This window comes from Orcinus orca, chromosome 9 (assembly GCF_937001465.1).
Source record: "Orcinus orca chromosome 9, mOrcOrc1.1, whole genome shotgun sequence".
Classification (NCBI taxonomy): domain Eukaryota; kingdom Metazoa; phylum Chordata; class Mammalia; order Artiodactyla; family Delphinidae; genus Orcinus; species Orcinus orca.
The window spans coordinates 89,066,611-90,156,823 of NC_064567.1; the positions used below are offsets into that span (position 1 = coordinate 89,066,611).

Consider the following 1,090,213-nt stretch of genomic DNA (forward strand, 5'->3'; position numbering starts at 1 on the left):
TGAGGATTATGCCTCTCCCCTCTCCTCCATGGGCAGCCCACAGGCAATGACTGACTGATGTAAGAGCTTCAGAACTCCCTGTGGGGTCAGGCTGAGGTTAGACTTTAGCTGAATTCATACCTTTGCCCAGCTTCTTCTCCTGCCCTATCCTGCTTCGACAGGTCTCTCCGGAGAGCATGCTCTCAATGACTCTCTTGCACAAGAATCCCCGTTTCAGGATCCGCTTCCAGAGAACATGACCTAAGACTCTCATTTTCAAAAATAGACCTGACACCCCTAGAAGCCATGCCATTCTGTCTTGGGACAGCTCTGATCGTTAGAAAGGTATTTTTAAAAAATTATTATTGTATTAAGGTCACATCTGCCTCTGTAATTTCCACCCATGGTTCCCTGAAGAATTAGTCTCAACCCTTATCCACATGACAGCTCCTCAGATATTTGAGGGGAGGAAGGACATTATGTCTTCCTTAAATCTTTTTTTCTAGACCGTGAGGGTAAAAAAGAAATTTTTTTAAACATCACAGACTCAGGATAATGTCTGATAACAAAACTGCATGGAGCAGAACAATGGAACGTCAACCAGAAGATCATTTGAAGAAGGCTACATTCAAATCCCCTGGGGAAGTGTGGGTTGGGGGAGAAGAACCCAGTATAGAAGTGAGGAGGAGATCAAATCTCACAAAAAAAAAAAAAAAAATCAGACAGAAACTACTTAAAACCAGACACAATGAGTGGCTGCAAGAATCCCATGGAAGAGACATCTTATAATTCTCAGGAGAAGATGTCATAGAAGTAGGTCAGGCAGAAACTCTAGAACTCAAATGTATCAATGTACACAGCATGTATACACTTAAGGTTTTTAGATAAGTAATGGTAAATACTGTTGCAGAATCATCAAGACTTACTAATGAACAGGGAAAAGACAGTCTCTTCAGCAAGAGATATTGGGAAAGCTGAACAGCCACATGTAAATCAATGAAGTTAGAACATACCCTCATACCATACACAAAAATAAACTCAAAATGACTTAAAGACTTAAATATAAGACATGACACCATAAAACTCCTAGAAGAGAACACAGGCAAAACATTCTCTGACATGAATCATACCAATATTTTCTTAGGTCAGTCTCCCAAGACAATAGAAATAAAAGCAAAAAATAAACAAATGGGACCTAATCAAACTTATAAGCTTTTGCACAGCAAATGAAACCATAAACAAAACAAAAAGACAACCTATGGACTGGGAGAAAATAGCTGCAAATGATGTGAGCAGCAAGGACTTAATTTCCAAACTATACAAACAGCTCATACAACTCAATAACAAAAAACCAAATGACCCAATCAAAAAATGGGCAGAAGATGTAAATAGACATTTCTCCAAAGAAGACATACAAATGGGCAATAGGCACATGAAAAGATGCTCAACATTGTTAATTTTTAGAGAAATGCAAATCAAAACTACCATGAGGTACCACCTCACACCGGTCAGAGTGGCCATAGTTAAAAAGTCTACAAATAGTAAATGCTGGAGAAGGTGTGGAGAAAAGGGAACCCTCTTACACTGCTGATGGGAATGTAAATTGATGCAGTCACTATGAACAGTTTGGAGGTTCTACTAAACAGAATTACATTATGAAACAGAAACAGAATTACCATATGATCCAGCAATCCCATTCTTGGCCATATACCCAGACAAAACTATACTCGAAAAGATGCATGGACCCCTATGTTCATAGCAGCACTATTCACGTTAGCCAAGAAATGCAAACAACCTAAATGTCCATCGACAGTTCAATGGATAAAGGAGATGTGGGGTGTGTGTGTGTGTGTGTGTGTGTGTGTGTGTGTGTGTGTGTATAATAGTATATTACTCAGCCATAAAAAAGAATGAAATAATGTAATTTGCAGCAACATAGATGGACCTAGGGATTATCATTCTAAGCAAAGTAAGTCAGAAAGAGAAAGACAAATACCATACGATATCACTTATATATGAAATCTAAAATATGACACAAATGAACATACCTATGAAACAGAAATAGACTCACAGACACAGAGAACAGACTTATGGATGCCAAGGGGTGGGGGAGGGAAGGACTGGAAGTCTGGAATTAGCAGATGCAAACTAGTATATATAAGATGGATAAACAACAAGATCCCTACACAGGGAACTATATTCTATATCCTGTGATAAACCATAATAGGAAAGAATATGAAAAAGAATATGTATATGTATAACTGAATCACTTTGGTGTACAACAGAAATTAGCACAACATTATAAATCAACTATACTTCAATAAAATTTTTTTAAAAATGTTTAAAGACTTATTGATGAGTTGCATGCCTGAAACACAATAAAGGAATATGACTTGTTCAAAGGAAAAATGTTTCACTGAAGGGATAAGATAGGAAAATTTTGTGTCAGAATGTCTACATCGGAGTACATTGTTCAATTCCAGGCATACATTTCATTAAAAAAAAAAAGTATACATTCCTATGGAAGTTCAAAATCTGAGGGTAGAAGCACTTAAGAGAGAATAAATTCTGAAATAAAAGCACTATCTTTAAGGGAATACGATATTGATACCCAGCCAGATGAAAGAAATGAGGTTTAAAAATCCTGAACAGCATTTGTGGGGGCCTTATAGTTGCAAATGTGCTTTCTCACATGTTCTTTTACTTCTAACACACTCACAGCAACCGTAGCAGATGTGTAACGTGTTATCACCATTTTATGGAAGTTATGTGTGATGGATTGACCATTTCCAAATCAACCAACTCCTAAGTGGCAGATCCAAGGCTTGAGCACGAGTCTTCTAACTCTAAAGTCTGTGTTCTTGCCACCTCACCGTGATGGCTTCTAACACACACACAGCAAAACTACTGAAGCATTGGCCATCTGGACTCTGTTGGTGGTCCTATGCTGTTAACAGCATCTTTAATTTCCAAAGGTTGCCATGTACATCACCACAAACTGGGTGGCTTAAAGCAACAGAAATGTATTGTCTCACAGTTTGGCAGCTAAAAGTCTAAAATCAAGGTGTTGTAGACTCTGGGGAGGAATCTTTCCTGTCTCTTCCTAGCTTCCGGTGTTTGCTTGCAATCCTTGGCATTCTTTGGCTTGTAGACACATGGCTCCAATCTCTGCCTCCGTCTCCACGTGGCATTCTCCCTGTGTGTTTCTCCCTGGGTCCAAATTTTCCTCTTCTCATAGGGACACAAATCATACTGCATTTAGTCCCCCCACCCTATCCCAGCCCAGTATGACTTAATTTGATTATATCTGCAAAGACCCTATTTTTCAATAAGGTCCTATCCACAGGTTCCAGATACACGTGAATTGGGGGAGACACATTCAAGTCAAGACACAGCAGAACGAGTGCCCTGTTCTTGGCTTGTGTTGCTGACAATTTTCCCTCAGAAGGGAAAGGAAGAAATGTTTTTAAACTTCTGTTCTGGATTCCAATTTGACCAATAAGAAAGAATAAGGCGTCAAATGTAGAAACAAGGAAGCCTTGGGAGAACGTGGCCTTGATATTTCACAACAGTGAAAAAGGTAATGGTCAGCCCTTCAGAAAGGGGGCTTCGAAAAAGATAAATAAAATAACACTGCCCAAGGGAATATATTTACAAGAGGGATGTAGACTTTAAAAAATGGGATCCCTTCAGCATTACAGAAAATGGATACTGTTGAGAAAGAAAGCTATGCTGCCTGGAAAGCAAATGTAATAAGGATCAATAGTCTCTCATAACTGACCGTAAGTGAGGTCCTGAGCTTGAACTGAAAAAATAAACAGCATAAATATAAAGGTGGCCTTTGAACAGACAGCTTTCAGAGACGAATTAGAAGCACTGGATCTGGAGTCACAATACCTGAAGTTCCTATGGCTCAGAGGGTTCTTTGATGAGTTCAGAAAGATGGATAGAGGTGGACAGAGTCATGGGTGCGAGAAGAGAAAGGAAAAAAGAACTGTTTAGAGTACATAATATGAAAACGTAAAAGGTCAAAGTAAGTTAGGACTGGGCTTCCCTGGTGGCGCAGTGGTTGAGAGTCCGCCTGCCGATGCAGGGGACACGGGTTCGTGCCCCGGTCCGGGAAGATCCCACATGCCGCGGAGCCTGCGCGTCCGGAGCCTGTGCTCCACAACGGGAGAGGCCACAGCAGTGAGAGGCCCGCAAGTTAGGACTGAGATAAACACTAAAGACAACAAGAAACCCGTTTTTCTTTGTAATCTCTGTAGCCAGGAAAAGATCAGAGAAGGAATAGCCATGCTCTATCTCAAGCAATATAAACTTAACAAATAATAGCACAACCAAAGACCCAATCAATTTTCTGCTTTATCAATTTTCTGTATAATCTCTCTCATGGAGAATGAACATCCGTTATGGAACAAACATTCTCGAGATAATTAAAATGTACAATAGGAAAAGAGATAGTAAGAGACTCTTCACCCATTTTAAATGAGTTCAAAACTTCAGTTACAAGTTCTATCCCAAACTATGGAAAGAATGTGCAGATGAGATCAGACAACTGCTGTGGAGAATGAACAGTATAAGAGGTACGCAGTGGCTGGAAAATGTTTCAGCTCCCAAACGGGTGAAAGGGTGAGATTTGTATATAAATTAGCGAGCCTCATGTAGATTCCAAGCAAAATTCTAGAATGCATGATCTGTAAGCAGTACATGGTAAGGAAATACTGACCACTGGCAATGAGTGTGAATTCGCTAAGAACCAGTTATGCCAACCTAATCTCGTTTCCTTTCTTTGATTTGGTTTGCCGGTGTGTCAGAGGAAGGCATGAGCACAGAATGTCCTGGTTTTAACACAGCATTTACCAAGTCTTATGGTGTGTTCCTTTCATTATTAAAATGAAGAAATGTAGGTCGAGGGTTAGGAAGATGACTGGGTGGCTTGCTTCATAGTTAGGCAACTAACATCACCCAAAGGGTGCTAGTCAAAGGCTTGGCTTCAACCTTGAAAGGGAACTCCAAGAATTTGAGATTTGCTCATTCCTGTTCAACATAGTAGTCAAAAACACGGAGATCAAAGAATGCATGCATGTGTATGAATACCTGGAAGACAAAATATTTGGTAGAGAAAGCTAATATACCAGGAGATAATTCAAAAATATCTCTTCATGTAGAAACCAGGAACCAAACAAAGAAAATGTAAGATATTTGGAATAAATGTGAGGTCCTCTGCTTAAGCCAAAAAAATAAAGAGAATAATACCAAGAGCTAACATGTATTGAACAGTTGCTATGCATTATAACTTCACATGCAGTATATTTGTTTAACCTCACAATAACCATATTATAATTAGAATAGTTATAATCATTATCATTCACAGAGGTCAAGGCTCAGAAAGGCTAAATAACTTTTGCAAGTTATATAGCAAGCAAGTGGTAGAGCCAGGTCTCAAATCCAGGTCTGTCTAACTTCAGAGTTTGTGACCCACTTTCCTATTCTCATCAAGGCAGGAATGGAGGAAATGTGGTATAGACTTTTTTGAGTTTTAAGTGAAAACACCTAGACAAAAAGTATCTAATATTGCATAGTAGCCACTCAATAATGTTATCTTCTTTCTTTCCATAGTATTGAAAATTTAGGAGAATATTTTAAGAATAATATTTTAAGAATTGGTGAAATCCATGTAGCTCAAAATGAAAAACTAGGACTATCATTAAAAATTACACAGAGACAGATTATTGTTCGATAAGATGAACTTTTTTCTCTGTTGGGTCTGCTCAGCCGTGGAACAAACCACCTTGCCCTGGAGTGAGTCCTTATCAGCCTTTCTCAGGACTGTCTGAGAAGGAGTGCTTGAGGCAGGAGGAGAAATCACTAGGTGACTTCTCAGAGTCTTCTGAAGCCAAGATTCAATAAAGAAACCCCAAGCTAAGGAAGTTGTAGTCTAAAGCCTAATTCTCCTATTCTAACTCTATCAGGGGAGCATGAAACCCTTGGAGCACTTCACTTACTGTCTTTCATTTATCCTTAGAGTGTTTCTTGGAGGTAGAGCAGTCATCAGTATCCCTTCTTAATTTGACTGGAAAATGGGAGCGATTCCATAGCCCATGCGTGGCCAGGCAGGATGGAAAGGCAGTTCCTGCAGGCATCCGGTAATCTTTCTATGACCTCACTGCTTTCCCAGCACCAATTATCTCAACAGGTCTTGCCAAGATTTTTAAAGACCAAATAAACAAAACAAAAGTTAATTTTGGTTCTCTCTTTGAGAGAATCATATATATATATGATATTATTGATTATATATCATATATATATATATGATATTTATAAGAAAACATATTCAAGAAAAAACTTGATAGGGAGTTACAATTTCAAAAAGACCGGAGTCATATTTATTTCAGGATTTCAGTCATTCAGCACCACTTTGTCAAACATGTAATCACGTGATTTGGACCTCCATCCACGTGGTTCTGTGCAAATTCATCTGCAACTAGTAAATAAGAGCCATGTTGAAATGCAGTTTTGCAAAGGCAGTCCTGGGATGCTGGTGTGGGCACGGCATGGCATAGTAAAGAAGCTTCGTACTAGAAATCCAGGGTTGTATTCTAACCTGGCCCTGCCACTGGGCCATGTGACCTTGGGCATGTCAAGTAACCACTCTGCACCTCAATTTCTTGGATTCTATATATATGAGCTTGAACTACATTGATCTCTAATGTTTCCTCCAACTTGTAACATCTCTAAGTCATTGTCTATCAGGAACCCTAGCTTACTTGTGATGGCATTTCCTCTTTCACAGAGGAACTGGTTTAGTTTAAAATCCTGCTGATGTTTTTAAAATTCTATTGGAGTATTGGTGATATTATATTGTGTTAGTTTTAGGTGTACAGCAAAGTGAATCAGCTATACATATACATGTATCCACTCTTTTTTAGATTCTTTTCCCATATAGGTCATTACAGAATATTGAGTAGAGTTCCAGGTACTATATGGTAGGTCCTTATTAGTTATCTATTTTATATATAGTAGTGTATATATGTCAGCCCCAATTTCCCAACTTATCCCTCCCTCCCCGCTCTCCCCCCTGGTAACCATAAGTTCGTTTTCTACATCTGTGACTCTATTTCTGTTCTGTAAATAAATTCATTTGTACCATTTTTTAGATTCCACATACAAGCGATATCATATGATATCTGTCTATTGATTTTTTAAATTAATTTATTTATTTATGGCTGCATTGGGTCTTTGTTGCTGCCCACAGGCTTTCTCTAGTTGTGGAGAGCGGGGGCTACTCTTTGTTGCAGTGCACTGGCTTCTCAATGCGGTGGCTTTTCTTGTTGCAGAGCACAGGCTCAAGGCACGCAGGCTTCAGTAGTTGTGGCACCCGCATGCCACAGCAGTTGTGCTCAGTAGTTGTGGCTTACGGGCTCTAGAGCGCATGCTCAGTAGTTGTGGCGCATGGGCTTAGTTGCTCTGCAGCATGTGGGATCTTCCCGGACCAGGGCTCGAACTTGTGTCCCCCGCATTGGCAGGCAGATTCTTAACCACTGCGCCACCAGGAAAGTTCCTGTCTACTGATTTTTAATAATTCATACCCAGGTCCCATCAGCAGAAACTCCACGTGCATACTGAGCCTGATTTTAGCAATATTTTTCTCTAATAAACTTAACCAAGTAATTTTTTTTGGTTGGAATAAATTTAAAAATAGGAATATAATTTTATAACTTTTAAATTGTATTCATGTATTTTGATTTAACAGTTTGCTTCCCTGCTGCCCAAAGAATTCAACAACGTTAAAATATGCTGTTACACAAAAGACTTATGGGGGCACAACACTCTCTGACATAAATCGCAGCAATATCTTCTTTGACCCACCTCCTAGAGTAATGAAAATAAAAACAAAAATAAACAAATAGGACCTAAGGAAACTTAAAAGCTTCTGCACAGCAAAGGAAGCCATCAACAAAACGAAAAGACAACCCACAGAATGGGAGAAAAGATTTGCAAACAAAGCGGCTGACAAGGGATTAACCTCCAAAATATACAAACAGCTCATGCAGCTCTATATCAAAAAAACAAACGACCCAATCAAAAAATGGGCAGAAGTCCTAAATAGACACTCTTCCAAAGAAGACATACAGATAGCCAAAAAGCACACGAAAAATGCTCAACATCACTAGTTATCAGAGAAATGCATATCATAACAATAATGAGGTTATCACCTCACACTTGTCAGAATGGCCATCATCAAAAAGTCTACAAACAATAAATGCTGAAAAGGGTGTGGAGAAAAGGGAACCCTCTTGCACTGTTGGTGGGAATGTAAATTAGAAACAGCCACTGTGCAGAACAGGACGGAAGTTCCTTAATAAAAACAAAAATAGAACTACCAAATCATCCAGCAATCTCACTCCTGGGTGTATATCTGGAGAAAACAGTAATTTGAAAAGATATGTGCACCCCAGTGTTCACTGCAGCACCATTTACAATAGCCAGGATATGGAAGCAACCTAAATGTCCATTGACAGAGGAATGGATAAAGATAATGTGGTACGTATATACAATGGAATATTAGCCATAAAAGAGAACAAAATAATGCCATTTGCAGCAACATGGATGGACCTAGAGATGATCATACTAAATGAAGTAAGTCCGGCAGAGAAAGACAAATATCATATGGTATCACTCATACATGGAATCTAATTTTTTTAAAAAAATGGTACAAATGAACTTATTTGCAAAATAGAAACAGACTTACAGATATCGAAAACAAACTTCTGGTTACCAAAGGGGAAACATGGGGGAGGGGATAAATCAGGAGCTTGGGATTAACATACACACATTACTGTATAGAACATAGATAACCAGCAAGGACCTACTGTATAGCACAGGGAACTCTGCTCAATATTCTGTGATAACCTATATGAGAAAAGAATCTGAAAAAGAATGAATATATGTATATATGTATAACTGAATCACTTTGCTGTACACCTGAAACTAACACAACATTGTAAATCAACTATATACCAATAAAAAATTTTTAATGAAATAGAAAAGACTCATGGGGGATTTAATAGCAAATTCCATACTTTGCCACCAATACACAGTCACCCACTCTTCCAATCTGAGAACTACCTCCATGGACCTCCAGTCCATATATTGACTGGTAGTTGCTCAAGCATCTCCATTTCACACAGCCCCTTCACACTCATTACCAAGCCCATGAGTGGATTTCTAGTGAGGATAACTCCTGGGAAATGGTATGAAATAATGGGCATAGCTGAAACAAAATAACCTAGATGAAAATAAAACTCCCCTCCGTATCGTGTCCCCCGGGTCCTCCCAACCTCATACCCTGGCTGCTTCACTGCCTGGCTTAGTAGGCCTGAGCTTACGGCCCGCGCTGGCCTCCCGCAGGTGAGCCAGGGGGAGCTGACACCCCACTCCTCGGTCTCCTGAGGGCTCCCAAGGCCCTGCTGGCCCCCCGACCCTGACTCTAAACACCCAGGCCCCAGTGGTGGCCAGAACTGTTCTCACTGCACTGACCTATCTATCCTCAGACACCCATTGTCCAGACACCTCCTCCAGGCGGGTTCTGTTGACAATAAAAGTGTTGGTTTGCAAAAACAAATAAGACATTAAGTATAAGCTAATAACCTTGAACTTTTCATTTCCTTTTCCTTTTTTTTTTGGCTGCACCACACGGCTTATGAAATCTTAGTTCCCCGAACAGGGATCGAACCTGGGCCCCCAAACTATTAATTTTTTAAAGGAAAAACAAACTAAAAAAAAAAAAAATGGTGATTCCATCTCATTCATTATATCTCATTCTCCACTAAGAAGAATGTTCAAGTTTTACTATCAGACTGGGGACTCAAATTAGGACATCTTTCTAAGGAAAATTTCCAGAATGTCATGACTTGGTAGAGTTAAATTTTTTGCACATTTTGATTTCTTGCCATAAATACAGGTAGAAATGAAGTAGTCAGAAATTTTCATCACTTTAGGGGCTTCCCTGGTGGCGCAGTGGTTGAGAGTCCGCCTGCCGATGAAGAGGACGTGCCCCGGTCTGGGAAGATCCCACATGCCGTGGAGCGGCTGGGCCCGTGAGCCATGGCCGCTGAGCCTGCGCGTCCGGAGCCTGTGCTCCGCCACATGAGAGGCCACAACAGTGAGAGGCCCGTGTACCGCAAAAAAAAAAAAAAAAAAAAAAAAAAAGAAATTTTCATCACTTTAAAATAAAGTGACCAATTACTATATAACTTGTTTAATATATTTGTTTATAAAATTTTCTAAATAAACAGGAAAATATTAGTGTTTCTTTGGATGAATTTTAACAACTGTCAATGACAAGGTTTTTTTGGAGAGACCTTGGACCCGTGAGGAGTCCAAGAATGTTTATTTTGCTGTCATTCTGTAGTCACTGAAATATATCAGTTCAGAGAATTGTCATATGACAGCAAGTGGTTGGACTTTTTTGGGTTTAAAAGCAGAAAGTAGTTTTGGTTTCTCCATCACCATCCTATCAGTAGCTACCTAATCTTGCTTTCTGATGTTAGGCAGGAAATGGATGTTTTTAGATAACAAACTCATACATGCTCGCTTTTTTCCTCCTTTGATCCCTCACCTCTCTGCTGCTTTGTGATGTCAAAACACCCCAAAGCTTTGATTCGAATGGTGTCAAAACATAATGACACGCAGGACTGAATCAGCTCATGAATCCTCAAATTCAAAAGTCATTCCATCTTAGCCACACATCCAGCATTTGTGACTCAGCACAGTGAATCACAGGGCAGGGAAGTGAGAGCCACCCAAGAGTTCTTTTTTAGGCTATCGGCTGTTTCTGAAGAATTGTAGAGATCTGGATGCAAAGTGTGCCTACAAAGTACTTAAATGGACTTTTTCTTCCCTACAACACGTTAGAAATTATAAAATCAACCACCTTCAGAGCAGTTTGCTCACTAAAATTTAAAAAGGAGGCGTGTTTTATAAAATCAACCACCTTCAGAGCAGTTTGCTCACTAAAATTTAAAAAGGAGGCGTGTTTTTAAAATTTACTTCCAACAAACAGCTGCAGAAAACACTTTATTAAGTTTATTATTATTTTATTAACTGCATAGTTTTCTTTTCTTTCTTCTTTTTTTTTTTTTTGGCCGTGTGGCTTGCGGAATCTTAGTTCCCTGAACAGGGATCGAACCCAGGCCCCAGCCGTGAAAGCACCAAGTCCTAACCACTGGACCGCCAGGGAATTCCCTTAAATTCAGAGTTTATTAACCATATTGTTAACCCAGCACATGTTACCTGAGTCTGGTGGGTTTTTTTTTTCTGATTTCCTCTTCTCTCATCCCTTTGCTCCACTAACTGGACCCCAGTACTCCCTTATACAGCTCCCTCCCCATTATCACCAACCATCCACATCTTCCCCCTCTACCACTCAGCCCTAGAGAGGGCTGCCCCAGGGCTGTCATAATCCGAGAAAGCTCCTGGGATTGCAAATTTAAGGGGGTCAGGAAAGCCTTACACAGAGAACCGGGGAAGACAGAGTAGTTCATGTGAATCCATCCATGGGCTCCAAGTAGGTAAGAAAGTGGCTAACAAGTGTAAATGGAAAGTGCTAAAATTCACATCTCTCCCAAGCGGCCAATTCTCTAGAAGAACTGCCTTCTTTTCAACAATTTGTTCACTCCTTATTGTCCTGCCAATCTTTCCATTGTTCACGATTTCATCTTTCCGTTGTTATTTCCCTGAGCTTTGGCCAGCCCTCATCACTCAACACATCCAAAAAAATTGGAGTAAATTCCATTGTTCATCTTTGTATGTGCTGGGGATCACCAAGATAAAAGAAGAAATTCACTAACACTAGAAAACAAACTTTTAACAGATCTACTGCTAATCAGAAAACCCAAGCCAACAGAGGGAGATTCCACAACCAGACGGTGTGATACAGCTGCACAGCCTAGGGGCCTCGTTCCTCTTTACTGCTGATGTACGTGCCCACATCTTATTTTACATGTCACCTGGTACCAGTATGGACTTTTCTGGAACTTCAAACAACATGCATAGACCTAAATCATGATTTATAAATGCAAAAAGCAGCAACAGGGACTTCCCTGGTGGCACAGCGGTTAGGAATCCGCCTGCCAATGCGGGGGACACAGGTTCGAGCCCTGGTCCGGGAGGATCCCACAAGCCATGGAGCAACTAAGCCCATGCACCACAACTACTGAGCCTGCGCGCTAGAGCCCACGTGCCGCAACTACTGAAGCCCATGCGCCTACAGCCCGTGCTCCGCAACAAGAGAAGCCACCACAATGAGAAGCCCGTGCACCGCAATGAAGAGCAGCCCCCTCTCGCCGCAACTAGAGAAAGCCCGCGTGCAGCAATGAAGACCCAACACAGCCAAAAGTAAATAAAGTAATTTTAAAAAATAATAAAGCAACAGCTCATTCTTCCCAAGAAGTGCTTCTATAACAGGTAAATGAAACAAGCAGTTTTTGCTTTGCTCTCATCCTAAATGGTGGCTTATGATTCTGTGGAAAAGTGATCAGTTCCCAAGGCAGGAGAGACACTAGAATAACATCACAGGGGAGGCCTGTCACCACAGTCCCTTCACGTTACAGCAGCCCTCTGTTTTCATCAAGGGACGAGGGCACCCATGCTCTTCAAAAGCACATTTTTAACATGGGCAGATCCTGACTCTACCAGATCCCGATCAGGCACCGACGTGGAGGGTGAAATCATCAGGTCTGCCTGCCCTGCAGATGCCGTAGCTCAGCGTACCCTGGTTCCTCTCTGTGACTGGGCTCCGTGCGGAAGAAGGCGGCTTCTGTTGCTCAGTACTTTACAACAGCAACTGAGGATTTTTCACTGACTTGTGCTTAGGACTGAACCATGCTCAGTTGAGAACAATTAAATTCCATGTTGACCTTTGCACCACAGGTTTCAAATGGTGTCCAGATAAAAGTGCAGAGTGATTCTGGCATTAATTAACTATCTTCCTTCACAACACTCCCAGCCAAGCATGTTCTCCTCCTTTTGCAAATCCATTTTCTTTTGTTGCCAAGTGCTAGGTAACCCTCCGTTCATTCACTCCCCAAATATTTACTGAGCATATACTAGGTATCGACACTGTTCTAGGCTCAGGAAAGAATATAAGCACCAATACAAACCATGGAACTTGCATTCCACCAGGGTGACATACAGAATAACCCATGAACGTAATAAATAAGTACATCATAGAGCATGTGAGAATCTAAAACATGCTCTAAAAAAATCTAGTAGGGTGAGAAAGATCCAGGATGCTAGACAAGGTCTGGAATTTTAAACAGGGTGGTCAGGGAGGCCTCACTGAGAAGATGACATTTAAGCAAAGATTTGAAGGCAAGGAGGGAAGAAGACATGGGGTGACTTGAGAAAAGGGCAGGTCAGGCAGAGGGAGCATCAGGTCAGGCTGAGGTTATGAGGGGGATGTGTTCAAGGAAGAGGAGAGGGAAAAGGAGGGGAGAGGAAGACGGAACAGCCAGGAAGGTGGCCAAGGTGGTTCCCGGACTCAGCAGGGCCACATAAGGACTTTGGCTTTTTCTCTGAGTGAAGCAGAGAGCCTCTGTAGGGTTCAAGGAGAAGAAGGACCTGATCTGGCTGACGTGTCACATGGACCACTCAGCTGCTGCCTTAGAAACAGGCTGCAGGGATGGGCGAGTAGGCAGAGACTGAGCCATCATCTGGGCAGTGTGGTGTGGACCAGTGGTCACAGTGGGGGTGGAAAGAAGGGCTCAGACTCCAAATACCTTCTGAAGGGAGAGTCAACACCAATCCCTGAGGACTGTGAGAGAAAGACAGGCTGACACCAGGGTATTGGCCTGAGCAGGTGAGGATGGGGGAGCAGGTGCAGAGGTGACAGCAAGAGTTCAGGTTTGGCTATGTCAAGTAGAGACATCCTAGAGAGCCAAGTGAAGAGACTGAGGAAGCAAGTGGATATCAGCTTATCCTTCAAGGGAAAGATCCAGGCTGGAGACATCAACTTGAGGTCTGGGTCATACTTAAATCCATGAGCCTGGCTGAGATCATGCAGGGAGCGAGTGTAGATGGAGAAGACAAGAGGTCTAAAGTCCAAAGCCCTAGGCATCCCAGAGGCTGGGAGAAGAGGAGGTACCAGCCAAGGAGACTGAGAAAAATGAATCAGTGAGATAAAAGGAAAACAGTGCAGCATCCTGGAAGATGAGTGAAGGAAGTTGTTTCCAGAAGGAGAGTGATCAACTGTGTCAAATATCACTAACAGATCGTATGAAATGGATACCACAACTGACCATCAGCCATCACATCTTAAAGGTTTTGGTAACCTTGACATGAGACCTTTGGGGAGAGGGGTCAAAAACTTGACTGGAAAGGATTTAAGAGCAGACAGAGAGAGGAACTGGAGACAGATGCATAGACAATTCTGGAAGCACTGTGCTGTGGGAAGCAGCAGAGATAGTAGAGCTCCATGGAGAGAGCCACTAGGGGATGTGGTGTCTAGAAAGGTTTTTTATATAATTAATAGAAGAGAAATATGAATCCGTTTGCACGGTGACAACAAATGATCCAATAGGGAAGAGGAAATTGATGACAGAGGAGAGAGTGTTTCCCAGCAGCATTAGGAGTCCACCCAGCGTCTACGTTCACGAATTTTAAATGAGAAGAGTCCACGTGGCTATTTTTCTCCAGCCACATTTGGCTGCCCGGGTTCAAGCACTAAGTAGGTGGAGAGCTTGATTTCCCCAGGGTGTGGCTTAACCAAGAAAGTTCAACAAAGTGAGAGTTGTGACGAGCGGGCAAGGGAGCGATTCTAGTGAGATACCGTGGCATTGGAGCTGGGTCCGGAGGGCATCGGGGAGCACACAGGATAAGATTACAGGTCCTGGTGAAAGTGAAGGATTGCTGGAGATGGGATGTATAGGTTACATTTGTGTCCTCTCAGATTCTATATGGTGAAGTCCTAGTATCTCAGAATGTGACCTTATTTGGAAATAGCGTCACAGCCAATGTCATTAGTTACATTAAGGTGAGGTCGTATTGGAATAAGGTGAGCCCCTAAGTCCAACATGACTGGTGTCTTCACAGAAATGAAGGTTTGGACACAGACACACACAGGGAGAACGCCACGTGAACATGAAGGCAGAGACTAGAGTGATGTGTCTACAAGGCAAGGAAGACCGAGGATTGCCAGCAAAACACCAGAAGCCAAGGGAAGAGGCATGGAACAGATTCTCCCTCACAGCCCGCAGAAGGAATCCACCTGCTGACGCCTTGATCTTGGACTTCCAACCCCTCGAACTGTGTGAGAAGAAATGTCTATGGTTTAAGCCACCCTGTTTGTGGTGACTTGTTACACAGCCCTGGCAAATAGGGTGCTAGAGGGTGTGCCCTGGGAAGAGAGGAGGTGGGGTCAGAGAGCGGGGTGCATGTATGGCAATTATGGAGGGCATACGGGGATGGGCAAGGACAGGGTCTGGAGGGACCATGGGAGTGACGAAAGGTGAAGGGCCAGGGGAATGGCGAGATGATCTATGTGCATATTGAAACTGCCAAGAATCAAGACAGGAATACGACTGTGGCCACCAGGCAGGAGCACAGAGGAAGGACCTTGAGGTGGTGGATGTCAGCAAAACGAGAGGAACGGGTGACATTACCTGACGACCTGACATTCAAGGCAAGACGTTTTTAGGGAGGAAAGAGAATGATCCAGAATTGGCAATGAGGAGTGAAAAGGAAATGCATCCCACCTCTAAGTCTCATGGCACAAAACTGTGGTGGAGAAAACCAGGGTCACCACGTGACAGGAGTGCAGGAGAACAGGAAGACAATGCTTTCAGCAAAGAGCCAGGTCTCCATCAGAGCAAGACGGTGGCGGGAACCTCCAGGGATGAGGTTGAGGCTATCGGGTTTTGCTAAGAATGGACCGTGAGCTTCAGCAGGCCCAGAAGACGGCAGGGTTGAGGGAGGGTAGGAGATGTCCTCCTCTATGTTCATGTCTAATGCTGATCCAGTTGGACTAATTACTTCCTTTGTCTGAAACCTGTATACTAGCCAGCATGTTAAATGTAATAAAAAGCCAATATAATAAATATCCAGTTTCCAGCTGTAATTACTCAAACACTTTTTCTCAGAGAACCCTCATCATCTCCATGTTCTGGCTGTAGCTAATTCTGTTCCAGTACCTACTTCCCTTTTTTTTAAATTTTTGGCTGCGTTGGGTCTTTGTTGCTGCATGTGAGCTGTCTCTAGTTGGGACGAGCGGGGGCTACTTCGTTGCAGTGTGCAGACTTCTCACTTCGGTGGCTTCTCTTGTTGCAGAGCATGGGCTCTAGGTGCACAGGCTTCAGTAGTTGTGGCGCACGGGCTTAGTTGCTCCGTGGTGTGTGGGTTCTTCCTGGACCAGGGCTCGAACCCGTGTCTCCTGCATTGGCAGGCGGATTCTTAACCACTGCGTCACCAGGGAAGCCCAGTACCTGTTTCTTACACAGCTAAAAGCAGTAGTGAAGCTTGGCTTTTTTTCTGGGACTCATAGAAATCACGGCTGCTGCGGCTGCCTGTTCCTTCCCTGAAAAGCATTCTTTCTCTTTGCTGCAATGGAGATGGGGTTCAGAGGAAGAAGAAACCAAATTCCCAGGTGAGTGTCTCCTAAGAGACTCCTACCATCCTCACATAGGCATCATTCTGGCATCCTCTACTCTGTAGTTACTTTGGGGATCTCTGCACTGACATGCCCTTTCCCACAATAGCTCAGAATTGATTGATTTCATGCCCACTTAGGATGGACCACGAAAGGGCAGTCTTTATACCTAATTTACAAAACCTCACAGAAACTTTAAAAAAGCTGAGGGTTGCGTCTTTATGGGTCATTCACTCATTCATTCAACAAATATTTACTAGACAGTGGCAGGAAATCATTAAGCATGGTGTCAATAAACAAACTGATATGTAATATAAGATCCAGTAGTGACAAGTAAGATGAAGAAAGATAAAGCAGAATAAGAGGGTAGAAAATGCATGCAGGGAGTAATATGTGGGTACCAGTCAGTGTTCCTTTCTTCACGTCTACAAGGTAAACCCCTATCGCACTGCAGCCGATTTCAAATGATTTCAGAGGATTTCATGCAGCTGGCTTGTTGCTCTGTCTGGGACATCAGAGGCTGTAAAAAGTCACCACCACAAGTGTAGCCTCTTCAGCTTTGCTGATCTAGAAATCCAACTTTGCCCATTCACCCAAGGCAGATCAGACTCTGGGGAGCTGTTTCCAGCTAATCATACAAAAGGAGACACTTCTTTAAATCAGAACGTTAATTTCTTGATCTATAATAGGCACCATATCTGACCAGACGGCAGGCTCTGCTCTTTGCTCAGGTATGTCTTTCTAGCAGGGAAATCCCTTAGAAAAACACATTATGCTCTATTCAAATGTTTGATTACCATGACAACCCATAGGGACCCTCCTGCATGGACCTGGGCCTGGAGGCGTGTGATTAGAAGAGCAGACTGTGATTTTGTGTGATTAGGAAAAGGCACCCTTCCTTCTGGTGGATGCAGGCCCATGTTAGGTTGACAAGGAGAAGGTGGGCTAGATTTCAGCCCCGACTCATTTTTTAGGGTAGGTGTTGTGCAGTGTACAACCTGGACAACTGTATATAGCAGACCAAATGGAAGCAGTAAATTAAAACAAAAGTAGTTGGGTATCTTAAGGAATATTTCCATTAAAGTATGCGGTATGGGGTATCAAGAAGAGTGAATGTCATGAAATGATGCCTTTTACACCTGCCAGCCTGTGTGAAACATGTAAAAAAATCAATGTTTCTTTCCCTAATCTACTTATAAAATAATTGATCCAACTGTGAACAGGCCTTTTTTTTTTTTTAAATGGTTGAAAATATTTTAAAGTCATTCTGGAAAGTGTTCACATTTCCACACTCTATCTCACTGCAAGAAAAAGTTCAGGCAACTTCACTTCTGTGGGAGAGGCTAGAATCCCAGAGAGAAAGAGATTAGATAGCCTGGGTTTGCCCCTCCCCACCAATAGAATTAGGCCTCACCGATCCCCCACCCAGTCAGAGGACCCGCAGCGGGCAGGCTCGGAAGGGCTGCATCATCCGAGCTGCATCAAGTTTCGTCCTGTCTCACAGGTCTGACCCGCTCCCTCACTGGGCCCGCAGGGTGGCCAAGCCCAAGGTCACATTTCCTTTCCTTTCTCCTCCATTTGTCCTCCTTCCCCGGTCCTTGGCTTGAAGGACAGTTTCTTGATCAGAAGAAATCGATTCTAAGGCGATAATCATTTGAAAACATTGATCAGGTCTGCCCTTAACGTTCATGGGACGTGAGGCAAGAATCCGATGAAGACCTACAAACGTAAAACTTCTACATATTTAGAAGTTATAATCCATGCTAACAAGCTGTTGAATGAAACATGTTCTATTATTCTTCCTGATAAATGCACCTTCAAAGGGAAGCTGAATGCCAGGCATAGGAATGCAGCAGTACAGGGAGGTCCAGCTCCCAGCCCACAGCCCACACCGTCCCACAGCTAGCCCTCCATGCGGGCTTCCTCCAGCCACTAGTGGGTGTGGCAGCTCACACAGCCAAGCTCCATCCACAGCCCCACCAAGAGCTGCCCCCCAGCCACCAGTAAGGCCGAAGGCTGCCTACAGCAGGGTGCGCCCTCTGGAGCTCAGACCAGGGAGGAAGCTTGTGTAGAGCCTGGGAGCCGGCTCAGTGCCATTTGGGCAGAAAATTCCAGGGGCCCAGTTCCCAGATCATGTCCTAGAAAGTTTGTCCTAGGCTCCAGCTGGCATATCCCCTTAAGCTCACTGATTCCCCATCACATGGCCAGAACAGGGTCCTCTAGACCAAGGACCCGAAAGCAGGAGCCCTTTGGCCTGGATCTCAAGGTGGTACTGTCACTGACTAATTTTCATCCTAGCCACTTCAATTGTGCATCTAATCTTCTCAAAGTGTGGTCCAGAAGAAGCCTGTTAAAACGTAAATTCCTGAGCCTTAACCCAGACCTATGAATCAGATTATCTGGACGTTGTTTCCAGGAATCAACATTTTAAAACACTCTTCCTAAATGACTCTTAAAAGTTGAGAACCGCTATCAAACAGCTAGGGCCCTGCCTTTCACACGGAAGCCATCAACTCTATCCCCCAAAAGCTGGGCCCCTGAAGGAGCTGATGAACTGCTCTCCATTCTAGAGACGTTACCATATAGGTAACCCTGTTGGTCTTCAGAAGCTAAGGCCAGACTCTTCATTACAGTGTTACATAAACACTGCCCACACTGTACTCTCCAGTTCCAAGAACACCATGACCTAATTCCTGGCAAGTTGCAGTGTGATTGAGTAGGCTGCAATTTCCTTCTAGCCAGCTTCCTGGGAACCATGATCTCTTGATGAGGATCCTGGAAACATGCATGGTTTCCCAGTGGTAGTGGGGCAATTTTTAAATTATCATTAAACTCTGTGCGTTTTAATTCCTGTCACCCTTTCCTTTCGCCCATCATTCAGCAGTCATTGGGCACTTTCTGTGTACATCACCCTCAGGGTAGAATCATCCAGGCAGAACAAAAGCCATGGGTTATGAGCTACCAGGAAGACTTTGGTTCATCTATAGCAGAGACTGCTGTCTGCAGGGCATGGCTTTCTATAGTAAGTGGCATGTGTCTGAGAGAGGAAAAGAGGCTTTCTCCTTTTTAAAATATTTTAAATACTAGAGGCTTAACTTTAAATATCAAGATCCAAAGCCCATGGATTCAGAGAACCTTATACATAAACCACTGATGGGAGAAGAATGTAAATGCTGACTAAAAGTAAGTAGAAATGTAATGAATGGGGGGGAAAATCATAGCGGATATGACTGGGATTCAGACACTGGTAAGTCCCTGAGAAAGTCCCCAGCTCTCCATCCCCAACACCAAGTTCTGAAGAAGACATGGGGAACAACAGGTTAGATATCCAGATAGAAACCCAGATGGGTCCATGGAGGGCTCTGAAGGAGAAGGACCAGAGCTGGCTTCCTAGTGAGATGCATGCTTCCTGAGAGTCTGCAAGCTTCATAGAAAAACCCTATGTCCAACATGGCGCCTGAGTGAGAGATGAGCAATGGTCAAGGCAAACAGCCAAGCAGATGGGCCTCAGAGAGCCCCGCACATCCCAGCAGGGCACAAGAGGTGGAACTAAGAGGTGCTACATGCCTGTAAAGGGCACTCGGCACGGAAGCGGTCCCTGATTGGTAGGGAACTCAGGATATATGAATGTGACAACTGAAGGCCATGATGGGGCCAGAGACAACACCGTTCATGCAGCAGGAAGAGAGGAGATGCCCAAGACTGGGTGGGACAAGCCACACCTCAGCAGAGGCCAGCAGGGACAGAAACGACCTCATCCCACCCCACCCCCTTGGTATAGCTGGGAGAAAAGAAGAATGAGGATTGAGGGAATCTGATTGAAGCAACTGAATCATAGTATTAAGCTTCTATTACTGCCATTAGAACTAGAAGGCAAAGTTAAATTTCATTACAGAGAAACAGACTATATATCTGCACACCTGGCTTACACAGTCTGACACTGTAACATAGATAAAATATCCAACTTTCCACATAAGCAACAAATCCCTTGGACCTAGTCTGTTCTGTGTTTGGCTATTTCCAGACCAGTGTGTGTCCATTTTTACCAGCTTCCTTTTGAGAAGAACTATTTCTGGACCCTCAGATTCCTGAATCCAGATTCTGGGGCTATACCCCATTTGAAGCCCTATTTGAGGCTTGTCATACCTTCCACATCCTTACACATAGCCCTCAAACATCTTGCAAGTATGTGTCCTTGCCGTGTCAGGGCTGAGATTTGATTTTACCCTGCCTACAAGCTAATAAGTTGACCTGTTACTATTTCATGGCTGCTGGCAGAAAACAAGAGGCTCCTGGGTCAAAGACAAAGGGCTTTGATACTCACAGCACAGTAAGAAGCATGAGTATCAGTATATTTGCCTCGGTTCCCATTGCACTCAAGACCCACAGAGGCAATATGATGGTCCTTGATAGATAATACGCAGTAGGTTTGTGTCACAACTGAGTTTGAAGAATCCATATTTTTATAGCAAACAGTAAGCAAGACTTACTGCTTGGGGGCTTTTTACCTGGTCTCTCAAAGTTACCAGCTGCATACACAACCCTGAGAAATGGTCCAGGTAAAAGAGTGGTCAGGGCCTTGCAGACTTGATATAGCCAGCATGATGTGTAGGAATAGAAGAGGCCCAAAGAGAACGGTCTTTCCCAACATACAGGAGAGGAAACCTAGTGACTCAGGACACAACATGGTAGTATGGGCAAAGTTCCAAACTAGGAGCCTGAAGGACCTGGGCTGTATCCGTTCTGCCATTTAGTGGCCATATGATGTGGTCAAAACCTAATCCTTCTAGGCCATAGCGTTCTCATCTCTAAGTCAACAGTAATCACACATGTCTTGCCCACCACAAATGGTTGTTATTAAGACCAAATGAGCTACTTTGTGTGAAATCACCTTAGAAACTCTAAAATACTATATACACTAAGGAATTGTTACAATTATCACAAATCCATCACCACCTTCTTTAAAAATAATTCAAATGACATCTACTTCTAATTTTTGTGCAGAGAAACATGGGATATAGATGAAAAATACTCAGAGGAGATGATCACTGACTTTCGATTTAAGATTATATTAAGCTCTAGCTTTATTCTGTGCTGTAAACTCCTTGAGGGAATCTTGTTTGCATGTTCATCTTTGCATCTCAGCACAGTTCCAGGAACATAGTAATCATAGGAATGATAATGGAGTCTTGGTCTCCAACATAATTAAACCCATCCGAAGAGAGAACCAACTTCAACATAAATCTGCTTTGTAAAGTTCATAAATAACAGATGAGGCCATGTCTCAAGGCGCTGGCCAAAAATTGAGAATTTTGAGAACTGTGTACAATTTTGTTCTTTTTTGTTACTATTTCTCCTGCTCTGCTTTTCGGTCACAAGAGCTCATATCAACAGCACACCCACGTCTGCCCTTCTCTATGCTCTAAATTTTCCTGTCCACTTTTTTCCCCATTAAGTCCATCATCAACAACTGTTAAAGCAGAAACTAACACACCATTGTAAAGCAATTATACCCCAATAAAGATGTTTAAAAAAAATAAAATGCAAAAAAAAACTGTAAAGATTTGACACATTAAATTTTTCGTCTTCAAACTTTTTTCTCTCATACTCCCTAAAAGAATTTTGAAAAGCTATGTATCCCCTATATTTTCAAGTAGACACCTAAAATATTTCACCATAAATTTGAACAGCTTCATAATGGAAAAGAATATTAAAAAGAATATGTATATATGTGTGAATAACTGAGTTGCTTTGCTGTACAGAAGAAATTAACACAACATTGTAAATCAACTATACTTCAAAAAAAATCTAAAACAATTTGAACAGCTTCAAAAAATGTACTTTCTAGCATATTGTAAATATTGAATTTTAAGTAAAACTTGTGTCATACCTTGTATCCAATAGACCCTAAAGGCCAAAGCAATTTGATAACCATCCTCACTCACTTAAAAGTTCACAGACAAAAAAAAAAAAAAAAATTCACAGAGAAGCTGTTTTTTGACAACTGGAAATTTTGTATCATACCTTTTTCTCCTTGATCTCATATTTTCCCAAAAGAATCTTACTAATGTAATATATTTTTATATTTGAAAGATTTTATATGATCACTCCATTAACTTCTCTACAATAACAGAAATAATTGTCCATAGGTGGAAGTTTAAACATTGTAATTTTGTATTTGTAAAGTCTTCTGGGTTGAGCTATCTTTACAATGATTTTTAGTATAAAATTGACCAAAGAAGTATGAATGTATAACATATTTTGAGAATTATAAAGAATAGCAAGTAAGGCTTTATTGGACAATTGTTCTAAATGAATAGATGGCTCTTTTTAACAAGTTCCCGTATCTTTGGCTGTTACTGATAGAGTGACACAGGATTCAGCATCCATTCTACTCCTATTTTTCATTTTTATAGACATATGTCCTGAAAAACTTGTTAAATTAAATAAGTAATGAGACTTTTAGGCATTTTCTTTCCTTTTTTTTAATTGATATATATATTTTTTTAATGTATCCTTATATATAATCCCACTCTACCCTGGATTCATCACCACAGAGCAATCCCTTCCCTGCAGTTTCTTTGATAAACCTGTACTATACAAGACTCTAATTTAACTTTAATTTTACAGAAATCTCCTTTGAGTAACAATTACTTGTACAATTCCATATTTCTATAGTTTGTTAAAACTTTAGTCTCAACGAATCCAACCAAACACTGTTTGTTGGCAAAAGATCTGACTTGAATCTCATGCCCAGTAAATCCTCGTATAACCCCCTGAAACCCCATTCATTTCGCCCTACATCACACCTCCCAGTGACTCCTAAGTGCATGCAGGTCCCCTCATTCCCTTGCATCTCTCCTCCCACAAACACGGCCCATGACCTCCTTCCTATGGGGCTGAGAGTTTACTGGGGTGAGTGATGTGGTCAAACCTCCTGGCTGTACATTTCCCGGGACACACAGAGACCAACCCCACAGAGGAGATGCCTCCCTGACACCATCAATCATGACCCAGAACGCAAAAGGACACACCTGTCCCCACACAATCCAGGACCCCCAGCCTCACACAGCCACACACGAGGCACCACCACAGCCAGTCACAAACGAAGCCACAGAAGGTGCCCTTGTGCTGTGACAGGAACACACATCCCAGTGCCTGCCGCCTCCTGAGCCTCTCTTCACCCACAGATGTGGGAGGATCAGTGTGGGCAGGTCTGTTTCCAGGTGATAAGACAAGCAGATGCAAAGCATTCGAAAAAGACAAAAGGAGTGACTCAGAAGCCCTATTTTCCAACAACATTTCTGATGACACAGCACTGTTTTCACTGAAACAAAATTTAAGGAGTTGTTTCTCTCTCTGGTGCCTGAGCACTTCTTGCCCCACTAGCTTCCTCATACTTTCTGGGTTTTATATCTGCTGTGACTAAAAATGCACACAATACAGTGGAAGGAGTAGGAATTCATGTGATACTGAGTCAGCAGAGGAGTGTGTAACTCATCTCATCCCAGGTCAGCACAGAAATCAGAGCTGGTTTATGGAGACCTCCTAAGAGAATGAGAACATCCTTCTAAGAGAGCTCATTGTGTGCCCAGGACAATGGAAAAAGGAGTCAGGCACACGGCCCTGGATGGAAGGACACAGGGAGAGTTGGGGAGGGTGGGGACACGTTGCTTCCAGGAAAGAATCTCTAAACATTTTCTCAGACATTGCCTCTCTGTCTTAGCCGTGACGACCACCTGGAGTCCTTTTCAATACTGGCCTTAGTCTGTCTGAGCTGCTAGAACAAAATATCACCCACTGGGTGGGTTATAAACAACAGAAATTTATTGCTCACAGTTCTGGAGGCTGGCAGTCCAAATCAAGGCACCAGCATTGTCCCCTTCTGGAGAGAGTTCCCTTCCTGATTTGTGGCTGGCGCCTTCTCACTGTGTCTTTACATGATGGAAAGGGCTATGGAGCTCTCTGAGGACTCTTTTATAAGGGCACTTATACAGTTCATGAGGTCTCCACCCTCATGACCTAATCACCTCCCAAAAGTCCACATCCTAATACTGTCATCTTTGGGGGTTACATATCAATATACTAATCTGGGGGGAAAGAAACGTTCAGACAATACCATGGCCCAAGGTACATTCCACTGTACTTCAAAATATAAAATGCAGTGTTGAATTACCACAGACAGCATTATTCTAATCCTATTTCCAGTTTTTAAAATAGGTCATACACTGGTTATTTTCCAACATTCACACCATTTTGGCAGACTAGACAATTAACTGGATTTCATCTCACTACAAATTCTTTTCTCTTCCTCCTCTTGCTCCAGGTTAAAGTAGGACAATGAGGCATTTCCCCATTCAATTAGATAAAAATATGAGCAACACCTACACACACCACTTAAGAACACCCAGAATGGTGACAGAATATCTTGGCAGAAATTGTACACCCAACCCTAATATGTTAGGTCCTAAAAAATCAGTAGACCCTTTTTTACATGATTGAGAAGCTCAGTGACTCTGGCCATAAAAGGGTCATCACAGATTCCACAGTGACCCCATCCCTCTTTCCATCTTTGTCAGAGACTCCAGGGCACAGGGATTTGCAGTGAACCTCATGGGTCTGGTCCCACTCAGATACACAGCCCAGAACATTCCCACCTTCTACCTGTCCAGCCAGGGCATGAATGGGGCAGCTCAGGACAAGGCAGGGTGAGTACCTGTCCTGCCTAATGGTGCTAACACAGCTCTGAGTTCCTCTCCTGCTGGGGAGCCCTTCTCTCCTGTTTTCTGCCCTGAGGTTGAACAAAAGGAAGCATTCACCTGCCTGGACTTGGCTCCAGAGCTTTGTACAGGGAAGTGTCAATCAGGATGGGCCACAGTTATAGGGACAGGGTCCCTGGACCTCATCTCCCCACAGAGGTGCCATTATCACATCATCTGTAGTATAGGTGACACTGTCTGCATGGAGAGTCTGGGGCATCTCCAATGAGGAGCAAATCTTATCCCCAGTGCAAATCACCCTCATCCATGTCTGGATTAGCGACAACTCCTGGCAATTATTGAGAAGATCTACATGAGCAGCTGAGCAGAGGGCACAGAAAGTATTTTATGCTCCCAGTTGGAGAATCCAGGTTTAGAACGAAAGTCATAACTGGGGGGAGGGGACACTCAAAGTGCACCAGGGGCTCCCTTCACTGTGTTTCCCGTTGGGCGTTTTCCTTCATGGTCTCACTTTTCCAAACTGTTCCAAAGTCTCTTCACCCTGATCATTAGCACACCATCCGAAGGCTGGACTTTCCCCTGAGATTAAGTTCCACAACCCTTGATATTTATGGTCTCAGGTCTGTTTAATCTGGAAAATACCTCCTTTGAAGCCAGTGTTTCCTTCCTCAAAATCCTCAGGTCTCTGTTGTGTCCACATGACTCTGTAAGGAGATCATAATTTGTTCTAAGACACACACGGATCTCTCTCCTTGAGTCTCTCATTGGACCATCAGCCTGTCCTTGTGTTCTGGGCAGTTATTGCCAGAAAGAACCATTCTTTGAGGATAGCAGAAGGCACAGTGTGGGCAGAGAAGACATCTCCATTTCTCAAGCTCACAGTCCAGAAGCCAAGATCTGGAGTCAGTTGAGTCTTCCCTTGTCGATGCACAGATTCTTTCCAAATGCCCACATCCCATTCTTGCTGGACCCCACGTCCACCTCCCAGTAATGGCAGCCAGAGGTGAACAGAGGGAATCCCAGGACACAAGTTGTATGGTTGAATCTCTCAGGTCAGGACCTTTTCTTCTGCTTGAAAAACCCACAACAGACAGTTTTCAGGTCCTCAGAACGGATGAGGTACCTGTTGGCTATGTCAACATCCAAGGTCACATCCACTTGGAACTTCCGCATCCTTGGGTTCATCTGGAGGACAGCTCTCAGCTGGGGCCCTGACTCCTTAACCTTTGAAACCAGAGCTCAGAGCTTGAGAGCACACCTGAGGTCATTCTTTTTGAGACCACAGAGCAGTTGGGGCACAATAAACCCTCCCCATCAGGCTCCTTCTGCAGTGAATCGAAGCACTGAAAGCAGCAGACATATTCACATTTCAGGTACATGCGGTTTTCAAGATAAGTCAGGCAAACCATACATTTACTTTCTACTTTAAAGTGTTCAGCCACGGGTCCTCTCTGCTCAACTAGGTCCAGCTGCTTCCCCTGACAGCTCAGTTCTAGGCATTTTCCTATGGAAATGCCACTGTGCTATTTGAATGCCTTCTTAATTATAAGTCAAAAAGAGCAGTGATCTATTATCAAAAAATATATATATATTTTTTAAAGAAGATGTTGGGGGTAGGAGTTTATTAATTAATTTATTTATTTTTGCTGTGTTGGGTCTTCGTTTCTGTGTGAGGGCTTTCTCTAGTTGTGGCAAGCCGGGGCCACTCTTCATCGCGGTGCGCAGGCCTCTCACTGTCGCGGCCTCTCTTGTTGCGGAGCACAGGCTCCAGACGCGCAGGCTCAGTAGTTGTGGCTCACGGGCCTAGTTGCTCCACGGCATGTGGGCTCCTCCCAGACCAGAGCTCGAACCCGTGTCCCCTGCATTAGCAGGCAGATTCTCAACCACTGTGCCACCAGGGAAGCTCCCCAAAATATTTCTAATTATCTACCTATTGACAACTTGGTTAGGTCCTTCTTTTATTTTGTTGAAAGCAAAGAATTGAAAATGACCTAATTTACCAAAAAAAATTTTTTTTTACCCAGTCATTAGAGTTCTTCACTTTCTAGGAAATATGACCCAAAAAGCTTATCACATGCTACTGATTATACTGTTCAACTTTTTCTCAGAGGCCTTTTGCTTATGGAGCTAAAATAGATGAAACTGGGGTTAAAAGCAAAATTGAAATTGTGTATTTTAGAACTTTTCTTTTTTTTTTAAAATTTATTTAATTTATTCATTTTTGGCTGGGTTGGGTCTTCGTTGCGGTGCGCGGGCTTCTCATTGCTGCGGCTTCTCTTGTTGTGTAGCACAGGCCCTAGGCACGCAGGCTTCAGTAGTTGCAGCACGTGGTCTCAGTAGTTGTGGCTCACGGGCTCTAGAGCACAGGCTCAGTAGTTGTGGCGCATGGGCTTAGCTGCTCTGTGGCATGTGGGATCTTCCCAGACCAGGGCTCAAGCCCGGGTCCCCTGCATTGGCAGGCGGATTCTTAACCACTACGCCACCAGGGAAGCCCAGAACTTTTCTTTCTGACTGTAAGCAAAGGCATATATTAATGTCATATTTCATTTTGTAAGGACATCTCAAAATGCGTACTAAAGATATGACAGAAATACAGACAGACGATGGAGGATATTTATTTGTATATAAGTGATTTCTTCCCAAAATAGGTTGAAGTCAATTATGTTTAGGTAATTACACATTTCACAGAATTGGAATCAGTATATTAACATTTGAGAGGGAAATATTAATACTAATTAAATCAAGCTGGTTTTCTAAATGTGTAACATATTTTGCTTAGGTCATTTTATACTAGATTTGCACTTGGGGAAATTTTTTATTTGCTTTTGAAACTAAATAGATGTTCTACTTTTAGGAGTATAGTTTAAATATTTTACGCAAATTGCAAGAGAAAAGAACTCGGTTGCAAATAAGTACATGCTTACAAAATGTACATTAAGTATTGTTGAGAATATTATTTAAAGTATATTCTGCAACATATTCCTGTTAAATTGCTTAAACCTAATGCTTTGGACCGAATTGTGTCCCCCCAACATTCCTAGGTTGAAGACCTAACCACTCCCCACCCCCTGCCCACAGTGTGTCTGTACTTGGAGAAAGGGCCTGTGAAGAAGTTAGAAAGGTTAAATAAGGTCATTAGAGTAGGTCCCTAATCCAACAGGGCTGATGCCCATATAACAATAGGAAGAAACACCAGATCTCTCTCCCCTATGTGAGGACACAGGGACAAGGTGGCCACCTGCGAGCCAGGAAGAGGGTCCTCATTAGAACTGGACCATACTGCCACCCTGATCTCAGACTTCCGTCTCGAGAACTATGAGAAAGTCTATTTCTGTCATTGAAGCCCCTCAGTCTATGGTATTTTGTTATGGCAGCCCAAGCTAAGATACCTAATATGTACATGGTAGGATTTAATAAATGAGCAGAAAAGTGGTTGATGAGTGACAGTGAGCAGGACATTTTAACTTTCATAAAACATGAGTATGGATTTCATATTTTGCTAACTTTTACCAAAAGTTAATGAAAATGTTTCTCCTATGAATTTGAATAAATATTCAAGAGAACACAAAACACTAACTTACCTCTAATACATGTTTCTTATTAGAAAATAAAACGTTGACGTGTTGGAAGAACATGTGGGTCTTTTCACCTTGATATCATGCAAATTATACCAGTGAGACTAGACTAAAATGCAGATAAATGAGCATATTCACTGACCTCATCCTCTTTACTGAGATGGTGAAACTGCAGAGAAAGGGTGCTTCATAGCAGACTGGTATCTCCCAGCATGCTGCTTCAAACCTTGAATATTTCAAAACAGCTAGCTAGCTAAGTACAGAAACCCATCATGAGTTTGTCACCTGAGCGAATAACGCGCTGCCATCTTCCATATTTCCAAGAAATGTTCTTTTTACTCTGTTCTCAACGATTTCTTTCCTCAGGAACAATACCTTCTTTGCCAGTAATGAAGACCAAAAACAAACAAACAAAAAACCATCACCTCTCCCCTCCACTACATAATTCCATTACAGACTTGAAATCAAAAACATCCAAACATACATCAGCTTATCTGTTTAAGGTATTGTCTCAATCTGTCCAGGCTGCTATAACAAATTACCATAGACTGTGTGGCTTAAACAAGAAACTCTTATTTCTCACAGTTCTGGAGCCCAGGAAGTCCAAGATCAAGAGGCCAGAAGATCTGGTGTCTGATGAGGCTCCTCTTCCCAGTTTGTAGATGGCTGTCTTCTCATTGTAACCCCATATGACTGAGAGAGAGAGTGGGCTCCAGTGTTTCTTCTTATAAAGGCATCAATTGTATTCATCAGGGCACTGCCCTCAGGACCTAATTACCTTACAAAAGCCCAACCTCCAAATACCATCACATTGGCAGTGAAGATTTCAACATACGAATTGTGTGGGGACACATTCATTCCATAAGAGTTATGCTTTGCCTTAACAGAGATAAGCATAAGACACAGAAAGACATGATACCCTATTACCTTTAGTTCATGGTGCCATTTTGCTTAAAGAGGGCTCTCAAATACCTGTAGTTTGAGTTGCCTCTGCTCAGTGCCCCAGAGGTTTCTATAGCCAAGCCAAAGTACCATAGCATGGTTTGGGTTGGATGAGACCTCTTCTGTAAGGCAGAAGAAGGGAAATTGTGGAAGGCAAGACAGAAAAGGAGAAGCAGCTTGATGCAGGTGCATTTGTAAGCAGATGAATACAGAAAAAAAAAAAAAAATATATATATATATATATATATATATATAGAGAGAGAGAGAGAGAGAGAGAGAGAGAATTTGGAAATTGATTCCCTTGAAATTATCTGAATCTGTATACCTCTTGGAATTGCTTCATGCACCCCCAAAGCTATGCAAACCCCAATTCAAATGAAATATTCCTACTACTGCTAATAATTTTCATTGCAATGTACTAAGAGCCTACTTTAAAGTAAGTATTATATTAGGTTATTCAAATAGATCAACTCATTTAAATTGTGTCCATCAGGTGAGAGCCATTATTAACCCCATTTTACAGATGAAGAAATTGGGACTCAGAGAAGATAAGTAATTTGCCCAGAATCTCACAGCTAGTAAGTGCCAAAGCCAAATTCAATCCTAGGTCCATCTGACTCCAGAGCCTGTACTTTGTGATAATCTTATGTGGCCTTGTATATGTGTTCTTGATTGACAGCAGCTTAATAAGTATCCCTCCTAGATAACTGGTACTCCCCAAAGAATGATTCTCTAACGGTGGATTTTCAGAACTATGTAGCAGAGCTGTTTTTTTTTTTAACATCTCTATTGTAGTATAATTGCTTTACAATGGTGTGTTAGTTTCTGCTTTATAACAAAGTGAATCAGCTATACATATACATATATCCGCATATCCCCTCCCTCTTGCGTCTCCCTCCCTATCCCACCCCTCTAGGTGGTCACAAAGCACCGAGCTGATCTCCCTGTGCTATGCGGCTGCTTCCCACTAGCTATCTATTTTACATCTGGTAGTGTATATGTGTCCATGCCACTCTCTCACTTCGTCCCAGCTTACCCTTCCCCCTCCCCATGTCCTCAAGTCCATTCTCTACATTCGCGTCTTTATTCCTGTCCTGCCCCTAGGTTCTTCAGAACCATTTTTTTTAGATTCCATATATATGTGTTAGCATACGGTATTTGTTTTTCTCTTTCTGACTTACTTCACTCTGTATGACAGACTCTAGGTCCAACCACCTCACTACAAATAACTCAATTTCATTTCTTTTTATGGCTGAGTAATATTCCATTGTATATATGTGCCACATCTTCTTTATCCATTTGTCTGTCGATGGACACTTAGGTTGCTTCCATGTCCTGGCTATTGTACATAGTGCTGCAATGAACACTGTAGTACATGAGTCTTTTTGAATTATGGTTTTCTCAGGGTATATGCCCAGTAGTGGGATTGCTGGGTCATATGGTAGTTCTATTTTTAGTTTTTTGAGGAACCTCCATACTGTTCTCCATGTGGCAGAACTTTGAGAAATATTTTCAACAAAACAGTCTTCCCAGTACTTCCTCAAATCATTAAATAAATAAACATATTTCTCTTCTCTTTATACACATATTACTCTATTTTAATGAGGTTGCAATGGGGAAATCAACTATGAATAACAAATAAGCATTCAAATTAAGAAAACTTTATATTATTCCAAGGTCTTTATTTTGCCCACTGTTAGCAATCCTCTCCTCATGTTTTCATAATTAAGGGACTTTGTGGTCACTGGATTTTTTCCCCCCAAAATACTCTCCCAAAGGATTAATTCTTTAATTCTCAGTTTGTGGTCTAAACCTGTGAGTGAATCTAAAAATCCCTTTATTGATTAAACACATAGTTAAAAATTGAAGGTAATGATGACCATAATAGTAAACCCTAAAGAACACTGCTTTCTGCAAAGAAATAGACAAATTTATGGTAACTTAAAAAAAAAATAGTCTCTTCTTCAACCTATTTCACACGTGTACACACACAATTTTCAGTGTAACTTTGAGTATTTCATAATGGAGCCTGAACTAACATTTAGCTACTTACTCTTTTTTTATTGAAGTATAGTTGATTTACAATGTTGTATTAATTTCTGCTGTATAGCAAAGAGATTCAGTTATACATATATATACATTCTTTGTTTAATATTCTTTTCCATTATCATTTATCATAGGATATTGAATATAGTTCTCTGTGCTATATAGTAGGACCTTGTTTATCCATTCTATATATAAAAGCTTACATCTGCTAACCTCAGCTACTTATTGTTTAAGACAAATTAAAGCTTGTTTTCTTGGGTAGAGTTGGGATCCATGTTTTTTCAGGCATATAAACATGTGAGAAGTGGCAAGGCATAGAGTGAAAAAGGCAGGTCAGTTCCCTACATTAGAGATTTAGGAGAGGAGAGTCAGCTTAATGATCTAGACTACAACATCATACAGCAGTCACTGAGACAAAACAGCATCTCAGGTAAAGCCAGTTACACTACACTGTTGAGACACTGCTAAATGAGGTAGAGTGGGGAACCCCCAAATCTAAGGCATTTAGTAAGCAAAGAGAAGGAGAGAGAGATTGGGGTAGCTCTTAAGAGTATATTCCATGTAAAAAAAAAAAAAAGGTGCAAATGAACTTATCTAGAAAACAGAAATAGAGTCACAGATGTAGAAAGCAAACTTATGGTTACCAGGGGGTGAGGGGAGGAAGGGATAAATTGGGAGATTGGGATTGACATATACACACTACTGTATATAAAATAGATAACTAATAAGGACCTACTATATAGTACAGGGAACTCTACTCAATACTCTATAATGACCTATATGGAGAAATAAGCTAAAAAAAGAGTTGATATATGTATACGTATAACTGATTCACTTTGCTGTACAGCAGAAACTAACATTGTAAATCAATTATACTCCAATAAAATTTTTTTAAAAAGAGTATATTCCATAAAAATAATGAACAAAGATCTACTATGAAACAATAACAATGTCATATTTTCATGTTTTGCTTAAAGAAATTTTCATGCAAATGTATTCTTCATAACAGCCCGTGGAGTTTGTGGAGCAGATACCATTTTTATTATGTGGCAGAAAAGGAAACCCAGGCACTGAAGAGACTGGGTGAATTGCCCAGTGGCCCTCAGCTGCTTCCTGGCACAGTAATGACCAGACAGACCCCAGTCCAAGGGGGTCCCACTTCTTTCTAGTAATCTGAGACACTCTCTGCTTCCTCTGCCCCACCCTTCTAATGTCTAATATTTGTAATGGCTTCTTCCTGTCACTTCCCGTAACCCCTTCTCCATCTAGTCAATCCCCCTAGGTCTACATCTCCCTCATTCCTCATTTTCATCAAAGGTAGAGACCATAATTAAAATCCGTGCCCCAGCATTCTGTTAGTGGTACCAAGGGCTGGGGACCCAGAAGTCCCCACTGCAAGAAGCTGAGAATTTACATGATCCCACATCAAACTACGACAATGAACTCTGTCAGTGCCCTTTTGTTCCTACTGATGGTTTATTACACTTGCACAGAAATAATGACTGGCCATTTTCTAGTATCTGCTAATCTAAAACAATGACTTTGCTTTGTACAGTCTCACCAAGAATATGAAAAAATGCATTTGAGTATCTATACAGTCCTAAGTGGACTCTGGTTTCCACTGAATGGATTTAAATGCCTTGTCATTTTGATCCTGCATAAATCTTGCCATTTCTGGATGAAGATACATATTTATAAACATCTACTACTGGACAAAAATTGGGCAGACAGTTAAGTTAAAATTTTCAACTATGTTAAGTTCACCTCTCTACTTCTTTGCATATAATGGATTTTTTCATACAAACTCCCTATTTGGTCATGTCTCCCCTGTAACTGCCCAATGTTTAAACCAATGTCAAGTTGCAGTGATAATAATAGGTGGCATTTCTTGGAATACTGATCTAAGTGCTCTGTATTTTCTCATTAAGCTCGCATAACAACCATATAAGGTAAGTACTCTACATTAATCCCATTTTGCAGATGCAGAAACTAAGACACAAGAGAGGTTATGGGACTTCCCCAAGGCCTTCCGGGCAGCTCAGGCATTTGAACCTAAGCAGTCTGGCTTCAGAGCCCACTTTCTCAATCCGCACACTAAACTGTCTCTGATATTGCATGCTTATAAATTCTATCTTACTTGTTTCATCATTGTATTCCAGCTGCTTGCGTCACCTACATGCCTACCATATCTTTGACTTTAAAAGTTAAATTAACTTATAATGAATTATGAACTTAAACATAAAATATAAAATGATAAAACTTTCAGAAAATAAAACCAGTAGGACATCTTTAGGATTAGATGAAGAGTTTTTAGACGACACCAAAAATCATGATCCCTTAAGGAAAACTTTGATAAATTGGACCTCATCAAAGTGTAAAACTTTTGCTCTGCAAAGGACCCTGTTAAGGGAATATAAAGATAAATTACAGACCAGGAGAAAGTATTTGCAAATCTTACATTCAATAAAGGACTTGTATCTGGAATATACAATATAAAGAGCTCTCAAACCTCAACAGGAAGAAACAAATAATCCAATTCACTCCAATTAGAAAATGCACAAAAGATACGAACAGACATTTCATTGAAGAGGATATACAGAGGGCAAATACAGACATGAAAAGATGTTCAACATCTTAGCCATTAGGGAAATGCAAATTAAAACCTCAATGAGGTATTACTATATACATATCAGAATGACTAAAATTAAAAATAGTGAAAACATCAAATGCTGGCATGTATGCAGAGAAACTGAATCACTCATATTTCTGATGGGAACGTAAAACAGTAGAGCTACTTTGGGTAATAATTTGCCGAAGTGTTATGAAATTAAACATATAATTACCATGTAACCCAGCAAATGCACTCTTGGGTGTTTATCCTAAAGAAATGAAAACTTGTGCTCAAAAATCTGTATAAAAATGCTCATAACAGCTTTATTCATAATAGCCAAAAACAAAACAACCTAACTATCCTCCAGCAGGTAAATGGTTAAACAAACTGTGGTATTTCCATACAATGGAAATTTCCATAAAATTTCCATACTACTCAGAAATAAAAAAGCAACACAAGTTATATATACAGTAACCTGGATGGATCTCAAGAGAATTAGTAAGAGTGAAAAAAGCCAATCTCAAGAGATTACATGCTGTATGATTTTGTTTATACGACATTTTTGAAATAACAAAATTCCAGAGATGGAGAACAGATTAGTGGTTGTCAAGTGTTACCTTGATTATGGTGATGTTACATGAATTTACACATGTAATAAAGTTACACAGAGATAGACAGAGATACCCACAAAGATACACACACACACACACACACACACACACAATTGTCCCAATACCAATTTTCTGGTTTTGATATCATACTATAGTTATGCAAGGTGTTGTCTTTGGGGGAAATGGACTAAAGCATACATACAAGCTCCCTACACATTCTTTGTTACAATTTCCTGTGAACATATAATCACTTCAAAGTAATTAATTTTTTTAAAGTTGGACAGTTAAGACCAAGACCTTAACCCTGAGGCACTCCACTAGATATCCATTCCAGTTACAAAAATGCTGTAACCAACACCATTTGAATAAAGATATTTCTATCAGCTGTAACTCTAACAGTATGATCAGCAAGTCTTCATTTCACCATCTTAACCAAAAAAGATCAGGGGGAACTTTAATTGCTTTCCTGAAATTAAGATAGACTATGTTCACAGGCTTCCCCCAACCTACAAGTCTAGAAACTCTACCAGTGAGATTACTAGCAAAACCAGTCCTTGATGAGGCCACGATGGGTCTGGGTGATGATTCCTTTTGTATGTGCTCATAAACCACATTTAGTAATTCTTGAATTTGATCTGGGATTAATGAAAATCTGAAGTCACCTGCTCTGATTTCCCCAGTTCCCCTACCTATTGGTTGGTCTTACTTCCTGACAGTCTTCCATTTATTTATTCATTCATCACACACTTATTAAGTATTCATCTTATATGCACTGCTGCTGCAGGGGGCCATCTGCCTTTGTCTATCCCATGGCTCCAGCTTGCTCTTTGCCTTTCTGTGGAAACAGAGGAGGGAGCAACTAATTCAGCCTAGAGGGACCAGGCATCTTCATAATGGGGGCATTTAAGTTGATTTACCAGGATTTTTTTCTCCCTCGTCCAGAAGACTGAGTGGAAAAGCCCTCTTGAACGAATCAGCAATTCTCCTGCCAAACAAATTCTTCCCACTCTTTGAAAGATCCACTCTGGTATGTTAGGCTATTATCCAGGAAATCTAATCTGCTTCTCTAAACCAACAACAAAAGCCAATTCTGCCTTCCCTACATCCGTTACTTCCAAAATCAACAGGAACGAAAAAATAAATGAAATGAAATGAAACGAAACGAAATGAAATGAAATGGAAACTCTATCTATGCTCTAAAGTCCTCTATTTCCTTTTCAAAACTCTGACAGATAAAATTCTAACTTCTTAAAGTCATGGAATTTTGTATCAGAAATAGATGTTAGAGGCCAGCCTCCTCGTCAAAGAGAAGAAGAAGAAACAGACTTGGAGGGGTAAGTGCAGCAAGCCAAGAGTCAGTCAAAAGGGGAAAGCAGACTTTCCACTCCCAGCCGATGCCCCCCCACCATTCTGCCACATTTGCTAAATATTGTCTTAGCGATGTTTCTTGGTATCATATCTTATGATAGCCACTCAAGAAAGAGGGCTCATTCCCTGATGGGCTAGCTCAGGTCCTCCGTGCCTCTCTCGCATTCCAGAGCACTGGGATGGGCTCCTTGAAGAAAACAACATCTGAGCTTCCTCTTTTTTTTTTTTGTTTTAATGCCTGTCAGGGTCAGAGTCTCAAGAAGTCAACATTTACGAAGTTCCCCTGCCTGAATGAAGGAGGGAATCAAAGGGAATCCCACTGATTCCTCTTGCTCCAAATAAGAGCAGGGAAGCCCTCCCCATGTTCCCTCCACATCCCCTTTGGCAGAAATGAAGAGGGGACCGTTCATGCTTCTACACTCCACACCACTATCTTCCTTGAGACCATCAGGACCAACCTCAGCATACTTTAACCCTGTTTATGTCACCACAAGAAGCCTAGGGCTCCCAGGGCAGCCCTTGTCCCCCAAACAGCTCTAAAAGCAGCGAGGCGACCATCACCCCAAATACATGCACACTCATACACACACAATCCCTATCACCCGTCTTGCCTTATTTTTTAACTTAGCATTTATGATCGTCTAACAAACCATATGCTTTACTAGCTTTTCTGTCCTCCTCTTCTGGAATAAAAGCTCTGTGAGGATAGGGATTTTTGTATGTTTCATTCACCATTCTACCAATGCTGCTGCTACTTTACAGGAGCTCAGAAAAAGTTTGTTAAATAAGTAAATCGCTGGGGCCATTTTTTAAAGTCTGAAAACAGACAATTCAAGGGCCGAAGGATGTCTGAGAAGTTTGAGAGGGAAGCAGAGATGATTTGCGGCAACTGGAAAACTTGAAGAGAAGAAGGCTTCAGCCCTAAGGATCTCCAGAAGTGGCATCTATCACATGAAAGAACTGGTAACAGGGGGGATATTCAGACGGCATACAGGGCCAGACATAAGTAAACCGCATGGCTTTGAAACAGGGGATAGAAATAACTTGGTACCTACTATGTGTCAAGCCCTGTGTCATTAATTTATCATAATCACCATACGGAATGATCTTACTGTCCCCATGTACAGATGAAGAAACTGAGGCAAAGAGGAGCCTGAGATCCACAACAGATAAGTGATGGAGTCAGACTTCAAATTTCAAGCATGTGATACAGCATCATTAACTACAGTCTCCATGCTGTACGTTAGATCCTCAGAACTTACTCATCTTATAACTGAACGTTTGTACTCTTTAATCAATATCTCTCCATTTCCCCCACCCTAAGCTCCTGCCAACCACCATTCTACCTTCTGTTTCTACGAGTTTGACTTTCTTTTGTAGATCCCATGGATAAGTGATTCCATGCAACATTGGTCTCTCTGTCTGGCTTATTTCACTTAGCACCTTGCCCTCCAAGTTAATCCATGTTGTCATGGTAAATAGTAGGATTTCCTTCTTTTTAATGGCTGAATAATATTTGATTGTATATATCTACCACAAGAAAAAAAAGTATGGAACCCAGTAGAAAGTACTTTAAAAGATTAAATTATTTTTTAAAATTTATTTATTTTTGGCTGCGTTGGGTCTTCGTTGCTGCACGCGGGCTTTGTCTAGTTGCAGTGAGCGAGAGCTACTCTTCGTTGCGGTGCTTGGGCTTCTCATTGCAGTGGCTTCTTTTGCTGCGGAGCTCAGGCTCTAGGCGCAAGGGCTTCAGTAGTTGTGGCACACAGGCTTCAGCAGGCGTGGCTTGCGGGATCTAGAGCGCAGGCTCAGTAGCTGTGGCGCACAGGCTTAGTTGCTCCGCGGCATGTGGGATCTTCCCGGACCAGGGCTCGAACCCGTGTCCCCTACGTTGGCAGGCGGATTCTTAACCACTGCGCCACCAGGGAAGCCCTGTAAGGTTTTTATGAGTACGATTTGCTTAATCATTGCCAGACCTTAGGAGAACAAAGAAACTTTATATAAAAGCAGGAGAGAGGTGGTTTTATAACCAAGTCACATGAGGATAGTGAAGCACTTGACTGCATTTTCACTAGGGTTGTGAGCTCTGGAGAAACCTTCAAGGAAAGAATTTACGTCCTTCATCCTGGATGGTTCTTACTACTATCAGTGAGAGGTTTTGATCCAGATCAGATGGCCTCTTGCCGTTCCCACCAACAGGTGGATCTAGGATTAATAATGGCCCCATAATTTTCACAGGACCCACTTGACATGCCAGCTGTTCAGAGCCGCAGTGCTTGCAGAATTAAGGTCACAGTTAATGACTGTGATTCTTGTTCATCATTAAACATTAAGTATATCTACAGAACGACATTGCTTAAAGGTACTATGGGCTTTTAGCATCTTAATTGGATAGAATCATCACACCTAAGAAATCTAAAATCTAATATGGACCATCAGATTTAGCAGGAGAAGATGGAAATGAAAGCTTAAAACAAGAATAGTTGTAAGAAAGATGCTTATTAAAAATGAATGTAATGGGGAAGACATAATTCCTCTGCTTCTAGTCCTAACAAACGCCAGTGTTCTAGGTATCAGTTATTTTCCCACCTGCCCAGTAGGTGTCAGTATAAGACAGTGTTCCTAGAACTGACCAAGCTTTAAATCAGAAAAAAAAAAAAATGTTACTGTCAAGTTATAAAATAGAGAAGACATAATAAAGATGGGGCTACAGAAATTCCACAGGAGCCTTTAAATGACATTATTTGAAAACAGAGCTGACCTAAACAAAGTTTCCTCGTGGGTGAGATGACAGAGTTGGACGAGGGGAAGACCCTATCTGGCTCTCATATTCCTTGTCAAGTCAGCAGGAATTCCTGGAGCATCCCCCAGTGCATCCAGCAAGACTCAGCACTTCCGTAAGAGGTGGTCACTGTTAACTAGTATAGGAACCAATAAACATTCCCAGGGAACATAGACAGCAATGTTCAGGTAGATGGACCCTCTTTAAAAAATAGATACCTTCCCTGCCTCTTTAAAAGATAGTTACCTTCCCTGCTTTTACAACGTAAAAATAGAAATATTGTAATCCACAGAAATATATCATTATAAGGATTACAAAAATGAACCAAGGAAGGGAATTCCCTGACGGTCCAGTAGTTAAGACTTCGCCTTCCAATGCAGGGGGCTCGGGTTCGATCCTTGTCAGGGAGCTAAGATCCCACATGCCTCGTGGCCAAAAACCCAAAACATAAAAATGGAAGCACTATTGTAACAAATTCAATAAAGTCTTAAAAAACATGAACCAAAGAAAAAGAGAGGGGAATCAAAGGTCGTATAAGTGGTTTGCAGAATGTGTTGAGTCAGTCAGGGTGAGCTTCCTGGAGGAGGTGGCCTTTGACCTGTGATGGAAGAGAAGAGAGCCACAAAACCAGGGCTCTGCCTTAGCCCCACCTTTCTGCTCTACATTGTTTTTCTCCTCCAAATACAAATGTACTACACTCTGATAATGGGTAAGCAATAAAGAGAAAGAAAATAAAGAGGAATTATTTTTCAAATTCACAATATAAAGGTACTACTGATACTTCAAAGAAAAAAACAGGGGGAAAGGGCATATCTCTTGAGTACCTAACACACACAGGATGTCACACAATCCTTACCAAAATCCTGAGATACACTGAATCACTATGCTGTACACCCGAACCTAACACAATATTGTAAATCAACTATACTTCAATTTAAAAAGAAATCCTGAGGTGTATTGTCCTATATTTAGATAAAGGATCCAAGCCTCACTGAAGTTATATAACTTGCCCAAGATTATGATATGTAATTTTATGAGTGATTACTCTGCACCAGGTATGTGAATGCACTCACAATAACTGTATGAAGAAGTTACTATGATTCCCATTTTGCAGATAAGGAAATGATGTCTTACCGATAACAAGTTCTTGCCTCCCCCAGGTCACAGACCTCCTAATTAGTCCAGCTGAAATTCAAACTCATGTGTTGCAAGTGGGGTTCTCTAGGAAGCAGACTCTGAAACAGAATTAAGGCTGTGGGTGTTTATTGGGGAAGGCCTTTAGGATTAGCACCTCTGAAAAGAAGAGAACAAAGAGACCAAAAGACTGGGAGGCCCATCTGAGTTGTCGGGCCCTGGGCCAGATAGCCAGGCCTTTATACACCTGCCTCAGTCAGTCACTGGATGTGGACATGGCCTTGGCGGCGGGGGGCGGGGCAGCTCTCTGCAGCTGAGGCAGACCTGGAAGGGCTAACAGCTGACAACAGTCTGCTGTCCACACTCCTCCCCGGAGGGGCCGTCTGGGCAGCACATCTCCACGTCCCGCGCACTGTGTCTGTATCTTACTGCAGCGAATCATGTATCTTCTGCTCCACCACGGTGGTGGGGTCCCGAAGGGAGGCAGTCGACTTTGATGGAGTTGTCATCGTCGGGGTGCAGAGTGGTGAGCTCAGGCCCCAGGCCCCCCAGGGAAATGGGCACCAGGCTCTCACCCCTTATATATGCCTCAAATAGCATCAGCTAGAAAACGAGAAAGGGGTAGAGGCTGACAGTGCTGACTCCACAGTAGGGTCGGTCATCAAATGCTTGTTGTTGATTGACAACGTCCAGGTGGCCTAGGAAGGGATGTATCAACACACGTGCAGACCCAGCAGCTGATCCAGGCGCTTCTGCTACGTGGCGACATCTGAGCTCCTGCTGCTTCGCACTCACTCTCCGCAGACGCCACCTGAGATGGCAAACCCCCCTGGTGTCCCCAGTGCCTGTCTGCCCTGCCCTGGCGGGGCAGGCGTTGAGAGGGCTGCTTTCCGTTTGGAAATACAGTCTGCTTGTGGTATCTCAAGCGGTGATAACAGCAAACTTCCAGCCCGAGGTGGCAAGAAATTCTCATACTTCTACTTGAATTCAGAGAAGAGCTGACTTGACAGAAGGCAAAAAGCAGATGAGCTTAGCTCACTCAGGGGCAGATGAGCACCAAGCCAAGCCAGCTTTCCGCAGTGAATCCTTCTGCTCCGTCATCCTAGTTGTGCGTGGAAGAGAGGCAGTGAGATTGCAGAACAGGAAACACGTTGCCTGGTGGGCCTGTGACTGCCAGAAACCTCAGCACCGTCATCTCCTCCCTGTGCTACAGTCACGTCATTGCCTTGGACGAGCCATTCCTCACCCTGGAACAGCACCTCCCTTTGGCCTCAGTCAGCAAAACCCAGCCAATGCCTCAGTTCAAATTCTCCTCCATCAGGACTTCCCTGGTGGCACAGTGGTTAAGAATCCACCTGCCAATGCAGGGGACACAGGTTTGAGCCCTGGTCTGGGAAGATCCCACATGCCGCGGAGCAAAAAAGCCCATGCGCCACAACTACTGGGCCTGCGCTCTAGAGCCCAAGAGCCACATCCACTGAGCCCACGTGCCACAACTACTGAAGCCCACGTGCCTAGAGCCTGTGCTCCACAAGAGAAGCCACCACAATGAGAAGCCCACGCACCGCAACAAAGAGTAGCCCCTGCTCTTTGCAACTACAGAAAGCCTGCGCGCAGCAACAAAGACCCAATGCAATCAAAAATAAATAAATAAATAAGTAAATTTAAAAAAAAAAATCTCCTCCATCAAACCATCCATTCCCATCCTCCTTCAAAAGTTATTTCTCTTTTAATTCATTTGGTAGCTACCACAAAGCAGCGGGAGTTCTAACATTTTAAACTGTGCATAAGAATCACCCCAAGTGCCTGATTAAGAGCCAGATCCCTTGGCTCAGGCTCCAGACATGCTGATTCATCAGGGATGGAGAGGCCTGAGAGTCTGCATTTTCATAATCAGCCCTGATATCCCTGATGAGCTTGGTCTGCAAAGGGTACTTTGAGAAGAACTGGCATCATTATTTTAAAAGATTTCTTCCCTCCAAAAGAGGATGATGCACGTGCTGTGCATCCTCTTCTCCTCCTCTAAAGTGCATGTTTAGATGCAACAGGAGATAGAAACCCTGCCGTATCCATTGGAATCTCTCCTACAGTATCTAGGGTAGCAGTTTGCATACGGTGGGTGCTCAAACATTGTTGGTTGGCCATCTAAGAGTCTTTTTGGTGTCCTGGTTCTCTTTTTTTTTACTCTTCCAAATGATTTGAGGTTTGTAGGAAAGCCTACCTCTCACTCATGCTGCGCCCCTATTTCCCACCTGGGCTCCCTCACATTCCAAGACCTACCTAAGCCACTGAGCTCCGCCCTTCATCCCATGTGATCCGCTCCTCTTTTAGTAGATCTTTCAGCTGTTTAATGAGAGATTTTGGCAGGATTTTAAAAAAATCTTTATTTTATAAAAGATGATATTTTATTCTAACTTTTAAAATATACATGTTCATTGGGCATATTTTAGAAAATAAAAGCATTAAGAAGCAAACTTCTCTGTAATCCCCATTTCCTCGTCAATGCATTTTTCACATGCCTGAAAAGATCCCGTTTTCTGGGGACTATGTCAACAGCCTTCCTTTTCCTTTGGACCTCCCCCTCTTTCCTGAGAAGGCTGGCGTATTATCACAGATTGAGAAGGGGGACTTGAGGGGAGCAGGGAATCTAAAGACTGTTTTAAATGAACAAAACTTGTTCTGCAATTTAGCCCCACCTATCAAAAATTAAACAAATATAAAACTAATGGGACAACTTTGACCAAGCACACTGAGGAGAGGACAGATGTTTGGGCAACAGCATTTTAGGGGTCTCAGTGTCTTCTTGCTGGCTTTCAGAATCCACTTAGCACAACAGGTGGATGAGTAAGAGAAGGTAGGATAACATACATAATACTGACAATAAAATAGCAAACATGTATTACTTCCTGTGTGCTGGGGACTGGCATAAACATGCATTCACTTTAACTTCACAACAGCCCTATGAGATAGGAATTATTACTGCCACCACTTCACAAATGAGGAAAATGAGTCACAGAGAGGTTAAGTAACTTGCCCAAGATCACACAGCTACTAAGTGGCAGAATTGGAATTTGAACCTAATCAGGCTCCACAGTCCATGTTCTTAACCACTAACTGCAAGTTAACTTGTGTGCCAACAATTATAACATTTTAGTCATTTAAAGACCTTAAGTAACACTGCACTTGAACTTCTGTCCAAGGTCCCAAACATTCTAGACTGTTTTCTTGGGAGATGAGCCTGCAGTCAAGCCTCAGTCAGACAGTGGTTCCACTCCCAATCATCATGGCCCAGTCCTGTCTGACAGAGCTAGCATGCAGCCTGCTTGAAGAAAATGCTTCATTTATCCCTGGACTTGGCTGTTCTCCTGAATTCCTTTAGTCAACAAATTTATTGAGCAACTACTACGTACCAGGCATTATTCTAGGTTCTTGGCCCAAAAGATGGGTGAGCTGTGTTGTTTACCCATCATGGGAGGACTCAGCCTCTATGGATCCGTGGCCATGGATGGAAAGGAAAAGTGGGGATGGGTTGTGTGTTCATACATGAGAAGCTGCTATATAACAAGCAAGTCTGGCTCTAAAACCAGCATCCTATGTGACCAAAAATGGGATATCTGAAGTATAAGAAACCCAAGACCTATGTGGGTGGTAAAGCAAGCATTCTTTGTTTTGCTCCCAACAAGAAGAGCCATAAATAAAACCACTGGCACAGCCGATCACCCATCCAGCACCCCATCTCCTGGCACTCTGAGCTGTGCGAGAATGGGCCCTGGTCCCACGGTGCTGATTTGCATAGCCATCTCCTCCTTCTAGCTTCACTGCCTTCTACAGTGAATATTTTCTCTAATTTGCCTAAGTATTCAATGCTTTCATGTGCTATCACTGAAATAGTCAACTAGTACAATCAGTGAATGCCACAGACAAAGATCTGCCCTCGTGAAATTTACATTCAAATGGGGAAGGCCAGCAAGAAACTAGAATACAGTGTAAAAAGTAAATAATATAGTATGTTAAAAGGTGGTAAGTGCTATGGAGAAACAGAGCAGGGAGTCAAAGATGCCAAGGTGGCAGAGGAAAGGGGTACAACTGTTGATAGGGGGGTCAGGGCAGGCCACACTGAGAGGGTGGTATTTGAGCAAAAACGTGAAGGAGGCAAGGAAGTTAGGTGTGAAGATATCTGGGGAAGAGCATTCTTGACAGAGGGAAGAGCTCGTAGAGAAACCCTAAGGTGGGAAGTTGCCTGCGGAGCTGAGGAACAGAGAGGAGGCCAGTGGGATTGGAACCAAGGGAGCATGTGGGGATAAGGAGGGAGGTAAGGCCTGCCAATCCTGCTGGGTGGCTTAGACCTCATGGACTGTCTCTTACTCTAAGTGGAACGAAGAGCCACTGCAGTGTTTTGAACAGAGAAGTGAATCAGGTTTTAACAGGATCTCCCTGGCTGCTTTATTGAGAATTGTCCACAGGAGGCTGAGGAAAGAAGCAGGGAGACCAGTTAAGAGGCCATTGTAGTAACCCAGGCATGAGATGACGATGGCTTGAACCAGCCTAGTAGTAGAAGTGATCAGTCAGGATGCTTGTGGAAATGAAACAGGAGGGAATGGAGCAGGGCACAACCTTTAAAAGAATGACATAGCCATAGGACATGACGAAAACCAGTTAGAACCAGCTAGGTCCAAGATGGCGGAAGAGTTGACTTCCAGTGGACCCTGAGCCTCATTATACACTCACGGTAATACATTAGCATGCTAAATGACACGCCCACCAGTGCCACGACAGTTCTGAGGCTAAGCAGAAAAGGTCAAAAAGTGGGCAGTGGCCCAATTCCTGAAAATCCCCGCCCCTTGCCCAAAATAATTGGAATAATCCTCCCACTCATTAGCCTATGAAATTACACAGCCCATAAAAACTAACCAGACCATATTTGGGGGCCTCTCACCTTCTGAGCTGGCCCATGCTCTGTCTGTGGAGCGTGTTTCTCCCAAGGCCTCTCGCCTACTGAGATGGCCCGCCATCTGTGGAACGTGTTGTTCTCCAAATAAATCCACATCTTACCTATCGCTTTGTCTCTCACTGAATTCCTTCTGCGACAAGACATCAAGAACCTCAGATTCACCAGGAACAGAAGGGAGAGCATATTGCTCAGAAGAAGTAGCTATGCTGCATTAACAAGACACCCCCAAATCAGCAGCTTACAACACCCGATTGCCAGTGTGAGTCGGCTGTGGCTCTCCTCCCTGTGACTTGGCTCTGGGGCCAGTCTGGCAGAGCTGCCTCTGTCTGGACCATTGTGGGCCATCACCTGCTGGGTCTTAGAGCACCCTCTGGAAATGATTTCCGTCGATTCTACCCACACTTATTGGGTTAAAGCAAGTCATACGGCCACTCCTAAACTCATCAAAGTGGGGATATTTAATCCTGCAAGGAGGGGCACAGCCAAAAGGGAAACTGGATTATTGGGTGAAAAGTAATACTATTGGCCATAGAGAGCCAACAGAATTTCCTGCTGGATTGGATGTGGGGTGCGAGTGAAAGAAAAGTGTCAAGAATGACTTGAAGATATTGGTCTGAGCAACCACAATGATGGACAGCCATCAACCCAAATGGCAAAGCTACAAGGAAAGTGGTTTATAGTAGAAGGTCAGGAGTTCAGTTTGGGGCGAGCTCTCCATCAGACACCCAAGTAGAGGCGTCAAGTGGGAGGTTGGATAACACAGGTGTGGATTTCAGGTCAGACATCTGGACCAGAGGCAAAAATTTGGAAAACGTCATCATATGGTGGTACTTAAAGCCACAAGTCCAACGCAATCACTAAGAGTACATCAACAGGGCTGAGCCAGAGGCATGCCAACACCAAGAGTTAAGGAAGAAGACAAGGAACCAGCAGATCAAACTGAGCCTGAGAACAACTGAGCAGTGAGGAAACCCAAAGAAGTGTTGCAAGACCAGATGAAGACATTTTATCAAAGGAGAAAAGATGGGCCAATCTTGTCAACGCCTATCAAAGACTGAGAATTTTACTATTGGATTTTACAGTGTGGAGGGCCTTTGGTGACCTTGAGAAGAGCAGTTTCCATGGGGTGGCAGGAGTGAAGTCTGAATAGAAAGTATTTGTGAGAGAATAGGGAAGAATTAAAGCCAGAGTATAAACTACACTTTGATTTTTGCTAATATGAGCAAAGAAACAGGGGATAGTAGGGGGGATGGGGTCAAAGGGGGTTCTTTTATTTCCCTTTTAGGATGGGACATATGATAGCACAGAAATAAATGCTGGTGGGAATGGATCCAGGAGTATATCAGAAGTTAGATAAGAGAAAGAGGAAAGAATTGCTGCAGTGCTATTCTTGACTACCTGAGACAGGATGGGAGGGCTTCGCTTTTGACAGGAGCAGAGATGGTCCATCCAGGCAGAGAGAGGAAGGATGCAGATGCAATGCTGGTGGATGGGAAGAAGTGGAGGCAGGCATATTAAAATTCTCTTTTTGTTGCTTTCATTTTCTCTATGAAGTAGGAAACAAGATCATCAGCTGAGAGTAAAAATGGGGAAGAAGAGTTGGATATTTGAGGAGAAAGGAAAAGTGTGAAATAGTTACTCAAAAAGGAAAAGTGTGAAATAGTTACTCAGAACTGTGGTTGCCGCTGGGGGTGGTGGTACAGGAATGGACTGGGAAGGGACTTAAGGGAAACTTCTGGGGGTGATGGTAGTATTCTATATCTTGATGGGTATGTGGGTTACACACTGCATGCGTTTGTCAAAATCATCAAACTTGTAATCTGTGCATTTCACTGAGCCTAAATTATCCCTCAATTTAACAAGAAGGAGAAGAAAGAAGAGGAAGACAAGGATGGGAGGGGTGGTGGGACAGGGAGAGGAGAAAACTCACCCAGGAGAGGGGAAGAATAGATGGAGAAGTGTGGCATTAAAGGCCCACTTGAAGTTAATGGTCATTAATTCAATTAACATCCAGGTGATGGTGCGTTATTCAGCTCCCACATTTAGCTGCACGGGTGCAGGGCAGAGTTGGATGGATTCAGGACTGTGGTTTTGCCAAGCAGGTAGCGTGAAGTGGAAGACGTATGCAAGGGAGTGTTTGTAATGATTGACTGCAGCGACTGTGGTTTTCAAAATAAGGCTGTATAGTGTGTGGACTGAATATCAAATCCATTAGCAGACTGAAATAGACACCGTGGCTGTCAAGGTAGAAACATCCACGTATTTTAGAGAAAATACTTTCTTTTTGTTGATCTGTCTAGTAATCTGCATCACCGATGCTTCTAATCATCTCTGATTGCATCTTATCCTGTTAAATGTATTCATGTGCTCTTTGGAGATCTACTCCAAGGCAAAGGCCCTCCTTGGGGGGCACAGACAGAAATACACTATTCACCACGTGCACATTCTCTGGCTATCCACCACGTGGGCCAATGATGCAGCCATCTTTGTCTTTCTGGGTTTCAGGTAGTAAATTCTGCCACTGCCCTCCGCCAACACTGGCCTCATTATAGATGCAGTGAATAATGGCCCAGGGGATATGACTCCAATAGTGCAATCAAGTTTCTTACCCCTGTATACAACCTTTTTTGCCTAACATCTTGGCTAATGTCTGAATGTCACCAGAATTATAGTCTTCCAGCTTAAGGTATTAATCATAAATTAAAATTCAAGTAATCTTGGGACTTCCCTGGTGATTCAGTAGTTAAGACTCCAGGCTGCCAATGCAGGGGGTGGGGGTTCAATCCCTGGTCAGGAAACTAAGACTCCACATGCCACACGGTACAGCCAAAAAAAAAAAAAATCAAGTAATCTTGTTATCAATAAATTATACTTTACACTTGAAATTTTCCCATCCTACCTTCCGAGCTCCCGCAATGTTTTAACAGAAGGGCAAAGAGTTGGGAAGCTCCTGAGACAAAGAGTTTCCTCTTTGGGATGATGACCTTCGTGCCCCTCTCTCCGCTGAAGACCCCACTCATGGTCCCACAGACCCTCCCTTTTCTGCCTTGACCGTGAAATCCAGCTGCCCCAGTGCACCTACAGCAGCCTGTTTGGGACAACTTCTTTACTGAAGGGTCAAGGTAATTTTAAAGGGAGTGTAGGCGGGGAAAGTTTAAGCTCAGGGCTAGATTTGATTTTCTTCAGAGTCCAAAGGCAATGGGAACCTAAGATGTTAACTCTTCACAACAGGGTTCTGCTTGGGCTCAGGCCCAATCTGATCACGTCTTGAATCCAATGCCCTCATGTCTAAGCATCTCCCTCAAAGAGACTCTTGCCTCTAGTTTTCAGAAGGAAAATCACCCCTTCTGGAAAATTATGCCCCTCACTTAGAGGGATTCATTTTCACCCCAGAATCCAACCCCCTCCCCCTACTAGAGCACATCCGACATCCGGGCCTTTCAGCAGGGTCTTCAGTAAGACCATCTACAATTAGACACTGACGTCTCCACATTCCTCTAGACGACCAGGGATTGGAAGGGGAGGGGTGTCCGGGGTGAGCACAGTCTTCCCACTCACTCTCCTTTTGAGGGCTCCCCACAAGGGTGAGCCGAGGGCACTCGCCTGTTTACTGACACCTACTAGTTCAAAGATGGACCCATTACACCACGTCCATCCATACATCCTCCAGGGACAAGCATGATTTCTCATGAACAGCCTAAACCCACAATGAGGAAGAAAATATTTACTAATCATTTTTCCTTCCACAGAGTCAGGAAGTCACATTACTACACAGAAGATAAACTAGTTTCTTTCTCACTCCACATTCTTGATGGACACTTCCCTAGTTAAAAAGAAAAGCTTTGAGATACACGCAATGTTCATAGCAGCACTATTTACAACAGCCAAGACGCGAAAGCAACCTAAATGTCCATCAACAGATGAATGGATAAAGAAGATGTGGTACATATATACAATAGAACTCCAATCAGTCATAAAAAAGAATGAAATAATACCATTTGCAGCAACATGGATGGACCTAGAGATTATTACACTAAGTGAAGTAAGTCAGACTTGAAAGACAAATACCATATGATATCACTTATATGTGGAATCTAAAATAAGACCCAAATGAGCCTATCTACAAAACAGAAGAAATAGGGCTTCCCTGGTGGCGCAGTGGTTGAGAGTCCACCTGCCGATGCAGGGGATACGGGTTCGTGCCCCGGTCCGGGAAGATCCCACATGCCGCGGAGCGGCTGGGCCCGTGAGCCATGGTCGCTGGGCCTGCGCGTCCGGAGCCTGTGCTCCGCGACGGGAGAGGCCACAGCAGTGAGAGGCCCGCGTACCGCAAAAAAGAAAATAAAACAAAACAAAAAAACAGAAGAAACAGACTCACAGATATAGACAATAGATTTGCAGTTGTCAAGGGGCAAGGGGAGGGAAGGATTGGAAGTTTGGGATGAACAAATGCAAACTATTATATATGGAATGGATAAACAACAAAGTCCTACTGTATAGCACAGGGAACTATATTCAATAGCCTGTAATAAGCCATAATGGAAAAGAATATGAAAAAGAATATACATGTGTATAACTGAATCACTTTGCTCTACAGCAGAAATTAACACAACATTGTAAGTCAACTATACTTCAATAAAATTTAAAAAAAAGAGAAGCTTTGAGACAAGCCTTTGTTGTGGGATTGCTCTCATTCTGCTCAGCTCTTACCTCGTGCAAAGCGAGGCAGTGGTCTCTTCGGCTACTTCCTACATTGATGATGCTAAGTGCTGGACAATATTCTTCCCCAGGTACCCTTTTCCCTCCTCCCACTGGTCTCCCCACACGCTTAAAGGATCGGGGTGGGGCAGAGAAGGGTTCACAGCATGGCGACACCGGAGGAGTGTGGCGACACACACCTGGGGTAAAATATGGGGAGACAAACTGTAACGACAGAGCAGGTCGTGAACGGACTTACAGGCCACGGTGCTCCCAAGTCCTTGGGCAGCATGGGGAAGGAATTCTGAGGCCCAGTTTTGTGAGGTTGCTGGCTCATCAGCTGGCCAGGAGGCTTTCACAGAAATAAAACTTTGGGGAGGGGGAAGGGTAAGCTGGGACGAAGTGAGAGAGTGGCATGGACATATACACACTGCCAAACGTAAAATAGATAGCTAGTGGGAAGCAGCCGCATAGCACAGGGAGATCAGCTCAGTGCTTTGTGACCACCTAGAGGGGTGGGGTAGGGAGGGTGGGAGGGAGGGAGACGCAAGAGGGAGGAGATATGGGGATATATGTATACGTATAGCTGATTCACTTTGTTATAAAGCAGAAACTAACACACCATTGTAAAGCAATTATACTCCAATAAAGATGTTAAAGAAAGAGAAAAAGAAATAAAACTTTGAGGGAATTCCCTGGCAGTCCAGCGGTTAAGACTCCGCGCTCTCACTGCCAAGGGCAAGGATTCAATCCCTGGTCAGGCAACTAAGATCCCGTAAGCCACGAAGCCAAAAATAAAATAAAATAAAAACTCTGAGGTCTGTGAGTCTCACAATATTGTTCTGCTTCTGAGTTACAAACAAAAAGTAAGTCAACAACTAGTTGTTAAACATATATAAAGTTTATTCACACCTATTTTTCTAAATCCCAGTTATTAACAATATTACCTAATGTTTGCCCAGAAAATGCTTTCACGCACACACACTACTTCACAAGAAGCCTACAAGCAGAGTATTATTATCTTCATTTCTATTCATGAGAAAAGGGCTGGAGGAATTCAGTGGCTTGTCCAAAATCACACAGCAAAAATGAGACAGACACCCACATCAGGGGACCACGCCTGTTCCTGCCACGGACTTTCGACCTAGCTATTCCCTCTGCTTGGGATGCCCTTCCCCCAAGCTTCACCTGGCTGGGTCCTCATCACCCTACTGTCATCGCAAATGCTTCTCCTCAGAGGAGTCTTCCCGAACCTCCCTGGTCTAAAGTCACCGTCCCCCACTCCCAGGGCCGCTCTGCCCCAGGAGTCATTAAACTACATCCCTCAGGCCAAATCTGGCCCACCACCTGTTCACCTGTTGCTGTTTTTGTAAATAAAGTTTTATTGGAACACAGCCATGCCCATTCATTCCCATATTATATGTGGTTGCTTTCCTACCACAACTGCAGAGTTGAGTAGTTGAGACAGAGATCGTATAACCTACAAGCCTAAAATATTTATTATCTGGCCTTTTACAGAAGTTTGCCAACCCTTACTCTATCCCATTGCTCCATTTATTTTCTCGACAACACTTGTCATAATGTGTGTATACGTGTGTGTGTGTGTGTGTGTGTGTATCCTGCCTTTGGAATGTAAGCTTCACGAGGGCAGGATTCATCTGTGGTCTTCACCGTTGTATCTCCAGCACCTAGATCAGTAGGTGATCAATAAATACTGTCGAGCGATAAATGGCTCTTGATATATTCCAATGTCACAGTCCCCAGGCGATTTGCTTTATAATTAGGATAACCAAAGGAGGGAAGTATCTGATCCTCTTTGATGTAATATACATTATTTTCCATTAATAGTACTTTTTTTGCTTTTAAAATAGGTGCCTGAAGGGCGTTGTCATATAACTCGTTTCAATATTGTTACATTAAATTATTTAAATTAATTGCTATTTAATTTTTAAATTATAATAAAGTTTGGCATTTTAATAATAATATTAATACTCATTGATGAAGCTCTAAAATCCACGTTTGTTTAATTTCTTAACATCGTATATGATTTTCCTAAAAAAACAAAGCTGGGAAGCTTTACCTACTAAAAATTATACCGTATGGCCATTATAATTTATGTCCTATCTTTTCTATTTCCTACTAGAAGAACCCTGAAATATTTATCATGGAGAATAAGTAAGAAAGAAAACTATTCTGTTTCTTCTAGCAAATTCCTATTTGGCCCCTTCCACCATCACCTCTTGCCTATCCCTTTGGCCCAAAAGACCAAAGAAAAATTAGGGGGGTGGTGAGACAGTAAAATGAGGTTACCAGAAGTTGCCTCAGATGAAACCATCAGGGGAAAGAATTTCTAAAATGGCACTCCCCAGTGAGATCTCCCACAAACATAACCCCAGACATTAACAGCTTGGCAGTCACTTGTGAGTTTTAATTTGAGTCAGTGACCAAGAGTCCAGTCACCTCTGAAACAGAAGATCCAGTATTTGACTTTGATTGTCAACTCGGCAACACTGTGACCTCATCACATATCTTTCTTTCAAAAGTCTACTGTGTCATTTAGATTGTCCAGGGTCTCCCATTTTAAACATCAGGTCGTTTTATGTTCTAAGCCAAATGACTGTGTTTTCCTCCTTTTTCCCTCATTCTCCCCCAAACAACTTAGATTTTTTTTTAAGCTCTTAATCAGAATTGAGATGTACATTATCAGAATTCTTAACATGCAAAGGAAAAAGTAAACTGGCTTTGTTTTCCCAAATATTTGACTTCAGAATTTAGAAATAAATGTAAAGGAGAAAAAATTTAAAGTTCTTTTTTGTTTACTGTTCCATGTCAAGAATACCTATTGTGATAGTTTTATTCAAATAGGAGGCTCACTTCCCTTCTCTCAGCTCCGTGTGAAAGAAGTTCCCAGGGCTAGCTAGAAACAATACACAATGCCAGTACTTCCCGAAGCGTAGCCCCATGGAAACTCAAGTACATTTTGTATATAATGTGTTTATTTAATTTACCCTGACTACCATATCTAATCTAGCACCCCTAATCATTGTCTAGTCCCTTGCCCTGCTTTATATTTTTCATAACATGAATCATGTGGTTACTATTATATTATCCACATTATTACCTACTTATATTATCTGTCTCCCCAGCTGGCGCAGAAGCCCCATGGTCTTATACTCCACTGAATCCTCAGAGCTTTGAACAGTATTAGCACAAAGCAGGTGCTCAATAAATATGAGTTGAGTGCAGTGGACACTGCTGCTGCTCCTTGCTGATCATATCCTTTTTACTCCTGTATTGTTTCTGGGCATCCCTTTCTGTGCTTTTGATTCCAGTAGCCCCACGCCTCTAACTAATACTCAGAGCACTGCTCTGGGGCTACCAGAGCTGCCACCTCATGCAGAGGACCTGAGTGCCTGGGCATTTACATCTCCCCTGGGCAGCCCACAGCCAATGACTGACTGATACGGGAGGATGGGAGCCCAGCTCACTTGCCCACGAGTCCTCAGCTCAGTATCTATTTCTAAGGAGCCAAACCCAAGACTCTGAGTGGTTGAACACACGCGCTATAAGATCTAATACAAACTAAATCATTCCTTAAAATGCTCGAAGTAACAAAAAAGTCGACCACATTTCACTTGGTTCTACTCAAAACAGTAATGGATGGATATTTGCCACCTGAATCTATGGTACAATGAATTACATGGGGCATTTTAGCAAGGGCTCAGCTTCAAAAGTAATTTCACAAACAATAACTATAAGCACTGGAAATGAGAAATGGCTGAGTCAGTCCCCATTAACCAGGCAGAATTACACTTCTTTGGATTAATTATTATGATTTGAAAAGCACTGCTCTTTTAAAAACAACAGAACTATAACAAAGAAAAATCAAAAATTCATTTGCTTTCAATGCTGCCTGCTTCTCGAAACTTCCTGCTAATGCCTTCACTTCTCAGTCGAGATATGGGTAAAATAAGTTTACTCTGCATTCTTCAGAATATCATTAGCAAAAGTGATAGCATATATGCATGACTAATTTTGATTAAATTGTGTTTCATCTAAATATCTAAATGCCAGGTTTGCTTCTTTAAAAGTCCTGTACTTAGACTGCATGTCTCCCACAATCCATTTTCCTGGACTCTCGTGGTAAAAAAGGACACCACGTCAAGGTCAAACCCCAACCATAACTGGCAGATTTAGAAATAGATAATGGCCACATTTTGGAGTAGAGGTTAATACAATTTTCTGAAATCAATTCTAATAAAAAGGACAACCACTTATGTTTCTATTTTCCTGCCCTACGGATCCTGCAGCTATGCAGGCAGTGGGCATTTTCCAGTAACGCTTTTAGGATAATGACTAACACTTAAGGAAATAAAAGATGACAGTTTTTGTAAGCAGTAGTTGGCATTAGGAAGAAAATCAGAATGCCTCCATTTTTACACTTTCTGTTTTCCTATGTGTAGTCTCCACAGCTCCAGTCATCTCCCTGTTACTTTAGCAAAATCTTTGTGTCACTCCTGACACCAAAAGTATATTAATCAAGATCATCAAAAAATCCACAGTGTCTCATTTTACTGGGTATGCACTTCTCAAATCCTGCATAGTCCTGGCTGTAACGATACTACTGCATCTTCACGGGATTGCTCTCTCTGGTGTGAGTTCTGATTAACTGATCTTAGGGTTTACAACTCAAGAGTTGTAAACTCTTCATGATCTTTCCTTCTGTGGGCTTAGCGTGGACCCATGCTCACCATGGCCACTTTTGGCACCCAAGACAATAGGGGTGATTCTTACTCTTCTACAGAAGCCCTGGGCCCACCCATTGGCTTCACCCCAGCTCTTCCTCCACATTTAAGGGGCCCCAGTTGGACTTCCAGGGCATTACGTGTTTGGTCCACAGCTGAGCATCCATTCTCAACCATCTCATCAAAATTTCTGTGGCAAAATACTTACGAAGATAAATAAATGCTAGGAGGGCTTCCCTGGTGATGCATTGGTTGGGAATCCACCAGCCAATGCAGGGGACACAGGTTTGAGCCTTGGTCCAGCAAGATCCCACATGCCGTGGAGCAGCTAAGCCCGTGTGCCACAACTACTGAGCCTGTGCTCTAGAGCCTGCGAGCCACAGCTACTGAGCCCACATGCACAACTACTGAAGCCTGCGTGCCTAGAGCCCGTGCTCCACAACAAGAGAAGCCACCGCAGTGAGAAGCCCGCGCACCGCAACAAAGAGTAGCCCCTGCTCACCACAAGTAAAGAAAGCCCGCGTGGAACAACGAAGACCCAATGCAGCCAAAAATAATAAATTAATTAATTTTTTAAAAAATTAAAAAAATAATAAGAAATGGTAGGAACTTAACATAGTCACAGAGAGTGCAACCTGTAATTTATTTTATGCAGACAACCATGTGACCCATGCAAAAAACTTTGGTAACTGTGTACACGTGTGACCTGAGTTTAGTGTTATCAAAACTGTGCAGAAAAGCTAACCCGGCACCTTGCTGAATGTGTCTATTTAATATTTGGCTGCATAGTAATTATGCACAAATGGTAAGCAGTTTTTATAAGTTGCTGATTAGTTTGACCAAACCAAGCTTTACAGTTTTTTCTTTGTTTTACTGTGTATGTATGTGCAATTAAACACTGTTCGTAAATGTCAATATCGATAAATTTCCCTAACATCATATAAATCCAAACAATGAAGATATCAGTCCAAAGACTGATCACCGATTGCTGGGGCTTCCTGGGAGCAGTCCTCACCCACGCCCTCTGATGTCCTAATTCAGCTATAACATGCCTACCAAAAACTCTAGTCCTCCATCCAGGCCCCATCCTCCAACAAGGATAGGTTGATCATAATAAATTCCTAGGAGGGGTGGGGGAATGATATGCTAGGAAGAGCAAGCAGGGCTGGATGAGAAGAGGGCAGGCAACCCCAGATCGGAGAGCTGGGAGGAGGAGGGTAGATTTCTGCCAACAAACCTGTAAATTTCTACAATCACTGACAGAGTCCTGGAAGTGCTAGCTGGGCACAGGACACAGAATGCTCCCCATAGATGTGTAAGCTATCATGAACCACTACCACCAAGATGGTCCTGGCAGACCCCGGAACTCCTGGCCAGCTAGCTCCCTGGACTCACCGCAGGTTTTTCACTACTCATGAAAAACCTTAACTCCACAGTTGAAGTTACTGAATTTTTAAATTTTTATTTCTTTTAACATTTTTCTCGGAGTATAATTGCTTTACAATGTTGTGCTACTTTCTGCTGTATAACAAAGTCAATCAGCTATATGTATACATATATCCCCATATCCCCTCCCTCTTGCACTTCCCTCCCACACTCACTATCCCACACCTCTAGGTGGTCACAAACCACCGAGCTGATTCCCCATGCGATGCAGCTGTTTCCCACTAGCTATCTATTTTACATTTGGTAGTGTATATATGTCCATGCCACTCTCTCACTTCATCCCAGCTTACCCTTCCCCCCGGCCCCCGTGTCCTCAAGTCCATTCTCTACATCTGTGCCTTTATTCCTGTTCTACCCCTAGGTTCATCAGAACCATTTTTATTCTTTTAGATTCAATATATATGTGTTAGCATATGGTATTTGTTTTTCTCTTTCTGACTTACTTCACTCTGTATGACAGACTCTAGGTCCATCCACCTCACTACAAGTAAGTCAATTTCGTTTCTTTTTATGGCTGAGTAATATTCCATTGTATGTATATGCCACATCCTCTTTATCCATTCATCTGCTGATGGACACCTGGGTTGCTTCCATGTCCTGGCTACTTTAAATAGTGCTGCAATGAACATTGTAGTACATGACTCTTTTTGAATTATGGTTTTCTCAGGATATATGCCCAGTAGTGGGATTGCTGGGTCGTATTTTTAGTCTTTTAAGGAACCTCCATACTGTTCTCCATAGTGGCTGTATCAATTTACATTCCCACCAACAGTGCAAGAGGGTTCCCTTTTCTCCACACCCTCTCCAGCATTTATTGTTTCTAGATTTTTTAATGATGGCCATTCTGATTGGTGTGAGGTGATACCTCTTTGTAGTTTTGATTTGCATTTCTCTAATGATTAGTGATGTTGAGCATTCTTTCATGTGTTTGTTGGCTATCTGTATATCTTCTTAGAGAAATGTCTATTTAGATCTTCTGCCCATTTTTGGATTGGGTTGTTTGTTTGTTTAACATTGAGCTGCATGACCTGCTTGTATACTTTGGAGATTAATCCTTTGTCAGTTGCTTCGTCTGCAACTATTTTCTCCCATTCTAAGGGTTGTCTTTCCATCTTGTTTATGGTTTCCCTTGCTGTGCAAGAGCTTTGAAGTTTCATTAGGTCCCATTTGTTTGTTTTTATTTCCATTTCTCTAGGAGGTGGGTCAAAAAGGATCTTGCTGTGATTTATGTCATAGAGTGTTCTGCCTATGTTTTCCTCTAAGAGTTTTATAGTGTCTGGCCTTACATTTAGGTCTTTAATCCATTTTGAGTTTATTTTTGTGTATAGTGTTAGGGAGTGTTCTAATTTCACTGTTTTACATGTACCTGTCCAGTTTTCCAAGCACCACCTACTGAAGAGGCTCTCATTTCTCCATTGTATATTCCTGCCTCCTTTATGAAAGATAAGGTGACCGTATGTGCATGGGATTCTCTCTGGGCTTTCTATACTGTTCCATTGATCTATATTTCTATTTTTGTGCCAGTACCATACTGTCTTGATTATTGTAGTTTTGTAGTATAGTCTGAAGTCAGGGAGCCCTGATTCCTCCAGCTCCATTTTTCTTTCTTAGGATTGCTTTGGCTATTCGGTGTCTTTTGTGTTTCCATACAAATTGTGAAATTTTTTGATCTAGTTCTATGAAAAATGCCATTGGTAGCTTGATAAGGATTGCACTGAATCTGTAGATTGCTTTGGGTGGTATAGTCATTTTCACAATGTTGATTCTTCCAATCCAAGAAGACGGTGTATCTCTCCAACTGTTTGTATCATCTTTAATTTCTTTCATCAGTGTCTTATAGTTTTCTGCATACAGAGCGTTTGTCTCCTTACATAGGTTTATTCCTAGGTATTTTATTCTTTTTGTTGCAATGGTAAATGGGAGTGTTTACTTAAATTCCCTTTCAGATTTTCCATCGTTAGTGTATAGGAATGCAAGAGATTTCTGTGAATTAGTTTTGTATCCTGCTACTTTACCAAATTCATTGATTAGCTCCAGTAGTTTTCTGGTAGCATCTTTAGGATTCTCTATGTATAGTATCATGTCATCTGCAAACAGTGACAGTTTTACTTCTTTTCCAATATGGATTCCTTTTATTTCTCTTTCTTCTCTGATTGTCGTGGCTAAAACTTCAAAAACTATGTTGAGTAATAGCAGTGAGAGTGGGCAACCTTGTCTTGTTCCTGATCTTAGAGGAAATGCTTTCAGTTTTTCACCACTGAGCTGTGGGTTTGTCATATATGGCCTTTATTATGTTAAGGTAGGTTCCCTCCAAGCCCACTTGCTGGAGAGTTTTTATCATTAATGGGTGTTGAAATTTGTCAAAAGCTTTTTCTGCATCTATTGAGATTATCATATGGTTTTTATCCATCAGTTTGTTAATATGGTTTATCACATTGATTGATTTGCATATATTGAAGAATCCTTGCATTCCTGCGATAAAGCCCACATAATCATGGTGTATGATCCTTTTAATGTGCTGTTAGATTCTATTTGCTACTATTTTGCTGAGGATTTTTGCATCTATGTTCATCAGTGATATTGGCCTGTAGTTTTCTTTCTTTGTGACATCTTTGTCTGATTTTGGTATCAGGGTGATGGTGGCCTCTTAGAATGAGTTTGGGAGTGTTCATCCCTCTGCTAAATTTTGGACGAGTTTAAGAAGGATAGGTGTTAGCTCTTCTGTAAATGTTTGATAGAATTTGACTGTGAAGCCATCTGGTCCTGGGCTTTTGTTTGTTCTCCGCCAGTGAAGGTGCTTCCTAGTGTATGGAAACTTTTCCCCCTTCACAGCTGCCTCCCAGAGGTGCAGGTCCCATCCCCATTCTTTTGTCTCTGTTTTTTCTTTTTTCTTTTGCCCTACCCGGGTACATGGGGAGTTTCTTGCCTTTTGGGAATTCTGAGGTCTTCTGCCAGCATTCAGTAGGTGTTCTGTAGGAGTTGTTCCACATGTAGATGTATTTTTCTTTTTTTTTTTTGGCTGTGCTGAGTCTTCATTGCTGCACACGGGCTTTCTCTAGTTGTGGCGAGCGGGGGCTACTCTTCGTTGCGGTGCGTGGGCTTCTCAATGCAGTGGCTTTTCTTGATGTGGAGCATGGCCTCTAGCCATGCAGGCTTCAGTAGTTGTGGCTTGTGGGCTCTAGAGCACAGGCTCAGTAGCTGTGGCGCATGGGCTTAGTTGCTCTGTGGCATGTGGGATCTTCCCAGACCAGGGATTGAACTCAAGTCCCCTGCACCTTCAGGCAGATTCTTGACCACTGTGCCACTAGGGAAGTCCATAGATGTATTTTTGATGTATTTGTGGGGAGGAAGGTGATCTCCACGTCTTACTCCTCTGCCATCTTGATGGTCCCCCTCTATTGAATTTTTTAGATCCTGGTTTTCCCAATTCTTTTTTTTAAAAAATATCTTTATTGAAGTATAATTGCTTTACAATGCTGTGTTATTTTCTGCTTTATAATAAAGTGAATCAGCTATACATGTACATATATCCCCATATCTCCTCCTTCTTGTGTCTCCCTCCCACCTACTTTTCCCAATTCTTTATGGTAGATACTTAGTGTATATATTACTGTACATACTTAAATTGGGAAAAGGGAAAAGGAAAAATACAGGAATAAAATAAATATATGTTTTTAACCCAAATGATATCCTACTGCAAGAGGATGCAGGAAATTAGGTAGTATTAGGTCATCCAGACATGACATGGTGGCACCCTGGACTGGGGTGTGGCTGTGTGGCAGAATGAAGTAGATGTATTCTGAAAGTTATTTTGGCATTCGAATCAACAGAACCTGAGGTTGGTTGGGTGCAGCTTGTGAGAAGCAGGAAGGGTCAAAGAGCAGCCCCAGGTTTCTGGCTTATGCATCTGCGAAGATGGAAGGGTCGTTTACTGACATAGGGAACACAGGAAGAAGAGGAGGTTTGCACATGAGGAATGACGTGTTTAGCTCTGGACCATTGGTTTTGAGATGCCCGTGGGACATCTCAGCAGACTTCGAGGACACAGCTGCACATCAGAGGAAGAAGCGGCCAGCTGTACCAGGAGTGACAAACTATGCAGCCCTCTGTTCTCTGCAGCCAGGGAGGCCTCTTAAAGACATACTGACTATCCCACTCCTGGGCACATATCCGGAGAAAACCATGGTTCGAAAGGATACATACATCCCAATGTTCATCACAGCACTATTTACAATAGCCAAGACATGGAAGCAGCTTAAGTGTCCACTGACAGATGAATGGATAAAGAAGATGAAGAAGATAAAGATACATATATACAATGGAATATTACTCAGCCATTAAAAAAATGAAATAATGCCATTTGCAGTGACATGGATAGACCTGGAGATTATCATACTAAATGAAGTAAGTCATACAGAGAAAGACAAATGATATATGATATTGCCTATATGCGGAATCTAAAAAAATGATACAAATGAACTTATTTACAAAACAGAAACAGATTCACAGGCTTAGAAAACAAACTTACAGCTACCAAAGGGGAAAGGTGGGGAGGAGGGATAAATTGGGAATTTGGGATGGACATATACACACTACTATATTTAAAATACATAGCCAACAAGAACCTACTGTATAGCACAGGGAACTCTGCTCAATATTGTGTAATAACCTAATGGGAGAAGAATTTGAAAAACAATAGATATATGTATATGTATAACTGAATCACTTTGCTGCACACCTGAAACTAGCACAACATTGTTAATCAACTATACTCTAACATAAAATATAAAATAAAATAAAGATACATGCTTCCCTATGTTCATAGCAGCACTATTCACAATAGCCAAGGTATGGAAACAACCTAAATGTCGATCAGCAGATGAATGGATAAAGAAGATGTGATACACACACACACACACACACACACACACACACACACACACACACAATGGAATACTACTCAGCCATAAAAAAAGAATGAAATAATGCCATCTGCAGCAACATGTATGGACCTAGAGATTATCATACTAAGTAAAGTAAGTCAGACAGAGAAAGGCAAATATCATATGATATCACTTATATGTGGAATCTAAAATATGACACAAATGAACTTATCTAAGAAACGGAAACAGACTCACAGACATAGAGAACAGACTTGTGGTTGCCAAGGGGCAGGGGGAGGGAAGGATTGGGAGTTTGGGATTAGCAGATGCAAACTATTATACAGAGAATGGATAAACAAGGTCCTACCATTATAGCACAGGGGACTATATTCAATACCCTGTGAGAAACCATAATGGAAAAGAATACGAAAAAGAATGCATATATATGTATAACTGAATCACTTTGCCGTACAGCAGAAATTAACACATTGCAAATCAACTATACTTCAATAAATTTTTAAAAACATACGGGTCGACTGATTGGTAATTATGTACACTAGAGTGGAGGCATGCATCTCCTTGAATGGCTGTTGCCCGTTAACACACTCTGCAGCCCTCTTTATTTACACTGCTCTCAAACAAATAGCACATCTGGAGAGATCAATGCCAATTTCCTATCCATCTGAAAATCAAAACTTTGGTAACATGTAGAGTGAAACAAAATGGCACTCAAAGGTGCATAAGTGATTCTTCCATGCTAAGTGACGCTATTCATGCATCTCCATCATTGCTCATTAACCACAATTCTCAACCCTGGGCTAGGCAGCGCTGTGTCACCTTCCAGGGGAAATCACAGACACAATCAGAAATGGTGCTGATTAATAAACTCATTGCAGTATATCGTCTATCACATCATCAACAGCATTTGTCCCCATTTGATACACTGCCTGACAAAAAGAACCTCCTTTTCTCCTGAAATTTGAAACGAATATAAGCCGGAAAATATTTTGATCACCTTTCTAGGGCAGGGATATCAATATGTCAGTGTTGCAAACCAACCTAAGTTAATTTGATCAATCAACAACTGTCAGATTAGAAGGAAATAAGGTTCTCACCTCTGCAAACTCACTACCAGCTGGACGTTATAATAGAAAGCTCAGACCAAATAATGCCCAGTGGAGCAAAACCTGATAACTCTAAGAGAAGTCCCTGTTCTCTGTCCTGAATAATGTACTCCAACAAGCACCCTGCAAGAAGGGTGCCCTCTGAGGTGGAGGCAATGATAACCCAAGAAAAAACTCAGCAAACCTTCTAGGGCTATCAGGTGGCATCCATTAAGCAGAGACCAGGACAAATGGTGTTCTAGATCTTGTGCTCTAACTCCAAACATGTTTTCCTGCTGGTCCTGATGATTCTTGTGGTTTACTTATTCAAGGGAGATAGGGTCCATTAAATCTTTCTTACTAACCACATATTTTTTAAACTGTTGATGGCACCAATGAAATATTATTCCTAACATCCCCTATGCTAATTAACAAGTTCCATGGTGCGGCTTAGATGCCTATATATATAACACTAGTGGGAACCTCCTTGAAATATGGACTCCTAGTTAGTGGGCTTTAAGGACTAATTAACCAACCTTGCCTGGAAGGTGTATTTTTAGTTAAAGCATCTCCAAATGTTAGTTCAAGGCCCCTAAGATTTAGGTTAATGTGAACTTAAACCTATATATAATCACAAACTGAAACATTTTAAAGTAAAAATCACACAAAGACAATATGACATTCTGGTTCTTAATTTTGTTATTGCTTTGATGTTAAAAATAAACCCAAAACATCAGAGCATGGGCTATGTTCCAGTTATCTTTTGCTATATAACAGACCATCTCAAAACTTAATGGACTCTCATGTACAGCATGGTGATTATAATTAATAATACCATATTGTATACTTGAAAGGTGCTAAGAGAGCAGATCTTAAATGTTCTCACCACAAAAAGAAATGGTAATTATGTGACCTGATTTATGTGCTAGCTAAGCTATGGTCATCATCACTTTGCAATAGGTAAGTGTATCCATTCAACGCTGTACACCTTAAACTTACACAATATTATGTGTCGATTATATCTGTTTAAAACAACTTGAAGCGTAAAATAACAATCAATTCTTTTGTTCACAAATCTACAGTTTGGTCATGGCTAGTTGGGAGCTTCAATTCCCCTCTGCAATAGGACATCTGGGGCCTCAGCTGAGGAACCGGAAATAATGAAAGGGGGAAGGGTGCTGAAATCCCAGGAAGGCTCCTGGACTCACCTGTTTGGCACCTGGACTTGGATGACTTAAATATGGACTCAGCTGGAACTGCCGAGATGAGCAACCATACGTGGCCTCACCATGTGTTCTGGGTTTCTGATGGAATGGCAGCTAGACTCCCAGAGGGAGCTTCCGCAAAGTGAGTGCTACAAGAGGCTCAGACACTGCACAGCCTCGCTTCCACAATGTTCTACAATGACAAGCGAGTCACAAGCTGTCCCAGATCCAAGGGAGGGAAATTAGACCCCACCTCTAGAAGGCTGGTGGCAGGTCACACTGCAGAAGAGAAGATGGGATGGGAGACGTCACCGTGGCCCATCTTTGGAAAACACAATGTACCACAGGCTAGGACACAAAAATGGATAACACAGAGTTGCTGGGTCCTTATCCTCAAATTACTCATGATTTAGTTGTGCAAGCAGAAAAATCAATTAATACTTGTAATATGACACAAGATGACAATAGATTGAGGCCAGCAAACTGCAACTCACTGCCTGTTTTTGTAAATAAACTTTTATTGGCACACAGCCTTTCTTATTCATTTACGGATTGTCTACAGCTGCTCTCATGCTACAGTGGCAAAGCTGAGTCATTATGACAGATACCATATGGCCCACAAAGCCTAAAATATTTATTTTCTGGTCCTTTAGAGAAAAAAATGTGGTAACCCTTGCAGCAGATTCTAGTACAAAATGCTTTGGCAGTATTGAGGAGAGGAAAATTAAACTTTTGTGGGAATTTCAAAGATGTCACACCAAAAAGACAAAATTTAAACTGATTTTTATTCAATGATTTATTCTTATTTGCCTTGCTTGAGGAAGGATTTAAGGCTGTTTCTAAGGATGTGGAGAGGACAGCAGAGATGTTGGGAAGGGGGCATTCCAGGCTAAAGGAAGAACACACATAAAACATGTCTAAGGAAGTGAAAAGCATGGTATGTTCAGAGCATTAGAAAGAGTTCCGTGTACTGGACCATGTGGTGGACGTCCCAGGGCCAGGAAGGAATGAGAGGTCACATGAGACCCAGAAATATGAAATTTGAAGCATGGAACCCAAAAATTTTCAGGAGAGCAGTGATGAAGCCTGGACCCAGGCAGGGCCGCTAAGAATGCAGAAGCAGGGCTATGTCCAGACACTCACAGGGATCACTTCCTTACCTGCTCAGACGTCTGTTCATTTGTGACCTCATCAGAGAAGCCTTCGCTAATCACTGTATCTAAACTGGCAGCTCCCTTCTATGAGTTTTTGTCCCCTTACCCTGCTTCCCTTTTCTTCCTAGCGCTTAATACCAGCTATAGTTATTTGTCCACCGCCTATTTCCCCCTATTATACAGAAGTTCTAAGAACTTGGGCTTTATCTGTTTTGTTCATTGCTGTGACCCCAGTACCTGGCACACAACAGACTCATGTGTTGACTGAACAAATGAACGAATGAATAGAAAAATGTCAAAGGGCACAGTAGCCACAATTCAGAGACAAATTAGATGTGGGAGGTGGGCAGAGGAAAGCACCAGGGATCACTCCAAGTTTTCTAGCTCAGGTGGCTGGGTAGATGCTGCAGCCATTAAGCAAGGGGAGAAGACCAGGTTTGGAGGGGAATGAGGCATTGGGTGAAGAGATGCAAGTTTGATTTTGGACATATTGTGTTCAAGCTTCCTCGGAAGCCCCTCCGAGGAGCTGTTCAATAGGCAGCTGGGAATATATTGAATGAAAATGAAGTTTAGGGGAAAGGAACAGGGCAGGTAGATTTGAGATCACCTGAGCACAGGAGACAGGGGATGCCATGAGAGGATACAAGGTCTTGCACAAAAAGGCGTCGAGAAAGAAGAGAGCTGGTGACTGTAGCCAGGAGGAGGAAGCGCCCTTTAAAGGGCTGCCAGAGAAAAAGGAATCAAGGAGACTTAGGGGACAGTCAGAGAAGAAGGGAACCAGAGAAGAGCTTGTGTCAGATGAACCAAGGGGGGATATTTTCAAGAGAGAGAATGGCCAACACATGCAGATACAGCAGAAGGCTTGTGACAGGAGGACTAGTGAGGGGATGCCCCAAGGAGTTTCTAAAATGTTCCCATTGTGACATGTTTAGCAGTGTTTACAATTCAGAGAATTTGCTGTAATTTCTATGACTTGAGTCCTTGTTTTCTGCCAGCCTTAGAGTAATTAGATCCACAGATCTAGAGACCAAAATTCTATTTCTATAGTTGACAGCCTCTGTGGTCTCTATGAACAGATAAATCCATGGTAAAGGGATTTTAATAATCCAAGCCATTTTAATAATCCAAGCCATTTTAATAATACCACAACTACAGACTACCTCAGCTGATTATTAGGCTGTACGCTCACTGGCTAATAAAATCCTGTCTTGGGTAATTAACCAAAAAAATGGAGTCTTTGTTTTGAGTATGAATTACAGATGCTAATAGATTGACTTCAATCTATTAGTGTCTGTAATTGACACTAACAGATGAGTTGATTGAAGTAAATGAGGCATTTCAAGGGAGCCAGCAGTGAACTCTTGGTTAAAGATGCTCAAAATTTTCTCGGAATTTCAGCCAATGTTTTTATTCCCTCTCCTTCATCCTCTCCTAACCACTGTCACCTCGATGTGACATCTATCACCCCCTGAAACTGTTCTCTCCACATCAGGACCAAACACTTCTGACCGAATTCAAAGATCCCTTCGAAGTTTTCATTGTCTGCTTCTCACCTGCTTGGCCACCATCTACCTTTACCCTCTCCTAGAATGCTCTCCTCCTTTGGTTTCTCTGATACCAGGTTCTCCTGTTTCTCTATATATTTCTTCTTTATTTCTGTGAATGGCTGGATTTTCCTTCTTCTTCTGTCCCTAACTGTAGTTGTTTCCTAAAATCCCGTCTTCGATCTTCAATTCTTTTCCTAAACTCATCCTTGTCTCCTCTGCTTCTCTCTTCTACAGTTTTCTCCCTGGTCTTATAGTTTATATATTCTTTGAAAGATGTAGTTATACAGAACATCAGCACATATAGTTATTCAATATATTATACACAATGTATTGGTAAGGACGCTGCCTGTTGAAGTCAATGGTCAGTTTAGAGAATCCCTTTATATTGGAATTAAAGAGGATATTCTGACCTAGGATATAGATAGACAAAGCATCTTGAGAGAGGCTATCTGAGGATTATCTAAAGGTGAGATTGGGCAGAGTTTAACTCAGACTGAGGACTAGACTAGTTCAATTAAGAAAACACTTATATTCTATTATAATTATATTATACTAAAATTAAATTTTATTAGGACTAAATCGCTAATTTGGGGGCACTATGGTAGGTGCTAATGGACATATATAAAAAACAGTCACATTGAAGCTAATTAAAGCATTTCTACAATAGAATTCATCACAGAGGTTAAAGGTACATTATTTATTACACACATTTTCTTTAATAAGAATTTAATTTGTTTAATACTGCATAGGCTTATTTTGCTATGTATTTAAAGTTTATCGTTTGCCGCAAGCATTCAGATTCTTAAGTCTTTCAATAGATCTTTTAGAATCTAAAGTATAAGTATACATTATACATTGATAATATTACCAAATTTTCCATCCTTCCTATCAAATACTAAGTTGATCCCGGCACAGGCTGTCAACCAATCCCTAGAGACAAAGTGAAACATTTATTTGTTTCAAGGAATGGATGAAGCCAGTTGAGCCGAGTTAAAAATAAACTTGAAGCCCAAATACAGTAAGTGATGTGAAAGAAGTTGCCCCTTCAATTGAATCCTTTTCCAACTTTCCAATTTCTGCGAAAAGTATCATGATCTGACTGGTTCTCAGGCTTGACACCCTGGAGATTCCTTTGCCTCTGCTCACGCCTTTGTTGCTTATCTCCGGCTTGTCTCCAATTACCACTCCTGCTCTTTCTTTATTTTCTGAGCCACTACCTGATCTAGACTGTGTACTTCAACGTGGAGAGTGAAACGGCTTCTTCATAGCGCTCCTGCTCCCAGTCTCCCACTGCTCCAGTTATTTCTTGCCTGGTGAATCTCTCATAGGATCGCATAACTCCCCATGTTTAAGAGTCATCAAAGGCTTTCCTACAGTATGACCCAGCAATCCCACTCCTGGGCATATATCCGGAGAAAACTCTAATTCAATAGGATACATGCACCCCAATGTTCATAGCAGCACTATTTACAATAGCCAGGACATGGAAGCAACCCAAGCGCCCATCAACAGACTAATTCATAAAGAAGATGGGTATACATACACAATGGAATACTACTTAGCCGTAAAACATACACAATGGAATACTACTTAGCCAAGTATATTAGGAATATACGTAGGAATGAAATAATGCCAGTAGCAGCAACATGGATGGACTTAGAGATTATCATTCTACATGAAAGAAGTCGGAAGGAGAAAGACAAATACCATATGATATCACTTATATGTGGAATCTAAAATATGACACAAGTGAACTTATTTACAAAACAGAAACAGATTCACAGACATAGATAACAAATTTATGGTTACGAAAGGGGATGTGGGGATAAATTAGGAGTTTGAGATTAAGAGATACAAACTGCTATATATAAAATAGATAAGCAACAAGATCCTGCTGTATAGCATAGGGAACTACATTCAATATCTTGTAACTTATAATAGAAAAGAAACTGAAAAATTATATATATATAAATAACTGAATCACTTTGCTGTACACCTGAAACTAACACAACATTGTAAATCAACTATACTTCAATTTTTTTAAAAAAGAGCGATCAGAGGCTTTCTATTGCCTGTCATATGAAACCCACACTGAGAATCCAGGCTATGGTTTCTTCAATTGTAAAATGGCCACGTTGTTCTTGAGGAGTGGTTTTCAAACTTTTGAGCAGCCCAAAACATAAACCAGATTAAAAGTGGGATGAATTTAGGAGATTAGGATTGACATATATACACCACCATGTGTAAAACAGATAGCTAGTGGGAACCTGTGGTCTAACACAGGGAGCTCAGCTCAGTGCTCTGTGATGACCTAGACGGCTGGGGGGTTGGGGAGGCAGGTGCAAGAGGGAGGGGATATAGGTATACATATAGCTGATTCATTTCATTGTACAGCAGAAACTAACACAACATTGTAAAGCAACTATACCCCAATTTAAAAAAAAGAAAGAAAGAAAGGAGAGCTGCTTAGACTAAAGCACACAAAGGAACAAAATCCTACCACTGCCACCACTGCTTTTTCCCCCTGCCCAGCAGCCTCCACAGAAAAATCACTGATCGGGAAGATCTCTAAGTTCCTTTCTTGCTGTTGTAATGCTCTAGGATTCTCTCCTGAACTTAGATTCAATGTCCTCTGTCACAAGGTCTTGTCTTCCCTTACCAAACTCAGGTTCCTCCATCCCCCTCAGCGTTCAGGACACAAGCCCAAACTGCCCGTGGACAGGGTGGAGATTCAGACAACTCAGAAGTCCAACCTCATCCAAAGAACTTCTTTCCATTTTTCCAAAGAAGCTAGAAATCTGGCTCTTCCTTTTAAAATCTAGAGGGGTTTTTTGATGTTGGTAGCTGTGATGGTTAATTTGTGTGTCAGCTTGGCTAGGCTATTGGTACCACATTGTTTAGTCAAACACTAGTCTAGGTGTTGTTATGATGGTATTTTGTGGATGTGATTAACATTTACAGTCTGTTGACTTTAAGCAAAGAGATTACTCTCAATAATGTGAGAGGGCTTCATGCAATCAGTGGAAGGCATTGAGAGCAAAAATCTTCAGTTTCCTGGAGAAGAAAGAATGAGAAATTCTGCCTCAAAAACGTAACATGGAAATCCCATCTGAATTTCCAGTCAGCTGGCCTGCCCTACGGATTTCAGATACCATCCCCACAATCACATGAGCCAATTCTTAAAAATCAGTCCGTCTCTTTATATACACACACATGTATACACACACACAAACACACACACATATTGTTAAATAAACAAAATAAGAAATGAAAAAGGAGAAATGTCAACCGATACTGCAGAAATAGAAAAAAAATAAGAGAATACTATGAACGATTATATGCCAACAAATTTGACAATCTGGAAGACATGGGCAACTTTCTAGAAACATACAGGCTACCAAAACTGAATTAAGAAGAAACCGATAATTTGAGCAGACCAATCACTAGAAGTGAAATAGAATCTGTAGTATATACATATTCTTGGTTCAGTTTCTCTGAAGAACCTTGTCAGATAAAGTAACTGACTCAAATTTTTGTCAAACTCTATAGGCCAAAGAAAACATACGCATGAACCCTACTGGCAAGCCACCGCCATGTAACTCAGTTTCCTACGACACAGCCCATCTCCTCGGGAGCCACTGCTTCACACACACCCGGTCGTTGTTACTATTGTGCCCTTTTCCCACCAGGCCTTTCTTCCCATTTTATCTTCCCAACCAAATGCAATGCTTTTTAAAGGCACTAGGCTCAAGGCTCTTCTCTTTCAGGAAGCTTCTATGGTAATTTGATGCCATGGTGATCTCCACGCGTTACTTTTAATTCCGTCTACATTTAACGTTCATAAATAGGACATACTATGTTATGTTAGATTTATGATTTTTTAAATTGCTCTCAAAATGTTACCCACCTTGTCTTTCAAATAATAATAAAGATCTCACCTTTAGAGGCTGTCTGCCACCATTCTGCAGCTTGAACTTAAAACAAGTCACTGTGGAAATTAGGAGACATGAGTTCCAGTCTCATCTCTTTGGGAAGGTCACCGAGCATCTCTAGGCTGGATTTCCTTCATCTGTAAAACAGGAAAGAGCTAGTTAATGGCTAAAATTTACTTACTGCTTACCATGTGCCTGGCACTGTTCTATGAGCTTAACATATATTCATTCACTTAACCCTGAAAATTTTATGAGGTAGGTACAATTATATAGAATAAACTAAGACTCAAAAGTAGGAGGTAACTTGCCCAAGGCAGACTTGCAAGCACTGGAACTGGGATTTAGACACAAGCAGTCTGGTTCCTAAGTCCATGCTCCTAACACGAAACAGACTCATAATACATATTGCATAATTCCCAGCAGCTCTAAAACACTATGATTCTAATATCACCTTCAGTGTGCTCTTTATTATAAGCCACAATAAGGACTCATTAAATGTTTATTTAAATGAATCAACTACTTTTCAGTTCATTTGCATTTCATTACCATGATGGCCTGTCACGTTGTACAAGCGTGAGGGAGTAGATTTGACTGAGACCATTTTACTGGTCACTAGTGATACGTTCTAATCACAAGGACTGACTTGGCCACCAAATGTCCTCTCTATGCTTCATCCTATATGTAGACTTTAAATCACTCACAGCTCAGATTTTTTTGAACATGACTGTTTCCTGCAACGCAAGATGAACAGATGTCTTTAGAATTAATCTGTGAGCAAGCCTTTCAAAATGCATCACTACTGATCATACAGTCGGGATCAAAATAGGCAGTTCCAGCTGGTAACATAACCCCAGAACAAGAGGTAACTTTTTGCCAATAAGAGCAGAAACAATGACCTTAAAAGATGGGAGTTAACTTGGATATAGCAGACACTGTCAATGACCCACTCGTATGCCCTTGGCCCACCCCCGAGGTCTTCAGGAAACAGTTCCCCAACACCAACAGCTTCCAACCGCAGGTACCTCTCTCTCTCTGCCCAAAGACGTGCTCACCCCAAGCATGGCATAGGCCAGAAATGCCAAAGAATTTATGTGGCCAGGAGCAACCCTCAACCAATGAGGGATAAATAAACAACTTCCTCCTCCGTCAGTAGGATGGCGAGGGGGCATGTTCTACACATTTTCTTGGAGCAGCCCAGAGGGTTTGAGCCCCCATGCCCACGGTGGTCATCAGTATAGCGCTTACTGATTTCCCCCCCCCTACTCTGCCTGCCCATCTCGTTCTTTCACCGTGCTTCCTGGGATCATCTTCCAAATAAACTATTTGCACCCAAATCTTTGTCTCAGTTTTGGAGGAACATAAGTTAAGATATTGAACCTTCCATTCCAAGTTTCTTCACTCCATTATCTCAGTTTCTAAGGCTGCAATCTTCAAATCAACATGGCATCATACTCCCCATAGCAGCCGTCTAATAGTCAATCCTTTGAGTCTCCCACTTGGGGAAACCAACAATTGTGCATGACAATGCTTTGTGGGTTTTTTATTTTGTTTTTTAACATTTTCATTAGAGTATAATTGCTTTACAATGGTGTGTTAGTTTCTGCTTTATAACAAAGTGAATCAGTTATACATATACTTATATCCCCATATCTCTTCCCTCTGGCATCTCCCTCCCTACCACTCTCCTTTTCCCACTCCTCTAGGAGGTCACAAAGCACTCGAGCTGATCTCCCTGTGCTATGCAGCTGCTTCCCACTAGCTATCTATTTTATGTTTGGTAGTGTATATATGTCCATGCCACTCTCTCACTTCGTCCCAGATTACCCTTCCCCCTCCCCATATCCTCAAGTCCATTCTCTAGTAGGTCTGCGTCTTTATCCCCGTCTTGCCCCTAGGTTCTTCATGCCCATTTTGTTTGTTTTTTAGATTCCATATACATGTGTTAGCATACGGTATTTGTTTTACTTTCTCACTTACTTCACTCTGTATGACAGACTCTAGGTCCATCCATCTCACTACAAATAACTCAAATGCGTCTCTTTTTATGGCTGAGTAATATTCCATTGTATATATGTGCCACATCTTCTTTATCCATTCATCTGCTGATAGACACTTAGGTGGCTTCCATCTCCTGGCTACTGTAAATAGAGCTGCAATGAACATTGTGGTACACAACTCTTCTTGAATTATGGTTTTCTCATGGTATATGCCCAGTAGTGGGGTTTCTGGGTTGTATGGTAGTTCTATTTTTAGTTTTTTAAGAAACCTCCATACTGTTCTCCATAGTGGCTGTATCAATTTACATTCCCACCAACAGTGCAAGAGGGTTCCCTTTTCTCAACACCTTCTCCAGCATTTCCTGTTTGTAGATTTTTTGATGATGGCCATTCTGACCAGTGTGAGATGATATCTCATTGTGGTTTTGATTTGCATTTCTCTAATGATTAATGATGTTGAGCATTCTTTCATGTGTTTGTTGGCAATCTGTATATCTTCTTAGGAGAAATGTCTATTTAGGTCTTCTGCCCATTTTTGGATTGGGTTGTTTGTTTTTTTTTGATATTGAGCTGCATGAGCTGCTTATGAATTTGGGGGATTAATCCTTTGTCAGTTGCTTCATTTGCAAATATTTTCTCGCATTCTGAGGGTTGTCTTTTGGTCTTGTTAATGGTTTCCTTTGCTGTGCAAAAGCTTTTAGGTTTCATTAGGTCCCATTTGTTTATTTTTGTTTTTATTTCCATTTCTCTAGGAGGTGGGTCAAAAAGGATCTTGCTGTGATTTATGTCATAGAGTGTTCTGCCTATGTTTTCCTCTAAGACTTTGACAGTGTCTGGCCTTACATTTAGGTCTTTAATCCATTTTGAGTTTATTTTTGTGTATGGTGTTAGGGAGTGTTCTAATTTCATTCTTTCACATGTAGCTGTCCAGTTTTCCTAGCACCACTTATTGAAGAGGCTGTCTTTTCTCCATTGTATATTCTTGCCTCCTTTATCAAAGATAAGGTGACCATATGTGCGTGGGATTCCTTCTGGGCTTTCTATACTGTTCCATTGATGTATATTTCTGTTTTTGTGCCAGTACCATACTGTCTTGATTACTGTACCTTTGTTGTATAGTCTGAAGTCAGGGAGTCTGCTTCCTCCAGCTCCGTTCTTCTTTCTCAATACTGCTTTGGCTATTTGGGGTCTTCCGTGTTTCAATACAAATTGTGAAATTTTTTGTTCTAGTTCTGTGAAAAATGCCATTGGTAGTTTGATAGGGATTGCATTGAATCTGTAGATTGCTTTGGGTAGTAGAGTCATTTTCATAATGTTGATTCTTCCAATCCAAGAACATGATATACCTTTCCGTCTGTTTGTATCACCTTTAATTTCTTTCATCAGTGTCTTATAATTTTCTGCATACAGGTCTTTTGTCTCCTTAGGTAGGTTGATTCCTAGGTATTTTATTCCTTTTGTTGCAATGGTAAATGGGAGTGTTTTCTTAATTTCTCTTTCATATTTTTCATCATTAGTATATAGGAATGCAAGAGATTTCTGTGCATTAATTTTGTATCCTGCTACTTTACCAGATTCATTGATTAGTCCTAGTAGTTTTCTCGTGGCATCTTTAGGATTCTCTATGTATAGTATCATGTCATCTGCAAACAGTGACACTTTCACTTCTTCTTTTCCGATCTGGATTCCTTTTATTTCTTTTTCTTCTCTGATTGCTGTGGCTAAAACTTCCACATCTATGTTGAATATTAGTGGTGAGAGTGGGCAACCTTGTCTTCTTCCTGATCTTAGTGGAAATGGTTTCAGTTTTTCACCATTGAGGACGATGTTAGCTGTGGGTTTGTCATATATGACATACATGCCTTTATTATGCTGAGGTAAGTTGCCTCTATGCCTACTTTCTGGAGGGTTTCTATCATAAATGGGAGTTGAATTTTGTCAAATGCTTTCTCTGCATCTATTGAGATGATCATATGGTTTTTCTCCTTCAATTTGTTAATACGGTGTATCACATTGATTGATTTGCATATATTGAAGAATCCTTGCATTCCTGGGATAAACCCCACTTGATCATGGTGTATGATACTTTTAACGTGCTGTTGGATTCTGTTTGCTAGTCTTTTGTTGAGGATTTTTGCCTCTATGTTCATCAGTGATAGTGGCCTGTAGTTTTCTTTCTTTGTGACATCTTTGTCTGGTTTTGGTATCAGGGTGATGGTTTCCTCTTAGAATAAGTTTGGGAGTGTTCCTCCCTCTGCTATATTTTGGAAGAGTTTGAGAAGGATAGGTGTTAGCTCTTCTCTAAATGTTTGATAGAATTCACCTGTGAAGACATCTGGTCCTTGGCTTTTGTTTGTTGGAAGATTTTTAATCACAGTTTCAATTTCAACTGCTTGTTATTGATCTGTTCATGTTTTCTATTTCTTCCTGGCTCAGTCTCTGAAGGTTGTGCTTTTCTAAGAATTTGTCCATTTCTTCCAGGTTGTCCATTTTATTGGCATATAGTTGCTTGTATTAATCTCTCATGATGCTTTGTATTTCTGCAATGTTAGTTGTTACTTCTTTTTCATTTCTAATTCTATTGATTTGAGTCTTCTCCCTTTTTTTCTTGATGAGTTTGGCTAATGGTTTATCAATTTTGTTTATCTTCTCAAAGAACCAGCTTTTAGTTTGATTGATCTTTGCTATTGTTTCCTTCATTTCTTTTTCATTTATTTCTGATCTGATCTTTATGATTGCTTTCCTTCTGCTAACTGTGGGTTTCTTTTGTTCTTCTTTCTCTAATTGCTTTAGGTGTAAGGTTAAGCTGTTTATTTGAGATGTTTCTTGTTTCTTAAGGTAGGATTGTATTGCTATAAACTTCCCTCTTAGAACTGTTTTTGCTGCATCCCATAGTTTTGGGTCATCGTGTTTTCACTGTCATTTGTTTCTATGTATTTTTTGATTTCCTCTTTGATTTCTTCAGCGATCTCTTGGTTATTAAGTAGTGTATTGTTTAGCCTACATGTGTTTGTATTTTTTACAGATTTTTTCCTGTAAATGATATCTAGTCTTATAGCATTGTGGTCGGAAAAGGTACTTGATACAATTTCAATTTTCTTAAATTTACCAAGGCTTGATTTGTGACCCAAGATATGATCTATACTGGAGAATGTTCCATGAGCACTTGAGAAAAATGTGTATTCTGTTCTTTGTGGATGGAATGTCCTATAAATATTAATTAAGTCCATCTTGTTTAATGTATTATTTAAAGCTTGTGTTTCCTTATTTATTTTTATTTTGTATGATCTGTCCATTGGTGAAAGTGGGGTGTTAAAGTCCCCTACTCTGATTGTGTTACTGTCGATTTCCCCTTTTATAGTTGTTAGTACTTGACTTATATATTGAGGTGCTCCTATGTTGGGTGCATAAATATTTATAATTGCTATATCTTCTTCTTGGATTGATCCCTTGATCATTATGTAGTGTCCTCCTTTGTCTCTTGTAACAATCTTTGTTTTAAAGTCTATTTTGTCTGATACGAGAATTGCTACTCCAGCTTTCTTTTGATTTCCATTTTCATGGACTATCTTTTTCCATCCCCTCACTTTCAGTCTGTATGTGTCCCTAGGTCTGAAGTGGGTCTCTTGCAGACAGCATATACACAGGTCTTGTGTTTGTATCCATTCAACCAGTCTATGTCTTTTGGTTGGAGCACTTAATCCATTTACATTTAAGGTAATTATCGACATGTATGTTCCTATTACCATTTACTTAATTGTTTTGGGTTTGTTATTGTAGGTCTTTTCCTTCTCTTGTGTTTCCTGCCTAGAGAAGTTCCTTTAGCACTTGTTGTAAAGCTGATATGGTGGTGCTGAATTCTCCTAGCTTTTGCTTGTCTGTAAAGGTTTTAATTTCTCCGTCAAATCTGAATGAGATCCCTGCTGGGTAATCTTGGTTGTAGGTTTTTCCCCTTCATCATTTAAAATATATCCTGCCACTCCCTTCTGGCTTGCAGAGTTTCTGCTGAAAGATCACCTGTTAACCTTATGGGGATTCCCTTGTATGCTATTTGTTGTTTTTCCCTGCTGCTTGTAATATTTTTTCCTTGTATTTAATTTTAGATAGTGTGATTAGTATGTGTCTTGGCGTGTTTCTCCTTGGATTTTTCCTGTATGGGACTCTCTGTCCTTCCTGGACTTGATTAACTATTTCCTTTCCCATATTAGGGAAGTTTTCAACTGTAATCTCTTCAAATATTTTCTCAGTCCCTTTTTTTTTCTCTTCTTCTTCTGGGACCCCTATAATTCGAATGTTGGTGCATTAAATGTTGTCCCAGAGGTCTCTGAGACTGTCTTAAATTCTTTTCATTCTTTTTTCTTTATTCTGCTCTGCAGAAGTTATTTCCACTATTTTATCTTCCAGATCACTTATCCGTTCTTCTGCCTCAGTTATTCTGCTATTGATCACTTCTAGAGAATTTTTAATTTCATTTATTGTGTTGTTCGTCACTGCTTGTTCGTTCTTTAGTTCTTCAAGTTCCTTGTTTAACGTTTCTTGTATTTTCTGCATCTATTTCCAAGATTTTGGATCATCTTTACTACCATTACTCTGAATTCTTTTTCAGGTAGATGCCTATTTCCTCTTCATTTGTTAGGTCTGGTGCGTTTTTAACTTGCTCCTTCATCTGCTGCATGTTTCTCTGTTTTCTCATTTTGCTTAACTTACTGTGTTTGGGGTCTCCTTTTTGCAGGCTGCATGTTCATAGTTCCTGTTGTTTTTGGTGGAGGGGACTGGTGCCTGTGTTCTGGTGGATGAGGCTGGATCTTGTCTTTCTGGTGGCCAGGTCCACGTCTGGTGTGTGTTTTGGGGTGTCTGTGGCCTTATTATGATTTTAGGCAGCCTCTCTGCTAATGGGTGGGGTTGTGTTCCTGTCTCGCTAGTTTTTGGCATAGGTTGTCCAGCACTGTAGCTTGCTGGTCGTTGAGTGAAGCTGGGTGCTGGTGTTGAGATGGAGATCTCTGGGAGATTTTCACCATTTGATATTATGTGGAGCCAGGAGGTCTCTGGTGGACCAGTGTCCTGAACTCGGCTCTCCCACCTCAGAGGCACAGCCCTGATGCCTGGCTGGAGCACCAAGAGCCTGTTATCCACACAGCTCAGAATAAAAGGGCGAAAAAGAAAGAAAGAAGATAAAATTAAATTAAATTAAAATGTTATTAAAATAAAAAATAATTATTAAAAAAATTTTTAAATAATAAAAAAGAAAGAGCAACCAAACCAAAAGACAAATCCACCAATGATAACAAGTGCTAAAAACTATACTAAATAAAAAAAAAAGGACAGACATCCCTAGGACAAATGGTAAAAGCAGAGCTATACCGACGAAATCACACACAGAAACATACACATACACACTCACAAAAAGGGAAAACAATATGTATATCGTTGCTCCCAAAGTCCACCTCCTCAATTTGGGATAATTCGTTGTCTGTTCAGGTATTCCACTGATGCAGGGTACATCAAGTTGATTGTGGAGCTTTAATCCGCTGCTCCTGAGGGTGCTGGGAGAGATTTCCCTTTCTCTTCTTTGTTCGCACAGCTCCCGGGGTTCAGCTTTGGATTTGGCCCCGCCTCTGCGTGTAGGTCACCGGAGGGCGTCTGTTCTTCGCTCAGACAGGATGGGGTTAAAGAAGCCGCTGATTCGGGGGCTCTGGCTCACTCAGGCCGGGGGGGAGGGAGGGGTAGGAGTGCGGGGCGAGCCTGCGGCGGCAGAGGCCGGCGTGACGTTGCACCAGCCTGAGGCGCGCCGTGCGTTCTCCCGGGGAAGTTGTCCCTGGATCCCGGGACCCTGGCAGTGGCGGGCTGCACAGGCTCCCCGGAAGGGGCGTGTGGATAGCGACCTGTGCTCGCACACAGGCTTCTTGGTGGCAGCAGCGGCAGCCTTAGCGTCGCATGCCCGTCTCTGGGGTCCGCGCTGTTAGCCGCGGCTCGCGCCCATCTCTGGAGCTCCTTTAAGCAGCGCTCTTAATCCCCTCTCCTCGTGCACCAGGAAACAAAGAGGCAAGAAAAAGTCTGTTGCCTCTTCGGCAGGTCCAGACTTTTCCCCGGACTCCCTCCCGGCTAGCCGTGGTGCGCTATTCCCCTGCAGGCTGTGTTCACGCCGCCAACCCCAGTCCTCTCCCAGCGCTCCGGCCGGCCGACGGAAGCCCGAGCCTCAGCTCCCAGCCCCGCCCGCCCCGGCGGGTGAGCAGACAAGCCTCTCGGGCTGGTGAGTGCCGGTCAGCCCTGATCCCCTGTACGGGAGTCTCTCCGCTTTGGCTTCCGCACCCCTGTGGCTGTGCTCGCCTCCACGGCTCTGAAGCTTCCCCCCACCCACCCCCGGTCTCCGCCCGCGAAGGGGCTTCTAGTGTGTGAAAACCTTTCCTCCTTCACGGCTCCCTCCCACTTGTGCAGGTCCCGTCCCTATTCTTTGGCTCTGTTTATTCTTTTTTCTTTTGCCCCACCGAGCTACGTGGGAAGTTTCTTGCATTTTGGGAGGTCTGAGGTCTTCTGCCAGCGTTCAGTAGGTGTTCTGTAGGAGTTGTTCCACATGTAGATGTATTTCTGGTGTATCTGTGGGGAGGAAGGTAATCTCCGTGTCTTACTCTTCCGCCATCTTGAAGCTCCTCCCTATTGTTTTGTAAGATTATAAAACTACACATGGTGCACACACACAGAGGTTGAAACCAAGCAGGACCCGCGGGGCCTTCCCTGGGACAAACCCCTGTGTCCCCTGCCTCTTGTCTGTTGAAAAGCTTTAGCCTCCTAAAGCTTTTCTTCCCTGATTTCTAAAAGTATGTTATCAGAGAAGTAAGAAAATGCGGAAACAAAGGAAAATAAGCAGGACAAAATAATAATAATTTAGCCATAAAAAAAAAGTCAAGGGCTTCCCTGGTGGGACAGTGGTTGAGAGACCGCCTGCTGATGCAGGGGACACGGTTTGTGCCCCGGTCCAGGAAGATCCCACATGCCGCAGAGCGGCGGGGCCCGTGAGCCGTGGCCTCTGAGCCTGCCCGTCCGGAGCCTGTGCTCCGCAACGGGAGAGGCCACAACAGTGAGAGGCCCGCGTATCGCAAAAAAAAAAAAAAGCAAAAAAGTCAAGGACCTTTAGTTCCTCCTCAAGGACTATAGATAATATTCTGAGCCACGTTCTTTGAGCTGTTTGGCAGGTACTGAAGCCCCCACCAGGTGGAAGAAGTTAACTGTACGCTGCCCACAAGCATGTAGACCCCAGACTGGTTTGAGCCAGAAAACTGATAATTGAGATTTGCTAAACATCACCCTGTTACCTCATACCAATCAATCAGAGGAATGTCCACGAGCTGATCAGGCACCCTGTGACCCTCTCCCTCACACTGTGTTGAAAACTCTTCCCTGAAAGCCATCAGAGAGTTCTGCTCCTTTGAGCATAAGCTGCCCGTTCTCCTTTTGGCCCCAGTTTGGACGCCTTGCAATAAATGCTGTACTTTCCTTCATCCCAACCTGGTATCAGTAGATTGGCTTTATTGTGCGTGGGCAAGTGGACCCAAGTTTGAGCCAACAACAGGAAGATGCAAAATAATGTGGGGCAACATTTCCCAAAATGTACTGCCGAGAACAGTAGTTTCTGCAGAATTTTAATAAATTTTACTTGAAAAAACATTTTAATGTCAAATATATTTTGGAAATTCTGGGTTGTTTACAAGGTACGGGAATATATTTATAGACCATGATTCTGTTGTGCAAAGAAAAAAAGGTATCTCGTTCCTATAACTGAATTATTTTGCCTTTGAGCGTCTACTTCCACCAACAGGGAAAAACTAACTTGCCAATTAAAGTCCCTCAGTCTTATCAATTGTAAAAAGTCTCCTTTGGGTAAATATTTAGTTAACTCGAAGCTCAAACTCCCTATCAGAGAGTCTCTCCTCTTGAAGAGTCTCACCATCTCTCACATCCCAAATGGTTTATGGGCACATGGAAGTGCCCTTATCCTCACCACAGAGGAAGGGCAGGGAGGGCATGCTGCCCTGTGCTGGCCTCTGGGGTCCCCTCTGGCCTTTGCTGAGATGGACCCAGCTGTCCACCAGAATCAACTGGAGAGATTGTTAGAAATGCACATTCCCAGGTCCTTTCTCTGGAAGTTTTGGTTCACGGAGACTGGAGTGAAACTAAGAACCCACATTTTGAACAAGTCTCCCAGAGGGTTCTGATGTTTTCTGACCCTTGGAAAACACTAGCATAGCCCTGTTTCCTGCCAAGTTTTGAACTTCCTGCTGTCCTGTAAAATAGGAAGGTCTCATAACCTACTGCCTCACACTAAGGTGGATGCAAATGGTTTAGTATTGTCATCATCTCTGCTATCGTGAGGCATTTTGGAGCAGAGGATATAAGGCATCCATGGTGAATCTTGGCACTGGTGGCTAATAGACTGATATTGCAATTTAAATATGGTAATCATAGAATTTTTAAAGTAGAATTGAGGAAACAAAAGAAGAAGAAGAGCCTCTGGTATGAATTCCAGTTATTTCAATACCATTAAGAAGGAGGAGGTTCTAAGAAAAGCCACACAAAATCTCTGAGGAGAAAGAGGAACAGTAGCTTAAAAAAAGACAGAATTATATGAAATCTACTTTTACTAAAATCTACATTGAAACCTCTGATGATTATATCTTATTTTAAAACAGCTAGAAATAGAAATCAGCTACTTTTTGTCTATAACTGTGTAGCTTAAACATTAGATAAAATGTTTGCTCTTTCTCTGATATTTTATATAATAAAGAAGTTTAGGGGGACCTCCCTGGTGGCGCAGTGGTTAAGAATCCTCCTGCCAATGCAGGGGACACGGGTTCGAGCCCTGGTCCGGGAAGATCCCACATGCTGCGGAGCAACTAAGCCCGTGTCCCACAACTACTGAGCCCACGCTCTAGAGCCTGTGACCCACAACTACTGAGTCCGCGTGCCACAACTGCTGAAGCCTGCACACCTAGAGCCCACGCCCCGCAACAAGAAAAGCCACTTCACTGAGAAGCCCGTGCACTGCAACAAAGAGTAGCCCTCGCTCGCTGCAACTAGAGAAAGCCCATGTGCAGCAACAAGGACCCAACGCAGCCAAAAATAAATAAATTAGTTAATTAAAAAAAAAAAAGTTTGGGGACTTCCCTGGTGGTGCAGTGGTAAAGAATCGCTTTCCAATGTAGGGCACGTGGGTTCGATCCCTGGTCGGGGAACTAAGATCCCACATGCCGCGGGGCAGCTAAGCCCCTGCTCCACAACTATCGAGCTCGTGTGCCTCAACGAGACAGCCCACACGTGCCGCAAAATACAGAGCCCACGCGCTCTGAAGCCCGTGTGCCATAACAAAAGATTCTGCATGCCTCAAAGAAGATCCCGTGTGCCGCAACTAAGACCCAACACAGCCAAAAAAATAAGGAAAATAAATAAATAAAAACTAAAAAATGAAGTTTATAGCATCACTTTTGAAGCATTTTAAAATTAAATATTGTATTTTAATGAATAGGACTGGTTCATACCACTTAATGTTGATATCAACAAAGTCTTCCACCCAAAGCAAGTTTAGATTTCAAACCCCATAGGGTGATGTTTAACCTTTTAAAATCTGATGCAAAATCTTATGTCAGCCTATTTTTTCAAGAAGAGCCTTTACCTGATGTAACAGTCAGAACATACTAGGTTGGACTACAGTTACAAACCACTCCGAGATTTCAGCAGCTTGACTCACCATGAGTGAACTGGAGAGTTCTGCTGATCCCAGTCTTTCAGGGGCCGGGTTGACAAGGTTCCATCTCGACATGTGCTTCCAAGTTCTCCACAGCACAGGGAAGGAAACATGGCAACCTGTGACACACTTCTGCCCACATTCCATTGGTCAAAGCAAATCAGTGATCATCCTAACTTCAAAGGGGGTGGGGAATATCATCTTACCGGCCGCCTCCTAGGAGACTGGAGCGTTTGTCACCAGCCCGACTGACTATCACACCTGCTTTTGCCTTTTACCTCCTTTGGACCTTTGTGCCGCATAACAATCTACACTATCTATCCCCCTGTTTGGGACCCATATTATCAATCCAACAAATTTTTATTGTCAATCCAATGACAACAGAGCATTTCATTCTTTTAGAACCACAGTATTCAAGCAAGGTCTCTGTTGTTTCTTGAAACCACCATCCTTAGTACAGCTCATTTTGTCAGGGCAAGGGTGCTGCGTGTAAGTTTAAAGAAAGAGAAGCTGGTAGCCCCACTGTGGCAGAGGTGACTTGTTCACCAAAGACTGATGACCCTCCCTCCACCACATAGGACAGAGTTGCTGAGTTGCAACAGGGCCTGTATTTCTCAGACCCTTGCAATAGGTGGGGTTACATGACTGAGTTCTGACCAATGAAATGGAGATGGAAATGCCATTTACCACTTTCAGGTCCAACCCATAAACATGCCCCATCCACTGCTCTCATCTTCTGGCTGGATGTTGATGCTTGAGGCAACCTAGAAAGCCCTATGTTGGAGATGGCAGAGCCTTCAGCCTGGTCTTCAAATGACTACACGACCCAGACCTTCCACCAATCACCCACCCTGTTGATGATACATATAAACTTTTTATTAAAAATAGTTTTCTTTTTCAAGTTTATGAAAATGAACTTTTATTATGAGAAGTAAACTCTAATAGTGATGGGGTAGTAGGATAAATGGACAAAACGCTACTCCAAAAATGTGAATTTTTTGGTTGGCCTTGACAATGACAAAGTCAGCTAATATAATTCCTTAGCTTTCTACTAATCTCTCCCCAGTCACCTCTGTGTATCCTCTGGATTACTGCCCTGTCTGATTAGAAGAGAATTTCCCAGCGAGTGAAGAAGGAACTGAATTATTATAGAGGAATTTGGAGACAGCAAGAGAGAGAACTGCCAGTTTCTGGTTCTGTAAAAGCCTTTAGTTATCACTAACCACTCAACATAGAAACAAGATATAATCACAATATCAATGACTGCCTAAGGCTGATGGGTCATATCCTAAGTGTCTCATGATAGAAATCATTCATAATGCATGAAATTAGATATACGATAGCACTTAAATTTTATCATGCTCATCAAAGCCCTATCATCTCTAATATACTGTGGCAAACATAGTGCTATGGCTTGGCCAAACCTACTTTCTTTCCCCCCGGGCACACGGATAGGCTGTATGTCCCAGCCACCCTTCATGTTAGGTGGCTCACATGACAGAGTGCTGGCCCATGGAACGTGGGCACAAGAGATGCGGGCCATTCTCAGACCCAGTGGAGGACTCAAGACCCAAGGCGAGAGCACAGCCATGAGCTGGAAGGAGCTGGGTCCTGAACGAATACTTAGAATAGCACCTGCCCCACCCAGCCAGCTTGGGGCTATGACGTGAGAAAGAAAGAAATCACTGAGATTTTGTTATAGCGACTAGCACAGTTATCATACCCACATGGATACATCAGGACTGCTGCATTTGCATCAGAGAACCATGGGAAAGGTTAAAACTGAACGGGATGCTGTGTAATCAAGTAATCCTCAATAAAGCTGTTAATCGAAAGAAGAAAGACCAGGGGCCCCTAAAGATGTACTCTAACCCTGCCCCTCCCCCGACCCTGTTAAATATGGCTCTTCCCAATTGTTTTAACACCTTCTCCAGAATGTTTCTTGCCAGGGCCAGGGCAAGAGTACCATGACTTGGCCACAACTCACCCTCTCTTGGCCTCTTCTCCCATTCTGGACTACTTGAGGAAATGTCATTCTTCTGAGCTTTGACCGCCATATATTATTCCTTCTGCCGGACGGCTCTCACCCCCCCACCTCTGCCTGTGAGCTCTACCCATTCTGCCTACCATCCCGAATGAGGCCTTCCCTTTGGAAGGCTTGGTTGGAAAAGACAGGCTCCTGCTGCCAACTGCTATTACCCTTTTCCTGTGCAGCTCTGAGGGTCCAGCTCATGTTCCCCGCTGCAGGATGATGACAGGTGGACATCCTGTCTGCCTGCTAGGTTGCAAGCTCCTTGCAGACAGAAATCCATGTGCCAGCATTTGGTTGACATTCGATAATAAATGTTGAATGAACGCGTGAACAAATGGCAATGAACGCACAAGTCAATGAATAATTAAGTGGAATTCCACACAGCAGCTTGGATCAGAGACCCCTTTCCCTCCAAATGAGTCCACATGGGACCATGTTTCCTTTATGACATTCTGCCCCGCCCGAGGGCCCTCCACTATATAAAAAGATGGAGTGTTTGGGCAGAGGTCACTGCTTTGAGAGGCAGACACGATGGTCCAGCACCGGCCTCCAGCTGAAATATCAAGATTCAGATAGAGAGGAGTCTGCAAGAATGTGGAGAAAAAAGAAGGAAATAAACCCCCAGTAATTAAGAAAACAGGAGAAGTCACTTAAACTTTATACATTTTTAAGTAAAAATAATTTTGGTAAGTACTAATTTTTGAACTTTTACTGATGTATAACACACATACAGAGAAGTGACCAGCTTGGGGACAGTTCACAAATTGGTCACACCATGCATCCAGCACCTCATCAAGAAACAGACCATTATCAGCAGCGCAGAAGCCCCTCCCCCTCGAGTCAGTAAATACTATTTTAAAAGAAAAGGAAGGAAGGAAGGAGAGAGGGGAGGGGTGGCCAGGCATCCACTTTAAAAGAAAAGGAGAAATGCTGCGGCGGGCGGGCGGGGAGCCTAGGCGACGCTTGGGGGGGAAACTCACAGCCTCACTGAGATACACCCATCAGGGCTTTTCCCGATCTGCTGAAAACTGTCGTGGCATTAAACATACCCACAACACGGGTAACTGCAGCAAAAGCTGGCTGAGCTTTGGAAGGAAGAGGATTCCTCCCAGGTACAGAGCAAGGGAACGCGTGCCACCGTGTCCCTAGCCAGGAAGAAGCTGGCTCGGGACCCACGCCCCCAAACCCTTCCCACCCCCAGTCCGTGCCCCTGCACCCTTTCTCTAAACCTGGAGAGGCAGGGCACCCTCTGTGCTTCCTTCCAGCGGGATGTGACCCCTGCCAGACTCTATGCCAGGATCCAGGGCTTTGGAAGGAACAACATCCTGTATAATGGCCAGAGAAGCAGCTTCTATTGATAGTTGGTCACCTCTGGAGCCTCAGGACCAGGGCTTTGAGAGCAGGCTCCATCCAAGCCGGTCTACTAAGTCTTCCCCTCTCCTAGGACTCTGTGCTCTGCCCTTGAACAGGAAAAATCCCAGGAACGAAGGAACCGTCCCTGGCTTAGAAACTTCACTCCCTGTTTATTGCAAACAGCTTTGTCTCTGTCAGGATCATGGGACGTGTCTAAGAGGTAGATAGAGAAGAGGTAGGTGATTGGACAGGTGTGTAGGCAGACAGATTGAAATTATAGACAGTCTGCTGGTAATTCAGAAGGCAGAGTCCCAGGGATGGGTCTGGGTATCCATTATATGGGAGGATTTCTTGCTCACAAGGAGGTGGTACAGGCAGTTTTCAGTCTTATATTTCTGTCACAATTAATAAGGGAACAACAAAGAGAACTAATAAACTGGATCAGGCAAAGGGGCTATAAAGGGAATATTTCTCAAGCATTGTATTGAACAGTTCCTTATAATTAACATTAGTCAAACTGGGGTCCTTCCCAAGTTCCATACTCTACACACCATTATCCTCGCAAGTTTTCTGTGCTGAGGTTTTAAGAGCAGGTAGATTACAGGGCTTTGGGTTAGGAGTTTCCATGGGAGGGAGGGGATGCCTGGGTTTCTGCTGATCTGGGAGGCTTCAGGGGTATCATCCAATATCCCTGTTTCTTCCTGTAAATTCAAGGGAATCCACTGACTTTCCAAGAAGAGATATTCTGTGCAGATTATCTAATCCACAAATAGTTACTGAGGCCATCACTTTGCATGTGCCAAGCACTATGTTAGGCCTGGGGAATTCCGTGGTGAACAGAGCGCTCACAGCCCCCAAGAACTCACTACCTCGTGGAGGAGGCAGCCCGGTAAACAGCTGTCACCCCGGAGAAGCGCTATGACAATGACCTCTTAGCAGCTGTGGGACCTGGGGCAAGCCACTGAACTCCCCTGTGCCTTACTTTCAACATCTGCCCGTGGGCGTCATAGTAACGCCCTTTTCCTTGGAATGTTGTGAGAATTAAATGAATTAATATTAAAGTGCTTAGAATAATATAAGACACGTGGAAAGAGCTACGGAAGAGTTTGTTCTTGGTAGTGTTGATGTTACTGTTACTTCTGTGGTGATCACAAATGGAGGAAAGCTTTCCTAACCCTAATCTAGAAAGCCCTCCCAGGGGAGGTTATGCAAACTGCATGCAGTGGTCTGTCGGTATCCTCAGGGCACTGGTTCCAGGACCCCAGCAGATACCGCACTCCAGGGATGCTCAAGTCCCTTAGAGAAAATGGCGTAGAACAGTCGATAGACTCTAAGGGATGGATCATAAAGGGTCTGATGCATCACGCCAAGGAATGTGGGCTTCTAAAAATCAATTTACAGAAAAATCTTTTCTGGAAATTTGTCAAGCGCTTACTAAACGTTATCAGCCAAGTTGAGCTGAACAAGGAAACCGAGAAAAGTGCCCTCAGTGGTCGATTTCTGATAATAAGAATGGAATGTCCCCACAAGCACCGGGATCTGACTGTAGATCCCTGGGGTTGCACTGACTGTGACTGATTTCCTGTGGCTTCTTTTCTCTAAACTTTTACTATGATTTTTAATCACAGTCTCAATTTCAGTGCTTGTGATTGGTCTGTTCCTATTTTCTCTTTCTTCCTGGTTCAGTCTCAGAAGGTTGTGCTTTTCTAAGAATTTGTCCATTTCTTCCAGGTTGTCCATTTTATTGGCATATAGTTGCTTGTAGTAATCTCTCAGGATCCTTTGTATTTCTGCAGTGTCAGTTGTTACTTCTCCTTTTTCATTTCTAATTCTGTTGATTTGTCTTCCCCCTTTTTTTCTTGATGAGCCTGGCTAACGGTTTATCAGTTTTGTTTATCTTCTCAAAGAATCATCTTTTAGCTTTATTGATCTTTGCTATCATTTCCTTCATTTCAAACATCTGAGGCTGAACTAAAAAATATGAAAAGATGGATTCCAATCCTTTGTCAAGCTGCGAGATACCCACATGTCTGAGTCAGATAGCTACTCTACCCAGGAACAATAACCAATAACAGCTTCCCAACAAGTGTGCCTCAAAGGCAACCCAGGCCCTTGGAGCTACAGGCATTGTCTCATGCTTTGAGAAACCTCTTCACTTTATCCCAGTGTCACAGTCAGTTCTGGCTGCTATAACAAAGTCCCATAGACTGAGTGGCTATCAACAACAAATTTATTTCTCACAGTCCTGAAGGCTAAGAATCTGAGATGAGGGCACCAGAATGGCTGGGTTCTAGTGAGGGTCCTCTTCTGGGTTGCAGACTGCTATATTCTCCTTGTGTCCTCACAGGGCAGAAACACAGCAAGAGAGCTCTTTGGGGACCCTTTTATAAGGGCACAACCCTCATGACCTAATCACCTCCCAAAGGCCCCCCCCTCCTAATAGCACCACATTGCGGGGTTAGGATTTCAGCATACAAATTGGGAGTTGGGGGGACACAAACATTTAATCCACTGCACCCAGTGTACCACACAAATGTTGTTACTATTTACATGTGCCAAGACATGAAATAAGTTTGAGAACACAGGCCTGCCTTCCTATGTCTTTCCCATATCTCCCAATGCTGTCTTTCAAAAACCCTCCAGTTCAGGGAACTGATCAGTTCACTGTCCCTCAAATACTTTTTGGCTTGAAGACTTTCCCCGCTGATTCCTCTTGCCTTAAATCCTGGACCTGCCCTTGCATATTTAAAATGCTTGAAATCCCACCCCAAGTGACCTCCTCCAGTAAACTATTGTATTATGTAAGGACCGTTACATAATACACTTTCAAAACCACTAGGCCTATACATACTATCACATTGTACATTATTGTTTTCATCTGCATATGTTGTCTCTCTAACTAGACCACAAATACTTTCTCTGAAGGCTGTCACAAAGCAGACTTCCTCATAGCAAATAATTCATTCTTCATCTGCTTCTAGACTGTTGTCACCTCTTACTCTGTTCTTATTTTCTAATCTGTTTGATCTCATTGTTCCCATGATGGTTGGATGTGATAAAGATGGTCAGGCTATTTGATTGCATTATTTTCAGTCAAAATGTTGTGTATGTCTACTACATGGAAAACATGGTGCTGGATGTATGGAGATTCCCAGAAGAGAAAAAAAGAAGAAAAGAGAAAAACACAGTAATAAAACAAGATAGTGATAAGGCTGAGGGGTTTTCTAACCTGATAAATCTGGGGATACAAGAGGCCCCAACTAGTAAAGAATTCTTCTGCATGGAGGAAACATCCACATACAGGAATGAGAATCTGGCCATTATTTCTCCCCTGAAACATTTACTACATATAGTCAAATTTTAGTGGCTATATTAGGATTTGGGGAAGAGCAGGGTACTTAATCTCAAACCACCAAAAAAGCATGAAGTATCTGCAAGCTTAGTCATAGAACAGACAATCTTTGCATAATTGGACTTAGCTAAGTAGTTCCTACAGAGGCAAGGAGACCCAAGAGCTGGAGTCTAGCATTTCTGAAATAATTAGTGTGTGTGTGTATGTGGTGTCTGGTTGGGACTTGGCCTCCTGGGTGTGACAGAGCCAGGGCAGGGAAGGAATCTGTTGAATGATCTGTGGAACAGAGCTGGCCAAGCTCATGGTCCTGTGGTCAGCCCTACCAGCCCCAAACTCCCACCCAGCCCACCTATCCCTCCCATTCTGGGTGAAGTACAGCTTGGCAAACTTCTAAGGTGTGGCTCCCTAGTCCCTCCCTTGAATCAACCAAGAATGCCAACTCTGAGGCTTCTAAAGCCGCCAGTTTCCTGAGCGTGTATTCCTATATACTTTGGGAAACTGGTAAGATCGCTCTAAATATTTGGGAGGGAGGCAGCCTTTGAGTTAAATAGTTTGCCTGCTGATGTCAACTATTACAGCACTGTTTGTAGAAGGCTAAAATCCAAGAGGACTACTGTGAAAGGAAATAGATCAGATGAGACAATCATTTATCTTGATGTCAGACTAACTGAGAGGAACTCTTAATTATCCATCTCCAAGAAACCAGTGAGGCCAAGGCCATTCTCCCTGTTGTCCCTGGGCCTCAGCCGGAGTTCATAAGAGCCTAGGTTGGAGGATGAACTCTAGTATAGGAAATCCTGGGATGGAGGAGAGGGGATACTGGTTCAGGATCCAGAAGGAACAGAGGTCACCTGGGAGATACAGAGCTGCTGTAAAAGTGATGGAGGATGGCTTTTCTATGGATTCTCTACTCGCCTGGGAATCAGGATCCCATCTCCCAGTGACCCTCTGGCTGACAGTGGGGCAGTGCTCAGCCCCCAATCCCCGGGACACCAAGAAACCTCCTTCTATTTTGTCTGCAGTCAATCATTGCTCTCAGTAAGTCTGCACCCCTGGCAGACACACAAACACATGCACACTGTACTTTCAGTCTGAGCCAGTGATATTTTGGAGACCAAATGCTTTGAAAAAATAGAGAACTGTCTCACCAGCCTAAGGAAGTGAACTTCCAGACTTTGTATTTGAAAACGTTCAGCTTCATAACTCAATCCCCTGGATCACTAGGTTTCTCTTCCCTTATCCCTCTGTTACAGGGATGAATAAGGAGTCACGTGCACTCCCATGAGGGAAAATTAATTGATGGGCTTTGCAGGACTAATGGGTTTAATTTGGCTCTTTAAAAATCTTCCCACACCCTCCCCATAAGGATAACAGCTGATCTTTCAGCAAAAACTCTGCAAGCCAGAAGGGAGTGGCATGACATATTTAAACTGATGAAAGGAAAAAACCTACAACCAAGATCACCGTACCCAGCAAGGATCTCATTCAGATTCAACGGAGAAATTAAAATCTTTACAGACAAGCAAAAGTGAAGAGAATTCAGCACCACCAAACCAGTTTTACAACAAATGCTAAAGGAACTTCTCTAGGCAGGAAACAAGAGAAGGAAAAGACCTACAAAAACAAACCTCAAACAATAAAGAGAATGGTAATAGGAACGATATATCAATAACTACCTTAAATGTAAATGGATTAAATGCTCCATCCAAAAGACATAGACTGGCTCAATGGATACAAACCAAGACCCATATATACGCTGTCTACAAGAGACCCACTTCAGACCTAGGGACACATACAGACTGAAAGTGAGGGGATGGAAAAAGATAGTCCATGAAAATGGAAATCAAAAGAAAGCTGGAGTAGCAATTCTCATATCAGACAAAATAGACTTTAAAACAAAGATTGTTACAAGAGACAAAGAAGGACACTACATAATGATCAAGGGATCAATCCAAGAAGAAGATATAACAATTGTAAATATTTATGCACCCAACATAGGAGCACCTCAATACATAAGGCAAATGCTAACAGCCATAAAATGGCAAATCGACAGAAACACAATAATAGTAAGGGACTTTAACACCCCACTTTTGCCAATGGACAGATCATACAAAATGAAAATAAATAAGGAAACACAAGCTTTAAATGACAAATTAAACAAGATGGACTTAACTGATATTTATAGGACATTCCATCCAAAAACAACAGAATACACTTTCTTCTCAAGTGCTCAAGGAACATTCTCCAGAGTAGATCATATCTTGGGTCACAAATCAAGCCTCAGTAAATTTAAGAATATTGAAGTCGTATCAAGTATCTTTTCCAACTACAACTCTATGAGACTAGATATCAATTACAGGAAAAAAAAACTGTAAAAAATACAAACACATGGAGGCTAAACAATACACTACTTAATAACCAAGAGATCACTGAAGAAATCAAAGAGGAAATTAAAAAATACCTAGAAACAAATGACAAAGAAAACACAATGACCCAAAACCTATGGGATGCAGCAAAAACAGTTCTAAGAGGGAAGTTTACAGCAATACAATCCTACCTCAAGAAACAAGAAAACTCTCAAACAACCTAACCTTACCCCTAAAGCAATTAGAGAAAGAACAACAACAACAAAAAAAACCCCAATGTTAGCAGAAGGAAAGAAATCATAAAGATGAGATCAGAAATAAATGAAAACAAAATGAAGGAAACAAGAGCAAAGATCAATAAAAATAAAAGCTGGTTCTCTGAGAAGATAAACAAAATTGATTTTCTTGACTCATCAAGAAAAAAAGGGAGAAGACTCAAATCACCAGAATTAGAAATGAAAAAGGAGAAGTAACAACTGACACTGCAGAAATACAAGGCATCATGAGAGATTACTACAAGCAACTATATGCCAATAAAATGGACAACCTGGAAGAAATGGACAAATTCTTAGAAAAGCACAACCTTCTGAGACTGAATCAAGAAGAAAGAGAAAATAGGAACAGACCAATCACAAGCACTGACGTCGAGACTGTGATTAAAAATCTTCCAACAAACAAAAGCCAAGGACCAGATGGCTTCACAGGTGAACTCTATCAAACATTTAGAGAAGAGCTAACACCTATCCTTCTCAAACTCTTCCAAAATACAGCAGAAGGAGGAACACTCCCAAACTTATTCTAAGAGGCCACCATCACCCTGATACCAAAACCAGACAAAGATGTCACAAAGAAAGAGAACTACAGGCCAATATCACTGATGAACATAGATGCAAAAATCCTCAACAAAACAGCAGCAAACAGAATCTAAGAGCACATTTAAAGGATCATACACCATGATCAAGTGGGGTTTATCCCAGGAATGCAAGGATTCTTCAATACACGCAAATCAATCAATGTGATACACCATATTAACAAACTGAAGGAGAAAAACCATATGATCATCTCAATAGATGCAGAGAAAGCTTTCGACAAAATTCAACACCCATTTATGATAAAAACCCTCCAGAAAGTAGGCATAGAGGGAAATTTCCTCAACATAATAAAGGCCATATATGACAAACCTACAGCCAACATCGTTCTCAATGGTGAAAAACTGAAACCATTTCCTCTAAGATCAGGAACAAGACAAGGTTCTCCACTCTCAGAACTATTATTCAACATAGTTTTGGAAGTTTTAGTCACCGCAATCAGAGAAGAAAAGGAAATAAAAGGAATCCAAATCGGAAAAGAAGAAGTAAAACTGTCACTGTTTGCAGATGACATGATACTATACGCAGAGAAGCCTAAAGAGGCTACCAGAAAACTACTAGGACTAATCAATGAATTTGGTAAAGTAGCAGGATACAAAACTAATTCACAGAAATCTCTTGCATTCCTAAACACTAACGATGAAAAATCTGAAAGAGAAGTTAAGGAAACACTCCCATTTACCACTGCAACTAAACGAATAAAATACCTAGGAATAAACCTACCTAAGGAGACAAACGATCTGTATGCAGAAAACTGTAAGACACTGATGAAAGAAATTAAAGGTGATACAAACAGATGGAGAGATATACCATGTTCTTGGATTGGAAGAATCAACATTATGAAAATGACTATACTACCTAAAGCAATCTACAGATTCAATGCAATCCCTATCAAACTACCACTGGCATTTTTCACAGAAGTAGAACAAAAAAATTCACAATTTTTATAGAAACACAAAAGATCCCAAATAGCCAAAGCAATCTTGAGAACGAAAAACGGAGCTGGAGGAATCAGGCTCCCTGACTTCAGACTATACTACAAAGCTACAGTAATCAAGGCAGTATGGTACTGGCACAAAAACAGAAATACAGTCAATGGAACAAGATAGAAAGCGAAGAGATAAACCCACACACATTCGGTCACCTTTTTTTTTTTTTTTTAAACAAAACAAAACATTTTTATCTGGTCCATTGGAGCCTGAGTCTGGAAACACCCATGGAGAATCATCCTACAGGGATGGTACTGACAATTGATAAAATAGCCTCTGTGTCAGAAGAGCTGCCATATGTACAGGGTTAAAAATACCCACAGCTCAGAGTAGAAGGAGGAATATAAAGAAGGCCCAAAGGGGAGTCTAGTGCTCTTGGGTGCTTCTTCAGGTGTAAACCCACCCCCCCGCAAGCCCCATGGGAAGCAAGAGGCCATAGATTTGGCCACCTGCTGCCTAGGGGCTGCAGGGCAGTGAGGCCAGGTGGCCCAGGAAGCCGGCCTCAGTCATCCTGGGGCAGACACAGAACTCAGGGCTGAGCAGCCACAGGGAGGACGCTGGGCTTCTGAGGTGGGGCGGGGCTGGGAGGGGCTACACCCTGCATGTGCCTGGACAGGGCTGGCCAAGGAGTTCTCCTGGACTCTGTTCCTCCCAGCAGAGGTCAGGTGACGCTGAGGACAAACCCCCTCACCAAGCACAGGGCTGGGCCCAGGCTCAGGTCCACCTGACCCGCTGCCACAACCCCAGCCTGGGGCATGGCTTCGATCCTGGCTGGCGCTCCAGGAATAGCAGAGTGTCCCTCCCCACCCCTGCTTGAGCCCACGGTCACCAGGCACCTGCCTCCTGGGACACTGCTGGGACTCCAGGAACCCCTGCTTGCCTCATGAGGGCTTGGGGGGAGATGGGACCTAGGGGCAAACTGGGGAGAAAAGGCTCCTGACCTCGTGCCCCACAAAGGGGGTGTTCCCTGTTCTCACCTGGAGTTCTGGCCTCTGACCTTCCCAAGAGGGTGGTCCTTGCTCTCATCCTGGGGTCCTGGCCTCTGACCCCCCAAAAAAGTGATTGTCCCTGTTCTCACCTGGGGTCCTGGCCTGACCCCACAAGGTGCGGGGGTGGTCCCTGCTCACCTCAGGGTCCTGGCCTCTGACCCCCCAGATTTGGTTTTGTGAATGGAGCTCTTGGCTGCCTCACCCAGGCAGGAGGCCCCAGGCCATGGGAAGGGGCAGTCTTACCTTGGCCCTGGCAGTCTGAGCCAGACCTCAAGGTGGGCTGGTCAGAGGAGCTGGCACACAGCTCCCTCGAGCTAGAGGCCGCTTCGAGGTATTCTGCTTGGTGGCTACGAGGCCCTGGGTAGGAGGGAGGGCCGGAAGGAAGGCCCAGGAGAAGCTGCGCCATGCCGCTGGCACTCCCGGGGTGGGGATCCTGAGATTCTGGTTCAAGCATCCTGTGTTGGGGTCTCCCTCGTAAAGTGTGTATGGGGGCAGGCAGGGTGGTCACAGTGGCCAGGGCCCATGGAGGCCAGTGACCTTGGGCGTGAATGGGGGGCTGTGGCTGCCCTCGGAGGCCGTCCAGTCACTGAGGGAGACCTGGGCCGCCTTGCAGTGCACCAGGCGGTGGGTGATGGAGAAGCCGGCACACTGTCCTGGGTGCACAGGCTGCCACGCGTGGACACCACGTTGAAGCTGTCTGAGCAGTAGCATTGCACGTGCAGGTAAGACTTGGGGTGCTGGTTCTCCACCACCATGATGAGCCCCACCGAGCCGTGCGTCAGGTCACCTTATCTTTGATAAAGGAGGCAAGAATGTACAATGGAGAAAAGACAGCCTCTTCAATAAGTGGTGCTGGGAAAACTGGACAGCTACATGTAAAAGAATGAAATTAGAACACTCCCTAACACTATACACAAAAATAAACTCAAAATGGATTAGAGACCTAAAAGTAAGGCCAGACACTATAAAACTCTTAGAGGAAAACATAGGCAGAAAACTCTATGACATACATCACAGCAGGATCCTTTTTGACCCACCTCCTACAGAAATGGAAATAAAAACAAACAAATGGGACCTAATGAAATGTAAAAGCTTTTGCACAGCAAAGGAAACCATAAAGAAGACGTAAAGACAACCCTCAGAATGGGAGAAAACAGTTGCAGACGAAGCAACTGACAAAGGATTCATCTCCAAAATATACAAGCAGCTCGTGCAGCTCAATATCAAACAAACAAACAAACCAACCAATACAAGTTTGGGCAGAAGACCTAAATAGACATTTCTCCAAAGAAGATATACAGATTGCCAACAAACACATGAAAGAATGCTCAACATCACTAATCATTAGAGAAATGCAAAGCAAAACTACAAAGAGGTATCACCTCACACCAGTCAGAATGGCCATCATCAAAAAATCTAGAAACAATAAATGCTGGAGAGGGTGTGGGGAAAAGGGAACCCTCTTGAACTGTTGGTGGGAATGTAAATTGATACAGCCACTATGGAGAACAGTATGGAGGTTCCTTAAAAGACTAAAAATAAGACCCAGCAATCCCACTACTGGGCATATATCCTGAGAAAACCATAATTCAAAAAGAGTCATGTACCACAGTGTTCATTGCAGCTCTATTTACAATAGCCAGGGCATGGAAGCAACCTAAGTGTCCATCGACAGACGAATGGATAAAGAAGATGTGGCACATATATACAATGGAATATTACTCAGCCATAAAAAGAAACAAAATTGAGTTATTTTTGGTGAGGTGGATGGACCTAGAGTCTGTCATACAGAGTGAAGTAAGTCAGAAAGAGAAAAAGAAATACCGTACGCTAACACATATATGGAATGTTAAAAAAAAAAAAAAAGGTTTTGATGAACCTGGGGCAGGACAGGAATAAAGATGCAGACATAGAGAATGGACTTGAGGTCACGGGGTGAGGAAGGGTAAGCTGGGATGAAGTGAGAGAGTGTCATGGACATATGTACACTACCAAATGTAAAATAGATAGCTAGTGGGAAGCAGCTGCATCACACGGGGAATCAGCTCGGTGCTTTGTGAGCACCTAGAGGCGTGGGTTAGGGAGGGTGGGAAGGAGATGCAAGAGGGAGGGGATATGGGGATATACGTATGCATATAGCTGATTGACTTTGTTATACAGCAGAGACTAACACAACATTGTAAAGCAATTATACTCCAATAGAGATGTTTTAAAAAAATAAAAATATAAGTAAAAATCTTCCCACCGGGCTGTTTCTCTAATATTGTGGCTATGAGGCCTTTCCTTCTACTGTGAACCAGCCAGAAAGACATTTTGTGTGTTTGTGTCTCATGAATGTATTTTTGATTTAGCTCTACATCATTTTAATTCATTTCCACTCTCACACTTTTTACAAAATTAGTTCAAGGAGTAAAAAATATATAGTCAACTTAGCTCACGTTCGTGCTGGGCTGTGTGTGCTTCAACAGGAAGTGCATTTCTGACACTTTTTAAATGAGCAATCACACGTATAATCAACTTGGTTAAAACTTCCTTCCTGGTAACTGCAACACTTCCTCTGCATCTGGATATGAAGGGAGACCCAGAAAAGCGGAAGAGTTTAGAAGCACACTGGGTAGGTTTGAATTTGTTTTGTTTTCAGAAATTAAACAAATGATCCTTCAACATCATCACCTCCGCTGCTTTATCAGGTATTGCTTCCTTCTATTTTTTGCCCTTTGTTGGGTCTGACTCGGCATAGTGACACTTCCTTCTCAGCCAGAAGATTTGTATCTGGAACTGTTGTCGTTCATCTGATGATACTGCCACTGAATGTCTGTTTCATTGTCTAGTCCAACCCTTGTGTGTGGATATCCACAAGGTTCCGGCAATAGCTTTGCAGGTGCATCGGTCCTTTTTTGTTTTTGTTTGGGAGGAAGAGGGAGGGCACGGGGGGCTGTGTCAGCAGCCTTCACGTTCTTACAAGTGCACTCTTCGCGATTAGTGTACTGAACAGTGTTTCTAACATCTTCTCGTAAAAGGAGAAAGCTTCACAGCCTCAACCATGAAGGAAAGCAGTGAGTATTGAGTCAGCCAGTTTTCTTCTGCACCTCGTATCTTGTAAGTCTACTTGATGTCATGGAGGCAGAAGTGATTGCTGTGTATTTGCATGTTGCCTAAATTTGGACCTATTTTATTTCAAGTTAGTGCCAATATTCACATAACTTACAGTTCTCTTCTTTGTTATTATGTAAAGTAGCAAAAGAGCAAATAGTGAAGGTCTTAAGCTGTAAGAGACAGTCCTTTGGGACAGTTGATTTCATGTATTTACTAAGTGTAACTTCATAATATTTTAAGAGAGGGACTACTGACTTTAAAAGTAAGTTTAAGCCGAGTACAGAAGTTTGGATCTAATGAAACCTGCCTTTCTTACCCTTTAATCAAACTCTCCTTTCTGGTATGTGTCAAATGCTCCACTATTTCTTAAGGAAATAAGTATATATGAGTGTCACTAACATTAGTCCTTTAAGAAGTAAATAATATTTTCTGAAACATTAATTTTTGTTTCACTAGTTGATTCTTATTTAGAACATCTTACAAAATATTAAAGGATACTAAATAGTAAAGTCAAAATACCTTACTCACATCTCAATTTTAAGATGTTTAGCATGTCAATCCTCATTTGGAGAGTTTCTTACTGCAATAAGTCACATTTATACTTAAATGCTTTGTGAAGGTACAGTGGATAAATTGTTGAGAATAAATTGGTGAATTCTCGTTATAGAGATGAATATATTAGAGCAAAAAGAAGTTAAATAATCGATTGGGGCCCAAAAGCAGGTCCTTCCTTCCATCCTGTGGTTTCTCCAGAGGCAGATGGGATGAACTGGTTACAAAGTTAAAATTATCTGAATGTTCATATTTGGGGAGCCCTGGGGACTCCCCTAAGATACTGCCCTAACGGAGCAGTGACAGCCACGATGCTTACACATTTCATGATTCACAGTTTTAAATATCTGCAAATGTTCTTGAGCGCAACTTCACCAATTCTGATCTTTCTGAGTTTTATCAATGAAATGACTACCTCTCCTAACAAGAAAGAAAAAAATGAAAAGAAAACAAAAACAGGAAGTTGACTAGGGAGCAGACACCTGATCCAGAAAGTTTGAAAAGGGACTGAGAGGCCAGTTGGGTAAGGTGTCTGGGTCCCCTAGGAGACAAATGAGACTAAACGAAGAGGAAATAAGTCAAAGGCCTCTTTTCAGAGGGGGGTTTTCAGCACCTCACATTGCACCTTATAAGCCAGGACATGATCCTTTAACTGGATAATCTGACTCATCCATGCAATTCAGTATGCTTAACAAAAATGACCACTTAGAACTACTACAGCAGGTCAGACACAGTGCTAGATCAGTGCTTTACCTCTCTCTTTTAAAATTCAATTTTCAAACGAAATGAAAGCAGAGAGAATGATTAATGAATCCCCATCGACCCATGGCCCATACTCAACAAGTATATTACCTCATTTAACTGTCACCTTACTCACCCCTCTGAGGCACTGCTAACCCCATTTGACAGACAGGAAACAGGCTCAGAGATTATTTAAAGGGCCCATCCCCCAGATTCTAAGTGTTGGGGACCAGGATTCCTGGGCCCCGATTCCAAAGCCCCGGTATCCTCGTGCGCACGTCCTTGTCATTCGTCTACACCTTCTCCTTCTGCCAGCTCGCGGGAAACCATAAAGGGCAAGTACCTGCCCTGTGACCGAGCCCTCTGTTTCTCTGCTCCCAGGTCGCAGAGGGCATGGAGCTGGAGAACCATGAACAGCACGTGGTGCTGAGAGAGGACAACCGCCGCAGGCGCCGGAGGATGAAGCCACGCAGCGCGGCGGCCAGCCTGTCCTCCATGGAGCTCATCCCCATTGAGTTTGTGCTGCCCACCAGCCAGCGCAACACCAAGGCCCCCGAAACGGCGCTGCTGCACGTGGCTGGCCACGGCAACGTGGAGCAGATGAAGGCCCAGGTGTGGCTGCGCGCACTGGAGACCAGCGTGGCCGCCGACTTCTACCACCGGCTCAGCCCCGACCACTTCCTCCTGCTCTACCAGAAGAAGGGGCAGTGGTACGAGATCTACGACAAGTACCAGGTGGTGCAGACCCTGGACTGCCTGCGCTACTGGAAGGTGCTGCACCGGAGCCCCGGGCAGATCCACGTGGTGCAGAGGCTCGCGCCCTCGGAGGAGACGCTGGCCTTCCAGCACCAGCTCACGGCCCTCATTGGCTACGACGTCACCGACGTCAGCAACGTGCACGACGACGAGCTGGAGTTCACACGCCGCCGCCTGGTGAGCCCGCGCATGGCTGAGGTGGCCGGCCGCGACACCAAGCTCTACGCCATGCACCCCTGGGTGACGTCCAAGCCCCTCCCCGAGTACCTGCTGAAGAAGATCACCAACAACTACATCTTCATTGTCATTCATCGCAGCACCACCAGCCAGACCATCAAGGTCTCAGCCGATGACACCCCGGGCACCATCCTCCAGAGCTTCTTTACCAAGATGGCCAAGAAGAAGTCCCTGATGGATATCCCTGAAAGCCAGAACGAACAGGACTTTGTGCTGCGTGTCTGTGGCCGGGATGAGTACCTGGTGGGTGAGACGCCCATCAGAAACTTCCAGTGGGTGAGGCAGTGCCTCAAGAACGGGGAAGAGATTCACCTGGTGCTTGACACTCCGCCGGACCCAGCCCTGGACGAGGTGAGGAAGGAAGAGTGGCCGCTGGTGGACGACTGCACGGGAGTCACCGGCTACCATGAGCAGCTGACCATCCACGGGAAGGACCACGAGAGCGTGTTCACCGTGTCCCTGTGGGACTGTGACCGCAAGTTCAGGGTAAAAATCAGAGGCATTGATATCCCCGTCCTGCCCCGGAACGCGGACCTCACGGTTTTTGTGGAGGCAAACATCCAGTATGGGCAGCAAGTCCTTTGCCAAAGGAGAACCAGCCCCAAACCCTTCACGGAGGAGGTGCTGTGGAATGTGTGGCTTGAGTTCAGTATCAAGATCAAAGACTTACCCAAAGGGGCTCTGCTGAACCTCCAGATCTACTGCGGCAAAGCTCCAGCTCTGTCTGGTAAGGCCTCTGCGGAGACTCCCAGTCCCGAGTCCAGAGGCAAAGCTCAGCTTCTGTATTACGTGAACCTGCTGCTCATAGACCACCGGTTCCTCCTGCGCCACGGGGAGTACGTGCTCCACATGTGGCAGCTATCCGGGAAGGCGGAAGACCATGGCAGCATCAATGCTGACAAGCTCACGTCTGCCACCAACCCGGACAAGGAGAACTCAATGTCCATCTCCATTCTTCTGGACAATTACTGTCACCCCATAGCCTTGCCTAAGCATCGGCCCACCCCTGACCCGGAAGGGGACCGGGTTCGAGCAGAAATGCCCAATCAGCTTCGGAAGCAACTAGAGGCGATCATAGCCACTGATCCCCTTAACCCTCTCACAGCCGAAGACAAAGAGTTGCTCTGGCATTTCAGATATGAAAGTCTGAAGGATCCCAAAGCGTATCCTAAGCTCTTTAGCTCAGTGAAATGGGGACAGCAAGAAATTGTGGCCAAAACATATCAACTGTTAGCCAGAAGGGAGGTCTGGGATCAAAGTGCTTTGGATGTTGGATTAACAATGCAACTCCTGGACTGCAACTTTTCGGATGAAAACGTAAGAGCCATTGCAGTTCAGAAACTGGAGAGCTTGGAAGACGATGACGTGCTACATTACCTGCTGCAGCTGGTCCAGGTAGGGGGATGCACTCATCTCAAGGGGTTTATCTGCATATGCACAGGTGCCCCATTCAGCTGTCTTCCAATGCCCCTTGTCTAGAGAGTCACGACCAGTCAAAGGAGATCTAATGAAACTACCTCAAAAAGTAGTAAACTGTTCCACTTACTTTTTTACTGTCTTTGAGGGCTTGTTGACAAGCATTTTGATGACATTAATATTTCTGCTTTTTAGGAGAACCGTTCCTGTGGGAATACTTTGTTCTCATTTACTGTATCAATGATAGACTTGACTTATCGAATGCTCCCTTGTGCCAAGGCTGCAGGGGATCTACATGCTTTTCGTGTATTATCACATTTAACTCTCCCAACAACGATGATAGAGGTCAAGTTAATATTTGCATTTTATATATCAGGAAACTGAGGCACAGAGAGGCTAAGTAATGTGCCCAAGGCCACATACTTTGAAAGTCAAATTCAAACCCAGGAGGTCTGACTCCTGGCCCTGCTCTTTTCACTGCGTCCCAATATCTGGCATCAACCCAGCAGTGTCAGGATAGTGTGTCCTAGAGGAAAAACGTCATACTCTCTGATTGTCTTTATCACAATTCATAGAGTAACATCTCATATCTGCATGGGACCTTGAAAGCCGCTCTCTTTAGATAGGTCTGGTACTGTGTGTCCACTGCTCTCCACATGCCTTTCCTTGGGGTCCAGAGAGACTAAACCATTTGCTAAACCCTCGACTAAATTATCAAGGGTTTCCTTAGGACGTTAAAGAAAGGAGGAAGAGTTCTCTTGCTCACGATAGCCATTCTCAAATCATATTGTGCTGCTTGACAGGAGGAAGGAAAGGACTTGGAAGGGAATTCAATTTTAGAGAGCAGAAGTGTTCATTCATGAATTCAACAGCACAGACTGAATGCTTCCTCAGTTCTGGTTGCTGGATATAGAGCAGTGATCAAAACAGGGCTGGACTCTGCCCTAGTGTAGCTTGTGGTGCATGAAGACCGACACCAAATGAGTACACATACAGGCAGATATTGAGTAACACGTTGTGACAGACACTTTGGGGAAAAGCTACAGAGTGTTATGAGAAAAGAGTCAGGGGTTCTGGGGACACTTGATTGAGACTGAGGAAGCCAGGGACAGTTCTGAGTAGGTGATGTTTGATCTGAGATGGTTAGGATTAGCCAGGCTGACTGGTGGACACCAAACTGTCTAATCATTATCTATATTTATAGGAAGTTTCTGAAGTTTTCTGATGCGAATTTTGGATACTCTCAACTTTGAATCTTCACCTTCCCCTTAGGCAGATACTTGAAACGTTATATTTGGCCTTTGCTTTCATCTATCAAATAGAACCGATATTGTTATCTTCCATGAGTTCAGAGGCTGGCATAAACGCTACTGAAAATTTTAGAAAAATCAAAGTCTCCTCAGTTTTCTAGCTCTCCATGACAAAAAGAACATGAAACAAATTTGCACGAGATCTGTTCCAAGTCCCAAGGCGATCATGAATTATTTTCCACTGTCATTTTCACAAGTAAACTTTGCAGAGTTGGAAAATGAATAGTGTTCTTCTTGGAAATGTTTAAATGAAAGAGGTCAATAAGTAATATTAACATTGAATCTGTGGTCCTAAATTTGAAGAAGTAGTCATTTGTAAAACTATTTGAGACACTGCAGATATGGCCAAATGACTCATTCATTCCTAATTAAAATGGTCTCCTGGTTGAGATCTTCATCATCTTTACAGAAGTGAAACACAAAGAATGTCAGAAAGACTCACGTTTGGGTTAGAAACTTAACATTTCTGAAGTGACTACTGGTGGCTAACTAGCCACAGGCTCAGAATGAAGAGCTTAGCTGCAGCTACCGTGGCACCAATGAGAGCACACCTCACCTTTGAAAGCATGGGGATAACTGAAATATTATCCAGTTAGGATTGTTCTGCTCATTTCCAAACTGAAAAACCAGAGTAAGGATTGGAAATCATACCCAAACGCCCCCAGGCCCTAAAACATAAAGTGGAATGGGAATATCTCTTATTTCTTAGGAAAACAGGATAGACCGTATCTATTTATAAAGGAGATACTCTGAGATATTTAATTTTAAACCTCTCTTTATGCTTATACATGACATCTACCCTATAATTTTACATGTGCATGTCTAATAATCAATTTTTGTGAGTCTTACTGCTTTTAAAATGATGAACTATTGCAGACTTGCAGAAAAGTAGAGAACGGTGTAACAAATACCCATGCACCCACCAGGATTTAATTCTTTTTTATTTTTAATTGGCTAGGCTGCAGCGGGCGGGGGTGGGGGTGGGGGGCGAGCTTGGGACAGCCACCCACCTGGGCCCTGTTCTCGGTCCAGCCCCTATTTTTCACTTGTCATTGGTTCTTTTTCCTCAGTCACAGAGCTGCCACCTATGTGAATATCTCTGTTATTAGCCAAGTGATGTGAAAACTACTAAACACTGCTGAACCTGAGGAACCAGATAAAACAAGAGATTTTCAGACAAATAGCCCTGTATGCACTGCATCGTGGCAGGGAGTAATGACCAGTTGCAGTAAGAACCTGGGAGGCAGCACAGTGACTTGCCAGTGAGAGGCCAACCACACAACTTGAGAAGAGAAGCTATAGGATTTTTAGGATCTCCACATCTAACAAACATTTCTCTCCCTGCATGTACAATATCCCCACTGTCTATTTTCTTTCCAACAGCCTTTCTTCCCTTCCACCTTCATAGATGTGTTATAGTCATCTCCATCTTTCCCTTCTATCTTTCCAACAAATCAGGTAAGCCCTCACCTCTTCATCTCTGAAGTCATCAAAAGCATGTGATTGTGAGTCAGGAGTTCTGGCTTCTAATCCTGGTCCTTCCGCAAGTGGTTCACCCTGGCCCAAACTGTCCTTGAAAAGTTCAAAGGATTGAACTTAAGTGACTGCTCAGATTCTCGTCGCCCTTTCCATACAAACCCACTAAGGCAGAGCACCAGTTTTTCTCCCTTTCCTGTTTCCCGATTAATCAATGGAGAATGCAATCCCACAAATGCCAATGTGTTCTTCCTTTAGGCTGTGAAATTTGAACCATACCATGACAGTGCCCTTGCCAGATTTCTGCTGAAGCGTGGTTTAAGAGTAAGTACTTCCATTTTGATAAGAGTGTGACACTTAAAAAGTTACAGAGAATTGGCTGGTAGATCTAGAGCGTTAGTCGTAATAATGGCAACCTTCTTGGTTTCATCCTCAGAACAAACGAATTGGTCACTTCTTATTTTGGTTCTTGAGAAGTGAGATCGCCCAGTCCAGACACTATCAGCAGAGGTTTGCAGTGATCCTGGAAGCCTATCTGAGGGGCTGCGGCACGGCCATGCTACACGACTTCACCCAGCAAGTCCAAGTAATTGACATGTTACAAAAGGTCACCATGGATATTAAATCGCTCTCTGCAGAAAAGTATGACGTCAGTTCCCAAGGTACGGTGGCTCTGTTCTCTTGGTTCTCTTTCCAAATGCCTTTGTCTCCAAATGCTATCGTTCCTGTGATCCTTCTTCCTTCTGGAACGCAAGTCGCACCTTCCTCAAGGTAGCCAAGGATACATTTTTTAATCTTCTGTCTTCACGGAGTCAGCAAATTTAAAGTTCCCCCTTTACAAGTTAATATTTTTTAAAACTACATATATATATTTTAATGATGAACGTATGATAATAGATGTTAAACTCTTTGAAAACTTAAAACAGCATTATGCAGATGTAAGATGTATTTTTTTAAGATGTATTTTTTAAGAGCAACTATGCACAGACACAAAAGATTAGTTATTTCCAAATATCCTTTCTTCGCCATCTTTCAATACATGCATCTAATTTTCAAGTCCTCAGTCTTTTAAAGTAATGAATTATTGAGAAGTTATTTTAAATTTTTTGTGTATATGTATACATATACATCATATATAGCTATATGTACATATATATTTTTTTATATATGTACTTTCTATAAAAACATATATATCACCTCCTCTGTGTTCCAATGTTGTCTTCTTATCCCTAAGAAATCCTGTCCCTCAGCCCCTGCTTTAGGAAAGTTAATCACTCTTTATCTGTATTCCCATAGGTTTTGGTTGTTACTACATTAAATTAAAGTCATTAACACATCTTTCTGGTCTGTTAAACTGTATGAGCCTTGAAGCTAGGAATTGTCTCTTATTCACGTTTGTATATCTCGATCCACCACTATGGCTCATAATGGGCACTCACAAACATACTCAGCGAGTATTTTAAACTTCTGAATATTTTGACTTGCCATTTTTGCCTTTGAATCTTTTCCAATAAACCAATAATGGTCTCTTCTAAAAATAATAATGGTAATAATAATCTTGCTTTTATTTTTATTGTAAGAAAGAAAGAGCAACATTTGTACCAGCCTCCAGTCTGTCTGGTACCCAGGCAGTAATTTTATTTTTTTTTAACATCTTTATTGGGAATAGGCAGTAATTTTTAATTTATGTATTTTGCCTTCACAATTTTGAGACTATCATATTGCCTCCACACAACCTAACTTCCTCTTCTGAAAAGAATTTCCCAAACCCTAACCGAATTCCATTTAATATGGTCTTCCAATACCTGTTTCCCAAATCAGATGGCAGTTTAAAGCTTCACACGTTGGAAAGAAAACTACAGTAATTCCTTACCATTATCCATAAAGCATCCTTCTCCCTCTGACTGTCCGGGTATCCCATATATATTCAGATATTTCTGTCCCCTGTTGTAATGTGTGTACGTGGCTCTGTTGCTCCCAGGAAGCCTGACTTACCCTGCCACCCTCAATGGTTAGTTCCTCAAAGACAGAAACCTACCCCCTCTTCTTCTGTTCCTCACCCTACCAAATATGTAGAATGTTGTCAATACCTGCGGCCTCAGGAAATGTTAGAGATGCTATTGGTGATTTCTTGAACTCATGTAACTCTTGTGTGCATTTGACAATTACAGTTATTTCCCAACTTAAGCAAAAGCTTGAAATCCTACAGAATTTGAATCTCCCCCAAAGCTTCAGAGTTCCATATGACCCTGGACTGAAAGCAGGAGCCCTGGTGGTAGGTATCGCGTTGATGTCTCTCCCTGGTCTTTATGTCTTGACGATGGCTCTGCCTGCTTTCCTGGGGCTAGTGGATAAAAGCTGACGTTTATAGAGAGACAGGGAAGGTGGAAAGTCCCCAGATGGGCTTCCAGCAAGCCCTTCCCTAATTGCTAGATACTAAAAACCTGAACACCAGGCAATCTTCCATCCATTTTGTTTTAAATCAGCTTTCTTGAGAAAACATTTGTATACAATAAAATGTATCCATTGCAAGTGTACAGTTCAAGGAGTTTTGCCAAACGTATACAACCATATCACCACAATGAAGATATAGAATATTTCCATAGAAATTTATAGAAAAAATTCTTTCATATCCCTTTGCAGTTAGTCCCTTCCTCCTTCCATCCTCCATCCCGGATGACGGATCTGTCTTCTATCGTGTAATTTTGCCCTTTCTAGAATGTCATGAAGTGGAATCATACAGTATGTAGTTTTCGTATATGGATTCTTTTACTTAGCATAATGCTCTGAAGATCCATCCATGTTGCTGTGTGTCTCAGTGACCTGTCCCTTTTTATGACTGAGTAATATTCCCTTATATGGTTATACCACAATTTGTTTTCCATTCACCTTTTGAGTAAATATTTAACAGTGAGATCGTTGGGTCAGAAGGGACGTGTGTGTTTATAAGATACTGCCAAACTGGTTTTCCATTTTATAATGGCAACCGTGCCATTTTATCTTCCCACCACAATGTGTGCAAGTTCTGATTGTTCCACATCCTAGAGAACACTTGTTATCATCAGTCTTCTTAATTTTAGCCATTCAAATGGGTATGAAGTGGTACTTCACTGTTGTTTTTATTTGCATTTCCCTAGTGATGCTGAGCATCTTTTCATGTGCTTTTGATAAGTTTCCATCTTCTTTTGAGAAGTTTCTATTCATATCTTCCATTCACTTTTAATTTAGGTTACCACCTTCTTCTTATTTACGAGTTATTTATATATTCTGGATACAAATCCTTTATCAGGCATATAGTTTACAAATATTTTCTCCCAGTCTGCGGCAGAAGGTTTTAATTCTGATTAAGTCCAATTTATCACTTTTTCTTTTATGCTTCATGAATTTCGTGGCCTAAGAAATATTTGCTTCATCCAGTAACCAGGGGTGGACCTCCACCTCCTCCACCAAGGGGTATTTGGTAACGTCCAGAGACATTTTTTGTTTTTGTTTTTGTTGTTTGCGGTACGCGGGCCTCTCACTGTTGCGGCCTCTCCCATTGTGGAGCACAGGCTCCGGACGCGCAGGCTCAGCGGCCATGGCTCACGGGCCCAGCCGCTCTGCGGCATGTGGGATCCTCCCAGACCGGGACACGAACCCGTGTCCCCTGCATCGGCAGGCGGACTCTCAACCACTGCGCCACCAGGGAAGCCCGAGAGACATTTTTGATTGTTACAACTGGGAGAATGCTACTAGCATCCAGTGGGTAGAGCCCAGGGGTGCTGCTAAATATCCTACGATACACAGGACAGTCCCCGCTGCAACAAACAATTATCCAGCCCCAAATGTCAGCAGTGCCAAAGTTGAGAAACACTGCCTAATTCAATGTAGCAAATATTTTTTCCTAGAAGTTTTAATCTCACATTTAAGTCTTTGATCCATGTTTAATTTTATATACAATTAGCAGTAAACTCGCTCTCTAGCAAAAGCACACACTATCCACTGTCCTTTTGAAGTCAGAAATTGGTAGGAATAATGATATATTAATACAGCTTCAAATTGTGTTTGTTTTTTTTTTTAAAGACCACGTCACATTTTTGATCCTTGGTGAATTCACTTTCGGCTAAAACTCCTAAGATTTTCTCTTTTTGAATGAGTGGCTGCTAAACCACCTTTCTCCCACCTTGAATTTATTTCGACGTATGGGGGTTTGGGGGAGGGGACAGGCATTGTGCCGGAGTGCTAGAGTCTCATCTATTGCTGTTAAATTTCATCTTGTTACATTTGGCCTGGAATTAGACTGCATCTGATTTTTGACAACCATTTTTAGACACTATGGTAGCAATAGAACTCTTTTTTTTTTTTCAAACTAATTCTTAGAGGGAGGCCAGATATGTATAGACAAATAACAGCACAATTGCTCTTTGTTAGAGGGGACAAGAGTCCTACGGGAGGGGGGTATACAGAGGATGGGATATGCCACACCTCTTAGGCACCCCCACAGATGCTTAGGGTTCCTTGCAACACACTTTGAGAACCACTGGTTTAAGTGTTGTAACTTGCTCTCACTAGCATTTTTGGATTTGGTGAAAATGCCTTCTGCATTTTTACCCAAATCATTGAAAATCCTTTTCCAACTGGGACTTTGTCCTAGATGTTTACAGAGATGCTTTGCAAGAGGGTGTGCATCTCCACAATGTGTCTTCCATTGTGTGTGGGAAACATGTGGCTGTCTTCTTACAGATTGAAAAATGTAAAGTGATGGCCTCCAAGAAAAAGCCCCTGTGGCTTGAGTTTAAATGTGCCGACCCTACAGCTCTGTCAAATGAAACAATTGGAATTATCTTTAAACACGGCGACGATCTGCGCCAGGACATGCTGATTTTACAGGTGCGCTGCTGTTAAGGAATTTTTTTTCAGCTATCTGAAACAAGAATTCTGTACTAGATCTAAAAAAATGCCTTCTACTGACCCTGTTCCACTCTCCTATTTTGTATGATGAACAGTGATCAAAGGTGACAGAATAGAGTTTTCACTGGGGGAATATAGCCGTGGACCATTAGATACGAAATCTAGTGAGCCTCACAGTTCTGTCCATTCCTGAGGAGATGCATACCCAGCATTCCCAAATAGCCAGATGCACTTCCCTGCCCTAACCTCTTTCTTATACAACGCATTCCTAGTGTGGCAACATGGAATAGAAACCTATTTTACCCCCAAGTATCCACTTTATTCATATCCACAGACATAGCCACACACTCTCAGATGCTCTCCTTAGATACATCACCTTTGGTACACATCCACATACACAAACTGAAGTGAATGATGTGATAGGAGGGAGGGAGAAGGTGAACAGGTAGGTGACTGGAGAATTTATGCAGTTACGTAACAAGAGTGAAGAGATTACTAGAACAGAAGATGGATGGTGAAGGTATCAATGCTGATCATTTTCATATTATCTAACATAAACTTTAGCTTTGCAGATTTGTAAAGTAATATTCTCTATACCCTAGTTTAATACTGTAGAAGTAACACCGTTTCTAATATTTCATGTGATTTATTTAAAATAGGCGAACCACGGACTCTAAAATATGATACAAATGAACTTATTGACAAAACAGAAATAAACTCACAGACATAGAGAACAAACTTACGGTTACCACAGGGGAAAGGGTAGGGGGGATAAATGAGGAGTTTGGGATTAACAGATACACACGACTATATATAAAATAGATTAAAAACAAGGACCTACTGTACAGCACAGGGAATTCTACTCAATATCTTGTAATAACCTATAATGGAAAAGAATCTGAAAAAGAATGGGAAAAGTAATCATACCCACACTAGGGGGTTAATAAAAAGGATCAACATAAAACAGTCCTCGGTGAATGTCAGCTACCATTATCATCGCCGTTACTGTTGCCTTGGTTGTAGCCCAAGAGTGCCTTATGGATAAAAATGTGTAAAGATGTTAGAGTGGAACTTTTTCTATTGTGGTAAAATACACATAACTAGGAACATTTGAATAATAGATAAATCATGGCTAAAACCTACGCCCAGAGAAATCCAACTATTCTCTTCCCCAAGGTGCCTCTCAGGGACCGAAATTAACAGGCTCCCGAGGAAGGGAAACATTAGAGTACCAGGTTGATAAATAAAAGTACATTTGTTACTTACATATTTTATGTTCACTTCAATATTTTGTGTTACCAGAGAAGACTGTTGTTGTTTTTAACAGAGAAGAATAATACATATTTATAATGGAAACGTTTTTGTGTTTTGATGCCCAGATTCTACGAATCATGGAGTCCATTTGGGAGACTGAATCTTTGGATCTGTGCCTCCTGCCATATGGTTGCATTTCAACTGGCGACAAAATAGGTACGTGGGGACCTCAGAAGATGAATATACTGCTCATCTCATTTTAAAAGACCGCCATCCCATGGGACTTCCCTGGCAGTCCAGTGGTTAAGACTTTGCACTTCCACTGCAGGGGGCACAGGTTCGATCCCTGGTTGAGGAACTAAGATCCCGCACGCCAAGCGGCCATCATCCCTTCAGTGTTGGCATTTAATAACAGAAAATTTACAATCATAATACATATAAAAAGGAAGAAGATGTTCCAAGGCTGGTGCATGTGACTCAGTTTAATGCGGACATGTTGAAAATATATGAATGCCTGATTCAACTCCTTGTGACTGACTGCACATGGAGGTGATTTGAGTGAGAACTTGTTCCTTCCTCTTGACTTCTCCACCGCTAAATTTTCACTCATTTCATTGCACAGTAAACTTCTCTCTCACAAATAACATTTCAAAGTAGATGGAAAGATCCGCCACTTGTTTCACCATCCCAGACTTTACATTATCAAAGCTATTCCATACTCTCCTCTTAGGTGCTTTTACAGACATTTCACATTTTAATTTCAGTCAAACCGATTTTTAGTCAAGTTTCCAATTTGAGAAGTAGAGAACATCATTCCCATTTGACCCTGAAATTTAAAAAAGGAAAAGGCAAAGGTTGCCAAGGGAAGAAGGATGTGTTCAGCACATTAATGCTTTTGCTTATTCAAAACCAACCCTTTCCTCTTTTCATCCAGGGATAGTGAAAGCAGGTCCCACACAACTTCCCTATCCGCCTCCTTTTCTTTCTCTTCCTCCTAAGAAAACCACCAGCACAAACGTGGAAAATAACCCTGTGGTTAAGAAAGCTCTCTGCCCTCCACTCAACAAAGACACAGCCATTCCTCCTCCGGGTCAGGCACTCAGCCCCAGTTCACGTCAGACTCTGCATCTTCCCGCAGGAATGATCGAGATCGTGAAAGACGCCACGACGATCGCCAAGATTCAGCAAAGCACAGTGGGCAACACGGGCGCCTTTAAAGATGAAGTGCTGAATCACTGGCTCAAAGAGAAATGCCCTATTGAAGAAAAGGTGGGCTCCTGCTTCTCCCTACTCTGAAGGCTCCTGACAAGTTATCATGATACAGCAGAATAATGACATGTTTTTAAGGGGTCTACCAGTGCCATGCCTCCTGACTCACTGGTGAAGCACCTTCCTCCTGCGCTCCTTGGGGTTTAAGCAATTTCCCCTGGTGACACAGCAGATCTGTGCAAAACAGAGGTGCTCACTCAGACCTCGCTGAGCATTTGCTTCTCCTTTGATTATCAAGCCTGCTTTGCATAAAATTTGGTTCTGGGAAATAACTTGTTAGCATTTTTTATGACCATCTATTTCTGTCGTTCAGCAGAAAAATTTAGTTACCACAGATAAACTCTTTACTACCTGGAAACACTACAGACCCTAAAAAGTAATTTATAATTTACCACTGCACCCTAATTTAAATGGTAAATTACGGATGCTCAAAATGTCACTTCCATTCCTCGGAAGTACATCCGCTGAGTCCTTCACAAGCTGTTCAGCTGCTGGTTGAAATTCTGTTGTAGAGGATTAGCACTTCTCATTTGCGTGGGTAGCAGTCTTTCGGGGAGGAAATATAATTAGTAGCATTTATTAGTCTGTTAAAATGTGGATTTGTGAACCCGTGCGTACTTTTAAGTGGTCACAAGCAAAACATATGTTCACCAACGAAGGAGGAATCATTACAGGTTCTGTATTGGCGTTGGCAAGTGATGCATGGAAAGGCAGTGAACCCTTTGATTAAAGTACTGTTGTCCTTTGACTGTCGTTTCCTCCTCATGCTACTGTGATTCATTGTATCTTCACCTAACATGTAAGTAGAGCAATGAGAAAGTTGGCTCCTAATAGATAGAACATTAATGATATGAGGTACCACTAACTTGCTCTCTGAAAATGATTCCCAGAACAGTGTCTTTTTGGGAGTCCTTTGTAACAGACTCATGCTGCTCTTTGTAGTTGGGACACAACTAATATTTGGTTGCATTTTAACTAGTTTCAGGCAGCGGTGGAGAGATTCGTTTATTCCTGTGCTGGCTACTGTGTGGCAACCTTTGTTCTTGGAATAGGTGACAGACACAATGACAATATTATGATCTCAGAGACAGGTGAGTTTATTTTTTATAGAGTAATGTTTTTTGATTGTGGTAAGATATGCATAACATAAAAGTTACCCTTTTAACCAGTTTTAAGTGTGTACTCTAGTGGCATTAACTGCACTCACATTGTTGTACAACCGTCACCACCATCCATCTTCAGAACTTTTTCATCTTCCCCAATGGGACCTCTGTACCCACTAAACACTAACCCCCCATCCCTGCCTTCCCCAGCACAGAGTAATTTTTAAATGGAGCTCAAGGTTGGAGCAAAGATCTAGAGGTCATTATTGTATAGCGACACAGAGGCTGTGACCACCCTACGGAGGACCCAGGCGTGAGTAACAGAAGAAGATGCAGCAAAGGAGAATTAAGAAGGACAAGCCAGACAGGAGCTAGAAAGCTAGGAAGGTGGGCGTGATCAACAGTGCCAGATGGTGCAGAGAAGCAACAAACAGAGTCACCTTTTCTTGATACCCTCCAATCTGAAATGCCGTGCCTTCCTCACTGGGTCACTGTCCATTCTGACAGTGGTCAGTACTGGCTGCATACCATGACATTTTCCTCTAAGAAATCTGGACCAATTTAAGAGTAGAGTCTGGAAAAAACACCGTATCAGGGTAAATCGCTAACTCTCTGTGGGAATCAAGAGATAATGCATTTATGGAACATTCATACGATAGAGAGAGCTCTGTAAATGAGAAGAGAGGAAGGGAATTGTGGTGGTGATGGTGACAGTGGTAGAAATTGACCCAAAGGAGATTCAAAATGATTTATTTCTAGCCTGCTACTCAAAAATAAAAGGTGACTGCCCCTCCTCCAAACAGAGCAAAACATCAGTCTCTCCTGAGTTACAGAAAGAGCCTAACAGAGTCTTGGGCATAATGATGACATACAAGCCAGAGAGTTTTGGTTTATATTTGTAAGAATAATTCTGAGACAAGAATTTTTTTAATGGTGTTTGGCTGTCATTGAAAGAACACCAGAAGGATATCAAAACTACGCTTGTTTCGAAGAGTGCTTTGTGGCCACTACTACACACACCTGCTAAGACAAAATACATCACAAGCAAAGAGTAAAAATAGCTCTCCCACCCAAGATAGCTCATTTTCAGGCAACTTCAAAATATTTCAAGAAGTGAACAAACCAGGGTGTTGTTTGCAAGTGCTGAGGCCAGTATGATGACGTCAGACATTTTCTTCTCTTAAGGAAATCTGTTTCATATCGACTTTGGGCACATTCTTGGGAATTACAAAAGTTTCCTGGGCATTAATAAAGAGAGAGTACCATTTGTGCTAACTCCAGACTTCCTGTTTGTGATGGGGACTTCTGGAAAGAAGACGAGTCGACACTTCCAGAAATTTCAGGTAATTGGCCTCCCTCTCGACCACCTACTGGGAACATCAACCAGATGGTGCCTGCAGCCCTCAACTCTGCCCACCCGCTTTGGGTGTGACCCACCCCCTGCCCCCAGTCGCCTCTGTTCCTTCCCCAAGTGCAAAATGATGCTTCTCAGTAAGCCCCTCTCCTAAAAGCAGACAGCAAATAGAAGAATTCCATAATCAGTGAGACTGGCAAATATAGAACAGCAGGATGACACAGCCCTGAAGGACAGGGCTTTAAGGAAGAGCTCCTGGCAGGCAGGTTTAGCCTTTGAATATTTACCTAATGAAGACGTTGCCTAGAAGATGCAGATTTTACATACATTTTTCAGGACTCGCCAGTGATGGTGAGCTTCTTGATTTTATCTCCAGGTGTGTATTTATCAGTTACTGACACAGGAAATGCTTGCTTGTCTCTTTTTGTAGAGGAGGGTCCCTTCTCTCATTTGAAACCTCGTCAGCTCAACTACAGGTTGTCCTGAGAGCCCTGGCGTGTCCCACCTCACCTGTCCACCAGCTCCTCCACTGGTCTCCCAGCTCCCTGGGTGGGGGGCGTCCACATTCGGCTTTCTCTTTCTATTCCTTCCTGGTCTGCGTTCACTTTTGACTATCAAATGGTATTTCAAATACCCAAGGAGTAAAATGTTCACTGTTGCAAATTTAATAACTGTGAATGAACGTAACTCAGAAAAGTCGTCACTGCTACCGCAATATACCTATTTTAGAGCCATATGAACACAAAACAGATCAGTCGAGGCAACAAGTGATTACTTTACGTGCACATTGGTCTCGGGCTCCCTTTAAATAGCCCCCTCCCTTAGCGCCTCTGAAACATGGTTTGATTTGTACCAGCATTTCAGGACTGACTCTTCCTCCCGCGTGTCTACTTGAGGACCATTAGCCTTGAGAGATGACATGCGCCTTGACCTTCAGTGGAACAGGAACTGGGATGTATTGTTTTGAAACCTATCTGTGCTTGTTTGTTCTCCTGGCTGATTTTCGATGTGGTGGTTACCACACTTCCCCTCTCACAGCTCCAGGGGTGGCTGTCAGAGAAACTGAGATCTCTGTGGCCAGATGGTCTTAGGATTTTTAGTGTGTTTTTCTGCGTAAACTCAACTGGGTTTCAGACTATTTCCAGGGATTTGACACGTTTCAGTCCTGTGTTTCTTTAAGGTTAAAAGTCACACATTGTGACAATTTCCTGGAAGAGAAAAATGGTTACATACACACACACACACACACACACACACAAACCTGGAAGAGTTTTACCATTTAAAGGGGAGGTGGGAAATACTAAATTCTCCTCTCATGGAGGTGGGGTTCATCTCCTTTGAACAAACACAGCAGCAATAGTGCCATTTGAACATTCAGGCAGACACGAGGTCTTTTTGGCCAGTGGTTTTCTCCAGAACGACTGCCCATCTGTCCTGTTGTTGACAACATTCCCATAGACCCTATAGTACCCGTGTCACTCCTAAAATCCCAGCAGTACTTCTCCTGTAGTCTTTTTTGTTGTCATTTTAAGTTTCAAAATATTCTTTAATGAAAAGATTGGGGTTTGGGGAGGCCCCCCAGAGGTTGCCTCCCCATCTGGGCAGCTTCCGCCCAAAGCAACAACTCTTTGCAGGGAGTCTGTCCTCTCCGTCTGGGAGCATTTCTCCATCCTTTTTGTGACCAAAGCTTGTTTCTTTAGCATTTAGAACCTCTTTCACTAAAGCAACATCTAGGCAGCTTGTGTACTGCCAAAAACACACCTTGGTAAATTCTATTGTACTTATATATGTCTATGCTTTGCAGTGTTGGCATATGCTTTGATTGAATGTACGGACTTTAGCCTTAAACACAGATCAGCCCGGCACTGTAGTTGAAAGGATGGGCTTCAGAGCAGATCAGCTTGAGCTTGAATCCTGGCTCTGCTGCTTAATCGCTATGGATGTGATGCAAATTGCTTATCCTTTCAGAACCTTGGTTTCCTCATCTGTGCGGTGGGAATTCTAAGGCCCACTGCATGTGGGGGTTTTTTTAGGGATTTTTTATGTGAAATATGTAGAAAGCTTGGCCTAGTGCCTAGTCCACAGCAGGAACTCTATCAACGGAGCTTCCATCGTCATATCCATCACAGGGGGTCCTCAGACTTTGAAAACCTTTAGGTTGAGAAGCCCTCTATGAAATGAGACCTCAAGCAGGTCTGTAATACATAAAACACAACGAAGTAGCATTGTTCCCGTGGAAGAGCAAGTGAGGGGTTCAGGCTCTTTCTCCCCCACCTGCCCCCTTATCTGCTGGTCTCCAAGCCTTTCCCACCCTCCTCAGTCACATCAGGAAAAAGGCTGAACACATATACATATATGTGTACAGTGCTACATCTGCAGAATTTCTAAAGTTTCTAGCTTGACAAAGATGAGCAGCGAGTTTTTTCATCTTTTGACTCAGATCTGCTGACAGTTTTTTGTTTTTTGTGTTTTTTTTTACATACTACTAAGTCTTCCAGAAGATATTCTGTTTCTTCGTCTTGTGCTCTCTTTTTGAGATGAAGTCCTTCAAGGTCAGGGAGCGCGTCTCTCAACTCCCTAAATAGCATCCCAGTATCTTGTATAACAAAGCTGCCATTTCTAGGTAGGCTGGAAGATGTTGTTTGAATGAAAGGTATCCTCGTTTCCAGCAACGCTAATTTTGCATTGATAAGGTTCATGAATGCACGCAGCATATTTGAAACACCTGTTGGGAAGGGTGGAGAAGAGACAGCCCACTTTTTGTTGAGCATGAGGGGAGCCTTCTCCACAAAGACTTAAAAACCTACCCAGCTCGTGGTAAGAGGATAGCGTCAGGGGAACTGAAACAGGAAAGTGTGACTCTGTCCCGCCTCCCTCTTCTTTCCAAGGTAGCTCGGTTAGCCTAGGACCAGATTCATGAGCTATTTCTAAAGAGAGCAGAGTTCACAAACAAGCCATGATAAGACAACAAGACATAAAAGCAAAGCCTGCTATTTGAACCCAAGATTATCTGTTTGCCTTTGGAACAGCATCCCGCACACAGGGTGCTAAACAGACATATCGCAATGATGATGATTTTGATAAATCAATTCTCTATAGAAAAAAAATCTCTCCCTTACTAAAGAGAGAAAAAATTAAACAATGGTTTTCCCACTGGTCATGTATTTTAGAACCACTTTATTTGAAATGTCCCTGACCAATTATAGAACACACTCACATGCAAATACATTGATATCATTGGCAAATGAAATTTGGCTTCTCATTTACTTTTATGTAAGAACGTGGGGTTTTTTTTCCCTCAATTTTAAAAGTAGCAAATGCTTCCTTTAAAACACAAAGCCAGCAAAATATTAAAACTATCAGGATATAAAATACCCACTATCCCAACTTCCAAAAATAACACGGTCAACATTTTAGTGGTTTTCCTTCATTCTGTAAATATCTGGTCTTTTACCTAAATAAGCTCTTTCATCAGTGGTATCACTGTAGCTTTAAATGTTCAAACTCTGTACTTCTCACTTGTTGTTTTGATTAGGAAAGGAATGAAGAGGGGACATCATAATTGGAAAAACTCTGAATTTGAGTTTGAATCTGACTTCTAATCCCATTTCAACCACTATCACCTTAAAGACCAAATTAATCAGAATTTGGTTAAAAACTGAACTTAAACAGCAGACACAATGTTACTCCCTTACTTTAAACCATTTAGTGGCTTCTCATCTCGTTTTGAATCATATCTGAACATCTAAGCTCACCCTACAAGCCCCTGCCCCCTCTAGCCTCTCCCCATGGCACCAGCCTTCCTTCTCTCACTGGGTCAGGGCGGCCTTCCTCTGCACCTGCCCCCAGTCCGGGCCTCCTCCCTGGAACGCCCTTCACTGCCCTCTGCCCAAATGTCATCCCTCAGAGCCCTCTTCTAGATGAGGCCCCTCATGTTATCCTGGCCACAGCGCGCCGCGTGTTGCCTTCAGAGCATCCGTCACAGCAGGTAGTTCTCGGCACCATCTGCCGCTTGTCTCTCCCTTCCCAGAGGCAGCTCTGGGCAGCAGGGCCATGTCTGACCTGCATCCCGCACATGGGTCCTGAGACCTAGGATGCCCTCAGTAGGTACCAGTCGGTAGAGGAGCAATTCCTGCCCCGGGGAGGAGATGAATGAGACTAGAGAGCCCCTCTGGTTTCTTCCTTCCCCACAATACATCGTATTCTGTGAGTTTATGAAGTGGTAACTCACACACAGATTGACAAGCTGCCATTGCATGGCTGTTAGTTAATAAGCCTTCAAGATGCGGTTAAATGCCACACATCCAGAGAGGAAGTAAGTCTAATTATGAAATCTAATGTTTTGGTAAATAATACAGACCTGTGTCACCTGGTGCCTAGTCATATTTGTGTGGCGATTTCCTTAGTGACATAAACATTACTTGTTTTTCCCCAGTCAGAGCAGTAGTCATGCCGATGGGGCATTCAGGATAAACCTATAGTGTACATTCAACATAGGACAGTTTGCAAGGAGTGTGAAACTTGGCCTTGTAGAAGCAAGCAAGCATTTTGAAGATGTTCTTTGCACACAGTAGGAACTAAGCAAATGTGTGTTGTCGGATGGAGCTGAAGAAATCAGGGGAGTCAAGTAACCTCTTCGCATGCACAGCTCTGCACAGTAGGCGGCGATGAGCGTATTTAAAAGGCACTTGCCCCTAGATGTCACTCTTTTTTTTTTTTGGTAGTCTTTCAGTTTTTTGGGTTTCTATTAATTTTTTTTTTTACATCTTTATTGGAGTATAATTGCTTTACAATGGTGCGTTAGTTTCTGCTTCACAACAAAATGAATCAGTTATACATATACATATGTTCCCATATCTCTTCCCGCTTGCATCTCCCTCCCCTCCACCCTCCCTATCTCACCCCTCTAGGTGGTCACAAAGCACCGAGCTGATCTCCTTGTGCTGTGCGGCTGCTTCCCACTAGCTATCTACCTTACGTTTGGTAATGTATATATTTCCATGCCTCTCTCTCACTTTGTCACAGCTTACCTTTCCCCCTCCGCATATCCTCAAGTCCATTCTCTAGTAGGTCTGTGTCTTTATTCCTGTCTTACCCCAAGGTTCTTCATGACATTTTTTTCCTTAAATTCCATATATATGTGTTAGCATACGGCATTTGTCTTTCTCCTTCTGACTTACTTCACTCTGTATGACAGACTCTAGGTCTATCCACCTCATTAAAAATAGCTCAATTTCGTTTCTTTTTATGGCTGAGTAATACTCCATTGTATATATGTGCCACATCTTCTTTATCCATTTATCTGACGATGGACACTTAGGTTGCTTCCATCTCCTGGCTGTTGTAAATAGAGCTGCAATGAACATTTTGGTACATGATGCTTTTTGAATTATGGTTTTCTCAGGGTATATGCCCAGTAGTGGGATTGCTGGGTCATATGGTAGTTCTATTTTTAGTTTTTTAAGGAACCTCCATACTGTTCTCCACAGTGGCTGTACCAATTCACATTCCCACCAGCAGTGCAAGAGTGTTCCCTTTTCTCCACACCCTCTCCAGCATTTATTGTTTCTAGATTTTTTGATGATGGCCATTCTGACTGGTGTGAGATGATATCTCATTGTAGTTTTGATTTGCATTTCTCTAATGATTAATGATGTTGAGCATTTTTTCATGTGTTTGTTGGCAGTCTGTATATCTTCTTTGGAGAAATGTCTATTTAGGTCTTCTGCCCATTTTTGGATTGGGTTGTTTGTTTTTTTGTTATTAAGCTGCATGAGCTTCTTATAAATTTTGGAGATTAATCCTTTGTCAGTTGCTTCATTTGCAAATATTTTCTCACATTCTGAGGGCTGTCTTTTGGCCTTTTGGTTTCCTTTGCTGTGCAAAAGCTTTGAAGTTTCATTATGTCCCATTTGTTTATTTTTGTTTTTATTTCCATTTCTCTAGGAGGTGGGTGAAAAAGGATCTTGCTGTGATTTATGTCATAGAGTGTTCTGCCTATGTTTTCCTCTAAAAGTTTGATAGTGTCTGGCCTTACATTTAGGTCTTTAATCCATTTTGAGTTTATTTTTGTGTATGGTGTTAGGGAGTGTTCTAATCTCATACTTTTACATGTAGCTGTCCAGTTTTCCCAGCACTACTTATTGAAGAGGCTGTCCTTTCTCCACTTTACATTCCTGCCTCCTTTATCAAAGATAAGGTGACCATATGTGCGTGGGTTTATCTCTGGGCTTTCTATCCTGTTCCATTGATCTATCTTTCTGTTTTTGTGCCAGTACCATACTGTCTTGATTACTGTACCTTTGTTGTATAGTCTGAAGTCAGGGAGCCTGATTCCTCCAGCTCCGTTTTTCGTTCTCAAGATTGCTTTGGCTATTCGGGGTCTTTTGTGTTTCCATACAAATTGTGAAATTTTTTGTTCTAGTTCTGTGAAAAATGCCAGTGGTAATTTGATAGGGATTGCATTGAATCTGTAGATTGGGTAGTAGAGTCATTTTCACAATGTTGATTCTTCCAATCCAAGAACATGGTATATCTCTCCATCTGTTTGTATCATCTTTAATTTCTTTCATCAGTGTCTTATAATTTTCTGCATACAGGTCTTTTGTCTCCTTAGGTAGGTTTATTCCTAGATATTTTATGCTTTTCGTTGCAATGGTAAATGGGAGTGTTTTCTTGATTTCACTTTCAGATTTTTCATCATTAGTGTATAGGAATGCCAGAGATTTCTGTGCATTAATTTTGTATCCTGCTACTTTACCAAATTCATTGATTAGCTCTAGTTTTCTGGTAGCATCTTTAGGATTCTCTATGTATAGTATCATGTCATCTGCAAACAGTGACAGCTTTACTTCTTCTTTTCCGATTTGGATTCCTTTTATTTCCTTTTCTTCTCTGATTGCTGTGGTTAAAACTTCCAAAACTATGTTGAGTAAGAGTGGTGAGAGTGGGCAACCTTGTCTTGTTCCTGATCTTAGTGGAAATGCTTTCAGTTTTTCACCACTGAGGACAATGTTGGCTGTGGGTTTGTCATATATGGCCTTTATTATGTTGAGGAAAGTTCCCTCTATGCCTACTTTCTGCAGGGTTTTTATCATAAATGGGTGTTGAATTTTGTCAAAAGCTTTCTCTGCATCTATTGAGATGATCATATGATTTTTGTCCTTCAGTTTGTTAATATGGTGTATCACATTGATTGATTTGCGTGTATTGAAGAATCCTTGCATTCCGGGAATGAACCCCACTTGATCATGGTGTATGATCCTTTTAATGTGCTGCTGGATTCTGTTTGCTAGTATTTTGTCGAGGATTTTTGCATCTATGTTCATCAGTGATGTCACTCTTAAGAAGGGTTTGATAGAAGTCTGGAGCCCCTACACGGTGTTGCTTTAATCTAGGAGGCCAGTTTCATCAGCCCCAGCCGGGTCACCACCATGGGCAGGGTTGTCCCCAAGCCCCTCATCCAGCAGGCTCAGCCCTGCCCCCAGTCTCTACACAGAGTCCTGGCTCGGGTTCCGACGAACCTACATTCAGAGTCCATCTCTGCAGTGGTCTCGCTCTCACCTCAGATGCCAGGCTGTTGTAACTACTTCTGCCTCAGTTCCTCCTATTAACCTATTAACCCTGCCTGTTAACCTGCCCCTAGGCCTGAGGCCCTGCTGCCTCCTGCCGTTCGCCTTGCTGGAGACTCCCGTGCTCTCCCTAACCCAGACACGGGGACCGGGGGGCCACGGAGACTTTACCTCTGACACTCTTCTGTGGTACTCCCCAGTCCTAGGCTCTGACTGCCCTTACTCGCCTGCACGTGTATATACCTCCAACTGCCTGTACCTGGCGCCTGCCTGGCTGGGCTTTCTCAGCCTCCTGCCCCATCCTGTTTGAGTCACCAGACCCTGTTTGTCCCTATCCAACACGGCACAGCCAATTCAACACACGACTACCTCAGAGGTAGTCGACATGAGCCCAGGGAAGGCTCATGTCTTTACAGCTGAATTCCCTTCAGATATGACTGTTCCCTAATTCACCCTGATTTTTTTTTTTTTTCTTGAGGCACGCGGGCCTCTCACTGCTGTGGCCTCTCCCGCTGCGGAGCACAGGCTCCGGATGCACAGGCTCCGGACGCACAGGCTCATCGGCCATGGCTCACGGGCCCAGCCGCTCCGCGGCATGTGGGATCCTCCCAGACCGGGGCACGAACCCGTGTCCCCTGCATCGGCAGGCGAACTCCCAACCACTGCACCACCACGGAAGCCCTTCACCGATTTTAAAGCAATGAATCTTGCCCCACATTGACCTTGACTTCGGCACATGAAGCATTCATTCGTCCTGCATTTGCGGATTATCTATGGTGTGGCAGACACACTGCTGGGCCCAGGTGACGCGAGCAGGGGCGTGGCCCCAGAGCTCAGCCAAAGAGATGCGCACATAGCTCTGTAGTGCGGATTTCACCAACGGTTTGCGGAGGGAGCAGTGATTCCTGTCCTGGAAGGTAGAAGAGGGCCGTGGAGTGAAGGGAATGTTTTTATCCGGGGCCTTAAGGTCCGAGTTCATCTTCATTTTTCCTGGCAGATGCAGGAAGTCAGAAAGGAGAACATGAGCGAGGGCATGACGTTAGGATTTAGTATCAGTATTTTAGGAACAAAGAGTACAGTCGTCCAGAATGGATGGAACCTAGGTATACGTGGGCGTGTGGAGCGGAATTTGAGGCGAGAAGGGAAATTTGGATCCAATTTGAAGCAGTGCATGGGCTGCATTAGGGGGTAGAGAGCCAAGCAAAAAAGTCACTTGGAGCTCAAATGATTAATCACAAATTAATGTAATGAAGGCCTATTATAAGTCAACAGGGAGATGAGTTTGTTGAATTGTTCCTAATATATTGAGTTGTTAAAGGATTTGCATCCTCTTGGGATTTACATCCTGGCCCACTAACGAGGTCGAGCTCAGCCTCCCGTATTCCAGTACTGAAGGCTCCAGTACTTCCTCCTCTCTCCACACTCTCCATCAGAAGATGCCTTCAGAGAAGTGTCCGCATCAGCCATGGGTAGAAGCCTGCATATGTCGGCGTGATTTCTCTGCCAGAGGCAGACTTGCGTGGGCTTGTAGAATTGTTAGGACTTAGATAAGCTTGCCAAATTTTATCACTTTTCTGGAAAACATATGAGCACAAGACTGGAAACGTGGCCTTGGACTGGATTTGTGCCTTAATCCACCAGCATGCGGTGTCACTCGGTTCCTAAGATTAGACCCCTGTTACTTTTAAACATTTATCGAGATTAACCTTCTAACTGGCATCCTTCTCACAGTGTTTAGTTTCTCTTAGAGAATTGTTTTGTCTTGTAACAGAATATTATCGAGGACATTATTCACCACGTTACAAAGTGTACTTTTTATAAAGATCCTCTTGCAAAAGTTCTGTCAGGTCTTAGAAAAGTTGTGCTTCTCCTAAACAAATAGATTTTTTAAATCTTCTGAACATTGGATGAAGTAACTGATTCGATTTCCCTTTTGGTTGAAGATACATTTGAAGGCCACCCTTAGCAAGAATATAGGATGTGTGATGTATAGCTTTAGTCTCTTTTCCAAACCCATTGTGGATCCCTTTGCTTTTTCTACCCACTTCTAATTAATGTTCCTGTGACTTTTTTTTTTTTTTTTTTTCCCCCCGGTACGCGGGCCTCTCACTGTTGTGGCCTCTCCCGTTGCGGAGCACAGGCTCCAGACGCACAGGCTCAGCGGCCATGGCTCACGGGCCCAGCCGCTCCGTGGCATATAGGATCTTCCCGGACTGGGGCACGAATCCGTGTCCCCCGCATCGGCAGGCGGACTCTCAACCACTGCGCCACCAGGGAAGCCCTGTTACTGTGACTTTTGTGTATCCAAATATTGCACCTTCAACCCTTTTTGGAACAAGGCACAAATAAACACACACACATACATACAGTCTGTTTAGAACAGTTGACTAAAGTAGAACCGTTTAATTGTACCCTTAGGTTTCTAATGAGCTTCTAGCTAAATACTTGAGAAGATGGCAGTACAGCCCTTCCCCCTGGTAGACAGAGCTAGTCTGGGAATCATTTCTAAGTCCTTAAAGATGGCAAGCCTAAGTCAAACTCCACAAATGCACGTCCAAGCGTCGGACACACTCTTCTTTCAGATTTACCAGATTCCAGCATTACTAGGTCCTAATCATTGACCTTCTCTGTTTTGCCAAAATAACTTCTAAAGGCATTGCTTAGCCAACTCATTGATTTTTATTAAAAAAATGAAATTCTCTTCGATAAATCTTATTTTTTCTCCCCTGTCTCTGAGGAAGGAGACAGGGGAGAAAAACTAATAGTAATAGTAATGTGGCAGACAGAGGCTGCATTATTATTTAGGAAAAGTAGGTGGGTGAGGACATTTCTTCTCATTGATGAGTATATGTGAGTGTTGTCTCTCCCTCCTCTCAGCCTGGATTCTTTTTCTGGAGTTTCTGTTTTATGGCCCTGATGTTACTTCCTCATTTTTGTAGCTGTGTACAGTAATATTTCACTTCCACTTTGTTTCTAGATGAGAATGGAGGCGTTTGGTTTTAAGAAAAAGTAGGACTATTCCACAGGACCTTGGACTGTCTAAAGCAGCCATGGTTCATTGGTGGTTAAAAAATTAATAGACAATGCATAGAAAGGACTTTGTTTTCAGTATAGTAAACTGATAAGTTGGGACACTGAACGAATCAAGTCAAAGTGTTGACCCTGAAATGGTAATAGTTTCCTTTGTTCTTAAGACTTAGGAGAGGGGTAGCTCTGTAAAAAGCAACCTTTCCTTTGGTACTGGTTGCTGCAATTAAGGCATTTGAATCAACTCTGAAATAAAGAGCAGATTGCCTACTATATAGGCTCAATCTACTTATTAGCTACTAATGGGTAGTGGTCCAGCCAATGACAGTAACAATGTTACACTGTTCCCCACATTCACACTAGTTAACAAGTATCTTAAACCAAGTCCTGGACATCAGGTTCTTCCTTTCCCCCTTCTTCTCTGCTCCATAGTACAGAGCCGCAACCGGCAGCTGAGAAGGACAGGATGAGGTTGCATGTGGTCAGTGGCCGGCAGCCCCGGCAGAAGGGAAAATTCTGTTGCTACAGCCAGTAACTTCTGTGTTCTGTGCTTCCCCCCGAGCTCCCCAAGCCATATCCCCACAGCCCCTCAAACCACAGGCCTCTGCTGAGGCAGCACAGTCAGGAAGCTCAGACAGACCCTATGGCTGAGTCCAAGGGCAGAAATGAAACCCCTGGGGCTTGAGCAGGCAGAGCAAGGGCCCACGTGGGCCCCTCCTAGCGAGAGAACCGTCTGCTATGTAGCCAGTGTGCAATATGCTTCCACCATCCCCCTCACCTCCTGGGGCCAGCGTCAAGACACCCCCTCCATTGACTCTGGTGGGAGTGGGGCTCATCTCTGTCCTGCCCTGGCCCAGCCCACCCCTAGGTCTCTGCTGTCTGAGGGGACTTTTTGGACAGGTGGTCTAGATGGCAAGGTGACCTCCTCAGTGATGAGAAGTGTGTGACTTCTTACACTGTCAATAATAATAGCCAACCCTTTACATAGCCCTTGAATCTCACCAGAATCCCGTGATACGGGTACTGCTGCTATTATTATTCTGATTTTAAGATGAGGAAACCAAGGTCCAGAGAGGTTAAGTAACTTCTCTGATGACAACCAGCTTGTCGATAATAAAGCCACGAGTTGAGTCCAGGCAGTGAGGTGTGACTGCGTGCTTTTAACCCCTGCTCCACACACCTTTAAGCAAAAGATAATTAAGTCTGTACCACGTCTCTAAGTCTGCACCGCCGAACAGAATTTACACAGTGTGTCTGACCAGTATGGAGCGTATGGTTAAATTTGGAGGTGAAATTTCGTTCTCACAGAAGTGACCCTTGGGTGTGAAAATTAGAATTAACCGAATAAATTCAAGCCAGCAGAAATTCTTTATATAGGAGAGGTGGCCTTGGAGAACAACAGGACAGTTTCTTCCCTTTCATATGTCTCTCTGTGGCTACAGCGATTGGTGAATCGGGGCATTGCCACTTAAATATTTACTGAGCACCCATGGATTGGTGTTATAATGTCTTGACCCCAGATTAATTTTCCTCCTCAAAATGTTCTTGTTAAAGAGTTTGACCACACAGTGGGCTCAGACCGCAGGGGATCTGCCCGGAGCCCCCAGTGTACAGAAGGCTAGAAAATAATTAAAAATCAGAATGTCCTCTAATTCAAAATCGAAAGGCATCCCCCTATCTGCCCTTGTGAAAATTGTGCGAGTTGGCCAATTAATGAGACTGTTGCCTGGGGTGAAGTCTGCCCCTAGCCTGTGTAATTGCCAAGAAATGAGAGAGACCTCAGTGGGTCCTAGGGATGAGCAAAAGAAAATGATTTCCGGACGTAAGTGGAATCATTAAGAATGCAAGGGCGCTAATGCACCACAGCCGCTTCCAGGGCGCAAGAGTTGCCTGGACCAAGGCAGGAACAGCCCAAATAGTGCTGAGTCTCCTGCTCTGTGGTAAGTAAGCAGGGAGGAGATGCAGAGTTCATCTCCCCTCCAGGTAGGGAAGGGAGAGGACTAACATTTACTGAATGCTCCTTATGTACCACCCTCTATGTTGAGCATTTTATATATATTGTCTGACTTAAAAAATGCCAGAATAGTCCATGGGTTTTTGTACCTGGACAGGGTGATGCGTACACAATCCAGTCTTGACATACAGAATGACACAGGCCTGACCCCCACTATCATTGGGGTTACCCTGCCACGTGCAGATGACACAGACAAGATCATCTAAAAGCAAAATCACTATTAAAATTTTGACTGGTAAACTTATATTCTTTATTCCTATGTTAAGTATTTTGTGTCCATTTACCAAAATGGGATTGTACTGCATGTGGTGTTTCATACTTGCTTTTTAAAACTTGCTTTTACATGCTTATTAAATACTCTTCTACAGGATAATTCTAGTAGTTACAGAGCTATGTAGGTACTTTCATAAACCCTTTTTATCGATCTCCAAGTGTAGGATATTTAAGTTGCTTTCAAGTTTCCACAATGTTAAACAATGTTCTAATGAACATTCTTGTAGATAAATCACTGCAAAATTATCTAAATTTTTTAAAGGTAAATTCCTAGCCTGGAAATTGCTGGGTAAAAGGATTCTGACATTTTTTAAGTCAAGTTTATTGAAGCATAATTCAGAGAGAACGGAATTCAGCCTTTTCAGGTGTACAGTGCTTTGAATTTTGACAAAGTTATGTAACCACCACCACAATTAAGTTATATAACATTTATAGGTATTTTAAAGCTTTTGATGCATGTTGTCAGTCATCTGCTAGGAAAAGTATACCATCTACCATCTAGTCCCATCTACCATCAGGCTATGAAAGGTGAACATTAGAGATTATCCTTAAACATTTAAAAAAAAAAAAGATTTTCCAATTTGGTATGTGAATGTTTCCATCTCATGTTCAGTTACATTTATTTGATTACTAATGAGGTTGCATATTTTTTCATATGTTTGCTATCTGGTTTTATGTCTTATAGTATGATATACTATATCTTTGGCCTACATTTCTAGCCCACTGTTTATCTCTTTCTTATTGCTTTGTAAGAGCTATCGGGGGCTAGGGATGAAGAAGTGATCTGTCATGTTGCAAATGTTTTCTGTTGTCATTTGCCTCTTTTAATATTGTTTATAGCTTTTTTTTCTCAAAAATTTGAAGTTTCCGTAATCTATCTTTTCCTTATGGATTCCACCTTGGAAATCAGCTTCAGAAAGTCCTTCCTTTCTCATTCCATGATTATTTAAATATTTTCCCTTCTTTCGAATTTATTTTGGTATATCACATGGGAGAAACTTTATTTTCCCCCCAAATTATGAGCCAGTTGTACCACCCCTGGTGATCAAATAATCTTTTCCCCCACTAATCTGAGTCACCTTTATTATATATTTAATATGTACTTAGATATGTCTCTGAACTTTCCATTGTGTTCCACAAAATTTCTTATCTTTTTTGGAGAAGAATAGGTACTATATCACAGTTTTAAATATTATAGTTTTATAATGTGCTTTAATATCTAGGATGGCAAGCACTGTTTTTCGTTACTATGTTTTTTCAGAATGTTCTCTCAGGCCCTACTTATCCCAGATGAACTTAAAAACATATCTGGGTTTAAATATCCAATAGGAATTTTTATTCAATTTCATTATATTTATAGATTAATCTGAGAAAAATTTTTATCTTTATAATAGTTTTATCACTGAGGAACATGCCATGTCACTCAACATGTTCAAGTTTTCTTTTACTTACTTCAGTAAATGTTTACAGTTTTTAAAAAATGGGTTCTGCATGTTTTGTGTATCTCAGGAATTTATGTATCTCAGGTGTTTATCTCAGGAATCATGGGGGTTTTGTTACCGTTATTCACAGCATCCTTCTTTTTACTTTCTAACTGGTGGCTCCTACTTATAGCATTCTATTTATTAATTTTATAAAAAGCTAGTTTAATAAAAACTAGTTACAATAGTATTTTAATTTTCTTCCCCTTCAGTGTTCCTAGAAGACAATGGTTATTTGCAAATACTAATGATTTTACCTTCACTCTTCTGATCTTATACATTTCTTTTTCCCAGACTCATTATTCAGAATGATTGTGACTGGTAATGTCAGATCATTCTTCACGTCATTTCATTTTTGTCACATGTTAAACTACATGTTACTTTTATAAAAATCAAAAGTGTGTTTTTATCCAGTACCTTACGATGAACTACTCTTGCAAGTTTCTGATAAACCCTAGTTGCCTATGGAGTGTTATTCTCTTAACATTTTACTCAGTATTTTATTTGAAATTTTTAAACCTGTAATCATTCATTTCAGTTTTCTTTAATATGCCATCTTCGCCAAATTATGATATTAAGGTTGGACTATTCTGATTTTGTAAAATTGGGAACCTTGCAACTTTTTCTTCATGTTGGAACAATTTAATTGGCATGAGCATGCCTGTTGCTTCAGAAGTGGGCTTAACTCACCTGTCACCTACTCCAAGGCTTTTAGAGAAGGCACCAGCCATAGCATTGTTGAAAGCCCTCTCTCACTCGGTATTCAGAATTTATTTTAAATTTCCAAAGGTCATTCAACAATTTTGAGAGTCAGACAATGAAAAACTAATTCATCTGTTTTCTTAGTATAGGACACATTGGAAAATAAAGATGAAAACTACCTAAATCTCAAACACCACATTTCCATCCCTTCTTTGGATTCCGTTAGCTCTTGGCAAACATTATTTATGCTTACATAAAGTTATGTGATGCCTGGCTGGTGTTCAAAAACTGACTCATTCCTCTTCAGGGACTACAGAAATTTCCACCCTCATTTGCCTAGAAAAGAGATGGAAGTAAAAAGAGTAAGAAATAAGATGAAACTTACTGTATCAGTTAGTTTTCCTTGAGCACACCCTGGGTGTATGCAACCAAACTACATTTCTTCAGAGATTATAAAAGCAGTCTGTGTTCTCAAGTTTTTCATCTGAGGCAGGGGACCTGCCTTGCTTGTGATGATTTCCTCGCAGGGACAGGATAATGTCATGTAAATTGCAAACCATCCTGCTGGTCTTCAGCCTACTTCGATGCCATAACAACAGTTAACAGCGTTTTCTTTCCCTTTATCCAGGATGTCTGCGTCAAGGCTTACCTAGCCCTTCGTCATCACACAAACCTACTGATCATCCTCTTCTCCATGATGTTGATGACAGGAATGCCCCAGTTAACCAGCAAAGAAGATATCGAATACATTCGGGACGCCCTGACAGTGGGGAAGAGCGAGGAGGATGCTAAAAAGTATTTTCTAGATCAGATTGAAGTTTGCAGAGACAAAGGATGGACTGTGCAGTTTAACTGGTTCCTACATCTTGTTCTTGGCATCAAACAAGGGGAGAAACATTCTGCCTAATACTTTGGGCTAGAATTTAAAAGCTTTAGATCTGTACGGCGGTCATCAAACTTGATTTAAAATGTCCTAGGACATTATGAAAGCTGCCACTTGAGAAATATAGCTCTTTCTCCAGCTGAACTCTTCACTGGAGAAAAATATTGGCACGTCTGATTGTTTAGGTGATGTTCAATTTCAGCCTTATTTGCAGGTTTGTTTTTTTCTCATTTGTCTCCATGATGTTGGAGAACATTCTAAGTTTAAACAGCCTAATTCCTCCCTCATTGTGGCTGATGTTTTGACTATCATACTGTTGAGTACTTCTGGAAATTCTTTAGAGTAATTGGTAACATCTCTTTTCATCTGGGCTTCTTCTCAATTTGGGTTATCCTTGTGTTTCTCAAACTCTTTTCAGAAGAAAAAAATATGATCATTGTAACCTTTGTCTCATTCCGTAAATGACACTTCCGAACAGCCCCTCCATGGCTGCAGATGTTAGTGATATGCTAAAAGTAAGCAAAGCAAGCTAGTCTTTTCAGGGTCTTTTGTAGTTAGGTTCTCTTACCACTGAGACTCACAAACACAAAATGGAACATCTGAACCTTTGTGCCCTGGCCCTTCTCCGCTGGTCTGGTTCCAGGGTTAAGAAGAGCAAAATTTGTCTCAACTCTGCCCACAGAGCAAACTTTCAAGTGCAATTATGATAGCCTGCTCAGCACAGAAACAGGAAATAACTAAAGGGACTCATTTGGGGCCTTTATATTTCCCCCCCACACTGCCTCTCTTCTTCTTCACTTTCCACATTCTCACAGCTCTTTATGCAGAGTTGTGAAACCTTCAAGAATACCTTTACCCTAGAACTCAAAATTAGTTGAAAAGAATTTCTCCTCTAGGGATACTAGAATTTTAGGTACTTATTTGTAAAGATGTTTGCTGGAGTTTTTAAAAAGTACATTATTAAAGGAGACATTCCTGAAATTATGGATGTTTCCAAATGCCTTCATTTCAAATTTTGGTCTCAGCAGTTTTTTCTTTCTTTTTTAATGGAAGAAGATATTTAATACCTAAAACAGTTCTCCAAGTTAGGAAGAACACTACTTGCCCTAAGCATCTTGCAGTTTAAAGGACTTTTACACTCCAACACATTCTTCACATTTTCTAAAAGTAATTCAAATGTCTTCTTTAAAATCTATTTTCATCTCTTAAATATTTTCTATTTATTCGAAGTGTTAACAGAGAAAGATCATTAAATTATTTATAAAATATCTTAAAATGACCTATAGTTAATACTTGACCTAGAAATAACTCTGTTAATGGTGTCTATGTTTTAAGTTTAATGAGATATAAATATATATTTAATTTTTAAGTTTTCTAAATAGATACCTGTTGGACTTTGGTGTAGCCCAAACCTTTCGAGTATGCAAAAGCCCAGTGGTTCTTAACTCTGGCTGCAAATCAGAATTACCAGGGTTACTTTAAAAATGTACCCTGCCTGAGCACCCACCTCAGCTTGTAATCCATTAGTTTGGGATGAGGCCCAGACATCAGTGTTCGCCTAAGTACTCCAGGTGATTCTAATATGCAAGCAGGGTTCAAAAGCCCTGCACGACCCTTGAAGGTGCAGGTGACACTGCTTCCTTTTCTACTGATCCTTTTCCCAGCTCCTAAGGTATCCAGAAAAAGCTCCTCTTCCTTGACAACTCATCCTTTTAAAATTACACTTATCACTCTGTACAGAGGACCATGCCTGTAATGAAATATTTATTCCTCTGTGTTAATGGAGAATAGACATTTTGTAGCATTTTTAAACCAACTATTCCCCACCATTCTTTTTTTTTTTTTTTTTTTTTTTTTGCGGTACGCGGGCCTCTCACTGTTGTGGCCTCTCCCGTTGCGGAGCACAGGCTCCGGACGCGCAGGCTCAGCGGCCATGGCTCACGGGCCCAGTCGCTCCGCGGCATGTGGGGTCTTCCCGGACCGGGGCACGAACCCGTGTCCCCTGCATCGGCAGGCGGACTCCCAACCACTGTGCCACCAGGGAAGCCCCCCACCATTCTTTTGAAGAACAAAAAGAATGATGCTTTCTCATTCAGAAGAGGATGTTTCTTTGTTCTTATATAGCACAGTCAAGCTCAGACCTTGCACGAATTCCACTTTTTATTTGAATTGCTCAAGAAATCATCTTAATGACAGAAGAATGACAGAGGATTGTATTTATATTTAACCTATTGGTGCATGTGTGTACAAATTTGCTCTTCCAAAGAACAAGTTCTTTTGTTACGCTGTTTTGTATATATATGTGTCACATTGGGGTTGATTGTTCCATATTCCAGTGAAGGTACAATTTTAACTCTGTAGACATACAAATAAACAAAAATCACCTTTGTGTGCTTCCCCCATCATCCCCAATGACCCACAACTTCTGTATCTTTGAAAATGTGGTAGAACCTGGGTCATCTTGCTATTGGGAGGAGATGTTGGGGAACTGCGCCTACTCTATCTTCAGTGCCAGATGAAAACAGAGATCACAAGTCAGATGGTTCAGGTCAAAGCAGCTTATATGTGTATCCAGGATGGGTTACATAATTTGCAAACCCAGGGCAAAATGAAAACACACGGGCCGTGGTTCACAAATCATTACAAAATTCAAGACAGCAACAGCAGAGCACTAAACCTTCTGAGCGTGCGTCACTACCCAGCTCACAAGCCCATGGAGCTGACACTGGGCACGTGTGAACAATGGCTTTGGTGCTCAGCTTACATTTAGACCACACCTGTGTGAGTGCAGGTTAACGTTCCAGATCAAAATGTTGCTTCTGCTCTAATTGAAATACCTCATCTCTACGGCTGTACGTGAAGTCCTAAAACACAGGCCCATGGCTTTGGAACTGGAACTATGGCCACTAAAGGAAAGCAAAGGGGATACTGTAGCCCTAGTCCCACATGACTGTGTTTGACTGGCTTTGGTGATTCTTCGGTGAGAGTAGGGGGAAGTGGAAACTGCAATAAAATATATCAACTCCTAGAGCAAACTCTTAATTTTAAAAAATTAACTTTGTTAAATATATCATTTACAAGAGTCGAATTATTTTTTAAAGAAAGGTTAGATGTCGGAATTCTGTACAATTTGGAGGCTGTTAGTGCTATATAAATGGAAATTAGTTATTTTTGGAAATGAGTCTGAAATATAATTTAGAAAGTAAGTTTCTGCAGCAAATCCTGGCCTTTATGTGGTAAGTGAGGCTCTCTTTGACTTGTGAGATAAATTGTCAAGTATATTTTACTATGTAAAGAAAAAAGAAATTTGGATTTTTAAAGTTTCTGCTGTATTATTTTCTGTTTAATCCAACCGAATAATTCCGGTCATGAAATCTGGTTCTAGTCTGGGTGCTTGTCTGCATTTGCCAAAAACTCATCTTCAGGACAGATGCTGGGGAACTAAAGCACACACCTTAGCTTAAGTGAGCCCAGAGAGCTAGCCACTCCCTCTTCCGGACAGTCTCATCCTCCCCACTTGCATTTATATTTTCATTGCAAATTGTTAAATGTAAATTTAAATAAAAGAAGGAATCTGATATTGTGTGTTCTCTGCATACATTTTTCAATGTCTGAAGGTTCAGATATTCCTAAAATTCAAATTTTCTTTCAAGGAATCTTTACTGAGTGCCCACTACTTACTAGACACTGTGTGATGTATTGGATATGACCAACGATATCCAATACTAGACCAACCCAGTCCCAGTCCTTAAAAAGTTTATAATTTGCTGGTGAGAGTAGACACTTCATGATGGGGGTTGCTGTGGGTTACATTGCGTCCCCCCAAAACATATGTTGAAGTCCTAACCCCTGGTATCTGTGAATGTGACCTTGTTTGGAAATAAGGTCTACAGATGTAATCAAATTAAGATGAAGTGGGCCTTACATATACCTGGACAAAACTGTAATTCAAAAAGATACATGAACCCCTATGTCCATATCAGCACTATTTACAATAGCCAAAACATGGAAACAACCTAAATGTCCATCGACAGATGAATGGATAAAAAAGATATGGCACATGTATACAATGGAATACTACTCAGCCACAAAAAATGAAATAAGGCCATTTGCAGCAACATGGCTGCAACTAGAGATTCTCATACTAAGCGAAGTAAGTCAGACAGAGAAAGACAAATACTGTATTATATCACTTATATGTGGGACCTAAAACATGACACAAATGAACTTACCTATGAAAAAGACTCACAGACATAGAGAACAGACTTGTGGTTGCCAAGGGGGAGGGGGGTAGGGGAGGGGTGGACTGGAAATTTGGGATTAGCAGATGCAAACTATTATATATAGAATGGATAAACAACAAGGTCCTACTGTATAGCACAGGGAACTATATTCAGTATCCTGTGATAAACCATAATGGAAAAGAATATAAAAAAAAGAATGTAAAAATTTTTTAAATAAAAATAAAAAAGATGAGGTGGGGGCTTCCCTGGTGGCACAGTGGTTGTGAGTCCACCTGCCGATACAGGGGACACAGGTTCGTGCCCCAGTCCGGGAAGATTCCACATGCCGCAGAGCAGCTGGGCCCGTGAGCCATGGCCGCTGAGCCTGCGCGTCCGGAGCCTGTGCTCCGCAGCGGCAGAGGCCACAGCAGTGAGAGGCCCGTGTACTGCAAAGAAAATAAAAAAAAGATGAGGTGGGCCCTAATCCATTATGAGTGGTATACTTAACAGAAGGGAAGGAAGAATGCCTTGTGAAGGAGGTAGAGATTATAATCATGTGTCTACAAGCCCCAGGAACTCCTGGGGCTACCAGAAGGTAGAATAGGAAAGGAAGTCTCCTCCCCTAGAAGCTTCCAAGGGAGCATGGCCCTGCCAATGCCTTGGTTTCAAACTTTCTAGCCTCCAGAACTGTGAGAGAATACATATCTATTGTTTTAAGCCACTCAGTTGGTGATTCTTTGTTATGGTATCCCTAGAAAACTAATACAGTGTCAATAATGAAAATTTTTGTGGGGGTTTTTTTGGGGGTTAGGGGATCACACAGTTTAGGTAAGTAAAACTGTTTGATATATTCTGCTGTTACCAACAAGATTGAATTGTGAGCAAAATAACAGAGTGCGAATATTCTTAATATATTAAAAATTTATAATAATTCAGTAAGTAAAAGATAAATACCTCATTGGAAAATATTCAGTTCACACACAGAAAATGCATTGTGGCCATTAAGCATATGACAGCAGACCCCAATTCACTGTTGATTAAACAAATGCAAATTAAAACCTAGGTTCCTCTTCCCCATTAGATAAGCAAATATTGGTAATGCCCAGAGTTCGTGATACTTTGAAAGAGCAGTCTATCACACTGTTGAAAGCAGAGTATGTTGGTAAATTCATGCCTGGTATTTTGTCAAAATTTAGAAAATGAAGAAGGTATCTATTCTCTGAGCCAGCAAGTCCACATCCAAGAATTTATCCTTCAGAAATTCTTGGACAGGGCTTCCCTGGTGGCGCAGTGGTTGAGAGTCCGCCTGCCGATGCAGGGGACGCGGGTTCATGCCGCGGTCCGGGAAGATCACACATGCTGCGGAGCGGCTGGGCCCGTGAGCCATGGCCGCTGAGCCTGCGCGTCCGGAGCCTGTGCTCCGCAACGGGAGAGGCCACAACAGTGAGAGGCCCACGTACCGCAAAAAAAAAAAAAAAAAGAAATTCTTGGACAAGTACGCAAAGACTTATGGATAAAAACAGTTGCCTGCACTCTTTGTAATAACCAAAAATTGGAAACAACTGAAAAGCCCCTCCTCAATAGCACACTGATTAAATCATATCCATATGCTGGACTGCAATGAAGCCCTTGAAAAGGCAGATCAAAATCTATTGACATCCAGGTACATCTATGACCTGCTGAGGAGTGAAACAAGGTGGTTACAGGACAGTGTTACATCAAAGTTACGTTCAAGCTAACATGTAGGTTTGCACATGCATTAAAGGCTGGGGGATATACTCACACCAAACGGTTAGTAGTGATTTTTTTTTTTTACCTTGCATTCATTTTTTCTCTTGCATTTTGGGGAATTTGACTTTCTATTAGTTGAATTTCTTAACAAGGGATAAAAAATTAAGTCTTTCAGTTTTGGGGAAAAAATGCAGTCTGCATGATAATCTTATCCTTTAGCTTACATGGAGCCTCATTAAAAGCTCAGAAAATTTTGTTTCTCAGAGGGAAAATAATCACGTAAAGTCAATAATTATCAAGAACTGACATCAAAGCTGTTGTTGGAATTTCTTGGCATCAAGACGACAATGGCGAAGTCTCCTGTCTTACAGGACCCTGCCTGATTGTGATCTGTTTACGCTAAGGCTGTCAGTGCTTTTGGAGGGGGGCCTCCAGCGCTGCTCTCTTCAATCATTAAGCAATGCTTTGCCCGGCTCAGTTCTTCTCAGCTCTTCAAACCTGTGCAGCCCGTGTGGCCATGCTGAGCTCTCTAGCTCATGGTTAAGGCTCCCCTTGGAGGTGCAAACTGCCTCATTTTCACTTCTCATGAATGTCAGATTTTTTTTTCCTACGTGTTTGCTTATTAGTGCAGCTTAAATCTCACTACCTGCTGCTTTGGTAAGAATTTTCTCTTCTGGGAGCTGGGCTCTGAGTCAGAGTTCACCATGCACGGGTTGATCTAACTTGGGAGGATGTAATGGGGATGGGGACCTGCCAAGGAACATAAAATCCCCTTGCAGCACCTCAGAAGCACTCCTCTGTGTTTCACAGCAGATGGCCAGTCATCGGAGAAGTTTTATACTCAGAGAATGAAACTCAGAATTCTTTTGATTACACTGAAGAGGTAAAATCGGTCCCTACTGTCTGCAGAGATGCACCCACCATCACCTCCACCGTTTCCAGCCACGTGCAAGGTCTGTGGCTGAACAGCACCTCCCATCGCCAGATGTATAACACCAGCTGTTAGGGACCAGTCGGGCCTCCCACCCAGCAGCTTGCCTTTGCATCATCACCAAGCACCTGTGCTACAAAACAACCGGCCTGTGGCTACTGAGGGCTTCCACTGGGGAAATCCCATGTCCACAAACCACTGCCAAACCCCTGACCTCTCTCCAACTCATGGTTCTGGAAACCAGAGAAGATAATTATTGGAAGCACCTCCAATTGCTTAGACAATCTTTGTTTTTTTTTTTTGTTTTTTTTTTTTGTTTTTTTTTTTTTGCGGTACGCGGGCCTCTCACCGTCGTGGCCTCTCCCGTTGCGGAGCACAGGCTCCGGACGCGCAGACTCAGCGGCCATGGCCCACGGGCCCAGCTGCTCCGCGGCATGTGGGATCCTCCCGGACCGGGGCACGAACCCGTGTCCCCTGCACCGGCAGGCCGACTCCCAACCACTGCGCCACCAGGGAAGCCCTAGGCAATCATTCTTCACGGTGACAGAGAATATTCTGCAGGTTTCATTGGGTAGATGTTTTTGACTCCTTTAATCTATGGAGACTGAAAGGGGTCTGAGCCTTGAGAGCTCCTAGTGGAAATACTGGACGATTAGCCAGTACCTTGGCGGTAATCCTTTCGAGAGTCTGTGCCAGATGTTGCAGGGGAAGTCTGGAGTAGGTGCGGCAGTAAAGAGAGTAGTTAAGTGGCTTTGGCATTAGACCATTCCAAATTCAAGCACTGATTGTCACTTGAAAAAACTGTCTAATCTCCCTAAATGTCAGCCCTCTCCTCTGTAAACTGGGAGGACAGCAGTACCTCATTTGCAGGATTACTGTGCAGATGAAATGAAATAATGAAAGTGAAGCATTAAATAGAGTGTCTGGCTCTACATTACTGTTATTGCTCAATAAATGAAAGCTGCCCTTTCTCTGCTCCTTTTCAAGGAAGGCTGAAGAATCTTGAGAAATCGAAATGAAAAGTTCAATTGGCATCATCCTTGGAGTAAATACTCCTCAGGAGTATTTACAGTGATGGAAATCTTAACAACTTTCTAAGTATGGTGTCTTCCGAGTAGGACTTCAAAGGAGAAATAATTTCTATTCTATGCCAACATCAGATACCAAGGAAATCTAAATAGCATCTTTCTCTGATGAGTTATTCTAATCAATGGAACTTAGTCCCTGGGTTCTTCTGAGCCTAAAGCAAGTCAGACCAACTGGAATCAACTGGCAAGGCTACTAATTCCTATTTACCTTTTTCCACCAGCTTTACTGAAGATTAATTTACATAAAATAAAATTTACCACGTTAAATGTGCAATGTGATGAGTTTTGACAAATGTATATACCCATGTATCTACCACCACAATCAAAATACAGAACCGTTCCATCATTCGAATGTTCTCTCATGCTTCTTCGTAGTCAATACCTCCCATCTCTCCACTGAAATGTTTCTATCACTAGTTTTGTCTTTCTAGAATTTCATATAAATGGAAACATACAGTATGTGGTCTTCTGTGCCTGGCTTCTTCCACATAGCATAATGCTTTTGAGATTTATCTATATTGCCTAATAAAATATAATTTAGGAAGGCTCACTTTCTGGACCGATTTTGAAGTTCACTCTAGAGCCAAAGAAACCCACAAAACTCCCTCTCCCTGCAAACCAGCTTTCCTCCGGTTGGTTGAACAGTAACTAAGCAGGGCTGCCTCTCAGCTCTCCTCTGGTTTGATGGTCTAGTTTAAACCTCCAGCATCTCTGAGGTCCAATTAAATTGCATTAAAGGTTACGACTGGGGCTTCCCTGGTGGTGCAGTGGTTGAGAGTCCGCCTGCCGATGCAGGGGACACGGGTTCGTGCCCCGGTCCAGGAGGATCCCACACGCCGCGGAGCGGCTGGGCCTGTGACCCATGGCCGCGGGGCCTGCGCATCTGGAACCTGTGCTCCGCAACGGGAGAGGCCACAACAGTGAGAGGCCCGCGAACCGCAAAAAACAAAAACAAAAACAAAAACGTTACGACTGGCTCAGCTTTGGTCAGGTGTCCACCTCAGGGCCAATCAGTTATGATTAGGGATGTGGGGGTCACATGGTGAAAACGTGGCTGCCAAGATTTATCCCTACTACACTGGAAACAAGGGCAGGGTAACAGGCTAAGTTTCTGAAAGTCTTTGGCCATGAATGGAGATATGTAGGTATAGAAACATGTTGGTCAAGTTTTCTGATTTTCTTGCTTGAATATATCTTTGCATATTAAAAAACATACATAAAGACATTCTATTGTATTCACATTTTCTACATAGCCTAATATAGGATCTAACTGGTAGGACACAACTGCTGAATGCAAACATCACTATCATTAATTAGTAGCCATCACAATAACAGGGAAGAAAGGCAATTCAACCAAGTCAAGTTAATCTTCTCTATCTTTCACCGCACAGATGAACCCAGGTCATTTACTTCTCTCCAGCTAAGTATGCAGCTGACATTTAGTGAAGGAAGCATAAAGAACGATTTCTGACTATGTGGGTGTGTTTCATGCAAACACTCTTCTTCGGCAGCTTCTGACTTCAAACGAGAACTCCAAGCACCAGCAGGCACGTTTAGTGCTCAGTATATTTAAGAAAAAAAGAATGGAAGTTATATTGTTTCCCTGGAAACCTTTTCTAAAGAAACTTGCACATGCACCTTTTCAAGAAGCAGGTGCTGCAGCCTGGGAATTCTCCCCCTGACCCCTTGCCCACGCCATCTATTAAAGGGTCAAGTCCAGGGCTTCTCAGCTGTAGCTCTAGGAGCAGTGACTGGGCTTATTTGCTTAAGGTTATGTAGTATCAAGACTTTCTTTACCGGCTGGTTCTATGAGAAAGATTCTCCCAGGTAGCTTTCGGCATCTTTTGAAGCATTTGCCAGTTCTGGCTTACCAAAGGGAAGTGGAAGAAGTCCTATAGTGTATATCAGAATGGGCGGTGGGGATTCCTCAGGCAACAGGAGGAGATAGCTCACTGATTATCGTTAGTTATTTGAATTCGAATTCCCAATGCTCTCATGTTCAGATTAGATAAAAATGGCCTGGAAAAGAGCCATGCATATTTGGTGTCAGTTCCAGGACCTTTTTCAATAGCTATGATCTTATAGAGCTCTTGGGTAGAGTTACAAAGACAAACAAACCCAACCTATCAGATCTTGCATAATTTTAGGAAATTATTGATACCTTGATTCCCAAAGTGCCACAGGAGCAAGGTTGAGGACGATTCCTACTTGGCTCGAAGGGATATAATGTGAACCAGGAGACTTACATAAGTAACTCCTCCCACTGTAGCACTTCACCGTCCTCTTCCTGTTTCCTCCCCTTCCCACCTTCATAACAACCAGGGCTGTTATCTGGAAGAAATCAGCCTGCCTCTTTAACCTTTTCCTCTAATTTAGGGATGCTTATCTTGGGAGGTCCATGTTATTTCTTCTTTGGGAACTCTTGACATCTTAAGGCATCAGCTCAGTATCTTGGTTTCAGGGTCCTCCCCCATGTCCAACATCAACAGAACAAATGAAAAGCAAGCAAATCACACAGGGAAAGAGGGTATCATTCTAAGATATGGAAGAGACAGCATGACTCTAATAGGTCAGGAGTACAACTATAACAGTGACTAGTTGTGGAGAGACAAGAGAAAGAATTGTTAGCCAGAACAGCACTTACTCCAGACCCCTTATTAAGCAAGGCCTCCAAAACAATAGCCCCATTTCCACCTGAAGTCATCCTCGCCACTCAGGATGCCGTGAGGTCAAGCCTGAATGTATCCAATTGACTTTCACGATAATGTCCTTTCTCTTTCAACGTGATTATCAAACACGTATGTGCCAGGATCCATGGAAAATCTTCAGAATTCAGAATTAATAACAGACAATTCCTTCAGAGACAGAGTAATTAGGTCTCCTGCCTGTATCTTTTCCTGGCTCACATTTAGGAAAAAAATCACATCGCCTAATGAATCTGGATAAAGTAGTATGCAGGAAAAACTTTCTTGCAGCAACTTGGCTTTTCAAATATTCTAAAACACAAGAGCTCAAGTTCTTCAAATGTTTATCACTGATGAATGATTGTTACCCTTCCTAGCCTTTGCTCTTCTTAGAAGGAAAATAGAGCCAGCAACCCAAATTAACATAGGATTTGTGCAAGCAAGAGCCACCATCAGCTCACCTGCAAAATTCAATAAAGGCTCATCATTTTCTCAGCAGCCCTGCCCTCTAAGTTCAATCCTCTGTTTCTGCGAATCACAAGTGAAATATGCTATTGATTCATAACTAAAAGCTGCATTCCCTTTTTCTCAGATTTCCTGGAACTCTCTTAAAATTTTATATTTATCTCAGTGAAATATGTAGGGCATATTTTGAATTTTTGGAATATTTTGCCTTTACCAAGTATGTCAATTGACTCGAGAATACTTTGAATTTACACAGTTTTGGATAGAAAAACTGCAGAACAGAATCAAAGATTTCAGAATGTCTAATTAATTGGACTAAATAATCAAACGGCTGATATTGTGACAACTAGAATTACTAGGATCTAAATGTATTCAGATTTTTAAAAATTATCTCCTGAACTTTCCTTAGACAACCACAAAATACACCACAGACACCAGCAGATCTAACATCCATGAGTTCAATTACTGATGGGTAACTCTAAAGATCTATGGTATGTATTAACTGATTTTTTTTTTTTGTAGGAAAGCAACTTGGAACCCAAGCTGTGAGGCTCATATAAGGAGGCGAGGCATTCAGCTAATGAGCGAGTCTTTCTGACCCATCACATCTCTACATCTCTACACATCTCTACAATCCTTTTGGGTGTCCATCAAAAGTGTATACAAGTGTGATGTAGCGTCACTTGTTTGTTGCTTTGTATGTTTAGTAGTTGTCTATGTTATGCTTTTACAGTCCATTTACAGTTGTCTGTGTTATGCTTTTAAAGTCCATTTATTCACCTGTGCAACAAAAATTAGTATGAGTTAGTCATTGGGGATTCTGCAGTGAACAAATACAGGGCAGGTCCCTGTTCTCATGGACCTGCATCGTATGGTAGAGATAAAAAGTAAACAAATGAGGTAATTACAGATTGTAATGTGTCATTAAGGAAATAAGCAAGGTGATTTGTTACCAAGTAAATGCAGCAGGACAACCATATATAGATGGGTCAGGAAGGGCCTTGTGGGGAATTAACATCAGAGTCAAGACTTGAAGTAAGAGAATTAGGACGCCAGCCCTTAGTTAATTATCAGCTGTTGCTGGAGAAAATTAAGTACCTGTAGAAATAGATGATGCCATTCACCTATTCCAGGGGTACTTGAGCGTCAGAAACCATCTATGGGATGAATACGATATGTTTAAATGACTGCATTGTGCATCTGCTTTTTGATGACATATTTCAGTCGTTAGGATAAAACAAAGACACTGCTTGGGCTATAATGTGTTATTTCATTAGCACAGTCTACTTAGAACAAAAAATAAATCTTGCAGCTATTTGTGCTACCAGCATAAGTTTACCTTACAGCAAAAGTAAATTAAATGTACAAAATTCAAATGTATTTCTATACATTTGCAATAAACAACCTGAAAAAGAAATAAAGAAAAAATTTGATTTATAATAACATCCAAAGGAATAAGCACTTAGGAATAAATTTAACAAGTAGTGCAAAACTTATACTCTGAAAACTATAAAAACATTATTAAGGGCTTCCCTGGTGGCGCAGTGATTGAGAGTCTGCCTGCCGATGCAGTGAGAGGCCCGCGTACCGCAAAAAAAAAAAAAAAAAAAAAAATTATTAAAAGAAATTAAAGAATACCTAAATAAATGGAGAAGCATCCATGCTCATGGATCAGAAGATAACATTGTTAAGGTGGCAATACTCCCCAAACTGTTCTACAGAATCAAGACAATGTTCAGGAAAATCCCAGCTGGCTCTGTTGTAGAAATTGACAAGCTGATTCTAATTATGGAAATGCAAGGGATTCAGAATAGCTAAAACAATTCCAAAAGAGAAAAACAAGGCTGGAAGACTTAACATTTCTCAATTTCAAAACTTAACTACAGAGGTACGGTAATCAATACCATGTGATACTGACATAAGAATAGTCACATAGATCAACGGACTAGAATTAAGAGTCCAATTTAAGAATGAGCAAAGGATATGAATAGATAGCTCTCTAAAGAAAATATGAAATAGTCAATAAGCACATGAAAAGATGCTCAACATCATTAGCCATCATGGAAATGTAAATCAAACACTCAATGAAATACCATTTCCTACCCACTAGGACAGTTAATCAAAAAGAGAATAATGAGGGCTTCCCTGGTGGCACAGTGGTTGAGAGTCCGCCTGCCGATGCAGGGGACACGGTTCGTGCCCCGGTCCGGGAAGATCCCACATGCCGCGGAGCGGCTGGGCCCGTGAGCCATGGCCGCTGAGCCCGCGCGTCCGGAGCCTGTGCTCCGCAATGGGAGAGGCCACAACAGTGAGAGGCCCGCGTACCGCAAAAAAAAAGAGAATAATGAGCGTTGCTGAGGATGTGGAGGAATTGAAACCCTCGTACACTACTGGTGGGAATGTAAAATGGCACAGCTGCTTTGCAAAACAGTCTGATGGTTCCTCAAAAGATTAAACATCAAGTTCCTATATGACCCAGCAATTCCACTCTTAGTTATATATCAAGAGAAATGAAAACTATGTCCACATAAAAACTAGTACAAAATGTTCATAACAGCATTATTCATAACAGGCAAAAATTAGAAACACAGAATTCACCACTTGATGAATGGATTAAAACGTGGTGTACAACTGAATACTATTCAGCAACGAAAAGAATAAAGTACTCTTATGCTACAGCATGGGTGAACCTTGAAAACATCATACCAAGTTTATGTGAAACAAGCCAGTCACAAAAGGCACATATCGTATGATTTTGTTTATGTTAAATGTCCAGATTTGGCAAATCTATAGAGACAGAAAGTAGATTGGTGGTTACCCAGGCCTGGGGCAGGGCGTGGTAGGGGAGTGACTATCCGTGGTTATGGGGTTTCTTTTTGAGGCGATGAAAATGTACTAAAATTGGTTGCAATGATGGTTACACAACTCTGTTGCTATACTTTAAATGGGTGAATTGTATGGTATGTGAATTATATCTCAATAAAACTTTTATATTTAAAAATGGTAAATCAAAGAGAATGTTTGTATGTGTATAACTGAGACACTTTGCTGTACAGCAGAGACCGGCACAACATTGGAAATCAACTATACTTCAATAAAAATAAATAGATAGATAGATAAATGCAAATTGGAGATAATACCAGGAAAATCAATGCTCCTATCATTGAAACTTAAGATCAGAAGAGTCAACAATTTACTAAATCAGCTTACCTATCTTGTTTTCAGGTGTGACCTCTGTGTAATGACACTAGATGAAAATCTGTTCTGTTTACTGGCCCTTAAGAAAAAAAGCACACACGAGGTGCCTCAATAAACCACTCCAGTTCTGACAGCAACTCCAGGAACCAACAGAGTCTTCCCTAAGGCCAACCTCACATTAGATTTTAGACTAACATTAATCTCTTTCTATTCTAGAACGACGACTCTGGTACTAACATATTATGCTTCTGTTCTGTTGGTCTCATCTTGGGCTTGGTTCTTTACTGCAAAGGCTGAGCAAAAGTCTCACATCTTATTGATAATTTAGGACAAGAGTGATGCTGTACAAATGAGTTACTTGCTCTCTGCTTTCACTTCTCCCTGTTGTAATTTCTAAAACGAGATGATCTGACCCTATCAATTTCAAGGGATACTGTGGCAAACGAACTGCAAACAAAAGGAAAATTATTACCTACTAGAAACAGCGTCATCTTAAAAAATGATATATTGATTACTATTTTACAGCTTTGCCAAACTCAAAAGGTCCTTTTCTTCTTTCCATGGGTGCTTTTAAGTGCCTTAATTTAACGTTATTAACTTCTCTTTGCCAGATGCCTTTAGTATCAGCAGGTTTTAAGACACCACAGTCTTCCGAAAATCTGAAACCAGTGACTGGCGAGTGTGAGGAAAGGGGCTGAAAAAATAACTTTTCCTGCGGGAGGCGAGTTCTCTAAGAATTTAGAAAAGAGAAAGAGAAGAGTGGCGGATAAAAAGCAATATGAGACTTTTAATTTGGGGTTCTATCAGTTTTCCTTCTACCCAGCATATTTAGATGGTAGCCTGCCCTCAGGTTATACTTCATATTCATTGTCTCCAAAGCTGTCCTAGAGTGTTTTGGCTGAGGCATTCCTCATCTAGAAAAGTTTGATCATGGAATAACTATAATTCATTTTAATGCAGTAAGAGCTTGCCACACTAAGATAGCCCTTCCTCAGGCTTCCCTGGTGGTGCAGTGGTTGAGAGTCTGCCTGCCGATGCAGGGAACGCGGGTTCGTGCCCCGGTCCGGGAAGATCCCACATGAAAAAAAGATAGCCCTTTCTCCAGATAATGTTGTCCTTAATTTGTGCTTTTTTCAGATGCTTATGCTCATGGAATCCTAGTTTCCTTAAAATTGTGAAACTTTTGTCTTTAAATGAAATTCCATTTCAGCACAATGATTAGTGAATACATTATGTCGCTGGGGGGGTTAAGAAGATGACTTAGATACAACTCTCGAGGATCTTTTTAGAGTCTAATGAGGGGATAAAGGGCACAAATAACTTGGACACAAGGCAGAGCGTGACAAGTGTCAGCCATCAGCATGGGTATTCAGTTGATGATTTTCCTACAGCTTTCCTTCCGTGTTTAATTCCCGGAGCTGCTAAGAATTTGAATAAAATGCAAATATTAAACAATCATCCCAATATGAGATCTTCTACACACTATTATACATCATTTTCTCCAGTTTGCTGTCCTGGTTAAAAACAACACTCAAGCCCTCTGATACTCCAGCACTTTGATCTCTTTTCATGGGGAGATTTGCATCCTCTAAAAGAACAAACCACGAAAAGTCAGAAGAGCAGAGGAAGCTTTCAAAAGTAAGCCAGAGACTCTAGTAGAAAACTGTTTAACTCTCTGTGAGCTTAAAAGATCCAGGTGTTTTTAGATTCCCTCAACACTTGGATCATTCTTTAGATAGCTTCCGTAAAAACACAGGTAATACTAACACCTTAATACCCACAAATGTCATGCATAAATATTTGAGACTTTCACAAACGCAAAACTCCAACTCCCTTTATACACCACAGAATTAATGGAATGTTCTCTCAAAGCAAACAGTGAGCTTTCTCTCTGGCAGAATTATAGAAAAACCTTTTCTTTTAGACGATGGTTATAAAGGCTCTTAATACTCTGGGTGTGAATGCCATCTATTTGTAGCATGTGTCATATCCATTATATTTTCTCATTTTCCTCTAATGCTTCAACTACTAATGCTGCAACCTAATATCATATCCACTATTAAACCTGAGAGTTTAGTCTTGGATAGGCCAACCAGATAAAGCTCGCTAATAAGTTTGACTGCCCAGCAGTTCTAGTGAACCTGTTAAATAGTTGGTTCATGGCAAAACACCCTGATCCCATATGAATTCACCTATGTCTCCTATAAGGCAGGTTGATTCTGCCCCCAAGAAGTTTTATTGAAGTTTATTTGCTCATATTCAAAATCCCTAAGTAGACATGGATTTCTTTTCCAAGAGCAGACAATAAAATACAAATAAAATCAAAACAAACAAAAAGAGAAAGCACTCCCCAAATGATGTAATTCAGAGGATGTACCAAATATATCAGCCATGATGCCTGTCCCACCACAGTCCAAGCTAAGGAGCTCTGCTTTGCTCCAAGAGACTGTGACCTCACCCGAAGATGGTTGAATATGAGCCAGTCCATAGCTTGGCTAATGACACATGAGGTATCCTGGCACAGAAAGTTGATGAAGATGAATCCTTGTCTTGAAATTTTTAAACTAAGAAATACTGAGGAGGGCATAAGGGCCTCACCCTCTCGGTTTCTCATGTCCATAATGGAAATGATAATAATATTAGTATTCACAACATAGCAGAGATTAATCAATAATAGTAAAGCACTTGGAACAAGACCTGGCACTTAATAAGCATGCAATAAATGCACTGTCATCATCATCATCATCATGAATGGCTGTCTTCTATTCAGAAAACCTTGCATGAGAACGCATATGTAACAATACGTGTGTAATAAGCTGAAAAATGAAAGGAATGAGGGATGACTAGCCCTACCAGATACGAAAATTTAAAAAAAATAAAGCTACTTTAAGTAAAATATGGGATTCATGTAGAAAGAGGCAGAGAAAAATTTTTCCTGAAATTGACCCAAATATATATGGAAATTTAGTGTATGATAAAGGTGGCATTTCAAATTAGTTAGGAAAAAATGTTATTATTAATAACTATTTTTAGAACAATTCAGCAGCTATGTGGAAAAAAGTAAAATAAAATCTGTAACTCACCCCTTATATCAAAATAGATTCTAGATAGGTCAGCAATTTAAATATAAAAAATGAAAGTAATAGAAAGAAATATGGATGAATATTTTTACAGTACTGGGAGATGCTTTTCTAGGATGAAAAAGAATTCTGACGGCATTAAAAAACTACTGACTATAATTAAAAGCAAATGGGGGGAAAGTTAGAAGCAAATGTTTGGTGGAAAAATCATGAAGCCAACAGACAAATAGAAATATTTGCAACAAAAGTGAAAGTCTAAGGCCTAATTTCTATAAAATACAAAAAGCTCTTAAAAATCAGTAAGAAAGGAGTTGACCTTTCAATAGAAAAATGCACTAAGGGCATACAAATGACTAATAAATATAGGGAAAATATTTAATTTCTTTATAATTCAATAAATATAAATTTTAAACAAAATTAAATATCAACATAAGTTATCAGATCAGCTAAGACTTCATTTATAACAATCAGCATTGAGAAGGTGGGAGAAACTCTTTGATTCACTGCTAGTGGGGGTAATTTGATCATATATTTTCAATTAGAAATGTACCTTCCCCTTTATCCAGCAATTGTATTTCTACAGACTTGGAGAAAAATACAAGAGTATGTATAAAGATGTTCATTGCAACATTGATCTTAAGAACAAAATACTGGAAACAGTCTAAATGCCTGTTAATAAGGCACTGGTTAAATAAATTCCATGCTGTAGAATACTATACAGTCATTAATAAAACCAAGGGTAGATGTATACATTGCCTTTACTGACACAGAAAATGCCCCAGATTTATTTTTAGTGGAAAAAACAAAATGACAGAAGAGAACGTTGAATATGAGTCCATTTAAGCATTTCAATATCAATATAAACATGTATTATAATATTGCATACAAATATGCAATATAAATATGCTCCATTTATGTATTCATATACATAAAATACATACATATTAAAATACATGAATGAGGCACATTATGCCTATATCTATAAGTAGCAGTAGTACTAGTAGTAGTGGTGTGTGTGTGGTGGTAGTATTTGTATACACCTCAAGAGTGTCTGTGTAGTATCCCCAACTCCTAACCTCTGGGGAGTGGGGTGGTGGGTGGGAAGCAAGGCACTCAGAAAGGAACTCAAGAACCTTTACGTTTTACTCTTATATTACACATTCCTGTGCTGTTAGAATATTTTTATAATGAATGTATATTATTTTTATAATTTTAAAAACTCAAAGAAATTCATTTTTTTAATCCTGCTGTGGCTCCTTTTGGAGAAAAAAATAAAGCCCGAACTCCTTAGCCCACCAAAGGCTGCCATGATTTGTTTCTTATCCGCCCCTCCCTTTCAGCCTATAATCTCCTATAATCAGAACTGCCTTGCCCTTCCTCTTTTGCTCCCCTCACCCCCTTGGGGATAATTTGCCTGTCCGCTCTCAGATCCACTCCCCGCCCTTCTCCCTTTGCTCTGTCACAGGAAACTACATTTCCCAAGCTCCCTTGCCCTTCAGCTTCCGGTTGAGTTGGCCAGCAGGAGTCCTGGCAGGAGCTGGGAAGAAGCCAGGGTATCTCTCCCTCTCTCTCTCGGCTCAGATCATCATCTGACTGTATCGCCAGCTGCCGTGGGACATGGTCTTCCATGGACCTAGCATCTGTAGGCAGGTCTACTCTGGTTGCTGCTCCCACAAGATGGTACCAGATCCCAGGCTCTGATAACATCACTCTTTGTCCCTCCAGCCCGATTGGAGGTAGCAGCTTCCTGCTGTTGATAAACTTAGAGCTGTCTCACCACCTCTGTTGGACTTCTTAGCTCTTCCATTGGCCATGGAACCAATTTTCTACATTAAATTTTCTCCTCTTGAGATACCTCAGGTGCTGTGTGTTTTCCGGACTGAGAACGATGTCCTATTCCCTCTTCCCACAGTAATAAAAAACTAACACAGTCTGTTGTACCTAACTGCAATAAGCACAGTAAGTACTCCAGTACCTCTGGGCTTTTGTTCAAGTCTTTCCCTCATCCTGGAATGTCATTCTTTCCCTTGTCTTTCTGTCAAAACCTTACTCATTCCCTAAAGCTCAGCTCAAAGCCTGTCTTCTCCAAGAATCCTCCTCTACGTCTCACACATATTCACCCCCTGCCTGCTTTCCAGCCACATGTAGAGAGCAAATGGATTATCCCAATGCACTTTGTGTCAAGTATTGAATAAAATACTCTAGTGACAGGTGACATCTTAGGCCAATCAGGTAACACCTTACTGGCCATTGGGTTATCATTTTTTTCTGTTTTAAAAGCTGAGACGTAGTCACCTCATCATAGAGCCTTCCCTAACCACCCTATAAATTAATACATCCTTTTCTGGGGAATCATAATTACCAGTAAATTCCAGAGTCCTTTGTTTGGTTTTATTTTTTCAATGAGCTCACTTTTGCATTTAGGTGCCTTTTAATACCTGTTTTCTCTTCAGTTTGGTAATAAATGGCTCCACATTCTTGTTCCAGTTCAATGAAAGTTCTTTTTAAAGGCAGTGCCGGCCGAAGTGTAGTCACGTGTGTACTGTCCCAGCGTGTAGATGCATTTGCAGAAGCCGACCCCCAGGGGTCAGAATGAACAAACTAGATGTGAACTCAGGGGTTTGATCATTAGCTCAAGAACCCTCAGCTGTTTCTCTGGAGAGTAATCACTTATCTGTTGTGAGAGAATTGGGGCTTTCCCCAAATAATTTCTGGCTCATCATCACCTGGTGATATAGGAGTAGGTCTGAATGACAGAGAGAAGACAATGTCAAAATCATGGTGAGTAAGCTAATGAAAATTTTGTATATTGCAGAAAAACATTGCTGATCAGGGGCTTCCCTGGTGGCGCAGTGGTTGAGAGTCCAATTACTGATGTGGGGGACGCGGGTTCGAGCCCCGGTCCGGGAGGACCCTGCATGCCGCGGAGCGACTGGGCCCATGGGCCGTGGCTGCTGGGCCTGTGCGTCCAGGAGCCTGTGCTCCACGGCGGGAGAGGCCATGGCAGTGAGGGCCCGTGTATCGCAAAAAAAGCAAAACAAAAACAAAAAACATTCCTGATCTGACAATTTTGATGACTATTTTAAGTCTTCCCTAATCCTTTAGCAAAGAAGAATGTTCCTTTCTGCTTTGCCAACTTAGACCAAATAGGCCCTCTATTCACACCGACAGAATTCTTCCTCCTTGTTACAAAACCACAATATGTATATTTTCAGGGGAAAAGTTTCATTATATAAATTTAAATTATAATTGATAAACACTCTTCAGAAAACCATTTTCACAGATGCACATTTTTATCTGACCTCAGTTTATAGAGTGTAGCAAAGGCAAACAGTTGAGAAATGCTTAATGTTTAAAGTATTTATGGCATTAAAATTTCAGATTAACACTTAATCCCTCGGTGGATATTCCTATCAGGAGAGTTGCTTCTTTAGATTAGAGTGGGAAATTACTCCCTTAGGAGGGAACAAAAGTCCCAGAGTTCCCTGTGTCCCCGTCGACTTCACTTTTGCCCACAGAAGGACAAGGAACTGCAAAGGGCCCTATGCATGGAGAACAGCCAGGCTCGCTGCACCAACGTTAACCCAACTTGCATCCGAGTTCCAGCCACCCCACTACCATCCTTGGATATTATCAACATTGCAAAACCCTCTAATCATCTATCCCTTTCCCCACTCTCCTCCTCAAGCCCAAGTTCCCACTATTCGCCTCCTTCTTAAGACCTACTGTTGGCTGTCATTCCTTGTTTGATGGTAAACAAACACTTTTATTATTCAAAGATGTTCCCCACACTCTAGGCCCTCTGCTATCCTTGCAGAGAAGGAAACTCCGCTCTCCACTCTCGCAGAGGCTCCCACTTTTCTGCAGTCATCTGGGATAGAAGCTGTGCTGTATTTTCAAGGTCCGCTTGTGTGCAGAATCCTACCATTTCCACTTCCAAATTTTAATACTGCCTTTAGTCTCTCATTGTCATTCTTGACTCTGACCTCACTACACATTCACCTCAAACTCAGTCACTTGTGTCACCACTTCTTTCTGGAGCACTTTGCAGAAGACCATACATAAACCACCTTAGTCTCCTAATACCTTGAGCTCTCAAGACCACACCTTGAGTTTAATTATTCCCTAGAATTTCTGTTGTTTAAGCCACCCAGTCTGTGCTATTTTGTTATGGTAGCCCAAGCAGACTGAGACAACACCCAGTATTAACCTGGGCTCTATATTTGAACTTTTATACTCTACTCTGAAACAATGGGTTTTCTTATGCAAAATTCAGATACATAGGTTTAAGGCCAAAACATGAAGTCAGATGACACTTGACTCTGTTATCCTCTGTCTCCTCCTCTGTAAAACAGGTATGATAGTTCCTTCTCTGCCAGCTTCACACCATGGGTGTGGCAATCACACGAACACACTCAGCAAACCTGGACGCACCAGGAAATGCAAGCATCACACAGTCCGGCCCCCGGCAACCTCTTGAGCTCAGAAGGGAGCTGCACGTTATGAATGTTAGCTCCTAGTTTCCTTTTTTACCCAGAACAAGCAGTTATTATAAATCTTAGTTTAAATAATTAAATGGGAAAGTGTCCAGAGGCAGCAGGAAAACTTCAGGCAGTCTATACCAGGGAAGTCTCAAGACAGTCCAGGAGGGAACCTTGGAAAACCTGAGCCAGAGAAAGGAAGAGTAAAACAAATTTCAGGTTAAAGAAGAAAAAGAGTCAAGATGCTAAGAGAACTCTGGCTTCTTTTCCCAAGGCAACAGTCTGTCACACAAGCAAAGGCCCTTCCAAGGGGAAGAGGGAGAGCATCTTCTCTGGCTGTCGGGGTTGGTGAGGGTGTAATCAGGAAGAACAAATCTGACTCCATACTGGATCTGTTTCTTTTTCTTTAACTTTTGTATTCTATTGCTTTTGCTGCAAGTTATTCTCTAAAGGGATGGTGCCTATAGCTTCAAGTATACACAGTGGCGCATCTCCAGGAACCCCATCTCCCATGCCTGCGTGTTAAGCTAAAATACCTTTGTTTAGCACAGGGGAAACATCCTGACCAGGCCCACCTGTGAAAGGCTGCAGGAAAGAAAAAATTAACACAGCCCCTACAGAGTCTGGCCGGAACCCAAAAATATTTACGACCACTTATTGCCTTTTTACTTTACGTCCTCACCTCCTCCTCTTTGTTCTAGAAAAGAAACTAGCGTCCAAACTTGGGTAAAATGGTTTTTTGGGACACTAGTCCACCATCTTCTCAGTGTGCTGGCTTTCCAAATAAAGTCGCTATTCCTTGCCTCAACAGCTCATCTCTCGATTTATCGGCCTGTCGTGAGGCCAGCGCTCAATCTTGGACTCGGTAACAAGGGGAGGGAAGTGTGTACTTGAGGCCTAAGAGAAGACAAATCACTGGCCCGGAGCGTGAGTAAAAATGAAAGCAACAATGAGAGGAAGAAAGCGAACGGCCTGAACTTGGACTAAAGTAAATTCGGTCAAACATGATTAAATACACACAATGCCTAGAGCAAAAGCAGGAGCTCAAGTTCACACATCAGCCAAACCACAGTCTCTCACCAGAGCAGCCAAGACACAAAAGTGGTCGGGCGGAGCACCTGCCCAGCAGGGCGGGATGAAGGGATGCCGCACCAGAGGGCCTGGCAGCGTCACGCACTCGGTAAGGCCACCTCCAAATCACTGCAGACGCAAAACCAAAAAGTGCACGAGACAAACAACTCCAGGTCAGCACACGCGTGCTGCACTCCCAGCTCTACCACTTCCAAATCCGGACTCGGCGATAATTTACTACACATTTCAGGACCCCGGTTTTCTCCTCTATAAAATGCGTTGATAAAAGTGGCTTCACTGGCCTTCCAGGATTGTTGTGAGAATCAGAAAGTTCTAAGAGGAAGCATTTCGTAAATGGGAAGGAATCACACACGAGTGGGGTTGGATATAGGTATTTCCGCAGAGCCGCATCCCTGGGACTTGCGCACACGCGAGCTTACGTACAAGCCCTCTGGGGGCCTCAGCAATGTTCATTCTGAGGACTGCCACTTGCTTTCGGGCAAGCTGGAGCTGTGGCACAGCAGCAGCTGTGGAGGCTGCAGTAATGCTGCCCGGGGCTCTCTTTTCTCTCCCTCCTCTCTTTCTTCAGAGCCCTGCCCAGCAACAGCGAACTACAAGCCCTCCAGACTCCCGCACTCCCCACCCACTTCCCCCTGCTTGGATTCCTCATCTCCCCACTTTCCCATCAAGGGCATTACTCACGAGGACCAGGCCTGCTGCCAGGTCCACTGCACCCTCCACTTGCCTCTACCTTTGATGCAACAAATGATGCCCCTTTCTCCTGCCAGTGTGGGAATCGTGTTTGCCTTGGCCAGGAGGGTGCAGGGAGAGCAGTGGGGATTTCCTGTGATGGGCTACACCAGCACCCCAGGCCCAGAGGGAATGTTGGGGGCCCTCTTGGAGCTCCCTTAGGGGCACTGAGGCAGCTGGGGGGTTATGGAGGGTCTCAGAGGAGGCTGTGGTCCTGGCTTCATTCCCTCTCCATGCACTCAGGCTGCAGCCCCCCGGCACCGCACTGCCACCCGGCCCAACTCTGGAAGGGCCCTCCCCAGGCCCTTGCCTCCATGGGCCCCAATGCACTGGCCCATCCCCCCTGCTGTCTCCACCTTTTCCTGGTTTCCTGCTCTCCCATCTTTTCAACCCAAATTGGCACCGAGGACTCTGACAAATTCAGTCACACAGAGCTCACTGTGTTTTCTTTCCTTTTCCCCTTTGTCAGAAAAACAACAACAAAACCTCTGTGCCCACCATCCAGTTTGGCGGTACGTTGTTTAGCAAGGTTTACTCACCAACAGGTTTGCTCCCAACTCCTTGTTGTTTGAACCGCCAACTCCAGGGACAGAGATGAGTTTCGATCCATTGGCGAGATGTTGAAGCACTTGAGAGGGGAAGGGGGCTTGGAGGTCCGTGATAATAGAATGAACTTTTATTGTACTTCACAGTTTACAATGTCCTTTCGTGACTACATTATTTTGTTGGAGCCTCACAACAGCTACATAAGGGAGGTTGTTCAGATTAGAAATGTGGACCTCACAAAGGTCACATAACTTGCCCATCAAACATCTGAGCTGATTAGAGATGGTCCTGGAGCCTAAGTCCTCTGCTTCTGACTACTTGCCCTCCACGAGGACTGGAACCGAGGATGGCTCTGGGGTAAAGGCTCTCCTGCCCCAGGAGAGGCTGCCCGTAGCCGCAGAGCCGGGTGAGCAGTAACAGGGACTGAAAGAGTGAGAATGGAGTTCCACGAATGTCCCCGATGAAGGCCTGCTTGGTCAGAGGTCCCTGCTGCTCCTGGAGCTACCTTTCTCCCAAATGTACAGGAGACTGCTTCTTGCTGCCTGTGGAATGGCAGCCTGTAGGAGGCTTCCTTGGACGTGAGTGAGGAGAAACTCCAACTCCGTGCCCCTCAACGTGGGCCTCACTAGAACCACCTGGAAGCCTTGTTAGACCTACTGATTGTCTGGTCCCCAGGTGATTTAAATCTCCCCAGGTCATTCTGCTGCGCAGGGATGATGTAGAATCGCTGCTCCAGGTGATAAGAATGAGTGAGGCTGATAAGTGGGATGATGAGAAGGGTGGCTCACAGAAGAGGGGTACCCCAAAATTGAACCAGTGTGCTGTCACCTCTCCACTCTTTCCCCAAACCATTCCCTTTTAACTTGAATTTCTGAGTCCTGCAGTGCTGGTTTGTTCAAGGCTCTAACTTTCTGCCAAATCCCAATGCCCAGCCAGGAGTCTCAGTGCCCAAGAAGTGTCCCCCATCTATTCTAAATACAATTCCAAAGTGTCACTCCCTGATGGAAAGGAGTGCCAAGGAGAAGGGTGACTGGCTGGCCAAGGACCCGCAGCATAAGACGAGGAACTGTCTGCACAGAGATACCAGCTACCACTCAGCACTTTCAGTGGAGACTGGGGGGCCTCACAGAGTCACTTACACTCACTAGCTTGCCTTTCAGGCATTTATCGAACAAACTGTCTGAACCAAGCTTCTCCCAGACACCCACTGCTTACTGCCTCCCTGGAGCTAAAGCAAGTAGCACTATATATATATATATATATATATATATATATATATATATATATGGCACCAGAGTCAGAAGCACCCCCAGAACCTAGGACGCAGCTTAATCATAAGTCCCACCACCTCAGAGAGCCCCGTGCCCAGACCAGGTCACAGGAGCAGGGAGGCTAGATGGGGTCTTATTTAATGTGGGAACAGAGGGTTCTCTATGCGGCATAAGCGATACAAAGGGAGAGGGTAGATGCTCCTATCACCTGTTTCAATTATCCTAACAATAACCTGTGAGATAATAACTATGGTCTCTGTTTTACATCTCGACAGAAGCCCAAGAAAGACACATCTCTAGAACCTAGGAGTCACTAAAAGCAAAAGCGTTCGTACACAGGCCTCAGGTTCAGGGGAAGGTGGGCATTGACTGCTCGTCAATAGCAAATCTGTGCAGAGAAGTAGGCGCTATAGAAATTCGCCAACCCCTGGTGCTAACTCAACCCAAGGGAGAATATTATTCCATAAAAAGAATGAAGTACTGAGTCATGTTACAACATGATGACCCTTGTAAACATTATGCTAAGGGAACAAAGCCAGTCCGAAAGGACCACATATTGTAGGACGCCATTTATATGAAATGTCTGCAATAGGCAAGTCCGTGGAGACAGAAGGTAGATTCCTGGGGGCTATGGCTGGGGCCAGGGGTGGGGTGGGGAGGAATGCTATGTGAATGCTAATAGGTACGGGGCTCTTTTTGGGGGTGAGAAAAACGTTCTGGAATTAGATAGTGGTGATGGTTGCACAACCTAGTACATTTATTAAGAGCCACTGAATTGTACACTTTTCATGGTATGTGAATTATATCTCAAAAAACAAAAAAAAATCCAAGGGTGATGGGCTTCAAAATCTGAAAGGTGCCTAGGGTTCCCTGAGGCTTTCAGGGGAGCCTGAGAATCCCCTGTACAAGGTCTCTCAGCTAACAAGTGGCAAAGGCAAAGCGTAAGCCAAAGTTTGTCTGACTTAGCCCGCTTTTCTTCTGTCCAAGGTCAAGTTCAGTCAGTCCCCTAACTCAGCAGCAATGCTCCTTAGCTCAGGCCAGCTGCTCTCCTCCTAACATCTCACGCAGGCCCTCTGCCCCAAGGAGTTGGTGTCCGGGTTAGGACGCCACAGGAGTAAAAGAGGACGGGCACCGTGGGCCTGAGCCACCCTTTGGGAGGTTGGGGGAGCCCAGTGGTGCTGCTATGGACCAGGGTTCAGAGGAGCTCAGAGCCACAGAGGGAACAAGGTCTTTGCATGATCCCAATACCTTTCCTTTGAAGCTCTGGTTACAACATGAATTATTATTATTATTATTATTATTATTTTGTGGTACGCGGGCCTCTCACTGCTGCGGCCTCTCCCGCTGCGGAGCCCAGGCTCCGGATGCGCAGGCTCAGCGGCCATGTCTCACAGGCCCAGCCGCCGCATGGCATGTGGGATCTTCCCTGACCGGGGCACGAACCCGTGTCCCCCGCATCGGCAGGCGGACTCCCAACCACTGCGCCACCAGGGAAGCCCTGAATTATTATTTTTAACTGAAACATATTAATGGAATATTTTAGTCTTATAATAATTTAAAAATTACCCCATATCTCTACATTTTACAATTAATATATATATTAATTTAAATATTCATCTTTTGTTGCAATAATTCTTTTCTTTAGTAATAATTGTAATATTATCATGCTTAGCATTTTTCTGCAATAATATAAACATTAGCAATGAGATAAAATACTTTATCCTTGCTGCTGCTGAATAGTGTAGCAACTGATGTTGACAATCACACAATGATTCCACTTGTCCACTTAAAAGGTTAAAATTACAGTTGCAGGGCTTCCCTGGTGGCGCAGTGGTTGAGAGTCCGCCTGCCGATGCAGGGGACACGGGTTCGTGCCCCGGTCCGGGAAGATCCCACATGCCGCGGAGCGGCTGGGCCCGTGAGCCATGGCCGCTGAGCCTGCGCCTCCGGAGCCTGTGCTCCACAACGGGAGAGGCCACAGCAGTGAGAGGCCCGTGTACCGCAAAAAAAAAAAAAAAAAAAAAAAAAAATTACAGTTTCATCTGTATCTTTAATGATTGCCTATGCTAAATAATGTATATCTGTTATTGGATAATATAACTTTCCTTTTCTGTTGTGATACATATTTTAAGCTTTTTTCAACTGTTGAGAGTTTATTAAATCTTTCATATTCGTTTGTGTAGCTCAAAGTCTTAGAGATGGTAATTTACATGGTAATTAGAGAAATAAAAATAGATTATCTATAAGGAAATGATAATGTTCTATTTTAAAATAGCCCATATTTATTCTGTAGTCCAGAAAGTATGAGGAGCAATTCTAGCGCCAGAAGGTAATTGTATGTTTCATGGGACTATTTTCAACAACATGAAATTATTTATTTGTCCTTTACCTGTTTGTGATCGTTCTCCCTCTAGATTGTAAGCTCCACGAGGACGGGGACTGTACCTGTCTTCCTCACCACCGTGTTGCACTGAGCATGCAGGACAGCACTCAAGCAACCTGAGGCAGAGGGAGAGAGATGAAGAGCTGAAGCATCAGGGAGAGCTGGATTTGTCCTTGTCTACTCAAAGGTCTCCACCTCATTCAGCTGCACAGGAGGAAACGGCTCCACTGAGGCATAGCGTCCCCTCTTTCCACCTTAGACGCAGTGAGCAGACCTTGAGAAGAAATAGGGCTTTTGGATATTAAAGGGGTGAGGCACAAGATCTGCTAAAGAGAATCTGATAATGAAAGTTGGGTGTGGATAAAAGAGGAGTCCTGGGCCACCGGAAACAGGAATGATCAGAGCCAAGTCCAAGGCTATTGACATGCTCTCTCCTATTTGCTTGATTAAGGGATTCATGGTGGCTAATTGCAGGCCCCATCCCACAGACAGAGATGGCAACCAGAGAGCTAACTCTTCCAGTCTAAGTGGTGATAGCTCTGTCTCCCGATCTTCCAAATACATTCAAGCATTCCATGAAGTGATATCAAAGGCACACATTTGATTCTCCACATTCAGGACAGCAAACTTGGCAAAGTGCCCACCCTCTGCTAGAGACTTAACATGCATCCCCTTGTCTGCCTCTCACCATAATCACAGGAGGTAGCTCTCACGATTCCCAGTTTACAGACAAGGAGTCTGTTGAGTATGTGGGGAGTATGGATTAGTACTCAGGCAGCCTGGTGTCAAAGCTTTGCAGGCTTAACCATCACATCTTACTGCTTCCTGCTACCGTCGCCTTCTTAGTAGAACTCCACGGAGTTCCCTTGACAAGGATAATAGCCCAGCACCCCTGTGCTCTGACCTCAGCTGTGACTTGTCTACAAAGCTGGCCCTGCACTTATTGGCAAGGGAGGTTCCAGTTCACAAAAGTTAGTAGATTAAAAAATAAAGTAGTTGTCAACAACTGCCTACGTGACATTTTATTTTGAATTTCCATTGCATTGGAAACCAGTCCTGCTGTTCCCATTTTCTGAAAACGAGAAAAGCCACAAAGTGTCAGTGACAAAGCGGTCGCCAGGTCCTCTCTGTGATTTGGGCTCCTCCTGCTGTAAGAAAAGTTAAGTCATTGAGGATAAAGCCTTAGGAAAGAGTTCTCACATTCCAAAAATCTATCAGTGCATCGATGCATCTATCATTGCATCACTTCTATCAGAGCATCCCTTACTTCTCCTTTCCCAAAACAGGACTTTTATTCACATCTACTTTGTTCTCCTTCAAAGAGAAACTGCATTTGAATAAAAGCAACAGTACCACCTGCAGCGCTTCGGCACGTGCACATGAAGTTATTTCTGAAACTGAGGACTGCGGGCTTGGGGCAAGGGAAGCATCTCCCTGCAAAGTTTCACTTGGGATGGTCCGAATTTCAACCTGAGCCACTGCCTGTGACTCCTGTCTACCTTCAGTGCCGGCTCTGCAGAAAGGCTGCCCAGCGATGCCAGACTCTTTTCCGAGGCTGTCCCTGGAGGCGGGTGCTTGTGGAGATCCTTTATCTATTTAACAAACAGAATATGGTTCAAAGAAGGATGTAGGGCAACCTAGATACTGAAAGAAAGCAATGGGGAGAGACTGTCTCAGCACATCTAAAGCCTAGAGCCTAGAAAACTAGAAGGATAAAGGAAGAGGTTGCTACAGGAAGACTTCTCCAAGGTGTGGGGACCTAGCATCGGCAAGGACGGGGAATCAAAGGGACACTTTCTCCCTTCGTAAAGCTGTGAAGCTGTGGCCTTCCTAAAGATGAAGCCCACACTGACTGTTATGAGGAGGGTGGAACGCGATTAGAACTTCATCTCTTTGCCTTGAACTTGCAAATAACAGTTCCCCCTGCCTGTTCTCTGAAGCTGGCTGGCCAGGTGCTGCAGAAGAGTGCACCTTGTCTCTTCTCTGGATGGAAACAGCAGGCATAGGGTACCCTCTGAGGGAGCCCTGCCACCGAGTTGTAATGAACCAAGCCCCCAAGGCAAATGGTGTAAAGCCCAGGACTACCCTAAAGCCACTTTGCTGCCTGACTAAAGCCACGTGGGCTGAATACATTCAAAATAGATTCCTTGTGGAGAAAACCCCCTGAGATTCAACTCATGATTTTCCATGAAGGGAACGGTATCCTCGGATATCCGAAATAGGGCTTCTTAGAAGTGGAGTTGGGACCATCTGTATCTGAATCAGCTAGGGAACCTATTAAGAATTCAGAGTCCTGGGCCCCATCTCAGACTTACTAAATCAGATTTTCTGGGCAGTGGTACCTGGGAATTTGCATTTTGCAGATTTAGGGGATTCTGAGAAATGGTAGGGTTTGGGAATCATTGGACTTGAGAATTAAAGACAAACTCTTAGAAAAATTTGGCCCAGGTGAGACTACAAACATTTTCAGAACAGTATTTTTTTAAGCCCCCTCCTGTTACTATGTGAACAGGAGCTGCAGATTCAGTAGAGGACAAAGGATCTGTACACAGAAAGGTGGCATCCAATTCACTTACATGTCTGTCTTGCTAACAGTGCAGTCTGCTGCTAAACGGTAGTTTGCCCTGAACAAAAGGAGCAGAGACGACGGTGCTGCAGGTGAATCTGACTTGTGCTTGCAATTGCCATGGAAACGGCAGCCATTATCGCTAGCTAGGATGCCCTCCCAGGCAATCCCGCTGTTCTATTTTAAAAGCTACTGCTTCTGCTTGCTTCAGATTGAAATCCTGCCTTCTTGGGGCATGGTGCTGAGGGTTTATAAATGTGTATCCAAAAAAGAAGTAAATAGGGAATTGTGCTTTCCTGTCTCTCTGTTTTCTTCTCTTACGCATCTTCCAAAATCATCTCAGCATAATCCAAACAGGATGGAAATTCTTCTCATCTCTTGGCACAAATCTCATCTTGCCTCTGGCTTGTAGGGGAATAGGAGAGGGTGAGTTTAGGATTGAAATAATTCATTTGCCTTTCTCCTTTCCCTTCTTAATCGGTAGGCCTAATTATAAATGCATCTGCACCAGGATTTTAATTAAGTTGAAATTTTAAAACATTGTTTATTTTTACACTGAGTGAAGGAGAAATTTTAAAAGGATGAATATGAGGGGAAACAATGCCACACTTTTGTTCTAGAAACCAGATGTTAATGTTGGGCATGCCATGCACAGTCAGCTCTGTATCTTACATTATGAATTGAACATTTTATCTTTGCCTAAAAATGGTAAAATGACAGCAGCTACAAGCATATGGGTTTATCATATGCTATCACACAGGAAACAAGGCTCCAGTGGCTATGTCCTCACCAAGGGAACTCTCCTCATTCCAGAATCAGGCCTTCCCCCTTCCAGGCTCCGAAACCCAAATGCTCCCGGAGTACATTCATCTCCTCAGGGGCAGACTCACATCCATGAATCCCCCCAAACGGAATGTCAGATCGTTCACTGACAATGAGAAGTACCTCTCACAGGGACAGGAACACATATATTGTATAACCAGTCCTTTCTTCCCCGGTTGGTCAACACAGGGTAAGCCAAATAATATAGTGGTCAAAATGCTGTTTTGTTCATTTACAATCAGAAAAAATAAATAACGTTATAAGGAATAGGATACTAAAATCCCTCATAACAGACTCATTTCTGTAAGCAGAACCAGAGAGGAAGTCAGATAATAATCAGAGATCGCCTAGAGAGCAGGAAATCAGAACAAAGAGTTCTTCAGCGCTTAAAAGCATTAGGCTGACATAGCCTGATGCTTCCACCTACAAGATGTGATTGGTCCGGCCAGTGGGAGGGGATTATTCCCTCTGCCCTGGACAATGTTTTGGAGGCCCTTGCTAACTGTTCCTGGTCACTCAATTTCCTATGCTCCCAAGCTGATCACCATGTTCCTGATTTTCATATTATTTCTTTGATTCAGCTTAACATCAGTCAGGTTACTGTCTCTGTGGACTGGGCCTGGGGGTGGGGGAGGCATTGTCTTTTGAAAGGCTTTGCATATTCCAGGTTCTGTATTCTGTGCTGTGTTGATCTTATAGTTTAACTCTGTGCCAGCTACCTTATTTCAATTTCTTAAGAGCAACCTCTCTGACACTCCCAATAGGTGGGCAACATATCCGAGTACACTTACATTTCTTCAGATTTTCAAGCTATCCCAGCTTGTATTTAAGAAGACAGTAATAAATTCACAACCCATCTCTTCCTTGGCGTGGTTCTGATCGTGAGCCAGGCTGAGCCACTTTCAAACGTCATTACAGGGGTATCGTCGGTTGCTTTAGAGTTGCCACCCTACTTCTTGTCCTTGTCTGTCTTCTCGCCTGGTTACCATGTGTCCATCACCAGTCACCCATTAGGTGAATGCTTGTATCCTAGACTGAGAGGAAGGGCTAGGGGCAGCGGGGGGGTTAGGAGGGTAAAGCAGAGGCTGAGCAGGGACATGCAGATGGGGACATAGGTCCACCGGGCCACTCTTTGGAGGCACAGCACAGAGACCAGTTAGAGAATTTATCTCAATTTGTTCTATTAAAATGTTTATATTTGTTGAACTGAACATCTATTGCATGAAGGTACCTGATTTTGCACCTAACTTACTGGTATTTGGGTAAATTCTAGTAAACGGCAGGAAAGAGGGAACAAGCACTTAATATAACCCCTAGAGGCCGGTTGCCCTCTTTAGGTTACTAGGGTAAAGGAGCTGGGGACTCGAGTTCTGAAAGCTTTAGCCTGGAGTGAAACTACCATCCGGAAAGGAAGGATCAGGGCAGGGCAACAAAACAGAATGTAAAAAAACCCCAAAAAACAAAAAAACAGATAAACAGGACCACGCAGCCTGTTACCGACCCTCCCTAACCTGTCCCCTACAAGGGTCCTTCCGCTGCCCCCTGCCATTCCAGCCAGTAGAAGACCCAGCTCCGTTTGGGACAGGCCGTGGGCTGCTTTATAGGATCTCATTTGGGGGGTGGGGAGGGGGCGGAGTTCTCCTGGGTCTAGAGCATGCGTGTTGCTCACAGGCTCCAGACGGAAGTGCGCCGTGCAGGTCTCTGCGCAGGGCGCGCCGCCCGTGTTGCATAGCAGTGTCCTAGGCAGCGCTTTTCCACACGGCCCGCGGGAGTCGAGGTGTCAGGCGCTGCGGTACTGCGTTGGGAACTCTAATCCTTGTTAGATGCAAGGCCTCTGCACGTGGACCCCTAAGGCAAGTGAAACTACACGAAGCCCAAAAGAGGTTAGGCCTTCTCACCTAGGTTCCATTTTATTTTTCCCAGGGACTCCAGTGGGCTTTGCCGGTGACAAATGCGTAGATTCCGTAAGAGATGTGTGCGGTGAGGGCATCAAGGGGTGGGAGCCTCTTTGAGAGGTCCAGGCATCACCTTCCCCTGCCCTTGGACCCTTAACTCTACTTCGAGCTTGTGGGTCTCCTGGGCTGAAGCAGAGGCCGCTAGCTCTTGGCTACCGGGGCACCGTTAGGGTTTCTGCATGGAAAGTGTGAGCTCAGCATTCAGCCTCCACCCTGGAGAGACGGCAGACTCCCGGAGTGGCCTTCGTGGGGCATTTGTGGGGCTCTGCAGCAATCTGAAGGCATGCAGAATCCCAGCCTGGGCTTCTGCCATCTCCAGAAAACTGGGGATCTCACCTGAACGAGGAGAGTCTTAGGATTCTGCTGGAAGAGACTGAGGTTGTTTAACTTCACTCGCTGTATTGAGAGTCGTGCTGGTCCAGGCTGATCCCGAAGGAGACAACAACAGGTTCCTCTATGGAGCTAGTGGGGGCTACTCTTCAGGTTCCAGAGTAACCCCGGGAAGGAAAAGATGAGATATGCCCCGGGATCTACCCAAAGTTAAAACCTAGGACTTAAGTTGAGGCAACCCAGATAAGCAAAAGGACAGGTTACTAATTTTAGGCCACAAAGATGCTAGCGCCTTAAATTTGCAATGTAGAAGCAAGATAATGTTGGATAGGATTCAGGATTCCTGTAATGGATGTTAAAAAGAGTTGATTGAATAGACGTTTTCTGAACCGTTATTAAACTTCTATGTAGGAAGGAAGGAGGAGGAAAGGAAAAGTGGAGAGACTGGGAAATGTTTTCTCATTTGGAGGTACCAGAGTTTTATTTCTTTTTTAAGCAGAGCCATTGGAACTACCCAAGTCTACATTGACTAATTGGTGATAGTATATACATACACATATAAATGTGTGTGTATATATCTATATCTATATATGTATAGTATAAATATATATGTAATGTTTTAATTTGGAGATATAAAAAAGCTAGGCATATACCATGAAACAACATCCAAATAAAAGTGAAAGGGGGTAAGAACTCCAGAATTTGAGTTTAATTACTAAGAAAATGTCTACTTGAAAAGCTGTAGTAGTCCAATACACAGGTGAGTCCTTCTGTAAAGAAATCAGTTATGGCATTAAAACCATTCATACATCTACACACTCTAGTTCTGCAATATTTCCTATTGCAAGTAAATTCATATTCAAAATTTTAAAACTGTCTTCAGTCCAATTAAAAGAATAAAAATGGTTTAAAACTCACTAATTTAAAACAAAGCATCTATACTGGAAAATTCCGTTGGTTTACAAAGACAGTCCCCAATTTAGGATTTTTTTACTTTACAATGGCGTGAAAGCAATACACATTCAGTAGGAACCATACTTTGAATTTTGAATTGTGATCTTTTCCTGGGCTAGCAATATGCAGTGCGATACTCTCTAATGATGCTGGTGAGGGCAGGAACACAGCTCCCAGTCATGAAGGTAAACAACTGATACAACCACTCTATCCAGACAATTGTTCAGTTTTTCGATTTCAGTACACTATTCAATAAATGACATGAAATGTTCAATACTTTATTATAAAATAGGCTTTGTGTTAGATGATTTTGTGCAACTGTAGGCTAATGTAAGTGCTTTGAGCATGTTCAGGCTACGCTAAGCTATGATATTTAGTTGGTTAGGGGTATTAAATGCATTTTTGACTTCTGATAGTTTCCACTTACTATGGGTTTATCAGGATGTAACCCCCTCATAAGTCCAGGAAGATCTGTACTGTATTTCCAAACTTGAACCATTTGAGCTGTCTAGCTCCACATGAACTAAATGACAGAAGCTATGGTTTCTAGAGTGGATGATGGTGTCTGTGGGTGAAACCCTTTTCATTCAGCTGCTTGGGAGGATCCATAGCCTGATGGGCAGCCCCTACCCTGCTCACCTGAGAGCAAAGACTGTGAGCCCCAGCCCTGCCTGCTCAGTGTCACCCCATGCAGAGTGTCACCTTGAAGAGTCCTTCTTACATTACGGCAGAAGAAAGCCACACTAGCTACTCAGTCTCTCCTTCTTCTGTATGAACAGACAACTTAGGATTACCAGGCATAAGAAGAAAACCAGCAACAAGAAAGTGAGACCAAGATAAGTAATTGGAAAAACAGAAATAATTCAGGAAACAAAGCAATTTTAATGAAAATCCGCAGAGAGATTAGCTATCCTTAAACCAAGGTGAAGATACTATAAATAAGGAGCAATCAAAAAACAGAATGAACCATTAGAAATGATTAATTACTAATATTTTAAAAAATGTAATAGAAGAATGGAAAAGTCAAGGACATTGCTCAAACCTTAGAACAAAAAGACAGAAATCTTAAAAGGAGATAAAAGTTGAGACAACTTTATGTTTTGTATATTTTGCCACAATAAAAAATTTTAAAAAAAGTTGAGGGCTTCCCTGGTGGCGCAGTGGTTGAGAGTCCGCCTGCCAATGCAGGAGACACGGGTTCGTGCCCCAGTCCAGGAAGATCCCACATGCCGCGGAGTGGCTGGGCCTGTGAGCCATGGCCGCTGAGCCTGCGTGTTCAGAGCCTGTGCTCCGCAGCGGGAGAGGCCACAGCAGTGAGAGGCCCGCACACTGCAAAAAAAAAAAAAAAAAAGTTGAGACGACTAATTCAGCAAGTCTAGTATTCAACAAATCAACTTTCAAGAGAGCAGAGACCATGAAGAAGACGAAATTAGCAAAGAAATAATGAAAATCTTTTAAAGCCATGTGGTCACAAATCTTCCAGTTGAAAAGATCTATTAAATACCTAATTCAAGAATTTAAAAATACTTATTCCCAAACATGTTACTATGAAATTTCAGAACACCAAGCATAAAGAGAACATCTTCAAATCTTCCAGAAAGTAAAAACAAGTCAGCCACAAAACAAGCCAAACTAGCATCTGATTTCTTATTAGTAACAGTGGGTGCTGGAAAGCAATGGAGCTATGCTCTCAAAGGTCTTAGAGCAAATAATTTCCAATCTGTTGTGGACTGTCTTGGACTATGAATCTGTATATTTCCTGTGTGTTTCTTTAACCTCTTTACCTACTCATGTGAACCCCTAGGGTCCATTTTCTTCCACTCAGTTCTACTCAGATAGGCATGAGTCACCCACTTTGGAAGCAGCAACAAAGACTATAAAATTAAAAGGAAAAAGCCTTTGGACAGAGGACCAGACGGAAAGATACATCTGCATGCTTGAAGGGCTAGTTTTTCCACTCTAAAGCCTAGATAAAATATGGACCAGGAAAGGGAAGAAAAAGGCAAAGGGACCACTTCAGAAAGGAATGAAGAAAACTCTAAGAGAGGAATTGGCAGGATGGGGAAAGCTTTTATGACAGATGTCACTTGGTTGCCTGGAAACTGATTTGGTGCTGGGCTGTCCACACTGGCTGCAGTCTCTAGTGAGAAACTCTACCCTTTTTGTTAATAGCTGGTCATCATCCACTGAGTGTCCAGTTTGATGGGGCACTCATTCGTATGGGTGGATTATCCACTCTCTGATGGTGTACCTAAGATATTTTGTGGGATGTTGGTAACATGAATATATCAAGACAGGGTTGGACAAAACCAGTTGAAAATTGCACTGTTCTGGTTATAGTTGAATACTATACCCAGGCAAACTATCAAATGTGTTAACAAAACTGAGATACTTTGAGACATGCATATCTCAAATGTTTTATACTATTTTTAAGAAGTTTCTTGATCTCTTTTTGCAAAATGAGGGAGAGAACCAAGAAACAAGAAGTTATGGGATTCAGGAAACAGTAGATGCAATACAAAAGAGCAGTTAAGGAAAGTCCTGGTATTTCCAGAACGATAGCTGTAGAGCAGGTCTAGGAAAAAAGCAATTCCTATAGAAGTAGGAGGATGGAGTTCTCTGGACGAAAGGGAGGTCTTTGAGAGGGTGATCTTGATGGAAAAGATGGTGTATGGACAGAATGTTTGTGTCCTCCAAAATTCATATGTTGAAATCCTACCCCTCAGCATGATGGTATTAAGAGTTGGAGTCTTGGGGAGGTTATTAGGATTAGATAAGGTCATGAGGGTAGAGAATGGGATTAGTGCCCTTATAAGAGTCATGAGAGCTTGCTTCCTCTCTCTCTGCTCTCTACCGTTAAGGATAAAATAAGAAGTTGCAATCTGCAACCTGGAAGAGGGCCCTCACCAGAACCCAATGGCACTGGCACCCTGATCTTGGACTTCCAGCCTCCAGAACTATGAGAAATAAGTTTTTGTTGTTTAAGCCACCCAGTGTGTGATATGCTGTTACAACAACCTGGTCTAAGACAGATGGTATGATGGAATAGAATTTGTCAAAGCCAGTGCTTTAAGAAAAAAACAGAGAGAGAAAGAGAGAGAGAGAGAGAGAGGCATTTAGAAACTTAAAAATAAAACTCCACAAGAAAAATATATCTAAATATGTGGCAAACTCAAGTACATAATGGTTTTTAAGAAATTTCTAAATTATAAGAAAAGAGAACTCCATTTGACTTTCTTACAAATTTCTAAACTGTAAGAAAAGAAATCCTCCTACCGGTGCTGAGTTTATATCATTTGGCTCAGTAAAGAAGTGAAAATATTTCAAGCACATAACTTGGGCCAGCATTTGCACACGCCTAATAACACAAAAGTTGCTTTTTTGGCTTGCAAGAAGACTTGACTGTGGTAGCAGAACAGAATACAAATTGGTAAACTTGATAATGTAGAAGGTAAAAATGACAAAAGGAGGGCCATGGCAGGAGGAGGAAAGCTAGAGAAAAGGATGGGGAACGATTTTCTTTTTATAAAGCTGGGAGTCAATAGATAATGCTGAAAGTTGATGACACAAGAAACAGGTTGAAGTAAATTATTTACAGTCACAAAGATAACCAATAGAAGAACGGGGGGTGGGGGGGAAACAAGATAGACATCTAGCATTGGAAGGAGTGGAGAAGAGTGTCGAATATGAGAACTAATACAAATATTTTTTAATATTGACTGTCTTAGTTCAGGCTGTCATGACAGAATATCATACAATGGCATTGGGAGGTTTAAACAACAGAAATTATTTCTCACATTTCTGGAGGTTGGGAAATCCAAGAACAAGATGCCAGCAGATCTAGTATCCGCTGAGAGTACTCTTTGTGGTTTATTGGGGACTGTATCCTCATGGGAGAGGGGGAGGGGAAAGGGAGGCGGCAGCAGGGGGAGAGAGAGAGGAAGGGGGAGAGGGAGAGAAAGTGCTTTCCTCCTGTGTCTCTTCTTATAAGGGCACTAAGCCCATCTTAACAGCCCCACCCTCATGACCTAATTAGCCCCCAAGTGCTCTACCTCCAAATACCATCACACTGGGGATTACGGTTTCAATATATGAATTTTGAGAGGACACAAACATTCATTCCATAGCATCAACTATGGAAAGTGAACCTGAGGCTGGAGAGAGGTGGGGAGACTATTGTTTATTGTTGTATACTCCTCTATGCTCTTTGATTTATTTTGAGCAAATAGTTCTTTGATTAAAACATTTTAGATGCATTTCAGGAATCACCTCCTCTGTGAAGCCTTCTCTGACCTCCCTCTACTAGCAGAGGTGGGCATTCATTATGCCCTGGTTGTACTTATACCAGATGTTATGGCCTTAATTGTACCCCCTCAAAATGGATATGGGGGCTCTAACCCCCATGTGACTATATTTGGAACTAGGGCCTTTAAGGAAGTAATGAAGATTAAATGAAAAACAACAAGGTCCTACTGTATAGCACAGGGAACTATATTCAATATCCTGTAATAAACCATAATGGAAAAGTATATGAAAAAGAATATGTATGTGTGTGTGTATATATATATATATATATATATATATATGACAATCACTTTGCTGTGCAGCAGAAGTGAACACATTGTAAATCAACTATACTTCAATAAAATAAATTTTTTTAAAAAAGGTTAAATGAAGTCTTAAGGGTAGAGTCCTGATCCAATAAAAACTGGTGTCCTAGTAAGAAAAGGAAGAGACACCAGAGCTTTCTGCCAAGTGAGGACACAGCAAAAAGGCAGCTGTCCCAAAGCCAGGAAGAGAACTCTCACCAGAACTTGACCATCTGACCATGTTGGTACCCTGATCTCAACTTCCAGCCTCCAGAACTGTGAGAAAACAAATTTCTGTTGTTTAAGCCACCCAGTCTATGATATTTTGTTGTAACAGCCTGAGCTAATACACCAGATTCTACTGCCATGATTTGATACATCTGTCTCCTCTTCTGGATTATAGACTCCTGAGAGCAAAGCCCCGTATTAATATAACTGCCATATATTGAGGACTTAGTATGTGCCAATCACTGTATGAGGTACTCACACACTATCTCATTTAAACCTTACAACTTCATAACATCAAAACTATTATCCTCGTTTTACAGATAAAAAAACTAAGACTTGAAGAAATTTGTTTGTCTAAATTCGTTAGACTCCATTTATACCTGGCTCATACCACCATACTGCCTTCTGTCTTCTGTTTCCTTGCCTCCTAGCAGTTCCTCACACATAGCTGGTTTTGCGAGGTTGTTTGTTAATTTCTTGGATAAATGTATTCCAATGTCATCAAGGGAAAAGCACTTGTTTCTCCTTACAATAATATATTCCTGAACTTAATGTTCTTGAACACTCCCACCTCCCATAATAATAAAATTAAATAAAATTTAAAATCCCCTCCTCCAGACAGATCCATCTATGTAACTTGCAGAGCTCAGTGCAAAATGAAATTACAGGGCCTCTTGTTGAAAAATTATTAAGAATTTCAAGAGCTTCCAGGTTGGTGAACACGTGGAGACTTGGGGAGAGTGGTGCATCATGGAAGCGCCACGCTCCTTCCCACATATATTGCCTTATGCTTCTCTTCCACCTGGCTGTTCCTCAGCTAAATCCTTTTATGATAAACTGATAAACATTGCCCATTCTGGACACCCACTTTGCTTTATTCACAGAACAGCTCACCCCAGCGATCTCTCCGCAGCAATATGTTGAGATCCTCCTTGTTCATTTTTCAGCCTCAGAGTCCTCCACTGGGTGCCTTGTCCACCCAGTCCCTGCTGATGGACATTTTCCCTGTTTCTAGTCTTCTGCTATTACAATGAATTAAAGAAAAAAAGAAAGAAAGAAATTCACAATGCAACAGCAGAGCATTAAGTGAAGTGCAGGGCCCTTCTACGCACAGGGCCTTGTGTGAATGTACAGTCACATGCCCATGAAGCCAGTCAACCCCACCTGCAACATTTTCCTCTATCTTTCTTTTGAAATCAGTCATAAGTCTAAGTTTCTAGCCATCACATATGCAATTGTTAGTCACACAAGAGCATAGGTTCAGGTAGGTTGAGGGTAATTGTGCATCACAGACCCTTTTCTCCTTTGTTTCTCTGTTTCCTGGAAATGGTTCATTTGTCTGTCAAGAACCAACACTTAACACTAATTCAAAAAGATACATGCACCCCAATGTTCATAGCAGCATTATTTACAACAGCCAAGATATGGAAGCAATCTAAGTGTCCATCAATAGACAAATGGATAAAGAAGATGTGGCATGTATATATACACATACACACACATATACATACATACACAATGGAATATTACTCAGTCATAAAAAAAGAATGAAATTTTGCCATTTGTAACAACATAGATGGACCAGGACGGTATTATGCTTAGTGAAATAAGTCAAACAGAGAAAGACAAATATTGTATGTTTTCACTTACATGTGGAATCTAAAAAATAAACAAAATGAATATAACAAAACAAACAAACTCGCAGATACAAACCAGTGGTTACCAGTGGGGAGAGGGGTGGGAGGGCAAGATAGGGGTAGGGGATTAAGAGGTACAAACTGTTGGGTTGGCCGAAAGATTTGTTCATTTTTGTCCATAATATGGCTCTAGTAGCACTCAGTTGTCTTTAACTTCATTCGAAACAGTTTTGTTAGATTGTACGTGACAGCTGTCATCAGCGTGCATTTAAAAAAAGACATCAAAATTGGTGGATTTTTGTGTAGCCATTTTAATGAAGATAGAAGAAAAAAGCAACATTTTCAACATATCGTGCTTTACTATTTCAAGAAAGGTAAAAACACAACTGAAACGCAAAAAAAATATTTATACACCTTTATGGAGAATGTGCTGTGACTGATCAAAAATGTGTCAAAAGTGGTTTGCGAAGTTTCGTGCTAGAGATTTCTCACTGGACGATGCTCCATGGTCATGTAGACCAGTTGAAGTTGGTAGTGATCAAATTGAGACATTAACCGAGAACAATCAACGTTATACCACAAGGGAGATAGCCGACATACTCAAAATATCCAAATTAAGAACTGAAAATCATTTGTACCAGCTTGGTTATGTTAATCACTTTGATGTTTGGGTTCCACATAAGTTAAGTGAAAAAAACCTTCTTGAGTGTATTTCCACACGCGATTCTCTACTTAAACGTAATGAAAACCTTCCATTTTTAAAACAAATTGTGAGGGGTGATGAAAAGTGGATACTGTACAATAATGTGGAGTGGAAGAGATCGTGGGACAAATGAAATGAACCACCACTAACCACACCAAAGGCCGCTCTTCATCCAAAGAAGGTGATGTGTATATGGTGGGATTAGAAAGGAGTCCTCTGTTATGAGCTCCTTCCGGAAAACCAAACAATTAATTCCAACAAGTACTGCTCTCAGACCAACTGAATGCAGCACTCGATGAAAAACGTCCAGAATTAGTCAACAGAGAATGAATAATCATCCATCAGGATGACGCAAGACCGCATATTTCTTTGATGACCAGGCAAAAACTGTTACAGTTTGGCTGGGAAGTTCTGACTCATCCACTGTATTCACCAGACATTGCACCTTTGGATTTCCATTATTTAGGTCTTTACAAAATTCTCTTAATGGAAAAAATTTCAATTCCCTGGAAGACTGTAAAAGGCACCTGGAACAGTTCTTTGCTCAAAAAGATGAAAAGTTTTGGGAAGATGGAATTATGAAGTTGCCTGAAAAATGGCAGAAGACAGTGGAACAAAAGAGCGAATACGTTGTTCAATAAAGTTCTTGGTGAAAATGAAAAACGTGTCTGTTATTTTTATCTAAAAACCAAAGGCACTTTTCTGCCAACCCAACACTATGTATAAAACAAATAAGCTACAAGGATATATTGTACAGCACAGGGACTATAGCCAATATTTTATAATAACTATAGATGGAGTATAATCTATAAAAATTTGATTCACTATATTGTTTACCTGAAACTAATATAATATTGTAAATAAACTATACCACAATAAAAATAAATAAGATACAAGGATGTAATGTACAGCACAGGGAATAAAGCCAATATTTTATAATAACTTTATATGGAGTATAATCTATAAAAATATTGAATCATTATGTTGTACACCTGAAACTAATATTGTAAATCAACTATTCTTCAATTTAAAAAAAAGAACAAGCACTTGAGACAGAGCATTCTCAATAGACATGCAGAGCTGCATTAGTCAACAACAAAAAGCAGTAGTGGAATGTGATAAATTAGCAATGGGAGTTGAATGCCTATGATCCAGATTTTACTCCAGAAAGGGGAAATACATAAAACCCCATATAAATATATTACAAAACTGGAAGATATATTAATTACAGGAGATGAAAACATTTGGCCCATTGCCTCACAATCTAATTCATCTTTGAATACATTCAGTTGTTAACATCAAAGCTGCCAGCCCTGGCAGAATTATTCCATATGAGGTGCTCCATTCTCAGTCAGTGGTTTGGAGTTTTTAAACAAGGAATTGCAAATCCAGTGCTTCTAGGAGCCAGACAGGTACTTGGATAAGTGAGGTCAGCCAAGTGAGGACTCGGGAAACTGGAGACCACTTCGGGGCCTCTACTGCAGCTGTTCCCCTGGTCCAGTTGACTCTTAGCAGTGTGGACTGATATGGTCTGAGCTTCTGAATTTTCAAGCAAACCCAGAAATGAGGTTTTCCCAAATTGTACATGTGTAAATGTTAGCAACTAATTTTAATAATTAAAAGAAAAATATGGTCAAATAAGAATTGTCTGGGGGCTGGAAGTGGTCATGAGCCCTTAACTTGAGCCCTCCATGACAAAAGATTCATTTTATCCTACAGAGTTCTGAGACAACTAAGTTTGGACTAGAGTCCCATATACAAATGCATCACTCACAAGAACGCTTGAGTGGCTAGGTTGTTTGAATTAGGAAGAGCAAAGAGCCTAAGCCAGTGGTTTGCAAACTCCACCACTCCAGAGGACACTTGGCAATGTCTGGAGACATTTTTGATTGTCTCAATAGGTGGGGATGCTACTGGCATCTATCTGGTGGGTAGAGGCTAGGGACGCTGCTAAATATCCTATAATGCAGAGAACAGTTCCACAACAAGTATTCATCCAACCAAAATGGCAATAGTGCTGAGGCTGAGAAATCAGCTCTCAGGCAGTGATTCACCCCCAGAATGTGGCTCTCAGGCCAAAGCTTAAAATGCAGATCCTTGGGCCCCGACCCAGGCTACTCAGTCTTATGCCCTGTAACACCCAGATATGTGCATTTTAGAAATCTTCCCAGGTGATGTTAATGCATGCCATAATGTAAGAGCCATTGAACTGAAATAACCGATCTAAAGACTCATTTATATCTAGAGAGTTACCATGGCATGTTTAGCAAGGATGCATGTTTAATGATAACAGAGAGAACTTTTAAGCTGCAAAATACTGCACAGACAAAGCAATAGTATCAGAATAATCCACCCACAATCACAGCCTGTTCCAAAAAGATAGGAGTTATAAAGAAGAAAAACTGTCATCACATCTTTACCCTCCAAGTACAGAAGATCATTTCCGAGAGTGCTGAAGATATTTTTTAAGTTTATCAACATGAAAAACAAAACAGCTATAAAAATCACAATTTTAAAAGCAATCTGTATTCCTCAAGCATTGCAAATTGAAGCATTTGAAATTAGGATATGGGAAATTAAAGAGAATATATTATAGATATCCTTACTGCCACCTTCAATACATGTCATGGCAATGGGAAAACTAGTTTAAACTTTATAGAGCAACTTATATGTAAGTTTGTTTTGTCATTTTCCGTTAACACTAAAAATGTAAATTTTAAAAGAAACACTGCCTGGAGCCCTCGCTCACTTGTGGGGTGTATTAGAAGCATCCCCATTCCAGAAAGGTCAGTAGATACTCTTCCCTTCTTCTCTGTCCAGTTAAGTCCCTACTAGAGTGAGCTGCTGTTATTCACAGAACTGCATCCCACCCCTGGAAGGTCAGGCATGTGTAGTGGTCATCATCCGTAGTGGACATAAATGGAAAATTCAGCCCAGAAGCATAAGCACAGTTAAGGGGAGATTTGTCCCTGGGCTGACGCAATAAGAATTTCAAGGCTGTAAACCCAGACGAAAGGACTGGGAGAAGTAGCTTCCTGGGTAGTAAAATCATTGCCTTGTATGCTAGTGTAAGTTTTTTCTGACTTGGGGCTTATATAAAAGGCATCTTTGCAGGCTGACAAGACCACTGAATTCTAAAAAGGCATCTAGAAGGTAAAGCCTTATATGGAGAGCCTTCCCACACTCTGGCAAACTTACCTTGTTTATAACCTTTGTGCTGTCCTTTTTCACTGCTTTTGGAGGAAACCAAAATAAAATTGGCCATACCTAAGCCAAATTGCCTATCCTCAAACCCAGATGAGCTTCTGTGGTCTGGACTAACTCAGAGTGAGGAAAAAGGTTGAGAGACATGGCTTACCCTGGGGAGTAGAGGTATAGGGGCTCACTCCTGGAAGTAGCACTACGACTTCATGTCCACAGAGGAAGGAGAGCCATCAAAATCCTTAGGACATTACATAAAGAAAACACTCTTGAGTTTACACTTAAAAAAAACAAAATCCTTAGGATAGAAAAGACAACCCTCCGGGGCCTCCCTCCCCTCCCAGCATCACCCTAATGACATCCTTGATAATCACACAAGGCCACCCAGCCCCTTATTGGTCCTTGGGACTCTCATACCGCCTCTCAATGCCTGTCCGTCATTCCGTTCAAGGCTCTCTACCTCCCTCCGCAAAAGATAGATACTCAGGGTTCATTCTGCAGAGTTCTTTCAAGTTGAGATGAATGTGATAAAACTCACTAATGTGTGAAGAAAGCAATTTGTTACCTCTGTAGGGGTTCAGAATATATCACCCCCAAATATGCCACTTTGGCATCCTGATTATTTTGAATTAAGGTACTTGAGAGACAGCTGGTGCAAGAAGAACACTTTGACCCACCTACGTCTCCCTGAAAGAGAAGAAATCTCCCATGTGAAAGGTACCCTGTACCAGGAGGGCAGGAGGCATCCCTGGTAAGTCACCAGAGGCAGGGCATTTAGGGCCAACAAGGGCAAACAAGGCAAACTTGTTACTTCATCGTTTTACTATTTTGTCTTGTCAATTCCTCACAAATTGTTTCCTTGTCTAAAAGGTATAAAAGTTTCCTATTTTGGTCACTTCTTTGAATCTCATGTCTTTGTGGGGCTCCAGCACATATGTCCATATGTAATTAAATTTGTTTTTCTCCTGTTAATCTGTCTTTTATTACTAGGGATTCTCAGTCAAGCACCTAGAAGGGTATAGGGAAAATTATATATCCTCTCCTATATCTCCTCCCAGAGAATATTTATATCTTAGAAGCTGTTAATAACAGAAAGGTGATACTTAATCCAACATAACTGATCTGTAAATTTTCAAGGGCCAAATCTCCCCAGTGGAGATCTTACACCCCTCAAATCATCTTGGGTAGTCAGAATGTGAGCCATGGAAAGATGGACCTTGTAAAGACAAGTCAGTTGGTGAGTTCTCCATCATTCAAATCCATCAAGAAATGGAGATGCCCTTTCCCAAAATTATGTTTGAAAACAGAAAAGTAGATAGCATTCTACCTGGAGCATACGGTACAAATTCCTTTATCTTCAAAAACAAACCCAGCAGATTCCCAAAGAGAGTGCACTTCAAACTGAAAAAGCACCCAGTCATTTTCCATTGCAGGGAATGAGTGGAAATAAGACTGTCTCTCCCTCGGCCTCATTCTGAATCAGCTTGCCCATCTATGAAGCTGAACTTCTCCTATGCAGATAGCACACATATCCGTTGTCTCATTATCTAATGTCCCTCTGCTAAGACTAACGATGGTTTTAAAGCAGGCTGTTACATAAGGAAGAGTTTTCTACTGTTATAATAAATATTAAGTTACAGATCTGAGAATGTGGCAAAGTATTTTCAAAACCACAAAGAGACATCAATGAAAAAGAGCTGCAGCTCGATAGAAAACGCTAGAGCATTGAGTCTCTGTCCTGCTCTAAGCGCCAATTCCTGCCCTTCAGGTTGTGTGGTCCCAGCTGAGGCAGGGAAAGGTAGGCTAAACAGCCTTTAATAGCTTACAGCTGAAGACCATTTAGGTCTCACGCTTTCTCTCAAAAGAGAAGAGCCCAGGTGGCTTGGGGTAGTGGGTCAAAGACGAATTTTAATCTTGAGTCAGAAGACTCGTAAGAAAATTTAGCTATAAGGTATGGAATGAGTGCCATGCCTGTCATTAAGGAAAAAGGTAGCGTGAAACGAAGGAAAGAGAGATGTAGCATTTCAGTCCCAGTTCTATCACTAAGTTATCATGATTCACTGGAATGTAAGCTATATGTGGGCAGGGACTTTCTGTTTTACTCACTGCTATATTCCCAGCACCGGAGAACAGTGAGTGGCACGTATTAGGCGCTGAATAAATATTTACCAAATGAATCAATACATTATTGCTGTCTTGAAGAAGTCAAACAGACAGCCCTTAGGGACTATTTCTTCACTGATTCTTTCTCTATTTGCCCCACAGCACTACTGCCCTTGTCAAAAGAGCATGAGGCATGAGCAGCCTGTGTGAAAAGAAGCTGATGAGGTGATGCCGGTGATGCCCTGGAGGAAAGTTGCAAGGCCTGAAGGTACAGTTGGGGAACTTGGGTGGCAGGTCGACTGGTCAGAAGGGAAGGGCAGCCTGAGCTACCTGTGAACGCAGAGATGCCGAGGTTGGAGGAGGAAAGGAGAGCTGCCAGGGCGGCAGCTACTGATATTTTTTTCCAAATCTTTTCTATTTTGGTAAAATATACATAATACAAAATTTACCATCTTAACCATTTTTAAGTGTACAATTCAATGGTATTAAGTACATTAACATTGTTATACAACCATCACCACCATCCATCTCCAGATGTCTTACCATCTTACAAAAACTGAAACTCGGGCTTCCCTGGTGGCGCAGTGGTTGGGAGTGCGCCTGCCAGGGGACACGGGTTTGTGCCCTGATCCGGGAAGATCCCACAGGCCGCGGAGCGGCTGGGCCCGTGAGCCATGGCTGCTGAGCCTGCGCATCCGGAGCCTGGGCTCCGCGGCAGGAGAGGCCGCAGCAGTGAGAGGCCCGCGTACCGCAAAAAAACAAACAAACTGAAACTCTATACCAGTTAAACACTACCTACCTATTCCCCTCCTCTCCCTGGGCCCTGGCCACCACCATTCTACTTTCTGTCTCTGTGAATGTGACTATAGTATCTCATATAAGTGGAATTATATTTGTCTTATCTCACTAAGCAAAATGCCTTCAAGGTTCATTAACGTTGTACCATATGTCAGAATTTCCCTCCTTTTTAAGACTGAATAATATTCCATTGTATGTATATGACACATTTTTGCTTATCTATTCATCCGTCAATGGACAAGGCTATTGATTTGTTGTTGTTGTTCAGTGGTGGAATAGGGAAGAATTTAGAACATGTTATTGTACTAGGGAAAGTAATAAATAGGCCGTTAGCCATCTTCTTCTGAAAAATACTCCTTGGACTTGCCTCAAATTAATGGCAGTAGACCAGGAGTAGAAGAAACCCCCATGTTCATTGCAGCTCTGTTTACAATAGCCAAGATATGGAAACAACCTAAGTGTCCATCGACATATGAATGGATAAAGAAAATGTGGTATATATACACAATGGAAGATCATTCAGCCATAAAAAAGAATTTCATCATTTTTAACAACATGGATGGCACTTGGGGCCATTATGCTAAGTGAAGTGTCAGAAAGAAAGACTGGTACCATATGATCGCGCTTATATGTGGAATCTAAAACAGAAAACCAACCTCATAGATACAGAGAACAGATCAGTGGTTGCCAGAGGAGGAGGTTAGGGGTGGGCAACATGGGCGAAGAGAGACAAAAGGTACAAACTTCTAACTATAAAATAAATAAGTCATGAGGATGTAATGTACAGCATGGTAACTATAGTTAATAATACTGTATTGCATATTTGAAATTTGCTAGGAGAGTAAATCTTAAAAGTTCTTACACACAAGAAGTTATGTATGTGTGGTGATGGATGTGAATGTCTTATCGTGGTGATCATCTCCCAATATATACAAATATAGGATCATCACGTTGTACACCTGAAACTAATGTTGTATGTCAATTATACCTCAGTTTTTTTAAAATATGAAAGTACATGTGAAGCACTAAGTCAATAAACAAATACTGGTTACTATTAATACTATATTAGAAGTGTTAGTATTGGTCCAGGAACCTCTATTTTTATTAGTGTTTTTCAATAAATTTATATAATGTGAAAAAAAAATAGAAGGCATCAAAAACACTAACACTAAACCAAAGCTCCCTGTGACACACATAGGTTGCTTGGGTAACATGTATATCTTTATAATAAACCTGAAAGCATGAGGAGAGAGAATGCCTATAAAAAGCTTTTGGGACATGTACGGTGGTGGAGATGAGCCAGGCATTACTGCTCTCCTAGGAAATTAGTTGCTTGAAGACTGCTTCAGAAAGTGCAGTTCAGAAGAGTCAGCCCAGGAGCCTGTCGGCTGGGCGGCAGTGATCCTGGGAGGTTCTGACCCAGCCGTCATCCTCTGGGCACTGCCCTTCCTGCCAGTGGCTTAGAGCCCCGTTACTCTTTGCCCCAAGGAGCATGTTGCAAGATAACTCAGACGTTCAAGTGCCCTCTAACTCTCCATGCTATTTCCACAGCTTTGAACTTACACCCAATTTGCCCTTCTATTTCTCATCTGTGAATTTCTGCCAGTATTTTCTCTATTTCCTCTAGCCCTAAGGCCTCTCTGACCTCCTTAGGGGCCACTGCATTTTCTACAAAGACCCAGAGGAGCATTTGGATTGACCCGCTACATTCCGCCAAGCATCCAACTCTGGCTATAGCAATCTGCCCCAAGAAAGACGTTTAAAGTTTCATTCAGTCCTGTCTTTTAACCTTTGTCATTTCTGAATATAAACATTAAGGCTGAGACTGAGCATAAACTGTCCCTTTTCTCAACCCATTTCATTACGTACGAAGCACTGTCCCATTTTAAGACATTTGGAGGCATTTCTCACATTCTAGAGTAACTGTGTTCAGCAACCCTCACAGAAAATTCTATTATACTCTTGTCTAATCTTATTTGCTAAAGTTTCAACCTGCTATTTGTTGAGGGAGAGATTGCTTCAATATTGATTGTCCTCCGGTATCTTTTCTTCCCTTCTGTTACGGTGATGGAACCCTTGATTTGTAGACATTTACATAGATATTCAGTAAAAAGATTGCATTGTTCAACCTCCTGTACCATTAAGTGTGGTCATGTTACTGAGAGCTGGCCAGCTGCATGTGATGGGAAATATGTTCAACTCTGGGATGTGTCTTAATGGAGGGGCATGCCCATCATTCCTCCATTTTTGCAATATGGGTGTGGATGTAATGGTGTGTCATAATGGACTGTGTGGGTAAGGGCAATATCCTAAGTATCATAGACCAATAAGGTGGAAAAAACTTGGATCCCTGAATGACCTCATGGAGCAAAACCTCCATCCCATGCCTGGGACCATCTACTTCCTGACTGTAACCTGAGAGTAGATAAATTTCTACCCTGTGTAAGTCACAGTTACTTTGGGTCTCTGAGCATGCAGCAGAACCTATGTAATAAATACACTTGTAGATACACTTAATAGAGATGATCCTCAGTATACCAGATGTAGTGGAAATGTGTAGAGAATTTCAAGAAGCCCTTTCCTATGTTTGGGGGAATTCCCTATTACGTAAGTCTCAGTGGAAGATCCTGAAAACTCTAAATTACCGTGGCTTGGACTAAGCTATAAATTTGTTTCTCCCTCAATTAACAGAGTCCAGAGGCAGCTGCTCAAGGGCAGTATCATCAAGACTCAGGCTTCTTCTCTGTTACTATTCTGCCACTTTAGCATGTTGCCTCATGTTCCAAAATTGCTAGAGTGCCAGCGATCACGTCTGCATGACACCCAGAAGAGATAAAAGAACTCTTTCTTTAAGGACTGTGTCGTAAAGTTACACAATACTCCTTATATCTCATTGGACAAAATACGGTTAAAGATAACTGTAAAGCAGACTGTGGAATATGGCCTTTTAGTGCGGTGATTTGCTATTCCAAATAAATTTGGGAAGAGGGAGAGAATGAATGTTGGGTAGTACTGTTTTACTTTTCTGATAGATTCTGTGTTGCTTTCTGAGTAATGGATTCAAGTAAAGTTAGGTGGAATAAAGAATATATAGTAATTAAGAGCCCAGCCATTGGAATCAGACTAGCCTAGTTGCAAACTCACTAGGTTTGTAACTTTGTACAAAATACTTAACTTCTTTGAGGTTCTGTCTCTTCATCAGTAAAATGGAGACAGTGATGCCTACTTCATAGTGTTATTACACAGATTAAATGCGATTTTATATATATGGCAGATTAAAGATGGCCACAATCTCTTTGATATCCCTCCCATTGAGAGGTGAGGTCAGTGTCCATTCCCCCTTGAATCCAGGAGAGCCCTATGACTATTTTGACCACTAGACTATGGCAGAAGTGACGCTATGGCCCCCATTCAACATCACCTGATGCTGGAGTTGACCTAGTCACCACTGGCTGTGTGACCTTCTGAGGGTATAATACGAGCTGGAATTATTTTCCCTCTCTCATAATTTCACAGACTAGATCAAGTTAGAAAAGTATCCATATTTATAGTCCCAGCTTCTACTTCTATCTCTTGGAATACTTGTTCTTGGAAGCCAGCTGCCACCTAGGAAGTATGACCACCCAGAGACCACCATGCCATGAGAAGCCTAAGCTATGCAGAGATGGGGGCCGAGGGGCACTGGGGTGCCAAACATGTGAATGCAGATGCCATCTTGGAAGACACCTACTGGAAACCCCAGCTGCCCTAGGGGATGCCATGTAAACCCTAGACAGATTGCCCAGCAAAATAAAAATGTTGTTTTAAGCCACCAAGTTTTAGGGGTAGTTTGTACACAGCAGTAGATAACTAGAACAATGTACATAAGCACATGGTAAGTGCTTGACTGGGGTGCTGACGCTGATTCACGTTTAGCAGTGAGTACCCAGTGACTCTTTGGAAGTCCTCCTGCACAGTGATGCCCTGGGTGAAAAATATCGCACATTGATGAAGAAGCACATATATTACTTTATCACACTGTTGTGTTTTTACTATTTTGATAACAGTATTTTGATTTAGTTGGTTTCCTTTGTAATACTGTGCATTTTCTTTTACACAGTTAAATACTTTATGCTGAGATAAAGTCCATAAATTTTCAATTAACTTCCAAAAGAATACATGACAAAAAACATGGAATAAGAAAAAAAAAGAAATTAAGAATCCCTGTTGGATTGCCAATCATTAGAGAAATGCAAATCAAAACTACAATGAGGTACCACCTCACACCGGTCAGAATGGCCATCATCAAAAATCTACAAACAATAAATGCTGGAGAGGGTGTGGAGAGAAGGGAACCCTCCTGTACTGTTGGTGGGAATGTAAATTGGTCACTGCCAATTTACAGTATGGAGGTTCCTTAAAAAACTAAAAATAGGGTTACCATATGATCCAGCAATCCCACTCCTGGGCATATATTGGGACAAAACTATAATTCAAAAAGATACATGCACCCCCGTGTTCATAGCAGCACTATTCACAATAGCCAAGACATGGAAACAACCTAAACGTCCATCGACAGATGAACAGATAAAGAAGATAAACACACACACACACACACACACACACACACACACACACAATGGAATATTACTCAGCCATAAAAAAGAATGAAATAATGCCATTTGCAGTTACATGCATGGGCCTAGAGATTATCATACTAAGTGAAGTAAGTCAGAAAGAGAAAGACAAATACCATGTGATATCACTTATATGTGGAATCTAAAATATGACACAAATGAACTTATCTACAAAACAGAAATAGACTCACAGATATAGAGAACAGACTTGTGACTGCCAAGGGGTGGGGGCAGGGATGGACTGGGAGTTTGGGATTAACAAATGCAAACTGTTATATATAGAATGGATAAACATCAAGGTCTTATTGTATAGCACAGGGATCTGTATTCAATATCCTGTGATAAACCATAATGGAAAGCAGAGTCCCCTTCCTCCCCACCTCCACAGCTAGACAGTGGACTGTATTTATTTTAAGCTATACAGCTTAAAATAAACTTTTATTGTGTTAAGCCACTGAGATCTTAATTACTTTATTTAGCCTACACTTCCTAGCAGAGTGTCTAATTATAGAAGAATACATTTATACTCATCAAAGAAAGCCTACCAGAAGGAGAGACTATGATGAGGACAGAAAAGTTTAGCCAGGCTAATATAAAAAGATGGGAGTGACTCTGAAGACTGTAGGCTGTCTCATAGACGACCTCAGCATGGCCCTTCCTGCCCTAGAGTCCCTTTCTGCCCAGGATCCACCATCTCCCCCATGCAGACTCTTGGGCTCCTGGTCTTTTCCTTGAGGCCGACCCTTTGCCTCCTCTAGGTTTCTTCCAGGTTCACTGAGAGCTGGCTGTCGCTCAGTGTTGACCTCTGCTTCCTTTGGGCACTGGCCTCTGCCTCTCCTTGGCTCAGGTTGTTCTCCTTGGCTTCACCCCATGCCTCATTCTCAGCCTTGGCTTTAGGTCTCCTGGCTTGAATCCCACCTAGGACCCAGAGGGTCCCCTGCCCACTATTGCCTGATGCTAGAGTTAACCCAGTCACCCTTGGTTGAGTGAACTTCTGAGGGTTAGTCCAACACTAGTTTGGATTATTTTTCCTTTCGCGTAATTTCTTTGAGCTGAATAAGTTCGAAGAATGTCTATATTTATACTCTCAGCTGTTCATGTTATCAATCATATATTACATGAAAGAAAAAAAAAACCCTGTTTATCAAGCACCTTACTGTGTGTCAACCAATGTGTGAAACACTTCTGCATTTCATTTAATCATTGCCAAAATGCTCCTTTGAGGGAGGTGTTTTAGCTGCACATTTCCAGAAGGAAAAAAAAATGAAGCACTGTAAGATTAAGTTATTGCCTAAGATCGTACAGCTAGAAGTGAAGCAGGGAATCTGAACTAGATTCATCTCTTCCCACAGCCCATTCTCTTTCACTCCACAGTGTTGACTCCGACCACGCCATTCTGGTATGATTATTCAAACAAGGCATATAAAGTTCTAGGGGGGCCTGGGGGAAATAGAAAGTGCAAATGTACAGGACCTGTCCTGAGCATCAGAATATTTCTTATTTCTCTTGATAACTTGAGTCATGGAACAGACATAAGACCATCATTTGTCAGTGACATTAAGGTGATTAGTTGAGCAGCAATAAAACATAATCATGGGGCTTCCCTGGTGGCGCAGTGGTTGAGAGTCCGCCTGCCGATGCAGGGGACACGGGTTCGTGCCCTGGTCTGGGAAGATCCCACATGCCGCGGAGCGGCTGGGCCCGTGAGCCATGGCCGCTGAGTCTGCGCGTCCGGAGCCTGTGCTCCGCAACGGGAGAGGCCACAACAGTGAGAGGCCTGCGTACTGCAAAAAAAAAAAAAAAAAAAAAAAAAAAAAAAAAAAACATAATCATGGTAGAATTTAATAAACACGAAACTTCAGAAGGAAAAATGCAAATGCACACTTCAGAGGATCAATTGCTGCAAAAGTTTACTTAAAAATATTCTCAGGTTCATAGTGACTCAGCAGGACAGCCCTAATGATACGTTTTGATGTTGGTGATAGTGTCGCGTATTGTGGTGGTGTTTTTTCAAGTATGACTCCAGGAGTTGTTAGCAAAAGCATGACGTGCAGAGACCATGATGTAATTTTTCCACCCTGTTCAACCTTGGTCAGGGCTTCATTGGATTATGTGGCCACTTTAGAGCCATTCAGTTGCAAGGGATATGTGAAGATCTTGGGCATGTTCCAGAGGCCAGGCAATAATAATTATTAGCTTGGGGTAAAGAGCCTTATTAACAAAGCCCAGGGGACCAGGGTTATTGAGAAGGAGAAGAGGTCAGTGATTAGGATGAAAAATCAGGAATTTCAGTCACTGTAGTAGTGTTTTTCTAAGTGTGCCCCAGAGCCATACCCATCAGCATCACCTGAGATGCATGTAAGAAATGCAAATCTTGGGAAAACCCCAAACCTACTAAACCGAATTTCTGTTGAGGGAGGAGAAAACCCCACAAGGATTATGCACACTGAAGTTGAGAATCTTCGTGCCAGTGGCTCTCAGCCTTAGCTTGCACGTTGGAATTACCTGGAGACCCACCTCAGAAGTTCTGATGAATTGGTCTGGGATGACTCCAAGACATCAGACTTAAAAGCTCCCCAGGTGATTGTAATGTACATCCAAGGTTGACAATCTCTGCTTTGTGCTAAAACATAACGTACAAATGCCCGCAAGCAACTGTCCAACTTCCATTGAATCTAGTTGAACACTTTAACTAGACAATTCCTTAAAATTTGTGTCATCTTTCCAACATAAATGCATTTTCTTTGTATAAGTGATGTGTCTGTTCTCTTAATCAGGACCTGAGACTCAAAGTCATTGTGAACAAAGTTATTATTTTCTCAGTACTGGAGACTTCAGTGACTGTGAAGTATGACAAAGAAAAATATGATAGAGTGCTTTTAAACAATGGTGTATGTCAGAGCCCCTTGGTCCTCACTGTGGTCTTGCTATCCTCGGTGGTCCTGCATCGTCTTCAACTCCAGGTAGAAAATCTGCTCGTTAGAATTAAAGACAATGAGCGCAAGTTTATTTGAAGACATATTTGATCAGAACCCAGAGAACAAGGTGCTTTCCCAGTTGGGGGAGTGTCCTGGTGGTTATCAGGTACAGCAGACAACTCTTCCGTATCAGAAGAGGAACAATTACTGCTGCCGATATTAGCCGTTTGAGCCTTAGATTAAATTGGAGTCCTTTACCAGGGAGCTTTGCATTCTGGACCGTATCTGATTAGGTGATGACATTAATTGGCCCCGAAGGTACTTGACTGGATTTTTGGTAGAGGCTCTTCCCTTACACTCCTGAAATTACACTTTAGAGAACTCTTTTTTCTGTATAGATGTGTAATTTTGCACATTATCTTTGTTTAAATTGTGGTAAAATACACTTAACATAAAATGCACTATCGTAGCCATTTTTCTGTGTACAGATCAATAGTGTTAAGTACATGCACATTGTGCAACCAACCTCCAGAATTCTTTGCATCTTGCAAAGCTGAAACTCTACCCATTAAACAACTTCCCATTCTCCCCTCCCCACAGCTGCACATATCTTTTGAACAGGAGAGTCATCAGTTCAATCTTCTTTTTAAAAAGTGTCCTAAAATTCATTGGTCTACTTAGTTTTAGCCACATTTGCCGGTCCAATCTTATGAAATCAAAATATTTTCTTTCTCCTTCACGGGTCCACATATCACTGAGGTAAGTCATCACATACTCCAAAAGCAAAAACATGCTGGTTTTTCTTTAAATAAAATGTCCACTTAAGTTAAATGTCCATTTAAAAAAGAATGAAAGTGGAATACTATAAATTGAATTTCTCTTGAGAGAAAACCTAAAATTTTGATAATACCTGTGCTGGAGAAATAATAACTCTCAAATATTGGTGGGAGAGAAAACTAATTCAACAGATTAGACAATCTATGTCAAAATTTCAGATGTAGGTATCTTTTCACCAGCTATTCAACTGCCAAGTCTTTACAGATATATTCACAAAAAATAAAAACAACTTAAATGTTAATCAATAGGAGACTGGTTAAATACTTTCTGTATACAATATAATGAACTATTATACAACTGTTAAAAATAGTGGGATAGCTCTGTGTGTGCTAATATGGGAAGATCTGCAAATATATATTTAAAAAAATATAATGAAATGAGTGTGAAAGTTTTTAATTATATACATACACCCACACCCACACCCACACACACACACACACACATATATATACAGGTGTCTGAGGATACATTCCCTTTTCTTGAAGGATATACAAGCAATTATTAACAATTGGCCCTTTGGGGGACTTCCCTGGTGGCGCAGTGGTTAAGAATCCACCTGCCAATGCAGGGGACACCGGTTCGAGCCCTTGTCCGGGAAGATCCCACATGCCGCGGAGCAACTAAGCCCATGCGCCACAAGTACTGAGCCTGCGCTTTAGAGCCCGCGAGCCACAACTACTGAGCCTATGCGCCTAGAGCCCGTGCTCCACAAGAGAAGCCACCACAATGAGAATCCTGCTCACCGCAACGAAGAGTAGCCCCCGCTCGCCACAACTAGAGAAAGCCCGTGTGCAGCAACGAAGACCCAATACAGCCCAAAATAAATATTTGTAAAAAAATATATATATTGGTCCTTTGGGAAAAGAGGCTGGTGATTGGGAAGGGGTGTCGGTGGGAAGGAGCACATCTATTTTTCATTTATACCTCTCAGCACTAGTTGAATTTTTTAAAACATGGGCTTGTATTACTTTAAAAAGGTTTTAAATGTCAACTTAGTTATCTAGTCAGTGAGATTATGGAACATTTAAACTTTAGTCTTTATCATTTTTTCTATATAAAGAAGTACATTTTTTAAAAACTCTGTTCACATGAAAACAAATCAAAATACAATAAAACATGAAATTTTATTTCATAACTTAGATATTTGGGCAAATAATTACTTTCATGACCAGTTTAAGTCATATAGTCTTCCATGTTTTATGTCTCTAAAATAAAAAACCAAATCAAACTAAATCAACCAAACAAACCAACCCTGTTTTATTTTCATTTTTGACAAGAGAATAAATTGCATTTGCTAAAAATCCCCTCAGTTTCCTTCTTTTTTTTTTTTTGGTACGCGGGCCTCTCACTGTTGTGGCCTCTCCCGTTGCGGAGCACAGGCTCCGGACGCGCAGGCCCAGCGGCTATGGCTCACGGGCCCAGCCGCTCCGCGGCATGTGGGATCTTCCCGGACCTGGGCACGCACCCGCGTCCCCTGCATCGGCAGGCGGACTGTCAACCACTGCGCCACCAGGGAAGCCCCAGTTTCCTTCTTAATGTTCTGCAAAATGTCTTTGTTGAAGCTTTGTAATTTTATTATTTATTTAAGCTTTAATACAGGATTCATCATTTTCTATAGATTTTGCTTAGACAGTTTTGCTCAAAGATTCTGTTGTCCCATTGAATAGAATATAACATCTATGGATCTCTCAGGGTATGAGACACTTGAAGATTGCCCTTGCGATAACGTTGTCTTGTATTAAGATTGCCCCTTTTTCTTCTTCCAGTCTGGGAGTTAAAAAAACTTTGTTGCAAGTGAAAATATTCTGCTTTTCTCAGGTCAAAAAGACATAGTCTTAATATCCATACTCTTAACACTCAGTGCAGTAGAACTAAAGGTCTTCCTACCTCTGGAAAGAAGCTCAGGATTTCCAAATATAAGAAAATATTTCCTTTTTTCTGTTGTGAACGGGACATGTGATATCAATTATGTGGTTATTATAGTTAACATAATGTTTGTCTCCGGGCATTAATAAACACATTGAAGAGCTATACAAATCAAAGCTGTCCTGTAAATCAACAAATAAGCCACACTGTTGTAACAGATCAGTTCTTAATGACTTTATAAAAGAAGATATTTTTGTTTAAAACAGACCACTTTGAAAGACAATAAACAAAACTCAAGCTCACTCTTAGTTACCAGAATATTAGAGTTACAAAGAAGTCCAAGCTACTTTATATAATTTTAAATGGTGTTCCTAATTGAACTCATCCTACTGCATCCCAGCATAAAAATGCAGAATGTACTTATTTAGAATTGAGTAATACTCATAGGAAAATAAATTTCTGGCAAGTGTACAAACTATGTGTGGTTCCCATAGAATTAAACAAAAGTAGATCTTGTTCAAAATAACAATAAAAATCCCATGGGACTGACTAATAAAAGATGGCTGGCACAATTTGAATTCCATTACAAAGGCTAACGAAGAACTTTGAAAAGTGGTAACAGTAGAATCATCATTCTTTGTAGCTGTGGCAGCCATCTTGGAACTACCCTGGTGACCATGACTTCAGAGAATTCAGGCTACTAACCACACTGGAAAAAACAAAGCTTGTTTTTCTGTATTTTGGGATTTTAACAAACCAAGAGTGGACTGTACAGACACCGCAGACTTTAGGCGTTGTGCTGATTACGGAAGAATCATACCTTAATTACAACTTCTTGTTTATGTGTGCTAAAGTTTCTAAGATTTTATTCCATTGATCAGAGGTTTTTCTTGCTCTCAGATTCTAAAAGAAGAATAATGTGATCAGAATATATTGTTATTTAAGTTTTTTTACCTAAGGATGACGATCATCACATCAGATTTTCAATTCACTTTGCTTACTATAAATATAGCATAGTCCCAAACCCCTTCCACTGTCATATAATTTTTGCTGTATTCAATAATAGCAATTGATTTATAACCATAGCTAAATGGTTATATAATTTGTATATAGTTATAAGAATTTTCTTATAATAAGCTCAGTAATCAGCAAAAAATCCTTTATTCTGAATATGTGTCTTGGAAAATACAGTCATTTAAAATATAGTAATGATTCCAATGTGCCTACTTTCTTCTCTGGGAAGAGTCTCCTAAGAGATATTAGGAGGAAAAGGTTCCAGTAAGGAATGCATAAAATGCAAACAATTTGTGTATATGTATAAGTGTCAGCGGGTTTGCCCTTGGAAATGTCCGGATGAGGTTATTCCCCATTCTCCCATCCTTTCTAAAGAGAAGAAAAACATTTCTGCTGGCTGCTGTTGGTAGGACAAATGACCAGGTCCATCCAAGCCCCAGCAGACTAGAGAGGAGTTCTCCACATGACCTCAACCCTGCTGGTGCACAGGGGTCCTGTCTTCCCATCTCAGTGGTCTTTGAGTGGCCATGAGGTACCACGGAGTCATAGCTAGTATCAGGGAAATTGTCTCTCAAAACTGATTGGACATACTACAATATGTGTTTAGAATGGTGTTATTACTGAGATGTATGATGGCAGAGTGGAAAGAACATGGATTTTGATGTTAGACCCAAAGTTAATATCTTGGTTCTACCTTTTCCACCTGTGTCATCTTGTACAAGTCATTTATCTAAGCCTAAGTTTCTGCATCTATAAAACAGGGATAATAATTATTTCATAGATTTTTGGAGAGGAGTGAATGTGATTACATTTTTAGTGTGTCTTACATATAAAAATATAAAAGTATAACTGCTGTAGAGTCACATTAGATCCAGTCCTTGAGGCAGTGCCAGACAATACATGAGGAAATGCTTTCTCCACACGGCCATTTTCCCTGACACACAACATAGACAAGTATGATTTCTGAGGGGCTGTAAGGGGTATGTCCACCATGCTGGTGGTAACCCATTGAGGTTTGCCTTGCGAATGGCAGAGAGAAAACTAGTTAGAATAGACAACGTTCTCCTTGCAGCCCCAAATTCCTACCACTGGGCTAGCTGATGCTTGAAATTCTACAAGTAGAGTTTCATTCCTTAGTTCCCTAATTAGAATACCCCTGAGAAAGAAAACATATCAGACCTTTCTACGTTATTTTCTTTTTCTGCCTCTTGGGAGAAAGGACTTGACCAAATCCTTTCTTGAGAGCAGTGTTATAGAGAATACGAGCCATTGGGTAAGGAGAAAACAGAGGAGGGAAAAATCACTAGTCAGCTTCTCTTGGGTCATGTGAAATGGTTAGCTCCCTCTGTCCTGAGAACATTCTCACCATTAACTAGTAAAGAATCCTAGAACTAGTGCTTTAAAGGAATTGTTGTGTTAGCTAGACTTGGAGATGAAATGTCATTTTCTGCAATTCCTCCATAACTAAGTTGTCTTTTACTCAAGATTCTGATATAATGACTCACATCCTAGAGGCTTTGGAAAGATATCCCTGTGAGATAGTCTACATTCTTAGTGCGGACATTATATGTAAAACAGGAGTGCAAGTCTTTTCGCTAGAAACACTGGAGAACAGAAACCAGTTCATCTTCCATAACACTGTTCAACTGTTCTGAACAAACTGCTGATAACTTCTTTAGTGCTTCCATTTTCCTCTCTTACTGGTAGATCAAGTTCTTCAAGGCCCAGGACTCAGGCTGGCTTACTTCCTCCTGTCTTTATCAGGGCAACTGCAGCAGGAGCTACAGTGGCAGCAGCTTTGATAGCCCTCCCTATCTCTGTCCCTCTTTTCCTAATTGCAGCTTGGATGTGGTCACTGTTTTCCTTTCAGACACACCTACAGGAACATGACAGCTTAGGCTATTTTGCTGTAATGCAAAACTACATTTTAAACATTGCAGTAATTCCACAGTATTTGAAATTACCATATTTATACCTTACATATACTATCTCACATGTTATGGATAAGTTAGAAAGGTCCCCAAAATGAAAGTGATACCTGCTTTAAACAAAAAAAATCCCTGGATGGTGTCTATAGTTAACAATACTGTATTGTATACTTGAAAGTTGCTAAAGAGTAGATATTAAATGTTCACCAAAAAAAAAAAAGTTGGGGAGTAAGGGGAGGGGGAATTGGATGGAGGTAGTCATAAGGTACAAACTTCCAGGTATAAGATAAATAAGTCCGGGGGATGTAACATACAGCAGGATGACTAAAGTTAACTCTGCTGTATGGTATATAGGAAAGTTGCTAAAAGAGCTGATCCTAAATCTTCTTAACACAAGGAAAAAACTTTTTTTTTTGGTAACTATATGAGGAGATAGATATTAACTTGTGGTAGTCACTTCACAATGCATGTATGTCAAGTCATCATGCTGTACCTTTAAACTTATATAATGTATGTCAGTTGTATCTTAATAAAGCTGGAAAAAATACCTACTTATTTATTGTCAGGAGTAAAAAAATAGTAATAATAATTCAGTTGATGCTTGAATAGTAGTCTATGTGAGATGTTCTGGGATATACGTTATTTTGGCTAAAATATTGGCTAAAATATTTTTCTCATTTTGTCCAATATCTGGATATAAACTTAGTTGACCTGGTTCTCAGGATAACTGGAGGCTGTTGTTTAGGGCTCAGCCCTAGACCTCCATTCTCCATGGAACCGAAGAACAATATGGATGCTACGTAGCCTAAGAGCTTCACGTTGCCATGGGAAACGTGGCAGCCAGCCGAAGAGACCCATGCAAGTCCTGTGCAGTTTGCTCAGAGCTCCTTCTTTCAAGTTCCTCTGCCTTGACTCCTACTGAGCCTTCTCCCTCGGTCACCCAGTTTGTTCTACCTTGGCTCTCTAGAAAAGAAGTCACTTTAATTTATGACCCAGCTATCTCTAGAAACTCGAAGTGCTTTAGAGACATTTTCTCATTCAACCTGCAATAGACCCAGAGGAAACACAGTTCCATTATTGGAACAATGAAAATTAGGTGCACATAGTCTAAAATATTTGCACATAGCAAGCTGATAAAGCTTCTGAGACAGGAATCAAAGCCTAATCCACTAAAACGTGATTGCCTCATTTCTTTAGAACCCAAGATTTTTGGGGTGTGCCATCACTGCAAAAGTATATGAGGCAATGCTAATCGAAACGAGCTCACCAAAAGTGAGGATAAATGCTGCTTAATACATGGAAAGAACTTCCTTTCTGACAGAATTCAACAAGCATGAGATTGTTACAATCAGAATCAGTTATCTTTTCCAAATTTAGGTGACCTTTTCTAAGTGGAGCAATTGAAGTCTAATTAAACACAAAGAAGCTACAATTTCACTCAAGAATCAATTTATAAATCCCAACATTATTTCAGTGCCAAGGCTCTGCTACTTTTACCTGAAAAATAATTAATAGAGAGTTTTTTAAATGTTGGATGTACACACTGAAGTATCTGATATATTCTCATAAAGAGTATATGCAGGGGGTTTATTAGTTACTTTTAGGTGTCAAAGAAGAATAAGAGGCTTGAAGAATAAAGTCATTGATAACGAATGCTGCAATCAATCTTGCATGGCAGAACTAGTCACCTGATTAGATAGGGAGATAAAAATGTTCATTACCAGACTGTACCTTTCATTTGTGACAGAGGGGATGGGTGGAGGATCAACAACAGGTTTTTTAGCCAAGATCAACTTAACTTCAGGAACTCTATGGAGAGGATTAGCATAATGAGAAGAACTGAGAAGGATCCAGCATGTTCTTTTCTCTGACCTGATAGAAGCAAGTGAAAGATTCTCCTCAGGCCTGGTGTGCCCCTATTCACCACCATTCCTCACACTAAGGAAGGTTTAGGCATTTAAAAGCAATAGCAGTTTTTACACTTATATGGGACTTAAAGTGTCTTCAAAACACTATCATATCCTTTCTTGTTTTGTCCTCATCCAGCCCATTATCTCCTTTTACCAAATGCAGACACATTCAGTCTCTCTGAAATCCAGGCTGCAACCCCTCTTCAGCACCATGTTGAGATACAACCCAGAGTTGGGGGCAGATAGGAGGAAAACATCTGTGCACCAGCCCCTCAAAGGCTGAGAGCAGAGTTACAGCCTGACACAAGGTCAGATTCTTACAGGGGCAGACAATCTACTGGACCTCTGGAGGGCATTAAGGACAGAGGCTTCTGTGCCCTCCTTCCCCCAAACCCCTCCTTTGTAGGCTGAGTCACTGTGTCAGATTAAGCAGAATGTGTACTGTTGTGAAATAGGCCCTGTAAGGTATCCCAACCTTCCAGCTTCACAGAGTGTGTGCAGACAAGGCCACTGCAGAGTATGTATAGAGCAATCAGTGCAGCTCAGACTGGAGCGGTGGCAGCACACAGAACCCATCATGAGGTCCACCATGAAAAGCTGTACATTCTGACTCCAAATGTACATAGACAGTAGTTCCTCCCCTGTCCTAAATTAAAACAAAACACATTCAACATTTTCCAAGAAACAAAGCATGAATCCATTTTATAGATCAAAGAATACCAAGATAACTACTGGCAGTGGGTCTCAGATATACCTTCATTTTGAAATTGAACCAAAATTCACATCTTACCCTCCTGAAAATAGGGTGGTTTTTTTTTTTTCTTTAGAAAATTCCTAGGTTTTGGTTGCGTGGTAGAGTGTGACACCTATTGGAAAGACCACCTTGCTTTGGCACCCACGTTACTTTGGATAGTGACGCCAAAAACTCAGCCTCTGTGCACCGGTGCCGAATCAAGTCTCGGAGACCGAGTTTTGGGTGAAGTAGGAAAGAATAGCTTTATTGCTTTGCCAGGCAAAGGGGAACACAGTGGGCTCTTGCCCTTGAAACTGTGTGTCCCAATCCGGGAGGATGTGGTGAGGAGTTTTATAGCAATGGTTCAAAGGTGGGGTTGCTGATAAGATTAGGGTGTGTGCAGGGCCTGCACTCCTTTAATCTGGTCTCAGGTGATCTCTTGAAGACTTCTCTGGTTCCTTTAATCTGGCCTCAGGTGGTCTTCTCTGGAATGAAGAATGCTGACATCCTCCATTTGTTGGGGGTTTTAGTTCTGTAAAGAGCTCAGAGATGTTGTTCTGTGTATCCCTTGAAGCAGAACCAGGACCCTGCCACAAGGCTGCATTATTGTTTCTTGGCTGCCCCTTCCTTGTCTGCTTTCCCTCCCTTCCCTGATTAGCAACGGTTTGAATCTGCCCTTTGGAACTCGGGGAAGGGCCAGGAGCCAATAGGGTCCTGCTTGATTTCAATAGCATCATGTCTCCCAAATGCCCCATAAGAAGTAGTTTCCTGTTTTATGTACAGGTAGAGGTTTCTGCCTGTCACTGTAACATTTTTCATTTTATAATTTCAAAATACTTTGAAATACTGTTATTACCACTGTATTTTTACAAAAAGGAAGCTGAAGTCTGAAAAGACTGTCCAGCAATTAGAGTTAGTTTAGAGCAGTGGTTGTCAAAGTGTGGGCGGAGGATCCCTGCAAGTCCCTGAGACCCTTCGGTGGGTCTTCGAGTGCTTCCTTTCCAATCACATATCTGTGTGAAGTGGGATTTTCTTCAGATACGTCAACCAAAACTATATATGGCAATGGTGTCAATGTAGAAGCAGATTGGAGAATCCAGTTGCCTTTTGTTAGCCTAGACTTTAAAGAAATTAGCAAAATATAAAACGATGCCATTCTTCTCACTGAATTTTTTTCTCTGCAAAATATAGTTATGTGTCATCAAATATGTTATGTTAATATGTAATAGGCTCCTGATTGTCACTTTAAAATGAAACACTAAGTATTTTTTAATTGCTCAGTTTTAATTTCTAATATGATAAATAACAGTAGCTATAGCTGACATAAACAAAAGCTCTTTGGGGTCCTCAATAAATTTTTAAAGGAATCTTGATACTAAAACATTTAAGATCTGCTGGGTGAGGGAATAAAACCCCGTTAAAAGAGAAAGTCAAATCCCATTATCAAAAGAGAATTAGAAGGATGGATTTGAAATTTAAATGAAGAGATCAATGTTGTAGTTAAAGGAGGAAAGAATTCTGAAAGAAAAAAGGTATTTTCAGTAAGATTAAGAAAAAGATAATGTTTTAAGCAAAAGATCCATATGCAAGGACCAAAGAACATGGAAAAACAAAATTCAAGCAATGACCCTCTCCTTCTGACACTTCCGTGGGAATTTGCTTTTGAAGGGTAATTTGGGTGTATTGCGCTAGCAGGCTGATAGCAAAATCACCGGGAAGAAAGGGAGTGTTGTTAGTAATGGAAGCGTTGTGAATGGATCGAGATATTTATAAGTCTAAGATCTGTTAGCTAAATTAACATGAGATCTCAAGGTGACAAATGAATGAATTTTAATTAAATGACAAGTCAGGATACAACTTAAATGTTTAACAACTGTAAATTGGTCAAATAAATGAATACATCCTTACGATGGCATATTCAGCCAACTGCATTCTGGAAAAATATTTAATGACTTAGAAAGATATTCACAAATCAAAAAGCAGGTTACAAAACAATATTTGGAAAAATGTAAGTATAGAAAAAAGATAGGAAGGCTGTAAACCAAAAATGTTAATACAATCTCTGAATGATGATACTATGGGTGATTATTATTACATTTTCCGTGTTTTACTGTGTATTTTAAATTTCCCAAAACAATGATAACAACAATAATAATAGTACAAAAATTTTGTTTTGGTACAGCTGCCTAACATTGTTGTTTAGCCCCAATTTGGAGCTATCTCTACCCAGATAAACCACACCCATTGACTCCCCCCTCCTTTTAACAAATAGCCCCAGGAAGTCAGTCTCTGCCTTCCGCTTACAAGGGCCGAGGAGCACTGGTTTTGAATTCAGCAGCTCCAGCATGTGCTAATTGATTTTATTCTGCAAATTTAGAATTAGATGGTTTGGAGCAGAATAATGAACTCTCCCCAAAGTAATGAGTGCAAATTAATGAAGTATATCCCCAGGATTTCCTGTAAGAATCGTTCATTACAGTGATAGTTAGGAGTTTTTACAAGTACTTATCATAAATAATTTATTGCCTCCAGTGGCATGCTAAATACCTTAACTGACTGTTACTATGGGAACATCAGTGTCCATATACAGTTTAATTCTATTCCCGGAAGCTGAAATAAAAGTCGGCATTATCTTAACATTACAAATGTGAGGATTTAGGCATTCAAAAGCTAAGTAGCTGGCTAAGATCCAACAACAAGTCAGAGAAAGAGCCGAAACTACCCTGCTGACACCTAAGTGGGGACACTTGTGCTAGAACTGGGAGCCTCCTCAAAGGGTGTGCATGGTCTGCGAGCTCTCGGTTTGGCACAGACTCTTCAATACTAGGTTGATACCAGGACAGCCTATCACAAGCTCAGTGTGGGTGCTGATAGTCTTGTTACCTAGAAGCAGTTTACAAGAGGAAGAAGAGGGTGGGACTCCAAGGCTCTGCATTACCATTAAGGGTGAAGCTAGCAAACCAAGGCACAAGAAAGTACTCACTAGCCAGTGACCCTTGCTTTGCCCAAGGAGGAGAAGCCACGGAAAGCAGGAAGGGAAGGAAATGTATGCATGCATGAAAGAGAAAGTGCTGAGAAACAGACAAATAAAAGTAGGGCTGTTTCATTTTAAATAAATGTGGCACAGGGAAGAAATGCAGAGTTTTGGGTTTTTTTGTTTTTAATTTATTTTTTTATACAGCAGGTTCTTATTAGTCATCCATTTTATGCACATCAGTGTATACATGTCAATCCCAATCTCCCAATTCATCACACCACCGCCACCACCCTGCCGCGGCTTTCCCCCCTTGGTGTCATACGTTTGTTCTCTACATCTGTGTCTCAATTTCTGCCCTGCAAACCGGTTCATCTGTACCACTTTCTAGGTTCCACTTATGTGCGTTAATGTACGATATTTGTTTTTCTCTTTCTGACTTACTTTACTCTGTATAACAGTCTCTAGATCCATCCACGTCTCTACAAATGACCCAATTTCGTTCCTTTTTATGGCTGAGTAATATTCCATTGTATATATGTACCACATCTTCTTTATCCATTCATCTGTCGATGGGCATTTAGGTTGCTTCCATGACCTGGATATTGTAAATAGTGGTGCAATGAACATTGGGGTGCATGTGTCTTTTTGAATTGTGGTTTTCTCAGGGTATATGCCCAGTAGTGGGATTGAAGGGTCATATGGTCATTCTATTTTTCGTTTTTTAAGGAACCTCCATACTGTTCTCCATAGTGGCTGTATCAATTTTACATCCCCACCAACAGTGCAAGTGGGTTCCCTTTTCTCCACACCCTCTCCAGCATTTATTGTTTGTAGATTTTCTGGTGATGCCCATTCTAACTGGTGTGAGGTGATACCTCATTGTAGTTTTGATTTGCATTTCTCTAATAATTAGTGATGTTAAGCAGCTTTTCATGTGCCTCTTGGCCATCTGTATGTCTTCTTTGGAGAAATGTCTATTTAGGTCTTCTGCCCACTTTTGCATTGGGTTGTTTGTTTTTTTTAATATTGAGCTGCATGAGCTGTTTATATGTTTTGGAGATTAATCCTTTGTCCGTTGATTCGTTTGCAAATATTTTCTCCCATTTTGAGGGCTGTCTTCTCATCTTGTTTATGGTTTCCTTTACTGTGCAAAAGCTTTTAAGTTTCATTAGGTCCCATTTGTTTATTTTTGTTTTTATTTCCATTACTCTAGGAGGTGGATCAAAAAAGATCTTGCTGTGATTTATGTCAAAGAGGGTTCTTCCTAAGTTTTCCTCTCATAGTTTTATAGTGTCTGGTCTTACATTTAGGTCTCTAATCCATTTTGAATTTATTTTTGTGTATGGTGTTAGGAGTGTTCTAATTTCATTCTTTTACATGTAGCTGTCCAGTTTTCCCAGCACCACTTAGTGAAGAGACTGTCTTTTCTCCATTGTATATCCTTGCCTCCTTTGTCATAGATTAGTTGACCATATGTGCGTGGGTTTATCTCTGGGCTTTCTATCTTGTTCCATTGATCTATATTTCTGTTTTTGTGCCAGTACCATATTGTCTTGATGACTGTAGCTTTGTAGTATAGTCTGAAGTCAGGAAGTCTGACTCCTCCAGCTCCATTTTTTTTCCTTCAAGACTGCTTTGGCTATTTGGGGTCTTTTGTGTCTCCATACAAATTTTAAGATTTTTTGTTCTAGTTCTGTAAAAAATGCCATTGGTAATTTGACAGGGATTGAATTGAATCTGTAGATTGCATTGGGTAGTATAGTCATTTTCACAATATTGATTCTTCCAATCCAAGAACATGGTATACCTCTCCATCTGTTGGTATCATCTTTCATTTCTTTCATCAGTGTCTTATAGTTTTCTGCATACAGATCTTTTGTCTCCCTCGGTAGGTTTATTCCTAGGTATTTTATTCTTTTTGTTGCAGTGGTAAATGGGAGTGTTTCCTTAATTTCTCTTTCAGACTTTTCACCATTAGTGTATAGGAATGCAAGAGATTTCTGTGCATTAATTTTGTATCCTGCAACTACCAAATTCATTGATTAGCGCTAGTAGTTTTCTAGTGGCATCTTTAGGATTCTCTATGTATAGTATCATGTCATCTGCAAACAGTGACAGTTTTACTTCTTCTTTTCCAATTTGTATTCCTTTTATTTCTTTTTCTTCTCTGATTGCTGTCGATAGGACTTCCAATACTATGTTGAATAAGAGTGGTGAGAGTGGACATCCTTGTCTTTTTCCTGATCTTAGTGGAAATGCTTTCACTTTTTCACCATTGAGAATGATGTTTGCTGTGGGTTTGTCGTATATGGCCTTTATTATGTTGAGGTAGGTTCCCTCTATGCCCACTTTCTGGAGAGGTTTTATCATAAATGGATGTTGAATTTTATCAAAAGCTTTTTCTGCATCTATTTAGGTGATCGTATGGTTTTTCTTCTTCAATTTGTTAATATAGTGTATCACATTGATTGATTTGCGTATATTGAAAAATCCTTGCATCCCTGGGATAAATCCCACTTGATCATGGTATATGATCCTTTTAATGTGTTGTTGGATTTTGTTTGCTAGTATTTTGTTGAGGATTATTGCATCTATAATCATCACTGATATTGGTCTGTAATTTTCTTTTTTTGTATTACCTTTGTCTGGTTTTGGTATCAGGGTGATGGTGGCCTCATAGAATGAGTTTGGGAGTGTTTCTTCCTCTGCAATTTTTTGGAAGAGTTTGAGGTTGCGTGTTAGCGCTTCTCTAAATGTTTGATAGAATTCACCTGTGAAGCCATCTGGTCCTGGACTTTTTGTTTTTTGGAAGTTTTTTTTTTTTTTTTTTTTTTTTTTGCGGTACGTGGGCATCTCACTGCTGTGGCCTCTCCCGTAGCGGAGCACAGGCTCCAGACGTGCAGGCTCAGCGGCCGTGGCTCACGGGCCCAGCCACTCCGCGGCATGTGGGATCTTCCCAGACCGGGGCACGAACCCGTGTCCCCTGCATCAGCAGGCGGACTCTCAACCACTGCACCACCAGGGAAGCCCTGTTGGAAGATTTTTAATCACAGTTTCAATTTCATTCCTTGTGATTGGTCTGTTCATATTTTCTATTTCTTCCTGGTTCAGTCTTGGAAGGTTATACCTTTCTAAGAATTTGTCCATTTCTTCCAGGTTGTCCATTTTATTGACATAGAGTTGCTTGAAGTAGTCTCTTAGGATGCTTTGTATTTCTGCGGTGTCTGTTGTAACTTCTCCGTTTTCATTTCTAATTTTATTGATTTGAGTCCTCTCCCTCTTTTTCTGGATGAGTCTGGCTAGTGGTTTATCAATTTTGCTTATCTTCTGAAAGAACCAGCTTTTAGTTTTATTGATCTTAGCTATTGTTTTCTTTGTTTCTATTTCATTTATTTCTGCTCTGATCTTTATGATTTCTTTCCTTCTGCTAACTTTTGTTTTGTTTGTTCTTCTTTCTCTAGTTCCTTTAGGTGTAAGGTTAGATTGTTTATTTGAGATTTTTCTTGTTTCTTGAGGTAGGCTTGTATAGCTATAAACTTCCCTCTTAGAACTGCTTTTGCCACATCCCATAGGTTTTGGATTGTCGTGTTTTTATTGTCATTTGTCTCTAGGTATTTTTTGATTTCCTTTTTGATTTCTTCAGTGATCTCTTGGTTATTTAGTAACGTATTGTTTAACCTCTATGTGTTTGTGTTTTTTACAGTTTTTTTCCCTGTAATTGATTTCTAATCTCATAACGTTGTGGTCAGAAAAGATGTTTGATATCATTTCAATTTTTTAAAATTTACTGAGGCTTGATTTGTGACCCAAGATGTGATATATCCTGGAGAATATTCTGTGCGCACTTGAAAAGAAAGTGTAATCTGCTGTTTTTGGGTGGAATGTCCTGTAAATATCAATTAAATCTGTCTGGTCTATTGTGTCATTTATTAATTTATTTATTTGTATTTGCTGTGTTGGGTCTTCATTTCTGTGCAAGGGCTTTCTCTAGTTGTGGCAAGCGGGGGCCACTCTTCATCACAGTGCGCGGGCCTCTCACTGTTGCGGCCTTTCTTGTTGCAGAGCACAGGCTCCAGATGCGCAGGCTCAGTAGTTGTGACTCACGGCCCCAGCCGCTCTGTGGCATGTGGGATCCTCCCAGACCAGGCCTCAAACCCATGTCCCGTGCATCAGCAGGCAGATCCTCAACCACTGTGCCACCAGGGAAGCCCATATTGTGTCATTTAAAGCTTCTGTTTCCTTATTTACTTTCTGTCTGGATGATCTGTCCATTGGTGTAAGTGAGGTGTTAAACTCCCTCACTATTATTGTGTTACTGTCGATTTCCTCTTTTATAGCTGTTAGCAGTTCCCTTATGTATTGAGGTGCTCCTATGTTGGGTGCCTATATATTTATAATTGTTATATCTTCTTCTTGGATTTATTCCTTGATCATTATTTAGTGTCCTTCCTTGTCTCTTGTAACATTCTTTATTTTAAAGTCTATTTTATCTGATATGAGTATAGCTACTCCAGCTTTCTCTTGATTTCCATTTGCATGGAATATCTTTTTCCATCCCCTCACTTTCAGTCTGTATGTGTGGGTCTGAAGTGGGTCTGAAGTGGGTCTGAAGTGGGTCTCTTGTAGACAGCATATATATGGGTCTTGTTTTAGTATCCATTCAGCCAGTCTGTGTCTTTTGACTGGTGCATTTAATCCATTCACGTTTAAGGTAATTATTGACATGTATGTTCCTGTTATCATTTTCTTAATTGTTTTGGGTTTGTTTTTGTAGGTCCTTTTCTTCTCTTGTGTTTCCCACTTAGAGAAGTTCCTTTAGCATTTGTTGTAGAGCTGGTTTGGTGGTGCTGAATTCTCTTAGCTTTTGCTTGTCTGTAAAGCTTTTGATTTCTCCATCGAATCTGAATGAAATCCTTGCCAGGTAATCTTGGTTATAGGTTCTTCCCTTTCCTAACTTTAAGTATATCATGCCACTCCCTTCTGGCTTGTAGAGTTTCTGCTGAGAAATCAGCTGTTAACCTTATGGGAGTTCCCTTGTATGTTATTTGTCTTTTTCCCTTGCTGCTTTCAATAATTTTTCTTTGTCTTTAATTTTTGCCAATTTGATTACCATGTGTCTCGGCATGTTTCTCCTTGGGTTTATCCTGTATGGGACTCTCTGCAGTTCCTGAACTTGGGTGGCTATTTCCTTTCCCATGTTAGGGAAGTTTTCAACTATAATCTCGTCAAATATTTTCTTGGGTCCTTTCTCTCTCTCTTCTCCTTCTGGGTCCCCTTATGATGTGAATGTTGTTGCGTTTAATGTTGTCCCAGAGGTCTCTTAGGCTGTCTTCATTTCTTTTCATTCTTTTTTCTTTATTCTGTTCCACAGCAGTGATTCCACCATTCTGTCTTTCAGGTCACTTACCCGTTCTTCTGCCTTGGTTATTCTGCTATTGATTCCTTCTAGTGTAGTTTTCATTTCAGTTATTGTATTGTTCATCTCTGTTTGTTTGTTCTTTAATCCTTCTAGGTGTTTGTTCTTTAATTTTTCTAGGTCTTTGTTGAACATTTCTTGCATCTTCTCGATCTTTGCCTCCATTCTTTTTCTGAGGTTCTGGATCATCTTCACTATCATTATTCTGAATTCTTTCTCTGGAAGGTTGCCTATCTCCACTTCATTTAGATGTTTTTCTGGGGTTTTATCTTGTTCCTTCATCTGGTACATAGCCCTCTGTCTTTTCATCTTGTCTATCTTTCTGTGAATTTGGTTTTTGTTCCACAGCCTGCAGGATTGTAGTTCTTCTTGCTTCTGCTGTCTCACAATGCAGATATTTAGATAGAAAGACTAAGATATTTTTAAGTAGCAATCGTCAAAGGGCAGGAGTGACAGCAGAGTAACTTCTGTCTTCCCCCCATCATCATCAGGCATGATGGCCCTTCACCAGTTCATCTTGTAATCCTCTGTTTTTGGTAGAGGGAAAAAAAACAAATAAACAAACAGAAAAATCCCAGAAAAGCTAGATCGAGAAGGTCCACATTTTATGTGGAGGTTAGAGTCTAGGAAAACAACGTGAGAGTGAAATGACTTATAAAAGAAGATTATATTCTTACAAAATTGATATAAAAAGCCTATCCTCCCACTACCCATTATTTTTTATATTCTTTAATACTGTTTAACAATCATAGTAAATAATATTTAATAAAGCTTTATATAAATACAAATTATTAATTTAAAAGACTAGTATTTAACCATGAAACTGTTTACTCTGGTCTTGATAGAAGCTATAAGTTACTCTAAGCCAGGCTCAGCAAATATTTTCTGTAAAGGGTCAGATGGTAAATATTTTAGGCTTTGCAGGCTACAGAGGATCCCTTTAAAAATGTAAACATTATTCTTAGCTCAGCTGTACAAAACATAATTTGCTGCCCCTGCCCTAAACTACTGCAGCAAGCATAAGGTCCGTAAAGGGCAGGAGGGCAGAATGGACGGATCATCTGTATCCACCTCCATCCCCTGCACAGATCTGGTCCATCTTGTTCACACTGTATCTCCAGCCCTTAGAACAATGCCTAGTGCACATTAGGCCTAAATCCATAATTGTTGATTCAGTAAATGATTGCTAGATTCAGATGGCTGAAGAGAAGTTGCAATTTGTGGAAAATCTTCAGATCCTCCTCACTTCATCCTTCTTGTTCAAAACTAAAAAATAATTTGGTGTTGATTCTTTTCTACTATGAATCCTAGTGTTAAGAATCCCCAGTAATAGGCCTTTGCTCTCTTCTGGGCAACAAGAGTCTTATCAATAATGAGATGACTAAATATTATGACTTCTAGCACAATATGTTATACGTGGCCCAGCATCTAAATGGAAAACAGTATTAGAGAGAGTTAAATATGTAACAGAGACCTGTTTTCCATGCTGATCATCCTGAAGAGAGGAATACAGGTATTTCCTGATGAGTGGAAGGAAACTAACAGTTCCTGACCAACTTTACACTAATGTGTTGTACACATTATTTAATATAATCCACATATGTCATGACAAGGTAGAGGATATTACATTTTACGGGTAGAAAACTGAGACTTGGGGAGTTTGAATAACGTGTTCAAGTTCCAAAAATTAGTAAAAAACCATGATTCAAATCCAAGCCTGTCTGTTCCCAAACATCAGGGTTTTTATATTATACCTGACTATAGTAGAGTATGTATTTCTAGCTCCATCAACCACTTGCCTTGTGACCTGTGAGATGATCACTTTACCTCATTCATTAAACACAAATATAAATAGCTACCCACCTGTCAGGGAGTTGAAAGAATTCATGAATGTTACAAAATACAGCACATAGCACTACCTTGTCCTCAATAAATATTTGCTGAATTTGAATTTTGCTGAATATCTGAATTGGCTGACAGTCATGAGAAAGGAGAGAAAAATATGTGGAGCAAATGCCTGATTTATCATCCCTGAGAGGGAGAAGAGAAAGAAGTACGAAATGCAATTAAATGATTGTGTAGTTGAGGGTATAAACTCAGCCAAAGTGGGCTGCAAAGCAGGATTCAGAAAATAGAAGAAGTTGGGTTTCTAGGAGAACTAACATGAATGGTACGTTAACAATTTTCAAAGGATTTTTGTTTTTGCTTTTGTTAGCAACAGAGCCTTTCTTCAGAAATCTTATTTTAAAGCCCAGTATAGAAAAGAAATACAGACCTCTTCTTAGCCCTGGTTTCTGATTTCCATGGTGTCCCCTAAGAAACTTTTATGGAACCCCTCAGGCTAGCTCAGGGAGTGGTTTGAAACTTTCTGCTCTTATATCTGCCTCTTTCCTCAACACCCAATCAACCATAGGATGTATATTTAATAAAGGGGGCAATCTATTTCTTGTAATAACACTATAAATACCTACTCTATAGAGTGTTTTCCTGTTGATGGTTAACACAGTCAGAGGTTGAGGCATCCGTATGCATGGTTTGATTCAGGCTCTAAACGATGGGGTCAAGAGTATCTGTCTCTCCATTTTTCTACATTGCATTCTCTGTGAATACTCCATTCTCAAACAGCCTCTCTCTATTTGTGGCAGAGATGGCCCTCAGCAATTTCGGGCTTAGATTATCCTCAGTCCCTACAATCTTGGGAAAGCGTGACCCTTGCTTAGTAGCACAAGTCCCCTTAAAAGATTTGATTGACTCATCATCAGTCATGTGCTCATCCCGATCCAATTACTATGGTTGGCGTAATTCAGAAAATGGTTGGCCAGGCCTGGTTCATGGTTTCACCCTTAGAGCTGGGGGGAAGCCACTTCTACCAGAACACAAGGTTCAAGAAGGGTAGGTGTGAAAGGTGATGCCCCAAAGTGATACCGATCATGGAAAAACACATGTCCACTCTACTGCTCAGAGATGTGATCACGATGAGCCCAGGCCAGGGAGATCTGAAGACCACGTTAACTGAAGTGATGATGTAAGAAAAAGGCAGAAGTAGAATTCAGGAACAAAAAGTAAAGAAAAAAGATGGAAAAAGTGTCCTGTTGGCGGTGTGGACTTGTGCTTCCACAAGGAGAAGGAAAGGACTTTCAGTCTCTGGAGGAAAGGCAAATATATTGTGAAGTCATCCAAAGAACTATTTGTCATCAGGAGAAGATAAAAAGTAGTCAACAAGGGCCTGCAGGAGGATCTTGTGTGGGAATTCAGATTGTAAACTCACTGGGGAAGACTTCAAGAGACATTTTTCACAAGGATTCAGTTGCCAAGGGTGAAAGAGCAGAGAGAGCAAGACTTGAGCCTTAGGAGTAAAGCAATTTCTTATTTATTTTGGACACAGTGTCTAAAGAGTTAGACCAGTTGGCTAGACACAAGTAGCACTAAGCCAACCAAAGATAAAGACCACTTCTGTGGCAGGGTAACATGGTGGTTAGATGCTCAAGCTCTGGAATCAAGTTGATATAGGTTTAAATACTGACTTCATTCATTCGTGATGTGACCTTGACAAGTGACTTGTTCTCCCTGGACCATGGCTTCCTCATCTGGAAAATGGGAATGATAATAGTTTCTAATTCACGGTCTTTCGTGATTTAGGATTAATAGAGATAACATTTGCAAAGGACTTCATACAGTGCCCAGCACATAATAAGGGAACATAAATTCTGGTGTTCGTATTATTTAGAAACAAAATGGTTGATAGTTACCTTACCATGTAGGTATTGTATGAATTATATCAAAACATGAAATCTAAATCAACTAAGTGAAAAACTGCATTGCCTCTGAGAAAAAAGTTGGAAAGAGACATAAATGAGAGTAGACCAGAATACCTGAATATTTTACTTGAAATAGAGATGCCATTGCAGTATATTTTTTCATTCATTCATTCAAGAATTTTTTGTTAAAAGCCATTAAGTGCCAGGCACTGCATATATGGTGCTAGGGATAGAAGGAAAAAGATAAAACTCTCAGCCTCAAATAACTCACAGTCTAGGAGAAACAGAGAAAGAAAAACATAAACGGTATCACAACAGCAGGATGAGAACTACCTAAGTAGAATTTTGTTCAGAGTGTGTGATGGGAACAGAGCAGTGAGCGGCCGACTCTGCCTCGACATTCTATGGCTCCAGACAGCATTTGAATACAGTCCGTTTCATATTTGCAGGTTGGAGGTAAAGAGAAGTTCAGTAACATATAATCTTAGAAGGTCACATCTAGAAACAAAACTGGCAAGTGTTAATAATTGTTGAAGCTACGTGATAGGGATTCTTTCTATCATTCTCCCTACTTTTATGTGTCTTTGAAAATTTGCATTTTAAAACTTTTTAAAAATGGCAACTGAAATCTAGTTTCTCAGAGCCAGAAAAGAGCAGTGAGGCAGAGAAGCACATGGCAGCAGCCATAACCAGGAACATACAGATGCTTAGGCAAAAGAAAAAAATTGTGCCTCACTTGATACGGACAGAGGAGTAAATAGAAGAAAGTAAGGGGTAGAGGCTTGAGAAGGACCACTTAAGGCAGTGAGAGCAAGGGGAAAGGAATAGAAATGGAAAGACAAGTGGGAGCAAAAAAGGGGAAAACTAACGATGACCAGAAATTCTGAACACCCACTTACCAAAAAAAAAAATAAAAAAGAAAGAAAAGGAAAAAACCGAGGAAGGAAAGAAAGAAAGAAAAATGAAAATGATCAAAGGAGACCTAGATGAAAGCATTATGGTGAAGCTGAATAACAAGGGTAAAGCACAAGCAAAAAATTACTCTCTGAGATGAAAAGAGATTAGGATTGTGCTCCAAATAAGTAATAGGGAAAGATAAAACAGAAAGATGCTCCACGAGGAAACCAAGTACAGAGGGAGACTAAGAGTTCAGAGAAGCTACACAACACAATGTCAATTTAAGGTGCTACAGTGTAAAGAAAATTTTCAGAGTGAGGTTGGGTTACTTTTGGGAAGATCCACATATACACCTTGACAAGTTCCTTCCTTCCTTCCTTCCTCCCTCCCTCCCTCCCTCCCTCCCTCCCTCCCTCCCTCCCTCCCTCCCTCCCTCCCTCCCTCCCTTCCTTCCTTCCTTCCTTCCTTCCTTCCTTCCTTCCTTCCTTCCTTCCTTCCTTCCTTCCTTCAAGTAGTTTATTAATCTTGTTCTCTGGCAATAAACCAGAAAGTCAATCACAGAGCTTAGAGCCTAGCAACAGAGACAAACAACTAAACAAGCAATTATAATAAACTGTGGTGGAGCCCAGACAGGTAAGTACACATGGCAGGTACTCACAGAGCAGGCTTCATTTCCATGCAGGGAGTTCCCCCAATCCAGGGGCTGGGCCTTGGGCTTTGCGGGTACAGAAAGCTGACCTGCTCCCATGCCAATATCCATCTCTTGGGGAAGGACACACTTTAGTCAAGCTCACAAAGACATAACCACCAGAAGGCCAATTTATTTATTTATAGTAAGAGAAACAAATATGAAAGATTTAGAGATTTTTATTCTCTGATGAGTACATTCTTTCATGATAGACAAATCTAAGTGGGCTAGGATTAATGAGACAGGAAGGAAGTGGGCAGGGCACAACTGTTAAAAGAATGAGAAGGGGGACACAGTATTGAGAAAAACAGAATATAACAAAAGCTGGTTAAAACCAACTAGGGCCAAGATGGTGGAAGATTTGCCTTCCATTAGCCATTGAGCCTCATTATACCTTCACTGTAATACATTAGCATGCTAAATGACACACCCACCAGCAATAGGAAAGTTCCAAGGCTGACCATAAAAAGCCAAAAAGTGGGAGGTGGTCCAATTTCTGGAAATCCCACCCCTTCCCCAAAATAGTTGGAGCAATCTTCCCACTCATTAGTGTATGAAATTACCCAGCCCATTAAAAACTAACAACTCCATACCCAGGGCCCTCTCCCCTTCTGAGACAGCCCATATTCTGTCAGTGGAGTGTGTATCTTCCTGTGTAGATCTGCTTTCACTCTACTCTCTACTAACTCTTGAATTCTTTCCTGTGCAAAGCCAAGGACCCTCACCTGGTGGCCCATGTCAGGGGCTCACTGGAGACCTGGGACGTGACCATTCATTCTCTCGTGCCCTCTTCTCCTTCATTACCATCAAAGGATTGCTAAAGAGAATGGGTCACAGCAAAGGGGTGAGAGGTGGATACTCTTCATGCCCAGTGTCACTGAGCAGTGGTAGCCCAGTGCGTGCTATCAGTCATTATCTGCCTCACAGAAGATACTGGTGTTCATGGGTCAGGGCACCATCCCTCTAGCCACTGCTAGAGAAACTGTCACAGTCTTTCTTTCTCAATATCCTTCTATTTATTTCTATTTACACATTCATTCTCTAGATGCAATCCAATATAATTAACTAAATATAATTTCCTTAGATATAATCGCCATTCAGTCTTGCCTCCCTAAAGTGATACACAGATGACCCAGATTATATTGGTGCTCAGTCTGTTGGGTCCTCTCAAGGTGGGTCTGGTTTTATCTATAATGTTTTAATTATTCCTATTTTCATGTTCAAAGTTTAATTTTAAACTCATTTTAGGGGGTGTGCTGCCTATTTTCCATTTATTAGGTCTACTCTTTAGCCAGCTAAGGTTGTGTTTGGCCAATAAATGGGACATCAGAGATCAGAGAGAAGGAGGAAAATGAGGTTGGGACATTTCTCCCCCTTTTCCCCTTTTGGCGTCGGGGTGGTAACGGTTCCTGGTGTGGCTAGTCCCACTGTACCTTGTTGGTCTCCCTAATTCCTGTCCACACCATCGTAAAGTCTCTTTGTTAAACTCTCCTCCATTATCTACTTTGGACATGCCATCTCTTCCCTGTTGGAACCATGGTATAAGTTGGTGTGGACTTTAAACCCATATATTACCAATGGGAGGTAAAGGTAAATAAGACTGGAGCACAAATATGTAGCCAAGTAGTTATATAGTAATAAAACCCCAAAGAGCTAGGAATTTAATCTTTGGGGCTGTGAAAGAACAAATGTTAGGTATTACTTTCCTGAAAAATAAATAAATGAAGTAAAGTAGAATTTTGGGTTTGGTGGGGTTTTTTTTTGTATTTTTAAATTTTTTTTAATTAAAAAATTTCTTTTAATAAATTTATTTATTTTATTTATTTATTTTTGGCTGCGTTGGGTCTTCATTGCTGCATGAGGGCTTTCTCTAGTTGCGGCGAGCGGGGGCTACTCTTCGTTGCGGTGCGAGGGCTTCTCATTGCAGTGGCTTCTCTTGTTGCGGAGCATGGGCTTTAGGTGCACAGGCTTCAGTAGTTGTGGCACACAGACTCAGTAGTTGTGGCACGCGGGCTTAGGTGCTCCACGACATCTGGCATCTTCCTGGACCAGGGCTCAAACCCATGTACCCTGCATTGGCAGGTGGGTTCTTAACCACTGCACCACCAGGGAAGCCCTAAAATTTTTTTAAATTGAAGTATAGTTGATTTACAATGTTGTGTTAATTTCTGCTGTACAGCAAAGTGATTCAGTTATACATATATATATATATATATATACATTCTTTTAAAATTCTCTTTCATTATGATTTATCACATTGAATACAGTTCCCTGTGCTATACAGTAGGACCTTGTTGTTTTATACATAATAGCTTATATAGGCTAACCCCAACCTCTCACTCCACCCCTCCCCCATCCCCTTCCCTGTTGGCAACCACAAGTCTGTTCTCTACGTCCATGAGTATGTTTCATAGATAGGTTCATTTGTGTCACGTTTTAGATTCTACATATAAGTGATATCATATGGTGCTTGTCTTTCTGAGATACTTCATTTAGTATGACAATCTCTAGTTGCATCCATGTTGCTGCAAATGGCATTATTTCGTTCTTTTTTATGGCTGAGTAGTATTCCATTGTGTGTGTGTGTGTGTGTGTGTGTGTGTGTGTGTGTGTGTATATATATATATATATATATATATATACACACACACACCACATCTTCTTTATCCATTCATCTGTTGATGGACATTTAGGTTGTTTCTATGTCTTGGCTATTGTGAATAGTGCTGCTATAAGCACAGGGGTTCACATAGTATCTTTTTGAATTACAGATTTGTCTGAATATATGCCCAGGAGTGGGATTGCTGGATCATATGGTAACTCTATTTTTAGTTTTTTAAGGAACCTTCATACTGTTCTCCATAGTGGCTATTACCAATTTACATTCCCACCAACAGTGTAGGAGGGTTGCCTTCTCTCCACACCCTCTCCAGCATTTGTTATTTATAGATTTTCTAATGATGGCCATTCTGACCAGTGTGAGGCGGTACCTCATTGTAGTTTTGATTTGCATTTCTCTAATGATTAGTGATGTTGAGCATCTTTTTCTGTGCCTATTGTCCATCTGTAGTAAAACAGAATGTTTAATTTTAAATGAAGCTTAAAGAGTGTCAAGTTTCTTAACAATGTATAAAATTGAGGCAAGTAAGGTTAAGTGGCTCACCTAAGATAACAAAGTTTCTTAACTAGAGAACTGAGAGTAAATTGGCTTTCTGGTTCTTAGTCCTTTGCTACTCTGTTTCTTCCAGGGAACATTATTTTAGTTTCTAGAAGAAAGACAGCAACATGGGTGTTTTACAGTTTTCTTTCATCCAATAAGAATTCCAAAAAAGGAAGGTAGAAGGAGGTAGATTTTGTGGTTTTAAAATATGCCCACAATTTCTTTGGTAATGTAACCAAGCAGGACCCCATCTTCCTAGGCCAGATCCTTCCCTCATATCCTCTGCTGTAGCTCCTCTCTGAAGTACCTAGATAGCAGTATCTGATGCACATTTCCTGAGTGGTTTTACAGATGCTAAAACCCTCGCTAAATGGAAGGCTTTAGCTACTTGAAGACCCAGAGCACGTAGCAGCCAGGCCTAAGGATTAATGATGTTAACCCCTGTGACACCACCCTGTTACCTCACCATCAACCAATCAGAGTATTTTGCATGAGCTGATCACAAACCCTGGAACTCCCCTCCCTTGCCTGTCCTTTAAAAATGCTTTGTTGAAACACATCTGGGAGTTCGGGCTTTTTGAGCACTAGCTGTCCTGGACTCCTCATAGGGTACATTGGCTCTACTGCATGCGGGTGAGCGGACCCAAGTTTGGTTTGGTAATAATAATTATCCCTTTAAGAGGTGGAGCTAGATTCCTCTCCTCTTTAGCGTAGGCTGGATTTACTGACTTGCTTCTAACAACAGAATCTGGTAGAAAAGATTGTGTAGCACTTCCAAGACTAGCTCATGAAAGGAAATGTGACTTCTTCCTTGCTCTTTCTCTGGGACATTTGCTCTGGGGGAAGCCAGCTGCCATATTGTATGGACAGTCAAGTAAACCTGTGGAGAGGAACTAGGACCAATTGCCAATAGCCCTTCGAGTGCGCCATCTTGGAAACCGACTCTCCAGCCCCAGCACAGCCTTCAGATGACTGCAGCCCTAAATTGCAGCTGACTTCCGTCCAGAGCCAGAACCACTGCTCTAAGTTTCTCCTGAATTCTGAACCCACAGAAATTATTAGCTAATAAATATTTATTGTTTTAAGCCACTAAGTTTGAGGGTAATTTGTTACATAGCAATAGTTAATACAGTAGAGAAGAGGAAGGAAGGAAGAAAAAGAGAAAAAAGGGAGAAAGAGTAATCAGGAAAAAATGCTGCTTATAAAACATTCTTGCACAGCACAGACAAAAATGTTCAGAAAATAACTAAAAACCACAGAAGCCCAATGAGTTAGGGAGGTGCCAAATCAACATACTTGGAGCACAGAATGTCGAGGTTTCTGTAAGAATATATGAGAAAAATGTTTTATAATTTTAAAACGTGCAAAGTGCCACTCTGATCACATCGATCAGATCGTGGTCTGTACAAGCCCAATATTCTATTTATGATTGTGGGAGAAGATTTTGTGGGAGACTATGATTACTCTTTATGGCAGTAATCTCTGAAGTCAAGAGAATATGCTCATTATTTATAATTTCACTCATATATATATAATATATATTTATGTATACATACATATGTACACATGTATGTATATTTAGAGAGAGACCAAAAAAATAGAGTTATCATCTTTTTTTTTTTTTTTTTTCTTAAAACTGCCTCCAAGCTCCAAGAGTTGATCCTTCCATCTAAAATCCTTGTGACTGTCTTTGCAGGAAGATCTGGGAGCCTAGAGGCAAAGGAAGCTCTGCTAGTTGAGTGTTAATATTTGGGGAGGGGATGGCTATCAGGGACGTAAGCCCACATAAAATAACCAAAGTGACAGTAATTACCCATCTCAACAAAAGATTTAATCTGAATGAAAATCAGTTGATCATATTGTCAGTTAATTCTCTGGTTTGGGTCTTCACGAAAGACACAAGTCCTTCTTGCTAAGTATAAATGCCTCACTATGAACCTCTCCTTTTGTGGATTTACGTTACATTTCATACAGGATGAGGGGGCCCTCTGAACTTTCTCCTGATTCTGATATTTGTGGATGTCATTCCCCCTAAGTGTGGATTATTTCTCGTCTAGTCGTTGATTCCTTTTCCATTCAGCTTTCATCTTCTCAGACTCAACTATGGACCAACATCAAGGAGGAAAGCAAAGCTAAAGACAAATAAATATAAAAACTAAAGTTGAGGGGCTTCCCCGGTGGTGCAGTGGTTGAGAATCTGCCTGCTAATGCAGGGGACACGGGTTCGAGCCCTGGTCTGGGAGGATCCCACATGCCGTGGAGCAACTAGGCCCGTGAGCCACAACTACTGAGCCTGCGCATCTGGAGCCTGTGCTCCGCAACAAGAGAGGCCGCAACAGTGAGAGGCCCGCGCACTGCGATGAAGAGTGGACCCTGCTTGCTGCAACTGGAGAAAGCCCTCGCACAGAAATGAAGACCCAACACAGCAAAAATAAATTAATTAATTAATAAACTCCTACCCCCAACATCTAAAAAAAAAAAAAACCAAAGTTGAATTTTTTCGAACATGGTCGTATAAAACGTAATAACTTGCTCCCAAACAAGCAAGGACGTGTGATAAGAGAGTAGCTGCGCTTTGTGCTTGGAATCAGAAGAGTCATCAAGTAAAATGCCTAACCTAGCATGTGTGAGATTGGAGAGTGGGGTCAGGCTGCGAGACAGAGATGTTGAGGAGGAGGCCTGGAGTTGGCACGCCTAGCATCACGGAGGCAGCCGAAGGAGTGGGGGTCAATCAAGAAGAAGAAATTCCTGAAATTAAAGAAGAAATGAGTCTATCCTGTGATAAACCATAATGGAAAAGAATATAAAAACAGAATGCAGGGCTTCCCTGGTGGCACAGTGGTTGAGAGGCCGCCTGCCAGTGTAGGGAATGCGGGTTCGTGCCCCGGTCCGGGAAGATCTCACATGCCGCGGAACAGCTGGGCCCGTGAGCCATGGCCGCTGGGCCTGTGCATCTGGAGCCTGTGCTCCGCCACGGGAGAGGCCACAACAGTGAGAGGCCCGTGTACCGCAAAAACAACAATAACAACAACAAAAAAAACAGAATGCATATATGTGTATAACTGAGTCACTTTGCTGTACAGCAGAAATTAACATTGTAAATCAACTATACTTTAATTAAAAAAAAAATGAGTCAACCTAGCTTGGGAAAGGTAAAAGAGGGCACTGACTCGAGTAAGTTTTACTGAGAGACAGACTAATATATACAAGTTGGATGGAGGAGAAATTGGTCCTTGGTTTGATAGCTTGCTGGATGAGTAAGAAAGTAGGAACTAAGTAAGTAAAGAAATATCAGTAAAAAGAGAAGATGAAAACAATAGGAGAGTTTACCTAATGTTGGGCTTTTTTTTCCCCAGAGAAAAGAGAAGTCTGCAATAACTTGTGAGTGACACCAAGACTGCTAGGGCGTGATTCATGCCCATGCAGTCCAGCTCTGAAAGGAGAGCCTCTTAGGATTATGCAAGTATTAGGGGATGAAACAGGACTCCTTCTAATGCTCTGGGATTGTACTGTTTATTTTCCTAATGGGAGACTGTATTTTCAGTGGCAGAGGAAAACGTCTGAGAGTTAGAAAGCATAGTAAAGTTCAGGAGGAAGAAGAGAGTTCCTGGAACAGACTGACTTACCACTGCATTTGCAAATAATTCCCCTACTGTTAAAATAAGCCTTTGGCAGATAGATTCGGTTTGCTTCTGGAGAAAAGGGAAATAATAAAATCCATTACACCAGTGCTTTTGACTATTTCATTGAAGGAAGCTAACAAAAGAATAGCAGTAATTGGAGGTGCTCCACACTTTTTGATTCAGATTTAAGTTTTCATAATTTTATTGCAAAGACTAGTAGTAGCAAGCGACAGAATAATACCTCATGCCTAAAATTATGCTGCAAAAAGAAGATGACAGACTAGACTTTCCAGTATCTTAAAATCAATAACAGAATGACCAAAAAGAGCTTGAATGGTGCCTTTATCTGAAGAGACAGTCGTCAATACGAGACATAAATCTTTTAAAAATAGAGTCAGCATATGGGTTGCCTTCTGACTGTGTGAAATACATAAAAACGCTAGAAAAATGTGATTAGAATTCCAATACATTATGGATAAAGCTTGAAATAAGGCAAGAATATTCATGCAACCCTCTGCAATATGCATAACAATAGAAACTCTGAAAATATACTCCATGGTAAAATGCTAATGAAACATTAATAAGCAAAATTTTCTGTGCATAATCAGTGAAAGCAGAGAGCTATTAAAGATTGGAAATCTCTTATTTAGAGAAAAGTGCAGCTATATAAATAAAGAGGACAGAATTAGAAATGGTAGAAGCAATCTGTTCGGTGGATCAAGGAATCAGGAGAAAATAATACATAAAGTATGATCCCAAACTTGCTTTAAAAAATAACAGCTATTGTCTCTGGATATAGGGAATATGTGAAATTCTAATATTTTCTCAGTATTTTCTTGTTTTTCAAATAATATCATGTATTATTATTTAAAATATTATTTTTAAAAATTGTGCCACAGATTTAAGGCCAGTACACTGTATCAATAAGGGAAAGAGCATATGTAAGTTGTAATCTACAAAAATAATATTATTATAAGGATGACAAGAACAGATGGATTCTGTTTTCATTTTGGTGACAAATACGTAGGTCTAGATTCAGTGTAAGCAACTATAGAGTGATTGAGGCAAAGAAGAGGAAAAAATGAGAAAAGAAAATTAAATTTTTATTAGAATCTTAAAAGTAAGATTTTTTTAAAAGGTGAAAGGAGGCAAAACAAAATTGGAAGAGATATTAAAGAGAATGTTAAGCAGAGTTGATTTCCTATAGAGTTTAAAATTATAACATCTATGTACATTGTATAGGATGTGAAGTATTTCTATTGAAACATACCTAGAATCATAGAACTCTAGATCTAAAAAGAACCTTAGAGATTACCTAGTATTTAATTCCTTCATTTTGTAGAAAAAACTGAGACCCAGAAAGGTAAAGTGCCCAAACCTAGTCGTCAGCATTCAGTGCTTGTTTTGTCTGGCTTTACTGTGGTTTATGGCATATGTAAGCATTGCAATCTTCCTCTTACAACTTCCAAAAAAGAGAAGGAACATTCATTAGGGCTGGGCCGTGACATGATAGTGCATATTTTAAAGGGATGTGTTCAACTTTTCTAAAACTGAAGAGGATTGGATAACGGACAGGAAACTTAAAGAAAAAAGGTAAGCTACTTGTAAATTGAGTGGAGAAAATTGAATGGTGGGATGGGCACGAGGGATGTCAGTGAACTCAGAACTCAGGAAGCATGAGTAAAAGAGATTAGCCAGTGGAGACTGACCTTGAATCAAGGGTAGAATGTGACAGCTCTCTATAGAACATTGATGGTCAATGAAAATGGTGACATTGTAGGTGTTCAGGGTCTAAATTTGTAAAAAGATGGATAGACTCAGAAATAACTTTTCGTGGAAAGCCAAGTAGCCGAGTTTTCCAGAAGTCGTGAATGGAGAACAAAGGGTTAATAGAGTTCTTCTGTTCAGAGAACTATGACAAGTAAAAAATAGGAAGAAAAAAGAGGGTAGGTCAATCAGGAGATGTGTGACACAGAACACTGAACACAAGAACACAGAAATAAGTTAGCTTTTTAAGGAATTATTTGACATAAAATAGTGCATTCAAGCCTTAGGAAGAAAATTCTGGGTAAAAATAAAAATGCACAACAATCCCCAAAATATATAAAGAGTGGGTAGAGATATTTAAATTTAGGTTTCTGTTATATTAACAATTATTAAATCTGAACTATAAAATGAATAGAATCCCATGAAAGAAACTCATCAGTGTATAAATAATGAAAGGAGAAAAGATTAGCTTTGGATAAATATTACAATTATGAGTGTTTCAAGTTTTATCTCTTTTTATATCACCCAGAAAAATTGTTTCAAATTAAAAATATTGGGACTTCCCTGGCGGTCCAGTGGTTAAGACTCCACTCTCCCAATGCAGGGGGCACGTGTTGGATCCCTGGTCAGGGAACCAAAATCCCGTATGCCACATGGCACAGCCAAAATAAATAAATTAATTAATAATTAATTTACAAAATTAAAACCATTTATGAAGTCTTATGACTAAAGCACTGGCCAGCTTTAAAAAAAAAAAAAAAAGGTTGTCAAGTGTTTTTTTCATGACTAATGCTGACCTGTTTGTCCCCCTACCCACTAGAATCAGAGGCTCCTGCAATTATACCATAAAGCCAGCTTGGTGGGGGACTCAACAGGGTCCCTGCACACTGTGGGGAGATGTATTTCAAGGGAGGTAGTTTTATGGAAGTTCTGGTAGTTTTGGTAGTATGGTAGTTTTATGGCTACATTTTGTCAACTGCTGTCTCGGGGGCTCTGGCTCTGAGCTGGGGATCTGCATAATGTTATCAGCTGCTCTGGCCCTGCCGCTAACATCCTCTGCCTCGATTTGATAGCAGAAGATGGCATGCTTATACCCAATACCAGCAGTCGACTAGGAGGACGCAATTCCACTCACCTCCAAATTAATTAGGTCTCCCAGTTTATACACTCTCAGACTCATCCTATATTTCTTCATAATTATGTAATTTGTTTTCTATTTATTTGTGTAATGTCTCCCTAACCAGAATGTAAGGACAGGAACCTTTTACTTCGATCCTAATTGTCCCTTTGTGTGAACAGAACTCCTAGCACAGTGCCTGGCACAGAGTAGGTGCTTTAAATAATGTTGACTTCATGGCAGAATTCTCTCAGAGAGCCACTACAGCTATTAAAGGAAATGTTCCTTAATCTATGTCAAACAGGTAACTTGCCACATTTTTTAATCCTGGAAGATAGGTGCATTTCAAATATCTTTCAAGGCTTATTCTTATTTATTTTGCTTACTGCAACTCTCAGCATTAGTATTTTTGATTCATTGGGATGTACTCCAAAAATAGGAAATCAAATCTAAATACATAAATTGGACCAGGAAGTAGCCTCCTGGACATATTATTATTCTATGGATGATAAACTCTCTTCCCAATAGCTTCCCATCCTCCCTGGATTATTTCATACCAAAAAAGGCATGCTTCACAGAGCTCTTCGTCCTTTAAGTGTCAAGTTCTATTTAAATACATAGATAAGCCTTGTCACGCTGTGCTGTATTAAGAATGAAGTACTACTGTAAAGTAACATTGCAGTTAAAACAATAATTTTGGTAGCTTTCCATGCTTCTTCAATCCTTCCTCATCTTTTGGAGACCTTGTGAACTTCGGGCCTGCCTTAAAAGAAATTTTTAAAGCATCAAGAACTAAGCAACAGCTGGAAATGCCATTATGATATTAACATTGTCATAGATGCAAGCATACACAAGCAGTAAATATGTTTGATTTCCTAATTATTGCATGATCCTAGTATGACAGTGTCTCTGAGAAATCGTGGGGAACACTATATGTTCAAATCTTTGCTCAATCCTTACATTTTGTAGAGTTTTTTGTGATTTTTAGCTTGTGTCCAGCCTTTTAAGACGATAGGCTTATTCTATTAGGATCCATGGAAAATAACACATTTCATGAGAAAACAAGATCTTGCCCAGTCTTGAAGTACCAAGACAGTGCCTGCAAGAAATGATTTAACAAGATTTAACCTTAGGTGCCCTCACTTGAGTTACGATGATTCGTTTCAGATGTTATCTTCATTTTCCTGGTAGCACGGTAATATCTCAGAAAAGATGAGGTCACTAAGCTGCTCTACAAATACACCTTTCCAGTTGACGCAGTTTATATATATATCTTGCTGATTCTGTTTCTGCTACTAAATAGCTGGGAAACCTTGGGAATGTCATTTTTAATCTCCACCTGGCTTCATTTTCCTCGTTTACGAAGTAAAGGAGTTGCGTAAGATCAATGGTTTAAAATATTTGGCAACAAAACCCTTTCTTCAAATAAAATATTTTGTCAAAGCCTGAGGTATGGAATAGAATATGGCTGCAATTAACATAGCTTGAAAATCACTGATTCAAATACTATCTTATGTCGATTTGACTATGAAATATTATAATTCCCGTTAATAGATTCATGGTTCATATTAACAAATATTCACTGAATGTCTGCAGGTATTAAGCCCTGCAAGGATCTGCTGTATCATATGCAAGCCAGGCCATGACCTCTTTCTCCTAGTAGATTATTTTCCAGAGGGAGACCACATAATTCCACAAATAAAATAAAAAGTTATAATACAAATACAAAAGGATACACAAAATAGGGAGTGGTTACTTCTGGCCAGGGGATCAAAGAAGTTTTCATGAATGAGGGGTGGCATTTGACCAAGAGGTAGGATTTTTAACTGTTGAAGATATGTAAGGGTTTCCAGGTGGGGCAAACCTGGAAATAGTAAGTAAAATAGTAATAGTAAAATAGTAAGTGAAGGTTTGGAGGCAGGAAATTGAAAGGTACTTTAAGAGAAAGGCAAGTGTCCCAGATTGGTTGTGGTATAAATGGCATGATGGGGACTTTGAGCTAAAGCTGGGAAATTAGGTTGGAATCAGATTATCAGAGTCCTTGAATTTCATGATAATGAGGTTTGCTTTTATTCTCCAGGGTACAAAAAATCATTGGAAGATTTTTTTTTTTTTAGCAGAAAGGGACATAAACAGAAATGTATCCAGGAAAGATTTTTCAAAATAATGTGTAACAAGAAATGGGAAAAACTGGAGACAGGATGGTTAATTAGAAGACAGTTGGCTGGAAAGAAGTGACAAAGCCCCAGCCTGGCACAGTGCTATGGACTGAAATGTGTCACCCCAAAATATCTATGTTGAAGCCCTAACTCCCAGTGCGACTGTATTTGGAGACAGGGCTTTTAGGAGGTTATTAAGGTTAGATGAGGTCATGAGGATGGGGTCCTAATCCAATAGGATTGGTGGTCTTATAAGAAGAAGGAAAGAGAGATTATCCTCTTTCTCCAAGCACACAGACTGAGGAAAGGCCATGGGAGGGCTTGGTGAGGAGGTTGTCAACAAGCCAGAAGAGAGCTCTCACCAGAACCTGACCATGCTGGCACCCTGATCTCAGAGTTCCAGCCTCCAGAAGTGTGAGAAAACAAACTTCTCTTCTTTAAGCCACTCAGTCCATGGTATTTTGTTATGGCAGCCTGAGCATACTAAAACAGAGACATTAGGAACGGCAGAGAGAGGACAAATGGCAGCAAGACAGCATGGAAATAGAATCAACAGGATTTGACAACTAATCCAGTTTGTGATGTGGGAGGCAAAGGTCAACAGTGACTGTAAGCCAATGACTAGAAGGTGTTATGATGCCATTTATGGATATAGAGAACAAAGGGGAAAGAACAATTCTGTGGGGCCAGAGCTTAATTTTTGTTTCTGACAAGTTTGGTGATTGAATTTGAGGTGTTGGCAACATAGCCATGCAAAGTCTTCCAGCAGGTGAATAAAATTGTGGGTTTGCTGGTTAAAAGAGATGCCTGAATTAAAAATCTAATTCATTTTGGAGTCCTCTGCAGAGGGATAACATCAAGGACTGATTGCGGATGAACAAAAACATTCATGCACAAAAAGATCTGAATGACCCCGAGTCTATCAAAAATGAGAGCTCTCTCTATGTTTGCCATGTAGGCCTGGCTTATATGTGTTTTTACAAATTCTGGAACTTGGGTGGTAAAAGAGAGTTGGAAAATACAGAAGATCTATCTTTAAAATGGTAAATAAAATGTAATTTAAACACCTCCAAGTATCCCCTTCTGCTTTGATACATGTGTAATTTGTTTCTGTTGACAAGAAAAAGGCCAACTAGAATTTTCTTGACCATGCGGTTCGACAAACAAAAGATACTGTGACCCTGAAGCAGGGTAAAGGGTAAAACTTTTCTTCAAATAAAGCACACATTAGCTCTAAGAGGACTGAAAGCAAAAATGGAACATTCGATCCCAGAAGGATGCTGATTAGCAAGAGAATTCTATACCTGGGAACCTTGGTTCTTGAATTTCACAAGTGACAATGGAGTAACTAAATTGGAGACAGAACAACAAAAGGACATAACTGAAGTAGAATAAGATATTATAAAACAAAGGAAAATTTCATAAACATTCAACTCAGTGAGACAATAAATAGGACATTTAGAGAATGAATACCTTGAAGGTCCTTCCCTGTAAAAAGTAGCTACCTGTCTTAGGAGCAACTGATTTCTAAAATTCATGAAACTTGATGCAGGTTTGGGTTTTCCCATGAGATGTTCAGCCCACTAAATAAGGACTGGAAAACCACAGCTGTATGATCTCCTGAACCCAGAAAAAAAGAAAGAGTTATATGAAATGTGGGAATCCCTGTAACTTAGTACCTGCCATAGTAATTCATACTCTTTAGTTTAACAAAGTATCAATAGTATGTGTAGGTCATTCCCAGTTGCTGGAAACAACCACTTGCAGTTAAATTTAAGTTATTTCTTTTGCTACTTAATGACATATTTCTAAATAATATATATGTTAACTATTTCTTGATTCTCCCATTAGATATTTCTATTGACTTCCTGTTACAGAATGTCAGGATTTAGTGCAGTTATGCCATGCTTCCATAACACATAAACATACACGCAGATGCACTCTTCCCTTTTTTCTTTTTCTGCCCAGTATAGTCATACCACAGTTTTTGGTTGAATCAGTTCTCATTGTTATGACTACATAAATATTGCTCATGGCTAAGTCACATAGTGTTCTTTGATTTTATTTCCTTTCTTGTTCAACCTTCTGTTTTCCCTGGAGTAGATCTTGCTGTTTTCTTCAGTTGTAGTTTTCTCTTAAACTATTGTTCATTCATTTCCCGAACTCTCTGCCAGAGGTGTAGTTTTCTCAGTATAATCAAACACATTAGATAATTTGTCAGTGCCTTTCTTCTTCCTTGGGGATTTCCTTCTGTATGTCTCTGATTTCCTGCTTCAACTGGGCCTGGACGATCTCTAGACCTGCAAACAGCTGCTATCTCAGGGCTTCTTCACCATCATCCTAAGAATTCCCTTAGCCTTCCTTCTGTGTGCATTCCCCTCCCCCAAACAACTTCCTCCTTTCTTTTCCCTTTCCTTCTTCCTTTTTACTCAGTAAATATTGAGTACCCATAATGAGTTCAGTGTTGGACGTGGTGAGTTTGAGGTGCCTATTAGACATCTCGCTGCAGCTGGATATAGAGGTATTGGGTTCAGAGAGAGATTAGGACTGGAGATGGAAATTTGAGAATCATTCAGATATAAATGGTATTGAAAGCCACTGGGCTTGATCACCTGGGAAGTGAGTGTGGAGAAAGAAGCTATCTGGGGTGCCTCAACATTTAGAGGACAGAAGGATTAGACATATCCAGGAAAATAAGACTGAGAAGATATGGCCATGAGGGAGAAGGCGAACAAAGAAAAGTAGTGTCCTGAAAACTAAGTGAAGAGGACTTCCCTGGTGGCACAGTGGTTGAGAGTCCGCCTGCTGATGCAGGGGACACGGGTTCGTGCCCCGGTCCGGGAAGATCCCACATGCCGCAGAGCGGCTGGGCCCGTGAGCCATGGCCGCTGAGCCTGCGCGTCCGGAGCCTGTGCTCCGCAACGGGAGAGGCCCCAACAGTGAGAGGCCCGTGTACCGCTTTTATTCTACCTTTATTTTGCTGGATACAGAAATTCCGGGTTGAAAAATCATTTCCTTCAGCATTTTGAAGATGTTGTTCCATTGTTTTCTAGCATCCAGTGCTGCTGCTAACTAGTCTGATGATTTTCTTTGTTTTTATACTCTTCTGTTTTTGTTACTGTTCTGAAATTTCAGTATTATAGGCTTGGTGAGAGTGTTTTCATTTATTGTTCCATGGGCTTGTCTATTGGTCCTCTCCAGTCTAGAAATTCATATCTTTCAACTCTGGCAAATATTCCTATATGATTTCTTTAACAATTTTATCCATTTCTCATTGTTTTCTTTCTTGAATTCCTATTATTCAGATACTGAGTTTCCTGGATCAATCCTCTAACTTTCTTATTTTCCTCTGCCATTTTCTAGATTTTTTTCTTTGTGTTCTATTTTCTGATGTCTTCAACTTTATCTTGAACCCTTTTATAGATTATATTTTTGCTATCATAGTTTTAATTTCTGAGAGTTCTTTCTTATTCCTTTCAAATACAGAAGACTGGCTAAAGAGCCAGACTGCCTAGGGTCCCATCCCAGTACTATTTGTGAGCTGTGTGATCTGGGCAATGACTTAACCTCCTTCTGCCTTGGTTTATTCATCTGTAGTATAATAATATTTATATCTCATAGGGTCCTTGTGAATATTAAATGAGTTAATAGACTTAATATGCTTAGAACAGTATCTGATAAACAAATGTTAACAATTGTTATATTTTTATTATATCAGAAGACATGAAAGTGCTTCTTCATTTTTCTTCTGTTCACTGCAGCCTTCACCTCTCTGAGTTTATTTTTTTAGTTCATTTATTTTCATCTCAGTCTTTCATACTAAAAGTTTTCCCTGGAGATTGGGTGATTCCTACCTGAATTCATGTTTATGAGATGTGTAGGGGTGGGGGTGGTTATTGACTGGTGAACTTCACATAGGGTGGAAAGACAGAGAGCTAAGTTTTTCACCAAGGGAACCTCAAATGTCAGCATCTGTAGGTCTTGTTTCTTGGGTTGGTCAGTTCCCTAAAAAGGAATCCTCTGATTTCCTGCCTAGGAGGGTATCTGCAGAGTCCAAATCAGAATCTGCAGAGTCCAGTAGGGGAAGGAGGCCACTGATAAGTAGTTCACCAAATCAGAATCAGTCCCCTTCCTTTCAGTACAGAACTTTATCCCCACAATCAGCTGTGCCAACCTCTATAGAAAGTCAACGCCTCCATCTCCTGCTGGGAGTGAAGGAGAGCAGTTGCTCGCCTCTGTAGAGGAGGGGCCAGAGAGTGGAGAGTGTTGTCAACACCCGTTACAAACATTTCACTAACCCTTGCTCCTTCTCCCCCTTCAGGGGCACCCAGTGTCTTCAGATTCTCTGTTTCTGAGCCCTGGGACACAGAAGTGATCTTGCCTCTTGCTGGCTTCCTCTCACTGACCTCTCACCCAAGCTTGTGTTCCAGCATTCTCTAGTTTGTTCAGTTAGTTCCATAGTTCTGGTAGACAACTGTCACTTGCTCTCTTGTCTCTTCTCCTGTTTTTTTCTTTTAATTAAAAAAAATTTTTTTTAAGTTTTTAACTGTGGTAAAATACACAAAACGAAGTTTACCATCGTAACCATTCTTAAGTCTATAGTTCAGGAGTGCTAAATGTATTTGAGTCTATGTAGCGTCAAGTATATTCACATTGTTGTGCAACCAACCCCAGAATGTTTCCATCTTGCAAAACTGAAACTCTTTTGCAAATTAAACAACTCCTCATCTCCCTTTCCCCTAGGCTCCTGGAAACCACCATTCTACTTTCTGTTTTGAGGAATTTTGACTACTCTCGATACCTCATACAAGTGGAATCACACAGTGTTTGTCCTTTGTGACAGGCTTAGTTCCCTTAGCATAACGTCCTCAAGGTTCATCCATGTTGTAGCATGTGGCAGAATTTCCTTCCTTTTGAAAGCTGAATAATTAAAATTTTTTATTGTTATGTAAAATTTTTATTATGGTTCTTTTGTCCTTATGAGTTTATAGTTTTATTTTCCCCATTCCTTTAGCCATTATTTTAGTAGAGTTTCAGGAAGCAGAGATAAACTTGAGAGTTCACCCTAGTCCTTAACAGGAAACCCACATTCTATTTATGCAACGTAGCATTTGAGGATCCATCCTCTATTGCTTTTGAGAATCTCTTTAACTTTGCAAGAGCCCTTAAAGGAGAACAGAATAATTAAGTTGCTTTTAGTCCTCATTTAGCCAAAGAAAAACTTACGCTCTGACGTTAAGCAAAAAAGTTACTTCAAACAGTTGTTTTCTCAGAACGCACATGGTATGTGTATAAACCCTTCCCTGGGGAATCTGGTGTAGAGGATCTCAAAGTGTGGTCCCTAGACCCACAGTATAAGCATCACCTGGGAGTTTGAGAGAAAAGCAAATTCTCAGGCTCCTCCTCAGACTTACTGAATCTGAAAATCTGGGGTATGGGCCAGCCACTGTATTTGAACAAGTCCTGCAAGTGTTTCTGGTGCTCCCTAGAGTTGGAGAACCATTGGTCTTCTAGAGGCAATCCTTTGAAAAGCTGCATCTAGAGATTAAACATTTTATCTTGTCTCAGTGCAAATGTTTACAAGATTTTCAGGCTATGAGGTGACCATCTTTTAGCATATAAGTGTGTGGTGCCTATACCACCGACAGTGCCCATGTTTGGGACTTCACTCTCTACTGAAGAGGCGGGCTTTGTCATGTATTTGTACTACCTAACCACTTTCTTTATTTTTTAGTATTTATTTATTTTTTTCTGTTTCCATTATGGTTTATTACAGGATATTGAATATATTTCCCTGTGCTATACAGTAGGACCTTGTTGTTTATCCATTCTATATATAATAGTTTGCATCTGCTAATCCCAAACTCCCAATCCAACCCTCCCCACCCTTCCCCCTTGGCAACCACAAGTCTGTTTTCTATGTCTATGAGTCTGTTTCTGTTTTGTGGATAAGTTCATCTGTGTCATATTTTAGATTCAACATTAGATATCATATGGTATTTGTCTTTGTCTGACTTACTTTGCTTAGTATGATAATCTCTACTTGCATCCATGTAGCTGCACATGGCATTATTTCATTCTTTTTTATGGCTGAGTAATATTCCATTGTGTGTATATGTGTGTGTGTGTGTGTGTACATATATATATATATATATATATACACATATCACATCTTCTTTATCCATTCCTCTGTACCTGACCATTTTCTTATCCTGCACCCCACTGGCCACACTGACTGAACCAGGAGAGAACCTCTCACTCAGGCCAGCCAATCCCACTGGATTCTCTTGAGAATATGAACTAGAGACACCAAAACTGTAGTCAGTGCTGAACTGTTAAAGGTATATGAGACTAAGAGTGATAGCCACAGTGGGCCCTGCGCAAGCCCAGCCCCTGTGTCCTTTCAATTTGCCTACTTTTTTTTTCCTTGAGTGGGTATGTATTTCTTGCACCAAAGAGGTTTGATCAGGATATATCTATTGATGTATTACATAATCAATAGTTAATATATGAATTATTGAAGTGCTGTATAATTATAAGAAGTGCTGTATGATTGACTGGCCATAGTTATTATTATCCATTGTAAAGGTTGCCCAAACTATTGGCTTCTCCATGCTGTTGTCTTGTTTTAGCTGCAGCATATCAACAAACTGATGTCTCTGTCTAATATCTGTTTAATTTCCCATGTGCAAAAACAAATTTGGTAGCACTCTTATTTCATTCCAGTGCTGAACTCTGAGTCCTTTTGCAATTGCTTCTGATTCTCTGAGGAACTAGTGCAAATTGCTTTGTAAATCAACAACCAAAGAATCAATATCAATGATGTTCTTTTAAAGAAATCAAAGATAAATGGTCCTCATAAGTCACTGTCACTGTACTTCAACATTCAAAAGGAAATATTCTGAAAATGACAGCAAGGGAAATCATATAATATTACCAAAACAGTTATGGGATAGTGAATAAAGCCAGAATATGATTTGAGAAGTGAACGTTTGTTCTGAGAACAATATTAACATAATAGGAATATGAGGATCAAGCTTTACTTTTTCAGGCCATGGTTATTGATTTAAGAATGGACGCAAATAAAAATTGTTATCAGAGAGCTGTTTGCAAAGATGTTTTAAATCCAACATGTCTTCTTTTAATATTGTACTACTATAGAATATTCCAAGATGGAAGAGACCATATAGGTCATCTAATCCAATTATGCATTTCATGTTTGACTCACCTCTATACCCCTAAAAAAATGACAGCCACGTGACCCTGGCATTGTGGTTGATGACAGACCCATCTACCATGCTTCATACAGTAAATCTACGAAAAGGAATAATGGCATTTTGAAACACAAAATATAGGATGCTACTTTGAAATATGGCTCTTGTTAATGTTTGGGGAAGTAGTGCTTTTTCTTCTGTCATTCCTGGGGGAAAGGGTGTTAAGCATTGTGGCAGACACTGATTATTGCTCCCAGAATTGGTTCTCCTGCATCTCCAAATGTTTGCTTGGCACAGCACTGCTCAAAATAAAGCTCAAATTCCCAAGCTTTCCTTATAGCCATGCATTTGAGTTACTATTGTTGTGGAAAGTAACAAATTACCTCAAAATGTAGAGGCTGAAAACAAGCTTTTTATTATGCTCAAAGATTTGGGATGGGGCATCACATGGCTGGCTGCTTCTGTCATGCTGGCACGACTTCTATCCATGCAGTCACAAGCCCACCCAGATTCAAGAGGAGGGCAATTAAGGCTTCAACTCTTGATGGGGGAGTGGCAAGGTCACACTGTTGAAGAGCACATGGCACAGGTGAGATTTCTGAAGCCACCTTTGGAAAATGCAATCTGTCACACCATAGGTGTGGCCGTTGACTAAGTTCTGGCCAAGAGGATATAAGAGGAATTGGTGTGTTTAACTTCCTGGAAGTGTCCTTAGACAGGGGATGTGTATGTGGTAGGAGGGGAGGTTCCCTTCTCTTTTCCACTTTCCTCTTGGCTGAAATATGGATGTAGAAGGAAGGTAGAGCAGCAATTTGGACAACAAATTTAGGATTACATAGCAACAAGCTGGAAGGAGGCTGGGTGCCTAATGATCCTAGAACCACCATGCCAGCCCTGAGCTGCTTGCATTTACATTACAGAGAAATAAACTTCTATCTTGTTTAAGCTACTATATTTTGTATTTTCTTGTTAATCTTAATAAAAACATCATCATAAATGAAGAAAGATGATGCAAACTTGTCTTAAATTATTGGGTCTATAAAGATAATAATGTTTATATGGTCTATATAATATTTATATGGTTAGAGTTTGACTAATATCATGGGCCATGAAGTGAGGATCATAGTATTTCATAAAAGCTTAATTCTTAAAATGCTTGACCCTTGCCATTAGAAGTACCTTACTATATTTAAAAACAACATATTATTATGAAGTTAAAAATGGAAATAAAGAAAACATTCACTCATGGAGTGAATATAAGTTGTGTCATAAACAAAGGATTAATGTCAAAATGTATTTTTATTAAAGGGACTAGTTTGTTACATCTTGATTTCTAGTCTTTGACGTTTCTGAACCATGTATGTACTTTTTTCCTTTTTTTTGTGGGTAGAAAGATAAGCTAAGTGAGCTTGCTATTGAGATATTTTATTTTACAATGATGGTCATGGTAAAAAATGATGTGTTTTAAAATACCGTTTAATTGGCAAAAGACATTTTCTAATTCAAAACCGGAAACATTCGCAGAATAAGCCTCGTTTCAAAGTCCAGGACTTCTTTAAAGCACACATCTCGAATTCTATTTCTCTTTAGAGTGAAGTACATATTCCTATTTTTGGAGATATAATTCAAAACCACTGAAAGCGTAAGGGAACTTTTTAAAAATAAACAATAACAGTTTAATCAGGTAAAGGTTTTTTTGCTTGAGGGCCATCTGTCCTGACACTGACATTTTATTCAAATTGCTGCACCACCCTGTTTGAAGGGCATCGACTGACTTTAAGTGCCTCACAATAAATGGCACATTTGTCTTAACAAGTAGTAACTGCATAGAGTGGACAATGGGGTAGTATCAGTGAAGCAAAACAATAAAACAGGATGGATGGAGAAAGACTGGATAAAATGTGGCGAAAAAAAAAGAAAGGTGTCACAAAGATGGGGCATTATTTCTTTGTCCAAAAGATAACCAGTACCACTATACGACTTTAAACAAAAGACATCACCCACACTTATCAATCCAACTAGATTCTCGGAGGAAAATAAAATGCCGCTACCGAGGTGGAGGCCGAAGTTTCAGGGCAAATCGAGTGGCGCCAGCTCTGCGTGGACTCCGTTGGTGAATGACGCGTGGGAATTCTGCCGAGCGGCCCGCCCGCTCCGGGGCGTGCGGACAGGTGGACGGCCAGGCGCGCCTGGGCCGGGGGATGACCCGGGGGATGGCCCCCGCCCCCGCCCCGACCGCGCCCCTAGCAGCGCGCCCAGCCAGCCAGCCGGCGCCCGCCTGCGTTTTCAGCCCCTCAGCTGTCCAGGCACCCGGCGCCCGCAGGCGGAGGTTGCCATGGTTTCCTGGGGTCACGTGGGGCGCGCCGGCGCCCCCTCCCGCGCTCCGCGGCGGGGCGGGCGCGGGGGCGGGGCGGCCCAGGAAGGGGAAAGGAGCGGCCGCGGTGGGAGCGGGAGGAGCTGGAGATGCTTCCAGCTCTCCCGAGGCCGTGCTCGTTCAGCCGCCGCAGCCGCACGGAGCAGCCGCGCGACGGGAGCCGCGGGCCGGGCCAGCCGGGCCTCCGGGGCCCAGTGCGCCGCGTTCGCAGCGGGTAGCGCAGCCAGCGTCGTCTCCGCTCGCTCGGCGGCCGAGGGGCCCGAGACCGGTCCGGGGAGGGGGCGAGGGCGGCGCCCCGGCGCCCGTTGGCAGGGGAGGCAGGATGAGCATCGAGATTCCGGCGGGACTGACGGAGCTGCTGCAGGGCTTCACGGTGGAGGTGCTGAGGCACCAGCCCGCGGACCTGCTGGAGTTCGCGCTGCAGCACTTCACGCGCCTGCAGGAGGAGAACGAGCGCAAAGGCGCCGCGCGCTTCGGCCATGAGGGCAGGACCTGGGGGGACGTGGGCGCCGCCGGCGGGGGCGGTACCCCCAGCAGGGGGGTTAACTTCGCCGAGGAGCCCATGCACAGCGGCTCGGAGAACGGCGAGGAGGAGGAGGCCACAGACGCAGGGGCGTTCAACGGTAAGGAACCGACCCCCGCGCGCCCCGTCCCACCCCCGCCGCTCCCCCTCGGCTCTTCGATCCCGCAGCTCGGCTCAGCCACCTCTCCCCGCCTTCCCCACCTTCCCTACCTTCCCTTCGCGCCCACCCCCTCAGCATCCATTTCTGTCTCTCCCGCTCGCCCACCTTCCTACTCCGCGCTCTCGTTGTGCCCTCCCCCTCGTCCCCTCCTCTGGAGGTGGGGAGCCCAAAGGTGAGGCTTCTCTGCCCACCCGCCCCCTCTCGTCCTGGGCTCGGAGGCAGAGGCCGGCCGGTTTGGGGTGGGCATCTGAGAAACAACTTTCACTGGGGTTGGAGAAATTTCCCTTGACGGATGTCACTGTGCATAAATGAAGCTGGCCCACTTGGCATCCTCTTTCAGCCGTTATATTTATTAATGGAGTGTCCAAAGCGAAAAGGCGAGGGGTGTTCAATCGGATTGGCTTTACTGTTGTTAGGACGGCAGATTCACTAAAAGGAGCATGAAATTGGACCCATGGGGCAGAACAAAATTTATGGTGATAGCTTTGGCATTCTTGGAAACAGTCATCTATTATTTTCCAATTTAGCAATATCGCGTTGTACTATTTGGGGACACGCAACAAAGGATCCCGTTTAGCCTGCAGTCCGTGGGGTGTTTGGAATGAGGAAACGAGCTAATGGTTTGCTTTTTATTTGAAACAAATATTGAATGATTTGGTGCCTTAGGAAAAAAAAAAGTGTGTGAAAAACACTGTAGGAAGTTCTGTAAGCTTGTCGGTTGTCTTTAGAATGAAAAGCCAGTGAGTAGTTGTAAGGACTGTGCCAGATACTGAAGCTAGTAAGAATGAATGGGAAAGAAAAAGGGATTTTCTCAAATAATTGCTCCTGGCAGGTCCTACCTCTTCTGCTTATAACCCTCTTTCTCTGACACACGCAGACACACTTACACATTAATAGCCTTCTGTATTTACACAACGTGCCTAAATCCCATCTTTGTGGTATCCCAAGCTAAAATACCCGGGTGTGCAAATGTGCAAGTGCTTTTTCTTTGTGGTGTAAGGCAACCATGCATTCAGCATCGCACCAGCTTTTATTTATTTACACTTCTTGTGGTTTGTGTGTCCGCAGTGCATTTCATATAATGAAACCATTTTAAAGTGTCATTTCCTTATATATGTTCCTAGGAAGCTGTTTCTTTTCTTTGCAAAATTGTTGAAAAGTGTTATAAAATTAAGGTATTTTTAGTTTGTCTGAAGCAATCATAAAAAGCACTGGAAATTAGTGCTCTCTGAAGATAAAGGGAAGATTGTTACTTTAAAAATTTTAATTTTGGACTTTTTAGTGTTTTCAGGGGTAGGATAATCATAGTCTTCATTGTTCATTTTGCACAAGAATTTAATCGAATACTTTTCTTATTAGAAATGAGAAAAGGATAAAAGAGTACATATTTTAAACAGATGGGCAGGAGAAGCCAATGATGAATGACACAGAAGGGGTAGAGACATCTAATATATACTTCTTTTATGCTCCTGAGACACACATGTACACACGAGTACATTCACATGCACACGGACACACACAAAGAAAAAAAAAAGGACTAGTTTCCCAGATTGGAGAAAAGCAAAGACTAAGGGACTTGATAAAGAATGTATATTCGTTCAGTACAATATATTGTTAGTATAAGTAAAATATTTTGTTTGTATAATGTTTTTGAAGTACTTTGCATTTATGATTCTGTTTTCTCTTTACAACAATGTAGATTATACACAGAACAGATTCGATTTTTGTTTTGCAATGAAATAAGCTGTTAAGTTCTGAGTGGTAGGGATCATTTTATATGGTTTTATGGTCTCCAAAGCACCTTTATTGTAAAAATTACTCAGTGTGAGTTTTACTAAATATTTGTTAACCAATTGCTCTATTTATTCCCCATTCCTACCCGCCAAAGACTGTTCTGACTGCAACCAATTTGATCATTTTCCAGTGCACACATATGCATATACGTATAACAGAAACTTTGGTGATGTACTTACCTTTTCTAGGTGTAGTAAAAAATATCTGTTTAGAGTATTTTCTATTCTAATCAGTTCTCTCTTAATTTTCTTCAAGTAAATTGTGAGACCCCCAGTTTAAAGAGAATTTTAGACTACCAAGCGTTGGCAAACTGTTGGTAAAGGGCCAGAAAGTAAATATTTTAGGCTTTGTGAGCAATGTATGGTCTCCATCGCATATTCCTCTTCTTCTTCTTTTTTTTTTTTAACTGCCCTTTAAACACATATCCCTTCTGGAGGTTAAGGTTGTACAAAACTGGCCACAGACCAAGACCATAGTTTGCCAACCCTCGGTCAGAGGGGAAGAAAAAGTCAAAATAATGCCATTGCGGGGCGGGGAGGGGGGAAACAATAGGAATGAGCCTATCAGTTTAATGTCTAGGTCTAAAAAATTGCTAGAATGTAAAAAATACCAGATACTGGGTAATCCTCCTGTTATAGTAAAGAATTAGAAAAGTGAGTACTAAAGAAGAGTAAAGTACTAGAAGACAAGTCTTAATTTACTGAGACATAGCACAAGACCAAGTGGATCAATCATTCTTAAACTTTGTATACATCTCAAGGATGTTTGATTCAGAAATGAACATTACCTCGTACTATTCTTGGAGAGCTTTTTTGAATAGGTTTGGTTGGACATCGGGTTTCTTTTTTTTTTTTGCAGACATCCCAGCTCTTTCTGATATCTACAGTTCCCTGACCACACTTTGAGATATATTGGTCAACAGATAATGATGATTATAATATCACTTTCTCTTATTAACAGTTTAAAAATAGCTGCCATTTATTGACATTCACTGTGCTAGGCACTATCTGAATGTTTTAATTCATTATCCCAGCTTTATAAGAAAGATGAGACAGACTGTCACTTGCCCAGTGTTTCACAGCTAGTGTGCTGCAGGGATTGGAACACCTGTGGGCCTGGCTCCATCCCTGTGCTCTTAAGTTCCAGATTTTATCTCTGGAAGGGGGTGGGGCTGGCATCACTTGAGCATCCCTTGTATGTCAAGCTCTACTTGAGGTTCTTAATGTGTTTTATCCTTAAGGCTCAGAAAAATTAACTTGTCCAAGGTCACACATAGGACTAGTAAGCAGCAGAGCCTGGTTTCTTACTCACATCTCTCTGACCCACGACCATCAGAGGTTTCTTCCTTAATGGAATTTGTATGATGGGCTGACTCACAGGTCAGGTTTTCCTGGTTATTTTTCCAGTAATGGTGATAAATTTGCTTTGATTGATTCATACCCACTCTCATGAATCCCTTAGGACAATGTATTTGTCGATGGTATTTGTGAGAGGTTGGGCAAAAAGGCAAGTTTTTGACCGTGAAGCTGGTGCCCATTGACTCACATAGAGGGATCAAGCATATGACCTTGAACTCATAGTATGGTGGTTGAATCAAGCAAGTGAACCAGGGTTTGCGACCATGGCCACCGATGGCCCTAGGCCAAAAGTCAGATGGGTGAAGGTGGTCTTGACTTCTCTCCTACCTTTCCAAAGGATTCCTTCCTCTGCTGATTGCTTTCCAATTCCCCTTGTATTCTTTTCTAATTTTATCACTTCTAATGTTTACTTTCAGTTTGCTGTCAATTCTTGTTAAAAGGGCAACCGTTAGGTGTTAGAATGGCATATGGCGATCCCCTTTCTGGGGGAAAAAAGCTATAATGGAGTCTCTGCCTCCCTCTTCCCCATCCTACAGAAAGCGAATATAACATGACATGTCTCTTCTGCAAGGGCAGTGTCCCCAGGCTTGGAATTTATTAGGAGGGTTACAGTAAGCCAAAGAGTTGGAATCAGTTCCAATTTGGAGTGGAATCTGTGGTAATTAATACAGGCATCATAGTGAGATCTTGTGTTGCTCAATTATTTCTTCAGTGAAATGGCTGAAATTATAAAATGAAGTAAATAAAATTCTCAGTTGACAAGTAGTCAGTAACAAATTACATATGGACATATGAAGAGCAATCAAACTGGAAGAAAAATAAACAAGTATAAAATATGGAAGACCTATTGTTCTGTATTATGGAAGGCAAAGATCTGGAGTTCAAAGTGGGTACACAAGGCAAAAATATAGAACCATAGCTTATAAGCAAGCATGTCAAAGGTATATAAATAGAAATTTAGCATGTAAAATCTGTGACTTAATCCTCTTAACTCTGATTTACGTCAAATGTTTTTGGAGAACTTTATCTACCTTGGCATTTTTACATTTTAAGGGGATTGTGGAGACTGTACCAGAGATCCTGAAAATTATGCAAAATATTGGAAAGTTGGAGCTTATGGTGGGAGATTAAGGGAACAAAGGTATTTATCATGAGAGGAAATGGTTGAAAGAGAGTTAAGAGTAACATTCATGTGTCTGAAAATTTTTCTTAGAGGATTCTGAGCAAATATTCTTCATCTCTGTTATATACAGAATTAGAAGACCTAAGCTTCATTGTAACCTGAAGAATAAAAGTCAGAAATTCATCTGTCTGAAATGGCGTTTGTGGTCTTCCAAAAATGAGGTGGCAAAGCAGTCGGGGTAATAGATTGACTTTCCAAGAATCTGCTGTGAAAACGTTCTTAAGCTTGTTCATACTGGGAGTGAAAAAATAGATTGATCTGTATGTTGCATTCATGGCCTAATTGACAGCAGGAAACTGTAGAGAGTAATAATCATAGCTTTAAAGGAGTGTTGCTTTGGCCGATTTTTTAGGCCCACTTCTATGGGCCCTTATTTAAGAACTTGCTCTCTCGATGGCTATTAGAGACTGTTGTGGGACAAGGCAGCCAATCCTTAGCTCTTGCCTCCTACTTCATGTAGCTGTCAACATATGACTAAAGAAAGACATTTATTCTAGTGGTGGTACTTATGCAATGGACTGAAAGTTAAAATATCTTTTTAATATATTATGAAACTCTTAAATCCATTTAATCGGTTTGAAAAACGTGCATGGAAGTCAGTTTTGGGGGGTTAACTTTAAATTCAGACAACATCTATTTTCTTTTATGTATGAGGCACTGTGTGAGGCATGTTGACATGTTATCATAGTAACAGTGCCTGCCTCGTGAAGTTGTTAGCGAGGATAAATGGAGTAATATTGGCAAGGTCCTTACTGATAGCGCACCCAGCAAGCGCTGATTACCTGTTAAACAAATGATCTCATTCATAAGAAGTATTCCAGAAATGTGTTCTTTCTGAGTAGCAATTTCATTGTGCTTGGTGGAGATGAATCTAACGTTTGCACTTTATAGAAAGATGAAGTAGGAAATGAGCTTACTGGGCAGTTCCTCTTAGGATTTAATGTGAAGTTATGTTGCATAGTAATAAAACCAACATCCTTTCAGCTGATAATTTGTAGCTAAGCACACCAGGATTTTGTAATTAATGAGACTTTGTGGTCTTTGGCTATTACAAATTTATATAGTAGTTTTAAATCCTCCTGAAGTGGATTACATCCTTCATGACAATGGCTAAAATGTTGAAGCCATTATTTTAGTTATGAGCTTAAAACAGTAACGTTAGAGAAGATTTTAAAAATATTTTGAGTTATAGGTGGTAATTGTGATTTTTCAAAGAAGAACAGTTAAGAACATTATTCATTTTAATAGTAGTATTAAATGGATTGCTTTAGGAATTGAAATTGGGAAATCAAAGGATTTTGAAAGAGTGTCGTTTCTCAAACTCTTATCCATCTATTACTTTAAACTTTGGGAAGAGGGAGGGAGGGGAGGGATGGAGGGATGGGAAGAGAGAGAGAAGGCGGAAGAGAGGAGTAAAATTAGTTGGAACTTGTGAAGGGTTCTTTGAGTAACTTACACCTTTTCTGAAGGGATGGCAGAGAATGAAAATACCTAAACAAAAATTGAAGCACTGGATACTTTCATATCTTAAAAATCAAACTCTTTAGCTATTATTTAATGTAAGAGCATTATAAGCTTTCCATTTGAAGACATGTAAGTAAGCTTTCCATTTGAGGTCACACATAAAGTGATGTACTGTATCTGGGTGGGACAGAGTAAATATTTAATGGTTATTTATTGTTGCGAATCTCACTCCATGGATTCCAGTATATTTCCAGCTGTCAAGGTTTTGTTCATAGCTGTGTCAAAAAACAAATGTGTTTCTTTTTCAGCTGTACTAACAAGAGACCTTTGAAATTGTCAAGGAGGAGTTTATTTGTGATCCATTAAAAAAGCCACTTAATGAGAGTAGTAGCAATAGGGAAGGCCTGCGGTGGAGGTTGGGGTTGATGGGGGCGAGGGGTTCAGAGAATGTGATTGAATGACTGAGCTTGGGGTCTGCCTTAGCAGTATCAAGAGTCACAGAGTAAAGGGGCCAGAGACCTGGGTTAGCCCATGAGGAGGAGGAATGTGTATAAGTTGGGAAGTGGGATGCTGGGCTCATTCACTCACTGCAGACATATTTATAGAGAGCCAACTCCTTCCTTTTTTTTATTTTTAAGAAAAAAGAAATAATTATTCTCTTAAGTTTACTATCTCTAGACTTCTTAAGAAACAATCCTTTTGTCAGAGACTGTCTCATAGATAGAATATGTTGTCTATTTCGCTTAACAGATGGAGCAGCTGAAAGCCAGAGACGTTCCTTGCCCAGATTTAGTCTGCTTTGGTCTTTTTGTTCATAGAATTATCACAATTTGTGTGCTGTTTATATTAACTTACATACTATGAATCCTTTCTGTCTTCCATCAGGGTGATAGATAAGGTCTAAAAGTCTAGGCTAAGAGAAGTACTTTTGTTCTTTTGCCTTCAGAATTACCAATTTTTTTTTCTCTTTGATTTTTTTCATTGAGGTGAAATCTAGCATTAGGTTTTATTTTTGTATCAATTGCTTAAGAAGAGACAATGGAAAAGAAAAAAGAGTGCAGTGACTTTTCTGAGGTGGATGAGTTATTGTCATCGTGTTCTTGGTCCTGTTCTTATTGTCCTTCCGCCTTATCCTTGCCGTTTAGTTGTGGTTGGGTTGGTCCCAAAACCCCATGTAAAAACCTCACTGTGATACTGATCATTATCTTTATTTTATGGGAGTTTTTGTGTTTCGGAAATTCAAAATGACTCAGACTGTTCCATTATGTAATTATTTTGTGGAAAGAATTTGAGCTAAAATTTTCAGGTCATGGCTTACATGAAAACAAAACAATCTAAAAAAATCAGAAATATAAACACAGTTGGTGTAACATTTATAAATGTTTCAGCAATAGGCTCTGCCATGTGTAGCTTAATATGTTTGGAAACTAAAAAAAAAAACCATCATTCCAGTTGCTACTGTTTAAAAAATGTTTCTGTGTTTTACAAAAAGACAAAAGGTCAAAATATAAACACATGTTCTACATAAAAGTGAAGCCAAGAAGATACACTGAATGCAGTGATTCCGGTATCCGTTTGGCTGGGGACTGACACTGTTTAATTTACATTAGCTGTTCTAAGACAAAACAGTTCATGCGAGTGATATTGAGGGGAATTTATTCTTTTTTTTGGATAAAAAAGAAGGAAAAAGCTTCCATTCGTTTAAATACATTTTAGTTAGACTCAAAAAGCATCTTTCCAAAAGGTTCTGAATTAATACATGACTCAGCTGTTTCATTTCAGTTGCTATAGAAAGCTAATGTTTGTTAAATGATATTCTTTTTATTTAATCATTGTTAACTTTTTTGGCTGCTTAAGTGCCAGACGCTGAATAAGGCTATTTATACATATCATTCAGCTCTCCCCAAAGTAAGTGGTAGAGTCAGGATTTGAACCTGACAGTCTGAGTTCAGAGCCCATCTCCTTAACCATGGTACACAGACTTTATTTTTAGTAGCTCTTACAGCAGTAACATGGTTGAAAAGAACCACATATCAAAAAACAAGCTTCCAACTTTTCCCTCTAAAAATTTACAGACTAGCTCAGCATTGATCTTTCCCTTTTACAATTTGTTTTTTCCGTCTGTTCTACACAAATTAGCACTTGGCATACTTTTTTTTTTTTTAAAGAGAACCTTTATTTTATTTTATTTTGGCCGCGCCATGCAGCTTGCGGGATCTTAGTTCCCTGAGCAGGGATCAAACCCAGGCCCTCGGCGGTGGAAGTGCGGAGTCCTAACCACTGGACCGCAGGGGAAGTCCCAGCACTTCATATACTTTAGAAACTCAATAAAATGTTTATTTTAAAAATGAACACCTCATATACTGAGCTGTTTAATTCTCAAAACCTTTTTGATTATGTACAGTCATTAGCAAAATATATTTGAGTAGACATATCCCATGTATGTTTTTATAAATTTTGTGCATGTACCAGTATATTAGCTTACTATGTATATGAGAAAGCATCCCACAGTATAAATTTTGAAAGGGAGAAGTAACAAGTAATTGTAAGCAAGTTCTAATTTTTTACTACACCCTAAATGATTGCCTTATACTCTGCCTTGGGGTGCATGACCCCATTTTGGAGACCACAATCCTAACAGTAGAACTTAACCCATACTCTATTAATATGTAAGCTAGCTGTAGTAAACTTTGGCTTCCTCTTTTAAGCTCCTGGACTATAAAGGACCTGCAGGTAGGCAGGGTCCTAATGTGTGTGTGTGTCTTTTTTGATAGACATTCATTAGGTAATTGTTTGACTCAGCCAAACTTTGGCAGAATAAAGAGGAAAATTCTATCTTATGAAAAGGAAATAAAATCATGTTACCTGACAGGTAAGATCTAGGCTTTTTCTTTTAAATCTGTATTCCTGTCTGTACCTTGAACTTCAGACTCGATTATAGAGTACTCATGTCCTTGGTGCACATATTGGGGATGTGACAAACAGAATCATACCATGTTACAGGTGTTTAGTTAAGCTTAGTCATGGAAGTGCCAATCAGAATTAGAAGAAAATCTAAAGTTTAAAATAGTTTAAAAGATTAGGACCAGGCAACATCCTAAGGAAAAACATAAAATAAAATAGTTTAAAAGAAATGCAGTTACATAGGGTATCTGAGGAAGGCCATCTCTGGAGATGACAGTTCGTTAGGAGGTAGCCTTTTCACTATCTCCCTTTTCGTAACTTTTGAAAAAAGCTTGTCATATACTTGTATTACCTAGTAAATACATTTTAAGTGAAAAAAGACATGAAAGAAAGGCGATTCTTTTATAAACGTCTGGTGGGTAGTAGATAAAACACTATAGAGGCACACAGTATGGTTCGAAATTGATGTAGCCAAATATTCTTGCCTAAGTTATTCTCTTGGTCCTGGGTACCCAGTCCTCTTTCCTTAACTTTCTGCCAAAATCCCAGTTTTTCTCCAAAGGTTAGCTTACAGTTCACCCTACCAGAAAATCCTTACGAGATTCTCTGGTTGACATGAGTGGTGTCAAAATGGCAGGATGAACGTGCCCTACTTCAGAGTAAGCTTGGCGGATGTCACATGTTCCTGGCACAGGCAGGCAAGGAAACACAGGAATGAGCTCCCTCCCTCCAAGACCTTCCTGCACGCATCTCACTTGGCCCACAGAAGGTGCTCAAATACACTTTAAATTACCCTCAAGTTGAATACTGAATGTCTCATAATAGTAAATATCTGTAAGTGTATATTTCTAAAGTGATTGAAACCTTCTTGGGCGCATAAATATTAAAAATAGCCTCCTGATAATCCTTTATATTGTTGCATTTTAAAATGTTTTCATGAAATATAAAAGCCTTAGCCTGTGTTCAGTTTCATAGGTTTAGACTTCATTATATTAAAAAAAAAAAGGTGGCATATTATATTTTGGCCTGATATTTGATCACTCTGCCACAAGCAAAGAACACAAGTGCACAGGCTCGCCTTGCAGGTGAGGATTGCACATTCCCATCGAGGAGACGTTCTGACCCCCCTAAACTTCCCATGTCACTGCTTCTGCTTCTGTGAGCCCTGTGTTAAATCCCAAATGCCTCTATTGCCCTGAACCTGCTTTGTCCTGTTTTCTCTCTCCATCTTGCCTCATTCCTGCCACCTTGAAAGCAGGCTGTCTTCCTCCCTTTATTGCATGAATCCTGCTCACCACCACCCCCCGCCCCCCCCCCGCCCCGAGGTGAGCCCTCCAGTTTTAACTGTAGCTCCAGCGCAGACCTCTCGCCTTCAGATTTAGGTTGACATATCTCCCTGCTTACCAGCCACCTCTGCTTGCATCTTCTTCAGGCACCTCCAGATAATTTTGTCCTAAACTGAATGTGTTACCATCTACCTCTATTATTATTCTTTCCTACTCATGTTACTTTTTTCCCGCCACTGATTTGATAAACACAGTCAATAGAACCCCTTTTCTCTGCCTCCTACTTCTTAAACCTGGTAGTTTATGGAAAACAAACAAAACAGTTTGCTTTTATTGCTGAAAATTTTTAAGTAGTGCTGAAAAATCAGAAACACTGGAAACTTTTTACAAATATGACTTCACTTTGGCATAGGCTCTAGGTTTGAATCCTGACTCTGCCATTTATAACTTTTGGAACCTTAAACAAGTTACTTTATCATCTGTGCCTCAGTTTCCCCATCTGTGAAATGGGAATGATGGTAGTACTTACCTCAGAGGGTTCTGATAAGAAAAAATGAATTGACAGTGTGTGGCATATACTAAGCCTTATATATGGGTTTGTTAAAAAAAGAAGAGAGGAAGGAAGAAAGAGAGGAAGGCAGGTTTTAGAAGTTAGAACCTGATGGTTTTTTAAAATGAAGTTTGATTTGAAATGTAAGAAACTAGAGATTGTTTTCAAGGCAGTGTGATAATAGTCCTTAAAGAAAATGTTATTAATGAAAAATATAAAAGTAAAGTCTTCAGATCTTTCAGCTAAGTGTTTCAGACGTTTAAAAAAAACCCTGCTCTTTTAAGTCTCAAGTCCTCCTTTAATTCCTTTGAAATGCAAGGAAAATAGTCTGACTTAAAAAAAATAAGGTTAAAAAAAAGCAACGGGATAAAGCTTTGCTTTGTTTGCACACCATCTTCTCCCTTGAGAATCAGTGTTTAACTGGTAGAATAAATAAATTTGTGTGTGCAGAATCTCCAAGTTTATGGTTTTATTCAAGTTTTAATAAGTTATTTTAAAACAAACTTGGGAAAGAGTAAGTAGGGATATTGAAAATAGTTACTTAATTTAAATGAGGCAGATGCTTATAGTAAAAAACATGAATATGTGCCTGAAATATAAATTAATTGGAAAAAATTGGTTGTATTAACTTGACAGCTTGTTGCCATTTCCTCATATCATAATATTTATGAAAGTAAGCTCATGGTGGGAGAAACTTTTTTTTTTTTTTTTTTTTTTTTTTTGGCGGTACGCGGGCCCCTCACTGTTGTGGCCTCTCCCGTTGCGGAACACAGGCTCCGGACGTGCAGGCTCAGCGGCCATGGCTCACGGGCCCAGACGCTCCGCGGCATGTGGGATCTTCCCGGACCGGGGCACGAACCTGTGTCCCCTGCATCAGCAGGCGGACTCTCAACCACTGCGCCACCAGGGAAGCCCGGGAGAAACTTTTATACCTAAGTTTTACATTAGAATGTGGTTTTATTCTGAAAACCTATCATTCTGTACTTGCTCCACTACAAATTGCTATCTTAATAGATTTCAAAAAAAAAAAAAGACAGTTCTTTTGGATATCTTTGCTTTTACACAGAGTTATTCACAGGTCTTTGATTTTTTTTTTTTAAGGTGTCATTGATTTTTTAAACCCCACATTTGTTTATTTATTTATTTTTGGCTGTGTTGGGTCTTTGTTTCTGTGCGAGGGCTTTCTCTAGTTGTGGCAAGTGGGGGCCACTCTTCATCGTGGTGCATGGGCCTCTCACTATCACGGCCTCTCTTGTTGCAGAGCACAGGCTCCAGACGCGCAGGCTCAGTAGTTGTGGCGCACAGGCTTAGCTGCTCCGCGGCATGTGGGATCTTCCCAGACCAGGGCTCAAATCCGTGTCCCCTGCATTAGCAGGCAGATTCTTAACCACTGTGCCACCAAGGGAAGCCCTGTCATTGATTTTTTAACGTTAGTTGTTTTTTTTTAATTTTATTTTTGGCTGCATTGGGTCTTTTTGTTGCTGTGCATGGGCTTTCTCTAGTTGCAGCACACTGGTTTCTCATTGTGGTGGCTTCTTGTTGTGGACCACGGGCTCTAGGTGTGTGGGCTTCCGTAGTTGTGGCTCATGGGCTGTAGAGCGCAGGCTCAGTAGTTGTGACGCACGGGCGTAGTTGCTCTGTGGCGTGTGGGATCTTCCCGGACCAGGGCTCGACCACATGTCCCCTGCAATGGCAGGCAGACTCTTAACCACTGTGCCACCAGGGAAGTCCTTGATATCTTATTTTACTGTCATTAACAACAGTTTACCAACTAAGCAATATTATGATCTTTGATTCCTCATAATACCTTAAAATAATTTCCTTATAATTTCTTAAAAAGAATTCAGAAGGTATTTTAGTGTTCAGATTTTAAGAAAAATGCATTTGCAGAAAGGATATTTAGTGAAATATATTTTAGGAGCACATTTAGCATTAAAAGTGTACAAGACTTCAGTTATGCAAGATGAATGAGTTCTGGGATCTAATGTATATAGCGTGGTGACAGTTACCAATACTGTATTGTATACTTGAAATTTGCTGAGAGGATAGATCTTAAGTTAAATCTTCACACACACACACACACACACACACACACACACACACACACACAGAGTGGTGACTGTAGAGGTGACGGTTAAATTATTTAGCTTGATTGGGATGATCTTTTCACAGTGTATACATATATCAAAACATCAAGTTGTACACCTTAAATATATGTAATTTTTATATGTCAAAGATAATAAAGTAAAAAAAAAAAAAAAAAGCAATGTGAATTAATCTGGTTGGGCTGATAGTATTGAGTATACTGAGAGATTTTTATCTCCGAAACCAAGCAGAGCAGAAATTTTCTCTCTTTCCCTCTCTCCCTCTTCTTCCCTCTCCCTCCCTCCCTCCCTCCCTCTTCTCTTTTTTAAAAATTATGAAATATTTCCAATATACAGAAATGAACAGACACTAAATAAGGAACACTCACATGAGCCATCCCCTGTCTCTAACAGATTTTAACGCTTCAGTTTTTTTACTTTGAAGAAAATATCACATGTACAGTAGGAGTCTCCTTGGATACCCCTCTCTTATCCCGTTCTCTTAACTTCCTTCTCCATAGATAACCAGCACTATGATGAATTTGGTGTTTATATTTCCTATGTATGTTTTTGTATTCTTACTACAAAGGCATTTATTCATAGATTAGAAATAATATTTTGCATGTATTCAAAGTTCATATAAATTGTGCCACTTACGAAAGTTTCATTTATGTAAGTTATCATCCTTCAGCTTGTTTTTTTTTTTTTTTTTTTTCTTTTGCGGTACGCGGGCCTCTCACTGTTGTGGCCTCTCCCCGTTGCGGAGCACAGGCTCCGGATGCGCAGGCTCAGCGGCCATGGCCCACGGGCCCAGCCGCTCCGCAGCATGTGGGATCTTCCCGGACCGGGGCACGAACCCGCGTTCCCTGCATCGGGAGGCGGACTCTCAGCCACTGCGCTACCAGGGAAGCCCTAAGCAAATAATTTTTAAGAGTGTAAAGAGGTTTTGAGACCACAAAGTTTGAGGACTGCAGTTCTAGGGTATATACCTAAGCGTAGAAAGGCTGGTTGTAGGGAATGCCCAGCTTTCACTGCACGTCATATTGCCATATTTGCAAAGCTGTTATACAAGTTTATACTCTCAGCAGTAGTATAAGAGTTCTTGGTTCTCCACATTCAAGTGACCATTTGATATTGTCAGATCTTAACCATCTTTGCCAATGAGACAGATGTTAAATTGGAATCTCATTGTAAATTGAATATGCTTTTCCCTGCTTGCTAGTGATCTTGACCATCTTTTTTATCTTCATTGATCATACCTCTAGTTCATCTTCTGTGAAAAAAGTTTTTTTCTTATCATTTTTCCTGTCTGTGTTGTTCTTACTGATTTGTAGGAGTGTCTCCTCTCCTCTCCTCTCCTCTCCTTTCCCTTCTCTCCCTTCCATCCTGTCTCCCTGCCTCCCTCCTTCCCTTCCTTCCTTCCTTCCTTCCTTCCACATTCTGGTTACTAATCCTTTGTTGGTAACATGCATTGAAAAAAATTTTCTCCCAGTTTTGGGCTTGTCTTTTCATTTTGTTTATGTAGGTTGAACAGAATTTCCTTTGTTTTCTCTTCCAGTGTTATTGAGATATAATTGACATACAGCACTGTACAAGTTTAAGGTGTACAGCATAATGATCTGACTTAAGTACATCATGAAATGATGACCGCAATAGGTTTAGTGAACATCCATCATCTCATATAGATGTAAAAGAAAAAGAAAAATGTATTTTTTCCTTGTGATGAGAACTCTTAGGATTTACTCTCTTAACAGCTTACATATGTAGCACACAGCAGTGTTGATTATATTAATCACATTTTACATTACATTATTTATCCTATAACTGGAAATTTATACCATTTGACCATCTTCATCCAGTTGCCCATCCCCTCAACCCTTGCCTCTGGTAACCACAAATCTGATCTCTTTTTCTATGAGTTTATTTATTTGTTTGTTGAAGTATAATGGACCTACAACACTATGTTAGTTCCTGGTGCACAACATAGTGATTCAGTATTTGTATACACTGCAGAATGATTACCATGATAAGTCTAGTTACCATCCCTTGCCATACAAAGATATTACATTTTTATTGACTATATTCCCCATGCTGTACATTTCATCCCCATGTTCTGTAACTGGAAGCTTGTACCTCTTAATTTCCCTCACCTATTTCACTCTTTTCATTCATGTTCATACCATTTAACTCAAGAACAGAATTTCCTGATTTTATTGTAGCCTAACATTAATCCCTTCCTTTATACTTATACTTTTTTGTGCCTTAAGGAATCTATCTCTACCTCGAATTAAAAAGATAAGCTCTTCATTTTCTTGTAAAAATGAAAAAGTCTTGAGTTTCACACTTAAGGTTTTAATCCATCTATAATTTATTTTTGTGCCTGGCATGAGATGAGAATCTCATTTCATTTTTTAAAAATATGCATCATTTATTGACTTTTTTCCCCCACTGATTTTTAAACATCAATTTTCCATTTTTATGTGAAGGTACTTACAGTCTATTCTGTTCTGTTGGTTTGTCCATTCTTTCATTACTCTCTCTTTCTCCTAATATGACTTTATATGGTCCTGATATGTGGTAAGTAAGTACATCCACCTTATTTTTCTTCAGAATTGTTTAACTATTCATGGGCTTTTATTGTTCCACAGAACTTTTAGGATGAGCTTCTTCAATGATGTGAAAAACTTTATTAGGTGTTTGTTGGAATTCATAAACAAATTTGGAGACATAAATATTCCATATACATTGCATATCTCCATTTATCTGGTCTTCCTTTCATTTTTTCAGTGTTTTATCATTTTCTCCATAACGGATTTTCTTGTCTTTTCTTAGTTTAATTTCTAAGTAACATATTGTTTTTGTTGTTATTATAACTGGGAGATTTTTCTGTTATTCTAATTAGTTGTTACTGAGAATATATAAAAAGAACTGTTAAAACTCAATAACAAAAAGCCCATCAATCTGAGCAAAACCCAACTGAGCAAAAGGCCTAAACAGTTTAATGAAGAAAACATAAACGAAGATGGCCACGTGGGAAGACGTGGAGTTAGTGTCTCCCCACAACTAGGGCGCCTGCCAGCCCATGGTGGGGGACTCTGATGCCCAAGGAGTCGGGAAGAACCCCAAAGTGAACCGGTAGGATGTAGGGGGACTGAGGGGAAAGGAAAAGTGGAGGCCAGACAGGATCGGTGCCCCTGCGGCTGGGGAGATGAGGAGAGGCAGGTGGGGGGGACTCTCCAGGAAGAGCGGGAGAGGAGTGGAGGGCATTTGCCTGGCCCACTCGGGCCGGGGAGCCTGCTGAGCTCCGAGGCATATCCCCTGCCCTCCAAGTCCCCTCCAGGCTGCATGGGTCCTTGGGGGCACAGGAGGGAGGCAGGGGAGAGCAGGAGAGGCAGGTGGGAGGGGCCCTCCCAGACTGGAGGAGCAGGAGAGGAGAGGAGGGCATTTGCCCCACCCACTCGAGCCCAGGAAGCCTGCTGGACTCCCAGGTGAGGTCCGCTGCCCTCTGAGACCAGGGGTGAGGGACACGCCTGGGCCCCTTCTGTTCCTTGAGCCTAAGCCCTGCCCCCCACAGCCCCCAGAGCCTTTTCCAGACCTGTGGGTCCTGAGCATTGGCCCCGCCCACCACCCAAACCTCGCCCTTGCTTAGGCCCCGCCCTCCACAGCCAAGGCCTTCCCCACCCACCTTTTTTAAAATTTTCCCTCCTCCTCTTTTTTACTATTGTAGTACTGATGTACCTTCCAGTTGTTTATTCATCTATATTTTTATTTTTATATTCTTCCTAACATATCTATTAGTTTCCTAGTCTAATTTTATTTTTTTCTTTGTTGTGTGTTTTTTTGTTTGTTGTTTTTTGTTTGTTGTTTTTGCTGCCCCAGGTGGCTTGCAGGATCTTGGTTCACGAGCCCAGGGTCAGGCCGAAGCTCCTGTGGTGGGAGCTCCGAGTCTGAACCACTGGACTAACAGAGAACCTCAGACCCCAGGGAATATTCATCTGAGTGAGGTCTCATGGAGTTCCTCATCTCAGCACCAAGACCCAGCTCTACCCAATAGCCTACAAACCCTAGTGTTAGAAGCCTCAGGCCAAACAACCAGTAAGACAAGAACACAATCCCACTCATTAAAAAAAAAAAAAAAAAAGACACAGCAAAAAAATATATCACAGATGAAGGAGCAAGGTAAAAACCTACAAGACCAAATAAATGAAGAGGAAATAGGCAATCTGCCTGAAAAAGAATTCAGAGTAATGATAGTAAAGATGATCCATAATTGTGGAAATAGAATGGAGGCATGGATTGAGAAAATACAAAAAATGTTTAACAAAGATCTAGAAGAACAAACAGAGATGAACAACACTAGGAAAAATCAATAACAGAATAACTGAGGCAGAAGAACGATTAAGTGGGCTAGAAGACAAAATGGTGGAAATAACTGCTGAGGAGCAGAGAAAAGAATGAAAAGAACTGAAGACAGTCTCAGAGACCTCTGGGACAACACTAAACACACCAACATTAGAATTCTAGGGGTCCCAGAAGAAGAAGAGAAAAAGAAAGGGTCTGAGAAAATATTTGAAGAGATTATAGTTGAAAACTTCCCCAACATGGGAAAGGAAATAGTCAACCAAGTCCAGGAAGCACAGAGAGTCCCATACAGGATAAACCCTAGGAAAAACACACCAAGACACATATTAATCAAACTAACAAAAATTAAATTCAAACAAAACATATTAAAAGCAGCAAGGGAGAAACAAAAAATAACATACAAAGGAGTCCCCGTAAGGTTATCAGCTGATTTTTCAGCAGAAACTCTGCAGGCCAGAAGGGAGTGGCAGGATATACTTAAAGTGATGAAAGAGGAAAACCTACAACCAAGATTACTCTACCCAGCAAGGATCTCATTCAGATTCGACGGAGAAGTCAAAAGCTTTTCAGACAAGCAAAAGCTAAGAGAATTCAGCACCACCAAACCAGCTTTACAACAAATGCTAAAGAAACTTATCTAAGCAGGAAACACAAGAGAAGAAAAAGACCCACAAAAAACCCCCCGAAATTAAGAAAATGGTAATAGGAACATACATATCAATAATAACATTGAATGTAAATGGATTAAATGTCCCAACCAAAAGATACAGACTGGCTGAATGGATACAGAAACAAGACCCATATATATGCTGTCTACAAGAGACCCACTTCAGACCTAGGGACACATACAGACTGAAAGTGAGGGGATGGAAAAAGATATTCCATGCAAATGGAAACCAAAAGAAAGCTGGAGTAGCAATACTTGTATCAGGTAAAATAGACTTTAAAATAAAGACTGTTACAAGAGATAAGGAGGGACACTACATAATGATCAAAGGATCAATCCAAGAAGAAGGTATAACAATTATAAATGTTTATGCACCCAACATAGGAGCACCTGAATACATAAGGCAAATGCTAACAACCATGAAAGGAGAAATGGACAGTAACACAATAATAGTAGGGGATTTTAACACCCCACTTACACCAATGGACAGATCATCCAAACAGAAAATAAATAGAGAAACACAAGCTTTAAATGACACAATAGACCAGATAGATCTAATTGATATTTATAGAACATTCCAACCAAAAGTGCCAGAATACACTTTCTTCTCAAGTGCACATGGAACATTCTCCAGGATAGATCACATCTTGGGTCACTGATAATCAAGCCTTGGAAAATTTAAGAAAATGAAATCGTATCAAGCATCTTTTCTGACCACAGCGCTATGAGATTGGAAACCAATTACAGGGAAAAAACTGTAAAAAACACAAATACATGGAGGCTAAACAGTGCAAAACACAAATACATGGAGGCTAAATAACCAAGAGATCACTGAAGAAATCAAAGAAGAAATTAAAAAATACATAGAAACAAATGACAATGAAAACACGATGACCCAAAACCTATGGGACGCGGCAAAAGCAGTTCTAAGAGGGAAGTTTATAGCAATTCAGTCTCACCTCAAGAAACAAAAATCTCAAATAAACAATCTAACCCTACACTTAAAACAACTAGAGAAAGAAGAAATGTACAAATTCTTGGGTAGGTACAACTTTCCAAGACTGAACCAGGAAGAATTAGAAAATATAAACAGACGTATCACAAGTAATGAAATTGAAACTGTAATTAAAAATCTTCCAACAAACGAAAGTCCAGGACCAGATGGCTTCACAGGCAAATTCTATCAAACATTTAGAGAAGAGCTAACACCTATCCTTCTCAAACTCTCCCAAAGAATTGCAGAGGGAGAAACACTCCCAAATTCATTCTATGAAGCCACTATCACCCTGATAACAAAACCAGAAAAAGATATCACAAAAAAAGAAAATTATAGACCAATATCACTGATGAACATAGATGCAAAAATCCTGAACAAAATACTAGCAAACAGAATGCAACAGCACATTAAAAATATCATACACTATGATCAAGTGGGATTTATCCCAGGGATGCAAGAATTCTTCAATATATGCAAATCAATCAATGTGATACACCACATTAAGAAATTAAGGAATAAAAACTATATGATCATCTCAATAGATGCAGCAAAAGCTTTTGACAAAATTCAACATCCATTTATGATAAAAACTCTCCAGAAAATGGGCATAGAGGGCACCTACCTCAACATTATAGAGGCCATATATGACAAACCCACAGCAAGCATCATACTCAATGATGAAAAACTGAAAGCATTTCCACTAAGATCAGGAACAAGACAAGGATGTCCACTCTCGCCACTCTTATTCAGCATAGTTTTGGAAGTCCTATCCACAGCAATCAGAGAAGAAAAAGAGAGAAAAGGAATACAGATTGGAAAAGAATAAGTAAAACTGCCACTGTTTGCTGATGACATGATACTATATGTAGAAGATTCTAAAGATGACACCAGAAAACTACTGGAACTAATCAATGAATTTGGTAAGATTGTGGGATACAAAATTAATGCACAGAAATCTCTGGCATTCCTATACACTAATGGTGAAAAGTCTGAAAGAGAAATTAAGGAAACACTCCCATTTACCACTGCAACAAAAAGAATAAAATACCTAGGAATAAACCTGCCTAAGGAGGCAAAAGACTTGTGCTCAGAACACTATAAAACACTGATGAAAGAAATCAAAGATGACATAAACAGTTGGAGAAATATACCATGTTCTTGGATTGGAAGAATCAATATTGTGAAAATGACTGTACTACCCAATGCAATCTACAGATTCACTACAATTCCTATCAAACTACCAATGGCATTCTTCACAGAATTAGAACAAAAAATTTTCCAATTCGTATGGAAACACAGAAGACCCCAGATAGCCAAAGCAATCTTGAGAAAGAAAAATGGAGCTGGAGGAATCAGGCTCCCTGCCTTCACACTATACTACAAAGCTACAGTAATCAAGACAGTATGGTACTGGCACAAAAACAGAAATATAGATCAATGGAACAAGATAGAAAGCCCAGAGATAAACCCACACACCTATGGTCAACTAATCTATGACAAAGGAGGCAAGGATATACAATGGAGAAAAGACAGTCTCTTCACTAAGTGGTGCTGGGAAAACTGGACAGCTACATATAAAAGAATGAAATTAGAACACTCCCTAACACCATACACAAGAATAAACTCAAAATGGATTAATGACCTAAATGTAAGACTGGACACTATAAAACTCTTAGAGGAAATCATAGGAAGAATACTGTTTGACATAAATCACAGCAAGATCTTTTTTGGTCCACCTCCTACAGTAATGGCAATAAAAACCAAAAATAAATAAATGGGACCTAATGAAACTTAAAAGCTTTTGCACAGCAAAGGAAACTATAAACAAGACGAAAAGACAACCCTCAGAATGGCAGAAAGTATTTGCAAATGAAACAACAGGCAAAGGATTAATCTCCAAAATACACAAACAGGTCATGGAGCTCAATATCAAAAAAGCAAACACTCCAGTTAAAAAATGGGCAGAAGACCTACATAGGCATTTTACGAAGGAAGACATACAGATGGCCAAGAGACACATGAAAAGCTGCTCAACATCACTAATTATTAGAGAAATGCAAATCAAAACTACAGTGAGGTATCACCTCACACTTGTCAGAATGGCCATTATCAAAAAATCTAGAAACAATAAATTCTGGAAAGGGTGTGGTGAATAGGGAATCCTCCTGCACTGTTGGTGGGAATGTAAATTGATACAGCCACTATGGAGAACAGTATGGAGGTTCCTTAAAAAACTAAAAATAGAAGTACCATATGACCCAGCAATTCCACTACTAGGCATATACCCTGAGTAAACCATAATTCAAAAAGAGGCATGTACCACAATGTTCATTGCAGCTCTAGTTACGATAACCAGGACATGGAACCAACCTAAATGTCCATCGACAGATGAATGGATAGAGAAGATGTGGCACATATACACAATGGAATATTACTCAGCCATAAAAAGAAACGAAATTGAGTTATTTGTAGTGAGGTGAATGGACCTAGAGTCTGTCATACAGAGTGAAGTAAATCAGAAAGAGAAAAACAAATACCGTATGCTAACGCATATATATGGAATCTTAAAAAAAACAAAAAAATGGTACTGATGAACCTAGTTGCAGGGCAGGAATAAAGAAGTAGACATAGAAAATGGACTTGAGGACATGGGCTGGGAGGGCGAAGCTGGGGTGAAGTGAGAGTAGCATCGACATATATACGCTACTGAATGTAAAATAGTAGTGGGCTGGGGTAGGGAGGATGGGAGGGAGGCTCAAAAGGGAGGGGATATGGGAACATGTGTATGCATATGGCTGATCTGCTTTGTTGAGCAACAGAAACCAACACAGTATTGTGAAGCAATTATACTCCAACAAAGATCTATTAAAAAAAACCGAAAAGGGCTTCCCTGTTGGGGCAGTGGTTGAGAGTCTGCCTGCAGGGGACACGGGTTCGTGCCCCAGTCCGGGAAGATCCCGCATGCCGCAGAGCAACTGGGCCCGTGAGCCATGGCCGCTGAGCCTGCGCGTCCAGAGCCTGTGCTCCGCAACAGGAGAGGCCACAACAGTGAGAGACCCGCGTACCACAAAAAAACAGAAACAAAAAAACCCAAAAAACAAATGTCATTTGGAGTACTAAAGACTTGGGAAGTCCTTTAATTAATAAACCTGTTTTATTAAAAAAAAAAAGACTTAATGGCCAATAAGCCCATGGGAGGGTGCTCAGTATTTTTAGTTATTAAGGAAATTAACATTAAAACCACAGTGAGTTGCCACTAAACACAAGAATGGCTAAAATGACATACCTTATGTTAGCAAAGAGATAGAGCAGCTGGAAGTCTTGTTTATTTCCTATGAGAGTATGAAATGGTACAAAGCGTTAGGAAATCAGCAGGTTTTTATAAGGTTAAACATTCACTCACCTATGAACCAGCATTCCCACTCTAGGCATCTGCTTAAGAAAAGCAAATGTATATGTTCACAAAACGATTTGTATAAAAATATTTATAGAAGTTTTATTCACAGTAGCCCAAACTGGAAAAAAAAAAATCAACAGGAGAATGAATAAACAAATTGTAGTGCATTCACACAATGAAATACTACTCAGCAATAAAAAAGAACTATTGATCCTCTCAACAGTGAGAATAAATCTCACATTTATATGAAATTCACGGAACGGCAGAGCTAAGCTATGGTGGTAGAAATCCTAACAGTAGTTTCCTAAGGGATAGTGGGAATTGACGGTAAGGGGGCTTGTGGAACCTTTCCAGGGTGTTGGAAATGTTTTATATCTTGATTGGAGTGTTGGTTATATAGGTGTATGCATGTGTCAGAACTCGGCGAGTTGTGCATTTCATTGTATGTCAGTTTCACCTTGATTAAAAGTAAAACCGTTGGAAACATGGATGCTTTTGAAATTCTCTTTTCCACATTTTAATTGAGAAGTGTCATTGCTTTCTGCACTGATTATCTTGTGAAATTTTTCATTATTTTTGCTGGAAACTAGCATCTGGGTTACATTTTTGTAGTTTTGGGGCATAAGTGGGACTTATTTTTGCAGCTTGTACAAAAAGCCAAATGCCAGTCAGTCAAGGTCTACTGTTTTTTAAGTCTGTTTTACGTTTCAGCTGGTAATGTATTTTAATTTATGGGTTTCATAAATACAATATGTATATAAATTATCACTTACACTTGTCCAAATAATCTTTAAGTATTAGGGAATACCCTTATTGTACTAAGTTTTCATTAGCACTTTTCATTCAGTATTTGTTGAATCAAATACATATTATATCAAGCAGTGTTCTAGGCACTGGGGATACAGTAGTAAAACAGCCAAGGAAGGATACTGCCCTCTCAGTAGTGTACAAAAAAACACAGTAAACATAATGTACTAGATGTCTTCTGATAATGCTTGGAAGAAAAGAAGCAGGATGATGTGATTGAGAGGACCTGGAGAATGTTTAGAGAAAGGCTTCTTTAGGAGGAGACATTTGAGCTGAGCCTAGAATAGCAGGAACATCTTAATTCTGTGAAGACAAGGGGGAGGATTTGAATATGGTATTTTCTAAAACTGTACTTTTATGATTAGGCCAACCTTAATCACATTGCCCTGATTGTTTTCTCAGTCTTCATTTCAGAGCCCTTTATTTTCCTTAATTACCGTTTTCTGGGTCTGTTTTACTGTGACTTCAGGGATGTGTGACAGTTCAAACTCTCCGAGCTTTTGGTTTTCCTAGTATTGTTAGTGGTCTAGTCTGGAGTATTCACTCTTAAAACAAAACATTAGTTTCCATAAATCTGCTTCGCACATACATACTTGCACATACTTGATCCTATAAGTTTAGAAGAGACAGTTTTAGCATATGTGGAAGCAGAGATTGAATTGATGTAATTTTTTTTTAATTAATTAATTTATTTTTGGCTGTGTTGTGTCTTCGTTGCTGCACGCAGGCCCTCTCTAGTTGCAGCGAGCGGGGCTATTCTTTGTTGCGGTGCATGGGCTTCTCATTGCTGTGGCTTCTCTTGTTGCGGAGCACAGGCTCTAGGCATGCGGGCTCAGTAGTTGTGGAACGCAGGCTCTAGAGTGCAGGCTCAGTAGTTGTGGCGCACAGGCTTTAGTTGCTCCGTGGCATGTGAGATCTTCCTGGACCAGGGCTAGAACCCGTGTCCCCTGCATTGGCAGGTGGATTCTTAACCACTGTGCCACCAGGGAAGTCCCTGAATTGATGTAGTTTTGACAATGACCTTTCCCATCTCCTGCTTTTCTTCTGAGCCCACATTTTAAAATCCTAAAAGTATTTGGGAGCCCTTATCTCGACATTGGTCTTGCATCAGCTCTGTGTGTGGTTTTATATGCTTAGCTACCTTAGGACTCTGCTAGCTAAAGCTATATTTTTCTTCCTGTTCCTCAGAGGGTAGAATCCTCATGAATTCAAAAGTAAAGGTGGCTTCCCTGGTGGCGCAGTGGTTGAGAGTCCGCCTGCCGATGCAGGGGACACGGGTTTGTGCCCCGGTCCGGGAGGATCCCACATGCCGCGGAGCGGCTGGGCCCGTGAGCCATGGCCGCTGAGCCTGCGCGTCCGGAGCCTGTGCTCCGCAACGGGAGAGACCACAACAGTGAGAGGCCCGCATACCGCAAAAAAAAAAAAAAAAAAGGGACTTCTTAAGCCCGTGCGCCACAACTACTGAACCTGCGAGCCACAGCTACTGAGCCCACATGCCACAACTACTGAAGCCCACGTGCCCTAGAGCCCGTGCTCCCCGACAAGAGAAGCCACCACAATGAGAGGCCCATGCACCACAACGAAGAGTAGCACCAGCTCACCATGACTAGAGAAAGTCCGCGCACAGCAACGAAGACCCAACACAGCCAAAAAAAAAAAATTAATAAATTAAAAAAAAAAAAACAGTAGAGAATCAAGTTCCTTTGTAAGCAAAAGTAACTAGGAGTGTATTTTCCCCCTGTGGTAATAGTTATATTTTATGACCTCAGTATTTTAGAATATCAGTTATATTTTGAGGAGTTTGCTTTGTGAATAGAAAGAACAAAACTGCATCTTTTTAGTGGTCTTTAAAGCTGGCATTTTTTAAAAGCTGAATGTCTGTTTCATTTCATTCAGCCCTACCTGCAGCCATGCTCTGTGTGTAGGGTAGGTTGATGCCTGATCTCATGCTGTATAATCAAAAAGGAAGAAGAAAATTGGTCCCCCAAATGCCAGTCTCTCAAACAGTTCCCATCATGTCCAGTCAGAAGTACTGTGAGCAGATATGGCTTTAACAAAGACACAGAAAATATAGTCCTTTTCAATGTCAAAAATTAAACCTGTATAAAAAAGTTTGAAAATTATGCCTGTTACATTAATTAGCAAAATATTTCAGGTTTTGTTGTTGTTTATTTGCTTTCGTTGCTGTTGATATTTTAAAAAGTTAATTCTTCCTTGGTTCAAGGGTGAGCCTTATTTCAGTTTTAATTTTTGAAGCCCAGGCATAAGAGAAATTAATTTACTCTGAGCTAAGTATTTATTCTATCAAATATAATTAGTTAACATGGTTTCAATTGACATAATTTCTAGAATCTTTTATTTAGACAGCAGATTTGGAAAGTGTTTATTGCTAGAAAAGGCGACTCATAGGAGGCTAGGTGTGCTAATTATTGTGCTGACTCCAAGATTGCTGTGTACATCTCACTTCAGGGCATATGAAAACTCTTCTGCAAAAGTCCATTTAACCAGTGTGGCTCCAATATAGATAGGGTGGCTGTGTGTGTGTGTGTGTGTGTGTGTGTGTGTGTGTGTGTTTAATGACCATAAATCACAACTCAGCGCTCTTATTTCTTTAACCTGGAACTTCTCTCCCAGCATTATGCTCAGAGGTGCAAACTGTCTGCATGACTATCAACCTGGCTTTCCTTTCTGAAGGCCAAACTCATTGGTTCATGCTTTCAATTGACTGCTTTTGTTCTTATAGAATTTCTTAAGTTTTCTAGTTTTCTACGGAACTTCTCTTTTTACCTAAATTTTTCTGTTAGGGCAGCTGCGTGTGTGGCATAAGCCCTTGCAGTCATAGTATGTGAAAATACCCCCAACTTGGTCAAGCTCTTCAGAGGCAGGGACTCTGTCACATTCCCAGTGCCCGGCATCCACATCCAATAAACAGTGGAATAAGTGGGACAAGGAGACTTGCTCAGTTTACTTCACAGAGTTGATTGATTCACGCCACAGCTGTTTACTCAGTGCCTCTTATCTACCAGGCACTGCTTATCTTGGGCTTCAGGCATAAAGAGGTGAGAAGATAAGCAGGTCCTGCTGGCTCCGCGAAACTCCAGTCACAGGTGTGGGAGGCTGTTTTCACTGCTAGGAACAGAGAGGCTCATTCAGCTACCTCAAGTAGTAGAGAGTTTTTCCTGTAAGGATACTCCAGGATTAAAGAAGACTTGAATCAGTTATACTTCTGGGGGCTGAGGAATTAAGACCTGTCTAGTTTGGGAACTGATGGGATCTCTGGATAGACAAGCGCAAAGACATTCATAGGAACACAGGACTCTCCATATTGCGCTGGAATGGCGCTTGGGAGAAAGTCAAACCTACATAAACATTTCTGTATTTTTCCTTAGGATTCATTAAGATCTTAGGTTATATCTCCTTAAAATGTTAGGGGCGTTTAGTATATTCTTAAATCATATGTTTCTCCAGGCAGATAATACGTTTGCTATATTTTTCCTTCTATATTCTCCTAATGTGTGTGTGTGTGTGTGTGTGTGTGTGTGTGTGTGTGTAAATACACTTACAGAATATCTATAGAATAGGAAAATATAAAGGTGGAAACCAAGAGTCTGAGGAAACCTAACTTGACTTAGCACATTTTAAAGCATCATCTATTAACTTTTTTGTGAATTTGTGCTGCTGTTTACTTTGTATATGCAAAAAATGTAATGTTAAGATTGGTAATATTAGCTCATAGTAAACATCAGTCTCATATTTGAATAGGAATTTATAGTTTACGGGCACTTTCAAAGATGTTTATTTATTTTTTCATAAAACCCCCCTTGAATTACGGAGGGCAGATCTTACCTTGCATGTTTTTTAAATTGAGGATTTAGGTGAAAGTTATACGATTCATCCAAGCTTTCCGGGAAGGCGATGGGGCCAGCAGTGGAGCCCACGCCTCCTGACCCCCAGTCGGCGCCCGGTGGTGCGTCCTTCCTCACCTTCCTCCTGCTCCCCTTCCCTGTACTTGGGTTCCTGGGAGAGAAAACACCAGGCACCCCAAGCCCAGCTGCACATCGCTTTACTTACAGCAGAGTCTCCACCCTGAATCTCAATCTTCTTCCCCATTTTGGTAACTAAACTAAAAAGGCTAGAAAAATTGTGAAGGTTACTGTTAGCTTGCCAAGCGTTGGTACAGGAAACACTTGTGTTTCATCCCTGCAAGTGGATATGAAGGGATATGTTTTGAGGGATTGGAGTTTTGGTAATTTTGTCAAAACCCAGTGTTTACCTTAACTACTGGGTACCACATGCCTGGTGCCCCCATCTTCTTAACTGCCCAGTCCTGTGCCCCATTTACTATTGGGAAATGGAAGTCACAGTCATAGAACTCCTCTACGCACAATTTAAACATTGATATAATTTCTAGCAAAAATATAAAGGAGAAATGAGGCAATTTATAGTAAGTAAAATGTGTTTCAGCAGGTATGTGCTTACATGTACACAAGAAGACATAATGCACTTAGATTCTCCCACTTACACATAGAATCACTAAGAATATGAAAGCTGCAAATGTAGTCTGATCAGGTGTATTGTACCGGTTATTCAGATACCACAAGTGATACATCAGTGACATGATTTTTTGAAATGATGAGCATCTATTAGTAAAATTCCAAACAAAACAAAAATACCCCCCAAAACCCCCAAATTCCCCCCAACATTGATTTATGTTGTATTTGTGTTGTAGGAAATCTGATGTATATTAAAACTGCATATAATAATTGTATTTATGTATAAACAGTGTTAGAATTTAGGCTCAGGTGGTTATAAATTGACTCGTTTGCCAACATGAATGTCCAGTGGGATATGTGAAAGTAGTGCAGGACAAGAGTTTTGGGATTCATGACAGTTCTCTGTTGTATAGGATCGTCCTGTACGTGGTCTGTCAAATGCCAAGGATGTCTTCTGAATTATTGTGACAGTTGAAAAAATTGCTCCCACAACTTTAGAATACACCTCCTAGATGGTGATGCCACTTCGTTGAAAATCTCTGCCTTAAACACTTCAGAAAGACACAGGGAATTCGCCGGCAGTCCAGTGGTTAGGACTCCATGCTTTCACAGCTGAGGGCTGGGTTCAATCCCTGGTCAGGGAACTAAGATCCAACAAACCGTGCAGTGTGGCCAAAAAAAAAAAAAGGCACAGAAACCTAAGGGATCGCAAGGGAACAAAGATGTCCCAACATTTCAAACCAGAAGCTCACAGTGCTGTGATTTCATTGTCTAGAGAGACTAGAGGGGGAGGAGAGTGTCTGCTCTGTTTTTTGCCCCAAGGCTGAGATATGCTTTTTACCTTCATCTTGCCTTGGGCAGCCAGCACTATCTATTCTGCATTCCTGTGGTTGAAGTTTCCCCTGTCCTTGTAGCTTGCTGGGGAGGCTTTTTTTAGACTAGGTTCTGAAGGAGTTGTGCAAAAGGGGGTTGAAGGTGTCCAAGAAAACTGATGGAAGTTTTTTTGTGCGTGCGATATATAAAATATAACTACACTTTACCTGCTGAAAGGTTTTTATATAAGTAATTTGTGACTTTGCAGCTATATGGCTGAATTATTTTGGTATATAAGTAGTGGGAATTTTCTCTTGCTCAGTTTAGAGTATATAATTTTGCTATACATTATAGTGTTTTCATAATTGGGTTTGTGAATGATTTCACACAGTTAATCCTTAGTAACAATGGAGATCAATATGGAAGGAAATAATTACCTATTACGTGGTGATTTCAGGTGTCGGTATTTTTGCTTTCTGTTCTTGGTGGGGCAGCATTTTGGTGCTAGAAGTGCCTGCGTTGGAATTCTCAAGCTCTGCCACAGGGTGACTATGTGATCTAAAGCAAACTAATCCATATCTCTGAGCCTTACTGTAAAATGTTGTCATCAGTAATGTTGTGGTGCTGCTACTTAATAGAATGTTGCAAGGATTAGTGTGAAACATCTGACAGTTTTCTTCTAGTACTTATTCCTAAGCATCTGTATTTTTTGTGCTCTATAACCATAATGCTGACAAAAATTTTAAGTCTTCTTTTTTTACTTGACCTATTTCCATAGTGTAAACAGTCTTTATAATTACTGTTTTAAAAGTATTGAAGTATTAAAAAGTATCATAGTAGACCCATGACATCCTGCTACTAAAATATACAGTGTAATACATGATGTCCTTTCTGTATATAATATGAATTGTAAACTTACCTGCTTCTCTCAAGAAATAAAGTTTTTAAAAACCTAATGTCTTGAGATAACTGTAAGGTATCTATAAGCAAAACCAAGAAGAAACAACAGAGCTAAGTTGAATGCAGGGCGTGGGCCAAGGGTGGGCTTACCAGCTGAGCAATGCACTCCCATACACCAGCCTGAAATTGCAGCCTTCCACAGATAGATTTGTGTATCATAGACCTTTGGGTCGCACAAAAATTGTCAAAACCACAAATATACCATCCTTTACCTAATAATGATATCAGTATATGTGAGCATTTTTAGTTTTGTTTCCAAATATTTTCACTGTAAAAATGATGCTGTTGAATAGATGTGTGTGTGTGCGCACGGACGTGTGTGTATCTTTTTCCTTCTCTAGTAATACTTCTTTAGGATAAATCTCTTAAAAGTAGTTACTCTCTTAAAGGAGACACACCTTTTATGACACTAGATGTAATTGCCAAATTGTTTACAAAAATATTATATAGATTGGCACTGTCCCAGTTAAGTAGTTTCAGCCACACATAACTAGGGATTTTCATTTAAAGTGTGTTGGGGGGACTAATTTAACAGGTGAAATATTGATTTTAATTTATATTTCTTTGGCTACTAGTGAATTTAAACATTTAATTTTCATATATTAATGGTTTTTCTTCTTGCATTATTTATTCATTCATATCTTTCTCCTATTTAATTTATGGGATCACTTAACAATTTAGGTCATTTTCAGGGTTTTGGATAAATTAAAATTTTATCTAATCATATTATTCCGCTTTTCTCTTTCAGCTCCAGTAATAAACCGATTTACGAGGCGTGCCTCAGGTAAGTCTGATGATGGATTTTACTCACTAATGGTGACATTTTTAAAATGGATTGGATAAGAAGGTATGAAAAGAATAATTGCTATAGAGTAATAACTTACTTGTCAGTCATTTTCCCAGAAAACACAACCATCTGATAAAATCAAGAACTAGGAAATAATTGGAAATACACGCTGAGTGGCTAAACTTAAAACCACACTGTGCACTGAGGCTAATGGATGGAGACTCTTGCCCCAATTTGTTTATTTCTGCTCTTGATAAATTATTATCTACATGGTTATCTGGTTTGCCAGTCACAGTTTAGAAGAAGTAATTTAGAAGTTGGGTAAAGGACACTCTAGAAACAGGGAGGGATGGAGAGTTTTTAATAAAGGACAGGAAAACTCATAACACTCCGATATAAGACCTTGTCATCATGGGGTCCCATTCAGAATAGGAGCAAATTGCTTTATATTTGTTCCTGCCCCAGGGGCTATTGCTGTCCTAGAGATACCACAGTAACCTTCTGCATATTCACAGTGAGGGCGACCTTAACCATTGACAGGTGCTTAAATTTGGTTCACTATACTGGGCACCACCTGCATTACATTGGTGGGGAAGTAAAGCATTTCTATCCTAAATGAGTTTGGGAGCTGAAATGGATAAACTATTGTTTGGAAAATTCACTTCTGTGAAATACCTTCTTCTCTAAAGATAGAGGACAAGTGAAGTACTACCATGTTTGGTTTGAGAAAATGACTTTCTTTTATATATAACTGGAGTTTTTTGGTTGAAAAACACAAGAAATAATTTCAAACAGATCATCTTTGACATTTATATAATACAAATGAGTCATTTGTTTTATAAAATTACCTAATTTCCATCTGTGCTATATTATTAAATGTGTTTTAAGATTGAGTTTTATTTTTAATTTGTCAGCAGTTACTGGTATAATTTACTCTTATTATGTGGTGACCAGGTCTATAAGGAAAAAGACAGGGATTAGGATAATACGCTGTATTGTGATGGTACCTACTTTATCCTCCTGAGCTTTTTGTAATGTTGAGGCATATCTATTTTTAATGTTGAAAACAAAGTGTAGATTACAATGCCTTTCATGGAATGAGAGATTATGTCAGTAAGGCATCAATCAGACTTTATCCCAGAGTAGAGCTATCAAGAGTGATCATATTCTGGTGTAATATGTAGTCTTTCATGAGCAGTGGTGGAGACAGAGAGGAACAATAAGACAGAATCAGTAGTGAGATATCTTGTCTCTGTGATGTAAGATTCTTTCTGTAGGAACATAGTTAAGACTCTTAGAATAAATTGTCTCCCTTTCTGCCTCAAACTGACATGAGACATTTATTTCTGGGCAAATTCCATTAATATTTGTTTTTCAGTATACTTAGCATCAGTTGAAGGATCAGGGGCTCTAGTATATAGGTTCATTCTGAAACACCCTATTTCACTCCCCACCACCACTGTTGAATCTGTGTCCAGTGTATCTCAGCAAGATTGGCTGCAAATGTAGACAAGCTAGAATGCCGGCAAAGAAATACACGTTCAAGTCAAATGTTGCATTTATTCCAAGTGACAGGCAATAGGAAATGCCAGTGAAAACAACAGGGAGCAGTTCGATTTAAAGAAAAATGAAATGATACCACGTTCAGGAGTCATGTTGTAAAAGCCTTAAAAGGTGTAAATATTGTTACCCTAATAATATAACATGCTGGAAAGCACTATGAGAATGAATTTTGACATTAATTATTGGAAGGAAAAGAGAATTGACTTATGGAATACACCTGATGGGTCAGGCACTGTGGTAAGCATTTTATACACATTTTCAGTCTTTCAGGCAAGGGAAATAAAATTATATTTACTGCCTTGGATAAGAAGAACAATGGTCTTTGTCTAAAACTTTTTTAACAAAGAAAGCAGAAACTGTCTTAAGACATCTTGGGGAGGAAATTCTACAGTTCTCTTTGTTAATTTAATCTAGTGGTGAAAAGTAATTCAATGCAGTAGTAGACTTCAGTTTCTTTGGAAGTAGCATTTCCTGAACATAAAAATAGACATCTACTTAAAATAGGGAAATTCGTATCTGATAATTAAAAATATTTCTTAGGATATCTTTTTTTGATAAAGTTTTAATTCAGAAATACTTTTTCTTTTCAGAAGTAAATTGTAACTTTAAATTTGTAATGTGATACCTGTAATTTAAGGGGAAAAAAATAAGTCAACCAGATATGTAGGATACAAGAGTTTACTTCTTGATACAAGAGTTTATTTCTTACTCGTCTATTTTTTTTTAAATTTATTTTATTTATTTATTTATTTTTGGCTGCGTTGGGTCTTCCCTGTTGCGCGTGAGCTTTCTCTAGTTGCTGCAAGCGGGGGCGGCTCTTCACTGCGGTGCAGGCTTCTCATTGCTGTGGCTTCTCTTGTTGTGGAGCATGGGCTCTCGGTTCCCGGCATTCAGTAGTTGTGGCGTGCAGGCTCTAGAGCGCAGGCTCAGCAGTTGCGCAGGGCTTAGTTGCTTCGTCGCATGTAGGATCTTCCCGGACCAGGGATCGAACCTGTGTCCCCTGCATTGACAGGTGGATTCTTAACCGCTGTGCCACCAGGGAAGCCCCTTACTTGTCTATTTTTTAATAATAATTACAACAATAAGTACTGTATGTATACATTATAACAATAAATATACTATGTGTAGTGCTAGGTATTCAATCACTTTTGATTGAATGAAAATTTAAAAATAGTGTGTTACGATATATTCCTGATTTGACTGAGTTTCCTACATCTTTGAGGTTTTGGCTTTTGATATTCATACCGCACCTATCAAAAGTAAATATTTCAACCTGAATACTTCAAACAAAACATTTCTCCCTTTTATACATTTTTCTTTTGTTATGGTTCATGAGGATGAGGGCAATGTTTATATTAAGGATGTGTTTAACAAATACATAATTTCAGATCATTTTTATAAATAACACTGTTTCTGCTGAACTCTCTTCATGTGTTTTCAGTGCCTGCCCACAAACCTGTTGGTTTTTATTTCTATAAGTAAAAGGAATCAGTTTCACTCAGTATTTTCAAACAAAATTCATTCCTAGAATATTAAGAGTTTGTAGCGGTTTCAGGGTTTCATAAGTTAGTTTTCCACTTGGTTCAGGAATGAAAGGCATGTAGTGGAGTGTGATTAATGGATTAAAACAGGTGGGCATTTGGAACAGTAGGGTCTTGCTTTATATGGTAGAGAGGATAAGTTCTACAAAACTTATGATGATGAAACTGTCAGATTTTTTTTTTTTACATCTTTATTGGAGTATAATTGCTTTACAATGTTGTGTTAGTTTCTGCTTTATAACAAAGTGAATCAGCTATACGTATACATATATCCCCATATCTCTTCCCTCTTGGGTCTCCCTCCCTCCCGCCCTCCCTATCCCTCCCCTCTAGGTGGTCACAAAGCACCGAGCTGATCTCCCTGTGCTATGCAGCTGCTTCCCACTAGCTATCTATTTTACATTTGGTAGTGTATATATACACATGTCACTCTCTCACTTTGTCCCAGCTTACCCTTCCCCCTCCCCGTGTCCTCAAGTTCATTCTCTAGTAGATCTGCGTCTTTATTCCCATCCTGCCCCTAGGTTCTTCATGACCTTTTTTTTTTTAGATTCCATATATATGTGTTAGCATACAGTATTTGTTTTTCTCTTTCTGACTTACTTCACTCTGTAGGACAGACTCTAGGTCCATCCACCTCACTACACATAACTCAGTTTCCTTTCTTTTTATGGCTGAGTAATATTCCATTGTATATATGTGCCACATCTTCTTTATCCATTCATCTGTCGATGGACACTTAGGTTGCTTCTGTGTCCTGGCTATTGTAAATAGAGCTACAATGAACATTGTGGTACATGACACTTTTTGAATTATGGTTTTCTCAGGGTATATACCCAGTAGTGGAATTGCTGGGCCGTATGGTAGTTCTATTTTTAGTTTTTTAAGGAACCTCCATACTGTTTTCCATAGTGGCTGTATCAATTTACATTCCCGCCAACAGTGCAAGAGGGTTCCCTTTTCTCCACACCTTCTCCAGCATTTATTGTTTGTAGATTTTTTGATGATGGCCATTCTGACGGGTGTGAGGTGATATCTCATTGTAGTTTTGATTTGCATTTCTCTAGTGATTAATGATGTTGAGCATTCTTTCATGTGTTTGTTGAAAATCTGTATATATTCTCTGGAGAAATGTCTATTTAAGTCTTCTGCCCATTTTTGGATTGGGTTGTTTGTTTTTTTGATATTGAGCAGCATGAGCTGCTTGTAAATTTTGGAGGTTAATGCTTTGTCAGTTGCTTCGTTTTGTCAGATGTTTTTTGAAATCCAGGTAAATGTATCTCTGGTATCTTCCTGACAGTAGCCCATAACCTTTGTTTGCTTGTTTGTTTACTTATATTTTTATTGAGATATAATTGACATGTAACATTGTGTGTGTTTAAGGTATACAGCATGTTGATTTGATACATTTATATATTGCAGTATGATCATCCGTAACTTTACAGCACCCCATAATCCTATTGTTAAACAGAAGAAAAAGAAATACTGCTTTTGTTCTTTTTTAATCCATTTACACTCTGAGTAATCACTTGTTATCTTATGTCTTTTTAAATACACAGAAGTCATATACATAATCTATTTTAGAGTTTTGATAGAATTAGCACTGACAGTTTTGCATTTAATTTCTCTTAGAGCTTATTATGGACTTTCTGTTTTGGAAGATTATTCTTTTTGGTGGAAAAATGGGAAACATACCATTTATTGTTGTAATTATTATTAAAAATTATTGGTAGTAGTAGAGGTAGTAGCTGAATAAATCTTTGAAGAGTAAAACTTCAACCAAACCACAATTCTGTTGCTTTGTTGTTCATCTAGTATATTATATGGGAAAGACCCTAGGATGTAGAGTTATACAGACCTGAGTTCAAACCACCCATTTACTGTGTAAATTTGCTTGTAAGTTATTTACCTCATTGAGTGTTACTTCCTTATTTTCATTTTCTTTCATTTTGGGATCACAGCAGCTGTATTCACTTTTGTTATGATGGTTAAGTTAGATGGTTTTTATAAAGCAGAGTGTCTAGGCTCTCACAAATGTTAGTGGTCAGCTCTCTTGAACATAGTTTAAGACAAAACAGAACAATAAAATGCTCATCTCTGTGTCTTAGTCTGTCATAAAAAGACCTTAAAGAGTCATAACACTATTTGATGTTCATCCTTTAATATGGGCCTCTCTTTTTGTTGTTTGTACATTAAAGTTTTTTTTAAAAAAGAGTATAATGATTTTCCTCTGTGGTTTTGGCTCTGAATTGGAAAACAAATTGAAATGACCCATTAATCTTGAGCCAGTGCCTTCTCAGGAGGTCAGACCTCTCTCTGAATTTTTTTTAATCTCAGGATTTTATTTTGAAAAAATCAAGCTTATAGGAAAGTTTGAGGAATAGTTCAATGAACACCTTTATCTAGCTTTCCCAGCTGTTATTATTTTGCCACATTTGTATGCTCTTTTCTTTCCTTCCTTGCACATGCACTGACACACACTTTTAGTTTTTTAACTGAACCTTTTAGGAATCCTAAATACCTCACGCATGTCTCCTAAGAACAGGGACATTTTCTGAATAATATAATGTGCAGGGAATTTAACTTTGATACAATGCTGTTATCTAATCTATAGTCTAGACTCCAGTTCCTCAGTTGTCTTGCTGTGTCCTCTTTCCCTCTCTCTCTCTCTCTTTTCGTTCAAGCTCATCCAAGGATTTTATATTGCATTTAATTGTCATGACTCCGCTGTCATTGTCTTTCACAAAATGGCTCCCTGAAATTTTGAAATCTGCTTTTTTAGAGCTCTGATGGTTATCCCCAACAGTGGGGCAGTTCCCGGTTATCACCTGTTATGAGTTCTTACATTGTATGGGCATGTCCACTGTCTGGTCACGATGCCCCATTGATTGCCATGTATTGCTTTCACGGACTGCTGTTGAGCACTACTTGCTCTAATATGTCCTTATTTCTTATAATAGAAGTGAAAATGGAGCTCCAAATTATGGATTGGCTAATTTTCTTTTCACATGTAGATAATTAGCCACTCTTCTATTTTTAGCCATAACATGAGCATTGAATTTTATGGTATATTTTTAACAGATCTAAAATCTTCTAATTTTCTCTAAACTAGCATTTGGAATAATTCAGAGGTGAAATTAACTTTTGAATCTCACACACCCACTGTGTAAAATGGCACATTAAAAACTCAGTAAAATCACCCCAGACAGAAAATGATTAAGTCCCCAAGAAAAGTAGTGAAATAGCAGAAGTTCAGATCTTGTCTTGAATCTGATTCAGGGAACATATGCTTCCTTGATTCAGGGAACATATGCTTCCTTCTGTTTTGTTTTGGAAAGATTTTGTAGCCTTGGTATTAGTTTTTATTTTAAAGTTATTTGACAAGAGCTTTTAACCCCCAAATTATTTTTTCCCAGAGGTCATTCTCATACTTTCAAACCAATTTGCTAGTATGAATATATTTACATTTATATTTTGTTATTAGAAGCTCATTTCAAGCTTGGTAATCACCAACACTAGATAATGCATTCCAGGAGAATACTACTTTAATTCATTTACTAATCCGTTCAGCAGATGTTTACTGATTCTTTACTTTGTGCCAGATACAGTGCTAGGGATGCAAGAAGAGTAAGATAGGGCCCTTAGGAAGTTCACAGTCTAGCAGGGAAGCTGGCTGTGACTCAGAGCGTGCTAAATACCACAGTATCCACAAAGTGAAAAGCAGAAAATGTATAGTTCTTCCCCGGCATGGGGCTCACAGAAAGGGTGCCATTTGAGCTGGTCTTTAAGGCTTATGACATGGGTTTCAGCAGGAAGATAAGAGTATCTGTGTTTTATCACTAGTAGGGGCTGTTTTTATTTTAAGTCCTTTTTCATAGTATGCTGCTCTGCACTTGACCTCTGCCATCAGTCACCTGTGGCGTGGGTAAGCAGATGCCCAAGGCCATGGACAGCAGCGGCTGAAGGCCAGGAGTTATTTTTGCATTTAACTTAACCATTGCTTCAAAATGTTAGCATCTCTCTTATCAGGGGAGGCAGTTTAGGCTCTGGATTGAGACCTGGGTTGGAGTATTTGCTCTGCTACTCACATATCCACTTACTAAAAGTGTGTGTGTGTGTGTGTGTGTGTGTGTGTGTGTGTGTGTGTGTGTGTGTGTGTGTGTGTGTGTGTGTGTGTGTGTGTGTGTGTGTGTGTGTGTGTGTGTTGGTCTTAGTTGCCTTTGTTCTCCAGGTAGAATATGGAGATAATACCTATCTCACAGAATGATTGTACTGATTAAACAGAAGATAATCCATGAAAAACACTTCACACTATATTCTCCCCAGTTTAGTTTCACACTCTCAGCCTGTTGTCCACATGGGTCTCCTAGACGGGCAGGGGGCTTCAGGAGCCTGGACTGGATTTGAGGGGGTCAGAAGTAGCTCGTGGACTGCAAAGCTTGACACAGAGAATTCTTTAGAAAGGTGACACCCTGGGTGGGGCTGAGATCAAGAGTCAGACAGTTCCACTGAGACAGCTGGGTGAAACCAGAGGTGCCCGCGCTGGGCAGGGAGCTGCAGCTGGAGAGGGCCTCTGAGAGGCCAGAGCACAGGTCCCGGGGCTCTTTGTGGGGGGAGGGGTTCCAGACCACCTCCGTCCCTGTTCTCTTTCTGTCCCCAGGCTCCTGTTAAAACAGACTGTCCCCTGGGATTCATCACAAGTCAGAGCAGGTGAACAGATCAAGTGCTGCCCCCTTCGCACCCTCCGCCTCTTCCCCCCTCCTTCCTCTCTGGCAGTACTAGCTGACTGGGGCTTCTGGCGTGCAGTGCGAAACAGAGCCCAGTGGGCTCCACGGCGAGTGTTCAGTCTCTGGTTCTTTTTTGTTAGGCTCAGGAATGCTGATGAACTATCTCAAGGCCAGTGGGAGATGATCTCTTGAGCTTTATTGCATTTTCTGCAAAGTTCTCTCAGAGACCCCCGGGCAAGGGAAAGAGAGAGGCGGCAGTAAAACCTTGATCTACATAGAGATGAGGGCTGGGCAGGATGTCTCCTCTGCTCCCGTAGTGTCCTCAGACCAGAAGACGTGGAGGGATTTGAAAGATGGCACGGAGGCCTATGCAGCCCGCTCAGCCCCTTGTGTGCCCCGGTCCCTGGACACTGCCTGTGAAACAGACAGGAGGAGATAGAGTGGACATTTGAACTTATTGCAGCCGTCCTCTAAGTGTGATCAGAGTGGAGGTCACTGCTCTGCAAACTCTCCCTGTGAAGGCCCAGATCCTCCTGCGCCTTCGACCCCAGTCCACTGCAGGCCCTTCCTTTTGGAAACGGTAGTGAAATTGCCCCGGTGGTAACACATCGCTGTACCAGTTGTAATAGTACAACTATTGCTATTAGCTGCTCCCGCTCTCTGGACTTATCTCACTGTGTACACTGAGGTTTAGGTGACGTGACCTCAGTGTGATCTGTATGAGACATGAAAGTTCTCCTAAGAAGCTTTATAAAGGGAAAATGCACATTTATCTAAAGGAACTGATGATTAAAACAAAACCAAGAAACATATTTTACCACTTGGGCATTTTGTAAGAGCAGACTGCAGTGTGAGCGGTGCCCTTGGACAGGTAGGATGCTGGTGTGCGGGGGAGGGGAGGGGTGGGCCGGGCCGGCCCCAGGTTCGTGGCACACGTGTCCTTACCTCTGCTTCCGGCATGCATGTGCCTCCTCACGTTGGGAACGCCTCACGGGCTCCGCTTGTCTGGCCTTGGGACAACTCACCCCGCACCATGTTCCCCACCACTTAGCACTCTTTCTTTCTTTCTGGATGCCATCTGTGAATAGAGTATGCATCCATGCTGCTCTTACTGTTACACATCGTTTGATATTGTGGTTGTTCTCGTGTCTCTTTCCCTCTACTAAACCGTGAGCATCCTAATTAATGAACTGAGGGAAAAGGGCATTTCTGGATGAAGTCAAAGAAAAAAAAAGAATGGAAAGTAAGGAAATGGGCATCCTAGAAAAATGGGAAGAATTGGTCAGATGTGTTATAACGGGGTTTAAGATTCCAGAGGAGTCATGACCAGCGTGTATTAGTTGCGGGGTGAGACTGCTAAAGTGGATATTGGATGAAGCTTTATTGGAGTCAAGGAATTAAAATAAAAATTGAGGGTGGGCATGGACATTGATGTGTTCTGTGATGATGGCAAAACTGGAGTGGAAAGAACACAGAGCTACATGCCGGTCTGGAGGGTACTTGAATGCCACAAATCTAAGGGGAGCAGGGCATCGGCAAGGACTACCACGTCTGGTCTGGATGCCAGAGTGAGGAGCCAGGGGCACCCCTCTCTATTATTCGGATCCCACTGTGTGTAGGGGGTGGGACCTTCTGAGAGTAGTGGTTTACTTACAGTGGGGGGGGGCAGGGGGGTGTCCCACAGGTCAGCTGTTGAGCAGATATTTATTGAGCAGTTAGCATCACCAGGCACAGTGCTGGGCGCTGGGTAGAGCAGCAGTAAACATGCCCTGCCTTCTAGGACCAGTGGGGAAGCTTAAAGTGTGGAGATGAAATTGGGGAAAGGTGGTTGTCTGGAGGGTCTTGCATCTTGTGGATGACCAAGGATGACAGAGCAAAGAGGGCAGAGTTGGATGGAGGGTGTTTCGGTTATAATTTATTCACTATGAATGCTTGTTTAACTAAACTTTCTTTAAGGCTAACTCTGTCAGGTTCCCAGTGAGAGCACCTTAACCTTCTGATGTTTACCGTGAGTACGGAAGGCAGGAGGTGTAGAAGCGAAGAGCTTGGAATGGCCATTCTTCCATTTATTGATCAAATATTCAACGAGAGCCTACAGCGTGTCTTGCACTGGTTTGGGCCAGAGGCCAACAGACGTAGTTTAGGATTTTAGTTGCATCATTGTTTAGCTCTATGAACTTGGGCAACTTACTTAAACCCTCTTCTGTAAATTCATGAAGAGATGTAGGCAAAGTTTTCTTGGTTTGTTTGTTTCTTTGTTTTTTTAAGCACAGTGCTGACACACGAGTGCTAAATAAACTTTTATATATCATTAGGCTCAATTTGTCAAATTTTAATCTAATGAAAATGCCACAATATTAGTATCTATGATATTTTCTCCTGTAATCTCTCCCTCTTAATTTTAATTGGCCAAAGTGCATAATTCAGTGTATCTGTTATAGCTAATTCCCTTACTTCAAATTTGGATTAACTTAACACTGTATTGATATTTGTGGGGAGATGGGAGAGATTTCTCTCAAATGTAACATCCTTTAGCTTTTTAGATAAAAACAGAAAAGCAGCTTCAGTCTCCCCTAAATTATAAGCTGTATGATCTGCTTTTTAAGATTTAACCTTTCATTTTAAATGGGTGTATGTACAGCCCTCCCTTCCCCCACCTTAATCAGATTGAACCAGCTGCTTCTCGGAGCTGATTGCTGGAGAATGTTACTGTCATTGGATTCTGAGACTCTGAGAGGCCAACAGTGTCTAGCTAATCATTTGATCACGTTTTCTGAAAATTAATCGTACAGCTAAAAACCACAGAACGTATCCAAGTAATAAGCGGGTTTCACCACCACCACCATTTTTTCCTACCTTCAGTCTTGCATTATTAAAATCAGAGAACATTGATTTTGTTGTTGTTGTTTTACATAAGACTGTATAATCAAATTGCTAAAAAATGAAAATATAGATTAATGGTATATTGTTTTCAAGATGGTAGAAAAGAGGAGCCTTTCATTTGAAAGAGTAAACAGCTTATTGTATCATTATACATGTTTCATGGAATTATGAATGTTATCATCTTTACTGACCTTCATCAAAAAAGGTGGAACTGACCCTCTACTTAGATATTTTAAAGCAGAATTCTCAGTTATAGCTCCCATTTAAGAGCAGATGCACGTAGTTTGATATGCTCATTGCATAACATAAATAGGGTACCACGTGCAGAGTGCTCCAGAAAATGTACATGGCTTTCATGCTATAGGGTTCTTTTCACAGCTGAGTTTCAACAGGTTGCTGAGTAATGAGCTGCTGTAGTAACTGAAAACTTCAACTCTTGTGGCTTTCTAAAAATAAACCGCTACTTTCAAGTTACCTTTTTATTTGGCATTTTCACTTTATTCAGATTTTGTGGCCCTCTTATAGCGTTGCTTTTCTTTTCTTCAGCACATTTACGTGAAGGGGACGATTTAATCTATTTTAAGTAACTTTCTTAAATTTGAGAGCTATTCTGGGAATTAGAATAGTGAAAAGGCTTATAATCCAGAATTATTTTATTTATTTATTTATTTATGACTTATTTATTTATGACTTATTTATTTTATTTATTTTTATTGATTAAAAAAATAAACATTCATGTTGTATCACCTAGGCAGTTAAATTAGAAGTTAAATAAAACTGAAGTTTTTCTCTAGTTAAATCTTTCAGAAGGGATTCTTCTTGTTAAACTGTATAATCAGAGGGGCTGGTGTCTCTTGGTTTGTCGTTGTAGCCACAGGAGAATCACCCTGTATGTCTCATCCTGGACAGAGATTCAGAGGCAGAGACCATTACATATTCTGAAGGCAGCCTGTGAGTCCTGTTAAAAGATAAACTGAGGCATATTAAACACTTCAGGAGTTTACTTGAGCAAAAATTGTTTCGAATCAGGCAGCGTCCCATCTAGCAGATAGAAAGGGGCTCCAAGGAGCTGCCGAAAATGAAATAATTTAATGGGCAGGAGGGAGTGGGAACAAGGAAGTTACACTAGGAAAAAAGTGAGTTGGTTATTGCAAGGTCCCTTTCCTTTAGGGAGTAGCAGGGTCTATCAGGCAGATGACCTCCCTAGGGCTGACCAGGCAACTCCTGCTTGGCTGATTTAAGATTCAGTTTCTGGGAGAGCAGAAACTGTAATTAAGTCAAGTCTCAGTTTGGTGACCTGAGGCTTATTAGAGGCAACTCCATTTTGGGCCTGTAGTCTTGTTCTTAACAGTCATGAATGTTTTTCAGGAGTTTATAATTCCTAAAACTCTCCCCCTTGCTTTCATCCAAGAATAAATTTCTCTAACGAGAAGTTGCTCAAAAGCTTATTCAAAGGACCATTTATTTTGGTTATGAACCGTCGTAGTCTAATTTGTGAAGGTATTGTAGATGGTGATGATGATACTAAAATATATGCAGGATGGACCTGTGTGCCAGGCACTGCTTCTTAGCAGCCTTCCCCATGATAACCCACGAGAATCACTGCTGCCATCTTTGAAGGAGGGTTTCTTATTGTCTCCATTTTACAGGTGTGAAAACTGAGGCACAAAGAGTTTAGCATGCTTAAGGTCATGTTTTTATTTTTTTAATATGATTAATTTATTCTTTAAAATTGAATCAAAGTAGTTTTTAACAGTTTTATTAAATGGAATTCACAAGTTAGTAGTACCATCAAAATCTTGGATACTTCACAGCCAAATCAAGCCCTTGTTTGTGAAGATTCTGGAGTACACTACATCGAACAACTCCTAGCTATATTTCCATTACAATTTTCATCCTGAATTTTGAAATTATGTTATATATTTTATACACTAAATTCCAACAAAGTAAAGGAAAAGCACTGGTTTCTAGTACCATTCTAGCATTGTATTTCTACCCATACTCGTACAAATAAAGCATTTAATTTATTGTTGTTGTTTGCTAACAGCCAAGGTTTGTCAAGTTTTCTGTGCCCAGAATTACAGAATGGTTTACATTCTGATGCTTTTAGCCATCAGTTTGAGTGATTCAGATTTTTTTTTCTTATTTTTCTTTCTTAGTATCAGAAAAGGTTTATTAAAAAATCGTCACCCTGAACTGGTGTGGCATTTGATGCTACCATTTATTAAAACCAACTTTTCCAACTTTTATACAAAGTGTATAAAAAGCAGTTCCTGGTGTGACTTATGCTCTGCCTCTGCCCCTTGACATCTTGATTCAGATTAATTTTGATCTAAATTTAAGTATTATCCCCTTTCCTTTTCAGCTAGATATCTGAAAATACTGTGTTGGCACCCAAATTAATGGATAAGTATCTGGAAATATTATAAACCATGATACTACTTGTTTATACATAGAATTAACTACATTTTTAGAAACGATTTGCTTGCAGTTTAGTTAGGTTTATTATGTCTCTTTGTTTCTCCCTGGAGAAGGAAAAAAAACTATTAATATTGGGAAAAATCAATTTAGTTTATATTGTCATGACTACCATCTGTATGCTTTTCAGATGTCTGCAAATCGAACAGAAGATTAATGATGAAAGTATACCTAAGGAAGGTGCTTAGAACTGAATAAGTCATGTTTGCTTGGTTTATAGAATTGTATTATTGCAATTATGGATCCTCTAGAAAATAAAAAGACCTAGTTACATCTGTTTGTATAAACTAGGAACCACTGAGTCCAGCACTCTGAGCAGTCTAAAAACAGTATGTGAGATGCTCCATGGGGAGAAGGGAGAGGGTGAAGTGAGAAGCACCAGGGGAGGTAGGCATGGACGGAGGGGAGGGCCGAGAGGTGATGGTTGTTCATTTTCTCCGTGTTGATTTGAAATCATTTTCGGCTCTCCCTTATCTTCGGCAACAATAAGTCAGCATCTTTTTTTCTTTTCTTTTCTTTTTTTTGGCCTTTTTAATGATGAGGTCATTTCCCACTATATATTAAGTGCAACTTTTTTTTTTTTTTTTTTTTTTTGCGGTACACGGGCCTCTCACTGTTGTGGCCTCTCCCGTTGCGGAGCAACAGGCTCCGGACGCGCAGGCTCAGCGGCCATGGCTCACGGGCCCCGCCGCTCCGCGGCATGTGGGATCTTCCCGGACCGGGGCACGAACCCGCGTCCCCTGCATCGGCAGGCGGACTCTCAACCACTGCGCCACCAGGGAAGCCCAAGTGCAACTATTAATATGTTTCTAAAATGGAATCTTTGTGAATCAGTAGCCATGGGTTTTATAGCTGTAATCAGTGCATAATGTACCTTTTTTATCATTTAGAGATTTTTTTATTATAAAGTTGGTACATGCTCATAGTAGAAAGTCAAACGGTACAAAGGGTATAGAATGAACAGTATAGGTGCTTGTTTCTTCCATTGTTCCCAATCATTGTCCTGGAGGTAACCACAGTTAATGGTTTCTTGAGTACTTTTCTGGACTTTTTTATGCACATACATATTTAGTTAGAATTAAAATTATATCCAGATTTGCATATTGCCTTTTTCACTTAACAGTATGCCCTGTACTACTCTTCATGTCCTTACATCTAGAGGTATACCTCATTCTTATTTTAATGACTGAATGGTATTCTATTATATGGACACATTAAAATTTATATAACAGGCTGTTTACATTTTAGGTACATGTGTCTTTGCATGATTGTGCAAGTATATCCATTGGATATATTTCTAGAAGTGGAATTGCTTAGAGGTATGAGAATGTGAAATTTGTGTAGGCATTGTCCAATTGCCCTTTAAAATAGTATACTAATTTATACTCTTATGTTTAACATATAATTGCAGAATTTTAAAATTTGTATCAATTCGATAGATCAGTATGTTTTAGTTGGCATTTAAAAAGTTTATGAGTGAGGCATGGCATCTTTTCATTAATTTTGGCCATTTGTATTTATTTTTCTGTTAACTGCCTGTTCAAAAAATTTTTTTTTTTCCCTTACTGATCTAAGTGTTTGAGCTCTGAGGTCAGAGGGCTTTGGGTTCAAATTTGGGCTTTGCCATTCACTAACTGCTTGACCTTGAGGGGGTTGTTTAGTCTCTTTGAACTTTAGTTCATTTTCTGTGGTGGTAAGAGGACCTAATTCATGGGGTATTCTCAACTAATTGATGAGATAATCAATGTAAAATATTTAACCCATTTTCTAAAGAATAGTAAGAATATAATATGTTTCCTAGGAGCATTACTAGTACTACTGAGATTTATTTTTTTTAATTAAGAATAGAATTTGTCAAATACCTTCATGGCATTCATACAAGCATTTGTTTTTTTCCCTTTTAACATAATGGTATGGTAAGTTGTATTAACAGATTTTCTAATATTGAACTATCCTTATATTCCTAGAATGAATCTGCTCGATCATAACATCAATTATTAATTGTGTTCTTAAAATATAACTGACACACATCAACCATTATTTTAGTACAAGTCAAAACACATTTTGTAACACAGAATTCAGCTCTGAATTTTAGGTATATTTCAGAGAACATTGTTGAATACGCTTTCCTGTTTTAGGTGAATAATGAGGGATCAGAACTAGGAATGATCTATTTAGAAACTGTTGGTTGAAGCACCTCATAAGCCCAACAAGAGGCATTAATTATGATTCAGATGTACTAGTCAGTATATATAACAAGCAACCATTGTTCTATCCAAACCATAGAGCAAGAAATGGCTTAGGGAAATGACATTTTGTTTCTGCATCATATTTTCATGTTCTTTGAGATTATATATACTTCAGGGCTTTTAAAAGAATAATCACAGTGTAGTTTTATAAAACTGCAAGAACAGTTTTTCATACATAGGAAGTTAGTATATGTTCTAATTTGTGCCTTTTAAGGACATGTGCAGCTCTGAAATAGTATGTTGTATTGTTTCGATGACTCAAATTCGGTTACTTAAGGTTAATTTTAGACTGGGAATCTAGCAGAGAAATGAAATAAATACATGAGGAACATTTGTGTAAACCACTTCTCATGGTTTTCCTTCCAAAACCATTTTCATCCATAAAATACTGACTTTTTTTTTTAATTCTTCCTTTTTAACTTCAGAAGTACTAAGGGCATTAGAAATATGGTATGCATGAGGTAAAGATATTTTATACTGAAAAGTTAGAATTTTAGTTCCATGCTATGGGTCCATTCTGTATACAAACTTGTATATAATTAGAACCTGGAATTCCACTGAGAAACCCTTTGAATAATCATAATAGTTACCATTTATTGAGGGCTTACCTTAAGCCAGGAACTGTACTGAGTGCTTTGCATGTAGTAATTAATTTTATTCGTAAAGCACCTCTATAGAACAGGTAGTGTATTGTCCTAACATTACAGGTAAGGAAACTGATACACAGAGGTTAAGCCCTTGTCCAGGGTAACAGCAACAGAGGCGCAGGACAGGATTCAAATTCAGACCTTCTGTCTGCCAACCCTGTGCTCTTTAAAATACTCCATTCTGCTGACGAAGATGGAGCTACTGCCATTCAACAAATATTTATTGAGTGTCTTCAGTGTGCTGGAAATTCTTAATTGTAGATCTGAGGCATTGCCATGGTGAGCAATATACACAAGCTCCCTGCTGTCATGAAGAGTACTTTCTTGTGGAAACAAAATAAAGGCATAAACTCCATAGTTTATGAAGGTCCTTCATAGGTATAGCCAGTTGTGTTTTGCAAAGGTATTTTATAATAACGATGAATGTTGTTCCCCTTTTCTCCATTTACCTAGTTGGTTCATGAAATCCCTGTCTTGGCTATCCGTGATATGTTTTGTTTTTATGTAGACTCAGGAGACTGGGCATTGTAGGGGAAAATTCCTGTGCTTTGGCATCTGAAGACGTGGGTAAGAATCCAAGCGCTCCATAGTGTGCTAGCTGTGTGTGAACTCTGGCTTTGGTGTCTTCATTTATAAACTGGGCATTGGGTGCCCTACCCCCTACAGTGGTTGCTGGGATTAGGTGAGCTCAGGTCCCTAGCACAGTGTATGACATAGAAGGATCATCTATTAGTTTCCTACTTTCTATACCTTTTCTAGTCTTAATAATTTTCAGTGAAAGATACAAATGCAGGTAGAGGGAATAAATTGAGTTCCCTGTAAATGATGTTTAACTTTTTTCTCACCAGAATGCTATATTTGTTCAAGTAATTTTTGTTTGAAGTCATCATTTAGGCAGATGTTGAAGAAAGTTGATGTTGCAGAATAACAGAATATTCAAAAAAATATCTTCTTGAAAGAGTTAAGTATAAAAAATGCATCTTAACAGACTGCTTTCTCAAAATGTTCATTGGTATATTATATTACTGTGCTAGAATTTACTTCTTGTTCTGTACCATAAAAATAATACGTTTTAATTTCATATTGCTTCTTTTTTTTTTTTTTTTTTTTTTGCGGTACGCGGGCCTCTCACTGCTGTCGCCTCTCCCGTTGCGGAGCACAGGCTCCGGACGTGCAGGCTCAGCGGCCATGGCTCACGGGCCCAGAACGGGGCACGAACCCTTGTCCCCCGCATGGGCAGGCGGACTCCCAACCACCGCACCATCAGGGAAGCCCCATATTGCTTCTTATTTGCTTATACTTAGTAATACCCATATTCGTTTCATTAGAAACATTTGTTTCTGATATTCAGTAACTCAGTGTAATGTGATAATCAGATTTGGTTGTACTGTAGTGAGTTCTTGATAGAAACCATACCTGTTAATTAAATTATTCATGTGTACACTTAATAACCTTGACCCTGTATCTAGTCTGTCGCTGGATTAGTGCTGACTTTCACTGTGGCTTTTCCTTTCTTTCTATTTCTATTGGCACCGTACCACTTACAACACACATAGGTCGCTGTAACAAGGCTAAGTAATCTCTCTTGCTTTAGTCTTCCTTCTTTTTCCTAATTCGTCTGGCACATCTTTGTCATAATATGCTACATATCACATGTCGTAAATTCTATACATTTTAAATTGATATTCGACTCAAGGCCCTGAAGAACTTAGACTCAGTTACCCTGTAACCCTGTTTTCTGTTACCCCTAACTCAAACCTCCCCATCCAGTCTAGCTGTGGCTGCCTACTGTATTGTAAACATGCTTTGATTTAAAATATGCCATGTAATCCTCTCCTCAACTTTTTGAGTAAGTTATTATTTTTATCCCCATTTTGTAAACAAGGAAACTGAAGCACAGAGAAGTTAAATAACTGGTCCAGAATCCTTCAGCTTGTCTGGGGAGTAAAGCTTGAACCCAGTGAGTTTCCCTATGGATGTGTGCTCTTCAGCCCAGACTTTCTTAGGGACTAAAGCCCCACTTAGGTGTCATCCTGAATAAGAATCTATGGGGTGACTCAGTTCTTCGCTGAGTGACTCATGACACCTGTTGACATGGGGGAGAATGCCTCTCCCAGGAGGTGACATTTGGGCCAACAGGTCGGAAGCACAGGGTGGCAGGGCTTGGGGGGGAGCGTTCCAGGGGAACTGTGTGTGCAAAGGACCGCAGCTTAGTCTCATTCATAGGCAAGTGTGAATGTTTATGTAGTCTACTCCGTCCTTATGTCTTTTGATAGCTTAAGCCAAATATGTCAGTCTCTTTTTCAAGGTTTACACCTCATGTGATTCTTATACAGCTGGCATTTACTTAATCACAGCAACTCTGTGAGGTAGGTCTCAATAGCCGCATTTTACTGCTGAGAAAAGTTGAGACTCATAATGCTTAGTGATGTCAAGAGGTCACACAATAAGTGGCAGGAAGAAAGTGGTAGAGCTGGGATACACCTCAGGTTTTTGTAAATCCCATGCCCTTTCCCCACACTGTAGATCAGTCACTCTGTATAACCACGGATAATAATTTATACTCCTGTCTTAGATGAATCAACGTCCCTAAGCAGGATATAAGCTAGTAGGGTGCAGGGACCCTTTTTAGTACTTTATTGTCATAAATACCAAGCACAGCTTTACAAATAGTCAGCAATGAAAGGTCGTTTGCGTGTGTTAGTTTTAGAGGCATTTTGCATATGGTAAAACAAAACTTTAATAGTTAAAAAATGAGTTGTTTGCAGAGTGCATGTGTCATTTTCATAAAAATAATAAAACTATTAAAAATACCAGTCAATGGTTCTGAAATCCATGGAACATAAAAACTAAATTGAAGACCTAAGGCCAACCTTATTTGTTCTGCAAGACAGCAAAACTTGGTGGAAGAGAAGAGTTTCAGTTTTGCAGACTACCTTTATCATTTGCGTTCTCTGACTAATATCATAGATAAAGAATCATGGGTACTTCTGTCAGAACCATACATGGTCCCCGAGTTACGTATCACCCACTTTTGTTGTTAGAATTCCATTGAATAGTCATGAGATTTTGAACGTGTTATTTTGCAAATACTATCAAATACTGTCAATGACTTTTGCAAATACTTATCAATGACTGCTGTATGGTTTTATTTTTAGTTATTTTTGGTATTGGTTGGACCTTTATTATCTTGTTTTCCTTATTGTCCTGATCTTTCTGAACCAGTGTTCCCCTTAATTTCTGAGGTCACCATGATTGTGAGTGACTGAAATGCACGTTGAATTCCATCAAGTGAAATTGGAAGGTTTATTGAAATAATGGTGGCGGTGGGGTTCTCTCAAAGTCATCCAGCCACAGGGAGGGCAGGAATGCAGCTGGGCACCTGGACTTTGAACAGTGGTAGGGACCTCCCCATCTCTTGTCTCTGATTCTCTCCCCTGCTGTAGGCTGCTTTCTCCACATGATGGGAATATGACCACCACAGCTCCCCACTTTACAGCAGTAGCCACCAGAAAGAGTCCCACCTGGCATTCCCTCTGGTTCAAGCCCCCCAAAGATCCCAGGAAAGGGTTCTAATTAATTAGGCCAACCATCCTGGATTGACCTGGAAGTTGTCTCGTTTTCCTGTCAGGGGTCTGCTAGGACACAGGGCTTGGAAACCCTGACCTCCCCAGGGAGTAATTTTATCTGCCCTATTTTGGGTTATTAGGATCCTGTCCGCTAGCTGATTCCTAGGTTAGAATGGCTGCCCTGAAGAAGCCCTCTGTGTTTGTGGAAGGCAGCTTCTCCCATGGCTCGTGAACTTCCTTTCCAGCCTAAGGGGACATCTGCAGTGTGCTCAGTACCTTTGTGAATCAGAGACAGTTGATGAGCCCTGAGCTCTGGGTGTGAGGGACGCTCCTGTCACTTGTTTCACCACCTGCCTGTATGACTACAGGTGACCCATTTGGATTTGTCTTTTTCTGTTGAGAAACAGTACCGTTTCATGATAGAATAATGCTTTACACGCAGAGTGACAGTAAATAACAATACCAGACAAATGTCGCTTCTCTTTAGAAGAATGGAACTATTATCAAAAATATCAATTCATCTGGCTACCAATGGAAAACGCCTCAAAGAAGAAATAATACTTTACATTTATGCAAGTTTTTCTAAGAGATAAAATGGGAGGCTAAAGGTCACTGTAATTTTCCTTTCACAAACTTTTTTTATGTTATTTTCTTCTGAACATTAAGAGCAGCCAACCACCTGGCTCCTTCGTATTTTGCAGTTATTGAATTTTTAAATCAGATTGGATTTTTTTTTCTAGACTTGCAAGGGTTTGTAATTTGTGAGAGAACTGCTTTTTTTGTGCAAAAAAATGTTTGTTTTTGGAGTGTTTATACTCTGATAACTGTAGAAGAGATGGCTTTGTATCTGGTTGGTTGTGCTGTCCCTTCAGTTAAGTTAAAAAGCATTGACCATTAACTCACTATTTGCAAGACACTGTTCAGTGAGATTGCTAAAGTTGTGTAGGATTTCGCTTGTGCCCAAGCCTTTGGAAGAGCTGACCTTGTACCCATGACTGCCCTACCAGACAGCTGTAGGACGGCACAGCAGAGCTGGGTTATGGTGCCACCGCTCTGATTCCATAGTACACACTCTACAGGGAGCTTGTGCACAAAGGAACAGAGGGACAGTCCACTCAGTGAGTTTGTGCCCTCAGTGGGTGAGGCGGAGATGGGGATCTCCCCTTCTTGCTGGCTTGCTCAGTTCCTGTATGCCTCTCAGAGTAAGAGCACCTCTAGGGTTCAAAGGAATCCATTTTCCACACAACATGGCTTCTTAATGTAAGCCAGCAACAACTGCTGCTGCTCAACAGAAAAAGAAGCAATCTGTTTTAATGCTGGAGAGAAAACGCATTGCTGTGGACTTAGAACTATATGGCCATCTTCAGCAATGGCTTCCTGTGGCATTTTCAAGAATAACATTGACTGTTGGAGATTTTGCCTCATATATTGTTTGGAATTTAGCCCCCCACATGATTCCACTGAAATGAAGATACAGATAAGGTGCATTCTGTGTTCCCACCTAGAAGGGAACCTTTAATTCTAACTTTCGTGCTTGGGGAAAGTGTCAGGGAGGATGTGGCATTTGTGCAGAGCTTTGAGGAGAGAGTAGGATTTTGATAGGTGGGAATGGGGAGTGGAAGGGATACATTTCCAGTGGGGAAACCATGTGAAATAATGTGTTGAGATAATAGTGAATAGTCTAATAAGGTTAGAAATATATGGGCTTTATTATAGTAGGAGGAAAGTCTTGAAAAATAGGTTAGAATCAGATCATGGTTTGGGGAGGGGTCCTTGAAAGACTTGGTAAGAATTTGGGCTTTATTCTGTATGTTGTGGGAAGCATTAAACATTTTGGTCAGAGATATCATGCCCAAGAATGGTCAAGATGGATTCCTGATGTTTCAAAATAAGTCCATATTGTCCCCCCCGACCCCTTTCACCTCAGTTATTACCCAGGAACAAACTGAGGAGAGGTGATCTCTTCCTGGGGATAGTCACATGGAACAATCAGACTGCCTTACTCAGGTGTGTGAAGTAGGAGTGGAAGTAGGAAGGGTTAGACTGTCAGCTCGCTGTTCTGTTATTGACATATGTATTATATATGTTACAAACCCAACCAGTTTGGTGTTATAATTATTGCTTTATGCAATCCTGTCTTTTAAAGTAAAAATTAAGAGAAAAAAAAGCAAATGTGTGCATTTATACAGTCTTTTATATTTACTCAAATGTTTATCTTTCCTGGTGCTCTTCGTTTCTTCCTGCTGATTTGAGTTAGCCTCTGGTGTCATTTCCTTTCAGCCTAAAGGGCATCCTTTAATATTTCTTATAGGGCACATCTGCTAGCAACACATTTTCTTAGTCTTTGTTTATCTGAGAATGAATTCATTTCACCTTCATTTTTAAAGGATAGTTTTGCTGGATACAGAAGTCTTGTGAGAATCTTTTTCTTTCAGCAATTTGAATATGTTATCAGTGCCTTCTGATCTCCATTGTTTCTGATAAGGTAACCATTAATTATTTTATTTTTCCCTTATATATGATAAATCTTTTTTTAGCTGTTTTGAAGATTTTGTTTTTGACTTTCAACAGTTTAACTAAAATGTGCCTAGGTATGAATTCGTTTGTGTTTATTCTAGGCTATGGTTCATTGAGCATCTTGGGTCTGTAAGTTAACAGTTTTCATAAAGTTTGAGAGTTTTTTGGCCATAATTCTTTCCTGTTTTTCCTACGTCTTTCTCTCTTTTTGTGGAACTGCCATTATGTGCAGGTTAGTATGCTTGATGTTATCTTACAGGTCTCTGAGGCTTTCTTCATTTTTATTCATTCTTTTTAATCTGTTCTTTAGATTGAATTATTTCTGTTGATCTTTCTTCACGTTTCTTGATTCTTTTTTCTGCCAGCTCAAACATGGTGAACCCATCTAGTGAGTTTTCCCATCTCAGTTATTGTGCTTTTCTATTTCAGAATTTCATTTGTTTCTTTATCATAATTTCTACCTCTTTAGTGAGATTCTTTGTTGAGTTATTGTCATCATACTTTAATTTTTAAACATGGCTTCCTTTAGTGCCAAAGCATTATGGTTTGCTTTGAGGTCTTTGTCTGAGAAGGCCAACAGCTGGGCCCAGTCAGAGACAATATCTATTGACTGCCTATTTTCCTGAGTATGGAACACACTTTCGTGTTTCTTTGCATGCCTTACAAGTTTGCTGAGAGCTGGCATTTTAGATTATATTTTGTAGCAATTCTAAATTCTGATTTACTCCATCTCAGGCTTGTTTCTGCTGGTTTTTTTGTTTAGCAGCTTTGCTGGGGTAAATCTATGGACTCTGTCTCCACCATGGTATGTAGATGCTAATGTCTCTGCTTTTTAAATAAATTTTATTTACTTATTTATTTATTTTTGGCTGCGTTGGGTCTTCGTTGCTGCGCGCCGGTTTTCTCTAGGTGCGGCAAGCGGGGGCTATTCTTCATTGTGGTGCATGGACTTCTCGTTGCAGTGGCTTCTCTTGTTGCGGAGCACGGGCTCTAGGCGCGCGGGCTTCAGTAGTTGTGGCTCGTGGGCTCTAGAGCGCAGGCTCAGTAGTTGTGGCGCACGGGCTGAGTTACTCCACGGCATGTGGGATCTTCCCGGACCAGGGATTGAACCCATGTCCCCTGCATTGGCAGGTGGGTTCTTAACTGCTGCGCCACCAGGGAAGTCCCTTAAATTTTTTAATTAAAAAAATTTTAGCCCTGGCTCTCCAGGGTTAGCCCCTGTGTCTGCATGGCTTAGTGGTCAGTCCATGATTGGTTAGAAGTTATAGTCAAATGCCTTTAGCTGAAGGATCTCTGTGTGAGTTGGGGAGCATGTTCAAATTTCAGGTAGCATTTTTTCCCCTCTGACAGCCATCAATCTGTTCTCTTTGTCTGTGAGTTGGATTATTTTGTTTGTTTGTTTAAAGATTCTCTACATGTGAGATCATACAGCATTTGTCTTTCTTTGCCTTATTTCACTTAGCATAATGGTCTCAAGGTCCATCCATGTTGTTGCAAATGGCAAGATTTCCTTCTTTGATGCTGAATAGTATTCCATTGTATGTAAATACCACATTGGCTTTATCCATATTCACCCGTGGATGGACATTTAGGTTGCTGCCACGTCTTGGCTATTATAAATAATCAAGACAGTGATTTTGTTTTCTTCAGATAAATACCCAGAAGTGGAATTGCTGGATTGTATGGTAGTTCTATTTTTTATTTTTTGAGAAACTTCCATACTGTTTTCCGTAGTGCTTGCACCAATTTAATAATGCAGAACGGTTCCGTTTTCTCCACATTCTCACCATAGCTTGTTATTTCTTGTCCTTTTGATAATTAATAGCCATTCAGACAGATGTGAAGTGACATCTCATTGTGGTTTTGATTTGCATTTCCCTGGTGCTTAGTGATGTTGAGCATCTTTTCATGTACCTGTTGGCCATTTGTATGCCTTCTTTGGAAAAATGTCTCTTTGGATCCTATGCCCATATTTTAATTGGATTGTTTGGGGTTTTTTTCTCTTGAATTGTTTGGGGTTTTTTCTCTTGAATTGTTTCAGGTAGTTTTAAAGTGTATCCTAACATCTGACTGCCATCTCTGTGTTCCCTGCATGTGCTACAGTCTCATGTACAGCCGGGGATATTTGGATAGCTTGGGCCCTGTCTGGTTTCTCCTGTGTGCCCACACAGCCTTCCATTGGGCCCTGGTTGCTTGGAGAGCTTTTGAAGCTCTTCTGTGGTTGTCTCATTTTTAAAAATTTCTGGTTAGTCTGTTAGTGTGATGTTTGCTGCAGCCAGGACCACAACCTCCAGCTACGTAACCTGATAGCCTTGCTGTTTGTCTGCCACCGTGATCACCATTGCCAACTGTGTTGCTGGGCGTGGAGTTTTTTGCACTTTACTCTTAAGTTAGCCTTCTCCAGCGGCAAAGCTGGTGAAACTATGCTGCTGACCATCCTGGGGCTGGGACATTTGGGGTAGCAGTCCTAAGCAGCAATGCCATAGACTCCCTGTGAAATAATGGAAAAAATGTATACCAGTCTCTGTCCGCAGTTCCTGGTACAGGGCTCCTAAAACCCTTGTGATTTTCTAAGAGCGGTAGAAGCCTCTTTTGTCCTAATGTTTGGTCTTTGATCCTTGTTCCTAACACAGAGCTCCCAAATCCTTTGAAATTTCCTGGGTGATAGGAATGACTTTGTTCTAATGAGGAGACTTCTGGTGGGCTTGGGGATAGCTTCAGGATGGGGTGGTGGGCTGGTCACCAGGAAGACCAAGCCGTGATTAGAAGCTTGGGACTTTCAGCCCTACCTGCCATTCTCTGGGAAAGGGAGAGGGGCTGGAGATTGCATTAATCATCATCAATCATGTGATGATGATCAGGCTATGTGAGGAAGCCTCCATAAGAATCCCCAAAGTACAGGGTTCAGTGAGCACATCTACATGCTGGGAGGGTGATGCACCCCAACTCCACGGGGACAGAAGCTCCTGCACTCGGGGCCCTTCCAGCCCGTGTCCTATGTATCTCTTCATCTGACTGTTCATCTGTACCCTTTATCATATCCTTTATTATATAATAAACTGGTTAACATGTTCCCCTGAGTTTTGTGAGCTGTTCTTGCAAATGATCAAATCCAAGGAGGGGACCTTGGAGACCTAAAATATATAGCCACGTTGGACATAAGTTGTGGGTAACCTGGGGACCTACTACTTGTGATTGGCATCTCAAGTTGGGGGGGGTCTTGTGGAACTAAACCCTTGACTTGTGGGATCTGATGCTAACTCCAGGTAGATAGTGTCAGAACTGAATGCAATTGTGGACATCGGCTATTGAAGAAGGATTGGTCAGCGTGGGAATCAGCTCTCTCTCACGTGTGGTGTCAGAAGTGTTGTGAATGTGGTAGTAGCTGGGGGTAAAGGAAGAGCGCAGGAGTGTTTTTACAGTCCCGCTGTTCTAACTTGAGGTTCAGTAGTTTTTCATGAATAAATGCTTTTCAATTTGTATGCCTTCGGTTGATTTCCAGAGTCCTGAAATGTTTTTGTTTTACTTTTTTTGTGAAAATTGTATTTTGTTTTATCACGGATTTTGGGGTGAGGAGTTGCCATACTCCTCACTCCGCTGTTCTGAACACCTGAAGATGATTTTCTAGTATTCAAGATGTAGAGGAAGCCATATTATTAGAAGATTAAGGTAGACATCAAGTCAGTATTTTTATTTTATGTGAAAAGTTCTATTAGAAAGAGTTCAGTTTTACAATAATATCCTTAATGAGATTTTTTTTTCCTAACTACTTTCTGATAAGTTTTTGTACCTTGATTCTGCCAATTGAAGAAGCTATATGTTTTTAGGAAGTATTAAATTATAAAAGTAATTTTGAAAAAGGATTAGATGCATTTAAAAGAAAGATTTTTAGCAAGGTAACATTTATTATGTTTTTAAGAAGCCCTTTTATGTTTGAGATATGAATGTTTCAAAGAGTTTTACAATCATCTCTTTTTGGAAAAAAAAAACCCTTTACTTCTGATTATAAACACAGCACATTGAAAAAGAGGAAAACCTAGGAAGGCACAAATAGGAAAATTAGAATCATCACAATCACACCTTGAAGAAAAAAACCACCATATGCACTCTGGTATCTCCTCTGCAGACTTCATGCATACTGTCTGTGGGCTCAGGTCATTTATCTGTCTTGAAACCTGTTTTTTTAAACAAACGAACAAAAAAAAAAACGACCTAATTCAGATTTGGTGAACATCTTCCTATGTTATTAGATATTTTTGTAAAACACAGTCTTTAAATGGATGTAGAGTATATCAGTAGTATGTATGGATATCTATCATAATTCATTTGTTTATTGTTGGGAATTTACATTTCTTCTGTTTTCAGCTGTCAGGATGTCTTCAGATTAGATTACTTGCAGAGCACTTGCTGAATTGAGCACGAACATTTTCAAGGCTTTTAATAACTATTTTCAGACTGACCCCTCCATCTCCACCCCACCCCCTGCTTAGAGTTTCACAGCAGCATATGAAAAAGTTCACTCTAAGCTGTGCACCCTCTCCAAAATGAAATTTGGGTAAAATCATGTCATTTTGCTAATTTTATTAGATTTTAAATGCTTAATTGCTATTTTGTTTCTGTATCTCCTATCTTATCTTTATATCATTTTTTAAATTAAAAATTCTTTTAAATTCATTATCATTCATTGCCTCACAAATCTTGACTTTTTTTTTGAAGTTTTCCTTTAAAAAATTAGAAATGGATTTTTTCTTTGCTCAGAGAAGAAAATCCTACTAAGCTGTTTATTAGGATTAATTTCTTTTGACTTTAAATAATGAATAAGCTAGACTGACTTGCTTTTACTTGTATATATATATTATATATTATAAGTGTTTGGATGTTAGTATGCATTGTCTTGTCACGGTTAGATGATATTTTTCTAAAATAGCATCGAAATTCTTACTAGACTTCTGATAATCACATAGAGAGACTTAACTGAAAGATATTCCTGTAATGCTTACATTTAGTTTTATTACTAAATCTGGAAGCTGGGAATTGACTAAACTATTTTCCTGTAACTCTGGCTATATTTAAATCCAAATATCACATCCAAGAATCATCTTGACAAATGATACTGGTTCTGAAAGTTTATTAATAAATTAGAAGAATCTGTAGTTTTTCTGTTCCTGTAATCCTCTCATAGGCATGTTAGGCAGTGTTAGTCTCAAACAGTAAACAAAATTATTTTCAAGCTTTAAGTAGCTCTGCTGTGTCAGAAGGACAAAATTCTATTTTGATAAATATATCATTCATTATCAGCTAGAACTTGTATTCATATTACTTTAATGTGATTCAAGGTCTCAGACCAATGCCAAGAGGTGATCACATTATCTGAACAATAGAGCATTTGCACAAACTCTTAGGAAACTGTTTGCTGGCCTTTTAATCAAAGAATTAGAAATCTTTTTTGATTTCTCCTTGGCTATTAATTTCTGAAAACCCACACTATGCATCAAATATAATTCTCAGAAGTTTTTCAGCAAAGCATTAACTATAATTTCTATTATACCACTGTCCTCTAGTACAAACAGATCCACTTGCTGTCTGCCACTTAATAGTTCTGGAGAATATCTTTGAGGAATTGTAGTGACTAGTAGCAAGCACATACAAGGGCTTTGAAGTATTAATGGTTATCAAAATATGTTCTCAGACTTATTCTTAAGTCTCTTTTATTGCATCTATTTGTCTTACTCTTGGTCATTTGTAAGTTTTTATACTTTTACTTAAAGAACATTTGTTTGGAATATATGATCTGGAAAATACCCAGAAATTGGGTCCTTTGATTACATGCACTTGACCTTTCTTGGATCTTCATATTGTTCATTTTCTTAAATCCTTACTGATGGAAGGAATGTCAGTAGCTACAGGGGGACCATTGTTCCATGTGAGAGGGAGTGAGGGCACATATGGTGTTTCCTCCATTCTCTGAATCCCACAGGCTACTCATAGCCTATGAACAGTGGTATTCTGTAGAGTATTTGAGCCTATCCTATTCTGGATTCCTCCTCACAGAAACACTTCATGTTGATTGACATGCTTCTTTTTATAAACCTGTTGAATTCTTTGTCCTCTTAATTGTGCCATACTCCTTATAAACGAGTTAATTATTAAAAGAGGTGGTGGGGCTTCCCTGGTGGCGCAGTGGTTGAGAGTCCGCCTGCCGATGCAGGGGACAAGGGTTCGTGCCCCGGTCCGGGAGGATCCCACATGCCGTGGAGCGGCTGGGCCCGTGAGCCATGGCCGCTGAGCCTGCGCGTCCGGAGCCTGTGCTCCGCAGCGGGAGAGGCTGCAGCAGCGAGAGGCCCGTGTATCACCAAAAAAAAAAAAAAAAAAAAGAGGTGATGGATATTTTATAGACTGAATGTATACGGGTTGAACATGTGGTGGAAAGAAAATGGATTGGGGATAGATTCAATGATTGAGTCCATGTACTTCATAACTAAAGTTTTTCATTGATTTGGAACCCAAGTCTAGAATAAAAATTTACTTGCCATGTGTATATGGGTTGTGACATAGTTAGTCCTTTGATTTTCCTTGGGAGGCATTTTTGAAGAAAAATTTACACTTAAAAAAATAGTTTATATACAATATTATGTTAGTGTCAGGTTTACTACATAATGATTTGATGTTTATATACATTATGAAATGATCACCAGGATAAGTCTAGTAATACCTGTCCGCATACAGAGTTCTTGCAATACTATTGACCATATTCCTTATGCTGTGTATTATATCCCTGTGACTTATTATATAACTGGAGGTTTGTACCTCTTAATCCCCTTCACTTATTTCATCCGCCCTAACACCTCCCTTCTGGCAACCACTTGTTTTGTTCTCTGTGTCTATTAGTCTGTTTTTGTTTTGGCTTGGTTTGGTTGTTTTGCTTCTTAGATTCTGCATGTAAGTCAAATCATGCAGTATTTGTCTTTATTTGTATGGCTTATCTCACTTAGCATAATACTGTCTAGATCCTTCCATGTTGTCACAAATGGCAATATTCCATTTTTTATGGCTGTGTAATACTTCACTGTGTATATATAAATGTATGTATATATATATTTATATATATACCATATCTTCTTTATCCATTTGTCTATCGATGGACATTTAGGTTGCTTCCTACATGTTTTTTAAAAAACAGATTAAAGAATGTTTTGGTTTCTGTAGCTTTAATAATAGGAAAATAGCAAGTGATGGGCAAATTCTCATTTGTTTGAAGCTCTCTGTTGCTGCTTATTTATGTATCTTAGTGACACTGATCCAGTAGTGTCCTGAACATGGTGGTTTACTTGTGAGGTATGAATGGTTCTTGATAAATATAACTAAATCACTTTGCTGTACACCTGAAACTAACACAACATTGTAAATCAACTGTATTCCAATATAAAATAAAAAAAAAATTTTATAGAGAACCAGAAGATGGTTTTGAGGGGCTGATTCTTAAAGCCCCATTGATAACCTTGGGGAGAGGTAAAACCAGCTAGATTAAGTGGAAGCTGTATTTCTTTCATTTCACCAAGACAGGATTATACAGTTAAGTAGCTTTGCTAAAATCTTTAAAATTTTTCTGACATGAACATAACTGATTTGGGAATTAAATATTCGCTTAAGTACTATTTAATGAAGCCTGCTAACATTCCTGCAAGATAAGTTCAGGATGTGTTTATATTGCTCTTTTTGTATTATAGCTGAAATATAGGCAGTAACATAGTAGATTATAATGAGTTTTTAAAAATTTATTTATTTTATTTTTGGCTGCATTGGGTCTTCATTGCTGCACGTGGGCTTCCTCTAGTTGCAGCAAGTGGGGGCTACTCTTCGTTGGGGTACTCAGGCTTCTCATTGAGGTAGCTTCTCTTGTTGCAGAGCATGGGCTCTAGGCACGTGGGCTTCAGTAGTTGTGGCTCGTGGGCTCTAGAGCACAGGCTCAGTAGTTGTGGCGCACTGGCTTAGTTGCTCTGCGGCATGTGGGATCTTCCCAGACCAGGGATTGAACCCGTGTCCCCTGTGTTGGCAGGCGGGTTCTTAACCACTGCACCACCAAGGAAGCCCCTATAATGACTTTTAATGTTTTGATGCAGGAGATAGTAAAATGTTAAGTTATATATTGAATAACTGAATAGTAAATTAATATTTGAATGGCAGTTTTAAGGAAATGGTAATGATTCTGCTCAGAGTTTATGAGGCTTACTCTGTAGATTATTTATTTATTTATTTATTTATTTATGGCTGAGTTGGGTCTTTGTTGCTGTGCACAGGCTTTCTCTAGTTGCGGCGAGCGGGTGCTACTCTTCGTTGCGGTGCGCGGGCTTCTCGTTGCAGTGGCCTCTCTTGTTGCGGAGCATGGGCTCTAGGCGCGCAGGCTCCAGTAGTTGTGGCTCGCAGGCTCTAGAGCGCAGGCTCAGTAGTTGTGGGTCATGGGCTCTAGAGCACAGGCTCAGTAGTTGTGGCACACAGGTTTAGTTGCTCTGAGGCATGTGGGATCTTCCCGAACCAGGGCTTGAACCCACGTCCCTTGCATTGGCAAGCGGGTTCTTAACCACTGCGCCACCCTTACCCTGTAGATTTTTAAATTAAGTTTTTTTTCACTGTTTGTAAGTAAACTGTAAGGTTGATTTCAATACTCTCTCTCTCCCTCCCCTTCTAAGCCCCTAATAGAGAGAGAAGGAGGGAGAGGAATCCTTGGGTTTAGGGCCATCAGATGGTGTTCTTTCCTCTGGGCACATGGTAAGATCACACTTCCATGTCTCCGTGACATTAGGAAAGATCATGTCACTTGTCCTATGAAATGTGATGTACATTCCTTATTGGCAGAGGTGACATGCATCACTTCCACGCTGAAGCTTTGGGAGCAGAGGGGAGGAAAAATTCTCCAGTACCCTCTTTGGGTCTCTGGCTGGGCTTAACAATTAAACTGACAAGACTAAGAGAAGAAAAGCATACACATTTTATTGAAGTTTTACATATACACGGGAGCCTTCACGAGAAAATGAAGACCCAAAGAAGTGACCAGAGCAGGAGGCTTTTACACCTTTTAGACAAAAAAACTGTAAATTTGTGAATAGTTGACAAGACAAAGGATTTGGGCTGTGGGTAATTAAATGGTGAAGGAGTAACAAGGTTTGTTTATACAGCGTTCTCTGCCCTGGTGATAAGAATGTCTCCCTTCCTCCTGGTACAGGGAGAAGGTATCTTTCACATGGGAGGTTTATCTCCTACTTTCAGAGAAGAAAGGCAGGGGAAGGGGATGAAGGTCAGAGTGACCTCCCTGCTTCTGACATTTTCTCAAACTCCCTCAGCCTAAGATAGTATGCCAGTGTGCCATGTTTTGGGGTACCATGTTTTGGGGTGCTGTGTCTTGAGCCCCATCAGGAGCCAGTGAGTAATTTGCCACTGTCTTGGGGACTGGTGACATTCTAAATGGTGGCAGCTCTGTCAGCCTGCATCCCTCTGTAAAGAACACATGGGGCAGAGTACCCACTGTCCTGAGATGGACATATAGTGTAGGCAAGATGTAAACTTCTGTTGTTTTCACGACGATTTGGGGATGCTTGTTACTGTAGCATAAGCCAGTCTACCCTGACAGATGCAGTTTCCATAGGTCTAAGGGGCAATGAAGAGATATTAAAATAACTATTCATTTCTTCAGCCATTTTTGTTAACATTTACTGTGTCCCATTCACTCTTCCAAGTGCTAGAAATACAGCAGTGAACAAAACGATCTCCTCTTTTCTCAGGAAACTTCTTCCCATTCTTCATTAACTATTTAGGGAGTCTGTTTTTCTGCAAAGCCTTGTTCTCTGAGCAGCAGGTCACCCCTTTCTCTTCTGTACTCCTACATACTTTGTACACACCTCCATCGTGGTACTAATGTTATTGTGGTTATTCTATTTCTATTTTCTTGTTTTCTAGTCTGTGATCGCCTAGAGAACAAATGGTTTATACGTGGTACATAGTTCTATATAATATTTGTCAACAAGTACCTACTGTATAGCACAGGGAACTATACTCAATATCTTATAATAACTATAATGGAAAAGAATCTAAAAAAAGACACATGTATGTATAACTGAATCACTTTGCTGTATACCTGAAACTAACACAATGTTATAAATCAACTATATTTCAATAAAAATTAAAAAAATAAAGTGATATAAAATACATAGATGTAACAACTTACATAGTATAATACATAGTATAATACATAGTGATAATATAGGTACTTTGCATAGTTCTTTTTTGCATCACCTCCCACATTTCAAAAACTATTTTTTTGAATGAATAAATCAGATTTCCTGTGGGTCCTTTCGCTTGAATGTGATTGGGGATCTAAATGTGAACTTCTGTATTTTGACATATTGTCCAAATGCTTTTGCTTTGTGAATTACACTCTAAGGTGATCACTGATACGTCACAGCGGATAGGTACCAAGTTACCTGGGCAAAAATGTGAGTGAAGCGGGGAGGGGGAAAGTTTATGGCTTGTCATTGTGCCTCTTCCCTTGACTTACTTATAACTAGTAGACCGTGTTGCACAATCTTATTTGTATCGTTGCATCTACCCCAAGTCTTCTTAGACTTTTTCTCCCTAACTGCCACACCCACCATGAGACTTTAATACAACAGATATACTATATATCTGGTTAAGAATTGCATGTATATCTGTGTTTTACATTGAAAAAAAAGGGTTGTTGTTTTTTTTGCCCCTTCCTCCAGCTAATCTTCTTGTTGGAATATGCATGCCTTAAACTAGTATTTGTAAAAGGTACATTTATTTCCCTTTGTAGGAGGACATTTCCACTTCAGTGAGCTAAGTTTAACCATATTGAATCAGAACTCTGTTGTCTAATACACCTGTGCTTTTATAATAGCTTTATTTTAATCTGATTATCATTTAAATAAGTGTGCTGGAATCTTAGTGTATTGAGAACATTGGGAAAGTAAATTTCATATATTTTGTAGAAGTCCATTTTTCCCTAGGTTTTAGGCCTCTAAACCATGCAGTCTTTCTGTACAGGCCACATTTGCTTTTGATTCCTTCAGCAAATATTTATTGAGGGTATACTGTGTGCAAGGCTCCGTGCCAGGTGCTGAGGCCCAGTGACTCATGGGGCTCCGTCTGCTTCCTTTATTCTTTGTTAGCTTTGTCAGAGCGCACAAGGTTATGTAAACTTGTCCAGGTCACAGTTGTTTTGACTGTACTGATTTTTATACATTCCTGACAAAGTATAGTGGGCACTTGGTGAAAAACCCTGGGAGTTGGTGTAATCCCTTGTGCGGTATAATAAGAGGGCTAACTTGGTCTTTGTCCCAGCGCCTGGCACAGAGCTTCCAAAACCCTGGGGATCTCCTGAGTTTCTTTGGTGTGCTAACCAGTGATTCTTGGCTCAGGGGCTCCTGGATAACTTCAGAATGGGGGCGGGTCCCGGAAAGACCAAACTTTGATTGGAAGCTTGGAGCTTTCAGCCCAGCCTCGGAGAAGGGGAGAGAGAGTGGAGATGGGTTTAATCAGCAAAGGCCAATGATTTAACGCTTGGTGCCCATGTAATAAAACCTCCATAGAAACCTCTAAATGACAGGGTGCAGAGAGCTTGCACAATGGGGAGCACGTCAAAGAGCTGGGAGAGTGGCACACCCAGAAAGGGCATTGACCCCCACCCACTATATCTTGCTCTGTGCCTCTCATCCATTTGGCTGTACTTGAGTTGTATCCTTTATAATAAACCAGTAAGAGTAAGGAAAGCACTTCCTGAGTCCTGTGAGTCATTCTAGTGAATTATCAAACCTGAGGAGGGTGTCGTGGGAACCCCCAGTTTACAGCTGGTCGGTCAGAAGTATGGGTAGCTTGGGAATTGTGATTGGTGTCTGAAGTGGGGGCACTCTTGTGGGACTGAGCCCTTTAATGTGTGGGATCTGATGCTAACTGCGGGTAGGTAGTGTCAGAATTGAATTGAATTGTTGGACATTCGGTTGGTGTCAGAGAGTTGGAGAAATGGTGTTGGAAAAGACAACATGTATTTGGCACCAGGAGGAAAAAAACCCTTGTCCCTTGTCTACAGTTGTCTGGCTGCACCAGTGCACATTACACTGTCTGCAATGTGGGAAACTACTTAAATTCTTGGAGCATTCTAGATGACTAATGTATTATCGAAATACATGTATGCACAACATGACAGGAAAAACTCAATGTAGGGTTCACATAAAGAAAAAGACTCTGCTCTTCATTACTGTGTAATTGCCAAACAAAGAATAGAATATATAGCTTCAGCTCAATTTCAGATAGCCCAGGAGGGAGGGGGTGCAATTCAGAAAAACATTCGAGGCAGCTCAGGTTATCTGGAGGCTTTGGTTTGAGGGTCCATCTAGACATAGTCTTTCATCCATTCATTCCTTGTATAGATATTTACTGAACTCCTAATCTCTGTGCTTGGCCCCTTGGTGAACAAGACAAAAGGTCCTCATTTTCACTCAACCTCTCTGTCCCCATTTTTTTGGACATATGGTGTAGGATATTTTAACAAAAAAGAACAACTTTTTATTCATTCATTCATTCATTCTACGTGTGTTTGTTTGAGAGTGTATAATACAGGTAGACTACTGGGAGATGTTTAAAAGAGACATTGTGTTTGCCTTCAAGGACTGTCAAGCTTATTTGTTCATCAATCAGTCATTCATTCAGAAAAATGCATTGAGCCAGGCACTGTGCCAGGTCAGTGCCAGGGAAATATAGAAATGAACAAAGCACACAGCCAGTCCCTGAAGGGCTGCAGTTCCAGCCTGAAGAGGCAACAGGTGGTAATGTCTTTGGTAGAGTGAAGTGTGGTAGGTGAGGGTAATGAGCTGTGCCCACACTCTAGGGACAGTGCAAAGGGAGCACAGCAGTGGGGTATCCTGAGTTAGCCCTGTGTAGGTGAGAGGTCAACAGGTGACTCTTAATCTGACTTTTTAGTTGGGGCTGGAGAGAAGGGATGGCTTGGAGAGGAGGAGACTGTGTCAGTGAAGATAAGGAGGTGTGAGCCACCATGGCTGTGCACAAAACTGCAGGTGCTGTATTTTGATTTGGGTGTAGGAGGTGGCAGTAGGTGAATTTTAATATAGTGAAACAATTGCACATCAGTGCCAAGAACTAAACCTTGTAATATTGGCACAATAAATGGTTCAATGAAATGGATAGCCCAGAAATAAACAAACATGTGATAAGGTAGGTATCACAGATCAGAAGGGTGTTAAGTAATAAATAATACTGGGGCAATTGATAAGTTATTTAGAAAGAAAATAGATTCTTACTAGTGATGATTTTTAGTCAGCATTTAGGGGCTTGAAACTTAGAAATTAGAGGATTAAGATTTCATTCTGTGAATTAAAACTTAAGATCAACACTAATGGATCAAGGCTCTATATAACAGGTTACCTCGAAGAACATAGTATCTTATCGACGCTATCACCTCACTGAACATACAGATCCTATGACAGTGGTTGACTTCACGGACCCCACCCTCACAAGGGCCTCTAATTTGGTTTAGTGTTCTGCTCTTGCCCTCTTAAAAATCTTAACTTTTGAAAACGGGCGTATATTTTCATTTTGCACTGAGCCCTGCAAATTATGTGTCAGTCCTGCCAGTGAGGTTGGTCAAACATGGAAACAGAAAGTTATGGAGCCAAGCTTTAGAGGTAGATGCTGTCCTGCTTTTAGGAAAGTTGCAGCAACACAGTTCAAGAGTCTGGGCCACAGGAGCAGGACCATGTGTACTGTGTATGGATGCCTTGGGCTGTCCCAGACTGACGCATTCAATAGTCAATTTATTTGACAGACTCTCTCTTCCTCCCATCTCCTTCTCACCAAGGAACCTTTTACTTGTGATTTGGCTTCTCCTGTGGTCTTCCTGCAGGGACAGAGCTGGCTGGTCACGCTGACTCCATACTGATTCGGGAAGTTAGTTACTAAGCTGCCATTCTGGTGATATGCGTCAGTGAGGTTCTTTAATGGGAGCCTGTCCCGGGAAGACGGTCCCCTTCTGTTAGGTTTCTGAGGCGGAACGCTGATGTCCAGGCATTGAGCTGGTGAATTCACCAAAGCCGTCATGCACAGAACAGGGGTTAAGGACAAGGCCTTTGCATAAAAAGGAATGAGATTCTAACGCCTGCTACAACATGGATGAACCTGGAAGCCATCATGCTAAATGAAATAAGCCAGCCACAAAGGACAAATATTATATGATTCCACTTACGTGAGGCACCTAGAATAGTCAAATTCATAGAGTCTGAAAGAAGATTAGAGGTTACCAGGGGTGGGGGACAGGAGGAATGGGGAGTTGTTGCCTTATGGTTTCAGAGTTTTTGCTTAGGGTAATGAAAAAGTCTTGGATATAAATAGTGGTGGTGGTTATACAACATTGTGCATGTACTTAATGCCACTGAATTGTATATTTAAAAATGGCAAATTTTGTGTTATATATATTCTGCCACAGTTTTTAAAAGTTATAATGTAGTATACCAAAACGCATTGAATGCACGCTTTTCATGGGTGAATTGTATGGCATGTGAATTATATCTCAATAAAGCCGCTTTCTAAAACATTAAGAAAAAGAAAAGAACAAGGCCTTTGGAGTCAGCCAGACAGCCCTAGGGTCAAGTCCTGTGGTGCTACAAGATGATGTACGATGTTGTGTGATGTTGGCCAAGATACATAACTGTGCCCTGTTCTTTCATCTGCCAGGTGGTGATAAGACACCTATCTTAGGGTTGTTGCGAGATTGAAGGGGAAAATGTACACCAGGTCAGGGGTTCTCAGCTTCAGCACCCTTGACATTTTGGACCAGGTCATTCTTTCTTGGGGAGGCGGGGGAGGGAGCTGTACTGTGCGGGGCGGGGCGTCTAGCAGCATCCCTAGCCTCCCCCAGCAGCTTCCTCTTAACCTCCCACAACTGTGACAACCAAAATGTCTCCAGACATTGCCTAAATGTCATGCTGGGGGGCAGAATAGGCCCTGGTTAAGAAGCACTCACCGGCTTAGGTGTATAGAGCAATGCCTGGAGAAAAGAAAGCTACTGGCAGGTTTTGTAATAGTAATGACAGTCGTTGAGCTAAAGATGACAATACTCCTGGGACCATCCTGAGGCCCCTGGAAAGACATTTGTCAGCCTTTCACCTGTCCTCTGCTCTTACTTCTACATCCATGCCAGAGTCAAGTCCACACGGATTAAAGGGTAAATGTAAAAAGGTCTACATTTACAAACTGAAAGAAGAGAACTTACAGATCTGTAGATTTGCAAATAAAGAAGATTTACAAATACCCAACTCAAAAGCAGTGGTACTTTTGTGATGTTTAAAATTGGGTTTAAATCATATTGGGGAATTTTCTTCCCTGATGTCATTACATTAAAAACAAACAGCATGCATAATTGATCAAAAAGACAAAAAAAAATTGGTAATTATAGTTAAAAAGCAAACTGGAGGGAATTCCCTGGTCGTCCCCTGGTTAGGACTCCGTGCTTTCACTGCCATGGCCCTGGATCAGTCCTTGGTCGGGTACCTAAGATCTTGAAAGGCACATGGTGTGGCCAAAAAAAAAAGCAAACTGGATAAAATGATTATAAGAAATATGACAAAGTGGTACTGAGAAACTGGTATAAGTCAAAAAGAAAACCAAATACAAAAATAAATGCCTCAGACATAGGGACAAAAGAGGAAATACAGTCAGCTTACAATCATTTGAACATTGTTCAAATTCAGTAATACTTAAAAATTTAGATCTTTTTTTCATTTAAATTGGCAGAGAGTTTAAGCATTAATATCTAAGTCTGCGGTACCATTTAGAGGAGTCTCCTTACACATTGCTTATAGGACACTGGATGGGTATAATCCCATTGGGAGGAAACATGGTGATAAATATGCCTTAAAAGTTGTCATACCTTTTAGCCCCCAAAATAACATTTGGGAATAATTCCACAGCATAATCTGAAATGTAGACAAATGTTTATGCATGAAGATGTTTATTGCAAGGTTGTTTTAACAGAAGCCAGCTTTGTGTCTAGCATTAGGGGTGTGGTAAATTATAGCTTATGGTAACTAGTTAGCAATCCTTAAAACAATATTTACAAAATGTTTCTAATGACATACAGAATTCTTAAGTGTTAAATGAAACAGCAGGTTTTAAAATTGTGGATGCGGTATGAACTCAGCTCAGAATAAAGACTGGAAAGGAATATGCAAAATATTAATAGCATTTGTTCCTGGAAGATTGAGTTATGATAATTTATGAAAGTTACTCATAACTGCTTGATTAAATTGATCATTTCAAAGCAAACTTAGACTTTGTGTGTGTTCTTTCAGGTAATTTTTTGATCTTACGCATTTCTGTAGGTTGGAAATGAAGGTGAAAGAGGTTAGCTATGTTTCTCTGAATAAGAGAAAGGAAGCAGTTATCAGTGTCTTAAAGTGCAGCTTTATATTTTAGTAAATTCCTTATAAATTGCAATAGCAAACTGGCTTTGGGGGGTAGACTGCTTGCCCTGGATGAGGTGAATTAATGGTTTTTTACACCACAGCCCTCTTTTTGTTCACTAATTTTTCAAGATATATTTATTGTAGCATGTTTCTTGGTGAAGGAATCTTTAAAATGTCCATTTTTATTTTTATAGTATGTGCAGAAGCTTATAATCCTGATGAAGAAGAAGACGATGCTGAGTCCAGGGTATGTAATTTACTGAATGCGTTAATTTTAAATTATACTCCCGTATTGGATAAAGAATATAATAATAGAAAAGATGTTAACAGGCATATAGGTTAACAGGGGGCATAATGGAAGTATCTTGACTGTTTCTTTTCCTAGTCTTATCTCCTGATAGTTTACTTCTTCTTCATGTTCTGTATAATTACTTCAATCCAAAGCATCTCTCTCTTTGGATAAGAGGAAAGATGAACATAAAAACTCACTGAAGTTGTGGTTTTATTTCTCTTGCAAAAATATAGTCTGTGATGAAAAGTGTTTTTAGCTATCTTTCCCAAAGTGATAATGTTATTTTTCTTAGACAAGTAAGTATTTCTGGGAAAGAAAAACGCTGGGAAAAGCCTTCTGCTCCTACTGTTTTATCACAACAGAAGCTTACTCTGAAACAACAACAAAAAATCACAGTAAAATTACATCTAAAATGTCAGTACAGCAGTTACTGTGTTTTAAAATCTGTGAGTCTGATAGTTTGCTCAGAAGCTGATTTCTTGGAGGTCTTAAAGTTTTCGCAAGACTTTGTCCAGTTTGGTTTGAAACAGTTTTTAAGCTGTGTCCTTTAGCTCCATTCTCCTATTATTTATTTAGTAGAAAGTAAACTCAATAGGAGATTACTGAGCCTGGAAATGGAAAGTAATCATGTACTTTTTTTTTTTTTGAGTACATACTTTGCAAAAGTTTGTTTTCTTCTATTTGGCCTTAAATAAAAACAAAAATCTGTTTCTGTAGCTCTGAAAAATACTAAAGTAAGATTGAGTTTTAATATAGAAAAGCAGATACTGGATCCCTAAGTCATTACATCATTAAGCTCCCTGAAATATAAATAAAATCCAGTGGTAGAAAGATCAGGAGCTTTAAATGACACAGAAGATTTTGGAGAAAAATCCCATTTCACTCCTGTCCCCATGAGGATTTGCAGCACCAGACTTGCAGTGTTCATTTCTCAGTATATAACTTACATATTTTGATCAGGTCTATAAATTCCAGTCTGAAAATTATGTTGCCTTAGGATCACGGTATCGTCTCTAATGTGTAATGTGCTGTTACCCCTCCATGTAGTCTGAAAAACCCTCCCCTCTCCTACACTTTATTTATGTATCTCGCAGAAACATTAGTGGGTGACTTCGAAGACAATGTTCTTTGTGTATAAATGTATATGATAAAACTTGATAATTGAGATGTTTGATGAGCTTGTTTAGCTTAGTAAAAATCTAAATTGGAAAGAACATTTAAAAATACAGTTTGAAAACAATATACAGTATCTCATAGACTCGAAAACTGTTAGCTACCATTTGGTCCACGTGATTGATAAGGTGTTTGGCTGGATCACTCCAACTAATTTCTAACAGTCTTGTTGGGGAGGCTATACCAGTTAAAATTCATTTGGCTGTGGGAATAAAACAATCACATTGAGATTAAATACAAAAGAAAACATTGGGGAATTATTGGACATATGCTTGGAAATCTTGTAGAATTCCTGAAAGTGTTAAAGAAAACCCTAGGCTGTGGCTAGCAGGCAGGAGCCAGCCCCCTCTGGGGTCCTTCCACAGCATTTGTGCAGCACCTAAGAGTATCGACATTGAAAGGGACTCAGCTGCCCGTCACTCTTATCGTGTCTCTCTCAGTTCAAAATCCCAGCTTCCCCGTGGAGAGTTTCTCACAGACTTGACTTTGGCTGGGGGACCCCACTTATAAATGAGGGCATCCTGCAAGCCTACTCTTGGGCATATACCCAGAGAAAACTCTTAATTCAAAAAGACACATGCACCCTTATGTTCATAGCAGCACTATTTACGACAGCCAAGACATGGAAGCCACCTAAATGTCCACTGACAAAGGAATGGATAAAGAAGGTGTGGTACATATATACAAGGGAATATTACTCAGCCATAAAAAAGAATGAAATAATGACATTTGCAGCAACATGGATGGACCTAGAGATTATTCTATTAAGTGAAGTAAGTCAGACAGAGAGAGACAAGTATCATATGATATCACTTACATGTGGAATCTAAAATGATGTAAATGAACTTATTTACAAAACAGAAATAGACTCACAGACATAGAAACAAACTTAGGGTTACCAAATGGGAAGAACGGGGTGGGGTGGAGATAAATTAGGAGTTTGGGATTAACATATACACAGTACTATCTATATATAAAATAGATAACCAACAAGAACCTACTGTATAGCACAGGGAACTATGTTCAATATCCTGTAATAATCTATAATGGAAAAGAATCTGAAAAAAAATATATATGTATATGTATGTATATATAACTGAATCGCTTTGCTGTATACCCGAAACTAACATAACATTGTAAATTAACCATACTTAAATTTTTTTTTAATGCTTAAATTTTAAAAAAATGTTTAAAAAAATAAATGAGGGCAGTTCCTAGAGAAGGAGGCATCTTTGTGGGTTGGGCATTCACCCTGAGTGGTCCCTGTAACACCCTTCAATGTTACTTTAATTTTTTAAATTAATTTATTAATGATATATTAATCATTATAATGAAGTGTCTTGGGTTCTCCATTAGGTTGACTCTTCTCTACTAAAAATTGTAATTTTTTTTTACATACTAAAATAAAATATTAAACATTTTAATAAATATTAAAATATTTTAATATTTTTTGTCTTAGATACTATAAGGCACTTGTACCATAGCCCTTGGAAATGATTATTACAGATTTCAAAATTTAATTGGCTCTAAACTGATACTGGAAAATGTCTGTAAGGAAAACATGAAGTGTATTTTGATAAACTAACATTTCATTTGGACATTTTGTCTTATTTTAGAGACCCTATTTATATTATCAAATCCCAAAATCTCAGAGTAGTATAAATAGATACTTATTCTTTGATGTGTATTCAAAGAAAATTCAAACACTTAAGACTGATTTTGGAAAACAACAAATTAGATTTTGGTTGGAATACCTTTAGCAAATCAAAATATAAGGGTTCTATACATCTAGCATGTAGAAACTGGCAGGGAAGAGCTGGTAAATTTAAGAGTGGAGCATTTCTTTCTTCTGTTATTCCCTGAAGTGTTTTGGGAGTGCCTTCTGCATATCTGGCCGGGTGCTGGGTATACAGTGGTGAGCACGATGGAGTTCTTGCCATCTTGGAGCTTAGAGTCTTAATAGCAGAAGCCGACCACAAGCTAGTAGATTAACAGTCACAAAATACGAAGTGCTAAAAAGACAGTGTAACAGGGTGTAGGAATTAAAACCAAACCAAACCCCCCAGATCAACAGCGTCCCTAATGAAATGGAATAGTTGGAGAAGGGCTCCTTGAAGTGAGACCAGAGGATGTACGTGGAGAGTGTCTTGCCAGAAGCCCAGGAGTGCACTTTGGGTTGACCCAAGCCCATCAGAGTGGGAGGAGTCGGAGGCTCTGAATAAAGGCAGCTGTGGCCGAGGCTGAGTGGCTGAGGTGAGAGTGGAGAAGGAGTGGGGATTGATTCTCTGTGAATGTGATGGACTCCATTGAGGTTTTAATCTGGAGAATGCGGTGTTCTGATTTAAAGTTTTAAAAGATTACTTTCACCTCTGTGTGGAGAATAGATTGGACAGGTATGAGAATAGATTGGACAGATATGAAAATATCTTGTACAGACTTGCCTTGCTTAACAAAATAGATGCACGGTGTTTCCTTTAAAGAAAACATGTAAGTCAGTGTTCCTTATTGTTTTGCTAGTTTTTTTTTAATTGAAAGGCAACAGAGGTTATGGCAGGAGTTGACAGACTTTTCCTGTAAAGCTTTTTTTGGGGGGAATTTTACTATTTTCAGAGAATAAATACTTTAGGCTCTGGGGGCCGTGCTGTTTCTGTCACAACTATTCAGCTCTGCTGTTATAGCAGGAAAACAGACATAGACAACACATAAATGAACGGCTGTGGCTGTGACCCATGAAAACTTTATTTCTGGACGTTTGAATTTCATATAATTTTCATGTGTCAGGAAACATTCTTTTGATTTTTTCCCCCAATCATTAAAAAATGTAAAATCATTCTTAGCATAGGGGTCATGCAAAAAGAAGTTTGGCCTTCAGGCCATGGTCTGCTGACCCTGGTTTCTAGTATGAACTCTGTGGCCAGCCTACAGCTGCGCTGAATCCCAGCTCTACAGCTTCTGAACTGTGTGACATGGAAGAAGTTACCTGGGCCAGTTAATTTTCTTACTTTTTTTCTCTTGAGAGATCACACGGTATTTGTCTTTCTCTGTCTGACTCATTTCACTTAGCATTCACCTGCTTCATGGGGTCTCTTACTGGGATAAAGCTAGTAATAAAGCCCCTTTTAAATTTTTAAAGCCCTTAAAACAGTGCTCGGCACATAGTAAGTGCTACATCAGTATTTGTTTAACCAATAAGGTTTTTATCCTGAAATCAGAAATAAATTTTAATAAAAAACAAAGTGGCCTCTAGTATAATAAAAATCACATTCGGGCACATTGCCGAGGCCTTAGTTATCCAGATGCAGATCTTGTATGTCGGATCACACCAAACCCAACAGAAGGAAATGAGTCTGTAGAAGTAGGAGAGCGTCTTCTGAGCAGTTGGTACAGGGCAGGGGAGCCAGAGCTTCAAAGATTCACCCGATTTCTGACTGTGTGCTTTCCAGGACGCAGAGCAGGATTTTCATGGCCGGGGGTGGAGGCTATGATAGATGACGGACTCTGGGCACTGAGGAGTGATGGCAGGTAGACGGAAGAAAGGAAAAAGGGAAACAAAGAGAAGAGCAGTAGACAGTAGTAGGGGTGGCAGGATGGAGAAACAAGATTTGGACATATGAATTCATAAGAAGAGAAGTAGCTGGAGAGAGAAAGAAGAGGAAAAAGGTGGGTTTTTAAAAAATTTTTATTGACGTATAGTTGATTTACAACGTTTCAGGTGTACAGCAGTGATTCAATTATATATATAATTTTTTCAGATTCTTTTCCATTATATATATGTATATATTTTTTACATCTTTATTGGAGTATAATTGCTTTACAATGGTGTGTTAGTTGCTGCTGTATAACAAAGTGAATCAGCTATACGTATACATATATCCCCACATCCCCTCCCTCTTGCGTCTCCCTCCCACTCTCCCTATCCCACCCCTCTAGGTGGCCGCAAAGCAGAAGGTGGGGTTTTGTGTGAGGTGTTAATACAAAGTGAATGGGTCAGGAGAGAAAGACAAATTGATGACAAGGGTAAAGCAGGTACAAGCTGGTGTTAAAAATGATTTAAAAAGACAGTTTAAGTGATACAAACATTATTTAACACTGCACGAAGTGGGCAGTCTCCATTCCCAAGGGTCCAGAGAGCTGCAAAATGGGGTGGAGGGTAGGAAGCTTTTGTAGGATAAAGAGTAAGGAACAAGGAAGTAAGCGTAGAGCCCAGATTTGGCTTGGCTTTGGGGGATTGGCTGACTGGATATACTGTGTTTCTGGCAAAGCGGGGCATTTATAGGGACACGAGAGTTATCTAAGCTTTGGTTTGCTGACGTGGCACCCCGGGCAGAGGTGGCTCCCTCTTGGGCCTAGGAGGTCATTTCAGCATCAGCGACACGTCATCCCCAACCTTTTCTCTCTGAGGATAGAGCTGCTCAGCAGGCAAACGTTTATGATTGCTTCAGTTCGAAGTTCCAGATGGCTTTTGTGAAGTGAGAAATAACTTTTTGTTTTATTGTGTTAGCCTTCCTTATTTGAAGTAGGCACGTGTGAATTTTGGTTGGCATGATTTAGTTCGTATCCAAAATTTTAAAGTTTTTTGTATAGCAGTGAGTTCTTAGGCAGGAGGATCTGCTTTTTCTGGGCCCACGTGCCGTCGTAGAATCTAGGTTGAGGTGAATATTGATTGGATAGGAATCAAAAGTTTGCATATCCCTTACCCTTAGAGGAAAAACGGCAGGTCCTCTCTCACTGGCTAATAGTATGTAGCAGTATCCTGTGTATACTGCTTTTTTGTGTGTGTATAGTATATAAGCAGTACACACATAAATAGTACACATATACTGTACATTTCCTCAGTTGTTCTTGGGCCTCTGATTTTTAGCCATGTGAGATGGGTTTGAAATGCCGATTTTACTTTCCCGTCGCGCGTTTTGATGCATTCACGGGCACAGAGCTCACCGCCGCCTGATCCTGGTTGCTGTGATGGTGGGGCTCCTGCTCTTCAGCATCTCTTCCAGTCACTCTGTGTGTCAACGTTAGGATAGGAAAAGGTGGTGTATGGGTCTCCAGGAGACCAACTCGATGTCTTCTGCTTTTAGGACCACCTCTTGCCTCGCAGACTCATCTTACAGTTACACAGTACCCGCGTTCGCAGAAGAATGGGCCTTCGGGGCCCAGTCCGTGAGCCTTCTGCTGGTCGGAAGGGACTCAGGAGAGTTGGCCGGCCGCACTTACAGAAGGCGTTCTGTTGGCCTTTACCCTCAGGAATGAAAGTTTCCGAGCAAATAGTACACTGCTTTTCTTTGAACTCGTTCTCAGATGAGCGCACCAGGACTGTTGGATTCATTCTCCCTCAGATCCATAGTCTCCTTGGTGTGACAGCGCGTGATTGCTTGCTCCCTGTGGAAAAGCAATCTCCGTGGGCGTAGTTATTTTATATACATTGTGCATAAAAATGTATTTAACATCTAAGGCAATATACAGGTAAGAATTTACTCACTTCTAGAGACTTTATCAAGTCTTGAAGGAAAGAGCTACATCCTGAAAGAGCATTAAGTTCAATGGTAAAGAGTATGAAACAGTATTAAAGAGTATTAAGCAGAATAAAGGCAGTGTGTAGATTTTCAACATAGCTGTTACAACATGTTGTCCTTTTGTATGTTCCCGCTGGCTGGAGCCTTGGTGTCTTTAGTGATTAGCCAATGCAGACCCTCACAGAATGAACTTGCTAACCTGGGGGAAACGCTCCTTTGAAAAACTTTCAAGTACTGTATTGATGAATGTACACCACCTCCCTGAGACGAACTGTATTACTTTCCCCTATTTAGCAGGCTGGTAGTTAATGTCTAGTCACCTAAAGTGAACCTCAGCACTAACCGTTCTTCCTTCTAATATCCTGCTAGGAAATTTTATCCCTTAAGAGCAAGGTGAGTAGACTAATTGTTAATTTGGTGTCCTTTTAGATTATACATCCCAAAACTGACGATCAAAGAAATCGATTGCAAGAAGCTTGCAAAGACATCCTGCTGTTTAAGAACCTGGATCCGGTAAGATAAAATCTCAATAGTAGCAACGGTTTCTTTTTCAGTGTCCCTGTGGAGAACCGTGCAGGATCTTGGATTTCACCCTCTTTACAAGCTAACATCACCCAGGGTGATGTAAAGGCCCCACTGCAGATGTCTGCACAGGAAGTGGGTTGTGTTCTAGGAGCTGGGGAGGTCACTGCTGTCATAGCAAGGAGTGAGCGCCTGTTTCTCGGCGGAAGGCTTCTCATCCCTCAAGGTTACTTGCTGCAAACACAGCCCTGAGAAGTGGCCCAGGTGAAGAGAGGTTAAGACTTTGCATTCTTCGCCCACTCAACAGGAACACGTAGGGATGTGCAGGGCCCATGGGGGAATGCCTCTTTCACCAGTCAGTAATAGTCATTATTTTAATGTATGACTTTCATATTATACATATTTTTAAAGTAAAGTTTTACTTGGCTTTAAAGGTAGAGGGATTTTTTTTTTTTTTCTTTGTAAAGATTTTGAAATCTCTAATCTTTGGTTTGGGGTGTATTTCTAGAGTGACCGTACTGTTCAGACTTTGCCCTTCACCCTGACCTAAATGCTCTGCTTCCTTTATCATGGATTATGCTTATTCACTGCTATGTGGTCATTTGGGAAAGAGCCCCTGCTGCCATGTTCCCCATGTGAAACCTGAGTCAACTTTGGTAAATTACCTCGATTCTTTTTTCGGTCAAACTCAACATCTTAATAGTTTTCGGATTGATGCCCTAGAGAAGAATGCATTAATCAAGACCCACTCTTTTAAGATGACGTCTTTTTAAAAAGGCCATTTTTATAAAGAGGAAAGTACTGCTTTATACAGTGTCTTCTATGCTGGGTTATATTATACCTTGAAATTATTTTTAAAAGCTCTTTTGTTTCTAATACCATTTATGCTAATGTTATGTCCTCCAGGATCACATATTATATTGTGTGACTTTGGAGATTTTGTTTTAGGGCCACATAACACAAGTTTTGTCCACTTTGATCCACGTCCTCTAGAGTTATCACCAAGTCTGCAAAACTAGGAGCTCTAAAGAAAGGGTTGCTGGTGGTTCTCTCTCATAATGGAAGAATAAGAAATGGGATTAAGATAGAAAATTTAGGAATTTCATTTATGAATGGAAAATCTTCCTGGTAGTATTAAATAGTAGAATAAGTGACTAAAAGGAACTTGTGAAATTTTGATGGGCTTCCAAATAAATCTCCGATTTATTTCTGTGAAATAAAGGACATGAAACTATGATCTCTAATGATGTCCCACCAGAATGAGACCAAATAATTATTAGTGGAAAGATACAACTTTATGTGTGTGTATAAGATGATAATTTTGCTATTGGAACTAAACTGAGTATTTAATTCTTTTGCTTCAGATACACACGGAAGGCAGCTGTGAAATCAATCCTTAGTTTTATCCTTAGGGGTAGGCTTCAGCCAAGAAGGTTCTGTATTTTCAGGCCAGAGCTTTGCATGGGAGAATTTCAGGGTCACCAAAAACAGGGCTTCTCAAGCTTTAATATGCCTATATATCATCAGAGGATCTTGTGAAAAATGCAGATTCTGGTTGAGTAGATCAGTAGTGGAGCCTGAGAGTCTGCATTTCTCACAAGGTCTCAGGTGATGGCAACGCTGTCAGCCCACAACCATACTTTGAGTAGGAAGGACCAGAGCCCAATGTGAAAATGTTCGAGGTCAGTATTTTGGTACTATCATATGTTATTTTGTTTGCATGCTTCCCTATTCAATTCAACCAGTATTTTAATGCTTCAGCAGTGACCGAACAGTGATACTGTGGAGTCAAACACTGAGTGATGAACAGGCATGAGTGAAATCACTGCCAGTTATAATTTCCTGGCATGCTGCCTATTCTATTCCATCCTCTACATTAAATTGATTTTTCTTCCATTTCAACTTTAACTCTTTTAAAGCATTGTGAAAATTTTGGTTGCATTTAAAATAATAAAAAAAAAAACTTTTCCTGGTATATTCTGGCAGGGAGCATCTTTAACTAAAATGGTTATTTTTATAAACATAGGTGTTTTTTAAGCCTTTTTTTAGATTTTGCTGCTCTGATGAAGGTCTTCAATATATATATTTTAAAGGCCACAGTTCATAGGGACAAAAAAGAAAAAGCCCGTTGATGGAATTACAAAGTTCATAAGTTATCATTATTGAAAGTTTTATAGGGAGGAAGTAAATATATTTACATAGTTGTTTACAAAAGACCTTTTTTGAATTTGAGCTCATACCATCTTGATTTATTTCCCTACTATCTTAAATCCTTCTAAGAATGATACAAAATATAAATAAGTAACAATTAACTCTTCTCAGCAAATAACCACCTGGAATAAGAAATTTTTCCCCAAACATAGCAGATTGAAGATTTTAAGTTAAGTTCATATTTTAAGCAGCTTTCTAGTTTTTTATTGTATACATTTTTTGTCATAACCCAAATGCATTTAAATTGAATTATATATTCCACTTATATAATCTGCCTATCATATAGCAGCTCCTTTCAGGTCAATTCCTTGACCAACCACTGTGTTCCAAGGCCTGTATGAAGGCGTAGGATGCCACAAAAATACTTAGACATGGTTCTTGTGCTCTTGGAACTTATCATTTAGTGAGGGATTCAAATACACATACAAAGCAATTTGGTAAAACATGATAAATGCTGTAATACGGTCAGGGCGCTATGAGAGGATGAGGGTCTCTCAGCCCCACGTGAGGATCCAGGAAGCTGGAGAGGCCACCTGAGACGAGCCTCAGAAAATGAGTGGGAAATCGCCAGTTGAACTAAAAGCACAGAGCGCGTTAACGCTGGAGTCTAAAGTGAAAGACATCCAGTGGCGGGGCTCAGACGTGCGCGTCGTGTCAGGAAGGAGCACCGTAGCAGTGGACACACACTATAGGCAGTAGCATTTTAAGCAGAGAAAGTAACAGTCAGGTGTGTCTGAGGTCACTGTGGCGGCAGGGTAGGGCGTGGAGTTAAAGGCGAGAGACGGATAGGTCAGGAACAAAGGAAAGGAGCTCAGTGAGGAGACTGCACTGCCCTCCGTGCCAGGAGATGGATCCAGGAAAGAGCCGTGCTGCGGTCCAGGGAGAAGAAACGCGCCCAACTAAGGAGAAGGGGGGAAGGGATGGTTTCATAAAATACTCAGGACGAGCAGAAGTTGGTACCTGCTGACTGAATGAATCGAGACCTGACAGAAATAGTCTCGGATGACCCCCAGTGTCTGGCAGCGGAGGTGGTACCGTTTCCTGAAATGGAAAAACTTGGAAGGAGGAAGGGGAAGCCGTAATTACTAACCAGCAAGAAGAACAGTCTTGGCTTTGCATCCACTCTCTCACTTGACTTTCCTCAAGGCGTTGTTTAGCTTGAAAATCTAGCACCTCCTAGACCTCAGAACAGTTTTCCTTAGAGTTCTGTATATTCATACACTGAGCACAGCATTTATAATTATTAACCTCTTTGAAGATATTCTTTTCATGAATATTTTAATGCTCAACTCAGCAGGCCATTTTTCTTCTGAAATATTTCTAATTTTAGGCAAACTGAAATAATCTTCTTATGCTATATGATAGGCTCTTTGATTAATGGAGAGTAAATTGTTATTTTTTAAGGGAGTCAAAGCCCTTTTACTGAGCTCAGTCTCTAATTTACATTCTGTAGGCGAATAAGATGTGGATTTCCTACAGTAGCTGTCAGTCACCGAGATAAGCCTCTGCATATTGAATATTTCCTACGTTCTTTTCACTCTGTGCATAATTATGGGGAAATTACATTTTGATTGACTAGAAGAGACACCTGTCACATAGAGAAGTTCTAAAAGAAATAGATGTTCTGTATTTTATCAGGGATTACTTTTTCATTTATCCATGTACAAATTCTTAAGCGTGATAACGTTTTAAAATGCAGCTAATTCCAAGATAACAAAAAAAACTTTACTATAGCGCTATATTTCATCTTTTTCTCCACTTGACATTCAGGGCTAGAGCTAGCTAATCAATAAAGCCGATAGTCCCCCTCCATCTGCTCTAAACGAGTTGAAATATAAATAATAAGCAAAATAAAATGTTAGTAAACCATTTAATCAAACTTCATAATTTTAATAGGTGACCGTATGTCGCCTGGGTTGGTGAACTCCCAATTAGCAGCACATCGAGAAGGCACTGTCTTACTGCCCCCCCGTTGGCTTCGTCTTCAGCCCTGGCTGCTGTTTCACACATAGGTGCCAGAGCTTACACGGGAATCCAGGGAGGGGATGAAAGCCACGTCCTGCAAACCCATCACCATCTTTCTTCTCAAAGTTTTTCTTACCCACATAAAGATGTAATGTTATATTCTCTGTTTAAATGGAGAGTTTGGTTTTTCAGTTAATTAAAAAATTTAAATCAGTATGCATATAGAATTTACAAAAATTCAAAAGGAACAAAAGAGTAGTCAGTGAAAGGAGATCTCCCTTCCATCCCAGTCTCCCAGCAATCCAGTTTCTCAGGAGCCAGGTTCTTTTAGCACTATCGTGCATATTTTTCTAGGGTTACTCTATGTATATACAAGTATATTCTTTTTAAAATTTCGGTGGCAGCAAACTCTACACGTAGAGTTCTTACCCAGTTCTTTTTTTTTTCTAACAGGTAAGCTGTATTTATAGAGTTTTCATATTCTTTCTTAAAATTATTTTTATCAGTATTTATTTTTATAAAAGTTTAAATTGGTAGCATTTATGTATTATAAAGCTAAACCATGAAAACACATTGCGTTTTGCTGTTGTCTAATGTATTAATATTGTATATACAAGAAGAGGCATCCCAAATAATACTGAAAAAGAAGAACAAAGTTGAAGGACTCACACTTGGCCAATGTCAAAACTTATACCTCAAAGCTGCAGTAATCAAAGCAGTGTGTTGGGCTTCCCTGGTGGCGCAGTGGTTGAGAGTCCGCCTCCCGATGCAGGGGACACGGGTTCGTGCCCCGGTCTGGGAAGATCACACGTGCCGCAGAGCGGCTGGGCCCGTGAGCCATGGCCACTGAGCCTGCGCGTCCGGAGCCTGTGCTCTGCAACGGGAGAGGCCACAGCAGTGAGAGGGCCACGCACCGCAAAAAAAAAAACAAAAAACAGTGTGTTACTGGCATAGGGATAGACATACAGAACAATGGATTAGCGTTGAGAGTCGAGAAACAAACCCATACATCTATGGCCATTTGATTTCAACAAAAATGTCAAGATCATTCACTGGGGAAAGAATAGTCTTTTCAATAAATGGTGCTGGGACAACTGGGTATCCACACACAAAAGAACAAGGTTGGACTCCTACTTCACACCAAGTACAAGAATTAACTCAAAATGGATCAAAGACCTAAATGTAAGCTGTAAAACTATAAAACTCTTAGAAGAGCTTTATAGAAGGGCCTCGTATTCAGAATATAGAAAGAACACTTAGAACTCAACCACAAAAGGACAGACAACCCAACTTTAAAATGTGCAGAGTTCTTGAATAATAGACATTTCTCTAGAGAAGATATTACAGGTAACCAATAAGCACATGAAAAGATTCTCAGCATGGTTAGTCACTAGGGAAATACAAGTCAGAACCACAGTGAAATACCACTTCACCCCCACTAGGATGGGTATCGTTTTTTTAAAAAGGAAAATAACAGGTGTTGGCAAGGATGTGGAGAAATCGGAACCTGGTACATCACTGGTGGTAAAGTAAAATGGTCCAAGCACTGTGGAAAACAGCCTGGCCGTTTCTCAAAAAGTTAAACATAGAATTACCATATGACTCAGCAATTTCACTCCCAGGTGTAGGTCCAAAAGAATTGAAACAGGTGTGCCAATAAATAGTTGTATATGAATGTTCATAGTCGCACTATGCACAATAGCCAAAAGGTGGAAAGAACCCAAGTGTCCATCGACAGGTGAATGGGTAAGTAAATTGTGGTGTGTGTTCGTATATAGATATAGTGGAATATTATTCATCCGTAAAAAGGAATGAAGTATGATATATGCTATAACGTAGGTGAACCTTGAAAACATTATAATGAGTGAAGTAAGCCAGACACAAAAGATCATGTATTGTGTGATTCCATTATATGAAATATCCAGAAGAGGTAAATCCACAGAGACAGAAAACACATTGGTGGCTGCCAGGGCCTAGTGGCGGGGAGAGTGGGGAATGACTGCTTAATGGGCGCACGGTTTCCTTTTGCGGAAACGTTTTGAAAGTAGGTACAGGTGGTGGTTGCACAACTTTGTGGCCACTAGTCCACTTTAAAATGGTTAATTTTATGTGACATGAAATTTTACTTCATAAAAAATGTATATGTAATCCATCCGAACATGTTGATTTACTTTAGTTTTAATATTTAGTGGTTAGAACACACTTTAAGGATGAGCTTGGGATTAACATATACACACTACTATATATAAAATAGATAATCAACAAGGACCTACTATATAGCACAGGGAACTATATTCAATATCTTGTAATTACCTATAAGGGGAAAAAAATCTGAAATGTATGTGTATAAGTGTATCAGTTTGCTGTACACCTGAAACTAACACAACATTGTAAATTAACTGTACTTCAATTCTAAAAAATGGTTTAAAAAAATCAGCTGTTTACAGAATCGATCACTGAAGCACCTTCTCAAAATCTCTGGCTTCCAGAAAACAGTTTGAAAACCACTGAGCCCTTTTGACAGCATGTGGAAGGTGGAGAGCCTGTCTTGACAGGAACAGGGAGCTCATCTCTTTGCCCTGTCACTGCTAGAGAGCTCTCCTTCTTAGACAGGTCTTTACATTGTTCCAAAATCTCCAGAAACTTCCACCCAGCAGTCCCAGTCCTGGCCTCTGGAATCACCGACGACATCATTGTGGCTGCAGATAGCATGCGTTCGCTGAAGTTCCTCCTACATCAGGGTTTCAGATTTCCTGATTGCCCTTCTTTGAGTGTTCTCGTGCTTGTCAGCAACTCCAGTAAAAGATAGGCGTCTTAAAATCCATACTTTTTTTTTTAATAGCTGCATAGCTTTCCAATGCATGGATGTATCAAACTGATTTATCCAGAGACCTGTAGATAAACTTGAGTTGTCAATTCTTTGCTATTACAATGCACATTTTGCAGTGAAAAATGCCCATGCACATGTCATTTCACAAATGTGTTATAGAATAACGTCCTAGACAAGGAATAGTGAGGTGACGGGTAGCGTGTTTGAAGTGATACCGACTGTTGACAGTGCACCCTGTGAGACCCGTTCCCATCAGCCGTCTGCCGGAGGAACCCTCCTTCCCACACCATCTCCACCAGTGTGTTAGTCTAACATTTTTATGTTTCTGAATCTGGCAGGTGAAAAAGGGTCTCTCCTTTCAATTTTGATTTGCATTCCTCTTTATTTTGAAAGAAGTTGAACATCTTTTTGTGTTTTTAAGAGCCCCTTCCCCCTTTTCTGGAAGCTTTGCAGGTCAGATCTGTATCTTTGATGTTCTAAAACCACACTGTCGTGTGTGTGTGGAGGTTCTGGTCCTTGATTGTGCCGGGCCCTTGAGTGAGCCCTTTCGGTCTGAAAACTTACATCCTGTGGTTCTGGAAAATTCATTGCGTATTTCTTTGATGATTTTCTCCCCTTTGTTATCTCTAATATCACTTTGTCTGGAGCTTCTGTCTTTTCATCTGTTGACTTTCTTTGAAGTTTTTATTTTAATTTACCTTCTTAGTTCTTTTACAAGAAAATTCTGTAATGGGGGGTACATGTCACACATTTGTCAAAACGCACCAGGTGTACAGCACCGCACCAAGGGTGAACCCAGATGTCAGCTGCGGACTTTGTGTGATAATGATGGCGGTGTAGGTTCATCACTTGTAATAAATGTACCTGCTGGTGGGGATGTTGACAGTGGGGGAGAGGCTGGGTGGAGGCAGGGGGTTTATGGAACTCTTTATGCTTTTCGCTCCATTTTGCTGTGAACCTAAAACTGCTCTCAAAAATCAAATATTTAAAAGGCAGAAAAAAATGTGGTAATCATGTTTTCAGTTTTCAACTTACCCATTTTTCTCTGATTGGCTCTTTTTCTAAATAGCCTGTTTTTCATCTCATGGATATAACATTGTGTGAACATCTCTGGGTATACAAAGTAGAACTTGCTGAAAGCTCATCACTGTTGTTGAATTTTCTAGCTCATTTGGTGTCATACTGCTGTTTATCTTAGTCTTGTAGGCTCCCAGAGGGGCCACGGAAAGCTGATGTGGAGCCCTGAGTAAGCATGCCAGGGCTGTCCACCAGTGTCCTGCTGGTTGAGTGACAGGGGGCCAGCTGTTAACATGGGGGAACCCCTCATCCCAGCAAGTGAAGGTCCTTGTTCCAGGGCACCAATCTTCACAGTAGCTGTTCTAGTTCTCTCTTATTTATTTAGTTTCTCCCAAGAACCTGACTCTGATCTTTTGTCTGGGAAGAATTGGGGTTACTATTTGGTTGCCAGGTGTTCTGTGTTCAGGGTTGAGGCATTTGGAAGGAAGGTATCAACGGATCGTGGAGGATTTGAATCGGTCTACCTGTTTCAGCTGTGTCTCAGTCCCGTTCTGACCAGACCGGGTGTTTCCCAGCCTGGAGCCTCTGGAGCTCTGGTAGGTGGTCAGTCCCTCCACACTGCAGGCCCACCTGCCCTTCTCTGGGCTGCATGCTCTCTCTGCCCCCATTTAACTTCCCTTTGCTCTAGAAATCTCCCCTCCAGTTTCCCCTTCCCATTCTCATGGTTGTGGAGTCGTACCTTGATAGTCTCTATGAAATGTTAATGGCGTCTCAAAAAGAAGAGAATCACACATGGTCTGTTCATGCTCTGATCCAGAATATTTTGTTTCTTCAACCTGTGTTTTCCACTTGCATCTTTTTCACCCTCTAATCTGTCTTCAGCTCCTTAATTTGTTTATAATACTAATTGATTTTGGCCTGGGAGTTACTTGAAGCCTTCTTATGACTTCTGACTTTCCTGTGACTGTGCACCATACTGTTTCTCCATATCCATTTGTTTTTAACTATTCAGAGGTTTTTGAATTGTTCCTGTATTTGTTCTGAGGAAAGATTTCTTTTGCCTCCTAGTTTATTCTCACTAGGTAAGGTTTATCCTTAAGCCTTGACAAGCACACTTTAGCAGAATAAAAATTTTTAAATAGTTGTTGACTGATAGGTTTGATGTTTCTGGCTTCAGTTTTAATAAATCTGTCCTAGGGTGGTATATGGTTGCTTCTTGAAGAGAACCTTAGTGACAAAAGATAGTGGTGGAATATTGGCTACAATCTTTTTTGGTTTTGCTTTTGTTGGTTTGGTTTCTATTTTGTTTTTAGTGCTAAACCAAGAAGGATTGGAGTCAGGATTTAAATTCACTAAATATTTAGGTAATCTCTATATAAATTCTAGTGATGACTAAAATAGGGAAGTGTTTTAAAAGTTTAGGTATCTTTAAAAGACATTTGCAGTAGTTCTTTATTAACTTGATCATTTTAGTTGCTAAGGTTATATTTCACAAGGTATATGATGGCTTGGTGGTTAATTTTTCATAGTAAAGTAGTGATAGTTGCAAATATTCTGAAATAGGCTAATTATAATTACTTTTATTCAGGTACTGAATATGAGAGTAAATATATAATCATCTGGTTTGTATGTGGCGAGGAGGACTATTCTATTTTTTTTTTTTTGCCGTACGCAGGCCTCTCACGGTTGTGGCCTCTCCCGTTGCAGAGCACAGGCTCTGGACGCGCAGGCTCAGTGGCCACGGCTCACGGGCCCAGCCGCTCTGCGGCATGTGGGATCCTCCCGGACTGGGGCATGAACCCGCGTCCCCTGCATCGGCAGGCGGACTCTCAACCACTGCGCCACTAGGGAAGCCCTCTGTGTATTTTTTTTTGACAAGACTTAATGGCAGTGATGATATTTCCATTTCTTTGAGCTTGTTCACAGAAGTATAAGCTAATTATGGTTCTTTAAATATAAAGCTAAACATGTTCTAGATAAACCAAGATTGTCTTTTCTTTTTTGAAAAATAGGAGCAGATGTCTCAAGTATTAGATGCCATGTTTGAAAAATTGGTCAAAGAAGGGGAACATGTAATTGATCAAGGTGATGATGGCGACAACTTTTATGTAATCGATAGGTAAGTTTTGTGTAACTTCACTGCTGAAAGGTAATGAACCTTTTGTGGAAATCTCAGTGGCTATTATAACGCCTGACAGATTAATGTACGACAATTGCTCTTCCCTCCTTACCCTTATTCCTGTGTAACTGGCCCTACACACCTACAGTGAACCCATGCAGTGAAACCGTGCTACATCATGGAAAGAGGCATAGTGTATGGAAGACTGGTGACTTTTGGTTAATCTAGAAATCTGTCATTTACTGGGAGCCTCCTCATTTGTTAACTTCTAATGGAGAGGCAGTGATGCCTGTTACAGAGTTAGAGATGGCTGTTACTGTGAGAATAGCAGCATAATACAACATCTGGGATATTGAATCCATATAACTCAATCTGTTATTATGTTTTCTAAAAAGTTTCTTCTGTTATTACTTAATGAAGTAAAACATGCTAATGGTTTAAAAGATTCAGATATTTCAGAGGGGCCTAAGGTGAAAAGTTAGTCTCTCTTCCTACTGCTTTAGCATCATCTAACCCGCAGAGTGAGTAATTGCGTGTCTTTCCAGAAGTTGTTCATGCATTATCGTATTTGTCTGTTAAAAACTCTGTAGAGAAGTTATTTAAGTGAGAAGGCCTGCATTTATATTGAAAATCTAATTTCAGAAAGTTTAAGTTGTGCTTGACTTCATCCAAGAGCAGTGTGCTTTTCAGATGTAGAGAACAAACGTATGGACAACAGGCGGGGAAAGCGGGGTGGCTGCGGGGGATGAATTGGGAGATTGGGATTGACATGTACACTCTGATGTGTATAAACTAATAAGAACCTGCTGTATCAAAAAATAAAATTAAAATCAGCTATAAAAAATTAAAGTAACATAAAAAAAAAGAACAGTGTGCTTTTAGCAATACTTAGGTAACAATCCTAAGATGTAAAAGGTGCGCAGCCTGGACTGAGTCTTCATTTCTGCACTTCTGTAACATGGTGATGAGGTGTTGATGAGACGTTTGGATTCCCCAAGCACCCCACCACCACCAACGCCCGCCCTGTTTGCATGGAACACAAATCATCTCCCAGCCTGATTTGTCGGATTACATTTGCTTCTCTGGGCCAAGTTGTGTTCTACTCAGAGGCTCCGCAGAAAATCGCCCCCCCCCCCCGCCCCCGTCTGCTTAGCACTTGTTCCCTGATCTGGGCTCTGTGGGTGGTACCTTTCATGCATCAGTAGCACATGCTCTCTGAGTCCCTCAGTCCCTCACCCCTAAGTCCGTGGTGAGCCGGGAGAGCTGCACTAGCCAGGGCTGGGGCTAGACTCTATGATTTTAGAATTGTCCCACATGTAAATTAAAGTCATGATTCTTGTACCATTAACAGCTTTCATCAACGAAACACCTCAGAAATTCTCTCAGCTGTTTAATCGTATTGAATCGTAGGGGTCTATGCGAACCCCAAAGGTAGTACAGGAATAATTTTCTTTTAGTAGGTATTTTGACTATAAAAACGCCTTACGTTTGTATATAGCACCTTCCCTTTTCAGTTAGATCCTCGTCACCCTTTCGACAGATGACAATTTTCAGGCCCACAGAAGTGATGCGAGTCGGCGAAGGTCACCCAGATGATGAGTGTGGAGCAGACCCAGCATCTGGGTCTCTTGGCCACTGTGTGTGCTCTTTTCGTGGCTCTGCCCTGCCCAGGGCTTCATGTTCTCAGGGGAGAAATCTATATGAAAATGCAGCACACGGTATTTTAGCAGATTTTTAGACTGATACGATTTCAACTGGACTAGTAGCTCACTATACTTCTCGTCAACACGTTTGTTGTGTATTTTATCCTATTCAAAGTAGAAAACATAGAAAACAGTTTTCGTGCAAACGTGTAAAGAGTATAAATAGAAAAATTAATCTGTACTTGAAAAATAACTATTCATGAAACAAATTCTGGAGGGTATCCCTGAAACAGCCATTCTAGCTGTGGATTATATTAAAAGCCAGTTATTCTTATTCATGAATATCTTTTGTCTCTAATATCTTATGTGTTTGCTTTTGTGGTATCTTTACTATTCATAATCCTTTCTTAACCTTAAAAGCACTCCCTGTTTTGTCTTTGCTAGAGTTTAGCCAACAAAATAAAGCCAAAGAATTTCTCCTGTCTGCCCTCACAGGTGTTTCAGCAAGCCTTGAAACCGTGTTCTCTGATAAGATATAGTACATGGAAAACCAGTTCTCCACAACAAGAATGCAGTTTCCAGAAATATAGGGTCTGGATAATATGCAGCGCAGTGACTGTTTTACTTGCCTAGAAGAAGAAACCCAATTAAAAGATAAGCACAGAAAGACTATAAAAAGACCAGGATCAGATATTTAGCCTGAATTTCTACCACTTTTAGATTGTGGGGTCAGTCTAACATGAAGGACCAGATGGTATAAAGAGCCAGAGAGTAAATTTTGCAGGCTTTCTGGGCCATGAGGTCTATGTTGCAGCTACTCAGCTCTGCTGTCATAGCACAAGTCAGCTACAGAGAATGCAGAAACCGCCGGTGTGTTTGTCTTTCCAATAAAACTTGATTTACAGAAGCAGGCAGCCAGTCTTGGGCCTCAGCTTGCCGGCCCCTCCTGTAGGTTATAAAGGACCCTGTAAGTACTGTACAGAAGTGCCTGACCAGATTGTTAGAGCTATATTCTGTTTAAAAATTATTTTCTTCTGATCTCAAAAGTAATACATACTCATTTTAGAAACGAAAACTCTTTAATTACACAGTGAATGTCCCTAGAATCCTCCCCAATTCTTATACTCAGAGGTCACTGCAGTCAGCAGACTCACACACATTCCTTCAGGTGGTTGTCTTGGCATATTGCATTTGGTTGCAGTCTTAGTTACATTTTAATCATTTATTTCCATACCTTAAATATTTGTTGTTTAGTCTCATTTGCCCCAGACGATGAGACAACAGACACATGGATGGGCCTTACCCTCGTCCCGTGGATGCTCTCTTCTTCCTGCTTGTCCGGAACTGGTGGTGTCTTTTTCACATATTGATGCCCTTTTATTCCTTGTTGTCATTAGAGGGGAAAGGAAACTAAGAGCCCATCCTCAGCTGCCACCCTTGGGTGTGTCCTACATCTCAGGGAGGACCCCTGTTGCCTTACTGTGCCTGCGGAAGGCTCCCAGTGCACCCAGCCAGCTCCTTCCTGCTTCTCCCCGATGTAAAGACCTCTTCAAGGATGTAGAAGAAGCTGAGGGCAGTGGCGGATCTGGGAGGAAACTGAATGGCTGGGCCAGGGCACTATTCACCCTTCTAGACATTTAAATTTTAACTGGGTGAATGTGTTATGATGTCCCAGCAATAAGACTGAGCAATAAATGATTTTTTTTTAAAAAAAGAATGAGGTTGTATTTCCCAGGGCTCATGTTTCATCGTGATGAGATTTTACTTGAATTACTTTTACGTCTTCTTTTTCACATGTGCAACAGAGGAACATTTGATATCTACGTGAAATGTGATGGTGTTGGAAGGTGTGTTGGCAACTATGACAATCGTGGGAGTTTTGGCGAACTGGCCTTAATGTACAATACGCCCAGAGCAGCTACAATCACTGCTACCTCTCCCGGTGCTCTGTGGGGCTTGGTGAGTGAAGTATTTATTTGACCTGAATGTCATTTGTAAAAATCATTATGACAGAAGCCAGGTGGCTACAGTATTTTAGTTCTAATAGGTAGATTTATTTGGGATCATCATCAGTCATCAGGGAATTTATTAAGCAACTACTAGATGCTGAACTCTTGGACACTAGGACTGTGCTGAGTTAAATCTTCATGTTCTTTTCCCAAATTGAGTCAGGAGTTTAACCTACTGGCCGTGGGAAAGACACTCAGATCCAAAATGTTCCTCTTTTACTCACTCTTAAAAACCAACCAGCCACACAAAGGCTTCAGTGCTTTTTTTTCAGATAGCTATCTGTGGTAAATATCATCATCTGTGGTTCCCAGAGTGTGGGCCCCTGACCTGTAGCATCTCTATCACCTGGGAACTTGCTAGAAATGCAAGTTGACGCCCCACTCACTGATTCAGGCCCGTTGACTCAGAAACTCTGGCGATGGGACCGAGCAGTCTGTATTTGAGCAAGGCCACTGGGTGATTCTCATGCATGCTTGAGAAACCACTATGAACTGAGTCTCTCCATGCTGTGTAAATGGATTGGTAACAACTTTGCATTGCCAAGCGGCTGTGTGGAGAAAAAATACTTGGTGCCTGATGCTTCTCACATCAGAATTTCTTGGAGGTGTTAAAAAAGAAAATTCTCTTACCTAGGCCCTACCACAGACAAACTTAATCAGACTCTCAGGGTTGGGACTCTCAGACCTGGGCTTTTAAAGAAAATTTCTTAATGGTGCTGTTTCTACAAGACTTAAAAGTTGGTTTAAAGACATTTGGGGGACTTCCCTGGCAGTCCAGTGGCCAAGACTCCATGCTCCCAGTGCAGAGGGCCCGGGTTCAATCCCTGGTCGGGGAACCAGATGCTGCGTGCCACAACTAAGAGTTCGCATGCTGCAACTAAAGACCCCCGCACGCCGCAACTAAAGATCCCACATGCTGCAACGAAGATCCCATGTGCCGCAACTAAGACCCGGCACAGCCAAGTAAATAAATATTAAAAAAAAAAAAATGGGGGTTGGGGGGGAGGGAGATTCTTTTCATAGATGATCTTAGGATGCAGAGTAGCCGACCCAAGTCAAGCTGATTCTGGACTGTGTTTAATCTGGTGCTTAGGGATCACCTGGGAATCCAGTTAAAATGCAGATTCCGATTCACCGGGTCTGGGATGAGGCCTGTGATTCTGCATTTCTCACCAGCTCCCAGCAGACACCAGTGGCTGCCGGTGCCCAGAACACACTTTAAACAGCCCTGATTTAAAGGGAGTGTTGTCAATACTTGTATTTCCTTTTAAAATTGTTGAAAACATCCCATCCTATAGTTTTGACATGCGTTTACTCGGTTATTTCTCTCAAATCCTTTTGTGGAAGGAGACGAGGTTGAAGTAACAGGAAGTTTGCTAACAATCTCCTTCCCAAGGACTGTAGCTTCAGAGAAGTTACACATTATTCAGTCACCACTCAGCCTTTGACTCCGCCGTGGATCCAACTGATAAAAATAGCTCTTGATCAGAGAAACGACATATTGTGCATTTCTTCTTATTAGACCCAGGCAGTTGCTGTTTACTTATTCAAAATGTGATGAGTCACTTTTTAAGTGGTAGAAGCAAAATTGGAATTGTTTCAGGTAGAAGGGAGCTGAAGTGTCTTAAGGGTTATCAAAGACTGGAATACCCAAAGCCAGCAAAATAAACACTCCAAACCCGAGCGGACTTGGCCCCTAGGAAGCATTTGCCTGCCCTCACAGCCTCGGGTCTCTATCTCTTTCATTAAGGAAGGTATCATTTAAAATTTAATCATCCTGATAGGGTTGCCAGCCAGGGTCAGACTGTCACATGGTAAGGAAGGCTTCTCCCTGCAGGTCCTGGGAACAAGGTCACACACTTAGCGGGTTGGCCCTTTGAATACTGAAAGTTCTCAGCCCTGGAAGGTACCTTAAACTAGGGACAAAGGCCCACCATTTCCCAGTGCGTGTGATACTTACGTTCTCAGGTAGGATTAAGCATTTTCAGAGATTTTTTTACTAATCTGTACATGTTTCAAGCTTTATGAAAGTGGGCAGTTTGTGATGATCACCTTGGGGATGTGCCTAAGTGCAGTAGGTGTTTTTAAAAAATTATAATAATATAATCAATTAATACTTCGAACCTGCTTTCTTAGCAGCTCGCCTAACTAACCCCCTTTCAGCAAAAGCTGAGTAGAAAAGAGATTTTGCTTTTAAGACCAACAGGTTGGAGCTCTGCCACATAAGTGCAGGTGTAAAGATAAGCAAATCTCAAGAGAAAAGTCCTTTGTAGAATAGTCTTAACTTTGTAAATAAGACTAGGTCACTGTTAGCCTTGGGGGATCAACTGATCTATAAGACCATGCTGGTGATTCAGAGGGGCAATGATTGATTGAAATGACTAGAATGAAAACATTTGAAATGGGACTTTGTGGATTTTATTTATATGTCACAGTGGGTGTGAAGAGGTGGGCCACTAATAGAAAATTTTTCCTGAGATGTGTAGCTCATTACGGTTAATTTCTAAATTGCTAACCTATTTCTAGTCTTCTCTGTTTTGCAGTAAACTCTGTTCATAAAATGGTGTTGCATCTGGTTCCCGGACCTGATTATTTATCTGAATCACTCGGGGAGCTTTTACGAAATACAGATTATTGTAGAGTCCTATATGCAGAGATTTTGAGTCATTAAAGTCTGGGATGTTAGAATAAACCTTTTTTTAAAAAAACACAACAGCTGATTCTGATGCAGAACCAGACTTGGAAATTATTTCAATATTTTTACTAATTATCTTGAAATTTTTTCTCTTTTAAAAAAAATGATTAAGAGTACAAGTCCAAATTACAGCCCTTCTAAAATTGTAGTAAACTAAATTGGAGAACAGGATGTTTAATTACCTAGAGACTTACATCCTCACTGGTATTTTTCTCCATCGTATGAGTTCATTTAAATTGAGCCCTAATGTGTTGGCATAGTAATTTACTAATTAAAGAACATATCCCAATTAATTTTATTTTATATTAAGATGGTATAGTTATCAGTGTATGCCGAAGTAACATAATTCTAGGGGCTCTTAACTGAGAACTAAAATAACGTTTTGTAGGAATTTTTAAAATATAAAATTTGTAGGAAAACCATTTTTTGAGCCGTTACCTTTAAAGTTTTCTCTAGTTCCTTAATTCATTGTGGTATCTTTGAGGTTAAGTAGTATAAACATAGGGACATTTTAGAATGATGAGCATGATAAACACTGGAATCAGAATCTACTCAAAAAAGTTGTAGTTTTTCTGTGCACCTTTTTAAAAAGGTGACAGAAACCCTAAAGTCAATAATTTTTCAGCATCTCTTTACATTGTACTTTCATGATTTAAAACCATTTTCTAATACTGGTTTTCATGTATTTTTTACCGCAACCCACAAGAAGCACATTAGGAAATGTCACCACCAGTGCATGTGTGTGTGTGCCTTTGTGTATAACTGAAATAAATATATAACTCAACACTTTACTAAAAGGGATGCACACTCAGATTTCCTATTCTGTTTTTTTTTTTTTTTTTTTTTATAAAAATGCTGGTCATGGGTGAAGGGAGTCAAAAGGTACAAATTTCCAGTTATAAATACATCCTGGGGATGTAATGTACAGCAGGGTGACTACAGTTAATAATACTGTATTGTATATTTGAAAGTTGCTATGTGAGTATATCTTAAAAGTTTTCATCATAAGAAAAAAAATTCTGTAACTATGTGAGGTGATGGATGTTAACTAGACTTATTGTGGTGATCATTTCACAATATGTACAAATGTTGAATCATTATGTTGTATGCCTGAAGCTAATATAATGTCGTATGCCAGTTATACCTCAAAAACAATGCTAGTCATGTCCCACCGAATTGTAACACTCCAGGGCTGTTATCTATAGCAAAAGAACTCAGTGCTAGTTTGAACTCATAGAAACGGAGTAGGATGGTGGTTGCCAGGGCCTGGGGTGGGGGGCGGTGCAGTTATAAAATGAATAAGTTCTGAGGATCCAGTGTACAAATGATGATTATGGTTAACAATATTGTGTTACATACTTGGAAGCTGCTAAGAGAGTACATCTTAAACGTTGTCACCACAAAAAAGAAGTGGTAATTATGTGAGGTGATAGAGGTGTTAACTAACCCTACTGTGGTAATCATTTAACAATATATATCAAATCAACATGTTGTGTACCTTAAACTTCCACAATATTCTGTAGGTCAATTGTATCTCAAAAAGCTGGGGGTGGAAAACGAGCAAGGAGCTGGTATATTTTTTAAATGGTGCGACAGCGCCACCTAGTGGGTGTAGCCCGCCAGTTACATGTTGGTCAGATCTCTGTTCTGAATAAAAAGTAAACTTGCTTTCTTTAAAAAACATGAATATGGTTCTATATTTTTGCTTAAAGAAATAAAATCTGAAATGAGTCATATTAGAAGGATAGTAATGTTAATTTTCTATTTCAGAATCTTCAATTATTGTTTGTTCCTTACAGGGAATAAAATGAAACTATTTCTTCAAACTTTCTTTCTCCATAAAGTCTACCTTTTAACTATCTTTGTATTTGATATTCTGCCTTTAGGACAGGGTAACCTTCAGGAGGATAATTGTAAAAAATAATGCCAAAAAGAGAAAAATGTATGAAAGCTTTATTGAGTCACTGCCATTTCTTAAATCTTTGGAAGTAAGTATATGTTTGTGCTTTTATTTTATTTTGCTTTAAAAGATTCTGTTTTGTTAGAAATACTTAGTTCTGTAGAAGGTTTCTTTGAATAATAATCTATCCATATTTTCATTTGAAAAGATTACAGTGTTTTTATAGCTTAGTATCTCTTTTACTGCCTGTAACTGCATTTGTTTTGTCGTTTACAAGTAATAGACCCCTAGGAGCATCTATAGCAGATTTATGTGTGGTCTCTATCTAAAAGCAGACTTAAACTAATCACCTAAATGTAGGCAAGAGCCTTTATAGGAAGAGGTCATCTAAATACAGAATGTCCTCACTGGCCTCTCCTTCTTTATTCCTTTCCTCCTTTCCTCTTAAAACTGACAGTCTAAGGTCTCTCTTTTTTCAGGCTACACTTATTCACACGGTGAACTTGGCAAATCCCCTGGCTTTAAATGTCTATTATGGTGATGCTTCTTAAAATTGACATCATCGGGCAAGGCCCTGCCCTTGAACACTAGGCTCATTTATCTAACTGCATAGTCAACATTTCTTCTGGGATGTCTAAAAGACATCTCAGACCTAACACATCCCAAACCTTCTTCCCTCTCTTCCCCACCTTAGCGAAAGCAATGCCATCCTTCTAGCATCTCAGCCAGAATCCTTGGGGTTGATGGACCAGTGTGCTAACATGTCTCTTTGTTGGCTTGTCAGTATCCACCGAGTAGCAAGCAATTCGGGCCACATTTCAGAACGCATATTGGGCAGCTGATCTTCTCCAGCAGTAGATATCTTTAAATAAAAATAGGTCAGGGGTTGGAACTTCAAATGCCTTCAGAGCTAGGTACATAAAAAGAAGAAATGGTAAACTTGAAAACATGTGCTCCATCTAAAGAAGCAGCTGCTAGTCCACCAGAGTTTATTTTTTGCTGCATGGAAATAAGGGCTGAGTGTTGCTGAATGCCCTGATTCTTCAAGAGAAGCTGGAAATTTAAGTTTTTATGAAAAACTTGTTTAAAATGCTGGCAGTTAATATAACACACACATGCGCACACACAAACCCACACACGGCTCAATTTATTTGGCCTATAGGCTACCATTTTTAAACCCCTGAAATAGTTACGATTACCTACCTGATTAGTCTGTTTAATATAGTTGTCCCTGTGTTTCCACAGGGATTGGTTCCAGGACCACCCCGGTGGATACCAAAATCTGCGGATGCTCAAGTCCCTCACACTGGTCCCTCCTTAGCCCTCGGGTTCCACATTTGTGGATACAGAGGGCCCACTGTATATTTATTGAAAAAAATCTGCATATAAGTGGACCTGCACGGTTCAAACCCATTTATATTATCAAATACAAGAGTAATTATATTATTAAATACAAATACAGTATTATCAAGGGTATTATCTTTTTTTCCTTTATAGGTTTCTGAGCGCCTGAAAGTGGTAGATGTGATAGGCACCAAAGTATACAACGATGGAGAACAAATCATTGCTCAGGTATAATACTTTTTATGGATTCAGTTTGGGGTTATTTTCCAAAAGACTCTTATACACTGTAAGTCTTGATAAAATTTTCATGTGTGTCTATAATTAGTATGTAGTGATGGGTTAAATGAATATTCTATCAAATGACCTGTTAAAAATGGTTTAATTTACAGCCATGAAGCTATTTTGAGTATTTTTATTTTTGTAACTAACTCTTAATGAATATGTATTAAATCATCAAATGGATTTCTGCATAATTTTATATTTGTACCTGGCATGAAGGTCACATGTATAAAGAATGCCATTTATAAGAGGAAAACAAATGGTAATCACTCCATGAGATTTATTAATAAGGACCCAGAATGTGCATCGGAAGATGTAGAAGTTTGCACAATCGGTTCACTGGCAAAACTTCCTGAGGCTGCTTCCTGATGAAATAAACCAAGAAGGGAACACGCTGCACCATGTACTGTACTGGCTTCCAGGCGCTACAGGCACTAGGGGGGCCAGCATGCTCTTTAACCTCTAATGCTTTTCTAAGATCCCATTGGAACCAGAAGCAATACATACGTATCTTGGTTAGAACAGACCTACCAAGAAGTAGGATTTATGAAGACAGTTAAAGTTTACAGATAAAGCATACCAACAATAGTACCTTATTTCCTAGTTACAGTTTTGAAACATTGATTGCATGATTTAAACAGATTTTTAATAAATTCTGTAATTTTTGTATCACAATATTACCCTGTATTGTAATCTTTATCTGAAATATTGTCTCTTTCGATATATGTGAAACAAGATTCAAAGTGTGTGAGGCTGAGAAAAGAGTAATTATTTTATTTTATATTATTATTTTTTAACATCTTTATTGGAGTATAATTGCTTTACAATGGTGTGTTAGTTTCTGCTTTATTACAAAGTGAGTCGGCTATATATATAACCCCATATCTCCTCTCTCTTGTGTCTCCCTTCCACCGTCCCTATCCCACCCCTCTGGGTGGTCACAAAGCACCGAGCTGATCTCCCTGTGCTATGCGGCTGCTTCCCACTAGCTATCTATTTTACGTTTGGTAGTGTATATATGTCCATGCCACTCTCTCACTTTGTCCCAGTTTACCCTTCCCCCTCCCTGTGTCCTCAAGTCCATTCTCTACGTCTGCCTCTTTATTCCTGTCCTGCCCCTAGGTTCGTCAGAACCTTTTTTTTTTTTAGATGCCATATACATGTGTTAGCATACGGTATTTGTTTTTCTCTTTCTGACGTACTTCACTCTGTATGACAGACTTCAGGTCCATCCACCTCACTACAAATAACTCAATTTCATTCCTTTTTATGGCTGAGTAATATTCCATTGTCTATATGTGCCACATCTTCTTTATCCATTCATCTGTCGATGGACACATAGGTTGCTTCCATGTCCTGGCTATTGTAAATAGAGTTGCAATGAATATTGTGGTACATGACTCTCTTTGAATTATGGTTTTATCAAGGTATGTGCCCAGGAGTGGGATTGCGGGGTCGTATGGTAGTTCTATTTTTAGTTTTTTAAAGAACCTCCATACTGTTCTCCATAGTGGCTGTATCAATTTACATTCCCACCAACAGTGCAGGAGGGTTCCCTTTTTTCCACACCCTCTCTAGCATTGTTTTTACATTTTTTGATGATGGCCATTCTGACTGGTGTGAGGTGATACCTCATTGTAGTTTTGATTTGCATTTCTCTAATGATTAGTGATGTTGAGCATCCTTTCAAGACTTTGTTGGCAATCTGTATATCATCTTTGGATAAATATCTGTTAAGGTCTTCTGCCCATTTTTGGATTCGGTTGTTTGTTTTTTTGATGTTGAGCTGCATGAGCTGCTTGTAAGTTTTGGAGATTAATCCTTTGTCAGTTGCTTCATTTGCACCTATTTTCTCCCATTCTGAGTGTTGTCTTTTCCTCTTGTTTATGGTTTCCTTTGCTGTGCAAAAACTTTTAAGTTTCATTAGGTCCCATTTGTTTATTTTTGTTTTTATTTCCATTTGTCTAGGAGGTGGGTCTAAAAGGATCTTGCTGTGATTTATGTCATAGGATCTTCTGCCTATGTTTTCCCCTAAGAGTTTTATAGTGTCTGGCCTTAATTTAGGTCTTTAATCCATTTTGAGTTTATTTTTGTGTATGGTGTTAGGGAGTGTTCTAATTTCATTCTTTTACATGTAGCTGTCCAGTTTTCCCAGCACCACTTATTGAAGAGGCTGTCTTTTCTCCATTGTATATTCTTGCCTCCTTTATCAAAGATAAGGTGACCATATGTGTGTGGGTTTATCTCTGGGCTTTCTGTCCTGTTCCACTGATCTATATTTGTTTTTTGTGCCAGGACCACACAGCCTTCATTACTGTAGCTTTGTAGTATAGTCTGAAGTCAGGGAGCCTGATTCCTCCAGCTGCGTTTTTCTTTCTCAAGACTGCTTTGGCTATTCAGGATCTTTTGTGTTTCCATACAAATTGTGAAATTTTTTGTTCTAGTTTTGTGAAAAATGCCATTGTTAGTTTGATAGGGATTGCGTTGAATCTGTAGATTGCTTAGGGTAATATAGTCACTTTCACAGTGTTGATTCTTCCAATCCAAGAACATGGTACATCTCTCCATCTGTTTGTATCATCTTTAATTTCTTTCATCAGTGTCTTATAGTGTTCTGCATACAGGTCTTTTGTCTCCTTAGGTAGGTTTATTCCTAGGTATTTTATTCTTTTTGCTGCAGTGGTAAATGGGAGTGTTTCCTTAATTTCTCTTTCAGATTTTTCATCATTTGTGTGTAGGAATGCAAGAGATTTCTTTGCATTAATTTTGTATCCTGCTACTTTACCAAATTCATTGATTAGCTCTAGAAGTTTTCTGGTAGCCTCTTTAGGATTCTCTGTGTATAGTATCATGTCACCTGCAAACAGTGACAGCTTTACTTCTTCTTTTCCAATTTGGATTCCTTTTATTTCTTTTTCATCTCTGATTGCTGTGGCTAAAGCTTCCAAAACTATGTCGAATAATAATGGTGAGAGTGGACAACTTTGTCTTGTTCCTGATCTTAGAGGAAATGCTTTCAGTTTTTTACCATTGAGAACGATGTTGGCTGTGGGTTTGTCATATATGGCCTTTATTGTGTTGAGGTAAGTTCCCTCTAAGCCACTTTCTGGAGGGTTTTTATCATAAATGGGTGTTGAATTTTGTCGAAAGCTTTTTCTGCATCTATTGAGATGATCATGTGGTTTTCCTCCTTCAATTTGTTAATATGTTTTATCACATTGATTGATTTGCATATATTGAAGAATCCTTGCATTCCTGGGATAAGCTGCACTTGATCATGGTGTGTGATCTTTTTGACGTGCTGTTGGATTCTGTTTGCTAGTATTTTGTTGAGGATTTTTGCATCTATGTTCATCAGTGATATTGGCCTGTAGTTTTCTTCCTTTGTGACATCTTTGTCTGGTTTTGGTATCAGGGTGATGGTGGCCTCGTAGAATGAGTTTGGGAGTGTTCCTCCCTCTGCTATATTTTGGAAGAGTTTGAGAAGGATAGGTGTTAGCTCTTCTGTAAATGTTTGATAGAATTTGCCTGTGAAGCCGTCTGGTCCTGGGCTTTTGTTTGTAGGAAGATTTTTAATCACAGTCTCAATTTCAGTGCTTCTGATTGGTCTGTTTATATTTTCTATTTCTTCCTGATTCAGTCTCGGAAGGTTGTGCATTTCTAAGAATTTGTCCATTTCTTCCAGGTTGTCCATTTTATTGGCATAGAGTTGCTTGCAGTAATCTCTCGGGATCCTTTGTATTTCTGCAGTGTCAGCTGTTACTTCTCCTTTTTGATTTCTAATTCTATTGATTTGAGTCTTCTCCCTTTTTTTTAAAGATGAGTCTGACTAATGGTTTATCAATTTTGTTTATCTTCTCAAAGAACCAGCTTTTAGTTTTATTGATCTTTGCTATCGTTTCCTTTATTTCTTTTACATTTACTTCTGATCTGATCTTTATGATTTCTTTCCTTCTGCTAACTTTGGGGGGTTTGTTCGTCTTTCTCTAATTGCTTTAGGTGTAAGTTTAGGTTGTTTATTTGAGATGTTTCTTGAGGTAGGATTGTATTGCTATAAACTTCCCTCTTAGAACTGCTTTTGCTGCATCCCGTAGGTTTTGGGTCATCGTGTTTTCATTATTTGTTTCTAGGTATTTTTTGATTTCTTCAGTGATCTCTTGGTTATTAAGTAGTATATTGTTTAGCCTCCATGTGTTTGTACTTTTTACAGATTTTTTTCATGTAATTGACATCTCTAGTCTCATAGCATTGTGGTCGGGAAAGATACTTTATACGGTTTCAATTTTCTTAAATTTACCAAGGATTGATTTGTGACCCAAGATATGATCTGTCCTGGAGAATGTTCCGTAAGCACTTGAATAGAAAATATATTCTGTTGTTTTTGGATGGAATGTCCTATAAATGTCATTTAAGTCCATCTTGTCTAATGTGTCATTTAAAGCTTGTGTTTCCTTATTTATTTTCATTTTGTATGATCTGTTCATTGGTGAAAGTGGGGTGTTAAAGTCCCCTACTATGATTGTTTTACTGTCGATTTCCCCTTTTATGGCTGTTAGCTTTTGCCTTATGTATTGAGGTGCTCCTATGTTGGGTGCATAAATATTTGTAATTGTTATATCTTCTTCTTGGATTGATCCCTTGATCATTATGTAGTGTCCTTCTTTGTCTCTTGTAATAGTCTTTAAAGTCTATTTTGTCTGATATGAGAATTGCTCGTCCAGCTTTCTTTTGATTTACACTTTCATGGAATATCTCTTCCGTCCCCTCACTTTCAGTCTGTATGTGTCCCTAGGTCTGCCGTGGGTCTCTTGTAGACAGCATATATACAGGTCTTGTTTTTCTATGCATTCAGCCAGTCTGTGTCTTTTGGTTGGAGCATTTAATCCATTTACATTTAAGGTAGTTATCGATATGTATGTTCCTATTACCATTTTCTTAATTGTTTTGGGTTTGTTATTGTAGGTCTTTTCCTTCTCTTGTGTTTCCTGCCTAGAGAAGTTCCTTTAGCACTTGTTGTAAAGCTCGTTTGGTGGTGCTGAAATCTCAGCTTTTGCTTGTCTGCACAGGTTTTAATTTCTCTGTCGAATCTGAATGAGATCCTTGCTGGGTAGAGTAATCTTGGTTGTAGGTTTTTCCCTTTCGTCACTTTAAATATGTCCTGTCACTCCCTTCTGGCTTGCAGAGTTTGTGCTGAAGGATCAGCTGTTAACCTTATGGGGATCCCATTGTATGTTATTTGTTGTTTTTCCCTTGCTGCTTTTAATATTTTTTCTTTGTATTTAATTTTTGGCAGTTTGATTAATATGTGTCTTGGCGTGTTCATCCTTGGATTTATCCTGTATGGGACTCTCTGTGCTTCCTGGACTTGATTGACTATTTCCTTTCCCATATTTGGGAAGTTTTCAAGTATAATCTCTTCTAATATTTTCTCAGTCCCTTTGTTTTTGTCTTCTTTTTCTGGGACCCCTATAATTCAAACGTTGGTGCATTTAATGTTGTCCCAGACGTCTCTGAGACTGTCCTCAATATTTTTCATTCTTTTTTCTTCATTCTGCTCTGTGGTAGTTATTTGCACTATTTTATCTTTCAGGTCACTTATCCGTTCTTCTGCCTCAGTTATTCTGCTGTTGATCCCTCCTAGAGAATTTTTAATTTCATTTATTGTGTTGTTCATCATTGCTTGTTTGCTCTTTAGTTCTTCTAGGTCCTTGTTAAACGTTTCTTGTATTTTCTCCATTCTATTTCCAAGATTTTGGATCATCTTTACTATCATTACTCTGAGTTCTTTTTCAGGTAGACTGCCTATTTCCTCTTCATTTGTTTGGTCTGGTGGGTTTTTACTTTGCTCCTTCATCTGCTGCGTTTTTCTCTTTCTTCTCATTTTGCTTAACTTACTGTGTTTGAGGTCTCCTTTTCGCAGGCTGCACGTTCGTAGTTCCTGTTGTTTTTGGTGTCTGCTCCCAGTGGCTAAGGTTGGTTCAGTGGGTTGTGTAGTCTTCCTGGTGGAGGGGAGTGGTCCCTTTCTTCTGGTGGATGAGGCTGGATCTTGTCTTTCTGGTGGGCAGGACCACGTCTGGTGGTGTGTTTTGGGGTGTCTGTGACCTTATTATGATTTTAGGCAGCCTCTCTGCTAATGGGTGGGGTTGTTTTCCTGTCTTGCTCGTTGTTTGGCATAGGGTGTCCAGTACTGCATCTTGCTGGTTGTTGAGTGGAGCTGGGTCTTAATGTTGAGATGGAGATCTCTGGGAGAGCTTTTGCCATTTGATATTACATGGAGCTGGGAGGTCTATGGTGGACCAATGCCCTGAACTCGGCTCTCCCATCTCAGAGGCACAGGCCTGACACCCAGCCGGAGCACTAAGACCCTGTCAGCCACACGGCTCAGAAGAAAAGGGAGAAATAAAGAAAGGGATAAAGAAAAAATAATAATAAAATAAAGTTATTAAAGTAAAAAGTAAAAACAAATATTAAGAATAAAAAAATTAAAAAGTAATAAAGAAAAGAAAAAGGAAAGAAAGCAACCAAACCAAAAAAAAATCTACCAATGATAACAAGCCCTAAATAAAAACTATACCAAAAAAAAAAAAAGGGACAGCCAGAACCCTAGGAGAAAGGGTAAAAGCAAAGCTATACAGACAAAATCACACAAAGAAGCATACACATACATGCTCACAAAAGGAGAAAAAGGGAAAAAATATATATACCTATATATTATAAAAAAAAAGGAAAGAGAACAACCAAATCAATAAACAACTCTACCAGTGATAATAAACTCTAAATACTAAACTGCGATAAACGTAAAACCAGAAGCAAATTAGATGCAGAAAGCAAACCCCACGTCTACAGTTGCTCCCAAAGTCCACCTCCTCAATTTGGGATGATTCGTTGTCTATTCATGTATTCCACAGATGCAGGGTACATCAAGTTGATTGTGGAGCTTTAATCCGCTGCTTCTGAGGCTGCTGGGAGAGATTTCCCTTTCTCTTCTTTGTTCGCACAGCTCCTGGGGTTCAGCTTTGGATTTGGCCCCTCCTCTGCGTGTAGGTCGCCGGAGGGCGTCTGCTCCCACTCAGACAGGATGGGGTTAAAGGAGCAGCTGATTCGGTGGCTCTGGCTCACTCAGGCCGGGGGGGAGGGAGGGGTATGGAGTGCACGGCGAGCCTGCGACGGCAGAGGCCGGCGTGACGTTGTACCAGCCTGAGGCGCACCATGCGTTCTCCCGGGGAAGTTGTCCCTGGATCCCGGGACCCTGGCAGTGGCAGGCTGCACAGGCTCCCGGAAGGGGGGTGTGGATAGTGACCTGTGCTCACACACAGGCTTCTTGGTGGCGGCAGCAGGAGCCTTAGCGTCTCATGCCCATCTCTGGGGTCCACGCTTTTAGCCCCGGCTCACGCCCGTGTCTGGGGCTCGTTCAGGCGGTGCTCTGAATCCCCTCTCCTCACACACCCTGAAACAATGGTCTCTTGCCTCTTTGGCAGCTCCAGACTTTTCCCCGGACTCCCTCCTGGCTAGCCGTGGCGCACTAGCCCCCTTAATAAGGCTGTGTTCATGCCATCAACTCCAGTCCTCTCCCTGGGTCTGACCAAAGCCCGAGCCTCAGCTCCCAGCCCCGCCCGGCCCAGCGGGTGAGCAGACAAGCCTCTCGGGCTGGTGAGTGCCGGTCGGCACCAATCCTCTGTGTGGGAATCTCTCCGCTTTACCCTCCGCACCCGTTGCTGTGCTCTCCTCCGTAGCTCCGAAGCTTCCCCCCACCCACCCCCCCGTCTCTGCCAGTGAAGGGGCTTCTTAGTGTGTGGAAACCTTTCCTCCTTCACAGCTCCCTCCCACTGGTGCAGGTCCCGTCCCTATTCTTTTGTCTCTGTTTTTTCTGTTTTCTTTTGCCCGACCCAGGTACCAGGGGGAGTTTCTTGCCTTTGGGCAAGTCTGAGGTCTTCTGCCAGCGTTCAGTAGGGGTTCTGTAGGAGTTGTTCCACATGTAGATGTATTTCTGATGTATTTGTGGGGAGGAAGGTGATCTGCACGTCTTACTCCTCTGCCATCTTGAAGGTCTCTCAAGAGTAATTATTTTAGAAGGCAAATAAACAAGTAAATCAATCAATCCTCCCACACTTCCCACATACATACAGATTAGCGCAGTCAGAGATTGGGACGACATAGAGACAAATTAGAGAACAAGGCTGAGGGTCTACGATATAAATTGAAAAACCGCAAAGTATAGAGCACTTTTGAAATGATTTTTTCAGATTACTTTGAAATAATTACAGGTTCACAGGAAGCTGCAAAAAGTCCCACGAACTCTTCACCCAGTTTCTCCCAGTGCATCTTGCATCGCTAGTACAATATCAAACCTAGGAACGTGACATTGGCACAACCTACAGGACTTAATTCATTAGTTTTACATGCAATTTGAGCACGTTTTGAAAGCAAAATTACATGGCTGTCGATAGACCTATTATGATTTAAGATACTTGAAAATTTAACATGAAGCTCTTATGAAAACCTGATATAAAGGTAAGGGAAAGGAGATATGTATACTATACTTAGAATTTATTAAAGGTATCTTTAGATACTAGTTGTCTTTTAAGCATTTGTAAACATACAGGTCTGCACTATAGTATAGTATAATCGAGACTCAACATTCCTTGTGATATAATCTGATACCGTATTTCTTGAATTGTACTAAAGAGTTTTGAAATACCTCAGTTTCTCCAGAATCACTTTGAGAGGCTTAGGGAGGTCAGTATCTGCTATCTTCTGTAATTATACTACTGTACTTAATTCAGAAGGCATCCTTGGAAGTCAAGGCAGTTTGTTTAAAATCCAAAACGAGAATATGGCTATGTGTAGTTAGAAATGGCAACACTTCCTTTTAGAAATCTTTTTGGGGCCTTGAGGTGGCTTGTTGGTAAACTAGCATCTAGAGCTTGGTCCCCAGCCAGATGCAGGACAAATATCTGGGCCCACACATACTGCTCCCTAAGCAGTCTGCTTGCTTCCTTCTGTTTGGGAGTCGCTGGGTTATCTTGGGTCGCCATGCTGATGCTTGTAGATCAGGACCCACAGAGTGGCACATTTTAGCATGGGAGCAGCTGACAGAGGCAATGCTGCTGGGAAACGGTGCTAGCATTTCTAACTATGTATGTGCTTTATCCAGGCTGCAGTTCAGGCAAAATTCTTACCTCAGTGTTGTTGGCCATATTTTCTTGGCTAGTTTTAGCAGAAATACCGTGCTAGATAGTATATCATTTCAGATAATTTTTTACAAACGAAGTTGTTACAATGTAATTGTCGATCTTAACGTCTCAACTTAGAAGGGGACATAGCCTGCTCCTGTGGGGTTTCACCTTTCAGGCAAATCATGGTGGGATTGATTTCAGGGGTGTGACGGGCGCCGGGATTGCCGTCAGCTAAACTTGCATTTTCACCCTCAGTTTTTGTTTTATTCTGATAGGGAGACTTGGCTGATTCTTTTTTCATTGTAGAATCTGGAGAAGTGAAAATTACCATGAAAAGGAAGGTAAGTCCTAAAAATCCATGAAATATGAGCAAGAAACATAATAGATTTTCCTTCTGATGTTTAGACTAAGGTTAACTTTTACTTTTCTTAAGCTGAGTCAAAGTTAATACTTTCCATCACCTTGTCAGGGTAAGTCAGAGGCGGAGGAGAACGGTGCAGTAGAAATCGCTCGGTGCTCTCGGGGACAGTACTTTGGAGAACTTGCTCTGGTAACTAACAAGCCCCGAGCTGCTTCCGCACACGCCATCGGGACCGTCAAATGTTTAGGTAGGACTCACGCAGCCCTGGGCATGCTTACCCTGGTTGAAATCATTCTGTCTGCATTGTACGTATTCATGTTGTACAGATTATCTTACTGGGTTCACAAGTTTTATGGTCCCCACAAAATACAACAAGTTTAGGATTCATTGCATTATAAAGTCGATTTGTAGAAGCCAACATTTTTCCTTTAAAATTTTTCACACACTTATAATTTTGTGTTCTTTTTTATAGGCATGAAATAACATTTTAGTATGTCATTAAAATAAGAATCCTGAGTACCAAGTTTTATATCGAATTTTTTAAATAAACAACATACACTGTGTTCCTCAAAAAAGGAAGGCTCAAACAGCATTTTTATAAGGTACACTAAGCTTTGAAGGGCAAGCTGGAATGTCTGTAAGAATACTTACTCGTCTTGTACTAGGAATCAAAGGTTCAAGCTTGTCGGAGCACAATAAAATCTTGTTCAGCTGTTTATTACTTCTGTGTACCACACAGCAGCTCAGCAGAAATGCCATCTTCAGCTGGAAGACATCTATATATAGCTGAGATTTTATATATGAGACATAACTTAGTTTAATAATGAAAAATATAGTTCAGGAGATATCAGTACAGGTGACATTTTCTCTCTCTTTTAAAAGATTTATTTTTATTATTTATTTATTTTTATTTGTTTTTGGCTGTGTCGGGTCTTAGTTGTGGTGCATGGGTTCTTCGTTGCGGCACGCGGGATCTTTCGTTGCGACGCTCAGGCGTCTCTCTAGTTGTGGCGTGTGGGTTTTCTCTTCTCTGGTTGTGGTGCATGGGTTCCAGAGCGTGTGGGCTCTGTAGTTTGCAGCACGGGGGCTCTAGTTGAGGCGCGTGAGCTCAGTAGCTGTGGCGTGCGGGCTTAGTTGCCCCGTGGCTTGTGGGATCTTAGGTCCCTGACCAGGGATGGAACCTGCATTCCCTGCATTGTAAGGCGGATTCTTTACCACTGAACCACCAGGGAAGTCCCTAGGTGACATTTTCTTCAAGGAAATGATTCAGAAGTAATTAGCCACTCTGTGCTCTTCATCCACAGTTCAGTAGCATAAATTTAGCTTCGATGTTCTTAAGATTTGCAAATATCCTCAGAATTTTCTTAGAGAATTGACTTTTTCAAAGGTTTTAAATAATATAATATTAATCAAGGGTTATAGTTGGATGAAAAAGAAGACAATTAGAAGCTGACAGGTAATTTCCCTGAGTAGAGGTATTAGACAGTAGGAGTAAAGGCGATGTGAGTGAAATCCCATTAATTTTTTTCTATAATAAATTATTATAGTCACATTAAATTTGAGAAATACAGAAAAGGTAGGAAAAAGTAAGAGTCACCCAATACCGCCACCACCCAGCAATTTCCACGTCCTATTATAATTCCTTCTCATCTTTTTTATTTGTATGGGTTTTCTGTTTTAAAACAGTTTTGTAAACTGCTTTTTTCATCCGTTATAGCTTAGGCATTTTCTCATATTTATTACATCAAACTGTAACATTAGGTAAATATACACATTATGAATTATTTAATCATTCCCCACTGTTAAATAATTTGGGGAGTTTTGGCTCCATTTTGGGGGGTCGGGGAGAGATTTTTTGTGTGGGTGTATGCAGAGACTACTTTTCCACATATAGGACTTTTCCTGAGAAATGCTTTTTGGAAGTGGGTTTTCTTTTTATCGTTTTTGTTAAATATTGCCAGATCACTTTTATTTGTACTTATTTACGTGTACCAGCAGTACAACAATGTTTTTTCACTCTATTGTCAACATTGCCTTTTTTACTTCTGCAAATTTGAGAGGCAAAAAATAAAGTACTTTAATTTGTATTTGTATGATAGTATGATCATATTTTCATGTGTATATTATAAATTCAGTTTTAGAAAATGCTCGAGATAGGCAAGCTAAGCGACATAGAGCACATACTTACACAGTGGCTAAAATCATTATTTTGGCTGCCATTTTGAATTGACCATAGTGTAAAAGAATAAAAATCATAAAAGGTAACATTTGGATTCTTCACAACATAGCATCGTAAACCCTGAGAAAGGAAAACGAGATAGAAAGCACTCCCTTGCTGCCCTTGAGTTCATATTACTAAGGTGGTGACATCAAAACTAGTTTATTTTTAAAATTCCAAGGTCTTGACATAAGAGTCCCTCATTCTTTTAACCTGGATCAGGAACCACCAATAGGACATCATATTGCCAAGGGACACTGGCTGCTTCCTTTCCGAAGTGGAATGTTTTTATCTTTATGCCTTCTTCTTATATCTGATATTTATCTAAAAATGCCATTGCGTCATTGACATATGCGGAATAGATACCATAAATGACTTAGAAATTCTGCAGATTTGCAAAGAATGTTATTTTTCTTTTATTCTCCCCTCTTCTTAGCCATGGATGTGCAAGCATTTGAAAGGCTTTTGGGACCTTGCATGGAGATTATGAAAAGGAACATCGCTACCTATGAAGAACAATTAGTTGCCCTGTTTGGAACAAACATGGATATTGTTGAACCCACTGCATGAAGCAAAAGTATGGAGCAAGAAGACCTATAGTGACAAAATTACACAGTAGTGGTTAGTCCACTGAGAATGTGTTTGTGTAGATGCCAAGCATTTTCTGTGATTTCAGGTTTTTTCCTTTTTTTACATTTACAGTGTATCAGTAAACAGAGTAGTGATTCAATAGTCAATAGGCTTTAACATCACTTTCTAAAAGAGTAGATCAAAACAATATCGACATACTGATAAAATGACTTTCTACTCCACAAAATTATGATTTGACTGAAAGGTTTATTCAGATGATTATAATATACTGAAAGTATCTGTGTTTAAGAAGATAATTAAAGGATGTTGTCATAGGCAATGTGTGTTCATTTTGACTCACTCAGATTGATATGTTATGACTATGCCCATGTAAGAGGGAACTTGGCAGTGAATCATGCTATACAGCATGGCATCACATTCTTTTTACAACTCACTATATATAGTACGTACAATTTAGTAATGTTTGTTTTCGAGTTTTTCTGGCTTGGTAAGTTATGTACTGGCCTTGGCCTATTGGTGAAATGGTATAAAACATCATATGCAATTTTAAGACCTTTTCTATTTTTGCAATAAAGTACCTTTTGACTTCTTTGGCATAATGTCAGTAACCTACATATTCCAGTGGTTTTAAGGACAGGCAGTTTAATCATTACAATAATAGGGAAGACTCTTTTTAGGTGAAAGGTCATTATTTTTCTCATAAAGCATCTATCTATGCTTCCTTTTTCCATTTTGCAGTTCTCTGTATTTGTTATCTTTAAAAATTTGAGTTTGACATTTAATGTCACAAATTTTTTTTTTTTTTTTTTTTTTTTTTTGCGGTATGCGGGCCTCTCACTGTTGTGGCCTCTCCCGTTGCGGAGCACAGGCTCCGGACGCGCAGGCTCAACGGCCATGGCTCACGGGCCCAGCTGCTCCGCGGCATGTGGGATCTTCCCAGACCAGGACACGAACCTGTGTCCCCTGCATTGGCAGGCGGACTCTCAATCACTGCACCACCAGGGAAGCCCTGTCACAAATATTTTTAAATGCTCTTTAAACTTATGTGTTGTCTTCTGAAAGCCTAAGATCTTATATATGCTAAAAAAAAAGTCTCCTATACCAAAAATATTTGGGGTCCTTATCAACATGCCCTTAAGATAGCTCTGTGTTCTTCACTAGATGTACATAATACAATCCTTTTCAGACATCTGCTCCCAGGGGTTTCCTCCAAGGTGGGAGAAATAAATTTTTATAAGTAAAACATATATAAACATAAAAGGAATTTCTGTCCATTCCATGTATACCATTAGGCCTTGCCACTTGCTTTAATGTAGACTCTCAAAAGTGCAGAATGAACTCAACTGAATAGATTTTTGTTGACAATTGACATGATTATTCTGCTACATAAAATGAATTTAATTATGTTCAACCAAAGGAATATATTCTTACAAGATTTCTAGGCCTACATGACCCCAACGTCTAGAGAGATTAATTCTAACCAGTTGTTCCCTTTTAAATGAGCAATTTCATTTTGGGAAACATGTTTCAAAGAAATATATACATGGGTAAAAAGATTCTGTGGCTAGTGTGGTCTTACTAGAGAATGTTTATGGTCTTGCTTGTATAATGAAAACGTGGTTAAAATATGTTAATCAGATATGTATATATAAGAAGTATGTAAAGTATACCTTCAGCCACATTTTAGAACAGTTTTAACAATTTTGCAAACTTTCCCACAGGAAGAGAGCTTACTACATGAAGAGGACTTGTTTTCTATTTCAGATTTTAAAAGCCATGTCTGCTAAACAAAAAACACAAAGAACCCCAAATTCCTCGTTCATCATTCTGTATTCTCAATTTTATTCACTTTTTCAGGTTACCTGTTTTGTTGCATAAGCTGATTGTTAACTACAAATGCCTGTTTAATAAAGAACTCTGACCAAGGCTGTAAATGCCAGTTACATTATTTTCAGTATTGTTGGTTATATTTAAAATTTCCTTATAATAAAGCACACTTTTATAATAAAGTGTTTTCAATGAGTTTTTTTTTTCCACTTGTTTCTTTAATGTGACTTCCATAGTGCACATTGTACTATGTGAAAAGCATGACAGAGATAGGGCATATGTGAAAGGTAAGCCCTGAGCATCATGCAGCAAGGAAGCATGGTTCTGTAGGGCAATAGGTTTTTAAAAATCTTAACTATTGGTCATATGTGATTTAAATAGTTGTGGTATGTTACAGACTAATTCGGCCATTTAGAATAACCAAGTAAATCTAGCACACTAGGGAATTTATGTGTTAAAGTAATTAAAACACCGCAAGTTTGAGTTGTGAATGCCATTATCTAATCACAGACCAAGAGTCCTTACTATTTGGAAATTCTCTGTTGATGTTTCATTCAAGGATGCATTATGTTGCTAAGAATTATGGGAGGACACTCTTTTAACACAAAGGTGCTTCCCTTTATGTAGAGAGAGAGAGAGAGAGAAAGTGTGTGCGTGTGTGCGTGTGTGCGTGTGTCTTGCCTTTCGATATGAACTAGGGCTTGGTGCATATACTTTATTTTTACATTTTTTAAACATCTTTATTGGAGTATAATTGCTTTACAATGGTGTGTTAGTTTCTGCTTTATAACAAAGTGAATCAGCTACACATATACATATGTCCCCATATCTCTTCCCTCTTGCGTCTCCCTCCCACCCTCCCTATCCCACCCCTCTAAGTGGTCACAAAGCACCGAGCTGATCTCCCTGTGCTATGCGGCTGCTTCCCACTAGCTATCTATTTGACATTTGGTAGTATATGTCTTGGTGCATATACTTTAACATAAATACTACTTGTGACGCATGCTGTGTGAATGTGTTTTTGGTTCATTCTTTAAACCCTGGCTAGCAGACTATTTAAAATGCTGCAAGTGAAACATACGGCATGAAGCAAGGAATTTTGGATTTTACTGAAATATGTAGGATTAAGTGCTAAGTCCTTTTCCTTTCTAAAGCATCTTTAAAATATGGATATAATTTTTCCTAATTTTTTTTCAAGAAATGTTATATTTGTAACAAGGACTAGATGGCCTTTGGCATTCTTAAAGAATATGAATAATGTATAAGCCTAGCGTGGTAAGTAATACATCTGGATAAGCTGTATTATCAAGCTTAAACAACTGAAAAAGGGATTCTCCTATCTAAATAAAATGTTAATGCCTAAGAGAGAAATAGAACTATTAATACATAAGGGAGAAACAGGATTATTAATATATAAGGGAGAAATAGAATGATAAGGAATGCTGCCTTCTAAAATAAAAGTGTGAGGTACAGCCTCATGTTGAATATCAGAAAGAATTTTGATGAGAAGAAATTGGAGGAAAAAAAGAGAAAGAAAGAAGGAAATTGGAGAAAGAGTTGAGACCTTACCTCTTCCACGATACTTTTCAAGGCAGCAAAACTGGTTGAGCAACTGAAACTATATAGTTGTTAGTCTTTACGAGTATTTTAAAAAAAACACCTTGAAAATAAAATGAATAATGGAAATGTTAGCAATAAGGTAAACCAGGTGTTTGTGGAGGACTTGTGTGCCCAACAATAATTACGAGAGGTTAACAATCCCATTTGTATAAGTGAGAAAAATCAGTGATTCCATCCAAATCATTTACTTTGTGCATCCATGGCAGAACTCACGGGCAATCGAGATCTCTTGCTTCCTCCTGCAATTCTTGGTCTGTCACTTCAACAGAAAAAAAACCCCACACAGCCTAAAAGTTGTGAGATATTAATATATTTATTTGGGGACCTTACTGAGGGCTACAGCCCAGGCAACAGCCTCTCAGATAGCTCTGAGGGACTGTTCCAAAGAGGTAAGGGAGGGGCCGGGATATATAGGAGTTTTTGCTGAAAAAACAAAAATGTAGTCAGACATCAAAAGATTACTGCTAATCACACACACACAAAAAGATCTCAGTGATTTTAGTGCTTTTCTATGTATGGGGAGATGCAAGAGTCTGGGCTCATTGAAATTATTCCTCTGATATATATCTTAATTATCTAGGGCCAGTATCCTGTTCTTCTCCATCCTGGATTCCCCTCAGGGCGCACTGGTATGGGTGGCACCGTGGCTACTGGCTTGAGGGCAGGCAACATTCTTTGTTTACTGAAATGGTAGGTAATGTTTTTTTGTCCACACTCATATTCTCTTAATGATGTTTGAGCCTAGTATATAGAGAAATGTGTACAGAGTTTCCAAGGAAAACTATTTGACCAACAGATCTGGGTCTTCCTGTCCCTTTTTTATGCTCTAAGTTTGTAAATTTAAAGTTGCCTAGGAAATCCTGAAGAAGCATGTAACTTATATAAGGGAAGATGTGATGGTGGATGATACGGAGGTAATTGTCTCCACCTTAAAAATGAAAGGCCACCTGTCAGGTGTTGTTCCCAGATTCTGATTTAACCACAGCTGGGTCTTGCCGTTTTCCAAAAAGATTAAAACGTCACTGCAAAATGTAATATGTGAAATGTTCTGTTAGTAGCAATTATAACTGAGTCTTTAAAGTAGATGCATTTATTACTGTAAATTGTGCAACAAGCAGGACAGCCTTTCCTGTCCCGCTTCTTGTTTGTAGGAAGAGGCTTCAGCCTCCTAGACTTCCCCTGAGTTCCAGAGGGCAGATTCAATGTTACTAATTAGGGAAGTGAGGGAATGGGAAGAAAGAAAAAGCAGTAAAGAAACAACAGTGCAGAGAAGGGGCAGCGTCGTGGTTCCTCTTGAAGAGATACACGTAACAATCTGGTACATCTCTGAGTTCTTCTGCAGGAACTAAGGTCCCCAAGCACGTGGAGGATGGTAACTTCAGGCTGAGCTCAAGATTCCTGAAGCCCCGCCCTATTACCTCACCACCAACCAATCAGAAGAAAGTCACACCCTGTGTCCTCACCTCAAATTTTGACTAAAAACTCTTCCCTGAAACCCAGCGGGGAGTTTGGTTTTTTTTTTTTATTTAACACGAGCCCCCCATTCTCTTTGCTTGGCCTGCAGTAAACCTTTTTCTGCTCCAAACTCCGATATGTTTGGCCTCAATGTACATCAGGCACTTGGCTTTGGTCACAATTGGAAAAACAAAAATGGCCTTTTTTCCTTTTTTCCAAGCAGAAGGTTAAGAGTGAGCTGGAAATGGTCTCTGAAAGGACAAAAGCAGCCTTGACGCTTGACTGTAACAACCCAGAAGTGAAACCCTCTATGTTTTCTATTTCACATAAAAAAATCTTACAAAGTAGAACCCTTGAGTGAGTTTATGAGCAGTAAATATGCCCAGGGAAAATCTTGGATAGAGTTGCTTCTAACTGCTGATTTTCCATCTCTGCCTTAAAACCTACCACAGTCCCTGCTGAGGAACAAGAGAGTGAGCCATGTATCACTAGAACTGCACTGCATCTTTTAGGCCGAAAGCTGACATTTAATACAAGTGGAACTCTCTTTACAAAATGACTGTATTCTTGAAATGTATATGAATGACATTTTTTAAAGCCAAATAATATCTTAATTATCTTAGGAGAGGTGTTCCCTGTAAAGACATCTTTGGCAAATCTTTTAATTGCCCTTTAAAGCTGAACTGAAATTTTATCTTCCATATTTTTATTACTATAGCACACATTTTGATATGCTTTGTAACTTGAAGGAGTTGGCGTGTATTAATGAGACAAATACTGTCTGCCTTTGTGTGATTGGCACCGTGAGGGAATCAAAATGAATTATAAGATAGTGCTTATACGCATAAGAAGATGAGATCTGTTCTCAAAAAATAGTGATGAATCTACACAGCAAGTGACACATAAAGCACATGGAAGCTTTTTAACGGGGTCAACATTCAAAACAACATATAACCTACAGCATAACATATGATACACTATATACTAATAAGAAAATTCATGCTGCTTATTTTCTCCTTTTATTCACCTGTTCAGCAGGTATCTATGCCTGGACAAAACGATGCATACGATATGGACCAGACAGAAAGATGCATAAGAAATATGGAAGGATGAAATAATGTGAATTTGGGGGGAGCTAAATGTAAGCAAAAATGTTAAGTGTAGCACATTTAAATATATATTACTCCTATGATCTTAATTGCTTTTTATCAGAGTTGTCTCTAAAATGAGCTACATCTTACTGGCAACTAAAAGAAAGTATCAATACATAGAGAAAGGCCTAGGATACCAAACAGACATAAAAGAAAATGTGTGGAAGTTTGTGTTAAACAGTTCAGATACAGGAATTCTAGAAAATTTGCAATGAAAGACCTGAGAACTGTCCTTTGAGCAGATGAAAACCGTTACATTTCTGCTTCTTGATTTTATGAAGTGGAAGTGGGATTAAATAGAATTGTTGCAGGACTTCCCTGGTGGTCCAGTGGTTAAGACTTCGCCATCCAATGCAGGGAGTGCGGGTTCAATCCCTGGTTGGGGAGCTAAGATCCCACATACCTCTTGGCCAATAAACCAAAACATTAAAAAAATATATATATATATATAGTAACAAATTCAATAAAGACTTTAAAAATGGTCCACATCCAAAAAAATTTTTTTAATAGAATTGTTGCCTTCTCTAATACATTTTCAGTAATACTAAATTGCACAACTTACAAAAACTTTTTGAGGGCTGAGGACACCCACGTTTATTTCTCTAGACTTGGCTGTCCTAAACGCCAGACAAATATGTTCAGCTGCTTACAGGAACTGGGTACAAAAATTTCCTGCCTGCACAGGGAGCTCATCATCTGAACTTGACCCCATCCTTTCCCCTTCTCCCAGTGCCCATCTCTGTTTTTTCCAACATTCCCTATCTCTGTCAACAGCATTGACAATAGCACTGACACACCACAGGTATCCCAGCCAGAAACTCTACCTATCTCAGAAACCCAACAATTCTTCTTTTTAAATTTTTTATTGCGGTAACATTGGTTTATAACATTATATGTTTCATATGTACAACCTATTTCTACTTCGGAATACACTACAGCGTGCTCACCACCAAAAATTTAGTTTCCATCTGTCACCATACAGTTGATCCGCTTAACCCATTTTTCCCTCCCCCCACCGCGCCCCTTTCCCTCTAGTAACCACTACTCTGTTCTCTGTATCTGTGTGTTTCAACAATCCTTGATTCTTCCTCCTAATGGTGATTGCGTTATGTCACCCACATATCAACCACTGAAGAAAGGTCTTGCTTTATGGTCATGTGAGGAAAATCTAAACTTTTAATTGCATCAAAAATTACAAACACAAAAGACATATTTCTCAGTCCTGAAAGGGCCCTCATCATTTAATTCCCAGGCAATTCCTTACAATTTGAGTTTACCTGAGTACTTTGAACTAAGATAATTATAAAATTAGCTCATTTAATAAAGTATACTAAGATATATGGAAGGATATTTGTGTAAGAGTTTAAATAATCTGCCAAGAAAGATACTACCTGAAAAGTTTGGGCACTTAACTATTTTAGTCCATCTATGTGCTCCATTTTCTAATTTGAGTACTTGATTTGAATGATTTCATTACCTTTTAACATTTTGAAGAGCGATTTTTTTTTTTTTTTTTGGCCACACCGAGAGGCTTGGGGAAGAGGGAGGGGCGTGGAGTGCGGGGTAGTGGAAAGCTTAGAGACCTAACCACTGCGCAACCAGGGTATTCCCCCAACAGCAATATTTTAAATATTTAAGCAGTGCCATGTGCTTTATCTCCTACCTTTCTTAGTCCAGCACAGTAGTCATTGGTGTACCAGATGTGGTGGAATCCAGGGAAATACATTGTTTAATTTCACCCCTAAATAGGATTTATCTAGTTTTTTTTTTTAACTAACAAACTAGAACTTGATGTTTCTTTATAAAGACAGAGGTATTTTACAAACTGCTGAAAAGACATTTGGATGTTAGTAGACAACTTCTTGACCTATCTGGGCATAGTTTATGTGTAATATGTGTGTGTATATCATATCTGTCTAACCAAAAGTAGGTGCTATTTAAAGAAACTAATTTTTTAATGTCAGTTTTATCATGGAAGTGTCTTATGAACAGATGTTCTTTATATATATATAAAGATTTTATATCCATTATATAAAATATAAACCTCATTTTATATTTTATTATATATAAATAATATATTAGTGATAAAAAATTCTTTATATCTGTTTTAGTGAAAGAGTAGAATTTACATATGTAAAGATTTCTAAAGAGATCTTACTGGTTTTGTACTTTGATCTTTGTTCTGGCTTAGGAGTCGGCTGGTTTTGTTAGCCATCCAAGAATGAATGATGATGTTCCTGTTAAATATACATAAGGTACTAATCTAGGCATTTAGTTTCCCAGGAGAGTCAGAAGACAGGACTAATTGTCCACTTAGAGGTATAGAGATTCTAACACTGATATTTAATCAGTTGTGACTGAACTATGAGAATTTTACTCTTCTATTTAATGACTTGGACAAAAACGAGAGTATGTGAAAATATTTTATATCTTTGTATCCTTATCAACTAGCACAGTGGTCAACCAATAGTAGGCACTGAATAAATATTTTTGAATGAATGGATAGAAAAACCTTTACAGGGCTATTAAAAGATAATCATTTCTAATAATGTACAACAGCTTGATCTGTAGGTGAAGTTATTCTTGCCATCTTCTGTAGGTGAAGTTATTCTTCACATCATCCCATTTATTCCACAAATAAAAATACCTCCACTAAGGCTTTTAGTAAACGCTTTCAATTAAAAAACCTTTTAAAATAAGTTAAGGTTCAGCCAAAAGTAGATCTCATGGTTTATACAGTGAAGGGGAGAAAGGAGTGGCACCAGCTCTTGAGAGTTCATTTTTCAGGGAGGGAAAGCTTTTTAGTTTCCTGGAGGGAGTTACTCATAAATAGCTCAGATTTTAGTTTTCAGTAATCAGGGGAATTCCATGGATTTTTCTTTCTGTCAAGAAATTAAACACTGGAGTTCATATTTTCAATTTTTCAATTCTGGGGCACAATGACCCTCCACTGTCAAAAAAAAAAAAGGGAAGAAAATAAAAATACACAGAATAGCAGGGCCACATTCGAGTCCTGGGGTCACTCCATTAATCTCTGAATGATTGTAAATACAAATCTTGTCCTTTTTACTCAGGGAAAAATTTAGGCATTTTATTGGTCCTCTGAATTACAAAAAAATGTTTGATTACTATTTGTGAACACAGAAAGTGAATCTTTGATCACATGGTAGGGAAGACTATTCCATAATTTCCATTGAAGGATTTGAACAGGGAATCCCTAAGAGAATTTGGAAACTTGTTGCAATATGGGAAAGTTATTTTGGATTTCCAGATTTGTTATGTGGGTTTCAGATAGATTTAAAAATTCAGGAAATGTAGGGGGTTTAAAGGAATAACCAGCTATGATTTAAGGCTCCTTTCCAAAAGTTTGACTTTATAGATTTCTCACTAATATGTTTCCTGCCCTTAATTTTAAGCATACATATAGTGATCTAAAGATATAAAACCTAAAGCATAGCTTAAATGGTTAAACACTAAAGGTTCAAAAGAAAAAAGGTGAATAATGCCTTTGTAATGGGAATGGTAAAAACATCAATTATAGACTAGGGACTGGACAGCCTTATTTAAAGTGAAGGTAACTATAAAGCCAGAGAAGCCATCCTCCTCGGGTGAGTCAGAGCATTAGTAACTTGAGGAACTCCTAGTGAAAACGAAGTGGGAAGACATTCTTCTTTCATCAATGGGAAGACCTCTGGAGAGAAAAACTGGTTAACAAAAACTCACCAAGGAAATTCAGATAACAATTCACAAATTAAATCAGTTTAAGTCACACATTATACCCCTCTGATTACCTTAAACAACGAGCAAGCTGGTCAATATGGAAAACATCGCTTTGACTTCCCTTAATTCCAAAGTCAGTAGTAATCGCCCCTCGCCCCTCCCGTCCCGAGCTTTGTAAATTCTCCAGACCCCGAGCTTCTCTCTCACAGTTCATCCCCAAGCCTCTCGGTGCCTGGCACGTAGACGGCATTCAAAAAATCTCGGGTGAACTGAACAGAGTTGGCAGAGAAATCTCAAGCTGCTGTCCCGGGAGGGGCGAGGCCAGGCTCAGGATAAAATAATGCTAAGTCTTCCCACTGGAGCCCAGCACCACCTTTATTATCCCCACTATGCCTGGGGCCGTGATTTGTGGGTGACTGGGTCCCCCACGAGGCAGCGCTGCTTCCGCTTGTGCAGTCATCTCCTTCCCCTCGCACTAAAACAATACCTTGGCCTCCTGCCAAACTTTGAGCAGCGAGCGACTCTGGCTGTTTATGGCCCGGAATGGGTGCTGCGAGAGGTTTGGGGCGGCTCTCAAGTGCTAGCAGAGGAAGAGAAAAGGCCAAAGCTCTAAAACACTCACTTCCTCCGCCCCCTCCCTTTTGTCCCAGACACCAAAACAAACGAGCTGATACACGTGTCCCTATGACTCTTGTTTACTATCAAGCCTGTACTGTGCACGCGCTTCTGGGATATGTAGTCCAATCGTTTCCTCCGACGTGCAGTTCCTAAGAGGAACGCAGCTAGGCCGAGACTACAAACCCACAATCCATTTCGCGGGCAAAGTTTGGCTCGGGTCCCGGCAGTCTCGGCAGCAATCCAATCCGAAGCGCTCACCCTAGTGATTGACACGCCATCTTCTCCACTAAACACAACACAAAAGTCAATACAAGCCCGCCCCCCGAGACGGAACACGGTATCACCCAATGGGAAAGGGGAAGAATCGAATGGCAGTTCCACAGACCAATAAGAGGGCGAAGGAGCTGGGAGGATGCTCAACCTCCGGGGGTTTGAGGGGAGGGGGAAGACGAAGCTTGAAAGACTTGGTAATGGCGACGGGTTTGGTAAGTAGGAAAGTTTCGGTTGAGGACTAAGAGTGGCGGCGGGAGCATTAACGTGCGCCGGGGAAGCCGGCGTCAGTCGGAGAGGGGTACACGAGTTGCTGGTGGTGTTGTCGCGGCCAGGGCGGCCCGCGCCGGGGCTGCCCGCACTCCGCGACGGGTTTGTTGTCTTTCTGTTCGGGAAGGGGTGGGGGTGGGGAAGGGAGGGGCAGGATCCCGAGGGTATCGGGCGGCCGGGCGAGCTCGGGTCGGCGCTCCTCTTCCTCACGGCGGGGGCAGTTAACCGTCCGATATCTGCCCGAGGCGAACCCACGGGACCGGCGCTTCCCGCAAGCTCACCTGGGCTTCGCGGCGGCGCGGCCCGTGGAGGTCTCGGGGCGGGGGCTGGGAGGCGTAGGCGAGGACGGTGCTCCGGGCAGGGTGGCGCGGTGGGTGGCCGAGCCGGGTGCGGAGATGGGGCGGGCCTGGGCGGGGGAAGGGGGCCGACGCGGCGCCGGGGCTGCCCCGGAAAGTTTGACTTCAACTCCTCGCGAGTGGGCGGAGGGTCGGAGGTTGGCCCGGGGTGGGCGGCCGGCCGCGGGTGGGGGACTGCCGTGAGGCGCCGCCTCTTTAGGGGCCGAGAGGGGCTCGGGTCGAGCTGGGAAGCTCGCGGAGCCGCTGGGCCCTGGGGCTCATTGTTACGCAGTTCGAATGAATGGGCTCCTTGGCGCCTGCGCGGTGGGGCTGAGCTGAGGGGAAAAACAAGCCTGGAGTCCAGGCTGCGGTCACATGATGGGGGGAGGGGAGGGGAACGCGATGAATGGCGAAAGAGGGTGGGGGATGGACTTGGCGTGAACCGGGAGGCACTGCCTCTGTGTGACCGAGAGCGAGGCTTGGCAGGCGATTCCAGTGTCCGCCTTCCAACCTATACTGCTGCCCCAGGCAGATTAAAACAAAACAAATAATCCAGGCGAAATCGAGAGTCGGGGCCCGGTTTTTGTAGCTTCTTCTAACGCTACACGCAGTCTAGGGGATTTCGCTTTCCGCGGTGCGTTCTACACCATCTAGAGTTCATTCTTTAGGAGTTTTCAGCAAGAATCTTTTGTAAAAGGAGCTGTGGCTGCAGGGAGATACTCAAAGACTCTTTAGCTCTGGGAGCCAGTGCTGCTAAGAAGGGAGGAGGGTAAAAGGGAGTTGTGTATATACTGCAAAGTGTTGGCGTCCTACCAACAATTTAGACTAAGTGCTTTAGGTTTATTTCCCTCTAACTAGCAATAACAGGTGATTCCCAGCAGTGGTCTTGAAATTAAAGTTACCTTTTGAGAATTAAAATAATTTTAACATTTGTAAATACTTTTCTATTGTTTAACTATTGATAATGATCTACATTTGTGATGTACTTCTAGTTCTTTCCGTCGTTGCTTTTTGTTATTGTTTTTGATATTTTCTGCTTTGGCTTGCTAACGAGAGTGTTAGGGTCAACTGTTGAGTTTCCATGATTAAACTACTTAGTTCTTGCTGAGCAGGTAATTGTTGACAAAGTTTTAAGGAAATTTGAATTATATTCAAAAGAATTAAATACACTCATTAAGTTTTTGAGCTACTTTATACTTTTGAGGAAGCCGTTTAGCCACTTTATAGCAAAGTACTTTAAAACAATAGTTTTTGTTTATTCTAACTTGACTAATATATTATTTACAGAATGAAATTTTGATTTCACTTTCTAGTTTCCATTTTATTTAATTTCATAAGCCCCATTACCTTTTTCAGCCTGGAAAACTCTTCCCCCTTGTTCACTTCTCAAACTTCTACTGCGTATGTTATTTTAAAAGTTACCTTCTCCCGGGATTTCCCAAGATTTCCCATGTTTCACAGTGCTTGCTTCTCAGACTTCAAACATGGTACTGTCGCTTTAAGAGTTGTCTCCTCCGCTGTATTTTAATTTCTTTGGACGTTTTCCTCACTATCCAAATGCTCTGTGATGAAGGCTAACGGGCTTTATGAATGAATAAACTGCTAGACCTTGAAGGCCCTTGAGGGAGAATTGCTAGCTGGTCTGCTGTGTTTCTGTTTGAAATGAAAATATTAGTACTTTTTTTGCCATAAATTATGATAAGTTAGTACCATGTTAATGAGACAATGCCAGGTATTTTACATGTATTATCTTTTGAGTATGAAGGCGAACTTTTATCTAGAATGAGAAAATAAATCACAACAAATTTTTTTAAGCTGACAAATACGTTTGTATATCACAAAATTGAGGAAAAGTGATATTCTTTATTAACAATGATATTCTGTATATTCTTGTTTATGCCTGACCCATCAGTAATAGTCATATACCGTCATATTTTGATCTGCATTTACTTTGGTATTTCATATCATAGTTTACACTGTCCTTTTCTGTAGACAAAATAGAAAAATAATTTTCTTCTATAATATAGTTGATTGAATTTTTAGAAGTTACTGGTAGTAGTTTAGAAAAGCTTCTTCCACAAGTTGTTATACGTAATGTGAAATTTTTTACGGTTACAATCAAGTTTGGGAAAATAAATTTCATGTAAGAATTCTTTCATATATGATTTAAAGGTTTTTTCATACAGTGACTCATCTTAAGTACTATGTGAATTGACAGTACTCTTTTTAACAGGTTTGTGGATAGCTTGTAGTGGTGTGTTAGGGGTTTGCTGTTATCTTCATCAATTTCAGTATTTTGTGTCAAGTCAGCACAAAATTAATAAGAGCTTATATAGATGTATTTGGCACTGGGCGACTGATTGGTAGGAGAATGCTTTGGAACCAGGTAAGGGTGTGTGATGTAGTGTCTTATATACTTCCAATAACTATGAAAGGTAGACAGGTGCTGGTCCCATTTAGAAAGAAGAAAACTGAGGCATAGAAGTTCAACTGTTCAGAGTCATATAGATGGTAAGTGATGCTCTACAGTAATATATTTTATGGAAAGAATACCACCCACTGTTGGGGTGTGGATTTTTTTTTTTTTTTTTTTTACCTCAGCACTGTGGCAAACTAGAGTTGTAGAAACATTTCTCTGAAATCTTTTGTTTGAAGTTTCATTGGAAATATTCTAAAAGAACTACATTAAGGCTTCGACTGCTTTTGGTGTAGAAAGTTATGTTTAATATAGTTTGTTATGGAGGCTTCTTTTAGCTTGGAATTATGTAATCCATTTTAAATACCACTTCAATTCCTCATGTTAGAGTTATAAAGTAATTGCAAATTACTGTCTCTTCACCTTCTCCCCACAAACAGTTTGAGCTTGATATAGAAGTTCTTCAGGATTAAGGGAGGGCATGTAGAAGATCCTTTCCTTGATGTCCATAATGAGGATGGAAAGATAAGGAGTCAGGGAAGAATTGGCACTTGAACGTAGTTGAAATTAGATGTCTAACTTATGTTGGTCTATCCCTTTTGTCCTTTTTCTCAGTTTCTTTTTTTTGAAGAGAAAATGGTCCCATTCAGTCATTAGAGCCCTGTTTTTCTCATCCAGAATATTATTATTATATATATATTTTTTCTTGGCTGTGCTGCACGGCATGCGGGATCTTAGTTCCCTGACCCAGGGATCAAACCTGTGCCCCCTGCAGTGGGAGGGCAGAATCTTAACCGCTGGGCCTCCAGGGAAGTGCTTCCTCATCCAGAGTAATACTTTGTTCAGAGCTGTTTTGAAGTTTATACAAAATTAAATGAAGTATGTGGAAATGCTTGGCACATAGTAGGTAGACATTTAGTAAAACCTAATTTCCTTCTTTTTCATTCAGTGAGACTTGGCTATTTTTAGGCATCTCTTCCTAAGATTTTGTGGATATTTACTTCTGAAAGTTTGCAAAACAAATGCAGTAGGGCCTTCTCATCCCCACTCAATAAAATAAAAATTTGTAATATTGAACATGACATTTCAAAGTACAACTGCTGGAGAGTTTTACTCTTCCTTTTTGAGAATTCACAGATCTAGTGAAGAGTTGACATGTACAGAGTTAACTAAACACAAGATGAGCTATGTCCAATCCTGTAATACCAAAGTGGTATTCAAAAGCATGAATGAACAATAGCGTTAGCTCTACCAGGAGAAATTTGAAAGAGGAGCTTGTTTATCATAATGAATATCTAAATTGGTGTATGTGGGGAGTTATTTTTGAGTACGGACTCTTCTGGTGTTCCTGTAGGGTATCAGAGGCCTTGTTTCCCCCCAATACTATAATTTGACAGAAAACTGAGAGACAAAAAGCTTACGTTTGTGTATGGGCTTGAATTTTGGTTTCATGTATTTTATTTAATTCTCACAATAGCCCTGTGAGATAAGTAGAGGCACCTTGAGATTAAGCGACCTGCCCCAGGTTACCTGGCTAGCAGGTGAACTTCAAGTCTGTTGACTTGAAGTCTAGGCTCCCGTTTACTGTACAGGAGGTTTACAGAAGGAAAACTTCCACTATCTCAAGACCAGACTTTTGATAGTCTTGAGCAATGAGACGTGAAAACACATAGAACTCAAGTTCAACAAATATTTATTTGGTCCCTTTTGGTTTTGCGGTACGCGGGCCTCTCACCTCTGTGGCCTCTCCTGTTGTGGAGCACAGGCTCCGGACGCGCAGGCTCAGCGGCCATGGCTCATGGGCCCACCCGCTCCGCGGCATGTGGGATCCTCCCAGACCAGGGCACGAACCCGCGTCCCCTGCATCGGCAGGCGGACTCCCAACCACTGCGCCACCAGGGAAGCCCTATTTGGTCCCTTTTGTTACTTGCTTTGAAACTAAAATGTTTTTTTCCAACTTCATTTAAAGAGTATTGTGATGAGATGTTGGTAGCTTACTAAGACACAGTGCTGAAGAAATGCTAGAAGTTGCAAGGAGATATGAGTGCAGAGTGAATGGTGACCGGGCACCCGGGACCTGCTGAGGCGGAGAGCGAACCTATCTGGGAAGAATGAGAAAACCAAAGGGCTCTGCAGAGGGAGGGGGAGGACACCACAAACTAACTGCAGCTCTGCTTCCTACCCGTAAGGAGAGCTCTGAGGACAGGTATACATGAATATCGCAACTCTGAATTTCATAATAAAGGGGAAAAGTGAGAAATTTTTCAAGTTTAAGATTACAACTTGGGCTGACTTAGGCCGATCACATCTGTATATGAGGCATGTACAGATGTTGATACGGAGTTTGAGTCACTAAGTCAGGATGATGAATTGTGTTCTCCGTACTTAAGATGTTGAAAAGTTTTCTATGGGAAGGGTTAAAATCTGCCATCTAAACTTAATATTGATTGTTCCAAGAACTTACACAGAATAACTAGTTTCTCTCATGTTTGGGGCATTACTAAACAAGGAGTCTGCACTGATACTACCAATTACCGTTTCTTTCATGAGGACTTTCTGGCCACAAGGCAGGGCATGCGGGATCTTCCCGTTGACAGGCCCCCTGCAGTGGAAGCTCAGAGTCTTAACCACTGGACCACCAGGGAAGTCCCTCATGAGAACTCTCAAAGGAGGCTGGGAGCGAGTGGCATAGACAGAAATTGGGAATGTGAATATACTCTACTCTTAATACACTCTCCCTTAAATATTTGTTATAGATGTTCCTGCAGACTCATACCGTGTTTCAGTATGGTTTTTTAAATAGACTCAAAAAAATGTTTAAAGTGTGGTTCTGATCATGTTAGACCTCTGTTCAAAAGTATGCAGTGGTTCCCATTGTCTGCTAGTTGCTAATAATAATACTGGCCAGTCTACATTGAGAATTTGCTCTGTTAGGCACTACTGTAAGCTTTTGACATTTATGAGTTCACTGAGTTTTTACAACAACCTATACAGATGCTTTTATTATTTACATTTTACAAACAAGTCATAAAGATTTTAAAAAAATTGTCCAGGGCACATAGCTGGCAAGTAGCAAATATAATATGAACTCAGTAGTCTACTGTCGAAGTCCTTACTTACCCTTGTCTACAAAAAACAAACCAACTAACCAGTTTTCCTAAATTAGGATTGAAGATTCTGATCCCAGCCTTAGTATTGATGGATGACCAGGAGACACAAAGGCCATCCTGCCTACTGGCTTCTATGTTCTTCTGATTTCATCCAGTCCTTTGCTAACTGTGTGAGTTTGCTCGTGTGAGTTTCTCTCATTGGGAGCCTCCCATCCTTCTTTTTTACCCATTCATAGCCAAGCCCTGGCTTTGTAGAACTATGGTCATTTGCTTATATCTTTCCACTAAAGTGAAGATTCCTTGAGATTCATGATAAGCTGTTCATCGATGCACCTAGTATAGTGCCTTGTACATAATATGTATTAAATAAATGAATATATATATACGCACACACATATATTTACATAAAAAGGAATGTGGCAGTCGTTTTTAGCCTGCTGGTTCTCACAACACACCAGGGGTTCTTTTGAAAGAAAACAAGTAAAAACCAGTGCACCAGGGTTGTACCCCAGACCAAATAAACCACTTGCTTCGGAAGGAAGGTGGGGCCTGGGCATCACTGGTTTGAAGCAGACATGGTTCTGTGTGCCACTAGGGTCGAGAATCTCAGATCAAGCTAAGTTTGCTTGGCTTTTGCAACGAGAAGGTGGAGGCTCAGAATCAGGATTTGGCTACTTACGCTTGAGAAGTCGATTTGTGTTACCATATCTCTTGTAGCCACCAATTTTGTAGGAAATTATTTGTTATACCCTAGCAGATTTGCTGTAACTATATCATAAGACTGTGATTAATCACTACATAATAGCTTGTACCTACTGGAAAAGTGTTCATTTGTTGGGAATGCTTCAAACATCTTTTAGATAAACTGTTATTTGCTTAAAGTAGTGGTATGATCTGTGACTTTTTATTGAGATGTGTTGGATAACTTGTCAGATTTCCCAGGGAGGAAATTACCGAAGCTGAATAGCTAGTTGTCTGGTCTCCTGTTGTTAACTGTTTTCAATAACTATCCTGTTTAGAACATGAAGTGCCCATAGTATGCATAATATTGCCCTATGTCAGTCTAGGGATAAAAAAGTTTTTTTTAAAGTCATTTTACATTTTTTTTTTTTTTTTTTACTCACTTTGTTTCATTTCATCCTCACAACTGCTCTAAGAAGAAAAGAGCAGGAGTCATTAGCCCTGTTTTCAGATGGAGATATTGAAGCTCAGTCACTTTAGTTCATAGATTTAGTAAGTGATTAAGCTGGTATCAAACCTGTTTCCTTCCACCTACCCCAGTGCCCTTTTCACTACTCCATACTACATCTCACAGTCGGTATTGTGTAAGGCTCTAAGTGCCCAAGAAATGGGTAATATTTGAGGAGTACAGGCAGAAAGCATCTGAAATAAAATATTAGAAATAAAGTAAGGCAGTGGTCAATTTGGCTGTATGTGTCAAAAGCCTTAAGATGTTTAATTGCCATCCGACTACTAATCTGTCTCTCGGAATCTAAAGAAATAACCAGATATAAGCAAATACTTAAAAAAAAAGAATGTAAATTCACTGTTATTTAGAAGATTGGAAAAACTGGGAATATGTTTAGCAGTAGGAGGGATAAATAAATTTTGGTACATCCTGATGATGTATATTATTTAACTATTTAAAATAGATCTTTGAAAAAATTAATGACATAGGAAAGTGCTTATGAACTTATGTTAAGGAAAAGGTCTCAACTATTAATATATATAATATGAAGTATGAAGAAAAATAAATGATTTTATTTAGGTAAAACGTAGGTCTGTGCATGAAAAAGAGATTGGATTGTAAGATAGTACATCAAAATGTCACAGTATCTAACTCGGGTTGGTGGGATTAGAAATAATTATTATAGGGACTCCCCCGGTGGCACAGTGGTTAAGAATCTACCTGCCAATGCAGGGGACACGGGTTCGAGCCCTGGTCCAGGAAGATCCCACATACCACAGAGCAGCTAAGTCCGTGAGCCACAACTACGGAAGCCTGCGTGCCTAGAGCCCGTGCTCTGCAGCAAGAGAAGCCACCGCAATGAGAAGCCCGCTCGCCGCAACTAGAGAAAGCCCACGCTCAGCAACGAAGACCCAACGCGGCCATAAATAAATAAAAAGTAAATTTTTTAAAAGAGAGATAATTATTATATTCCTTTTATTTTTTAAGAAAAGCTTTTTTCATTTTTTTCCACAGTGGTCATATATTTTATAGTCAGGATAACATTTCATGATTTAAAAGTTCATTGGAAAAGCCTTTGTAGAAAAAAATCTGTCAGTGTTTGTTGGTGATTATGACATGGCTTAGAAAGCTCTGGTATAAATGTCCTTTCACTGCATTTTTTGATCATCCTGGGCTAGGGTACCTGACTTTTATGGTACTTTTTTTTTTTGGTCACACCACGGGATCTTAGTTTCCTGACCAGGGATCGAACTCAGGCCTCGGCTAACCCCGGTAGTAGTTAGCGCCATATCCAAACCACTTGACTGCCAGGGAGTTCCTGACTTTTGTTGACTTTTAAGAGCAGTATATTTTGTTTTATTTTGAGGAAAAAAAACTATATGTTAGAATTTTTTGTGTATTTCATATTAACTCATTAGAACTTCTAAAAAATGAGATTTGGAGTAGTGAGAAATCAGGAAATCTTGCTGCTTCTGTCACCCATGTTAAATAACAGATTTGATCATCATCCAAAGGCAAGAGTGTAAAAGGTATAACCACATTTTATATTATTAATCTTTGTAAAAATTGTAGCCTATTCAGAAGGTCAGGTATCTTTTTAGTATGGTTAGGTCCCAAATTCTCATTAAGAAAACATTTTTATTTTTATAAGAAGTACAGTATATGGCCATTTTAAGAAACTCTTTTCTATTTTATTTTTTTGTCTGTTTTGTTTTTTGTGTTTTGTTTTGTTTTGGCCCTGCCACGCGGCTTGAGGGATTTTAGTTCCCTGGCCAGGGATCGAACCTGCGACCGCTGCAGTGGAAGTCTGGAGTCTTAACCACTGGACTGCTGGGGAAGTCCCAAGAAACTTTTAAAAATATTCGTTAGAGACTGTAATTTTAAGTTCGTTAAACTTGTTCACTTTCAGAAGATGAGAAAACAAAATAATGAACACAGTTGCTAATACTAGAGAAATTAAAATAGAATCTTCCAAAAAATGTGCAAAATAGAATAGACCTTCAGTCGTCCATGTCTAAAGGTTTTGAGGGGGATACAGATAGCAATGTGTGATTAAAGATACAACATTGTGATGTCTCTGATTGACTTTATACTTACATTATTTTATACTTACATTATTTCCAAATCATATGACTTGACATTTTTTTCTTATATTATTTTTAAGTCGGAGCACCATAACATGGTGTGGGAAGTGAAGACAAATCAGGTGCCTAATGCAGTACAGAAACTCCTGCTAGTAATGGACAAGAGAGCTTCAGGAATGAATGACTCATTGGAGTTGCTGCAGTGTAATGAAAATTTGCCATCCTCACCTGGATACAACTCTTGTGATGAGCACATGGAGCTTGGTAAACAAAATGAAGTTCTTAGGAATCTCACTGAGATTCAGATTAATTTTCATGTTTAGCTAGCTTTTCCACCTACCTTGAACTGATAAAAAGTATGTCAAGTTTTTGTACATCAGAAGTTTTCAGTGTTCTCTTATTATTGCTTGTGAAGTATTACTTAAAACCAACCTAACTTGGGGCTATTTATGGTTATCATAGAGACTCATTTACAAATTTTCAAACTAAACTGCCTTTGTGGATAAAGATGAGCCTTTGAACACCTTATGAAAACCTTGCTGTGTGGCTTTTCAAAAGATGTTATTTTTGAAATATCCATGTGAGCTCAGCAAATTATGCTGGCCACTATTCACGCCTGGTTTGTTGGTATGATGGGGAAATTACAGTGGACCCTTGAAATTTGAGGATCTGACATTTGTGATTATCACTACTGCTGAGCTACTCCAAAGATACGTGACCTGTAGAAGTGTGTAGGTTTGTTGAGGTATGACTCTGAATCGTATTGCTTTGAGCTCGCTGTTGGAGACAGTGAACAGGTGAAGAGTGATCTTGGCTTGCTGCCAACTTTTCACCTTGGCTTTGTTCCCATTTAATATGCATTTCTCTCTGATGTTCCCAAAAACCTGAGATGTGAGTGTCCTCATTTTATAAATGATGAAGTAAAGGAGGTTATATGCTGGAGTCTTCTTTGGAAATTTGGAGATCTTAAAGGTCTTGGGACATAACCTGTTTGAATGCTAAGAGATTGCTGGGCCCGAATATTCATTGAGGAGTGGTTACTATTGAGCAAGAAGCCCCAGTTCAATCAGGTAGTTGATTCCTCCATTGTCACATTTTAGGTTTCAGGAGGAAATCAGGAACCTAGGGCTCAGGGGGTCAAAAACTTGTACCACCCCTCATGACTTCAGTTTAAAAGTAGTTTCCGTAACTTGAAAGACAGAAATGAACCCTTTACAGTAAATAAAGATAGTCAAAGAACAGTGTTGGCAGTGAGGGAAGGGAAACGGCTCCACCACCGTGAGAATTACAGAGTGGAATTGTCTTAAGTTGGTGTGATATTTTAGCTGCTCTGTGAAGGGGGGGATACCTTCTAGTCACTTTTATGAATAGGTGTCTTGAATCAGTACTTGTAAGACATTTCTGTTTTAGTGAGCTATTCTGGGATATTCCCCTGAATAGGAATTAGGAGTATGTACTTTTATAGTGACAGTTTAGGAGAACTCTCAAGACTGGAAGAGTTTTTTGACATGTATTGAAGAGACCCAGTGGATCTGTAGAGTTTGTAGGTATGTGTTTCAAAGAGGGTTGTTTTGGTGGTGGTTTTTCTTTTTTAAGGCCTGCAAGATGCTTTTTCTCCCCTCCTTTCTTTTTCTTTAATTTTTAATTCAATTTTTTAGAATTCAGTCTATCTTACAGTGTTCATAGCCTTGGCATGTACATGAGTGGTCCTTGGGTACTATTTCTAGTTTTCTTTCTTGGGTAGCTGAGAGTCTGTCATGAACTACCTTTCGGGAACACACTTTCTGGAAAAAAATAAGTAATAAATATTACTGAGTTCAGACTTTCTCATTAAAAAGAAATAATTTAGCATAGATAAAGTCTAACAAGTAGTACCTGAAAATATATAGTATGATCTAGGTTTCATCTTTGAAAATTGTTGTTTTCATATATTGCAGTAATCTTGTTGAACAGGTTCAAGTGTGTGAACAATAAGTACATCTGTGTACCCATAAAACGCCTTTTTCCTCTAACATGTTAACATAAAAATGTCTCAGTGGTATATGGATTATTCCCAGGTGAGCTATAAAAAACTGGGGGGAAAAGTCAGAAAACACAAACAGAACAGTTGGTGAACAGTTGTGGTAGTTACATGGTTTGAGTAGTGAAGTCATTAATCCATTTACATTTGCTAGGTTTACTTTTCTGTCAGACTCTGTTGGCCCTTAAATGTATAAGATGTCATTTTTTTTTTCAGTTGAAACTTGTTTTCATTCAAGAAAACATTTAGAATTTACACGTTTCCTCTCACAAAATTAATTAGCTAAATTTGAGGACCTGTCTTCCAGGTGTGATTGTAGAATTGTTCCCTGTATTAGTAATTTCCTTCTTATAATTTCGAGTGTGCTTATTTGCAGATGATCTTCCTGAACTTCAGGCTGTTCAGAGTGATCCTACTCAATCTGCCATATACCAGCTAAGTTCAGATGTGTCACATCAAGAATATCCAAGACCATCTTGGAACCAAAATACCTCAGAAATATCAGAAAACACTTACCGTGAAAATGAGGTGGATTGGCTAACAGAATTAGCAAATATCGCCACCAGTCCACAAAGTCCACTTATGCAGTGCTCATTTTACAACAGGTGGGAACATTGGCTGTATTTTAATTGAAAACTTTTATCATGACAAAATGCTTTTTTTTTCTAGAGTTAAAAGTAATCTTGACCATCTCATGAGTGGTTTATCAAAGTCATTAGAATTAAGCTCTTTGTCTTAAAATAATCAAAGAGCTGTTTCACCCAATGTCATGATTTCATATTTTGAGAATTAGATAAAAGTGATAAGAGAACAGCAGAGTCAAAAATATTTGTAAATGGTTTAAAGTCATCAAAAAAATACATCAGACCAAGAATACTTTTATTATATATTTCTACTTAGATGAAAATTATATATGTCTAAGGAATCATAATTAAAATAGACATATTTTAAACTTTTATCAACCTTGAGTTTGGTTCCTTTTGGTCTAGGTTTATTTTTTTCCACAGTGTATGTGGCCTTATGTTATTTATGTTTGCTAATATTAAAATGTTGAACTTACAAAAGTAGACTCCCATTGGTAGAAACCACTGTTTCATATAACCAGACCAGAGTTTAAGAAAATGAATTAATGGTGGTATGAAATTATGGAAGCTTCCAACTAATATTCCTAGAGATACCTAAATGGATAATATTTTATTAATTATACCCCAAATTATAAAACTGGCTATGTAAAAAGACATAGATAAATATGATTGTTTGTAGGGAAGAGAAAAAAATACCCAGGTTTGCACTCATGTGAGTGGGTAGACCAGAGTCCATAATAGGTGATGTAGGAATAACTGAATTTTGGTAGTGTTCCTAAGTTAGTATAGTTCTTTGCTAAAGAATAAACTTGTTAGGTGTGAAGCCCAGCAAGTTACGCTGTTTTTCTTCTATTCAGCAAGGTCATTGGTTTTGATTAGAGCAAATTCAATTTAATTAACTTCAGTTTAATCCATGAAGAGTTCCACAAGAATGAAAAGTTGCCTTTCAAAGTATTACTTCCTTTATTGTCCCAGTTTTCATTGTAATCTTAATAGTCAAAAAGTGAAAAATTGCTTTACAATTAAAAAAAAAAACTCTGATTTTACTATTGGACTTTTTTCCCCGATTTTAGTTTAGAGAGAGTACTTTTCATTTTTCACAGTAAGCTCATGAGGATTAATAATTTAGTTCATGGAAAGTTGAGTAAAACCCTCAGAAGAAAATTAATGTTAAAAAAAAAAAAAGTAAAGGAGTAGCTCCCTAAAGATGTAGATTACTCTCTGCGGCATTTTCTATGCTTCCCTTCTCCCTAGGGAACAAGAGCAAGAGTCGCGCTCTGCTGTCTTGCCTGCCTTCTGACAGTCAGTGCTGTTCTCGTGACTTCTTGTAGAGTGTTAAACTGTGTTAGTTATTGAACTTGGGATGTCTGAAGTTGTAACTGTACAGTACCAAGGGCTTGAGGACAGGTAAAATTTGTATTATCCCTGCATAGATAGAGGGATGAAGAGACCATGGTGTTAGTGATTCAGGCACATGCAGCATATTAATTTTTACAGAACATTTAGGCCATATACATTTTAGAACATTACATTGTTATTTGTCTTTTAAATGGTTAAACAGAAGAACTGATAAACCCATTTTCTTTTACTAGTCACGAAGGCAGGAATGAGTTTAAGGAATTTTTAGCAGTTTGGCCATCCTCTTATACTTCATAAAGATGTAAATGTGTAATAAAAAGAAGAAAGTGGGCAAAGATGAAATATTTGTATTTTGAAATCCAAAGTTGATTGGAGAGTAAGCTAAAATGCATGGAAATTTGAGGGCTTTTTACTTAAGAAGTGTTACGAACGTGAAAGCAACGTACAGTTTTATATATGGATCCTCGTTTAAAAATTGATTTCTGCGAAGGTATAATAAAAAATGTTAAGTTTAAAAAAATGAGGGCTAATCAGATTTCTCAGAGAATAAGGGAAGAATTGGAAAGTAAGATGTCCCTCCTCTTTTTAGAAAGAGGATTAGTACAGATACGTGTAAACATTTTTCTGTTAAGGACCAAATCCTTAGTTGGCATCTCAGAATTGTCCTGATTTGGGACACTTCAGATTTACTTCTTAGACCCTGAAATTTTCCTTTCTGCTGCTTTCCAGACTCCCGAGTCAGTATACCTTACTGGTCGTCCTTTATGGGCTTGCTGCTGTTACCCCTCTTATATGTTTGTGGGGGAAGGATCTTAGTGTGTTCTGGGGAGCCCCGTGTACTCTGAAGGGAGCACTGCCTGGTAAAGAGACTTTTGACAGGAAAGCGGGGCAAGAGGTAACTTACTTTTTTAAGGTGATCCTGGTGCAGAAGTAGCTGGCTTTATGTGTAGATGCTTTGCAAATAGGCTGTTTTCTACTATAATAAGTTTAAACATTTTAGCTTCAGGTAGTTCACTGTATCTGCCCAGTGATACAGGTGGTTGGTAGATAAAGAGTTCCGTGTTGGTCACGTTGAGCTTGGAGGGCCGAGATTTGGTGACCACATCACAGTAGGAGAGAGAAAGGGATCGGGAGCCCTGCATAAGGGGGTATCATCCTTCATGAATGAAACTGCACACTTGTATGTGCTTAGTGATATAAAAATGAGTGAATGAGTAAATGAAACAGTAGTTTGGAATTTAAAGTATATTATCTAATCTGAAAAAAACAGTGTTTAAAATGTGCAAAGGGGGTTTGGGTAAGATGTTAAGGAACAACATACTATAGACGAAACCCTGATGTCTTTATTAGTGTTTCCCAGAGGTGTCTTATATGTAATAACATTGGTGTTATGAATATGAAGTTCACCAAAAGGAAAGCTTTACTTTAAGGACCTTTGCTTTGTGGTTAAAACAGTTTCTTTATTTTAGATCATCTCCTGTACACATCATAGCTACTAGCAAAAGTTTACATTCCTATGCGCGCCCTCCACCGGTGTCCTCTTCTAAGGGTGGGCCAGCCTTCGCTCATCACCACTGGAAGGAGCAAACACCAGTCAGACATGAAAGGGTAAGTTTATTCATGAGGTTAAACTTTATGAAATCTGTACAGCAGCTGAAAAACATGAACTTTCCCTCTCTAAGCAGTTCTTCTGAAGCACATGCAGATGGGAAATAGTCTCTCTCGCTGTTCTCCTGCTGATCTGGATTCAGTTATATGTACAGCTCTATTAACTGTTAGGAAAGTTTGTTACCAGTGGGAACATGCATTTAACTAAAACTTCCCAGAACTTCAGTTTTTGAAGGCGATTTTTCCCCCTAAGTTTAGAATGATTAAGTTATCCACTAATAAGAAAGTCTCGGGACTTCCCTGGCCATCCAGTGGTTAAGACTGTGCTCCCAATGCAGGAAGCCTGGGTTCGATCTCTGGTCGGGGGGCTAGATCCGGCATGCCACAGCTAAGACCCGGCATAGCTAGCCAGCTAGCTAGGTAGCTAGGTAGGTAGGTAGCTAGGTAGGTAGGTAGCTAGGTAGGTAGGTAGATAGATAGATAGATAGTCTGAAGACACAGATTAACGAAATACATCTTACAAAAGAAAACCTAGAAAGTTTGTAATATTTTTTCCACAGGCAAGCAGTGAGTCAGAATCTGGTATTTTCTGCATGTCCTCCCTCTCGGATGATGACGACTTGGGGTGGTGCAATTCCTGGCCTTCGACTGCTTGGCACTGTTTTTTGAAAGGTAAAAAATGCTTGAATTCTTTACAGTTTATTTGTGTAGCAAGCACAGTAGTCACATATCTAATACTTGTTTTTTGCTTAAACTGTAGGTACACGACTGTGTTTTCATAAGGGAAGCAATAAGGAATGGCAGGATGTGGAAGATTTTGCTAGAACTGAAGGCTGCGATAATGAGGAAGATCTCCAGATGGGCACTCACAAGGTTGATTTAAAATCCTTAAAACTTTTACAAGTCTTTCAAAAGGGAACATAGGTTTGTTATTAATCTGCAGGTGTATCCTCCCATTTGCTTCCATGTTTAAATGACATTTGACATTTTGGGAGGAGCTCCTGTGACTCTGTTGCTTAGCCCGATGGAGAGGAGAAGCGACTTTAGGTTTTACCTTTATAATGAAGCTTTCTTAGATGGAAACAAGAGTGTATTTCTTAGCACTTTTTACACATTTTATTTTGGGGAAAACTAAACTGGCATTAAACACAAAATGAATAAATAAACCAAAGCCTTACCTTAGGTAATCTACAAAGTGGTTAATTCTCCTATGGATAAGTGAGAATTGATCGAGTTACATTTAAAATGACCCATTAAAATGCTGGTGTTTTCTAAGTCGATAAGCAAAGGCAGTAGTGGGCAGCAAGCAGTAGGATAAATGTTGGATGAAACCTTTATCTTTGAAATCTTCAATTTCTCCATCTCCATTGTGGGCAGAGAAATTGGGCATGTGAAGTGTGCTTGTGTAAAATTCCTGTTCTGCGCCTGCTGTCCCCTACCAGTGAGTCTCTTGAGAACAGGAGTCCTGACTTGGCGGCCTTCAGTCTCCCCTTCTTGCTGTAAGCATTACATAGTGAAGTTCACCGTAGTCCGACTTCAGCCTCTGCTGCTCTACTAAAATCGTCTCAAAGGTTACTAGTTTTATTTTGATTGCTAAAGAGACTTCTGCTTGTTCTTTTTGACATTTCTGCAGTGTTTGACATAGTGGATTGTCTACCCTTGATTTGCGTAGCATGGCAGTGCCCTGCTTCTCCTTCTGATGTCTTGTCTGTCTGGACTGGTGGCTTGTCTGCCCATGATGTTGAATGTTAATAAGGTTTTACCCTTCCTCACTCTCTTCACCACTTTTTCTCTGATGATAATGTCGACAGCAGCTCCTTGGTGGTCTGTGGAAACTGCTTTGGTCTTTCTTGGAGTCAGGAAAGCTGGGCTGTTTCTGGCTCTGACAGCAGCTATTTGTATGACTGCCCTTGGGCAGTCTATCAACCCCACTGGGTATTGCCTTCCTGATCTGTAAGACGGAACTGGGATTAGCTTTAAATTCTTATAGCTCTAAGAATTAGAAGATTCTGTAATCTAGTTACTAGTATAGCCAACACTAGATTCACCTTTTTCTTCCCCATCCAGGTCCATTTTTCCCCTTTTAAGAGTATTACTACCCTTTCTTGATTGCCAGATTCAAGATCTTTCTTTCTTTCTTTTTTTTTTTTTTTTTAAATATTTATGTATTTATTTGGCTGTGTTGCAGCACGTGCTCTTCGTTGCATCGCGCGGGCTTCTCTCTAGTTGTGGCGTGTGGGCTCCAGAGTGCGCGGGCTTAGTTGCCCCGCAGCATGTGGGATCTTAGTTCCCTGACCAGGGATCGAACGTGTGTCCCCTGCATTGGAAGGCAGATTCATAACCACTGGACCACCAGGGAAGTCCTCAAAACCTTTTCTTGATTGCTTCATTCAAAACATGAATGAAGTTGACTGTTTCCTCTCTTTGTAATCAGTTGATCCATTCTGTTTCCTTAAAGATTTTTTACATTTATCCTTTTCTTTCATTAGTTACTTTGACTGGACACTGTAGCTAGCTGTTGGCATGTCTGTCTCCTTTGTTTTTCTGTGAATTTAAGGGTAGGGATCATGTGTTTTCAGAGGCTAGCACCTGGCATGTACTAAGTGCTCAATAAATATTGATTGAATTTAAATTCAGCCCGGTTCTACCACCACTGCACTTGTCAGTTCAAGACTGTAATGGGGTTCTCTCGTTATATCTTCAAATAAATTGAATACTAGAGGTACCTTTTATCTGTAGTCTTTGTCATCATCTTAAAATCAACAATTATATTAATAAAAATATTTTCATTGACTTCCCAGTGCCTTCTCAAAGGAAAGTTTAAGCATTTTGCCTGTCTTTAAGATCCCTTTACTTACTTACTAACTGGGCCCTCCTTTGCAGTCTTATTTGCCCCAACTCTGAACTAATCTTGTATTTTTAGCAGATAGTCAGCACTCTCCAAAGAAGTTATTAGTCACAACTATTCCTGGTGTAAGGCAGGTTCTTGTACCTTTCTAAATTGCATTCTCCTTTTAGATTCCAGTTCAAATGGGAATTGAAAGCCCCCCCAATCTTTTTCTCTTGGAGTTAATATCTCCCTTTATTAAACTCCATTAGCATTATTTGTACTTGGATTGAAGCACTTATTCCAGTCAGCTTTATATTGTAGTAATATCTGCCTTTCTTCGCTACTGGGTCAAAAGCTCCTTAATGGGAAGGATCCTGTCTTGTTTATTTTTACCTTTTCCACAAAGTCTTACACATAATAGGAACTTCACTCCATGTTGAGTTGAACATTGCCAATTTATTTACTCTATGCATGTATTTCCAGGGCTATGGTTCTGATGGTCTAAAGTTGTTATCACATGAAGAAAGTATATCATTTGGCGAGTCTGTACTGAAGTTGACTTTTGATCCTGGTACAGTCGAAGATGGTTTACTTACTGTAGAGTGTAAACTGGACCACCCTTTCTATGTTAAAAATAAAGGTAGGGCTTCAATTTTCAATTTGTAGTAACTTTTTAAAGAAAGCTTCTTAAATCTATACTTATGTCTTGTGGCATAATTATTTGATGATTAAGAAAAAACGTTTTGAAGGGAAAACTTCTTTGAAACTAAATAAAACTACCATAGGAAGTGCCTTATAATAATACCTAATGATGTTTAAATGTCTTAGCAGTAGTCAGGTGGAGCTCTACTTCCTGTGGGTATGAACTTGTAGATTCATGTAGCATACTATAATAAGCTCTGTTGTTTTGATATAGTTTGGGGAATGGAGTATTCTGGTAATTGAATTTTGGTTGAGGCCAAATATGCTTTACACCTGAATCACATTAACACTGTCAAACGTAATGATTCAGAGACTATTTCACGGTCTCCATCATCATTTATCATTTACTGTCTTGTAGGTCAATGGAAGTGCTGATTGATAGAATTTGATATATTAGTAAAATGCTGAGTTAAACTAGTTTTGGAGCGCTTTTGCATTGTTTAAATAAAACACTTGGATTTGCTTTGTGGCAAAGATACATGACTTGTGTTATAAATCTATGACATACTTTTTTTAAGACTCAGAAGTGACATAGCTATCATATAATAAATAATTTGGATACTTTCTGTCAATCTCCATCCTTCATGTAACAATAGTTTGCTTTAACTTTAGGTTGGTCATCATTTTATCCAAGCTTGACTGTGGTACAGCATGGCATTCCATGTTGTGAAATTCATGTTGGTGATGTATGTCTACCTCCTGGACACCCCGATGCCATTAATTTTGATGATTCAGGTGTTTTTGATACATTTAAAAGGTAATATTGAATTCCTTTTTTTCTCTCTCTGAAAAAAAAATTAAAGTTTACTCTTAATCTCCCTAATGATTGCTGTTTAGGAGGTTAAACCTTTAAAGATCTGAGAATTATAAAAGGACTACTTAGAAGAGGGATGTACAGTTGACCCTTGAACAACACAGGGGTTAGGGGCACTGACCCTCTACACAGTCGAAAATCCACATATAACTTACAGCCAGCCCTTTGTGTAGACAGATTCAACCAACCGTGGACTGAGTAGTATTTACTATTGAAAAAAATCCATGTGTAAGTGGACCCATGCAGTTCAAACCCACAGTGTTCAAGGGTCAATTGTATATGAATAAATACTTGGTAATTAAAGTAAAATAATATAGTTCGAGTTTTTTAATTATTATTAATTTATTTTTGGCTGAGTTGGGTCTTCGTTGCTGCATGCGGACTTTCTCTCGTTGTGGCGAGCAGGGGCTACCCTTCCTTGTGGTGCATGGGCTTCTCATTGTGGTGGCTTCTCTTGTTGCGGAGCACGGGCTGTAGGTGCGTGGGCTCAGTAGTTGTGGCTTGCGGGCTCAGTAGTTGTGGCTTGTGGGCTCTAGAGCGCAGGCTCAGTAGTTGTGGCACGCAGGTTCAGTAGTTGTGGCTCGCAGGCTCTAGAGCGCAGGTTCAGTAGTAGTGGCGCACGGGGTTAGTTGCTCCTCGGCATGTGAGATCTTCCCAGACCAGGGCTCGAACCTGTGTCCCCTGCATTGGCAGGCAGATTCTTAACCACTGCACCACCAGGGAAGTCCCTCGAGGAGTTTTACGAAGAATGAAATAATGCCATTTGCAGCAACATGGATGGACCTAGAGATTATCATACTAAGTGGAGTGAGTCAGAGAAAGACAAATACCATATATCATCACTTATATGTGGAATCTAAAAAATGATGCAAATGAACTTATTTACAAAACAGAATTAGACTCACAGAAATAGAAAACAAACTTATAGTTACCTAAGGGGAAAGGGGGGGTAGGGAGGGATAAATTAGGAGTTTGGTATTAACAGATACTAATATATAAATTACTATATATATAATAAACAACAAGGTCCTGCTGTATAGTACAGGGTAGTATGTAATAAACTATAAAGGACAGGAATCTGAAAAAGAATATGTATATTAAATATATATATAAGTGAATCGCTTTGCTGTATACCAGTAACTAACACAATATTGTAAATCAACTATACTTCAAAAAAAAAAAAAGACTTTTACATGGAGTAGTCATGTAGGAAAAGTGACTTCATAAAACATTTAAGATTAGGAAAATACCACATTATATGTTTAGGAATTAAATAGATCATCTTTGATAGTTAAGAAAAGAAAAATTTGCTAAATCTGGCCAGTTGTTTTGAACCAGACCATAAGTCTGTTAATTGTATCTTTCTTTTTCTTTAGTTAACTGTGTCTTTGTTTACTATTCATTTTGACCAAGGGCATTAGTTGCATGGATTAAAAATTGTAAAAACAGCAAAAAGTTGACATTTGGAAAGACTTAAAGAGGAAAGTGATTTTTCCTGAGATCACCCTATTAGTAAGTGGTATAATAGGACAAGGACCCATGTGTGCTGACATTCAAGAAAGTTGACCAACTGTCTGAATTTGTGCAGAACTTTTCTGGTTTTAGCACTGAAAGTCCTGCACCACTGGAAACCCTTCAGTCCTGGGAAAATGGGGGCAGTTGGTCACCCTCCTCCCAGAAGGAACCCAGAGAAAGTATATGATATCTGGGATTTTAAGACCCATTCTTTCTTCTTTTTGAAAAAAAGTTAGCTTTTATTTATTTAGTTTTGGCTGCGTTGGGTCTTTGTTGCTGTGCATGGGCATTCTCTAGTTGCAGCGAGCAGGGGCTACTCTTCATTGCGGTGCGTGGGCTTCTCATTGCAGTGGCTTCTCTTGTTGTGGAGCATGGGCTCTAGGCATGCAGCCTTCAGTAGTTGTAGCACACGGGCTCAGTAGTTGTAGCTCTCAGGCTCTAGAGCGCAGGCTCAGCAGTTGTGGCGCACGGGCTTAGTTGCTCCGCGGCATGTGGGATCTTCCCGGACCAGGACTCAAACCCGTGTCCCCTGTATTGGCAGGCGGATTCTTAACCACTGCGCCCAGGGAAGCCCCAAGACCCATTCTTTAAGATAATTATCAAATCCATAGGCCTTTAAGTAGAGAATTTTCAAGAATTTCTGCTGGCCTGAAGATTTTAAATAAATTCAGTTTAATATAATAAAATAAAAGGTTAATATGTTTTTTTATTTTGAAAGCATAAGTGAGACTTTTTCTTTTTTTTTTTTTTTTGTGGTACGCGGGCCTCTCACTGTTGTGGCCTCTCCCCGTAGCGGAGTGCAGGCTCAGTGGCCATGGCTCACGGGCCCAGCCGCTCCGCGGCATGTGGGATCTTCCCGGACCGGGGCACGAACCCGTGTCACCTGCATCGGCAGGCGGACTCTCAACCACTGTGCCACCAGGGAAGCCCAAGTGAGACTATTTTTAAAAAACATTTTAAAAAATCAACCAGCACAGGGCCTGGCACAGGCTATATGCTCAACAAACATCTGCAAGATTGGAATCTAAATGCTGTTTGACTCTCTTTTATACAGTCTTTTTTGAAAAACAAGACATTGTTAAGGTTCAGTACTCAGAGTATTCTTAGGATTTAGATCCGTGATACCTCTAATGTTTGGTGAGAGTGTAAATGGATAAAAAAATTTTGGAAGATACTTTCGCTTTATTGTCTACCAGTGAATATCGGCAATTCCATTCCTCTGTATGTACACCGTAGAGAAGTAAATGCTTGTAGACATGCACTAGGCGATGTGTAAAGTTCAAGCTGTGTTGCGTATGACGTGGAAACAGTATCAGTACTCATTCACTGGAGACTGAATGCATATAGTGTGATACAATCATACAGTAGAATTCTTTTTGTCAGTGGAAGTTGAATGAACCGTAGCCATACATTTTAAAACATGGATCTTTAGAAATAATGTTAAGTAAAAATTAGTCTGGAATCAGATGTTCTTTGGAAATATATCTAATAAAATTATAAATCTAATTACATTTATATAATCTTTCTATAGTATGTAAAATACACATTATACAGTTACGCCAGGGATCCTCAAGGTCACCCCCAGGTTCAGTGATTTACTGGGAGGGCTCACAGGATTTAGTACTTAATCATATGCACAGCTATGATATCTTACATTGAAAAGATATGAAGCAAAGTCGTGAACAGGAAAGACGTGGGCTTAAGTTGGGGGAAGCCAGGCTTCCAGTGAGTCCTCTCCCAGTGGAGTCACACAGGACAAGCTTATTTCCCCCAGCAATGAGCTACAACACGTGTGAATCATTATCTACCAGGAGGATTATTAGACACGCAGCACCAGGGGTTTTATTGGGAGCTGGTTGCATAGGCTGCCTCTGCCTGGCATATACCAAAAGCTTCCAAAAGGAAAGCAGGTGTTTAGGGTAAACCGTATTTTTTGTACATACAGTTTAGGAACAGTGAGCCACTCTTATCAGTTGTGGGTATGATGGGAACCCTCCCAAAATCCAAGTTCCGGATGCTAGTCAAGGGCCAGCCTGTAAGTAACCCTTTGAAAGGACAGCAAGCCTGCAACGTTAATTCATTTCTGCACAATGAAACATTATGTAACATGTTAATATAATTGCTATTTTAACATAATTAATGTCACTATAGTTTCTATCGTGTTTATGAATGAGTTTTATAATAAAATTGTTGGGAAATTAAGGGAATGATTAACAGTTCAGGAGAATGGTTACCTCTGGGGTGACAAATGTAGAACTTTAGTGATATGAGAAATACTGTTTCCTTGTTATTTTAAAATTTTTATTATACATATATTCTTTTTCATATTCTTTTCCATTATGGTTTATCACAGGATATTGAATATAGTTCCCTGTGCTGTACAGTAGGGCCTTGTGTCTATCCATCCTGTGTATATCAGCAGTAGTTTGCATCTGCTCATCCCACACTGCCACTCACTCCCTCCCCCACTCTTCCTCTTCCCTGGCAACCACAGGTCTGTTCTCTGTGTCTTTGAGTCTGTTTCTGTTTCATAGATACGTTCATTTGTGTCATATTTTATCTTATTTTAGTATTATTTTTGGCTGCATCACGTGGCTTGTAGGATCTTAGTTCCCCGATTAGGGATTGAACTCAGGCCCTTGGTAGTGAAATCACGGAGTCCTAACCACTGGACCACCAGGGAATTCCCTGTCGTATTTTAGATCATATGGTTGTCTTTTTGACTTACTTTGCTTAGTACGATAATCTCTAGGCCCATCCATGTTGCTGCAAATGCAAGCCTCAGTGTTTTAACTGTAAAATGGAGGTGATAACACCTGCCTAACTCTACTCCTTGTTGTGAGGACTAGAAATTACAGTATCCAGCTGGCACACAGTAGGTGCTCTTGGGTCATGCTGGTCTAGGAAGGGCACTGGAGTAGATGTTAGCTTGCTGAGGACCAGAAGAAGTCAGCAATAAACTGATGGATGAGCTCTTAAACACAGTAGGTGGCTCTATTGTAGAAAGGAAGCTTCCAGGTGAGAGCTTGAGTTGAAGAAGCCCATTTGAGACATTGGGTATTGAGGCCAATCTTCTAGGCATCAGGCAGGTTTAGGACAGTCACTTTACCAATCTAGACTACTTCTGCAATAATAATTGATACCCCAGTTGAGGACCTGGTGTGTGCTCACCTCTGCCTTAAGTGTTTTATACAGTCTGTTCTGCCAGCTGTGCAACACTGCATAGCAAATATTATCTTCATTTCAGAGCTAAGTAAACTGAGGCTAGAGGGTTACCTGCCCAAGCTCATACCATTAGTAAGTGGCAGAGACGGGCTATGAGCCCAATTAAAATTTTATATTATTACGTTCTCCAGAGTGATTTATTTTACCCTCTCGGTCAGTTGTCAGTCATTTTGAGAGCCTAGAACGTGCTGGCACTGGGGATTGAAGATCAGTTAAGACATAGGCCTGCCTCTTTGCTTCCAGCCTAGAGAAGGGAATGGATGAGGCTGTGTGTACCGTGTGTAGGTGCTGGTTGGGAGGCAGTGTAGCCTGGTTAGCAACACGGCTCTGCAGCGGACTGCCTGGATTCACAGCCGGGCTCCGTGATAGCTTTGCTGCGAAAACTGGGGTAAGTTAATTTTTCCATGGTCTTCAAAACAAAGAAAAAAGCTGTAAAATGAGGATCATATCGAAGGGAGGGTTAAGTGAGTTAATATTTCTGATTCAGTTAATAGACACTATACTATTGTACTTTTTCTTTAAGAGCAATAGACAGTGACGGTGGAAAGGGGCATCCTGAGCTCGAGGAGTGGCATGTAGAAAAAAAGTGAGGTGAAATAAGGCACATTTTAGGAACAGATAGCAAAGAGAGCGAATGCTCAGTATAGCAAAAAATTAAGCTCTTTTAAAAAGATGTTTTATGTAATATAATGCTGTAGTCATGTCAAAAATATGAATTCTGTGATTGAATATTTCAAGCTACTTTAAATTGTATCCATAATGGAAATGGATGACGGTTATATTTGTACCACTAGATGGTGGAGTTTTCAAATTTCAGTAGGCAATTAGCCTACCCTATTTTTAAGGTTTTTTTTTTTTTTTTTGTGGTATGCGGGCCTCTCACTGTTGTGGCCTCTCCCGTTGCGGAGCACAGGCTCCGGACGCGCAGGCTCAGCGGCCATGGCTCACGGGCGCAGCCGCTCCGTGTTATGTGGGATCTTCCCGGACCGGGGCACGAACCCACGTCCCCTGCATCGGCAGGCGGACGCTCAACCACTGCGCCACCAGGGAAGCCCAGCCTACCCTATTTTTAAATCTTCCAGTATTTCAAATTATAATTATTTTCCTGCAGTAGAAATTAATAATTTTGTGTCAGGTTCATTTACAAATGCTTAAGTTTGCTATTTTTCTAAATTACATATGAGAGGGGCTTAAGATAGCAAAAATTATTTCTCTGGCATAATACTGATTGTTAAGCATTTATTGGATGATTTTGGAGTCATACTTGTAAGTACACTTATTTCATATAATACCTTTAAAAAAGCAGATGTTGTGTGGTTGATAATTGGTAAAAGTCATTTACTGTGTGCAGTGAATGGCGTGCACCTCACTCAGGTAGCTCTCCGTATGTCAGAATCATTCATAATCGCACATTGCTTCACCTGTAGGCGGATACTATTCCTGTAGCTATTATCAACCTGTTGATGGACTGCCAGAATCTCTGTTTCAGGGAGAGAAAGAGGAGTTGGGGTGAAGTAAAAGATTTTCTGCTGAGATTACCAATGTAAGCAGTAGAAGTTAACAGAGTTGGAACAAGAGAATTCTCTTGACAGGTATATTTTTAGGCTGTGGTCTACGTTATTTCTAATTTTCAGATGATGTTTTCAATTAATCTGATGGTTATTCACCTTGAGGTTTGCCAACAGCAGTGCAGAGTACCATGGTACTTATGAGGAAACCTGGGGCTTTGGAGCTGGACAAACAGATCTGGGTTGAGAGCTAGTAGCTGTGAGGCCTTGGGTGAACAATACTTTTTTAGCTTGTTTCTTCATATAAAGAGAGGATAATGATAATCGCCACGCAAGCTTGTTGAGAAAGGGAGATGATACGGAAAGCTTATATACCTATATAAACTGAACATACCTAACAAAATGTGGCCTTTCCTGATCAATGTGGGGTTTTAAGTTATTAGGCTATGTTATAATATATGGATAGCCTTGAGGGGAGACTAATGCATGTATGACTGTATTTACATGTCATTGTAAACAGATGACCCAGGCTACTGTGCATTTAAAGTTTCTTTAGCTACATTTAACCACTTCTATCTGTCCTTACCCAACATCTTGTCTTCTGTAGTAGTTAGTCCTTAGGCCTGGTATATGCTTGCTACTCTGTTTTAATTTTGTAGTTTCAGGCTTCTAGAGGTCAACAAATTAGATTATCAAATTTGTCAAAAAAATGAATCTAAAGTAGGAATGAGTTGTATGGGATCTGAAGAAGGTGTTTGCTATGAATAAAGTATGTGGATTGTAACAGATTCCTTTGAAGTGGGGAGGCTTGGAAGTCTTTTATAAAAACATTATTAAGTATTAAGATTAAAAAAAATAAATTTAGTAAATGCATACATAAGCTTTCATCTTACAAGCAACTATCAATGGTGAAGTTGCTAAAGTAGTGTTGGTAACATTATTTAAGGTAAAATACATTGAAATTTCCAATCAGATCTTAAGGGTCTTTTTTTTTTAATCCTGTTTTCACAAATCAGATAACTATACTGAATTAAAATCCTGTTAATGAATTTATGTATTTATTTACAGCTATGACTTCACGCCTATGGATTCCTCTGCAGTCTATGTGTTAAGTAGTATGGCTCGTCAGCGTCGTGCATCTTTGTCTTGTGGAGGACCTGGAGGTCAAGACTTTGAAAGATCTGGATTCAGTAAAAACTGTGGCTCCCCGGGATCCTCACAGCTCTCTTCCAATTCCTTGTATGCTAAAGCTGTCAAAACCCACAGCTCAGGGACTGTGAGTGCCACTTCTCCTAACAAGTGCAAAAGACCAATGAATGCCTTCATGCTTTTTGCCAAAAAATACAGAGTTGAATATACTCAGATGTATCCAGGGAAAGATAACAGGTAAAAACAGTGATAATTCTGACTGTAACAATTCAGTAACACTTCTGTGCAGTTCAGAGGAGCTGGGATAGTTAAGTTATTCAGTAGCTTTCATTATTGAATTCTGTTTTCTAGGTTGATTTTAAAGTAAAATGTTTAAGTGGAATTTTTAGGGTCATGTGTAACTGTTTTATAATACCTAGACAGATAATTAGGTTAGCTAAGAGGTAAGGATCTGCCTTCTAAAATAATATTAAATGTCACTTGCCTGTTAGATGACACAGTTCTAACAATTGACTGTTCCATCTTTACAGAAAAGACTAGCACCTTCTTGTGTCAGATCTCAAGGATGTACTTGTTTTACAACTGTGTCATGCTATGGGATGTGCAGGCATTGGCAGTTTGTAATGACTGCCAGATTTGTCAAAAGACTACAAGGGGTCCTCACTAGAGCCCAGGGATAAAAGTTAACAGTGCGAGTCCTTCTTACTGTTTGCTTGTGCCCATACCTCATCTCTTAGAATCCTCTACTGCTCGCTTCCTCTCAAACCAACCAAGTTCTCCACGGATTAAAATTATCTTCTCCATTCTTCCTAGTTCCCTTAATCCTTGATATTCTGAGAAAAGTCAAATGATTATGCACATAAAATAATTCAGCTTTGAATTCCGGTTTTAATGACTCATGATCTTTTTATATATATACATATATATATATATATATATGAGATATATTGACATATGACATATTAGTTTCAGGTGCACAACATAATGATTTACTATTTGTACATATTAAGAAATGATCACAACTAGTCTAATTAATATCCATCACCATACATAGTTAGGAATTTTTTTTCTTGTGATAGGAACTTTTAAGATCTATGTTCTTAGCAATTTTCAAATATACCACACAGTATTATTCACTGTACTCACCCTGCTGTACATTACAGCTCCATCACTTAAAACTGGAAGTTTGTACCTGTTGACCATCTTCACCCATCTTGCCCACCCCAAATACTTCCATTTTAAAAAGAGAAGCTTCTTATACCAAATGCATCTGTGACTTGGAAATTGATACATATGTGAATACTTTTTAATCAATTTCACTAGTAAATGTGTCAACCATTATATAGTACCTTTAACTCGGAGACTATAAAAACTGGTTTTTATTTTACTAAAAGAAGATGCAGTGCAATGTTGAATTGCATCGACTTACTGGATTAAAAAATACATACATTTACTACATTTTAAATTTCTTTTCAAGTAGAGCTTCTGTGGCGACTGTTCTAAAGCTCAGATGCCTGTTTTCTAGCTTCCATGTCAGCCATTGTGAAATCTTTTGTACGTACTTCATGCAGTCATTCCAGACCACCTGTTTCGTATGAGTGTCATGAAATTAAGGGTTAATGAGGGTTAAGCTCTTCACAAAAGGGAAACAGTCTGTGTCTGCCTGTTCTGGATGAGACCATTTTAGTAGTTTTGGGAACAAATTAATAAACAGGGAACAGCTTCAAATTTCTATCATGATGGGTCTTACCAGTTTGACTTTTTCCCCTTTGAGTTTATCCAGTTTTCTTAAGTAGTAAGTGTAACTGTGGCCTAAGGTTTATTTGGTGGTGTCTTTGGAGGTAAGTGGTAAGTGTGCATAGTTAGCGCCACCACATTTTCACGGCGGTTGCATGAATGAAAAAAGGCTTATCGTGACTATTTGATGGGTTATGGGCACAAACAGAAAGTAAGAATACCTTTCAATACAAGGTGAATATGCTGCTGATACTAAACACTGTCTGCCTTAATAATCTTAAACATCTTTGGAAGACCGATGTACCCAATGGTAATTCAAACAAACCATTTCGTTGAAATATTTAACTTTTTTCTTCAAATCTAAGCTGTGTAAAATATCCAGTTTTTAGCCCTTTTAGATATTGGCCCTATTCTAGGAGGCTTTAATTGCCAAGATTACGATGAATGGACCATGACTTCAGATTTTACTGGAAATGAGTACAGTAGTCTTGACCTTTCTCCTTCTCTATGTTGGACGAGATTTTTGTCTTTCAACTTTCTACTTCTTCCTAAAGTAGCAGCACTTGACATGAGTTTTCTGAAAAATTCTTGCTTTCAACACTGTGTAAATGTTTCTTTTACAGAGCCATAAGTGTGATCCTTGGTGACAGGTGGAAGAAAATGAAGAATGAAGAGAGGAGAATGTATACATTAGAAGCAAAGGCTTTGGCTGAAGAACAAAAACGTTTAAATCCTGACTGTTGGAAAAGGAAAAGAACCAATTCAGTATGTTTCAACAAGTAGTTGCTTAAAGTGATCTTGACTTAACTCCAAAATTGTACTAGCGTATTGGAGCGGTTGTTAGAAGCTTTAAATGGGCGTTGATGCTGTTTCTCAGCCTTCTTATCTTTCAGAACCTAAATAATGTTTGCACACCATCATATAAGGCAGGCTGCCTTTCGTCATTAGTGCCATTTACTCTTGTAGCTTGCAAAGTAGGAATGTTTGCTAGAGATGCTAAAGTAGAAGACTCTGAAATGAGTATTTCTGGTTGGGTTGAAAGATGGGGCTTATTAACTCATTACTATCACAGGAGAAGAATTTTCTGATTTGGGGTGGTATGTCTCAACAGCCTTTCTTTTCTTAATTGGTGATGGGCTGTGGAGGTGGGGACTTCTGACATTTGCACAGAATTTCTAGGTTAAAAATCTCAGCAAGGAGAAGAAATAGAAAGGCCCAGGAAGGCTAGTAAACAAGTTTGCACCATAATAATGCTGTATTGGATAGACCTGATTCTTAAAACTTTTCCATTACTAGACTAGCATCTTTTAAGTGTTTTCGATTAATTACAAGAAAACGTCACATGATTGATAGAACAGAATGAGCTCAATTTGAAATATCATTTAAAGACAAAGGGACAGCATCAGTACTTCGCAGCAGGAGGGCTGGCCAAGGATGTTCTAATTCATTCTCTGTATTTGTCTATTTCTGTATAGTAACATGTGGTTCTCATCTGTTTAAGAATTTCTTATAAAGAAGCAGTCAGCAGTCAGATTCCAGTATGAGGGTGACTGAACTAGATTTTTGAAGTTCTTTAGGATTCCATGTGGTAGGACTTGGCCTGGATCCCCTTTCCTGTCTGCTCATCCTAGTCGATCTCTCTTGTCTCAGCATTTTCATAAATTTTCTGGATGCTTGGACCATCAGGTATTATCAGACTTAAAAAAAATCACCACCTTTGAGAAAGCGATCTTTTTTTAATAGTATGGTTGTTAACATTATATTATCCATCTTAGCTTTCATTTGTAGAACCGCTGTGTATTTATGTGTAAACATTCACTGAGTTATTAATTTTATCTCCACAGGGCTCACAACAACATTAAACCAGGATGCTTATGTTCTTAAGTCTGTATTTGCATAAACATTGACTGTTGATGGAAAGACTTAAGAAGATCAAGGTCTCACCATTTGTCCTGAATCCGTGTGACCGTAAGATACTGATAGCATTGAGTCTTGAAATGATTGATTTAATAATATGAGTGAGGATTTGCTTTCTCCATTAGAGCATTAAGTAAGCTAAAACTATCAACATTGTAAACCAAATTGCCTTATTTTCTTCCAAACTTCATATATGTCTATCAGGTAATATAGGCTTGAAAATTGATATCCTGTGGTGCTAAAGTACAGTAGAAAGAGAGGAGAAGTGTATACATGTTTTATTTTAAATTGTACAAAGGGGGAATTTAAAAATATGTAACTGCTGTTTATACATTGGCTCCTTACTGCTTATTAATCTGTATTGTATACATAATGGAGTGAAGCAGAAGCCGGGAGTTGGCCTTTCCTTGAGCAACCACCATATGGCTCAGCATCTGTGCCAAACACGGGGGCTCCTAGTCTGGCCAGTGCCAAGAGGTTGCCGGAACAGGGGGCAGGTGGATGGTGTCAGTGTCACAGCCTGAGAGCCACCTGCCACGGCTCCCGGAGCATGCTGAGTGGACGCGCCAGGTGGCAGCACCCACCCCTTGCTCGATGGAGACAGCCCAGGCCAAGGTAAAGTTAGTGAATAGCATTGGGGTATAGTCACTGTAATGGTGCTGTTAACGGTTGACACCATTGTATTTTTAACTTTTGTGTCCTGTATCTCCTCAGCCACATATCTTAATATCGTATTTGTCATCGTATCTCTATGGTGGGGGCAGACTTTGCACTTATGCAGTGCAACACGTGCACTTTACTTTCCTCCAAACTGTCTACAGTGAGAGCAAACACAATGGCAATACAGCTGCTTATGCTCTGAGCTACAATCATGGCTTTTCATGTTACTTACCCAGTGGTGTTTCTGGTTAGGAATCACAGCTGTAAAACTGAATTTCAGTTCATTACACTTCTTCATGATGTTGCCCCTAAATTTTGCACACTATATTCTTGTATATTATTTCAAATAAAATGAAAAAATTGTTTATCTCTGACTTCCACTGATTGATCCTGACTGACCTTTACCAATGAGTCATCAGAATAACAGGTTCAGGAGATGGAAAATATTTTAGAAGTGGCTTATGGGATTTTAAACATTAAATTTAAAATAAAATGTTAATGACAGGGCAAGGGCAATAGAAAACGTAAGGACCTAGATTACCTACTATTTATAAGAAATCTTATAGAGTAAAAGATATTTTTAACTTGGCATCTCTGTTACAAAGTTGAACAGCCCCGAAAGTCTGTTTTTAATAAAATGACACACAAGAGTGTAAAGACAGCCTTGCTCTATCTTTATTAAAGATACAGTTACACAACATTTAGCCCTACATCTTAGCTTTGGGATATGCCAGTGGTTCCCAAACTTTGTTGCATGTTGGAAACACTTCAGGATATATATATATTTTTAAATACTAATGCTTGGCTTCTACCCCCATACGTGTTAACAAGGGGTACAAATTGGGCATCAGGGTTTTTTAAAGCTTCTACCAGTGAGTCTAATATGCAGCCAAATATGGAAACCACTGGGCTACCTACTTATCCAGTGAGGAAGGATGCCAGTTGGGGAGAAGCAGTGTACTTACTAGAAGTTGGTCGAATCCCTTAAGCAGCAGCGGGGACTCTGTGATGGGAAAGAAGTTTTAGATAGCCTCACAGAAAAGCCTGAGAGGAGAGACAAGAGTTTGGTATCTTTCTGGAAAAAATCAGGTCCACAGAGTTGGAAGGTGGTGATGATGAATCAGTTTTGACATTTTATGCTACGTAAGGTAGAAGGGCTTCAGAGGTAAACAGGAAAGATCAACAGGAAATACAAAAAATTCAATTACATTCTTAAAATAGTAGATGGCAGCTGTCCTTTAGAGTATGTGTTAAATTGCCAACCTTGGATAGGTTAGCACAAAATGGACATTAAGAAATACTTCACATTATTACTGAAGAGCAGACATAGCTTTTTGAAGCAGTTGAACCATTATGGGATAAACTGGTGCAAATTCTTTGCCTTCTCTGCTTTTAACTGATTGAACATAAGCTTCCAGGGCACCCCTGAAAACCAAAAGAAAACAAGGATCAGAAGGTTATACAAATGAAATAAAAGAGCTCGGAGGATGCCAACACCTAAAAGCAGCCCATTTCTGGAACTGCTTTGCCCAGTCGACCAGCCCTCAAACACTTGTTGGTCGCGTTCCTGTGGTTAAGGTGCAGAGCTGTGCACGGTTTTCAGCCTGCGTTGCACTTAGTGGTCTCATCACCCAATCGGAGGCTCTCTGGCGCCTAAGATTCCCAGTTTCCCTTTCGTGGTCTTTCCTACTGAAGAGACTTCTGCGGAGCCAAGCGCAGCCTGTGTCGACGCGCTGAGCTCACGAGGGGGCGCCCTGCACTGTGCAGTGTGCACGGCACTGCCGGAGGCAGGGCCCTCGCTCAGCACACACTGACACTGGCAGGGCTTTGTATTCCTGTTACCACAAGTAGGATAAATTGTTCTTAGGCTCCAACTGTTGGCCTATTAGGCGACGAGAAGGCAGGCAGTCTGAATTTAGCCAAGAGTATGATAATGATGTTCTCATGAATTAGATCCGGGGCTCAGCAAACCAGCCCACAGGTCAAGTCCAGCCCTGTGCTTGTTCGTTTATGCATATTTTTCATTATTGGTCTATTTAAGTTCCAAGTAGAACAATTTTTTGTCATAGCCATGAAGTTTCACACTCTTGAGAGTAGAGCATTTCCATAAAGATGTAAGTTAATACCATAACTCGGCTCACATACTGTCTCAAGTCCCATCTAATGTGTAATTTTTCACTCTTATTTGCTCCCAAACACTGAAAATATGCATCCTCTGTCAGGCTTGGCCGTTATTTTCATTTCACTGCAGGGGATATACTTGCCAGGCGCGTGTCCAGCTCTGCTCACACCACAGCGCCCTGCAACCCCACTAGCCACTGTCATGGTTTCATACACAACTGAATCTCCAATCTCTCATTTCCAGCCCTGACCTCCCTCCCGATCTCTGTGTTCTGGACATCTTTATCTGATTCCTTCCAGGTCTCCCTGAAACTCACCTGTCAGAAACCTAGGGCTGTCCGAACCCATGGAACCTATAACACTGAGAGTGAGCCCCAGTGTAAGCTATGGACGCTGGGTGACCATGATGTCCATGTGGGCTTCCCAGCTGTAACAAATGGGGCCACTGTGGAGGAGGGGGTGTTGATAATGGGGGCGGCTGTGCAGTGGGGACAGGGGACATAGGGAAAAATCTGTGCCTTCTCAAATCTGCTGGGAACCTAAACCTGGTCTAAAAAATATCAAAGGAAAAGGAAAAAACAAACCTAGGATAAAAAAACCCAGGCGAAGGGTAGCGTTCTGCCCCTTCCCCTATTTCAGCAAAGGACACCATCATCTCCCCAAGGTCTGTATCTAAAATTCTTTTAGTCCTACACCCGACCACCACTTTTAACTTACCCCACGTTACCACATCCGGTCCCTCCTCTCCCCTTCAGCTTCAGTCTCAACCCTGCCATCTAGTGCCCTAATTGCTGCTGTAGCCTCGTAGGTGGTGGTCACCCTGGTGCCATCAGCCCTGCACTAGAGGACCTGCCACACTACAGCCAGAGACGGCCACCTGAGGTCCGTGACCTGCCATGCCCTCTCGCCATCGGGGCAGTGTCTCCACTCACAATCCCACCGAACACCAGCTTCATCAACAACCTCCCCCAACGCTGTGCGACTGCTGGGTTCCAAACCGTTTGCTGTGCCCTAAAAAGACCCTCAAATCATTAGTTTCCGTTGTTCGCGTTACCGACACAGGCAGAACAGCTCCATCCAGCTCACTGGTGACTCTCAGCCCAACCCTGAGAGACCTGGATGCTCGTGCAAATGCCACTCTGAAAGAAAGATGTCTCTGCCTAACAAGGTCGGGCTCCAAAAAGGGCCTGTTTCCCTCGACCACACTGGCTTGTCTCATTATTAGCAAGACATAGCTTCTTCATTAACCGTCCTTATCTTTGGAACGCCCCTCCGCGCTTTCTTCCTCGTAGAGCTTTTACACAGGACCAGCCCAAATGCCTTGTTTTGATAAAGCCTTTCCTAACTCGAGGCAGCACAAAGCTGAATCCACCGTGGAGTCACATCAAGTGGAAAGGTCTGGGACTTCTGCACCAAGAGCGTGGCTTAGCCAGACCCCAGCATTTGGGGACGGATCCCTGAAGGCTGGCTTCAAGTGAAGTAATACTTTACTACTCATGCTAAAGTAATCAAACTAGAAACCAGCTCTGCGGGGGCCTGGCAGGCTCTTAGTTAAGAAGCACCACTGGGACATCAGGCTCTGCGCCCCCCCCCCTCCCCGGCCCCGCACCGAACTAGCTGTGTGATCTGGGCTACATTTTGAGCCTATTTGCTCATCTGCAAAGTGGGAAGAATACCTACATGACTTAGTTTTGAGAGGTAAAGGATCGTACTGTGAAGAACCTGGCTCTCTTCCAAGTACATCTACGAACCTATGAAGCACTCAAATACGGTTTTCCCCACCGCGCTTCTGATGGCCTCAGATTCTCCATGTAAGGAGCAAGTTGTTTACGCTTCTACCACGCATGACCACATTGCCGTGAAAGGATCTGTGTGTTGGTTAGTTTCCCTCTTAATATGTAACAACTCTGAGGCTTGGGGCTGTTTTCTGCATTTATGTAGCCCCAGGACCTAAGTGCTTGCCAAATGCAGGGTGAACGAATTAAAAAAGTGAATTAGATACAGGAAGACAGAGAACTGTAATGAAAAAGACAAAAGCAATGAAGAAAGGAAATAAAAGAGAAGCATGAGTGCAGGGATCCTCAAAAGTACAGGCAAGCAAAATGGAATTTAATGCCCTTAAAGAACAATGTCCTGTGAGATGCCTTATTCATGTCAGGGCTGAGCCTTAGATGAAGCTGTTTCTCTGTGAAAAAACTTGTTTCTTTTAGTAATGCTATTTAAGTTGCTATGGCATCCTGGGCAAACGCCCCACTCCCAACATGTAGTCCCTCCAGATTCACACAAGGTAGAGAAACCCCCAAGGGCTCCAACTGTCTTTGAGACAATGGTGTATATGTATCAGTCTAAGAAATTAATGCACTGAAATTCACAGAAACTGTAATTCTGCAATGAATGGGTTAGAGTCATTTTTATCTAATCAATGGACAAAAATCCACTTAGTTTCATCTGCTTTCAGAAGGATAAGATATTACATAAAACTAGACAATATGTGGAAGAAAGTTCAGAAATGAGTTCGGTTAGTGTTTTTGGTTTTCATCAAAAACACCATCAGAACTACGGAGAGAAAAAAGATTAAAGCTGCCCTCCCACGTAAAATCAGAGCAAGATTTTCAAGCAATTATTACTTCATTTGCTTGAGCAAAACATCAGCTTTCTTGGAAGTCGGGCCAAGCATTATGTAAGAGTCTCAACTCTGGTTTGTATCCAAAATAGGAAGATTATTAAAGTTACCCTTATTGAAAAAAGAAATTAGTATAGGAACTGTGCAAACAATTAGCAGAGGGGAGGGTTTGTGGTAACATGGCAACACTGCCCAATGTGATATAAACTAACCAAGTGGAGGATTTTACGGAACACACAAAATTGATTTTTGTCAGGCAGGACCTATCTGTGCTTAGTACAGAGATACCTAAATGACTTAAAAAACTACCATGTGCCTTCGCAGGCCTTCCCCTGACTCCATCCTCCCCTGGGTCTCACCTCTGGCACCCAGTTCCCAGAACTGGAAGGGATCTCACACCATAGGAACACCTGAAAGATGTTCCTATGTGGAGACCAAACCCCCACCTCCAACAACAGGGATCCTGGGGTTCTGCAGAAGTGGAGCAGCTGAGGGAATGGTTCCCAGCCCGTGGGCCCTGGACGCCCGGAGGAGGGCATGGGGTCCAAGGATGCACGGGGCACTGAGAACTGTCTGACGATTGTACAGGTGAAAAGTACCAATAAGCAAATAAAGTCTGTATATAGTTGTGACACCATAAAGGTGTTCCCCTACTGAGACTCAGGAAAAACAAAGGAGAAGAGGCCACAGTCAGAAGAGTTGCTGTCCTACTGCCAATATCAAGAGTCGGTATGTATGCTGCCAATCCTACTTCTTGTGCAGAACTTGAGAAATCTTTCCATCACAACCTCAGTCTTCATCTTTGCCGAGAACGTAGTCAATACCTGCAGACCCCCAGGAGTTCCCCAGGCTGCCGCCCCGCCCCCAAGGGCGCACATGCCTGCCTGGCAGGGGCCGGGAGGTACCATCTTCCCCACTTCCCCAACTCGGCCCCAGGAGTCACTGATGACTCCACTTTTAAAATTAACTTGACTAAGATCCATTCAAGCTCTAGAGAAATGTCTGGTGTCAAAAGGAAGCAGAAAGGAAGGCAGAAGAGAGGTCATTACTTGCCATTTGTTCCGCAGCAGTAGCTGCTATACCCTCGATCTGCCCTACTTCTGACGACTTAACACACTGCGCCGGGAGGAGATGAGTCTACAAGGTTTGCCCCCAAAGCTAAAACAAATTTACTGACATTTAAAGGGCAATACTCACCCTAGGTTTATCTATAGGGGCAAGAAATTCATCCAGTGGTGCTTCAGTATGCAGGGATGAAATCAGTTTTGCAATAACAGGTAAGAAAGGACGTTCTCTAGGACAGAGCTTCCTGCTTTGTTAGCAGCCTGGGCCGGAGCAGGAGCACAGGGTTTGGAGCCCCCGAGGAGGGCTTCATTCCCTGCTCAGGACCGAAGGCTCTGGTATCAGCCATGCGTGGCGTGATGCGCAGGCCTGATTCAAAAAGCTTGACAGCATTTCTGAGCATGGTTTTCAGTTGCTAAATATAGGCTCAGCAACAGCACTGCCGATGAAATCACTCGGGAGACATTTTTAAAAAGAAGCAAAAGGAAGCAGATTTGTGATGTGCCCACAGCAGGACAACTGTTGTAGATGAGCTCAGTCCAACTTGGTAGAGGACAAAGGTGCGCCCTGTTCCATCAACTGAGCCCTGCGCACTCCTGTACTAGCCAGTGGGCTGCAGCTGGCGGGTCAACGGGACTCGGGGAGGGCACCGCAAAGCCCCACACCAGCCCCGGCGGAGTCCCCCGTCCACACCTGGGGCCTCTTCTGAGGGCCGTTTAACCAGACGCCGCACTGACGGTGACAGCTTCACCGCGCGTCCCACCCCACTCCTCGCTCAGATACTCAGAGCTGAGAGGACAAGCGGCCAGCACGGAATAAGAGCAGGGGCACGGGCCACCCTCCTCTTTATCCACTGGCAGGGCCGGGCGCTCCCCCTGGGCGCCGGTCGCCACACTTGAGGACTCGGCGCCGCTCCCGGATCTGGCGGGCTGAGGCTTCCTCCACAACCCCCACAGCTTCCTTCCTCGGCGGCAGGGGGGGTGGAGTGGGGTGGGCTCGCACTTGGCGACTGTGCTCTGAAGCCCCAGCTGTGCTGCGGGGAGCCGCGGGCCACTTTAAGAAATCCCAATGCTGGCTCCCAGGGAGATTCCGAGGCAGTCAGGGTGTGGCCTTGACACGTGGATTTTTCAAAGTTCTGTAAGTGACTCTTGGGTGCAAACACAGCCGAGAACCACTTCAGCACACGAGCCCCAGGCTGGCTCTGGAGAACCCAACTCATCCCCTGCTCTTAGACTCAAGCAAAGGCTGGTTTGGTGCCCTGGTCCCCAGGCTAAGAGCATTAGGGTCCCTTGGAAGAGTCGAGAATGGCTTCCAAAGTGATTTAAGAGGTACAACTGCCTGGCTTTGGAGAAGGAGGGTGACAGAGGAGTTGAATGATGGCTTAAAGGTTTTCTAGCTTGGCTGGATATAGGTGACAGTGACACCCCAACCAAGACAGGGAGTCTGCATCAACAGAGGAATGGATAAATAAGATGTGGTACATATATACAATGGAATATTACTCAGCCATTAAAAAGAATGAAATAATGCAATTTACAACAACATGGATGGACCCAGAGATTGTCATACTGAGTGAAGTAAATCAGACAGAGAAAGAGAAATATCGTATGACATCCCTTATATGCGGAATCTAAAAAAAAATGATACAAATGAACTTATTTACAGAACAGAAGCAGACTCACAGACTCAGAGAATGAACTTATGGTTACGGGGCTGGCAGGGGAAGGATGGGGGGATATTCAGGGAGTTTGGGATCGACATGTACACACTGCTATATTCAAAACAGATAACCAACAAGGACCTACTATATAGCACAGGGAACTCTGCTCAATGTTATATGGCAGCCTGGATGGGAGGGGAGCCCTGGGGGAGAATGGATACATGTCTACGTATGGCTGAGTCCCTTTACTGTGCACCTGAAACTATCACAACATTGTTAATTGGCTATACTCCAATATAAAATAAAAAGTTTACAAAAAAAAAAAAAAGACAGTCTAAGAGAATGAGCAGGTTTGAAAGGAAAGATGATTTACTTTCAGCATTTTGGGGTTGAGATTTCTGTGGGGCTTTGAGTGATGACATGTGACAGCAAGTTTGCTGGCCTGAGGCCCCGGGCAACCAAGATGAACCACAGACCCGGAGCCACAGGACGGAAGAGGTCACTAGAGTCATGGGTCTGGGTGAACTCACCTGGGAACCAAAGTACAGATCGAACGTGAAGGTAAAAGAGCCAGGAACACACTGTGGGAAATGATGGCCTTTAAGGAGTGGACAGAAGAAGACAGTTCAGCAAACGAGACTGAGGGAAAATATGGCCACAGAGGTGAGAAGAGAAACAGATGACGGAGGTGCCACGGAAGATCCAAGAAGGCAGGGCCTGTCTTGGTTTGCTTTGTGTCCTCAGGGCCTGGCACATGGTGAGTATCAATAAAAATAAGTGGAATCGGTCAGCTGATGAGCAGTTTCAAGAAGGAAGTGGTGGTCACTTCTAGCTAAAGCTGCAGAGTGATAAAGTGAGAACAGAAACATCTGCATTTGGTGGCTAAGAGGTCTCTGGAGATTCTGGTGAGGGAAATTTCAAAGGAGAGTGCTGATGGAAGAGAGATGCTTAGTAAGCCGTACGGGACAGTGCAAGCATCCCACCCTGGGCATGGCGGGGGTGTACGGGGGGTGGTGGGTGTGTCTGCATGTGTGCGCACACGTGCATAAACACACCTGAGAGGCACTAGGCTGCTGGGTGTCCTTGTTTTCTACTAATAACAGTATCACGTTTACTCCCATCTGCGTTCCACGACTTCAGTAACTGCCCCACGTGGAAATGAAGCAGAAAATGGAGCCAAGGCAAGGAGTCGCTTCATAGTTGAGGTTGGTTTTCAAAACAGAAGCGCATGGTTCTTAGGGCTGCATCAGGCATGGGACAGCACAAGAGGGGATGTGGAGGACACGGAAAGCAAAACCTGACATGCCCCCCAGCAACGCGCCCCGGCAGCACTCCAGCAGGTGAGGCGCCTGCCCCGGGGGAGCACAACGTGCACACGCCCGCCGGGGCCCTCTCCTTCCTCCTCCCCTACATCCCCCACGCCCTGGGCGGTGCCCCTGCAGCGCACAGCTCTACCTGATGAGGAGGAGCCTGTCCTTTTCAGAGGGATGGTCATCCAGCCACTGGGAGAAGCGTGCGTGGGACCACTCGGCCCTCTGCAGGGTGGAAACACAATCAGAGGAGAGAGGGTGAATCCCATCCTGCGACAGCACGTGCGGGTTCAGAGAGGATCGCAGGGATTCCCGGGGTCAAATGACGCCAGACACCTGCCCGATGGCAGGCGGCACAGCCCCTGGGGCACCTTCCTGACTCCCAAAGAGCCTTTTGGGTTTGCCAATTGAAGGTAGGTCAGAAAAGTAAATGGAGTCTCCGTCAAAAAACTTTATGGGGCTTCCCTGGTGGCGCAGTGGTTGGGAGCCCGCCTGCCGATGCAGGGAGCGCGGGTTCATGCCCTGGTCTGGGAAGATCCCACATGCCGCGGAGCGGCTGGGCCCGTGAGCCATGGCTGCTGAGCCTGCGCGTCCGGAGCCTGTGCTCCGCAACGGGAGAGGCCACAGCAGTGAGAGGCCCGCATACCACAAAAAAAAAAAAAAAAAAAAAAGCTTTACGAACATAAATTACTTGTGTCACTATTATTTAAAGGGCTAATTCTAGATACAGCAGGCAATTTTTACACTGCTGAGAAAGTAGGGGCTGGGCAGTGGGACTCTTTCTTCCTTCCTTAGGCATTTGCTGCCAGGACAGGAATCCGTGATTACGTAAGGCAGGAGAAGGTCGGGCACCTTCAGTTGGGGGGAGGGGGGCGGCAGCGGCACATTCTTCACTTCCTTACCTGGAAGGGGGATCTCAGCTCAGGGGGTGCTCTTGTGAACAAAAACTGGATAATGATGCTGAATGGAATAATGTCCCCCAGTGCAGGGCTACTGGCCACGTGTTCACTTGTCTGGAAGAGCAGTGGTCTAAAAGAGGGAAACGCAGAAGTTATGTAATGCTATTCGATACAGAAAGAGGTGACCTGGTAGAAGAATCACAACAGCATACTAGCAGAATATAACCGCACAGTAGCGTAATAGCATAATACGCAGTGGAAGAATGAGTAACAGCAGTCTTCCTACACTGGCTAATTCCTAACCATTTCTTAACCCCGTTTAGCCGGGAGACACACACACCCACCCCACACTCTGGCAGGTGGACCTGCCCTTCAGCTCCTTCCTTGACCCCCAGCTCACTGCCTTTGGGTCTGACTTTACTTCAAGGTGACTCAGCAAAATCCCCTCTTAGAGCTCATCTGATGAACAGGCTAAAATCAAAGCACTTAGCTGAAGCTGTCAAGTAGTTGTAATTAACAGGTTTGGTCAAAATTTTCAGTTTTTATTTTATATAAAATCCTTCCTTGGGCTATAATCTAATGTGGATAAATTCAAAATTTCAATAAATTCAAAATTCAGTTTTCTATACAACTTTTCAAAGGGCAATTACGTCCTTGTATATACAAAATTATTACCTCACACTGACCATCCCTCCCTCCTGACACACTGTGTGTCTGGGCGTCACCATCCACGAAGGGCCTCCCTCATTTTACTGTACTTCACAGATTTGGTGTTTTTTACCAAACTGAAGGTTTATGGCAACACTGTATTGTTAGATGATGGTTAGCATTTTTAGCAATAAAGTATTTTTAATTAAGATACGTACAATTTTTTTAGACATAATGCTACTACATACTTAATAAACTATAGTATAAACGTAACTTTTATATGCACTGGGAAACAAAACAATCTGTGTGGCTGGCTTTACTGTGACAGTTGCTTTACGGCAGTGGTCTGGAACCGAACCCGTAATATGTCCGGGGTACCCCTGCATTTTACAGGAGCCTGCAGGAAAATCTATCCCGTTACCCAACCACCTACCCCCTTGTCAAAGGCTGGCAAAAATAATTTGAAACTTTTACTGACTCTTCCTTGGCTTTGGGCTCTGATGGATAAGAGTTAATTAAAGGCCAAGCTGTAGAGGCTGAATCTCAAGAGGAAAGATGGCAGCAACATCTCCTGACTCAGCAGCGATTCTGAAGTATGTAAAATAGCTCTGTACCTGGGCTCTTTCTTCACCCCACGTAATTTACTCCAATCTACAGCTGAAGGCCTGGACGAACCAGAGACACAAGCTTCTTCACCACACTGATGATACACTCAAGAGTCAGCAGTGCTCTCAAAAGATAGTTGGTTCTGGTTGGATCCAGAATATATTGGAAAGAATGTCTTTATAGTAGCTATTCTATAAAATTTATCCCTGGTAGGGATTTTTCTAATTTCAACTGTTTTGTAAAACAACATTATTCTATAATTTATTGTCTTTAACTACTGTGGAAACTTTTTAGTTCATCTGTGTTGCCTGTCTCCAGACTTCCACAAAGCTCTGAACCAGGTCCTCCGTGGGAGCAGGGCTAGGGTCTTCCCACAGCTGTGGGTGGTACACTTGCCTTGAACACTTCCAAGGGCAGTCATCTCACAGAGCTCCATGCTGCAGAGCCTTAGGCAATGAGTCCAGCACCTACTCGGGTATGAAAACGTTGCTGAGGGAATTCTGGTTTTCCTGGAGGCATCCCTGTCTAAGTCCTCCTCTGTGTGTCGAAGACCCTGTCTCCATCTAGGCAAAGCTCCTAGTTTTAACAGCAGCAGCAATGGCTACCACACAGAACACTTATTTAAAGCTTTAGAAACGTGAACTCATTTATTCCTCCAAACGACCCTATGAGGTAGGCACGGTTACATCCCCATTTTACAGACAGGTAAACTGAGAGGAAGAGAAATCAAGTAAAAGCTAGGAAAGGGCAGAACACAGACTCAAACCTGTGCAGCCCGGCTCTTCATTTTGTCAGGCAGCCTCTTTTAGGATATCAACTGTAGCAACTACTCATCACGTTTTTAGAACAGATAGACTTATTCTCAGAGAGAAAAAAAGACCCCTGGAGAAAGTACAACTTCAAACTGTTAACAACTCCTATATGGTAACCTGAGCAAAGTAATGTTTCCAGGACACCGTTTGAAGGCCATGCAGTTATTATCTCTTTAAGTATCCCCAAATTTTCTCCATGGGTCAAGGACCTCCAGTCACCCACATAATTGAACCATATCATCAGAGTCTCTCTTGGAATTATTTTCACCCGGCATGACCTGAAGTTCTTTGGGGGGTGGGGGGCGGCGATGAGCACTACGGTCTCAGAGGCCTCTGGAAGCTGACTCTGGGTGGGAGGGGAGGAAACTGTGCCCCAGCTCCACTTCCCGTAGCCTGGAGAACCCTTGTCCCAGCAGAGGAAGCTGAAACATCTCACAGCCCAAGGTCACCGGTGCTGAGCAGCTGACATTCCCAGACTCAAAGCCAGCCTGGGGCCAAGCGCGTGTTTGAGCTGTAACAGGGCAAAGAGCCAGGGGGGAGGCGGCTCCTCCACTGGGTCACGGGCTCATCCTGCTGGCGCTCCTGAGAGGCCACCCTGAGGATGTGGGCAGACAGGGGAGCTTGTGCCTTCACTTCTCTCCCGGCTGCCCCTGGTCTGGTGAGAGTCCTCCCCTGCCCCAGTAAAGCCCAATCTTTGCCTACAGCATGTGACATGGTAGGATTCATCCTGAACCCTAGCTCATGACATGAGGAGACCCGGGGGGCAGAGGCCAGTCCTGTATGACAGTCCTCCACTTACTGAAGGGCAGCCACATGGAATCCTTTCTGCCTCTATGACAAAAAGATGACCAAGAATTTTGGTCCCCACTCTCTCTCAGTGCTCCCTATATGAAGTCCCACGTACAAATGCTTTAGAATTAAGTACTAAGAAACAATGAACTTTTTCCTAAGAATTGATATACTTCCTTCCTCCCGAAAGTGAGAATTACATAGGTGATTCTGTTCCTCTTTTATCTTTGGCTTCAGGAAGTTTAAAGTCAAATTTGAAACTTATCTACCACAATTAAATTAGTTTTATGGTTTGAATATTTGTGTTTTTCTTTGTTTTCCTTCTATATTCTTGATGCAAACTGCAAACAATCCAAGGGCAGGAAGGGAAGAAGGATGAGAAAGGGAGAGGGAGGGAGACGGTGAGGGAGGAACGATCGGTAACGTGCCACGGCCGGCAGCCCAGCCGAGCCACACACGAGGCTGCTGACTGCAACACCTGCACAGGGCAGGCCTGATAGAAACCAGCTCACTTTGAAACAGCATCTTCTGGTCAATCACTTGTCCCTTTGGAGCTCTGAGTCACAGCTGTAATTTTTCTGCCAAGACCAAATCTTCCACTCTAGCCACTAACAGGACTGCCAAAAAAGCCACGGAAAGCACAACTGGATTTGATTTCGTATTATGCATAATTGCAATAATATGCAATAATTACCTGTAAACACTGAATGCAGACATTTTGTTTCCGGTGCTTGTTTTAAGAAGCTGAAAGAACACAGAATGAGAACCTCCCTTCTCCCTGATTCCACGTGGAATCTGAAATACCGGCAAGTTCAAAAAATACATCACCATCTGAGGTGATAAAAGGAACAAAAGGAAATTCATTAAGGTGTTATAAAACACAGATACCCCAAATGCCACAAAATCACTCTTAGAGAAAAATACTCTAAGTAGCAGTGTTTTTCAAGGTTAAACTTTACAGGCAGCTGGTATTTCTTTTTTAATTTATTTAATTAATTTATTTACTTTTGGCTGCGATGGGTCTTTGTTGCTATGCCCAGGCTTTCTCTAGTTGCGGCGAGCAGGGGCTACTCTTCATTGCAGTTTGCAGGCTTCTCATCGCGGGGGCTTCTCTTGTTGCAGAGCACGGGCTCTAGGCGCGCAGGCTTCAGTAGCTGTGGCTTGCGGGCTCTAAGCGCAGCCTCAGTAGCTGTGGCGCATGGGCTTAGTTGCTCCGTGGCATGTGGGATCTTCCTGGACCAGGGCTCGAACCCGTGTCCCCTGCATTAGCAGGCGGATTCTTAACCACCGCGCCACCAGGGAAGTCCCCAGCTGGTAGTCTTAATTAATCAAGTATTAGATCCCATTAGAAAAAAACTGTACTTCTAGTAGATCTCCACATTTAAGTGATCCAGAGCTGTGTAGCTGTCAGTCTTCTGTTAAGGCCAATTACGGAGTGGAACAAGACTCGAGTCCTGCTGTCCCGCGTCCACAGCCAGCATCCGGGGTTCCTGGGCTGCCTGCCGCCACCCGCACCGCAAAGCCCCTTTTGGTGAGGGCAGCCCAGACCACTGAGAATGTGCACTGAGACGCGGAATCAGCAGAGAAATGAGTGGGGCAGGAGGGGAGGACACGGGACTCCTCCCTGCACTGGACATAGTGAGGGCTTCGGAGAGATGGGAAGAGGCCCAGATATGGTGGCAGGGGGGACTGTGTGTGTCCCAGGAGAGAACGGAGCAGGAGGCTGATGACTGGGGGGTGAGTCAGGGCTCAGAGCAGAGAGGTGAGAGGCCCCCCAGGTTCCTGTCTTGGAGTCTAAGGCTGTCAGTCCCAGGGGACCAGGACAGAAAGGAGGCAGGGGTTTCAAGCAGGTGTTCTCTGAGAATAAAAGCCCACATTTGGTTCAAGCTTTCTGCAGCAACTCCCGGAAGGCTGTCTGCAGCAGAAGATGGGAGATGTGGCATTTCAGAGCAGGAGGTCACCGCCAAAGTGGGGAGTTTAGATTCTCTTTAACACTCTCTGACTTCTCCTGGATGAATCATATAAGTGTGCACATATTGCTCTAGGACCCTCTGGAGTGCAAACAAGCACAGACTTCTGGGATAAGACGCGGGGCTCGGTGGTTGCGAGCACAGGCAGTCCTGGGTCTGAAATGCAGCCCTGCGGCTCACACACAGTTCTCACATGTGCAGCCCCCAAAGCTTACACCCCTCAGCCTTGACTGCTGCCTGGGAGTTGTCCCTAACTCTCATCTACTGTGGTGAGGGTGGAAGGAGAAAGTACCAGGACAACGCTCAGCACAGGCTTAGCATATAATAATCAAACAATGACTGTTAGAATAAAAACGACAACAAATGAACTATCCAGTCCTCCACATGTACCCGGCTGCTCCTAGCACTGCCGAAGAATTGGCAGGCAGCAAAGCGAAGCAAGCCCCAGACGTGGTTGCCTCCTGTCTTCAACGCTGACGTCAGAAACTTGGAATTAAGAATCCAGAAACCTGGGGGAAATCGTGATTGCAGAGGATGGACTGAGTGGAAAGAAGGAACAGAACACATCTGGGGCTGGAAGTGCTCGTCACGGAGGCTGCAGAGACGGCCACCGTCAGGTCTGCAGACCCGCAGGCAGGGACCTGCGCGGAACCTCAAGTGGCAGATGATCACGGAGGTAACTGCAGACACGGGAACCTTCACCACTCCTCCAACTGAAAACTGTTGACGTGAACACTACACTCTAGAGTTACTAATGCTCTTCCTTCTCCGGGCCCCTCATGCTAAGAGATCCATCAGAACACCCCTTATCTCCCGGCAGCTCTCAAGGCTCTTCCACTAAACCCAAGGAAGCTTCCAGCAGAGCAGGCTGTTCCCTGGGAGCAGGCCTGCCTGAAGGCAGGGTCTGTGTCCCGGGCGGTGAGAGGCCTGTGGCTCTTTCTGTCCTTTGTCTCACAACGATCTGCACCGACAGGCCCCTGGCCAGGTGGAGCAAAGGTAACCTCCCTCACCGACACCTCTTGGGGGACACCGTCATGCTGCGGAGGGGTGGACAGGGACAGCGCCTCGTGTGTCTTGTGTACAAACCACCCAGGGGCAAGTCCCTAATGTCGGCAGCTTTCTGAGGCAGCATTCGCTCCGGGGTAAAAGATTCCCGCTGCCTGGGAAATTCTCATGCAGACAGTAAAAGGTAAATGCCTGGAAGAGGCTTGCCAGCCTAATTAAAGAGTCCACTGACATTACGTCCAAGAGAAGCGCCCTGTGGCAGATGGCTGCCTGATGAGGGGAGGGTGCGCCTGCCAAAGCCAGGGTGTCTGGGGAGGGGGGAGGGGAGGCTGCACCGGGGTCTGGGCTGGAGACGCCCCGCCTGGCACCGTCACCCTCCCTTGCACTAGGCCTGCTGTCCCCTCCTGCAGCCCCTGCCTCTAAACCTGCTGGGCTTTTGGTAGTTTGGCTGCCTGTTTTTCTCGCCCCCCGACCCTTACCGTATAACGTTTTAGTATATTTTATATTATTTTTAGGCTCCCTTGTTATTTTTAAATGGATGAAACACTGCAAGAGGGATTGTTAAATATATCTGTTGACTTTTCTAACTACAAATATAAAACAACCAAAGCAAAAAGTTTGAATAATATAGGAAACCTCTAAAGGAAAAATCACTAGTAACAATGCTACTCTCCCAAGGTAACATTTTGATGTTTAGCCTTGATTTTTCCTCTCCAAACACACATGCTATTATTTTAAAAACAGTAGGGATCTATACCATATATACTGTTCAGTAGCCTTTTTCATTTCGTGATGCATGAGGAAGTATTTTTCATATTCTTAGATATTAACTAACAACATAACTTGTTAACGGCTGCATATATTTGATCCTATGAATGTGGCATGTTTTATTTAGCCAACCTCCTACTGACTGCCACTGGGCTGGTGCTGATGTGACTCGGAACCTTTAGGGAGGAGACCCATGAACAAGAGCCCAGGTCAATTACGTACACGACCACTGGACGACGCCTTTTCCTTGTCACAGCACACAGCACAGACGGCAGGGTTCCCGAGAATGGGCCCTGCCCCTGCAACTGCTCAGGACTAATTTTAGAGAAGAGACAGATGTCTTCACAAGTTTTTGCAGGTAGCAAATAAAGTGCCTAGAACTGGGTTACTAGAATAAAGATGACTCTGTATTGACTCACTCCCCTCTAGGAAGGGACTCTGTAGGACCTCCACATGGGGAAGCTGTCCTAAGTCAATCACGACAACTGCAGAGAAGCTGGCGGAGCCGGGGCCTTTCCTGGACATGTATACAGGCAGAGGCAGGGGCACTGACATCCCTTTTCTCCAAAGATGGGACCTGAAACCTTCTTTTCAGACTAGGGCTAGATTTGAACCCCAGAATATACTACGCTTTCATTTTATTTCCTGATCCACTTAATCTTAAAATCTTTATCATATGGTGTCCAAGACCTCTCAAACAACTGAGAAAGCTCTAGAATCAATCCGAGAGATTTCTGTACATTCAATATATCTTTAGGAATATACTGATAGATATAAATCTCTGTTAGAATTTTTCACTGAATTCAAGATATGGAGAAGTCTTCATAGGCAAAGTACAATTACTCTTATTACGTATGTGCCAAGGCCTTAGGAGCTGAGGGGTGTGCTGGAGGAAGCTCAGGGCTACCAGAATCCCAGGAGAAAAGGGCATAAATCTTTATAGATGGAGAAAGGGACAAAACTCAGCCCCTATCACTAGAGCAGCTGAAGTTCAACAATAGAGGGCCCTGTGAAAAAGGTGAGAAACCATGGGATGCAAAACATTAGTGGGTCATGAAACCAATTAAATGGGTTAAAATAACCAACCAAATGAAAAAGAAATGTCACAGAATATCACATGAAGTGAGAGTAACTACTGTTTCATGGCACACGTGTGTGTGCGTGTGTGTGTGCCTGGGTTTGAGTGTACTTGCATGCAAGTATATGCCAGATGGTAACATAAAATCTCTCTTAATGTGAGTCAGGGTCAAACTTCGGAAACACATCTAGATTGACCATTGCCCCATGAGAGAAGCTATAAAAAACATAGGATTTTGGGCCTCCCTGGTGGCGCAGTGGTTGAGAGTCCGCCTGCCAATGCAGAGGACACGGGTTCGTGCTCCGGTCCGGGAAGATCCCACATGCCGCGAAGCAGCTGGGCCCGTGAGCCATGGCCGCTGAGCCTGCGCGTCCGGAGCCTGTGCTCCGCAACGGGAGAGGCCACAACAGTGAGAGGCCCGCGTAACGCGAAAAAAAACCAAAAAAAAAACCCCCATAGGATTTAAAAAAATTATACACTAACCAATCATTAATTTTTTATTCCATAAATAGATACTAGAAGGTGTCACTACTATTCAAACTTTAAACGCTCCTTTAAAGAGTCCTTCTTTCATGTGAAAACTGGGAGGGTTGACAGAAAATCTTAAATGAATTAAAATAGAACTGTTCTTATGTGAAACCTTAGAATGTGTATCTCCATACTGTGACACAACTTTAAAAGCACTTGGATAAAGGCCGTCTTGCCTCAGCAAATAAGATAAGCACTATTTTAATACATACATGTGGAATAAACAACTAAACATGGGAGCCAGCACTATCAAAAATAATAGTCTAATCTTAAAATAGCAAATCCCTAATCACAGCTTTTCCCATGCCTTTTAAAATACCTAATTGGTTGATATCCCTCAACATGCTAAGATTCTGTTACTCAGGGCAGCCGGGATTGCCGTGTTACCATCATACTCGAAGTAAGTGATTTTACAGGAGTTTTATTAAGGTTATTTTTATGGCACATACAGATGACTGGTGGATCGGGTACTCAGTATCTCTTAATCTTTCGACTTGTCCATATTTGGTAGTGCCAAACCCTAAGGCTTCCAAAATATTTAAATACTTTATAAAAGGTTTGAGCTAATCCAAAGAAGGTAGCTGAAAACACTTGTGATCCCACTTTAAGTTTTTTTGAAATCCAACTCAGATGGGCATCTGAGAAAAATATTTCAGGCTCTTGTGTTGCCATTAAAAAAAATCACTGCCAATTACTCACAGGCAAAGTAAAGGATAAGCCTTCCCTTTCAATCAAAAACCTTGGGTTCATTACACTTGAATTTTCTACCAAAAGCTTGGATGACATAAGAGAGTGAAGTAATCTTTTAAAGAACATACTGCTTATTGATTACTCTAGTTTCTAGTACTGAGTCCATTTATAGAAAGCCACATGCCTGGACTCTCTTAACCTATCTTTATAAAGAAAGATTCAAAAACCATTATGCTTTTGGATATTATGGAGAGCTGATATCAAGGTTTCCCATCTGGTATGCTGTGGTCAGAAAATGGTCATAAGTGTTATGTTGATCCCCTTGGCCCTCAGGGTTGGTCATCGTTTTATATGTATATATTTTCTATGTGTGCCACGATGTGAAAAAGTTTGGCTTACTGAATAAACAGCCGTACGAACAACATCTTTTTATCTTCTAAAATCTGATACTTAAGACCTAGTCATTAAGCTATTCAAGTCTTTAAAATCTGAGTTGGTAAAAGGTCTATCTAAGCATTCAGCACTGAAAATGATTTTCCTGTTCAACTGGTATATTCTTAGATTATGAGTTTGAATTAACTCATTGTTTTTCTTTTTGAACTGGTTTCAAGTAAGCTCAATCCCAAATTTTGTGCTCAATTGCATTAGCCATCTTTAGCCTAAATTATCTACTACATTTACAGTCATTCCCTGCATTTCACCGCTAAACTCAGTTCTTCTAATACTCTAATAGTTTTGTTAGGGAATACAACTTATGACCTTTTTAGAAGTAAACTGGATTGGAAATGATAAATGAACCAGTAATACTTTCAGAAAAAGACATCTATAAATTATGAACTGCCTTGTATTACTACTCAATATATTTCTGTAAGAATGGAGAGTAAAAAATAAATAAATCCCCCTAGAAAGAGCATAATAAAAAATTTACCAGATCTTATGAACTGCAACTCAAAACTAACACATACACAGACATACATACATACACTAGTCATCGCATATAGCACTATATAAATTTATGGTTTGAAGAATAACTTTCAAATGCCACTGCTGTACATCACAAAATGGTTGAATAATGGCAATTTCATACAGATGGACATGAACAGGGGAGGATTTATCTGCTAACAGGATATGGCTATATTAACAGCGAAAACAGAATTACGTCTCACCTGAATGATCTCAGCATTCGATAGGACTTTCCTAAATCAGATACTCTTCTGCAGAACGGACCCACAGCCAACTCCATCTGAAATATTAAAAGATATCCCCAGCTTTTTACATCAGAATCTTGAAGTGAACTGGGGACACACTTGGATCACAGAAGGTTGTAGCTTGCAGTAAACTTAAATTTTATCTTCACTGTGAGGCAGGTTTTGAAAGTCAAATTTATTAAAAGGCAAGAGCTTAGATAACTTCTGCATTTATTTACTAAAGAGGCATAATTCCTTCAAGAAGAGAAAAGCATTTTTTGTTATGTAAGAGGAGAAAGTTTAGATTGTTTTTCTCCACTGAAAAATCAGAAAAAGGAAGGCTTTCAAGCCTGCCTCTGTGGCTATACTTTAAGCAGACATCACGAGCCTTTGTACATTAACATAAATGATGTCCGTTTTCACCAGGCTGGCTCAGGGGGTTAAAAGCACTGACTCTGGAGGCAGCGCACTTGTGTCAGAATTTCTGCTCTACAACGACTAGTTGTGTGGCCCTGGACTTAACCTCTTTACGTTCCAACTTCCTCATCTTTCAAATGAAGGTAATGCCTATCGTAAAATTATGCAAGTAAAATAGATAATTTCACAAAGCACTATGCACACAGCATATAGTAAGTGCTTGTTAAATGTCAGCACTTATTATCAGTATTTTAAAAACTTTCCCCTTTTAAACCTTAGTGAATTAATTTGTTTCCTGACTGAAGAACTTAGCAACTACTACTTTCACTTCTCTTTATTTTCCTCCTTTGACTGGAAATTTTGTCATTAATTGAGTTTTAGGCTACCTGTTCTTTATCCACCAAGCGCATATGCAAAATTTTTGCATATGTGGTACTCAGATGATAAACCATCTCTCTATACTCGCTATAAACAGGACCCTAGTAAAGAATAATTTAGAAAATGACTGAGAAAAGGCTGCTCCCTGGTAAATCAACATCTTTCTTCAGGAAAAACATATGAAAGAAAAATGGGGTTTCTGTCTTGCTGGCCATCTTTCTGAAAAAGTGTTCAAATCTCCTTGACGTTGGAAGACCATGGAGACCTAATCACTCACTCATTTGAGAAACATTTTTGACTCCAGGCACCAAGCTAGACACGGGGATGAGAAGATGAATTAGATGGTCTTGCCTCTGAGGAGCTCTCTCAAATTTATCAAAAAGGGAATAAATATTTATTTAAACAATGTAATTTTTATTCATCTAAATTTTAAGAGAGGTATGTGTGTGTATACATAGACACACATACACACATACTGATTACTATTAAGAGAAATGACAAGTGTGAAAGCAAATGTACGAACTGAGTGTCGGGGAGAATTGCAGGGCAGCTTGCTTTCTTCAGATGTCTCAAGGGTGAGTCGTGACTGGTGAATTTCTCTCCTAGCATACAGAAGACACAGTATATACCCTGTAGGTTCTAGAGGGAAACCAACCTCACATGATTAGCAAACTCTCTAAAATACAAAAGAATAAGTAAATAAAAAGAGAAATCTGAGGAAGAAAAGTCAGACTCTTGCCAACAATGCAAAAGAGAGCGGCCTTGACCTAGTGTTCTCGAAGACACTGAGTGATGGGGCTGTTCCTTGGGACCTGTTTATTCACTCAATGGGAGTTTCTGGTTTCCTACAGAATGTGGCATTTATTTTATAGTCAGCGCAAAGTATTTGTGTGTGTGTCTGTGCATGTGTGCATATAATGGTTTCTTACACACTGAAAGTATGAAGTATTTTTCATGAAATGTTTTTGTCAATTTTTTTTCAGTTACCCTAGTGGGCTTCATCATTTTCAAAGATTAAACCAAACAACCTTTGCCTTAGCACTTGAGCAAGATTGAATGTTAAAACAAGTAAGTGGCTAGGAAAAAATTACGGTATGAGAGAATATGACCTCGAATGGCTGGGTCACCTATGATGACTGCAGATTTCTATGCCATAGGACAATTTCAAAACGTTAAATGTTCAAAATAAATTTTTCATCCATCAAGGACCTCTAGGGTACTAAAAACCATCTTCTTCTGCCAGGGTTCCATTAAACAATAAAGGCCATGTTTCTGAAGGGCAGGAATGTTCCTTTTAGAGGAGGTGACTCTGCAATTAGCTGTGGATACAAAAATGGCATCTGCAACCGCCTCTCTCCAGCTCCCCTGTTTGGAGGGACGAACAGTCAGCTGCAGGCGTGGTGAACTAATTACATAGCTGCTCCGTGCCCACCGCAGACATTTGGTTAACCACAGGGCATCTATGGATACTCCCAGGGCATTCCTGCCCTGATACTGTTCAGGAGAAAAGGCAATAGGAATTAGAATCTTGATTATCTGGGGTTCTTCCCTAAATTTATATTTCCAGGCAAAAAGCAAAATAGATATAAATGTATAGTATTTAAAGGGCACCAGAAATAAAGAGAAACTGTTCAGAGTGCCACTGAGTAAATGATTTAATGCCAATGTCAAAAGCCGTCCTTTCCCTCAGGAAAGAAACATAGTTGAGGGGCAGAGGGGAATGTGTGGTTCAGAGGGCAGTATGGACAAGTCCCCAGAGAGATTCTGAATCAGCAGAACCCCAGTGGCCTTGGACCAGCTTAGTACTTTACAAGCGCTGTGTGATTAGTGTAAACACAGAGACCATGTGGTCACAGTAGGGAATTAATTACCAGGAGGAAAGCGCCTCATGCCCGTGACCTGATTCCTAGGGGGTGTGCGTCGGGCACCTCCCTCATTGTGAGGCCCCCCAGATGGCTCCCTGCAAATACATACTCTTTCACCTGTGCAATGCCGCCAGTGGGGAGAAGTTAGGATTCCTACAGAAATCTTTAAAACATAACATTATCTGTCTTTGCAACTGGACTTTATGCCAAATAATCAGTATTCCCAAACCTACCCTACTGGAATCTTCTGAGCTCTTTCTCTTTCTGTTATTTATGCCAGAAAAGCAGGCACTTTTATCACAAGAACTCTTTTCAAACCCACAGAGGATTTGTGTGGTCTTGATTCCAATGGCCTCAATGGCTTTAATTTTGAATACAAATCGGTAGAACTTTCAGTAATGAGGCTTTCTAGTCCCAGGTGATGCCCGTCGTGAATATAAAAGTCAGGGCAATGCCATCTCAGGGTTTTGATTCACCCCAGAAAAATGCAACCAAGTACGAAACCCGAGGTACAATGCCACATAACTGCAGTTGTGGGAAGAAACCACATCAAATGAAACAAAAGCCCTCAATTCACTTTAATGTTTTTAAAATATGGGGGGAAGATATAACAGCTGGATAATACTTGCCAAAGCTACTGGTCACAACCATGACTGACTTCAGAAGTGCTGGCACCTGTCTTTCCTGCACCCACGACCCACAGGGCCAGGGAAGCAGCCACAGAGTGAGCGGCACGAGGTTCTGAAACAGGGACACTATCCCGAAGTGAACCAAGGAATCAGCCCCTCGGAGGCTGCAGCAACCAGTGTCACTGCCGGCCTGGAAAGTATATTTCTTAACATCGAGTAAGAAATGGAAAACAGAGGCTGCCCTGGAGCATAAGTTAGTAATAATGATTGATGAGTTTCATTTATCTTAACGGAAGGGACCTGGGGAAAGGTTTGGTTTATAGGCAACATGTCTTCAGAAAGAAGGAATGCCAAATAAAATTCTGACTGTGCAGTTTTAAGGAAGGTGGGAGCTCAACCCTGCCCCTGGATGCTACGCAATTTGAACAGGTGCCAGCTGTGGTAGCAAGGGTCACAGGACAATGCTCTCCAGCTTTCAAAACTCACAAGGTCACATAGCATTAAAATAAAAACAAAAACAAAAAGCCTTCTTCCCACAGCACTCTCATTTTGGCCATCTCCTGCTTGGCTGCCACTCTAATTGGACTTGAAGTGCTGCCTCCAGGAAAGTGACTCAAGAACCAGCTGGAGCAGAATGCAAATAAACGGGTGGGGGAGGGAGAGCCCAGGGAAAGAAGAGGATAGGAAAAGAAAAACAAAATGAAGGAGGAAAGGGGGAAAGAAGAACAGACACCCATTTGAGTTCAGCTCACAGTATTTTTAACAAGTAAGAGCAGGTCTTGGTACATCACTGTGTTTTCACTTTGATAAGCAGCCTGTAATCCCAGAAAGGGACAAGTACGACAATATACAGAATTTACCTGTAACAACAGAACATACAGGTGCCTGAGAATTAAGTTGATAAAAACGGGAAGGGTAAAAGGAGCCACACGAATGGTAGCATTTACTTTCAATTTTCATGCTGAGGTTACTAAGGGCATATTTCACAAAGGAAGGCTCTTTACTCTGACCTAGTGGTGTCAGGCATATCATTTGGGGATGAAAATGACTAATTCGAGACCAGTTAATATGCAAAGAGCCTGGCTCTTGAAACATTATGATATGTACCTGTTCCTTATTGTAACTGTCAGGTATGAGGGCGCGTCTACAACCACCGCCTGGTACAAGCAGCCCGCCACATCCTTTCCTCGGAGTAGGAATAATGAACCAAGACTTGCTCCCAGATACACACAGGAATAAAGAGGGACATTACCATTTGTCTCTCTTTATAAACAGGAAGGATCTGGCACACCGCTAGGAATAATCCATTCGAAAAACTATTTAGACTAGTAAAGGTAATAGCTTTCAAAGGCTTAAAAAATAAGTTCACCTTTGACGTGCTATGTAAATACGAATTGTTTCTGAATCTTTTTTTAATGAAAGTGGATGTATGAGGTGTTTTTTCTCTGCCTCTGATACTATATTTATAAGGCTTTTTAAAAAGTCTGTCTAAAGGACAAAGAAAAAAACCTTTCTATAAGAGCTGATTATGGTTCTGCTATTTTAATGTGACTCTACCTCATTCACATCAGATAGTGTGGAATGACTTCAAGGTGGCCATGCACAAGAAAGGTACTCTTATTTAACAGAGGGGGATCAAATAATTCACCTGGTCCTCTGTGCTTCTAAATGAATTAGAACACCGCCCTGGAGAACCATGCATGTGTCAGAGATCTTTCTCTTTACGTGACAACAGACAGCCCTTTTCTACTGTTTGAAGGATAAATTTCATTGTCTATATTATTTTCCAACAAGGTTAATCAATTATTCTTATCAGTACTGACCTGGTGGGATAATAAAATAGTGAGAAAGCCCCATGTTATGTAAAAATGGGAAATGCTGCTCTACTGTGGGACAAACTACTTAGCTTAACCTTGAAATATCAAAGATGACTGATGATCCTTTTGTTAAAGACAAAGTAAAAAAAGCTGGTATGAAAGTATCTTTAAATTCTTTCCTTTTTTCACATTAAAAACTGTCTTCAGTTAAAAAACTGAAGACCATAGATGGTCTTTTATTTAATGGATAATACTGAGGCTGAAACATTTTCCCCTTTGTAGCTATGCATCAATTTACCTGCGCAAAATCAGCAGCAAGACGCATTTTCCCACCTTCACCAAGAGGTCTTATGAGACTGGCATTTCGGATAAAGAGTTCAATGGCTCTTTGGGCAATAGCTTCAGTGTTGTCAAAGACAAAATCCAAGCATTCAAAGTGTTTAAAGTAGTCACTCATAACTCTGGCGATAAAACCTTGAAGCTCCTTCATGTAGAGAGAACAGGGAACATCAGGCTTTCCTGAACTGGGTAATGATCTGCAAAAGAAAAAATCAGCCAGTACACTAAAAGGCACTATTTGATATTTGTCTCCCCACTCTGCCTGCTATTTCACTCCTAAGCAATTTTTTACTTTAAAAAATTGGTAGGACAGGCATTGTTTATTTTTGCTAAAAGTTAAAGAGCATAAAACAATGTTTAGATTATATTCTAAAGACTGTTTTAGGATGCTAGGAAGATGACTGAAAGAATCTTGGAATCCATTTACCAAAAGACTATTAAAAACGAAACAGACAACCATCTGTCTTGGATGATTCGCAGAAGTGCCTTATGCACTCTGACCTTTCAAGGTCTCTTCCAGCTTTACGACTTTCCATCCACTCACGTGGTTTGCCTGTTAGTGAATAAATCAGTATTAGATACTGAAATAGGATTTTACACTTGGTGGCAACAGAAAATGCTGCCTTCCCCAAACAGATTCTTGGCAAAGATATCTCTGCTCTTGTGCTATTTAATCCAATCAGTCCAATAGTAGAATTCTGACTGTGGAACTGGTTATGTAACAATACACATGGTATGCAATTTTTTCCTCCCAGATGATGTTTGGAAAGGCTTTAATTTGGATCAACAGATGATGCCAGCTGATGCTCCATGAAATACTATTTATAATTTATAAGTGTTTATAATTGCTCTTTAAAGAATATATGAAAAGAATGTGCAATATTTATAGGAAAGAAGAGTTATGCCAAAATTAGAAATCACCTGATATTAATTAGCGGGCCAGTGAGATCACTGGCTATATAATGCTGAATCTTTTTTTCAAAAAATAAATCATACTCTGAGAATGATGCAGAGAAATTGGCACTGGTCTAGGGAAGAACAACAGATATGATTCAAATGCCTAGAGCAAGAGAATGAGGTGGACTTAATTATTTTAAAATACAGCAACGGTTATTATAATAAATGGGATGCTAACCAAAGGTCTTCCACATCCAGAGAGCAGATAGAAATAGAGAAAGCATGCTATGTTCCAGCAGGAAGAGACTTTGTTCGGGTGTAAGAAAGAATGTCCTAACTATGGCAAGGCCATTGAGGGGGCATGGTGGAACACTGCTGTTTGCAATATCATAGGGTAGAATGCTGCTTGGTATAGAGTACAGGGACAGCCTTAGTAAGAGATGGCAATCTTCACGTGGGGTTTGATTTTGCCAGATTCAGACCATCATCGCCTATCTTTATTCAGGTTTTGTCAGTCCAAAAGGCTAGGTTAAAAAAAAAAAAAAGGGAACCAATCTCTTTCTAATCTTATGCTTTATCAAAAGCACTGTCATTATCTTGGTACTACTCTGGAGGATTGTTTCAAGAATTCTAATCCGGTTAGGTGATATGATTTCCTTGAGGATTAGAAAATGATATACTAGACCAGGTTCTGTAAGCATGTGTTAATGTAAGTAAAATAAAATGATCTATTAGAAAAATTCTGAAATATGTATTATCAATTCTCAGCATGGATTAGAAGTTTGACTTAAATTTACTAGAATATAAACCTTGCTTGGCAATTGCTAAAGCTCAATTTTCCTAGTTACGTCAAACCTTTTAGTAAGAGGTTCTCAACTGATAAAGTGAGCAGAAATGTCACGGTCTTTGTAATGAGAGCCCGCATACAGAGGCAGAAGGCAGAAGGACTAAACAAACACACGCCTGAGAAGCGGCACCAGTTGTTCCGGGGTCAGTGTGTGTTCTCCCTTCCTCAGAGGCGCTCATCCAGCACTTCAAGGATCTAGGGTCCTCCTACTGTTACTGACTTCCCTCTCCCATTCAAAGCTGATATCAAGACACGAGTCATTTTACATTAAATAACAGAATTTCAATCAATGTACTATGTCAGACATTTACAATTTAAGCTTTATCTAATTTGGAAAGAAACATACAGCTCCCACTAAATACATTTAAAATACCAGGAAACTGTGTTGAGGATTACTTTTTAATTAGCAGGGGATTCTGTAATCATACTACAAATAAGGTTGGCCCAGAAGGTAAACCTGATTTATTCCTTTTACCGTGAGAAGGTGTGAAGGGCTTGAAGGGGCAGGTATTCATTATTATTTTTCCAAGTGTGATCCCGGAAGATGGCCCTACTATAAAAGTGATTCCACTTGCTGAATAGTTTCATCCAATGTCATCTTATATTTCATATAAGCCATACATATATGAAATGACATGACAGAATTACTAATAACAAGGTTCTAGAAAGTGGGAAAATTCCTGCCATGAATGCTCCACACTCCTGTACGGCCATGTATGAAAAATAACTTTCAGTGGAACCTCAAATGTCTGCTGTACAGAGAGAGTGAGCTGAAATGGAGCCATTAACGGCCATTTGGGGAAAAAAATTGAGGACAATGTTATACATCTTAAAATAATGCTGCATACCTGTGGCAACCTATCAGTTAAAGAACCAATCTGGCTCACTACTATTTAAGCAAACTAATAAAAACATATCTACTTGGGAAACCAACTTTTAATGTCTAATGTGTTACCTGCTGTGGCTCATCAATACAGTTACTCAAGTAAGCACCTGACCACTCTTATTAGAACAAGCCTTCAAAAATTACTCCAGTTTTGCTTCCTTTTCAGAGGCATTGATGATTGGTCTAACCGGGACATTTCAGATCATTTCTGAACAAAATTCATTTCCTCCCAAATACTGGTAATCAGCAGTTTTTATATTCCTGTCTCCAAATACTACAGCATTTTTGTGTAGAATCCACTTTACCCTCCTGTGCTTCATACCATTATTAAAAATAGAGACTGACCTTTTCACCTTTCAAAAGATACTTTGTAAATGAAAATAATAAATGATTTGAAAAATTAAAATACAGTGTAATAATCACATAATTTTTCTACAAACAGCTAGACTAGTGGCTAGAAATTTAATAAAGTAGATACACTATTAAACAACATGAATAAAGAAACAGGGCAGTTAAAAAATAGTAACTAACTATGAACTAGGAATAAAAAACATATCTACACTAATATATGAATATTTAGCTCGAGTATGGTTAAATTTTTTTTAAAAATCACACTAAGCATGTGCAAATAACTATTTCAAATTCTCCACAGTTTTCTAATACACTGAGTCAAAACCATTTTACTTTACTTAAAAAGATTTCAGTAAACAGTAAGCTAGGAACTATGATTCTTATTCTCAAGACACACATGAAATGGATAAGCAGTATACACATGAAAGAGCTGTGGAATAATACCAAATTGCGTATGGCTAGGAGTGACGTGACCAGATTAGACTGCCACAAGACTCTGACAAGGAAAATCATCTTTGCAGGGGGTTGGGCAGGACCTTGCCCTCAAAACCAGAGCGGGAATCGGACTAGCAGAGTGACAGTGGCAGGACATTTTATACAAGGAATACCATACCAATACCAGAGGCTCAAGTACAGCCTATTTGTGAGAAGTAAGGAAAAAGATATAATTGCAAAGAGGAGATAGTACCAAATGTCCTGAAGTGCTAAGCTGAGTCCCGCAGATGTTAATGGTTCCATGTTTCAATGACAGGAGAGAAATGATGACAAGAAGAACTGAAAAAATTTAATCTGCTAATGGTGCTCAATGAATAAAGTAGGATAAGGATGGAGGCCAATCCCATCACAAGAGGAACAAGGTTCTAGATTGGTAGAGACTTAGGGAGTAGAGGTGGAGGTGGGAATGAAAAACAAATGCACTGAAGCTTAGTGAAAACTCTGGTTGGAAGTCATTACCCAGCAAAATCTTCTTGATGCATAGTGATGATGATGGCCTCTATAGCATCTCCCACGGAAGTCAGCAAGGGCTGCACAGCATTTCCCATAAGAACATGGACCTCCTGAAAAGAAGATTAAATTAAGGAGAGGCAAACTTTAGATCAAACACAGAATCTGAAATATGAGAAGCATTTTGACTAAAAGTTTTCACATTATATCAAATTCAAACTATATGCAGTTTAACTATAATACCCAACAGAAGTCTGCTCTTCTCCTAACTGCTGTCAGTAATGATTTTTAAAGCTTAAAATATGTGGAACATGGCACTGAAAAATTTCAACTCCACCACTTTTCTCTTATTTTCAAAAAGTTGAATGCTCAAATGAACCCCTGGAGAAAGAAGAAGAGAGGGGTATTGCCACTTAGGCAGCAAAGATCACATGAACACACTTTTTTTTTTTCTAATTTCCATTCATTTATTCTTCATATTATTTTTTAAACATCTTTATTGGAGTATAGTTGCTTTACAACGTTGTGTTAGTTTCTGCTGTATAACAAAGTGAATCAGCTATATGTATACATATATCTCCATATCCCCTCCCTCTCGCAGAACACATTTTTTAAAGTTTCTGAAAAGACTGAGGCAAAACCGAAAGTAATTCTTCAAAATTGGAACATCATATGCTTTTGACCAGACTGAATATAATAAATATATCAGTGATTCTTAGAGGGCAGAACAGTTAGCCTTTTCATGGATTAGATTTCTATTTAGAGTTCTACAGCAGTGAGTCTCAACTGGGGGCAATTTTGCTCCCCAGAGGACATCTGGCAATGTTTCAAGACACTTCTGATTGTCACGACCGGGGTGGGGTAAGGGTTTGCTACTAGCATCTAGTGGACAGAGCACAGAGACGCTGCTAAACACACTAGAGTGCACAAGACAGTCCCCCACGACAGAGAACTACCCAGCCTAAAACATCAATAGTGCTAAGGTTGAGAAACTGTTCTCCTGTCAGGTATAATTATCAATTAGGTTATATAAGACCCTAGGCCTTAGTTATAAGTTTTTAGTGTGAAAATATGACTGGGCCTCAGTAAACATTCAAAATCTAAATTTTAAGTATATTATATGTGCTTCAGTCATGATTACATACAATGAAGATGGATGACTCTGGCTCATACAAATGACTGAAATCAGTGAGAAAAGGTTAAATAGGACCCTTATTCATGAAATTCCTAAACATCATCTCCAGCCCTTAATCTCTGATAAAAGTAAACATGTATACAGGATTGAGAGAGACATGCGCTCCACATTTTCTCTCTAAGCCCTCTCCCCTCAATCCCTTGGCTCTCCTTACTGAAATAAAGGATGAAAACAAACAAAAACAACAAACAAAAAAAAAAAGAGAAAGAGTGTGTGTGTGTGTGTGTGTGTGTGTGTGTTTATGCACTTACAGTTTGCCCTCAGGGAGCTCACAATCTAGTGACAAAAGGTAACAAGTTGTAGTGATATCAGTGCTCTACAGAGTGCTATGGGAAGATGGGAGAGACACCCAACTTATATTGAAAGGATTTAAAAAACCAAAGGTGTTGTGTGAACTGAATTTCAAAGATCAAAATGGGTTAAGAACCAAGTGTGTGTGCTGGGGGAGGGTGGGAGGCTGGTGGGGGCCATATGCCAAAGGCACAGGAGCCTAGGGAAGTTGACACATTTGGGGAACCGCAGGTGTTCAACACAGGGTATGAGGTGGCTGCCTATGTGGAAGAGAGACAGAGAGCAGATGTACTCTGCGTAGGCTGCTAAGGAGATGGGAATATATCCTGAAGGGACTAGGAAACCAACAATGAGTTTTAAGCAATGAAAAAAAAAAACAGGGTTAAAGCTTTGAATTGGGGAAAAATCATGCCGGACAGCAGAGTAGATAAATTAGACTAAAGTCGGGAGGATACAGTAGGAGTATAGATGCAAAGTGGTGAGTGCCTGAACCAAATCAGAGGCAGCAGGAACAGAGATGAGGAGACAGGGTGGAGACACCGGGAAAGGAAACAGAGGACTTGGGAATCAGATGTGAGAGATATGGAATGTAAAGACTGAAGGGTACACTCAGATTTTTTTTTCTTTAATGACTTGGTGGCATTATCAACTGAATGTGTAAATGCAGACGCAGCTGGCTGATTTAGGGACGGAGGGAGAAAATAATGAGTTCAGTTTTGGACACGAGTTTGAAGGACTTACAGGGAAATCCACATGGGCTATCTAGTAGGTGCTGAGATCTTTACAGCTGTAGTTTCTGGCAAGTTTTGACTAGATATGGTTGTCTTTAGCTTTTAAGAGGGGAGATGAAGCCAAAAGAGTCAATGAGATCCCAGAGGATGATCTGTAGAATAAGGCCAAATGCCATTTTAAGGTCATCCAGAAGAGGAACCTTTGACGGATTAAGAGGGGTAATAGCATGTATTTTAGTATAGGTCACGTGCTGGATACTGTGCTATGGGCTTTGCAAGTAATCATCCCACTGAAAACTCAATTATTCCTTCCTCTAAGAATTACAAAAATCTCTAACTTACAGATGTGGAACCTAAAGTAATTTGTAGATAGGGAAACTAAAGTCAAGTTAAGGAGGTGTCCAAAGCCATCAAGTGGAAGAGCTGGGATTTTCTAGGTGCATTTGACTCCAATGAGCTTTTGGTTATATCAATGTGTATATACTGGGCAGAGAAGTTAAGAAGAGATCCTGGAATACGGTGAAAATAAATAGGAGATTTCAAGAAGGAAGGGCAAGTTTTCTACGCTAGTATGAAGGAGTGAGTACCTAACTACAGATCCTCCTACAAATAATCATGGAAAAATACCAAAAACAAAACAAAAAAACCTACTGGAGGCTTCTGGAGATGGAAAAATGCAATTAGTTTTAGAGGGGTGTGTAAATATATAGCAAGCAGAAGAGACTGAGTTTTCCCTTTTTTGTGATTCTGCTCTGAGAGTGACTATAGTCATGGTAGTGGCAAGGCTGGGTGGCTAAAACTCTGAGAGAAAAACCATACCAAACCAAACCAAACCAAACCTACAGTCTTTCAGGTCAAAGGAACAAGGGGAAGGAGGCCTGGTTCAACCAGGGCTGCTGGAGAGTGAGAGGGGAACCTCAGAAAGGAGAGAGCCAGAGAAGAAGAAAGCCTATTTTTCTACGTGTGTACTCAGCACTAGTCTTCAGCTGACTTGACCATGCGTGTACAAGGCAAGCTACAAATGGCTTGCAACTAAGGCTTAAAGAACTATACTGAGATCTGAGACACGGCCAACTGCAGGTTTGACAGTGCACAATTTGAGTCTAAACAAGCTAATTAACTGCTAAAGCAATGGTCAACATTTTTAGGAGCAATATATAAAAATACTGAGTCTATACAACACAACGTTCACATTGTCTAGGATATATTAAAATGACTACATACAAAAAGCTAGGAGATGTTGTCAATTCTAAAGGGAAAAGACAATCAATAGCTGCCAACTGTGAAATGATCCAGACTCTACAATTATCAGGCAAGAACCTCAGTGAGGTAGAGGAAAAAATGCCCATAATAAATAAAGTAATAGGAAATCTCAGCAGAGTGACTGAAAGTGTAAAGAAGAACCAAAATGGAAATGTTAAGCTAAAAAAATTATACTACATGCAGTGAGATGTAAATGTACTTCAGTAAATGCAAAGTTTCTATATTTTATGTGCTACAGTACAATATTAACTCTAAAAGACTGTGGAAAGTTAAGGATGCATGTATCCATAGAACAGCAACTAAAAAGAAAATGAAGAAGAGGTATAGGTAAAAATCTAAGAAATAAATTAAAATGAAATTAAAAAAAATAACTAATAATCAAACAATCCATAAGGTGGCAGAAAAGGTGGAAAAGAGGAAATAAAACAGAGGAGACAAAAAACAAATAATAAAACTATATACCTAAATAAAACCTTACTGATAATTATACTATGTTAATGGATTAAACACTCCAATTAAAAGGCAGGGATTATCAGAACAGAAAAGAGGCAAGACCCACTGTATACTGTCTTCAAGAGGCGTATTGAAAAAAATAAAGACACAGGAGTTGAAAGTAAATGAACAGAAGATAGAGTAGTTAAATTAATATCAGATAAAACAATGCATGACAATAAGTATTAAAGCTAAAGAAGGATATGTCATAATTACAAAGGGTGTTCAACAGAAGGCATAAAAATGATAAATACTTATATAACAGAGCTTCAACGCAACTAGTAATAGAGCTTCAAAACGGAGGAGTCAAGAATCAACAGAATGAAAAGGAGATATAAACAAGTTCACAATCATAGAAAATTCTAACTCCCATCTTTCAGCAATTGATAGAACTACATAAAATACCAGTAGAGGCATATAAAATCTGAACACATCACTACACCTTAACTGATATGTACAGAATGATACTAAACAACTGAAGATTATATGTTTTTGTCAAGTACACATGGTTCATTCATCAAGACAGACCACATGCTAGACCATAATACTCAATACATTTAAAAGGACTGAAATCATACAGAATATGTTTTCTGATGGTAAGAGAATTAAATTAGAAATTAATATCACAACACTGTAAATCAACTATACTTCAATAAAAGAGTGATTAAAAAAAAGAAAACAGGGCTTCCCTGGTGGCGCAGTGGTTGAGAGTCCACTTGCCGATGCAAGGGACACAGGTTTGTGCCCTGGTCCGGGAAGATCCCACATGCTGCAGAGCGGCTGGGCCCATGAGCCATGGTCGCTGAGCCTGCGTGTCCGGAGCCTGTGCTCCCCAACGGGAGAGGCCACAACAGTGAGAGGCCCACGTATCACAAAAAAAAAAAGAAAACAATAAGATATCTAGAAATACCACAAAAAAATTAGAAATTAAAAGAAAAAACCATGAATCAAAGAAGAAATCACAAAGGAAATAGAAAATATTTCAAACTGAATGAAGATAAAAGTGCAACATAAGAAAATTGGAGGGAAATTTACAACTTTAAATTTTTTGGGGGGGCGGGGGTCCAAAAATCAATGGTATAGGGTCTCAAAAAAACAAACAAAAAAAGGCAAAGAAAATCCAAAATAAGTAAAAAAAAAAAAGACAAAAGCAGAGATCAGAAAGACAAACAGCAGAGAAAATTAATAAAGCCAAAAGTTGGTTCTCTGAAAAGAGCAATGAAATTGATAAACCCACAGCTAGACTGATAAAGAAAAAAAAAGAGAACACAAATCATCAGTATAAAAAATGAAGAAGAGGTTATCACTATAGGTCCTATAGACATTAAATGGAAAGTTAAAGAATATTATGTACATTATTCTGACAAATTAGATAACTTAGATGAATAGGCAAGTACCTTAAGTCACAAAGTATCAAAGCTCACTCCAGAAAAAAGATAACCTGAATAGTCCTGCATCTATTAAACAAATTAAATTTGTAGTTATAAACATCCTACAAAAAAACTACAGGCCCAGATGGCTTCACTGGTGAATTCTACTAAGCATTTAAGGAGAAAACAATACAAATTCTACACAGATTCTTTCAGAACATAGAAAAGGAGGAAACATTTCTAAAACCAGACAAAGAATTACAAAAGAGAAAACTATATACCAATATCCTTATGACCACTTTAACAAAAATTAAGTAAATCAAATCCAAGAATACATAAAAAGGCTAATACATCATGATCAAGGTTGGTTTGATATTTGAAAATAAATTCCTGTATTTTATTAACAGAATAAAGAGGTAAAACTGTATGATCATTTTATATGATCATTTTATACAGAAAATGATCATTTTATACAGAAAAAGCTATTTGATGAAACACCACCATTTACAATTTTATACAGAAAAAGCTATTTTTTGTATGATCATTTTATACAGAAAAAGCTATTTGATGAAACACCACCATTTACAATTTTAAAAAGTCTCAGTAAACCCGGAATAGAAAAGAACTTGTTTAAAATAGCCTCCTTTAAGTAGTAAAATAAACACTGAGTGCTTTCCCCCAGGTCAGGAACAAGTAGACAAGTCCACTCTCACCTGCTCTAGGCAACATAGTACTGGAGGTCCTAGCAGGTGAAACAAGGCATGGAAAACAGGCATCAAGATGAGAAAGGAAGAAATAAAACTGCTTCTATCTGTATTATGATATGATGGTGTACACAGAGAACTTTACAGCTGGGTGAGGTTTCCCACTTAATGGAAAATATAAAACAGAGAAGAGAGCATTGTGGGGAATGCCTTCATGTAAAGGATGGGTAGAGGATTAATAACTACCACAGGAAACTGAGAAAGGATACTAGATTATATTTCATAAGCTCTTTACAAAGCAGGGAAGTGCTTGCCTAAAATAGCAAAGATTACAAAAATACTGAAGCCTCAACAATGCAGAATATTCCCGTATATAGAACATCAAACCCACACAATAAGGGAGAACTGTCATATATAAACTTTGTAATATACTATCTGCACAAGATGATCTCAGTAACAAATGGATCAGAATTATTGGGCTAAGGTGTTTAAATGCTACTTATAGCTGAGGTGGTTATAATGAAATGACTCTAAATGTAAAATCATTAATATTAATTATGTCATCCATGACATAGGAGATAATGCTTGTAATATGAAATGATGAACTTTGAACCTAAAGTAACATTTAATTTTGGATAAAATCTCAACAAGGTAGAGGAGACTATTATGTGTCTACCTATATTTTTTAGTAAGTAAAAAAGTATGTTTAATATTTTTTCCATCAAATAATAAAAGCATACAGGTTTTTGGTCCTTGGGTTGCACTTATGCATTGTAACATCCTAATTCAAAGTGATGCAGTAAGTTTCCTACAATTTTATGAAAATTCAAGATTCTCTTTTTTTTCTTTGAGTCAGAGGATTCTGTTTGTTCTTCACTTATTATGCCATAAAGATTTTTAATGAAATTTAATTAAAAAGCAAGGCCAAAACTGTTTCACTGAGGTCTGTTAACATAAGAAATTCGGTCTCTAATTGACAGGGTCACTGCAGGAGGAGGGCCGTGAACAGACCGGTAGTCATCTCTTACCCAGTTCTCAAAGGCAAAACTGGAGAAGCCTCAGCAAACTGCGGTGCCCAGCAACATCAGACACCAGTCCTGGTGAGCAAACCTCAGAGTGAAGGCCACAGCTCAAGATGAGGGCAATTTCCCCTGCACTGGCCTCAACCCCCAGCCTAAAGTGACTAATACGAAGAATAACCTTTATTGTAAGTTAAAAATACAGATACAGAAAGTCTACCCAACAATGAATTACAGTGTCCGAAGAACTTCTATTTTTGACTTGTCCAGGAGACTTCCATCATGAGGCAAAGTGTAGGCAACTCTCTCTTAACCTACAGAATGGACTTTCTCAAACCACGTGTATAAGTGCATATTCTATATATATACAATTATATATGTGTATATATTTATAAATGATTATATAGTATGTATGGGGTACAATGTAAAATGCTACTTATCTTGGGTAGTGATCAAAAAATGTTTGACAGCTATGGCCAGAAGATAAAGACAAATGAGTAACTACATATTGAAAAAAAAAAGATTACATGTATTCCCTGCCTGGAAGCAAGAATAAAACAAACCTTTTGGTTTGTCTTATTGGCCCGATTTTACAGTATTTTTTGATTATCAATAAACTGGACAACTCTTACTAAAAACAAATATTTTTATTATGGCAGCTCTAATACTACTTCATCATAATGAGATAAGTACATTGGGAAAAAGAAAAGGATTCAGAGAAAACATCTAAGCATATTTTCTCTATGTTGGAGGAAAACAGACTGTCTCCTCCTACCTCATATATGAATTTAGTGTCCTTAAGTTTTGCAGCCTTAAATCCCCATCCATGTCACCCATGGACAGCACTTCACCTCGGAATTTCCCTTCTCCTTCAGGACTTGTGACACTGTCCTCTCCCAATTTTCTTCCTCAATGATTGTTCTTTCTTTGTATCCTCTTTACTCTCTGAATATTTCTCCTTGGAGTTTACTGGTGGTAGACCATCTCTCTTTCTCCTTCCCTCTTTCTCTCTCTTAACTCTACCCAAGTGATCTAAATTCAATCTAACAGTTGACATTTACTACCTTTGTGTAGGTATACTGTTACCATTTTATATCAATAGATGCAGAAACTAAGGCAAGAGAAAACTTATTAACTTGTCTGAGGTCATACAGCTAGTTAAATAGTTGAGATGGGATTCATACACAGGCAGTTGAGCTCCAGAGTCTTTATTTTACTATGTGGCCTTAGTAGAGTTTCCAGGCCTTGGCATAACTGACATTTTTGGGCCTGATAATTCTGTGCTGTGGGGAGCTGGCCTGTACACTGCAGGATGCTTGACAGGATTCCTGGCGCTAGATGCCAGGAGCACCCCACTCCAAGTCATGACAATCAAAAATGTTTCCAGATATTGTTAAATGTCCCATAGGCGACAAAAATCGCCCTGGTGGAGAACCACTGCTTTACTGGGATAATACTGGGCTGCACTGCCCTGAGACACAGTGCATACTTATAACTCTCTTGCTTCTCTTGCTTATGATACAATTATCATAAATGCAACACAGTCTGTAGACACCAACAGGGTCTATTTTTAAATTCTAGAAAAATATAAACACACATGTAGCCTCTCTCTTTAGGATAATCATCAACATGCTACTTTGGCATATGGAGAAGATTCTGAATTATTTTTAAAATGTGACATCTCCCACTCATCCAAACAAATAATTCTAAAACCTATTCCAATCTATAGAGTCAAAGATTAAATTACATTCTTTTACCTTTAGGGCTGAAATTATAGTTTGCTCAGCTGCTGGTGGGAATGAGCTCTGACTGGAAACCACCTAGAACAAATCCAGTTATAGTTTTGCTTAAGTTATTTATTTTTATAAATACTAATTTTGATCATCTCATGATAAAACTGTTTCCACAAGCCACATATAAAATATTATCATTACTTTAGAGTAGTATCTCATACATGTTTTAAAAATCCATTAGTGTTTAGTAGTTAGGATAGGTTTAAAAATGTTTTCCTGTATAAGGCAAATATCTACTTCAAATAACTGAAACATTAAGAATTCTAATAGCTAGCTTTCCTTAATTATAAAGTTTTAACTTGAAAAAGTCAGTTTAAAGTCATATTTACTTATTTCTTAAAAAAAAATCACCCTTTGTATGCTGACTATAATGTTTAACAAGTAAATGTCAAATGTTTCCCTTTTTACAAATCAATACCAACATTATGAAAATTCTGAAATGATCAATAAAGACATTTAAATCAGGCTAAATAAATACAACTTTGCATTGCTTTTGGTTCTTTAGAGTAATAATTAAAGGAAATGGAAACTATATCATATGTTCTTTTCATTTACTTTTGTTATTTACTTTTCTGAGATTTACCTGTTAATAACCCTTTAAATATATTTTGTTTAGTGTGCAAAATACAAATTTTGGAAACCCCTAATTAATAAAAGGACTTGTTAAAAAATTTAAGTAAATGAAAAACTGTCAGTTATAATTATTCTAAAATACAATCTAGCATATAAAAGCTCATATTAGAGGTCAAGGTTTTAAGAACATCATCTAACCTTTGGCTTTTTCAGGTCTTCTAACTATCTCTCTACTTACCAAATATTTTGAAAATCATTAATAGAGAGTAAACACAAGCAACTCAAGAATCAAAGAAGGGGTTGAAAGTGTTGCTTTCCTAATAATTATGTTTACAGTTCATCTTAGACATAATATATAAAGGCAAACAAGTTAAAATTCAGTCACTTTTTAAACAAGTATTAGATCAATAGCAAAAAAAATATTTTTTACTCATAAATAGTCTTCAATGATTATAACATACGAGTTCACTGTTTTTAATGCATCTCCTCCCCCACTTTTTTGTACAAAGGTAGAACCTTTCTGACATATTAGAGGGCTTACGAGTTCTTACTCTTACTAGATTTGCTATAATTTACTACCACCCATATGATACCAAATTATGTGGTTTAATGGGTATAAAACACAAGTAATTTACCTTTAAATCATCTGTTCAATAAACTTAACTATACCAAGCAACCTTGAGGATCTACAGTTCATGTGTTTTAAACTAACTGTACAGACAAAAAGTCATACAAACAACAGAGGCCAGGATCAGACTGTTTAGAAAAAGTTCATGCCTCAGCTTATTTTACAATCACATTTTCATTGTATTCTTCTGCAAAAAATTAAATAATAACTCATTATTGTCTAAATTTAAGGCAAGAAGAAAGAAGAACTTGAAATTAAGTCAAAAGAACTTAATTAAAATAAAGGTTACCTTTGTTACCGATTGGTGCAACTTATATAGTGAATTCACTACTGCCACATTTCTTCTCTGCCCTTCGGTAAGAGGTCCAATCACCTGACTTGCATCTCCTTGGGTGGAGAGCTGTAAGAATTCAACACAAAAAGAAATTACCAAAATGATAGTTCATATTTACTGGGGGGAAGTTCATGGTCCCCTGAAAAAGAAAATGTTAATTGGAAATATTCAGGTCAAGCTTTGGACTTTAGGCATAGCCAGGTACCTCTGTAGATTTAACACCATGGACCTGGAAGCCTAATTAGTCTTGCATAGCAAGAACATCCTTCATCAGTACTTCATAGCTGGTGGACTCCTGAGGTAAGTGCAACCTAAAAGCCCAGGATGTGCTGTTATTTTGATACATCAGCATAGTATTTCTAGGGAATACCTTCTGCCAACAGTTTTTCTATTAAAAACCTGAGAAATAAGCCATCCAAAAAAAGAAAGCAGAGAAGGAAAGAAAAAAGAAGGAAGGGAGGGAGGAAGGAATAAAAGTAAACCTACATCCTATGTACATTTGACAGCCATCATAATAGCCTAATGAAATGAGTGGTAAAAAGAGGGTATTACACTCATTTTTTCGTAGATTAAAAAGGAAGTTGCTTAGGATTATAACGTGTATGGATGATCAGTAGGAGTGGTACTAATGAATTTTAGGGAAAAGGACATGGAATTTTTACTGAATTAATCTAAAACTATTATAGTTCCATTTAAGAAAAAAATCCACCTACAAATGATTCTCATATTAATCAGGTTTTAATCCAATCCTCTACAACAATTATTATTTAAAGGTCAATTAAACTTGATCAGGAAAATAAAACATGAGGCAAGTAACTATACATATGGATGCACATCTTAAACATGAAAAATTGGCCTTTTATGGAAGAGGTGAAAATAAGAGCATCTTCCCTTTGTTATAGTGATAAAAATAAAATATGAGAGAAAGAAATACTGTTTTTCTTTCTACTCTCCTTTGATACACACACATAAATTTTCAAAATTAAATTCCCACTTTATCAATTCCTACTTATGGCAACAAAATACAATTTAAAAACATAAAAAACTGCATTTAAAATAAAGAGAATAATCCTTCATTGAAGTTATAATCCATGATGATGGCTTTAAGTCAACATAAAGTTTTCTGACATTAGGTTAAATAACTCCAACTTATTTTGCCTTTCCTCATGGACAGATAGTTACCAAATTACAATCAGGTTGTGTCCTAAATGGTCATTTGTAAGTTAGTAGGCTGAAAAAAAAAAAGCCATATTTTTCCTGTAGAAACTATGTTAAAAATCAATGGTTAGACCTCAGACGAGCCCATATAGCCCAGTTTAATCTATAATGTGGTAAACTAATACTAATAGAAGCTCTGAGCTCCCAGGAGACAGCAGATGATGGGCTCCGAGCTATGGTGAGCGTGGGGAAAAGCTCCTGAAGCCACTTTGGAGACTACAGTGGCAATGGTCAGTGGCATCAATGGTTATCGTAGACTCAGGGGTTAGATGCTAAATATGTACCTGTCTATAATAGGCATTTAGAAACTATGAGTTCTAGCTGTACAATTTTTAAAAATCAATCTCTCTTCTCTTGAGATTCTCTCCAAATAATTTTGAAGTGATAACAAAGAAATGGGAAAAGAACCTTTCTGATGCTATCTTATTTCCACTTATTTTATGTATTCCATATTTAATAAAGAGACAGGCTCACTGCTAGAAAAGGATGGAGATTATTTTATTGATAATAATTGATCATAGTTTTAGGGTTTAAAAGTATAGAAAGGCCTATTTTACACCTATTAGGATGCTATAAGAAAAAAGACAGATAATAACAAATGTTGGCCATGATGTAGAGTAACTGGAACTCTTGTGCATTGCTGGTGGGATTTTGAAATGGAGTAGACACTCTGGAAAACAGCCTGGCAGTTCCTCAAAGGTAAACAGAGTGAAAATACACCCAGCAATTCGACTCTTAGATGTATACACAAAAGAAATAAAAACATGTATACAACTATTCACAGAAGCATTATTCCATAGCATAACAGCCTCAAAACTGAAACAACCCAAATGTCAACCAACTGATGGATGGATAAATAAAAATAAGATGTAGTATATCCATACAATGCAATGTTCCTCAGCAAAAAGAAAGGAATGAAGTTCTGATACATGCTACAACATGGAAGTACCTTGCAAGTAAAAAGAAGCCACTTACAAAAGGCCACATATTAAATGATTACATTTACATGAAATATCCAGAATAAGCAAATCCACAGAGACAAAAAGTAGATTAGTAATTGGAAGAGGGGTAAATGGGGAGTGATTGCTAATGGGTAGGAGGTTTCTTTTTGGGGTGATGAAATGTTCTAAAGTTGATTGTGAATATACTAAAAAACAATGATTTCTACACTTGAAATGGGTGAATTATATTTTAATAAAGCTGGTTTTTAAAAAGTATAAAAATAAAAATTCCCACACTACAAGGGTTATCAATGAATACCTTGAGAGCCTAGTGAAAACTAAGGTTAAGATTAGATGGCTCAGTTAAATAAATCTACAAAGTTCAATGAAGAAAATACTATAGTTACAGGAGCAAAACAATGATAATATAAAAGAACTAAAAATGAAATATCACTGTGCCAAAACCAAAGAACAAAATTTAAACATCAAAGTGAAAATATAACACTAGAAGATTGGAAACAAAAATAATATGCTGCTTATCTTGGCCTGACAGCGCAGAATAGAATCAGTCCAACACCTCAGCTAAGTGGATCACCCTGTTTCTCTCCAGCACCACTCCTGTCATAAACTTTTTGGGGATAATAATTTCAAACTTACAAAATGTTACAAAAATAAAAATAGTGCAAGGAACACCCATTTATGCTTTACTCAGATTTACCTATTGCTAACATTTGATCTCATTTGCTTTATTATTCATAGTCTTTCCTTCTCTTTCACACACACACACACGTATATGCATATATTTTTTTCTGAATCATACATACATTATGGCCCTTTGTCCCATTTCAGTGGATATTTCCTAAGCATAGCACTACTCTTTCACGAAACCTCAGTTCAGTCATCGACTTCATAAATTTACATTGTTAACAATACTTTTATCTGGCATCTGCCATGTTTCCAAAGAGTTCTGGTTTCTTTTAGTGGGAAGTGGTATTAGAGACCAAGATCTGGGCCCTACGTGTGTTCACTGCTACTTACTCCTGTAAAAACTCTTAATCAATTCAATATTTATATAGATGATTGCTTCAATACCTGGACTCTTACTTAGTTCCTTGTCTTCTTCCCCTTCAAGTTATAAAAACTATATAGTGAATTCCCATATACTGATAACCTAGACTTCACAATTAACACTCTACAATTTGTTTTATATCACATACCTATCACCTATCTTCAACTCATTTTATATTTTTGATTCATTTCAAAATAAGTTTTAGAGATCAGTATACTTAACCCCAAAACAGTTAAGCATGTGTATAATTAACTGGAATTCAATATTTACTTCCGTTTTGTTTGTTTTTTTTTTACTTTTAAGGTAAAATTTATATGTGATGAAATGCAGACATTTAGTGTACAATTCATTGAGATTTGGTAAACTGCTTTACTTGTGTAATGCTAACCACATCACTCCAGAAAGGTCCTCCATCCCACTTCCCACTCAACCCCACTCTTCTGGTTTGATAAGTCTTGGCTTTTAAGTGGGGCTACATTCACAGACAATATGGAAAGATATTTTTAACGAGTTCCAAAGACAGTATTTCACATATTATTCAGTCTTTTACCAGCTCCTGCTGCCTCCTGCTGTGTTCTTCTTGGGAAAAAATTTTTATTTTTGCTCACACATATTTTCAAAACCACTAAAAGTAAGGTACAATTTATTTTTTCTAACATTTTATTATGAACACTTAAAGACTTGCACAGTGAACACCCACATACTGACCACCTAGATTCTACAACATTTTATAACACTTGCTTATGTTATCCATCCCTCTATCCATTTTATTTTTTTAATATAAATTTATTTTATTTATTTATTTTTGGCTGTGTTGGGTCTTCATTGCTGCGCGCGGGCTTTCTCTAGTTGTGGTGAGCAGGGGCTACTTTTCATTGCGGTGCACGAGCTTCTCATTGCAGTGGCTTCTCCTGTTGTGGAGCACGGGCTCTAGGCACGGGGGCTTCACTAGTTGTGGCAGGTGGGCTTAGTAGTTGTGGCTCACAGGCTCTAGAGCACAGGCTCAGTAGTTGTGGTGCACGGGCTTAGCTGCTCTGCAGTATGTGGGATCTTCCCAGACCAGGGGTCGAACCCACGTCCCCTGCATTGGCAGGTGGATTCTCAACCACTGCGCCGCCAGGGAAGCCCCCATTTTATATTTTTGATGCATCTCAAAATAACTTGAAGACATCACTATATTTGTTACCACTGACTTCATCTCACTGATTAGTTTAATCTATTCTATATCTTTACATAAATTTTTTTTGGGTATATGAATGTAAAGCTTTTTCCACTCAGCATAATGTTACTGGTTTTCACCCATGTTTGTTCCTTTTTATTGCTGTGTGATATTCCATTGTATGAATTTATCTGAGTTTGTTTTACCCATTCTCCTATTATTCCTAGAATGTCTGCAATAAAATGAACACTAGACTTGGGAATCTAGCTTTTCTCTACCACTTGCTGAGTAACTTATGGCTTCGATTTCTTTATCTGCAACAGGAAACTAACAATATAGTCAAGACCAAAGTATGCTTTGTAAACTGTAAAATGCCTTAGCAATGTAAGGCACTACCTTTTATTTTGGCTATGCGGCTTGCGGGATCTTAATTCCCCAACCAAGGATGGAACCTGTACCCCCTGCAGTGGAAGCGCAGAGTCTTAACCACTGGACCACCAGGAAAGTCCCAAGGCATTACCATTTTTATCTCCAGACAATTCTATGTCTGGTTCTCATTTTCTTCTCACTTATCCTTTGCTTAGTCCTTTCCCCTACAATCCACTCCTCCAATTTCTACCTCGCTCAGTACTGGTGAGGGACTACAGGCACAGACTAGGGCTGAGGAACTGGAAACAAAAGCCACTGAAACTATCTAGAGGTACAGACTAAATTATTTTGGCTCCTTTTTGCTTATGGTAAGAAAGCATCTTGTCCAGAGTAGGCATTCTCTATTTCAGAAGCCTCCAGCCATCTTCAGCCATTTTAACTTTTACTTTTTCAAGCTAGTTCCTTCATTTGATCTCTTTAAAACTTACTTTTCACGAATTCACGTGTACATTCAGCAAGTAGAAGATGCTCATTAGGTATCTGTTGAATAACTAAAGGGCCAGAATAATGGTTCCTCATTGCTGCTTTTTCAAAGTTCACCTTATTTGAGACGAATAAAATTGTATGGAGGTGCAAAAACACAGTTTTGGCTGTGAAGCATTAGGAACTAGGGAACTAGAAAGGTAAAAGCAGTAAGAGATTCAATATTCTAAACTATGAGAAATGTACATACTGGTGCATCATGCTACACTATTTAATAATATAGCCTGGAAAGACGTCAGAAAGCAAAAGAGCAGCATTTGAGTTTTCAAACACACACACACACACGAAAAGAAAGGGACTCCCAAGGCTAAAGGAATCCTTAATAATTAAAATGGTTCCTATGTGCAAACAACAAGACTTACTATTCCTTTTTAAGTTTAATTATCTGAAGAAAGTATTTTTCACAAATTCTAATTCTGTACATCTGCTCACTAGGAACTTTGTGTGAATTCAATGCATGAGAAACAACTGAGATTAAAGTCCTGAAACGATGATAAGTTATACTGTTAACATGAAGAATGTTTTTATATAATTTTTTATTGGTAGATGAAATGACCCCAAGATCGCCCTAACATCACAGCTGAGGGCTACAAGTAAAAGAAATAAAACTGACAATTCAAGAGACGAGTTGGATGAGAGCTTTAAATTTCTATTCAGATAATCTACTGAAAATTACTTTTGGGGAAATTATAAAGTTGGTGATTTAGAAGAATGTCTAAAAAGAACAAGAAAATATATTACGGATTAGTTATGAGTTACATACAGTTAAGTTACTTTCCAGATATTATGGAAATACCACTAGTGTTCTATTTATCCGTAATTTCCATTACTGCTAAGAAATGTCAACGGTACAGGATAACTCCTTTTTATATGGATTTGGTCACAATTCTTCTAAACATTTCTTGCAATCATATGTAAAACAAATGAGGAAAAACGTATGTATTAGAATTTCATAGGTTTAAAACAGAACAATGCGAAATGTATACTAATCTACAATGCTTCCTGAATAAAAACAAGTCAAAACATTTTTATATTAAATCAGATATTTTAACAAAAACTTTGAAATAAGCTCTGATCAACCTTCAGTTATGGTTGTATCTATGCTTATTTTTCTGAAAGTGGTGAGTGTATTTGGATTACAATTACCAAATTTTAAAATGTAATGTCATATTTATATTAGAACAAATTCTTTTGACCTAATGCATGCTTTTTATCCAATTTTGGAGTTCACAGCAAAAAAAAAAAATTACACGCAAACGGCAAAGTATTATTAATGTTTTTATTCTAATGGAGTGTATAAAGGGCAAATAGCTAACTCTCCAATTGCACCCCCCACCCCCACCCCCACACACAGAAGACATCAGTAATCAACTGTGGCCCTGTTATGGCCTCGTAACACAATGCTCCAGGTAACGACTACAAATCTCTTAGACACAGGAGATGAAATCTATTTGTAATCCCTGAGTGATGTCATATGAGTTTTCCTGGACATCTGGGCCAATGATTCTAAGGGTATTCTATGGTTCACCTAAATGCTTTCTAGGTCAAGAGACGCTGATAAGCAATATATTCCAAGAGCCTCAAAACTGCTGTATCCTTTCATAGCCCGCTGTCAGAAATGTATCCTAAGAAAATAGTAAAGCTATATGCACAAGGATAATGTTATTTATAAAACAGAGAAATTGGAAAATACTACATGTCTAAGAATAAGAGAATAGTTGGGTATATGAAACAATTCACATGCTGGAACAAACAACAATGGGAGGTGCTTACGGTATAGTGTTAACTGTAAAAAAACAAACAAAAAAAAGCAGATTTGTCTGTGCAGCAGTTTTGTCTCAGAAAAAAAACTGGAAAGAAATAAAGCAAAAATATTAAAAAATAGTATGAAGCATTACATAACGTGCAAAATTCTACTAAAATTATTTAGTAGAATACTACTAAAAAGCACTGTAGAATTCCATACAATCTAAAAGGTTCATTTGTAGAACACACTTAGAAAGTGTTATACAAGATAATTTCCTCCATTATAAAAATGAAAGATGTATAATTCCATCCCTGAAAGATTTAAGATAATATAAGAAAATAAACTGCTTTGGTTACTGTTTACTTCCCCAAAAGAAGATTTCTGGAAAAGATAATCTCTTTTGATCTACTAATCTGTGACACAGATTAAAATAATTTTTATTTATATTTACTTATCAAATGCTTTCATCATAGATTACCTGGTTTAGAGTAAAGAATAAAAGAATTATAATTAAATATCACTTAGCTTATTATAACATGCCAATTAATTGCATTAAAAATATATACACACACACATTCACAATTAAATTACTATCTAACATCCCTGACACTAAATACAGTTTGTAATACATTAGAAATTGAATTGCATTTGAAATTCAGACATAGGCATGTTTCTGCAAATCTATATAGCAGAGGACAAATCCACAGGTTTACACAGCAATTCTTCATTTTCCTGGCATGTCAACCTAACTAAACTTCCCTGACAAATAAAATTAATTTTCTTAGGTGCCAAAACTATCAGAAAATATTTTTACAAAAATCTCGCTACACTGTATGTCAATACTTTTCTGGTTTCATAAATAAGACACATTGAACTTATACCTTAAGAAGTCAAATTCTACTCAACCTTTGTATATGTTCACTAGTGAGTGGTGTTTTTGTGCTATTACACATCTTTATTTTAAAAGTAATTCTATCAGAGCTTCGTAGGGTATATATGGCTGCTTGCCCCTTCACTCATTAAACAGCTTTAGGTTACCATATCTCCTGAAATTTTGTGTTTCCTTTTCCTTTTTCTTTAAATTTTGATGATTTCAAGAATCCTAATCTTATTCTTAAGGTGGCAGTTTCCCCTTTTTGATCTTATCTCCCCTCATCTTGGTCTAACTTGCTGCGAAGTGGGAAGCTAGAGGACTAACCACATGCAAGCTAGGAGACTTCCCCATAAATTAAGTTTATATTTTAGTGCATGGACACTGTGACATCAATTCTAGAAGTTCAAAGGATGTTTTTAGTTCTTTTCTGGTTCTTATTTATATTTCAGACAGTTGAGTTTGTCAAATATTTGACTACTTGATAAAAAAAGAGGTGTTACTACATATTTGTCTAACTGAAAATAAGGACAGGTACATTCAACTACAGAATAGATTCAATGGTAATGCTACATCTTGACATCAGACTAAATCTTCACACAGATCTAATATCAAAGAGATGACAACTTGAGATGGGTTCCCTTTTGGACAATTAACATATAACTAAAAAGCTTGAAATCAAATCTTGTTTACAGACAAGAGGTGAGTAAAACCAGCACACAGGAATCAAATATAGCTTTGTAATTCAAAGCTGTATTGCTGAGACACCCTGTATTACTGTTAGAAGACCCTTTCATCAACCTACCTTTCTCATCAACCTACCTTTCTCATCAACCTCCTCTATATCTTTTCCCAAGCTCCTGTCCTTTATGTCAAAAACTCCACCTGGCACATGGGATTTGATAACTACAGTGGGTAGGGAAGGCAAACACAATTTGCTAGGAATGGATCACTTGGAGTTTTTACTTTTTTTTTTCTTCAAAGAACCTTACGCTTTTGAACAACAGATGGAGTTTCCACCTACCCATGACTGATCACTGGCTCCTAAAACACTGGCCTTGTTAATTTAACTTAGAATCATAAGTCTGTATACTAATTCTTTGAAGAAGAGAGAACGGTTCGTTGTCAGGTATACTGACCTTTTCCATTTTCCAATAATGAATACTAAGACTAATTTACTAATCAACAAGAAAACTCTTTTCATATACATATATTATAGAGAATAAGACCCCTTTGATTCAAGGTAATTTAGGTTTCATACACATTGAATTTCAAACCACAGAATTTCCAAAAGAAATAAGTTTATTACCCTTAGGGATACAGACAAACTAAAATCTCAGAATCCCACTATTAAGGCCTAAGCTAGTCAAAAATTTTTAAAAAAATAATTAGTAGTTTATACATTTGTATATAGACTAGTACTTTCACAGTTTTTGAGATATAAATTCTAATGCAATTAAACCTATAATCTTGTATGCATTATTAATTTTCATAGCGAAGAAGTTCTTTATATATAGTTTAAAGGTAACTTTCAATTTAATTAGTCTTAATAATATAAAATTATTGGTTGGCCAAAAAGTTCCTTTGGGTTTTTCTGTAACATCTGATGGAAAAACCTGAACGAACTTTTTGGCCAACCCAATATATTATTGAGCACCAAGCTAATGAGCTTCTTTCTAAATATTAATCTTAATAGCATTGTTTATAATGTCAAACCAGAAAAAAAAAAGGTTAATTACCTGATTGAGAGCAATGATTATCTAAACTACAAATTTATTTTGCAAAATCTGGCGATGTCATTCTATGTTTGTGTTTGCTACAAATGACTATGACTGAGAAGTCTTTTTCTTTTTTTAACATCTTTATTGGAGTATAATTGCTTTACAACGGTGTGTTAGTTTCTGCTGTATCACAAAATGAATCAGCTATACATATACATACATCCCCATATCTCTTCCTTCCTGCGTCTTGAGAAGTCTTAAGGAAGTAGCTCTGCCATTCTGCGGTGGCCTGAATGACCTCCTTAACCCCATAACTTCCCATTCTGATAGTGGATTTGTCAATTTCTCTGTGAAATTCCATCCACTTTGTCTTATTAGTCTGAGGCTGTGTCGTAAGGTGTATCATAATTCTTATACCCTCCTAGTAAATTGTTCTTGTTCTCATTTTATGACCACCCTCTCCCCAACCCCTAATAATGCTTTTTGCTTTAGAGTCTATTTTGCCTGCTGTTAATATAGTTATATCAGCTTTTGTCTAATTACTATTTGCCTGAAATATTTTTTCTCCAGTCTTTTACTTTCATTCTTTATATGTCCTTAGGTTCTAGGTACATCACACAAAACTAAATTTAATTATTAGTTCTATCCAACTTGAGAAATGTCACTGGCCAGTTTAGGCTATTTACATTTACTGTGATCAATGATATATTTGGAATCCATCTTACTATGAACTTTTTATATGATTTTTTTTTGCTTATTTTTATTCTGTTTACTTTTCAACTTTTTACTGAACCGGTACCTTTTTTTTTTTACCCATTTTCCCCATCAATTAACTTAGAATTTATACATTCTATTTCTCTTCTTTCAGTGGCATAATTAAATTGTTAAAATTCATACTCAACTTAAGTCAAAGTATCTATGGCTTTACAGTCCTCCTGAATAACACAAGCATTTTAGAATGGTTTCAAATTCATTATCCCTTCCTCATTGTAAGCTTTGATGTGGACTTGTATTTTAGGGGGTGTTTTTGTTTGCATGTCCCAAACTAGTCACTATTATTTCTTATTTTATGAGACTAAGGCTTAGAATTACCTACATATTTACCAATTGTTTGTGCTTACTATTCCTTTTTGCATTTCAACCCTTCCTTTAGAGTTAGATTTCCTCCTTCGGTGTTCAACCATGAAACGGCTTCCCTCTCACTGAGAGTGAAGGCCAAAGCCCTCACTACATCCTGCAAGGGCTGGCATGATCTAGAGTTGAGGTTAGAGTTTCAAGGATATTAGATGGGCTCACAGGAATTCTAGGAAAGCCAGAGCATTTAGAGTCAGTCTCTAGTCTCCCAGTATCCAGGAATCCGGGCATATAAGCAAGGCTGAAAAGGCAGAGTGCTTAGAACTAGAGGCCCTGGGCAGAAGGTGCCACTTCCCTGTGATATAACCAAAGTCTGCAACTAAAACTGCTTCAAACATCTACCAGACTTCTGTTGGCTTTTAAGCCACTTGCACCTGCCTCCTCAGCCCCACTGATTGTGATCAATCCCTTTGGCTGCTAATTAAATTCTTTCTTCTGTTTAAAACCTGCGTATCGTAAAAAGTGAAACAGAGCTAACTGGAAAGTATAAACTGAAAAACAAAAGTATAAACTGAAAAACAAAACATCCTTAGTCCAATCCTCCAAGGTCATACACTAACACTTTCTTGTGGTCTTCTGTTTAAAAAAGGAAAAGGAAATAGAAAAGCCTTTATAAAACAGCATTTATTTTATATATCTATCTTATTTACAGGTGGGACTACTAAATGTAGTATTTTCACCTTCTTTTTCTAGCCTAATAATATACCTTGAGACTTTTCCAAATGAGCACACAGAAATCTTCACAAGACGACAAAGTATTTCTCTCACTGATTTGTAACTAAACTCCAAACTATTAATATTTTCTTGAAGCATTTTATTTGTACGCTTAAGAAAGGAAGGAAGAGGATCTAAACTCCCCGGAGTGCAATATTCCTTGTCATTACTGTTACTCTTTTAAGGTTATTAGAATGATTACAGTTAGAAATTAGATTTCCCAACTAAATAGGGTTCTTGGCAAAGATAGGGTTTATATACGTTTTGAATTAACAGAAATGAAACATCTATATGCTAAGTGAAATAAATCAAAGACAAATACTGTATGATATAATTTATATGTGGAATCTAAAAAATATAACAAACTAGTGAATGTAACAAAAAAGAAGCAGACTAACAGATACAGAGAACAAATAAATAGTTACCAGTGGGGGTGAGGGGCAAGATAGGCGTAGGGGATTAGGAGGTACAAACTCTAAGGTATAAAATAATCTACAAGGATATATTGTACAACATGGGGAATATGTTCCTTATTATGAGGGTATAGAAGCTCTCAAATTTCATCCCTTTTTGGGAATTCACTTTTTTTATACTGTGATGCCCTAATGCACGTACACAATATTAAAAAATTAATAAATCTGTATTCTTTTTCTCCTGTTAACTTGCCTATTGTCAGTTTATTTCATAGACCCAGCCATCAAACCTAGAAGGGTGGAGGGAAAGTCTTTCTTCCCCTACATGTACATTGATTTTACAGAAGTCACATATAATTCTAGAACAGGCTTTTGCTTTCATTGATTTTTCTCTATTGGTTTTGTTTTCAACTCTTTGATTTCTGCTCTCATCTTTATTATTTCCTTCTGTTAACTGCTATGGGGCGGGGGGGGGGGGCTTCCCTGGTGGCACAGTGCTTAAGAATTTGCCTGCCAATGCAGAGGACATGGGTTTGAGCCCTGGTCTGGGAAGATCCCACATTCCACGAGCAACTAAGCCCGTGCGCCACAAATATTGAGCCTGAGCTCTAGAGCCTGCGAGTCAAACTACCAAGCCCGCGTGCCACAACTACTGAAGCCCACGTGCCTAGCGGCCGTGCTCTGCAACAAGAGAAGCCACCACAGTGAGAAGCCTGCGCACCGCAACAAAGACCCAACGCAGCCATAAATTAATTACTTAAATAATTAATTAAATTGGGGGAAAAAAAAGAATCTGCCTGCCGATGCAGGGGACACAGGTTCAAGCCCTGGTCTGGGAAGATCCCACATGCCACGGAGCAACTAAGCCTGTGCGCCACAACTACTGAGCCTGTGCTCTAGAGCCCCCGAGCCCCAACTGCCTGAGCCCACATGCCACAACTACTGAACCCGTGTGCCTAGAGCCTGCGCTCCACAACAAGAGAAGCCACCACAATGAGAAGCCTGTGCACTGCAACAAAGAGTAGCCCCCGCTCACCGCAACTAGAGAAAGCTCGCGTGCAGCAACGAAGACCCAACTCAGCCAAAAAAAATTATAAAGAAAATTTAAAAAGAAAATTAAACTGCTATGGATTTAATTTGTCTTCTTTTGCCCTAGTTTCTTGAGGTGGAATACTTGAACAGTAATTTGGGACCTTTTTTTTTTTGCCCCCCATATAAGCATTTAATGCTATGTATTTCCCTAAATTAACTGCATCCCAGGAAGTTTGATACGGTATATTCTCATGTTTATTTAATTCAAAATATATTTTTATATTTCCCTTTTGACCCAGAGATTATTTGAAAGTATGTTATTTAATTTCCAAATATTTGAGAGATTTTCCAGATATTTTTCGGTTACTTTGAGGGGAGGGGTCACAGACCTCTTTGAAACCTGTTACAACATTTTTCCAGAAAAAACTCATATAAAATAACATTTTGTAATTTCCTGGGGTTCACAGATCCCCTGAAAACCCTTCACAGAACTCCTAGATTAGCAATTCCTACCCTAAGACATTGAAAAATGATTTTTTAAAAAGGCTGTCCACAAAGGAGAAACATTTTCTGTAGCCCTATCACAGACAGAACACTTTCCATATGTACCATTTTTTTAGGTATGTCTCAGAAAATAATCTAAATTGGCACAAGTTCATACTAGTGAGTTTAGTAAAAGTTGGCTGCCCAAAAGTTAGCTGCTATGTGCTTGATATAGTAAAGGGAAAAGACAATCAATAATTTCTAAGATGCAAATGAGTTCTTTTATACTCAAATGCAGTGAATTTTAGTTTGCATCCTAACTTTTAAAAGAAAGTGTCTTTTTGTTTGTTTTGTCATTTTTTTCAAATTAAGACTGCTGTTTTTCTGCTGATAAGAGAGAGCAGGAGCACACAAGCTACAGGTAGACAGCAATACATTTTCAGCTTTTCAGCACCTTGAAGTTACAAATATGTCATAAAATTCAGAAGAAATATGAGAACTAGCCTAGTACCTTGAAAGCTCTCAGAGGCTCCTCTGTGAAAACTGTCTTCCTCTATGGGTACTCCATTTGTCCCTGTTGTCTGGGGGTTTTATAGTTGCCCTTTCAACCATGCCTCCCTCCCGACCACTACCACCACAGCTCTGCAATTTAAAATCACGTCTAATGCTGGTGGCTCAGAGATCCCATCACACTGGATATTGCAAGAGCCAATCCCTGAGCGTGTTTTGGCTTTGGTTCCATTTGCAAGGCCATCTTGCCTCGTGTCACACTAGGCTGATACCTATGGCAGCCCTAGGAGGTAAATATAGGTTTTCTTTCTATCTTATTTGTAAGTGTAGCTATATCTTTGTCATTATAAGTATTTGTATGACATTATAAGTATTTGGATACTAGGGAATAGGGTACTCTGAGTGAATCACAGCCTAACCCTGAATAAATGCTGACAACTTTCTCTCCCAGAAACATACTTTAAAATAGTATAATTTGAAGTATACATTAGAGAATTAAATTATATTCCTATACTTTGAAACAGGGATAAGATTATACCTTCTTGATCACTAAGATGCTTGAAAAGATATAAAAGCTCTATAGTTTTAAGATCACTTCCAATTCCGGTAAAAATGGACCAGGTAATTCAGACTAATCCTGTCAATGGCAACACCTAGAAAAGCTGAATTATATATTTAAAAAACCCTCATGGTATCAAAGTGCTAACATGGCAGTGAAAACTCATGGGGGCCTGATCCAAATGCCCAGTTTCTTTTCAAGTCTCTTATTACTTCTTGTACTTTCTGGAGTTGACATGGAAAATTCTATTTGTTTTATTTGTTCACATTCTGAAATAAAGGAAGAGATAAATGAAAGTATATTTTGTAATGAAAGACATAAGGAAAAATAGGAGAGGGGAAAAATTAATATTATATGCTTGTGGTAATGTAAACAAGTTTAGGACAACAAAGATTCGAGAATACAATATATGATAAGGGAATAAATATATGTCATCAAATAAGGCCATACAGAAAAAGGCTCATAATTTTTAAAAGTAAATTAACATTAATTAAAATCATTAAGTAAATTATCATAGTAATGAATTTCTATCTTCTTTGGGCTATGAAGCTGATAGTCATATGCCATAAAAATTTCATACACACTTAGGAGTAAATATTTACAAATCATGTATCCATACAACTCAACAGCCAAAAACCAGTCTGACTGAAAGATGGGCAGAGGATCTGAAAAGACATTTTTCAAAGAAGATACCCAGATGGCAAACAGGTACATAAAAAAGTGCTCAACATCACTAATCATCAGAGAAATGCAAATCAAAACCATAAAGAGGCATCACTTCACACCTGTTAAAATGGCTGGTAAGAAAAAGATAAGAAATAACAAGTACTGGAGAGGATGTGGAGAAAAGGGAACCCTGTGCACTGATGGTGAGAATGTAAACTGCTACAGCCACTGTGGAAAACAGTATGGAGGTTCCTCAAGAAATTAAAAACAGAACTACCATATGATTCAGCAATCTGAAGAAAATGCAATCACTATCTGGAAAAGATATATGCACCCCTATGTTCACTGAAGCATTATTTACACTAGCCAAGATGTGGAAACAACCTAAGGGTCCATGGCAAATGAATGGATAAAGAAAATGTGGTGTATATGTGTAATGGAATATTATTCAGCTACAAAAAAAGAAAGAAATCCTGCCATTTGTGACAACATGGATGGACCTTGAGGGCATTATGCTAAGTAAAATAAGTCAGATAGAGGAAAACAAAAGCCTTTGATTTCACTTATATGTAGAATCTAAAAAAACAAAACAAAACAAACTCATAGATACAAGAGAACAGATTGGTGGCTGCTAGAGGTGAGGGGTAAGGGGTGGGAGAAATGGGTGAAGATGGTGAAAAGGTACAAACTTCCAGTTATAAGACAGTAAGTCCAGGGATGTAATGTACAGCAGGGGGACTACAGCTAACAATACCATATACTGAAAGTTGCTAAAAGAGAAAATCTTAAAAGTTCTCATCACAGGAAAAAAAAAAGTTAGGCTGTGCACCTGAAACTAATATAATGTTATGTGTCAATTATATCCCAATACAAACAAATATTTTAAAAATTTAATACACACTATTAGGATTCAAGAAGGGAGATTAGGCCATTGGGAATTAAAAAGAAAAGCTCATTAACTCTTTTTTTCTGTTGCCAAGTTCCCAACTTGGCTTTGTGATAGATGGCGTAATCGGCCCCAATCCTTCATCTCTTTCTGCAGCCATATCCTTTGCTATTTAGTATCGCACTGTGGCTGGGTTGCTTTGGTGAGCCACACTTACGGGGCTATTTTCTCTCTTGTGCCTCTGCCTTCACTGTGAAACCAAGCTCAGAATAGCCTGCTGCAGGATTAGAGACATGAAGAACAGAGTATTAACTATGGTTAAAGCCAGCCTAGATCAGCAGCTAGCCTAGTGTGGAGTAAACCCAGCCAAAGTCAGCAAAGTCACTTAGCTGCCCCTCACAGGCCCCAAGACGTATAAGCAATAAATGCTTATTGCATGCAACTCAGATTTTGTAGCTATTATACAACAATTTTGTGGCAACAGTTAAACAGACTTTTGAGCAGACTTTAACTGACAAATGCATTTTTAAATTTCTGCTGAAAATATTTGCTAATTACAACACCATTATTTGACATTTCTCTCTGTCTTCACTATGGCCTACTGAATCTTAGACAGCACGACTACTTACTACTGACCTGACACAGCCCCCAGAAAATCAAGCTCTTACGAGTCTGGGAAGCAAGTCAGAGAGCTGTCTTAATGAAAAGAAGGAGTGATCCTAAAATACACCAACATAAGAAGAGAGGTAACAAAGAGTGGAAAGCTGTCTGAAGAATCAACAGGGTACGTAACCCAAAGGATCAGTGTATTTGTATTACAGCTAAAGTGTGTTTGGTTCAAGAGAATCTACCGATACGTTTCCTCTGCTTGCGCCTAACATAAAAACTCTTCGAAGTGATTTCATATTTTTTAAAAAATCTTCTACTTGAATGTTAATAACACAGGCTATTACCATATGATATTATATGGAGCAGTATCCAAGTAGACGACATTTAAACCTGCATTAAACAATCCTTTTAAAACTAAAAAAGTTAAACTCCTATGTTTCTATATCATCATTTAAATATCACACATGCAGGTTTCCTTCCATTATAAGAATGTCAAGTCTCTAAACTACTTGTTAATTATACAAAGAATAAAGTGTATATTTACAAAGCTTTTAAAAAACCCTACTGTCGTCTAGAGCTACTGACCTCATCATACACAGCTACTGACCTGCTCAGAAGCTGAAACCTCCCCTTAAATGTCATCCTTATTATTGTTTCAAATGGTCTGCAATCTAATTAAATGCTAATCCACTTTTTCACAATTTATAACATTTGACATTTATATTGGGATTCTATATGTCATGCCCAGAAACCATCAGATAATAGTTATTATTAGAAAATGCCCTAACAATTTACCTTTTAAAAGGAATACTTACTAGTATTGTTTGCCTATAATTTTGTTATCACAGTAGTTTGTAAGCCTATATATTACCAAGGTATCACAATAATTCCCTTATATAATACTTTAATTTTCTTTTAACATATAGAGAACAAGGAAAACTCTGATTCAAACTTGTGGTTGCAAGGTCTAGTGACATGTTCTACTAAAGTTCACATTTCAGAACTATACAAATTACCGATATATCACCATTATATAATCAATTTGTTCAATCATAAAATATTATGATATATACATCTATAGGGGTGTGTGTGTGCATTTGGAATATAAAATTCTACTTAGTAAATTAATTATAACTTCACAGCTGCTGTCAAGGCAAACGAGTAAGAATTCTTAAATGAAGACAGTCTAAAAAAACACTTACCTCATTTTCACAAAAGAGCACCTTGGAAACATACTAAATTAAATACATGTGAAGGAAGTAAACCCTAAGACTTATAACTCGCATGTGCGAATTCAAGGCTAAATCCCTGTTATTTCTAAATTAAATCACTAAACCATCTAAACATCTGCTACCATCTGAATGTTCGTACCCTCCGCCCACCAATTCATACGTTGAAACCTAATGCCCCAGGTGGCGGGAGTCTTTGGCAGCTGATTAGGTTATGAGGGCAGAGCACTCATGAATGGGATTTGTGCCCTTATAAGAGAGGCTTGAGAAGGCCCCCTTGCCCCTTCCACACTGTGAGCTTACAGAATAAAGACAGCCATCTATGAACCAAAAAGGGGCTCTCACCAAATACCTAATCTGCTGACGCCTTGATCTTGCACTTGCCAGCCTCCAGAACTGTGAGAAATAAATTGCTGTTGTTTATAAGTCACCCAGTTTAGGGCATTTTGTTACAGTAGCCCGAATGGACTAAGACACTATCCATTAAGAATAGAGAAGTAAACTATGATACGTAAATATACTATGCAGGTATTAAAATAGCAAATATAGATCTCTATGTTATATTGTAAAGTGGGTAAGTAAATCACAAAACAATACTACTTAAGTAAAAAAAGAAAGATGTATTTGTGTTGTGGTACAAGAGAGTTTTTTTGTTTGTTTGTTTTTGTACGCAGGCCTCTCACTGTTGTGGCCTCTCCCCGGATGCGCAGGCCCAGGGGCCATGGCTCACGGGCCCAGGCACTCCGCGGCATGTGGGATCTTCCAGGACCGGGGCACAAACCCGTGTCCCCTGCATCGGCAGGCGGACTCTCAACCACTGCGCCACCAGGGAAGCCCAACAAGAGAGTTTTAAAGCTTGGTCTAGACTCAAATCGGAGTCTGAATGCTAGTTTCAAGACTTGCCTGCCGGCATTGCACTTTTAGGAGTCTATATCGGCCAGGCTACTAAGCTTTCTCAGCCTGAATTCCCACTTTGTAGTGGCGGATATTGATACTTCCATTTCAAGGGTTGTTGTGAGATAAATGAGATAATACATTTTAATGCCTTGGCACAATCCAAGCAACTATAGATGTTTAATAATGGTAGTTATTTTTACGACCCTATCCTAACCTTAAAAAATGAATTCTCGGGCTTCCCTGGTGGCACAGTGGTTGGGAGTCCGCCTGCCGATGCAGGGGACGTGGGTTCGTGCCCTGGTCCGGGAAGATCCCATATGCCGCGGAGCGGCTGGGCCCGTGAGCCACGGCCACTGGGCCGGCGCGTCCGGAGCCTGTGTTCCGCAACGGGAGAGGCCGTGGCAGTGAGAGGGCCGCATACCATAAAAAAAAAAAAAAAAAAAAAAGAATTCTCTGGTACCATTTAAGAGTCAGAAAGAAGGATGTAAGGATTTGTCCCTATAGAGCTTTAGGTTTTTATGACATAACTCTGGTGATTAATAACAAAGAAGACTTAGAAAAACAAATACATGTGTAATGATAAAATAATTTCAGATTATTATAAGCAAATATATGTACTATGTATATAACTCATATATGTTTTATTCTACTATATCCTAAGACATTCAAATAATAAGGTTGAAAAGAAAAACACACAGCTTTTTTAGGCATATGAAAGAATATATCCAAAAACACATAGTGAGTTTAGATGGTCATAAAGATGGTCTACACAAAGGATCAACTTGAGAAATCCTTTTACCATCCTTTCTCCTGATGTGAACTAAAGCTATAGTTAAGCATGTTAAATGTTCCGATAGCCAAGAAACTTCCACAACTAACCTTTAGGAAAATAAATTTAGGATTCTGGAAAGCTGCTCATTCTACATTTCAAGTTTTGTATTTTCAAGTTGCCCTTTTAAAAAACACACTGTTGTTAAAATTCTAGCTTTCCTTTATTTCACAGCTTAAACATTCATTAATGATATGATTTCTGTTACTTTTCAACCTTGTGGACTTGAGACTTAAATATCTCACCTACAGAAAGAACTGTCCCTTTATAGACTTATACCAAATTTCAACTAAACATTTCCACTTACAGATAGAGTAGATATTCTACTTTAAAACATGTTTCAGGGCTTCCCTGGTGGCGCAGTGGTTGGGGGTCCACCTGCCGATGCAGGGGACATGGGTTCGTGCCCCAGTCCGGGAGGATCCCACGTGCCGTGGAGCGGCTGGGCCCGTGAGCTATGGCCGCTGGGCCAGCGTGTCTGGAGCCTGTGCTCCGCAGCGGGAGAGGCCACAGCAGTGAGAGGCCCGCGTACGGCAAAAAAAAAAAAAAAAAAGAAAAGAAAAACATCTTTCAATCTTTCTCTCACTAAAGATTTAACACTTGGCTATTTTCTTCTAAATGTTTTCAGTGAAATAATTATAAAGGAAGAGGAATATGGTAAGATCAAAGAACAAAATGTGTCAAATTTAAAAACATAGAGGAGGGGCAGAAAGTGTTATTAATAGCCAAAATACAAGAGATGAACATTAAAAGTTACTTGTCATTACTCAATAATATTTAAAATAATAAACATATGATGCTGTTTGAACTGTTATTTAATGCTTAGGCTTTCTTTAAACACTAAAATGAAAGCAGAAAAGTAAAACGACCTTAAAAAAATTCACTTAAAAAAAAAAAATTTTAAGAAACTGTGAACCAAGATGGCGGAGTAGAAGGACATGCTCTCACTCCCTCTTGTGAGAACACCAGAATCATAACTAGCTGCTGGACAATCATCAACAGGAAGACACTGGAACTCATCAAAAAAGATACCCCCACATCCAAAGACAAAGGAGAAGCCACAATGAGACGGTAGGAGGGGCACAATCACAGCAAAATCAAATCCCGTAACTGCTGGGTGGGTGACTCACAGACTGCAGAACACTTATACCACAGAAGTCCACCCACTGGAGTGAAGGTTCTGAGCCCCACGTCAGGCTTCCCGACCTGGGGGTCTGGCAATGGGAAGAGGAATTTGTAGAGAATCAGACTTTGAAGCTGTAAGGCCAACTGGCCCGAGGCAGGGGAACACAATCAGATTCACAGGTTGCATCAGAATGAAATTCTCCGGACAACCCAGTTCCAGAAACTGCCCTGGAGACATTCCGGACCACCCAGTTCCAGAAACTAACCTGGGGACTTTGAAACCAGCCCAGCCTTCCCGCCTTTCAAGGGGCGGGACTAACGGTCCCCCAGGATACCCGAAAAGACCACCAAATAAGGAATACCCTGCGCCCTCCCAGATTCACCACACCCCTTTCCCTTCTTCCCCTATAAAATCTTGCCCAACCCTCGCCCCAGCGTGACTTCTCTGGCCCCCTTTCTCTCGGACCAGTGAACCTCGCCCGGGAGTGCTCCCTAATAAAGCTCACTTGAAGCCTTCCCCTGTTTCGTGATGCCTAGTGGGATTTGACTGCAGGACTTCGACAGGACTGGAGGAAACAGAGACTCTAGGAGGGCACACACAAAGTAGTGTGCGCATTGGGACCCAGGGGAAGGAGCAATGACCCCAGGGGAGACTGAACCAGACCTACCTGCTAGTGTTGGACGGTCTCCTGAAGAGGCAGGGGGTGGCTGTGGCTTACTGTGGGGACAAGGACACTGGCAGCAGAAGTTCTGGGACGTACTCCTTGGCGTGAGCTCTCCCAGAGTCTGCCATTCGCCCCACCAAAGAGCCCAGGTAGGCTCCACTGTTGGGTTGCCTCAGGCCAAACAACCAAGAGGGAGGGAACTCAGCCCCACCCATCAGCAGTCAAGTGGATTAAAGTTTTACTGAGCTCTGTCCACCAGAGCAAGAGTCAGCTCTACCCACCACCAGTCCCTCGCATCAGGAAACCTGCACAAGCCTCTTAGACAGCCTCACCCACCAGAGGGCAGACAGCAGAAGCAAGAACTACAGTCCTGCAGCCTGTGGACCAATAACCACATTCACAGAACGACAGACAAGATGAAAAGGCAGAGGGCTATGTACCAGATGAAGGAACAAGATAAAACCACAGAAAAACAACTAAATGAAGTGGAGATAGGCAACATTCCAGAAAAAGAATTCAGAATAATGATAGGGAAGATGATCCAGGACCTCAGAAATACAAAGGAGGCAAAGATCGAGAAGATGCAAGAAATGTTTAACAAAGACCTAGAAGAATTAAAGAGCAAACAAACAGAGATGAACAATACAATAACTGAAATGAAAACTACACTAGAAGGAATCAATAGCAGAATAACTGAGGCAGAAGAACGGATAAGTGACCTGAAAGACTGAATGGTGGAATTCACTGCTGTGGAACAGAATAAAGAAAAAAAAATGAAAAGAAATGAAGACAGCCTAAGAGACCTCTGGGACAACATTAAAGGCAACAACATTCACATTATAGGGGTCCCAGAAGTAGAAGAGAGAGAGAAAGGACCCGAGAAAATATTTGAAGAGATTATAGTTGAAAACTTCCCTAACATGGGAAAGGAAATAGCCACCCAAGTCCAGGAAGCACAGAGAGTCCCATACAGGATAAACCCAAGGAGAAACAAACCAAGACACATAGTAATCAAACTGGCAAAAATTAAAGACAAAGAAAAATTATTGAAAGCAGCAAGGGAAAAATGACAACATACAAGGGAACTCCCATAAGATTAACAGCTGATTTCTCAGCAGAAACTCTACAAGCCAGAAGGGAGTGGCATGATATACTTAAAGTGATGAAAGGCAAGAACCTACAGCCAAGATTACTCTACTCAGCAAGGATCTCATTCAGATTCGATGGAGAAATCAAAAGCTTTACAGAAAAGCAAAAGCTAAGAGAATTCAGCACCACCAAACCAGCTCTACAACAAATGCTAAAGGAACTTCTCTAAGTGGGAACACAAGAAAAGAACCTACAAAAACAAACCCCAAACAATTAAGAAAACGGTAATAGGAACATATATATCAATAATTACCTTAAATGTGAATGGATTAAATGCTCCAACCAAAAGACACAATCTTGCTGAATGGATACAAAAACAAGACCCATATATATGCTGTCTACAAGAGACCCACTTCAGACCTAGGGACACATACAGACTGAAAGTGCGGGGATGGAAAAACATATCCCATGCAAATAGAAATCAGAAGAAAGCTGGAGGAGCAATACTCATATCAGATAAAATAGACTTTAAAATAAAGAATGTTACAAGAGACAAGGAAGGACACTACATAATGATCAACGGATCAATGCAAGAAGAAGATATAACAATTATAAATATGTACGCACCCACCATAGGAGCACCTCAATACATAAGGTAACTGCTAACAGCTGTAAAACAGGAAATCAACAGTAACACAATAATCGTGGGGGACTTTAACACCTCACTTACACCAATGGACGGATCAATCAAAATGAAAATAAATAAGGAAACAGAAGCTTTAAATGACACAGTAGACCAGATAGATTTAATTGATATTTATAGGACATTCCATCCAAAAACAACAGAATACACTCTCTTCTCAAGTGTGCACGGAACATTCTCCAGGATAGACCACATCTTGGGTCACAAATCAAGTCTCAGTAAATTTAAGAAAACTGAAATCATATCAAGCATCTTTTCTGACCACAACGCTATGAGATTAGAAATGAATTACAGGGGAAAAAACATAAAAAACACAAACACATGGAGGCTAAACACTACGTTACTAAATAACCAAGAGATCACTGAAGAAATCAAAGAGGAAATCAAAAAATACCTAAAGACAAATGACAATGAAAACGTGACAATCTAAAACCTACGGGATACAGCAAAAGCAGTTCTAAGAGGGAAGTTTATAGCTATACAGGCCTACCTCAAAAAACAAGAAAAATCTCAAATAAATAATCTAATCTTACACCTAAAGGAACTACAGAAAGAAGAACAAACAAAACCCAAAGTTAGAAGAAGGAAAGAAATCATAAAGATCAGAGCAGAAATAACTGAAATAGAAACAAAGAAAACAATTGATCAATAAAAAAACAAAAGATCAATAAAACTAAAAGCTGGTTCTTTGAGAAGATAAACAAAATTGATAAACCGTTAGCCAGGCTCATCACGAAAAAGAGGGAGAGGACTCCAATCAATAAAATTGGAAATGAAAAAGGAGAGGTTACAACAGACACCACAGAAATACAAAGCATCCTAAGAGACTACTACAGGCAACTCTATGCCAATAAAATGGACAACCGGGAAGAAATGGAAAAATTCTTAGAAAGGTATAACCTTCTAAGACTGAACCAGGAAGAAATAGAAAATATGAACAGACCAATCTCAAGTAGTGAAGTTGAAACTGTGATTAAAAATCTTCCAACAAAAGTCCAGGACCAGATGGCTTCACAGGTGAATCCTATCAAACATTTAGGGAAGAGCTAACACCCGTCTTTCTCAAACTCTTCCAAAAAACTGCAGAGGAAGGAACATTCCCAAACTCATTCTGTGAGGCCACCACCACCCTGATACCAAAACCAGACAAAGATACTGCAAAAAAAGAAAATTACAGACCAATATCACTGATGAATATAGATGCAAAAATCCTCAACAAAATACTAGCAAACAGAATCCAACAACACATTAAAAGGATCATACACCATGATCAAGTGGATTTATCCCAGGGATGCAAGGATTCTTCAATACATGCAAATCAATCAATGTGATACACCATATTAACAAACTGAAGAAGAAAAACCATATGATCATCTCAATAGATGCAGAAAAGCTTTAGACAAAATTCAACACCCACTTATGATAAAAACTCTCCAGAAAGTGGGCAAAGAGGGAACCTACCTCAACATAATAAAGGCCATATATGACAAACCCACAGCAAACATCATTCTCAATGGTGAAAAACTGAAAGCATTTCCACTAAGATCAGGAACAAGACAAGGATGTCCACTCTCACAACTATTATTCAATACAGTTTTGGAAGTCCTAGCCTCAGCAATCAGAGAAGAAAAAGAAAGAAAAGGAATACAAACTGGAAAAGAAGAAGTAAAACTGTCACTGTTTGCAGATGACATGATACTATACATAGAGAATCCTAAAGATGCCACCCGAAAACTACTAGAGCTAATCAGTGAATTTGGTAAAGTTGCAGGATACAAAATTAATACACAGAAATCCCTTGCATTCCTATACACTAATGATGAAAAATCTGTAAGAGAAATTAAGGAAACACTCCCATTTACCACTGCAACAAGAATAATAAAATACCTAGGAATAAACCTACCTAGGGAGACAAAAGACCTGTATGCAGAAAACTATAAGACACTGATGAAAGAAATCAAAGATGATACCAACAGATGGAGAGATATACCATGTTCTTGGATTGGAAGAATCAATATTGTGAAAATGACTATACTACCCAAAGCAATCTACAGATTCAATGCAATCCCTATCAAATTACCAATGGCATTTTTTTTATGGAAGTAGAACAAAAAATCTTAAAATTTGTATGGAGACACAAAGACCCCGAATAGCCAAATTAGTCTTGAGGGAAAAGAACGGAGCTGGAGGAATCAGACTCCCTGACTTCAGACTACACTACAAAGCTACAGTCATCAAGACAATATGGTACTGGCACAAAAACAGAAACATAGATCAATGGAACAAGATAGAAAGCCCAGAGGTAATAAACCCATGCACCTATGGACAACTAATTTATGACAAAGGAGGCAAGGATATACAATGGAGAAAAGACAGTCTCTTCAATAAGTGGTGCTGGGAAAACTGGACAGCTACATGTAAAAGAATGAAATTAGAACACTCCCTAACACCATACACAAAAATAAACTCAAAATGAATTAGAGACCTAAATGTACGACCGGACACTATAAAACTCTTAGAGGAAAACATAGGAAGAACACTCTTTGACATAAAGCACAGCAAGATCTTTTTTGATCCACCTCCTAGAGTAATGGAAATAAAAACAAAAATAAACAAATGGGACCTAATGAAACTTAAAAGCTTTTGCACAGCAAAGGAAACCATAAACAAGACGAAAAGACAACCCTCAGAATGGGTGAAAATATTTGCAAATGAATCAACGGACAAACGATTTATCTCCAAAATATATAAATATCTCATGCAGCTCAATATTAAAAAAACAAACAACCCAATCCAAAAATGGGCAGAAGACCTAAACAGACCTTTCTCCAAAGAAGACGTACAGATGGCCAAGAAGCACATGAAAAGATGCTCAACATCACTAATTATTAGAGAAATGCAAATCAAAACTACAAAGAGGTATCACCTCACACCAGTTAGAATGGGCATCATCAGAAAATCTACAAACAACAAATACTGGAGAGGGTGTGGAGAAAAGGGAACCCTCTTGCACTGTTGGTGGGCATGTAAACTGATACAGCCACTATGGAGAACAGTATGGAGGTTCCTTAAAAAACTGAAAATAGAATTACCATATGATCCAGCAATCCCACTACTAGGCATATACCCAGCGAAAACAACAATTCAAAAAGACTCATGCGGGCTTCCCTGGTGATGCAGTGGTTGAGAGTCCGCCTGCCGATGCAGGGGACATGGGTTCGTGCCCCGGTCCAGGAAGATCCCACATGCCGTGGAGCGGCTAGGCCTGTGAGTCATGGCCGCTGAGCCTGCATGTCCAGAGCCTGTGCTCCGCAACAGGAGAGGCCACAACAGTGAGAGGCCTGTGTATCGAAAAAAAGAAAAAAAAAAAGACTCACGCACCCCAATGTTCATTGCAGCAGTATTTACAACAGCCAGGTCATGGAAGTAAACTAAATGCCAATCGACAGAAGAATGGATAAAGAAGATGTGGTACATATATACAATGGAATATTACCCAGCCATAAAAAGGAACGAAATTGGGTCTTTGTTGAGACGTGAATGGATCTAGAGACTGTCATACAGAGTGAAATAAGTCAGAAAGAGAAAAACAAATATTGTGTATTAACGCATATACGTGGAACCTAGAAAAATGGTACAGATGAACCGGTTTGCAGGGCAGAAATTGAGACACAGTTGTAGAGAACAAGTGTATGGACACCAAAGGGGGAACGTGGCTGAGGGGTGGTGGTGGTGGTGTGATGAATTGGGCAACTGGAATTGACATGTATACAGTGATGTGTATAAAATGGATGACTAATAAGAACCTGCTGTGTAAAAAAAAAAAAAATGTGATCAAATGTATTCTATTGGAATGAATCAAACGTAGACCATGTTTACTGTCTAAAAAAAAAAATTTTAAGTCCGGAACTTTCTGTTACCCTTTAGCATTGTAGGATGGTAGGCCTGAATAATTTAGGGTCACAGACTATTTGACCAACAGCATCAATTCAATCCAATGTTTTTGATATATTTTAATTTTGTTAAAGCCTTTTGCCACCACTGCCTTAACTGAAGTCACATGTTACATTTACCACTGCCCCTGCCTGACACAGAAGAGTGATATATTTTCCATACATATGCTGGCTCTTCTTTATAATGTTGTTTTCAGGTGGGACCATCTCATAAGGATATTTTTTTCCTGACACTTCCAGTAATTACACTGAACTAACTCTACTGGATATAATACTGAATTTCATTTATAGCAATAAACCATGTTTTTCAAAGTAATAAGTATCATAATAAAGCTTCTATAAAAAAAGTCTGAGAGAAAAATTAGTCATCTAATTACCTACAAAGAGCTTCCATGGTCTCTGTAGGGCCAGTTTTCAATAAACAAAGTTAAAAAAAAAAGATGCTTCTAAATTATTTGTCAAGACTGCAAGAATAATTGAGTAGAAAACAGCACCATATTAATATGCAAACACAATGGAGCCATCCATTGGAAGTGAAAGCAGGAAGTCTCATGAAATGATTGTTAGCACCAAGGATTATTTTATGCAAATTCCTTAAGTTCAATTTGTTACCAACCTACTCTAAAAATTATTCCAGAACTAACTAGAACTACTAGGATATAGGTAAAGCCAGATTACAACTGACCCTTGAACACATGGTTTTGAACTGGGAGGGTCCACTTACCTGCAGATTTTTTTCAGTAGTAAATAATACAGTACTACATGATCCGCAGTTGGTTGAATCCACCGACACGGAAGGGATGACAAGGAGAAACTACGAATACGGAGAGCTGACTATCAATTACACATGGATTTCTGACTGCAGGGAGGGTAGGTACCCCAACCCCCAAGTTGTTCAAGAGTCAACTGTACTTCATTTTACAATGTTTCAATTGGAGCAGTCAGGGAAGCCAAACAACAACAACAAAAAAACATGGTTAGCTATCCGTATAATGACAGTAGAGATACCACATTTTGGCACATTCTCTAAAATTAGTCCATCAATGACAGTTAAAGATGTACTAAAGCCCTACTCCTTGGATTTCAGTTAGCATACATATCTACTAGTTAAATATGTATGCTTAACTTTAAAACATTAATGTAGAGAATTAAAATTATGATTCAGGCATGCAGGTATTATTTTAAATATATGCAAACAGCTGTTTCAAAAAGAGTAATTTTGGAGCTAAACTTCCACAGTCTAGGGCTCGAACCTTTAGAAAGTAAATCAACATCTTTCTTTTACAGTTTTAAGCACTTCACTTCCTCCAATCATTTTCTAATGGTTCAAGTCAATTTCACACTAAGTAACAGCACATGAATGATATCTGAGGTGAGGGGGTCTCATGACAGGAAATTTGATCAATCTGAAATAATTACACTTAAAAATATATATAATTTAGCCCATAAAGTGGCACATGCATTTTTTTAAAAGTCTTATAAAACCTGCCTGCATTTTTTAAGTGTAGCAATGGTAGGAGGGCCAATTTTTAAGAGGTAACATTTTTTTCTGGTTTAAATTCATAAGAAAGTTTCAAAAATTCACTATAAAATTTTCCAGTAAATTAATATGCAGTCAATTCAATATTTATAGTTAGTCAAGTACTGTATAATTAGTAATTTTAAACAAAATCATTAAAGTTTACAGAAGGGACTATCACTTACCAGCTGCTCTGATTTTACACCATACAACTTGATGGTCTTTGCCACGTTTTTTGACACAGCTAATGTGAGGTCTGCATCAACAGCAGCTACATTTAGTTCACTGAAGAAAACAAAAACAGACTTTAATTATTAGCAACACAGTTCATCAACAAAGTAAAGAGCAACATATAAACCTAATCCCAATAAACAATGCGGTGATTTTTTTTTTATAGATTTCACTGGTTGCCTCCAAGAACTGATTGATTGCACTGTTTCATTTTCCCTGCTAAATTCAGCATTAGGAAAAAGTGCTCTAAGACTGTCTGGTTAATGACCAGTTTCTCATTAATAAATGCATGTCATGTGTGAGTTCAGGCTGTGATTAAGAGAGTAAATTGTGTGCAGATTTTTCAAGTAGCACTCTTGTTAATACTGATAAGTGCAATTAGAGACACTGCATGTCACAGACATCTGCAAGGAAATGACAGCTTTTGAATGGAAATGGTAACCTTGGAAGGACAAAGGCTAAAAATATAAATTACACGATACATAAAGATACTCAGTTTCTGTAGAAATTATGCCAATTCATGCTATTTTGATAAAATAGCTTTTTAAATATATCAAAAGCATAACAAGGATTTAACTTGATATTTTAAAAATTTGGATTCTTAAAGTATTTCTCTGTCATGCTTATTTTCAATTTAACATTGGATTAATTGGGACATTTGAGGTAATTGCAAAAAAAAGTATTTACAAAGACCATGGAAAGTTAACTTTTTTAAAGTTAATTTTTAATTAAGAGTTAAAAATTGCATGAAAATGCATATACAAGTAGAAAAGCAAGAAAAGTAATTATTGTCTCTCAAGTAGCAGAATAAATCTTGGCACTTACCAGGTTGCCTTTATGAAGAAAGTGAAGGACTTTAAAACAACATTAGTGCTTACTATGTGTGACAAAAATGCCCTTTCATATGCCAGTGAGACATAATTTTATTAAAGTTCACTTTCACATTCTATTAAACAATGGCATAAGTATGCTTCTTCAAGTCCCACCTTACAATTGATCACAGCATTGTCAAACTGCACCGGGGAATGGGTGCAGTCCATAAACAGGTTAACATGTCCATAAACAGGTAAAGAGATCAAGTTCAATCCATGACCAGTTTTGTCACTACCATATGAAACAAATAACGGAGACATTAGGGTATAAACGTCTTCAGTCAGGACTTTGGAAAGTCAAGATAACTGTGGAAAGATTTAGGATCAAGATGCTGGGCAATTTCAATGCTGTATTTAGATAGATATGCATATTATACCTGTGGCTTTTTAGTTGTACTCTCACATGCCTCAGAATCACCATCTTCAAATTTGTAATCTAAAAGAATCTAGACTTTTATACCTTGGTTCTATATTGCCTAACTACTAATTTTACTCCTCAAAATATTCACCTATAAATAAATGTATAGACCTACTGTTATGACAACTTGTTATTATGACAGGAACTGAGACAGTCTCAACTGCAGATTAACCTGGGGGGTCCGTAAAATGTCTAAAAGCAACAGTATAATACATTGTCTGCAACCATTCAGGTTGCACAACCATATCCTCTGCTAGGATATCTTCCCTTTTGAGAGTTTTAAAAGCTGTCACATTCACTTAGAAAGCTTAAAATAGCAAACACAAGTAGACTAATCAGGATTATAATCCTTGTACGCCATGAAGTACTTTCTGGATTTAAGATAAAAAAAAGCTGATCTCCATGCTTTAGCTTCTCAATTTGTAAAATTTTTTAATATTAACTTTCCTACGTAATATCAGAAATTTACTATGGCATAAAGAATTAGGTTGTTTTACTTTGTATCCTTGACAAGATACAGAATAATGATAATTGACTATTTTTAGACTGTATTTAAATAGTTTTATTAATTGGAATCTCAAGTATTGATACTTACTACATATGCACTCACTCAATGCAAAACTCTTGGTTTAATTTCCAGACTAATTCTTTGAATGATTTGAGATAAATTAAAGATGTACTGCCATTATACATCACTAACAAATGTGGCAGGCATTTTGCGGCATGCCGCTACATGAAAATACATACCTTGCTATAGTTTTAATGATACCTTCAAGTTCATCGGCAGAAGGAGGATTACGACCACCAGGGGGAAAAACCAAGTTGATCGGATCAAAGAGTCGAGATAAGGATTTTGATAGATAAGCAGCCTCATAGGGTTGTAGTGAGTCTTTCAAAGCCTTTCCGGGACTGTGGGAACAAAGTTTATTAAAAATGAACTTAAATTATACAAAACTAAGTGCTAGTGTATCAGGTTGTAAATGCCTTTCTTAAAAACATATCTCCTATATAAAATGTAACTCTATATGAAGAAAAGAAAAAATTTTGTTTAAAAATGTATAAATATATTTACATAATCAAATGCTTATTAAGAACTAAACATTTTAATTTATACATAATTCCTGGGCATAAATGTTATATAATATGCACCAGTACCTACTGTAGTAAGTTTGTCGCTTAAAACTAAAGGAGTAACACTGTAAAATCTTATTAATTCTAATGGGGCCATGCCTTCACTTAGCATGTTTCTATAGAGCATACAAGAGAGGCAAGTCTGCAGAGACCTGCTCCCACAAGCTCAACCCTTTTCACACACAACAGCTGCCCTCTCATAAGCTCAGTGCCTAAGAGGGAAGTATACAGGTGCAGGTTTTTATCAGCCTTCTGATGCCAAAACTGATACTAACAAGAATGAGGACAAAATAAAAAGTGCTTGTGCAAGTCCCACAATCACCCAAATACTCCTAATTGTAGTTCTAAGTTAATTTGTTTTACAACATTCTTCACAAACTAAAATTTAGCCTACTAAACACTTCTTTCCTCCTCAGTCCTCCTATGTCTTCAGTTATTTCTGTTGATTTTCATTTACTTGTCCAACTATTGGATCTTGTATTTTACCTCTGACAATTACTATCAAATACCTATAACCATATAATTAACTCTGTATCTTCTCACATCACCCCTGTTTATGATCCTTCTACTGGCCTTTCCATTATCTTAAACAAACAAAACAAATCCCCCTTAATCCTAAATGTTCATTTTGAAAACATCTGACCTACTCCTTCAGGTATAGGAAACTTGGCTCTCTCCTTTTCCACCTTTGCTGGTCAACTGACAAGACCTAGAGGTCAGAACACTCTTGGCTCCTACATCACAATTCCATACTTATCTTAACACTTTCTCATTCAATAAGTGTTTCACTCAACACATAGTTCCTGAGAATACTATGTGCCAGCCCTCACTGAGTGCTGGGAGGATAGAGATGAAATTTGCTTTACAGTCCAGTGAAGAAATGTGCAGGTAAAGTGTGAACTATAATAACTTCCATAACAGATGATGAGAGAAAGACCACAATGGGAACAGGGAAGAACTAGTGTCTAAATGTGTCTGAGGCAATCCTCTACTGAAGTCCACACCAGCTATTTAAATGTCTTCCCTATTTTTGCTCTGGTCATTTACTGACCTTAAGAAGCCTCTTCTCTCTTCTGCAGAAATTTCAGCACTAAATTGTAAGTACTAACATTCTTCTTCTCCAAGGATCCTTCCAAAAGGTCCTGCAGCTCTACTCCAACACCAAAGCTGCCAAGGCCCAGCTGGCTATCTGCCAGCAGCCACTCTTCAAGCAGCTCGCACGGGAGAAGCAGCTCTATGCCAACATGTTTGAGAGGCTGGCTGAAGAGGAGAGCAAGACCAAGGCTGTGGTCGTTGCAGGAGAGCAGCCTGCTGACACAGAGATGGAGGACGAGCAGAAGGATGACCCGGCAGGGGGCCAGCCGCAGGTGGGGGCAGAGCACAGCCTCCCTCAGCCCTGCTCCAGTGGCTGCCTGCCTCCCCTGCTCCCTACCTTACTCCACCCTGTTAGTTTTGGAAAACCTGAAGAATCTGGGCGGGGTGGGGGGGGAGAAGGATCCTTGGTGATTACAATGTCAAAACAAACAACTTTTCTAAAACCTGTCCTGTACTAGAAGTCTACTTTCATTTTAGCTTTACTATGGAGCTTCCATGTTTGAGTCATTGTTTTGAACTGCTCTACCTGTGACGTCTCCAAGCTCGAAGACAACTTTCCACACCCCCACTTGCTGCCATCTCCTTCCCGCCTACTAATTCTCTTAAATGTCTACAATTTGCCAGGTACTTCCTAGATGCGGGAAATGTAGCAATGAAGTCAGTTAAAAAAAACTCTCTGTCCCCTTAAAGAGACTTCTGAGAACACAATATTGTAAATCAACTCTACTGCAATAAAAACTAATAAAAAAAAAAAAGACTTCTGAGAAACACACAAAAAAAGAAATAAAATTTTTAAATGAGTTAACTACGGAATACAATGGAGAGTAAAATATTCTAAGAGAAAAAGGAAGTAAGGAAGCCAGAGACCATTTTTGTTTTTTTTTTTTCGTTTTTGTTTTTAATCCAATTTTACATAGGGTGAGGCAAGGGAAAGCTTCCTGAGAAGATGTGAGGGAAAAGAGGGAGCAAGTTATATAGATTTCCAGGGTAGGCGCTTTCTATAGGAAGAGAACAAGCGCAAAGGCCCTGAGAAGAGACTTAGACCTGGCTGCGTTTGACAAAAAGTTAGAGAAGCAGAGCACTTAAGTGACAGGAGAACAGTACAAGATGAGGTCTAAGAGAAAACAGATGGAACAAATCATGCTGGGCTTTGTATATCAATAAAAGTGCTAGATTTTACTCAAAAGAACTTGCTCTTTGACCTTACAGTGATCAGCGCTACGGAACCCTATGCTCATCCTCCACCGTTTCAAGGTGCTCTCATTAGCATCTTGATTTTTCTAATTTACCTTCCTTTCAAAGCTCTTACGAAGAAAATCTCAGTTAGATGGTCTCTGTATCTGCTGCTAAGCGTTCCACGTATTGCAGAGAAAAAGTAAATTGTTTCTATTAAATGTTTATGCAAACCTCTTAATTTCAAGAGACCTGAAGCTCCAGGTATTAAAATTCTACTTCTGCAGCCCTTCACTCTCCACAGCTGACCACCTGCCTCAACTTTACACTAAGACCAAAACCAGTGGCAATGATCTTACTAGCTTATTTTTTCCTTTGTAACTTCACCTACCCTCAGCGATTTTCCTCTTATCCCAAAGAAAAAGTAGCTTTATTCCTTTGTTCATATCAAAACCTCTCAGAAGAATTACCTACCTCCTTCTTTCCCGTTCTCTCTTTTTTTAAAACTTCTTTATCAAGATTTAATTTACATTCAATTCAACCATTTAAAGTGTATAATTCAATGGCTTTCAGTATATTCAATATATATTCAGTATATTCATGGTGATGTGCAACCATCACCATGCTCAATCCCAGAACATTTTTATCACCTTCAAAAGAAACCTCATAGCCTTTAGCTTTAATCTTTTACCCCCCCCACTCACCCCATCCCCAGCCCTAAGCAACCACTAATATGCTTTATATCTCTATAGATTTCCCTATTCTTAACTTTCATAGGAATAGGATCATACAGCATATGGGCTTTATATCTGGCTTTTTTCACTTAGCATAATTTTTTCAAGGTTCAGTCATGTTGTAACATGTGTCAGTTCTTCATTCCTTCATTCATGTGTGGATATATCACATGTGGTTACCCATCTGTCTGCTGATGGACATTTTGGGTGTTTCTATCTTTTGGTGATTATGAATGCTGCTATAAACATTCATTACAAATTTGTGTGTGAACACATTTTAAAATTTTTTTTTAATTTGCTTAATATGCTTTGTTTTTATTGTGATAACATATACATAACAGATGGGTGTTGTGCACAATAAGGAAGCACCCACCTATTGATCTCATCTGTCTGAGGCTTCACTTCAGCTAACTGGCAGCTGAGGGCAGGATGAGAAATGCTGCGGTTCTGCTCTTCTTAGGAAGAAAGCCCTCCAGTTAGGAGTGGTGGGGGAGGGAGCCCTTTGTTCTTGTCTGTCACAGTCCTGAGTGGAGCCTATGCCTTGATGAGCTGGGAAGAGGCAGGGAGGAACAACAGTCTTGGTTCTAATATCACAGGCTCTTATGGAATTCTTTCTACCGAATTTTCATAGACTTTCTTGAGTCGATGATTTTTCATTTGCTGTTTGCTTTTAAAACCATTTCCAGACACGTTAAATTGTTTGGTTTTTAATAGTTTTCACCAGATTCACTGTGGGGTGGGTCAGAGGAGTGGGGACGGCTGTCATCCCAGAAGTCAATCTCCTCCCATTCTGTCTTTCATCAATTCTAATAATGCTTTGTATCCACCATTCCACACCTAGGCCTTGAACAACCTTATTTTGCTATATCTAGAGGTCACTTCTCAGTCCTAAGCTTCTTCAGCTTTTCAACAGCATGTGACACAGTTCACCATTCCTCTTCTGACTGAAATGAACTCATTCTTTGGAGTTCCACATAACTTTCAGTTTTCCTCCTATCTCACCATTCTTTTTCCTCTTAGTCTTGCAGGCTACCACTCTTCTGCACAATCTATAAATTTTGGAGTGCATATTTTGGGCCAAAGTTCCCTTTTCTCTTTATATATATCTTCCCTATGGAATCTCCTCCAGTCCCATGATTTTTAAAGATCTGCATAGTGATGACTCTCAAATATGTATTTCTAGCCCTGATTCACATTCAACTACCTATTCAACAACACAATTTGCATCTTTGATTCAACAGTTTCAAAAGAAAAACCTTAACACTACTCGATGGGGAATTCCCTGGCAGTACAGTGGTCAGGACTCCATGCTCTCAACGTGGAGGGCCTGGGTTCGATCCCTGGTCAGGGAACTAAAATCCCACAAGCCGTGTAGCATGGCCAAAAAACAAACAAACAAAAAAACCACAAACAAAAAAGAAACAAAACAAAAACCCACTACTCGATGAAACAATGTCTTCCAATCATTAGGCTTCTCCCAACTTGTCCACACATATCCTTGATTCTTCTTTTCCTCTCAAATGTGATCTACCAGCAAGTTCTACTGGCTTGCCCTCTAAGCTATATCTCGAATCAATTCGACCAGTTCTCACCATCTCATCCACTCATCCTACTTCAAGCCATTATCATTTCTTGTCTGGATAAACAAAACAGCTTCTCCTTCCCTGTGGTGACACTCCCCCTCAGTTGTCCACAAAGAAGCCAGCATGCTAATTTTTAAATGTTTATCAGTTCATCTCATTCCTCTGTTTAAAAGTAAAGGTTTCCAGTGTTTTGAATAAACTCTAAACCCCATATCATGGTGAATAAAGCCCTACATGATCTTACGTTTCCCCTCCTCTCCGACCCAATTTTTTATCCCCCTCTCTCCCTCATTCATTGTGTTCAGCTTTCTATTCCTCAACCTCCCCATCTTAATTTTCTCAGGCTCTAAATCTGCTCTTCTCTCTGCCTGCAAAAATCTTACTCCGAATCTTCCATAGTTGATTTCTTCACATTATCTCGATCTTGGGTCAAATGTTACCTTTTCATAGAGGTTTTCTCTGACCACCCTATATAAAACACTGTCACATTATCTTGTTTTATTTTCTTCATAGTAAGAACAGCTTTCAAAAATTCAGCATAAATACTCAATGATGAAAAACGTTAACCTGGTTATTTGTGCCTTGATTCTATTCAGATTATTCTAAGGTCTCGTTCCATCCATTATCTCTTTTCTTCACTTTCTCTCTCCACTGGCTACTTCTATCTATAAAAACTCTCAGCTTTCCCTCTATCATTAAAAACAACAACAAAAAAACTTGCCTTTGGCTCAGCTACCATGGTCAAATTTATGTTTGTTTCTTGCCTCACTTCTCAAAAGAATATATAAATCATATTGTCATTGTTTCCTTGTTATATCGTCATTATTTTTTGGTTTCTTAGAAGAATACAGGTCATAAGTCTTCTTCCCCACCTCACTGAAGTCAGTCTCCAAAAGGTGAAAAGGATGTCCCAAAACACAGTGTTTTTTTTTCATTCTGATTTTTTTTTCTACATTGCATTTACTGCCTTTCCTCTATCCCCACGAGTAACATATGCTCATTTTAAGTAAAAGCAGAAAATACAGAATAAAAACTCTACCTCTTGGACATAAAACACTATTACCTTGTGCTATGTATATTTCCAGAGCTTTTCAGTGCCAACATATGAATTTAAAAATAAAACTAAACCAGAAATACAATGATACTATGTATGCTATTTTGTATACTTAAAAAAACCTTAATACAAGATTTTTCAAGATCAACAGGTAACTTTTCAGTCTTCTTGTCCCCTCTTTCCATTAGTCCTCACCTAATCTCCATGTTTAGCATCAAAGAGTAACTGAAGAGAACAACAGCGTCTCCTTCTATCATACCAGCCTACCCTTACGCCACTTGTTTTCCCAGTCAAAACTTCTATGTCCTGTATTTTACCAGTCAGAACTTCTTACTACAGTGGATAAAATTCAGCTATAAGTATTCAGAATAAAAAATTTTTAAGATAAACATTAAAATAGCACTCATAAACCTAACCTTTTTCTTACAAGGTCAGTGATCAGAATCTACTGTTACTTGAGTCAGTCTCATCACAATAAATGATTCTAGTGTTTAAAGATGGTGTGCAAGCCAATCAATTGATTTGGTGCTCAAAGAGAAATCTGAAAACAATACTCTTTTTCAATTTAGGAGGAAAGCTAGCTGGTTTAAGCTTATTGAGATGGTATTATTTTTCTGATGTGGCTTATAAATATGGCTACCTATACTGTACTTCATGAATAATCTAAGAGACTTTCAGGTTTAATTTTGACTGTACTTATGTTTTTCCCACCAGATTGAGAATCTATCCCAGCATAAAATTTATTTCCGCTATAGTTCCTGAACACACCATTTCCTTTTATATCACATTTATGCCAGTGGTCCATCAATAATGATGCTGTCTGATGTAATTACATGTTATCTTATAATATCAATTAAACGATAATGACCACATATGCTCATCTCTTAGCTTCTATTCACCTTAATTGGTGATATACTTTAAAATGAAGCTTAATCAGGAACCAGGCTGCTCAACTAAGGATAAATTTCGACTTCTTCAGTTAAAAGTGTTGTGAAGTCTTTTAAAGTAAATAAATGAATAGTAATCATTACAAGTATTCACAAAGATTAGCATTTTCCCATTTTCTAACTTATAATAAAAATAAAAGACAAAATCCTTAACAGGCCAACAAACAGGTTTGATTAAACAAACATACTCATAATCTGGCTTCTTTGGTATGAATATGTCTTGTGTATCATCTTCCATGTGTTGTAAGTCAGCATAGAGGTCTGCAGTTCCACTGCAATTAAAATTTCCTTGAATACTTTGGCTGTATTGTTGAAGACGCTTCCATAAGTCATTATAAAGACGCAATAATTTAGGGTATTCTCCTTCAAATGCCTGTTTCAAAAACATAGAAGCTGCCAAGCAAAACAATAAAATGATTAGATAAATGATAAAAAAATTAAATGTAGCGAATAAAAATTTCTTTTGTATGTGAAGATGGTGCCAGAAATAGCCTATACTATAGGACAAACCAAAGATGTGTTCTAATAAGGTCTTTCAAAATAATGCCAGTAACAGTAATTTTCCTCCCAGACCACTTACTGCACGTGATATGTAGACCATATATTTTGAAACTTAATCTACAAGGAAATAGACAAATCAACAATTACAGTTGAAGATTTTCTTTCTCTCAGTAAATGATAAAACAAGTACACAGAAAATCAGTAATTGACATCTATAGAATACTTTATCCAAAACAGCAAAGTAGCCATTATTTTCAAGTACACATGAAACATTTACCAAGATCAACGATTTCTGATAGAAACAGTCTAAATAAATTTAAAAGGTTCCAAGTCATACAAAGTATAAAAACCAAAACAGTTTTAGATTAGAAATCAGTAACAGAAATATTTTTAAAATCCTGGATAAATACCTGGAAGTGGAATTGCTGGATCATTTCTGTTTTTAATTTTTTTGGAGGAACCTCCATACTCTTTCCTAGCGGCTGCGTCAGTTTACATTCCCACCCTTTTCTCCACAACCTCATCAACACTTGTTATTTCTTGTCTTTTTGATACTAGCCATTCTAACAGGTTTGAGATTATACCTCATTGTGGTTCTGATTTCCATTTTGCTGATGATTAGTGATGCTGAGCATCTTTTCACGTACCTGTTAGCCATCTATCTGTTGTCTTTGGAAAAATGTCTACTCAGATCCTTTGCCCATTTTTTAACGGGATAATTTGATGTTTTGCTATGAGTTGTATGGGTTCTATGTATATATTAGATATAAACCCATATACCTGCAAATCAGGTATATGATTTGCAAATATTTTTTCCCATTCAGTAGGCTGCCCTTTCATTTTGTTGATGATTTCTTTTGCTGTACAGAAGCTTTTTTGTTTGATATAGTCCCACTTGTTTATTTTTCCTTTTGTTGCCTTTGCTTTTGGAGTCAAATTCGAAAGAAAATCACAATGAGATATGACTATATACCTGTTAGAATGGCAAAAATTTTTTAAAAATCAAATGTTGGTGAGGATAGAGGAACTGAAACTCTTGTATACTGTTGGCAGAACGGAAAAATTGTATTATCATTCTGCAAAACAGCCTAGCATTTTCTTAAACTGTTAAAGATATACCCACCACATGGTCAAACTATTCCTCTTCTACATGTTTATCCAACAGAAAAAAAAGTATATGTCCATATACAGACTTCTATATGAACATTCAAAGCACCTTTATTTGTAATAGCCCCAAACTGGAAACAACCCAAATGTCCATCATCAAGTGAATGCATACACAAACTATAGTATATCTGCACAATGGAATACTATCCAGAAGTAAATACATAATACAATATGGATGAATCTAAAAACAATCATGCTGCATGAAAGACAAATAAGAATACACAATACATGCTGTATCATTCAATCTGTACACAGCTCTAGGAAAGGTAAACCAATAGATAGTGACAAAACCTGGTCAGAATTTGCCTGGGGAAGAAGAAAGGAGATGGCGGGGAGAGGAATTACAAAGGGGTACATGGAAACTTTTGCAGGTGAGAAATACATTCACTGATCTTGAGTCGTGATGCTTTCATGGGTGTGTATATATGTCAAAACTTACCAAACTGTACACTTTATGTTCAGTTTACTGTATACCAATTATACTCTAGTAAAGCTGTTTAAAAAAAAAATCTTGGAGAGGACGTCTGTGAAATCTCTCCTTGCTGATGAAGAGGCCATTCACCATGGCCTGAGTGTCCCCACACATTCTTGCAAGTTATGTCAATGCGTTGCTCTTCATCCAGGCCATTTATCAGGTTTGCATTTGTAGCAAGCAACCTTGAAACATGAGGTAACTTTGCCCTGCACACAAAGAGCAGGCTTGCTTACTGCTTATGGCAAAAGCTGTAGATTGTCCAAGCTTAAAGTTCTCACCTGTGACACAAACTCACAGCATACGTACCATTCACATGGGCCCAGGAGGCCTGGAGGCATGGGGAACCAACATACAAATATGCCCATACTCACGTGGCTTGCTATGCTGTGAGTAATAAAGTTCTGCTCTGACCCAGGAGTCTCATGTCTTCTGACAATATTCAGAACATTTTGGCAGGCTAGCCTTTTTAAGTAGGGTTAAAAATCTCAGATCCTTCACGGTTCTTGAACTCCTCTAATCTAAATCATATTCTTTTTGTTATATTCTCATAACAATCTGTTCTTTGTCTTCTTTGCATTTACCACAATTTCTAATTTTACTTGTTTAAAGTATGTTTCCCCTACTTGACCGTAAACTCCATGAGGACAAGGATAATACTTGTTTTCTTCAATGCATATTTGGTACTTAACACAGTGCCTGAAATAGTAGAAATTAAATAAATATTTCTTAATGATAAACTAAGTTTTGCTTTTTAATGGACAGTATACTTTCACAGAAATCTTATCTGTATAGAACAAATCACTGTTGAGGGTTTCAGAGAGCTGAACTTTGACTACACTGTCTCAGTAAATGTGACTGACTAATCAATTCTAAGATACTTAAGTCAAACATATTTAAAGCTTACAAATATATATTGTGGTAAATCCCGAAGCTAAATTCTACCTTACTTTCTTCTATAAGGGGTTATCAAGTATTCACATCAATTACCTATAAACCTGATTATAATCAATTATTTTTTTGATAAATGTAGAACACACACTGCACATCTTAATAATCTAAGAAATCATTTATAGATAGAAAATGACAGTTACTAATTCCCAGTTACTTAGTAATTCATTACTCAGAGCATGCCCTGTGTGAGCAACTCTTCTTTTTGAGTAATAACTAGTGATTCCAACACAGCACTAACATGAAGATGAAATTCATCTTTATTCCAGTACCTTCTTTTATGATGATTTCTCCATAGCAATGAACACTATAAGAAATTATTTATTAGTTTGTGTTGATCATGTTCCTCCTTTAGAATGCAAGTTTAATGAAAACGGGGATATTACTTGACTTGTCTCTGTATTTCCTTTACCTAGAGTAACGCCAGGCACTGAATTATTGCATGAACAAATGAACTGAAAAAAGAATGAAGAGGGGTCTAGGTATGGAATTAAATCATTTCTCCAGATTCTAACAGTCTAGACTTAATTGCCTCACTACCCCCAGACCCCCTGGTTCAACTCTGATGTTTGTGTAATCCCAGAGTTGCAGCACACACAGCTCTTGCCTTAGTCTTGAGCAGCTGTGCTAAATATCAGCCTGTATATATGCTTCTGCCACTGCATCTCCCTGTGTGAAGACTGAATACCTCATCTCTCAGCCACTAACTGGGGTCCTGACCAAGAATAGGCATCACTCCTTAAAACTCCCACCAACCTTCAGACAACTAAACTCTGGTCAATGTAAAAACTGGAAGGTAGGGCTTCCCTGGTGGCGCAGTGGTTGAGAGTCCGCCTGCCGATGCAGGGGATGCGGGTTCGTGCCCTGGTCTGGGAAGATCCCACATGCCGCGGAGCGGCTGGGCCCATGAGCCATGGCCGCTGAGCCTGTGCGTCCGGAGCCTGTGCTCCGCAATGGGAGAGGCCACAACAGTGAGAGGCCTGCGTACCTCAAAAACAAAACAACAAAAAAAAAAACTGGAAAGTAGATTTATCCACTCAAAACATATTTGCTGAACATTTACTATATGATAAGTACTGTTGTAAATGTTGCATATGCAGCAGTGAACAAAATAAGCAGAGTTCCTACCCATGAGGAGTTTATATTCTAGTGAAGGAGAAAGACAATAAACAAATCAGTATGTAACATAATGTCAGGCAGTGTTAAGTGCTTTAAAGAATAATAAAGCAAGGTTAGAGAACAGATAGTGATAGGGAGTCGTAGTCTATTTACTGCAGACAGGGAGGGCCTCTCTAAGTGAAGCAAGGATATGACCCATCTGGATATCTGGGGAAAGAATGATTCAGATGGAAGAAACAGCAAATGCAAAGGACTTTAGGTAGGTTATCCCAGTAGAGGCCGCTGCTCTTATTTTAGCAACTTGCCAAGCTCTTTAGATACCTTGACCTGAGAGGGTCAGCCTCCACACCTAGGTTGAGTCCCTCTTTTTTAAGTACATTGCTACTCATTTCTAGTTCACTCCTTTCCTAACTGGCTCAATTCCCAATAAAAACTGTCAGCCTTGCACATAAATCACCTAGCACTATGAAAGTAAAGGAGGCTAGTAATATACTGGGTTTAGTATGTCTTGGAAAATATTATCTGCTTCATAATTGAATTAGATATCTATTGCTACATAAGAACTTGCCACATATGTAGCTGTTTATTTTTAAAAACACTCATTTATTATTTCATAGTTTCTGTGGGTCAGAGGTACTGGGTCCTCTGCTTCAGGGTCTCTAACAAGGCTGTAATCAAATTGCCAGCCATGGCTGGAGTCCCATCTGAAGGTTCAACTGGGGAAGGATATGATGCCAAGCTCATGTGGTTGTTGCCAGGATTCAGTTCCCTGTGAACTGAACTGGATTTAGGGTCTCAGTTCCTAGCTTGCTGTTGGCAAGGGGTCAATCTTAGTTCCTCGCAAGGTGGACCTCCCCAATATGGCTGCTTATCTCATCAAAGCTTGTAATCCATGAAGGCAATAGAGAGAGCTTGCTAGCAACATGGAAGTTATGAGCTTATGTTACCTAATCACACAGGGACATCCCCTTTGCATATTCTATACCTATAGAAGGTATACCTAAGCAAGTTGTACCTGTACTCAAGGGGAAGAGATTATAGAAGGGTGTAAATGCCAGGAGGCAGGGATCACTGGGGACCATCTTAGAATCTAGCTGCTCCAATAAAATGAACCATACTTTATTCACATCAACAAAAATTATATAAAAGTCAAATATTGAGGGCCATACAGCAGTCTGATAAACAGCTACTTTTCAAATACTGATATATTATAGACTACATTACTCCTTCCTAATTAAGACAGTTTCGTATTAAAAAAAACCTGTTTAAAATATTGTTGAAAAAACAGCCCAAACACTATACAGAAATAGTTCAGAAGTAAATTAAAGTACCAGAGTGAAATATGGGTAAGTCAGTTGTACCCAAGTTAATGAGTTTTCCTATTACTCATAAAAAGAACTTTTCCTATCGAGTCCCAGAAATCTACTATGGTCCAAGACATATATTAAAAGCAAATGAATATTTATATGAACTAAAACTGACTGTAAATAATTTTATTGAGGATTAATATGCCTTCTGATTTAATTTTTAAATTATGATTTAATAAAACTAAAATCAGAATAGAAAAGAGACCTTTTTAAAACTCAAAGAAATCCCATTTAAGATGAAGATATTAAAATTCAAGTTTTAAATGGAAAATCTGATCAAAGCCTAAAGCATTAAACTTTGAATGAAGAATCTGAGTTAAAACACACACACACACAAAACCTAAGATTAGCCACTTGCAAACTATATACACAAATTATATATACACACACACATAATTAGGATGGAATAACTGTCTGAAAATAACTGGCTATGGTCCCTAGGAAGTTTCTTAGGTTTTGTTTTTGTTTTGTTTTTTCATAATAGCAGCAGCACAAAGTCATGGAATCCAATACCAACTGGGTATGCTATGGTGGTATTCTATACCACAACCTTTCCTTTTAGCAGGAATATAAAGCATACACATTCTCCTCCAACTTCTTAACTAGTTAACCTTGAATGCACTTATGATATGAAGATGACCACCCTTGCTATCTCACAATAAAAATAACAGTCACAACAAAAATAAAGGTCACCTTCAACTTCTTACCCTCGATTCCCCTATAAATGTTTCTAGTCTTCAACTAGAACAATTGTTCATTCTATACAAGACTAATTCTTCAACTTCCATGCTTAATCTCATCCCATTTCATCTCCTCCAAGACTATTATTCTCTTCTGTATTTTCAGCTTCCAATCAATTAAAAAAAAAGATCGAACATGCTCTCATTGTATTAAAAAAAACAAAAATACAAAGAACATGGCAAATGCTTCCCCTTGATCCTTTAACAGTTTACTTGTAGCCGCTGCCCTGTCACCCCTTGCAAGTGTAGTCTACACACACCTCCTTGCCTCCTCCAGGCTGCAACCAGACTTCCAACTGCCACAGTGCTATGGAAACTGTTTTGGGAAAAGTTACAGTATCATTCTGACTGCCAAAAACAGTGGGTACTTTTCTAATCTCCTCTCACTGGATCGCTGTTGATGACTCTCTCCTTTGTGAAACTCTCCATAATCCCATTCTCTCCGGGGTTTTCTACTCTACTGATTTGTTTTTCTTACTCTTTGTTGACTTCTTTCCTCTGCCTTAAATATTTTCCTTGAAACTTAAAAAAACTGTTACTATAGAATTGAAACATATAATATGAAGAGAACCTCTACGTATCCATAACTTATCAACTTGATCTTGTTTTATCTATACCCCTACCCAATCCTCCTCCACTACTGCCAGCTATTTTGAAGCAAATTACAAACATCATGTCATCCATAAATATTTCAGCATGTATCTCTGATAGTAAAGACTATTTTAAAAAAAATAACCATAGGTCTCCTATCACACTTTACAAAATTAACAATCAGCGATCGCATATGCATGATAGACCTGTGATTTTTTTTTTTTTTGGTTTGTATGATTTAGGACCCATAAATAGTCCATATATTATAATTAGTTGATATATCATCAAGCCCCATCTATCGTTCCTCCCTTTCCTTTTATTCCTTTTAATTCTTTAAGAAACTGGGTCATATATCCTATACAGCTTCCCACAGTGTGGATTCTGCTGATTGCACCCTCTGATCCCTGTATTTACTGTAGATTATCAGCTGGATCTAAAACAGTACATTTCAACCTTGGCTGCATATTGAAACACCTTTGGAAGCTTAAAAAGATCCTGGTGCTTGCGTTTCACCCCAGAGACTTTAATGTAATTGCAGTCCAGGCTTTGAGATTTTTAAACACACTCCAAGTGATTCTAATGTGCAACCAAGTTGAAAACCACTGCAATAGATAAGAGATTTGATCTGATTCCAGGGTCAATAATTTCCGGTAAGCCTACTGCATATGTAGCATATGAACTGGTGTACCATTTACCTTTTTTATATTAACAGTCTATTAATAATCAGTCTATTAACAGTCTATTAACAGTCTATTAATAAATCAGTCTATTAATAAACAGTCTATTAATAATCAGTCTATTAATAAGATCTACTAAGAGACTGCAAAATGAAGATACTGTAACATTCTTTGTACATTTATTACAGGTGATTTTTTATAAATAAAAACTTATGAAATCAATTATTCAGTTTCTCTGAGATACCGTTTGTAGGAAAGGCAGGAAAAATGTTTTTCTTTCCCCTTTATTTACCACTTTTCAAAGTAAGGAGTAGTATCATCAAGGGTAAGCAATAAGTATTTCTTCACTTACATCATTATGAATTCATGGATTTAGATGTACATGATGGATTTAAATCACTTGTGATTGTTATCCTTATTGATGTTAAATTTATTCCTTCTCTGGTAGATTATCCATTCAAATTGCTTCCTGAGTCCTATTAACTCAATCCTAATAGGCTTGGTCTTCATATCTTCCTTGCTTTCTAGTATATGGGGTTACAAAATTATCCTGCACATTTCTTGCCCCAGACCGAAAATCAGTCATTTCTCCAAGGACCTTTAATTTCTTTTAACGGGAAATCAACTTTTAAAACCACAGCATCGGTGTCAGAAGGGTTCAGTACTAATGAAACGGTCACTATTTCTACAGCTTTTCAGTAGACAGAGCTATGAAATGTATGCAAATCAAATAATATATATATGTATTTTAATATCTTTATTGGAGTATATTGCTTTACAATGTTGTGTTAGTTTCTGTTGTATAACAAAGTGAATCAGCTATACGTATACACATATATCCCCATATCCCCTCCGGCTTGTGTCTCCCTCCCACCCTCCCTATCCCACCCCTCTAGGTGGTCACAAAGCACAGAGCTGATCTCCCTGTGCTATGCAGCTGCTTCCCATTAGCTATCTATTTTACATTTGGTAGTGTATATATGTCAGTGCTACTCTCTCACTTTGTTCCAGCTTACCCTTCCCCCTCCCCGTGTCCTCAAGCCCATTCTCTACGTCTGTGTCTTTATTCCTGTACTGACCGTAGGTTCGTCAGAACCATTTTTTTTTTAGATTCCATATATATGTGTTAGCATACGGTATTGGTTTTACTCTTTCTGACTTACCTCACTCTGTATGACACACTCTTGGTCCATACACTTCACTACAAAAAACTCAATATCGTTTCTTTTTATAGCTGAATAATATTCCATTGTATATATGTGCCACATCTTCTTTACACAATCGTCTGTCGATGGACACTTCGGTGGCTTCCATGTCCTGGCTATTGTAAATAGAGCTGCAATGAACATTGTGGTACATAACTCTTTTGGAATTATGGTTTTCTCAGGGTATATGCCCAGTAGTGGGATTGCTGGGCCATACGGCAGTTCTGTTTTTAGTTTCTAAGGAACCTCCATACAGTTCTCCATAGTGGCTGTGTAAATTTACATTCCTACCAAAACGGCAAGAGGGTTCCATTTTCTCCACACCCTCTCCAGCATTTATTGTTTGTAGATTTTTTGATGATGGCCATTCTGACAGGTGTGAGGTGATACCTCATTGTAGTTTTGATTTACATTTCTCTAATGATTAGTGATGTTGAGCACCCTTTCATGTGTTTGTTGGCAATCTGTATATCTTCTCTGGAGAAATGTCTATTTAGGTCTTCTGTCCATTTTTGACTGCATAGTTTGTTTTTTGGATATTGAGCTGCATGAGCTGCTTGTATATTTTGGAGATTAATCCTTGCCAGTTGCCTCATTTACAACTATTTTCTCCCATACTGAGGGTTGCCTTTTCGTCTTGTTTATGGTTTCCTTTGCTGTGCAAAAGCTCTTACGTTTCATTAGGTCCCATTTGTTTGTTTTCATTTCCATTTCTCTAGGAGGTGGGTCAAAAAGGATCTTGCTGTGATTTATGTCACAGAGTGTTCTGCCTATGTTTTCCTCTAGGAGTTTTATACTGTCTGGCATTACAATAAGGACTTTAATCCATTTTGAGTTTATTTTTGTGTATGCTGTTAAGGAGTGTTCTAATTTCATTCTTTACACATAGCTGTCCAGTTTTCACAGCACCACTTATTGAAGAGGCTGTCTTTTCTCCACTGTATATTCTTGCCTACTTTATCAAATATAAGGTGACCATATGTGCGTGGGTTTATCTCTGGGCTTTCTATCCTCTTCTGTTGATCTATATTTCTGTTTTTGTGCCAGTACCATATTGTCTTGATTACTGTAGCTTTGTAGTATAGGCTGAAATCAGGAAGCCTGATTCCTCCAGCCTCATTTTTCGTTCTCAAGATTACTTTGGCTATTCGGGGTCTTTTGTGTTTCCATACAAATTCTGAATTTTTTGTTCTAGTTCTATGAAAAATGCCATCAGTAGTCTGATAGAGATTGCACTGAATCTGTAGATTACTTTGGGTAGTATAGTCATTTTCACAATGTTGATTCTTTCAATCCAAGAACATGGTATATCTCTCCATGTGTTTGTATCATCTTTAATTTCTTTCATCAGTGTCTTATAGTTTTCTGCATACAGGTCTTTTGTCTCCCTAGGTAGGTTTATTCAAAGGTATTTTATTCTTTGTGTTGCAATGGTAAATGGGAGTGTTTCCTTAATTTCTCTTTCAGATTTTTCTTTACTAGTATATAGGAATGCAGGAGATTTCTGTGCATTAATTTTGTATCCTGCTACTTTACCAAATTCATTGATTAGTCCTACTAGTTTTCTGGTAGCATCTTTAGGATTCTGTATGTATAGTATCATATCATCTGCAAACACTGACAGTTTTACTTCTTCTTTTCTGATTTGGATTCCTTTTATTTCTTTTTCTTCTCTGATTGCTGTGGCTAAAACTTCCAAAACTATGTTGAATAACAGTGGTGAGAGTGGGCAACCTTGTCATGTTCCTGATCTTAGTGGAAGTGGCTTCAGTTTTTCACCATTGAGAACGATGTTGGCTGTGGGTTTGTCATATATGGCCTTTATTATGTTGAGGCAAGTTCCCTCTATGCCTACTTTCTGGAGGGTTTTTTAAATCATAAATCAGCGTTGAATTTTGTCAAAAGCTTTTCCTGCACCTACTGAGATGATCATATGGTTTTTCTCATTCAATCTGTTAATATGGTGTATCACATTGATTGATCTGCATATATTGAAGAATCCTTGCATTCCTGGGATAAACCCCACTTGTTCATGGTACATGATCCTTTTAATGTGCTGTTGGATTCTGTTTGCTAGTATTTTGTTGAGGATTTTTGCATCTATGTTCATCAGTGATATTAGCCTGTAGTTTTCTTTTTTGTGACATCTTTGTCTGGTTTTGGTATCAGGGTGATGGTGGCCTCGTAGGATGAGTTTGGGAGTGTTCCTCCCTCTGCTATATTTTGGAAGAGTTTGAGAGGGATACGTGTTAACTCTTCTCTAAATGTTTGACAGATTCGCCTGTGAAGCCATCTGGTCCTGGGCTTTTGTTTGCTGGAAGATTTTTAATCACAGTTTCAATTTCAGTGCCTGTGACTGGTCTCTTTATATTTTCTATTTCTTCCTGGTTCAGTCTCAGAAGGTTGTGCCTTTCTAAAGTTTGTCCATTTCTTCCAGGTTGTCCATTTTACTGGCATATAGGTGCTTGCAGTGATCTCTCATGATCCTTTGTATTTCTGCAGTGTCAGCTGTTACTTCTCCTTTTTCATTTCTAATTCTGGTGATTTGAGTCTTTTCCCTATTTTTCTTCATGAGTCTAGCTAACGGTTTATCAAATTTTGTTTATCTTCTCAAAGAACCAGCTTTTAGTTTTATTGATCTTTGTTATTGTTTCCTTCATTTCTTTTTCATTTATTTCTGATCTGGTGTTTATGACTTCTTTCCTTCTGCTAACTTTGGGGGTTTTTTTTGGTGGTTGTTCTTTCTCTAATTGCTTTAGGTGTAAAGTTAAGTTGTTTGAGATGTTTCTTGCTTCTTGAGGTAGGACTGTATTGCTATAAACTTCCCTCTTAGAATTGCTTTTGCTGTATCCCATAGGTTTTGGATCACCGTGTTTTCACTGTCACTTGTTTCTAGGTATTTTCTGATTTCCTCTTTGATTTCTTCAGTGATCTCTTGGTTATTTAGTAGCGTATTGTTTAGCCTCCATGTGTTTGTATTTTTTACAGTTTTTTTCCTGTAATTGATATCTACTCTCATAGCATCACGGTTGGAAAAGATACGTGATATGATTTCAATTTTCTTATATTTACGAAGGCCTGATTTGTTACCTAAGGTATGATCTATCCTGGAGAATGTTCCATGAGCACTTGAGAAGAAAGTGTATTCTGTTGTTTTTCGATGAAATGTCCTATAAATATCCATTAAGTCCATCTTGTTTAATGTAACACTTAAAGCTTGTGTTTCCTTATTTATTTTCCTTTTGGATGATCTGTCCATTGGTGAAAGTGGGGTGTTAAAGCCCCCTATTATTACTGTGTTACTGTCAATTTCCCCTTTTATGGTTGTTAGCATTTGCCTTATGTATTGAGGTGCTATGTTGGGTGCATAAATATTTAAAATTGTTATATCTTCTTCTTGGATTGATCCCTTGATCATTATGTAGTGTCCTTCTTTATCTCTTGTAATAGTCTTTATTTTTTTTTTATTTTTATTTTTTTTGTGGTACGCGGGCCTCTCACCGTTGTGGCCTCTCCCATTGCGGAGCACAGGCTCCGGACGCACAGGCTCACAGCCATGGCTCACGGGCCCAGCCACTCCGCAGCATGTGGGATCTTCCCGGACCGGGGCACGAACCCATGTCCCCTGCATCAGCAGGCGGGACTCTCAACCACTGTGCCACCAGGGAAGCCCAATAGTCTTTATTTTAAAGTCTATTTTGTCTGATATGAGAATTGCTACTCCAGCTTTCTTTTTTCATTTGCATGGAGTATCTTGTTCCAATACCTCACTTTCAGTCTGCACATGTCCCTAGGTCTGAAGTGGGTTTCTTGTAGACAGCATATATATGGGTCTTGTTTTGCATCCATTCAGCCAGTCTATGTCTTTTGCTTGGAGCATATTTAATCCATTTACATTTAAGGTAATTATCATTATGTATGTCCCTATTACCATTTTCTTAATTGTTTTGGGTTTGTTATTGTAGGTCTTTTCCTTGTCTTGTGTTTCCTGCCTAGAGAAGTTCCTTTAGCATTTGTTGTAAAGCTCGTTTGGTGGTGCTGAATTCTCTTCATTTTTGCTTGTCTGTAAAGGTTTTAATTTCTCCATCAAATCTGAATGAGATCCTTGCTGGGTAGAGTAATCTTGGTTGTAGGTTTTTCCCTTCATCACTTTAAACATGTCCTGCCACTCCCTTCTGGCTTGCCAAGTTTCTGTTGAAAGATTAGCTGTTAATCTTATGGGGATTCCCTTGTATGTTATTTGTTGCTTTTCCCTTGCTGCTTTTAATATGTTTTCTTTGTATTTAATTTTTGATAGTTTGATTAATATGTGTCTTGGAGTGTTTCTCCTTGGATTTAGTCTGTATGGGACTCTCTGTGCTTCCTGGACTTGATTAACTATTTCCTTTCCCATATTAGGGAATTTTTCAAGTATAATCTCTTCAAATATTTTCTCAGTCCCTTTCTTTTTCTCTTCTTCTCTGGGACCCCTATAATTCAAATGTTGGTGCGTTTAATGTTGTCCCAGAGGTCTCTGAGACTGTCATGAATTCTTTTCATTCTTTCTCGTTTACTGCGCTCTGTGGTAGTTACTTCCACTATTTTACCTTCCAGGTCACTTATCCGTTCTTCTGCCTCAGTTATTCTGCTATTAATTCCTTCTTGAGTATTTTTAATTTCATTTACTGTGTTGTTCATCATTGTTTGTTTGCTCTTTAGTTCTTCTAGGTCCTTGTTAAACGTTTCTTGTATTTTCTCCATTCTATTTCCAAGATTTTGGATCATCTTGTCTATCATTAGTCTGAATTCTTTTTCAGGTAGAGTGCCTATTTCCTCTTCATTTGTTTGGTCTGGTGGGTTTTTACTTTGCTCCTTCATCTGCTGTGTATTTCTCTTATTTTGGTTAACATACTGTGTTTGCGGTCTCCTTTTTGCAGGCTGCAGGTTTATGGGTCCTACTGTATTTGGTGTCTGCCCTCAGTGGGTAAGGTTGGTTCAGTGGGTTGTGTAGGTTTCCTGGTGGAGTGGACTGGTGCTTGTGTTCTGGTGGATGAGGCTGGATCTTGTCTTTCTGTAGGCAGGACCACATCTGGTGGTGTGTTTTGGGGTGTCTGTGAACTTAGTATGATTTTAGGCAGCGTCTCAGCTAATGGGTGGTGTTGGGTTCCTGTCTTGCTAGTTGTTTGGCATGGGGTGTCCAGCACTGGAGCCTGCTTGTCGTTGGGTGGAGCTGGGTCTTAGCATTGAGACGAAGATCTCTGGGAGAGCTCTCGCCGACTGATATTACGTGGCGTCCAGAGGTCTCTGGTGGTCCAATGTCCTGAACTTGGCTCTCCCACCTCAGAGGCTCAGGCCTGATACTTGGCCGGAGCACCAAGACCATGTCAGCCACACAGCTTACATGTAAGTGGGTTAAATTCTCCAATCCAAAGGCACAGAGTGGCCAGCCTTCTGTGCTCCACTTGGTCTTCCAACCGGGCAGGTCCTCCGTGCCTGGTCAATATGGATAGTCTGCTTAGGATCCAGGTCCAGCTGCATTCCCTAGCATCTAGAAGAAGCAGCCATTGTCCCCATCCTCTCCTATCCCTGCCGCAACTCGTCACCAAATAATATATTTTTAAAGAAAAAATACCTTATCAGTTGATCTCACCCATTTTTATATGTTGTTTCACCTATGCTGAAAATCCAGACTCAGTTTGATACCAACATAATTATTTATTTACACCACACCACACAAACAACTGTCTGAATATAACAATAACAATACTATCGATAACATGGTTATGGAAAAGAGGTAATGTGTTTTTTGGGAAGTTCTTGTTATCCTATAAGATATCCCAGTAGGGCTATAAAAAATCATTACTGTGGGGCTTCTCTGGTGGTGCAGTGGTTGAGAGTCCGCCTGCCGATGCGGGGGACACGGGTTCGTGCCCCGGTCCGGGAAGATCCCACATGCCGCAGAGCAGCTGGGCCCGTGAGCTATGGTCGCTGAGCCTGCGCGTCCGGAGTCTGTGCTCCACAACAGGAGAGGCCACAACAGTGAGAGACCCGCATACCACAAAAATAATAATAATAATAATAATTACTGTGTTTAAAAGTAAAGTAGTCATAAAATAGATAAACAACAAGGACCTACTACTGCTGTATAGCACAGGGAACAATATTCAATACCTTGTAATAACCTATAATGGAAAAGAATCTGAAAAAGAATATATATATTCAGTTATATACATATAACCGAATCACTGTGCTGTAGACCTGAAACTAACACAACCTTATAATTTAAATATACTTCAATTTAAAAAAGAGGTTTTAAAAAAAAGAAAGTAAAGTAGTCAAATGAGTAAAGTAAAAAGTCAAATGAAAGACTGCCTCTCTGTGTGGTTATGCCACCAACTGGACACATTATTGCATTAATATTTTACTTTTAATTTTTAGTAATTTCTTCTTTCATTTTAATTTTATTTTATAACTATATAAAATATTTATATAAGTTCAAAACTAAATCTCCACAACAAAGTATACTCATAGAAGTCTAGGTTCCATCCCTGTCCTCTCCTATGTATTCTTCACACACTCCCTCCCCCAACTACTGGTAACCATTTTGTTCTGGATTTTATGGTTTATCCTTCTATTTCTTAAAAATATGGGCCAAGGGCTTCCCTGGTGGTGCAGTGGTTGGGAGTCCATCTGCCGATGCAGGGGATGTGGGTTCGTGCCCCAGTCCGGGAAGACCCCATGTGCCGCAGAGCGGCTGGGCCCGTGAGCCGTGCCCGCTGAGCCTGCGCATCCAGAGCCTGTGCTCCACAACGGGAGAGGCCACAACAGTGAGAGGCCCGCATATCGCAAAAAAAAAATATGGGCCAAAATGTATTTACTTATACCACTCCCTTTCTTATTAGCACACTGTAGACATGTTTCTCTATAACTTGGAGATTGCTCTATAGTAGTATAAAAAGATATTCCTCATTCCTTCTTTTTTCTTTCTCATTCCTTTTTATAGCTGCATGGCATTCCATTCTATGGATGCACCATAGTTTGTTTACCTAATCCCCTAGTGATGAACATTTGGGCTGTTTTCAGTTTTTTTTCCAAATAATGATGCAATGAACAGCCTTGTGAATATGTCTCTTCATGCTTTTCCTAGTGCATTTATGGAATAGATCCTTAGAAGTAGAGCTGCCGAGTAAAAAAGCAACTGCTTACATAATTTTGTTAGATACTTATATACTTTGTTAGGTAATTTTGTTAGAAACTCCCCTCTATAAGGTTTGTATGCTAATTAGCATTGCATTAGAGTGACTATTTTCTCATAAGTTTGCCATGTGTTATCAAACTTTTTTTTTACTTTTTTGCTAGTTTGATAGATGAGAAATGGTGTTTCTGTATACTTTTATTTTGCATCTTTCTATTTATAGGTGACACTGAGCATCTTTTACAAATGCTTAAGAGATACCTACACATTTTTTGGCAGGGTTGTTGGCCTTTTTCTTCTTATTTTAGAAGCTTTTTATATATTAGTGATACTAACTCCTTTTCTTTGATATAAGTTATAAACATTTTTCTAGTTTGTCATTGTCATTTTATTTTGCTTAAGGGTTCCTTTGCCATGTAAATTTTTTAACATAATCAAATTATCAATCTTTTCATCACTGCTTCTGGATATTAAATCAGAGAAGCTGCTTGTTCACTTGTGTTTCTTCTGGCACTTGAATGGTTTCATATTTCACATTTAATTCTTTGATCCACTTGGAATTTACCCTGCTATGTGAGTAAAGTGGGGATTTTTTTTCTCTTAGCTCTTTTTACCTCTATCTCCTCTTCAACTCTAAGCACTTTATTCATTTCCATAACTACTGGATCACTTTTATCCATTCAACAAATCTCCATGGAAGATTTAATTAAATATCTTAGCCTCATATTTGCTTTCTTCTTTTACCTCAGTGAAAACTGCTTCATAGTTTATAACTAATGATATAAAATGCTCACTGTAAAAAATCAAATAAAGGCATAAGGAAAAAAGTAAATGTTACCCGGTATCCTATTATCCTACAATAATCATGCTAACATTGTTTCACCATGCTTCTGAGTCCCTGTTTATCACATATATATACTGTTGTTTGTGTTCTAAAAGTACTTCATATTTTAGGGTCTCATTTACCTTATAAGTGCTTACTATTTTTTTAACGAGAAGTATTTTTATTTGACAGTTTGGTTTTCTCCTCAGATTTTCTAATACTTAAAGCCTTTAATATTAACACTTTAGGGATCCATTTCAACAGGATGTTTATTTTGTATTAAGCACTGCACTATGTGATAGGAATGTAATATGGAATAGAAGTACACAGAGACGCTTTCTCTAGAGCCTAATGGGAGATACAGCGAGGCAAGGAGGTGAGCCAGTACAATGCAGTGGGGTAAGGACTGAAACTGGGAACATGTCAGAGTTTTGTGGGAGCAGATAGAGGATATCATACCCATATTTGAGTGTGTGTATGGGGAAGGAGGCGTCAAGGAACACTTTATTTCTAAAGTGAGAATGGAAAGATGAGTGTGACTTTTCCAGATGAACGGGGGATATAGACATGTGTTTCAGGTATTTGTAAATACTGAGAAGAAGGAGGGTGATTCATTCAGGAACAAAAGCTCAAGGACAGAAATTTAAAAAATTAAAAAGGAAAGAAATGATTGCTAAAGAGAGGAAGGGACCAGAGAAGTCAGGTTGGGACTGTATCCTGAGAGTAACAGGGGTAAGAAGAGTGGAAGAAGAAGAGTTGTTAAGACCAGTGCTCCCATCTTAACAACTAAAGAAGCCAGAGATATTGTTTAAAATTCAGGCTTGCCCCATACAGAGAACCTCTGCTGGACAAGAGGGAAGCTGGAAAAGCTTTCAGTGGTTCATGGAACTGGAGTGACAATTTTTAAACTTAAAGATTCTCAACCCAAGCATCCTATGGAAGATTTACTTAGTTACGCAGTTGCAGGGAAGCTGGGGAACTAGGTCTAAGCTTCAAAAAGCACAGGTCAAAATATCCTTCATATTTCTGGAAACATATCTTAGGAAACAAAGATCACCTGGGGGGAGAGAACATGCTACCAACAGAGGCAGATCTTCCTTCCCATGAAGACATTCACCAGATTGTGCAGTTTCATGTGGCGGGAGGCTAAAAGAGCTTGTCTGAAAGCCACTGGAGGACAGAGAAAGATAACCTCAATATTTCAGGGCTAAGGCGACAAAGACCCTCCAACTTCTCAATTAAAGGCCTGGGAGAAGCATGCCTTAAAAAAGGGGAGGGGCTTCCCTGGTGGTGCAGTGGTTGAGGGTCCGCCTGCCGATGCGGGGGACGCGGGTTCGTGCCCCGGTCCGGGAGGATCCCGCATGCTGCGGAGCGGCTGGGCCCGTGGGCCATGGCTGCTGGGCCTGTGCGTCTGGAGCCTGTGCTCCGCGGCGGGAGAGGCCACAACAGTGAGAGGCCTGCGTACCGCAAAAAAAAAAAAAAAAAGGGGGAGAATTAGAGATATACTGAGTCCTATTAAAACTGCAACTACCCCAAACCAACCCAATCCTAGAGTGAACTGAAATGGTCATACAAAGGGAGAGAAAAGAAACCAACAAAATACTTCATAATACGCAAATAAAATCCTATGAATCAGTAAGACATACAATTCTATAGAAAATCAACAGACGTGTAAAAGAGCATATGCAAATGGCCAATATATATATGGAAAAATGAATAATATCATTAATCATAAAGGAAATAAAAATTAAAGCTACAATGTGATTTGACTAAACATCCACCAGAATGGATAGAACAAAAAACAGAAAATAGCAAGTGATGCAAGGCTGTGGACAAACTGGGACTCTCATATACTGTCAATGGGAGTTTAAATTGGTACAGTGACACTGGAAAACTTTTTGGCAGTGTCTACTAAAGCTGAACATATGCATACTCTATCACCTACTATATTCATTTCCTATAGCTGCCGTAACGAGTCACCACAAACTTGGTGGCTTAAAACAATATGTGTCTTATCTTGCAGTTCTGGAGGTCAGAAGTACAAATTTGGTCTCACTAAATCAAAATCAAGGTGTCAGCAGAGCTACTTTCCTTCTGGAGGTTCTAAGGGAGTTTCTACTTGACCTTTTCACCTACCTCCATTCCTTGGCTTGTGGTCCCCTTCTAGCAGTTACATCACTCCAATCACTGTTTCCACGATTACATCTCCTCTTCTGACTCTGCTACTGCCCTCTTACCCTTCTAAGGCCCTTGATGACTACACCGGGCCCACTCAGAAGATCCAGGATAATCTCTCCATCTCAAGATCTTTAAATTATATCTGCAAAATCCATTCTGCCATGTAAGGTAACACATGCAAATTTCTGGGAGGGCTATTATTCTGTCTACCACACCTACCTATTTTCCATTCCTGGGTTTATTCCCAATAAAAAAGGACAGAATTGTCACAGGTAGCATTATTTAAAATAGCTCAAAATGGGAAACCACCCAAATACCCATCTATAATATGGTGGATAAAATATAATATGGCATATTGACTGAATGGTTTATTTTACAACATTGGGAATGACCTACAAGGACATGCAACAACATGGAGGACTCTTAGAAACATGGAGCGAGAGACGTCAGAAAACAAGCACAAGATTAAAACTGGATGATTTTATCTGCATAAAATAGCAATAATTGGGCTTCCCTGGTGGCACAGTGGTTAAGAATCCACCTGCCAATGCAGGAGACATGGGTTTGAGCCCTGGTCCAGGAAGATCCCACATGCTGTGGAGCAACTAAGCCCGTGTGCCACAACTACTGAGCCTGCTCTCTAGAGCCCACGAGACACAACTACTGTAGCCCACACACCTAGAGCCCGTGCTCCTCAACAAGAGAAGCCACTGCAATAAGAAGCCTGCACACCGCAACGAAAGAGTGGTTCCTGCTCTCCGCAACTAGAGAAAAGCCAGCATGCAGCAACGAAGACCCACCACAGTCAAAAATAAAATAAATGAATAAAAATAAAATAAATTATTGCTCATTTAAATAGCAATAATTAAAGCAAAAAAAAAAACAAACTCATCTCTACCATCAGAAATTAGTGGTTACTCTTCTTAGGAGAAGAAGAGGCAGAAACTAGAAGGGGGCATGAGGGGAGCCAGGTATATTCTGGATTCAGGTAAAATTCTGGTAATATTCTGGTAATATTCAGGTAATATTCTGTTTCTTGATCTTGATGCTGTTCTTGATCTTGGTAACACAGCTATATTGAGATTTGAAATATTCATTTAGGTATATAAGTATGATACACATACCTTTTCTTTATGAGTACAGTTGGCCCTTGAACAACACGGGTTTGAGCTGTGTGGGTCCACATACATGTGGATTTTTCAATAGTAAATACTACAGTACTACACAATCTGCAGTTGGCTGAATCTGCAGGTGTGGAACCACAGATCTGGAGAGCCAACCATAGTGATACATGGATTTTTGACTGCACAAAACGTCGGTGCTCCTAACCCCCATGCTGTTCAACGGTCAACTGTATTATACTTCAATGAAAGATTTTTTTTTTTTTTTTTTGCGGTACACGGGCCTCTCCCTGTTGTGGCCTCTCCCATTGCAGAGCACAGGCTCCGGACACGCAGGCTCAGCGGCCATGTCTCACGGGCCCAGCCGCTCTGCGGCATGTGGGATCTTCCCGGACTGGGGCACGAACCCGTGTCCCCTGCATCGGCAGGCGAACTCTTAACCAATGCGCCACCAGGGAAGCCCCAATGAATGATTTTTAAAAAGAGAAGTCAATGAAAGACTTTTCAAGTCTTTTAAGATTTTTGCAGTTTTATTTAGATATAATTGACTTATTTATTAATATGTACAACATAATGATTTGATATATCTGCAAGATTTTATCAGAGAATTATATGATCAAATTTGTCCTGTCAAAGAAAGTTTCTAAAAAGTTGCTTGATGACTAGACTTAATTTCTGCCAGGTTATACAAACTTTCAGTACTTTTAAAAAACACTCCTCTCAAGTTCTCAAATCTAGAGACTTCTCTTTTTCAGCAAGCTCCAAGTTTTCTTCTTTATGTGCTACATGGTGCTCAGGATGGTCCCTTGTAAACTTATTAGAGCTCTGTAGCAAAAGAATACTTCAGGGGCTTCCCTGGTGGCACAGTGGTTGAGAGTCCGCCTGCCGATGCAAGGGACACAAGTTCGTGCCCCGGTCCAGGAAGATCCCACGTGCTGCAGAGCGGCTGGGCCCGTGAGCCATGGCCGCTCAGCCTGCACGTCCGGAGCCTGTGCTCCACAAAGGGAGAGGCCACAATAGTGAGAGGCCTATGTACCACCAAAAAAAAAAAAAAAAAAAAAATGCTTCAGTTGCAGGGATCAAAATTCTAAAAGGTACTTAAAATGAGGGTGTGAGATCTATCTCCTAAGTATATATATTTAAGTTGTACATTAACTTTTAGGAAATGCATCACAGGGACTTCCCTGGTGGTGCAGTGGTTAAGAATCTGCCTGCCAACACAGGGGGCACAGGTTCAATCCCTGGTCCAGGAAGATCCCACATGCCGCGGAGCAACTAAGCCCATGTGCCACAACTACTGAGTCTGTGCTCTAGAGCCCGCGAGCCACAACTACTGAACCCACGTGCCTCAACTACTGAAGCCCTCACGCCTAGAGCCTGTGCTCTGCAATAAGAGAAGCCACCGCAATGAGGACCCCATGAACTGCAATGAAGAGTAGTCCCCACTCACCGCAACTAGAGAAAGCCTGTGCACCACAACGAAGACCCAATGCAGCCAAAAAAAAAAGAAATGCATCACAGTAAAATCTCATTTAACATGGACACCATTCTAACTTTTTTTTTTAATCTACACTAAAGTATTCATAATTGTATAGCTTGTTTATCTCCCTATTTCAAAGGAAGAGTGGACTCCCAATTTATCACTGTATCTTTAAAAAGGTAAAGATAATGAGTTTTAGCATATATTTTAAGTCTTAAAGCTTTCTATATCTTCTAATGTGCCTATCTCCTAAAGCGTTTCTCTTATTCACACTTGATTTTCCAAAGCACAGATATATACCATGTAGCTTTCTTAACTGTATGAATCAACTCCTTGAGTTGCTTAAGAGTTTTGATAGATTAATATTGCACAAAGGGTTTTAAATTTTTAAAACAGATTTACTTGCCAGAACATTTTAAGCATATTTCGAAAAATGTTTTTAAGTGCTTATGCTATTATAAAAGGGCACTGGCATCTTTTCTTCCTTGCTTCCTTCCTGTTTTTCTTTCGTCCTTCCTTCCAGTCAATAAGCATTTATTGAAGTCTTACTGTGTGCTTGGTATACTTTTAGCCACTGAAGATACTACTACCATGACCAATATAGTATTCCATGTCTTATGGGGAATTAAATTCTAGTGGGAGGAGGGAAGAGTTCAGACTAAATAAATAAATAGTGTATTAGTAAGTGATGAGAGCTATGGAGAAAACTAAGCGGGATAAGACATTCTGGGAAAATCACATTATAAAGAAGAATTATGAAGTCATTTCAAAGAGTTCAAAATGGTAATGTTTATTTTGCTTGTTTCTATTGAGACTTGAAAAATATATGTATCATAAGCCAACAGGTTGGTGAACAAACATTATTATCTGGAAACTACAATGAGAAATAAGAGACATAAAGCTTAGAAATCATCTTGGAAATAACTATCAGCCACAGATAATTAAAGCAGCACATTTCCTATAGAAGCTATTCTGAATATTCACAGTGACAAGTTCAGGCCCCTTTCCTTTTAAATAAAGTAAATTCACTGTCAAACCCCTAGATTATATTCTATTATATCTAATAGAACTTATTTTTATTAAGCATGAACATTTAAAATCAGAAGAAACATGTTTCTAACTAGGAAATTTTTCCTTTAGATATTTTCTGCCAAATATTACTTACTTAACACAATCTGTTACACTGTATATAATCTTCAACTCTGCAGATGATTCCATCTCCTTTATATTGCCTGTCTATAATTTTAAACAATTACTACAGTACACTCCAGGGACTATATGTGCTATATAAATGGACTCTGTCTCTTTCTCCAGCCTTGAAGCCGGGCAAATGCAGACCTTGTAGGCCTGTAGGGTACAGCCCAACAGGTTCTCAGGTGTTTATCACTTTATTTTAATTTTGTAGTATTTTTCCTCAAGGGAAAGGATTAGAGAGAATATATCTGTTCCTCACACAAGACTGGGAGGAGTGCCTGTTCCTGAAAGCCAAACTAAAAAACCTCACAATTCACAGATCTGGTAGAGTCTAGCCTCCGTAGTGGGAAATAATTAGCTCTAGACTAAACACTGCTCAGGTTTTGCCAATAAATCTAAAAAGCAAGACTAAAGGAACCGAATTGTTTTTTAGTAACTTGACAGTACCCTAGAGTAAGAATACTTAACAGGAAGACAAAAGTATCTAGTACTAAACAAGGTAAAATTCATGTGTGATACTGAATCACAAATTATTAGACATGCAAAAAAGTAGGAAAAAATATCAATGAGGAAGAAGAAGAAAATTCAATCAACCAGACCCAGAACTGACAGAGAGGACTGAATTAGAGACAAGGGCATTTCCATTGCAGTCGCACTCCCTAGAGTTATACTCTCTTAATATCTGTGTGATTTGTTGGGATGAAGTTTACGTTATATAATTTCTACTAAAAATGTGCTAAATCAACCAATAATAAACAATATTGGGAGATGTAATGGTTAAAGGTTTGAAATATTTCAAGTATCCTAAGGTTATTTCTTTGGTATGTTCCTACCACATTGAGAGAAAAAAATATTCAAAATGCCAATTAAGTTTACTCATTAAAGAAAGAAAATAAAATACTATCTACAGGGCTTCCCTGGTGGCGCAGTGGTTAAGAATCCGCCTGCCAATGCAGGGGACATGGGTTCAAGCCCTGGTCCTGGAGGATCCCACATGCTGTGGAGCAACTAAGCCCGTGTGCCACAACTACTGAGCCTGTGCTCTAGAGCTCAGGAGCCACAACTACTGAGCCTGTGTGCCACAACTACTGAAGCCCGTGCACCTAAAGTCCGTGCTCTGCAACAAGAGAAGCCACCGCAATGAGAAGCCCGCACAATGAGAAGCCCGCGCACCGCAACAAAGCATAGCCCCTGCTCGCTGCAACTAGAGAAAGCACACGTGCAGCAACCAAGACCCAACGCAGCCAAAAATAAATTAATTAAATAAATAAAAATTTTTAAAAAAGAGAGTAGGGATATACCAATCTAAAAAAACAAATACTGTCTACAACAACTCCAAGGTTTTGTAAAGGCTTTGAAGTGATAAAGTAAAATTTTAATGAATGCTTGAAAACAGCAACAATGAGCTTTTACATTGCTTTCTTTTATTCTAAAAACTGAGGTTTTAATGAATTTTGTAATTATGCTTATATATTTCGTAGGTCAGTTTACATCTTTGTGTTTTCCTACTGGTATGTGAGTAAATGTATTCCACAACTGGCTTATAGTGTGAAAGTTAAATATTAAAGAAAACTTCATCATAACTGGTTTCATGAAAAGCCATTACTTTCATACATAGAGTAAGAAACTATTGAAAGGCTGTATTTATATAATACTATATTTGAATATTTGAAAAACTACCTCCTAAAACTGATAAATCAGACATTTTTCAAAACTAAAAACTTTCGTCATTTGGAAGATACTGTTAAGAAAATGTAAAGGCAAACCACAGACAGGGGACTATATTTGTAAAACATACATCTGAGAAAGGACTTGGAATCAGATATATAAGGATATTTTAAGACTCAATAATAAGAGGACAAGCAATAAGCTAAAAAAATTAAATAAAACTAAAAAGTCAGTAACTTTGATGAACACTTAACCAAAGAAGATATACAGATGGGAAATAAACCTATGAAAATCTAGTCATTACTAGTCTTTAGGCTAGTGAAGTTAAAACCACAATAAAAGTTCACTGAACACTCACAAGAATGGCTAAAATTAAAATGACAGGGCTTCCCTGGTGGCACAGTGGTTGGGAGTCCGCCTGCCGATGCAGGGAACGTGGGTTCATGTCCCAGTCTGGGAGGATCCCACATGCCGCGGAGCGGCTGGGCCCGTGAGCCATGGCCGCTGAGCCTGCGCGTCCGGAGCCTGTGCTCCGCAGCGGGAGGGGCCGCAGCGGTGAGAGGCCCGCGTACCGCAGAAAAAAAAAAAAAAGACAATATCATGGATTGATGAAAATATAGAAGAATTATCATACATTGTTGATGGGGATGAAAAATGGTACATCTATCTTGGGAAACAGTTCAGCAGTTTTTTAAAGTTAAACATATACTTATCAAATGATCAGGAAATTCCACTCTATGTGTTTACCCAAGAGAATGAAGACATATGTCTACAAAAGACCTGTATGTAAATGACTGTAGTAGCTTTATTCATAATAACCCCAAACTGTAATAAACCAGTTATTCCCCCAACTGGAGAATAGATAAATTGTGTATATCTACACAATGAAATTCTAATCAGCAATAAAAAGAAATGGACTACTGGTACATGCAACAACATGAATAAACCTTAAAATAACTACGTTGCTATACAAGAACTCATACTGCATGATTCCAGTTTTATGAAAATCTAGGAAAAGCTAACTTATACAGACAGAAAGCTTATCATTAGCTGCCAGGAGCCAAGAGGTAGGAATAGGAGATTAACTATAAGAGTACATTAGGGACGTGGGGGTGGGGTGTTGGTGATAGAAATGTTCTATATCTTTTTTTGTGTGTGTGTGGTACGCGGGCCCCTCACCGCTGTGGCCTCTCCCGTTGCGGAGCACAGGAGCCGGACGTGCAGGCTCAGCAGCCATGGCTCACGGGCATGGCTCTCCGCGGCATGTGGGATCCTCCCCGACCGGGGCACGAACCCGCGTCCGCTGCATCGGCAGGCAGACTCTCAACCACTGCGCCACCAGGGAAGCCCTGTTCTATATCTTAATTGTGATGGTGGTTATAAGGATGTAAACATCTGTCAAAAATTCATAGAATTTTCTGCTCTAAGTTGGTGTATTTTATATATGTAAATTACATCTCAAAAAAGCTGCCCAAAACAGATACCTGAAGCAGGGAGAAGCACAGTATTCTTTGAGTAGGGTGATTTGTAGAAGTGAATAGAATGAATCCGTCCTAAATAAACCCTCTGCTTAAGTTCTGTCTGCGCACACACGAATGAAGACCTTCTCTGTGGTCACTGCCTTGCTGCACACTACTTTAGAAGTAGAAGTAGGGAAGCAAGGTAGTGTGGTTAATTCATTCTGGAGTTGTCAGGGACTAAATAATGTTTACATTACTAGGTACTTTCAGTAACTGTGAATAACAACTACATACAAACTCTCAAAACACTTTTAAAAGGCCTAGGTACATTCAATGCTCTTACATTCAGTGATTAGACAAAAACACTTATATTAGCTAGTTTGTATACTTCATTGTTTAGAACTACCCTGTGCCATTATTTCATGACAAAAACAAACTAAGAAAAATTTGTTGGATTATATTTGGTTAAGCAACTCTTAATTCATGATGTGGGTATTTCAGCTGTTCATTCATCAAATCTTCATTTTAACAATAAAGGAAAAGCTATAAGGTCTCTGTCTTTTAATATCTCTTTGTTAGGAATTAAAATACTCTACAAGCTTTAACTAAATTCTTCAACATCAATCACCCTTTACATAGGAAAAATTCAGGTTCCTCTGACTGAATTATGGAGAATTAACTTATTCTTCTGGAGCATTTTATTTCACATCCTAAGTATTTTAAAAGTGTAAAAAAAGAATTTATTGCTTATATAACTGAATATATAGGTAACATAAGAAATGACAATTAGCCAGGAGTTTTTAAAAGATGTTTTATAAATAGAGCAAAACTTCTTGATATTAAATTTTAAAGTAACTGAAAAACTGTGAAATCAACTTGCAAAATAAATACTGTACTTACAGTTTGTTGCTGTCTGAAACTGAGAAGAAAGTGCCTGAGTAACTGAATTCCAAAACGTGTATAAAATTTCAGCGTGTCCATCCTATGACCCAAAAAAAGGGGATGTATTATTTTTTTTAAATTACAATGGATAAGACATACCATTGAAAAAGTATTAAAAATGTATTTAAGTCTATCAAACAATGGAATTATTAAGTAACTAAGTAGAAATATATAGATGAGTCAAATCATGTCTCATGTCATCATCCTTCTCTGCTACATACTAGCTGTGTGAGCTTGGGCAAGTTGCTAAATCATTCTGTGCCTCCCTGCCCTCTGTAAAATGGAGATAACAGTACCCACACTGCAGGATTATTACAAGGATTTTAAGTTTATTAAAGTAAACTCTTGGGACAGTTCTTGACATATAATAAATCTTCAGTGAATGTTATTATTATTACAATCATTATCATCATTTTATATACAGAAGGCAATTTTTGTTACCATAAGAAAATGAAGAACAAGCATGCTTAGACCAAGAGTGACCACCAAGATACAATTCACCAATTACGGAAGAGAACTGCCTGAAGTATAGACACAATTTTGTTTTTGTTTTTTTAAGTCACAGGAATTCCTATTACTCAACTTAGCAGGATACTGTCACTCAACTATTAATACATATTTTAGAAAGTAATTACTAAAAGGAAAAGATAAATATTAGTTTAAGTGTCATTTGTTAAAACCGGACAAAGTATTTTAATACTGTTAAAAGAAAATGACACTTACAGAAATTTTACCAAGCCCTTTAAGGTACTTCTACATGTGTGATAATATTATATCAAATTGCCGTTATTCTATTTTTGAAGTACAACAATGCCAATTACACATGGTTCACCCTAGTAACATAAATATGTATAATGTTCAAATATGACTGTCATAAAAAAGAATAATTAGGAAATTCATTCATTCTGCTTTAGTTCTGTACTTGCAAAGAATGAAATTCTACTTTTCAAGGTTATAAGAAAGAAAATGAGCAATGAAAAATATTGATTTCTCATTTTTATGCCCATGAACATATCTATTTTCCTTGTTATTTGTTTCTTTAATAAGTTTTGTTTTGAATTCAAATGGGTATTGTGTATCATAAAAAGCCAAATCAAATAATTGCTAATTTCTTATGCAGTGATCACAAAATAGATTCAGATTACCAAGATTTTATGCAATATGTATATTGTATATCAAACACTTTAAATGTTTTTCCAACATTTGGAAACATGTTGGATGTTTTTCCAACAAGGACCTACAGCACAGAGAACTATATTCAATATCTTGTAATAACTTGTAATGGGAAAGAATCTGAAAAAGAATATATATACATATATAAATAAATGAGTCACTTTGCTGTACTGAAACTAACACAACATTGTTAATCAATTATACTTTAGTAAAAAAAAATAAAGTGAATGTTTTTCATCATATTAAAGAACCATTTTAATACATCACATTAACAAAATGAAGGACAAAACGACATGATTATCTCAACTGATGCACAAAAACGCATTTGACAAAATTCAACACACTTTCATGATAAAACCACTCAACAAGCTAGGAACAAGCTAGGTAATTACCTCAATATATTAAAGGTCATATATGAAAAGTCTACAGATAACAACGTAATGGTAAAAATCTGAAAGATGTCTAAGATGCAGGAAATTTGGTGACTATATATGCTTCTACATACACACACATACACTTTAAAAAGTAAACTTGGGTCAATCTTGCTTAAGCATACAAATACAAAATTCTCACATATAATAGCAAATTGATTTCAGTATTTGAATTATCTACCTCAACAAGTAGGATTTATGTCAGCAAGGTACCTATCATTAAATATTAGGAAATATATTAATATAAGAGCCCAATGTCTCCAGAAGGAAATCTACAGGATCATTTAGCTGAGTTAATAAAAGGCAATTAATACACTTTAATTAACAAAATAATACCCAGTCTTATGTTTTAAGTTCATAGAAAACAATGCATGAAACGATTCTTATACTTTTAAAATTATGATAAAAATCACAAAATTTACCATCTTTACTGCTTTTAAGTGTACAGCAGTGTTAACTCTATGTACCTTGATGTGCAACAGATCTCTGGAACTTTCTCATCTTGTAAAACTGAAACTCTAAACCCATTGAGCAACAACTCCCATTTTCTTTCTCCCCCCAGCCCTTGGAAACTACCTATCTACTTTCTGTTTCTAAGAATGTGACTACTTGAGATACCTCATGTGAGTGGAATCATACAATATTTGTTTTTTTGTGTGACTAGATTATTTCATTTCGCATGATGTCCTTAAGTTTCATCCATCTTTAGCATGTAACAGAATTTCCTTCTTTTTTAAAGACTTAATAATATTCCATTGCATGTATGTATATACGCGTGTGTCTGTGTATCACATTTTCTTTATCCCTTCATCCATCATCAGACACTTGGATCGCTTCTATCACTTGGCTATTATGAATAATGCTGCAATGAACATGGCTGGGCAAATCTCTCTTCAAGATCCTGTTTTCAATTCTTTTGGATATACTGTGTATCTCCAGAAGTGAGATCGCTGGATCATACATTAATTCTGTTTTTAATTTTTTTGAGAAACCTCCACAGTTTTTCTTAGCAGCCGCATGATTTCACATTTCTATTAACAATATACAAGGGTTCCAATTTCTCCACGTCCTCACCAACACCTGTTTTCTGTTTTGGAAATAGTCATCCTAATGAGTGCACTAATATCTCATTATGATTCTGATTTGTACTTCCTGATGATTAGTGGTGTTGATCATCTTTTAATATGCTTGTTGGTCATTTGTATGTCTTCTTCAGACAAATATCTATTCAAGTCCCTTACACATTTTTTTAGTTGAGTTGGGTGGTTTGTTGTTGTTGAGTTGTAGGAGTTCTTTGTATATTATGGACATCAACCCCTTACCAGATATATAGTTTGCAAATATTGTGTCTCATTCTGTAGGTTGCCTTTTCATTCTGTTAATTGTTTCCTTTGTTGCACAGAAGTTTTGAAGTTTGGTGTAGTCCCATTTGTCAATTTCACTTTTTGTTGCCTGTGATTTTGTGTCATATCCATGAAATCACTGCCAAGTCAATGTCATGAAGATTTCCCAATTTTCTACTCTGAATTTTATAATTTTAGGTCTTACATTTAGGGCTTTAATTCATTTTAAATTAATTTTTGAATACAGTTTAAGGTAAGGGTCCAATTTCTTTCGTTCACACATGAATATCCAGTTTTTCCAGCATCATTTGTTGAAGAGACTGGTAATATAAAGTTTGTGTGACCCTTTTTATTCTATATACCATTATTTGTCTTATTTTATCTGAAATTCATACTGTCACTATTGCTTTCACTTGAGAAATGTTTATCAGTCTATTTATTTTTATTCTTGTCATGTCACTGTTTTTTGACTCTTATAAACAAAGTATTCTATTTTTAAACATTGTTTCACCTTTTAATAAGAAATTATAAACCAAATATGTTTAATTAATAGGTTGTTTCTGCTTTTATCATCTCATTTTATGCTTTCTTTGTGTTTTCTTTGTTCTGTGGATGATTTTTGTTAGCTTTTATCTTCTCTAGAGGCTTTTTCTTTTATTTCTTTTGGATGTGTCATTATCTATTCCTACAACTAACCATAAATTCCTTTGATGCAAATCATCTTTGTAATTCACAGAATTACTGAAACAGATTTCTAGAAATAACAGGAATTCTTCAAGGCTTTTTAGAATTGCCAAAGTAAACAAGAAAATTCTAACTCCTAGACATGACCTTTTGAAAGAAAACATAGGGTCCCAGATAATCTGGCTACTTCTTCCTTTTTAGTGACAAGTCACTCAAAACTTCTAAGCCAAGAAGTATGTACTTTTAACTTAATCAGAGAAGAACTCAAAGTGTCCATGCGTTAGAATGTATGTGAACGTTGGCTAGGAAATTAACATTTTCTGAATGTCCATTATGTAACAGGCACCACTGAATGTTATCTCATTTAAACACTACAACAACCACCAGAATGTAAGCTCCATGACAGCAGAGGTCCCATTTTGTCTTTCTTACCACTCTAATTTCAACATCGAGAATGTGACCAGGACATAATAGGCACACAATAAATATTTACTGAAAAAATGAGTGGAATGATCTTATAAGATGACATTTTTAGTCCCTTTCTAGAGTGAAAACAAAGGTCAAAGAGAAAAGGTGACTTGCTTAGAATTATACAGAAAGTAGTACAGTAGTACAGAAAGTAGTAGAGCTGGGATTTGATCTAAGGTTTGTTTGACTGATATATTAAAGTATTAGTCCCCTTTAACTTGACTTACAAAGCCTTATATGACATGATTGTCCCAGCCTACTTCTCTTGTTACATACCACTGAGGTCAAAGATCCAACCAGCACAAATTCCTTCAGGTTGCTGAAGTTCTTCTGTAGTTTCTCCCAGCTACCAGCTTTTAATCCAGCACCTTCATCAGAGTCAGTTTAGGTGTCTCTTCTCTTTGTTCCCCCAGGTTTGGTGCACTCTGTTATATACATCTATAGCATCCCATGTTCCCCACCATAATTATATTTTCCTACTTAAATATAGGAAAAGAGCAGTGGTTAAGAAGAGGAACTCTGAAAGTAGGATATTAAGGTTCAGATCCAGTCTCTACCACTTCTAGAACCTGTGGGGCACCTGAGCAAAGACGATCTAGGCCACTAAATATGTACAAATCTCTGGCTTAAGAACAAGATCTAAGCTGGAGAAAGAGATTTAGGTGTTATCAGCATCTGGAGGTGGTAGAAACTATTAACATGTGTGAGCTTTTCCATAGATTGCATGTGGCATGAGAGGAAAAGAATGTTGTGCATAGGACCCAGGGGCAAAACACTACTTAAAGGTTGGGGAAGAAATAATTTAGAGTGGAGAAAGAGAAGTGGTGGAGTTAGTTATTAAAAAAAAAAAAGATTGGTCACAAGTTAGTGATTGCTGAAACTGGACAATGGGTACACAGAGAATCACTGTCCTATACTTTGGTTCTGTATGTTGGCTTCTGTTTGAAATTTTATGAATAAAATGTTTTAAAAGGAAGGGTAGGTGGAGAAGGAGTGAAGTTTTATGAATAAAACGTTTTAAAAGGAAGGGTAGGTGGAGAAGGAGGAATCAGTGAAGGATTCTGAAGAGATGTAGTATCTGTGAAGGAGGAAACCAATATTAGAAGTAGTTATTACCTCTAAGGAGTGAAGTAAAAGAATCTTAGAAGTGAGTAGAAGGATTTGGTAGTTGGGTCATTAAAATTCCTTTAGTAACAACTGTTTCAGTGGAGCAGAAGCTTGATTTCAGTGGTTTGGAGCAAAACTGAAACAAGAAAGTAGAGACACAAAGTACCTTATGGAAATCTGGGAATGAAGGGAAGAAATACTTTGAGGGAGATACAGGACCAAGGATTCTGTTCTGGTTTTGATTTTAGATGGTAGATCCCTGGGAGGAAGTAACTGGGAAAGGTTGATATTGGAGAAAGCAGAGAATGTCCTAGACAAGGATAAGATGTAGAATGTGAACAAAAGTAGAGGGGTAAGTCTGAGAAAAGAGAAGATACAATCAACCTCTATCTTTGATACAGAAGGGGAAGGTGAGGATCAGTTCAGATAAAGATTTTATAAGACAGTGAACTTAATGAGACAAGGTCAGAGGGAACCAGACATAACAAAGTTACGATCAAAATAGAAGAGGCAGTAAAAGATTTAGCAACAAGTCTGTGCCAGAGATCTCTGTGGAGAGATCACATTGTGAATGAGAAAGCTTGCAGACTTGATCAAAGAAACCAAACAGATGTGAATTTTATATTAGCTCTTAATCATCTTCTGGATAAAAGCAGAGGGATCCTGGGGAAGCAAATATAAAGCAAAGAAAAAAGTTATCTTTACTGGAAAATAGGCTTCAGGGAGAACCATTTTGCTGTGTCTGATTAAAAAGGAAGGAAGGTACAGAAATTCAGAAGGGACTTGAAGATGAACATCACAGAACAAAATGAAAAGCCAGAAGAACTTCAGTTAAAATCAAAATGTTGGCTTTTATATGTATATTGTTCAAAGATAGGGCTTCCCTGGTGGCGCAGTGGTTGAGAGTCCACCTGCCGATGCAGGGGACACGGGTTCGTGCCCCGGTCCGGGAAGATCCCACATGCCGCGGAGCGGCTGGGACCGTGAGCCATGGCTGCTGAGCCTGCGCGTCCGGAGCCTGTGCTCCGCAATGGGAGAGGCCACAACAGTGAGAGGCCCGCGTATCGCAAAAAATAAAAAAATAAGAGTAACTTAAAAAAGATAAAGGAATATTTACAGTACAATCTACTTATTGTTTTTTTAAAAATGGGGGCTTAGATAAGGTGGTAGTGGGAGGAAGTGAAAAGTAGTCAGATTTCAGATACCTTTTGATGACAGAACAGATAGGACTTGTTAAAATGCATAGAGCTAAATATTATAGAAAAACCATATACAAAATGTTAACAGAAGTTATCTCGGGCTTCCCTGGTGGCACAGTGGTTAAGAATCCTCCTGCCAAGGCAGGGGACACGGGTTCGAGCCCTGGTCCGGGAAGATCCCACATGCTGCAGAGCAACTAAGCCCGTGCACCACAACTACTGAGCCTGTGCTCTAGAGCCCGTGAGCCAAAACTACTGAAGCCCGCATGCCTAGAGCCCATGCTACACAACAAGAGAAGACACTGCAGTGAGAAGCCCGCGCACTGCAACAAAGAGTAGCCCCCGCTCACCGCAACTAGAGAAAGCCCTCACGTAGCAATGAAGACCCAATGTAGCTAAAAAATAAATAAATAAATAACTTAATTTTAAAAAAAAGAAATTATTTCTGGGCGATAGGATTAAACATGATGCTTCCTTTATTCTTTTTAATTTTTTGGAAGAATAATTAAGATAATCTAATTTAATTCTAAAGACACGAATAAATTCTTGATGTAAAAAATTCAATACTGAAACACACATGGTAAAAATTTAAAGCTTCTCTTCAAACTCAAACCCCTTATCCCACACTTTTCCCTAGAGATCACTGTTAAACTACAGTGCTAAAGGGTTTTAAAACCCTTTCTAGAGTTCTCAACCTTTCTTTTCATATTGTCCCTCCAAAAAGAAAACTAAATAATTAATTATATACATATATTATATTATATGTAATAACTATATAATATGCTTATTATATACATATAATAAGCATATTATATACAATAATTATATATATATAATATGTAATGATACATATTATATAATTTTATAATATAACTGCACTTAATTTAAATTTAACTTAGTTTCTCCCTGATGACAGATGCTAAATACTAAGGAGTAAGATTTTGTATGGTAGGACTGAACTCTGGAGACCACAAGCCAATGTAATATATAAGATGTTTTTGTGCCTCCCCTCTCCCTCCAAAAAACAGAACTTTTTCTCCCTCTTGGGGTCAATATTGCCCTTGTTGAGAACGCATGGTGGACTGGTATTTTAAACAGACTGTCACTCAAATTAGATTTAGCATGAACCACGATCTCCTCCAAACTTTTCCCCTGGCTTCCTTCACCATATTCTCTTTGGTTTCATCCTCCTCTTGAGATACTCCTTGTGGCCTCCTCTGTTACAATGTTTCCCAAACTCACTGAATGTAAATATTTTTAAATATACATTCTAATATATGTTTACTTATTTGTTTAAAATTATATACAAATACCACTGTATTAATAAAATATATGCAATACAAAATGTACGAAAATAGTTTAAAGGATAAAACTTGTAAAAAGGACAGGCAAAATTTATAACTATCTTCTTACATGTCAAAATGTATACACACTTTGGAAACCAGAGCTCTACATGAGTTTTATATGTTGCATTTTCGAGGTAGATTTCTTTTCTCTCTATAGCCGGTCTTTCCCATTACCATGGCTTTGATTGCCAATATGAGCCGATATCATCCAAATTTATGTCTCAAGCAGAGGCCTCTCTTCTGAGCTCCAGACTCCCATATTAAACTGCCTAACTGACATCTTCACTTGGATGTCCCATGAGCACCTGAATACAGAGCTTATCTTCCCTCCTAAATGTGCTCTTCGGTTTATGCTCTCAAATGAAGTTACTCCTATCTACCAGAACCCTGTCAAACCTGAACCAATGATATTGTCCTTGATACCTTCTCCTCCATCTCACCACCTTTAATCCATCACTAAGATTTGTCAGTTTTATCTCCTGAGTAATTCTCAAATCACTGCAATTCTCTCCATTTTCATCGGCATCAATGTAAATTACTGTTATAGGCTGAGTTTTGACCCGACACAATTCATATGTTGAAGTCCCAAGCCCCCCATACTTGAAAATGTGACCATATTTTGAGACACGTCTTTAAAGAAGTAATTAAATTAAAATGGGGTCATTAGAAGGTCCTTATAAGAAAAAGAAATCTGAAACACAGACACATACAGAAGGAAGATGGTGTGAAGACACAGGGAGAAGACAGCTCTATGGACATTTGTATACAAGTCTTTGTATGGATATATTCTTTCATTTCTCTTGGATTAATTACTAGGGGTATATTGCTAGGTCATATAATATATGTATGTTTAACTCTTTAAGAAACAGCCAAACTGTTTTCCAAAGTGGTTGTAAATTTTACACTTCCCTTCAGCAGTATATGAGAGTTCCAGTTGCCCCATATCTTCACCAACACTTGGTATGGTCAGGTCTTTTAAATTTTAGATATGTGCTTAATTGACATCTATCTCTAAAGTGTCTATTCAAATCTTTGGCCTATTTTTTTTTTTTTTTTTTTTTTTGGTGATACGCGGGCCTTTCACTGTTGTGGCCTCTCCCATTGCGGAGCACAGGCTCCGGACGCGCAGGCTCAGTGGCCATGGCTCACGGGCCCAGCCACTCCGCGGCATGTGGGATCTTCCCAGACCGGGGCATGAACCCGTGTCCCCTGCATCTGCAGGTGGACTCTCAACCACTGTTCCACCAGGGAAGCCCTGGCCTATTTTTTTAAGCTGGCTTTTTTTGTTTTCTTATTGAATTCTGAGAGTTCTTCAGACATAAGTCCTTTATTAGATATGTGATTTGCAAATATTTATTTATATTTATATTTATTGCAAATAAATATTTATTTATATTTATTGCAAATAAATATTTATTCCTTATCTTGTATTCTCTTAATGGAGTATTCTGCAGAACATAAATTCTTAATTTTGAGTAAGTCCAAAATATCAATTTTTTAAATTTATGGACAGAGCTTTTGGTGTTGCATCTAAGAAATCTTTTTCTACCCCTAAGTCACAAAGTTTGTTCTGTTTTCCTCTATAAGTTTTAGAATTTTAGGCTTTACATCTGGATATCCAAATGTTTCAGGATCACCTGTTAAAAAGACTACTGCGTCAAGATAGAATTGCCTTTGTAACTTTTTTGGAAAATCAATTTTCCACATATGTGTCAGTGTATTTTTGGACTCTCTATTCTGCATCAATGATCTATGTCTCTAATTTCATGCCAATTCCACATTTTCTTGAATATGGTAGTTAAGTCTTGAAATTAACAGGTATTGTTAGTCCTCCAATTTCGCTTTCCTTTTTCCAAGTTGTGCTGGGTATCCCAAGTCCTTTGTATTTCTGTTTGAATTTTAGAATCAGCTTGTCAATCACTCCAAAACACCTGTTGGGATTATACGTCAATTTAGGAAGAAGGGACATCTTAACAACAGCAAATCTATCAACACATAAATAAGGTATCTCTATTTCCTTAGGTCTTCTTTAATTTCTCTCAGCAATATTTAGCATTTTCAGCTTCCAGATGTTCAACTTTTGACACATTTACTCCTAAGATTTCATATTCTTTGACGTTACTGTATATGGAATTATTAAATTTCAATTCTCAATAGTACATTGCTGATTTTTTTTTTTTGGCAGTATGCGGGCCTCTCACTGTTGTGGCCTCTCCCGTTGCGGAGCACAGGCTCCGGACGCGCAGTCTCAGCAGCCATGGCTCACGGGCCCAGCCGCTCCGCGGCACGTGGGATCTTCCCAGACCGGGGCACGAACCCGTGTCCCCTCTATCGGCAGGTGGACTCTCAACCACTGCGCCACCAGGGAAGCCCTACAACTGATTTTTGTATATTGACCTTCTATTCTGTAATCTTGCAACATATCACTTATGAGCTCTAGTAGCCTTTTTGTAGATTCCATCGAGTTTTTAACATGGATAATCTTATCATTTGTATATAAAGACCATTTTACTTTTTCATTTCCAAACTGGAAGCTTTTATTTCTTTTTCTTGTTCATTGCACTAGCTAGGAAAATGCTGAACAGAAGTAGTGAGAGCATAAAGAATCCTTATCCTCTCCCAAATTTTAAGGGGGAAACATTCAGTATTCACCATTGTATATGATTTTACCTGTTCATTGTTCCTAAATGCCTTTTATCAGGTTGAGAAAGTTCTATTCCTAGTCTGCTGAGAATTCTTATCAGAAATGGATGTTGGATTCTGTCAAATACTTTTTCTGCATGTATTGAGATGATCATGTGGTTTTTCTTTTTTAGTTTGCTGACTTTCCTTTTCCAATTAGCCTCATACTAAAGCCTCATTCAATCCTCCATAATTTTCAGTCTCTCATTTGTTCCATACTCTTGTCTGTATGCTGCGTTCTAGATAATATCATCAATTCTAACTGCCAGGCTAATTCATTTCCTGGTTTTACGTAACATCTGTTTAACCTATCTGCTGAATTTTTTATTTCAATGATCTAATTTTTAATTTCTAAATGTTCTATTTGGTTCTTCTTTAAACCTACCTGATCATTTCTTAAGTCACTTATTTCTCATTTTTTATTCCATTCTTTATTTCGAAAACATATACAGGTATTCTAGATTCTTTGTCAGTTAATTCTAACATCTGAAGTCCATAGTGTCCTTCAGAAGTTCTTTCGGAGTCTAAAACCTGTCTTGAATTGTGTTTATTTTTCCTGCTGACTCTCAATCATGCTTCTAGTTTATTTATAGGACTGGTGATTTTTAACTGTGAGCTCATAGTTGGCTGACCTTAACATGTGGAGAATCCTAATAGCTAAAACTAGAAATGCTTTCCTCTTCAGGGGATCTGCATTTGTTTGTGAGAGTAGGTACTATTACCAACCAAGGACCATGTCTGCCGCAGTCACAGGTCTCAGCTTAATGCAAGACTATCAGGTTCATTGTTCCACCTTGCTAGAGCCTAGTGAACTGATCCCATCATTGACATGGACATTTGACTGCAGGGCAACTCCAGCTTTTGCAATGACTTAGAGCTCACAAATCTCCACTACAGTTTCAACTACTTTATCTGCTTATGTATATCCGTATATACATATGCCCCTCAGAGATTCTCTTACTTTCTGCAGGGCCAACAGTGCATTACAAATTATGCTTTTCTTGGGGCTTCCCTGGTGGCGCAGTGGTTAAGAATCTGCCTGCCAATGCAGGGGACATGGGTTTGAGCCCTGGTCCAGGAAGATCCTACATGCCACGGAGCAACAAAGCCCGTGTGCCACAGCTACTGAGCCTGAGCTCTAGAACCCACAAGCCACACCTACTGAGCCCGTGTGCCACAACTACTAAAGCCCGTGCTCCGCAACGAGAAGCTACCACAAGGACAAGCCTGCGCACCGCAACAAAGAGTAGCTCCTGCTCGCTGCAACTAGAAAAAGCCCGCACGCAGCAACAAAGACCCAGAGCAGCCAAAAAAAAAAAAAAAATTATGCTTTTCTAACTTATCTAAAATTTGTTTTACTGCAGGGAGCGGGCCTTTAAAAATAACTGGTCCCCATGCTAGTAAAGCAAAAATCTAACCTTTATAGGTAAGAGTATTTATTGACAATACCTGACTTAGACATGTAACTGGCTAACTGCCACTTGATTTTTTAATCAAATTGCGATGCCACTGATAAATGAGTTCAACATTTTTCTCATAATATTAAAAAGATTCCTAATTTGGGTGCCCTACAATTTTTTCTGAGTCTTAAATGCTATAATTAAATCATCTGATACATCTAAAAGGGCAAAAGAAAACATTCTTTTTCATAGTTAAAATCCTCGTTAGTACTATAGCTGCGCAAAATGCTGAACACATTCCAAATATAGCCTAATGCATCCTACACACATGATTAAAAGATTCTGTTCAATGATAAAAAATGCTGGCTTAGAAAATGAAAGTATCATATCTACACTCGCACATATAGCTAAACTGGCTTAATTCTGCAGATGAGAATCTACAACCTGTTTTCCACCGTATGGATCCTGAATAACTTCTCAATAATTTGCTACACTCACTTTCAAAGTGTTACATATAGTATTGATGATTATATAGTGATACTAGAACTTTTAACAGGTTTTAAAAGATACCAAAATTGAATTTCTCATGTCTAATAAACAGTCTAGAAATCTAATTTAAAATGAGAAGATTTATCCATTCAAGTAATCTTTGGAAATACAATATAAAAAGGGGAAAGAAGTATATCCCACACTTAAATGCCATAAAGAATTAATATGATAGGTATAAAGGTGTCTGCAACTTTATAGTATGAACTGAAAATAACAGGCTAATTTTACAAGTTAGCCAGAACATTTATTAAATTAAGCAGAAGCAGCATTAGTTATCTTAATTAAGGGAAAGTTTTCAAAAGGCTTTACATTAACACTGTATTCTTAAGATTTATTATACTTGATATAATTGGCCCAGTTTTATTTTATACTCAGTGCATTTATGCCCTCTTTACGCTATGATGTATTCTTTATAACATGATAAACATCTACTACAAAACCTCCTGAACTAATAAAGCATTCCAGAAACTATCATCATGTAGGTTTTTTTCTCCTCTTGTACATACCTAAGATTAGACTCTGAATACTAATATGTACAGTTCTCTCTATCATCTGAAATCAGATATCTTAACAAAGAGCAAGGCAGATTTGCCAATATTAACCTCAAAACCAAACGTTTTTAAAGTAAACCCATTTTTTTGCCTACTAAAAGAATATAAATGATTTAACAATTCTCACAAGACCTCACAGAACAGAATGAAGGAAAACCATCCTCGCTGTTTTTATGACTACAGAATTACCAAATGTTAGATCATAAACCCATGATTCTTTAGTAAAGTGAGACATAATCATGACACATTCATAGTAAATCCTTGATACTGTCTTATTTAAGGAAGCAAGATTTCTTAAATTTCTAATTCTCAGCATGAATATACATGCACATCACGTTATTAGAACTGTTTAAAAAAAAAAACTGACCTTCTCACACAGTAAGGTTTTTCATTACCATGCACATGGTAACTTTATGACCCCTAAATAAAAGTTTCAAAGTTTAAAAAAAAGACTGAAATAATAATCATGATAGAAAATTAATGAGCCCATCTCTGAATTAAGTCTACATTATCTAATTTTCCTTCAGAAAACCTCAGCTTATAGGTAGTATTACCACCTCCATTTGATATGTGATGGTCTTAAAGATTATAGGACCTATCCAAGGTTGCATAATCAATGTAGGAAATCTTAGCTCTGTCTGATACCAGGGCCCAAGGACCCAGCTCTTAATCACTGTACTGTCCTGCCTTTAACACTATTTGAAGAGGTATTCAGAAATGTAACTTTGAAACTATTTGGCTGTCCAAATGCTAAAAGAAACTATACTTAATCCTATAAAAATTACCTTAGAATATTTTAAGATATTTTAAGCACTTGGATTGACTGTAACAGATAAATTTTAAATAATGAGCATGGCAAAGCAGTTCATTTGCCTACAGATAAAGTCTTAGGAACTTAACTAATCAAGTTTCTCCCATAAATATAATTTTTTTTAAAAAATCCATAAGGAAATATAAATTAAATCAACGAGATACCACTACATACCTATTAGAATAGCTAAAATCCAAAACATTGAAAATATCAAATGCTGACAAGGATGTGGAACAACAGGAACTTTGTTTCTTTCTAATGAGAATGCAAAATAATACGGCCACACTGGAAGACAATTTGGCGGTTTCTTACAAAGCTAAACATAGTCTAACTATAAGATACAGCAATCACGTGCCTTGGTATTTACTCAAATGAGCTGAAAATTTATATCCACACAAAAATCTGTGCATGAATGTTTGTAACAATTTAAATCATAATTGCCAAAAAATGGAAGCAACAACACGTCCTTCAATAGGTGAATGGGTAAACAAACTAGGTATATCCACAGAGTAAACTATCAGTGATTTAAAAAATGAGCAATGAAGCAATGAAGACACGAAGAAACCTTAAATGCATATTACTAAGTGAGAGAAACCAGTATGAAAAGGCAACCTACTGTATGATCCCAATTACATGATATTCTGAAAAAGACAAAACTCTAAAGACAGTAAAAAGATCAGTGGTTGCCAGGGGTTAAGGAGATAAGTGGGAGAAGGATGAACTGGTGGAGCATAGAAGATTTTTAAGGAAGTAAAACTACTGAACCTCTTTTGCATGATACTATAAATGGTGGACGCAGGAAATTATGTATTTGCATAATGCATTATGCATCTTGCATTGGTATAGTACATTTGTTACAACTGATGAACCATGACTGATATATTATTAATAATTAAAGTCCATAGTTTACATTAGGATTAGCTCACTATGTAGTACATTTGTAAGTTTTGTATAATGCACAAGAGATGTTATGATAACCTAGCAAGTATCAGATGTATTTTCTGCTCAATTTTTTTGTACACCTAAAGCTGTTCTAAAAAATAAAAATCATTACTTTTTAAAGAAATCTACAGGTATTGAACTACAGCAAAAGAAAATAAATTACAAAAATTACTTAACAAAGGAAAATGTAAAGTACAGTTTTGTTTTGTTTTTTTTTTGTAGAAAAGAAACAAGTTGGCAAGAAGTCAAACACGGAAATTCCATCACACTTTATAGTTAATTACAGAAGCATTAGAATCAAGTGGTTTAAAACAAAGAAACCTGGAAAATTAATTCTTAATTTTCCTACTTGACATGAAATTAATAGTGTAATTTCATTTATATTTAAATTATAAACCAAAGAGAAAATATCTATTAATTTAGCTTTCAGTGAATTTCAAAATGTGGACTACAACTTATAAAAATTTAATACAGGGGCTTCCCTGGTGGCACAGTGGTTGAGAGTCCGCCTGCCGATGCAGGGGATATGGGTTCGTGCCCCGGTCCAGGAAGATCCCACATGCCGTGGAGCGGCTGGGCCCATGAGCCATGGCCACTGAGCCTGCGTGTCCGGAGCCTGTGCTCCACAACGGGAGAGGCCACAACAGTGAGAGGCCCGCATACCGCAAAAAACAAAAAACAACAAAAAAAATTTAATACATAAATTTAAAAAATCTGTTCTGGTAGATTGCAATCTAAAAAAAAATTACTTGCTAGAAATTATCTTCCTAGGAAAAAAGCATTAATTTCTACATAGATATTGTAGAAAGCATATGACATAAATTCTAAATCGTTTCATCTTTAATTATTTACACTGTTTTCATTTTAAAAAAATATATTCAGAGGTTTAAAAGGCTAAACCACTAAATTAAAAAGAACTTTCAATACCAGGATATATCCTTAAAAATCCTGAAGCTGCAAAAAAAACCTAGTAGTGTAAGAACATTCTGTTTATAACATTTTCCTCAAAAACAGATTACAAAATGATTTAGAGATCTTGGTTCAGAAACTGCTCTTCAATGACCCAAGATATATACCATCATCTACTCAAGTTTAAAATTTTATGAAGATTTTAAGGATTATTATTTGGGCCTCAAATCATTGTAAAAATCCTATACTTTTTATAAAGGTTATACTGCCACTGATAATTATTTTAACTAAATAATACTCTTACATTGTAGTAATATAATTAGCAAAAATATCTGTTTACAGCTTTTTAACGAAGGAAAAGACTAAAGAAATTATAGCAAATATAGTAAATTTCATGTGCTATCTTTGCAATTTATGACATATTTTCCTTAGAGTATTTTTACTTCTCTTTTGTCCTAGAGTTCCCAAAATTGCAGGGTCACAAGTTATTCTGGACTTTCCAAAAAAGATTGATCTATTCTGAATATAGATGAGTATACTGAATCCCAAGAGGGACTAAATTTTTATTCATAAATATCACCTTATAAGAAAAAACAACAACTAAACTGTAAAGTTACATTAAAATTTATAATAAATGTAAATATGTATGTGTGTATTGTGTACGACTACTGTCTTAAAAAACGTAAGAAAAATATTTGGAAGAGCAATCTTCTCTGGCTTTAATTAAATAAGAAATATTTTTAAGTAAATGAAAAGGACGAATACAATGAAAGCATATATCCCTATTCCTCATAATCCTTTTTAGTTAGAAATAATTCACATGCATTTAAAACCTCGCCCAGTGTTCATCCAGTATAATAACTGTTGACAAGAACTGATATGTGAGTTTTTATGTAGAAACTTTGCCCAATGCAGCAATATCACAACAACTTTCATATATAACATACAGCAGTCTTAATTATATTAATTAATGATATTCATCATGCTACGCATTACATTCCTAGTATTTATTTATCTTGTAACTGGAAGTTTGCACCTTCTGACTGCCTTCATCCAATTTCCCCTTCCCAGCTCCCCTCTGGCAACCACCTGCTTGTTCTCTGTATCTGTAACTTAATTTCTATTTTGTTACGTTTGTTCATTTGTTTTTTAGATTCCACAGTATTTGTCTTTCTCTGTCTGACTTGGTTTATATACTGTTACTATAACATATCACAGCCACAAGCAGGACTATGTACTGAGTGCTATGAATCCTCCTAGCAAATCACCAAATTTGGGGGTGGTTTTGGAGATCCCCAACACAGGAAATAAAATATTTAAAATTCTGAACTACAAAGTAAACTACCTACACCACGATGATAGAAACTTAGAGAATCTTTTTCTTTGGAGCACTAGGTGTTAAGATTTAATGAACAGAATATCTAGTTATTCCATTCATCACTATCAAAAACATATCAAAATGAATGAATAAAATGTAGAGTCAGGGATTTCTATGCATGGAAGGAATTCTTGTGCCCACGAGGCCAGTAGATTGGTAGATGACAGAGGGAGACTTTAGAATATGAAAAAATAATACATTAAAGTGCTTTATAGGAAAAATTAACAACTGAATGGATTGTACCATCTTCAGAGAAGACTTTATAAGGCATTATAACAACCACTAATTAAATCTCTTACATACCAAAAATTTTTATCTTATTCTCTATCGGGACTTTAAAAAACTTTTACAATAAATCATTTATATTATTAAAAAATGGGAAATTACTATATGCATTTGAGAAATTATTCTATAAATAGTATTAGCTAGCATCTACTCAATAAACAAACATGCAAAGAAAATTTGTGGTTGTCAAGAAATATACTTCCCTTTAGCTATCTGACATGTAGCCTCTCTGTCAGACAGGAACACAAATAATGCTGGCTCATTATCTTCCTGCATTCTTTTATAAAGAGATAAAAATACTTTCATTTAAACATACCTTAACTATTTCTTCAATGAAACAAATGTGAGAGACAGGGTCTCTCTTCTTGGCTAATATTTTTTGCAGATGTTGTACCTAAAAAGGGGGAAGAGAGGGAGAATGTATATAACTGAGTATTTTCAAATGAAACAAGTATTAAGCATAGGCATTAGAAACATTAAGGGAAGGGAAAAGACATTTTGCTAGAGCCCTTACATATATTATAATTAGCTAATGTAGGTATTTTGAACTCTCAGAGATTTTAAGAAACCTGCCCAAGGTCACACAATTTAGAATAACCAGGAATTAACCCATAATTAATGTTATTTTCACTCTCTCAAATATTTACCTGGCCACAAACAGTAAAAATATGATCCACAAGTTTCTCCATATTGGTCCAAAGGGAAGCACGAAATGCTGCAGTGTTTCCTGGGGCTGGCATGGTAGATCGTCCAGGTGCCCCTGGTATGAGCAAGAGAAAAACATGAAAAATAAAAATTTCCAAATATAACAAAATGTACTGATACGTTATTATGAAAAGCACATACAGGCTAAAAGATGAGAAGTTCCTTTTTGAAGAAATTATAATTTCTCATAAGTGACATAAAAAAGAATCTTAACCTTTTGTGTTTAAGAAAGGAAAATACGACCACACACACACACGCACCCACACACACACACACACACACACACACGCACCCACCCAGGAAGGATAATACAGAAAACAGGAATTAATAAGAAAGGTTTCCTAGAAGGAGGAGTTGAAGAGGTGGGAGGTAGTACCAGGTGAAAGGAACAGGAATAAAAGCGGTGAGTCTCTGTGAACCATACAAACGTCTTACATGCTGATGTTTCAAAATAAATTTAAATTTTAAAAGAATGAAAAAAGCAAACTCTAAAACTAAATACAAACAAATACAGTAACACATAAAACTAATGGTACTTCAAATTAATAATACAACCACCACACACAGGAAAATAATTAATTCAAGTAATTTTTAATTACAGCATCCTGACTTCAGTAAGATATATTTTAGAGGCAAAAAGAATCACAAAGAAATATTGTATTTTACTTAATAGATGTGTTGCTTGATAGTAATATTGAAACTAAGTCTATTTTAGAATGGTGCAAATGACGGTTCTCACTATAAACAGAACGAAGATACAAATGAGTAATGGGGATTGGAGGTATCTGTCAATTCTGTTCACTAAAGGACAGAGAGATGACAACTCCTTAATAGAAATGAGCATGCCTGATATCCAAATTTCAATCTCTATGCACCATTCCCCAATAAAAGAAGCCAAGGCTTACTGAAGAAAAAAGTGATTCCGTACCTGGAGCGGTAAAAATAGAAGGTGAACCTGGTGCATACTGGGCCAGAGAGCAAAAAAAGCGTTCAAAGTTTGAGGAAAGAAGCATTCCGAAAGTCGACAGAAATAACAAGATGGTGAACTGTTATTCTAGATAATAAAGATATTACAAGCAAATAAAACTAGAGACCACTACCTCATGAACATAGATGTAAAAAGCCTCAACAAAATATTAGCAAATAAAATCTAAAAATGTATAAAAGAATTTTATGCCATAATCAAATGGTATTTATCCCAGGTATGTAAGCCTGGTTCAACATTCAAAAACCAGTTTACAGGGCTTCCCTGGTGGTGCAGTAGTTAAGAATCAGCCTGCCAATGCAGGGGACACGGGTTCGAGCCCTGGTGCAGGAAGATCTCACATGCCGCGGAGCAACTAAGCATGTGCGCCACAACTACTGAGCCTGTGCTCTAGAGCCCGCGAACCACAACTACTGAGCCCTCATGCCATGACTACTGAAGCCCACGCACCTAGAGCCCGTGCTCCGAAACAAAGAGAAGCCACCGCAATGAGAAGCCCGCACACCACAACAAAGAGTAGCCCCTGCTCACCTCAACTAGAGAAAGCCCACGTGCAGCAACGAGGACCCAACACAGCCAAAAATAAAATTAAATAAATTAAAAAAAAAACAGTTTACATAATCCATCACATCAGCAGACTAAAAAGAGAAGAATCACATTAATACATTTGATCATAGTTGACAAAATCCAACAGCCATTAATGGTAAAAACTCTCAATAAACTAAGTATAAAGGGAATTTTCTCAATTTAATAAAGACTATCTATAAGAAGCCTGCAGCTAACATCATACTTAATGATGAGAAATGTTCCCATTAAGATCAGGTACAAGGCAAGAATGTCCCCTTTCACCACCACTTTTCAACATTATACTGGAAGTCCTTGCTAATGCAGTAAGGCAAGAAAAGGAAAGAAAGGTGTATACTGGGAAGTAAGACATAAAACTGTCTTTGTTTGCAGATGGTACAATCATCTGTGTAGAAAATCTGAAAGAACCAATCAAAACAGTCCTGGAATTAATCAGTGATTATAGCAAAGTTGTAAGATACCAGGTTAATGAACATAAGTCAATTGCTTTCCTATATACCAACAATGAACAAGTGGAATTTGAATTTGATAACAAAATATCATGTGTGTTTACCCCCCAGCCAAATGAAATACTTACGTATAAATAAATCTAACAAAATAGGTACAAAATCTTTACGAGGAAAGCTACAGAACTCTGATGAACAAAATCAAAGAGAAACTAAGTATATAGAGAAATAGCCCATGTTCATCGATGGAACAATCAATATTGTCAAGATGTCAGTTCTTCCCAATTTGATCTATAGATTCAAGGCAATCCAAATCCAAATTCTAGAAAGTTATTTTTTGGATATCAACAAATGGATTCTAAAGTTTATATCGAGAGGCAAAAGAACCAGAAGAGCCAACACAATATTGACAAAAAAAAATAAAGTTGGAAGACTGACTAGCCAACTTCAAGACATTCTATAAAGCTACAGTAATCAAGACAATGTGGTATTAGCAAAAAAGACAAATAGATAAATGGAACAGAATAGGGAGCTCAGAAATACACCCACATAAATATAGTCAAATTATCTTTGAAAAAGGAGCAAAGGCAATAAATTCGGCAAAGGTAGAATTTTCAGCAAATCATGTTGGAATAACTCAATAACCACATGCAAAACAATGAATCTAGACATAGACCTCACATATTTCACCAAAATTAACTCAAAATGGATCACAGACCTAAAAGTAAAGTGCAAAACTGTAACACTCATAGGAGATAACAAAGGAGAAGACCCAGATGACTTTGGGTATGGCAATGACTTTTTAGATACAATACCAAAGACATGTTCTATGAAAGAAATAACTGATAAGCTGGACCTCATTAAAATTAAAAACTTCTATTCTGGAAGAGACAAATAAGAGAATTAGAAGACAATCCTTAGACTTGGAAAAAAAGATATTTGCAAAAGACACATCTGAAAAAACTGCTACCCAAAATAAAAATTCTTACAACAGTAAGAAACACCCCCAATTAAAAAATGGGCCAAATACCTTAACAGACACCTCCCTCACCAAAGAAGATGTACAGATGGCAAATAAGCATACGAGAAGATGATCCATATCATACAGCATCAGGGAAATGAAAATTAAAACAACACTGAGATACCATAACATATCTATTAGATGGCCAAAATCTGGAAGAGTGATAACACCAAATGCTGGTTAGGATAGGGAGCAACAGAAACCCTCATTCACTGACAGCATGAACACAAAATGGTCAAGCTAGTTTGGAAGACAGTTTGGTGGTTTCTCACAATACTAAGCATACTCTTACCGTACAATGCAGCAATTGTGCTCTTTGGTATTTACCCTAAGGAGCTGAAAACTTATGTCCACACAAAAACCTGCACAAAGATGTTTACAGCAGCTTTTGTTCATAATTGCCTAAACTTAAAAGCAACCAGGATGTTTCACTAGGTGGATGGATAAATGAACTGTAGTACATCCATACAATGGAATATTATTCAATACTGAAAAAAAAAAGAGCTATCAAGCCATGAAAAGAAATGGAGGAGGGCTTCCCTGGTGGCGCAGTGGCTGGGAGTCCGCCTGCCGATGCAGGGGACACAGGTTCGTGCCCCGGTCCGGGAAGATCCCACATGCCGCGGAGCGGCTAGGCCCGTGAGCCATGGCCGCTGAGCCTGCGCGTCCGGAGCCTGTGCTCCGCAACGGGAGAGGTCACAACAGTGAGAGGCCCGCGTACCACAAAAAAAAAAAAAGAAATGGAGGAAAGTTAAATGCTTATTACTAAGTGAAAGAAGCCAATCTGCAAAGGCTACATGATGTAGAATTCCAACTATATAACATTCTAAAAAAGGTAAAACTATGGAGACAATAAAAAGATCACTGGTTGACAGGGCTGGGAGTGTGGAGATGAATAAGCAAAGCATAGAGGATTTTTAGGGCCATGAAAATATTGTTTGATATTACAATGATGGAAATACGTCATTCATTATAAATTCGTCCAAACTCAGATGCAGAAACCTAAGAGTAACCCTACTGTAAGCTATGGACTTTGGGTGGTTATGACATGTCAATGCAGGTTCACCAACTGTAACAAATGTATTACTCTGCTGGGGGATGCTGATCATGAGAGAGGCTGTGCACGCGTGGGGGTGAGGGTATATGGGAAATCTCAGTACCTTCCTCTTAATTGTGCTGTGAACATAAAAATACTCTAAAAAACAGTCTTAAAAAATAAAATTTTAAAAAAGGATGAATGAATAAAGTGAAGGTCCCTAAATATACCTCTTCGTTCCTGGTCTCATTTTCCTTGCTCTCTCCCCAGAGCTCATGTTATTTTGAAATTAATGATTATTATTAGAAGGCATATATTTATACATTCATTACATCTGCATGTATGTAAAGCAATACATAGCACCATCTGTCATGTTCTCAGGCTTTAAATACAATATCGTACTGTATCTTTTTGCAACTTGCTTTTTCATGTAAGGGAGCTGAGAATTATCTATACTGATAAAATTTATAAATTTAAATATTGTATAGTAGTCTACTTAACAAATAAGCAAGTTTATTCATTTTTCCAATGAAGGAAAGACTGTTTTCAGTGTTTAGCTATTATGAATAATAGTAATAAAAATTCTTATACATATGTGCCAGAGTTTCTCTAGGGTTTACTCTTAAAAGAGAAATTATAAGATTATAAGGTATACCCATTTTTAATCTCAGTGAGCAGTTTGATAAAACTGAATAAAATGTTTGAAACATTTTATTCTCCTACAGTCAGAGTATAAGAGTTTCTGCCCTCATCCAACATTTAGTTCTGTTTTAGATTTAGATTTTGCCAGTCTCACGACTGATAAATAGGATCTTGCATCATTTGTTTTTCCCTAATAACTAGTTCATATCCTCTAAAAAGAGGCTGAACATCTTTTCATGTTTACTGGATATGTTCTTCTGTGATCTGCCTATTCATATCCTTTATCTATTTTTTTCAATTGAGTTATTTATATTTTCCTTAGTGATTTATAAACTTTTAGATACATTTTGGGTAACGTGTTCCCGTATAATTATAATAATGTTATTTATTTTGTAAGTTTTGAAACAATCTTACACGTATAGAAAATTTTGAAGTATAGTAAAAAATATTTTTCCCTGAATCATTTGGGAATAAGTTACTGACATGAGGCCCCATCACCCCTGAAGGCTTTAATGTGTATTTCCAACAAAAATGACATTCTACTACATTATCTCAATATAACCAACAAGATCAGGCAATTAACATTAATCCTGCCAATGTAACATTTTAAAAAATAAAAATAGCAATGATTATTCTTTTAAAAAATAATAAAGAGTAGGGTTTCTACATTAAATCATGGTATCCACTCCTCAACAGATGATAATAAGGCTTTTAAACTCTTTATTCTTTCAGAAAAAGGGAGCATACATTAGCACTGACAGGATGTGAATAATTGCTTTCATTTTTTTCCTATTCTTGACAACACAAGAGGGAATGAGATTAAACTGCCTCTGGAAATTTAAACATTAGATCAAACTTTTCGAGAATAATTGCTGGGAAAAGCTGAGAGTAAAATCTCCTCTGGCAATTTCTTTTCAAAGCTCTCCTTCTGGGATGGTCTTAATACAGACCTATTCAGAGGCTAGGGTTAACCTTTAAAAATCCCTTTAAGATCTAAGATTCTTTTATCTCTTTTTATCTAGTGCAAATTATTTATGAGGGACATATATTCTGTATTATTTAAGGTTATGTTTATATAGCAAACATAAAAATAATAATCAATGACTGCAAATATTTTTTAGTATTAGCCCTATATCAAGAACTGTTATTAATTTTACATGTATTATTTATTCTTAAGGACAACTCAATGGTTGTTGTTCAATAGAAAATGAGAAGAGAAAAACTGGAGGCAAGCAGTATAGACAACACTTTGGGTAATTTTTCTATAGTCTAAATAAAATAAGGTGGTAAAACTGAAGAAAGAAATTGAGTCAAGATAGATTTGTTTGACTGTCTTTAAGCAGAAGAAGATACAATAGCACGATTGTATGTGATGGGAAAGAGACATAATAAAGGAAAAACTGATGATGTGGTAGAGAGAGGGGATCTGTGAAAGCAACGCCTTTGAGTGATGGGATCTAATGCAAAAGCAGAGTACTTGGTCTCTGCTAGGAGCAAGTACAGTCCATCCGTATTAACAGGAGAAAGGAAAGATTTTAAGGAGAGAAATGCAGAGTTGGTGTTGCTTAGAAAAATGAGAGGTACACAGAACATGTAGTCTTTCGTGTCTATGAAGTGTGTTATGTATGTGAATGTCATCATCGGGTATCTTTTGGCAGGAAAAGGGTTGGGACTGCTACCTTGAATCTACCTATTTCTGGTTTTCTTTAGATTGTGCTATAGTTGTAATGTTCCCAAAGCTTTTATCAGCTTCTGTCTCCACATTTACCCATTACTGCTCCTGAGTATGAGAATTATACAAAAGCCCAGAAAGATAAAGTAGAGACTGTATTTCCTTAAAAAATATTTTCTGCCTCAATAAGAAGTACATGTGAGGATAAGGATTTCAGAAAGAAAAATATGTTCCTTTTTTTTTCTTGCATCTGTTTCCTCTGAACTAAATGAAGCCATAGTTTACAGATTTTATCTAGAAGTTCTGAATATACCAATTGGCCAGTTCAACTCACTGATTAGACAAAAAAAAGTTATAAATAAATTCTAAAACATAATTTCTTCTCTCATTTTCTGTCTACTAAAAAATGAGTCATTAGATTACTTTGAAACTTGAATGCTTCACATACTATTCAAAGGACTTTTCAGTTATAAATAAATAAAGAAGCTAAAGATAAACCACATCCATACCTCTCACAGCTGACTGGGAAGGCTGAGTCAAAACTTTGATGTCTAATGCACTGTGGATATTTTCTTCTATAGCAGCACAATATCCATCCACGACACTGGTAATAGTATCCTTCAAAGTTCCAAGATTATGGAAAACCTGAAGAGCTGTTCCGACCTGGGTTGGATTCTTTAAAAAGGTGGTAGTGGGTTGAGTTGGGAATAGATATAAATAGGAAAATAAACACAAACAACATAACTCTACAAGTGGTACTTGAGCAGTTACTACAATATTTTAAAATTATTACAGACAAGAACAAAGACAATGCATTTGGAACAAATATCATTTTTAGTCATTATTTATTTCCTAAAAGACAAAGTTAAATACCATGTGTATGATTTCCTCCCTTTCCCTTTACCTCCTCCTTTAAAGGATAATAACAAAATTTAAAATCTGTTATATTATTAGGGCTTACTTAAAATTTACTCCCAATCCCTACGAAGAGAGCCATGCTGGAACTAACAACAACCCTGTATTTGTTTAGAGAATAAATAAATGAATTCTGCAGAGTCAACTAACGGCTGAGCTATGCAGACTGATACTATTATTCATTATATTTCCTTCCTTCCTTCATTCACTGAAACTATAAATATCTATAGAGTGCTTACTATGGGTCTATCTTGCTTCTATGTGCTGGAAATACAGTAGTAAATAAAACCAATTGAGTCTCTGCCCGCATGGATCTTGTATTTACTAAGAAATGTATAAAAGGTAAATGTAAGAGAATATCAGGTAGTGTAAATGCTATAAAGGAGGAGGAAGGGAATAAGAACAGAGAATGATGTGGATTATTATGGAGGGAAGAGTCAGAGAACGCATCTCAGGGTGTTATTTAAACGGAGACCTACATATAATGAAATCTATGGAGGATATGGGGAAATACAGATCTGGGCAGAGGTATCAGTGAAAGTGCAGAGGTAGTAATGTGCTTGGTAGCTAGTGAAAACAGCAATTAGGTCATAATGGTGGCTGGAGCAGAGTGACTGAAGCAGAGAGAGGTAAGCAATGAGGTGGGGAGTAGAAATACCATCTATGAGTAGATTAAGTCCACAGTGATATAAATAGGTTGCTGGATGTGTCACTAAGTAAATGACTGAATTAACAAGGCAGATCTTGTACACCAACATATATATCCAGGCCCAAATAGCTGAAATTCCTCTTTCATTTATGATTCAGTGTCTATTATTAAAGGTACATAGTTAAAAAGTTAGATTATTTCATTAACATTTTCTTGACTGTTAAGTTTATAAAAAACACAAAATATTATTTCTGAAATCTATTGGTGTTAGTAACAGTACATGCCTCAGATACACACACACACACAGAGGCAGAGCAGAATCAACTTAAAGACGATATCAGGAAACATGGTTGGTGAATACTGATACCCATTTTAGACATTTTTAATATTAAACAAGAAAGAGAAGCAAATGAACATTGTTTCATATTAAAATATGTTTTAATGAAAAAATTTTAACTTGTATTATTATAATAGAATTTTATTCTAATATATACTGTCAATTCTGTATCAATGTACTAACAAAGAAAAGGGGAGAAAATAAGCTATTTCATACAAAATTATTAACTGAAAATATGGGGTATAGCACTTTGGTTGTTGTTAGTTCCATTCCATTCATAGTGATTTTTTTTTTCACTTTTTAGTAGATATCAAAAATCAAAATTAGGCAGCTGTAAAGAAATTTCCCCTATCACTATTCAAATGTCTACATAATTTAAGAAAGCATTACCTGAGCAATTTCAAATAATATCTTCACCTTATAATACTAGAATATAGACACAGAGTGTAAAATTGTATTTATTGCCTTTATTATCCTCAAAGGATCTGAAAAGCACAGCTTCTCAACATACAGGGTTTCAGTAACTTAACAATAATTCTGTAACTTCAATAGCTTACAGTGAATGTACGCTGGAAGTTATATGTGTATGTTAACTGAAAACACTTAAAGTCATATTTTACTTGAAAGATCTAGCTAAAATGGAGCAGCTTTGTATGTTTCTACTCCAAAAATTATTGACTACCAAAAACTTTCAAAACAGTAACATGTACAGTGCATTATTAAAGAAGCATCCAATATCAGAATGGCTATCAACAAAAAGACAACAAATAAGTGTTGGCAAGGATATGGAAAAAAGGGAACCCTCATGCACTGTTGGTGTGAATGTAAATTGGTACAGCTACTGTGGAAAACACTATGGAGGTTTCTCAAAAAATTAAAAATAATACCATACAATCCAGCAATTCCACTTCTGGGTATTTACCCAAAGAGTACAAAAACACTAATTCAAAAAGATATATGTGCCCCTATGTTCAGTGAAGCATTATTTACAACACACAAGATATGGAAGCAACCTAAGTGTCATCAATAGATTAATGGATTAAAAAAATGTGGTATATACAATGGAACATTACTCAACCATAAAAAAGAATGAAATCTTGCCATTTGTGACAACATGGATGGACCCAGAGGGTTTATGCTGAGTGAAATAAGTCAGAGAGAAAAAGACAAAAACTGTATGATCTCATGTATATGTGGCATCTAAAAAACAAAACAAATGAACAAGCCAAACAAAAGACAAACAGACTCACAGAGCAAACTGGTGGTTGCCAGAGGGGAGTGGGATTGAGGGGTTGGGTGAAATAGGTGAAAGGGATAAAGAGTTACAAAATTCCACTTACAAAATAAGTAAGTCATAAGGATGCAATGTATACCATAGGAAATATAGTCGATAATACAGTAATAACTTTGCATGGTGAGAGATGGTAACAAGACCTATTGTGATGATCATTTAGTAATGTATCTGATTGTCAAAACATTATGTTGTACACCTGAAACATAATATTACATGTCAACTATACTTCAATAAAAAAACATCTAACATAATATTTATAATAACTACAATTTAAACTACTTATAAAAATTCTAGATGTAATTTTAAGCTTTCTAATTAACATGACCACTTTTTCTATTAATGCCAGTTATTTATATTCATAGTTTAATATAAACTTATCATTTTTTAGTTGGGAAACTACAAAAATGATAATTTTAAATTAAATTCTTTAACATACAGAGGAATGTGCACATTATGTAGGCATAGCTTTGTGAAATATCACAAAGTGAACAAGCCTCTATAACTACCACCTAGACCACAAAACCAAATATTAGCAGAACCTCTGAATCTTTTGTGGCTTCCCCAACTGCATCTTTCCAAATATTATCACTATCATAATTTCTAACACCATTCTTTAGTTTTACCTGTTTTTGAATTTTACATAAATAGAACCATAAAGTATTATTTTGTGTCTGGCTCCTTTTAGTCAATATCTTATTTGTAAAATTCATCCATGTTGTTGTATGTAGCAGGTGTCGTTTTCACCACTGTGGAGTATTCCAGAGTGGAAATTTACTTTGGTTTATGTATCCATCCTTCTGTTAACATACATTTGCATTTTTTCCATTTTTTAGGTATTTTAAATAATGCCACCATGAACATTCTAGCGCACAGCTTTTAGTGAACGTATGTATATGCACTTCTGTTGGATAAGAGTAGAATTGCTGGATCATATGGTATTTGTATGCTTAGTATTTGTAGAAATGGCCAATTTTCCAAAGTGATTGTACCAACTTATACCCTGACCAGAAATATGTGCTCCCCAATCCTGCCAAAATTTAGAATTATCATACTCTTTCATTTTATCTGTACTTTTGAGTGAGCACTATTGTTTTTTTTTTTTTTTTGATATTGTTTTAATTTACATTTCCATGATGGCTAAGGAGTTATCCCTTTTTGCTTGTTAATTACCCATTTGGATATATTCTTTTGTGAAGTGCATATTCATCTGTCTTGTCTATTTTTCTCTTTTTTTTTTTGTCCTTTACATATTTGTACAAGTTGTTCATATATTCTGGGTATAATCACTTTGATGACTGTATATACTGCAAATATGTTCTCCCACTCTTAAGAAGTCTTTTAAGGCAGAGAAGTTCCTAATTTGAATGCAGGCCATTTTATTGACCTTATTCTCCATGGTTAGCACTTTCAGTATCCTGTTTGAAAAAAATTTTTTGTCCCATCCCACATTCATGAAGATGTCTTTCAATCATGAAAATATCTTTCTTTCATGAAGTTATCCTCCAGAACCTCTATCGGTTTACCCTTCACATTTAGATATACAATCCAACTGGAATTAGCTTCTGCATAATGTGAGACAAGAGCCAAGATGAGTGTTTTTCTGTATGAATATCCGATTGACCCAGCACAATTTATTTGAGAAAACAAAGAAGCAAATGATAATCTTTCTCTCCTCAATCTCAAGGGTTACCTCTGCAATAAGTCAAGTTTCCATTTATGTGTTTTTGTTTCTGGACCATCAATTCTGTGCCATTTCTCTGTCCTTACACTAATTCACCTATGTAAATTATTGTAGCCTTAAAGTAAGTTTTGATAGTCCTCTGCCTCTGTTCTTATCAATTTGATATAGGCTACTCTTGGTTCATGGTACATCCATATAAATTTTATAACAGGCTTGACAATTTCCATTTAAAACAAAAAGGCCTGTGGAACTATGGGTTTGCACTAAGTCTACAGATAAAATTAGAAAAAATGGAAATCTTTGTAATATTGAGCTCTCCAATCCATGAATATATTACCTCTCTTCATTTATTCAGGTCTCCTTTAATTCCTCTTAATATTATTATAGTTTCTGTAAAGGGATTTTACATATCTTTGATTTTTATTATTCCTACACATTTGATGTTTTTTGATATTATAAATAGTAATTTAAAATTTTTCTGTTTATCTGTTGCTATTATATTAAAAACACCACTGATTTTTCTAAATGGAATTTTACCAAACTTTCAAAACTCAGTCATTAATTACTTTATTTGTAGATTGTTTTGGATTTGCTATACATAAGATCATGTTATCTCTGAATAATCTTTATTTTTTTCCTTTCTAGTCCTTCTACATTTTATTGCCTTTTTTTTTTTTTTTTTTTTTTTTTGCTGTACGCGGGCCTCTCACTGTTGTGGCCTCTCCTGTTGCGAAGCACAGGCTCCGGACGCACAGGCTCAGCGGCCATGGCTCACAGGCCCAGCCGCTCCGCGGCATGTGGGATCTTCCCGGACCAGGGCACAAACCTGTATCCCCTGCATCGGCAGGCAGACTCTCAACCACTGCGCCACCAGGGAAGCCCTTATTGCTTTTTCTTATAACCCTGGATAGGAGAGTCAGTAATCTGCTGAGTAAAAGTGATAAAAATGGATTAATGAAGTTCTATTCTTGGTCTGCTAAGAGTATTTTTACACACAGATTGATGCTGAACTTTATTAAATGCTTTCTCTCTTTGTATGTATTGAGATCATCAATTTTTTTCCTTTATTGAAGAAATTACATTACACTTCTAAACAAAAGCCATCTTGATCATGATAAATTACCCTTTTTAGATATCCCTGACTTACATTTGCTAATAGTTTGTTTAGTATTTTTGCATCAATTTTCAAGAAAGATAGCTATTAAATTTTCTTCCCCATGATATCCTTATCTTGATTTCAACTTTATACTGGCTTTATAAAATAATCATGTAAGCACTGCCTCTTTTTCAATTCTTATATAGAGTTCATGTAACATTAGTTTATTTACATGCATGTGTAGACAGTTGAGATGAGGTCATACTGGATTATGGTGAGCTCTAAATCCAATGACTGATGTCCTTATGAGAGAATAACACACTCAGAGACACACACAGTGAAAAAGGTCTCTTGACAAGAGACAGAGAATGGAGTGACACAGTTAACAAGCCATGGAACTTCAAGCACTGATTGGAGCCACTAGAAGCTAGGAAAAGACAAGGAATGATTCTTCCTTAGAGCCCTCAGAAGGAGACTGACCCTGCCAACACCTTAATTTGGATTTCTAACCTCCAGAACTATGAGAGAATAAATTTCTGTTGTTTTAAGTTACCTGGTTTGTGGTAATTTGATATAGCAGCCCTAGGAAATCAATACAGAGGGTTAAGAGCAACAGGAAAAAAACACATATGCTTGGGCTTCCCTGGTGGCGCAGTGGTTGAGAGTCCGCCTGCCGATGCAGGGGACACAGGTTCGTGCCCCGGTCCGGGAAGATCCCACATGCTGCGGGGTGGCTGGGCCCGTGAGCCATGGCTGCTGGGTCTGCGCGTCCGGAGCCTGTGCTCCGCAACGGGAGAGGCCACAACAGTGAGAGGCCCGCGTACCGCAAAACAAAACAAAACAAAACAAACAAACAAAAAATACATATGCTTGCAACCCAAATATCCATTGAATGGATGAAGAAAATATGTATTCATAAGATGAAATATTACTCAGCCTTAAAAAGGAAAGAAATCCTGTCACATGCTACAACATGGATGAACTTTGAGCATATTATGCTACGTGAAAAAAAGTCACACAAAAAATTACTGTGTGATTACATTTTATGAAGATAATATTATTTATATATTATTTATATGAAGACTGTACATATGGAGACAAATTCACAGACAGAAAGTAGAACAGTGGTTGCCAGGGGCCGAGGGACAGACAGGAATAGGAGTTGTTGTTCAATGGACACAGAGTTTCAGTCCAGCGAGATAAAGAGACTTCTGGAGACTGGATGAACATTAATGTAAATGTACTTAACACTAATGAACCCTGATGGTGGTAAATTTCATGTTATGTGTATTTTATCACAATTTAAAAAACACATATGCTTGGATTTCATCTTCTTTGATAGGTTTAGGAATGAGGCCAAGGAATCTGGATAACTGTGATAAACCTAATTTTTCTACTGTAGTCATCCAGTAAGGACCTATTATGAACCAGGCATTACTTTAGGGGCTTGATACACGTGAGGTCTAATCCTCCCCAACAAAACATTCAAAATAGTTGTACTGTTCTCTACTGAAAGACAGGGAAACTGAGGAATAGAGAAGTTAGCCGAAGCTCCAAGACAACAAAGAATAAATGGCAGAGCAAGGATTCAAACATTAAAATGTCTGCTTTTAAAGTTCATGCTTTTTCCAAATAACAATGGTTACTTGCAAATAACTGTTAGTACCAATTAAAGTCTGATTTTCTTTAAGCAGTAAAATAAAGTTTAAAAGTAAGTAAGAATGACCAATAAATGCTATCTTTTTACTTTGCTAATAAGTAAGGACATTTTTTAAAACTTCACTATCTGCTATCATCACTTCATAAAAGGAAGGTTATTTAAATAACAAGAAAAATAGAGAGGAAGTTCTCAGAGTAAGTCACTACCTTGTTTTTATTCTGAATTTTAATGAGAACTGATAAAACCTCAGCATGATTGCTACCAAAGTACAGGTCAGTGTCGGGAAACCTGTACTTATGTTACGTTTCTGTACAAATGAACGGGTTGGCCAATCTTGCTTGCATACAATATCCTCAAGTTTAAAGTCTCCCTGAAAACTGCCCATGAAGAAATTCCTTCTTTCCTAGTACCCTGGGCCACTGTGTTCTCTGGGAAGTTTAATGGTTTTAATTCAGCGACAAATAGTTAATCAATTCCTTGCCTCACTCACCTGGCTCCCCATTCTCTGCTGCAAATCCCAACTTTAGCAGAGTTTAAATCAGTAAAATCATAAATTGCCCTTAACAGGATCCTCTTTCTCATCCCACAGGTAGTCCTTGCAAGTACAATGCAAACACTTCAATTCCCTGCTCATCTTGGAACTGCCTGCTTTGTGGGCCTATTTTCTCAGTGCTCCAGGATCAGCTCTAGGACTTCTCTGTTTCCTTACACCACCTACCCAACCGCCCATCTTTACAAAACCAGACCCACTCTCGGTACTTTGTGCCCTTGCGAGGTCTGCATTCATTGCCATGTCCCACCCTGATCTGTGGAAACAGTATACTACATGGAGATGCCTTCTCCCCTAGATAGTAATGCTTAAAATGGCCTTCATATCCATTAATTTTCTTTTGTCAACAGAACATAAGTAGAATAACTATTACAATGCTCATTTCACAGTTAGGTAACTAAGGTACCGAGAGGACAGGCCCATAGCTGGATACTGGCAGGCCAGTTTTAGGCCTCGGCCCCTTCACTCCCTATTCTATACTCTGCAACAGGTCATCCTGTCACCACTTGTCTCTAAATCTCCAGATATACCAGTTTTGCAAGTATTTGTAAGAGATCTCAAAACAAAATAACCACATTTGAAAAAGACCACACTTTCTAGAAAGAGATAAACTACTGAAAATGTAGCAATGTCTTCTAGACAATGTCTTCTCTTTAAATGAGAGTCAATATTCTAGGAGCAATTTTTCTACAAATTGTCATTGTGACCTTCAATAAATCACTTAACCATATATGAAATTTCCCAACTTCAGAAACTGTAATATAAAATGAGATGAAAGACCAGGTAATAGAGTAGATCTACTTCATAAGTAGATCAAGACAGATTTCTACGTCTTCAAAAACATTTCGGGAGATGGCACAACCATTTGCTTTTTAAACTAAAATTATTTCTTTTGCTTTGGAAACAAATATGGATGATGTCATTTTTTTCTTTCTTTTTCAACAACTCTGTAGCATACACGGGAGGAAAATAAAACCGCACAAGAGTACAGTGAGAAAAGAGGCACAGTTGTTTAGGATCCCTAAAAAGCTTGCCAAAACAGGAACACTGGGCTTCCCTGGTGGCACAGTGGTTGAGAGTCCGCCTGCTGATGCAGGGGATGCGGGTTCATGCCCCGGTCCGGGAAGATCCCACAAGCCGCGGAGCGGCTGGGCCCGTGAGCCATGGCCGCTGAGCCTGCATGTCCGGAGCCTGTGTTCCGCAACGGGAGAGGCCACAACAGTGAGAGGCCCGCGTACCGCAAAAAAAAAAAACAAAAACAGGAACACTGTAACCAAAGCAACAGCTGGCACTCAGCTAAAGGAACAGAGAGATAGCAAGACTGCTGTAAATATTGTGCCATAAAATAGCAAGCAATGTTCTCACGTTAACTAAGCTATAGTTAATAAGAGATGACCTCTGTGAGCATAAATACAGTATTAAATCAAAAGTCTGATAGGATTTTAAAAGCTTCATATAATTGAAATTAGAAATGGAAAAGGTGACAGAATTTGATTTAATTAGAAACAAAATGCAAAAATCACATAAATGTTCAAGACCAGGATGCCACTCTGCAAGGATCAAATAATCCTTGTATCACAAAGACTAATGATCACATTTTACATTTTCCCCTAATGAACTAATTCTTTAGCAGTTAAATTCTTTCTCTTTAGGTTTCATATATAAAAGAATACAATGAGCCAAGGGAAGGAAAAGGACAAATAAAAGAAGATAAAATTTCCTGCTGCTATTCTGCTATTTTGGTTATTAGGAGGTTTCAGGACTACAGTATTTCTTCAAGGTTTGATTAATAATCCATTTCATACTCAATTAAAATAAGACAAAAAATAAGTACCCCCAAAATCACATTAAAAGGGGGGAGTGATGGAGAAAGGTGGGGAGGGAGATGGAGATGGAAATGATCTACAAGTCCCCAACCCGGCTTCCCGAAAAACACAGAGGTTATAGTGAGAAAAATGCAAAGTCAGTTCAAGCAAAAATTCAAAGAACAGGTAACTTCCACTATATAGACAATCCTTACTGCTGGGGGGGAAAAATAAAAGCTTATTATTTTATTTTTTTATAGCACAGAAAGGATACAGATCTAAGAATTTTTATCACAAAGAAGATAATTCTTTAAACCACTACCTCCGAAGACTACGTATTTAATAAAATTAGGCTAGCTTTCAGGTAAATTTAAGACAATAAAAAACATAGCACCTTGGGCTTCCCTGGTGGCGCAGTGGTTGAGAGTCCACCTGCCCATGCAGGGGACACGGGTTCGTGCCCCGGTCCGGGAAGATCCCACATGCCACGGAGCGGCTAGGCCCGTGAGCCATGGCGCGTCTGGAGCCTGTGCTCCAAAACGGGAGAGGCCACAACAGTGAGAGGCCCGCATACGGCAAAAAAAAAAAAAAAAAAAAGCATAGCACCTTAATCATGCACAATAACTGAGGAATTCTAAGATCCAAATATTTTATTTCTCCAGAATAGTGTTAATAAATTCACAACATCTTATACATAACAAGTATATCATAGGCCAAAATATTTAAGGCAGTTTATAGTAACTGTGTGCCCTAACATGATACATACACTGGACACTTTTTTTGAATCTATGACATGTCTAAAACACTGAAGACTTAATGGAGCCCCATGGGAGATTACAAGTACTGAAGGAAGAGAGAATCGCATTAAATAACGTAATTTAAAGGCAAGAATTATATTAGCTACCTCGGTTGTGATCCAGAGCTTACCAGTGGCTTTTCTGATTCAATAGCATGGAGCCCACTAATGCTTGATATGTACTTCTCAGCTAACCTAATAAGATTATATCAGAACCTGTTAACAATCAGCAGTCAACAGTGCAAAACCCAAATGAAATTAAGAAACTAAGAAGAACATTTAATAGCGCAGTATGATCTTATCAACCAAAAATCACCTTTATTCTAGCCCTTTTTGAAAAGCAGCAGAAAAAAAGAAGAGCTATAAAAAGGCACGGGGAAAATGAGAGGAAAAAGAAAAAGAAGGAGACAAAAGAATGAAAGTGAACATGTATTGGAAGAGGAAGGTTCTACAAAAAAAAAGAAGTAATAACACAAAGAGCCTAAAAAATGGAGAAGGTAAAGAGATGATCAATATACAGAAAAAGGTTCTTTTAACTTCCAAATTCTTTATAAAATGAACCTGGAGAGCATAGTCTATATGAATCTACAGTTTGGCATTAAGTAAAAGTTTTTAAATGATGCCAATACTTAGAATAATATGCCCATCCTATAAGGTAATAGCAGATAATATTTCAAGGACACTAAAAATGTGTTTAATAATAAAATGAATTTTATAGGAAAATAAAAGTAATCATGAGACATGAATGTTTCAAGCACCCAAATCTCACTCTGTCAATATAAATTTTTAACTTAAATGTATATATGTGGCTTACTTTTTTTTTTTTTTTTTTTGCGGTACGCGGGCCTCTCACTGTTGTGGCCTCTCCCGTTACGGAGCACAGGTTCCGGACGCGCAGGCTCAGCGGCCATGGCTCACGGGCCCAGCCGCTCCGTGGCATGTGGGATCCCCCTGGACTGGGGCACGAACCCGCATCCCCTGCCTCGGCAGGCGGACTCTCAACCATTACGCCACCAGGGAAGCCCATAGCTTACTTTTAAATAAAGCAATATAATAATTCTAGTCATTCTGTGCTTTACCAAAGATATTTATGGCAGGCATTATTAGGTATTCCCTAAAATTCATTCCCTCCTTCTTTCTTATTACTAAAATCCTAATTTTCTCCAGGGGTGGCAGTGTGCACTGCAACAGGCAATAGCTCTTGAGTAGCTTAAGCCAATGTTTACAGTTCTGTTCCTCTTTCCAGATACTTGCTTTCATAGTCCTCCTGACAGTTGGGGTTACCATGAGACCCATATCTGGTCAATGAGACATAAGGATAGGTCCACTGGAGCAATATTGAAAAAGGATTTTGTAATGCTGCCTTTTGGCTGGCAGCTGGCACTGCCCCATCTCCACTCCGTGAACATGGATTAATGTCTGCAGTGTGACAGCTATCTTGTGACCATGACGTGACAAGCAAGGGGACACTAAGGAAGGCAGAATGGAAAGAAAGACCTGCATGCTTGTGAAGTAGGCTGAAACAATATTAGCACCACCCACATCCAGACAAATCCCTATCTATTTAAGCCACTGTTGGTCTAGCTTGTTGTTATAGCACTAGCAGTCGCGTCCAGCACCAAACTGATTAAAACACAATATATAAAAATACATGAGCGGGTTTCCCTGGTGGCGCAGTGGTTGAGAGTCCGCCTGCCGATGCAAGGGACACGGGTTCGTGCCCCGGTCTGGGAAGATCCCACATGCCGCGGAGCAGCTAGGCCCGTGAGCCATGGCCACTGAGCCTGCGCGTCTGGCGCCCGTGCTCCGCAACGGGAGAGGCCACAACAGTGAGAGGCCTATGTACTGCAAAAAAAAAAAAAAAAAATACATGAGGGACTTCCCTGGTGGTCCAATGATTAAGACTTTGCCTTCCAATGCAGGGGGTGTGGGTTCGATCCCTGGTGGGGGAGCTAAGATCCCACATGCCTCGCAGCCAAAAAACCAAAACATAAAACAAAAGCAATATTGTAACAAATTCAGTAAAGACTTTAAAAATGGTCCACATCCAAAAAAAAAAAATTCTAAAAATAAAAGAACGGAAACATGAATCTATAACAATACTTTAAAAAAGAAAAACAAAGGAGAACAAAAGTATGCCTCATTTGCTACCTTGGGTAGTGACTTATATAAACTCATTACTCTGTAAATTGGTAATAAAAAAATGCAAAATTTAAACATTTATCCATCATTTTAAAAAGGAACTGCAGTTCAGGGTAACCAAATATCCTTAATTAATGAGTGAAAATTCTTCTTAACATAAGAATCACGGCTAGCAAATATAAACTAATAAGAAAAATAGAAAATGACTTTTTCACAATCTCTGTTGAAAAAAATAAAAAGATCTGGCAAAAATCATCAACAGACATTAAAACCATTAGGAGAAAAACTGACAGAGAATTAATTATTCTCAAGGTGCCAAAATATATGCAAATTCACAATGAAGTAATTCAGTGAAGGAAAAAAATAATCTTTTTCAACAAAAGGTGCTCGAACAACTGAATATGTCTATGAGGAAAAAATGAACCTTACACTGTACATAAAAATTAAACTTAAAACATAAAATTATAAACTTCTAAAGGAAAACATAGGAGGAAAGCTTTCCAACTTTAGGGTAGGCAAAAATTTCTTATATAACATGCATATGAAAACATGGATAAACCGGCCTTTAGCAAAACTAAAAAATTTTGCTCTTCGTAAAAGATGATGTCTTTTGAAAAAAATTAATAAAGTTAATAAAAGCCTAGCAGGACTGATCAAGAAACAAGAAACAGCAACAAAGATACATTGTACAGAACAGGGAAATATAGCCATTATTTTGCAATACATTTAAATAGAGTATAATCTATAAAAATATTGAATCACTGTGTTGCATGCCTGAAACCAATATATTATAAATCAACTATACTTCAATTTTTAAAAAATTTTTAAAAAGAAACAAGAAACGATCCAAAATATAAAAATAAAAGACAATTTCAAGGGGGAAAACAAGGCAGCATTATTCCTAATAGCCAAAAACTGTAACCAACTGAATGTCCATCAACCTATCAAGACATAAACAAAGTGAGTAGATCCATAGGCTGGAACATTACTCAGCAGTAAAAAGGACTATCTGTACGTGCAACAACACAGATGAACCTAAATAAAATACTGTGCTAAATGAAAGAAGCTAAATATGTAAGATTACCTACTGCACGGTTCCATTTATATGACACTTTTAGAAAACAGCAACTCTATAGACAGAAGGCAAATCAGTGATTGCCTGGGTTTGGGGGTGGGAGGAAGAACTGACTGCAAACAGGAAGGAGGGAAATGTTTTGTGGTGATAGCAGTTAAAAAAAAATCTGGGTTGTGAGATGGTTGCACAAATGTATAAATTTAGTAAACTCATCAAACTATATGCTTAAATGCACAAATGTAAATTACACCTCAATAGCAATGCTAAAAGAAAAAAAGGCAAGCCATAGGATGGGAGGAAATATTTACAATTCACACTAATAACAAAAGACTGGTACCCAGAATACATTAAGAATTCTTACAAATCAATAAGAAGACAATAAAGTCTTTAAACGTTAGGCAAAGACCTTTCACTATTAGGCATTTGAAAAGTTGGTCACATAAGCAATCAAGAAAAGGCAAATTAAAAGTACACTGAGAATCTACTATATCCCCATTAAAACGGCTAAAACTTAAAAGACTGACAACATCAAATTTTGGTGAGGATCTAGAGGAACAAAAATTCTAATCTACTGATATGGGAATGTGAAATGACAGAACCACTTTGGAACTAGCAGACTCTATAAAAAGTAAACATATTATTCTTTGCAAAAACCCAACCATTCTTTGCCTTAGGTATTTACTCAAGAAAAAGGAAACATGCTGAGACAAAGCCATGTATCTGCTCATAGCAGCTTTGTCTGCAGTATCCCTAAACTGGAAATAACCCAAATGCCTGTCAACAAGTGAATAGATAAATGTACTTCAATATAATGTAATGCTAACTACCAATAAAAATATGACCAAACTACCAATATACAGAACATGAATCAATCTCAAAATAACTATGTTGAATGGATAGAGCCACACACAAGAAAGAACACACTGTATGACTCCAATTATATAAAAGTATGGACAATGCAAATTAATCCATAGTGATGCAAAGTGGTTGCCTGGTTCTTCATTTTTTTCCAAACTACAAAATAAAAATTTTAGTATTTACTACTCTAATAAAAAGCCAACATAAGATTATCTAAATTGAGTAAAATAAAATAGAGTTAACCAAGTACAAAAGTTCTGAATTTTTGAGAAACGGAAAACAACTTACACATAGATTAAAGAGTGATTACCAAATTTTAACCAAAGAGTAGTGACAGAATTCTATATGACATACAATGGAAATTCAGTCAGTTGATGAAAAAATTTTTCACAGTTCAGTGACCTGAAAAACTATGGAAAGCAATAACACCAAAAGACCTTAAGGCTGAAAGCAGACAGTTAATTAGATGTGAATCTACACTGCAAGATAGCAATAAAATAACGAAGCAACCAATGTTACTGTGGATTGTTCATGAAAGAGACTATGTCAAAGAAAAAGAAAATAACATGACTGGGGCTTCTCTGGTGGCACAGTGGTTAAGAATCCGCCTGCCAATGCAGGGGACGCGGGTTTGAGCCCTAGTCCGGGAAGATCTCACATGCCGTGGAGCAACTAAGCCCATGTGCCACAACTACTGAGCCACGCTCTAGAGCCCGCGAGCCACAACTACTGAGCCCACAAGCCACAACTACTAAGCCCGTGTGCCACAACTACTGAAGCCCACGTGCCTAGAGCCCATGCTCTGCAACAAGAGAAGCCACCGTAATGAGAAGCCCGTGCACTGCAACGAAGAGTAGCCCCCGCTTGCCACAAGTAGAGAAAGCCTGCGCGCAGCAACGAAGACCCAACATAGCCAAAAATAAAATAAATTAATTTTAAAAAGAGGAAAGAAAATAACATGACTGTATAATATAGAAACAAGAAAAATATTACCACTTTACATTTGGCATAAAACAAAAACACAGAGAAACACCATATGATAATTAAAATATTGCAAAAGAGGAGATGGTGCTGGGAGGAAGAAAAGATGGAAGGAAGGAAAATGGTAAAGCGCCCACCATGAAGAAAATACAACCATTTAAAGCACACATTTAATGTCCTTAAAGGGCAAGATAGCAAATATTTTAGGCTTTGGCGGCCACATAGTATACATATGGTCTCTGCTGTATACTGCTCTTTCGGTTTTTTTCCCCCAACCATATAAAAATGTAAAAACAATTAGTACTTGAGCCATACAGAAACAGTCCACAGACTGTACTTTTGCCAATCCTTGATTTAGAATGTTAAATAACAGTTCAAATTAATTCCCACTCAAAAAAATATTAAAAAAATAGTAAGCACATGCTAAACAAGACTAATTAAGCTTTAGGGAAAACATTTAGACGATCAGTTTAAAATCTAAGGAAAGCTAACAGTGATAAGAGCAAACAGATGAGGGGCAGGTGGCAAATTATCCACTGAGGCTGGTAAAATAAAGACAACACATGAAACCTTTAGATCTGTGGAACTTGAAGAGCTCTTACTATAATCACCCTTTACATATTTTTTAATTGAGGTATAATTTACATACAACATTATATTAGTTTCAGGTATATAACATAATGATTTGATATTTGTATATATTTTAAAATGACTACCACAATAAGTCTGGTTAACATCTTTCACCACACATTGCTACAAAAATTTTTTTCTTGTGGTGAGCACGTTTAAGATCTATTCTCTTAGCAACTTTCAAACATACCACACAGTATTATTAACTATAGTTGCCATGCTGTACATTATATCCTCATGACTTATTTATTTTATAACTAGAAGTTTGTATCTTTTGGCCCCCTTCACCCGTCTCACCCATCCCCTCAAAGTATTTATTGAGTGTCAGGAAAAATGCTTCGTACAAGAGTTGAAAAATTACTGGAACTTTATACTTAGTAAATGCAAAAACACTGGGAACAAATATACAAAAGGAGTTTCTGTAGATTCAAATGATGAGATCTGTTGTAGAATTCATGAGACCAGCCAGGAAAACTAGCAGCTAACAATAGGAAAGCTAGACCTCTTAAAGCAGATATTCAGCTTGACAAATCAACTGATATTGAGTCTACTATTGGTGTTTGTTGGGCACATAGAGAAGAAAAGGATCACAAAAGACTTGCTGCATGCTGAACTCTACCATAACTAATCAACAGAGTCAACTTAGCCAGGAAGTCCCTTTTGAAGTTTGAGAAAATGCTTAACTTCCATAAATCTTCAACACAACACATTTGAATTGGTACCCTCTCTGTGCTAAAAACAATTCAGAATTTTTAACTACAAAAGTAAAAAGGGTTCATAACATCATAATCACTTCCTGTATGCTATGTAGACATTTATTTAGTGAACTTCAATTCTACTTTGTCATCTTAGAGAGACTCTGTCTAGATCATGCTATAATGGTACTTTTAGCTGACAACTGATAAGCACCTGTACTCTGTGTGGACCTGACAGAGGAGGCTTTCTGACTTAGGGAAAAGGCAGGTTCGTGGATGTTTGCCTCCCAGTACTGACAACAATTACAACAGGGGAAATTACAGTCCAGCACAGAGCTGAAAGACCCTCTTCCTTGGCTTTTAAAGACATATAAGCACATCATCTTCCTCCATCCTGGAACCTCCAGAAAGCCCAGCACTTGTTTATTGGAAAAGCTTATAATTCCCAAGTTAAAGCCATCTTTCTAATTAAAATGTAATCATTTCACTGTGGGGGCCTGGTATCTATGGTGATGCAGGAACTCATCCAGATCAAAATCTCTGTCACCTATTTTTGAAAGCTAGTTACAGCTTGAGGTAATGGAGTCTGTTGCGATCTTGAAAATACTGTAAGGTTCTCTCTTTCTTTGTCTGGCTTCTTTCAATGAAAGATTCTCAGGATCAGCAAAAAAGAGAAATAGGAATCAAGGAAGAGCTGCAGATGGTCCCAATGTTTGGGACAAACACTGCCTGTCGAATTGGCGAATGTTTTTCTAATGTGATGATAATGGTATGCTTCACCAGAAGATGAACTCTGGGTCATCAATCCTTCCAAACATTGTGTAAAGAAAGTAGCAGTGGTATCACTACAAACCTTTTCCATATAAACTTAATAAGGCTTTGTGAAGTCAGAAGTTTACTTATAATTTTCTACTGTAAGAAGAAAAAACAGTTCCTTAGTATCTAAATAATTATTTAGTTTATGTCTTCCAAGACATAAATTTTGTAAAACTGTAGTGGAGACTTTGTAAGGCTACAAAAGCTATTAAAACCTACAAATGAATACAGCACATTTAAGCAATTAACTAGGGAAAAAACAGTAATGATCAAAAACAAGTTATCTGCATTTATTTAAAAATTTTTGGTTTTGGAAAAAGAATGCTACAAAAAGAAATTACACTCATTTTCTTTTAGTAAATTTAAGTTTTACAATTAATTGATATTGAAAATGACGGTCCCAACTATATACTCAGTAAAAGAAGATCACTAATATTTTTGAGAAACCAAATTAATGTCAGAAGTTGATTATTAAATTCAAGTAAGGACATGTTAATTTTTCAAAAGTTCCTTGTGTACTGAACATCTCTATTCAGGTTATGAGCCTATAAACTATGAAACTGTGTAATATTTCATGAATGCAATATTACTTCAAAATTAAAATGCTATTGTTTTAGTCTATATATATAATAAATATTAACAATATATTTAACTATTTCAATTATTTCTTATAAATGGGAGAATATATTTCGAGAAGCAAATAGATATAAGCTGCAGCATCTGTTTTAATGGGAAGTGGAAAGAGTATTCCAGGCATAAAAAGAACATGAAAGCCCTACAGGAGGAAGGAAAATGGGCATGTGAAAAACTAAAAGAAAGCTTGTGAGACTGAGAAATAGAGAACACAGGGGAGAGTGGCATAAAAGGTGTGTATTTACATGTTGATGAGAAGAAACAAAGTAAAAGACACAGGATGAAGATATGAGAGACAGAAATATAAACAAGATAAGAAAACGGGATCCAGAGTACAGGTGATGTGAGAGGCACCTCTGTGAAGCAGAAATTAAGGGCATCCGCCTTAGTTGGTATGTGGGGTGAGAGGGTAAGGTTAGTGGAAAGTGGAGAGTCTAAAACAGTCATTTCAGAGAATGGAAAAAAGAAAGATGGCCAGAGAAACATAAAAATTTTGAGGAACTGGTTAAGATTAGTCATCACATGGAAGCTTCCCAAAGAAATTTTAACACTTTAAAAATTCCTTTTTCAATATAAATTGCTTCCCAAATTGTCAAATGATTTAAAATGTAATTATTTAACAAAATTAGAATAAACTGCTTGGTTCTATTGAAGAAAGGGGGGTAGCAAGCACTCCAGACCATGACTCTACTGCTTGCTAGCTGAGTAATCTACAGCTAATTTCTTAACCTTTCCAGGCCTTTGTCTCCTTAACTATAAAAAGTGGATAATTATATCTTCCTCACATATTTGTCACTGTGACTGAGATAACAAATGTAAAGTGACTAACACAAAATCCTGGCAGAGAGGAGGCATTCAGTAAAGGTTAGTTTCATCCTTAATTCCCAAACTGCCTGCTGACACAGCTGGATGACACCTCTGACTTGTTGCTTTCTAAGAGGAAAAGGAAAGAGGCTCCAAAACACAGGCTCTTTCCACTAAAACATCCTGCTTCCCAAGAACATTATCTCAGGGACATCATTACTGATAAGGGTTTAATCTCCTCAGCTCTGCAAAGCCAGAAACCTGACTTTGTGAAAATAACGCAGAGTACCCAGGTCTGAGGGAGACAGACACACATGACTAAATTCAGAAATAAATGATGTTATAAACACGAATATCAATTTACACATGATAAATATTGTTAAAATTGTGAAGTGAACCAGAATGTTAATATTGGCAAATCTCCCTTTCGGAAAATTATGGAGGAAGCCAAATTATACTCAGAAGGTCACGTTATACCTATGGAATTTAACGAGACTAAGGAATTGGAAAATATTAATGGCTAATGTCAACAAACTATGATAAAATAATATATGCAGCCTTACAGAGACAATATTCCCATCCACTGAGCAGAATCTACTTTACTCTAAACCAGCCTGAAACATACAACAAAATTAAAGCTCCCTGGTTCTACGCAGACCATTTCACACTTACCCATGTAGACACACAATATTTTAGATTTTTTTCTTCTTTACCTTTCTAACAATTTCACTGATTACATACAGGCCATTGGCTAAACAACAACAGTCACCAACTTAAATAATCTTTTGACTAACTTTAGAGTCTGAAAATATAACAACACTATCAATATTTAGGGAATATTCGTTCCTTAAAAGTTTAACAGTTTAATTTCACTATGAGTTAAAAACTGAAGCAAAGTCATATTTGACAACTATTAAAATGTACACATGGGACTTCCCTGGTGGCGCAGTGGTTAAGAATCTGCCTGCCAATGCAGGGGACACAAGTTCGATCCCTGATCTGGGAAGATCCCACCTGCCGCGGAGCACCTAAGCCTGTGCGCCACAACTACTGAGCACGCATGCCACAACTACTGAAACCCGCGCACCTAGAGCCCGTGCTCCGCAAAAAGAGAAGCCACTGCAATGAGAAGCCCGCACACCACAACGAAGAGTAGCCCCTACTCGCCGCACTAGAGAAAGCCTGCGCGCAGCAGCGAAGACCCAACACAGCCAAATAAAATAAAATAAATAAATTTATATTAAAAAAATGTACACAAAATAGCAACATACCTAAAATAAGTTTGCTTAGGCACAACTATCCTAGAAAATATTTTCCCACTTTAAATATATGAGAATACAATAAAAAATAAGCCTTTAAAAGTAACCACTTCTTTGTGTTAAAATCCCCCATCTCTATTAAAAATAGTATTTTAGTTCTACAAACTGTGATATTGTTTCTTTTCTGCCATTATTAGTTTTCATTTCCATGACTCTAAAATACAGTAAATTATTAAGAATTGCATAAATTAAAGATATATGCATACATATACATACATACATAGCAATAAAAACTTCACAGGTAAAAAAATACTAAACAGTATTTATAAAGTTTTAAATCTCTAATGTAGTGATAATAGGAACATTAGACAAATACAAAAATCTTGTGATGCTGCACTTTCTGAAATGTTACTTGTTTCCTTTCCTGCAACTAAATGAGCTGGGCTAAAGCCATTTTCTATAGAAATATTCATGTTAATTCAAAATTGACTTGGAATTCCTTAAATATTTCTTTGAGAATAAAATTTCCTCTATTATTTGATGTAGACAAGTATCTTATTTTTAAACAGTATAAGCATTTTATCTTCACAGTGAGACTGTGAGTTAAAACATGATTGGCAGCAGATAAAACTAAACTCTAGCGTTAGAATAAAAGCTACCTTTGGGAAAGAAAGAGGAGTGATTGTGAGAGGGAGTGAAGAGACTCCAGGAATGCTGGTAACGTCCTATTTCTTGACCTGGGTTTTAATTTCACAGGTGTGTTCACACTGCGCTATTTCATTCTACGTGTATGTCTATAATTTGTTCACTTTTCATTATATATATGATAATCAACTTTAAAAATTCATTCAAAACAGTAACTGACATTCAGTTATTTTTAATTACAACAGTTAAGAACTGGAAGTCAAATAAATACCTTCCTGATTCAGAGACTACTTAAAGAACTGAATATTTATAAAATTGTTTTTGTCCAATACAAATGCACAAAATGAAATTCCTGGTTTAAAGAATATGAATTTTAAAATGGATACTAATAATGGTATTTGGGTCCAGTACAAATGGAGAAAATATCTGGGTGCAATACAAATGTAGAAAAACTGAGATTTATATCTAATTTGTTGATTCTACTACATCAACACCTCTAGGTTTCTTGTAATTCAGAAAATTAAGCATCAGGAAAATGATATCTTAGGAGAAATCTCGAGTCAATTTCTAAAAAAAAAATTCTGGCACAGTGATTATTCAGGGTGCAAGGTTCTGGGGTTAGAGTACTTAATGTTTGCCAGACTACATCATTTATTGGATGTGTGATCTTCGACCAATTATTTAAGCTCTCAGTTTCCCCATTTGTAAAATGGAAATAGCAGTAATACCATCCTTACTGGGTTGCTGAAAAGCTTAAATGAGTACCAGTGACTTGGACAAAGGAAGCCTACGCAACATCTGTTAACTATCTATCTACATATACACATTATATTAAAATATATTTCATATTATATACATTTTACATTAGAAATCTTAGAATCTATTTTCAGTAGAATTAAGTAAATATATATTTAAAAAATTTTCCTTGTACTTATTTTATGCCCTACTCTCCAATTCAAATTGTAGACATAGTTCTTCAGTGATAAAATAAGGATATACATTACTTTTTTCAACACAAAATCAAATGTTCATCTGTATTATGACACATTTTTCACATTAAAAAAGTGACATTATTTGTATTACCTGAGTCTCCACACCCTGCTCCAGGAGGCGCTTAGCTTGATTTTCCACTTCAAGTCGAGCTCTCGCAACAAAAAGTAGATCATTTTCTATTACTTCTATTCCAGCAAGATCTATTCCTTGAGAAAGATAATCTATTTAAAAAAATACACACATTTAAATATTTCAATATTGAATAAATATCAAGGTATCAAAACATCATGTCTAACTTCTTTGAAATATTATAGAATTGCTGTTGAATACTATTCCCTTTCAAAATCTGTATTTTAAAAAACATAGTTACCCAAGCATTTTCTACTTAATAAGTAACTTTACTCTGGAGCAAAAAGTTCCAAACATTACACAGTTGGTAAAGCAAGAGTAGAATTATGATTATTATAAATTCAAAGTAATGTCAACAAGTTACCAAAAAAATGTGCCAAATTTAATATAAATAAAGATCCTGATGATCTTAGAAATTTCTCAAGTTGCAGGACAGTTTTAAAAATTATTCTATAATAAAAAAACTTTTGAAACAAATGTCCACCACTTGGACAATGATAAATTAATTAAGAAAAAACTTTAGCACGCTACCACTTTACATGATCACACAATAGACCTAATTTACTTACTTCCATTGAAGGATTTTCATGATATGACTGAATGAAAAAAATTACACAAAGAACTTAACTCCATTTATATAATTACATATAAAATATGATTATATACTATATAATTCTATAAACTTTATTTTCTATAAGTAGAATTATAGAATTTAGTTTACAGAATTATAACTCTATTCATAGAATTATACATATTCTACTTAGAGAATTATATACACAGAGCAAGAAGTGTGAAAAGGTATCCACCAAGAAGTTAACAACAGTTGTCTCTGCACATTTAGATTTTGAGCAATGTATTTAATGGCTTAATCTTAGACATATCTGAGGTAACTAAAATGCTACAAATGAAGGTCAAGGTTTCATTATGCATCTTAGACACAGTTCTAAAAAACGTATTTTCTATTTTAACAAGAAAAATTGTTTCTAAAAAACAAAAATGAGTTAGATAGAAGATGACTGTTTTCCAGTTACTCAACAGAATATCAAGTGTGTTTTTCACTATATTCTCTAATTCGAATTTTTAAATTTTAAGTCTTAAAATATATCCCTAGCACTTACATATTGTCATATTTTTCTTCAGCTGGGTCACAACGCACTGCCTAGGTGAAACTACATTAAAGCATCCAGTACAATGCTAACTAACCACTTAGCACTCAAATATCTGCTGATTGCACACAGTATAGTTAGTTCTACACTAGAGGACAGAAGGAAACAATGTAAAGGGCATCTAATAGTGGTTATTGCCAACTGTCCTTCAACCATAAGCATTTTTAAATGTGTCTATCTAAAGGGACTTACAGCTTTTTACAGTGGGAAGAGTACTGAAAATGCCTTTAAATCATTTGAGTTTACATTCAGCCTCATAATTTACTCACTAGGTGATCATAATCATGTGATATACCCTGAGTCTCAATTTTTTTAATCTGTAAAATGACAATAATTTATAATTCACACCATACATAACTCTTATCATCAGAATCAAAATAAATTCATGAATACCAAAGTACTTTATACACCAATCTATCATGTAAATGTAGGGTGGATTATAATCCAGAGAAAATCTTTTTAATCTGATTTTTAAATTTTACTTTTCAGAAAATTTTGAGAAAATTATGTTTAACCTAAGTTGTGGTAATGATCAAGACCTAAACTGACATTTCTCTGAAGACATACACATGGCCAACAGGCACATGAAAAGATGTTCAACACCACTAATTATTAAAGAAATGCAAATCAGCAACACAATGAGGTATCACCTCACACTAGTCAGAATAGCTATCATCAAAAAGTCTACAAATATTAAAGGCTGGAGAGGGTGTGGACAAAAGGGAACCCTCCTACACTGTTGGTGGGAATGTAAACTGGTGCAGCCACTATGAAGAACCGTATGGATATTACTTAAAAAGCTAAAAACAGACTCACTATATGACCCAGCAATTCCACTCCGGGCACATATCCGGAAAAAACTCTAATTCAAAAAGATAGATGCACCCCAATGTTCAGAGAAGCACTATTTACAATAGCCAAGACATGGAAGCAACCTAAACGTCCGTCAACAGATGAATGGATAAAGAAGATGTGGTATATATAAACAATTTCAGCCATAAAAAAGAAATAATGCCATTTGCAGTAACATGGATGGACCTAGAGATTATCATACTAAGTGAAGTAAGTCACACAGAGAAAGACAAATATCACATGGTATCACTTATACGTGGAATCTAAAAAAAAGATACAAATGAACTTACTTCCAAAACAAAAATAGACTCACAGACATAGAAAACAAACTTATGGTTACCAAAGGGAAAAGTGGGGGGATAAATTAGGAATTTGGGATTAACAGATACACACTACTGTATATAAAATAGATAAAAAGATGCTACTGTATAGTGCAGGAAACTATATTCAATATCTTGTAATAACCTATAATGGAAAAGAAACTGAAAAAGAATATATATATATATGTATGTGTATAACTGAATCACTATGCTGTACACCTGAACCACTGTAAATCAACTATACTCCAATAAAATGTTTAATACAATTAAATTTAAAAATTAAAACAATTTTTCAAGCGGATGGGTAAGATAAACAAATTTTTTTTTTTTTTTGGTCAAATGTACTCCATTTTGAAATTTAAGATACTAAAAAATACATTTTGATTTCCCCCACTTTCACTGTCCTGGTCTCAAATCACTAAAAGTTTAGAATAAACTTCTTACACTTTGCCCCAAGCAGTCACTTGATCTCAGTGATTGATTACTGCATTATTTCCTAGGATTGCCCTTTTTTTCCCCTTTAGTCTTCAAACTAAACCTCAATGGCATAAAAATTGTTTATAACTAAAATACATGGGCTTCCCTGGTGGTGCAGTGGTTGAGAATCGCCTGCCAATGCAGCGGACATGGGTTCGAGCCCTGGTCCGGGAAGATCCCACATGCCGTGGAGCAACTAAGCCCGTGCGCCACAACTACTGAGCCCGCACTCTAGAGCCCACAAGCCACAGCTACTGAAGCCCGCACGCCTAGAGCCCGTGCTCCGCAACAAGAGAAGCCACCGCAATGAGAAGCCTGTGCACCGCAACGAAGAGTAGCCCCGGCTCGCCGCTACTAGAGAAAAGCCCGTGGGCAGCAACGAAGACCCAACGCAGCCAAAAATAAATAAATACATTTATTAAAAATAAAATAAATTAATTAATTTAATTAAATTTAAAAATTACATGCCAATCATTTTCATAGGCTTTCAATGTTCTAGTTGTTACTACACATGGCTACCAGAATAAACGTTCTCATCATATTCCTCTCCCATTCATGGAATCTACTGCTTCCTGTTGACTAATGTTACCTCCTTCCACAAATCCTCCTTTGTGATACAAATTCCCCTTAAGATTTCAAAATCCTCACTGCCTCTTCCTTTACTAGCATCCTCCTCTATTTAGAAAAAAAAACAAAAAGAAGAGTAATTATAGTGTGCTAAGTGACTCAGCTATGCATTTACTTTTCACAATAATGTTAGCACTACATTATTTATTGGGGATAAAAGAGATGAGGGAAGAGTACAGGTGTGAAGTTGGGATGGTGCTGGAAGTTGGAAAAAATGAAGGAGACTAAATCTTCATGCTTCAAAGTGGGAAGCCAAAGAAGTTAAAAATTACGAATTGGAAATACAGGCAGGTGATTTAGAGCTATGGAGCTAAATATCAAAAGAATCAGCAAAAATGGTGAAAATGGTGGCCTCTAGGGAAAAGTAAACGGGGCAGAAAAAAGGGCAGGGACTTGCTATTTTTAAGAATAAACTTTGGATAACTATTTGAATATGTTATACATGCATACTTTCATAACAAATAAAACCAAATTAAAGAGTACATGGGAAGTCAAAATAATAATATAAAAATTAAAATAAGGTGGCTAACTAATAAAAAATTTGTATCCTCTAAATCAATGATTCTCTTTCTAAAATAAGTAATATTTAAAAAGAAGAAAAAAGTGAATATATTTGGAAAGATATTTTCTACAATGTTAATTGTAACAGTAAATACATACATACATATAAATATATGTATGTATATGTGTATGTTATGTATATGTTGTATGTGTGTGTGTGTGTGTGTGTGTGTATATATATATATATATATATATAAAAAGAGAAACATTGTAAATGAGAAGAAAACACTTTGGAAATCAATTTGGATAATCTAATAGGATTTCATATGAATATCCCTATGACCAAAATATGCCACTCCTAGGCACATAACTCAGAGAAATTCTCATATTTGTATATTGGAAGACGTATACAAGAATGTTCATAAAAGCACTGTAAAAAACAAAACAAAGCTGTATATAACTGAAATGACCATCAACTGGAGAACAGATAAAAATATATTCCTTCAAAATACTACTACAGAAGAGTAAAAACAAACAATGACAAATATACACATCAATAATGACGTCTCTCAATAACAATGTTAAGGAAGAACAAGTTTCAGAAGAATACACACAGCAAGAGGTAATTTATATTAAGACATGTATAATTAAACAATATATTATTTAGGGACACATATAAACAATAACAACCTTTAGAAAAGTTACAGAGATAGGTGATACCACATGCTTATAATATTCTAAAACTTAAACTTGGTAGGTAGTATTTGTAGTTTACACATGTTAAAAATGTTTCTGCATTTTTATATTTTTCCATTAAATATTAAATAAGTATGAACCAATGGCACAGATTATAGTATTATAAACAAGGACATTACAAGAGTTATAACTGTATTTCACGTGTTCAAAACAGAAAAGACTAAACATGTTAGTAAAGACATGGGTAATAAAGTAAGGCACAAATCGAACTTCTAGAGATAAGAAGTACAAACGCTAGATGGGATTAATGGCATATGAGCCACTGTAGGAAAAACAGAATACGCTGTCTAATGAAAAAGAGTTTCATGCTAGGATTATTAACTGGTAACTGAATAAAGGCTTTTCTTTTCCTTTTAAAAATATCATGCTCGGGCTTCCCTGGTGGTACAGTGGTTGAGAGTCCGCCTGCCAATGCAGGGGACACGGGTTCGCGCCCCGGTCCGGGAAGATCCCACATGCCGCGGAGCGGCTGGGCCTGTGAGCCATGGCCGCTGAGCCTGCGCGTCCGGAGCCTGTGCTCCGCAACGGGAGAAGCCACAACAGTGAGAGGCCTGCGTACCGCAAAAAATAAAAAAAATATATATCATGCTCATTTTTGAAAATCAGAAAAATACTTCAAAGAAGGGAAATTATATAACCCACAACACAGAGGCAACAACTGCCAAGTGGATTATTGGAATACATGTGAATATGTCTCACAAATTTGTGAATCTTCAAATTCTCAAGTAGTTCCAAAACAGCATATATCCTCCCCCTAGATATTTATGTGAGAAAGAGCAGAAAAAGCAAAAATTGACATACAGGGACCGGGCAGCTGGCTACACTGAAGAAAGTGACTCCCTCCTACACACTGACTTTGCGAAGAGCACAATGCAGATAAGCGCCTCAGAGAAATCTCAAGCAACCTTCAGATATTCCTAAAATACTCAAAATCTTGTTTGTATCTACTATATTCCTTTAAATTCTTACCCTACTTTTTAAACTACCCACGAGTTATTTTGTTTACGTTTTTATCTGTAATCATACTTATTTACAATGTCTTCTTTATTAACAATGTTATAAGCATTCACCCATACTATGATAGTACTTATAAATATGTTTTTGACAGTATTTCATCAAATAAATGAACAAAAATTACTTAACCATCTGCCTAAATGGAATAATTATTTATCATAAATACATATAAGAATTTTAAATATCTATAATTATTTCCTTGGGAAACAAAGCAGAATTACCAGATCAAAGTAACAATTTTAAGCTTATTGATACAAATTATCAAACTACTTTTCAAAATGACTATACTACTTTAAACATTTTCCTAATAATCTATGGGAGTTACTTAACCATGGATAGCACTGGATGTTATTCCTGTATTGAATATTTTATACACTGCTAGAAGTATGTTCTTATTGAGGGTCTGACATGAATTTTTAAATGATGAGGCTGAATAACTTTTACTATCTGTATCTCCTTTTGATAATCTCTACATCATTTTTACTCCCTATCATTTTTATATCACTTTATATTAATTATACGATAATATTCACTGTTTACCTATCATATTTGCTATGAGTATTTTCCCAGTCTGTTGGTTTGTTCATTTTTAGTTATTTATTTATACATTACTTCCTAAGGCCATTTCCAGAATACATTCATACAATTATATTACCCAAAAGCTCCACATCTGATTTTTCTACACAGCTCTGATTATTTAGAAACTTCAGACTAAAGCCTGTCTTTTACAAAAGCAAACAGCAAAATGTAAGTCTGTGATTTATAAAGGGTTATCTGGCAAACTGATGAATAATAATCTGGAGAGCAAAGCTGTCATTGTAGAATCCATTCAACAAAAAGTTTACCTTAAATCAAAATAAATAATATTGTAAGATCAGGGCTTATCACAACGACTACATTTTAACTTGTTCTGCAACATCAATCTTCCTTGCCACCTTATCATATGTTTTATAAAAACACAGTTCCTAGACAATACTGAGCTCAATAACAAATGTAAATGAAGACAAAACAAACCACCACCACAAAACATCACCAAACAACATGGATGCCACAGGGTTACAATATTGATAAAATTAATTCACCCAATCAACGAGATCTAAGTGTCCAGTTACTGAAGGTATCATCATCACCATCATCATAAAAACAACATCATCATCATCACAGAATACTTATTTGTTATTTGTAACAAATGGCTAAGTCTAAGATAGGGTTATTTTAAATATTCCCCTCCCAGCTCCTTAAAAAAAAAAAAAAAAAAACTGTTTCACTAAAGAAACCTTAGAAAACACATAAAGTTAGAGAAAAAGTAAAAGTCAAAAACCCCAAGAAAACTTCAATAATGACAACTACATATACATACTGATTTTCATTTTCTTATTCTAGGTGTAAAATGTTTGTTTATATTTGACATACTTTAATCATATTCAAGTAGATATCTTGAATCTGATGAGAAAACAGCCTATAGGAAAAAATATCTTCAAGAAAAATGTTTCTTTAAAATTGCAGTGCTTTCAATAATGTATAAAATAAATAAAAACATAATGAAATTATAAAGCAAACTTTTTAAAAAGTAATGTGGTATTTGCACAAAAGTAAAAATGACATAGAGAATCGAGAACAAAATAACGGGTTTAAAAGGGGTAAGGTTTTAATATATAATAACCAAAATATAACTAAACAAATAGGAAAAATTATTTTTAAAAAGCATCTCACAATATATAAAACCAATCATAGAAAAAAAATTTAAACAATATAAAATACTTATTCCCACTACAGGGGAAAATAATTCCTTAACCAAACAAACTATAAGACAAATTTCACAACTACTAATATATATATTTTCTAACATCTTCTAATGAAAAAATAAAATCAGAAAAAGAATAAAAGTAATTTGAAGTAAATTAAACACTTAAAGGTATTACCATTAAAAACATATAAAGAATTTATAGTTATCAGTGGGTAACTAATCAAACGAACATTAAAAAACAAGTTCATGTAAGAGAAAATTCAGGATTAAGTCAATGTCTGAAAATCTATTAAAGCTTTCTGATAATCTTTGAAATTTATCCTTACGTAAAATATAATAGTACATGATTACTGGAGCACTTATAACATCAATAAAAATAGCATTTACTTAAAGTCAATTCTATTCAAGAAAACAGGTATATCCTTTCAAAGGCAGAATATCACAGAAAGAAGGCTGAGTTAGGAATGAGAATACCTGAACTTTATTCTACTCAATTCTATGACCTGAGAAAAATCACTTAACCTTTCTGAGATTCCATAAGTAAACAATAAAAAACCTGTGTTACAAATCACACAGGGTTGTATGGATCAAATGAGATAATATGTATGAGGAACGTTTTGTAAACCACCAAACGCATGTAAGTAGTTTCTTATTTTCATAAATGGGGTATTAGTTACTAACCCCCCCTTTTTTTTTAATGGAGGGAGGAAGGGAAAAGGGCCTTGAAAAACATAATCTTTAGGAGTTCAGTATTACAAAAAAAAAAAAAAAAAAAAAAACCCAAAAAACATAAAGGTAAAATTTGTACTTTTCTAACCAATCCTTAGTTGATACTACTGCTTAAACTATGCATAAAATAAGCCTCAGGCTTAAGTAAACTCCTTTGTGTGAAATCTTTATACTTCAAGTCCAAAGTCTCAGGGCTGAGCTTGTTCTTCAAAGCTTTGTGAAAATTTAGCATCAAAAGCCTTATTTTTTTTTTCTGGCTCTCACTTTAGGGTGGGGAAAAATCTTACTATTAAAAAAGGGGATTAGTTTTCCTTTCCTAAGTCTTACTCTTTTTTCCAGCAAGCACAAAAAAATTGCCCAGGGCCATAGATAAATACAGAAAAAAAGAAGACGACAGTGTATTTTCTATCTTTCCTTTGGGCACAGTTGGGTTTTGTGTTTTCTTCCCCCTTCCCTTGACTTTCTAACCATGGTGCTGTTGCTATGACATTATAATTTTAAAACATGGATTTATATAAAACCAACCTTTTTCCCCTCCAGGAAGATAATTCAGATGCTATACTTAGTGCCTACCTTCCAAACATTATCTAACCAGGAGTCAATACCCCTCCCTCAACAACTGAGAAGCACTAGATAAAATCAACAAGGAATAGAAAAAATGACCACCATAAAACAAGGGAAACTAGTTGACATCAAAAGAGCACTCCACCCAACAAAAACAGAATATACATTCTGTTCAACTACACACGGAACGTTAACCAAGACAGAGGATGTCCTAGGTCACAAAACAAACAACTTATATTTAAAAGAAATGAAATCATACAATTCAATTGATCATAATAGAATCAAACTAAGAATCAGCAATAGAAAAATACCTATAAATTTTCTAAACATTTCAAAATTAAACAACACATTTCCAGATAATCAGTGGATCACAAAAGATCTCAAAGGAAATTTTTTTAGAAATATTGAACTGAACGAAGATGAAAAAACAACATCGAAATCTGTGGGATTCAACCAAGGTGGGAGTTGGAAGAAATTTAATAACACTAGATGCATTCTTAGAAAAAGATGTGTTATTAGGGAAAAAAAGGTCTCAATAATGCAAGCTATTGCCTCAAGAAAATAGAAAAAAAGCAAAATAAACCCAAAACAAGCTGAAGAAAGGGACTAAAAAAGATACCAGAAAATCAATGAAATTGAAAACAAAAATAACAGAAAACCAATCAAACCAAAAGTAGACTCTTTGCAAGTATCAATAAAATTAATAAACCCCCAGAAAGACCAAGAAAGAAAAAGCATAGAAGACAAATTACCAATTACAGGAGTGAAAAACATGATACCACTACAGAACTCACAGCATTAGAAGTATAATGGAATACTTTGAATAGCTCTACAACTTAGAAGAAATTATCAGAACTCATACAAGATGACCTGAAAATATAACTATTAAAGAAATTGAATTTGTAATTCAAAACATTCTGAATTAGAAATCTACAAACCCAGATGGTCTCACTATCATGGAAAAAAGAAACAATCCAATACTACACAATGGAAGAAGGAACACTTCTCAAAACTAGATCAAAAAAAAAAAAGCTGCAAACATTCTCTCTCAAGAGTATAGACACAGAAATCCTCAAAATATTAGCAAATCTGATTACCTACTAAAAAAACAAAGATATTAGCAAACAAACAAAACTACAGAACCATCTCCCTTAAAAGCACAGATGCAAAAATCCTCACCAAATTTTAGCAAATAGGATCTAGTAATATATAAAAATAATAATACATCATGACCAAGAGGAGTTTCCTCTTAGAATACATGGAAGATAAACTTTGAAAATTTAAATATGTTTATTACAAAAACTTAAAGTAACAAATAAACATAACACAAACAGCTTTACAGCTAATAAGCCAACAAATGAGGTAAACCGTAGTCATCAAAAACACTCCAAAAGAAAGCAGAAGAGAAAATGAGAAGCAATGAAAAGATGATACAAACGGAATATAAATAGCAAGATGGTAGCATTAAATATAATCACATCAATAATGCAATGAAATGTAAACTGCCTAAACATCCTAAATATGATGCAGAGATTATAAAACTGGATTAAAAAAAGGACTATAGATAGCCTATTAAAAAACTCATGAAAAACATGAAGACACAAATAAGTTAAAAGTGAAAAGACAGAAAAAGATATATAAAGCTGGATTATTATCAAAATGGTGGAATAGGAGGACGTGTAGCTCATCACGACCCCTACAAAAACATAGCAAAAATACTATACAGGTGGAACAATTCTCACAGACAACTAAGTGGAAACTGGCAAAAGAACTCCTATACCACCGAAGCTGCAAGAAAGATCTCCACGTAACTGGGTAGGACAGAAAAAGGCATAGGGCTGAGACTCCCACCCATGAGAGGGATCTGAGAGGAAGAAAAGGTCCACACAGGCACTCACCCACCCTGGGGAGCAAGCAGGACAGGCCACAATCTGGGAATCAGAGTCCCAAGGTCCTGCACAGAGGAGGACAACCCCCCTTGGCTGCTGGGAGGTCCCTGGGACAGATGAAGGGCTGGAGATGCCTAGACTCTACTCACAAGGAGCACGCACATGGTGGCTTGCCACGAGTCAGGACAGAGAGAGCCTTGCACTGGAGGCTGCTGCCTTGCCACACTCTCTAATCCGGACGAGGCAAACACCTCAGCCCTACCACACCACAGCTTGGTACAAGATCTCAGCCAACCGGGCCCTGGTCTAGCTATGCACAGACAGGTGGTGGGGCCGGGTCGGGGGGCCTGGGATGTGATCCAGGTGGGGCGGGTGGCGGCTACGGTCAATGCACGCTCAGGTGGTGCTGCAAACATGCCATGGTTCATCTCCCACCAGAGTGAATGCTCCAGTCCCCACCACACTCCACATTGCAGCTTAGCACGGGATCTGGGGCAGATAGGTCTTGGGAGAAGACAGCCACTGAGGCAATCTAGATCTCTGGCAGCAGCACGGCCACCTCAATGCCTGCAGTCACAATGCCTGAAACCCCAGTCCCGGCCTAGAGAACTCTCCAGCCCTGCCCACTCCACACCAAAGGCCTGAACTAGATCTGGGACAAATACAACAGGGGAAGGGATGCAAACGTGAGCTGCATGTGAACAGAACCACAGACACCTACACAGGTGGTACTTAGACTCTCCGTGAGTGAAGGGGCTTTACTTGCTTCACTTGCTCCTTTGGAGCAGGACAGGCACTAAAGGGGAAAGGAACATGATCCAGCCTGATTCTCAGAGCTTCTACTCCAAAAACTGGGAAGCAGACCCTGCACCTGACAGGATGGTGAGAGCCACAAAGCAGAGGGGACATCCCACTTCACAGGTTTTAGATCCCCTAACATCAACCACACCCCTTCCCTATCAAGGTGATAACAACCAGCACACCTTGAGGAAGGACATGACTGGTGTCTCTATCAAAACTAGCCCTCGCACCAAAGACACTGGACATACACGTCTACACAGAAAGCTCCCTCATAAAAACACCTCTTCAAGACCATGATAGATAACTGTTTCTCCTAAATTCACTGAGACAGAAAGTTAAAATGAAAAGGCAAAGGAACTACTCCCAATTAAAAGAGTAAGAGATATACCCTGAAAAAACAGATAATAAAACAGAGCTCACCAGTCTACCAGACCATGAGTTCAAAAAGGTGGTAATAAAAATGCTAACTGAATTAAGAAAGATTATCGACGGAAATGCAGATCACTGTAACAAGGAACTAGAAACTACAAAGATGAAACAATCAAAGATAGATAATTCAATTTCCAAGATAAAAAGCAATCTAGAAGTAATGAACAGCCAAATAAATGACATAAAAGAACATAAGTGGGGAATTCCCTGGTGGTCCAGTGGTTAGGACACAGCACTTTCACTGCCATGGCCCTTGGGGTTCAATCCCTGGTTGGGGAAGTAAGATCCTACAAGCTACATGGTGCGGACAAAACAAACAAATAAACAAATAAATAAGTGATCTAACTGTAAGATAGAATAATGGAAATCACCCAGTCAGAATAGCAGACAGAAACACAAATGGAAAAAAAAAAAAGAAAGCAATGTGTGAGATCTATGGGATGACACAAATGCCAAGCTATGCATAATAGGGGTTCCAGAAGAAGAAGGGAGGATCAAAAATGTATTTAAAGAAATTATGGCTGGAAACATCCCAACACTAAAGAAGGAAACAGATATCCAGGTACAGGAAGTGCAGAGGGTCCCAAACAAGATGAGTCAAAACAGACTCACAACAAGCTGTATCATAATTAAAATGGCAAAAGTAAAAAATAAAGAGAGGATTCTAAAGACAGCAAGAGAAAAAGAGTCCTTTACAAGGGAACCCCCCCATAAGGCTGTCAGCTGATTTCTCTGCAAAAACTTTGCAAGCAAGAAGACAGTGGCATGATATACTCAAAGTCCTGAAAGGGAAAAGCCTTCTACCTAGGATACTCTACCCAGCAAGATTATCTTTTCTTTTCTTTTTTTTTTTTTGCCATGCCATGCACAGCACACGAGATATTAGTTCCCTGACCAGGGATAGACCTCATGCTCCCTGCAGTGGAAACACAGAGTCTTAACCACTGGACCACTGGGGAAGTCCCAAGATTATCATTTAGAATAAAAGGAGAGACAAAGAATTTCTCAGACAAGCAAAAACTAAGAAAATTCAGCAATACTAAACCTACCCTAAAAGAAATACAAAAGCATCTTCTCTAAATAGAAAATAGACAAGAACCTATAGAAAAGGGAAAATCACAATAGGAAAAGGCAAATATAGTAAGGACTGAAAAATCACTTAAATAAGCCAGTACACAGTAAAAAAAAACTGTAAAAGTGACTGTAACTACAATGAAAAGTAAAAGGATAAGCATGAAGACTTAAAAAAAGGACATAAAAGTCACAAAATTTGGGGGCGGGGAATATAAAAATGTAGGTCTTTTAGAATGTGTTTGAACTTGAATGACTATCAGTTTAAAGCAAACTGATTTAGTTACGGATCAACGTACTTGAACTCCATGGTAACAACCAATCAAAAACGTACAAAAGGTTCACAAAACAAACAAAAAAAACAAAAAAGGAACTCAAGCATACTACAAAAGAAAATCATCAAAATACAAAAGGAAAAATGAAAAGAAGAAGAAATGAACAAAGAAGAACTACAGAAACAGCTGGAAAACAAGGCTTAAAATGGCAATAAATACATACCTATTAACAATTACTTTAAATATCAATAGAATAAATGCTCTGATCAAAAGTCACAGAGCAGCAGATTGGATTAAAAAAAAAAAGAACCTGGAATATTCTGCCTACAAAAGACTCACTTCAGGCGAAAGACATGCACAGACTGAAAGTCAGGGGATGGAAAAAGATATTTCATGCAAATGGAAACAACAAGAAAGTGGGGAAGCAATACTCATATCAGACAAAACAGACTTTAAAACAAAGGCTATAAAGAAAGACAAAGAAGAGTACTATAGAGTAAGAAAGGGATCAATACAAGAAGAGGATATTACACTCATTGACATATATGCACCCAATATAGAGCCCCTAAATCTATAAGGCAAATACTAACAGACATAAAAGGAGAAACTGACAATAATACAATAATAGTAGGAGACTTTAACACTCCACTGGCATCAATGGATATCCAGGCAGAAAATCAATAAGGCAACAGAGGTCCTAAATGACATAATAGATAAGTTGGATTTCATTGATATGTCCAGGACACAACATCCAAAAAAAGCAGAATATACATTTTTCTCAAGCATGCATAGAACACTCTCTAGGATAGATCACATACTAGGTCAGAAAACAAGCCTCAACAAATTTTAGAGGATAGAAATTATTTCAAGCAACTTTTCTGACCACAATGGTATGAAATTAGAAATCAACTACAGAAAGAAAAACAAGGAAAGAACAAACACGTGGAGACTAAACTGTACATTACTAAAAAAACCAATGGGTCAACGATGAAATCAAAGAAGAAATCAGAAAATACCTTAAGAAAAATGAAAATGAAAACACAATTGTACAAAATCCATGGGACACAGCAAAAGCAGTTCTAAGAGAGAAGTTCAGAGCGATTCACGCCTTCCTCAAGAAACAAGAAAAATCACAAATAAATAACCTAACTTACCATCTAAAAGAATCAGAAAACAAACAAAGCCCAAATTCAGCAGAAGGAAGGAAATAATAAAGATCAGAAAGGAAATAAAACAGAGATCAAAAAGAGTAGAGGGGCTTCCCTGGTGGCACAGTGGTTGAGAGTCCACCTGCTGATGCAGGGGACGCGGGTTCGTGCCCTGGTCCAGGAAGATCCCACATGCCACGGAGCAGCTAGGCCCGTGAGCCATGGCCGCTGAGCCTGCGCATCTGGAGCCTGTGCTCCACTACGGGAGAGTCCACAACAGTGAGAGGCCCACATACTGCAAAAAAAAAAAAAAAAAGAGTAGAAAAGATCAATAAAAACAAGAGCTGGTTTTTTGAAAAGATAAATAAAATTGACAAACCTCTAGCCAGGCTCACTAAGAAGAGAGAGAACCCAAATAAAATAAGAAAGAGGAAAAATACCATCTAATACCACTGATACAAAATATCATAAGAGAATACTATGAACAGCTATATGCTAACAAATTGGACAAGCTGCAAGAAATGGAAAGGTTCTAGAAACATGCAGCCTGCAAACACTGAGTCAAGAAGAAATAGATAACGTGAACAGACCAATCACTAAAAGTGAGACAGAATCTGTAAAAACAAACAAACAAACAAACTCCCTGCAAACAAAGTCCAGGACTGGATGGCTTCACTGGGGAATTCTATCAAACACGTAAATAAGAACTTATACCTATCCTTCTCAAAACTATTCCAAAAAATTGAAAGGAGGGAACACTCCCAAAGTTACTGAGGCCATCATCACCCTGATACCAAAACCAGACAAAGACATTCCAAAAAAGTAAAATTACCGGCCTGTATCTCTGATGGATATAGATGCAAAAATCCTCAACAAAATATTAGCAAACCAAATCCAACAATACATAAAAAGGATCATACACCATAATCAAGTTGTATTTATTCCAGGGTCACAAGAATGTTCACCATATGCAAATCAGGGTGATTCAGAACATTAACAAAAAGACAAAAACCACATGATCATCTCAATAGACGCAGGAAAAGCATTTGACAAAAATCAACATCGATTCATAATAAAAACATTCACCAAAGTGGAAAGAAAGGGAACATATCTCAGGAGAGTAAAGGTCATTTACAACCAACCTACAGCCAACATAATACTCAATGGTGAAAAGCTGAAAGCCTTCCTGCTAAATTCAGGAACAAGACAAAGATGTCTATTCTCACTTCTTCTATTCAACATAGTATTGGAAGTCCTAGCCACAGCAATCAGAGAAGAAAAACAAATAAAAGGAATCCAAATTGGAAACGAAGAAGTAAAACTGTTACTACTTGCAGATGACATGATATTGTATATAGAGAACCCTAAAGTCTCCACACAAAAACTGTTAGAACTAATAAATGAACTCATCAAGGTAGCAGAATACAAGATTAGTATACAGAAATCTGTCGCATTTCTATACACTAAAACTGAAATATCAGAAAGTGAAAGTTAAAAAACACACCCATTTAAAATTGTGGAAAAAAAATCCTAGGAATAAACTTTACCAAGGAAGTGAAAGATCCATACACTGAAAACTATAAAGCACTGATAAAGGAAACTGAAGATGATTCCAAAATATGGGAAAATATCCCATGCTCTTGGATTGGAAGAATTAATATTGTTAAAAATGGCCATACTACACAAGGCAATCTACAGATTTAATGCAATCCCCACCAAAATAACCAGGACATATTTTTTACAGAACTAGAACAAATAATCCTAAAATTTACATGGAACCACAGAAGACCCAGACTCGCAAAGCAATCCTGAGAAAAAAGAACAAAGGGTGGAATAACGCTTCCAGACTTCAGACTATACTGCAAAGCTACAGGATCAAACAGCATGGTACTGGCACAAAAACAGACACATAGATCAAAGGAATAGAATACAGAGCCCAGAAATAAACCCACACACCCACAGTTAATTTATCTATGACAAAAGAAGAAAAATATTCAACGGAGAAGAGTCTCTTCAACAAGTGGTGTTGGCAAAGCTGGACAGCTACATGTAAATCAATGAGATTAGAACATTCCCTCACACCATATACAAAAATAAACTCAAAATGGTTTAAAGACCTAAATGTAAGACATGACACTATAAAACTCCTAGAAAAGAACAGAAAACGTAGGCAAGATATTCTTTGACATAAATCATAGCAATATTTTCATACGTCAGTCCCCCAAGGCAAAAGAAATAAAATAAAAAATAAACAAATGGGACCTAGTCAAACCTAAAAGCTTTTGTACAGCAAAGGAAACAAAATAAAAAGACAACCTACGGACTGGAAGAAAAAACCTGCAAACGATGCAACTGACAAAGGATTAATATCCAAAATATACTAATAGCTCATACAACTCAATATCTAAAAAATCATACAACCCAATCAAAAAATGGGCAGGAGACCTAAAGAGACGTTTCTCCAAAGAAGACATACAGATGGCCAATAGGCAGATGAAAGATGCTCAACATCACTCATTATTAGAGAAATGCAAATCAAAACTGTGATGAGGTATCACCCCACACCAGTCAGAATGGCTATCGTCAAAAAGTCTACAAATAATAAATGCTGGAGAGGATGTGGAGAAAAGGGAACCCTCATAAATCATTCGTGGGAAGGTAAGTTGGTGCAACCATTATGGAAAATAGTATGGAGCTTCCTTAAAAAACTAAAAATAGAACTACCTATGATCCACCTATCCCACTCCTGGGTTTATATCCAGAAAAAACAAAAACTCTAATTCAAAAAGATACATGCACCCCAATATTCATAGCAGCACTATTTATAACAGCCAAGGCATGGAAGCAACCCAAGTGCCCAGCAATAGACAACCAGCTTAAGAATATGTGGCATATATGTGTATGTGTATAATTTATATATATACGTATAAAATATTACTCAGCTATAAAAAGGAATATTGCCATTTGCAGCAACATGGATAGACCTAGAGAAAATTATCCTTAGTGAAATAAATCAAAGACAAATATTATTATGATATCACTAACATATGGATTCTAATAAATAATACAAATGAATCTATATATAAAATAGTAACACTAAAGACATAGAAAACAAACTTATGGTTACCAAAGGGCAGAGGTAGGGGAGGAGGGACAAATTGAGGAGTATGGGATTAACAGATACACATTACTATACCTAAAATAAGTAAGCAACAAGGATTTACTGCATAGCATAGGAAATTTTACCCAATATCCTGTAATAACCTATAACAGAATATAATCTGAAACATGCAAACAAACAAAAAAAAATTAATCTCTATGCTGTTCACCTGAATCTAACACAATATTGTAAATCAACTATACTTCAATAAAAGAAAGAAAAAGAGATATATAAAGCTAATACCTAAAGCTAATATAAGCTAACATATATATGTTTATATTTATATACACACCAGATATACAAATCAAAACCACCAGGGTTATATTAATACAACTTTTAAAAAGTAGATTTCAAGGCAAAGGATCATAGCAAGGAGAGGAGGTTTCACTTAATGACAACAAAAGGGTCAAATCATCAAGAGAATATAATCTTAAAATTTATGCACCTAATAAAGGAGATTCAAAATATCTGGCAAGAAACTGACAGAACTGCAAGGAGAAATAGCCAAACTGAAAAATACAGTGAGAGATTACAACACCTCTCTATCAAGAGTTCATAGTACAAGAAGATAATCAAAGAATTAGATCTGAACAAGACTATTAACCAACTTGACCCAATTGATATCTATAGAACAACACACATTCTTTTCAAGTGTACAAAGACTATTTGCCAAATACAACATTCTGGGCCTGAATCAAGCTTCAACAGATTTAAAATGATTCAGTTCATACAAAGTATGTTTTTTGAACAGAGTGGAATAGTTAGAAGTCAAAAACAAAGAGTCCTAGAAAATTCTAAATATTCAAAATAAAATAACTTCTTTAAAAAAACTCACGATCAAAGGGGAAATCAAAAAAGAAATGAGAAGCTATATTAAACTAAATGATAATGACAACACAATAAGGCAAGGTTTGCAGGATATAGCCAAAGCAATAATTGGATAGATATTTATAGCAGTAAAGACCTGGATTAGAAAAGAAGAAAGTTTTTAAACAGATGAACTCTGCTTCCAACTTAAAAAACTAGGAAAGTAAGAACAAACAAAACCTCAAACAAGCAGAATAAAATAAATAATAAAGAACAAAGTAGAAATCTTACTTAAAACTTTAGAGAGTATCAACAAAACCAAAAGCTGTTTCTTTTAGAAGATAAGTAAGATTGAAAACCTTTAGCTAAAATGAGTAATAAAAAAGAACAAATTGCCAAATATCAGGACTGAGAGAGCTAACATCATTCTAAAGAAACTACCAATATTAAAAGGTTAAAAAAGGAATATTATGAATAACTTCACCCCACAAACAATATAGATGACTGTCAAATAATTATGCTGTGTGAAGGAAACCAGACCAAAAAAGTGTACATACTGTATGATTCTATTTATAAAATGTTAGAAAATGCAAGTTAGAATGGAGGTCAGTGGTTCCCTGGGGATGGGAAGGGATTTCAGAGAGGGTGGGAAGCCTTATAAGGAAACTTTGGGAAGTGACAAATATGATTGTTCCCTTGATTGTATTGATGGTTTCTCAGCATATAAATATGTCAAAATCTATCAAATGGTACACGTTAAACATGCACAGGTTATTTTATGTCAATTATACCTCAATAAAGCTGTTCTTTTTAGTGAAGAAAAACTATAACAGAAATACATCCAACATAATTATAGGGCTTATTCAATGACAACAACAAAATCATTTTCCCTCTTAATCATACTTATGAAAGACACCAAGAGGATCTGTACAATTTTGGTTTTTTCACTCAAACAGCCATCTAAATGCCTCCCATATGCTAGGTACTGCCTATATACATAGACAACAGACACCAATCCTACCTTCAAAACATTTATATTATAGCTTTGCTGACAAACTACAAAACAGAATTATAATCCAGGCAGTCCTCCTAACCAAAAAGTTTAACAATCAGCTTACACAGTAAAAGGTTTTTGTCCCAGCTGAAAACAATTATATTGATATAATTCCTAATTATAGATACAAGAGGGACTGCTTCTCTGGGGTCCTGGCACTAGGAAAGATTAAATGTTTAGTGGACATTGACTTCAGTATATTAGTAGGTGTTACGATAAATTTAGGAAATGCTGGGTTAAACACAAAATAAAGTTGGTTTCTTTACTACAGTACTCCTCAGAACTATTAATAAGCACAGAATCATCCAAAAGAGGTATATAATATATCATATCTCCCAAATCTATTTCTCTCTCATTTTTTTCCCCTCAAATTGCAGAAGATCTAATATGACTAGCACTCATGGAACACACTTAGGAAAACACAGTAACTACGCCATGCTGGTTTACGTACAATACTAAAAGAAACAAAACCACCTAAATCCACTGATAGAACTCTTTTGTTTACCCTTTAAAAATCTCAATAAATGGGGCTTCCCTGGTGGCGCAGTGGTTGAGAGTCCGCCTGCCGATGCAGGGGACACGGGTTCGTGCCCCAGTCTGGGAAGATCCCACATGCCACGGAAAGGCTGGGCCCGTGAGCCATGGCCACTGAGCCTGCGCGTCCGGAGCCTGTGCTCCGCAACGGGAGAGGCCACAACAATGAGAGGCCCGCATACCGCAAAAAAAAAAAAAAAAAAAATCTCAATAAAGAATCATTTATATAGTATAAAGCAGCAAGAAGCAATAATGTAAAGAACAAGGAAGATATATATCCGTACATCTTATTCTTGTATGAACAGTACCTATTAAATAAATATCTATGACTGTAGAAGCAATAAAATCTCCCTTTCCGTCTCCCTCTCCCTCTTTCTATACATAGGACATGGATATTACAGTTTCTAGCCACATTAGTTTTTATTCTATATCCAAATTTTACTAAAAAAGCACAAGAAACATCATATGGCTACATGAAAATTTTTTTTAAAAAACATACTATGAAGAGTCCTTATGTGAAGAAACAACATGAAGCTTATCAATGGTAATTACTAAGGTTTACAGAATTAAAGTTTCCACTAAGAATATTTACTCTCTAATCCAGACCAAAAAAAAAGTACGTATTGTATGATTCCATTTATTATTTATCTATTAATATGTATCTATTATAGATGCAGCACATTGCAAAGTCATAATACAACTAGTTAACAGAATAACAACAGTGATTACTAACAGTCACATAGTGCTTAGTATGTGTTAAAGGTTGAATTATGCTCCCCCACTCAAATTCATATATTGAAGTCCTAACCCCCAGTACCTCAGAATATAACCTTGTCTAGTTTCAGAGATAATTATTTAAAATGAAGTCCCTAATCCAACATGATTGATGTTCTTACAAAAAGGGGAAATTTAGACATAGTCACCAACACACAGTGAGAGCGCTATGTGAGAATGAAGGAAAGATCAGGGTGATGCTTCCACAAGCCAAAGAACACTAAGAATTGCCACAAGCCACCATAAGCAGGGGAGAGGCACATAAGATTCTTCCCTCAAAGCCCTCAAAAGAAATGGACCCTACCAACATCTTGATTTTGGACTTGAGAGGGAGCAGAACACGTGACCCCAAAATGTGCCACTAGGCATGTGGATTATTTTAAGCTGAAGGCGATCAAGGCCTAACGGACTAGGGAAGAGTTTATTTTACCGCCTCCCTTAACTGCCTCAAAGAATTTAGTAGGTAGAAAATCTGTACCAGGAAGAGAGCCAATACCAGACGTAACTTTTTACGTCAGAAAGACTTACATGCATGGCGTGGCAAACATTTGTTTAGCAAACATTTGCTCTTCCCGTCTTCCTGTGAATTGCCTTCCTCCTGTGAAGTCCTAGACCCCTACCCTCTTCTCCTTAGCTCAGGATGGCATATAACCCTCGACTGCCTGTCTGTCTGAGAGCCTCATACCTTTGGGGTTCCCTTACATATGAAATTAAATTTGGTTTTCTCCTGTAAATTTGTTCTATGCCAATTTAATTATTAGACCAGCCAAAGAACCTAAAAGGAAAGAAGGGAAAAGTTTCTCTCTCCAGAACTGTGAGACAATAAATTTCTGTTGTTTAAGTCACCCAATTCGTAGTACTTTGTTACAGCAGCCCTAGCAAACTAATATACTAGGTGTCCAGACACTGTTATAAGAACCTGTATAATACTCATTTAATACAACCCTTCAGTTAGGTATTTTCATCTATTCCACTTTACAGACAAGAAAACTGAGGCACAGAGCAGTTAATTATCCTGCCCAAGTTCACAATTATTAGGTTTCAAAGGCAGGATTTGGGAAGTGACACAAATGGTGGTATGGATAGAACAGTCCTGTAGTGTGGCAGAATATTTCAACTGTCTGGTTTTTCAACATCAAAGTTTGATTCTCTGGCCCTCTAAAGCTTTGTTCTCTTCATACACTCTCTGAAATCTTCTAATTATTCCTTTCTGCTTAAAATAGCAGGAGTGGATTCAGTTAGGCTCAACAAGGAATCAAGACTGATAAATAAGGAGATCTCCAGTTAGGAACTGGAGTGTTGGTGAAAGCTGAAGTACTTAAAGAATCTGGCAGCAGTTACAGACCCAGAAAAATATCGAAGTGATCTCTAACTACTACTTGTTATATGGGTTTTGAGTTTTGCAGTGAGGTAGTGAAGGGTCTACCTGACAACCTGGTCACAAAAATTAGCTCCTCTGTTCTTAAAGCGCTTCATCTATTCTGACCATAAACACTTTAAGACCTCTCTCCAAAAGCAAGGCTATATATACATAGACCAACTGAGAGGTTGAGGGTAGAGAGGAATGGAGAATAATGGAGGAGTCCAAACTACCAGGGGCTTCAAAAGAGGAGATAGATATCAGAGTTAAGGCTTGGCTTTTCCTATACATCAAAGTTGACAATGGCCCGAAGTTGATAATTGCTTCTCTTTCTTGTCTTTCATTGCTCTTAATCGAGTTCACTCCATGTTAACTCCCTGTGAAAACACTGCAGCCACAAATTATTTCACAACTTGAAAGTTAGGTATATTAAAAACACACACACACACACCCTCTTCTATTATAGATTGAATTGTGTCCCACAAAATGTTAAAGCCTTAGCCCCCAGTACCTGTAACTGTGACCTTATTTGGAAATAGGTTCTTTGTAGATGTAATCAAGTTAAGATAAGGTCACACTGGATTAGGATGGGCCCTACCCCAATGACTGGACTCCTTATAAAATGAGGGGAATTTAATAAACACAGACACACAGAAAGGAGAATGCCATGTAAAGACAGAGACCCACAGGGAAGAAGGCCATGTGAAGACAGAGGCAAAGATTGAAGTGACACATTTATAAACCAAGGAACACAAAGGATTTCCAGCACCAACCAAAAACTAGAAAAGGCAAGGAAGATTCTTCCCCTAGAATCTTCAGAGACAGTGTGGCCCTGCGAAGAGCCTTGACTTCAGACTTTTAGCCTCCAGAACTGTGAGAGAGTAATTTTCTCTTGTTTTAAGTCACTTGGTTCGTGGTAATTTGTTTGAGTAGCCCTAGGAAAACTAATACATCTTCTCTCCAATAGATTCACTTTTTTCCATCTTTAATCAACCCCCAATTTAAGCCTGAAGTTATAGACGAAGAGTTAATTGAGAATTGAAGTCACTGAAGGTTCCACAAGCAGAGCAGCTGCAGGATGAGCCATTTAATCTTCTATACAACATTCACTGGCCCATTACCAGCAAGTTCCCGTATTCTCTTAGCTTAAGAGCTCTTGAGCTACTGAATACAATTTTCACAATGAATGAATTATATTTGTAAAAAGGAGTTAGTAGAATCGAACAGAAAACTATGTAGGCTTAAAACACAGGAATCAGATACTTTGCTAAATAAAATGGAGATCATGATGTCAATTCAACCATTAGCATTTCTTATCCATCTGCTCCATATTACAAGAAAATATTTAAGAACTATGCATGAAAAACCAATTGAACAATCAAAGATACTAAGTACTAGAATATTACTAAGAGTACTGTTCAAATTTTGACCTAAAATATACTAGCTATATATTTAAAAATACAAATACAGATTTTACTACACAGGATTTTTATGGAACTACCACATTTTAGTTAAACTCTCAAAGGGATTAAGTAAACTAAGATCTTGCTAGAGCTCTGGTAAGCACAGTATGAAAGTGATAGCTTTGAATGAGTGGAAAGCTTCTAATTACAAGCCCTGAATTAGCCCTCAAATAGTCCCAGGGAATTCTGGGTGCCTAGATGATACATTAAACCATGATCATATCACATAAACTATGTATACAAGTTGTTACCCATTATAAAAGGTAGAAAAAATTCAAAAACCAAAATATTTTAATGATTCCTCTACTTTAAGAATGAGTATAGTGGGACAGGGAGGGTGGGAGGGAGGAAGATGCAAGAGGGAAGAGATATGGGAACATATGTGTATGTATAACTGATTCACTTTGTTATAAAGCAGAAACTAACACACCATTGTAAAGCAATTATACCCCAATAAAGATGTTAAAAAAAAAAAAGAATGAATATAATAATGGCACGGTTTCCAGATGATTTTATAAAATAATCTCTTAGGCATTTTTTTGTTTTTCCTATTTACTGAGATATATTTCACGTGCCATCAAATTCACCCATGTAAACTGTATGTATATATGGAGAATATATATAGAGAAATATAGAGAATATATATACATATTTAGAGCTGTACAACACCATAATCTAATTTAGAACATTGTTATCACCACCAAAAAACAAAAAAATTCCATGCCTATTAACAGTCACTTCCTATTTCTGCTTCCCCTCCAACCCACTTGCCCCAGCCCCTGGTAATCATTAATCTACTTCCTGCTCCTATGGATTTACCTACTCTGGATATTTCAAAGAAACAGAATAATTTGGTCTTTTGTGATTGGCTTCGTTCACTTAGCATAATGTTTTCAAGGTTTATCCATGATGCAACATGTGTCAGTACTTAATTCCTTTCTATTGCCAAATAATATTCCACATATGAATGTACCATGTTTATTTATCATTTGATGGACATTTAGGCTGTTTCCAATTTGAGGCCATTATGAATAATGCTGCTATGAATATTCATGTATAAGTTTTTGTGCAGACTTATGTTTTCATTTCTCTCAGGTACTATGAGTGGAATTGATGGGGTGTATGCTTACTATGTTTAGCATTTTGAGAAACGAGCAAACTCTTTTCCAAGTGGGTGCACCTTTTTACATTCCCATCAGCAGGATATGAGAGTTCCAATTTCTTCACATTCTCACCAACACGTACTATGGTCTGTCTTTTTAATTTTAGCCATTCCAGTGGGTATGAAGTGGTATTTCCGTGTGGTTTTGATTTGCATATCCCTAATGTCTAGTGATGTTGAGCATCTTTTCATGTGCTTATTGGCCATTTGTGTATCTTCTTTCAAGAAACATCAAGTCCTTTGTCCATTTTTTAGTTGGGTTGTCTTTTTTAATTTTTGAGTTGAGAGAGTTCTTCATATATTCTGCATACAGTACCTTGTCAGATACATGATTTACAAATATTATCTCCCATTCTATGGGTTTTCTCTACTTTCTTGATGGTGTCTTATTTTTACAGTTTCTTGATGATGTCCTTTAATGGACAAAAGTTTTTAAGTTTGATGAAGTATAATTTATCCATTTTTTCTTTTTCACTTATCCTCTTGGTGTCTTACCTAAGCAACCAAGGTCACGAGAATTTACTCCTATGTTTTCTCCTAAGAGTTTTTGTCTTTAGCTCTTATATTTAGGTATCTCATATACTGAGTTCCTTTTTTGCATGGTATAAGAAAGAGGTGCAAATTCATTTGTTTGCATGTAGATATCCACTTGTCCTAACATCATTTGGTGAACAGACTATTCATTACGCACTGAATTGTCGTCACAGCATTGTAACACATCACTATAAATGTGAGAGTATATTTCTGGACTCTAAATTCTATTTCATTGATCTGTAGTTCTATCCTTATGGCACTGCCAAACTATCTTAATTACTGTAACTCTGTAGTAGGTTTTGGAATCAGAAAGTTTAGGTCCCCCAACTTTGTTCTTTTTCAAAGTTTATTTTGACTATTCTTCTTCAAACTTGTTTTAGCTATTCTGGGTCGCTTGCATTTCAAGACAAATTTCAGGATTATTTTGTCAATTTTTGCAAAAACGCCAGTTAGGAATTTGATAGGGACCGCATTTAATCTGTATATTAATTTGGGGAGTTTGACCATCAGCGGTGCATCAAGGATATCCATATCTTAATCCTCACAATTTGTAAATATGCTACTTTACATGGTAGTTTACAAGGAGCATTTCTAAATATGCTACTGCACATACTTTACATGGTAAAAGGGACTGTGCAAGCAAATGTGATAAATTAAGAATCTTGAGATGGGGAGATTATCCTGATTATCTGGGTGGCCCCAAGGTAAGCACAAGTGTCTTTATAAGAGGGAGGCAAAGGGAGATTTGACTACGGAAGAAGGCAATGTAAGAATGCAACCAAGGGGAGGAAAAGGTGATGGGATGCACTGCCATGAGCCAAGGAATGAAGAGCGCCTCAAGAAACTTGAAAAGGCAAGGAAATGGAGCCTCTCCTTTAGCCTACAGAAAGAACCAGCCAGCTAACACTTCAATTTAAGTCTCAGAACACTCATTTTGGACTTCTAACCTCCAGAATTGTAAGAGAATAAATTTGTGCTGCTTTAAGCAACGAAATTTGTGGTAATTTGTCACAGCAGCCCTAGTAAACCAATACACCTAACATATACTAAGTGTTTTTGCACATGAGTTCAATATACATGTAACAAAAACTAGTAAAAATTAAAGAAACAGAAAAATCTATAGTTACACTTAGATGTTTCTATATTCTTTTCTCACTAAGTGACAGACCAGGCAGATGGAAAATCAGTATGGATGTCTACAGAGAGAGAGAGAATACAAACATGGCCAAATTTTTACAATTGGTAAATTCAGGTTATGGGTGAAAGGGTAGTCATTTCACTATTTTCTCAATTTTTCTCTAGTTTGAAAATTTTGAAAATAGTAAGATGAAAAAAAATTACTGAAGTACACAGAATACAATACATAAAAGAGAGTCTACTTTTATTTTTGGCATAATCAAATTCAATTATCTTACCATTGAGGTACTGTTATTTACTAGAAAAGTCCCATTATTTGCAATACTGATTCTTAAATAAAGGTCAGCCTCCAAACATAAAGTCTGTTATTTTGGACAGCAATTCTGTGGATTTTCTTTAACATTTTATTATGAAAATTTTTAAAAAGAAGAGAAAATGGTATTACATAACAAACCCCCTGTTTCAACAGCTCTCATCATCCAACCAATCTTATTTTGTCTATACCCCACTCCGCTGTCTGTTTTGCTGGAGCATTTTAAAGCAAATCTCAGAAATCAAGTTATTTACCCCATATATACTTCAGCATAAGCATTAAGTCTTAAGTACAAAAAGAACTATTATGGAGAACATGTCAAGTGAAAAGCCCAAAGTATGCTATAAAAATAGTTGCTTGTTAGTTAACGGAAGTTGAAAAATTAAGCACAAGAAGAGCAGACAAAACACTGCTAGAATAAAATAAAATTTACGCTGATAAAATACACCAGGTCAGAAAACATTACGGCAATTCAAAACTGACATATCACACACAAACACACGTGTGCATACGTGCACAAATGGAGTAAACAAGATGGAACCATCAAATCCATGGGGGTATATTTTTAGAATATTGAAATAATATAACTTCAGGATAGCCCAGAAGGCAAATACTATAATACATTTACTAAGAGGCAACAGTTTCAGTGTTAAGCATCTCAGTTAATCAAGGATTACCCTCAAAAAAGGTATTCAACTAGTCTTGTTAAGAAAAGCTGCCTCTTGATGAAAATAAAGTCTTTCTTCCTTAAATAACAATTCAAACTAGAAAAACGGGGATTTCTAAAGTCATATAATGTTTATAGAGGCATACCTTGGAGATACTGTGGGTTCAGTCCCAGACCACCACAATAAAGTGAATACCACAATAAAGGGAGTCAAACAATTTTTTTCATTTTCCAGTGCATATAAAGTTATGTACATACCTTAACCAAAAAACAAAACAAAACTTTATTGCTAAAAAAAGCTAACCATCATCTGACAACACAAGGTTGCCACAAAGCTTCAATTTATTAAAAAAACACAGTATCTGCGAAGCACATTAAAGCAAAGCACAATAAAATGAGGTATGCCTTATTACATATACTCTACCATGTACCAAAAAAATATAATAATGCATCATTTTTTGCAGTAGAAGTTCTACAAAAAATTTTCTATTTTTTCTATTCAACACAGTACTAAAGTCCTAGCCAAAACAATTAGGCAAGAAAAAGGAATAAAAGATATCTAAATTGGAAAGGAAGAAGTAAAACCATCTTTGCTCACAAACAACATGATCTTATACATTAAAAAAACCCTAAAGACTTCACACAAAAAACCTGTTAGAGGGCTTCCCTGGTGGCGCAGTGGTTGAGAGTCCGCCTGCCGAGGCAGGGGACATGGGTTCGTGCCCCGGTCCGGGAAGATCCCACATGCCGCAGAGCAGCTGGGCCCGTGAGCCATGGCTGCTGAGCCTGCACGTCCGGAGCCTGTGCTCCGCAACGGGAGAGGCCACAGCAGCGAGAGGCCCGCGTACCACAAAAAAAAAACAAAAAACAAAACAAAACAAAACCTGTTAGAACTAACAAATGAATTCATCAAAGTTTCAAAGATACAAAATTCACATACAAAAATCACTGCATTTCTATACACTAACAACAAATAATCTGAAGAGGAAATTTAAAATACAATCCCATTTACAATAGCATCGAAAAGAAAAAAAATTACTTAAGAATTAACGAAGGAGAAAAAAGATTTATACTCTGAAAACTGCAAAACGGTGCTAAAAGAAATTAAAGATGACACAAAATAAATGGAAAGACATCTGGGTGTTCATGACTTGGAAGATTTAACAGTGTTAAGATATAAATACTATGCAAAATGATCTAAAGAGTCAATGCAATCCCTATCAAAATCCTAATGGCACTTTTTACAAAAATAGAAAAGGTCATCTAAAATTCAAATGGAATCTCAAGGGACTCTGAACAGCCAAAACAATCTTGAAAAAGAATTTCAAAGATGGAGTTCTCATACTTCCTGATTTCAAAAATCAAAACAGTGTGGTACTGGCATAAAAACAGAAATACAGATCAGTAGAGTAAAATAGCCCAAAATAAACCTTTGCATATATGGTCAAATGACTTTTGACAAGGGTAGGGTGCCAAGGCCATTCAGTGGGAAAATAACAGTCTTTACAACAAATGGAACTGGGAACACTGGATATTCACATGTAGAAGAATGAAGCTGGGCCCCTACCTTACATGATACACAAAAATTATCTCAAAATGGATTAAAAACCTAAAAGTAAGAGCTAAAACTATAAAAACTCTTAGAAGAGAACATAGGATAAAGCTTTATGACATTGGATTTGACAATGATTTCCACGATATGGCACCAAAACCACAGGCAAGAATAGTAAAAATAAACAAAATTTGACTACATCAAAATTTAAAACTTCTGTGCATCAAAGGACCAGGCAACTAAGTGAAAAGGCAACCTACAGAATGGGAGGAAAAATCTGTGAATCATATATCTGATAAGGGGTTATTATTCAGAATAGGTAAAGAACTTCTACAACTCAACAACAACAACCAAAAAAAAAAAAACAATTTTAAAATTGGCAAAAGACTTTAAGCAGACATCTCTCCAAAGATGATATAAATAAAAATGGCCAACAAGCATATGAAAAGATGTTCAACATTATTAATCATTAGAGGGATGTAAATCAAAACCACAATGAGCTATCACCTTGCAGCCATTATGATGGTCACTATCAAAAAACAGAAAATAACAAGTGTTGGCAAGAATATGAAGAAATTGGAACCCTTGTGCACTGTTGGTGGGAATGTAAAATGGGGCTACTGCTATAGAAAAATTAAAAACAGAATTACCATATGATCCAGCAATCTAATTTCTGGAAATATATCCAAAAAACTGAAAACATATTTGCAAACCCAGATTCACTACAGCATTATTCACAATAGCCAAGAGGTGGAAGGAACCCAAATACCCACTGATGGATGAATGGATAAAGAAAATGTGGTATGTACATAGACTAGAATATAATTCAGTCTCAAAAAAAGAAGGAAATCCTGTCACATGCTACAACATGGATGTAGCTTGAAGACATTATGCTAAAGTAAGTTAAGTCACAAAAAGATAAATGCTATATGATTCCACTTACAGTTCAAAATCATAGAAACAGAAAGAAGAGTGGTGGTTGTCAGGGGCTGGGGGAGAGAGAAATAAGAAGTTGTTTAATGAGTATAGAATTTTATCTTGCACAACACTGTGAACATAGTTAACACTACTAAACTGTAAACTTAAAAATGGTGATGATGATAAATTTTATGTTACATGTTTTTTACCACAACTTTGAAAAAAACCCAGAAAATAACAAGTGTTGGAGAGGACATGGAAAAAGTGGGACAGCCTCTGTGGAAAATAGTAGGGCAGTTCCTCATATGATTAAACATTAGAATTACCATATGACTGACCAACTATGGCATATACCCAAAAGATTCTAAAGCAAAAACCTGAACAGATATTTGTACACTCATGTTCACAGCAGCATTATTCACAATATTTAAACAGTGGAAGCAACACAAGTGTTCAAAGAGAGATGAATGGATAAAGAAAATGTGCTATATACACAGAATTATTATTCAGCCTTAAAAAGGAAATTCTGAGACATACGACAATGTGGATGAACCTTGAAGACATTATACTAAGTGAAATAAGCCAGTCACAAAAGGACAAATACTGTATCATTCCACACATATGTGGTACCTGGAGTAGTCAAACTCATGGAGACAGGAAGTAGAATGGTGGTTACTAGTGACTGGGGGCAGGGAGAACGGATAGTTAGTGTTGACTGGGTACAGTTTCAGGCTGAGAGATGAAAACGTTCTGGAGATGATGGTGATGGTTACACAACTATGTGAATGTACATAATTCCACAGAACTATACACTTTAAAATGGTTAAAAAGGCAAATTTTGTTATATATAACTTACCACAAAAAAACCCTTTCTGTTTTAAACACAGTATTAATATTCAATTTATATTGGTCAAGTATTTTAAATATTGCTTGTTTTTGCTTGCAACTGACAGGAAGAAAACTAAATCTGATTTTTAAAAAGGGGGAGAAAAGAATTCACTGGCTCACATAATGAAACACTGAAAGCAAGAGACAATTAAAGCAGAGCTGAATTACGGGTGGCTCAGCAAACATCAAACTCACTGTTCCCTGTTTAAAGATTTTAAAAAAATATTATTTAATAATTAAATCAAATCATTTAGTATGATATATTTATAATGCAAATATTACCCAAAACTACCTTTTTTAAAAGTGAACGTCCATTTACAATAATATGTCTTAATTAAGAGAAGACATTCCAATGACACAATCTGCTCCAACAGCATTATCACACAAAAACCAGACGGCAAGTCAGGAATCACAGACATCTAATCTCAGCTTCACCATGTATAGACCAATAAACTCTAGACAAGGAAGTTTCTGAGCCTCAGTTTGCTCATTTATTAAATTGGGATCACCTCTCTGGATCAGTATGAGTTTCAAATGAGGTATTTGTGAAATCTCTTAGAAAATATTAATGTTTTATACAAATACAAGTTATTATAATCAGAAATTTTATTAAATATCGGACGCAAAGGGATTTATTGCCGCATGGCAATAAATTTCCTCCTTTACTTTCACCATATTCCTTTTCCTCTACCCACTTTGCTCCAAAAATGTGAATATCTAGCCCCTGCTTGACATTAATCTACTGTATCAGGATATGTGCGCACAGCCTGTAGTGTCACTTATTTTAAAACAACTAGCTGAAACCTAAGGTTTGCGTATCTTAAACAGAAGACTATTGTAACTTTTATTCTTGCTTATGTGATATTTTCTACCTTAGAGATCAAAAATGCTGGTGCCTGAACAGAACTGAATATGTCTTCCCTTTTGCTGGACAATTACTATTGAATAGCCACTGTGTGACAGCTGCTCCTCTAGATCTCACTGTTGAGATAGGAATTGTAAGATTTTAACATGATTTTATATGCATATTTACTTTTATTTATTTTGTATTAATATTTATTAGGTTAAAGCCACATTTTAATATGCTGGGTTTTTTTTTTTAGCAACAACAGAATCAGATATTCCTCATAGCAACAATTCCTGCTTTCCCATAACAGTAGTATACTGAGTATGTTAACTGCAGTCACTGCAAGTTGCCAAACCAATATCCACTTTTCCCTTCTTCATTACTAACAGAACTGCAATTTTGTTCAGGGCAGTTCAGTTACCCAGAGGAATTCTGCGAGAGTTTTACTTCCTCAGATAGATAACACTTCTTCCTTTGTGGACTTCTTTTTCCTACCTAGAAACCTAGATGTGATATTTGGAGGTGCATTCATCTTTTTTTTTTTTCAAATTAACTTTTACTGCAGTATAGTTGCTTTACAATGTTGTGTTAGTTTCTGCTGTACAACAAAGTGGATCAGCTATACGTATACAGATATTCCCTCTTTTTTGGATTTCCTTCCCATTTAGGTCACCACAGAGCACTGAGTAGAGTTCCCTGTGCTATACAGTAGGTTCTCATTAGTAATCTATTTTACACATAGTAGTGTATACATGTCAATCCCTATCTCCCAATTCATCCCATCCCGCCTTCCCCCTTCTCTGGTATCCATACGTCTGTTCTCTGTGTCTGTGTCTCTATTTCTGTTTGGAGGTACAATAATCTTATTGAGGCCCTAAGAATAAAAATAAGAATGGTGAAGTAGAAAAAGAGAAGAAACTTGGTTCCTTGACATTATCCATAGATCCTTTACACTACCCCTGAACTACTACACGAGAAAGATGCATCTGTTACTTTTTTTAAAAAATATTTTATTACTTTAATATATTTTTTTAAATTTATGCCTGCACTGGGTCTTCGTTGCTGCATGCGGGCTTTCTCTAGTTGCGGCGAGCAGGGGTGCTTTCTCTAGTTGCACGGGCTTCTTGTTGCGGTGGCTTCTCTTGTTGCGGAGCACGGGCTCTAGGCACACGGGCTTCAGTAGTTGTGGCTCGCAGGATCTAGAGCGCAGGCTCAGTAGTTGTGGCGCATGGGCTTAGTTGCTCCGCGGCATGTGGGATCTTCCCAGACCAGGGCTCAAACCCGTGTCCCCTGCATTGGCAACCGGATTCTCAACCACTGCGCCACCAAGGAAGCCCTGCATCTGTTACTTTCAAGCCATGGAATGGTAGGGTTTATGTTATCCACAGCTAAACAAAGTGTTGATACAAGGTACTTATAAATAATTGTAACTATTATTTAAGTACTTAAAAAGAAAATACCATAAGAGGAAATATAATTTAGATTAGCGAGTCACAAACTGTATGCAAAAAACAAATTTATACCTTCTTATTCCAACTGAAACCTGGCTCTCCTCCCATTTGCTTATAGATATTCCTAATCAGATTAAGGATGTCCCCTACTATTTCTTGCTACCATAAGTTTTTATTTTAAAAAGATGTGAATATATTGAATAGTTTTTCTCCATCTATATAGAATGTTTTGTCATTTAAATTGTCAATGTAATTAACTGACTTTTCTAACACTGAATTAAAATCTCAGTCCTCAAACTCCACTTTCCCCTGATGCTACGTCCTTTTTAAACATTGCTAGATGCCTCACTATTCCCCCTCTCACTCCCCTCTCAAAGTCACGGTTTCCAAGATTTCTACCCCAAGAACAGAGTTTCCCAGGTTATCAAGTACCCATAAGTAAGTCCTCCAACACAGGCAGAACATTGTTCCTTTCCTTTATCCACAAGGTTTCCAGAAAATTGAGGCTTACAGAGGCTTATAGTGGTGAGACCAGAGAAAATGCCATTCTGAACGCAGGCATTGATTAAATCACCATGGTGGTAACAGACTGGAAATTATGAGGCACAGGAGCATGGATGAGAGTATAGTCAGAATGGGCTGTACTTTACCAGTATCTGAAAAACTGAGCAAAAGAGGAAGTTCTGGGCCAAAATGAAATAGGCTGGAAACAAGGAAGAGATGGAAAGGGAAGGAGGAAGAGGGGCAGAAAGAGGAGGGAGTGGGGAGGAAGAGAGCAGGGGTCTAAGTTTGGTAAAGTGAAGTGCAAAGGGGAGAGACTATGGATGAGGGAACGAGAAAAGAGGCCTCTGCTCTTGCTGGGAAAGAGCTCAGTTTCTAGGGTCATTACCATCCAAACACTATTGATCCCAAATTTATATTCTCAGCCCCAATCTCCCCCATGAATTTCCTGACTAAATCATCTCCTCTTGGGTAGCTAAAAGATATTCTAAATTTAATATGTCTAAAATGAATTATTATTTTCCCCATAAACCTGCTCCGTCCTCAGTATTCTCCGTATCAGTAAATAACACCACATACGTATTTACTTATCAAACCGCCCCATACAACATTCTTGTAATCTCCTTGAGAGCAAAAATTTGGCTGTGGCATCCCTAGTACTTAGGGCAATATCTAAGACAAAGGAGAACTTCAATAAATACTTGTTTGAATTAATTAATTCTGGTAAGTCTTAATTCTGAACTCTTCCACAGAAATCAGTAAAAGAATTAAAACTTCTGGCAGCTACAAGACAGATTAGTTTTAGTTCTTCCTTCTTCTTTTGTTTAAAAGAAACAAAGAGGAGTACGTGTATGTATATCCACAGTATGAAGCAGAGAGGAAAACGGGTAGAAAAGTAGGAAGAAAATAGAAGTTTTTGGACTTCTCTGGTGGTGTAGTGGTTAAGAGTCCACCTGCCAATGCAGGGTTCAAGCCCTGGCCCAGGAAGATCCCACATGCTGCGGAGCAACTAAGCCCGTGCCCCACAACTACTGAGCCTGCACTCTAGAGCCCATGAGCCACAGCTACTGAAGCCCACGCACCACAACTACTGAAGCCCATGCTCCGAGAGCCCGTGCTCCGCAACAAGAGAAGCCACCGCAATGACAAGCCCGTGCACCACAAAGAAGAGTAGCCCCCGCTCACCGCAACTAGAGAAAAGCCCATGGGCAGTAACGAAGACCCAAAACAGCCCCCCTACCCAAAAAAAAGAAAAGAAAACAAAGTTTCCCTTATTAAGTAGATACATACACATACACACACACACACACACACACACACACACACACACACACAAAGTGACAAATATATTTGTAGCCATTATCATGACAGATGAGCCAAGAAGTGCTTTAACAAGATTACAGTCTTATACCACACAACTAGAGAGGAGACTCACCATGCAAACACTTCATTCAAAGCAGATTCTGGTGAGAAGAGAAAACCCAGGGCTAAAACTAAGAGGGCTTTTCCATTAAGGAGGAGAAAAGATTTACCCACAGGGAACTGAAGAGTGCCAGAATGCTACCTCATTTTCTTCTATCATCCCTAGGTTTAGAGCAACCATCTATTTCACAGTTCTTCCTGATCCGTCCTGTTAACCTCCAAATGACCAGATGAATGGATCTTAGGTAGTGCTTAGTTGTTAATAAAGAGAATATTACCACTCAACGCACCTATTTTCCAACACCAAACTGATTTCCTCAAAGTTCTAAGTGACAGCTTACATGAAATTCAGCATACCCCCTTCTTTTTAGTCCCATCCCTCACTCCATCTTCGAGATATGACGCTTCTAATTCTGAGCCTTTCAGAATTCCGTGGGTTGACATGCTTCTTCCTGGCTTCACCCTTTGCAGGTATTTACGTTTCCACCTTACACACTTTAATAATTCAATTACCCCTCACCTATCTGCTTTTCATATTCCAAAATTCTTTATTCTCTCAGCTACTATCTCTTTTTGCATTCTTTGTCCTTGTGAGTTTATACCTTTTTAGCCCTTTACCGTCATTTTAGTGAATTTTAAGGAGGCAGAAATAAAGGTGCACATTCAATCCACTATATTTAACCAGTAATCTAGAGCTTACATTTTAGTCAAACCACAATAGTAACTACTCCCCTCTAACCCTAAATGTTTGCACCTTCGCAATTTCCGAAATCCCAGTAAAATCCTGTCTTTAGTGTTAACTACACACATCTTTTCTACTCTCCCAAACTGTAAATAATTTATCTTCTGAATTTTCACGGAGTATTACTTGCATTTCTTCTGGCATTTACTTAAACCATATGTGCTAAATTTTAATGACTAATGCTGAAAAATCTCCCCCACTGCCCAAAGTTATTTACTCCTTAAAAGATTTTAAATTCCATCAATCAGGGCTTTATTTAGTAAAATAAGTGAACTTTTAAAAACTCAAAATACTCCTCAAAATTATAAGCCTACAGTTAGTTATATTAATTTAATAAGATTCCTTCCTTCTATACCAAACTATGACCCATGAACTGAGTAAATGGGATATCCGGTAGGTAGGGAAAGGAAATTTTGCACAATTTCAAGGACTAGCCATCTGGTCTCTGAAAAAGGAATAAGCAGGACACGGATGGTTTAGAATCTCTTCTGACTCCATCTGGGAAAGGTTCTTCACTTTTAAGGGCTCATGTATTAAACTGAGCCCATCCAGATAATCCAGGATAATCTTCCCATCCCAAGGTTCATAATCTTACTCAAATTTGCAAAGTCTCTTTTACTACATAATGTAATGTATTCACAGGTTTTGGGAAATACAACATGAACGTCTTTAGGGGGCTATTATTCTGCCTACCACATCCCCAGAAACAGTGTAATTTAATAACTGTTTGTGGTTTTAAACTTTTAGCTAACTTATTACACAGCAGGTAACAGACATAAAGTGCCCTGAAATTATTAACCAGTATATATCATTACATATAAGGTGTTCAATATATCATGTATTTATATACACACATATACACCTGGTCAGGCATTATGCTAAACACTTTTTCATATATTATTTCACTAAATTTTGTCAATAATCATATATTATCTACAAAATGAAAGCCCTAGTAATTGGTAGAGTTAGATTAAACCCCAGTTATTTCAAATCTAAACGTTATTTATGACACCTATTTCTCTTTCTCTTTTATAAAGGTTTGAATTCAAGCATTTCAAGAAACAGATTTTTATTCTAAAGTTTTCAAAAATAATTTTCCACAAATTTATTTTATTCCGACAGCGCTCCCCCAAAACATGAAATGCTTTATAACTGCACTTGACAACTGAAATTACTTCTCCATTGAAAGGGTCATATGAAAATTAGGCTTACACCAGTGTTCCCTTGATCTCAGTGCCTGTGCATGCCAAGGTGTCATCAGCTACTACTTCTGGGCTAGATCCTAAGGTCACTTTTCAACCTTCTCTTATTTGAAGTCTCAACAACAGCTAACAACATTGACTACTTCTACCATTAAAACTCTATCTTGGGGGCTTCCCTGGTGGTGCAATGGTTACGAACCACCTGCCAATGCAGCGGACACTGGTTCAAGCCCTGGTCCAGGAAGATCCCACATGCTGTGGAGCAACTAAGCCGGTGCACCACAACTACTGAGCCTGCGCTCTAGAGCCCACGAGCCATAACTACTGAGCCCGTGTGCCACAACTACTGAAGCCCGCACACCTAGAGCCTGTGCTCTGCAACAAGAGAAGCCACCGCAACGAGAAGCCCATGCACCGCAGTGAAGAGTGGCCCCCACTCGCCGCAGCTAGGGAGGGCCTGCATGCAGCAATGGAGTCCCAACGCAGCCAAAAATAAATAAAGTAAATAGATTTATTAAAAAAAAAACTCTATCTTGGGACTTCCCTGGAGGTCCAATGGTTAGGACTCTGCACGCCCACAGCCAAGGGCCGATGTTCAATCCCTGGTTGGGAAACTAAGATCCCACAAGTCATGCGGCATGGCCAAAAAAATAATAAATACATACATACATAAAACTCTATCTTTTCTTTTCTTCCATCATAGCATACCCTCCCACTCTCCAGCTATTGCCTCTGTTTCCTCTGTGGTCTTCTCTTCCTATACCAACTCCTTACATATTATAATTTCTCAGGGGTTAGTCCTACTTCCACTCCCTTTGGGGGATCCAGCTCCATACCTCTTCATATTCAATCACCATCTATATGTGGAGATAACTTTCAGATCTGTATCTTGTGCCCCTTTTTTTCTCCTGGGCTTCAAATCCACATACATGGTTCCCTATTAGATAACTACACTTGGGTGTCCGACAAGCACCTCAAATTCAATATGTCCCAATGTACACTTAAAATCACCCCTCACAAAACCAAGAGTCATAACTCACTGAGTAGCCCTACTACCCAACTAACTTGTCAAGATAGCCCTACTCCTCCCACCAAATCTCAATGCTTCTATATCTCCTTAAAATGTATCCTACTACTTTGTTCCATCCTCAATACTCCAATAATTCTTACTACCATCAACTCTTGCCTAATATACTAGGTTTCCTTGTCTCTGATTACACTCCCAACCTTCTAATCCATTTGACTTTGCATCAAAAATCCAAGTCTGATCATGTTATTCTCTTACTCAAAGGCCTTTACTGGAGTCATCATTGCTCCCCTGTAAAAGTGCAAATTCATGGCTTGCATGACCATTTACTGTCTGGCCTTATCTCTCACAACTTCCCTGTTCTCTTCCTTTGTCTTCTCTTCCTCTAACTTCTTCTAGGAAAGGCTGTCTCTTTTGTCTGGTATACTTTCACCAATCTGGACCAGTAACCATTCCCTTGATCTGGCTAATACCTGAACATCATTCATATCTCAGCCTATCTACTTCCTCTGGAAAGCTTTCTCTAATCATCTCCCTCTAAATTACTGCCCCTGTTATGACTCCCAGCACCTCATACTTGACCTTTAGCACTGCACTTACTCTATAGTGCCACAGTGTATTTATTTGTCTGTCTCTCTTACTAAACTACAAACTTGTTATTTATCAGTTTCCCTAGCACTTTATGTACTATCTGACACACAGAATGTACTAAATAATATTTGTTAAATGATTGAGTGATCAGACTTTCCTATGGTGATTTTGATATTATTCAAAATGACCTCCTGGGGCTTCCCTGGTGGTGCAGTGATTAAGAATATGGTTGCCAATGCAGGGGACATGGGTTCGAGCCCTGGTCCGGGAAGATCCCACATGCCAAGGAGCAACTAAGCCCATGCGCCACAACTACTGAGCCTGTGCTCTAGAGCCCGTGAGCCACAACTACTGAAGCCTGCACGCCTAGAGCCCGTGCTCTGCAACAAGAGAAGCCACCGCAATGAGAAGCCCACGCACCGCAACGAAGAGTAGCCCCCGCTCACCACAACTAGAGAAAGCCCACACGCAGCAACGAAGACCCAATGCAGCCAAAAATAAATAAATAAAATAAATTTATTAAAAAAAAATAATAATAACCTCCTGAACAACCTAAAAGTAAGAATTACAGCTGAAAGTACAAGAGTAAAACCTCTCATATTAATATAGTACATTCAAAAGATATAAATGATAAAAACTTTAACAATTCCCTAGTTTTTAAATATGACTGTTAAGAAAGTTACTACAGGGCTTCCCTGGTGGCGCAGTGGTTGAGAGTCCGCCTGCCGAGGCAGGGGACACGGGTTCGTGCCCCGGTCCGGGAAGATCCCACATGCCGCGGAGCGGCTGGCCCTGTGAGCCACGGCTGCTGAGCCTGCGCGTCCGGAGCCTGTGCTCCACAACGGGAGAGGCCACAACAGTGAGAGGCCCGCGTACCGCAAAAAAAAAGAAAAGAAAGTTACGACATATAATATCATTAATGAAAATCAGACAAATATAAAGAACTAAGCAGAATGAGACCGGGTAGGTGGGCAGGGCCAGGCTCACATATTAACTAAATGACTCCCTGAACATCAGCAACTACAACGTGTGTTTCATACACTTGTCTCAATAAATAAACAAATCAGTGTAAGTCAAGGAATCTTCCAAGACAAGTGAAACACATTTAAAACCTGAAGTGTTAAGTCATCTAATGTTTTCACAGAGCAATTTTCCCCAGGTAACACAAGTCATATAATGAACATGTGATGTTCAAAAAAAGAGCGTAACAGCACAGCATAAATTTTGATTCTACTAGTGTAAGAGCTCATCTGTGACTCAACAGATTTAAATATCTGACATATCTATTATGATACCAATAAATTTATGTTTCTTTATTCTAGGCTCAAATACTCTCAAATCCAAGTGTAATGTCAAACATGCATTTTAAAAATATTAAATTACTGTACTATAAATCCTCTCAGGTCACTCAACACTTTTCTTCAATTTTTATAACTCTGAGTTATATTTACATATCTAAAACATCCAACTTAAAGCAAATTTTAGAAATTTACTCAAATTGATAAAATGCTCATAAACACTGCTATTGTATATCCATCAAAAAGGGGGGGGGACTTCCTGGTGGCACAGTGGTTAAGAATCCACCTGCCAATGCAGGGGACGCAGGTTTGAGCCCTGTTCTGGGAAGATCCCACATGCCACAGAGCAACTAAGCACTTGTACCACAACTACTGAGCCTGAGCTCCAGAGCCATGAGCCACAACTACTGAGCCCGCGTGCCTAGAGCCCGTGCACCACAAGAGAAGCCACCACAACAAAGAGTAGCCCCCGCTCGCCACAACTAGAGAAAGCCCATGCGCAGCAATGAAGACCCAATGCAGCCAAAAATAAATAAATAAATAAATTTATTTTTAAAAAAAAAAAGAGAGGGAGGGAGAGGAAAATTCAAGAGTAAAAGACCATTGTAAAAATAATCAAATACGACAAAAGCAAGGAATTAAAATTCAAAAGACAAAAAGCATTGCCAAATTGTAGTATATATGACTGAAAAAGATTAATCAATGAATAACTGCATCTAACAAATATAAAGTCTTAATACAGAGTATAAATAACTACTCTATGAGGTAGCCACTTAAGACAACAAACTAACATAAATACAGTCCTTGAAAGCTTAAGATAATTTCAAATTTGAATTTAACTCAGAAAATGACATGAAATTTGAAAAGTAAAATCTACAGATGGAAGTCTAGTACTGTGTGTTTTACCTCTGGAGTTGCAGGCTGAACCACGATTCTATTCTTACATTACAAATCTGTTGTGTGGGGAGCGGGGGAGGAATAACTGTGTTACAGAAAAGAGGATAGAACAAATTGTTGTAAGAACATGTAGTTTTTAAATGTGTCTTTATTCTTTACAAGTAATCTTATTCTTTAAGGTTTATTTTTTTATATAAAAGGACTCATCCATATTTAAAACACCTAATGCCCTTCATGTTTCTTAGTAGGAGAATGATCCAGAAGTCACTGCTAATTAACTCACATTATAGCTTTTTTAAAACCCACAGTATCATAAGAAAAATGAGGAAGGGATTCTTCTGCATGTTTTCTTTCCCTACCATAAACCAGAAACACCAATGCAAGCCACTACCAAGAAGAGGAGAGAAGAGAGACTGGTGGGGACAGCAGCTGTGTTGAATCTCAGAAAGGACATGCGTTGGCAGATTTGTGAGGTGATGCTTGCAACACAATGTGCCTAGATCTAGTCTGATTTCAAAATTTTTTTACTTTAAAAAAAATTCTGTACTTGATGTTTTGCTTTTTAGAGAACTATATCCCTACCCATAACAGAACATTTTTGCCTGAGATGTTCTAATTCATTAGTCTTATTATGTTGTCACGGGAGGGATGGGGGAGGAGCTATTAATTTACAAAATGAAGAAAAACATGGCCAAAATCAACTCAGAAATGAGTATGTATCCCAAAAATACCTTATATCTATATACTTTATTACAGTTTAAAAGCAATTTTTTAATATTTGCAATTTAAATTCAACTAAAAGTACCTAAGATAAACTATTCCAGTGGTTTGGAGTTTTTCCTTAAAAATCAACATTTTAAGATATCATAAATATAAAATTCAAAACAGCAGTATAAGTAGCAAATATGCACATATTGATAGAATACAGTTGGAAGAACAAGGGAAGATAATATATATGAGTGTAAAATGGAACAAGGTATAAATGAACTTGCAAGAGGATGAAACAGGAATCCACATAGTAGGTTTAGGCTTAAATGAAAGAATATGTATACATCCTTCACTTGACACAGAATGAAGGGTAGACAAGCAACTGAAGACCTAGATAGGCTTTTACATGGGATATATAGGGAGCAAGAAGTTGACAAAGTTCAAGCCTCTGTTTTTTCAATGAAGAAGTAAGAAGTAAGGTCTTCTGGTAAAAATGAGAGAGAGGGGAAGATTGCTTGAACAAAGTTGTGATGGTCTATGTCTAGGGTGATCACACTAAGGCCCATGGGCCAAACATTCATGCTAAGAATGGTTTTCACATCTTTAAAGAGTCAGCAAGGAGGGAATTCCCTGGTGGTCCAGTGGTTAATTAAGATTTGGCGCTTTCACTGCCATGGGCCCGGGTTGGATCCCTGGTCAGGGAACTAAGATCCCACAAGCCACGAGGCCAAAAAAAAAAAGAGTCAGCAAGGAAAAAAAGAAGAAAATGTGATACAGACTGTATGTGGTCCCAAACGCCTAAAATATTTACCATCTGGCCCTTTACAGAAAAAGTCTGTCAATCCCTAGTCTATCAAATAGCACCTGTGAGAGGGGAGAAATGACTAGACGTTAGAAAACATAAATTTGCAAAAGCATCAACCTCAGTAAGCACCAGTGTTATCCTTTTCTCCAACAGGGAGAAAATTAACAGAGACACAAAAGAAAACAGTGCAGGGCAGATAACTTAAATGGAAGGAATCTGAATTACATGATACGAAATATTACCAGCCTATAATTAGACTGTAACTTAAGAAACTAGGCATAAAAAGTAAAATCAAATATTTTAATAATTTTAAGACCATGATAAGAGGAATGCCACAAGATGGTTCATAATCAACTGCTAAAAGAAACTCAATGATAATTTTTACAACAAATTTGGAACTTCTGCTTCCAACCTAAAAGAGTAATTAGTACAGTGCTTACCCTAGCAACTAGAAAACTGGACAAAATTTATGAAAATACCATTTTCAGATACTGGACAACAGCAAATGCAAGACTGTGATCCCTGAAAAACAAATGAAGTGAAATCTATAATTATCCAGGCTTTCTGCCTAAATACACTTTCCCCTACAACACAAGAGAAAACTCTAGTGAAGCACAATGGTCTGGATGAGTTGAAGGGATGAATGTGAATTAAGGAAGGCTGAGGCAGCCAGAAGCTGAGGCAGAAAAAAGTAAGCTAAGCAGAGACACAATTCCAGAAATTTCTATATAGGGTTTCTTGAATATTAAAAGGAATATTATGTTATGAATACATATGTAAGACTCAAAGAGGCCAGGCAAAGAACTACCAGAAAGCCTGCAAACTGATCAACTCTAGGAGCTCACAGAGAGAGCACTGCAAGATGTTCCAGCTTGGAAAGCTGGAATGAAGACACATCATTGAACACAGGGGAATTCATTACAGATCTATGAAGGATTATGCCTTAATGGTAAGGCTAAACTAGTCTCAGAGGAAAGGTTCCTATAAAACTGACTCAGTACAGCTTAAAAGCAAACCTCAAAAGAATCAAGCTGATCCACAAGTAACCTGACTACCTAAATGAACAAAATACAACATCCACTAAAAGAAGACAACAAAATCCATTTACAGTGTTCAAACACAATGGCCAGTATCCAATCAAAAATTATTAGAAATACAAAGATGCAAAAAAAAGATGAAATTAAGTGATAAAGATTTTAAAATATCTATTATAATTATGTCCACAGATTTAAAGAAAAATATGAACACAATGAAGAGAAAATGGAACTATAAAAATTGATCAAATAAAACTTTTAGAGCTGAGGGACTTCCCTGGTGGTCCAGTGGCTAAGACGCCACGCTCCCAATGCAGGGGGCCCGGGTTTGATCCCTGGTCAGGGAACCAGATCCCATATGCCGCAACTAAGAGTTTGCATGCTGCAACTAAAGACCCCACATGCCGCAACTAAAAGATCCTGCATTCTGCAACGAAGATCCCGCACACAGCAACGAAGATCCTGCGTGCCGCAACTAAGACCCAGCACAGCCAAATAAATTAATTAATTAAATAAATATTTTTTTAAAACTTTGGAGCTGAAAAAAACAGTATTTGAACTGAAAAATTCACTGGAAGCACTCAATACAGATCAGACACTACAAAAGAGAAGACTGATGAACATAAAACCAGAGCCAAACTAAAGGTACAAAATATAAGCGAACAGAGACTTAATGATACATGGGACAATACCAAAAGCCAAAAATACATGTTATCAGAGTCCCAGAAGAAGAGGAAAGATGTGAAAAAGAAAAAGTACTTAAAGAATGGATTTTTTTCAAATTTGATGAGAAAAAACAAACAACAAATTGAAGCAGCAGCAGCAACAACACAAACCCAAGAATATAAGTGAGCCCAAAGGAAGGTAAACACAAAGAAACCACACCAATGTAAACCATAATGAAACTATGGAAACGATGAAATAAAAATCTTAAAAATGGCCAGAGGGAAAAAAGACAAATTATATAGCAATGAACAAAGGTTAAGATCCATCACAGACCTCTCATCAGAAACTATCCCTACAGAAAACAACAAAATAGTTTTTAAATGACAAAAGAAAAAAGTCAATATAGTTCTCTATATACAGTGAAAATAAGTCAAAAATGGAGACACAAGGAAAACATCTTTGACAAAAGCAGAAAGAACTTGTTGCCAGAAAGCCTGTACTACAAAAAAAAAAGTCAAAGTTCTTCAGATTGAAGGAAAATAATACCAGAATCTCTGATGTACAAAAAGAAATAGTGTCAGAAATTATAAATCTATGCATAAATATAAAATTTTTATCTTTAAAATTTATTTAAAAGATAATTGGCTGTTTAAAACAAAAACAGTAATGATCTATTAAAAAGTTTACAACATAAGTGAAAGTAAACTCTTAAAAAAAGAAAAAACAGCACGAAAGATGGAAGAGGGCCAAAGAAAGTGATATTATAGTAAGTATCTAACATTATATGTGATATGATCTATTACTTGTAAAAAACAAAAAAACTGTTTTAAGTTAAACATGTATATCATAAAATCTAAAACAACCACTAAAATAAGAAATTTAAAAGATATAGCTAATAAGTCAATAGACTACTTACTATTCCATTTTATTTAATCATTAATTACTAAAAATAGTAATTTTTCCTATTCCATCATTTGTAATAGTAAAAATGGAATAGCAGAAGTTACTTAATCCAAAAGAAGGTAGAAAAGGAAGGAAAAATGAAAAAGAACACATAAAACAAATAAAATGCCAAGTGGAGGACTTAAACCTAATCACATGGAAAATTATATTAAATGTGAATGTTCTGCACTCCAATTAAAAGAGAGAAATCTGAATGGAAGAAAAGCAAAAACAAACTATTACTATCCACAGAAAACACACCACACCTTAAAAAATAAAGACACAGAAGAGTTGAAAATATATATGATGTAAAGCATATCAAAACAAACCTGGAGTAACTACATTGATATCAGACAAAGCAGACATCAGAACAAGCAGTTATTATTAGGGATAAAGACATATAATTCATAACGCTCTTAAATGTTCATGAATTCAATAAAAATACATGATGCAAAAACTGGAAAAAGTGAAAGGAGAAATAGATAAATTCAGAATTATAGTTGGGAACTTCATATCTCCTCTTTCAGTAAAAAGTTACCTTCAGTAAAAGGCTAATAATACAAATAAACAGAAAATCAGTAAGGCAAGAAAAGACTTGAACTGTATTATCAATCAAATTGACCTATTTGACATTTATAGAACACTATGCCCAACAATGGGATAAAACACATTATTTTCAAGAGTACATGGAACATTCACTAAGACAGACCATATTCTGGGCCATTACACAAACCAAAACAGATTTTTTAAAACTGAAATTGTACAAAGTATGTTCTCTGATCGTGATGGAACTAAATTTGAAATCACTAACAAAAAAAATTTTTTTTAATCACCAAATATTTGGAAATTGAAAAACTCACTTTTAAATAACCCATGTGTCAACAAAGAAATACAATGGAAATTAGAAAATTAGAGAACATACTGAGTGATTACAAATATTTGACAAAAAGAGATTTAAAGTTGTTAAACTTTCACCAAAGTAGTAGAAGGAAGGAAATACTAAAGAGCAGAAATCAATAAAACAGAAAAAGAACTATAAGAACACTATTCATTAAGACCAATGAAACCAAAAGCTGGTTATTGAAAAGATTAGCAAAACTGATAAACCTCTAGGCAAAGTGACCAAGAAAAAAGAAGATACATATTTCCAATATCAGTAATGAAAGGGAAGGTATCAGTACAATCCTGCTAATATTTGAATATAATGACAAAATGTTAAAAATAAATTAATGCCAATAAATTTGGCAAATTAAATGATATAACAATTTACTTGAAAGATACTTATCACCAAAACAGACAGAAGAAAAATAAAAAATCTGAATCTATTAAATTACTTGAATTTATAATTAAAAGCTTTAACAACATAAAACCTTGTGGCTCACTCATCTTCTCTAGTGAATTCTATCAAACAGTTAAGGAAGGACCAGTACCGATCTTACACAAATGTTTTTAAAACTAAAGGAAGAAGAAACATTTTCAACTCATTATGAATCTGACATTATTGCCCTGATTCGAAAACCAGACCAAAAAAAAAAAAAAAGCAATAAAAGAAAATGACAAACCAATATCCCTCATGAACATATAGGCAAAATACTTCATCAAAATAACTGCAAATAAAATCATGCAATATCTAAAAGGGTAATCTACTATGACCAAGTAGGGTCATGAATTTAATCTATATTATCAAGGTAAATAGCTGCCAGGAGACCTGAGGTTACAGGGCAACCAACCAACCCAAACTCTAAAGAAAAACAGGTACTTTGAAGGACAAATGGGGGCATGAGCACTTGAGTACCTGGGGAAGACAATCCTGGACACCAGGAAGAATAATTCAGCTAAAATTGTTAATGAATTCCTAAAGGCTGAGTTTGTGCTAGCAAGAAAATATAGAACCCATGGAGGCCACAAACACAAGGGAAGACATACCCATTCACAGGTTCTTCAGAGACCTCACCAGGTTTGCGCGTGCGCGCGCGCACACACACACACACACACACACACACACACACACAAAGACCAGGTGCAGAGTGAGAGGTCTGAGAAAGCATCCCTCATGCTTGGGGATGAGAAGAGCAACCACTGAGAGAAAGGCATGAAGTTCAGCCTGGATCCTTTCTACCATCTCTAATGCATGGGAGAATAAAAGTCTAAAACCACTGAGGGAAGTGCAACAAACCCTCTGATTTTCTGAACATTGTTGAAAACCCACTCGAGCTATGAAAAGGAAGCAGCAAAAAACCCTATATGCCTAGGGGAGGAAAAGGAATTCCAGTACAAGTGGAAGTGACTGACACACATTGAGAAGTTCCCTTTCCTAAAACTTAGAACACCACGGTTACCCAGTCTACTATAGTGGGTATCTTGCTGTTTTTGATAATGGATCCAAGTGGAAATGGGAGCAATTGGGATGTACAGGCTTGAGTGACACAAACTGACCGGTGGCTGCGATTTGGTCCATACTTTGCAGCCCCAAAGAGAGATGTTTTTAACCTGTCTTCCAACTGGTACATCTGAAGGCTATGCTATAGGCAACAGCCCAAGACTCAGTAAAAATACAACAACGTTAATCAACAGTATTGCTCAGAGCTATGAGGATGGAACAGAGGGATCACATCCACTCTCGGTTTTCTGGAGCTGGCACTGAGACTGAACAGCTGCAGCAGCACAATGGATACCATCAGCTTATAACTTGGCCGAACTATCAGTCAACCAGGTCTAGGTATTCACAGGAACTTCTGTGCATCAAGGACCCCAGTGAACCAGTGGTTTGCTTCAGGTGATGGAATGAAAGAAAAGGTTTCCCCCAAAAGGGTTCACTTCCATCCCTTCATGCAAAACCAAGATTACACTAAGGCGAGGCCAGCTGCACCCTTGAATAAACCATTTTCATTTGTTCATTTGACCTTCAATGAAGCCTATTGGGCCCTTTCCTTGTTAGTTGTCAAGTCCAAGTGACATCAGGCCAGAGAGTCACAAGGCACCTATGGGTCAGGTGACTGGTTTTAACAAGACCGTAGCAGTAGGCCTGTTCAAAAGAGGTGCACTTGGCAGCTGGATCAGGCAGGTGGCACTGCTGTGCTAAGAAATGGCCTGAGCACTTGAGCAGCCGCAAAGTCTTTATTTAACTAAAACTGTGTTTTTTTCTTTCCTCCTGGGATGGTACATTGTGCTAGATCACCGGGGAGGGGACATGCAGGAGCCCGTGAGTGGGGCAATCTCCTGTTAATTTATAAACCTTCACAACATAAGCATGTAAAAAACATCAATACCAAATACACATTTGCCAGGGGAAGCCAGAAGAACAGTACATGAATAAGCCCAGAGGCTCCACCCACACTTTAGCTTTTCTTGAATTTGAGTGCCACCCACCGTCCACCCCCCCGCAGGAACACAAACTAAGGACTTTCACACACACATACAAGGGACTAGCCAGCAGACGACATTATTTTCTGACCAGGAGCGTGGGGCGTAGAGTAGTGGGGGGCTGGCTTGTAGAAGAGGGCTGAGGTGGTGGGAGGCTTTTCTCCTGCTGGTTCCTCGCCCCGCGGTCAGCGCCGCTTCCTCCCACATGCCTCCAAACTCCTCTGAGCCCCTGGGCCTAGGGGCTGTTGAGCTGCCCACGTGCGTGCTGCAACAGCTCCACCCTGCAGTCCGGTGCCTTCGGCCTCCCTGCCACCTACTGTGCTTTCTCCCCACAGGACCAGGTTGGAGGGTGCTTGGGCACCTCTATCCAACAGAGCTATAAAAGTTTGAATTTCTCCCCTCTCCTTGCGCTCCCCTGCCATACTTGGCTTTTATTTTAAGCAGCTGAGGTTAGAGCAGAGAGGGAGAGGAATCAGAGGGCACAAAGGGAAAAAGCAGCTCTGCACCAATAAGCAAGACTTTGCAGCTACATCCAATTTCAAGCGGCTGCCTACTTGGACTCAACAAATGAACTTATAACGTATTAAGTCTATCCAAAGCTCTGTATCCTCATTGCTGAACGCCTTTTATTTTAGCTCCGGGGAGCCCTTGATTCAGTAGCTACAGTCATACTGCCTTCTATGGAGGCCCAGAGGCTTGCTGCCTCACAGATGTAATTACATTATTTCTTCCTATAGCCTGGAGCCTGAGCAACAACCATAGTACCATTTGGGCAGCTTCATTTAACTGCTTAGCCTCTAAGAACTCATTAACACGTAAGTCAGTAAAAGATCTACTAGCCCACCACTTAAACAAGAGCATTTGCTATTGCATTTCATGCTCTCTAAACCAGCCCACAAGGGCCCTTGTCTTCTCTTTTGTAGGAAGCCATGTATCAGTCAACATGTCTTTGTTGCCAATATTGTCAGAAATCGTGAAGGGTCTAGGATTTTACCCTATTTGCAGGCTATGAAGCTAGCTTGTTTCTGTCATGTATACTGGCAGAAGACACAGCAAGCAGTATGAGAGATCATGTCACTCTGACAGTTCACTTTCCTATCCAAGTCCTCCTGGCAGAGGGACCTGCTTGGATACTCTGGATACAGTAGGTTTGCATCACAGCCAAAGAACACTGTGCTGGACAATTTACCATTTTTATAACAAGCAGAAGCAAGTCTGCTCTTATTGCATCCCTCCAAGTGGCTAGCTTCCAACACAACCCTGAGAAATGGACCAGGTAAAGAACAGTCAGGTCTTTTCATTCTTAGCATGCCCAGCAATCCCCAGCATGCCCTAGGACCTTCAGGGATGCTCAGGGCCCATGGCAGAATGCTTCTCCCAACACACTTTTATCAAATCTAATACCAGAGGTCCTACACAGTAGCATAAGGCAAGAAAAGAAATAAAAGTTACACATGGTTCAAGAAGAAGTAAACTGTCTCTATTTGCAGACAACGTTAATTGTCTGTACAGAAAATACCATGGTATTCACAAAAAAAGTTCCCAAGACTAATATACGAGTTTAGTGAAGTTGCAGGATACAAGGTCAATATACAAAAAATAATTGTATCAATATTTCTCTCTACTAAAAATAAACAAGGATAATAAATAAGCAAAGGACTCATAACAGCACATAAGAAGGGATTTGCCATAGCTTTGTTAAATATATAATCTAGTTAATCAGCTGACTTGGTTTCAGAACACAGAAATGAATTTGATCCTGCATAATAACCTACAATAGAAGAATTATAAGAAAAATGAAGCAGCAACAGAAAGAGAAACCAATGTGGGAAAAAAAAGCATAAACATGTGTGTGTAATTCTTTGATGGAAATATGAGAAAAACATCAACAAAATCCGTAATATTTAAAAATGCAAAAAGGGGTATAAGGCAGTCAAAAGAGCATGCCAGAAAATTAGGGTCATGGGTCGTAATAATTTGGACAAGGGCCCCAAACAACATGCCAACAGTAGGACAACAGACGGAGATTAAGTAGTAATAGTCACAGGGTCCAAAATCGAGGTTTAGATGAGAAAAAAGGAAAGAAATGCCATGTATTCATTGCTGTAATAGATGCTGGCAAATGACTTACAATCACATACTGTAAAAAATAAAAATGAAAAATTTTAAATGCCCAACTTAGGTGAGATAGGGAAGGATGGGGAAGAATGCTGGAGTTTTTCGGTTAAGACATACAATTCTGATGCATGTACTTTATCCAATTATAATCAGTTTTCAATTATCCTCTTTTATAGATAATGAATCACCAATATTGTTGACTCTCTACTACCCTGGCTACTCCCCACTTGAGGGAGGTTTCAGCAGATGGTCCATTTCTATTTTTCTGGTAAAACATTTGTTGTGATAGAAATTTAAAGTTGAGAAGCCAGATGAAATTTTTGAATTGGCTTTAAACTGAAATAATCCTTTCTACCTTGGCCTCTAGTATCAGAGAGAGTTGAGAGTTAGCTATGTTAAGTATTCACTGAAAAAGTACTCTTGAAGCAATACAATTTAAAAAGTGATTTTTCAGCAATTAGAAACTGCTTTCGCATATATACTTTGCAAATAGTTTCAAAGCACTGTCAGTTGTGGTTAATTCCAATATTTCACAAAGTTGAGGTTTTTTTATTTACAAATTCAAAATCATCAAAAATTCTGTAGCATTAGAGCCAGACACAAGCTAGATAAGAATGATCTGATAAGAACAGTAAATTTAAATGTGAACAGTAAATTACTCTCTCATACTCAAAGTTGTCCAAACTTAAGGAGGCAAATATATAAAATTAAAAGTCAAGGACTCCCATATCAGGAATTTTAGTTCCTAAACTAAATAAAACTCAAAATGTTTTTAACTTAAAGAAAAACACAGCTTGTGAAGAGGGATTTTAATAGAGATATGTGAGTGTTAGATTCACATCTGTTGCTTAGTTATTATTAGAAAACTTAAACTGCTTTCCCAGGTTATTATTAACGAATTAATAAGTAATCTATAAAATGATTTTGTAACATTTGGTTTTAAATCACTAATTACAGCATTTTTCAAAATTAGTGTCCTATATGAATACAAAATATATTAAATGCAAAATTGTGAAAATCTGTTGCTATGGAAGTAAGAATCTGTAAATTCTGATGTTTATAATTTGATATTAATTTTTTTCATGAAAAGAATATAATCTGATTCTCACTCAAGGGGTTTAGATATCTTCTTCTTTGTTAAAAACAAAGGAATTTAGAATTATCCTGCTAAGAGATCAAAGAACCTTATAATCATCAAACCAATTTGTGGTTTTAAAAAAGAAAATTATAGGGGAGTTCCCTGGTAGTACTTAGGATTCGGGGATTTCACTGCCATGGCCCAGGTTCAGCCTCTGGTCGGGGAACTGAGACCCTGCAAACTGCGTGGCACGACCAAAAAATAAAATAAGAAAGAAAAAGAAAAATATACTAAGCATTGTATGCAGTAAGAAGTAACCATTATTTGTAATATCTTGTGTATCCCTAACCACAAGTCACAGGGAATAAAAGGTGTTGTCTAGACCTGAACTTTCTTGCTGTCATTATGTCTTACAGAGATCCCAGAATTTATTTTTTCAAAACAGTCTGAGTATAACTTGGAAATACTGTCTCACAGAGAGCTAAACAAAACACAGAAATATAACATCAATTTAAAAAGTCAAAGCTATATCGTGACCCAGAGAATGCTTGACTTATCAAAAGTCGTGTAACTTAATAAGTAGTGACTGAACCCAAATCATCCAATTTTAAGTCAAAACTACCCTCAGAATTTTCCAAAGAGAGAGGGCCAGCTATATATAGTTAGAAGGGGGTTTGCAGACTTCTAACTTACCTAGACTGACTAACTTACCTACACCTTCTCATGTCATTAAACTTCTCTTTGCCTTTGTTTCCTCTACTTCATGGTGATATTTTGACAATAAATGTAAGCAAATACTTGAATTCTTTGGGAGAAAAGCACTATATGTATTTCACTATGTTAATAACTTCTCGTCTCTACCACAAGTTTCAACTGATATCTTTACTTTTAGTTTTAAGCTGCAAACAACACTATATGTGTGCATGTGCACACCTTTCAGCATGGCTGGCATTCTAAGATCCTTTTCTCCAATTTTCAAAATGCATGAAAAGTAGCACAATATTTTAATTTTTATCATTATCAAAGCCCTGCCACCCAAAGCTCTGCAGAAAACTGTAGAAATTCACAGCAAAATTTTCCACCACATTACTCTCAACTTCTGTGGAAATGCAACTCACAGCTCATATACTATTCAGCCAGCCCCCTGTGCAGCTTAAATATTAGCAGTGGAAGATTAAAATGTATACTGATTTTCAAAATTATAAACAGTAACTTCAATTACAAATTAAAAACCTAGCACATATTTTAAAAAATGCACATCACTAACATTCCTAAAATAACGGAAATAGGTAATCAATATTCTAATAATTCAGTGATTTGCAATGACTTCTGTTTTGTTAAGAGATATAGAATCCAGCCACTTTATATACTCAAGTCTAAGAAAAAGGTTTCCTCAATGTGTTCCTCAATATTGAAAATAGAAAATTATTCATAAGTAACCAAAATTAACAGAAATTTAAATTTAAAGTAATATTTTGTTATCTACACCATTGTTTTTAATTCTTTTGACAGCATATCTTAAAATAATTTAGCTTTGTAACTTATGAAGACATGTAATTAACTTCCTTTTTCCTTTACCAATATATTTACCCAATAACATTAGCATACAGCATTAGAGTATAGCAATCCACTAAAAGTACCCATGTTAAAAACAGAAACAGCAGTTGAAATAAAATATGATGGCACATGATCGGTACATATCTACTGAGCACGGGTTACCACAGGTGAAGACTGAATAGTAATATCAAAAGTAATGCACATGATTAAATCTTTTCATACTGAGACTCTACTAATAGCAGTGGAATTAAAAAAAAATTGTAGGGTGTAATCACCTTAAATCAAGCTTTATTAATATTTTGAATGAATGAATGAATACCTGAATGAATGACTACTGCAGTCATAATAATATTTAACACCTTGAGATGTTCACAACAATTTGGAATACACAGAGAAGATGACCTGAATACAAACAAACTAGTTGAAATTCAATGTGGTTCACAGTAAAGATGCAGTGCCCTTCTATTTGTAGAACAAAGAATCTCAACAAAAAAACATATATACAACTAAAATATTTTCAAGTGCAATTATCCGAGGCTTTAAAAAGAATATATACATTTTACTATGTAATTCTTTCTTGCCCCCCCCAACACCACCACCCTATATCTTTTTAATGTTTGGCAAAAGTGAACAACAAACCAGAATACGCATTTTTTTAAAGACTAATTTACTCCTGTTCTATTTAAGAGCAACACACAACCACTTATAACTACAGCCTTTTAAAAAAGCATCCTTATATAAAACAGTGGGGGGGGAATCCCTGCTATACATATGAAGCACAATTTAAGCCCAATACAACTGACCAATCAAAATTAGTGAATGCACTGCATCTCTCTGCAGTGGAGAGAAGCCACAAGGTAGGCTGTCATTCTGCAAAAGCTGCCCAGAACAGGCTTTCCTCTGAAAAGCAGTGCCATTCCTTTTTAGAAAGACTGAATCTAAGTGCTGTCTCTGGAGACAAGAAGCCTTCAGTATGTTAAATTACTTTCATTATGTATTTTCAGATGCTTATTGATTCCACAGTAGGAAGAGTGAGAGACTGCAGCAGCCTCCAAGCAGCACTACATGTTCCATACATTAGCAGTACTGCTGAAACAATGGCACAGTACAGACACACATTTTCATTAAGGTCTTTTTCGAAGAGGTGTTTATGACCCTCTTCCCCCAGTCCTCTACTAACCAGTGAACAAAATGAATCAATCAAAACTGGAAATGCTTCAACTACATCAAGAATTTATCAAATCTTTAGCAGAGGTAAGATGTGTTCCTTATTATAGTATTCAGCTGCTTTTGAACCAGCATAGTGGGGTAAAATTACTTTGAAAAATTTCAGCCTAAATTTTAAGAGTTTATTTGCTTAATTCTACTTATTGCTAAACATGTATCTTTTAGATCTATTTATTTTAAGACATGATATGTTTTAAATGTATTTTTTTAGGATGCAATGTTAAATACAAAGAATATTCTTTGTTGAATCACTCTGAAGATAGATATCAGCTTTTTAAGTCACTTCAGATATACTGAATATCCTTAATTTCATCAGTAGTCTTTCTGAAGTGTTCAAAAAATGCTTATATTTCTTGAAAGAATCAGTTTTACTATTTAGCTATTATTTATTACTCAATTTTAGGTTTATTATTGGGCATGCTCATTGAAAATTATTTAATTTGCAGTCACCTTTTACATCACCCTTTACATTTCAATTACATGAACAGTTCATCGATGGAAATTTATAGTGTTTTATCATGGAATCTGTTTTAATCAGTTAAAATTCAAACCATGTGCTGATAAGCAAGCGACAATATTTTACAGCAGGGAATACTTTAAAATTTATTATAAAGATAAGAGGGAATGACAGTATGTTTAATGTATGCTAATTGCTCATAATCTCTGAAAATACAGGTTAACTTCTAAAATGAGAGCAGAAATTGGTTTAAAAAATACAGCTTTTCTTTCATGGTAATATTTGTAATGTTAACTCTATTACTAAATATTATACTTACAGTCTTTGTTAGGAAAAGAGAATATTTAAAGAAACCATTAAATTTATGCATAACTATGGCTCTAATAATACAGTTTGCTTACTTTGATAAAAAATACTGTGTATGGTGTTAAATAAACACAACTAAAGTAACTTTCAATTAATAGGAAATTATTAGGAACCCTATTCCTTAACCATTTTTTTTCTTTTTCACAAGGGCCCAAACCAGCTAATTCAGTATTTACAACTGACAATATGAAGAATGCATCTGACCCATCACCTCCCTAGCTGTCTGAACCACAAACTGCAGGATATTCTTGCAACAATGATTTTAAGACATTAAGGAGTTAAAACCAGAGAATATAGGTCTACGTTACTGCTGGGATATAACACATCGACAGTAACCATCCTAAGAAGATGCTATATAAAACAGCCACAAAATGAAAATATAACTGTAAAAGCCTGAAAACAAAATGGTGAGCATTTTTAAAGGGGGAGTTTATAATTTAACATACCAAAATTGTGGAGCCACCAATTCTTGAAGAAACAGTGAAACATGGATTGCCAAGAGAATAATATACATTACCAGCAAGCTAAATGAAGCTTTAGCAAGTATTTTTCTGCGCTAAATATTCAGATATTCGTATCAATTGATATTACTAAAGGATTTTTCCATCTGAGTTTTATGACCAATTATGTATCCTCTTCTAATGAAAACAAACCAAATTAAATAGCAGATGGTTTTTATCAAGAGAACATGGACTGGACTTATAACCAAGTTATGTGACCAAGAAATCATTTCAAAATAATGAGGACTGCTATAGAAACAGATTTACATTTGTAACAAAAGGATGTCTAAGTACATTTTAGAAGCTAGAAACCTTATGTTTCTTTTGTTTTCACATGTTCTGGAAAATAAAGAGACATCATCACATATTCTCTCAAAGGGAAACAATTCCTATCATTTGAGGAAGTTTCTCTCGGTCGTGACTTTTTAAGGCAAAACAAACACAAGTATTTTGTACTGGTCTTTAGAAATTCATCAGCCAACTAAATCTCACAATTCATGCAGTTGAAGTACTGGAGAGAAAAATGAAAGAATTCCTACAAGACATGAAATAAAACACAGCTACTTCACTGTTGTCAGGTAAAAATTCATGTCCAAATCTGTTAATGACATCATGTATCATATTGTGAAAAACTGCTATAGTGAGCCAAAAGGCCCATAAGGCAACAGCAAACAGGTAGGTCAGAAGATGCATGCACCCCACGACACTGTTTAACATTTACAAGAGAAAAGAATCTTGCTCTAGAGTAGATGCATTTTCCTTAATTATCATCTAAATTGACACTCCTGCTTTATTTAATTCTAAATCTAACTGATGTGACAAAGACCTGATGTTCAATCTGTCAGTTCAGAAAATTTGGCACACTTTAAAATTTTCCATTTTTATAGGATTTCGATGCTGGCTAAGACCTTCACTTACTCAAATATATGCCTTTAGTAAGCTCAAAAGAAATTAATAATGTTAGCATTTGTGCTTCTGAAACACTACCTTTAAAATAATATGCATAAATAAAACTATATTCTAAAACTTGTCAAAGGTTACATCAAGTGAAAGGCTAACATGAGTTCTGAAAATTATTAGCTTTTATAATTTGTTATGATTTTGCAGGCAAAATGCTGTACTTGAAATGTGAAATATAGTTGGTTGTATGATTTTACATTTTAACTAAATATACTAATTACTGACATTTTAGCCCAGCAAATCAGACATTATTTTTATAAATTACTCTAAACTTCTATATATTAAAACATAGATATACATGAATTAGCAAGAGTTTGGTTTTTTTCTTTTAATTTTCCTCAAAATGATATACACTGGGTGATTTACACAAAAGGTTTCACAGGAAATGTGTAACTTTAATAGATTCCTCAGAAAATGGGCTTCAGACACTCCTTTTCCCTAAAATTTCATTTTTTGCTTTAAAAATTCTGTTTAATAAAATCAACTGATGCATTCTTTTAAACCACCTTAAAAATGGCTATTTCTTAATATGATATTAAATTTCAATTTTCTCCTTCTACAAGATATGAAAGGGTGTGGTCACAAAATAAATCATTCATTCATAAGAGTGATTAGTGCTCTTTTACTAAGGTCTGTGGTGTTTTACTTCAAAATAATGTCCCTTTTTTTCCAATTTTTATAAGTTTGATTGTTATAAAGTTCAGTGAGCACTTTCACTGAGAAATATGAAATATTTATCATTTGCCTACTTCAGTGGGAAATAACTCCAGATAACCCCAAACACACTGTTGACTGCTGAATATGAATTTCAATCAAGAACACGGACAAAGTGGTTTAAAACAAACTAGTGCTCTGTGCCATTTGTCATTTTAAGTAAACATTTGTCCTGTTCATTTGAAATCTCATGGGAATAATTATACCTACACTAATTGTGCTACAACATGTTAAAATAGCGTTTATTTTCCACCTACTCACAACATTTTAAAATGAAATCTTAAAACACTGGGCTAAAATTAGTTTTGCATACTGGGTAGTTTTATTATACAAAAATATACTGTATCTCAAATAATAACCTTGAAAAACCCAAATAAGGAAAACCTTTTTAGTTTAGTAAACAATTTTGAACTATATAGGAGCAATCCCCAGTACAGTTATTTCTTCAAATGGGGAACCCAATTTCCTTTTACATCAAAACAATGCAAACCTTGATGTTTTCTAATTCTACATTTTCCATTAATAGTTTATAAATTTAAAAATTAAACTAAGTACACAATAAAAAATTTTTTTTACAAAGAACACAGGTTTTGTACGTCATTTAAATTGCCAAATATCAAATAGTTTATTCTATTTCACTTTCTAGGGAAAAAACCAACTGCTCCAAAAGAATGTGTTTTTCTCCCATTCTGGAAATCAACATGCAGTCTGAATCTAACATTACAGTGCGAGATGACATTGATGACATCAACACCAATATGTACCAACCACTATCATATCCATTAAGCTTTCAAGTGTCTCTCACCGGATTTCTTATGTTAGAAATTGTGTTGGGACTTGGCAGCAACCTCACCGTATTGGTACTTTACTGCATGAAATCCAACTTAATCAACTCTGTCAGTAACATTATTACGATGAATCTTCATGTACTTGATGTAATCATTTGTGTGGGATGTATTCCTCTAACTATAGTTATTCTTCTGCTTTCACTGGAGAGTAACACTGCTCTCATCTGCTGTTTCCATGAGGCCTGTGTATCTTTTACAAGTGTCTCAACAGCAATCAACGTTTTTGCTATCACTTTGGACAGATATGACATCTCTGTAAAGCCTGCAAACCGAATTCTGACAATGGGCAGAGCTGTAATGCTAATGATATCCATTTGGATTTTTTCATTTTTCTCATTCCTGATTCCCTTTATTGAGGTAAATTTTTTCAGCCTTCAAAGTGGAAATACATGGGAAAACAAGACACTTCTGTGTGTCAGTACGAATGAATACTACACTGAACTGGGAATGTATTATCACCTGCTAGTACAGATCCCAATATTCTTTTTCACTGTCATAGTAATGTTAATCACATACAGCAAAATACTTCAGGCCCTCAATATTCGAATAGGCACAAGATTCTCAACAGGCCAGAAGAAGAAAGCAAGAAAGAAAAAGACGATTTCTCTAACCACACAACACGAGACTACAGACATGTCACAAAGCAGTGGTGGGAGAAATGTAGTCTTTGGTGTTAGAACTTCAGTCTCTGTAATAATTGCCCTCCGGCGAGCTATGAAACGACACCGTGAACGACGAGAAAGGCAAAAGAGGGTCTTCAAAATGTCTTTATTGATTATTTCTACATTTCTTCTCTGCTGGACACCAATTTCTGTTTTAAATACCACCATTTTATGTTTAGGCCCAAGTGACCTTTTAGTAAAATTAAGGTTGTGTTTTCTAGTCATGGGTTATGGAACAACTATATTTCATCCTCTATTATATGCATTTACTAGACAAAAATTTCAAAAGGTCTTGAAAAGTAAAATGAAAAAGCGAGTTGTTTCCATAGTAGAAGCTGATCCCATGCCTAACAATGCTGTAATACACAACTCTTGGATAGATCCTAAAAGAAACAAAAAAATTACCTTTGAAGATAGTGAAATTAGAGAAAAATGTTTAGTACCTCAGGTTGTCACAGACTAGGGAAAAGGCTAAGTTTCACCAAACCCACACTCAGAAGTTTTAAATTTAAACTGTAAAAAATTACTGCCAAATATAAGAAAAACATTTTAAGTACTGGTTATGTTGTAAATTTTCAATGTAAATGTCAAGATTAGATTAGGTCATATATATTCAATTTCTTCATTACTTAATGTATTTGTTGCATGGCAGTTTGTTAAGGTAATATCATGTGTATATTTTGTCAATATTATGTCCAACAGAAGATATTTATGTAAGTCATATTTTCTAAAGAATAAATACATAGCCTTAAAACACTGTATAATTTTAAAATATAACTGACACAGGTATCCTTGCTCTTTTTTTTTATAAAGTGTATTGTTTCTAAGCCACAAACTATATCTATATGTTAACAACTGGAATAGCATTTTAACATAAAAAGCAAAATTATGGGCTCCAAGCAACCAAAATGACCCAGGATTTTCTATACCACTATATTATGTTTTCTAGCATAGTCTACTTGCTATAATATTTGATTCATCAAAAATAATGAACTATATATGAAACTTTATCCTTTTTGGAATGTAGGAAATTGTAGGATTTATCAGGATTTTAAAATTCAAGAACCAAAAAACAAACAACCATGTATATGCACATCAAGATAGGGAAACTTCTGAAATTCAAGTTTATTATGAAAAAGAGACTGATTTTCTAAGATCAACGGCACTATGCCTATAATATACAAATGAACTGACAATAAAAGGAAGGAAGAAAACTAAGGCTTCTTTCCTCCTTCCTCACTTTGGTTGAGTTAACCCAAATGCTCTGGAAATACAGTATACTGGCAAAAACCAGTGCATTAAAATAAACAGACATCCTAACTTTATTCAAGTCAGCCTTTTTGTATAACAGAAGTTAACTACTAAAATCTGAATACAAGGAAGGAAAAAAAAGCCTTTATGTCATTATAGAAAAGCCAACTCTTTCTAACTTTAGAAACATAACAACTTTAGAGTCATACAATTTACACAATGTTCCTACACTCTCAGAGCTCCCAAGTGTTTCCAAATATAGTAGTCCTTTTCAACTCTCAAAGTCATTAAAGTGGCAATAAATCTTGTGAATTTTTTTACTCTACACCACGTAATTAAATTTAAAGCATTTTGCCTCCAATCCCCAATTCATGTTAGAAAACTGTGAAATTACTAATCCTAACTATAGATATCAGGTTTGAGAATCTCATATCACACAAGTATTTTCTAATTGTTATAATCTAATAATCTATTGATGAGTGCTAATTATCACTGTACCTGAAAAACAGCAATAAGTTATTTAAAGTAGGCAAATACTTGCTCCCTTGTAATGGGTTAACTGGACAATTCTTTATTGTTTTTTCATACTGTATTCACTAAATCAAGTAGCAACTCATTTTTAAATAAAAAATTTTTATGTCATTCAATAATAATCTCTCATTGAAAGAAACATGTTTTCATTAGGTGGTCTTCTATAATTAAAAATCAAATGTTGGACTGTGAAGAAAACAACCAATTCAATAATATACCACTCTTATGTAAATAAATGAAATTCATCCAATTTAGTTTACTGAATACCTTATCCCTTGGGGAAATGAGAACCATGCAATAGCAGGAATTCATTGAGGTTTACATGACAAATTTAACAGTGATATATTTCTGATAATAATGTTATGTTGACATAATGTCAAATCTTGGCAAAGAAGCGGTTTCCTCCTGCCTTACTTTGTATTCTTTTATGGAATTAAAGAAATGCTTCAATTTGACAAAATGTAGCATAAACAACTAAGACTAATTTTTTTAAAACTTAAAGAGAAATTAGTATTGCATAAAGACATTAAGAAAATTTTCATTCGACAAATATATTTAGCACAGAGTATCTCCTAATATATTCATTTAAAAAATTTTAAATAATTTTGTACTTGGATTTCTGAGCATAAATATTTTAATATTTAGCTTTATAATCTTAATAAAAATTAGACTATTTTTAGAAAAGTCTTCATGTTAAGAAAAATCCATTGTGTCCTAAATATTTTTCTTCTTCAAGTCTATAAACATGCCAAAGAACTCAGTTTAAAAACATTCTTCTAATAAATCTGCCTAAACTGCGTTCATGCCCTCTTGTTCTCTGTAATAAGAAATCTAACAAAATAAAGAACAAATAGCAAATATTATAATGTTGCCCTCTAAGCTGTTACTACTTCTACACTTGACACTGGAACTATTAACAAGCATTTCTGCCCACCTGTAATAATCTTTCAGACATACAAAAGTGCACCCACTGGTTTACAACAAAGAATATTCATATTTACCAGATAACCTCTAGTAGCTTTTCAGTGTTAAATAATATGTAAACCAAAATAACATTTATGTTAAAAGTTCAGCTTTTAAAAACAAGTCACAAATATGTTTGCAATTACTGATCTCAGCTTAAAGGAGAGAATGAGAAGCTTAGATAATTTTTTATTTAAATGTTGTTCAATGAAAAGGTGAAATATTTTTATTTTTCTTATGATGGCCCTTAACACAATGTGTAAATTTTTTACTTTATTTCAAATAATTTTACCAAAAAAGCGTTAATGCTAATTCTTCATGTTAGAATGAAATTTTTAAATGCAAAAGCAATAGAGGTAACAATACATTCAATATGGGATCTTCTTAAAATCATATTTTTCTATCCATATGCCACAAATAATATCAATTTCTATATAGCTAACTGGGTTAGTTCTTGAAAACTACTAAAAACTATTCTTTTAAAAACTAACCAAAGATGAGCTCAACAAGATATGGAACTGTTGTTTTCTCTTTTGTTTCCTAATTTAAGGTCATTGTTATTCTACCAACTAGTACCCAACTGATGTTCAGACATAATAAAAATGAATTATTTACAATGATGCTTTATTAAAAAATGCCATTCATAGCAATGAATAATTCTATACTTCTCCCCCATAATAAGTCAATTTTTAGGTATATGGTCTATTTTTAATCCCCCAAATAAAATTACAGCAAAATCTCAGCTCTCTGGACATTAAAAAATCAAACTCCTCATTTCACTGAGATTAGACTTAAACGTAAAAACCTAAAAGTATAAGAAAGGAAGTGCTTATTCGTAGGGCTTTATTCAATACAGTAATTTCAAGACTACCTTCCAAAGTCAATAAAACTTTTGGTTTTATTATATTTTATGATTGTACATTTAAGTGAGCTTTGTAATTCAATTAACATTTGAATCCTTACAAGGTAGAAGGCATTGTGGCTGAAACTCATATATTACCCTCAGAGCTTAAAATCTAGAATCGAGGTAGTAAAAAGTATGGTAATACCTATGAAAAAAGCAGAATGTGGCAAATGTAAATTAAAAAGAATAAAGTTCTTAACAAACTTAATAAGAAAAGAAGTATGTTGGATTTAAGAACAATATAAACAAAAGCATTGTTGAGGAAAGCTACTAAAGCATATCCTGGAAACAGTAAATTGTTCTCTTTAGAAGAAAAATAATACAGTAGTGAGAAGTTGATATGGTAAGTTAAATTAGAACCAAAAGACAGAGGCCTTAAATGCCAGCAGAGAAATCTGAGCAGGGGAATAACGCGATAAGAAATGAGCTACAGGGAAAAACAAACAAACAAAAAACAGCAATATGTAGAAAGAGTTGATTGAGTAAGACACAGAAATGGGAAGCTGAGAAAGCAAAGAAAACACAGAGGATAGGAAGCTACTGCCATCACCTTGATAGGTAAGGAAAGGCCTGACAACAAGTGCTGGCAGTAGCTCTACAAAGGAGCATACAGATGCGACAGGCAACATCAATGCAGAATCAATACGGTATCCAACTGACTAGAAAGCCAACTGTTATAAGAGAGTGAAGAATTAAAAATGATGGCCATAAAAAGACCACAAGAAATTAGATTTCCTCAATGATCTAAGAACTTTTTAAATTATGCTTTGAATAAAGTACATGGGTAACAAGGGCAAAAACAAAAAGAATTTCTGGCAAAGCAGAAAATTCAATTAAGTAAAATAAACAACTATTCAAGAATGTTCTAGTTATCCAAAATGAAAATTCCTATTTGATGTTTTAAATTATCTACTTTATATTTCACATATTGGTTTATTCAGTTTTTCCATTAAACGCATTATTTTCTTCTTTGGTACTTTTTTCAATTATAAACAATGGCAAAATTCCAAGGTATACAAAGCAAAAAATATAAATATGATCCTTTGCTTCTTTCCTAATAATTTATTATAAATATCCATCCAACTCATTATATACATATCACCTTCATTCCTTGCTAATGGTTGCGTAAGAATAATTTTTAAAAATTAAAAAATCATATAAGCAAAGTTTCTAAAAATAATATTGATAAAATATCAAATACTTAAACCTTTTTCTATTATAATTAAATAGCTTCAAGCTACACTTCAAAAAGGTAAGAAAGGTAACTTAGCAAACTGTGAAGCAGGTTCTTTTTCTAAATGGAAGTTAAAAGCAAGGGAAAAACCATAAAATAATTTATTTCTTTTCTTCCTTTCCACTCAGTAAGAAATATAAAAACTAGAGAAAACTTTTGACACCTATTTTCTTTACATCTCAGAGATAGACACCTGTGTGAGACCCCTATGGGACTGGCGTGAAGTCAAGGAAAGCTAAATGTGAGATGACTAATAATAAATCTTAGGGAAGAGAGAAGCTCAGATCACAATATAAACAAGAAATATAAGGAGATAATTAAACCCAGATAAGACAGGAAAAAGATCTAAAATACTCAGAGATGCTCAACTCTTAAGAGAAATACAAAGAGAACACAGAACTGTGGGTTAGAGAGTTCACAAAAGAAAGCTAATTTGAAGACTTGCTAAAAAGCATTCCAAACAATGAAAGGATTAAAATAAAACCCAGACAACAGATAGACTGGACAGATTAGTAATATGATAACATATATTACATCATAAGAAGTAGAATGAAAGAATACTATAACAATTCACAAACATCTGGAACACAGTAGTACTGAGATGTAGAAACAAAAGGAAAATTGGGTTCATCGTTAATACGAAAGCTATCACCTTCGAAAGAATACTCATTTTTATGAGAGAAAAAGAGATGAGCAAATTTAACACAGTAATATTTCTCCCCGGCTCATGATAAAATAAGGTGTGGAAAAAACCCTAAGTATCCCTACCCTTCTATTCACACTTTTTTTTTTTTTTTTTTTTTTTACAGACCTCTATAAGCTGTATCCATGGTTTTCAAGCATGACAGCTTTGTACTTCCACCAGCAAGTGGTAAAAAGCACTGTCATTCCTATCAGGGCCACCAATATCAACTCCATACCATTATCAAACCAGAAGCATCAAGTAAGATAAAAAAGGAGAGCTCAGTCTGTCTGGGATTGAGGTCATTTCCCTCACCCTGCTTCCATGAAAGCAATTATGTCATATTTCTGAGAGACATTAAGCAAGACAGACTACCAAAACACATCCACCAATTTTTCAGGGAGAAAAGAAAAAGCAGCAAGAGAAGATAATAACGTTATGAGGAATCACTTTCCACTCAGACAGTTCTGGACATATAACACTAATAAGGGATGCAAAATGAAAAATTTTTAATTTAACATAAAAAATTTTAATGCTAACAATGAGAGTTCTGGCCATATGAGACACAGACTGTAGGAATGAGAAATACATATGGGACTGATATATATACACAGCAGCCTTTAATATTATACACAATCCCATATGTCATATGGTATGTGGAATACTGATTGGGTAGAGAAGAACCAAACATATGTATTTCACTCTAATATTGTTAATGCCTCACTCAGAAATGTAAAAAATCAAACTACATAATCTACACTTAAACAATTTTCTTCCCAATTCTTAAAAAGCTGCAGTCTTTCTTTTGCTGTTGAATTTTTTCCAAGTATCACTTCTTACAAGCAACAAAATGCTAGCAAACTGTAGTTACCTAAATTTATAAAACTGTCTTTAATCCACACAATAAAATAATGGTCTGTAATACTAATATCACCTTTCATAATGCTTCCCCAAAAAAGTGACTGATAAATACTAATGGAAGAGTAAATATTTGTGAAATTGAAAGGAACAATTTTTAAACTTCTGACCCTACGGAACCTTGTTTAGGAGAGAGTTCCTCAAACTATAACCCACCTACATCAGAACCTCTATGGTGTCTGTTTGGAAACTGCAGTTTCTGGGCCCCACCTTTACGTTAGGAGTCAGAACAGCTATGGCTGCAGCCCTGAATAATAAGTTTTAATAAGTACCCTCAGGTGATTTGTGTGCTAAAGCTTAAGGACCATTACTTTATATACCAGAAGACAGACTGTGTATCAAAGTGACAGACATTCAAGTAACTAATAAATGAAAAGATATAGAAGCAGCTCTGAACTCAATTCAGGCCACAGTGCCTTCTTAAGGAAAAAATTTTTAAGCTTACTTCATTTTAACTAATAAAATTTTAATTGAACCATATATACTATAGTTCAGCAGGACATCTGTTTCCTTAAGAAATAAAATTCTATTTTCTAAAAAGAAGTTACCTAGGCAAAAGTTTCCTTTAAAAATCATATACTCAGAAGATAAAATAGTACTAAACATAAAGAAGATGACACTATAAAGTGTTACTTTCACTTCATTCAGCCAAAATATTCTGTCAATTATAAACTGCACAACTAGTGTTTGTCATAATGTTATCTTATTCTGACCAGAAGGTAAGCACTACACTGGCATATTTTTGCTCATTTCAATACAAAACTTATTACTTCTAAAATAAGTTCTCAGGGAAAATACTAAAAAACTCTATTTTGTGTATCTTTTGAACAGATGTCACTCAAGTTAGGTAGATGGTTTGAGTCAAACATTTTTCCTTTATTATTGTAATTTCCTTTGTTTGTGCCATCAACACAATTTAGGAAATATTCAGCTGCTCTTTGGTAATTTATGACAACTTTAATTTCCTATTCTGTTTTATAACAGTTTAAGTAACAATGGTATTCAGTGTTACTTAAATACTTCAAATGGTATTACAGAAGCACTACCCTGGGAACATTTCTTTTTAACCCTTTCACTAAGAATTCTTTCCAACAACACTGATATTATTTTCTGTTGTAATTCTTTTGCTTTTTAGCATTTTCACTGAATCACAGAACCAACAGAACCATAGAGTGAGTTAGCATTATTGAAAATGGGCTGCTAGTGAATACAATTTAAATATATAAAGAAAACAGTTTAGGTGATTGAATATAGCCACCTTACAGAAAAACATGTGCCAAAAAATACATTTCAGATAAACAATGACTTTGGTGTAGGGCTTCCTGGAGTTTCATAAATCCCCTGAAATTGTGTGCAAAATTTAATGTGTATCTGTATGCGTGCTTTTTCCCTGCAGCAAACATCTACAAATTCAAAAAGATCCTCACAAGAGCATGTCGTCGAAAACTAAAACAAAAACTATTTTTTTTTTTTTTTTAACCACGCCACGCGGCATGCAGCATCTTAGTTCCCCAACCGGGGATCGAACCCACACCCCCTGTAGTGGAAGCACGCAGTCTTAACCACTGGACTGCCAAGGAAGTCCCTAAAACAAAAATTATTCTTAGTGTTAGGAAGAAAGTAGGAAAGCAAAATTGGTAAATATTATACATAATTTATTTATAGCCCTCCTTATTCTAAGAAAAATATAAGACAACTTTTAAAAGCATCCAATTTTAGATACAATTAAATTAAATGAGAAAATAAATATAATAAAATCAGATCAAACAGAATGAAAAGAACGAGAAAAGTTAAATTAAAATTAATCCTGGTTGGACTTCCCTGGTGGCGCAGTGGTTGAGAGTCCGCCTGCCGATGCAGGGGACACGGGTTCGTGCCCCGGTCTGGGAAGATCTCACGTGCCGCGGAGCAGCTGGGCCCGTGAGCCATGGCCACTGAGCCTGTGCGTCCGGAGTCTGTGCTCCGCAACGGGAGAGGCCACAACAGCGAGAGGCCTGCGTACCACAAAAAAAAAAAAAAAGAAAGAAAGAAAAAAATGCAGGCAGCATCAATGGAGAAGAGGAACCATTACATTAAATTCTTTTTCTCTTCTCTCCCAAGCACTTATTTTTCCTTTTTTTTTTTTAAGTGTTAAATGTGATTTTAATAAGTAGAGGAGATGAGCAGAAAGAAGATATACATCCAGGTGGGAATCACATAGAGTAAACCAGATGAAGAATCAGAAATGGAAGATGTGCAGTTTTTCCCAAGGTCAGTTCACTCGAAAATGAACACAACCGCGGTACTTTCAGGATCGGTTAAATGAAGTCTTGATAAGGAGCTCATACTGTGAGCCGATGCAGAACTGACTTCCTCCAAGAGGTCCATGTACAAACAAACATGCCTTGGACATGTATTATAGAGTAAGCTACCACATCTGTTCCTTATTTGGCTTCCTTTAAGAGGCAAGGGTGCTATGTGCCACATAATGACCTCACAATCCAAGTACGAGCTGGACTGGAATTCTGGGACCTCGAGTCTTTTCCTTCTCTAAAGACTGAGGTCCCTAGGGATTAGGGCAACTCACCCCAGTGCAGACAGCCTCAAAATCTTTCCCAGTGTGCTTCCCCCCACCATTCCGATCGGGGATGGGGTGTGGCGGCCTGGGCCCCCTGCTAGTTGAGGCAGGGGCAGCAGAAGCAGCAGACGGTCCGGCAGGGGTTCTTCTTCTTGTACTGCACGGCCTTGTGCACCTGCACCTTGTCCTGGCCGGTGTAGTCGAGTGTCTTCTGCACGTTGAACTCGATGACGTCCGGGGTATCAGCCTGCTGCTCCACCAGCATGGCCATCTGCAGGAAGAGGTCGTGCAGGTCGCAGATGCGGCTCTCCAAGCCGCAGCATCTCACGGTGGCGGCTCTCGATCTCGTTGACGGCCGCCCGCACACCCTTCACGTCCGCCAGCAGGTTCTCTGAGAACACGTCCCACTTGCCTTGTTCGAACATGTCCTCGATCTGGTCGCCTGACATGTCCTTGCCCATGATCTCCAGGTGGCGCTGGATGCGGATCTTGCAGTTTTCGCGCTGCTTCATCTCGGCCTGGTTGTACTCGTGCATGGCGGCCTGGGAACGGGTGGGTGAGAGCGCTGTACCGTGCGCGCGTGATGTGCGCCACGGGCGAGTGCGCGCCGTGCTGCGACTCAGCGTCCTCGCTCAGTGCCTTCATGGCGCTCAGCTTGCGGTGGATGCTCTCGCCCTGCGCCTTGATGTCCTTGGCAAGAGTTTATGCGGCGCTTGATGATACTGAGGCGCCGCATGGACGTGAGGAAGCGGGTGTTCTGCTTTCCCTGCCGCTTCACGTCGGCAGTCAGCTGCTGGTTTTCATGCTGAAGGTCCTGGATGTCTCGGTACCAGGATTCCAGGATGTGGTCCGTCTTGAACATGATATCCTCGGGAGGTGAGTCAAATTCATCGTCCTTGTCTGGGAACTTCTGTTCATATCGCTTGGTTACTCCACAAGTTCTACTAACCGGTCCTTCATTATGCTTTGGGGTTGAGATGTGGTTTTCTTCTCTTTTTCCTCTTCATCCATTTTGTCCCCTTGCTGCAGCTCCATGTCTTCATTTGTCTTATTTTTCCCTTTAACACACTCTTCAGATGGACTGATTCCTTCCTCAAAGATGGTTTATAATTTCTGTGAGTTCATGGACCACAACCAGCATTCTTTCCTGGCCAGATTCAACAGACAGTCTTTCCTTGAGGATACCTGCTTTGGGGACGATGATCTTGTTGAGGAGACTTTGGAGAGCTGACAGATGTTCCTCTCAGGTCCACAGCTCCTTACCTTACCTATCCCAGTGTGAGCAGGAATCCTTGGTAGGAGCTGACATGGCCTTGCGTCACTAGCTCTGAGTGTTGAAAGCTGGCCGCTCCATCTGATTTCTTGAAACCCTATTCTTTTTTTTGAATTTTATTGTATTTATTTTTTATACAGCAGGTTCTTATTAGTTATCTGTTTTATACGTATTAGTGTATATATGTCAATCCCAATCTCCCAATTCATCCCACCACCAGCGCCCCCCACCACTTTAACCATTACATTAAAATTTTTTTAATTGCTTTTAAGCTGTACAAGTCCTTCAACTTCCACTAACAAATAATATTGTTACAGCCTCTACCCAAAATTTACAAAAGTCCCAACTTCACACAATTCTTTTGTCTTAGAGCACTTTTTGGTTCTCATTAGCACCTCCACCAGAGTACAAGTGGAAGAAATAAATAATAAGTGCAAGGAGAAGTCCTCTTCTTACTAGCTGTGTGATCCTAGGAATGTTACTTGTCTCATCCAGACTCTGTTTCCCCAACTGCAAAATGATAACATCTACCTCAGAGGCTGTTGTGAAACCTCAATGAGATAAAATATATACAGTGTTTAGCACAGTACTTGCCACAAAGCAAACAATGACAGCTTTTATCATTTTTCTGAAATTTTATTTTTTTAATGTATTTTCAATTCAATTATGTCATGTAGTTACCAAAAAAATCACTATGTATTGATTACTGTAGTTCCTCAAAAAGTACTTTTTCTCGTCTCAGTATTTGAGATCTGATTTTCACTTTATTGTGTTTATTCTACATCAGTGCCCAACTTGAACTTGAATATCTTCATAGTAATACTTCACTATTGTGTTACCAGAAAAAATACACAAGAAATGTATATTATGCGATTTTTTAAGAAAAAACAAAAAAGATGTCATTTTTGTACATATAAGAGTAGAACACACGACCACATATGATGACGTATAACCACTGTCACTTTCAAAATATATAAATTCATCCTTTAGTTCTATTTCTAAAGAAAGAAGGATAAGAGGAAAGCAATATTGGAGGGACCTACTATATGCTAGACAAGGTTGAAAGCAATCTATAATTTTGTCTCATTAAATCTACCCAACAGTCCTTTGAAATCTGAGAGAATTTACCTTGTCGATATTCACACAGTTAGCAGGAGCGATGCAAATGGGATTTAAATCAAGCTCTAGATGGCTTCAAAGCCTATGTTCTCCTGTCTCTTAATCACAAACTACATAGCAGGAACAATTACATTACTTTATGGTATAATTTTATGACATTCTGAAGTCTCTAAAATGTTAATAAAGTGAATACTACTTTGATGGAAGAAAAGTTTGTGTATACTGTGCTTTTCTAGTTATTACATTAAAATAACTAGCCTGCAAGTGCCCATTCAACAAAATTTGTTCATAAATCATTTATCCTCAGTACAAGTCTTCCCAGCTACTCCTTTTCAGTTTTTATTTTCATTGCTACATTTTAACCTACTCTAGAATATCAATTTCATTACTTTGTTTTAGGGAGAAAGTCTCCACATCAATTAGATGTCTGTTCTTAAGTATCCCCAAACCTTATTTTAAAAAAAACAAACAATACGTTCTCTCTCTCCTCCACCCTCTGTCCAGCAATTACCACTGTTCAGTATTTATGGAGAAGACCAAGCCGAATTTCTCAGAACACAGTTTAAAAACGAACAAGAGGGCTTCCCTGGTGGCGCAGTGGTTGAAAGTCCGCCTGCTGATGCAGGGGACAAGGTTTGTGCCCCGGTCCGGGAAGATCCCACATGCCGCGGAGCGGCTGGGCCCGTGAGCCATGGCCGCTGAGCCTGCGCGTCCGGAGCCTGTGCTCCGCAACGGGAGAGGCCACAACAGTGAGAGGCCCGCGTACCGCAAAAACAACAACAAAAATATAAATAAATAAATAATAAAAACGAACAAGATTTTGAACTACTAACCTTACTAGGAAATTCTATGAAAAATGTCCTGTTCACATTTTTCTTCCTGTATTGAGATCCTGACTAAATATTATTCTTATTTCTGTTAGAAGTTAAGTAACTATGGCTCATAACCAGGCTCCATCACATGCCTATAACCAGATCTGGACTAACATCCTACAAGCATCCCGAAGACCAAGAATGAACATAACTGTAAAACAGAAACAGTCTTAGAGACAAGCACACAGTAGGGTTTTAAAACATATGTATCAGCAGAGAACTGAATATGTAAACCTGATTAGAATAAAAAGTAGTTTTCTTGTACTCCCAAATTATTTACCTGTAAAACCTTAAATTGGCCTGAGGCCATTATTTGTTTCTTAAGAGCAACAGGGGAAAAAAATGTATAATTAGCCATGATATCAGAAGAGTATGCAGGATACTTTATAAGCCCTATCCCATTACAGCTGTTTACTTTAAAAATATTAGTTAACATTTCATATCTGTGTATAAAAAAGGTATGTTTCCTGCCAATAAAAAGACATATAACTCTGGCACTTTCTTCTTGAGGAGAAGCAGGACACATTAAAACACTGTATTTTATTTTGTTTTGACTCTAATGTCTTTCTAGGGCAGAACTTTACAGATCAGCCATTCTCTTTCCTCCAAAACACAAAGAATCCTCCTTCCATGTAGCTGATATGGTATAGATGCATTTGTTTCTTATTTGCTGCCAGAACAAACTACCACAGACTTAAGAGGCCTGAAAGCTACAAATTTATTATCTTCCAGTTTTGGAGGTTAGAAGTCCAAAATGAGTCTCAGTGGGCTACAATCAAGGTGTTGGCACAGCTGCGTTCCTTTCTGGAAGTTCTAAGGGAGATACCATCTCCTTGCTCATTCAATTTGTTAGCAGAATTTAACTCCTTCAGGTTGTGGCACTGAGGTCCCCATTTCCTTGCTGCCTGTGAGCTGGGGACAGTTCCCAGCTACTAAAGGACATCTGCATGTCCATGAGTCCCTTCCTTTATCTTCACAGCCATCAATGGCAGGTTAAGTACTTTCACGGTTCAAATCTCTCCTACCTCTTCTTCTACCATTGCAGCTCTCTGGCTCACTCTTCTGCCTTCCTCTTTCACTTTTATAAACTCAAGTATTTAGAATGGTCCCATCTGGATAATCCAGACTAATCTCCGATCTCAAGGTCCATAACCTTAATCACATTTGTGAAGTCCCTTCTGCCACATAAGGTAATATATTCAAAGGTTCCAGTGACTAAGATGAGAATATCCTTGAGGGGGCGCACTACTGTGCTTACCATACAACACCACGTGCTGAGCTGCACTGACTTGAAGCGAGGAACAAAAGAGCATGTCACCACCTTTTGGCTAAAGAAGAAAAGTTCTTAGGATAAAACAGTTCAAAATGCTAAGCAATCTTCATCAAATACTACTACTATCAGAGAATCCATCAATTTAAGTAGACATTATCATTAAATCCTTACTTCTTTTTAAATGGAAAAACACCTAAATATATTAACAACTTACTCAAAGCTAACTATATTTCTCACTGTAAAATAGCACTGGTTTCTACCATTAGGCTCTCTCTCTGTTCACTTTCTTTATGTTCCACAAATCTTTATCTGGAAGAAAGCTTCTCACAAAGCTAAAGACACACTGGAAGACACACAGGCTTAGATGAGGTCTTCTGAAAACCATGACATTTTTTATATCACAGAAACAAAAATGAATTTGTTAAAATGGTAATAAGACCCATGAGTGCAAGACAACCAGCCAGAATCTTAGAATCCCCATATTAAATATATCTGAAGACTAAAGAAAGGGTGTTGCTGCTTTAAACTAGTTTTGGCAAAGAGAAAGAATAACTTCTATGGGTATAATTTTTCTGTTGCTCTTCTAAGTAAACGAAAGACTTGCCTTAGAGAATAGATGAACAGAGAGAAAAAAGATCCCATAAAACTGATTTTAGTCTTTAAGTAAAAATTTCCACAAAATGTCATCCTTCCAAAACAAAGTAATAACTTTTAATACCAGTAGACTCCAAAAGGCAAAGTAATGATAAAGTGCCTTGGCAAATTTATTGTTCTAAGTCTGTAAGGTTACTTAGACTCTATGAAACGTTCTTGTATCCATTCATTCTTTGGGAATACAGAGATTTTATATACATAAAATTCAAGTCTGCACTGAACATTACCTCTAAGCATATTTAAAAACTAAAATTAGTTTGGAATCTCAACCTACAGAAATTTTTATCAAAGTGATTCAAATTTACAATGCTCATTTGATTTTATGGACTTTGAGTGCATATGCGCAAAAGGCAAATACAAATTATTTTAGTCTAGTTTCCACTAATGGCAGAGTAAATTGGTCAAGCATAGTTTCCTGCAGATAATTTCTAAACCTAGATAAGCCATTTTTAAGAACACACTTATTTGAAGGCCCTGGAAAGTGATCAAAGGCAGGAACATACGGAAGGAAGGGTTACATTTGAAACATATAAATTTCAATGGGTAAGGATTCCAAGTTTGGCGGTTTTTGCCTAAGGGCACTGACCACCATTACTGCCATCAACTCCCATTCCAATGCCCACAGTTCTTGCAGCAGAAAAATACAGATTTACAGTCCAGAGGTGGTAGAGAACACGAATTAAGACAGAGTAACTATAAATTTAGAAAGAAAAATCCTAAAAAGAATAGAGCCACAGCAGGAGCAAGACCCAAATCCCTGGCTTACCATTAAAATATACACATGGGGGAGAAGGGAGGACCCAGGAGGAGGGGGAGAAGGGAGGATCCAGGAGGATGGGGAAAAGCAAGCAAAGGTCAGAGGGGTGTCTACCAGTAAAAGACTGGCAAGCCATGTGAGTTTACTGCTGTTTTTAGACTGATGGTTTTCCCCAAACAGTACACAGCTCAAGCAGCAGAAAGCTGGGGACTTACTATAACTTGAGGTGTCACAGGACAGAGCTCAGAGCTGAAAGAGCAACTGGAAATTTAGGAAGGAAACTCTAAAGGAAAAAAAGATACACAAAACCTGAGGCCCATGATCTTAGTATCAACTCTGACAAAATTCTTGGTGACATCTAAACTACAGAGGTACAGGGCTGATCTATCTATCAGGTACCAGGTTACTAAAGCAATAGCTATAAACCAGAAGAACTGAGCAGAGATGAAGACCACACAGTACAGGGGAAAAAATGTGTAGCTTGAGATCAGACAACTTAACTGCCAGCTGGAACAATAACAACAAAAAACAATCCTCAGAGAACACAGTAGAATCTCAAATGACAAATATATTATCCACAATGTCCAGTCTTCAACCCAAAATTACTCCATATGTTGGATCAACAGTACAGAATAGAGAGCCCAGAAATAAACCCATACACCTACCTTCAACAAAGGTGGCAAGAATACACAATGGAAAAAAGACAGTCTCTTCAGCAAGTGGTTGGGAAAAGCTGGACAGCCACATGTAAATCAGTGAAGTTAGAACACACCCTTATACCATATACAGAAATAAGTCCAAAGTGGCTTAAAGACTTAAATATAAGACACTACACCATAAAACTCCTAGAAGAGAACACAGGCAAAACATTCTCTAACATAATTCGTATCAATGTTTTCTTAGGTCAGTCTCCCAACGCAACAGAAATAAAAGCAAAAATAAACAAGTGGGACATAATCAAACTTAGAAGCTTCTGCATAGCAAAGGAAACCATAAACAAAACAAAAAGACAACCTATGGATTGGGAGAAAATATTTGCAAACAATGTGACCGACAAGGGCTTAATTTCCAAAATATACGAACAGATCATACAACTCAAAACCAAAAAAAAACAAACAACCCACTCAAACAATGGGCAGAAGACCTAAATAGACAATTTTCCAAAGACGACATACAGATGGCCAACAGGCACACGAAAAGATGCTCAACACTGCTAATTATTAGAGAAATGCAAATCAAAACTACAATGAGGTATCACCTCACACCAGTCAGAATGGCCATCATTAAAAAGCCTAGCAATAACAAATGCGGGAGAGGGTGTGGAGAAAAGGGAACCCTCATACACTGTTGGTGGGAATGTAAGTTGGTAACAGCCACTATGGAGAACAGTATGGAGGTTCCTTAAAAAACTATAATAGAGTTACCATAGGATCCAGCAATCCCACTCCTGGGTATATATCCGGAGAAAACTATAATTCAAAAAGATACATGCACCCCAATGTTCACAGCAGCACTATTTACAATAGCCGAGACAGGGAAGCAAACTAAATGTCCATTGACAGATGAATGGATAAAGAAGATGTGGTATATAGACACTATGGAATACTATTTGGTAAAAAAGAATGAAATAATGCCATTTGCAGCAACACGGATGGACCTAAAGAATATCATACTAAGTGAAGTAAATCAGAAAGAGAAAGACAAATGCCATATGATACTTATATGCAGAATCTAAAATATGACACAAATGAACTTATTTATGAAACAGAAACAAACTCACAGACAGAAAACAAACTTATAGTGCCCAAAGAGGAAAGGAAGTTGGGGGGGGATAAATTAGGAGTTTGGGATTAGCAGATACAAACTACGTACTATATATAAAATAAATAAACAACAAGGTCCTACTATATAGCACAGGGAACCATAGTCAGAATCCTGTAATAAACCGTAACAGAAAAGAATATTAAAAAGAATGTATATATATATGTATAACTGAATCATTTCTCTGCACACCAGAAACTAACACAATATTGTAAATCAACTATACTTCAATAAAAAATTATTCCACATGCAAAGAAACAGATGTACATAACCCATACTCATGAAAAAAAAATTTTAAAGGCAGATCAAAGAAATTGACTCTGCAAGTGGGCTCATACAAGGGATTTAGTAGACAATGACTTCAAAACAGCTAATATTTCACCTGAAGTAATTCAACATAAGCACTAAGTAGATTGTGCTAAATTAAAGATGCATGTTGTAATCCCTAGGAATCCCTGCAAAAATAATATAAACTTATAGCTAAAAAGTTCATAGACAAAATAAAATGGAATACACAGAACTATCTTATTAACACAAAGAAAACAAGAAATTCCAACAAAGAAAAGCCTAGGACCAGATGGCTTCACTGGTGAATTCTACCAGACATCTAAAGAAGAATAAATACCAAAAACTTCTCAAACTGTTCCAAAAATTGAAGAGAAGGGAACACTTCCTAACTCATTCTATTAGGTCAGCATTACCCTAATATCAAAACCAGACAGAGACACTACAAGAAAAGAAAACTGCAAGCCAATATCTCTTATAAATATAGATGCGGGAATTCCCTGGCAGTCCAGTGATTAGGATTCCATGCTTTTACTGCCAAGGGCGCAGGTTCGATCCCTAGTCAGGGAACTAAGACCCTGCAAGCCATGCGGCAGAGCCAAAAAAAACCCCATATATATGTATGCAAAAATCCTCAACAACATACTAACAAACTGAATTCAACAGCATATTAAAAGGATTATAGACTGTGACCTAGTGGGATTTATCCCTGGTATACAAGCATAGGTCAACATACAAAAATCAAAGCAAGAGACCACATTACTAGAATGAAGAGGGAAAAAAACCACATGGCCATCCTGATGCAGAAAAAGCATCTGACAAAATTCAACACACTTTTGCAATAAAAACACTAAGTAAATTAGAAATACAAGAGAATTTCCTCAGCATAATAACAGTCATACATGAAAAACACACAGCTAACATCATACTCAATGATTAAAGACTGAATGCTTTTCCCTAAGATCAGAAACAAGGTAAGGATGTCCGCTTTCACCACTTCTATTCAACAAAGTACTGAAAGTTCTAGCCTGCACAAACAGGCAAGAAAAATAAATCAAAGGCATTCAAAGTGGAAAGGAAGAAGTAAAATTATCTCTGTTCACAGATGACAAGATCTTATATGTAGAAAATCCTAAAGACCACACACACACACACACACACACACACACACACAGTTAAAAAATGAATTCAGCCAAGTTGCAGGACACAAAATCAACAACACACAAAAATCAGTTGTATTTCTATATACTAGCAATGAACAATTCAAAAATAAAGAAAACAATTCCATTTACAAAAGTATTATAAAGAATAAAATACTTAGGAATAAATTTAATTAAGGAGGCTGAAAGCCTTGTGCATTGAAAACTATAAAAGACTGCCAAAAGAAATTAAAGATCTAAATAAATGGAAAGACATCTGTGTTCATGAACTAAAAGCCTTAATACTTTAAGGTGACAATACCACCCAAAATGATCTACAGACATAATACAATCCCTATAAAAATCCCAAAGGCATTTTTTTACAGAAATAGAAAAACTCATCGAGGGATACTGAATAGTCAAAACACTTCTGAAAAAGAAGAACAAAGTGGGAAGACTTGATCTTCTGAATTTTGAAACTTACAACAAAGCTTTAGTAATCATAACAGTATGGTACCAGCATAATGATACATATTCCATACACCAATGGAATAGAAGACAAAGCCCAGAAATAAAGAGTTACATAAATGGTCAATTAAATTTTGACAATGGTGCCAAGTCCATTCAGTAGTGAAAGGATAATGTTTTGAACAAACAGCGTGAGGAAAACTGGATATCCACATGCAAAAAGCATGAAGCTAGATCCCACCTTACACCACATATAAAAATTAACTCAAAATGGATCAAAGATCTAAATTGAAGAGACAAAACTACAAAACTCTTAGAAGAAAAACAAGGGGGAAATCTTCACTGAGCTAGATTTGGCAACTGTTTCTTAAGTATTACACCAAAAGCACAGAGAACAAAAGAAAAATTGGATAAACTGGACTTCATCAAAATAAAAAATTCTCCATCAAAGAATACTATCAAGAGAGTGGAAAGACAACTCACAGAATAGGAGAAAATATTTGTGGGAAAAAATATTTTAGCTGACAAGGACTAGTATCCAGAATATATTTAGAACTCAACAACAAAAAACAAACGACTCAGTTTTTAAAATGGATAAAAGACTTAAAAAACATTTCACCAAATGAGATATAAAATGGTCAATAAGTACATGAAAACATGTTCAACATCACCAGTCTTTAGGAAAATGCAAATCGAAACTTTAAGATGTTACCTTCACACTTATTAGGGTGACAATTATTTAAAAAAAACAAAAAGGAAAATAACAGGGGTTGATGAAGATGTGGAGAAATTCAAATTCTAGTGCACCGTTGGTGGGAATGTAAAAAGGGCACCTACGGTGGAATACTGTTTGGCAGATCTTTAAACTGTTAAACACAGAATTACCATATGACCCAGAAATCCCACACCTAGATATATACCCAAAAGAACTGTAAACAAGGACTCAAACAGATACTCGAACACCAATGTTCATAGCAGCATTATTTATAAAAGCCTTTTCAAAAAGTGGAAACTAGCCAAGTGTCTATCAAGAGATGAATAAACAAAAAGTGATATACAATGCAATATTATTCAGCCATAAAAAATGGAATGAAGTTCTGATACACGCTACAACACAGATGAACCTTGAAAACGTTATGCTAAGTGAAAAAAGCCAGACACAAAAGGACAAATACTGTATTATTCCACTTACATTAAGTACCTAAAATAGGCAAATTCAGAGACAAAAAGTAGAACAGAGATTACCAAGGACTGGGGAAACAGGAAAATGGGGAGTTACTGGTTGATGAATACAGCGTTTCTCTTTGGGATATGATGGAAAGGTTCTGGAAATAGTGTTGAGGGTGACACAACACTGTGAATGTACTTAATAACACTGAATTTTACACTTAAAAATGGTTTACGAAAAAAGGACAAAAGAAAAAAAGCAGGAAAGAAAGACAGGAACAAAAGAAAAAAGATGATAAAAATAGAATATAGCAAAATGGCAAACTCAATCCAACCATATCAATAACTAGTAAAAATATATATGAACACTCCAAACAAAAGGAAACTGAAATTATAAAAGAACAGATAATAAAGCAAGACTCAAGAACACTCCATCTACAAAGAAATAGACTTTAAATGCAAATTCAAGATGGCTACAGTAATCAAAATATAAAGATATGTGAAATAAGGACAGACACATAGATAAATGGAACAGAATAGAGTTCAAAAATACACGTACAGATATAGAGTCAATTGATTTTCTAAAAAAGCCCCAAGGTAATTCAGTGGAGAGAGGAAGGTCTTTTCAACAAATGGTACTGGATCAATTAGATATCTTCATGGAAAAAAATAAGCTTCAACCTTTCCCTTGCATTATATCAAAAAGTACCCTGACATGAATCATAGACCTTAACACAAAAATTAAAACTTTAAAACTTCCAGAAAAAAATGTAGAAGAAATTTTTTGCAACTGTAGGATAGGAAAAGATTGTCTTAGATAGGGCTCCAAAAGTGCAAACTATAAAACAAAACTCGCCCCCCTCCCAAAAAGAAAAAGGTACACTGGGCTTCATCAAAATTAAAAAGTTCTGCTCAAATCACACCACTAGGAATATTAAAAGACAATGCACATATATTCACAAAAAACATTCACACTCACACACACACACCTGACAAACTTGTATCCAGAATATAAAAAGACCTCTCACAACTCAATAAGAAGACAAACCCAGTTTAAAACAAGGGCAAAAGTCTACTTACCCTGTATTTCACAAGACTGTCTTTTATTGAACCCTCTTAGCCATTTTTTATTTTTGTGTGAATCAAATGCACTTCAATCCAAGGCTCAGATCTTATCCCACACATTTGAGTTAGGCACACAAATTTAACCTTTTGTCATCATTAGACATTGTAAGAGACAAGAGTTAATAAAAGGAGATGGGATAGCTTAGTCCCGAAGCACTTAGGGGTGAAAATGCACTCCAGTTTGAATTGAGTAATTTAGTAATATGTGTTCCACAGTTTTAAAGTAAATTCATACTGTCTTTCAAAAAAAAAAAGACAACAGATCTGGACAGACACTACACAAAGATAAATGAAGTGGGAAATAAATATTCAAAATCAGGTTCAACATGATTTATAATCATGTATATGCAAATTAAAATCATAAAGAGATACCTCTACACATCTATGAGACTGGCTAAAATTAAAATGATTTACAATGACAAGCACTGAAGGATGTAAAGCAAATGGGACTCTTATGCATTGCTGGTGGAAATGTTACAACCATTTTAGAAAAGTGTAGCACAAAGACCAGTGAAGATACAGAGAGAAAGTGGCAATCTGCAAGTCAAGGAGAGAGGACTCAGAAAATAAAAAACCTATGAACACCTTGATCTTGAACTTCCAGACACCAGAACTGTGAAAACATATATTTCTGTTGTTTAAGACACCCGGTCTGTGATAATTTTGTTATGGCAGCCCCAGCAAACTAATACTGTTGCTATATAAGACTACTGTAAAAATAAAATTACCTATTAGTTTAAAAAGAAAGAAAACAGTGTAGCAAATCTTAAAAAGTTAATCATAACACTTACCAGATGACCCAGCAATTCCACGCCTAGGTATTTACCCAAGGGCACTGAAAATAAATGTTCATGGCAGTTTTATTCACAATAGTCTAAAGTTGAAAACCCAATATGTATCAAAAGCTGAATGGATAAATATATTGTGGCATACACATCCACTGGAATACTACTCATCAAACGAATGATTCCACATATATGAAATCCAAGAAAGATGGATTCCACATAACTCCATGTATGATTCCTGTATGATTCCACATATATGAAATCCAAGAAAGAGCAAAATGAAATCTCTAGTAACAAAAGTTCGTGCTGGAGGTGGGGGGACTGACTCAGAGAGGCACAAGACAACTTTTGGAGGGTCACCACTGACCTCTGAATATATTCCTAGTTGTGACAATAAAACTGTAACATCAGCATTATCTTCCAATTAGATATGGTAGAAAAACACATTTCTGATTTATTGACAGATTTCAAGTCCCTAACACAGAAATTAAAACAAATGACTAAAACTGCATCCTATTTTACTAAACATGTCTCTCAAAAGATCATGCCTGCCTACCTGCCCTGTTGTTTACATGGTATTAAAATGTAAAGTTCTATAAGTATACCTATAATCATAAATTTACATTGAACCCTTTTAACTTAGCCTATAGCCAATTTCAATCTACTAAACCAAAGACAGATAAAAACTGTTTAACATATTTAGAATTTTTATACATAAAGTAATCAAGTATAATGGCAATAAAAAGTAAAACAGCCCATCTAATGTTCCCCCAAAATATCAGACTTAGAGACTCAAAGCTGTAATTCGCTAGAAGTACGCTGACACCATTTTTTAGGAACAATCAATAAAATAACCAGTAAAAAGTCAATACAATAAGAAGCCTGTATTTGGAGAATTGTTTATATTCATTTAAGATACACTGCAATTTTTAAAACTTACATGTACTGGAATGGAAAAGAGAAGTACTGGCTTAAGCATCCAAATAGAAAATAAAGCCCTTAGAGCCGAGTAATTGAAAATTTGATACATTACTAGATTGAAGAAACTTACACTAAATTAATTTTTCTCAAACAATGACGAATGGTCCAGCAGGGGGTGACAAATAGTAAGGTAAACTACAGACCTTCAATAAACATTACCTGACCATATGGAATAGAATATATATCCAAAAATACTACTGTAACTTTGAAATGTATGAAAAATAATATACTAAAGTTTACAAAAAGTAAGCTGCTTGTTTTTATCTGGATATTAATCCTCATTTTCTGACACTATGTGATGAAAGATAAAACCAAAAAAATACGATCATAAATGCTGTATGGGTATTATGTGTTAAATATAAATTTGGATAACATTGAGTTCAATTAGTTTAAAAAAAAGAGGGTTTGTGGGTGTGTAATTTTAATATGCTTATGTCTCCACAACTGGCAATCCCATACCTAAGCATAAACCCGTTATTCTGGATTTGAGCACAGCATCACCCTGACCTGGTGGTAGCTGAATCCGGTCACATATATAATTTAGAGACTATCTAAATCAAACATAGGTACTGAAGATGTTTATCATCATATATGATTACACTGTAGGTTTAAAAAGGCATACTGGGCTTCCCTGGTGGCGCAGTGGTTGAGAGTCCGCCTGCCGATGCAGGGGACACGGGTTCGTGCCCCGGTCCGGGAAGATCCCACATGCCACGGAGCGGCTTGGCCCGTGAGCCATGGCCGCTGAGCCTGCGCATCCGGAGCCTGTGCTCCACAGCAGGAGAGGCCACAACAGTGAGAGGCCCACGTACCGCAAAAAAAAAAAAAAAAAGGCATACTGAATTTGCTACGCTGAAGTTGTCACAAAAACCTATGTATGTTTTAAATGCATTTAAGACGTCATCTCAACCTAGAGATTATCATACTAAGTGAAGTAAGTCAGAAACAGAAAGACAGATACCATATATCATTTATATGTGGAATCTAAAATATGACACAAATGAACTTAGTTATGAAACAGAAAATGACTCACAGACATAGAAAACAACTTACGGTTACCACAGGGGAAAGGGGGTGGGGGAGGGATAAATTGGGAGTTTGGGATTAGCAGATACAAACTACTATATATAAAATAGATAAACAACAAATGTCCTACTGTGCATAGCACAGGGAACTATATTCAATATCCTGCAATAAACCATAATGGAAAAGAATATTAAAAAGAATATATATATATATACACATATATATGTATAACTGAATCACTTTGCTGTATACCAGAAACTAACACAACATTGCAAATCAACTATACTTCAATTAAAAAAGAAGTCATCTCAGACCTAATTTAATACTGGAAACGGTTACATGGCATATTTACAAATTTTCCTATCAATAAACAATTTTTAAAAGCTTGAAATAATACAATGTTCACCAACTACATCATCTTACAGACATCTCAAAAAAAATTCATTAGTTCCTTAATTATCGATCACCTATTACGTGGCAAAGATTATGTAAATCATACTTTTTCCCACCTATGCATAAATCAAAAATGTTTGCATATAAATATTGTTTTATCAGATTGAGAAAATATCAGTTACAATAAGAACATTAGTGGATAAAACAAACTTAGACTATCCTTTCTATAAAAAATATTTCATAAAATGCTTCTATGATAAATTTGAAAAATATTTTCTCATGATACATGGTGTTAATGTATCACCATATATCATCAGAAAACATTTTGTTGCAGCTTAGCAACAAAATTATAAAACTCAGAGGACAGACCATACACAGTAAAAATTAATGGAGGATATACTTTCTTTTTTTCTGGTCACACCACACAACATAAAATACATTCACTATATATAAACCATGGTATAACTTAAATGTGATTTAAGTGTATCATCTTAACTAATGTTTAAAAAATGTTACAAATTTAGTAAGGCCCATCTAAATTTTCATCTAGTGCCAAGACTTTTCTTGCAGAAAAACCATAAATCAATGTGATATAATTTAATCCTGAAATCTGTACTATGTAGTTTTATTTTTTAATCATACATAATAATATGCATGAAAAATTACACGTAAGTCTACACTAAAAAAATTCTGCTTATTCTGTCAGTAAGACACCAGTATGATTTTAATTTTTACTTCCCTAATGCCTAATGATGCTGAGTATCATATATGCATATTTGCCATTCACGTATATTCTTTGGTGAAGTGTGTGTTCAAATCTTTTGCCTATTTTTTAATTGGGTTGTTTGTGTTCTTACCAATGTTGAAAGTTTTTTATATATTCTGGAAGCAAGTCCTTTATCAAATATACACTTTGCAAACATTTTCTGTCTATGGCTTGCTTGTCTTTTCATTCTTCTAGCAGCATCGCTCACAGAAGTTTTAAATTTTGATAACGTCTAATTTACCAATTTGTGTGTGGCGGGGAGAATTGTGCTTTGGGTTATATATCTAAGGAATCATTTTCTAATTCAGAGACATAAAAATGTTCTCCTACGTTTCCCTTTAGAAGTTCTATAGTTTTAGGTTTTAGATTTAGGACTATGATCCATTTTCAGTTTTCTTTTTTTCTTATATGAAGTAAGGTATAAATACAAGTTCACTGTTATACATATGGATATCCAATTTTCCCAGTACCATCTGTTGAAAAGACTCTTTTCTCCACTAAATGTGTCAAAAATCCGTTGTTCTTACATGTGTGTGTCTATTTCTGGGCTCTCTATTCCATTCCATTGACCTATTTGTCTATCTTTTTGTCTTGATTAGTATAAGTCATTGTAACAGGTCTTCAAATCAGGTATGGTTAATGCTCCAACTGTGCCTGTTTTTTGGGGTTTTTTTTAAGTTTTGGCTATTCTAGATCCTTTGCATTTCCATATGAATTTTAAAATCAGTTTGTCAATTTTAATAAAAGCCTGCTGGGATGCAGGTTGTAACTGTGCTGAATCTATACAAATCAATTTAGGGAAAATGAGCATATTAATAAACACTATAAAGTCTTCCAATTCACAATGTTTATTTACTTATTTAGGTCTTTTTAATTGTCCTCAACAATGTTTTCTAGTTGTCAGTATACAATTGTGTATTTCTGTCAAATTCAACCCTAAGTAGTTCATATTTTCAATGCTATTATGAGTGGTATTTTTGAATTTCAACTTCCAATTGCTTAATATTATACAGAAATAAAGGGAATTCCCTGGCAGTCCAGTGGTTAGGACTCCACACTTCCACTGCACGGGGCATGAGTTCGATCCCTGGTAGGGAACTAAGATGCCCGCAAGCCACACGGCACAACCAAAAACAAAAAAAAGAAAAAAAAAGAAATAAAACTAATTTTTGTATATTGATCATATATCCTGAAATCTTGCTAAACTCCTGTATTAGTTCTACAAACTTTTTTTTGTGAACTCAAAACAAGATACTACTACACACCTATTAGAATGGCTAAAATTAAGATGACTGACTATAACGAGTGTTGACAAGGATGCAGAAAAAGTGCAGTTTTCATACACTTCAGGTAGAACACCAGGGCAATTTCTTTCAAAGTTAAACATACATCTACTATATGATCTGGCCATTCTGTATCTACATATTTATCAAAGAGAAATGAAAGCATATGTCCATAAAAATACCTGTATATGAATGTTCATAACAGCTTGATTTGTAATAGCCAAAAACTAGGAACAACTCAAATATCAATCAACAGGTGAATGAATAAACCAACTGTGGGATACCCATATAATGGAAAACTACTCAGCAATGAAACGGAATGAGCTATTGATACACACAACATAGATGAATCTCAAAATAATTAAGGTGACTGAAAGAAGCCAAACAAAAACACAAACTGTATGACTCCATTTACATAAAGTTCATTAAAATGCCAACCAATCTATAGTAATAGAAAGCAGATCCATAAATGCCTGAGGCGGGATTACCAAGGGGCATAAGGAAACTTTTGGGGGGTGATAGTTATGTATCTTAATATTGGTGATGGTTTCATGTCAAAACTTGCCAAACTGTACATTTTCAATATGTTGCAGTTTTCTGTACATTGCTTAGACCTCAATTTTAAAGAAAAGGTACCAGCATAATCGTCACTAGGCACCAGAATATACTTTTTAAATTGATATATAACTTTAAAGTGATATATAATTCACAAAGCATAAAATTCAACCTTTTAAAGCATACAATTCAGAGGCTTTTTTGTATATTGACAAGGTTGTGCAACAATCACCACTATTTAACTGCAGAACATTTTCACCACTCTAAAGAGTGGTATCCATTAGCAGTCACTGACATTCCCCTCCAAGTCCCTCAGAATATAATTAACTTTCAGATGACAATGTATTTCATCTGGTCACTACATTTCAAGCCTCAAGACCTTTCAAGTTTGAGAGATTGGTTTTCAGCTAATCTCAGGGGCCTGCTACTCTTCATCATTTTATTCTTTCTAATGAGAGCCAGAACCATACAGATATAGACATTGATAATTTCAGAGATGCTCCAATCATAGAAACAGCATTTAGTGTACATGTGTAACTGTAATGATTACCAAATTATTACTTTTATTAAAACATTAATTCCAAATGTAGAAACTTTATCTCCTTCTTGGCTTCTCCTTATTATCAATGCCAGGACTGGCCAAGACTGAACCACAGTGGTGAATGATAAAGACATGATGCCTTTGAAATTTTTGAATAGCACATAATCTGCAAAGCTTTAAAAATTTAACACAATCCATTTTGAGATAACTCCATAATTTACTATACTTTCTCAACAACTTGTCATCGTTTAACATTTATAAAACTTTGGGTAAAGCCAAAGCCTCACTGGAAGGATAATGAGTTTATACTCTGCATTGTACCAACACAGAACATTATGATTAATAATTGTGCCTTTTTAAGAAATGAAACTGAGTTATTTGTAGTGAGGTGGATGGACCTAGAGTCTGTCATACAGAGTGAAGTAAGTCAGAAAGAGAAAAACAAACACCGTATGCTAACACATATATATGGAATCTAAAAACCAAAAAAAGTTCTGAAGAACCTAGGGGCAGGACAGGAATAAAGACGCAGATGTAGAGAATGGACGTGAGGACACGGGGAGGGGGAAGGGTAAGCTGGGACGAAGTGAGAGAGTAGCACTGACATATATATCCACTACCAAATGTAAAATAGATAGCTAGTGGGAAGCATCTGCATGGCACAGGGAGATCAGCTGGGTGCTGTGCGACCACCTAGAGGGGTGGCATAAGGAGGGTGGGAGGGAGGCACAAGAGGGAGGGGATATGGGGATATATGTATACCTATAGTTGATTCACTTTGTTATACAGCAGAAACTAACACAACACTGTAAAGCAATTATACTCCAATAAGGATGTCAAAATAAATAATAAAATGTGCCTTTTTTAAAAAAAGAAGATATCACCATTTGCATTACAGCATCTGTTATTTCTAGGAGAGATGATAATCATAATCAAAATCCAGCAACTTTTTACTATGGAAGAGTATCAGTGATGACAAGTATACATAATAAACCTTGGAATAATTTGTGTTTGTTTTTAATGATTCTATTATTCGAGAGTTTATTTTTTGGAGCACAGAAATTAAATATGATAAAGCAAAAAATAATAGCTGATACTAAGATTTTTACACTTCTATATTTAGCACATATTGTGAAAAAACAGTGAAGCATTACTCACTGCTTTAAAGTTAACTTTTTATATAATATATTCTGAGCACACTAAATCACAAGTTCAATATATTCCCATGATGTGCCTAAGCAATGTATTTGAGCATTATAAATTGAAATGTTGTTGAAGCATGCTTTGTGAAGGATGTTACATTTCCTTAGTCAAAACAGGGAATAAGCATTACACTATGACTATGTAATTGAAATATAGGAAAATTCAAAAAGAACATGTAATGCACATCTTTGATATTCTTTTGGCATAACTACTTTCAAAGCACGTTACTAAGCATTAGGAGACTCTTGATATTTAAGATGGATATAATCTAAGACCTTCTGAACCTAAAAAGGTACAAATTCCACTAAACACATCCACTTCAGAAAAATTACTGGGTACCCAATGAAAAGAAGAAAACCGCAAAGCCTCATTAAAATGCAGGTGTTAGGTAGTTCTTTAAGCACTTGGTAGGTATTCAAAATTTTGCCTGAAAAATTATGAACTGCTTCATCATGGACCTTGCAACCTGTCAGTACTCAAAGCTGTCACTGCTGACACCCTTGAAGGTCAAGAGGCTGCTGTAAATGTTTAAGAAAAGAATGATGAATGAAGAAATGAATTCAACAGATCTTCTAGGCACCATGCCAACATGAGACTTGTCACCTAAAAAACAGCATTTCTCCTGGACATTTCTCCTAGGGAAATGAAAACTTAGGTTCACATAAGACCTGTATACAAATGTTAAAGTAGCTCAATTTATAATCACCAAAAACTTGAAACAACCGAATTTCCTTCAACCAGTGAATCAATAAACAAAAGGACTTACCAAGTTCACTGAGACTCTGAGCAGCTTTTGTTATCTCTCTACTTCCCCCCTGCAGTTGTCCCTGGAGTCTCTTACTGAGATACAAGATGCGAATGATTCTCCGAAGCAAATCACAGGCAACCTGTGCAATGTTAAATAAGTAAAGTCAATCCATGAAGTTTTATTACTATGTGAATCTGTCTCTTCTTTCCAGATGCTAAAAATTCACTCATGTATTTTTTGTTTTCCATCAGTCAGAAATCTAAATAATCACAAGTCTTAAAAAGCAGCATTTTACAATAAGCTCCAATTTATCTCAAAGAGAATTTGGGATTGAGGTGCTACGAAACCTAAGCACTTTTCTCCTCAGTCGTAGACCAGTTTTCTTCTCTAGGCCAGTGGCTCTCAGTCTTGACTTCATATTAAATTCAAGTATGTAGGGGGACTTCCCTGGTGGTCCAGTGGTAAAGAATCCGTCTTTCAATGCAGGGGACGCCAGTTGGATCCCTCGTCGGGGAACTAAATCCCATATACCACGGGGAAACTAAGCCCATGTGCCACAACTAGAGAGAGAAAACCCACACACCACAACTACAGAGAGAAGCCCGAGCACCACAACTAGAGAGAAGCCTGCGCGATGAAACTAAAGACCCCGCATACCACAACTAAGACCCCATGAGGCCAAAAAAATAAAGAAAAAAAAAAAATTTCAAGTGTTTAAGTTCAAAACGTTCCAATGCCCAAGCAAGACAGAGCCCTGACCAATTAAAGCTGAAACAGTATTTCTTTTAATATCCTCATGCAGTCCCTGTGTGTGGCCAAGGTTGACAACCACTGTGCTACGGCTGCTTAGCTTCCTACTACTGTTTCGTATTGTTTCCAGTCCTAGTTTCTTTTTCCTAAGTCCGTAGGGGAACAGACTTAAAAGGCCCAGTTTCACTAGATCTTAAAGAATAAGCATGCCCTTACTGATATTTCCTAATGTTTTTATTAATAACAAATTGTAAAAGATAAAGTTATTAAAACAAACCAAAAAAACCCTATCATTTATATGTCACCTCTATTCCCTTTTTTGTTACCAGATCCAATAGTGGGTCTTAACCTATCCAAAAGACTAAGACATGAAATAAAGATTTGTGTATTTCAAGACACTTTATTACAGAGGCAATCCAGGGCAATTGCCTGGGGAGAATGAAAAGGGAGACTGATGGAGTGATGCATATATAATGACCTTCAGCTTCAGTGGTGATAATAAAGAAAAGAGAGACAGTCTATGCTGCTTCATCACCACCATCTTTGAATGGCCCTGAAGCTGGATGATAAGCAAGAACATCTCCCATGTAAGGAGGAAAATCCTAACTGGTAGCAGTAAGAATTAAAAGCCCGGGCTTCCCTGGTGGCGCAGTGGTTGAGAGTCCGCCTGCCGATGCAGGGGATGCAGGTTCGTGCCCCGGTCCGGGAGGATCCCGCATGCTGCGGAGCGGCTGGGCCCGTGAGCCATGGCTGCTGGGCCTGCGCGTCTGGAGCCTATGCTCCGCAACGGGAGGCCACAGCAGTGAGAGGCCCGCATACCGCAAAAAAAAAAAAAAAAAAAAAACCTATTTAAAAGCCCTAGGAAGACAGGGTCTCTGAGGCTTCAACTATAAACATTTTTTCTGAATGAAGTACACATACACCTCAGAGCCAAACACAGCCACACTCATGCACACACAACATACACAAACATATAATCAAATACACACTTACAAACATATGTATATCAAAGGCAGCCAAGTATTAAACATGTTTACTTTTTACTGACTGCTTTTCTGAGTAACTGTAGTCTGAAGTACTTAAAATAATAAAAGAATGTCAAATAAGAATTTCTCCCTGTAAACTGGAAGATTTAGGCATCTTAATCTTTAATTAAATTTTATTTATTTTCTGAATAGGTAATAGAAGCATATGATTCAAAAGATTAGAAGATAAAAAGTCATCCTCATATTTTTATGTCTCAACTGTGCACTCACCAAAAACAACCACTGTTATCAGTTTCTTGCTTGTCAGAATTATATTTTTAGATGTACCATTTGGAATGTAGAATCCCAAGCAATCACTCCTCTTGGATTCTAAATACATCACGAGGAGAAATAACAGATCTAATCACCAAGAACTGTCCTTCCAGAATTCCCAGTACCTACCCAATAAAGGATATGTCCTCAAACATGAAAGCTTTGAGTTTATTTCTAATGCTTTTCTGTTTAACCATACTTTATCTGTCACCAAGTCTTACTGATTAGTCTTCTGTTGCATAACACAATGGCTATTCTACCTCTATTCCTATAAACATCACCCTAATTCAAATCTTTATCACCTTCACCTTAACACTAGTTAAGTCTCCCGGCTAGCTTTCCAGTCTCTTACTGAAATCCATCTTGCCAGATTTACCTTCTTAGAAACAGTTTTCAGCACTCCACCCCCTTTTTAATAAACCTCAGGGGCTCTCTAGTAACAGATCATGTTAAATCATCTTAGAATAGCATTTAATAAAATCCTCAGTCGGGCTTCCCTGGTGGCACAGTGGATAAGAATCTGCCTGCCAATGCAGCAGACACAGGTTCAATCTCTGGTCTGGGAAGATCCCACATGCTGTGGAGCAACTAAGCCCATGCGCTACAACTACTGAGCCTGCGTGCCATAACTACTGAAGCCCGCACGCTTAGAGCCCACGCACTGCAACGATAAGAAGCCCCACTCGCTGCAACTAAGACCCAATGCAGCCAAAACAAAATAAATTTATACATATAAAAAAAAATCCTCAGTCAACACGTCTTAGATAATCTTTAAGGCAGCAACTCTCACCATTTCCTAATATAGTTGCTTTCACTCCAATCAATTTCCTTTTCTTCCTTATTTTTCATTTCAGACTTTTATTATCAAATATATTATTCAGCACTAAAAAGAAATGATCTATCAAGCCATGAAAAGACACAGAGGAATCTTAAATGCAGTTTACTAAGGGAAAGAGGCAATCTGAAAAGGCTACATACTATGTGATTCCAACTACATCACATTCTGGAAAAGACACAACTATGGAGACAGTAAACAGATCAGCGGTTGCCAGGAGTTGGGGGGATGAAGAGTCAGAGTACAGAGGATGTTTAGGGCACTGGTAATACTCCATATGATACTATAATGATGGATATATATCATTATACATTTTTCAAAACCCACAGAATGTACACCAAGAGTGAACTATGGAGTTTGATAATGATGTGTCAATGTAAGTTCATCCATTGTAACAAATGTGCCACTCTGGTGGCAGATGCTGATTAAGGGGGAGGCTATGCATGTGTGGGGCAAGGAATATATGGGAAATCTATATCTTCGTCTCAATTCTGCAGTGAATCTAAACTGCTCTAAAAAATTAAGTCTTTAAAAATATAGATTTAGATATTACAAATACAGAAAACTACATACAGAAATTATAGCAAGGGCTTCCCTGGTGGCACAGTGGTTAAGAATCCGCCTGCCAATGCAAAGGACACGGGTTAGAGCCCTGGTCTGGGAAGATCCCACATGCCTTGGAGCAACTAAGCCCGTGCGCCACAACTACTGAGCCTGTGCTCTAGAGCCCGTGCTCCACAACAAGAGAAGCCACCGCAAGGAGAAGCCCACGCACCACAATGAAGAGTAGGCCCTGCTCGCCGCAACTAGAGAAACCCACATGCAGCAACGAAAATGCAACGCGCTCAAAAATAAATAAATAAATAAATGTAAAAAAAAAAAGAAATTATAGCTAAATGAACTTGGAACTACCATGCAGATCAGGAAACAAAACCAGGTCTGCCACTACAGAAGCCATCCATGTACCCACTACCAATCACAACACCCTCCAGCCATCCTCCCTACTCCCCCAGCCTAACCAAGAGAAACACCATTCTGGCTTTTGTGGTAATCACTTCCTTACTTTCATTTATGGCTTTATATATACCTAAATGCTGTAGCTTAATTTTGCCCTTTTTATTTTTATTTTTTTAACTTTATTTTTTGCCTTCCTTGGGTCTTCATTGCTGCGTGCAGGCTTTCTCTAGCTGTGGCAAGCAGGGGTTACTCTTCGTTGCAGTGCACAGGCTTCTCATTGTGGTGGCTTTTCTTGCTGCAGAGCGTGGGCTCTACGCGCGCAGGCTTCAGTAGCTGCAGCACATGGGCTTCAGTAGTGGCGGCACATGGGCTTCAGTAGTGGCGGCATGTGGGCTCAGTAGCTGTGGCACACGGGCTCAGTAGTTGTGGCTAGTGGGCTCTACAGCGCAGGCTTAGTAGTTGTGGTACACAGGCTTAGTTGCTCTGTGGCATGTGGGATCTTCCCAGACCAGGGATTGAACCTGTGTCCCCTGCATTGGCAGGCAGATTCTTAACCACTGCACCACCAGGAAAGTCCTAATTTTGCCCTTTTTAAATCTAAATGGGTTCCTTTAGCATCTCTTTTTTTTTCCTTTGCAATCTGTTGAATATACAGGATCATCTATCCTACACAGTTTCCCACAGACTGGTTTTAGTTGATTGCCTTCCCCTAGTTTAACAAGTCCCTCTGTCTTCTACATTCCTTATACCTTGGTAGATGGATGTAGGCAGCTTCATCAGATACAGGTTTAATATTCTGGGCAAATTTATTCATTAGGTAGTAGTGTATTTATAACATATGTACGATTCTCTGTGTTGTTAGCAGCCACTGATAATGTCAAAATCTATTACAGCATAATGAATACAAAATGGTGATACTCTAGTTATGTCATTTTGCCTTTATTTGCTAGCTTATAAAACATCTCTATGAGAACAAACTTTACCTCATCTATATTAGTTTACCCAGTGATACTGTTCATACAGAATAGTAAGAATAAACGCCAGATTCTCTCTACTGGTTTATCAGTTTTCAAAACTGAGGACTGCTTTCCTAATAGCCACCAAAGATGAACAATTGGTTCATTGTTTTGGATATCATTATGAACTCACAGATTTAAACATAATATAAGATGCCAATCCATTGTAGCTCTTATCCTTATAGATGCTCACAATGTCCCATTTTTGGCCAGTCGGAGCTTCTGAGGGTGATCACCTGTACTGATTTGCCTGAGACTGAGAGGTTTCCTGGGACATGGGACTTGCAGTGCTAAAACTGACATAGTTGGTCACCCTAGAGCCTCTCCAAGTTGGCTCCTGAAGCCTTTTATCATGACTCTAGTTAATAGTTATTGATACTTGCCTTCGTATATGGTATAAAAATATTCTAGGATCATTTTGCATATATCATGCCCCAGATCTGGGATCAAAGATCTATCAAAGAATCCCTGATTTCTTTTAGAAGTCAGCAGCATTTGAAGACCACATTCTGGGAACTAGGCTTGCTCAATTCTGAGACTTTTTGGTAGACATAGTTAGGAAATGTCAAAATTAAAATATCACATAAATATTCGTTTGCTTGATTCCACAATACACATAAAACAGTCTCAGATTAACATTATACATACACGTATGTATAAAAATATATACATATAATGTATATACCATTATAAGATAAAATTAAAATATCTCATGAGTTCATATTGATAATTGTACTTAAAAATCAGGAGCACAGGGTGTTTACCTAATCTTCTAACTTACATCTACAAATTATCTCTTCCACACAGAGACTCCTGGCTCCAGAGACATAACAGATAACAGAATTAGAGTATTTAAAATTATTCATTTGCTTTGCTACACAATACAAACAAAACATTACCTGAATGCAAAACCAACACTACAGGGCTTCCCGGGTGGCAGAGGGTTAAGAACCTGCCTGCCAATGTCGGGGACTTGGGTTCAAGGCCTGGTCTTGGAAGATCCCACATGACGCGGAACAACTAAGCCCGTGCGCCACAACTACTGAGCCTGCACTTTAGAGGCCGCAAGCCACAACTATTGAGCCTGCGTGCCACAAGTACTGAGGCCCGAGTGCCTAGAGCCCATGCTCCACAAGAGAGGCCACCACAATGAGAAGCCCATGCACCGCAATGAAGAGCAGCCCCTGCTTGCCACAACTGGAGGAAGCCCGCGCGCAGCAACAAAAACCAAAAACGCAGCCAAAAAAAAACACCAATACTAAAAACACAAATATGACTGCTGAAGACAGTTTAAAAACACTGTTCTGCACATACTCTGCCCACAATGTTCTACAGTTGAATTTTATTTCTTTGTCAAAACATACAGCCAGGGCTTCCCTGGTGGCGCAGTGGTTGAGAGTCCGCCTGCCGATGCAGGGGACACGGGTTCGGGCCCCGGTCCAGGAAGATCCCACATGCTGCGGAGCGGCTGGGCCCGTGAGCCATGGCCGCTGAGCCTGCGTGTCCGGAGCCTGTGCTCCGCAACGGGAGAGGCCACAACAGTGAGAGGCCCGTGTACCGCAAAAAAAAAAAAAAAAAAAAAAACATACAGCCATTACACACTACTTTATCTCTCTCATTTAATCCTAGTTCTAATGCTCATCACTACTTTTTACTTTGCTGTTTCTCTACTCATTTTGATTGTCTCAAGTACATTGTCTATCAGATTCCTAAAGAAAGGGTCATAGGAGCAATAGTCCCTGGATTCTATGAGGATGGCTGTCTCTGTATGTCAAAATCAGTTTGGCTGCTGTATCAATTACCTTTTGCTGCATAAGAAACCAGCCCAAAATGTAGTGATTTTAAATGAATTGTTCTTCCTCACAATTCTGTGAGTCAGGAATTTGGGCAGGGTTCAAGTGTTCCACATGGTATCCCTGGGATTACTCACTCTGCTGCACTCAGCTAACACAAGGCTTCACTCCCATGTCTGGCTGCCTCAGTGCTTCTCTACCTATCATCTACTCACGGCCAGCATGGGCTTCCCCGCAGCATGACAGTCTCACAATGGCTGGACTTCTTACATGGACAGTGGCTTTCCCAGAGCAGAAACAAAAGCTGCTATGCCCCCTAAACGCTAGCCCCCAAGCTAGCCCAGCATCACTTCCACCAGCAGGGGTTCTCTGGTTTTGCTATCTTAATTGCTCTATATGTTTTCCCAGTGTTTAGGAACAATGGCAACTTATGCTGGTGTTGTTATGTTTCTTCTTCCTTCCTTCCTAATATATTCACTTGTTTGGTGGATAATTATACAGCCAGTAAACTAAATCATCATCCCATAGAACAACGTAGATAAAATTATTTGATATCGTAACAACTGAAAACTAAAAAGGACCCTACAAAAGTATACAATGAAAACCACATACGTGTAAAACACAAACATAAAAAAAGAGAAAAGGTTTTATGAACCATTTCTTCCTTCCTCTTTCCAACATTCTCTCAAACTTTCTTACTTATATAGTTTCAGTTAAAAAACTAAATTAAAAACTTCAAATTGAAGAGGGCAGACAGCAGAAGCAAGAAAAACTACAATCCTGCAGCCTATGGAACAATAACCACATTCAAAGAAAGACAGACAAGATGAAAAGGCAGAGGGCTATGTACCAGATGAAGAAACAAGATAAAACCCCAGAAAAACACCTAATGAAGTGTAGATAGGCAACCTTCCAGAGAAAGAATTCAGAATAATGATAGTGAAGATGATCCAGGACCTCGGGAAAAGAATGGAGGCAAGGTCGAGAAGATGCAAGAAATGTTTAACAAAGACCTAGAAGAATTAAAGAACAAACAGACAGAGACGAACAATACAATAAGTGAAATGAAAAATACACTAGAAGGAATCAACAGCAGAATAACTGAGGCAGAAGAACGGATAAGTGACCTGTAAGATAGAATGGTGGAATTAACTGCTACAGAACAGAATAAAGAAAAAAGAATGAAAAGAAATGAAGACAGCCTTAGAGACCTCTGGGACAACATTAAATGCAACAACATTCGCATTATAGGGGACCCAGAAGGAGAAGAGAGAGAGAAAGGACCCGAGAAAATATTTGAAGAGATTATAGTCAAAAACTTCCCAAACATGGGAAAGGAAATAGCCACCCAAGTCCAGGAAACACAGAGTCCCATACAGGAGAAACACGCCAAGACACATATTAATCAAATTGGCAAAAATTAAAGACAAAGAAAAATTATTGAAAGCAGCAAGAGAAAAACGACAAATAACATAAAAGGGAACTCCCATAAGGTTAACAGCTGATTTCTCAGCAGAAACTCTACAAGCCAGAAGGGAGTGGCATGATATACTTAAAGTGATGAAAGGGAAGAAACTCCAACCAAGATTACTCTACCCAGCAAGGATCTCATTCAGATATGATGGAGAAATCAAAAGCTTTACAGACAAGCAAAAGCTAAGAGAATTCAGCACCACCAAACCAGCTCTACAAAAAATGCTAAAGGAACTTTTCTACGTGGGAAACACGAGAAGAAAAGGATCTACAAAAACAAAACCCAAACAATTAAGAAAATGGTAATAGGAACATACATATCGATAATTACCTTAAATGTGAATGGATTAAATGCTCCAACCAAAAGACACAGGCTTGCTGAATGGATACAAAAACAAGACCCATATATATGCTGTCTACAAGAGACCCACTTCAGACCTAGGGAAACATACAGACTGAAAGTGAGGGGAGGGTAAAAGATATTCCTTGCAAATGGAAATCAAAAGAAAGCTGGAATAGCAGTACTCTATGAGATAAAACAGACTTTAAAATAAAGAATGTCACAAGAGACAAGGAAGGACACTACATAATGACCAACGGATCAATCCAAGAAGAAGATATAACAATTATAGATATATATGCACCCAACATACTAGTACCTCAATACATAAGGCAACTGCTAACAGCTATAAAAGAGGAAATCGACAGTAACACAATAATAGTAGGAGAACTTAACACCTCACTTACACCAATGGACAGATCATGCAGACAGAAAATTAATAAGGAAACACAAGCTTTAAATGACACAATAGAACAGATAGATTTAATTGATATTTATAGGACATTCCAAACAAAACAGCAGATTACACTTTCTGCTCAAGTGTGCATGGAACATTCTCTAGGATAGATCACATCATGGGTCACAAATCAAGCCTCAGTAAATTTAAGAAAACTGAAATCATATCAGGCATCTTTTCTAACCACAATGCTATGAGACTAGAAATCAATTACAGGGGAAAAAATGTAAAAAACACAAACACATGAGGCTAAACAATACGTTACTAAATAACCAAGAGGTCACTGAAGAAATCAAAGAGAAAATCAAAAAATACCTAGAGATAAATGACAATGAAAACACAATGATCCAAAACCTATGGGATGCAGCAAAAGCAGTTCTAAGAGGGAAGTTTACAGCTATACAAGCCGACCTCAAGGAACAACAAAAATCTCAAATAAACAATCTAACCTTACACCTAAAGGAACTAGAGAAAGAAGAACAAACAAAACCCAAAGCGAGCTGAAGGAAAGAAATCATAAAGATCAGAGCAGGAATAAATGAAATAGAAACAAAGAAAACAATAGCAAAGATCAATACAACTAAAACCTGGTTCTTTGAGAAGATACACAAAATTGATAAACCATTAGCCAGACTCATCAAGAAAAAGAGAGGACTCAAATCAATAAAATTAGAAATGAAAAAGGATAAGTTAAAACAGACACCACAAAAATACAAAGCATCCTAAGAGACTACTACAAGCAACTCTATGCCAATAAAATGGACAACCTGGAAGAAATGGACAAACTCTTAGGAAGGTATAACCTTCCAAGACTGAACCAGGAAGAAATAGAAAATATGAACAGACCAATCACAAGTAATGAAAATGAAACTGTGATTAAAAATCTTCCAACAAACAAAAGTCCAGGACCAGATGGCTTCACAGGTGAATTCTATCAAACATTTAGAGAAGAGCTAACACCCATCCTTCTCAAACTCTTCCAAAAAATTGCAGAGGAAGGAACACTCCCAAACTCATTCTATGAGGCCACCATCACCCTCATACCAAAACCAGACAAAGATACTACAAAAAAAGAAAATTACACACCAATATCACTGATGAATATAGATGCAAAAATCCTCAACAAAATATTAGCAAACAGAATCCAACAACACATTAAAAGAATCACACACCATGATCAAGTGGATTTATCCCAGGGATGCAAGGATTCTTCAATACATGCAAATCAATCAATGTGATATACCATATTAACAAACTGAAGAAGAAAAACCATATGATCATCTCAATAGATGCAGAAAAAGCTTTTGACAAAATTCAACACTCATTTATGATGAAAACTCTCCAGAAAGTGGGCATAGAGGGAAGCTACCTCAACATAATAAAGGCCATATACAACAAACCCACAGCAAACATCATTCTCAATGGTGAAAAACTGGAAGCATTTCTTCTAAGATCAGGAACAAGACAAGGATGTCCACTCTCACCACTAGTATTCAACACAGTTTTGGAAGTCCGAGCCATGGCAATCAGAGAAGAAAAAGAAATAAAAGGAATCCAAATCCGAAATGAAGAAGTAAAACTGTCACTGTTTGCAGATGACATGATACTATACATGGAGAATCCTAAAGATGCCACCAGAAAACTACTGGAGCTAATCAATGAATCTGGTAAAGTTGCAGGATACAAAATTAATGCACAGAAATCTCGTGCATTCCTATACACTAATGCTGAAAAGTCTGAAAGAGAAATTAAGGAAACACTCCCATTTACCACTGCAACAAAAAGAATAAAATACCTAGGAATAAACCTACAGAGGGAGATAAGAGACCTCAGTGCAGAAAACTATAAGACACTGATGAAATAAGTTAAAGATGATACCAACAGATGGAGAGATACACCATGTTCTTGGATTGGAAGAATCAATATTGTGAAAATCACTATACTATCCAAAGCAATCTACAGATTCAATGCAATCCCTATCAACCTATCAATGGCATTTTTTACAGGACTAGAGCAAAAAAAAACCTTAAAATTTGTATGGAGACACAAAAGACCCCGAATAGCCAAAGCAGTCTTGAGGGAAAAAAGTAGAGCTGGAGGAATCAGACTCCCTGACTTCAGACTACACTACAAAGCTACAGTCATCAAGACAATATGGTACTGGCACAAAAACAGAAATATAGATCAATGGAACAAGATAGAAAGCCCAGAGATAAACCCACGCACCTATGGTCAACTAGTCTATGACAAAGGAGGCAAGGATATACAATGGAGAAAAGACAGTCTCTTCAATAAGTGGTGCTGGGAAAACTGGACAGCTACATATAAAAGAATGAAATTAGAACATTCCATAACACCATACACAAAAATAAACTCAAAACAGATTAAAGACCTAAATGTAAGGCCAGACACTATAAAACTTTTAGAGGAAAACATAGGAAGGACACTCTTTGACATAAATCACAGCAAGATCTTTTTTGATCCACCTCCTAGAGTAATGGAAATAAAAACAAAAATAAACAAATGGGACCTAATGAAACTTAAAAGCTTTTGCCCAGCAAAGGAAACCATAAACAAGATGAAAAAACAACCCTCAGAATGGGAGAAAATATTTCCAAACAAATTAACAGAGAAAGGATTAATCTCCAAAATATATAAACATCTCATGCAGCTCAATATTAAAAAAACAAACAACCCAATCCAAAAATGGGCAGAAGAGTTTATTTAGACATTTCTCCAACGAAGACATACAGATGGCCAAGAAGCACATGAAAAGCTGCTCAACATCACTAATTATCAGAGAAATGCAAATCAAAACTACAATGAGGTATCACCTCACACCAGTCAGAATCGGCATCACCAGAAAATCTACAAACAACAAATGCTGGAGAGGGTGTGGAAAAAAGGGAACCCTCTTGCACTGTTGGTGGGAATGTAAATTGACACAGCCACTATGGAGAACAGTATGGAGGTTCCCTAAAAAACTAAAAACAGGCCTTCTCTGGTGGCACAGTGGTTGAGAGTCCGCCTGCCGATGCAGGGGACACGGGTTCGTGCCCCGGTCCGGGAAGATCCCACATGCTGCGGAGCGGCTGGGCCCGTGAGCCATGGCCACTGAGCTTACGCGTCCGGAGCCTGTGCTCCGCAACGGGAGAGGCCACAACAGTGAGAGGCCCACGTACCGCAAAAAAAAAAAACTAAAAAACTAAAAACAGAACTACCATACGACCCAGCAATCCCACTACTGGGCATATACCCAGAGAAAACCATAATTCAAAAAGACACATGCACCCCAATGTTCACCGCAGCACTATTTACAATAGCCAGGTCATGGAAGCAACCTAAATGCCCATCAACAGATGAATGGATAAAGAAGACGTGGTACATATATACAATGGGATATTACTCAGCCATAAAAAGGAATGAAATTCGGTCATTTGTTGAGATGTGGATGGATCTAGACACTGTCATACAGAGTGAAGTAAGTCAGAAAGATAAAAACAAAACAAATATCATATATTAATGCATATATGTGGAACCTAGAAAATGGTACAGATGAACTGGTTTGCAGGGCATAAGTTGAGACACAGATGTAGAGAACAAACGTATGGACACCAAGGGGGAAAAGTGGCAGGGGGTGGGGTGGTGGTGTGATGTATTGGAAGATTGGGATTGACATGTATACACCGATGTGTATAAAATGGATAACTAATAAGGACCTGCTGCTGTATAATAAATAAAATAAAATTCAAAAAAAACACTTCAAATTGAAAAGTTAATACGTGTGTGACTTAAAAAATTAAAAAGTGAAATGATAAAAAATGCAAAAAATTCAAGATAAAAAAACTTATATGTACATATGTGAATTATACCTCAATAAAGCTGTTATATTTTTGAAAACATGATTAGAAGTGTTAAAAACTTATAAGATTTGAAAGTTTAAAAACTCATTTTCTTATATAATGTTGAAGTTAAAAAAATTTAAATATTCTATGTAAGGGATAATAAGCTCTTAAAAATTTCTTTCTGAAAAACTCTGAGGCAGTTCATAAGCAAACAATGTTACTAAAAAGAGCTAAGATAGAGATGATTCTTGGGGTGATAATTAAATTCAACTCCTGTATTCATGTATATAGATGAAGTCAGAAGCTTCTGCTCAAAGAAAGAAAAGGCTTTCTGCAAAGAGAGTGAAATGGGGATAAAAAGCAAAAGAAATTAAATGTAGAAGTACTTTCTTCTAATTGAGGGTACAATCATAGGGATTTTACGTTCAAGGCAAAAACAACTTCATAGCTATTTCTTTCTTGCTTTCTTATACAACATGCATTTAAATGAGGATCTCAAAGAATAAAAAGATTAAACAGAAACATTAAAGTTTCCCCAAAGTTTAAAATGGAAATGTCTAGTCAAAGTGAACAGAATAAAAATGGTTAAAACATAAATAAACTTCCAAAGAGCCCTTAGACTTCAAAGCAGTTTGAATGGCAACAAATTTCTAAGATGAACTTCCTTCCTAAAGGTAAGACTGCATATGAGTCAATTCAGGAAAAAATTAAATACTGGAAATAAAGATATCAAACTGTACCTCGACATTTTTCTTTTTCTTTTCTCTCCCTTCCTTTATAATAATTTGACCAAAGTTATTCAACCTAGTTGCCCCTATACAGTAGTGTAATATTTTTTACAATAAGAGTATAGAAAATTAGGGCTAATATTAGGGATAAAATTAATAATATTTAACAACAATAATACATATTTATTATCCAGTCCAAACTTTCACTGTAAAAAGATACTAAACCACCATGACCGCAACAATAAAAATGGTAATTATGTAAAGTGAAATATGTGTTACTAACCTCACTGTGGTAATCATTTCACAGTATATACATGTACCAAATTATCACATTATACAACTTAAATGTACACGTAATATGTCAATTATATCTCAAAGCCAGAAAAAAAGATAACTAAAGTTTGTTCATGACCATGCAGCTAGAGGGATGAAGACTGAAGTCAGGTCTCATAACTCCTAGTCCAGTGCTTTCATCTGTGCTTCATCAACCTAGATTTGATTTTAATTTTTCTACCTACAAGCAAGTTTCTGAAAAACAGAAACTGTATCTTCTACTTTTTTATGAATCAAAAGCACAGAATACTAAATTTAGAGAAAGAAATTCTGTTTTATCTTAACACTGCTGCATAATGGCTATATGAACTTCAGCAAGTAACTCTTAGAACCTCAGTTTACTCACGCATAAACGTGATGAGATATGTAACTTCTAAACATAATTATTGAATTACAATTCTTGAAATTTTCCATACATTTTAAAGTCCCAAATACACATGAAAAAAAAATTTTATCCTGAATACACACCTAGCTAGGTGGTAAAAATAAATAACGTTAAAACTTACTGTCAAAAGATTGTAGTAAACAAAGGCGAAAAAAAGAAATGCATGATTCTGACATGTTTAAGATATGGAGTTGAACGCAAAGAAGTGAACTTAAATTAAATGTTTAATTTAACAAATTAAATTTTAATTTATTGCTTAAAATTAAGCAATAATCTATAATCAAAACATTGTGTGAAGCACATGAATACTAATACTCCTGAACAGTTCTGTAACAGTCCTATGTCTTCATATACAAAAATATTTTAAAGTTTACTAAACTAAAAGTTAATTTCCATGTATGTCCAAAAGACCAAAATGTTTATAAAATTTCATTTTATTAGAGAGAAGTCTGTAAAGAAGATATAAGCAGCATGATCACTTTTCTTAGTTAATACCATCCTTACATATTAGTGTATTCTTTCGTAAGAAAAACAATGCCAGGGGCTTCCCTGGTGATGCAGTGGTTGAGAATCTGCCTGCCAATGAAGGGGACACGGGTTCGAGCCCTTGTCCGGGAAGATCCCACATGCCGCGGAGCAACTGGGCCCATGAGCCACAACTACTGAGCCTGCGCGTCTGGAGCTTGTGCTCTGCAACGAGAGGCCACGACAGTGAGAGGCCCGCGCACCGCGATGAAGAGTGGCCCCTGCTTGCCGCAACTTGAGAAAGCCCTCGCACAGAAACGAAGACCCAACACAGCCAAAAATAAATTAATTAATTTAAAAAATAATAATAATAAAAATAAATAAAAGTCAAAATACTGGGGGGGACGAGGGGAAGATGGCGGAAGAGTAAGACACGGAGATCACCTTCCTCCCCACAGATACACCAGAAATACATCTACACGTTGAACAACTCCTACAGAACACCTACTAAACGCTGGCATAAGACCTCAGACATCCCAAAAAGCAAGAAAGTCCCCACGTACCTGGGTAGGGCAAAAGAAAAAAGAATAAACAAAGACCAAAGGATAGGGACGGTACCTGCACCAGTGGGAGGGAGCTGTTAAGGAGGAAAGGTTTCCACACACCAGGAAGCCCCTTCGCGGGCAGAGACTGTGGGAGACAGACGGGGAAAGCTTCGGAGCCGCAGAGGAGAGCACAGCAACAGGGGTGCGGAGTGCAAAGCGGAGAGATTCCTGCACAGAGGATCGGTGCTTGTCTGCTCACCCGCCGGGGCAGGCGGGGCTGGGAGCTGAGGCTCGGGCTTCAGTCGGAGCGCCGGGAGAGGACTGGGGTTGGCGGCGTGAACACAGCCTGCAGTGGACTAGTGCACCACGGCTAGCGGGGAGGGTGTCCGGGGAAAAGTCTGGACGTCCCAAAGAGGCAAGAAACTTTTTCTTCCCTCTTTGTTTCCTGGTGCTCGAGGAGAGGGGATTAAGAGCGCTGCTTAAAGGAGCTCCAGAAACGGGCGCAAGCCGGGGCTAAAGGCGCAGACCCTGGAGACGGGCATGAGACGCTAAGGCTGCTGCTGCCGCCACCAAGAAGCCTGTGTGCAAGCACAGGTCACTATCCACACCCATCTTCCGGGGAGCCTGTGCAGCCCACCACTGCCAGGGTCCCGGGATCCAGGGACAACTTCCCCGGGAGAACGCACGGTGCGCCTCAGGCTGGTGCAACGTCACGCCGGCCTCTGCTATCGCAGGCTCGCCCCACACTCCGTACCCCTCCCTCCCCCCGGCCTGAGTGAGCCAGAGTGCCCTAAGCAGCTGCTCCTTTAACCCCGTCCTATCTGAGCGAAGAACAGAGGCCCTCCAGCGACCTCCATGCAGAGGTGGGGCCAAATCCAAAGCTGAGCCCCTGGAGCTGTGAGAACAAAGAAGAGAAAGGGAAATCTCTCCCAGCTGCCTCAGAAGCAGCGGATTAAAGCTCCACAAACGTGCTTCCCTGGTGGCGCAGTGGTTGAGAGTTCACCTGCCGATGCAGGGGACACGGGTTCATGCCCCAGTCCAGGAAGATCTCACATGCCGCGGATCAGTTAGGCCCGTGACCTGTGGCCGCTGAGCCTGCGCATCTGGAGCCTGTGCTCCGCAATGGGAGAGGCCACAACAGTGAGAGGCCCGTGTACCGCAAAAAAAAAAAAAAAAAAAACTTCCACAATCAATTTAATGTACCCTGCATCTGTGAAATACATGAATAGACAACGAACTATCCCAAATTGAGGAGGTAGACTTTGAGAGCAAGAGTTATGATTTTCCCTTTTCCTTTTAGTGAGTGTGTATGTATGTATGCTTCTGTGTGAGATTTTGTCTGTATAGCTTTGCTTCCACCATTTGTCCTAGGGTTCTACCTGTCCGTTTTCTTTTTTTTTCTTTAAAAACAATTTTTTTTCTTAATTATTTTTTATTTTAATAACTTTATTTTACTTATCTTACTTTATTTTATCTTCTTTCGTTCCTTCCTTCCCTCCTTCCTTCCTTCCTCCCTCCCTCCCTGCTTGCTTCCTTCCTTAATTCCTTCCTTCCTTCCTTCCTTTCTTCTTTCTTTCTTTCAACGTTTTCTCCCTTTTATTCTGAGCCGTGTGGATGAAAGGCTCTTGATGCTGCAGCCAGGAGTCAGTGCTGTGCCTCTGAGGTGGGAGAGCCAACTTCAGGACACTGGTACACAAGAGACCTCCCAGCTCCACATAATATCCAACAGTGAAAATCTCCCAGAGATCTCCATCTCAATACCAGCAACCAGCTTCACTCAACGACCAGCAAGCTACAGTGCTGGACATCCTATGCCAAACAACTAGCAAGACAGGAACACAAACCCACACATTAGCAGAGAGGCTGCCTAAAATCATAATAAGTCCACAGACACCCCAAAAGACACAACCAGACGTGGACCTGCCCACCAGAAAGACAAGATCCAGCCTCATCCACCAGAACACAGGCACTAGCCCCCTCCACCAGGAAGCCTAAACAACCCACTGAACCAACTTTAGCCACTGGGGACAGACACCAAAAACAACGGGAACTACGAACTTGCAGCCAGCAAAAAGGAGACCCCAAACACAGTAAGATAAGCAAAATGAGAAGACAGAAAAACACACCGCAGATGAAGGAGCAAGATAAAAACCCACCACACCTAACAAATGAAGAGGAAATAGGCAGTCTACCTGAAAAAGAATTCAGAATAATGATAGTAAAGATGATCCAAAATCCTGGAAATAGACAAAATGCAAGAAACATTTAACAAGGACCTAGAAGAACTAAAGATGAAACAAGCAATGATGAACAACACAATAAATGAAATTAAAAATACTCTAGATGGGATCAATAGCAGAATAACTGAGGCAGAAGAATGGATAAGTGACCTGGAAGATAAAATAGTGGACATAACTACTGCAGAGCAGAATAAAGAAAAAAGAATGAAAAGAACTGAGGACAGTGTCAGAGACCTCTGGGACAACATTAAACGCACCAACATTTGAATTATAGGGGTTCCAGAAGAAGAAGAGAAAAAGAAAGGGACTGAGAAAATAATTGAAGAGATTATAGTTGAAAAGATCCCTAATATGAGAAAGGAAATACTTAATCAAGTCCAGGAAGCACAGAGTCCCATACAGGATAAATCCAAGGAGAAATACGCCAAGACACATATTAATCAAACTGTCAAAAATTAAATACAAAGAAAACATATTAAAAGCAACAAGGGAACAACAACAAATAACACACAAGGGAATCCCCATAAGGTTAACAGCTGATCTTTCAGCAGAAACTCTGAAAGCCAGAAGGGACAGGCAGGACATATTTAAAGTGATGAAGGAGAAAAACCTGCAACCAAGATTACTCTACCCAGCAAGGATCTCATTCAGATTTGATGGAGAAATTAAAACCTTTACAGACAAGCAAAAGCTGAGAGTGTTCAGCACCACCAAACCAGCTTTACAACAAATGCTAAAGGAACTTCTCTAGGCAAGAAACACAAGAGAAGGAAAACACCTACAATAACGGACCCAAAACAATTAAGAAAATGGGAATAGGAACATACATATTGATAATTACCTTCAATGTAAATGGACTAAATGCTCCCACCAAAAGACACAGATTGGCTGAATGGATACAAAAACAAGACCCATATATATGCTGTCTACAAGAGACCCACTTCAGACCTAGGGACACATACAGACTGAAAGTAAAGGGATGGAAAAAGATATTCCATGCAAATGGAAACCAAAAGAAAGCTGGAGTGGCAATTCTCATATCAGACAAAATAGATTTTTAACTAAAGACTATTAGAAGATACAAAGAAGGACACTACATAATGATCAAGGGATCGATCCAAGAAGATATAACAATTGTAAATATTTATGCACCCAACATAGGAGCACATCAATACATAAGGCAAATACTAACAGCTATAAAAGGGGAAATCGACAGTAACACATTCATAGTAGGGGACTTTAACACCCCACTTTCACCAATGAACAGATCATACAAAATGAAAATAAATAAGGAAACACACGCTTTAAATGATACATAAAACAAGATGGACTTAATTGATATTTATAGGACATTCCATCCAAAAACAACAGAATACACATTCTTCTCAAGTGCTCATGGAACATTCTCCAGGATAGATCATATCTTGGGTCACAAACCAAGCCTTGGTAAATTTAAGAATACTGAAATTGTATCAAGTATCTTTTCCAACCACAACGCTATGAGACTAGATATCAATTACAGGAAAAGATCTGTAAAAAATGCGAACACATGGAGGCTAAACAATACACTACTTAATAACCAAGAGATCACTGAAGAAATCAAAGAGGAAATTAAAAAATACCTAGAAACAAATGACAATGGAGACATGACAACCCAAAACCTATGGGATGCAGCAAAAGCAGTTCTAAGAGGGAAGTTTAGAGCAATACAATCCTACCTTAAGAAACAGGAAACATCTCAAATAAACAACCTAAACTTGCACCTAAAGCAATTAGAGAAAGAAGAACAAAAAAACCCCAAAGTTAGCAGAAGGAAAGAAATCATAAAAATCAGATCAGAAATAAATGAAAAAGAAATGAAGGAAACAATAGCAAAGATCAATAAAACTAAAAGCTGGTTCTTTGAGAAGATAAACAAAATTGATAAACCATTAGCCAGACTCATCAAGAAAAAAAGAGAGAAGACTCAAATCAATAGAATTAGAAATGAAAAAGAAGTAACAACTGACATTGCAGAAATACAAAAGATCATGAGAGATTACTACAAGCAACTCTATGCCAATAAAATGGACAACCTGGAAGAAATGGACAAATTCTTAGAAACACACAACCTGCCAAGACTGAATCAGGAAGAAATAGAAAATATGAACAGACCAATCACAAGCACTGAAATTGAAACTGTAATTAAAAATCTTCCAACAAACAAAAGCCCAGGACCAGATGGCTTCACAGGCGAATTCTATCAAACATTTAGAGAAGGGCTAACACCTATCCTTCTCAAACTCTTCCAAAATATAGCAGAGGGAGGAACACTCCCAAACTCATTCTACGAGGCCACCATCACCTTGATACCAAAACCAGACAAGGATGTCACAAAGAAAGAAAACTACAGGCCAATATCACTGATGAACATAGATGCAAAAATCCTCAACAAAATACTAGCAAACAGAATCCAACAGCACATTAAAAGGATCATACACCATGATCAGTGGGGTTTAATCAAGGAATGCAAGGATTCTTCAATATAGGCAAATCAATCAACATGATATACCGTATTAACAAACTGAAGGAGAAAAACCAAATGATCATCTCAATAGATGCAGAGAAAGCTTTCAACAAAATTCAACACCCATTTATGATAAAAACCCTGCAGAAAGTAGGCATAGAGGGAACTTTTCTCAACATAATAAAGGCCATATATGACAAACCCACAGCAAACATCATTCTCAATGGTGAGAAACTGAAAGCATTTCCGCTAAGATCAGGAACAAGACAAGGTTGTCCACTCGCACCACTCTTACACAACATAGTTTTGGAAGTTTTAGCCACAGCAATCAGAGAAGAAAAGGAAATAAAGGGAATCCAAATCGGAAAAGAAGAAGTAAAGCTGTCACTGTTTGCAGATGACATAATACTATATATAGAGAATCCTAAAGATGCTACTAGAAAACTACTAGAGCTAATCAATGAATTTGGTAAAGTAGCAGGATACAAACTTAATGCACAGAAATCTCTGGCATTCCTATACACTAATAATGAAAAATCTGAAAGTGAAATCAAGAAAACACTCCCATTTACCACAGCAACAAAAAGAATAAAATACCTAGGAATAAACCTACCTAAGGAGACAAAAGACCTGTATGCAGAAAATTATAAGACACTGATGAAAGAAATTAAAGATGATACAAATAGATGGAGAGATATACCATGTTCTTGGACTGGAAGAATCAACAATGTGAAAATGACTCTACTACCCAAAGCAATCTACAGATTCAACGCAATCCCTATCAAACTACCAATGGCATTTTTCACATAACTAGAACAAAAAATTTCACAATTTGTATGGAAACACAAAAGACCCCAAATAGCCAAAGCAATCTTGAGAACGAAAAACGGAGCTGGAGGAATCAGGCTCCCTGACTTCAGACTATACTACAAAGCTACAGTAATCAAGACAGTATGGTATTGGCACAAAAACAGAAATACAGATCAATGGAACAGGATAGAAAACCCAGAGATAAACCCACGCACATATGGTCACCTTATCTTTGATAAAGGAGGCAGGAGTGTACAGTGGAGAAAGGACAGCCTCTTCAATAAGTGGTGTTGGGAAAACTGGACAGGTACATGTAAAATTATGAGATTAGATCACTCCCTAACACCATACACAAAAATAAGCTCAAAATGGATTAAAGACCTAAATGTAAGGCCAGAAACTATCTAACTCTTAGAGGAAAGCATAGGCAGAACACTCTGACATAAATCACAGCAAGATCCTTTTTGACCCACATCCTAGAGAAATGGAAATGAAAACAAAAATAAACAAATGGGACCTAATGAAACTTCAAAGCTTTTGCACAGCAAAGGAAACCATAAACAAGATCAAAAGACAACCCTCAGAATGGGAGAAAATATTTGCAAATGAAGCAACTGACAAAGGATTAATCTCCAAAATTTATAAGCAGCTCATGCAGCTCAATAACAGAAAAAACAAACAACCCAATCCAAAAATGGGCAGAAGACCTAAATAGACATTTCTCCAAAGAAGATATACAGACTGCCAACAAACACATGAAAGAATGCTCAACATCATTAATCATTAGAGAAATGCAAATCAAAACTACAATGAGATATCATCTCATACCAGTCAGAATGGCCATCATCAAAAAATCTAGAAACAATAAATGCTGGAGAGGGTGTGGAGAAAAGGGAACACTCTTGCACTGCTGGTGGGAATGTGAATTAGTTCAGCCACTATGGAGAAGAGTATGGAGGTTCCTTAAAAAACTACAAATAGAACTACCATATGACCCAGCAATCCCACTACTGGGCATATATCCTGAGAAAACCATAATTCAAAAAGAGTCATGTACCAAAATGTTCATTGCAGCTCTATTTACAATAGCCAGGAGATGGAAACAACCTAAGTGTCCATCATCGGATGAATGGATAAAGAAGATATGGCACATATATACAATGGAATATTACTCAGCCATAAAAAGAAAGGAAATTGAGCTATTTGTAATGAGGTGGATGGACCTAGAGTCTGTCATACAGAGTGAAGTAAGTCAGAAAGAGAAAGACAAATACCGTATCCTAACACATATATACAGAATTTAAGGGAAAAAAATGTCATGAAGAACCTAGGGCTAACACAGGAATAAAGACACAGACCTACTAGAGAATGGACTTGAGGATATGGGGAGGGGGAAGGGTAAGCTGTGACAAAGCGAGAGAGTGGCATGGACATATATACACTACCAAACATAAAATAGATAGCTAGTGGGAAGCAGCCGCATGGCACAGGGAGATCAGCTTCGTGCTTTGTGACCACCTAGAGGGGTGGGATAGGGAGGGTGGGAGGGAGGGAGATGCAAGAGGGAAGAGATATGGGAACATATGTATATGTGTAACTGATTCACTTTGTTATAAAGCCGAAACTAACACACCATTGTAAAGCAATTATACTCCAATAAAGATGTAAAAAATAAAATAAAGGGAATAATTAGATGGCAAAAAAAAAGTCAAAATACAGTATAAAAAAAAAAAGAATTCCAGTTAACTTAAGGCCATGATTTTTAGTACAAAATGAAAAAGTTAATCTCAAAAGCAATATTTAAATCCCAACTTAACTATGGAAGTAATGTTTTAATGTATATTTCAGCATAAAAGTAAAACATTAGCTCCAACGCTCTGAGCAGGACTTGCAGTGCCCACACCCTTTCTTCAGGAAAGTAGCTTGGGCAGCTCCTTATATGTGGTTCATGGTATTTCAGGTCATATGACCTTGTGACCTTAGCCACAGCTGACTAGATCAGAGAAACAATGCCAGCTCAATGCTATGCCACAAAGTCTATCACCAGTGACCTATCACACTGTCTCATGCAAGAACTGCCCAAAACTGTTACAAACAGACACTGTTCTCTTTAGGAAAGTGGGTGTACAGGATAGAGCAGAAGCCTTGAGACAAAAAAGCCAAGAGTGAAACAAGGAGCAAGTGAAAAGGAGAATGAGGGTTAATCCATAGTGGCAGTAAGAAAAAGTAGCAGACAGAGATGCAGGACCTGAGTTATAGGAAAGGGTGACTGTTAGGATATTATTGTAGGCCAAGCCATATTCCACTGTCCCACGATACCTCTTTGACTGTTAAGACAGGTTTCTATGTATCCTCACTGCCCCACATACCCTTAAGTGGTTATCTCTGAAATAACCTGTATCTCTTCTCACATGCTATATTTCTCAGATTGTTATAGGAGATATTTATAAGTCCATTAAAATTTTTTAGTATTATATATGTTGAGTCACATATGCTACATATTTTTTAAAAACATTACAACTAAGGCACAGACCAAGGAACAAATTATTTAACTCATTTCTTAAGCATTTAATATGGTACATAACACTACGCTAAGGCTAGACATTCAAATATTAAAATATTATCATAGCCTTCAAGGAACTTAGTCTTACAGGGGAGTATGAGGAAGGGAAAAATTATGTAGAAAGTATTATAATGGAAACATCTACAGGATATTAAAGAAATGAAAAAATTAAAAAATAAACATTCTGGGACTTCCCGGGCAGTCCAGTGGTTAAAACTCCACACTTCCCATGCAGGGGGCGCGTGTTTGACCCATGGTCGGGGAACTAAGATCCCACATGCTGCACACTGCGACCAAAAAAATAAAATAAAGTAAATTAAGTAAATATTCTGCTCTGTCAGAAGGGCAGGAGAGGACTTCACAGACGAGTTGACTAGAATCTGCTGAGTGACTAGAACATTCTGAGTTAGGGAAAAAAATGTGCAAAGGAATGAATGTGAGAATCTCCAGCACACTTAGGAACAGTAAGTAGTTCAGTGTGATTAGTATCCATAATAAATTTTTTTAGAATGACAAAAGGTAAAGTTGATAAAAAGCAAGTAGAGGCAATAACATGAAGGGACTTACATGCCACATTTAGGACTTAAGACTTCATTCTCTTTTGTGTTAAGGAAGTACTGAATAATTTTATTGGGGGAAAAAAATAATCTGATGTTTATTTTATAAAAAAGAGAAGACACGTAAGTTTCTTATTTTCAATAATGGCAGACTAGGACTTCCCTGGTGGTGCAGTGGTTAAGGACCCGCCTGCCAATGCAGGTGACATGGGTTTGGGCCTCAGTCCGGGAGGATCCCACATGTAATGGAGCAACTGGGCCCATGCGCCACAACTACTGAGCCTGTGCTGTAGAGCCCATGAGCCCCAACTACTGAGCCTGCATGCCACAACTACTGAGGCCCGCGTGCCTGGAGCCCATGCTCCACAACAAGAGAAGCCACCGCAATGAGATGCCCACACACTGCAATGAAGAGTAGCCCCCGCTTGCCACAACTAGAGAAAGCCCACGCGCAGCAATGAAGACCCAATGCAGACAAAAAATTAATTAATTAATAATAATAAAATAATGGCAGACTATATTTTTAGCTTACCATTAAGAACTAAAACTGTTGTATAAAATGTAAAAATGTCTCAAAAGCATCAAAGAAATGATAGTATGGATAGAAACACCAAGCCAAGAGTAAAGCACAGTGAACCCCAAGAGAAAGGAAGCAAATCCACTTGTAATCTGAGATCACTTGCTAGTCCTGGAAAATTAGATCCTACATTTTGATAGCCTCTGAGACAAAGTGGAGGAGGAGAATTAAAATTGATTAATTTAATGTTGTTCTTGGACTGGTAACGATTTCTACTGCCATAGAAAAACAAAACAAATCCTCTCTGAAGGACTCAAATATTCTAAAAAATAACTTTTCAAATAAAATGTCCAACACACAGCAAAAAATAACCAGGCACCCAGGAAAACTGGACTCCATTAGACAGAACCAGCAAGCACCACCAAGATAAACATAGCCACAAAGACTACAAATACTATACCTACCAGAGTAAGGCAATAGAATACTTCAGCAGAATATATTCAAAGAAATCAAAATCAGGGAACAAGAAATAGGTCATATAGCACTTTAGGAAAAGAAACATAGAACTTCTAAAAATAAAACAATACAATAACCAAAACTTAGCAAAATAATAATCGACTGTTTTAACCACAGGAAGTGGTCAGGAATAAATTAATGAAGTAGATAACCAATCAGAAAAAACTCCAGAGAACAGCAAGGAAAGGAAAAAAAATGTAAAGTAAGGAAAAGAGAGTAAGTCACTTAGATGATAAAGAAAGTTGAGTGTACATTTAATCAGAATCGAAGACAAAGGAGAGAGAGAATGATACATACTTGAAGAAAGCACAGCTCAGAAATGATGAAAGAGATAAACTCACAGATGGAAGAAGAAAAACAAATTGCACATGAAATGAATAAAAAGAAACCATTCTGAAACTGAAGGAAATCAAAGAGAAAAACAAATATCATATGCTAACACATATATATGGAATCTAAAAAAAGAAAAAAAAATGGTTTTGAAGAACCTAGGGGCAGTACAGGAATAAAGATGCAGACATAGAGAATGGACATGAGAACACAGTGAGGGGGAAGCATAAGCTGAGACGAAGTAAGAGAGTGGCATTGACATATATACACTACCAAATGTAAAATAGATAGCTAGTGGGAAGCAGCCACATAGCACAGGGTGATCAGCTCATGCTTTGTGACCACCTACAGGGGTGGGATAGCAAGGGTGGGAGGGAGATGCAAGAGGGAGGGGATATAGGGATATTATGTATATGTATAGCTGATTCACTTTGTTATACAGCAGCAACTAACACAACAATGTAAAGCAATTATACTCCAATAAAGATGTTAAAATAAGTAAATAAATTAATTTTTAAAAAAGAAACCAGAGGAAACCTGCAGATTACCTTCAAAAGACCAGGTCAGAATGACAGCTCCTCAACAGCTAAATTGGAAGCCAGAACACAATATGCCAAGTATAGAAAGGAAGGGAGGGAGAGAGGGAATAGACAAATAATTCATTTTAAAAATGAGCAAAAGATATGAATAGACATTTCTCCAGAGAATATATACAAATGGCCGATAGGCACAATAAAAGATGCTCAGTATCATTAGTCATTGGGGAAATTCATATCAAAACAACGAGATAGTACTTCATAACCAATAGGATGGCTATATTAAAAAGAAAACAAGTCTTGGTGAGAAAGAAATTGAAACCCTCATATATAGCTGATAGGAATGTAAAATGGTACAGCTGCTTTGGAAAACAGTTTGGCACTCCTCAAAAAGTTTTTTCCAGCTCTGTGGAAATATAATTGACATAGAACATTGTTTAAGTTTAAGGTGTTCATATATTGATTCGATACGTCAAAATGTTAAACACAGAGTTAGCATATGACCTAGCATATATATTCTCAGGTATATACCCAAGATAACCGAAAAAAACACATCACACAAAAACTTGTACACAAATGTTTGTAACAGTTTTTATTCATAATAGCCAGTAAGCGGAAACAAGTATCTATCAACTGATAGGCAAGCAAAATAAATGGATAAACAAAAATGTGGTATATCCGTACAATGGAATATTATTTGGTCATAAAAAGGAATGAAGTACTGACACATGCTACAACATGGATAAACCTTGAAAACATTATGGTAAGTGAAAGAAGCCAGACAAAATAATGCCACACAATGTATGACGCATTTATATGAAATATCCAGCATAGGCAAATCCACAGACAGACAGCAGATTAGAAAGCTGGGGAGGGGCAAGGGGTAAGGGGGTAGGAGGAGTGATTACTACTGAGCCTAAGGTTTCTTTCTGGAGTAATGAAAATGTTTTGGCATTAGACAGCAGTGATGATTGCACAACCCTGTGAATATAGTAAAAACCACTCAGTTAACACTTAAACGTGTACTTTAAAGTGGTGAATTTTATAGTATGTGATTTATAATTCAATTTTTTTTAATGAAGGCAATTTCTACTTCTAACAATGATGGAATAATAGGGCAGAATTTACCCTCCCATCTTAAACAACTAGAAAACTGAACAAAATACATGAAATAAAATTTTCAGACAACAGATACTGAAAAATAGCACAGGAGAAAGAAAATAAAGAAAATGAGCTTAACAACTATCCCAATTTACTGCCGGAAGACAATTTTCTAGCTGAAGCAGAGCAAAGGCAAACAGAACATGACAGTCTCTCTGAAGTGTAGAAACAGATCAGATTTCAGGAAAGCCAAAAGGAGCTAGAGTCTATGGGCAGAGAACTGGCCAGGAAGGAGAGGTTGGGGAGATGTGCAGAAAGATGGCCTCAAGTCTCTGGCTAAGTGCCAATTTGTGCATGTGTAAGAGGAAACACAAGGAAAGAAACACTGAAACAATGCACAGAGCTCATAGTGGAAAGACCTAGTAGTAAACATGGCTAAACTACCGCTAGACTAAAGGATGCTCTGAACCTGCACTAACAAAGATTTAAAACCAATCCTTGGGGACTTCCCTGGTGGTCCAGTGGTTAAGAATCCTCCTTCCAATGCAGGGGACGTGAGTTCGATCCCTGGTCAGGAAACTAAGATCCCACATGCCAGGGGGCAACTAAGGCCGCGTGCCACAACTAGAGAGCCCACGTGCTGCAACTACTGAGCCTATGCACCACAACTAGAGAGAAGCCCGCACACCACAACAAAAGGTCCCTCATGCTGCAGCAAAGATCCCACGTGCCGCAAAGATCCTGAAAGCCGCAACTAAGACCCAATGCAGCTAAATAAATAAATAAATATTTAAAACCAATCCTCAAAAAGATCAGACTAATTTCAAGTAACTTAACTGTGAACAAGAATAAAGTCCAACACCATTTCAAGGAAATTTTTTAAAATCCAGACCCCTGAACACAAAACACACCTTTCCAGTATAAAATCAAAAATTACCAAGCATGAAAAGAAGCATAAAAATAAACCCCGTAACAAGAAGAAAGGTCAATTGACAAAAACTGACCCAGAAATAGCAAAGATTAAAATACTAAAACATCTATTATAGCTGGGGTCCCCAGTTCCCAGGCCACGGACCGGAACCGGTCTGTGGCCTGTTAGGAACCAGGCCACACAGCAGGAGGTGAGCGGTGGGTGAGTGAGCGAAGCTTCATCTGTATTTACAGCCGCTCCCCATTGCTCACATTGCCACCTGAGCTCCGCCTCCTGTCAGATCAGTGGCAGCATCAGATTCTCATAGGAGCGCAAACCCTGCTGTGAACTGCGCATGTGAGGGATCTAGGCTGTGCGCTCCTTATGAGAATCTAATGCCTGATGACCTGTAGTGGAGCTGACGCAGTGATGCTAGCTCTGGGGAGTGGCTGCAAATACAGATTATCATTAACAGAGAGGTTTGACTACACAGAGACCGTAATAAATCAACTGCTTGCAGACTCATATCAAAACTCTACCAGTGAGTGGAAAGTGACAATTAAGCTGCATCTGGTGGCAGGCTTCACAGTGGCAAGTGAGTTGATGTACTTCAATTGTACAACTGCATGTGGTGGCAGGCTTTAAGTCAGAAACTGACACTTATTTCAGTCTGCGCATGGCCTGCCCATTATTTTATTTACCACTTCTGTCCGCACCTCTTTCCTGCACTGTGCACTTCTCTCAGTCACAGTGTGGGTAAGCCCACAAGCTAACCCTAGCCAAAATGAGGAAAAAGCAAATGTCGCTGGAGAGCTTTTTTGAAAGGGGGGAAAAACCCAATGATGAGACAGCAGAAGACTCTAAGAAGAAGCCCTTTACTGGGCTTCCCTGGCGGTCCAGTGGTAAAGAATCCGCCTTACAATGCAGGGGACACGAGTTCAATCCCTGGTCGGGGAACTGAGATCCCATATGCTGCAGGGCAACTAAGCCCGCACACTGCAAGTACTGAGCTTGCGCGCCTCAACTAGAGAGCCTATGTGCCGCAAACTACAGAGCCCACACGCCCTGGAGCCTGCACGCCACAGCTAGAGAATAGAAAACCCGCACGCCACAACTAGAGAGAAACCTATGCATTGCAACAAAGAGCCGGCGCGCTGCAATGAAAGATCCCGCGTACCTCAATGAAGATCCTGCGTGCCGCGACCAAGACCCGACGCAGCCAAAAATAAACTAACTAAATAAATAATAAATAAATAAATCTTTAAGAAAAAGCCCTTTACCATTGGTGAAGAGTTGAGCCTGCCTGCTGCTAAGGACATCTGTCATGAACTTTTAGGAGAGGCTGCAGTTCAAAACGTGGCACGTGTTCCTCTTTTGGCTAGTACCATAACTAGACGAATTGACGAAATAGCAGAGGATACTGAGGCACAATTGTTAGAGAGGATTAATGAGTCACCATGGTATGCAATCCAGGTTGACGAGTCTGCTGGTGTTGACAACAAGGCAACAATGCTTGTTTTTGTGCGTTATGTCTTTCAGGAGGATGTGCATGAGGTTATGTTATGTGCACTTTTGTTGACAACCAACACAATAGCTGCAGAACTCTTCAAGTCTTTGAATGATTACATATCAGGAAAAGTGAATTGGTCATTTTGTGTCAATATATGCACAGACAGAGCGGCTGCCAGGACTGGATGGCTTTCTGGTTTCACTACTTGGGTCAAAGAGGTTGCTTCTGAATGTGAGTCTACACACTGTGTCATCCACAGGGAAATGCTGGCTAGCTGAAAAATGTCACCTGAACTTAACGTTTTGCAGGATGTGATTAAAATTATCAACCATATTAAAATACATGCCCTTAACTCACGTCTGCTCACGCAGCTCTGTGAGGAGATGGACACAGAGCACACACGTCTTCTCTTATACACAGAAGTGAGATGGCTTTCTAAAGGTAGATCACTGGCCAGAGTTTCTGAGTTATGAGAGCCACTCCAGAGATTTCTTTTAGAAAAACAGTCACCCCTGGCAGCACATTTCAGTGCCACAGAATGGGGTCACAAAACTTGCTTACTTGTGTGACATATTCAACCTGCTCAACAAACTCAATCGGTCACTTCAGGGGAGAACAACCACTGTGTTCAAGTTGGCAGATAAAATGGCTGCATTCAAAGCCAAACTGGAATTATGGGGGCAATGAGTGAACACTAGGATTTTTGACATGTTTCAAATATTAGCAGAGATTTTGAAAGAGGCTGAGCCAGGGCCTTCTTCCCCCCAGCTGGTGCATGATCACCCATCTCAGCTTTCAAAAGAGTTTGAGCATTACTTCCCAGCCACAAAAGACCCCCGAACTGGGAAGGAGTGGATCTGCAACCCATTTGTGAATAAGTCCAGTGAATCGACTTTGTGCTAGAAGAGGATCAACTGCTTGAGATTGTAAATGATGGTGGCCTTAAAAGTATGCTTGAGACAACTTCAAATCTCCATACATTCTGGATTAAAGTCAAGGTGGGATATCCTGAGATTGCCACGAAAGCACTGAAAAGCCTGTTTCTGTTTCTAACATCCTATCTTTGTGAAGCAGGGTTTTCTGCAGTGACAGCAATCAAAACAAGACTACAGAGTAGACTAGACATAAGCCACACACTTCAGGTGTCACTGTCTCCCATCACTCCCAGATGGGACCAACTAGTTGCAGGCAAACAAGCTCAGGGCTCCCACAGATCCTGTATTATGGTGAGTTGTATAATCATTTCATTATATAGTACAATGTAACAATCGCAGAAATAAAGTGCACAATAAACATAATGCACTTGAATCATGTGAAACCATCCCCCCACCCCCACCTCCCCAGTCCGTGGAAAAACTGTCTTCCACGAAACCGGTCTCTGGTGCCAAAAAGGTTGGGGACCGCTGTATTACAGAAGTTATAGGTTTGGGTTCCTTACATTGGATCATAGCAAACTGTAAGGATAAAAGGTTTCTTCCTGTTCTCTATTAAGAGAAATAATTTTGAACTCTAAAAAGTTAGTAATACACTGATATAATAAGAGTGAAAATAATTCACTTTAATAGTAGTTTAGATTTTTATTTTTTAAACTGAATATCTTCTTTTAAAGCTCTTTAGTATTTTTCCCATTTTCTCTCATATTCTCTTACTTCCTCAGAATTCATTCTCTTGAAATTTGCTCGCTTATAAAGACAAAATGAAGTAAAAGTACAAAGAAATGACAAGTGAGGACCTACCTGAAGTCTTGCTAGTTGAGCAGTACGGGCTACTATTTTATTGTATGGCTCAACAATTTTTGCTTTCATCCTAAAGGAAAAACAGAAAGAGGAGTGACAAAATCATCTTCAAACTATCAATGGATAAAAATCTTTCCATTTCATTCATTTACAAAATGAACAACAGTACCTATCAACAGCTCCCTGTAAAGCCCCAATTCTTGTCTGCATCATCTGAAGGACACCTAGAAAAACATAACAGCTTACATTACTTTACAAATTTACGAGGGTTCAAATTGGGTAAAAAGTTAAAAGAAAAAAATAGAGAAATTTTTCCATATTTTTCTGCCATCATCATAATCCAACCAGTATCTTTTACCTAGACTACTGCAAAAACCTCTAACTAGTCTTCCCCGTCCTAACCTTGCTCCACTAAAGAAGTCTGACAAGGAATGGGGAGTGACGGCTTAATGGGTACAGGGTCTCCATTTGAGGTGATGAAAAAGTTCTGGAACTGGATAGTGATGGTTGCACAACACTGTAAATGTAATTAATAGCACTAAGTTATATAGTTTAAAATGGTTAAAGTGGTAAATTTCATGTTAATGTGTATTGTACTACAATTACAAAAAAAGAAGCGTGGGACTTCGCTGGTGGCGCAGTAGTTAAGAATCCACCTGCCAATGCAGGGGACACGGTTCAAGCCCTGGTCCAGGAAGATCCCACATGCTGCAGAGGAACTAAGCCCGTGTACCACAACTACTGAGCCTGCACTCTAAAGCCTGCGAGCTGCAACTACTGAGCCCGTGAGCCACAACTACTGAAGCCCACACGCCTAGAGCCCCTGCTCCGTAAGAAGAGAAGCCACCGCAACGAGAAGCCCACGCACCGCAATGAAGAGTAGCCCCTGCTCGCCTCAACTAGAGAAAGCCCACACCCAGCAATGAAAACTAAACACAGCCAAAAAATAAAGAAACTTATTTTAAAAATTATATTAAAAAAAAAAGCCTGAGTGATCTTTGGAAGTACAACTTATAACACTCATCTGCTAAAACCCTTCCCCAGTCTCCCCTTTGCTCCTATGTTAAAACTAAAGTCCACAGCTTGGTCTACAAGGCCCTGAATGATCTGGAAATGAGGTACTCTCCTCCTGGTATACTCTCTCTAAGCCCCAATGCTAGATAAATAATAAATATGGACAGCAAGTATATTATTGCCTTTACTCTCTACTTACACAACATGATGAAGAACTGTTTATAAAATTGTAAAATTATTTTCAGGAAGACAGATCTGAAATTTTACTTTTTTATATGCCTAAAAATGGGCTTTCCAATATTACAGATTTAATTATTTTGAACTATATTCTTTAAAACTCAGTTTCTATATTCAACTGGCATAGCTGTAGTTTTGAAACATAGTATTCTAAATAAATTTAAGTATAGAATGTTGTCATATTAGATGAAGTAATTTCAGAATTAATTAATACTCCTATCTGCATACAAATGTTTTAATATGGCTCAGTCCAATAGAATCCTTTCTGGACCCAAGAATTTCTGCCGGTATTATGGTTCACTGACCTTAAACCTCCAAGAATGAACTGGCTTTCCTTGTTATCATCACTTCCTCACATCTTATTCTCTCCACAACCCACTCGCAACACCTTTCACACATATGCCACCAAAACAGATCTTGTCAACGTCACCAGAAATCTCCAAGGTGCCGAATTCTATTGTCAGTTCTGTCTTGATCTTGTTCTAACTCTCAGAAATGCATGACACGTTGAACCACTCCCTCCCTAAAACATTTTTTTCTCTAGGCTTCCAAGTCATCACCCTCGTGGGCTCCCTCTGATGGCATGAGTTGCTCCCACTCCTTCTCTGTTGGATCTCTACATGCTGGAGTACTCCAAGATTTGATCCTCAGCCATCTTCTCTTCTCCACCTAGAATCTCTCTTAGGGATTTCATTCAATCCCAATGTTTTAAACACTATCTGTTCAATAAAATACTGATTTTATATACACATATATATACATACATCTATATAGATTTTCTTTATACCTGCCTATCTATACACACACACACACACAAATCTCTAGCCCTGAACTCTCTTATGACAAATTTAAGACACCCAACAAGATAACTTATGCCCCACCATGATCCTCTCCAGTGTGACGCATCTCAGTTACTCATACCATCATCTATCCAATTTTTCAGACTTAAATCTTAGGAATCACTGTTGGTGACTTTTTTCCCTCAGACTTTTCATTTCCCATCAACAAATCCTATCAGCTCTACCCCCATTTTATCCCATTCACTTCTCTCTCTCTATATCCACCACTAATTCAAGGCACGATCAACGTCTACTACTCTAATAGCTTCTAAATTGGTACCCCAGATTCTACTCTTGCCTTCCTATAGAGCCACCAGAGAAAACTTTTTAGAGCATTAATCACGTAACATCTCTAATTAAAACCCTCCAATTGTTTACCATTGCATTTAGAATGAAAATCAAAATTCCTTCCCAAGAACCTCATCTACAATTCTTTCCCTCATTCACTAAACTCTAGTCATACTAGCCTTTTCTTTCTGCCCTTCAAACATGCCACGCTAATTCCATTTATTGGTCCCTCAGCTTACCACACTCTCCTCCCCAGATAGTCATGTGGTAGCTCTTTCTCATCATTCAGATCTCAGTTCAAATGTCATCTTCTCAAAGAAGCATCTCCTGCCCATCCTAGCTAGTAAGGAACTCCCATTCTTCTACCTCATCATCTATTTTATTTTCTTTTAGGACTTAAAAGTACCTGAAGTTCCCTACTTACACATTTTTTTTTTTTTTGGTCTAATTCCCTACCTAGAACATAAATATCATGAGAACAGTAACTCTATTGTTCACAGGTGCCTGGTATCTAACAAGTTCTCAATTACTATTCGACTGAGTGAGCAAATAAATGAAGAAATTAGGCTATCTCTTTTTAATAAAATAGGCTTAATTAAATATACCTCCAAACTCTATAAGGACAGGGACTCTGTATATTGTTACAGCTGCCTGGAATCTAACAAATTCTCAATTAAAATTTAAATGCATAAATAAACAAAAAATGAAGAGAGAGTAAATTTTAATAAAATATGCTAAATAAATATATCTCCAAATGAATTATATGGCCAAAATTTTACATATATAGGAGAAAAAGTAGATGAAGTAGAAGTTGGGGTAATACATTTTCAAATACATAACACACATCTCAAAAAGTTTAATAAATGATTAGAAATACACATCATGCTAAAATGAATACTAACTGATTCATACTTTGACTTATGTTCAAATAATCTGGAGAATATTCTTAGATTATCATAGGAATTCAGAGAAGTCAGCCTTTGTACTGTACACAGTCACCCAATGGATAGTCATTCTAACTCAGTCTAACAGCATATTTTAAATATTTTAAACACTGAAAAGCACTCTGGGGAAAATCAGCACACTACAGAACTAAACACACATAGGGAATTCCCTGGCTGCCCAGTGGTTAGGACTCGGCACTTTCACTGTGGTGGCCCAGGTTCAATCCCTGGTTGGGGAACTAAGATCCTGCAAGCCATGTGGTGTGGCCAATTTAAAAAAAAGAAAAAGAAAAAGAAAACCACAATGAGAAGTATTTCTGTTGTGATGATTCATCTACACCTATATATACTCAAAATCAACGTACTACCATGACATCCCTATGGGTTTCTATAAAGGAAAAAAACGTTTATTCGTTTACAAAAATTACCATTAAAAACAAGGTATTATTTACTTGCTTCCAGAAACATATAAAAATATTATGAGATTAAAGAAAATTAATTTTCCATAATAAGTCAGTACCTAGAGCCTCTTAATTTTCCCATGAACATAGTCTGATATCTATCCTAAATATTCAAATAACAAACTGTTATCTCCAAAATACTATGTTCTTCATCAGGATGCCTTAGAAACAGTGCACATGCTGAAAATAACATCTTTAAATGCACATAAGAAATACTAGAGGAAGCATTAAAGAATATTGCATCACAGAAAGCAATATCCTTCTTCCTTAAGAATTTCATCAACATAGGGAAAAATCACTTAGCTTTCTTTTGATGTGCAATGATTAATAGTAATCACAACACAAGTGATAATGGAAAATACAATATTAACATTTCATATTTATGAGATGTAGTTTAATTTAATATAGAGAGAATGACAAATTCATAAAAGATGTAGTCAAACGAAAATAAGAGAGTTCATAATAAAAATCCAATGTATTATCATTCTACTATACTTTCATTTTTGAAAAGCATTTCAAAGAAATAGGAAAGAATTCAAGCCTATTTCCACTACTTTAGTGGAGTTGATTTTGTTTCTGTTTCTTTTTTTTTTTTGTCCACGCCACGCGGCTTGCTGGATCCTAGTTCCCCAACCAGGGATTGAATGTGCGCCCACAACAGTGAAAGTGCGGAGTCCTAACCACTGTAACCACTGGAATTCCCCTGCTTATTTGTTTTAATTAACTAACAGTTATAAAAGCACTAAATATGTGCCAGGAATTGTTCAAAGCATTTTGTTAACTCATTTAATCCTCTAAATAACATATTAGTACATATTAATACTCCTCCTTTATAGATAAAACTGAGGCACAGAAAGGTTAAGTAAGTTGTCCAAAGTCACACTCCTAGTAGGTGGGAAAGCAAGGATTTAAACCCAGAGAGTTTAGCTCAGGGGTCAGCAAAGTTTTATTAAAGTTTTGTTGGAACACAGCCACACACATTCGTTTCCATATTACCTGGCTGCTTTCACCCTGTAACAGCAGAGTTTAGTAGTTGCAACAGAGACAGTATGGCCTGCAAAGTCTCAACTATTTTCTTTCTGACTCTTCACAGAAGAAGTTTCCAAGCCCTGGGCTAGCTCTGTACAATGTATAATAGTTAATGGAACTATACCTTCCAAAGACTCAATCCCAGTTGCTTGTGCCAATAAATCTTCATGTCTTGCAACAACCTGAAAATCAAGAATGAATAATCAGCACTCCAAGTATTAAGTATTTTAATTTGTAACCACAAAGTAGAATTGAAGGGCTCTCTCTTTATGGAAAGTGGGAAAAATAAAAAAAAATTTTTTTGTATCAGCAAAAAATTTTTGCTGATACAAAAAAATACAGGTTATAAAGGTGTGTTTGAGCTGAATGACTGGTGGGAACACAAACACGCTATAGCTCAACACAGAGCCAAAGATGTCTTTTCATTAGCCCCGTGGTTTCCTAGGGGGATGTGCAGGAGGAGTTGTGCCCAAACTGAAAAACAAAAACCAGCTAATTCTTGCCATGCTAATTAATACACGCTTCCCTTTTAAAGAGTGTTTTCAAACATCGGTTCTTTTAGTTCTTGCATTTAATTCAGCATCATCAAGACCACATTCTAATTTGGAAAGATAAAGCAGAGTCAGCGCCTCCCTAAACATCTCTCTGCTTCCAGCTTCCTAATGTCACAGCAAATCCTCTTCCCTGCAGAAGACTGGTATTTTTAAGAAAATTAGGGCAGTGTGAATAGTCATATCAAAAAAAACCCATAAAAGTTAAGAGTTAAAGGCTACACACAAGAGAGTCCTAGAAACACCAAGAAATCAAGCAAATCTTTAGAACAATGCAGGAATCCTTATTATTTTGTACCCTTTATTACAATGAATAAGAAGTTTCATGTCTAGTCTGTAAACTGAAGCTCCTAATCAGCAAAGATTCATTCAATGGAATGCCTAAATCCTCTACTTTGTCCTGTTTCACACGTCACTTGTCATTCTACCAAGTTCCTCTATCACATATCTAAAATAAGTGTTACTTTTGGACTCCTATGTCTCTTATCCAGAAGACATCTGAGTTCTCCCCAGTCCACTGATACGGTCATTAATGTGTCCATCCTAACAAGATGAATATTTTTCTAATTCTCTATTCTTTGTCCCTTGTGATACTCTGATACTCTAAAACTACAATTTCATAGACTCCCCTTTCCAACAGATTTAGAAGACAGAAGAAAGAGGAAAACTATCTTCCCATTACTGTTTCAGCTAGTAAGCAAAGTCCTGAGACCTGAGGATTTAGAGACAGTTGAGATAGCCCTATAGATCATTCCAGAATTCAGTTACCAAGCACCCAGAAGCTGAACTTTAGCAGTGGCATGGGAGGTAACAGCAGGAGCTTCCAGGTCTCTGTGTTGCACCTGTGGTAGATCCTTCAACTCATTCCATTCTGTCCATCCAATCCTCTGTATGAAATATCTTCCTGCTTTAAATACCTAGAGCAGTTTCTGCTTCCCGTACTAAAGCCCTGACTAATACATACTTCGGTACACATTTTGTAATTTTAATCATCTCAATGATATATATATATATTTTTTTTTTTTTTTTTTTTGCGGTACGCGGGCCTCTCACTGTTGTGGCCTCTCCCGTTGCGGAGCACAGGCTCCAGACGCACAGGCTCACGGGCCCAGCCGCTCCGCGGCATGTGGGATCTTCCCAGACTGGGGCACGAACCCGTGTCCCCTGCATTGGCAGGCGGACTCTCAACCACTGAATTTATTTATTTTTTATTTATTTTTATTTTTGGCTGCACTGGATCTTAATTGCCACGCGCAGCCTTTCTCTAGTTCCGAAAAGCGGGGGCTACTCTTCGTTGCGGCTTCTCATTGTGGTGGCTTCTCTTGTTGCGGAGCACAGGCTCTAGGCACGCGGGCTTCAGTAGTTGTAGCACGTGGGCTCAGTAGTTGTGGCTCGTGGCCTCTAGAGCACAGGCTCAGTAGTTGTGGCACACAGGCTTTGTTGCTCCACAGCATGTGGGATCTTCCCGGACCAGGGCTCAAACCCGTGTCCCCTGCATTCGCAGGCGGACTCCTAACCACTACGAAACCAGAGAAGCCCCAAACTGCTCTTTTAATTGATAAAGTAAGACACGAAAAACTTAAGGGAACATGTCTCATTATACCAGATCTAGGTTTCCTGGAAAATAGTTCATTTATTCATGCAATTTGTTCATTCATTTAAATATTTAAGTGCCTACTCAGAAAGAAAGGCAACACTAGAAAGTACACCATAAAACCACCCTATAAAAATCACAGAATTGTAGAAGAGGAAGGAACCTTCAAGATTTTCTACTACAATCTCCTCTTCCCCCTTAATCACTCCAACCCATTCCATAGGTTTTTTTCCTTTTTTTAAAAAAAAAAAGCAAGACTCAAAGGCATTACATGATATGAAAGTTAACAGCACAACTGAGATTTGGACCTATCTCCTAATTCCCCTCATTGTGTTCTATCCACCACAAATTTATCAACTTTCTGTAATTTCATCAAATATTACATTTTGTGCTCATAAAGTGTGAACTGCTGGTGGGAACATCCCAGTTTTTCTTATTCACACTGTTCTGCTTCCAAAATTCTATTTTCTATTATCTTTATCAAAGACATCCTATTTTTTGCCTACCTATACTCTCTCCATATCAGTTAAGATGATGAAAACAAAGTATGAATAAAAGGTTTTGGAGAGATGGGTATATCCATTTTTCAAATAACAAAAAGTAGTTTACAGAAAACTTTTCAAAGATATACTTGGAAAAATATACATTTGTTCATGTAAATATGCATTTAGATTAAATAATAAAAGGATTATAAAAATGATATATTATCACTCTGCGTTGAATAAATTGTATGATCCAGAAAATTGGAATTACCTGTAAGTGCAGTTCTTTATCCAACTGACTGATTCCTTGGGCAAGTTTTGCTAGCTGTTCAGCAATTACAGCTTGATGAATAGATCGAGAAGTATAAGTTTTTACATCAAAGTCTTCATTTAAAAAATCACTATAACACTCTGGGAAAAAAAAATAAGAAAAAATCCTTATTAATTACACTGCACCAAACCACAGATATTAAACAACAGAACAATTATTATCATAGTTAACATATTTTGAGGTCTTTCTATACACCAGAAAGTACTGAAAAGGCTTTCTGTTGTAAATGAGAAGAGGCGGTAGCAACAGCAGAAGAGACTGGTAAAATTCACTAAGAACTTACTACGCGTCAGGCACTGATATAAGCACTTTATACATACTAACTCATTCAATGTTCACACAACCCTGTTGGAACTATCATTCTCCCCGTTTCACAGGTGAAGAGACAGGCACAGACAGGACATGCAACTTGTGCAACTTCACTGTTTGAACCCAGGCAGTGTAGCTGCAGAGCCCACGCTCTGGACTACTATGCATATTCCTAAAAGCTAGTTTTTAATCAGTGAGTCAAAAGGAAAATATTGAGTAAAAGATTGAAAAAAAAACAAACTACTAACCACAGCTTTTAACACAAGAAAACAAGGTCACTGACAATGACAATAGGAAAACTGACTGTATTTTATAATTATGGTCTCCAGCATCTCCAGACTGATGCACAAATACTGTTATAATAAAGTGAATCTGAAATTTTAATAGAAGTAGGCAAATGCAAACTTACAGGTATTACTGAAATTTTGGATTTATGGGTGAAATAAGTAAATGGAAAGAGAAACCATGTTGAAAGTAGACCCGTAAGAGAAAGAAAAAAAAGGGACTTCCCTGGAAGTCCAGTGGTTAAGAATCTGCGCCTCCATTGCAGGAGGCACAGGTTCAATCCCTGCTTAGGGAACTAAGATCCCGCATGCCACGCGGTACAGCCAAAAAATAAATAAAAATTTTAAAACAAGAAGTGATGCTAGATGTTAAGAAGATACCTTTCTGTACAGAAATCCACAAATTTGTGGGTGAAAGGAAAGTGGAGAGAATTATGAACGAAAAATAGATACACAGAAGTGAAGTCAATGTAGGTATAAACAATTATCTCCTAGCCATATGGTAGATATACGTAAGACTGCCTTGACAGAGATTATGAAACTAACAAGCTATAAAATAGAGTACTTATAAGAAAACTTCAATTGTCTATATCCACTATAATGTACACTCCATGAGTTTGCTTTGTGTACTACCACACCCATAGAGCCTGAACAATGCCTGACACATGGCAGGTGTTCAATACTGGTTGAATGCATGAATTAATCTATGTATCAGCTGGAAGTATCATTCTGCTAAAAGCAAAGACTCATTCTTGACTACTCTCAAAGTGTAGTGGACTGAAAGAAGGAAACTGCTACTTTGGCCCTAATTCTGAGAACCCCATTTCCTTCGAGTTTGCCAAGTAGTTCTCAGAATTAAGGATCCTGTCAGGCAGACAAGTGGAGAAGGCTATTCCAAGAGGGAAGGTTTAGAGGCAGCAAACGTAATGGCATATTTTGAGGAATAAGGATAATACTGACTTAAGTATGTCTAGATCACAGTGTGTTTTGGGCAGAAAGGGTAAAGAATGATAGGATTTGAGGTTTCAAAGGAAGGCTGGGGTGCAGTTTGAAAAGAGGCTGGTAAAATATTCAAAATGTTCAGACTATTTCCCATTTAAGGTTTTAAAGCCAAGAAAGAGCTCTGTTAGCCTTGTGTTGTAGAACAGTTTCTGGCAGCTGTATGGAGGATGACTGAAAAGCGATTAGCCACGCGGTGGTGCGCTGGGGCTGGCTCGGATTGGATCCTGAGAGCCAACTGTTAATCTCTCAGGAATTCTGTGAGCCAGTTGACATCACATGTAGGTATCTTAAAACTGACCATGGGGGCTTCCCTGGTGGCGCAGTGGTTGAGAGTCCGCCTGCCGATGCAGGGGACACGGGTTCGTGCCCCGGTCCGGGAGGATCCCACATGCCGCGGAGCGGCTGGGCCCATGAGCCATGGCCGCTGGGCCTGCGCGTCCGGAGCCTGTGCTCCGCAACGGGAGAGGCCACAGCAGTGAGAGGCCCACGTACCGCAAAAAAAAAACTGACCATGGTAAGGGTATTTACACCATGAAATTTAGCATACACTACAAAATCAGGGCTTCTTCTATTTTCCCAGGACGCTAATTTATGAACACACCCATGGAATAGAGCCACAGAGGCCAGTAAGGTGTTATGTTAACAGCCTAAGTGACAGGATGAAGACTAAGATAGTAGCAGTAAGACTGTCAAGGAAGTGACAAATTTGACAAATATTCAGACACCATAATGTATAGGACTTAGAGACAAGCTGAAAGATGGGTGATTAGGTAAACCAAGAATTAAAGGATGATTCCCAAGTTTTTTGATTAACTGACATAGGGAATTCAGTTTTGCATAAAGTAGTCCACCAGGAATCTTTGTATAAAGATGAACATCAATGTACCCCTGCCTCCAAGGAACTGATAACCTACGTGGGAACAAGCACACATCTAACTTACCACATACAATTAATGGTAACAGAGACTACCAGAGGAAAAGGTTAGAGGAGAGGGGTTAAAAAAAAAAATTCATTTCACTTTTTCATGTGCAGAACCTATACTATTTGTTCATATGTAGATTTTTATATGTAGAATTAGTAGTGCTTGTTCAGTCAAGAGAGAAATGTCCAGTAGAGAGTGGTTCTATAGCTCAGAAGAGGAGTACGGGCCATATGTGTATATTTGTATACATATTAATTTTCAAACTATGAAAAAAAGACCAGATGATTTAGGAAGACATTTTAGAATGCACAAAAAAGGAAAACGGGAACGACAGAGCTCAGAAGCAGGAAAACACCAAAAAGGGGGGTAGATAGAAGAAATGAAAGCAATCACAGAAATTAAGTGTTCAGAGAGAAAGAAAAACAGGAGAGAACAGCAAAAAACCAAAAGGGACAGCTTAAAGAAAGTCAGTAGTGTCAAAGGTCTTATAAAGATCAAACGCAATGAAGGCTGAATACTGGCCATTGGATTTGGCATCTGAAGACAGACTGTCCTTCGTGCTTCTCTTTTAGCTTTCTCATGCCTATAGGAGGCACATCAGAAACACCTCACAAAATTTCAAACTATGCATCTGCTGACCAACCCTATCAATCCTATCCTCTATCACTGGCAGACCCCTGACACAGTGGATCACTGTTACTGATGGAAATGTTTAATTCCTTAGGAATGTTGTGGGAGGGAAGAGTGGAGTGAACCACTGAATTAGGGGCGAAATGAAGACGACAAGCATCTAAAGAAAGCTGAAAAAGAACACTTAGAGAATTAGGAAATTAAAAAAAAAATGGAACAAGCCACATGAGGCAAGTATTTCAATAAAAGATTCGAACCCTTTCATAAGTTCAAGTAAGAAAGACCGAAACAGTGTCCATTTGATTTATCCACAAGAAAGTCACTGGAGACCTTGGCAAAGCGATTTCAATGGCATAGAATGAGGGTAACTGGGTCCTTGAGGAGACAGGAAGAAAATCCAGAGCACCAAGGGGAGGGACTGTCCTTAGGAAGGAATGGAGACTTCACTTCTTTTATAATTGAAAATACAACAGAAAAGAAGGAAGAAGAATGACTGCAGGTTCAGGCTTAGTTTATAGGTTTAACCGCAAGAAATGGAAGAAGCACATATCTAATAGATTTTTTTTTTTTTAGGGAACTTGAAAACCATTTGTTGAGCTTGAAGGGAGTGGTTTGAAAAGAGTAGATTTAAATAATTATTGTGAAAGATGGGAAAGAGAACTAAATAGGAAAATACAGAAAGCAGAATTGAGGACTGTTTACCCTCCAAAAACTGATTACAATTGCTGGAATGCACCCAACTGAAATAAATACCCATGCGCGGCATGTACTGTTTCCTCCACTTCACCTGGGAACGTCCTACTTACCCTCAAAACCAACTCCATCTAGAAAGCCTTTCCTGACACTCCCTTAAACCACTCCCAGTTATCATCCTCTTTTGTATTCATGTTTTACTTCGTATACAATTCTACTGCTACCCTTACAACACTATATTATGGTGCCTACCTTTCTAACTCTACAGGGCTATTTCTCCTACCAAAATGGTGAGCTACTTGAGGGTGGGAATTGCATATATATCGGGAGCTCAAAACTTGGTTAACCTGAATTTAAATTAAGGTACAAAGATGCATCAGCCAGAGATCCTAACCTAGAGAACATGATCTAGTTCAGAAAACATCATTAGTAACTTTTGACAAAAGTATGTAAATTATAATCAGAAGGCAAGGAATTAAGGGCAATAATAAAACATACAACACAGAAAACAAACAGTACTTTAGAACTTTATTTCATTCGTTTAGAACCTATTTGGGTCTACATATGTGTGCATATGTTTCTTTACTGTGATGTTCAATTTTTAAAAACCACTTACTCTGCACCTACTGTAGGCAAGTTACTGTTATTAACTCTGCAGAATATAAAAAGGGGTTTTACAATGAAGTAGAAAAGATTAAGTACACTAATTATTTTAATACAAAGTTGAACGTGATGGAGATTAGGGAAGAAAATTAAGAACAGGTGAGAAGGATCTTAGAAATTTGAACTTTATTCTGAAAGAAAAGAAGTTTGGGGCATGTTAACTTCATTAATACAATTTTATGTGCTTCTCAAATATACTATGTCTAACTTATCCTCTTATTTCTAGAAACTTCTATCCAAAACTATCAATAAACTTGATTGCTATATTCAATACGTATAGTTAATCCCAGCCTGAATGAATGCTCCCAACCCTCCCCCACGTATGGCTGTGGATAAACGACTTGTAAAAAAAAAACAAAACAAAACAAGCGAGCTTGTAAGTGGGGCCACCTGTGCAGTCCAAAAATTTATTAACAGGGTATTAACAGGGGGATGTTTCCAACTCTACCTAAAAATGAGACCCCCTTCATCAAGCGCTTGTAATCTGCTCTAGGTCTTACACTTCTCATGGAATCAAACGCTTCACCTTTTGGTCAAGAACTGCGGTAGCAGTGGGTCACCGAGGGCGGGAACTCGGGACATCAGCGAAACCCCAGGAGCGTGGAGGGCAGAGTTGAAATGAGGAGCCTCCAGAAATCAGGTGTCCCCAGGACACCCGGAAGGGAAGGGGACAGCAACTCCTGGAGAAACAAGTTGGCTAGGCCAGCACCCAGACGCCAGGGGGCCGGGCGGAGGGGAGTGGTCACGCCGAGACAGGAAAACTTTCCGCAAAGCGAAGGGTTGAGTCCATCACTTGGGCCCAGGTGCGGAGCAGGACAATCCCCCAACCCCATGGCCCTGCCAGAACCCGACTCCTTACCGTCCTGCAGGAGCTCCCGGACAGTCGCTGCAGCCGCTCCGGAGCCCAGAGCCGGACGGCCAGGCAGAGCGAGGCCTCCGTCGCCACCTTCCATGTTGGCAGGTGCCGGGGAGATGGCGTCAGCAGCGGCGCGCCCCGCCCAGGTCATGACGCAGAATCCCGGCGCCGCCAGCTCCGCCCACCCGGCTGTCTTGGAGATTCCGATCTGCTGCAGCTGGTGTGCAGACCCTGGCTGGGAACGGCGCGGGGCCCAGAGTAGGTGGGCGCCGAGGGCCCAGCGCACCAGGGAAGCTGAGGTCGTGGGGCCGGCGCTTTCTCCCGTCTCCCGCCGTATTCCTGGGGCTGGCGGCGTTCCCTGGGCGGAAGAACAGGTGAGCGCCGGAACGTGGCGGCAGCGCTCGCCTCTAAAGCAAGTATTTAACCTGAGAATGGGACCTCTCGATGGAAGCACTAGAAGAGAACGGAGGTTTCTGGTAGCTCCGTGTGCACGCCACAAGCACAGCTGGCGGGCGTTAATAGCTACCCACCTGTATCTATCACAACCCTTGCTTCGCGTTCTTGGGATAAAGGCAGGCGGGAAAAGCTTGGGGAGGAAAGTTGCCAGGGATGAATGTGGGGAGAATTAGGGAGAGCCGAGAGTCGGTTAAGTAGGAAGACTGAACCAGGAATAGATAAGTGGGACTCAGTCTCTGCTTACCCTCCCATGAGACAGTGACCTTAGGCTTTTTCTACCGCCTAGTTTCAGTCCTGAGCGACGCCAGACTTTTCCTTGTCACAAATTGATGGATTTTCCATCTCTCAACTAACAGTATTGGAGCTGTAAAATCGTCAGGTTAGTTCCCGTTATATCTTCTCCGCTGTTAACATCGGCAGTATTCACCTGTATTTCTCTCACGATAAATACTAGTAAGTTAACAGGTCAACCACACGTGTGCGAGAAGGTTAAGCATTTCTAACGTAAAAAAGAAACGTTAACTTTTCCTTCGTGTACAGTAAGTATGTATGCAGGGAACCTATTTTTCCCAGTGCCAGAGCTAAAGTTTTTCTTGATTCAGCTAACGGATTTTCGAGAATGTGATAGTAGTACTTAGCTGTGCCAAATGCCGTTCGAACATATTAGATGCCCGTAGCAACTCAAGCAAGTATGTCTCACTACACTGCATTATGCTTTCTCTCTGTCACAGAGGTTTTCTCCTAATATACTTTGATTTCAGTCATGGTGTGAATAGGATTGAATGTTCTGAATGGAGGTCTCACAAATTGCCAAGGGCAGTGTGCTGAGATTCACATTAGGTTTCATTATCTATAATACACAAAATTTGACTTCAGTAATTTTTGAATATTAATGATGAATAAGTATTATCTTTGAATTATGGATTGTTTTTCCTTCCCTGGCTTTTACATTGAAAATTTTTAGAAAAGTTACATAATATTCATTCATTCAATGAAGAGTTTGAGTCTCTACTATATGTACCAGCATGAGTGTACAAACATTAGACTCAATCCCTGTCTTATCCCAGAGGAGCGAATAGGTAGGTAGAAACCCATTTAAACAAACAGTATTACCAGGTGCCTTGGAGGATGTGGATTTGTTTATTCCCAAGCTTGGCTGCCCATTAAAATCACCTGGAGAGCTTTAACAACCACTGATGCTTGCTTGCATCCTACGCCCTGAGATTCACATGTAATTGCTCTGGGGTATGGTTTGGGCATCCTGCTTCGTAAAATCTCACCAGATCATTCTAATGTACAACCAAGATTAAGAACTACTGATTTATTCATTCAGCAAATATGTATTAAGGGAGGCCTTCTTCGTGCCATGTACTGGGACTACAAGAATGAATTAAGTACCACCTGTTGCACATGGATAAATGCCTCTGGAGAGGTAGAAATTCAGTTACACAAGGTCAGGGAACAAGTGCACTGGTTACAACAAATTCCCCTTGATACTCTATGGTCTTTTGATCTATTTAGCTGGCTACCATCATACAAACTGGACTTGTCATATTGCTTTTAACTCTGCCTTGCATAATTACTGTTTTTGCATAATTATTTTCAAGCTCTGTACTTGTTGCCTGTTGAACGTTTGTAGAAACAGCTTACTCAATAGGGTGACTCTAGCTCAGTGCTTCAAGATGACCTCCAGTGCTTACAACCTAGATGGAATGTAGACTTTAGATGGGAAATTCCTGAGTGTTCTTCTTCATGCTCCTCCTTGTTACTCAAATGTGGCTTCAGTGGTTTCCAATCGCTATGCACTTTCCCTCTGACGTGGGACATGACAACCAGGAAACGCCCTTCCTGGTACCAAGGGACAAAAACCACTAAATATGGACAACCTGACTCTTGATCAGCAATGCTTTTGAGGAAAGATCTTGATCAAAAGAGGGAAATGTGAAAATAAAGAAAACTTCATTTAAAGTGGAGTCATGAAGCCCTGAAGGGAAAGCTGTCATGTATGCACCACTTGTGGCTGCCTGCATAACCAGCAGGAAGAAGAACAATAAAAATTATTTAACAACAACAACAAAAGAATGAATAAGAGTGAAATTATTCTTGCTAAAGTCACAATGACCTAGTTGCCATTGGACACGTTTTAGTCTTTACTTAACTCTCTGTGATGTTTAAGATGTTTATCCCCTCCCTCCTTCGTAATACTATTCCCTCTCTTTTGAATATCACGTTTCAGATTTATTCCTCCCAGCTCCAGAGTTCATCTCTCTGTCTCCTTTACATTCTTTTTCCCCCCTTTTACTTAAATGTTGGTGCTTCTAAGGATTTCTACAAGATATGGCATCCATAAGTACTTTGTCCATGTTTTTAGTTTCAACATATTACCTAAAGGTTAAAGACTTATCTCTAGCTTTTTCTTTAGTACCATATCTATATAACCAGTTATGAGGCATCACCACCTGGAAATCCCCTGAGCACCTCAACTTCAGTGTGCCCAAGCGTGGACTCGTTTCCCTCCCAAAGCCTGTTCCTCCTTCTGGTTCTCTGTCTCATTGATTGGAATGGCCATCCGGCCAGTCTCTAAAGCCAGAAGTGTACACATCATCCTAGAATTCTTTCTTAATTACACAACACGTGCTGTCATCAGGTGATTTCCACCTCCTAAATGTCTTGCTAGTTTATTTTTATTTCTAAATAGCTCCTAAATGTGTTCCCTTTCCTCTATCCTCATTCCTGGAGTCCCAGGTCAGATACTCATTACACACGGCTTGGTCTACTACAGTGGCCTCCTTACTGATATTTTACCAACAGCCCTAATCCCTCCATTGAAATCTTTCTGAATCAGAAATCTGACCATGTCATTTCTCTGCTAAAATTTTTCAATTACAACTAGTATACAAGGAGAGACAAACAACTTACACAAATATATGCCCATGGAAGTATGTCATTTGCACAAGTTAACATGTTGAGTGCATATGTAAAAATCACCCACAGAGGAGGAAAAATGGCTGAGAACCAAGGCCCTACAGTTTAAAATCTAAAATATCTTAACCTGGTGTATAGGCCCTCTCATGCCCTTTCTAGTCTAGTTACAACTCAAGCAATGCTGAACTGTTGTTAATGGTTCACTGAAAACATCAAGCATTTTCATGCTGCTGTGGCTTTTTACATGTTCTCTGTAACTGGACACTTCCCCATCTCCCATGTAGTGTCAGCTCAAGATTTCCTTCATCCTTTTTTTTTTTTTTTTTTTTTTTTTTTTTTTTTTTTTTTGCGGTACGCGGGCCTCTCACTGTTGTGGCCTATCCCGTTGCGGAGCACAGGCTCCGGACGCGCAGGCTCAGCAGCCATGGCTCACGGGCCCAGCCGCTCCGCAGCATGTGGGATCTTCCCGGACCGGGGCACGAACCTGTGTCCCCTGCATTGGCAGGCAAACTCTCAACCACTGCGCAACCAGGGAAGCCCCCTTCATCCATTATTGACTTCCCTCACTTCTCTAGACAGTTATTTCTACAGTGCTTAAATTGTGTTTGAGTGTATTAGCATTATTGTGTTGTGTAAGTTTGTCTAATACATTTTCAAGGACACAGAAAATATATTTTCATCTGTGTTCCCAACATGTAGCAGAAACTTGATATTTGTTGAATGAATAAAAATAAGATCAACTGGGATTCCAAGAAGATTGTCAGAGTCATCAGGATGGGGGATTATGAGTACAGAGACTCTGAGCCAGTGAAAATGGGCTCAAGGTTTAATTAAAGGTACCACTTAGTTGACACACCTGCAGGAGATGGAGAGTGAAGGACAAGCCCCAAGTTTCTGACTTGAGTGCGAAGGGATGGATTGTGATGGCATAACTAGGATCTGGAATGCAAGGGAGATGAGACAGGTTTGATTCATGAAAAGGCGACTACCTTTCTTTTGCTTTATACTTTACCTATGTAGGTGGCTTACATCTTTCTAATCATGAACTTTTGTTTAAAAAAATAAGCTATTAACTCTCTAAATATTAAGTTAAACAGTAACAGTGATAAAGTGATGAACAGTGATCAGTAGAACTAGCTTATCTTATTCCACCTGTACATTCTACCTAAGGAAATTGAAATTATTGGTTTATATTTAGGTTATAACAGTACTTTCAGGATTAGCCAAACAAGAAATTGCATGTGGAGCAATTAGACCTTTCTGAAGTTGGCCCATATATATTTTTAAGTTGGTAAGGCCAAAATTGGAATGTGGAAAGCAGCCAACACTATGAAATGATAGGATTTTAAGTACAGTATAGCAACTATAAAACACAGGAATCGCCTAATTTAATCACTTCTCCCTCTTTGGGTATAATAGTGATTTACTATGCAATTATGTGATTACAATTGAGATTTTCATGAAACGATGTTCATGAAACATTTAAATGCTTAAAAATAATAATTAAGTGTTTGTTTGCCTTCTGATTCAAATAAAAAGAATAGGATTTGAGAATAAGAGTAAACATATTCTTATATATGGGGAGATCAGCTCGTTGTTTTGTGACCACCTACATGGGTGGGATAGGGAGGATGGGAGAGAGGGGATATGGGGATATATGTATACATATAGCTGATTCACTTTGTTATACAGCAGAAACTAACACACCATTGTAAAGCAATTATACTCCAATAAAGATGTTAGATAAATAAATAAATAAACCAGTACATCTTTTGAAATGCTGACTACTTAAAGTTGTTCTGTTACTGCCATTTAACTTTCCTAGATAAAACAAGGTATTTCAAAGTGCCAGACATACACAGTACTATATATGAAATTATTCAAATCAAATTTGTTGGTTAATCAATGCCAAACAAAGTAAAATCTAAAAAAGTAACATGGAAAATCGTAATATGTATTCTAGGAAGATATCTTGTGGTTTTCCACATCCTGATCATTTATAAATTTGAGCAGAAAATGTTACAGTAGTGGGTTAAGTATAGAATTCAAAACTGTTAGTGTTTGACTTGAACAAGGGTAATTTGTACAGAATATAAATGTCATAATTGCACAGTGTGCTGAAAACTATCTGTGATTTATAAATAGAGGCAGAATTCAGTAGTATCCTATTCGATACTGTGAAAAGAAGCTAAGAAGATTCCTAAGCCCACAAAACCTGATGAAAAATACGTGTTCTTGGCAATTGAAATTGTAAGAATGATGGGATTCATCAAGTGAAAGTGAGTGCCTTTTCTCTACGCAAACTGGTTATCTTTTTCAGATTTGAAACAAATCTGTATTCATGAAGAGTGACTGCATGCAAACCACAACATGTCAAGAAAGAAAAAATGATCCAATAGAAATGCTTCATTCTGGGCAGCTGGTAAAAGTCTGCGCCCCAATGGTGCGATATTCAAAGTAAGTATTGTTAAATGGTTAATGAGCTTAGGTGTGATTTCCTTATTATGCTCTGACTTCTTAAAAGTAAGACCACCCCACCACATGGGATCTTCAAACGCCTAGCTTTGGGACCAGGGTCCGGGCTTGAGTCCTCATGCTGCCAACTGCCTGGTATGTGTATGATCTAAGTGGTCAGACAGTATTTGTCTCTTTGAGACTGGCTTATTTCACTGAGCATAATATCCTCAAGGTTCACCCATGTTGTACCATGTATCAGAATTTCCTTTTTTTTTTTTCTTTTTGCGGTACGCGGGCCCCTCACCGTTGTGACACCTCCCGCCGCGGAGCACAGGCTCCGGACGCGCAGGCTCAGCGGCCACAGGCCACGGGGCCCAGCCGCTCCGCGGCATGCGGGACCTTCCCAGACCGGGGCACGAACCCACGTAGCCCGCATCGGCAGGCGGACTCTTAACCACTGCGCCACCAGGGAAGACCCAGAATTTCCTTCCTTTTTAAGGCTGAATAATATTGCATTGTATGTATATACTACATTTTGTTTATCCATTCATCCCAGCTTGAGTTGCTTCCATCTTTTGACTCTTGGGAATAATGCTTCTGTGAACATGGATATATAAATATCTTTTGGAAACCTTGCTTTCATTCTTTGTGGTATATGCCCAGAGGTGGAATTGCTAGATCATATGACAAATCTATTTTTAATTTTTGAGGAATTGCCCTGCTATTTTCCATAGCAGCTACACCATTTTATATTCCTACCAGCAGTACACAAGAGTTTAGTCTCTCAGCATTCTCATCAACACTTGTTGTCTTCCAGGGTTTTTTGTTGTTGTTTTAATAGCCATCCTAATGGATGTGACTTACTGTGATTTTTATTTGTATTTTTCTAGTGATGTTGAGCATCTTTTCATGTGCTCATTGGCTATTTGTATATCTTCTTTGGCACAATGTCTCTTCTAGCCCTTTGCCCATTTTTGAATCAGATTGTTTGTTTTTTTTGTTGTTACTGTTGTGTTTACTCTGGAGTTTTGAGAATTCTCTATACTAGATACTACTCTTGTCAGATATGTGGCTTGCATATATGTTCTCCCAGCATGTTGCTTGTCTTTTCATCCTCTTAACAGGGTCTTTGGCAGACCAAAAGTTTTTATTTAATGATGAAGTCCATTTTATCAGTTTTTCCTTTTGCAAATTGTGCTTTTGTTGTCAAGTATAAGAAATTTTTATGTAACTCTAGATATTAAAGATTTTGTCCTATGTTTTTTCTAAAAGTCTTTTAGTTTATGGTTTACATTTAAGTTAATAATTTTTAATTAATTTCTGTCTAAGTGTGAGACTTAGGCTGAGATTTGTTTGTTTGTTTGGTTTTGCCTGTGGATGTCTAATTACTCCAGTACTATTTGTTGAAAAGGCTGTCTTTCCACTATTGAATTACTTTCGCATCTTCATCAAAACTCAGTTGAGCATGTTTGTATGGTTCTTTTTCTGCATTCTCTGTTCTAATCCCTTGATCTATGTGTCTGTCCCTCTACCAATACCACAGTCTTGATTACTGTAGCTATATAATGTCCTCAAATTAAGTAAACTTAATAAATCCCACTTTTCTTTTTCAAAATTGTTTTAGCTATTCTAGTTCCTTTGCCTTTCCAAATAACTTTTTAGGATGATCTTTTCTATACCTACAAAAAATCCTGCTGGATTTTCCATAAGAATTGTATGAAAATGCATATCAATTTGGGGAGAACTGAATTCCCTACTGCGTTGAGTCTCCTCATGAACACGGTATGTCTCTCCATTTATTTAGATCTTCTTTGATTTCTTTCATCAGTGTCGTATAGTTTTCAACGTACATTTTCTGAACATATTTTGTAAGGCTTACACTCCAGTTATTGTACTTTTAATTTCAGCGTCCATGTGTTCATTGCTGGTGTATAGAAGTAAAATTGCTTTTTGTGTGGTGACCTTACATTATGTGAACTTGCTATGTTTACTTATTGGTTCTAGGACGTCCCTCTTACAAATTCCTTAGGATTATCTAAGTAGACAATCATGTCATCTGCAAATAGAGATAGTTTTACTTCCTCCTTTCCATCAGATGCCTTTTGTTTCTTTTTCATGCCTTATTGCACTGACTAGAAGTTGCAGCACTGTACTGAATAAGAGTGATGAGAGCAGACATCCTTCCCTTGTTCTTGATCTGGGGGGAAAGTATTCTTTCACCTATAATTGGGTTGGCCAAAAAGTTCATTTGCGTTTTTCCATAAGATCTTACGGAAAATATATATAAAGATCCTAATATAATATTAAGTGTAGAATTTTTTGTGGATGTCCTTTATCAGGTTGAGAAAGTTCCCTCTATTCCTGTTTTCCTGAGAGGCTTTTTTTTTAAATCATGAATGCTGTTTTGTCCAGTGCTTTTTCTGCATCAATTGATACAATCATGTGTTTTTTTTTTTCTTTAGTCTGTTAATGTGATGGATTACAGTGATTGATTCTGAATATTGAAACTTCTGTTTTAACTAGCTTTTTCTGACACCACCACAGCAGGGGAAGGACGAGAAAGCACCACCTCATTACTCTCAGGTGGAGGTAGAAGCCTAGGTTTTCCACTTGGTCTCCTTTGACACCCCGGGGGCACGAGGCTCCTCATTACTGCTGAGCAGGGGTGAGAGTTCCAGCTCCCCATGCAGGGGGTGGCCTGGTAACTGCTGGGCAATGATGAAAGTCCTGGCTCTTCACTAAGCATTCTCTAACACTACTCCCGGAGAAAGGGAGAAGGGCACCTCACTGCTGCAGGGTTGGTGTGGAATTCCAGGCTCCGCAGATGGTCTCCGCTGATACCCTCCTTGTTACTGGCCAGCACGGATTAAAGTCCCAGCTCCCTACCTGGCCTTCTCTAACACCACCGTGGAGGGGTGTTGGAGAACTTTGTGACAGCTTTGGAACGGTACAAGTGTAAGCTCCCCACTCGACTTTCGCTTGTGGAGGTGAGGGCCACAGTTTTTTCGCTGGTGTTGGGCTGGAGTAGAGCCATTATTATTTTAAAGCTTGCTAGGCTGCCCCTTTCTTGGTGCTTTGGCTAGAGAGCAGGCTTTTGCTGGGGCTGTTTTTGTCTGCACCCATTGCTATTTCCAGGTTGCCAGCTTCTTCAGCTTCAAATCTGGGATATTTGAGGCAACGAGAAAACCCAGGGAACTCACCATTGTCATTCCTTAGGTCCTGCCCGAGGTCACTAGCCTGCCTGCTCTCTTCTCGCCGCCTTTCAGAGTTTCCATACGTTTGTTTTGTATATGATATCCAGAGCTCTTAGTTATACTAAGCAGGAGGGATAGGGAAGAGTACATCTACTGCACTTTCCCATAGGCAGAACTTTTCTCTAATAAATATTTAATAATTAACTAAATTAAACTCTGATTATGGTGCTTTCTAAATGCCTAATTAAAGTTTTATATGCTCTCAGGTTGGCTTTTAGAACACTGGTAAGAAAATACAGTTGCGATCTGTGCTATACGCCAATGATAGTTGCTGCTGATTTTATCAGATCTATAAAAGCCAGAGACAGTGAATTTACCACAAACCAAGGTATGTGAAAGCTAGAGTTTGCTGCCTTTGTAAAACTTTAAAAACAAAACAACAAAACTCAACACTCTTGCTAATCAGAGACAACACAATTCGGAGATTTTATTTTTAAATCTTTCAGTTTCTTACGGTTTTTATAAATTTTTAAAAATATGTTTTTATTCAGTGCCTTGTAAACTATGGATAATATATCAAAGTTTTAGTCAGCCCCATTCTCTCACCTAGACTATTGGGTTAGATTCCTATCTCACTGCCTCCAGTCTTATCCCATTTCAAACTACCCTCCAGACAGCCCCAAGTGACCTCTCTAAAATGTAAATTTGATCACTTCTTCCTGCTCACAATCTTCCTTAGACTTCTCATCACCTAAAAGAGTGGTTCTCAAAGTGTGATTTCCCAGACCAGTTAACATCAGCATTATCTGAAAACTTGTTAGAAATGGAAGTTCCAGACTCCACCGCAGGCTTACTGAATCTGAAACTCTGGGTATGTGTCGGGCAATCTGTGTTTTAAAAAGCCCTCCAGGTGATTCTGAGCTTGTTAATGATTGAGAGCCACTGACCTAAGGAGTAAAAGTCCAGCACGTGTGGACAATATAGAAAGTTCTTCATGATCTGGCCTCTGAATACGTGTTCTGCAGCTTTATCTTCCATTAGTTTCTCTCCATGGCCCACCAACTTTATTCTTCAAAATACTAAGTTATTGGGGCTTCCCTGGTGGCGCAGTGGTTGAGAGTCTGCCTGCTGATGCAGGGGACACGGGTACGTGCCCCGGTCAGGGAAGATCCCACATGCCGTGGAGCGGCTGGGCCTGTGAGCCATGGCTGCTGAGCCTGCGCGTCTGGAGCCTGTGCTCCACAACGGGAGAGGCCACAACAGTGAGAGGCCCACATACCGCAAAAAAAAAAATATATATATATATATATATATGTGTATATATATATATGCTAAGTTATTTTAAGTCCTTGAACATGCCCTAATCTCTCACACTTCTCTACCTAGAATGTCCTTCTTAGTCAGGCCTATCCCCGCATCCCTATCCCCCTGGGAAAGGACAGTTCATGCTTCTTAATGCTCTAAAACTGTGACCAAGGAACTTGCCTAATTACCCTCCATTCATGTCCTGTCTCGCAAGCCCCGGCTTTTTGTTGTACTTAATCCTACTGTACTGTAATTTCCTCCTCACATGCCTGTCTCTCCCACTAGACTGTGGGCTTCTTAAGGGTTGGAATTCTTTCTTGTTGATTTGTATCCTCAGCTTCTAGCACAGCATTGAAAATATATTTGACCAATAAATGGTTGTTAGATTGAAATTTTATAACTCTCTTGAGTTACAAAGGAGAAAGCACCCTACCTACATCCTCAGGAAAAAGCAAATTCTCCTATCCCTTAGATAATCCTGTAAATCAGTGGATTGCCATAGAAATTCTGAGTCAGTAGAACTAGAGCGATACCCAGAAATCTGCATTTTGGTAAACACCCAGTGAATCTGATACAGGTAGTCCTCAAAAAAAACTTTAGAAAAATTAAAATACATCTATTCAGAATTTATAACACCCAAAGATGAGAAAAATGTGTCCTTTAAAACCTAGGAAAGCTCTGATACATTTGGCTATGTTAAAATTTAGACTTTTATATATAAAAAAAGAGCACAGATATTCTCAAAGACAAATGAAAAACTGGGGAAAATATTTATAATATTTTTGATGTTTATGATAGCAGAGCTAATTTCTTTGTTTTATTTTTTTAATTTAAATAATATGAAAAAAGGAGCAACTAAAAGAAAAATTGTACATACAGAACTACGCAAAGAATATGGAGAGAGAGGCTACAAATAAAACAATATGCTGTTGCGTATACAGTGTAGGATAAGTTGTAAGGAAATCAGAACTGTCATCCACACTGGTGTATATCTATATTGGTAAACTCTTGAAAGAAGATTTTGTAATGTCTTTCAAAATGTTAGATGCCCGCCCAGCAGTTATACATACTCCTAGGAATTTACTTCATGAATATACTCACAAAAGCATGTATATGGAGTATCTTCATTGCAGCATTGTTTGCAAGAGCCGCAAATGAAAAATAATCTATGGTCCACCCATCACAGTGGAATACGCCACTAAAAAGAGGAAAATAGGTCTGAATACAGGTCCCAGATACATCCGGGGGAAAACACAATATGGATAGCAACGTACATAGAATGTTCACATTTGCTTAAATTTTATAGGTATTCATAAAATTGTTCTAGAATGCAGTAAGTTAATTCCCACCTTTGGGAAAGGGGTCTGTTTGGCAAGAGTGTTGTACTTTTCATTTTATCAAATTTTTTCCTATTTGAATTTGTACCAAATCTAAATTGCATGTAATTTAAAATATTTTAAATTATTTTAATGCTATCTTGTTTGAACAGATGCTTCTTAGGCTAAAAATTGTTACTTTATCCTGTACAGACATTAGAATTTGGTATCTCGTGTGCATGTGTGTGTGTTTCTGTGAATTTTAATGTTGAGCTATTTGTTTTATCAGGTGATTGCCCATTGATTGTTCAGTTTGCTGCTAATGATGCAAGAATTTTGTCTGATGCTGCTCGTATAGTCTGTCCTTATGCGAATGGAATAGACATTAACTGTGGTTGTCCTCAGAGGTAAAGCTCAAAGAAGTTGGAAGAATTTTCAAAAAGATTAGGAAAAACTATGTGAACATGGTAAACTATCATTCTGGTATTCCAAAAATTAAAAAGTAAGGAAAATAGAGATAAAGAACTTGAGCTCTAAATAAGAAGCAAGAAAAAATAAGGAAATATTATTTAGAAACATACATGCAAAGATATTTTCTGATGGCTACAACAATATATAGACCCTTGACAAGTTTTTGTCTCACCTCACCACTAGAATTTTTTTTATGTGTGGATCTGCCTTGAACCTCATCCATAAGTAATTATGTGAGACTGATGTTTATGGCAATCCCTAAAATGTATTTTTACTGCTCTGTCAGACATACTTGCTCTAAACACTATGATTCTATGATTTGGGAGATCACTTGTTTTCTCTTACTTAATTTCAATTATAAGAAAACCTTCTTATAATTACCTTTTCTTCCTATACCATAGTTATTTGGTTGAGTCTGAGTAACTGGGTGTTGATAGGATGTACTTATTTTGACGATAACATCCCTACCTTCCTGGCACTATACTAGATTATCTGTCAATAATTCAAAATGTGTTCAAAGAATAAAATCAAGGTTTTATGTATAGCATAATCCAAATCAGATTAGATATATTTGAATACTCATTAGGAGAGTTCAGTAAGCTGTTTAGTGGTATTGGAATGCTGTAAGCCAAAAATATCTTTCCTCTTAAGATTAATAAAACCTCTTGTTATGTACAATGAACATCAAATTTGGAATTAAAAAAATCTGAAGTAATTGCAGTTACAAATACTTAAATCTGTTTTGGTTGAATGACCTTTAATTTTCTCACTTGCCAGTGAAAACCATTTCCCCTAAGTATTTCTTGATCTGGGAACATGTTTTCCCTAATCTCAATACACTTACAAGTGTTGGATCTGTGAATTTTAAAAATCTGGTTCCATTCCAGGTTGCTAGGTAGAGAAATAATAAATGCACTTACTGTGCCTTTAGAATTGTATCTTCTCTTCCAACTGATAACAATTTATTTGTTGCTGTGTTTGCTTTATGAAGGTGGGCATTGGCAGAAGGTTATGGAGCTTGCCTAATAAACAATCCAGAGCTTGTTCGAGACATGGTGAAACAAATAAGAAATCAAGTGGAAAATCCCAGATTTTCAGTATCTATTAAAATAAGGTAAAGGTAATATTTTAATCTACTGGCAAGATAGTCCATTACTCAGGAAATAAAAGAATATTCCTTTTGTCTGAAGGTGTGGAGATGTCTACTCTTAGTAAGTAGGCATCTAGTATATGAAAATGTTAAAACATTTAGTAAATGAATAGATACCATAATTTTTATTTATAATCCAAAACAATTTCTTCTTCACATTTTTAGAGAAAAATTAAAATATCCCTTTATTATTAAAAACTCTCTCCCAAGAGAAACAACTTTTTCCATGTACTATTTAATTAACTAATGCTAAGAGACATTCCTGATACCAAGAGTAGAAAATAGGAATGATATTTGCACTAAAATTTCACAGTGAAAAGAAAATAAACTAAAAATTAGTCTTTTGGTGACAGGTTAAAAACAAATCTCAAGATAAATTATTATAATTCTCCCACTTGCGGATTGGAGCATGCACAGCAAATATTAAGACAGCACCTTTCAGTGCATCTGTGACAGTACTTTGATGAATCTTTCAGTTATCAAAGCCAAAAGAGAGGAGCACTGGGTAAAAGTTATTTGTCATCCTATTGTTATCGATAGTGAAATAGCTAAATTCAGGGTCTTGAATGGGAACTGATTCCTGAACAAAACCTCACTGATAGGGGCACGTGGTGATAATATGATATAGCATAGCTAAACTAAATAATGTAACAGATGAAATATTTTTCTATTTAGTTTATTGATGTTAGCATTAAGATTTGTGTGCTGTGAAAAGATAGATATGATTTTGAAATTATAGGATCCATGATGACCTTACAAGAACTGTAGATCTTTGTCGAAAGGCTGAAGCGACAGGGGTTTCCTGGATTACAGTCCATGGAAGAACTGTTGAAGAAAGGCATCAGCCAGTTCACTATGAGGCCATTAAAATAATTAAGGAAAATATGTCTATACCTGTAATTGCTAATGGAGACATCAGAAGCTTAAAAGAAGCAGAAAATGTGTGGCATATTACTGGGACAGATGGTAAGAAATAATTACTTTAGGTTTTTTTTTTTTAATTAGCAGAAAAATTAAAAAGTGGGGGTGGGAGAATAATGTTAATTATTTTCCTGTTTTACCATATTTTCCTGTTTTACCAATTTAAGCCAAGCAATTTACTAAAATGATGTTAATCCATCTACTTAGAAACAACAGATCATTTTAATTGGAGTAAATTAGTTCAGTTAATTCTCTGCCACCATCTCATCCAGTTAGTGACCACTAGAGCCTATAGAATTCGTGAATCCAAGAGTGGTCATAGGAGCCAAAGAAACCCCAGACTGCTATGCAGTTTCATTATCCCCTTCAACTTTGGCATACCAAGCCCTGTGATACCTATTGCTGGATGAGAGAATGCAGATAAACTTCAAGCAAACCCAATTTATGACAATCCAGATTTACTCTTAAGAAAATCCGGAAAACTAATTTTTTAATGTAGAAGTCTTTAAAATATAAGAAAAAAAGTCTTGTGAGTTCATTTACACTTAATTGGTTTATAAAAAATACCAAAATGAATCCTTTGATAAGAATTAGTCTAATACAAGGGCATTGTGAAACCTTGTAAATACTTTATTTTTGAATATTCTCAGTTTGTTTCATTGAGTTTGACCCCATAACCATGAGTTCTTAATGTGTGGACAAACGTGATGTGCTTTAATTTATAGGTGTGATGGTTGCAAGAGGACTCTTAGCCAACCCGGCCATATTTGCTGGATATGAGGAAACCCCACTGAAATGCATCTGGGACTGGGTTAACATTGCTCTTGAACTTGGAACTCCTTATATGTGTTTCCATCAACATTTAATGTACATGATGGAAAAGATAACTTCGAGGCAGGAAAAAAGAATATTTAATGCTTTGTCAAGCACATCAGCAGTCTTAGATTACCTTACAGACCATTATGGGATTGACTGGACTCCCTAAATTATTTTCTATCTTTAGTGAAACCACCCAGGGTCACATCTTGGTCTTCACTTTGAATCAGTGGCTCTCAAACATTAGTATAAAAACAATGCACTGACAGAATTTTTAAAACTCATTCTTAGACCATATCCTCAGAGATTCTGATTCAGTAAATCTCTAGGGTGGACCCAAAATTTAGTTTTAAAGAAGACCCCAGGTGGTTCAAACATCGACAAACATTGCTCTGAATCCTATTATGGATTTAAAACTAAGAATTTTTTTCTTAAAGGAATCATGTTTTTAACATTTTTAAATAAATAAAACTTTTTATTTTGATACTAAAAGTATGACTCATGGTATCTGTAAGTTAACATTAGGTATGTTTTAAATGAAAATAAGAGAAAAGTGTGAACAAATTCCAACATCTGTATAAAATGAAAAGGAACAAGAAATTCTGTATAGAATTGCATTCAGGGCTTAAATTAAAAGTTTAAATTGGAAAATCAAACTGCTACTTCCTAATTCATGAATTACACACCTCAAGGTATTTCTTTAAATTGTATGTAATAGAAGTTAATTAGATGTGATGTTTTCTATAATTTAAAACTAAGATTCCATGAAATTCTTTAAATGATATTAAATTTGTTACATTTCGAGCCTTATAAATCTTTAGAAGATTGAGAGCTTGGTAAATATACCTGTACGTAAAATGATGTTAATTTCTGTCCCCCACATCTTAAATATAAAAAAATTTGGTAGCTAATCTGGAGATGATTACACAGTCAGCCCTCGGTGCTAGACCACTTTGTATATGGGACTTGAGCATCCACAAATTTTGGTACCCACAAGAGTCCTAGAACCAGTGCCCCACAGATTCCAAGGGACAGCTGTGTATTTGAAATATTTCCTGGAGAACAGTAACCAGGTTTTATTTTTAATTTAAAAACCTAATTTTCATGCCCTGTTAATAGTAATGTTATTTTTATGCTTCCCAGCAGTTGATGATAATTTTAACTTTAAAGTTCCATGGTTTAGGGAATTCCCTAGCGGTCCAGTGCTTAGGACTCCTTGCTTTCACTGCCAACGGCACAGGTTCAATTCCTGGTGGGGGAACTAGGACCCCTGGAAGCTGCGTGGCACAGCCAAAAAAACTAAAAAAAATTTTTAAAATAGAGTTCCATGGTTTGGGGATGTCACTAACAGAATTTTGTTGGTGGTTAATGTGCCACTGCAAGAATTATCTCAGGGACTTCCCTGGTGGCACAGTGGTTAAGAATCTGCCCGCCAATGCAGGGGACATGGGTTCGAGCCCTGGTCCAGGAAGATCCCACATGGCGCGGAGCAACTAAGCCCACGTACCACAACTACTGAGCCTGTGCTCTAGAGCCCGCGTGCCGCAGCTACTGAGCCCACACGCCGCAACTACTGAAGGCCGCTGGCCTAGAGCCCGTGCTCTGCAACAAGAGAAGCCACTGCAACGAGAAGCAAGTGCACCACACGAAGAGTAGACCCCGCTCGCTGCAACTAGAGAAGGCCCGCAAGACCCAACACAGCCCCCCCCAAAAAAAAAATTATCTCAGGTTAAGATAAAACAGTTCTGTAATTAAGATATTGGTCTATATTACCAACATAAAAACTGTCATAAGGAGACAGTTATCTAAAACTGCTTAATTCAACAGTTTGGGAATATTAAATAAATCCTTTTTAACATAAGCACTATGTTGCCATATTTTTTTTTAAGGCACATTCTGTGCTTTCATTTTTCAATTAACGGATCTTTAAAGATAACTGGCTTTTTCATTAAATATGAGTATATATTAGCAAATAGGGAGCTATAGCCAAAACTTAGTGATTTTTACGTTTGTAAATTAACTCTGTTACACCAGTGTTCTGAGGACAGCAGCATTATTAAAGTAAGGTGCACAGCCGTTCAAGGAACCAGTGTAGAAAGGCAAGGAGTTCTAAACGCCTTTGATTTTTTTTTTAAGTTGCTTATGGTTAATTTATGTTGTCTTTTTTTCTTTTCTGTGTAATCAAGTATACTTGTGGTAAGAGAAAGCACTGATTTAAATGTGTTTTTATATTCAGTAACCACCTCTTGTTTTCACCATTTGTTTAATCTTCCCAAAATAATCATCTCCAGGAGAATACTTTTATGTGCATTCCTGATACATTGTTAATATTGGTGGGAAAATCTTTAAAATTTTGAGTGTTTTCACGCAATTTGAAAACCTGGAAAAAAGTAATTGAAAGAATATACCCATACCCACGTTGTTCTTTCCAGTCAGTCCCCAAACATCACCCGAAAGTGTACTGCCTCTTCCCAGCGCATGGACGAGAGTAGAAAACGTCACACGAAGTGTATGTTGGACGCTACCTATCCTCCTACATTCTCCGAACAAAATGCGGCACAACCAACTCGTTCTGGACAACGAAACTGTGCCTACGGTAAAATACAAACCAGGAAAGGAGTGTTTTAACCACGTTCACTGAGTGTGCAGCACCCTATCTAACCCTCCCGCCCCGGCGCCACTCCTCGCCGCGGACTCCAGCAAGCCCTTTCAGAACGTCGGTTAAGCTCACCCCTCCCACGCAAGCCACACTTCATTAGAAATGTTAAGACCGCTCCCCAAAAGAAGTTGCACTTGGGAACCCAAGCAGCGGATCTGACCCTCTAATCCACCACCAATTAGAAAACAATTATTGCTAATCATCTTGTTCGCACGCCTGCCACGTCGCCTGGGACCGGCCCCCGAGACCGGAATTGGGAGATGGAGCCTGCGGGGCTGCGGGTGGGGGCGGGGCGCGCTCCCCTCCGCCCGCCGCGGCGTGTGACGTCCCACGCGTCGGCGGCCGCGGAGCAGCGCGGGGAGCCAGGCGGCCTCAGGTGGGGTAAGGCCGGGCGGGACGTCTGGGGGCCTCGGGCCCCGAGGCGGCGTGGAGCGCGGGGTCGCACCGCACTCGCCGCGGTGGGACCGCGGGGTGGGGTCTGCCCCGCGGCGCGTTCGCTGGGCGGGAGGTTCCCCGGGCGCGGACGTTAGCAGAGGCTGGCGTTAGGCTACTGACGCCGCGAAGCTGGACGGAAAGCACTTCCGCGGTGCCGCTCAGGCCTCCTGGCCAGTTCTGCAAGGCTCGCTGGGGAGGTGCAGACGCCGGCCTCCGGGCCCACCCTCGACCCGCTCCCTCCCCTCCCCCAACTCCCCGCCCCGGGTCTCTGCCGGGCGCCTCCAGTTGAGGGGAAGGTCTGATTCCATAAACCTTCTGGCCGGAAACCTCGCGCGCTGGGGGCCTTTCCTTAAACTGAATTTTCTTGGAAAGGCGGTAGGGTGAAATAAATGTTTCTCTATTTAGGTGTGAAGAAAAAAAATGACACTTCAATGGGCGGCAGTTGCAACTTTTCTTTATGCTGAAATAGGACTCATTTTAATCTTCTGTCTACCTTTTATTCCTCCTCAGAGGTAGGAAACCTCCCAAGCGTTACAATAATAAATATATGATGAGCTCTTTAGACGGTTTAGTGTGTTAACGGAAAAAGTTTTCTTAAGATTAAAAAGGTTTCAGTGCTGTTTATATAAAAGGCACTGTTCAGAAATAAACTCAAAAACCAATTAGGTAATATATGATGACCATATTAAAATATCACATTACATAAAACGTTTTATTATATGTACAAATAACTTTTCCACCTCTCTTCTATAGGAAGGGCCTCGTCTTTTCTGTTCTTTTGATTGCAGATGTAATAAAGCAATGGTCATACTTTTGTCACCTGTCTTGTCGTTAGCTTTTTACCTTCGTTTTATTGCCCTGAATTACAGCAGTGAACTTAAATAAAAGTAAATGCATAAGTGCTGTTTACAGCACAGCATGATGCAGAAATGTTTCAGTGAGGCAGTGGAATGACCATTTGGAAACTTAAGCCAATAAATGATTCTTAGTTTTGGCCTTACATAATTCATTAGTGTTCGTTTAATGGCAATTTTACCACTTTATCCTCACACAGAATTAATATATATTAAACGTACTAAATATGAAAAGTATCAGAACCATACATTAGCATTAGTTCCTTAGTAAAGCACCTTCGAAGGACTTTCAGTACTATTTCAATCGAAGCCTTGGCTCACTTTACCCCTGTAATAACCCACTTATTAGGAGTTCAGTTTTACCTCAGGACTGGATAGTGTGAATGATAAAATACACCTGTATAAAAATGTTGCAAGACATTTGTTCACATAAAAGAAAATAAATGAGACCTAGAGATAACCCACTGAAATTTAGTAAGATTCCTCTACTGGAAGAGACTTAAGAAAGTTTTTATCTTGACTCAGGTTCCGGTAGTCTTCTGTTTTTGTCTATCAGCTGTAGCATCACTATTTTCTTTCTTACAAAAAGAAAAATTGAATTGTTATGTAGGAAGCGGCCTTTGAGATGATTTTATTCAACCCATTCATTCTATGGGAAAGTGGCCTGACTGAGGTCATCTAGCTGATCTGTGGCAAATTCTGGACTAGAATCTGCCTTTCAGTCTAGTGCTTTTTCTGTTCCATCACCCTATCTCTTATCCTGTTGATTTTGTTTCAAATCCTTACTAATACCCTGTTAAGCTTTTTGGTAATACTTGCAACAGTAGAATCCTATATTCAAGAGAAAGATGTTATTTATAAACATCTGAATTATAGATAAGGCTTAAGAATTTGCAAAAAAATTTTCTTTGTCAGTTGATCTCTTCTCCATCAAAATCGTGCATAAATTATGGATTTTTTCCTGCCAAATATAATTTTTTCCTATCCTGATCAAGTATCTGTTAGATTTGTGTATATGTACATACATTATATAAATATATCCTCATGGACAAATATACTTAAGAAAAATATGTTATATATGCACACAGATAATTTACAATATGTCCTTAACGTGTGTATCCACATCATTTTTTACCTTTCATATGTGTAATCACCATAGTCTTCAAGGAAAAGTCTTCAGTCTTCATTAATTTGGCTGTCCACTTTTTTCTCACATACCCACTGGTTAAAGACACATCTCAGAGATCAGACTGCCTGGGTTTATATCCCAACTCTGCAAGTTACTGTGTGCCCTTGGGCAATTTATTACCATCTCTGGCCAGTTTCCTCATCTGTAAAATGGAGGTAATACTAGTATCCACCTCATATGGTGGTTGTGGAGATTAAATGAGCTAAAACATGTACAAGTGCTTAGAAGGGAAGTATGGTAAGGACTCTATATAGTAGCTATTATTAGCTTTGCCTTGAATGGAGCCTTATTATAAACTGCTCATTGTTCCGTGTAGGGGGTCTCTTTTGTGTTCCCTTTTATACTGTCAATTTACTTGAAATGTGAATTTACATTTGGACCTAGATCAAGGTATTGACACTTATGTTCTCTTTCTTAAAATACAAATCTTTGTAATGTAAAATTTGAATAGCGTCCTTGGATAGAAGCATAGAGGCAAAAGAAACTGCATTGGTATCAATCTCTCTCTCCCCCAAACTTAAGGTTATTAGAGTTGTTTTCAAAACATAATAAAGTAAGACCTTTTTTTTTAGTTGTAAGAATTTGAAATTTACTTAAGTGCTTATTACCGTTGTATGTCTCCTCTGGACTCAGTTAATGTGTTACTCATTTAAAATGCCCTTGTGCAAAGTTTGTTACCCTTTCAGTTGTGTGATGGATTACTTTGTCACTCTTTGCCATTTATAATCCATGCTTTCTTACCTCTGTGTCTTTGCTTATACTGTTCATTCCATCTAGACTATTTCATTTTTTTTTTAATTTCACTTTCTCAAATATTGATCTGGATGGTAATTACATAGGTATATACACACATAAAAGTCCATCAAGCTATACATATATTAAATATATATACACATATATAAATTTATATATATATTTGTTTGTTTGTTTTTTGGCCACACTGCGCTGCTTGTGGGATCTTAGTTCCCCAACCAGGGATTGAACCCAGGCTCTCAGCAGTGAAATCTCTGAGTCCGAACCACTGAACCGCCAGGGAATTCCCTTTCACGCTACATATTTAAGATTTTTGCTCTTTACTGTGTATGTGTAATACCTCAATGATTTTTTAAATTTCCTTATGGTAAAAGTAGAGAAACATTTTTACTTGGAGTAGATGTTGAAAGCGCATGTATTTTTTTTCATTATTAAAATAAATAGTGCAGAGTCAGACTTCTTACTCCTGAAATGTTGTTAATTGTTAGAACAATAGATCTTTGTTATTTCTGAGTTACTGTCCTGATTATATATATTATGATATAAAGTGATAACTTCTATCAGCAATTTAATATTTTACTATAAGAATTCCTTTTTAAGGTTTCGATCATGTACATTTGCTTTAAAAGTTATTTTTACTTTAGAATATTTAAGCCACCAGACAGAAGATAATCAAATGTCAGATTATTATTAAATTTGAAAGAGGTTGTTCTTTATTTCATGAGACATTCTTATTGGTAAGAATTGGTAATTCTCTGGTATGACATAAAAAATTAAATTTCTGTAATTCTTTTCACTCGCTGCACAATTACCAAAATGTTAATTCAGTATTTAGAAAGTATCTCAAAATGTCCCTTTGATTTTTTACACCTGATGTAATTATATTGCTTTACAGATGGCAGAAGATTTTTTCATTTAGCGTCTGGGGTAAAATTGCAACTTTCTGGAACAAGGCTTTCCTTACTATTATAGTCCTATTGATTGTTCTGTTTCTTGGTAAGTATTAGATTCCTCCTTTGACTAAGCTTAACTCTAGTTTTTATATTATTATTAATGTATTCATTGATTTTTAATTAATTAAGTTGGTGTTGCCATTAGTATACAGTTGACTTTATATTACATAGTATATTGATAGTGTATGGAGTAGATAATTGATATATTGATAAATAGTTGATAGATACTACTGTTATATACACACAAGCATAAATTGCAACAGAGTGCACTGCTTCTTAATCTCTTTTCTGTTGTTTTAAGATTTCAATGCAGTGATGCATAGCCTAGTTTTCAGAGTTACCAGTTATACAGTCATTTGTTATTTTGGTGTCCTAGGCACCCAGGGGCTTAGCTCTTAGGGAGGCAAATAGAGGAGTAGAATCACTAGGACCTCAAAAAGAGTTTTAGATGCAGGCTGTGAATCTTGATTGGATCCTGGTTGAAAAACAACAACAGCACAGATATTTAGGGACTACTACAAAAATTTGAACATGGACTGGTTGTTAGATAATCCTAGGGAATTTCTGTTAACTTTAGTTGTGATAACAATGTTATTATTATAAAGCAGAAGTCAGCAACCTACAGCCCGCAGACCAAATGCCTATTTTTGTAAATAAAGTTTTATTAGAATATAACCATGCCCATTTGTTTATGTACTGTCTATGCATGAATAACTGCAGAGTGGAGTAGTTGAAACAGAAACGGTGTGGCCTAAAACATTCACTGTTTGCCTTTAGAGAAAAAGTTTCTCTAAAAAGTTTCACACCTGTGACATAGGAGTATGTCCTTACGCTTAGGAGTTGCATGCTGAAATATTTAGAAGTGTCATGATAGTTACAACTTACTTTCAAATGGTTAAAAAAAAACCGAGTAAAGCAAATGTGGCAAAATGTTAATTGTTGAATCTAGATAGTGGAATATGGATGTTTATTGTACTAGTTTTTCAGCATGTTTGAAATTTTCATGATAACAAGTACCTTAGAAATTAGAAATCAGAAGTAGACTTTTTTTTGTTTGAAGTGGAAAAGAATAGCTTTATTGCTTTGCCAGGCAAAGAGGGCCACAGTGCGCTAATGCCCTCAAAACTGTGCGTCCTGACCTGGATTGGGTAGTGAGGAGTTTTATAGTAATGGTTCAAAGAGGGAATGATCAGCTCGTGGACATTCTTCTGACTGGTTGGTGGTGAGGTAATCGGGTGACAGCATCATCAACGTTCTGGTTCCAGCCGGTCTGGGGTCTACGTGCTTGTGGGCAGCATGCAATTAGCTTCTTCCACTTGGTTGGGGTTTCAGTATCTCAAAAACGTGCAGATTTTTCCATCATTTCCCCTTTTGATTGTAGGTCTTTCAGTAGGAATCACTGATGAGCAAAATATCTGTCTCTTGATGCCAGGGTGATTCAGCTTCTTGCCGTGGGTGCAGATCATGTCCCTTGGTGGTAGAACTCCTTTATATTTGCCCAGATGCTGGTGGAGGTATTGTGACGTCCAGACAAGACTTTTCTCTAAAAGTAGACCTTTAAGGTTCTTATCAAACTGGAAATTCCATGAATCGAAATAGTTACCATGTTTTTTAGAAGGAGTAGCTGAGCTCAGAGATATTAAGTAACTTGTCTGAGATCACCCAGCTACTTCTTGGCACTTCAGTTTTTGATACCCATTGCAGAGTGTATTTTCCCTCAGAATTCCCTCCGAGTTGTGTTGTGGGTTAGGTAGGTTTTACAGGGGCCATAACCACCACGTATGCCACTGTCTTATGAGAAAATGTTTTCTCACATTCCATATTACCAACCTCTGGGGTGGAATCCTCTTTATAAACCAGGATTAACTGGTGTGAGAAGGTATGAGTAGGTAATTGTATCAGGGTATGAATGGGTTTATGCCTCATTTCAAAATGTATTTGTCTCATGGTAAGTTATTAATGTTACTGATTGAATGTCCAGCCATAGAAGAAATAACACCAAGCGCGTAAAAAGCAATAAGGAAAACAGGTACCAACTTTGCCACCAGCTAACTAAATGACCTTTGGAATGGCATTTCACCTCTCTGAGTTTGGTTTATCCATTTGCAAAATAAAGGAAGAAAGGGAATAATCCCTGCAGCTCTTGCTATCTCTAGAAGTATATTGTGACCTTCCAACTCTAAAATTATCACAAGAATTTCTACTGAAAACTGCCACATATCCATATAAGGAAGGGGAACTTTAGCCAAGCTTCTTTTGGTTACATATATCAGAAATGAACTTCAGCTCACTTGAGCAAGAAAGGGGAACTTAAAGTAAAATACGGGGTTGTTCCACAGCAGCCCAGGGAAGGAAGGAAGCCAAACTCCTAGGAACTGAAGTGTCCTTTTCATGTCCCTGCATTTCTCACTGGGTCTACTTCACATCTCTACAGACCCTGATACTCTGTTCCCACGTCAGAAAATAGGTACCATACAGCTGCCAAGTTTTGTCAATCTAGCGATATGCAAGGATTAATTAGCCATTTCTTTTTTTTTTTTTTTTTTGTCCGTGCTGCACAGCAAGGCATGTGGGATCTTAGTTCCCCTACCAGGGTTGGAACCCATGCCCCCCTGCATTGGAAGTGCAGAGTCTTAACCACTGGACCGCCAGGGAAATCCCTAACTAGCCATTTCTGAATCCCAATTCCAATTCTAAGGGAAAAAATCTGATCAGCTAGCACCAGGTATCCAATCCTCATCTGAGAAGCTATGGCCAGGGGCAGGGTCACAGAACAGAATCATGACTGCTGGCTGGAGCCTACATCTGTGGGCAGAGGGAGTAATTAATTCCCAGAGAATAGGAACATCATGGATGGTTAATGCAGGAGCTTTAACCATGGATGGTAAAGACAGGCAGATAGGGACTTATCCGTGAAGCCTCAGTGTTTCCATCTCAGAACAGGGGGATAACACGTACTTCACTGAAGTGTCGGAAGGATAAAATGCAGTTACATATGTAAAGTACATAGTCCGGTGTTCTCGTCCACTAGAACAACACTGGTGTAAGTAATGTAAACCCAGTAGGTTTGAATTACTCAAGCTTAATTCATCTTTTATTTTGGAATTTTTTTTCTTGTTGGTCTAATAAGGTAATTATTACAAGGTGTTAACATTCCTAGAGCCAATACTAACTGAAAAGTGTGTGTGCATCTGTGTGTGTTTTAGCACGTTGAAATAGGCAGAAAGGAAGTAGGAAACCCAGGAGAATATGTTTAGTGTCAGCACAAATGCATCTTGGGAATTTGAAAGCGTCCACAAGTGATCCAAAAAAAGACTATCTCTGTGTGCCTTATAGAAAATTGACTTTGTCACACCCTCTCTTTATTGTTGCCCCCATCCCACTTTTCATACATGTTCTCTTCGTTATTATGCAAGCAATTCATTCTACAAATGGGTTTTTATGACTATTTACATTTATTCTTTGATAGTGCTTAATCTTTAGCATTTCTGCATAATGGATCCAGGAGTATTGTTCCTGTTTAATTGCCAATGAGTAATGATCTTCACAGTATTATGAATTATTTTTATGAGTTATGTTTGCTTTATTTTTGTTTTGTAGTGATTGGCATGCTCTTACTATATTGAGGCAATCTGAGAAATAACTAAGCCATGAAAAAGAATGAAATCTTGCCAGTTGTGTCAACATGAATGGACCTTGGGGCATTATGCTAATTGAAATAACTCAGAGAAAGACAAATACTGTATGAACTCACTCATATGTGGAATCTTTAAAAAAATAAAATCAAGCTCATAGATGCAGAGAACAGATTGGTGGCTGCCAGGGGTGGGTGGTGGGCAAAATGGGTAAAGGGAGTCAAAAGATACAAGCTTCCAGTTATAAAATAAATAAGTCATGGAGACATAATGTACAGCATGGTGACTATAGTTAGTAATACTATATTGCATATTTGAAAATTGCTAAGAGAAAAGAAAAAAAAATTCTGTAACTATGTATGATGATGGATGTTAACTAGACTTGTGGTATTTTACAATATATACAAACATCGAATCTTTTTTTTTAATTAGCAAATTAGGAATAGAAGGAAACTTCATCATTCTGATGAAGAACATCTACAAAAACCTAGAGCTAGCATCATCCTTAGTCAGATGTTGAAAGTTAGCCCCATAAGATTGGGAACAAAGCAAGGATATTCACTTTCACTATTTTTATTCAATTAAGTAATAGATTTTCTAACCAGGATAATAATGTCAACAAAAACTAGAAAGCATAAAGATTGCAAGTTAAAAAGTAAAACAGTCATTTGCAGATGACATGATTGTTTATTTAGAAAATCCTAAAGTATCTATGAGAAAGTTACTGTGTCAAAGAAATATAGTGGCATCAAAAACTGCAAGGTCAATATACAGAAATGAAGTGTATTTCTATGCTATAATCAATAATTCAGAAATGAAATTTTTGAAAATTCCTTTTATAAATATACCAAGAAACCTAAAAACCTTACAAAAAAACTTTATAAAAAGATGTACAAGATCACAACGCTGAAAGCTACAGAAACATTGCTGGAAGGAATTAAAGAAAATGGAAAATAAAAATATCAATTGGAAAACTCACTATCATTGCAATGAAATAGCACTTCATACCGACTAGGGTGGTTATAATCAAAAAGACAGAAAATAACAAGTGTTGATGAAGATGTGGAGAAATTGGAACCATCATACTCTGCTTGTTGGAATGTAAACTGGTACAGCTGCTTTGGAAAACAGTTTGGCAGTTCCTCAAAAAGTTAAACATAGAGTTACCATATGATCCAGCAATTCCACTCCTAGGTATATACCAAGAGAAATGAAAACTTATGTCAGTACAAGAACTTGTACGTGAATGTTCATGGCAGCATTATTCTTAATAGCCAAAATGGAGAAATCCAAATCATCTCATGAATGGATAAACCAAATGTGGTATATCTGTACAATGGAATATTTTTCAGTCATAAAAACTAACAAAGTGGACTTCCCTGGTGGCACAGTGTTTAAGAATCCGCCTGCCAGCGCAGGGGACACGGGTTCGAGCCCTGGCCTGGGAAGATCCCACATGCCGCAGAGCAACTAAGCCCGTGAGCCACAACTACTGAGCCCGCGTGCCACAACACTGAAGCTCACTGCCTAGAGCCCATGCTCCGCAACAAAAGAAGCCACCGCAATGAGAAGCCTGTGCACCGCAACGAAGAGTAGCCCTCGCTCACCACAACTAGACAAAGCCCGTGCGCAGCAACAAAGACCCAACGCAGCCAAAAAAAAAAGTAAAGGATAATAGTTTGCCATGTAGCTAGAGATTAGACAGTGCAGTGATGGTAAGTCCTAGATGACTAATAAAAAAGCAAAATACTGTTAACATTCAAAGTTTACCAGTATCCACTTACAGCGCATCTGTTTTGAGCATGGTACCCTCCCATGTATTGTAGAGGAAAGACAAAAAGAGAGTCCCTAGCTAAAGTCCACTATCTAACAGTTAGGTCAGTTGTGCTAAAACTGCTTCCCGTTTTAATAATAACCTTATATTCTTAAAAGCCAAAAGTAATATTCCCTCTTTTTCTCTGATAGATGCTGTGAGAGAAGTAAGAAAATATTCCTCAACTCATGCCATTGAAAGCAGCTCAGCCAGCAGACCTGCTGCCTATGAACATACACAGATGAAACTTTTTAGGTCTCAAAGAAATCTTTACATTACTGGATTTTCATTATTTTTCTGGCTGTAAGTTTTTTAAAAAGCACAATTTAAAAACATGATTTGTGTTTCTCTTTCTCATTTTTTCTACCTATACTATAGTTGTTTTTTTTCTGTACTATTTAGCATACTAACGTCTTTATGAAAGAACTCAGATGACAGATCCAAATAACAAATAATAATTGTGGCTTGTAGGTTCTATAGGCCCATAACGCCCTGCATGATTTGGCGCCTGCTGCTCTGACATGTACACCACGTTCCAACCACACTGCCCTTCGCTGCTCATTCATTCATCCATTCTTGCAACAAATATTTATTAAGTTCCTGTTTTGTACCCTGCTCCTTCCTGCTTCAGGATCTTCTCACCAGCTTTCCCTTCTGCCAGAATACTCTTTCCTTCCCTCTCTCCCTGGCTAATTTCTACTTTAGCCCCTTTCTCAGGAAAGCTGAGACCTCTGACCATCATTCCCCCAAAGTAGGAAGGTCTTCTGTTGTACACTCCCATAGAATGTGTAATGTATATGCTTTTCTTTCAAGTGTCATTCGTGATTGTAATTAAATACTGTTTTAATTCTTGCCTTCCCAAGTAGAACCTAAACTCTGAGAGCAGGGCCTCTGTCTTGTTTCCTGCTATGTCCCCAGTGCCTGGCACAGTGTTTAACACTTAGCAGTTCCTGAGGAAATATCTGCTGAATGAATAAATGGAGATAACGATTACTACTACTAACAAAGGAAGTTACCTATAAGTAGAAGTGAATGAGCAGTTTTTAGGTTTGGCCAGCCTCACAAAATGCTCTTTAAATTTTTTGCTGAGCGGGAAAAACTCTTACTGGCCCTGCCACACTGTCTGGAATTCTGTTTCTTCTCGTCCTGGCCAAAGGCCTCTACAGAGAAAATAAGTAAATTAATAAGTAGCACTTAACCTTCATTCCAAATGCTAATCTTCTAACGAAGATTCCAAAGAAATGAGACACAGGCTTGTTTTGACTGGAAGACTTGAATTAAAAATATATCTTCCTTCCGTAAACATCACCTCCCTCCACCACACCCACACCTGAAGGGGAGTCGCTGGATAATTATTAAAGTCACAGTTCCTGGTGATTAGTTGCACACTACTCTGACATTTTTTTCATTTTCTTAGAGTGTTGAGACGTCTGGTTACCCTTATTACTCAGCTGGCAAAAGAGCTGTCAAACAAAGGAGTACTTAAAGTTCAAGCAGAAAATACTAACCAGGCTGCCAAAAAATTCATGGAAGAGAATGAAAGACTAAAACGGGTATTTAAATTTTCTTCTTAAAAACTGGTGTAAGTGTTATTGGTATTCCCAAGGGGTGGTTTATTATTTTTCAGCATCAGAAAGAGCATTTTCATAATATATAAGCAGAAAATGACCATAAATAACAATATTCTACAAAATTATTGTTTCAGAAGTATTTTATTATCTTTAAATTTGTGTGTTCTCACAGTTTCCCTCCACAGTAGATTAATGCCATTGGACCTACTTCCTATGATTCAAGGAGAAAACAGTATTCTGGGAATATGAATTTTAATTCCTTCATTACCATTAATTTTACTTTATAACCTAAAGCAAGTTTTACTAAGTCTCTATTATGTTTCCGTTTCCCTTTCAGTTGAATTCCTGTTGGTTTTTTTGGTGTGGTTTTTTTTGTTGTTATTGTTGTTTTCTTTAAATGATGATTATGTAGGAAGCAGACGAAAATAGTTGATATAGATTGATGACTGCATATAATATTTTCAATTTCTAATTTGGTTATGCTGTTGATAATTCTTCTTTGAGAACCCTATGCTGTCTTTCCCTGGCTACTCAGGGAGAGTGTAAATGAGATACTGATGTTTTCCATGTTAAGTAAAAAGAAGAACGAATGGAAAAATGGAAGATACAAAATTACTTCGGGTATTTTTTTCTTAGGTTTAAAATTTAGGAGTCAGATCTCATAGCTTGAGTGTTTTCAGTTCATTTTAAGCCCCATAAGTTTTCCTAATTCTGCTTCTTAGAAAAAAATAATCAGTGGAACCTTCAGAAGTAAAACAACTTTTCTTGAAGAAAGAATTCCTAGCATAATGCAATAAGATTATCTCCCTATTATAAATTAATGAATTACAGTCAATTATATATTACATCAAATTATATTTATGTAAAAAGTATTGTGATCCTAAATTCTAAAGCCCAGGCTCTTACAGAAAGAACTATAAGCGTCACCTTTCATCAATGCTAAATGAGTTAGCTGTTACATAGTACAATATAAATCTTTCTAAAACCTATGAAATAAGTCAAAACTCATTGCAAAAAAAATTTTTTGATACTACAGTGTCATGGTCACCTATTCAGAAACCCATGTTTTACTTATGACGTCTACCTTATTTTTACTACAAAAACAGGATTCAAAAATGTTTCTTTGGGTAGATTATAACCAGCATCTTTTAAGGAAACTTTTAGAGAATAAGCACCGGTTTATATTTTTACTTCGTTTTGTTCTGTTTTGAAAAAGCATTGATCCATAGATGTCCTGTAACTTTCCCGTTGTCATAAATATAGGTCTGGGAAATCAAGCTGTCGGTATTTCTGTATTCAGAAACAAGCAATATACATCACTGTAGTGTTTCAGCAGCACAGTCAGCCTTATTTTGTACCTTAATATTATTTGCTTCATTTTCTATCCTTTGATCTCATTTCATAATGGTAAAAACGAAACAAACCCCTCAAGGCTTTTATTAATATATGGTGGCTAAACTCAAAAGCACACAGCCAGTATTTGTAGACTTACCATGTACCGATCTTGATTTACCATGCCTATCGTGTTAAAGTAGTGAGTTGTAACTACTAATAGAACACTACTTTTTTCCTCTTATTCTTGAACTCCAAGAAAATGGAAAGTGTTTTTGTAGTTTTGGTACTATGATTTTTCTCATATATACCATAATTAATGTACTTAAATTAGTTTTGTCCTTCAGAAAAAGCACGTTCCTCAAAGCATTTCTTTTGGGATTGTTTTCAGAACCAGTTACTAACTTGCAAGGAAATTGATTTCATGATTACTGATTCTTTGATCCGCCATAGTGTCTCCCTTTTTTTGTTCTCCTCTCCTTTGGTTCCATGCTGTCCTGGTTCCCTGCTTCTGCATATCTGTGGCCCAGTCAGTGGCCCTAGATCATAAGTGCATAGATATACTGGGCTAAAGCGAGTACACAGTGGGGAGAAAGTTTGCAAGCTGGATAAAAATACTGTCAGTGCCCAAAGCGTAACTGATTAACCATAGGTCAGAATGTCAAAGATGACTTCTACTTCAAGATACTTCATGTAGGTTTTGAAATACCAGCTGAGGAAGGATAAAATTGCTAAAACATCTCTTCGTTCTCTATCAGAGATACATTATCTAATGGAAAGTGCATTACCCTGAAGTCCAAAAGACTTGGGTGCCAGTCCCAAATCTACCAGTAATTAGCCTTGTGACCTGGGGCAAGTCACCTCATTTGTTCGGGGCCTCAAGTTTATAACTAATAGCTAACGTTGTTCACATGCTTCACAGTAAGGTATTAACTCTTTCAATTGTTGCAACAATGCTATGAGGTTGATGCTGTTAATATTTACATTATATAGATGAAGAAATGGAGGCACAGAAAGGTTAAGCGACTTGCCCAAGATCATTCCACTAATAAGAGACAGACCTAAGGATTGAATCCAAGCAGGCTGCCTCTAAAATCCACACTCTTAACCACAGTGTTCTGTGCCCTTCAATCGTATGCTAACCTATGAAAGGACTTGCAGATGGTGCCTGGGACGCATTTCTGTTACGATATTCAGTTAATGAAATAATTATGAAAGACCAATTAACTTTTAATTTAACTGCTTTAGTATAACAACAGTGACAGAGCTTTACTTCTTACTTGTTTTCTTCCCAGCCACTTAACAAGGTGGGATAAGGTGGGTGGGACAATGAACATGTGTATTATTGTAGCTGGTAGCTATTGAATTTCAGATTCCAGGGCTCTTGGTCTTTCTCCAGCATCAAGTTACACAAAATAAAGTTGAACAAGTTGACAGGTGCAGTAGTGAAAGCTTATTTACCAGACTGACACCAAATGCAACTTTTCCAAGTCAGTGGCAATAATAATTCAAGCAGACAGGGTAAACATTCCTGTAACTCAGTCATTCTCTTCCAATTTGGGTAATCACTGGAGGCTGTGTTAACTGAATTCAGTGAAGTAACAGCTAAGATTGTTTTGAACTTGAAATGGTCAACAAACTTGTAGAGATTTGGAGGGTTTTTTCCCTAGTTCCTGCTCTTAAAAATATATATATATATTTTTAATTTTGGAGATAAGAGGCTCCTTCGGTTTTAGTAGGTACTTCAGTCCTTTACCTCCTAAAAAAATTTCTTGGACTTATACAATATAATCGTTCGAGCTTTAATTCCTCCTTCGGATCTGCCTAATCTCTGTTATAACACGGTAGTATTGTATACGATCTTGTGCTGCAGTATCTATGCTCTAGTCTCATCCTTTCCACTAGATTGAAGTTACCTGAGAGCAGAGACCATACTTACATTTTTACTCCTTATAGTACATAGCACTGTAAAATATTTGCATGTAGTAGTAGCAGTGCTCAGTAGAACTTTGTTTTGTTTGTTTAATATATCAGCTTACATTAGAAAAGGAATCACCCTGCAGTAGAAATTCTTTACTGTGTCAGTCTGTTTTAAATTGTCCTGAGTTAACTTTTTTACCTGACTACGGAAGCTTTCCGAATCAAATTGCTGCCTTTTACTTGGTCAAATAACTCATGCCAGTATATACATGTTCTGTTTTTCAAACATTAATCTAATTTGCCTTTCTTGGTAACTTAACATCTTACAATTTCTCTTTGATAAGTCGGCGTCTTCATTCTATTAACGATGATTTCCATCCAGACATATAGATTATGAAATATTTACCCCATGATGTTTTTATTTTAGTCAAATATTTTACTATTCAGATCTTAATTTTTCTTGTCTAGAAAAGATAAGCTGCAAACATAAACATTTTAAAAATCAGAATAGATTTGAAAATAATAAAGAACATCGTAAAGGATTAACCGAATAAAAGTAATTTGGAGACTGTTCAATGAAAATTAGGTAGAATTGTCCAGGTGAAGAGATGGCCCTGTTATTCTCCACTTACCCATATCTATCCTGACACCATTATATTCTTCTCTTATGAATTCGTCTATATAGAACTAGTCTGAGTAGACAGCTCTGCAATTGGAACATAATGGCTTTCCAAGTAGTACTGTCCCCAGAACTATTTGTTTTTCCTTAGAGTAACATCACGCAATTAAAGAAAAGACATTGTTTATCTAAATACCTTTGAAAATACAATTTTTTTTTGGCTGCCTTGGGTCTTCGTTGCTGCGCGTGGGCTTTTTTCTAGTTGCAGTGAGCGGGGGCTACTCTTCGTTGCGGTGCACAGACTTCTTGTTGCGGTGGCTTCTTTTGTTGCAGTGCACGGGCTCTAGGCGCGCGGGCTTCAGTAGTTGTGCCACATGGGCCCCAGAGTGCACAGGCTTCAGTAGTTGTGGCTCGCAGGCTCTAGAGCACAGGCTCAATAGTTGTGGCACACGGGCTTAGGTGCTCTGCAGCATGTGGGATCTTCCTGGACCAGGGATTGAACCCGGGTCCCCTGCATTGGCAGGCAGATTCTTAACCACTGTGCCACCAGGAAAGTCCCTGAAAATATAATTTTAATTGTAGCCCAACCAGAAACTCTTGTTATTTTCATTTCAGAGATTTCAGTCATAGAAAAAATTTTGTGTGTGTTTGCCAAATATCAAGTTTCTGCTAACAGAAGTTTACATTATAAAAAAGTATAAAATACTGAAAAGGACAAAGAATAAAATAAAGATCAATAATTTAAAATACATTGTTCATCTCTTTTCCTGAAAGAATGGCTATTGCAATCTAATGTTACTTCTTTCTATAACTCTCTTTTCTGATAGCTCTTGAAAAACCATGGCAAGGAAGAAGAACACATTTTGGAAGCGGAAAATAAAAAACTAGCAGAAGATAAGGAAAAACTGGAAACTGAATTAAAGAAGGCTTCAGATGGTAATGTTGTATGCATGCACAAAAGTAGGAAAAGTATTGTGATATTTTATGCTGTTACACTTCACTGTTTTTCCTAAAACAAAATCATGGCTAAATGTTCTTCTGGCTAAAATACCAAGAGTGACCTATTTATAAATTCCTGCTCGAATACGGAGATAAAACAGTGTTTCAGCCAAGAGAAGCATGCTCTGTTATACATACAAACATGTAGGTGTTTCAGATCTATGTTGTAAATACAGATGTTCCTCCCTTAGCAAAAGAGCTATGTTCCTGAAAAGTTGCTTGTAAACACATGTTTGGAAATGAATCACATTTTTCTGTCATAGTATATTGCTTTTTGAAAGAAGCAATGACGGGGGATTGCTTATTATTATTATTTATCTTATTTATTATTATTTATTTTATCTTATTATTATTTATCTTATAATTATTATTATTTATCTTATCTTATTATTTTGGTTATAAGAAAATACGTTGCTTATCTCAAGCCCTAATACTTTCTACCTGCCAGATATAAGGAAAATGTTCCTTGAAAGAGATGGATAGGGATAGAATAAGCCACAGTCTAGGATGCCAGCTGAGAGCTTGAATGTCTCATTCCAAAACACACTGCAATGAGGACTTGGGGTAGGGCGTCCTAACTCCATTTTCCTGAAGGCAGCTATTTCTCCTACATTTTTTGTTTTTTGAAAAATAGCTCTGTTAGTATTTTCTTCTTAGACAAGGAACAAATTATTATTGCCTGTAGCTGCATAGCACAGAAAAGTCCCAAGTCCAGTGTCATCCCAGGAAACTCTGAATAAAAGTTTATGGCTTGACCCCTGAGCAACATTCCTGCATATGACATAGTCCTTGATGTTGTCCAGATACTGGGGAACCTCTCAGTCAGAGTCAAGATAATAACCAATGCATAGACCTTCTCCAATTTCAGATCTCTTCCACTACTTTGTGTTGGGAATAACTTGGAGAACGTTCAGTGACTGAATCAAAGACCTACTTTATGCCATTTGTAAGTTTAGATTTTTTTTTAATAGACCTCAGTATAATAGAAGTTTCTGTACTATAACTTGCTGTTTGATTATCTATGGACATTGTTTGTGTAGAGTTGAGTTCATCAATATGTATTTGAGGGACTTCCCTGGTGGTGCAGTGGTTAAGAATCCTCCTGCCAGTGCAGGGGACGTGGGTTCTAGCCCTGGTCCAGGAGGATCCACATGTCACGGAGCAGCTAAGCCCATGTGCCACAACTACTGAGCCTGCTCTCTAGAGCCCGCAAGCCACAACTACTGAAGCTCGCGTGCCAAGAGAAGCCACTGTAATGAGAAGCCCGTGCACCACAACAAAGAGTAGCCCCCGCTCAACACAACTAGAGAAAGCCTGCGTGCAGCAACAAAGACCCAACACAGCCAAAAATAAATAAATAAACCTATTTTTTAAAAAAAAGTATTTGAATTTGAGATGGAAAGCCTGAAGATAAAAGCTAATTCTGTTTTAAAAAAATCTGTAGGATATTTCATATATGATATAAAATATATAGTTACTTTCCTACTTCTTATTTAAAGTAAAAAAAGAAAATCATTTAGAGGCAGTAAGTTAAAAAATAAGTTACTCTTCTAGACAAGGTGGTAGATGATGTGATAGGTGTAGTATAGCTCAAAATTCTAAATCTTCTCATAGTTGGTGTACTGTTGGCTCTTCTGCAATTCCAGACAATTTGGAACATGATCATGAAGTTTTAACATTTGTATGAAAATAAATTTAGTAATCAGACATTTCAAGTGAGAAGTAGTGTTCTTTTTTTACCCAACACAAAATATTGGTGCTAATCCTTCTGAAGAATGCAAGGGACTATTTCCAAAATACCTTTAATTAGTTTAAAAAAGTTATTTTAAATTTCTGCTTTTTTTTCATATTTGCCAAGGATCCTTTCCCTTACGTTGTAAGCAGAGTAGGACAGAAATAAAAAGACAGACAAGAATAGGTTGTGTGCCATGCTACACCTCTCCTAACCCTGGCCAGCTTAGTTTTTTCCTCCCTTTGCCTTTTAAAAATTCCAACTCTGAGATATTTTGAGCTTTAACCTCACAAGTCTGAAATATAACTCTAAACTCGGGGTTATTTTGAGTAATATAAAGAAACTCAATATTTCTTTAACAGACAATTCAGATGTCTGGAGAAAATGAACTCTTTGATAATACAGGCATTTTGTTTATGATCTGATAACAAGAGATGCCAAGCTTCTGTGTTTGAAGTGTAGACTGCAAAACTGCTTTCAAAGTGAATCAGTGTTGAGGTAAAAGCAGATTTTACCTGTTTGAGTATGTCCTGTTTGGTTCCTGCAAGGTGTGTAGTATTTTATGAACACATTTTATTTTAGATAACATTGTTACTGACCTTGAGAAGATCAAAGTTCCATTTCTAAAGGAGGTATAACCCTGGCTATGTTCTCTTGACCTATACCAATCAAATTCATTAAGACAAGAACTAAGAAATAAATTAAGAGTACAAGATTTGGATGAATTCAGCAGCACAATGCTTTGTACATAGTACCATTCAAATATATTCACAGATTTCTAAAAATTGAGGGTATTAAGGCTGACAGTGCTTAAGAAATGTTTTAGCAAGTTCTTTTATATTTGAAAACTGAGTAGAAAGGCAGTGTGGTTTGTTTCTTAATAGAGGTAGAGTATTTTCCATATGTATGGTCTTACCCTTAGTGTTTCTTTAATCTAAGTGAAACATTTTCTCCAAATATATTAGCAGAAGTAAAGCATAAATACAAAATGTTTGTTTAAACTGATTCAATCCAAATTGGAAAAGTGCTATTCTGAACGCAGGTATTAAGAGCACTCACTCTATCAGTAGTGCCAAAATCTCCATCAGTTTTTAACCACCAGCTTAGATTTTTGACCAGTTAGTAAATTACCTGTGCTTCAGTGCAGTAATAAGACCCCAGTGAGCCAAACGAGAGCGTGCATGTCCCCAAGCACCCAATTTACACTCAGGACTAACTTAGTCAGGTGTAAGGGCCTGATCTGTCATTTTTAATGATTTGTTTAATGGTAACTTTGATGTCCCAGTGTGTGGAGTAATTGGGAAAGGTCAGTGCCATGAAAAATGAGACCTTAGGCTCTAAAGAATTTACAAAGTTCGCAAGCCCTCATAATAAAAATAGACCTTGTATGTAGTGGAAAACCTTCTGATATCCACGGAGATTGACTTTTAAAGACTCTTCCAGGAGAGCTTCCCAGTATTTATTCTTAATACTTTCCCAGTATTTATTCTTTTTTTTAATTAATTTCTTAAATTTATTTTATTTACTTATTTTTTATTTTTGGCTGCGTTGGGTCATTGTTACTGCACACAGGCTTTCTCTAGTGGCGGCGAGCGGGGGCTACTATTTGTTGCGGTATGCGGGCTTTTCATTACTGTGGCTTCTCTTTGTTGCAGAGCATGGTCTCTAGGTGCGGGGGCTTCAGTAGTTGCAGCACACGGGCTCAGTGGTTGTGGCTCGCGGGCCCTAGAGCACAGGCTCAGTAGTTGTGGCACATGGGCTTAGTTGCCCTGCGGCATGTGGGATCTTCCCAGACCAGGGCTCAAACCCATATGCCCTGCATTGGCAGGTGGATTCTTAACCACTGCGAGGAAATACGTACCATTCAGTCATTGCGTGCATCCAGGCGGTGGTAAAAGTGGATACAGTTTTGAAAGTGATCGAGTTGCCTGTGGACATGTTGCTTCCTCATTCCTTTAGGAGCAATAGTATACCCATAACATGCTACACTGAAAGTTACCAGGGCTGCCATTCTAATAGTAGAGGTTGAGTAGTAGTGTATTTCTCCTACATAAAGGGAAAAGAAAAAGAAGAAAATACAAAAAAATGATTGAGGCAAATTCCTTGACCCTGCCCTTATTCTTTCTTCCTTCCTTCCTTCCCTTCCTTTCTTCCTTCCTTTCTTTTTCTTTCTATCAGCAATTTTTTAGGAACTATTCATATAACTTATTCATTGTAAGATCATTTAACATGGAGCATAATTAAAACTGTTCTTAAAAAGCATAACTATTGAGGGACTTCCCTGGCATTCCAGTGGTTAAGACTCTGTGCTTCCAGTGCAGGAGATGCGGGTTCCATCCCTTGTCAGGGAACTAAGATACCACATGTCACACTGCGCAGCCAAAAAATAAAAAGCATACCTATTGAGGATAAGGCAAATTTTTATTTATTTTTCTTCCAGTTTTATTGAATATAGTTGACATATGGCACTGTATAAGTTTAAGGTGTGCAGAGTAATAATTTGATTTACATGCATCATGAAGCAATTATCACAATAAGTTTAGTGAACATCCTTCATCTCATACAGATACAAAATTAAAGAATAGAAAATAACTTTTTTTCTTGTGATGAGGATTCTTAGGATTTCCTCTCTTAACAACTTTCATGTATGACATACACCAGTGTTAATTCTATTTATCATGTTGTATATTACATCCCTAGTACTTATCTTATAACTGGAAGTTGGTACCTTTTGACTGCCTTCACCCAATTCCCCCTCCCCCCCCCCGCCTCTGGTAACCACAAATCTGGTCTCTTTTTTATGAGTGTGTTTGTTTTTGAAGTATAATTGACCTACAACACTATGTTAGTTCCTTTTACACAACATAGTGATTTGCTGTTTCTATACATTTCAAACTGATCACCACGATAAGTCTAGTCAAGTCTAGTTACCATAAGTCACCATACAAAGATATTACATAGTTACTGACTGTATTCCCCACACTGTACATTTCATACCTGTGACTCATTTATTTTGCAACTGGAAATCTGTACTTCTTAATCTCCTCACCTATTTCTTTCTTCCCCTTACCTCCCCTCCCCTCTGGCAAACACCTGTTTGTTCTCTCTATATATAAAACTCTGTTTATGTTTTGTTATGTTTGTTAACTTTTTTTAATTCCACATATAAGTGAAATAATACATATTGCTCTTTCTCTGTCTGACTTACCTCACTTAGCATAACATTGATCCCTTCTAGGTCCATTCATGTTGTCACAAATGGCAAGATTCCATTCTTTTTTATGGCTGATTAATGTTCCATTGTGTGTGTGTCTGCATGTGTGCGCGTGCATGTGTTTGTGTGTGTGTGTGTATTACATCTTTTTCATCCATGTATCTTTTGATGGGCAGTTAGGTTGCTTCCATGTCTTGGCTATTGTAAATAATGCTTCAGTGAACATAAGGGTGCATGTATCTTACGTTCTCTAACTAATGTTTTAGTTTTCTTTGGATAAATACCCAGGAGTGGTATTGCTGGAGATAAAGCAAATTTTAAATGCTATCTAAACAAAGTATATACAAACAGAACAGAAACTGATTGTAAAGGCCCATTCTGTGTTCCTAAGTATTGGCAGCATATAACAGGGACCTTAGATTTGGACCAGGAAATGGAATCTTCTAATCCTATTTAAACTTCTCCTTTGCCAAATAGAAGGTTTATATTTTTCCACTCTCAACTAGTTTATTCAACTCTGTTCCTGGATAAATGCTTCTCTGTCACTGTGGCTTACCTTGAAAAGAACTAGCATTCTAGCATTTCCTTTTACAGACCAACTTCACTACCCTTAAAGATGTTCAAGTGTTTTTTAAAACTCATCACCCTCTAATGCCAGTAATAAACAAATCATACTAACATAGGGACCAGGGAGTGAAAATAGTTGAAGTGCTTTACAAGAGAAATTGAAGATCAAGATAAGAGAGAAAATTACAAGGGAATTACTATTCTGTATATCAGTAACCCTAAATTCCTTCTTCTTGAGTTCCTTACAGAGGAACTGTTTGAGCCATCTATCTATCTAAAAATAAATTCTCAAAGTCCAAACTAAGCATATCTTACAGTTGCAAATTCTTGTGGGTGTAAATTCAACTATCTTTAACTTGCAGTTATAATCAAAGCCACCATCTTATTTTAAATTTTGCAATGCTTTAAAAAATTTGGTAGTTTTAGTCATATCATGTTTTTTGTTTTATGACCTTTTAATGAGTTTCTATGCTTTGAATAAGGAAAAAACATGTATTTTCTCCTCTGTTTACTTATCTGGAAGTTTCTGCTTCTTTAACATCTCCTTCCCTTCCTTTGTTAGCTGAAAAATAAAAGTCCATATTTTAAAAGAATAGCATAGTTTATTTGAAGGATGTGGCAATAGACTATATGTAATTAATAATACATCAGTTATTTAAAGCAAATAAAATATATGACCCACCATTTTAGTCAGGTTTTAGCTCTTAGGTTGTTTTTTCATTTTTTAATGAAAGATATATTGCCATTTATTAGTTTATATTATCTCCACATGCAGTTGATGTTACTGTCAAACCAGAAGAAGGAGGCTTTCTTGCTGTGACTGCTTTCCTGGCACTAATATGTCATGGTGATATTTTCTCCTGCTGTTCCCTATTACATTCCCATTTAGTTGTGATGTTTTCCTTTTTGTGAGCTTCCTATCTGTTTGCAGGCCCTATATAAAATAAACTATTTAAGTGTCATCCAGTGACCAGGAGGAATAGCTACAGGGAAGATAGTAACTGAAGACAGAAATTCAAGGATACCTTTCATAGCATTGACAATACCAGCAAGCATGACTGATGCTACCTGAGGAAAAGCTTTTATTAGGTCTACAGAGGGGCATTAAAGCAAGAGAAAACAGTCTCTTCCCTGAAGAGCTTTATAACCCAGATGGATGGATCCAACATATATACATAAAGTGACTACAATTTATTTCTTCCCCTGTGTGATACATGAGTTAGTTTACTGAAAAACATGGAGTGGAGAGTGCTAAATGCATACTGAATAACAGAATGTTCCAGGTGATAAGAATATAATCAAGCATAGTTCTCCAAGTATGTTGATGGACATATAGATTGGATCAGCTTGTATCAGGTTTATGTTTACTGCCAAGTGCAGTAACGAAATTAAGCTGGACAACTCTGCTCTAAAAACACTTTTGAAATGGATGGAAAACAATCAGCTAGGAAAATGAGCTGGAAAATTAAAGAAGGAAAAACCTTTTCTTTGTAAAACTAAATCTCATTGCAGCATCCACTGTCTGTATAGCCTTTGTTCTTTCTATAAGCAAAATTGGAAGGGATTAAATGGGGAACTTCTTAAGAGGTTTCTTAAAATTTCCAGTATACTTTGGATCCTCCTCTCCTCTTATGCTCTGATACTTTAATTTATATTTCTTTTCAGTAAATTCATAATCTAAGAGAAAAGTGGTAAGACTTAGAAGTGTGTTTTAGGAGAAGGATCAGAAAACTATGACCCATGAGCCAAATCTAACCTGCTGCCTTGATTTTAGAAATTAAATTTTATTAGAACAAACCATGCTCATTTGTTTACATATTTTCTGTGGCTGTGGAGTTAAGTAAACTGGACAGAGTCTGCATGGCATAGAAAGCTGAAAATAAGGGAGTTCCCTGGCAGTCCAGTGGTTAAAACTCCGAGCTTTCACTGCAGAGGGCCCAGGTTCAGTCCCTGGTTGGAGAACTAAGATCCCGGAAGCCGAGTGGTGCGGCCAGAGAATAAAAAGCTACAAATATTTACAGTCTGGCCCTTTACAGGAGTAGTTTACTGACCCCTATTAAGGATCTTGAAGTAAGGAAGAACACCTTTTTCAGTATAAATAATGGTGTTGAAGAGATTGGTTTCTGCTTAATATTGTTATAAAATTTGCTGTGCACTTAAGTACTGGTTGAATGAATGTTGATCAGATAATTTAAGAAATTATGTATGCTTATATGTAGTAAAACTAGTTCTTTGTTTACAGTCAAAGTAAACTGACTCCTTCAATTCTCGTATATGATGGTTTGTAAATTCTTCTAGATTCCAGGTGTTGCTTTGCTTACACACGAACTTGCTTTATAAAGCATATCCTTTTCAAAGCAGTTTGTATAAAGCTATACCTACACAGTACTTTGCCTAAAACGTACACCCTGATTTTTAAGTGCAAAGCCAGCATATTAATATAATTTGTAATTATTCTTTGCTAAGTCACAGAGCCAAAATTCTTTTCTTAAATACATTACTTAGCAGCCCAGCTAAGATTAATGAAGGAAGTCTTCATGCATTTATTGGTGTTTCATTCGCTAATAGCATAAGAGTGGGGCTGATTTTATTTATTAAATTATAAAGCCTGCTCATCAGTTCCTTGGCCCCGAGTCCCAGTAATCCTTATAAGTATCAGCATGCCTTACATCCCTGTCTTTTCTAAAACCCAAAAGCGCTTCACCCATAAACCTCATTCATGGTCATAGTCCCCCAGAGGGTAGGGGCAGGCACCAATATACCTAGCGATAGGTATAGAAATTAAGACACACACAAAAAATCACTCATTTCCCCTTTGCTCATGTGGCAAATAGAGCTATAATTGGTTTCATGCATTAATGTTTACTCTTTAGTATAATTGTTTGGGCAGCTTTCTTTCCATTCCTTCTAAAGCATGTCCCTGCCATTAGTTTGGCTTCTTCACTTTGCCACTAGGGTGGCAACACCACAGATCTGATTATGCTTCTTCACTTCTTAAAACTCTGTATTGGTTCCTGTGACCTTTATAGCTCTTCAGGATGGCACACGTGGTCTTCTGCGATCTGCCCCCCAGCGTCATCTCTAGTTTTGCCTGCCCCACCCTTGTCCAGTCTAAATTTTATACCCCTACTCTATTAAATATGGGAGCTTTTCCTCCTAACAGTGGTGTTTCATCACCTTTCCCCTTTGTCCAGGACTGCAGGTCTGTCTGCCTCTACTGCCCTCTTCCTTCACACTCTGCCAGCTTGTGCTCATCCTTCAGCTCCAGCATCGCTGCCTCTCAGGAGCCTCCCTGAAACTCTCTCCCTTCAAGCTGGGTTGAGTGGCTTCCATCTGGACCTCCATAGTTCTGCATGGATACTAACTTAATAGTGTACTCTGTAGAAATTACTTTTCATTTGTTTATCTTTCTTACTAGATTGTAAGTGCTGTGAAGGCAAGGGCCACATCTAAGTCAACTCCTTGTCCCCAGCACATGCTTAGTGTTCTAGGCCTGTTATCTAATAGATATGAATAAATCTCACCCCCAAACACTGGTTCATCATAATTAGGCTCTTGCAAACTACTTACCTCCTTCTTCTTCCTCCCCTCTTCCTCCCCCCTCCCCCCTTCCTCCTCTACTTCCCTCCTCTCTCAAGGACCGAGCTCTGGTGATAGTCAGGTATCCATCACTTGGTACCTGCACTCAAGCATCTCAGCATTGCTGAAGGAACTAACTTCTTACTTTAAATAAATGGTCACTGCATTCAGATGGTCCCTCAGCACTGTGACAGTCCTATTGAACTTCTCTAAAATCTTCACTTTTTCACTCTTCAGAACTACTTTAGATCTTCTCATCTCACTTCTAAATTCTAAATCCACCCTACTTCATTGGGCACAAAGAATTAATCAAAAAAGTCATCTTCTCACCACCAAAACTACTGTCCTCCCTCAGCTGGCCTCAAACTCTACCTGTCCTTGGGTTACTGTGGATTAAGTTTCAATCCTTCTTCTACTGCTTTGCCTGCCAAGCCCACTATCCTTCTCAAGGATGCTGTTTCTGCAATTACTTCCTCACTTCCTATCACCCTACAGACATCTCCTGGCATCTCCTATCCCAAAACATAAAAACAAAAACTTCCTTTTGTCTCATATTCCTTCACTTACTGCCCCATTTCTCTGCTCTACTTCATAGCAATTTATTTTTTTCCTTTTAACTTTTTATTCAGACATAATAAATTCAAATCACACAATTCAAATCACAGGAGAGATGCAAAAATAATACCAAAAAAATATGCCCTGTACCCAAATGATAACACCTTACACTTGCCTTATCCTTTTCTTTCTCTTCATATTTTCCTCTCACTTATTATTTTTATATTTTCCAAATGGTGATTTTCTAATTCTCTTATTCCTTCTCCATTTATTAGATGCCATTCTATTGTTAAAGGAGAAGCTTTCCCTTTTTCCCGCAGTTACTTATTGATTTGCTTGTGTAATATATTCATTGTATTATAATTCATTGTGAGCATTATATTTTAGTGTTCAGATTGTCTCAGATTTGGCCAGTGGAAGTCTTTTCAAGCTGGGTCCCATATCATTTTGTCATGCCCCCATTCTGTAAGCACATACATTCTAGTATAACAAGATAGTCCAAGCTTATCTTGTACTTTTCCTCCTCTATCCCTTGAATCAACCATTTCTCCAGTGAGCCTTTAGGTAGAGAATGGTATTTAGAAAATAATATCTAGAGCCTAGGCGTGCTCATTGCTACTGGGGTGTCATTACTTCTAGGTGCCCTTAGCAGACAGAACTGATAGTAGCTTAAATTTTACCACTTTAGAGAAACTTTTCCTGAGTACTCCATCTCATGTGGCTGCATAGTCATTCTTTATCACATCACCCTATTCTAACTTTCTTCATGACACTTGGCACTCACTGTTGGTTGGTTGGTTGCTTTATTGTGCGTCTTCCTCTGACTAGAAAATGAGTGTTACAAGAGCTAAGACCCTACCTATCTTTTCATCCTCAACACTTAGTAGAATGCCTGATGCCTAGTAGTCATTCCATACATTGTTGAATGGATAGATGAGTGGATGACTCCCTTGTCTTAGGGCAGTTTCACCTGTGTAACAGCTTCATCTTCTCTAGTCATGAACAGTAGGAATCTTTGGAGGGGCTCTTATGTGTCATGGACTCTCAGTGGTTAGAGACTGGGAAAAACGTTTCCTTCTTCATATTCTTGATGAAAACAGTAAAGATTTCTCATCGCTGTTAAGGAGCTTAATTCTCACAGCCCTTCTGTATTTGTTGTACAAATTGACCCTAATGTGGATTTCATAAAAACTGTTTTTATGAACACTAACTTTAAATATTTTTAAGATATTTATAATCATATTGCCTCTCAACACTCCTCTTAAATAACTTAAACCTCTTACACATAAGATTTATTCATGAAGGTTAAGGGACCTACACTTTGATAGTCTTGAAATGTATTAAGTTCATGCTTCTTTTTTTAGTCTATGGCAATATCTAGATCACTTTTCGTGATCTGGCTTACCTCGTTTTTATTTTTGAATTTAATTTTATTTATTTTTCTATACAGCAGGTCCTTATTAGTCATCAGTTTTATACACATCAGTGTATTAATGTCAATCCCAATCGCCCAATTCATCACACCACCATGCCCCCCCGTGGCTTCCCCCCTTGGTGTCCATACGTTTGTTCTCTACATCTGTGTCTCAATTTCTGCCCTGCTAACTGGTTCACCTGTACCATTTTTCTAGGTTCCACATATATGTGTTAATATACGATATCTGTTTTTCTCTTTCTGACTTACTTCACTCTGTATGACAGTCTCTAGATCCATCCACGTCTCTACAAATGACCCAATTTCATTCCTTTTTATGGCTGAGTAATATTCCATTGTGTATATGTACCACATCTTCTTTATCCATTCATCTGTTGATGGGCATTTAGGTTGCTTCCATGACCTGGCTATCATAAATAGTGAGGTTCATGCTTCTTTACTAGAATATCTGCTTTTCTTTTATCTACTGCCTCACTCCCGACTCACTGACTTTTTTTAATATTACCACTTTGGTGGGGTTTTAACTACATAATATAATAATTTTAAAACATCAGAAGATTTTACACAAAAGAAAAATTTAATTAAGTTTTTGTTTATTTAAAACAATGGAACTTAAGGGGTCATATTTGATAGGTTCTTACTAAGATAGTACTTATAGCCTAATGAATTTTATTATATCTTGTCCTGTATACATGTGTTTTGTGTGAGGTTTTTTCCCATTGTACTTTTTTAAAATAAACTTTATGTTAGGACAGTTTATAGAAAAGTAGGCAATATAGTACAGGGAATTTCATATACCCCACAATCAGTGTCTCCTGTTATTCATGTCTTACATTAATATGGTTCATATATACAATTAATGAACCAATATGGATATATTATTATTGACAAAGTCCATAGTTTATTCAGATTTCCTTAGTTTTCACCTCACATCTTTTTTCTGTTCTAGGATCTCATTCAGGATACCACATTACATTTAGCTTTATGTCTCCTTAGGCTCCTCTAGGCTATAATAATTTCTCAGACTTTCCTTATTTTTGAAGAGCTTGACAGTTTTGAGAAGTATTGGTTATTTTACAGAATGTTTCTCTATCAGAAGCTGTCTGATATTTTTCACGGTCAGACTGGAGTTATGGGACTGGAGAGGAAAGTCACAGAGGGTAAAGTGTCATTTTCATCACGTTATTCCAGAAATACATACCAGCATGATTCATCACTGTTGATGTTGACCTTGACTGCCTGGCGGATGTTAGTGTTTGTCAGGTTTCTCTATGCAATGTTACTTTTTTCCCCCTCTTCCCATAGTGTAGTCTTTGGAAGGAAGTCACTATTTGTAGCCCAAGCTTAAGAAGTGGGGGGTTATGCCCTACCTCCTTGAGGTGAGAGTATCTACATAAATTTTTGGAACTCTTCTGCACAAATATGTCTATTTACCCCTAATTATTTATTTATTTAATCATAGGTATTCATTTTATACTGTAGATTATAATTTAATACTCTTTTAATCTATACTCGTGCTTCTCTTCATAATCAAATGAATCTTTTGCCTTTTCCTAAAGATTCGTCTGGGGAGGGATAAAGCATGACTATTGCTTCAGTTTTTTGAGGTCTTCTGGGAATAAACAAGGCTGTAAAAAAAAAGAAAGAAAAAAATACTCTTTTATTTATTTTGTTGCTCAAGTCATTTTTTTAGCATTAGCCATTGGGAGCTCCTTCAGTTGGCTCCTGTGTCTCTTTGACGTGTCCCTATCATTTTGGATTTTTTTTTTTTTTTTGCTTTATCTTTTCTTGAGTACATCCTTCTGACTCTACAAGGTGCTCCAGGCTTATGTTGTATATATCCTGCCCGATAGAATCAGTGTTTTCTTTTTTTTTTTTAAACTAAACTGGATTCTGTAATAGTATTCGTTTGCTTTTTGTTTTTAATTATGAATTAGCATGAGATATTTGTAACATGATTATATTTTTATCAAAATATCAAGAAAGGTCTGTTTGCTTTGTGACTTTCCAGCTAGCCTGAATTTATTTCCATTAAAGATATAATTTGGTTTAGTTGCAACCAAGATTCCTATCAAGTGACTAAAGTGGTACCTCATTGTTTACCTGACATTTATCATATTTTCAAAAAATGAACTGGTTCCACACAAGTGAATTTTTCAGATGCTTAAAGCTTAGACTTTTCATTTGTCTGTTCTTTCCTTCCTTCAGGGAACATATTTTAGACACCTGCCATGTGCTGGGCACAGTGCTGGGTACCCAGAACAGAGAGACAAGACACAGCTTTGTTTCTTGAGTAGTCCACAGTCCGGTAGGGACATAGTTATACCTCAGCATGATAAGTGCTATAATAAAATTAAGCTCAAGATGAAGTAGAAGCCAACAGAAAAGATCAAGGATAATTTCTTGACATTTCAAAGGATAAATATTAATTACCCAGATGAAATAGGAGAGAATGAGTCAGGCAGGGAGGTGAAAGGAGATGGGCAAGGATGTTTTAACAAAATGAGTAGCATGTAACTGAAAGAGTATGCCTTTCTGAAGTACTACAAGGTGCTCACTGTGGCTGGAGCATAAAATAAGGTGGAGGTAGTGGTGAGAGTTGAAAAGTAAGCCTAGGATCCATCATAAAGGGCCTCATGTGCCATGTTTATATGTTAACATTTTGGTGGGGGGAGCACTGCTGGAGGGTTTTTAGGCAGAGGAGCAAGCAATCACTTCGACATTACTGTGGACAATGAATTAGAGTAGCCAAGAAACAAGGTGAGGAATCCATTTCAATAATCTAAACTAGAGATGAGGACCGTGATAACAGATTGAGTGAAGTGGATGGATTGGAGAGATAAAAAGGAAGTAGAGTCAACGCACCTTATCAACATACGGATGTGAGGTTAAAAAAGAGTGGGTGAGGGCTTCCCTGGTGGCGCAGTGGTTGAGAGTCCGCCTGCCGATGCAGGGGACGCGGGTTCGTGCCCCGGTCCAGGAAGATCCCACATGCCGCGGGCTGGGCCCATGAGCCATGGCCGCTGAGCCTGCGCATCCGGAGCCTGTGCTCTGCTACGGGAGACGCCACAGCAGTGAGAGGCCCGCGTACCACAAAAAAAAAAAGAGTGGGTGATAATTGAAGTGATAAATAAAACAGACCTTACCTGCATGTACCTGACAATATAGGCTTGTACAAAAATTACCACAATATAATTAAAACCACATTTATGTCCCTTACTGAACAGAAGTTTGTGTGTCTACTTTCCAAATATTTTGGAAGCATTACTGTAGCTTAACGGTCCAGTGATGGTCCCTGTAAAGGAACAGTACATGTGAGGATTAAGTACTGAAGAGCTCTGGTATGTCACACTCTCGAGTTCTCAAAAATAGAACCAAATGAACTGAAAAGAAATCAACACTAGATGTAGGGAAATTTTTCAAATTAAAATTTGAAAAATTTATTTCTCTGGCACAATCCTTATAGCTAGTGTACAGCAGCCAGCTTGAGCTGCCACGCCAATGTGTCTAAAAATTTTCTCTTACATTTCCTGGCAGAGCTTAGCTAATACTGTCTGTTATCCTGGGTAGAAAATACAGTGATACAATACAGTTACACAGTGCATCGGTCTCACCAGCTCCTCTTGCTGTGCAAATAGCTCCATAAATGTAAGTTTGGCACTTGGAAAACCACAAATATTTTTGGCCTGCTTACATGGCATTTTACACAAACATTTTGGCTTACTACATGTCACTGTAACATTAATTGGGGTTATTCTTTATATTAATAAATGATTTTTGCCTCAAAAAGTTCCCAGAGAACATAAATGAATCTGGCCAGTATTGTCATGAAATATCTCAACATTTCCATAACGCTACTGGCAAATGATAGCAGCTCATTTCTGCAGATGAGAAAATTGAAATAGTGACTTAGATGTATCACCTCAAGCCTCCTTGTCTGATGTCTTCCGTATATATGCTGTTTCCAAAATAACATGGTTCAAAATAAAACAAGCATATTCAAATGTCAGGTAACAAGTTTATATAATCCCTTAGTCATGAAGGCAGTTCCAGAAGGAGGTAGAAGACAACCAAAACAGAATATTGTAATTTTTATAAAATGAGAGGTAGAGAAAGGACTAGGAAACAGTCCAAAAGGCTCCTAGACAGTAACATCCTCTCCTAATTAGAGTGAAATCAGTAAAATAGTCATCATTAGGTTTACTAATATCCACTGAAATACAAAATAAAATAAGAAACACAGTTCATGCCTTGGCTTGATAAGTGCAAGAAAAACAGGATTTGCCTGCAGTTGTTTTGTTATAGCTTCGTACCATTCATGATGAGAAGAAACTTCTGGATAGACTATACAAGTGGTTTTCTAGCTGCTTCTACAGATTTGTAGTTCCACTTGACTCATTCTTTCTCCTAACAAGTCATGAGAAAAATAGTATCTTTTAATAAGGAACTAATGAGTTGATATCTAAGAATTTCCTAATTAATTTATTCATTTCAAAAATTTAAGTATAAATCGTTTTTAACATTAAGATGAACTGTTCAATACAACCTCCTGACCAACATTTTTTTTTTTTTTTTTTTTTTTTTTGTTGCCGTACGCGGGCCTCTCACTGCTGTGGCCTCTCCCATTGCGGAGCACAGGCTCCGGACGCGCAGGCTCAGTGGCCATGGCTCACGGGCCCAGCCGCTCCGCGGCATGTGGGATCTTCCCGGACCGGGGCACGAACCCGTGTCCCCCGCATCGGCAAGGGGACTCTCAACCACTGCGCCACCAGGGAAGCCCCCTTTCTTTCTCTTTCTTTTTTCTTTTCTTTACTTTCTTTTCTTTCCTTCCTTCGTTTCTTTCCTTTCTGCATTGGATCTTTGTTGTTGTATGTGGGCTTCCTCTAGTTGTGGCGAGTGGGGGCTACGCTTCATTGCAGTGTGTGGACTTCTCACTGCGGTGGCTTCTCTTGTTGCAGAGTACCGGCTCTAAGCACGTGGGCTTCAGTAGTTGTGGCATGCGAGCTCAGTTGTTGTGGCTCACGGAATCTAGAGCACAGGCTCAGTAGTTGTGGTGCACGGGCTTAGTTGCTCCATGGCATGTGGGATCTTCCCAGACCAGGGATGGAAACTGTGTGTGTCCCCTCCATTGGCAGGCGGATTCTTAACCACTGTGCCACCAGGGAAGTCCCTGCTTTTTATATACCAAAGTAAGTCCAGGCTCGTAAACATTTTTAGTAAGGAAGGAACTGAAGATAACACCATGTTTTGTATTTTCAAGTATCATCTAGGGGGCTTCCCTGGTGGCGCAGTGGTTAAGAATCTGCCTGCCAATGCACGGGACATGGGTTCGAGCCCTGGTCCAGGAAGATACCACATGCTGTGGAGCAACTAAGCCCCTGTGCCACAACTATTGAGCCTGAGCTCTAGAGCCCACGAGCCACAACTACTGAGCCCGTGTGCCACAACTACTGCCGTGCGCCTAGAGCCCATGCTCCGCAACAAGAGAAGCCACCGCAATGAGAAGCCCGCATACCGCAACGAAGAGTAGCCCCCGCTCGCCGCAACTAGAGAGAGGCCACACACAGCAACGAAGACCCAACGCAGCCAAAAATAAATTTATTAATTAAAAAAAAAGTATCATCTAGGAAAGGCCTTACACACAGATTGAAAAGTAATGTGTAAATCTTTGTATTGTGGGTGTGGTCCCTATGAAATCTAACCAACTACCAAAAATCTCTCTTCCACATCTAACCCATGCCCTTCTTTACTAAGTGACGCATAAAATTTGTCAAATTCAACTTTTAATACCTAGTTTAGATTTATGGACCTATAGAAGTAATGTGGAGGAAGTTATAAAGCTGCGCTGTCTATTATGGCTAGCCATTAGCTACATATGGCTATTTAAATCAAAATTTAAGGGACTTCCCTGGTGGCGCAGTTGTTATGAATCCACCTGCCGATGCAGGGGACACGGGTTCCATCCCTGGTCCGGGAAGATTCCACATGCCACAGAGCAACTAAGCCCATGTGCCACAACTACTGAGGCCTGTGCGCCTAGCACCTGTGCTCTGCAACAAGAGAAGCCACCGCAATGAGAAGCCCACGCACCAGAGCGAAGAGTAGCCCCCGCTCGCCGCAACTAGAGAAAGCCCACGCGCAGCAATGAAGACCCAACACAGCCAAAAATAATTCATTAAAAATAAATAAATAAATATTTAAATTTGATTTAATTTAAAACTCAGTTCTTCAGTTGCACTAGCCACATTTAAAGTGTTCAGTAGCCACATGAAGCTAGTGGCTGCCATATTGGACAGCACAGTTGTAGAACATTTATTGGACAATGCAGATGTAGAACAATGCAGAGAGTTTAATTTGACAAAATAGTCTAGAAAGTATTGATACAAAAGGCACTTCAGTTGATAGTGACTTACATACTTATATATAACATATGATGGCTTCTCAGGAGGGAAGGCAATCAAACTGTTTATAAACAGAACCTGTAATTTCATTTTGCCAAAAAAGTGACTTAAGTTTTATAAATCCCACTTTCTTTCCTAAAATCCTACCCTAAAAAATTTACAAATGCAGAACTTGTGAAGGCTACATGTGCAGAATTGTATGTAGAGCCAGTTCAGGATTCCCAGAATTTCTCCAGTCCATCTTACACTACTCTTCCCTTCTACACATTTGCTCATTAGCTTCTACGCAATATGTTGACTTAAATGTTTATCTCATATATATATATTTTTTTAACTTCTGCCTAATTTGCTGACTTAGATTGTACCCTTTTGGTAGACAAAGACTAATATGTAGCCATATTTGTGTATCATCTTGAGGTTAAAGTCTTTAAGTGCCACTTATACACCCCATATTTTTCAGCTTTGTATAAGAAAGTGATTGTTCTTAAAGAAATATTGTCACCCAGCCCTTAGTAAAAATGATAAAATATTTTTTCCACCCTCAGTTTTTTCAAAAGTAGACCCTTCTGATAAACTCTGCTCTATAATGCGTGAGTCCAGGTTGAGCCTGGGAGGTGTTAGGATAAGCCTGGAACATCTTGTGCCAGAAACTGTTGGGGGCATAGTCGAAGGACATGGATGCCAGCCTAAAGTTCCCACTGGCCAAATCTGGGGGAAATTAAGTATAGTAATGAATTATAAGTCATTGAAAAAATAGGAATGTATTAGTTCATACTGATGATGGATGGATGGATGGAGAAGAAAGGAAGGCTCTTCTTTATAGTACAATGCTGACTGATAAATTTGGATGGAATGATGAAGTTGGAAAATCACCATTCTGCAACCATCACAACAAAGATTGGTTTAGGCAAGAATGATCAGTAGATGCTAAATATAGGGGGGATGTTTTGACAAGGAACAGGATGTTTACATAGTCTTAATTGTCTTCTCACTGCTTCTTAGTTACAAGGAGGAAAATAACTATAATATGGAAAAACCAGTGAGAGGCAGATGGGCCTCTGGATATGATACCTTGAGATACATTCAGCATCATTTATGTCATATTTGTATGTAAGTGGGAGGCATAACCTGAATTTAATCATAAGAAGACATCAGACAAAATCAAAGTGGAAATCATTCTATTAAAAAAAAAGTGTCCTGCATTCTTAAAAATGTCAATGTCTTGAAAGATAGGGGAGAAGAAGGCAGGGGGAAGGCTGAGGAACTATTCCAGATTAATGGAAACTAAAGAGACATGACAACTTACTGTTAATCTTTGATATAGGACTGGATCTCTGGACTAGAACTGAAAAAATGATAAAAAGGTCATAATTAGGACAGTTGCCAAGACTGGAATATGGATGGTAGATTAGATAAAGGGTATTGTATTGGTGTTAAATTTCCTAAATTTGCTAACTATATGATGAATATCTTTGTTCTTAGGAAGTACACAATGACGTACTTAAGGGTAGAGGAGGAGGATGTCTGTAACTTAGTCTCAGATGGTTCAAGAAAATGATTGTGCATGTGTGGAGATAGAGAATACAATTACAAATGTACCATATCGTCAACAGTTGGTGAATTTGAGTAAAGTCTACAAAGAAGTTCTCCAAGTGTTGCAAGTTTTCCATAAATTTGAAATTATTTCAAAATAAAAATTTTACAACTCTGTTCGATGTTCTCTAGCCCTTTCTAAGGCACAAAATGACATGACGGTGATGAAGATGCAATCAGAGAGACTTTCGAAAGAATATGACCAGCTCCTGAAAGAACACTCAGAACTTCAGGTGGGTGACATCCATTTTACGAGCCTCAGCTTTTTGAAATAGTAATTAATTACCTAAGTCAATTATTTGGGTTATTTGCCCTTCGCAAGCCAAGAGGATTGATAGTTAATCCTGACTTTGCAAAGTGATTAAATAAGCCAATTTTTACTTGAAGATTGGGATATTGCATGAAAATAATCATAACAGAGAGAATTACTGACATGCTAACTTACAGCATTCTAGCTGGAGTAAACTTTTAAGCCAAAGAATTGAGCCATAAAAACAGCAGCATTGGAAACCAGACTGGTTCTGGAAAAATTTAGTTTTACCATTTAGAATGTTTGCCATATGCACGCCAAAATAAAGCCAAAAATTGAAGACCCACATTACACTACTCCTTCTATCCCACTGTTTGAAATATCTTAGGACAAAGCCTGAGGCATTCAAATATATGTTTTACCTCCAGAGTTGAGTTGAAAGATGGAAATGGAGAAAACCTTTTTATCATTGAAGTCACAAAGTCAGGGGCCATGGTTTTCTTTCTGTTCCCCTTCAGTCCAGCAAGAGTCAGTTCCCTACCTTCACCCATGTTGGGTTTGTCTTCCGTTCCTTCTTGGGCTGCCAGCCCCTAGCCTGATTTGATTTCCCAGCCCACTTTGACCACGTGTGGGGAGAATTCAGGGAAGAGACCATTCCAGAGGCAACCCTGGCCCTCGCAATTCCTCCCAAGATGGAGGGTCTCTGCTCTTCTGCTTTCAGATTGGGTTTATCCTTAGAAATTGGCAGCATTTGTGGCCTTCAGTGAGGGCTTTTTAGCAATTACAGCTCTACAGTTATTTCACTGTATTAGAAGCCTTAGTACCAGGACTCATTTCCCTGCATGTCAGTGGTCATTGTATCTTCAGGATCCAGCACTGTGCCTGGCACAAGACAAACAAGCACGATATTCATAGGCTTGGAGTCAGACAGGCCTCGAATAACTATAACTTTCTTACTAGCTTTGTGATCCCAAGTAGGTCATGTCACCCCTCTGGGGCTCACTTTTCTTCATCTGTAAAATCAGAATAGTAATAACACCTGGCTCACTGGCTTGTTGGGAGGATTAAATAAAATGTGTAGGGTGCTTAGCATTGTGCCTGGCTGATAGTAAACACCCAAGGAATGATAGCTGTTATCATAATTATCACTATTGCCAGTATTCCTCTGTAGAAATTTTACTGAAAGAATGACTTATTCTCATCCAGCCACTTTGGCCTTGATTAGAGCCAGTCAAGAGATAATCTGATGCACATCTGTAATCTGGTATTCCCAGCTGAGTTGCATGTCTGATTTAACTGACCTACTTTGACAGTAGGGTGACCAGAGAAGCATAGATACCCTGTGGGCTCCAGACCCAGGACACCAAGAGCTCAGATCTCATGCTCTGGAGTAGATAGTTAGATTTTCAGCAGGACCACCCTTTCTCCATCTCTACAACAGAGGTCCTGAAATTGCTGACTTCACCATGGCATGATGAGAATTATTCCATTGCATACTTAAAGATCCACCATGGAAAGTGAAGAAACGTTTCAGAAGGCTCTCGCCTAGAAATAGAACTATTTTTCCCTCCCATCTGTGAGATCAGGGTGTAGTCAACAAGGATGAGCATCTACACCAGTGGTCTCTGCCCAGGGTATCAGAACCGTTTAGATCCCTGGATGGAGAAAGAAGCAGAGAATGTCCCATTGTGGTAACAGCCAATGATTCTGTTAATCCCTCAAGAATGTATGTGATAGTAAGATACCTTCAACCCATTTTCTTTCCCCAAAAAAAGCTTCAGTTTGAAGCTTATGCATTCCTGATAAAAGATGTTCAAAAGTTTTTACGAGTAATCTCTTCCCAAGAAAGTAGTTTTTATACCTGTCTTTGAAAAAATGTCCTCATCCCAGATATGCCAGGTGCCAGGCTGAGAGTTGGGCCTTGGTGCATTTAAGCCTTGTATCCAGGTTTTTGAAATACTTATGGATGACATTTACTGAGGGTGTGCTCAGGACCAAGCACTTAGCTGATGGCTTCATATATGTTATCTGCGTTCTCTCCTTGATAGCCCATCAAATTATTGATAAAATACATATTTTAATACCCTGTTTTGTGAATGAGGGAAAGGAGACCCAGAGATGTTAAATAATGTACCCAAAGTCACTGAACTGAAAAGTGATAGCATTCAAAGTTGGATTTAAAGTCAGGAAATCTTTCTTCAGAACTTCCATCATTAACCATTATGTTCCTTCACCTGTGCTGGTCATTGGACTGTGGGTTCTGGGGTCCGCTGTCTGGATTCTGGGCAGATTCAGCCAAAGGGAGGCACTGGTAGAAGACTGAAGGCAGGAGGAGGGGGAAAGCCGAGAAAGTCTCCTGTTCTCTCCACTTCGGGTGGCATCTGCCACAGCAGCCTCATCTCTTTCCATGGTCCCAGTTCCCACTGGGCGTCTTCCACCTGGTGGGACCTCGTTCCTGGGATCTGTTAACACTGTCTCCTCCATTGCCCTCCAGCCCAAAGAATGGTTTTCTGCCGTTGCTAATACCTGAGGTGTCTTTTACCACCCTGTGTGGTGTGTCTACTCTCTCACCACCTATGAAACCAATTTCCTGTGATAAATATCTGATGAAAAAAACTCTCAGCTCCATGGTTGACCAGTTCTGTAAACCTCGGGTGAATCATTTGACATTCATGCAACTTGGCTTCTTCAGTACTTAGATGAGGATTATAATATTTCATGAGCATTAAATCAGATCCTGGGCAAGAAAGCACTTTAAATATATTTAAACAAGAAAAACTCTCTACAACTGTACGGTGCTATGAGTTATTTCTCGATTGGACACTTCTTCTTCCCATCCACCTACTTAACCCTCCATTGTCCAGTAGGAGAACCTGAATAAGATTCTGAAATATAGGTGTCATTAAATGAGAACCATTTTCTTAAAAGTGACTCTTACACTTTGATATTCACCTTCTGAACCCAGCTGAGAAGCAAAAGATTGCTGTAGACCATCTACAGTAAAAAGCTGTACCAAACTGTTCTTCACGATTTTACTTCAATTGTCAGACCAACCTCAATAATTGAATTACATCATAAAGTTCATTGGGAAACTTAACTTTTCAATTTTATATACTTGATTTACTTTAAATAAAATAATCATAAAATAAAGGACTGTTAAAACGTTAAGGAAACAGGTGGAAGAGAGGAAAGCTTGTTTCTTTACTGTAAACAAATCCCACTTTACATCTTTTAAATTTGTTTGGATTTCCCCATCTGATCCCCTTCCTGTTATAGGCACTAAATAAATATTAGAAAATAATTCCTTTGAAATATGTAGTCTTTGCCTTTCCTTGTTTGCCCTGGCTCTCTTCTAGAAAAGAAAACCCAGAATGTACTCAGAATAATTGGCAGCTAGCCATTTTAAAATTTCATTTTGGAAAATCACCCTTCACTTAAGGGACTTATCCAGAATAGCAGATCCATTAAAGCTGTGCTTTTTATCTAAAGTGGTAAGATACATGGAAACACATAAAAGCGGTACCTTGTTACTCATATACCTCCTCTAATGCTGTCTTCTGACTCGATTGCTTAAAGTTGATGTTACTGAAGTTGCTCTGAAAGCAGAAATGCTCAGCCGCAACGAGAGCTCGATAGCTTCCCGGGTGCAACAATAACCCCGGAACTCCATTGTTTGTGATTTTTTTTCTCAGTGTAGATGTCTACCTTCTTCGTGCAAATGATCTCTCTGGTTAACTTCTATCCCATTTTCCTCCAGTTTTAAATCATGTATTATAGTCGTCTTGAGATCAGCAAAGAGTATAATTTGAGAAGCCAGTTCTATTGGCAAATATCTGAAGAACCAAAAGAAGCCCACCCCATATGGGTTTTTTGGTTCTCTTCTTTCTTTGCCAAAAATCTTCATTAAGTTTGCAAGAGGGAAATTTTAGAAATTTTGTTTTCCTTGTATAAGCTGTGAAATGAAAGCAAAATATATTAAAGCAGAGGAAAAGGTGAACTTATCAAGAGTGTTATTTTTTATCCCTCTAAGCACTTTTTCAAGTAAAACTACTCACTTTGTAGTTTTTTAAAATTTGAGACTTTCTCAATCTATGTTTTAATTTGATATTCTCATAATAACTATACACAGAAAAGGATGTTTTTTAAAAGTCCTTGTCATATTTATGAATGTGTTTCTCACTCTTGCTATAACTACCCGTCACATTTTTTTTCTTGCAGGATCGTGCAGCGAAAGGCAATAAGAAAGGCCTGTGAACTTTATGAAAGAAGACTGTGATACACCATGTCAAGAGGATAAATTTGTTATCATGTTAGCCTCTGGAAAACTTAAAGTTCAGTTCAGAAAAACAAACTGTCTGTGACCAGCCAGTATTTTTTTTAATGCCACACACATAGGCTATTGTCATAATGGCATTATCACAATATTTGATGATGTTTCAGATATATTGTAAAGTCTGTATTCTAGCTCTCAAGTGAAATATAAGCATGTTAAACACCTTATCTAGATATAGTAACACTGGTGTATGGTGGCTGTTTACCAATAAAAGGAGAAATTCATTAGCCACTTACTTCCAAACTTAGATTTTTAAGTTGCATGAAACCATTAAATAACCTTAAAAGCTTTGATGAATTTCCAATAATAATACTACTCTTACTTAATCAGACGATGGTGTATTTGAAAATAGTATTCAATATCAGCAAGTTTGTTCATAGGGAGATTAACTAAGGATAAATGATTAGAAGTAGCTACTATATTTATAGGTAAGAGTCAGAAAGAGCAAAAAATAAAAACAATGACCTTAAGTTTTATTTTTTTAAGCCTGATGGTACTGCAGTTGACTGTCATAAAACAACTATATTGATAATTATATTTTTGTTACTGTGCTTCTGCACCTGTTGGGGATTATTTTTGTTGACATTTGTGTTACTAACACATAATTAGTAAAGATTCTGCTTTTTTAAAGTTCATCTGGGAATGGAGTTTACATCTATTTGCATAACTGCTACAGCACTGAACTGAAATTATTTTACAACAACGTGGAATTCTTGACTTGGAAATGTATAATGTATCCAAAAAGCAGTGTTTCCCATTGCTGTGAGAGTTGCTAATTATACAAATATTACCTCAAATATACACACAGTGGCGTCACAGTTTTGCCAAGATGTTTCTGTATTCTGAAAGCTAAGTATTAAATACTGTTTTTCCATTCAAATATTCCATTTAGTTTCCTTTAGGAGAGGATGATTGTATATTAATGCGATTTAGGTTGTTCCAGTGTTTAGACTTGAAAAACCATCTTCCTTGTCTCTAAATATAAAAGAAAATGGAAAATAACTACTGGAGTTTTTACTTTTCTGGTATTTGTTTTATCCTTTGTTATTTATTATCATTTTAGCACCAACTTCATGCATATTTAATTTTTTTCACTGTAAAGTGGGTGAAGTGAGCAAGTACGTAAGTATTTTATTTCAGATAAAAGGAGTTACTGCTAGAAAACAGACATGTAGGAGACATTTAGCAGAGTAAGAAATGGGAGTTAGACCATATGGGCTGACAGCACCGTAAATAACAAGGCAAGGGAGCGCTGACAGAGGAGAGAACTGAACAAGTAGCAACTTAGAAATATCGAAGTGCGATCTACCTGGTTAAGGATATAGATACTGTTCGTGATCCTGGCCTGGTGAACAGAAATCAAGTCTAATGACAGTAACATACAGAAAGTAGAAAATACACAGCTTTAGAACTGGTAGAACCAAATTATAATCCTAGCTTCAGCACTAATTTAGCCATGGGATTTTGTACAAATTATTCAAACTTGCTAGATTTACATTTCCTCACCTCCGAAATGGGAGTCATAATATTTAGGTCAGGGTTATTGTATAAACTAAGATAACACAGTGATTCGCAAAGTTATGCAGACTGTACAGCAAGGGGAAAGCCCAGGTGCTCTTTGAAGAGCATAAGGATTTGAAAGATTCCCAGAAGACACTTTAAAGTATACATTTAAGTATTCTTAGTCCTCAACCCTCTCAGTTGTCCAGGTCTGCAAACTGAGGCCTGAAAAGTGTATGCAGTTTTCCCAAGTTAACATGGATAGTTAGATCCAGGGCTAGGATTTGAGTCTAGAATTTAGGTGTCCTAGTTCCCCAGATATTACTCTAGTTTTTATAAACAAATTAGCTATAATTTGCTAAAAAAAATACTGCCATGTACTAGCCAAGGTCTGGACTATGGAGTCTGGCTCCCATGTCGTGTATTTTACACTACACTGAAGGCCTCTTGAGCTCTGCTTCTTAGTTCTTATGATTCTCCTAGCCAGTGAGGGTGTTTAGCAAATCCTATTATAAATAAACACGTATTCCATGGATTTAGTTAGACTGCATATTAAGTTATGTTCCTCCTGTCAGTAATGACTTTTTTTTTTTTTAATGATTTTTGGCTGCATTGAGTCTTTGTTGCTGTGCACGGGCTTTCTCTAGTTGCGGCGAGGAGGGGCTACTCTTCGTTGCAGTGCGCAGGCTTCTCATTGCGGTGGATTCTTCTGTTGGTGGAGCATGGCCTCCAGGTGTGCGGGCTTCAGTAGTTGTGGCAGGCAGGCTTCAGTAGTTGTGGCAGGCGGGCTCAGTAGTTGTGGCTCACGTGTTCTAGACCGCAGGCTCAGTAGTTGCGGTGCACGGGCTTAGTTGCTCCGCGACATGTGGGATCTTCCCAGACCAGGGCTCGAACCCATGTCCCCTGCATTGGCAGGTGGATTCTCAACCACTGCGCCACCAGGGAAGTCCCAGTGATGACTTCTTTATATCTTAGGCTGTATTATAGGTTCAAACACAGAAGTGTTATTCTTGCCCTTTGCTATAAGTTGCTTAAGAGTTTTGTCAGACTCTGTCCTACTTGCAAATGTACCTTGAAGTTCCAGACTCCAGGAAGTTGCACTTAAGAAGTTCTAGCCGAGCATCTAGACTTTGGCGTTAGTCATCCTCATTTCTTGCCAGACTCTGTCTTGGGCCCCAGTACTGGTAAGTAGATTACCTGGAACCCCAGTCTAGAGCCTGGAATTTAACTGCTTTCTATGGTGCTGTCCTGATGCCACCAACCTGCCTGGATCTCTAAAGACCCATGCTGTGGTCCCGGAGCTGTTCTGCCTGCCTGCTGAGACCTCACAGCCTCCTTGGACCTCAGAGCCACAGCCACTTGGCTGCACCTGCTCCTGTCCTCCTGCCCCGCCTCTGGGGCTTGGTCTGGTTCTGCCTTCCCATCCCATTGTCCGTCGCCTTCTCACCATCCCTCCCATCTACATCCCACCACAGCGGAACAGCCATGCCCGGACCAACTGACAGGTGACACACCTTACGTTTGAGGGCCCACAATGCAGTGCATAAATACAGCGGTCCTTTTATGCCTTGACTAATATCTGGAATGAGTTATTTGAAGGCCATGAAGCCCTTTTGAATTTTTTTTTTTATTCCTCAGCCTTCCTTTCCTAGAATTCTTGAAACACCACTAATGAAAATACCATTTTCTTTTTTTAACATTTCTTTCTCTAAATTTACCAAGTGGCATTTATTTCACAGTATTGCTTTCCACCTTGATCTCTAAACATATGACTTTGTCTTTCCTTGTATAGCCAAAAGTGATTTCCAACACTACAAAACTGAAAACAACCGCCCAGAAGCTGTCCATGTCCTGATGCCTGGAATCTGAATATTCTCCTCTGGCAAAAAAGTGAATATTACCTGATATGGCGAACCACGTGATGAAGTTAAGGCTCTTGAGATGGGGAGATTATCCTGAATGATCTGAGTGGGCCCTAAATGCCATCACAGGTCTCTTTAAAAGAGGCAGGGCTTCCCTGGTGGCACAGTGGTTGGGAGTCCGCCTGCCGATGCAGGGGACACGGGTTCGTGCCCCGGTCCGGGAAAATCCCACATGCCGCGGAGCGGCTGGGCCCGTGAGCCATGGCCGCTGAGCCTGCGCGTCCGGAGCCTGTGCTCCGCAACGGGAGAGGCCACAACAGTGAGAGGCCCGCGTACTGCAAAAAAAAAAAAGAAGAAGAAGAAAGAGGCGATGGGAGATAATACCACCCGGAAGAGGGGAAGGTGCTGTGACCACAGATGCAGAAAGCAGAGCGCTGCAGCCACCAGAGCTGGAAGCGGCAAGGGACGGGTTCTCCCTGGAGCCCCTCACAGGAGCCGGACCCTGCACACCCCAGCCAAACTGATTTTGGACTTCTGGCCTTCAGAACTGTGAGACAGTAAACTTGTTCCAAGCCACCAAGTGTGTGGTAATTTGTTACGGCAGCCATAGGAAACTAACGCAGGAACATGCAGGACAAATCTGTAATGGGCTGGAGTGAATTTCACAGCAGGTAGAAAACAGACACTCTTTGACACCAGCTGGGCTTCCCCAAAGATAGCCTTAGCCGTCTCCCCTCTTAGTTCTCTTCCTCCTTCAATTTTATTTCTCTCCACCCCCACTGCCACTGCCAAACCAAGCCATCATCCCTTCTCACCTGGACTACTGTCACCACTCCCTGCCCGTCTCCTCCCTAGGTCCACACTCTCAGAAACCACAGCATTCCCTGCTTAAAGTCTAGCAAGTATTCCCACTGTACCTCAGATGAGACTCCCGAAACCTCACCAGGCCCCTACCTCCTCTCCAGCCTCACCTCCATCTACTTGCCCTGCCGACCACAGCGGCATTCAGAGTCCTCTTAGAACAAGCCAAGTTCTTTCCCCTCTCAGTGTTTTTACATACACAGTACCTCCTCCCAACCCTATTTTGTTTATCCTATTTTATTTTTATCCTATTTTATTTTCATACTTATCATTGTCTGAAATGATCTCATTTATGGTTTGGTTTTGTCTCCTGCCCGGAGACTTAAACACAGTTCCTACGCACGGTAGAACAGTATTTCTCAACAGGCAGTGGGGAAGATGTTCCCAAGGGACACTTAGCCATGTCTAGAGGTGTTTCGGGTTGTCATAACTAAGGGACTGCTGCGGGTGGGTAGAGGCCAGGGATGCTGCTAAACTCACTCAACAATGCACAGGGTGGCCCGCCACAAGAAGGAGTTCTCTGACCCCGAATGTCAATATTGCCGAGGTTGAGATACCCTGCAGTGATGCTTATGGCGGAGGATACTCGGTGTGCCCCAATACCAATCTTTAATGCACCTGTGGTGAGAGATACCCCGATGTTTTTACACACAGCTGCCAAGCATAAGGACAGTATTTTCCAGTCTCCTTGTAGGTAGAAACAGGAAGGAATGTCACGTGGTGGCAGTTTCTTTTTTTTCCTTCTTCCATCCTGCTGCCTGATACACAGGCGCTGCCATCTGAGATCCTGAGATTGAGGCCGTGCAAGCTAAAGCAACAAGACAGAAGGATGCTGTGTGCCTGCCACCACAGAGCACCCACCTCTCCTGAATCGCTTCTCACCAGATAGTTCAGTAAATAAATGACAACAGATATGTTTAATGCATTGTCTCTCTTAACAGCCTAGACATGGGTAAAGAACCAAAAACACATTTGGCCTTCTAGCACAAAACCATCAACCTTTTTTCCTTTCTCTTTCCTACTCAAAGGGTTTCGACTTCCCTGCCATTTTCATTAGGATCATGATTTTAAATTACATCCTCTACTTTCTCTGCAGTCCAGCTTATTATATTTAACTTAACCATTATTAGTCCATTGACAGCGTGCAGTGTGCCCCCCACAATGTCTGTGCATTTCACACGGGAAGAATTTACAAGGAAAGATCTCTGCTCTCTCCTCTGTCTTTACTGTGACTTTTGCCACAAGGAGAACAAACACAGGCGCATTCAGTTACACTTTGTATAACCACACAGAACATAAGAGCTTGAGGTCTAATTGTGACAAAATTAGAAAAGACTTAAGTTCCTACAGGGTTTTGTTCTTGGTGATCACCCGTTTTCCTAAATTTGGGCAAAGGACGTATTTGAAGTTTTGGCTTTGCCCCGTAAGCCAGATGCCTTCCTGGTCAGCCAAGTTTCTCCAGACTGTATTTATCACTCCTTCAGAGATCTTTGTTCTCCCTGAAGCAACACCGTGGTAAAGAATTTCATTCTCATTCTTCCAAGGGCTGCCAATTTCCTGGAGCCCAAATGACTTCCTGGCACATCTCAGCCAAGGGCTTCCTGAAATAACCCTCCACAGGGGGTTACTTCTGAAAAGTCTTCTTTAAGTTTGTTTGGTTTTTTCCTCTTAAAACAAAATTGACACACAACTAATGTAGAAAACATAAAAATCACAGAAAAAGAATACAGTTAGCAGTTTGGTTAATGCTCTTACACATACAAATACTTATTATACACATAGGAATATTTACAAAAGTGAGATCATGCCATACATGCTATTCTGTGACCTGCTTTTATTCCCCGACATCAATAAAGATTTTTCTAGAACAGGACCTCCAACAGGTCATGGAAACATCACCCATCACCCGAGGGGTCAGGGTTTTTTCAAGCTACATATAGTCGTACCCATATGCCCCATTCACCACTAACTACACCATTGAGAATTACCACCCCCCCCCCCGCAGGCAGCAGGACTGTGCCATAACCGTCCAGTATGTGAGGACAGGAAAAGGGGATGAGAGCCACTGTCCTGTGACACACAATATGTGATTTAGCCCCTGTTGGACATTTAATGAGAACCTTTATTGGCAGAAAATGCTCTACAAGCAGTAGAGCATCGTGGTTATATGCACAGACCACCTGGAATCAAATCCCACTTTGAGTCCTAGTTTCTTCATTTTTAAAGTGACAGTAAGACTACCTCAGGGACTTGCTGAGAGGATTAAATGAGGTAAAACACTTTGTCTGGCAGAAAGCGACTCTGAACGTTATACAAAAACTGGTACCCAATGGTAAATTGCCTTCAAGAAAGAGAAAGGAAGAGAAAAAAATATAATCTGAAAGGAGAATTTATATGTTTTAAAAATGGACCCCCTAGTTCTACATAATGAAAATGTACAATGAGGCAGTTTTGGATGACTTTTTCTGACAACTCTAGGCTGTCATTCCCCTGACACCTCTCCTCCAGCCCCAGGCAAAGCCCAGCATCTAATTTGCATAGGAATGCAATAAATGTTTGTTTATTTGGATTGAATTCAGTTCTAATGCATCAGATTCTCTTCAGATGATTCTTCCCATTCCTCGTCTTTAGGGTATGTCCTGTTGTTTTAAGATTATGACAGAATCAACTACCATTTTGACCAACTTTCTTAAGATATTAATTAGTCCCTTTTCCAGGCCAGTAACATATTTCTCTTCAAATCCCATTGGCAGATTTGATGTTGTGGAAGGGCCTGTGTCTGGGGTGTTTCATTAGCCACTTGAACCTTTACTGCAACTCTTATTTTTCCTTTCCCTATGATTAAAAATACATACACACTTGTGTATGTGTGGCTGTGTATGTGTGTGATGTTTCTAACTCTTTGAAAAATAAAAGAGGCAAGGGCAGGGGCAGATCTACAGTTTGCAGTGGAGGGGGCTTACTAGATAAAATTTGTAGAGATCTCTGTAAGAAAAATAATATAAAATTACCAAAGCAAAATTAGGTTTGAACATGAGAATTTCTTCAGAATAAGAACAGAAATGACAACAAATTGCTAGAGACTTGGAGACCCAGATCCCTTTCTTCTAAGGGACTCCTTAACGCCATATAAATCTGCCTCTAGGGAAGAAATGGGAGGGCAAAGTTAATGTAATCAACATGCTGAAAACTTCTTCAAAATCTAACGGAACATGCATCACAATCACGTTTTTATTTCATGGTAAGTATATTAGTTTCCTATTGCTGCTGTAACACATTACCACAAATGTGGCTCACAACAACACAAATGTGTTCTCCTACAATTCTGGAGGTTAGAAGTCTGAAATGAGTGTGATGGGGCTAAAATCCGAGTGTTGGCAGGGCTTGTTTCTTCCGGAGGCCCTAGAGGAGGGTCTGTTTCCCCACCTTTTCCAGCTCTGCATTCCTCTGTCTGCATTGTATCCTCAGAGCCAGCAATGGCCAGTGGAGTCTTTCTCTTCACACTCTGACATTGGTCTGCTTCCCTCTTTCACATTAAGGACCCTTGTGATTACATTGTGTCCACCCAGAGAAGCCAGGGTAATCTCTTTATCTTAAAGACGATTGATTTGCTACCATTGCTTTTGATATTTAATTCCACCTGCTATCTTAATTCCTCTTTGCCACGTGAGTTAACACACTTAACAGGAACTTCCCTGGTGGTCCAGTGGTAACAACTAAGAGTTCACAGCTAGGACCCGGTACAGCCAAACTAAGTAAATAAATATTTTAAAAAACAAAAAGAAACAAAACACTTAACAGTTTCTGGGGATTAGAATATGGTCACCTTTGGGGAGACCATTGTTCCGTCTACCACAGTGAAGAAGCTACTTGAATGCCAAGTACTTTTGAAAATGCTTTTTGCAATCGGATTCCTATAACATTGGTTCTCCGTTTGGAGAATTTGCGGGGTGGGGCGGTAATAGAGGGAATTTTATTTTATTTAAATTGAAGTATAGGTGATTTACAATGTTGTGTTACTTAGAGGCGGGTACAGCAAAGTGATTCAATTATACATACATATCTATTTTTTTCCAGATTCTTTTCCCTTAGAGGTCATTACAAAATACTGAATATAGTCCCTGGAGAATTTTTATTTTTAAAAGTCCATCTGTGAGGGAATCCAAAGCATGACTGTATGTTTCAGAACTGAAAGGGAGCAGGTATTCCAAGCTGAGCATGCCCAAAGCCTGCTGCCTGTGGTTTTTCCAAATGAAGGCAGCTGCAAAACTCTGCCAACACTTAAAGATATCAGATGTAGGATTTTCACTCAAAGAAAACAAAATTGCAAAAAGATAGCTGATTGAACACACCTTTTTACTCTCTCCTAAATTGCACTAAAACTAAAGGGAGTTTTTAAAGGCATAAACCTATAAGGATAAAGTGAGTATGAGAAGAAACAGCACCAAAGTTCTAGAAGCTGCAAAGCAGGTGAACAAGCGGTACTGACTTGGTGGAACTGAGGAAGAATGAATTCTACTTCCTCCAGGAAGGGCAAGTCAAGAACAAAGTCCGTTTAAAGGACCAAATAACTGAGGCTCCGGAAGTGGTGGCACCAGCTACTTCCGGCAAAGGAGTGCTGAAATGAGGCGGCTTGGTTGAAATGCTGTTTGAAAAGCAGATCTCTAGATGCCCCTGTCTTCCTGCAGTGCTCGGTGACCGCCCTCCCTCACCCTAGCAGCGACAGTTCATCTCTCTGAAGAGCTGGTAAAGCAGGTCTTTTTCCGAAACAGAAAACAGGTGAGTTAAATAAATGACGTATCATACTAATTACAGAACTTCTTCCTTAACCCACCATGAGGGCAGCCAGTCCCTCATTTCCAGGCAGAAGACCAAACAATTCTTTTTCTAGGCGGGGATCTCTCAGACCCAAGAGAAAAGACCTTCTGACACAGCCATGGGTGTTGAAATCAGGAGTTCCCGGCCAGCTCTCCCTATAGGACACCTCACCCTCTCACCCAGAGCTTCCAGGCAGCTCTTGAGGTCCCCTCCTTTTAAATACAAGCAGGCAGTCAAGCCTGAGGAGACCTGAGAAAAAGTTCTAATATGAAAAAATAGAGACCAAAAAACAAACTGAAAAAAAAAAATGTAGAGAAAACAAAGTGTGCTGGAGGAGGAAAAGTACAGTGAAAAATAACAACTCTTAATGTCTTCAGAGAAACCGTGGATTCTTATTTCAATACACCCATGAAATCAGAACTGGAAGCTATAAAAAAAATTTTTTTTCAGAAAACAAAAATAAGCCCTTAGGAAAAACTAGAAGGAGGGCCCAATCAAATCCCCAGCACAGTGTCTGAAAATAAACCCACATAAATTACCTGGGTTCAAAGAGAAGATTCTCGAGGTTTCCAGTGAGAAAGCACAACACAAAGGTGAAGGGAATCTGAACGAGTTCAGATTTCTCAAAAGGAAATCTGAAAGGTGGAAGACAATGGAGCAAGGCTTTCAAAAGTCTGAGAGGAAATTATTTCCAACCCGGAATTGTGTACTCAATCAAGTTATAAATCAAGTATGAGGGAAGAATAAAGACATTTTCAGGCTCGCAAGTTCTCAAAACTTGTACCTGCCACACACACCTCCTCAGGGAGCTGCAGGTAGAGGATGTGTTCCACCTAAAGGATGAGTAAACGGAGAAGGAGGAAGCCAGGAGCCAGGAAAATGGAGATCCGCGTGGGCAGAGACAGAGGGGGACCAACAGGAGGATGGTCAAGGGAGATTCTTAGCCACGAAGCGGCTCAGACCACTCTGGGAGAGGCTTTTACAAGAAGACGTAGCTGGGCTTCCCTGGTGGCGCAGTGGTTGAGAGTCCGCCTGCCAATGCGGGGGACATGGGTTCGTGCCCCGGTCCGCGAAGATCCCACATGCCGCGGAGCGGCTGGGCCCGTGAGCCATGGCCGCTGAGCCTGCGCGTCTGGAGCCTGTGCTCCGCAACGGGAGAGGCCACAACAGTGAGAGGCCCGCGTACCGCAAAAACAAAAACCAAAACAAACAAAAAAATCAAGAAGACGTAACTAATAACATTCCTCACGTGAATGAACTGGACATAAGGAACATATGGAAAAGAGATTTCGATTATGCTGGAGGAAGGTTTGAGGTTACATAGAGATAAGTTTCAGTGGTCATGGGAAACTAAGCAAATAACACAAGAGGAAAAAACCCAAAAAAAACCCAAGACAATCAAAACTGAAAAGAACATGAAAAAAAAAAAGTCCAGGAAATTAAAAAGTAATAGCTGCTTACCATACAGCTCCATTCTGAATAGAAAACAGAACTATAACAATGGGAATCCTCACTCTTAATGTAACCAAAATTCGGCCCCTGGATTGGGAGATGGAGTAAGGGGGAGTGTGTATGGTTTGGCAGCAGTGGGGACACAGGAAAGAGAGTTAAACTCTCACCTCACAGAGTGGGAAAACTGAAAACAAAAAACCCCAAATGCATGAATATTATTTAGAGATATGGAAATACCTATCAAAGAATCAGCTAAAGGATTTAAAAGTGGTTGTCTCTGGGAAGGGGAAGCTGCGGGAAGGGGCTGCTGTTCTTATTCACCCTTGTAGAAGTAGTCGATTCCTGAAACCATAACACTGATAAAATTAAAATTTTAAAGAAAACAACATTGCTAAGCTAAGAATCTATTTCACTTTTCTGGAAGTACTGTTCAGGTGAATGAGAGGTTTATAATACATTATGAGCCCTTTGGGATTGACATACGCCCACTACTATATATAAAATACATAACTAATAAGGACGTACTGTATAGCGCAAGGAACTCTACTCAATACCCTGTAATGACCTATATGGGAATGGAATCTAAAAAAGAGTGGATATATGTATATAACTGTTTCACTTTGCTGCACAGCAGAAACTATACAACACTGTAAATCAAAGGTACTCCAATAAAAATTAATTTAAAGAAAGAATAATACATTATGAGCTCTTTGGAAGAAAGAAAGCCTTATTTAGATTTCTTTATATTGGTCCTCAGCCCATATTAGCATCTCCATTTGTTCCTAGTGTAATTAGGTTAACATTACATTAGCATATGACTTTGCCTTTTCCAGAACTCTAATTAAGATTTTAAAGAAGATGTATACCGGTGGGAATCTCTCATTCACCCTCTGTTAAACACCTTTCCTATTTGATTATAATTCCACTTACTAATTCCTTCTGGCTTTTGTCTTCCAAACAATTTTTGATTTTTATTACATGAAGGCAGTTTGAACTGATCCAGCAAATGGTTTACAAGGTCCAGGTGTAAAATAAATTGGCAACCTAAATAGAAAAGAAGACAGCCATTGGGTAGAAAACGGTGACCAGTGTTACCTCTGCTGATCTGCTTATTAAAAGGACAGTGCTATGAATTTTTTCCCAATTTATTTTAAGTATTTTTTTAGGCTCCAAATCTACACTGAGCATTATGATAATAATAACAGCCAACACTGGGTGAGTACTCACCGTACGCTGAGTTCTCATTGCTTTACCCACTCTTCATTTAATTATTGCAGGAATACTATGAAGTAAATAGTTTTATTATCCCCAATTTGCAGACAAGGAAAATGAGTCTTGGAGAGGTTAAGTATATCTACTGAATTTCTCAGGGAATGGCAGAGCAGGGTCTCAAACCCAGACCCCATACTCTGAATCAGTGCTGTGTGTCCCCTCCAGCATGAGCACCATGGAGGGGACCATAAAACAACAGAGGAAAGAGAAAGGAATGAACTATCGTGGTCCAGAAAGTTCTCTTGTATTTAACCATCACAACAATGTGATGAAAGATTATTACTTCCACATGCTTGTGAGACAGGTTAGGAAACTTCCCAGAGTCATAGAGATAAGGTTCAGCCCTCAAGAAACTTATTTCTATTGGGAGTTAACACAAACACAGAAGGAACTGGCACAACTACAGATGATGTCAAATGTGTGGTAGAAATAAAAATACAGTAAGATCTCCAAGAAGGAGTGTTCAATCCAAGGGAGAGGCTGAGAGACTTCCTAGAGCAAGTTGATGAGCAAAAGCTTGATGTGTCGATTTCAGATAGACAGAGAGAAGGGTTGAACAGCATTGTTCTTTTCTCTGCTTGCAGTTTTACTCTTTTTGTAAATGTTCATTATTTTACAAGATATTGGCTTTAGTGTTGACGAAAACTCACTTCCAGACTCCTTTCTTTTTATAGGAATTTCAAAGCAGAGACAAATGCCTAGGCTTAGAAAATGATAAGAAGCATGAGTGGAATAAATTTAAAAATTAAAAAAAAGAAGCATGATCGGAAGAGTAGAATATGGAAACTCAAGAGGAGGGATGTTGTTCTCTTAAGGTTAGAATAAAGGGAGGGAAGGGATAAATGCTGGGAAATGAAAAGAGGGAAGAAAAGAAGATTCAGAGTATAGGAAAAAAAAGTGCAGTTCTCTGAGGGAAATCTATCTTGAGACAGGATTTGGATTCAAAGCCTTCGTGGCCCAGACCACTGACCTGTATGCTCTTGGAGAGATTTTCATAAATAAGATGCTGCCACTTATTTTTTTTTAAAGAATTTCAGAGGTGTATGGGAGAAGAAAGCTTTCTCTCAGCCAAGATGTGTGCAGTTCCTCCAGACCCGTGGCACGTCCTCTCAATCTAGGGAAGTATTGCCACTGCTTAGCATTTGGGATGAAGCCAACAGCGACGTTCAGCAAATATGGGTTTCATCTACTCGAAAATAATTGCCTTTACATCTTGTGACATCTTCCATGGACTCTGCAGTGAAAATCAATTATAATCCCTTTTGGTGGGAGAAACTAAATTAGAAAGAAAAGTGATCAGAAACAGAAGGCAGCTTGACGCTTGTGATGCCAAGTTTGCTCAACGTGTGATTCAAAAGCCGTGGGTAAGTTTTTCTGGCCATTCTCCCAATTAACAACCTTTAGCTTACTTAAAAGCCAAAATCCGTGACTCAAAAGAGGGTGCTAGGAAGAAATTTTTGACAGATAAAATTAGCTATTCCTGGCAACATCAAATAACATATACATACACTCATGTACCTTTTTTTGAAATGAAGCTCAAAATATACCAAGATCTAACTGAAACTGCTCCCCAAGGCTCCAAAACTCAATTATAAGACCTGACGTTTATCACGTGCTCACTATGTGCCAAGCACTGCATTTAATTCTCACACTAACATTATGAATTAGGTAATATTCTCACATAACCTTATTTTTTAAACTATGAGATTCAATCAAGGGGAAGCTAAATAACTGTCCAACGTCACAAAGGTAGAAAACAACAGAGTCAGGGATGAAACTCAGACAATCTGACTCCACTACACTCTGGATAAAGTCCTTACCTTCAGGGAGTTTAGAGTCTAATAGTGAATTCAGATAAGTACCCTTCAGTGTGGTAAGACTGCTAAGGACCTATGTAGGAAGAACATCTAACCTTGCTTTTGGCTCTTAGGGAAGGATCCATGAAAGGGACAGCTAAACGAAAGCAGAAGCTAGGAATGGCCAAAGGGGGAAGGAATTCCAAGCAGAGGAAGAAGCTGGCCTCTAAGCCCAGAGATAAAAGAGAGCTCAGTACCCTGGGTGTATAAAAGGAGAGGGCTAATGGCAATGGAGAGTCATTTTAGAAGACTTTAGCTAAGGATGGACCTGACTGGATTTGCATTTCTAAAGCTGTTTTTGGCTGGTTTGGAGAATGACTTTTGAGAAGAGCAAGAAGAGAAACAGGGAGACCTGATAGGAGGCTATTGCCTTGGGGGTAATCCTGGCCTAAGCCCAGGCAGTAGCAGTGGAGATAGAGAGAAGCAGAGGAGCTGGAGAGTAATTCAAAAAGTAGACTTGATGGGGACTTCCCTGGTGGTCCAGTTGTTAAGAATCAGTCTTGCAATGCAGGAAACACTGGTTCAATCCCTGGTTGGGGAGCTAAGATCCCACATGTCGCAGGGCAACTCATGAGCCCTCATGCTTTGGAGCCCTCACCTCACAACTAGAGAGAAGCCCGTGCGCCGCAATGAAAGATCCCACGTGCTGCAACTAAGACCTGATGCAGCCAAAAATAATACATAAATAAATATATTTTTTTAAAAAGGTAGACTTGACAGTAGAATGACATCAAAAGTAACAAAGAAGAAGGAATCCAGGATGGCTCCTAAGTTTCTTCTTTGGGCAGCTGGATGGATGAGATGCCATTCACCAAGATGGAAGATGCTGAAAGAGGAACAGGTTCAAGAATGAGGTTGAAAGAGGATAATTAATTCCATTTTGACTGCATGGAGGTCCTCATGCAACATATGGATAAAAAGGGGATCATTCTTTACTTTACAAAAGAAAAATTCACATAAGTTATTTTAATCACCTAGTTCTAATATATTTTTAAAAGCTTGATTCACAAAATTTTGATTATACAGACCCTTCCAGTAGAACTTTTTTTTTTTGCATCTAGTAATCCACAACTATTAAGACAGACATATACACAATTTATCTTATCACTAGGAAACTTCAAACATATTATTATTATTATTATTTGGCTACACCGCATGGTTTGTGGGATCTTAGTTCCCCAACCAGGGATCGAACCCATGACCCCTGCAATGGAAGAGTGGAGTCCTAACTACTGGACCACCAGGGAATTACCATATTATGTCTTTTTAAATGATTGAAAAACTTAAAATATGGACCTAGCAAAAAAGAAAATAAACTCATCGTGCAAAATACTGTACAATAAAAGTAAATCTCTTCATTAGTATGAACTTACATTAGCTTAACAGAGATACAGATGGTTTCATATAAAAATATTATATATAAGTTTATATACATAATATATTTCATAATATATAATGTTATTTCATAATATACACACATATATTTCTTTGTTATGTCAGCTGAGAGGGCCTATAAGCAATGGCATTCCAGTAGCAAAGAGCACACCTATTGGCCTGCATCTTGGTTTCTAACACCACTTCCCTATAAAAGGAACCAGGGTTCCTTGGAGAAATGGCTGATTTCAGGACTGACACAGAAAATATATAAGATAAGCCTGGAACATCTTGTAGAGCCAGAAAGTAAGGGAATGCTCCAAAAACAAAAAACAAATCCACCCTACATTGATGGGGCATTTCAAAGGGGCACAGGAGCCAATTGAAAGAGCTCCCAATGTCCAAGCTAGAACAATGTGATCAACAAAATAAAGTAGTATTGGGTTATAATGCAAAGTATAAAATAAATACTCATGATTCCATCATAGTGCCCTAAAGAAATGATTGAATAAATGAATAAATGGGGAAGGGAGAAGACAAATCTCCCTTGCAGAAGAATTCCAAGCAATTTATTTAGATACCCTGTCCTCAAGGAGGTGGAGTTTAACTTCCTTCTCCTTAAGTGTGGGCTTCATGCAGTGAATTTTTTCAAAGAGTACAGCATAGAAAGGGGGATGGGGATGAGGGAGAGTCACTTTATAGTGAAGAAACCTAAAAAACCCTACCTCAGCCAGGTGCTCAAAGTCAATATCAACAATAAGTCATGTTGACACTATGTATCCTTGATATGTAATGAAAATGACTCTTTGCCTCTGTGGTTTTCCTCTCCCAAAAAACATATCACCAGTCAAAGTATGAGAAAAAACAGACAAATTCCAATAGAGGGGCATCCTACAAAATACTTGGCCAGTACTCCTCAAAACTGTCAAGGTCACCAAAAACAAGGGAAGTCTGGGAAACCATCACAACCAAGAGTATTACCAAAGGGAACTTGGGTTCACTGGCTGTGCAACAAAGCCAATCTCCTGACACCAGTTTGTAGTGAAGGAAAGTATAGCATTTATTTGCAGGGTACCAAGCAAGGAGAATGGGTGGTTTGTGCTCAAAAGACCCAAATTCCCCACGGGAAGGGTTTTTTTTTAAATCAACATTTGGCTAGAGAGATGCGGAGTGCATGACTTTCTTCTGATTGGTTGGTGGTGAGGTAACACGAAGGTGTTTCTGGAATCTTAATCATCAACTTTATGGTTCAAACCAGTCTGGGGTCTCCATGTAGTCACCATTCTTCACCTGGGGGGTGGGTGGAGTTTGAGGGTGGTCTTAGTTTCTGCATGACAGCTCAAAGATGTGCATTAAATTGTTGTGCATATCCCTTGAGGAGGATCTAGGACTCTGTTTTATCCTTGAACTATTGTTTCTTGCCTACTTTTTCTTTCTTTCTGTATTCCCTCCCTTCCCTAAGTAGTAACTGCTTGAGTCTGCTCTTTGGAACTCAGGGAAGGCCTAGGAGACCAAAGTCTTTATCTACAAAGAAGAAATGGGGGACACAGAGGGGCTTTTTGTACCTGGGAGGGCCCCACAGTGTCCTGCTTTGTTTCAAGAGGAGCGTAAGGAAACATGACGACTAAATGTAATGTAGTATCCTGGAACAGAAAAAAGGTATTAGGTAAAAACTAAGGAAATCTGAACAAACTATTGACTTTAGTTAATAATAATGTATCAATATTGGCTTCTCTTTTTTTGTTTGTTTTTTTTAAGTTTTATTTTTTGGCCACACCACAGGGCATGTAGGATCTTAGTTCCCTGACCAAAGATCTAACCTGTGCCCCCTGCATTGGAAGCATGGAGTCTTAACCACTGGACCACCAGGAAGTCCCTATATTGGCTTTTTAATTGTGGCAAATATATCATACAAATTTAAGATGTTAATATGGGAGCTCTTCATATTATCTTCTCAAATTTTCTGTAAATCTAAAACTGCTGTGGGACTTCTCTGGTGGTCCAGTGATTAACACTCTGCACTTCCACTGCAGGGGGCACAGGTTTGATGCCTGGTGGGGAAGTTCTGCATGCCTTGTGGTGCGGCCAAAAATAATAATAAATAAAATAAAATAAAATAGCTCTAAAAATAAAGTATATTTTTTAAGAAGTCCCTTGAGGGAATTCTCTGGTGGTCCAGTATTTAGGACTCAGCACTGCCAGGGCCCAGACTCAATCCCTGGTCTGGAAACTAAGATCCCACAAGCCAAGCAATAAGACAAAACAAAATAAAATAAAATCCCTTTCTTCCATCAGAAACTAGTGTCTTGTGAATTTATCCAGAAATACTCTATGCCTCTATGTAGAGAGTCTCCATTGTCCCCTTCCTGTCCACTCTGCAGCTTTCTCTACTCTGCTCTGTGCCCTGAATACTAACCTTACAGGTAATGCCAACAGGCTTCTCAGCCCTCTGGTTTCTTCCAGTAGAACTTTGGCAATGGAGGAAGGGAGGGTGGGAAAATACTTACCAGCAGGACATCAGATGGGAGGGGAGAAGTAGAGGTACTTATTCCCCCAGTTCCTTCCTCCTTGGGCTTGGAACTAGCAGGCCCCATTCCTGTACTGAAGTCCTAGTTCCTGTCTGGAAGCCCTCTCCAACCACACACTGGGTCCTGGTACCAGCTCCCTCCCCCCACCCCCTTAGGCTAGGACTGATGACTGCTCTTTTCTCGGGACCTTTGACACCTCCCTTCAGCCAGCCCCAAGGGGCTTCACCAAACCTTATTGGTTTTCCTTGAGCCTGCCGCACTTTTGTAAACAGTGCCTTCATTAACTCTATCTCAATGTGTTATCTCTCTGCCTAGGACTCTGATTAAGATCATATGCAAATGTATATCCCCTTCATTTATGCAAATATGAGCATACTCTACACATTCTTTTGCACCTTGTCTTTTTTCATCTATAATACACTATGGGTTTCTTTCCATGTGCATATACATTGATCTACTTTGTTAGTATCCCATGGTATCCCATTGTCTGTGTATATCATACTTCTAAATATTATATCAAAAGAGGAGAATTAGAAGCTGAAACTTAGCAGAGGGAACATGAAGCCTGGGCTGGGGCACTAAGACACAAGTAGAAATTCTATGCTATGGTGGCGGGGAGCTGAGCTGTTGTTACTAAAGCCCCGGGTACTCTCACAGAAGTTACGAGAGTGGGCTTAGGAGTCAAATTGCTTGGGTTCAGATTCCGGCTCAGCCAGACTGTGTGACCCTGGGCAAATTACTTAACCTATCTGTGTGTATCTCCTCATCCATATAATGGGAATAAGAATATCCACTGCAAGGTAATACTTATGCTCAAAAGCAGTTGAGTTTTCGAATCGGACCGCCCTGGGCAATATGGCACATCCAGTGGAAAAAAATGCCATGAGTCTCCCTCTTGGTCTCTCTCCCTGTCCCAGTCCTTTGATTCTTTCTCTTCAGCCTCCCTCAGCTTCATCCTTCCCTCTTTTTTCCCTCCTCATCAACCTGTCTGACCCTTGATAGGCTTTCTCTCTGTTGATATTTAAGATTCATTTTTAAATGAAGAATTTGACAGTAGATTCTAGGATTAATTGTGTTGCTACTAATTTGTAGTTCAATAGAGGTGGTATGAACAAATTTAAAAAGCACATTCTTTTTTTGGCCGCATGGCTTGTGGGATCTTAGTTCCCTGACCAGGGATCGAACCTGTGCCCCCTGCAGTGGAAGCATGGAGTCCTAACCACTGGACAACCAGGGAATTCCCCAAAAGCTTATTGTTTATAAAGCAAAGTAGCTGTCAGCCAGCCCTCGCAAAAGAAAAATAAATGGCCTCAGATGATATGCAGTTGTTTTCCACCAAAAGGATCTAGTGTGATTGGCTGGATCAATTTCTGCTCAGATCTACAGGAGTTACCTTGACTACTTATACTGAGTATAAGGCACTACCAGTACCAAAAAAAGTAAAATTATTAATCACACATGCAATAATTAGAAACAAGAGGATACATTTTAAATAATAAGATTTTTTTCCTTTACTTGACATGTGTCATTAAAAAGCATAGCTACCAAAAACATTTTATTCAGAGACTAGTTCTCCAAAGCATTCAAAGTATTTTAGATATTTTTTTTTCCTCTCCACCTGAGCTCAAGGATTATCTGCATTTTATAGAGGAAGAAAGTCTCCTCCCGCTCCTCCAGTGACCTCTCAGGGACTGTGTACTGGCCATGTTTTATCTGTCCATCCTCTCCCCTAAATGTCAGGTTGTAATTGCCACATGCTGCTGAGGTCTCTCAATCTGGTATCTCCAGATCTGCCTTATCTGGATTTCAACCACACTGCCTTCCTTTCAGTTTTTGAAGCACATCAAACTCCTTCCTGACTCAGGGTTTTTGCATTTGCTGTTCCCTCTTCCAGAAGGCCAGTCTCCTTCTCACAGATTTCTCTTACAATGTCAGCTCCTTGGAAAGAGAGAGGTCTTCCCTGACCACCCTATTTAAAGCCTTCCTCCCTCTCTCCCTGCTGTTATTGCCCTCCCCCACCCCGGTAATTCTACCTGACATCATTCTGTTTCTCAGTTTATCATCACAGGATATTATCTGATTTATTTATTTGTGTATATCACTGCCCCCCACTAGACTATAAGTCCTTTTGTAACTGATCAGGACCCTATGGGACCTTCCCAGAACAGACACTCCCCACGCACACCTATGTCCTCTGCCTGCCTTTTGTTTGTAGAAAAACTTTAATCAAAGAATAAATTTAATCAGAGAAGTGAGAAAATGCAGAAAGAAAGGAGAACAGTCATACAAGACAAAATAATAATAGGTTAGCCATTAAACAAAGTCAAGGACCTTTAGTTCCTCCTCAAGGACTATAGATAATATTCTGAGGCACGTCCTTCGAGCTGTTTCGCAGGTACTGAAAACCCCACCAGGCAGAAGAAGTTAACTGTATGCTGCCCACAAGCACATAGACCTCAGACCCGTCGGAACCAGAAGGTTGATGATGTCGACTCACCACCAACCAATCAGAAGAACGTCCATAAGGTGATCACATACCCCACAACTCCCCTCCCTTACCCTCTTTCTAAAATGCTTTCTCTGAAAGCCTTCAGGGAGTTCAGGCCTTTTTAGCTCTAGCTGCCTGGACTCCTTGCTTTGTGCCCTGCAATAAACACTGCACTTCCCTTCACCACAACCTGCATAAGAAGATTGGCTTTACTGTGAGCAGGTGAGCTGACCCAAGTTTGGTTCGATAACACTTAGATGTCAGGAACTTTGTCAGACTTGTTCAATGCTGTATCCCCAAGACTTAAGATGGTGTCTGACACAAGTAGGGGGCTCAATAAGTACTCACTGAATAAATAAATAAATATATTGATGTACATATGGATGAACGAATGGATGGAATACTTAAACATCCAACTCAGGGGACTTCCCTGGTGGTCCAGTGGCTAAAACTCTGTACTCCCAATGCAGTGGCCCCAGGTTTGATCCCTGGTCAGGGAACTAGATCCCGCATGAGGCAAAGATGATCGCACATGCTGCAACTAAGACCCGGCACAGCCAGATAAATAAATAAATGTTAAACAAAACAAAACAAAAACATCCAACTCAGGATAACATAGCACATCCGTGTTTACTTGAAACATCTCTCAAGTTTCCCTTTTCTCCCTCTATTGACAAACCATGTTCATGGAATAGGTGTGCAAAGATAACTTTAAAAGTTAAATACATCAGATAAAGAAGCTGTTGTATATGTATATAAAATGGAACATTAGCCATAAAAGGAATAAAATAATGCCATTTGCAGCAACATGGATGGACCTAGAGATTATCATACTAAGTGAAGTAAGTCAGAGAAAGACAAATATCATATATCACTTATATGTGAAATCTAAAATATGATACAAATGAACTTATTTACAAAACAGAAATAGGCTCACAGACATAGAAGACAAACTTATGGTTACCAAAGAGGAAAAGGTAGGGAGAGGGATAAATTAGGAGTTTGGGATTAACATATACACAGCATTATATATAAAATAGATAACCAACAAGGGCCTACTATATAGCACAGGGCGCTATATTCAATATTTGGAACAACCTATATGGGAAAAGAATCTGAAAAAGTACATATATATATATATATATATATATATATATATATATAAAACTGAATCACCTTGCTGTATACCTGAAACTAACACAGCATTGTAAATCAACTATACTTCAATTTTTTAAAAAAAGGGGAAAAAAAAGACCTTAAAAATTTTTTAAAAGTTAAATACATTTAAGTAATAAGATAGTTGGGTGGGCCCTCAAATTACAATTTGCCTTAAAAAAAGTGCCATTATTTCATTTATCTCATGAGAGAGAATTTTACTAAGACAATATCAAATTTGGATTTATATTAAAGAATGTGGTTTTTCCTCTACTATCTGAAACATTTACTGAATTATACTATATAAAAATGAATATTTATTGACACTGAAATTTGCCTGAAATTGGAATGGACTGCCACACATGTTTGGAAAGAATTCTTTTGTTTAGTGATTTTCTTAAAAAAGAATAAATTCTCATCTTTTAGAACAAGTTTCATTCCTCAAGAGGCAATGATTTCTCAAGATCCCATCATTAAATGATAAAGCAATCAATAATTAGACAAGTATTTCTCCAGTATCTATTACATTGTCATAATTTGCCAAGGTATTGTGTAGAGTTGCAAAACAAGACTAGCATTATACTCTTACTTGCTTGAAATATATACGTTTGTGTGCATAGAAAAAAAAAACAAGAAGGAAATAAGCAAAAAGCTTAGCAGAGATTATGTGGGTGATAAGAAATGATTGCTATTTTCAATTTTAATATATTTTCCAACTTGTTCACTACAGACATATTTATTTTTTTAATACCATAAGAGACATATAACATATTATTTTTGTCTTTAAGGAGCAGATCTTATATCTGGAGAGGGGGGAAAAAGTACCATTCAGGAAATAAATGAAAAACAATAGAGTACAAAACTGTATGCTTACTGAAAATAAGCCAAATCAGTTTTCAGAGGAGAGATCAGAAAAAGAGAAAGTTAAAGTTATCTTTTTGTTTAAATATGGCAGAAACTTAGCATCTATTGTCTTGAGAAAATTAACAAACATAATAAAAATAAAGCTCACAGATCAGAGTTGAAATTCCCAGGGAAAATGACTTTCCCTGGCAATTGGTTTTTCATCAATGTCAATGTGAAAAGTAGACAGTGTTTCTTTTTGAAATGTTAACAATGAGTCAAATGCTGCCTCCAAACAGAAGTGATTCAATTCAATTCTACATTTTAAAAAAAAAGCAAGAAATAAGGTACAAACATTACAGTTCAAAGGTAGAAAATGATAAAAATCAGAATCTAGGTTGCTTTTAAAAACAGACTTTGGGGGCATTATTTGCATATTTCTGTTATTTTGCAATTCTACTGATTAGAGAAATTTTTAAGTTGGAAAAAAAAAAGACGAAAAAGAAACTAAGTAAAATTTGCCCTCTAGACCAGAAGAAGGTAGCAAGACTGAATTCTCTCAATTTAAATAAACACAGGACTCAATTAAGTCATTCTTGTAACACACGAAATCACTCAAATATATAGCTACACTTATGATTTTATATATATTCATATTTCATCAATTCTATTATGCCATTAATTGTAAAACTCACAATTATTTTATGAAACACTAAGAAAGAAAAAAAATGCTGCCAATTGAACTATAACACACCATCAATTATGAGTCCTGATAGAATGTGAAAAATCTGCATTTTAGAATCAGTGAAATATAATATACAACTTGTGACCATGTAGTGAATGTTTGCTGCACCCACAGGTATGAGACCAGGGTTCATGCTTCTTTGTTCATCACTGTATCATGGCCAGCACTCATAAATTCTTAATAAGTCCTTGAATGAATGAATGAATGAATGAACAAATAAGTGAGTGTGCAGATCTAATAGTGGACTTTGTCTTACACTCCAAATGCCTAAAGGATATAAATAAGGAAATGCATTTTAATCAGCATTAACTGCTAAATAAGTGCTGGAAGGTAACAATAATATTGTCTGACATTTCTTTTTGAAGTGACACATCTATCTCTTTGGAAAGAAGTCCTGGAAATGACTAAATTCTGGTAAATAAGAACCACCCACCTCTATGTGAAACAGGTGAAGCTTGATTTCTAAAGTGAGTAATTTGAGGTGTTTAATATAACAAGTAAATTGGGTGGGGAGAGTCAGCTGTTATCACCTCCTACTCGTTTCTATTTTTAAAGGATGGCCAAATTCAGACTAGTGAGAAAAGCAGTTCTATACTTTTATAGAAACCTGTAAGGGAGATGCCATTCTGTCCATGCACCATTTATTTCTTCAGTAGAAAAAGCATTTAGGGCTTCCCTGGTGGCGCAGTGGTTGAGAGTCCGCCTGCAGATGCAGGGGACGCGGGTTCGTGCCCTGGTCCGGGAAGATCCCACATGCCGCGGAAAGGCTGGGCCCGTGAGCCATGGCCGCTGAGCCTGCGCGTCCGGAGCCTGTGCTCTGCAACGGGAGAGGCCACAACAGTGAGATGCCCGCGTACCGCAAAAAAAAAAAAAAAAAGAAAAAAGAAAAAGAAAATGCATTTAACAGAAAGAAAAAAAAGGCAATATATTCATCCAGGTACATGTAAGTCTTATTATAGTGCGATAATTGTTAAACCGAATCCTTATCTAGAAAGATGCAGTTCAAAGAATTCTGTCTATTCTCCAGGGGAAGTTACACCATTGACTCCTAGTGTTATTTGATAGCTTCTTTTCTCCTCTGTCCTTCTGAGACCTCTAACCCACTCCCTCTTCCTTTGAATTGCTACCATCACCATATGATCACCAAGTTGTGATACAAAGTGGTCCACAGAGCTGACTGGACTAGACTAAAAATGTTCAAAATAGCAAGTGACAGGGAGCAGAAATGCCTATCAGAATGAGATACAGATTATATTTATATTTGCACAGAATGCCTCCAAATTAAATCAATAAAGAATTGTGAATTGTCTAGGTGAGTTACCGTGGAACTGAGTTATAGTATGAAATCTTAGACAGCTATTTAAAAAGTTAAGAAAAATCCATATATATTCACCTGGGAAAATATTCCTAACATAGCCTTAACTGAAAAAAAAAAAGTTGTAGACCAATATGTAGCATAATTTTTAGTTTTTTTAAAAAAAATATGTTTGGGCTATAGCTATATCTTTTTAGAAAACATTATAGAAGGTAATAATGACTGGAGGGAGACATTGTGCTTGCCCTCAAGAAGTTTTTGTCTAGTGAGGGAGATAAGACCTGTATGTAAATCAAATTATGATACTAAGCTAGATAGTGAGAGGTGTCTTAAAGAGAGAGGCCCAGATAAGGTGCCAAGACAATCCAGAGAAGTAACTGGATTAATTCTGAGAGACTCAAGCACTGTTCATGCTTGAGACAGTGTTTTAACTGGACGTTGAAGGTGTGTGTGGGGGTGTGATAAGTGGGGACATTCAGAATCTACTTTAAAAAACTTGCCTCTATTTCAGTGTACTGTATATATGGAGAGAGATGCATATATTTAGTACACATAACAACTTATTATTAAATGTACATTCGAATAACATACAGAAACTTAGAGGGACTGAAAACTTCATTGTAGGTTGTTTAGTAGCATCCCTGGCCTCTTTCCACTACATCTTAGTAGCATCCCCCCAGTATGATAACCAAAAATGTCTCTAGAACTACATATATATATATATATATATATATATATATATATATATATATATATATATATGTATGTATTCTCCTCTGCAGATGGATAGAAATTCTAAAGTTCATGACCTGGATTTTTTTTTTTTTTTTGACTGCACAGCATGTGGGATCTTAATTCCCCAACCAGGGATCGAACCCGTGTCCCCTGCATTGAAAGCACAGTCTTAAGCAATGGACGGCGAGGGAAGTCCTTGGATTTCTTTTCAGGTCCTTTCTTCAAGGGTTCTTAACCTTAATAATGGTCAAGTAAGCTTTGGAAGATCTGTTGAAAGTTGTTGACTCATTCATCCCTCAGAAAAACACACACATGTTCAACACACCATGTTGAATACAATTTCAGGGGATTTACACTAGGGTTCTCCTGTGAGGATTCTGTTTCCTGTTGCTTATAGAATGGTCATTGTCTGAATTTTCCAGCTGGGTAACTGAAGGCTGGTGTCCAGAAGGTCCATATTTTAGAGCCTCTTCTGCATTTCCTGATAATCAGGAGAGAATCTTCCTGTTTACCAAACTCTCCTTCCCTTCATCTTAACCCGTATTAGTCAGTTTCAGCAAGATTCATCCCAGCAGAAGACAAAACACTGATTAAGTAGGATACATCAGACTCCCCACTCACTCTCTTCTAGTCTTGATTCCTGTTTAGTCCAGTTTATTCCCTCCTTGACTGTTCAGATGAACGAGAAGAAACATCAAAAGAACCAGAGTCAGTCAGGTAAGAAAAGGGGCCACCTGGGCACTTGATTTTGATTGTGAAGTGAAATACACACAAACACAGAAAAGTTCGTATCTAACATTTATGAATAAATTATGAACTCTCTATAACCACCACACACTGGGTACTTCTAAAGAAGGACTTTCTAGAAATCCAAAGTCTTATTAAATGCAAAACTGGCCACTGCTCCTTTCCTCCTCTCCACCTGGTGTGAGAGCTGCGTGTCAGACCTTGGAGCTTCCGGATTCATACAACCTAGGGGTCAAGGTCAGCGTTCCCCGCAATAGCTGACCTCTTCTTCCACGCTGGGCTCTGCTCTCCGTAACAAATTCCCCAGAGGCTGTTTCGCCCCTGACCTCGTAACCCACGTTAGTAATTAGGGCGCGAGTGAGGATTCGGGTGGCCCCTGGGTGACAGCCAGTAAGATTCTTAGCCTTCCTGGTTCGGGAAAGGGAAAGAATTCGGGAGGGGTAGGATTTTTTTTTTTCCCGGTAGGATAGGTGGGGAAAAGACCGCTGCCTGTGTGTCCCTCTTTTGGACTAAGGTGTCTCTGTTGCTCCATAAATAAAACGTCTCACTGCCTTCTGCGAGCGCTATAAAGGCGGCGGAACGGCTGTCCCGGGGGCATTCCGGGCCGGACTTGAGCCGAAGCAGGTGAGATCGTCGCTGAAGATGCAGCGCACCCCACCCCGCCCTGGCTTAACTCCCGGGGAGGCATCGCTGGTTGGGGATGGGACTAGTGGAGGGGGGTGGGGTGACACAGAGCCGCCGGGCAGGGGACAGTACAGCCTTCTTTCTGAGAAGCTGAGTGCGAGAAGGAAGCTAGGAAAACAGGCCGAGGGGTGAGACCTGCTCACCCGCCCAAAGTTCTGTCCCCGGAAGAGCGCGCCCGGCTGCTGGAATTTGCCTGCAGCGCGCGCGCAGCCTCGGGACCCGGGGAGCATGAACTGAGGGTTCCACGCCCGGCCCCGGGGGTTGTGCTTCTTTCCCAGGGCGCGCCTGGCGCTGCGCGCTGGGTCGGGTGCGGGGAGAGAGGGATGTTCACAGGGTACCCCTTCCTGCCCCCTGCGCGCCGCGGGCCCCAGCCCGGGTTTGGGGAGATTTCAGGACGCGGACAGCGCCCTGGCTGCCCATCTGAGGGGACTGGGTCGGGCTCCCGCCGCCCCCCAGCGCCGGGCTCACTCTCTTATTAAAGTCCGGTTGCGCCAGGCGGCAGGTGCAGGCTCGGAACCCAGAGGTCCTCAGGGCCCCCTGCAGGCTGGAGGTGCGCGCCCGGGGGCTGCGGGCCCGGGCGCAGAGGGCGGCAGCGCGCGGACCAGGGTCTCGGGGATCGGCTCCAACAGGTGGGGCCGGCCGGGGGCGGCTAACGGGCGGTCTTCACCTCCTCTTCTCTTCCCTCGTTCCATCTCCTCCCTCCTCATCGTCCTCCGCCTCGCAGGTCATGGCAGCGCCGGGCGGCAGGTTGGAGCCGCCGCCGCTCCCCGAGTACAGCTGCAGCTACGTGGTGTCGCGGCCGGTCTACAGCGAGCTCGCCTTCCAGCAGCAGTACGAGCGGCGCCTGCAGGAGCGCAAGACGCTGCGGGAGAGCCTGGCCAAGGGCTGCAGGTAGCAGCCGCGGCGGGCGGGGCGCGGGGCTCAGTGAAGCCGGGAATCCGGGCGCGCCGACCCGCGGGCGTGCCCGGCGGCGGAGTGTGGGATGCTGCGCCGCCCTGCAGGGTCGACCCGGCTTCGGTCAGCTCACGGACTCTGGCCTTCCCGGTGGGAGAGTGGCTCTATCATTCTCGGCCCGAATCGACCCTAGTCTCGGAAACTCATCTTTGGAGAGGGTGTGTTCGGGGAGCCGCATCTCCTTTTCCTCTCTTGAGGGCACCTGGAGTGCGCCTTGCGGTACAGAGGGTCCCCACGGCCTTCTCGTGAAGGCTAGGCTGAGGAGAGTGGGAGAGCAAGGTGCTCGATTACAGAGAGGTGATGGGTAACCCGTCACCTGACCAAGAATCCTTGAAAGCCCCAAACTCATCTAGGACGGATGCCACTCAGAGACACGAAGTGAAGGCGAGAACACGGAGCGCGTTGTGCTCCAAGCTGTCCACTGTCAGGCAGTAGGGCCCCCCGAAAAGAACCTCCATCAATCTCTAAACCCAAACGGGACACCCGTAAGTAGATATCACAAACAAAAAGGGAACTATCAGCTGCTGCTAGATTTTCTTTCTGTTAAAAAACCTTTTATTATAAAACATTTCAAACACACTCAAAAGTAGGCATAGTAGTGTAATGAACCCCCCCCATGTTTTTACCCATCACCCAGCTTCAAATATGATCACCTCAAAGTTAATCTTGTTTCACCACATACTTGCCCCGCTCGACTTTTTTTTTTTAACGTAAGTCCCATATGGTGTTTCTTTTTGTTTTTTATTTTGTCTGTATATATCTTTAGGGACTCAAAAAATACAACCACAATTCCATTATCACACACAAAAATTTTAAAATTCCTTAATATAAAAAATTAAGTCCAAAATTTCAAATTGTCTCATAAATATAATTTTTAAAATAATTTATTTGAATCAGGAGTCAAATAGTGTTCACCTACTTTTAATATGTTTCTTCTTTTACCTATAGGTTGTTGAATTTTAAAAACTGGATAGCAAGGTGCAGCAAGATATAGATTCATCATGTAAAGGGTTGTAAAAACTGGCTCCAAGCTCCTATTGCCAAAATATACAGAGTTTGTTTATGTTTCTTGAAAGAAAAGGAGAAGAAGAAGAAAGTGCCTGGGTTAGAAGTCCAAAAATTAATCTCCATTTAAAGACCCTACATTGATCAATCTGGGACTGGATCAGAAAATGGGTTCTTGCTTAGGGATATTTTCTCAGAGGATTAAGAAGGTGGGAGAGGGGAGGGAACACTTAATCCTGTGTTTTCTAGTACAGTGCATTTAAAAGGGTAAATAGAGTTCTTGGCAAAGACATGGTAAGCACTTCACTGTTAGTATTTTCCATGCAATTCCTATCCTTTTTTCTAAATAGTTAGAAACATTAGCAGAGTTCAGTTCAAAACTTTGTGATTTGCAGTGGGCTGTGACGGAGATTGGATTGGAAGTCCAGTTTTCTTGCCTTTTGACAGTTGTTCAAGAAAGAGAACACTTGGTGTGCTGAAGACTCTCCTGCCCATCTTGGACTGGCTCCCCAAATACCGGATCAAGGAATGGCTGCTTAGTGATACCATTTCGGGATTTAGTACTGGGCTAGTGGGGACACTGCAAGGTAAGATGGTGGTGGACTAGCTCCCAAATTATGGAGAACTGCAGTCTCCAGCAGCCGTTCCTAACTCTCCCCTCGCTCTCATGGGTCTGCAACAAAGGCTTGCTCACCCTCCACAGCCTTCATCTTTCCTCCAGAGTCTGCCCCTTAGTGGTGAGATTCCCCTGTTTCTCCTCTTCCTTGGAGTTCTCTTCCGGGGAAGCCCTGCTGCTTCTTTAGCTGCATGGCTCCAACTAGAGCCCTATCACCTAAGCAGCAGCTTCCCAATTTTCCCTGATCAGAACTCACAGTAAGAAATCTGCATTACATCATGATCTATACACACATATCTCAAGTTTTGTGAAATAATATTTACCCTCACTACAGGTGATACACTCTGCTATTTTCTATTCTGTCCTATTCTATTCTGCTTATATTTTTTAAATGATGATTGTAGGCCGTTAAATTATTTTACATTGCATACATGGTCTTGACCTGCAGTTTGAAACTGACTTAAGGGAAAGGGAAGGACGTATTTTAGCCTGGACTACACGTAAGTGGCTTTTTCTCCCCTTACCTCCCCCTCCCCTTTTTAAATCCATCCCCGTATTTTAATCTTTTGGCAAAATGTCCCAACACAGGACATTTTTTAAACTGCCTTTATGCCACATTTCCATGAACATCTTGGAAATCTATTGCATGGCTGATGCATGGCAGTATGGGCATTCTCCTTTGTCCTCCACCCCCATCGTCTTGCTTCTGCCCTTGCCTCAACTCTACAAAGCTTCTGGACCATGAAAACAGAAATCTCATTTATTTATTATCATTTTATGGAGTATCTAGTAGGTGCCAGGCACTAGGTATTCTGACATGAATAAGATGCACCACCTGCTTTCAAGGAGCTCATAGTCCAGTGAGGAGATAGATAACAGTTCAATGGAAGGACCAACTGTATAGCAGGGGTAACATTGCTTGGGAAGGGAGTGCACACAGGGGCACTCAACCCAGCCTTCGGAGACTGGGAATGGCTTCCTAGAGGAGGAGTCATCAGAGCTGTTTCCCTGAAGGGTAAGTCTCAGTTTGCCAAGTGATGGGAAGTAGGGTGGGGTAGAAATGTGTGTAGAGAGATGACTTGGAAATGTACTATTTCAGAAGTTAGTAATAGAGGTTGAGCAATGCCATGAGACAAAATTTGCCTATAGAGCTCTCAGCATTATTCAGATCAGGCCAGGGAGATTCCCACAGAGAAGGAAGATGTTCTGTGGCCCCAGTGCAGAGCCACAGCCTGGCCAACCATGTTTTCAATCACAAAGGTGGGTGGGGCGGTGCCGTTCATACGTTAAATGATGCCAAGTGCCGTGTACACAGTGGACTTTAATAGCTGTGACATGGCAACGCCCTGTGGCTCCTGGGGGACAGGAACTGTCTAATTCATATTTGTTTAGCCAGTGCCTAGCATGAGACTGGCACAAAATAGGTGGCCCTGTAAACCTTTACTAAAGAGGACTGAATTGCATTCCTGATAATGAATCATCTTTATGTATGAAAAATGGTGTTTCAAGCTATATCCCCCAAGTGTTCATAGACAAGTATCTTATAAGAATTAACTTTAGTTTTAGTTTCGTTTATTAAGCATCCTGTCCAATGTCATGGAGCTGGTAAGTTGTGGAGCTGGGATTTGAACCCAGAGTCTAATTCCTAGGATCTTAATTTATAAACGATGCAGTTCCTCACTTTATGACTGATACGCTTTCCAGAAACATTATCTCTATGAAGTTATCTTTGTAAGGTGAATTTCTGGGAGGTGAACGTGGTTCGTTCGTATGTTCATTCATCATTCATCATCATTCACTCATCGAATAACATATGTAGGCCAGCCATGGGGATTCAGTGGTTTACTGACAGGCATGGGTGGGTACTGACCTCACGGAGCTCATTTTAAGTGGGAGACAGAGGAATTAAATAAATAAGCAGATAAATAGAAAAATAATTACAGATTGTGATATCTGTTATGGTGGATTAAATAGGCTTGAATAGGGATTAATTTGGGGATGGAGTGTTTATTTTAGTTAGAGTGGTCAAGGAAGGCTTCCTGAGGGCGTGAAATTTAATCAGGGTCAGGAGGATGGGAAGGAGACAGCCGTGTAAGGAGCAGAAAGAAGGGTTGTACCAGGCAAAGGTGCAAAGTCCCTGAGGTCAAAAAGAGCATAGTATTTTCAAGGGAGGAACGGGAAGAATTCCAGTGTGGGTGGAGGAGGGGGCGGGCTGGGGGGAGTGAACAGGAGGAGATAAGGTTAGACAGGGCCAGGACTAAGATGCGTAAATGAGTTACTCTCTGGGGGCCTTCTTCAATAATGCGCCCCAGGCACTTCGCTTGCTCGCTTGCCTCTCCCAAGTCCCAGCCCTGAGGATAGATGGTTCGGCTTGAAGCCAATCAAGCAGGAGATTAGAGAGAGCTGCAGAGATCTGAAATAAATATATACATTGCTTGGCTGCACCCGAGATTGAACCGGCGTCCCCTGCATTGGAAGTGAGAAGTCTTAACCACTGTACCACCAGGGAAGTCCCCTGAAATGTATTTTGGAGCAGGAATCACGGGTAATATACTGATGGATTGGGACTGGCTGAGGACCAGGACTGGGATGGAAAACCAAGCATTTCCTTTTGGACATGCCACATTTGAGATGCCAAATATGGAGTTGGAGATACTAGAAGTGGGAAGGTCATTGGAGAGGTCTGGGCTAGACATAAAAGTCCAGAAAGCATCACTTTAGAGGTGATATTTAAAGGAGTGGGAATGCCTGAAACTACCTAGGGAGAAAGGGCAGATGGGGAGGAGAATGGAGCTGGAGTACTTAAAGGTCGGGGAGTTGAGGAGGGGCCACAAAGAAACATGAGGAGGTTGGGCTCAGGAAGTTAGAGAAAAAGAACAGTCTGAGGAATGTGGGGTCAGAAGCCAAGAGAGGAGTTGTTTTCTTTTCTTTCTTTCTTTCCTTTTTTTTTAAGGATAGAGGGGTCTGTAGTATGGAATGCTCTTGGTGATGGAACACAGACAATACTTTTAAGAAGGTTTGCTGTGAAGCAGAGTAGAGAAATGGCTGTAAGCAGAGGCATAAAAGGCAAAGATAGAGTGATGGGAGGATTTATTTTTCTTTTAATATAGGAGGTACTAGAACACAGATGTGACCCAGTGGACCATGAGATCTGTGGTCCATGAGGTAGAGGAGAAACAACTAAAAGTGACAAGAAGGAGCAAGTGTAGATCGGTTCAAGGATAGAAGTGGGAGGGCTGCTCCTTAAAGATAGGTGGGATATTTTCCCTCCATTTTCAAAGGAGAAAAGACAGACAAAACTGTGCAGATGCAGAGAGATTGGAAATTTTGGTAAAAAGCCAACAGGCATCTCATGGAGTCCATGTTTTGGTTGAAGTCTAGGATTCATCTCTAAACAGTGTCTGTATAGAGAAGGGGGATGGGAAGTTTGAGGGAAGTAGGGGAAGTCTGAGTAGCTATCTCGGGGTGAGGAAAAGCACACTTCCTGAGGAAATGAAATTGGATGGCCAGGCAGTGTGGAGTTCCCATCTGGGGCTTGTGATCATGAAATTTATGTGAAACTGGCCAGCCCAAATGTAGAGAACTTTAGTTCAGTTATCCAGCTGCTTGGATCCTGGCATGGAATAGGGTGATGCTTGGGTTTGGCCAGACTGGGGCTTTACCAGAGAAGACAGGGGAAGGAGAGAGAGAGTGAAGCCAGGAAGTTCAGAGTACTTGTGAAAATTCTATGGACAAGGAGGCAAGTGAATATGAGAGGCTGCCAAGGATAGTGGATCCGTTCATGGATTAGAAGCCTCCTGAGGACAAAGAAATGTTGCAGTAAGGATTTTGGAGTAGGTGAGCAGGGAGGCTAGGTGGCTGTAGGTGGAGAGCAGGAGGCTCAACGTTGAGATCTCAGAGGTGGCGCTGCAGTTTCTAGGGATGGCAAGGTCCACGCTATAACCAATATAACCACTGGCTGGGCAGCTGAGGGGTAGGGAAAAACTCATCGGAGTTACTGAGAAGCCAGAAATGCTAAGGATCATGAAATCTTTTTTACTTTTATTATTAACAAAAAGTTCCCACTAGGCAGCAAGAAATCAATGCAGCCCTTTTAGTGCTTTTTTTTTTTTTTTTTGCGGTACTCGGGCCTCTCACTGCTGCGGCCTCTCCCGTCGCAGAGCACAGGCTCCGGATGCGTAGGCCCAGCGGCCACGGCTCACGGGCCCAGCCTCTCCGCGGCACGTGGGATCCTCCCAGACCGGGGCACGAACCCGCGTCCCCTGCATCAGCAGGCGGATTCTCAACCACTGTGCCACCAGGGAAGCCCCCTAGTGCTATTTTTACTCGTACCTATGGGGAACCTGCTCTCTACTTTCTATGGATACTTTTGCCTTCTAGATGCTTCCGAATGTTTGCTAGCACCTTTATCAATATGTGCCACCATCCTACATAGGAAGGGTGCCAACACAAGAGATTCCATAGTTTAAATCAATGGCTTAGATTTCTTTACAAATTATGTAATTTCAAAATTGTTGTACCAAATTCCCTTATAATATGCTTACAGTATATCTGAGTAGCAGTTGTCCTGAAATAGGATACTTTGTGAAAACTGAAAAAGCCCCCATTTTCCAGGCCTGTAAGGACTGCAGAGCCCAGTTTAGGCAAGTGGAAGTTTGAGAAAGACTTGAAAATAATACATAGACTTGAAAAAAATACAAATACTTGGAAAAAACACTCTCAACCACTGTGCCACCAGGGAAGCCCTCTTTTATTTTTTAATATTTAAAAAAAAATTTTTTTTTTTTGCTTTTGTTTTTGCTCCTTCTTTTCTTGTCTTCCCTTTGTGGCCTCACCTTTCTACTCTATGCTCTTGGGATGACTGTTTATTGCAATTCCTTGTTGTAATTTATATATGAAAACATTTGCATCAGTAATACAGATTCTTCTAGAATGAAAACTCTCTAAGGGCAGAGACTTTGTTTTGTCCACTCCCATATTCCCCCAAACCTAGAACAGTGCCTGGCACATGGAGGGTACATAATCAATAGTTGCTGAATGAATGAATGTTTATTGTGGGAAACTAGAAAATACATATAAGGAACATGAAAAAAATACCTCTTCCACAAATGAGAAGTCTCCTTTGATCCTAGCATATAGATAACCCACTAAACCCATATTTTAGTAAACATCCTACTAGACACATAAATGCACATCTACGTAAAGGTATAAAGAAATGTTTGAGAACGGTAAGCACTAAATTCAGGATAGTGGTTGATTCCTGAGGGTGGAGGGAGGAAAGACGATGTGAATGAGAAAGACTATATAGAGAGTTTCAACTGTACTGGCAATAATTTACTTCTTAAGCTAGAGGGTGGGTACATGGGTGTTTATTATATTATAGTCTTTGCATACCTGAATTCTGTTAAATCTTTTCCTATTTTTAAATGCGTACAACAAACACGTTTACGTTAACAAAAGTGGAAGCATGCATACTGATTGCTATTTTGTGGGTTTTTTTTTTTTTTTTTTGGCCGCTCTGCTCACTTGTGGGATCTTAGTTCCCTGACCAGGGATTGAACCTGGGCCATGGCAGTGAAAGTGCCAAGTCCTAACCACTGGACCACCAGGGAATTCCCTGATCACTATTTTGAATCCTGCCTTTTCTCACTTATTTCTTATATGCACTTTATTGTACTAGAGATAGGTAAATTATTAGTAGTAAATTACTTCTATGCAGCACATCAACTTCATTTCATAGAATTACAGTATAATTTAGTTAACCACTTCCCTGTTTTGAAACATTCATTCAATAAATAATTTTGGGCACTCAGAGGCCAAGATATTTAGGTTGTTGCCACTTTTTTTTTTTACTGTTATAAATGTAATCCTTTATTAATGACCCAAAGGTCAAAGGGCTTGATTTTCTCTCACTGTGAGTGAGTAAAATGTAGGGAGGTAATAGAGAGTAAGATGTGCTGACTACCTAAGAAGCATTTAATCAAAAAAACCCACAGGAAAAGGAAAGGGCTATGGACTGAATGTTTGTGTGCCTCCAAAATTCTTATCTTGAAGCCTTAATCCCCATTGTGATAATATTTGGAGGTGGGAGCCTTTGGGAAGTAATCAGGTAGAGTCCCCTTATAAAAAGAGGAAGAGCCCAGAGCTCACTCTCTCTGTGTCATGTGAGGATACAACAAGAAGGCAGCCATCTGCAAACCAGAAAGAGGGCCCTCACCAGACACTGAAACTGCTGGTACTTTGATCCTGAACCGTGAGAAATAGATGTTTGTTGTTTAAGGCAAAAAACAAACAAAAAGCCAACACATTATTGTCTTCCACTGCCATGTACACAGAAAGGTTGAGATTTCTCCATACAGTGTGACATTCATGGACCCAGAAGCCACTTGGGATAGCCTAGCGAAGGTGTTGATCTCCTAGTGGAGAGCCTATGCTATGTACAAAGGTCAGATTTTTTCTTTGTTTGGATCTAACTTCTGTTCCCCCACAAGAAAGGAGAAAGGGCAGGCAACAATGACTGTGTTCCTCACAGCACTGAAACACTGAATTCAGACAAACCCAGCCTGAGCCTTTGAACTGAATTGATCAAGTTTTTTTTGTTTTTTTGTTTTTTTGTTTTTTTTTTTTTTGCGGTACATGGGCCTCTCACTGTTGTGGGCTCTCCGATGGCGGAGCACAGGCTCCGGATGCGCAGGCTCAGTGGCCATGGCTCACGGGCCCAGCCGCTCCGCAGCATGTGGGATCTTCGCGGACCGGGGCACGAACCCATGTCCCCTGCATCGGCAGGCGGACTCTCAACCACTGCGCCACCAGGGAAGCCCTTGATCAAGTTTTTAATCAACAACTGACTTGACTTTCTTTTTCCACTCACCTGATGATTGAGCTACTAATCAGTTGAGTCAGCTCCTTTGAGCAGGTGATACGTGAGCTGCAATCATTATCCCAGCTGATTTGAATCATGTTCTGCATCCTAGCGTAGTAAGGAAATCACTCAGAATGAGCTGTAAGTTGAAGAGATCTATGAAAAGGCCTTTCTCTGTACCGTAGACATAAAGCATAACTTTTGTTTCTGAATTTGATCATTTTGGATGTACTTTCAGGCATGGCGTATGCTCTACTAGCTGCTGTTCCTGTTGGATATGGTCTCTACTCTGCTTTTTTTCCTATCCTGACATACTTTATCTTCGGAACATCAAGACACATCTCAGTTGGTAATTATAAGCATATACAATTCTATTTGTTCACATTTAACGTGTTTGGGCTATATTATGTGTGTTCTGCTTCCATATCTTTGTTAATGTTTTCTAGGGAGATAGGGCATCAGTGCTTTACCCGCTTTTCCTATTCAATGATGCAATGGTTCTTAAGTGTAAAGTGTAAGCTTTACACTTAATCCCCTTTTTTTTAATGAAGAGGAGAAAATTGAAAGATTGTTAAAAAATTGTAGCCTACCTTCAAATCTTAGCATGTTTTGCTTTTCAAAAATGTAATACATTTGACTCTATATTTAGAAAGTGTTCTAAAATTAAAAATGACAAGGGAAAAAAAATCTTCAAGAGGTCTTCAAACCTGCTGTTTTACTAGATTAACTTAGCTTTTACTAAATTATGTTCATCAAATACATATTCATTGTCTTATTAAAGAGCATACTTATTTTAAGTCACTAATATTGGAAGACTGGCAAAATCGTGCCACAACAATTTAGAAACTGAGCTTGGCTGTCCTTCTTGGTATGGCCCAAAATAGATTTATTTCCTGAACTTCCTAAAATTTGAATTTTCTTCTGCTAAAATGTTCTAGTAAATGAGTGTTTTAATGCTATTTTGCAACGTTGACATTTACACTTGAGATAACTTTTCGCCTACATCCATCTGCTGGCTAGACATGTGTACCTGGGCAATCCTTTTGAAACAAATGCAGCCATCTACTACTATATCCCCAGCCCATATCCTTATCCTTCGTTGTATTTCCCCCAGTGTCTGGCATATTGCCTTGTCTATAAAAGGAGATCAGAATGAGGTTATTGACTAAAATAACTTTCTCACCTGGGAGAGTAGATCAGTATCAAATGCATGATGAGGTGAGGAACACAGAAGCTGATTTGTTTCTCTTTGGTGTTCTATATATTTAGACACTCCGGGTTACTGGATTTTGGTACTGAGCCCTCCCAGCTGTTAAAGCCTTCCATGATCAAAGGATAGGATCATCATCATCATGGATAAAAACATCAGTAGTGAATGGAGCAGCTGCTGAAAGAAAAGTACTTTTGAAACGTAGAATCTTACAGACTGGCATTTGATATGAAAAAATTTGTCTTGGAAAGAGAAAAAGAGAAACTCTATACTCTCTTTGCTATTTCTTTAACCTAATTTTGATCAGGTGATATTGATCAAGGTCCTTATCTCCACAGAGATCAGGACGTTGGATGCTCTAGGAAATGAACTTACCTGTAATAAAAATAAGATGGAACAAGTAATGACTCAGCTAGTATGCCATTTCTGCCAGGAAACCTTTCTTGACAACTCCTCCCTCCACCCCCCATGTCCCACCCATATACGTGAAGATCACACACAGATAGGTTAGACACCCTTCCTGTGTGCTTACAAAGCAGTCTGAAAGCTGTATTACAATGACCCACCTACATGTCTCTCTTGCTCATTTCTGGGTCATGAATGCATTGAAGCATCTACTTTTTAGCTTTTTTTTGTGAACAAACAGTATTTTCCCAATCACAGCTAATTACTTCACACATCTTTCTAATCCTATGTAGACATGTTGAGCCTAAACATTTGCAATTAATAATAATAATTTTTTAAAGTTTTTCTATGGAGGTATAGTTGATTTACAAGTGATTAATAATTATTAGTTGATAAGAGACTTTTTTTCCCCCAGGACCTTTCCCAGTGGTCAGTTTAATGGTGGGATCTGTTGTTCTGAGCATGGCCCCCGACGAACACTTTCTCATGTCCAGCAGTAATGGAACTACACTGAATACCACCATGATAGACTCTGCAGCTAGAGACGCAGCAAGAGTATTGATTGCGAGCACCCTTACTCTTTTGGTTGGAATCATACAGGTAATGGGCTTACAAGGAATATACAGATTGGCATGATTTGTATTTGAAAGAATTAACTGTAGAGCACGTGGACTTAAAGATTCATTGAAAAGCAAAACAAATCAATTTACCGACCCCTCAAAGTTATTTTTTAAGTTATATTGTTTTAGGTCAGATGCTAAAATAGTCAGCAAGCCCCCACTTATTAAGGCTCACTTAATCATCAAAGTCAGAGACAGAAAAAAAAAAAAAAAAAAAGGCAGAAGAACATGTGTGATTCAAATGAGACTAAGAGAAGGGAAATGTGCCAGAACCCATAAAGAGAAAAAAAATGTTCTGTTGAGCAGAGCCATGGAAACTGCAAGTCACAGAAATAAGCTACATGAATTTTTCTTTTCTTATTACATATCTAGAAATACTTAATGTTCGTACTACACATGGTTTTCAAATTTTAGAGTGGTGGAGGAGAGAGGGCATTAAGAAATTCAGATTTCTTTCCTACAAGTATTTTTGTGTTATCGGCAGGCTACCAGAGTTTTAATTGGTGTTAAGTTTAATTCATTAATAGTTCAAAAGGGTTGATCCTTCTCCCAGGCAAACATTTAATTTTTCCTTCCTTCTTCTTGTTCTAGTTGATATTTGGAGGTTTGCAGATTGGATTCATTGTGAGGTACCTGGCAGATCCTTTGGTTGGTGGATTCACAACAGCTGCTGCCTTCCAAGTGTTGGTCTCACAGCTAAAGATTGTCCTCAATGTTTCAACCAAAAACTATAATGGAATTCTCTCCATTATCTATGTAAGTGCTGCTTCTTAATCCAGGGATGGCTCACTTTTCCTCTTGAACTTGAGTCTGGAGAGTGTACGTTCCTCCATGCCATACTTTGGGAGTCACTGAACATATTCTTCTCTGAAAGAAGCAGTAGAATCAGGGGTAACATTGAAAAAGGCAGATTTTGTAAAACATTGTTCTCAGTTGATCAAAATAGTTTCAGAAGTATCATTGCTCTTAAAAATATTAACGAAAACAAAGTGCCACAGTGAAGACTGGCCTGGGAGGCAGCAGACTTGAACCCCATTCTCAATTCTGCCTCTGCTAAGCTAAGTGACCTTGGACACATGGTGTGGGACAGTGGCTGAAAGCTCAGTTTGGATGAACAGGATTCATATCCTGACCCTATTGTTTATTATTTGCACTATTACATGAGCAAATCACCATGCCTCAGCTTCCTTCTCCATAAAATGGAGTTGGTAGTAATATCTACCAATTAAGTTAAATAAGGATATATGAGAAGCACTTGGCCTAGGGGCTGGCATATAACAAGTTCTCAGAAAAAAAAGTGTTATTTTGAAATTATTATTTCACATCTCAAGGCTTCTTTTCTGTTTTATTTATAAAGTGAAATGATTGGAGATGTACCTTAAAGCCCTTTTTAACTGTGAGGGTCCATAAAATGCATAATGTAAATGTCTCAGCAATTATAGACGAAGAGGAACATTAGATTCAGAGATGATTCAACATGCAAAAGAGATGCAAAAGAAGGATGTAGATCACACTAATTAGATTTGAAAAAGTTCTTGGATCTAAATGTATGTTCTATATAAAGCATGTTATCAACGCTTGAAAAATGGTGGTAATAGTAACATGATGTCACCCTAGCTTGGGGAGAACGATACAAGGCAAATACAATGTGCCAGCGTTAAGAATGAGTTTGAGTCCTTTAATGACCCATGTATTAGCTTCTAAAATGATGTAAGGCCATGCATACATATCTAAAAATTAGTGAGGTGGACAGGAATTTGCTCAGGTTCACAGCAGTGCCATAATCCCACATTACTCTGTCCATTCAACAGACATACCGAGTGCCTATTCCAGGCCAGATACTGTGCTAGGCAGTGGGACTAGGTAGAGGAGCTAGTTTAACATAGTGATTAAGATCATAGACTCTGAACTTCAATAGACTTGAGTTGGAGTCTTGGTTCCACCACCTATGACACATGTGATTCTGGTCATGTCATATTTAACTTTTCTAAGCCTCAGTGTTCTCAGCTGTAAAATGGGAGTAATGAGAGTAGCTGCTTGTTAGCATTCTGAGGATTAAAACTAAACATTTGTATAAAGCACTTAGTACAATACCAGGCTCATAGTAACAATCCAGTTCATTATTGTTATTTTCATTATCATGATGATCAGACCTCATGGAACTTACTGTTCACTTCCCAAGGACCCAGCGTATTAGCAGATGTTTTTTCATTCATCATTATTTCTGTCATTGTTGATTTTTTTCCTACTAAGACCTTGGTTTGCTTTGAGACCTTCTGACTACCTTTTTCTGAGAGGCTGTCTCACTTCTGCAGTCCCTACACACCATTTTTTTTTTGCTTTCCTACTTTCTCTATCAACTATCCATTCATTTATTCCTTCATTGTCATTCATTCATCTTTTCAATAAGTATTTATTGAAACCTGCCATGTGCCAGGCACTGTTCACTCCCTGTACAAACCCACTTACTCCTGAATCCACCAAGACACTCGAACTGAGTGTGCTCGCCTCCTCGTGTGAACATCGCTAGGCCTGCATCCTCACAGATCACAGGAGGCCTAGGCCGTTGGGTGACCTGGGTCCCTGGCCACTGCTGGACTTCCACACACAGGGGACAGAAATAGTCCTTCTGGTCTCCTAGGACTATGTTTAAGATGAAGCTTGCTACAAATAACCCCACTTTCAACAGAGACCAAAGTAACCAGGAAACACTAGAACAAGGTCAAAAATAGTTTTTAAACTATTATGTGACTTATGTCCTGTTGAACATTATTCTTGAAGCCTCAGGTTAGAATGTGTTACAGAATTCTGCAAGCAATTCCTCCCAGGCCAGCCAAGTTGGATAAAGATACTTCAATCATTCTTGTGTGAGGATGAATATAAGCTTGCTCCTCTGGAAAAAAAAAAAAAAGAATCAGCAGGTCTGGAAATAATTGCATAAGGGTTGAATGAGCCACTCAGTACCTGAACAGAGAATTCTGCTTATGATATTACCAGTTGCGATTATTCGTGAAAGAATCCTTCAACACATGCAGGGCAGCTGTGGATTCCTCCAGGAAAGACTGTAAGATTGTTGTAAGATGCTGTCCCTGGAATGTAGTTAACATCCCTTTTGTTATAAGCTTGTGCTCTGGATCGCCTGCCTGCTCCTTCCTCCAAAAAAAAAAGGAAATAATGAATACAAGTAATGGGAGGAGGAAATATTGGGAAAGAAAGAAAAATAGAAACTTGTTTACAAATGCCAGAGATGCTGGGTACAAGAGACAGAAAGGAAAATTGTCAGAATTCAGAACTAGGAATAGTCAAGCTACCAGGTAACTACTCAATCATGTAAGTAAATCACACAGTCCATTTCCAAGTGGTTATGTCTTCCTACCGTTCACTCTGAATGGTTTGTCTCAATAGACAAGGGAAGCCTTTCTGCTTGCTGACTAAATTGACATTACCTCCCCATTTCTTCCCCTAATGAGGAGGAAAACCACATGGAAAAGTTCTGCCCAGATGGTGGGAGTTTTGAAAGCTACCACTAAGCTCGATCAGATTCATTACTTCGAATCTATTTCAGTATGTAAAAATGAAGCCATTATAAAAGGAAAGTAACATTTTAAGGGTTGATCTTATATATGCAACAGAAGTTCTGGTAGGAGGAAATGCCTGACAGCAAGGGCTGATTATGAGGGATTTGTTATATTCATAGAGATAAGATGAATTAAAATAAATTTGGCACCAAAAGTTAACCAGTGAATTTCCTCATATGTAATATCAGGTATAATTTTTAACTTAAGACTTCATATACCCAGAAGGAAGAAATTCTGTAAATGAAATGGTTCTAAAATTCTCCAAGCATGGTAGGAAATATAGTAAAATATTACCCATTCTGAAAAGTTTCATTATCTTGATTTGAACTGGTCAGAATACTAGGCTGAAAAATGGAATCATAAGTATATCCATATTTTAAACACATTTGAGTAAGTATTTTAATAGTAAACTAAATTAGAATTACTTTACAGTGCTTTCGTAAAGTCTCATTTCTATATCTTTGAGTACAATCTGACTACTTCAGTTTCTATGGGTGAATTTTATTTCCACATAGATTAAGCTTTCTATTGTAGAACTTTTCATAAGAAATTCCGAATAAAATCAACTATACTCCAGTATAAAATAAAAATTTAAAAAAAGATTCTGAATAACTACTCAGTATAGGTAATTAATATATTCATATGCCTTGTTTGATGCAATTGTGTAATATAAACGGATTTTGGTTTTTGCAACTCATATTACATTTTTAATACACCACAGGTGCTTTTTCTTCGAAGGTCTAAGTGACTCTCATAGATTACATGACAATCCTATAGTGATCACTTTTGTAAGGTGAAAGTTTTTAGCATCGGGATAGGTATTCTGATTGTTCTTAAGTTTGAATATTTCCGTCTTGCATTGAGAGTAAACCTTTATTGTATAGACAATTAATTGAGGTATTATATCTAGCTCATGAATTAATCAGGGTCATCATCAGAAAATTGATTATGTAAAGGGCCAGACAGCAATACCTTCAAGACTCTGAGTTGTTTGTATAGAGCTCTTTACTGCTATGGTAAATGCCTTAAATTCTTGAGTTGTTGTGTCCGCTTGTGGTAGTAGTTTTTTTTTGTGTTTTTTTGTTTTTTTCCTTTTTCACCCTGCTATCACTTGCATCATCTTGTTACTATCAATGTATCTGCCTCTAGCAATTTTTACTGACTCTGGAAAGCAGACAAAGTAAATGTGCTAGTATTGTGTTTAAAGCAAGGGCAAAAATAGTCAGTGAAAGTCCGAGAGGCTTCCTACAAGTCAGATTCTCGAACTCTTGTTCAAGCACTTGGTGGCATGTATTTTGCTTGCACAGTAGCTTCTCCTCTCATTCCCTTACTCCTGAATGTTTTCCAAAGCGGCGGAGGTTGCTGGCAAGATGACTCGTACATTACTCAGTGAGCACTATACATAACTGTTACCAGATTGTTGTTATAATTATTTTAAGTAATATTTTATCTTCATATAAAAATATATCTATAAAAGGACTCATTCAAAGAAAGGTAACCTTCACTGGGAGATTAGTCGTCTCGAAGAATTGAGGAATACCTTCTAAAGTCATGCCTTCTACAGGACTGAAGTTCCTATAACAAAGATATTAGTGTTCTCCTCCGGGATTCTTCCTTGCTAATCTCCCTTGATTCCCAGAAACCTCCTATTTACAAAACAAAACTAGTTTTTCTTGAGCTGTCTTGTCTGTCCACTTGGAAAGAGTTAGTTTTATTTAAGTCACCTTAGTTCAAGTTTGAACTAAGTACCAAATTAATTTCCAAAAATTTATACTTGACCTATATATCAATTCAATAGCTTTTCTTTGCCATAAAGAATGGATCAGTCTGTATGTATCTACATATGAAGAATTTTAGGGATTTTTATTCTCACCTGTATCATTCAGGTTTAGTGAAGAGCTTTACCTAAAATACTGGTTAACTGGGACTTTTGGTTTATCAGTTTTTAATCTCAATAATACATATCAACATGGTGAAAATTAGGTCACTTAATAGCACCTGTAAAACCACTTAAGGTATAAACTTTTAAAGCTTTTCTGCAAGCAAAAGACAGTATATAATGATATACTCTCTTGTAAAAGATCTCATTCTTATTGTAAAAAATACAGATAAGCAAAAATAAGAAAGCAGAAATCACCCATACTTTTACCACTTCAAGTTAACCATCATTAATAACTTGGTATATATATTGCAAAGATTGGATGTCAGTGGTCTGTATATTAACCAACACATTTTTATAATTTTACATGAAATTCTTAAGTGCTCTTTGATGATGATATGATTTTTCATATGGGAACTATATAAAAACATTTTTTTTTACAGACTCTAATTGAGATTTTTCAAAATATTGGTAACACTAATCTTGCTGATTTCATTGCTGGATTACTCACCATTATCATCTGTATGGCAGTTAAGGAATTAAATGATCGATTTAAACACAAAATCCCAGTCCCTATTCCTATAGAAGTGATTGTGGTAAGTAGAATGTGTAATTAGAAAATTCAGCATTAATTAGTTTGATAAGAAAGGAATTGTTAAAACAAATGGACTTTTTTTTTTTAACCTCTTTTGTTTTATTTCAGACAATAATAGCTACTGCCATTTCATATGGAGTTGACCTGGAAAAAAACTATAACGCTGACATTGTTAAGTCCATCCCAAGTGGGTGAGTATGGAGTTCCTCTTAGGCAATACTAATATATTGTCAGTACTTTCTGTTTAAATGAAACTTAAGCTTCATTTCATTGGTCTTATTTGTGTGTGATCTTAAAGAAATACCCATTTGTGCAAACTATCAGATAAACAGTATGTGTGTAGATAAAGATCAAGCCATTTGTATAAAAGAGACCCGCGTATGCTCTCTCTTTTTCTTTTTCTTTTTTTTCTTTTGCGGTACGCGGGCCTCTCACTGTTGTGGCCTCTCCCATTGCGGAGCACAGGCTCCGGACGCGCAGGCCCAGCGGCCATGGCTCACGGGCCCAGCCGCTCCGCAGCATGTGGGATCTTCCGGGACCGGGGCACAAACCCGCGTCCCCTGCATCGGCAGGCGGACTCTCAACCACTGCGCCACCAGGGAAGCCCTCTCTTTTTCTTTATGTTCTTAAAATGTGGCAGGACGTGCACTTTTAACGCCAGATTCCTGATTTAAACTCACATATACAATTACAGTATACTATACATACTGTAGAATCATGGTTAGTAACATTTATTGTACTGAGAACAATCTGCTTAAGGAAAAAGGGACATCTGGCCTAAATTCTCCTCCATTTAGTTTAATCCATCTTAGATAATAATTATATCATTTGTGCCTATAAATAAAATGCATTATCTCTAAGGGAGGTTTGATATATTTGATAGTTTGATGAATTAAAAGAGTAAAGAACTAAGGTTCTTTGTCTACTTCTGTCACCATCTAGTCCTGTGGCCCTGGCAGTTTCTCCTATGACACAAAGAGAATGACAAACCACCGAAATCTCAACTTGAACTTGCTGTAAAGCACCAATGAGATCGCTCATAAAGTGCAAAGTGGACCAAGGGTCCTAATCGATCATATGACATTGAAAAAGAAACCCAGGTTTCTGGGTTTCGATCATATGACATTGAAAAAGAAACCCAGGTGTTTATTACATTTGTAACATAAACTTATAGCATCTATGACTAGACTTGCTGTTAGATAACTAGTAAGTACTGGTTTCCCCTCCCTTAATAATAGCTGAGGGACCAGTAACAGTCTGTTTCTCATGCTCTTAATAGAAACTCCTCAGGCCAGCTCAGTCCCGGGGCTTATTCCACAGGGAACTGCTGCCTTGCCATTGGGTTAATCTTATGATTTCTTCTAATCTGTTCAAAAAAAAAAAAGAAAAAGAAAAATTACAGCTGGCTACATGGGGCTTAACTTACATATCATTCTTTCTGGTGTTTCTCAAACTCACTTTTTTTTAAGAATCACATGAGGCCCTTGTTAACACAGATTCCTAGTTCCAACCCCGAACCTATGGAATCAGGCTTTCCAGAGGAGGGGCCTGGGAATTAATATTTTTCAAACGGGCTTCAAGTGATTCTAATGCTCAGGTAAGTTTGGGAAACTTTACATTAGAGGATCAACATTTTGATAGTGAATCCTAATGCTGGTATAAATTTAGTGATAAAAAGATGCAGTGTTGGCTCTTTGAGTTATGGCGTTTTCACCCTAACAGATTATTTGAGTAGTTATAAACAGCTACATAAAAAATATATTTCATAGATCCCTGTTGTCAGGCTTCCTAGGGTGTAACTCTTAGAGGAGGTCCATAGCAAATGCCCAGTCCCATAAGTCCATGTTCCATTAATAGATTTAGGGAACTCATTTTTGCTGCCCTAAGTCAGCAGTCCCCAGCCTTTTTGGCACCAGGGACCAGTGTCATGAAAGGCAAGTTTTGCACGGAGTGGGGTGGGGGTCGGGTGGGGCGGAGGATGGTTCAGGCGGTAAAACAAGCGACGAAGAGCAGCGGATGAAGCTTCGCTCGCTCGTCCGCCGCTCATCTCCGTGCACAGGTACCGGTCCATGGCCTGGGGGTTGAGGACGCCCGCCCTCAGTGATCCTTTCTGACCCTATCCAGAGCTTTCCTGGCTGCTCTCCTGCTGAGAATGGATCTCTAGCCTCTTGCTCTTGGCTTAGTCAAGTTGCATCCTCTGACAGACCGCCTGGTGTGATTGGTCAGCTGACCTAACCTGCCTGGCCCCCAGGACTCAAAGCTCCTCCCCAAGGGCAGTGATCCCATTTGTCTTGTGCAACTTTTTGGTAGCACTGAAACAAGTCTAATAACGTTAACAAACCTGAAAAAGAAAGGGTGCTGTGGAGAGATTGGAAAAGGGCAAGGAAAGGAGAGAAAGGTGAGTAGGACGAAAGGAAGACGAACAAAGAGAAACGCTGTGCTACCCACCTCTTCATCCCCTCCCCACATCAATCCCCCAATAAGGGAGTAAAAGCACAGCCGCCGCCAGCAGCTTCCTTTTGTCCCATTGAGGGCCAATGCCATATGTCAGTATCGCTCAGGGCCCAAGGACACTGTCCCCAAAACTGTGACCACTTGCCTTACTTCCCCACTCCCTTGCTTGGCCAAGTATACAATTTCTGCAAGTCCGGTCAGCTTCTGAGTGTCCCACTAGGATTCACCTAAACGAGGAGCCCTCATTCTCTCACTGACCCTTTTTCTTTTTTGTTGTTGTCTTTTGTTTTTTAATTTTTACTTTTTGTCTGCACCGCACGGTATGTGGGATCTTAGTTCCCAGACCAGGGATCGACCCCGTGCCCCCTGCATGGGAAGCCCGGAGTCCTAACAACTGGACTGCCAGGGAAGTCCCATCGCTAACCTTTTTCTTAACCAGCAGGCTCTAAAAGGGTCAGTCAGATCTTGTGACCCAGGAAATCATCTAATATCTAACATTCATACCTGGACCTAATAAATGACCTTGAGCAGATCATTTCACTTTTCTGGGCCTCAGTTCCGGTATCAACAAAAAGAGAGGTGGATTCAACAATTTCTAGGATATTAGATTAGGATATTAATTTGGATAATATTAGGATATTAGCTGGCTCTAGATTTCTATTGTTTTCTATAAGAATCATTTCTACTTTACCACTTCCCTCTAATTATAGGCGGAAAAAAATATAGTTTCCTATTAAAGGAACTTCAGGTGTGAGGTAGGTCAGGGAGATTGCCTTTTGCTTTTGTTTTTTGGCCAGGGATCTCTGGAATTACACCCTATGGATAGTAATCAAGATATAGGTACAAGTGGGCTTCCCTGCTGGCGCAGTGGTTGAGAGTCCGCCTGCCGATGCAGGGGACACAAGTTCGTTCCCCGGTCCAGGAAGATCCCACATGCCGTGAAGCGGCTGGGCCCATGAGCCATGGCTGCTGAGCCTGCGCGGCCGGAGCCTGTGCTCCGCAATGGGAGAGGACACAACAGTGAGAGGCCCACACACCGAAAAAAAAAAAAAAAAAGATATAGGTACAAGAAAGGCATCCACCACCACCCCCGATTTTCATATTTGGGGACAATTGCAGGCTTATAAACTTGTATATTTATTTCTTTATACAGTTGGTAGAGTAGCTCTGGTTTTGTCAAACAGCAACTGTTTGATCCCGCAGTTGTTGGGATGTCTTAATCGTTGTGACTATGGAGCACTATGATAATTACACACATTTAATCTTTTTCGGACTCAAGAAGATTTTAAATATCATGGCTCTTAGAATGGATTTTCCACTTAGCTCTTTTAGCATCTTACATTCTTTGTCTCTTTAACAGACCTGACCTCACCTTGTACAGGGTAAATCTCATTTTATGGCTAGGATATCTTTTAAATTCAAAGACGTTTAAGATGAAATTGTGTAAGGAGAAACACTAATGTGTGAAATGGCACAGCATGGGATCGTATGGTATTAAGAAATCAGTAATGACAGGCTTATTCTTGTCAGAGCGTAGATAAGGCAGCATCTGTAGCCTCTCAAATAGGGGACAAAGGAATCAGCCAGTGAGATAGCACCAACTTCTGATTGAAACCTGTAAAAACAGATGCTACCACTTATGCATCTCACGTACCTCTTGCCCTCTTGGATCAAGTCCTTTCATTTCTGGCTTGTGGCTGGGTTGATAGAGCATTTGGTGAGGTGGGGGAAGAGCATTATGGTCAAATTTTCACAGCATTTTTCATGTAAAAACTCACTAGGTTTTTGCCTCCGGCGATTCCATCTGTGAGTTTGTTTTCTGAGATGCTGACTGCATCATTTTCCATCGCTGTGGTCGCTTATGCCATTGCAGTGTCTGTAGGAAAAGTATACGCCATCAAGTATGATTACACCATCGATGGGAACCAGGTATGGTCACTCTTGCTGAACTGGTTTTGTAGGGCTGAAAATAAGAAGAAAACATAAATGGGAAAGATTTTTGTTGTCTGCTAAAGAAGGAATTGGTTTCTTCTACCCATCTTTATTGAGTTGGTTTCTCTCCTGTGTGTGCTAATTTGAAATTATTTTGAAATATACATGTTGTATCACTGAATTTTTTAAATATATTTTACTGTTCCTTTATCCATATTTTATTATGTGTCTCTGAAAGATAAGCATGTAAAAAGCAATCGTGATACATCATCATATCTAAAAAACTAGCTGTAATTCCCTAATACCATCTAATAACCAGTCAGTTTTCAGGTATAACCACAAGATCATTATCACAACTAAAAACATTCACAATAATTCCTTGATAATATCAACTATCTAGTCAGTTTTCAGATTATCTTAAAAAGTTTTTTTAAAGAGTTGATTTGTCTGGTTAAGTATCCAAACAAGCTCCATGTGTAGTATTAGCTTGATACATCTCTTTTTTGCTTTACATTTTTTAACAAAATGATTTTTTTAATTGGGGTATAGTTGATGTACTATATTATATAAATTTCAGGTGTACAACATAGCGATTCACAAGCGTTAGAGGTTATACTCCATTTATAGTTCTTAGAAAACATTGGCTATATTCCTTGCACTGTATGCATCACTGTACTTTTTTTAAATTAATTTTTATTGGAGTATAATTGCTTTACAATGTTGTGTTAGTTTCTACTGTACAGCAAAGTGAGTCAGCTATACGAATACATATATCCCCTCTTTTTTGGATTTCCTTCCCATTTAGGTCACCACAGAGCATTAAGTAGAGTTCCCTGTGCTCTACTGTATGTTCTCGTTAGTTGTCTATTTTACACATAGTATTAATAGTGTATCTGCATCACTTTACTTTTTAAGAAATAAGTTGAAGTAATCCTAATTTTTAAAAAGTTAATTCAGTTAGGTCATAAATAACATTTAAGCTTAACAGATTGGAATAAGAATTCTTCATGTAATCTAGTATCGCCTGGTAATTGTTTTTTTAATGACAGCTATAACACGGCAAAACAGAGCAACAAACACCAATGATAATAGGTGTGACCACTTTAAATTGAGGTGGTTTATTGTGCAATTACAGGTTTCCCCTGCTACCCTAACGTAGGGCGTTCCTATGAAAACTTTCTTAAGCAGAAATGGCAGTAAAGTGAAGAAGCAGTTACCTTAGGACACATCTTGCAAACAGATGCACAAAATCCATTTAGATGAAGCACAGGTGCTCACCAACACAGTTCAAAGCGATGGCGGCTCGATGCTGAGTGCAGTTTCCGGGGGAGGAGCTTGGTGGTGCCACTCTCCCTACTTGGGGGGCATGCTGCCTCTATAAGGGCTAGTTACAAAACAGATGATTTTCACCCTTTTTTGTAAAAGTAAAAAGCCCCTTGGGATTTCTTTCAGTTAGCAAAAACAGGTACTAACATAGGTCTTTCGTAAAAGCCAAGTGGCGTAAAGTGAGCTTTTGAAAAGCAGGGGATACCTGTAATAGATACAGGACATTTTTCGTAGCACCTGATACATTTACCAGGTGAGCTGATTTTCCACTGCTTGCAAATCTGCAAGTATGGTTGGTTTCTGAAAACATAGCATAGCAATTACAGTAGTTAAATGATTAGTACTCAATAAGAATAACAGCCCTCCTAATCATAATACACTTCATAGCAAATATCCAACCACAGAGAAAATATTTCATGTGAGAGTTACAGATATGCCACTCACCAGGAAGTGAAATAAGCATTTGAGCAAAAGATCAGTCAATCTTAAAAACAACTGAAAGCAGTGAAGCCTCTCTCAGGCTCTACGGAGCCAGAAGTCCCCATGTCTTCCAAGGGTCCCAAGCACCTTTAATGGTAAGAATTAAACTGGGACTCCCAGGCAGGGTGGGCTTGAGAGTTTGCTTTCTTAATGCTCTTCCTTAAACACTTGGCGAGGGTCTTGCAAAGATTTGATATGTAGCAACACTGCCATCCAGTCTCTCTCTTAGGAATTCATTGCCTTTGGGATCAGCAACATCTTCTCTGGATTCTTCTCCTGTTTTGTGGCCACCACTGCCCTGTCCCGTACCGCCGTCCAGGAGAGCACTGGGGGAAAGACACAGGTATGTAACAGCGGTGTCGTAATATCCATCTAGAATGATGGAAAGAATGAGTCAGGGGAATGGTGGCTCAGAAAGGCTTGCACAAGAACTCAGCAGGACGATTAGCCTTTGAGAAAAGAGAAATTTGTACTTCCTGGTCTGATTGCACCCGGGGTCTCTCCATCTCCTTGACGGTGATCCATCCCCTCCCCTAAAAACTCTTCCACAGCAACATTTATGGTTTTCTGATGCAGCAAGTCTCAAACCATTTTGTGTGAGTGCTCAGCTGGTAGATAGCTCCACTGACTTCTTTTCCAGGGACGATAACAGTTGACAAGGAATCAGTCATGAAGAATGCTGATTTTTACCAATTTGTTATCTGGGGATAGAGAAGGCCTAGTAAGAGCACTTTGTGGCTTAGTGAGTTATTCTATTTTCAGGAAAATGAAAAGCTGTCTATTTACATTTCCTTTACAAGCATCAGGAGCTTCGTCCAGAGGCATTGGGTCCCACAGAACAAGTTTGCTAGCCGAGTATATTTTTGTTGTAACATTTTGGCATCTCTTCCTGAGCAAGACTTTTGTTCCTAAAGTTCTGAATGTGGGTTTCATCTTGCCTTTTTTTTTTTTTTTTTTGCGGTACGCAGGCCACTCACTGTCGTGGCCTCTCCCGTTGTGGAGCACAGGCTCTGGACGCGCAGGCTCAGCGGCCATGGCTCATGGGCCTAGCCACTCCGCGGCATGTGGGATCTTCCCGGACCGGGGCACGAACCCGTGTCCCCTGCCTCGGCAGGCGGACTCTCAACCACTGTGCCACCAGGAAAGCCCTCATCTTGTCTTTTAAATGTGGTTTTTAAGTTGTTGCCAAACCAGCATCCAAGTTAATCTCTGGCAAACTCCTCCTTCAATGGGCTAGAAAGCTCAGGAGCTGTTCTCAGACCATTCTTTCCAGCAGGACATGAGTCAGCTAAGCCAAACCAAGTAGATGGGGGTGAGGGGCAGCTCAGGAATTGTGTTTCTGTTATGCCTGCAGAGTTTTCTCATCCCAGTACAGAAAGAACTATTATTTAAGAGTAAAAAGTACATTGAGACTATAAAGGAGAACAACAAATCCAAAGTGAATAGGGTAACACACACACACACACACACACACACACACACACACACACACACAGAGTCTTCAAATAGGGTTTTTTAAGGTAGAGACACTTACAAATAAGTACAAATGAGAGAAACTGAGAAAATGAATGACTCCAACAAGGAAGTTGCCCAGGGGGAGCCTGAACTGTCCCCAAGGTGCCCATGATGCTCCTTTACCATTTATAAAGGATCTTGGTGACAGGGTCAGAAGAACTGGCCTCTTCCCATTTCTTGACTCCCGTTCAACAAAAATTTAGTCTAAATTTTCAGAATTTTTCTGTTTAAAATTGAGTTTTCTTTGCTTTTTTCTGCAAACATTTCCAGCTTTGTGAGAGCAAATAAAACAATACAGCCTCAAACAGGAAGCATAACCAGAGATCTGTGGTCAAGGGGAAGAGGTTGGAGGTGATTGCCAGAGCTGTACCTGCGGTTCAGGGGGTAGCTGTCAGCAGTGAAATTTTCTGCTGCCTCCACTGGAGATGGGGCCCTGACAAGCTCTCCAGGGCACATGGCTGTAAGTGGGTGCAGGCATATCCCCAAGTGCTGATGTCCATTCTCTGCTGTTACTTCCAGACTGAAATGGGCACAGTCCCATCCATCCTCCCCTCCCCTCCTAAGAATGCCCATGTAAAGTGATTCCTTGGCAGAGGCTTTGGGGATAATGGTGTTCTGGTAAGCTAATACCCCCTGCCACACACTGGCGTGTATTATATTTAGGAATGAAGGATGCCAGGATTTCAGTACTGAAGAATGAAGCAAGCAGAGAAATAGCTTGATATTTAATTACTGAAATGTACACTAAGTTCTGGGATTAAAAGTCTAAGTGTCTGGACTGAAATCCAGGGACTTGTGACCAACTAAACTGGCAAGTCTTCTCCTGTTGTGTGGCTTCTCATGTTTTTTTTCATGTTGGAGCCTCAGTTTCCGCATCTATGCAATGGGGATAATAATTGTATCCACCTCATAGGGATGTTGTGAGGATTAAATAAGAAAATGTTTATAAAATCCTGGCACTCACTTGTAAATGTTGATGGTTCCGGTCATTAACTTCTCAAGGTAAGAATAGTGCCTTAGTACCTATGATACATATGTTGTACCTGACACATAAGAAGCACCCGGCATGTATTTGCTGAATGAATGAACAGAATCACAAGTATTAGTGGACCTCAACTGTTTGCAACACATCTACAGATTGTAGAAGAGCTCAACATTGCAACCTGTTCTTTCCCTCACCCCCATCTGACTCCTACTGATTAATGAAAAAGTAATTCTGATGACAAACTATTCCCTAGCTCTGGTTACCCTCTCACTTAAGAGAAGAATTAATTCTCTAGTAACTGAATCTGCTCATAGATATGAAATCTACAGCATTTCCTGCAAAATAAGTAATTTTCCTTTATAAATTAAGTACAAGCAATGGGTTCCCTCACAGATTTTAAAATAGTAACCAAAATTAGTCTTGGTCTCCATAATTGGAGGCTAATTATTTCCTATCCTCAGTGAGTAGGTGGCCACCCTCCTGGCATGAGTTGGGCAGCTGGCTGTGGTCCCTGTCCCCAAATCTCCATCCCTCTCACCAATTCACAGAGCCCTACATCCACAGTGAGATGCATGTGGCTCATGATAGACAATGAATGTTGGTTAAGTAATTGCGTAGAAGAAAGGAAGGAAGGAAAGGAGGGAAGGAGGGAGGAAGGATACCAGCTTCTCTGCTTAGATAAGAGAGGGGAAAGCTCACCAAGGTACTGGGAACCCGGAGGTGTGGTGCTGGGAGATAACAAATTGCCTAGAAAAGGGGATCTGGCCGGACAGAGCAGACTTTTCTGTATGTCATATACGTAATATCGCCCCAGTCTGGCCTAAGTATCCTCTGAACATGACTGAGCAATTTGCCAGCTGGAGTGAATGAGCGTGGATATGAAATTCCCTTAAGTTTTCGGACTTTTAATTTCTATTGGCTTTATGTGTCTCCTTGAAGGCAAACATCTTGCACTAGGCAGTACTTGGGCCCAGGGCAACCTTCTCTGCTGCCTCCTCTCTGGTCGCTTTGCTTCTGGCTCCCTGTCTCCTTCTCTCCTTTGTTTCAGAGCTACTAGGCTTCACCTCGGCCAGGCCCCAGCTGTCTCAGCAGAGAACCCATTGGTCATCTAATCACAAGAGAGAGTAGTCCCCACCCCCTCAGCCTCTCTCCTAACTAGTTACGGATCTTAGGAGAGCTTTTTTGCCAGCGAAGATAAAGTTTCTGAAGCTTCCTTGACTTCTGCTACTGCCCACCCTCACTCGGGCTGCTTGTGGGGCAAAGCTCTGAGCCTGAATCCGTGCAGCTGTGGGAGGATGCGGGAGACATGGTCCCACCACTCAGCAGGCTCGTGTGGCATTCTGAATCTGCAGAAAGACTGGTAAATTTATTTTCTCTGAGATTATCATGGCAACCATGTATACAAAGTGTTATCTGAATCGTTATCAGGTTGCTGACTCAATAATGCAGCAGAATCAGTTATGTGTTATGAGAATTTATTTCCCAAGAACATTACAAGGATCTGTTGTCCGGGAAGGGGGATGGGCCCTGTTTCCTCGAATGGCAAACGACTAGAAGTTTGGCCTCTTGAATTGACACCAAAAGTATATGTCTGCAGTGTATCCAAGTGCAATCCAGGCTTTACTCTACCAGACTCAGGGTCCACATTTTCTTTAATTTCTCTGCCATAGCTACTAAATGTATGGTTTTCGCAAATAATTCTCACTTGTCTCAACAGTATTGAGCAGAAGGGGGGAAGTTGGAAAGTGTCACGTGTGCCCATGAACAGGCTCTTGCACGCATGTGTCCAGCAAGCACACGTCCAGAGGGGGCAGGACGGACCCTGGTTATGGGACACGTATGTCTTTCAGGTTGCCGGCATGATCTCGGCTGCGATTGTGATGATCGCCATCGTTGCCCTGGGGAAGTTGTTGGAACCCTTGCAAAAGGTATAACACTGCTTCTCGCCACACCGATTCCATACTTCCCCTTCACTGCTCTGCCACCTGAGAAGTAACGGGAGATTTAGAAGTCATCACATGGAAAACCATTCCCCTGAATAGCTCAGCTTCCCTGTGTCTCTTGGCAGTCGGTCTTGGCAGCTGTTGTAATCGCCAACCTGAAGGGGATGTTTATGCAGGTGTGTGACATTCCTCGTCTGTGGAGGCAGAATAAGACTGATGCTGTAAGTCACTTACCATCCATTTTTCTCTGAAATAAGAATTGTTTCTTATATGCTTCTTGCCATATGATTACATCCCCTTATCTCCTAAGTCTTACTTGCATTTTGGGAACCAGAGCAGAAATTAGAATTTTGTGGATAAGCCAAAGCTGGGAAGTCTTCCACATGAGCTGTGATTTGTGAAGGTCCTGTATCTCTGGGAAGATTCATTTCCGGCAAGAATCCCATATGAGCTCCTTCGTATACCCTTGGCCTTCTAAAGCCAAAACACAAACAAACTTTTAAAAAACCCTCTAATTTAGAAAGACAAACAAAACAAAAACAAAGCAAAAACAAAATACGAAACCCCACATTGATTATAATATTGATTAAAGTAACCTTTACAAGTCTTCTGAGGGATTGTTAGAAAAAAAAAAAAAAAGAAGCTAAACCCTTCAGAGTTCTGCCCTAATTTAAACCAGAACAGATAAAAAGAATGGGAAAACTCCCTATATATCTATATGGAAAGATCTCCAAGACAAATTGTGAAGTAAAAAAGAGACCAGTGCACAATGGAAGAGTGTGTATAACACACCAAAAGAAGGGACAATAATATATGCTTTGTAGTCATATTTGCTTGTATTTGCCAAAAGAAATGCTGGAGAAAAGTGTGCACATGTGTGTACACACACAGAAATAAACGAGGACACAAGAAAGGAGCGTCGTTGGGAATGGATGGAGAAAGGAGAGAGTTACAACCAAGATTTTTCAGTGCACACTTTTTTTTTTTTTGGCCGTGCCACACAGCATGCCAGATCTTGGTTCCCCTACCAGTGATCAAACCCGTGGCCCCTACAGTGGAAGCGCAGAGTCTTAACCACTGGACTGCCAGAGAAGTCCCACTGCACACCTTTTTAATACTAATTTTATTTTGAACCATGTCAATATGCAAAAATTAAATTTAAGAATATTTAAATGGAACAGCTGGCCTTTACTGGAAAGGGCAATTTCCGCTTCCACTTAAAGTATGCAATGAAGTCAGAATATTTTACAACGCTGTAATTTGTTCGTGGACAATTGATCTTATTTTTACAGGTAATTGCTCACCTGATGGTACCTGATGAATTAACATAATTCCTTTCATTTCCATGTTTTCCTAGGTTATCTGGGTGTTTACGTGCGTAGCATCCATCATTCTGGGGCTGGACCTCGGTTTACTAGCTGGCCTTATATTTGGATTTCTGACTGTGGTCTTGAGAGTACAATTGTGAGTAATATAAGATCCAGGTTATCGATAAACAGGACAACACACCCTGAGATTTATTATATTTCTTTATTGTGATAAATACAATAAAAGCACTCCGTTTCATAATAGTTACTATATATTGAGTGCTTCTACAAATTAAGCGTATGGTGCTTTACACACATTATCATATTTAGTCTTCAAAAAAACCTTGTGAATAGGTTTTACTCTCCTCATTCTAGTAAGATAACTGAAGCTCAGAAAGGTTAAGAACCTTCCCCAAGATCAGCTAGTCAGTGGCAGAGACAGGATTTGAACCCAGATCTCACCCCAAAATCTATGCACTTATTCACATGGTCTACTGCTATGCTCTCCTCCAAGTCATGGTAAGACTAAAAGATACGTGATTCAGCAAAAGACTGAAGTTGCTGTGTAGTTTCTTTTTAAAATGAGATGATGTCTGAGAGGCACTGGGCCCAAGCCTTGGGCCCAGACAGCTGCTAAATATATTGTAGCTCATTTTCTTTTGAAGCTAGTAACCCAGAAATTATGTAACAACCCAGAACAGGAGACTTTAAAACAGTTGACTGTAGCCAAAATTCATTCAAATCTGCCAAATAAGGTATGTACCCAATAAGCCACACCAATTATGCAAAGTAGACATGATTAGGTCCTCTGCAGAGTGAAAGCAACACAGACACAGTTCAAAGTAATGGAAAACAATCTGTGAGGCAGCCGAAAGGTGTGTTTTTTCATTTGTTTTGTTTTGACTTTTAAAAAATTTTTTTATTAAAAAAAATCTTTTTTCTGGCCGCGAGGTTGGCGGGATCTTAGTTCCCCAACCGGGGGTATACAGGCCCTTGGCAGTGAGAGTGCGGAGTCCTAACCACTGGACCGCCAGGGAATTCCCTTGTTTTGACCCTTGAGAGGTCTTTGGTAGATGCCCTTCTGGGTCTATGGAATTGTCTGAACAGAGAGCAGAAGCGTGCTTCTCTCCTTCCTCAAAACTTCTGTTATCTTCCCAGGCGTCTGGTCCCTTCTTTGCCTGCACTTGGGCCATGAAGGAGTACAAAACCTGGGGAAACCTCAACACGGATGTCTTCAGCTTAGCATAAGTCCACCTTTCCCATTCCACCAACCAATTCTCCTTCCCTCCCTCCGTCCCTCCCCTGGCATGTTAGAGCCTGCCCAAAGTCTTGTGTTTACTGCCTCAGCACCCTTAAATGGTTGCCCAAGGGCCCGAAAGAGTTCACAAGCGTCCAAAGTACCCAGTGTGCTACTGGGAAACACCTCAGAAACTCTCCTTGGAAGAGAGTTTTGTGCCCTGGATGCCTCCGTGTTTACTTTTACTTGTGTGAGTGTGATTGGGGGAGAAGGGTTTTGTAGAGAAAGACTATACAGTTTCTAAGGTTTAAGTTAAAAATCAGCACTGCACAGCAAGCTGAGGAAAATCGGTGGCACCGTTCAGCTGCAGATTTGGTAACGAGGCTTTGAGCCAACAAAAAGCAGTATCCTCCACAGTATTTAATTTCCAGTAATTATAAGGCTGATCCAGAGAGCACATTGCTGAGAGGACCCTAAACAGACACTCTTTCTTCAGGAATTGTGTTTAGCATATGTCCCTAGTCACACTTGAAGAATCATGGAATTTATGGGATTGCATCAGAAACAGGAAATCAACAGTCTGGTGGATGGGAAGGACTCATGTCTGGTCCTCCCAGGCTCCTATTTCTATGAAATGATACTAATTTGAGTGCAGACTCTCCATACTTCATCAGAAAGTTGCTATAACTCACAAGTTCTAGGCACCACGCCAGGCAACGAAGACCCATGGGTTAAAGATAGAGGCTGTGCTCCTCTTCCCTCCAGGGCCTTTTTGAACTTCTCTAAACAGTTTACTCACCAGTAAAATTGAGGATAATACTGCTGATCTTTCAGCGTTATGGTAGGGCTCAAATAAGATTTAACATGTGTGAAAGCTCTTTGCTTATCCTATAAAGTCGTACACATATGAAAGTATGAAGCTTATTACTTCTTGCAGGCATCAGAAATGAGGCACACTTCCTTCTTCTCCCCGAATCCTACACAAACACCGGCTGTTCACTTTTAGCTACCGGAAAATGTCATCTGCGATAAAGACAGAGTCCAAAAACACCCAAATTATGGGCTCTTTAGTATCTGTAATTTCTTCTAACTTTTTATTCCAAAATATGCCTGTTCCCAAAACTCCTGACCTTAATTTTTCTTCTTTCAGTCCCTCATGGAACAGCCTTGGAAGTATCCCTAGCACAGACATCTACAAAAGCACCAAGAATTACAAAAACGTAAGTGCCTTTGTGAGACATTGGCTGGACTTGGGTTTGCTAAGCTGGATTTTCAGGGGTTGCATATTTCTCTTTCAGTACGTTAGGGATAAGGTAGCGAAAAAGGGAGGCTACTTCTGTTGGGAAAGTCCAGAAGTCCACTGGGGGGTGTCAGGAAAACTTTCAATCCAATGTGCCCTCTGATATCCTAGGCTTATGTGAATTTTGTCCATGCTAGTTAAAATGTCATTTTAATGTCAAACCATTGTACAGGGAATTTTTTAAAAAATAGGCAATTCAATTATTTCCAGAAATTGAACCAAAATTCTATTCCTCTGAGTGAAGGGTGTCAAAAGACACAAACTTCCAGTTATAAATAAATAAATCATGGGAATGTAATGTACATGTGAAGACCATAGTTAATAATACTGTATTGCATATTTGAAAGTTCCTCAGAGAGTAGATCTTAAAAGTTCTCATCACACAAAAAAGTCTGTAACTATGTATGGTGACAGACGTTAACTAGACTTATTGTAGTGATCATTTTGCAATGTATACAAATATCAGGTTGTACCTCTGAAACTAATATGTCAATTATAACTAAAAAAGAAAAAAAAAGACAGTGCCTCAGAGACCTCTAGGACAAAATGAAACATACATTGTAACAACATTCCCAAAAGAGAAGAAGAGGGGAAAAAAAAAAAAAAAAAACAGACAAAATATTGAATAAGTATCAAAACTTTCCCAAATTTGAGGAACACCACAATGTACAAATCCAAAATGCCCACTGAACTCAATTAATGTACACACAAAAATCCACACCTAGAAACACTACAGTAACACTGCTGAAAGCCAAGATGTTAACAGCAATTTTTCAAGCAGCAAGAGGAGAAAAATTTCTCTTTCTCTGCTATGTTATCCTTATCCTCTATGACACTGTCTGAAATCCCTGTAAGATTTTCTTCATTCAATTCTAAGAAGAGACGTTCATGTTCTGTGTCACAAAGAACCTTATTTGACGTTTTTCTCTATCCTTGGAATTGGAAGAAATAATATATAATACAGAAAATAAAAAACGAAGAAAATAAACATTCCACTGATGGGCTTATGTTCCCTGCAAATAAGAGTGCTTAGTGACCACCAGAAGGAACAAACATGAAAAAGTAGAGAAAGAAAGAATATTCAAGGGGGCGGTCCAAGATGGATTCTGGAACAGGAAGATTCTGAACTCACCTCCTTCTATGGACACACCAAATCTACAGCTACATATGGAATAATTCTCTCTGGAAAAGAACTGATAACTAGCTGAACAGCTCCTCCACAACAAGGGATAAAAGGGTCACATCGAAACAAGTAGGAGAGGCAGGGATGCAGTCTCGCCAAAACTCACCCCTGACTCCGCGTCCCACAAGAGGGAGGAATGTCCTAAGTTTGGAGCTACTCCCTGAGGAGCAAGGGGTTTGTACTCCACATCCCTTGGGACCTGCACCAAACGTCGAGGCCCCCAAACTGTCTGGTTTTATAAGCCAATAGGGCTTACATTCACGGGCCCCGAGGGGACTGTGGGAATGTGAGATACTCCTTTGGAGGGGCTCACATGTGGGCTCACTCATCCTGGGACCCAGCACGAAGGCAGCAGTTTGAAAGTCCCTGGACTATATATGAAGGAGATTCATTTGCTAATCTTAAAGCATCTGCCAGAGGGGCAAGGACCACTTGGGACTTGCTTCAGGGGTGGAGGCACTGGCAAGTGTCATTTTTGCGCTCTCCCCGTACCTTGCTAGTGTAGGCGGGTGCACCCAGGCACAACCTCAATAAAGCCACAGGTCTGCTCTGCTCCCAGCACTCTTCTCTTGCGTCGCTAAAGCTGCAGCATGCCCTACCCTCAGCACTCTCCTGCAGCCATGCTAAAGCTGGTAGGTGAGCACAGTCCGTACAAGGAACACCCCTTGGTTGCCTGGCCCTGGCGCCCCGAGGGCCTTGCATGCCTGGGCCCCACAGGACTGTAACAGTTGGAAAGATAGTTCTGGGCAGGCTACCACACCCAGGGTACTACAAAGATAGCAGACAAAACATACCCCAGTCCACCTGTGAAAAAGGCCCATTATTTACACTAGAGCTTTAACCTGAGTGACAGGCTTCAGGTTTGCCACACGTATAGAGGCTACAGAAATGCTCTCAGGCAGTGTAGGCAGGGAGACATCATTGTCATACCCTCCCTTGGCCTCGCCACAGCTTGTGGTACCTCCCAGAAAGGAGTTCATCTGAAGCTCCAATTTTTGCACCCATCACCCAGGAGACACCTCCAAGTCTCCTGAGGTCAGTAATTGTGCTTCCACAAGACTGTATATATTTGCATACTTTAAAAGCTGCTGCCTGAGGATCTGGCTTCCAATCAGCCTGAAACTAGATGCTGAATGAGATCCCTCCCCTTGGAACACTGACAGGTCTTGACACACCCTCAACAACTGGGGCCTATCAAAACTAAACCAGTCTAGGGACTTCCCTGGTGGCGCAGTGGTTAAGAATGCACTTGCCAATGCAGGGGACACAGGTTCGAGCCCTGGTCCGGGAAGATCCCAGATGCTGCGGAGCAACTAAGCCCATGCGCCACAACTACTGAGCCTGCGCTTTAAAGCCCATGAGCCACAACTACTGAGCCCGCAAGCCACAGCTACTGAGCCCACATGCCGAAACTACTGAAGCCCATGTGCCTAGAGCCCGTGCTTCGCAACAAGAGAAGCCACTGCAATGAGAAGCCCATGCACCACAATGAAGTTAGCCCCCAATTGCCGTAACTAGAAAAAACCCACGTGGAGCAACAAAGACCCAATGCAGCCAAAGAGTAAATAAATTAATTAATTAAAATTTTAAAAAAAGAAAAAAAATAAACCAGGCTAATTAGACAAGCACAAAGGTTTGAGAGACACCCAAGAGCTAGGGCAAGGCTGAACAATAAGTTTCATCTCCTACATATGCCAGTCCTTCAAGACTAGAAGACTAGAATAGGTAGCCATTTTGCCTAACACATAGAAACAAACACAGAGAATCAAGCAAAATGAGGAAGAAACAGAGGAATATGTTCCAAATGAAAGTACAAGACAAAATTTCAGAAAGAGACTTTAATGAAACAGATAAGTAATGTACCTGATAAAGTGTTCAAAGTAATGGTTATAAAGGTGCTCAATGAATTCTGGAGTAGAATGGATGACCACAGTGAGTACTTCAACACAGAGATAGAAAATATAATAAGAAAAGTACCTAACAGAAGTCAAGAGCTGAAGAATACACTAACTGAACTGAAAAATACACTAGAGGCGTTCAACAGCAGACCAGATGAAGCAGAAGAATGGATCAGCAACCTAGAAGACAGGACACTGGAACTGACCCAAGCAGAACAGCAAAAAGAAAAAAGAATTTTAAAAAGTGAGGATGGCTTAAGGGACCTATGGGACAACACCAAGCAGAATAACATTCACATTTAGGAGTCCCAGAAGGAAAAGAGAGAGACAGAAAGGGGCAGAGAACCTGTCTGAAGAAATAATGGCTGAAAATGTCCCTAAACTGGGGAAGGAAACATTCAGGTCCAGGAAATACAGAGATTTCTAAATAAGATGAACCCAAAGAGATCTATATCAAGACATTATAAATAAAATGTCAAAAGTTAAAAGATAGAGAATCTTAAGGACAGCAAGAGAAAAATAACTTGTTACATATAAAGGAACCCCCATAAGATTATCAGCTGATTTTTTAGCAGAAACTTTGCAGGACAGAAGGAAGTTGCATAATATATTCAGAGTGCTGAAAGGACAAAACTTCCAACCAAGAAAGCTCTACCTGGCAAGGTTGTCATTCAGAATTGAAGAAGAGAGAAAGTGTTTTCCAGACAAGCAAAAGCTAAAGGAGTTAATCACCACTAAACCGGCTTTACAAAAATGTTAAAGGGATTTCTTTAAACTTAAAGTATAAAAATTCCATCCAAAAGCAGCAGAATACACATTCTTCCCACGTGCACATGAAACATTCTCCAGGATAGATAATATGTTAGGCTAGGTCACAAAACAAGTCCAACCCATTTAAGAACATTGAAATCATATTAAACATCTTTTCTGACCACTATGATGTTAAACTAGAAATCAATTACAAGAAGAAAACTGAAAAAAATGACAAATACATAGAGATTAAACAACATGCTATGAACAAACAATGGGTCAATGAAGAAATCAAAGGGGAAATAAAAAATTACCTTAAGACAAGTGAAAATGGAAATACAACATTCCAAAATCTGTGGGATGCAGCAAAAGAAGTTCTAAGAGGGAAGTCCATAGCAATTCAGGCCTACCACAGGAAACAAGAAAAATCTCAAATAAACAATCTAACTTTACACCCAAAGGAACTAGATAAAGAACAAACTCCTGTTAGAGGAAAGTTGAGGACTGCTGCCCAGCTTCTCTGAGCAATTGTCAGTCAGCTCCTAGCTGAATAGCCAAAAACTTAACTGAGTATTTAAGGCATGAAATGATTTAACCTCAGAAAAAAAATTTTTTTTTTTTAATGCTAGATTGAAGAACCTGAAGGAGTGAAGATTCTGAGATTTTCTAGTCCTATTTTTTACGGCAATGTTGATGGTTTAAAAAAATGTATCAAGTCCACAGTAAGTATTTTGTCCCTAGAAATCTAGTTTCTAACTTCCTTTGAGACTTCATTCATTCTACAGGTATTTAAGGGGCTCAAACGTGGGCATAAGGTCCTATACCCTGTTCCCTTTGTACAGGGCATTAAGAAGTATAACATCCTTGCCCTCAAATAACTTTCAATCTATTTGGGAATAGGAACAAACGATAATAACACATATGTTAAAATTCAGGTAGCAATAACTATGCGGGACAAAACCACTAGAGATGTCTCCAGGCAGACTTTGAGTAAGTTCCAAGTAGGTAGTATAGACAGTAAGTGTTAAGATTTCATGGAAGGGAGTCATCCGAGTTAGGTGGACTGATCAGGCTTTGCTTGGCGGTTGGGCAGAAGGAAGGAGATTATGGCAGGTGTTTGGGAACTACATGAGCTGAGAGGAAAATGTGGGAATGTGTATTGGGCAGGGGGTGGGGGAGGGGGGCAGTTGGAATAAAGGGTAAAAAGTATAAGCGGAATAGATAAGCAGGAAATTCTGGTCTTGAATTCCATGCTATGCTTCGAAGTTGGAGTTTGCCTCTAGATCAGTGTTTTCCTGAAGTTCAAAGGAATGTTCATAGACTTCGCAACAACAAGGGCTTTGTCATGTCAAGCAAATTTGGAAAACACAGACTTAAAGTTAAAAAGGTTATTTTTTGCTTTTTTTTTTTTTTTTGTCTTGGAGTCTTCAATGTGCTACTGCCTTCCCTGAGTCTCTGGGTGGGTGGGTTAGGGTGGCCCAGTAGTGGAGACCTCCATCGGGCCTCAGAATTTCTTTTCTGGCAGGGTACATCAGCGAATAATACCACTTGAGAAATAGCCTTTCCAGATAAAAATTGCCATTAATGAGCATCAGGAACCAGACGTTTTAACTAACTTGACATTTTTTTCCAAAGGTTGGATTTGATGCCATTAGAGTGTATAATAAGAGGTTGAAAGCACTGAGGAAAATACAGAAACTCATCAAAAAAGGGCAATTAAGAGCAACAAAGGTGAGGCAACATCATTCTTTTGCCTCTGAAATTCTCTCATTTCTCAGATGAAATAAAAGCAATTAGACTGTCTAAAATTAAGTATACCCTCTTTGGTACCCAGATGTGTACAAGCAGATGACATATGTATAATGGAGAACAGCTGAGTTGTTCTTTTAGGAGAGAGGGAAGGGGAGAGAATAAAATGAAATCAGCAGGGCTACTGGGAAACAAAGGGTGAGATTTTTATTTTTCTATCATGAAATAAACCTTATTTTTACTGAAAGGAACAAAACAAGTGCTAATTCAATGCCAGAAAATTACTCACAACAGAAGGCAGTCGTAAGTTCATAAACTTTTAGAGCTACAGTAGTTACCTTTTATTCAAACTCTCTTGTCAATGTTTCTCTTGGCTACGTTCTACAATCTGCCAGAAATCAAGCATTTCCTTTCTCCACTGTTCTTCCATTTTTCTTCCTAGAGAACATCAGAATTTGGGCTGAGGTAAACCTTATTCCCTAAGAGTTCATCCTCTTGATATTTTGCTTACCAAGAAGCAGTTTGTAGAACTTTTAAGTCATTTTAGATTAATTGTTGAAAGACATCCCAAATCATTAGTAATTGAGTTGGCAGTGTTTTCTTTGTTTAGAGTGGCATTATAAGTGATGCTGGTTCATCGAATAATGCTTTTGAGCCTGATGAAGACATCGAAAATCCGGAAGAATTTGATATTCCAACCAAGGAAATAGAGATTCAAGTGGATTGGAACGCTGAGCTTCCAGTCAAAGTGAATGTTCCTAAAGTGCCGATCCATAGCCTCGTGCTTGACTGTGGAGCTGTCTCTTTCCTGGATGTTGTTGGAGTGAGATCATTGCGTGTGGTAAGGTTCCGTTGTTTCGAATTACATATTTGGAGCTTTGGCAATAGTAAAATGATATGGGTTTCCTGGTCTTGCAAAAGGGTGATTGATTGCACAGGCTCTGTAATTTTTCTAGGGGAATGCTTTTGCAATAGAGTGTATTACTTTAAAGCACAGTCCCGCGGAGCTGGACTACCTGGGGTTGAATCCTGGCTCTACCACTTACTAGTGGTGTGACTTTGGGCAAGTTGCTTAATCTGTCTGTACCTCAGTTTCTCCATCTGTAATGTGGGGATAATGATGGTACCTACTTCATAGGGTTGTGATGAGGATTAAATGAGAAAAGTGAAGAGTGTCTGGCACATAGTCACACGTCAGCAAATATTAACATTTATTATGTTTTATTGTTCTGAGAATATATATGACATGGAATATGAAAAGAAAGAAAAATGGGCAAAATCTTGTGTTCAGTATTATGTTTTTATTTGTTATGCGAAGAGCAGCAGAATGAGAAACATTGTAGGACTGGAAAAGCCAGGCATTATCAAGGTTAGATCAGCAGCAAGCAGGTCAGGCATCTAGGAAGTCAAAGAGTTGAGGAGCATGCAGGACAGAAGCATTCAATCAGAAACCAGGTATGCAAGCTCAACTTCAATGATTCTTCTAACACATAGATGTGCAGTGCCACACGTGTACCAACCACTTGGCCAGGCACAAGAAACTAATTGTGGAATAGCCATAGTCCCTACCCTCATGGGACTAAGCAGTCTAAGGGGCAAGACAAATATTAAGTAATCTTTTTTTTTTAAGTAATCTTTTAAATAACAATTGCAATTAGTCCTCCAAAGCAGACTAACTGGATGTCAACTTGACTGGGAGTGTCAAGTTTAGGTGAAGCTTCAGGAAGGTAGGTATCAAGAGGATTTGGCAGAAAAGTAGGCAGGTTCAAGGGAGCAACAATCAGGTATAATAATATCAAACTACCCTCAACTGAGGTTTAGCTTAGCTGGGGCTTCTTGGTACCTCTGCAAGGGGAGGAAATTATTCCAGGGTGTGGGTACTAGGCAGGTCAGGTAGAAGAGTGATTGACAAGAGTGCGAGAATATGCTGATAGGTTCTATTCCAGGTCTCTTAGCAGACCTGGTTATTAGCTCATTTGAGAACACACTCTTGTTCTTCTTTGTGCATTTCACTCTAGGCATTGGCTCAGATCCACCGTAGATTGTGTTGACCAAAGGGTTTAATGAATTACTTTGAGGAAAAGTCAAGATATTTAATGCCAGAATATTTTCTGCACCTAACAAATAGTTGCTTTCAAATGCTATAATGACAATTTTGAAAACTCCAAACTTTATACTTGCATAGAGGTCTTGATCTTTTTTCCCTAGAAACTTCAAGTTCTGTTTTATTATTGTCCATAGGTCTTGTGTCTTGATTCTTTTAAACTTTGCATTTTGAGATAACTGTAGATCCCCATGAAGTTGTAAGAAATAATACAGAGAGATCCTCTCTATCCCTTACCGAGTTTCTTTCAGTGCTAACGTCTTGCAAAACTATAGTACAAAATCACAATCAGAATATTGACACTGCTACAGTCAAACTACAGAGGTCAGTTTTTACATTTGGCATCTGGTGGCCACAAATCCACACCCGTATCGCTTCCACTCAAAGATATAAACTCATACTCTTCTTTCCAACCAGCAGAGGCTGCATTAGGAAGCTTCCTGTACTCCTTTCTTTCTTTCCTTCCACAAGTATTTATGGAGCACTTCTGTGCTATCCAGTGCTGTTGAGCGCTGGATGTTGCCACCTATTGAGATATGGTCTTTTCATCCTAATCATCATCACTGTATGTTGAAAACCTCTATGGTTTTCCAATTTCTAATAATGAACTTGCTTCAAACTCCTGATTCACCGTGAAAGTGTTGGAAGTTTCTCCCGAGCAAGTAATTGAATGCTACTGAATTATGGGCAGATAAAGTTACTCATTGTTACAAATTCTCCTTTTTAAATTTTTAGATTGTCAAAGAATTCCAAAGAATTGATGTAAATGTGTACTTTGCATCACTTCAAGGTAAATGCATATACGTACATATCTATCTATAAGACTTTCCCTTAAGCCCTTTCTCCTACCTTGGAATGTGAGTACATGATGTCCAAAGGCCTTTTTTTCAAAAACAATTTTAATTGTGGAAAAAGATGTATAACATAAAATTTGCCATTTTAGTCACATTCAAGTGTACAATTCAGTGGCATTAAGTAATTCACCATGTTGTGCAATCATCACAACTATCTTTTCTTTCTTTCCTTTGTTTTTTTTTTTGGTCAGTATAAAATTTATTACTGAGATATTTTGCACTGCTTGCTCCTGTTCACATCTTTGAGATCCAGCGTGTATTTTACATTTACCGCACATTTTTTGTTGTTGTTGCTGTTGTTAATTTTTTTTTTTTTTTTTTTTTTGGTGGTACTTGGGCCTCTCACTGTTGTGGCCTCTCCCATTGCGGAGCACAGGCTCCGGACGTGCAGGCTAAGCGGCCATGGCTCACGGGCCCAGCCGCTCTGCAGCATGTGGGATCTTCCCGGACCGGGGCACGAACCCGTGTCCCCTGCATCGGCAGGCGGACTCTCAACAACTGCGCCACCAGGGAAGCCCTGTTGTTAATTTTTGAGTTTTAAAAAATTTTCTTTTTCTTCTTCTTCTTCTTTTTTTTTTTTGGCAGTACACGGGCCTCTCACTGTTGTGGCCTCTCCCGTCGCGGAGCACAGGCTCTGGACGTGCAGACCCAGCAGCCATGGCTCACGGGCCCAGCTGCCCCGTGGCATGTGGGATCCTCCCAGACTGGGGCACGAACCCGTGTCCCCTGCATTGGCAGGCGGACTCTCAACCACTGCGCCACCAGGGAAGCCCCAAAATTTCTTTTTTTAATTGAAGTTTAGTTAATTTACAACATTTTATTAGTTTCAGGTATATAGCCTAGTGATTTAGTATTTTTGCCGATTATACTCCATAACAGGTTATTACAAGATAATGGCTATAATTCCCTGTACTATACAGTATGTCCTTGTTGCTTATCTATTTTACACATAGTAGCTTGTATGAAATAGGTTGATCTATTAATCTCATACCCCTAATTTGTCCCTCCTCCCTTTCCCCTCCCTTTTGGTAACCACAAGTTTGTTTTCTATATCTGTGGGTCTGCTTCTGTTTTGCGTATATATTCATTTGCATTTTTTTAAGTTTCCACATACAAGTGATATCATAAAGCATTTGTCTTTCTCTGTCTGACTTATTTCACTAAATATAATATTCCCTAGGTCCATTCATGTTGCTGCAGGGCAGAATTTCATTCTTTTTTATGGCTGAGTTATATTTCATTTCATATATGCCACATCTTCTTTTTTTTTTTATTGGACTATAGTTGCTTTACACTGATGTGTATGACACATCTTAATCTAATCGTCTGTTGACGGGCACTTGGGTTTCTTCCATGCTATTGTAAATAAAATAGGACCTAATTAACCTTAAAAGCTTTTGCACAGCAAAGGAAACCATCAACAAAATGAAAAGGCAACCTACCAAATGGGAGAAAATATTTGTAAATGATGTGACTGACAAGGGGTTAATATCCAAAATATACAGAAAGCTACAAATAACAAATGCTGGAGAGGCTGTGGAAAAAAAGGAACTCTCCTACACTGTTGGTGAGAATGTAAGTTGGTGCAGCCACTATGGAAAACTGTATGGAGGTTCCTCAAAAAACTAGAGTTGCCATATGACCCAGCAATCCCACTCCTGGGCATATATCCGGACAAAACTATAATTCAAAAAAATACATGCACCCCTATGTTCATAGCAACACTATTCACAATAGCCAAGATATGGAAACAACCTAAATGTCCATTTACAGATGAATGGATAAAGAAGATGTGGTACATATATTCAATGAAATACTACTCAGCCATGAAAAAGAATGAAATAATGCCATTTGCAGCAACACGGATAGACTTACAGATTATCATACTAATTGAAGTAAGTCAGAAAGAGAAAGATAAATACCATATAATATCACTTATATGCAGAATCTAAAATATGACACAAATGAACCTATCTACAAAACAGAAACAGACTCACAGACATAGAAAGCAGACTTGTGGTTGCCAAGGGGGAGAGGGGGTGGGGGAGGGAGGCTTGGGATTGGGAGTTTGGGATTAGCAGATGGAAACTATTACATATAGAATGGATAAACAACAAGGTCCTACTGTATAGCACAGGGAACTATATTCAATATTCTGTGATAAACCATAATGGAAAAGAATATAAAAAAAGAATGTATATATATGTATAACTGAATCACTTTACAGCAGAAATTAAAACAACATTGTAAATCAACTATACTCCAATAAAAAAAAGATTTGAAAAAAAAATACAGACAGCTCATAGAACTCAATATCAAAAAACCAAACAACCCAATAAAAAAGTGGGCAAAAGATCTGAACAGACATTTTTCTAAAGAAGACATACAGATGGCTAACAGGCACATGAAAAGATGCTCAACATTGCTAATTATTAGAGAAATGCAAATCAAAACAACAATGAGATACCACCTCACATCTGTCAGAATTTCTATCATTAAAAAGTCTACAATTAAAAATGTTGGTAAGGATGTGGAGAAAAGGGCCCCCTTGTACACTGTTGGTGGGAATGTAAATTGGTGCAGCCACTGTGGAAAACAGTATGCAGGTTTCTCAAAAAACTAAAAATAGAAGTACCATAGGATCCAACAATTCTACTCCTGGGTATATATCTGGAAAAAAACGAAAACACTAATTCAAAAAGATACATGTGCCCCAAAGTTTATCACAGCTATCTATTTTCAAAAATTTCATTGCCACAAACAGAAACTCTACCCATTAAATAATCACTCTGAAGGCCTTTTTGAACCTAGAAAAATTACTTCCAGTTTGTGCCACAGAGCTGGTAATGCATGGAAACCTACGTCCTGACAGCAATGCAGGATCAATGAAGAAAAACTGTCATGGGGAGAGCAGAGCTAGAGATGACTTAGACCCCTTAGAACTAGAGGAACTTCCAGGGTATGAGTCTGTGTCTGTCTATGTACAAGCGTGTGTAGGAAAATACTAGTGCTTAGGCTGAGTTCTCTAGAAGCAGAGCCTGAGATAAGGATTCTTGCATAAGTGATTTATTGAGAGAGTACAGTGGAAAATTTATGAAGGAGTGAGGGGAACAGGATAGGGCAATGGGAGAAGACAAAGACATGGCTTCAGAATCTACTTAGTCTGACTTCACAGGGAACACACAACAAGAAAAGCACCAGATGGTTATCCTTCCTTGAGGGGAAGGGGGCTGGCCGGCCCTTTTACCTCCTGATCAATCAGTCCGTGGCTGCAGGCCACCCGAGGGAGGGGGTGTAACCTCCCAGGCTTTTTCAGGTGAGACAGCTCCCACTGGCCAAAGAAAGTTCTCCAGAGAAGGGCACAGCTGTGAACACCAGCCAGACTCATAGCAGCTGGAGGACGGGAAAAAGGGACGTGGCTGGGAAATACCACCATTTACTACAACCAGTTATGGTATCAGCATTCCATGTGCTACTGGAAAAGAAACTCTGTCTAGAGCAGGATCACATTTTGGAAATGAGAAAAAAGAATTAAAAGGAGGAGGTACAAAGACTTAGAACTGGTTGATGTTATAAAAATAGCTTTTCCTAGAGACTAACTAAACATTATCTCTTTCTTTTGAAGATCATGTGATAGAAAAGCTGGAGAAATGTGGTTTCTTTAATGATAACATCAGAAAGGACATATTCTTTTTGACTGTCCACGATGCTGTCCTCCATCTCCAGAACAAGGTGAAATCCCAAGAGGTTCAAGATTCCATTTTAGAAACGGTAAACAGTGAATCTTTCTACATATGTATCTTTCCTAAACTACCAGGATTTCTGTAAAAGGCAAAAATTCCACAAATCTAGGTTTGAATCCCAGCCTGGTGGGATTTTAAGGCATCTCCTTAACTTTTCAGAGACTTAGTTTTCTCATTAGTAAAATGGGAGTAAAAACATTTACCTTGCTAGGTATATATGAAGACTAAATGTGAGAGTTTATAGGAAAACACCTGGTATTAGCTAGTACAATTAGTTCTATAATGTGTGGGTTTACTAATAAAAGTAGGCATTAGCCGTAGTGACTTTTTAGAATATAGCCACCGAATCTTTGATCTTCTGTGATTTGTGTATAAAATGCAATTTAGGGCTTTCCTGGTGGCACAGTGGTTAAGAATCCATCTGCCAATGAAGGGGACATGGGTTCGAGCCCTGGTCCGGGAAGATTCCACATGTCATGGAGCAACTAAGCCCATGCGCCACAACTACTAAGCCTGTGCTCTAAAGCCCGCGAGCCACAACTACTGAAACTCACCTGCCTAGAGCCCATGTTCCACAACAAGAGAAGCCACCACAATGAGAAGCCTGCCCACCGCAACGAAGTGTATCCCACATTTGCCGCAACTAGAGAAAGCCCGTGCGCAGCAAGGAAGACCCAATGCAGCCAAAAATAAATAAAAATTTTTTTAAATGCCATTTAAATTCTCAGCAGTCTGGAAACCCTTGATTATCTATATCTGTATCTATATATCTATATCTATATATATATTTTTTCTTGGCTGCACTGCACGACTTGCAGGATCTTAGTTCCCTGACCAGGGATCAAACCTGTGGCCCCTGCAGTGGAAGTGTGGAGTCCTAACCACTGGACCACCAGGGAATTCCCTAGCAGTGTCTTTAAATAGGATCCGTTAGGTCATAAGTGATTTTTGAAAAAGAAAAGGAAAAAAAAAAAAGAAAGCCATGAATCAGCCCAGAGTTTATTCCTCACAAAACAGGATAGACCCCGATTTTCCACAGGCCTCCTTATTTTGTCATTTCTCCTGTAAAATACCCAGGAGAGTTGAGCATTCTGATGTGGGTCATTGGGCTGGGCCTACTGCCTGGTACAAGAACCTCATCTCTCATGGACCTTCTCACTGTGAATTTGGGAAACTAAAACAAATGCCTATAAAAATAACAGCAATAATAATTATTCTGGTGACACAGACAACTATATTTTATTTTTTTTATTTATTTATTTTTGTTGCGGTACGCAGGCCTCTCACTGCTGTGGCCTCTCCCATTGCGGAGCACAGGCTCCGGACGCGTAGGCTCAGCGGCCATGGCTCACGGGCCCAGCCGCTCCGCGGCATGTGGGATCTTCCCGGACCGGGGCACGAACCCGTGTGCCCTGCATCGGCAGGCGGACTCTCAACCACTGCACCACCAGGGAAGCCCGACAACTATATTTTAAATTGCTTTCCCTTTTTTCTAAGAGTGGGATAAGCAGATTCTTACTGTAGATTGGAAGTTAATATTTGAAGTGAAACTAATTTGGAAAACAATAATACATTATGCTTTTTATCTATTGTTAGTGGAAAGATTGTTCTGCTTAATGCTGCTAGAGAATATACTAGTCCTAAATACCAAGATGTGGATCTTAAATACAAAAAAAAAAAAGGCGCTACATGCAAGATGCTCAGCTTTGAAAACTCATAAACCTTTTTAAAAAAAATCTAACTTAAAGTTCCTAACCCACAAGTAACAACAAAGCAAGATCATATAACAAGAACTGGGTTATTTATTTGTGAGATTAAAAGTAGCTAAAAAGCCCTCTGAAATGTCACTCTTGCCTTGATACACATTTAGAGTGGCTTTGGGAATACCCTTTATGCATAAGACAAAGTCCAGATTGTTACTGGTTTCCTCTGTGTGGAAGATTAAATTACATACTACGGCTAAAAAGCAGAACTTTCCTGAACAACTACTTGGTTCACAGATGTTGGTTTCCATCTCCAATAACATTAATTCCCATCCAATTCAACTTGAGACTGTTTATGGCCATCACTCAGGAGCCCTTCACTGGGCATTCATTGCATGCTCAATGCTGTACCCAGTGTGCTTCGCTTGGCCATTGAAAGAAAACTCCCATTGACTGCTGAATCATTTAGGCAGACAGGGTGACTTGTTAAGAGGCATACACTTCAGAGGTTGGGGAAGAAAGCTGCAAAGGAGGTTAGACAATGGAGAACTATACTAGTTCACACTTGAATGTGAAAAAAATGGTATAGGGAGAATTCTAAGTGGGAAATATAAAAGGACAAGAAAGTGGAAAAGGATTTTGAAGTATGTAGATTATAAATGAGAGGCACCAGCAAAGCTTCAAATCGTTTTCAGTGAAGTATCAGGTGGGTTAATGCTATTACACCTCCAATAAATATTCTCCGTGTTCTCTTTGTCAAGATCACCCTCATCCAAGACTGTAAAGATCCTCTTGAATTAATGGAAGCAGAGCTGATTGAAGAAGGACTTGATGTCCAAGATGAGGTATGATCATTATGTTCATTCCAAGAAAATAATTTGGATTAAATAGAATAATACTTTTAGAATTAAAACTATTTGATAAAAACTATTCAGGGAAAAGAATTTTTTAGAAGTACCAAGAGGATGGCTTGATAGAAAGGGGAAAATGGGAAACAAGGGTTCTCCCTTGAAGACATAGTACCTGAGGGGACCTTTTGTCCCAGGCATACAGGCGTGATCAGCAACTGGAAGCAGACAACACATTGGTCCTGATTTTATACCTAAGCCTCCACATACCTTCTTTTCCAGAGACCCAAGGCCAGTGAGATAGGAGAAAGGTGAATGGAGGAAATTTTTAAACCAGGAGTTTCATAAGCTTCAGAAATAGAATGTGAGCAGTAGGAACCTCATGACTTTTCTTCATCTGACTGATGACAGCTTAAAAAAGAGACTGATTCTGTGTATTTCTGTTGCCATTGGGCATCAGACTCTTCTAGGAAACTTGACTGAAACTTACAGTATCTGACCGAACTTTGTGGCTCCATCACTCAGTAAAATTGGACCAACAAAAGAAGATCAAAGAATTTTAAAGTTGAAAGATGTCTAGAAATCAGTTAGCCCCACATTCTCGGCCATGCAGAAATCTCTCCTACCCCATCCTTAAGGATGTTGCCTCAGCTTTCGTGTGAACATTTCTAGACATTGCCAACTAGCAGCAAAGGGAGTTTGCGACTTAGTTGAAGTCTCCAAGTGTTAGCTGTGCTTACAAACTGGATACACCCTTTCTCTAATAATCATCCAGTGGACTGAAGTCCTTTTGGTTGCCTTCTCTGCACAGTCCTTAAATATTTGAGAGCAGCTTTCAAGTTTCCAACAGGCTCTATCCTGGGAGAGACTCCTCCAGTTCCCTTTACTCTTCCTCATAGACATGAAATTTGTTAATCCTTCCCTGGTCAAGAAGGGGACATAAAACCCCAGATGGGGTCAACTATGACCTACCTTGATTTCATCAAGATATTTACATTACTGCAAGTTAAGAATGGGTTTATTTTCATAATAGCTACATCAGAATCTTTGCTTTTACTGAGCAGGGGTCAACTAAAGACTTGGGCATTTTCACATGAACTGTAGTCTAGCTGGGCTCCTCATTTATATTTATATAATTGGTTTTGGCCCTAATGCAGAACTACACATTCTTCTGCTAGATTACAGCTTCCTGGTTCCAGTTTATTGACATTGTTTTGAATAGTAAATCTATCATCCAGCATATTAACTATGTAACCCCACTGGGTGCCATATGCAAATCTGGATAAGCAGGACTTGTTTGCTGTATTCCAGGTCCTGATAAAAATGTTGAAAAGAATAACACTCAAACCCCAATGATAAAATCAGGCAGTGAGGATGACAGGCAGAGAAGATTTTTGTGGAAGAAATACACTAAGTAGAGTGAAAATCAGGGGTTCCACATTTTAGCCCATCAGCTTGGTGAGGCCAGGAATTTCATTACTGAGCTGTGAAGTCCTTCCAGCTTTAGTAGTTTATGACTATAGATGTAGGGCCAACTGAGTTGAGTGAAAACTCATATATCAAAACTGGAACTTAAGAAGTTGCCACAGTATACAGAAGGTTTTTTTTTTTTTTTTTTTTTTTTTTTTTTTTGCGGTACACGTGCCTCTCACTGTTGTGGCCTCTCCCGCTGCGGAGCACAGGCTCCGGACGCGCAGCCTCAGTGGCCATGGCTCACGGGCCCAGCTGCTCCATGTCATGTGGGATCTTCCTGGATCGGGGCACGAACCCGTGTCCCCTGCATCGGCAGGCGGACTCTCAGCCACTGCGCCACCAGGGAAGCCCTAGAAGTATTTTTGATGTCACATAAAAGCATCATTCAGGTAGGGTTCCTGTAGATAGGGAAACAGTTAGAGTGGTTTTCAGGGCCTGGGCTTTAGAACAAACAGACTTGAGTGCTGGCCCTGATTCTGCAACTTACCAGCTGGGTAGCTTAGGGCAATTTACTTATCCTGTCTTCATTTTAGTTTCTTCCTGTAAAATAGAAATAATAATACCTCACAGAGTTGCGACCATTAACGGGTACATGTGCAGGAATAAAACAGTGTCTTGTACATAGTAAGTACTCAAGAAATAGTAATTATTGTTTTTAAAATACATCCAATTAAAGTATGATGAGGTACAAAATTAAGTTTTTACTCTACTTTTATTGTGATGCTATACACCTAAGTAAATGTAAGCAACCAACACTACACAAACATATTTGCAAAAAGTTAAGGTAGACTTAAGGAGAATTCAGTTGCATCAACACTGTTTCCCCTTTGCCTCCACAGGCTATGCGAAGACTTGCTTCCTGAAACTGGGATCAGGAGGTCGCTCTAAGCAAGGACTGCAAGGCAAATTTTACCCACCACGTAATTCTATGCAAGTATTTTCTGCATTGACTATTTTCTTCAAACTTGAAACACTCATTCTTTTCCATTAGATTTTTTTAAATCTTTGATTTTTCTTTTAACCTCTTAACCACTGAAAGAAAAGCACTAAGATTGTTTCTAGGCTTTATTTATAAAATGAGTAGCTTACTTCTAAAATGTGCAAAATGGTGAAGAAAAAAATTTAACAATGTCCAGGATCTGAGGATATTATGCTGCTGTTCTCCACGACAGATCTGCTGACAATATTCATGTAGGTACACGTGTACCTCTGTGCAGCTGGGGCAAGTGTCACCCAACACAGCCTCTGTGGGCAGGCAGGTGAGGCAGGAATGTTTATCCTATAGAAAAATCTATTTCTGACTGACCTTGATACCCATGAGCTAAACTGATCACAGTGAGTAAAAGTTGAAATATAATTATTAATGTACTTAACAATAAATGCCTTTAAAAACTCCCTTTGGTAAATGCATCAAAAAAGGATTTTAAGAATGCAAATTTGGTTAGTACTTAGTAATGTAGTATTACTATATGTGACCAGATATGTAACCAGAATTCAGAATAAAGGAAATGGTTCACTTAAAAGCTACAGAATTGGGCTGATACATTTTAGAAACACTGACTCAGAGAAGTGAAGTGATAAGATTACTGTGGTTTATAGAAATCACTTTTTGATATAATAATCAAGGATCACAAATAAGATCTAGTAAAACATATGGTACTATCTTTAGTTGAAAAATGCAGTTTTAATTTATCTTAGTTTATAGAAATGGTCATTGTGTAGAGTATATTTAAGTATGGTCTATTTAAAATCTAACATAAAATTTGTGTTATTTTGAACAAAAATCAATTTTGTTTATAAGACCATGGTGATTAAAACAAGTTTATGTTTTTCTTTAAAAATTTAGCATTATGTGAAGTGATCTTTAACTGAATTCTAAATACCTTCCAAAAAACATCTAAAAAGTGAACTGCTTATATATATATGTATATATATACACATGTATATATATACATATATATACTGATTGAGACAAAACATTCTAAATGAACTCAATATCAAAGGAAAAATGTTGGTTTGGAATACACACATTGAAAGTATATGCTTTTAAAAATCCATGTGTTAAGCCCCAAAATATTTTTTACTTAACCTTTTCTGAGTGCCAACAATTTTCTAGGCATTGTATATAATATTTAGGCTTTGGTCCTGTGGACTAGTCCCATGTATTTCACGCTGGAGTGAATGAAGTTGTACTTCTAGGGAAAAATACTCAGGTCCTCAACTGAGGCAATGTCTTAAGTTGACAGAGAATGATATTGCACCTTTGGCACAGATGTGTGAAATTCCCAAATGTGTTTGGCTGTCTAAAGGCAGTATGTCTTATCTCTGTTTTTCTTCTTAAATACTATCAGAAATAAAGTCTCTATCTACTTCTGCAGGAATATCATTAGTGATCATATCAAATTGGTTGACTAAAAGCATTATTTTCCTCCCTCCATCCCCATACTACATACCAGAATTTCAGTGAGTCTGCAGTGAGTTGCAGAATTTCAGTGAGTTGCAGTCTTTTATGCTCATGGGTTATACTGTCTTTAATAGATGCGGAACAGATTTCTCCCTATGTTTGGTACAGCATAACCAGGATTATAATGTTATCTCATTTTTATAGTAATACCTGCCTATAATGGCAATAAATCATATCTCTAAAGAGTGAATATAATAGTCTTGCAGAAAATGGATGAATACCTCTGTTCAATAGAGGAAATACGCACTGCTCTTTTCTTTTTTTTAATTAGTTGAAGGAAATATCAAAGTTACATTTTAAAGGCTAGAGTTTTGTAAAATCTTGGGTCCATTTGTGGCTGTATAAGACCACAGTCTTTGACTTGTTTCCCGAGCACACTCTAGTAATACTTTCCCTTTCATGCATTTTGTGAATAGTAAACAGACTTTTAATTCTATATTGTCAATGGAAATTTTACTTGAAATTAAAGCTTTTGTTATGTTTTTAACCTTGAGGATAAAATTCGACTATTGTATATGAAAAGTGAAAAAAATCAAATCATGTATACTTGGAAATATTTGCACATATTTTTTATGAAAAGTAATGTTGCCTTTTAAGCTATTCTGATGTGTCGCTTCCGAACAAACTATTAAATAAAAAAAAAAGGCTAAATTTAAGTGTTCCAGTACTTTTTTTTTTTAATTGGGGTATAGTTGATTTACAGTATTATATTAGTTTCATGTATATCATATAGTGATTCAAAATTTCTATAGATTATACTCCTTTTAAAGTTATTATAAAATATTGGTTATATTCCCGGTGCTGTACAATATATCCTTGTAGCTTACTTATTTTACTTTATTTATTACTTTTTTTATAATGATACCTTTCTTTCTTTCTTATTTATTTATTTATTTTTGGCTGCATTGGGTCTTTGTTGCTGCACACAGGCTTTCTGTAGTTGAGGCCAGCAGGGGCTACTCTTTGGTGTAGTGTGTATGCTTCTCATTGTCATGTCTTCTCTTGTTGTGGAGCATGGGCTCTAGGCATGTGGGCTTCAGTAGTTGTGGCACGTGGGCTCAGCAGTTGTGCCTCGTGGCCTCTAAAGCACAGGCTCAGTAGTTGTGGTGTAGGGGCTTAGTTGCTCCGCAGCACTTGGGATCTTCCCAGACCAGGGCTCGAACCTGTGTCCCCTGCATTGGCAGGAGGATTCTTGACCACTGCGCCACCAGGGAAGTCCACTTATTTATTTTATACATAGTAGTTTGTACCTCTTAAATCCCTGCCCCCATCTTGCCCCTCCCCCCTACCCTTTCCCTACTGGTAACCACTAGTTTGTTCTCTGTATCTGTGAGTCTGTTTCTGTTTTGTTATATCTGTTTTATTTTTTATATTCCACATATAAGTGATAACATGCAGTTTTTGTGTTTCTCTGACTTATTTCACTAAGCATAATACCCACCAGGTCCATCCATGTTGTTGCAAATGGCAAAATGTCATTCTTCTCTATGGCTGAGTAGTACTCCATTTTATGTGTGTGTGTGTGTGTGTGTGTGTGTACACACATACCACATCTTTATCCATTCATCTGTTGATGGACAGGTTGCTTCCACATCTTGGCTATTATAAATAATGCTGCTGTGAACACTGGGGTGCATGTTATCTTTTCAAATTATTCAGCAGTGGGATTGCTCAATCATATGGTAGTTCTAATTTTAGTTTTTTGAGTAGCCTCCATAATGCTTTCCACAGTGGCTGCACCAATTTGCATTCCCACCAATAGTGTAAGAGGGTTCTCTTTTCTCCACATCTTCACCAACATTTGTTATTTGTGGTCTTTTTGATGATAGCCATTCTGACAGGTGTGAGGTGACATCTCATTGTGGTTCTGATTTGCAATTTTCTGATGACTTAACGATGTTGAGCATCTTTCCATGTGCCTGTTGGCTATCTGTATGTCTTCTTTAGAAAAATGTCTATTCAGTTCTTCTGCCTATTTTTTGATTGAGTTGTTTGTTTGATATTGAGTTGTATGAGCTGTTTATATATTTCAAATAATAACTGCTTATCGGTCATATCATTTGCAAATATATTCTCCCATTCAGTAGGTTGTCTTTTCATTTTGTTGATGGTTTCATGTGCTGTGCAGTGTGTCAGTACTATTTATTAGTCATCATTTTGATGTATTCTTCATAGCTCTACTTCCATTTCTGTGTAATTTCTTTTTGAAAAGACTTATTCATGCAATAAACAATGTTACCCACAAATATCTCCATTCAATCTTTTTTTTTTTTTTTTTTTTTTTTTTTTTTTTGCGGTACGCGGGCCTCTCACTGTTGTGGCCTCTCCCGTTGCGGAGCACAGGCTCCGGATGCACAGGCTCAGCGGCCATGGCTCACGGGGCCCAGCCGCTCCGTGGCATGTGGGATCTTCCCGGACCGGGGCACGAACCCGTGTCCCCTGCATCAGCAGGCGGTCTCCCAACCACTGTGCCACCAGGGAAGCCCTCCATTCAATCTTGTAATTTTACCCAAATATTTCCAGCTTATTTTGTGCAACGATTTTCATTATTTTAAGCAAACTTTTCTTTCTGGTACAACATACACATCAAAATGATACAAAGTATAGTGTACTGCATGAAGAATTTTCACAAAACAAGCACACCAGTGTAGCCAGCACCCAGATCAACAAGCAGGAAATAACCAGCATCCCAGACGCCCTCTCATGCTCCCTTCCAGTAATTGCCCCAATGGATAATTACTGTGCTGATTTCTAACACTTGTTCTTTGAACTTTGTATAAATGGAATCAAAATGGAAAGATTTCTATCAAAGTAGGAAGATTATTTCTCTTTTTTCCCTTTCTCTTTTGTGTCTGTCTCCTTTCACTCAGTATTACAAATGTAAGATTCATCCATGTTATTGTATATTGCAATCATTCATTAATTCTCACTGTTATATGGTATTCCATTGTCTGAATTTACCACCAGTTATTTATCCATCCTACTGTTTATGGATATTTGGGTTGTTTCCAGTTTTCGGCTTTCATGAATAGTGCTGCTATGAACATTCTTGTTGTTTATTTATTAATTTGGTAAACATATGCACACAATTCTGTGAAGTATATACCTAAGAGCAGAGTTGCTGGGTCATATACATATGTTCCGTTTCAGTAGACACTGCAGTAGATAACTAGCATCTACGGCAGAATTTTTTCCAAAGCGATTGTACCAACTCATACTTCTATCAGTTGTGAGTTAGAATTCTAGTTGCTACACATTTTTGTCAACACTTGGTTTGTGTATCTTTTTCATCTAAGCTGTTCTTGTGGGTGTGTAGTAGTATCATACTATGGTTTTAATTTGCATTTCTCTGATGACTAAAGAAGTTGAACATCTCAGATGTTTATTATCATTTAACATTTAAATATCCTCTTTAGTGAGTCATGGGCCCAAATCATTTGCCTATTTTTCTTTTCTGGCCATCTGCCTTTTTCTAATTGCCTTGTAAGAGTTTATGTAGTAAGGATACAAATCCTTTTTGAAAAATGTACTGTAAATATCTTATTCTGTGGATTGCCTTTTCACCCTTAATCGTGATGACTTTTGATCGAGAGAAGTTCTTAATTTCAATGTAGTTCTTGTAGTTCCATTTATCACCTTTTACCTTAATGGTTAGACTTTTTTTTTTTTTTTGGTGTCTAGTTTAAGAAATTGTGCCTCCCCAAGATAACGAAGATATTTTCCTGTGTTTTCTTCTAAAAACTTTAATTCTCACATTTAGATATACAGTATATTTGAAGTCAATTTTTATATATGCTGTGACGCAAGGAGTAAAGATACATTTTTTTGTTCCCAAACGAATATCCCATTGACCCAGCAACTTTCATTGAAAATACCATATCTGGTGGTCCAGTGGGTAAGACTCCAAGCTCCCAGTGCTGGGGGCCCAGGTTCGATCCCTGGTCAGGGAACTAGATCCTGCATGCATGCTGCAACTAAGAAGTCTGCAGGCTGCAACTAAAAGATCCTACGTGCTGCAACTAAGACCCAGTACAGCCAAAATAAATAAATAAATAAATATTAAGATAAAGAGAAAAATACCATCCTTTCCCCTTCTTTGATGCAATGTAACCTTTATCATAAATCAGCTAACTCTATATGCTTGTGTCTGTTTCTAGACTCTCTGTTCCATTGGTCTATTTTTCTGCCCTTGTACCAATACTTTACTGTCTTAATTACTATAGTTTTTAGTAACTCTAGATATTTGGAAGTGTAATTCTTCCAGTTTGTTCTTTTCCTACTATATTTATGCTTAGCCCTCTGCATTCCCATTTACATTTTAGAAGAGCCTATCAATTTGTAACAATTATTATTCTTAATATATTTTCTAGAATTAGCAAAAATTTTCATCAGGAAAGGACCAATGACCCTGAAAAAATTAAATTTAAAAAATTAAATGAAATATATGCTGAAACTCACAAAATTAATCATGATTATGCCTTATTAGATGATATAAAATATGAAAGCAACATAATTTTTGTGTTTTTTTTTTTAATTAGAGAGAAATATAGATTTCAACTCATGTGCTTCATAAACTTACATGGTGGGACTCCCAGGTTGAGGTCAAGTTGTGTTTAGTTGGAACTGAGATGTGTGCAGGCACTGCCACTGATGGGCCAGGCTAAAGAGAAGTCTGTGTAATGACTGAGGAGCTTCTTGGGATAGAGACATTTATTCCAAAGCAAGAAGGAGCAGACTTAAAGAGCTGACCCAGTAACAAGGCTGAGTTGTTGGTGGACAGGGTGACTGGCGTAATATAGTGTCTGTCATTCTGGGGTATGTTCTAGAGACAGATCCATGAACACATGTTTGGGTCCTATGAAGAAATGAAGCTGCAAAAATATAATCCAAAAGAGCTGCTTTACTGAAACCCCTATAAAAGGATGGGGCCCATGTAATGCTCTTGACGACCATTATAACAATATAATTTCCAAGGCAGAGGAAGGCATTCTGCCCTGGTCTCCAGGCACACCTACAGCTCTGGAGACACCTCAGGTCTTCTCCTGCAAGAATGCACGGAGGACTTGGTAGGACTGACTTGCTCATGAACACATTTCAGGTCCTCATTGGAACTTCCAGAAATATTTGAGGGGTCTTTTATTTGGGGCTTAGGCCTGTATGAACAGAGGAGATGAGAGTCAGTAAATTATGGCTCTTTTCAATTTGCATCAGGCTGGGTTCCTGAAGAAAGTTTGGTTTCATTTAGAATAGAAAGCCCTTATCATGCAAACAATATAACAAAAACCACATGAATTTTAATCATACAAACTTCGGTTCCATAAAAAAGCCAAATAAAGACAAATAGCCAGAAGGAATGGGAGAGAGAGAAAAATAAAAGTGATGAGGGGGAAGGAAAAGAGGGCCAAAGAGGGGAAAGAGAAAGAAAAAGAACCACGATGAGGAAAATGGCATCAGGGAAGGGAGAGAAATAAGAAAGGGGAAATTAACTGAAGAAAGAGAAAGAAAAGGAAGGTTAAAATAAAAGGTGGAGAGAAGAAGAGACAGGACATCAGGGAAAAGTAGAAAGGAAAGATGAGGGAGAGAATTTAGTAGTGAAAAAAGAAAATTCAAATAAAGGATTGACTTCAATACAATCATATCATTTGAGAACTCAGAGAATTTAGCAGCGCTCCCTCTCCCACACATCACGCCAACCCCTGAGTTCTTGGTCCCCCTTACCTGGCTATATTTTTTTCCTCCATTATAGTTATCAGTCCACCTAATGCAATTTATCTCCTCTCCCTACTTCCTCCCTTATGCTAGAACATAAGCTCCACCAGGGTAGGGATCTTTGTTTTATTCCTGGACAGATTCCAAGCACTAGAGGAGTGAAGAGTGCCAGGCCCACAGAAGGTGCTTAATACTGTTGGAAGACTGAATCACGATGCAGTGATGCTAAATAAGGCCGCCATGGTTTGAGCATAGCAGTCATCTGAGTATTCAAGACATTCAGAGTTCCCTGGGCTTTCCAGCCTTTTCCTATGGCCTACACAACTGCCTATCTGCCTGCTCTCCCTACTCGTCTCCAGAAAAACAGCTGGGGATTTGCTAGGATACTCACAGAGCTCTAAGGAGCTGAAGGCTCTTCTAGACTCTACACTAATTTTGAATCTGCTGAGGTAGCCCACTTCATCCCTTTCTTCAGGAATATCTTTGGGCCTAGACACAGGGGAACTGTTTTTGTATAAGATCCTGCCCCAGTGCACTGTTTTAGACCAAGTGCTCCAGTATTCTGAATCCCTCCCCATTACACTTAAAAAAACAAAAAACCATTTTATTTTGAAATGATCATAGATTCACAAAATGTACAGCAAGTTTCCCATGTACCCTTCGCCCAGCCTCCCCCAATGTCAGCATCTTACACAACTACAGAACAATTCAGAACCCAGGAAATTGGCATTGGTACAAACCATAGAGCTTATTCACATGTCACCACTCATTTGCGTGTGTGTGTGTGTGTGTGTGTGTGTGTGTGTGTGTGTATGTTCTATGCAATTTTATCCCAAGTATAGCTTCATGTAAACACCATCACAATCAAGATGCATAGCTAGGGCTTCCCTGGTGGCGCAGTGGTTGAGAGTCCACCTGCCGATGCAGGGGACACGGGTTCGTGCCCTGGTCCAGGAAGATCCCACATGCCGCAGAGCGGCTGGGCCCATGAGCCATGGCCGCTGGGCCTGTGCGTCTGGAGCCTGTGCTCCGCAACGGGAGAGGCCATAGCAGTGAGAGGCCCACGTACCGCAAAAAAAAAAAAAAAAAGATGCATGGCTATACCATCACCACAAGACTCCTGAGGGCCCTTTTTAAAAAGCATGCCAAGTGCAGATACACCTCTCCATATCACACCACTCCCAGACTCATTAAGACTGAACAAAGACATTCTGAGTTGGAGGAACACCTCTGATATTACGCTTCCTGTGGCCAGGATAAGTTGACCACCTAATATTCCATTTTAGAACGTGGTTGCAATTTTCTCCATTTAAAAAAAATTTTTTTTATTTTTGGCTGCATTGGGTCTGCGTTGCTGCGCGCAGTCTTTCTCTTGTTGTGGTGAGCGGGGGCTACTCTTTGTTGCAGTGCACAGGCTTCTCATTGCGGTGGCTTCCCTTGTTGCGGAGCACAGGCTCTAGGCACACAGGCTTCAGTAGTTGTGGCACGTGGGCTCAGTAGTTGTGGCTCATGGGCTCTAGAGCACAGGCTCAGTAGTTGTGGCCCACGGGCTTAGTTGCTCCGTGACATGTGGGATCTTCCCAGACCAGGGCTCGAACCCTTGTCCCCTGCATTGGCAGGCGGATTCTTAACCACTGCGCCACCAAGGAAGTCCCCAATTTTCTCCATTTTTACTCATTACTATCCCAGTCATGGAGGAGCTCTAGGCCATACAGCAGGAGCATCTAAAGATCACCCTTTGGATGTAAAAGAATGATACAGGTCCTTGACCAACCAGTGCTACAAGTTGGTGGAGACTCTTAAGGATGGAGACCAGGTATGGCTCTTGTCCTAGTCAGTTCAGGCTGCTAAGAAGAGGTGGCTTAAACAAAAAAACATTTATTTCTATTTATTTCTCATAGTTCGGGAGGCTAAAAGTCTGAGATCAGTGTGCCAGCACGGTCAACGAATGCCCCCTTCTGGTTTATAGAAGGCACTCAGAGGGTTTTCTTCCTTCTGAATCCTCACATAGCTAGCTCTCTACTTGGAAGGCACTAATCCCGTTGTAAGGGCTCTACTCCCTTGACCTAATTACCTCCCAAAGGCCCCACCCTTCAGGTACCATCACTTTGGGATTATGGTTTTCAACATCTGAATTTGGGGGAGGGACACATTCAGTTCATTGCTGCACCCCTCAAGGCACCTGTGAACTAGGTGGCATTGCTATACACCTGAGGATGGGTCCTGATCTCTGTGTGTTAATTAGTCAACCCTACTCCTTCCAGGTGAATTCACTTGGTGGTGAGTGTAGCTCATCAACTGGTGGTGAGTGTAGCATATCAGGATCCTTTAACCCATTCCCCCAAGCTTATACCGTATACAAAAGGAGCCCTGGGCATCCTTCTATTCCCTGGCACAGAAGTGTTCAGGTGAATGGGAGCGGTCTGGACCAGTAGAACACACTTGTGCACCCGTGACTTTTCTCCGGTAAGCTCCCCATCAAGTGGGTAAGGGAAGGAAGCGGTGAGAAATGAGGCTGGCAGGTGGGCTGGGACCAGATTACAAGGGGCCTTGTACACCACATTAAGGAGGGTGGATTTTATCCTCTACTCTGGTAAGAGATAAAGACAAAATGGCTGGGTTACATTATCTAGCTAATCCAATCAGCTGACCTGGAAACCTAGAAATCAATTCAGAAGGTAAAATTAAAGTAGAGATGAATGAAGCTTTTGTTGTTTGGTTTCCAAGGACGGAGTAACAGGTGATAAATTAGCTTTTGTGATTTAGAAATAAAAAGCTTGTTCTGTGGATGTAATTTTTATTTCCTTAGTTTATTCTTTTAAGACAATTCCAGTATTCTATTATCTCTAATGATATGAGGCATTACGTTTATGATTAGGAAGATATGTGCTATATAAAACATGTAAGGCAGAAGTAGATACTGATTTGATATCGTGGAGTCCATGTTCCCTTATAAACATGTTGCTGTTTCTATGCGGGAGTCGCTGTCTTTTCTGGTTTTACCTCCTTGTTTAAAAAACAGAACTTGCGGGCCCCAAACCAAAGGAGGAAGTGATTGCTTAATATTTCTGTTCAAACCAGTTATTAAATGTCTGTGACAAAATACGAGGCCTGGCAAACAAGTCCTCTGTGCTTGCTGTGACCTCCTCCCAATGAACCGAAGGCTTCCAAGCTGCGGGGGTGAAGCCTGTTCTCCTCCGTCCTCACCGCCTCTCCTCCGCACTGGGTGGTTTGCCTAACCAGAGACACAGCCGGCCACGCGGTGTGAGGACGCTCAGGATAAAGACCTACACTCGGGAGAAGCAACATGGAGGCCAGATCTGCCTGCTTAGAAGAGCTGAGGCTACTTTCTCTTTTTAGTTTCATCTACCTTTATTTTCTTCAGGGCACTAGATTTTCCATCAGCTCCTTGTTCATCAGGTGCCTTTCCTGTGACAGGCACGTAACTAGAAGCTGGGTATACAGTCAGCGGTCAACAAAACAGAGCCCATCTCTATTCTCCTGGGACTTAAGAGTCTAATGTGGGAGATGGTCGGTAAACAAGCCAACATCCCAGAAAATACAGGTTGACTACTCTACTTGTGGTAGAGGCTTGGAGGTGATCAAGGGCCTTCTGTCACGGAGGACGACTGGGTGGGAATGCTGTGTGTCTCTCCGAGGAGGGGATGCTTCAGGAAGGAATTAGCAAGCACAGACCTGGGGGAGAATTGTCCCAAGGCAGGATTGATCTCAGCTGGGAAGTGGTCATTTGAGACAAAAAGAAGATCAGCAGGTTGGAGGAGGCTGCGGACGCAGGGTCCTAAACACTCGAGAGTTTGTACCTGGAAGGCACTGACAGGCTTTAAACTGGGAAAGATATGGCCAGTTTTGTGTTTTCAGAAGACTGCTCTGGGAGACTTGTTTGTTTCCCTGTGCGGAGAGTATCTCTCTAGGAATACCCATGATCTGGTCATCTTGGCTGCCTACAGGAAGAGGAAGTGGGAGTGGGTGGGAGGAAGAAGTTCTGTAGACCCTTTATTCACTTCTGATTCTGAACGTATTATATATACTCTAAGACTGGACGCAGGAACAGGGAGAAAGCTACTGCAGATGTCTAGGACAAATCTGAGACAGACATACAAAAATCTGGTGACCCAACTGTGGGAGCGAGGAAGAGGGAGGAATTAAGATGACCTGTTTTTGGATTTTGGATTGAGCCACTAAGTAGATGGTGATGATAACAAATTGGGGAGAGTTGAAGATGGACAGTTTGGGGGCAGTGGCAGCTCCTGAATTTCTAATTAGAAGAGGCTTAGGGGTGGCCAGCTGGTTGGAAGTAGTGACTGGAAGAGATTTGTCTTAAATAGTGAATTTGCATAGCATTTTTTTATATCAGCCAGGATATGTCTGTTTATACGTAGTAACCTAAGATACACACACGCACACACACCTGAGAACTAAAAAAAAAAAAAAAAGAAAAGAAAAAAGGCAAAACTTCAGGAACTTATATAACAAACTTTTTTCTTTTTTGTTCTTTTTCCTTCTTGTTCAGTTTGCTGGATGTCCAAATGACCTTCTGGGCAATATTCATCCACGAGATGGCTCAGCATTCCAGGCTGCTTTGATCTTAGGCATCTTTATCTCAACAAATGATAACCTGAAAACAAAGAAGGAAAAAAAAACACAGCAAGGAGAATTGTACACCTAATCTTAAATAGTTCCACATGGAAGCAATACGTGTAATCTTCACTCATATTTCAGTGGCCAATGTAAGAGCCAAAGCTAATTCTACCTTCAAGGAGGTGGATAAATATAATCCTCTTACATAAATAAATAAGATCTCTAGGAAAGGAAGGAGGGCTAGAAATACCGGTGAGTCTAGTAAAGCTTACTATGATATCTTACATAAGAATGAAAACACTTCAAAAATCTGTATCAAAGATTGAGGGTGGAGGTTAGGAGGAGAGGTAGAACGTGGGCCATCTGTGAGCATCCACCACCCTCCACACCCCCTACCCCCTGTTTAGTGCTGTGTTTTGTGTGTGGAGAAGAATACCACACATTCAAGAATCCCATTTCTAGACACATTAAATCAAAAATGCCTCTATCCAAGTGGAAGTGTCAAATAAGCAGCTGAATCAGAAGGTCGGAGGACAGGTCTGGGCTACATCTATAATTTGGGAAATTAAAATATATACACCTGCAGTTGGATATGGGAGTGTGAAGTCCACGAGAGTGGTCTAGGCTGGTGTGGCTGGGCATGAGAATGTCTAAGGAAGATGTAGAAAGGATGACTGGGAGACAGTTGTGGACAGAACCTTGCTGATGACGAAAATTACAGGGGGGTCTGGAAAGGAGACAGAAGAATCAGAGAGGAAGGGGGAGAATCAAGAGTGACTGTTAAAATTAAGGGAAAAAAGCTTTAAAATGTCTGTATTTCTGCTCTTATCAAAGTAAACCCCTCCACTTGCGTGATGGATCCCCACCTCTTCTGCACCTCAATTCCTCTCTATACTGAATTGATTCTGTTAGCACTTAAACATGCTCCAGTGACATCTCCCTTCTGATAAAACAAGGCCCACCTCTTCCAACCTCCTCTCTAGCCACTGTCATATCACAAAGCTGTAGGTACATGGTTCTCCTTTTAGTCCTTCAACATTCCAAGTTCTTCGGTGCCTTTGCACTTACTCTTCCCTCTGCCTGGAGGCTTTCCCCCAGCTTCTTCGAAAGGTTAACTCTTTTTCATCTTTTAAGTTTCAACTTAAATAGCATCTTCTCAAAGAGGCCTTCTGTGACCACACTGTGTAGAGCAGTTCTCCCAGTGCCATAGGTGCTTGTCTTAGTGTTTGGGCTGCTATAACAAAAATGCCATAAACTCTGTGACTTATAAACAACACACATTCATTTCTCACAGTTTTGGAAGCTGGGAAGTCAAAGATCATGTGTCTGGCAGATTCACTGTCTGGTGAGGGCTCACTTCCCGGTTCACAGAAGGTGCCTTTTCACTGTGTCATTACATGGAGGAAGGGGCAAGGGAAGTCTTTTATAAGGGCACTAATTCTATTCACAAGGGTACCACCCTAAGACCTAATTACGTCCCAAAGGTCCCACCTCCTAATAATATCACCTTGGGGATAAGGATTTTAACACGTGAATTTGATGGTGGGTTGTGGGGGGAGGAGGACACACATGGATGACGACACACACGAACATTCAGACCACAGTAGTGCTTTATATATCACATTGCCCTGCTCTATTTCCTTCATAGTATTTACAGTTCTCTGAAATTATTGTTTGTTTACACGTATACTGTGAGTTTTACCCCACTAGAAAGCAAGTTACAAGGGGATATAAAGAAATCTTTGTTGGGGGAGGGGGTGTGGGTTGGGAGCATAAGGAGTGGTCATTTCTTCCTAAGGTATCACATTTTCAGCAATTTTAAGATACTGTGTTGATAGGAGGGTTGTTAATAATATGATGAAAATAACATTTGAGCAAGCAGTCTGATATTCAGATTGAGAGGTAAAGAAGAGAAGTGAGTCAAAGGTTGGCACCTTTATAAGAGTTTGCTATCCCACCAATCCAAGTACTGGGGCTCACCACCACCAGGCCCTGGGCCAGATAACTCTGGTGGATGTTATAACATGGCTACACCCTTGAGACAGGGTCTCATCTAGCTATACGTCACAGTGCTTGGAACAGTGTCAAACATATAGCAGGTGCTCAATAATTATTAGATAAATGTTAACTGCTGCAAACATTGCAGCCAGCTTCACTAGGTCAGTGCTGAAAACCACCCAATGATTTTATTTTGTTTTATTTTATGTAATTATTTGGCTGTGCCGGGTCTCAGTCGCAGCATGAGGGATCTTTGTTGCAGCATGCGGGCTCCTTTAGTTGCGCCATGTGGGATCTAGTTCCCTGACCAGGGACTGAACCCGGGTCCCCTGCATTGGGAGCACAGAGTCTTAACCACTGGACCACCAGGGAAGTCCTCACCCGATGATTTTGACATGAGGAACTTCACTGGTAACCTGCGTGTGGGCATTTGCAGTTGGGTGTTAGCAAAATGGCCCGACTGCAGGGAGGGAATAGAGAGAGAAGAGAGGAAGTGGAGCCAGAGAGACTGCTCTTTCTAGAAGTTTCGCAGCAAAGGAAAGAAAGAAGAGGACAGCAACTACAAGGTGCTAAACGAAGAGAGAGTTTTGTTTTGTTTCAACAGGTAGAGACTTGAACATTTTTTTTTTAATATGTCTAGAGAATAGAGCCAGTAATGAAAGAAGAATTGAAGCTGTATGAAAGGGAACACTTAACTGATGGTGTGTGGACAAAAGAAGATTTAACATACAAAGAATTCCCTTTCCTCCTGGGTAGAAAGGAGGTAAAGATGGGTTGGAAGTGGGGTTCAGGAAGCTGAAGGAGTGGCAACTATTTTCTTTCTAAACAGAAAGCTCAGAAAATTGACTTCCCAAACTGCTTTCTTCAATTTCTCCTCTTCACCAATTTAATTCTGTTCCCCATTTGTTTACGTCTTCTCTTAACTTTTACCCAGTTACACTTTGTCAGCTCCACCTGTTTTGGATCCGCCTACAGCCCCTAGATCTTCAGCTGGTTTAGTATATTACCATGGCCAGTCTTCTGGGATTGCCCTGCTCCCTGATCCCCAAACAACAAAACATTCCATCCTAAGAAAGTACAGGGATTCCGGGCTTTTCTCCGGTTTCTCTAAGTATTAATGAGGATTCCCACTGAGGGCTTTCATATAGCGCAATCTTTATCACCTTACTTCCGTAACTCAGTTCCAACTAGGATAATAATTCAGCCCAAAGATGGACACAAACCTCTCTTAATTCCCTAAGATATAACAGAGATATTTTAAACAAGATTTCATTTGAGGCTTAGGGATAACAGAAAGGAATAAGAAAGAAAAGTAAGAAAGTTTTGTAACTCAAATGTCCAGCCCATTTTGTTCTTGTTCTACCTTGAGATCATATTCACAGATGTCAGAAAAGCACATCTAATTGCAAAAGCACTGATGATATCCCTTATCACATAGAAAAACTCGCTAAAACCTCCATCTGAACTCTTTCACACTTCCAACCAAGTTTTTGTGCCTTTGTCAGAGGTCTGTTCCCTACAAAAGTTTCCTCCCCAGGCACACAAAAACATCCGGCCTACAGCAGGGTCTTTCTCCAAACCACACCCTACTCAGCCTAACAAAAGCTGGAGAAACAGATTTCTGCAAAACAAAAGCCCCAGGTGCTAGCCAAACTGACCAAGTAACACACCAGTGCTCCAGGATACAGAATAGGAAGATTTCTCTGTTCCTCTGCTAATCCCGTGTCAGAATCTCCGGGAGTCTGAGAATCAAAAACCAGAACATGTTTGACTTGTAACTATTTGGGACAACTGCTTCAGTAATTATTATGGATCAACTGCTTGGTTTGGGGCCACAATATGTTTATATCTACATATACACATTGCCTTATTACCATGACAGTTTTATTTCTGGCTCTTCGTAGGACTTCCAAACTTTTGATGAAGACAGTATATATGTGGGAGATTTTATTTACCTGCGGCTAGTGCCACCTAGTGGACATCATCTCTGAAAGAGCTTTGAGTCTAGGATTTTTATCTACCTGGCAAAGGTGGTGATGAAGATGAAGATGGCTGACATTCATTACGTGCTTATTATTTGTCAGGCATGGTATTAGATGTGATGCTAATCTATTTAAATTAATTGGCTAATTTAACCTCGAAAACAAAACTAAAAGGTGGAAACAGCTGTCCCCATTTTGCAGACTGTGGAAACTGAGACAAGGAAAGCTTAAGTGAATTGCCTAAGGCTGCTCAGGAAATAAATTCCAGAGTCCACAGTGTTAACATACTGGGAGGTGAGCGGATGTTGATGGTGTGATTTAGCACCTGGGAGATGACTGAAGAAGACACCTAGTGACAGGTTCCAAGGAAGCAGCTCAGCTAACCCCTGGGGCAATATGAAGAGGCCAAAGAAATGTTCTGCACTGGACACTGGGCAGACAGGATTCATTCTGAACTCCTCTGGTACCCGAGGCAAGAACACAGGTGGACCAGGCCATCATTTTTATTGCCTTTTGTTGCAAGAGAGAAACAAATATTCACAATAAATGGGATAGCTAAAGTAGGGTAAAGACGGACACTTTCCCTCCCCCAACAACCAATTAGAAAGCTCAGACTCTACCCTACCACCTGGAGTCTTTTTTTCCTGATGAAGTAAGATTATATCACTCTCTAGCCTTTCAATGAGAAGTTCAGTGCACTTCTCAACTCATTTCAGCATCAGGTCTGGTCTATAGTCCAGAGTCTCATCTAAGTATCATCTAAATCATATATAGGTGAAACTAGGTAGGATTCATCCCGAGGCAAAATTCCTCTCCAGCTGTAAAAGCAAAGAAGTGCTTCCAAAATAAATCGCGGGACAGGTATAGGATAGACATTCCCATTCCAAAAGGGAGAAATAGTTAAGAAGGAAGGGGTGACAGGTTCCAAGTATGTCCAAAACTCCACAAAGCAAATTCCATTAGATCTTAAGGCTGGAGAACCACCTTCTTTGGTTTGATGCTCTGCCCTCCAGGCTCAGTGAGGTGGCAGTGTCAGGCCCACAGCTCAGCGGGGCAGTCCTGCCCACATAGCTCTCTGTGAGGGCCCTGTCCATGCAGCTCTCCTGAGCAGCAGTCCTGCCCTTTGAAACCAAGGTGGAGGCAGCCTTGCCCCCTTGCTCAGCCTTGCCTGTGTGCTCTGGACCTGTGGTGGGAGCAGCAGCCTTGATGGCCTCCGAAGTCACCTTAGGGGTCCTTCTTCTCTTTTCTTGAAGGATAGCACATATATTCTCAGCCATATAGCTCTATGGTCCCATCCTTTGAAATCTAAGAAGGCCGACAGCCTTCCTTCATTCCTTGCCACCTTCTCTATCCCCTTTAGTTCAAACTGGCAGTGTCTCTGCTGTATAATCCCATCTCTCTGCCTGGCTTCTGCTGAGATGGATTAAGTCCGTAAATCTCTTTATCAAATGGTTGTTCAGCCATAGCCTTAGTGTTCTCTTCAGAACAAGCTTTTTCATTTTTTGCAGTATGGATAGGCTGAAGATTTTCCAAATCTTCAAGTTCTGGCTCCTTTTTGCGTAACAATTCCTTCTTCAATTCATCTCTCTCCTTTTGCATTTTAGTATATGCAGTCAGGAAGAACGAAGCTGCCCTTCAACAGTTTGCTTAGAAATCTCCTTAGCTAAATATCCATTTTGTCACTTGCAAGTTCTACCTTCCACAAAACACTAAAACACAGTGCAGCCAAGTTCTTTACCACTTTATAATAAGGACTGCCTTTCCTCCAGTAAACATGTTCCTGCAATAACGTTCTTCATTTCTCTTAATGTCTGTACGTCTAGCATGTACCTCAAAACTCTCTCAGCCTCTTCCAATTACCCACTTCCAAAGCCACTTCCACATATTTAGGTATTTGTTACAGCAACACCCCACTTCTTGGTACCAAACTCTGTATTAGTCATCTTGGGCCACCATAGCAAAATACCATAGATGGGGTGGCTTAAACAACAGAAATTTATTTCCTCACAGTTCTGGAAGCTGAAACTCTGAGATCAGGGTGCCATCTTGGTTGGGTTCTGGTGAGTGCTCTCTTCCTGGTTGCCTTCTTGCCGTGTGCTCACATGGTCTTTCCTTGGTGTATGCATGTGAAAAGAGAAAGAACAAGTTCTCTGCTGTCTCTTTTTTTAAATTAATTAATTAATTTTTATTTTTGGCTGTGTTGGGTCTTCGTTTCTGTGTGAGGGCTTTCTCTAGTTGCGGCGAGTGGGGGCCACTCTTCATCGCGGTGCGCGGGTCTCTCACTGTCATGGCCTCTCTTGTTGCGGAGCACAGGCTCCAGACACAGAGGCTCAGTAGTTGTGGCTCACAGGCCTAGTTGCTCCATGGCACGTGGGATCTTCCCAGACCAGGGCTCGACCCGTGTTCCCTGTATTGGCAGGCAGATTCTTCACCACTGTGCCAACAGGCAAGCCCCTCTGCTGTCTCTTTTGATAAGGGCACTAATCCCATTATGAGGGTCCCACCCTCATGACCTCATCTAATCCTAATTACCTTCCAAAGGCCCCATCACATTGGGGTTTAGGGCTCCAACATATGAATTTTGAGATGATGCAAACATTCAGTCCACAGCAGCAGATATTTAATTTCTTTTGTGTGCATTTATTTTTATTGCAAATGAGTCTTTCTAGAACTTTTATCCAACTTTTTATTATGTAGTATTTCAAACACCAGAGAAGTTGAAAGGAGACAATGGTATACCACACCTAGATTCATTAATCGTCTCATCTGCCTTATCTATATGTCTATATGCCTATTAGCTATATATTTCCTGTTTAAAATATCTTGCTGACAGCATGATATTCTACCCCCAACTACCTCAGCATGCATCTCCTAACCAAAATACCATAATTACACTTAAGAAAATAATTCCCTTATATCATCTTGAAGCCAGTCCATATTAAAATTTCCTCAATATCTTTAAAAAAATATTTTATTTATCTATTTATCATTTACTTGGCTGCTCTGGGTCTTAGTTGCAGCATGCGGGATCTTTGTTGCCACGTGTGGGATCTTCCTTGCCGCATGCAGGATCTTTAGTTGCGCCATGCGGGATCTTTAGTTGTGGCATGAGGGATCTAGTTCCCTGACCCGGGATCAAACCCGGGCCCCTGTATTGGTAGCACGGAGTCTTAACCACTGGACCACCAGGGAAGTTCCCCTCAATATCTTTTATAGCTGTTTCCCCCTGAGTTTGGATCCAATGATGCTGCAAGTATTACATTTAGTTGCTATAGCTCTTTAGTCTTATAAATCTAGAAAAGTCTTCCTACCCTTTTCTCCCCTTGACTCTGACTTTTTGAAGAGACTCGGGTGTGATAATGGCATTGTGACTTTATTACCTCTTAGAATTTATACAGAAATATTTACCAATAGGGGAAATGCTGTTACAAAAATACAGTGCATAATTAATGGACCTCAGATTTAATTTAAACTTCTTAGTTGAGTGGAATCAGAAAGCTTATCAAGTGCAGTAGTATACATATTGTGATATGGTGATAATACTGAAGAACACTGTGTTCATAATTCTAGAAATCTGCCTAAATTTACCATAGTTTTAAACTTATGTTCATTAATCGTTCAGCTCATCAGACTATATGGATGACAAATTTTTAAAAATCCAACTAAACAATTCTCTAACAATGCAAAAAAAATTACAAGGATAAAAATTTAAGAGTCACTCATATCAGTCTATACAGAAATAATTAACACCAGGTGAACAGCTTGCCCAGCTATCTGGGCAATACTTAATAGGTCGGTAGCAATACTTCTATAAAGACAATACAGTACTCTATATTCAAAGCAAGGCCTGTGTGCCTGGGCATTCCTTACCCTGCCTCTGCTCTATCAACACTGCAGGGGTGGGGGTGGGGGGTTGATCCCTGCATTTCCCTGGCTCCTGTGCCAGCTGACATCCAGCTGGGGTCAATTAATTGGAGACTGGAGACCACTAGAAAGGGAGGAGCCAGGGGTACAGTCTTCACAGCAGTTGTGTTTTTTTCTGGCCCCTGTGTTTCAGGTAACACTGCTTTCTCCCTTTGTCCCTTCAGCCTCAGGCTTCAGTGGCTTCTGGCTCTTGCACTAACCACTGTGTCACCTCATTGCCATACATGGCTTCCTAGCTCTTCCATTCCCTGTATAACAAGTCCCTGCACCAAATTCCCTCATTGAAAATACTTGACATAGTTTCTGGTTAGACCCTGACAGCTCTACAATAGATGATATTTTTAATTAAAATATTCTAATTTTATTTTAATTTGATACAACAAAAGAAAATGAAGTAGAAAATTTTTTCTTTAACATGTGGGCATTACTTTCTAAAGGCTCTTTCTAGGTTAAGAAGAGAAATTATGAGAACCTCTCAGAAGTTAAGAGTTGTTGCTCGTAATACTTTTAACTGCTTTTCAATTTTAGACAGTAAAGGTAGGCAGTTCATGAAAAATTAGTACTCATGTGCTTCCTGTCACCTTTCTCTTCACAATTTTTTAGTTACATTATTTTTATTTTGTTTATAACATTCACATTTTATTCTGTAACCGTAATTTCCATAGTTGCTTAGTATTTGTAAAGTTACATATTTAAACCAGCTATATTTCTCTAGAATGTAAGTTTCGCACTGCCAAACTGGGCTATTTGCTTTGTTCATTGATAGATTCAAAGCAACTAGAAGAGTGTCTGGCACTGATAAATACTTGTTGAATAAATTTTTTACCACAGTTATTCACTTTCTTAGTTTAAATTTTAATTTCTCTCCTAACTGGCTGGATTTCATTGTGGTATATGTGTATATGTTTAAACAAGCACACACCTACACAGAGAGTTTTTTTCCTCACTCAAGAAAAGCTCAGGCTTGCTGTGCTGCTTGAGTTCCTTCATGTTGGCAGATACGGGCTGTTGTCTTCTGGCATTAGATGTTCTTTGCTCATTTTATTGAATGAACTATGAATACTGGTGTAATAAATTGCACTAATTCTTTACAATTCTAGTAGCCAGTGCCCTCCTATTGCAGTTATTTTTTATTGTAAGCTTTTATCCAGTTGTTAGCCACATCCATTTGTTTTTTGTTTATTTTTTTGTGCAGTGCCACACAGCATGTGGGCTCTTAGTCCCCCAACCAGGGATGAGACCGGTGCCCTCTGCAGTGCAAGTGTGGAGTCTTAACCACTGGACTGCCAGGGAAGTCCCGCCACATGCATTTGTGTTCAAAAGTTTTAAACGTTTTGTTTTGTTTTGTTTTGGCAGGGTCATATTGTCTCTGATGACATTCTTCAATAAGTCAACAGATATTTTTGTGAGTACCTTCTGCTACATACTGTGTATTATACAAATATGAATTACTAATGGATACTATCCTCTAGGAGCTTGTCTTGTAGGGTGCATAAAATAAGCATGTTGCTACAATATGAAGTAGAGAGTGATGTCTTAAACATAGTTCTGAAGGGGCAGTAATTACCAAGAGGAATGAAGGAAATGCACACTTATTGAAGGCCTGTTATTTGGCAAGGGCTAAAGAGCCTTCACAGATGTTATCTCCTGATCTTCAGACCAACTCTGCAAGGAATGTTATTATTATTCCCATTTTACTGATACAGAAATTGAGCTTGAGTAACCATCCAGTATAACACAGGGAGAGTTGAGATTTGAACCCAGTTCTGCCTGGTTCCAAAGCTCATGCTCTTTCTCTGCTACATATATTACCTACTGTGAGCTTGAGTCAGAGAAGGCTTGATGGGGAAAGAGGCATATGAGCAGGTGCCTTGATGGGTAGGTAGGTTTCCAGGTGGGAGTAAGAACTGCAAATCCATGCCTAGTATTTTTCTCAACTGAGGGACAGATGGGTTTTAAATCTGTCAAAAAACTTTTCGTTCATTTGGAGATCCAGTTCTGAGGGGGTGACTATTACCAAATACCGGAAAGAAACACCACATCGCCCTCGTTCTTGAGTTTCCTGGCATTCTTTTCTTTTTTTTTGGCCGCACCGTGCAGCATGCGGGATCTTAGTTCCCCGACCAGGGGTTGAATCTGTGCCCCCTACATTGGAAGCTCGGAGTCTTAACCACTGGACCACCAGGGAAGTCCCTTTCCTGGCATTCTTTGATCTTGGATATCTATTTCCTCATCACCCCTCTGAGCAGACACACAAGGATTAATTCTTCCAGGTGCAAAGATTTACCCTTCCTCTTGGACATTTCTAGAATAGTATAAGCTCTTCAAAACAGCATGGGAGACAGAAAGTAGTGGTTTTCAAACTTAAATTCCATGCCATCAGGGCACTTCAACATTTCAGTGAGTCAAAACTACCATTTTTTTAAAAAAATAAATTTATTTTATTTATTTATTTTTGGCTGCACTGGGTCTTTGTTGCTGTGCGCGGGCTTTCTCTAGTTGAGGCGAGCGGGGTCTCCTCTTCGTTGCGGTGTGCAGGCTTCTCATTGCGGTGCTTCTCTTGTTGCAGAGCACGGGCTCTAGGCGCTCGGGCTTCAGTAGTTGTGGCGCATGGGCTCAGTAGTTGTGGCACATGGGCTTAGTTGCTCCGCGGCATGTGGGATCTTCCTGGACCAGGGCTCGAACCTGTGTCCCCTGCATTGGCAGGTGGATTCTTAACCACTGTGCCACCAGGGAAGCCCTACCATTTTTTTTTTTAAAGGGACAGAATAGAATAGAAATAGCAGAAAGCATTGCATACAGTAAGGGTGAGTACGGTTTCATGACACATAGTTATGTATATGTGTGTAAGTTTGTGTTTATGTACTGGGCTATGATGTAAAATATATTTCTGATAGTGACAGACATTTCTTTAACAGTAACAAGGCCTATTTACAAACCTAGCATACCAGGGAGGCCTGAAAGCCCCTTCTAGCTGGCATAGAGTGGCAGCTGGGGATACGGTCAAGTCTAGGAAACAGTATGACAGACGGCTTGCTCACAGCAGTTTAAAACTGCCAAGCATTCCTTCAGAAATGTGGAGAGAAAAGAACAAAACAATGATCTCTTAGCAGAGGAGCTGCAGGGAGGAGCAGGCTTACCCAGCTGAAAGGATACCCACGGCAAAACAGTCCTTCTCAGAAGAGAAGGCAGGCTGCAGGGCCTCTCTAGGTCAAAGGTTCCTATACAAATGGGTAAATATATTGCCAGGCCTCAAAAGACAGAGTGGGAAAATGCCTTTCATCAGCAATTTTCAGTCCTTATAGTCTTCCTTCTCATTCCTGAATCTGTCTCTTGCCCGGTTTTTTGTGTTTTTTTTGCGGTACGCGGGCCTCTCACTGCTGTGGCCTCCCCCTTTGCGGAGCACAGGCTCCGGACGCGCAGCCTCAGCGGCCATGGCTCATGGGCCCAGCCGCTCCGCGGCATGTGGGATCTTCCCGGACCGGGGCACAAACCCGCGTCTCCTGCCTCGGCAGGCGGACTCTCAACCACTGCGCCACCAGGGAAGCCCGGAACCCACAGTTTTTAATGCCGAAGTCCATATATCTAACCACTAGAGTCTACTATGTTTCCCATCCACTTCTACTTATCAAACTTGTTCATGTATAGTGGACACTGTCCTGATCAGTTCTCTATTGACAGTTCACTCACACTTGCTGGCATTTTGGCCATCACAGGGGGTCTCTGGCTTCTTGGTCAATTCTTAGGTGTAATAGTATTGATTCCTCCCTACCCAAATTTAAGATCTGCTCATTGTTTTTGAATCTATCTTGCTGGATTGTGTTGTTTATATAAATACATCATGCTAGGTTTTGTTTATATGCTCTTTCTTAACTGTTACTCTGAACTCTTACTTTCCAAGGTTCTCTACAATCATACCTTATTTCTCAGTACTCCCAAACATGGATCAGCAGTACAAAGTGAAGCTGGTCACTGTCCTGTTTAGAGCTATGACAATTCTCACATCTGTGCCCTTGCTCTTTCTTGTTTGATGTGCCTCTTTCTTCTCTCTCCTCATCTTCAAATGCTATCCTGTTCATCGAGGATCACTTTAAATCCCTCTGTAAAGCCTACCTAACTGCCCTCAGCTCTATTGCTCATAATTTTCTCTGAATGTAGGTAGCACTGCATTCTCCTGAAACATTTAGACTGTAATTCCGTGTTTTAATTATTTCTATAAATGCTAGCCTGTATGATCCTGGATGTAGGGACCATTATTTATACAGTTCTTGCCTTCTGCAGTCTCAGGCACTACAGGGTGATAACAACTAAAAGAGTAATAAGGAGGGACTTCCCTGGCGGTCCAGTGGTTAAGACTTGGTGCTTCCACTGCAGGGGTTCGAGTTTGATCCCTGGTCGGGGAACTAAGATCCCACATGCTGCATGGTGCAGCCAAAAAAAAGCATTAAGGAGATGAAGGTTATTGCCCTGATCTGGTATTGAGGAGTCTCATACAAGCTCTCTGATACCCATCCTCTGTTTTTTATAGGTAAACAGTGCTATGTAAATGCAAGGTCATCAAACACCTTGAAGAGCGTTAGCTTATAATTCATAGGCTAGCAGATGTCCATCAGGAAGATGAAAATAGGATGTGCACCTTGGTGCTTCCGATAGTCCACTCTGATGACATTTCATTTTTATAAACCTTAGGACAGTACCAAGCTATAAAATAAGTATAAATGTTGACTTTCAATAAAGAAATTGTGACTGATTACAGTACATGGGTTACCAACAATGGATGCCAGAGGGCAGTAATAAAATATAAGTCTTGTGGCTTCCCTGGTGGTGCAGTGGTTGAGAGTCCGTCTGCTGATGCAGGGGATGCGGGTTTGTGCCCCGGTCCGGGAAGATCCCACATGCTGCGGAGCGGCTGGGCCCGTGAGCCATGGCTGCTGAGCCTGCATATCCGGAGCCTGTGCTCCGCAACGGGAGAGGCCACAACAGTGAGAGGCCCGCGTACCGCAAAAAAATAAAAAATAAAAAATAAAAAAAATTATATATATATATATGTAAGTCTATATACAGTTTCACTTATAAATTTAGGTGAAGAAATTAATATGCCATGCTGGTACTGCACTGGTACAGTGAGGCAACTACAGTTAAGGGGAAAGTGAATATAGAGCACAGGTGCTTAAAGCAATGCATAAAAGCAGCAGAGGTCAAATCAAATAATTCAACAAATGTTTATCTAACATTTTATCAACAAGAAATCTAAAGTGAGTGAGTTTCCTTTCAGTAAATTTTCATAACTTGATGCACCACAAAATGCTGACACAACTTTTGACTTACATATTATATCACGTAAAACAGTTTGCAGGCTCTTTTTTTATTCTAATTCTTTAAATATTAACATCAGCAGATACTAATATTATTATTCTGAACCTGGATTTGCATCATCTGAAGTATGGCTGATAGGCTAAATATGAGGATAGGAAAAAATAAAAAGAGAACTTCCTAGGTGAAAACTACCTTCTTTTATACCCCAAATTGGTGAAAAATGCTTGATCCTATCAGCGCTGTATTTAGAGAAATAGGGAGGAATGGGAGAAAGGTTAAGCTTCCCCCAACCTGCAAAAGAAAACAAAAAATGCCCAGCAACTGAAAGCATCTTGAAAACCACTTAGTAATACAGAAACTTACATTTTAACAAAAGCAGGAGTAACGTTGATTCACAATTCTCCTTAGTTGTGAACGCACCTAAAAACCTGTTTATAAAGCTGCAGATATAGTGGGAAAGTCTTTAAAAAGATCCCAGTAAAACATTCAGCAGATAACACAGAACACTTATAGTATTACTCATCATATTATTATTCAAAGCTCTTACTGTTTAACTATACAGATAGAGCACATCGCTACACATACTTTATTCGAAATTCAGCACCATGAAAACACTTCTCTAAGAGGTCAATACAATAATCTCTGATTGATCCAGGAACTCTGGCACTGAAAGCGTGCATAACACAAGGTAATGATGTCGTCACCGAGGGACGACAAGAATAGAACCCAAATCCCTTGACTCCCCAGCTTGTGTTTTCCACTAATTGTGCTCCTTTCTACTCATTCGGGAGCATCAAGTGTGAAGGGCTGGAAAAGGAAGTGGACACAGATGCGCCAGGGTCGCGAGGTAGAGACCGCCCTGAAGGTCCTCAGGAATCACTCTTGGGCACTTGCCTTTTGTTTCGGCTGAGGACGATGCAAGCGGCAGCAACCACCGACCCGTGGGACCAAGAACTGGAACTAGGTACTGCCCGTGGCGGTAACTGTCTCTTCCTCATTTTAGGCCTTTCCTCTTTCCACCGCTCCCTCGCGGCCAGCCCTAACGTGCTCTCCCCCAAGCTCAGCTCCGCTCTGCACTGGAGTCCCCGCTGTCTCCTAACAAGATGCGGCCACGCTGCATCCGTCCTCCACCTGGCCCCGCGTCCAGTCCTTAGGAGGGGTGTTGTGTGTGTGTGCGCGTGTTTGGTGGGGGAGGGTTTCTAGCGCCACAAGAGCTTGCCCTAGAAAATGAGCGCTAATCAAGCGTCAGAAATGGGCTTCAACTGTTAGCAACTTTAGAGATGGGAACGGGGGCAGATAGCCGTCAGCTCTGCCTGGGTCTATGCAGCTTGTCACGACAAAGCAAAAAGGAGACCATATACACAGAGCCTTTCTCTCTAGCTGGGAGCTTCATACAGCTCAACCATCCCCCGGGCAACCTCCCGCTGGAGGACGCCTTCTAGAGCGCGCGTGTTTACACTTTTCCTGGATCGGGGGGACGGCGACCGTAGCTCGCGGACTCTGGGGGATTCCAAACCGTTACTCCGCCCGCCGAGGTGGGGCCAACCCAACGGCCGAGCCTGCGCAGTGTGCCTTGCAGGCTCCAGGGTCCCGGCGCACTACAAGTCCCAGAAGGCAATGCTCCTCGGGGCCGGCAGCCGCCTTACCTGCTGCGAGCTTAGTCCTATGGATACTACCGGCTTTCCCCCTCCCCCGTTCCCGTCGGTCTCCTCTCCACAGTTAAAGGCTACTTCCTTTGGAAGCACATTTAGAGGAAGCCTTAGCAGCCTCCACATTGACTCTCCGCGTACTCGTTCTTTCTTTCTCTGCTCGAATTATGCCTGACTCCCTCACCGGAGTCGGCTAGCGTACGACAGACAAGGAAGCCTTGGGAGGCCACAACCCGGGAAATCTGGTTACACTTCCGCCTCCCAGGCTCCGGAAGGTATCGCGCACGCGCTCCCTGCGACTCCGGCGCGGTTGACTTCCGCTCCCACTGTGCCCTGCGAGCCGAATCATGGATCACACTGGTAAGGAGGCGGAGGCCATGGGGGTCCTGGTTCCATGCCCCCTGGCCGGCCTGGGACTGGTCGCCCAGCGAGCTTAGAGGGTTTACGCTCGCCCTACACCATTGGGTTGTGGCGGCGAGAAAGAGATCTCACAGACCCCTCCGCGTGTCCGACCAGGGCCTGCTACTTCCTGGCCTACCCTCCGGTGTGGTACCTACAGCCTCGGTGCCGGCAACAGCCGTTCCTTCTCTGCTTCTGCCGGTCTCCGAGCAGGGACGGCGGGCGGCGCGGGCTTCGCGGGGAGGAGAGAGCGCCGGCTCTTTTTTTCCTCATTTTGGGTCCTCTGCCCTACGTTATGGGGACTGGCGGGTAGATTCCAGTCTCGGAGTCGGGGAAGCCTCATTACGCTGGGAGTCGATGCGCGAGAGTGGGTTGGAGACTTCCTGCTGTCTCAGTCAGCTTTGGGCGGGTGCTGCGGTGGTCATCGCCTGTCGTTTTTGTCTCTCCGGTCTTTCATGGACTAGAGGTGGGAGAAGGGAGTCAGATATGGTTTTCGGAATCATACCGGGAGCAGCTTTTCTGCTTAAGCCCAAAGCATGCCCCGCGCTTCGGCTGTGGTCCTTAATCATCAATCTTGAGCTTAAAATCAAGATAGTCTCATTCCTTTCTCCAAGTAAGAATGGCTTCACTCTTTGTTATGTGTTTTTTGGCTTTTGCTTCCTTGTGGTTTTTGGATATTGAATGAGTGTATTTGGAGTTAGATACTGCTCCGTTCAGTTCTATCAGCCATATTACAAGTAGGGGGAAAAAGGCTTTTTCCAGTATTAAGTATTGTTTAGGATTTCTCAGTCATCAACTGTCTACTTAATTTCATATATATATGTATACACATATATATATAAATACGTTATGTGTGTATGTATACACACATATAGATATATATACACACTCTTCTAGGCTTGGAAATGGAATGGTAAAGAAGACGGACTGAGTCCCTCTCCACTTGGAGGTTACGTTCTATTGGAAAAGACAATAAACAAGTTTTTAAAAATACTTAAATGTTTACAGATTATGATGAGTGCTTTGAAGAGGGTAAACGGGTGCTCTGGTAAAGACTATTAGGAGTAAGCTTCAGAGAGGGTGGTCAGGGAAGGTCTTTCTGGAAAAGTAACATTTGTAAGCTGAGATCTGATGGATGAGAGGAATCCAGCGTGGAATAAATCACGAGGAAAGCATTTAGAGCAACTACAAAGACTCTGAAGGAGGAAAGTTTAGAGAAGACCAGTCAGCTGCACCTAGTTAACTAGAGGGAAAGAACCGGAAGATGGAAAGGAAGGCAGGAGTCAGGTCGTGCAAGACTTTGAAGTCCATGGTAAAGATTTGAATGTTATTTTAAGTGCAATATGAAGCCATTGAACAGAAGTAGAGGAGGAACATAATCTCTTTTTAAAAACATAATAGGTTTTATGGAGAATGGTGTAAGAGAAGGCAAGAATAATAGAAGAAAACTTAGGAGGTGATTGCAATAGATCAGAAGGGAAGCTTGGCTTAGTGAAGGTGGCTGGTTTAGTGAAAAAGGGAGTGGGCAGATTCAGTGAATCTTTTGGTGATAGAACTCAAACAGGCACTGGTGGATTGGTTTGGAAGCATGTGAGAGAAAGGAAAGGTGCCTAAGGGTTCTAGTTTGAGTGGTGTCCATTACTGGAAGACTTGGGAGAAAAACACTTTTTTAAGGAGCAGAGGTGAGAAATGGGAATTTGGGAACAAGATTTTGGACTGCTCAGTAAGAGATGTGTGTTGAGACATACAAGGGGAGATGTCAAGTGGAGATCAGAGGGAAGTTTGATTGGGACTTAGTACCACAAATGACTTAAGGCAGAAGAGAAGAGGGCCTAGAGCCAGGCTCTAAGGAACTCTAGTGTTTGGAAATTTTATAGAATTGAAAATCTGGGATCTTGGTGTTAGGGTAGCAAACATGCCACGTTAGCAAATGTTTTTCATTTGAGCATCTTACTGGAATTTTGGGAGTCAAGCAGCTTCCACAGTTTAGAGAATGTTATGTTAGGAAATTGTAATGTGGGTGGGTGTGTATCTCCATATTTATTATCCTAGTTCTCTAAGTTAAAAGTTTGCCTAAGTAAGTAAGAGTCATCTGAACATGAAAATATTCACTAATGAACCGACCACTTAAAAAATTAGTTCCTGCTCAGATATCCCTGCTTAACACCAGCTTCTGTTTTGTTCTTTTAGTTAATTTCATTATACGGCAGTGTCCTTAGTGTTTCATATCAGGAAATGGTATAAAATGCTGTACATTGATTGTGATTACAAAAGATTCTGATTTTCATGAAATTCATAAATGTGAATTCGGTAATTATTTGAATCACAAATAAAATCATTGGCAAGTGAGGAAATGCCAGTTAGCCAGTGAATTGAAGACATTATGACAGGATAGGCATCTCAAAAGGATGTTTCTAATATCAAAGGATTAATAGAGGCCCTTGGGGAAATTGATGAAACCCTCTAATGTTATGCAAAAATGACTGGTTTTGTAATCTTGCTGAAAAAGTCAGTCATAAAATAAAGGCTATCCTGTGGTGTTTTTATAATAGAATTTTGCTGGAAAAATTACTCCAGGAAACTCCTACTTAACACTTGATTCGTTCTTTGGCTATTCTAAGAATTAGCACTTAGTTGTAACTATAACCTAAATTTTGTAAAAATATTTCTTGGTTCCTTTAATTCAAGATAAAATTCTACACAAATCTTTTAAAAACCTATATAATATAATATAAAAGTGTTATGCCTTTTTAAAGTGGATTTCACTTTATATGGCCAGTTCTATCCTTAATTCTCACTTTGTGTAATATCCAAAGACTTTTGTTGTTAGGGCTTTATGTTTGTAGTTGTCTTATTCAGAAGGAAGTTATGCTGTATGTTCTGATTCTTAATAAAACCCCCAAAACCCTAAGACAAACCCAGAGTGATGTCACTATTAACCGCTGTACTTTGCTTATGAACTTGCAGGCTGAGGCAGGCTGCAAGGTGTTAGAGGGCAGCAGGCTCTGGAAAGCCATAATAGGCTAAACAAGCCACAGTAGTGACCACAGGTGTCCAGGGTGGTGTGAAAAGGACTTGTAGTAATGAAATGTTGGTATTTTGATCATTCATCAAGGTGAAACCGTTAAGAGTCCTTTTACTATCTGAAGGATAGCACTGAACTGTTTACAACACTTGCTTTTTTTAGTTCAGTGGAAAATCAGGAATATACCTATTGAGCAAAAAAAAAAAAATTCGTTCTGTCTTATCTGTCTTTTTGCTATTACATCGCTTGTAGGTATTTTTACATAAATAAGCAACTAGAGTGAAAGCAGATGAAATACATTATTCAAATTGTTAATACATTTTGTGAAGTGTTGAGAGTTGATCAAGTTGGATTTATCCTAACTTTAACTATCCATGTAATCCCTTTTCCATGAATTGTCTTTTTTGAGGGTTAGCTATTATGAAAGTAATAATAGAAAGTAGACTGAAAGATATTTGAATTAATAATTAAGGACCGATTTTGAATTTTGTTCTATCCTTCAGAAAGAGTGCAAATCGATGTGAGTTCAACATGTGTCTGTAATTCTAGTACCCTTGGAGATCATTAGTACTAATTAGGATAACTACTTCCAAATTTGGCTTTACTGAATTTAATGTGGACAGTTTGGCTGTCACTCTGGATTGCACTGTCTAATGCAGTGAGAATTACACAGCCTTGTTCACTAATTGACATGTTTAAAACATTACTATTTAAAAAAATTATTTGCGTTTCCTATTTTAGGGCATTTCCCTTTCTGTCTTTAGTAGGTAAAGGTAAATATTTTCTGGATTGTAATATCTTGTCATGGACTTGAAGAAAAGGTGGCTTTTAACCTTCAAGTAGAGTCAGTTCTATGAAATAATGCTCCTGTTACTCATGGGATATGAGTGAATTTAAATCATAAGCTAGTAACAGGCAGGGATGTAGAAAGTTTCAGTTATTTAGGCCAAGTACAGAAAACTTGCATCCTCCTCAACTATAATTTTCCATTACAGTGCTGACCAAGAATAACACAGTCACATGTGTACATCTAGAAATGTTATAGCACAAGTACATTAGTGCGTGTTTTTACTACTAAAGGGTGCAATAATTTTTACTATATTCCTGAATGCTTTTTAGAAAAACAACTTTACACTTGAGAATAATCACATCCCTAAAACTAACTTCATTTTCAATGCATTATTTATTTAATTTTACCATTGTCAGTGTTAGTTTTGTGTTTCCAGTATTATTGATTGTCCTGATATCGATGCAGATTACTAAATTTACTGAGTGCCTACTTTGCATACTTGATGGAGATAGTGATGGTTTTCTTTCTTTTTGTTCTTCTTCCTTTACTTTTCTTTTTCTTTTTTTAAAAAACCTCTTATAGTTCTAAGACAGAGGTTCTTATCTTAGGCTCATGAAGGGTTTTACGTTTCTGTAAATCCCTCTGGAAAAATGCAAAATTTTTTTGTCCATTTTTTTAGGGGGAGGTTCTGTAACTTTTGTCAACTCTTTGACGGTTCCATATCTCAAAAAGCATTGCTTTAAGGGTTTGTCCAAAATAGAGAAAATTAGTACTTGAACTTATATAGCATAGTATTTAAAATCAGAAACCAGATATTCAGCCCTTGATAATAATGTTGGGTATGTTGCTTTAATACCTGTGGCAGAATAATCTTCAAAAAGAAAAACTAAAAGAAATTGCAACTTTTTTTCTAACATAGACAATGAGCTACAAGGCACTAATAGTTCTGGATCATTGGGTGGTCTTGATGTTCGAAGACGAATTCCTATAAAGCTCATCTCCAAACAAGGGAACAAAGCCAAAGCTTCACCTCGAACTCCAAGGACTATAAACAGGATGCCTGCAAAGGCTCCAGCTGGTGATGAAGGTAATTTGTTTAAACTAATAGGTCCAAAAGTCTTTCTTTTAGATCTGATTCCACCAAATAAGCCATGTGATTTTATTTACCTTTAGTCACCTCTTTTTTTTATTTTTATACTCTCTTCCTTCTTCAGTCTTTGACTTCTCATTTTGGCATATTTTACTTTTCTCTCCCTTTATAAATATTTTTGGTTTATTGTTGAAAGTAACACTGCCTATTGTTTACAAAAAATCTAAACAGTATTGCAGAAAACATAAAAGTAAAATTGTCCCTCTCCCCCCATAATTATTCTCTTCCCAAATAATCCCTGGTATGACTTTTTCATAGTTACTTTATAACTGCCCTTTTTTCATGCAAGATGCATGTGAGATTTTGCCTTCTCGGTACATACAGTTGTATCTCATTTAAGAGAATAGGTTTAGGTATTTCACTTACGGACATACCATAATTTATTTAACAATTTTTCTAATTTTTTGCTGTTATAAACAATTTTGTAGTAAATATCCTTGTATATGTACCTTAGTATGTATATTTTGTAGAATTTAAACTTTGCATGAATTTGGACATCTTAGAACTTGGTGGATTTTAGAATTTGTACATTTCAGAATTTGACAGATGTTGCCAAATGGCCCTTTAAAAATAGTACATCACTTTATACTCCCACACCAATATTGGTACTATTAACCTTTACAAATTTTTGTTCTGATACACATTTCTTTAATTACGAGTGGGGTTGTATATCTTTTCATAGTACTGGTCATTTCTTTTGCCTAGGATCTACCTGTTCATTTCCTTTTCCCATTTTTTTTTCTGTTGTCTTTCTCTTGATTTTTATGAGTTCTTTCTTTGTAATTTAATACAGTTGTCATATATTGTATATATTCTCCATTTGTCTTTTGAGTTTTATATATAAAATTTTTATTGTAGAAAAGCTTGACGGTTCTATGTAGTCAGATATCCAGTCTTTTCTAGTGTGACTTCTGGGTTTTTTGTCATTGTTAGAAAGGCCTTTCCCCATTTCATGAGTATAAAACAGTTTTCCCATCTTACCCTTTAGTACAGGGTCAGCAAACTATGGCCTATTGGCCAAATCCAGTCCTGTTTTTTTGTAAATAAACTTTTATTGGGACACACATCCATGCCCGTGGCTGCTTTTTTTTTTTTTTTTTTGGCTGTACATGGACCTCTCACTGTTGTGGCCTCTCCCGTTGCGGAGCGCAGGCTCAGCAGCCATGGCTCACGGGCCCAGCGGCTCCACGGCATGTGGGATCTTCCTGGACCGGGGCACGAACCCGTGTCCCCTGCATCGGCAGGCGGACTCTTAACCACTGCGCCACCAGGGAAGCCCCTTGTTGCTGCTTTTCACACTATATTGGCATAGTTGAATAATTTCAGGTATGGCCTACAGAGCCTAAAATATTTACTTAACTGGCCTTTAAGCAGAAAAAGTTTGCTGACCCCTGCTTTGGAACTTTTATAGATATGTATTTGGTTATTAAAACAAAAAGCGGGTATGGGCTTGAAGTGGAAGGGAATGAAGAGATAACTGAGAGGAAAAGGATAGAAAGGGGATTTTAGCAGGGGATTTTAGCTTTTTTGCATTGTTGTACTGTTACACAAGAATTTATTTATATATTACTGTGTAGTTTTTAAAAAGTATTTAAAAACCAAAAAGGCCAAAGCGGGGGTACACTAGGTTATTGATAGAGCAGCAGCAGCTGGTATGTTATCTATACAAATATATATGTAGCTTAATGATGGGAGTACAAGTTGAACTACTCTGAAAAATGATAATGTGCTCCTAACTTGCTTGGCTGTTGTTCTGCTCAATAATTTTTTGAGTTTTTGATAAGTAGAAAAGTTAACTTTCCTTATTTTCAGTTTTAGATGACAGCAGCTTTTATAAGGTATAAATGGACCATATAAGAACCTAGGGTCACTCAGATGTAACTTATAAGAACTCTACATTTGTGTTGGAGGTAATTAGATAGCAGTACACTGGTATGTATGTCTGTATCAGGTTCAAAAAATTCTTGCATCTATGCGTGTGTGTCTGTCTCTGTGTCCGTGTGTCTGTATGCAGATGCTGTAATGTAGCCATGTGGGTAAAGTTAAGACTTATGTGCTTTGGCTACTCTGTTTACCAGTTCTAGGGCCAAAAGAGTCGTGAGAAGGCTGGCACCTTGGAAGGATAGATTTGTCTTCTCAGCTTTACTTTAGGTAATTGGATTCTACCTAGAATCCCCATAAGACTGTTTGCTGGTTTTCTTTTCTTTTGTATGAGATGAGAAGAGTGCCATCAACTTTTTAATTAGGTCAGAGAAATTGAAATTGAGCCCATTTGTTCTTCATATTGTTTTAAGTTTATTGATATTGATATATGCAGTGTAGGGGAGAATACTTGTAAGTAGATATGATATAAATTCTGCTGTTTGCGTGATTAACCAGAGAGAGGTTTCAGTGGAAAGGATGAAGTATGAATATGTTGGATGTTTCTAAAATCAGGCTCAGTTTAAAGCTGAAGAAGAGGATACCTAATTTACTAAGTCGTAAGAAGAAAGTCTGCAGAATTCTTCATGTTTTCACTAATCCTTTGGCAATAATATCAGTTGCTTACAGCATAATACCACTTTTATAGATAGATAAGAATAAATGGTGATAAGTATATTTTATTTGTGTAATAATCATGATGATAATTAGTAGTTTTATACTAGAAATAGTTTGGTGAATTAATAAGAGCACTTGAATGGGAATGAAGAGGTCTGAGATCTTTTCCTAGCTCTGCCACTGATCTTCTCTGTGTTGAGTTATTATGATCTCCAGTACTGCAATATTCTCAGTCATGAGAGTTGGACTACATGATTTCCAAGATCATTTCTAGATGGTGCTTTAAACTAGACTTGATTATCTTGTTCTTAGAAGAGCTTTGAAAGGTGTCAGTGAATAGGTCTATTTGGCCATGTACATGTACTTCCAAAATGAAATTGAGATGTGAAAAGTTAATAGGTAACACTTTCTTCTCTCAGAAGGATTTGATTATAATGAAGAAGAACGGTATGACTGTAAAGGGGGCGAACTGTTTGGAAATCAGCGAAGATTTCCTGGACACCTTTTTTGGGACTTTCAGGTATAACTAAAAATAAAAAATTTTATTAGAACAATAAAATATTTTAAATACTGTATTAGAACAATTCAGACTACGTAAAGAATGGTATGAACTTTTATTATAGTTTTATCTTTCAGTACTCACAAATCATTTGTTTATTAATGCCCTATTTCACTGTTTCCAAAAATAATCTGAAGTAATTTTTAGTAAAGTCAAGTAAAATCAATAACCATTAACACTGTTTAAGGGAATAAACCCCCAAGACTGATGGTGGCCCAACTAATGTGGCATATGTGGGGATTATACCAAGAAACCTTCATTTCTAATTGTTTTAATAACTTATAAAATACTAACCAATTCATTGTGTAAATTATGGACGTAAGTTTTAGAAATGCTTAAGGAAATTTTAATTATATCATTTCAACAGATAAACATCTTAGGTGAAAAGGATGATACACCAGTTCATTTCTGTGACAAATGTGGATTGCCTATTAAAATCTATGGGCGAATGGTAAGTATAAGTTAAATTCTGTTTTTGTAAATTAAATATTTGTGTAGAGGTAGGAATTTGAAATTTAAGTAGATAGATTTATTACTGTTTAGTGATTAAATTTATAACATTTTAAATAAGTTATAAAATAGCTAGGGGAAATTTGGGAATAATATTCATTTAATAGAATTATCTTGACAAATTCTTTAATTGCTTGTAAAATATTACGGAAACTAATTCTGAAAACTAAATAATTTCCTTGGACTGTTTGATACCTGTTAGTTTACATTAATTCTAGTTTATTAGGGAAAAATTTTTATTTTTTCCCTTGTTCACAGAATAAAATCAGTTATTCATTTCTGAAGGCTATAATTTTTAATATAAAACTGAATTAATAAAGATTATTTATGATTTCTGAGAATTGAATTCTAAACGTTAAAAAAAAAATGCAGCCCTAACTGTAATTTAATAGTAATTTTGACGTATAAAAAGATAGTTTTAGGGCTTTCCTGGTGGCGCAGTGTTTGAGAGTCCGCCTGCTGATGCAGGGGACACGGGTTCGTGCCCCGGTCCGGGAGGATCCCACCTGTCATGGAGCTTCTGGGCCCGTGAGCCATGGCCGCTGAGCCTGCGCATCCGGAGCCTGTGCTCCACAACGGGAGAGGCCACAACAGTGAGAGACCTGCATAGCACAAAAAAAAAAAAAAAAAAGATAGTTTTACATTTTTGTTGGAAAAAAATTTGAATTCAGTGATACATCTGTGATGGTGGAGGGTGTGGATTATGCACTGTTGCTTTGCTATATAACACAGCTAAATAATGGTAATGGCCTGTCAGTTTTAAAATGGTATAACATCATTTTACTGTGTCCTTCTGATTTATTTTTAAATATTTGTAAGTGTATTAATAAGACTACCAGGGAAGAAGGCTACTTATATTACATTAGAAGATATTTGTTCTTTTCCTGCCTAGGAATACTTTCAGGAGATACAGGATTAGTTAAAACATTATGCAGTATTCTTCAGGAGCTTTTAACCTGTAGGGACCATGAATGTGTAAGCAAATATGCATGTATATGTTTTTTGAGGAAAGGGCCAAAGTTTTCATCACATTCTCACAAAGAGCTTTGTGACTGAAAAAGGTTAACTGTTGCTTTTATGTAATTGGTACTTAATAAATGTTCATTTTAACCAAACAGTTCTCAAGTGCCTTCTATATCTAGGTCACTGTGCTTACTGTGTTTTTTTTTTTTATGGAAGTATTTTAATTTGTTCTAGTATGCTTAACTGTAACATGTCTCTGTTCACAGATTCCATGCAAGCATGTTTTTTGCTATGACTGTGCTATTTTACACGAAAAAAAGGGAGATAAGATGTGTCCAGGGTAAGATCATCATTAAATTTTTAAATAATAAAGTTTGTGATATAATGATTTATAATCTAGGTTAAAGGTCAGGGTGTGCTATAGACCGGTGGCCGGATATCAAATATGTAGACATGGCTCATGTTTCTCTTTGAGCCTAGAGTTGGCCTTAGCCTTCTCCTTAAGATAGGGCTAATTAGCTATTATCAATCAATTCAAATTGGCCAAAATACGAGTATATTTGCCATCAAAAGTTAGCGTTATATAAACCCAAAATAGTTATTTTCTTGTTTTAATGGGACGCTAGAGAGGTAGTATCACGTAGTGATCGAGAGCAAAGACTCTTGAATTAGAATTCCTGTATTCAAATCTCTATTCTCTTATTTATTAGCTGTGTGACATAGGTGATTTCTTCATCTGTAAAATAGAGCTAATAACAGTACTTACCTCCCTGGGTTATTATTAGAAGTAAGTGAGTTAATACATATATAGTACGTAGCATATAGCAAGTACTATGTAAGTATAAACTCTTATTTATTACCTTCAAATCTGATTATTATGTCTTGAGTATATCTTGAACACCATCATGTTCTAAGATAGACTCAGACAAGTTATGACAATCTAGAGTGTTGGTTGATAGTGATCTATTTGGGGATGGTCTTGAAGGATCCAGGATAAACTATGAATTTTTATATCAATTTAGAACCCCTGATAGAAGGTTTGAGGAAAGCTTTGAGAGAAACTTCTTTGGAACAACCGTAGGCTTCCTAGATTCCTTATAACCTGTCAGAACCTGTCCCAAGGGTTGTAGTATTAGTTGATAGCAAAGCTATGGACAATGGTAAGGGATAATTTTCTTTTATGGTGTAGGAAGATTGGCATCACTGAGAGAGAATGGATGATTCATTGACAAACCAGTGCCAACTAATTCTCTTGGCATATTTTTAATAGCCCTTTAAAGTCACAGATTATAAAATTTATAGTGTGAGTTTAAAGAGTATTTCCTTCCTAGAATTATAATTCAGAAGAGTTATGAAATTAAAAGTGCATATTCACTGTTGGCCTTATTTTCTGTAATGCCTGGTTTTCCAACACGGTGTACATCCACTATATAGTAAATTTGATTGCCTCATTGGGATAAGGGGTTTTGGATGTTGTACAACACCATGTAGAGGACATCAAAAGGTTTTCTCTTTTATGTAAGTGTTCTAATGTTAATATTTAAAAGGGAATTTAGTTTTCAGGCTGTTCAGTGTAACTCCAGTAAGCATCTCACTGGTTGGCCCTTAGGTATATTAGAGCATAAGCCTATTTGGATTAACAGACCCAGGTTAGAAAGTGAAGAAATGGCAATCCAAAGTAATGTAAATACTATATACTAATGATTAAGCATCACCCAAAAGAAGTGCCTCACATCCCGTTACTGTGGAGATATTTCAGAGCTTACAGCAAGTTAGAAGCAAAAAATAAGAAGTGTGCCAAATGGCCACTAAAGGGATGCCTCCTAGTATCAAGAAGGAGTACCAGCCTTCAGTGAGGAAGGAAAAACAGACACCACTCAAAATCAAGAATATAGAGCCATGTAATATAGTGTCATATGACCTAACACACATATTCAGTGATAACAGCTTATACATGTATAGTGCTTAACTAGTCATTAAGTCCTGTCATTTTCACTGTTTCGTTGATGTTACAGATACTCTTTTAAGTAGGGCGAAGTAGATACAAAAACATTGTGAGTTAGGTTAGATCTTTGAACCCCATTTTACACCCATTTTACAAATAAAGAAACAAAGTTTAAATGACTTCACCGAGATCTCAGAGCCAGTAGTAGATCCCAGTTCCAATTCCTAGTTCAGTCCTCTTTCCGTTATTTCAAGAAGGCTCTAAAGGCAAGAGTGGATTAAAAATAGTGAGTGAAGAATAGTTACAATTTGACCCTGACTCATTAAGAAAATATTGAGTTAAATTTAGTGGTTATAATTTAGAGAAGCAGGAGTGTGTAATACTTTGTAGTAGTAAATTTGTCTGACAGTTAAGAAAGACCCCTTGAAGGGACTCTTGGTGTTCAGGGTTTGAATTTAATTTGTTTATGTTGTTTAATGTTAAGAACCTTGATGATTAGGATGATCCTATTTATTTTTGTAGTTCTTACAGTTCTTCCACTTGGTGTCTTCCACTTAGTATTATTTGCGCAGAAAATAATACTCAATAAATACGGTACAAGTTTGAATTCCATGATTGTGACAGATCCTTTGGTTTGCCCTTCCTGGATTTTTCTTTGCAACTGGATGCAAAGCATAGAATTGTTTGAGAAAATCAGATAAATTCTAGGTCTTGGGAAGAAGAGATCTTTTCTTAAAACATACGCTGTTTGATAAACTTTGAATTTTTTTCTTAAGCGTTCTGATGTTGAAAGAAATGCTGTTGCTTAATAGGGAACAGACCACAAAGTGGAAAAGATTAAAGGTTCACTTGCAGTAACTATATCTTTTAATTGTGAACTTCTGTAGTATTTTCCATAACAAAATTTAAAACTAGTCATATCTTTGAAATTAAGTGCATTATTTTTATAGTCTGTTTTTAGTAAATCAAATTTTTTTCCCCTTCTAATTTAGCTGTAGTGATCCTGTGCAGCGAATTGAGCAGTGTACACGAGGTTCTCTCTTCATGTGTAGCATTGTTCAAGGGTGCAAGAGAACCTACTTGTCCCAGAGAGACTTACAGGCTCATATCAACCACCGCCATATGAGAGCTGGAAAACCTGTTACCCGTGCTTCACTTGAAAATGTTCATCCTCCTATTGCCCCACCACCAGCTGAAATCCCTGATCGTTTTATAATGCCGCCAGACAAGCACCATATGAGCCATATTCCGCCAAAGCAGCACATCATGATGCCACCACCTCCTTTGCAGCATGTGCCCCACGAGCACTATAATCAGCCACATGAGGATATTCGTGCTCCTCCAGCAGAATTGTCCATGGCTCCACCTCCACCTCGCTCGGTCAGTCAGGAAACCTTTCGTATTTCAACAAGAAAACACAGCAATTTAATAACTGTCCCTATTCAGGATGACTCAAATTCAGGTGCTAGAGAACCACCACCTCCTGCCCCAGCACCTGCTCACCATCATCCTGAATATCAGGGTCAACCAGTGGTCTCGCACCCTCATCATATTATGCCTCCACAGCAACATTACGCACCACCCCCACCTCCTCCACCACCAATAAGCCATCCAATGCCACATCCTCCCCAGGCCGCAGGTACTCCTCACCTGGTGTATAGCCAAGCTCCACCTCCACCAATGACCTCTGCTCCACCACCAATCACCCCTCCCCCTGGACATATTATGGCCCAGATGCCACCTTATATGAATCATCCTCCTCCAGGACCTCCCCCCCCTCAACATGGTGGTCCACCTGTAACTGCACCCCCTCCTCACCATTATAATCCTAACTCTTTACCCCAGTTCACTGAAGATCAAGGAACTCTGAGCCCTCCATTTACACAGCCAGGGGGAATGAGTCCTGGTATATGGCCTGCACCGAGAGGGCCGCCTCCTCCTCCACGAATGCAGGGTCCGCCTTCTCAAACCCCACTTCCTGGACCACATCATCCAGATCAGACAAGATATAGACCGTATTACCAATGATAATAGTATTTTGAACTGAAGATATGATGAGGAAACAAACTTATGTATAGTCAATCTTTTAATTAAGCTTTGACTGTTTGGGGAAGGGAAAGCGCCTCTTACTGAGGTGGCTGTAAAACACTTAGGGTCTTGTCTCTTAAAATGGTTTTAAATCTTGACCTTAGGAGTGATTTCAAGTACTATACTGTAGTGCAGATAAGTGGCTCAGTTGAGCACAACTATATTTTAACAAACTTTCTTCCCCTAGTGTGGTAAATTGACCCAGAGGTGACCATTTGTAAAAAATTTGAAAGAAGTTTTTCGTCGTTCCACTTTCAAAAGTATTGCTTTTGTTAAACCCAATGTTTAGTTTTTCTTGTGATACATTTTGTTAACCTGTGTAAAAGGATTAAATTTCAATATGGTTGTAAAAATGCTATTTTTATGTGAATTTAAGTGCAGCCACATAGTGTTTTTTAAACCATATGTTTTACCACTAATTTCCCAAAGTTATAATAAAATCCTAAAAGTAAAAATCTACTAGAATTTACTGCAAGGCACACTGTTAAATGGTAGAAAATGATTTCACATGTTAGGCACTGAAATTTTGAGGTATATTAGGTGTATAATGCACTTGACTTGGATGCCTTTTCATTTGTAGGCAGCCTCAGGAACACCAAAATACATTGGAATTCCAGTACTAAGAAATATTTATGTTTGTAATACTGAAAGGCAGTGTTCGTTACTTGGAAAGTTACGGCCAAAGTAATCAACTCTGTAGGCTCCAAGCTGTTGGGGATGCTGGCACCCATTAATGCTTTTTAACTGAATGGTTGGAATCATGTGATGCACCACAGATTAATCTTAAGTAACGTTATTTTATAGAACTGTTTAAATGGTGTGCTTTAGATGAAGTGTATTCCTCTCTAGTCATTGTCTTAAACTAAATATTTAGGGCTGAATAGGCTTTATGTAATTCCTCATTTCTTGGTAGAATTTGATCCCGTGCTTAAGTGGGTTCTTGTTTATTGGGTTTTAAACTATAATTTGAATGCCATGGAGAAATTTGAATAATGTATTAATGAAGGACATTCTTGTAATCACATACTTGTGTTGCTCAGGTTTCATTACTGTGTGATAAGGTTTTTCCTCTAACTTGACATTTAAAAACTATTAATGATTTCCTGTTTCTTTTACTGGTTAAGCATCTAAAACGTGGAACGTTTTAGCTTGGAGTCAACAGTGAAGACTACCAGATGATTTTGTATTAGAGAAAAGAAAAGTAATCTAAATTGTGAATTTCAGTGCTTTATAAGGTGTCTTTGGAGTCAGCTTTTGCATTATAGGGGCTTCTTACAGTCCAGCTGAGATGACCACTTACAGTTTATACAGAACTCATATGTATAAATCAACACTCTTAGGATATTACTATATATCCTTTGAATAAACCCCTGTGAAGTACTTCCTCCCCCCAAAATGGTGCATAACATATAAACATGAAATGTGTAGTATGCAGATGCCATTTATTAAATAGTTAGTAGTGTATAAATTTAGAACATTTCTTTTTGACAAAGGGTGAACTGATTGCTAATTTACCATTTAATTCTGTCAGGAACAGGCAAAACAACTTCTCATCTTGGATAATCAGATGCAAAGTTATCTATGAACTTAGAGCTGAAGTTAGAAATAATTACAAATGGCCTTTTCAACCGTGACCAGCTGAAAATAACTAATACAATTTTTTTAAGTGAAAGTACGTGATTTTTCACACCTAGCAATTTGAGAGTCCAGTTGTTAATGCAATATTTCTAGAGAGAAATTGTTATCAGAAGCATGGGAGTGAAATAGTATGAAATGGTGGTGAGTGCATCTATCATATTACTGTAGGTACTTGGACTGTGCAAACTTGATTCCTTTTCATGGCCCTATTTAGGAGCTGTTAAAATACTCTTGTTGAAAATCCAGTACCATTTTTTGGTTTCATGTAATAGGAAATAGCCGAATTCACTTTAAAGCTTCTCAACTATTTATGAAGAGCTCACCTGTTTTAATGAAATTCACTAGAATTGAATGTGGCATGAAACCACTTAGCCTATGTATTGGACAAAAGAAATTAATATCATGATAAAATTCCACATGTTAAGAGAATTCTTGTAGGCTTTTAAAAAATGATTTCTTTTTGGTTAGGTTTAAGAAATATGTGTTATGCAGGAAGGCAGATCAGATGAAATGTGTTGTAACAGACAATTTTTTAAAATGGTGTTAGACTTGAATTCATCCAATTATTGTTTGAATGAGGGTGGGTGGGTAGAAGGATAACAAAATTACTGTTAGTGTTTCTTTCCTTAAGGAAAAAGATGTGAATCCCAGCCTTATTTCAGGGAAGCCTTTGAAGCTATGATGGACATAAGTCTAAATTAAATGTATGTATATTTCATTATATTGCTCTTAAGACTACTGAGGTGGCAGTTTAATTCTTAAAAACAATAAAATGAAAGCATAAATACTATTTTGCCTAGATGAATTTTTACCTAATGATGACACATTTGGGAGATTGCAGAATTTTTCTTGTTCATACAGCTTTTACAGTTAAAATAGATTCACCTTTTTGGAGATTAAAACCGGCAAGTTGAACGTTAACATTTCTGAAGTGGTATGATTGTTCAGAGTATTCTATAGTATTTGGGGGAAATATCAGTTGCAAAGACTAAGAAACTACTTAATATCCATCTTGCCCTGTAAAAACCACTTGCTCAAGTTATCGTATAAATACTACCACTGAAATATAAATGCAAAAGATAATTTGACCATATTTTTAAACTCAAAATAGGTAACTTTACTGTATGAAGTATACAGAGCTGCTTTATGCTTTGTTCTTACTAACATACTGGAAGAGTATCTTTCATACATCTTTCTGGAAAAACTGTATAGACAGATCATAAAATTCTTGAAAAAGCGTTACAAGTACGTGGAAAAATCTCACAAGTACCTGAAACAAAAATAAACTTTTCTGACTATTAGATCAGCCATCAAATTGGTATATTGATGTTAATTGAGGTTTGACATAATCATACTATATTCTGGCTGAAGTGGATTTATTTTTCTTCACTGGTTTTTGTAACTGTAATCTGTTCAATTGTGGCCTAGACCAAGCCGACTTTTCTTATTACAATATATGCACAATCTAATAAAGCAATATTGGATATACTAGGTTTAAAGGGGAAAGAGAGGTAAGCCAGTTAAAATACTTGGTAATGATACTAATAAAAACATTTGAATTTTCAAACATGTTTTGATTCATGCCCCTTCAGTTTTCCATCTTTGAGGGGAAAAGTATTAAGGCAGAATTTTTAAAGCAGCATTTTAGTATCAAACTTTAATTTTCTCATCTCCCTTAGAATTTGAATTTTTAGGCATTACAGAATCACAGGATTTAAATGAACAATGGTGGGTCATGGGTTTAGCTCTAACACTTGAGTGGAACCATGTCTTTTTAAAATTCTGCCATTTTGAAATGTTAATCTATGTCCTGAGAATGTCTCATTGCTATTCCAAGTAGTTGTTAGCACCAACTTTCATATTGTATTTAAGCCCATTTCCTATTAATCTACCTTTAAAATTGTTCTCCCTTTGTCTTCCTTCAGATTGAAAAATCTTGCTCCCTTTATTTTTCTTCCTATGTGTTACTTTGAAAATCTTTAATTTTTTTGTTTTAAAATTTGCACTCATTTCCATTATACAAGCAATAAGTCTTTTGGGAGAAATATGTCATATTACAAATAAAGATCCCCTTGACCACTACCACAATTAACATTTCTCTTCCAGAGATAACTCATGTTATAAATTTGGTGTATGAATTGTTTTAGTTGCAGAGCTGACAACTAAGTAATAGGCTCCGTCCTCCGGTTAAGCACCCTAATCCACGGTAAATGTAGTATTTCATGGCCTAAACTCAAATAGGTACTGAGCACCTACCATGTGAAATATAAATTCATTTATATGCTAGATGCCATTTTTAAAAAATTTTTATTTTCTATTGAGTATTGTTGATTAACAATGTTGTGTTAGTTTCGGGTTTACAGCAAAGTGATTCGGTTATACGTATATCTATTCATTTTCAAATTCTTTTCCCATTTAGGTTATTACAGAATGTTGAGTGGAGTTCCCTGTGCTATACAGTAGGTCCTTGTTGGTTATCTATTTTAAATATAGCAGTGTGTACGTGTCAGTCCCAAACTCCCCATCTGTCCTTCCCCCCACCCTTACTCCCTGGTAACCAAAAGTTCGTTCTCTAAGTCTGAGTCTGTTTCTGGTTTGTAAATAAGTTCATTTGTATTAATTTTTTTTTAGATTATGCATATAAGCAATATCATATGATATTTGGCTAGACACCATTCTAATCACTTTGGATGCACAAGTCTTTAGAGACAGATGACCATAAATTTCGTTAAATTATGTAACATGTTAGAAGTGTGATAAAATCCTAGAGAATAAAGGGAAAGTAAGGATAATGGGGGTGTTGGTAGGTTTGCAGTTTTAAATAGAGCAGTCTGGGTAGAATTCATTGAAAAGATGACATTTGAGCAAAGATTTGAAGTAGGTGACAGTTAGCCACGTATATTATGTGGGGAAGAACTTTCCAAGCAGAGGACACAGTCTGTAAAGGCCTTAAAGAGGGGGTTGCACCTGGCATATTTGAGAAGTAGCAAGGAGATTGGAATGGAATGAGTGAGTAGTAGGAGGTCAGAGAGGTAATGACAGTGGGAATGGGGAGATCACAGGCTTCCTAGGCCATTGTAAAGATTTTGACCTTACTCTGACGTGGAAAACCGTGGTGGGGTTCTGAGCAAAGGAGTGGAATGATCTGGTTCTTTTAAAAGGATTATTCTGGCTGTGTGTTGAGAACAGAAGAGGGAAGCAAAGATTGGAAGGCCAGTCAGAAGGCTGTTTTAATCATTTTCACAAGAGATGATGGTGGTGACGTAAGTATCAAGAAGTGGGTGAGGGACTTCCCTGGTGGTCCAGTGGGTAAGACTTCACGCTCCCAATGCCGGGGGCCCAGGTTCGATCCCTGGTCGGGGAACTAGAACGCACATGCATGCCGCAACTAAGAGTTCATGTGCCACAACTAGGAGTCCGCATGCTGCAATTAAAGCCCACACGCTGCGACCAAGTAGCCTGCATGCTGCAGTGAAGATCCTGGATGCCACAACTAAAACCCAGTGTGGCATGCATAAATAAATAAATAATAAATATTTAAAAAAAGAAGTGGGTGACTTGTGGAAGGATGGAGAGATATATATATATATATATATATATATAAATTTATGTATGTAAATTAAGCACGTATATATGATGGACATGGGTATATAATTATGAACCAACTAGATATGATCCCTGCTAATTAGGAGCTTACATTTCTAACTTACCCAGGAATTGTTCTTGATAGTAACCCCTGAATTTTCCTCAAAAGATTTTATTATGTTCTTTTTCAAAGTATAGCGGCCAGGGTGGGGAAAAACACTAAAAAATGTTTTACAAAAGTATACAGATATACAACCATAATGAGAGAAATAATTTATTTGATTCTGGAATTAATAATATATTTCCTAATAGCTTTTCTGGGTATACTTAATTGTGCAGTGCTAAATAAGTGACTTTGGAACAGATCTGCAGAATGCACCTATATTGTTCCTGAGTTTAGTCCTGCCTTGTGCTAGATCAGTTTTTAGATAGGTTTTTATTTCTTTTTTTTTAGGTTTTTATTTCTTTGAAGAGGTAGTATTTCCTAATGATTAAGAGCCTGGGCTCTGGAGTCAGACCATCTAGACTGAATTCTGGTTCTATACCTATAGAACTAGCAAGTATATATAACTTAGACTAATTACTTATGCTCTTTGAGCCTTGATTTATTTTGCTTTTCTAAAAAATGAGGATAAACATAGTACCTATCTTAGGGGGGCTATTTTGAGAGTTAAGTGAGTTGATACTAGACATATTTAAAAGGTAGAGTCAATAGAATTTCCTAACAAAATTTTCAGCCTGAGCAGCTGGAAGGCTGGAGTTGGCATTAACTGAGGTGGAAAGGTGCTAGTAGAACAGATAAGGGGGAGAGGATCAGTAGATCAGTTTTAACATGTAAGTTGTCCAAATGAAGATGGCAGACAAATATGAAATATTCCTCTCTCTGCTCTTGTTTATGCAGTGTATGGTCCAGCTTGTATTTAAGACATTTCATTTACATTTCTAAATACAGTAAGTTACTGTATTTAAATAAGAATATGTATCAAATGCATAAATTAGCATTAGAAAATGATTTTGAAGATAAACTGCTCAACATGTATGTATGAGCTCCAACCTTTCTTAATTTCAGTAATATATGTTTCTTCACAAGTGGTTCTGTCTCCCAGTTCATCACTGGATATCCTCTCCCCTTCAGTTTGCTCTGATTTGTGTAAGTTTTATTTTTTTGTAAGTTTTATTTATTTATTTTTATAAATTTATTTATTTTTGGCTGCGTTGGGTCTTCGTTGCTGCGTGCGGGCTTTCTCCTTTTGCGGTGAGCGGGGGCCACTCTTCGTTGCAGTGCGCGGGCTTCTCACTGCGGTGGCTTCTCTTGTTGCGGAGCATGGGCTCTGGGCGCACTGGCTTCAGTAGTTGTGGCAGACGGGCTCAGTAGTTGTGGCCCACGGGCTCTAGAGTGCAGCCTCTGTAGTTGTGGCGCACAGGCTTAGTTGATCCGTGGCATGTGGGATCTTCCTGGACCAGGGATCGAACCCGTGTCCCCAGCATTGGCAGACGGATTCTTTACCACTGCACCACCAGGGAAGTCCCATAAGTTTTATTTTTATCTTCCAACGCAATCTCTTAACCTCTTCCTAAATCAGGGCTCAGAGTCTTTGCCCTGGTCAGTTTCCAATATTTGCTCTGAGGCAGGCAAATAGAGGCCCAGCCCCATGCGTACCCCTTACCCAAAGCATATCCACCTTAGAGGCCTCAGAGAAAAAACATTTAAGGATGAGGATAAGTGAACCTCACTCAAGATGTTAAGGTTGAATGGATTGTGATGGGGGCACGGTAATTGGAGTGCTTTTTCCTGCTCTATGACATTTTGGTTGGCAAGAAGAGGGTAGAGGGCACCTTTGCTTGTGAAGATGCAGACATCAGTGACAATTCTGTGCAAGGCTTTTGCCCCACCCCCAAGCCAAATGACCAATTAAATAGGCTCATGCTTTCAATTTCTACTGGAGCTCTTAACCTGAGATTCATAGGGCATCATATACAAAGGTATATGTGTATATGTATTTTTTCCCAAAGTCCATAGGGTACATGAGGCTCTCTAAGGTGTCCATGACTCAAAAAGTTTAAGACACGTTGCTATAAAGAGTGCTGACATTCTAGTTTTTAATTAAGAGTAGCTATGCAAATAAGCCTTTGTTTTATTTTTCTGTAATTGGTTTTAAGTCCAGTAGACAAGCCCTCTCAGTAAAGACATTAACAAAGGTTAGAAGGGTACTTTGACAATAAACATTCAGAGGTGAGATCTAAAACAATTGGGGCAACTTTTCCCATTGACAGAGTGGTTTGATGTTGAACAGAGGCCACTGAATCTTTTTCTGTTGGTGATGATGTTTAATTTCTGTTACATAAAATAAATACAAATTTGTACCAAGAACAGTTCCAGCAAAAAAGAGAAACATGCTGAATCTCATTCTCCAGTTGAATTGAGCTCTAGAGCTGTTACCCTGTGAGTTACAAATAATGACCAGCAGTGAAGAAAGAGTCAAAAACTAGTTATAGTTACAGATAGGGCATTAGAAGGATTGTATCTAAATCTGGATAGGCGGTTGAGTGCTTTAAAAAGCTATAGTAATCATAAAATCTGGGCAAAGAAGTCTCATTGCAGGGGGTTTAGAAGATTCTCATGTAGCAGGTTTCCAGTCAGATCACTATAAAGAGGACCCACAGCAAGCATGTTTCAGAAAACTAACAAATTTAACAAAGCAAGACACACCCACTGTACAATTGATTTTTTAAAATGGATATATATTAGTATGAACTATACAAATTACAAGATTCAAAGCAGTGGTGCAAATGCACTGCAAAATATGCGCAAAGGTAGTGACTTGGATGGAAATCTGTCAGTGCTATAAAAATACATACAAACAATAATTTTCCTTTGATAAATCTACAAGGTATAAAATTAAGAGTATTTACATAATTGCCTACTAGATATGTGAAAAATATACCATGCTAGAACAATCTCGTTCCAAAGTTTGAAACATAATTTCTGTCAAACAAAAATATTCTTCATACAATGTATGAACTTATCAATAACTTTCTGGGTATAAAGTTGTTCTTTATGTGACAGTCAGATGAGGATCCCTCTGAATTATATTTTGATTAGAATTTTGTTTCACTGGGTACCTGGAAGAAGACAGAAAGTTCTTGCTTTAAAAGACTTGTTAAGTTCTATCCCTCTTAATAATCATATCTTGTATTTAAGAAGAGTAAATGTGGTCAATCTGATTAAAATTGGGAGCTAGAACTTACCAGAGTCACCAACAAGTTTTTTGTCTTCAATTTTAATGATCAAATAATACCTTCCACGACTACTTGGTTAACGTAGAACCATGTGATACCATGTTGTAATAGAAGTGTATCTTTCAAAGGCCTAATTTAACTTAACCAAAATAAGAATATAATGTGTTGTAGTAATATATTTCTTCACATTTGTTACAGGGGCCATACAAACTCAAAGGGGCCAAGTGTGCTGGTCAGGGACACTCAGCTTTTACATGAATTACCACTGGTGGCCTAACCACGACTGCTGATTTATCTTCCTCTAAGTAATGCAAAGAGCTTGTGTTAAATATTTCTTTTTTTTAAATATAGGGAAACAGGTACAGGATGGTGTTGACTACATTCTGTTTGACAGTTGGTTCTAAAGCTATGATTGGACATCAGATTTAAATTCTGTTCCTATACTTGATCCTTTAAAACTTGGTGACAATTCTGAATCCAACAACTGGGCAGAGGGTTTCTGGTAAGGCTCTCTTTGTGGGGGCCTCGGGCAAGGTGCTAGATGTGGGGTTTTCTGGAAAACAGCCCTGGGAAACAGAATCATGGCTCTCCTCTCCCCCACCAGGTCTAATTTTCTGGAATGGCTTTTTCATCTAACCTTTTTCTGTTTGATAAAACTCTTAATAATCATCCAGGCTTATCTTATGCTATACATTGCTTCATTTCTAATTTAAATTCTTTTTTGCTATTCTTCTTAGACCTTTCTTCAAATAAGAGAAATACCACCAGCCACTTCCCGTACTTGAAGACAATCATTAGATTCTTTCCCAGGACCCTCACATCCATTAGTTTTTCACCAAAGGAAACAGCCAGTATAACATAGTGTGCAGAACATAGATCTTGACATCAGACACATCTTGCTTCAAATCCTGTTGTCAGTTTAGTGTGTGACCTTAAGCAAATTAGTTAAGCTCTCTGAGCCCTTCTAATTTCCTCATTTGTGAAATGAAGATATCTTCTTTGCATATTGTTGTAAAGATTGAGATCATGAATGTAATGCACCTACCATATACTTGCCTTACAGCAGATACCCATTTTGATTTGTAGTTCTGCTTTTCCCAAACTAGAGACAGTCCCTTATAGGAGTGAATATTCTAGAAATGAATATTCTAGAATGAAACGGCACTATCCAGTTAAATGATGATTTGGCAACTCTTTCAAGTAAGGAAGTAAAGGAACCTAACTTTCAGTGCTGGGCTAGGCACTGTCTAGGGGCTTCCCATGCATCTGGGGGTCAGGAGGTGTACATTAGCTTCTCAGCTCCATCACAAATTCATCTGTAGATGGAAACAGTAATTCCTTCCCTGCCTCATGGATTGACAAGACCAGAATAAGATCTTTGTTGCAAGTACTTTGAAAACAAAACGTTCTCTCTCTCTATGCTCAATATTGCGCTAAGAGATCGAGTATCACTATTTTCCATCCTTTTTTTGTAATGGTCTGAGCTTATTTCCCCCCAGAGTCCCTATGAGATTGACGTTGCTTCAGTTTTCTTTCTTTTTTTTTGTTATTGCTTCAGTTTTGTAGGGATGAGGCACAGAGGCTCAAACAGGTGCTGGACTTTCTGCAGTGTGCTGGAAGAGGCCTCACTATTTTTAAAAGTGTTTTGTCCTAATATCTAGATACAGGTAAACCTGCTGAGGAATCTTACCTGACATTCCCGATTACGTAATGCTCCATTTGTGTTTATGGTGAAATCAAATTTTGCTTCTTTTTCCTGAAAAACCAGGATGGAAATATGGATTAGGAATATATTTTTTTAATGTTGAAAAATAAAGGGAAATTTAAGAAGCACAGATGGTTGGTTATACAAATGTGAAAGTCGCCAAAAAGCTGGTACCTGACTGGGATTAAACTTCGAAGTACTGTAATCTTTCTTCATCAGAATATGCAAAACAGCATCATGGATTGTTAAGAAGAATATTGAGTCCTTGACTTCATCATCAAAAAATTCACACCGTGCCAGCTTCTCAATGAAGTCATCTGAAGAGAAGAAAGAAAGAAAAACAGGAAGAAGTAATTGTTTGGCTATGGGTTTCTCCTTGAGGTTGGGGATTTGAACTTACATTTGCAAATGTGCATTTCACTGATGTTTGGTTAAGTGTTTGGGGGTTGCAATGGTACGAAACCAGTGTACCATTAGTACAATGTCTTCTGGAACTAAAGGACACCTTTCTAAGAAAATTACACATATAATGTGTTCATGTAAAAACAAAGAAGGAAAAGGTTCAAATGAGAAAAACTTTTAGGCAGGAGACTTGTGAGTTAATCTCCCTCGTTAATGACTGGAGCATCAAATGTAGCTTATTACTAAAAGCTGAGATTCTGCCAAAATAGAACGTATACTCATGGACCAGTGCCATGGTTCTGGATTTACTAGTTACTGCTTTAGTCCATTTTCCCAAAGGTGCTGGGTACTATCAGAAAACATCTTCCTTGGCACCGTACATTACCTCTCCAGTCATCTTTGAGGAATTCTATTCTTGTAGGCACTAACCAGCATTGTTTGCACAGATAACCAAATATTACATCATGTCTACTATATGCAAAGCTCTGGCTGGGTAATATGAAGGATCAAAACCTAAGTTAGACATGAATCTTGTCCTGGAGTGAAGGTAGAGCTCTTATATACTATCTTAATGAAAGGGAAATTGTTGTAGAATCATAAAGGCAGGAAGCAATCTGATTTTTTTCTTTCATGTTTTTTTGGGGTCTTAAATAATGCCTAGCACAAGGTAGGTCCTCAGATATTTGAAGAATGAATAAGAGAGGCACAGATCATGTGCTATGGAAATTCAGAGAAAGAAGGGTAAAGGTTGTTTCCTCTTGGCAGGATTCTGGGAAAACTTGATGAAGCAGTTACCGTTTAAAAGAATGCCTAGGATCTGGAGAAAGAAGGATGAAGAGAAGGTATGAAAGGGTGGAGATGGGAAAGTCTGTTCACAGGCAAACTTTCAATATTGACAAGACCTAGCAGTGTCTGAGGGAGAGGGAGAGAGGAGGGCATTGTGGTTGCCAGAACCCAGGATGCAGGTGGGTGGTGGTGTGCAGTGAGAGGGAAGGTGATGATCTTAGTTGAGGACCAAGAGGGATGCCAGGCAGCAGAGGCAGCAGGAAAGGACAATCTCAAAACACCTGGGATTATGGAGAAAGAATAAAATTGTTTAAGAGATTAAAGGGTTACTGAGATTAAGAGAATATTTTTAATTATAAGGAAGCCTTGAAACTAGAGTATATCTGTAGATTTTATGGATAGGAGCCAGTAGAGAGCAAAAAATTAAAGATGCCAATTTCACGCCTCCCTCAATTTCACTTGTCCTCCCCCTCCGTAAAATGTTTTCCCCCAAGATACTGTCAAGGTTGACTCCCTCACTTCATTCCAGTTGCTGCTCAAATGTCGCATTACTGGACATCCTTGATCACCTGTCTAATATAGCACTACCCCTGTGGCTCTATGTCTCTTAACCCTGCTCTTTTCTTCACAGTGCTTATCATTACCTGAAATATCTTTTTATTTGTTTATTATCGGGCTTTCCCACTAGACTATAAGTTTCATGAGAAAGATTAATGGGATGAGTCAGAAAATGGGATGGGAGAATATTCTAGTCATGGACAAGGACACTGATTAGTTCTTGCAGAGGACTTAGATGAGAACTGATAAGGATCTGGATTAAGGCTGTAGAAATGGAGAGGAAGAGTGATTCACTTCATATTTATGGTGACTCACTGAATATAGAGGGATGGGGAGGAGAAATTAAAGACGGCTCCAAGGTTTCTACTTTGGGCAACTGGGTGGGTATGTGGTGATGCAGTGATCAAGATAGAAAAGGAGAAGGAGTAGTTTTGGGAGGGAAGGTAATATATTTAGTTTTGAATACATGTATCTTAAGTACTTGGAGGACATCCAGATGGTTGAATACAGGGTCTGCAGCTCAGAAGAAAGGTCTGGGCTGAAGATGTAGTTAGCAGATTCATTAACCTGTAGACATACTTGCAGTCATAAGCATGCTAAGAGATTGGCTTAGAAAGAGTTGATAGAATTAGAACCATAGGGTTTAGGTTTGAACCTTGGGGAAGACCGACTGCGGTGTGGAGAGGAAACAATGTCAGACACTGTGGAGCTCTGAGAGTGGTGGGAAAGGACTCAGAAGAATGGTCTTGCAGAAGTCAGGGAGACAGAGGCTAAAGAAAGGTACCTCAATGCTAAAGTAAGCTCCAAGAGAATGAGGCTGGGCTGGGGGTGGTTGATCTCAACAACCTGGACATCATTGATGACCTTGGCAAGGGCAACCTCATCAGTGAGGTGAAGCAGAAACCAGGTAATTATGGGCCGATGAATCGAGGGAGGTGAGGAAAAGAGAAAACAAGCCTACTTTTCTAGGAAGTTTAGGGTAAACAGTGGTTACATATTCACTCCTTTGCTGCCTGTTAAACTAGGATTCAAATTGTAAAGTTAATTACATATTGACACAACTCAAATATAAATATGCTGTTCCCTAGAGATTTCTACTGGAAATCTACAAATTAGATTTCCTTCTTGGTGATCATAAAAAGTGCCTGTTCTTTGGAGAAGCTGTCTAGATTGAGAGTTAGCAGTAAAGAAATTGTCAGAATATAAAAACAAAACAACTTACCATCAGTTCCAACAATATACACATCTACCTGAATCCTGATAAATTCTTGCAAGATCTGTTAAAAAGAAAGTAGATCTTCCTTAGGGAACAGTTTCACTTGTCAGAATCATAAAGAAAACTATCATAATTATGTCTTAGGGTGATATGTTGCTTTCAGAGCCTTTTACATTTTGAAAAGAGACAATAGTATAGAGATACGAAAGTTAATAACAAGGCTCTATCACAGAAAGAAAGAAATCCAAAGGAAAGAACTCTAAGGAAGGATGATGGGAAAATGTTCTGCCTTGACTCACAAGATGAACTCTGATTTAATTTTAAAATTTTCTTCTATGGGATGATCTTGACTTAGAGCTTTCATCTATATAAAAGTTTAAAAACCCCATGACCCGTACACATTGTTCTTTTTATTCCTGTCCACAGTGCCTGGAGGTATCTAGCACCAATGAATCTTTATCCGTTTTCCTGGTCTTTAGGCTAAGAACAAAGGCCAGTAGTGATATGAGAAAGGTCATATGAGGTTAAGAAAAGTATCTTGTACTGTTGATCAGTTTAGCGATCATAAATATCACTATTATCATCAGTAAACACTTTTAGAGCCTCTACTGGGCTGAAGTAAGAATTAGGACCTTAAGGAAACCAAGGAAACCTAAGGCAGAGTCCCCATCCTTTGTGCTATACTGCCAAGATCAAAACATAAACTTTTTGTGTATTTTCTCCTCCAAAGCTAAAATAGACAGAAGCAAAGAAAAAGAAAAGGCAAGCAGTCTCAAAAGTTATGTGATGTTTAGATTTTTTTTTAAAGATAGTTTGAAGGAAATAAAATTGATCCTATTTTTGAATTTTATATCCAGTTCACCTATACTTAAGATCTTAGGTCAGTTTTTATGTAGGCAGATTTCTATAAAAAAATAAGCAAAAGAGGGGAACTTGGAATTCTTAAATTCTCTTGATATCTGTTTCTGCATTTCTGTTAGAAACTCATTATTTTAGAAATGCTGACGAAACTGTGCAAAGAAAACAGCCTGCAACCTGACTGTTACAAGTTCCGTTTTAAAATCACATGTGACATTTATTCTTTTGCATATCTACTTAAAAAAAAACACACATTATTATATAGTCAAGTGAAATCTCACTGGCTTATGAAAGATGAGGATAAAAACAAAAGGCCACTTTTTCGTTCCACTTTTTCCCAAGACCTCCTCTATTTCAGGACAATTTAGATACAACACCCGCAAGGATTTGAAGGCACTGCAGAATTGGAATTTAATAGGATTATGAGCATTGTTGTCTATAAGCATACATTAGAAATTATATGCAGTCTCATGGGAAATGCACTTTTAAAGAGTTCTCTGAACATGCCCCACCTGCACTCCCTCCATGAAATATTCTAAGATTAAAATTTACTTCTACTTAAGCATGTGTTATCTAAAGGAGCATCCTTCCACAAATACACCTTTTTTACCTTTAGTGACTGATTAGCTGTTTCCACTCAGAAAAGAGAAATTACCATTTTGAGACCCCTCATTGATGAAATGTCAAGAAATGACACTGCTGAAAAGTCAAGAATGAGGCTGTGGAGGTTGATTTTAGGGACCGTGATGTTGAAAGGAAGATCAGCGTTCCAGTCTATCTGGAAGGGCAGGTCTGTTGTATTGATGGGCTGATCCAGTTCTTCTATATTATCATTGTCCAGCTCTTCGTCAGAATCTTTAAAGCCATCAACAGTACATATATATCCTTTCTGCAAGAGAGGATACTAATATGCATAAGACCTGTGACCGAGAAAAACACTGTAGGCAAAGATGTCACAAAAAAAGAAAACTACAGGCCAATATCGCTGATGAACATAGATGCAAAAATCTTCAACAAAATACTAGCAAACAGAATCCGACAGCACATTAAAAAGATCATACACCGTGATCAAGTGGGGTTTATCCCAGGAATGCAAGGATATTAACAAATATTACAAATTGAAGGAGAAAAACCATATGATCATCTCAATAGATGCAGAAAAAGCTTTCGACAAAATTCAACACCAATTTATAATAAAAAACCCTCCAGAAAGTAGGCATAGAGGGAACTTACCTCAACATAATAAAGGCCATATATGACAAACCCACAGCCAATGTCATTCTGAATGGTGAAAAACTGAAACCATTTCCACTAAGATCAGGAACAAGACAAGGTTACCCACTCTCACCATGCTTATTCAGCATAGTTTTGGAAGTTTTAGCCAGAGCAATCAGAGAAGAAAAAGAGATAAAAGGAATCCAAATTGGAAAAGAAGAAGTAAAACTGTCATTGTTTGCAGATGACATGATACTATACATAGAGAATCCTAAAGATGCTACCAGAAAACTACTAGAGCTAATCAATGAATTTGATGAAGTAGCAGGATACAAAATTAATGCCCAGAAATCTCTTGCATTCCTATACACTAATGATGAAAAATCTGAAAGAGAAATTAAGGAAACACTCCCATTTACCACTGCAACAAAAAGAATAAAATACCTAGGAATAAACCTACCTAAGGAGACAAAAGACCTGTATGCAGAAAACTATAAGATACTGATGAAAGAAATTAAAGATGACACAAACAGATGGAGAGATATACCATGTTCTTGGATTGGAAGAATCAACATTGTGAAAATAACTATACTACTGAAAGCAATCTACAGATTCAATGCAATCCCTACCAAACTACCAATGGCATTTTTCACAGAACTAGAACAAAAAATTTCACAATTTGTATGGAAACACAAAAGACCCCAAATAGCCAAAGCAATCTTGAGAAAGAAAAAGGGAGCTGGAGGAATCAGGCTCCCTGACTTCAGACTATACTACAAAGCTACAGTAATCAAGACAGTATAGTACTGGGCTTCCCTGGTAGCGCAGTGGTTAAGAATCTGCCTACCAATGCAGGGGACATGGTTCGAGCCCTGGTCCGGGAAGATCCCACATGCCACAGACCAACTAAGCCCACATGCTGCAACTACTGAAGCCTGCGTGCCTAGAGCCTGTGCTCCACAACAACAGAAGCCACCACAATGAGAAGCCCGCACACTGCAATGAAGAGTAGCCCCTGCTCGCTGCAGCCGGAGAAAAGCCCGCATGCAGTAACAAAGACCCAACACAGCCAAAAATAAATAAAAGAAAAGAAAAAAGACAGTATGGTACTGGCACAAAAACAGAAATATAGATTAATGGAACAGGATAGAAAGCCTAGAGATAAACCCATTCACATATGGTCACCTTATCTTTGATACAGGAGGCAAGAATATACAATGGAGAAAACATAGCCTCTTCAATAAATGGTGCTGGGAAAACTGGACAGCTACATGTAAAGGAATGAAATTAGAACACTCCCTAACACCATACACAAAAATAAACTCAAAATGGATTAAAGACTTAAATGTAAGGCCAGACACTATAAAACCGTTAGAGGAAATCATAGGCAGAACACTCTGTGACATAAATCACAGCAAGATCCTTTTTGACCCACCTCCTAGAGAAATGGAAATAAAAACAAAAATAAACAAATGGGTCCTAGTGAAACTTAAAAGCTTTTACACAGCAAAGGAAACCATAAACAAGAGGAAAAGACAACCCTCAGAATGGGAGAAAATATTTGCAAATGAAGCAACTGACAAAGGATTATTAATCTCCAAAATATACAAGCAGCTCATGCAGCTCAATATCAAAAAAACCAACAACCCAATCCAAATATGGGCAGAAGACCTAAATAGACATTTCTCCAAAGAAGATATACAGATTGCCAACAAACACATGAAAGGATGCTCAACATCACTAATCATTAGAGAAATGCAAATGAAAACTACAATGAGGTTATCACCTCACACCAGTCAGAATGGGGTTCATCAGAAAATCTACAAACAATAAATGCTGGAGAGGGTGTGGAGAAAAGGGAACCCTCTTGCACTTTGGTGAGAATGTAAATTAATACATTCACTATGGAGAACAGTATGGAGGTTCCTTAAAAAACTAAAAATAGACCTACCATATGACCCAGCAATCGCACTACTGGGCATATACCCTGAGTAAACCATAATTCAAAAAGAGTCATGTACCACAATGTTCATTGCAGCTCTATTTACAATAGCCAGGACATGGAAGCAACCTAAGTGTCCATCAACAGATGAATGGCTAAAGAAGATGTGACACATATATACAATGAAATATTACTCAGCCATAAAAAGAAAGGAAATTGAGTTATTTGTAGTGAGGTGGATGGACCTAGAGACTGTCATACAGAGTGAAGTAAGTCAGAAAGAGAAAAACAAATACCATATGCTAACACATATATATGGAATCTAAAAAAAAAAAAAGTTCTGAAGAACCTAGGGGCAGGACAGGAATAAAGATGCAGACATAGAGAATGGACTTGAGGACACGGGGAGGGGGAAGGGTAAGCTGGGAAGAAGTGAGAGAGTGGCATGGACATACATACTCTACCAAGTGTAAAATAGATAGCTAGTGGGAAGCAGCCGCATAGCACAGGGAGATCAGCTTGGTGCTTTGTGTCCACCTGGGGGGTTGGATAGGGAGGATGGGAGGATAGGGAGGGTGGGATGGAGACGCAAGAGGGAAGGGGATATGGGGATATATGTATACGTATAGCTGATTCACTTTGTTATAAAGCAACAACTTACACACCATTGTAAAGCAAATATACTCCACTAAAGATGTTAAACAAAACACTGTATGTCAAGGATAAGTAGTGAATTTCTGAAGCATAGATTCAGAGTTGGGTCAATTGATGGGATTGTAAACTGTTTTATTTGGAGAATAAAAAATTTCTTAGGGGCTTCCCTGGTGGCGCAGTGGTTGAGAGTCCGCCTGCCGATGCAGGGGACACGGGTTCGTTGGTACCCCGGTCTGGGAATATCCCACATGCTGCGGAGCGGCTGGGCCTGTGAGCCATGGCTGTTGAGCCTGCGCGTCCGGAGCCTGTGCTCCGCAACGGGAGAGGCCACAACAGTGAGAGGCCCACATACCGTAAAAAAAAAATTTCTTAGGAGAATACAATTTTAAGGAGACCCTTAAAAACATGACACTAATTGACACACAAAGAACCTTGTTTATCCGTCATTTCATTTAAAGGAATGGAACCAACCTCTTGAACTACATTTTACTAAGCTTTTAGGTATAATATGCAGAAATGTGGGCAAGAAGCTTACCAGTGTCACTTGCAACAGACCTTTCTTCTGCAGTTTTCGGATTTTCTTCAAAGCTTTGTTGCGCTTGCGAAGAATTCGAAGTGGACTAAAGCCAACCTGAAAAGCCCATTGCTGTGTTACAAGAATGCTGAATATTCTGCTACTTATATAGCATAATTCTAGTTAATGGCATAATTCTACTTATATAGCATAATTAAGCGGGGTGGGTTGAGGGATTGGGGCACATAAAGCAGATATTTGAAATAAAATTTACAAGTGGTCCAAACATCATCATTGAGAGCATTGTATCAGACCTATGGTCTGCTCAGCCTGTATGCAGTTAACATGCAAAAACCTCTGTACCATCCAGGTTTTATCCCTAAAGTATCCATTAATGGGTCTAAATTCTATTTGAAGTTTTTGTTTTTGTTTTTGGCCCACACAACCCTTAGGGAATTTTATTTTATTTTATTTTTTCTATTTGTTGAATATGAGTGGCATCTAATTAGTATCCTGCTTCTAGATACTTTTTATTCTATTAAAATTTGTATGATTATATTTTATAATATCTACGATTATATGTCTTATTTTATACTTTTAGTATTAGATCTGAGGGTAACGTTCATTTTTCCCCTTTTCAAAACAAATGTGTTCTTATTGTGGTAATATTTAGCTCCAGAGTAATAAGTAAGGAGGATCAAATTATGTAATAAAAAAATCATTGACAAAAAAATGTAGTGAGATGGAAAGATAAGTGAAAAGGACAGTATCTAAAGCCAGATAGACAGTATGATCCCATTTTGTAAAAAAAAAACTTGTTGGGTAGAAAGATATTTGATGCATAACAAATGAGTAAAAATAGTTAGGGTTTAAGGCAGAAGCTCTGTGCAAGGTACAGAGTGGACCAGAAGGCATGTGAAAGAGTGAGTGCTGAGGTTTTGTTTCTTAACCTTAAAGTCTGCTTCTTTGTCAGCTTCTCTCCAGTCCACCAGGGACACTAGTTGTTATTTAGTGTTAAATATTCATTTATATTATATTTATTCATTTCACTTATAAGTATTCATTTGCTATCCTGAATCTCTTCAAGGATGCAGTCAAATATTAAGGACTCGTGTTGTTTCTGAAGTTGATTCCCAAAGAAAATCTGTAGGAGATCATCTATTGAAAACCAGCAGCCCAAAATCTTGTGGTAAATCTTTTTACTTTACAGCAGAATTTAGTAAAAAGGGTCTCTATATTGGACCTTATACAAAAAGTCTCAGGCTTCCCTGGTGGCGCAGTGGTTGAGAGTCCACCTGCCGATGCAGGGGACACGGGTTCGTGCCCCAGTCCGGGAAGATCCCACATGCCGCGGAGCGGCTGGGCCCGTGAGCCATGGCCGCTGAGCCTGCGCGTCCGGAGCCTGTGCTCCGCAACGGGAGAGGCCACAACAGTGAGAGGCCTGCGTACGGCAAAAAAAAAAAAAAAAAAAAAGGTCTCATTTCCCAACATGTTAATGGACCCCTTATAATGTAGTTCCACCTGCCCTGGGACACAGGATACAAAAACACAAACACAACCCAGCCTCAACATATGTGAAATGAATGACACTCCTGTTACAGAACAAGCATTTCTTCCCTAGATATTCAGTGGAATTAAAAAAAAATTAATAACCCCAAACCTTACAGCATCGATAAGTTTCTGCTTAAAGAAACTAATGTTTGCAAAGTAAATAGGAGATGGACATCTGAAAATCTTCACACCGTCTGGTTCATACATCTGTAAGGCAGAGAAGTCATAGTAGATGGTGCCCATTAGATTTATATTAATATCATTTAGCCAATCAAAGAGAAAAATGAGTTTTCCTTACTTCAGAGTAATCTTTTCTATTCTTATAGATGTTGCTCCTGCCAACATTAGCCAGCGTGCTGCACTTGGGACTGTAGGAAAAATCAACACCAAGTGAATCATTCATGCATATACGTTAGGCCTATGAGGCTAACGTCGATGTTTTCCCAGCATCCCAAAGCAGGCTCACTTTTCCAAATTTTAAAGGTTGGGGAATCCTCACGCCATCATGCCCTGGAGGGCATACACCTTCTTTGACTGACCCTCCCACAGCTCCTGGAACCGTGCCTCTCCTCCCATTTACCACATCCAGTTTACAAAGCACTTCCATATGCTTTGGCATTTTGATTCTGAATATCAGTTAGTGGGTGAAATAAGGCAGATACAGTCACCTTGTTGTATAGATAAGGACATGGAGAAGTATCATGATTTGCCTATGACCACTCAGTTTGTCTCTGTGTTTGATGGGTCCCCAAGAAATGAATGAAAATATAAGTGAATAAACAAGTGCAGGAACATTTCAATGTAAATGTGTTCCGTCAGTCCAGGATCAACCCTAACTATGATAACACCTTCTGTTCTAGAACACCTTAGATCCCAACAAGCCTTATCTCTCTGTCACGCCATGTAATCCAACATAGGCTGAGTGACCACACGGTGGTGACATTACACGGCAGAGATTTAAGAATCCAAAGATGTTTGGACTGGAATTCTGTTTGGAATTCTGTTAAAAATCAAGAATTCTAAGTAGCTTTTGTGGCATTTCGGGATGAGAGGGGCCTTTGAGAAGTTTTCTAATCCAGCTCCTTGATTTTCAGGTGGGAGTCCAATCTAACAACCCATCCAGAGGAACAACAACACTCCCCCAGACACGGAGAATCTCAGAATCTTCTCAGAAACACTTTCCCATGTTTAACAAGTCTGAGACAAAGACAGTAAACCTGCTCAGAATAGAATTACCACCAGTTTACAGCTGGGCAAACAGACTCAGAGATTTATGATTTCTTTGAATTGGTGTCAAAGCAGGGAGCAGACCAATAACTGGTGGGATCTGGCTGATGCTCTAAGGTTGGGCCATTCTTTCACCCTCAGGCCTTGGGGTGAGGCAGAACAGATTGGCCAATCTTCTCTTCCTTTTTTTTTTTTTTTTTTCTCTTGCTACACGGCACAGCATGTGGGATCTTAGTTACCCACCAGGGATAAACCCTCGCCCCCTGCAGTGGAAACGCAGAGTCTTAACCACTGGAACACCAGGGAAATCCCAGGCTTAGCCAATCTTGATAGATTTGCATACCTATCAACTAAACTGCTTTTCCCTTAACAAGTGACAGGTTTTTTTCTCCTCTGACCTGGGCAGGTCAAAGCCTGCAAGGATGCAGACCACAATGAGCACTTACAACTGGGTCCTGAAGACGATAGTCAGGAGCTGAAGCGCCACACTAGCAGCCAGGCCTAAACCGAGGCCCAGGACAACAGCAAAGATGAAGGTCATGACCCAAATTAGCTGTCAAAAGAAGGCAACACATACACCACCGTTTACTCTCATTTAAGTACAGTGTCCTAGGTCCAGAGCTATAAGGAAGCATGAACTTCTAGGGCCCAAAGCAGAAGTTGGGAGTGCACAGCAGAAGGGACCTGCCTTGAGGTCATTTCTGCTGGCTCGGGTTCTGAGCTGCAGAAACACAAGCAAATCTTTTCAAAAATCCCAAGAGAGCGTATCCATTTCTAATCCCATCCCTGGGCCAGTTAAGGAAATGATCGAATCTGTCACAGCGAAAATTCCAGAACCAGCTGCTCTTTGTCAAAATCAGCAAATTAATTGGTAGAGCCTGGACTAATCTCTTACTTTTGATCCTCTGATTTAATTAAAGGCTACTGTCTCTACCAGACTCCTAGCATGCCAAAAAAGTGTTAAAATCCCTAACACTGATCTATCAGCAGCAAAACTAAACCAAGTGTGGTTTATTACTTTATGCTTGTTAAGTACCATAAGCTATGTTAACAAGCCTTTTTACACCACAGACTTTGACCCTGATATAATTAGAGACATGGGCTTCTCATTGTAAGGCATGCTGAGAGAGGGGAGCCTTTATAGAGTGTTTCCAAAAGGAACGTTCAGAATTTTTCTTCACAGATTCTCTGGAAACTAACATATGATGTAATGAAGAACAGAAGCAATGCATACCCTAAGATTCAGAGAGTTTCTGTGGTGTTAGAGGTGACTTCAAGAAGTTTTAGAACAGATCTAAGAAGTTCTCTCCTTGTGTTTCATGGACCATTGCCTACTTGTAAGTAGCTCATCCTTTTACATTAAAATCCCAGAGAATAATCATTAGAGTATGTAGTTTCAGGATAGCAAATAAAACAAACTCAGGTTATTTAAACAGACAGATAGAAACAAAATTTCACTTTGTTTGCAATATAAATATGCATTTTACATCAGCATTAAAATGTCATTCTGATTCCTCTCTCTCAAATACCATCGCCTCTACTTACACAATCATACTTATCCTTTCGCCACAATCTTCGTATTTCTGTGAACTGCATCAGCATTCCTTTCAAGTTTCCAAGGGCTAAAGCTGCCAGGACAGACTGTGAAAAACATAAAGAGCAGATGTGCTTTGAGATAATCCAATAACCATAGAGAAGCAAAGGTGAAGGTTGTAAATAAGTGAGTCCTTTCCAGAGCCTCAAGGCCTATCAAAGGATACACCCTTTTCTGGTGTGCAATGCCATGCACGATACACCAGACCCAGGACTGTGAGCTGTCCCCAGCCATGATTTTGTCCCCACCACAGTGACAGGGACATGCCATAGATGATCTGATAGCATTTACTCGCCTGTACCTTGGGTCAGAGAAAGGCAGATCTGAAGACCTATGACCAAAAGAAATTCTTCCCAAGCAGAGGTGGTCTAGTGTATGTCTATTTACTGTAGGTAGGGAGAGGGGGTTGCTCTTTGTTTAAAAATAAAACTTGGGGGGACTTCCCTGGTGGTCCAGTGGTTAAGACTTTGCCTTCCAATGCAGGGGGCGCGGGTTCCATCCCTGGTCGGGGAGATAAGATCATGTCTCGCGGCCAAAAATCCGAAACGTAAAACATAAGCAATATTGTAACGAATTCAATAAAGACTTTAAAAATGGTCCCCATCAAAAATATCTTTAAAAAAAAAAAGGAACTTGGGGAGCTTGGGGTCTTGGAATCAGAATTCAAACCTTGGATGATGATCAGTGATCATGTCATTTAGTATGAGGAAGCCGAAGATCACAGAGAGGTTCGCAAAGATTTGACGCCGACTCTCTGGGACAGTGTGAACCCTATCTGTCTTGTTCCCTACTAGATCCCCAGAACCTACTGTGGTAAATGCACGTGGGAGGGGCTTCATAATTATTCAGCGAATGAGTGGGTGAACTAGTGAGTGGAAGAGGCAGTAACACAGCCTCCTTTAAGAAGCCTGATGGTGATACTGCTGAACAGTAGAGTCATGAAGAGGGGTCTGGGTGGTCAGCTAAGCTCAAGTTTTTGTTTCCTGGCATGCCAAAATGAGATAATTTGTCTTGCAGAAATGATGATAATTAAGGTGAAAAATGCTGAATGGCACCCTCTCTTCCTTATTTGGGTTTTAACACAATGGTAGGAACAGGCCCCCAACCCCTGCCCCCAATTCAGCTGTTCGATTCTGAATGGACTATGGAATTTGTATACTGACTACTTTCACACCATAAAAGAAAGGTACAAAGAAAAACCAAACACAGTTGGTGTTTTCCTATCTCAAATATAGTTTAACTGATCTAGACAGTTTTTATTTTCACAAGTTATGTTTATAATTTAATGCCTGACTAGTTCATTTACTCACTGTGAGAATACAGGTTGTTGTGTAGAAGACTAAATATTGTCTTAAGTGACTTTAAAAAGGAAATTACACACAAATGCACACCAGTTAAAAAATGGGGGAAACTGGATAAAGTCTGTAATCTGGTTAACAGTACTGTACCGATGTCAATGTACTCGTTTTGATATTGTAGTGTAGCTATGTAGTTGCCCTGCCCCCCTGCCATGGTAGCTGCGTGAAAGGTTCACAGTACTCTGTACAATAAGCCTGCTGCTTTGGGGGACTTTACTATAAAACACGTCAAGTACCACCTGCAGAAGAGACATATTTTTTCTTTTCATTAGGCATTATTTACCACCTGGTCAGTATTCCATGGAAAAACAACTTGAAAATGGGTAAACAACATATATATGTATAACCGAATCACTTTGCTGTACTTGAAACTAATACAACGTTATAAATTAACTATACTTCAATTTAAATTTTTTTAAAAATTAAAAAAAATTGAAACATTTACAGTGAAATACATACACAATAGAGCCCTTTAAAGAAAAATAAAGATTACAGAGCCCTGAGAAGCCATAGACAGGAAAAGGGGAATCATTTTACCAGGAACCAGGTATCCATACTGTAATTGATATAAAGGATTAATTGTAAACAAAATACTTGGAACTCTGCTGATGCTTAGTAAGCGCTCAAGGGACGTTCATTCTTAGCTATCATGAAGGGTTATCTTGTCCTTATATGATAAAAAGAAGTAGACCAGTTATTCAGATGAAACAAAAACATTATAGACACAATGGTCTAAGAAGGAATTGTCACATGGTTCCTTTACAAAGTAGGGCTTTTGATTAGCATCCTGGACAGTGTCACTGGTGTGGTTTATTCACGAAAGAGATAGGATTTTAAACGGCAATTGTTTTTTTAGTTTCTCCCAATTGAAGTGGGTGAGGTAGAGCCCAGGGATACACATGGGAGGAAGCACACAGGGCAGAATTCTCTATTTCGGGGAGCTGTGTGTGCATTTATTTTTATTGAGATATACATTCTTATACACATTATTTCTTCGGTGGTGACTTTTTGACCCATTTTATGCCATTCCTCTGGAAATCAGTAGGTTAGCATAGGAAGAACGCATAATTTTAGCAAAGAGTACTGTGCACTGCTTGGCCACATTCGGGATAACTGCACTGGGACTCCAGAAACCTTGGACAAAACTCATGTTCCAGCTACTAATCAACAAGGGAAAAGGCCTAGATAACAACCAACAGACTTTGGTGGGCTGTGTCCTATCTCTATGTCCTTTGTAGTCAGAGGTAGAATAGAATGTTTGTAGAATAAGAATAACAACAATAATAATCTTTACAATAAAGGCTAGCATTGGGACTTCCCTGGTGGCGCAGTGGATAGGAATCTGCCTGCCAATGAGGGGAACACGGGTACGATCTTTGGACCGGGAAGATCCCACATGCCGCGGAGCAACTAGTCCTGTGCGCCACAACTACTGAGCCTGCGCTCTAGAGCCTGTGAGCCACAACTACTGAGCCCGTATGCCACAACTACTGAAGCCCACGTGCCTAGATCCCGTGCTCCACAACAAGAGAAGCCACCACAAGAAGAAGCCCATGCAAGGAGAAGCCCACGCACCACAACAAAGAATAGCCCCTGCTCACCACAACTAGAGAAAGCCCCTGCACTGCAACGAAGACCCGACGCAGCCAAAAATAACTAAAATGTAAAAAAAGGCTATTATTTATTAAGTGTTTATCATGTGCCGCACCCTGGGCTAAATATTTCACGTGCATTATTTCATTCAATTTTTGCAACAACTCTGTGAGGTGGGGACTATTTCCCTCCCTATTTTACAAATGGGCAACTTGAGGTTCAGAGAGGTTAAGTAATCTGCCCAAAACACACAGGTAATAAGCGGCAGAGCCACTTAGAAGTACATCTACAGGACTAGAGCCAGTGCCCCCGTACTCCCTCAAAGTCAAATTAACACCACAAAGAACAAGGTATTGACCATCATCTGGTTTCCTATAGATCCTGTATTTTCTAGGGCCTGCTGTTATTTTTGTAACCTGGATGCTGCCACGGTGGACAAAGCATTAAACTACGCCCTCAAAAATTACAGTTCAGGAGAGATGGAGAGAGGAGCGTGAGGTGAAGGTACAAGGTCAAAGTCTAGCTGTTGGCTCCCATCCAGCAATCTGACAGCTTTGGTCTTGGAGTCAAATCAAACTCTGGGAGCTGCAGGGCGTATTCCTAAGAACAGGTTGTGTGGATGATAGCACCATTCTCTGAATTCGATAGAGGCCCTGATGACCTCAACCTTTAAGAAAATCTTCACTTTAGTCAATCCATATCGAAGCTGCAGTGCCAGGATGCCTTCCTATGTAAACATTAATTATATCTGGGGCTACAAACATAGCGGTTGAAGAGGAGAGTTGATAAGGCAGAGTATGAGTTGCAAGGGTAGAGCTGTTGGATATTTGCATTCCTAACATTCATAAGATAGTGCCAGGAGAAAAAGAAATAGTTTTGGCCCATAGAGTATTGGCTAAGAAGAGGACCTGAGAGTTTGTAGATACTCATTTTCCCTAGTTTAGTTTGTGCTTCCTCAGTTTAAGAACCAGGGTCCTTGATTCATCACCCAAAGGAGAGAGATGTCAGTCCGAGAGAGGAGTGCTACCTTTTGCAGAGGCTCCAGGAGAAATCCAATGGCTAGGATGACAATCAGCACGATGACAGCAGAGAGAAGGCCAGCAACCTGTGAAGATGAGAACATTCTCATCACAGACTCAACTTTCCTCCCCGGATCCGCATCCCCAGTGACTCAAGCTAGGACGACCCTCACAGCAAAGATCCTCCAGTACCTGGGTTTTGCCTCCTGTACTCTCCTGGACCCCTGATCTGGAGAGGGCTGTACTTGCTGCAAATCCTCTGAACGATCCACCGAATATGTTACTCACTCCCAAGGCGATTAACTCCTGATGGGAGAACAAGGAAGAATCTTCTTTAGATGCGGCACCATTGATATTATGCATGTAGAATAGTATATAATGTTGCCTAATTAGACCCAGCGTCGGTTTATACTTACCTGATTGCCGTCAATGGGGTAATCGTATTTGAGGGAATAGACGCTGGCCACAGAGAAGGCCACTGCAAAGCCAACAATGGCAATGCCAAAGCAGTCTCCGATGGTATCTCGGAAAGTCTGCACATTAGGTGTGATAGGGGCCTGAAACCTGAAATTGAGATTAAACAAGTCAGAATGCCACCAACCTGCTTATAAACCTTCCACGGTATCCATTTGTTCTCAGGAAAAGTGCAAATTCCTTAGCAAGGTCCCAATTACCCTCCTCCACATCTTGCTTAATTACTACCATTTTCCCAGAATTTATACTCCAGCTATACCAAGCTTTCTTTGTTTCTCATCACCCATCATCTCTCACCTTGACAGCTTCTAATTTGCTGTTGCCTTTCCCTGAACCATTCCCCTCATCCCTATCCTTCCCTCCAGAAAGTCTTCTCTCACCCCCAAGGTCAGGGTTAGGCAAGATTCTCTATGCTTCCCCAGTTCTTGATGACTCCTGTTTCCATCCCTGCCCCTCTCTCCATCCAGACCCAGAGCAGGGACTGTAACTTGTTCATTATTCTATGACCAGGACCAACAATGGTCCTTCACAGCATATATCAGGTGGTCAGTAATTGTTGGGCAAGTCAGCGAATGAATGAATGCAATCTAGGCTGAGTTGTGCCTTTGGAGTATGACTAGCAAGAATTTAGCACCACTGAAAACCTTGGAATCTGTTATCTTACTGTTGAAAAGCAATGCCGCCTGTATTTGATATGAGTGTAAATCTAGTCCAGTGATAGTGATAAATCTGATATGATTTTAGCATAGCCACACTATAGTGTACACTTAGATCAATATAAGCTTGGTGCAAAATGTCTCAGATCCCACTTGTATTGTTACATTGGGTTGCAAGGTATCACCCATTATGCCTCCAATAGCTATCCATGGATGAAGGCTCTTTGAGCAAACACAATTCTGAGAGAAGGAAAGCAAGAAATTCTTCCCTTCATTGATAATGATAACCTTTCATGGAAAACCCTTAGCAAACAGGTGGGCATTAGACTCTGCCCCGCACTCCACAGAACTTCTAGAGCCAACTGTGGCCCTGACAGAGGGCGGGTTTCCATTTAAAGTGAGATAGTGTCAGGGAAACATTCAAGTCACAGAGGATGCTCCTGTGCCTGTGTCTCATGAACTTAGAGCAGTTAAATAATATTTACTAATTGCATTATAAAGTCCAAATATCCCAAAGTCAACATCAATTTACTAAAATGCTCAGCTCCTATAAACATCTGTTTCTGACCTAAAACTTATTGGAGGTAAGTTAATTGGGTCCATTCAACTCTTTTTAAATTGCTATTCATGTTTTGTGAATGTTAATAGATTTTTAGCTCTAATTTTGAAGAAGTACTATTATTTCATATTCTGCAGCTTTCATAAATCAGAAAGTTAGCTTGGAATATTATATATAATCTAAAACCAGTGGTACAATTATAATCTGCATTTTATACCAAAATAACCAGAAGCCTGCTATCATTCTTTTTTTCTAGCCTCTAATCACCATAGGCAGAGTAGTGTGATGGAGATTTACAGTCTGAAAACTTGATTCATTTCCTGGCTCTGCTACTTACCCAGGTTCCTCATTTGTAAAGTGATGACAATAACACTTGTTCTCTTTTCTTCATAATTTTTGTGGGAGGGTCAAATAAATAATGAATATGACTACTGTTGACACACTGTAAAGTACAAAGTACCTGTAAGCTACTATTACAGGGTCCCTCTGGAATCTGAATATATCCTTTGTGTTTCCTTTACTATTTCAATGATCTCTTTCCTTCAGCCAAGTTATTTGCATTCAGTGTATGTAGCTTCACAAAGTCACTTCTAAGGTGTCATATTCATTAATAACAGATTAGCAATAATTAGCAATCGTTACCTTCCAGTTATCTTGTATTTGCAATCATCAGAAATCTAAAATGCTCACTCGATTATCACTCAGAAAAAATGGGACTGTAAAAAGCATGTAGGGGCTTCCCTGGTGGCACAGTGGTTAAGAATCTGCCTGCCAATGCAGGGGACACTGGTTCGCGCCCTGGTCCGAGAAGATCCCACATGCTGCAGAGCAACTAAGCCTGTGTGCCACAACTACTGAAGCCCACACTCTAGAGCCCGTAAGCCACAACTACTGAGCCTGCGTGCCTAAAAGCCCATGCTCCGCAACAAGAGAAGCCACCGCAATGAGAAGCCCGCACACCGCAAAGAAGAGTAGCACCCGTTTGCTGCAACTAGAGAAAGCCCAGGCGCAGCAACAAAGACCCAACACAGCCAAAGATAAAATAAATAAATCAATTAATTTAAAAAAAAAGCGTGTAAAGTGCCTAGTACCTAATTTAGGTGCTAAATTAGGAACAGCAGTAATGCAGTTTGAACACTTACAGTAGGCCAGGCACTTCAGGACATCACACATATTAACTCACTTAATCCTTACAAGAACCCTATGTAATAACCTATGCTATTTTTAGCCCCATTTTTACAGCCAAAGACATCAAGGCACAGAGTTTATTTGCCCAAGATGAGGAAGTGAGTCTGAAGTAAATCCTAGGCACTCTGCCTCTAGAAAGCATGAGTTTGCTTACTGGGCTACACTGCCTCTCTGTAGAGTGTAATGACCTATAAATGTGAGTTACCCCTTTCCCCACCCACACACACTATGGAAGGAGGTCCATTGACATTTAAAATATATTTACTAAGTAATGTCTCTAAGATTGTAACTCAGTGTCCTTACCTTTTATTTCAAAACCTTTCTGGCAAGATCCTCTTTAATTTTGTATCTACTTATCTATCTAGTTTGTGTCTCCCAAGATGTTTAAATAAAGCATAATCGGGCTTCCCTGGTGGCGCAGTGGTTGAGAGTCCACTTGCTGATGCAGAGGACAAGGGTTCGTGCCCTGGTCCGGGAAGGTCCCACATGCCGCGGAGCGGCTGGGCCCGTGAGCCATGGCCGCTGAGCCTGCGCTTTCGGAGCCTGTGCTCCGCAACGGGAGAGGCCACAGCAGTGAGAGGCCCACGTACCGCAAAAAAAAAAAAAAAAAAAAAAAGCATAATCACTTGAAAGTTGCAGAGTGGAGAGAAACACTAGAAATAGTCTTTCAGCTTCAGCCTAATTTCTCCCATTTAAGTTAAAAGTGATATTTGTGATCCAAATATTACAAGTGGTAACACAATTTTATCTGATGATAAAAATATTTTTTGCTTAAAAATATGTATTTGCTTTTAATAGAATTTAGTTAGTTTTAAGTCAACAATGCAGTGCATATACATGCTGATTCCTGGAATAATTCTCAAATACTCCTAAGCATGGGGAGGGAGGGAGGGTTTTTTTGTTTTTGTTTTTTTACAGGAATACCACCTTTCCTTGGTAAGCAAGTTGAAAGAAATTGATGCTATGGCCAGAGGGCAGAGAAAGGAAAGAGCACAAAACTGGATCTCCCTCCTCAATCCAATAAATGCAATGGAATATGTTTTCAAATTCCTTGTACAAGCTGCGCCTCCCATCCTTCTGCAGCGCTAAGAGTTGCTCTGGGCTTGTCTTGAATTTGATCTTCGGAGAGGACAGAGTGTGCCCATCTGGATTGCTCAAGCAGCGTGTGGCAGGTATTCCTTCAGTGTCTCCTTTGAACTGTTGGAACTTGGCTCCAGTAACCTCAAACAAAACATTACGTATTGTTTATAGTAATTTATGGCCAAGGAAATCTGGTTTCCCTCGGTTCCTTTTAAGGGGAGGAGCAAGTTTACTTTGCCTATTTTTCTACTTTCACTATCTCACTTTTCTTGCGTGTGAGCCCCTTCTGGTTTGTGAGTTCTTCCACACAAAGAAACTTTCTGATGTTAAGAACTGCACACCCTATGTCCTTTGTGACTCCCTCCTAGAAGGAGAGTAGTGAGCCCTCCTCCTGGGTGCATGATGGATGCCAGATACAGGGAGGGTTCTGAGCTGGATTCATGCATTTCAGCTTGAAGTCGTTCGTCACTACTGCTTACTCTCTAATTAGAGCTTGGAGATGCCATAATAAGAGAGACACTTACCCACTTTCCATCTCCCCAACCACGGCCACGTTAAACCTGTTTTTGAAGTCAAAGCCATATGACACAGCTGTTGCGATCACAGTCTGCAAAGTTGCAAATTGCCCAAGTTAGAAATGGGAGATGTAACTAAGAGTCTTGCTTTGAAAAAAAAAATACCATTGCCAAAAGCCACCCCTTGACTTATTGAATAAGAATCTCAGCTCAGGTTTGGCTACTTTTTGAAAAGTCCCGAGGCAATTCTAATGTACCACCAAAGCTGAGAACCACAGCTCCATTCCAATGGGTCTCTCACTAGGATTCTCAGAGGTCTGCTCTCTGCCCCATCCTTGTCTTACATGGAAAGAATAAACCCTAAGTCATCAAAGCAAGTTATTAAATTCTGAATAAAGAGAAAACCATACTAAATACGATACCCAGAAACTGCAGAGAGGTCACCGGTCCCACTAAAGCCTCCTGATCTACAGATGGTGAAGGGCTTTAGACATAAAAACACAAGACTAACGAATTATGAAAGAAAGTCTTGAGACGATCAGTTACCATGATGAGTTCAATTGGAATGGGCACTGGAAGTTTGGCTTTGTAGCGCTGATTTATTTCTTTAACCACAAATACCACCAACAGGATAACCAAGGATGTCACAAGGTCTGCAATATTAGTCTTCTCTATTTGTGAGAATATGGAAGTTAGTACCTAGAGTATAAAAGTAAAAAACACCCAAGTGCTACATTAATGTGTAATTTGGATATAACACTTAATTAATTCCAAATAGATAAAAATAAACATAGACGTGAAACGACTGACAGATTGATAGCAATTCCCTGTTCTGCTTGTGTTAGCCACGAGTAATTGTAGAGACTAGCATGGAGATATGAGAAGGGTAAGTCAGCACAGCATTGTCACCACACTGGTTTAGGGATGCTCTTCGTCTAGTGTTGAATTTTCTTGCACGTTTTTCACATTTTTATAACTGGTCTCTTCTGCTCTTAGGTGTCGTTACCATCTTTTTTATTTCACAGTCAACACTACTGCTCTGTCCAGGGAATAACCTTTGACCTCTGGTAGTTTTTCTTAGCATGTATCCCCTTAATTCCTGGCTTTTTTTTTTTAATGTTCAGACCCCTCATATTTCTTCGTTGACTCTGTCTGTCACTTTTGGAAACTAGTTTCCTGGCTAGCTGTGCAGTTATCTAAGCCAGTTGGGTGCCGTATCTGTGGGATCCAGACAGCTCAAGCAGGTCCAAACTGGATCCCAAATGGTTCCCAAAAGACTCCACTTCTGGAATAGCTCTGGATGGGAGTGAGAGAGGGCTGGTTCCAATTTGGAGGGAGTTTGTCTCTGATTCCCAAAGACTGTCTTGACAGAAGCACTAACAAGCCCAAAGTCAGTAAAAGGAAGGAAATAACAAAGATCAGAGTGGAAAGAAATGAAACACAGACTAAAAAGACAATAGAAAAGATCGATGGAACTAAAAGCTGGATTTTTGAAAAGATAAAAGAGACAAACCTGTAGCTAGCCTCAGAAAGGAACAAAGAATGAGGACAAAAATACATAAATTCAGAGGCACTAAGAATGCTCTCTGTTCTACAGAACATCCTTTAGAGGAGAGAAGAAAGAACCACTGTTCTATTTACATATTGGCCAATTTCCTTTTGTTTTATAAACAGGGATGCATAAGAGGCAGAACTTCAATTCTAAAAGAACAAGACCTGCTTTTTAGAAATAGGGAAGCACTTCCACTCAATCAGCACATTTCTTTCAGAATAAGATTTTGAGAAAGATTTTAAAACTTGGGACAAACTTTTAATAATGGGCATCGATGTTTTTTCTTTTTAAAAATACTGAAGACTCAAATCTAAGAGAAGTGGTAGTTAATTTCTGTTATTCACATCAGCTGATGTGGTATATGGTAGCTGTGGTAGATTTTCAGCGTTGTTCTCCTTGCCACTTTTTCTTAATGTGAATACATTTCACAGCCCGTTGATTTCTTGGAAGTTATAGGTAAGTCCTGCAGCAAAGGCATGAAAGGAAAGTTCTCCTGGAAACATGATAGTGAATTTCGTGTATTTCCATATTTTTTAAGCAAAAGGAATACTTACTTTGAATATTGAAAATGGATCAGCATGTGCTGGGACTGTCAGCTGAAGAATAAATTTGAGCTGGGAAACCAAAACGTGAACAGCAGCAGCTGTGGTGAAGCCACTGATTAAGGATTCCGACAGATAAATTACCACGAAGCCCAGCTGCAGAACCCCCATGAGCAACTGCAAAGAGAGAGAGCAGAGCCTTTGTTAGTGTAGATTCAGAGAACACCTCGGCAGACTGAAGGATCAGCTACTGTAATGATGCAAAATGTGGAGGTCAGCCTCCACCCCTGTGTCTTGAAGAAGCAAGTGTTGTTGCCTCCTGGAAAACCTCCCATGCAAGGTACCACCCTCTGCTTCCCTCCCCCATCCCAACACCCCCCACCCCAAGGTGGAATGTTACATGGTGTTCAAATAGCACATCAGTCCAGTATACCCCCAAGAACTAACAGGTTTCTTCTCTTCCCTCTTTTGAAGGTGCGGTACCTTTAGGAGACTCACCCATAAACCTTTCATAGCAGAATCTTATCTAGCATTAGCCCTCATAAATTTTCCCAGGGAATTTTCAGTTACCCTTTACAGCTGCTGTCGCATGCATGGGCGAACATCCATTCAGATTCCCTCAAACAAGTTGCTTGATTTTTGTTAGGAAATACGTAACTGCTCATGACATCAAAAGTGCTTGATTTTAAATGAGGGCAAAAGTGGTTCATTCCCCCAAAGCTTCAGGATTTTGCAAGAAAGTAAATGGATAGATGCTTGGCCTACCTCTCCACTCCTGACCCCGGAATGCAAACTGAGCTGTGAGTTTGCAAATGCACTAGGATCAGAGATGCATTCGGACTCCATTGTTGAACTGACCCCATTGTTGGTCAAGAAGACCCACCACTTATGTCTTGGTTTGAATTGACTCTTTTTTTCTTTTTCTTTAAGGAATGGTCTTAACTAATAATATCATTAGCCATAAACTTAGGCAACATCTTGAGGAGTCTGACATTTTCACTATCTAACAGCTTGAGGATAGGGACATTTTCATAATCCAGGCATGGTGACAGGGGTGTGGCTTGGGAGTGAGGCTTTAAACCTCTCCATAATCCTTTTCAGCTTTCTCCAAATCTTTGACATGGACAATTCAAAGCGCTAAGCGCCCATCCCTTCCAAATAGACTGTAGTCAATGAGGAATTAGAAAGAAAAAAGTTCCCAAGCTGCCAGTTTCTCTATTGCATAGAGTTCTGTTTAGTGAGTATATAAATTCCCAGGTATATTATTGAATTCAGCATTTCACCTGTCACCACATGTGCCTCCCCACTCTTATATTTTCCTTCTCTCTAGACCCATGTTCAATCATCTTTGCAAAGTAGACCTGCCCTTTCACTTCTGGCTGTGGTAGGTGACTCTTAAGTTATTTCCAATGGGCTATTGAAGGAGGCATGTAAACTAACAGGAAGAGTCGGGAGGGGTGGCAGGAAGGAGAAAAACCACAGAGATGTGTACCAGTCAGGACACATAAATTGGGGAGGGTAGATTCTGTGACAGAGTACTCACCTGGATGATTCCAGAAAGAATTGTGACCGTTGCAGCCACCATCACCTTATGATCATCTAGTGATGAATCATTAGCCACTGAGCTATTAGTGACTGTCGGATCAGCTGTATCGGCTATTGGGGTTAATCTCACAACTACTGCTCCCACCATCATACTGAGAACTGGAAATGGACCTAATAAAAGAGAGGGCGAGTTGTAGTCATTATGTCTCCCTATAGCACAGTTGTCTTTCAGCCATAATGTAGCATATGAAGAGACTGCTGTCTGGAGTTCTGGTCTACTTCCCCAAGCCCCAGTCCTAATTCGTACAAGAAACTATGACTCCTCTCCTGGATTCTGCACAATTTGGAATTGATACAATGCGTGGCTAATGGCATTCATAAAGAAAAGCAATGTAAGGATCAATTAGCCCAGTAGTTCACTTACCCACTGATATGTGTCTAGAAGTGCCCAAGAAAAAGTAGATTATGACTGGGAAAAAGGCTGCATACAACCCATAGCTTGGGGGGATGGTGACCAGCAGAGCAAATGCTAAACCTGTAAATACACAAGCATCAGGGTCCTTACTTCATGCAAAGGGATCATAGAAGTTTTCATTAGGCTCTTCAAGTATTTAAGATTGTACCTTAAAAATTATTTTATTAACTCAAATGTATCAACGATGTAAATGTAAGAGCTAAAGCTATAAAACTCTCAGAAGAAAACTTAGGTGTAAACCTTTGTGACCTTGGATCAGGCATGGGTTTCTTAGAAGTGACACCTATAGCATAAGCAACCAAATTAAAAGCAGATAAACAGGGCCCCATCAAAATGTAAAAATGTGTGCTTCAAAGGATACTGTCAAAAAAGTGAAATGACAACCTACAGAAAGGGAGAAATGATTTGCAAATTGTATCTTGGATAAGGGTCTATTATCCAGAATTATATAATTAACTTTTGCAATTCAACAATAAAAAGACACATAACCTAATTTTAAAATGTGCAAAAGATTTACACAGACATTTCTCCAAAGATGTACAAATGGTCAGTAAGGACATGAAAAGATGCTCAACGTCATTAATCATTGGGAGAATGCAAATCAAAACCACAAAGAGAGTCCATTTCATGCTCACTAGGATAGCTAAAATAACAAAGGCAGACAATAACAAGGGTTCACAAGGATGTGGAGAAATTTGAACCCTCACCATTGCTAGTGGGTTATTATATGACACAGCAATTACACTCCTAGGTATATACCCAAGAGAAATGAAACATGTTCACACAAAAACTTGTGTACAAGTGTTCATAATAGTATTATTCATAAAAGCCACAGCATGGAAACAACCCAAATGTCCATCAACTCATGAGTGAACAAAATGTGGTATATCTATACAGTAGAATATTATTCATCCATAAAACGGAATGAAGTACCTGTACATCATGGATGAAACTTGCAAACGTTATGCTAAGTGAAAGAAACCAGACACAAAAGACGACGTATTCTGTGACTCTGTTTGCATGAAATGCTCAGAATAGGTAAATCCATTGAGACAGAAAGTTGTTGCCGAGGGATGGATGGAGAGGGGATGGGAAGTGATTGCAAGAGATTTTGGGGGATGGTTGTAGTGAAAATGTCTTGCAGTTAGTGGTGATAGTTGCACAACCTCGTGAATACACAAAAAACACTGAATTGTGCACATTAAAAGGGTGAATTTGGGCTTCCCTGGTGGCGCAGTGGTTGAGAGTCCGCCTGCCGATGCAGGGGACGCGGGTTCGTGCCCCAGTCTGGCCAGATCCCACATGCCGTGCAGTGGCGGGGCCCGTGAGCCATGGCCGCTGAGCCTGCACGTCCGGAGCCTGTGCTCCACAACGGGAGAGGCCACAACAGTGAGAGGCCCGCGTACCGCAAAAAAAAAAAAGGGTGAATTTTATGATACATGAATTATATCTCAAAAAAAAAAAAGTTACCTTGCAGTACAGCCACCAGCCCTGTGCTGATTCCAGAAACAATGTCACTGAGGAGCCATTCCTTTATGCGGTACGCTGGCAACCAAGATGCTATGGGGAACAAAGAGAGGGCAATTCTCTTGGCCTTTTGTGCAGAACAGCTGAAAACATTGAAAGCCACCGTTCAGTTATTAATATCCAATTTTAAATTTAGTACCTATTGTACATGGAAAATTGGTAAAGATAATATTATCATTTCACTAACTTTCCCACTAACATTCACCTCCTTACCCATATCAACTGCCCCCAAAGGATTGACCACCACCAAAGGATTTTTTGTTTTAAGAAAAATGTTGCTTTTCTTTAGCCACAATAGAAATTATCTGTCATCCTCAGCTTGACTTTACAACACTTTGATGGAGAATTTTCCTCTGTCCTCATCTATCAGTTCTCTGGTATGGAGAGATTGTGTTGAGAGCCAAGATTGGTGTTCAATTTCAGAGACTACTTTTCTAGCCCTGGCAGGAAGTAGGAGGTTTGGAAACCAAAGATAAAAAGACTTTGGAGAGGGGGGAAAAATATTTGAAAAAAGAAACATTTTAAATCTTTAATAAGTAGCCAATTATAAATATCTGTTTTAAAAAAAAAAAACTTTGGAGACTGTGGGCTGTAGCCGAAAGAAGAGCTTGGAAGCTTAAAAATTTCAGAGAAAGTGCTTCATTTACTCCTAATGCCAGTACCTTAAAAAATATCTTACCGGAACCACGTTTTGAGATGATCCAGAAGTGTCTTATGATGTCTGTGTTTCTTCTTATGTTCTTCGTCAAAAGCCTTTGTGGAATACACTGGCCTGGCCACGACGTACTGATTCCCGATGGGTTCAATCATTGTGCTTTCTCTGACCGTTGTGGTGAGTGGAAGACCTTTGGAACTATGTGGCAAACCCTTCTTGCCTTTAGCAGGTTAAAAATGCCTGAAACCAAACAGAGCTTGCTTCTTAAATAACTCGGAGATAATGTGATGCAATTTACAGATGAGTGAGCTCTGAACTGAATGTTACCACCTTTTGAGATCAAAAGAGGCTGGATTAAGGGACCTAGATTGTATTTTGCGACTGTGATAATCGCTTTTTACTGCAAGAAGCTGGACACAGCTCCTCTGGGTAAGTAAACAAGGGCTTTGATTGATTTATTTTTAAAAGATTGCCAAAAAGCAATAGAAATTGACTCAGTTTACTAACCAGTGAGTGCATTTTTGACTTGTAAAGCGAGATCTCAAGAAAGGAATTTATTAAAAAAAAATTTTTTCAGCAATGTTTCCAAAGTTATGGCACTGGAAGTACTGGGACAGGTTAGATTTAAAGTCTGTTCATTGCCCCTAACTCTAGTCAAGGCTGTTCCATTTGACCCATCAGAATTTTTGTAATACATTATAAAATGTTTTTAATTTGTGAAATTCAAGGATATTGCCCATTTAAGGTATTTTCTTATTATTTCTGGGAATTAAATAGAGTTTTATCATTTGTAGTTGAGGAAACTACTCAATTTACTTAACCTTTTTGAGCTTCATTTGTATACTTGGAATAATAATACTCGTTACAAGGGGATGATGAAAATTAAATGAGAATGTTTTCACAGCATCTAGCATTGCTTCAAAGCACCTAGCACACGACAAGCATTCACTAAATGGTAGTTCTTATTCTAACTATTTGCATTTTCTGCACAAGATTGTTAATTTCTTGGTTCTTATCTCAATCCTTTTTACTACAGTTAAAAGATCAGTTTTGCAAAAGTTTTTTTATGCACATTATCTATTTAGCCCTCACAATTCTTTGAGGCAATTACTATTATTATTCTTGTCATCTTCTTACAAATGAGAAGACAAAAAATAGCACATAAAAGTCTCCATAAAAATCTAAGAATCTTTTCCTCAGGTCATACAGCTAGTACACTGTCAAAAATACGACTTCTGTTTTCAGACTTTGCTGTTTCTTCTACAACGTGCAGCTTCTCTTTTGTCCAGTGTGAACAGAATTGAAGAACCTTCCAACTAACTGTTAGCATTTTGCCCACTAATCTTGGTTCTGTATCATAGTTATTAATTGAATTATCTCAAACTAGATTGTACCTTGTTACATGGTGCTTTTCCAAAGCTCAAGGGATTTTTAGCATGTTTGCAGAGCTCAAGTTATAACCAGGAATCAGATGCTGGCCTCAATTTCTGACCCCACCTGATCTCTCTTTGGCACCCATTTCTTTCCCCACCCCATTCCCTAGCTTCCTCCAACGTCCTTTCTACTGACCTTCTCTGACCACAGTGTGGTGTTTCTGCCCCAGCCTCTGGCTTGACCTCCAGCATTTGAGACCCCGTGAACCTTGTTATGACTGTGAGACCACCTTTGCTATTCTTTCTGAGCTTCCTCCAACCCGAAGCTGCTTGCTTCTCATTTCTATTTCCGCTCCCATCTCTCCACACTCAATTCCAGGTGTTATATCCCACTAACTATATAGTACTTTCCATTCTCAAAAGAACTTGTACGTGAAGGTGGGGGTTGGCTTACTCATTGCTGTGCATAGCAAGGATTTTTGTCCTTGTTTGCCAACTACCCACCATATGGTTGGGACATTTACACAAGATCTATCCCACGTTAGTGACTCTTGACACCTTAGGTCTCTTGCAAAGGCTGTCTTCAAGAAGAGCTTTAATCCTTGAGGTATGCAACCTAGCCAACGTTATTATTATTATTAGGCCGTGCTGAGCAGCTTGCGGGATCTTATTTCCCCAGCCAGGGGTTGAACCCTGGCCCCCATATCAGTGGAAGCATGGAGTCCTAACCACTGGACCGACAGGGAATTCCCCAACCTAGCCAATTTAGGATGAAGATGACTCGGGTACTGTGCATTCTATTTCCGGCAGATGCTGCCGTGGACAGAAAAAAAAAAAAAGATGCTGCTATTTCGTTACTTTACTCATATTTTCATCAAGTTGTTCACGGAAACTCATTAGTTCTCTTCCTTAAGAAAAATCCTGAAAGTGCTTTTTTTTCTTCCTTTTCTGCTGCACATTTTCTCTCTGCTAAGTCACAGTCTAATTTTTTTGGCCAGTGACAATGATGGCAGATATAACTATATCTCTATGAAGCTTCCTTCCCTGAGGATGACCATGCCCTGGCTCTTCAGTGGATCAAAGGCCTAAGCCCTGGCCATCCTGCCACAGCCTGGGAAATGCCACCACCTCGTACCCAAGCGCTGACTACAAGGGGAGTGCTCGAGGGCCGGCGTCAGGGTGGCTTAAGAAATCTTTCCAGAATTTAGAGCGAGAGAGCTTGAGGGCCACCATTCCAATCTTGTGGTTTTCCCCTAGCTGCCATCACTTCTCCCAAAAGCTACTGCCTCATATTTCACATGTAACCAGGGACTTCCCTGGCGGCCCAGTACTTAAGACTCCATGCTTCCAAAGCAGAGGGAACTTAAGATCCCATGTGCCGTGTGGCACAGCAAAAAAAAAAAAAAGCTTTTAAGGAAAAATATTCCACATGTAACCAACCATCTGAGCCACTAAACCAACCACCCCAATGGTGCCTCTGCTGAGAAAAGCTCCAGATACTCATAAATTAATGTCATTCTCCAGTTCATCATTTCTGGGATTCTTGAGAATGACCTACTTTAGTTAGGAATTCAAACGTGATTTTTCTTAACTTAAAAAAAAAAAAAACCTGAACATGTTACCTTTTCCCCAGAAATTCTTGGAAAACGTTTTCTTGGTTCCTAGAATGAATTCCACTTTCAAATATTACACCCTCATTAATGTACACCTTTTCATGTTCTGTTTTATCTTCATGCCTCAAATTTTTCTCTGGGTTTCTTAGGGCATCAGTGGCTTTTGGGGGATTGAAATTCATTCTCAGGCACTTTTCCTCCTAATAATTTTTGAACTTTAAGCCTTGTTTGTGTACATTTCCAGTCTTGCTTCCTTTCCTATGATGTGTTCTTTTAAATTTTTTGGCCTTTATTACATATAAATTACATACATAGACACATGCACATACATACATATACCTACATATCTTGGTCCTGTGACTTAGTCATACACGTTTGTCTTTCTCTGCTTTTTTTTTTTTTCTGAGCAGAAATTTAGTCCTGGGATTAATTCCTGAAGTTCAGTTTTTTCTATTTTAACTATTCTGATTTATTAATAACATTTTGATACTTCTAGGAATTAGGGATAGTCATGCGCATTACCCATCCCCCAACCCCTCTGAGCTCCACCCATCTGCACCCTGCAGCACAGCACTGAGTGTCACCACCTGGCTTCCAGCTACCTGGGCACCTCCATTCTGCCTGCCCCACTCCCCTGAGAAGTGTCGATGGCCATGACCTTTGCATGTCTCAGCATTTATCCATTCAGTGTTCTAGTCTTTCAGGGGTCTGCCCCTTCTGTGGGAAACTAATTTGAACCAAGATGCTCATAAGCAATGCTAGTATTTTCCTTTAATTGGTGGTAACTTGAAACCAGGAGGGAAGCAGGTGTGCAGAATATTTCCCAGCCCCTCCCCAGTCACGGTAGGTAACCTCTACCACCCTGGCACAAGGTTGGCTCTCAGTGACTCCACCCCTCCATCAGACCTCAAAATACCCCTGTGCCAGTCGGTGGAAAACCAGAGGTAAGCCAGGCCTATTTCACGAATTGGTCCTTGGACAATGGGATAAACAGCCGTGTCTTGATAGCTACATCTGGGGGAGAGATGGGAGAACAAGCAGACTAACGGCTCTGGTGAGCACCTTCAGAGGGACCCCACTCCGCAGCCAAAAAGAAACCAGAAATCAAGGGCACGTAGATCCACATTCTGGATGATGTCAAGCTGAATGGAAGCGGGGAGATAATGGCATCAAAATCGTAGAGGGACAGAGCGGTGGTTAGGAGTCACTGGGCTGGGGATGAGTGGGAAGGATGCGGGTGAAGAGAGCTCGGGGCGGAGGCTGATCCTGACGAAGAAAGGTCAGAAGGGTCAGAGGTGGGGCAGGCTGTACTTTCTAGCTAAATGCTGTGGTTCTTGTGTGCTTCGGCCACTTTGGAAACACAGTAAGGTAATTAATTAAGCTATGGTATAGATGTGAAGTTGAATCTGGTAGCTCTTTGGGAGAAATAAATGTGTCCATTATCATTTAGAACATAAAAAGCACTCCTGTTTTCCTTCCACCCTTTAGTCATGATCCTTGGAAAGCTATGAGCATCTCACAAACTCTTCCAGATTGCTTTTGAAGCCAGAGTCTTCCCCTGAAGAGGGAATATGGTGACGTAGAAGGCAATTAAAGGTGGTGGGACTGGAATGAGAATCCTGAGGGTGTGGGGCAGTATCTCCAAAGAGTCCCAAAGGCTTTTTTTTTGCCACAATAATATGGATGATTCACACAGCTCTAGCTCAGTGTCCATAGTGGGCGAGAACATAACAGGTATTTTGTATTGCTTATTCAAGAAATTTGTGTATGTGACACAGATTTATAGTGGTCTTCTAGGAACTTAACTCAGTTTTATCTTAATCTTAGTTCAGGCACTATAGTTATTATTGACAATTCTTTTTATTGGCAATTATTATTCTTGACCATCTGCTGAAAAACTCAGTCAAACCTAACTGAGTTGGGAGATGCAACAGAAAAGTGTGGGAACTGGGCAGCTAAGTAGACCTGCCTTCACATCCTTGCTTTGCCATTGCTTCGTTGTGTTGCTATGGGCAAGTGCTCCAAGCCTTAGTTTTTCTCATGGTGAAAGGGGATGTCATTACCTCCCTGGTAGGACTGTTGTCCAGACTGAAAGTGAGGTATGTAAGGAGAGACTTCTTAGCTTTAATTGCACAGATAGTAGTTTCAGGATGGAGTTTAATAACTGGGTAGACCTTACATGACAGTCAGCTGGAAGCTGTCTGAAAATGTTAGTGCCGCCATCTTTTCTATAATTTTGTGTTTATTCTGGACTTCTCCAGAATTCGAGCTTTTCCATTCCCACCCATTTATTTTAACATCATGTTAAAGCATCTCCTATCTAAGCTTCTTAGCATGGTATACAAGGCCCCGCATATCTTCCTCTGGCCTACCTCAAGACTCTTCACTCCTCCTTCATAATTACAGCAGTTTCTTAACAAACCATGATATTTAACACCCCCTCCCCTCATTCCTTTGCATGCATTGTTTTCTTTATCTGTGTTCTCCTCCAACACCTGGTAAATTCCAATTCATCCTTAAAAATACTCAGCTGTCCCTGACCATTGATTTGTTCCTTTGTTCCTTCAACAAGCGTTTATCATCCTATTGTTTGTTAGGAACCCTGTTCCTAAGACAATGCTGTAAAGCCTTCATGGAATCTCCTAAAAAGAGTTAATCATTTCCTTATTGTACACACCTGGTGTGTATTTCTCTCCCATAGTGTACTGTATTGTCATTATTTGTTGATAAGTTTCTCTTTCCAATAAGACTCAGTTCCTCAAGGACAAGGTCTAAATCTTAATCATTTTTTCCCTTTTGCATAGTACCTGTACCATAGTAATTACTCAGAAAGATCTGTTGAAATAAACTGAACTATAAGCAAAAGATATAGAAATGATGTAGTCCTAAATTCCAAAGTTTACTTGCATAGGAGGGCCCCAAACGATTGGTACGGATAACAAATTGTAAGCAGAAGGGATGTGAGTGTGGGTTGGCGTTGAGGAAGATTTCATCAAGGGACTGTGGGTCTTGAGTTAGACCTTAAAGAACAGGTAAGTTTGAAAGAGATGATGAGAAAGCATTGGGGGATGAACACATCATGTTCAAAGGCTAGCGGCCAAATACTGGAACAGAAGACTTTGTTGGCCAAAAGGCTGAACTGCTAGAGAAATGTTAAGTTGTGCCATAGGAAGGAATCTCAGACCCACAAGGCTCTCAAAATAATAAAGAGAATCCTTTGACTTTCTCTAAGGCCTTGCATCTTCCTAAGCACTTTCACTTTTCTCTCTTGACTGTTATCCTGTGAAGTAGGCAGAGAAGGTAGGCGTTATTATCACCAATTTACAGAGCAGGAAATTGAGGTCAGAAAAGATATAAGACTTCCCAAGTCTCACAGCTAGCAAGCGACAGGGCCAGGACAAGAAGCCAGGTCTTGTAAATGATTCTCTCCAATCCACACTCTTCTCTGCCTTTTGATGTGGGGATGCCCATAAGCCGTGATCCCCAAGAGAGACAAGAGAACAGAGCTCCAGACGAGGTACCTACAGTGTGCCCTTGTGCAGAAGAGCCCCTCCTGCCAGGCTCCTGCTCTCAATATCACGTACACAAAATGTGAGCCTGGGTAGCCTGGAGTTCAATCTCACTGAAGTGAACCGGTTTATTCTCCCTTTACTACTCAACAAAGTGAAACAGAGGCTAGAGGAAGGCTCTTTTCTCCTTGTTTGGAGAACCAAGGACCTCCATCATGGAGAGAAGCTGGACCAAGTTATTACTCATTTATTCTAGTAGTTAAAAAACATCCATTCTCATTTTGTGAACTGTTTTGTTCCTTAGTGAAGTATAAGCTATTTAGTAGCTATTGAGACATTTGTTCATTTATTTATATACCTACTCATTCATTTTTCCAGGTGGAGGAGGCAACGTGTGTGTTAACCCCCTGTAAACTATTTAATACTTTTGTCTGAAATCAAATAGTTGCTTCCTTATTTCTTAGTAGGAATGATCTTCATGTGGCCAATTTTCACTACACTGTTTCTCTGAATGACACATTTTCTTTGGAAAAGAGAACTATCTAATCCAAAGACTTAATAAGTTGTTTTTCACACTCACGTTTAAAGAATATTGTGTAATCTTGTTTTTTTGGCCCCACTGCATGGCATCTGGGATCTTAGTTCCCCTACCAGGGATCAAACCCGTGTCCCTTGCAGTGGAAGCACAGAGTCCTAACCACTAGACTGCCAGGGAATTCCCTATAATCTTCTGACATTTTAAAGAATGAAATAAATTTTCCTGTTAGGACTGGTAATCCATAGGAAAAGTACTCCTGCTGGTATGATATTACTCATGGCATGTGACATTCTGCTACTTTCCAGTGGCAACTTTTTTCTCTTTCTTTTTTACTGTCTGTCCTACTTGTTTCTATTCCCTTTTCTCCCCGCTGCCACCCCGCCCCCGCGTTCCCTTCTTGGACTTTCTGGAGTGTCTGGCAGCTAAATCCCTCACTTTTGGACCAAAAGTCTTTTCTCAATACCTTCTAACAGATCATTCTATCTCCTGGAAAAAACCTTTCCTAAAATGTTGCTTTATTTGCCAAACTTCAGAACAGATGGTCTACTAATAAAGTCAGGTTCGAGTGCAGAATTAAAGGAATATGTGAATAATGAATGCAAAAAACCCTGCTATCATTGAAAAGGCTATTTAAGCCCTAACAGTGCATACAAACATTTACTTGGTCATATCAAAATCTACTCAGGTATTTACATCACATTCTAGGGCTCCAGACTAACATTTTTAGCCTACTGTTAGTGGTATCATTCAAAATTTCCTGCTCATGGAATACACTCAAGAATGCAACCCTAACTTTTGAATCGGCTTTGATCAAAAAATATAACATTTGCAAGAGAAAACCAGTTTGAGTAAAATGATCATACATTTGTTTCCTACCTGATACACACTCATTGAGGTCCTTCAGCGATGGTGGAAAATAGCCCAGTTCTAAGAGGCAGTGTCCATCCACTTAGGTCTATAGGTTCTGCACGCATCCATATGTATAGAGACATCTATATATAGGTTATGTAAAGCAGTGGGGAAATCACCTTTCTGTCAGCTTTAATAATTAACTTTCATTAACTTTTACAACAATGGAAAGACTCCAGTGTGGTCTTGACCTTTGAGACTCTGATCAGCAGATGGGATGATGACAACAGCTTCCTCAAGTTCCTTGTGAGATTATACCTCTCATTGCACTTGTATGTGTGTGTGTGTATTTCACTGGTCTGCAGAGATTTGCACAGACTATGTGTACGTAGAAGTAAAAAAAATATCTCGGGCTTCCCTAGTGGCGCAGTGGTTGAGAGTCCGCCTGCCGATGCAGGGGACACGGGAAGATCCCACATGCCGCGGAGCGGCTAAGGCCCGTGAGCCGTGGCCGGTGAGCCTGCGCGTCCGGAACCTGTGCTCCGCAACGGGAGAGGCCATAGCAGTGAGAGGCCCGCGTACCGCAAAAAAAAAAAAATCTCAGCAAGGGTTATCTTCCTGACATTTTACCTACTAGTTTAGATGGGAGTTGAGAGGTGTTATTTCTTGGCTGGATCACTCCAAAGAACGCTCATGAGATGCAAAAGAGCGGTGCACAGCCTAACTCATGGTGTGATAAAGGCCCTTCTTAGGAAGCTCTCCTAACTCCAGGCCACAGACCTCTGTTTTCCCTCTAATTTCTGCCCCGACCACAGCTCCTGCTAAGGGCAGCAAACCCTACGTTGCTAACTCCAATGAGTGTTTTTTTTTTCTTTTTTTAACATCTTTATTGGAGTATAATTGCTTTACAATGGTGTGTTAGTTTCTGCTTTATAACAAAGTGAATCAGTTATACATATGTTCCCATATCTCTTCCTTCTTGCGTCTCCCTCCCTCCCACTCTCCCTATCCCACCCCTCTAGGTGGTCACAAAGCACCCAGCTGATCTCCCTGTGTTATGCGGCTGCTTCCCACTACCTATTTTACGTTTGGTAGTGTATATATGTCCATGCCACTCTCTCACTTTGTCACAGCTTACCCTTCCCCCTCCCCATATCCTCAAGTCCATTCTCTAGTAGGTCTGTGTCTTTATTCCTGTCTTACCCCTAGGTTCTTCATGACATTTTTTTTTTTTCATCTTACTTAACCTCTTAGCATTTGACTGTGCTGACTACTCATCCTGGAAAACCTCTCTTTTAAAAATGTTAATTTTTTAAATCATACCTCTCCCCATTTTCACCTCATGCTTCTTTGCCAACTCCTCCTCTATCCAGCTCTTTTTTTTTTAGGCATTCCCCTCTGTCCTGGACTCCCTTCTTTTCTGGTACCAGCTTGAGTCCTCGGACTCTTTATTCAATAGAAACTGATGAGGCCAGACGAGAAATTCAGGCAAGGCTTTACTGGGGCCCCTGCTGCAGCAGTGTGAGGGAGCAAAAACAAGCAACAGGTTCCTTTGCTCGCTCCCTGAGGAGGGTGGGCTGGGTCCTTAAGCGGGGCGAGGACAGGGCTCAGTTGGTGAGTCTGGGTCGGACGGGAGCGGCGGCTTGGGTGGTCAGCCCATCCCCATGGGGGTGCTGTGTGCAGGGATCGTGTGCAGTACCCTGCTTTTATTCCCGGCACCTCAGAAGTGGCAGTTGGTTTGTGGCCTTTTTGTAACTTATTGTTCATAATTTGCCCCAACTGCGCATGAACGCAGTTATTTTTAGTCCCTTATGTTTGCATTCTATTGCTGGAGGAGACGTTCATCTGGGTGCAAATGCAAGCACTCTGGTAGATACGGGTCCCAGGTCCCAGCCTATCTTATTCTCTCTCTTTATCTTCTTGCTCTAAGAGTCCCGTGGCTCCCAGGGACTTTCAGATTTCTAAGTCCAGCCCTCCAGATCCACATATTTAACTGTGTACCCAATATCTCTGCTTAGAGGCCCCACAGGCCTCTCAACCTTGACACGTCCGGGTCTGAACTCTTGAGCTTTCCTCCCAAATCTGCTTCATCTCTAGTTTTCCCCATTCTAGTAAAGAACCCCACCCCCCAACTCATGTCAGAAATCTGAGAGTCATTTTGCCACTTTCTCTTACAAACAATCGCCCCACCCCCAGCCAATGCGTCATCACCAAGTCCTGCTGAATCTACCTCCAAAATATATCACAAATTTTCATCGTACTTTTGCCTCCCTAGCCTAAGTCACCACCATCCCCCGCAAGAGCTTCTTGCCGCACTTCTCGCTTCCTCTCTTAGCCCTCCCAGTCTCTTTACCACCCAATAGTTAGAATGATCTTTTCGTGCTGGGACTCTTCAGGGAACTAATGATGGTACTTAGGAAAAAAGAACTCCGAAGTCTTGCATGATAACCTCTTGCCCAACTCTCCAACCTCATCTGGCTCTGCTTTGCCTATTGTTTTCTTCCTTCCAACCATAGTGGCATCTTCAGTGCCCTGAATTTGCCCGCCCCTTCCAGGCATATTTTCCTCTGCTTTAATGCTCTCTTCCCTCCCTGTCTGGCTGTTCAATATCACTTCCTCAGAGAGAAGCACTTTGACTCCCAAATCTAAGTGAATTCCTCTTGTGGTATTTCTCTCATAGCGTCCTGTACTTTCCTAAAGTATCATCATAATTAAAAAATAAACTGTTATTTTTGCAAGTACTTGTTTAATGTTTGGCTCCCTCATTCGAATAAAAGCTCCATACAGGCAGTGACCTTGACTGCCTTATTCACTACTCTGTCCCCAGTACCTAGAATGAATCTACCACAGAACTGGTTGAATGACGGTTAAATAAGAGAATTATATTTGGTACAACAAAATTCCAAAACAATTTGGACCAGTCACTAGAGTTTATTCTAAATTAATCTAACCTGTATTTTTAAATTTGGCTCAAACATATACTAACTGTGTAACTGAATTAGTTGTGTCATCATTTAAAGTACATAATACTGCTGTTTTTAAAGAAAAATGTACAGTGTACAAACTACTATATATGAAATAAATAAGCTACAATATATTTTACAATACATATATTGTATGTATATGAAATATAGCCAATATTTTATAGCTATACATGGAATACAGCCTTTAAAAATTGTGAATTACTAAGTTGTACACCTGAAACATATAATATTGTACATCAATTATACCTCAATAAAGAAAAGTACAGCATTTATTCAGACCTACTGTGCATTGATCAAATTGTGTTTTTAGGTTTCTTGCTGAGAGAACTGGAAAACGTTGCATATAAAGATACAATTTCAGAACCATTGATCAGATGAAAAATTATTTATTTTAGAACAAATAAGAGAGTTTTGAAAAGTTTATGGATACAAGCTGAAAAAAGGCAAATCAAAAGCATTCCTATATACCAACAATAACCAAATTTAAAAATGTAATAGAAAGATACCATTGGTAATAGCAACAAAAGATACAGAGATAAGTAGAAATAAATTGTTTTTTTGAATTTTATTTTATTTATTTTTTATACAGCACGTTCTTATTAGTTATCCATTTTATACATATTAGTGTATATATGTCAATCCCAATCTCCCAATTCATCCCACCACCACCACCCCTGCCACTTTCCCCCCTTGGTGTCCATACATTTGTTCTCTACGTCTGCAAACCAGTTCATCGGTACCATTTTTCTAGGTTCCACATACATGCGTTAATATACGATATTTGTTTTTCTCTTTCTGACTTACTTCACTCTGTATGACAGTCTTTAGATCCATCCATGTCTCTACAAATGACCCAATTTCGTTCCTTTTTATGGCTGAGTAATATTCCATTGTATATATGTACCACATCTTCTTTATCCATTCGTCTGTCGATGGGCATTTAGGTTGCTTCCATGACCTGGCTATTGTAAATAGCGCGGCAATGAACATTGGGGTGCATGTGTTTTTTGAATTATGGTTTTCTCTGGGTATATGCCCCATAGTGGGATTGCTGGGTCATATGGTAGGTCTATTTTTAGTTTTTTAAGGAACCTCCATACTGTCCTCCATAGTGGCTGTATCAATTTACATTCCCACCAGCAGTGCAAGAGCGTTCCCTTTCCTCCACACCCTCTCCACCATTTGTTGTTTGTAGATTTTCTGATGACGCCCATCCTAACTGGTGTGAGGTGATACCTCATTGTAGTTTTGATTTGCATTCTCTAATAATTAGTGATGTTGAGCAGTTTTTCATGTGCTTCTTGGCCATCTGTATGTCTTCTTTGGTGAAATGTCTATTTAGGTCTTCTGACCATTTTTTGATTGGGTTGTTTGTATTTTTAATATTGAGCTGCATGAGATGTTTATATATTTTGGAGATTAATCCTTTGTCTGTTGATTTGTTTGCAAATATTTTCTCCCATTCTGAGGGTCGTCCTTTTGTCTTGTTTGTAGTTTCCTTTGCTTTGCAAAAGCTTTTACATTTCATTGGGTCCCATTTGTTTATTTTTGTTTTTATTTCCATTACTCTAGGAGGTGGATCAAAAAAGATCTTGCTGTGGTTTATGTCAAAGAGTGTTCTTCTTATGTTTTCCTCTAAGAGTTTTATAGTGTCCGGTCTTACATTTAGGTCTTTAATCCATTTTGAGTTTATTTTTGTGTATGGTGTTAGGAGGTGTTCTAATTTCATTCTTTTATGTGTAGCTATCCAGTTTTCCCAGCACCACTTATTGAAGAGATTGTCTTCTCTCCATTGTATATCCCTGCCTCCTTTGTCATAGATTAGTTGACCATAGGTGCGTGGGTTTACCTCTGGGCTTTCTATCTTGTTCCACTGATCTATGTTTCTGTTTATGTGCCAGTACCATATTGTCTTGATTACTGTAGCTTTGTAGTATAGTCTGAAGTCAGGGAGTCTGATTCCTCCAGTTCCGTTTTTTTCCCTCAAGACTGCTTTGGTTATTCGGGGTCTTTTGTGTCTCCATACAAATTAAAGAAATTTTGTTCTCGTTCTGTAAAAAATGCCACTGGTAATTTGATAGGGATTGCATTGAATCTGTAGATTGCTTTGGGTAGTATAGTCATTTTCACAATATTGATTCTTCCCATCCAAGAACATGGTACATCTCTCCATCTGCTTGTTTCATCTTTGATTTCTTCATCAGTGTCTTATAGTTTTCTGCATACAGGTCTTTTACCTCCTTAGGTAGGTTTATTCCTAGGTATTTTATTCTGTTTGGTGCAATGGTGAATGGGATTGTTTCCTTAATTTTTCTTTCTGATCTTTCGTTTTTAGTGTATAGGAATGCAAGAGATTTCTGTGTATTAATTTTGTATCCTGCAACTTATCAAATTCATTGACTAGCTCTAGTAATTTTCTGGTGGCATCTTTAGGATTCTCTATGTATAGTATCATGTCATCTGCAAACAGTGACAGTTTTACTTCTTCTTTTCGGATTTGGATTCCTTTTATTTTTTTTTCTTCTCTGATTCCCGTGGTTAGGACTTCCAAAACTATGTTGAATAACAGTGGTGAGGGTGGGCAACCTTGTCTTTTTCCTGATCTTAGAAGAAATGCTTTCAGTTTTTCACCATTGAGAATGATGTTGGCTGTGGGTTTGTCCTATATGGCCTTTATTATGTTGAGGTAGGCTCCCTGTATGTCCACTTTCTGGAGAATTTTCATCATAAATGGGTGTTGAATTTTGTCAAAAGCTTTTTCTGCATCTATTGAGATGATCATATGGTTTTTATTCTTCAGTTTCTTAATATGGTGTATCACATTGATTGATTTGCATATATTGAAGAACCCTTGTATCCCTGGGATAAATCCCACTTGATCATGGTGTATGATCCTTTTTTTTTTTTTTTTTTTTTTTGCGGTACGCGGGCCTCTCACTGTTGTGGTCTCTCCTGCTGTGGAGCACAGGCTCTGGATGTGCAGGCTCAGCGGCCATGGCTCATGGACCCAGCCACTCCACGGCATGTGGGATCCTCCCAGACCAGGGCACGAACCCGTGTCCCCTGCATCAGCAGGCAGACTCTCAACCACTGCGCCACCAGGGAAGCCCAGTGTGTGATCCTTTTAATGTGTTGTTGGATTTTGTTTGCTAGTATTTTGTTGAGGATTTTTGCATCTATATTCATTAGTGATATTCGTCTGTAATTTCCTTTCTTTGTAGTATCTTTGTCTCGTTTTAGTATCAGGATGATGGTGGCCTCATAGAATGAGTTTGGGAGTGTTCCTTCTCTGCAGTTTTTTGGAAGAGTTTGAGATGGATGGGTGTTAGCTCTTCTCTAAATGTTTGATAGAATTCATCTGTGAAGCCATCTGGTCCTGGACTTTTGTTTGTTGGAAGATTTTTAATCACAGTTTCAATTTCATTACTTGTGAATGGTCTGTTCATATTTCCTATTTCTTCCTGGTTCAGTCTTGGAAAGTTATACCTTTCTAAGAATTTGTCCATTTCTTCCAGGTTGTCCATTTTATTGGCATAGAGCCGCTTGTAGTAGTCTCTTAGGATGCTTTGTATTTCTGTGGTGTCTGTTGTAATTTTTCCTTTTTCATTTCTAATTTTATTGATTTGAGTCCTCTCCCTCTTTTTCTTGATGAGTCTGGCTAAAGGTTTGTCAGTTTTGTTTATCTTCTCAAAGAACCAGCTTTTATTTTTATTGATCTTTGCTATTGTTTTCTTTGTTTCTATTTCATTTATATCTGCTCTGATGTTTATGATTTCTTTCCTTCTCCTAAATTTGGGTTTTCTTTGTTCTTCTTGCTTTAGTTCCTTTAGGTGTAAGGTAGATGGTTTATTTGAGATTTTTCTTGTTTCTTGACGTAGGCTTGTGTTGCTATAAACTTCCCTCTTAGAACTGCTTTTGCTGCATCCCCTAGGTTTGGATCATCATGTTTTCATTGTAATCTGTCTCTTGGTATTTTTTGATTTCCTCTTTGATTTCTTCAGTGATCTCTTGGTTATTTAGTAGTATATTGTTTAGCCTTCATATGTTTGTGTTTTTTATGTTTTTTTCCCCTGTAATTGATTTCTAATCTCATAGCTCTGTGGTCAGAAAAGATTCTTGTATGATTTCAGTTTTCTTTCATTTACTGAGACTTGATTTGTGACCCAAGATGTGATCTATCCTGGAGAATGTTCCATGTGCACTTGAGAAGAAAGTGTAATCTGCTGTTTTTGGATGGAATATCCTATAAATATCAATTGAATTTATCTTGTCTATTGTGTCATTGAAAGCTTGCATTTCCTTATGAATTTTCTGTCTGGATGATCTGTCCATTGGTGTAAGTGAGGTGTTAAAGTCCCCCACTATTATTGTGTTACTGTTGATTTCCTCTTTTATAGCTGTTAGCAGTTGCCTTATGTATTGAGGTGCTCCTATGTTGGGTGCATATATATTTATAATTGTTATATCTTCTTGGATTGATCCCTTGATCATTATGTAGTGTCTTTCCTTGTCTCTTGTAACATTCTCTATTTTAAAGTCTATTTTATCTGATATGAGTATTGCTACTCCAGCTTTCCTTTGATTTCCATTTGCATAGAATATCTATTTCCATCCCCTCACTTTCAGTCTGTATGTGTCCCTAGGTCTGAAGTGGGTCTCTTGTAGACAGCATATATATGGGTCTTGTTTTTGTATCCATTCAGCAAGATTGTGTCTTTTGGTTGGAGCATTTAATCCATTCACATTTAAGGTAATTATTGATATGTATGTTCCTCTTGCCATTTTCTTAATTTTTTTTTTGCGGTATGCAGGCCTCTCCCTGTTGTGGCCTCTCCCGTTGCGGAGCACAGGCTCCGGATGCGCAGGCTCAGCGGCCATGGCTCACGGGCCTAGCTGCTCCATGGCATGTGGAATCTTCCCGGACCAGGGCACGAGCCTGTGTCCCCTGCATCGGCAGGCAGACTCTCAACCACTAAGCCACCAGGGAAGCCCTGGGTTTGTTTTTGTAGGTCCTTTTCTTCCCTTGTTTCCCACTTAGAGAAGTTCCTTTAGCATTTATTGTAGAGCTGGTTTAGTGGTGCTGAATTCTCTTACCTTTTGCTTGTCTGTAAAGCTCTTGATTTCTCTGTCGAATCTGAATGAGATCCTTGCCGGGTAGAGTAATCTTGGTTGTGGGTTCTTCCCTTTCATTACTTTAAATATATTGTGCCACTCCCTTCTGGCTTGTAGAGTTTCTGCTGAGAAATCAGCTGTTAACCTTATGGGAGTTCCCTTGTATATTATTTGTTGTTTTTCCCTTGTTGCTTTCAATAATTTTCTTTGTCTTTAATTTTTGTCAATTTGATTACTATGTGTCTTGGCATGTTTATCCTTGGGTTTATCCTGCTGGTACTCTGCTTCCTGCACTTGGGTGGCTATTTCCTTTCGCATGTTAGGGAAGTTTTTGACTATAATCTCTTCAAATATTTTCTCGGGTCTTTTTTGTCTCTCTTCTCCTTCTTGGACCCTTATAATGTGAACGTTGTTGCGTTTAATGTTGTCCCAGAGGTCTCTTAGCCTGTCTTCATTTCTTTTAATATTTTTTTCTTTATTCTGTTCTGTGGCAGTGAATTCATCCATTCTGTCTTCCACTTCACTTATCTGTTCTTCTGCCTCAGTTATTCTGCTATTGATTCCTTCTAGTGTATCTTTCATTTCAGTTATTGTATTGTTCATCTCTGTTTGTTTTTTCTTTAATTCTTCTAGGCCTTTGTTAAACATTTCTTGCGTATTCTCGATCTTTGCCTCCATTCTTTTTCCAAGGCCCTGGATCATCTTCATTATGATTATTATGAATTCTTTTTCTGGAAGGTTGCCTATCTCCACTTCATTTATTTGTTTTTCTGGGGTTTTATCTTGTTCCTTCACCTGGTATAAAGTCCTCTGCCTTTTCATTTTGTCTGTCTTCCTGTGAATGTGGTTTTCCTTCCACAGGCTGAAGAATTGTAGTTCTTCTTGCTTCTGCTTTCTGCCCTCTGCTAGTGTTAGAGGGTGTCCTGCAGAGGCAGGGGGGTGGCTGTGGTTCACCATAGGGACAAGGTCACTAGGAATAAATTTTAATCTAAAGACATATAAGAACTTTATGGAGAAAATGGCAAAACATCATTAGGGGATGAAAAGGAAATCTGAGAAAAATATGAAGCCATACACCTTCATGGATGTGAGGACTCAGTGTCATGCAGATGTTTTCCCCAAATTAATTTATTACATTAAATGCTATTGCAATAAAAATCTGAAAGTTTTTTTATAGGACTGGAAATACTTATCATAAATAAAACATGTATGGAAATACTTGTATGGAAGCACAAAGAACCAAGAAAGTCAAGACAATTTTGAAGATGGAAAAGTGGGGAGACTTACTCTGCCAGATGTAAAGCTTTATTACAAAGTTTTAGTACTTATGACAGTGCTCTATTTGTGCTATGGGAGACAAATATACCAATGGAACAGAACAGAAGGCCCAGAAACATATTGAAATTTGAGATATGATTGATGTTGCATTACAGCTGTGAAAGGATGGACTATTCAGTAACTGGTACTGAAAGAACTGGTGATCCACATGGAACAAATCAAACAGATACAATTTCACAAAAATTTTCAAGTTTCCTAAAGATCTCAATGTAAAAAGCAAAATTTTTAGAAGACAAAGTAATACCATTATAACCTTAGGCTAACAGTATTTCTTAAACAAGTCACAAAAAATGTGCTCATCATAAAGAAAAAGATTGATAAATCCTACTCCATTAAAATTGAAACATGAAATACACCTATAACAATAGTGAAGACAAGCTCCAAACTGGATATTTGCCCCAATTAAGTCTTAAAGGATTAATGTCCAGAGTATATAAAGAACTCCTACAAGTCTATAAGACAAAAGGCAAAAACTCAATACAAACTGTCAACCTACAGAAAACTTGAAGTGCCAACTAACATCTGAAAAGATGTTCACTAGTAATTTCACTAGTAATCAGACTATATTTTTATGCAATCACATTTTTAATAACAAAGATATTGTTTTTAATATGGTCACATATACTTGGCTAAGTCCAGATCTTAAAAAACAAAAGTATCTAGCCCAACAGTACAACCATACAGCTTTGTACAGAACATTCCATAAATCAACAGAAAACACATTTGAGTACAAAAATAAATATTTAAAGAGAATCTCTAAGCAGCATTTTATTTCTGCAAAACAGACATATAGTACTGATTAAATATCTACAAGTGCTTTTACTTTACAAAAATACATATAGACTAATTCATTAACAATGACCTGGTAAACCTTCTTAATAGACTAAGTCATTAACAATGACCTGGTAAACCTTCACTTCAATCTGAATGATTTATAAGCTAAATCTTACAACCACAAAAAGGTTTTTATTTGTATTAAGATGTTACCACTTTTGACCAAAAACAAAAAAAAAGCTTAAAATATTTTATATTTCAAAGGAAAATTAGCAACATAACTGCACAATATAGTCTATGATGGTTTTATTTAATGTGAGGGCTACTCTATCAAAAACTGGTGCTTGCTGTTGTGTTGCCAGAGGCAGGAACACAGCAGAACACTGGTGCTTCTCCCACAAACTCTTGTCGACCACAGCTTCATAAGGACACCTGGGCCCCCATCCCCATTCAAAAAAATACAGCAAAAGAAAACCGACCCCAAACAATGTTAGGCTGATCCTATTCCATTCCTAATGTGCAGAACTCCAACTCTGCTGGACTGATGTGAAGTCCACGGATACATAATCTATTCACTATCTCTGCATTGCCCGGAAATATTTAATCTTCCGTTTGTACTAGATTAGTTTCTTATTCCATGAAGCTCTGAAAGATGGAAGAAAACTGGACCCAGCATTTAATATGTTTCACTTGATTCTAGATTTAAAGATAATTAAAATTAAAAAGCATTTCTGAATAATGACTCAAGTTTTGATTCCTAGAAAAAGGAGCATAACAAGTATTCATTCTAATGAGCATTTAAAATTATTTTTGTTTAGTTTCATAACTTTCTTTTTTTTCTGTTTTTTAATAATATCTTTATTGGGGTATAACTGCTTTACAATGGTGTGTTAGTTTCTGCTTTATAACAAAGTGAATCAGGTATACATATATATATGTTCCCATATCTCTTCCCTCTTGCATCTCCCTCCCTCCCACCCTCCCCATCCCACCCCTCTAGGTGGTCACAAAGCACCGAGCTGATCTCCCTGTGCTATGCGGCTGCTTCCCACTAGCTATCTACCTTATGTTTGGTAGTGTATATATGGCCATGCCACTCTCTCGCTTTGTCACAGCTCACCCTTCCCCCTCCCAATATCATCAAATCCATTCTCTAGTAGGTCTGTGAAGAGTCATGTACCAAAATGTTCATTGCAGCTCTATTTACAATAGTTTCATACCTTTCTGAAAAGGATGTGCTCAAACATTTTAATTCTATTTGGAAATATAGTAAGGATAGCAAATAAACACACTACTTGTGAAAACTACATTACATTAGGAAGAGGATCACTTTTAAATTATTTGGGGAAATGTCACTGCTTTAAGAAAAAACTATAGGGGCTTCCCTGGTGGCACAGTGGTTGAGAGTCCGCCTATCCATGCAGGGGACATGGGTTCGTGCCCCGGTCCGGGAAGATCCCACATGCCGCGGAGCGGCTGGGCCCGGGAGTCATGGCCGCTGAGCCTGCACGTCCGAAGCCTGTGCTCCGCAACGGGAGAGGCCACAGCAGTGAGAGGCCCGGATACCGCAAAAAAAAAAAAAAAAAAAGAAAAAGAAAAAACTATGAAAACCCTGTAATGTATATTTGAGTACATTTTAATGAACATTCAATGTTAACTTTTTTCAACAAAATACTTCTGAACTAGGTATATCAAGTAAATCCAGAATTAGTTGGTTATTTTGTGCTTTCCAAGAGTTAGACTTTCTAGTATATTTAATATTTTTCTATTTTTATAAACTGGATCTGGCAGACATGTTATATTCCTTATTGTAGGGATAGGTATATCTCTTAAAATAATAGCATTTCATGTTTCTAACCCAGAAAATTAAAGTTATGGCAAACTCATTTTTTTAATTCCCACAACCAATATCCATATCTTACTGGTATAAAGCATAGCCTGCTGGAAAATTCCTTATGGTAAACCAGAGTATGTAATGGAGTGCATCCATATTTATCCTATCCAAGGAGGTTTACCAGGTGGCCTGTCAGGAAGACTTCATCATGTGAGCTTTACTTGAGGTGACCCACAGCATGGGCTCCCCAAAAGTCGGTATGAGAGCAGGGCTTAACCTGGTGTATATGCTCTTCATACGGGGCTTATCTTGCTGCATTTGGCTATATGGCTAGATTCTAAAATACAAAGTAATTGCTGAGAAACAAGACAAAGAGTTACTTTAAAAAAAAAACCCACAGGCCTTTAGGAAAATTTTGCTTTTGAATACAGAAAAAGCATTTACTTATGTGAGTCCAGTAGAAGGTACTGTTTTCTATACAAGTAAGCATGTCCGCACTTTTACCCAAGTAATTTCACTAGTGATTTCACTAGTAATCAGGGAAAAGTAAATTAAAACCACAATGAGATCCATTTCACACCTGTCAGCAGGTATGAACCTATAACTAGATTTGGTGGACCCTGAGCTTATGCAATTGGTAGGGCTCATTTTAAGAAAAAGAATACAAAATTACAAACACAAAGTTAGCTATGGGCCTTTTGAAGGGGCCCAAGCTAACGAAAGGTCCTTAAGCTTCATTTGCTTCATGGTAAATCTCTTTTGCCTGAAAATGCCAAAGGTCACAGAGGAACATATGCAGCAATTGGAGCTCATACTATTGGTGTGAGTGTGAATTGGGGCATCACTTCAGAGAGATGCTTGGCACTGTCTTGTCAAGTTGAAGATACACGTTTTCTAAGACTTGGCAATTCTACTCTTAGGTATACATCCTTAAGAAACGTTGACTTGTGTTCCAAGACGTTCATAGCAGCAATGTTTGTAATAGTGGTTAAAAAAAAAAAAAGGGGTGTGTGTGTGTGGGGAATATCCTAAAAGCCCATTTACAAAACAGTGAATAAAGAAATTATGCTTTGTTCATACAATGGAATTCCGTACAATGATGAAAATTAATGTATCAGAGCTGCACGTAACAACACGAACTCATCTGACAAGCACAAATCAAGTGAAAAATAGTATGAAAGAAAACTTACACATGATTCTGTTTATATAAGGTTGAAAAACATGCAAAATGCTTATGATTCATACATACACAGCAAATGTATAAAAACAAGCAATAGAATGATAAACAAGAAATTAAGGATAGTGGTTACCTCTATGGTGAGAGGGAGCAAATTAGCTGGGTGGTGGGGACTGTGAAGAGGGTTTCAACTATATCTGTAATATTTTTTCTTTCTTACTGCAGATTTCTTTCTTTTTTTCTTTTAAAATATGTATTAGTTTTCCAGCACCACCTTAACGAAGTACCACAAACTAGGTGAACTAAAACAACAGAAATTTATTCTCCCACAGTTTTGGAGGCAAAAAGTCCAAAATTAAGGTGTTACAGGGCTGTGTTCTGTGTGAAACGCTGGGTAGAATCCCCCCTTGCCTCTTCCAGCTTCTGGTGGATGGCAATCCTTGGCATTCCTTGTCTTGCAGCTGCTTCACTCCAGTCTCTGCCTCTGTCATCACATGGTGTTTTCACTGTGTGTCTCGGTCTTCTCCTCTTTTTTAAGGATGCTTGTCATTTTGGATTAAGGGCTCATCCTATTTTCTATGACCTCATCATAACTAATTACATCTGCAATAATCCTATTTTCAAATACTGGTCATTCTAAAGTACTGGGAGCTAGGACTTGAACATATCTTTTCAGGAGGCGTGATTCAATCCATCACAAGACATCATTTCCATGCAGTGAAACATACAGATCTAAAATGTATATTTTGATGCGTTTTGACAAATGCGTATACCCATTAGTATTAGTTTTTGACTGATCCTGTAACAAGTTACCACAAACTTAGTAGCTTAAACAGCACAAACTTATTATCTTATACTTCTATAGGTCAGAAGTGTGAGATAGATCTCACTGAACTAAAATCAAGGTGTTGATTGGTCTGTGGTCCTTTCTGGGGCTCTAGAGGAGAATCTATTTCCTTACCTATTCCAGCTTCTAGAGACCACCCACATTCCTTAGCTCATAACTCTTCCCTTCTTCTTCAAAGCCAGCAATGTTACATCTCTCTGCACTTTCTTCTATTGTCAATCCCAGCCAACAACCAGAGGCAACCTCTGTTCTGATTTCTATCACCTTCAATTAGTTTGGCCTGTTCTAGAACCTCATATAAGTGGTACATACAGTATCTTCTCTTTTGTGTGTAGCTTGTGTCTCATTGCATAATATTTTTAAGGTTCATCTATGTTGTACATGTATCGGTCACCCATTCTTTCTTCTTGTTCAGTAGTATCCCATTGTATGACTATACCAGCATTTGGTTGTGCATTCTCTTTCTGATAAACATTTGGGTTTTTCCCGTCTGGGACAATTATAAACTTTCTCACACAAGTCTTTTTTGGAAACATGTTTTTAATTTCTATCAGGTAAAAATCTAGGCAAATTGGTGACTCAGGGGATAGAAATATATTTAACTTTATATTAAACTGCCAAATTGTTTTCCACAAGTGGTTTGACCAATTTAAATTCCCATCATAAATGTATGAGAATTCCAGTTACTCCTCACCTTTGCCAACATTTGGTATTATTGATCTTTTCAGTTTTAGGTGGGTATTTGTTTTATTTCTTAAAAAAAAAAAAGAAGCAAAATTTTTTTTCCCCTCAAACAACAAAATAAGGAATATTCCTCAAAAGGTTTGCCCAAGTTTAGAGTGAAGCTCTGGTGGTATATATTAGCAAATTATTTTTATGACCATCATATGATTATAACTTAGAGGCACTCTTAAAAAATTAATAACAGTTGAGCCTGAATATAACAAATGTATTGATTTTTACATATACCTTAGGAAACCAATCTTTTTCCCTCCCATCAGGTTTTATCCTCATAACGGACCTGATGCCTTGAATTAAATACTTCTCTTGGTTTTTCAACATTCTCCCACTTTCTGAAGATGGGCTGTGTTTTATTTATTTGCCTTTCTATCCCTAGTACCTAGCACAGTGCTGGGAACATAGCCAGTGCTCAGTTAAGGCTGCTGAGTGCATAAACAAATAAGCATACTGATATAAAGCATAAATATGAAAGACTAGAGCTACTTATCTCTCTTTTAATAGAAAACCAATTTCAGATTTGTGCTTAAGTCATAATTTGACCTCAGTTACATATTTGGGTTGAGATAAAATCTTTTTTTATTCTAGTTCTAAGTTAAAGTGAAAGAAATTTGCTTAAGAAGAAAATTAGCATTTGTAAAAAAAAAAATCAGTGATTTGTTGTTTCTGTTCTCTGAAACCACCAATTTTCTAGCCACAAGGTTGTTTCAGGTGTGATACCTCATGACTCATAACGCTTTTAAGATGGCTATTTTTATATTTAGTAGCCCTGTATCACCCTATTCTACACCACCAGAAGGCATGGCCTTCCAGCTGTACTGAATTCTACTAGAGGTAAAAGCCTCTGGATAAAATTTTCATGAGTCAAACTCAACCTAAATGAAACCAGCAGTGCCTGTCTGGTACCTCTAGATCTGTGGTTGGGATTCAGGGACTCTGTTAAAGTTCTGCAAAAATGTGTATGTGTGTGTGAGTGTACAAGTGTGAATTTTTCAGGGAAGATGGTCCAGTTTTCATCAGATTTTCAAAAGCCAAGAAATATGAAAAAGTATAGAGCAGAGTTCACAGATTTAATAATGTGGCTACATTGATTTGTCAGTTATATCAATTTGTGCATAACAGTAAGTTGATTCATTAAATTAAATAATTAACTTGATTTTTCTTCTTCTAAGTTGACCAATCAAGTGTTTGCCTGAATAAATCAAACAAATTCCTTGGCATAATGCAGGTGCATCCCCAGTTATCACTGACAAAGTGGGAAGAAATTACACCAGGAGGCAAATCTCTTGGTCATGGAGAGAACAACAAAAGTTCACCTCCCTGAGATTTACCATTATGTGTAGATGTCAAATCATACTGATTTTTCTAATAGAACCCAGGCTGCCTTTCCAAAGGTCCAACTGGCCCATCTAGATCATCTTTTTCTTTTTCCTTGAGGAGTTAGGAAATGAGACAGTTATTCTTTTGTATTTCATAGAGACTGACCCCCAAAGGATTCCAATCCATCAAAGAAAATAATTTCTAATTTAATATGAATCAATATATTAATCCCTCTTAGAGTCAAGATGAGACCAGACCCCAGAGGGAAATTCAAATTTTAGAACAGAGAGAAAAGAGTAAAGCAAACTAGTAATTACCAATCAGATTTAGAAAAGAGTACAAAGGGAAAGAAGAAGCCATCCTATAGAATATACTCCTTTGGAAGAGTTTGGATTAGAGTGACCTAGAGGAGGCAAGGTCATCCTCAGATATAAATGGGGGGTGGAGGGTGGTTGAGAAAGGGAGTGGGAGGTGATTCTGAGACATTTGCAGGAAGTACACTTTGTACAAACTTGAAAACAGTCACCTAGGGTTCATGACTCTCATTCCAAGCATAAGTCGCATTTCCTTTATTGTTTGTTATCTCAACTCGTTTTATTATGTGTAGTAGTATAAGATTTCTTATAGCAATATTGGAATGGAGGATTGCATTTTATGTGTTTAAATATAAAATTACAACCTTCTGTCCTCATCATTCTCTGCCTCCCTCCCAGTCCTGGTCTTCATTTCAGAGGTGGGACTCCAGGAAAAGAATGAGTGTGCAGAGTACACTGGAATGGGATGAGTGTACTGGTCATTTGGAAACTACATTCTACTTTATTATCAAGATTATATAACATTTTGGAAGTGAGCCAACTTCATCTTTGGGGGAGTTTAAAGAGCTGGCTGGGTTTTGTACCAGCTTCATCATGGTGATGGTTTTCTAGTAAACAGTCAACATTTCTAACATGGATGTTGTCCACAAGAGTCCTAACATCTGAATAATAATAAGACTGAATTAATCCATTTTCATTTCTCTGCCAAATCAGAGGGCTCCTACTTGGCCATCTCCCTTGTTCTTCATGTAACATGTTGTATTGTTCACTTCCTTCCTGGAACTCTCCTCCTTTGCTGTCTATCATCTTAAATTCTCTTGATTCTCTTGTCTCTTATTAGTCTCCTTATAGCCAGTTCTTCTTTCTGCCACCTTCTTTCTGGTTCCTCAGGGTTTAGTTTTGTTCCTCTTCTTTTCTAACTCTGCCTTCACTCTTTGTTTTTGTGTGTGTGTGTGTGTGTGTGGTCTTCCAAATAGTCATTTATTTATTTGTTTATTTATTTAAATAAACCCTAAATATCCATTATATTTTGTTAAACCACATATACAGTTGTCCCTCAGTATCCACAGAGGGTTAGTACCCCTACCTCCCGCCCAGATACTAAAATCTGTGGATGGTCAAGTCTCTTATATAAAATGATGTAGAATTTGCATATAACCTATGCACATTTTCCTGTATACTTTATTATTTTTTAAATTTAATTTTGTTATAATAATAAAGAAACAGACTCGCAGACAGAGAGAAAAAACTAGTGGTTACCAGTGAGGAAGAGGGAAGGGGAGAGGGAAAAGATAAGGCTAAAGTATTAAGAGGTACTATGTATAAATAAATAAGCTACCAGGATACACTGTACAGCACAGGGAATATAGCTGATATTTTACAATAACTATAAATAGAGTAAAACTTTAAAAATTGTGGATCAGTATGCTCTGCATCTGAAACATATAATCTTGTACATCAGCTATACTTCAATACAGTCACTCTTTGAGAGACGTTTATTCTTTTTTTGTTGTTTTTGTTGTTGTTTGCTGTTTTTTAAAATTGAAGTATACTTGATTTACAATGTTGTACTAATTTCTGATGTACAGCAAAGTGATTCCATTATACAAATATGTACATTCTTTTTCATATTCTTTTCCTTTATGGTTTATCACAGAATATTGAAAATAATTCCTTGTGCTATACAGTAGGACCTTGCTGTTTATCCATTCTCTATATGACAGTTTGCCTCTGTTAATCCCAAAATCCCAATCCATCTCTCCCCCACTGCCTCTCCCCCTTGGCAACCACAAGTCTGGAGAGAACTTTATTCTTTCCATGCTTGCGATTCCAAAATCAGCATTTATGCTCCCCACTCAAATGCAGATCCTATACTTGTAGCTGCCTACATGAATGCTCCCTTTAAGTGAGCCTGCAGTTCCCCAAACTCAGAATGTCTAAAATTGCATGCAGCAACTTAAAACTATAATACAGTCATATTATTCATGTGTCAGTCTGCCAAGACAAAAAGTTTGAAAATATTCATTCTAATGAGAGTGTGGAGAATCAAGGCCGTCTGTGCTCCATGAGTACAAGATGTTTATTAGTGCATGTGATTTATTTGGCAATATTTATCAACATTTAAAATATATTTATTAAAATTTTAGAAACATATTATTGGACCTAACTTTTCTAGTCTAAAAATTTAGCTTAGAGATACATGTCCATAAATATGTAAAAATAATTGCATATAAGAATTTGCATTGCAGGAATGTTTTGTAGTTGTAAACAATAATAGCAGCAATGGGGAGGGTGGGGGAGGGATGGATTGGGAGTTTGGGATTAGCAGATGCAAACTGTCATATAGAGAAAGGATAAACAACAAGGTCCTGCTGTATAATACAGGGAACTATTTTCAATATCCTGTGATAAACCACAGTGGAAAGGAATATGAAAAAGAATATATATATGCATAACTGAATTACTTTGCTGTACAGCAGAAATTAACACAACATTGTAAATCAACTATACTTCAATAAAATAAATTTTTAAAAAATAGCAGCAACAACACCCTACCAAAACAATCCCAATAAATACAGCCAAAATACTTATCAGGAAAGACTTGTTAAACATAGTTATGTCCAGGGCTTCCCTGGTGGCGCAGTGGTTGAGAGTCCTCCTGCCGATGCAGGGGTGCCCCCGTCCGGAAGGATCCCACATGCCGCGGAGCGGCTGGGCCCGTGAGCCATGGCCGCTGAGCCTGCGCGTCCGGAGCCTGTGCTCCGCAACGGGAGAGGCCACAGCACTGAGAGGCCCGCGTACAGCAAAAAGAAAAAAAACAAAAAAAACCAACAGTATGTCCATACAGTGAAACACTATATAATACTATGTAGCTTTTATAAAGAATAAGGCATCTCTGGAAAGCTCTGTCTTAAAAATATACTATTCAATGTAATGTAAATAAGAATTGATAGAGTATGGTCATATTTGTGGGAAAAAAAACTTTCAAGAAAGAACACACAAGAAGCAGCTAATAGTCACTATGTTCTGAGGCTATGAGATGGGGAAGAGGAGGAAGAGGATTGTACTTTTCTTTTTTTCTCTTTTTTATAAATTTCTTTATTTTTTGGCTGCGTTGGGTTTTTGTTGCTGGGCGCGGGCTTACTCTTCATTGTGGTGCGTGGGCTTCTCATTGTGGTGGCTTCTCTTGTTGCAGAGCACAGGCTCTAGGTGCAGAGGCTTCAGTAGTTGTGGCACGCAGGCTCAGTAGTTGTGGCACACAGGCTTAGTTGCTCTGCAGCATGTGGGATCTTCCTGGGTCAGGGCTCGAACCCATGTCCTCTGCATTGGAAGGCGGATTCTTAACCACTGCACCACCAGGGAAGTCCTGAGGATTGTACTTTTCAATATACACCATATTGTTTTGCCGGTTTTTTGAAAATACTTACAGTTTTATTGATAACAAAAATAAAATGACTTCATTCTTTCTTACAAATTCATCTCCTGGTTTCCCCAACTTTGTCCACATCACTCTCCTTATCAACCTAGCTTAAGGGTTTGGAATCAGCCTTGATTTCTCTTTCATTTTTAACTGTGTTGTAGTGTCTCCAAATCCCCTTCTTTCTCTTCAGTGTCTCAGCTTCATCTTTTCCCATCTGTAAGGCAACCTCTGCCCTGGTCCTGATTCTTCACCACTTATTTCCCATGAGGACCTGGGCAAGCCACTTAATCACTCTTTAATTTCCTCATATGTAAAATGGAAATAATAACCCATATACTGGAGGGGAGGGAATATTTTAGTTCTAGGCCAAGCATCTAGCTGGGTGAGGACACAGCCCCACCCACCAGCAGGCCAGCTACCTTGGATTCCTCGAGCCACCCTGGCCACATGGGAATCTGACTTTGCCCACCTGAGGGCCCAGGTCCCAGCCCCACCCACTAGTAGGCCAGCACTAGCCCTGGGACCCCTGGGTCCCCCATAGCCAGCGATCTGACCCAGCCTCTCCCATCACCATTAGTGATGCTCAACATCACTGATCATTGGGAAATGCAAATCAAAACCACAAAGAGATATCACCTCACACCTGTCAGAATGGCTATCATCAAAATGACAACAAATAAAAAGTGTTGGCAAGGATATGGAGAAAAGGGAACCCTCAGGCCCTCTTCCTGAGAATGTAAATTGGTACAGCCACTATGGGAAAACATTATGGAGATTGCTCAAAAAACTAAAAATAGAACTACCACAAGATCCAGGATTCCATTCCTGGGTATTTATCTGAACAAAATGAAAACACTAATTTGAAAAGATATATGCACCACTATGTTCATCGCAGCATTATTTACAATAGCCAAGATATAGAAGCAACCTAAGTGGCCATCAGTAGATGAATGGATAAAGAAGATGTGGTACATATATACAATGGAATATTCTTCAGCCATTAAAAAAATGAAATCTTGACATTGTAACAACATGAAATAAGTCAGACAGAGAAAGACAAATACTGTATGATTTGACTTATATATGGAATCTAAAAAAACAAAACAAATGAATAAACACAACTAAACAGAAACAGTCAGAGATACAGAGAACAAACAGGTGTTTGCTGGAAGGGAGAGAATTGGTAAGGGAGAGAAACAGGGAGATTAAGAGGTACAAATTTTCAGTTACACAATAAATGAATCACAGGTTTGAAATGTGGGGAATTTAGTCAATAATTATGTAATATTTTTGTATGGTGACAGATGACAACTAGACTTCTCATGGTGATCATTTTGAAATGTACATAAATACCAAATTACTATATTATATACCAGAAACTAACACTGTGTTGTAGGTCAATTATGCTTCAAAAACAAACAAGCAAACTCATAGGAAAAGAGATCAGATTTGTGATTACCAGAGGTGGGAGTGGGAGGAGAGTGAATTGGATGAAAGCATTTAAAATGTACAAACTTTAATTTGTATGAAAAACTTTCGTAATGTATGACAAGATAAATATAATTAACACTTCTGTCCATTATATATGAACGTTTTTTAGAGAGTAAATCATAATAGTTCTCATCACAAGGAAAAAAATTTTTTTCTATTTCTTTCATGTTGTATCTACATGAGATGATGAATGTTCACTAAACTTACTGTGGTAATCATTTCATGATGTATGTAAGTGACATCATTTTGCTGCACACCTTAAACTTACACAGTGCTGTATGTCAATTACATCTCAATAAAACTAGAAGGAAAAAAAAGAAAAAAGATCTTGCTCTATCATAACTACCTCATGTTCTTTTAATTTTCCCTTAATTTGGCCCAAGTTTCTATACTCTCCTTCCCATGTTCATTTTCTATTTTTATTTCTTTCGGCACAAAAGTTACACATGCTCATTGTAAAAAGAAGATATTACATTTTATGGAAATATGCACAATAAAAATGCAAGTTGCCTTTCACCACACCAATTTTACTTGTCAACGAGCAAAGCCAATCAAGAGATAGTAAAGATGGAATTTTTGGTTTTGTCAATAGATTTAGATAAGAAGAGAAACTATAATAACCTTTTACCTTTTGTATCTGTTTAAATAGCACTGACCTTTGAAGATTTTTAAAGGGTTTCGTGGACGTGATGCAAACATTCCATTTTTCCTCCGCATGTGCTCGTGGGACAGGCAGACGTTGCTATTCCTATCGCCCAACAGAGGACCCAGCGAAAACGAGTGAAGCAGAGAAGCCTAGGAGGAGGTTCCCATAACCAACCAATGCTTGTGTGAAAGGAGATACCATCTGGTGGGACCAGGTATTTATGACCTCAGGTTCTCTCTCCCTTCCTCATGCCCCCCTCACTGGGCACTCCCCATTCTACTGTGTGAGGCTTACCTCACTGGACACAGCTCATTTCCCAGGAGCCTCTTTTCCTCCTGAATCCCAAGCACAATCATTTCTAGGCGTGCTCAACTGTTCCATCAGAGCCTCCCTGCTCATCTTGCCAAAATTCTCCATGGGGCTTTGTGAATAAACACAATTCTTATACTTTGGTTATTGGACTTCATCGGCAATTGATTTATGTACACATTGAAAAGTGTATATTGTGTAGCATATAGGCATATAATTCAGAATTGACTACATGCGATACTGTGGTCATTTCTAAAAAAAAAAATAGTGTATAACATGAGGCATTTGGTTACAAACATAACCCTGCTCTTGCAGCATTGTTCCTGTGAGAAAATCAGATTTGATTCACAATCTGCTGATTTATTATACTGTTTTGAATAATGCAACCCATTGTAAGTTTAAGAACTTCTGCTTCTAGTATTATTAGTATTTATAATGATTGGATGTTTTTTGAGTTCATTATGAAGCAATTGAATAGGCAAGTACTGCCAACTTTACTGTGTTCTTTACCATGTAATCAACGTGTTAGAACCAGAGAGGGAAAGAACACATAAATCATGGGCAACTGGGTATGAAAGGGAAGGAAAAATGACTTCCTTTATTGAAAATGGAGGCGTTTTCTTGACAAAATTCACTAGTACTAATTAATAATTGACTTTGCTGCATTGCTCTATTTCTAAAAATAGGAAACAGGATTCCTGTAGGCTTTTCTCTTTTGTTCCAGTAACATTAAAATCTATTTTACTGTTGCACTTTTCTGATCCAAGCTAACCCAGCACGTAATGCAACCCCAATCAGAGGACAGGCTATTGTGAACCATAGAGACAAAACTGTTGGCTCAAAAATTCATTACCTTACATTTTTTTAATGATATAATTCCATTAATGAAGCAGATCAAAAACAAGACCAAACAATCTATTGTGTAGTTTACATATTTGGTAAAACTGTAGGGAGAACAAGGGGATGATAAACACAAAATCCAGGAGAATGGCTGCCTCTGTGGGTGGAAAGGATGGAGAGGTGGCCATGGAGGCTGACACAGAGGCCTGCAATAGTGTTGGGAATGCTTCAGCAAGGTGGTGGGTCACAGGGGTTTTACTCTGACATCAGAGTGTCTTACAGTTGCTGTCAGCAGGTGGCAATGATGACATAGTTGTTGTTGCCTGGAACGTATCTTTTTTTTTTTTTTTTCCACATTTTAATTTATTTTTTGGCTGTGCCACACGGCTTGCAGGATCTTAGTTCCCTGACCAGGGATAGAACCTGTGGCCCCTGCGGTGGAAGTGCAGAGTCTTAACCACTGGACTGCCAGAGAAGTCCCCCTGCCTGGAACATACCTTAATGATTTTTTTTCACTTACATTTTCCTTTTGATGTATGCACAGTTATGCATGCCATAAATCTAAGCCTGAAAGACCTCTTCCAGAGAGTATAAAAATTAAAAGTCTAAGTGACAAGAAGAACACAAAACAGAGACGAGAAGAGGGGAGCAAAAGCCAGCTGGGCTGGGTGAGAGTAGAGGCCCCGGTGGGGGTGATAAACGCAGAGCCCAGGAAAATCAGGGATGGAATTAGGGAGGAGAGAAAGGAGTCACTAGAGGTACAGCTGGGAATTATAAATTGGATCCTCCTCAATGCCCTTCAAGAGATTTGATTACAAGGTGCAGTTCCTCTTCAATTATTTACAGCCCGTTTTTGCACGTGATTCTTCACACGTGCGGCAGCTTCAGGTCAGAACCGCAGGGGTCAAGGAATCTACAGGGTTGCCATGGGCAGGTGGCTTTTATTTAGTGTTGATTAATTTAATCCACCTGTTTGCAACAACAACAAAAACAACAAAAAAGCATCATAGGTGAAGCAAGCAAGCAAGTACATTTAATCTCCCTGAATCTCATTTTCTTCATTGGGCAAATTGGGCTTCTAATGCCAAGTGTCCAGGTGACCAGGTGCAAGGCTTAACTTCTAGGTGGGTGTCTGGGACGGTTGGTCACGTTGTAAAATAAAAATTCTCTCCTCTCAGCAGCTGCCTAGGCCAACCTCTGTTCCTTTACTTCTCTTTCCTCTTGCTGTGGGATTCTCCTTTCGGGGGTCCAATTCTATGTTGGGATTCTTCAAGTTTCCACTCCGTTATCTCACATTTAATTTAAATGAGTTATCAAGCCCAAATGTCATCTTCTACTTCTTTGTACATTTATAGAGCCTTGAAAAAAGTCTCCAAATTGTGTTTGGTCTCACTGGATTGTCTTTTCCCTCTCCAACACAATGTTGTCATAAATGAAGTTTTGATTATGCGGTCCCTCTTCCAGAGCATGCTATTGAGATATTAAATGAGACCAGCTTCAGGGATGAAGGCTAAGAACCATTTGTTAACCCCTTCCTGCCTGCAAATGTTCATTTTTGTTCTTATTCTTTCTTTCCTGTTAATTTGAGAAAACTCATATTCTCATATTCAAGTTTTTAGATATTTTCTTCTCTGTGTCTATAAAGGGAAAAGTTTATGTAGCTGCTGGGAGGAGAGAATTTCTATTTTACAAGTGAATTGGACACCCCCGTATCTGTAGTGAGTTTCATGGGTACCAGTTGCAAGATCCCTGGTTCATTTACTGGAAATCAGCATCTCACTATTTCGATGCAATTTTCTGATGAGTTTGCTATGGTTTGTCTCTTATCATCCAATGTGGTTTGACTGCCTAAAGTGGGCCTTCGCCTCAACATTTTCCCATATCTATGGTAATTCAATGTTATGTTTTATTTATAGCTTTGAGAATAAAACAGTATTTTAAAATTCAAAAGACATTTTGTGAGCCATTACCCTTATCTATGTTCTTATGTATTTTTCAGTAAAATCTAAAGGACTAGTGATAGATGATTTTCCTGGACAAAAATCCATGCCCCTTAGAGGGCCAGTGAATGCTCTTCCTTTCCTTTTTCCTGATGAGACTTCAGATGTGATAGTGAGTTAATTTGGATCACGTGAATACAGGCAACCACTCTAGAGAGGCAGAACAAGATGGAAGAAGCCAGGTTCCTGATACCATGAAGACTCTGTGCCAGCCCCAATAAGATCCTTAGTTTTGTGTTGAATGATGCCACCTTATATTATAGTTCTATGGCTTATCCAGGTAAAAGAGTTTGATTCATTAATCCACAGTGTTCAAGGCTCCTTTAAAAAATTTTATGGTTGGAGTTTTAGCTAATAAGGAGCCTGTGTTACAAGTAGAATTAGTATTAAAACTAGTGACCATCCCATCCCCCACCCCCCAATTTTTTTGCCATGGCTCTAATTTTAAATCACCTGTCTCATTGTCCCTGCAGTGCACGGGAACTTGTAAAATCCTGTATTCCCACTCTTTGGTTGGGGAAATACTATGTAGTTACTGAAGCAGATAGCTCTTGGCTGCAAATAACAGAAACCCCAAGTCAAAGGGGTTTTAACATAAAGAAAAAAAGTAATAGCCCATGCAATTGAAAAGTTCAAATGTAGGTTTCACGTAAGGTTTTTCTGGCTTCATTTCTTTGACAGTTTCCTGGCTCTGCTGTCCTCCATCATCAGGTTAGCTTTTCCTCACGAGAATTGAGGTAGAGACTACTCGATTCCAGTAGAATTTTTAGCTGGATCCATGATGGCCCAGCCACGGCTAACTTTCCAAGCCCCTTTGCAGCTGGGTGTGACCACATGACCAGATCTGGCCAACAGGATATGAGCAGAGGGATGTATGTGATTTCTGAGTCTTGCTTTTAGAAATCAGGGGCCGGGGGGGCGGGCTCCTTCCACCCTTATCCTCCTTCCTATTAGATAGATTTTTGGGCATGGTAATGAGTCACTGAATTATACAGATGAAGGCAACCCTTTTGAGGACAGCGCCATCTTGAATCCTACATATTAAGGCAGAACAAGAGGAAAGGATTCTGGATCCCTGACACTGGAAATTCCATGACAGTTTTCTTTTGTTTTATTTTTTTTGCTGCACCACCAGCATGTGGGATCTTAGTTTCCCAACCAGGGATCGGACCCCAGCCACAGCAGTGAAAGTGCTGAGTCCTAACCACTGGACTGCCAGGGAATTCCAGAACTGCCATGACAGTCTGGAACTGCTTATGCTTTAACTATAATACAGGAAAGAAACACTCCTATTTTGTTTATATCACTATTATTTAGAGCATCCATCCTGAACCCCTGGGGTCCCTGAGACCCTTTTAGGGGATCCCTGAGGTCAAGTCTATTTTTGTAATAATGCTGTTGTAGGCTGAATAATGATCTTCCAAAGATGTTGACATTCTAATTCTCAGAACCAGTGAATATGTTACTTTATATGGCAAAGGGAATTTGCAAACGTGATTAAGGATATTGAGAGGAGAGTACTTTGGATTATCCAGGTGGGACCAATATAATCAGTGAAGGATATAAGAGAGCAGAGTCAGAGGAGAAGCCATGATGCCACAACATTGCCGGCGTTGGAGGTGGGAGGAGAGAGCCCCGAGTCAAGGAATGCTGGGCAGCCTGTAGAAGCTGGCAAAGGCAAGGAACTGGAGTGTCCACTGGAGCCGCAAGAAGGAACCGTCTCTGATGACATGTATTTAGCCCCATGAAGCTGATTTTTGGACTTCTGACTGAGGAATATAAGGTAAAATTTGTGTTGTTTTAAGCAGCTAAGTTTATTTTTTACAGTAACAACCGGAAACTAATACAAATGCTTAGACATTATTTGCCTTTATCCTAAGCATACAGTGGAGTTTTCCAGAGGATAGATGATGTGTTATCAGCACGGACTGAATGCATCAGCTATGAGAATCCAGCTGTCTTTCATTAAACTGAATACTAAGGAGGTTAACAAAAATATAAAAACAATGGGGGGAAATTTTAGTGTTTTTTTCATTTAAAACTATGTTCTTTATATTAAAGAAGACTTTCGTTAAAGAAGAAGTCTTTTTACTGTGATTTCAAATGAGTTAATAGTTTTCAAGTTCTCAGTTTTAATTTCTAATACAGTATATATTGATAAATATAACCCTACATCAATAAAAGCTGTTTGTGGTCCTCAATAATTTTTAAGGGTGCAAAACTATAAAAATTTGAGAAACACTAATATATCCTAAATAATATAGTAACAAAATTGGCTGCTGCAATTTTAAATCACAAGGTCGGTCGCTCACTGTACTATACAAAGGAAAGAGAGAGCTTTCCTCCCAAAACATCAGATAGAAGCCCCAGCTTTTATTTTGATAGAACCAACTTAGGATCTCTGCTCCCTCTTACACCAATCACTCTGACAAGGGGCTGGATTACCCTGATTCATGCGGTAATCAGGACCCACACCTGGGGTTGGGTTTAATCCCAATTAAACTGTGTGGTTGCTACCCAGTGGGAGAAAGGGACACACAGAGGCTAGGGAGTCAGCTAGCAATATCCATCATGGTTACCATAGAAAATAATAACGATGATGATAGCAAACATGTAGCGCTTCCCAACAGGCTCTGTTCTAAGCCCTCAATTCTCACAGCTGCTCAATGAGAACGGTATTGTTATTATTTATTATAACACGTTATTTACCCTCTGCCCCCATTTCAGCCCAGAAATATGCTTGGAGGATGTTAAAAGATTTCACTTTCCTAAGATTTTGACCAAAGTTTGACCATTAGTATATGCTAGCAGCAAAATGTGATGGTTTAGAGCACAGGCTGTGAGGTTGGACAAATTTACTCACTTTATGCTCAGGTTTTTTTTTTTATTTTGTATTTTTTTAACATGTTTATTGGAGTATAATTGCTTTACAATGGTGTGTTAGTTTCTGCTTTATAACAAAGTGAATCAGTTACACATATACATATGTTCCCATATCTCTTCCCTCTTGCGTCTCCCTCCCTCCCACCCCCCCATCTCACCCCTCTAGGTGGTCACAAAGCACCGAGGTCCTCTCCCTGTGCTATGCGGCTGCTTCCCACTATATGCTCAGATTTTTGACTATGGACAATGATCGCCTATTTGAGACCCTTTATAACCCCCCATGGTATTTGTTTGTGGGAAAATTCTATTTTGCATTCAGCAAAACTATTTTAGCCCAACTAACTAGTCTCTTTAGACTTAACATATTCTGTTTCTTTGGGGACAGTGCCCAGTCTGTCAGATTTCTGGCCCCCCTCTTCCAGTTGGTGCTAAGTGTTTTGGGGGACTGGGCGTGGAGAAGTGTGACGGAGTGTCTGCGGTGGAGAAGGGTGAGGTCCTCAGAGCTACATCCTGGATTGGCAAATGTTAAGGGTGACAGACCAGCCCCCGGGTACTCTACCAGTGTCCGCGGCTTAAGGGGGTCTGTGGTGGTCTCTCTCGGCTTGGTTAGGCAGCCCTTTCCACCGCCAACACCTGGACCCTGGCTCGGTCTTCACTGGGCCTGAGGGGTCTTTGCACACCAACACCTTTGGCAAATTCTTCAACCAGTCTCTAAACTCATGTCTGTAACACACACCCCTGTTCCCCCAACCCCAATATTTCGCGTGGGAACTGATACCCTTAGGGGAACTGGAGTGGGGCCCTCCCCCTGCCGAACCTCGCTGCCTCCTGGATTCGCTTCAACATGGCGGCCTCCAGGCAGCTGCAGGGCGGTTCCTAGGCGGTTCTTCCCCAGAGCCCTCTGCAGAGAGCAGGGCAGAAACCCCTCAGATTTGGTCTTTCCCTTCACCCTGTCTACTAGTACTCTTCTCTCAAGGCCGTTGGCACAGAGAGGGAAGATTGGGACACACATCTCTCCCTGCCACTACAGCTCTGCTCTTCTCACCACAGGCCACTGAGAGAAGGAGAGGAGGCTTTTCTGTTTTACCTACGCCTCTCTGTGAAAGTCCAGCATCAAGTCTTCCAAATAGCGTTTCTTGATATGGCAAAGGAAGAGGTGAGAGAATTTAGAAAAATTCTGTTCTCTATTGACAAAGCCTGACTTTCAAGCCTCTTGTATTGCTAAGGAATTGAAAATCTGATTTTGGATGTTGGCAGCTGAATATTAACTCTCTCTCTCTCTTTTTTGGCCTTCCTGTTACAACAATCCCAACTCACATTCTCACCCGCTCCCTGCCTCATTCATGTCCTTGATATTCCTTAGGCGCTCTAGGAGGAAGGTTGTATACATCTGAGAGAAAAGTATACAACATGAAAATACATATGTGGGAGGAAGAGAAAGGGCACGTTCATACACTTAATAAGGTTACCCCGGGACATGGACAAAGCTAGCTTAGAATCGTGGCTCTGTTACTTATGAGTTGTGTGCCCTTGGGCAGGTAAAAATCTCTAAGTTTTGACTTCTTGGTTGGGCAGAGAAAACAATAGTATCTACCTGATAGATTTGTTGTGAGGGTAATAATAATAATTTTTATTAGTGCATATGTTTATCACATTTATGGAACTTTGTAGGTGTTCCATAAATGTTAATTATTCTATTATTAGTGCATAGGTTTATCACATGCCTGCCAATCCCACTTACATACTCACCCGGTATAACACTTACCCTGTGAACATATGTGTTGATGATTCTACACATACTGTTCTTGAATTAGTCATTTAGTCTCTGCTCAGGCTTAGGCTGAACTAAGTCAATAGTGTGAGAAAATATTACTCGGTGATTGTTAAAGCATTTTGTCAAGCATTTTACTTTCTAACAGTTCCTTCCAATTCTTACAGACTGTGCAACATAAGATCTCTGTATCTTTGGGGGGTGGAGAAGCTAGATTGGAAAGAAAAGGAGGAAGGAGGAAGGAAAGGAGGGTAGGAGGAAGAGAGGGAGAGAGGGAAGGAGAAAGGGAAGGAGACCCAGGCAGCAGCGTTTATTATAATCTTTGATTGTAGCTTGACTGACATGTATGAAGGCTGGTATAATCCTTGTGTAGAAACATCCTTCTGCATAAAATGTGAAGCCAGTCTGGTTATTGTGGGTGTCTTTAACGGGCAGTTTAGATTTTTACATAATTTATTCACATAACAGATTTCCTAACCTTCTGTAAAACAGGCATGATATTATGATTCTGTGACTAACACAGACCTGTTTTGTAAGCTCTAAGAAAAGTGTTTTAGATGCACAACTATATACCTATAAGGAGGTGATGTGGGCAATCACCTATACCAGGGCTTGGCACACTTTTTTTTTTTTTCTAAAGGAACAAATAGTAAATATTTTAGGCTTTGTGGACCATAGAGTTTCTATTACAAATGCTCAGTTCGGCTGTGGAAGCTGAAAGCAGCCATAGACAGTATGCAAATGAACGAGCATGGCTGTGTGCCAATAAAACTATTGATGAGTACTAACATTTGAATTTCATGTTTTTTTCATTTGTCACGAAATATTCTTCTCTGATTTTTTCCCCCCAACTATTTAAAAATGTGGGCTAAACAAAAAGGGCAGCATGCAGATTTAGCCCCTGGGACTGTAGTTCACTGAAACCTGATCTATACCGTGGAAGCAGAGAAACACTGAGGGATCTTTCTACTTGCTTCTGCCAAAAACCTGTAATTTCACAGTGGATATTTGAATCTTTTAGCTTAGGGTTTTAAATTTTTTCTTTTTAAAGTAGATACAAATTTTCTCTGCGGAGGCAATGCTTCTAGTTGTTGTCAGCCTTTACAGTTGCCTTTTCTTTTTTTTTTTTTTTTTTTTGCGGTACGCGGGCCTCTCACTGTTGTGGCCTCTCCCGTTGCGGAGCGCAGGCTCAGGGGCCATGGCTCACGGGCCCAGCCTCTCTGCAGCACGCGGGATCCTCCCGGACCAGGACACAAGCCCGTGTCCCCTGCATCGACAGGCGGACTCTCAACCACTGTGCCACCAGGGAAGCCGTACAGTTGCATTTTGATAAATTTCTGATTCTTAGTAGATCTTGACAGAGAGAACATAGGAGGACCCTAAGTTTCCTCAGGAGGGAAGAGGTGATGTAGAATGTGGTTAAGAGTTGGAAAGCTGGATTCGTGGGAAACTTGTGATGGCATGAAAGACAAGCTCCTCTTGTTCAAAATTTGGCCATTTGGCCTGGCATCAGAGCTGCTTGGATAGACTTTAGAAAAGGAATTGGTCAAGTATGGAAGCTCCAAAGGCAGTGTCAGTAATAACCATTTGAAGAGAAAATCTAGGCTCTAAGTATCAACTTACACCAGGGCATTGAGGAATCCAGTCTAAAGACATGTTGATCAATAACTTCCAATGCTAACTCCCAGTTGACCTTCACCACATAGACAGTGTATTTTGATACAAGAAGAAAACTCCAGGGAATTCCCTGGAGGTTCAGTGGTTAGGACCCCGTGCTTCCACTGCAGGGGGCACAAGTTCAATCCCTGGCTTTAAAAAAAAAAAACAACTCCATTTAAGAATACCCACCCCCAAACTTCATGCGTTATTTAACTAGCTTGTCCTGTCCAGTATGGGAGCTACTAGTCCCATGAGGTTACTGAGCACTGGAAATGTGGCTCATCTGAATTGATGAGTGCTGTTGGGTATGAAATACGCACTAGATTTTAAAAACTTAATACCAAAAGAGAATGTAATCAGGTTACATAAAATATATTATTAACATTAATTGGGTTAATTTGGCCTAGCCAAATTGACTCAAAAAACTAAGCATGGCAATGCTTAACAGTTTTGAGGAGTATTGATCAGGTACTTTGTAGAATGGTCCTCAACTGGAATTTGGCTGATGTTTTGTCATGATTGTAGTGGGGGGTTGTATTTTGGGGTGGACTGTAGTTTATTGGCCAATGGACCAAGGGGTGACTGTGGCAGGGAGGGTTGTTTGGAAATATGTTCCTTAGAAATATTATCTTGGCCCAGGCCTGGAATATCCTGTGTAATCTTGCTATGGCTTACCATTTGTATTCTGCTGGAATGTTCAATTTGAGCTCCTGATGATGATGATAATGATGGTGGTGATGATGATGACTTAAACTTTAAAAAAGATGATATTGGCATTATAAAGAATTGCAAAAAATAGTGTAGGAGTTCCTGTAGAACATTCCCCCAGCTTCCTCTAAAGTTAGCATCTTCCATGACCACGGTACCATCACCCAAACGAAGAAATTGACATTAGTACAATACTATTAACTGAACAATAAACTTTATTCGGATGTTACCGGCTTTTCTGCCCTTGTCCTTTACTGTTCCAGGATCCAGTCAGGATGGCATTCATTTAGTTGTCATGTCTCCTTTGTTTCAATCTGTGATAGCCCTTGTCTTTCATGACCTTGAGACTTTTGAAGTGTTCTGGTCAGTTATTCAGAATGTCCCTCAGTTTGGTTTGTCTGATATTTTCTAGTATTGTTTGATATTATTCTTAGATTGAGATTGTGCATTACTGGGGAGAATACCATAGAAGTAATGTCTTTTAGTGTATCATATTGGGGTACATGAAATAGATACATCTTATTACTGATGGTGTTAAGCTTGATCATGAGGTTAAGGTATCTGCCAGGTTTCTCCACTGTATAGTTACTATTTAGTAACTATTTTTGCCTTTGTAATTTATAATTTTTTGCGGGCAGGTTGGGAAAGAGATAATTTGAGGCTACATAAATTTCTTGTTTCTTCTTAAAGTTGCATCCACTGATTTTAGTATCGGTTTGTGGATCTTGCCTACTGCATTTATTACTCTGGTGTTCTAATAATGATTTTCTATTTCCCTCATTTCTCCTACGATTATTAAATGAAATCTTCTGTAAGGAAGAGCTCGTCCTTCTCCTCCATTTATTTGTTTATCCAAGTGTTTATTTATGTCAGTGTAGACTCACATGCTTTTATGCTTTGGGTAATAAACTGATTATTTTAAATAATTTTCTATTGTAATTTTGAAATGGAGAATTTTAATGAATCTTTGAGGAGATACTTTGATTTTCTCATTGTTATTACCTATCTTAATGTTCTTTAAAGGAGGCAAGTGAATTGTAAATTGCTGAAAAGTAAGGAGCAGATTGTCTAGTGAAGTCAACTAAGTGGAATCACACTGCCCAGGTTCCAATCCAGACGGTGCTCTGTGACCTTGAGGAAGCTACTTATCCCCTCTGCTTTGCTTTCCTCACCTGTAAAATGAGCTTATAGAGAAAACAAACTTATGGTTACCAAAGGCGAAAGGCGGGGGAGGGATAAATTAGGAGTTTGGGATTAAAATATGCACACTTCTATATATAAAATAGATAACCAACAAGGACCTACTGTATAGCACAGGGAACTATATTCAATATCTTGTAATAACCTATAATGGAAAAGAATCTAAAAAGAATATATATATATAACTGAATCACTTTGCTGTACACCTGAAACTAACACATTGTAAGTCAACTATATTTCAATAAAAATTTAAAAAACAAACAGGCAAACAAAACAAATAAAATGAGCTTGTAAGCAATATTTGAGAGGATGAAGGATGAAAGGATAAAAGGATACTTCAGAGGGTAAAACAAGATATCATATGGAGAATGTTTAGTGTAGCACCTGAGTGTATAGTAAGTGCTTGGTAAATGTTAGTTTTCACTAGTAAGAAAAAATAGCTGAAGGTACGATTAACCCTTTGTCATGACTGAACCAGAAATAATGAATTAAGGGATTATTAGAAATCATGTCTTAGATTGGTCCTTTCTTTATGTACTCAGTAAATACCAGACTGAGCATTTAACCTAAGTATTATTCTTAAAATTCTGATGAACTAGACCTGACTTGGAGCAGTTGAGAAAATTATAGAATTAAAAACAAGCAGGGAATCCCCTGGCAGTCCAGTGGTTAGGACTCTGCACTTTCACTGCTGAGGACCTGGGGTTCAAACCCTTATTGGGGAACTAAGATCCCACAAACCACACAGCATTGCGAAAACAAACAAACCAATAAACCGAACAAACCAAGCAAGCATTTGTCTTCAGTGCCCAACCCTCCTCTATAGTGATCCCTCTTCCCTGTGGCTCCCTCAATCCCTTAAGCAATGAAATTTCTGTATATTTGGTAACAGAAGCAGAGTTACCACCCCTCTCCTGCCACCCCACCTCTTGCCAGTTTGGAATATTATGCGCTCATTCCTTTGTACGGTCCACAAATTCTTATATGTACCAGCCTCTGTATTCAATCCCTTTATTCTTTCCTAAGATTATTCATGTGTCATTTTATGACATCATTGTTTCTCAGTATAACTAGAAATTTGGGGGTTCCAAAGCAAAACATTTCATAAATGTCCTTTTGCTCACGTAAAATAGTGTTTCCCTGGGCTCTTACCCTCGTCTTAAATGCCCAGAGAATACAGCTTATATTTTCTTCATAAAATGTAGAAGTAAGGAACTGGCAGGACTATCTCTTTGTTCTGACTCTACCCAAAAGTCTATTCAGTGGACTTTTTAAAACTTGAGGTAAAATTCACATAACATAAAACTAATCATTTTAAAGCATAGTAATTCGATGGCACTTAGTACATTCACAGTGTTGTGCAACCATCACTTCTGTCTGGTTCCAAAACATTTTCATCACCTCCAAAGGAGGCCCCCTACCCATTAAGCAGTCTCTTCCCATTCCCCACTGACAGCCACTAAGTCTGCTTTTTTGTCTCTATGGATTTACCAATTCTAGGTATTTCATATAATTGGAATCATATATGACCTTTTATGTACGGCTTCTTTCAGTTAGAATTATGTTTTTAAGGTTCATCCATGTTGTAGCATGTATCAATATTTCATCCCTTTTAATGGCTGAATAATATTCCATTGTTTGGGTATACCATAGTTTGTTTATCTCTTCATCTGTTGATGGACATTTGGGTTTCTACCTTTTGGCAATTGTGAATTGTGCTGCTGTGAATTTTCATTGGCAAGTATTTGTTTGAACACCTGTTTTCAATTCTTTTGAGTATTTTCTGGGAGTGGAATTGCTGGGTTATGTGGTAATTCTATGTTTAAATTTTTGAGGACCCGCCAAACAATTTTTTTATAGCAGATGCACCATTTTAAATTCCCACCAGCAATGTCAAGTGTTGCAATTTCTCCACATTCTTGTCAACACTTGTTGTTTTCTTTTGTTGTTGTTACAGCTAGCCTAGTGTGTATGAAATGCTCACTGTCATTTTGGCTTGCATTTCCCTAATGACTGATGATGTTCAGTATCTTCTGTTTTCATGTTCCTGTCAGCCATTTGTATATCTTCTTTGGAGAAATACCTATTCAAGTCCTTTGTCCATTTTTAACTGGGTTGTTTGTCATTTTGTTGTTGAGTAGTAAGAATTCGTTATATATCTTGGATATTAGATGGTTATCAAATATGTCTTTCCCCATTCTGCAGGTTGCCTTTAAACTCTCCTGACAGTATCCTTTTTTTTTCAGTCACTTAATATTTATTTATTTATTTTTAACATCTTTATTGGAGTATAATTGCTTCACAATGGTGTGTTAGTTTCTGCTGTATAACAAAGTGAATCAGCTATACGTATACGTTTATTCCCATATCTCCACCCTCTTGCATCTCCCTCCCACCCTCCCTATCCCACCTCTCTAGGTGGTCACAAAGCACCGAGCTGATCTCCCTATGCTATGCGGCTGTTTCCCACTAAGCTATTTTACATTTGGTAGTGTATATGTGTCCATGCCACACTCTCACTTCGTCCCAGCTTACCCTTCCCCCTCCCCGTGTCCTCAAGTCCATTCTCTACGTTTGTGCCTTTATTCCTGTCCTGCCCCTAGGTTTTTCAGAACCTTTTTTTTTTTTTTTAGATTCCGTATATATGTGTTAGCATACAGTATTTGTTTTTCTCTTTCTAACTTCCTTCACTCTGTATGACAGACTCTAGGTCTATCCACCTCACTAAAAATAACTCAATTTCATTTCTTTTTATGGCTGAGTAATATTCCTTGTATATATGTGCCACATCTTCTTTGTGTTGGGTCTTCATTGCTGTGCACGGGCTTTCTCTAGTTGCGAGCGGGTGCTACTCTTCGTTGCGGTGCATGGGCTTCTCATTGTGGTGCCTTCTTTTGTTGCGGAGCGTGGTCTGTAGGCGCACAGGCTTCAGTAATTGTGGCTCGCGGGCTCTAGAGCACAGGCTCAGCAGTTGTGGCGCACGGGGTTTGTTGCTCCACGGCATGTGGAATCCTCCCGGACCAAGGCTCAAACCTGTGTCCCCTGCATTGGCAGGTGGATTCTTAACCACTGTGCCACCAGGGAAGCCCCTGATAGTATCCTTTAATGCACTAAAGTTTCTAACTTTAAGGTCCAATTTATCTGTTTCTTCTTCTGTTGTTTGTGCCTTTAATGTCATATCTACAAATCTATGGCCAAATCCAGGGTTATAAAGATCTACCTCTAGGTTTTCTTCTAAGAGTTTATAGTTTGGGGACTTCCCTGGTGGGCCAGTGGTTAAGATTCCACCCTTCCACTGCAGGGGTTGTTGGTTCAATCCCTGGTTGGGGAACTAAGATCCTGCATGCCTCATGGTGCAGCCAAAAAAAAAAAAAAAAAAAGAATTTATAGTTTTAGCTGTTACATTTAGATCTTTGATTATTTTGTGTAAACTTTTTATATGACGTAAGGTAGGGGTCCAACTTCGTTTTCTTGCCTATAGATATCCAGTTGTCCCAGCACCATTTGTTGAAAAGACTCTTCTTTCCCCATTGGAAGGTCTTGAAACCTTTGCCCCAAACCAACAGACCTTAGGTGTATTATCCATTCACTCTCATACTTTCTCTGCCCAGACAAGACCAGCGGGACATGTGAACTTAACCTTAAAAATGAAAAAGCATTTCTGATTTAACATGTGAAGCTTATCTATTCTATTTCCCCAATATATCTCTAGTCTGTGCACTTCTCTGCATATCAGCTACTATCGCTTTAGTCCAAGCCTGCAGTAGCACTCACTGGACCCCTGAAGTGGCCTCTCCACAGGTCTTCCCTTTCCTTTCTCAACTATTCCAATCAGTCTTCAAATCAGCAGGCAGAGACATCTTCTAAAGGTAAAATACGGGCATGTCATCACTGGCCTTCAATTCTTACTGTTTCAAGGGTAAAATTGAAAAATGTTAACACAGTCCCAAATCCTGCATGATTTGCCCTGCCAGTACCTTCCCCCACTTGCCTCTAGATCATTGCATTCCAGCCTCTCTGGACTTCTTTGTGTTTCTTGAATTCACCAAGCTCTTTTTTTGGGGGGGACGGGTATGTGGGCCTCTCCCTGTTGTGGCCTCTCTCATTGCGGAGCACAGTCTCCGGATGCACAGGCTCAATGGCCATGGCTCACAGGCCCAGCCGCTCCACAGCATGTGGGATCTTCCCATACCGGGGCACAAACCCGTGTCCCCTGCATCGTCAGGCGGGCTCTCAACCACTGTGCCACCAGGGAAGCCCTCTTTTTTTTTTTTAATGCAGATTCTTTTTTTAAAAATTAATTAATTAAATTTTGACTGCGTTGGGTCTTTCTTGCTGCATGCGGGCTTTCTCTAGTTGTGGTGAGCGGGGGCTACTCTTCATTGTGGTGAGTAGGCTTCTCATTGCGGTGGCTTCTCTTGTTGCAAAGCACGGGCTCTAGGCGTACAGGCTTCAGCAGTTGTGGCACGTGGGTTCAGTAGTTGTGGTGCACGGGCTTAGTTGCTCCGCAGCATGTGGGATATTCCCGGACCAGGGATTGAACCCGTGTCCCCTGCATTGGCAGGCGGATTCTTAACCACTCCACCACCAGGGAAGTCCTTACCAAGCTCTTTACCATATAAAAACCTGTGCATATATTGTTTCCTCTGCCTGGAATAATTGTCCCCCCACCCTTCACTTTGCAATTATGCATCCTTCGATCTCAGCTTACAATATTACTTCCATGAAGAAGCCCTTGCTGATCTACACCACTTTATTCTTTCTTGTTGATCCTTGCTCTTTTCTTTCCTGACCCTAATCACACTCTGTAATTACATATAGTTTTTTAATATCTGCCCTTTTTTTAATACCTGATTCCCCCTCTAGAATGTAAGCTCTATGAGGGCAGAGATATGTTTGTTTTGTGTTGTTACTGTACTTCCTGTGCCTATGGTAGTATCTGGCACATAATAATAAATAAATGCTTTGTCGAATGAATAAACAGCCAAGATGAGAATGTTTAATTCCATTTATTTCCCAGTCATCCATTAAACGTGTGTTAAATATCGATTAGTGCTAATTGCTGGGAATAAAAAAGGAATAAAACATATCCCATACCCATTCTGAAGTCCCAGACTATTGGGACAGTGTAGTGGCCTGAATGTTGGCCCCCAAAATATTAGACCCAAATTCCCAAACCTGTAAATGTTCACTAAATGCCATCACATGTATCCTTATAAGAGGGGGGCAGAGGAGAGGGTGATGTGAAGGTTGAGGCAGAGATTGAAGTGATGTGGCCACAAGCCAAGGAGTGCCAGCAGCCCCCAGAAGGTGAAACACTCAAGGAACAACTTCTCCCCTAGGACCTCTGGAGAGAGTGTGGCCCTGCTGACACCTTATCTTAACCTAGTGATGCTCACTTTGGACTTCTGGCCCCAAGAACCAGGACAGAGTAAATTTCTGTAATTTTAAGCCATCCAGTCTGTGATAATTCGTTACAGCAGCCATAGGAAACTAATAGAGATGGTGATGCCAGTAAATAAATCCTTGCAAAACAACATCTTATATGGAGATAAGAATCCAGGTGGTGTAATAAATTAAAGAAGTAACAAGGTTCATTTTTATAAGCCTCCTTAGCCTGAACCCCCTACTTTTGGTGATAAGGGTGTCTGTCTACCTCCAGATGCAGGGAGGGCACCTTTCACAAGAGAGATTGATCTCCTGCTTTCGGGGAGACAGAAAGGAGGGTCAGAGTGTCCCTCTTGCATCGGCCATTTCTTAAATAACTTTCATTCAAAATAATCAATATGCCATTAAGTCATATATGGGGGCCACCTACGGACCCCAACAGCATGTTCAGGGAACATCTGGGTTCAGCTGGAGTGTCAGGTAGGTGGAGAAGAATGATGGGAAGTAAGGAGGGAGAGAATTAAATTGTGAGCAGACTGTGAAGGGCTTTGCATGCCATGTCAATGTGCTTCACGTTTTCTGTAAGTGATAGGAAACTAATGGAAATATAGGAATGACTGATGTGTAGAAAATGAAGTTCTGCAGCAACTGAATAGTGGACCAGAGTGAGGTGGGGCCAGCTCAGTTCCGCCAGTAACTGTATCTAAAGATGAATAAGACACAGTTCTTGCCCTTACATAGCTTGGAGATGATGAGAAGAAACACAAGGGACTCTATTCCAGTTACTCATAATAAGACTGTGGCAAGGGACTGCCCTGGTGGTTCAGTGGATAAGACTCTGTGCTCCCAATGAAGGGGACCGGGGTTTGATCCGTGGTCAGGGAAATAGATCCTGTATGCATGCCACAACTAAGAATTCACATGCTGCAACTAAAGAGCCCACATGCCGCAACTAAGACCCAGTGCAGCCAAAAAAAAAAAAAGACTGGCAGTAATCCTGTAAGAGATGATAGACGAAGACTGTAGCAATAGGGATAGAGAAATGGAGATATTTGGAAGACGTCCCCTTGGTATTTCAACTAAGACAACCTGGAGACCTACTGAATATGGAGTGTAGGAGAGGGAGGACTCAGGATGAACCAAGGAGTTTAGCTTGTGTGGTGGAGAAATACTATTAGTGGAATTGTGTGGGGGAAAGGTCTAGGAATCTAGTTCTGGATCTGTTTCAGATGCCTGAGGGATAGCCAAGTAGAGACTTCAGGGAGATGGTTAGAGATATCGATTGGGAGTCTAGAGACACTGATCTGGAGGTCATCAGCAAGAGATGGGACTTGAAGGCATGAAGGGGCATGAGCAGGCAGAGAAGAAAAGACCAAGGTCAGAGCCCTGGACAACACTAGTGCTTGAATAGGAGAAGAAATACAAATTGTGTAGGGCACCAAAAGGTTGTAGACATGAAAGAGTATTCTGGAGTCTTTGAGGTATTGACGAGTTCTATAAAGGCTTTATCTGAAGGACTTTTGGGTGTCTTAGAAACTGGAGTTGTCCCCAAGTCAACAAACTGGGAACTTGGTTGGCACCCTATACGTCTGTGTTTGCTGGCTTCCTAGCATCTGGCCTAAGGATAAGGCTGTGTAATTTGGTTAACCTGAACACCCACGTCAGTAACCAAACCCTTGATCAAATCATTAAACAGTTAATCCAGTGAGCACTTAATGATCCGATCTAATTGGTCAATAGGGTGACCATAGTGAAAATCAAAATGCCCCTTTGTCCCAACAGTTGGACCAATTCATCATGTAGACGTTTCTTGAGATAAGCATTTAATTTTTCAGTTATTAAGAGTCTTATGGTCATATTGTCAATGACTCTTAAGCTAGGTAAGTTGGGCTTAAACTAATGAGGTCAAGGCTCAGTATTCTTGTGCCCTCATTGCCCTTTCTGAGTGTTACCTGGCAGACTCGAGGCATGAGCAAGAAATGGGAAAATAAGGAGGGAAAACAAGGAAAGAAAAAACGACAGGAGAGAAAGAGAAAGGGGAAGAGGAAAGTGGAGAGAGAAAAGAGAAACAGAAAAGGAAGGGGTATACCCGTATTTGTTCCCTGAGGGTAGGATGAAATCTTTCCTGCATTCACATGATCAAGGCACCAGTGAGGTGTAGTAGGAAGCATGCATTTTGATGCCATATGAACCTGGCCTCTGAGCCCTGGCTCTGCCATTCTAGTTGTGTAACCTTGAGCCAGGTAACCTCTCCGAGCATCCTGAGAGGCAGTGTGGTCCAGAGGGGAAGAGCCTTGTTTCTGGAGCTGGGTTTAACACATACCATACCATAATGTGATTCTGACACACACCAGCTGCAGGACTTTGGGCAAGTTACTTAACCTCTTAATGACTCAGTTTCCTCATGTTTTAAAGTGGGGATAATAACAGAATCTGCTTTATCTCGTTGTGACTCTTAAATGAGTTAATACTTGTAAAGTACTTAGAAAAGTGTGCTCCATAGTGTTAGCTTTTAGCTATAAAATAGTAACAATTAGGTTGTAAAATATTTGTAAAAGTTCCTAGCCTAGTGCCTGCCTTATGGAGGGACTCAAACTGTGGATCATCTTCCCTTGTCTCAACTCCTCGGATGCCCCAGATTAGAAGAATGACTGTTCTTAGCTCCTCTTCGTGAGGATACATCCAAGCCCACTGAGACTAGGATTTCCAACCCCTCATCCATAGCCTGGTCTCACCAGGCTCTGGGTCAAACAGATGGAGCACTGCGTGGGAGGAGGGTTTTAATAGGTTGCTTTTTTTCCCCAAAGCAGTCTTAAGAGTAGTGACAAACGGTCTAATAATTTCAGAGTTAACTTTGCAACAGCTTCCAAAGCTCAAGACTTTTGGAATGTCTACATGGCATATGCATGGTATGTAACAGTAACCCAGAAGAGAGATCTAAGGGGACAGAAATTGCACTCAATATTGGTAAATCTCAGCAACTGGAAAGTCAACTGCCGTGTTCATCCTTTTGTGTATGAACTGAGTGCAGAGCGTGGAGTAAGAGAGTGAGGCCAAGTATTTTTGCCCCTTTCCTAAATAATGGAGGCATGTCACACACACACTTATACACACACCTTTTATTTTCACACAATTCGTTAGCAGTATGAAACCAAACTTTATGATTTAAAAAAAAAGCCATTCTTCCCATATTTAGCACAATTCTTACAACCCAAAAGTCAAAAATTGGACAGGCATAAATCCTGGATGAAGAAACATCCGTGAATGAAGGTGGAGAGCTCTGCATGGCAATTTCACTCCTGCAATGAGGGGAGCATGAAAGAACCCTCTTTCCACTTTTCCTAGCCTCTAGATCATCTCCAATCTCCTGTGATTTCCCATTTAATTAAAAATATTATTTTATTGAAGTATAGTTGATTTACAATATTGTTTAATTTCTACTGTAAAGTGATTCAGTGATTCAGTTATATCAATACATATATATATACATTCTTCATATTTTCCATTATAGTTTATTACAGGATATTGAATATAGTTCCCTGTGCTATACAGTAGGACCTTTTTGTTTATCCATTGTCTATGTAATAGTTTACATCTGCTAGTGCCAGACTCCCACTCTAACCTTTCCCCACCTCCCCACCCCCTTGGCAACCATAAGTCTGTTCTCTGTGTCTGTGAATCTGTTTCTGTTTCGTAGATAAGTTCATTTGTATCATATTTTAGATTCTACATATAAATGATATCATATGGTATTTGTCTTTCTCTTTCTGACTATTTCACTTAATACAATAACCTCTAGGTCCATCCATGTTGCAGATGACATTATTTCATTCTTTTTTATGGCTCAGTAGTGTTCCATTGTGTATAATATATACCACATCTTCTTTATCCATTCATCTGTTGATGGACATTTAGGTTGTTTCCATGTCTTGGCTATTGTAAATAGTGCTGCTGTGAACATTGGGGTGTATGTATCTTTTCAAATTATAGTTTTCTCTGGATATATGCCCAGGAGTAGATTGCAGGATCATGTGGTACTTCTATTTTTAGTTTTTTGAGGACCCTCTACATTGCTTTCCCAGTGTCTGCATCCCATTTACTTTCTTGTTTTTTAATTATTTTATTTTATGTTATTTATTTATTTTTGGCTGTGTTGGGTCTTTGTTGCTGAGCGCGGGCTTTCTCTAGTTGCAGTGAGCGGGGGCTACTCTTCATTGCAGTGCACGGGCTTCTCGTTGTGGTGGCTTCTCTTGTTGCAGAGCACAGGCTCTAGGCGCGCAGGCTTCAGTAGTTGTGGCTCGCAGGCTCAGTAGTTGTGGCTCGTGGGCTCTAGAGCTCAGGCTCAGTAGTTGTGGCGCACGGGCTTAGTTGCTCCGTGGCATGTGGGATCTTCCAGGACCAGGGCGCGAACCCGTGTCACCTGCACTGGCAGGCGGATTCTTCACTAGTGCACCACCAGGGGAGCCCCCATTTACTTTCTACTTCCCTGTTCAGGGGACTGGAAGAAACTGTGACAGATCCCCTCTGGTGCCAGCAAGTGCAGATGACACTAGGTAGTTTAAAGGGAGATGAGCACATAGATCTGGCATCCAACTATCTGAGTTTGATGCACAAGTTTTAAACCTTCTTGCCCCATCTTTCTCATCTCTAAAATAGAGATGGTGATAGAACCTACCGCATAGGGTTACTGTGGAGATTAAACAAGATGACTAAATGAGACAAAGTTGTTAGCCCAGGCTCTGACTCAGGGTTAGCAGTTAATACCTAGTTGCTGTTGTTATCAGTATCTCAAGGTGAAGGCTACATATGAGGCCAATTATGCAGAAACTCTTTTGCCCACCCTGGGTTGGATGGCCACCTTTCCCAAGGTGCAGGAGAAATCGAATTCGTCATCACTGCAGCAATGTGTTAATCACATGGACTTTATCAGGATATGGCTATCTCTTTTAAGAGTTTACTGTGTGCCAGGTTATCCTTCATGAATTGCTGTCAAGGTCACATGTCAATTAGCTTGGAATTACTCATTAACTGTTCTAGTAAATATCTGTGTCTTCCACCTTTCACGTGGAAGCCTGAGCTGCCCAAAGGTGGGTGAGGAATCCTGGCAGTTTCTGGAGATAAACTCCCAAGAGGAGGATTATTAACACTTGCCAAGTCCAAACTAGGGTGTGGGAAATAGTAGGGTGTTAGCAGTCACTTGTACATTTCTGCCACCTAGCCAGCCTAGTGAAACCTTTAGCCAGGGGAGCATCTCCTCTCTCTTAAAATTGGCTTCTCTTTCTGTTGATATCCCAAGGTCATCTGGGGGTGAGGTGAGGGGTGTGGTCAAGGATTGTCTTGTGTTTAGGGCTTTGACCTCAGCTAGGCACACCAAATTCTACACGTACTCCCGACACCACATTTAGAGATAAGATAGGGACTTCCTCGGCTGTCCAGTGGTTAAGACTGCGCTTCCACTGCAGGGGCATGGGTTCGATCCCTGGTTCGGGGAGCTAAGATCCCACATGCTGCTTGGTGTGACAAAAAAAACAAAAAAGATATAGTAAGAGGGGAAATAAAAGAAAAAGATATTTTTTGGAGGTTGGAGGTGTGGAAGGAGCCTGGGGGAGCAGAATGGCGGAAATTCAGGTGATAGGTTGTAGCAGCAGGCCAGCAGTGCATTTTGGGTTTGAATGAGGTGAAATTGGAATTGAACTGATGATTCAGCTTTCTGCATCAAAATGCCTCTTGCAGGACTTCCCTGGTGGTCCAATGGGTAAGACTCCACGCTCCCTATGCAGGGGACCCGGGTTCAATCCCTGGTTGGGGAACTAGATCCTGCATGCCGCAACTAAGAAGTCCGCGTGCTGCAACTGAGACCCGGTGCAGGCAAAATAACTAAATAATAAATCAATTAATTAATTTAAAAAATGTCTCTTGCACATCCCCCATGTTTCTATGCCCTGTATTCCTTCCTTGTTCTCACCAAATGAATGAGTCAGCATGGAAACTTTATTTGCACGGATAAGATAACGTTGCCTTGAAAAAAAGAAACGGAGGCGGGGGACACCTCTGTGTCTCATCACACTTGCCATCATTAAAGTTCCCACGTAAAGGTCGGTTGTGAAGGTAGCTTGGGGGTGGGGTGTGGTGCAGAGCTCTGGAGAGCTTGCCTGCTTCACCTCACGGGACGCTGCTGTGCCTTCTCTAGCCACCACTCTCCCCACTCGGTCCCCTCCCTCCCCCGCCATCCCTGGCCTTCATTCTGTCTTATTCACTCATTTGCACATGCACAGGAAGACCTCGATTAATTTTTGTTGAGTGAACAAAAGAACTTGGATTTGGAGGCTCTGTATATAAAGATTACATTTGTGTGTGTGTGCCAGCCAGAAAGTCAGGATAGAGAGTGAGGTTTACAGCTTAAAAAAACATTTTTTTTCTCCCATAAACAAGATCTTAGAGTCCCAGGGAGGAGATATTGCATTTTTTTCCCCTAAACTTTTCTCTCAGGGAAAGTCTTGGAAGATTTGGCTCTAACTATTCTGTGGAGGATTAATCAAGGGCAAAGACACATATCACAGACCCACATCAGGTACATTCCTTATGAAGCACAGACTGAACTGGCCAGGAATGCAAGAAGCCCAGCCCTGAACCCAGCACCGCACGAAGACTCTAGGAGATTTTAGCAGACACACAGTGAAGCAGTGTACAGTGATTTTAAACACCCCCTCTACCATCACCACCTCACTCCTCCGAGCATAAATCAACCACCACCTAGATTCAAACAGAGAGGGAAGAAAACCCCCAGAAGGAAAGGGAAATGTTGACATGATAGGAAGGACAGGAATGTAGAAGCTGGTAAGTAAATTTTAATCACCGATCTTCAGATGTATGTGGACAGCAGTGTTATTCCTCAGGATTGGAGACAGAACACCTATCAACCTAGAGACAACGTTGAGGGGTTTTTGAGGATAGGGAAGGGCTCCTCTCCCTAGGTGGCCTGTGATTTGCTGCTTTGCAGCAAAAGAACACTGGATTGGAAACCCTTGGAACATGTTTCATTAGAAAACACGTGTGTAGCTAAGGTGGGGTAACAGGGAGAAGCCTCTTGTTCACGGAGTCCCAGGTATATAGCAGGTGCTCAGGACATTTTGCTGTATTGCAGAGTCCGAATAAATAATTCAAGGCCTGCAGCTGTTGCTTCCTGGATCATTTTGAAGTCTAATTTGGGGCGTGCCAAAAGGAACATTGGTCCTCAAGATTAACCATGACGTCCACACTCCAGCGGAAATTCTTCCTTGAAATTCTTCTTGGTTTAATCTAAAACTGTTCTTCCAGATTAAGGCCAAAGACTTCCTAAAGTCTTCATTAAAAAATTTTAAAAAATATATCCAGGCACATTAACCTAAACACTCATTGACTCTGGTTAGTTTATCAGATTTCTGCAATGGAACAGGGCCCAGAGGGTAAGGTAGGCGGGGAGGCATGGAGAAGTGGGAAGGATTCTCATTTCACCCACACTTCGGCCTGATAAGGGTCCCGGTAAGCACTGTCTTCACTTCACAGTGGAGACAATTGAGGGTCAGAGAGTCATGTCACTTGCCTGACACCACAGCCTTAGTGAGTCCTGGAACCCAGGACACTGGTCTTTCCATCATGTTGCCTCCCCCTGAATCCTGCTTGGGTTGTGCTGAGAATTTCAGAGAAATGCCCTCATGGGTGCCAATAGCTTGGGAACCTCAAAGCCTAAGAAATATTAGTTTTCCCTTGGACTCTGCAGCTCCTGAGCTATGAACTCCCATCTGGCAACTGAGAAAATATATATCTAGAGGGAAATGGTTGATATTATAAATGACATCAGTCTATCTAGTGTTCATTCAACACATTTAGTGATCACCTACTATGTGCCAGGCACTGTTCTAGGCCCTGGGGGGATACAATATTTAATAAAAGAGCTTATATTCTAGTGAGCTCTCATTGAGCTTATATTCTAGTGAGGAGACATATGCAATAAACAAAATATGTAGCATTTACAGTATGGCAGATGGGGATAAGTACCATGGAGAAAAGGGGAATGCAGAGGTTGGGTGGGGAAAGTGACGGATGTGATATTGAGTGGTCAGGATGAACCTATTGATATGGTGAATTGAAGCCAAGTCTCCAGGGAGTAAAGGAGTAAACCATGAGGATATGAGGGAGGAGTGTTCCAGGCAGAGGGAATGTCAGGTTCAAAGATCCCACTACAAAACGTTAATGACACGTGGTGAAGAAAATCCCGAGTAAGATATGTTGTTTGGTGGTTTCTGCAGACATAGGTTTTGATCAAGGGAGAAAAATACTTAGTTAATACATAAGCTTACAATTTAAACATTTGGCCTATAATTACCAGAGAGAAGAAATCAATATCTGAACCTTGGACTGTGGTTTAAGCAGAAAATTATCCTTTGAAATCACTTTTTCATTAGGAAAAGCTTTAACTTATTAATTAATAACTTACTGACTATGGGAAGGTTTTTGCCTCATATATCGATTAAGCCTGATTCTCTTATTGTAGAGGTGTTTGAGTTCTCATTGCGGTGTTGCACAGGGCAAAGGTATTGTGAGCACATGCACATCATCGTAATGTTCCAATGCATAATAGATACGATTTGGTTCCACCCAGACTTCGGAGAACTCACCCCAGAAGTCTTTCAACATGGAGAAGAACTGTAGTGGTGAGGAACAAATGTACTGTTTTACACAGCTTGGGTTTCAGTGCAATTCAATATGGTACAGACATCTTATGTCTCTGAGACTAGGAGATAATAACAGCTGTTGGCTTTATAGGTAATCATAATACTGGCTCAACTGCTGCTGCTGTTGATTGTTTTGCTTGCTCTGGGAAGGGCCTCTAGTCTCCTTGGTTCAAAAAACATTTATTGAACAGGTATTGTCTTACTTAATCCATTGTGGCTGCTATAACAAACTACCACAGACCAGGTGGCTAATAAACAACAGAAATTTTTTTTTTTTTGCAACCCAAATGACTTTTCTTTAAATAAATTTATTTATTTATTTATTTTTTGGCTGCGTTGGGTCTTTGTTGCTGTGCATGGGCTTTATCTACTTGCAGGGAGCGGGGGCTACTCTTCATTGCGGTGTGCGGGCTTCTTATTGCGGTGGCTTCTCTTGTTGCGGAGCACAGGCTCTAGGTGCGTGGGCTCCAGTAGTTGTGGCGTGTTGGCTCTAGAGCACAGGCTCAGTGGTTGTGGCGCATGAGCTTAGTTGCTCTGCAGCATGTGGGATCTTCCCAGACCAGGGCTCGAACCTGTGTCCCCTGCATTGGCAGGTGGATTCTTAAGCACTGCACCACCAGGAAAGCCCCAAGATCAGTGTGTCTGCAGATTTGGCGTCTGAGACCCTCTTCCTGGTTCATAGATGGTTGTGTTCTCTCTGTGTCTTCACATGGCTGGAAAGGTGAGAGAGCTCTCTGAGGTCTCTTTCATAAGGGCGCTACTCCCATTCATGAGGGCTCCACTCTCATGACCTAATCACCTCCCAAAGGCCCCACTTCGTAATACCATCACATTGGGGATCAGGCTCAACATAGGAATTTTAGGGGGACGTAAACATTCAGTCTATAGCACCTGCTTTACGCTAGAAACTGTGTGAGGTGTTGGAAACACAACAGTGAACAAGGCAAAAACTGGTGCCTGCTTTCACAGGGCTTCCACCTCCGGGGAAAACAGATGGTCCCTGAATTATGATGGTTAAACTGACAATTTTTGGCTCTACGATGGTGCAAAAGTCATGTGCATTCAGTAGAAACCATACTTCGAATTTTGAATTTTGATCTTTTCCTGGGCTAGCGGTATGCCGCGTGATACTCTTGTGATTCCGGGCAACAGCAGCTCCCAGCCAGTCATGTGATCACGAGGGTGAACAACCAATATACATACAACCACTCTGTACTCAGACAACCATTCTGGTTTTCACTTTCAGTACAATATTCAATAAATGACATGAAATATTCAACACTTTATTATAAAATAGGCTTTGTGTTAGATGATTTTGCCAACTGTGGGCTCATGTAAGTGTTCCGAGCACATTTAAGGTAGGCTAGGCTAAGTTATGATGTGTCATAGGTGAGGTGTATTAAGTGCATTTTCGGCTTAGGATAGTTTCAATTTATGATGGGTTTATTGGGACATAACCCCATCATAAGTTGAGTGAGATCTGTATAGGCGATAAACAAATTTATCAGCAAACAAACAAACAAAAAAGTGAAAGATCATGACTTTCAATGGGTACTCCATCTAGCTTGAGGAATCAAGGAGAGGTTCTCTAAGGAGATGGTGCTTAAGCAGAGACCTACAGCGTCAGATGGAGCTAGCTGGGGGAGCAGTTGGGGGCGAGCAGCTCTAACTGAGTGAAGTGCCTGTGCAGAGGGGTGGTGGTGGGGAGGCTGCAGTGGTGTCCAGGGTCGCTTGAGGCCAGCGTGAGCAGAGTGCAGTGAGCCTGTACACAATGACATGACTGGCCACCAAGCCACCGTTTCATAAAAACACCGAAAGCCGTAGTATTCCTTTGGTCGTATGGATCACACAGATCCAAAATTACCTGCAGGAGCTAAGAATGGGGTTTGCCTTTATCTTACATAGATGCAGGGTGGGGGGGTATCACTTATTTTTTTAAGTCAGGTTAATTGGGATGTCGTTTACATACAATAAATTTTTTAGTGTACATTCTTAGAAGTTTCGATAAACACATAAGTCGTGTAGCTACCACCACAGTCAAGTTTAAGAATGGTTTCATCATACAGAAGAATTCCCTTTGTAGTTACTCCCTCCTCTACCCTCAGATCCTGGCAACCACTGGTCTGTTCTCTGTCCCTATAGCTCTTGCTTCAGTAGAATTATACATCACATAACGCTTTTTTGAGTCTGGCTTCTTCACTTAGCATAACACAGTTGAGATTTATTCACGTTTGTGTGTATAAGTAAATTGCTCCTTTTTTTTTTTTTTTTTTTAACTGATGAGTAATATTCCTTAGTGTGGATGTACTTTGTACCATTCCCCAATTGAAGGTGTAAAGATGAATAAAGAAAAATATCATTCAAAATGGAGTCAGGAAGCCCTGAAAGGGAAGCTGTCACACATGTGCCATTGTGGCAGCTTACTTCACATACCCCAGCCAGAAGAAGGAAGATTTTCTTCTTGCCCAGTGACAACTCAGCCAATGAGAAGCCACCACAACCCCAAACCCTTGCTTTCCTCCAGTGACCTTTTGTTCAAACAGCTCCTCCCAACTTCTTCCTTTCCTCATAAAAGAAATGCTCCTCTCCTTTGTTCTCTGCACTTGCCTATGATTCACCTTAGTTTGCATGTCCCGAATTGCAGTTCTTCTGCTACTCCCAAATAAATTGGGTTTTGTTGGCTAAACTATTTACCTTTCTGTTTTAAAAGTTGACACAGATCATTGGGTGGTTTCTGGGTTTTGGCAATAATGAATAAAGCAACTATCAATATTTCTTTTATTTTTTGTATGTGGACATATGTTCTTTCTTTAGGCTAACTACTTAGGAGTGAGATTGCTGGGTCATATGGTAGTAGTTGTTTAACTTTATAAGAAAGTACCACACTGTTTTCCAAACAGTGGCTGTATCATACTGCATTCCCACCTTGAACTTACAAAAGTTCCAGTCAGCACAGCAACAAATCCAGTGAGCACAAATCTTTTTTTGTTTTGTTCTAAAGGTAATTAAGATTCCCTTTATTTTCTGTCTCTCATTAAATTTGCAGCATTCATCTCTAGATAGGATTCTATGTTGTTTGGATATGGGTAGAGAATGTTGTATGTTTTGTGAATAACAGTGGAAGGAATTATAAATAGATCCCAAACTGAGAGCAGCTGACAAGTAGAGAAAGCTCAGCTGGAGAAGCTGAGGAGGTATAGGCAATGCTTGCTTTTATTTTCCGTGGACTAGATCATTTTTTCTCTCTTCAACTGCCTTAGCAAAACTTCAAGGCAGTTCCTACTTCTTTCAATAGTCACAGCAACCTGCTTCATGGAGAAAACAAAGAAGAGGCGGAAAGGTGAGGTGGCAGTTATGGGAAGGGGTGTATGTGAGCAACTACATTAAGTGATCCCACACCTTAGGACAAAATCATCCAAAAACACATTTTCATCACATACCATTCTTTGACTACTCTAATAAAAAAAAATATATGGATGTTATTGTCTATTCCTTCCTCCAACCTGTTCCCTGGATAGTTTTTTCAAGAGTAGTGCATTTAAGGGAATTCCCTGGCAGTCCAGTGGTTAGGACTCCAAGCTGTCACTGCCGAGGGCCTGAGTCCATCCCTGGTCAGGGAACGAAGATCCCACAAGCTGTGTGGCGTGGGCCCCCAACCCTGCTTCAAAAAAAGAGTATTGCATTTGATTTCATATTTCTCCCAATACTTCATGTGACAAAGAACCTGTAATTTGCAACATGGCTGGCTAGAGATGATTTGTAGTCTGGGTTAAAGAACTAACTGAAGATCACAGGTAAATTAAATGAGGTCAAGTAAAACCCCTAGGTCAGAGAAGGGTATATTATAAGAAATGTTATTTCTCACTCACTCTACCTACCACTTATCACTCACTGATGGCAGATGAGACCTATGACTTTGATCGTACATAGGGTACCTGGGGATTGTGATTATTTAGATTAATAGCTGCTGTAGATAATTAGAACTTTCTGCCAGTAAAACTTGAAGGGTTAAGCTCACTTGACAAAAATATTTCCCAGTAACTCAGAGCTCTTTGAGTCCCCCAGGTCTTCCAGAGCCAGCCCCCAGCTCTCCGGTGCATCTCTGGCAGTGAAGCCCAGTGGCTGGTAATGCACTGCTCTGGAGATGCAAGCGTGTCACTGTCAAAGGCATCATCATGTGAGAACAAAGGCTAGAATGGAGACCAATTCAGATGCCTCTTAGTTTTCCCTACGTGACAGCTTCCTTGGTCCATCACAGCTAGAAATGAGCCTTGCACCAGCTAATGACTGTAATAAAATGTGACCAGGGGAGGAAGATTTGCTGTTTCTTCATTTCACTCCAGAATCACCCCACAAGGCCCCACGTACTGGAATGTTTAACTTTGTCATCTTTCAAATCACTTACGCCCCTCCAAAGACCCCGCCTCTCCGGCATGGGCAGGGCAGTATGGTGGGTGTGGAACAAATGGACTTTAACATGGGTGAGGTCAGTGCCCAGAGGCTTGGTATTACTTAAACTATATTAAACTGCAGTTAGGGTTTGGAAAATTGGGAGGAGAGGATGGGAAGGAAAGATGCAGACTCTAGAAAACAGAGGCACAGCCCTGAGTCTTTGCCCTTGACTTGAAATAAGGTCTGTTTACAGAGAACATACACTGATGCTTTGTCATTGATTCAGTCATTCAACAAATATTTATGGAGCACCAACTTAGGGTCAGACTCTAAGTACTAAGGAACAAAACAGATGGAGTTTTCTTGGAAGCTTACATTCTAGGGAGGAGAGACAGATAATAAGTGGACAAATGACAGGATAAAGTGATGCAGACTGGAGAAGGAAAAGCTTTTTTTTTTTTTCTCATGACCCAAGGGGTTTACTTCATCACACTCTCTTTATTCCTGGAGCCTACAGGCTCAGTGTTCTTATTTAATATGAACCAGAATTCACCATAAAGTTCTCAGGTACCAGTCTGCAAAAGCCCCATGTAATTATTTATTTTATTATTATTATTTCAAGGCTCATCCTGTTGTACCATGTGTCAGAATTTCCTTTTTAAGGCTGGATAATATTCCAGTGTATAAATAGACCATGTTTTGTCTACTCGTCTGTGGATGGACACTGGGTTGTTTCCACCTTTTGGTTGGCTATCGTGAATAATGCTGCTATGAACATTGGTGTTGAGACTCAGTTTTTAGTTGTTGGCATCAGTGGTCTAATTTAACTCTTGCAGTGGATGTATATGTGATTGAAACACATACCCACAACATGAATTGTGTTTCCAGAAAAAAAAAAAACCCAAGCAAAACATGGTGGGAAATGGCAAATTGACTTAACTGGTAGTGTATGTTTCCATCCCCAAGGTTTATAGTTGACATAGTTATTTTGCTTACTTTTATTCATTAATTGGCTTAGTGTTATTCCTGGACATTGTCTTGTACATTTCTAGATATTGATTGGGTATAATTATAAAGAATATCTGTTGAGTCTAAGGATTGCATGTTGAAATCATTATAATTATCTTCTTTCTTAGAGTGCTTAGTGTAAAGTATAAAATAAAAAATAAACATATTTTTCAAAAATTGCATAATGAGAAAAAGCACCCAGAGATGACTTGTTTTCTAAATTACCCCAAAACTCAGCCAGAATGTTCCAGAGGAGAGGATGCCTCTTACTTTGATGGAACAAACAAAGAAACAGCTTTGTTCACGTAGCTGTGCCTGTGTCTACAAAACTGTGCCTGAGTGAATATGCCATAACCATGTTCCCTCAAGGTCACTGCAATGTGTTTTGACAATGGGTCTGAAATTTCAATAAGCCCCGCTTTTCCCATGCCAATAAGTAACAGTGATTATGACGTCCTTTTCACCCTACGTGTATGTTTTTTCAAGGTGCTTCTCAACAGATACATTCAAGTGCACACCTAACATTTACCTAGTGAATGTGGTTTAATAAGAAACCTAGTGATTCACTCCCTACATGCCCCCAAATACGTTTGGAATCTTAGCTAGATTCATTAGTTAACCAGATAATTCAGTCAGAGCTGAAGACATTCATCCAGGGAAGACTGTCCTCACTATTTTAAAATCCTGGTTTAGGTTTTCAAAATTCCTTTAAAACTCATAAACCCTAAATCATGCAGAAAAGGTGTAGCTATGTAGCACTGTAAGCTTTTGTGAGACTTCACAAACAAATCACAGGGTTTTCTAAGTTCAAATTCACTATAGCTCTGGCATTCTTTGCTGTCAAGGACTATGTAAGAATCATCCTCACTTACCGCAATCCTATCATCTACACTTACAATGATATTCCAGATACTAACTAATGTGGCCATTCTCATTGGTGAAGGACCTGCTAGTCGAGGGTGGGGGCTCGGTGAAAAGGTGTCATTGGATTGGGTTCTTAGCCCTGTGTTCGTCAATCACATAGCCCAGAACTCTAATTTCTCCTGAGCTAGGGGCTGGCGATGATTTTGCAGAGATTGCTGCCATGGTTTGTTCCATGGACAGGTGTGGTGGGGAATGCAGGGGAGAGGTGGTGAACTGGAAAAGCAAGTTGAACCAAGTCTGAATTTCTGTTTCTTCCTCCCCACCCCCATAGCGATAAGGACAGAAATGGGTTTTCTGTCCTTTGCTGCCAAAGGCAGCAATATTTGTGGCTGCAGCAACTCCCAGCATCTCACGCAGAGCATCACCTCCCCTGGACATTATACATTCTCATGGTTTTTCCTGGTTGGAGAGCCAGTGAGCTGAGACAGTCTAGATGCCTGGAAATTTCTTTCCTTCTCCTAAATTTCCACACCAGCCTACAAATTCCATCAGAACTTCAGCCCTGAATTAATTAGATTGTCACCACACCTCCAATTTACTCTGTGATATCGTCTGCAGACATCACAGATGGGTTAGGAGACCAAAAGGATGTCTGATCTTGGCGACTTGCCTCCATTGTCTAGCACATTGTTTACACCATTGGGAAAATTAGCTGTAGTTGAGAGTTTGTACTGGATCTAAACACAATTCCTGCAATCCTGGCCAATTTCTACCTGCTTGTGTCTACACTGTGCTTAAATGTAAGAATTTATAACCCAGAAGTGACCTCTGTGACAGTTGTAATCCGGGATAGGTGGATGTAACTTATGATACAGAAAGGCAGAATGGAGAGCTGTGGTTGACCAGATGACCCAAAAGGGAAATGAACACCTCTGATCTAACACTGTAAAGAAGATGTTCTCTGATAAGCCTCCTGAGTACACAGCTCAAACTTCAAAAATCTGATCTTCCCTGCCAGTGTCCGTCCCACCTCTACTACCCTATCCCTCACCCTCAAACTTAAAACCTTAATATACCTTCATTCACAAAATGAAGACCAAACTCCTTAGAGGACACAAAACACAACAGACCTTCCCTTGATCTAGGCTCTGTCTACCTTTCTAGTTCTATATTTAGATAGCTCCCTCCCCCTAGCCCATGCTCCAGTCAAACTGGAGTATCATTGTCCTGCAAATTCATTGTGCTGTCTCTCACCCCCAGGTCAGGCCTTTTCATATGTTGGCCCCTCTGCCACAATGACCTTTCCTTCCTGCTTCACCTGGTACAAAAATCATTTGACACGTTTTGACTCACATCCTGTAAACCCTCTTCCTATGCGAGGACAATCCTCACCTTATGAGTCTTGTTGGTAAACAGTACCTTTCTTCCTTTACGGAAGTGGAAAAGACCCAATACTCAATTTGCCAGCTACCCTAGTACCTAAGGAGTGGGCAGGTAGCCAGCCTTGGCCCATCAGCTGCACTGATCTGGAATGTGGACCCTGGAAGTAAAACCACCAAGAAGCAGACCAGGGAAGACGCCCTCTTGGCCATGGCAGGGGTGGGGACAGTAGCATGAAGTTTCCTGGGGCCATCTGCAATGCCACACCACCAATAGCATCCACATCACGTTGGTACCACTTTTCCAACTTGTTCCATCACCTTCCCAGAAATTGTGTGGCTAATTGATGTCATTTCCATAGATTCTGGCCAGAGTCCCTTTCTTGTAATTAAGACTCTGACTGTTATACCCGGCTAGCTTCTATTTGTCCTTCCAGACCCCTCTCAGTTACAACTTTCAGCAGAAGCAGTACCCATGCCTGTCCCATCCCTCACCAGTGCTTCTCTTCTGGACTCCCATAGATGTGTGGTCCTCCCCAGCTCAGCACTAGTGACACTGTGTCACAACCTGCACTCACTTGTCTCTTCTTCTAGACTAAGTTCCCTGAGGACAGAGACTAGGCTTTGCTCCCCTCTGGCCCTAGAACCCAGTATATTGTCTAACATGACAAACAGGAATAGTAGCAGAAATACTAATACTAGTAGTGATAGTAATAATAACATTTATAACTAACATTCATTGAGCACATACTATGTGCCAAAAGGCTACATTATCTTGTCAGGTGCCAAAAAGATCTTTATTTAATGAGCAAATGAATGTATATTAAGAGTTGCTCACAAGATGTTTTTGAATAATGTGACTCAGGCAACCCAGCGGAAACCCTGGTACCATCCCATTTCATCAATAATACCCCTTCTTCTCTCTCTCCTTTCTTCCTCTGGACATATCTCTTGCATTTCACTCTTGTCCTCAACTAGATGTTGCTTAATACCTAGAAGGATGATTAGCAATGGTTATGGTGTTAGTTGCAAGTGTGTTTGCCTTTCAAAAGAAGCTTCTTAAAGTGTGAAAATGTTTCAGAAGGATGGAGTCTTTACTGTGGACACGTTTGACCATGTCTATAGGAGACATGGTCACTTGTTTTTAATGTCATGGACACAGGAGCTGGGGATAGAGAGAGAATACTCGTGTAACTGTGTGAAAGAGCGAGGGAAGCTGCTCCCATGCTCCGCTACTGTGCTCTCTTCTCTGGACAATCTTCTTCTGGGGTTTCCTAAGCCCCACAGAGATTTTTCCAAGCCACCTACCCTGGAGCAGGCTCATGAGGAGAAGGAGGAGAAGGGTGTGTAGACAATCCTGTTTAATTTTCTACTTCTGTCCTCCGCTTTCCTGCCTCCGGGCTGAGTAACACCATTGACACACCATCTCTTTTTTTTTTTGATGTTTTTTTATTGAGGTATGTTGATGTACAGTATTATATATGTTTCAGGTGTATAACACAGTAAGTCACAATCTTTAAAGGTTATACTCCATTTAAAGTTATTATAGGGCTTCCCTGGTGGCGCAGTGGTTGAGAGTCCACCTGCCGATGCAGGGGCCGCGAGTTCGTGCCCCGGTCCGGGAAGATCCCACATGCCACGGAGTGGCTGGGCCCGTGAGCCATGGCCGCTGAGCCTGCGCGTCTGGAGCCTGTGCTCCGCAACGGAAGAGGCTGCAACGGTGAGAGGCCCGCATACCGCCCAAAAAAAAAAAAAAAAGTTTTTATAAAATATTGGCTATATTCCCTGTGTCATACAATATATCCTTGTAGCTGCGTGGTAGTTTGCACCTCTTGATCCCCTCCCCCTATCTTGCCCCTCCCCCTTCCCTCTCCCTGCTGGTAACCACTAGGTTGTTCTCTATATCGGTGAGTCTGCTTCTGTTTTGTTATATTCACTAGTTTGTTGTATTTTTAGATTCCACATATAAGTGATGTCGTACAGTGTTTGTCTTTCTCTGTCTGACTTATTTCACTTAGCATAGTGCCCTTCAAGTCCATGCATGTTGTTGCAAATGGCAAAATTTCATTCTTTTTTTTAATGGCTGAGTAGTATTTATCCATTCATCATCTTATCCACTCACCTGTTGATGGACTCTTAGGTTGCTTCCTTCCATATCTTGGCAATTGTGAATAATGCTGCTATGAACATTGGGGTGTGTGTATCTTTTCAAATTAGTGTTTTCATTTTCTTCAGTTACATACCCAGGAGTGGAATTGCTGGGTCCTATGGTAGTTCTCTTTGTAGTTTTTTGAGAAACCTCCATACTGTTTTCCACAGTGGCTGCACCAATTTACATTCCCACCAACATAGTACAAGGGTTTCCTTTTCTCCATTTGTCGCCAGCATTTGTTATATGTGGTCTTTCTGTTGATAGCCATTCTGATGGGTGTGAGGTGTTAATCTCATTGTGGCTTTAATTTGCATTTCTCTGATGATTAACCGAAACACCATCTCTGAAAGGCTGCAGACCCTGTTCTGGATCTCCACCCTGTCCAACACATGCAGTATATTGTACCCTAACTAAAAGTCTGAGGGTGAACAGAGGACCATCATTTCAGATATAAACTCAGTTTAAAAACAAAACCAAACAAGCACACAGAAAGCAAGGCAAGGATGGGACGGAATGACGGCAGAGGGTCACCCCAGCCTGCCACTGTTCTTCAGGTCTGACACCCTGCATGCTGCCCCGGGGAAGTTAGGAATATGCACGCGGAGGAGGCCAGTTACTTGTTTCAAAACAAACAAGGTCCTCAAATCCTTTGAAGAGCGAGGGAACAGAACACTCTATTAAGATAAATTCCTTCATTCCCTCTGAACTGAGATCTTTGTTTACAAGGGAGGCTGGGCTTGGCTGAAAAAGTGGTGATCAGCTGTAGATCAACATGATGACCCCAAATGATGATCTCAGACCACAGCACCAAGGGCCTTTTTCGTGGGCCTGCATGCTCTGATGGAATGGAGAAATAAAAACTGAAAGCCATAGGAGAACACGATTTTTTTTTTTTTTTTTTTTTTTTTTTTTTTTTTTTTTTACAGTTTACGGTGGTTAGAAGCTCACCATATTTCTGATTCAACTTTACAATGTTTCTCATCTCTCAGCCAGAAGGTTCAGAGGTGTGGCTGTGGTGGGATTTTGACCAGGTACAGCCTCAGCAATGAGTCTATTCCTACTCTTTTTACTTTGAAATCCAACCCATGTATGTAGCTCTTTGAATTTGGGGTTCATCTGAGTGCCTATAAACTATGGCCCTTGTGAGCTCACTGCCTGCTGTGCTCACAACACCAAACGGAATGGAGCAAGGTGAGCTCCTGGCTTAATTTGGGCAGTGCCCGTAGTGAATCAGATGAACTTCCCCTATTTAGCCTATATTGACCTTGATCATCAAGACTAGTTTACCTGCACTGTACAGGTTAGACACCAGCCTATTTTATGTTATATAGAATGTTTTAAACTTTTGTGTATTTCTCCAGATTTGCATCAATGAGTTTTTAAGGTCAAAGCTTTTAAAATAAATATTAAAATGTAATAGGTTTGGAGATTTTTTTTCTTTTTTCCTGCCAGGCCACAAAAGTGGAAACTTTCAAGACTTCTCACCATCTGCACTGTTCCAATCCTGGTTTAGGTCACTGCCAACTGTCTCTCAAACACTGAGAAAGTTTCCAGACATGTCTCCTTTCCTCTACTGTTAACCCATACCCACCCAGCACAGTCCATCCACAACGCACCAGTGAGAGCTGTCTTTATAAAGTGTAAATCATGGTACATCACTCTGGTTTAAAACTCTCCCAAGGTTTCCCCTTACAACTAGAACAAAACCCATACTCTAACCTTGGCCTACCAAACCTTCCCGATTGGGCTCCTGCCTGACTCTCCCAACTAACCCACAGCTAGCCCTTGGTCCTCGACATGTCAGTCCCTTCAGCCTTCTTCTTGTCCCTTGAACACACCAAGCTTGGTTCCTCTCCGGGCCTTTGCACTTGCTATTCTTTCTGCTGTTTGCTCTTTCCCCGGATCTTTGCATGGCTGCCCCCATCTCTTTACGCAGATCTCAAGTCCCATCTCTTAGAGAGACCTTAAGAGCTCCCTCTAGATAAATCAGTACCCCCTACTCACCTCTGCCACTCTATCCTATATCCTATTTTAGCACTTACAAGTCCTTGAAGTTGAATTCTTTTAAAAGTCCTATTTATGCGTTTGTTGCCTGTCTGCTTTCCTACCAAACACTAGGATATCAGCTCATTAAAGGCAGTGATTTAAGATTCTTTCAGTCATTGCTGTACTCCCAGGATCTGGAATAGTGCCAAGCCTAAAAAATACTTATTAAGTGTCTGACAACTTAACAAATTTAACATTCAGTAACAGCTACCTGATAAGTGAACTGACGATCATGGAAGAGCATGGCTAACTCTCAAATGCATTTTGCAGACTCAAAAGGCCACATGCTGTAAAATTCCACTTCCATGACATTCTGGAAAATGGAAAACTATAGAGATTTTAAAAAAGATCAGTGGTTACCCGGGGTTGGGGGTGGGGTTGGAGTAGTAGGGATTAATTATAAAGGGGCCAAAGGGATTCTATATCTTGATTTTGATGGGAGTTACACAACTGTATATGTTGTTAAAATCATAGACCTGTTCACTAAACATGATGAATTTTGTTGTATGTCAATTATACCTCAGTAAACCTGATTTTATTTAATTGCCTGACGAAATTCTTCACTCACCCTGGAATAAGCACCTTTTAATTTTATTTATGATTTTTATTGAGGTATAATTGACATACAATGTTATATTAGCTTCAGGTGTATGACATAATGATTCAATATCTGTATATATTGCAAAATGATCACAGCAATAAGTCTAGTCAACATCTGTCACCCTACACGGTCACAAAGTTTTTTTTGTCTTGTGATGAGGACTTTTAAGATCTACTTTCTTAGCAACCGTCAACTATGCAATACAGTATTATTAATTGTAGTCACCATGCTGTACGTTACATCCCATAACCTATTTATTTTAATTTTTTAAGTTTATTTTTTGGCTGTGTTTGGTCTTCATTGCTGCGCTGTGGCAAGCGGGGGCTACTCTTCGTTGCGGTGCGTGGGCTTCCCGCAGTGGCTTCTCTTGTTGCCGAGCATGGGCTCTAGGCGCACGGGCTTCGGTGGTTGCAGCTTGCGGGCTCTAGAGTGCATGCTCAGTAGTTGTGGTGCACGGGCTTAGTTGATGCGCGTCATATGGGATCTTCCTGGACCAGGGATTGAATCCGTGTCCCCTGTATTGGCAGGAGGATTCTTCACCACTGTGCCACCAGGGAAGTCCCCCTATTTATTTTATAGCTGGAGTTCTGTACTTTTGACCCACTTCACCCATTTCACCCATCCCCTGCCCCACCTCTGGCAACCCCCAATCGTTCTTTGTATCTATGAGCTTAATTTTACTATACTTCTCATATACGTGAGATCATATGGTATTTGTCCTTCACTGTCTGACTTATTTCTCTTAGCATAATGCCTTCAAGGCCCATCTATATTGTTGCAAATGACAAGATTTCATTCTTTTTTATGGTTGAATAATATTCCATTGTATGTATACCACATTTTTTAATCCATTTATCTATCGATGGACACTTATTTTGTTTCCATATCTCGGCAACTGTAAATAATGCTGCAGCGAACATGGGGGTGCACATATACTTTTGAGTTAGTATTTTTGTTTTCTTTGGATAAATACCCAGAAGTGGAATTGCTGAATCATATGGTAGTTGTGTTTTTCAATTTTTGAGGAACCTCCATATTGCCATCTGTTTTCCATGGAGGCTTCACCAATTTACTTGGAATAAGCACCTAACGGTTTGTTCGCATAGGGAACCTTTAGTGAACAATCACCATGTATATATATCCTGCTTGCAGAAACCATGGGAGCAGCATGGTGTAGTGGAAAAATATTAGATGGACGTTAGATGTCCATTACATGGGCATTAGAGGGGCCAGGGTTTGAATTTTGGCTTTGACAATGACTGTGTGTTTCAGTTAGGATTTCTTAGTTTCAAGCAACCAAAACCAGCTCTGGCCAGCATGTTTACCCCTCGACTATACCAATAGCCAGAAAGAGGAATGACACGGTTTTTCAACTTTTGTTGGGAGGCAGGTACCTCGAATTATGCCCCCACCATGAAGACTACATGTAATGGGAGGGATGTGATTCCCCCAGAGAAAACCTAGGAAAACTTAGGATTCCAGGCAGCCCGAACCATCAAATGTCCAATATATTGTGGGACTGTACGTACCCTCTCTGAAACTCTGCCTCCTCATATTTAATACCCACCTCTTAAAGTTATAAACATGTTAACTAGTCTAATGAATATTTAGAGTGCCTAGGACATAAATGTTGTTTTATAAGTGTTTCCCTTTTCCTCTTCCTTTTGCCCTATCTGAAACATATATCTCCAGCATTCCTAAACTCAGTTAAAAGCTTAATAATTTTCCTAGTTCCCCAAGCTAGAAAGCAGGGAGTGAGTTCCAGTCTATTTTTCTGTTGTTTTCACATCTGAAATACAGGATATCCATTTCCCCAGGACTATTACATCAGCCTTATAACTGGTCCACCCGTCTCCCTTCTGCTCTCTCTCTCTCTCCCTGAGGCAGTGTAGCGCAATGGTAAAGTGCATGGACTCTGGAGCCAAACTGTCTGGGTCTAAATCTTGATTTTGTTTCTTAATATCCATACAATCTCAATCAAGTTGCATAATCTCTGTGTGCCTGTTTCCCTATGCATAAATGGGGATAACAGTTCTTACCTCAAAGAGTTGTTATGAGGATTAAATGTATTACTCCATGTAAGCACTGAGAATAGTGTGTGGGTCATGGTGAGTGCTATACAATGTGTGTTTGTTAAATAAATCTACCTCCTTGTGGCTTCCAGAATTATCTTCCTAAAATTTAAACATAAACTTTCTACTTGGGGAAACCATGCCTGTTGGCCTAACCTCAGTCATCTCTTCAGACCTCCTTCTCTGACTGCCCAGCCCAGGCTGGAACTGGGGCCCCTCTGTGCACCTGGCACTGAACTTTTTATTGCACCTGCTCATTGTGTTGTAATTATTTGTTTATTTTCTTTCTCTACACTGGTTTGTGAATTCTTGGAAATACAGACACTTATCTGATTTAGCTATGAATGTCCAGTACCTATCTGTTCAAAGAAGGTGCTTAACAAATGTTTGTTGATTGAATAAAATGAGCAAAATGGTTGCTATTTCGTCCACTGAACAAAACAGAGGCTACTGTCTTCAAATGTACTTTTACTTGAGACTTCTATTTCAATGGCTATTCCTTTTATTTACTCACCATAGAAACCCAAGGCCATATTATTAAATGTTACCATTGTAGTGACATTTGTATAAAATCTAAAGTAATGAATAACAAAATGGCAATAAGTACACACTTATCAATAATCACTTTAAATGTAAATGAACTAGATGCTCCAGTCTAGTTATACAGCATAAAGACATAGAGTGCCTAAATGGATACAAAAACGAGACCCATATATATACCTCCTATGAGAGACTCATTTCAGATCTAAAGACATACATAGACTGAAAGTGAGGGATGAAAAAAGGTATTCCATGCAAATGGAAATCAAAAGAAAGCTGGGGTAGCAATATTTATATCAGAACAAATAGACTTTATTTTTTCCTTAATCAATATTCCTATTGAAGTATAGTTGATTTACAATATTGTGTTAATTTCTGCTGTAAAGCAAAGTGATTCAGTTATCATATATATATACATTTTTAAATATGCTTTTTCATTATGGTTTATCATAGGATTTTGAATTTAGTTCTCTGTGCTATACAGTAGGACATTGTTATTTATCCATTCCATATATAAAAGCTTACATTTGCTAACACCAACCTCCCACTCCATCCCTTCCCCAACCCCCTCCCCTTGGTACCCACCAGTCTGTTCTCTATGTTTGTGATTCTGTTACTGTTTCATAGATAGGTTCATTTGTGTCATATTTTAGATTCCACATGTAAGTGATCTCATAGGGTATTTATGCTTCTCTTTGTGACTTACTTAACTTAGTATGATAATCTCTAGTTGCATCCATGTTGCTGCAAATGGCATTATTTTGTTCTTTTTTATGGCTGAGTAGTATTCCATTGCATATATGTACCACATCTTCTTTATCCACTCATCTGTTGATGGACATTTAGGCTGTTTCCATATCTTGGCTATTGTGAATAGTACTGCTATGAATACAGGGGTGCATGTATCTTTCTGAATTATAGTTTTGTCTGGATATATGCCCAGGAGTGGGATTGCTGGATCATACGGTAACTCTATTTTTAGTTTTCTAAGGAACCTCCATACTGTTTTCCACAGTGGCTGCACCAACTCAAATTCCCACCAACAGTGCAAGAGGGTTCCCTTTTCTCCACACCCTCTTCAGCATTTGTTATTTGTAGGCTTTTTAATGATGGCCACTCTGACAAGTGAGAGGTGGTACCTCATTGTAGTTTAAATTCCATTTCTCTAATAATTAGCAATGTTGAACATCTTTTCATGTGCCTATTAGCCATCTGTATATCTTCTTTGGAGAAATATCTATTTAGGTCTTCTGACCATTTTTCATTTGGGTTGCTTGCTTTTTTGTTGTTGACTTGTATGAGCTACTTACATATTTTGGAAATTAAGTCCTTGTTAGTCCTATCATTTGCAGATATTTTCTCCCATTCTGTAGGTTGTCTTTTTTTTTTTTATGGTTTCCTTTGCTGTGCAAAAGATTGTAAGTTTGATTAGGTCCCATCTATTTATTTATTTAATTTAACATCTTTTTTGAAGTATAATTGCTTTACAATGGCATGTTAGTTTCTGCTGTATAATGAAGTGAATCAGCTATACGTATACATTTATACCCATATCTCCTCCTTCTTGTGTCTCCCTCCCACCCTCTCTATCCCACCTCTCTAGGTGGACACAAAGCACCAAGCTGATCTCTCTGTGCTATGTGGCTGCTTCTTACTAGCTATCTATTTTATATTTGGTAGTGTATATATGTCCATGCCACTCTCTCACTTCGTCCCAGCTTACCCTTCCCCCTCCCCATGTCCTCAAGTCCATTCTCTATGTCTGCATCCTTATTCCTGTCCTGCCCCTAGGTTTTTCAGAACCATTTTTTTTTAGATCCCATATATATGTGTTAGCATATGGTATTTGTTTTTCTGACTTAACTTCACTCTGTATGACAGTCTCTAGGTCCATCCATCTCACTACAAATAAATCAGTTTCTTTTTTTAAAATTGTTTTTTAAATTTTATTTATTTTTTTAATTTTAACATCTTCATTGGAGTATAATTGCTTTACAATGGTGTGTTAGTTTCTGCTTTATAACAAAGTGAATCAGTTATACATATACATATGTTCCCATATCTCTTCCCTCTTGCATCTCCCTCCCTCCCACCCTCCCTATCCCACCCCTCTAGGTGGTCACAAAGCACCGAGCTGATCTCCCTGTGCAATGCGGCTGCTTCCCACTAGCTATCTATTTTACGTTTGGTAGTGTATATATGTCCATGCCACTCTCTCACTTCGTCACAGCTTACCCTTCTCCCTCCCCATATCCTCAAGTCCATTCTCTAGTAGGTCTGTGTCTTTATTCCCATCTTACCCCTAGGTTCTTCATGACCTTTTTTTTCCCCTTAGATTCCATATATATGTGTTAGCATACGGTATTTGTTTTTCTCTTTCTGACTTACTTCACTCTGTATGACAGACTCTAGGTCCATCCACTTCACTACAAATAACTCAATTTCATTTCTTTTTATGGCTGAGTAATATTCCATTGTATATATGTGCCACATCTTCTTTATCCATACATCTGTCGATGGACACTTAGGTTGTTTCCACGTCCTACCTATTGTAAATAGAGCTGCAGTGAACATTGTGGTACATGACTCTTTTTGAATTATGGTTTTCTCAGGATATATGCCCAGTAGTGAGATTGCTGGGTGTATAGTAGTTCTGTTTTTAGCTTTTTGAGGAACCTCCATACTGTTCTACATAGTGGCTGTATCAATTTACATTCCCACTAACAGAGCAAGAGGGTTCCCTTTTCTCCACATCCTCTCCAGCATTTATTGTTTGTAGATTTTTTGTTGGTGGCCATTCTGCCTGGTGTGAGGTGTTACCTCATTGTAGTTTTGATTTGCATTTCTCTAATGATCAGTGATGTTGAGCATCCTTTCATGTGTTTGTTGGCAATCTGTATATCTTCTTTGGAGAAATGTCTATTTAGGTCTTCTGCCTATTTATGGATTGGGTTGTTTCTTTTTTTTTTTTTTTTTTGATATTGAGCTGCATGAGCTACTTGTATATTTTGGAGATTAATAATCCTTTGTCAGTTGCTTCACTTGCAAATATTTTCTCCCATTCTGAGTGTTGTCTTTTCATCTTGTCTATGGTTTCCTTTGCTGTGCAAAAGATTTTAAGTTTCATTAGGTCCCATTTGTTTATTTTTGCTTTTATTTCCATTTCTCTAGGATGTGGGTCAAAAAGGATCTTGCTGTGATTTATGTCATGGAGTGTTCTGCCTATATTTTCCTCTAAGAGTTTTACAGTGCCTGGCCTTACATTTAGGTCTTTAATCCATTTTGAGTTTATTTTTGTGTATGGTGTTAGGGAGTGTTCTAATTTCATTCTTTTACATGTAGCTGTCCAGTTTTCCCAGTACCACTTATTGTAGAGGCTGTCTTTTCTCCATTGTATATTTTTACCTCCTTTATCAAAGATAAGGTGGCCATATGTGCATGGGTTTATCTCTGGGCTTTCTATCCTGTTCCATTGGTCTATATTTCTGTTTTTGTGCCAGTACCATACTGTCTTGATTACTGTAGCTTTGTAGTATAGTCTGAAGTCAGGGAGTCTGATTTCTCCAGCTCCGTTTTTCTTCTTAAGATTGCTTTGGCTATTCAGGGTCTTTTGTGTTTCCATACAAATTGTGAAATTTTTTGTTCTAGTTCTGTTAGAAATGCCAGTGGTAGTTTGATAGGGATTGCATTGAATCTGTAGATTGCTTTGGGTAGTGCAGTCATTTTCACAATTAGTCATTTTCAGAATGTTGATTCTTCCAATCCAAGAACATGGTATATTTCTCCATCTGTTTGTATCATCTTTAATTTCTTTCATTAGTGTCTTATAGTTTTCTGCATACAGGTCTTTTGTCTCCTTAGGTAGGTTTATTATTAGGTATTTTATTCTTTTTGTTGCAATGGTAAATGGGAGTGTTTCCTTAATTTCTCTTTCAGATTTTTCATCATTAGTGTATAGGAATGCAAGAGATTTCTGGGCATTAGTTTTGTATCCTGCTACTTTACCAAATGCATTGATTAGCTCTAGTAGTTTTCTGGTAGCATCTTTAGGATTCTCTATGTATAGGATCATGTCATCTGCAAACAGTGACAGCTTTACTTCTTCTTTTCCAATTTGGATTCCTTTTATTTCTTGTTCTTCTCTTATTGCTGTGGCTAAAACTTCCAAAACTATGTTGAATAATAGTGGTGAGAGTGGGCAACTTTGTCTTGTTCCTGATTTTAGTGGAAATGGTTTCAGTTTTTCACCATTGAGGATGATGTTGGCTGTGGGTTTGTCATATATGGCCTTTATTATGTTGAGGTAAGTTCCCTCTATGCCTACTTTCTGGAGGGTTTTTATCATAAATCGGTGTTGAATTTTGTTGAAAGCTTTTTCTGCATCTATTGAGTGATCATATACTTTTTCTCCTTCAATTTGTTAATATGGTGTATCACATTGATTGATTTGCATATATTGAAGAATCCTTGCATCCCTGGGATAAATCCCACTTGATCATGGTGTATGATCCTTTTAAAGTGCTGTTGGATTCTGTTTGCTAGTATTTTGTTGAGGATTTTTGCATCTATGGTCATCAGTGATATTGGCCTCTAGTTTTCTTTCTTTGTGACATCTTTGTCTGGTTTTGGTATCAAGGTGATGGTGGCCTCGTAGAATGAGTTTGGGTGTGTTCCTCCCTCTGCTATATTTTGGAAGAGTTTGAGAAGGATAGGTGTTATCTCTTCTCTAAATATTTGATAAAATTCGCCTTTGAAGCCGTCTGGTCCTGGGCTTTTGTTTGTTGGAAGATTTTTAATCATGGTTTCAATTTCAATGCTTGTGATTGGTCTGTTTATATTTTCTATTTTTTCCTGGTTCAGTCTGGGAAGGTTGTACTTTTCTAAGAATTTGTTGTTTTTGGATGGAATGTCCTGTAACTATCCATTAATTCCATCTTGTTTAATGTATCTTTTTTTTTTAACGTATCATTTTTTAAAAATTTATTTATTTTATTATTTTTGGCTGTGTTGGGTCTCCATTGCTGTACGCAGGCTTTCTCTAGTTGCGGTGAGCGGGGGCTACTCTTTGTTGCCGTGTGAGGGCTTCTCATTGCGGTGGCTTCTCTTGTTGTGGAGCACTGGCTCTAGGCACACGGGCTTCAGTAGTTGTGGCCTGCGAGCTCTAGAGCACAGGCTCAGTAGTTGCGGCACACGGGCTTTGTTGCTCCACGGCATGTGGGATCTTCCCGGGCCAGGGCTCGAACCCATGTCCCTTGCATTGGCAGGCAGATTCTTAATCACTGCGCCACCAGGGAAGCCCCTTAATGTATCATTTAAAGCTTGAGATTCCTTATTTATTTTCATTTTGGGTGATCTGTCTATTGGTGAAAGTGGGGTGTTAAAGTCCCCTACTATTATTTTGTTACTGTCGATTTCCCCTTTAGAACTTTTCATTTAGTATTTTCAGACTACTGTTGACTGTGGGTAACTGAAACCACAGAAAACAAAAAGGCCCCATCTCTAAACACCATCACATTGGGGTTTCAACTTCAGCATATGATTTTGGGGAGACACAATTTAATACATAGTATTCCACCTCTGGTCCCCCCAAATTCATGTCTTTCTCACGTGCAAAATACATTCATTCCATCCAAACCATTCCCCTAGTCTTAACTAACTCAGAAGTCTGAACTCCAAAGTCTCATCTTATATCATCTAAATCAGATACAGGTGAGACTCTAGGTACATTCATTTGCCGGCAAAGTTCCTCTTCTCTGTGAATGTGGAAAACCGAACAAGTTATCTTTTTATTTATTTTTTAAAATTTATTTTTGGCTGCATTGGGTCTTCGTTGCTGCATGCAGGCTTTCTCTAGTTGCGGCGAGTGGGGCCTACTCTTCATTGCAGTGTTGGTCTTCTCACTGCAGTGGCTTCTCTTGTTGCAGAGCATGGGCTCTAGGTGGGTGGGCTTCAGTAGTTGTGGCTCGTGGGCTCTACAGGTTCAGTAGTTGTGGTGCACAGGCTTAGTTGCTCTGCAGCATGTGGGATTTTCCAGGATCAGGGCTCGAACCCCTGTCCCCTGCATTGGCAGGCAGATTCTTAACAATTGCGTCACCAGAGAAGTCCCCAAACAAGTTTTATTTTTTTAATTTTTAAAATTTTATTGAAGTACAGATTATTTACAATGTCATGTTAATGTATTCTGTACAGCAGAGTGACTCAGTTATACATATATATTTTTCATATTGTTTTCTATTATGGTTTGTCACAGGATATTGAATATAGTTCCCTGTACTATACAGTAAGACCCTGTTGTTGATCCATCCTATATATGAACCAAACAAGTTATGTTCTTCCAAAATACAATGGTGGGACATACATGGGATAGACATTCCATTCCAAAAGATAAAAGGTGAGAAAGGGACTTCCCTGGTGGTCCAGTGGTTAAGACTTCGCCTTCCAATGCAGGGAGTGCCGGTTTGATCTCTGGTTGGGAAGTTAAGATCCCACATGCCTTGCAGCCAAAAAACCAAAACAAAAAACAGAAGAAGTATTGTAACAAATTCTATAAAGACTTTTAAAATGGTCCACATCCAAAACATCTTTTAAAAAAAAAAGGAAAAGAGAAATAGGTAAAAAAGGAAAGGGTGTCTGGTGCCAAGCAAGTCTAAAACTTAGCTATGCAAATCCCATTAGATCTTAAGGCTTGAGAACAATCCTCTTTGGTTCAGTACTCTGCCGTTCAGGCCCACAGGGGTGGCACCATCACGCTCAGGGCTCAGCAGGACACCCAGTCCCTTCTGCCCAGCAGGGCCCCTCCTGCCTCCCATGTTGAAGCTCCCGCCGGGACCTCCCCCTCTGGTAGGAGAAAGCAGCCTTGCCCCCTGGTCTGTGGTGGGCGGGGCAGCTCTGGGATCTCTGATTCACCTTTGGTTTCATTCTTTCCTTTTCTTGAAGGATAACACAAGCTTGCAGCCCTCCTTCTCTCCTCCCCTTTGCTTAGTTCACTTTAGTCTCAGCTGGCAGTTTCTGCTGGTAAGGTCTCATCTCTTTTCCAAGCTTCTGCTGAGATGGATGATAAGATCATGGTTCAAGGTCATGCTGAGTTTATCACATGGTTGTTCAGCCCCACCCTTAGCATTCTCTTAAGAATGAGCTTTTCCATTTTCTACCATGTGGATAGGCTGAGAATTTTCTAGGTCTTTAAGTTCTGGTTCCTTTTTGGTTAACAGCTCCATTGTTCAGAGTTCAGCTAAACTACTCCATAATATTGCTGACTCAGCATCCATTTTGTGTGGCCTGAAGGGGCCTTGAACTGGCAATAGCTCCTCCCTAGTTAAAAGCCCACTTAACAAGTAAAGGTAAGTTTCTGCTATGGCTCCCCCACAGCCCTTGTGATAAGCACTCTCCCCCATAGCCCAAGGCCTTACCCTGTGCACCCCTTAGATAAGATCCCTGAAAAGCCTACCAAAACTTCACTCTTGGTTTGAATTGACCAATCTGACCTTAGCTCAAGAACATCAAAGCCCTCCACCCTAATAACGACAAGAGCCCCAGGACACATCCTGCCTTGATCTCCCCGAGAGGCCCCTCAAGGTGTGCTGTGTTCCTCCCATAGGACCTGTGAGTAATAAACTTTTCTGTTTCACTTTCCCTTGCAGTATTTTGCATTGGGGCTCACCATCTGACATCCCAGGGTGCTACTTAACAAATGTCAATTAAGCAAAGTCACAGCATCTTCCTTCAACTCATCTCTCTCCTTTTGCATTTCACTGTAAGTGATCAGGAGAAACCAAGCTGCTCCTTGAACACTTTGTTTAGAAATCTCTTCAGCTGGGACTTCCCTGGTGATCCAGTAGTTAAGACTCCACAATTCCAGTGCAGGGGGTAAGGGTTTAATCCCTGGTTGAGGAACTAAGATCCTGCATGCTGTGCTGCCAAAAAGAAAAAAAAAAATCTCCTCAGGTAAATATCCCATTTCATCACTCACAAACTTCACTTTCTACAAAACAGTAGAACACATTTTAGCTAAGTTCTTTGCCACTTTATAAAAAGTATCACCTTTACTCCAGTTTCCAATAACATGTTCCTCATTTCCAGCTGAGATCTCACCAAAATTGCCTTTAACGTCTGTATTTCTAGTACACACCTCAAAACTCTTCCAGCCTCTACCCGTTGCCCAGTTCCAAAGCTGCTTCTGTATATTTAAATATTTATTACAGTAGCACCCCACTCTTGGTACCAAAATCTGTCTTAGTAGACCCTGCCAATAATAAAATGCCATAGACTGGGTGGCTTAAACAATGGAAATTTGTTTTCTCATAGTTCGACAGACTAAAATCCAATATCAAGGTTCCAGCATGATTGGGTTCTGGTGAGAACTCTCTTCCTGCCTTGTGGATGGCCATCTTCTCTCTGTGTTCTCAAACGGTGGGGAGAGAGAGAAAGCTCTCTGGTATCTCTCCTTATAAGGGCACTAATCCTATGGGTGGGGGACCCCACCATCACAATTTCATCCAAAGCACCTCCTTAGAGTAGTGATCAAGGAAGTCTTCTCTGAAAGATAACATTTAGACTGAGCTCCATAGCATGAGAAAGAACCAGGATTTTCTTCTGATTTGTTTACTGTTGTAACCCTAGTCCCTAGAACAGTGCCTTGTACAAAGTTTGAATGTTTTATGAATGAATACAGGAATGAATGAATGAATAATGCAAGCAACCTGGGTAGAGCTGGGGAAGAGGAGTATTCCAGGCAGAAGGACCAACAATGCAGAGATTGCACAGTAGAAAAGATCTTAGCCTGTTTGTGGATCAGAAAGGAGACCAGTGTGGCTGGGGAACACGGAACTGGAGAGTGATGAAATGACGTAGGTATGGAGAGGTAGGCAGTATTATTAGATGTTGCTTGGTGATCTGTGCTTACATATAATGTGATATTAAGAGATGAACTCTGGAACCAGACTCTCTGGATTCAAATCCCTGCTCCATCGCTTACTACCTATGTGACCTCTGGCAAGTTAGCCAGCCTCTCTATATCTTTACTTCCTTGTCTATAAAATGGGAAAAATAACAGTTAAGACAAATAATTATAATAAGCATAAATAGTAAAAATAATAACATAAAGCAATTAGCTTATTTTGAGTATTAAGGGAGTTAATTTTAAAATGAGCTAAAAAGGTCCCAATCAATAACTTTGAATGGGTGGTGTGTTTCATAGGGTTTATGGTTTAGTAGGAGGTTCATGTGTTTTCTGACCATTTGTATCCTGAACTTTGTGAATTGCCTTTTTTGTTATTGTTATTATTCACCAATTTTTCTATTGGGATGTTCTGTTTTTAAAAATTGTTTTGTGAGTGTCCTTTGAATATTATAAATATTAAAAGTTTGTCATATGCATTGAGATATGTTTCCTAGCTTTCCATTTGCCTTTCAAGGATGCCTATGGCATTTACCCCATATAGAAATTTCAAAGGTTTATGTTTTCAATCTATTTTTGTGTGATTTTAGTTTTCTAGGCATGCAATACATAAGAATACCTTCATACATTACACCTATATATCTTCTAATACTTTTTACACTATTATATCTAAACCTTTGTTCCACTGGAATTTTTTTTAAAAGAGTGATCTCGGAGTATTATCACTGTTAGCATTTTGGTAAGTAACCTTCTAGATATCTTTCAATGCATAAATATATATTTATAGTATAGGTATATAATTTTATATAAATGTGATCAGAGGCAGCCTAAGCAGTCCTATTGCCATGGATCACCACCCCTACACTACTCACCCTTTGAATAAGGAAAGGTCAGGGAAGGGGAGATGATTTGTGGGAGGGGAGGGTCAGAAGTTCTTAGCCTTGGGACTTCCCTGGAGGTCCAGTGGTTAAGATTCTGTGCTTCACTGCAAGGGGTGTGGGTACTATTCCTGGTCAGGGAAGTAAGATCCCACATGCCACACAGCACGGCCAAAGAAAAAAAAGAGTTCTTAGCCTTGTTTGGAGAGTTTATCATTCTACCTGTTGGGAAGGTTCTTCCCCACCTCACCCCCAAGCAGAGTGCTGTGGGTCTCCAAGAGAATCACTCACAGAGACTGGAGGTCCCACAAGGTGGGGAGACCCGCTTCTTGATCCCTGGCTGGACACTAGCTGGGTCGCCAAGCATGCAGTCTGCTCTTGTGCTGCTATGGGTAGAGAACTAGCTGAGCCTGCTTAGGAGCATTTAATGAGTCCTCTGAGGGTGAAGGTTTTCCTGGCTCATGGAGACTGGAGTCTAACTCTTGTTCCAAGATATCCAGAGGCAGAGAGCATTTTAGTAGCCCTTTGGGCAGGGCAAGAAGGGACTAGTGTAGTGCAACTGGGAGGGAAAGGTTTGGGGGCATCCTCACCACAACTTCCTGTCGTTCTTGGGGAGCACAGAAAAGGACTAACTATGATGTCTAAAACCACTGCCCTCCATCATATCTGCTCCCTCTCCTGTGCTTCCTTGTAGGTGAAAGGCGTTACCACAAACCATCAAGTGTTCCAAATCAGGAAACGGTGTCATGGTCATCTTTCTCTTTTTTATCAAGCACTAGCTCTGTAGTTCTATATTCTTACTATTTTCTCAGTCTCCTTTCTTCTCTCCACCTCAAGCGTTCATCACCTGCTGCTTAGGTGACTTCAGGAGGTCCTTCTTGTGGGGTGAGGAGAGCCCAGATGTTAAGGCTGCACTCCTGAGAGTGATGGGAGGAACCTCCCAGTTCCCGTTCACCCCAAAGCCAGAGAAAACAGACAGTGAGAATATTCCTGTTCTCTCCAAGTCAAAACACCCAAACGGACAGAAAACTCATTCTTCCTTTGAGTAGAACCTGACCTTTCTTTTTACCACAAAATGTCATGTTTACATTTTCTACCGCCATTCAGTTACCATCCAGTTTTCAATCCTTGAATTACGATTTCTACCTCTTTTTGACTGAAATTTGCTTTCAAAGATCACCAGTGCCAAATACAAAGGTGTAGCAATTAGGAACCTTTCTGCTGCACGTGATAGAAATTCCAACCCAAACTGGCTTAAGGTAAAAAGAGCATGTATGAGCTCCTATAACTGAGGAGTCCAAAGGTAGAATTAAGTACAGACGTGGTTTCATCCAGGACTCAAAAAATATCACTGAGATGTCATTTCTCTCCTTTTCTTGGCCCTAAGTCCTTGTTGTTTGCTCCATCCTAGGGCCAGGCATGGGAGTAAGACAGTTGCAATGTTTCCAGTTCCTGTATCCACTTAGATGGACATCTAGAGGGAACTAGAGTGTGTTCCACTTTTTGGTGACATCCTAAGTCTCTGAACCAATCAGTGTGGCCATGGGAATATGTTGCTCTGATTGGCCAGGCTTGAGTCACATGCTCAATTTCTAGCCTTTGGAACAGAGATGTCCCATAGAAATACAGTCGGAGCCATAAACGCGAGACACAGATGTAGGCCACATATGTGATTTTGAATGTTCTAGTAGCCACATTTAAAACCAGGAGAAATTAAATTTAATGATATATTTCATTTAACCCAGTATATCCAAACTATTATCATTTCAACATTAATATTAAAAACTACTAATGAAATACTTTAAACTCTTGTACTGTCTTCAAAATCAACATTTTAACAAGGCTTCGAAGTGGTGATAACGTATGGTGAGGGATGTCTACGAAACATAATTTGAGAAAATGTCCTACAGGCTCCTTTCTAGTTCCTCAGATCGTACTTGTAATGGTGGAAATACTGAGAGACCTGCTGAAATAATATATTTGAGCAATTGAGAATTGAAGGCAGGGTTGTTACCGGTTAGCTCAAGGATACTGAGTGACTCTTAATATTGCTTTCACGTTGCTGCCACCTGTTGGTTGTAACAGGTATTTCAGCCACATAAACACAAAACAGGTTTCGGTCGTTTGTGAGCTGAAACAAGTCTGGCAACATTCCTCAGCTACATCTTGAAATGACTTTCCTTTGGAATTCCCATTCATACCAGAGCATGGAAAGTCTTAATAGTTTGTGTTATGGATTCTCAGACTTGTGTTTACCAGGCTGTTTTTTTTCTGTCTGCTGCAGCACACATAGATTTCTCCCTCCTTTAAACACTTACCCGTCTAAGTCAGTAATGTAATGAGTCCTGCTTTCTCTTTCTGCAGGTTGTTTCTCTTGCTATTTTTTCTTGCACACCTTCTGAAGGCAGTGACCAGAGCACACTTCTTGCCATCTCTAAGCCTTAGTTCCTTCAGCTGTAAAATGTAGGATAATATTAGCTCCTTCACAGTGTCAGTATGAAGATAAAATTGCATACTGTTTGTAAAATGTTTGGGGCAGTCACTGACATATAGGAAGTACTTTGGATACATTATGGTTCAAGATGACAAGTCTTCATTGGAAATTTGAGCAGTGACTGGATAGTTGATGGTATGTTCTATTTTTTAAATTCTTATGTTAAAAAATCCTTACCTCTTAAATAGTTATGGATGATATAATGTGACTGCTGGAGTTTGCTTCAAAATGTAGGAGGGGGAGGGAAGTGGGCAGTGATATATGTGAAACAGTAATGGCCATGAATTGATCATTGATGAAGCTGGGATATGGATAGATGGTATTCATTACACCATTTTGTCTATTTTGTGTTTGAAATTTTGCATACAATTAAAAAAGAATAACAAGTTCTTATATTCCTGACAGCACTGTAAACAGTGCTGGACATAATATGGGTACTACTTCTTACATTGTTCTTTTGTATTTTTAAAGTTTATTTTATTGAAGTATAGTTGATTTACACTGTTGTGTGTTGATTTCTGCCGTGCAGCAAAGTGATTCAGTTATACACATATATATGGACACATATATATACACTTTTTCATACTATTTTCCATTATGGTTTCTCACAGGATATTGAATATAGTTCCCTGTGCTATACAACAGAGCCTTGTTGTTGATCAATTCTATATATAACAGTTTGCATCTGCTAATCCAAAACTCCCAATCCAACCCACCCCTACCACCCTCCTCCTTGGCAACCACAAGTCTGTTCTCTATGTCTATGAGTCTGTTTCTGTTTGGAAGATAACTTCATTTGTGTCATATTTTAGATTCTGCATATAAGTGATATCATATAGTATTTGTCTTTCTCTTTCTGACTCTAAATCCATCCATGTTGCTACTAGCGGCATTATTTCATTCCTTTTCATAGCTGAGGAATATTCCCTTGTATATATGTACCACGTCTTCTTTATACATCCATCTGTCGCTGGACGTTTTGGTTGCTTCTATGACCTGGCTTTTGTAAATAGTGCTGCAATGAAGGTTGGGCTGCATTATGGCTTTCTCCCGATCTACACCCAGCAGTGGGATTGCCAGATCATACGGTAGCTCTATTTTTAGTTTCTTAATGAACCTCCATACTGTTCTCCATGGTGGCTGTATCCATTTACATTCTCACCAACAGGGTAGGAGGGTTCGCTTTCTCCACGCCCTCTCCAGCACTTACTGTTTGTACCCTTTTTTTTTTTTTTTTTTTGCGGTACGCGGGCCTCTCACTGTTGTGGCCTCTCCCGTTGCGGAGCACAGGCTCCGGACGCGCAGGCTCAGCGGCCATGGCTCACGGGACCAGCCGCTCCGCGGCATGTGGGATCTTCCCGGACCGCGGCATGAACCCGCGTCCCCTGCGTCGGCAGGCAGACTCTCAACCACTGCGCCACCAGGGAAGCCCCGTTTGTACACTTTTTGATGATGGCCATGCTGAGGGTTGTGAGGTGATACTTCCTTGTACTTTTGATTGATATTTCTCTACTACTACTAAGTGACCTTGAGCATCTTTTCAGGTGCTATTTTTTTTTTAAGTGTGATTAAAACCTCTCTCTTGAAATGGGTTTCTTGAAAGTCTGCCCTTTTATGAATTCTGTTTGTATTACTTACCCCAGGACATTTGCGGAGGGCAGATATCATTTACAGCCCTGAAGGCCTTCGTGAAAGTTCTGTTCCTGGGTTGTAAATGAGAGTGGAATGTGCCAGGACAAACACTCAAGGGCTTGTGTCTCTTTACTTCTTCTCCTTTACCTTCAGCAGGAAAGATCTGCTGAGGGTGCTGTGGTATGTACGTGGGCGACTCTAAGAAAGGAGAATGCAGGTGCAGCCCAGCCCCAGGAGACGTGGAGACCAGGTGACTTTTCAAAACTCTTCCAGCCGAGAGGGTCCACCGTTCTTAGGGTGTACTAAGCTTGGTGTAGCCATCTGAGATTCCCCCCTGGGTCTGGTGATTATGGTCCCATCCAGAGGGGACCAGGCACTATATGTCCAAGAGAAACTCATTTTCCAGCACATCCTTCCAAGCTTCTTCAGCCCTCTGACAGTCAACCCTTGGGACCCAAGTTTGCTCAGTCTCCAAAACTGTGAACCACACTAGCTCCCAAGACCAGAGTGGAACACAGTAGGCATTTCCTTTTCTTTTTTAATTTAATTTTTGGGTTATATTGGAGTGTAGTTGATTGACATGTTGTGTTTGTAGGTGTACAGCACTTTGATTTAGATAGACATAGATGGAGAGCTACTCTTTTTCAGATTTTTTTTCCCATATAGGTTATTAGAATGTTCAGTCGAGTTCCCTGTGCTATACACTAGGTCCCTTTTGCTTATATATTTTATAGGTATTAGGGTATATAAGTTAATCCCAACCTCCTAATTTATCCCTTGCTGCCCCCCCCCCCGCCACTTTTCCCCTTTGGTGATTGTAAGTTTGTTTCCTAAGTCTGTGAGTCTGTTTCTGTTTTGTAAAGTAGTTCATTTGTGTCAATTTTTAATTTCCACCTCTAAGTGATGTCATATGGTATTTGTCTTTGTCTGACTTACTACACTTAGTATGAAAATCTGCAGGTCCATCCATGTTGCTGCAAATGGCATTATTTCATTTTTTTTATGGCTGAGTAATATTTCCTTGTATATATGTACAACATATTCTTAATCCATGCATCTGTCGATGGACATTTTGGGTGCTTCCATGTCATGGTTATTGCAAAGAGTGCTGCAATGAGGGTTGGGGTGCATGTGTCTTTTCAAGTTATGGTTTTCTCCAGCTATACGTCTAGGAGTGGGATTGCTGGATCATATGGAAGCTCTGTTTTCAGTTTCTTAAGCCACCTCCCTACTCTTCTCCATAGTGGCTGTCACCAATTTACATTCTTACCAACAGCGTGGGAGGGTTCCCTTTTCTCCACACCCTCTCCAGCATTTATTGTTATTACACTTTTTGATTAGTCCGGGACATGAAGGTTAAGGGCGGGGAGGACTGAGACACAAGCCCTAGGGTGTTTGCACAGGCACAAGGCTTCTAATTTCCAAGCAGGGACAGGACTTTCCGAAAGGCCATGGTCATTCTGATGGATGTGAGGTGATACGTCGTTGTACTTTTGATTTGCATTTCTCTACTAATGAGCGATGTTGACCATCTTTTCATGTGCTATTAAAAAAAACACAACAGTGTGAGTAAAATTTATCTCTTGAATTTGGCTTTTTGAAAGTCTGCCCTTTTATGAATTCTCTTTGGATAACCTACCCCAGGACACTTGCTGAGGGCAGGTAGCATTTACAGCCCCGCAGACCTTGGCCTCATAAGCCCGTTTTTTTAAGGTTGTAGTTATGGGAAATGGCCACAAGGTGGCAGGATTTCTTCATGCCCAGCTCTGGTTACTGGGGCAACCAGAACATTCATGAAAGTCCCATTCCCGGGTTGTAAATGAGAGTGGAATGTGCCAGAACAAATACCCAAGGTCTTGTGTCTCTCCACTTCTTCTCCCTTAACCTTCAACCCGGGGCAACTCCCAACCCCGGCAGAAGCTCTGCTGAGGGCGCTGTCATCCGTAGGTGGGGCGACCCTAAGGAAGGAGGCTGGAAGTGGGAGCCCAGCACCAGGAGACGTGGAGAGCAGATGACTTTTCAGAGCTCTTTCGACCCACAGGGTCCACCTGCCTTTGGGTGCCCTAGACTTCATTTAGATGTCGTAGGCCTCACATGGATCTGGAGATTGTGGTTTAATGCAGAGGGGACCAGGCACTACACATCCAAGAGAGCTCATTGGCTGTCACATTCCTGCCAGCTCCTTCAGCCCCAGGACAGTCCAGCCTTGGGATCCAGGGATGTGAACCAGGCCGGGTCCCCGAGGCTGGATTGGAATAGAGTAGGTAGTACCTTTTTTTTAAATTTAATTTTAGTTCATATTAGAGTATAGTTGATTTACAATGTTGTGTTTGTTTTAGGTGTACAATGGCTTGATTCGGTTATACATAGACAGAGATCTACTCATTTTCAGATTCTTTTCTCATGTAGGTTATTAGAATGCTGAGTTCCCTGTGCTATACAGGAGGTCCATGTTGCTGATCTGTTTTATAGGTATTAGTGTCTAGAAGTTAATCCCAAGCTCCTAATTTATCCCTCACTGCCACCTTTCCCCTTAGGTCACCATAAGTTTGTTTTTTAAGTCTGTGAGTCTGTTTCTGTTTTGTAAAGTAGTTCATTTGTAAGGTATTACAGAAAAACAAGAACGCCCTATTTTGCACAACCCGATCATTGGCGATGTTGAGCAGCTTTTCATGTGCTTTAATGTGCCAGTAAAAGCTACCTCTTGATATGCATTTCCTGCAATTCTGCCTTGTTTTCACGTCCTTTTGGATCACCTACCCCAAGACATTGAGCGAGGGCAGGTGTCATTTACAGCCTTGCCCGCCCTGTGAATTGCGGTGCCCCTGAGCCCCGGTTTTCAGGTTGTTGTTACGGGAAGCGGCCACAAGGCGGCAGGATTTCTTTAAGCCCCACTTGGGGCCCTGCGGCAACCTGAGCCTTTCGGAAAGTCCTGTCCCTGCTTGGAAATTAGATGGCCTGTGCAAACACCCTAGGGCTTGTGTCTCAGTCCTCCCCGCCTTAACCTTCATCATGCCCCGGACTAATTCCCAGCCGTGCAAACCGGCTGTTGAGGTTGCTGTTTCCCGCAGGTGGCGCGACTCTTAAAAAAAAAAAAAAGAAGAAGAAGAAGAAGAAAAACCTATAGATGTGGCAATGCCAACACCGGGAGATGTGGAGACCAGGGAACTTTTCAAGTCTCTTCCAGCCCAGAGGGTCCACCTGCCTTTGGGTGTCCTAGGCATGATTTAGTTGTAGGGGGGCTCTCCTGGACCTGGAGATTTGGGATCCATGTAGTGCGGACCAGGCAGTTAAAGATCAAGGGGGCCACCTCTGCTGACACTGCATCTCCAGCTCGCTCAGCCCCGTGACAGTGCCGCCTGGGGACCCAAGCTAGCTCTGGCTCCTGGGTTGTGAGGCCAGGTTGGTCACTGTGCCTCAAGAAATTTAGTAACCTTTTCTCTTTTTGGAGTTTAATTTTATTCGTATAGAAGACTATAACTGATTTACAATGTTGTTTCTTTTGGGCAGGAAACAGCAACTTGAATCACTTACACAGAGACCTCTATTCTTTTTCAGATTCTTTTTCCTCTGAGATCATTACAGTGCATTGAGTCGAGTTCCGTCTCCTACACAGTAATTCCTTATTGATTATCCATTTTCTCTATATAAGGATATGTATGCCAATTAAACCTACTAAGTTATGCCTCCCCCCTCTCCCACCTTTCCTGTTGGTAACCATAAATTTGTTTTCTAAGTCCGTGACTCTGTGTCTTTTATGGAAGTTTGTTCATTTGTAAAAATTTTTAGATTCCATCTATAAGTGATAGCACATATTTCTCTTTCTCTGACTTATGTCACTTAGTATGATCATATCTAGGTCCATTTGTGTTGCTGCAAATGGCCTTATTTCATTCATTTCATGGTTGAGTAACATTCCATTCTTTATATATACCACATCTTTATCCACTCACCCTTCAATGGACACTTTCGTTGCTTCCAAGTCGAGGTACTTGTAAAGAGTGCTACAGTGAAAGTTGGGGTGCCTGTGTCCTGTCGATGCAACGTTTTTCCCGGATTGACACCCAGGAGTGGAACTGCCGCATCCTCTGGTAGCTCTAATTTTAGATTTTCAAGGAACCACATTACTGTTCTCCAGAGAGGCTATTAGCAATTTACATTCCAAGCAGCAGTGTAGCAGGGTTCCCCTTTTTGCACTCCCTCTCCAGCATTTCTTCCTTTTAAACTTTCTGATGACAGCCATTCTGACTCGTGAAAGGTGATGCCTCCTTGTAGTGTTGACTTGCACTTACCTCCTACTCTCCACTAATAAGCAGGTTTTCATGTGCTTTATGTTTTTCCAAACAGTGGGAGTAAAATTTACCACTTGAAATCCAGTTGCTGAAATTGTGCCTTGTTTAGAAGTCGTTTTATATGACTAGCCTCAAGACAAAGGTGTCATTTACATAGTCCAGAGCCTTGGACTATGCAGTGCTCTTAAGCACCAGTTTTTAAATTGTTGTTTCGGAAACGGCCGCAAGGTGGCAGGATTTCTACATGAACCCCGGGCTAAATCGGGAAACCTGAGCCTTAGGGAGAATGCTGTTCCTGATGGCAAATTAAAGGGCAATGTGCCAGTCCAAACACCAAATATTGTGTCTCATACCTTCTCCCCCAGTACCCATCATGCCCCGGACTAATTCTAAGCACTGCCAAACCGCCTGTGGAGGGTGGTGACTTCCACAGGTGGGGAGACTCAAAGAAAAGGCGAGACGGGAGACCCCCAACCCCGGGAGATATGGAGACCTGGTGACTTTTTACATCTCTTCCAGCCCCGAGGGTCCACCATGCTATGGGTGTCCCAGTCATGTTTAGCTGGGGATTGGCTCTTCTGAACCTGGAGATTTAAGCCCCATGGAGTGGGGATCAGGCAGCACATCTCCAAAGGGGTGCATTAGCTGGCACGTCCTCACCAGGTCCCTCAGCCCCATGAGAGTCCATCCATGGACCCAGGCCACCTATGCCTTAAGACGATGGGACACCAGGTAGGTCACTGTCCCTTAAAGAAATTAGTAACAATTTCTGTCTTGTTGTTGTTGTTGCTGTAATTGTAATTTAACATTATTTATATAATGGAGGATAGCCGATTTGCAATGTCATGTTCATTCCTCATCAACAACTACCTGATTCCCTTACGCAGAGGTATTTATATATTCTTCTTCGGATTCTCACCCGTCTTATGTATTCTTTGGGGGCTATGACACTGTGTTGAGTCAACTTCTATGTGCTATAAACTAGGTCGTTATTGATTGCCTATTTCTGTATGTAAGGGTATATTGCTAATTTAAACCTCCTCGTTGATGCCTCTCCCTCCACCTTTCCACTTTGGTAGCCATAAGCTTGCTTTCTAAATCTGTGACTGTGTATCTGTTATGGAAGATGGTTCATTTGTATCAATTCTTAGATTGTGCCTATAAGTGAAAGCATATGATACTTCCATTTCTTTGACGTTTATCACCCACTATGACTCTACCTAGGTCCATCCTAGTGCTGCAAATGGGCTCACTTCCTTCATTTCATGGCTGAGTAATATTCCATTGTTCATATGTACCGCAACTTCTTTATCCATTCCTCTTTCCCAGGACAATCAGTTTGCTTGCAAGTCTACGCTCTTGAAAAGAGGGCTGCACTAAATATTGGGGTGCATGTGTCCTTCGATTACTGGCTTTCCCAGGGTATCTGCCCCAGCGTGGCACTTCCGGATCCTCTGTAGCCCTAGATTTTCGATGTTTAGGAAGCTCCAAACTGTTCTCCAGAGTGGCTGTTAGCAATTTACCTTCCCACCATCAGCTGGGCAGGGTTAGCTTTTTTCCACGCCTCCTCCAGCATTTCTTTCTGTTAGACTTGGTGATGAAGGTCATTCTGAATGCTGAGAGATGACTCCTCTCTGTCGAGTTGATTTGCATTGCCGGAATAGTCGATTCCCAAAAAGGGCCTTCGGTGTTTTCCGTAATACACCACGGAAAAATCCGAACGCCCCCTTGGTCCAACCGGGTCACTGGTGCTATTTAGCCGCTTTTTACGTGCTTTAATGTGCCAGGAAAACCTACCGGTTGTAATGCATTTGCTGCAGTTCCGCCTTGTTTTCACGTGTTTTTCGATCACCTGCCCCAAGACATTGAGCGAGGTCAGGTGTCATTTACAGCACTGCAGGCCATGTAATTTGCCGTGTCCCTGAAGGCCGGTTTTCAGGTTGTTGTTACGGGAAGCGGCCACAAGGCGGCAGGATTTCTTTAAGCCCCACTCGTGTACCTGGGGCAACCAGGACCTCTGGGGAAGTCCTCTTCCTGCTTGGAAATTCGGTGGCCTGTGCCTGTGCAAACACCCTAGGGCTTGTGTCTGGGTCCTACCCCGCTTAAGCTTGACGCAGCGGACAAATTCTAAGCTGTGCAAAACGGGATATGTGGGTGTTGTCTTCCCCCGGTGGGGAGACCTTAAGGAAAGAGGCTGCAGGTGGGAATCACAGCATCAGGAAATGTGGAGATTAGGTGACGTTTCAAACATCTTCCCGCCTAGAGGTTCCACCATCCTTTGGGCGTCCCAGGCATGTTTAGTCGTAGGTTGGGTCCCCTGCCCCTGAAGATTTCGGCTCCTGGCGTGGGGATCAGGCAGCACACCTCCAATGGGGCTGCATTAGGTGCACATGCTCACCAGGCCCCTCAGCACCGTGAATGTCCAGCCTTGACACCCAAGCCTGCTCTGGCTGCAGGGATGTGACACCTGGTTGGGTCTCCGCTGCTGAACGAGTTCAGTAATAATTCCCACCACCCCCCCACCCTTTCATTTTTGATTCTCATAATGGGATATAGCAGATCTGCACTATTGTTTTCCTTTCTGGTGAACTCGTATTTGCTTCCCTCATGCAGAGAAGTTTCTGTGTTTTCGTGTGGATTACTCCCAAGCTTCCATATTCTTTTGCATCTATTACAGCGTGTTGAGTCAAGTTCTATGTGCTAAAAGCAGGTACTTGTTCATTAATGATTTTCTGTATGTAAGGATAGGCATGCCAATTTCAAACTCCACGTTGATGCCTCTCCCGCTGACTTTCCACTGCGGTAGCCATAAGTTTGCTTTCTAAATCCGTGACTGAGTTGCTGTTATGGAAGTTGGTTCATATGTATTCATTTTTACGTTTTTCCTGTAAGTGAAAACGTATGGTATTTCCCTTTCTTTGACGTTTGTCGTCCACTATGACTCTACCTAGGTCCATCCTAGTGCTGCAAAAGGGCTCACTTCCTTCATTTCATGGCTGAGTAATATTCCGTTGTTCACATGTAGCGCAACTTCTTTATCCATTCTTCTTTCCCAAGACAATCGGTTGCTTGCAAGTCTACGCTCTTGAAAAGAGGCCTGCACGAAAGTCGGGGTCGTGTGTCCGTCGATTACTGGCTTTCTCTGGATGCACGCCCCAGAATGGAGCTCTAGATTTTAGGTGTTTAGGGAGCTCCAAACTGTTCTCCAGAGTGGCTGTTAGCAATTTACCTTCCCACCATCAGCTGGGCAGGGTTGGGTTTTTTTCCCACACCCCCTCCAGCATTTCTTGCTGTTACAGTTGGTGGTGATGGTCATTCTGAATGGTGAGAGATGCTACCTCTCTATCGAGTTGCTTTGTATTACTAGAATATTTGATTGGCCGAAAACGGCCGTCGGTGTTTTCCATAATACATCAGGTGAAAACCCGAGCCCCCTTTTCTCCAACCCAGGCACTGGTGCTATTAGCAGCTTTTGATGTGCTTTAACGTGCCGGTAACTCATACCTGATGATACGCGTTTCCTGCAATTCTGCCTTGTTTTCACATCCTATTCCAAAACTTACCCCAAGATATTTAGCGAGGGCAGGTGTCCTTTACAGCCTTGCAGGCCCTGTGAATTGCAGTGCCCCTGGGCACCGCTTTTCAGGTTGTTGTTACGGGAAGCGGCCACAAGGCGGCAGCATTTCTTTAAGCCCCACTCGGGTCCCTGGGGCAACCTCGGCCTTTGCCAATGTCCTGTCCCTGCTTGGAAATTAGATGGCCTGTGCCTGTGCAAACACCCTAGGGCTTGTGTCTGAGTTCTCCCCCAGTCAACCTTCATCCAGGGAACAAATTCCAAGCTGTGGAAAACTGGGTTTTGAGGGTATTGTCTTCCCCAGGTGGGGAGAGCTTAAGGAAAGAGCCTCGAGGTGGGAACCACACCTCCGGTAAATGTGGAGATTAGGGGACTTTTCAAACATCTTCCCGCCCAGAGGGTCTACCATCCTTTGGGTGTCCCAGGCATGTTTACTTGTACGTTGGTTCCCCAGCCGCTGGAGACTTCGGCACCTGGAGTGGGGATCAGGCAGCACATCTCCAATGGGGCTGCATTAGGTGCACATGCTCAACAGGTCCCTGAGTCCCATGAAAGTGCAGGTTTGAGACTGAAGCCCGCTCTGGCTGCAGGGATATGAGAGTATGTTGGGTCTCCGACACTGAACAAATTTCGTAACAATTCGCCGCACCTTTTTTTTTTTTTTTAGTTTATTTTTGTAATGGAATAAAGCAGCTTTTCAATGTTGTGTTTCTTTCTGGTGAACTGCCACCTGATTCCTTTATGCAGAGACATTTATATATTCTTCTTGTGATTACTACCAATCTTACATATTCTTTTTCGTGTATTGCCGGGTATTGAGTTCTGTGTGCTATACAGTAGGTCCTTACTGAATACCTATTTTCTGTATGTAAGGGTGTTTATCATAATTTAAACTTCCTAATTTGTGTTTCCCACCCAACCTTTCACCTTTGATAGCCATAAGTTTTTTCCCTAAATCTGTGACTCTGTTTCATGTTAATTTGTATCAATTTTTGATTCCACTTAGAAGTGACTTTATATTATATTTTCTGTGTGACTTATTTCACTTTTTATGATCGTGTCTATGTTCATCCATGCTTTTGCAAATAGTGTCATTATAGTACACTTTTGACTGTTTTTCTCAGTTTACTTAAATACTATAATGACACTGTAAGTAATTATTATCAACTCAATCAACCAAAGATGCTCAAATTAGCATTTTGGTATAGTTTTGTTGTTGTTTAAGCATCATCTAGGAAAATGAAAATTTTCAGGAACAAAGGAGACGATTAGGACATAAAGTACACTTATTCCCTCCGTAATGAGCAGGATTCTGTGAGGCTCCTGGGCACAAAAGTATTTCTTGCTTGTAGGAAGTAGTTTTCATTCAGCCTCCATGACCTTCCCTGAGTTCCAAAGGCAGGTTCAAACAGTTGCTAATCAGACATGGAGACAAGGGAGGAGCAGTCAAGAAGCACTAGTGAAGGGCTTCCCTGGTGGCGCAGCGGTTGAGAGTCCGCCTGCCGATGCAGGCAACACGGGTTCGTGCCCCGATCCGGGAAGATCCCACATGCCGCGGAGCGGCTGGGCCCGTGAGCCATGGACGCTGAGCCTGCGCGTCTGGAGCCTGTGCTCCGCAACGGGAGAGGCCACAGCAGTGAGAAGCCCGCGTACTGCAAAAAAATAAAAAGAAAAGAAAAGAACCTGCCTGCCAGTGCAGGGGACAGTGGTTCGAGCCCTGGTCCAGGAAGATCCCACATGTCGGGGAGCAACTAAGCTGGGGTGCCACAACTACTGAACCCTCGTACTGCAACTACTGAATCCCAGGCGCTTAGAGCCCGTGCGCCGCAGTAAGAGAAGCCACCGCAATGAGAAGCCCGCGCACCGTGATGATAGAGCAGCCCCTGCTCGCTGCAATTAGAGAAAGCTTGCGCTGCAGCAATGAAGACCCAACGCAGCCAAAAATAAATAAAATAAATAGCTTTTTTTTTAAAGAAAGATACAATAGTGAAGCCTGTGGGCAGGGTCCTGGTTCCCCTCAAGGGATACGTATAATATCTTTGAGCTGTTTTGCAGATGCTAAAATCCGCACCAGGTGAAAGAAGTTGATTGCATGCTGCCCATAAGCACATAGACCCTAGACCGGTAGGAACCAGAAGGTTGATGTTGACTCCCAATTACCTCACCACCAACCAATCAGAAGAACGTCCACGTGTTGACCACGCCCTCCTCTTTGAAGCATTACTGTACAACTCCTCTCTATCCCCTCTGGGTAGGGACACACGGTGGTTTGGTTTGGTTTTGTTTTTTGCGGTACGTGGGCCTCTGACTGTTGCGGCCTCTCCCGCCGCGGAGCACAGGCTCCGGACGCGCAGGCTCAGCGGCCATGGCTCACGGTCCCAGCCGCTCCGCGGCATGTGGGATCTTCCCGGCCCGGGGCACGAACCCGTGTCTCATGCATCAGCAGGCGGACTCTCAACCGCTGCGCCACCAGAGAAGCCCCCGGCACACACGCTTTTGAGGGCCTTAGCCTTCTGTGGCCCCCTTTACCTGGCAAGGCAATAACTCTTTTCTTTTCTACTTCACACAAAACTCTGTCCCCGAGATTCAATTCGGTACTGATGTACAGAGGCGGAATTTTGGCTACAGTAAAACCACGAACTACCCAGGTGAGAGGGCTTTATGGGTAGTACACCTGAGACCATGTGGGCTGTTTGTTTCCTAATAGATGGAGAAATTCAACCCCACCAAACCTGACTTAATCAATCAAGGCCGACCAGTGCCAGAGATGAGGACTTGCCCCACAAGAGAACAAGGTAGTAGAAAGAAAGCCAAGGAATTCTCTTCCTCACTGGTTAGTGCTGTGTCCAGCAGGAATAGGTGGGGCACAGAATTGTGCAAGAGGCAGGGGCACACTGTGGTTTGCTGCTGATTGAGTGCATGAGCTTAGGTGTGTTATTTAAACTCTCTGAGCCTGTTTCCTTTACTTAAAAACCGGATTAATGATACCTATCTTGCAATCTTATGAGATTTCTTTAAAGTTCATTTAAGGTGTCTGGTACACAGCAGCTTTTTAATAAATGGTAGTGTACTAGTCGTGTTTCTGGATTGCAAGTAATCTCTGAGAAATCATCTCTGGTTCAGCTTGGCAAAAAGGAATTTATTGGCAAGCTGTCTGATAGCGAAAGAACCGATGTGAAGTTTCGAGAAGCAGGCAAGAAGATAGGCGGCCCCAGCTGAGATTTTCCACAGGTAGGGTTTGAATGGAACACTGCCATTGTCACCACTGGCCACCGAGCAGCTGCTAGTGGCATGAATTCTAAGCTGTCAGTTTCTTTGTGCCACTCCTGACTTTGGTCCTGGGAAGAGCATCTGATTGGCTTAGGTTCTGTGCCTGTTCTACCTCTTGGGAGTCAGGAGAGCCAGGGAGGGCCACCTGGGCTTCCTAGTGGAGTGTGATCTCACACTGTGACAGATCCGTCAAACATGGAGTGAGGTTTCCACTAGATGACAGCGCCAAAGTAACGAACCTCTACTACAGATGTGACTTATGTGGTTCTCTGGAAGCCAACTCTATACAACTCAGTGGAATAGCTTTATAGCTGAAAGGGAGCTTGTAGCCCCTCATTTGAAAATTTGGGCAACCAAGGTCCCAAGATACGACTTATACTAGATTACACAGAAAGTGAAGAGCATTCAGGCCTAGAACTTTGGTCTCCTAATTGTCATTCCAGTTCTCCTCACTGCATTCTTTCCCATCTGTAAAATGGGTATGATGATAATGCTTACTGCCTGGAGCCCTCCTACAAATTGCTTGGATTTTAGCTCGAGCATCGCTTTCTTAGGGGAGCCTTCTGTGTCCAACTTATCTTCTCCCCAAAGCTGTTCTTTCTCCTATTTCTGTATTGACTGCCTATTTCTGTATTGCTTTCACTACCCACCCTGCCTCTAAGGTAGAAAGTTTGGAGCCATCCTCATTGTTTCCTTCACTCTTATTCTCACTTTCAGAATTGACAGAACTTGGTGATTGTTGCCAAACTTACTGGTGTCTCACCTGTATCCTTTTAGCACTCACTTTTTCTTTTCATGTTCACCCAAACCCTTCTTATTGGAAGCACCAGGGTCTCTTTGCCTGAAAGATTTCTCCTGCTGTTGGTGCTCACTCAGCCCACTTACAGGGCAGGCCAGATGTGCCAGGGAGTTAAAATCCCTACGAGCAGTCCTCAACCAAAGCCTGATGGAAGTTGATGGATATATTTTGGGTAGGACAACTCTGAAGCATGCTGTATGCTGTCTTCCAGAGATGTCCAATGAGTCTGAGACACAATTGCCCACAGTGATAATCTAGTCATTAATGTAACTGAAATCGTTTCCATCTCTTTTCCATCCCCTACTGATGCTTTCTTGGTTCATCTCTCCAACAGACTTGTTGCACTCAAATGCTTGTCTCCAGGTCTGCTTCTAGATGTAGTCAAGTAAAACAGTGACTAATTAGATATTGGGATAAAGGGAAGAATTGAGAATGGCTACGATATTTTTTCCTATGGTTGACTGGCTATATGGAGGTATCATGAATTATAAATATAAAGGAGACAATATGTATTTAACATTTTAGATATTAGATAATTGCCATTGAGGTGCTGGCAGAACCGCCCAGTTGGATGTGTTCAGTAGACAGCTGAAAATATGGAATTGGAGTCCAGGAGAGAAGTAGAAACAGGAGCTAAGGATCTAGGAGTTATCATTATCAGTGTATGCAGGTGGGTGCTAAAGCCAGGAAAATGGTTAAGATGGCCAAAATGCTTATCTACAGAGGAAAGAAGAGGGAGAATGGATATTGAGTACAAAGTGGTAGCCTCTATAACAAACAGTAAATATCATTCATATCGTCTCTTCTGAAACAGCTTACCTCAGCAAGGAGTAATTTCTTTTTTTCTTTTCTTTTCTTTTTTCTTTTTTTGGCCATGCTGCGCGGCTTAGGCTTATGGGATCTCAGTTTCCCAACCAGGGATGAACCTGGGCCCTTGGCAGTGAGAATGTGGAGTCTTAACCACTGGACGGCCAGGGAACTCCCATTAATTTCTAATTAGTATCTAAATCCACAGTGCGTGGGCAGTAAACTTTCAAGAAATGTAGAATTAAGTTTTATCCACGCTATACAGAGTTATTGCAAAGCAAGGATCAGACCTTAGATCTCCGTGCTCAGTTCTGAAGACAATGGTTTTCAGTGTCTCTTAAAAAAGTATGATATCAACCCCCACCCCCCACCCATTCTAATTTGCTTCAACAGGGAGGTGTGTTTCCCACCTGAGGAGATAGAAGATAGTGTGTTTTCTAAACATTGCCAGTTAGCTTAGTTACTTAGAGCAGGATGCCGGTGATACCACAGTCTTTGACCCCATCTCTTACACGGCATTTGAACTGAGGGAGAGATTATAAAGCAGTAATTAAGACTAAAGGCTTTGACTTCAGGGCTGCAGCTATCTGTCCTTGGTGAGACCTTGGGGGTGTTGTTTAACCTCTCAGGGCCTCATCCAAGAAGTAGAAATACTCAGAATCCTTCCTATAGTTAGGGATAAAGTGAGATAGTGCCGGGAAAGTGCTGAGATTCCTCAGCCTAGCAGCATCAAGAACTGGTGAAACTTTACTTTTTGTAGTGTGCTTTAAGCAAACGATAGCTTTACGATAGCAAACGCCTTTCAAGTATTCTATAAGATCACATTGCAACTCCCGACACTTTCATTCCCCTAGAACGGTCCCTCATTCCCCGCTGCCCCAAAGCACTCCGCTTCTTACGACAGTGTACGACGCCGAGCCTGTCTGGTCCGCACGGCGCGGGCCAATCGCGCGGCGCCCGACCGATGACGTAGGCCGCGCTCGTGCATGCGCAGCGCGGGGAGACCTTGGCGAGGCGGCGGAGAAGCTTAGTGGAGGTGAAAGCTTTTGGCGGAAAGGAAAGTCCAGCGGCAAGATGCAGAGCTGGAGTCGTGTGTACCGTTCTTTGGCTAAGGTGAGGGCTGACTGGGTGGGGTCGTGCTGAGCCCGAGGCACAGAGAGGTCCGGTGACGGGGTCCGGGACGCGGCCTAAGTGGTGGGGGTGGGAGACGCCGGCGGCTAGGCCGGGACCAGCTGCGGCTCCACCCCTGAACCGGCTCAGACCGGGCAGCGGTTCGGAGGCAGAGGCCTGGGCGGTGGAGAGGCCCCGCCGGTTGTATGACGGCCAGCAGTCACACACAGTTCCCTCCCAAGCCTGGGCCGTGGGGCCTGGCGGTCGCACGTAGGCCTTGCCCCCTTGGCGGAGGAAGTATGAGTCTACCTTGCCCCATATGGTCGACTCTTTTTCATAACTTTTGCTCATCGTCGGCCCGGCCCCGAGTGGCTTTTCTGTAGTGGACAGGTAATCTTGGGCCACCGCTTGAAAGACCCAGACCGAGTCAGCCCTAACACGTAGCCCTAGGAATTCCTCGAAGGTCCCTTCAGTGTTTGCAGTTTTAAGCTAGTGTGCATTGACTTCCCTCTTAGAAGCTCGTATTTTTAATTGTAACAGGTTATTCTCAGGAAAGCTTTCCTTTTTCATTTATGTACCGAATACAGCCAAAGTGTATATATGTGGGATGGTGCCTGGTTACAATATTGATGCAGACCTTAAAAATAATACAGTAGTCAGACTCCTTTGTTTCAAAGATGAGTAGCTTATGTTTTCCGAAGTTAATGTAACATGCTAGGAGTTGTACTTTTAGTGAAAGGCAGAGCTGGGACTAAAACTCAGGACTGATATTTATTCTGCTGTTCTTTGGACCGCTGTCCTGACCTCAGGTGCAAGAATTGCCTTGAAATAGACAACGTTACTAGCTCAGTGTAGGTTTTGTCACTGCTTCCCATTTGCCTTCTGTGATAGGAGCTATTTGCTTTGTTCCTTTGTGTCTCACTGTTCTTAGGAAATAGTAGCCATCCACATTTAGAGGTTGTTGTGGAGATTATGATGCAGTTTGTAAAACCGTAGTAGCTCTTGAATATGAGTACATTACTTGGTGCATTTTTCTAAGGTATTTTGTCTCATTTTCTATTCCTGTTGGACGGTTCAGGTACATCTTCATAGGTTGTACATGGATCACGTGTAAAAGGATTGCATAATGAAATTACCCAAGTACTTAAGCTAGAACTTTGAACGCTTTAGTTATGACATTAAAATGATCCCTGGCACCAAAAGTTAGCCATGTTTCCTGAAAATTTAATAAAACTTAACACCATTGAGTAACATGTTTTAGTTAGGTTAAATGTGAAATGGGATGTTGACTGTTCATAATGAAAAGTGTGGTAAGCTGACTGTTTTTACAGAAGAGGAGAAATTGATGTGTAACCTCTGTGGCAATGGAAGATACATTAATAATCATTGCTTGATACATTTGCCTTAACTCATTGTTTTCAAGGACGTTCAGGAGTTCTATATTTTGAAATCATACTTTACATAATAGGAACATTTCTTTTCTTTGTTTCAGAGAGGCCATTTCAATCGAATATCTCATGGTCTGCAAGGAGTTTCTGCAGTGCCACTGAGAACTTATGCAGATCAACCAAGTAAGTACTTAGTAAAACAGGTTTTCCTTATATTAAGTCATATTTCCTTTGTGTTTAAATGTAAAAGCAAGTGAATGGTAGAGTCACTAATAATAAAGTAATCGGTCATAGAATTCATTTGTTCATATGTTTATTCACTTAAATGTTTATTGAGCATCTAGTGTGTTCTGGGTGGTGAATGAGGCAAAGCCCTACTGTTATGGAACTTATAGTCTGGGGGTAAAAGACAAACAGTACACAAGTAACAGGGAAATATTTGGGGAGGTCTTTGAAAACGAAAGCTGGTAATTGGGAGGTAAGGAGGCTATTTTAGATAGGGCGTCAGGGCTTTTCTGTGTAAGGGCCTGAGTAAAGTGAGGGAGTGAGAAGTTTATTTCAGGCAGAGGGAAACAGCAGTGAGAAGGGTCTGAGGTGAGAATTCAGTTGTGAGGTTTAAGGAATTGCAAGAAGGCTGGTGTGGGTAGAGCAGAGACCCATAGAGTATAAAATCAGAGAGTTAGGCAGGGATCAGATATGGAGGGTTTTATAAGGCCCGCCAGGATTTTACTCCCAAGTGTGAGGGGAAACCACTGAAGGGTGTTGGACAGAGGAGCGATTTTATATGTTTACACTTAAAAAGTTAGGCACTTCCACTGCAGGGAGCATGGGTTTTGATCCCTGGTAGGGGAACTAAGATCCTGCCTGCTGTGCTGTGTGGTCAAAAAAAACCCCAAAAAACTTAATTCTGTCCACTGGGTAAGATTGAGTGTGTTAGTCGCTTAACACTGTTTAGAATTGTGAGAAATCTTTTTCCATGCTGAATGAAAATCTTGGTGGGCTTATCAAAAGCACGTTTTAAAGACTAGAAGAATGTACCCTGAAAGGAAGCTATGGACTATGAATGCTTTTTTCTTTATACTTTTCTATATTTTTGAAGTTTCTGTAAAGGATATGTACTTTATCTTTTAAAGTATTTAAAACAGGGAGTTAATGGGTTTATAGTAAGATACTTTGGCCTCCCATTACCAAGACTGTGGAGTATTTGAAATTGTCTGTTTTTTTTTTTTTTGCGGTACGCGGGCCTCTCACTGTTGTGACCTCTCCCGTTGCGGAGCACAGGCTCCGGACGCGCAGGCTCAGTGGCCATGGCTCACGGGCGCAGCCACTCCGCGGCATGTGGGATCTTCCCGGACCGGGGCACGAACCCGTGTCCCCTGCATCGGCAGGCAGACTCTCAACCACTGCGCCACCAGGGAAGCCCCTCTTTGTCTCTTTTGTTAAATGGGGTTATTACTTATTCTTCTCAGCTCAGCAGGAGAAATATTAGATTTTCTCTTCCAGAGCATGCAAGTAAGGACTTTTCATGGTTCATTCTGCACCTTTGGTATTACATATTCAAGGAGGATTTATTCAGTACCTTCTATTTGCCAGGCAGTCCCTGGGCAGGAACTTAGATTGTAATGTTACGGGGATAACTGAGCACTCATGAATCCAATAATTTAGTGATCCCTTGACATCGAGTAAGTTATAAATCCCTTAGTACCCATGTAGATTCCGTGCATAAAGTCTTTGGTTGCATGAAGTAAGAAGTGTTTTATGTACATACTTATATTTGTCTGAGGTGTTTATTTAATGTCTGTACTTTCCTCAAGAGTGCACACTTCATTAGGGCAAGGACTGATTTGTGACTGTTCGGCACCAAAAATGGTACAGTAGGTACTCAGTGCATATTTACTGAATAAACTCTGGGGCCATGTCTGTTTTAGTTACGCTCCATCACAAGCATCCAGTGTGATGCCTGGTACACAGTGAGTACCCAGCAGCAACAGTGATATTAACTGATGCATTGAGGGCTTACTCTGTCTCAGGCACAGTCTTTAATCCTTGTGGCTCTCCTACCAGGTGTGTGCTGCTATTTTCCCCATTTAGTGAATGCAGGAGCTGAGTCGAGAGAGCTTAGCTAGGAAATGACAGAGCTGGGAAAATTCTTCTGACTCTAGAACTTACGCTCTTTATCCTTGTTTTGTTTGGCTTGCCTCGTTACATGAGTATTGCTTGACCAACTTGAGGAGTTCAAGCGTATTATGATACAGTCCCTGTTACAGCATCTGGGAGGTGTTTGAATATGAACCAAATTCATCAAGATTTGAAAAGTATTGTGTGTTGTTGTTGATATGACCTGTTTCGTGACAGGAATAGACTTACAGCCCTTCATCAGTCACATTTGCTATGTTAATTTATTCATTCGTTATTTCAACAGATATGGAGTATCTGCTGTGTGCTAGTTATTGGACTAGTTGCTGGGATACAACAGTGAACAGGACAGACAAGATGCAGCTGTATAGTTTACAGTCCACTGGGGAATATAAACATCCAACAAATAATTGTGATAAGGACTCCACTGAGTCCCAGTGCTCCCAACTGAGCATTGGGAGTTATGATATCTGTATATGGATCAGGAATGGCCACAGTTATTTTCTAAGGAAATGATGATATCTGAAAAGGGTTGGGGTGGGAGTGGGTATGGGAGGAGGTGTTCCAGGCAGAAAGACGTGTATGTGGGAATATTTCGATGCGAGAAGGAGCATAGTGCATTTGAGGAGCCCGAAAAGGACCAGTGTGGCTGAAATGTGTTGACGGTTGACTTCTCCAGGTTACAGAAGACCCTAACTCTTTATTTTAAGGGCAATTGGAGGTCGTTGAAGTGTTTTAAGCAGGGACATGATATAATCAGAGTTGTTTTTAAAGCTCGTTTTGGTTGCAGATCAGAGTTTTTATTGTAATAACTTTTTCTCTCGTTAGACTGTAAGAACCAGGGCTCTGTTGTTCATTGGTAGCCCAAGAGCTTAGAATTGTGTCTGTAATGTGAAATACTTGCTGTCAGTATTTATTTCTAGGTAGATGGGCCAGAATGTATGTGGGTGGACCAGCCCAATTCTGTGCGTGTAAGGTACCAGTAATTCATTATTGCTGAAGCTTAAACTGCATGATATTGGTTGATAAGCAGAATGTGGTGGAAGATGAGGCTGGAGAAATAGCTATCTAAGAGATTTAGATGTGTATATAGGAACTTGGATTTTATCTACCAAGAGGCAGGGAAACCAACGAGGAGCAAGAGAATAAAGTCCTAGTTGGGTTTTGGCAGGAGGTAACATCGTGGTAGCTGAGGAGGGTGGGGATGGGGACTGGAGGCTGCAGGACCAAAATTGGGAGGAGGATCTGAGAAGGGAAGAAACGTGTTGAGTGCCCAGTGTGTACCTGGCATTCTCCCAGGATCTTGACATACCTTATCTCTCACCTCTCTACCCGGGATGTAGATATTACTGTCACTGTTATGCCTATGTTGCATCGAAGCGCAGAGAGATTAAATAATTTTCCGAAGAATTTAAGAGATGGTAGAGCTCATATTTGAACTCAGGTTTGTTTAACTTCAAATCCTTTCTTCTTTTACTGTGTTTCTCTTTCGTTATGGACTAGAGGGTTGTAGGTTTATCATCAGAAAGTAAAAGTATTAGAATTCAAGATTTTCTTTGAAGCTGAACTGTTTAGGGTGATCACAGGTAGAGGATGTGACTATGGAAATAGACTGAAGATTAAGGCTATTGATTATTTTATTGTAGTTTTTGTTTTGTTTTTTGGGTGTGGTTTTTTTTTTTTTTTTTTTTGGCTGCACCACGCAACATGTGGGATCTTAGTTCTCCGACCAGGGATTGAACCAGTGCCCCCTGCAGTGGAAGTGCAGAGTCTTAACCACTGGACCGCCAGGGAAGTCCCAGGCTATTGATGATTTTAAAACAGACCCCCCCACCCCCCATCAACAAAACAACAAATAAACATTACAACAAGTAGCTCTTACACTCATTTAGTGAAATTGGTAATTAATAATTACTGCCTTATATTTCTTTTCCTATTCCTTTTTTTGTTTGTTTTAAAAATAATCTTGATTTATCTACATTTTGATATGTGCCTATTTCCCCTAACTATAACATAAAGTTTTTGAAGGTAGTGATGATTTCCTCATAGGGTAGGCATTCATGAAATTTGATTTCATTCTGATAATGAAGAGCTTCGTGTCATTTTAGTTGGAGTTCCTGATTGACCTGGAGATTATGGGATCATCTGAGTGTTTGAGAGGCATAATGGTGTAGGAGCATAGGCTTCAGAATCTAAAGAATATGGCTTGAATCCTGGCTGGATCAGTTACTAATTGTGCAACCTTATATAGGTTGTTTCGTTACCCTCAAGCCTTATTTTCTCCCTGTTAAATGGCAATAATAACTGTGTAACAGATATGTTCCGAGGCTTAAATAAGACAACAGGAAGCATTTAGCTCACTGCCTGGCATGTAAATTATCCAAGTGGCAGATAATATTGCCGACTGACTTCCTAAAACATGTGTTGTAATTTGTTGATGATTACAGTTGGTTTGTAACTGGACACCTTTATTTCAGTGGTAGCCTTGATAATGTGGTATCCTTAGTTTCCTCATAATGATATAATAAGTAACATTTGTAGAGTAACTTGTAGAGCAGTTCTTCCTGCTTTTTCTTTCGGTTCATTTCATGGCTTTGACTAATTAAGTCAGTCACCTCTTAGTGTACCCCAGTATTTCTTAAAGTATCAACCCGATAGCTTTCTCCTGGCATTTTACTGCCACCTGAAATGAAGATTGCTATCCAGCTGTCTTTTGCCATTTTGGCTTAGTCATCGTTCTCTTATGCTATCAATTTGTATATCCTTTTCAGTTTTTCTTTTTCACTTTTAAAGGCTGATGCTAGTTTTGTAAAATTATATATTAAGTGTTCCCTAAATTAATGTATTTGGTTTAACTACTTTTCTATACCCTGATTTTTAAAACTACTTTAAAATTGAGAAATGCTTCTTGACAAGGAGATGGTGAGTCAGAATCAGGTATTGTAAACTGTTACTTACAAGCAGCCTTTGGTAAAGGTGAAAGCTAGCTGGTTTGTTTTTCCAGTATTTTATTATGAAAAATTTCAGACATTTAGAAAAGTTGCAAGAATTTTACAGTGAATACCTATGGATTCTTCACATTTTACTATACTTACATTATCACATATCTGTTCATCCATATACGTATCCATTCATTCTTCTTACTTTTCTGATGCGTTTCAAGGTAAATTGCAGACATTGGTGTACTTCCCCTAAATAATAGCTTATTTTTGAACCTTTGCATTGGATCATACCCTTCTATACTTCCAGTTGACAAATCTTCAGATGAAGACTTCCTTTTCCCTTCATCTTTGTGCCCCCTAGCACTTTAGTGGGATTCTGATGGAATGGTGCACTTAGTATCTTCAGTGCAAGGCGAACTATTTCTTGGTATTTTCTACGGTTTTTAAAAAGACCTAAGATGACACAGTAAATTGGGAAATAAAATGCAAGTATTTTGGCTTTTTTGTGTTTAATCAACAAACATGTATATTATAACCAAAAAAATGTTTAAAAAATCAGCAAAGAAACATGTTTTGGAGCTTGTATTTAGATTACTGTGAAATTAAAAATTAGGACCCAAACTAAGGGATATTGTTTAGGTCCTGATATGGTTCAAGATTTGAAAATAGAAATACATTTTATTACATACTTAATTCTGAACGTGAATGAGTGAACCAAGCATTGTGGCCAAAAAGCATAAATGGATCAGTAGAAATTGAAGCAATACTTTTATCATGTATTGGACCAGCTATATTTTTTTCATGTATTGAGTAATCCTAATTATCATCTGACATAACCAAGGAGAATCAGTACTATGATTTATTCAGTAGGACGAACCTTAGATTTTGTGGATAACTGGGTTGGCTAACTTGTTAGTTGTCGTCCATCATAGAGGTTATTTGATTCTGTTCAGGCCAGCAAAGGTCTTTTGAATGATACTACACTCCCATCCCCTAGGAGGTGTGGGTTTTGTGGGGGAGGGATGATGATAAATTAAAATTGCTGTCTTTGTAGGTCAGAATATAGTTACTATACAGTGAATACTTACTATGTACGTTCCAGGTACTATGCTAAGCTATTTGCATACATTATTTATTCTGTATTACAGCCCTATGAGGTAGATTTTCTTGTACTGTTTATTTTGCAGATGAGTAAACTGAGGCTGAAGCAGGTTAAATTACTCATCTAAGGTCAGATAGCTAGTTATCATAAAGCTTGATTATTGCCCTTGGGGATGGGTGAAACGGAGGAATGGAGTAGTTTGAATAATGGAAATACCACTGGAAGGAGAGACAGAAAACTTAATTTTGTCTCTGCCACACGATTGCTAGATGACCTTGGGCAAGTTAATTGACCTCTCTGAACCCAGTGTTTTTTATCTGTGATATATCGGATATATGCCATCCTCACCTTCCTCCTAGGAAGTTCTGGGAAAAACATGATAATATATGTGAAAGTGTGTTAAAAACTGCTAAATGCTAGGTTGCAATGACAGTTGGGGGGGTGGAGAAGGGAGACTGTCTCTAACTCTTAACAGTTATTGTTGATTTATTTGATGTTGGATTGAGGAGAATGGGAATAATTGGACTTAATTTTATATTTGTATCATAATTATTATATTCCTCAGGCTGCTGATCAAAGTTAATTTTCAGCTTCTTATCTTTATATGATAAATGTCCAGAATAGTTCATTGAGTTCTGTTTAGCCTATTATCTTAAACTATACAAAATGTATCGTTATTCAAATAAAGTTCAAAACGTATTTGCCATGCATTATAGGGAAGCAGAGTTTTCCCCCTGATATCTTAGAAGTTAAGTACCTGAAAAGGATATAATCAGTCTTAAATTTATTGAGAGAACTAAAGTATTATACAAAATTATCTTATTTAATCCAAACATCAATCATTTAAGACAGTGTTATTGTTCCTATATGACAGGAAAAGTGAGGTCACTTAGTCACACAACTAATAAGTGACAGGAGCTGAGATTTGAAGCCAGCTATGTCAGAATCCAAAGCTCAGGCTCTTTCCTTCATACAGATGTGTTAGTAAATGCCTGTCTGTTATGAAACTATGGAATTTAGCAAGGTCAGTGGGTACAAAACTCAGTTATATTTTTGTATGCTGTAATGAATAAATAGAAAACAAAATTTAAAAATCTGTGCCATTTTCAGTTATGTCAAAGAACATCAGGTACCTAGGAATGAATAGTACTGTGTAGAAAATGCTGATTATTTGTACTTTCTTGGAGGTATAAAATGTAAGATTTTTTTTTAATGTACTGTTTTTGGTCAATATTAAGCAATTTATTGTTTTGTATCAATTTGCTTTTATTGTAGTTGATGCTGATGTAACAGTGATAGGTTCTGGTCCTGGAGGATATGTTGCTGCTATTAAAGCTGCCCAGTTAGGCTTCAAGGTAAGGTTTAGGCTCAGACTACGTGTTGATTCCTTTTCATTTGGCAAGAGTTGATCACATTCACAAAGTACTTTGCAGGTAATTAATAATGGTAAATACTTTCTTAATTCTATAAATTATATTTAGGCCTGAGACTAATGAAGAGAGAGAGTTTATTTGATTGTAGTATTTTCATGAAATGCAAAGTGAAGTCATTATTTTTCCCCTCCCCCCAATACTTTTTTGTTTTGGCTTCTAATCACACTTTGGAAGATATAGTAATAGAGCCAAAAACATGTATTTGGTTGTTAAACAAAAATATCTTTTAGAATAATTTGCTTTTGGGTTAGTATTATTCAAATAATAAATTATAAAGGAGTCTATTTCATTCTCACAAACACAGCTTCAGTAGCATGTTTTGTAGAAGAATTAAGACAGATACATTTGGAATTTTAGTGAACCGAAACATTGCAGGTTATGTGCAGTAAATAATGTTTTCTTTGGTTGTAGGCCGTCTGCGTTGAGAAAAATGAGACACTCGGTGGAACATGCTTGAACGTTGGTTGTATTCCTTCTAAGGTGAGCATATGTTTTGTGCAGTGCAGAAATTTTTTCATTAGCCACCAGCTAGAAGGATATATTGAGATTAGAATATTAAACTAATACAGTTATTAAAAAATAAACCAGGGATGATAAAAACACGTTTTTCCCTTGTTAAAACTTAAGAGTACTGTCATCAGTCTGCCATATGTTCCTGAAATACCTTCCTTGTCTCAGAATGCCTAGCCTTTGAGCTAGGCTTTGATGACAGATTCTGATGTTCCACCTTTTTTCTTTTTAGCTTTCCTTTACAGTGAAACAGATAATAGGTAGTAAATTCTTCTTTTAGGCCCTTTATATATGAAAATATGACTGCTTTTTTAACCTGCCTTTCTGAAGTGTGTATTTAATTCATTGCTTTTAAAGAAAGTAGTTTTTTTCATTCTTGTTTGTTGAACGTTTAAGTCGTTATTGTTTGTCTTAGATTAATTATGTAAGAACAGAAACTGAATTGGTGTAGTCCTATATGCTATTTCACGTAGAGAATGTCATTTTGTAAGTGGTTTTTGATTATATATAGTTTGTGAAATTTGATAATTGAGTCTATTTCCTTTAGGCTTTATTGAATAACTCTCATTATTACCATATGGCCCATGGAAAAGATTTTGCATCTAGAGGAATTGAAAGTATGTATACCTTTCATATTTAGCAATATTATCACTTAACTTGACTCTTCTGGCTTAACTTGACTTGTGTCTCATGAGTGTGTAATATATGTTCAGTGAGGGAAGAGTAAGAAAAAGATCTTAATGTGAGAAGATTTATTTAAGAAAGAAGGCTTAAATTCATATTCCTACTATGACATCTTGTGTTCCTTTGCTAACGTGTGTGTGTGTGTGTGTGAGAGAGAGAGAGAGGGAGGGAGGGAGGGAGAGAGGAGTCAGTTTTTATTTCCCTGAAACCTAGAGATCATTGGGAGGTGCTGGATTCCTGAGTGCCATGGGCAAATAATGGTGAAGGAAGCAAAGTCTCCTTAAGTTGTTGGTAGTGGAAAGAGATGCAGGGAGAGGGGGAAGGATGCAGCATAGTGGAAAAGAAGGACATTTCATAACGTTTTAATTTGTTATGTCATACCTCCTGCCATTCTTTTTGGACTGTTTTCATTTCATCCTTCTTCTCCAGTTATTGTTGTTTACAGATATATATAATATATAGATATAGATATAGAAATATATAGAGATATAGATATATCTTCCTTCTAGGAGGGGCCAAAACACACCTTGGTTGAAGGGGGAGTGTGTTAATTGATTTTCCTTCATTTATTTCTTTGTAGCGGTAGGTTTCTGAAAGATTGGGCTGTAGTGTAGGCAGGCAGGAAGGTATAGGAGTGATGTATATACATTAAAGCAAATATATTAAGCTAGATGAAAAGTAAAATCAAAACTCACTTTCTGTACCCACAAAGGAAAGAAGAGACAGGGTTAGTCAAAGACGTGCATTGTAGGTAAAGCTTCAGGTTCTAGCTCTGTGACTTTAGGTAAATCAAATCTCTCAGGGCCTCTCTTTCCTCATCTTTAAGATAATGTGTTGGTTGCATGAGCTGATTTCTGAGGTATTACATGTAATGTTCTGTTGAGTTTGAGTTTCTTTATCTTCTGAGTTGCTTCAGAGTTTTCTTCTGAATTAAATGAGTGAGTAAAATCTAGTTTATTAAATTCTTTTATATTAAGCTTCTGTATTTGAAGTTTTCAAATGTGTATTTTTAGTAGTTTCATGAAATTTACCCTTTTGTTTGCAATTTCCAGTGATGTTTTACTTTGTCATTTTTATCAATACTTAAATTTAAATCTCTTCCAGATTTATAGTTATCGTAAGGTCTTTGGAGAATATATTGTCATAATGGGTATAATGTTTTATTTTGGACTTGGTTTTTCCTGAAGATGGACTCTTTACAGTGTGTAATAGGTTCTGTTATTGTGATAGGATGCTGTTTGCCTTTTGCCAGCTACGAGTATTGTATCAGTTATTAGATTAAATATTTTTAATACTGCCTTTTATACAGTTCTGTAAGTATTAGGCTGCAGTTTTTTAGACCTTGATTAGTGAAAAATATCACACATTGCTCCAGGAATTTAGCTATGGACTAAAGATTTATTTAACAAATTACAGTGTCTGAAGTTCGCTTGAATTTAGAGAAGATGATGGAGCAGAAGAGTAATGCAGTAAAAGCTTTAACGGGTGGAATTGCCCACTTATTCAAACAGAATAAGGTCAGTGTGTTTAATGTTCAAATTTTTGCTTTATTTTATATACACCTTAACATTGCTTTATGCTCACAGTGATGTTATTAGAACTTGGCTGCTGGAGAATATTTAATTTAAAACAGTATGTTAACCTGAAATAGATTTCCCTGATACATATAACAAAACGTTTGCTGTTCCATACGTAGCATTACTAAGTAGGGAAGTATTTTGTATTGGATAAATTATTTAATAGTTTTTTCTTATTAATCATATTTGTTACTCCAAAAAATTATTTTAAACTTTGTGAATTTATAAACATTATTTTATAAAGGTTGCTCATGTAAATGGATATGGAAAGATAACTGGGAAAAATCAGGTCACCGCTACGAAAGCCGATGGCAGCACTCAAGTTATTGATACAAAGAACATTCTTATAGCCACAGGTTCAGAAGTCACTCCTTTTCCTGGAATTACGGTATTTACATGTTTTACAACTGTCACAACCTTCCTACAGAAATATGTTTTATAAACGACTTTATGCTCTTTATGAACTTTGAATGACAGGTCTCTGACTGAAGTACTATATGTTGACAGTCATTCAGCTTTGGAAAATTGCCTGTCTTTATTCTCCAGTGATCGTGACCAGAAATAGAACACTGTATATTAAGATATATTTCAATTCAATATGAAGTTGAAATTGACCATTTTGTTTTGAAATGCTGAATGATAAATTTTTAAGTGAGCATTTTTTTTAAGTGAGCATTTTTTTTTTTTTTTTTTTTTTGCGTTACACGGGCCTCTCACTGTCGTGGCCTCTCCCACTGCAGAGCACAGGCTCCGGACGCACAGGCTCAGCGGCCATGGCTCACGGGCCCAGCCGCTCCGTGGCATGTGGGATCTTCCCGGATCGGGGCACGAACCCGTGTCCCCTGCATCGGCAGGCGGACTCTCAACCACTGCGCCACCAGGGAAGCCCTTAAGTGAGCATTTTTAATGGGTTTTGTTAAAATTGAGTCTATGGATAAAAGTTGTAAGTAGCTCAAAGCAAATAAATGACTTAGTATTTTTAGTGATTATACTGAGTGAGATCACAGTTTATAATCAGTAGGTTTTTCCAAATAATTTTGATTGTATCTTTTTTTAAAATTACAGATTGATGAAGATACAGTAGTGTCATCTACAGGTGCTTTGTCTTTAAAAAAAGTTCCAGAAAAGATGGTTGTCATTGGTGCAGGAGTAATAGGTGTAGAATTGGTGAGTGATGTTTATTTATTTATTTATTTTTTACATCTTTATTGGAGTATAATAGCTTTACAATGGTGTGTTAGTTTCTGCTTTATTACAAAGTGAATCAGTTATACATATACATATGTTCCCATATGTCTTCCCTCTTGCGTCTCCCTCCCACCCTCCCTATCCCACCCCTCCAGGCGGTCACAAAGCACCGAGCTGATCTCCCTGTGCTATGCGGCTGCTTCCCACTAGCTATCTACCTTACGTTTGGTAGTGTATATATGTCCATGCCTCTCTCTCGCTTTGTCACAGCTTACCCTTCCCGCTTCCCATATCCTCAAGTCCATTCTCTAGTAGGTCTGTGTCTTTATTCCTGTCTTACCCCTAGGTTCTTCATGACTTTTTTTTTTTTCTTAAATTCCATATATATGTGTTAGCATACGGTATTTGTCTTTCTCTTTCTGACTTACTTCACTCTGTATGACAGACTCTAGGTCTATCCACCTCAGTACAAATAGCTCAATATTGTTTCTTTTTATGGCTGAGTAATACTCCATTGTATATATGGCCACATCTTTATCCATTCATCCGTTGATAGACACTTAGGTTGTTTCCATCTCCGGGCTATTGTAAATAGAGCTGCAGTGAACATTTTGGTACATGACTCTTTTTGAATTATGGTTTTCTCAGGGTATATGCCCAGTAGTGGGATTGCTGGGTCATATGGTAGTTCTATTTGTAGTTTTTTAAGGAACCTCCATACTGTTCTCCATAGTGGCTGTACCAATTCACATTCCCACCAGCAGTGCAAGAGTGTTCCCTTTTCTCCACACCCTTTCCAGCATTTATTATTTCTAGATTTTTTGATGATGGCCATTCTGACTGGTGTGAGATGATATTTCATTGTAGTTTTGATTTGCATTACTCTAATGATTAATGATGTTGAGCATTCTTTCATCTGTTTGTTGGCAGTCTGTATATCTTCTTTGGAGAAATGTCTATTTAGGTCTTCTGCCCAGTTGGATTGGGTTGTTTTTTTGTTACTGAGGTGAGTGATGTTTTTTTCTGCCCCTTATTTCTTGGAGTTGGACAGGACTTAGTGGTGCTGTGTTTGATTCTTTGTATAACATCACAGGTAGATCAGCATTGAGGTTTTTTTTTGTTTCTTTTTTAAATATTTATGTACGTCCATTAGTTTTTTATTTTTGTAATTTTTTTAGAAAAATTTTTGGCTGCTTTGGGTCTTCATAGTTGCATGCGGGCTTTCTCTAGATGTGGCGAGCAGGGGCTACTCTGTGGCAGTGCACAGGCTTCTCATTACGGTGGCTTCTCTTCTTGCGGAGCACGGGCTCTAGGTGCGCGGGCTTCAGTAGTTGCGGCACGCGAGCTCAGTAGTTGTGGCTCACGGGCTCTAGAGCGCAGGCTCAGTAGTTGTGGTGCATGGACTTAGTTGCTCCCCGGCATGTGGGATCTTCCCGGACCAGGGATCAAACCTGTGTTCCCTGCATTGTCAGGAGGATTCTTAACCACTGCACCACCAAGGAAGTCCCAGCATGGAGTTTTGCTTAGACACTTATCTAGTAGTAAAGAATTTTCAAGGCAACCTATTTAAGTAATCATTAGTCATTAGGACATTCTCTTTTGTTTTGAAATCTGCTTCCCTGTATCTTTCACATTTCCTATTCCCTAGAACTGGACTAATTTTAAAAAATCTACCAGCCCTTCAGGTATTTAAATCTGCCAGCCCTTCGACCCTTCAGCAGACAGCTCTCATTCTTAGTGAATTACATTTCAGATAAAGACATGACTTATGTGACCTGACTCTTCCCTCCTCCTCCATCCTCATCTCGATCCCTCTTAACTCAGGTTTTAGAAATGTCAGACTACTTGAAGTTCTCTGAATACTGTGCTGTCTCCTACCTTTTCGCTGCCTGGTTCTCCCTTCTTGTCCATCTGGCAGATTTCATGTTTGTCCAGTGACCTCTCTGTATTTCAGGAGTCCTTTCCCGGGGCCGTTTTACCTTGTAATCGCCAAGAATGGCTCTACTTCTGAAATCACAAATCCAGACATTTTATTCTCTAACCATAAGCTCCTTTCCTCTTATTAAGTTATTCCTTAGGTAGACAGGTTCTGTAACTTAATCAAGTTTTCTAGTCCCTAGATCCCTCTTATGATTTTGCTCTCTGCCTTTTATCCCGTCTTGACTGCTTTCCCGAGCAGGTTAGATTCTATAATGTGTCTTTTGTCTTTCCACAGAATATTCTCTTTCCTCTTACCTCAGTTACACAAGGACTCATAAATATTTGCAGCCTAATCCTTTCTCCTTGCCTCTGAATTTTTATATCTGAATACTTACCAGCATCTCTGTTTGTAGGTCTCACAGGCACTCAGTTCAGTAAGTGCCTCTTAACCTTTCTCTCCCTCTTTCACTCCCCAAAATAAAACAAAGCCTGTTTCTTTTCTAACATTTCCTATTTCTGAGTGGTACTGCCATCTATGTGGAGGCCTAAAGAAGTTTGGAAACTATATGTGACCTCTCCCATGCTTTTGTGTCGCATATTGAGTCAGTCCCTGCATTGTAATGTGATACTACCTGTTAGGTGGCTCATGAATATATCCTCTTATTTTTTTTTTATTTTTTTTTTTGTGGTACGCGGGCCTCTCACTGTTGTGGCCTCTCCCGTTGTGGAGCACAGGCTCCGGATGCGCAGGCTCAGCGGCCATGGCTCATGGGCCCAGCCGCTCTGTGGCATGTGGGATCTTCCCGGACGAGGGCACGAACCCGTGTTCCCTGCATCGGCAGGTGCACTCTCAACCACTGTGCCACCAGGGAAGCCCCTCTTCTTTTCATGTATCTACTTAGATCCCAGTTCATGCCAAGATCATGTCTTACCCTGGGTTTCTCTTACTTCTTTAACTTTTTCTAATCTGTTTTCCCCAGAGTGGCTGAAGTGATTTTTCTCTAACACAAATGTAATTATGTCTCTTCCCTGCTGAAAACACCTCAATGACTCATTATAGCTGTTAGGATAAGTACAAACTCTTAAATGTTGGTTGGTGCTGGCTCAAATCTCCAGCCTCATTTCTAACCACTTTCCCTCTCAAACTATGTTCAAGGTATAGTGAAATATCAGTTCCTGAACAAGCTACATTCTTTATCTGTAGGTAGACCTTCCTTCTGTTTGGAACATTTCATCCCTCTATGAGTTACTGCACTTTCTGAGCCCTTCCCTGCCTACCTAGATGGCCTTAGGTACTCTTGCTGAGTGTTCCATTGCAGCCTATACTTCTTGTTCTAGCATTTATCTTGCTTTCTTGATGTTACTTGTTCACTTGTCTCTCTTTCATTAAATCATAAACTCCATGAGGGTCGAGATGCTGGCTGTTTCATTTACTGTGTGTCTTTAGGATCTAGCATAGTGGCTGATCTGTAATAAGTACTCATGTATTAGCTTTTATTATTGCTCTATAAACATTTGTTGATATAATAAATACCTTTCAAATGTCACCTTAGAAGTTACGTTTTTAGTGGAGACTTCTGTTTAAGAAAGCTCAGGTCTTTCCTTCTTCGAGTCTTCAGTATAATGTGTCTGCATCTTTGCATCATCTACTAATAATAGTATATTGAATCTATTTGTTTATGTCTGTCTTTTTTATAGGACCATAAGCTCCTTAAAGGCAGAGATTGAGTTTTATTCATATTTAAATCTCCATTGCTTTTCTTTTTTTGTTGTTGTTTTTTGTTTTGTTTTGTTTTCTTGTCTGCACCACACCGCATGCAGGATCTTAGTTCCCCGACCAGGGATTGATCCCGTGCCCCCTAGAGTGGAAGCACGGAGTCTTAACCACTGGACCACCATGGAAGTCCCTGATACTACAGTCTTTAACCAGTTATAAACATAACTGAATACCTTGCTGATACGAAAATATGCTACATTAACCAGCCCAGAAAAACTTTTAGAAAATAAAGTGTGGGTTGTTTAAATGACCTGTTTGAAACACTTGTGGTAGTGTCTAATGATTGTCAAAGCAGCTGTTTAAAAATCTCTTCTAGTATTTAGCAGAGATTGACCTCTGCTCCACATTTCAGAGTCTATTCTTTTTTCTTTTATTTTTTAACTTTTTATTTTATATTAGAGTATAGTTGATTAACAATGTTGTGTTAGTTTCAGGTGTACAGCGTAGTGATTAAGTTATATGTATATATGTATTTATTCTTTTTCAAATTCTTCTCCATTTAGGTTGTTATTATATTGATATATATTGATCAGAGTTCCCTGTGCTATACAGTAGGTCCTTATTGGTTATCCATTTTAAATATACTAGTATGTACATATCAATCCCAAATTTCCTAACTTCATTTGTATATTTCTTTTTTCGACCTCACATATAAGCGATATCATATGATATTTGTCTTTCTCTGTCTGACTTCATTCAGTATGACAATCTCCAGGTCCATCCATGTTGCTGCAAATTGCATTATTTCATTCTTTTTATTGGCTGAGTAATAACACCTTTGTATATATGTACCACATGTTCTTTATCCATTCATCTGTCAGTGGACATTTAGGTTGCTTCCATGTCTTGGCTATTGTAAACAGTGCTGCAGTGAACATTGGGGTGCACGTATTCTTTTGGACCATGTTTTTCTCTGGATATATGCCCAGGAATGGGATTGCAGGATCATATGGTAGCTTTATTTTCAGTTTTTTAAGGAACCTCCATACTGTTCTCCACAGTGGCTATACCAATTTACATTCCCACCAACAGTGTAGGAGGGGTCCCTTCTCTACACGCCCTCTCCAGCATTTATTGTTTGTGGATTTTTTGATGATAGTCATTTTGACTGGTTTAAGGTGATACCTCATTGTAGTTTTTTTTTTAAGACTTTTTTTTTTTTTGATTTGGACCATTTAAAAATCTTTATTGAATTTGTTACAGTATTGCTTCTGTTTTATGTTTTGGTTTTTTTGGCTGCGAGGAGTGTGGGATCTTAGCTCCCCCACCAGGGATTGAACCTGTACCTCCTGCATTGGACTGCCAGGGAAGTCCCCTCATTGTAGTTTTGATTTGCAATTCTCTAATAATTAGCGATGTTGAGCATCTTTTCATGTGCCTCTTGGCCTTCTGTATATCTTCTTTGGAGAAATGTCTGTTTAGGTCTTCTGTCCATTTTTTGATTGGGTTGTTTTTATGATATTACGCCCTATGAGCTGTTTGTAAAGTTTGGAGACTAACCTCTTGTCGGTTGCATCATTTGTAAATATTTTCTCCCATTCTGTGGGTTGCCTTTTCATTTTGTTTGTGGTTTCCTTTGCTGTGCAAAAGCTTTTGAGTTTAATTAGGTCCCATTTGTTTTTGTTTTTATTTCAATTAGTCTGGGAGATGGATTGAGAAAGATATGACTGTGATTTATGTCAGGGAGTGTTCTGCCTATGTTTTCCTCTAAAAGTTTTATGGTGTTCAGTCTTATATTTAGGTCTTTAATCCATTTTGAGTTTATTTTCGTGTATGGTGTTAGAGTATTTTAATTTCATTTTTTTTTACATGTAGTTGTCCAGTTTTCCCAGCACCATTTATTGAAGAGACTGTCTTTCCTCCATCGTATAGTCTTGCCTCCTTTATTGTAGATTAATTGACCATAGGTGCATGGATTTATTTCTGGGCTTTCTATCCTGTTCCATTAATCTGTATGTCTGTTTTTGTGCCAGTACCATACTGTTTTGTTAACTATAGCTTTGTAGTATAGTCTGAAGTCAGGGAGCCTGATTCCTCCAGCTCCATTTTTCTTTCTCAAGATTGCTTTGGCTATTTGGGGTCTTTTGTTTCTCCATACAAACTTTAAAATTTTTTGTTCTAGTTCTGTGAACAGTGCCGTTGGTACTTTGTTAGGGATTGCATTGAATCTGTAGATTGCCTTTGGTAGGATAGTCATTTTGACAATATTGATTCTATCCAAGAACATGGTATATCTCTCCATCTGTTGTGTTGTCTTCGATTTCTTTCATCAGTGTAGTATAGTTTTCAGAGTACAGGTGTTTTATCTCCTTAGGTAGGTTTATTCCTAGGTATTTTATTCTTTTTGCTGTGATGGTAAATGGGATTGTTTCTTTAATTTCTCTCTCTGATCTTTTGTTGTTAGTGTATAGAAATGCAACAGATTTCTGTGTATTAATTTTGTAACCTGCAACTTTACCGAATTCATGATTATGGGCTCTAGTAGTTTTCTGGTACAGTCTTCAGCATTTTCTATGTATAGTATCATGTCATCTGCAGACAGTGACAGTTTAACTTCTTCTTTTCCAGTTTGGATTCCTTTTATTTCTTTTTTTTTTTTCTTTGATTGCTGTAGCTAAGACTTCCAAAACTATGTTGAATAAAAGTGGTGAGAGTGGACATCCTTGTTTTGTTGAGTATGATGTTAGCTGTACGTTTGTCATATATAGCCTTTATTATGTTGAGGTATGTTCCCTCTATGCCCACTCTCTGTAGAGTTTTTATCATAAATGGGTGTTGAATTTTGTCAAAAGCTTTTTCTCCATCTATTGAGATGATCACATGGTTTTTATTTCTCAGTTTGTTGATGTGGTGTATCACACTGATTGATTTGTGGATACTGAAAAATCCTTGCATCCCTGGGATAAATCCCCCTTGATCGTGGTGTATGATCCTTTTAATGTATCATTGGATTCAGATTTGCTAGTATTTTGTTGAGGATTTTTGCATCTATGTTCATCAGTGATATTGGCCTGTAATTTTCTTTTTTTGTGGTATCTTTGTCTGGTTTTGGTATAAGGGTCATCACCCTCATAGAATGAGTTTCAGAGTTTTCCTTCCTCTGCAGTTTTTTGGAACAGTTTCAGAAGTGTAGGTGTCACCTCTTCTCTAAATGTTTGATAGAATTTGTCTGTGAAGCCATCTGGTCCTGGATGTTTGTTTTTGGGTAGTTTTTAAGTCACAGTTTCAATTTCGGTGCTTGTGATTGGTCTGTTCATATTTTCTATTTCTTCCTGGTTCAGTCTTGGGAGATTGTACCTTTTGAAGAATTTGTCCATTTCTTCCACGTTGTCCATTTTACTGGCATATAGTTGCTTGTAGTAGTGTCTTATGATCCTTTGTATTTCTGTGGTATCAGTTGTAACTTCTCCAGTTTCATTTCAAATTTTATTGATTTGAGTCCTCTCCCTTTTTTTCCTTGACAAGTCTGGCTAAAGGTTTATCAGTTTTACCTTTTCAAAGAACCAGCTTTTAGTTTCATTGATCTTTGCTGTTGTCTCTATTTCATTCATTTCTGCTCTGATCTTTATTTCTTTCCTTCTACTAACTTTAGCTTTTGTTTGTTCTTTCTCTAGTTGCTTTAGGTGTAAAGTTAGGTTGTTTGGGATTTTTCTTACTTCCTGAGGTAAGATTGTATTGCTGTAAACTTCTGTCTTAGAACTGCTTTTGCTGCATCCCATAGGTTTTGGATTGTTGTGCTTTTGTTTTCATTTGTCTCTAGGTTTTGTTGTTATTTTGTTTTGTTTTGTTTTTGCCAAGCCGGGCGGCATGTGAGATCCTAGTTTCCTGACCAGGGATCCATCCATTGGTTGTTCAGTAGCATATTGTTTACCCTCCATGTGTTTGTGTTTTTTAGCTTTTTTCTTGTAGTTGATTTCTAATCTCATAGTGATGTGGTTGGAAAAGATGCTTGGTATGATTTCAGTTTTCTTAAATTTACCGAGGCTCATTTTGTGACCCAGCACATGGTCAGTTCTGGAGAATATTCCACGTGCCCTTGAGAAGAATGTGTATTCTGCTGCTTTTGCTTTTTTTTTTTTTTTAATAAATTTATTTATTTTTGGCTGTGTTAGATCTTCGTTGCTGCACATGGGCTTTCTCTAGTTGTGGCGAGTGGGGGCTACTCTTTGTTGCGGTGCACAGGCTTCTCATTGAGGTGGCTTCTCTTCATTGCGGAGCACGGGCTCTAGGCGCGCGGGCTTTGTAGTTGTGGCTCGTGGGCTTAGTTGCTCCGCGGCATGTGGGATCTTCCCGGACCAGGGCTTAAACCCATGTTCCCTGCATTGGCAGGTGATTCTCAACCACTGCACCACCAGGGAAGTCCCCTATTCTGCTGCTTTTGGATGGAATGCTCTCTAATTATCAATTAAGTCCATCCGGTCTAATGTGTCATTTAAGGCCTGTGTTTCTTTGCTGATTTTCTGTCTGGATGATCTGTCCATTATGAAAATGGGGTGTTAAAAGTCCTCCACTATTATTGTGTTAGTGTCGATTTCTCCCTTTATGGCTGTTAGTGTTTGCTTTATGTATTGAGGTGCACCTATGTTAGGTGCATATATATTTACAATTGTTATATCTTTTTCTTGGACTGATCCCTTGATCATTATGTAGTGTCCTTCTTTGTCTCTTAAAACAGTCTTTATTTTAAGGTCTATTTTGTCTGATACAAGTATTGCTACCCCAGCTTTCTTTTGATTTCCATTTGTGTGGAATACCTTTTTCCATCCCCTCACTTTCAGTCTGTATGTGTCCCTAGGTCTGAAGTGGGTCTCTTATAGACAGCATATACCCAGGTCTTGTTTTTGTATCCATTCAGCAAGCCTGTGTCTTTTGGTTGGAGCATTTAATCCATTTACGTTTAAGGTAATTACCGGTATGTATGTTCCTATTGCCATTTTCTTAATTGTTTTGGCTTTGTTTTTCTAGGTGTTTTTTCTTCCCTTTCTCTTTTGTTTTCTTCTCTTGTGGTTTGATGACCATCTTTAGTGTTGTGTTTGGGTTGCTTTTTCTCTTTTGTGTTTGTACGTATTGTAGGTTTTGGGTTTGCTCTGCCCATAAGATTTTGATATAGCTGTCTATATATGTATAAGGTTGTTTTAAGTTACTGGTCTCTTTCTTGCCTAGAGAAGTTCCTTTAGGATTTTTTGGTAAGCTGGTCTGGTTTTGCTGAGTTCTAGCTTTTGTTTGTCTGTAAAGCTTTTGATTTCTCCATCAAATCTGAATGAGAGCCTTGCTGGGTAGAGTATTCTTGGTTGTAGGTTCTTCCCTATCATCACTTTAAATATATCGTGTGACTTTATTCTGGCCTGCAGAGTTTCTGCTGAGAAATCAGCTGATAACCTTATGGGAGTTCCCTTGTATTTGTCATTTTTCCCTTGTTGCTTTTAATATTTTTTCTTTGTGTTTAATTTTTGTCAGTTTGATTACTGTGTGTCTTGGCGTGTTCCTCCTTCAGTTTATTCTGCCTGGGACTCCCTGCGCTTCCTGGACTTGGGTGACTGTTTCCTTTCCCATGTTAGGGAAGTTTTCAGCTATTATCTCTTCAAATATTTTCTCAGGTCCTTTCTGTCTCTCTTCTCCTTTTGGGACCCCTATAATGCGAATGTTGGTGCGTTTAATGATGTCCCAGAGGTCTCTTAGACTGTTTTCATTTCTTTTCATTCTTTTTTATTTATTCTGTTCACACTGTGATTTCCACCATTCTGTCTTGCAGGTCAGTTATCCGTTCTTCTGCCTCACTTATTCTGCTTTTGATTCCTTTTAGTGTATTTTTCATTTCAGTTATTGTTCATCTGTTTGTTCTTTAGTTTTCTAGGTCTTTGTTAAACATTTCTTGCATCTTCTTGATCCTTGCCTCCATTCTTTTTCTGAGCTCTTAGATCGTCTTCACTATCATTATTCTGAATTATTTTTCTGGTAGGTTGGCTATCTCCACTTCTCTTCGTTGTTCTTCTGGGATTTCATCTTTTTCCTTCATCTGGGACAAATTCCTCTGCCATCTCCTTTTGACTGACTGTCTGTGATTGCAGTTTCCATTCCGTAGGGTACAGTATTGTGGTTCTTGTTTCTGTTGGCTGCCCTCTGGTGGATGAGGCTGTCTAAGAGGCTGGCAGCCTTCCTGATGGGTGGGGATGTGTTCCCGTCCTGTTGGTTATTTGGCCTGAGGTGACCCAGCACTGAAGCCTACAGGATGTTTGGTGGGGCTGATGGCTGCCTCCGGGAGGGCTCGTGCCGATGGGTACTCCCCAGAACTGTTGCTGCCAGTGTCCTTGTCCCTGCAGTGAGCCACAGCCACCCCCTGCCTCTGCAGGTGACCCTCCAATACTAGCAGGAAGGTCTGGCCCAGTCTCTTATGGAGTCACGGCTTTTTTCCCCTTGGTCCTGGTGTGCATGAGATTTTGTGTGTGCCCTCCAGGAGTGGAGTTTCTCTTTTCCCCAGTTCTGTGGAAGTCCTGTGATCAAACCCCACTGGCCCTCAAAGCCAGATTCTCAGGGGACGACTCCTCCCGCTCCCGGACTCCCAGGCTGGGAAGCCTGTCATGGGGCTCAGAACTTTCGCTCCTGTGGGAGAACTTCTGTGGTATGATTGTTTTCCAGTTGTGGGTCTCCCACCAGTGGGTATGGGATTTGATTTTATCTCGATTGTGCCCCTCCTACTGTCTTGTGGCTTCTTCGTCTTTTGATGTAGGGTATCCTTTTTGGTAGGTTCCAGCATTTTTTAGTTGATGGTCATTCAGCAATTAGTTGTGATTTTGGTGTTTCCATAAGAAGGGGGTGATCTCACGTCCTTCTACTCCACCATCTTGAGCTAATCTCCAGAATCTATTCTTCTTTAGAATCTATTCTTTTCCACCTTTGGCTGTACTCTTATGCTAATTAAGTTCCCAGAGTTTACGGATGGACTGTCTCTGTTATCCAAACTCTGTGATCTAATTTGTTTGATTAGGGAGTTAATTCATCCAAAATCATTTGTTGTTGTCTTGGGCTTCACTTCTCGCTTAATGATATTTCTTCAGTTCACTCCACTTTGAAAATTGTTCTCACAGATGGATAAGAAAAGCAAGAAAAAAGGAATAATAATAGATTTACTTTCTTTTGTTAAACAGTATAATAATATCCCAAGCAGTAATTCTATTTCCTCCATCTCTGCACTTTTGCTTTAGGTTTTTTACAAGCCTTGGGTCATTCCAGATATCTTGCCACAATGTTTTAGGTGTCTGTTACCATATTGAATTAGTTTTTACGTGTCATTTTGAAAATTTAGGCTTATCAGAGAATTTACTGTGTAGTCATACATATCTCTTTACTTCCTCATAAAGTTAGTCATATGACTTCTATTTTTTATTTATACTTCTTGTTCCTTCTTCCATTACAGTTTAATGTAGTTCTTTCAAGAACATAGGTTTTGGAATCAGATATAAATTTGAATTTTAGCTTTGCCTCTTCCTTCTTAAATTTATAACCCTCTCTGAACTAGTTGATTCATCATAAAAAGGAGGAAAAGAATAATTGCCTTATAAGATTTTGTTGGGATTTTATAAAGTTAATACTTTTAAGAAACTTAACATAGTGCCTGGCATTTAACAAGCTGTAAATAAATTGTAGCTCTTATTGGAGTTTTCCTGTCTCTAAGGATTTTGAAATCAGCTTTCCTAAAGAGTAGGGCACTTGGCTATGGTCATTGTTCCTTACTTTGAATTATAGACTTCGAGATGCTGCTTCTCATTGTTACTACTCTTACTATTTCGATTTAGGTTCAGAAGAGTGATTCCTTTCTTTTAAACATCTTTATTGAGATAAAATTCACATATATAGTTCACCCATTTAAAGTGTACAATTCAGTGATTTTTAGTATATGCACAGAGTTATGCATCTGTCATCAGTATCTAATTCCAGAACATTTTCATCACCCCAGAACGAAACCCCGTGACTATTAGTAGTCATTCTATATTCCTCCCTTCTTCCAGCCCTTGGAAATCTAATCTACTTCCTGTGTCTATGGATTTGCCTATCCTGAACATTACATATAAATGGAATTCATGCAATATGTGGCATTTTGTGTCTGGCTTCTTTCACTTAGCATAATGTTCTCAGTGTTCAGGTATACTTCATTTCTCCTTATGGCCAAATAATATTCCATTCTATGGATATAGCATATTTTTCAAATTAATTGATCAGTTGATGAACAATTGGGTTGTTTCTACTTTGGGGCTAGTATGAATAATGCTGCTGTGAACATTTGTGTAGAAGTTTTTGTGTAGACATCTGTTTTCATTTATTTTGAGTATATACTTAGGAGTAATTCTGTTTTTAACCTTTCAAGGAACTGTACAGCAATTGGGAGATTGGGATTGACATATATACACTAATATGTATAAGGTAGATAACTAATAAGAAACTACTGTATAAAATAAATAATTAAATTAAATTTTTTTAAAAAAAGGAGTTGGGAGGCTAGAAGGAGGAGCTCTCTCGCCCTACTACTAGTAGTCAGTTGCAGATCTAACAGGAGGAGACATACCTTGCATCTCCAACAGGAAGAAGGTTACTACTGTACTACCGCAGCAGAAGGAAGGAAGATTCTCCTTGCAATAACCTTGCCAATGGGAGACTGTCATTACTCAGCCAATAAAAAACCCCTACAACTTCCAATTTGCAGGACTCCAGTGGACTTTTTATTTGTAACAGCCTTCCCAACTCCACCTTCTCCTCTATAAGAGAAACATTCATCTTCTTTGTTCTCTGGACTTGCCTGTGGTTCACCATGGATTGTATGCCCCAAATTGCAATTCTTTGATATTCCCGAATAAACCAGTTTTACTGGTTTTTTTAAAAAAAGGAACTGTACAGCAAAGTGAATCAGCTATATATATACATATAGCCCCTCTTTTTCAGATTTCCTTCCAGGTTCGTTTTTTTATTGAGTTTTGAGACTTCTTTATGTAATCTGGATTTAGATTCTTTATTTAAATCCTTTATATGTTTTTTTTTTTATTTTATTTTTGCCTGCGTTGGGTCTTTGCTGCATGCAAGCTTTCTCTAGTTGCAGTGAGCTGGGGCTGCTCTTCATTGTGGTGTGTGGGCTTTTCATTGCTGTGGCTTCTCTTGTTGCAGAGCATGGGCTCTAGGCGTGTGGGCTTCAGTAGCTGTGGCACACGGGCTCAGTAGCTGTGGCTCGCGGGCTCTAGAGCGCAGGCTCAGCAGTTGTGGTGCACGGGCTTAGTTGCTCTGCCACATGTGGGATCTTCGTGGACCAGGGCTTGAACCTGTGTCCCCTGCCTTGGCAGGTGGATTCTTAACCACTGTGCCACCAGGGAAGCCCCCAGTAGATGGTTTGCAAACATTTCTTCACAGCCTGTGGTTTCTCTTTTTGGGTTCATGATACTATCTTTTGAAGAGAAGTTTTTACTTTTGTTGAAGTCTAATTTATCTTTTTTCTTTTATGGATTGTGCGTTTGGTATTGTAGCTAAGAAATCTTTGCCTACTCAAGGTCACAAAGATTCTCTCCTATATTTCCTTCTAGAAGTTTTATAGCCTTGGGTTTTACATTTAGGTCCATGATTTTGAGTTACCTTTTCATGTATGCTTGTTATTGGATTTTTAGTGTCATTGTATTGCCTCTAGTTAACTCAGCTCTCACCCCAAAAATTCATGAAATTTTAAAAATTAATACATGAACTTAATTTAGTTGGTAAGGTAAACTCTTAAGGTGAATTTTAAATTATGAGATGAATTTAATACAGATTCTTGCAAAGGGTATATTCATAGCTTTTCATAGTTTATTTAATGCTGTAAAATTATCTTCATATTGCCAGTTTCATATATAAGTATTCACAAGTTATCACTGATAAAATGTTGTTAAAATATAAAGCCAGCATTTACTTTAAATTATAATTTGAATGAAAATATAAACATTTCTCTGTTGAGAAAATAGAATACGAAATCAGTTTAATATTTTGCAAGCATCAGTAATTAGCAATAAGAGGTTACTTCTTCCCTGTCAAGACCTTCCTTCCCACTGCTGTTCCTCTTTCTGGACCAGTTACCAGCGTATTTCATTCCTTCTCCAAGTCTTTGTGCAAATGGCACTCGCAGTGAGGCCTTCCCCTGGCCACACTGTTTAAAATGACAGTCCCTCTCCTTTCAGTAGTCGTGGTTGTACTTCCTGCTTTATTTTTCTCATAGCTCTTTTACTGTCCTCTGCATGAATTTTACTTATTTGTCTCCCCTGTCGGAATTTAAGGTCCCTGAGGGCAGTGTTTTGTTCACTGACGTATGTCTATCACCTAAAATGGTGCCCTAGCATATAGTACGTGCTCAGCACATGTTGAGTTAGTGAATATTAAGTTATATATGTTTGTCACAGTGTTAATTTTAAACCTCAGAGTTTCTAATAGGAACATATTAACACAAGAAAATATCTTACAATAAACTGTTTAAGATCATTTTTTTAAACATTTGCTATAGAAGCCTTTATTTTTATGATTATTGTTTTTTTATTATGTGCAGGGCTCAGTTTGGCAAAGACTTGGTGCAGACGTGACAGCAGTTGAGTTTTTGGGTCATGTTGGTGGAATTGGAATTGATATGGAGATATCTAAAAACTTTCAGCGCATCCTTCAAAAACAAGGATTTAAATTTAAATTGAATACCAAAGTTACTGGTGCTACTAGGAAGCCAGATGGAAAAATTGATGTTTCGTAAGTATGCTACATTTGTTTTTGTTATGATACCCTTCTGTGCGTTTCTTTAAGAAAAACATTGTTTTTAGAATCAGATTCTTCTATAACTTAATACCATTTTACTGTGTAGTATAACTCAGTATTGCTTATCAAGTCAGTCCACTGAAATTCACGATTGCATTGATAGAAAAATGTAGCCAGTGTTCTCATTTGTAATGTACTTTTTCATAGTATACATTCAGAAAACTTTAAAGTCTCAATGTTCAGTAAAATTAATTCAGTATTTTTAGACAGATACATGGGGAAATCAGTAATATTACTGATTCAGTTGCTTACTGTGTGCTTGGCATTCTGTTTGTTTAACACTGAAATAACTTGCCTAAGGTCACATAGCTGGTGGGGGCAGAAGCAGTGCTTGAACTTGGATCTGTTGGACTCTAAGACTTAATGTTCTTAAACTGTGTTACACAGCCTGTTGTTGCGAGGTTCTGATGATCGACCTCTAGAGGATATGTACATTTTTCTTTGCCTGACCCTTACGTTTACTTATAATAAAATAAACTTACACTGTTAGAGGTGTCATTGATACTTGAAAATGTCTGGTCTTAAATTTCCAAGTCTATCAGCTATTCATGTAGATGCGTGTTTAACAGTTATACACTGTTCATTATCTAGTATTGAAGCTGCTTCTGGTGGTAAAGCTGAAGTTATCACTTGTGATGTACTCCTGGTTTGCATTGGCCGACGACCCTTTACTAAGAATTTGGGACTAGAGGAGCTTGGAATTGAGCTGGATCCTAGAGGTAGAATTCCAGTAAATACCAGATTCCAAACTAAAATTCCAAAGTAAGTTGGATACTTACTGCATTTTCAATAATTTTAAGCAACCACTATTTTGAAAATATGCTTTTGTCATGCTTAAAAAGTACCTTGGCTTTGGGGAAGAACAGTAAACTTATAACATGTAAAAGCAAAAGTAATTAATTGAATTTTTTCACTACCCAGAGATTAGAACCTGAACTCACAGATATTTGAAGAGCTGTATTTGATTTATTTTCTTGGTGACTTTATAACTAGAAACGTGTATTTTTGTTACCCTGGTATAACTGTAGATGAGTGTCTGTGATTTCAGAAGTTGACTGTTTCTTTTGATCTCCGTGGCAGTATCTATGCAATCGGCGATGTGGTTGCTGGTCCAATGCTGGCTCACAAAGCAGAGGATGAAGGCATTATCTGTGTTGAAGGGATGGCTGGTGGCGCTGTGCACATTGACTACAATTGTGTACCATCGGTGATTTACACACACCCTGAAGTTGCTTGGGTTGGCAAATCAGAAGAGCAGTTGAAAGAAGAGGTAATTCAGAGTAGTTTTCCTCTAATGTGTGATTTGAGTTGACACCAGTGGTTGAGAATCCTTTCATTATTGCATTAATGCATTTTAATAACTATGTAGAACATTATAGGTAAGTTTGTATAATTTTTACTTTGTGAGTATCTTAAAGGAGATCATTTGGTTGCCTCTATTCAAAAACTAGTAATTCCAGAGCTCTTATATTTGGCTTTGAAATATATCCAGGTGGGCTGACATTTGCATTTGCTTGTGTTTGTACCCAAACTGTATTTCAGTAACAAGCCTTTTGGTCTTTCCTTCTATATGCTTTGTGAAGAATTGCCTTCTTGGGATTTATTTTCTGAAGAAATGGTAGACGCTTTCACCAAATGGGAATGAATTTTTTGATACCTTATGTACGTTCTCATTTTCTGCTTCTCACAGGGTATTGAGTACAAAGTTGGGAAATTCCCATTTGCTGCTAACAGCAGAGCTAAGACAAACGCTGACACAGATGGCATGGTGAAGATACTTGGGCAGAAATCAACAGACAGAGTATTGGGAGCACATATTCTAGGACCAGTGAGTACTGTAAAACCAGAAATCCCACTAGGATTTCTAGAAAGCATTGTTATTTAGTAGATTAATTTAAGACCACCTGGTGTTTACATTCTGCGGTTATTATTTACTAGCCAAAGTTTGAATATGGCTTCTTCATGCATCGTTTCTAGCACTGACATTCTTGCCCATCATATCATCTGCATTCCATGCTGCAACTAAGTTTATCCCTTTAAAACATACACCAGGCCATTTGCCTGCTTAAAACTCTCCTAGTGGTCCTTTCTGCTATAGACTTACATGAAAGGCCCCGCTGAATTTGGCCCTGGTTACTTTTCTGACCTCACCTCTTTCCACTCGTCCCCTTTGCTCATTAATTCCCTGTCTTATGGGCCTTCTCTCAATTTCTTCATAGGCTGAGCTTGTTCCCATTTTAAAGCCTTTGTTCTGGAATCCTCTGCCTTCATATCTTTGCATGACTGGCTTATTATTCAGGTCTTAGCTCAGATGTTACCTTCTAAGAGAAGCCTTTCCTGCCACTGCACATGAGGTATGCCCTCCCCTAGGTATCTGGTGCATCAGTAATGATACTAGAACATTTGAGTGCTTCCTCTGTAACAGTTTTTCCTAGATGCATGCATCAGCTTTAGTTTCCATGACCCTGTGAGGTAGGTGGTGGTGTTCCCATTTTTGAGGTGAATAAATGGGCCAAAGCACAGAGTCAGTGAGTGGTTAGGGCAGTAAGTGGTAGGAGTTGAATCCTGGCCATCTCGCTTCAGAGCCCAGGCTCTTAACTTCTGAACTGCTTTTTTTTCTGTTAAGGTTTTTCTGACTGGAGGCAATTAACTGTTCTAATCTCTCGTATTAGAAGGTAGTTGTTTTTGCCACAGAAACAAAATTACTTCTTGGTTTATTATTTTAAAGGGTGCTGGTGAAATGATAAATGAAGCTGCTCTTGCACTGGAATATGGAGCATCCTGTGAAGATATAGCTAGAGTCTGTCATGCACATCCGGTAACAGCATACGCAATTAATGGCTATCTCAAGTTTCTTCTGATTCACAAATACTTGGTTTTTAATTCTAAATTTCTTCCCTTTGCAGACCTTATCAGAAGCTTTTAGAGAAGCAAACCTGGCTGCATCATTTGGGAAATCGATCAACTTTTAAATTAGAAGATTATATTTTTCTGCAATTTCCTGGGAGCTTTTGTAGAGGTAACATTTCTGAACAGGAAATGCTCACAGCTCCAAGAATTTCTAGGACTGAATTATGAAACTTTTGGAAGGTATTTAATAGGTTTGGACAGAATGGAATAATCTCATATCTATATTTTGAATAAATTTAATATTTTATTTCACTGCGTTAATACTGCAGAAAAAAGCTACTTATAGTAGCATCCTGGAAAATATTCTTCAACCCATATTTTCATGCTGTTTATGAAAGGCTCAGCTTCACTGAATTTATGCTAAGTAGCTTTTATCTCGGATACAGGATTTACTTACATGGATGGAGCTGGAGTATGGTATGTGAACAGCTGTGTTTGAAACAAGGTGATCAAGTTATTTTAAACTTGGTTTTCACATTGGAAACAGTCATTAGAATAAGTTAAACATGTATAAACTGAACTGATGTAAATAAAAAATGATGGTCTATCAGGTATTTTAATCCCCAAAGTCTTGGCCGTTAGAGGTAGAATTTGTGTTTAGATTTTTAAGGTTCTAGTGAGGTCTGCAGTCTGAAGTATAGTTATATAGTTGACCAAAGTAAGGCAGTATATATACGAAATTCATATATTAAGTGGAGAAGCAATGTATTCCAGTGGGAAATTAAGATATGGAAATAAACATGTCTTAAATATTCATAGTGGTTATTCTGAGTGGATGTCAAGATGGTCCTAGATTTTTTATGACTACCTCTACCATACATTCTTGTTTATTACTCTTTATTATTGCTTTTATAGGCCTGGATAGATCTTTTTTTCCCACACTGTAGGACAGTATTAAGGTATTTAAAAGGTCATTATCCTTTTATCTGTTCTAGTGATACCTACTAAATGTTTAGCATTTATTTTTAGAGAAACAACATAAGGGAATCTTTAATCTCTTGTCTTTTCTGAAGTGGATTGCCAGTGTATCCTGGCTGGGTAAAATCGACTGTTTCTTTAAAGAGTGCTATAAAATTATATTTATTGATAAATATTTAAAATGGCTGTTTCTTAAAACACTTAAATAACAAAGGGTTGAATACTAAATAGACTTTATTATAACTAAATTTAAGAATCATTTCAGATTCATTCATTGTATTTGATATAGCATAAATTTCTAAAGAAAGTAAATGAAGGAACTGAAATATGCAAACCAGATATTCACTTGATTGCAATTTAAAGGTTATATATCGTCTTAAGGAAAGTTTGGAGAATGTAATTTATGAGCAGAAAGCTGTATGGAATAAGAAATCATCAGTTGATCCATAGATAAAAGGAAAATGTTTTGTAGCCTTCAGGTTTTTATTGATTTACATGTAGGTCACATTTTCCTTTTACTTCACATGTCCAGTGCTCTTGAATTGTATTATGGTCATTATAAATGGATACATTGTAAAGACTGGATTCTGTTACATACCTCTGAAAAATTCTGAATTTTTTAGTGGGCAGTTAACTTGGTTAAACTCCAAACTCTTGTCTTTGTGCGTGCGTGTGTGTGTAGGGGGAGGGCGGGTGGACAGCTGAAATCTCTACGCAGTTGTTTTAGCTTTACCTGGGCTATCTGAAGTTTGTGCCATGCACATAAACTTCACAGGTCAGCTAGAGATTGGACAAGGGATATGCAGAATTTATACCTCTTTTCTGGGGTTCCTCCCCTCATATTTCAGTTGCTCTTGGTTACCCCAAACTCTGTCCTCTGATTCCTTAACCAGTAAAACTTGGCTTCTCTTCAAGTTGCCACTTGGGACCTCCCCTCAGTGAAAAGCTATTAAAAATGGAAATCTCACGCAAGGCTGTTATTTGAGTGCAACGTGCACCCCCCTCTTCTGCCTACTTCTGGTTGTTGTCCAGTACCTTTACTTTTGAAAAATATATTTTATTCAGAGTTTTCAGTTGTTATCTGTAGGAGTGGTGGTCTGATATGTGCTATTTGCCATTATTGGTAATGAACTCTGCATCTTTTTAAAATCTGAAATCCCAATATTATGTGAAGTGCTAATTTATTTAAACCTCAAACATGTCCTCTACTCTAGGTACAAAGATTCTGATGAGGGAATAGTGAAATGTAATTTAATACAAAGTCCTAGCTATAGAGACACAAAAGAATAGTTAAGTGCAACTTTAAGGATTCCCTTTCACTGTGAGAATGGAAATATATGTGGTTGGGAATGAAGTCCTAGGTATAAGACAAATTTTTAATGTTCGCTTATTGTTATTAAGTTCTGAGTATTCCTTGGCTTGTGAAGGGTGGGGCTATTAGTTGTCCAATTCATTGAGCTGATTGAAATTACTAATTTTAAAGTGCGACTTTTAGTTGTTTAGCTGAAAAGCGATGAGGGGTAGTGAAGGTTTCTACCTCTGCTTAATTGTAAGTAAAATACTTATAATCAAGGGGAAAAAAAAAGACTTAGTTGCCCTGGTAGATGAGGAGGTACAACCACCTTACTAGCTATTAGAACTCCTGTCTAAATAAAAGTGACAACTGTGTGGAACCAGAGGGAAATTGCCTTATTATTGAGATTACAGCCATTAACGTAACTTTTGTTCAGGCCCAGCTTCAAATGCAGCTGTGTTGTATGTGTGGGTTGTTGTTACATGGTACAGAGTATTTCTCTAAGAAGAATGTGTGCAAAAACCACTTAAGACCTGGCCTGTCTCCAGCCAACTCAGCTATAAAGTCGACAAAGGCTTGGCAGTTGTATTCCAGCTATTTTCTTTATCCTGTGGAGTAACAGTTATCTGATTGTGAAATCAAATAAAATTCAGTGTAAAATCTGAGAAATTATAGCATCCTTCTGTACTTTGAGTAGCACTGCTCACTGTGCACAAGCAGTAATATCCCCAAACTTTGGCTTAACTTAATTTAAACGTTCCCCTCAGCAGCCCTAGCCCTGTTTTATGTGGCAATACTCGTATTTTTTTAAATTTTATTGGAATATAGTTGATAGTGTTGTTAATTTCTTCTGTACAGCAAAGTGACTGAGTTCTACATATATTCCTTTTTTATATTCTTTTCCATTATGGTTTGTCACAGAATATTGAATATAGTTCCCTGTGCTACACAGTATGACCTTGTTAATCCATCCTGTATATAATAGTTTGCCTCTGCTAATCTCAGACTTCCATTCCTTCCCACCCATACGCCCCCTCCCCCTTGTAGTTGATCTGTGAGTCTGTTTATGTTTCGGCATAGGTTCCTTTGTGTCATATTTTAGATTCCACGTGTAAGTGGTATCATATGGTACTTGTCTTTCTGATTTATTTCAGTTAGTATGATAATCTTTAGGTCCATCCATGTTGCTACAAATGGCATTATTTCGTTATTATTTATGGCTGAGTAGTATTCCATTGTACATATGTACCACATCTTTATCCATTCATCTGTCAATGGATGTTTAGGTTGCTTCCATGTCTTGGCTATTATGAATAGTGCTGCTGTGAACATTGAGGTGCATGTATCTTTTCAAATTATAGTTTTGTCTGGGTATACCCAGGCGTGGGATTGCTGGATCACATGGTAATTCTATTTTTAGTTGTTTGAGGAACCTCCATACCGTTTTCCATAGTGGCTGCACCAGCTTACACTCCCACCAACAGTGTAAGAGGGTTCCCCTTTCTCCACAGTCTATCCAGAATTTGTTATTTATAAACTTTTTAATGATGGCCATTCTGACTGGTGTGAGGTGGTACCTCATTGTACTTTTTAGTTGTGTTTCTCTAATAATTAGTGATGTTGAGCATCTTTTCATTTGCCCATCGGCTATCTGTATGTCTTCTTTGGAGAAATGTCTGCTTAGGTCTTACCATTTTTCGATTGGGTTGTTTTTTGTCATTGAGTTATATGAGCTGTTTGTATATTTTGGAAATTAAGCCCTTGTCAGTCACATGGTTTGCAAGTATTTTCTCCTGTTCTGTAGCTTGTCTTTTCGTTTTGTTTATGGTTTCCTTTGCTGTGCAAAAGCTTGTAAGTTTGATTGGGTTCATTTGTTTATTTTTGTTTTTATTTGTATTGGCTTGGGAGACTGACCTAAGAAAACATTGGTACAATTTACGTTTTGCCTCTGATCTCTTCTAGGAGTTTTATGGCATCTTATGTTTAAGTCCTTAAGCTATTTTGAGTTTATTTTTGTGCATAGTGTGAGGGCGTGTTCTAACTTCATTGATTTATATGCAGCTGTCCAGCTTTCCCAGCACCACTTGCTGAAGAGACTGTCTTCTTCCCATTTTACATTTTTGTCTCCTTTGTCAAAGATTAATTGACCATAGGTGTGTGGTTTTTTTTCTGGGCTCTTTATTCTGTTCCATTGATCTATATGTCTGTTTTTGTGGCGGGTTTTGCCTCCAGCTTTTTTCTTCAGGATTGCTTTGGCAATTCTGGGCCTTTTATGGTTCCACATAAATTTTAGGAGTATTTGTTCTAGGATCACACTAAATCTGTAGATTGCTTTGGGTAGTATTGCCATTTTAACAATATTCTTACAGTCCAAGAGCATGGGATATCTTTCCATTTCTTTGAATCATCTTTAATTTCCTTTATTAATGTTTTGTAGTTCTCAACATATGTCTTTTCACTTCCTTGGTGAGGTTTATTCCTAGGTGGGTTTTTTTTTTTTTTTGATGATTTTAAAAGGATAGTTTGTTTACATTCCTTTTCTGATATTTCATTGTTAGTGTAAAGAAATACAACTGATTTCTATATGTTAATCTTGTATCTGCCTACTTTACTGAATTCGTTTATCAGTTCTAGTAGTTTTTGTGTGAAGTCTTTATAGGGTTTTCTATTGGGTTGGCCAAAACGTTCGTTTGGGTTTTTCTGTAAGATCTTACGGAAAACCTGTACAAATGTTTTGGCCAACCCAATATATATAGTATCATGTCACCTGCATATAAAACAATTTTACCTCTTCCCTACCAATTTGGATACCTTTTATTTTTTTCTTGTCCGATTGATGTGGCTAGGATTTCAATACTATGTTGAAGAAAATTGGTGAGAGTGGCCATCCTTGTCTTGTTCCAGATTTCAGTCGGAAACCTTTCAGCTTTTCACAGTTGAGTATTATATTGGCTGTGGGTTTGTCATCAATAGCTTTTATTATGTTGAGATATGTTCCCTCTGTGCCCAGTTTTATAAGGGTTTTTTAATCATGAATGGATGTTGAATTTTATGAAGTGCTTTTTCTGAACCTATTGAATGATCATGTGGTTTCTGACCTTTCTTTTGTTGATGTGGTGTCACACTGATTGATTTGCATATGTTTAACCATCCTTGTGACCCTGTGAATCCAACTTGGTTGTGTTGTATGACCTTTTTGTGTGTTGTTGGATTTGGTTTGCTAATATTTGGTTGAGGATTTTGATGTCATAATCAAAGATACTGGCCTGTAACTTTATTTTTTGGTAGTTTCTTTGGTTTTGGTATCAGGGTGATGGTGGCTTCATAGAAAGTCTTTAAGAGTGTTCCTTCCTCTTCAGTCTTTTTGGAAGTGTTTGAGAAGGATCAGTATAAGTTCTTCTTTGTATGTTTGGTAGAATTTCCCAGTGAAGCCATCTGCTCCTGGACTTTTGTTTGTAGGGAGGTTTTTTTTTTAAAAAATTACAGATTCTACTTCGTTTCCAGTGATTGGTCTTTTTTTTTTGGTGTATGTTGACTTACAGTGTTGTTAGTTTCTGCTGTACAGCAAAGTGAATCAGTTACTCTATTTTAGATTCTTTTCCCATATAGGTCATTACGGAGTATTAGGTAGAGTTCCCTGTGCTATACAGTAGGTCCTTATTAGTTATCTATCTCATATATAGTAATGTGTATATGTCAATCCCAGTCTCCCAATTTATCCTCCCCCCATCCCCCCAGTAACCATAAATTTGTTTTTTATATCTGTGACTGTTTCTGTTTTGTAGATAAGTTCATTTGTACCTTTTTTGTTAGATTCCCCATATAAGTGATATCATATGATATTTTTCTCTAACTTACTTCCCTCAGTATGACAATCTGGTCCATCCATGTTACTGCAGATATCATTATTTCATATTTTATGGCTGAGTAATATTCCATTGTATGTATGTACCACATCTTCTTTATCCATTCCTCTGTCAGTGGGCATTTAGGTTGCTTCCATGCTCTGCAGTGAACACTGGGGTGCATATATCTTTTCTAAGTATGGTTTTGTCCTCTATTCCTTCTTGATTCAGTTTTGGTGGGCTGTTTCTAGAAGTCCATTTCTCTAGGTTGTCAAATTTGTTGGCATATAATTGTTCATAGTATTCTCTTATGGTTTTTTGTGGTATCAGTTGTGATTTCTCCTCTTTCATTTCTTATTATTTCTTGTGTCTTTTCTTCTCGGTGAGCCTGGCCAGAGGTTTGTCAATTTTGTTTAATTACCCTTTCCAAGAACCTGCTCTTGGTTTTATTGATTTTTTTTTTTTCTTTTAATCTCTATTTCCTTCCTGGTCTTTATTATCTCCTTCCTTCTGCTGACTGCTGACTTTGGTGGTTCTTCTCTTCCTAATTGTTTTAGGTGGTGGGTTAGGTTGAGTTTTGTTTCTTAGATAGAAAGGCCTGGGTTGCTATGAACTTCCCTGTAAGAACTGCCTTTGGTGCATCCCATAGATTTTGTATGGTTGTTTTCTCATAGATTTTGTATGGTTGTTTTCTCATTGTCATTTGCCATGAGGTATTTTTCAATTTCTTCTTTGATTTTATTGTTGACCCATTGGTTTGTCAGTAGCAAGGTGCTTAATCTCCCTGTAATTTTTTTTTCTGTGGTTGATTTCGAGTTTCATGCCAGCGTGGTCAGAAAAGATACTTGAAATAATTTCTATACTCTTAAATTTGTTGAGGCTTGTTTTGTGCCCTAGTACGTGGTCAATCATAGAGAATGTTCCATGTGCACTTGAATGTGTAGTTTGCTTTTTGGGGGGATGTAATGTCCTGAAGATATCAATTAAGTCTAACTGTTCTCTTGTTAGGTAGCAATAGGTAGTCACAATGCCCTAAAAGTTGCTTTTGTTGTTCTCTTGCCTAGAGCAAGGAATACTTAGAGGAGTTTTTGGAGATTGGAGCAACTGAGCAGTCAGGGAAGTGGTGAAGGTAGCTCAGGCTACTTCCTTCCTCTTTAATCTCCACCTGGGAATCCAACTGGAAGGTGATTTTAGGGGTGAATTTGTAGAGGATATTGACCCAAACAGATGACTGATATTTGTTTATAGACATAAGAAAAATTAGCATCTCTATGAAGGCAATCAGCTTGCTTTTAAATCCATCTTTACAGTGAAAATAAATTCTTTGTTAAAGGGATTCATGAATGCTTAAATCAGGAAAAGTAACAGTGAGTTTAAGAATTATTCCGAATATATATTTATATAAAAGCACTGTACTTTATTTAGCTCCATACAAAAAATGTGGTGATTAAAAACATTAAGAGTCAGTTTTTACCATGTAGTGATTTTGCTTTGGTCACACACCGTAGCCATCTTTTACTTATAGCTCCTCCTCCTCTGTTACAAGCAGGTGCTGTAAACAGCCACTTTCTGGCTTATATCTTTTAGGAGTGAACGGACTTCTCCTTCCAGTCTTACTAATTCTTGAGCTTTGTCTTCTAGATATTTTTGATTGTCCTCATATTTTCTTTCTAAATCTGTGGGAGATGAAAAGGTCTGAGCAGTTACACTACTATGATGATCTCAAAATCAAATACTGATCCTTTTTGCCTATAAGGCTCTATTTAAGTACCTAAGACAGAATGAATACATGTTTACCATTTAAATAAACTAAAAAATCATGAGTCTTAAGTGAAAGAAAAAAAATTCTATACCTTTCAGGAGTTGCAGCTTGCTGTTTGCTTGAGCCAAAAGTGTTTTTGCTTCGTTTTGTAGCAGTTCAGCTTTCCTTCTGGCATCAGCTGACTCTTCAGTTTTTTGGGCAATTATATTTTCCACTTTCTTGTACTTTTCATCAAGTTCACCGTCCAGAGTCTGCAGTTCCACATTTCAGCACAAAGAGGTAATAGCATCAGCAGTTATATTTAAGACTGGTAAACGGTGGCAAGCTTGGATGAGATTAACTTGCATGGCAAGCAGTCTGAATTAAAGGCCATGACCAAGGGTACTCAGGCTTAAAGCTCCCCAGTACTAAATAACTGAAAACATTAACTTGAAACAGTGGAATTAGATACAACGTTGACATGAGTTTTTTAAATGAAAGATCTTAAAGACATGTTGTGGTAGGTCTTTGCAGATTAGTACTTTTCTGTGGAGATGTCGTAGGAGAATGCATGGAGGGAGAGTTTGAGAAATAGGGTTTCTCAGAGGTAGGTTTGCCGAGATCCAAATTTAGAGATCAAAAGAAGCCAAAAAAAAAAAAAAAATGGTAAGACCATCTTGATTGTGACTAATTTAGGGTTGATAGAGACTTGCTATCAGGAAAATCAGAGGGAAAAGGCAGATTTAAAAAGGAAGGGAGGGCGAGATTGTAGCACAAGTGGGGTTAATGGGGGTTTGCAAAGATGGTTGTGAGGAATTTCATGTCAAGGGGTTTTCTTATTTCTAGTGAAATTTAATATTGATGCAAAGTGTTCTATAAGAAGACTACTTGGGAGATTTACGCTCTCAGACCTGTAGGAACCTAGACCAGAATGAAAAAAGACAGATAGGGCAGTAAACTTACTTGTTCTCTTCCCCAAACCACAGGTGTAGGGAAGTCACCTGTATGTAATGCCTAAAAGCTAGTCGCTTCTAGGAAAATCTCGACTTCATGTCAGTTTATAGCACCCTACTATTCGTTTCAACACTGCTCTGAAAAGTTTAAAAAGGTTTCTTTAAATATTTGCTTACAGAAATTTAAATGTGTCTCAAGCTTGAGACTTCCCTCTGCAAAATATAGTATCGTCCACTGAGAAGAGGTGGTTAATTCCCGATGAGCACAGAAGAAGTGAGGTAAGGGTTCCCTACTAGCTGTTGTCTGTTAGGAATTCTTTAAGCAGTTTCTACGCTGCTTTGAAAGATTTCTCAAAGGGCCAGGTAATTTACTGTTTGCCATAAAGGTCTTCCTAATTGAAATACAAGCTCAATAACCACCCTTATCCAAGTTTGGATTTGAGGGCCTACACGTGTATGGATACATTTATATCCACTCCCATTCTTTTCCATCTGTGTCTCTGAAGACTGCTCTTTCAAAACAGGTCACTTGGAGGAGACTAGTTGCTCCTTTATCCACATAGCTGTGAAGTTCCAAAGATTTACTTACCTTCTTAACATCTTCTGCACTTTGTTTCACAGTATATACTACTTTTTCAATATATTCTGCCTCCCCAGAGTTCTGGGCAGCTTTCCGCTTAAGTTCTTCCACGTTTCTCTCTAGCTCGCTGAGGCGCTGGGAGGCATTGAACAAGGTTTCCTCGGAAGCTGCTGTTTCAGACTCGATCTAAAAGCGTCATCATTCAGCAAGCCATTAATTCAAGAAGTGATAGCAAGTGCTATGACTACAGTGTAGAGGAAGATTTAAAAAGCTGCTATGACATTGCTCTAGAACAAAAGAAATTTCAAGAAAGCTTATATAAAGTGCCCAAGTTTAAAATAGTCTCTGTTCTTTCACTACTTCTGCTGGTCTAGGCTGAAATTTTTGTAAAATTTTTCGTTACTGAACCACCTCCAGGCAGCTTGATGTGTTGAGAAAGCACTTTAAGAACTTGCCTAGTGTTCACAAAGCAGCGGATGTGAGTAGAGGGATATCCACACAACTTTCTGAAGTATTATGGGTGGAAAAATTGTAACTTCCAGTCAATTTTAATTTTTTTCTATCAACTGTAAATGTTAAACTCTAGTAGCATAGTACTTCAGAAACGACATGGAAATCAGGAATGTTAAAACTCTGAAAAGTTACTATAGGATTGTGAGATGGCATAGGTCTGGGAATGTTATAACTGGAAGCTATAAGTGCTCAAAGTTTTAACTGGACGCTATAAGTGCTCAAAATTATTTAGGGAAAAAGTATCTTATCTGTGCAACTGGTGAGGGTCCACGTTGGCTCTCATTTCAAAGTAATTAGTAACCGTTGTTTTTAAAGCTAGCCAAAGTAAGCCTGAACCATAACAGAAGAACCAGTTTCACTGAGCACCTAATTTTTCTGAAAAATGATCTTCAAGGCTGGGTCTATTCCACAGAATTACTCTGAATAACAATGTCGTAACTAATGGGTCAGTATATGCATATTAGTTAACTTAGAAAACAATTCTTAGGGACTATTCTTACAAGATAACCCTTACAGTTTTAAGTAGGCGAATAGTTCGTGACAAGCTTTCGTTAGTGTGGTTTAGGTAAAGGCTCTATTTTTTTTTTTACTGTTAACCTGAAACACTTCTGCCCACCATTATTAACTTGCAACAACAAGCCAGGTATCGCACCTACAGTTTGATTAATAATAGTTTCCATTTTGCTTTTCAAAACAGTCATTTTTTTAAAAAGTCACTTATTAACATGTTAACAACACACTGACAAATCTGAAAATCCTATAGGTAGAAAAAACAGTAATTGAAAGGGTTAGAATGTAGTCTGGTGGGAAAACAGAATTTTTCTAAACTTGAACACGTAGCCTGAAGAAAGGGCCTTAAATTGCTCATAATGTAAGAAAGTGGATTGGGAACGGTCCGGCTTCATTCTACTGAGAATAAGGGAATACGGGAAGATGGGCTTTTATCAACTACTGGTAGGGAAAGCAGGCTGAAAAGGCATTTCCCAAGATTTTAAACATTAGGGGTCGTTGGCTTGAGAAGGGGGATAGCAGCAAGTAATAAGAGCATCTAACTTCAAAGTGTATTCTGAGAACATAAGGAGGAGTTAAACGAGTCATCCGTTTTCTTTACCCAGTTTCATAAAAAATGAACTTTCCTAAGATTGGAAGGAAAAATTTGCCTCTAGAACTGATTTTTGAAAAGTGAAAGAATAAAACAATTAGTTTGCATTACTTTTAAGAGAGAAGTGTTTAGAATAAAGCACTAAATCCATGTGAAAAGTTCTTAGTGTCTCTAGGGTATTTTGCTTATAGATTTCCCATGCATTCTGAACAAAACAGATTGTTTAGCTGTAAGAGCTCTATTAGGTTCCTCTAAAACTGGGTGTTAGCAGCAGACATTTTGTGAATGATCACCTCATAAATCTTGAGGCACCGGTCTTACATGCAGTTGCTTTTGGGCTGCAAAACCTTGCTCTGTTCGTCCTCTCTCTCCAGCCAGAGATGGTCTAAAACTGGATAAGAGTAAGAGTGTGCTTCATACTAAATAAAATCTGTGTGATTCCTTGAAGGAACAGGAAACTCTTTTATCTTTCTTAGGCTTTCTGTGGGCATGAAAGTGAGAGGGGGTTTAATGTTTCTCTTTAGAGTCCTTTTTCTTCCTTGAAAATGACACTTTAGCACCTTGTGCGATGGGAGTAGTTTAGATTTACTGAAAGGACTCCTTTAGTGTTCAATTGTAAGAATTTTCATAGATAACTGTCAAATGCGCTTCTTTTCTGATAAGAGTATATGCGCCTGTATTTTCTCCCACACGTAATAATGATTGCAATGTCTTACTGAAGTTAGCAGGTTCTGGGTTCCTTGGATGTCTTCATCTGCTTGTTTAATTGCCTTCTCTGCTGCAATCTGGGCCTTTTCTGCTTCTTCCAGAGCTTCCTTTACCATGTCTGCAGTGACTTTAACATCTGTTGCACTGTTGCTGAGTAAAAGAATGAGACAATGTATTATATGTGAACATGAAAAAAGTACTTCCTCGCAGAAGAGAGCATTTCTTTTAAAGAAAAGCCTTCCTGAAATGACCCTGAGAGACTCACGTGGAGAAATACTTTATTCAATGCTAGATACACAAAGCCCCCCCTAAATGCCATAATACTGTCTTCAGATACCTGGCTCTTTGAGCTTCTTCTAACAACATCTCAGCTCTGGCAATGTCAGCAGCACTCTGCTGTAGAATAACCTCTACTTGAGAAAGGCTTTCAACTCGTTCACGAATATCTTCTGTCAAGTTCTGTAACTGCTGTGGGGTGCTAGGCATTTCCATTTTCAGTACTTCATTAGCAACTGCTTCAATGCTGTCCAGGTCAGCACTATCCTCTGTTAAAAGCAAAGATATTCCCGTGAGGAGGTGAAAATCATACATGGTTCACTCATTCAACCACTTACTGGTCATCTACTATGTGATCAGCATGGTGGGGTTACACCAAGACAAAGGTACTTCCTATTTAAGAGTTTTTAATCTAGGTTGGGGAGATGAGACCTACACACAGGAACAGTATTGCAGACAGTGCGTACTACTGGAGTTGGTTGTAGGCTGGGGTCATTGGGTAAAACTGTGGAGGGTGAGGAACTGATCAGGTTTTGAAGGATAACAGGATTTGAGAGAAGAAAGAACATCTCTGGCTGGAGAGGCAGGATGGGCAGAGCAAGTTATGTGGAAGTTGAGTGAAGCGACTGGTTTCCGATTGTAGAAAACGATACAGGCCAGGGTAAAAAAGCTGGGTCTTGATCCTAAAGGGCAATGAAAACTTTCAGTTGAGGTTGAAAAATTAGGTAGGAAACTACTGTGAATGCAGATGTAAGTGTTGAAATTCCTAATAAATTATCTGGATTCAGGAAACTACAGAAAGGGAGAAAATCCCGTCAGAAGCAAGAGAATCAGGATAGTTGCCTTATCAAAGAAGGCCAGGGAGTTTCAAATGTCAAATGTAAAAAGAGGTCAAAAAAATACTGGAGTTTAAACTTTAAATATGTCATTGATATTTAAGGCTTTTTTTCCCTTCTTATAAACTGTGAAAGAACAGAACATAAAAATGGAGCCTAAGGGTTTAAGCACAGGATAATATGTGAATATTCCATAAGATATCCTTAGCAAACTGAGAACAAAGCTGATATGCTTAAAATGACAGTACAGAAAGATGAGAAGTGCATGGATCCTAGAACGATGGAGCTATTCTACTATTGAACTTACTGTGTGTTATAATATACATCCCTTTTTTGATTAAGTCCATTTCAGTTGAGAGTTTTCTTTAACTTGCAGCCAAAACTATCCTGAGTGGTAACACTCAAACTGTGACCTGCAACATTTGTGAGCTGGACCACAAATCCCAGAGATTTTCTATTTCTGTACAGAACACTTATAGAGCTCTGTAACTAACTATAATATCCTATAAATAATAGGATTACAAAGCTTTAGGGACAATGTCAAAAAAGCTCTACTTTGAATTAAGGTTCTTATGACACATTATATGTAATCTCTAACACAAATTTCAAATTTAGTTCTCATAGTGTATGTTTGACTTCTTGATTTGTTACGTGGGTATCACGTCGGGTGTGTCTGTTTCAGCATAAATTAGAGGTTATTTACATATACATTTAAAAATTTGGAAGTATTTTATTCCCTGCAAGAATTTTTTATCTACAAGGCAGATTTGAATTATGGCCTCTCAAACACTCTTAAAAAATTGTTGGACAGGAAGAAATGTCTAAAAGTAGAATGAAAAAGTTCCTTACGGGTCAAAAAGTTCCTGATTTGCTTGATCAGATTTCTCAGATCCTCATTGCTCTTGTCCACTTTTTCTTTGGTAGCATTGGTTTTCAACAGAACAGCTTGAGCATTCTGTTTTGCCTCATCTGCCCTCAGTTTTGCTTCAGAGACCTATGTACGGGGAATAAAATAAATGGTCCAGAAAATGATGTCAAAAAACTTTTTAGATACAAACATCTCCCCTTCAACCATATTATATTCTTGTATAGACAAAGTATTCACTATACCAGTTCCTATACAACAGTCTTACATAGCTAGGGCTAGCATATAAAATTTTTTTCTAGTTGTTTTGAATTCCTCCAAAACATTTGGCGGTGTAGAAGATGTTCGTTAGTCTTGTTCTCAGGTACCAACCTACATACTTCAGTTAACAGGAAGTTAATACTTCATGTCACTTCAGAAGAATAAAGGCTCAATTGAAATAACAGCTGGAGGTATTCATAACCCTGGACCCATAGTTAATACATGGTTATTTCAATTTATTGTGAGAAGGAAGTAGATTCTTAAACCATCTATGAATAAAAACTTCCTCCTCTCTTTCCCTGACCTCACAAAAACTTAGGCCTTTTCGTTTTAGTCAGCATTTGGAATTGACTTGGCCCATTCAGATCCTCCAGTCCATAACGGAAAGGAAACAAACAAAAACAGCCCATCCGTTGAATTACCATCTTGGAGAGCCGTTCCACCTCAGCCAGGGCACTCAGGACATCTCGGTCAAAGTCCATGGCTTTCTGCCAGGCGCCGTGTGCGACAGCGACCAGCCCGCCACAGCCGGGCCCCCCACACTGCTTCTGTCCTTCGTCAGTTCTGCAGTTTGGGCCGCCACATTCGGTCTCGGAACAGGAAGCTCCTGGAGGTGTTCCACACGTCTGCAGCGAGCCAAGGAACAAGCACAGGGTGCAGAGTGAGTCCGCTGCAGCCAACAGCTGTGCAGAGCCTGGGTGGCCCCAGAGAGCGTGTAGGTGGTCCTCAGCAAGGGTGCTTGAAAACAGTATTCAGGATAGAGCGGAGCAAAGAGCTCAGGGCTGAGCTAACCTGCTTAGTTCCAAGGAAACGATGATTTACAGCCCTGCATCAGTACCTTCTGCCCTAATGAACTGCAATGCTATATGGGTTCTGTGCAGGGTGCAAATGTTATCTGCTCCATCAGGCTGAAGTCAGCCCATATGAAAGCCAAAGAATGTGTCCCGTCCCCTTTCTCCTAACTGGTAGGATTTACCAAAAAAAAAAAAAAAAAGTATTGAGAACCTTCTTTAGACTTAGCACCCTGTTAACTGTTCTGGTGAAAAGGGTGATATAAAAGGCCCATTATCGGGCCTTTTAGTCATTTCCCATCTAGTAAGGAAGACAGGATCTTTCTAGGTAAAACGGCCAAGAATAGGTCAGATGCTGCAAGTGCGAAGGAAAGCAGGCAAAGCAGAGACCACTGAGTATTACTGTAGTTTGGGAAGGAGTATTGGCTGGTGGGATCTGTGCAGGGGAAGTGGGGGAACATTCCACAGGGGAGAGGAACAGAGAAGACAAAGGTACGGGTATAACTTTCCAAATAACCTCCCAACGGCCCTGCCAGACTCCTCCTTTCTTATCTACCAGAAACTTCCAAAGACCAGGGCTTGGTTGTAGAATATACACAGCAAATTACAAGATTGCTATATGATGGAAAAGGCTGAGCAGGAAGAAAAATTACATTTAGAGCTATCTATCCTTTTGTGGAAAATGGTCACGTTGAAAAGAGGCAAAAGCTATATATACTACAGTGAAAAAGTTAACAGGATACTCCCAAACAAGTACTCCTTTTAATAAGTAAAAGAGTAGTTTTTGAATAAATACAGTCAACTGTTTAACCTAATAGTTTTGTAATAATTATAATCCCATTATATCTCAAAATAATAAATAGTCATTAATGTGTCTGGTTTACAGCACATAAAAAGCTTCAGAAAATAACATTTATTCCGCATGCTGTACAAGAACATGAGCCTTAATCAAGAAGAGAAAGATCTGTTTTGTTTTAGCAGCCTGGCAGGCTTAAAAAAAAAAACCAGCATGGGTCTAACTAAGACAAGAACCAAAGGTACCTGAAAAACACAAAGGAGCAAAAATTTTTCTACACGGTAAGTGGTGGTATGGACTCTATAAAGGGAACTCTCGCAGGATCATTAACACACGCACAGAGTGGGAGATGGAAGGAGCGTAGGCTGTTCCTAGGCCAGGCCCCTGATGGAAAGCAGGCCCAGGGCAGAGCTCCTGCTCCTGCGTGGCCAGAGGCATCTGCTGCAGCCCCCCCTCCCCCCAGACACCCTCTGCTGCAGAGCAAACATCCTTTAGCATGCTTATCTGCTTTTCATTTTAGTTTGGCGAGATTCTGTTTGTGATGACTAGTTTTTAATTAGAATTTATATGGAAAGAGCCAATATACCGAAGGAAGGAAGATTTGGCATTTCACGCTCGCCTGTGATGGCTTTGTCTCAGGTGCGATTAACACATTGATCTAGGCCTCTTTCTCTATTAGAGAAATGGTGACAGGAGATCTCCTAACTCCCTATTTCCATTAGATGCCATCAAGTTTCCTAAGATAATGAAAATATAACCTTGTAGGCATTAATTAGAAAGCATAGTGTGTTTTTGTCTATTTCGGAGAGGGGGTGGGGGGGGAGAAGGCTGAGGAGGGGGGAGAAGGCTGGGGGGGGGGGAGAAGGCTGAGAGGGCGGGGGACTGTTACTAAGACAAAATTGTAGCGAAGCCTGAACTCAGCTTCCTAGGAACCCACCTTCCCCCTTGTACTGACCCTCTGTTCTAAGCTAAGAGAGCAGAAGCCTTATAAAATAAAGGTACAGTATATAAAAACATCCTCCAGAGTCTCTCGGACGGGTGCTCTTCCATGAAAAACAATAGGGGAGCAAGAGGAAGAAACAGGCTTAGTTTGGCTTTGGTTGTTGGCTTTCTGCCTGATTTTCATTGAACTCGCTACTCAGTTTCATTTGGCTTCAGAATTACTTTTTAAAAGCTTCCGGGAAATGAATCCACTTCCTAGGCTGGTCTTCACTAGGTGAAGTTACTGGGACAAGGGAGCATTTTAACACCCACCCACCCATGAAAAAAAATTCTTTAGCGCCCTTTAATTTTTTTAAGAAGTCTCTCCCAGAATGATTCTCAATTGCTCCCCTGAGATGGAGTTTGCACTTCAAATCAGAACAAAGTAAAAAATGTCCACAGTATAAAAAGGATCCAGTTTAGATAAGAAGGCAGTGACTCAATTCAGCAGCCTTGGGATAGTAGTCCTGATTCTTGGTTGTACCATAGCGAAACCTCTAGGAGAGAGGAAGGTTGGAAACCCACACACTGTTGTGTTTAATCTGGCTTGGTCACTGGATACCCCAGACTGTGGGCTAGAGACTGAGCCGCGGAGTTTCCCTCCTGCTGACTCATTTGCAAAGTGGACAATGTTAAAGACAAAGCAGGGTGTTTTTTCTCCTGAAGCATGGCAGCCTTGAGGCCAAACGCTCAAACCTTACCATTTCGGCAGCAGCTGAAAGGTCAAGACTTTGTAGTTTGCCTGCCAGTTCATCCAGAAGGCGGGCCTGCTCCTCCTGTTTTTCCCTGAACTGGGACTCTCGCTCCAACATCAAGTCTTCCACTCTGTCCCGAGTGCGGGCCGACTGCTCCACGGGGCCACTGGAATCTGTGGTGGAGGCGTTCACACGCTCCTCTGCCTCGAGAGACATCTGGAAATACTTGGTGATGCTGTCCAAGGCGCCTAGGGCATGAAATGAAATTGCCCATAGTTAATCCCCTTGTACTCCATCTCCCCGTCAAGCAATGGCTGTATTTCGCGTCTAAACTGACCTTATGTGGTTTTGTTTTAAAATTCAAGGAATAAAATCTTTATGAAGAAATGTAACTTTCCTCTCATGATCAATGAATACACTTTGTCCCGTTAGCACCTAACTCTGGCTCTGGAGGATGCCAAACATCTGGATTAGAAAATTAAGTCGATCATGCAGATGTTGTTCCTACACACAGGCAAACGTCCAGTTCTCTCTAAATAGCTGGTGTCAGGCAGCCTGTAGATTACATGTCCAGATGATTTTTCCCTTTTCTCACTTAACTATTTAGATCCACTCAAATGGCTAATATTATATACATAAAACAGCTTGACGTGTTTTGGCTTTAAGGATCTAGCCAAAAAAATAAGCAATCACGCATAAAGCAGGATGGATAGGGTGATCTGACACATTTTTAACTTTCTTTTGCTTTGGGGAGGGAAGGTCCTATAATACGGCCTTCGATACCAATAAACGATTTGAAAATGTGATTTCCTGACCAAGTAACATTCTTGAATATAAAACGATATGCAGAAGTATCAACTTAATTTCTTAACTTTTTACAAGAGCCCGTTTCCAAGAGAAGCCAAGGAGGTAAACCACTAACTGGAGAAAAAATTTAAAAATCAGAAAACGCATGCCATTCTAATGCAACAACCACTGCTCGCTCCGTGCAACCCCTTCTGTGCCCCATGTCCCATGTTTGTAAAATGGGGACTTTAATCCTCATTTGTGCCAGAGTCTCAATGAGAAAAAGCTTAAAACTGATTACAAAGCACTTCATTTTCTTCTGAAAGTGCTCTATTAAAAGGTTAGACAGGTGGTAAAATCCATTGCCCAGGATTAAGTATTTGCACAAAAAAGTGCTCACCCCGAATATCTGAATTTTTGATAAATTCCAGTTGTTCAGCAAGCTCCTTCACCGTGTTATCCAGGTTTTCTGCTTCTGTCTGTAGAGCATCTAGTTCTCTGGCCGTGCTGTTGTTTTGCGTAGCTGTGTCGGATAAATTTACTTCTACTTGAGCCATCTTTTCTGTAACATCTTTGGTTAGTTTCCTGTAAGGAGGAGGACACATTTACCGAAGGAAAATAAACCAAAGGGAAAACTCGAAGTCTCAATTTTACATTTTCTACTAATACTTTATCTATTACTCTGTAATTTCAGACCGATTCAGTAGTCTGTAGTTATCTTTAAGTACTGATTTTATTCTTACCATTAAGAGACTCTGTTAAATCTAATAATTTTTCTTTCTTCAAGACTTTGAAGAAAAACACAGCAGCACCACTCAGCTGTGTTGTGGCGGATGGACTACAGGAGTGATTCCGAATGTCTGATGTAACATGAGCACAGTTCCAGAGCGTGGAGTACCAGCTCTGTACATAAGCAGCTTCAAGCCCATACAATCCCACAAACTCGAAAGATGTAAGTGGCTCCAGTGTACAATTATGCCTCCCAGCCACCCACCAAAAATGCTCTCATGTGAAACTCAGGGATCTCCTTCAAGATGGGACATTCAGAAAGCAAGCCCCACCGCCACCAGGAAGACAGTGGGAGCAACCCAAAGGAGCTTTTCATACCCGACCCCCTTCAAGCCACGTCTCATCAAAGGAGCCTCCTCCTTCCACCAACAAAGCAACCCTTTCGTTTTTCCTGAGAAAGAAGGTAGTACCAGTAAGAATGGAATATGATAACCATTTAGCTTTCACAATATTTCATTTGGAATCTAAACCCAGCTGCATTTTGTTCTGTATCTTCCTGTCTCCAAAGCTGTACTTTAGGCATCTATTTGTAAATAACTCGTATATACAGTGGGCATGTGTGTATGTATCTCAAAGAAAGGAATATTTGAGAAGACCTTACCCCTGGGTATCACCTAACTCAGTATTATTGTCGTCTCAGGAATATAATTGTACAAAAAACGGGGAAAATGCAGAGATGCTGAAAGGTTGGGGGCCAGTCGAAAAATGATGTTTAAGGCTGAGAGAATACCATGACCCAACTCAAAGAAAAAGTGCTTAAAAGGGTTTGCGGGTTAAATTACATTTAGTAAACCTGATGGCTCTTTTCCTGAGGCTAGTTTCTTTTTTTTCAGCGCTTTGCTTTTATTAATCGGTTGATTCACAGAAGGCTTTCATTTCTCCTCAGGTCTCGTACAATGTTACACTTTTACAAAGTCAAATCTCACATTGTATATTTGTAAATAATGCCCCTTTGGCTCCTAGACCATGCGTCCTTGGATACTGTGTTGAAAAAAGATTGATGAAATTGGTGTTCCTGAGGTGATTACAATCTGTCTGATTAGGTGAAGAGTGAAGGTAGGACCAGGGCTGTCTGAGGAGTGTAGTCGCTCTTGTTTTCCCTTAAGGTGCATGGCACCCAGGTCAAGACATCATTTCCTAAATGGGCTTGCACTCAGACCAGGGCCTTCCACGGCTCATTATCGCTACATGTAAGAAGGCTGAGCTGTACCACAGTCTTTTTAATGAGGTTGAGTTCCTCACTAAGTGCATTATGGTCCCACATCAGACATCGCTTAACACCCTGGTCAACCGCATGATCTTGGCCATGAGATCTGAGGCTTGAAATCAAGGGACTAGTTACTTTAAATCTAGGTCTAGGAAGGTACTTGAGCTAATGTCAGCGGTTAGCTTCCTGCTTCTCATACACAGTGCTGAGACGAAAAGGCCATCTCACTTCTTAGAGATGCTGAATAAAGTCCCATCACACAAAGATGTTACCCTAGTTTTTTCACGATATAATATCGCCTTAATGTATAGGACTTAGCCATGAAACAACCCCCTTGCTCATGCCAAATGGTGAGTCTACAATAAAAACCCACAGCATGTGGGGAAACACAAATGCTTCATACCCTTTCCTGTTTTGTCCTTTAGCCTAGACCTTATGCTGTTTTGGGTTGCGGCCAGGGCGGGGGGTCCTTTTTGGCAAAGGGAGTTGGAATGTTTGAGAGCAGGAAAGATGACTGGCTGGGAGAAATGGGAGAAAAAAATGGGAGAAAGTTCAGCATCACTTTGCTCAATTCTCTCTGCTTCCACTGGCAAAATACACACTTTCCAATTAGAGAGATGATTACCCAGAGAAGGGCTAAGAAGAGGAATTTTCATCACAGAGAACTTGTTATAATTGGATGAATGAAGCACTGCTCTAGTGGACCAACAGCTGAGCAGTGGAAATAACCTAGAAATAGGAGTCTTATTTGTGGTAATGGACTTTTCCTGGGAGTAGCAAAACATATAATAACAATTCATACTGTTTTCTGCAATTACCTTACCATTTCATAGATCAGTCCTTTTGTCACTCTGTCAGGTAAAGGTAAATACTATCCTCCCCTCCTCCGCAGGAGAGGAGAGAGAGGCTTAGAAATGAGTGAGTCATTCAAGTTCACAAGCCTAGCAAGTAACCCAGCTGTGACTCCATTATGCATCCTTTGTCTCTGAATCCAGCATCCTTACCATTCTACTGCCCGAGAGTACTGTTTGCAGAGAAGAGTGCTGAATATAACGTTCACACATTTTGCACTGCAACTCTGGTCCCCAACAATGAGCCATCGTCCACTCACCCCCATGCCCAGAGCAGCGACTGCTGGGAAAACAAATGGCCCAGTTACCTGTTTTCACTCACAGCACTAACCACGCCTCCTGGTGGAAGGGCCACGCTGTGGATTCATCGAGTGGAAACAGCATCGTGAGCTGTTACTCTGGTCCATCAGCTACTTACTCTGCTTCCTCAAAGAGGTTCCCGACGTTCTTCAGCGGCTCGGCGGCTGGGCTCTGGGCTAGGATGTCTCTGATCTCGTTGACTTTCTTCTCCACCGAGTCCACAGTCTCCCGGTAAGGCCCAATCACGCCACTGATCTTCAAGGCCTTGGCTTTCTCCAGGAACTTCCGGGTCCTGTTGGTCAGCTCGGCGATGATCACGTCCCAAAGGGCAAAGCACTGGTGGCAGGGCATGCAGTCGGGGAAGACGCCCGAGTACCCTCGAGTGCACTTGTCACAGCGTGGACCCTCCACACCCTCGACGCAGACACATTGGCCGGTGGACTGGTCACACTGCGGTGTCTCGCTGCCCCTGGGGTCGCAGTCACAGGCTAGAAGGGAGATGGCAGTGCTGGCTGAGCTACTAGAGCCCCAACCTCAGCGACTTGGCAGTTAGAATCCTCAGTCACCGTTACAATGGGAAGGTTTGTAAATGGTCCACGACAAGTTTACCAACGGTTTGCAAAGAGACTGCAGCTGCTTCCTCCAGAACACACGTTATCTCAACCCTGGCTAATCACGTCTTAACTATAATAGTGATGATAGTTTTTTTTTTTAAGTGAACACCACTGTACACCATTGTGCCTGCCATTGTACAGATGGTTTACATGCATCATCTCATTTAATCCTAAACATAACCCTACAGGAACCAGGTGTTACAATCATCAGTTTTATGGATGTGGAAACTGAGGTTTAGAGAGGTTACATGACTGCCAAGTCTTCCAGCAAGGAAATGGCCAAGCCAGGATTCTATCTCAGCACTTGGCAGGCTCCAGAGCCTGTGCTCTTAAGCTCTGTCCTGCCTTTGCCTCCCTCTTTTTTTGACCCGTCTGTAGATCCTCCCAGGACAGACAATTGAGGTGACGGCCTGGTGACATGAGGCCTCTGGCCTGAGATACAGCAGTAATGAGCAACACACCAACATCCCTCTACCCGGTCACAAAGCACAACAGTGAATGCTTGATGAAATGCAATAAAGTTGATAAAAAGAAAATGAAATCAGGCAGAAGTCTCAGGAATTCCAAGTATCCCGATTTAAAAGGCTTTCAAACTCAGTATCCTCTAACTCAGGCTTTCAACTCAGTATCATCTAACTCGTGGGTGGGTGTCTGCCATTGTGATAACCACCCCTAGCCCTAAGAGCAGAGGCTCATAAAACATCTGAAGTGATAGGAAAGGCCTTGGGAGCCATTCAGTCCCAACCTCTCACTGGCCCAACAGGGTGGGCACCTTAGGCAGAACCAAATGGTACAGGGTGAAATCTGCGTTCTTGGCCAACGGCCTGTGGCTGAGATAACCCATCAGGATGCCTATGCCTTTGAACCCTGGCTCAGAGTCCCAAAGCTCAGGTGACTAACTTGGTTTTATATCAACACTTGACATTTCACAGTATCTGTACAGTGTTTGAATAACAAAAGGCCTGTACACACATCTTATTGCTGGCCTTAAATCCTTTCTGGGAAAAGGTGGGGATAAAAACAAAAACAAAAAGATCCTATTTCCCTAACTAGATTGTGGACTCCAAGGGCAAAGGTACACCTGTAACCATTTCTCCATTCTCAGCTCTGAGTACAAGGTCAACTTGCAAACTGGAGTTCAACCGTCTTTGCCAAACGAGCCTTTAACCTCGCTTTTGATACAGGTATGCAAGAGACATCCATACACCCCTACAAAAGAAAATAATCCTCCTAAGACGCAATGTCAACTGTGGCAAAGCGTAACAGAATCATCCTCTCTGAGGTAGCTTTGCACCCCAGTGCTCACAGCAGCACTATTTACAATAGCCAAGACACAGAAGCAATCTAGTGTCCATCAACAGAGGAATGGATAAAGATATGGTGTATAACACACACACACACACACACACACACACAAAATATTACCCAGCCATCAAAGAAGAATGAAATAATGCCATTTGCAGCAACATGGATGGACCTAGAGATTATCAAAGTGAAGGAAGTCAAAGACAAATATATGATATTGCTTATATGTGGAATCTAAAAAAAAAAATGATACAGATGAACTTACTTAAAGAACACATAAACCCTGAGACATAGAAAACAAACTTCTGGTCACCAAAGGAGAAAGGTGAGGGAAGGGAGGGATAACTTAGGAGTTTAGGGTTAACATATATACACTATACACTATATACACATATACACTATGTATAAAATAAACAACAAGGACCTACTGTGCAGCACAGGGACCTATACAATATTTTGTAATAACCTATAGGGGGAAAGAATCTGAAAAAGAATATATAACAATCACTGTGCTGTACATCTGAAACACAACATTGTAATTCAAAAACAAATTAAAAACAAACAAAAAACCCCTTCTTGAGTCAATAGGTATAATTACCTCTGAAAGACTTTCTAATAAAACATATTCTAGAACCAGTTTCACCGATGGTCCTGAGAAACAAAACGCCTCTATCCTCCAAAGCCAGAAAGACGTGTTTGTGGCTTGGACCGTTCACCTGAACATCCTCACACCTTGCCTTGTATTGTTTAGCTTTTCCTGGCCTTTGTTTGCCAACTACACTCCACGATCTCAAGCGGCAAGTTTGAGTAGCACAGCGTTGTAATAAGAGCACAGGCTGCCTGGTGGTGAATCCTGCCTTCCCCACACCCAGCTATGCGGCCCTGGGGAGGACAGAAACTGAGTCATGGCTTTCCGCATAAAAAGGGTAATGATTATACCTAGCTCCTCCTAGGATTGCTTTCAGGATGAAAGTGTCTGGTCCAGAGTAAGCACTCAATAAATGTTTTTCTTCTTATCATTCTATGTCCAAGTGTCTGGTGGTTCCTGCCCAGAGTGTTGCTTGATCATATTTCCATGGGAAAAAAGCTGTCATGGCCTTACGTTTGTCTTTGCATATTTGCCAATAACATGATTATTAAACAAGTTGAAGTTTGGAATACTCCAGTCTTTAACCTTTAGAATTTAAAATCTATAGCATTTTCCTGGTACCTTAGGTTTTCAAAACAAAACTTCTTTTTCCTTAAGCATTTTGTTTCTTTCGAGGCATGTTTCATTTTCCTGTGTTCTTTGGGGCATTCTCATGAATCGGGAAGCAGCTTAGGTGAGCTGTGGATAACTGTCTTCCCTAGACCATTAATTAGTTCTAGGAGATGTTCCCAGAAATGAGAGTTCCATGATCAAGCAGGTTCGGGAAATTCTACATCCTCCTCTTGAAGGTTCAAAACAAACAGCATACTAAACTCATAGGAGTTCTGCAGGAAAAACCCTGTTTCACATTTTTTTTTTTTTTTTTTTTTTTTTTTACCCAGTCATATCCCAGACTCATTGGACTGTGGGATCTTTCTCTAGTGAAATACCTAATGACACCCCAGAAAAAGAATGGGAAAGGCTTGGGGAAACCACGGCCTTCATCAGTTTCTACAATCAGGAGGATGGGAAGAACTTCAGATTTTAGGAATGAATTTCCATATCATCGTATAAAATTTAGTCATCTTCCAAAAAGCTGTAAGTTACCTGGGTCAGCTAGGTCCTAGCCTCTCAAACTCCGGCACGCATCAGAATCACGTGCAGGACTCATTTAACACATTTCCACCCCACCCCCAGATCTGGAACCAGTGAGGTCTGAGAATTTGTATTTCTAGCAGTTGCCAGGAGATGCTGATGCTGAGGGCTGCTACACCCCATTTTGGGGAGTACTGACTGCTATCTTCCCAGCTGTTCTCCTCCCTTTTGCCTGTTAAGTGTGTATGTGTGTGTGGAGTGGAGCAGTCATGAGCCTCAAGTTGAGCCATGTAAGTTGATGCACAGACCTAAGTTGATGCACAGACCTGTGCAAGTGGGGGGCCTTCATGATGCCATGTTAAATGAATCAGACTGTCAGTCGCTCCTGTCCCGCAGGCCCCAGCAGGTAGCCCTGTTTGGGGCCTCAGTGGCCCAGCAGATAGATCTGTCCTATTTTACCATCCCCCTTGGGCTTGGGACAACGGTAGCAGATGCTGCACATGCTTAGAAAGCCTTTCTTTCCCCTAGATAATGCAAAGGCACGGTGCAGTTCAGTCCTAAAGAGGTTTTCACTAGATGCATGCTGGGAGCAAGGGCTGTGTGCATATGTTAAATTTATTTTTAATTTCTCTAACAATTTTTATTTAGGTCATTGGTAAAGACATGTCTTGCTCTCATTCTGTCATGGGAATATCTGAGGGGGAAAATACTGGCCCCAAACTGGGATTTAGAAGGCAAGTGCCCTCCCATTAAGGCTTTCCTTGTCTTTCACAGAGCTACATTTTTTATCCATAAGGAGAATACTTAGCTATGACTCAAGTCTTTCCAGAAGCATATAGGTGGTCCCAGAAAGTCTAAACCTGTGCCCTCCAACAAACCACTTCAACTGAAAGATGAGCAATGGAAAGCATATTTGGCAATTAATTACATAATTTGAGAAGAACGGTCATGTTCTTTTCCCATAGTCCACCTAATTCTCGTCCCAGCTGATCTCTGGACCCTTACCCTCAAGACCAGCATCACAGAGGCGGGGCAGAGCTTCGGCGCCCTCCAGAGACCAGGACCCACTCAGCTGACAACATTCCTCCATTTGAAAAGTAGAGTCAAATTTCATAGATGGCTGGATTGCAGTTTCATCACTGAAGAAGTCAATCCTGACCTTTCTCTGGAAGGGTACCAAATGACTACCTAAAACACGTCAGGTTTTCATTTCAAACTGAAGCTGGGAAACCGCTAAAGTGCCAGTGGGCACGTGCTTCTTTCCCTCATTGAGTTTGCAGAACTGCTTCTCTAATGGGGTCACCTGGGAGGCAAGAACTAGAAGGCCCACACTTAGGACCTTGTAAAAAGACCTCCCCTAAGAGTAAAGGTTGGTTCTCACCTGACAATTTAAAACCTCAAGGACACTAAAATTGTGAAGGAGACTCTCCAATCAATCATCTCTCACATTCACTGGGATGGGAAAAATTATCAGCTAACTGTGCAGGCTGTCTCTGACGGAGGCCAGTGGGTTTTCTCCTCTCTTCAGAGAAAGGCATAGGAGTCCAGGGGGACCTGGAACTCAGTGTGGCTGTAAGGAATGGGATTATCTGGCAGAGGATCAAAAACTTTCTCTTGGGAAGAAGAGTGTATATAGCAAAAGTTGTTCCCTGATTTTTAAGCTGAACAAATTGTGAAGATGACGAACAGCATTCTAAAAATGAGACAGTCATCATTTTAACGAGCCATGAGAATTCTACCTTCACCTATAAATATATTCTTGGTTATGTGGGCAGCGGGTTCTGTCAATTTTTACTAAGTTTTCTCATCATTTAAAACAAGAGGTACGAATTATTAGGTATAAAATAAGCTACAAGGATATCTTGTACAACACAGGGAATATAGCCAATACTTTATAATAACTATAAATGGAGTATAACCTTTAAAAATTGTGAATTGTTATATTGGACACCTCTAACATATAATATCGTACAGCAACGATACTTTAATTAAAAAAATAAGTAAATAAAACATGTTCTCTAAGAGGTAGGCAGATGAAAAATATTGTACCCATTTTAGAGATATTGAGATCTAGAGGAAAGCGTTAGCAAGTGAATGCCAGAATGGGAAACGTCAGCCCGTGTGCCTCTTTATCAGCAGGTATAACTTTTCTGCTCTCCTTGTATCCTCCCCTCCCTGTCTGCAGACCTCCCCTGCCCATTGAAGAAAATCCATCCCCAATGGTGAAACCAAGCTCCTCGTTAGTCTCCACGAAGACAGTTTCCATGACACCTGCCAAGTGACTCCAGTTCCTACCGGGCTTCCCTCCTCTGCTGCTGCAAAGGACAGCACCACTTACCTCCAGCCATCCTGCTACTTTATCTACCCTTTCCCACAGCCTACAAGCTCCGCCCCCCCAGCCCCCCTCTCAGGGAGTGGCTCTCCTCTGCTGCATCCACTCCCCACTGGGCACCAGTGGGCAGTCACTCAGGGTTGTGTTGGTCCCCCCTCTTCCCTTTTGAAACTTCAACCTGCCTGGGGAGCAGGAGAGTGCTATATCCTAAAATCAGGTGACTGGGTTTATTGGCTTTTGCCGTGGACCTTGCCTCACAGCAATAAGGGACCCCAGGATGTGCTATCATGCCCAAAGCTTTACTCTTACTTTACTTAGGCTTTTCTATTTTACTTTAATGCGGGAAATTTAAGTGCTTTTTCATCTCTGAAATGCGATTTGCTTTTCCTTTAAATTCTCTACCTCCTCCAGCCCCGCCTCAGTACTGTAACTTCAGTTTTGAAATGAAAGTTGGGGGAATGACTATGACTTCACCGGCAGAAATGAGCTGGCTGTCTGGCCCAGGAGTTGGCAAACGTTTGCTATAAAAGATAGTGCGGGGCTTCCCTGGTGCCGCAGTGGTTGAGAGTCCACCTGCCGATGCAGGGGACACGGTTTGTGCCCCGGTCCGGGAAGATCCCACATGCCGCGGAGCGGCTAGGCCCATGAGCCATGGCCGCTGAGCCTGCGCGTCCAGAGCCTGTGCTCCGCAACGGGAGAGGCCACGACAGTGAGAGGCCCGTGCACGGCAAAAAAAAAAAAAAAAAAGTGCGTATTTAGGCTTTGCAGGCCCTATGGGCTCTGTCACAACCGCTCAACTCGGGCACTGCAGCACGAAGGCAGCCCCAGACAATATGTAAACAAATGGGCATGGCTGTGTTCCATTAAAATTTTATTCACCAGCCCAGGCTATGAGCTGGATTTGGCACATGGCCGTAGACAAGCCTTCCATCTACTAACAAGAGTATCTGTGGTTCTCTAAAGAATCAAATTAAATCTGATTTCCTGAGCCACCCTGGAAATAAAAAAGGTGGGTGATTGTAAATGAATCCTAGCCTGAGAAAAGATGACAAGCATTAAAAAAAAAAAAATTATGTCTGATAAAAAATGTACTTCGATTTTCTACAAAAAACAGTTTGAAATGAGAAACGAGCAGGATGAAAAAAAATGGCCACTCCCCAGAGCCTCTCACCTATGGCCCACATTTCCAATCAGCCTGGGTTTAAGAAACACTGGCCTTTTCCAAGAGCCAGGATCCCTGCTTCCGCTATCCACCAATCAACAGAAAGATTCCTCCTGTGACCCCCTTCAGTCCTCAGGGCACAAGGCAGGGCTCCGGGCCGAGGCTTTCTCGGGCACGTTCAGGACTGGGTAGGCTAGATCCTCTCCATCCAGCACAGTGATGGGCTTGTTCGAACTTGGCACCATCGGCCAAGAGCCCCAACCCACCAGGACAATGGGAACATTCAACAATTCATGAGCTGGAGGCTCAACTCGTTTGTCCTTGACATAACTCCATTTTTTTCCATAAGAAGACTACTTAGCTGTGACCTAAGCCTTTCTATAAGCATATTGTTAGCAAGGTGGCCCCAGAAAGTCTAACTTGTGCCCTGTTCAACTAAATGATTTGAATCTGAAGACTCTTGGGCAGTGAATGATGTAATTTGAGAAAAGTGGTCACATTTTTCCCCCCATAGTTCCGCCTAATTTCAGATGACACCTATTCTTGTCCCTGCTGGTCGCTGAACCCTGTCCCTTCAAGTTTTTATCCTCCCGTTTTCACTGGTGCCTCTGTTCCACTCCTGAATTTTTGTCCCTGCCCTCATCATATTATACTGGTCCTGCTTCGACTGCCATCCTGTGTGCACAAGGCCCGCAGCTGGCCAGGGCTCCCCCATCGTTAACTCAGTTCTCACCCTCTCTGGGTGCCTTGTCAGTTACGAGCTGCCTCCACAGGGTGTCGAAAGCATTTGGGTCCCCACAGTTTCTTATGTAACAGGCTGACCTTTCTTCTAGATGAAACGAACAGAGAAGTTGGCAAACACGGATGCCGTGGATCTCTCTCTTTGCAAACTTTCTAAAACATGATCTAACTTTTGACCTGAACAAGTTGATACTGTTCCTATAAGCCACAATGTCTCTGGCAGATTTAGAGGCGAAAGTTTAAAGATTAAAGGGTAAGGGGTAAAGTTCTGAGTATTAAATGAACAATCCTCTGATTGACTCTGACTCCAGAAAACAGGTTTTTCATGCTAATAAAGCTTAGATGGAGCAAAAGGTCAGAAAGCTCTGGCAGCCAAAGCTATTTTGCCAATGACACATGCTGACAGAATCAGGCTATAAGCAATGATAGAACTATTATCTGGAGAAAATCAAGCCCTTGGGGCAGTACAAGATTGAGGAATTTAACAGAATTGTGGTTAGAGCTCTGGAGAAGCCAGATTTTAAGCAGGATCTTACTTGCAGGAGACATCTCGAATCAAGTGGTCCACTGAATGTCACGGACCTTCTAAAGGAAGTGAGAAAATCAGATCCTGTTAAGAACCAACGTCGGGACTGAAGGATGATGAATTAAAGCACGCTTATCAACACAGCCTTCATACCTCCTCTGTGGAGCAAACCTTCATCTCATCTAAGATGTTAGTACAGACCCTTCTGGCTACACATCGAATGAAAAAAAAAAAATCATATGCCATTGGGTCTGGTCGTGTCCACTGTCTGAAGTCTTCTGGCTGTTAAGGAACAGATGAGTTGACTCTGAAAGAACACGTAGTATCTAGGTTTGGGACTTTCGACAGAATATTCTCAATGAACCGCTAACGTGCAGATCTGTATTATTTCTCACTACAGTTGTATCCAAAAAAGAAAAAGATGTATTTTTTTTAAATGTAGAGTCCAACAGGGACCTAGAATTTCAGATGTGTAACGAAGAAAATGGATCAAAGAGCAAATAAGAAACTACAGAAGATGTTTATCCATTGTTATAAACTTAAAACACAGGGAAGAAAACCTAAGTAGGAAAGAAAGAAGAGGAATACAGAATGGCAACAGTCTATTAAAATCTTTCCCATAAATGCTTTTACTTGAAGATCTTAAAAATAACCTGGCAGGTCAAAAAAAAACTGCAACAGCCTAAAAAAATAAGCAATCCTTCTGATTCACATGATTGTAACAAGTTTTGTTCTTAAGAAAACATCGTTTTCCCTCACAGTCCTAGTTAATCATGAGCCTAAGTGGGACGTGGCGCTCCTGTCACCTGTTCCTTTGTTGTCCCCGCTGATGAGGACAGTACGCTCCTGCCGAGGGCTTTAACTGTCAGCACCACCTGCTTGTTACACTGGGATCAAACAATCTTACCAGAACACTTAGCTCTGCTTGTGCAGACAAGAAAGCTGGCCCCAAAATACTGTTCAGAGGGGGAGAAAGTCAATTTGCAGAACTCGATGGTGAATATGAGCACATTTTGGTTGAATGCATTTTTAAAAGCCACTCTGGTTACTCAACCATAAAAAAGAATGAAATAATGCCATTTGCAGCAACATGGATGGACCTAGAGATGATTATACTAAGTGAAGGAAGTCAGATAGAAAAAGACAAATATCATATGATATCCCTTTATAGGTGGAATCTAAAAAATAGTACAAATGAACTTATTTATGAAACAGAAACAGACTTGCAGACATAGAAAACAAACTTGTGGTTACCAAGGGGGGAAAGAGTGGGGGAGGGATAAATTAGGAGGTTGGGATTCACATTTATATACACTACTATATGTAAAATAGATAACCAAAAAGGACCTACTGTATAGCACGGGGAACTCTACTCAATATCTTGTCATAACGTATAAGGAAAAGAATCTGAAAAAGTATGTTTATATACACACACACACACACACATATATATAAGTGAATCACTCTGATGTACACCTGATGCACTGTAAATCAAGTATACTTCCACTTAAAAAATAATAAAAAAAATAAAGCCATTCTGTGTGTATTTGGGGTACGTATGTACGCTTGTCTGTGCTGAGACAAACCTCACCCCTGGGGAACAGAGCTGGAAGCCAGCAGGTCCACTTTTTACCACTTACATGCCTCCAGGATTTTTTGTGTTTAAACCATGAGCATGCATTTCTTTCGTAATCAAACCTCGTTTTTATAGACAAGTTCATTTGTGCTGTACTGGACAGAAGGCTCCCTCAGACACCCGGCCCCCCCACTCCACCCGAGAGCCCGGTGCCCGCGCCTCACCTCGGCACTCCACGCTGGGGTCCCCCCAGAAAAGCTCCTGGCACTCGCTGCACGTGCGGCCTCCGAAGCCAGGCATGCACTGGCACTGCCCCGTGAACTGCGGCCAGAAGACAGAGCCGGGTCAGACAGGCTGCCGGGCCCAGGCCAGGCTGCACTGCCTTTGCCGGCTGCCAGTTACGGGAAGGGGGACCCATCTGTCTGCCTGAGCAGGCCTCACACCTGACCAGGAACAGGGCATCTTACACTGATCCCAGGTGCTGAGGGCCCCAGGCCGGGGTCTCCTAACTGCTCTTCTGCAACTGGGGCTCGGAAGGCCCAGGGCACGTCTCCCTTTACTGACATGTTTCCTCATATCGCTCACAAGCCTGGACCACCTGTACTCACCATTCTGTGTGTGTCAGGGAACAGGAGAACTTTCTACAATGTTGGGTATGACTATGCAGCTCATTTCAGGCTGTGTGGTTAAGGGAAAAAAAGCCTGATTCGGCAGCCAGGTATTGAAAAAAAATGGCCCCCCTCATCCATTCTAAAGCGAGTCTGTACCCCTTCAGCTGGGGCGCTAGGCTGCGATGCTACAGGTGCATCCGATGGGGCCTCTGGGCACAGTTATGCAGCCCCAGCCAAGGGGGACCGGTGATGGTGGATATCCAGTCCGTGCCGTGTTTGCCAAGCTGTGTGCCCTGGTGCAAGGCTGTGACAAGGAGGGGTGCCTTTCTCTAGCTGGGGCCCGGCCACCAAATAGCTGTCACCAGGACTCAAAGTCATCTTTCCATATGCCATGACGGCCTCCGCTGGCCACAACACCTCACCTCGTTACAAGACGGCCCAAAGGAATGAGCAGCGTCGCAGTTGCACGGGTCACACCCTGTCCCGCTGGCCAGCTGCCAGGTGTTGGGTGCACAGCGGTCACAGTTCTGGCCCATCACATTAGGGAGACACAAGCACTGCCCGGTGATTTTGTCGCACTGGCAGTCAGAGCCGTTACAGCGCTCCTGCACGGTGCCCAGGTAATTGCAGACACACTCTGAAAAAAGAACCACCGGTCAGACGTACTTACAGAGTCACACTCGGAAAACATACAGATTACGCAAAAGTCACCTACATCAAATGACTACCATCCTCCCTCTCCAGATTTTGATTTGGAAATGCAAACAAGTACAGAAAGGAACAGAGGGGATTAAAAAAAATCTAAAACTGTGGTCTTCATCTTCTTATGATGTTCCATGCAGTTCTGACATTTCCCAGGCAGACCTGCAAAGTGACACATTTTGCCCGGCGGTATTTTCACAATACTTGATTGAATAAGCGGCTGGTGAGTCACTGTAAAGTTGAAGATTTAACTGGAAATAAAACCTATGCTGTGGGAACGGAGATACCTAATGATTTCAAACTCTTGGCAGGGAAGAACAGTCATGGCTGTGTGAGCCGTGGCAGGGACAAGCCCTTTAAGCTAGGAAGGCTTAAAGCAATCAGGTCCTGCTGGTCCTCAACATTCCGCACGTGTTTGTATCAACAAAGACAGGGGCCTGGGGCCCTGCAGACACAGCAGGAAATGCTGGCTGATCTTGTGATGAGAGAGAAATAATGTGTTCCAAAACAGAGACTTCAGAGATGTTACTTCTTTCTTTTCCTTAAGCTGGAAGGCTCTATCCATCAATGACGTAAGAAAAGGTACAGACCAAAGTGCGTATTTAGGACGCAGAAGTCCCAGCCCATCAGCAAGTTCATGGGCAGAACATAAAAATCAATATACTCTATGGGATGGCATTTATCATGGGGACAGTGACACAGCTTTTGGTTCCCTTTCAGGCACTGAGCCACAGCTCGACACTTCAGCTCTGCCAGGAAATGAGGATGTAAAGAAAAAAAAAATCATCCTCATCTTTCTTTTGTCACCAGTGAAATCTTACCCCTCTGAACAAGCATTTTCCCGGATGAGACAAACCCCTGAAGAATAAAATCCCCCAAGGAGGAGGAAGAGGAAGAGAGTGGAAGTCATCCAAAAGAGCGGGCAAAGGGAACAGGCATCTTACTGCGACAATCCTGCTGGAGGGCGTCACCATAGTAACCGAAGCGGCAGAGCTGGCAGTGCTCGCCCTCCGTGTGGTACAGGCACTTGAGGCACCTCCCGGTCTCCTTGTCACAGGCTTCTGGGTCCGTCGTGTCGATGTTGTGGTGACACCGGCAAGGCTGACACGTGCCCCCCACGTCCGAGGGATTGCCAAAGAAGCCCGAGGCACAGTCGTCGCATCTGGAGCCTGTTGTCCAATAAAACCGGCATGGGACCTTCGGCTTGCCCCCTGAAAGGTCTGGTCCCCGACATTCCCGCCAACCAGAGGGGCCACCCAGGCAGCGCCTGGGCCCCCAGTGTGCTAGCTACCGAGCCGGGTGACTGAGCCTTCAGGGGAAATGGGCCGTTAGTCGTGAGGGGAAGCAGCGTCTTTGCAGCGATGCTGCTGCAGCCTGGCTCCGCGGCCACGGTGGGGAGGAGCAGGGAGAGTTTGGAGGTTCCAGCACACAGGAGGTTAGCTCCTCATTACACAGGGATGGACACATCAGGAGTGAAACAGTGGTCTCACAGCGGAAAGCTTAGCTTGATGTTACATCCTAACCCAAGGCGTATGTTCACTGAAAAATCCCTGCTCCTCCATGAGCAACCGAAAAATGGGGCCCCTCGGGATGACCGATTTCCCTTCTTAAGGAATCCCGAAGGATGAACAAGGTCCTACTGTACAGCACAGGGAACAATATTCAGTATCCTGGGATAAACCATAACGGAAAAGAATATGAAAAAGCATGTGTGTGTGTATATATATATATATATGTATAATTGAATCACTTTGCTGTACAGAATTTAAAACATTGTAAATCAACTATACTTCAGTAAAATAAATTATTTGAGAAAATCCTGAAACATGCAAATTGGCTGAGCCATGGATAAGCATAACGAGTATTTGAAACGGCGGCATCAAGGATGAAATAATGTTTGTATGCACAACTAGCCACACTCAGAGTGTTGACAGATAATGTGAGTATAGTAAACAATGAAGAATATCTCTAGCTTTGACTGGTTCTGTTGTCTGGGGCTCCCAGATGATATTCTTTTCTTCCTTCTGCCCCCTATTTGGCCAGTTCACTACTCTGAGACTCTTCCACTAGGAGTTGGAAAAGGAAACGAAAAAGTAAAATGTAAATTAACTTTTCTACTGGTTAAGACCAGAAAAGTGTAAGCAGGGACTTACGGATTAAATGAGCTTGCTATTGTGCCCTGTATTGTAACATGATTATCAGAGACACAAAAATTGACTCTACCCCACATGCCGAACAGGAAAAGAACATCTTCTACATTTCAGATTCCCTTCACTTTTTTTTTTTTTTTTTTTTTTGCGGTACGCGGGCCTCTCACTGTTGTGGTCTCTCCCATTGTGGAGCACAGGCTCCGGACGCGCAGGCTCAGCGGCCATGGCTCACGGGCCCAGCTGCTCCGCAGCATGTGGGATCCTCCCGGACCGGGGCACGAACCCACGTCCCCTGCATCGGCAGGCAGACTCTCAACCACTGCGCCACCAGGGAAGCCCTCCCTTCACTTTTAATTAAGGATTGTAAAAAAAAAAAAAAAAAGCAACTAAATTGGCTCACTCTTCATCATTTTTCTTCCTTAACAACTAACCTCGTGAAGACGCATCTTTTCCTCCGAAAGTCTGCAAATCACTTACCGATGTATCCAGGATTACAGACACAGGCAAGCTGTAAAGTACCAGGGTCTTGATAACAGCTACTGGCAAACTGGCGTCCGCTGTCGGGACCATCTGGACACGGACAAGGACGGCAGTGATCTCCTGACCCAATGATGGCGTCTCCATAGTAACCAGCCGAGCACCTACATCAGTTGCCGAAGAGAGAAGGTCATGAACCACAGTTATATGAAATCTGTTACAAGAAGGAGTCTAAGAAACCACGTTCTCCATTTAGGAACATCATTCCTCATTCCTCACGTTTCCACACGAAGCACTTTCCAGTAGAGCAGTGGCTCAAACACTAGTCCTAATCAGAAATCCCTGGAGGGCTTTAGAAACACAGATTGCTGGGCTCCCTCTCCCCGTTTCTGATTTAGGGGCTGATGCTGCTCCTAGCCTGAGGATCCCATGGCAGGACCCCTGCATTAGGGTGACACCTCTGGCCTCACCCGGACCCTCGTTCACTCCTCCCCAGAGGAAGAGGTACATCTCCCCAAGTGCACCCTACTGCCTGCCCTGAGCATTCTGGTAGCTCCCCTCCTTGCATTAAGGAGTCTGGGGGCGGGGTCTGGGGGGAAGAGGGCCCGTGGTTGTCAGTCTCTGCCTATGCCTGGGAGGGACGTTGCGTCAGCAAGCCCGTGGTGCCTTGTTCTGCAATCCAGCCTTTACCAGTAATAAAGCCAATAGGGATGCTCTCCAGATGCCTGACCCTTGTGTCTGCCTCTCAAGGATGAGAGATGTTATTTATCAGTTCTCAAACCCAACAGGTTCCATCTCCTCTCCTTACAGGTAAGGCAGCCATGGAGCTTAAACGACTGGCAAGGCTTACACAACTAGTGAATAAATGAGCCATGATTTGAATTCTGCCTCCTGACTTTTAGCAAGGAATTCTTTTAGTATGTCATGCCGCTTTTCAACACGACTGGTAATTAGGTTACTTTTTTACTTCCTATAACATGAGAGCTTGAAGGAAGTTTGGATATCATCTAATCCAACATATTCTACTATCAGAAAGTTGGATACTTGGAGAGGTGAGCTAACTCACCCAAGATAAGCTGGTTACAAGCACAACTGGGCCTGGAACCTCTAATTCAGGTTGTTGTTTTTTTTCTTTTTTGAGGCAGAGGTAATTTTTTTAAAATGGGGAGCGGGGAAGGATGAAGAAATAGAAGGGGAAAGTTGTTCAGAGGACATTAACCTTCTATTTAATTAGACATAGACACAATACAAGAACATGTGCCCCAATTATGTGCTGGGAAAATCAGCAGTGATGAAGCAATTTTGTGCAACAGTTTGTGAGAAAGTTTTCTATGAGGCTTTTCTAGGTGAAGTAAGTCCAAATACATCATGGTAAGAACTGAGTGTTCATTTCCTGTCTCCTCCCTTCTCTAACCCCTTCGGCAATCATCTGAGCCTAGAGCTTCTTTTTAAATTCACAGGATTGAAAATTGATCATCTCGGAAAGAGGAAAAGAATGAGAAATCAGCTCAAACTAGACAGCAGCATCTGAAATACTTTAATGCACTTTTGTCATCCAAACTAGGGCTGAAAATCTTTTCTCTTCCTATACCTTTTGAGTTCTGCAAGAAATCAAAATGCTTTACAAATAAAATTCACAGTGGGCCTGATTTCAGGTTGGTCTTGTGGACAACCACCACTATTGACCTGTGTCCCCCACCCATCTCTTCCCCTTTTTCATCTGATGTTATCTGTTTGTCTCTCTCTCTCGAATATATTCTCCATCTCTCAATGAAAGAAGAGTAATGCAAAACTTAAGGGAGAAAACAAAAGATGACGCTAATATATTAATCTCTTCCTTTTAATCTTGTGTAACTGTTTCCTTGTTATCTCTTCACAACACCATTTGTGGTTGGAAGGACTGACTTTTACTCCAAGGAGTAGTCACTGAAATCGCTGAATTCTTGAATACTATCCAGCAGTATTTGCTGCCTTGCGTATCTTCAAGCCATAATGTAATCACAAATGCAGTTTTCACTAACAGCTTCTTTCATCTGAGGAGCAACTTTTGCACTGACTGAAGCACTTGCTGAAATTTTTTTTACAACAAAAATCCCATATAATGTGATGGATACTAGAAGAGAGAAGATTTATTGACTTGAAAGGTGGAGACTAGTAATCCAAAAAAAGCAGGTTCTAAGAGCACGTCTGCCTTTCTTAATTAGTAATGAACACTGTAGGTCAGGATGTCATTTTTTCATAAGGACTGTTCCTTATCTACTGAGCTGGGCTGTAATGTTGTTAGAGGCACATTTTATGTCCAATTTTTACTATCCCTTAGTGCAGTGCACTACATCCGTAATAATTATGCAATTAACATCTGCTAACTGGAGAAAGATCTGCTTGTGCACATTTTATGTGGGCTGTAGCTGCATAACATGTTTCCAAAAAACAAACCCATCTAAAATGACTAATCCTCATTTGCATTTGGTTTCTACTTTGACCTAAATTAGGCATTAACATTTCACAACTCTCATCCTAGGCCAGGATCTGCTGAGACAGAGAGATGATTTCTATACAGCCTTAAGGTGACCTCTAGAAAGACTCTCCAAAGAGGGCAGATTCACATCAGTTCTGTTCTCTGCTGTATCCACCCCCCGCCCCGAGCCCTTGAACAATGCCTGGCACGCAGAGGGTGTAAGCTAAATCTGTTCTGTATAAATGAATGAGTTCCTAGAAAATAAATACCGAGGTGATCGGAAATGAAAGAGCCATCTGGAGACTGGTAGAGACTCATTCTGTGGTTTGTCTAAGATGCTGTTTGCTCAGCCAGAAACAATCTCATTCTCTTTACTTTCAAAAGGCTGCGTGTACCTTTCACAGTTATGCCCCGTGGTGTAGTCCTGGCAGCTCAGGCATTCCCCTGTCACCGAGTCGCAGTCATCTGCATGGCCGTTGCACTGGCAGGGCTGGCAACTTGGAAAGCCCCAGTACCCGGGTAAGCAGCGGTCACACTGCCGTGTGTACACCCCCTGGAAACAGTGGCACTGGCCAGTGATGGGGTCACAGAAAGCATTGACAGATCCTTGCAGGTGGCACTCACAAGCTGAGGAAATAGGCAACCAAGGAACCAGCTGAAAAACGCATTAAATGCAAACACACCCCTTACATAGGCCAGTGCCCCCCTGCCCAGTGCAGAATGCTCATGGGCCCCTGTGGTCAATTTCCAGAGTGCAGCATGCCTTCTGAAGCTATGGAACCCATGCTAGTATGACTCATGATCTGAAAGAATACGTTACAATTCTCATCAACTTACATTTGCACCCGCTGGGGCCAAAGCCAAAGGTGCCGGGCGCACATCTGTCACACCTTCTTCCAACCACGTTTGGCCGGCACTGACACTGGCCTCCGCTGGGGTCGCAGACGGAACTTAAGGAGCCCTGAGGGTCACACTCACAAGCTGCAGAGGAGAGAGGCAAGAGCCCATGACCCTATATACAATAGAATATTACTCAGCCATAAAAAAGAACAAAATGATGCCATTTGCGGCAACACGGATGGACCTAGAGATTGTCATACTGGGTGAAGTTAAGCCAGACACAGAAATGCAAATATCATATGGTATCACTTATAGGTGGAATCTAAAAAAAAAGGTACAAATGAACTTATTTACAAAACAGAAGTAGAGTCACAGATGTGACTCTGGTTACAAACAAATTTCTGGTTACCAGGGGATAGCGGGGGAGGGATAAACTGGGAGGTTGGGATTGACATATACACACTACTAAATATAAAATAGGTAACTAATAAAAACCTGCTGTATAGCACAGGGAACGCTACTCAACACTCTGTAATGGCCTATATGGGAAAAGAATCTTAAAAAAATAAAAGAGTGGATATGTATAACTGATTCACTTTGCTGTACACTAATGTTGTATTAGTTTCAACTATACTCCAATAAAAATTTTTAAAAAATTAAAAAAAAAAAAAAAAAAAAAAAAAGCCTGTGGCCCAGGTGGCCGTGCTCCCCACAGCGATGAGCCCAGTGAGGACCACTTGGCTCTGCACTGGGTCTGTCCTTTTGCTGGGGCCCTTCCCAATCCTCCCCCCAAGAGCACCTTAGCTTGTTCAGAATTCCCATTTAAAGCGGTATCCTCCCTCGGATGGGTGCCAGGGAAGTGGCAGGAGCCGGAGTTGACAGATAAAAGCGGTTTTTCTAGGAAGGAGGTCATTAAGGTTTTCTCTCCTTGCCTTCAAAGCTCAAATATCACAAGACCTTCAACAAAAGCCCAGTGACCTTTCAAAGAGCAAAATATCAATTTCAGTTACGGGGTGCTGTCATTCCATCCCAACTCCCCACCCTGCGTATGGAAAGTCTCCGGGACCTTTCCCTAGTCCCCCATTCTTTGTGTGTTACTTGATGACTGAGTCCATTGTCAGTGGTGCTCTATCACTAACAAGCTCTTAAAGAAACAAACACCAACTGTAGTTGAGACACTATTTCCTTTGGGCCGACTGCCTAACACAGAACTATAGGACATGCCTGCCAACGTACCTCGTGATGTCAAGCGTCCTCACGCCTCTTGAGAAAGAAGGAGCAGAAGCAGCAGCAGTAATACCTACCCAGGCCTGTCTGGTGTAACAGGGCGGAAATGCTAAAGATGATGTTTCTGCAAACATCGGTCATCGGAGTCTTCACGACGCTTCTGCTGTTCTCCAGACATCGGTATCTCTGAAAGGTTTCCCAGGCACTGTTGGTGACGACCCCATCTCCTGAGCCTCCCACAGTGAAGATGTCCAGCGACTTACAGAATGGCATGAGAACAAGCTAGGAAGAAAACAGAACAATACGCTGTTCTTACGGGGGTTGTCCCAGGTCATCAATTAACGCAAGCAAACACATAAAAAACCCCCAAGTGCTTCTTTGACTCCTAAAAAAAAAAAAAAACAGACTCATAGAGTCAAGTGAAAACCTTTTCATTCTTTTTGTTTGTTTGTTTGTTTGTGGTACGCAGGCCTCTCACTGTTGTGGCCTCTCCCGTTGTGGAACACAGGCTCCGGACGCGCAGGCTCAGTGGCCATGGCTCACGGTCCTAGCCGCTCCGCGGCATGTGGGATCTTCCCGGACCGGGGCACGAACCCGTGTCCCCTGCATCGGCAGGCGGACTCTCAACCACTGCGCCACCAGGGAAGCCCACCTTTTCATTCTTAAATATTCTTGCCAGCAAAAGTTTAGAGACCTCTTACAAAGTTTGATGGGTTTTGAAATGTCATCGTTAAGACACTTCCTATTTTCAGGAAGGATCGTCTTGAGTAGGTCCTTTCCAGAGGGTGGAGTTTTATTAAAATAAATAAGCAAAGTGGCCTCGGAGGCAGAAAGAATGACTCTGCCTCACCTCTCAGCATTACCTTCCACAAAACCCTCTGGGGAAGGTGATGCACGCTTTCTGCCCAGTCCTCCCTGCTCGTCAGAAACGACCTCCACTTACAGAATCGATCAGCGTGTAGGGGCTGTCCACATTGCTGTCCGAGGAGGTATACTGGGGCAGCTCTAACCTCACTGTGTAGTTCACACCCTTCTCCAAGCACACGGGGCGGGGGAGGACCACATACCTGCCCCGAAACAAAAGAGAAAAATAACAACCAAAGGTGCGCCTTTAAGTATCTAAGCCATCAAAGCTCCACGTAGATCACCCCAAAGGAAGGAACAGTCCATGTTTGGCTCATGGCCCCAAAATGGTAACTGTGCAACTCACCAGGCGAGACATGAGAAAAAGAATTAATTTGCATGCTGGTTCTGTTGAGCTGCAAACCACTGTCACACTGACCTGGAGCCAGGCGATAGGGACACCACCTGGTTGTCATCATCAGGAACAGTGTTTCCACATCGGCTGCTGGCTGGAATCTTCCCAGGTCGCTGCACTGTGATGACAGCTTTCTCCCAGTGGTCGGGGAGCTACAGTAAGAAACAGATGATCGGAAAGACCAACCGAGCTGGCCCACTGCTGCCTGTCTGTTTGGATGGATCCAACCATCCATCCATCTTTTGCCAAGTTTAAATGGGAAACACTCGCTTGCGTTTCCCTTCCCTCTTGACCATTCCCTCGGCTATTACCGCAGTTCCAGCCCGAGCCCCTTCCCACGTGGACACTGAAACAGCCTCCCACTGCTCTCCCTGCCTCTCCCAACATCCCTTTTCATCCACCTTAAAACACAGCTTATTATTATTATCTTTTATTGGAGTAGAGTTGACTTACAACGTTGTGTTGGTTTCAGGTGTATAGCAAAGTGATTCAGTTATACATATGTATCTATCTATTCTTCTTCAGATTCTTTTCCGTTATAGGTTATTACAAGATACTGAATATAGTTCCCTGCGCTATACAGGAGGTCCTTGTTGGTTATCTATTTTATATACAGTAGAGTGCATCCATTAATCCCAAACTCCTAATGCATCCCTCCCCCACTTTCCCTTCTGGTAACCGTAAATTTGCTTTCTATGTCTGTAAGTCTACTTCTGTTTTGTAGATAAGTTCATTTCTATCGTATTTTAGATTCCACATGTAAGTGATATACGATATTCGTCTTTCTCTGACTTAAAAGCAAAAAAGAAGATAAAAAAAGAAAAACCCAAAACCCCACAGCTTAGATAATGACAATCCCTTGCCCAAAACCCTTGGACAGCTTCCTGTTAGTATAGAGTCCAAGTTCATTTACTGATCCCAGCATTTCTCCTAACAGCATCTCCAACCATATCCCTTACCTGGCTATGTGGAAGGATGCTCAAAACACCCCCTTCTCCACTGCTTATGCTATTCCTTACTTCCTTCTTGGGGCAAAATTCCACCTCTGTTTTAAGGCCTCCAACTGACTCTTTAGTAAACATTTCGGCAGCCCCTGGCCAGTCCGGCTGGTATGAACCTCTCATCTTGCAGCACTGTTTGTGTCTCTGCTCTTAGACTTCCCACCTTTGACAGCAGTTAGGGACATGTGTCCATCCGTGGGCAGGGCCGGCCATCGAGGCAAGGAGAGAACCTGGCACATTCTCATCACCACCTCAGTTCTCAGCAAGGCTAAGTGCCTAACAAGGAGATCACTACATGTTTGTGAAACTGAAGAAAAATGTACATTTTTACTTCCAAGGAGCAGAGAAAGTCAGAGAGAGTTCCCTCTGTTACAACGCGCCCTCCACAATTCACAAACACATAGTGTCCATTAGAAGAAAGATTCTTCTACCAATAACCCCCCCGCCTTAGTCTACCAAGGGGTTACCTGTGGCTCATAGCGAATTAGGATGTCATACTCCATAGAATATGGTATGTTGTCGATGAAGAACTCCAAATAAGCCCCTTCAGGCACTCGGACGAAGCCTGCTCCAGTCCAGGAAGGAATACGGTCCTGGATATACTGCCGCTCCACTATGCTGACCCCCTGAGGACAAGGGGACAGGACCGATGCTTTACTTGAGATGGAATTCAAGGTAACAGTCAAAGAAATCTGGAGTCACCCAAAGGTCCCAAACTGTAGATACTAAACCCATTTTCTGCAGTCAAATTTTCCAGTAGACTGTGTCATTTTTCGCTTTATAAACAGGTAATTGGTTTCTTTTCAGTTTTTAGGTTGAGGTAGTCTTGGGACATTGGAGATGGGCTTAAGGCTTAGGATATATCTTCTATGATATAACCAGGAAAATGAGCACGACGGAAGGAAAGAGAACATCCCAAATGCTGTTACTAGCAAGCCTAGGAGTGACCAGGTATGTCCCAGATTTCCACAAGGCTAGCCCGATATCTAGAGGATGTATTTCTGTCATTCTCATTGGTATTTGTTTCAGGCGCCACGTACAAGTGAGGAAACCTGTTACAACCATGAATGTTCACTACCGATGAGTGAATTCTGATCGTAAGGCTGACAATGGATCAGTTTGAGTTGCTTAACTCGTGCATTTGAGTTTGTTCACAGGATTACATACAGTAACCGTGATCACTACCTCCAGAGATGAAGTCCTTCATTCCCTGTAATGCATGTGTGTGCGGCCTTACCCATCATGAGGTGGGACCTATGTTCCCCTGCCCTCGAATCTGGTCTGGCCTTGTGCCTTGTGACCAGCGAAGTGTGAGAAAATGACATTCTGGTACTTCTCAGCCCAGACCTTGAGAGACCTGGCAGTTTGTTTCCTCCTCCAGTGCCAGGTAAGAATTCTCACTGTCCAGACACCTCCATGCTGTGAGGAAGCTCAAGACAGCTGCTTGGAGAACAGCACCCAGCTGGCCTCCAGCTGTTTCCGCCGTCCCAGCTGACGTGCCAGACATATATCTGAAGCCGCTAACTTCTGGCACGGCTTGTTACACAGCATTAGAAAACTGAGCAATATCCTCTCTGAATATTTACTATACCAGCTAACTCTGGCGCTAACCAGTAGAGAAAAGAATGGAAAAAGAAAAAAAAAACAACAACCCACCTGCCTAAAAACACCAAAAGCCTTACTAGTGAATATTCCAAAGTCTCCTTCTGGGTTACGGATTTACTTACACTTTAAATACGACTGTTCTCAAGAAGGCCTGCTCCTGGCCCTTATTTTGTGCTCACTGACGAGATGCTTCTTACTTGGTCTCTTTACAAAATGCGTATTGCCATTACTGCCCGCCCCCCATACTCTGCTTTACCCACCTGGCCAGCACCCCCCTACTTACAGGCCCCAAGTTGGCCTCTTCTGCTTCGTAGAGGTAGTGATCCAAGGTGGGGAAGTAGTAACCAGATTCCACTCCGTTGCACTGGCGTCCGATCATGTGGGGTTGGCAGACGCACTGGCCTGACTCTGCAGAGCAACTGGAAAGGAAGGAGAGCTGGTCAGTTGTGCTCACCATGTTCATAATGAGCCCACCGGAAGCAGGTCCATGTTTGCCATTAAATAGTAAGTGGGGTGAAACATTCAGGTAGGGTTTTCTTACTTCCTTCAAAAAATAAGTACATGGAAGGAAACACTGCCTACAAATTAATCCCAGTCTCCTGAGGTTGAAAGCTCTCAGTGACCTGGTCTTTCGGTTTTATCTCCCTTGCTCTCTTGACTATGCCCCATCTGTGCCACGTTAAGGTTTTCTGTAGTTATCACATAGGTTCTTGCGTTGATACATCTTTTGCAAATGCAACCCCTTTTCCTGGGCCTCACATCTAAATATCCAGCTCCCAGAAGGACAGCTCCAACTTAGCTGTCCCAGAGGCTCATCAGAGATCCCAGAAAGCAGCACCCAGTCCCTCCCACGTTCTCTGCTGGGAGAAGACTCCACCACCCAGAGTCGGCCACATCAGAACCCAGAGGTTCTTCTCTAGCTCCCTTCTTCATAGCCCATCAGGAACCAAATTTGGTTATTTCCCCTCCTAGCATCTTTTTTTTTTTTTTTTTTTGGGGGTACGCGGGCCTCTCACTGTTGTGGCCTCTCCCGTTCCGGAGCACAGGCTCCGGACGCGCAGGCTCAGCAGCCATGGCTCACGGGCCCAGCCGCTCCGTGGCATGTGGGATCTTCCCGGACTGGGGCATGAACCCGCGTCCCCTGCATCGGCAGGCGGGCTCCCAACCACTGTGCCACCAGGGAAGCCCCCTCCTAGCATCTTGTGTATCCTCTCCCCGCTTTGCACTGACTAGGCTATGCCTTTCTTCTCTCTCTCGCTCACAGTAAAAGCAGTTACAGTCCTCTAATTGGTATCCTTATTGCCAATCTTCCAACTTCTCAACCTCAACTTCCACCTCCCCCCAGAGCTACCTGAATGACGCTTAGGAGATGCATTAACCACATCACTTCCAGGCACGATGGCCTTGGGGAGGCACACCAGGCCCCCACCAGCTTCCCTACCTTCCTAGCCTCGCCTCTGCCCTCGCCTCTCCAACCACACTGAACTACTTAAGAGTTTTTCCAATGCACTGGGGGACTCATGACCCCTTGCCTTTGCTTGTGTTGTTCCTGCAGCCTGGAACGCCCTGATCCCTTATTTACCCAGCAAAGATCTACCCACTGTTCTTTCAAGATTCAGCTCACAAATCCCTCCCGCTGTGGTGTTTCCTGACCATCACTCCCCAACCCACAGAAGGAACCGCCTTCTCCGTCGTGCCACCGCCTCCTTGCAAGAGAAGTGATGTACGCGACACATCAACAACTAAGCTGATCACAAAGTAGGTGTTCATTAAGGTTGACGCGCTGTGTCTTCAAATCCTCCTGATTTTTCAACTGTCATCCCTTCATGAAGGCTTGTGTGGTTCCCTCCCTCTCCTCCTCTCAAATGGTGCCTTCTGAGGCCTCAGTTGTTTGCTATCTTTATTGTTAAGACATTGATCACTTCCTCTCTTGTTGGACAATTATTGACAACTTTGCTCTATACCTGAAACACTGTAAATCAACTATACTTCAACAACAAAAAAGAAAAAGCCCTGAATTACATGCATCCATTTTTACTTCATTAAAGTCAAGATGTGATTTAGAATTGTTACTTTAAACCTATTCCCAGAGTTCTTTTTTTTTTTCTCATCCCAAAGTTCATTTTAAACCAAATATCTAAGGTAAGTTACAACTCACAGGAAGACTGAACACTCAGAGCTTTATTAAAAACCCCAAACAGCCCTGTCATGGTCCAGCTGAAGTCTTCCTTTACGTCATGTAAATAGTTTTTATCCTACAGGGGGTAAGAACACACTCGACATCCTGCAGACAATTCCCAGAGGAGGCAAGCTTGTTCCAATTAGGACCTAGACCTCTTTCGAGCTAATCCACCAAAAGCCATTTCCCAAAACTCAGGCGTCACACATGACATCACAGGGACAAAAGAAAATCCCTTTCCTCCCCAGCAGATGTTTACTGAGGGAACAGATGTCTCAAACGTGAGCCACCAAAGAAGAAAACACCCAGATTCTTCCCGATGCCATCCAATACCAGAGAACAAGCCAAGGAAGGCCAGGATAGAGGCAGCGGGCAGACTCCCAAGAGGCTTTACCCGCAGCACAGTTGGAAAGAAGAAACAACTCACGAGGACCTGACCCTGTGCGGGGAATTCCCCTCATGTCAGCTCCACAGCCACACGCCTGTGTCCACACACTTGAACGCTTGTCACCCGTAGGCGTGGCCCCCACTCAACACCTGCTCCCCTTTGGTGAACTCGTTCTTGGGGCTTTACCTGCCTCCATGCAGGTGGCCCTCACCTACAGCTCTTACTTCTGACTCACAACTGTGCTCTGGCTGTACCCCTCCAGCCGTGAATGGGACGTTTCCATGGTTTGCCCAGCCATCACCTCTAATTCATCCTGTCCCAAACTGTTCGCCACCTCACACAGACTTATCTTCAGCTCTGCTATTTCCGTCAGCAGATTTAAAATTACTCTGATGTAGAACAGACTTGTGCTTGCCAAGGGGGAGAGGGGGAAGGGATGGATTGGGAGGTTGGCATTAGCAGATGCAAACTATTATATAGAGAATGGATAAACAACAGGTCCCGCTGTAGAGCACAGGGAACTCTATGCAATCTCCTGTGATAAACCATGACAGAAAAGAATATAAAAAAGAATGTGTGTGTGTGTGTGTGTGTGTGTATATATATAAAACACATTGTAAATCAACTATACTTCAATTAAAAATAAATTCCTCTGATGTAGGTGAGACGTTATCTTCCCTTTATCCTCAATATAACACGTGTTATTTCAAGACGGTTCTCGACCCGGCTTTTTCCTCTCATTGTCACTGCGGCTACCCTAGTCCCACGTGTCATCGTTCTACACCTCCCGAGCTGATCTCTCCAGTTCCTCTCTCTCCCTGCTGCCCAGATCATCCAGCTACACGGCCAAACCAACCTTCCCAAAGCCCCGCCTTCCCCCAAACCCACAACTGTTTCTTCTTCTATCAAGTCACGAAGCCTCTGCCTGGTTTCCCGCAGCCTCTATAGCCCCTCCTCTGAAAACAACTGCTTCTCTTTCGGGTGTCCACCCTTGGCTTTAGCTGAGCCACACTCATACTCTTCCACAAATACTTACTGAGCAGATATTAGCCTTCGTAGCTGTGCTTCCTGGCGTCCAGACTCTCCCATTTCAGTCCACATCAGCTCTTTATTTCTTTTTTAGGCTGCACCTCGCGGCATGCGGGATCTTAGTTCCCCAACCAGGGATCAAACCTGTGACCCCGGCAGTGGAAGTGCAGAGTTTTAACCACTGGACTGCCAGGGAAGTCCCTGTCAACTCTCTTCTGAACCAATCCTACCTTCCTTGTTAAGTCCAATATTTCCAGTGAAATGATATGGAGAAAGAAAAATGGGAGAAAAATATAGTTCCTGCCCTAAAGCACTTCCAATCTAACCAAGGGGCATAAACAATAAAGCAACTGACCAGTACAACCAATCAAAATGCAGGCAGTGCCCACACAGAGCTAAGAGCAAAGAATGGCAGGTGAGAGGAAGACACTGCTCACCTGAGGAGATGAGGGGACACCAGATAGCAATGGTACATCTGACAATGCTGTATGTTCCCCCCACCAATTTCCCTGTAACTAGATACAGATGCAATTCATTGGATCAGTTAGGTAGAATAAAGACATAAAACACAATATATCAGGGCCCGTGGCAGGCAGCATAATGACTCCCAAAGATGTCCACACCCTCAGCCCTGGAATCTGTGGATATGTTACCTCATGTGGCACAAAGGACTTTCCTAATGAGATCAAGGTTAAGGACCTTGAGATGGGGGATTATCCTGGGTTACCCAGGTGGGCCCAAGCGAATCACATGAATCTTCAGAAGCAGCAGAGGAAAGCAGAGGAGTGGGTCAGAGCTGTGGCACGAGGATGATCTGACCCACCGCTGTTGGCTGTGAAGGTGAAAGAAAGAGGCAAGGAACGTGGGCAGTTTCTAGAAGCTGGGAACAGCCCTCAGCTGACAGCCAGCAGGAAGACAGGAACTGCATCCTACAACCAAACTGAAAAAGTCCCCAGAACCTTCAGGTGGAAACGTGGCCCTACCGACACTTTGATTTTAGTCCCCGAGATGGTGTCTGACATACAGGACTGTTAATAAATTTATGTTGTTTTAGGCCACTAAGTGGTGGTAATTTGTTATGGCAGCAACAGAAACCTAACACAGGCCCTATTTTTTTCCTCAAAGGGTAAAGGCCAAGATTATTTCTCAAAAGGGACCCCTCCTACACTGTTGGTGGGAATGTAAGTTGGTGCAGCCACTGTGGAGAAAAGTATGGAGGTTCCTTAAAAAACTAAAAATAGAGTTGCTATATGATCAAGCAATCCCACTCCTGGGCGTATATCCAGAGAAAACCATAATTCGAAAAGATACATGCGGACTTCCGTGGTGATGCAGTGGTAAAGAATCCGCCTGCCAATGCAGGAAACACGAGTTCGATCCCTGGTCGGGAAGATTCCACATGCCGTGGAGCAGCTAAGCCTGTGCGCCACAACTACTGAGCCTGCGCTCTAGAGCCCGCGAGCCACAACTACCGAAGCCCGCACGCCTAGAGCCCGTGCTCCGCAACAAGAGAAGCCACCGCAGTGAGAAGCCCGCGCACCACAACAAAGAGGAGCCCCTGCTCGTCACAACCAGAGAAAGCCCGCGTGCAGCAACACAGACCCAACGCAGCCAAAAAATAAAATTGATTCTTAAAAAGAAAAAAAAAAGAAAAGATACATGCACCCCCACGTTCATAGCAGCACTATTTACAATAGCCAAAACATGGAAACAACCTAAATGTCCATTGGCAGATGAATGAATAAAGAAGATGTGGTACATGTATACACAATGGAATACTACTCAGCCATAAAAAAGAATGAAATAATGCCATATACAGCAACATGGATGGACCTAGAGATTATCATACTAAGTGAAGTAAGTCAGACAGAGAAAGACAAAAATCATATGATGTCACTTATATGTGGAATCTAAAATATTACACAAATAAACTTATCTACAAAACAGAAAAAGACACACAGACAGAGAACAGACTTGTGGTTGCCGGGGGCGGGGAGGGGGAGGGGGAGTGATGGATTAGAAGTTTAGGTTGAGCAGATGCAAACTATTATGTATAGGATGGATAAACAACAATGTTTTACTGTATAGCACAGGGAATTATATTCAATCTACTGTGATAAACCATAATGGAAAAGAACATGAAAAACAATGTATAGAAATGTATAACTGAATCACTTTGCTGTACATCAGAAATACAACATTGTAAATCAACTATACATCAATAAAATAAATTTTATAAAAAGATCGTTTCTCAAAAGCACAGATTTCTCATAAATGTAGCAACTGGCAACTCTTGGAAGGAAAACCCTTTTATTTAAACAGTGATGAGCAGGGAGAATACTGTACAATCTCAACTTTACTACTAAGAAATAAAGCAAATGAAAAACATTAAAGGATAAAAATCATCATTCATAAGGACCACTACTCTGTTCAACGCTGAAATCTCCTCCAAAATACTGATTACAAATAAGAGCTGGTTCCCCAGTGATGAGCAGTCAGCACCCTCCCTTCTATCCAGAGCAGCTTTACCACCACCCCTCTACCCAACCCCCACCGCCAATTCCCCTACAACTAGAATAGGTTCTTAAAGGGTAGGAGCTATGTTCGATAATCTCTTTATGTCCAGCTGCCATAGCAATTAACAAAGAGTTCGATACACCACAGTTATCCCATACACTGATGAAAATATCTATTAAGTTCTGCTCTGGTTTCGAAGTACAATAAATTTCAGCTCATTTACTGAGCACCTATCAATGGGCTGGGGACAAAAGAATATGCAAAAACAGCTAAGACAAAATCCCTGTCCAAAGAGACCTTTCAAAGACAAACAACTATAACACAAAGCAGACTGAGTGCTAACAAAGATGCAGAAGTAATGTGTTTTCACATTAAGGGAGGATTGGGGCCTTCAGTCTAAGAAGGAGAAAGGAGAGATCTTCAGAAGAAAGTGGTGGGCTTCAAGCCAGATAGCAAGTCTCAGAAGAAAGTGGTGGGCTTCAAGCCAGATAGCAAAGTCCTAAATTTAACTGATGAAATAATTTTGAAGGATGCTATCAGACTGTTTCTATTTTTCAACGTTTTAAACAGTTGCAAGCAGCATTTACTTAGCAACCACTCTTATTTATTCATTAAAGCAGGTTAGGGGACTTTCCCACTGGTCCAGCGGTAACGCCTTGCAATGCAGGGGATGCGGGTTTGATCCCTGGTCAGAGAACTAAGATCCCACATGCCATGACCACAACTACTGAGCTTGCACACCTGAACTAGAGAGCCTGCGTGCCGCACACTACAGAGCCCAAGCATTCTGGAACCCTCGTGCCACAACCAGAGAAGAGAAAACCCACAGGCCACAACTAGAGAGAAGCCCGCGCGCCTCAACAAAAGATCCCGCCTGCCTCAACGAAGATCTCGCATGCCGCAACTAAGACCCGATGCGCCAAAATAAATAATAAATTAAAAAAAAAAAAAGCAGGTTATCTACTAGGCAAAACGTTATTAACCTGGTTTGAGTCACATTATTTAAATCAATTAGGTCTTACTTTAAAATATTCCGAAGTTCAGACTAGCTGTCAATATAACAGGCATGGATTACACACTTTAATTGTTCTACCAAAAGCCACTCAGCTCAGTAAACAAAACATTTAAAAACTTTTTCCACTTAATGACTTTACACTTAATCTAGCCCTAGCCAAAGTAAATAAGGAACGTTTTGGGATTGATTCAGAGATTGCCTCTCCCGAGGGGGCATGTTTAATTTTTGTATCATAAAAATCTTTTTTTTGTCAAATTCTTTTACTCAGTCAACATTTATTCAACATGTGTCTGAGGCAAAGCAAAGTACAATAATGCTGTCAGGTGGAAGATATTTATGACTGTCTGCAACAAATCAATCATTCAGCAAGGACGATCCTGAGCATCTGCTACGCCCCAAGCATTCTAGAAGAACTGGTGCTTTAGAAGACACAGCCTCTGTCATCACCTCTGTGGGACTCTTAAAGTCCTGTGGGGAAAAACAACCTTGAAAAGGATGACTATAAAACACTGAAGAGTCCCAAGACTAGAGGCATCTTGAAAGTTTCTTTTCTTCCCCCACCAATGATGCCAACAGATAAGGCATCTATTTCATCCATCATGCTAGAAAGAACGAATTACCCACTTTAAAATCTTCACTGAAGGATATACGTATACACGTATAGCTGATTCACTTTGCTGTACAGCAGAAACTAACACAACATTGTAAAGCAGCTCTACTCCAATGACAATTGAAAACAAAAAGCTTCACTAAAATGTTTTGTTTCGCAAACTCTCTTGACTAGCGCATTCTGGTTTTTGCGCATTTTTTGCGGGAGATTAGGGGCAGGCCAGGGGCTGTGCGTGGGTGCATTTAGAGACAGGACGCACGTGTGGACGAGCGAGAGAGAGGGAGGGAGTGTAAGCAACAAAAAACCGTTTAGTGTAAAGGAACACAGGACAGTCCTGAGTTTAGGACATAATTTGGAGAGTTACGTATGCCACTTTCCTCTACTCGAGAAGCATTTTCGGAGTGCCCAGAGCTTTGAATTGAGGAATCAGTTACTAAAGGAATCATCAGCGTGTGTTCTGGGGGTCACCAAGGGAAGTCAGGGAAGTGATTTCATCAGCAGAGAGAGCAGTTGGTCTTGCTTTCCTCCTTTATGGAACTATCCTTGCGTCCTCCCCTCCGGAGGTTTTCTAAGAACAGGCATTCACCCTGGAGTTCCGGAGGCGACATGCTGTCCCAAGTTTACTGCACGATCTGGAACAGAACAAACCCAAATACGGAGGCCAAAAAGAACATGTTCTTGCTGCCTAAAATCTCATTCCTGCCCAAGCAGACTACTACAGTGTTGGGAAATCTTCCTGTAAGAGAGTCAGTTTTTGAACCCATGAGGCTTACTCAATGAATGCAGCACGTTCTCCCGGGGAAGATCCTGGGCCACAAGGAAACATCTGTCTACCCTCCCAACAGTCACTTATGCTATTTTTACCAGATGTTCTGAATCTCATCCAGTAACACACAGAGACGACTCAAAGGTAATTAATCCAACTCCCACAAACTGAACATCTTGCCGAAATGTGTACTTTGATCATTTTGAGGAGAGGGTCATGTCTCACCAATTCAAGGAATACCAACATATTTAATTAAGTCACTAAAATTATTGTATGTAATTTTCATTAATGTACCCGCAAGCTGGAAAAAATGAAATAGTGAAGAATAAAGTGAAGAGCCTTTACACAAATGAAAATGGGACTGCATTTTCCATCTTTTAAACTGGTGAAAATAAAAGTTTTGATGATACCAGCTGCTGGTGGGGCGTTGGGGAAGAAGGTATTTGTAACTGGTTGGGAGGAAAATAGACTAGCACCATATGTCTGGAGAACCATCTGACATCCTCTAGTAAAACAGAAAATGCACATGTACTTTGACTTGGCACTTCCATCGCTGGGAACCCAATCTACAGATATGTCTACAAACATTCATCGAGATTACCAATAAGGATATTCACTGCAACATTTTTGAAAAGAAAAAAACCCAAACAACGGAAATCAATAAATCATGGCACTATCACATGATGGAACACACAAAAAGAGGTAGATGAATAGATGCTGATATAAAAAACAAACTCGAGATTAAAAAAAACAGTTGCAGAGTAATGTACATACATACATTACTTTGATTTACAAAAAATGTCTGTTAAGCTAAGTAGGAAATCATGGACTATATTCCTTTGTACTTGTCTTGTTTAAAAAGTAACACCTAAGATGATTTCAAAAGAAATGAGAGGAAGAAAAAAACCTGTCATTTTTACAGGTATTTTGAGTACTATTACTAATTTCTAGAGAGACACAAGAAACTTAACGGTGGTACTTCAAGGCAATGGAACTTGGTGGGGAAAAAAGGCAGGATACCTGTCTGAACTGTTTGAATTTTTTTTTAAAACCACAGGCATACACTGTTTCCATAATTTAAAAAATACTGAAAAGTAAAATACAAAACAAATAACACTATTAAAAACCAAGAAACAATAACCAACAAGGACCAACTATATAACACATGGAACTATACTCAATATTTTATAATAAACTATAAGAGAAGAGAATCTGAAGAACATATATATACAACTGAATATACACATATATAACTGAATATATACATATATAACTGAAACATTGTGCTGAACACCTGAAAATAACACAGTATTGTAACTCAACTATACTTCAATTAAAAAAAAAGACAAAAACTAAAGAAACATGAAAAAGCAAAATAAAAAACCCAAGAAACATAAAGACTAGAGAAGGCTTCAAAGCTAACTCTTGGAATGAACAAACCTTTGAAAACTGTGAGAGCGCAGGTAAAAGTGATTATCGGGCATTCAAAGCAAAGGTGAATGCACTCTGCCCATCTTCTTAGGAGACACCGAAAGTCACCCTCGTCCTAGAGGTCGCAAGGACCCTAGGGGTGACTGAGCGCAAGAGTGTCAGAGCAGCTCCACTCACCTATTGTTTAAGGCTCCCCCAAGGTCACAGTCACAAGGTCGACATCCATCCAAGTCATTGCTTAAGCCCCAGTGCTCTGGCTGCAGAACAAAAGATTAAACATCTAAAGGGGGGTTCCTGTAATTACACAATAGACTCAGCAAGAGACAAGTTATGGCGTGTTTTGGACGTTCCACCAAACGATTATCTGCACCGTGGAAGGAGAAAGCCTACAATAGGTGTGAGTAGGAGTATTCTAGCATAAAGAACCCAAGCTGTGGGTCACTGGGGTCAGAGAGGTTTGCACATACCCACATGGTAACCCCAGATCACAGCAGTTTCTTTGCCCTGCAAATAGCCTTCATCCAAGAATTAACATGAGCTAGCAGCAAACATGCCAATTTTCTTCACTGGAATTACTCTGGCAGTGAGACAGTAATATGAAAGCAATCACAAAAATGTTTTAAAAGATATTAAAATATAATTTTTAAAAATTACACTCATAATTACTCTACCCATAATCACTACAGTCAACTTTTTGGTCTATTTCCTTCCAGATTTTGTTTTTCTTGATGAACTTTTTCCCTAGTCAAGAAACTACTCACATCCTGTGTTCTTTTATATACTTTTTTTTACACCAGCATAAGCATTTCCTCATGTTATCATCATTTTCAATGGCAACCAAATATCACACTGCATAGCAACACCCAAATTTATTTAACTATTTTCCCTACTGTTGCTTCCAAGTTATTTTTGTTATGATTAATAAAAGATGCGATGAGTCTTCTGGTGAATACATCTTTGTCCAACTTTCTGATTATTTCATTAGGATAGATTCCCAGAAGTGGGATTACTGGGTCAAAGGGGATGCACATTTCTACAGCCTATGGATACACATCTGCAAAACACTTTTCACAAAGTATGAACTAGTCTGTATTTCCATCAGTAGCACACGAGTACCCGGCCCTCACTATGTCCTCACTTAACAGTCAGCATTCCTATTTTTTTAAAAAACTTTTGTTAATTTTGTCTGTAAAGATGGTACTTCACTGTGGTTTTATTCTGCAACTCTAACAGCGATGGTGAATATCTTGTCAAAATTAGTAATTCCTCTTTTGTGAATGGTCTACTCGTGTCTTTTAATATTAATATTTACATAAAAGCGTGATGGTAGAACCTACAACTGTGAAAATCGTTCTCTATTGAAATGTCATATTCACAAACCACCCATCCCATGTAATTACGATTTACCTACCAGACACTGGTCACAATGCTGTCCTGTCACCAGACGCTTACAGTAGCAGTAACCAGTCTCAGAATCACAAGGATTCCTGCCAGGAATCGTTCCCAGAGGACTGCAAGTACAAGCTTCATTACAGATAAAATGAAGTAAAGAAACACAAACCAAGTGAGTCTGTAGTAGTCGAATGGATTAAGAATTGCAAAGTAAAATGGGAATTACGTGCACATGAGAACTCCCAAACTTTTGGAACACATATACTTACATTTACAACCAAATGGATCTTCAGTGCTTAAACCATAGAAGCCTTCTTTGCAGATATCACAATGTTCTCCTTCCACGTGTAATTTACACCGACACTGACCAGCAATGAGACCGGCAGAAAAATCCGTGTAACTGTCACAGACTCCCTTGTTCTGAGAACCAGCTGGGTCACAGGTACATTCTAAGGAGAATCAGAAGCATGAGGTAACACAATGTGTGTGTTTATGTAGAAATACACGTATTCCCTTCATCCCTCCAAATGTCACAAAAATAGACTCAAAAAGGCTGGACTACTAAGTAAATTCTACCCCCGGCATCCTATACAGCAGCTAAAATAAGGCTGGGTCTGAGTCCCAAGAGAAGGACTGTGACCACCAGACTATTCAAGCTGAAAGCTGACCTAAACAGGTCCCCCCTCGTGACCTCTCCCCACATACGTTCACAGAGATTAGGATCCCGGATGTCTCTCTCCGGGTGCTGGTAGTAAAACGGTTTGCACTGCTCGCAGTTGCGCCCCATCGTGTTGTGCTGACACTCGTCACACACCCCTCCACTGACGTTGCCAGTGGCCAAGTAGACCGCCATGTCGAAGTGGCAAGAGCTGGAATGTTCATTGCAGTTACATTCTGCAAGACAAGACCGACGGCAAGAAAAGCCTTTTCAATCTACTTACCGGGGGAGGATGGGGTTGGTGGGAAGGAAGCTCATTTTGGAAACTGGGGACGAAGTTCAGGTGAAATGGCAATTAACAAGAAGGTGCTGGCGGTGAAAAGGACACATCTGCTTACGACATCAGTTTAAATCCTAAGCCATGCTGGAAACCTTCCGAGTGACCTTTATGAAATAACCTCACTTGCCCTCTTTGGAAGAGAATGGGCTATAAAAAGCTGAAAAGTGCTGGGGGAAGTCCCCTTGGAGGCTCACTCACAGGAAGGCCGCACTGCATGGAGAAGCGCTTGGGCCATGCTCAGGGTGGGACGGGAATACGTCCCTCCAGAGGGTTTTCTAGGCGGTATGTTCCTGGGGAAGACTGGGCTGCCGGCTTTGAGGAACATGGTATGAAGGCCGGATTCCCTTGCTCGTCATTCCCACCACCACACCGGGCCAGGTTCTGTTAATCAGCCCCTTAACAGCCATCCAGCCGGCCTTCTTGGGTCATTCTGTCCCTCCTCTAGCCCATTCGGCGGAGTTCTCTTGGTCCAACCCAGCTTTAACCATCGCTCTCTCACGCTCAACAACCCCCATCGACGACTCTTGTCTTCTCACAGTGAAGCTTCTGTCACTGGGGCCCTCACGGGGCTCTACACACTGGCCTTATCCGTCCTGTAGGGAGGGACTGTGTCGTCGTGCCCTGGATACGTTGGTTTAATTAAAGCCCAGAATCATGAATTAAACCCTGGTGTCGTGAGAATGCCCTTAGAGTCTTGTGTTTTGTGTTCTCCTTATCTGAACTCCCTTCCACCTCCCCCCTCCCCGCCCCCCTGCACTTTCTTCTCTTTACCTAAACAATCCTAGCTATCTGTTAAGGGCCAGCTGGTCGTCCTTACTAACAAAACCTTGACCACTCCAGCCCTCGCTGTTTTCTGAGCTCCTAGAACAGTCCTCAGTGGGGGCAGAGACAGCACGCCTGGCAGGGATGATAGTCTATCAGAATCACTGTGTGTGGGGGGCAGGGTGGTGGTGTTTCAAACTACCCCTCTGCCCAGAGAATAGCACCGGGAGGGATGGGTGGATGGAAAGATGCCACAGGCTGCAGCTGGGCTGGCACAGAAACAAGGCTGACAAATACTCCATCTCTTTTAGACCTTATTGATCCACCACACGACTGTTTTCATTCACTGTTCGCTCATGGTCATCTTGCCTTAAAAACAGATAGTGTCAGGGATGGCATCTGTCTTCTACTAAATCTGCCAAACACATAGGTGCTGCTCAAATACTAATTGATTAATTTAACAGACTGGATAGTGGCTTCCTGGGATTATCAGGGTGAGGCTGGGAAAAGGGTAGTAACTTTTCTTCCATTTGCAGACCAGTGTACTGTTACAGCATCTCTACTCCAAAAATGGACACCGGGCTCTGAACTGATTCAGAACGTAAGCCTGAGACTTACTTTTACAGGCATTGCTGTTTCGACCTTCGGCGGGTCTCCAAGGTAAATCATGGTAGAAATCCATGCACTGTTCACAGTTTAAGCCCTTGGTGTTATGCCTGCACATGCAGTGTCCGTGAACCTTGAAAGTTACAAAAACAGAAAAAAGCAAAGGAAGAGATATACTAACGGCCAGACCTTTCCCACAATCAATGGAAAATATCAACCCCTTCGGATACTAATCCTCATCTGTAGCGCACCACAATGAGAGTTTCTTTGTTTTTATTTTGCCCCTTCCCCCCGGTGAGTCCTGTCTTATTGATGGCCGTAATTCCCAACTCTAGGAACAGTTCCTGCTATATAATGGGTACTCGATAAATATTCTTATTGAAGTACTGATGAGAAAAAACACAGAAGAACAAAATTAGTCACTTAAAAATTTTTTTAAAAAACAAACTAGTTACTTAACAGTTAAAAAAAATCTATTATAATAGAAACCAACAAAAGTTATAATGGAGAGCTAAATGTGTACACACCACCGGGAACCAACTCAATTTACTGCAAGCTTTACCCCATGCCATACAAAAGACAGGTTTTCTCTGCTTGCTTTGTCTGGTTTTTGACTTCCGGCTCAGCACTTAAAAATGTTTTTTCAACCCAAAATGAAATTTTAAGAATTAATCAATTACCACATTTACATTTTTAAGGAAAGAAATATAAAATGCCAGAAAAAGATACAGATTATTTCGCTTCAGGAAGGGACCACGATGTGCTCTCTTATACCACACCACCAGTCACACTTGAGCCCCTGAGGCACATAAATGATAAATCACTTCTTTCCGTCGAGCAAATATGCACGTTCACGGATCCCTCACCGTAACACTAGTTTCTACACGATGGAATTCAGAAACAGGACAGACAGGTCCACCCTGAACCCACCTTGACAAGAGTGCAGTTAGCAGAAGACTAAATTCCTCCCATTATAAGGTGGTTTTCATAGACTTAAACCAGTCCCAAAGCCCATACCACAGGACCCTATGGCATGCGAATCAACAGTACAACACACTGTGAGACGCATGGTAGTGACGTGACTACATGAGGTTAGCTACACGCAGGATCTGTTACTCTGAGAAGTAAATACCATCTACCTGGCACTCTCTGAAAGACGGAGCAAAAAGATTAGAAGGACATATTCTCCCTTCAGGCTCTGTTAAAAATTCAACTTTATCTGTGCAATAAAGGTTCTAAATAGAGTAAAGGGAAGGCAGAAGTTTTAGACTGTTGAATACAAGTCAGTCCTGCCCCTTCACCTTCTTAGATGAGGACTAACAATTTTTGAAAAGGCCAACATCAACTAAGCAAGGCACATCTTTCGTCAAGAAGCAAGGCCCACAGCCCAGTGGAGGCCCCAGTGCAGAGTCAAGTGGGATTTATCCCAGGGATGCAAGGATTCATCAATATATGCAAATCAATCAATGTGATACACCATATTAACAAACTGAAGAATAAAAACCATACGATCATCTCAATAGATGCAGCAAAGCTTTTGACAAAATTCAACACCCATTTATGATAAAAACTCTCCAGAAAGTGGGCAGAGAGGGAACCTACCTCAACATAATAAAGGCCATATACGACAAACCCATAGCAAACATCATTCTCAATGGTGAAAAACTGAAAGCGTTTCTTCTAAGATCAGGAACAAGACAAGGATGTCCACTCTCACCACTCTTATTCAACATAGTTTTGGAAGTCCTAGCCACGGCAATCAGAGAAGAAAAATAAAAGGAATACAAATTGGAAAAGAAGAAGTAAAATTGTCACTGTTTGCACATGACATGATACTATACATACAGAATCCTAAAGATGCCACCAGAAAACTACTAGAGCTAATCAATGAATTTGGTAAAGTTGCAGGTTAAAAAATTAATGCACAGAAATCTCTTGCATTCCTATATACTAATGATGAAAAATCTGAAACAGAAATTAAGGAAACACTGCCATTTACCACTGCAACAAAAACAATAAAATACCTAGGAATAAACCTACCTAGGGAGACAAAAGACCTATATGCAGAAAACTGTAAGACACTGATGAAAGAAATTAAAGACAATACCAACAGATAGAGAGATACACCATGTTCTTGGATTGGAAGAATCAATATTGTGAAAATGACTCTACTACCCAAAGCAATCTACAGATTCAATGCAATCCCTATCAAATTACCAATGGCATTTTTTAAGGAACTAGAACAAAAAATCTTAAAATTTGTATGGAGACACAAAAGACACTGAATAGCCAAAGCAGTCTTGAGGGAAAAAAAGGGAGCTGTAGGAATCAGGCTCTCTGACTTCAGACTGTACTGCAATGCTACAGTAATCAAGACAATATGGTACTGGCACAAAAACAGAAATACAGATCAATGGAACAGGATAGAGAGCCCAGAAATAAACCCACGTACCTATGGTCAATTAATCTATGACAAAGGAGGCAAGGATATACGATGGAGAAAAGACAGCCTCTTCAATAGTGGTGCTGGGAAAACTGGACAGCTACATGTAAAAGAATGAAATTAGAATACTCCCTAACATCATACACAAAAATAAATCTCAAAATGGATTACAGACCTAAATGTAACACTGGACACTCTAAAACTCTTAGAGGAAAACAGGAATAACACTCTTTGACATAAATCACACCAAGATCTTTTTTGATCCACCTCTTAGAGTAATGGAAATAAAAACAAATAAACAAATGGGACCTAATGAAACTTAAAAGCTTTTGCAAAGCAAAGGAAACTACAAACAAGACGAAAAGACAACCCTCAGAATGGGAGAAAACATTTGCAAGTGAATCAACGGACAAAGGATTAATCTCCAAAATATATAAACAGCTCATGCAGCTCAATATTAAAAAACAAGCCAATCAAACAATGGGCAGAAGACCTAAATAAGACAGTTCTCCAAAGCATACAGATGGCCAAGAAGCACATGAAAAGCTGCTCAACATCACTAATTATTAGAGAAATGCAAATCAAAACTACAATGAGGTATCACCTCACACCAGTTAGAATGGGCATCATCAGAAAATCTACAAACAACAAATGATGGAGAGGGTGTGGAGAAAAGGGAACCCTCTTGCATTGTTTGTGGGAATGTAAATGGATACAGCCACTAGGGAGAACAGTATGGAGGTTCCTTAAAAAACTAAAAATAGAATTACCATATGACCCAGCAATCCCATGACTGGGCATATACCCAGAGAAAACCATAATTCAAAAAGACACATGCACCCCAATGTTCATTGCAGCACTATTTACAATAGCCAGTCATGGAAGCAACCTAAATGCCCATCGACAGACGAATGGATAAAGAAGATGTGGCACATACATACAATGGAATATTACTCAGCCATAAAAAGGAACGAAACTGAGTCATTTGTAGAGACATGGATGGATCTAGAGACTGTCATACAGAGCAAGGTAAATCAGAAAGAGAAAAACAAATATCATATATTAACGCATATATGTGGAACCTAGAAAAATGGTACAGATGAACCGGTTTGCAGGGCAGAAAGAGACACAGATGTAGAGAACAAATGTATGGACACCAAGGGGAGAAAGTGGCAGGGGGGTGAGCTGGTGGTGTGATGAATTGGGAGATTGGGATTGACAAGTATACACTAATATGTATAAAATGGATAACTAATAACCTGCTGTATAAAAAAATAAATACAATAAAATTCAAAAAAAATAAATAAAAATATTTATTTAATTAAAAAAAGAGGAAGCGAGGCCCACAGTCCAGTGGAGGCCCTGGTGCAGTCAGGAGAGCAAGATTTCAACTCGCATCTGCCATGTACTTACATAGGGCCCTTTGGCAAATTACTTAAACTCTGGTCTCTTCTAACAAGAATCAACAATTCACTTAGAAACTGGTAAAATATCCTAACGTTACCCATTTGGCAAGTTACCCAAGTCCCCTATTTTTAAAATTACATAATTTGAAAACACAGCATAAAAGTAGGAAAAGAATGAAACTAGAAGATCAAGAAACAAAGTCCATTTGACTCCTAAAGGGTGTCCCTGGTTCCAGGTTCAAATTTCCAGGTTCTCTGGGCTGAGGTCAATTTATGCCTTCTGGCATGCAGGCTGGAATGCTTGTGGTTTTTAATATTCCCTCAAGTAAAGGAAGATGTGACTGTCACGTAGAAAACTTTTTAATCCTTACTGACTAAAATATCTACTGTGGCAGCAGCCCACAGGGACAATTTCCAAAAATTCGGTGTCTATGAAATGAGTATTCTTTACATTCTCGTAGTCCAAGAAAATCAGCAAACAGAAAAGGAAAAAAAAAAAAAAATCAACCACTGGAATGGTACAAAGGACTAAATAGCGGTCTGGAAAAATAAGACCCCAGATAAAAAGGTAATACTAGCTTTCATCTGCTTTTTAGAATCACCCGTACGAAGGAGGAAGCTGCCTGGAACGTGTACTTACCATTCCTTCTCCTTCTGTGTGGAATCCATCCACCGGGGCACACTCGCTGGCGTGGCCATAGCAGAAGCAGTTTCCTCGAATCACCATATCGTAAACCGCGTAATAGTACTTTTCTCTGATTTCCATTCTGGAATCCAAAAGGTTATCTCCCAAAGTATGTAGTTTCACAAACTTGATTCTCAAGTTGGTGATTTTTAAGAGATCTACGAAGGTCACCAAGAATATGAAAAGTGTGATCAAAGAAGCAAGGCTTCCTTTGCAATTAGACAACTTGTTTTTTTTCTCTTTATAGAAACGCATGACAAATAAAAATGGCTTAAGCTTACCCCCGCTGCATGATCTAGATGCACGTAATAATAAAGGTTAACATAATGTGACAGTCTCTCGAAGAAAGGTTATTCCCTTCTCATCAGTTTAACAAGAACATCTGTTTTGTGATGGATTTGTTGGCAGACTGATGTCTCAGGAAGAAGTGTGGAGGCGGAGAAATTTAAAAATGCGGTTGCATGATTGCCGGAAGCCACTGAACACACAGTAATCTAAACTATTGCAGTACCATCTGGTTCCCACAGCAATTAGTCTCAAAATCAGAATATTCCATTCAGGTGGGAAAGAGCTTATCAAAGCACTCCAATTCTCATTATCATTATAAGACAATTAGAGACATGTGTTTATCTTTGGAGAGGAAAATGCTATCTGAAATTTCCCACCATTTAGGTGAAATCCAAGTTACTAAAATCGATTTAACATGATAGAATAACCACAATCCAGGGCCTGACTTTTCAACCAAGTTTGGAAGCACAGTTACAATCTACAACTTTCTGGGTCTTAGTTTTACAGTTTACCAATATAATTACTAATATTATACAGTGGCGTGAAGATAAAGGAGCTTAGTATTGGGATGCTGAGGCAAATTATTCTTTCCTAAATAGAAGTTCCTTCTAGACCAATGTCTCTTATTTGATCTTTTCTTCCTTTTTCTGGGTCTATAGGCCTATGCTTATTACAGAAGCGGGGCTGTCAATTACATTCTCTAATAACTTGATAAACCAAGAGTCATTCAATCTTCTCTATCAGTGTTTTCATTAATCACTAAGTGGGCTCTTGCTGAAGTGGACCCCAAAAGATTCATTAGTCCACCTGCCCTCCCCTTTTAGCTCTGTAGCCTAAAACTGCTCCTAAGCTTTACTTTCATTTCTGCTCATAGATTCTTAACATTTACAACACGGGACAATGGGGCATTGGCCCAATGCATCAGATACTTGCAAAGCCCAGATACAATTTTAAATACTTATAATATATGCATAGCTTACAATGAAGACTACAGAAATAGCTGTGGGTTGAAAGAGAAAGCCCATGAGTCCACGCATTCAACTTAGGCTCTTTGTAAAATCAAAAACCAAACAGAGAAACTGTGGTACTACTTCACCGAACAGAACTTCTGAATGCCAACATTTCCTCCTGCACAATACGAGCACAAGCGCCTATTGACAAGAGGCCAAACAACAAACGTGAAGAGCAGCTGGAGTATTTAGAAGCCCTTGAGTGATCTCTGTGGAAGCCCTCAGCAGAGCAAATAAGCTCCCTCGCTCTCTCCTGCCATATTTAACAACAGCTAAGCCTCGTATTTACTGCTGTTATAAGAGGCACAATCACTTTTGAAGTGAGTTTCGGAGGCCTCAACAATAGGGACAACTAAAGAGATATTGTTCCCTTGATTACAAAGTAAATCCAAAGTATGATCTGTTACAGTGGATGCTTCTTTAATATAGGAATAGGTTTTCTGATGCCATTTAACAGCCGAAGACAATAGAATTATAATGGCAGCACATTCTCCAAGTCCCACAAATTTCACCCTAAAGGAACAGACCGTGAATCCTTTTACGGACCCAGGAGGTGCTGGTCATGGAGCCTGTGTGGACATTTCTCGCAACTGGATTTTGAGAGCGGGGAGGGCAGGCCTCCCAGAGCTCACTCAGAAATGGCACAGGGCTGCAGGTACCATTAAATATTTGTTTGATATCACACTAAGTGAAGGAAGTCAGACAGAGAAAGGCAAATGTCATGATATCGCTTATATGTGGGATCTAATTTTAAAAAATGATACAGATGAACTTATTTACAAAACAGAAAGACTTACAGATAACCAAAACAAACTTATGCTCATCAAAGGGGAAACATGGTGGCAGGTGGGGGAGGGATAAATCAGGAGCTTGGGATGAACACACACACATTACTACAGGCAAGACAGATAACCAGCAAGGACCTACTGGATAGCACGGGGAACTCTACTCAATATTCTGGGATAACCTATGTGAGAAAACAGTCTGAAAAATAACAAATATATGTACATGTGTAACTGAATCACTTTGCTGTACACCTAAAAGTAACACAACACTGTAAATCAACTATACTCCAATAAAATTAAAAAAATAAAAACTTTAAAATACATATTTGTTTGACAATAGAATGTACATTCTATGTACAGTCTATGAATTTAATAAATTACAGACCAGACACGGTCCGGGCCATATGTAAAATTAAGTGGGGAAACAGCACTTTTCTGGCAATATTCCCTGGACTCCTTCCATTCTACTCTCCCCTGCCTTGAGCCAGGAAGGGCCACGGGGCTTTGGGTCAAAGGAGGGCCATGCTCCACTGAGAAAAACCAGCAAGACCTCACCCCACCTCTGCTCAACTGACTGCACCTCAGTAGCTGGAGAGGGGGCCTTATCCTCACTCTGAGGTGCAGGACCGGGTCTACAGAAGGCCTGAGTGACAGCTGATGGCAGTGACGACACCAACAGTGGCAGCAGCTTCACGGGCCCAACGTTTTCTATGCCTTGGGCACCTTGGTGAGTCATTTATATACATTACTCATTTTCCGTCCACAACAACCAGAGGTCAATATGACTCTCCATTTACAGATGAAAATGTAGAAGCTAAAAAAAAGTTGTAAGTAAATGACTTGCCCAAGGTCACAGAGCTCTAATATGCTGGAGCTGGGACTTAAACCCAGCTGTGCCAGACTCCAAAGCCCATGCTGCCTACCAAGATCAAAATGTATTTCTGTAAAGACATGAGCCTGGTTGCTGGATGCTGGAAAGCACGCTGCTCTAAGAATCATAACACACGCGTTCAGGATCTCTCATTAAATAGCCACGTCACTTTATACGTGTGAGTCCAACTCGGAGCCTCAGTTGACTCATCTGTGAAATGCAACTGCAACCCTCATCTTAATGAGCACATCGAATATGGCTGAGACCTCAAATTTTCCCCCAGGATTCTTTCTTCTCTTCTTCTGACAGTAAGAGCTCTAGCCAAGAGTATGAGAGCGCACACAGCCACTAGCTAGAGCATCTCACATCTCCTGCGGTGTAGCCAGGGGACTAATTTTGGCCAATGGGGTGTGAACGGATGTGATGTTCGGCTTCAGGTCGCTTGCCCTTTACTTGTCCCCTCCCACAGGTTGGGACAAGGACAGGGTGGGGTTGATCCAGGTCTAACCATGTGGATACAGACTACAAGACAGAGGGAACCTGGGAACCTGGGTGACCTAATGGCTACAGTTGCCAGATTTGGCAATAATAATACAAGGTGCTCGTAAATTTGAATTTCAGATAAACAATTAATCATTGCAATAGCAGTATGTCCCAAATATCACATGGTTATACTAACCACAAATATTGCATGGAATAGGCTTGTACCAGTCACAAATATCACATGGGATATAGTTATCCTAAAAAAATGATTTGTTATTTATCTGAAAGTTCATACTGAACCGGGTGTCATCCTGTATTTTAACTGGTAAGCCTGCTTGCGGCAAGCGAATGGTACTTTATCTGTAAATCTCCCTCGGTGATTTCGTAAGAGAGAAGTCAACTTTTTTGAGACACTGCATTTTTGGGGACACCTTGTTACAATGGTCTAATCTGTACCTGTATATAATTATATATATGTATGCATAATATATGATATATATCATATATGCGATATATATATATATACACACACGTCATACATATATGATACTGAGCAATAAATAAGGTATTATGACCAGCATAATGGTTTGGGGTCTTATGACACAAACCTGTTACTCTTATCAAAACGTGTTCCCCTTCAGTGAGGACTGATAACTGCCAATTTCAAGGGCATTGCAAAGAAAGAAGGAAATGCAGAGGGTGGAATTAGCACTTCATATTTAGATTCTGGGTAGCAGTGCTCTGGGTAAGCATTCTCCCATGATTGCTGTTCTTCATTAAAGCTTTTATTTGAAAACAAGCTTACTCTGTATCCTTGGACTGTAAGGATCTTCTATTCTGAAAGCAGGATCTAAAGCACGAAAAATCACCTAAAAATAGATATAAGAGTAATTGGTATTTTTGCAATGATCAAAAACTAGATTTGTAAGTAGAATGGAAAACAAAAAGAACAAACAAACCTCTCCTTCTGTTGAGGGTTCAATGTCAGAATATCGGGAATCACAAATTATATCATCGACTTTTTTCATGGGGCCGGTGGAAATGCCGGGAAACGAGCTCTCACAATCATAGGCAAAGTATCTGTATACACCCCAGGTTTTCCCAAAGTCGGACGATCGTTCTATCAGCATAGCGGCTGGACGGAATGTCTAAAGGCAGGGTGGAAGAGACTCATTGGACGCTTTTATTGGTAATCTGTATTTTTAAATCTCAGAGGAAAATGTCATTCAATTGTGTGCCACAAACCCTGACTGCATGTGGTTGGTATTTCAGACTGTGGCTGGATTTCAAATATTTCCAGCTGTTCCATGGAGCCTCTTTTCACAGCAGTGTCTCGCCTCTAAATTTTGCGCTTCCTCCCACCCTACCGGAGACTAGTAAGCTGCTCCTCTTTATTTATTTATTTATTTATAAGCTGCTCCTCTGTAGAAGCTGATTATAAATAGGCCTTAATAGCGTACAAGTTTTGGTGCATTTAGCCACCATGCCCATGACATGACTGCTATAGCTTGAGTGTTCCTTCTTTCATTCATTCGTTTAATCATTCAGTAGATGTGTAATGACAGCTACTCGGTACCAGACAGGGGTCTAAATGCTGTAACTAATGCTGTCCAATGAGGTACAGGAAGGGGCAGAAATTATTTACAAAACAATTCGTCAAACACTATAATAGAGTCACATGTGGTGTGCTTTGGGAAAACAAGAGGAAGGAATTACTAACTCAAGAAGCTAGAGAATCCTGCAATTCCAGCTACACACCCCAAAGAACTGAAAACAGGGACTCAGATGGAGACTCGTACATAAACAGTCAGAGCAGCATCACTCACAATCGCCAACAAGCGGAAACCACTCAAGTGTCCATCAGTGGATAAACAGACACACAAAAGGTGATACATACATGCAATGGACTATTATTCGGCAATAAAAAAGAATGGAATTCTGATACTTCCTACAACATGGATGAACCTCGGAAACATTACTCTAAGTGAAATAAGCCAGACACAGAAGAATAACGTGTGATTCCACTTATACGAAACATATGGAATAGGCAAGTACACAGAGACAGAAGGTAGGTTAGAGGTTAAGAGAGGCTGGGAAGGGGCTTCCCTGGGGGCGCAGTGGTTGAGAGTCCGCCTGCCGATGCTGGGGACACGGGTTCGTGCCCCGGTCCGGGAAGATCCCACATGCCGCGGAGCGGCTGGTCCCGTGAGCCATGGCCGCTGAGCCTGCGCGTCCGGAGCCTGTGCTCCGCAACGGGAGAGGCCACGACAGTGAGAGGCCAGCGTACCGCAAAAAAAAAAAAAAAAAAAAGAGGGGCTGGGAAGAGGGAGTGATGAGGAGCTACTGCTTAATGGGTACAGGGTGTCTACCTGGGGTGATGAAAAAGTGCTGCAGACAGTGGTGTTGGTCACACAACACTGTGAGTATACCTACGGCCATCAGAACTGCACATTTAAAAATGGTTAAAAAAGCAAATTCTGTGCTACATATATTTTAGCACGCGCACGCGCGCACACACACACACACACACACAACTAGGGAATGCTTCAGAGAGAAGATGGCATCAAACTTATCTTAAAACGGTAACTGGGTGTTTTCCAGACAGTGGGTGGAGATGGTTACAGGTGGCAGGAGGGGTTGGTTGGGAAGGAATTTGTTGCCATGCTAAGGGGTTTACTTTATCTTTATGCAATGAAGGGGAATACTGAAACATTTAAGTGAACAGAATGAAATGCTTAGATTGCACTTCAGAAAAACAACTCCGGCAGTTACTGGACATGGACAAAACAAGAGACAAGGGAACCAAGTGAACAGAAAAAAGATGAAGGTCTTAACTCAAGCATTACAGTGTGGACTGCGATAAAGGGATGGGATTGACTGCTCTGAAAATTTACTGTAAGTAAAATATGCTGAATTGCACTTGGTGATCAGTTTGATTCCAGTGGAAAGGGAGGGAGAAGAAAGAAACAGGAACCCCTGAGCTTAGGTAGGTGGGCGTGTGTGCTACTACTAACAAAGATACAGAAGAGAAGCAAAGGCATGTAGTTTGGGTCTAGTTACGTGCAAGGTCTCAAAATCGAGACGCCCACTGGACAACCGGAAACAGTGGTCTTGGACTCAGCTATGAGAATGGAACTTGAAACATGGACTTGGGAGGCACTGTATACATAATTTGAAACCTCCAAATATTTAATTTCCCCTCAAAAAGAAAAGGACAAGATAAAAGAGAGCCAAGTCAGTGCTCCAACATCAACAAAGCGCTAACAGAAGACAAGAGAGGGGTGCTGGGAACGTTAATCACATTATTTCATTTAACCTTCCATTACGGGCTGAACTGTGTCCTTCCCAAATTCTGATGTTCAAGACCTAATCCCTGGTACCTCAGACTATAACTGTATTTGGAGATAGGGTCTTTAAAAGGGTAATTAAAGTAAAGTGAGGCCACTGGAGTGGACCCTAATCACATATGACTGGTGTCCTTCTGAGAAGAAGACATCAGGACACAGACAGGTCCAGACAGAAGACCAGGTGAAGACACAAGGAGAAGACAGTCATCTAAAAGTCAAGGAGAGAAAGAGGCCACAGAAGAAACCAACTCTGCCGACACCTTGATCTCAAACTTTGTCCCTTGAGAACCCTAGAAAATACATTTCTGTTGTTCAAGCCACCCAGTCTGTGCTACTGTGTTATGGCAGCCCTGGCAAACTAATATACCTTAACAACACATCTGTCCGACAGATGAGGAAATCGAGGCTCAGGGACATTAGTTAACTCGCCAGGTATTGGCAGAGAGATTTCAGTACAGATTGGATGAAGACCTTTCAAATCCAGGCTGAATGAAGATCTTTTCTGCCTCACTGGCTAATGGTGTAATAGAAGCCTGAAAAATGGATGTCAGAGAGGAAGGAGGAAAAAGACAAGAATTCTGGAAACTGAGGCAGGATGGAGCTTTAGGAAGGTGTGGTGAACAGGGGCAATGGGGAAAAAGAGATGAAGCAGAATGAGCACTAAAAATAGGCAAAAGCTTCAACAGTGATGAACAGGGTAAGTGCCTTTCGGGAAGTGGCAGTCAGATGACGATGGAGGAAGATCAAGAAAGTTAAGGCAACTCAGCAAACGGAAGCTCAACAGAGACACTCACTTCTGAATTCAAACCAGTGCTTGACTCACAGATACAGAGAACAAACTAGTGGTTACCAGTGGGGGGCGGGGGAGGGGCGATGGAGGGGTGGGGAAGTGGGAGGCACAAGCTACTTGGTAGAAGACAGGCTCCAGGATGTTTTGTGTTGTACAACACAGGGAGTACGGCCAATATTTTCTAATAACTGTAAATGGAAAGTAACCTTTAAAAATACATAAAAATAGGGCTTCCCTGGTGGCGCAGTGGTTGAGAGTCCGCCTGCTGATACAGGGGACACGGGTTTGTGCCCCGGTCCGGGAAGATCCCACATGCCGCGGAGCGGCTGGGCCCGTGAGCCATGGCCGCTGAGCCTGCGCGTCCGGAGCCTGTGCTCCGCGGCGGGAGAGGCCGCAGCAGTGAGAGGCCCGCGTACCTCAAAAATAAATAAATAAATAAATAAAAATTTAAAAATTTTTTAAAGAGAGTAAATGTTGGGGGCCAAGACGACCAATACAAGAACTTGAACAGGACCATAAAAAAAAATAAAACAAATGCTTGACAGAAATCTGGGTGACAACTAAGGGTGAAAACTAGTACCTGCCCAGCTCTCCTTGCACCATCCTTCATAATCCCGATGGTATTTCTCACGGATAAAAGGAGACAAGGGTAAGGAAATGGAAAGCCACATTTCGACAGATTCCTTGACTTACACATTTACTAGTTGCTCAGGTTTTTTTTTTTAACCTATTCAGAAATATGAGAAAATGATACTTTATTAAACCCAAGAGAGTATTAGACTAAAAATTTTAAACAAAGCGGGGAAAACCCAATAACTGAACCAAGGCAAACTTCCCAGGGGACCTGCCTCGTGGGTGGCAACACTTTGGAGAGAGACTAGCCTGATGTCTCTGTGGCACAAGACAGCAGAGAGGAAAAGCCTTATAGCCAGTCCTGGTTATGCTTCCTTCTCTCTCCCTTCTGGAACCTTCTGAGTCCCAAAAGGCCATTGACGAGTTATCCAATTTTCTGTGAAGTTAGGAAACTGCTGGAAACTGGGACAACACATTTTACCTACAGAAGGGAAGCCTTTCCATGTTCATTGCTGAGTCACTGACCTTCTCAGGCCTCACACTGCTGCATAGCTGCCTCTGAATTTATACTAAACAAAAGGGCTGTGAGTTTGGAAACCTTTGGCTATGAACAAAAACAGACTGTGGATATGCTAACTGGGTTTTGCTACCCTAAGAAAATCTAATCCACTTAGTAAACAGCCATGTCCACGCAAACACGAGTTAGAACAAACACACTCTCAATGATCCAGCAATCCCACTCCTGGGCATACACCCAGACAAAACTATAATGCAAAGATACACGCACCCCTGTGTTCATAACAGCACTATTCACAAAAGCCAAGACGTGGAAGCAACCTCAACGTCCAACAACAAATGAATGGATAAAGAAGATGTGGTATATATATACAATGGAATACTACTCAGCCATAAAAATGAATGAAATAATGCCATTTGCAACAGCACAGATGGACCTAGAGATTATCACACTAAGTCAGAAACAGAAAGACAAATACCATATACTATCACCTATTATGTGGAATCTAAAATATGACGCAAATGAACTTATATCTATGAAACAGAAACAGACTCACAGATGTAGAGAACAGGCTTGTGACTGCCAAGGGGGAGGGGGTTGGGATGGACTGGGAGTTTGGGATTAGTAGATGCAAACTATTAATATACAGAACGGATAAACAACAAGGTCCTACTGTATAGCACAGGGAAGTATATTCAATATCCTGTGATAAACCATAATGGAAAATAATACATATATACATTCCTTTTCATAATGGAATCACTTTGCTATACAGCAGAACTTAACAGAACATTGTAAACCAACTATACTTCAATAAAATAAATTTTAAAAAAAAGGAATAAACACACTCTTCATCCTCGACCCCTACCTGTCCTCACCACTCAATGGTATCACCACCCTCCTAGTTCCCCAGCTTGGACATCTCAGTAATTTTTGATTCATCCCTCCCTTCTGCTGTCTGCTTCTACTCCTTCTCCAATTCATGGCTGAGTCTTTGATTCTAAAGGGTCCGACTGACTCCCTTAGAAAACAAGGGCTCTCCTCTCGGCAATGACTCTCCAAGGCAACAGTAGCAGAGGGTAGCAGAGAGGGCAGCAAGGGGCGACGTGGGACTGGGAAAAGCTCTCCAAGTCACACTGTCAGGACTCCGGGTTGCACCAGGAGGCTTCCTCCTACTTGACAGCCACAGGCAGCCTTTGCGTTAACACCACCCCTGCCTAAGTCAGTTCCAGCTCCCCCTTACCACTGACCTTGAGAGCCCCCTGCCTCTGTGCCCTCTCGTCTCCATGCCCCAGGCCCTCCTCTGTATTTCCTCTTGGCTCCCTTCCTGAAACACAGGTCTCATTTCCTGTCGATGGCTCCCCATTTTCTATAAAGTTCACACCCCTCAGCAAGGAAGCAAAGTCCTTCTGGCTGTAACCTTACTTCCCGCTCCTCCCTTCACTAGCCCAAGTTCAAGGTACATCTACATAGTACGTGTTGAACAAACTCTGCCCGAACTGTCCCACCACTAGAGCTTTGCTCTCACACTGCCAAGAAGGGTTTTTCTTCTACCTGCTCTCCCTAAAGTCATGCTCACTCTTCCTGGCCCAGGTCAAGTGCAATCTCAGTCCCCTCCTCGTAAAGCTTTCTCCTTTATCCCAGGCAAAAATGAATCTCACTCTTCTCCCTGCCCACGTACTTTATCCGAACTTCTGCTATAGCAGTGAGCACATCCTACCTTGTATTGTAAGTTATTTGCAAGTACGTATTTCTCCCCTAGAAGACTGGAGCTTCCGGACAGCGCAGAGCAGGAACATGCTATCTTTAAAATCTAAGGCAGTTTCTTACAAACAGAAGATGACTGAAATCATTTATCCACTTATTTAGGCCGTATTTGTAACGCAATTACTACATGCCAAGCTTCAGCATATATAAAAGCAATCAGGCTCCCACTATATGCCAGGGTGGTAAGATCATCCCTATAATGCAGGCGTTATTTTTCTTCCCATTTTACCGAAGAGGAAGGAGAAGCTCTGGCCACACATGCCAGTAAGGGACAGAATGGGGAGTCACACCCAAATCTGTGCAATCCTGTAGATGTTGCTTTTCACACGTGAACTAGGGGCCCAAAGGATGAGTTGTGCCAACTTGTACCCATTCTTTAGGTCTCAGTTTAATCACTACCTCCTCGGTTTGACTTTCAGCACTTCAGCACAGAATTTCATCTTTGGCCCATTGGACTCACTTGAATGAGTATTCAACTACAGGATATGTGCCCACCCGACTTTTGAATATAAACGAAATACCCATAAAAGGTCGTTTTACCTTTTAAATGGAGAAAACGAACAAAGTAAAAGATAGGACCATAAACATTCATAAAGACGATTTTGAGTATTTTTAGGTGTCCCATAACGTGAAGGCAACATCCGAAGCTGAGTCTCACTTCTAACTGCCAGGTTGAGCACGTGGCCAATGAAGGGACAAGGCGTGGTTTAGGAAAAGTCCTCCCTAATCCCTCGCGGGACCAGGTGCCACCGTGTAAACCTTCCCCCCGCCCACCCCAACCAGCAACAGCAGGTTCCCGTGGAGGAGCAAGGGGATGAAGAGCTCAGGCCTGGGGACCAGCAGCCCAGCATCCCTTCTAGTCACGCTGTGACTTCCACGCCCACCCCTGGCCCTTGGCCGCCCAGGCTTAGGCAGAGGACACAAGCAAGACTTTCATGGCTACCCGCCCACACTGTAAACCTACCCCTGGCACCTTTTCCAAACCTGAGAAGGTGTAGATAAGGCCCCCAACTGAAAACGATTCAAAAGTGATTTTAATCTGAGAAGCAATAAGTAAATTATAGGTTTTGTGTGCACCAACATGTACTTTAAGCCATGTGAAGCCTGTCATTTCCAGGCAGCTGCTTAAGAAGAAACAAAGGGACTTTGTACACAGACATTCCCTAGTCCTGGAGTCATTTTACATCTCTCAAAGAAAAAGGATGGGAAAAATCCACGTTGAAGAAGGCAAGCACATTTCTTAAGGAACTCAAAAACCGTTCCCACATATTTTGCAAAACCTTGAAAACTAAAGATAATACACTTCCTTTTCAGTTACCAAAGTCAGCATTAAAACATCAACCCAAGGGAGCAGGGACTGACTCTCCAGATGTCTTACTATGATTTGGGAGCAGGTCAAAGCTGCCTGTCTCCATGGGGAAATAAACAGATATCTAATTAAAAGTTTACAGTCGAATCATCTTAGAACAGTGGCTCTCTCTACTTACTGCCATGAAGAGAGAGTATCTGTTATGCCTAGTGTTTCATGCCCATGTTGAAAAGCTGTTCAATTATCCCATTTTATAGCAATAATCATGTTTAGGTTCCCACTGAGGCCAAGCCGCAACAGCCATCCATTTTGAAAGGGGAATTTGTGAGAAAGTTAGACCTTACCTTGAAGGTCATGATGAGATGAGTGAAATGGAATTCCGCTTCCAAATCCAGTTGGATGGTTACATTTTCCACGCCTATAGGAGATTGTTTTGAAAAGACAAAAGGAAACAGCAAGGTAAACGGGAACATCTGTGAACAACTGAGACCATTCTCTTCAAGTATCCTTAGGCTCCGCATAGGAGTTCTCTCTGCGGTGCATCTTAAGCTGAAGGTAAGATAAATAATGATAAAACCCTGGCTTGATTCAGGTGACGGCGCACATCTCAGAATGATTCTTCAGTTGTTCATCAATCATTCTGGAGTTCAACGTATTGAATGTATTCCCTGGAACAAGACATCTGGCAGAATGTCAGAATGACAGCCTTTAGTTGCTGTCAAGAAAGACATCTTTTGCTTAGGAAAAAAATGAAAAGTCTTCCCAACCCACTTAGCCAAGGGACTTTCTCAAAGGCGAAACAAGAGGGGGCACTTCCTGTGCACAGTAGGGGTTCAGCTTTGCTGTCTGAAGCCCAGGAACACAATCCTCTTCCAGTCGACACAAACATATTCCTTTTGTTCTGTGCAGCAGCAAAGAAAACAAATAAGAGTCCACCACGTTTTGTGAGTTTCGCTCCAATTTAGAAAAACCTATCCCTGATGGAGAAGCCTTTGGGTGCATTTCCACAACTGAGAAACAATGCCAAAGAGACAAAGAATGGGTCAAATAAATAAACTGGCCCAGAACAAATACTAACATCTTCCCTTTCAGGGGAAAGCCTGAACAAACAAATGAGCCTCTGCACTCTGCCCTGGGGGTCAATCCACTGGAATTCCAGGGAGGGAAAGCACCTCCTCCCCAATCCCTTGGGCCCTCAAGCCTGCCTGTTTAGCGAAGGAGACCTTTCCACATTTCCTGTGCTCGAGAGAGCTTTTGGGGATCCATCTTCTGAAGCAAAAGAAGTCTTAAATGCAGGAAGACAGGAATGTGTCGGGATGAATGATGTCACAGGCTGGTGTATTTTCGGGAAATCAGTAGGACTTTTGAAATAAACTCTCCCACTGGACAACTGCCAAGTCAATTGGGGATGGGGGTGGGGGGGGAAGTGGTCACTGGAACGGATATGAGTTAGTTGGAATGTTAAAGAAAAACATAGCCGTGCTAACTAACCTTATCTAACTTATTAGAAAGAAACTGTACTACAAACCTACTCTCCACGACAAGGTTAGCTAAGCAACTATCTGTCTCTCCTTTCCCAGGCTTTTAAAAACCTGCACTATTTGTTTAAAATGAAGAGATAACGAAATAGCGTAAAGTACAAGAAAGACTAGGACCAGTTCTGTAACATAAGAACATATCCGGCAATGTGGGCTTGAAAAGCGCATTCCATTTTAGATTCCTAACCTGATAAAGCACTGCAGGGTTTTTTTTGTTTTTGTTTTTTTTAAAATATGGGAAGAAAAATCCACGGAGAAAAGAAATGAGATCATTCTTCTATGGTGTACTTGATTTCTGTCGGACCTAGTAGTAAAGCATCATGAGGGGTAAGTTAAAAGTAGGTGCACATTCCAAGACTGTTTCTGGGCCTGAGCACTGATAATTTAACACGTCACATCACGTAAAGCTCATCTTGGACAAAACATAAATAGATAAAATCACATTCCTAAACAAAGTCTTCACTTGTGACCTATCAGACAGCAGAGAGATGAGAGGGGACAGTAACATTCAGTCTGACTTTCTAAAACTAAGTTCCATCCATCTAATCTCATCTGATCTCTTGTGACAGAGTGACAGCGCCCTCAAACCCCTCTATTTGAAAATCGCTTCTTTCTGGCATTTGGCCTCTTTTGTCCCACAAACTCAACGTTGTAGAGACTGATTAAGTCCTGATGTAACCAAGAAAAACCCTCCTCTAGAACAATAGCATGTGATGAACTATTTTACTGTCTATCAACTTGATACTGATGTTGAGGCATCCTTCTTCTAACTGTCTTTCGGTCTCACTGGAAAAACGTGGACAGTCAGAAACATCCCACATTTGTCATAAGCTCTATGTGGTTTCAGAAGTCCCAGGCTTTCTCTGCCCAGGCTTAAATTCACTTCTTTGAGAGTCCTTTCTCATAAATGTTTTGTAAAAAAGATCTAGTGGTCGGGACTTCCCTGGTGGCGCAGTGGTTAAGAATCTGCCTGCAAATGCAGAGGACATGGGTTCGATCCCTGGCCTGGGAAGATCCCACATGCCGTGGAGCAACTAAGCCCGTGTGCCACAACTACTGAGCCTGCGCTCTAGAGCCCTCGAGCCACAACTACTGAGCCCTCGAGCCACAACTACTGAGCCCACATGCCGCAAGTACTGAGGCCCGCACGCCTAGAGCCCGTGCTCCACAAAAAGAGAAGCCACCGCAATGAGAAGCCTGCACACCGCAATGAAGAGTAACCCCTGCTCGTTGCAACTAGAGAAAGGTCACGCGCAACGACATAGACCCAACGCAGCCAAAAATAATCAAAAACAAAAGATCTAATGGTAACATTGTTAATGACAAACACATTAACTCTACCTTTAATCCTCAAATTTCAGAATTCAAGTTTGAAACAAATGCAGAACTAATTTGGGCTTAGTTGTACTGCAACAGTATCATATTTGATGAATTTATTAAACCAAAACCCAAGAGGCAAAGAAAGGAAAAACGGTGGGATTCACACACTCACTGGAAAAGCTGACTTGGGGTCATTATCCACGTTGAGTCTGAAAAACTACATCTAATGTATACTCAGAGTACTATGATTAAATGTTCTCTAGATGGAAAGAAGATGGTGGGCATTGATTCTGCCCTTTCCTTTGAGGTTGATGAAAATGAAAGTTGCTGTTTTGTGGAGGAATAAGGGCCTGAGATGATGCAGGGCCTTCCCACGCCCTCCCCAGACTGCCCCCGGCCCATGCCCACGCTCCCCAAGGCCCCCTCAGTATGAAGACTATGAAATACTCCTTTGGTCTCGCATGAAAGACCTCTTTCTTATAGGAAGTGCATACTTCAGGAAGAAAGATCGGATTTTACCAAGAGAAGTTAGTGCTTCAGGCAGTAAATCTGTCAAAGGCCATAATTCCAGGATAGAGAAACCAATTGTAATTACAAACACCCAGTAGCCCGTAAACCCCTTCCAGGTGACCCATCACACTCTTTGGAACTTATCCCCATACCAACCACATACCATTTTCGGATTGCCACCAGATCTTAAGACGGTTTGGAGCAAATGTCGTGACCACATTTTCAATGAGATGACTGTCAGGGTTCAGGGTTTCATGATAAGGATCTTGTGAATTGCATATGAAGCATTTTTTGTCCTCCTGAAAGCAAAGTCAGTTCTATGAGTCTAGGAAGCAATCACGCGTGCACACACACACACACACACCAAAATCAAGCCCACAATACAAAAACCCAACCTACTTGCTTCAAGAAAAATGCATGTGCCAAAATTACTTAAATGACCTGTCATACGTCTTTCACTTTTTAACTTAACTGAGTATGAAATACTCCTGAAATTTTCCTCTTCTCTTGCAACTTCAAGGTCAAAAGTAGAAGGTGGCATTGTTTCCACAAGCTATTAATTTAATCAAAATGAAAGTTCTAGGCTTAAGTCTTAATCTCAGTGAATAACTGGAGAAGTTTACTCTTGAAGCAAACTGCAGAGGAGCTTTTAGAGAATTTTTGCTGACATAAAGGAAACTGAAAATAAAAAAAGAACAGTTCAATTGGCCTGATTTTCAAAAACCTATATAAAGCAGAAACCAGTTACTAGGCAGACGTATTTAAGCAGCTTTGGGAACTACAGATAAAGATTTCTTAGCTTCTCCTCTGCCCCAGCAGTGAATTCGCAGTGGCAGCGAGCAGGCTAGCCTACAAACTGCTCAGAATATCCAGGAAGAGGACACCAGACTCTCATGTTGGGAGCACTGAAAACTGGGACCAATTCAAAGAACGCCAAATTGGACCCGAACTAAAAATATACTTTAGGTTTTAGAGTAGCTTTGAACTTCTCTCTTCTCACTTTCCTTTTTCCTAAAATGGGGGTCACAGCCAAAAGAGCCCTCATTGCACTGCATCACTGTGAATTATAAACAGCATCACTTAAAGTTCCCTTTTCCACATAAGGCTTTGCTCTCTAAGATTTTCTGAAATGCATATTACTCTTAGGTCTGAAAGTGACACTGAGATGGAAATCTATAGAGACCCACACACATCTTACAAACAACATTTAAGCAAGGGTGGTCATCTTATAAGGACAGTATCAACTGACTGTACTTTTTATGTTTGTATTTATTTAGCTAGCTATTACTTATCACCCTCCTCCCAAAAGGATTTAGAGACTGGCAAGGTGTACCAACTAGAAGTCAGGAATACAATGGGACCCTGGACAAAATACTTACGCTTCCTGCCTCAATTTTTCACCTGTTCAACGTCTGAGAGAAGTACACACCCAGTGCCTTTCTTTAGGCTCTAATATCTGTGAAGAGTCCTCCACAATTTCACGGCTAATCACATAAACCAGAGAGTCTGGCTCTACTTGCTTTTAAGGCAAATAATCCAATTCTCATTCTGGTCAAAGCTGGTTTCAGGATCTGGTGACTCATTTACAGGATGCCCTGGCCTCGGAGGTAAATGTTAGCATAATATTTTGGGTAAAATTTACATGCTAATATTAGAAAAGGTAACATCAACTGCCTTCAGTAACTTGTAGCCAAGGAAACTAATACTGGAGAACAATTACCAGAACTTAAAAAAAGTTTAATTACAGCCTCCCTTCTAATCAGGAGGAAGCAGTCTAGACATCTCCGTATAAACCTGGAAGCAAGTAAGTGGAATCCACTTTACCACATTCCTTTGGTTTAATTTATCAGGTCTCCAGAATGGGCTCTCCTCCTGCTTTGTAAACGTGACTCCATTTGAAGGCATCTGCCTGCAAACCACACGGTATTCTGTCCCACTCCTGAAGGGCAGATCTGCAGGTGGGTGCAGTGACCAAGTTTCGAGCAAGTGGCTTGGCACTTGCCCTGCGCAGGAGATTAAGCCCGTATGCTGGCTTTAGACGCCAGAGACACCTGCCTCCCTTTTCAAAATCAAGGAAAGGGATTTTGATTCTCGGTGGTTTATGCTTTGAGCCTTCTTTTAAAATTACATTTTACTAAAAACGTGACCTTTGGGGCTTCCCTGGGGGCGCAGTGGTTGACAGTCCGCCTGCCGATGCAGGGGACACGGGTTCGCGCCCCGGTCCGGGAAGATCCCACATGCCGCAGAGCGGCTGGGGCCGTGAGCCATGGCCGCTGAGCCTGCGCTCCGCAATGGGAGAGGCCACGACAGTGAGAGGCCGGTGTACCGCCAAAAAAACAAAACAACAACAAAAAACGTGACCTTTGAAAGCTAGGATCTGGGTCTACTTTTAGAAACAGATAACACTCGGAAATTTCATTTTGGTCCTCCTCTATCGGGTACCATGGCAACCAGGGCATTCTGAAAAAGCAAGCATCTGATTCTGCTATCTAATGGAAGTAGATGGGAACAGCACCAAATGAGGAGACAAAAACATTGGAGTGTTTTTCTCCATGACGGGAGTGACCTTGCAAGGTGTCTGTCAGTGCTGGAATACTCTTTATCCAAGTGAAAGATTTGGGAAAAGGCCAAGATCACCACTCAGTATATAAAAAAGAAGAGGTTAAACCACCTTTTATATACATTTCCAGAAAGAAAAGGATTAAAAAACAAACCAAACCAACCAACGAAAAAAAAGACACGGGTCTTTTAGACGCCCGGGTCTTTTAGAGGTCAGGGCTTGGGGGCAGGGCCACCAGATCTGTCTGCAGCCCTGCCTTTCCACACTGACTGTGGCCGCGGCAGGAAATGTTTGGCGGATGCAACTGTGCAAACTGTGAGCCACCACAGTGCAAAAGGGTGAGAGCTACCAGCCTAATCCCGGGACTCCCTGGCTGCGGCGCTTCCTATCTGGATCGCTGGCAGGATGCGGAGTCCCCTGGGCCTTCCCCTTCGGTCTGGACTGGAGGAGGCTCGCGCGCGCAGAGCCTGGAGCCATCTCTCCCCTCACCTGGAGGTGGCTGACGATACAGTAAGGCTCGGGTTTGTACAGCCCACAGGTCGAGGTCACCGAGAGCTTCTGGGCTCGGCCGATGAGAAGGTCGCCGGTGGCCGGGTAGCAGCTGCCCTCCGCGCAGCCGTAGCTGAACTCGGGTTCTTGAGCACTCACTTGGGCTCCGCACAGGGCTGTGGAAGGGTCAGGCAACAGGGTAGGGCACAAGCAGGGAGCGGGCCCCAGCAAAGGGAATAAGCAGGGGCGGGGAGAGAGTAGATTCAGAAAAAAAGCAGGATACACAGAAAAGAGACACAATGGGGAGATGATCGAGGCCGGGAAGGCAGGACGCGGAGAGGAGGATTCAGACAGAAACAGAGACGTCAAGTTTGTCCAGCAGCCAAGAGCATCACTCCCAGGAAACCCACCTACACTCGTGCCCACCCTAATCTGCCCGGGAAGCAGCTCCGGGCACTTCGACACGCCTGGACCTGGGCGCAGGGAGGCAGGTGGCCAAACGCCGCACACCCGTACTCGCGCACGTATGTGTCTGTGAACCCGCGCGCACGCGGCAGCCTGTATATCCTCAGCGTGACAGCGCGTGTGTGTGCGCGGAAATCTGTGAGCGTGCGGGTGCGTGAGTGTGTGTGCATGCACGCTCGGAGGACGCGGGCGCTTCGCCCGGCGACGGGGGATGGTGGGGCTCGCGGGGGACGCCACTCTCCCGAGCGAGGGGCCGGTGGACAGTCCCTGCGGCTTTGGATTGGCTTCAACAATTCGTCATTCCGGGGACGCTCCCGGTCCAGCTGTTTCTGGCGCCATCCGGGGGCAAACAGCGATGCTTAATTAAAGCCACATGGCCCCAATCTGTTCCCAGGACGAAGCCTGCGCTCAGCTCGGGGCACTTTCCCGGAAAATGGGCTCCTAGCGAGCCCTCCACCCCATGAAGCCTGACCCCAGCGACGGAGAGACCCACCGAGAAAGGGCCGGAGATGCCAAGCCCAGAGAGGCAGCCGCGGGAGCACCCGGAGCTCTGGCACAGCCCCCCGCGATGCAGTCGCCTGCGGTCCTCGCACACCGTCCCCGGCTACCACCCAGGGCGCTGGCGTTTAATCCCAGCGCAGAATTTCCACCGGGCCCCTCTCCCGATGCCCCCTCCCGATCCCCCAGGCTCCCCCGAAGCTGGGACCAACAGCTTGGTTTATTCTTTCCCCGCGTCCAAGCCCACGCCCTTCCCCCACCGTTTCCTCGGAATTACCTAAGAAACTGAACGCGAACATCTGGAGCCGCCCCATGGCCAGTCCCTGCAGCCGAGGGCACACAGCAGAGGAGGGGAGGACACGGCCGCCGAGCCGCCGGCTCTTTTCCGCCGTCTTCCTTTCTGGAGAGGGGGAGAAAAAAATAAGGCAAATATTCAGGGAGAAGAGAGGGGCCCTCGCATTTCCTGCCGCTCCCACGGAAGCGGGGGGATGGGGAGGGAAAAATCGCGCCGCCACTTTGTTCTCCTCACCCGGCGGGGCGAGCGCTCTCCCGGCTCCTGGCAGTCCCGGAGCCCAAAGAAGGGAATTAGAAAGTTTCGCCCTGGGAGGAACCGAGGGTGGCGCCTCTGCTCATGCGCACACGGGGAGCCGGGGCGGAGGGGGCGGGCGGCCCCGACTTGGCGGGGAGGGGGTGAGGGCCAGGTCCAACCCTCCCCCGGCGCCTCTTTTGTTTTAAGGCCGCATCTGTGGACGCGGCGGGGCTGTGGCTCTTAACGTTCCCTGCGCAGAGCTGCGGGGCGGCCGCAGGGTGCGCGTCCCCAGCGGTGCGCAGGGCAGGGGCAGGAGGTGCTCGGATCGCAGGCGAGGAGGCGGGTCGGGACCTATGGGCGCACTGGCTCGTGCATTTACATTTGTAAGGAGTGAGTCATGAAGAGGTGCCCAAGGCTATAAACTCTGGCACCCAGCGCTCCGGGAGGGCTGGTTAAACCCTTTAGAAAGAGGGTCGACCTGGCAGGTTTGCTCCTGAGAAAGCAGGGAAGCCCCCATGTATTGCTGAGCCCGGGCTGGGCGCCACCTCTGATGTCTTCATTCGAACGAAGGAAAGTGCTCTTCGCTCCGCTGCCTTTGCGGACCTGCCTGGAGTCCCTGCTACCCAGGTGGCCACAGCATTGAATTACCCATCTAATTCTGTTTTTTGTTTTTCAATCTACTTTTTACCTAAATCCAGACGTATGGCTCGAATTCAGGTAACTTCTCGAACGCCGCTCTTGGTAGTGACGCTTTTTTCCCATCTTACCGTGAAAGGGTCGACTCAGCCACGAAGCTGGAAGTCTCTCATGAGACACACTTGTCCACAACCTCCACAAAGCACAACCTCGCAAATTCTAGACAGGAATTCCATGGTGTACAAATGGTGAGACGTGCGAGCAAGCCTCTAACGTCGGGTCTCCAGAAGCATTGCGTGTGACTTGTCTGGTTAAATAAGGGGTAAATACACGCTCACCCTTCTAGGGGTTGGAGAGGGAAGAGAGGCTGGTGGTGTGACTCTGCCACCCCTTCTGTGAATTAACCCAATTCTGCTGCCTTAGCAATGGCTGGAATCAGAGCTTGAGCTTTCTTTAGTCCTCTGGGCAGAAGTGCTCCCTGGAATGAGGGGAGTAGAGTTAGTTGTTAGTCCAGTCAGGAGATTTGGTTTCCCAATTAATCACCCCAGGGAGAAGCGGTTAAGTTGCCAGTTGGTCAGCTTTTAACTTAGTTGCAATGAAATAGGGGCCCAGGGAAGTTTAATCATTAGACCATAGAGTAAGCTGCTTTGTGAGTTTATCTACATCCTTTCCACGGAGGGAGGCCTTAGGTCTCGTCTCGGTGATACGTTAATTATTCACCGAATCAAGACTTGCCCTGCTGCAGCCTCTGGAGATTTCTGCCTCTACCCAATGCTCAGGATCCTTGGTGCTATCTGGGCAGCCCTGAACACCGAGAGAGCGGGTGCCCTTGCGACGGTCTTAATATTGTGATGGAGGGTCTTCAGAACTTAAAAAAGATTCACAAGCAAATGTCTTCTCCCTTTGTGGAACTTCTGATACCCTGGGCCGAAGCTGATTACAGTTTTTCATCCATACAAATTGCAGGCAGCGTTCGGTTCTGCCTCTTTGGGGGAAACCGGCCTCTGCTCTCACAGCAGCTGAACCCTCCCTGCTACTCGGCAGTTCTGTCTGTCGCAGGTCAGTGTCCTTTCCCAGAGGGCAAGCACCTTCAACACTCTCTGAAAGTCCCCTGTGTGCCTTAACACTTCACCTACAGTGGTAAACTTACCATTACTGAAAGAATTAGATTTGTTGGTTTTTGCATGCATCTATTCTGACCACTCCATCTATGAATGTGTCCGTCTCCATTCCCACCTTTATCTTTTGTACTTCTGCCCTGGAAAGTGTGCCCTCATCTCATCTCCTGAGAGCAATGCTCTCACACGCACAAACCTGCTCGATGCCTCCATGTTAAGAGGAAAAAAAAAAAAAATCAAAAAGCTTTATTCTCCACACCCCTCTACTCCTTTCCTCCCTTTGACTTCACAGCCCAGGTTCTTAAAAGGATAGTCTGCACTCACTTTTGTTTCCTCCTGGTTTCTCCTCCATCCCATTGGAATGTGGCTTCCATCTCCACCACTGGTCTCCGTAATGACCACCAACCCTCTAATTGCCAAATGCAATGGACAGTGTCCCTATTTGATAATTCTGTGGCATGTGTTTCTCACGATTCTTCCCTTCTTAAGACTTTTCCTTGGCTTCCAGGACACAGTTCCCTCTAAAAATTTCCCCAAGGACTGACTCCGCCCCCCACCCCCATTTTCTCTCTCCCTCTCTGATCTCTTACACATTAATGCTCCCGAAGGTTCCGTTTCCAGCTTCTTTCTCCTCTACACCCTTTCATCCACATCCCAGGGCTCTACCACCTTGGCCTTGGTACGCCCCACATGGATGACTCTAGCATGTACCTGGCTTGCGATTTACATCTAATTTCTAACAGCCTATTGACCATCACTACTTTGATGACCCATAGGCACATGGGCTGCAAAACTGAACTCATCACTCCACCCATCTCTTCTGCTTCCAGTTGCAGTTGCTAGTACCATGATCCCCCCACCCTTAGCTGAACGCAGAAACCTGGGAACAGGACAGACCATACGATTCACAGGACCCAGTACAAAAGGAAAATGAGCATGTGGGGCCCCTCATTCAGAAATTATCAGTGATTTCAGGATGGTGCCAGTAGGGACTCTTCTGAGTGGGAGGCCCTGTGAGGCTGCACGGGTCACACACCCCGGAAGCCAGCTCAGCCTGGGAATCACACTGGACATTTCTGTCTCCTTCACCTCCTCCCTTCATCAGGTCCTGTCACTTCTACACTAGTGGCAACTAGCCATCCTGCCCCCATCACTCCAACCTCATCACGCTGCCTTAGTTCAGTCTCTGCTCACATCTGGTCTGAAAGCCAGCAGGAGCCTCCTGGCTCATGTTCCTACTGCTAAACTCTTCCCTTGTCCAGCCTAACCCTCTATAACATTGCCGGAAGGATTTTTCAGAGGCACAACTTTGATCACATCACTCCTTCGTTCAAAAGCTTTCAATGGTTTCCCCCTGCCTACGTTAGCCTCCTGAAGTTCCCTAGACATACTCCTCATATTATACCTTCATTTCTCTGCTACATGGACCCTCCTTGACCTTATCAACTTAGTGAGCTACCTCATATCTTCAACGCTTCTACTTAAACATGACTTTCTCTCCTCCCTCTTCTCCACTCCCAGCTGTCTACCAACACCTTGTAAAAGCCTGTTACAGCATACATGACATAATCTTGTAACTATTTGTTTATGCCCTTATCTCCCCCAATAGACAGTGAGACAAATACCATCATCGTGTAACATTCCTTTGTGCATAAACATTGTCTCATGTGACATGGGGCACATCTTAGGTGCTCAATAAATACTTTTGGAAACAACGTAAATCAAGACTTGTCTCCATGTTTTAAAAACCTTCTTAAATCTTAAATATCTACTTTCGCCTAACAAATTTCCAGTCCAAGACAAAAGACTATCACCACCAGACTTGAGTTCACTTTAGGAATGCTTCCCAATTTCACTCCTGAACAAATTCTTTCTCTCTGTTATATTTCATTCAACTTCCTCTGATTTCTGAAGATGTTACAGTTTAGGAGGAATGAATCCCTTTTGCTAGTGAAGCCTAACAATGCTTCACTCCTGCTGACAGGGGCCTCTTGTCCCTGAACTTACTTACTTGGCACTACATGCTTCAGCGTAAGGCACTCTTCACTGGAGAGTTCTACAGCAGTTCTGAATGGCAGATGGGATTGCCACCTGTTGGCCGTTCCATCTCAAAAGAATGTATGACAGTTGTCGCCCTGAGGCATTGTTTTTGTTCAAAAAAAAAAATCCAAGACGTGCTTTCAAGATCACCTTTCTCAGGACTTCCCTAGTGGTGCAGTGGTTAAGAATCTGCCTGCCAATGCAGGGGACATGGGTTTGACCCCTGGTCTGGGAAGATGCCACAGAGCAACTAAGCCCGTGAGCCTAGAGCCCGTGCTCCACAACAAAGAGAAGCCACTGCAATGAGAAGCCCACGCACCACAATGAAGAGCAGCCCCCGCTCTCTACAACTAGAGAAAGCCCGCATACAGCAACAAAGACCCAATGCAGCCAAAAATAAATAACTTTTTAAAAAAAGACCACCTTTATCATCTTAGAATGCCACCTATGTGTCTCACTTCAAATTCTTGGGTTGACAGTGAAACAAAGACATCACACTCTAGACTTTGATCATTAGGTCCTAAAACCTGGCTATTTACTTAACACTGTTCTCATGAAAATTACTAGGTTTTTGCTGTTTTGAAAATTAGATTTAAGTGTACTTTGCAAGCTTCAGAATTCATCTAGAAAAGTAGGTTCGATGACTAGTAAATTTCAGGACAAAGGTCACAGTACCATCTACATACTTATAATATGCAGGATACTCATTTGTAGTTTTGAGTGTCCTCCCCCCACCCCAATCCCCGGGAGCTCTTTGAGGGCGAGGACTGTATTTTAGTGGAATTTGTATTCCCATAAGGTGGCACAGTTTCTAGTATACTGTACACTCAGTATCTACTTGTTGGATGAATAACTAAAATTCAATAACCCTTACTCATAGCCATTTAGAGAGCATACAGGATTATTACTGTCACCAGTAATATAATATGGAAAACATCAGGGGCTGAGTCAGGCAGTTTCAGTCTGGGACCCATACAATAGAAACTGCTGCTTGGGCTTGCATTAACATCCCTTTATCAGGAAACAGCTCCTAGATTTTTTTTTTTTTTTTTTTTTTTGCGGTATGCGGGCCTCTCACTGTCATGGCCTCTCCCATTGTGGAGCACAGGCTCTGGACGCGCAGGCTCAGCGGCCATGGCTCATGGGCCCAGCCGCCCCGTGGCATGTGGGATCTTCCCAGACCGGGGCACGAACCCGTGTCCCCTGCATCGGCAGGCGGACTCTCAACCACTGCGCCACCAGGGAAGCCCCAGCTCCTAGATTTGAGCTGACTAGTCCTTCCACATTTTCAACCCACATCACTGGATGAGGCTCATCCCTCCATGGGCTCCAGGCTAATCATTGCATTTCCATCTCCCTCTTCCCAGTAATGGGTTCAGGGATGGGTATGCAACTTAAGATTTCCAGTTAGCGTGACTTGTGGGATTTTTTTTTAAATAAAATTATTATTTATTTATTTATTCATTTTGGCTGTGTTGGGTCTTTCTTGCTGTGCGCGGGCTTTCTCTAGTTGCGGTGAGCCAGGGCTACTCTTCGTTGCGGTGCACGGGCTTCTCATTGTCGTGGCTTCTCTTGTTGTGGAGCACGGGCTCTAGGTGTGCAGGTTTCACTAGTTGTGGCACGTGGGTTCAGTAGTTGCAGCTTGCGGGCTCTAGAGCTCAGGCTCAATAGTTGTGGCGCACGGGCTTGGTTCCTCCACAGCATGTGGGATCTTCCCAGGCCAGGGCTCAAACCCGTTTCCCTTGCACTGGCAGATTCTTAACCACTGCGCGACAAGGGAAGCCTGACCTGCGGGATTTTTGTGGGAATTACTGGAATTTTCATCGGAGAGAAGAATACCTCTCTCCCTAGACTTGGAGTTATATGGATGTCTGCCTGGAACTAGTAGAGGCTGCTTGAGATTGGGGCCAACACAGAGGAAAGCAGAACTACGGGATGCAATAGGACAAATCCTTAAGGATCACCTTGGATTATCTTGATCCAGCTATGCCTGAAGCCAGCAGATATTACCTTAGCCAATAAATTTTTCTGTATATGTAGTATAAGAGAGTTAAAAACCTTTCCTGTTTTTAGCCTGAGACTGGGAGGTTTTTGTCTTCTGTTTTAACTGCAACATAATTTATCCTGACTGGTTCCGGCACTTTTTTATCAACATGGTCTTAAAAATAGTCACCTGTCTATTCTTAGATATCTCAAAAGAAATGTCACAAGTGAGAGAGTACCCAAGTCAATATTTGAGTGTTTTAAGATAGTCACTAAAATAGGTGTAGGCAGGCCTCATCCACGCTCTTTACAGGTTTTCTGCAAGGCTGCACACACATTGCATTTCACCTCCCCGTAAGTAGCAAGATGATAGTTTAGATCCAACAGGAGATGGGTAGAAACAAAGTGCCTCCCTACCTATGCCCATGAATTCCAAGGTTTCTTTTTTTTTTAAATTTCTAACCTATATTTAACATGAAGGCCATAGAAACACCCTAATTGGGGCAAGCCCTCTCAGTTCATTGTTTGTGGAGTTTTAACTTCTGGTTGCTAACCTCATTTAAAAATGAGTAGGAGAGATTAATGTCTGAGGTTGGGCTAGGGAGCCTCAGGAAAGCTCTGACAATTAAAAAAAAAATCAGATTTATAGCAGGATTAACTTAAATGTAGTCAGTTAAACACCTTAAGACTTGAATACTAGTCATGAGCCCAAGTTTCATTTTTCTGGCGTATCCTATCTTTACCTTCATTCATGAGTGCCCTAACTGAAGGGCAGTAAGAATTTTAAAAAATACAAATACTTGCCAATTCACAGGTAAGGTTTAAGGCCTTCAAAAGTAAAGGCTTTTGTTTCTCTGGTTAGCTTTTGTCACCTATAATAGTTACATTCAAACATTTTTATTTGTATAACTGGAAGTTTAAGAATGACTACAACTATTTACTATAGAAATACTTACGATGTTTTATACAAGATACTTAGAGAAAAACACACTGGCATGTAAAACTTAAAGTGTAGGACTTCCCTGGTGGCACAGGGGTTAAGAATCCACCTGCCAATGCAGGGGACACGGGTTCGAGCCCTGGCCCGGGAAGATCCCACATGCTGTGGAGGAACTAAGCCCGTGAGCCACAACTACTGAGCCTGCGCTCTAGAGCCCACAAGCCACAACTACTGAGCCCACATGCCACAACTACTGAACCCCACGCGGTGGAGCCTATGCTCCACAACAAGAGAAGCCACCACAACGAGAAGCCCGTGCACCGCAACCAAGAGTAGTCCCCGCTGGCTGCAACTAGAGAAAAGCCCGCATGCAGCAATGAAGACCCAATGCAGCCAAAAATAAATTTAAAAAAATTTTTTTTAAATGAAGTGTATTAAGACTGCTTTTTTTAATGTTTATTGAAAGTCACCAATGTCAAATTGAGTAGGCAACTAACACTCAGTGGTTGATGGTTACTAAGTTTTAGAAAAACTTTCCTTAATTAAAAGGAAGTTCATCTCTTATAGCAATCCACCTAAAATTGTATTTTCAAGATTATCTTGAAAATTTTATCTTAGCTGGTAGTGTTACGTC

At 39.8% G+C, this 1,090,213-nt stretch overlaps 12 protein-coding genes, 5 long non-coding RNA genes, 2 other non-coding genes and 3 pseudogenes across 50 annotated transcripts; 12 read left to right on the forward strand and 10 right to left on the reverse strand.

The window, feature by feature from the left end:
• Positions 1 to 26,116: 26,116 nt before the first annotated feature.
• On the reverse strand, positions 26,117 to 26,723 carry LOC117203280 (ret finger protein-like 4A-like protein 1; annotated as a pseudogene).
• A 13,695-nt stretch (positions 26,724 to 40,418) lies between these two features.
• Positions 40,419 to 46,846, reverse strand: LOC117203318 (uncharacterized). The gene is made up of 3 exons (XR_004486027.2): positions 46,763 to 46,846; positions 42,694 to 42,756; positions 40,419 to 41,515 (listed from the first exon to the last, which is right to left on the reverse strand). It is a non-coding gene; the product is annotated as an uncharacterized LOC117203318 (long non-coding RNA).
• A 49,448-nt stretch (positions 46,847 to 96,294) lies between these two features.
• Positions 96,295 to 132,743, forward strand: PIK3CG (phosphatidylinositol-4,5-bisphosphate 3-kinase catalytic subunit gamma). Of its 4 annotated transcripts, none has more exons than XM_004263358.3 (11): positions 96,295 to 96,374; positions 98,531 to 100,537; positions 103,603 to 103,668; positions 103,781 to 104,006; positions 105,516 to 105,619; positions 108,067 to 108,213; positions 109,614 to 109,704; positions 110,627 to 110,757; positions 111,737 to 111,848; positions 113,046 to 113,203; positions 128,911 to 132,743. In XM_004263358.3, the coding sequence occupies exons 1-11, from the start codon at positions 96,330 to 96,332 to the stop codon at positions 129,187 to 129,189; spliced, it is 3,366 nt and encodes a 1,121-aa protein (XP_004263406.1). In that variant the 5' UTR covers positions 96,295 to 96,329; the 3' UTR covers positions 129,190 to 132,743. The 4 variants fall into 4 exon arrangements, with proteins under 4 accessions (XP_004263406.1, XP_004263407.1, XP_004263408.1 ...); XM_004263359.4 differs by having other exon boundaries at positions 96,342 to 96,450; XM_004263360.4 differs by lacking the exon at positions 96,295 to 96,374 and adding an exon at positions 96,681 to 96,816.
• Positions 132,744 to 227,962: 95,219 nt separating this feature from the next.
• PRKAR2B (protein kinase cAMP-dependent type II regulatory subunit beta) lies at positions 227,963 to 339,039 on the forward strand. 3 transcript variants are annotated; one of them, XM_004263357.3, is made up of 11 exons: positions 227,969 to 228,548; positions 258,476 to 258,511; positions 297,367 to 297,419; positions 304,580 to 304,663; positions 314,708 to 314,814; positions 318,263 to 318,416; positions 323,048 to 323,149; positions 324,559 to 324,633; positions 334,136 to 334,201; positions 334,330 to 334,468; positions 336,876 to 339,039. In XM_004263357.3, exons 1-11 carry the CDS (start codon positions 228,248 to 228,250, stop codon positions 337,007 to 337,009), a joined length of 1,251 nt encoding a protein of 416 aa, XP_004263405.1. In that variant the 5' UTR covers positions 227,969 to 228,247; the 3' UTR covers positions 337,010 to 339,039. The 3 variants fall into 3 exon arrangements, with proteins under 3 accessions (XP_033294941.1, XP_033294940.1, XP_004263405.1); XM_033439050.2 differs by lacking the exon at positions 334,330 to 334,468 and having other exon boundaries at positions 227,963 to 228,548; XM_033439049.2 differs by lacking the exon at positions 323,048 to 323,149 and having other exon boundaries at positions 227,966 to 228,548.
• Positions 339,040 to 343,565: 4,526 nt separating this feature from the next.
• Positions 343,566 to 348,597, reverse strand: LOC125965423 (uncharacterized). The gene is made up of 2 exons (XR_007479280.1): positions 348,243 to 348,597; positions 343,566 to 347,707 (listed from the first exon to the last, which is right to left on the reverse strand). It is a non-coding gene; the product is annotated as an uncharacterized LOC125965423 (long non-coding RNA).
• Positions 347,846 to 379,097, forward strand: HBP1 (HMG-box transcription factor 1). 7 transcript variants are annotated; one of them, XM_033438892.2, is made up of 12 exons: positions 352,682 to 352,918; positions 353,879 to 353,992; positions 357,176 to 357,359; positions 359,492 to 359,720; positions 362,528 to 362,666; positions 363,227 to 363,338; positions 363,427 to 363,539; positions 365,980 to 366,136; positions 366,811 to 366,955; positions 374,329 to 374,646; positions 376,770 to 376,911; positions 377,991 to 379,097. In XM_033438892.2, exons 2-12 carry the CDS (start codon positions 353,915 to 353,917, stop codon positions 378,006 to 378,008), a joined length of 1,635 nt encoding a protein of 544 aa, XP_033294783.1. In that variant the 5' UTR covers positions 352,682 to 352,918; positions 353,879 to 353,914; the 3' UTR covers positions 378,009 to 379,097. The 7 variants fall into 7 exon arrangements, with proteins under 7 accessions (XP_033294796.1, XP_033294783.1, XP_033294813.1 ...); XM_049714916.1 differs by lacking the exon at positions 352,682 to 352,918 and adding an exon at positions 355,744 to 355,948 and having other exon boundaries at positions 353,896 to 353,992; XM_033438905.2 differs by lacking the exons at positions 352,682 to 352,918; positions 353,879 to 353,992 and adding an exon at positions 347,846 to 347,906.
• A 279-nt stretch (positions 379,098 to 379,376) lies between these two features.
• COG5 (component of oligomeric golgi complex 5) lies at positions 379,377 to 662,034 on the reverse strand. Of its 3 annotated transcripts, none has more exons than XM_033438877.2 (22): positions 661,889 to 662,034; positions 656,466 to 656,605; positions 653,692 to 653,749; positions 648,925 to 648,979; positions 648,756 to 648,825; positions 617,722 to 617,842; positions 529,719 to 529,834; positions 507,824 to 507,989; positions 500,870 to 500,982; positions 500,539 to 500,616; positions 482,923 to 483,004; positions 456,323 to 456,527; positions 449,165 to 449,326; positions 447,082 to 447,181; positions 418,199 to 418,309; positions 416,673 to 416,735; positions 407,860 to 407,963; positions 403,884 to 404,121; positions 398,459 to 398,535; positions 388,402 to 388,528; positions 387,645 to 387,724; positions 379,377 to 380,148 (listed from the first exon to the last, which is right to left on the reverse strand). In XM_033438877.2, exons 1-22 carry the CDS (start codon positions 661,980 to 661,982, stop codon positions 380,034 to 380,036), a joined length of 2,475 nt encoding a protein of 824 aa, XP_033294768.1. In that variant the 5' UTR covers positions 661,983 to 662,034; the 3' UTR covers positions 379,377 to 380,033. The 3 variants fall into 3 exon arrangements, with proteins under 3 accessions (XP_033294768.1, XP_012390271.2, XP_033294774.1); XM_012534817.3 differs by having other exon boundaries at positions 529,719 to 529,849; XM_033438883.2 differs by lacking the exon at positions 661,889 to 662,034 and adding an exon at positions 661,556 to 661,701 and having other exon boundaries at positions 529,719 to 529,849.
• On the forward strand, positions 583,434 to 589,184 carry GPR22 (G protein-coupled receptor 22). Its single transcript, XM_004263354.3, has 3 exons — positions 583,434 to 583,949; positions 584,894 to 585,823; positions 587,566 to 589,184. The coding sequence occupies exon 3, from the start codon at positions 587,591 to 587,593 to the stop codon at positions 588,890 to 588,892; it is 1,302 nt and encodes a 433-aa protein (XP_004263402.1). The 5' UTR covers positions 583,434 to 583,949; positions 584,894 to 585,823; positions 587,566 to 587,590; the 3' UTR covers positions 588,893 to 589,184.
• Positions 595,919 to 598,924, reverse strand: LOC117203593 (syntaxin-11-like; annotated as a pseudogene).
• An 11-nt stretch (positions 662,035 to 662,045) lies between the features above and the next one.
• On the forward strand, positions 662,046 to 677,388 carry DUS4L (dihydrouridine synthase 4 like). Of its 5 annotated transcripts, XM_033438964.2 has the most exons (8): positions 662,046 to 662,259; positions 662,628 to 662,720; positions 667,587 to 667,723; positions 671,184 to 671,305; positions 673,828 to 673,945; positions 675,001 to 675,123; positions 675,899 to 676,125; positions 676,806 to 677,388. In XM_033438964.2, the coding sequence occupies exons 3-8, from the start codon at positions 667,608 to 667,610 to the stop codon at positions 677,063 to 677,065; spliced, it is 966 nt and encodes a 321-aa protein (XP_033294855.2). In that variant the 5' UTR covers positions 662,046 to 662,259; positions 662,628 to 662,720; positions 667,587 to 667,607; the 3' UTR covers positions 677,066 to 677,388. The 5 variants fall into 5 exon arrangements, with proteins under 5 accessions (XP_033294855.2, XP_004263401.3, XP_033294903.2 ...); XM_004263353.4 differs by lacking the exon at positions 662,628 to 662,720 and having other exon boundaries at positions 662,047 to 662,259; XM_033439012.2 differs by lacking the exons at positions 662,046 to 662,259; positions 662,628 to 662,720 and adding an exon at positions 670,247 to 670,306 and having other exon boundaries at positions 667,618 to 667,723.
• Positions 677,389 to 679,808: 2,420 nt separating this feature from the next.
• BCAP29 (B cell receptor associated protein 29) lies at positions 679,809 to 720,289 on the forward strand. Of its 5 annotated transcripts, none has more exons than XM_033439045.2 (8): positions 679,809 to 679,931; positions 680,396 to 680,502; positions 683,682 to 683,782; positions 689,340 to 689,490; positions 690,605 to 690,740; positions 695,457 to 695,565; positions 696,497 to 696,574; positions 714,837 to 714,937. In XM_033439045.2, the coding sequence occupies exons 2-7, from the start codon at positions 680,411 to 680,413 to the stop codon at positions 696,547 to 696,549; spliced, it is 642 nt and encodes a 213-aa protein (XP_033294936.1). In that variant the 5' UTR covers positions 679,809 to 679,931; positions 680,396 to 680,410; the 3' UTR covers positions 696,550 to 696,574; positions 714,837 to 714,937. The 5 variants fall into 5 exon arrangements, with proteins under 5 accessions (XP_033294936.1, XP_033294916.1, XP_033294929.1 ...); XM_033439025.2 differs by lacking the exon at positions 696,497 to 696,574 and adding an exon at positions 719,173 to 720,289 and having other exon boundaries at positions 679,811 to 679,931; positions 695,457 to 695,589; XM_033439038.2 differs by lacking the exon at positions 696,497 to 696,574 and adding an exon at positions 719,173 to 720,289 and having other exon boundaries at positions 679,816 to 679,931.
• On the forward strand, positions 699,285 to 699,414 carry LOC117195503 (small nucleolar RNA U109). Its single transcript, XR_004475228.1, has one exon. It is a non-coding gene; the product is annotated as a small nucleolar RNA U109 (small nucleolar RNA).
• Positions 708,219 to 708,340, forward strand: LOC117195504 (uncharacterized; annotated as a pseudogene).
• Positions 720,290 to 723,333: 3,044 nt separating the features above from the next.
• Positions 723,334 to 742,511, forward strand: LOC125965426 (uncharacterized). Its single transcript, XR_007479288.1, has 3 exons — positions 723,334 to 728,289; positions 732,082 to 732,416; positions 742,407 to 742,511. It is a non-coding gene; the product is annotated as an uncharacterized LOC125965426 (long non-coding RNA).
• On the reverse strand, positions 741,378 to 746,302 carry LOC125965425 (uncharacterized). The gene is made up of 2 exons (XR_007479287.1): positions 746,190 to 746,302; positions 741,378 to 742,858 (listed from the first exon to the last, which is right to left on the reverse strand). It is a non-coding gene; the product is annotated as an uncharacterized LOC125965425 (long non-coding RNA).
• Positions 746,250 to 806,912, forward strand: SLC26A4 (solute carrier family 26 member 4). Of its 4 annotated transcripts, XR_007479279.1 has the most exons (21): positions 746,250 to 746,413; positions 747,929 to 748,068; positions 755,198 to 755,308; positions 756,990 to 757,174; positions 757,786 to 757,950; positions 763,095 to 763,247; positions 763,355 to 763,437; positions 767,482 to 767,629; positions 769,668 to 769,781; positions 773,789 to 773,866; positions 774,007 to 774,102; positions 775,239 to 775,345; positions 777,576 to 777,645; positions 782,186 to 782,278; positions 783,192 to 783,287; positions 783,916 to 784,146; positions 786,145 to 786,199; positions 789,889 to 790,034; positions 792,471 to 792,554; positions 794,870 to 794,960; positions 806,735 to 806,912. XR_007479279.1 is itself a non-coding variant. In XM_033438869.2 (20 exons), the coding sequence occupies exons 1-20, from the start codon at positions 746,250 to 746,252 to the stop codon at positions 794,891 to 794,893; spliced, it is 2,343 nt and encodes a 780-aa protein (XP_033294760.2). In that variant the 3' UTR covers positions 794,894 to 797,150. The 4 variants fall into 4 exon arrangements, 3 of the variants coding, with proteins under 3 accessions (XP_033294760.2, XP_049570869.1, XP_049570870.1); XM_033438869.2 differs by lacking the exon at positions 806,735 to 806,912 and having other exon boundaries at positions 794,870 to 797,150; XM_049714912.1 differs by lacking the exons at positions 763,095 to 763,247; positions 806,735 to 806,912 and having other exon boundaries at positions 794,870 to 797,150.
• Positions 753,638 to 753,709, reverse strand: TRNAE-UUC (transfer RNA glutamic acid (anticodon UUC)). The gene has a single exon. It is a non-coding gene; the product is annotated as a tRNA-Glu (tRNA).
• On the reverse strand, positions 754,788 to 757,949 carry LOC125965427 (uncharacterized). The gene is made up of 3 exons (XR_007479289.1): positions 757,828 to 757,949; positions 756,143 to 756,346; positions 754,788 to 755,098 (listed from the first exon to the last, which is right to left on the reverse strand). It is a non-coding gene; the product is annotated as an uncharacterized LOC125965427 (long non-coding RNA).
• A 14,010-nt stretch (positions 806,913 to 820,922) lies between the features above and the next one.
• On the forward strand, positions 820,923 to 838,197 carry CBLL1 (Cbl proto-oncogene like 1). Of its 4 annotated transcripts, none has more exons than XM_033438837.2 (6): positions 820,923 to 820,986; positions 826,805 to 826,972; positions 829,993 to 830,093; positions 830,500 to 830,583; positions 831,872 to 831,945; positions 834,543 to 838,197. In XM_033438837.2, exons 1-6 carry the CDS (start codon positions 820,938 to 820,940, stop codon positions 835,576 to 835,578), a joined length of 1,512 nt encoding a protein of 503 aa, XP_033294728.1. In that variant the 5' UTR covers positions 820,923 to 820,937; the 3' UTR covers positions 835,579 to 838,197. The 4 variants fall into 4 exon arrangements, with proteins under 4 accessions (XP_033294728.1, XP_033294732.1, XP_012390404.1 ...); XM_033438841.2 differs by having other exon boundaries at positions 829,996 to 830,093; XM_012534950.3 differs by lacking the exon at positions 820,923 to 820,986 and adding an exon at positions 821,723 to 822,031 and having other exon boundaries at positions 829,996 to 830,093.
• A 5,700-nt stretch (positions 838,198 to 843,897) lies between these two features.
• Positions 843,898 to 873,216, reverse strand: SLC26A3 (solute carrier family 26 member 3). Its single transcript, XM_012535067.1, has 20 exons — positions 873,086 to 873,216; positions 872,350 to 872,489; positions 870,829 to 870,939; positions 870,403 to 870,575; positions 868,872 to 869,036; positions 867,312 to 867,464; positions 866,775 to 866,857; positions 862,710 to 862,857; positions 862,486 to 862,599; positions 862,302 to 862,379; positions 858,275 to 858,370; positions 857,176 to 857,282; positions 855,801 to 855,870; positions 855,617 to 855,709; positions 853,973 to 854,068; positions 850,282 to 850,515; positions 848,775 to 848,829; positions 845,981 to 846,123; positions 845,792 to 845,857; positions 843,898 to 843,984 (listed from the first exon to the last, which is right to left on the reverse strand). Exons 1-20 carry the CDS (start codon positions 873,214 to 873,216, stop codon positions 843,961 to 843,963), a joined length of 2,280 nt encoding a protein of 759 aa, XP_012390521.1. The 3' UTR covers positions 843,898 to 843,960.
• Positions 873,217 to 971,075: 97,859 nt separating this feature from the next.
• On the forward strand, positions 971,076 to 1,021,133 carry DLD (dihydrolipoamide dehydrogenase). 5 transcript variants are annotated; one of them, XR_004486425.2, is made up of 15 exons: positions 971,076 to 971,220; positions 972,710 to 972,788; positions 980,061 to 980,140; positions 980,630 to 980,698; positions 981,276 to 981,345; positions 982,829 to 982,929; positions 983,234 to 983,377; positions 984,055 to 984,156; positions 998,424 to 998,614; positions 999,272 to 999,442; positions 999,761 to 999,950; positions 1,000,371 to 1,000,508; positions 1,001,409 to 1,001,498; positions 1,001,587 to 1,001,770; positions 1,020,319 to 1,021,133. XR_004486425.2 is itself a non-coding variant. In XM_049714918.1 (15 exons), exons 1-14 carry the CDS (start codon positions 971,182 to 971,184, stop codon positions 1,001,650 to 1,001,652), a joined length of 1,530 nt encoding a protein of 509 aa, XP_049570875.1. In that variant the 5' UTR covers positions 971,076 to 971,181; the 3' UTR covers positions 1,001,653 to 1,001,699; positions 1,020,319 to 1,021,133. The 5 variants fall into 5 exon arrangements, 4 of the variants coding, with proteins under 4 accessions (XP_049570875.1, XP_004263396.1, XP_049570876.1 ...); XM_049714918.1 differs by having other exon boundaries at positions 1,001,587 to 1,001,699; XM_004263348.4 differs by lacking the exon at positions 1,020,319 to 1,021,133 and having other exon boundaries at positions 1,001,587 to 1,002,344.
• LAMB1 (laminin subunit beta 1) lies at positions 1,009,040 to 1,082,995 on the reverse strand. Its single transcript, XM_004263347.3, has 34 exons — positions 1,082,863 to 1,082,995; positions 1,082,611 to 1,082,733; positions 1,081,371 to 1,081,546; positions 1,078,485 to 1,078,620; positions 1,075,298 to 1,075,371; positions 1,067,610 to 1,067,798; positions 1,067,456 to 1,067,519; positions 1,063,169 to 1,063,371; positions 1,058,692 to 1,058,812; positions 1,057,019 to 1,057,207; positions 1,056,583 to 1,056,762; positions 1,056,333 to 1,056,445; positions 1,055,099 to 1,055,178; positions 1,045,270 to 1,045,405; positions 1,043,849 to 1,044,007; positions 1,042,405 to 1,042,532; positions 1,042,066 to 1,042,189; positions 1,041,200 to 1,041,404; positions 1,039,893 to 1,040,036; positions 1,039,451 to 1,039,682; positions 1,036,598 to 1,036,761; positions 1,034,915 to 1,035,139; positions 1,033,691 to 1,033,905; positions 1,032,882 to 1,032,978; positions 1,022,797 to 1,023,166; positions 1,019,932 to 1,020,116; positions 1,018,752 to 1,018,993; positions 1,015,905 to 1,016,108; positions 1,015,206 to 1,015,350; positions 1,013,582 to 1,013,789; positions 1,013,253 to 1,013,394; positions 1,010,931 to 1,011,107; positions 1,009,501 to 1,009,660; positions 1,009,040 to 1,009,323 (listed from the first exon to the last, which is right to left on the reverse strand). Exons 2-34 carry the CDS (start codon positions 1,082,645 to 1,082,647, stop codon positions 1,009,187 to 1,009,189), a joined length of 5,361 nt encoding a protein of 1,786 aa, XP_004263395.2. The 5' UTR covers positions 1,082,648 to 1,082,733; positions 1,082,863 to 1,082,995; the 3' UTR covers positions 1,009,040 to 1,009,186.
• Positions 1,082,996 to 1,090,213: the final 7,218 nt, after the last annotated feature.

Excerpts from the sequence above, each read along its gene's own strand:
- PIK3CG (XM_004263358.3), top strand. The coding sequence starts at position 96,330 with ATGAAGGGAGACCCAGAAAAGCGGAAGAGTTTAGAAGCACACTGG. Across the intron at positions 96,375-98,530 it reads AGAGTTTAGAAGCACACTGG|GTCGCAGAGGGCATGGAGCT; the intron begins GTAGGTTTGAAT and ends CTCTGCTCCCAG. Across the intron at positions 104,007-105,515 it reads GTATGACGTCAGTTCCCAAG|TTATTTCCCAACTTAAGCAA; the intron begins GTACGGTGGCTC and ends TGACAATTACAG.
- PRKAR2B (XM_004263357.3), top strand. The coding sequence starts at position 228,248 with ATGAGCATCGAGATTCCGGCGGGACTGACGGAGCTGCTGCAGGGCTTC. Across the intron at positions 318,417-323,047 it reads CCGGTGCTCTGTGGGGCTTG|GACAGGGTAACCTTCAGGAG; the intron begins GTGAGTGAAGTA and ends TTCTGCCTTTAG. Across the intron at positions 334,202-334,329 it reads AAATTACCATGAAAAGGAAG|GGTAAGTCAGAGGCGGAGGA; the intron begins GTAAGTCCTAAA and ends TCACCTTGTCAG.
- HBP1 (XM_033438892.2), top strand. The coding sequence starts at position 353,915 with ATGACCAGGAGACACAAAGGCCATCCTGCCTACTGGCTTCTATGTTCT. Across the intron at positions 353,993-357,175 it reads TCCAGTCCTTTGCTAACTGT|TCGGAGCACCATAACATGGT; the intron begins GTGAGTTTGCTC and ends ATTATTTTTAAG. Across the intron at positions 366,137-366,810 it reads TTTCTATGTTAAAAATAAAG|GTTGGTCATCATTTTATCCA; the intron begins GTAGGGCTTCAA and ends CTTTAACTTTAG.
- GPR22 (XM_004263354.3), top strand. The coding sequence starts at position 587,591 with ATGTGTTTTTCTCCCATTCTGGAAATCAACATGCAGTCTGAATCTAAC.
- COG5 (XM_012534817.3), bottom strand. The coding sequence starts at position 661,982 with ATGGAAGGTGGCGACGGAGGCCTCGCTCTGCCTGGCCGTCCGGCTCTG. Across the intron at positions 648,980-653,691 it reads TGGGATTGAGTCTTTGGAAG|GTGTCCTTCAGATGATGCAG; the intron begins GTATAGTTCCAT and ends ATGTTTTTCTAG. Across the intron at positions 483,005-500,538 it reads TCATTGAAGAAATAGTTAAG|GATGGACACGCTGAAATTTT; the intron begins GTATGTTTAAAT and ends TTTGGGTCATAG.
- DUS4L (XM_033438964.2), top strand. The coding sequence starts at position 667,608 with ATGAAGAGTGACTGCATGCAAACCACAACATGTCAAGAAAGAAAAAAT. Across the intron at positions 671,306-673,827 it reads TGAATTTACCACAAACCAAG|GTGATTGCCCATTGATTGTT; the intron begins GTATGTGAAAGC and ends TTGTTTTATCAG. Across the intron at positions 673,946-675,000 it reads AACTGTGGTTGTCCTCAGAG|GTGGGCATTGGCAGAAGGTT; the intron begins GTAAAGCTCAAA and ends TGCTTTATGAAG.
- BCAP29 (XM_033439025.2), top strand. The coding sequence starts at position 680,411 with ATGACACTTCAATGGGCGGCAGTTGCAACTTTTCTTTATGCTGAAATA. Across the intron at positions 690,741-695,456 it reads AGAATGAAAGACTAAAACGG|CTCTTGAAAAACCATGGCAA; the intron begins GTATTTAAATTT and ends CTTTTCTGATAG. Across the intron at positions 695,590-714,836 it reads TGTTGTATGCATGCACAAAA|CCCTTTCTAAGGCACAAAAT; the intron begins GTAGGAAAAGTA and ends GATGTTCTCTAG.
- SLC26A4 (XM_033438869.2), top strand. The coding sequence starts at position 746,250 with ATGGCAGCGCCGGGCGGCAGGTTGGAGCCGCCGCCGCTCCCCGAGTAC. Across the intron at positions 757,175-757,785 it reads TTTTGGTTGGAATCATACAG|TTGATATTTGGAGGTTTGCA; the intron begins GTAATGGGCTTA and ends TTCTTGTTCTAG. Across the intron at positions 784,147-786,144 it reads GAGTGAGATCATTGCGTGTG|ATTGTCAAAGAATTCCAAAG; the intron begins GTAAGGTTCCGT and ends TTAAATTTTTAG.
- CBLL1 (XM_033438837.2), top strand. The coding sequence starts at position 820,938 with ATGCAAGCGGCAGCAACCACCGACCCGTGGGACCAAGAACTGGAACTA. Across the intron at positions 830,094-830,499 it reads ACCTTTTTTGGGACTTTCAG|ATAAACATCTTAGGTGAAAA; the intron begins GTATAACTAAAA and ends TCATTTCAACAG. Across the intron at positions 831,946-834,542 it reads GGAGATAAGATGTGTCCAGG|CTGTAGTGATCCTGTGCAGC; the intron begins GTAAGATCATCA and ends CTTCTAATTTAG.
- SLC26A3 (XM_012535067.1), bottom strand. The coding sequence starts at position 873,216 with ATGATTGAACCCATCGGGAATCAGTACGTCGTGGCCAGGCCAGTGTAT. Across the intron at positions 855,710-855,800 it reads ATAGAAAAGATTACTCTGAA|ATGTATGAACCAGACGGTGT; the intron begins GTAAGGAAAACT and ends TCTGCCTTACAG. Across the intron at positions 848,830-850,281 it reads CAATGAGGGGTCTCAAAATG|ATCTTGCAAGAATTTATCAG; the intron begins GTAATTTCTCTT and ends TCTTTTTAACAG.
- DLD (XM_049714918.1), top strand. The coding sequence starts at position 971,182 with ATGCAGAGCTGGAGTCGTGTGTACCGTTCTTTGGCTAAG. Across the intron at positions 980,699-981,275 it reads TTGGTTGTATTCCTTCTAAG|GCTTTATTGAATAACTCTCA; the intron begins GTGAGCATATGT and ends TATTTCCTTTAG. Across the intron at positions 999,951-1,000,370 it reads AAGAGCAGTTGAAAGAAGAG|GGTATTGAGTACAAAGTTGG; the intron begins GTAATTCAGAGT and ends TGCTTCTCACAG.
- LAMB1 (XM_004263347.3), bottom strand. The coding sequence starts at position 1,082,647 with ATGGGGCGGCTCCAGATGTTCGCGTTCAGTTTCTTAG. Across the intron at positions 1,009,661-1,010,930 it reads GTGCAGAAGATGTTAAGAAG|ACTCTGGACGGTGAACTTGA; the intron begins GTAAGTAAATCT and ends GTGGAACTGCAG. Across the intron at positions 1,009,324-1,009,500 it reads CAAGCTGCAACTCCTGAAAG|ATTTAGAAAGAAAATATGAG; the intron begins GTATAGAATTTT and ends CATCTCCCACAG.